The sequence below is a fragment of the Mobula hypostoma genome, chromosome 4 (assembly GCF_963921235.1).
Source record: "Mobula hypostoma chromosome 4, sMobHyp1.1, whole genome shotgun sequence".
NCBI classification, from domain to species: domain Eukaryota; kingdom Metazoa; phylum Chordata; class Chondrichthyes; order Myliobatiformes; family Myliobatidae; genus Mobula; species Mobula hypostoma.
The window spans coordinates 119,277,319-120,370,737 of NC_086100.1; the positions used below are offsets into that span (position 1 = coordinate 119,277,319).

The 1,093,419-nt window shown below is 43.7% G+C and overlaps 4 protein-coding genes across 10 annotated transcripts; 2 read left to right on the top strand and 2 right to left on the bottom strand.

The window, feature by feature from the left end:
* Positions 1 to 43,389: 43,389 nt before the first annotated feature.
* On the bottom strand, positions 43,390 to 62,955 carry npy1r (neuropeptide Y receptor Y1). Its single transcript, XM_063046421.1, has 4 exons — positions 62,706 to 62,955; positions 54,933 to 54,985; positions 50,773 to 51,588; positions 43,390 to 44,922 (listed from the first exon to the last, which is right to left on the bottom strand). The coding sequence occupies exons 3-4, from the start codon at positions 51,469 to 51,471 to the stop codon at positions 44,506 to 44,508; spliced, it is 1,116 nt and encodes a 371-aa protein (XP_062902491.1). The 5' UTR covers positions 51,472 to 51,588; positions 54,933 to 54,985; positions 62,706 to 62,955; the 3' UTR covers positions 43,390 to 44,505.
* A 6-nt stretch (positions 62,956 to 62,961) lies between these two features.
* On the top strand, positions 62,962 to 80,606 carry LOC134345567 (neuropeptide Y receptor type 5-like). The gene is made up of 2 exons (XM_063046419.1): positions 62,962 to 63,690; positions 76,779 to 80,606. Exon 2 carries the CDS (start codon positions 77,388 to 77,390, stop codon positions 78,714 to 78,716), a length of 1,329 nt encoding a protein of 442 aa, XP_062902489.1. The 5' UTR covers positions 62,962 to 63,690; positions 76,779 to 77,387; the 3' UTR covers positions 78,717 to 80,606.
* A 169,474-nt stretch (positions 80,607 to 250,080) lies between these two features.
* On the top strand, positions 250,081 to 290,116 carry tma16 (translation machinery associated 16 homolog). Of its 2 annotated transcripts, none has more exons than XM_063045035.1 (7): positions 250,081 to 250,120; positions 256,295 to 256,404; positions 258,890 to 258,927; positions 260,879 to 260,963; positions 269,702 to 269,850; positions 285,653 to 285,695; positions 287,288 to 290,116. In XM_063045035.1, the coding sequence occupies exons 1-7, from the start codon at positions 250,118 to 250,120 to the stop codon at positions 287,430 to 287,432; spliced, it is 573 nt and encodes a 190-aa protein (XP_062901105.1). In that variant the 5' UTR covers positions 250,081 to 250,117; the 3' UTR covers positions 287,433 to 290,116. The 2 variants fall into 2 exon arrangements, with proteins under 2 accessions (XP_062901105.1, XP_062901104.1); XM_063045034.1 differs by lacking the exon at positions 250,081 to 250,120 and adding an exon at positions 250,381 to 250,587.
* A 69,410-nt stretch (positions 290,117 to 359,526) lies between these two features.
* marchf1 (membrane-associated ring finger (C3HC4) 1) lies at positions 359,527 to 961,759 on the bottom strand. Of its 6 annotated transcripts, XM_063046426.1 has the most exons (9): positions 698,022 to 698,072; positions 542,369 to 542,514; positions 456,633 to 456,683; positions 455,282 to 455,330; positions 414,155 to 414,234; positions 413,190 to 413,912; positions 408,599 to 408,779; positions 367,154 to 367,301; positions 360,412 to 360,765 (listed from the first exon to the last, which is right to left on the bottom strand). In XM_063046426.1, the coding sequence occupies exons 3-9, from the start codon at positions 456,680 to 456,682 to the stop codon at positions 360,458 to 360,460; spliced, it is 1,539 nt and encodes a 512-aa protein (XP_062902496.1). In that variant the 5' UTR covers position 456,683; positions 542,369 to 542,514; positions 698,022 to 698,072; the 3' UTR covers positions 360,412 to 360,457. The 6 variants fall into 6 exon arrangements, with proteins under 6 accessions (XP_062902497.1, XP_062902496.1, XP_062902492.1 ...); XM_063046422.1 differs by lacking the exons at positions 455,282 to 455,330; positions 542,369 to 542,514 and adding an exon at positions 961,591 to 961,759 and having other exon boundaries at positions 698,022 to 698,210; XM_063046423.1 differs by lacking the exons at positions 455,282 to 455,330; positions 542,369 to 542,514 and adding an exon at positions 698,539 to 698,556 and having other exon boundaries at positions 698,022 to 698,210.
* Positions 961,760 to 1,093,419: the final 131,660 nt, after the last annotated feature.

A 1,093,419-nucleotide genomic window follows, 5' to 3' on the forward strand; every position in this document is an offset into this window, starting at 1 on the left:
AGGATGAAGAAAAAACTGGAACTACTGAAATTTATCTGTGCTTTTTCCACAACGTGGGGTGTGTTTTTGACCAACTCGTAAAAAAGCTGGAGGAAACAAAACTCTGTATCACAGATGTTTACGAAGAAGTCCGAAAGTTCAAAATGAAGATGCTTCAGTGGAAACAGGACAGGTTTTTGGATACCAGACCAAGCGGCTGATAGACAAACAAGTGGCAGCACAAAGGTCCAAGCAGCAACAGGACTTTGTGAAGTTCTATAACTCTGTCATTACATACATTGACAAGTGATTTGATTTCTCACCAGAGAATGTAATGATGAAACTGAAACCGATCGGTCTCTATGAGAAGCTCTCCTTCACTGCCCTGGAGCAGGTGGTGACTGCCCTCAGAGGCAGTCAATATGGACCAACTCTGTGAAGAGTCTTGTGCTAGCTGGGGGGAAATACAGAAAGCTGGAGAGGATACCACAAAATCCACCAGTGAGAAGTGGGTGGCAGTTTTCCAAAACATAAAGAAAGCCAACTTGATCAACATGTTCAGGATTGTCTCGTTTGTCCTCAGTGTGCCAGGCTCAAATGCCTTTGTAGAGAGGATCTTCTCTCTGATGACCATGAAATGGTCAGACTCAAGAAACAGATGCAGCACAGAGGTGATCAAAAATGAACTTCAAATATCTGTGAACTGTGACTTGTCATGTAAGGACTTCTTTCTGGCCGTGCAAAAGGACAAAGGACTACTTGAATCAGTCAAGAGCAGCAAGAAATCTTCATGGAAAAAGTAGACTTGGTGAGTCCCCCCTCTTTTCTCTTTTGCAATGATTGTATGTCTACTCTATAGGCACAGACAGATAGGGTTATTTGGTGTTATTTCATGTCTGACTGGTAGTCAGATTATGCTCTGTTATAATTTGGTGTTACATTTCATATATAATACTGAAGATATGTATACATGGTTCATATATTGGATTTGTTTACCTATTCAGGGTGGTTGCTTTTCTCTCTCTCTCTCTCTCTCTCTCTCTCTCTCTCTCTCTTTCTCTCTCTTTTGAAAAAGATCCCTGTTACCGTCTGCTAGCTGCCAGCCCCCTCAGTCACTTCATCCCGGGCCTGCACCACACCCACACCACCGCAGCACGCCACCTTTTGTCCCTTATTTGGGAGTGAGAAAGTTGGCAACCCTAATACCAACATTACCTGTCAAACCCACAGACAAAGAGGGTGGCACAAGCTCCCAGGTGGCATCTCTCAGACAACTCCTCATACCTACCCCTTAAAGAGGACCCCACTGCGCACCATCAGAAAACTGTCTCCAACATCATCTCTGACCTCATCAACTCTGGAGAACTCCCAACCACTGCCACAAAACTCATAGTTCCTTACCCCGCACTGCTCACTTCCACCTCCTACCCAAGATTCACAAACCGGACTGTCCAGCTAGGCATGTTGTCTCTACCAGCTCTGCCCTACTGAACTCATGTCATCATATGTCCACTCCATTATACCCCCCTTGGTTCAGTTCCTTCCCGCCTTGTCCATGACACATCTCATGATCTCAATCTCTTCACTAAATTTCAATTCCCTGGCCCTAACTGCCTCATTTTCATCATGGATGTCCAGTCCCTATACACTTCTACCCCCTATCAACAAGGCCTAAAACTCTCTGCTTCTTTCTCAATAAATGAACCAGCCAGTTCCCCTCCACCACCACCCTCCTCTGTCTGGCTGAACTGGTCCTCACCCGCAACAATTTTTTTCACTTGGCTCCTCCCACTTTCTCCAAATTGAGGAGTAGCCATGAATGCCTGCATGAGCTCCAGATATGCCTGGCTCATCATTGGCTACGTAGAAAAGTCCCCGTTCCAAGCCTTCCCCAGTAAAGCTCCCCAAGTCTTCCTGTGCTACATTGACGACTGCATTGGTGCTGCTTCATGCACCCATGCTGAGCTCGTCAATTTCATCAACTTTGCCTCTAACTTCCACCCTGCCCTTAAGTTCACTTGGTCCAATTCTGATACACCCCTCCCCTTTCTCAATCTCTCTGTCTCCATCTCTGGAGAGAATCTGTTGATTGAGGTCTTTTACAAACCTACTGGTTTCCGTGGTAATTTTGACTATGCCTCTTGGTGGTGGGGAAACTGCTGGAGTCAGTTATCAAGGATGTGATAACAGCACATTTGGAAAGCGGTGAAATGATCGGACAAAGTCAGCATGGATTTGTGAAAGGAAAATCATGTCTGACGAATCTCATAGAATTTTTTGAGGATGTAACTAGTAGAGTGGATAGCGGAGAACCAGTGGATGTGGTATATTTGGATTTTCAAAAGGCTTTTGACAAGGTCCCACACAGGAGATTAGTGTGCAAACTTAAAGCACACGGTATTGGGGGTAAGGTATTGGTGTGGGTGGAGAATTGGTTAGCAGACAGGAAGCAAAGAGTGGGAATAAACGGGACCTTTTCAGAATGGCAGGAGGTGACTAGTGGGGTACCGCAAGGCTCAGTGCTGGGACCCCAGTTGTTTACAATATATATTAATGACTTGGATGAGGGAATTAAATGCAGCATCTCCAAGTTTGCGGATGACACGAAGCTGGGTGGCAGTGTTAGCAGTGAGGAGGATGCTAAGAGGATGCAGGGTGACTTGGATAGGTTGGGTGAGTGGGCAAACTCATGGCAGATGCAATTTAATGTGGATAAATGTGAAGTTATCCACTTTGGTGGCAAAAATAGGAAAACAGATTATTATCTGAATGGTGGCCGATTAGGAAAAGGGGAGGTGCAACGAGACCTGGGTGTCATTATACACCAGTCATTGAAAGTGGGCATGCAGGTACAGCAGGCGGTGAAAAAGGCGAACGGTATGCTGGCATTTATAGCGAGAGGATTCGAGTACAGGAGCAGGGAGGTACTACTGCAGTTGTACAAGGCCTTGGTGAGACCACACCTGGAGTATTGTGTGCAGTTTTGGTCCCCTAATCTGAGGAAAGACATCTTTGCCATAGAGGGAGTACAAAGAAGGTTCACCAGATTGATTCCTGGGATGGCAGGTCTTTCATATGAAGAAAGACTGGATGAACTGGGCTTGTACTCGTTGGAATTTAGAAGATTGAGGGGGGATCTGATTGAAACGTATAAGATCCTAAAGGGATTGGACAGGCTAGATGCGGGAAGATTGTTCCCGATGTTGGGGAGGTCTAGAACGAGGGGTCACAGTTTGAGGATAGAGGGGAAGCCTTTTAGGACCGAGGTTAGGAAAAACTTCTTCACACAGAGAGTGGTGAATCTGTGGAATTCTCTGCCACAGCAAACTGTTGAGGCCAGTTCATTAGCTATGTTTAAAAGGAAGTTAGATATGGCCCTTGTGGCTACAGGGGTCAGGGGGTACGGAGGGAAGGCTGGGTTCTGAGTTGGATGATCAGCCATGATCATAATAAATGGCGGTGCAGGCTCGAAGGGCCGAATGGCCTACTCCTGCACCTATTTTCTATGTTTCTATGTTTCTATGTTTCCCAATCTGTCTCCTCTAAAAATGCTAATCCCTTTTCTCAGTTCCTTCTCCTCCACCACGTCTGTTCCCAGGATGGGGCTTTCCATTCCAGGACATCAGAGGTGTCCTCCTTCTTCAAAGAACAGAGTTACCCTTCTTCCACCATTGATGCTGCTCTCAACTGCACCTGCTCCATTTCCAGGACATACGCGCTCACCCCATCTACCTGCTGCCACATCCAACACATCATCCTCCGTGACCTCTGCCATCTCCAAAGAGATTCTACCCTTTACCTCCCTCCTCCCTCTGCTTTCCACAAGGATTACTCCCTCCATAATTCCGTTGTCCATTCGTTCCTCCCAACTAATCTCCCTCCAGGCACTTATCCCTGCAAGTAGCCAAAGTGCTACACCTGCCCATACACCATCTCCCTCACCTCCATTCAGGGATCCCAAACGGTCCTTCCAGGTGAGGCAACGCTTCACCTGGGAATCTGCTGGAGTCATCTATTGTGTCCGATGCTCCTGATGCAGCCTCATCTGCCAGAGCATTGGAAAATTGCAAATGTCATTCCACCCCATAAGGGAGGTAGGCAAAAGACAGGAAATTATAAGCCCATTAGCCTGACTTCAGTGCTTGACAAGATGTTAGATTGCATTATTAAGGATGAGGTTTTGGGGTACTTGGATGAATATGATAACATAGGCCTTTATAAGGCATTGGTCAGAATGCATGGAGTATTATGACACACAAAATGCTGGTGAACGCAACAGGCCAGGCAGCATCTATAGGAAGAGGTACAGTCGACGTTTCCTCTTCCTAACGTTGACTGCACCTCTTCCTATAGATGCTGCCTGGCCTGTTGCATTCCACCAGCATTTTGTGTGTTGCTTGAATTTCCAGCATCAGCAGATTTCCTCGTATTGGAGTATTATGAGCAGTTTTGGGCCCACTATCTAAGAAAGAATATGCGGGGATTGGAATGGGTCCAGAGAAGTTCATGAGAATCATCCCAGCAAACAAAGGGTTATTGTGTGAGGAGCATTTCATGGACTTGTGCCATTACTCACAGAAACCTACCAAATATTGAAAAGGCTAGTTAGAGTGGGTGTGCAGAGGATGTTTCCAATAGCAGGGGAGTCTAGGTCCATGCAGCATTACCTCAGAATACAAGGACATCTCTTTAGAACAGAAATAAGGTGGTATTTCCTTAGCCAGAGGGTAGTGAATCTGTGGAATTCATTGCCACAGAGAGCTATATTGGGTATATTTAAATGTTCCTCTGTCTTATGGTCTGTGGTCTTATTGCAATACAAGATAAAAAAAAACAAAGGATTTCTCCATACATGATTGATAGCTCAACAAATGATACAACGTGAAGCATCACATAATCATCTGAATCCAAATGAAGTGTTACAGAAAGGAGTGCCTCACTGCATGTAGCTCATGTTCCTTGACATTACACTGGGCATTGTTGGAGAAATATAGAAGGTCGATGGCAGACACCTAATCTACTTTTGGATTCTTTAATGCTGTCTCCTCTAAATCAGAGAAATGAAATGCAGATCGGGTGACTCCTTTATGGAATAACTTCCATTCAGGAAAGAAAGCTCTCCATTAGCTACCAGCCATCTGCCATTCTAATTCTGTCTTATTCCCATTCTGACCTTTTCATTCTTTGTCCTCTTTTGTTGCTCCCAGTGTAACACTGAGCAATAGCAGTAATGGAAACTCACCTTCTGAACTGGCAAGTTACAATACTCAGGACAATGTTGAGCTTAATAACTCTACTGTTTACAGATTTGACTGTACCCGTGTTGGTTTCGGTATCATTTTGCTTCAACTATCAATTTTTAAACTAATTGTTGCTTTGGCAACTTTGATCTGCCCTCTATTGCAGGCATACCAAAGATGAAAGTTACAAATAACATTTGAAACATTCCATTATTAACTCTGCCCACCCTTCACAGCTGGTATCATTTGTCTAGTTTTCGAAAGAATTATCAGGAATCCCAATTATCAAGTATGTTGTATTTTATAGTTTTCAATTTAAATTGGACCTCATTCTTTCCCCCTAAATAGCTATCAGCACTTTAGTACACATATGTTGTGATGCTCGTACACTTAAATATTATTTTTTAGATGCTTAAACATATTGTTTGTAGTGAGATTTAATGAAAGCAAGATAAGCATTAAATTGGAAATAGGCATGGCATCTGCACTGTAGATAAGGATTGCTTGTGACTTGAAATGTTATTCCAGCAAGTTTTGGAGCAGAAATGCAACATTACAGAGCTTCATCACAACAATATTTCCATGTACAAGTATTATCATTCCAATTTACTCAATACTTCAGGATCTCTCATACCGACTTTACAGAACTACTGTCATTAAGGGACATTACTCAGGGAAATACTAATGTCGTCTACTATTTTGTCTCATTCATCTTTGAAGTTTTATGGTAAATCATATGATGTGCATAAACATTAGGGAGATTATTGAGAGATTATTGAAAATTTCACATGATATAACCCGCATTTAATATTTCATTAACTGCTTCGATGTGATGAATTCAATATGAGAACAACCAGCATTTTATAATCCATTTTACAGAATTTTGAATGACCCTTTATAAATTAAGTGCATCAAAAAGGACGAAAAGAACAAATTGGGTAATGGTAAATGTTGGATTTGCAACATGCAATTAATCTGCGCCTGTTTGATGTGATTGGTTGTAAACAAAATTTGTTGTCACTCTTGATCATGGGTTCAGAAATCAGGCAATGCTATCTGTGCTGATTATTGCCTGAGAAGGTCCAATTGTACAAGTAGCCAGCACTACAACAAACTCATTTGCTCTTGATGAATAAACTCTTCTCAGGCTTCCAGCCAGGTACAGAAATTGATTATAACTGATGTTTTAACGACAAACTTTGCCATCTTCATCAGGGATGATGCCTGGTTTGCTCTTCTTTAAAGGCGTGTTGTAAGGCAGGGTCAATATTGTAAGTTATTACATAAGTCTTTGGAGCTTGCTGGAAGCCACAGTTGAAAACTGGTAAGAGTGGACACCCAAGTATCTAGTCACATATTTGGAAACCTCAATAGATATGGTAGCAAGAAGGAGAGAGCTTCACTTCCTACAAGGGCTAAGAAGCCTTCCTGGCAAATGATAAAGCATTATCAACATGTAATTGTCAGTAATAAATGCTTAGAATCCCCATCTCCCATCAAATGCAAGTCATAACATCACACACTGTTCAAATCACCACAACCTCTCAACGTATTCACTAAGAAGCCCCGTCAGTCAGAAAGTGAAATCTCTATCTATTAGGACATTTAAGAAACTCTTAGACAGACAGAACACTGATAGAAAAGTGGAGAGCTATTGGCAATGAATGAGGGAAGGGTTAGATTGATCTGAGGATATGTTAAAAGACCAGCACAACATTGTGGTCTGAGGGGCCAATGTGGTGCTGTAGTGTTTTGTGTTCTATGCTGATCTATACCTTCAATTACATCTCCTCATTATTCCACACTGCAACTAGATCACTCAGTTTGAGATACAGACCACTATTTTACAATATCAAAGACATTTCCTAACCTCTTGCGAGAAGATCATTAGCATTATAAACCAGTTTATTATGTCTCCCACTCACTGGGGAGAAAATGGAGACACTTCCTTCTCCTTTGTTAGGGAGAGAGACAACCTGCGGTATGTCGAATGCCAGGTAAAATGCAAAGTCTTCGGGGTAACTGCGAGTCTGTGTCTTTGCTATTGCTTTGCTCACACTGATTGCTCAGTGGTGGTACTGATGCTTGCCTTTTTTTGCCAGTGGGAGGAGGGGGGATTGTTGCTCACTGCTGCTTACGTGCAGGAGGGGGAAGTTGGTGGGGGGGACTTTGGGGTTCTTACGTTTATCTGTCGTTCATTCTTTGGGGCACTTCTCTGTTTTCGTGGATGTTTGTGAAGAAAAAGCATTTCAGGATGTATATTGTACACATTTCTCTGACACTAAGTTGGACGTTTGAACCTTTGAACACATATTCCTCCTGGAGAAAAGATGGTATATTTTGAGACACTGCATAACTGGCAATTTTTTTATTATTATCATATGCACCAAAATACCAAAACCAAGGGAGAGTGTGGAGTGTCCTGGAAGGGGTAAGCTCCTGTGGTGAAGGGGCTTGTCAAGTCCATTCCAGGGCAGCTCACTCACCTTTGATCCCCACCAGATGCTCAGCTCTCACCTGTAGCTCCAAGTAGCTATTGGCACGCAACAGCAGCCACACCCGGGTACACTGCTTTGACAGGAGGGCTAAACCAGGTGAAGGTAGCCGGCAGCCTCTTACCCCAGTGAGTTAGGGACATGTCTGTCCTAGCTTGTGAAGTCAGCTCTGACGGACTGGGTAGACGAGATCCACAGTGAAATCCAACGGCCAGGAAGGTGGTTCTGCAACACTCCCTGAAGAGCGAAGGGCATGACAAGCCACAGAAGACCTCATGGTCATCTACTGCAACCAAAGAAGATCCCAGTTTGTGACACTTGTTTGTATCACTGCACCCGGACTTCTGAGGTTGGGAGAGTGGAACTGCCCTGGTACCATGGCGTTTCCACTTTAAAAAGTCTCCCACACAGATTTCCTACCATCGTCAGACACAGTGGACAACCACCAACAAAATACAGTGAAAAGCTATGTTTGTATGTGAATCAGATAAATCATTTCATCTATGTACAAGTGAACTGAATTAATAAAAGTACAATGACAACATGGTGAACTTGGTGTTGCATTTACAGATTAAGTGCAGTGCAGGTAGTTAACAAGGTTGACTGAGAGATCAGGAGTTCTTTGTTGTACAAGAGATCCAGTCAAGAGAATTATAACAGCAGGACAGGAGCTGCCCTTTACCTTCATGATATGTTCTCTCAACTTTTTGTATCTTATGCCCAGTGGATAAAGGAAGTGACATGTCCTTATACATAAATAATTGAAATTGCCTTGGATCACCTAGACAGTAATAAAAGCTATGTCAGGCTGCTGTTTATTGTCTACAGCTCAGCATTTAATACAATCATTCCTACTTCTCTGATCAAAAAGCTCCAAAATCTGGACGACTTTACCTCCCACTGCAATTGGATCTTCAACTTCCTCATCGGAAGAGTGGATCCTCACTGTGCGGATCAGAAATAAATTCTCCATCTCACTGAAAATCAACACTAGTGCGCCTCATAGATGCAGGCTTAGTCCACTGCTCTACTCTCTCTACACCCATGGCTGTGTGGCTGGACAAAGCTCAAATGCCATCAATAAATTTGTTGATGACACAACTATTGTTGGCTGAACTTCACAGAACATAGAAATTTACAGCACATTACAGGCCCTTCAGCTCACGATGTTGTGCTGACGATGTAACCTACTCAAGAGACTGCCTGGAATCCCCTAGCACATAGCCCTCTATTTTTCTAAACTCCACGTACCAATCTAAGAGGCTCTTAAAAGACCCTATTGTATCCATTTCCACCACCGCTGCCGGCAGTGCATTCCACGCACCCACCACATTCTGTGTGAAAGTCTTACCCCTGACATCCCTTTGGTAGCTATTTCTAGGCATTTAAAACTATGCCCCACCATGTTAGCCATTTCAGCTCTGGGAAAAAGCCTGAAAGCCTCTGGCTGTAGAAACATAGAAACATAAAAAAACTACAGCACAATACAGGCCCTTTGGCCCACAATGCTATGCCGAACATGACCTTATTAGAAACTACCTATGGTTACCCATAGCCCTCTATTTCTTTAAGTTCCATGTACCTATCCAGGAGTCTCTTAAAAGACCCTATTGTATCCGCCTCTGCATAAAAAACTTACCCCTGACATCCCTTCTGTACTTACTTCCAAGCACCTTATAATTGTGCCTTCTCGTGATCGCCATTTCAGCCCTGGGAAAAACCCTCTGACTATCCACACGATCAATGCCTCTCATCATCTTATACACCTCTATCAGGTCACCTCTCATCCTGCGCCGCTCCAAGGAGAAAAGGCCGAATTCACTCAACCTATTTTCATAAGGCATGCTCCCCAATCCAGGAAAAATCCTTGTAAATCTCCTCTGCACCCTGTCTATGGTTTTCACATCCTTCCTGTAGTGAGGTGACCAGAAATGAACACAGTACTCCAAGTGGGGTCTGGCCATGGTCCTATATAGCTACAACATTACCTCTTGGCTCCTAAACTTAATCCCACAATTGATGAGGGCCAATGCACTGTATGCCTTCTTAACCAAAATGCCATCATATTTGACCTACCAAAATGAACCATCTCACACTTATCTGGGTTGAACTTCATCTGCCACTTCTCAGCCCAGTTTTGCAACCTATCAATGTCCCATTGTAAACTCTGACAGCCCTCCACACTATCTACAACACCCCCAACCTTTGTGCCATCAACAAATTTACTAACACATCCCTCCACTTCCTCACTCAGGTCATTTATAAAAATCATGAAGAGAAGGGGGTCCCAGAACAGATCCCTGAGGCACACCACTGGTCACCGACCTCCATGCAGAATATGACACATCTATAATCACTCTTTGCCTTCTGTTGCCAAGCCAGTTCTAGATCCACAAAGCAATATACCCTTACTTTCTCAACAAGCCTTGCATGGGGTACCTTGCCTTGCTGAAATCCATATAATGTACACTACATCTGCATCTCTACCTTCATCAAAGTGTTTAGTCACATGCTCAAAAAATTCAGTCAGGCTTGTAAGGCACAACCTGCCTTTGACAAAGCCATGCTGACTATTCCTAATCATATTATGTTTCTCCAAATGTTCATAAATCCTGCCTCTCAGGATCTTTTCCACCAATTTACCAACCACTGAAATAAGACTCACTGGTCTGTAATTTCCTGGGCTATATCTACTCCCTCTCTTGAATAAGGGAACAACATCTGCAACCCTCCAATCCTCCATAACTTCCCCTGTCCCCATTAATGATGCAAAGTTCAGGCCAGAGGCTCAGCAATTTCCTCCCTCGATCCCACAGTACCCTGGGGTATATCTCGTCTGCTCCTGGAGACTTTTCCAACTCGATGCTTTCCAATAGCTCCAGCACATCCTCTTTCTTAATGTCTATATGCTCAAGCTTTTCAATCTGCTGTAAGTTATCCCTACAATCACCAAGATGAAGCAAAGTATTCATAAAGTACCTCAGCTGTCTCCTCCGGTTCCATACACACTTTTCCACTGTCACACTTGATTGGTCCTATTCTCTCACGTATTATCCTCTTGCTCTTCACATATTTGTAGAATGCCTTAAGGTTTTCTTTAATCCTGCTCGTCAAGGTCTTCTCATGACCCCTTCTGGTTCTCCTAATTTCATTTCTAAGCTCCTTCCTGCTAGCCTTATAATCTTCTAGATCTCTATCATTACCTAGTTTTTTGAACCTTTCGTAAGCTTTTCTTTTCACCTTCACTAGTTTTTCAACAGACTTTGTACACCACATTTCCTGTACCCTACCATCCTTTCCCTGTCTCATTGGAATGTACCTATGCAGAACGCTACACAAATATCCCCAGAATATTTGCCACATTTTTGTCGTACATTTCCCTGAGAACATCTGTTCCCAACTTATGCTTCCAAGTTCCTGCCTGGTAGGTTCATATTTCCCCTTTCTCCAATTAAATGTTTCCCCAACTTGTCTGTTCCTATCCCTCTCCAATGCTATGGTTAAAGAGATAGAATTATGTTCACTATCTCCAAAATGCTCTCCCACTGAGAGGTCTGACACCTGACCAGGTTCATTTCCCAATGATCAAGTACAGCCTCTCCTCTTGTAGGCTTATTTCCATATTGTGTCAGGAAACCTTCCTGAATGCACCTAACAAACTTTACCCCATCTAAACCCCTCGCTCTAGGGAGATGCCAATCAATATTTGGGAAATTAAAATCTCCCACCATGACAACCCTGTTATTATTACACCTTTACAGAATCTGTCTCCCTATCTGCTCCTCGATGTCCCTGTTACTTTTGGATGGTCTATAAAAAACACTCAGCAGCGTTGTTGACCCTCCCTGTTCCTAACTTCCACCCACAGAGACTCCGTAGACAATCTCTCCATATCTTCCTCCTCTTCAGCAGCCGTGACACTACCGCTGATCAACAGTGCCAAGCCCCCAGCTCTTTTGCCTCCCTCCCTGTCCGTTCCGAAACTTCTGAAGCCTGGCACTCTAAATAACCATTCCTGCCCCTGAGTCATCCAAGTCTCTGTAATTGCCACAACATCATAGCTCCAAGTACTGATCCACGCTCTAAGCTCATCCGCCTTGTTCATGATGCTTCTTGCATTAAAATATATACATCTCAAACCATCAGTCTGAGCGTATCCCTTCTCTATCACCTGCCTATCCTCCCTCTTGCACTGTCTCCAAGCTTTCTCTATATGTGAGCCAACCGCCCCTTCCTCCGTCACTTCAGTTCGGTTCCCACCCCTCCAGCAATTCTAGTTTAAACTCTCCCAATAGCCTTTGCAAACCTCCCCGCCAGGATATTGGTCCCCCTCGGATTCAAGTGCAACCCGTCCCAAAAGAGGTCCCAATGATCCAGAAATCTGAATCCCTGCCCCTTGCTCCAATCTCTCAGCCACGCATTTATCCTCCACCTCACTCTATTCCTATACTCACTGTCCCGAGATTACTACCTTTGAGGTCCTGCCTCTCAACTTCCTTCTTAACTCCCTACTGTAGTCTGTTTTCAGGACCTCCTCCCTGTTCATACCTATATTGTTAGTACCAATATGTACCACGACCTCTGGCTGTTCACCTTTCCACTTCAGGATATCGTGGACATGATAAGAAACATCCCGGACCCTGGTACCTGGGAATTAAACTACCATCCATGTTTCTTTCCTGCGTCTACAGAATTGCCTGTCTGATCCCCTAACGATAGAGTCCCCTATCACTGCTGCCATCCTCTCCCTTTCCCTACCCTTCTGAGCCACAGGGCCAGACTCTGTGCCAGAGGCGTGACCACTGTTGCTTCCCCCAGGTAGGCTGGCCCTCCTCAACAGTACTCAAACAGGAGTACTTATTGTCAAGGGGACAGCCACAGGGGTGCTCTCTAGTATCTGACTCCTGCCCTTCCCTCTCCTGACTGTTACCCACTTATCTGTCTCCCGAGGCCCCAATGTGACTACCTACCTATAGCTCTTCTCTATCACCTCCTCACTTTCCCTGACCAGATGAAGGTCATCAAGCTGCATCTCCAGTTCCCTAACCTGGTCTCTAAGGAGCTGCAGCTCAACGCACCTGCTGCAGATGTGGCCGTCCGGGAGGCTGGGAGTCCCCTGGACTTTCCACATCTGACACCCAGTACAGAACACCGGCCTCGCACACATACTTCCTGTTTCTGTTCCTCACAGGTAACTTACCTCGCCTCGACCCGTTATCACCGAAGCCGGAATGAGCCAAAGCCCTACCACTCTGCCTCAGATCACTACGTCGATGACCGCCCCGCTAGGCAGTGTCTCTCTTTTATGCTTGACCCTTCCCTGCTATTCAACTCATGATTGGTGCTCCCGATATAGCCGCTGATAGATAGAGGCTATCCACACGATCAACGCCCCTCATCACCTTATAATGGTAATGAGAGGGCATACAGGAGTGAGATCATAGAATCATAGATGTCTACAGCACATTACAGGCCCTTCGGCCCACAATGTTGTGCTAACCATGTAATCTACTCTAGAAACTGCCTAGAATTGCCCTACTGCATAGCCCCCTATTTTTCTAAGCTCCATTTACCTATCTTAGAGTTTCTTAAAAGACCCTATATCAGCTGGTTTGGTGGTGTCACTAGGGCTGGATTTAGTGGGGGCAGGGCAGTGGGGCTGGAGTCCCTGATGGGCCCCTGCCGACACCGTAAAATGCTGCTGCACCAAGCAAAAAAAGGCAAGAACAAGAGCAAAGATCATACTGGTCTAAATATCAAAGCTGTGGACCAAGACATTGGTTTAGTACAATACATAGGCTATAAACTTACAGGCCTTAAGAGGGAGGACAGAAAGTAATGCAGGTTCTTAGTTTGAAGGACAGCACCTAAAGCACTCAAGAATTGATCTAGGCTTAGTTGGCTTAGTAAAGTTATGAGGGAGACGAAGTATGATGTACCCAATCTTAAATCTTTATTTAGCTATTGCTGCACATTCCATAGGCCTTATTTCTCAAACAATGACACACTCTGACTTGCAGTTCTGTATCTATACTTCCGCTGTCAGACACAAATGTAATGTAGGTCAGTATTGTTTTCCTGTGGTGTTCGCTATTTTCATGCTCTCCTATGCGCTCAGAAGCAAGATTCCAGTCGCTAAAGCCAGTTTCGAAGATGGGCTGACAGTTACGGCATGCGGCATGCAAAACAAAACACACAGCCGGTGGAAGGGGAATATAAGAGCCATTGCCTTGACATGTACTAACCATTTACGAGCTTGCGTTTGAAGTGAAATTTAGAGAAAAAACATCCCTGCTGTTTTCTTCATTCCGAAGCTTTGATATCCACATCCTTATTCTGGCAGGACTCCGGCCCTTTCTTAGCCCAGTATGCTCAGACCGAATCATCTAATATTTTCTTTCCCCAGCGAGCAGGATCAGTGCTGTAACGATCCTCAGTAGCAGTAACGTTAACGTTAATGGTGGCCGGACTTGGTTGTTCAGAGGCTTCTGTGGTCGGGAATCCCAAAGTCATGCTCTCTGCCTCTTCAACGTTAGCTGCTGACTGTGGCAAGGACGGTGGTCCTGTGCTAACGCTGGTGCTAACGCTAGCTGTTGAACAAGTGTCCATTTTTCCCGCTGGTCTCAGACTGTGACTAGAGTGATGGTACTGCTACATCATCGAAAACAGGTTTAAAAAATTCTGTCAATTTCAATGTCTTTTTTAATGCTTCTTTCTCACTGTCCTCTTTTTCTTGTTTCTTTTTTCTTTTCTGTGCTCCACTCTCCTATCTTTTTTGACCACCATGATGATAGCTACATATTTTGGGCCCCTCTGCAGCTCTGGCCCCGGGGCTGCAGCCCAGCCTAGCCCTGCCTAAAGTCCGGCCCTGAGTGTCACAGTAACAAACGCATTCAACATCAGTAAGACCAAAGAATTGATTGTGGACTTTAGAAAAGATAAGATGAGGGAGCACACACCAACCCTCATAGAGGGATCAGAAGTGGAGAGGGTGAGCAATTTCGTGTTCCTGGTTGTCAACTTCTCTAACAATATCCTAGGCCCAACATATTGATGCATCTACAAAGAAGGCACGCCGGTGGCTATATCTCATTAAGAGTTTAAGGAGGTTTGGTATGTCACCAAACACACTTGCAAATTCCTACAGATGTACCGTGGGGAGCATTCTGACTGGCTGCATCACTGTCTGGTATTGGTGGGGGCCACCGCATAGGGGATCGAAATAAGCCACAGAAATCTGTAAACTCAGCCATCTCCATCATGGACACTTACCTCCCCAGCACCAAGGACATCTTCAAGGAGTGATGCCTCAAAAAGGCAGCATCCATCATTAGGGAATCCATCCACCATTACCCAGGACTGTCCTCTTCTCCTTGCTACCATCAGGGAAGAGGTACAGGAGCCTGAAGGCACACACTCAATGATTCAGGAATAGCTTCTTCCCTGAATGGACATTAAATCCTTAAACACTACCTCACTACTTTTCTTGTACGACTTATTTAATTTAACTTCCTCCTGTAATTCACTGTTTTTATTTGTATGTTTAACAATGTACTGATGCCGACATTTCACAACGTATGCCGGTGATATTAAATCTGGTTCTGATTCTGAAAGCCAACATTTAAGTGCAATAAGGTATGTTGTCTTTATTACAGAGGATTTGAGCACAGGAGTAAAGATAAATCACTGCAAAAGCATAGGCCCTTAGTGAATCCGTACCTTGAGTGTTGTGTACAGTTTTAGTCCACACCCAAAAAAGGATGAGTTTGTCATATGCCATAGAGAAATTGCAGAAAAAATTCATCCAAATGGTTTCAAGGGTGACAAGTTTGCCGTATGAGGAAAAATTGAGTGGACCACGCCTCTATTCCCAAGAGTTTAGATGAATGAGTGGAGATTTCGAGTTCACAAAAACCTTACAGGACTCAATGGACTGATCTCAGGGAAAATGTTTCTCCTGGCTAGGGAGACTGGGGCACAGTAAAAAGCACCACTTTCAAAAAAGAAAGACAATTAACATTTCAGGGCAAAATACTCTCATCAAAATGGAGGATGTCTACTTGAATTTTTAATTCTGTTTTCTTTTCTAAAAATGCTACCTGACCTTACTGTTTTCATTTCATACTTCTGCCATCAGCATTTTTTTTTTGATATTTAGACACAGCATAAGTAGTAGACCATTTAGGATTGAGAGGAGGTGAAATTTCTTCACTCCAAGGATGGTGGAAATCTCCACCATAAGTCACCATAGAGACTTTGTAATTGAGTTCATTCATAACTAGGAATGACAGATTTCTAAATAGTAAGAAAATAAATGGATATAGGGCTGAAGCAAAAAATGGCAATGAAGTGACAATCAATCGTAATCTTGATAAATGGTGAAATAGACTTGAATGGCTATTTGGCCTGCCCTTGCTTTTGATCCTGATATTTAGATGATGAAAATCACAGGCTGATCAGTTGTTGATGTATAAAAGTGGGTTATTGTTCTAAAAGATTCATCACCTAATGCTGCCAGTTTCTAACCTGTGCACAGTTAAACATGGATAGTGTCCAACTCTTTCCTTAATTGATTTCTCAATGTCCATCTCAAAATGTAGTTTAGGAATTAATGTCCTTAATACACAACTCCCAAAGCTTTCTTCACTACACAACCTCTCACCATGCTTCATTCACTGTTTTCCTTAAAGGAAAGTTTGGGTCCCTCTATGAAGGATAAAAGTGCAGGTGTTCTGTCTTCTGCATTTGCATGGTATGAAGCCTTGGGAAGGTGGGATGTAATGAGAAGTTATTTCAGTATTAATTGAGGGACTAATACGGTGGGAGAATAATGTAGAAAATTTTTCAGGCAAGGTCATATGAGTAGAGCTTATGACCATAAAAGGGGTAAACATAAAAGGGCAGAGGCACCTCTGCCCCTCTGACCCTCAACACAGGTGCCCCTTAGGGCTGTGTCCTAAGCCCCCTCCTTTACTCCCTGTATACCCATGACTGTGTCGCCATCTGCCAATTAAACTTGCTGACGATACTTACACTGATTGGCCTGATTGCAAATAAAAATGAGGCAGCCTACAGAGAAGTAATCATCTCCCTGACACAGCAATGTCAAGAAAACAACCGTTCCCTCAATGCCACAAAAACAAAGGAGATGGTTGTCGACTACAGGAGGAATGGAGACAGGCTAACCCCTATTGACGTCAATGGATCTAGGGCTGAGAGGGTGAAGAGCTTTAAGTTCCTTGGCATACACATCACCAAGGATCTCAACGAGGTCTGTACATTCCGGCTGTGTGGTGAAAAAGGCACAACAGCAACTCTTTCACTTCAGACGGTTGAAGAAGTTTGGTATGGGCCCCCAAATCCTAAGAACTTACTACAGGAGCACAATTGAGAGCATCCTGACTGGCTGCATCACTGCCTGGAATGGGAACTGTACTTCCCTCAATCGCAGGACTGTGCAGAGAGTGGTGAGGACAACCCAGCGCATCTGTACATGTGAACTTCCTACTGTTCAGGACATGTACAAAGACAGGTGTGTAAAAGGGCCCGAAGGATCACTGGGGACCCGAGTCACCCCAACCACAAACTGTTTCAGCTGCTACCATCCGGGAAGCGGTACCACAGCATAAAAGCCAGGACCAACAGACTCCAGGACAGCTTCTTCCACCAGGCCATCAGACTGATTAATTCATGCTGACACAATTGTATTTCCATGTTATATTGACCAACCTGTTGTACATACTATTTATTATATATTACTATAATTTTTTTTTACCGTGCCCATGGTTTGCTCTTCATCAAATTATGGTATTGCTTTGCACTGCTGTAACTATATGTTATAATTATGTGGTTCTGTCAGTGTTAGTCTTTGGTTTCTCCTGTTTTCTGTGATATCACTCCGGAGAAACATTGTATCAATTCTTAATGCATGTATGAATTTCTAAATGACAATAAGAGAGGGCTGAGTATTCTCATAATCTAATCTAATCTAATCTAATCTAAATTGCACATTGCACATTTAGGGGGAGACATAATGTAAAGATTTTTACTCTTCATGTATATGAAGGATCTAAGTAATAAAATCAATTCAGTTCAATACAATTCACTTGACTAGGGACCTCCTAATAGTGAGCATGAGATATGTAGGGAAATATTCAGGCATATCACAGAGAGGTATAGGAACAATAGGATTTTAGCAATGGGTACTTGTAATATATGAGTAATTTTGTTTATATATTGGTTGATTAAGAATTTTTGTTTGTTTAAAGCATTCATTATGAATTATATGTATAAATAACATGAATTGCCTGCTATGATGTGATATGTGCGCACCTCACTTAAAGTAAACACAAGGTTAGGTCCACATTTTGGGCTCACATATCTTCCTTTGAATCAGTTGAATGTTTTGGAGTTACAAAACATGAGAGTACATAAATTTCCCCAATTTTAAGTGAGATTGACTCGGTGTGATTTACTTAGGAGTGTTATTTTTACAGTAAGTTTTGCCCATGAGAGTATATAAACAGTCCCACGAAAGAGATGACAGCGCTGGATCTAATCTTGTCTGAGGTAGACACGAAAGTGGTTGGACAATCTGTATGAGGGTAATTCTGTCAGGAACAAGGATGGACCTGAAAATAACGTTCTAGGTTGGGCGAATATTCATTTCAGTTTCAGAAAACAGAACTTAGACGGTACATTGGGTACAGTCACTTGTAAGTATGTCGATATCCAACAAGTGTGAATCATTCAAAATGGAAGAATCATGGTTAGATGAAGGCAGAATAAGGAGAGATATGAACTGAAAATAGGGCAAGCCTCACTGGAGTATCAAAATTGAAGGGAGTTATTAAAAAAAGGAAATTAGTGGGCAAAGATGTTGTATGAAATATCACTGACAGACAAGTTTAACAACAATCCCAAAGCATTTTATATGTCCCAAAGCATGTAAAAACCCTCAGGAACTCAGTAATTTCAGATCACCCAATCTTTTCAGCTTGAATCATTTTTGACCATTTCCCATAAAAGATTATCAACCTGTAACATGAACTCTGTTTCTATTTCCCCAGACGCCGCTGAGCCTGCTGAGTATTTCCAGTATTATCTATTTTTATTTCCACCATCCACGTTTTTCACTTTTCAATAAAAATGTTTTTCTTACCTGTCTCTCCTTCCTTTACCTCTAATTCTTCCTTTCCACTAGTACTGTCTGGACAAATATATTCAAGTAGCTAATGTGTTTACCTAAACCTTTCACGGATGCAAGAAAGCTGATTTACTAAGCTTGGGACAATCAACATGCCCAGGCAAATTCCAATCATTCAGAATGATAAGGAATTTAATGTTCTATGACAAGATGAAGTGATGCATCGACAGAAGCAAGTGATTCAACCAGGATAGAAAGAGACACATCATAAGGCTGAAGTAATACACAAAAAGATGGAAGACTGCTGATGCTGGAAATCTGGACTAAGATTTCCAGTATATGCAGTCCCTTGTTTCTAATGTATGAGGCTCCACCAGCTCCTGCAGATTATTTTGAGGGTGAGAGTTTTATTTATTGGGTGATTTACCCTGAATTTTCTCAAGCTGGTAAGTCACATGGATACTGGTAAAGACATCAATCATGCTTATTTTTAAAGTGAGAAATCATTCTTGTTCAGTGGTTTTTCTTATATGGATACCTGAACAGAGACTTTAGCAAGTTCCAGAGATCTCTGCAGGTCCTTTGATGTTACCTTTGGGTAATTTTTCACCTCCTTCAGCATTGCGTGCTGCACTCTTGATGTGATCTTTGCAGGATGCCCATTCCTAGGGAGAGCAGCAACAGTACTGAGCTTCCTCCATTTGTAGACAATTTCTCTTACTGTGGACTAATTAATGCTCAGGTCTTTAGAAATGCTTTTGTAGCCTTTCCCAGCTTGATGCATCTCTACAATACTTCTAAGGTTCTCTGAAAGTTGTTCTGATCGGGGCATGGTGCATATAAACAGATCTTTCTGAAGAAGAGCAGGCTCTGTCAGTAACCTGACCCTGGGTGTCTTTTTTATAGGGCAGGGCACCTCTACAACCCACACCTCATTGATTGGAACACCTGACTCCAAACAGCTTTTGTAGAAGGCGTTATCCCAAGGGTTCACATACTTTTCCCAACAAATACATGTAATATTGGATAATTTTTCTCAATAAATAAATGAAAAAGTATAATACTTTTGTGTTATTTATTTAATTGGATTCCCTTTATCCAGTGTTGGGACTTAAGTGAAGATCCGATCACATTTTAGGGCATATTTATGCAGAAATAGAGAAAATTCAACAGGGTTCATAAACTTCCCAGCTTCACTGTTATTACTTTGTTTCTATTTTATTAATTTTTCAGATATAACCAGAAACATTTTGTCACCCTATCAATAAATTGTATAAAATTGTGGCTTTGGGCCTTAATGAAGAAACAGCATTATTACGTTCGTTCTTCCCTCAATTCGTTTAATGTTAATTTCTCTTTCCCTTCAGGTCCATCGCTCTGTTGCATCTTTCTAGAGTGCCTCTTCACTAATGGATGTGCGAAATAATGAAAGAGGGACCACTGGTTGAATACTGCAAAATAGGTCATTTATAACTATATGGCTGAGATGTAAACTTAAAGGTTCAAGGTTCATTTTATTGTCAAAGTTGCATGAACGATACAACTCTGATATTTGTCTTCTCCAGATAACCATGAAATACCCATGAAAAGGTAAAAGAAACAAAACTTGCAGACCCTAGAATCCCACAGCCCCTTCCTGCAGAAAAGGACAGTGGCAATAACAGTCCCTGACCTCTCCCCCACAGAAAAAAGGTCCCCCATCCACACGGAAATAAACATCAACAATAACAATTTCCGAAACTCTCACTCACAGAAAAAACAGCAACAATACCAACTCCCGACCCACTCCCCGCAAAAAAAAGCAAGAATAACATTCCCCTCCCCCACAGAAATAACACCAACAATAACAATCCCTGCTCCCCACAGAAAAAACAGTCAGAATAACTATCCCCGATCCCCTCCCCATGGAAAAAAACAACTCCAATCCCCGAACCCCTCACTCACAGAAAAATCAGGACAAATAACAATGCCCGATCCTCTCCCCTACAGAAGAATCAGGAACAATAACAATCCCCGATCCCCTCTCCCTAAGAAAAACAACTGCAACAATAACATTCCCCAACCCCCTCCCTGCAGAAAAAAAGTGTCAATAATAATTCACAATCCCCTCCACCAAGAAAAAAGGCAGCAGCAATAACAATCCCCAACCCCCTCCCTCACAGAGAAAACACCAACAATAACGATTCACAACCCCCTCCCCGCAGAAAAAAGCATCCAAACTAACAATCTCCAAACCCCTCCCTCACTGAAAAAAACAGCAACATTAACAATCCCCAACTCGCTCCCCGCAGAGAAAAACAAATACATTAACAATCCCCAGCCCTCCCCCGCAGAGAAAAACAACATTAACAATCCCCGACCCCTCCCCGCAGAGAAAAACAATATTAACAATCCCCGACCCCTCCCCGCAAGGAAAAACAAATACATTAACAATCCCCGGCCCCTCCCCGCAGAGAAAAACAACAACATTAACAATCCCCGACCCCTCCCCGCAGAGAAAGACAACAACATTAACAATCCCCGACCCCTCCCCGCAGAGAAAAACAATATTAACAATCCCCGACCCCTCCCCGCAAGGAAAAACAAATACATTAACAATCCCCGGCCCCTCCCCGCAGAGAAAAACAACAACATTAACAATCCCCGACCCCTCCCCGCAGAGAAAGACAACAACATTAACAATCCCCGACCCCTCCCCGCAGAGAAAAGCACAACATTAACAATCCCCGACCCCTCCCCGCAGAGAAAAACAAAATTAACAATCCCCGACCCCTCCCCGCAAGGAAAAACAAATACATTAACAATCCCCGGCCCCTCCCCGCAGAGAAAAACAACAACATTAACAATCCCCGACCCCTCCCCGCAGAGAAAAGCACAACATTAACAATCCCCGACCCCTTCCCGCAGAGAAAAACAAAAACATTAACAATCCCCGACCCCTCCCCGCAGAGAAAAACAATATTAACAATCCCCGACCCCTCCCCGCAAGGAAAAACAAATACATTAACAATCCCCGGCCCCTCCCCGCAGAGAAAAACAACAACATTAACAATCCCCGACCCCTCCCCGCAGAGAAAGACAACAACATTAACAATCCCCGACCCCTCCCCGCAGAGAAAAACAATATTAACAATCCCCGACCCCTCCCCGCAAGGAAAAACAAATACATTAACAATCCCCGGCCCCTCCCCGCAGAGAAAAACAACAGCATTAACAATCCCCGACCCCTCCCCGCAGAGAAAAACAATATTAACTATCCCCGACCCCTCCCCACAAGGAAAAACAAATACATTAACAATCCCCGGCCCCTCCCCGCAGAGAAAAACAACAACATTAACAATCCCCGACCCCTCCCCGCAGAGAAAGACAACAACATTAACAATCCCCGACCCCTCCCCGCAGAGAAAAACAATATTAACAATCCCCGACCCCTCCCCGCAAGGAAAAACAAATACATTAACAATCCCCGGCCCCTCCCCGCAGAGAAAAACAACAACATTAACAATCCCCGACCCCTCCCCGCAGAGAAAGACAACAACATTAACAATCCCCGACCCCTCCCCGCAGAGAAAAACAATATTAACAATCCCCGACCCCTCCCCGCAAGGAAAAACAAATACATTAACAATCCCCGGCCCCTCCCCGCAGAGAAAAACAACAACATTAACAATCCCCGACCCCTCCCCGCAGAGAAAGACAACAACATTAACAATCCCCGACCCCTCCCCGCAGAGAAAAGCACAACATTAACAATCCCCGACCCCTCCCCGCAGAGAAAAACAATATTAACAATCCCCGACCCCTCCCCGCAAGGAAAAACAAATACATTAACAATCCCCGGCCCCTCCCCGCAGAGAAAAACAACAACATTAACAATCCCCGACCCCTCCCCGCAGAGAAAAGCACAACATTAACAATCCCCGACCCCTTCCCGCAAGGAAAAATAAATACATTAACAATCCCCGGCCCCTCCCCGCAGAGAAAAACAACAACATTAACAATCCCCGACCCCTCCCCGCAGAGAAAGACAACAACATTAACAATCCCCGACCCCTCCCCGCAGAGAAAAACAATATTAACAATCCCCGACCCCTCCCCGCAAGGAAAAACAAATACATTAACAATCCCCGACCCCTCCCCGCAGAGAAAGACAACAACATTAACAATCCCCGACCCCTCCCCGCAGAGAAAAACAATATTAACAATCCCCGACCCCTCCCCGCAAGGAAAAACAAATACATTAACAATCCCCGGCCCCTCCCCACAGAGAAAAACAACAGCATTAACAATCCCCGACCCCTCCCCGCAGAGAAAGACAACAACATTAACAATCCCCGACCCCTCCCCGCAGAGAAAAGCACAACATTAACAATCCCCGACCCCTTCCCGCAGAGAAAAACAAAAACATTAACAATCCCCGACCCCTCCCCGCAGAGAAAGACAACAACATTAACAATCCCCGACCCCTCCCCGCAGAGAAAAGCACAACATTAACAATCCCCGACCCCTTCCCGCAGAGAAAAACAAAAACATTAACAATCCCCGACCCCTTCCCGCAGAGAAAAACAAAAACATTAACAATCCCCGGCCCCTCCCCGCGGAGAAAAACAACAACATTAACAATCCCCGACCCCTCCCCGCAGAGAAAAGCACAACATTAACAATCCCCCACCCCTTCCCGCAGAGAAAAACAAAAACATTAACAATCCCCGACCCCTCCCCGCAGAGAAAAACAACATTAACAATCCCCGACCCCTTCCCGCAGAGAAAAACAACAACATTAACAATCCCCGACTCCTCCCCGCAGAGAAATACAACAACATTAACAATCCCCGACCCCTCCCCGCAGAGAAAAGCACATTAACAATCCCCGACCCCTCCCCGCAGAGAAAAACAAAAACATTAACAATCCCCGACCCCTCCCCGCAGAGAAAGACAACAACATTAACAGTCCCTGACCCCTCCCCGCAGAGAAAGACAAAAACCTTAACAATCTCCAACCCCTCCCCACAGAGAAAAACAACAACATTAACTATCCCCGACCCCTCCCCGCAGAGAAAAACAAAAACATTAACAATCTCCAACCCCCTCATTTGCAGAAAAAAAGACAGCCACAAGAGCAACACATCCCTAACCCCTCCCCCACAGAAATAACAGCAGCAACCAACACCCTCACTCATAAAAGAACAGCGACAGGAGCAACGAAAAACCCCTCCCCCCCACAAAGAACTAACGGATCACTAACCCACCAATCGGTCACAAGAAAGTAAACAGCGAACAACTGAAGGAGACCAATATGAAGTACAGCCAATCACATACATCTTAGCACAGTGAATATCCCTTCCATGAATCATAACTCATGCCTGGTCCGAACGGTGACCTCCATTGGGAGCAATCACTGACCCTCTGGCCCCTTTAGGATCAATTACTGACCCACTGGCCCATTGGGAGCAATCACTGACCCTCTGGCCCATTAGGAGCAATCACTGACCCTCTGGCCCGTTGGGCACAATTACTGACCCACTGGCCCATTGGGAGCAGTCACTGACCCTCTGGCCCATTGGGAGCAATCACTGACCCACTGGCCCTGTTGGGAGCGATCACTGAGCAGGTCTGAATGCCGTCGACCTGGCAGCCACCTCAGGTGCACTCACTGACCGGTTTCAAATGCCTTCACTTTGATACTTCCGTCTTCCTCACTGCTTCGAGTTGGAGCCATTCATGACTCCGCGTTCCGTCTCTGGCTTTTTCCATAAGTCAGCTTGTGTTCTCAGAACACACATCAAAGTTGCTGGTGAACGCAGCAGGCCAGGCAGCATCTCTAGGAAGAGGTACAGTCGACGTTTTGGGCCGAGACCCTTCATCAGGACTAACTGAAGGAAGAGTGAGTAAGAGATTTGAAAGTGGGAGGGGGAGATCCAAAATGATAGGAGAAGACAGGAGGAGAAGGGATGGAGCCAAGAGCTGGACAGGTGATTGGCAACCAGCTCTTGGCTCCATCCCTCCCCCTCCTGTCTTCTCCTATCATTTTGGATCTCCCCCTCCCCCTCCCACTTTCAAATCTCTTACTAGCTCTTCCTTCAGTTAGTCCTGACGAAGGGTCTCGGCCCGAAATGTCGACTGTACTTCTTCCTAGAGATGCTGCCTGGCCTGCTGCGTTCACCAGCAACTTTGATGTGTGTTGCTTGAATTTCCAGCATCTGCAGAATTCCTCGTGTTTGTGTTCTCGGTCCTTTTCGGGTTCTCGTCACTGATCTCCACGAGGTGGCTCTCTGGTCATAGCATAGAGCTGGATTCTTCGATCAAGATCCAATCTGTACAACACAGGCTCCAACATAACACAAACAATCCAAAAAGAACAAGCAGAAGGCATAGAAAAGTGAAATAATTGAAAAGATTTGTTGTCTGACAGGCGTCGCCCAAGGAATCATTGTTTGCTTAGGCTCCGGACTAGTACAGTTCTTTAATATATGATCCTGAGATCCACCTTCAAGGTTAGCTGCTTATACTTTGTAGAGCAGATAGTTTACTTTGTGCATCATAAACACAGTCCTCATTACTGAGCTACTTTGCATATACCAGCAGGTTAGCATGAATTATGCTGTAGGTACTCAGGGGTAGGCAATATGTTCAAATGAGCAGAGGAGGAAGCAGAATCAGATGGGCTCAGTTATTCTATTATTCTCTGTAGTGGAAAGGTCACGTCCACAAGTTACACTAAGAACCAAGCAAAGCAAAAATAAAGATAGAAAATGCTAAAAGTACTCAGCAGGTCATTAGATCTGATAAACAACTATTGCCTGAAATGTTAACTCTGTTTCTTTCCTCAAAACTAATTTTTGGCCTCAGTACCTTCCTGTGCAATGGATCCTGATTTCCTCACTTGCAGACCCCAGTCAGTTCAGATTGGCAACATCTCCTCTGTATACTTAGCCCCCAGCTCTACTCATTTTACACTTATGACTGTGCGACTAAACAGTGCTCCAATGCCATATTCAAGTTTGCTGATCACTGTTGTAGGCCAAATCAAAGGTGATGATGAATCAGCATAAAAGAGGGAGATTGAAAATCTGGCTGAGTGAAGCCACAACAACAACCTCTTACTCAATGTCAGCAAGAACAAGGAGCTGAATATTGATGAGGAGAAAGAAAATCATGTGGTCCATGAGTCAGTCCTCATCGGAAGATCAGAAGTGGAGACGGTCAGCAACTTTAAATTCCTTAGTGTTATCATTTCAGAGGGCCTGTCCTGGGCCTAGCATGTAAGTGTAATTATGAAGAAAGCACAGCAGAACCTCTAATTCCCTAGGAGTTTGCCAAAATTTGGTAGGACTTCTAAAACTTTGACGAACTTCTATATATGTGTAATAGAGAGAGTATATTGAGTGGCCATTACAGAGATGTAGCTGCAGGGTGGAGAGGATTAGGAATTAAATATCCAAGGATATCAGGTAATACAGGAAGGTAAGGAAGATGGGGTAGCACTCTTAATTAAGGATGAGATCAGGGTGATAGTGAGAGACAAGAAAAGTTCTAAGGAGCAGAATTTTGAATCCATCTGGGTAGAGATTAAGAGTGAGGGTAAGATTAAGGGTAAGAGGAAAAAATCATTGGTTGGAGTTGTCTTTTGGCCACTGAATAATAACATTACAGTGGTACAGGCGATAAAAAGAGAAATATCTGAGGCATGTAAGATTGGAACAGCGGTTACTATGGGGTCTTTAACTTGCACATAGATTGGGTGAATGAAGTTGGTCAAGGCAGTCTTGAGGAGGACTTCATAGAATGTATCTGTGATAGCTTTCTTGAACATGCTATCTTAGATCTGGTCCTGTGCAATGAGACAGGTAAAATTAGTGATCCTGTAGTAGGGCATTATGCCTAAACAGTTGAGACTACATTGAGATGAGGGAGAATTTGGCTGATGTAGTCTGGGAACACAGACTATATGGTGGGACAGTTGAGGAACAGTGGAAGACTTCCAAAGAGATTTTTCACAGGGCTCAACGAAAGTATATTCCAGTTAAAAGCAAGGACAGTAAGGGTGGGGAGAGCCAGCCTTGGATAACTAAGGCAATAAAAGAATGCATTGAACTAAAAGCCCGTGCATACAAAGTCGCCAAGGGTAGTGGGAAACTGGAAGATTGGGAAAACTTTAAAAGGCAACAAAGTAAACGAGCAATAAAGAAAGGGAAGCTAGATTATGAAACTTAACTAGCAACAAATATAAAAATGGATAGTAGAAGTTTTTATAGTTATATAATGCAGAAAAGGGTGGCTAAAGTGAATGTAGGTCCCTTGGAGGACTAGAAGGGGGAATTGATATTGGATAATTTAATTATAGCTTCAACCATTTTCTCAACTACAGATGTTAAACTAATTGGCCTATAGTTACACACACAAAAAATGCTGGTGAATGCAGCAGGCCAGGCAGCATCTATAGGAAGAGGTACAGTCGACGTTTCAGGCCGAGACCCTTCATCAGGACTAACTGAAAGAAGAGGTAGTAAGAGATTTGAAAGTGGGGGGGGGAGATCTGAAATGATAAGAGAAGACAGGAGGGGGAGAGATGGATCTAAGAGCTGGAAAGTTGATTGGCAAAAGGAATACAAGGCTGGAGAAGGGAGAGGATCATGGGATGGGAAGGCTAGGGAGAAAGAAAGGGGGAGGGGAGCCCAGAGGATGGAGAGCAGGCAAGGAGCTATTGTGAGCGGGACAGAGGAGAAAAAAAAGAGAGAGAGAAAAAAAGGGGGGGGGGATTATAATAAATAAATAAATAAGGGATGGGGTACAAGGGGGAAGTGGGGCATTAACATAAGTTAAAGAAGTCAATGTTCATGCCACCAGGTTGGAGGCTACCCAGACGGAATACAAGGTGTTGTTCCTCCAACCTGAGTGTGGCTTCACCTTTACAGTAGAGGAGGCCGTGGATAGACATCAGAATGAGAATGGGACGTGGAATTAAAATGTGTGGCCACTGGGAGATCCTGCTTTCTCTGGCGGACAGAGCGTAGGTGTTCAGCGAAACGGTCTCCCATCCTGCGTCGGGTCTCACCAATATATAGAAGGCCGCACCGGGAGCACCGGACACAGTATATCACCCCAGCTGACTCACAGGTGAAGTGTTGCCTCACCTGGAAGAACTGTCTGGGGCCCTGAATGGTGGTGAGGGAGGATGTGTAAGGGCATGTGTAGCATTTGTTCTGCTTACAAGGATAAGTGCCAGGAGGGAGATTGGTAGGAAGGGATGGGGGGACGAATGGACAAGGGAGTTTCATAGGGAACGATCCCTGAGGAAAGCAGAGAGAGGGGGAGGGAAAGATGTGCTTAGTGGTGGGATCCTGTTGGAGGTGGTGGAAGTTATGGAGAATTATATGTTGGATCCGGAGGCTGGTAGGGTGGTAGGTGAGGACAAGGGGAACCCTATTCCTAGTGGGGTGGCAGGAGGATGAGTTGAGAGCAGATGTGCGTGAAATGGGAGAGATGCGTTTTAGAGCAGAGTTGATGGTGGAGGAAGGGAAGCCCCTTTCTTTAAAAAAAGAGGACATCTCCTTCGTTCTGGAATGAAAAGCCTCATCCTGAGAGCAGATGCAGCAGAGACGGAGGAATTGCGAGAAGGGGATGGCATGTTTGCAAGAGACAGGGTGGGAAGAGGAACAGTCCAGGTTAGCTGTGAGAGTCTGTAGGCCTATAGTGGACATCGGTAGATAAGCTGTCTCCAGAGATATATTGTTGCCTGCCTTTTGCCTACATCCTTTTTTGAACAGTTGTGTGACATTCGCCATCTTCCAATTCACAGGACCTGCCCAGAGTCCAGAGAATTTTAATAAATTATCACCAAAGCCTCTACTATAACTTCAGCCATTTCTTTCAGTACCCTGGGGATGTATTCCATCAGGACCAGGAGACTTATCTATCTTCAGGCCCACAAGTTTGTTCAGTACTACCTCTTTAGTAATAGCTATTGTATCGAGGTCCTCACCTCCCATGACAGCAGCATGAATTCAGCAAAGGCAGGTCCTGTTTGACAAATTTACTGGAGTTCTTTGAAGATATAATGAGCGCAGTGGATAAGGGGAACAGATGGACGTTAGTTAAAAGCTTAGGAGAACGATGGCGCCTAACGGCGACTCCTTTGCTTGCATCTTTGGAAACAGCTCTATTTCTATCGTCGATATCTCTTTTTTACCTTTTCAAGGTTCTTTTGAAGACCCTCACCTGGAGTTACACGCTGGCTTCGGTTCTTTGCGGAAATGGGACCTGCTCTCGGGGCCTCACGAACGGCTGCTTTTTGATATGCCAGGGATAAAGCCTGGAAGACAAGTGCATCTTCAGGATGTTGGATTTTTGTGGCTCTGGAGGAGGGCGGATTCGAGGTCGGCGCCGCCGCAGAAAACTGGTGTGCCGTGGGAAGCTGAAGATCGAAAGCAGCGAGCTGGCTGCTGGCTGTGTGCCCAGAGTCCTGAGTTCATTGGGCACAGAGCTTGGAAGAAGTGACGAAACAGACTTTTAACACCATATTTCAGTGAGTTGCTTTGTTATTCCCCTCTTGCTGTGAAATGAGGACACCCTTTTTCCCCTTATTAGGGAGAGAGAGAGAGAGAGAGAGAGAGAGAGAGAGCCTGTGATATGTCGAATAACCAGGTGAATGAGTAGTCTTTGGTGTACTGCAAGTCTGTGTCTTTTTGAAGCTTTGCTGCATGCTGAGTACTTGGTGGGGGGTGCTGATGCTTTTTTGCTCATGGGGGAGGGGGATCATTGCTTTGCTGCTGCTTACATGTGGGAGGGGGGAGCTGGGGGAGGCTTTGGGGTTCTAACATTTAACTGCCATTCATTCTTTGGGGCACTCCTCTGTTTTCATGGATGTTTGCAAAGAAGAAGAATTTCAGAATGTATATTGTATACATTTCTCTGACATTAAATGTACCTATTGAACCTATTGAGTTACTTGGTTTTCCAGAAGACATTCGATAAGGTGCTACATAAAATACTTATCCATAAGATGAGGATGCGTGGAGCTGGGGATGATGTATTAGCATAGATAGAGATTGGTTAACTAATAGAAAGCAGAGAGATGGGATACGTGGGTGTTACTCCGGCTGGCAATCAGTGGTGAGTGGGTGGTGTGCCTCAGGGTTTGGTGCTGGGCCCACAACTGTCCACGATACACAATCTGGAAGAGGGGACCAAGTGTAATGTATCTAAATTTGCTGATGATACTAAATTGAGTGGGAAAGCAAATTGGGTAGAAGATATGGAGAGTATGCAGAAATACATAGATACAGTAGGTTAAATGAGTGGGCAAAGGTTTGGCAGATGGACTACGATGTTGGTAAATGAGAGGTCATCCACTTTAGAAGGTAAAATGAAAGAGCAGATTATTATGTAAATAGTAAAAAATTGCAGGATGTTGCTGCACAGAGGGACTTGGGAGTGCTTGTGCATGAATCACAAAAAGTTGGTTTGCAGGTGCAGCAGGCTATCAAGAAGGCGAATGGAATGTTGGCCTTCATGTTAGAGGGATTGAATTTAAAGGCAGGGAGGTTATGCCGCAAATGTATAGGCCCCTGGTGAGGCTGCACCTGGAGTACTGCGTGCAGTTCTGGTCTCTTCACCTGAGGAAGGATATACTGGGTTTGGAAACGATGCAGAGGAGGTTCACCAGGCTGATTCCAGAGAAGAGAGGGTTAGACTATGAGGAGAGATTTTGTCCCCTGGGACTGTACTCACTGAAATTCAGAAGAATGAGAGGAGATCTTACAGAAATATATAAAATTATAAAAGGGATAGATAAGATAGAGGCAGGAAAGTTGTTCCTACTGGTATGTGAGGTTAGAACTAGGGGACGAAGCCTCAAGATTCTGGGGAGGAGATTTAGGATGGAGATGAGGAGAAAATGCTTTTCTCAGAGAGTGGTGAATCTGTGGAATTCTCTGCCCAATGAAGCACTGGGGGCTACCTCAGTAAATTTGTTTAAGACAAAGTTTGATAGATTTTTGCATTGTAGAGGAATTAAGAGTTATGGGGGAAAGGCAGGTAGGTGGGGATGAGTCCATGGCCAGATCAGCCATGATCTTATTGAATGGTGGAACAGATTCGATGGGCCAGATGGCCTACTCCTGCTCCTATTTCTTATGTTCTTCTTTATTTATTTGCACAGTTTGTTGTTTTTACACACTGGTCAAATGCACAAGTTGATGCGGTCTAACACTGATTCTGTTATAGTTATTATTATATGGATTTATTGAGTATGCCCACAAGAAAATGAACCTCAGAGTTGCATATGTCGTCATATACTTTATGTACTTTGATAATACTTACTTTGAACTTGGAATATTTCCATTCTTATTTCTGATTTTGAGCATCTGCATTTTATTTTGTTGTTCAATATGAACATGCCTTCCAGGTGGAAAATGTCTGCATTGGAGATCTACAGAGATGCTGCCTTTTGGATGAAATATCCCCCAACACCAAGCCAGTTTGTGACTCTGTCTGGTCTGCTCCACACCAGTGTCTCCAACACTGTGCAGGAGCCTCACCACTCCTTGCCTGCTACTGATTACATCAATCCCCCATACCCACTCCTGATCTCCTATCACTCCTCCAAGCCATAAGTACCCCCAACCCTTGCTTCCCCTATTTCCCGCCAAGCATTCTCCCCCCCTCCCACAGTGTCACCTGCCTGCCCTACCTCCTCCACTGCCCTCTTCTAATCCCATGCCTGACTGACCCATGGCCTTCGACTGCCTCACCTTTATCATCCTCTTTTGACATCTCGCTATCTGTTGCCGAGAGGACAACCTTTAGCAAAGGCCTCACCTTTGTATGCTTGCAACCATACCTCAACAAGTTTCGTGCCCGCCAGGGCATTGATTTCTTTTCCCATTGCCTCCATTCTGTGCCTATTTCTATGGCGAGGTGTCCTTGCCCCCAACTGCCGCCATTTTTATCGATCAAGAAAGCCCCACTTGACCGGCGCCATTCTTAATTCTACCAGTCAGGTAACTGGTCTGCTGTTAATGCAAAGTGCTTCCAGAAAGAATAAATCAAACATAAGTAGGCAATTCTTTTGCTGTTTTCTGATTCTTTAGATTTTGTCATCAGGATAGATATTCTTAGTCTGAGATCTAGATCAGCTACTCAACAACAGTGGCTGTTCCAGTGGTGGACAAAGAAAAATTAAACAAAATTCACAGGCGTGGGATTAGTGCTTCCAGACCCAATTTTAATGGAACCCCTCTTTATCTTCAGGTGAACTCCAATCAGATACCGATTGTAGTTGGACTTTGACAAAAAAAAATTAGTAGGTAACAGTTTGATAATAAGAGAAAGAAATACATGCACCAATCAGTTAGCATTCAGCTATCGGTTATATTCTGAGGACGAATGATAGACTTCAGGGAAGTATGGTTGAACTGTATGTGAACCTTAAAAAGGCTTTGTAATATATTAAATAGAAAGGGAAAATGAAGCCCAATCAGAGAGGTAATTGGTTGGAAAGAAAGGCAGGTAAGAAGCAAAGAACAGAGGGCAGTGGTGAACAGTTTTTCAGGAATTTTTCAGTGGTCCATGTTGGCTCTACTGCTACTTTGAATAAGTATTAATGGATAAGAGTTAGTACCCTTTGCATGACTTCAACAATTTACCATTATGGCTGCCTAGTGATATAGATGTATGCATAAAATGGTGCATATTTGCCAGCTGAAATTTAAACTGGTGGGCTGTGGTATGATTTGTTCTTGGAATTCTGAGGAGAAGGAAAATAATTTAAAAGTCAGTTTCAAAAGAGGGCAGGAAGTTAGAAACTTTGAGATATAAAATCTTCAAAGTCAGCGGAAATTTTGAGTCAACTTCTAAAAAGAAACGTGAATCTTTGGTTTTTAAACAGATGCACAAGTGTTCAAAAAAAATAAAGCAAGGAGCATTATTTAGGCCTCTAACAACACGCACAAAATGCTGGAGGAACTCAGCAGCTCAGGCAGCATCTGTGGAAATGAAGAGCCAGTTAATGTTTCAGGTCAAGACTATTCTTCAGGACTTGTGCCCATATTGAAGTTTTGTGGCCACTACTGGGTGCGACACATTAGAAATGATATCCGGGAAAAGAGATTCTGCAGAGATTTATTACAGTGGAACATGGGGGTGATGAATTTCTTTTAGGTGGAGAGATTAGAGGAACTGGGATTGTTCTCTCTAGGGCTGAGAAAGTTAATAATTCCGAAATAAAATGCTTTAGTATAGTAGTGTTTTCTTGTGATATTATTCTGGAGGAACGTTGTATCATTTTTAATGCATGCATTTCTAAATGACAATAGATGAGGATTGAGTGTCCTCATAATCTAATCTAACCTAAATTAGGGGACACAGTTACTATTCTTAGAAAGGTTGGTAACCAAATAATACAGATATAAGGAAGATGACCAAAGAACATAAATAACATGAAGGAAAAGTTGTTTACAAAGTCAGTTATGCTCAGGAAAGTCCTGCCTGAAGTAGATACAGTATAACTTTCAGAGAATTGAATAAATGTTTGAAGAGGAAAATTCTGCACGGCAATGTGGAAGGAGTAGGGCAGCAGGATTGATTAAATACCCTTTCCCTTTTCCGAAAGCTGTCAGAAATGTGATAAACAAAATGGCCTCCCTCTTAATAGTATTCAGTGATTCAATGAACAGTTAGTTGAGCAAATACAAAATGCATTGGAAGCCAAGGAATAAAATGGTGCAGATGAATGCATTCCAAAAGACAAAGTAATATTTTATTATGTTCAAAGATTTTGATGTACTGACTTGAGGCCAGCAGTAGAGCACTCACATAGACATGTTGTGAGATTCTGTTGTGACATTTGCCTTTAGAAAATCTTATTTTGTATTATAGATAGCAAACAATTTTTGCTCTTTGGACAATGTGAGTTTTTTTTTACCTAACTTAATCTATTTGCTGTGGTGTGCTGGTCTTGGTTTCTAAGCTGGAATACTTATTTCTTATATTAGCTTCACAAATTCTCCAGTATGTATATACAATGACATTGATGACATAAGACCATAGACATGAGCAGAATTAGTTCACATTCAACCCATCGAGTCTGCTCTGCCATTCAATCATGGAGGATTTATTTACTTATCCCTCTCAGCCGCATTCTACTGCCTCTCCCCATAACTTTTGATTCTCTGACTAATCAAGAATCTATCAACCTCTGCTTTAAATATACCCAATGTCTTGGCCTCCACAGTCATCTGCGGTAATGAATTCCACAGATTCATCATCCTCTGTTTAAAGAAATTCCTTCTCATCTCTGTTCGAGAGGAACATCCCTCTCTTCTGAGGCTGCGCCTCTGAACTTAGAGTCCCCAGCTGTATAAAACACTGTCTCCATGTCCACACTCTCGGCCTTTTGGTATTCCGTAGGTTTCAATGAGATTCTTCCTCATTCTTCTAGATGCCAGCAAGTACAATCCCAGTGCCAGCAAATGCTCCTCATGCATTAACACTTCCATTCCCAGGAACATTCTTATGAACCTTGACTGGACACTCTCCAACGCCAGCACATTTTTTAAAATCTCAAGATGTTGGCATTTATATTTATCATGGACCTGAGATTGTGCTTTTATCTTCAAAATCCATTTCAGTAGATATAAAGTCTCTCTGTTATGAATTTCTCAGAGTGAAACAAGTATTAAATTTTTTGATTGTAATAATTATATCTTTATATTACATAGTGTCATATTAGGGTTGTGAAGAATAAAGTAGCAGGTTTAGAATGCTATAACTAAACATGCTTAGTTTGTTGAATAAGATTGGTAATTATAAGCACAAGTTGTTATATGACAATGTAGTAATGTTGGTTTACAACTCTTGCACAAATTGTTCAGATAATGATAGGAAAGATAAAAGGCGGATGTTGTAGTTGTACTGATTGGGATAGACATTGCACTGTTGGAAAAAGTGAATGTCTTTGAGAAGGAAAGGGCAGAGCTCACTTAGTTAAAGATGTGAAGCAAATAGAATATGAACAACAGGCCTCCAAATAGTGAGTGACAGAGGACCAAATCTGCAGGGAACTTCAAAGTGTGCCAGAATTACAGAGTGATAATGTGGGAATACTTTTGGGATCGATTGGGATATTATTAGAATAAAAGGAGAACAGGAAATTTTGAAACAGATTCAGGAGAATCTCCTGGTCCAGAATGCTTTTGGCACAACTAGAATGTATGAAATACAGATTCTGGAGCTGAGGAATGATGGGGACCGAGTCCCAGTGTAAGAATACTTTGGTAAGTGATCAGTGTATAATAAGGTTTAAACTGATCATTGAAAAAAAGCAAGGATGGGTAAAAGGGGAATACAGATTGATAGGAAAATATGTATCTGAACAATATAATCCCCCAACCTGGGGAAAAGACTGCTACCATCCACCCTATCAATGCCTTTCCTAAGTTCAAACATTTCTATAAGGTTGTCCCTCCTTCTCCTGAGCCCTAAGGAATAAAGACCCAGCCTGGCCAGCCGCTCCCTACAACTTCAGCTCCCTTTTCCTGACAACATCTTCATAAATATTTTCTGCACTCTTTTCAGTTTAACCATGTTTTTCCTATAACAAGGATGACAAAAGACAGTATTACAACTGCAACATTATGTCCCATTCCTGACTGATGAAGGACAGCTTGCTAAAAACTTTTTACAACACCGGGTCTGCTCGTTAAGCTGCTTTCTGCAAGCTATGCAATTGTACTTCGTGGCCCCTCTGTTTCATGCCAATCTCTAGTATTCATAGTCTAAGTCCTATGCTGGTTTGACTTTATAAAATGCAACACCTTACATGCATACAATAAATATTGAAATCCATTTGCCATTCCTTGTGTTGGGCACGTGGCCAAGTGGTTAAGGCATTCGTCTAGTTACCTCAAGGCCGCTAGTTCGAGCCTCAGCTGTGGCAGCGTGTTTGTGCCCTTGAGCAAGGCACTTAATCACACGTAGCTCTGGTCTGTGGGAGGAGTGGCGCCCCACACAGACTTCCAATCTGCGCCTTGTAAAGCATGAAAATGCCCGACACAGGCCTCTTATGGTCTGAGTCGACGTTTCCTCCCTGCCATTCCTTGGTCCATTTCCCTTGTTGATGAGGATACCCATCTGTAATCTATGATCTTGTTCATAGTAATAGAAAAATAAGCAAAGAAGCAGGCCATTCAGCCCATCTAGTCCATACTGAACCATTTAAACTGCTACTCCCATCAAACTGCACGGGGACCATAGCCCTTCATACCCCTACCATCCATGTACCTATCCAAACTTCTCTTAAATGTTGAAATCAATTTCGCATGGACCACTTGCACTGGTAGCCCATTCCATACTCTCACAACCCTCTAAATGAAGAAGTTTCCCACTATGTTCCCCTTAAAATTTTCACCTTTCACCCTTAAACCATGACCTCTAGTTGTAGTCCCACCCAACATTGGAAGAAAAAGCCTGCATTGAAGATATCACAAAAGTTGTAATATCAAGAAGGAATACATGTCAACTATTATTATTGACTTTGCCTTCAGTACACCATCAAGTGGCCTGCAGCCTTGTTTCTCCATTAATTCCAGCCCTAAGCACAGATAATTCCCTTTGCCTGGTTCAAGGTAAGCATGTTATAAACCTCGCTGAAATTTTATCTGCAAAGAAACTGTGCTCTTCTCCTTGATATTTGTTTGCAAGTTTATGCTTATAGTTTTCTTTATAAGTTGCAATAAAACTAGTAGCTCTCTGCATTGAGATCAACTGCAAAGTTCTTCAGTGTGAAATGTGTTACATATAAAAATCATTTACATGCACAGACATGGACAAAGTAACTTATTTTATTCATATGATGCTGCGGAGATCCAATGATTCATTTTTCTTGTAAATAATGAACATCACATCAATAACAAATATTTTTAAACAAACATTAAATTGCACAAATATATTCTTTTATAGAACAGTTGGACATTCAATGCTTATTTGCTACCATTCTTGGGGTCTATAAGCGTTTTTTTTTACACTGCACATTTTCAGATCTGAGCTCATGAATACAAAATGGCTGTATGTGGTAAAGGTATGGATATTGATGCAATTCACAAAATACATCAGTTTACACAGAGCAGAAATACATTTTTCCTTGTATAAAAATGCACATCTTGTTCAGATGCAAAAATACTTCAACTTTACAATTTAAAAAATCTTAAATAAAAACATTGAGCATCTGTTGAAAGGATGACAAGAGAGGAAATGTTTCTGGCCTGTTGACTATTTAATAAAGAATTTGAAATTCTGATGCACTGTTTCAATGTGACCCTTTAGTTGATTTAAAAAAAGTCCAAGAACTAGGAGCAAACCATTGGCTCCTCAGACCTGTTGCATCATTCAATAAGATTATGACTAATCGGATTCTGGTCTCAGCTCCACTTTCCTGCCTGTTTTTCATAATCCCTGACTCCACCAAAGACTTTGGCTTTGAAAATACTCCATGACTCCCAAAGCTTGAAAATTCCAAATACTCTCATCTGTAAAGAGCAATTCCTTTTCAGCCATGCTCAGTGGGCAATGAAACAGTGCCCCCAATTCTAGATTTCTTCATCAGAGGCAACATCTTTGTCAAGCCACCTCATATTTTCTGTGATGCTCTCTATTCTTCTGAACTACAAATGGTGTTGGTGCAACCTGTCCTTACTCCACCCCTTCATCCCAGGAATCAACCTAGTATTTCCCAGTTTAAGTAAGGAGACCAGAAACATGCACAAAGTAGTCTCATCAATGCCCTGTACAGTTGTAGTAAGACTATTGTACTTTTATACTCAATCCTTATTTGCAATAAAAGCCAAAACTTCATTTGTCTTTTTAATTACTTGCTACACTTTTACAAGTGACTGTATTTCATGTATAAGGGCACCCAAGTCCTCATGTATAGCAGCTTTCTATTACCCCTCTCCATTTAAACAATATTCTGCTTTTCTATTCTTCCTACCAAAGTGGATAACCATATTATTCCCCCCATTGTATTCCATAAACTAAATTCTTCCCAATGGTGTAAACTATATTTATCCCATTGCAGACTTACTGTATCCTCCTCACAACTTGCATTTCTACCTGTTTTGTACTCTGCAAATCTGGCTGCCATACACATATAGTCACCATGACACCCCACAAGCTAGTTTGTCAAAATGAAAATTATTTATTTATCCCAACTTCATGTTTAATGTTGGTTGGTTTTCTAACCATGATACTAAATTAATGTCATGCCATGAGTTCTTACATATTTTGTAATCTTCTCTCTGCCCCTCTCCTTTGTTACATTTGTAGTTTTACAATGCACTGCATGTTACCTAATATTGAGGAAATTTTGGAAGACCTTAATCAAAAAAATTACTATCATCTGCAGTCACTCCTTTTAAGATCCCAGGATAGAAACAATCTGGTCCAGATTCATCAGCCTTAATCCAGTTTACCTGGTGATTGTTTGAAGTCCCCCCCCTTCCTTTTGAGCTTGGATCTTCTACTGAAGTTCTCAATCACTTCCATTATGAATATAGAAAAAGATATTATTTAAAATCTCTGAAGTTTCCTTACTTCCTTTTATTACCTCCCTATTTGTATCCTCTGAGGAACCAATGTAGGCCTTAGTTACTATTTTCTTTTTTAAATGCTTTTTGAGCTGCTTTTATATTTCTTGCTAATTACCCTGTGTATTTATTCCTTGCTGATTTCCCTTTTTAGGCAAACCTCTAGTTTTCCAACATAGTGTAACTTTTTTTTTAATTTGACATCATTCTTTACTTCAGAAGTGTAACATACAGTATCAAGCCACAATATTTTTGAAATAATTAAAGAATGTGATCCACACAATAAAATGTTGCCACCTATTAAAGGATTATTTTTAACACTTCATTCATAGAAATTTTAATTGGAGTTATAGAAACAGTACAACTCGATGTCCATTAACGAATCCAATGTAGTAAGTCCTAAACACAATAAATTCTGCAGATGCTGGAAGTCCAATGTAGTAAGGTTTTTAAACCAGCATTTTCAGTACCATATTGCAAAAAATGACAAGCAGAAATTCGGGAAAATACTTGTTATTCATCAAAGTAAAATTATGATAGGGGACCAAAGGAAAACCAATGAGAAAGAGGGCAGGAGTTGCATTGCCTAGTTTAATTTTGAAGAAATTCCCTTTATACGAGTAGTTCCATTCTCTGTTATATTACTCTTGGAAATGTTCACAACTCATAAAAATTGGTCACTCTGGCCATACAGTATATTTATTTATGTGCCATTACTTTGTTTTGCTCTATTTATAGACCATAGTTCAAAATCAAGTTGGAAAATGTTAATCTCCTTTTTGTACAGTGTGAGAAAGAAAAGAATTCATGTTTTGTCTAAGTTCTACCTGGAGTTGCACTTATGCATCATCTTAAAGACTACAATTACCCAAGGCTAATAGGCCACATAATTCCACCACACACCGGTTTGTTCTGGTGCAAATATTTCCAATTTGTTCTGCATTAGTGTCTGACTCACCTGTAGCTTGGCACTGGTACAAGAAGAAGAGAAATATGCACAATGCTGTTATCTGCTGGAAGTCTGCATAGTATTGAAACCGGGATACTAATCAATGCACAAGACAGGTTTATGTCAATGCTGTGAACTAGGAGTTCAACAACACAAATATCTCATTGTGCTAACACTGGACAGCAGGAGAAACGATTCCCTTTCACTACCGATGCTACCTGAAGGAATTATGAAAGGCTTTCAGATTATTTGCTGATGGGATTCCACTGAATCTCACTCAATCCAATTAGTGTTTGGAGTTTTTAGGTTCCCTTAAAATAGTTAATATTTTCAGAAGGTGGTGGCACTGAGGACTGCACTTTGACTTCAGCGTCCTTGAAACCACCAGCTGCACCTGTGATTGATAGCGCACCTTGAGGCACATCGGGCAGTAACATTTCACTGTTTCCTTACCATTTGTTTGTACTTTTATGAGGCTGCGTTGTTGGCTCGATGCTCAACCCAGCATGGATGGAAAGCGTGCAAGGAGCCGGCCAGATTGGAATCCAGGACCACTCGTCTCAAAGTCTGGTGCAGATGCCACTACAGCACCTGCCGGCAAGCTGCACCTGGACATGGGTCTTTTGGTGATGATTTTCCTAAGAATTTAACATGACAGGATGTAGATAACATGCTAATAGAGGGAGGAGGATATGGACACTCAACAGGAGGTTATTTCATCCACAGTTCAGTGAGGAACAATGCATGAGACCAGTAAGGATATCTGCACAGAGATGTGCCAAGTTCTCCAACTGCAGTGCCAACTTCAGAAATGGACAGATGGTATTGCCGGTTACTTTAGGGTGGGAGTTGCATTATTCTTCCAGGCTAGTAAATATCTTACTTTGCCACAGTGTTGTATCTGAGTAGTCAAATTTTCTCTCTATTCTGAGATTGCCAAGCATATTGCATTCCTTTAAGCAGTGGATGGAACTAACAGGCAGTCACACTAGGAATGATGTGCGTAGACTGCAGCCCTGCAATGCAGATTACTATTCACTGCATATAAAGCATGAAAGCAGCACTTGTCGAGTCAGAGATCCCTAACATGAGCTGATTGTTGTCTCTCAATGTCCACTGATCCAAACAGGATCCAAATGCAAACTACTGCAGTTGCTAGAAGATGCAATAAGATGACCTGAAATGCTAAATCAGTGTCACCTTCCATTTCAATTCCTCCTAGGTCTCCAAGGCAACAACCAAAAAAACACAAGCTCATTCTCAGTTGCACCATCTATCTTAAGTTCCACTCACCTCATTGTTGACCTCTGGCACACTGCAGCAATAAAGCACCTATTTTAAGAGAGATGGGCTGGCTTTTAGTACAAGCAAGCTGGCACTGGTGTTTGTTGCTTATACAACTCAGACCACTGCTTATGTGCTAAGGTAGTCAACATTGAAGGTGGTGCTAGCTCTGTGCTGAAAACATTACAATGAGTGGCAATGTGAATTTCAGCCATTGACTCCACTGTGTTGAACAGACTGACCTAATTGCACAGAACAATCCATGCAGCTGCTTTGGGGTGATTGTCAACATTGCAAATCCGCGTTTGTTGATGGGCATCCTTGGCAAGACATACAAAGGTTCTTGTCACTACCTTTAAAGGAATGCACGCCAGTGATCAAGGTATACTGTAAACGTGATCACCATCTGATAACTATCCATTCAGTTACTCTAAAGGCAGGAAAGCGTGCAATTTTACTTCAAGGTGGAATTAGTCTGTTCCATTTTGCCATGATGGCCTCAATGAGTTCAGAAGTTAAATTGTTAACTCACGTCCACATACTCACCTTAGGAAAGAGAAAGTACATCAGTGTTTGAACAATGATTCTGATAGACAAAGGATAACGATGATGGTTTTTTTGAATTTATTATAAGATGTATTTATTTCATAAGGGAAGAGAATGAGAGGAATCCTTCTCCAGCTGTAACCACCGATTATGTGAGGTTCAATCATCCACAATCCCAATTATCTACTAGAAATCTACCTTGTGGCTGGCATTGCTTCATTACACAGCTTACTAGCTCTGAACTTCTAGCCAAATTAGTCTTACAGTGCAAGTAATTTATTTCTCAGTTGATGTTTAGCTACTTTGTCCTTTGCTTCATCCCATTAATTATAAGTTTATAAAAGTGCAATATAGGGCTCTTGTTAATTTATACTCTCCTTCATTCTGATTGATCATGGAATTTCTTCTATAAAATGTTCTTCAAAATAGTATGCATTCAACTACTGAAAAATAACTGGCATGTAAGACCACTCAATTCATATTAATTTGACCTATTTCAGAGAATCTCACTGATATTTTGCAGGATGTGTTCAATATGAAATTATTTTGTTCTGTTATATACTGTATGGAAAGGGTTTATATTTATTTGGTATTTTTACTAAAACACTTAGATCAGGGTGGAGACGATCTGATATTGAGCCAGGTCCCACAATGAACCTGATGAATAGTAGATGTAACTCTTTGTGGTGTTCTAGGCTGAGGAAGGATTATTGATCTGGATACTGACAGGACTCTTTGACATTCTTCAGTGATGTTGGAATCTTGAATGTCCTAGTTTCTCATTCTAAGAACTTTTTGTAAAATGCAGAATCACCTTAGTATTGTACGAACATTAGTTATATCCTTCCATCACTTCCATGTAGTGAGTAATGAGGCCACACCATTCTGCTTCATATTCTTAGTCATTACCAACCACGCCAAGTTGATATTCAAAGATTTTAGATCAAAGCTTGAACTTGTTTTTATTTCATTAAACCTAGCAAAGCATTTTTGAATTTAGCAAGAATGGTTACATTTAGTTCAATTTGATTTTATTCTATTCTTCCCAATTTAGGTTTCTCCTTCTCTTGATTTTGATTTTGTCAATCTCACTAAGGGAGTCAACAGTTTGAGGATCCTGTACAATGTTCATACACACACACACACACACACCCTCCCACACACAGACACTTGCACACATTCATGTACTACACACACACACACACACACACACACACATATCACCACGTAAGTCACCAACTGTTTTTACAACGAAAAACTAAACTATCATGGTGGCAGATAATATCAATTGGACACAGAACCATGGATTCATATCCAGTAGTTTGGTCCACTGGAGTAATCACACTCCTGCTCCACATCATGACCATTCCCAAATTCAGACACAATGAGTTTATTTAACCTACATCTCACTGGACATCAAATCCTCTTTTTACCGAAGATACAGACAAAGATTTCCAGCAGAAGAAGAGAAACAATAGACAGGCTTACATCTATATGATGTTCTTCATAATCCTAGGACATCCCAAATGAAGCATTCTTTGAAGCCTGAATGAATGACCGTGACAAAGTTTTTCAACTTTGAATTTCCCATCTCCGACCCAGAATGCTTTTACCTGTCCGCTGAATGAGTTAAGCTAACTCCGTACAAGGAACACAAACGTAAGAAAGTCTGCAGATGCTGGAAATCCAAAGCAACACACACAAAATGCTAGAGGAACTCAGAAGGTCAGGCAGCATCTATGGAAAAGAGTAAACAGTTGACGTTTTGGGCCAAGACCCTTCTTCAGTACAAGGAATCAGAATTGAAACCAAAATGATAGGTTTAGCTCTAATAACAGTAAATGCTTTCACTGTGACATTTTTGAAGATAACTATAGAATTCCAAAACAGAATATATAATACACTGCAAACACGAGAAAATCCGCAGATGCTGGAAATTCAAGCAACACACACAAAATGCTGGTGGAATGCAGCAGGCCAGGCAGCATTTATAGGAAGAAGTACAGTCGACGTTTCAGTCTGAGACCCTTTGTCAGGACTCATGAAGGGTTTCGGCCCGAAATGTCGACTGTACTTCTTCCTATAGATGCTGCCTGGCCTGCTGCGTTCCGCCAGCATTTTGTGTGTGTTGCGTATATAATACACTGTTTCTTGTTATTTGTATCCTCAGACAATGCTAATTTCTGCACAACTTTACCCATGAGGCATGAAATTAAATACACTTGCTCAAGCACTTTTGACCAAGCTGAGATTGCAAAATAACCCATTATGTAACAGTAAGTAAATATAAATTAATAAACATCACCTGTGTAATGATTTGGCAGTATTTCACTGTCAAAAGTGGGTATCAGTTTTCTTAAAAACTCATTTTAAACATAAATTAATTGTTTGTTCTGGCAATAATAAATATTTCTTAATAAGTAACTTTTGAAAAGTATGCTTATTAATACTGATGGTGTTCTTCTTTCCAAACGTTGACATGCATCAAATATATAACATTGGACAATGGTGACATTATAATAATACAGTTTGTCAAAAGAACCCACAAACAACATTGTTATCGTACCAAGTTTTTTTTTGGTTCAAAGTATCTGCTGCAGATTTACTTAACGGGAGTGTATTTGTAAAATCAAGCCTGTAAAAGAAAAGTTTTTTTTGTGAAATAGATTCTCAAAATCAATGACTTCCTTATTTACAAGTCCTCTATCCTTCACTATCATCTGCCCAAGGGAAACAACACTACCCATCCATTTCTTTGCTACTGGGAGGCAAGTGGCAACAGAATGAGGTAGCTGTCCTTTAATTTTCCTCTCATCTTGAGAAGAACACTAAAACCTTAAGCTTCAGTTCTTCCATGATATCAATACAGAGAACTAATTTTGTTAATACATCTAAAGGTCTTGAAAATAGAGTGCATGCTAACAGAATATAATTTGAAAAGAGTTCGGATACATTATAAAATATGCCCTTCCCCATGTTACCAAGAAGACATAAAGAGAAGTTATAAAGTTCATGCTGTGAAGTTCGTGACCTTGAACTATTTTACCAAAGTCTTCTTCAAAAGTAGCATAGATGTTACCAATTATGGAACATAGACCAGAAAGAGCAAGTTGTAAGGAATCTCCTGTTTAATAGGTAAAATATAAAATTCATGAAATTATTTAAGACGTTGAGTAGATGTTTTGCTTCACATAGGTAGAATGATCTGTAGTAATATTCAGTAGCATAGTTGGGGGCACCAATTACTGTTCATACTACTTAGGCAATACTTTGGAATCAACAAATCTCAAGCAATTTGTGTTGTCTGTTTCAAAGAGCTCTTGGAAATCTCAGTCTGCATGGTTGACATGGCAATAGCTTCGTAGTCCTCCTCTCTGGAGCTGCATTTACAGTAATGAAGAATTGATCGCAAGTCCCTCTGAAAGTTCTTATTGAGGAATCCATAAAAAATGGGGTTTGTGCAGGTTGAGAGCATTGCTGTCAGATGGCATAAAGAGAAAACTAGATTATGATGGCAATTATTAAAAGCCTCATGGTTCCAATCAAAAACAGCATTGAAAATGTTGAGAGGTAGCCAGCAGACTGCAAAAGCAACTACAATGGAGATTAGCATAACGTTTATCCTTCTGTTCTCATCTGCCCTGTATTTATTCTCTCTCATCTTCTCCATCATAGTATTCCTCCTCCTCAGGCGCATATATATCTTTTGAAGAAAAAACAAGATTACTTTTAATAAATTATATTTCAAAATTCAAGCACATCTGTATCACATTATAGAAAATATTCTTTTCTGGAAATCAGCTATAAATTGTTCTCCAAGATGACAGCAATCACATGGCTCCATAAACACTCCGCAGTCTAATGAACTATAAGCTATGTCCTGTAATCCAGAGAATGTATAGATTCGTCATATAGTCTCGGTTAAATTGGCTGATCTCTGCCAGCATGGTGGAAGGCATGTTCAAATAAATTCAGTGACCAAATTTTGGCTTCCCAATTCCTATTCAATTATTTATTGTATTTGAAGGTAGCAGGGTGAGAGTCATTAGTGACAGCCTACAGTTTGAACTGTTTGAGAAGGGTCATTGTCTGTGCCAACATATCAAGAATCAGAAGGTGTGGGACATTTAGCCTCTCAAGCCTGCTCTTCTGCATTCCATATGTTAACTTTACACATCCTTGCTTTTCAAATATCTACCTCCAAATTAAAACAAGATCACAGACACTGCTTGGATCACCTTTTGAGGAAGAGAGATACAACTAGAAATCGCTTAGAGCAATTGGTTGGAAGTTAATTGGTCATTGTAAATTGGCCTGTGATTAAACTCAGGTTAAATTGGGTGATTGCTGGGTGCTGTGGCTCGAAGAGCAAACTCCACACTGTATCTCAATAAACAAATAAGTAATGGGTACTGTGGTCAGCATGGGCTTACTGGGCCAAAGGGCCTGGATCCATGCAGTATTACTCTGACTAATGGCATCAAGTCCTACACAAGGAATGCAGAGGGAAGTATAGGTGATGAAAGAAGACACAAACTTAGGTTAGCTCTTCTTGCAAGCTACAGATGTATACAATATGATACTAACAATCAGTTCCTTAATGGTGTTCTCTAAAATGCATTAACTCATTTATAAAGGAGCAAGGCTTATGTAAATCATTGAACAACATTGAAATCATTTATCAGTAAATTCAATTTAAAACAGAATATCTTTTAGTGATTCTCAAGGCTATAATTTTCTCTAAATGACAATAATTCTCACTGTTTACCATATTAATTGAACTAAAACAGTCTGCTGTATTGGAAACATCCTTGTATGTTCTGTTTATTGTAATATTTTAAAATACTATAATCATTAAAATAAAAGGTTTCATGGAAAACCTTGCTGAAATTACTGAGCGTTTGATTTGGAAAAGTGCCAGCCCTCCTGAACATAACTTTCCACTGTTTTTATTACTTTGTCTTTGTTATGTGTCTCTCTGAGGTGCAAGATCTCTACAAGGGCCAGCAATCTTGTTGGGTTCTTCTTTTACTTCTTCAGTATTTCTAATGAAGCTCTCAGTATGATTCTTAACCCTGTATTTCTGGTATCATCAAAGACCAAAGCTTCACCAATATAGTTATGATTTTGTTAACAAGAAGTCGTAAAATTCCTATTCCTTCTTTTACATCTTCTTTTGCTCTCTCTCGATGTGACTAGTTTAATTGTTTGTTTGCACTTTCAGACTGTATCACGTCACTAATTTTGGAACTTCATTGTCACCATCAAGCAGTCAAGAAAGGAAAAACTGGACACAAAATAACAGACAAGATCTCTGTGGGCTTATTAGCATCTGAATGAGTAGCATTTGTTGCTTGTTCACATGAGGAATTCTGCAGATGCTGGAAATTCGAGCAACACACATCAAAGTCGCTGGTGAACGCAGCAGGCCAGGCAGCATCTCTAGGAAGAGGTACAGTCGATGTTTCAGGCCGAGACCCTTCGTCAGGAGTAACTGAAGGAAGAGCTAGTAAGAGATTTGAAAGTGGGAGGGGGAGGGGGAGATACATTTTCTGGCCTGTTTCATTCAGCTGACACCTGCATTAAAACTTGTATCCCCCACCTTGTTTCACTATGCTATGAGTTCTTGATGATTAAATATAGCAACTGATCAGCTCACCTTATTAAATAAGTTAAAATTCTTCTGTGGAAAAAAGACAGATAAGAATTAAAATAACAAAAGAAATAAAATAATCGGTTTAAAGTTTACAGTTAGCTTTTGCAATGTGATGTGTTGCAATCTTAGGATAGCTTGTCAAGGTCAAGTCCAACCTGCTGTTCTTCCAGCGGTGTGACTTACTGAACTATTGGTAATGGTCATGATTGTGGTCCTGTCGCTGGGAGGGCAATGACTGCCATTCCCTGAGTCTGGATATTCTGCTAGAGGGAAGCAACTTCACCACAGTGAAGTCAAAGGGATGATTGGCGGCCATCTCAAGTCGAGTTTATTGTCATGTGCATAAGAACTGTTTTCCTGTTCAGACTGTCAAAGTTATTTGGCAAAGTGCCTCACCAACAGAACTCTTTAAAATCAACAAGACCTTCTTTGGCTGGTGGTGAGAAGTGCACTTCTCGTCGGGGTCTTCTTGCAGAGCCAGGATCTAAAAGTCACTCCATGTTGCCCATGAGATGGTGATTCGTCCACTTACAGACCACATCAAGAAAATCTGGAAGGGTACACAGTGACCTTTGTTGAAGTTCATCCTGAGTAGCTGTGTACACTTCCAGCCATTCTCCAGGACACATAGTGGGTCAAACAACTGCTGCTGCTGGAGATCATCAGCTTGTCGGAAGAGAACCGCTGGTCTCTTTGAAACCTGATGGTCTTTCAGTGGAAGGAGAGGTCCAAAGGAATTGCTGCTGACCAGCATATTGTAAAATGCCAGGAGCTCTACATACGTCTGTCTGTTTCCTCTCACATCTCAAAGACTGTAGGTTAGCTGGTTAATTGACCATTGTAAAATTGTTCAAGCGTGTAGGTGAGTGGTAGAATCTGACGGGAGCAGAGGAGAATGTGGAGAGAATAAGTGATTAGCATAGAACCAATGTAAATAGCTGTTTGATGATTTATAGTCAGTAGGCTGAAGGAGCTGTTTCTGTGCTGTCTGGCACTATGACAATCAGAATGTTCTTAATTAAACTGTTTAATCACACCAAAACCACTGAAAAATGCACAACAATTCATGAAAAGAATGGTAATAAAGTTTTTTTTGAAGAAAGTTAAAAACCAAATTTGGTTAAGTCCAACAACAGCACACTTGGCACTGTGACAATATTTGGGCATTACAGCCCTCCGTGGTTTCTGAAGTTGTGAATTGAAAATGCCAGGATAAAGAGTTTCCTTGTGATTCCAAAGTTAATTGTTCTTTTTTGTTCAGGTGTTGCTCCAAGTCGTGATACGTATGAGAATGTAATCAGTTGTGTTAGATGTACAATTCCAAACTCAGGTTAATTGACTGCTACATTAAACTAATAAAACTCAAATCAAATTGCTCATTCACCAGAATATAAAACACTGCTGTTAAGATTCACTGTAAGGTCAAATCATACAGTTTTATCATATTATGAAAGAGATGCAGAGAAGGTAGGAAACTAGATAGTTCCTATTAAAGAGATCATTCTGATGCCTAAACAACAAGTAGAATATTCTATCAGTAGCAAATTTCTATAATGGACACCACAGTGGCGTAGCAGTTAGTGTGACCCTATTACAGCTCAGGATGTTCTAGAGATCTGAAATCAATTCCGGCACCGCTCTGTAAGGAGTCTCTGTATGTCCTCTTGGTGGAATGTCCGGGTCATTTCCAGGTCCTCCAGTTTTCTCTCACAGTCCAAAGATGTACTGGGCATGTTAATTTTTAATTGTAAGTTGCCCTGTCGTTAGGTTAGGGCTAATCGGTTTGTTGGGTGTTACTAGGTGGTGCAGCTCAAAGTGCTGGAAGGGCCTATTCCATACTGTAACACTAAATATAAATAAATTTTATAGTTTAAAATCAACTCCATGGCTAATTAAGGTGCAATCCTTGCTGACTGTTCCACACCTCAAAATCCTCATCATATGTGTTACAAATGATTGTACCTTACAAATATTTGTTAATCAAATATTTAATGCACGTATTTAAAAGAAATGATTGTGCCCCTTTCTCTGAAGAAAAGCTCTAAAAAATGGCCAGTAGCTGATAAGGAAAGTCAGATTTCACACTGATTCATGTGCCTAGTGCAAATCTTTGAAAACTGGAATGAAACAACAGGAATTTGCACAGAGGCCAACAACTCATGCAAATTTGATTTGTTTCTTCACTTCAATCCCCATCAGGATTTACCATGCATGAACTTCCCTGATTGGGAACACAATCAGAAAAATATTCTGTGGAACATTAATATTAGTTCTATTACTATTGAAAAAAAATCTGGAAATGTTACAAATAACATTGTCATTATAAATACATAGATATTCATATTAACAGCACAGACAGGGATGAAGATTGCTTTTAAAAGATATGTATGCTTGTTTATTGTAAATAAATTAATATCTGTGTTATGAAAACAGAAAGGAATTTTATTCAGACATAAGTATTCATACAATAACCTAACATAATAATTTCCATACTTTTTTTCATTTCCTACAGAAAAAAAAATGATCTTGTGTTCTCTTTAGATCTAACAAAAAACTGAAGTGTATCATTCCATCACTCACTGCTCTTGGGAAAACAGAATTTATAAACCTTTCTCTCTCAAGATTGTCCATGAGAGGTGCATAAAATTACTTTAGTGTTCACCAATTGATGTCCAGTTGAAAAGATCAGAGACAAATAAGAAAATATTTTGGTATATAATCTTGTTCATCAAGATAAGATATGTGATTTTGTAAGAAATAGCAACATACTGTGCATACATTTTCCATTACATTAAATATGCCAGTGATTAATCCTTATCAAAAAAATTTAGAGTACCAAAGAAATACAGCAAATAATTACTTAGCTGTGTGATTAACGAATCTGCCTGAATAAAGTCAGCTTTATAGATCTTGATCATTATTTTCTGTACAATTTAAAGCATTCTTCATTCAAATAGCTGAGAAAGTTATTACCACTTACTTCTTTTCCTATTCTTTTTGCAGTACTCCAAGCAGCCTTATGTGATAGCAAAGAAATCTGATTTGGTAAATCACTGATAAAAAATTGCTGTGATTGTTCCTTGATCAGAAAACTTAAGCCTGTGATAAACCATGAATGGTGGGAACATTAAAAATAACTACATGTAGGAAATATATAGCATGCCGCAAAATATGTTAACATTTTCAGCAAACGTTACGTTGTCCATCTATTTATGCTGATTGTCTTGCAGAATCAAAAATAAAACAAATTACATTATACAAATAGACAAACTGGTCCATTTGCCCAATTTCCTTCCACGTGACACAACAGTATTAGTTATATCTAACTACTGAAAATGCCACAAATAAGCATAATTGGAAAGCCGAGAATCGTCATGGACAGTTTCCTTTCACTCTTGCTGCATTTACGTGCTTTGAGATGTTGACTAACATTATGATTCAAATTCAGATTTGGAATATTTTCCTTAATGTAGATGCTAATAACATATCTCTTAAATAAAATTCTTACTATCATACCAATAACTGACATAAAGTACTTCAAAATTATGTCTCCACAAAAATCTATGTCCTTAAACTGCACTACCATAACTTTAACACATTCAAGCAGTCTAGTACTCACTAAACATATGCATAAACCCAAAACTTTGATTGGATATATTGAGCGCTCGATAACAGTTCCATCCGGCAGCACTCATGACTACTGTCTGCCAATGTCTTTCAAGATCCATGTTAGATCGATTTTGAAACTGCTTCAAAGCGACATTGTATTGAAGTACATCAGCTTCTTCAGAATTGACAGATTGAAAACCAAAACATAAGATTCACAAGCAAACCAACTTTTATAATATGTAAACCAGACAGATATGTTGCAAAATATAGACACTTTTTCTCACTTACTTTGAAGTAGCAGATGAATATAAAGCAGAGTGGAGCAAAGTACTGCAATATCAGGAGACACGTGGTATAGGCAAGCCTCTGGTTTTCTGATGGCCACTGGTCAAAACACAAATAGATTCCAGCAAATTCCTCTGAGTATTTAGGGTCAAATTGGATCTGGTCACTTGTTAGGATATGGTAAAGTGGGAAAGGCAGTGCTGTCAGGATGGCCACTGCCCACATAATGGCAATGCTTAGGTAGGCATGCTTGTTGTTGGGTCTCCAACCACGGGGGTTGATGATCAGCTGGTGGCGCTCCACGGCAATCAGCACCAAGGAGAAGATGGAGACAGTGATGGAGATGCACTGGATCATCGAGTTCAGCTTACACATGGCCTCACCAAAAATCCAGTGGTCCATGAACGTATAGACAAAAGTGAAAGGCAAGCACATGATACTGATCAGCAGGTCGGAGACTGACAGGTTGACAATCAGAATGTTTGTGACATTGTGCATTTCCTTCTGTTTCATGATGATAACAATTAGAAGTAGATTGCCAGAAACCCCAAGGATGATGATAGCACTGTAAATCAGAGCTAATATGAAAATCATGGCGGATGGTGAATAGCACTGGTCAAAATGATCAAAGGTGAAATTTCTCTTTGAGAAGTTAAAGAGAATGGAATGGTTTCCAGCGTAAATAGAAGCTATCCCATCCATTCTGCTTGCAAACCGTGCACTGTGGACGATGAAAACTTTGGTGACGGCGTCTTCTGGGAAGAATGTTCTTTTCACAATTCATGTCACTTCCATGTTTTCTTAAACATATGAATCTTTCTATAATTGAAAATAAATATTACCAAAAATACAGTGAATGAACAAAATCTTCAACTGCTCAGGATCAAAAGAAAACACTTGTCATCATCCAACTTTGGAAAACTGAAAACTATGGTCATTTAGTTACTTAATTACTTTGTAGGATCGAGCAATCAAATAACTGGGTCTGGAATTTAAGCGGCACACCTTTGGTGCTGAATGCCTAATATTGTTATCAGATAACTTGATCCTCATACATCTAATACTGCTGGCATTTATAGCGAGAGGATTCGAGTACAGGAGCAGGGAGGTACTACTGCAGTTGTACAAGGCCTTGGTGAGACCACACCTGGAGTATTGTGTGCAGTTTTGGTCCCCTAATCTGAGGAAAGACATCTTTGCCATAGAGGGAGTACAAAGAAGGTTCACCAGATTGATTCCTGGGATGGCAGGTCTTTCATATGAAGAAAGACTGGATGAACTGGGCTTGTACTCGTTGGAATTTAGAAGATTGAGGGGGGATCTGATTGAAACGTATAAGATCCTAAAGGGATTGGACAGGCTAGATGCGGGAAGATTGTTCCCGATGTTGGGGAGGTCTAGAACGAGGGGTCACAGTTTGAGGATAGAGGGGAAGCCTTTTAGGACTGAGGTTAGGAAAAACTTCTTCACACAGAGAGTGGTGAATCTGTGGAATTCTCTGCCACAGCAAACTGTTGAGGCCAGTTCATTAGCTATGTTTAAAAGGAAGTTAGATATGGCCCTTGTCGCTACAGGGGTCAGGGGGTATGGAGGGAAGGCTGGGTTCTGAGTTGGATGATCAGCCATGATCATAATAAATGGCGGTGCAGGCTTGAAGGGCCGAATGGCCTACTCCTGCACCTATTTTCTATGTTTCTATGTTTCTATGTTAATTGGTAATAAAACGTTTGTAAACTGAGATTCCAGGAAGCATGTTGAGATATGATACATAACCTAGTACCTCCTAAAAAGATGAAACTTTAAACTGTTGTTAGCAGATGAAGGCATTTGCAGAAGACATCCAAATATTATCCCTCTGCAACCCATCTTCCTTTGTTTAGCTAAGGACGAGCATGGTCCTGTAGCAAAAATTTAGCTTAGTGGGACTGCCTGTCTTGATTCTTCTCTGAAGTATTCAGTAACTGCTGTTTTCCTACAGTAATGGCTTTGCTTCATTCCGTCACATCATTACCTCCAGAATCCCATGAGGATCGTAATTAATATAAAATGCTGTATATATATATATATATATATATATATATATCCTATAAAATTGGGTCAAATTTAAACATAATATTATTACTTCTCTAAAGTTGATATTGTTTTATAAGATTTTATTCGGTTACAGGCTCCTCTTCTGTAAGGTACAGGACATGGTGTCCTTTCAGGGGCATATCAAGAGTCATGGGGTTAGTCTCCAAACACAGAGCTCTGCCACTTCAATGCCTTCCCCGGCCTCTCAGATCTCCCCACTATAAGACTGCTTGTCATTGATGAATCATTGTCCATGGGCCCAATCCTGCCACCAGTTCTATCCGCCTGACCCAGACACAGGCTTTGGGTTAAACAAGTTTGTTTGCAATACCAAGAGCTATTTGATCTCTGAACTTCATGGCCTTGATGTTCTGTTGCATATGAGAATGATATATGCACCCTATGTTGGAATTTAAAAAGAAATGATTTTGGAAGTGATTGATTACTTTGTGCACTGGGACTACCTTGGCAGACTTGACTCTGGTGCCTCATATTCACAACCCCACACATTAATTCAAAAACAGTTTTAACTGAGCAATGAGGTAGTCAAAGAGCATTGAGGGCTTTCCTGTTATTAACCAAAATGCCTAGCCTTACCTGTAACGCTGCCAGGGAGTCTCAGATACCCATCTTCCAGGGAGAAAGAAGTTTTCATTGTTACTAATTCCCATCTACAGCTTCCTGAGGCATCCCTGAATATTTCAATGACTCCCACAAATACTTCCAAGTCTCACTCTCGCTGCCTATTTCTGAGCATTCCCCATTAACTCAGTCCCCAATCCCGCCTGTGACAGACTCAATACCCCCTTCCTCCATCACTGATGTCAATACTGATAGGTAACTCAATTCCATTCCATGTTGATAATTTCCCTCCTTTCCACTCTCCAACTTGTCTCACATTCTCTTCCCCCAAGGACTTCGCTCACCACATCCCTAATCTTCCCTCTTACCATCTTCTTCCTCCAATCCCAATCCCAGTTCCCACGCATGCCCCCCCTCCCCGGCCCGATCACCATTCTTCATGGTGCTGGGAAATCCAGGACTTTACTTATTTATTTTTCTCTAGATTAAATATTTCCCACCATAAGGGCCATCTCTTTCCACCTTTAATCTTTAATTTAACTATTTATCCACTCCTTCACTTCCATTTCAAAATACCTTCATCTCCAGGATCCTGTTCGGCTTCCTGATCCACATACTTATCACACCTAAATCCCTGCTAACCGGAAGTATCTTACAGAGTTTCATTCATGCAATAAATCCTATTGTTGTTGAATTCAATTACTCCCCAAACTCTTCCATTCTTACCTTTTTAAATATTTTCCTGGTGTCGTCTCTGTAACCTCTTCATTCTATCATTACCCTTCGCACTCTGACCCTGGCTTTAGTATGTGAATTGCATTAGCTAGAATTTTGTGTCACCCACTGTACACAGTGCTCCCAGTCAGGCCTCCTGTATATTGGGGAGAACCAATATAGATTGGGAGACCACTTCACTGAGCACCTCTGCTCCGTCTGCCATAAAAAGCTGGATCTCCTAGTCACCACCCATTTCAATTCTACTTCCCATTCCCATTCCAACATATCAGTCCATGGCCTCCTCTACTGCCAGGCTCAGGATGGAGGGGCAACACACATACATTCCATCTGGGTAGCTTCCAACTTGATTTCTCGAACTTCTAGTAATTTCACCCCCCCCCTTCACCATTCCCTACTCCTGTTTCTCTCATTCACCTTATCTCCTTATCCGGTGCTCCTCCTCCTTTTCTTTCCTTTCTTCCATGGTCTTCTGTCATTACCTATCAGATTCCTGCTTCTCCAACCCTTTTATCTCTTCTTCCCTGACCTCTGCCTATTTGAATTTAAGATACATAATACCAATTGATCTATTTATCATTCAACAAAGACACTCCAGGTAGCCTGGTGTGGATGAGGAAGATAAGAGATCTTATAAGAGATAAAAGATATGTGATTAGCTACTCCACACAAAGAACAGCAATTCTGAACACTGTATGATGGTGTCAAATATTGTACAAGATTTTCCTCAGATTCATTTTATTATTTTTATATTTTATCTGAGAAACACTTACAGTATATGGAGAGATGTGTATTGCTTGCTCTCCCTTTCTGAATTGGTGATTTTCTGTTGAAATAAACAAGAGCTAGTTTTAAATAGTGAGATCTCAAACCAAAAATTTCAATGCCTGTAATCAAGTATTACAACTCAAGTTCTTACAGTAATTCTAACAATGAAACTGTCACTTTATTTGGATATTCTACTTTTCTTCTTGAAGGAAGATAAAAATTACAAACCATTTCACTGATCTTAAATTTTATTTTTAGATCAACTCTAGTCAAATAAACTGTCACATTTATTTTGGACCAAATATTGAAACAAAGTATTAGTAATGAGAAATCTTTGGATTTGATTGAATTTAGCAAAACAATTGTAGAATAAAATACTTCAGAATGGATTTTTCAGCTATAAATTTTAATGAGTAGAAAAATCATTACATTGATTTCCTCATCTGAAACTCTAACCAAGTCATCCTAAGTGAAGTGTGACATTTAAAATATATCAATTTTGAAATAAATTACTTCTTCATAAAGTACAATGCTGTAAGTTTATAATGAATAATTCACCTTTTCTTTGAACACATATTTGCTTAAGCTATCAGTGCACAAAATGACGATATTTCTCAAGTGATTAATTAGCATTTGTCATATTTAATTCCAATTTAAGAACTAACTGACGAGAACTAATAGAAACTGGATGCGTTCAGACAACCCTTCAGGACAGTATATTTGCTACATCACACAAATGCAGGGTAGTCACTGAAAGAGTACATGAATTTCAACATCCTTGGGGGCCTGAATACATTAAAAATTTGCCAAAGCTTGTCAGAAAGCTATATGTTTAGAAAAATTAAGAAGAGAAAAAGATCATGAAGGTGGATATTAAGTCCTATGAGAATCCGAATTTGAAAGCAACCTTGGTTGGTTAAGGTGGGAGTAGATGGTAGGTGGGACTGGGAATTAAATACAAAAGAAAAGATACCCAAGATGTCCATTTATTACACAACTTTTGCTTTCAATAGCAGACTGAAAATCTCCTAGCAATATACCTTTGACAATTTCAAAGATTCAAAGTACATTTATTATCAAATTATGTATGCAGTATACAACCCTGAGTTTCGTCTTCCTCACAACAGCCACGAAACAAAGAAACAAAGAAAAACTATGGAACCCATTCAAAGAAAACCATCAAACCACCCTCCACACGAAAAAAAAAGTGCAAATGGCAAGAAAAAAAGCGGAAAACACAGAATACAAACACAAAATTGAAAGAGTCCAGGCATATTCAGTTCAGCTCAGTATTCATTATTTGCAGGCTGCCCAGATTCAAAATCGGCCAAAATAGCAACAAAAACAAAAATGGCAATTGCTCATTAACAGTGATGGCAACAGGGATTTTGACTCCTTTTACATTTTGAATGGGTCCCTTGAACTTACCAGTGAAAGTATGAGGAGCTAATTGGGACAGACAAACCAATCAATGTAAGCTCTGGGCTCACTGCTGCTTTCTTGAGTGACTCTGTCACAGGCTTTTTTTTTCCTGTTGGAAGCTAGTTCAGAACACTCAGCTGGATATTTTCTTGGTATTTGAGCTAAACTTCTAAGTTTTACTGTTCGAAATTTAGTGTTCTGAATTTAAACTTTGTAGGCACCAACTTTTTCAATGTACTTTGCTAGCTTTTGTGAATGCTGTTCATTCCGTGAGTCTATGAAACAGAGCAGAGGGTCGAGCTGAATCACAGAATCGTATCATAGAAATGCTATGGAACACAAAAAGGACATTTTATAGAAGTGTAATCCTGTTAGTTATGTTCAAAGTTCTTTCCTCAGAGAACTGTAAATGATTCCTTCTCAACTGCCTATCTGACTCCCTTCCGAAGGCACTGATTGATTAAGCTTCTGCCAGCCTTGCACACAGTAAAATCCACATCATGACAACAATGAGTAAAGCAGTTTTCATCAAATCCCCCTTCGTCAAAAATAAATTAAATCCATGCCTGCTGGTTCTGGAAATGGGAAGAACTCCCCCTCACTTAAACTTTCAAAAGCAGTCACAATCTCCCATAACTCCATCAGCCTTCATCACGGCAAGCAGAACTACCCCAAGTTCTCCAATTTAACCTCACAGCTGAAGCTCTGGACCTAGTCCAGTGAATATGTCCTGCACCCCTCGAGATCCCTCATGTCCTCATTAAACTGTGGTGACCAGGGGTGAACGGGGTTGTTACCTAATCAGTCTTTTGTGCAGCAGCAGAATAACTCCCCCGCTTTTGTACTCTCCACTTCTAAATATAAATCCCAGGATCCCCTCAACTTTAATAACCTCTCTCAATTTGTCTTGTTACTTGGAAAGACTTAAACCCCTGCTCCTGCACACTTTTAAGAACTGTACAGCATGCTCAATGTTTTCTTTCTTCCTTTCTGCTAACATGTATCAACTCACAGTGATCGGTATTGAATTTCATCTGCCACTATTCTCCCCAATTAGCCGGTCTACCTGCATCTTCATATGCATAGTTTATTACCCCTCAAGGTTTAGAACATTCTAGCCTTCATGTCAGCAAGAGGTAGGCAAATTTTTCTCTGCCGTCTTCTCAGTCCACTATACCACCTACTGTAGTGTCATCTGCAAGCTTATTAACCATGACTCATAGATTCACATCAAAATTGTGCATACAGATGACAAACAACAATATGCAAAGCCCCAACCTCTGAGGTACACCACTAGTCATGGGCTTCTAGTCCGAGAAGCAACCTTCCGGCATTATCCTCTGCTTTCTACCGTCAAGCTAATAGTGCAACAATCATAAACACAGGAGATTCTGCAGATGCTGAAAATCTTGAGAAACACATACAGCATGCTGGAGGAACTTAGCAGGTCAGGCAACATCTATGGAGAGGAATAAACAGTTGATGTTTTGGCCCAAAAAGGATGATTCATTTCCATAGATGTTGCGTGACCTGCTGGGTTCCTCCAACATTTTGTTCATGTTGCTTTGGATTTCCAGAACCTGAAGACTTCCTTGTGGTTACAGATACTGCCTGGCTTGCTGAGTTCCTTCCAGCACTTTGCATGTGTTGTGTATCCAATCAGCCAGTTCTCCTTGGTTCCATGCAGTCTAACCTTCCAGAAAGGCCAACAGTGTGGAACCCTATCAAAGGCCCGACTGAAGCTCCTGAATACAGCACTTCAACCACCCCGCCCTCACTGACCACATAAAGAAGCTCGGCCTCTGGGCGCACTTCTGCACGTGTCATGTCTCCCTAGTGATCCTTTCCTCCCAGGATTGTGTGTAGTAGTTGCTGCTTTTTCCTAAAAATTCTGGTTCACCATGGAAGGAGTTGCCAGGGGAGAACTGGTTGGCACAGTAGTGTGGGGACGTCATGGTTGTGCAACAGTGAGTGTAACCCTATCACAGTGCCAGCGACCCTCGTTCATTTCCTACCACACTATGTAAGTAGTTTGTACATTCTCTCTGTAAGGGTTTCCTCCACGTACTCCATTTCCTCCCACAGTCCAAAGATGACTGAGGAGATGTCAGGGGTAAGTTTTTTATGCAGAGAGAGGTGAGTGTGTGGAATGGGCTGCCAGCAACGGTGGTGAAGGTGGATACAATAGGGTCAACAGGTACATAGAGCTCAGAAAAATAGAGGGCTATGGGTAACCCGAGGTAATTTCTAAGGACATGTTCGGCACAGCTTTGTGGGCCAAAGGGCCTGTATTGTGCTGTAGGTTTTCTATGTTTCTATGAACAGTTTAGCAGGTTAATTGGTCACGTGGGCATAAATGGACAGCACGGGCTCATTAGATTGTTACTGTGCTTTCTCTCTCTAAATAAAAATAAAAACTGAAATAACAGACAACATGAAAACTGATGAGCAGGAGGTATCAGAAAAGATGTACTTAAACTCGACAACTTGTCAGTCCAGATTGGATGCATCTTAGATTGCTGAGGGAGGAAAGTCGTGAGGGATTATGGAAGGGCTTGCCATAATCTTCCAACTGTACAGGCATGTCCAGCAATTACAGATCAGGAAGTTAACTCATGGTCTGCTTACTGCTTATGGCTGACAGGAACGCAATCTCTGAAGTACAGAAGCAGGACACCGGCAGTCATTTCTCACTGGAAAATCCCAGTGAGGATCAGTATGTTGTAAGTGTGTGCTCTCAGGGGCTTGGTGTTTCTGGAACACCCTTTAAATGCACCAGCCAATGTAATACTTGTCTGTCACACCCTGAACAATACTGTGGAGACACTGACTGGAGAGGACAGAGCACTTTGTAGCACAAGGTGAAGGATGGAGAAGAAGCTCTAGTCAAAGCAGGAGCAGTGGTACACACTGCTAACTAGGGTGAACAAATTAAACTCAGTATTAGGCCGTCACATCGAGATGCAAATCCTTTTACCATCACCATCAACAACTCCAACCGCAAACTTTCCCTGTCTTTCCCTTAACTTCCCCCATCAGAAACCAGCCCTGAAAACAGCCACTGATTTTCATAGGATGAGCTTGACGGTGATTGGAAACTGGATAGATATGGGCGTGAGGATGTATAACGACAGAAAGGAATAGGCGTACCTGCACACTGAATTGGTGTAGGAATGATGATTTAGAGTTAAAAAGGCAGTGTGGGAGCTGTATGAATAAAACATTCGGGGTGTAGCTGACTGTGAGATTGCACTCACCTTTCCTGACCTGATTAAACTACCAGTGGCTCAGATGAAAGAACAGAGATCACCGGCTCCTGCTTCCGTGTCACTTTTCAGGAACACTTCTTTGAAAGGCTTCTCCTCACTTCACGACCACAGAATATGAGACCCGTATAAACTCCACATATCATTCTGTGAAATGTCAATGAATCTTGAAGCAACCTTGGTGTGTCTGAAATCCACCTTCTACCTGCTTGTGTCGGGCAGCTAACTGAATGTCTAGAAAGTGCTTTGGTGGGTGTGTAAGTAGCATGACTGACGCTGAGTCATGTCTATTGTTGTCGTGGCAACTTAGGTTAATGACTAAGATGTCCAGCAATTATACCTTGAGACTAAGTGCCATGCACTCTGACCCCTAAGACCATAAGACACAGAAGCAGAGTTTAGGCCATCAAGTTTGCCCCGCCATTCAATCATACTGATTTATTTTTTCCCCTCTATCCCATTTTCCTGTTTTCTTCCCCCCATAACATTTGATGCCCTTGCTCATCAGAGGTTGCTATCAACCTCTGCTTTAAAATTTCCCCAGTGACTTGGCCTCCACAGTCATCTTTGGCAATGAATTCCACAAGATTCACCACCTTCTACTCGGATGCTGTACTCTCTGTCTTAGACTTACCCACAAATGGAAACACCTTCTGCAAATACACTCCATCTAGACCTTTCAATATTTGGTACGTTTCATTGAGAACCCCCTCATTCTTTACACTCCAGTGAGTACAGGCCCAGAGCCATCAAACTCTTCTCATATGTTAACCCCTTCATTCCTGGGATAATTCTCGTGAACCTCCTCGGGACCTTCTCCAATGCCCGCACATCCTTTCTTGGATACGAGGCCAAAACTGCTCACAGTACTCCAAATGTGGTCTCACCAATGACCTGTAAAGTCTCAGCCTGACCCACCCCAGTCCATGGCTCTCAGCCCAAAAAAGCATTAAGATTCCCAACAGCCCTGAAAAGTAATGTGGAAATCAGTGCAAAGGGAGCAAAAGGAAAAGAGTTTGAGATATATAAAAAACACTTACTTAGTTGACCAGAATTTAAAAAAATTAAGATTGGGGGAAGAGAAAAGATGGGTAAGCTGAGGAATAACAAGGAAGATACTCTATGGCTTGATACAACAACCTCAGAACCTTATTGTCAGGATCCTGTTTAAATACTTAAATACATTTCAAGTTGTCCACTTTTAATTCTTTTTCTAAATCTGCTTTAATTCCCTTTTGAAGTTATGGATTTTAACCTGAACGTTGATTCCATTGGGCATTTCTGTTTCCCAGCAATGATCCCTCTTCTCATTGGTAACGTCAGGGAGGAAGTAAAGAAGACCATAATATATAGACGCAGAATTGGGCCAGTTGGCCCATCGAGTCTGCTCCACCATTTCATCATGGCTGATCCATTTTCCCTCTCAGTCCCAATCTCCTGCTTTCTCAGACCCTATCAACCTCTGCCTTATATATACACGTATAAGACCATAAGAAGTGTGAGGGCACACATGCAACTATTCGGGAACAGCTTCTACCAATAAATTTCTGAGTGGACCTTGAACCCATGAACTTTACCTCACGACTTTTTGCACTATACACATACACACTTACCATCATTCGTCTTTTAAAAATTATGTATTGCAATATACTGCTCCCGCAAAACAACAAATTTCACTACATATGCCGGTGATATTAAACCTGATTCCGAGAATATTTCATGCTTTAATATTTTTTAATGTTTAAAATATTTTAAAATATTTTTTGCAACAGCAAAATGTTACAAGACTGGTGGTCATAGTTGGGTACAGAAACTAATTGGGTTTCTGCCGATTTTTTACTTTTTGACTTTCACTAATTAATTCTCCAACTAATGTTCAGATAAACCACAAGCACCACATTAACCCCGCTCTGTAATGATAATAGGTACGCTGAAATGAAAGACAATCAGGCGCACGCTGATAGACTGACAATCGGCGGCTTAGATCTGTACAACGGCGGTGTTCTTCCTGGATGTCAGGCTAACTCCAATTAAAACTCAGATTGTATTGTTTCCCCTACAAACAACATCCCTCACCCCCTGCCCTCCACATAGAAATTACTTCCGTCCCCAATCTCAATATCCCAAACATTCATAAATTCATATTTCTTTTTTCACTTCATTTTCTACCGCTCCTGCCTCGCCAACTTTTCTGTAGACTGGTCCATCGCTCTGTCTCTCTCTTCGGCTGGGTTCCCTTTCTTACCTTTCCCCCATTAACTGAGGGTCATCGAACTGTCTCAGCTCTCCTCTTGCCCGACTCTTTGGTCTTTTGCCCTATCCGGCGCATTTCTCCGTGGTCGGTCACATATCCTCAGTCGCTCGCCATCTCCGCCCCTCGCATTTTAATCTTTTCTCTAACATGGGCATCCATTTGAACAGAACAGGACGCAGAACGAAACACAAGCACAGTAACAATACGGCACAACACGCACAGCTTTGCATGAATTGTCCCGTGCAGCACACAGACCAACCAGATCAGCAAGGAGTTTTGAGGGAAGACGAACCTCTTCACCGTTGGATGGAGAAATCCATTATTGGAGAAAATAATGTAAAAGCATATTTAGTTTAATCTATTATTTAAATAAAGCGATTGCGAGTATTAAATACAATATATAAACAAAAAAATGGCTGTTTCATTTGCGGAGAACACTGCAATAGAACATCCTACTCCGATCCATTCCTGGAACTCAAAAAGTAACAGCCTAACTGTGCTGGCTGAAAGTTTCCACGAGATGCCACTAAACAGAGGGCATTTCGCGCACGGGTTAATCTATGATACCACTCGCCCGGGAGAAAGCACTGCGTTCCCTTCATTTGTTACCAACCGGGTTTCCCTCTTCACTTGCAGGTCAACGATGCAACTAAGCAAATTCCGACCTACTTTGCCCAAAAACAATCAGTTATGTCACTTGCAGAAAGCGAAACAGTGCTTTCTAAAAACATGCAGAGCCGATATTTTTAAATGGAAATTTTTGTACATCTATTTACATTTTTGAACAGCGATGCAATGTTTATGAAGTTGGTTTTGAATAAAAGAACTAAACTCACCTGTACGCAGCCGAACCTGCCTTTTGCTGTTGTTCCCGGTTCTTTTGTGAATAATTTATCAATGCGAGTTGCTGCCTTATTACTTACAGAGGAGGCGGGTCTCAGAGCTCAGCCACTGTCAGTCTGTTTTGTATCAGCGGCTAGGGGTTGGTTCGGCAGACTGATCGAGGAATGGCTGTTCATTATTAAAGCAAGGAACCCCTAAAAACGACATCGTCTCGAGTAAATAATAACCTCGCCCCTCCACCACCTCCCCGCATGTGCCTTTATTTCCCTGCTGTTAGCGAGACTGTTTTATCTTCTGGCTTTTTGCTGCCGCCTGCAGGAAAAAGAGGTGATCTCACCGGACGATTTAGCATGCATGGGCTTCGGCCAGTGAGATCCGTAACTTGTCAAAAATGAAACTTCATTGATGCTTCATTCAGCGGCTTTACAAGCAGGCAAGGATGCTGTGCATCCGCTAGCAGACCCTTAGTATGCATGGCTCCTTGTGCCTGTCTCCCCCGTTATACATCAATGTCTCGTTTAATGAATAGGGTGCTTGACCGACCGGATAATAAAGGATTGCATTGCATTTGCAGAATAGCAAATAAGGGCAGTGAATCGCAAGAGTGTGATTAATCCGTCCGTAGCACAGAGCCAGAAAGACTTGAAGGAGAGTTTTAAAAGTACGGGAGACTCTCTGTGCACGGCCCCTAGACCGAGGCGTTCTCTAAATGAGCAGAAAGAGTTGGGATGTATGGACAAATTGCACAGAAAAAAAGGGGCAAAAATACTGTTCGTGACTCAAGCCGAAAATCGGCAAGCCAACGACCATCCGACTGCTTCCACACACATCCGTCTCGACCGTGGGCAGCGGAGCCACGTGAGAAATCTCCAGAGTTCCCACGAAGCTCCTGGTGAAATCGCCGGGCTGAGATTACTAGTGAGGGAATGCTGATTGATGAATGCAAGAGGCATCTGTCGGTCGCTTTGCGGATCACAGGTATTCGATCTGTTCTTTGGGGTTTTGCAAAGACATGCATGCGGGTTTCAGACTCGGCGGAGAGACTGCTTCAGTGGTGTATGGTCGTGTTGCCTTCCAGTTGTATTCGGTAATGCTTTGCCAACTTCACAAATGCCTATCTTCATTATCTTAAATATTATTTTAAAATTTATCGTCGGTCCATATACGGAGGACTATTAACAAAAAAATTGACAAATCGCACAAGAGGAAAAGTGTTGTATCTGGTTTGTAAGTGTCAGAGCATTTGTCGTAAACAAGTATGTTCGCAACCCCGGACAGAAACTGACTCATTATCAATGATGCCCGCTCAGCGGGCTGATGTTGGCAATTGCTTCAAGAAAGCTTGAGCACCAGATTCCAACGTTTATTCGAGTAATGCCCAGTACGAGCATTGCACTTTTCTGCTTTTAATACTTCTTCCGTGCAAACCCGATTAGAGAAAAGAATCGATTATTTGGAAGGAAGATGTCAGAGCATTATTCTGTTTTCGCTCACCCGCCTCGTTTGTCTGCAACTCTAAACGATAGTGCATGAAAGCAACGTTTCGATATTTGGCAATTATGAGCCTTAATACGGATTATGCTTTATTAGCGTCAACAGCTTGATATGGTTTATATCGTTAAAAAATTAGATTAAAAGGACGTTCTGAGAGGAGGATGATGTGTCTGCTTGCCCGGAAAATGAGATTAACAGATTGATTAAATGTTACTGGGCCCGTGCACAAGAGATATGTGCCTCAAGTAACGCCTCTCCCTTATCCCTAGTTACGCAGCTCACCAAATGATCTGTTTTACTTTTTAGGGCAGACTTGCGATTGCTGTTTCAAATAGTCAAGTGACAAAATACTTGGTATTTGACCTTGATAAAGATCAGAGATAATCAGAGTTGTGCAACTCGCCCTCTTTGAAGCAGCGAAATAAATAAACTTTAATAAAGCATAGATATTCTGACGGTATTCCCTTTGAGAGATGTTTGGATCGCATGAGGGTTGCTGAAGTCAATGAGCTGTCAGAGTGAAGACCTCTGTACGTGAACAAGAAGGAAGGACAGAAATATGTCACGGGGCTCCTAAAAAGATTCATATTGAAAGGTTAATGGGACCTTCCATAGATAAACAGACAGCTCCTGTTTACACTTTTAGATTAAAATTTGCATAAGGGGAGATGAAAGGATAAGAAACAGTGAAAAAAATGAGCAAGGAAATATCCTTTTTATCTCACCTTGTAAAAAACAATTTGCTTCAAAGGGTTAATTAGATAAGATTAATTAAAAACCCGAAAGCTTTCCTTTGCCTTTATGACATAATAACAGAAATTAATAGAAAGATAAATCCATTCTAAACTTTGTTTCTCAAACAATAAGTAATGCTTTATTGAGGATCAACCTTTATATGCGGGCTTTCTGCATGTTGTTTTATTTGGTGTTTTGGACATCATGGCAAACATTATGGAGAAACAGAGAGATATGGACACATGAACATAATAAATTGGAGAAGGAATTTTTCATTTGGCCTCTCAAGCCTTCGCCAGATCAAGGCTGGTGTGATCTTTTCCTACAATGAGAGACCCAGAGCAAATATAATATTGTGGCAGGAAACAGGTGAAGGAATAAGATTTGAATAAGAAAACCAGAAAGGGACAGATACACGTATAGACAGTTTACTGGAGGGAGAAAGGGAGACTGTCTATGTAGATAGTGTAAGGTGGATGGCCAGGGCGAGTGAGCTGAACTGAAATTTCTGCTGTAAATAACAAATCAGAAATTATTTCTAAATGACTCTATGATGGCTCCAAACTAATTATTCCTGATAATCAACAAAAGCAGGATTCTGCAGCGATTCCCACTAACTTTTTTTTGCCATAGATTTTCAGGTTGATCCAATGACAGCTGAACTATGAAAGGCAGCCAGTTTATGAGGTTGTTCCTTAATGAGCTAATGTCAATTAGGAACAGGACAGTTATATGTGGTTCATGGATAAAGAAGGAAAAATCAAACCTTGGTTAATATCCAGTGATTCTTGGCACAGTTTTTTTGCATATTTGCATAAGGATGGGGGTTCTGGCTGTGTTCCAGTATCCAACAGTAGTGGAATATTCATGGCAAAGCTTCACAAATGAGGGACGTTCAGAATTTTCCTGGCATCTATAGAATCATGCTCCAAGAAGGAACTAAAGCTTTCAGAAGAGGAATAATTAAAATTTAAAAAAACTTGTCAAAGAAGCATGTTGGAAAACATAACACAGGCAGTACCTTGTTGTAAAAGCAGGGAATGAATTGAACAACACTGACAAACAATCTGATGAAGTAGAAAAAAATACTGCTAGTAACTGTTAATTCAACTTGATATGACTTGATTATAATGCTGACCTAAATGTTAATGTTGCATTTGTGGCCTCTTCCTGTTCAGAATTTGATTTGAAGCTGATTTCATTGTCTCAGGAAAGGACCGAAGGAGTTTAATTTGTTGTGTGCAATAGTTCCAGTGTTTTTCTAGATTGTCATTAAATAGTAAGTGAGAGTAAGTTTTGACTAGTTTACCTTATTGCTTCTGAGTAATTACATTGGCACATTGATTTTACACTGGCTGACATACAGCCAGCCCTGAGCATAGCATTGATTACATTTTACATTTCTGCATGAATGGTGGCAAGTTTTGTTAAATGATAATAAGGATTATAAATGACAACAATGGATTATAGTAATCCATTATAGAAAGAAAAGTTAAAGTAATTCCCAATAGGACAAAGTACTTAAGCTACTCGTGCTTTATGGTTATGGATGCAATGATCAAAACAAGAAGTGCATGGTGCAGTTGGCAAAACTTGTAGAATTTAATCCCTCTTTAGGTATGTTGACTGTGTTGCATTATTTCAGCCATTTATTTGTTGCACTGGATCCAAAAGTACAGAAAATGTTCAGCACAATTATACCAGTGCATTAAAACTGGACTAAAATGAAAATGAATATTTATGACCCCCCCCCCCCCCACCGAGTGCTGGTAAAGAACCTCTATATTGTGCAATAAAAAAGCCAATCTGTAGGCATAATAGTGCTTTGTGAAAAAAATTGTATCAGTACTGTACCACAACAGGGGCAACAAATGCATTGTATCCTGGATAACAGGTTTAACTTCGTATCAATTTAAATGATGTTTTATATCTGTTAGCTGGAAGAAAGACTTAATTCATCATTATTGCACTGGTTTTATCTACACTGTATATATACTGTGCTATAGCTGGTTGAATTGATCTAGATTGATTTTAGAGTACATTAAAAGGTTGACATAGAATAATAGACTGAAGGGCCTGTACTGTGCTATAGTGTTCTATGTTCTATGAATGCCTTGGCTGGTTATGATCTAGATGTTTCATTAATTAAAAAGGATGTGAACACTTCTAATTTTGGCATTTGTAATAATAATAATAAGAAGAAGAAACCCTTAACTCCGAGTGGAGTCACTGTGTTTTTTTAGCAGGCTTTCTTATTGTTACGAGGCCGAGTTGCTAGCTCGATGCTCAACCCAGCACGGTTTGGGAAAGCGTGCAAGGGAGCCGGCTGGATTCGAACTCGGGAGCCTTCACTCCGAAGTCCGGAGCTGATGTGACTACGCCACCAGCCGGCCCGTTTGTAATAATCATAACTCTAATTTGTTGACCTGAACCAGACAATGTTCTTCTTAAAACCCGTAAGGATTCCTTAATTCCTGTTTTGTGCTGGTATTCTACTCCACATAGTCTGCACCTTTTGAGTGAAAAAGCTGCTCCTGTATTTTCTAATTCATGGGTTTTATAAATATGCATTCCACACTTAAAGTCTGTATTTGAAGGTATTTGGATCTAATTTGTCCAAATATTTTGTAATTGCCAATGCCATTAAAATATGTCAAACTATTTCTTTTCCTTCGACCCAAAATGTTTTTTTTCATAAGTCATTGCCATCTGTGGTTGCCTGTGTAGCCTTTCACTGCACACCTCCAACAAACAAGTGTCCTTTTTAAAAATGCAAAATCTTCATTTAATAATCCCACTGTGATCTTGCCATAGCCATAGACATGGCCAGAATTACTTACCTGAGTTGCATCTTACATCTCCATCTATACAGCCTGTCATTTTGTTGCTATTTTACATGACATGCCAAACATGCCAAAACATCCCAAGGTACTTCATACAAATTTGCCAAACAAAACATGACCTCAAGTCTGCAAGAACAATATAACCAAGATTTATTCAGAGTAAGTACTACTGGGTGACAGATAAGGAAGAGAGATGTAAAGAGACTGAGGAGCTGAGGAAATCTCAGAGCCGGTCATGGAAGCCACTGAAGGCACAGCTGCAAGGGATGGGTGACGAAAATCTAGGACAGATGAGAGGCTGGAACTGGAAAGCACACTTCCAGAGCTTTCGGAAGTCACCCATACATAGGTATAGGTGTTTGATAGGAAGGAAGGGAATTTTATGAGCAAGATAGAATTGGGAGCTTATTCAGGTCAGCAAGTAAAAGTGTGAAGGCCGAACAGGAACTGGTGGCAGCTAGAAGGTAGGCAGCATTGTATTCAATGAGTTCATGCTTCCACAGGTTTGAAGGTGGAAGGCTGGCCAGCAGAATGTGGGATGAGCCAGGTCTAGAGGTAACACATGGATAAAGTTGCAGATTTCAATGAGCTCAGATAGGGTGAGGTACAGGGATGATCCAAGGGGTCTGTCTTGCCCCAGTAGCTCAAATGTAATCCATTTGTCTTGCCATCTTTATCAGCTTTCCCTCTGTCAAATTCCCAAACCCTACAAATCTCTATATTAAGCTGCAGTTTACATATTTCCGCCTTCTTACTGAGCTTGTCGAGATCCTTTTTCAATTTATGCATATTTATGTGGAGCCTGTGCCACTGTTCCCTCAGGTAACTCATGATAGACTGTATTATAATAATGAAATACAAATCCCAGGACCGCAGAAATGTATTAAATAAAACTGGAGTTTTTCACTAAAATGAATATAATTTCTTTCACACTGATTGTATGGTAAGGTAACTATGATCTTGAATATTTCCTATTATGAGCAAAATCCTCAATGTTTAATTGGTATATTTCACAAAGATGCCTACTGTTAAATAATTAATGCTGGCCATGTATTTAAGCATTCATTGTTGAAGATATTATGCAGATTGCACTTTAGGTATTAACATAAAAACCAGAATCCACATCTATTGAGATAGCTGTTTCCTGAACTAATTTTAAACATACAGCTCAGAACAGGCCTAAACCAGTTTTGGATCCAGTGCTGGTCACAATTCAAATGAAATAGGTATATACCCAGCTTATCAATAATGACAGAGACTATAATTAATTTCATGACCATACTTATTTCAAAAAAGTCTTTCCTCTTACTTAGCCTGTGACACAGCACCACGGATCAAAACACTAATGTGCTTTATTTCATAGGATTTTAAACTATGATTGTAAAAGGAATAGTTTAGTACATTGGCCTGAGGTGCCCACGTCCATGAACACCAGACAATATGGAGTCTTTTCAGAGGCCCCATATAAACAGCGGTAAAATTAAGCATTCATTTAAACATAACATTTTGTACATTGACTTGCTTTGTTGTGGCATCACTTTGCGCTGGAGCAGTTCCTAATATTGATCACAAATTTTCGTAATTGATCATTGGTCAACTTTTGAAAAACAACATCAATTAGATTCCCAAAAGAGGTATGGTTTAGCTGAGCAAACATTCCTGAGAAAATAAACAGAAACTGCTTCCACTGGCCGCAGGGTTGTTTACCAAAGGATTCGAGATTTTTCAAAGAATCAATGAGAGGATGAAGATATTGTTTTGCATAATGTTAGCTCGTGGAAAGCATTGACTGAAAAGTTGGGGGAAGCAAGCTCTTTAAAAACAATCAAAAGACAATTAGAGAGCTGCGAAGATCAGTACTCTGGATTTAATATGGATAGAACTTTCACAAAGTCAGTGTGTGTATAATTATTAAATGGTTTTCCAAGGACTCTGATTCTGATCTGCAGAGCTCTTACCCTCCTCTCTTTCACAACCACTCTAATGTCACCATCCCCCCTTCATCCCAGCCTCATTCACCTTTTTCACCCTCCTCCCATTCTTGCCCCCTCCCTCCATCCCACCCAACGTTTTCTGTGAAGCATGAAGACATTTGCAAAATATTTGGAAATCAAACCATTAGGAAAGCTGCAGGCCCTGGTGGTGTCTCACCTGGTACTCTAAGGCACTGTGCAGATCAGCTGGCACCTGTCTTCACTGAGATATTTAACACCTCTCTGAATTATGCAGGGTGTCCTGACTGCTTTAAAGTTGCTACAATTGTTCCAGCTCCCAAGAAAAACAAAATCACTGGACTTCGCTTATAGACCAGTCGCTCTGATTTAAGTAGTTAGAAAACCTTCGGATGTTTGGTGTTGGCCTACCTTAAGTCCATTATTCATTCTCTTCTTGACCACTACAGTTTGCTTATAGAGCAAATTGTCCTGTTGAGGATGCAGTTAACTTGCACCTTCATTACATTCTTCCACAGTTGTGAGGGGACATTCTTCCACAGTTGTGAGGGTCTTGTTTGTGGATTTTAGCTCCGACTTCAACACTGTTGTTCTGATGTTGCTCCACAGCCAGCGAACCCAGCCAGCTGTACCCTAGAGTGTCGGTCAGTGGATCACAAACTTCCTAATAGGAAGGAAGCAGACTGTTAGGCTGGGTTCCTACTTGTCCAATCCAATGTTTATAAGCACAGGCTCTCCCTAGGCCTGTGTTCTTTCACCCCTCCTGTTCTCACTTTATACAAATGACTGTAGCTCTGCAGACAATCCATTAAAATCCTAAATTGTGGTGATGACACCACTGTAGTTGATCGCATCTCTAATGATGATGTGACCTTCTATCAAAGAGAGGCAGACTGTCTTGCAGCATGGTGTGTTCATAACAATTTGGAGCTTAATGCTATCAAGACACTGGAAATGAGGATTGACTTCTGCCAACAACCTACTAATTCCCTCCCCCCCCTTGGAAATGAACGGTTGGGCTATGTCTATGTTGGGCACGTGGGCAAGTGGTTAAGGCGTTTGTCTAGTGATCTGAAGGTCGCTAGTTTGAGCCTCAGCTGTGGCAGCGTGTTGAGTCCTTGAGCAAGGCACTTAACTACATAGGAGTGGTGCCCCACACAGATTTCCAATCTGCGCCTTGTAAGGCATGAAAATGCCCGACACAGGCCTCTTATGGTCTGAGTCGACGTTCCCTCCCTATGGTCGAGTCATTCATATTCCTGGGGAAGACCATTACCAGTCCATCGAAGCAGGATAAGCGTGCGATGCTTATTGCTAGGAAAGCCCAGAAGAGATTGTTCTTCCTACACCAGTTTAGGAAGCTCAACATCGCAGGGCAAATCCAGATGAATTTTTACTCAGCCATTACTGAGAGTGTTGTGACCACCTCTATCAGCATTTGGGTTCCCGCTGCTTCCTCCCTCTCCAAGTCCAGGTTGCAGCGAGTGGTGCACTCTGTGGAGTTCAGTAGCTGCCACTACTGACGTTAAAAGACTTGTTCATCGCCAGAGTGAAGAAAAGAGCTGAAAAAAAATTACTAATAACTCCATCCACCCTAGCAGTCACCTATTCCCCAAATTACCAACTGGGAGATGCCGCAAGTCATTCACCACCTGGACTACACTTCATCTCCACAGCTTCCTTCCTGTAGCTATCCAGCTTCACAAAATAACTCACTCAGGTGTAATACTGTCCTGCACAACATCTGTTAAGTGGTCTTTCCTGCTTTCCTTGTTCTGTTGGTAATTATTGAGCCAATTCATATGTTCACACTTAATTAAATTTGATTATTGTTGTTTGTGCATGTGTCCATTCTGCTAATTGTTGATTGCTCATGGCTGTTTGTACTATTGTCTTGCAAATTGTTGGTTGCCGTTGTGTTGTCTGTTATGGTGTTGTCCTGTGTTTTATGCTTGGCACCAAACCACAGTCAATTCTGGTATGTTTCACGTACTGGCAAAAAAGTGATTCTGACTCTGGTTCTTCCACTAATGAGTTATCTGTACAGCCTTGAAAGGGATATTGGATCTTCCAAAATGAAGTCTGATGTTGACAGTATTGCAGTAAAATGGCATTGAAGGCAGAATTACTAACCCCTGTAAAAGTATATTACCATTAACGTGTTCCAATGAGTAAATAATGTAAACATTGCTTTAAAATAATATATATATATATAAAATGCAATGCCTTTTAATCTCTCTATAATCAGCATCCGTCATTGCCCATTGCTGATATACGTACCTTTGACACAACATTAATGATGGAGACCCAAATCACTTGAGAAATATTAGCATTTCAAAGTTATGACATTTTGTTAGTTTCTCATCAAACCAACACCAAATTTTACATAATTAAAAAAGTAGAGCAATATTCTGGAGCTTTGATATACTGTTTTATTTGTCAGCAGCATTTAATTTTCATTATATTTCAATCTTTTCTTGAAATCTATCCTTATAGAGTCTAAAAAATGTCAGTTTACCTTAAGTAGTTTGTACTTAGAGGATGCCCATAGTATCCAATTTCTAAGCAGATTGATTTTTACCTATCCCAGGCAGAGTTTCTCATGAAAAATTATCAGCCTGAATATTAACTGTTTAGTTTTGTATGGATGCTGAATCTTTCCAGAATGTTCTGTTTATATCTCAGAATTTAGCAATGTTTTGCTAAATTTGTATGCAAACTGCATTTCAACAAAAAAAAGGAAGACAACCAGCCACACCTTAATCTGCAGAAGATCAGCTGTGTCAATCAGTATTGAATCTGCAAAGATCATCCTTCCATCAAAGTATGACGGCTGCCGATAAAAAAAACTGATTTGGACACAGGAGACTATTATTGCTCTATGCCATAAACTGCTGGATTAGCATTTGCAATTTTCCCCATTTATTTAATTAAATAATTACATTTTTTTCTATCTTTTTTTCTAATTAATCATCTATTCCAATTATTATTCGGAACATTACCATACTTTCAATGATGCCAAGCTAAATTTTACATTAGCATTTACAAACTACAGTGTGCAAACAGAAAGCTGTTTGAATCAATGTGTTAAGATTTCCCCCAGGCCTTTCAGGGAGCCTTCATATCTTCTAATTGATGTGCTCTTTCTCAGTCTTTTTTTTCTTTTTTGCTATTTTATCTTTAGGTATGCTACATACAAAATCCACGTTTTGCACTGTTTTAAAGTCATCGCACAAAAAAATTGTACTGTGAAACATTACCAAGAATTAAGTGAATCTTTCCCTAAAAGAGTAGCAAAAAAATGCTTTAACAATTAAAAACCACAAAGTCTTGATGTTATAAAGAATATCTTTCTGATATTGAACATATTAAAAGTCGAGAACAAATAGGATCTCCGTGGTGATGGAAAGATAATGACATGGGGCAGAAATGTCAGAACAAAACCAATACAAGCAAGAGACCCAATAACAGAGAATATCAAGATGATAGATATAAGATCTTGGTAACTCTTAAGTTATCATCCCTTAAAGAAGATTTAGAGGATTATTATAAACATTACTCTTAATGATTAATACCTACTTTAGGTTACATAGAAGTAATGTAACAAAGAGTATTTTTTTCATCAGTATAAAAAAAACTATTTAAAGAGGCAATAATAAAAATATTGACTAAGAGAGAGGTGAGTTTATCATGTGAAGAGCCTTCAGATTAGATTATGTATACAGAGTAGCAACAGGGAGCAGGTCTGTTCACAATCACCTCACTAAATCCACAGCAGAAGCAAGCATTATATGCTGAGTATATTATTATATATTTCCACCATGAAACAAAAAACATATATAATGTATATATATTTTACAAACACTTGCTTTACTCATTTGGAACACAGTCTTTTTTTTTCATCATTTAAAAGCTTCTGAATGTCACAACAGGTTTTAAGACTGAATTGTTTTATCCTGCCCGGTTGACACACCATTTCTTTAAATTCAATAATTGTGAATTTTTTTAGCCTTTCCACTCTCAGAGGGCTGTGCTGAGATGCATGGTTCCAAGCTGGCACTATTTTAGGTATGTAGTTTTACACCATGTTTTAGACTGGGCTACATATTTTAAGTTGAATTTCAAGAGGACCAAGGGAGTACTGCAGTATTAAAGTTGTATCTTTTTACTTGAGGTGTTAAAGCTTATACCAGTAATATAAACAGGTCTGTGACAAAATCTGAAAAAGCTGATAAGTTTACGATGCCCTGGCCAACATTTGATCCTACCTAACAAACAGATATTAACCAATAGATCATCTCGTTCTTGTTTGTTATTGCTGCTTGTTTGTTGATCAGTGGATATGAGGCATTTTCTGATGCCTACGGAACATGAAAGTTGCTATATAATGACAAGTTATTTCTCCCCAGTTCAACAGGAGCCTCACTCTCCTTGTTATCAAGGTTTTTATTGCAACCTCAATCCTTTTCCGAGTGTTTTTTTTTTGCAGTCCCCAATTTTCCTTCCATCTGGCAATGATTTCACGGTGATTTATATGATATCCAATCTCACAACACAAAGGAGAAGCAGTGGATGTCATTTATTTGGATTTTCAGAAGGTGTTTGATAAGGTGCCACACATGAGGCTGTTTAACAAGATGAAATCCTATGCCGTTACAAGAAAGATACTGGCGTGGATTGAGGAATGGCTGACAGGCAGGAGGCAGTGAGTGGGAATAAAGAGGGCCTTTTCTGGTTAGCTGCCTGTGACTAGAGGTGTTCCTCAGGACTCAGTAGTCCTCTTGCAAGATTCCCAGAAGGTTAATTTACAGGTTGAGTCTGTGGTAAAGAAGACAAATACAATGTTGGCATTTATTTTAAGTGGAGTAGAATATAAAAGCAAGGAGATAATGCTGAGCCTTTATAAGACACTAATCAGGCCGCACTTAGAGAATTGTCAAGAATTTTGGGCCCCATATCTCAGAAAGGATATGTTGTCATTGGAGAGGGTCCAGAGGAGGTCCATGAGGATGATTCAGGAATGAAGGGGTTAACATATGAGGAGTGCTTGGCAGCTTTGGGCCTATACCTACTGAGATTTAGAAGAATGCAGGGGGACTCTCATTGAAACCTACCGAATGTTAAAAGGATTAGATAGGGTGGATATGGAGAAGATGTTTCCTATGGTGAAGATATCAGAACTAGAGGGCACAGCCTCAAAATTGAGGGGAGACCCTTTAGAACAGAGATAAGGAGGATTTTTTTTTAGCCAGAGAGGCTTAAATATGTGGAATGCTCTGCCACAGACTGCGGTGGAGGCCAAGTCTGTGGGTATATTTAAGGTGGAAGTTGATCATTTCCTGATTGGTCAGGGCATCAAAGGATATGGTGAGAAGGCAGGTGTATGGGGTTGAGTGGGAGTCAGGATCAGCCGTAATGGAATGGCAGAGTGGACTCGATGGGTTGAATGGCCTAACTCTGCTCCTATGTCTTATGGTCTTACTGTCTTACACATGTTAATGTTCTTTTGCAAATTTCTTAGATTCTGTCCTGTATGTTTGAGCCAAGGTTTTTTTTCCACAAGTCCAGACAAAAATTTTGTTCAAAGTGTTTCCCTAGTGTCTGTATGTAATCTATTTTGAAAAGTGAGGCATAAATTGATATATTCAATTAAACTTTCAGTCTGCTATTAGCAACAGTGATGTCACTGACCAGAAGCAGGTACTTATGTTAGAGAACAACCCCATTCATTTCACTTAGCTCTGTAACCTTAGTGTGCTCTGGGAAATAATAATATCCTGCCAGAAGATAATCACAACAATGTTTAGAAATTCCTCTTACATTTTCTTCCTCTTCTATTAATCATGTGTTGCTGGACTGAAGGAATAATTCATTGGTTATAATGTGGAAGCATCAACAGTTTCCTATATATTTTATCAGCCGGCGCTGAGGTTGCATAACTTGTTTTCAAGCACAGATTAAAACACGTTCTCCTTTCATGAACAAATGTAAAACACAAACACCAGAAAGTAGGATTGGAAGTAGGTCACCTTCCCTGACATTCAATATGATAAAAGCTGAAAAATGCTGACCTCAACTCCTCTTCTATGCCAGTTGCCTACAACCCTCAATTCCTCAATCTTTCAAAGATTTATCTATCTCCGCCTGAAATATATCTGGTCTCTGTTACTGTCACCGGCAGAGATTCGCTGCCCTCAGAGAAGCTGTTAAAATGATCCTCATTTTTTTTTTAGATATTGCAGCTGGGTCCCTTTGTTCATGATTCTCCTGCTAGTGGAATCATTTCAACATCTACCCAGAAAGGTCCGCAGGATTTTTCCAGGCTTGAATAAGGTCACTCCTCATTCTTTAAACTCCAAGAAATACAGATCCAATCGTCCAGCCTCCCTTGGTTGAACAGACCTCTCATCCCAGGAATTAGCCTGGTAAATATACCTCAGACTGTGTCCAACACTACTATACTCTTTTTATGTAAGAGGGCCAAAACTATGCACAGTTTTCCAACTGTGGCCTCAACAAACCTCTGTACATCTAGAATAAAACCTCCCTATTCTTAAACTCCAAATGCTTTGTATTAAAGAGCGGTGCACTGCTTGCCTTAGTAACGACTTGCAGGATTTGCCTGTTGAACTTTCTGTGAGATGGGGCGATTATGGGATTAGAAACTGAATTACTATTTGGGGACACCCTGCTTTGACTCGTATTTCATATCCTGATTTCATATTTTAAGAGAATGGAAAAAAGTTGAATAGCCTAGAGCCAGGCTCAACAGATAACTTCTGTTTATGTATTATGGAAAAACTCTGATCAGTGTTTGGAACATGACAATCATTTTTTGTAGAATTGTTTGGTGTTTCAACTTGGGAAGCTAATTATAACATTCCTACTTTCCTAACACCTTTACTTACTGTTAGCATGTTCTAATTTAAGCATGTGTTTATAAGCAATGTAAAAATGCATACTGTTGTAGAACCTTCTAATAATTTTATAAGGATAATTCATATATTATGTCACTTGATGCCTCTGATTGCATTTGTTTTAGGAATACTGTGAAAAATTTCAAGGATGGAATAGTCCAGACTTTTGGGCCTGAACACCTGCAGATCAACACCAGAAAGCAGCATTTCTCACCATTAAACAGCAAGAAATCCTTTCATGATCTTACCTCAGATATCTGTTTGAGACAGCATAAAACACTGCCTGAAAAGAGAGGTTTCTCATCGACAGCATTCCCTCAGAATTTCAAATTCAAACAGAATTATTTAACTTTCTGAAATAGTCTTCTGTCATTTTGAAACTAAATTAGTTACTGCAGTTGTCCTCTGATTTATGTGTACTTGTAATATCTAACCTTCTAGTACACATTTATGGAGATTGTGTGCTGATACAATATGAAGAATTGATGAAACACATTTGATTATGCTTGCAAAATGTTCTAAGGGGCTGGTAGATCATGTGAGTTGTGCTTAATCTGATGTATCTAATGTTATTCGCTATTTATTGCTTGGTACTGAAGTGATGCCGGTCTCCAGCTTGCATCATTTACATTCCCTTAGTTACCACATGATTATTTCTCTTTTCATGGATTGAACTGATTTTTGTTTATCTCATATCACATGCAACTTTGCATTAAAATATAATATCACCCAAAATGGATATTGAAGAAGAAAATAAAAGTAATATCACAGCCCTGTCTGACAATGGTGATAACAATTCTTTATATGGACAAGGTCTCCCATCTTGGGATGATTATATTGGAAGCATACATGACATACGATATTTACTGGTTGGAATTTATACGTGTATAACAGTTTTGGGCCTAGTTGGTAATTTTTTTGTTGTGGTTGCATTGTGCAAAAACTTAAAACAGAAATCAATGATTAACTTTCTGATCGGAAATTTAGCCTTGTCTGACACTTTAATTTTATTATTTTGTTCTCCGTTTACATTGACCTATGTACTTCTGGACCAATGGATCTTTGGTGAGATCATGTGCTACATAGTACCATTTGTTCAGTGTGTATCTGTTATGGTTTCTATACTAATGCTGATGTCAATTGCAATGGTTCGGTATCAGATGATAAACAATCCACTATCCAATAATTTTACCATAAATACAGGTTACCTGTTAATGGGAACTGTGTGGATTATTGGATTTACTATTTGCTCACCCTTGCCCATCTTTCATAAAATAATAGACCTAAGTGAAACTGTTCACTTAGAATCTTTAAAAAATAAATTCTTATGTATTGAGGCATGGCCGTCCGATTCTTACAGATTCGCCTACACTTTATCTTTGCTATTCATTCAGTATATTTTGCCTATAGTTTGCCTAACAGTCAGCCATGCCAGTGTGTGCAGGAAGATAAGTTCCACTGTGCCCAGCACACAAAGTAGGTCAGAGGAGAATGAAATGATAAATTTAACCATACATCAGCCAGCTAACAGACATCTGTTGGAACAACACCCAAAGGTGCAAGCAGGGAACTGTTCCCTCCTGAGAAAGCACAAGAGATACAGCAGGAAGTGTGCCAGTGTCATGCCTGCCATGGTCAAGGTCCACAAGAATGACCAGACACACAATGGTTCGAAGAGTGCACAGCCGGCCTCCTTTCTACCGGGTGTACCCATTTGCTTTGAAGTGAAACCAGTGGAATTGGAAGAGACTACTGATGCACACATTATTCCTGTGACACCAAAATCTATCACCAGATTGAGGAAACGATCCCGTAGTGTTTTCTACAAACTGACCATAGTAATTGTTGCTTTTACTGTCAGCTGGATGCCTCTGCACATCTTTCACCTTTTAACTGACTTCAATGCCAATCTGATTTCCAACAGGCACTTCAAACTGGTTTATTGTATTTGCCACTTGTTGGGCTTGCTGTCCTGTTGCCTAAATCCTATACTTTATGGATTCTTGAATAATGGTATAAAATCCAGTTTACCATCCTTGGTCAAATGCTTTTGGGTAAAATAACACCTAGAGAGGGCAAAAACTGAGGTTTGTCATGTCAGGCTTTAATTAAGTATGTTTCTCAGTCATATGGGCAATTAACTAAATTCAATTTGGCAGTATGACTGTAATCATATACTTCTGAAACAATCCAATTCATTCTTTCATGTTCTATATTAAAGATTTTATTGAAAGGTATTCACTATCTTTACCAAAACCTTGACAAGAAATTTAATACAGATTTCTACTGAGTTTTTCAGAGAACAAAACCAAAAAAAAGTCTTGTGATGTTATTCATCTGTCATGAATGAAAACATTTAGAGATACTAGAAGTATTCATAAAATGAGCTAATGTAAGAAAATCATTTTTTATCTCGTGAATATTTATTGACTCAATGAGTCAATTGGACAATGTGGTCTTGTACTTTTCTAAAGCTCATTGACAATATTTTAACATTCAGATATTATCAAAGGAAGCTTTTTAAACCAAGGTTTTGATGTCAAACTGTTTTGAACCAAAGAGCAATTATTATAACAGCCATCTTCTATACTTTTCACTATCACCTAATGTGAATGGAAGTTACAAATTCAGACAGGACAAAATATATATGCCAAGCCACTATCAAAAGCACTCTCTAAACCATGCACTATAACAAGTTACTCAAATAATATCTCATTTAACTAGGCTAACTAATGTTTCAAACGTATTTAAACTAGTCTAATTAGTAAAATGCTACTAAAACGTTCTGCACATTGCTCACTTTTTAACATATTCAAAACCTGTTTGCAAGAAGAACCAAATTAAAAGTAATTCAGGAAAACTTAACTTTACGTATATGGAAGTAGAATATTGACACTTTAAAATGTTACCTTTGCTTCAGTTCCATGTGACTGAAATATAAAATAACATGTTTTTCTTTGCTATTTGCTCTAGTCAAGTGAAATAAAAGTCAGAAAATTCATTTCTGATACAGTAACCCCATAATAATCTCTTACATACAAGACTCATGCAATCACTGATTGCTGTTTTCTTTTCCTATTAAATACCTGATAAAAGAAAATGTCTGATATAATTCAGACAAAAGTATAATTTATTTTAAGTAGTTGATATCTTAAGATTATTTTTGCAGCTGAAAGAACTGGCTAGTTTAATTAGAAGCAATACTTTATGAAAAATAGATTGCACGTAGAATCATGGTAATCTGAAGAATATAAACTTAATTTGCAATACATTGTTTCTGATTGAGGTGTTATTATAGAAAAAATATGAATTGATCCTGGCTATGATAAATGAAAAGTATTAAAACCTAAAAATAATAAAATGAAAATAGGATGATACTTTTGGAATATTATACCTTATTATGTTTCTATAGATAACTTAGATAGTAGTTGCACCTGCATGCATTAGTTAAGTGGTTGTGGAAGTAATGACTTCACTCAGTTACATTTAGTTTTCATGAATTTGATGGATTTTGTTGAGAGCTAGTTTCAGTTTGCATAGAATGTTTATGTTTGCTGAAAGACTGGTATTAGTAGTTTGCAACAGTGATTTTTTGTCTGTGGACAGTGATAAGAACAAATAATGCCTGAAATGTTCCAGTGATAAACACTTATGTTGTCTGAATATGCATTATCTGTTTTTATGATGTGAAGTATGTTCCAAAGCTTGAATGCACCAGCGTCTTCTGCTAAAGAGAAGACAGATTTAAAATAAATAACTCCCAAATAAGAACTAGTTTTGTAAATGAAATAATTCAAAGGTGAAATGGTTGTAGAATAAAGGAAAATTATGCTTTCATATTTAAATATTGTATTTACAAAAAACGTGTACATTATTTCTATTTGGTAAATAAGACTGATATGTAAATCTTGAAACTAAATATTTCTTCATCATAATATTACAATAAATTATAAAATAACTGACTATTTTGTTTCTGAATTTGATGTGGATGCTTCAAGGACAACATTTCATCCTCATTTTAAGTGAAGATGTGAGAAGCGATTGACCAAGTATTCAGTGCACAAAAAAACTATGCAATCATCTTCAAATTGAGCAAGCTGTAATTGCAGTTAGCTAATTTTAATGAGTAAGATTTAGTAAGTCAGTAAGCTACCATTATTGTGGCACCAATGTAGAAGATGACTAAAAGTCCGTTCTTATCAGCACTGTCATTTACTTTGATGTCCAACTGTACCAGTAGGTTATATATTGAAAATGTAAATGCACAGTGTGCACAATTCATAACTAGTATAATGCTGCAATAGCAGGCTGGTGATGGAGTGGCATCCATGCCAGACTTCACGGTGAGTGGTCCGGGTTCGAATCCTGCCAGCTACCTGCACACTTTCCATCCGGCCTCATAAAAAACAAATGCTAAAGAAACAGAAAGGTTGCCAGCCGATGTGCCACATGGCACGGAGAAGAACAACAATATACTGCAATAATCTTCTGCATGATAAATCATTAGGAAGACGGAAAATAGGGTAACATTGCAACATTTAAGGCACTCTTTCAATCAGTTCTTCAAACCAAATTCTTTTGAGGCACTGTCACTCTTCATTTCTCAGAAATCTTGGATAAATTATTTGCTTTATTTCAGCACAACCTGCTATTTTTCATTCAGAGTTTTCAAACTTCAATATAATTCTTTGAGAAAACAGTGTAATCTCTACTGCTTCATTTTTTAGTTCATAGACATAGAAGCATAGAAAACCTACAGCACAATACAGGCCTTTCGGCCCACAAAGTTGTGCCGAACATGTCCCTACCTTAGAAATTACTAGGCTTACCCATAGCCCTCTATTTTTCTAAGCACCATGTACCTATCCAAAAGTCTCTTAAAAGACCCTATCGTATCTGCCTCCACCACCGTTGCCGGCAGCCCATTCCACGCACTCACCACTCTCTGTGTAAAAAACTTATCCGTGACGTCTCCTCTGTACCTTAAACCTGTGCCCTCTTGTGGCAACCATTTCAGCCCTGGGAAAAAGCCTCTTGACTATCCACATGAACAATGCTTCTCATCACCTTATACACCTCTATCAGGTCACCTCTCATCCTCCGTCGCTCCAAAGAGAAAAGGCCGAGTTCACTCAACCTGTTTTCATAAGGCATCCTCCCCAATCCAGGCAACATCCTTGTAAATCTCCTCTGCACCCTTTCTATGGCTTCCACATCCTTCCTGTAGTGAGGCGACCAGAAATAGGCACAGCCCTGGAACTGGCAATGTGATCTGACCCACAGTTATTTCTTACACATTTAATTTGTTTTTAAATTCACGACTTTATTTCAAATTGAACTACAATAAAAGTTTTTGTGTCTAAGTTTGATTTTTCTTTCTTGCTCATCATATGGGAAATTCTAAGTGTAAGCTAACTTAGACATGTTTATAGACAAAATATTAATGAGTATGATTCAGGCATGAATTTCTGGACAATCATGATGCTGTTCACCATTAACTTCACAGAAAAGTTGCCCTTAAAGATCTTGCAGTCATTGTGACGCAAGTTTCCCATTTTCGAATCTCACTTGCTGTCAGGCATTGGTTCCCTGGGGTCTGTGGTGTCTCACTGTGCTGGCTGGGCAACCAATCTCTCTGAAGAATCAAACAGCAAGCCACAGGTTTAAAACTCAGCTTTAACAGATATTGTAAACATTTTACAAAAATGACACAAAATAAGCATTATAACTTCCATGAGATTAATACTGATGCTTGGAAACCAAACAAACTATTTTACAATGTGAGATTTCAAATGTTCAGCAAAGGGAATTACAATCCACATATACACAATTACCCTTTCCCATGAGAAACTGTCAAGCAGGAGTTGCTATTGCCATTCAGCTCCGTGAGTCTGCTCAGCATAAGACACAAGACCATAAAACAGAGGAGCTGAATTAGGCCACTCGGCCCATCGCGTCTGCTGCACCCCCATCACGACTGATTGGTTATTCCTCTCAACCCCATTCTCCTGTCTCCTCCCTGTATCTTTGAATTCCTGACTAACCAAGAACCTACCAACCTCTGCTGTAAATATACTCAATGACTTGGCCACCGCAGCTGTCCACGGCAATGAATTTCAGAGATTCACAACTCTCTGGCCAAAAAATTCCATCTAACAACAGGAATTCTGCAGATGCTAGAAATTCAAGCAACACACATCAAAGTTGCTGGTGAACGCAGCAGGCCAGACAACATCTCTAGGAAGAGGTACAGTCGACGTTTCAGGCTAAGACCCTTCATCAGGACTAACTGAAGGAAGAGTTAGTAAGAGATTTGAAAGTGGGAGGGGGAGATCCAAAATGATAGGAGAAGACAGGAGGGGGAGGGATGGAGCCAAGAGCTGGACAAGTGATTGGCAAAGGGGATATGAGAGGAACATGGGACAGGAGGTCCGGCGAGAAAGACAAGGGGGAGGAACCAGAGGATGGGCAAGGGGTATAGTCAGAGGGACAGAGGGAGAAAAAGGAGAGAGAGAGAAAGAATGTGTGCATAAAAATAAATAACGGATGGGGTACGAGGGGGTGGTGCGGCATTAGCGGAAGTTAGAGAAGTCGATGTTCATGCCATCAGGTTGGTGCCATTTTTACCAAGTTTGTGGACAATACAAGGATAGGTGAAGGGGCAAGTAGTTTTGAGGAAGTAGAAGCTGCAGAAGGACTTAGACAGATTAGAGAATGGGCAAAGAAATGGCAGATGGAATACAGCAGGGGTCCCCAACCTTATTTGCACCATGGACCGGTTTAATATTGACAATATTCTTGCGGACCGGCCGACGGTGGGGGGGGGGTGTGGGTGATGTTCAAGTTCAACAGTGCGTGACAGGGAATGAGGAAAAGTGCAGCTGACTCATAATTTCATATTGCCAAATCATATCGTTTCCTTGCAGCACGGTAGCGCATGCTTTGCGGCCCGGTACCGGACCGCGTCCCGGTGGTTGGGGACCGCGGGAATACAGTGTCAGGATGTGTACGGCCATGCATTGTGGTTAAAAAAATAAAGGGTTGACTATTTTCTAAATGGAGGGAAGATTTAAAAATTCGAAGTACAAAGGGGCTTGGGAGTCCTTGTGCAGGAGTCCCTGAAGGTTAATCTGCAGGTTGAGTCTGTGGTTAGATCCAATGTTTGCATTCATTTCAAGAGGACTGAAATATAAAAGCAAGTAATGATGAGGCATCATAAAACTCTGGCAAAGCCTCACTTGGCGTATTGTAAGCAACTTCAGGCCCTCAGAAAGGATGTGCTGACATTGGAGAGGGTTCAAAGGAGGTTCATGAAAATGATTTCAGGAATTAAAGGTTTGTTGTTTGAGGAGTGTTTGATGGCTCTGGGCCTGTATTCACTGAAATTCAGGAGATTGAGGTGTGACGTCATTGATATCTATTGAATGTTGATAAACCTTGATAGAGTGGGTGTGGAGAAGATGATTTCTATGGTGGGGGATTCTAAGACCAGAGGACACAGCTCCAGAATGGAGGGACATCCTTTCAGAATGAAGATGAGGAGGAATTTCTTTTACTAGAGTGGTGAATCTGTGGAATTCATTACCAAAGGTGGCTGTAGAGGACAAGTCATTGGGTATATTTAAGGCAGATTCTTGATTAATCAGGGCATGAAAGGATACTAGGAGAAGGCAGGAGATTGGGGCTAGAGGGAGAATACGTCAGCCATGATGAAATAGCAGAGCAGACTCATGGGGCCAATCTGCCCCTATATCTCCTGGTCCTATGGTTAACACTTTCATTACCAGAATCTTTTTCGTGAACCTCTCTGGACAGAATGCCAGAATATCTTTTCTTAGATAAGGGGCCCAAAACTGCTCACAATACCCAAGTTCATCTGTCCAATGACTTACAAAGCCTCAATATTACATCCTTTCTCTTCTCCTAGAGCCCCCTCAAAATGAGTGTTAGCATTGCATTTCCCTTACATACCACTGACTCAAACTGCATATTAATCTTTAGGGAACACTGGAAAAGGACTCCCAAGTCCCTTTGCTCCTTGGATTTTTGAATTTTCTTGCTGCTTGGAAAATAGTCTATGTCTTTATTCCCTTTACCGAAGTGCATGACCATACACTTCCATTCACAATACTCCATCTGCCACTTCTTTGCCCATTCTCCCAATCAGTCCAGGACTACATGCCCCTCCACCTATCTTTGTATTGTTATGTACCCCGTAACTGGGTTACCAAACCAGCAGAAATGGACAACTCGTTGGAGTCTGGATTACTAGGAACTAATAAAGTTTTATTAAAGAAATAAGTAACACAGTACTCTAATTATAAGGATATAAATGCAACAGGTTAGCAATGATAATACACACGTGTACACAGAACTAGGGTAATAGGGATCAACCAAGCTCTATCGCAGTCTAGGGGTAAAATGATCAGTCTTAAGTGACGCAGAGTTCAGTTCAGCTTAGTACAGTTCGCCATAATCGCTGTTGTGCTGTTGGGGGTGGGGGGGTGGAATTGCAGTTTGATTCAGGCAGACCTTTGATGTCTTCTCAGTTGGTTTTCGGGCGGAACCTTTTATGTCTTCTATCCCGCTGTGGTCACTGACTGTGACCCCTCCGTTCCAGACACGACTGTTCTTCTGCGGTGAACCTGGCACCCAGGCAAGGGCGGACACACACACCAGGTTCCCACTGATCGTACCTTTACACTCTGTGAGAATATAGCCGGTTCCCGTGAACCGGACCTTCAAACTCCACCAACTTGTGGGGGCACACCGCTCTTCCAGGGCCTCGTTATCTCATGATCTCGTGGTGTCCCGTGCCTTAGCGAACCTGTTCTTTTTATCCCCCTGCTGGGGTATCGTCTGTCCATCAAACTTCAAACAGATCAGGTTCAAAGCAACCAGTCTGTCAATATTCTGAATTGTGTCTCTTTTCCGTTAATCTCTCTCTCCTCTCTCGTTAACATTTTGAACGTTTCTCCATTGTCTCCCTTATCTCTCTCATTAGCATCAATCGTCTGATATCTTGGTTTGGCGTCACACCCCTACACTTCAAGGGATTTTTACTGGGGTAAAAATTATGGGCATGAATACATTATTAGATACACACTAATATACAGGGTCATTAGCTATTTGGCTAATACAGAGAACTTTAAGTTTTCAACACCTTGACAGACAGTCAGCAATCACATTGTCCATTCCTTTTATATGTTTTATTTTATTATCAAATTCCTGTAAGGCCAGGCTCCAACTTAGCAACCTTTTGTTTTTATCCTTCATAGTGGCCAAAAACACTAATGGGTTGTGATCAGTGTAAATTATCAGTGATTTCCGTGCCGGACAAATATAACAAAGGTCGTCCCACACAAACTTCGCATTCTTTGGCAAGAGCTTAGTAGGAGAGAGGGTAATATCTGCAAAGTTTTTGCAAAACTTCCGCTAGTACCTCACCATCCCCAAGAACCTTCTCAGGGCTCTCTTGTCTGTCGGGGTGGGGACTTCAGAGATAGCCCGCACCTTAGCCTGCATCGGTGCCAGCTGCCTCTGTCCTACCTCAAATCCCAGATAAGTGACCTTCGCGTGGCCAATTTCACTTTTTGTGAGGTTCACTGTCAGACTGGCTTCAAACAGCCGTTTAAACAGCTCCTCTACTGCCACTATATGCTCCTCCCACGTGTCACTCCAGACCACTAAATCGTCAATATACACTTTTGCGTTCTTTAGCCCTTTTGTCACTGAATTAATCATCCTATAGGGATGTTGCTTACTAGGCTGACCTGATGTGACAACAACACCATGTACCGGCACTTTGCATCGCTTCGGGACATCCGGACATACGTCTGCGTGCCGGTTAATTAGCTTTCTCAGTGGCTCGCTCTGTTCGGGGGTTAAGGGACAGACCTTATCAGCAAAGTTGGCCAAAACAATAGAGTTCTCCCATCTGGTCGGCACCATACTTATCTTTTCAAAATGGGTTTTCCCCTTATCAGGTGGCACCCTAGCCTCATTAATTTTCGTGATAACACCGACTAGGTCTGCTCACTTATCGTGCCAAGCTGTTAACATATTAATAGGCTGTAACTGTGTCGGCTCACGGCTACAATACTCAATAACATCCTTCCTCATGTTCGGCCAGTAAAACTCTTTCATGATCCTATCGACTGTCTTCCTTACTCCAAAATGTCCACCAAGGGGTATCTTATGGGCCAGGTTAAAAATCTCGCCCCTATAAATTTTCGGCACTACCACCTGGCCCACCACCCCCCATTCCTCATCTGCGGGCACAGTACTTGGTCTCCATTCCCTCATTAGTACTCCCTCCTTCACATAATAGCCCATTGGCTCCCTTTTTAATTCTGCTTCGGAGAGAGCTGTCTCTGTCAAAACCATTAGCTCCTCGTCTCGTTCCTGTGCCTGTATAAATTCTTCCTTGCTAATGATAAGTCTACCTCAACTCCCTCACTTCCTTCCGATCTACCATGCTCCTTCTTCTCACTTTCCAACCCCTCCTGGTACAAGGCTGGTAAAAACATCTCAGCTAAATCTACATTCGCTTTGGCAGCCTTTCTGGACATGCGCCGAGTCACTGCACAAACGGGTTAAACCTGTGAGTCCATGGGTGGGTCCTCAATCCTGGCGGGCTGGCTCGTCAGCTTTACTGCTGAGTACATATTTCCGCTTGCAAGGTCATTACCGAGTAAGACCTCCACGTCTTCCATCGGTAGTTCAGGCCTCACCCCTATCGTGACCGGTCTGGAGACCAAGTCGCTTTTTAGGTGTGTCTGGTGCAAAGGTACTGCTTCAGTCCCTTTCCCAATGCCTTTTATCACACTGACCTCCCCAGTCTCTCGGTCTCTGAACTAAAGTCTAAAACACTCCTTAAGATCAGTGACTGACAAGCTCCAGTGTCTCTCCAGATCCATACTGGAACTGGGTTTGACCCATCCTTCACCGACACCAATCTGGCTGAAATAAACTTCCCACGCCCTTCCTGAACTCTATCAGACCTCTTCTCCCCTACCAGTTTGTTTGCCAGCTCAATACAGCCAGTCGGAGTCGTCGTTTTTCCTTTCCCCGTCTCCTTCTTTGGGGCAAAGCACCTGGACACAAAGTGACAGACTTTCCCACAATTATAGCATACGACCCCAGGAGACTTCCTACCAAACTGCTTCCTGTCTTCCTTATCCTTCTCACTAGTCCCCAGCTTACTTTCTGGCTTTTCCGGCGGACTCTCTCCGCCCTCTCGACTACCCTTGTGGTAGCTTTTACTTGGGGTAAACTTCGCCTTGTGTGTTAACGCGTACTCATCCGCTAACTTAGCAGTTGCGGCTAAGGTTTCTGCCTCTTTCTCATCTAGATAGGGCCTCATACCTTCAGGGACACAACCTTTAAATTGCTCAATCAGTATTAGCTGTAGCAGTGTCATAACCCCCATTGACCCCTTTCGAGGCGCACCAATGCTCACAATACATCTGCATCTCATGGGCAAACTCTAAATACGTGCGGCCCCACTGCTTCCTCTCATTCCGGAACCTCTGCCGGTATGCCTCTGGGACCAACTCATAAATCCTGAGTATCGCCTTTTTCACCACATCATACCTCTGGGCATCTTCTGCGGACAATGCTGAGTAAGCTTGCTGAGCTTTCCCTTTAAGTACGCTCTGAAGCAAAACAGCCCACTTATCCCTCGGCCAGTCCTGACTTGCAGCGACTTCTTCAAAATGTAGAAAGTACCGATCAACATCGGCCTCCTCAAATGGGGGAACCAGCCTAACCTCCTGGGTCGCCCTGAACCCTCCACCTTGGTTCGGCATGCGGCCCTGCGCTCGCGTCATCCTTAACTTCTCCAGCTCAAATTCCCTTTCCTTCTGCTTCTCTCTCTCTTCTCGTTCTAACTGCCTGTCCCTCTCTTCTCGCTCCAGCTGTTTTACTCGGAACTCGTGCTTGTGTCTCAATTTTTCCATCTGCAACTGCAGTGCTTCTCCACCAGGTTTGCCCATAGATACCACCTCCAGCTCCCCTTGGGGAAACACACCTTTAGATACAAAATGCTCAATGATAGCTCTGTGCATCTCCGCTCTCCTCATTGTCGACTTCCCCTTAAAAAGTTTCAACCGTTTGGCAACAGTCGCCAATTCTGATTTCCTGGCATCCTCTAATGCCTCCAAGGTTGGCAACTTTAGAAATTCCTCAATCTCCATTTCTGCTGTTTGCACTTTCTTTCTTTTGGGAATTTTAACCCAATCAATTTACCCAGTCCCAAATTTGGCGTTCAAAATCGCGGACAAGATCCCCACTTATGTTATGTACCCCATAACTGGGTTGCCAAACCAGCAGAAATGGACCACTCGTTGGAGTCTGGATTACTAGGAACTAATAAAGTTTTATTAAAGAACTAAGTAACACAGTACTCTAGTCGTAAGGATATAAATGGAACAGGTTAGCAATGATAATACACACGTGTACACAGAACTAGGGTAATAGGGATCAACCAAGCTCTATCGCAGTCTAGGGGTAAAATGATCAGTCTTAAGTGATGCAGAGTTCAGTTCAGCTGAGTACAGTTCGCAGTAATCGCTGTTGTGCCGTTGGAGAGAGGCGGGGGTGGGGATTGCAGTTTGATTCAGGCAGACCTTTGATGTCTTCTCAGTTGGTTTTTGGGCAGACCCTTTTATGTCTTCTACCCCACTGTGGTCACCGACTGTGACCCCTCCGTTCTGGACACGACCATTCTTCTGCGGTGAACCCGGCACCCAGGCAAGGGCGGACACACACACCAGGTTCCCACCGATCGTACCTTTACACCCTGTGAGTCTATGGTCGGTTCCCGCGAACCGGACCTCCAAACTCCACCAACTTGTGGGGGCACACCGCTCTTCCAGGGCCTCATTATCTCGTGGTGTCCTGTGCCTTAGCGAATCTGTTCTTTTTATCCCCCTGCTGAGGTATCGCCTGTCCATCAAACTTCAAACAGTTCAGGTTCAAAGCAACTGGTCTGTCAATATTCTGAATTGTGTCTCTTTTCCGTTAATCTCTCTCTCCTCTCTCATTAACATTTTGAACGTTTCTCCATTGTCTCCCTTATCTCTCTTATTAGCATCAATCGTCTGATAACTTGGTTTGGTGTCACAGTATCATCTGGAAACTTGGCCAGAAAGCCATTAATTCTATCATCTAAATCGTTGGCATATAACATGAAAATAAGCAGTCCAAATGCCAATGCCTGCAGAACCCCATTTGCCACCCACAGCCAATGAGATAAGCACCCTTTATTCTGAGTCTTTGCCTTCTGCCAAACAGACTATTTTCTATCCATGCTAGTGTCTGTCCAATAATACCATGGACTCTTATCTTGTTAAGAAACCTCATGTGCAGCACCTTGTCAAAGGCCTTCTGAAAATCTAAATAAACAATATCCACTGACTCTCCTTTCACTATTCTGCCTGTTATATCCTCAAAGAATTCCAACAGGTTTGCCAGGCAAGATTTCCCCTTAAGGGAAACATGCTGACTTTGGCCTATTTTATCATGTGCCTCCAAGTACCCCGAAACTTCATCCTTAATAATGGACTTCACCATCTTCCCAACCGCTGGCCTATAACAGGCTAACTGGCCTAACATTTCCTGTCTTCTACCTCCCTCTTTTCTTATAGAGTGGAGTGACATTTGCAATTTTTCAGTCCTCTGGAACCATTTCTGAATCTAGTGATTCTTGAATGATCATTACTAAAGCCTCCACAATCGTGTCATCTACCCTTTTCAGAACACTGGGATGTAGTCCATCTGGTTCAGGTGTCTTATCTACCTTCAGACCTTTTAGCTTCCCAAGCAACTTCTCATCAATAGCAACAACGCTCACTTATGCCCCCGACACTCTTGAATTTCTGGCATACTGCCAGCATCTTCCACAGTGAAGAATGATGCAAAATACATATCAAGTTCATCTGCCATTCCTTTGTCCCACAATACTACCTCTTCAGTATCATTTCCCAGTGGTTCAATATCTACACTCACCTCTTTTTTTTTTAAGGCATATTTGAAAAATCTTTTGATTATCATTTTATATTTTTGGCTAGCTTTTCTCTCCTTATGGTTTTTTTATTGGATTCTGTTGGCTTTTAAAAGCTTACAGATCATCTACCTTCCCACAAATTTTTGCTATATTACATGCCTTTTCTCTTGTGCTTATGCTGTCTTTGACTTCCCTTGTCACCCATCCTCAGTTTAGAGTACTTCTTCATATTTGTAATGTAGCTTTCCTGCACCTTCTGAACTGCCCCCAGAAACTCCAGCCTTTGCTGTTCTGCTAGTGTCCTCTTCAAATCAAGTTTGGCCCTTTCTTCTTTCATGCCTCTGTAATTCCCTTCACTCCACTGTGATGCTGATACATCTGACTTTATCTTTTCCCTCTCAAACTGCAGGGTGAATTCTGTCAGATTATGATCACTGCCTCCCAAGTAATTAATCCTTTACCCTAAACTTCATAATCAAATCTGCTCCATTACATAACATCCAATCCAAAATTGCCTTTCTCTTTGTGAGCTCAAGTTCAAGCTGCTCTAAAAAGCTATTCTGTAGGCATTCTACAGATGCTCTCTCTTGAGATGCAGCACCAGCCTGATTTTCCCCATCTCCCTGCATATTGAAATACCCCATGACTATCATATCACTTATATCAACACTGATTTATTGTCCCTCGCAGACCCATTCTCCGGCCTTCGCCCCTTAACCTTTAATACCCTGACTAATCAAGAACCTATCAACCTCCACTTTAAATATACTCAATGACATGGCCACCACAGTTGTCTGTGGCAATGAATTCCACAGATTCACTATCCTCTGGTTAAAGGAATTCCTCCTCTTCTCTGTTCTAAAGGGACACCTGTCATACTGCATCTTCAGATGCAAACACAAGATCACAGAGACTCAGAAGGGCAAAACAAAACTAGGAATTTTATTAACAAAAAAGACAAAGATAAACAGTGGAACTTACAAGGTCTTGGATAGTTCAGTTAAAACTTCACTAGGCAAGTATCAAGATGGCCAAGCAAACGAGGGACTAGCACTGCCTCTTTAACTGCATTCCACGGCATGAAAGAATCTGTGCCCAGCTGATAAAACTCCAGATTAGTTACAAGCCAGCAAGTAACTTTTCTAATAAGAGACAAAAATCCAAGGATACTTAATTGGACACCCACAAAGTCTTGGAGAATTAATTGGAAGTAATCAAGGACAATTGCAACCTAAATATTACCTAGAAAATACCAAACAAATAACACATTAAAGCCAGAAGTGCAACAAGACAGAACATTATAATTTATAAAATGCTGAGAATACAAAAAAAAACAGCAAACTACTCAGATCCCTCAGAATACTGTACCAATGACCTGAGGTGGTGACAATGTCCCTCTATTCTGAAGCTGTGACCTCTGGTCCTAGACTCATCCAATATACAAAAGAAAAATCATCATCTGAAATTTCTGCAATAAAGCTAGAGGTTCCACACAAAACAGTTAACTCTTAAAACCGTACTACAGCTCAGCATTTTTCACAAGCATACCGGATTTGCCTACCGATTATAACCATTCTCCTTCCAACTGCACTTCAACATTAGACCTCCCCAAAAGTGCAATTTTCCACAAGCTCCTGTTTAGCCAGTCCTTGTGCTGACAGAAGAGAAAATTTGCTGAGGTTCCATTCAAGTAATAGCAGTGTTAGTGGGTTGGAATACAAAACCAGTAAGACAGTCTAAGGAAATTCAGATCTTATTAGATCCTTATTTCCCAAGATTATGACAGAGAATGCGACTCGCACTGTTCTTCATCGTGAGCAGATTCTGACAGAGGTTATACAGACAGCTAACTCCAAGAAGGGGAGTAAAGATAGCAGAGACGGGAATGAAACCAGAAAAGGCCTGAAAAGATCAACAAAATGGCACCATCTGAGAAAGTATGTTTTCTTTTGTCTCCGAGCACTGGGAAAATGTTGTTTTCCAGTTGGTGGGAAAGGGTGTCTAGTATAAAGGAATTGTCTATGAAAGGGTGAATTGAAATTAGTTATTAGGAAGAGTTATTGTCACATTACTTTATTGAGAGGAGCAGGAGACTTCTGATTGATAGTCACTAAGCTCCTGCAGCCCCTGGACTGGAGGTTAAATAATGACTGCAATGTAGTGTTAGCTACTGTAGGTCTGTTCATCATTGCCTTCCTAAAAGTGCAGTCAGAGGACTTTGATATGCTTCATCTTTTTAGGGGGATATCAAGTCAAGTCTCACTTCAGCCTCCTGGTAGGTATGCTCACACACGTGCACATTAGGCAATGTTAGTGCATATTCTGGAGTTATGGAATACAGCAAATATTAATTTCAATTGCAACTAGTCTTCAGACCTGGATATGGATTGTAGATTGAATTTAAAATGCAGCTCAGAACAACGGTCTTCCTGGAACTGTGGATTGGGGTTGATTGGACACCAGGAAACACCCCGTTGACCTGAGATGTCTGCATGAATGCAGCTCAGAGACAGCAGTGATTAACATTTACTTTGCGTGTCTGAAGTGTTGGTATGAAGATCAAGGTGCTTTAAAATTATACTGTATGTAATTCAAGGGAAGCATTATGAATGCATTGTAACAATAGAAAATGTCCTGCTATTACCTTTGATCTTCAGCATATAAGAATGTGATGTAATGTTGGGTCAAGGAGCCTCTCTCCAGAGTGAATCTAAATACTGTCTTAATATCTGAGTAAAGACTTATATATATATGATTCTGCATTTATTTTCCAGTCCGTTTGCAGCAGTAGAACAGGCAAAATACCATAAAGTTGCAATGGAATATAAATCTGTTTTTGTTGAAGACCCAACTGTGTCTCAAATGTGCCCAGTTATGCTTTCCCGGATATAGAACACAGAACATAGAATAGTACAGTGCAGGAACAGGTCCTTCAGACCACGATGCTGTGCCAAACTAATTAAATTAGTCCCTTCTGTCAACACAAGCCCATATCCCTCCATTCCCCACACATTCATGTGGCTATTCAGAATCAGAATCACATTTATTATCACTGGCATGTGTCGTGAAATTTATTAACTTAGCAGCAACAATTCAATGCAATTCATAATATGGGAAAAAAGTTAAAATAAATAAATAAATAAAGCAATTACAGTATGTGCATAGACATCCGATGGTCGTATGAGACCATGGATTTGCGCCCTGGAAGGTTTCCAGGGTGCACAGCTGGGCAAGGTTGTATGACAATAGACAATAGCTGCAGGAGTAGGCCTTTCGGCCCTTCGAGCCAGCACCGCCATTCACTGTGATCATGGCTGATCATCCACAATCAGTATCCAGTTCCTGCCTTATCCCCATAACCTTTGATTCTGCTATCTTTAAGAGCTCTATCCATCTCTTTCTTGAAAGCATCCAGAGACTTGGCCTCCACAGCCTTCTGGGGCAGAGCATTCCATATATCCACCACTCTCTGGGTGAAAAAGTTTTTCCTCAACTCCATTCTAAATGGCCTACCCCTTATTCTTAAACTGTGGCTCCTGGTTCTGGACTCACCCATCAGCGGGAACATGCTTCCTGCCTCCAGCATGTCCAATCCCTTAATAATCTTATATGTTTCAATAAGATCCCCTCTCAGCCTTCTAAATTCCAGAATATACAAGCCCAGTTGCTCCAATCTTTCGACATATGGCAGTCCTGCCATCCCGGGAATTAACCTTGTGAACCTATGCTGCACTCCCTCAATAGCAAGAATGTCCTTCCTCAAATTTGGAGACCAAAACTGCACACAGTACTCCAGGTGTGGTCTCACCAGGGCCCTGTACAACTGCAGAAGGACCTCTTTGCTCTTATACTGAATTCCACTTGTTATGAAGGCCAGCATGCCAGCATGTATGGAAGACGGGCAGCTGCCCATACTGTAAGTCTCTCCTCTCCACACCACTGATGTTGTCCAAGGGAAGGGCATTAGGACCCATACAGCTTGGCACCAGTGTTGTCGCAGAGCAATATGTGGTTAAGTGCCTTGCTCAAGGACACAACATGCTGCCTCAGCCAAGGCTTGAACTAGCGACCTTCAGATCACTAGATGAATGCCTTAACCACTTGACCACACCAACACAGACAGTATATGTATATTGAATAGATTAAAAATTGTGCAAAAACAGAAATAATATGTTATTAAAAAAAGTGAGGTAGTGTTCATGGGTTCAATGCCCATTTAGGAATCGGATGGCAGAGGGGAAGAAGCTGTTCCTGAGTTGCTGAGTGTGTGCCTTCAGGCTTCTGTACCTCCTTCCTGATAGTAACAGTGAGAAAAGGGCATGCCTTGGGTGCTGGAGGTCCTTAATGATGGAAGCTGCCTTTTCGGGACACCACTCCTGGAAGATGTCCTGGGTACTTTGTACCCAAGATGAGCTGACTAAGTTTATGACCCTCTGCAGCTTCTTTCAGTCCTGTGCAGTAGCCCTCCCATACCAGACAGTAATGCAGCCTGTGTTAATGCTCTCCACGGTACATCTATAGAAGATTTTCAGTGTTTTTGATGACATACCAAATCTCTTCAAACTCCTAATGAAGTACAGCCACTGTCTTGCCTTCTTTATAACTGCATCGATATGTTGGGACCAGGTTAGATCCTCAGAGATCTTGACACTCAGGAACTTGAAACTGCTCACTCTCTCCACCTCTGATTCCTCCATGAGGATTGGTATGTGTTCCTTCATCTTACTCTTCCTGAAGTCCACAATCAGCTCTTTCATCTTACTGATGTTGAGTCCCAGGTTGTTGCTGCGACACCACTGCACTAGTTGGCAGATCTCACTCCTGTACGCCCTCTCATCTCCATCTGAGATTCTACCAACAATGGTTGTATCATCAGCAAATTCATAGTATTTGAGCTTTGCCTAGCCACACAGTCAAGGCTATAGACAGAGTAGAGCAGTGGGCTAAGCACCTACCCGTAAGGTGCACCAGTGTTGATGGCCAGTGATATTATCACCAATCCGCACAGATTGTGATCTTCTGGTTACAAAGTCGAGGATCCAATTGCAGAGGGAGGTACAGAGGCCCAGGTTCTGTAACTTCTCAATCTGGATTGTGGGAATGATGGTGATAAATGCTGAGCTATAGTGGACATAGGTGTTTGTATCCTGACATAGGTGTTTGTATTGTCCAGGTGGTCTAAGACCATGTGAAGAGCCATTGAGATTGCATCTGCTGTTGACCTATTGTAATGATAGGCAAATTGCAGTGGATCCAGGTCCTTGCTAAGGCAGGAGTTCAGTCTAGTTATGACCAACCTCCTAAAGCATTTCATCACTGTAGACGTGAGTGCTACAGGGCGATAGTCATTAAGGCAGCTCACATTATTCTTCATAGGCACTGGTATTATTGTTGCCTTTTTGAAGCTAGTGGGAACTTTCACCTGTAATAGTGAGAGGTTGAAAATGTCCTTGAATATTCCCACCAGTTGGTTGGCTCAGTTTTTAGAGCTTTGCCAGGTGCTCCATTGGGACCTTCCACCTTGAAAAGGTTCACCCTCTTTAAAGACAGCCTAAAATTGGCTGAGTCAGAGGTCAGAGATTACAGGGTCACCGGGTGCAGCAGGGATCTTCACAGCTGTAGTTAAATTCTCCCTTTCAAAGCGGGCATAGCAGATGTTGAGTTCACCTAGTTGTGAAGCATAGCTGCCATTCATGCTATTGGGTTTCGCTTTGTAGGAAGTAATGTCTTGCAAAAGCTGCCAGAGTTGCCGTGCATCTGATGTCGCCTCCAACCTCATTCGAAATTGTCTCTTCACCCTTGAAATAGCCGTCTGCAAGTCATACCTGGTTTTCTGGTACAGATCTGGGTTGCCAGACTTGAATGCCACAAATCTAGCAGACGACATACCTCCTGGTTCATCCTCGGCTTTTGGTTTGGGAGTGTACAGTAAGTCTTTGTAGGCACACACTCATTCACACAGGTTTTAATGAAGTCGGTAACAACTGCAGCATACTCATCTAGGTTCGAAGGTGAATCCCTGAATACAGTCCAGTCCACCAACTCAAAGCAGTCCGGTAGGGGGTGCTTCTGTGCTTCCCTTGTCCATACCTTCTTGGTCCTCACTACTGGTGCTGCAGTCTTCAGTCTCTGCCTATACTCAGGGAGTAGAAGTACAGCCAGGTGATCAGACTTCCCAAAGTGAGGGTGTGGAATAGCACGTAGGCATTCTTGGTGGTGGTGTAACAATGGTCCAGTGTGCTGTTTCCTCTGATATTGCAAGTGAGGTGTTGATGGTAATTGTTTAGTGCTTTTTCAGACTGGCCTGGTTAAAATCCCCCAAATTTATGGTGAAGGCATTAAGGTGCATGTTGATCCCATTGTTCAGATCATCCAAAGCCTGATTGACAAGAGCCTCTTAAATGCCTGTCATATTTGCCCCCACAACACTCTCCCTAGTAGGATATTTTAACCACCCAGCATTCTGCATTTAAAAAAAACACTTGTCACACATAACTTCTTTGAACTCGGCTGAACAGAGGAGCACTTTAGTAATAGACTAAGACAACTGCGCTGCTGAAAGAGTGCTATATGAGGTCGTTCTTACTCTCAGCCATTAGGCTCTAAAATAAGTCAACCCAATAGCTGGAAAAGTGATGAACCTGTCCTGTTAGACTGTTTGAGGTAACTTATTTTTTATTATATTTTATTCTTTCTTGCACTTCTTTTAGTATTTGTATATCTGTGCATTTGTAATATTGCTGTGGCTCTGTAATTTCCTTTGGAATCAATAAAGTATCTATCTATGATCAGATGCACTTTCCATAGTAAGGCTGTTGATAAACAAATCAATTAGGCTTACGCCTTGTGTGTATTTATTCATGACCTGCTGTAAGTCTTTCAGGACTTATCCTTTATGTCAGTTACGCCCTTCAGGGCTCATCCTGTTCAGTCAATGGCAGAGCACCAAAGAGTACACTTGGTTTCAGCATTTCTCTCAAGGTCCTTGTGTCCTCAGTACTGTTGAAGGATGGTGCTGGAGCAAGGTTTACTCAATGCGGATTGTAGATAGGGACTCTAATTCAGGTTTTTGATGTGTTCTAGTTTCTAGCTCCAGTTCTAGTCGCTCTTTTTTGTTACTACTTTTGGAAAATTTTTGAATTGAGGTGGCCTGCAGATAAGGAACACTGAACTGAACTGAAATATGCCTTTTGATTTTGTGTTTTATGTTCTGTGTTTTAGCTTTTTGCTTGGGTTCTATTTACATATTTTTTTGCGTGTGGTGGGGGGGAGGAATGGTTTGATGTTTGATGTTGGCTCTGTGGTTTTTCTTTGTTTCATGGTTGTATACTACATACAGACTTTGATAATAAATGTACTTTGAATCTTTGAAGTTTATTCAACAGAGGGAAGCACTGATTCGTCAGATGAATGAAGGCAGTAGGTGGAAATCAGGAGTTTTACTTGTCCAAATCTGACTTGATGTCTTTATGGTATCTAGAGGACTCCTAGGGCTACTCCCCCTGCCTGTACAGCACTGTGGATTCACCCCGCCAGAGCAACGAGGCATACAGAGGGTTGCAATGGAAAGGTCTGACACAGTAAATCTACAGTGCAAGGAATAGTGCATCTTCCAGTTGGAAATTTAAACAAACTTCTGATCTCAGTGTTTCAGATCCTGACCTCTGCTTCCATTTTATCAGACCTGGGAAAGCTGATAATTGCTCTGTCATTGCCACACCTTTAAAATCCTTCTACTTATCCACTGGAGTTATAACTATCCACTTTCCTGCACGAGCGACCTGCACCCTGCAGCTGCAGTAACATACAGTACATATCATGAGATGGGTGTTAATTCACTTCAGATGACTCCAAAAATTATTCGGAGTTTATTGAATTAATTACCTCGAAAACTTGTGAGAAACAGTTCTTCTGGACTTCTATTTGTAAATTACGCATGGTTGTTTAAAATCAGATGACATTGCTTTCTTCCCATCGGCAATAAAATTAAGGCATTCACATTGAGAGGTACTTTTCAACATCTTCCCAGAATCCCATGAGAGAAAAGAACATGACCTAATCTATTTATTTGTTTCAGAAATACATGTGGATAATATAATTATTAAGTAACCTCATGATAATCATGTACAATTCATTCCATTAATAATGTTGAACTCAGTGCATCTAGTAATGCCTATTTATTACTCCCATTAAATTACCACCTTATATAATTTTCAGAAACTGTTTATGAAAACAACTCACTAGAAGTTAAACTTGTGATATAATTCATCTCTGTAATCTCTGAGCTAATTGAAAATAATGCCAGGACTCCTAATCTAAATTTATGATATTTAAAAGCCTTGGATCAGTATGAATATTCCAATGTAGAGTTGAAACTTTGTGGAGTTCGCTGAGTGTATCCAGTAACTAAGAATCAATAAGTACGAAGAACCATATGATCAACTGCAATTCAATTGCAAATAAGTCTGTATGGAACCATTTCTGATCAGTTAAGACACAAAAAAACTTTATATTTTTATAAAAAGTGAACAGCAGCTGCAGTTGTTCCTCTCCCAAACTATGGCAAGAGATGAAATGTCAACAAGCTGAAATGCTAACTCTGCAAACTCAAACTCTGTCAAGAGCGGAGCCAGAATCAAGGATGCCACTGAGCGGTAGCAGAGTATTCTGAAAAGGGGAGGGTGAATAGCCAGAGGTCGTGGCCCAGTGACATGGTTGGGAAGAGGGATGGGGCCATGTAGTAAGAAATCAGAGAGCCTGCGAAGAGGTAAAAATGCAGAATGTCACAGCTAGTGGTCTGAGGACTACTGGCAGCGCCACATACAAGTGAATACAGGTGTGGGAAGACGGAGCAATTAAATCTGTGTCTGGAGGTATAGACTGAGATTGGATGGCCAAATAACCAAAGCTTCAGTGGCAAAGGAGGTGCAATTTGGGAACACTGGATGTAATTCATCAAGTTTTAAGGTAGTTAGTGATGACTTGCAGCAGACTGAAAAGCTTGCGCATGTAGATGTTAAGAAAGAGGATGTGCTAGAGCTTTTGGAAAGCATCAAGCTGGTAAGTCGCGGGGACCGGATGAGATGTACCGCAGGCTACTGTGGGAGGCAAGGGAGGAGATTACTGAGCCTCTGGCAATGATCTTTGCATCATCAATGGGGAAGGGAGAGGTTCCGGAGGATTGGAGGGTTGCAGATGCTGTTCCTTTATTCAAGAAAGGGAGTAGAGATAGCCCAGGAAATTATAGACCAGTGAGTCTTACCTCAGTGGTTGGTAAGTTGGTGGAGAAGATCCTGAGAGGCAGGATTTATGAACATTTGGGGAGGTATAATATGATTAGGAATAGTCAGCATGGCTTTGTCAAGGGCAGGTCATGCCTTATGAACCTGATTGAATTTCTTGAGAATGTGACTAAACACATTGATGAAGGAAGAGCAGTAGATGTAGAGTATATGGATTTCAGCAAGGCATTTGATAAGGTACCCCGTACAAGGCTTATTGAGAAAGTAAGGAGGTATGGGATCCAAGGGGACATAGCTTTGTGGATCCAGAACTGGCTTGCCCACAGAAGGCAAAGAGTGGTTGTAGGCGGGTCGTATTCTGCATGGAGGTCAGTCACCAGTGGAGCGCCTCAGGGATCTGTTCTGTGACCCATACTCTTTGTGATTTTTATAAATGACCTGGATGAGGAAGTGAAGGGATGGGTCAATAAGTTTGCTGATGACACAAAGGTTGGAGGTGTTATGGATAGTGTGGAGGGCTGTCACAGGTTACAGCAGGACATTGATAGGATGCAAAACTGGACTGAGAAGTGGCAGATGGAGTTCAACCCAGATAAGTGCGAAGTGGTTCATTTTGGTAGGTCAAATATGATGGCAGAATATAGCATTAATGATAAGACTTCTTGGCAGTGTGGAGGATCAGAGGGATCTTAGGGATCGAGTCCATTGGATACTCAAAGCAGCTGCGCAGGTTGACTCTGTGGTTAAGAAGGTGTATGGTGCATTGGCCTTCATCAATCGTGGAATTAAATTTAGGAGCTGAGAGGTAATGTTGCAGCAATATAGGACCCTTTTCAGACCCCACTTGGAGTACTGTGCTCATTTCTGGTCGCCTCACTACAGGAAGGATGTGGAAGCCATAGAAAGGGTGCAGAGGAGATTTACAAGGATGTTGCCTGGATTGAGGAGCATGCCTTATGAGAATAGGTTGAGTGAATTCGGCCTTTTCTCCTTGGAGCGACGGAGGATGAGAGGTGACCTGATAAAGGTTGTATAAGATGATGAGAGGCATTGATTGTGTGGATAGTCAGAGGCTTTTTCCCAGGGGTGAAATGGTTGCCACAAGAAGACACAAGTTTAAGGTGCTGGGGAGTAGGTACAGAGGAGATGTCGGGGTAAGTTTTTTACTCAGAGAGTGGTGAGTGCGTGGAATGGGCTGCCAGCAACAGTGGTGGAGGCAGATATGATAGGGTCTTTTAAGAGACTTTTGGATAGGTACATGGAGCTTAGAAAAATGGAGGGCTATGGGTAAGCCTAGTAATTTCTAAGGTAGGGACATGTTCGGCACAACTTTGTGGGCCAAAGGGCCTGTATTGTTCTGTAGGTTTTCTATGTTTCTAGTTATGAATAAAGAAAAGACTGATCCTCAAGAGAAATGCAGAACAAGAGGAGGTTAATTACAACAGTATTAGTTAAGAACTAAGAAATTAGATTGGAATCGGCTATTTAAGGGTAAAGCCATATCTGATGTGTGGGAGTCTTTTGAATGCCAGTTAAACAGAGTTAGCTTGTACTTTGAGGATGAAAGATTAGAATGACAAAGTTCAGGAGTCTTGGACAGCTAGTGGTACTCTAAGTTTAGTCAAAAAGGAAAAGGACGCATGTGTAAGGAACTTAGCATGTCAGGCAACATCTATGGGGAGGAATAATGTGTCAACATTTTTGGCTGAACTGCTTCATGAGGACTGAAAAGGAAGGGGAAAGAAATCAGAAAAAGGGGAGAGGTAGGAATTACTGGAAGTTAGAGAAGTCGATGTTCATGCCATCAGGTTGGAGGCTACCCAGACAAAATATGAGGTGTTGTTCCTCCACCCTGAGAGTGGCTTCATCATGGCAGTAGTGGTGGCCATGAATTAACATGTCAGAATGGGAATGGGAAGTGGAAATAAAATGGTTGGCCACGGGATATCCTCCCCATTGCGAATGGAGCTGAGGTGCTCAAGAAAGCAGTCACCCAGTCTATATTGGTTCTTTTGGAGTTTCTTGTTTTGTTTTGTGGTAAGGAGGTGAATCTCAAAGTTGTATAATGAATACATACTTTGATAATAAATGTACTTTGAACTTTGAACATTGAACCAATGTAGAGGAGGCTGCATATAGATGGCCCTGACAGAGTTGCAGGTGAAGTGTTGTCTCGCCTGGAAGGACTATTTGGGGCCCTGAATTGTGGTGAGGGAAGGGTTAATGGGCAAGTGTGGCAATTGTTCTGCTTGCAGGTTAAGTGCAAGGAAGGAGTTCAGTGGAGGGGCACGAGTGGACAAGGGAATCACGGAGAAAACAATCCCTGCACAAAGTGGAGAGTGGGGTAGTGGGGAGGTTGAGATGTGTTTGGTGGTAGGATCCCATGGAAGATGGCAGAAGTTGTAGCGAATGATGTGCTGGAAGCGGAGGCCCATGGGGTGGTTCACTGATCATTAGGGAGAGATGGGATCTTTCTGAGAATATAGTGGAAGTAGGTGAGCAATTTGCTGGGGCCGTGAGAGAGATCGTTGTATCTTTCTCAGCCATGGGGGTGAGGTGCCATTAGACTGGAAAATAGCCAATGTTGTTCCTTTGTTTAAGAAGACTAACAGGAGACAAATTAGAAAATTATTAGCTGACAAGCTTTACATCAGTGGTAGGGAAGTGATTGGAAAAGATTCTAAGGGACAGGATTTGTTGACATTTGGAAAAGCATGGACATTATGGATAGTCAGCATGGCGTTCTTTAGGGGCGGTCCTACCTTCCAGACCCGATTGAGTTTTTTTGAGTAAGTGACGAAGATGATTGATAAGAGTAGAACCATGGATGGTATCCATGTGGACTTTGGTAAAGCACTTGACAAGTTCAAAATGTCTAGTCAAGACATTTGCCTGGAGTGCACTGCTAGGGGAGGTGCAAGATAGCAAAGTTTAAGAGACATTTAGACAGGCACAGGAATGGAGAGTATTCTGGAAGGATAGAGACCATGTCCAAGCAGATGGGGTAAGGTTAGCTTGCCAACATAGTCTGTGCAGATTGTGGGTTGAAGGACCTGATCCTGACCTGTAGTGTTTTATGTCCTTTATATTCAAGTTAAAAAGATGAGCTTTGTTTAGCTTTACTTGTCATAGGTACATCAAAATATCAAAACATACCGTGATACATAGGATGCCTCGGTAGCATAGCAATTAGTATGATGCTGTTACAGCTCGGGGCATTGGAGTTCAGAGTTAATTTCTGATGCCATCAGTAAGGAGTTTATACGTCCACCCTGTGAACAAGTTGGATTCCTCTCACGTTCCAAGGACGTATCGGTTAGAAGGTTAAGTGATGATGGCAGATTGTCCTGTGACTCAGCTAGCATTCAGTTGCTGGGTTGCTGGGTGGTGCAGCTCGTTGGGCTGGACGGTCAACGATCAACACAGTCTGAGCATGTGCTAGGGGCAGGAGCAAGTGTCACTACGCTTCCAGCACTGACACAGCATACCCACAACTTACTGACCCTCGCCTATAGTTGTTTGGAATGTGGAGCGCCCGAAGTAAGCACACACGGTCACGAGAAGAAAGTATAAACTCCTTACAGACGGTATTGAACACAGGTTGCTGCCACTGTAAAGCATGTTGTGAACCATTGTGCCACTGTGCTGGCCCAAATAAGGAAGAATTTCTTCTCTCAGTGAGTCATGAGTGTCTGTAATTCTCTACCTCAGAGAGCTGTCGAGACAGAGCCATTAGAATGCATTCAAGACTTAACCAGACAGGTATTTAGGTTAAAAGAGAGTCGAGGAGCATCGGTAGAAAAGAAGAAAATGACATTAAGGCTGATGCTAGACAAGCCATGATCTTATTGAACAGAGAAATGGAGTCTGGTTAAAAACTCCTGTACCCATTTCTTTGTGTTCCTCTCTTCTCAGGTGAATGCATGGCCTGAGAAAGTGGTTGAAGCTGTGTCAGTGACAGTGTTTAAGGAGTATCCAGGTGAACATTTGAATCGTATAGGCAGAGAAGTGTATGGACCATATAGTGAACATTGAGGTTAAAGAGGAAGAGTGCTCACTGGTTGGTTTCAGTGCAACAGGATCTCATGAAATGAGATGCAATCTGCTATGTTGGATATTTCCAGCATTCCCTTTCATTTCTGGTTTTCAGGACAGCATACTTTCATTTATCACAGTCCAGTACTTTTTCTTTCTGTGTTTTCATTCATTTCCTTCTGTTTATATCTCCTCTAAACATATTGCCGACAATTATTTTAGTTACCCTAGACAACAAAGATTTTGCTTCCTGAATACTTCTGGGTGTATCACGTGGAAGGCATTCAAAGATGTTGTTGAGTATTTTCTTGGCAACTACAAAGCACCAAACTCCGTGCAGCTGGTTGACAACATGCTTCAAGCACGCAAAACCGTGAAATGCAACATGTCATGAAAGGTTCATTTTCGGCATTCTCATTTCGACTTCTTCCCTGCAAATCCTGGCTGTCAATGACAAGCAAGGTGAAAGGTTTCACCAGGACATTGTGGTCATGGAAAAACGATATCAGGGCAACTGGATCCATCAATGCTGGCCGATTATTGTTGGACACTTAAGCAAGAAGCCTCAGACACTGAGTACAAATAAAAATCATCAACAAAATATTTTTAGCTTAGCTGAACTATTGCAAAGCATCAGCACCGTTATGGAATTAAACGTATTTCATTCAATAAAAGTTAATTTTTTGTTTCTCCAAATTCCTAAGTGATACAAGTGGTCTGAAATTATATTTGTGTTCAGCTACCTATGGTCTATCATAAACAAAAAAAAACTCTGAGGAAGCAAAACTTTTGAAAAAATTGTGGTCCATTGTTATAGGAGAAGCCTATTGGTATGCACAAATAAATACTTGGTTTATAGATATGCCTGCCAAAAAGCCTGAGCTATATGCATTGCAGCTTGGGTGAATACAACCCAGATTCTCTCTGGATCTGCTCCTGAGCCAATAGTTAACAGCAATTAGGTTTATTCATCAGTACAATGATGATATGTTATTAGTAGTTCATGCAGCAGGGGATAGTAGTCAGCTATCAAGTATAGCCCAATAACAAGTATCAGACTATATCAGGCCATTCATCCATATTAATTATTCTAATGCTGGGTTGGAACACCTACATACGTGTTGTTTAGTGGGATCAAGGTCTCCGAATGCACGCTGTCTTAGCCAGCCACGAGCTGCGTCTTTACCATTGGGCCGAGTGGAGGAGGTAGTGATTCTTCTTGAAGCCTTCAGTTAGCTGCACATTTTTAGCCTGAAGGAACCATATCTCAAGCATAAATTTAGTTTAAAGTAAGCTACATAATAAGTAAAGCAACATGCTTCCCCGTCAGAGCCGTCAGATTAATGCTGACCACTATGACAGTAATTTCAATCACACTGGAATGGAATGATGAGATGCTTTTTACACCTGTCTTTATGTCTATGAAAACGCTGCGAAGGAGAGACTTTCTCGCCCACAATTTGCATTTTCAAATGTGACAGCACTTCAGATGGAACTTTCCTATTATCTTCTTTCCCTGCATTTTCCTTTATATTTACAAGATATTTTTTCTGACTCAGGCGCTCTTATAAGTTTTCTCGAGTTCAAACATTTTCGCATAGAAATGGTGGCCAAATCCATTTCAACACTTGGTGACCAAACTACCATGGAGCATGAATCCAGGTGAAGAGTGACAACCTAGCTGTCAAATGGCCGTTTCCCCTTTACAGATGTTGGAGGAACTCAGACCGATTGAGTTCCTCCAGAACAAAAGGTCCCAAACTTTTTTATGCCATGACCCAATACCGTTAATTGAGGGGTCTGTGCAGCCCAGGCTTGGAATCCCTTTTCTAAAAGCTTGTTTTTGATTTCCAATCCTTTTCTTTAATTTCCTCTTACAGTCTAAACATGTGAGTAGGTTAATTGGCTACTGTAAATTACCTGTGGAGTAGGTGGATGGTAAAATCAGCGGGGCAGTCGATAAGAGTGTGTAGAGAATACAAAGAATTAGTAGTACAGGAGGGTTGTTTAGCGGGATCAAGGTCTCTGAATGCACCCTGGCTTAGCCAGTCACGAGCTGCCTCTTTACCATAATGCCGATCAGAGTGGGTAGTGATCCTTCTTGAAGCCTTCAGTTAGCTATTCAGTTTCAGCCTGAAGGAATGATATCTCAAGCATACTTTGCTCTGAATTTCCCGCATCTGCAGAATCTCTTGTTTTTATACACTGAATTCGTGTAGGATTAATATACATGTGTTCTTAATGGTTAGTGCAGAGGCAGTGGGATGAATGGTTTGTTCCTGTGCCGAATGACAATTACTGCTTCTGCCATTTAAGCACAATTAACATTTTCCTCTGTACATTTGTCTTTTAAAATTTCTTGCTTCTTGTCCAAGGGAGCAGATAGGAGATCTGCTTCCAGGCTACAGTCTTTCTGAGAGTCCGTGTGAGAGCTGTCTATTGATGACACTCTTCTACATTTCATCTTACTTAACTTGATTGTTGCTTGCCATTTTCAAAAACTCATAATTGGCACTGGGACACAAGCTCCCAACGGATTAGGGGCATATCAGGTTATGCTATGCTATGCTATTTCAAGATGCTGTTTATCGACTATAGCTCTGTGTTTAAGGCTGAAGGATGGTTGTAGTTGAGAGCTGAATGTGCAAGGGCACACCTTGTATCAGAGGGAGTGGGAGGTTGAAGGAGGGGTGATGTGGCTTTGCTGATAGGGAATGGCATCAAATCAAGAGAAATATATGGAATCCTTGTGGGTTGAGTAAAGAAACTGCAAAGGTAAAAGGAATCTGATACAGGCCTCCCAGCAGTAGCTGGGATGTGGTTCACCGATTACAACAGATAATAGAAAAGGCATGTCAAAAGGGCAATGTTATGATGTTAACATGCAGGTTGATTGGGAAAAGTAGATTGGTAATGGATATCAAGAGAGTTTGTTGAATGCCTACAAGATGGCTTTTTAAAGCAGTTGTCATTGAGCCTATTAGGGGATCAGCTATACTGGCTTGGCTGTTATCTAAATGAACCGATGTTGATGAGGGAGCTTATGTCATAAGGGCACGGCTGGGAATGGACCCAAGTGCAAGACACAGACATTGAAGTACTAGGGACAGGACTAGGATACAGGACGATGGCAAGGACATGGACATGAAAACCAGGAACCTGGAACAGGACTGGACAAGAGAGCTAGGAGCCTGGGCTTGGACTCCGAGACAGAGACTGGACAAGGACCCAGTACCTGGGTCTTGCCTCTGGCTCGGACCCCAGAACTAGGCAAGGACGAGGCTTGGCAGGCAGGACGAGGCTGGAGCGTTCAGGCTAGAAGCTGGAGGCTAGAGACTTGGCTTGGCTTGGCAAGCGGCTCGACGCTAGAGACTTGGCATGGCTAGAGGCTAGAGGCTGGAGACTAGAGGCTGGAGGCTCGAGGCTGGGGACTAGAGGTGAGGCTGGAGGCTGGAGGCTGGGGACTAGAGGCGAGGCTGGAGGCTGGATGCTGGGGACTAGAGGCGAGGCTGTAGGATGGGGACTAGAGGTGAGGCTGGAGGCTGGAGGCTGGGGACTAGAGGCGAGGCTGGAGGCTGGAGGCTGGGGACTAGAGGCTGGAGGCTGGAGGCTGGAGGCTGGGGACTAGAGGCTGGAGGCTGGAGGCGAGGCTGGAGGCGAGGCTGGAGGCTGGAGGCTGGGGACTAGAGGCGAGGCTGTAGGCTGGGGTCTAGAGGTGAGGCTGGAGGCTGGAGGCTGGGGACTAGAGGCTGGAGGCTGGAGGCGAGGCTGGAGGGGAGGCTGGAGGCTGGGGACAAGAGGCGAGGCTGGAGGCTGGAGGCTGGGGACTAGAGGCGAGGCTGGAGGCTGGAGACTGGGGACTAGAGGCGAGGCTGGAGGCTGGAGGCTGGGGACTAGAGGCGAGGCTGGAGGCTGGAGGCTGGGGCCTAGAGGCGAGGCTGGACACTGGAGTCTGGGGACTAGAGGCAAAGCTGGGGACTAGAGGCGAGGCTGGAGGCTGGAGACTATAGGTTGGAGGTGAGGCTGGAGGTGAGGCTGGAGGCTGAGGACTAGAGGCGAGGCTGGAGGCTGGTGGCTGGGGACAAGAGGTGAGGCTGGAGGCTGGAGGCTGTGGACTAGAGGAGAGGCTGGAGGCTGGGGACTAGAGGCGAGGCTGGAGGCTGGAGGCTGGGGACTAGAGGCTGGAGGTTGGAGGCGAGGCTGGAGGCTGGGGACAAGAGGCGAGGCTGGAGGCTGGAGGCTGGGGACTAGAGGCGAGGTTGTAGGCTGGGGTCTAGAGGTGAGGCTGGAGGCTGGAGGCTGGGGACTAGAGGCGAGGCTGGAGGCTGGAGGCTGGGGACTAGAGGCTGGAGGCTGGAGGCGAGGCTGGAGGGGAGGCTGGAGGCTGGGGACAAGAGGCGAGGCTGGAGGCTGGAGGCTGGGGACTAGAGGCGAGGCTGGAGGCAGGAGACTGGGGACTAGAGGCGAGGCTGGAGGCTGGAGGCTGGGGACTAGAGGCTGGAGGTGAGGCTGGAGGCTGAGGACTAGAGGCGAGGCTGGAGGCTGGTGGCTGGGGACAAGAGGCGAGGCTGGAGGCTGGAGGCTGTGGACTAGAGGCGAGGCTGGAGGCTGGAGGCTGGGGACTAGAGGCGAGGCTGGAGGCTGGAGGCTGGGGACTAGAGGCTGGGGACTAGTGGCGAGGCTGGAGGCTGGAGGCTGGGGACTAGAGGCTGGGGACTAGTGGCGAGGCTGGAGGCTGGAGGCTGGGGACTAGAGGCGAGGCTGGAGGCTGGAGGCTGGAGGCGAGGCTGGAGGCGAGGCTGGAGGCTGGAGGCTGGGGACTAGAGGCGAGGCTGGAGGCTGGGGACAAGAGCCAAGGCTGGAGGCTGGAGGCTGGGGACTAGAGGCGAGGCTGGAGGCTGGGGACTAGAGGCGAGACTGGAGGCTGGAGGCTGGGGACTAGAGGCGAGGCTGGAGGCTCGAGACTAGAGGCGAGGCTGGAGGCTGGGGCCTGGAGACGAGGCTGGACACTGGAGTCTGGGGACTAGAGGCGAAGCTGGAGACTAGAGGCGAGGCTGGAGGCTGGAGACTGGGGACTAGAGGCTGGAGGCTGGAGGCTGAAGGCGAGGCTGGAGGTGAGGCTCGAGGCTGGGGACTAGAGGCGAGGCTGGAGGCTGGTGGCTGGGGACAAGAGGCGAGGCTGGAGGCTGGAGGCTGTCGACTAGAGGCTGGTGGCAGGGGACAAGGGGCGAGGCTGGAGGCTGGAGGCTGTGGACTAGAGGCGAGGCTGGAGGCTGGAGGCTGGAGACTGGGGACTAGAGGCGAGGCTGGAGGCTGGAGGCTGGGGACTAGAGGCTGGGGACTAGAGGCGAGGCTGGACACTGGAGTCTGGGGACTAGAGGCGAGGCTGGATGCTGGAGGCTGGAGACTAGAGGCGAGACTGGAGGCTGCAGGCGAGGCTGGAGGTGAGGCTGGAGGTGAGGCTGGAGACTGGGGACTAGAGGCGAGGCTGGAGGCTGGTGGCTGGGGACAAGAGGCGAGGCTGGAGGCTGGAGGCTGTGGACTAGAGGCTGGTGGCTGGGGACAAGAGGCGAAACTTGAGAGGCTGGAGGCTGTGGACTAGAGGAGAGGCTGGAGGCTGGAGGCTGGGGACTAGAGGCGAGGCAGGAGGCTGGAGGCTTGGGACTAGAGGCTGGGGATCAGAGGCGAGGCTGGAGGCTGGAGGCTGGGGGCTAGAGGCGAGGCTGGAGGCTGGAGGCTGGGGACTAGAGGCTGGAGGCTGGAGGCTGGAGGTGAGGCTGCAGGCTGGAGGCTGGTGACTAGAGGTGAGGCTGGAGGCTGGGGACAAGAGGCGAGGCTGGAGGCTGGAGGCTGGAGGCCGGAGACTAGAGGCTGGGGACTAGAGGCGAGGCTGGAGGCTGGAGGCTGGGGACTAGAGGCGAGGCTGGAGGCTGGAGGCTGGGGACTAGAGGCTGGAGGCTGGAGGCGAGGCTGGAGGCTGGGGACTAGAGGCGAGGCTGGAGGCTGGTGGCTGGGGACAAGAGGCAAGGCTGGAGGTTGGAGGCTGTGGACTAGAGGCTGGTGGCTGGGGACAAGAGGCGAGGCTGGAGGCTGGAGGCTGTGGACTAGAGGCGAGGCTGGAGGATGGAGGCTGGGGACTAGAGGCGAGGCTGGAAGGCTAGAGGCTGGGGACTAGAGGCTGTAGGCTGGAGGCGAGGCTGGAGGCTGGGGACTAGAGGCGAGGCTGGAGGCTGGTGGCTGGGGACAAGAGGCGAGGCTGGAGGCTGGAGGCTGTGGACTAGAGGCTGGTGGCTGGGGACAAGAGGCGAGGCTGGAGGCTGGAGGCTGTGGACTAGAGGCGAGGCTGGAGGCTGGAGGCTGTGGACTAGAGGCGAGGCTGGAGGCTGGAGGCTGGAGGCTGGGGACTAGAGGCGAGGCTGGAGGCTGGAGGCTGGGGACTAGAGGCTGGAGGCTGGAGGTGAGGCTGGAGGCTGGGGACAAGAGGCGAGGCTGGAGGCTGGAGGCTGGGGACTAGAGGCGAGGCTGTAGGCTGGGGTCTAGAGGTGAGGCTGGAGGCTGGAGGCTGGGGACTAGAGGCGAGGCTGGAGGCTGGAGGCTGGGGACTAGAGGCGAGGCTGGAGGCTGGAGGCTGGAGACTAGAGGCTGGAGGCTGGAGGCGAGGCTGGAGGGGAGGCTGGAGGCTGGGGACAAGAGGTGAGGCTGGAGGCTGGAGGCTGGGGACTAGAGGCGAGGCTGGAGGCTGGAGACTGGGGACTAGAGGCGAGGCTGGAGGCTGGAGGCTGGGGATTAGAGGCGAGGCTGGGGACTAGAGGCGAGGCTGGAGGCTGGAGGCTGGGGACTAGAGGCTGGAGGTGAGGCTGGAGGTGAGGCTGGAGGCTGAGGACTAGAGGCGAGGCTGGAGGGTGGTGGCTGGGGACAAGAGGCGAGGCTGGAGGCTGGAGGCTGTGGACCAGAGGCGAGGCTGGAGGCTGGAGGCTGGAGGCTGGGGACTAGAGGCGAGGCTGGAGGCTGGAGGCTGGGGACTAGAGGCTGGGGACTAGTGGCGAGGCTGGAGGCTGGAGGCTGGGGACTAGAGGCTGGGGACTAGTGGCGAGGCTGGAGGATGGAGGCTGGAGGCTCGAGGCAAGGCTGGAGGCGAGGCTGGTGGCTGGAGGCTGGGGACTAGAGGTGAGGCTGGAGGCTGGGGACAAGAGCCGAGGCTGGAGGCTGGAGGCAGGGGACTAGAGGCGAGGCTGGAGGCTGGGGACTAGAGGCGAGACTGGAGGCTGGAGGCTGGGGACTAGAGGCGAGGCTGGAGGCTGGAGACTAGAGGCGAGGCTGGAGGCTGGAGGCTTGGGCCTGGAGACTAGGCTGGACACTGGAGTCTGGGGACTAGAGGCGAAGCTGGGGACTAGAGGCGAGGCTGGAGGCTGGAGGCTGGGGACTAGAGGCTGGAGGGTGGAGGCTGGAGGCGAGGCTGGAGGTGAGGCTGGAGGCGAGGCTGGATGCTGGGGACTAGAGGCGAGGCTGGAGGCTGGTGCCTGGGGACAAGAGGCGAGGCTGGAGGCTGGAGGCTGTGGACTAGAGGCTGGTGGCTGGGGACAAGAGGCGAGGCTGGAGGCTGGAGGCTGTGGACTAGAGGCGAGGCTGGAGGCTGAAGGCTGGAGACTGGGGACTAGAGGCGAGGCTGGAGGCTGGAGGCTGGGGACTAGAGGCGAGGCTGGACACTGGAGTCTGGGGACTAGCGGCGAGGCTGGATGCTGGAGGCTGGAGACTAGAGGCTGGAGACTGGAGGCTGGAGGCGAGGCTGGAGGTGAGGCTGGAGGTGAGGCTGGAGGCTGGGGACTAGAGGCGAGGCTGGAGGCTGGTGGCTGGGGACAAGAGGCGAGGCTGGAGGCTGGAGGCTGTGGACTAGAGGCTGGTGGCTGGGGACAAGAGGCGAAACTTGAGAGGCTGGAGGCTGTGGACTAGAGGCGAGGCTGGAGGCTGGAGGCTGGAGGCTTGGGACTAGAGGCTGGATGCTGGAGGCTGGAGGTGAGGCTGGAGGCTGGAGGCTGGTGACTAGAGGTGAGGCTGGAGGCTGGGGACAAGAGGCGAGGCTGAAGGCTGGAGGCTGGGGACTACAGGCGAGGCTGGAGGCTGGAGGCTGGAGGCCGGGGACTAGAGGCGAGGCTGGAATATGGAGGCTGGGGACTAGAGGTGAGGCTGGAGGCTGGAGGCTGGGGACTAGAGGCTGGAGGCTGGAGGCGAGGCTGGAGGCGAGGCTGGAGGCTGGTGGCTGGGGACAAGAGGAGAGGCTGGAGGCTGGAGGCTGTGGACTAGAGGCTGGTGGCTGGGGACAAGAGGCGAGGCTGGAGGCTGGAGGCTGTGGACTAGAGGCGAGGCTGGAGGCTGGAGGCTGGAGGCTTGGGACTAGAGGCTGGATGCTGGAGGCTGGAGGTGAGGCTGGAGGCTGGAGGCTGGTGACTAGAGGTGAGGCTGGAGGCTGGGGACAAGAGGCGAGGCTGAAGGCTGGAGGCTGGGGACTACAGGCGAGGCTGGAGGCTGGAGGCTGGAGGCCGGGTACTAGAGGCGAGGCTGGAATATGGAGGCTGGGGACTAGAGGTGAGGCTGGAGGCTGGAGGCTGGGGACTAGAGGCTGGAGGCTGGAGGCGAGGCTGGAGGCGAGGCTGGAGGCTGGTGGCTGGGGACAAGAGGAGAGGCTGGAGGCTGGAGGCTGTGGACTAGAGGCTGGTGGCTGGGGACAAGAGGCGAGGCTGGAGGCTGGTGGCTGTGGACTAGAGGCGAGGCTGGAGGCTGGAGGCTGGGGACTAGAGGCGAGGGTGGAGGCTTGAGGCTGGGGAATAGAGGCTGGAGGCTGGAGGCGAGGCTGGAGGCTGGGGACTAGAGGCGAGGCTGGAGGCTTGTGGCTGGGGACAAGAGGAGAGGCTGGAGGCTGGAGGCTGTGGACTAGAGGCTGGTGGCTGGAGACAAGAGGCGAGGCTGGAGGCTGGAGGCTGTGGACTAGAGGCGAGGCTGGAGGCTGGAGGCTGGAGGCTGGGGACTAGAGGCGAGGCTGGAGGCTGGAGGCTTGGGACTAGAGGCCGGAGGCTGGAGGCTGCAGGTGAGGCTGGAGGCTGGAGGCTGGTGACTAGAGGTGAGGTTGGAGGCTGGGGACAAGAGGCGAGGCTGAAGGCTGGAGGCTGGGGACTACAGGCGAGGCTGGAGGCTGGAGGCTGGAGGCCGGGGACTAGAGGCGAGGCTGGAGGCTGGAGGCTGGGGACTAGAGGCGAGGCTGGAGGCTGGAGGCTGGGGACTAGAGGCTGGAGGCTGGAGGCGAGGCTGGAGGCTGGTGGCTGGGGACAAGAGGCGAGGCTGGAGGCTGGAGGCTGTGGACTAGAGGCTGGTGGCTGGGGACAAGAGGCGAGGCTGGAGGCTGGAGGCTGTGGACTAGAGGCGAGGCTGGAGGCTGGAGGCTGGGGACTAGAGGCGAGGCTGGAGGCTAGAGGCTGGGGAATAGAGGCTGGAGGCTGGAGGCGAGGCTGGAGGCTGGGGACTAGAGGCGAGGCTGGAGGCTTGTGGCTGGGGTCAAGAGGAGAGGCTGGAGGCTGGAGGCTGTGGACTAGAGGCTGGTGGCTGGGGACAAGAGGCGAGGCTGGAGGCTGGAGGCTGTGGACTAGAGGCGAGGCTGGAGGCTGGAGGCTGGAGGCTGGGGACTAGAGGCGAGGCTGGAGGCTGGAGGCTGGGGACCAGAGGCGAGGCTGGAGGCTGGGGGCTGGGGACTAAGAGGCGAGGCTGGATGCAGGAGGCTGGGGACTAGAGGCAAGGCTGGGGACTAGAGGCGAGTCTGGAGGCTGGAGACTGGGGATTAGAGGTGAGGCTGGGGACTAGAGGTGAGGATAGAAGCTGGAGACTGGAGGCTGGGGACTAGAGGTGAGGCTGGAGGCTGGAGACTAAACGCGAAGCTGGAGGCTGAGACTGGAGACCAGAGGTGAAGCTGGAGGCTGGGGACCAGAGGCGAGGCTGGAGGCTGGAAATTGTGGACTAGAGGCAAGGCTGGAGGCTGGAGGCTGGAGACTGGGGCTAGAGGCGAGGCTGGAGGCTGGAGGCTGGGGACTAGACGCTGGGGACTAGAGGCGAGGCTGGAGGCTGGAGGCTGGGGACTAGAGGCTGGAGACTGGAGGCTGGAGGCGAGGCTGGAGGTGAGGCTGGAGCTGAGGCTGGATGCTGGGGACTAGAGGCGAGGCTGGAGGCTGGAGGCTGTGGACTAGAGGCTGGTGGCTGGGGACAAGAGGCGAAACTTGAGAGGCTGGAGGCTGTGGACGAGAGGCGAGGCTGGAGGCTGGAGGCTGGGGACTAGAGGCTGGAGACTGGAGGCTGGAGACTGGAGGCTGGAGGCGAGGCTGGAGGTGAGGCTGGAGGTGAGGCTGGATGCTGGGGACTAGAGGCGAGGCTGGAGGCTGGAGGCTGTGGACTAGAGGCTGGTGGCTGGGGACAAGAGGCGAAACTTGAGAGGCTGGAGGCTGTGGACTAGAGACGAGGCTGGAGGCTGGAGGCTGGAGGCTGGGGACTAGAGGCGAGGCTGGAGGCTGGAGGCTTGGAACCAGAAGCTGGGGATCAGAGGTGAGGCAGGAGGCTGGAGGCTGGGGGCTAGAGGCGAGGCTGGAGGCTGGAGGCTGGTGACTAGAGGCTGGAGGCTGGAGGCTGGAGGCTGGTGACTAGAGGTGAGGCTGGAGGCTGGGGACAAGAGGCGAGGCTGGAGGCTGGAGGCTGGGGACTACAGGCGAGGCTGGAGGCTGGAGGCTGGAGGCTTGGGACTAGAGGCTGGATGCTGGAGGCTGGAGGCTGGAGGCTGGTGACTAGAGGTGAGGCTGGAGGCTGGGGACAAGAGGCGAGGCTGGAGGCTGGAGGCTGGAGGCCGGGGACTAGAGGCGAGGCTGGAGGATGGAGGCTGGGGACTAGAGGTGAGGCTGGAGGCTGGAGGCTGGAGGCTTGGGACTAGAGGCTGGATGCTGGAGGCTGGAGGCTGGAGGCTGGTGACTAGAGGTGAGGCTGGAGGCTGGGGACAAGAGGCGAGGCTGAAGGCTGGAGGCTGGGGACTACAGGCGAGGCTGGAGGATGGAGGCTGGGGACTAGAGGTGAGGCTGGAGGATGGAGGCTGGGGACTAGAGGTGAGGCTGGAGGCTGGAGGCTGGGGACTAGAGGCTGGAGGCTGGGGACTAGAGGCGAGGCTGGAGGCTGGTGGCTGGGGACAAGAGGCGAGGCTGGAGGCTGGAGGCTGTGGACTAGAGGCTGGTGGCTGGGGACAAGAGGCGAGGCTGGAGGCTGGTGGCTGTGGACTAGAGGCGAGGCTGGAGGCTGGAGGCTGGGGACTAGAGGCGAGGCTGGAGGCTAGAGGCTGGGGAATAGAGGCTGGAGGCTGGAGGCGAGGCTGGAGGCTGGGGACTGGAGGCGAGGCTGGAGGCTTGTGGCTGGGGACAAGAGGAGAGGCTGGAGGCTGGAGGCTGTGGACTAGAGGCTGGTGGCTGGGGACAAGAGGCGAGGCTGGAGGCTGGAGGCTGTGGACTAGAGGCGAGGCTGGAGGCTGGAGGCTGGAGGCTGGGGACTAGAGGCGAGGCTGGAGGCTGGAGGCTTGGAACTAGAGGCCGGAGGCTGGAGGCTGGAGGTGAGGCTGGAGGCTGGAGGCTGGTGACTAGAGGTGAGGTTGGAGGCTGGGGACAAGAGGCGAGGCTGAAGGCTGGAGGCTGGGGACTACAGGCGAGGCTGGAGGCTGGAGGCTGGAGGCTGGGGACTAGAGGCGAGGCTGGAGGCTGGAGGCTGGGGACTAGAGGTGAGGCTGGAGGCTGGTGGCTGGGGACAAGAGGCGAGGTTGGAGGCTGGAGGCTGTGGACTAGAGGCTGGTGGCTGGGGACAAGAGGTGAGGCTGGAGGCTGGAGGCTGTGGACTAGAGGCGAGGCTGGAGGCTGGAGGCTGGGGACTAGAGGCGAGGCTGGAGGCTAGAGGCTGGGGAATAGAGGCTGGAGGCTGGAGGCGAGGCTGGAGGCTGGGGACTAGAGGCGAGGCTGGAGGCTTGTGGCTGGGGTTAAGAGGAGAGGTTGGAGGCTGGAGGCTGTGGACTAGAGGCTGGTGGCTGGGGACAAGAGGCGAGGCTGGAGGCTGGAGGCTGTGGACTAGAGGCGAGGCTGGAGGCTGGAGGCTGGAGGCTGGGGACCAGAGGCGAGGCTGGAGGCTGGAGGCTGGGGACTAGAGGCGAGGCTGGATGCTGGAGTCTAGAGGTGAGTCTGGAGGCTGGAGTCTAGAGGCTAGAGGTGAGTCTGGAGGTGAGTCTGGAGGCTGGAGGCGAGGCTGGAGGCTGGGGACTAGAGGCAAGGCTGGGGACTAGAGGCGAGTCTGGAGGCTGGAGACTGGGGATTAGAGGTGAGGCTGGGAACTAGAGGCAAGGATAGAGGCTGGAGACTGGAGGCTGGGGACTAGAGGTGAGGCTGGAGGCTGGAGACTAGACGCGAAGCTGGAGGCTGAGACTGGAGACCAGAGGTGAAGCTGGAGGCTGGGGACCAGAGGCGAGGCTGGAGGCTGGAAATTGTGGACTAGAGGCGAGGCTGGAGGCTGGAGGCTGGAGACTGGGGACTAGAGGCGAGGCTGGAGGCTGGAGGCTGGGGACTAGAGGCTGGGGACTAGAGGCGAGGCTGGAGGCTGGAGGCTGGGGACTAGAGGCTGGAGACTGGAGGCTGGAGGCGAGGCTGGAGGTGAGGCTGGAGCTGAGGCTGGATGCTGGGGACTAGAGGCGAGGCTGGAGGCTGGAGGCTGTGGACTAGAGGCTGGAGGCTGGGGACAAGAGCCGAGGCTGGAGGCTGGAGGCAGGGGACTAGAGGCGAGGCTGGAGGCTGGGGACTAGAGGCGAGACTGGAGGCTGGAGGCTGGGGACTAGAGGCGAGGCTGGAGGCTGGAGACTAGAGGCGAGGCTGGAGGCTGGAGGCTTGGGCCTGGAGACTAGGCTGGACACTGGAGTCTGGGGACTAGAGGCGAAGCTGGGGACTAGAGGCGAGGCTGGAGGCTGGAGGCTGGGGACTAGAGGCTGGAGGGTGGAGGCTGGAGGCGAGGCTGGAGGTGAGGCTGGAGGCGAGGCTGGATGCTGGGGACTAGAGGCGAGGCTGGAGGCTGGTGCCTGGGGACAAGAGGCGAGGCTGGAGGCTGGAGGCTGTGGACTAGAGGCTGGTGGCTGGGGACAAGAGGCGAGGCTGGAGGCTGGAGGCTGTGGACTAGAGGCGAGGCTGGAGGCTGAAGGCTGGAGACTGGGGACTAGAGGCGAGGCTGGAGGCTGGAGGCTGGGGACTAGAGGCGAGGCTGGACACTGGAGTCTGGGGACTAGCGGCGAGGCTGGATGCTGGAGGCTGGAGACTAGAGGCTGGAGACTGGAGGCTGGAGGCGAGGCTGGAGGTGAGGCTGGAGGTGAGGCTGGAGGCTGGGGACTAGAGGCGAGGCTGGAGGCTGGTGGCTGGGGACAAGAGGCGAGGCTGGAGGCTGGAGGCTGTGGACTAGAGGCTGGTGGCTGGGGACAAGAGGCGAAACTTGAGAGGCTGGAGGCTGTGGACTAGAGGCGAGGCTGGAGGCTGGAGGCTGGAGGCTTGGGACTAGAGGCTGGATGCTGGAGGCTGGAGGTGAGGCTGGAGGCTGGAGGCTGGTGACTAGAGGTGAGGCTGGAGGCTGGGGACAAGAGGCGAGGCTGAAGGCTGGAGGCTGGGGACTACAGGCGAGGCTGGAGGCTGGAGGCTGGAGGCCGGGGACTAGAGGCGAGGCTGGAATATGGAGGCTGGGGACTAGAGGTGAGGCTGGAGGCTGGAGGCTGGGGACTAGAGGCTGGAGGCTGGAGGCGAGGCTGGAGGCGAGGCTGGAGGCTGGTGGCTGGGGACAAGAGGAGAGGCTGGAGGCTGGAGGCTGTGGACTAGAGGCTGGTGGCTGGGGACAAGAGGCGAGGCTGGAGGCTGGAGGCTGTGGACTAGAGGCGAGGCTGGAGGCTGGAGGCTGGAGGCTTGGGACTAGAGGCTGGATGCTGGAGGCTGGAGGTGAGGCTGGAGGCTGGAGGCTGGTGACTAGAGGTGAGGCTGGAGGCTGGGGACTAGAGGCGAGGCTGAAGGCTGGAGGCTGGGGACTACAGGCGAGGCTGGAGGCTGGAGGCTGGAGGCCGGGGACTAGAGGCGAGGCTGGAATATGGAGGCTGGGGACTAGAGGTGAGGCTGGAGGCTGGAGGCTGGGGACTAGAGGCTGGAGGCTGGAGGCGAGGCTGGAGGCGAGGCTGGAGGCTGGTGGCTGGGGACAAGAGGAGAGGCTGGAGGCTGGAGGCTGTGGACTAGAGGCTGGTGGCTGGGGACAAGAGGCGAGGCTGGAGGCTGGTGGCTGTGGACTAGAGGCGAGGCTGGAGGCTGGAGGCTGGGGACTAGAGGCGAGGCTGGAGGCTAGAGGCTGGGGAATAGAGGCTGGAGGCTGGAGGCGAGGCTGGAGGCTGGGGACTAGAGGCGAGGCTGGAGGCTTGTGGCTGGGGACAAGAGGAGAGGCTGGAGGCTGGAGGCTGTGGACTAGAGGCTGGTGGCTGGAGACAAGAGGCGAGGCTGGAGGCTGGAGGCTGTGGACTAGAGGCGAGGCTGGAGGCTGGAGGCTGGAGGCTGGGGACTAGAGGCGAGGCTGGAGGCTGGAGGCTTGGGACTAGAGGCCGGAGGCTGGAGGCTGCAGGTGAGGCTGGAGGCTGGAGGCTGGTGACTAGAGGTGAGGTTGGAGGCTGGGGACAAGAGGCGAGGCTGAAGGCTGGAGGCTGGGGACTACAGGCGAGGCTGGAGGCTGGAGGCTGGAGGCCGGGGACTAGAGGCGAGGCTGGAGGCTGGAGGCTGGGGACTAGAGGCGAGGCTGGAGGCTGGAGGCTGGGGACTAGAGGCTGGAGGCTGGAGGCGAGGCTGGAGGCTGGTGGCTGGGGACAAGAGGCGAGGCTGGAGGCTGGAGGCTGTGGACTAGAGGCTGGTGGCTGGGGACAAGAGGCGAGGCTGGAGGCTGGAGGCTGTGGACTAGAGGCGAGGCTGGAGGCTGGAGGCTGGGGGACTAGAGGCGAGGCTGGAGGCTAGAGGCTGGGGACTAGAGGCTGGAGGCTGGAGGCGAGGCTGGAGGCTGGGGACTAGAGGCGAGGCTGGAAGCTTGTGGCTGGGGTCAAGAGGAGAGGCTGGAGGCTGGAGGCTGTGGACTAGAGGCTGGTGGCTGGGGACAAGAGGCGAGGCTGGAGGCTGGAGGCTGTGGACTAGAGGCGAGGCTGGAGGCTGGAGGCTGGAGGCTGGGGACTAGAGGCGAGGCTGGAGGCTGGAGGCTGGGGACCAGAGGCGAGGCTGGAGGCTGGGGGCTGGGGACTAAGAGGCGAGGCTGGATGCAGGAGGCTGGGGACTAGAGGCAAGGCTGGGGACTAGAGGCGAGTCTGGAGGCTGGAGACTGGGGATTAGAGGTGAGGCTGGGGACTAGAGGTGAGGATAGAGGCTGGAGACTGGAGGCTGGGGACTAGAGGTGAGGCTGGAGGCTGGAGACTAGACGCGAAGCTGGAGGCTGAGACTGGAGACCAGAGGTGAAGCTGGAGGCTGGGGACCAGAGGCGAGGCTGGAGGCTGGAAATTGTGGACTAGAGGCAAGGCTGGAGGCTGGAGGCTGGAGACTGGGGCTAGAGGCGAGGCTGGAGGCTGGAGGCTGGGGACTAGACGCTGGGGACTAGAGGCGAGGCTGGAGGCTGGAGGCTGGGGACTAGAGGCTGGAGACTGGAGGCTGGAGGCGAGGCTGGAGGTGAGGCTGGAGCTGAGGCTGGATGCTGGGGACTAGAGGCGAGGCTGGAGGCTGGAGGCTGTGGACTAGAGGCTGGTGGCTGGGGACAAGAGGCGAAACTTGAGAGGCTGGAGGCTGTGGACTAGAGGCGAGGCTGGAGGCTGGAGGCTGGGGACTAGAGGCTGGAGACTGGAGGCTGGAGACTGGAGGCTGGAGGCGAGGCTGGAGGTGAGGCTGGAGGTGAGGCTGGATGCTGGGGACTAGAGGCGAGGCTGAAGGCTGGAGGCTGGGGACTACAGGCGAGGCTGGATGCTGGAGGCTGGAGGCCGGGGACTAGAGGCGAGGCTGGAATATGGAGGCTGGGGACTAGAGGTGAGGCTGGAGGCTGGAGGCTGGGGACTAGAGGCTGGAGGCTGGAGGCGAGGCTGGAGGCGAGGCTGGAGGCGAGGCTGGAGGCTGGTGGCTGGGGACAAGAGGAGAGGCTGGAGGCTGGAGGCTGTGGACTAGAGGCTGGTGGCTGGGGACAAGAGGCGAGGCTGGAGGCTGGAGGCTGTGGACTAGAGGCGAGGCTGGAGGCTGGAGGCTGGAGGCTTGGGACTAGAGGCTGGATGCTGGAGGCTGGAGGTGAGGCTGGAGGCTGGAGGCTGGTGACTAGAGGTGAGGCTGGAGGCTGGGGACAAGAGGCGAGGCTGAAGGCTGGAGGCTGGGGACTACAGGCGAGGCTGGAGGCTGGAGGCTGGAGGCCGGGGACTAGAGGCGAGGCTGGAATATGGAGGCTGGGGACTAGAGGTGAGGCTGGAGGCTGGAGGCTGGGGACTAGAGGCTGGAGGCTGGAGGCTGGAGGCGAGGCTGGAGGCTGGTGGCTGGGGACAAGAGGAGAGGCTGGAGGCTGGAGGCTGTGGACTAGAGGCTGGTGGCTGTGGACAAGAGGCGAGGCTGGAGGCTGGTGGCTGTGGACTAGAGGCGAGGCTGGAGGCTGGAGGCTGGGGACTAGAGGCGAGGCTGGAGGCTAGAGGCTGGGGAATAGAGGCTGGAGGCTGGAGGCGAGGCTGGAGGCTGGGGACTAGAGGCGAGGCTGGAGGCTTGTGGCTGGGGACAAGAGGAGAGGCTGGAGGCTGGAGGCTGTGGACTAGAGGCTGGTGGCTGGAGACAAGAGGCGAGGCTGGAGGCTGGAGGCTGTGGACTAGAGGCGAGGCTGGAGGCTGGAGGCTGGAGGCTGGGGACTAGAGGCGAGGCTGGAGGCTGGAGGCTTGGGACTAGAGGCCGGAGGCTGGAGGCTGCAGGTGAGGCTGGAGGCTGGAGGCTGGTGACTAGAGGTGAGGTTGGAGGCTGGGGACAAGAGGCGAGGCTGAAGGCTGGAGGCTGGGGACTACAGGCGAGGCTGGAGGCTGGAGGCTGGAGGCCGGGGACTAGAGGCGAGGCTGGAGGCTGGAGGCTGGGGACTAGAGGCGAGGCTGGAGGCTGGAGGCTGGGGACTAGAGGCTGGAGGCTGGAGGCGAGGCTGGAGGCTGGTGGCTGGGGACAAGAGGCGAGGCTGGAGGCTGGAGGCTGTGGACTAGAGGCTGGTGGCTGGGGACAAGAGGCGAGGCTGGAGGCTGGAGGCTGTGGACTAGAGGCGAGGCTGGAGGCTGGAGGCTGGGGACTAGAGGCGAGGCTGGAGGCTAGAGGCTGGGGAATAGAGGCTGGAGGCTGGAGGCGAGGCTGGAGGCTGGGGACTAGAGGCGAGGCTGGAGGCTTGTGGCTGGGGTCAAGAGGAGAGGCTGGAGGCTGGAGGCTGTGGACTAGAGGCTGGTGGCTGGGGACAAGAGGCGAGGCTGGAGGCTGGAGGCTGTGGACTAGAGGCGAGGCTGGAGGCTGGAGGCTGGAGGCTGGGGACTAGAGGCGAGGCTGGAGGCTGGAGGCTGGGGACCAGAGGCGAGGCTGGAGGCTGGGGGCTGGGGACTAAGAGGCGAGGCTGGATGCAGGAGGCTGGGGACTAGAGGCAAGGCTGGGGACTAGAGGCGAGTCTGGAGGCTGGAGACTGGGGATTAGAGGTGAGGCTGGGGACTAGAGGTGAGGATAGAGGCTGGAGACTGGAGGCTGGGGACTAGAGGTGAGGCTGGAGGCTGGAGACTAGACGCGAAGCTGGAGGCTGAGACTGGAGACCAGAGGTGAAGCTGGAGGCTGGGGACCAGAGGCGAGGCTGGAGGCTGGAAATTGTGGACTAGAGGCAAGGCTGGAGGCTGGAGGCTGGAGACTGGGGCTAGAGGCGAGGCTGGAGGCTGGAGGCTGGGGACTAGACGCTGGGGACTAGAGGCGAGGCTGGAGGCTGGAGGCTGGGGACTAGAGGCTGGAGACTGGAGGCTGGAGGCGAGGCTGGAGGTGAGGCTGGAGCTGAGGCTGGATGCTGGGGACTAGAGGCGAGGCTGGAGGCTGGAGGCTGTGGACTAGAGGCTGGTGGCTGGGGACAAGAGGCGAAACTTGAGAGGCTGGAGGCTGTGGACTAGAGGCGAGGCTGGAGGCTGGAGGCTGGGGACTAGAGGCTGGAGACTGGAGGCTGGAGACTGGAGGCTGGAGACAAGGCTGGAGGTGAGGCTGGAGGTGAGGCTGGATGCTGGGGACTAGAGGCGAGGCTGGAGGCTGGAGGCTGTGGACTAGAGGCTGGTGGCTGGGGACAAGAGGCGAAACTTGAGAGGCTGGAGGCTGTGGACTAGAGACGAGGCTGGAGGCTGGAGGCTGGAGGCTGGGGACTAGAGGCGAGGCTGGAGGCTGGAGGCTTGGAACCAGAAGCTGGGGATCAGAGGTGAGGCAGGAGGCTGGAGGCTGGGGGCTAGAGGCGAGGCTGGAGGCTGGAGGCTGGTGACTAGAGGCTGGAGGCTGGAGGCTGGAGGCTGGTGACTAGAGGTGAGGCTGGAGGCTGGGGACAAGAGGCGAGGCTGGAGGCTGGAGGCTGGGGACTACAGGCGAGGCTGGAGGCTGGAGGCTGGAGGCTTGGGACTAGAGGCTGGATGCTGGAGGCTGGAGGCTGGAGGCTGGTGACTAGAGGTGAGGCTGGAGGCTGGGGACAAGAGGCGAGGCTGAAGGCTGGAGGCTGGGGACTACAGGCGAGGCTGGAGGCTGGAGGCTGGAGGCCGGGGACTAGAGGCGAGGCTGGAGGATGGAGGCTGGGGACTAGAGGTGAGGCTGGAGGCTGGAGGCTGGGGACTAGAGGCTGGAGGCTGGAGGCGAGGCTGGAGGCTGGGGACTAGAGGCGAGGCTGGAGGCTGGTGGCTGGGGACAAGAGGCGAGGCAGGAGGCTGGAGGCTGTGGACTAGAGGCTGGTGGCTGGGGACAAGAGGCGAGGCTGGAGGCTGGTGGCTGTGGACTAGAGGCGAGGCTGGAGGCTGGAGGCTGGGGACTAGAGGCGAGGCTGGAGGCTAGAGGCTGGGGAATAGAGGCTGGAGGCTGGAGGCGAGGCTGGAGGCTGGGGACTAGAGGCGAGGCTGGAGGCTTGTGGCTGGGGACAAGAGGAGAGGCTGGAGGCTGGAGGCTGTGGACTAGAGGCTGGTGGCTGGGGACAAGAGGCGAGGCTGGAGGCTGGAGGCTGTGGACTAGAGGCGAGGCTGGAGGCTGGAGGCTGGAGGCTGGGGACTAGAGGCGAGGCTGGAGGCTGGAGGCTTGGGACTAGAGGCCGGAGGCTGGAGGCTGGAGGTGAGGCTGGAGGCTGGAGGCTGGTGACTAGAGGTGAGGTTGGAGGCTGGGGACAAGAGGCGAGGCTGAAGGCTGGAGGCTGGGGACTACAGGCGAGGCTGGAGGCTGGAGGCTGGAGGCTGGGGACTAGAGGCGAGGCTGGAGGCTGGAGGCTGGGGACTAGAGGTGAGGCTGGAGGCTGGTGGCTGGGGACAAGAGGCGAGGTTGGAGGCTGGAGGCTGTGGACTAGAGGCTGGTGGCTGGGGACAAGAGGCGAGGCTGGAGGCTGGAGGCTGTGGACTAGAGGCGAGGCTGGAGGCTGGAGGCTGGGGACTAGAGGCGAGGCTGGAGGCTAGAGGCTGGGGAATAGAGGCTGGAGGCTGGAGGCGAGGCTGGAGGCTGGGGACTAGAGGCGAGGCTGGAGGCTTGTGGCTGGGGTTAAGAGGAGAGGTTGGAGGCTGGAGGCTGTGGACTAGAGGCTGGTGGCTGGGGACAAGAGGCGAGGCTGGATGCTGGAGGCTGTGGACTAGAGGCGAGGCTGGAGGCTGGAGGCTGGAGGCTGGGGACCAGAGGCGAGGCTGGAGGCTGGAGGCTGGGGACTAGAGGCGAGGCTGGATGCTGGAGTCTAGAGGTGAGTCTGGAGGCTGGAGTCTAGAGGCTAGAGGTGAGTCTGGAGGTGAGTCTGGAGGCTGGAGGCGAGGCTGGAGGCTGGGGACTAGAGGCAAGGCTGGGGACTAGAGGCGAGTCTGGAGGCTGGAGACTGGGGATTAGAGGTGAGGCTGGGAACTAGAGGCAAGGATAGAGGCTGGAGACTGGAGGCTGGGGACTAGAGGTGAGGCTGGAGGCTGGAGACTAGACGCGAAGCTCGAGGCTGAGACTGGAGACCAGAGGTGAAGCTGGAGGCTGGGGACCAGAGGCGAGGCTGGAGGCTGGAAATTGTGGACTAGAGGCGAGGCTGGAGGCTGGAGGCTGGAGACTGGGGACTAGAGGCGAGGCTGGAGGCTGGAGGCTGGGGACTAGAGGCTGGGGACTAGAGGCGAGGCTGGAGGCTGGAGGCTGGGGACTAGAGGCTGGAGACTGGAGGCTGGAGGCGAGGCTGGAGGTGAGGCTGGAGCTGAGGCTGGATGCTGGGGACTAGAGGCGAGGCTGGAGGCTGGAGGCTGTGGACTAGAGGCTGGTGGCTGGGGACAAGAGGCGAAACTTGAGAGGCTGGAGGCTGTGGACTAGAGGCGACCTGGAGGCTGGAGGCTGGAGGCTGGGGACTAGAGGCTGGAGACTGGAGGCTGGAGACTGGAGGCTGGAGGCGAGGCTGGAGGTGAGGCTGGGGAATAGAGGCTGGAGGCTGGAGGCGAGGCTGGAGGCTGGGGACTAGAGGCGAGGCTGGAGGCTTGTGGCTGGGGTTAAGAGGAGAGGTTGGAGGCTGGAGGCTGTGGACTAGAGGCTGGATGCTGGGGACTAGAGGCGAGGCTGGAGGCTGGAGGCTGTGGACTAGAGGCTGGTGGCTGGGGACAAGAGGCGAAACTTGAGAGGCTGGTGGCTGTGGACTAGAGGCGAGGCTGGAGGCTGGAGGCTGGAGGCTGGGGACTAGAGGCGAGGCTGGAGGCTGGAGGCTTGGAACCAGAAGCTGGGGATCAGAGGCGAGGCTGGAGGCTGGAGGCTGGGGGCTAGAGGCGAGGCTAGAGGCTGGAGGCTGGGGACTAGAGGCTGGAGGCTGGAGGCTGGAGGCTGGTGACTAGAGGTGAGGCTGGAGGCTGGGGACAAGAGGCGAGGCTGGAGGCTGGAGGCTGGGGACTACAGGCGAGGCTGGAGGCTGGAGGCTGGAGGCTGGGGACTAGAGGCGAGGCTGGAGGCTGGGGACTAGAGGCGAGGCTGGAGGCTGGAGGCGGGGGACTAGAGGCTGGAGGCTGGAGGCGAGGCTGGAGACGAGGCTGGAGGCTGGGGAGTAGAGGCGAGGCTGGAGGCTTGTGGCTGGGGACAAGAGGCGAGGCAGGAGGCTGGAGGCTGTGGACTAGAGGCTGGTGGCTGGGGACAAGAGGCGAGGCTGGAGGCTGGTGGCTGTGGACTAGAGGCGAGGCTGGAGGCTGGAGGCTGGGGACTACAGGCGAGTCTGGAGGCTGGAGGCTGGAGGCTGGGGACTAGAGGCGAGGCTGGAGGCTGGAGGCTGGGGACTAGAGGCGAGGCTGGAGGCTAGAGGCTGGGGACTAGAAGCTGGAGGCTGGAGGCGAGGTTGGAGGCTGGGGACTAGAGGCGAGGCTGGAGGCTGGTGGCTGGGGACAAGAGGCGAGGCTGGAGGCTGGAGGCTGTGGACTAGAGGCGAGGCTGGAGGCTGGAGGCTGGGGACTAGAGGCTGGAGGCTGGAGGCGAGGCTGGAGGCTGGGGACTAGAGGCGAGGCTGGAGGCTTGTGGCTGGGGACAAGAGGAGAGGCTGGAGGCTGGAGGCTGTGGACTAGAGGCTGGTGGCTGGATACAAGAGGCGAGGCTGGAGGCTGGAGGCTGTGGACTAGAGGCGAGGCTGGAGGCTGGAGGCTGGAGGCTGGGGACTAGAGGCGAGGCTGGAGGCTGGAGGCTTGGGACTAGAGGCCGGAGGCTGGAGGCTGGAGGTGAGGCTGGAGGCTGGAGGCTGGTGACTAGAGGTGAGGTTGGAGGCTGGGGACAAGAGGCGAGGCTGAAGGCTGGAGGCTGGGGACTACAGGCGAGGCTGGAGGCTGGAGGCTGGAGGCCGGGGACTAGAGGCGAGGCTGGAGGCTGGAGGCTGGGGACTAGAGGCGAGGCTGGAGGCTGGAGGCTGGGGACTAGAGGCTGGAGGCTGGAGGCGAGGCTGGAGGCGAGGCTGGAGGCTGGGGACTAGAGGCGAGGCTGGAGGCTGGTGGCTGGGGACAAGAGGCGAGGCTGGAGGCTGGAGGCTGTGGACTAGATGCTGGTGGCTGGGGACAAGAGGCGAGGCTGGAGGCTGGAGGCTGGGGACTAGAGGCGAGGCTGGAGGCTAGAGGCTGGGGAATAGAGGCTGGAGGCTGGAGGCGAGGCTGGAGGCTGGGGACTAGAGGCGAGGCTGGAGGCTTGTGGCTGGGGTCAAGAGGAGAGGCTGGAGGCTGGAGGCTGTGGACTAGAGGCTGGTGGCTGGGGACAAGAGGCGAGGCTGGAGGCTGGAGGCTGTGGACTAGAGGCGAGGCTGGAGGCTGGAGGCTGGAGGCTGGGGACTAGAGGCGAGGCTGGAGGCTGGAGGCTGGGGACCAGAGGCGAGGCTGGAGGCTGGGGGCTGGGGACTAAGAGGCGAGGCTGGATGTAGGAGGCTGGGGACTAGAGGCGAGGCTGGATGCTGGAGTCTAGAGGTGAGTCTGGAGGCTGGAGTCTAGAGGCTAGAGGTGAGTCTGGAGGTGAGTCTGGAGGCTGGAGGCGAGGCTGGAGGCTGGGGACTAGAGGCAAGGCTGGGGACTAGAGGCGAGTCTGGAGGCTGGAGACTGGGGATTAGAGGTGAGGCTGGGGACTAGAGGTGAGGCTGGAGGCTGGAGACTAGACGCGAAGCTGGAGGCTGAGACTGGAGACCAGAGGTGAAGATGGAGGCTGGGGACCAGAGGCGAGGCTGAAGGCTGGAAATTGTGGACTAGAGGCGAGGCTGGAGGCTGGAGGCTGGAGACTGGGGACTAGAGGCGAGGCTGGAGGCTGGAGGCTGGGGACTAGAGGCTGGGGACTAGAGGCGAGGCTGGAGGCTGGAGGCTGGGGACTAGAGGCTGGAGACTGGAGGCTGGAGGCGAGGCTGGAGGTGAGGCTGGAGCTGAGGCTGGAGGCTGGGGACTAGAGGCGAGGCTGGAGGCTGGAGGCTGGGGACTAGAGGCGATCCTGGTGGCTGGGGACAAGAGGCGAAACTTGAGAGGCTGGAGGCTGGGGACTAGAGGCGAGGCTGGAGGCTGGAGGCTGGGGACTAGAGGCTGGAGACTGGAGGCTGGAGACTGGAGGCTGGAGGCGAGGCTGGAGGTGAGGCTGGAGGTGAGGCTGGATGCTGGGGACTAGAGGCGAGGCTGGAGGCTGGAGGCTGTGGACTAGAGGCTGGTGGCTGGGGACAAGAGGCGAAACTTGAGAGGCTGGAGGCTGTGGACTAGAGGCGAGGCTGGAGGCTGGAGGCTGGAGGCTGGGGACTAGAGGCGAGGCTGGAGGCTGGAGGGTTGGAACCAGAAGCTGGGGATCAGAGGCGAGGCTGGAGGCTGGAGGCTGGGGGCTAGAGGCGAGGCTGGAGGCTGGAGGCTGGGGACTAGAGGCTGGAGGCTGGAGGCTGGAGGCTGGTGACTAGAGGTGAGGCTGGAGGCTGGGGACAAGAGGCGAGGCTGGAGGCTGGAGGCTGGGGACTACAGGCAAGGCTGGAGGCTGGAGGCTGGAGGCTTGGGACTAGAGGCTGGATGCTGGAGGCTGGAGGTGAGGCTGGAGGCTGGAGGCTGGTGACTAGAGGTGAGGCTGGAGGCTGGGGACAAGAGGCGAGGCTGAAGGCTGGAGGCTGGGGACTACAGGCGAGGCTGGAGGCTGGAGACTGGAGGCTGGGGACAAGAGGTGAGGCTGGAGGCTGGAGACTAGACGCGAAGCTGGAGGCTGAGACTGGAGACCAGAGGTGAAGCTGGAGGCTGGGGACCAGAGGCGAGGCTGGAGGCTGGAAATTGTGGACTAGAGGCGAGGCTGGAGGCTGGAGGCTGGAGACTGGGGACTAGAGGCGAGGCTGGAGGCTGGAGGCTGGGGACTAGAGGCTGGGGACTAGAGGCGAGGCTGGAGGCTGGAGGCTGGGGATTAGAGGCTGGAGACTGGAGGCTGGAGGCGAGGCTGGAGGTGAGGCTGGAGCTGAGGCTGGATGCTGGGGACTAGAGGCGAGGCTGGAGGCTGGAGGCTGTGGACTAGAGGCTGGTGGCTGGGGACAAGAGGCGAAACTTGAGAGGCTGGAGGCTGTGGACTAGAGGCGAGGCTGGAGGCTGGAGGCTGGGGACTACAGGCGAGGCTGGAGGCTGGAGGCTGGAGGCTTGGGACTAGAGGCTGGATGCTGGAGGCTGGAGGCTGGAGGCTGGTGACTAGAGGTGAGGCTGGAGGCTGGGGACAAGAGGCGAGGCTGAAGGCTGGAGGCTGGGGACTACAGGTGAGGCTGGAGGCTGGAGGCTGGAGGCCGGGGACTAGAGGCGAGGCTGGAGGATGGAGGCTGGGGACTAGAGGTGAGGCTGGAGGCTGGAGGCTGGGGACTAGAGGCTGGAGGCTGGAGGCGAGGCTGGAGGCGAGGCTTGAGGCTGGGGACTAGAGGCGAGGCTGGAGGCTGGTGGCTGGGGACAAGAGGCGAGGCTGGAGGCTGGAGGCTGTGGACTAGAGGCTGGTGGCTGGGGACAAGAGGCGAGGCTGGAGGCTGGTGGCTGTGGACTAGAGGTGAGGCTGGAGGCTGGAGGCTGGGGACTAGAGGCGAGGCTGGAGGCTAGAGGCTGGGGAATAGAGGCTGGAGGCTGGAGGCGAGGCTGGAGGCTGGGGACTAGAGGCGAGGCTGGAGGCTTGTGGCTGGGGACAAGAGGAGAGGCTGGAGGCTGGAGGCTGTGGACTAGAGGCTGGTGGCTGGGGACAAGAGGCGAGGCTGGAGGCTGGAGGCTGTGGACTAGAGGCGAGGCTGGAGGCTGGAGGCTGGAGGCTGGGGACTAGAGGCGAGGCTGGAGGCTGGAGGCTTGGGACTAGAGGCCGGAGGCTGGAGGCTGGAGGTGAGGCTGGAGGCTGGAGGCTGGTGACTAGAGGTGAGGCTGAAGGCTGGAGGCTGGGGACTACAGGCGAGGCTGGAGGCTGGAGGCTGGAGGCTGGGGACTAGTGGTGAGGCTGGAGGCTGGAGGCTGGGGACTAGAGGCGAGGCTGGAGGCTGGAGGCTGGGGACTAGAGGCTGGAGGCTGGAGGCGAGGCTGGAGGCTGGGGACTAGAGGCGAGGCTGGAGGCTGGTGGCTGGGGACAAGAGGCGAGGCTGGAGGCTGGAGGCTGTGGACTAGAGGCTGGTGGCTGGGGAGAAGAGGCGAGGCTGGAGGCTGGAGGCTGTGGACTAGAGGCGAGGCTGGAGGCTGGAGGCTGGGGACTAGAGGCGAGGCTGGAGGCTAGAGGCTGGGGAATAGAGGCTGGAGGCTGGAGGCGAGGCTGGAGGCTGGGGACTGGAGGCGAGGCTGGAGGCTTGTGGCTGGGGTTAAGAGGAGAGGTTGGAGGCTGGAGGCTGTGGACTAGAGGCTGGTGGCTGGGGACAAGAGGCGAGGCTGGAGGCTGGAGGCTGTGGACTAGAGGCGAGGCTGGAGGCTGGAGGCTGGAGGCTGGGGACCAGAGGCGAGGCTGGAGGCTGGAGGCTGGGGACCGGAGGCGAGGCTGGAGGCTGGAGTCTAGAGGTGAGTCTGGAGGCTGGAGTCTAGAGGCTAGAGGTGAGACTGGAGGTGAGTCTGGAGGCTGGAGGCGAGGCTGGAGGCTGGGGACTAGAGGCAAGGCTGGGGACTAGAGGCGAGTCTGGAGGCTGGAGACTGGGGATTAGAGGTGAGGCTGGGAACTAGAGGCAAGGATAGAGGCTGGAGACTGGAGGCTGGGGACAAGAGGTGAGGCTGGAGGCTGGAGACTAGACGCGAAGCTGGAGGCTGAGACTGGAGACCAGAGGTGAAGCTGGAGGCTGGTGACCAGAGGCGAGGCTGGAGGCTGGAAATTGTGGACTAGAGGCGAGGCTGGAGGCTGGAGGCTGGAGACTGGGGACTAGAGGCGAGGCTGGAGGCTGGAGGCTGGGGACTAGAGGCTGGGGACTAGAGGCGAGGCTGGAGGCTGGAGGCTGGGGATTAGAGGCTGGAGACTGGAGGCTGGAGGCGAGGCTGGAGGTGAGGCTGGAGCTGAGGCTGGATGCTGGGGACTAGAGGCGAGGCTGGAGGCTGGAGGCTGTGGACTAGAGGCTGGTGGCTGGGGACAAGAGGCGAAACTTGAGAGGCTGGAGGCTGTGGACTAGAGGCGAGCCTGGAGGCTGGAGGCTGGAGGCTGGGGACTAGAGGCTGGAGACTGGAGGCTGGAGACTGGAGGCTGGAGGCGAGGCTGGAGGTGAGGCTGGAGGTGAGGCTGGATGCTGGGGACTAGAGGCGAGGCTGGAGGCTGGAGGCTGTGGACTAGAGGCTGGTGGCTGGGGACAAGAGGCGAAACTTGAGAGGCTGGAGGCTGTGGACTAGAGGCGAGGATGGAGGCTGGAGGCTGGAGGCTGGGGACTAGAGGCGAGGCTGGAGGCTGGAGGCTTGGAACCAGAAGCTGGGGATCAGAGGCGAGGCTGGAGGCTGGAGGCTGGGGGCTAGAGGCGAGGCTGGAGGCTGGAGGCTGGGGACTAGAGGCTGGAGGCTGGAGGCTGGAGGCTGGTGACTAGAGGTGAGGCTGGAGGCTGGGGACAAGAGGCGAGGCTGGAGGCTGGAGGCTGGGGACTACAGGCGAGGCGGGAGGCTGGAGGCTGGAGGCTGGGGACTAGAGGCGAGGCTGGAGGCTGGGGACTAGAGGCGAGGCTGGAGGCGGGGGACTAGAGGCTGGAGGCTGGAGGCGAGGCTGGAGACGAGGCTGGAGGCTGGGGAGTAGAGGCGAGGCTGGAGGCTTGTGGCTGGGGACAAGAGGCGAGGCTGGAGGCTGGAGGCTGTGGACTAGAGGCTGGTGGCTGGGGACAAGAGGCGAGGCTGGAGGCTGGTGGCTGTGGACTAGAGGCGAGGCTGGAGGCTGGAGGCTGGGACTACAGGCGAGTCTGGAGGCTGGAGGCTGGAGGCTGGGGACTAGAGGCGAGGCTGGAGGCTGGAGGCTGGGGACTAGAGGCGAGGCTGGAGGCTAGAGGCTGGGGAGTAGAAGCTGGAGGCTGGAGGCGAGGTTGGAGGCTGGGGACTAGAGGCGAGGCTGGAGGCTGGTGGCTGGGGACAAGAGGCGAGGCTGGAGGCTGGAGGCTGTGGACTAGAGGCGAGGCTGGAGGCTGGAGGCTGGGAACTAGAGGCGAGGCTGGAGGCTAGAGGCTGGGGAATAAAGGCTGGAGGCTGGAGGCGAGGCTGGAGGCTGGGGACTAGAGGCGAGGCTGGAGGCTGGAGGCTGGGGACAAGAGGCGAGGCTGGAGGCTGGAGGCTGGAGGCGAGGCTGGAGGCTGGAGACAAGAGGCGAGGCTGGAGGCTGGAGGCTGTGGACTAGAGGCGAGGCTGGAGGCTGGAGGCTGGAGGCTGGGGACTAGAGGCGAGGCTGGAGGCTGGAGGCTTGGGACTAGAGGCCGGAGGCTGGAGGCTGGAGGTGAGGCTGGAGGCTGGAGGCTGGTGACTAGAGGTGAGGTTGGAGGCTGGGGACAAGAGGCGAGGCTGGAGGCTGGAGGCTGGGGACTAGAGGCGAGGCTGGAGGCTGGAGGCTGGAGGCCGGGGACTAGAGGCGAGGCTGGAGGCTGGAGGCTGGGGACTAGAGGCGAGGCTGGAGGCTGGAGGCTGGGGACTAGAGGCTGGAGGCTGGAGGCGAGGCTGGAGGCGAGGCTGGAGGCTGGGGACTAGAGGCGAGGCTGGAGGCTGGTGGCTGGGGACAAGAGGCGAGGCTGGAGGCTGGAGGCTGTGGACTAGAGGCTGGTGGCTGGGGACAAGAGGCGAGGCTGGAGGCTGGAGGCTGGAGGCTGGGGACTAGAGGCGAGGCTGGAGGCTAGAGGCTGGGGAATAGAGGCTGGAGGCTGGAGGCGAGGCTGGAGGCTGGGGACTAGAGGCGAGGCTGGAGGCTTGTGGCTGGGGTCAAGAGGCGAGGCTGGAGGCTGGAGGCTGTGGACTAGAGGCTGGTGGCTGGGGAGAAGAGGCGAGGCTGGAGGCTGGAGGCTGTGGACTAGAGGCGAGGCTGGAGGCTGGAGGCTGGAGGCTGGGGACTAGAGGCGAGGCTGGAGGCTGGGGACCAGAGGCGAGGCTGGAGGCTGGGGGCTGGGGACTAAGAGGCGAGGCTGGATGTAGGAGGCTGGGGACTAGAGGCGAGGCTGGATGCTGGAGTCTAGAGTTGAGTCTGGAGGCTGGAGTCTAGAGGCTAGAGGTGAGTCTGGAGGTGAGTCTGGAGGCTGGAGGCGAGGCTGGAGGCTGGGGACTAGAGGCAAGGCTGGGGACTAGAGGCGAGTCTGGAGGCTGGAGACTGGGGATTAGAGGTGAGGCTGGGGACTAGAGGTGAGGATAGAGGCTGGAGACTGGAGGCTGGGGACTAGAGGTGAGGCTGGAGGCTGGAGACTAGACGCGAGGCTGGAGGCTGGAGACTGGAGACCAGAGGTGAGGCTGGAGGCTGGGGACCAGAGGCGAGGCTGAAGGCTGGAAATCGTGGACTAGAGGCGAGGCTGGAGGCTGGAGGCTGGAGACTGGGGACTAGAGGCGAGGCTGGAGGCTGGAGGCTGGGGACTAGAGGCTGGGGACTAGAGGCGAGGCTGGAGGCTGGAGGCTGGGGACTAGAGGCTGGAGGCTGGAGGCTGGAGGCGAGGCTGGAGGTGAGGCTGGAGCTGAGGCTGGATGCTGGGGACTAGAGGCGAGGCTGGAGGCTGGAGGCTGTGGACTAGAGGCTGGAGGCTGGGGACAAGAGGCGAAACTTGAGAGGCTGGAGGCTGGGGACGAGAGGCGAGGCTGGAGGCTGGAGGCTGGGGACTAGAGGCTGGAGACTGGAGGCTGGAGACTGGAGGCTGGAGGCGAGGCTGGAAGTGAGGCTGGAGGTGAGGCTGGATGCTGGGGACTAGAGGCGAGGCTGGAGGCTGGAGGCTGGGGACTAGAGGCTGGAGACTGGAGGCTGGAGGCGAGGCTGGAGGTGAGGCTGGAGCTGAGGCTGGATGCTGGGGACTAGAGGCGAGGCTGGAGGCTGGAGGCTGTGGACTAGAGGCTGGTGGCTGGGGACAAGAGGCGAAACTTGAGAGGCTGGAGGCTGTGGACGAGAGGCGAGGCTGGAGGCTGGAGGCTGGGGACTAGAGGCTGGAGACTGGAGGCTGGAGACTGGAGGCTGGAGGCGAGGCTGGAGGTGAGGCTGGAGGTGAGGCTGGATGCTGGGGACTAGAGGCGAGGCTGGAGGCTGGAGGCTGTGGACTAGAGGCGAGGCTGGAGGCTGGAGGCTGGAGGCTGGGGACTAGAGGCGAGGCTGGATGCTGGAGGCTTGGAACCAGAAGCTGGGGATCAGAGACGAGGCTGGAGGCTGGAGGCTGGGGGCTAGAGGCGAGGCTGGAGGCTGGAGGCTGGGGACTAGAGGCTGGAGGCTGGAGGCTGGTGACTAGAGGCGAGGCTGGAGGCTGGGGACTAGAGGCGAGGCTGGAGGCTGGAGGCGGGGGACTAGAGGCTGGAGGCTGGAGGCGAGGCTGGAGACGAGGCTGGAGGCTGGGGAGTAGAGGCGAGGCTGGAGGCTGGTGGCTGGGGACAAGAGGCGAGGCAGGAGGCTGGAGGCTGTGGACTAGAGGCTGGTGGCTGGGGACAAGAGGCGAGGCTGGAGGCTGGTGGCTGTGGACTAGAGGCGAGGCTGGAGGCTGGAGGCTGGGGACTACAGGCGAGTCTGGAGGCTGGAGGCTGGAGGCTGGGGACTAGAGGCGAGGCTGGAGGCTGGAGGCTGGGGACTAGAGGCGAGGCTGGAGGCTAGAGGCTGGGGACTAGAAGCTGGAGGCTGGAGGCGAGGTTGGAGGCTGGGGACTAGAGGCGAGGCTGGAGGCTGGTGGCTGGGGACAAGAGGCGAGGCTGGAGGCTGGAGGCTGTGGACTAGAGGCGAGGCTGGAGGCTGGAGGCTGGGGACTAGAGGCGAGGCTGGAGGCTGGAGGCTGGGGACTAGAGGCGAGGCTGGAGGCTGGGGGCTGGGGACTAGAGGCGAGGCTGGAGGCTGGAGTCTGGAGACTAGAGGCGAGTCTGGAGGCTGGAGTCTAGAGGTGAGTCTGGAGGCTGGAGTCTAGAGGCTAGAGGTGAGTCTGGAGGTGAGTCTGGAGGCTGGAGGCGAGGCTGGAGGCTGGGGACTAGAGGCAAGGCTTGGGACTAGAGGCGAGGCTGGAGGCTGGAGACTGGGGACTAGAGGTGAGGCTGGGGACTAGAGGCGAGGATAGAGGCTGGAGACTGGAGGCTGGGGACTAGAGGTGAGGCTGGAGGCTGGAGACTAGACGCGAGGCTGGAGGCTGGAGGCTGGGGACCAGAGGCGAGGTTGGAGGCTGGAGGCTGGAGGCTGGGGACCAGAGGCGAGGCTGGAGGCTGGAGGCTGGGGACTAGAGGCGAGGCTGGAGGCTGGAGGCTGGGGACTAGAGGCTGGAGGCTGGAGGCTGGAGACTAGAGGCGAGGCTGGAGGCTGGAAACTGGAGGCGAGGCTGGAGGCTGGAGGCTGGGGACCAGAGGCGAGGCTGGAGGCTGGAGGCTGTGGACTAGAGGCGAGTCTGGAGGCTGGAGGCTGGAGGCTGGGGACCAGAGGCGAGGCTGGAGGCTGGAGGCTGGGGACTAGAGGCGAGGCTGGAGGCTGGAGGCTGGGGACTAGAGGCTGGAGGCTGGAGGCGAGGCTGGAGGCTGGGGACTAGAGGCGAGGCTGGAGGCTGGTGGCTGGGGACAAGAGGCGAGGCTGGAGGCTGGAGGCTGTGGACTAGAGGCTGGAGGCTGGGGACTAGAGGCGAGGCTGGAGGCTGGAGGCTGGGGACTAGAGGCGAGGCTGGAGGCTGGAGGCTGGAGGCTGGGGACTAGAGGCGAGGCTGGAGGCTGGAGGCTGGGGACCAGAGGCGAGGCTGGAGGCTGGAGGCTGGGGACCAGAGGCGAGGCTGGAGGCTGGAGGCTGGGGACTAGAGGCGAGGCTGGAGGCTGGAGTCTAGAGGTGAGTCTGGAGGCTGGAGGCTGGAGACTAGAGGCGAGTCTGGAGGCTGGAGTCTGGAGGCTGGAGGCGAGGCTGGAGGCTAGGAACCAGAGGCGAGGCTGGGGACTAGAGGCGAGGCTGGAGACTGGAGACTGGGGACTAGAGGCGAGGCTGGGGACTAGAGGCGAGGCAGGAGGCTGGAAACTGGAGGCGAGGCTGGAGGCTGGAGGCGAGGCTGGAGGCTGGGGACCAGAGGCGAGGCTGGAGGCTGGAGGCTGGGGACCAGAGGCGAGGCTGGAGGCTGGAGACTAGAGGCGAGGCTGGAGGCTGGAGGCTTGAGGCTGAGGACTAGAGGTGAGGCTGGAGGCTGGAGGCTGGAGGCTGGGGACTAGAGGCGAGGCTGGAGGCTGGAGGCTGGGGACTAGAGGCGAGGCTGGAGGCTGGAGGCTAGAGGCGAGGCTGGAGATTAGAGGCGAGGCTGGAGGCTGGAGGCTGGGGACTAGAGGCGAGGCTGGAGGCTGGAGGTCTGGAGTCTGGAGGCTGGAGGACTAGAGGCGAGGCTGGAGGCTGGGGACTAGAGGCGAGGCTGGAGGCTGGAGGCTGGGGACTAGAGGCGAGGCTGGAGGCTGGAGGCTGGGGACTAGAGGCGAGGCTGGAGGCTGGAGGCTGGAGGCTAGAGGCGAGGCTAGAGGCTGAGGCTGGGGACTAGAGGCGAGGCTGGAGGGAGGCTGGGGACTAGAGGCTGGAGGCTGGAGGCGAGGCTGGAGGCTGGGGACTAGAGGCGAGGCTGGAGGCTGGAGGCTGGGGACTAGAGGCGAGGCTGGAGGCTGGAGGCTTGAGGCTGGGGACTTGAGGCGAGGCTGGAGGCTGGAGACTAGAGGTGAGCGAGGCTGGAGGCTGGAGACCAGAGGCGAGGCTGGAGGCTGGAGACTGGGGACTAGAGGCGAGGCTGGAGGCTGGAGGCTGGGGACTAGAGGCGAGGCTGGAGGCTGGAGGCTGGAGACTAGAGGCGAGGCTGGAGGCTGGAGACTAGAGGCGAGGCTGGAGGCTGGAGGCTGGGGACTAGAGGCGAGGCTGGAGGCTGGAGGCTGGAGGCTGGGGACCAGAGGCGAGGCAGGAGGCTGGAAACTGGAGGCGAGGCTGGAGGCTGGAGGCTGGGGACCAGAGGCGAGGCTGGAGGCTGGGGACCAGAGGCGAGTCTGTAGGCTGGAGGCTGGGGACCAGAGGCGAGGCTGGAGGCTGGAGTCTGGAGGCTGGGGACTAGAGGCGAGGCTGGAGGCTGGGGACTAGAGGCGAGGCTGGAGGCTGGAGGCTGGGGACCAGAGGCGAGGCTGGAGGCTGGCGGCTGGGGACCGGAGGCGAGGCTGGAGGCTGGAGACCAGAGGCGAGGCTGGAGGCTGGAGGCTGGAGCTGGAGGCTGGGGACTAGAGGCGAGGCTGGAGGCTGGAGGCTGGAGACTGGAGACTGGGGACTAGAGGCGAGGCTGGAGGCTGGAGGCTGGGGACTAGAGGTGAGGCTGGAGGCTGGAGGCGAGGCTGGAGGCGAGGCTGGAGGCTGGAGGCTGGGGACTAGAGGCGAGGCTGGAGGCTGGAGGCTGGGGACTAGAGGCGAGGCTGGAGGCTGGGGACGAGAGGCGAGGCTGGAGGCTGGGGAGAAGAGGCGAGCCTGGAGTCTGGAGGCTGTGGACTATAGGCGAGGCTGGAGGCTGGAGGCTGGAGGCTGGGGACTAGAGGCGAGGCTGGAGGCTGGAGGCCGGGGACTAGAGGCGAGGCTGGAGGCTGGGGACTAGAGGCGAGGCTGGAGGCTGGAGGCTGTGGACTAGAGGCGAGGCTGGAGGCTGGAGGCTGGAGGCTGGGGACTAGAGGCGAGGCTGGAGGCTGGAGGCAGGGGACTAGAGGCGAGGCTGGAGGCTGGAGGCTGGGGACTTGAGGCTGGAGGCTGGAGGCTGGAGGCTTGAGGCGAGCCTGGAGGCTGGGGACTAGAGGCGAGGCTGGAGGCTGGAGGCTGGGGACTAGAGGCGAGGCTGGAGGCTGGAGGCTGGGGACTAGAGGCGAGGCTGGAGGCTGGAGGCTGGGGACCAGAGGCGAGGCTGGAGGCTGGAGGCTGGGGACTAGAGGCGAGGCTGGAGGCTGGAGGCTGGGGACTAGAGGCGAGGCTGGAGGCTGGAGACTAGAGGCGAGGCTGGAGGCTGGAGACTAGAGGCGAGGCTGGAGGCTGGAGACTAGAGGCGAGGCTGGAGGCTGGAGGCTGGGGACCAGAGGCGAGGCTGGAGTCTGGAGGCTGGGGACTAGAGGCGAGGCTGGAGGCTGGGGACCAGAGGCGAGGCTGGAGGCTGGAGGCTGGGGACCAGAGGCGAGGCTGGAGGCTGGAGGCTGGAGGCTGGGGACTAGAGGCGAGGCTGGAGGCTGGAGGCTGGGGACTAGAGGCGAGGCTGGAGGCTGGAGGCGAGGCTGGAGGCTGGAGACTGGGGACTAGAGGCGAGGCTGGAGGCTGGAGGCTGGGGACTAGAGGCGAGGCTGGAGGCTGGAGGCTTGAGGCTGGGGACTAGAGGCGAGGCTGGAGGCTGGAGGCTGGAGGCTGGGACTAGAGGCGAGGCTGGAGGCTGGAGGCTGGGGACTAGAGGCTGGAGGCAGGAGGCGAGGCTGGAGGCTGGGGACTAGAGGCGAGGCTGGAGGCTGGAGGCTGGGGACTAGAGGCGAGGCTGGAGGCTGGAGGCTGGGGACTAGAGGCGAGGCTGGAGGCTGGAGGCTGGGGACCAGAGGCGAGGCTGGAGGCTGGAGGCTGGGGACTAGAGGCGAGGCTGGAGGCTGGAGGCTGGGGACTAGAGGCGAGGCTGGAGGCTGGAGGCTGGGGACTAGAGGCTGGAGGCTGGAGGCGAGGCTGGAGGCTGGGGACTAGAGGCGAGGCTGGAGGCTGGAGGCTGGGGACTAGAGGCGAGGCTGGAGGCTGGAGGCTGGGGACTAGAGGCGAGGCTGGGGACTAGAGGCGAGGCTGGTGGCTGGAGACTAGGGATTAGAGGCGAGGCTGGAGGCTGGAGGCTGGAGGCTGGAGACTAGAGGCGAGGCTGGAGGCTGGAGGCTGGGGACCAGAGGCGAGGCTGGAGGCTGGAGGCTGGGGACTAGAGGCGAGGCTGGAGGCTGGAGGCTGGGACTAGAGGCGAGGCTGGAGGCTGGAGCTAGAGGTGAGGCTGGAGGCTGGAGGCTGGAGGCTAGAGGCGAGGCTGGAGAGCTGGAGGCGGAGGCGAGGCTGGAGGCTGGGGACTAGAGGCGAGGCTGGGACTAGAGGCGAGGCTGGAGGCTGGAGACTGGGGACTAGAGGCGAGGCTGGGGACGGAGGCTGGAGGCTGGAGACTAGAGGCGAGGCTGGAGGCTGGAGACTGGAGACCAGAGGCGAGGCTGGAGGCTGGAGGCTGGAGACTAGAGGCGAGGCTGGAGGCTGGAGGCTTGAGGCTGGGGACTAGAGGCGAGCCTGGAGGCTGGAGACTGGAGACTGGGGACTAGAGGCGAGGCTGGAGGCTGGAGGCTGGAGGCTGGAGGCTGGGGACCAGAGGCGAGGCTGGAGGCTGGAGGCTGGGGACCGGAGGCGAGGCTGGAGGCTGGAGGACTGGGGCTAGTGCGAGGCTGGAGGCTGGAGGCTGGAGACCAGAGGCGAGGCTGGAGGCTGGGGACCTAGAGGCGAGGCTGGAGGCTGGAGGCTGGAGACTAGAGGCGAGGCTGGAGGCTGGAGACTAGAGGCGAGGCTGGAGGCTGGAGGCTGGGGACTAGAGGCGAGGCTGGAGGCTGGAGGCTGGGGACTAGAGGCGAGGCTGGAGGCTGGAGGCTGGAGGCTGGAGGGAGGCTGGAGGTGAGGCTGGAGGCTGGAGCTGGGGACTAGAGGCGAGGCTGGAGGCTGGAGGCTGGGACTAGAGGCTGGAGGCTGGGGACAGAGCGACTGAGAGGCTGGAGGCTGTGGACTAGAGGCGAGGCTGGAGGCTGGAGGTGGAGGCTGGGGACCGGAGGCGAGGCTGGAGGCTGGAGACCAGAGGCGAGGCTGGAGGCTGGAGTCTAGAGGTGAGTCTGGAGGCTAGAGGCTGGAGACTAGAGGCGAGGCTGGAGGCTGGAGGCTGGGGACTAGAGGCGAGGCTGGAGGCTGGAGGCTGGGGACTAGAGGCGAGGCTGGAGGCTGGGGACTAGAGGCGAGGCTGGAGGCTGGAGGCTGGAGACTAGAGGCGAGGCTGGAGGCTGGAGGCTGGAGGCTGGGGACTAGAGGCTGGAGGCTGGAGGCTGGAGGCGAGGCTGGAGGCTGGAGGCTGGGGACTTGAGGCGAGGCTGGAGGCTGGGGACTAGAGGCGAGGCTGGAGGCTGGAGGCTGGGGACTAGAGGCGAGGCTGGAGGCTGGAGACTGGAGGCTGGGGACAAGAGGTGAGGCTGGAGGCTGGAGACTAGAGGCGAGGCTGGAGGCTGGAGACTGGAGACCAGAGGCAAGGCTGGAGGCTGGGGACCAGAGGCGAGGCTGGAGGCTGGAAATTGTGGACTAGAGGCGAGGCTGGAGGCTGGAGGCTGGAGACTGGGGACTAGAGGCGAGGCTGGAGGCTGGAGGCTGGGGACTAGAGGCTGGGGACTAGAGGCGAGGCTGGAGGCTGGAGGCTGGGGATTAGAGGCTGGAGACTGGAGGCTGGAGGCGAGGCTGGAGGCGAGGCTGGAGGCTGGAGGCTGGAGGCTGGGGACTAGAGGCGAGGCTGGAGGCTGGAGGCTGGGGACTAGAGGCTGGTGGCTGGGGACAAGAGGCGAAACTTGAGAGGCTGGAGGCTGTGGACTAGAGGCGAGGCTGGAGGCTGGAGGCTGGGGACTAGAGGCGAGGCTGGAGGCTGGAGGCTGGAGGCTGGGGACTTGAGGCTGGAGGCTGGAGGCTGGAGGCTGGAGGCTGGTGACTAGAGGTGAGGCTGGAGGCTGGGGACTAGAGGCGAGGCTGGAGGCTGGAGGCTGGGGACTAAGGGAGGCTGGAGGCTGGAGGCTGGAGGCGGGGACTAGAGGCGAGGCTGGAGGATGGAGGCTGGGGACTAGAGGCGAGGCTGGAGGCTGGAGGCTGGGGACTAGAGGCGAGGCTGGAGGCTGGAGGCTGGGGACCAGAGGCGAGGCTGGAGGCTGGGGACCAGAGGCGAGGCTGGAGGCTGGAGGCTGGGGACTAGAGGCGAGGCTGGAGGCTGGAGGCTGGGGACTAGAGGCGAGGCTGGAGGCTGGGGACTAGAGGCGAGGCTGGAGGCTGGAGGCTGGGGACTAGAGGCGAGGCTGGAGGCTGGAGGCTGGGGACTAGAGGCGAGGCTGGAGGCTGGAGGCTGGGGACTAGAGGCGAGGCTGGAGGCTGGAGACTAGAGGCGAGGCTGGAGGCTGGGGACTAGAGGCGAGGCTGGAGGCTGGAGGCTGGGGACTAGAGGCGAGGCTGGAGGCTGGAGGCTGGGGACTAGAGGCTGGAGGCTGGGGACTAGAGGCGAGGCTGGAGGCTGGAGGCTGGGGACTAGAGGCGAGGCTGGAGGCTGGAGGCTGGAGGCTGGGGACTAGAGGCGAGGCTGGAGGCTGGAGGCTGGGGACTAGAGGCGAGGCTGGAGGCTGGAGGCTGGAGGTGAGGCTGGAGGCTGGAGGCTGGTGACTAGAGGTGAGGCTGAAGGCTGGAGGCTGGGGACTACAGGCGAGGCTGGAGGCTGGAGGCTGGGGACTAGTGGCGAGGCTGGAGGCTGGAGGCTGGGGACTAGAGGCGAGGCTGGAGGCTGGAGGCTGGGGACTAGAGGCTGGAGGCTGGAGGCGAGGCTGGAGGCGAGGCTGGAGGCTGGGGACTAGAGGCGAGGCTGGAGGCTGGAGGCTGGGGACTAGAGGCGAGGCTGGAGGCTGGAGGCTGTGGACTAGAGGCTGGTGGCTGGGGACAAGAGGCGAGGCTGGAGGCTGGAGGCTGGGGACTAGAGGCGAGGCTGGAGGCTGGAGGCTGGGGACTAGAGGCGAGGCTGGAGGCTGGAGGCTGGGGACTAGAGGCGAGGCTGGAGGCTGGAGGCTGGGGACTAGAGGCGAGGCTGGAGGCTGGAGACTAGAAGCGAGGCTGGAGGCCGGAGACTGGAGATTAGAGGCGAGTCTGGAGGCTGGAGGCTGGAGACTAGAGGCGAGGCTGGAGGCTGGAGACTAGAGGCGAGGCTGGAGGCTGGAGGCTGGAGACTAGAGGCGAGGCTGGAGGCTGGAGGCTGGAGGCTGGGGACCAGAGGCGAGGCTGGAGGCTGGAGGCTGTGGACTAGAGGCGAGGCTGGAGGCTGGAGACTAGAGGCGAGGCTAGAGGCTGGAGACTAGAGAGGCGAGGCTGGAGGCTGGAGACTGGAGGCGAGTCTGGAGGCTGGAGACTGGACTAGAGGCGAGGCTGGAGGCTGGAGGCTGGGGACTAGAGGCGAGGCTGGAGGCTGGAGACTAGAGGCGAGGCTGGAGGCTGGAGACTGGGGACGAGAGGCGAGGCTGGAGGCTGGAGGCGAGGCTGGAGGCTGGAGGCTGGGGACCAGAGGCGAGGCTGGAGGCTGGAGACTAGAGGCGAGGCTGGAGGCTGGAGACTGGAGACCAGAGGCGAGGCTGGAGGCTTGAGACCAGAGGCGAGGCTGGAGGCTGGAGGCTGGAGGCTGGAGACTAGAGGCGAGGCTGGAGGCTGGAGGCTGGAGACTGGGGACTAGAGGCGAGGCTGGAGGCTGGAGGCTGGGGACTAGAGGCTGGGGACTAGAGGCGAGGCTGGAGGCTGGAGGCTGGGGATTAGAGGCTGGAGACTGGAGGCTGGAGGCGAGGCTGGAGGTGAGGCTGGAGCTGGAGGCTGGAGGCTGGAGACTAGAGGCGAGGCTGGAGGCTGGAGGCTGGGGACTAGAGGCGAGGCTGGAGGCTGGAGACTAGAGGCGAGGCTGGAGGCTGGAGGCTGGGGACTAGAGGCGAGGCTGGAGGCTGGAGGCTGGAGGCTGGAGACTAGAGGCGAGGCTGGAGGCTGGAGGCTGGAGGCTCGAGGCGAGGCTGGAGGCTGGAGCCTGGAGGCGAGGCTGGAGGCTGGAGACTAGAGGCGAGGCTGGAGGCTGGAGGCTGGAGACTAGAGGCGAGGCTGGAGGCTGGAGGCTGGAGGACTAGAGGCGAGGCTGGAGGCTGGAGACTAGAGGCGAGGATGGAGGCTGGAGGCTGGAGGCTGGGGACTAGAGGCGAGGCTGGAGGCTGGAGGCTTGGAACCAGAAGCTGGGGATCAGAGGCGAGGCTGGAGGCTGGAGGCTGGGGGCTAGAGGCGAGGCTAGAGGCTGGAGGCTGGGGACTAGAGGCTGGAGGCTGGAGGCTGGAGGCTGGGGACTAGAGGCGAGGCTGGAGGCTGGGGACTAGAGGCGAGGCTGGAGGCTGGAGGCTGGGGACTACAGGCGAGGCGGGAGGCTGGAGGCTGGAGGCTGGGGACTAGAGGCGAGGCTGGAGGCTGGGGACTAGAGGCGAGGCTGGAGGCGGGGGACTAGAGGCTGGAGGCTGGAGGCGAGGCTGGAGACGAGGCTGGAGGCTGGGGAGTAGAGGCGAGGCTGGAGGCTTGTGGCTGGGGACAAGAGGCGAGGCTGGAGGCTGGAGGCTGTGGACTAGAGGCTGGTGGCTGGGGACAAGAGGCGAGGCTGGAGGCTGGTGGCTGGGGACTAGAGGCGAGGCTGGAGGATGGAGGCAGGGGTCTAGAGGCGAGGCTGGAGGCTGGAGGCTTGAGGCTGGGGACTAGAGGCGAGGCTGGAGGCTGGAGGCTGGGGACTAGAGGCGAGGCTGGAGGCTAGAGGCTGGGGAGTAGAAGCTGGAGGCTGGAGGCGAGGTTGGAGGCTGGGGACTAGAGGCGAGGCTGGAGGCTGGTGGCTGGGGACAAGAGGCGAGGCTGGAGGCTGGAGGCTGTGGACTAGAGGCGAGGCTGGAGGCTGGAGGCTGGGAACTAGAGGCGAGGCTGGAGGCTAGAGGCTGGGGAATAAAGGCTGGAGGCTGGAGGCGAGGCTGGAGGCTGGGGACTAGAGGCGAGGCTGGAGGCTTGTGGCTGGGGACAAGAGGAGAGGCTGGAGGCTGGAGGCTATGGACTAGAGGCGAGGCTGGAGGCTGGGGACCAGAGGCGAGTCTGGAGGCTGGAGGGTGGGGACCAGAGGCGAGGCTGGAGGCTGGAGGCTGGAGGCTGAGGACTAGAGGCGAGGCTGGAGGCTGGAGGCTGGGGACTAGAGGCGAGGCTGGAGGCTGGAGGCTGGGGACTAGAGGTGAGTCTGGAGGCTAGAGGCTGGAGACGAGAGGCGAGGCTGGAAGCTGGAGACTGGGGACTAGAGGCGAGTCTGGGGACTAGAGACTGGGGATTAGAGGCGAGGCTGGAGGCTGGAGGCTTGAGGCTGAGGACTAGAGGCGAGGCTGGAGGCTGGAGGCTGGGGACTAGAGGCGAGGCTGGAGGCTGGAGGCTGGGGACTAGAGGCTGGAGGCTGGAGGCGAGGCTGGAGGCGAGGCTGGAGGCTGGGGACTAGAGGCGAGGCTGGAGGCTGGTGGCTGGGGACAAGAGGCGAGGCTGGAGGCTGGAGGCTGGGGACTAGAGGCGAGGCTGGAGGCTGGAGGCTGGAGCCCAGAGGCGAGGCTGGAGGCTGGAGGCTGGAGGCTGGGGACTGGAGGCGAGGCTGGAGACTGGAGACTGGGGACTAGAGGCGAGGCTGGGGACCAGAGGCGAGGCAGGAGGCTGGAAACTGGAGGCGAGGCTGGAGGCTGGAGGCTGGGGACCAGAGGCGAGGCTGGAGGCTGGAGGCTGTGGACTAGAGGCTGGTAGCTGGGGAGAAGAGGCGAGGCTGGAGGCTGGAGGCTGGGGACTAGAGGCGAGGCTGGAGGCTGGAGGCTGGAGGCTGGGGACTAGAGGCGAGGCTGGAGGCTGGGGACCAGAGGCGAGGCTGGAGGCTGGAGGCTGGGGACTAGAGGCGAGGCTGGAGGCTGGAGGCTGGGGACTAGAGGCGAGGCTGGAGGCTGGAGTCTAGAGGCGAGTCTGGAGGCTAGAGGCTGGAGGCTATAGTTGGGACTTGAGGCGAGTCTGGAGGCTGGAGGCGAGGCTGGAGGCTGGGGACTAGAGGCAAGGCTGGGGACTAGAGGCGAGGCTGGAGGCTGGAGACTGGGGATTAGAGGCGAGGCTGGGGACTAGAGGCGAGGCTGGAGGCTGGAGGCTGGAGACTAGAGATTAGAGGCTGGAGGCTGGAGACTAGAGGCGAGGCTGGAGGCTGGAGACTGGAGACCAGAGGCGAGGCTGGAGGCTGGGGACCAGAGGCGAGGCTGGAGGCTGGAGACTAGAGGCGAGGCTGGAGGCTGGAGGCTGGAGACTGGGGACTAGAGGCGAGGCTGGAGGCTGGAGGCTGGGGACTAGAGGCTGGGGACTAGAGGCGAGGCTGGAGGCTGGAGGCTGGGGACTAGAGGCTGGAGGCTGGAGGCTGGAGGCGAGGCTGGAGGTGAGGCTGGAGCTGAGGCTGGAGGCTGGGGACTAGAGGCGAGGCTGGAGGCTGGAGGCTGTGGACTAGAGGCTGGTGGCTGGAGACTAGAGGCGAGGCTGGAGGCTGGAGGCTGGGGACTAGAGGCGAGGCTGGAGGCTGGAGGCTGGGGACTAGAGGCGAGACTGGAGGCTGGAGACTGGAGGCTGGAGGCGAGGCTGGAAGTGAGGCTGGAGGCTGGAGGCTGGATGCTGGGGACTAGAGGCGAGGCTGGAGGCTGGAGGCTGGGGACTAGAGGCTGGAGACTGGAGGCTGGAGGCGAGGCTGGAGGTGAGGCTGGAGCTGAGGCTGGAGGCTGGGGACCAGAGGCGAGGCTGGAGGCTGGAGGCTGGGGACCAGAGGCGAGGCTGGAGGCTGGAGGCTGGGGACCAGAGGCGAGGCTGGAGGCTGGAGGCTGGGGACCAGAGGCGAGGCTGGAGGCTGGAGGCTGGGGACTAGAGGCGAGGCTGGAGGCTGGAGACTGGAGGCTGGAGGCGAGGCTGGAGGTGAGGCTGGAGGTGAGGCTGGATGCTGGGGACTAGAGGCGAGGCTGGAGGCTGGAGGCTGGGGATTAGAGGCGAGGCTGGAGGCTGGAGGCTTGAGGCTGAGGACTAGAGGCGAGGCTGGAGGCTGGAGGCTTGAGGCTGAGGACTAGAGGTGAGGCTGGAGGCTGGAGGCTGGGGACTAGAGGCGAGGCTGGAGGCTGGAGGCTGTGGACTAGAGGCGAGGCTGGAGGCTGTGGACTAGAGGCGAGGCTGGAGGCTGGGGACTAGAGGCGAGGCTGGAGGCTGGAGGCTGGGGACTAGAGGCTGGAGGCTGGAGGCGAGGCTGGAGACGAGGCTGGAGGCTGGGGAGTAGAGGCGAGGCTGGAGGCTGGAGGCTGGGGACTAGAGGCGAGGCTGGAGGCTGGAGGCTGGGGACTAGAGGCGAGGCTGGAGGCTGGAGACTAGAGGCGAGGCTGGAGGCTGGAGGCTGGGGACTAGAGGCGAGGCTGGAGGCTGGAGGCTGTGGACTAGAGGCGAGTCTGGAGGCTGGAGGCTGGAGGCTGGGGACTAGAGGCGAGGCTGGAGGCTGGAGGCTGGGGACTAGAGGCGAGGCTGGAGGCTGGAGGCTGGAGACTAGAGGCGAGGCTGGAGGCTGGAGTCTAGAGGCGAGTCTGGAGGCTGGGGACTAGAGGCGAGGCTGGAGGCTGGAGGCTGGGGACCAGAGGCGAGGCTGGAGGCTGGAGGCTGGAGGCTGGGGACCAGAGGCGAGGCTGGAGGCTGGGGACCAGAGGCGAGGCTGGAGGCTGGAGGCTGGGGACTAGAGGCGAGGCTGGAGGCTGGAGGCTGGGGACTAGAGGCGAGGCTGGAGGCTGGAGGCTGGGGACTAGAGGCGAGGCTGGAGGCTGGAGGCTGGGGACTAGAGGCGAGGCTGGAGGCTGGGAGCTGGGGACTAGAGGCGAGGCTGGAGGCTGGAGGCTGGAGACTAGAGGCGAGTCTGGAGGCTGGAGTCTAGAGGTGAGTCTGGAGGCTGGAGTCTGGAGGCTAGAGGTGAGTCTGGAGGTGAGTCTGGAGGCTGGAGGCGAGGCTGGAGGCTGGAGACTAGAGGCGAGGCTGGAGGCTGGAGACTAGAGGCGAGGCTGGAGGCTGGAGACTGGGGACTAGAGGCGAGGCTGGGGACTAGAGCTGGGGACTAGAGGCGAGGATAGAGGCTGGAGACTGGAGGCTGGGGACTAGAGGCGAGGCTGGAGGCTGGAGACTAGAGGCGAGGCTGGAGGCTGGAGGCTGGAGACCAGAGGCGAGGCTGGAGGCTGGGGACCAGAGGCGAGGCTGGAGGCTGGAGGCTGGGGACCAGAGGCGAGGCTGGAGGCTGGGGACTAGAGGCGAGGCTGGAGGCTGGAGGCGGGAAACTAGAGGCTGGAGGCTGGAGGCGAGGCTGGAGGCGAGGCTGGAGACGAGGCTGGAGGCTGGGGAGTAGAGGCGAGGCTGGAGGCTGGTGGCTGGGGACAAGAGGCGAGGCAGGAGGCTGGAGGCTGGAGGCTGGAGGCTGGGGGATGGAGGCTGCAGAGGCGAGGCTGGAGGCTGGAGGCTGGGGACTAGAGGCGAGGCTGGAGGCTGGAGGCTGGGGACTAGAGGCGAGTCTGGAGGCTGGAGGCTGGAGGCTGGGGACTAGAGGCGAGGCTGGAGGCTGGAGGCTGGGGACTAGAGGCGAGGCTGGAGGCTGGAGGCTGGGGACTAGAGGCTGGAGGCTGGAGGCGAGGCTGGAGGCTGGGGACTAGAGGCGAGGCTGGAGGCTGGAGGCTGGGGACCAGAGGCGAGGCTGGAGGCTGGAGGCTTGGGCCAGAGGCGAGGCTGGAGGCTGGGGACCAGAGGCGAGGCGAGGCTGGAGGCTGGAGGCTGGGGACTAGAGGCGAGGCTGGAGGCTGGAGGCTGTGGACTAGAGGCGAGGCTGGAGGCTGGAGGCTGGGGACTAGAGGCGAGGCTGGAGGCTGGAGGCTGGGGACTAGAGGCGAGGCTGGAGGCTGGGGGCTGGGGACTAGAGGCGAGGCTGGAGGCTGGAGTCTGGAGACTAGAGGCGAGTCTGGAGGCTGGAGTCTAGAGGTGAGTCTGGAGGCTGGAGTCTAGAGGCTGGAGGTTTAGTCTGCAGGTGAGTCTGGAGGCTGGAGGCGAGGCTGGAGGCTGGGGACTAGAGGCGAGGCTGGAGGCTGGGGACCAGAGGCGAGGCTGGAGGCTGGAGACTGGGGACTAGAGGTGAGGCTGGAGGCTGGAGACTAGACGCGAAGCTGGAGGCTGGAGACTGGAGACCAGAGGCGAGGCTGGAGGCTGGAGGCTGGGGACCAGAGGCGAGGCTGGAGGCTGGGGACTAGAGGCGAGGCTGGAGGCTGGAGGCTGGGGACTACAGGCGAGGCTGGAGGCTGGAGGCTGGGGACTAGAGGCGAGGCTGGAGGCTGGAGGCTGGGGACTAGAGGCGAGGCTGGAGGCTGGAGGCTGGGGACTAGAGGCGAGGCTGGAGGCTGGAGGCTGGAGGTGAGGCTGCAGGCTGGAGGCTGGAGACTAGAGGCGAGGCTGGAGGCTGGGGACCAGAGGCGAGGCTGGAGGCTGGAGGCTGGGGACTAGAGGCGAGGCTGGAGGCTGGAGGCTGGGGACTAGAGGCGAGTCTGGAGGCTGGAGGCTGGAGGCTGGGGACTAGAGGCGAGGCTGGAGGCTGGAGGCTGGGGACTAGAGGCGAGGCTGGAGGCTGGAGGCTGGGGACTAGAGGCGAGGCTGGAGGCTGGAGGCTGGGGACTAGAGGCTGGAGGCTGGAGGCGAGGCTGGAGGCTGGGGACTAGAGGCGAGGCTGGAGGCTGGAGGCTGGGGACTAGAGGCGAGGCTGGAGTCTGGAGGCTATGGACTAGAGGCGAGGCTGGAGGCTGGGGACCAGAGGCGAGTCTGGAGGCTGGAGGGTGGGGACTAGAGGCGAGGCTGGAGGCTGGAGGCTGTGGACTAGAGGCGAGGCTGGAGGCTGGAGGCTGGGGACTAGAGGCGAGGCTGGAGGCTGGGAGCTGGGGACTAGAGGCGAGGCTGGAGGCTGGAGTCTGGAGACTAGAGGCGAGTCTGGAGGCTGGAGTCTAGAGGTGAGTCTGGAGGCTGGAGTCTAGAGGCTAGAGGCGAGTCTGGAGGTGAGTCTGGAGGCTGGAGGCTTGAGGCTGGGGACTTGAGGCGAGAGGCGAGGCTGGAGGCTGGAGGCTGGGGACGAGAGGCGAGGCTGGAAGCTGGAGACTGGGGACTAGAGGCGAGTCTGGGGACTAGAGACTGGGGATTAAAGGCGAGGCTGGAGGCTGGAGGCTGGAGGCTGGGGACCAGAGACGAGGCTGGAGGCTGGGGACCAGAGGCGAGGCTGGAGGCTGGAGGCTGGGGACCAGAGGCGAGGCTGGAGGCTGGAGGCTGGGGACCAGAGGCGAGGCTGGAGGCTGGAGGCTGGGGACCAGAGGCGAGGCTGGAGGCTGGGGACTGAGAGGCTGGAGGCTGGAGGCTGGAGGCTGGGGGACTAGAGGCTGGAGGCTGGAGGCGAGGCTGGAGGCGAGGCTGGAGACGAGGCTGGAGGCTGGGGAGTAGAGGCGAGGCTGGAGGCTGGAGGCTGGGGACTAGAGGCGAGGCTGGAGGCTGGAGCTGGGGACTAGAGGCGAGGCTGGAGGCTGGCTGGAGGCTGGGGACTAGAGGCGAGGCTGGAGGCTGGGGACCAGAGGCGAGGCTGGAGGCTGGAGGCTGGAGACTAGAGGCGAGGCTGGAGGCTGGAGGCTGGAGGCGAGGCTGGAGATTAGAGGCGAGGCTGGAGGCTGGAGGCTGGGGACTAGAGGCGAGGCTGGAGGCTGGAGGCTGGGGACTAGAGGCGAGGCTGGAGGCTGGAGGCTGGGGACTAGAGGCGAGGCTGGAGGCTGGAGGCTGGGGACTAGAGGCGAGGCTGGAGGCTGGAGGCTTGAGGCTGGGGACTAGAGGCTGGAGGCTGGAGGCTGGAGGCTGGAGGCTGGAGGCTGGGGACTAGAGGCGAGGCTGGAGGCTGGGGACTAGAGGCGAGGCTGGAGGCTGGAGGCTGGGGACTAGAGGCGAGGCTGGAGGCTGGAGACTGGAGGCTGGGGACTAGAGGCGAGGCTGGAGGCTGGAGACTAGAGGCGAGGCTGGAGGCTGGAGGCTGGAGACCAGAGGCGAGGCTGGAGGCTGGGGACCAGAGGCGAGGCTGGAGGCTGGAGGCTGGGGACTAGAGGCGAGGCTGGAGGCTGGAGGCTGGAGGCTGGGGACTTGAGGCGAGCCTGGAGGCTGGAGACTGGAGACTGGAGGCTGGAGACTAGAGGCGAGGCTGGAGGCTGGGACTGGAGACTAGAGGCGAGGCTGGAGACTGGAGATAGAGGCGAGGCTGGAGGCTGGAGACTAGAGGCGAGGCTGGAGGCTGGAGGCTGGGGACTAGAGGCGAGGCTGGAGGCTGGAGACTGGGGACCAGAGGCGAGGCTGGAGGCTGGAGGCTGGGGACTAGAGGCGAGGCTGGAGGCTGGAGGCTGGGGACTAGAGGCGAGGCTGGAGGCTGGAGGCTGGGGACTAGAGGCGAGGCTGGAGGCTGGAGGCTGGAGGCTAGAGGCTGGAGGCTGGAGGCTGAGGCGAGGCTGGAGGCTGGAGGCTAGAGGCGAGGCTGGAGGCTGGGGACTAGAGGCGAGGCTGGAGGCTGGAGGCTGGGGACTAGAGGCGAGGCTGGAGGCTGGAGGCTGGAGGCTGGGGACTAGAGGCGAGGCTGGAGGCTGGAGGCAGGGGACTAGAGGCGAGGCTGGAGGCTGGAGGCTGGGGACTAGAGGCTGGAGGCTGGAGGCTGGGGACCAGAGGCGAGGCTGGAGGCTGGAGGACTAGAGGCGAGGCTGGAGGCTGGGGACTAGAGAGGCTGGAGGCTGGAGGCTGGGGACTAGAGGCGAGGCTGGAGGCTGGAGGCTGGGGACTAGAGGCGAGGCTGGAGGCTGGAGGCTGGGGACTAGAGGCGAGGCTGGAGGCTGGAGGCTGGGGACTAGAGGCGAGGCTGGAGGCTGGAGGCTGGAGACTAGAGGCGAGGCTGGAGGCTGGGGACTAGAGGCGAGGATGGAGGCTGGGGACTAGAGGCGAGGCTGGAGGCTGGAGGCTGGGGACTAGAGGCGAGGCTGGAGGCTGGAGGCTGGGGACTAGAGGCGAGGCTGGAGGCTGGAGGCTGGGGACTAGAGGCGAGGCTGGAGGCTGGAGGCTGGGGACTAGAGGCGAGGCTGGAGGCTGGAGGCTGGAGGCTGGGGACTAGAGGCGAGGCTGGAGGCTGGAGGCTGGGGACTAGAGGCGAGGCTGGAGGCTGGAGTCTAGAGGTGAGTCTGGAGGCTAGAGGCTGGAGACGAGGGGCGAGGCTGGAAGCTGGAGACTGGGACTAGAGGCGAGGCTGGAGGATGGAGGCAGGGGACTAGAGGCGAGGCTGGAGGCTGGAGGCTGGGGACTAGAGGCGAGGCTGGAGGCTGGAGGCTGGGGACTAGAGGCGAGGCTGGAGGCTGGAGGCTGGAGGCGAGCCTGGAGGCTGGGGACAAGAGGCGAGGCTGGAGGCTGGAGGCTGGGGACTAGAGGCGAGGCTGGAGGCTGGAGGCTGGGGACCAGAGGCGAGGCTGGAGGCTGGAGGCTGGGGACCAGAGGCGAGGCTGGAGGCTGGAGGCTGGGGACTAGAGGCGAGGCTGGAGGCTGGAGGCTGGGGACTAGAGGCGAGGCTGGAGGCTGGAGGCTGGAGGCGAGTCTGGAGGCTGGAGGCTGGAGACTAGAGGCGGGTCTGGAGGCAGGAGACTTGAGGCGAGTCTGGAGGCTGGAGACTGGAGGCTGGGGACTAGAGGCGAGGCTGGAGGCTGGAGACTGGGGACTAGAGGCGAGGCTGGAGACTGGAGACTGGGGACCAGAGGCGAGGCTGGAGGCTGGAGGCTGGGGACTAGAGGCGAGGCTGGAGGCTGGAGGCTGGAGGCTGGGGACCAGAGGCGAGGCTGGAGGCTGGAGGCTGGGGACCAGAGGCGAGGCTGGAGGCTGGAGTCTAGAGGTGAGTCTGGAGGCTGGAGGCTGGAGGCTGGAGTCTAGAGGCGAGTCTGGAGGCTGGAGGCTGGAGACTAGAGGCGAGGCTGGAGGCTGGAGACTAGAGAGCGAGGCTGGAGGCTGGAGACTAGAGGCGAGGCTGGAGACTGGAGACTGGGGACTAGAGGCGAGGCTGGGGACCAGAGGCGAGGCTGGGGACCAGAGGCGAGGCTGGAGGCTGAAGACTGGAGGCGAGGCTGGAGGCTGGAGGCTGGGGACCAGAGGCGAGGCTGGAGGCTGGGGACCAGAGGCGAGGCTGGAGGCTGGAGGCTGGGGACCAGAGGCGAGGCTGGAGGCTGGGGACTAGAGGCGAGGCTGGAGGCTGGAGGCTGGGGACCAGAGGCGAGGCTGGAGGCTGGAGGCTGGAGGCTGGAGGCTGGAGGCGAGGCTGGAGGCTGGGGACTAGAGGCGAGGCTGGAGGCTGGAGGCTGGGGACTAGAGGCGAGGCTGGAGGCTGGAGGCTGGGGACTAGAGGCGAGGCTGGAGGCTGGGGACTAGAGGCGAGGCTGGAGGCTGGAGGCTGGGGACAAGAGGCGAGGCTGGAGGCTGGAGGCTGTGGACTAGAGGCGAGTCTGGAGGCTGGAGGCTGGAGGCTGGGGACTAGAGGCGAGGCTGGAGGCTGGAGGCTGGGGACTAGAGGCGAGGCTGGAGGCTGGAGGCTGGGGACTAGAGGCTGGAGGCTGGAGGCTGGAGGCTGGTGACTAGAGGCGAGGCTGGAGGCTGGAGGCTGGGGACTAGAGGCGAGGCTGGAGGCTGGAGGCTGGGGACCTAGAGGCGAGGCTGGAGGCTGAAGAACAGAGGCGAGGCTGGAGGCTGGAGGCTGGGGACTAGAGGCGAGGCTGGAGGCTGGAGGCTGGGGACTAGAGGCGAGGCTGGAGGCTGGAGGCTGGGGACTAGAGGCGAGGCTGGAGGCTGGAGGCTGGGGACTAGAGGCGAGGCTGGAGGCTGGAGGCTGGGGACCAGAGGCGAGGCTGGAGGCTGGAGGCTGGAGACTAGAGGCGAGTCTGGAGGCTGGAGTCTAGAGGCGAGTCTGGAGGCTGGAGTCTAGAGGCGAGGCGAGGCTGGAGGCTGGAGGCTGGAGGCTGGGGACTAGAGGCGAGGCTGGAGGCTGGAGGCTGGAGGCTGGGGACCAGAGGCGAGGCTGGAGGCTGGGGACCAGAGGCGAGGCTGGAGGCTGGAGGCTGGAGACTAGAGGCGAGGCTGGAGGCTGGGGACTAGAGGCGAGGCTGGAGGCTGGAGGCTGGAGACCAGAGGCGAGGCTGGAGGCTGGAGGCTGGGGACCAGAGGCGAGGCTGGAGGCTGGAGACTAGAGGCGAGGCTGGAGGCTGGAGGCTGGAGACGAGAGGCGAGGCTGGAGGCTGGAGGCTGGGGACTAGAGGCGAGGCTGGAGGCTGGAGGCTGGGGACTAGAGGCGAGGCTGGAGGCTGGAGGCTGGGGACTAGAGGCGAGGCTGGAGGCTGGAGGCGAGGCTGGAGGCTGGAGGCTGGGGACTAGAGGCGAGGCTGGAGGCTGGAGGCTGGGGACTAGAGGCGAGGCTGGAGGCTGGAGGCTGGGGACTAGAGGCGAGGCTGGAGGCTGGAGGCTGGGGACTAGAGGCGAGTCTGGAGGCTGGAGGCTGGAGGCTGGGGACTAGAGGCGAGGCTGGAGGCTGGAGGCAGGGGACTAGAGGCGAGGCTGGAGGCTGGAGGCTGGGGACTAGAGGCGAGGCTGGAGGCTGGAGGCTGGGGACTAGAGGCGAGGCTGGAGGCTGGAGGCTGGGGACTAGAGGCGAGGCTGGAGGCTGGAGGCTGGGGACTAGAGGCGAGGCTGGAGGCTGGAGGCTGGGGACTAGAGGCGAGGCTGGAGGCTGGGGACTAGAGGCGAGGCTGGAGGCTGGAGGCTGGGGACTAGAGGCGAGGCTGGAGGCTGGAGGCTGGGGACTAGAGGCGAGGCTGGAGGCTGGAGGCTGGGGACTAGAGGCGAGGCTGGAGGCTGGAGGCTGGGGACTAGAGGCGAGGCTGGAGGCTGGAGGCTGGAGACTAGAGGCGAGTCTGGAGGCTGGAGTCTAGAGGCGAGTCTGGAGGCTGGAGGCTGGAGACTAGAGGCGAGTCTGGAGGCTGGAGACTAGAGGCGAGGCTGGAGGCTGGGGACCAGAGGCGAGGCTGGAGGCTGGAGACTAGAGGCGAGGCTGGAGGCTGTAGACTGGGGACTAGAGGCGAGGCTGGAGGCTGGAGGCGAGGCTGGAGGCTGGAGGCTGGAGGCTGGGGACTAGAGGCGAGGCTGGAGGCTGGAGACTGGAGGCGAGGCTGGAGGCTGGAGGCTGGGGACCAGAGGCGAGGCTGGAGGCTGGGGACCAGAGGCGAGTCTGTAGGCTGGAGGCTGGGGACCAGAGGCGAGGCTGGAGGCTGGGGACCAGAGGCGAGGCTGGAGGCTGGAGGCTGGGGACTAGAGGCGAGGCTGGAGGCTGGAGACTGGAGACTAGAGGCGAGGCTGGAGGCGAGGCTGGAGGCGAGGCTGGAGGCTGGGGACTAGAGGCGAGGCTGGAGGCTGGAGGCTGGGGACTAGAGGCGAGGCTGGAGGCTGGGGACTAGAGGCGAGTCTGGAGGCTGGAGGCTGGGGACTAGAGGCGAGGCTGGAGGCTGGAGGCTGGAGGCTGGGGACTAGAGGCGAGGCTGGAGGCTGGAGGCTGGAGACTAGAGGCGAGGCTGGAGGCTGGGGACCAGAGGCGAGGCTGGCTGGAGCTGGGGACTAGAGGCGAGGCTGGAGGCTGGAGGCTGGGGACCAGAGGCGAGGCTGGAGGCTGGAGCTGGGGACTAGAGGCGAGGCTGGAGTCTGGAGGCTGTGGACTAGAGGCGAGGCTGGAGGCTGGAGGCTGGAGGCTGGGGTCTAGAGGCGAGTCTGGAGGCTGGAGACTAGAGGCGAGGCTGGAGGCTGGAGGCTGGGACTAGAGGCGAGGCTGGAGGCTGGGGACTAGAGGCGAGGCTGGAGGCTGGAGGCTGGGGACTAGAGGCGAGGCTGGAGGCTGGAGACTGGAGGCTGGGGACCAGAGGCGAGGCTGGAGGCTGGAGACTAGAGGCGAGGCTGGAGGCTGGAGGCTGGGGACCAGAGGCGAGGCTGGAGGCTGGGGACCAGAGGCGAGGCTGGAGGCTGGAGACTAGAGGCGAGGCTGGAGGCTGGAGGCTGGAGACTGGGGACTAGAGGCGAGGCTGGAGGCTGGAGGCTGGGGACTAGAGGCGAGGCTGGAGGCTGGAGGCTGGGGACCAGAGGCGAGGCTGGAGGCTGGAGGCTGGAGGCGAGGCTGGAGTCTGGAGGTGAGTCTGGAGGCTAGAGGCTGGAGACGAGAGGCGAGGCTGGAAGCTGGAGACTGGGGACTAGAGGCGAGGCTGGAGGCTGGAGGCTGGGGACCAGAGGCGAGGCTGGAGGCTGGAGGCTGGGGACCAGAGGCGAGGCTGGAGGCTGGAGGCTGGGGTCTAGAGGCGAGGCTGGAGGCTGGAGGCTTGAGGCTGGGGACTAGAGGCGAGGCTGGAGGCTGGAGGCTGGAGGCTGGGGACTAGAGGCGAGGCTGGAGGCTGGGGACTAGAGGCGAGGCTGGAGGCTGGAGGCTGGGGACTAGAGGCGAGGCTGGAGGCTGGAGGCTTGAGGCTGAGGACTAGAGGTGAGGCTGGAGGCTGGAGGCAGGGGACTAGAGGCGAGGCTGGAGGCTGGAGGCTGGGGACTAGAGGCGAGGCTGGAGGCTGGAGGCTGGAGGCGAGCTGGAGGCTGGGGACTAGAGGCGAGGCTGGAGGCTGGAGGCTGGGGACTAGAGGCGAGGCTGGAGGCTGGAGGCTGGGGACCAGAGGCGAGGCTGGAGGCTGGAGTCTAGAGGTGAGTCTGGAGGCTGGAGGCTGGGGACTAGAGGCGAGGCTGGAGGCTGGAGACTAGAGGCGAGGCTGGAGGCTGGAGGCTGGGGACTAGAGGGAGGCTGGAGGCTGGAGCGAGGCTGGAGCTGGAGGCTGGGGACTAGAGGCGAGGCTGGAGGCTGGAGGCTGGGGACTAGAGGCGAGGCTGGAGGCTGGAGGCTGGGGACTAGAGGCGAGGCTGGAGGCTGGGGACTAGAGGCGAGGCTGGAGGCTGGAGGCTGAGGACTAGAGGCGAGGCTGGAGGCTGGAGGCTTGAGGCTGAGGACTAGAGGTGAGGCTGGAGGCTGGAGGCAGGGGACTAGAGGCGAGGCTGGAGGCTGGAGGCGAGGCTGGAGGCTGGAGGCTGGAGACGAGAGGCGAGGCTGGAAGCTGGAGGCTGGGGACTAGAGGCGAGGCTGGAGGCTGGAGGCTGGGGACTAGAGGCGAGGCTGGAGGCTGGAGGCTGGGGACTAGAGGCGAGGCTGGAGGCTGGAGGCTGGGGACCAGAGGCGAGGCTGGAGGCTGGGGACCAGAGACGAGGCTGGAGTCTGGGGACCAGAGGTGAGGCTGATGGCTGGAGGCTGGGGACCAGAGGCGAGGCTGGAGGCTGGAGGCTGGGGACTAGAGGCGAGGCTGGAGGCTGGGGACTAGAGGCGAGGCTGGAGGCTGGAGGCTGGGGACTAGAGGCGAGGCTGGAGGCTGGAGGCTGGGGACTAGAGGCGAGTCTGGAGGCTGGAGGCTGGGGACTACAGGCGAGGCTGGAGATTAGAGGCGAGGCTGGAGGCTGGGGACCAGAGGCGAGGCTGGAGGCTGGAGGCTGGGGACCAGAGGCGAGGCTGGAGGCTGGAGGCTTGGGCCAGAGGCGAGGCTGGAGGCTGGAGGCTGGGGACCAGAGGCGAGGCTGGAGGCTGGAGGCTGGGGACCAGAGGCGAGGCTGGAGGCTGGAGGCTGGAGGCTGGGGACCAGAGGCGAGGCTGGAGGCTGGAGGCTGGGGACAGAGGCGAGGCTGGAGGCTGGAGACTAGAGGCGAGTCTGGAGGCTGGAGCTAGAGGCGAGCTGAGCTGTAGAGGCGAGCTGGAGGCTGGAGACTAGAGGCGAGGCTAGAGGCGAGCTGGAGGCTGGAGACTAGAGGCGAGTCTGGAGGCTGGAGACTAGAGGCGAGGCTGGAGGCTGGAGGCTGGGGACTAGAGGCTGGAGGCTGGAGGCTGGGGACCAGAGGCGAGGCTGGAGGCTGGAGACTAGAGGCGAGGCTGGAGGCTGGAGGCTGGAGACCAGAGGCGAGGCTGGAGGCTGGAGACTAGAGGCGAGGCTGGAGGATGGAGGCAGGGGACTAGAGGCGAGGCTGGAGGCTGGAGGCTTGAGGCTGGGGACTTGAGGCGAGCCTGGAGGCTGGAGACTGGAGACTGGAGACTGGGGACTAGAGGCGAGGCTGGAGACTGGAGGCTGGGGACCAGAGGCGAGGCTGGAGGCTGGAGGCTGGGGACCAGAGGCGAGGCTGGAGGCTGGAGGCGGGCTGGAGGCTGGAGGCTGGAGAGGCGAGGCTGGAGGCTGGAGGCTGGGGACCAGAGGCGAGGCTGGAGGCTGGAGTCTGGGGACGAGAGGCGAGGCTGGAGGCTGGAGGCTGGGGTCTAGAGGCGAGGCTGGAGGCTGGAGGCGGAGCTGGGGACTAGAGGCGAGGCTGGAGGCTGGAGGCTGGGACTAGAGAGGCGAGGCTGGAGGCTGGGACCAGAGGCGAGGCTGGAGGCTGGAGACTAGAGGCGAGGCTGGAGATTAGAGGCGAGGCTGGAGATTAGAGACTGGAGACTAGAGGCGAGGCTGGAGGCTGGAGGCTGGAGACTAGAGGCGAGGCTGGAGGCTGGAGGCTTGAGGCTGGGGACTTGAGGCGAGCCTGGAGGCTGGAGACTGGAGACTGGGGACTAGAGGCGAGGCTGGAGGCTGGAGGCTGGGGACTAGAGGCGAGGCTGGAGGCTGGAGGCTGGGGACTAGAGGCGAGGCTGGAGGCTGGAGGCTGGAGACTAGAGGCGAGGCTGGAGGCTGGAGACTAGAGGCGAGGCTGGAGGCTGGAGACTGGAGAGCGAGGCTGGAGGCTGGAGGCTGGAGACTAGAGGCGAGGCTGGAGGCTGGAGACTAGAGGCGAGGCTGGAGGCTGGAGACTAGAGGCGAGGCTGGAGGCTGGAGGCTGGAGGCGAGCCTGGAGGCTGGGGACTAGAGGCGAGGCTGGAGGCTGGAGGCTGGGGACTAGAGGCGAGGCTGGAGGCTGGAGACTGGGGATTAGAGGCGAGGCTGGAGGCTGGAGACCAGAGGCGAGGCTGGAGGCTGGAGGCTGGGGACTAGAGGCGAGGCTGGAGGCTGGAGACTAGAGGCGAGTCTGGAGGCTGGAGGCTGGAGGCTGGGGACTAGAGGCGAGGCTGGAGGCTGGAGGCTGGGGACTAGAGGCGAGGCTGGAGGCTGGAGTCTAGAGGTGAGGCTGGAGGCTGGAGACTAGAGGCGAGGCTGGGGACTAGAGAGGCTGGGGTGGGAGGCTGGAGGCTGGGGACTAGAGGCGAGGCTGGAGGCTGGAGGCTGGGGACTAGAGGCGAGGCTGGAGGCTGGAGGCTGGGGACTAGAGGCGAGGCTGGAGGCTGGAGGCTGGGGACTAGAGGCTGGAGGGCGAGGCGAGGCTGGAGGCTGGGGACCAGAGGCGAGGCTGGAGGCTGGAGGCTGGGGACCAGAGGCGAGGCTGGAGGCTGGCGACTGGGGACCGGAAGCGAGGCTGGAGGCTGGAGACCAGAGGCGAGGCTGGAGGCTGGAGGCTGGGGACTAGAGGCGAGGCTGGAGGCTGGAGGCTGGAGGCTGGGGACCAGAGGCGAGGCTGGAGGCTGGAGGCTGGAGGCTGGGGACCAGAGGCGAGGCTGGAGGCTGGAGGCTGGGGACTAGAGGCGAGGCTGGAGGCTGGAGGCTGGGGCCGAGAGGCGAGGCTGGAGGCTGGAGGCTGGAGACTAGAGGCGAGGCTGGAGGCTGGAGACTAGAGGCGAGGCTGGAGGCTGGAGGCTGGGGACCAGAGGCGAGGCTGGAGGCTGGAGGCTGGAGGCTGGGGACCAGAGAGGCGAGGCTGGAGGCTGGAGGCTGGGGACTAGAGGCGAGGCTGGAGGCTGGAGGCTGGGGACTAGAGGCGAGGCTGGAGGCTGGAGGCTGGAGGCTGGGGACCAGAGGCGAGGCTGGAGGCTGGGGACCAGAGACGAGGCTGGAGGCTGGAGGCTGGGGACCAGAGGCGAGGCTGGAGGCTGGAGGCTGGGGACTAGAGGCGAGGCTGGAGGCTGGGGACCAGAGGCGAGTCTGGAGGCTGGAGGGTGGGGACCAGAGGCGAGGCTGGAGGCTGGCGGCTGGGGACTAGAGGCGAGGCTGGAGGCTGGAGGCTTGAGGCTGAGGACTAGAGGTGAGGCTGGAGGCTGGAGGCTGGGGACTAGAGGCGAGGCTGGAGGCTGGGGACTAGAGGCGAGGCTGGAGGCTGGAGGCTGGGGACTAGAGGCGAGGCTGGAGGCTGGAGGCTGGGGACTAGAGGCGAGGCTGGAGGCTGGAGGCTGGGGACTAGAGGCGAGGCTGGAGGCTGGAGGCTGGGGACTAGAGGCGAGGCTGGAGGCTGGAGGCTGGAGGCTGGGGACTAGAGGCGAGGCTGGAGGCTGGGGACCAGAGGCGAGGCTGGAGGCTGGAGGCTGGGGACCAGAGGCGAGGCTGGAGGCTGGAGGCTGGGGACTAGAGGCGAGGCTGGAGGCTGGAGACTAGAGGCGAGTCTGGAGGCTGGAGGCTGGAGACTAGAGGCGAGTCTGGAGGCTGAGGCTGGAGGCTGGAGACGAGGCTGGAGGCTAGAGGCGAGGCTGGGCTGGAGGCTGGGGACTAGAGGGAGGCTGGAGGACTAGAGACTAGAGGCTGGAGGCTGGAGGCTGGAGACTAGAGGCGAGGCTGGAGGCTGGAGGCTGGGGACTAGAGGCTGGAGGCTGGAGACTGGAGGCGAGGCTGGAAGCTGGAGGCTGGGGACTAGAGGCGAGGCTGGAGGCTGGGGACTAGAGGCGAGGCTGGATACTGGAGATTAGAGGTGAGGCTGGATACTGGAGACTAGAGGCGAGGCTGGAGGCTGGAGGCTGGGGACCAGAGGCGAGGCTGGAGGCTGGGGACCAGAGGCGAGTCTGGAGGCTGGAGGCTGGGGACCAGAGGCGAGGCTGGAGGCTGGGGACCAGAGGCGAGGCTGGAGGCTGGAGGCTGGGGACTAGAGGCGAGTCTGGAGGCTGGAGGCTGGAGACTAGAGGCGAGGCTGGAGGCTGGAGACTAGAAGCGAGTCTGGAGGCTGGAGGCTGGAGACTAGAGGCGAGTCTGGAGGCTGGAGACTAGAGGCGAGTCTGGAGGCTGGAGGCTGGAGGCTGGGGACTAGAGGCGAGGCTGGAGACTGGGGAGGCTGGAGGCTAGAGGCGAGGTCTGGGGACTGGACTAGAGGCTGGAGGCTGGAGGCTGGAGGCTGGAGGCTGGGTACTGGAGGCAAGCCTGTGCACTAGAGGCGAGGCTGGAGGCTGGAGAATGGAGACCAGAGGCACGGCTGGAGGCTGGGGACTAGAGGCGAGGCTGGAGGCTGGAGGCTGGGGACGAGAGGCGAGGCTGGAGGCTGGAGGCTGGGGACTAGAGGCGAGGCTGGAGGCTGCAGACTGGAGGCGGGGAGGCGAGCTGGAGGCTGGGGACCAGAGGCGAGGCAGGAGTCTGGAGGCTGCAGGGACCAGAGGCGAGGCTGGAGGCTGGGGACCAGAGGCGAGGCTGGAGGCTGGAGGCTGGGGACTAGAGGCGAGGCTGGAGACTGGGGACTAGAGGCGAGGCTGGAGGCTGGAGGCTGGGGACTAGAGGCGAGGCTGGAGGCTGGAGGCTTGAGGCTGGGGACTAGAGGCGAGGCTGGAGGCTGGAGGCTGGGGACTAGAGGCGAGGCTGGAGGCTGGAGGCTGGGGACTAGAGGCGAGGCTGGAGGCTGGAGGCTGGGGACCAGAGGCGAGGCTGGAGGCTGGAGGCTGGGGACCAGAGGCGAGGCTGGAGGCTGGAGACTGGAGGCGAAGCGAGGCTGGAGGCTGGAGGCTGGGGACTGGAGGCTGGAGGCTGGAGGCTGGGGACTAGAGGCGAGGCTGGAGGCTGGAGGCTGGGGACCAGAAGCGAGGCTGGAGGCCGGAGACTGGAGATTAGAGGCGAGTCTGGAGGCTGGAGTCTGGAGGCGAGTCTGGAGGCGAGTCTGGAGGCTGGAGTCTAGAGGCGAGTCTGGAGGCTGGAGACTAGAGGCAAGTCTGGAGGCTGCAGACTGGAGACCAGAGGCGAGGCTGGAGGCTGGGGACCAGAGGCGAGGCTGGAGGCCGGGGTCCACAGGCGAGGCTGGAGATTAGAGGCGAGGCTGGAGGCTGGGGACCAGAGGCGAGGCTGGTGGCATGGGGCTGGGGACTAGAGGCGAGGCTGGAGGCTGGAGGCTGGGGACTAGAGGCGAGGCTGGAGGCTGGAGGCTGGGGACTAGAGGCGAGGCTGGAGGCTGGAGATTAGAGGCGAGGCTGGGGTCTAGAGGCGAGGCTGGTGGCTGGAGGCTGGAGCCCAGAGGCGAGGCTGGAGGCTAGGAACCAGAGGTGAGGCTGGAGATTAGAGGCGAGGCTGGAGGCTGGAGACTGGGGACCAGAGGCAAGGCTGGAGGCTGGGGACCAGAGGCGAGGCTGGAGGCTGGAGGCTGGAGGCTGGGGACCAGAGGCGAGGCTGGAGGCTGGAGACTAGAAGCGAGGCTGGAGGCCGGAGACTGGAGTCTAGAGGCGAGTCTGGAGGCTGGAGGCTGGAGACTAGAGGCGAGTCTGGAGGCTGGAGTCTAGAGGCGAGTCTGGAGGTAGAGGCGAGTCTGGAGGCTGGAGTCTAGAGGCGAGTCTGGAGGTAGAGGCGAGTCTGGAGGCTGGAGTCTAGAGGCGAGTCTGGAGGCTGGAGACTAGAGGCGAGGCTGGAGGCTGGAGACTAGAGGCGAGGCTGGGGACCAGAGGCGAGACTGGAGGCTGGAGACTAGAGGCGTGGCTGGAGGCTGGAGGCTGGGGACCAGAGGCGAGGCTGGAGGCTGGAGGCTGGAGGCTGGGGACCAGAGGCGAGGCTGGAGTCTGGAGACGAGAAGCGAGGCTGGAGGCTGGGGACTAGAGGCGAGGATGGAGGCTGGAGACTGGTGACTAGAGGCGAGGCTGGAGGCTGGAGGCTGGGGACTAGAGCCGAGGCTGGAGGCTGGAGGCTGAGGACCAGAGGCGAGGCTGGAGGCTGGAGACTAGAGGCGAGGCTGGAGATTAGAGGCGAGGCTGGAGATTAGAGACTGGGGACCAGAGGCGAGGCTGGAGGCTGGAGGCTGGGGACCAGAGGCGAGGCTGGAGGCTGGAGGCTGGAGGCTGTAGACCAGAGGCGAGGCTGGAGTCTGGAGATGAGAAGCGAGGCTGGAGGCCGGTGACTGGAGATTAGAGGTGAGTCTGGAATCTGGAGGCTGGAGACTAGAGGCGAGTCTGGAGGCTGGAGTCTGGAGGCGAGTCTGGAGGTAGAGGCATGTCTGGAGGCTGGAGTCTAGAGGCGAGTCTGGAGGCTGGAGACTAGAGGCGAGTCTGGAGGCTGGAGACTAGAGGCGAGTCTGGAGGCTGGGGACTAGAGGCGAGGCTGGAGGCTGGAGGCAGGGGACTAGAGGCGAGGCTGGAGGCTGGAGGCAGGGGACTAGAGGCGAAGCTGGAGGCTGGAGGCTGGGGACTGGAGGCGAGGCTGGAGGCTGGGGACTAGAGGTGAGGATGGAGGCTGGAGACTGGTGACTAGAGGCGAGGCTGGGGACTCGAAGCGAGGCTGGAGACTAGAGGCTGGAGGCTGGAGAGAAGTGGCTGGGGACTAGGGGCGAGGCTGGGGATCAGAGGCGAGGCTGGAGGCTGGAGACTGGAGACTAGAGGCGAGGCTGGAGGCTGGAGACCAGAGCGAGGCTGGAGGCTGGAGTCTAGAGGTGAGTCTGGAGGCTAGAGGCTGGAGACGAGAGGCGAGGCTGGAGGCTGGAGACTGGGGACTAGAGGCGAGGCTGGGGACTAGAGGCGAGGCTGGAGGCTGGAGGCTGGGGACTAGAGGCGAGGCTGGAGGCTGGAGGCTGAGGACTAGAGGCGAGGCTGGAGGCTGGAGGCTGGGGACTAGAGGCGAGGCTGGAGGCTGGAGGCTGGGGACTAGAGGCGAGGCTGGAGGCTGGAGGCTGGGGACTAGAGGCGAGGCTGGAGGCTGGGGACTAGAGGCGAGGCTGGAGGCTGGAGGCTGGGGACTAGAGGCGAGGCTGGAGGCTGGAGGCTGGGGACTAGAGGCGAGGCTGGAGGCTGGGGACTAGAGGCGAGGCTGGAGGCTGGAGACTGGAGACTAGAGGCGAGTCTGGAGGCTGGAGTCTAGAGGCGAGTCTGGAGGCTGGAGTCTAGAGGCGAGTCTGGAGGCTGGAGGCTGGAGACTAGAGGCGAGGCTGGAGGCTGGAGGCTGGGGACTAGAGGCGAGGCTGGAGGCTGGAGGCTGAGGACTAGAGGCGAGGCTGGAGGCTGGAGGCTGGGGACTAGAGGCGAGGCTGGAGGCTGGAGGCTGGGGACTAGAGGCGAGGCTGGAGGCTGGAGGCTGGGGACTAGAGGCGAGGCTGGAGGCTGGGGACTAGAGGCGAGGCTGGAGGCTGGAGGCTGGGGACTAGAGGCGAGGCTGGAGGCTGGGGACCAGAGGCGAGGCTGGAGGCTGGGGCTGGGGACTAGAGGCGAGGCTGGATGCTGGAGGCTGGGGACTAGAGGCGAGGCTGGAGATTAGAGACTGGGGGCTAGAGGCGAGTCTGGAGACTGGAGTCTAGAGGCGAGTCTGGAGGCTGGGTACTAGAGGCAAGCCTGGGGACTAGAGGCGAGGCTGGAGGCTGGAGAATGGAGACCAAAGGCACGGCTGGAGGCTGGGGACCAGAGGCGAGGCTGGAGGCTGGGGACCAGAGGCGAGGCTGGAGGCTGGAGACTAGAAGCGAGGCTGGAGGCCGGAGGCTGGAGATTAGAGGCGAGTCTGGAGGCTGGAGTCTGTAAGCGACTCTGGAGATTAAAGGCGAGGCTGGAGGCTGGAGGCTGGGGACCAGAGGCGAGGCTGGAGGCTGGAGACTAGAGGCGAGGCTGGAGATTAGAGGCGAGGCTGGACATTAGAGGCGAGGCTGGAGGCTGGAGACTGGAGATTAGAGGCGAGGCTGGAGGCTGGAGACTGATGGCGAGGCTGGAGGCTGGAGACTGGAGGCGAGGCTGGAGACTGGAGGCGAGGCTGGAGACTGGAGACTGGGGACTAGAGGCGAGGCTGGAGACTGGAGACTGGGGACTCGAGGCGAGGCTGGAGACTGGAGACTGGGGACTAGAGGCGAGGCTGGGGACCAGAGGCGAGCCTGGGGACTAGAGGCGAGGCTGGAGGCTGGAGGCTGGAGGCTGGAGACTAGAGCCGAGTCTGGAGGCTGGAGGCTGGAGACTAGAGGCGAGTCTGGAGGCTGGAGGCTGGAGACTAGAGGCGAGTCTGGAGGCTGGAGTCTAGAGGCGAGTCTGGAGGCTGGAGGCTGGGGACCAGAGGCGAGTCTGGAGGCTGGAGTCTAGAGGCGAGGCTGGAGGCTGGAGTCTAGAGGTGAGGCTGGAGGCTGGAGACTAGAGGCGAGCCTGGGGACTAGAGGCTGGGGACCAGTGGCGAGGCTGGAGGATGGAGACTAGAGGCGAGGCTATAGGCTGGAGGCTCTGGACTAGAGGCGAGGCTGGAGACTGGAGATTAGAGGCGAGGCTGGAGGCTGGAGACTGATGGCGAGGCTGGAGGCTGGAGACTGGAAGCGAGGCTGGAGACTGGAGACTGGGGACTAGAGGCGAGGCTGGAGACTGGAGACTGGGGACTGGAGGCGAGGCTGGAGACTGGAGACTGGGGACTAGAGGCGAGGCTGGGGACCAGAGGCGAGGCAGGAGGCTGGAAACTGCTCGAGGCGAGGCTGGAGGCTGGAGGCTGGAGCCTGGAGACTAGAAGCGAGGCTGGAGGCTGGAGAATGGAGACCAGAGGTGAGGCTGGAGGCTGGGGACCAGAGTCGAGGCTGGAGGCTCTAGGCTGGAGTCTGGAGGCGAGTCTGGAGGCTGGAGTCTGGAGGCGAATCTGGAGGCTGGAGTCTAGAGGCGAGTCTGGAGGCTGGAGACTAGAGGCGAGTCTGGAGGCTGCAGACTAGAGGCGAGTCTGGAGGCTGGGGACCAGAGGAGAGGCTGGAGGCTGGAGACTAGAGGCGAGGCTGGAGATTAGAGGCGAGGCTGGAGATTAGAGACTGGGGACCGGAGGCGAGGCTGGAGGCTGAAGGCTGAGGACCAGAGGCGAGGCTGGAGGCTGGAGACTAGAGGCGAGGCTGGAGATTAGAGGCGAGGCTGGAGATTAGAGACTGGGGACCAGAGGCGAGGCTGGAGGCTGGAGGCTGGGGAGCAGAGGCGAGGCTGGAGGCTGGAGGCTGGAGGCTGGGGACCAGAGGCGAAGCTGGAGTCTGGAGACTAGAAGCGAGGCTGGAGGCCGGTGACTGGAGATTAGAGGCGAGTCTGGAGGCTGGAGGCTGGAGACTAGAGGCGAGTCTGGAGGCTGGAGTCTGGAGGCGAGTCTGGAGGTAGAGGCATGTCTGGAGGCTGGAGTCTAGAGGCGAGTCTGGAGGCTGGAGACTAGAGGCGAGTCTGGTGGCTGGAGACTAGAGGCGAGTCTGGTGGCTGGGGACTAGAGGCGAGGCTGGAGGATGGAGGCAGGGGACTAGAGGCGAGGCTGGAGGCTGGAGGCAGGGGACTAGAGGCGAAGCTGGAGGCTGGAGGCTGGGGACTAGAGGCGAGGCTGGAGGCTGGGGACTAGAGGCGAGGATGGAGGCTGGAGGCTGGTGACTAGAGGCGAGGCTGGAGGCTAGAGGCTGGGGACTAGAGGCGAGGCTGGAGGCTAGAGGCTGGGGACTCGAAGCGAGGCTGGAGACTAGAGGCTGGAGGCTGGAGACAAGAGGCTGGGGACTATGGGCGAGGCTGGGGACCAGAGGCGAGGCTGGAGGCTGGAGACTGGAGACTAGAGGCGAGTCTGGAGGCTGGAGTCTAGAGACGAGTCTGGAGGCTGGAGTCTAGAGGAGAGTCTGGAGGCTGGAGGCTGGAGGCTGGAGACTGGGGACTAGAGGCGAGGCTGGGGACTAGAGGCGAGGCTGGAAGCTGGAGGCTGGGGACTAGAGGCGAGGCTGGAGGCTGGAGGCTGGGGACTAGAGGCGAGGCTGGAGGCTGGAGGCTGGGGACTAGAGGCGAGGCTGGAGGCTGGAGGCTGGGGACTAGAGGCGAGGCTGGAGGCTGGGGAATAGAGGCGAGGCAGGTCTGGAGGCTGGGGAATAGAGGCGAGGCTGGAGTCTGGAGGCTGGGGACTAGAGGCGAGGCTGGAGGCTGGGGACCAGAGGCGAGGCTGGAGGCTGGAGGCTGGGGACTAGAGGCGAGGCTGGAGGCTGGAGGCTGGGGACTAGAGGCGAGGCTGGAGATTAGAGACTGGGGGCTAGAGGCGAGTCTGGAGGCTGGAGGCGAGGCTGGAGGCTGGGTACTAGAGGCGAGGCTGGGGACTAGAGGCGAGGCTGGAGGCTGGAGACTGGAGACCAGAGGCGAGGCTGGAGGCTGGGGACCAGAGGCGAGGCTGGAGGCTGGGGACCAGAGGCGAGGCTGGAGGCTGGGGACTAGAGGCGAGGCTGGAGGCTGGAGACTGGAGATTAGAGGCGAGTCTGGAGGCTGGAGTCTGTAAGCGAGTCTGGAGATTAAAGGCGAGGCTGGAGATTAGAGACTGGGGACCAGAGGCGAGGCTGGAGGCTGGAGACTAGAGGCGAGGCTGGAGATTAGAGGCGAGGCTGGACATTAGAGGCGAGGCTGGAGGCTGGAGACTGGAGATTAGAGGCGAGGCTGGAGGCTGGAGACTGATGGCGAGGCTGGAGGCTGGAGACTGGAGGCGAGGCTGGAGGCTGGAGACTGGGGACTAGAGGCGAGGCTGGAGACTGGAGACTGGGGACTAGAGGCGAGGCTGGAGGCTGGAGGCTGGGGACTGGAGGCGAGGCTGGAGGCTGGGGACTAGAGGTGAGCCTGGGGAATAGAGGCGAGGCTGGTGGCTGGAGACTGGGGATTAGAGGCGAGGCTGGAGGCTGGAGGCTGGAGACTAGAGCCGAGTCTGGAGGCTGGAGGCTGGAGTCTAGAGGCGAGTCTGGAGGCTGGAGGCTGGAGACTAGAGGCGAGTCTGGAGGCTGGAGTCTAGAGGCGAGTCTGGAGGTAGAGGCGAGTCTGGAGGCTGGAGTCTAGAGGCGAGGCTGGAGGCTGGAGTCTAGAGGTGAGGCTGGAGGCTGGAGACTAGAGGCGAGCCTGGGGACTAGAGGCTGGGGACCAGTGGCGAGGCTGGAGGATGGAGACTAGAGGCGAGGCTATAGGCTGGAGGCTCTGGACTAGAGGCGAGGCTGGAGACTGGAGATTAGAGGCGAGGCTGGAGGCTGGAGACTGATGGCGAGGCTGGAGGCTGGAGACTGGAGGCGAGGCTGGAGACTGGAGACTGGGGACTAGAGGCGAGGCTGGAGACTGGAGACTGCGGACTCGAGGCGAGGCTGGAGACTGGAGACTGGGGACTAGAGGTGAGCCTGGGGAATAGAGGCGAGGCTGGTGGCTGGAGACTGGGGATTAGAGGCGAGGCTGGAGGCTGGAGGCTGGAGACTAGAAGCGAGGCTGGAGGCTGGAGAATGGAGACCAGAGGTGAGGCTGGAGGCTGGGGACCAGAGTCGAGGCTGGAGGCTGGATGCTGGAGTCTGGAGGCGAGTCTGGAGGCTGGAGTCTGGAGGCGAATCTGGAGGCTGGAGTCTAGAGGCGAGTCTGGAGGCTGGAGACTAGAGGCGAGGCTGGAGACTAGAGGCGAGTCTGGAGGCTGCAGACTAGAGGCGAGTCTGGAGGGTGCAGACTGGAAGAGGCGAGTCTGGAGGCTGGGGACCAGAGGAGAGGCTGGAGGCTGGAGACTAGAGGCGAGGCTGGAGATTAGAGGCGAGGCTGGAGATTAGAGACTGGGGACCGGAGGCGAGGCTGGAGGCTGAAGGCTGAGGACCAGAGGCGAGGCTGGAGGCTGGAGACTAGAGGCGAGGCTGGAGATTAGAGGCGAGGCTGGAGATTAGAGACTGGGGACCAGAGGCGAGGCTGGAGGCTGGAGGCTGGGGAGCAGAGGCGAGGCTGGAGGCTGGAGGCTGGAGGCTGGAGGCTGGGGACCAGAGGCAAGGCTGGAGTCTGGAGATGAGAAGCGAGGCTGGAGGCCGGTGACTGGAGATTAGAGGTGAGTCTGGAATCTGGAGGCTGGAGACTAGAGGCGAGTCTGGAGGCTGGAGTCTGGAGGCGAGTCTGGAGGTAGAGGCATGTCTGCAGGCTGGAGTCTAGAGGCGAGTCTGGAGGCTGGAGACTAGAGGCGAGTCTGGCTGGAGGCTGGTGGCTGGGGACTAGAGGCGAGGCTGGAGGCTGGAGGCAGGGGACTAGAGGCGAGGCTGGAGGCTGGAGGCAGGGGACTAGAGGCGAGGCTGGAGGCTGGAGGCAGGGGACTAGAGGCGAAGCTGGAGGCTGGAGGCTGGGGACTAGAGGCGAGGCTGGAGGCTGGGGACTAGAGGTGAGGATGGAGGCTGGAGGCTGGTGACTAGAGGCGAGGCTGGAGGCTGGAGGCTGGGGACTCGAAGCGAGGCTGGAGACTAGAGGCTGGAGGCTGGAGAGAAGAGGCTGGGGACTGGGGCGAGGCTGGGGATCAGAGGCGAGGCTGGAGGCTGGAGACTGGAGACTAGAGGCGAGTCTGGAGGCTGGAGTCTAGAGACGAGTCTGGAGGCTGGAGTCTAGAGGTGAGTCTGGAGGCTAGAGGCTGGAGACGAGAGGCGAGGCTGGAAGCTGGAGACTGGGGACTAGAGGCGAGGCTGGGGACTAGAGGCGAGGCTGGAAGCTGGAGGCTGGGGACTAGAGGCGAGGCTGGAGGCTGGAGGCTGAGGACTAGAGGCGAGGCTGGAGGCTGGAGGCTGGGGACTAGAGGCGAGGCTGGAGGCTGGAGGCTGGGGACTAGAGGCGAGGCTGGAGGCTGGAGGCTGGGGACTAGAGGCGAGGCTGGAGGCTGGGGACTAGAGGCGAGGCTGGAGGCTGGAGGCTGGGGACTAGAGGCGAGGCTGGAGGCTGGGGACCAGAGGCGAGGCTGGAGGCTGGGGACCAGAGGCGAGGCTGGATGCTGGAGGCTGGGGACTAGAGTCGAGGCTGGAGATTAGAGACTGGGGGCTAGAGGCGAGTCTGGGGACTGGAGTCTAGAGGCGAGTCTGGAGGCTGGAGGCGAGGCTGGAGGCTGGAGGCTGGGTACTGGAGGCAAGCCTGTGCACTAGAGGCGAGGCTGGAGGCTGGAGAATGGAGACCAGAGGCACGGCTGGAGGCTGGGGACCAGAGGCGAGGCTGGAGGCTGGGGACCAGAGGCGAGGCTGGAGGCTGGAGGCTGGAGACCAGAGGCGAGTCTGGAGGCTGGAGTCTAGAGGCGAGTCTGGAGGTAGAGGCGAGTCTGGAGGCTGGAGTCTAGAGGTGAGTCTGGAGGCTGGAGACTAGAGGCGAGTCTGGAGGCTGCAGACTGGAGACCAGAGGCGTAGCTGGAGGCTGGGGACCAGAGGCGAGGCAGGAGTCTGGAGGCTGGGGACTAGAGGCGAGGCTGGAGGCTGGGGACTAGAGGCGAGGCTGGAGGCTGGAGGCTGGGGACTAGAGGCGAGGCTGGAGGCTGGGGACCAGAGGCGAGGCTGGAGGCTGTGGGCTGGGGACTAGAAGCGAGGCTGGATGCTGGAGGCTGGGGACTAGAGGCGAGGCTGGAGATTAGAGACTGGGGGCTAGAGGCGAGTCTGGAGACTGGAGTCTAGAGGCGAGTCTGGAGGCTGGAGGCTGGGTACTAGAGGCAAGCCTGGGGACTAGAGGCGAGGCTGGAGGCTGGAGAATGGAGACTAGAGGCACGGCTGGAGGCTGGGGACCAGAGGCGAGGCTGGAGGCTGGGGACCAGAGGCGAGGCTGGAGGCTGGAGACTAGAAGCGAGGCTGGAGGCCGGAGGCTGGAGATTAGAGGCGAGTCTGGAGGCTGGAGTCTGGAGGCGAGTCTGGAGGTGAGTCTGGAGGCTGGAGTCTAGAGGCGAGTCTGGAGGCTGGAGACTAGAGGCGAGTCTGGAGGCTGCAGACTGGAGACCAGAGGCGAGGCTGGAGGCTGGGGACCAGAGGCGAGGCTGGAGGCTGGGGACCAGAGGCGAGGCTGGAGGCTGGAGGCTGGGGACCAGAGGCGAGGCTGGAGGCTGGAGACTAGAGGCGAGGCTGGAGATTAAAGGCAAGGCTGGAGATTAGAGAATGGGGACCAGAGGCGAGGCTGGAGGCTGGAGACTAGAGGCGAGGCTGGAGATTAGAGGCGAGGCTGGAGATTAGAGGCGAGGCTGGAGGCTGGAGACTGGGGACCAGAGGCGAGGCTGGAGGCTGGGGACCAGAGGCGAGGCTGGAGGCTGGAGGCTGGGGACCAGAGGCAAAGCTGGAGTCTGGAGACTAGAAGCGAGTCTGGAGGCTGGAGGCTGGAGTCTAGAGGCGAGTCTGGAGTCTGGAGGCTGGAGACTAGAGGCGAGTCTGGAGGCTGGAGTCTAGAGGCGAGTCTGGAGGTAGAGGCGTGTCTGGAGGCTGGAGTCTAGAGGCGCGTCTGGAGGTAGAGGCGTGTCTGGAGGCTGGAGTCTAGAGGCGCGTCTGGAGGCTGGAGACTAGAGGCGAGTCTGGAGGCTGGAGACTAGAGGCGAGGCTGGGGACCAGAGGCGAGACTGGAGGCTGGAGACTAGAGGCGAGGCTGGAGGCTGGAGACTAGAGGCGAGGCTGGAGGCTGGAGACTAGAGGCGAGGCTGGAGGCTGGATACTAGAAGCGAGGCTGGAGGCTGGAGACTAGAGGCGAGGCTGGAGGCTGGAGACTAGAGGCGAGGCTGGAGGCTGGAGGCTGGGGACTAGAGGCGAGGCTGGAGGCTGGAGGCTGGGGACCAGAGGCGAGGCTGGAGGCTGGAGGCTGGGGACCAGAGGCGAGGCTGGAGTCTGGAGACGAGAAGCGAGGCTGGAGGCCGGTGACTGGAGATTAGAGGCGAGTCTGGAATCTGGAGGCTGGAGACTAGAGGCGAGTCTGGAGGCTGGAGTCTGGAGGCGAGTCTGGAGGTAGAGGCATGTCTGCAGGCTGGAGTCTAGAGGCGAGTCTGGAGGCTGGAGACTAGAGGCGAGTCTGGTGGCTGGAGACTAGAGGCGAGTCTGGTGGCTGGGGACTAGAGGCGAGGCTGGAGGCTGGAGGCTGGGGACTAGAGGCGAGGCTGGAGGCTGGAGGCTGGGGACTAGAGGCGAGGCTGGAGGCTGGAGGCTGGGGACTAGAGGCGAGGCTGGAGGCTAGAGGCTGGGGACTAGAGGCGAGGCTGGAGACTAGAGGCTGGAGGCTGGAGAGAAGAGGCTGGGGACTAGGGGCGAGGCTGGGGATCAGAGGCGAGGCTGGAGACTGGAGACTAGAGGCGAGTCTGGAGGCTGGAGTCTAGAGACGAGTCTGGAGGCTGGAGTCTAGAGGTGAGTCTGGAGGCTGGAGGCTGGAGACGAGAGGCGAGGCTGGAAGCTGGAGACAGGGGACTAGAGGCGAGGCTGGGGACTAGAGACTGGGGATTAGAGGCGAGGCTGGAGGCTGGAGGCTGGGGACTAGAGGCGAGGCTGGAGGCTGGAGGCTGGGGACTAGAGGCGAGGCTGGAGGCTGGAGGCTGGGGACTAGAGGCGAGGCTGAAGGCTGGAGGCTGGGGACTAGAGGCGAGGCTGGAGTCTGGAGGCTGGGGACTAGAGGCGAGGCTGGAGGCTGGGGACTAGAGGCGAGGCTGGAGGCTGGAGGCTGGGGACTAGAGGCGAGGCTGGAGGCTGGGGACCAGAGGCGAGGCTGGAGGCTGGGGGCTGGGGACTAGAAGCGAGGCTGGATGCTGGAGGCTGGGGACTAGAGGCGAGGCTGGAGATTAGAGACTGGGGGCTAGAGGCGAGTCTGGAGACTGGAGTCTAGAGGCGAGTCTGGAGGCTGGAGGCGAGGCTGGAGGCTGGAGGCTGGGTACTAGAGGCAAGCCTGGGGACTAGAGGCGAGGCTGGAGGCTGGAGAATGGAGACCAGAGGCACGGCTGGAGGCTGGGGACCAGAGGCGAGGCTGGAGGCTGGGGACCAGAGGCGAGGCTGGAGGCCGGAGACTGGAGATTAGAGGCGAGTCTGGAGGCTGGAGTCTGGAGGCGAGTCTGGAGGTGAGTCTGGAGGCTGGAGTCTAGAGGCGAGTCTGGAGGCTGGAGACTAGAGGCGAGTCTGGAGGCTGGAGACTGGAGACCAGAGGCGAGGCTGGAGGCTGGGGACCAGAGGCGAGGCTGGAGGCTGGGGACCAGAGGCGAGGCTGGAGGCTGGAGGCTGGGGACCAGAGGCGAGGCTGGAGGCTGGAGACTAGAGGCGAGGCTGGAGATTAGAGGCGAGGCTGGAGATTAGAGACTGGGGACCAGAGGCGAGGCTGGAGGCTGGAGACTAGAGGCGAGGCTGGAGATTAGAGGCGAGGCTGGAGATTAGAGGTGAGGCTGGAGATTAGAGGCGAGGCTGGAGGCTGGAGACTGGGGACCAGAGGCGAGGCTGGAGGCTGGGGACCAGAGGCGAGGCTGGAGGCTGGAGACTAGAGGCGAGTCTGGAGGCTGGAGGCTGGAGTCTAGAGGCGAGTCTGGAGTCTGGAGGCTGGAGACTAGAGGCGAGTCTGGAGGCTGGAGTCTAGAGGCGAGTCTGGAGGTAGAGGCGTGTCTGGAGGCTGGAGTCTAGAGGCGCGTCTGGAGGCTGGAGACTAGAGGCGAGTCTGGAGGCTGGAGGCTGGAGACTAGAGGCGAGTCTGGAGGCTGGAGACTAGAGGCGAGGCTGGAGGCTGGAGACTAGAGGCGAGTCTGGAGGCTGGAGACTAGAGGCGAGGCTGGGGACCAGAGGCGAGACTGGAGGCTGGAGACTAGAGGCGAGGCTGGAGGCTGGAGACTGGAGGCGAGGAGGCGAGGCTGGAGTCTGGAGACTAGAGGCGAGGCTGGAGGCTGGATACTAGAGGCGAAGCTGGAGGCTGGAGACTAGAAGTGAGGATGGAGGCTGGAGACTAGAAGTGAGGCTGGAGGCTGGAGGTTGGGGACTAGAGGCGAGGCTGGAGGCTGGAGGCTGGGGACCAGAGGCGAGGCTGGCGGCTGGGGACCAGAGGCGAGGCTGGAGGCTGGGGACTAGAGGCGAGGCTGGGCTGGAGGCTGGGGACTAGAGGCGAGGCTGGAGGCTGGAGGCTGGGGACTAGAGGCGAGTCTGGAGGCTGGAGTCTAGAGGTTCGAGGCGAGTCTGGAGGCTGGAGTCTAGAGGCGAGTCTGGAGGCTGGAGGCTGGGGACTAGAGGCGAGGCTGGAGGCTGGAGACTGGGGATTAGAGGCGAGGCTGGGGTCTAGAGGCGAGGCTGGAGGCTGGAGGCTGGAGACCAGAGGCGAGGCTGGAGGCTGGAGACTAGAGGCGAGGCTGGAGATTAGAGGCGAGGCTGGAGATTAGAGACTGGGGACCAGAGGCGAGGCTGGAGGCTGGAGACTAGAGGAGAGGCTGGAGGCTGGAGACTAGAAGCGAGGCTGGAGGCCGGAGACTGGAGATTAGAGGCGAGTCTGGAGGCTGGAGTCTAGAGGCGAGTCTGGAGGCTGGAGTCTAGAGGTGAGTCTGGAGGCTGGAGACTAGAGGCGAGTCTGGAGGCTGGAGACTGGAGACCAGAGGCGAGGCTGGGGGCCAGAGGCAGAGGCTGGAGGCTGGAGGCTGGGGACCAGAGGCGAGGCTGGAGGCTGGAGACTAGAGGCGAGGCTGGAGATTAGAGACTGGGGACCAGAGGCGAGGCTGGAGGCTGGAGGCTGGGGACCAGAGGCGAGGCTGGAGGCTGGAGGCTGGGGACCAGAGGCGAGTCTGGAGGCTGGAGGCTGGGGACCAGAGGCGAGTCTGGAGGCTGGAGACTAGAGGCGAGGCTGGAGGCTGGAGTCTAGAGGTGAGGCTGGAGGCTGGAGACTAGAGGCGAGCCTGGGGACTAGAGGCTGGGGACCAGTGGCGAGGCTGGAGGATGGAGACTAGAGGCGAGGCTATAGGCTGGAGGCTCTGGACTAGAGGCGAGGCTGGAGACTGGAGATTAGAGGCGAGGCTGGAGGCTGGAGACTGGAGGCGAGGCTGGAGGCTGGAGACTGGAGACTAGAGCCGAGTCTGGAGGCTGGAGGCTGGAGTCTAGAGGCCAGTCTGGAGGCTGGAGGCTGGAGACTAGAGGCGAGGCTGGAGACTGGAGACTGCGGACTAGAGGCGAGGCTGGAGACTGGAGACTGCGGACTAGAGGCGAGGCTGGGGACCAGAGGCGAGTCTGGGGACCAGAGGCGAGGCTGGAGGCCGGAGACTAGAGGCGAGGCTGGAGGCTGGAGACTAGAGGCGAGACTGGAGGCTGGAGACTAGAGGCGAGACTGGAGACAAGAGACTGGAGGTTGGCGGCTGGAGACTAGAGGCGAGGCTGGAGACTAGAGGCGAGGTTGGAGGCTGGAGACTAGAGGCGACGCTGGAGACTAGAGGCTGGAGGCTGGAGGCTGGAGACTAGAGGCTGGAGGCTGGAGGTGAGGCTTGGCAGGCTCCTCCTGGGTAGGGCACAGATCACCTGGGCAGGGCTCGGATTACCAGCCGACAGAGGCAAGGGACAGGAAGGGACAGAACCAACCCTAGGTAACCGCAAGACTGCCTGGCTTACCTGGGCGGAGGCAAGGGACAGGATAGGAGCTAGGTACAGGGTGGTTCCAGGACCAGACAGCAAGACAAGGCATGGCTACTGGCAAAGCAAGTCAAGACGAGAACTTCAGGTGAGGTGAGAGTTACCGGAAACACAAGGCAGGGCTTCTGGCAAGGAAACAGAAGGCAGAGGAAGGGATACAAGGAGTAAGGACAAGAACAATCTCGCAACCACGCCCTGGTCTCTGAAGGTATTTATGCAGCCAGCCCCAACTAGCATCAGCTGCCTCAATTACTCAACAAGACAGAAACAGGGTAGATGGGAAAACCTGGAGCAAGGGCCGATGGACCCGACCGTGAACCGGAATATGGACTTCACGGACCAGACTATGACAGCTTAAGGTAAAAGATCCCTTAGGAGCCAGTGATCACAATATGATTGAGTTCAACTTGAAATATGATAGGGAGAAAGTGAAGTCTGACACAGCAGTATTTCAGTGGAATAAAGGAAATTACAGTGGTATGAGAGAGGTGTTGGCCCAATGTAAATTGGAAGGAGCTGCTGGCAGGGATGTCAGCAGAGCAGCAATGGCGTGTGTTTCTGGGGAAAATGAGGAAGGTGCAGGACACGTGTGTTCCAAAAATGAAGAAATACTCAAATAGCAAACTAGTACAACCGTAGCTGACAAGGGAAGTCAAAGCTAATGTAAAAACAAAACAGAGGGCATACAACAAAGTAAAAATTAACGGGAAGATAGAGGATTGGGAAGCTTTTAAAAACCTACAGAGAGCAACTAAAGGAATCATTACGAGGGAAAAGATGACATATGAAAACAAGCTGGCAAACAAAATCAAAGTGGATAGTAAAAGCTTTTTCAAGTACGTTAAAAATAAAAGGCAGATGAGAGTGGATATAGGACCGCTAGAAAATGATGTCGGGGAAATAACAATGGGGGCCAAGGAGATGGCAGATGTACTAAATGAGTATTTTGCATCAGTCTTCACTGTGGAAGAGACTAGCAGTGTTCCAGATGTGGTCGTGTGTGAAGGAAGAGAAGTGAGTGCAGTTACTATTACAAGGGAGAAGGTGCTGGAAAAGCTCAAAGACCTGAGGTCACATAAGTCACTTGGACCGGATGAACTACACCCTAGGGTTCTGAAAGAGCTAACGGTAGAGATTGTAGAGACATTAATAATAATGTTTCAAAAATCATTTGACTCTGGATTAGTGCCAGAGGACTGGAAAATTGCAAATGTAACTCCACTTTTTAAGAAAGGAGGAAAGCAGAAAGGAAATTATAGACCAGTTAGCCTGACCTCAGCATTTAGGAAGATGTTGAAGTCAATTATTAAGGTTGAGGTTATGGAGTACTTGGTGACACAGGACAAGATAGGACAAAGTCAGCATGGTTTCCTTAAAGGAAAGGCTTGCCTGACTAACCTGTTGGAATTCTTTGAGGAGATTACAAGTAGGAATGATAAAGGAGATACAGTAGATGTTGTCAAGGTGCTGTACATAAGGTTGCTTACCAAGTTAAGAGCCCATGGTATTACAGGAAAGTTACTGGCATGGTTAGAACACCGGCTGATTGGTAGGAGGCAGTGAACGGGAACGAAAAGATCCTTTTCTCGTTGGCTGTGACTAGTGGTGTTCCGCAGGGGTTGGTGTTGGAACGTCTTCTTTTTATGCTGTAGATCAATGACTTAGATGATGGCTTTGTTGTCAGGTTTGCAGATGATATGAAGATTGGTGGAGGGGCAGTTAGTGTTGAGGAAACAGGTAGGCTGCAGAAGGACTTAGACAGATTAGGAGAATGGGAAAGAAAGTGGCAAATGAAATACAATGTTGGAAAAAGCATGGTCATGCACTTAGGTAGTAGAAATATATGTGCAGATTATTTTCTAAACTGGCAGAAAAAAAAATCCAAAAATCTGAGATGCAAAGGGACTTGGAAGTCCTTGTGCAGAACACTGTGAAGGTTAACTTGCAGTTAGAGTCAGTGGTGAGGAAGGCCATTGCAATGTTTGCATTCATTTCAAGAGGTCTTGAATACAAGAGCAGAGATGTGATGCTGAGGCTTTATAAGGCACTGGTGAGACCTCATCTTGAGCATTTTGAACAGCTTTGGGCTCCTTGTCTAAGGAAAGATGTGTTGGTGTTGGATATGGTCCAGAGGCGGTTCACAAGGATGATTCCGGGAATGAAAGGGTTATCATACAAGGAACATTTGGTGGCTCTGGGCCTGTACTCACTGGAATTTAGAAGGACAAAGGGGTATCTCATTGAAACCTTTCAGATGTTGAAAGGCCTAGATAGAGTAGATGTTGAAAGAATGCTTGCCATGGTGGGGGAGTCTAGGACAAGAGGGCACAGTCTCAAAACAGAGGGATGTCCATTTAGAACAGAGGTGCAGAGAAATTTCTTTAGCCAGAGTGTGGAGAATTTGTGGAATTTGCTACCACAGGCAGCTGTGGAGACCAGGTCATTGGATGTATTTAAGGCAGAGATTAATTGGTTTTTGATTGGACATGGCATCAAAGGTTACGGAGAGAAGGCCAGGGAATGGGTTTGAGGAGGGGCAAAAAAGGATCGTCCATGATTGAATGGTGGAGCAGACTCGATGGGCCAAATTGCCTAATTCTGATCCTACGTCTTATGGTCTTATGGTCTTTAACACCATTACTTCCTACAGTTCTGATCAAAAAGCTACAAAACCTAGGTCTCTGTACCTCTGTAACTGTCCAAATCGGAAGACACCAATCTGCGTGGATTGGCAATAATGTCTCCACCTAGCTGACGATCAACACTGGCGCACCTTAGGGGTGTGTGCTTAGCCCACTGCTCTACTCTCTCTACACCCATGACTGTGTGGCTAGGCACAGCTCAAATGCCATCTATAAATTTGTGGATGTTACAACCAATGGTGGCAGAATCTCTAATTGGTGACGAGCGCATACAGGAGGGAGGTATACTCACTAGTTGAGTGGTGTCGCCGCAACAACCTTGCACTCAGTGTTAGTAAGAACATAGAGCTGATTATCGACTTCAGAAAGGATAGAATGAGGGCTCACAAACCAATCCTCATAGTCAGGTCAGAGGTGGAGAGAGGGAGCAATTTCAAGTTCCTGGATGCCAATAACTTTGATGACCTAACCTGGCCTCAACATACCGATGCAGCTATGAGGAAGGCAAGACAGCAACTATATTGCATTTCTACAGGTGTAGCATGGAGAGCATTCTAACTGGCTGCATCACTGTCTGGCATGGTGGGTGGAGGGGGGACGGGTTGGCTACTGCACAGGATCAAAGTAACCTACAGAGAGCTGTAAGCTCAGGCAGCTCCTTCATGGGCACTAACCTCAGCAGTATCCAAAACATCTTCAAGAAGCAGTGCCTCAAAAAGGCAGTGTCCTTTATTAAGGACCCCCACCACACAGCACATCCCCTCTTCTCAGTGTTACTCTCAGAAAAGAGGCACAGGAGCCTGAAGGCACACACTCTGTGATTCAGGAACAGCTTCTTCCCCTCTGCCATCAGATTTCTGAATGGACATTGAACACTTCTTCACTACTTTTAATTTCTGTTTTTGCACTAATTTTAACTTAATTATTTGATATTTACTTACTGTAATTTGCAGTTTATATATTTTTATATATTGTGGGTCCATGGGGGGGGGGTGTGGTCATCAGCTCACCCCAGCATTCCTAATGACCAACGCTATTTATTGTTCTTGTGTTAAAATGCTTTCGTGAAGAGCTATGAGGTTGAATAGAGCTGTATACATCCCACACACCCCTGGGCTGGGCTCCTGAAGATGAGACCCAGAGAGAGAACCTGGGAACCAAGCATCATGACTTCCCAGGGAGCCCTGACAGGATGAGTGTACCCACCCTCCCCAACTCGGGGACATGGCAGACCATATCACTCACTCCCTCTCGGCCTGCACCAGGGGACCCAAGACGCACAGCCACGGGCAACCACAGCATGCACCATTGACACTGCTGGAGCAAGAGGAAGAGCAATGGCCCTCATCAATTAAGGACACATTCCACCTGAAACTACCCAGATACGATGGTGCCAGCTGCCTGCAGGGTTACCTGGTGCCAGTCAAAGTTGCACAGTGGGTGGAGCCCCACCGAGAAGGCAGTGCTCCTTGTTCTGGTGCTGGAGGGGGATGCCCTGCCGGCCCCCCTTGACCTAAGGGCAGCTGAGCAGCATGACTCTGGGGCCCTTGTAGTGGTGTTGGAGTAGTGTTTGGGGCAGAGGCCATTGGAGGAAGCAGTGAGGGAAGAACTGGGCAACAAACGGTGCTGCGTTGGAGAAAGTCAAGGGCTGTCTGCAGCAGATCTCCGCTCCTGTGCTCAGCATAGCTACCCCCAGTTTCCCATCCCCCCCATGGCCCAGGAAGAGCTTGTCCTCCACGCCTTTGTAAAGGCACTGACACCCAAGTGCCTTCGGCAGCATGATCGCTTGACATCACCATCATTGCTGGCCAAGGCAGAGAGGGTCGCTAGTATAAGGGCACCAATGCAGCAGTACTTGGTGGGGGCCCCATTAGGGGTCTACTGCCCCTCTCAGAAGAAGGGATTATCCCCCAAGCTGATGTGCTATATCAGACGCGGTTGCCTGAGTGGCTGAAGGTAGTTGTGACTGGTTGGCACCGTATCGGCTCTTGATCAACCATGGTCCAGCAAAGCTGAAGGAAGGAAGTGATACTCTGGGTGCCCTGCCTCTTGCCTCACCAAACATTGCCTCTCCTGGGGCGGGGCTCCAGAAGACACCACTCCCCCCCCCCCCCCCCCAGCGGCTCAGATAGCAGTTTCAACCACCACCAGGACTTTTGGAGTTTGTTGCTGACCCTCAGGTGGGGGCAGTGTGGTGCTCTGGGAGGTGGGGGCGGCCGACAGCCCTCCCCAGCATTCCTAATGACCAGCTCTATTTATTGTTCGTGTTAAGATACTATGGTGGGATGTTCAAGTTCATTTATTGTTACATTTCAGCTTGGGTTATACAGTTATTCGCTTGTGTGTTCGTGGGTCACCCTGACTGTGACTGGGGTGAGTAATAATCACCTCCCCCACCTGTATGTAACTGAGGGGGTTCTCTCCCCGGGTCATAACGCTCAGTCTGTTTTTGTGATTGTCGTAGCAAGAATGATTGTTGAGTTAAATGAGCTTTTTTGTCTGTCATCATGGATCAAATGCTCGCCACAGTAGTAAATGATCATGCACCGCATCATACTGCTGCCACCAAGTTAACACGTTTTATGAAATATGTCTAGTTAGATCACAGCTTGAGACCTGCATACAGATCTGGTCACCACACCTCAGGGATATTGGCTAGCCTAATGCAGTGAAAATCAATTTCAGAATGACAACATTATTTATTGCATTTTGTATGTCTTTTGACTGCACTTAAAAGGGCACGTAAAATACCATTAAAGCATGACATTATGTTTTTATAGCATTCAAGTGGAGTAAAAATTGCTAAGTTCAACTGAAATCAGCAAAAGTATCGGGAATGGCTTGGAAGTGATGGATTGGTTCTCAAAGTCCCTGGCACCTTTGGAAGACAGAGACAGCGGAGAATGCAAAACCTTGACACAAAATACTGGCATCCCAGTGTAAGCTCAGTTTTAATTACTATAAGGTCAATATGCTGTGTCAAAATTACACATGGTTTTGACATTTAAGAGAAACATCCATGATTAATAACTAGAGCTAGAATTCTTTAGATGCATGAAGTCATAAGATAGTGTTGTAATTGGTTACATTTGAGATTTGAAGACATTCCCTGACTTCAACTACAGTTATGACTAACTTTGTTCCAATTTTTATTACATTGCATCCTGCTCTTTTGTGGTGCTGTGTTGGGTTGCTCATCTTTGAATGAGACATTTACACAATTCCTTGGACCATAAATTCAAATTGATGGGGCTTGTTGAAATGTTCATTATCAGGTGCAATGAGCTGAGCTAAGCTTCAGAACGTAAGGAGGAGCCTCTACAGGAAGAGCTTGTGGACCACGCAGAGAAAGAGCATTTATCTCTGCCCACCAAATCCCAACATCTCTATCAATCTCTAACCAGCCCTTTTACCAAAACCAAGTGGGACTGCATCCACCTTCACTCCAGCCACCTCCACCTCCCTGTACAATATCATCTCTCATTGGCCGATGATGAGGCCCACATGGTCATGTGGCCAGCTCTACAATACTCAGTCACATTAAGTCAACCTACTAGTTTCAGAGTAAGGTCAAAATACACACGCTGTGGATTTATAACTCAGTTGCATCTGTGGTTTCTTTCACCAAACTCCATCTGTCTCAACTCAAGCTTCTTAAGGCACGCTAGCATATATCAAAATCTATGACCCTAATAAACACAAGATATGTGTATATTTTGTGGTACTTCAACCATATCTCTTCCTTTCGTATTATAATAAGCTCATTTTCAAGATCTGAAGGATGGCTAGTGATTAGCAATCAGCTTTCCTTCATCCTTGAATGCAAAATAGAGCTGTGAATTTTTAATAGGATTCTCTAATTATAGGCCATTGTATGGTCGTGACTATTCTTTCCCAAAAACACACTCTTTTTTATCCTTTAACAATCTTTTCATTTAGTTCACTATCATCCTGCTCCGTACTTTTTAATACTTCTACAACTCATAATGGAAAATGCTTACTTTCTGCATTTGTTACATTGATAGCTAGGAGGGCCATTTTGTTGAAGTGGAAGGATACATCAGCTCCCACTTTATCACAATGGTTCTCTCAAGTGATGCTATGTCTTAGTTTGGCGAAAATTAGAAGTCGAATCTTTGAATCTTTATTTTATTTTGAGAAAAGATGGGGTTCATTTGCTCGTTATTATCATTTGAGTTAATTGATAGATTTTCTCCACAATCTAATTTTAAATTTCTGGTATTTTTTTTCTTGCCAGCGGTTTGATGTTTATCTTCAGAAGCTTTCTGTATGACGCATAGCTCCAGGGTTGTACACCTAATGGGGTTTTCCCCCCACTTTTCTGCTTAGTAGGGTTTTTTATTATCACAAAAATTTTTCAATCTTTAAAATAATGCTTTTTTTCCTTGAGACATTGTAAGTGTTGCTTACTTCGATGTACTCGTGTTATTTTTTGAATAATAATAAAAAGATTTGAAAAGAAAAGGAAAATGCTTACTTTCTTCTTCAATTTGAATTACTTTGGCAGGACATTCTTCGAAAAAAGGTACATCACTGCTCGACTAGGTTCTCCGAGGGTCTAGCAGCAGTGCACTCCAGCTAACGCTGATTAAAAGTACAAAGTTGTATACCTATGGCTATTGTGACGGTACCTCCTGAGTGGAGCTGGAGGAAGAACTTGTTCAATAGCCTTTGAATCTTTCTGAAAATCATTGTCTAAGAGGTGCATGAGTGACCAGCTACGCAGGCCTCAATAGGTGATGCAGGAAGTAAAAGAAATCCCCTCATGTTCATGAAGGATCTCCAGGGAGCTGCCATTACCAGCACGGCCATCAGCAAGTCTGTGTCCAGAAGCAGAGAGCAGACAATGCAGAATGATGGTATGTTTATATCTAATCCTCTTTCGTGCATCCTTTTTCCTACAACTTCTGATTTGCTAGGCAGAGATGGTATAAGCATCCCCAGTCTCCAGTGCATGCCTGCAGTCTGTGGCTTTCTTCCTTTCAGAGAGCCACAGTCTCCCACCTGGTCGTGCCATGTTGGCTCAGCACTCAGAAGGTGAGATAGAAGACACTGTTTCGCACATGCTCCAGCTGGCGGGCACCGCAGAACATAGAAAACAACTCTGCGCTGGCATCTGCCTTGCAGCCAGGCAGGGAAAATGGGGGGGGGGGGGCGGGGAGGGTGAAAGGTGGACAGCAGTCACACATAAATTCTGCTGCACATGAGTGGAAATCAGAACTTTGACAGGACAGTCTGCAGAAGATTGATGGATGTGCACAATGAAGAGCTTGGCACATTGACAGGTCTTTCAAAGGACACTGGAGAGTCCAGCTCTAAAGTAAATTGCAAGCTGAAACAAAATATTGTTGGATAACTGGCAGCGGGCAAGGATGGGCATTCAGTGAAAAATGGAAATATAATACTTGATATGAAAAATGTTAAGAGCTTGAAATACAAATTGCTTTAGAGATATTTTAAAACATGACTCTTATGCAATAGAATTAGATGTAACTTGGAAACAATCTGGGTGAATCAAAATATATGACCCAATCATCCCATTCTGCTGTGAACAGGCGAGCTGACTCCATTGACTCCCCCTCAAACATCAATTCTGTAAAGATCAATCTAGCATTTATTTTGAAAAAGGTTCATATGAACTGGCAGTATAATTTGACAAGGCATCTGTTTCAAACTTCTCACCAACCCAGTAAATAATATTTAATTTGCAGACCAAGAACATAAAATACATCAATGATTCATTATTAACATACATATCAACATTTACTGAATACTCAGTTTTTACTTCACCTTTCTTTTGTGGGTGCTTTGCAATAATATTGGTATATTGGAACATAGAACATAGAATAGTACAGCACAGTACAGGCCCTTCGGCCCACAATGTTGTGCCGACCCTCAAACCCTGCCTCCCATATAAACCCCCACCTTAAATTCCTCCATATTCCTGTCTAGTAGTCTCTTAAACTTCACTAGTGTATCTGCCTCCACCACTGACTCAGGCAGTGCATTCCACGCACCAACCACTCTCTGAGTAAAAAACCTTCCTCTAATATCCCCCTTGAACTTCCCACCCCTTACCTTAAAGCCATGTCCTCTTGTATTGAGCAGTGGTGCCCTGGGGAAGAGGCGCTGGCTATCCACTCGATCTATTCCTCTTATTATCTTGTACACCTCTATCATGTCTCCTCTCATCCTCCTTCTCTCCAAAGAGTAAAGCCCTAGCTCCCTTAATCTCTGATCATCATGCCTACTTTCTAAACCAGGCAGCATCCTGGTAAATCTCCTCTGTACCCTTTCCAATGCTTCCACATCCTTCCTATAGTGAGGCGACCAGAACGGGACACAGTATTCCAAGTGTGGCCTAACCAGAGTTTTATAGAGCTGCATCATTACCCCGCGACTCTTAAACTCTATCCCTCGACTTATGAAAGCTAACACCCCATAAGCTTTCTTAACTACCCTATCCACCTGTGAGGCAACTTTCAGGGATCTGTGGACATGTACTCCGAGATCCCTCTGCTCCTCCACACTACCAAGTATTAAATAGTGATTCCTGTTTAATTGCAAATTAATTTGTCTTTTTAATTTCAACACAATGCGTGTGGCAGCAGTGCACTTAAGCATTATTAAGCTCCATTTATGGCAACAAACATCTTGAATGTAAGTTTCTTGTGAGTTTACGTTAACTTAATGACAATATAGCAAGTGCAATTGCTAAAAAATATCACAGATATGTTGTGTAAAGATAAATGATGTTTTCGGAATGTGCTGCATTTAAAAAGCAAGGAGTTCAGAGGAAGTTAGTTTTTAACAAAATGAACTGTAGAAAAGTAAAATGGCAGCTAAGCTAACAGCAGTTTACAATATTCTGTGGATCAGCAGTGCTGAAATAACTAAGCAACATTTTAAATATCTCATCCATCATCCATGTGCATCAATCAAAATAAGTGCAGTGCCTCATTGTCCAAAGCAAAGAGCGAGGTCTTTCTCATGTGGTATTCAAAAGTCAAAAAATAACAGTTATTCTTCAAATGTGTATTGTGCTTCTAAACTAACATCCTACTAGTTCTGTTCCAACATGTTGATCCATGTGCCAAGATGAGGCCACCCTCACAGTGGAGGAGCAACACCCTATATTCCGCCTGGGTTTCCTACAACCTGATGGCATGAATATTGATCTCTCCTTCCGGTGAACAAATTTTCCTCTCACTTGGACATTTTACCTCTCACCTGCCCATTAGTTCCCCCTGGGTCCCCTCCTCCCTCCCTTTCTCCTATTGTTCACTCTACTCTCCTATCAGATTTTTTCTTCCCCAACCTTTGACCCTTCCCACCCATCAGGCTTCACCCATCACCTTCCAGTTTAGCCTCCTTCCCCTCCCCCCGCCTTTTTATTCTGACAACATCCCTCTGAGACAAAGAGTCTCAGCCCAAGAAGTCGACTGTTTGTACATTTTCCTTGATGCTGCCTGACTTGCTGAGTTCCTCCAGCATATTGTGTGTTGCATTAGATTTCCATCATCTGTAGACTTCTCGTGTTTGTGATTTACGAGCTCTGTGCTGTAATTTTGATATTGGCAATTCATCAACATTGCACATTTTGAAGCTTTGTTGAAATAAATATTAATATCCATGAGAAAGGCCTCTTCTGGAGTAGTATGTAAGTCAGTACAACATATTGTACGTGGGGCATTTGTTCTCTGTGGATCCCCGGCTATGGGTAAATAGCCCCACTGTCTTGTGAGCAGCCTCGGGAGAGACGAAGGCTACAGGAGTAAACCCAGACAGCAAATCCAGAGTGGAGCCCCTAAGGTGGCTGGAAGTCACTGAATATCTTTCCAGCACTTCCTGCAGCCAAGCTGGTGCCAAACGTATGGCTTTGCTTTCCTTTGGACTACACTGGTGAGGCCGAGAGGGGGATCTTGACGACTGGGCATCATCCCAAGTTCTCCACGCCTTCCACTCAGGCTTGTGTATTTAAAAAACATTTTCTCTTGTCCTTCGAAACAGATGGATGCTATCATCATTAGTCTTTGAATACTCAAGAAGCTCAAAATAAGTTGTATCGTTTAACTCCTCTGAAACTTTCTAAAAGCATTGTTGCAACCAGTGGGTAGTTAGTTATGTGACACAATCCTACAGAAGGAACACCTTTAGAGCAAACATTTTTCTTTTTCAATCTTTTTATTAAATTTCAAATTAATAAACATAGCAATAACGATGATACATAGAGATTAAAAACGGTTAACACGTACAACCACAGAATCCAAGTAACAAATGTAGTTTAGCCTCCTAATCTCTTAGTAACTAACCATGAAAAAGATATTTTATAGAGAGAGAAAAAAGAAAACCCCTAAACTAAAAAAAGGCTGAACTAAAAAAAAATTGTGCTGCCATATTTCATTGGTTAAAATTATAATTTGTCGTTAACTCCGCTCCTCTTTACATGGACAAAAAGTTACTTTAAAAAAGGATTCAGAAAGGGTCAGCTTACATCATATGAAAATATTGAATAAATGACCTCCAAGTTTCTTCAAATTTAACCGAAGGGTCCATAGTACCGCTCCTAATTTTTTCCGAGTTTAAACATGCTACCGTTTGGGAAAACCATTGAAATGTGGTAGGGGGAATGGAATCTTTCCATTTTAATAGAATGGATCTTCTGGCTATTCATGTAACAAATGCAATTAGACGACAAGCTGATAAGGATAAATGACTGGAGTCTATCACAGAACAAACATTTATTGTTCACAATCAATGTTATATAGCTATCATACAGTACAGAAGCAGGCCCTTTGTCATGCTGCTCAGAGTTGTGAAAGCCAAATTTAGAATGCAAATACAGAACAATAACAGTGAGGTAAATGGGCACCCTTACTCACATAACTATATATAAGAATTGTAGCATTTCTAAAACATCAGAATCAGGTTTAATATCACTGGAATAGGTTGTGAAATTTGTTGTATTCGTGGCAGTAGTACAATGCAATACATAATAATAGAAAAATATGAATTACAGTAAGTATATGTATATATTAAATAGTTAAATTAAATAAATTGAGCAAAAAAAAGGTAGCGATGTAGTGGGTTTCGATGTCAAGTCAGAAATGTGATGGCAGAGGGGAAGAAGCTGTTCTTGAATTATTGAGTTTGTACCTTCAGGCTCCTGTACCTTCTTCCTGACTGTGGCAATGAGAACTGGGCATGTCCTGTGTGATGGGTGTACTTTGATGGACACTACCTTTTGAGGCTTCGCTGCTTGAAGATGTCCCGGATACTACAGAGGCTAGTGCCCAAAATGGAGCTGAGTAAGTTTACAACTCACTGCAGCTTCTTTCAATCCTGTGCAGTAGCCCCATCCTCTCCATACCAGACAGTGATGCAGCCAGTTTGAATGCTCTCCACCGTACATCTGTAGAAATTTACAGGTGTCTTTGGTGACATACTAAAATATAGCTGCTGTGGTGCCTTCTTTGTAGCTGATTCGATATGTTGGGCCCAGGACAGATCCTCAGAGATGTAAACACGAGGAAATCTGCAGATGCTGGAATTTCAAGCAACACACATAAAAGTTGCTGGTGAACACAGCAGGCCAGGCAGCATCTCTAGGAAGAGGTACAGTCAACACTTCACCTGTGAGTCGGCTGGAGTGATATACTGCGTCCGGTGCTCCCAATGTGGCCTTCTGTATATTGGCAAGACCCGACGCAGACTGGGAGATCATTTTGCAGAACACCTCCACTCTGTCCGCCAGAGAAAGCAGGATCTCCCAGTGGCCACACATTTTAATTCCACGTCCCATTCCCATTCTGATATGTCTATCCACGGCCTCCTCTACTGTAAAGATGAAGCCACACTCAGGTTGTAGGAACAACACCTTATATTCCGTTATTCCGTCTGGGTAGCCTCCAACCTGATGGCATGAACATTGACTTCTCTAACTTCCGCTAATGCCCCACCTCCCCCTCGTACTCCATCCATTATTTATTTATATACACACATTCTTTTTCTCTCTCTGTCCCTCTCACTATACCCCTTGCCCATTCTCTGGGCTTTTTTCCCCTCCCCCTTTTCTTTCTCCCTAGGCCTCCTGTCCCATGATCCTCTCATATCCTTTTTGCCAATCAACTGTCCAGCTCTTGGCTCCATCCCTCCCCCTCCTGTCTTCTCATTTTGGATCCCCCCCTCCCCCTCCCACTTTCAAATCTTTTACTAGCTCTTCTTTCAGTTAGTCCTGACGAAGGGTCTTGGCCCGAAACGTCAACGTACCTCTTCCTAGAGATACTGCCTGGCCTGCTGCGTTCACCAGCAACTTTTATGTGTGTTCCTCAGAGATGTAGACACCCATAATCTTGAAATTGCTCACCCATTCCACTTCTAATCCCTCGATGAGGACTGGTATGTGTTCCCCTGACTTTCCCTTTCTAAAGTCCACAAGAAGTTGTCTTCTACAAGATCACTTCTTAGATTATGTAACCTAACTCTATAGTGTAAAAAAATGCACCAAATTTCCCTTTAGCAATATTTTCAGCTGAATCTGTTTAAGCATCCATGATAGCACAACAATGCTGGAGGTGTTCTGAAGCATTGATAGTGGCTAGAAAGATAACATTTTATCTCAGCCAGGGACATGTATCAATCGTCAATGGTTTTATGACTCTGCATGATTGGTTGAACTCACACAATGTCCATGTCGAAGAGTGTAGGTAACCCTGACATATGGGACATCCTGTGGTGGGTGATAAGAGTAAAGCCCAAACACAAGAAATTCTGCAGATGCTGGTCCTGAAAGAAGGTATTTGGCCTAAAACATCGATGAGTCCTGAAGAAGGGTTTCAGCCTGAAATGTCGACTGCTTTTTCATTACCCTTCATGCTGCCTGACCTGCTGAGTTTCTCCAGCATTTTGTGTGTGTTGTTCAAGAGTGAAGCCCAACTGCTCTATTTGATAGGTTGTTCCTGTCTGAGTTGTCACCTTAACGGAACGCTGCAGTTGAAAGTGGTTTCTTTAGCCGAGCTGCTCAGTTATGGATCTTGACCTTGTGTAGACTGAATACATCTTTCCAATACCTCCAGCTATCTCCTCATCGACTATGATGCCGTGGTTCACATCGAACCATTATTTAACAGACCTCCATGACCTTATCTCTTCTGGAAACCTTTCTCTTCACTCCTCCAAATTTACAGTTGCTGCTTCTACCTCATTTCCAAGATTAATAAATGAGACCATCTGGGTAAAAGCATTTCCTGCTTCCCAGAACTACTGCCTTCCTCAGTGAACAACCTTTTCTCTCGATGATTCAGCCTCTTCTTTGTCTGCCACTATTCCAATGCCTTCCATTACTTTAATCACGTTATGACCTTCTCATTATTCTCTTAATTGCTCCAAGATAGTTGGTGGGCTTTCCCCCATCTTCCTTGAAAAGAGGTTAACTGAGCCTTCATTCACCAGTCTGTTCAAAACAGAGGAACTTGTTTTTATATTGAACTGCTTCTCTTTTTATTGTACTCAGTTCCTTCAAATAATGAATTTTGCTAAAAGACTAATCTGAACTTTGATTACACGTAGAAAACTTTTTATATCATAAACTCATGGCCTCCCCCACAATTCTTCCTCTTCCAGGTTCTCTGCTGTCTGTATTGAGGGAGCTTCTTGTTCTTGTGCTGGATCATTAGCCTTGATGATAATTTTCACCTTTTTTTCTCATCTTCACATAGTATAGCTCAAATACTCTCTTCAATGACAACTCTGTTGGGCAAAAAGCTAATATCCACTATAAGGCTATAGACACCCTTCCTATTTGGGATCTATTATCACCTTTATCTTATCTGTTCTGCCAATGTCATCTTCCACACTAGCACATCGTTATGTGCTCAACTTTTCCATCACCTTGATTGAGCTTCTATAATTATGTCCTCACTGAGTCTGTTCCCTCCAAGAGGTATGCAAGTAGATTTAAATTAAAAACTTTATCATTGAGCATGATTGCAACTTCTGTCAGAAATTAGACTGAGAGCTCCTCTGTATGGGAAGCACAAATATCCAGATGACACTTGGCATCAACAGTGATAACATCTGGTGTAAGCATATGTTAGGCATCATGAGGTCAGTGAAGAGCTTGAGAACCAAACTTCAGACAATGTTTTAAGTTGGGGTTTGTGGCTTGCTTCAGTATTGATTAAAGGGATCATTCTCAATTGTGCTAAACATTGCTCATTCTTTAGTTTTCATTTGTAATCTCAAAAAATAATGATAATTTCATGCTAACATGGATGCCACGGTAACGTAGCAGTTAGTGTGATGCTACTGCAGCTCAGGGTGTTCCACTGTTCAGAGTTCAATTCCAGTGTCATTCTGTAAGGAGTGTCTGTCTGTCCTCCCTGTGGAATGCACAGGTTCTCCCCAGCGGCTCCAGTTTCTCCAATCGTCCTAAGACGTACTGGATAGGTTGATTTGTCATTGTAAAGTTGTCCCATGATTAGGTTAGATTTAATCGGGTTTGTCAGGGGCTGCTGGGGGAAGTGTGGGGAAAGTTCAGGCTCTCACGACCAGACTATGTAACAGTTTCTTCCCCCAAGCCATCAGACTCCTCAATACCCAGAGCCTGGCTTGACGCCAACCTACTGCCCTCTACTGTGCCTACTTGTTTATTATTTATTATTTATTGTAGTGCCTGCACTGTTTTGTGCACTTTATGCAGTCCTGGATAGGTCTGTAGTCTAATGTAGTTTTTGTGTTTTTTCTTACGTAGTTCAGTGTAGTTTTTGTATTGTTTCATGTAGCACCATGGTCCTGGAAAACATTGTCTCATTTTTACTATGTTCTGTACCAGCAGTTATGGTTGAAATGACGATAAAAAGTGACTTGACTTGACTTGAAGTGATGGAAGGCTCTACTTCATGCTATATCGCCAAAATAAAAAATAGCCTGTGCCCATGTCCATCTTGGTCGCCTTCTCATGTTATCATGATCTCTTGGATCTAGTCCCACAGGATAGCCCAATTCATTCCTTAACAACCCCTCCTTCAATCAACTGCCCAGCTCACTCAAACCCACTCTTACCTCATAACTCCCATCTTAAATCATTACCAGCACATGCTCATCACAATACATGCTGCATATTCTCTTTCTGCCAGGAGATACTGCTGTTAGGATGCATTTTACTTCTGCTCAAGCTTTTGAAATCAGGCTAGATCTCAAAGAACGTTGTGCTCTTGAGGCTCCCAATGCACAACAAGCATTGTGCCACAAGCAGTCTGTGAGATGAACCTTGCCACAAGCAGCAACTCAGCCACATTTAGTCATCTGGGCCTGGAGACGTATAGAAAGTGGAGAGAAAAAAATAAGTAAAACGACCCAAAATTATTGAACACCGAAAAAAAGCAAGCTAAATATAATTTGACTTAATAAAGGAAAGTTGCTATTAATTGATTAAAATATATTGTTGAAATAAAGAAAACTAAATTAGAAGCTTTTCTGAACTTACATTTAAGTTATAATGGGGTCACACAGATGTGCCAATGATGAAATGTATAAAAGTCTGACAGGTTGCATCACTGTCTGGTATGGAGGGGCTACTGCACAGGACTGAAAAAAGCTGAAGAAGGTTGTAAATCTAGTCAGCTCCATCTTGGGTACCAGCCTACAAAGTACCCAGGATATCTTTAGGGAACGGTGTCTCAGAAAGGCAGCATTCATTACTCGGGTCCTCCAGTACCCAGAGCATGCCCTTTTCTCACTGTTATCATCAGGAAGGAGGTACAGAAGCCTAAAGGCACACAACTCAGTGATTCAAGAACAGCTTCTTCCCCTCTGCCATCCGATTCCTAAATGGACATTGAAGCTTTGGACATGACCTCATTTTTTTAAATATACAGAATTTCTGTTTTTGCACGTTTTTTAAAATCAATTCAATATACGTAATTGATTTATTTGTTTATTTATTATTATGTTTTATTTATTATTATTATTATTATTTCTCTCTCTCTCTCTGTGCTAGATTATGTATCGCATTGAACTGCTGCTGCTAAGTTAACAAATTTCACGTCACATATCAGTGATAATAAACCTGGTTCTGATTCTGAAGTCGAAGATCAGATATGGTATGTGTCTAAACTTACAGCTCAGCAGTGTACCCAATACTCTGGAGTTAATGCTGTGTCCAGGGGCATCATGAGAGCTGAGACACACATGGACTTGACATACAACACATTCCTGTCTTCCATGCTGTCACGCACTCCACTCATTGCAACACTTCATGTTTTATACTTTCTTAATTTCTTAGACTTTACTTTGAGAAATACTACTTCCAGGGTTTATCACTCAAGTATAATCACAGTTTCAGGACAAGATTTGCCCTGATCTTTGCTCCTGATTCCCATTCACTTCCATTCTCTTCTTCTCAGATTCTTCATGGGCTTCTTAACCATATAAATGAAGATTCTACTCAGCTGCACCTTGACACATGACATTGGCATCAGACACACACACACACACACACACACAGACACACACACACACACACACACACACACACACACACACACACTCCAAAGTTGTTTGGTTTCCAGACAGCTGCATACTTTTCTCTTGCAGGTATTTTGCTATTTTGCTGCTGTAGAGAAATAGAGAAACATAGAAAACCTACAGCACAATACAGGCCCTTCGGCCCACAAAGCTGTGCCGAACATGTCCTTACCTTAGAAATTACCTAGGGTTACCCATAGCCCTCTATTTTTCTGAGCTCCATGTACCTGTCCAGGAGTCTCTTAAAAGTCCCTGTCGTTTCTGCCTCCACCACGACCACTGGCAGCCCATTCCACACACTCACCACTCTCTGCGTAAAAATACTTACCCCTGACATCTCCTCTGTACCTACTTCCAAGCACCTTAAAACTGTGCCCTCTCATGCTAGCCATTTCAGCCCTGGGAAAAAGCCTCTGACTATCCACATGATCAATGCCTCTCATTATCTTATACACTTCTATCAGGTCACCTCTCATACTCTGTCACTCCAAGGAAAAAAGGCCGAGTTCATTCAACCTATTCTCATAAGGCATGCTCCCCAATCCAGGCAACATCCTTATAAATCTCCTCCGCATCCTTTCTATGGTTTCCACGTCCTTCCTATAGTGAGGCAACCAGAACTGAGCACAGTACTCTAATTGGGGTCTGACAAGGGTCCTATATAGCTGCAATATTACCTCTCAGCCCCTAAACTCAATTCCATGATTAATGAAGGCCAATACACCATATGCTTTCTTAACCACAGAGACAACCTGCGCAGAAGCTTTGAGTGTCCTGTGAACTCGGACCCCAAGATCCCTCTGATCCTCCACACACTGCCAAGAGTCTTACCATTAATACTATATTCTGTCATCATATTTGACCTACCAAAATGAACCACCTCACACTTATCTGGGCTGAACTCCATTTGCCACTTGTCAGGCCAGTTTTGCATCCTATCAATGTCCCACTGTAACCTCTGACAACACTCCACACTATCCACAACACCTCCAACATTTGTGTCATCAGCAAATTTACTAACCCATCCCTTCACTTCTTCATCCAGGTCATTTATAAAAATCACGAAGAGTAGGGGTCCCAGAACAGATCCCTGAGACACACCACTGGTCACCAACCTCCATGCAGAATATGACCCGTCTACAACCACTCTTTGCCTTCTGTGGGCAAGCCAGATCTGGATCCACAAAGCAATGTCCCCTTGGATCCTATGCCTCCTTACTTTCTCAATAAGCCTTGCATGGAGTACCTTGTCAAATGCCTTGCTGAAATCCATATACACTGCATCTACTGCTCTACCTTCACCAATGTGTTCAGTCACATCCTCAAAAAATTCAATCAGACTCATAAGGCAAGACCTGCCTTTGACAAAGCCATGCTGACTATTCCTAATCATATTATGCCTCTCCAAATGTTCATAAATCCTGCCTCTCAGAATCTTCTCCAACAACTTACCAACCACTGAAGTAAGACTCGCTGGTCTATAATATCCCGGCTATCTCTACTCCCTTTCTTGAATAAGGGAACAACATCCGCAACCCTCCAATCCTCCAGAACCTCTCCCGTCCCCATTGATGATGCAAAGATCATTGCCAGAGGCTCAGCAATCTCCTCCCTCACCTCCCACAGTAGCCTGGGGTACATCTCGACTGGTCCTGGTGACGTATCCAACTTGATGCTTTCGAAAAGCTCCAGCACATACTCTTTCTTAATATCTACATGCTCAAGCTTTTCAGTCTGCTGTATGTCATCCCTACAATTGTCAAGATCCTTTTCTGTAGTGAATACTGAAGCAAAATATTCATTAAGTACCTCGGCTATCTCTTCCGGTTCCATACACACTATTCCACTGTCACACTTGATTGGTCCTATTCTATCACGTCTTATCCTCTTGCTCTTCACATACTTGTAGAATGCCTTGGCATTTTCCTTAATCTTGTCCGCCAAGGTCCTCTCATTGTTCCTTCTGTCTCTCCTAATTTCTTTCCTAAGTTCCTTCCTTCTTATAGATCTCTATCATTACCTATTTTTTTGAACCTTTCATAAGCTCTTCTTTTCTTCTTGACTAGATTTACAACAGCCTTTGTACTCCATGGTTCCTGTACCCTACTATACCTTTCCCTGTCTTATTGGTACATACTTATGCAGAGCTCCACGCAGACATCCCCTGAACATTTGCCACCTTTCTTCTGTATATTTCCCTGAGAACATCTGTTCCCAATTTATGCTTCCAAGTTCCTGCCTGATAGCCTCATATTTCCCCTTACTCCAATTAAACGCTTTCCTAACTTGTCTGTTCCTAACCCTTTCCAATGGTATGGTAAAAAAGATAGAATTGTGATTGCAATTCTATGTATGTACAGTTGATGCCTGTGATAGTTTTAACGAAAGACCTTAGTTTTATGACAATGCAGTGAAATGACATTTCTAAGTATCTTCACTGCCTATGATGCCATTATATTCACTTCAACTTTAATGATGTGCACCACAACCTGGAACACAATAAGACATGATCTGGAGATTATAAGTGGTTGTGATAGGTGGGAAATGGAAGTGCCATACTCGTGCTCCAAGACTGTAAATGACACAACGCATTTCCTTCACTGCAGAAACGAAAGGTTAGTCCTTAGTCTAGGGCCGTTGATTACTTTATCAAAGTAATTTGGAAATCCCTCATTCAAGGTGAAGCTCTATTAATGTGGTTTGCAACAGGTCATTATTGCAAAACCAGGCTCCACTTTTACCATAACAATGTGCACCGTTTGGGGCTTTTCAGACTCATTACTCTGCCTTCACTCATAATCTTAGTTCATTTTTGTGTTTCTTCAGTACATTAAATGGGTAACTTGACTTAATTCCTTTGATCGACTGAACGTTGAAAAGTTCCCTCAGTTTATGTTCCTCCAGCTGCAGCACCAACATTACAAAGGCAATTATCTTATTTCTCACCACCCTCTTGTATTCTTGGGAATGTCTGCATGGTTTATTGGTGATTATTTCACGCCAATCCGAATGCTACTGTCAAATAACAATTGATTAAAAACCTTCCTTTCATATCAGCAGACAGCTTTTTGCTTTCTACAATGATGAACCCTCAGCAGATTCAATAATGATCTTTCATAAATGGACTCTTAATTGCTTTAGATCTTCTGTGTTCATGCTGCTGCATTAGTCAAATTGATTATTTCATGGATTTTATCTTTTAGTTTGTAAAATCTATTATTCCTCTCATTGATAACCCTATATTTAGTCTTTCACATAAGGTTATCACTTTCTGTGTTTGGCTCTTTTAACAGCTCATTCCATTTTTGCATATTACTTTATTTTGCTCCAAAATCAGTCGATGGTGATTCAGGGCCACAACCCATTTTCTTGGGCAGGTTCTGTCACTCACTATTTTTCTAAATCCATCTCATTTGTTGGGTGTTCAAAATTATGGGTGATGTTTTTTTACCAAATAATAACTTACAAATCTCTGATTAACATGAGACAAAATTTTTAGATTAGATTAGATTGGACACACAGTCCTCTTTTATTGTCATTTAGTAATGCATGCATTAAGAAATGATACAATTTGTTCCTCCAGAATGATATCACAGAAACACAAGACAAACCAAGACTAAAAATACTGACAAATACCACATAATTATAATATAGTTACAACAGTGCAAAGCGATACCATAATTTGATGAAGAACAGACCATGGGCACATTAAAAAAGTCTCAAAGTCTCTCGAAAGTCCCATCATCTCACACAGACGGTTGAAGGGAGAAACTCCCTTCCATGAGCTTCCAGCACTGCAAACTTGCCGATGCAGCATCCTGGAAGCACCCTGACCACAGTCCGACTCTGAGTCCATCCGAAAACTTTGAGCCTCCGACCAGCCCTCTGACACCGAGCACCGAGCACCATCTCTGCCGAGCGCTTTGACCCCGCCCCTGGCAAGAGGCAATAGGCAAAGCCAAGGATTTGGGGCCTTCCCCTCTGAGATTCTCGATCGCACAGTAGCAGTGGCAGTGAAGCAGGCATTTCAGAAGTTTCTCCAGGTGTTCCTCTGTGCTTCTTCACGTCTGTCTCCGTCAAATCAGGATTGTGCACGGCACCCTACTTCACAAATACGATATCATTCGGAGCGGCTGTACGCGCTGCATCGTGCCGCCATCTTCTCCTCCCCTCCCCACATCACAGCAGAATTTTTTTTGTTTCTTGATGTACACTGGTCTTGGTTACAACTGATAGGTCACATAGTCACAGCTAAAAGGCTATTAGTACAATCTCCCAATATGCATACAGTAAATAAATATCAAATGCTTCTGGTTTAATATGGTGCTGCTGAAGTTGAGCAACTTCTTACTAGCAGCTCTCAAAACAAGGAAAACGAAATATCATTATCTGTAAAAAATGATGGTACAGGTTTCCCCTGCCATCTGAAGGTAGAGTGTTCCTATGAAATGGTTCGTAAGCCAGAATGTTGTAAAGTGAAGAAGCAAATACCATTTATTTATATGGGAAAATTTTGTGAGCGTTTGCAGACCCAAAAATAACCTACCAAATCATGCCAAGTAACACATAAAACCTAAAATAACAGTAACATATAGTAAAAGCAGGAATGATATGATAAATACACAGCCTATATAAAGTAGAAATACTTTTCCACAATCATTGCTGGTACTGTTCTCCGTAGCGAAAATCTCACGTAAGCACCATCGGCAAAATCGGCGCAAGCGCTCTCGGCAGAAAATCTCACGCAAGCGCTGTTGGCAAAAACACTCTCTCCAGTAACCTTTAAGCTATGAAGCTGCCAAATCATACCAAATAACACGTAAAAATACACAGCCTATATAAAGTAGAAATAATGTATGTACAGTGTAGTATCACTTACTGGAATCAGGAAGACAGCTTGCCGAGCACACTGATGATGGTGTGTTAGGCTGAGTCATCGGAGTTTGGGTGGTGCAATAGCCCCCACCCTCCGGGCTGCTGACCGATACTGATCCGCGAAGAATGCAGTGGTACAGCGGTAGCCGGGAGGCACACAGCACATCTTTAAGAAAAAAGTTGAAATAAACATGCTACTTAATTAGGTGTTGCCCGGCACGAAAATGTCAGCCCAGATCAGAGGCGACGCAATCGGCAATCATCTCTGATCTGGGCCTACATTTATGTGCCGGGCGGCACCTAATTAATTAGCTTATTTATTTTGGTTTTTTTCTTAAAGATGTGCTGTGTGCCTCCCAGCTGCCGTTGCATTCTCCGTGAATTGGTATCTGTCCGCGGCCTGGGGGTTGGGGTGGTGGGACACTGGGGTGTCATCTCGTCGTCTGTTTCCATTAGAGTAGGCAGCTCATCTTCTCCTATGACTGCCTGCCTCGATGTCGAAGGTCAAGGTTCGTCATCTGCTGTGGCTGATGTGGAAGGCTTGCTTGACTGCTGAGCCTCGCGCATTTTTCTCTCATACAGTTCTTTGTAAGCACTCAAACCATCTTGCCAAATACTGTATGCCCTAAACCGACGTACGTACCCTTTCAAAATTAAAGTCGTAATTTATCATTGCAGCGAAAATTTCACGCAGTCACTTTTGGTCCGTTCGCTACTGCACTTGGTTTCGACTGTTATCCTTTCCTCTTCCAATTGCATCAGCTCTTCATCTATCAGTTCTTGGTCATGGGATGCCAAAACCTCAACATCAACTTCGCCAACTTCCACAAGCCAGACTCACTTTGTCCTTATTCCGTTCACCACGATCGAAATGCTTAATTTTGTCTAGTTTTACGCTAAGTGTAACACCCTTACGAGCTCTTTCAGGCTTTTCCGAAACCTTACAACTCATCTTGCTAACGGATGCTCACAGGCGCGTGATTAAGCAATGCTGGCTTTTTTTTTCCGCGCGCTGCTTTTTTCGCACGCTGCCTTTCTTCATAACAGTGAAAGCACCTTCTGTTAGCGAAAACAGGGAACTAATGTAGGTCTTTTGTAACAGTGAGGTTTCGTAAGGCGAACATTCGAAAAGCGGGGGACACCGGTAAATGATCAGCACAAACAAGTTAGAGGCGAGTGAAGGTGAGGCAGACTCAAAGGTCAAGCCGTATGGGTGCAAGCAAGGTTAAAGAATGTTTGAGACGGAGTCGGAAATGGAGTTGGAGCGAGTGGTGTGAAGAAAAGTTGGAGTAGAGGAGTTTTGGAGCCAGTCCACCTGAACTGAGAGGGAGGTTTGATCGATCTAAGCTCCAGGCCGAATTGGAAAGGTTGGGTTGGGCCAGAATGTGCCGGTGGGGTTCATGATCAGAACGCATCGATGCAAAGGGCCTGGATACTGGAGCAAGGAATGGCATGATGTCTCTACGCATTGGGTGGTTGTTGGATCTTGTTATTTTCAACGGGTTCTTTTGGGTTTCTTGTTTTGTGACAAATCTCAAGAATGTATGATGCATACATACTTTGATAATAAATGTACTATATTGAACTTTGAAATAATATATTTACAAATCAGAAATGGGCAATTCTGACCAAACATTCCATGTTGATATTTAAACAGCAACCAACCCTTTTCCTGCCCTTCTCTCCTTACTCTGCCTTACTTACCCGGATCACCCACATTACCTCAGTCACTCCATGTGTGAGTCGGTTCCACAATTTCTCCAATTTCTGAGTAAATTGGTTTCTTATGAAATCACTATTTGAATTCTTGGTGACAGTCTTCTATTGGTGACTTTTATTTTGGTTATATCCGCAAGTTAAAATTATTTCATTATCTTAACTCTCTCAGAATCCTCTGTAACTTAGAGGATCTCAATGAAATGGGAATAACCCTCATCTGTCTCCTCTCAGAAGTAGATCCAAACATTTAATCTCTTCCTGACAGATGTAACTTCACATTTTTCATGCCATACTTCAAAGGTCAAAGCTCTAAGTAAATTTATAATAGAAGTACATATATGTCACAATATACAACCCTGAGATTAATTTTCTTGTGAGCATACTCAATAAGTGAATGATAGAAAAATAACCATAACAGAATCAATAAAACACTGCACCCTCCTTGTTATTCAACCAGTGTGCAAAAGACAACAAACTGTGCAAGTACAAAGAGAAATAAACAACAATAATAATAATAAATAAGCCATACATATCGAGAGCATGAGATTAAGAGTCTTTGAAAGTGAGCCCATAGGTTGTGAAGTTGAGCGATGTTATCCGCACCGGTTCAGGAGCCTGATGGTTGAGGGGTAATAACTGCTCCCGAACCTAGTGGTGTGGGTCTTGATGCTCCTGTATATTCTTTCTGATGGCAGTATTAAGAAGAGAGCTTGACCTGGGTTGTGAGTGTTCCTGATGATGGATGCTGCTTTCCTGTAACAACACCGTGTAAATGTGCTCATTGGCAGGGGGGTTTTGCCTGTGATGGACTGGGCCATATCCACTGCTTTTTATAAGACTTTCTGTTGAAGGGCTTTGGTGTTTCCATACCAGGCTGTGATGCAACCAGTTAATATAGTCTCCACCGCACATCTATAGAAGTTTGTCAAGGTTTTAGATGTCATGCAGAATTTTCTCAAACTCTAATGGAAGTAGAGGTGCTGCCGAGCTTTCTTTGTATTTGCCAGGCCCAAAACAGGTCCTCCAAAATGTTAACACAAAGGAATTTAAAGTTGCTGACCCTCTGCACCTCTGATCCCCTGATGAGGACTGGCTCATGGACTTCTGGTTTCCTTTTCCTGAAGTCAATAATCATCTCCTTGGTCTTGCTGACATTGAGTGAGAGGTTGTTGTTGTGGCATCACTCAGCCAGATTTTCAGTCTCCCTTCTATATGTTGATTCATCACCGCCTTTGATCTTGCCTAAGACAGCAGTGTCATCAGCAAACTTGAATATAGCATCGGAGTTGTGCTTAGCCACACAGTCATAAATGTAAAGGGAGTAGAGCAGTGGTTTAAGCACACAGCCTCTTGGTACTCTATGCTGATGGAGATTGTGGAGGAGATGTTATTCCCAACCCGAACTGACTGGCAAGTGAGGAAATCGAGGATCCAATTGCACAACAAGGCATTGAGGCCAAGGTCTTGAAGCTTATTGATTAGCTTTGAGGGGATGATGATATTGAATACTAAGCTTTAGCTGATAAAGAGCATCCTGATGAATGCACCTTTGCAGACCAAGTGTTCCAGAGCCAGTGAGATACATCTACTGTGGACCTGTTAATCTGGTGTGCAAATTGGAGCAGATCTAAATCACTTTTCAGGCAGGAGTCGATATGTTTCATCACCAACCTTTCAAAACACTTCATCATTGTGGATGTACGTATGTAAGTGCTACTGGATGATAGTCACTGAGACATGTGACCATGTTCTTCTCAGGCACCGATATAAGTGAAATCTGCTTGAAGCAGGTGGATACTTCAGACTGCCGAAGTCTCAGAGAACACTCCAGCCAGTGGATCAGCACAGCTCTTCAGTATTGATCAGGTACCCTAACTGGGCAGGATGTTTTTCGTGGGTTCACTCTCCTGAAAGCTGCTCATACATCAGACTCAGAGACTTACAAACCTATTTCTCACCAATGTCTCCATATTAATTTTAATACATTCCTCCCAAAATTGTTCAAAGAACTCCAAATGTGATCTAAATAAAGATTAATACAGATTTAGTACATTTTCACTTTTCAATTCCACCTTTCCTGAACGACACCATTTTTGATTTTATCTGCTTATTGACCATGTCACAACTTTTAATGGTAGGTGCATTAATACGCCAAGAAACATTTGTTCTTCAATGCCACATGGACTTCTAGTTTCAAATTACATATATAGCCTATTTCTTCTTGTTAACAAAATGTATTGGACGAATGTTGTTGATTGGATTCATCTGATTAAATCAGAATTATTGGTGTTCAAATTTCATTAAGTCGTGGACTTTCGGAGGCACGACTCATTGTTAAAAGACAAAACTTCCTGTGTAGCAGATGGCATTGCACCTGTCACTATGCTCTGTCACAGGAATTCACACAGAGTCCAACATGGAGCCAGAACTTGCTGGAATTCAAAAGGGCCATGCTGAGGAATTGCTGTTCAGGTTTGTACATTAGGTCAGATCTTCTGATTGGTTCACCTTAGCTGACTGTTGGTAATCGTTTCCGAGAGTTTTAACTTACTTTGGAGAACTATTTTCTTCCATTTCTAATAATCTTCATATACTTCTGAATGTCAGAAACAGTAAAAAAAAAAGTTGAAATTTCTCCTAGCAATGACAGAATCATGTGTGGGTGTCAAAATTCTGCCCCAGCTTTGCTCTCTGTCAAAGCCTGCCAAGTAGCTTCAGGGGAGAAACTATATCTGAGACCTAGTCTTTGTTTGGACATCTCTGCTTGAATTAAGACTGTTGAGGGGCAAGGAAATAGATGCAGGTAGGTGTAGTTGTGCAGAATCATTGGTCAGTGATGTTAGGCTGACAGGTTCAGCAATAGTTCGATTTAACAGCTTTGAAGTTAATTTACAAGTTACAGTACATACTTATTCTACCAGTTTACTACTGTTGCCTTGCCATTTGTGACTTTCTTCTTCAGTATTAATTATTATAAGACCATAGACATATGAGGAGAATCAGATTATTTGGCCCATCGAGTCTGCTCCACCATTCCATCTTGGCTGATTTATAAGCGCCCTCAACCCCATTCACCTGCCTTCTCCCCGTCACTTTTGACTCCCCGACTAATTAAGAACCTACCAACCTCCACTTTAAATATACTGAATGACTTGGCCTCCACAGCTGTCCGTGGCAATAAATTCCACAGTTTCACCACCCTTTGAGTACAGAAAATTCTTCCTCATCTGTGTTCTAATTGGATGTCTCTCTATAATGGTTTTAGTCTCCCCCATTGTAGAAAACAACCTCTCCACATCCAGTCTATCTGGGCCTTTCAATTTTTGATCAATTTCAGTGAGACCTTCCCTCATTCTACTAAACACAAGTGCGTGCAGGCCCAGAGTGAACAAACATTCCTCGTACATTAACACATTCATTCCCGGAATGATTCTCATGGATCTTCTCTGGACCATCTCCAAGCCAGCACATCTTTTCTTCAATAAGGAGCTCAAAACTATTCATAGTACTCCAAGAGCAGCCAGGCCAATGCCTCAGCATTATATCCTTCTTGTTATATTCTAGTCCTCTCAAAATGAATGCTCACATTGCATCTGCCTTCCTTCCCAACGACTCAATCTGCAAATTCAGCTCTAGGGAATCCTGCAAAAGGAATCCCAAGTTCATTTGCACTTCAGAATTTCAGGATGCAGATTGTATACATTTCTGTGACATTAAATGTACCTATTGAAACCAATTGAGAACTTTGAATTTTCTCCTTCTCAAAAAAGTAATCTATGTCTTTACTGTTTCTGATCAAGTGCATGAGCATACACTTCCCTACACTATATTCCATTACTCACTTTTTTGTCCATTCTCCAAATCTGCCTAAATCCTTCTGCAGAATCCCTGCTTCCTCAGCACTGCCAGTCCCTCCACCTATCATCATATCATCTGTAAACTTGGCCAAAAAGCCATCAATTCCATAATCCAAATTATTGACATATAATGTGAAAAGAAGTGTTCCCTACCTGACCCTGTGGAAAACCACTAGTCACCAGTAGCCAATCAAAAAGTCTTCTTTATTCCCACTTTTTGCCTCTTACCAGACATCTAATCTTCTATCTATGCTAGTATCCTTCCTGTAACACCATGGACTCCTATCCTGTTAAGCCTCGTGTCAAAGGCTTCCTTAAAATCCAAGTAAACAACATCCACTGACTATCCTTCCCATTATTTCCTTAAAGAGTTACAAAAGATTTGTCAGACAAGATTTTCCCTCAAGGAAACAATGCCAGCATTGGCCTATTTATAGCGTGCTTCCAAGAGCCCCGAAACCTAATCCTTAATAATGGACTCCAACAGTCAGGCTAACTGACCTATAATTTCCTTTCTTCTGCCTCCCTCCCTTCTTATAGAATGGAGTGATATTTGCAATTTTGCAGTCCTCCAGAACCATGCCAGTATCTAGTAATTCTTGAAAGATCTTTACTAATGTGGTGGTCTTGTATTTTCAGAAGGCTTTTGACAAGGTGCCACACATGAAGTTGCTTAACAAGGTATGAGACCATGGTATTACAGGAAAGATCCTATCATGGATAAAGCTTTGGCTGATTGGCAGGAGGCAAAGAGTGGAAATAAAGCGAGGCTTTTCTGGTTGGCTGCCAGTGCCTAGTAGTGTTCCACAGGGGACTGTATTGGGATCGGTTCTTTTTATGTTATATATCAGAGATTTGGATGATGGAATTGTTGGCTTTGTTGCAAAGTTTGCAGACAATCTGAAAATAGTTGATGGGACAGGTAGTTTGGAAAGGTTGAGAGACTACAGAGGACTTAGACAGATTAGGAGAATGGGCAAAGAAATGGCAGATGGAATACAGTGCTGGGAAGTGTATGGTCATGCACTTTGGCAGAAGAAATGAAAGGCTGACTATTTTCTAAATGGAAAGAAAATACAAAAACTGAGTCAGAAGGGGACTTGGGAGTCCTTGTGCAGGATTCCCTATAGGTTAATTTTCAGATTGAACCTGTGGTGACAGACGCAAATGTGATGTTAGCGGACTAGAATATAAAAGCAAGGGTGTAATGTTGAGACTTTGTATAGCACTGGTGAGGCCTCACGGAGTAGTTTTGGGCCTCATATCTTAGAAAGGATGTGCTGAAGCTAGAGAGGGTTCAAAGGAGGTTCAGGAAATTAATTCCAGGATTGAATGGCTTTATAACTCTGAGTTTGTATTCGCTAGAAATTCAGAACAATGAGGGGTGACCTCATTGAAACCTATCAAATTTTGAAAGGCCTTGACAGAGTGGATGTTGAGAAGATGGTGGGAGACTCCAAGACAGAGGACACAGCCTCAGAATAGAGGGGCACCCTTTTAGAACAGAGATGATGAGGAATTTCTTTAGGCAGAAAGTGGGGAATCTGTGGAAATCTTTGCCACAGGCAGCAGTGGAGGCCAAATCTTTATGTAAATTTAAAGCAGAAGTTGATAGATTCTTGATTGGCCAGGGCATGAAGAGATATGGGGAGAAGGCAGGAAATTGGGGCTGAGAGGAAAATTGGATCAGCCATGATGAGATATTGGAGCAGACTTAATGGGCCAAATGGCTTAATTCTGCTCCTATGTCTTATAGTCTTATTGTCTTATGTTCGAATGCCTCTGCAATCTCTTCAGGCACCTCTTTCAGAACCCTACGGTGCATTCCATCTGGCCCAGGCGACTTCTCCATCTTCAGACATTTCAGCTTCCCAAACACCTTCTTCTTAGTAATAGCAACTATACTCACTCCTGCCCTCTTATAATGGCCTAATCCTGCTCCTATATCTTATGGTCTAATTTCTGGTGTACTGTTAGTCTTCCACAATGAACATTGCAACAAAATACTTATTAAATTTGTTTGTCACTTCTTTATCCCCATTACTATCTCTCCAGCATCATTCCCCTTTATAGGTATTAGAAAAATGGTATATTTTTATGTAATATTGGCTAGCTTGCCTTTATATTTCATCTTTTCCGTCCTTATAGCTTTTTAGTTGCCATCTGTTGGTTTTTAAAATCTTCCCAGTTATGTACCTTCCCACTCATTTGTGCAATATTATATGCCCTCTCTTTTGCTTCTTTGCTATCTTTGACTTCCCTTGTCACCCATGGTTGCCTCATCCTCCTTTTAGAATACTTCATCTTTGCGATGTACCTATCCTGTGCGTTCTGAATTGCCCCAAGAAACACCAGCCATTGCTGTTCTTCCATCATCTCTGCTAATGCCCCCTTCCAATTAACTTTGGCCAGCTCCTCTCTCATGCCTTGGTAAATTTCTTTGCTCCACGGTAATATTGATACGGCTGACTTTAGCTTTTCCTTCTCAAACTACAGGGTGAATTCTATCATATTATGATCACTGTCCCCTAAGGGTCCCTTTATCTTAAGCTCCCCAATCAAATCTGTTTCATTACACAACACCCATTCCAGAATTGCCTTTCCACTAGTGGGCTCAACTACAAGCTGCTCTAAAAAGCCATCTCATAGGCATTCTACAAATTCCCTCTCTTTGAATCCGGCACCAACCTGATTCTCCCAATCTACCTGCATGTTGAAATCCCCCATAACTATCATAACATTACCTTTATTACATGCCTTTTCTATCTCCCATTGTAATGTAAATCGCACATCATGGCTACTGTTTAGAGGCCTGTATATAACTTTCATCACGGTTTTTTTGCCCTTGCAATTTCTTAACTCTACCCACAAGGATTCTACATCCTCCGACCCTCTAAGGATTTGATTTCATCTTTTACCAACAGAACCATGCCACCCCTCTGCTTACCTGCCTAACCTTTCAACACAATGTGTATCCTTGGATGTTTATCTCCAATTTGGTATTATTGGAAAATGAAAAATGATGTTTATGATTGTAAAATCTTAATTGCTATAACGAATTTTGGACAACAGTAGTCCCAGCAATCCTTCAAGTAGGATTACACTTTTCAATTTCTGTCATATTCTGTAAACAATCTTTACCAAAATTCTCCACACTCCATCTTAAGGTCTACAAAATATCAATTTTGATCTGATTCTGATCCCTGACGTGTGATGCTCATGTTTTATTTACCATGCTACAACTTATGCAATCTGGATATATTCGGATATCAGACACGAATAAGATACTGCTTTATCCTTGTCTGTCTTCCAGGTCATTTCCCTTATAATTGGGCCCCACTCAGAATTTAGTCACGGTTAAGATTCTTTTTCCCCTTTATCCTGAAGAGTGATCCTACAAAAGAGAATGCAACGTTGACTCCTGTCCACCATTGGGTTATACATACTTTCAGTTTCCACACATTTATTTTCTATTACACTGTTCTCATTTTCTCCTTGGGAGTCACTGTCGAATAGAATTATATTCCAACAAATTTACACTTTTATGCAATTTTTTTAAGTACTTGTTTCCTTTTTAGAATGTTCTTCAGTTTTCCAAGTGATCAATTAAACTCTCTGTGGAAAATATTTGTTGGTGTTGTATCATCAAAGAGATATACATGAATATTCTATATGAATGTAAACTTTGTTGCAAGAGGGGCAGTGAGTGAATACATAGTCCAGGGGTCCCCAACCTTTTTTGCACTGCGGACCGGTTTAATATTGACAATATTCTTGCGGACTGGCCGTCCGGGGGTGGAGTGGGGGGTAGGGTTGCCAACGGACAAGAGTAGCAGTCAAATACGTTGTGTTTACCCCGAGAAAGACTACAATGACCATGAAGCCTTGCGTGGGTACCTGTGTGCGCATGCGTGAATGTGCCGATTTTTTTCTACATATGGTTTTTGGAGATTCTGTTCGGGGTTGGTGTGCTAATCACGACTGGAATATCGGTGATAAGTGGCTAATACACTAAATTTCGTTTCTAAAAGGGTTTATCTAACGAATTTAATATTAAACACACAGCGCATATTTTCCTCGCATGAATATAGTGATAAGTCAATTATCAGGGGAGCTTGAAGTAAGTGTTGAACGAACTTCCAGTAGAAGTGGTAGAGGCAGGTTCGATATTATCACTTAAAGAAAAATTGGATAGGTATATGGACAGGAAAGGAATAGAGCGTTATGGGCTGAGTGCAGGTCAGTTAGACTAGGTGAGAGTAGCGTTCAGCATGGACTAGAAGGGCCGAGATGGCCTGTTTCTGTGCTGTAATTGTTATATGGTTATATAAGTCACTTATAAGTCAATAGTATCGTTACATTTTAAGTAACGTTGGATATTAAACACACAGCACATATTTTCCCTGTGTGAACATATAAAATCATTGCAACAGACCAATATCGCTGAATCAGTGGGAGCCCTGGGCTTGTTTCCCTGTAACAAGACGGTCCTATCGAGGGGTGATGGGAGACAGCGATACTCGAAGGGGGTTCCTTGTGTCCAGTCTATTCTGCAATTTAGTTTTCGTTGCATTCATTGCAGAGATATGTTGGAAATGGAAGCAACGTTTTCAGTGCTTTCCTGGCTATCTCAGGTTATTTAGCCTTGACTTTGATCCAGAATGCTGGCAGAGATGTTAGTCAAACATACTTTTCAGCCCGCCATCATTTGCAAGCTCAAGGAGTTGATCTCCTTCCCGCGCTGACACAGATGACGCGCGGGTAATGACCTCACACACGTTCAAGTTCAACAGTGGGCGTGACAGGGAATGAGGAAAGGTGCAGCTGACTCATATTGTCAAATCATATCGTTTCCTCGCGGCCCGGTAGCACATGCTTTGCGGACCGGTACCGGTCCGCGGCCCAGTGGTTGGGGACTGCTGACATAGTCCATATCACTCTGATTTTCTGGGTAAGGAAAATATGCAGAGTATGCAATAGGAATTGAAATGAGTTAATAAATTGAGCCCTTATTGCTAATCTCATAGCTTGCTTCTTGTGATGTTTCTGAATGTCTGGTCTCTCCCCTTCTTGCCTGGTGTCTCCACATCATTCCTGCTGATCTTGCACATGAGTACTGTCAGGCAATGTTACCAAGGCCAGAAAATCACTATGAGCTGGGCTTCACATCAATGAATTGGAGCAATCCTGTTTGTTCTGAGTTAAAATTCAAGCTGTGGAAAAGATAGTACTTTGAATTTCTGAAGCATTTTTTAGATAATAACATTGCATGAATTACAATCACATTTAGACTAAGTAAGAATTAATTAATTCTGGTTAGAGTAAATAATATTAAGACAGCTAGAGACATCATTTGATTGGATATCGAATGATGAAAATGCAAAGAGACAGATTGTGATCAATATAAGAGCTGGGCAGTTTTAATCTGTGTTATCAATCACGCTTTTTCCGGAGTGTGGTTTCTCAAGTAATTAGTGTCTGACCTGTACATAAATAACGTAGCATCTCTCTTAGTATCTAAATGTGGTTTGACGTTCATCAACCAATGCTTTCCTTTACAAGACAGTTGGTTTTAGATGGTAAATCAATAAGTCCTTCAACTCAGTGAACATAATCAAAATAGATAGAGCCACAAAATGATTAGCATCAGTTACTTACGTATGTAACCAGGAGTTACTTCTGAAAAATATAATCAATAACCCATTTCTTTATTATCAAATTTATTGTTCTCCATTTTTCCCACTTAACACATTTGTTACCCTCAGACCTTAAGTCCTGAGGGTAGACTGACTCCATTAATCTGTTTATAAAACTGGCCAATAGAAAGTCTGTCATGGCAATCCGGGATGCTTTTGTTATTCTAGTGAATGTTCCTGCCATGATTGTGTTTGATTTCATAGCTTATCAGAATGAGATAAAGATGTGCAAAATATGAATTCATATCTCTGACGTTAAGGACAGTGCATGTTGGTATTGCAATTGGGAGAATCTCTTCTGCTAAAATTTTCTTTTGGGTCTTTATTGGGGGTTTTGATAGTCTTGTCTCCTATCATAAAAGATTCATATTAAAACAGAAATTTAGTCTAATTGTCCTCTCCGGACAATTATAAACCATGGGATCCAGATTTCAATAACTCAATACTTGCTTATCAGCCACTGGATTACATAAGAACATAAGAAATAGGAGCAGGAGTAGGCCATCTGGCCTATCGAGCCTGTTCTGCCATTCAATAAGATCATGGCTGATCTGGCCATGGACTCATCTCCATCTACCTGTCTTTTCCCCATAACCCTTAATTCCCCTACTATGCAAAATTCTATCCAACCTTGTCTTAAATATATTTACTGAGGTAGCCTCCTCTACTTCACAGAATTCCACAGATTCACCACTCTCTGGGAAAAGCAGTTCCTCCTAATCTCCATCCTAAATCTATTCTCCTGAATCTTGAGGCTATGTCCCCTAGTTCTAGTCTCACCTACCAGTGGAAACAACTTTACTGCTTCTATCTTATCTATCCCTTTCATAATTTTATATGTTTCTATAAAATCTCCTCTCCTCTCATAAGGGTTGGGAATGCAACCCTTCAAAAGTCGAAGGTCTGCCACTGCTGAGCAAGACCTGCATTTGAGTAGCTTGCTGGGCCACTTTAGAGTCAAATCCAAGTGAAGCCTGCAGCCACAGATGGGCCAGGTGTGACAGAATGGCATTTTCTTCTTCTAAATGGTATTACAAACTAGATGGGGATTTTATAACAATAATGATAACCATTATTAAGATTGATTGCTTTTATTTCACAATTTATTAACTGATTTTAAACCCACAAGCTCCATATTGTCTGGTTAGCTCTGAAGCTCAGGATTACTGGTCCAGTAAGTCAACAGCCAACAGCAACCGTCTTCACATTTACTTCAAAGACCTTCAAGAGTATAAGGAGAGAGAAAATTAAAAAAATATATATAAAATACAGACAGAAAAGTTAGAGTAATTTTGGGGTTTAGGTCATTTACATTTAGCAAATGGCTTTGGCTACCAGTCTTCTGTTCCTTGAAAATGTATTGTGGATTTAATTTGGAACGTTGCATTCCTAGGAGCTGTGAATCCCTGTCCACAGACTCTGGCATCTGTGGAATGGATGAGAATTAGAAGGTGTGAAGTTTGTATGTAGCTTCAAAAGAAAGCACTGTCTATACTTTGCAAATATGGAATTATCCTTTGTGCTTAGCAAATAAATATCGAACCCCGTGTTGGGCCAGCAGACCTTTCTAACGAAAGCGTTTCCATATGATGTCTGCTGTACCTTGTTTTGTCGAATAAAGAAGCTGCTTTGTATCTACCAGTGACTCTCTCCGGCGATTTCATTCACACAACAAGAAGGAAGAATTTCTTTAAGTATGTAAAAAGGAAGAGGAGTAAACATTGACCATTAGGGAATGAAATTGGGGGAATAGTTATGGAAAACATGTAGTGACAGACGTATTAAACAAATATTTTGCACGAATCTTTACAAGTAGAATATACTATGAACATCCAAATAATAGTGTGGGAGGAATTAAATATTATCACCATCACAAGAAAATTGTTATTATAGAAACTAATGGCTAGAAGCTATTAATTTCCCAGGCTCATATGGCCTGCATCCTCAAATCATTAGGTATATTTTAGGCAGAGGTTAAAGATTCTTGACTAGTCAGGATGTGAAGGGAAGCGGGAAGAAGGCGAGCGATTGGGGCTGAGAGGGAATTGGATCAGTCATGATGAAATGGCAGAGCAGACTCAGTGGGGCAAGTGGCCTAATTCTGCTCCTAGTGGCTGGAATAAATATAACCTTCCAAAAATCATTATATTCTAGAGAAATCCCAGAGGATTGGAAAACGGCCGAGGTGGCATAACATTCACAAAAAAGGAGGCAAAAGACAAATAACTTAAACCTCTTTTCCATGGTATCTATTGCTGTAAAAATGTTACAATCAATTATTAAGGAAATAATAGTAACACATTTGTAAAATTATAATCTAATGAAACAGATTCGGCATGTCTTCATGAAGTCATGAAAGGGAAATGGCATCTGACTAATTTACAAGTGATTTTTGAGTAAGCATTGATCAGAATGGATAGAGGAAGCTGTGAATGTATTGTATTTGGACTTCCAGGGGATGGGAACTGGAGTGACAGTGCTGAGTATGAGATAGTTGGTTTACAAACAGAGGCAGTGTGTAGTGAGTTTCCTGATGAGTAGAATCTGATGACAGGGCAAAGTTGCCTTCATGTGGATGAGTTGCAATGTAAAAGGTGGACAGAATTGAAAATGATAAATACAGGACTGAAGGTATATAGAATAAGGTAGATGAACTTGTAGCACAGTTTCAGATTGACATGTATAATGTTGTGGGCATCACTGAATCATGGCTGAAAGAAAATTATAGCTGGTAGTTTAATGTCCAAGGATACACATTGTATGAAAAGAACAGGCAGGTAGGCAGATGGGGTGGCATTGCTCTGTTGGTAAAAAATGAAATCAAACCATTAGAAAGAGGTGACATAGGGTGAGAAGATATTGAATCATTGTGGGTAGAGCTAAAGAACTGCAAGGGTAAAAAGACATTGTTAGGAGTTATGTACAGACCACCAAACAGTTGTAAAGATGTTGTATACAAATTACAATGTGAGATACCAAAAGGGCAATGTTATGATAGTCATTTTAATATGCAGGTAGAATGGGAAAATCAGTTTGGTGCTGGATTCCCAGGGGGAGAATTTATAGAATGCCTATGAGATGGTTTTTTAGAGCAGTTCGAGGTTGAGCCCACTAGGGATCAGCATTTCTGGATTGGGTGTTGTGCAATGAACCAGAGTTCATTAGGGAGCTTAAGATAAAGGAACCCTTAGCAGTAAGTGATTATAAGATGATCAGATTCAGCCTGCAATTTGAGAAGGAGAAACTAAAGTCAGATGTATCAGTATTAACGTGGATGAAGGGAATTACAGAGGCATGAGAGAGGAGCTGGCCAAAATTGACTGGAAAAAAAAAAACCCTGGCAGGGATGACAGCAGAGCAGCAATGGCTGGAAATTCGGGGAACAATTTGAGAGGTGCAAGATATATACATCCCAAAGAGGAAGAAGTATTCTAATGGCAGGATGACACAACTGTGGCTGACAAGAGAAGTCAAAACCAACATAAAAGCCAAAGAGAGGGCATATAATAGAGCAAAAATTAGTGGGAAATTAGAGGAGTGGGAAACTTTAAAAGCAATAGAAGACAACAAAAAAGTCATAAGGAAGGGAATGATGGAATACAAAGATAAGCTAGCCAATAATATTAAAGAGGATACCAAAAGTTTCTTCAGATACATAAAGTGTAAAAGGGAGGCAAGAGTAGATAACGGACTGCTGAATATAAAAACAAGAATGAAATGTTGAGACTTTAGCGGTAGCAGTACAATGCAATATATGATAATATGGAAAAAAAATAAGTAAATCAATTACAGTCAGTATATGTATGAATATTAAATGGTTAGATTAAAAATGGTGCAAAACAGAAATAATATAAAAAAAGTAGTGAGGTAGTGTCCAAGTGTTCACTGTCCATTTAGGAATCGGATGGCAGAGGGGAAGAAGCTGTTCCTGAATTGCTGAGTGTGTGACTTCAGGCTTCTGTACCTCCTACCTGATGGTAACAGTGAGAAAAAGGCATGTCCTGGGTGACGGGGGTTTTTGTTAATGGATGCTGCCTTTCTGAGGACACTCCCTGAAGATGACTTAGATACTGTACTATTGAGGCTAGTACCCAAGATGGAGCTGACTAATTTTACAACTTTCTGTAGCCTCTTTTGATCCTGTACATTATTCCACGCCCACGCCCCCCCCCCATATCAGACAGAGATACAGCCTGTTTGAATGCCCTCCATGGTACATCTGTAGACATTCTTGAGTGTTTTAGGTGACAAAGATAGGATGTGTTTACATCTGAGAGGGTTCAAAGGAGGTCACAAAAATTATTCTGGGATTTAAAGGCTTGTCATATGATAAGCGTTTGATGGCTTTGGGCCGCCACACTGAAATTCAGAAGAATGAGGGTTGACCTCATTGAAACCTGTGGAATGTTGAAAGGCCTCGATAGAGTGGATGTGGAGAGGATGTTTCCTATGTTGGGGGTGTCTAAGACAGAGTATGTAGCCCAAAATAGAGGAGCATCCTCTTAGAACAGAGACGAAGAGGAATTTCTGTAGCCAGAGAATGGTTACTGTGGACTTTGTTGCCACAGACAGCTGTGGGGGCCAGTTCTAGTCATTGGGTGCATTTAAGGCAGAGGCTGATAGGTTCTTGATTATTCAGGGTGTGATAGATTATGGCGAGAAGGCAGGAAAATGGGATTTAGAGGGAAATGGATTAGCCATGATGAAATGGTGGAGCAGTCTCGATGGGCGGAATGGCTTAATTCTGCTCCTCTATCTAATATCCTTATGGTCTTAAGATGAATTAATGGGAAATGCACAGAGTTAACAGAGAGTTGTTGATTACAAGAGAGGGAAAGGATTAGCAAATAAAGTACAACATGAAAAAATGTAAAGTTGTTCATTATGGAATGAAGAGCAAAGAAAGAAAACATTATTTAAATAGAGAAGCTCTGTAAGAAATTGTAGCATAAAGTGATTTTGTGGTCCTTGTGCATAAAACACAGAAAGTTGGCACACAAGTGCAGCAGGTAATAGAAAAGTATAATGGCATGTTGCCTCTTATTTCAAGGGGTTGCAGTATAAAAATGGTAAAGTTTTTGTGCCACTGTACAAGGCACCAGGGAGACCACATTGAGAGTACAGTAAACAGTTTTGATTCTTCTATTTAAGGAGAGATATTATTTCATTGAAGCTGATTCACAGAAGGTTCACGACAATAATCCTGGGACACAGAAATCGTCGGCTCACTGAAGTTCAGAAAACATGAGAGGAAATTTTTTTGAATTACAGGAATATTAGGGGGTTTTACAAGGTAAATGGTAAGAGGCTGTTTTCTGAACTACAGGACGCAGACTCAGAAAAAGGTGGCATCCATGAAAACTGGGATGCGAATGATTTGTTTCCCTCTTGGACAGTTGTGAATTTAAACCCACGACCTCTGTACCCTCTATATTGCTCTTGAGCTCTGATTACGAATTTTGTAATTTAACCATTGCACTAGAAACGGCAATAGTCTTCACAACTACTTCAAGAAGGATCTTCAAGATAATAAGGAGGGGAAGGAGCACTTCGGAACTGCTTGTCACTAAATGGTATGGGGGCAGAGTCCTTAAGTCTGAGATAGATTCCTAAACAGTAAAGGACTTAAGGGTCATGGGAAAGGCAGGAATGTGGATATTGAGAATGACAGATCAGCCATTATTCTATTGAATAGTGAAGGGAGTTCAAGAATATGAATGGCATCCTCCTTTTCCTACGTCTATGCTCTTATAGTCTTTGACACCTCAAAATTCTGAAAGGTTCCATGTTCTATCAGCTGTGTAATATCATATTGCAAACACTCAAATGATATCCTTTAATTAATTGCTTTAATTGATAAGATGGACATTTGACCTCACAATCTACCTTGTTATGACCTTGCACCTGACCTACGCTGCATTTTCTCTGTATCCATTACACTCTATCCTGCTTCTTTGATTGTTTTACCTTCTCCTGCCTCAGTGCACCACATAATGATTCGTTCTGTATGAATAGTATGCAAGACAAGCTTTTCATGGTATCTCGGTATGTGTGATTGTAATAAACCAATTCCAGTTTGTCTTATTATTTAAGAGCTGTGGTCAGCTGAGAACTATTGTATCTCTTAAAAAAAGTACAGCCTTCATCAAGGATCTGTTTTCTTCATTGCAGCGATGAATCATACATACAGCAGTTTATGGTGGAACATGTGATAGCACACACTCCATTAGATTCTTGATTGGCTAGGACATGAAGGAATATGGGAAGAAGATTGGGGCTGAGAGGGAAATGGATCAGCCATGATGAAATGGCGGTGCAGACTTGATGGGCCATATGGCCTCATTCTGCTCCTGTATCTTGTGGTTTTAGGGTTTCTCCAGAATAGCTCATGGCCATTAGCTTATTCTTATCTACTGAAGCACAAGCTGCATCTGCGATAGTGGTAGAGGATCATTTGGAAAGCATCATCTCTGTGCTCTCTTCCTGACCTTGGTAAATAGGAGGCTAGTTGCTTCTATCAAGAGTAACATCAAACCAGCAGACTTGCAGAATCGAGACAGCAGGTGATGTGTGCTATTATTGCAAGAAGGCCCCAATACCTGAGCGATCCTCTTTCTCTCTTTTTGATGGTGAGTGAGACCCAGTAGGTCCTCAAGTCAGGGGACTTGGAGAAGTGACCCAGATGATTGTAACATCGGAACAGTGAACTGCTGGCCCCCCACCCCCCGCACTCACTGTTGCAGGAGCGACCTCTCTCTCCATCACAGGAGAGAGGAAGCCTGCCTGAGATACCGGAGTGCCGGGTTATGGACTGTAGTTTTTAGTGGACTCTAGATCCAGGTCCCTTTGGGGGATTTTGCTATTGCTTGCATGGTGAGGGGAGAGGGGTTGGTGCTTCTGCTGGTGCAAGTGGGGGAAGGGTTAATGCTTCTACTGCTGCCTGTGCATTGGAGGGGGGTGCAAGTTTCAGATTCTCATGTTTCTGTTATTCATACTTTGGAGTTTTTTTTCTGTTTTGTGGATGTCTGTGAAGAGTAAGAATTTCAGGTTGAATTCTGTATACATTCTCTGATGTTAGGTTGAACTATTTGAACGATTAAATATGGAGGCTACTTAGGGAGCACTTGCAAGGGGTTCTGGATAGATTTGTCCCCCTGATGGGGGGAAAGATTGATAAAGTTGATAAGAGCGGTGGAAGAGAGACTCAAGGAGAAGAAAGAGGCATACTTAAGGTTTAGGAAGCAAGCATTAGGTAGGGCTCTTGAAAAATATAAGGTAGCCAGGAAGCAGCTTAAGAAGGGTCTTTGAGAGCTAGAAAGGAACATGAGAAAGCCCTGGTGAGTAAGATTAAGGAATACTCCAAGACATTCTACATGTATGTGAGGAAGAGAAGGAGGACAGAGTAAGGGGAGGACAACTCAGCGATAAAATGGGGAAACGTGCCTGGAGGCAGAGGAAGTAAGGGAGGTCCTTTCAAAGGTTCAAAGGTACATTTAATGTCAGAGAAATGTATACAATACACATCCTGAAATTTTTTTTCTTCGCAACCATCCACGAAAACAGAGGAGTGCCCCAAAGAATGAATGACAGTTAAATGTTAGAACCCCAAAACCCCCCAAGCTCCCAACACCAAGGCATAAGCATCAGCAAAGCAACGATCTCCCCCTCTCCTCATCAGCAAAAAAAGCAATGGCACCTCCCACCGAGAACTCAAGCGTGCAGCAAAGCATTAATAAAGACACAGACTTGCAGTACCCCAAAGACTACTTGTTCACCCTGTATTCAACATACCACAGGCTCTCTCTCTCCCTGATAAGGGAAAAAGAGGTGTCCCCATTTCACGGTGAGAGGGGAGACATAACACACAACTCGCTGATTTACGATGTTAAAAGTCTGTTGCGTCGCTTTTTCCGAGCTCTGTGCCCAAAGAACTCGGGTTTCTGGCCACACAGCCAGCAACCAGCTTTCTGCTTTCAATCTTCCGCGTACTCTCACGACACACTAGTTTCCTGCAGAGGCACCGACCTCGCGTCCACCTGCCTCCAGACACACAAGATCCCGGAACCCTGAAGGCACGCTGATCTTCTAGGCCGCGTCCTTGGTATATCGAATAGCAGCCAGTCGTGAGACCCTGACAGTGGGTCCCATTCCTGCAAAGCCCTTAATGCATACTTTGCTTCAGCTCATCAGGGAGAGGGACATGATGAATGTGAGGTCATCGTAGATGCTGAGGTCAATAAAGAGGCACTATCAGAGATTCTGATGTCACCAGAGCCAGACAACATGTAACCCAGGTAACTTTAGGAAGCAAGGAAAAGGATTGCTGGGGCATTAATATGACATTTGCATCCTCCCTAGCCTTAGGAGTGGTATCAGAGGATTGGAAGATGGAAGATGTTGTTTGGTTCTTTAATAAAAAACGGATAATCCTGGGAATATAGACCAGTGAGTCTTATGTCAGTTGTGGGTAAACTATTGGAGAGGTTTCTAGGGAAAGGATTTACAAGCATTTGGAGAAACACAGTCTAAGAATACTCAGTGTCTACTTGTTGACAGGAGTTCATGCTTCAGGAGCCTGTTTGAGTTTTCTGAGTAAGTGACAAAACAAATTGATTAAGGTAGAGCAGTTAATGTGGTGTATATGAATTTTTTTGGTCAGTTGTTTTTGGTAGGCTCACCCAGAAAGCTTGGAATCCACAGGGACTTGTCTGTGTGGATTCCCTATTGGCTTGCCCACCAAAAGCAAAGGATGCTAGTAGGTTGGGAGTATTCTGTCTGGAGGTCACTGACTAGTGGTGCTTTTGCAGGGATCTGATCTAGGGTCCTAGCTCTTTGTGGCTTTTATAAAAGCCTTGGATGATGAAACGGAGGAGTAGTTTGAAAATGACACAACGTTTGGAAGTGTTGTGGATAATGTAAATGGTTGTCATCATTGACAATGGGATATAGACAGGATGCAGAGTTTCGTAAAGAAGTTGCCGGTGGAGTTCAGTCTAGAAAAGTGTGAAATGATGCACTTTGGAAGAGTGAACTTAAAGGTAAAGGAGAGTACATGGTCAATGGCAGGAATCTTAACAGTGTGGAGGAACAGAGGGATCTTGAGTTCCAAGTTCATAGCTCCCTCTAAAATTGCAGTTTACGTTGATAGGTGATTAAAAAGGTGAATGCGTATTGGCAGTCATTAGTCAGGCGACTGAGTTCAAGAGCTGTGAGGTTATGTTGCAGCTCAATAAATCCCTAATTATACTGTGTTCAGGTCTGGTCACCTCATTATAGGAAGGATGTGGAAGCTTTAGAAAGGGTACACAAGAGATTTACAAGGATGCTGCCTGGAATAGAGAACATGTCTTCTGAGGAAAGCTTGAGCGAAATAAGCCTTTTCTCTTTGGAGTTATGGAGGATGAGAAGTGATTTGACAGAGGTATATAAGATTATGAAACATATTGATAGAGTGGACAGCCAGCACCTTTCTCCTAGGGCAGCAGTGGCTAATACCAGAGGACATCTGTTTGAGGTGAGTAGAGGAAAGTTCAGGGGAGATATCAGAGGTAGGATTTTTTCACACACAGAGTGGTGGGTACATGGAATGAACTGCCGGGGTGGTGGTAGATTCTGAGACAATAGGAACATTTAAAAGACCCTATAGATAGGCTTACGGATGTAACAAGAATGGACGGCCATGGGCTGTGTAGGAAGGAAAGGTTAGATTAATTGTAGAGTAGGCTTACATTTGTCGGCAGAACATCGTGGGCCAAAGACCCTAAGACACACAAGCACAATTAGGCTATTTAGCCCATTGAATTTGCTCTGCCATTCCATCATAGCTGAGTTATTATCCCTCTCTACCCCATTTGCCTGCTTTCTTTCCATAACCTCTGATATCCTTACTAATCAAGAGCCTATAAATATCTGCTTTAAATGTACCCAATGGCTTGATCTCCATAGCCATCTGTAGCAACGAATTCCACAGATTCACCACCCTCTGGCTAAAGACATTCTTCATCTCTGTTCTATAGGGACATCCCTTCTATTCTGGTGCCCTCTGGTCCTAGACTGCCCCACTATGGGAAACATCTTCTCTACATCCACTTTATCAAGGCCTTTCGATATTTGATCGATTTCAATGAGATTCCCCCTCATTCTTTTAAACTCTAGACATTAATCAAAGAGCTTGTACTGTGGTGTACTGTTCTATTCCCTACATTAAAGGATGATCTCAAGAGGGGAAGACCTCTGCAGTATCATGAGTCCTTTGTGATGCAGAAGTAGCCAACCAAAAACTGTGACACTGGTTGCACCATGCAGAAGTTCTCAAAAGAGCACATTTATTTAACGAATGGGGGTGGTATGAAAGGAAGCAAGATGGATTATGGTCATTTGAAGGTTACTTTACATTAAAGGAGATCTTTAGTTATTCTGGCATTCAAGGAGGCTAGTCATACAGGAAAACTTGTACTCATCTCTCTGACTCATTCAACCATATGATTAAAAACTGCAGGTTTGTATAACTAAAGTAATCTAAAATGTCACTACAAGCAGCAGCGAGTTTGTCATTTATTTGAAGATAGATGAAAAAAAACATTGGGAACAGAATGATTGTACTATTCTTGGTGTCCTGACCACATCAGTTGATTCCAGAACGTGCTGAGCTAGTAAAAATACCATCGGCATTTATCCAAGGTGAATGCAGACAATGATGCTGACTGAATGAGCACTGTTTGGCCCCACAATTTCAATTCCCATTTTCCACTTGGTGACATAGAGCACCTGAGCAGTGGTTTATTGTAAAAATTCAAGTAGCTCTTTCAGAACCTTTATGCCAATGAGGGCTGTGAAGCTATATTACTAGAGGAAAACTATCGTTTACAGAGAATCAAAGTTTATAAAATGATACTGTTTATGGAAAAAAGAGAATACATCCAGAATGCTGAATGTCAAATAAACATTATTTTCTAAATAAAATTCTCAGAACGCTCAAAGTAACTCAGTCACAAAAACACTGAATTCACAATTGTGTTACAACTATGGATGCAGTTCTCAGCAATAAGCAGTAATATAAAATCAAGCAAATGTAATAAATGTAGTTGAATACACTCCCTATCTAGTCACAATTTCATTAATAACTAATGGGCTAAACACGGCTGTACATTCGTCATCTGAGATAAACATGAGTGGTCTCGGGTGTCTGTGGCAACAACAGCCTCAGGAGATCAACAACTTGGAAGCATTCCTCCCACACCATTGCCTCAAATCTAAACTGCATCAGATTAATGTGAGCATTGTGTCCCAGTCACTGTCACTGATGTGAGAATGAAGAATTAGCAAATGGAGCTTGAACAACACAGGTAAATATTCTGCGGTAAGAAAAACAGATCTGGATAAAAGCAATGAGAACCAAGGTTTGCCAGTGCATGGCTGTCTTTCATAGTAAATATTATACAGAATAGTGGAACCCACTGTTACATGATTCTGGAACCACATTCACAATCACTATTAACCAAAAGAACCACATGGCAACTGAAAGCACAGTGCACCACCTCACCAAATACACATCCACAAGGATGTGAAATATAGAAGCATAGAACTAGCCACAGTCAGAATCAGATTTAATATCACCAGCGTATGTCGTGAAATTTGTCATTATGTGGCAGCAGTACATTGCAATACATAATAATAAAACCGATGAATTTCCACCAAACAAACTTTCGGTGAAATTAAACCTAAATTTAGCTGGGTTACTTTTTGCATATTTTTCATTACCTGGCTGTTAGTTTGATATATGGCTAACTGTCTGAGACACAAGTCCCTTCAAATCCGGTTCTGTCCATGAGATGACAATTTGAAGGGATGTGCTTGAGAGGGGAATTTGAAGGAATGTTTTATGTATTGGAAAATGAGTTGATCTTACCTGTTGCTTTAAAATTTTTGGGAAATCCAATTGCTGCATATTAAGCAGATGCATTTCCTCCACTAATCAGCACAAAGAAGAAAAGGTGTTCCTGTCCCTTTCCAAAGAATATGTATTCGTTAATGTACTTTCTTATTACTTTTGCTAGGTTTGATTTCACACCCACAGTGGTGGCCAATATGCTATGTCCACAAGAGTGATTGCTCAGAGAAGTCTAATCGGGTTTTATCCTGTTTTCCATTGTTAACAGTGCCTAATGGGGAGCAATATTATAAATATTATTCTCCTGGCACGTTCAATGAAATTTTATGTTCTGAATTACAGGTTCAAGAATCATGGAAGTTGGCCCAATTCATCCATGCTGACTGTGTTGCCCAGAAGAACTTAATGAGATTGAAACTGCACATTTGTGGCAGCAAATCTGGTACCATGTATAGAATATGCATGAAATAGGGTCTTAATGACATTATGACCAAACAGAAACAAAATTGAGAAAGAAGGAAAAACAGTAATTAAATCCATTATTAAAATCATTATTTATTTGAAAAACACCTAGAATGATACATATGATATTATATACATGTTATCATGGGCTATAATCTTACAGTAGAATCACAAACATGAGAAAACGCAAAACATCGACTGTTTACTCTTTTCCATAGATGCTGCCTGGCCTGCTGAGTTCTTCCAGCATTTTGTGTGTGTTGCTCATAGTCTTACAGTTATCAGCAAAAGTAGCGTAATCTCTTAAGAAACTTCTTTTCTAGCAATTCAGCACGTCAGGCAGCATCAATGGAAAAGTAGTCAGCAAATTGGGCTGAGACCCTTCAACATCTGAGTTCCTCCAACAGTTTGTACTCTCGATTTCCAGCATCTACATAATCTCGCGTTTATTTGTTTTGGCAATGATAATTCTTAATTATTTATCAGACAGTAATGATCCATTTCCTTCACTAAATGTGTTATAAATCTGCAAAAAAAAAATGTAACTTCAGCTGGACAGAGAATGAATCCACCGAAATAAGAATATTGCACCAGCCTTGTAGATGAGGTGGAGCTCCAATATACCATTGGCATCAGAGCTGAAATGCAGAGGTACAGGAAGGAGGTCAGTCAGGAAAATCAATATCAGGGCGATATGTCTATAAAGATTCTCAGTCATCCAGGTCATTGAATATCATTGCTTGATATTCAATATCAGGGCGAAGTTCCTAGGGCCCATGATGAAATTTCACTGCATATTCTATTCCCTCACTCAAAGTCCAAAAGTTCAAAGTTCAAAGTACATTTATTATCAAAGTATGTATACATTATACAGCATTGAGATTCATCTCCTTACTGGCAGTCACAAAACAAAAAAACACAAAAGAACCCATTTTAAAAAGTCCATCTAATACGCATTGTACAGAGAGAAAAAAAATGCAAACAATAAAAGTAAGCAAATAGCACTCAGAGCTGAAGTTTTATGAAAGACACAAAGCCTGGCATTACTGCAGCCGCAGCAGGGTGCAGCCTCAGTTCAGCGCAGAGCTGAATGTCACGAAGTAGCAAGCAGAACAAGGCAGAACTGGCCCATCCATCATGTCCGGTCCCAACGCCTTGACCTTTTCAATCTGGCCTGCTACTTAAATCGTCCAAACATCAGGTCGTTCCTCACTCTCAGACTGCTCTGAGGCCTGGACCCTGACGCCACGTTTCGGCCCGTACCTGACCTTTCCAATTTGGCCTGGCATTTAAATCAATCAGCGAGACTTCCCTCGCTCCTGCCTCCACTTGCCTTGACCGTGCCGTGCCTCGACCTCTGCTTGCCTTCACCTCTGCCTCCTCCTTCTTATTAATGTATTATTAATAAGGCGTTTAGTAGTTTGCTTTGTATTTTGCTGCTGATATGCAGTCACTGGGCATCACCAGCGCTATCTTAAACCAGTTAAGGTTGGTATTCCATTCCTTTATAGTCATAGTCATAGTCGTACTTTATTGATCCTGGGGGAAATTGGTTTTTGTTACAGTTGCACCATAAATAATTAAATAGTAATAAAACCATAAATAATTCAATAGTAATATGTAAATTATGACAGGAAATAAGTCCAGGACCAGCCTATTGGCTCAGGGTGTCTGACCCTCCAAGGGAGGAGTTGTAAAGTTTGATGGCCACAGGCAGGAATGACTTCCTATGATGCTCTGTGTTGCATCTCGGTGGAATGAGTCTCTGGCTGAATGTACTCCTGTGCCCACCCAGTACATTATGCAGTGGATGGGAGACATTGTCCAAGATGACATGCAACTTGGACAGCATCCTCTTTTCAGACATCACCATCAGAGAGTCCAGTTCCATCCCCACAACATCACTGGCCTTACGAATGAGTTTGTTGATTCTGTTGGGGTCTGCTACCCTCAGCCTGCTGCCCCTGCACACAACAGCAAACATGATAGGACTGGCCACCACAGACTTTAAACACCAGCAGGCAGTTGCAGCCCAATAATACCTCACATTTTTGTTCCTACTGCATCGTCAATACATCTTATACATGAATATACACACATGAATACACATGCACACACACACTTCTAATCCACCACAACAGCCATTCCGTTACAATATGCCAACATTCATTTTTCCTTTGTTGAGGAGGATACGGTTGTCAGAAATTACAATGCTACTCAGTACTATGATGATGGTTGCAGTATTTCACTTCTAACATTATGACTGTGTCAGCTAATAGGTAAGATAGTATGAATCATCAAAACTGGGAGTAAATGCAGAATCTGAATTGGGTTTAATATCACTGGCGTATGTCATGAAATGTATTGATTTGTGGCAGCAGAACATTGCAGTACATAAAAATAAAAACTATAAATTACAATAGGAAATATATATATATATATATATATATATAAAGAAAATTAAATTAGATAAGTAGAGCAAAAAGAGAGGGGAAAATACCGAGGTAGTGTTCATGAGGTCATTGTCCATTCAGAAATTTCACAGTAGAGGGGAATAAGCTGTTCCTGAAACATTGAATGTGTGCCTTCATATTGTTCTACCTCCTCCTTGATAATTGCAGTGAGAGGAGGTCATTTCCTGAGTGATGGGGGTCCTTTATGACGGATGTCGTCTTTTAAAGTATCACCTTTTGGAGGTATCTTCAATGCTGGGGAGGTTAATGTTCATGATGGAGATGTCGGAGTTTACAACTTTCTGCAGCTTTTTCTGATCCTGTGCGGTGGTCCCTCCATACCAGATGGTGATGCAACCAGTCAGATTGATCTCCACGGTATACTAGTAGAAATTTGCGAGTGTTTTTGGTGACATACCAATTCTCCTCAAAATCTTAATGAAATATAGCCGCTGCTGTGCCTTCTTTGTAATCTTTGTAAGTGCGTCAATCTGGTGGGCCCAGGAGGGAAAGTCAGAGATGATGAAACTCAGGAACCAGAAACTGCTCACCCCTTCCACTTCTGATCCCTCAGTGAGGACCTGTGTGTATTCCCATTCCTGAAATCCACAATCAATTCCTTGCTCTTACTGACTTCAAGTGGAAGATTGTTACTATGACAACACTCACCCAACTCTTTACCTTGCTCCTGTATGCCTTCTCCTCACATCTAAAATTCTGCCAACAATAGTTAAGTCACTGGCAAATTTATAGATAGTGTTTGAGCTGTGCCTAGTGTTATGTTTTGTATTCTCCTGTTTGTGGCCTTTTTTACAAAACTTGCTCATATCTTCGCTTCTGAAGAATATGTGCTGCACTGCACTGCTTTTGGATTAAAACTTGCCCGCCTTGCTGTACGTGCTTGACTGGGTACTTTACTCAACATTCCTCTGCATTTTCTTAGTTCCGTCGTTTTGCTCTGCTTTAATAGATCTCGGGTTTGCTTTAAAGATATCTCATCGCCATTGTTGTGTTGTAACTTCAAAACATTAAACTAATTCAAATGAAGACATGAGGAGTCCAAAATGTGTGTTTAACTTTAAGCAAGGTGCACACGTATTACGTGGTAGTATGATGACATATACAATTCACATATTTTTACATGTAATCCATAATGAATTATTTAAATGAACAAGACTGCTTGATCAACCAATATATACACAAGATTATTCAAATGTTATTGAAACAAAAAGTACACAACACAGTACATGGGGATAGAGAGAGAAGAGCATTGGGCAAAGCTAAGCATGCATCCTTGAGCACCGGCGTTGAATGTCAGTGAGAGGAAATGTTAATTCCAATCTACACAGTCTCTGGCCTACTGGTGAGGAAGTCAAGATCTAGTTGCAGAGGGATGTACAGAGTCCAAGGGGTTGGAGCTTGTTGATTAGAAATGAGGGTATAATTGGTTGAACACTAAGACGTAATCAATAAACAGCAGCCTGACTTAGGTGTTACTAATGTACAGGTGATCTAAGGCCAAGTGCTGAGCCAGTGACAATGTGCCCATTGTAGACCTATTGTGGCAATAGACAAATTGCAGTGGGTCCAGGTACTTGCTTAGGCAGGAGTTGATATTAGCCAATGACCAACCACTCCAAGCATTTCATCACCGTAGATGAGTGCCATTGGGCAATAGTCATTGAGGCAGCTCCCCCTGCTCTTCTTGGGCACCGGCATGATTGTCACTCTCTTTTGAAGTAGGGGGGAACCTCTAACTGCAGTGGTGAGAGATTGAAGATGTCCTTGAATAATCCCTTCAGTTGGTTGGCACTGGTTTTCAGATCCCTACAGGTAAACCATTTTAATATTCTACATGGATCAATGGTCACACCACATCATCTGAAGTTCAGGAATAAACAAGCAGTTTTGTTAGAGAACTTAATCTGGAAGTCTAATTAATATCTGGAAAACAAACAAATCGTGGTGGAAGTGATTAGGTATTGAAGAAAAGACATAGTGTACCAAGGTGTCAGTTCTAAATTCAAGAACAACAACTCAATCTGGTACTGACTGTGATATCTGTGTGTGAGCATCAATGTACAATTTCAGTTTACAAAAGACTAGAAAGATAATCCAAAAGAATTCAGGAATTTTCAATAAAAAGTAAAACATTTGACAGTTTTCTGAAGGGCGTGAGTATTAACAGACAATAAGCTATAAACATTTATGGACAGGATAAAACGATTAGATCTTTCACAATGTTTGGGAAATAAAAGAGAATGAAAGTAAAAGCCCTGTCACGATCTTTGGCACCTTGAACTGAAATTGAGTTAACAGATGCAGAAACATAAACTCCTGATATATGAATTAGTTAAATTGTTAAACTTCTTCCCGAGCTTAAAAAAAAAGCTAATAAGTGAAGATTGAAGGAAAAGGAGGAAACATTAGTGAGCTGAATTGTTTCAGATTCAGTACAGCCAGCAGTGCAGAAGGCTGTTATCAGGAAGGTAGAGCACACTTGGTGCAAGATGTTAGATACAGCCAGGGCACAGGGAAAAGCACATATAATATCAGACACTGTAGGTTTGATTCAATTAAATAACTAAAACAAATGAATACAAGATACATTTTAAAAAATGGATGTCTATATGAATTTATGAATAAGAAAATGCCTTATATTCAGATTCAACTGCTGATTAGAAAAACTGCCCTATATACAGATTCAACTTCAGATTACTTGGCAAGTTTGGCCCCATAGGAAGAAGTTCTTCCTATATTTGAAGCCAGCTTGAAGAGAACAATTCCAAAGAATTTTCATCAGAATCATGTTTGTTATTTCTGACACATGTTGTGAAATTCCAATTCCCATTCCTGCTCTGGATTGCAAAGTAACATCATTCAATTGTATCACAAAGGAAAAGAACCCAGCTCTATGTTTGATGTCACAGAAAATTAAAGATCTAGTTTGAGAAGTTATGAAGAACAACAGTTTATCTCAGTAACTTAGAGTTAATTAAGGTTAAAAACATCTTTTTTAAAAAAAGCAATGGGCTTAGTTCAAATGTACTTTTATTGACAATTGGATGGTTTGACAATTTAGAATGCCACAGCATTGTTAATCTCCAAATAAAAGCAATAAAATATTACAGACATAATATAATGAACAGACTGCATTAATGATGAAGCATGAAAAGGATTCTCAGACAGGGACAGAAAAGTTAGATACCACAAGTCCATAAACCTACAGGCTGGTTGAACAGAGTGACAGAGTGGGTAAGGACATTCTCAGAGGATCAGAATGAAACAACCAAAGCAGACTGATACCAAATCTAACTCTGGAAGAAATCATGTTATAACTGCAAGATATCAATGTTTTCATCAAACAGAATGCCTGAAATGTATATTGGAGTTAAAATCCATGAGAAGTCTTTTCTGTTGGTGACATTCAGCACACCACTTGGATGATAAACGTCCCAACATTTACTTATAGTTTCAGAGTTAACCAAGATACACTTAAGCACAAGTAGATGAAACCTATCAAAGAACAGCAGGCATAGTAGGTGATACCCATATCTATGAAGTAAGTAGCAAAGCCCAAAACAATCATCTCAGTGAGGTGCTTCTACGGATTGAGCACCCCTTATCTAAAATGGCTTGGGCTGGAGAAGTTTTGGATTTCGGATTTTGGAATGTTTGCATCTATATAATGAGATACCTTGGAGATGAGACACAAGTCTAAACACGAAATCAATTTACATTACATATACAGCTTATACATTTACCCCGAAAGTGGTTTTGTATAATATTTTTAATAGTTATCACTAACTCAGCTGCCCAGGTGGCAGTTTGGCATTGCCATCATTTCCGACTCTGAATTTATGTGCTACCAGTAAGCAGTCTGTCTTACACCATGTTCACTGATGCAGCCATGCAGTGTGTGTTAGATTGTCATCAGTGACGATCTTGGCAAACTCATCGATGAGTGCTTTGTGATCAGTAAATACTTCATCACCACAAATCATTAGAAGTTTAATGCGGCGCCTTTTCTTAAATTTCTGCAACCAGCCTGCTGAATGTTTACAATTACCTTCAATTTTCAGTTTGTTGTGATAGATCTTTGCCTGTTTCATGATCAGCATATGTTCACTCTATCGCTGATGAATCCACTCTTTCAATATACAATTGAGATCTTTATTTTTTGCTTTATGCAGTGTTTTTCTGTTTTCATTAACTCTGTTCTTTACATATGTGAGGTCATTTCTCAGAACTGTCTGTTGTGCTGAGAGACATAGCGCATTGCCTGGGACCCTTACCAGAGCTTTGCGGAATTTTCCATTTCTGATATCATGTCAGTGTTCAAAAATATTTCGGTTTTCGGAGGTTTTTTGGATTTTGGAATTTCTGATAAGGGATGTTGTACCTGTAGTAGAAACTGATCAATGATTCCTGGAGCAAATCGAGGAAGCAAACCCATGGAGACCACGAGCAAGACACAGATGCAGTAATCATACATGGACATACTTAGGTCAGATGCTTTTGGACAATCTTGGATGCACACTACTCCCCCAACCCCTTGTTGTTTATCCCCTGCCCTCGAATAACATGATCTTCTTCTTCCGTCAGTATGGCTACCCAAAGCAGAAGGAAATTATTTTCTATTTTGAGTTCCTTGCTCTACCTTCACCATGCCAGCTGCTTGTTCTCTCCCAGAAGGAGAGTATTCCACAATCCCTAATCAATTCTGCTCAGCTTCCTCTAAGCTCTTGACATCTATCTGCTAATGTCATTAGCCATATCCTCGCCAACATCCAGTCCTGGTACCCACACCCTGCAATCTAAAATCCTTTAATTTCTCTCCTTTAGTTGTCTGCCTGCTGCTGCCTAGTGTTGGCACATTTTGGTTCTCTCAGTGTTTAGTGGACCATAGTACATTATTTCCCAACAGAAAGGTGTGAGTTTATCCTTTGGGAGTGGGTGTATCTCATTTGACCATCAAGATATCACATCTGAGAAAGAACTAAAAGTAAAAGCTTGACCTTTCTTTAAGTAACACCGCTTTACACTGACATAAAATTGCCAACTAAGCTAATAGAGGAGGGAATGAACAAGGTCAATTTACCTAGCAAAATACATCCTACACAAGACCAAAAAAAGTAAAGCAATGGCTGAGTGATGCACAATGAAAGGAAGCCAACACTACAAATAATTAGGCTGAGTCATTACCTGTATTGTGAAGGGGACAGGCAAGCCATATACAAGATCCAATTGTGGAAACATGGAACTAAAGTAACTGATAAATTCAATGGTTGTGATTATAGAGGTGGATCAAGAGAGAAAGTGCATTGCTCTCTCTGATGCCACATCACCAGCTAACCCATCAGAAATGAGCATGACTTTTCTAGAAATACGGAACAACTACATCAGCAAAACAATATGCCAACTCATCACAGACAGAATGTATCAAAACCAAGTCAACCAGATGGAGGTATTATGTTACCAACTAATCAATACAGTCATTGAGTCATACGATAATACAGCACCGAAACAGGCACTTTGGATCAACTTGGTCATCCTAACCAAGGTGCCCATCTAAGCCAGTCCCATTTGTCCATGTTAGGCCCAAATCCTTCTAAACCTTTCCTATCCATATACAGCGCCTATAAAAGGTATTCATCCCCTTGGAAGTTTTCATGTTTTATTGTTTTACAACATTGAATCACAGTGGATTTAATTTGGCTTTTTTGATATTGATCAACAGAAAAAGACTGTTTCATGTCAAAGTGAAAATAGATCTCTACAAAGTGATCTAAATTAATTACAAATATAAAACACAAAACAATTGATTGCATTAGTATTCACCTCCTTCAATTCAGTATTTAGTAGATGCAACTTTGGCATCAATTGCAGCCTTGAGTTTGTGTGGATAGGTCTCTATCAGCTTTGCACATCTGGACACTGCAATTTTTTCCCCATTCTTCTTTACAAAACTGTTCAAGCTCTGTCAGATTGTATGAGGATCCCGAGTGAACAGCCCTTTTCAAGTCCAGCCACAAACTCTCAATTGGATTGAGGTCTGGACTCTGACTTGGCCACTCCAGGACATTCTTTGCAGTTTGTGTAGCTTTGGCTTTATGCTTGGGGGGGGGTCATTTTCTTGCTGGAAAACAAATCTCCCAAGTCGCAGTTCTCTTCCAGACTCCACTGGATTTTCCTCCAGGATTTCTTTGTATTTTGCTGCATGCATTTTTCCCTCTACCTTCGCAAGCTTTCCAAGACCTGGGGCAGTGAAGCATCTCCACAGCCTGAGTCTCTAATCTCTACCCAGATGGACTCAACATTCTGCTCCTTAGATCTTATATCGTCTCTCACCATTGCACCTGTACACCTGCTGATTATGCAGATATCTAATCAGCAACTCAATGCATAAAAGCATGCAGATATGGTCAATTGATTGAAATGCTTGTTACATGAAGATTATTGAATGGCTTTGGACCTATATTGACTGGAATTCAGAAGAATGAATTGTGACCTAATTGAACCCTATTGAATGGTGAAAGGTATTGATGAAGTGGATGTGGTGAAGAAGTTTCCTATGGTGGAAGAATCTAAGACCAGAGGACACAGCCTCAAAATAGAGGCCGTTCTTTTAGAACGTAGATGAGGAGGAATTTCTTTCGCCAGAGAGTGGTGAATTTGTGGAATTCTTTGCCACAGGCAGCTGTGGAAGCCAAGTCTTTACGTATATTTAAGACAGAGGTTGATAGATTCTTGATTGGTCAGGGCATGAAGGGATATGGGAAGAAGGCAGGAGACTGGGGCTGAGAGGAAAATTGGATCAGCCATGATGAAATGGCAGAGCAGACTCGATGGGCCAAATGGCTTAATTCTGCTCCTATACCTTATGGTCTTATGGTCCAGAGATTCAGTTGTCGTTCATGTCAAACATCTGAATTGGGATGAAATGTGATCTGTGTGACTTTGACTATGGTTGTTTGTGCCAGCTGAGATGGTTTTGATTATCCCAGAAACTGCTGACCTTCTGGGATCTTCATGCACAACGGTTTACAGAGAATGATGCGAAAAAGTAAACAAAAACATCCGGTGGTTGGTAGTTCTGTGAGTGAAAATGCCTTGTTAATGAGAGAGGTCAGAGGTGAATGACCAGACTGGTTAAAACTTACAGGAAGGCAACAGTAACTCAAATAACTATGTATTACAACAATGGAGCACGAAGAAGCATCTCTAAATGCACAACATGTTGAATCCTGTAGTGGATGGGTTACAGCAGCAGAAGATCATGAACATACACTCAATGGCCACTTTATTAGGTACAGGAGGTATCTAATGAAGTGGCCACCGAGTGAATGTTTCTAATTCTTATTTTCCTATCCTGGTTATGGGAAGAGGAAGCGGAGTAAGAAATGAAATGAAACAAATGTGATGGACACCAATAAACTCTCTAGGTGGATTTAAAGGAAGTAACTAGGGCTCTTAAATTGACAAGGTGGCATTGTCAGTTCAGGTGCAACCAATGTGGAGAAGCTAAATGGGTGGACAGAAGTGTAAAAAGGAAGCAAGTGTGGGGGGGGGGTGCAGGAGGGGATAGTCATAATTAGTTAATGCTACTACTTAAGTGAGTGAATTTGTATTAGGTAAGAGTCATTAGCTTATCACCTGAAATGGAAATAGAGGAAACAACAGAGAAGTGGGTTAGAGGTGAACCATAAAACAGTGACAGCAAAGAGGAAATTTGTATCAAAAGTAATGTCTGGTTCAAGGCCAATCAATACATTCATCATACCAGAGAAAATATGAGAGCGAGGACTTTGGTCAGACTGGAAGAACGAGTACTTACCATATGCTGTGAGGGTACAGACATAGCTTGGATCCAGTTGGGATTCCAGAGCAACACATTGGGCCAAATGTGCTGGCTGTAGTCATTACAATTATGTCCTAGATTTACTAATAGGTTATGTGTCTGGGATTGCTTTCCTACAGGACTCTCCAAGGTGTCCAATGGCCAATCCCAGCCATTGCCATAATTCAACGCATCACACTAGAGAATCACTACCAAGACCTAAAGGGTTGGATATAAGAACCCAGTGATTTTTCTGCACACTATTAAGTGGAGGTGGAAGAAGTGAAGGCAATTTTACAAACCTTTCAAGTTTAATGTTTTAATTTTTCTAAGCATTTTATACTTTATTTTGTTCTTAGAATATTTATATTCATATTCATAGTTTCTAGAACATTGTGAATGTCTGCTAGAAATGTTTTTAAAACTTTTCATTTCAAACCACGCTCCTAGAAGACAGTGGCGTGGCTAATGTAGATGAACTGAACACGCTGATAAGGGAGAGGGAGAGGTGGAGAGTCCACCATCGTGCCCGACGCCGGCCACCTAGGCCTGAGTCGACGTAGTAGTAGTAGTATTTCAAACCAGCTTTAACAGAAGACCAAGTTCCAACCTCACATGCCTTCTTTCAAAGCCTGTTAGGGGCTTTTCAAGATAGGCACTCTGTACTATACTACTCAAAACCTCAAATCTTTTGAACTTCTGCACATAGATATGAATATTCGGTAAGATAGAGCAAAGGAAAATAATAACCAGGAGAGGATTAAGTTGGAAGGCCCATTGAATCTGGCCCCCACCGCTTTATTTTCACCATGGATGTCCAGTCCTTATATACTTCCATCCCCCATCAAGAAGGTGATTTTAAGTTCCCTGACCCCCACCGCTTTATTTTCACCATGGATGTCCAGTCCTTATATACTTCCATCCCCCATCAGGAAGGTCTCAAAGCTCTACGCTTCTTTTTGGATTCCAGACCTAATCAGTTCCCCTCTACCACCACCCTACTCCGTCTAGCGGGATTAGTCCTCACTCTTAATAATTTCTCCTTTGGCTCCTCCCACTTCCTCCAAACTAAAGGTGTAGCTATGGGCACCTGTATGGGTCCTAGCTATGCCTGCCTTTTTGTTGGGTTTGTGGAACAATCTATGTTCCGTGCCTATTCTGGTATCTGTCCCCCACTTTTCCTTCGCTACATCGACGACTGCATTGGCGCTGCTTCCTGCACGCATGCAGAACTCGTTGACTTTATTAACTTTGCCTCCAACTTTCACCCTGCCCTCAAGTTTACCTGGTCCATTTCCGACACCTCCCTCCCCTTTCTAGATCTTTCTGTCTCTGTCTCTGGAGACAGCTTATCCACTGATGTCTACTATAAGCCTACTGACTCTCACAGCTATCTGGACTATTCCTCTTCTCACCCTGTCTCTTGCAAAAACGCCATCCCCTTCTCGCAATTCCTCCGTCTCCGCCGCATCTGCTCTCAGGATGAGGCTTTTCATTCTAGGACGAGGGAGATGTCTTCCTTTTTTAAAGAAAGGGGCTTCCCTTCCTCCACTATCAACTCTGCTCTTAAACGCATCTCCCCCATTTCACGTACATCTGCTCTCACTCCATCCTCCCGCCACCCCACTAGGAATAGGGTTCCCCTGGTCCTCATCTACCACCCCACCAGCCTCCGGGTCCAACATATTATTCTCCGTAACTTCCGCCACCTCCAACGGGATCCCACCACTAAGCACATCTTTCCCTCCCCCCTCTCTCTGCATTCCGCAGGGATCGCTCCCTACACAACTCCCTTGTCCATTCGTCCCCCCCACCCCTCCCCACTGATCTCCCTCCTGGCACTTATCCGTGTAAGCGGAACAAGTGCTACACATGCCCTTACACTTCCTCCCTTACCACCATTCAGGGCCCCAAACAGTCCTTCCAGGTGAGGCAACACTTCACCTGTGAGTCGACTGGGGTGATATACTGCGTCCGGTGCTCTCGATGTGGCCTTTTATATATTGGCGAGACCCGACGCAGACTGGGAGACCGCTTTGCTGAACATCTACGCTCTGTCCGCCAGAGAAAGCAGGATCTCCCAGTGGCCACACATTTTAATCCCACATCCCATTCCCATTCTGACATGTCTATCCACGGCCTCCTCTGCTGTAAAGATGAAGCCACACTCAGGTTGGAGGAACAACACCTTATATTCCGTCTGGGTAGCCTCCAACCTGATGGCATGAACATCGACTTCTCTAACTTCCGCTAAGGCCCCACCGCCCCCTCGTACTCCATCTGTTACTTATTTTTATGCAGACATTCTTTCTCTCACTCTCCTTTTTCTCCCTCTGTCCCTCTGAATATACCTCTTGCCCATTCTCTGGGTCCCCCCCCCTTGTCTTTCTTCCCAGACCTCCTGTCCCATGATCCTCTCGTATCCCCTTTTGCCTATCACCTGTCCAGCTCTTGGCTCCCCCTCCTGTCTTCTCCTATCACTTTGGATCTCCCCCTCCCCCTCCAACTTTCAAATCCCTTACTCACTCTTCCTTCAGTTAGTCCTGACGAAGGGTCTCGGCCTGAAACGTCGACTGCACCTCTTCCTACAGATGCTGCTTGGCCTGCTGCGTTCACCAGCAACTTTGATGTGTGCTGCTCCACCATTTAATCAGATTACAGTTGATTAGATTTTGGCTCTAGCTCAATTTTTGTCCTGTCCTGCATAACTAAAAATTAATTGGTCAATAACTTCACCAAATGTAAGTTCAAAGTTCAAAGGCAATTTATTATCTAAGTACATACAGTATATTTCACTATATACAACCCTGAGTTCATTGTCCTGTGAGCATGCACAGTAAATCCAAGAAACACAATAGAATCAATGAAAGACCGTACCCAACAGGTGGACAAACAACTAATGTGCAAAGACAACAAACTGCAAATACAAAAGAAATAATAATAATAAATAAGCAATAAATATTGAGAACATGAGCTGAAGAGTCCTTGAAAGTGAGCCCATAGGTTGTTTGAACAGTTCAGTGATGAGACAAGTAAAGTTATTCCTTCTAGTTCGAGAACCTGATGGTTGAGGGGTAATAACAATTCCTGAACATAAGAACAAAAGAAATAGGAGCAGGAGTAGGCCATCTGGCCTGTCGAGCCTGCCCCGCCATTCAATAAGATCATGGCTAATCTGACCATGGACTCATCTCCACCTACCTGCCTTTTCCCCATAACCCTTAATTATCCTACTATGCAAAAATCTATCCAACCTTGCCTTAAATATATTTACTGAGGTAGCCTCGACTGCTTCATTGGGCAGAGAATTCCACAGATTCACCACCCTCTGGAAAAAGCAGTTCCTCCCCATCTCCGTCCCAAATTTACTTCCTGTAATCTCGAGGCTATGTTCCCTAGTTCTAGTCTCTCCTACCAATGGAATCAACTTTCCTACCTCTATCTTATCTATTGCTTTCATAATTTTATTTGTTTCTATAAGATCTCCTCTCATTCTACTGAATTCCAGTGAGTACAGTCCCAGGCGACTCAATCTCTCCTCATAGTCTAACCCCTGATAGAAACCTAGAAAACCTACAGCACAATACAGGCCCTTTGGCCCACAAAGTTGTTGCAAACATATCTCTACCTTAGAAATTACTAGGCTTACCCATAGCCCTCTATCTTTCTAAGCTCCATGTATCTATCCAAAAGTCTCTTAAAAGACCCTATCATATCCACCTCCACCACCGTTGCCAGCAGCCCATTCCATGCACTCACCACTCTCTGCGTAAAAAACTTACCCCTGACATCTCCTCTGTACCTACTCCCAAGCACCTTAAACCTGTGTCTGTCACAAAGACAGGGGCATTGGGAGCAAGGGTGGACCCAAATGCAAGACACATCTTGTGAGGTTACTTAGATTTAGTTTATTGTTTGAAACCAGGAGAGCAAGGCAGGAGTAGGAATAGCGGACTGAGGACTACGACTGGGCTGGGACCAAGGGTCTGGGCTAGGACTCGGAATCGGCTCCCAGAACTAGAGGAGACATGAAGAGGCTAGGGTATGGACTCTGAGCCCGAGACTGGGCAAGGACCCAGTACCTGGGTCTTACCTTGGGCTTGGACCCCAGAACCCAGGCATGGACATGACATGGGCTAGGGAGAGGAGGAACATGGAAAACAGAGCCTCGGTCCTGGGAGAGCAGGTACATGGAACCATGGACACATACACAGAACACAGAGTCGGGACCCCTCCTTGGGTACAGGACATAGGGCCGGGACTCACACATAGAACAGAGAGCCGGGACCCCTCCTTGGGTACAGGACATAGGGCCGGGATCCATGACCCCCCTACGGGGCAACGGCAAGACGGTCTGACTTACCCCACGGAGGTGAGGACAAGACAAGACAAGACCAACACGAAAGCACACCAGACAGTACCTATCTAGCTCCAGCAATAGAACTAGACCGAGGTGCAGACGAGGGCTGCAGACAAGGGCTAGAGGTGAGACGGGCAGAGAAGGGATTCAGCCAGGGGGGTAGGACAGGAATCACAGGCCGCCAGGGCCAGGACTCGACTCGGAACTAGGAAGCCGCCAGGGCCAGGACTCGACTCGGAACTTGGAAGCCGCCAGGGCCAGGACTTGGTACTTGGAACCTCTGGGTAGTGGCGAGCTCTATACTCGGCCCTTGAACAGTAGACAGCGGCTCCTGATTCTCTCCGGCGGGTTAACTGACGGACCCACCTTGATGAGGAAACTTTGCAGGCTCGCTTTGGCGAGGTAACTGGACGGGGTTGCTCTGGTGAGGAAGGGCGAATTACCGGCTCTCGCTTCAGCAGAGACTAGGCTTGCTCTGGCCAGATGACATCGACACACCGTACCTTTGATGACTTTGCAGACGCTCCCGCACAGAACGGCTGAAAGCTGGAGACTATAAATTACCGGTTCAGTCGAGAGTAATTGCCTCCAATCACCAAAGCCGAGGGACACAGGAAAACAGGGAATCAATGGTCCGGATCGTAACATAAACAAAGTAAATTTAAAGGGACCCCGATCCGGACCATGACAGTGTCCTCTTGTAGTAACCATTTCAGCCCTGGGAAAAAGCCTCTGACTATCCACATGATCAATGCCTCTCATCATCTTATACACCTCTATTAGGTCACCTCTCATCCTCCGTCACTCTTGATTGTGATTCTCCAGTGTGATGCGTTGAATTATGATCTCTGGAATCATGCTGGAGAACTTCTGGAGACCAGAACTGCACGCAATAGTCCTGAACTCGGAGTTGTGGGTCTTGAGGCTTCTGAGTCTTCTTCCTGATGGTAGTAACGAGAAGAGAGTATGGCCTAGATCATGGGAGATGATGATATGTGGTGCTTTTCTGTGGCAGCGCTCCATATAGCTGTGCTCAATGGTTGGGATGGCTTTACCTGTGATGGAGTGAACCCTATCCGCTACTTTTTCTGGGATTTTCTATTCAAGAGTAATGGTGTTTCCATACCAGGCCATGATGCAACCAGTCCACATACTCTCCAACACTCGTCTTTAGAAGTTTGTCAAAGTTTATGACATCATGCTGAATCTTTGCAAACTTCTATGGAAGTGGACGAGCTGCCGTACTTTTTTCATTATGCTATTTATGTGTTGTGCCCAAGACAGGTCTTCTGAAATCATAACACCAAGGAATTTAAAGTTGCTGACCCTCTCCTCTCTGATCCCCCAATAAGGACTGGCTCATGGACCTCGCGCTTTCTCCCCCTGAAGTCAATAATCAGTTCTTTGGTCTTGCTGACATTGAGTGAGAGGTTGTTGTTGTGGCATCACTCAGCCAGATTTTCATTCTCCCTCTTGTATGTTGATTCATCACCACCTTTGATTCAGCCAATGACAGTGGTGTCATCAGCAAACTGAAATACGACATTGGAGCTGTGCGTAGCCTCACAGTTATAAGTATAAAGTGAGTAGAGTCGGAGGCTAAGCACACAGCCTTGTGGTGCACCTCTGCTGCTGGAGAATTGTGGAAGTGATGTTTTTGCTAATCTTAACTGACTGAGCTCTGCAAATGAAGAAATCCAGGATCCAATTGCACAAGCATGTATCGAGGCCAGTGTCTTGAAGCTTATTGATTAGCTTTGAAGGGATGATAGTATTGAAAACCAAACTGTTGTCAACGAAGTGAATCCTGATGTATGCATCTTTGTTGTCTAGATGTTTCAGGGGTTGAGTGAGGAGCCAATGAAATGGCACAGCTGTGGACCTGTTGTGAAGGTAGGCAAATTGGAGCGGATCCAAGTCATTTCTCAGGCAAGAGTTGATATGTTTCATCACCAACCTCTCAAAACACTTCATTCACAGTGGATGCAAGTGCTACTGGATGATAGTCACTGAGGCAGGTGACCACGTTCTTCTTAGGCCCCGGTATAATTGAAGCCTGCTTGAAGCAGGTGGGTATCTCAAACTGCTGAAGTGAGAGGTTAAAGATATTGGTGAACATTCGAGCCAGTTGATCAGCACAAGAATTTAGTACTCAGTCGGGTACCCTACCTCGGTCCGATGATTTCCATGGGTTCACCTTCCTGAAGGATGCTCTCACATTGGCCTCAGAGACTGAAATCATAGAGTCCTTGGGGGCTGTGTGAGTTAGTGAATTTATTCCACAGCTCAGCTTCCACACATCTCTGGGATAGAGAATTCCAGGGATTTACAGACTTCCTCATCTCCATCTTAAATAACAGGTCTCTAGGTCTGAAAATAAACTCTCTAGTTTTGCATGAGGGGGAACACCATCTTAGCATCTCCTTGGTCAACTCCATCAGCACCTTATTATGTATCATTAAGATCATTTCTCGGTCTTCTGAATGACTGTAGGCCCAGCCTTCTCAACTGTATCTCATGAGATGGATACAAGGCTGCATTTAGGTGCAGTCTGTTTGGAGTTTGTACATACTCCCTGTGACCATATAGATTTCTCCTATTACTCTCTTCTTATTTTTCAAATATGTAAGCAGAATTAGTCCATTTGGCCCATCGAGTCTGCTCCACCATTTCATCATGTCTGATCCATTTCCCTCTCAGTCCCAATCTCCTGTCTTCTCTACATATTCCTTCATGCCGGGACTAACCAAAAAGCTATAAACCTCTGCCTTAAATATACCCAATGACCTGGCCTCCACAGCCACCTGTGGTAATGAATCCAACAGATTCACCGTGCTCTGGCTAAAGAAATTACTTCTCATCTCTGTTCTAAATGGATGACCCTCTAATCTGAGTTGGTGTCCCATGGTCTTAGATTTCCCCACTGTCGGGAACATCCTCTCCACATTCACTCCATCGAGGCCTTCCAACGTTTGATTCATTGAGATCTCCCCTCATTCTTCTGAATTCCAGTGATAGAGGCCTAGAGCCATTAAGTGCTCCTCATATGATAAGCTTTTCATTCCCAGAACTGCTCATGGCAAAGGATGACTGTTTGCTAAATTAATTAGCCACTGTAAATTGCTCCAAGTGTTAGTAGGTGGCACAGAATTTGTGCGGATGGGAGCAAGATTGATGAGGGTACAATAAGATTAGTGTAGAATTGGTATAAGTAGCTGCTTTACCTTTAACACAGCTACAGTGGGCTGAAGAACATTCATGGTGTTTGACACTCAATGACTCTGAGCCAACCTTTTATCCTTGGAAGTAACCTTGTGAACATTCTCTAAACTTCATTTAAGTATTGTTCTTCGATAAGGAGACCAGAGTTATAGCCTATACTCCAGACGTGATATCATCAATTCTCTGTACAATATTTCATACCTGAAAGTAACATAAGCCATTAAAAGTTTTGGTGGTACAAAGTGGCACCCTGTATCTCTCTATATTGAATTCTCATGCTTGTGAATCCTTACTTTTGAAATCTGCTGGCCTCATGCTCTGTTTAAGATGCACTGTGTATTTTCTATTCACTTGTAAACATCTTTACATGAACAAAATTTCCCAGTACACCCAAAGTCTGCCAGACTAAACCCCTTATGACAACAAGTGCTATTTTCACAGATGACCAATTACTGCTGGCCACCTAAAAGCTTCTAAAAGGCAAGGAGACAAAGTAAAACCTGAGGAACAGAGAACACTACAGCACAGTACAGGCCCTTTGGCCCACAATGTCGTGCCAACCTTATACCCTACTCTAAGTGAAGTCTAACTCTTCCCTCCAACATAGCCCTCCATTTTTCTATCTTCCACGTGCCTATCTTAAATTTTTTTTAATGCCCCAGATGTATCTGCCTCTACCAACAAGTGAAATAAGTGAATGTTCAATTAAATTATAAAATATATAGCTCTATATCCAGGAATTTTTGTTACAAAATTTTAAGTTTTTTAATGAGGCCACGTCTTAAATATTGTTCAGTTTTACACTATTTAAGGAAGTTGACATAGATGTGTCGCAAAAGTTTTAGTCCTGCAATGAGGGAGTTGTCTAATAAAGAATGATTGAGCAAAATAGGTTTATTGAGAGCAAAAATGCCTTCCTTGGTAGAGGGAATATGAGGCAGTTGCCATTTAGAATTCCCATTGAATACTGAAATGACGGGACATTTCATATTGTAGAGGATCAAGATCCTTCGTGTCTGATTGTCATGGATGTGAAACCATTAGGTATATTTAAGTAATGTACACGAAATGCTGGAGGAACGTAGCAAATTTGGCAGCATCTGTGGAAAAGAATAAACAGCCGACATTTCGGCAGACTCCAGGAACCTTCTTCAGTACTGAGATAGAAGGGGAAGATGGCAGAATAAAAAGGTGGGGGGAAGAGAAGGAGGCAAAAAGGATGGTGATGGGTGAAGCCAGGTGGGTGGGAAAGGTCAAGGGCTGGAGAAGAAACACTCTGAAAGGAGAGGAAAGTGGACCATAAGAGAAAGGGAAGGAAGAGGGGACCCGGGAAGTAATAAGCAGGTCAGAAGTGAAAGGTCAGAGTGGGGAATAGAAGGTGGGGCCAATTTGTTTACCTGAAGGAGAAATCGATATTCATGCCATTACATTAGAGTGCACCCAGATGGAATATAAGATGTTGCTCCACCACCCTGAGGGTGACCTCATCTTGGCACAAGAGGAGGCCATGCATGGACTGACATGTTGGAATAGAAATTAGAATCATGGTTCTAATGGTTGACCACCAGGAAGCCCCACTTGTGGCAGATGGTACGGAAGTGCCTGACGAAGCAGTCCCCCGACTTACAACAGATTTCACCAATGCAGAGGAGGCTGCATCAGGAGCACTGGACACAATAGACAATCCCACCAGATTCACCGGTGAAATGTTGCCTCACCTGGAAGGCATGTTTCGGGCCCTGAATGGAGGCGAGGGAGGAGGTGAATGGGCAGGTGTAGCACTTAGGCTGCTTTCAGGGATAAGTGTCTGGAGGAAGATTAGTGGGGAGGGATGAATGGACAAGGGAATCGTGGATGGAGCGATCCCTGCGGAAAGTTGGGGGGGGGGGTGCAAAGAAATATTTAGTGGCAGGTTCCCTTTGGAGATGGCGGAAGTTGTGGTGGACAATGCGTTGACTGCAGATGCTGATGGCGTGTTAGGTAAGGACAAGAGGGTCTCTATCACGGGAGGCTGAAATAAGTAGGCTTTTGTACTACAAGGAATCAAGGATTTAAAGGACTGGCAGTTGAAGTAAAAGATCAGGTGTGTCTTAATCTTATCAAGGGGTGGAGCAGGCTCAAGAGGCCATAATGGCTTCTCCTGCTCCTATTTCTTATTATCTTAAGATAAATTGGAGAAGGATCTGGATGTGAACCCTTAAGATAAGCCAACAGGCTGGTGGTTGTCAGAGAGAAAACAAGATGTTAGTTTGCACAAGATAGAGAGAATACAAATGAAAGAAAGGGAATCTACAACTATATTGGTATTGGTGCTGTCGAATTTATGGTACTGACCGTTGTTCTAGAAACGTAAGACAGGGTGAAAGAACTAGGAATCAAATTAAAAACTACAGAAGCTAGAAATCTAAAATTAAAAAAACAGAATATGTTGGAAACACTCATCAGGTAAAGGAAAGGAAAACAGACTCAATATTGCAGGGTGAAGATTTTTTTAATTAGAACTGGGAAAAAGAGAGTTGCAGAGAAGTTAGGAGGAGATGAATTGGACAAAAGATATCTCAGAGAGGGTGATGCCAGGGTTGGCATGATGAAAAACTGTTAATGAAGCCATCTGGTGGATAAGTTAATGAGAATTTCTGACAAAGTTTTTCCCCTGTTCCTCTTTTCACAGATGCTGTCCAGCTTGGTGAGTGTTTCCAAATACTGTGTATTCTGATTAAATAGGACACATCAGGACAGGTACATTTTGGCCCAATTAAGCAGCTGCCTCAGTTAGCCGGAGTTTCATGGAAATAGTTCAAAAAACAAAAACTATGTTTAACTGAGTAACAAATTATGTATTGAATTGAAATACAGAACAAATTAGGACACTACCAATATTACTATAGTACTATAAAACTATGTATTAGTTCTTAATAGTTATCAACAGAGAATTTCATAGAGTGTACGTTGCTGTGTACTTTTGATTGACTGTAAATAAATAACATCAGCACAGACACGTAGTGCGGATAATAGACTGCCTTCATTGACTTCCTGCATAATGTCAAACAGCACTGCCTTTTAATTTAGCGTCGGCCAGCTCAGATGACCAACATAACATCAGTATAAGTAACTGGTGCTCGTGAAAAACTGTTTGATCAAAGCACGGTGTGGTTCTAACGTCCACAGAAGTGCTCATGACTGGTGCTAGATAGAAATTGTTGCATCCTCCAAATCTTCATTTTCATTGTAACATTCAAAATGATTGTCGATACTTTCAAAGTCCTTGTAGTTCCAAACTTGCTGAAATAGCGAAATCGTTTCATTTTCACTTCCAACCGTTTCTCACATTACCAAGCCTGATTGCTTGGAACTGCGGGCAGCAAATCAGTTCTGAGTTGTCTTACTGCTTATTTCCCACCAACTATCAGTGACAAAAATCACTGCTTTTTGAACACAAACATAAACCTGATGCTATTTAAAAACTGTTCGCTCTAAGCATGATGTTGTGTCTAACAGCCACACAAGTACATGTAACTGACTCTAGTTAGAAAGTGTTTGGCAGCAGCCTCTTGTCCCAATTGCAGCATACATGAAGGAAATCCTGGCTATTTTCTTGGTTAGTTTTTGTTCTTTAAGAGTTGTCTCAAATAAGCAATTGCCCCGATTAATCAATGGCCCAATTAATCTGAATCCACTGTACGTTTGTTTTTATTTTATACTTGAGAGAATTGATACTCTTGTCAGATGATCAGATAAACAGCTTACTTTCATGACAGGTATTAACTGAAAACATTTATTCTCAGCTGGGAAATGTCAGTTCTACCGAGATTGTGATTAATATTAGAAAATTTCACCAAGGATGGTTTTTTTAGACGCAAGTAACTTAGAATTCTTTAATGTAAAATTAGGGAAGTATCTTGCCAAAAAGGCAGATTATTGAGAAACAATGGATAGATTTAATAACTTCCTTCATTCTTCTAAAGCAATCTGTTATTCTCTCAGTTTGAGCAAAGTAATTGCAATTTATCACGCTCAGCACCCACGTTCAGGCATACAATCAGAGACTTGTGAAAGTCATTCGTGAACCTACACATTTTATATCTATTTTCTACTGCATATCCAAAACTGGTACTTAAGTACACACTGAATTTGAGCAGTGCAACGGGTGAAGCTTGTAAAGTTTCTGCCTTATTCTGCTGGCGACTTGGGTTCATCCACAACCTGTGAGGTCTATGTGAGCTTTCACATTCTCTCTATGACAATGTGAGCTACTCTGATAAATCAACCTGTGAGGTCTATGTGAGCTTTCACATTCTCTCTATGACAATGTGAGCTACTCTGATAAATCAACCTGTGAGGTCTATGTGAGCTTTCACATTCTCTCTATGACAATGTGAGCTACTCTGATAAATCAACCTGTGAGGTCTATGTGAGCTTTCACATTCTCTCTATGACAATGTGAGCTACTCTGATAAATCAACCTGTGAGGTCTATGTGAGCTTTCACATTCTCTCTATGACAATGTGAGCTACTCTGATAAATCAACCTGTGAGGTCTATGTGAGCTTTCACATTCTCTCTATGACAATGTGAGCTACTCTGATAAATCAACCTGTGAGGTCTATGTGAGCTTTCACATTCTCTCTATGACAATGTGAGCTACTCTGATAAATCAACCTGTGAGGTCTATGTGAGCTTTCACATTCTCTCTATGACAATGTGAGCTACTCTGATAAATCAACCTGTGAGGTCTATGTGAGCTTTCACATTCTCTCTATGACAATGTGAGCTACTCTGATAAATCAAAGACGTGAAGTTAGTGAGATAATTAGCCACTGTATAATTGCTCCTAGTGTGGAGTGAAATGTGGAATCTGGGGGCAGTTGTAGGGAATGAAGGGAGAATAAGTTATAGGGGTTACTGAGGAAATAGAATTGCTCCATCAACTGGCATGGACATAAACTGCTGAACAGCCTTCTGTGTTATAAAACAATATGGAAGTGTATGCAATATGTTGGTAATGGTCCTATTTGAAAACACACACAATTATGTTTGCTGAATCACAAAGAAGAAAAAATCTGCAGATGCTGGAAATCCAAGCAACACGCACAAAATGCTGGAGGAACTCAGCAGGCCAGGCAGCAACTATGGAAAAGTGTACAGTTGATGTTTTGGGCCGAGACCCTGAAGCACCTTCAATAACTCCAAAAGACTGAGGTTTGGTAAAATACTGAAAGGCTTTTATTCGCTGTACAATACGACCTCCACAGTGAGTGTCTGCTCCCGGACTGAGGGGGAGGTGCAAGACGAACACCTTTATACAGGACTCTGTGGGAGGAGCCACAGGGGCAGTCAGCAGAGGGGTGTGTCCAGACAGTTAACCCAGTTACAACATATATATATATGGTTTACCACAGACCCTTCATCAGGATTGGAAAAAAAGATGAGAAGTATATAAGGTATTCCTCCTCCAATCTGAGTGTGACTTCATTGTGACAGTAGAGGAGGCTGCCTCCAACCTGATGGCATGAACATCGATTTCTCAAACTTCTGGTAATGCCCCCCACCCCTCTCCTTCACCATTCCCATTTCCCTCTCTCATCTTCTCTCCTTACCTGCCTATCACCTCCCTCTTGTGCTCCTCTCCCTTGTCTTTCTTCCATGGCCTTCTGTCCTCTCCTATCAGATTCCCCCTTCTCCAGCCCTGTACCTCTTTCACTAATCAACTTCCCAGCTCTTTACTTCACACCCCCCTCCCTTTCACCTTGTGGGTCATCCTCCCCTCCCTCCACTTTCTTACTCCTCATTTTTTTCCAGTCCTTATGAAGGGTCTCAGCCAGAAACACAACTGTGCTCTTTTCCATAGATGCTGCCTGGCCTGCTGAGTTCCTCCAGCATTTTGTGTGTGTTGTATAGATCTTGGCTCTCAGGTTGGTGTAGGAATTTGGGAAGTTGCACTTATTGAATAGGGGAATGAGTGACTATGGAATCAGTATGATCCTGCAGGCATTTTATGTGTGTTACACAGGATACATAAGTTGAGAGTCTGCCCATGGCATCCACGTGGTGAGAAACCTATTCAAAATGAAGAATAAGATTCACAAGGGTACTTGTCACATATAATGCGCCATCAGTGATAAATATGAACATGTATAAACTCAGTTTGTAAAAGATGCAGAGAAATGGAAAATAAGAATTACTTGTGGCAATGGACGGAGTTCGGGTGGAAAAACTTGATAAGATTTCCCATTATAATAGTAACTCCCCTACTTGCTGGAGAAATTGTGGAAATCAAAATGCACACCATTATCATATTTTCTGGGAATGCCCCTTTATCAAAGACTATTGGAGTGGGATACATAAGGTCCGACAAGACATCTTTAAATGTGAAATACCCTTACAGAGTAAGACCATATATTTTGGGTATATACCTCAAGAATGGTTGAAAAGAGATAAATATTTAATGAATGTACTGCTGGTGGCTGGAAAAAGGACCCTTACCAGGGAATGGTTATCTCAGGAGAGCCCAACTTTAAATGTATGGATGGAAATTACAATGGACATTTACAAAATGGAGAGGATAACAGCATCTGTTAATCATAAGTTGGAACAATTTTATTTATACTGGTAAAAAATATTTAACTACATAACACCTCATAGGCCTGATTTTATTCTCATAAGTCAATGAATATGTTGTAAAAAAAATCACTCCCTACTCTGTACATAGTTTTCTTCTTTCGATTGTTCTTTCTTTCCTCTCCTTTCTATAAGTGTATACCTCAGATAAATATTATGTGGAGATTTGTGACAAATATGATTATATGATATATATGTACAGTATCTGAAATACATCTTATAGAAATGTTTGTTTGATGATGAAATTCAATAAAAAATAAATTACGGAAAAAAAGAATTACTTGTGACTGAGGACAAATTAAAAGAAACCAGAACCAGGAATGGGGATAGTATAGCAGAATTAAGGGCAGAAAGAAGTTCAAATTCTGAGGCCTCAGCAAGAAGGAAGTTGGTGTCAAAGGCTGATGGAACCAAGAGATAAATACTGAGTAAATGAAGCAAGTTTAAAGAGAGCACGGAACATAACTGTCCTCAGTCAGGTTATCCTTCACGTGTTAGATCAATGTGCTCAGGGTACTTTCAATGAAAAATACTAGAATTCACAAAAGAAGACCTAACAGTTTCATTCATATCTGGACAATGGCAAAGTAGTCCCTAGACAATCAGTAGATCATGCGCTGCTCAGAGTGCTGCAGCCTTGACACAGCAAGACAGGCTCTGGTAGAGGTAGAGGATAAGATACCGTACCTATCTCAAACAGGTAAAGCCTGCAATTTGGAGCAACACAGAAGGTGCTGGAGGAACCAGCAAACATCTATGGAGGGAAATGGACAGCCATTTGAATTGAGACTCTTCATCAGGACCCAGACGCTGCCTGATGCACTGAGTCATGTAGCGGCCTTTTGTGTTGCTTGTATCAGACACTGCTGTTCAGTTGAGAGTAAATATTTTCAATAAACAATGTTCTATTTATAGCTCTTTGTCTCTCCAATCACATGTGCTTGCAAATGCATAAAAACCCATTGGCACAAAGAAAGTGGTAGAAGGCCCCCTCAGGCTAGCGAGTCGGAGTTCTATGCAGGCAGGGGGAACAGGTTCATATGATCCCCTGAGTTTGAGAATTGGTGAGACCGGAGTTCAAGGCCTAGTGTTTGGGGTCTTGTCATTGGTAAGTTCAGAGTTTGAGACATTGTATTCAGTGATTGGCATATCAACCTGAGGATTGAGGCCCAAGGGTCAAATCAGGAGTCCGGAGGTCGAAGCCCCTTGACCAGAGCTGAGTTTGTGAATTTCTGTGTGTCTACTGGGGAAGAGGAAGCACAATGTCTGCAAGTCCAAATCTGCTGGAGGCTGGTCCTGGGGTTAAAGGACTGGGTAAGTGTGTGGGCAAGAGGGAGGAAAGGGACTTGTTTTGCAATTGTTCTGTTGTTGCTTGTTGCATCCTGCACTGTTCTGCCCAGCATTGTGGGCATGCTATGTTGTGTGCTTGATCCAGATGTGTGGCAATATTTGCAGGCTACTCCCAGGACAACTTCCACTGTGTTGTTTGTTAATGCAAATGGCATATTTCATTATATGTTTTGATGTACATACATGTGATAAATAAGCTCTAATCTTGACATAATGGTGTTCAGAACAGAGGCACTCAGAAGGTTATTTGAATTACTGTCACCTTGTAACAAAAGACCACAGCAATTTGATCTGGATTATTCTGTTTACACTTTAGAACAATATTTAATCTGCCTCTATCAAGCAGATTCCACACCTCACCACCCAACTTCAATCACTCTAATTACTTTAATTTCACTTTCATAGAAACATAGAAACATAGAAAATAGGTGCAGGAGTAGGCCATTCGGCCCTTCGAGCCTGCACCGCCATTTATTATGATCATGGCTGATCATCCAACTCAGAACCCCGCCCCAGCCTTCCCTCCATACCCCCTGACCCCTGTAGCCACAAGGGCCATATCTAACTCCCTCTTAAACATAGCCAATGAACTGGCCTCAACAGTTTGCTGTGGCAGAGAATTCCACAGATTCACCACTCTCTGTGTGAAGAAGTTTTTCCTAATCTCGGTCCTAAAAGGCTTCCCCTCTATCCTCAAACTGTGACCCCTCGTTCTGGACTTCCCCAACATCGGGAACAATCTTCCTGCATCTAGCCTGTCCAATCCCTTTAGGATCTTATACGTTTCAATCAGATCCCCCCTCAATCTTCTAAATTCCAACGAGTACAAGCCCAGTTCATCCAGTCTTTCTTCATATGAAAGTCCTGCCATCCCAGGAATCAATCTGGTGAACCTTCTTTGTACTCCCTCTATGGCAAAGATGTCTTTCCTCAGATTAGGGGACCAAAACTGCACACAATACTCCAGGTGTGGTCTCACCGAGGCCTTGTACAACTGCAGTAGTACCTCCCTGCTCCTGTACTCGAATCCTCTCGCTATAAATGCAAGCATACCATTCGCCTTTTTCACCGCCTGCTGTACCTGCATGCCCACTTTCAATGACTGCTGTATAATGACACCCAGGTCTCGTTGCACCTCCCCTTTTCCTAATCGGCCACCATTCAGATAGTAATCTGTTTTCCTATTTTTGCCACCAAAGTGGATAACTTCACATTTATCCACATTAAATTGCATCTGCCATGAGTTTGCCCACTCACCCAACCTATCCAAGTCACCCTGCATCCTCCTAGCATCCTCCTCACTGCTAACACTGCCACCCAACTTCGTGTCATCCGCAAACTTGGAGATGCTGCATTTAATTCCCTCATCCAAGTCATTAATATATATTGTAAACAACTGGGGTCCCAGCACTGAGCCTTGCGGTACCCCACTAGTCACCGCCTGCCATTCTGAAAAGGTCCCGTTTATTCCCACTCTTTGCTTCCTGTCTGCTAACCAATTCTCCACCCACACCAATACCTTACCCCCAATACCGTGTGCTTTAAGTTTGCACACTAATCTCCTGTGTGGGACCTTGTCAAAAGCCTTTTGAAAATCCAAATATACCACATCCACTGGTTCTCCCCTATCCACTCTACTAGTTACATCCTCAAAAAATTCTATGAGATTCGTCAGACATGATTTTCCTTTCACAAATCCATGCTGACTTTGTCCAATCATTTCTCCGCTTTCCAAATGTGCTGTTATCACATCCTTGATAACTGACTCCAGCAGTTTCCCCACCACCGACGTTAGGCTAACCGGTCTATAATTCCCCGGTTTCTCTCTCCCTCCTTTTTTAAAAATTGGGGTTACATTAGCCACCCTCCAATCCTCAGGAACTAGTCCAGAATCTAACGAGTTTTGAAAAATTATCACTAATGCATCCACTATTTCTTGGGCTACTTCCTTAAGCACTCTAGGATGCAGACCATCTGGCCTTTCCTAGTTAGCTATTCTGAAGAGGTGATTATTTTCCCCCCAAAATGTATAATTTGTGCAATTTTTAATTTTGTTATAGAGGCATCCCTTTGTCATCATACATTGTTTATGGCATGTATCACATTGCTTACAATACTTCTAGTCAGTGGACTCCTTATTAGATACCTCCTGTACCTAATAATGTGGACACCGAGTGTATGTTCATTTTCTTCTGCTGCTGTAGCCCATCTGTTTCAAGGTTTAATTCAGAGATGCTTCTCTGAATATCACTGTTGTAATGCATGGTTATTTGAATTACTGTCAGCTTCCTATCATCTGCCCACTTTCTTCTGACTCTCTCATGAACAAGGCATTTTCATCCACAGAACTGCCATTCACTGGATTTTGTTTGTTTTGGGGATCATCCTCTACAAACCCTATAGACAGTGAGTGAAAATCTCAAGAGATCAGCAGTTTCTGAGATACTCAAACCACCCCGTCTTGCACCGACAATCATTCAATGGTCAGTTATTTAGATCAAATTTCATTTGCGTTTTGATGTTTAGTCTGAACAACAACTGAACCTCTTGACCATATCTAAATGCTTTTATGTATTGAGTTGCTACCATATTATTGGCTGATTAGATACTTGCATTGAGGCTCGAAGTTTTCAGATGGATGGACTCAGTGTTGGCTGTGGTCGGGTGCTTCCAATGCATCAGCAGTTGTTGGTGCCTGAAGGTTTATGGCGGGGAGTTTCTCCCTTTGCCGCCTGCTATCGGGGACTCGGGAGTCGATCGACTCGGGACTTTGAGACTTTTTTTTACTTTGCCCATGGTCCGTTCTTTATCAAATTATGGTATTGCTTTGCACTGCTGTAACTATATGTTATAATTATGTGGTTCTGTCAAGTGTTAGTCTTTGGTTTGTCCTGTTTTTCTGTGATATCACTCTGGAGGAATTTTGTATCATTTCTTAATGCATGTATGCATCTCTAAATGACAATAAACGAGGACTGAGTGTTCTCATAATCTAATCTAAAAAAAATCTAACACAGGAGTATTAAAGTGGCCAAAAAGTGACATCACTTTTTTTTTTCCATTCCGAAGCATTCCACCTGTAATTAGTTTGTAAGGTTTTCACACAGGGCCCAGCTCAGTGTCGAGTGGCAAGATGACACTGTGTCCTCTTCTCATAGAGCCTCGGCGGTAGTACTGTTAAACTTCATTGTGTTCCTCAGCATGTAGTCCCACGCCTTGGAATATGAAAGTCTGCAGTTGTGTACAACTTCTTACACTACAGGACTAGTAGTTTCAGACCCATCTTTCAGACACACCTTTCATGCTGTTGATAATTTTCCAGTTGCAGTGGTGTTTTGAAGTTGCCTGGGACATCTTGACAAAGATTGATGCTTCCTTATCAGACCTTCTTGGAAAATGCACACTTCATAAGGAGAGAAATAGCAGTCTCATTTCCAGCACGACTGCCTCAAGAGCTGTGCCTGAGGTTCTGGGTGTTTGTGAAAGAACTGATGGAGACTGCCCTCCTCATCATCCAGAAATTTGCTGACAGAATCTCATATGGTGACAAGAGGGTGTACAGGAGTGAGATGTACCAGTTAGTCGAGTGGTGCAGCAGCAACAGCCTTGCACTCAACATCAGTAAGCCAAAGAGCTGATTGTGGACTTTAGAAAAGGTAAAGCACGGGAATACATACACACACCAGTCCTCAGAGAGGGATCAGAAGTGGAGAGAGTGAGCAATTTCAAGTTTCTGGGCTGTATCGCTGAGGACCTAACCTGATCTCAACAAATCAATTCAGGTATAAAGAAGGCACGACAGCGGCTGGCTATATTTGATTAGAAGTTTGAGGAGATTCAGCATGTCACCAAAACACTCGTGAATTTCTACAGATGTACCATGGAGAGCATTCTAGCTGGCTGCCTCACTGTCTAATAAAGTGGGAGGGGAGGAGTGCTATGGCACAGGATCAAAATAAGCTGTAGAGAGTTGTAAAATTAATCAGCTCCATCATAGGTACGAGACAGCTTCAAAGAGTAGCACCTCAGAAAGGTGGTGTCCGTTATTAAGGACCCTCATCACCCAGGACATGCCCTCTTCTCATTGTTACCATTTGGAAGGAGGTACAGAAGCCTGAAGACAGACATAGCAATTCAGGAACAGCTTCTTCCCTTCTGCCATCCGATTCCTAAATGGACATTGAATCCATGAAAGCTACCTCACTAATTTTTATTTCCTAATGTTTGCACGACTTAATAGTTAAATGGGATTCTGATTCTGATTCACCAAAAAGTTAAACAAGATCTCAGTGCTTGTTTGAAAGATCGGCTGAAAAGGTATCCTGCCAAATACACTTCAAAAGTATGTTCAAGCGACCATCAGACAAGATCCACCACCTCCCTTATAGGATCCCAGGATACTCCCTACAGACAATTGTGGTCAGTTATGAGTTTAGATGCCCGCGTCAGTGGAGCAATTGGGACACAACTAGGTTCGGAATAAACTGGGATGGCATGCTTGGATTTTCACTGCCAGGGTGAATTTTCAGTGGAATAACTACACTGAGAACCGCGACTTTTTATTGCTCGCCATCATCCGGTGTCCATACAATCACTAACACGAAGAGCACACAGCGCGCTTCGACTGCGAAGAACACAGCGCTGGGCACGGTTGTCAGGGAGACAAAAATCACTTCCTGTTTTTGGAGCAACAGGAATTCAGGCACCCAGAATACTTCCGACTGCCATGAGGTTCCGGGCAGCTACAGTTGTCGGGGGAAGGGAATTGACAGGTTGAAGTTCCGGCGGCGGCAGAATGGTGAGGGCATGTGAATAGCGTTTTATTAAATGGTGTTTCTGCCTCTCCTCACGACTTTGATCCAGTTCGGACCGACTCAGTCATGGACTCTGTAACCTGAGAGCAAAAGCGTCTAGTCAGATTTGATTGTTGGGCTAGGGTCCTGATCGCTTGGTGACATTCAGAGGCACGAAAACGTGGGGGAGATTTTTTAATAGTAATCGAGTGAGGCTGTGTCTGTGCGGACTGTGGCAAACCCAGCGGTTATTGCCTGTTTTCTTAGTGACCTCGCGTTGATGGTAGTGAGCCAGCGAATCAGCGATATTTTTCCGAATCAGGATGCAACTCGCATGAATTACTCGCTTTCAGCGCTTGAACTTGGTGATAGTCTAGGAAGTAGCCGCAGTGAATTTGTAACTCGTATGCATATGTCATGTTCCTGCTGGAAAGGAATGCTTAGGGTGGTGTTTGGGGTGATCGTCGTGCAGGTTTGTTAGCCCTGGATGGAGTTGAGCTTCTTCAAATCAAGTCGCTTTTTATTGTCATTTCGACCATAAACTGCTGGTAGAGTATACAGTAAAAACGAAACAACGTTCCTCCAGGACAATGGTGCTACATGAAACAACACAAAACTACACTAGGCTAAGTGAGACAACACAAGGCTACACTAGACTACGTAAGACAACACAAAAACTACACTAGACTACAGACCTACACTGGACTACATAAAGTGCACAAAACAGTACAATAAATAATAAACAAAACAATAGGCACTGTGGAGGGCAAATTACAATATAATAATAAATGATGTAGATGTCAGTCTAGTCTCTGGGTGTTAAGGAGTCTGGTGGCCTGGGGGAAGAAACTGTTGCACAGTCTGGTTGTGAGAGCCCGAATGCTTCGGTACCTTTTGCCAGACGGCAGGAGAAAAGTTTGTATGAGGGGTGCGTGGGGTCCTTCACAATGCTAGTGGCTTTACGGGTGCAGCGTGTAGTGTAAATATCTGTAATGGCGGGAAGAGAGACCCCGATGATCTCAGCTGACCTCACTATCCGCTGCAGGGTCTTGTGATCCGAGACGGTGCAATTCCCGACCAGGCAGTGATGCAGCTGCTCAGGATGCTCTCGATACATCCTCTGTAGAATGTGGTGAGGATAGGGGGTGGGAGATAGACTTTTCTCAGCTTTTGCAGAAAGTAGAGACGATGCTGTGCTTTCTTGCCCACAGAGCTGGTGTTGAGGGACCAGGTGAGATCCTCTGCCAGGTGAACACCAAGAAATTTGGTGCTGTTAACGATCTCAACGGAGGAGCTGTCAATGTTCAACAGAGAGTGGTCGCTCCGTGCTCTCCTGAAGTCAACAACCATCTCTTTTGTTCACATTCAGAGACAGGTTGTTGGCTCTGCACCAGTCTGTTAGCCGCTGCACCTCCTCTCTGTATGCTGACTCGTCGTTCTTGCTGATGAGACCCACCACGGTCGTGTCATCGGCGAACTTGATGATGTGATTCGAGCTGTGTGTTGCAGCACAGTCGTAGGTCAGCAGAGTGAACAGCAGTGGACCGAGCACACAGACCCGGGGGGCCCCCATGCACAGTATGATGGTGTTCGAGACGCTGCTTCCGATCCGGGCTGACTGAGGTCTCCCAGTCAGGAAGTCTAGGATCCAGTTGCAGAGGGAGGTGTTCAGGCCCAGCAGTTTCAGGTGCTGAGGAAGGATTGTGTTGAATGCTGAACTGAAGTCTGTAAACAGCATTCGAACGTACGTGCCTTTCTTGGGTGATGTTGGAATTGTGTTCATCCAGACAAGGGGAGAGTATTTCTGACATTAGCGTTGTGGGTGATGGAAAGGCTTTGGACTGTCATTCATTGCATGTGCATAGCCTTGGGTTTCTCTTGCACCCAGAATATTTATCTAAATGGTTCATGTTTATCTTGATCAATGGTAGTTGCTGCTGGGTGTTTTTGGTGGGGCAATTGATATACAGATTTCTGTAATGAGCTGCAGGTACTCAAGCTTGAAGGTTAGTCTTAATAACATTGTTGATATTTTCCCCATCAAATTACCTATTGAAAACTGCCAAATTGGTGTAGGCCTGATTTTTCTTTGGATAGGACATACTTAGTAACTTTTCACATTGTCATTGGATGCTAATTGAATTTAATTGAACTGCAAGGCAAGGTTTCAAACACACCCTTTTATTCTACAGGAGAATTCTGTTGGGCCATTGTTTTTTGTTATACTTAATTGTCTTAAGTGTCTCAATTTTCCTACGGAATGAATCAAGATAGCTGGAGAAAAGCTTCTGTGCTATATTAGATTGGAAGCCAGAGAGTGGCAGTAGGTGGTTGCCTGTTTGATTACAAGCCTGTGACTAGTGGTGTACCAATGGGATTGGTACTGGATCTGCTGTGGTTTGTTATTTATATTAATAATTTGGTTGATATTGTGGAAAACTGGATCAGCAAACTTACTGGCTATCAAAGCTTGCAGCAGGATCTGGACCAGCTGGAAAAATCTGCTGAGAAATGGCACAATGAATTTAAAGCTGACACTAAATTTAATGGTGTCACACTTTGGGAGAACAAGCCAGAGTAGGACATACACAGTGAATGGTAAGGTACAGAGAAGTGTGATAGAACAAAGGGATCTGGGAATACAGATCCATAATTCCATGGAAGTGGTATCACAGGCAGATAGGGGCATAAAGGGAGCTTTTGGCACATTCGCCTTCGTAAATCAAAGCATTCAGTCCAGGAGTTTGGATGTTATGTTGAGGTTGCACAAGATGCTGATGAGGTCTATTGGAGTTTTGTGTGCAATTCTGGTAATCTGACTACAGGAAAGCTGTCAATAAGGTTGAAAGAGTTCAGGAGCTATTTACAAGGACACTTCACCTGTGAGCCTTTCAGGTAAGGTAACGCTTCATCTGTGAGTCCGTTGGCGTCCCCGGTGTGGCCTCCTGTACATCGATGAGACCCCATTTGATTGGAAGACTTTCACCGAGCACCACAAAGAGTGGGATCTCCCAGTAGCCACCCATTTTAATTCCAATTCCCATTCGCATTCCAATATGTCTATCCATGGTCTCCTCTGCTCATGCAATGCAGCCTCATTCAGGTTGGAGGAACAACACCTTGTATTCTGTCTGACAGCTTAAATATTGATTTGTCGAACTTCCAGTAATGTGGCCCCCTCCTTCAGCATTCCCCATCCCCCATCCCCTTTTTCCTCTCTCATCCTATCTCCTTGCCTGCCCATCGCCTCCCTCTGGTGTTCCTCCCCCCTTTTCTTTCTTCCATGGCCTTCTGTCCTCTCCTATTAGATTCCCTCTTCTCCAGCCCTATATCTCTTTCACCAATCAACTTCCCAGCTCTTTACTTCACCCTTCCCCCTCCCGGTTTCACCTATCACCTTGTTTCTCCCTCCTCTTGCCCCTCATCTTTTTTTCTCCAGTCTTGCTGAAGAGTCTCGGCCTGAAACGTTCAACTGTACTCTTTTCCATAGATGCTGCCTGGCCTGCTGAGTTCCTCCAGCATTTTGTCGCATCGCTTGGATTTCCAGCATCTGCAGATTTTCTCTTGTTCACAAGGATGTTGCTGGGACTTGAGGAGCTGAGTTAGAGGAAATGATTAAATACGTTAAGACCTTGTTCTCTGGAACATAGGAGAATGAGGGGATGATTTGATAGAGGTGTATAAAATTATGAGCGTTTAGACAGGGTAAATGCAAGCAGGCTTTTTCCGTTGAGATTAGGTGGGACTACAACTAGAGGTCGTGGGTTAAGGGTTAAAGGTGTGCTGTTTAAGGGGAATATGAGGAGGAACTTCTTCAGTCAGAGGGTAGTGAGAGTGTTGAACGAGCTGTGGATAAGTACATGGATGGGGGGATTGATTTACTTCATTGAGATACAGCACAGAGTAGTCCCTTCCAGCCCTTGGAGCCACACCACCCAGCAGTCCCCAGTTTAACCCTAATCTAATCACGGGACAATTTACAGTGACCAATTAACCCACCAACTGATATGTTTTTGGACTGTGGGAGGAAAATGGAGCACCCAGAGGAAACCCACACGGTCATGGGGAGAACGTACGAACTCCTTACAGGCGGCAGTGGGAATTGAAAAGAGGGCTCGGGTCAATGGGAATAGGCAGAATAACAGTTTGTCTTGGACTAGATGCTTTTTCTGTGCTGTAGTGCTCTATGACCATCTCAGGATCAACCGCTTTTCATTGTAGATAGTTGTAGGGCAGTAGCCCTGTTATGTACCCTCACTATGAGATCCACTCTCATTGAGGATTGGCGTGTTCTTAGAGCCTGAACCTCCAATTAGTTGTATATTTGTCTGTCTATCAGCTTCTGAGTGTTGGCCTGGACTGACGCAGCTTGGAAAGGGTCATTTCACACCATGTGCATTGTGTCTCCGTAATTGAAAAGCACTTGCAACAGGGGGAGAGGTATTGGAGACTCCAGAAAAACCCTTGAAAGTAAAAGTTTAATTCTGTCCTGAACAATAGTTACATGTAGATTGTTTCCTACTCACCTATTCCATTGGGTTCCTAGTTCATTGCTTTCATGGGACTCTAGCTGCTTTCGGATTCCAGGTTACCACATTTACAACAGGGTGGCAGGATCTAGGAATTCACAGTACCTTTAAGTTTCAGTTTATACTAGTCCAGGCTATATAAGTCTGCTTAACACAGCCCAAATGCAAATGAATATATCATTAGATTTGACCTCATTAATGGCTGCTCGTTATGATTATGTCTGTCTGATGTCTTCTGCCTAATGGTTGCTAGCTGCTTACATTTTTTTTAACGGGTTCAACCGATTTCATCTGTGAATCTGTACTTTTCTTAACAATCATAAGATGTTCAGATAATAGTGGGGTTGGAGGGGTGGAGGATATTGGTTGAAAATCATAAGCAGCTATTTAAGGACCAGAATTGAAAACAGAACAGGAAATTACATTTGATGAGTTTTACTCCAAACTGTAATTTTACCAAAAATAACTGTGAAAAAAGGGTGGAAAATTGCATGAATATAAATTATTACTCAGATTTGCAGGCCTGCAGTTACAGCTGATAAAATATTTAGTACAATATTCTCTAAGCAGCTCGTAAATTTATAGTCCCTGAATCTTGCTTGTAGCTTATTTCTCTTTTTGTTTGGATTAAACATGAGCTGTAATTGTTATCAATTGCTTTTGTAACATCATTGTACATGCTCTCATCAACCAAATATTGCATCAGCTTAAAGATCAATTAATTGTAATTTCCCTGTATTTTGCTAAACTACTAAGTGGCAAAACCAATAATTTTCATCTATCAGATCTCTCGGTAATCTTTCTGCTATTTTTGTTGCTTTTAAGCATATAAACAATGAAGAAAACATATTTTTCTTCTAACTGAATCCATTTCGGTCAATTTGAATATGTTGTACATTGAGAGTTTATTCTTGCATTTTTCATGGCCAATGTTTATAGCCTGGAGGCATATTATTGCTGATACTGTCCATATAGTTTTCATAATGAGGGCTTTCCATTTTGTGAATGGCATACCCTTTAAAGTAAAATAAATGTTCAGATTATTGCTTTATTCAGGGTACAGAAAGTCTGATTTATTAATTTTAACTGTCCACATCTCCGTTTGGTATTGGCGGGGTGTTACTGTGCACAACCAAATTCAGCTCCTTCGTGGGCACTAGCCTAGATAGTATCCAGGACATTGTCAAGGAGCAATGCCTCAAAAAGATAGCATCCATCATTAAGGACTCCCATCACTCAGGTCATACCTTCTTCTCATTGCTACCACTGGGAAAGAGGTACAGGTACCTGAAAGCACACACTCAATGATTCAGAAACAGCTTCTTCCTCTCTGCTGTTTGAGTTCTGGATGGATATTGAACTCATGAACATTACCTCATTCCTTTTTTTATTTCTATTTTTGCACTACTTATTTAACTATTTTTAAAAAACTATGTATACTTACTGTAATTCACATTTTTTCTACTATTATGTATTTCATTGTACTGCTACCGCAAAGACAATGAATTTCTCAACATGTGCAGATGTAATTAAATCTGATTCTGATTTTAACGGAGCCTCTTATCTAAGCAGATAATGACTTAGAACTAAATGTTCTTGAGCAGGACAGTGCAATGCCTTTTTTTTTTAAAAGTGTTTTCTTTTGTATAGCCTAAAGCACCAAAAACTAAGAAAGTACTGGAGAATAAGGTTATCCATCCATATAGCAGAAAGGCTGCACAGCTAGTACGGGAGTCACATAAACAAGAGAAGAAAGATAAGTATGTTATTGCACTTTTGAAAGTCTCTACGTTGCCCTGATACTGTATATCAGTGTTCTCTTTTCTCATTCAACGTTTTTTCTTCTTCCAGTATGTTCTGTGTACCTTGCTTTGTTTAATATTAGTGATTGGTCTATCAGTTTTGTCAAATAATGTTACTTCAGTTATTGAGGGTATCTTGTAGTTACATCCATTATTTGAAAAGTAAGTTCTTCATAATCCCAATAGCCTCTGAACTGATTAGTGATAAGACAAATAACTTGTTTGAATGAAGTCTTGATCTAATTGAACTATTTTTGTTCTTTAACAATTGACAATTGTTTCTGTTTTGTGACGATTGATATAGTTGGCAGCATTCTCAGTACAGCTAGCACTATGGATTACAGACCCTCGCTCTCTCTTAGTGGTAACCGAGGAGTGCTAGATTAATTTTGAGGTGGCTAATCCTGTGTATGTTTTAAACTAGGTGTCTAAGGGTCCAAGTGGACATAAAAGGTCAGGTCATTATTTTTGCTGTTGGTATGTGCAGAATTGCTATTATATTATCTCACAGGAAGCAAATAATTATTCATGAAAGATGGTTAGATACACTGGAGATCTGGTTAGGTATTGTTCATTTATAAACACATGGCCAATTTACTAGACTTCTCTTTGTGTAATACTTCAATGTTATTAGCAACAATCAGTATTTAAATATATCTCTCAACTGGTATTTTCCATCTGGTATTCCTGTTGGAGGTTGTTTGGTTCTGCATCATTGACTTTCCTGAATAGAATCATAGAGCTTAATGGGACAGAGCTGGCCATTTGGTTACTGTAGTCACTTATTATTCAAAGATCACCTCATGTAGAGGTTGTATATCAGAGCAAATGAGTGGATATCCTGGATGAATTTTTTGCTCCCCCTCATTTTGTTGTGGCACAGTGATCTGTTATCTTTTAGGTATACTTAGATCAGTACCAGGCAGAGTGCTTATCAACTGGGACATTTTTTGGAGACCTCCTGTGTTCTTCCTTGATGTGCAAAAAATCAAACAGTAATTAGAAGTTATTCAGAATAAATGAGTCTTTTCCTGTTAAAAAATTCTCCAAAGTGGATAATCACAATTATGTCAAATATAATAAAGAGTAACTATCTCCTCATTATGAAAAAGGATCTAGTGCTTTCCTGGCATATATGACAAATAAACTCCTCTTGAGCTTGTGCCCGGCTGGAAGCCCGAGAAGAGTTTATTCACCTTCTTATTATATTCAATTTTGTATTCACGTGAAAAGAATTCTATTGCCAAGAGACACAAGGCTGCAGATACTAGATTCTGGAGCAAAGGCTGCTGCAGGAACTTAGTAGGTCAAGTTGCATCTGTGAGTGGGGGAAGGAGGAAGGAATTGTTAACATTTTGGGTTAATGCCTGGCATCAGGACTGAGACCAGCGAGGGAAGATGGGCAGATATCAGCTGTCGACACCTTCATCCTCCCCTCTCCCTCATCTGACTGCATCTGCCTTTGTTTCTTTGCTTCCATCTTTCACCCCGCTAGCCCTTGTCACACTCCTCTCCCTCTCTCCTTTATACTCGTTATCTTCCCTCCCCAATCTCAGTCCCTGGTGCTGGGTATCAACTCAAAACATTGATAGTTTCTATCCCCTCACAAACGCTGCTGGTCATGCAGACTTACTCCGGTTTATTTTTGCTGTAATTAGGTCACTGTGTCTCTCTTAGCTTTTGGTAATAAATGTTTAAAACTCCAGTGGTACGAACTAGATGCAGAATTAACATTTTTGGTAATGTTAGTGTAACCTTCAGGTTTGGCCAGCATGCATTTGTCTAGGGGAAGACAGCCTCTGGCCCAGCCAAACTGAGAAATCTTGTTTGTGTGGATGCTGCGAGATCTGTTGCCTGGTTACAAACCCAAACTGCAAAATATCAGACAGTACAGCATATGCAATTAAACGATTGAACTTTATAAATCTTAATCTTACTGTAGGGTTAGTAAAGAAAATAAAAAGAAATGAAACGGTCTAATGTGCACGTTGGAGCTCACAGATTCATTCATTCGTTCCCCATCGACCTCCTCTGATTATCGCTGACCGTCAGACCCTCACACCGAGTCTATTCCGTCCGCTGGCCTACCAACTCTCTCCATTCATGTCTTCTCTCTTCACCTCTAACCGACAAAAGACCGCGAAATCCCTGCTCCCAGACCCACAAGAAAGCACAACATGCCTCTCATTGGATAGCTCACAATCCAAAGCCCCCGTTATCTCTAGTCATAACCCAAACATTGCTGTTACAGAGATACCATTACCTTAGTAGTGAAACCTTACAGAGGGGCCATTACATTAGCAGTGAAACCTTACAGTGCGTTACATTAGTAAGATTGCTTAGCCACAGTAGATTAATTTAACATAAAGAAGTCTTGTTGCTTTGCATTTGTATTTGCACAGATGAATCATGCTACAAACAGAGCTCTTTTAATTTTCTCTAGGATAAAGAATGAGAAGGCTATACGTCTAAATGCAGTTGGTAAGATGTCATTTCTGTTTGTGCTTGAAACTTGAAAAATTATTTTCCTTTCTCAATTGAAGAGCCTGCAGGGAATTCAGTAGAGAGACCTCAGATGTTCATCTGTATTAGAACTATAGAGCTATATAACATATGAAAATGCCCTTTTAGACCAGCTCACCCATCCTAACCAAGATGTTTATCTAAACTAGCCCCTACCCTCTTGGCCTCTTTTATCCATGTACTCATCCAAATGTCTTTTAAATATTGCAATTGTATCCATCTCTACTGCTTCCCCTGAAAGATTGTTCCATATACCTGTCATACTCTCCAGGAAAAATCATTCCTTGAGGTCCTTTTAATTTTTTCCTTTTCATGTTAAGTCTGTTCTCTCCAGTTTTAGATGCTCCTACCATGGGGAAGATACTGTGACTGTATGTCATAAGTTGACCTTTTATAGGACCATAAGATACAGGAGCAGAACGAGGCCATTTGGCCCGTTGAGTCTGCACCGCCAATTCATCATGGCTGATCCATTTCCCTCTCAGCCCCAAACTACTTCTCCCTGTATCCCTTCATGTCCTGACTAAACAAGTAACTATCAACCTCTGTCTTAAATGTACCTGATGCCTTGGCCTCCACAGCTACCTATAGCAATGAATTCAACAGATTCACCACCCTCTGGCTTATAATTTATACTCCTGTAACAGCACCCCTCAAGAACCGGTACTCCAAAGGAAATAAGTCCCAGCCTGTTGAGCTTTGCCCTCTAAGTTCATCCTCTAGTCCCAGAACATCTTCATGAATCTTTACTACACCCTTTCCGTTAATATTATTCCTCCAATAGCTGAGTAAAAGGAACTGCACCCAATACTCTGTCTGCTCTCAATAATGACTTGCACAGTTGTGGCATAATGTCTCAACTCCTGTACTGAATGCTGTGCCTCATAGTGTGCCAGTTGCCTTCACTGTCCTGTCTACAGTTTCACCACTTTCAAGGGACTGTTCCCATACCCCTGCAGTCTCTGTTCTATGACACTGTCTGGGTCCCTACCATTTATCATGTAAGTCAAACCCTGGCTTAGCTGACCAATGTGCAACACCTCACACTTGTCTGTGTTAGATTCCTTCTGCCATTCCTTGGCTCACTTCCCAGTTCATTTAGATCAGGGGTTCCCAATGTGGGGTCCATGGACCCTTTTCTTAATGGCATTGGTCCATGGCATAAAAGGGGTTGGGAAGCCTCTGATCTAGATCCTATTATGATCTTGGGTAACATTCTTGTTTGCATCACCGATTTTGGTGTCATCGTTAACTATGCTAACCACATTGCCATCCAAATCACTAATGTACATGACAAGCAACAGTAGAACCAGCGCTGATCTGCGGTCAATCTGAATATCAGCCCTCCAGTACCACTCTGAATCCTTCCAATATGCCAATTTTTTATACAGTTTTGTGTAAAAATGTTCTATTAATGTATTTTTCTGCATTGTCACGTCATTCAGCAACAAGGCATCTCATCTTGACAGAAAACACAATCACATTGATAGGTAGACCTGTACATTTTGCATTACTGAACCTGCTAATTTTGGTTAGCCTTCCCATTTTGAAACAAACTAATTTTTGCTTTTAAAAGGACTGGAGTTAGGCTGATAAATCAAGCCAGCTGATTAAGACATCCACATTCCGTAGGCATGTCTTCAAATCCTAGTTACTAGAATCTATTTCAGCAGGTCTAGCATTGTAATGATAACAAATGTTACTCTTGCCATTGCTGGGTTTCACCACTCTTAAAAATAGCATAGTATTCCTGCTGGTGTGACAGAGGTGGTGGCAATGTGAATATATATTGTACTTTTTGCTGTTAACTTAGCAAGTAGTTATCTTTAAATTGGGCATAGTTTTCAAGTAACTGTATAAAAATGCTGAATGTTAATTGGTTTTAAAAATGGATTTTTTTTTTACGTAGGTGAAAAACTGCTGTGGTTTCAAAGTCATCTCGAACCCAATAAGACTGAGTACACTAAGCAGGAAGCCTGTGAGATTATAGAACAGTAAGAAATAATTTTCAAATACAATGGATATTTTTCTGTGTGCAATTTTTGTCTAGTTGTATAAAAGAGGCAGTCACAATTTGCAACTTTAATATATTTGCTAAAGTTGCACGAACATCATGTGGGTGCTTTGCTTTTTTTTGTCAACAATTCGTGGCAATTTTCTGAAACAAAATTTGATTATTTAAAAATGGTACCAAATTGAAGGTATGTAAATTGCTGCAATAACATTCCTGAAGAAGTGGAACAAGAGCTTTGCCAAAATTTTTTTTATCAGCCAGATCTTTGTGAGTTTGTGTGTCTTGCTCTGAAGAAGTATCAAGTATGAATCTGGAAATTATTACTATTTTAGCATTATATATTTCATTTTATATTAGTGCAGTCCAAAAAATTAATCATTCTCAATAATGTGACAAACTGGGCTTTTACAAGCATAAAAATGAAGGAGTTTGCCAACATTTTAGCACTGAACAGTACTTTATGCTCTACAATCATCAATCCACTGTTCATTTTTCTTTGATCATTTTGGTGTGGTGAGTGTTTCTTGTCCTTTTACTGCACTGATGTTCAGATTGAGTTATGGTGTCAAGAGCAGAAGCAGATTAGGAGAAATTCTTGCTCCATTACTTTGTGACGTCATTGTGATCTAGCTTGGTAATTTGCATTGTAACTCTTCAGTTTTGCTTACTAAATTAACTGTTGTCATGCACTTTGGAATGTTTTATTTCTGTTTGGGCTAAACGGTTTTGTAAACCTTCCAACTTTCCAGTCTTAAATCATCATCCTCTCAAGGACTTTCTCTCCAAAACCTTCTTGGACCTTCACCATTTTTGGGAACAATGTCAAATAATTCAAAATGTTCCAAAGTGAACAATATTTCAGGTGAACTTGCCAAAGGTATTTTGGCTGTGTAAATGCATTTCCAAGATGGTAAACATGCATAAATATCTTAGAAAACTTGAAGTGTGAGAACTCCCAACAGGAACCATGTTATGTATTTGTTCACAGTGTGCGGAGTTCATTGGCAAGGCTGGCTTTTTTTTGTACATCCCTGACAAAGTTTGATGATAGACCAAGTGCCCTATGTCAAGAGTCAAATACGTTCCTGTGGATAGGAAGCCACATGTTGGTCAGACTAAGTAAAGATGGTATATTTCCTTCCCTAAAGTACAGTTGCAGGATTAAGTTTGTGAACCCTTTGCAACTACCTGGTTTTCTGCATTAATTACTCATAAAGTGTGGTCTGATCTTTATCTAAGTCACAATAACAGACAAACGAGAACACACAAACTTTTTATGTCTATTGAACATATTTAATCATTCACAGTCCAGTCTTGGAAAAGTATGTGAACCCTTGTGTTTAATAACTGGTAGAACCTCTTTTAGCAGCAATAACCTTCCCCAAACGTTTCTTGTAGCTGTTGATCAGACTTGCACAATAGCGAGGAGGAATTTCGGGCCATTCCTCCAGGCAAAGCTGTTTCAGTTCATCAATATTTCTGGGACACCTTGCAGGAACAGCCCTCTTCAGGTTATGCCACAGCATCTTAATTGGGTTAAGATCTGGACGCTGACTTCGCTATTCCAAAATGTGTATTTTCTTCTTTTTAAACTATACTGTTGTTGATTTACTCTTGTGTTTTGAATCATTGTCTTGTATCATTCAACTCCTATCAAGCTTCAGGTGACAGACTGCTACCCTGACATTGTCCTGTAAAATGTCTTGATACAATTTTGAATTCAGTGTTCCCTTAACAATTGCAAGCTATCCAGGCCCCGAGGCAACAAAGCAGCCCCAAACCATGATGTTCCTTTTCACCATGCTTCACAGTTGGGATGAGGTTTTGGTGCTGGCATGCAGTGTCCTTTTTCCTCCAAACAAAGTGGTATGCATTTCTGTCAAAAAGTTCAACTTCTGTCTCATCTATCCACGAAACGTTATGGAGCATCCTGGTGGCCTTTTGCAAATTTGAGACATGCAGCAATGTTTGTTTTGTGGAGCAGTGGTTTCCTCCGTGGTGTCCTTCCATGAACACCATTCTTGTTCAGTGTTTTTCCTTTAGCAAGGTTTAGAGATTTCTGTAGATCTTTTGCTGTTACCCTTGGGTTCTTTTTCACCTCCTTCAGCATTGCATGTTGTGCTCTTGGTGTAACCTTTGCATGACGCTGACTCCTAGAGAGAGTAGCAATAGTACTGAACTTCCTCCATTGCAGACAATTTCTCAGACTGCAGACTGATGGACACTCAGGTCTTTAGAAATGCTCTTATGGTCTTTTCCAGCTTTATGCAAATCTACAGTTCTTCTTTTAAGGAAATTACTGGAATTAAGAAAACCTCCTCTACAGGATGCAAAAGATCAGCAGATGGATCCATACTAACAGATCCAGATAAAGTATGTGAGAGGTGGATTCAGTATATACAGCAGCTGTTTGAGGATAATAGAGGGGAACCCCCAGATATTAAACACCCTAAATCTGGCCCACCTATTACCAAAGAAGAAATAACTAATGCAATGAAAAGCATGAAACATGGTAAAGCCACTGGACCTGATGAAATTTCAGTGGAAGTGATACAAGCCCGAGAAGATCTGGGCATAGATTTTTTTTTTGAACTGTTAATGGCATATATGAATCTGGTGTATTGCCTGATGATCTCTTGAAATCAGTATTTATAACTCCGCCAAAAATTCCTGGAACTATTGACTACAAAAATTATAGAACAATCAGTTTTATGAGTCACATAATAAAGATCTTGCTGAGAATTGTTCTGAGTCGAATTAAAAACAAGTTAATTCCAGAAACTTTTAAACTGCAATATGGGTTTATTGAGGATAGAGGAACTAGGAACGCAATTTTCATATTACGAATGCTTTCAGAAAAGGGCAATTGAATATCAAAATGATGTCTTTTTATGTTTTATTGATTTCACTAAAGCATTCGACAAAGTGCAACATGAAAAATTATTTCAAATTCTCGCTAAACTAAACATTGATGGAAGGGACCAACAACTGCTTCAAGATTTATATTGGAACCAAACAATGGCAGTAAAAATTGGTGATAATATAAGCAATTGGACTAAAATTCAAAGAGGAGTTAGACAGAGATGCATTGCCTCACTGGAATGATTTAATATCTATGGTGAAAGGATTCTCAGAGAAATATAAAACCTAGGTGGGATAAAAATTGGAGGGGTTAACATCAACAATATAAGATATGCAGACAATACCTCCCTAATAGCAAGTGCTGCAGAAGACCTACAAATCCTCCCAGACAATGTAGTACAAGTGCAGATTTTGGTCTAACCATCAACTGTAAAAAAACCAAATGTATAGTAATACCAAAACAGCAGGATACTCCCAACTGCCAATTGTACATTGGTAACCAAGAGATTGAACAAAAGACCAGCTTTAATTACCTTGGTAGCTTTATATCACAAGATGCTAAAAATAAAGTAGAAATAAAAACAAGAATTGCCATTGCCAAAACCAACTTCCAGAATATGAAACCGATTTTTAACAACAGACACATTTCTACAACAACAAGGCTTAGGCTACTAAAATGTTACATCTGTTCAATCTTGCTGTATGCTTTTGAAACATGGACTATAACACCAGAACTCCAAAGAAACTTAGAAGCAACAGAAAGGTGGTTTCTGAGAAGAATGCTGAAAATATCATATACAAATAGGGTAACTAATGAGACAGTACTCCAACGTGCCCATACAAAAAGATCTTTTATGAGAACATTAAATGAGAGGAAATTTAAATTCCTGGGCCATGTCATCAGAAAGGGAGAAATAGAATGCCTTACATTACAAGGCCATATGCCTGGGAAATGCAGAAGAGGAAGGCAAAGAAGAAAATATATGGACACTGTGAAAGAACTAACAGATCTAAGTGTGAGATATCATTGACGCTGCGTGGGATTGTTCGATGTGGAAAGCCATGATCGCCCAAGCGTGTAATGCGCAAGGCACATGAAGAAGACGACAATTCTTCTAAGGTCTTCAGAAAGTTGTTTTGATCGAGGCATGGCACAAATAAATAGATCTTTCTTGAGAAAAGTAGGCTCTGTCAGTAACTTAATAGAACATAGAATAGTACAGCACAGTACAGGCCCTTTGGCCCACATTGTTGTGCCGACCCTCAAACCCTGCCTCCCATATAAGCCCCCACCTTAGATTCCTCCATATACCTGTCTTGTAGTCTCTTAAATTTCACTAGTGTATCTGACTCGGGCAGTGTATTCCACGCACCAACGACTCTGAGTAAAAAAAACCTTCCTCTAATATCCCCCTTGAACTTCCCACCCCTTAAAGCCATGTCCCTTTTGTACTGAGCAGTGGTGCTCTGGGGAAGAGGCACTGGCTATCCACTCTATCTATTCCTCTTAATATCTTGTATACCTCTATCATGTCTCCTCTCATCCTCCTTCTCTCCAAAGAATAAAGCCCTAGCTCCCTTAATCCCTGATGATAATGCATACTCTCTAAACCAGGCAGCATCCTGGTAAATCTCCTCTGTACCCTTTCCAATGCTTCCACATCCTTCCTATAGTGAGGCGACCAGAACTGGACACAGTACTCCAAGTGTGGCCTAACCAGAGTTTTATAGAGCTGCATCATTACCTCGCGTCTCTTAAACTCTATCCCTCGACTTATGAAAACTAACACCCCATAAGCTTTCTTAACTACCCTATCTACCTGTGAGGCAACTTTCAGGGACCTGTGGACATGTACCCCCAGATCCCTCTGCTCCTCCACACTACCAAGTATCCTGCCATTTACTTTGTACTGTGCCTTGGAGTTTGTCCTTCCAAAGTGTACCACCTCACACTTCTCCGGGTTGAACTCCATCTGCCACTTCTCAGCCCACTTCTGCATCTTATCAATTTCTCTCTGCAATCTTCGACAATCCTCTACACTATCTACAACACCACCAACCTTTGTGTCGTCTGCAAACTTGCCAACCCACCCTTCTACCCCCACATCCAGGTCATTAATAAAAAATCATGAAAAGTACAGGTCCCAGAACTGATCCTTGTGGGACACCACTGGTCACAACCCTCCAATCCGAATGTACTCCCTCCACCACGACCCTCTGCCTTCTGCAGGCAAGCCAATTCTGAATCCAGCTGGCCAAACTTCCCTGGATCCTATGCCTTCTGACTTTCTGAATAAGCCTACTGTGTGGAACCTTGTCTGCCTGGTCACCTCCTCAAAGAACTCTATCAGGCTTGTTAGACATGATCTGTCCTTCACAAAGCCATGCTGACTGTCCCTGATCAAACCATAATTCTCTAAATGCCCATGGATCCTATCTTGAAGAATTTTTTCCAACAGCTTTCCCACCACAGACATAAGGCTCACTGGTCTATAATTACCTGGACGATCCCTACTACCTTGTTTGAACAAGGGGACAACATTCGCCTCCCTCCAATCCTCCAGTACCATTCCCATAGACAACAAGGACATAAAGATCCTAGCCAGAGGATCAGCAATCTCTTCCCTCACCTCGTGGAGCAGCCTGAGGAATATTCCATCCGGCCCCGGGGACTTATTCATCCTAATGTATTTTAATAACTCCAACACCTCCTCTACCTTAATATCAACATGCTCCAGAACATCAACCTCACTCATATTGTCCTCACCATCAACAAGTTCCCTCTCATTGGTGAATACCGAAGAGAAGTATTCATTGAGGACCTCGCTCACTTCCACAGCCTCCAGGCACATCTTCCCACCCTTATCACTAATCGGTCCTACCTTCACTCCTGTCATCCTTTTGTTCTTCACATAATAATAGAAGAATGCCTTAGGGTTTTCCTTTACCTTTCCTTTACCCTACTCGCCAAGGCCTTCTCATGCCCCCTTCTTGCTCTTCTCAGCCCCTTCTTTAGCTCCTTTCTTGCTACCCGATATTCCTCAATACACCCATCTGATCTTTGCTTCCTAAACCTCATGTATGCTGCCTTCTTCCACCTGACTAGATTTTCCACCTCACTTCTCACCCATGGTTCCTTCACCCTACCATTCTTTATCTTCCACACCGGGACAAATTTATCCCTAACATCCTGCAAGAGATCTCTAAACATCGACCACATGTCCATAGTACATTTCCCTGCAAAAACATCATCCCAATTCACACCGGCAAGTTCTAGCCTTGTAGCCTCATAATTTCCCCTTCCCCAATTAAAAATTTTCCTGTCCTCTCTGATTCTATCCTTTTCCATGATAATGCTGAAGGCCAGGGAGCAGTGGTCACTGTCCCCCAGATGCTCACCCACTGAGAGATCTGTGACCTGACCCGGTTCGTTACTAGATCTAGTATGGCATTCCCCCTAGTTGGCCTTTCAACATACTGTGACAGGAATCCATCCTGGACACACTTAACAAACTCTGCCCCGTCTAAACCCTTGGAACTAATCAGGTGCCAATCAATATTAGGGAAGTTAAAGTCACCCATGATAACAACCCTGTTATTTTTGCACCTTTCCAAAATCTGCCTCCCAATCTGCTCCTCAGTATCTCTGCTGCCACCGGGGGCATATAGATTACTCCCAATAGAGTAACTGCTCCCTTCCTGTTCCTGACTTCCACCCATACTGACTCAAAAGAGGATCCTGCTACATTACCCATCCTTTCTGTAGCTGTAATAGTATCCCTGACCAGTAATGCCACCCCTCCTCCCCTTTTCCTCCCTCTCTATCCATTTTAAAGCACTGAAATCCAGAAATATTGAGAATCCATTCCTGCTCTGGTGCCAGCCAAGTCTCTGTAATGGCCACTACATCATAATTCCATGTATGTATCCAAGCTCTCAGTTCATCACCTTTGTTCCTGATGCTTCTCGCATTGAAGTACACATAGTTTAGCCCTTCTACCTTCCTATTTTATTCTGCTTCTCTTTCCTCAGTGCCTCTCTATATGTTAGATCTGGCTTTACTCCATGCACTTCTTTCACTGCTCTATCACTCTGGATCCCAACCCCCTTGCAAATTAGTTTAAACCTTCCCAAACCATTCTAACAAACCTACTTGCAAGGATATTGCTCCCCCTCAAGGTCAGGTGCAACCCATCCAATCTGTACAGGTCCCACCTTGCCCAGAAGAGATCCCAATGATCCAAAAATCTAAAACCCTGCTCCCTGCACCAACTCCTCAGCCATTCAACTGCCATCTCCTCCAATTCTTACCATCACTGTCACGTAGCACTGGCAGCAATCCTGAGGACGCCACCCTTGAGGTCCTGTTCTTCAGCCTTCTGCCTAGTTCCCAAAACTCACACTTCAGGACCTCATCCCTCTTCCTACCTATGTTAGGACCCTGTGTGTCTTTTTCATAGGGCAGGGCACCTCTAGAACCCATACCTCCAATCTCATCTCATTGATTGGAACACCTGCCTCCAAATAGCTTTTTATAGAAAGCATTACCTCAGAGGTTCACCTACTTTTTTGAACCTAGACTGTGATTGTTTAAATGATGTACTCAGTATTGACAAAAAGTAGTAGTTGTTTGTGTGTTATTAGTATAGGCAGATTGGGTTTGTCTATTATTGTGACTTAGATAAAGATTAGCCCACATTTTATGAGTAATTAATAGAGAAAATCAGATAATTGCAAAGGGTTCACAAACTTCTTGCAACTGTATATTAGTAATGTCATGACCAGTAGGCTTTTACAAAAATTTGGTAATTTTGTTTTTATTCCATATTTATTGAAATTATATTTATTGTATTTTAATTCATTTAATTTACTAAGCATCTATATCATAATCTGATGATTACTGAGTTCAGATTGAATAGGTTTGGATTTTATTTCTTGGAATGTAAAGGATTGAGGGAGATTTGATAGAGGTATACAAAATTATGAGGGGTGTAGATAGGGTAAAGGCAAGCAGACTTTTTCCAGTGAGGTTGGGTGGTACTACAGTCAGAAGTCATGGGTTAAGGTTGAAAGGTGAAAAGTTTAAGGGGAACATGAGGGGATATTTCTTCACTTAGAGGGTCGTGAGAGTGTGGAGTGAGCTGCCAGCGCAAGTGGTGTATGTGAGCTGGATTTCAACGCTTAAGTGGAGTTTGGATAGGTATAGGGATGGTAGGGGAATGGAAAGCGATGCTTCTGGTGCAGGTCTCTAGGAGTAGGCAATTTAAGTGGTTCGGCACAGATCAGATGGGCCCGTGATGTACTTTTCTATGACTATTGCTAAGTTTCTTCTGTCAACATTAGCATTCCTTGTTGTGTAAGCCTGAAATTAGAAGCCAGTTATAGATTACCCTTAACTGAAAGCAACCTAATTCCAATATACTAATTTGTTTCGCAGCAGATTTCCATTTGCTTCAGTTTTGTAGTGTTAATTGGAATTGCAGAATATCTTCATTTGTTTTATGCAAAAAAAATCTTGTGTCAAGCAGAATATCACTTACTGAGCTCTGGAAAATGTTTCAGTTTTATCTATTACTTTTGCAAGTTAACTTCTTTTCAATGTGATTGTTTGGAGGGCGGCCTTCCATAGGTATTTGACCTGCCAACAGTTGCCGTAGGCCCCTAGTCGAGGGCATCATGATAGATTAAATGCCAGTCTTTGCTGAAAAATCTCCTAAAATTAACATTTGGCTTTGCATGAGGTGAACAGCAAGTGTTGTTCTTTCAAACCAAATTGCAAAATCCAGGTCAATGACTTGGAATTTTTATTGTGTTTATGTGCTTGAGTTTCAAACAAACCTGCATTTTCCATTCCAGGTATTTGCACAGATTTGATACTGAGTTAGAACAAATTGAATTGGCAAATAGCATTAAAGGCAGACAAGGAAGACAGCACCAGGCTCGTGAAGCCATTCTGAAACAGACAATTGAACGTGAAAGGCTTCAGTATGAAGAAAATGGTTTAGGTAAGACTGCTTAATACCGTACAATACTAAGACCTCCCATTTTATGTTCTAACATTTTGCGATTGTATATGTGTTAAGGTTCGACAAGAAATACTGTGAATCCACAGTGTTTCATAGAAACATAGAAAACCTCCAGCACAATACAGGCCCTTCGGCCCACAAAGCTGTGCCAAACATGACCTTAACAACTACCTAGGCTTACCCATAGCCCTCTATTTTTCTAAGCTCCATGTATCCATCCAGGGGTCTCTTAAAACACCCTATCATTTCTGCCTCCACCACCGCCAGCAGCCCATTCCACACACTCACCACTCTGTGTGTAAAAAAAAAAAAAAAAAAAATAAATTAATCTCCTCTGTACCTACTTCCAAGCACCTTAAAACCTTGCCCTCTCGTGCTAGCCATTTCAGCCCTGGGAAAAAGCCTCTGACTATCCACAAGATCAATGCCTCTCATTATCTTGTACACCTCCATCAGGTCACCTCTCATCCTCCGTCGCTAGGAGAAAAGGCCAGGTTCACTCGACCTATTCTCATAAGGCATTCTCCCCAATCCAGGCAACATCCTTGTAAATCTTCTCTGTACCCTTTCAATGGTTTTCATATCCTTCCTGTAGTGAGGGGACCAGAATTGAGCACAGTACTCCAAGTGGGGTCTGACCAGGGTCCTGTAGAGCTGCAACATTACCTCTCTGCTCCCACGATTGATGAAGGCCAATGCACCATATGCCTTCTTAACACAGAGTCAACCTGTGCAGCAGCTTTGAGTGTCCTATGTCAGGGGTCCCCAACCTTTTTTGCATTACGGACCGGTTTAATATGGACAATATTCTTGCAGACCGGCTGACCCGGGGAGCGGGGGTGGGGTGGGGTGGGTAGGGTTGCCAACGGACAAGAGTAGCAGTCAAATGCGTTGTTTACCCAGAAAGACTACAATGGCCATGAAGCCTTGCGCAGGCACCAGTGCGCATGAGCGTCGTGACCTGCCGATTCCCGCTCCGCCCACCCACAGCAAATCCTTTTTGGCGATTCTGTTCGTGGGGGTGGGTTTTAATCACTACTGAAATATAGGCGATAAGTGGGTAATACACTCAATTTTGTTTTTAAAAGGGTTTATCTAACGAATTTAATATTTAACACGCAGTGCATATTTTCCTCGCATGAATACAGTGATAAGTCAATTATCAGGGGAGCTTGAAGTGTTGAACGAACTTCCAGTAGAAGTGGTAGAGGCAGGTTTGATATTATCACTTAAAGAAAAATTGGATCGGTATATGGACAGGAAAGGAATGGAAGGTTACGGGCTGTGTGCAGGTCGGCGGGACTAGGTGAGAGTAGCGTTCGGCACGGACTAGAAGGGCCGAGATAGCCTGTTTCCGTGCTGTAATTGTTATAGGGTCACTTATAAGTCAATAGCATCATAACATTTTAAGTAACATTTGGATATTAAACACACAGCACATATTTTCCCAGTATAAATATATAAAATCATTGCAACACACCAATATCGCTGAATCAGTGGGAGCCCTAGGCTTGTTTCCCTGCAACAAGACGGTCCCATTGAAGGGTGATGGGAGACAGCGATACTCGAAGGGGGTTCCTGATGTCCAGTCAATTCTGCAATTTAGTTTTCGTTGCATTCATTGCAGAAAACTCCGCTTCGCAGAAAAATGATGGAAATGTTTTCAGTGCTTTCGTAGCTATCTCAGGATATTTAGTCTTGACTTTGATCTAAAATGCCGACAGAGATATTATGTCAAACATACTTTTCAGCCCGTCGTCATTTACAAGCTCGAGGAGTTGATCTCCTTCCCACCCTGACACAGATGACGCCCGGGTCACGACCTTGCATGCGTAATGGCTGATCAGTGGCCGTGACAGGGAACGAGGAAAGGTGCAGCTGACTCATATCGCTTCCTCGCGGCCCGGTAGCGCATGCTCTGCGGCCCGGTACCAGTCCGCGGCCCGGTGGTTGGGGACCGCTGTCCTATGTTCTCGGACCCCAAGACCCCAAGAGTCTTACCATTAATGCTATATTCTGCCATCATATTTGACCTACCAAAATGAACCACCTCACACTTATCTGGGTTGAAGTCCATCTGCCACTTCTCAGCCCAGTTTTGCATCCTATCAGTGTCCCACTGTAACCTCTGACAGCCCTCCACACTATCCACAACACCCCCAATCTTTGTGTCATCAGCAAATTTACAAACCCAACCCTCCACTTCCTCATCCAGGTCATTTATAAAAATTACAAAGAGTAGAGGTCCCAGAACAGATCCCTGAGGCACACCACTGGTCACCATCCATGCAGAATATGACCCGTCTACAACCACTCTTTGCCTTCTGTGGGCAAGCCAGTTCTTTATCCACAAGGCAATGTCCCCTTAGATCCCATGCCTCCTTACTTTCTCAGTAAGCCTTGCATGGGGTACCTTATCAAATGCCTTATCAGACTCACTGGTCTATAATTTCCTGGGCTATCCCTACTCCCTTTCTTGAATAAGGGAATAACATCCGCCGCCATCTAATCCTCCGAAACCTCTCCCGTCCTCATTAATGATGGAAAGATCATTGTCAGGGGCTCAGCAATCTCCTCCCTTGCTTCCCGCAGTAGTCTGGGGTATATACCATCCCTTCCCGGTGACTTATCCAACTTGATGCTTTCCAAAATCTCCAGCACATCCTCTTTCTTAAAGTCTATATGCTCAAGCTTTTCAGTCCACTGTAAGCCATCCCTACAATTGCCCAGGTCCTTTTCTCAAGTGAATACCGAAGCAAAGTATTCATTAATTACTTACACTTCCTCGTCCGGTTCCATACACAACTTTTCCACTGTCACACTTGATTGGTCCTATTCTATCACGTCTTATGCTCTTGCTCTTCACATACTTGTAGAATGCCTGGGGTTTTCCTTAATGCTGTCTGCCAAGGCCTTTTCATGGTCCCTTCTGGCTCTCCTAATTTCATTCTTAAGCTCCTTCCTGTTTGCCTTATAATCCTCTAGATCTCTATCATTACCCAGTTTTTTAAACCTTTCGTAAGCTCTTCTTTTCTTCTTGACTAGATTTACAACAGCCTTTGTACACCACGGTTTCTGTGCCCTACCATCCTTTCCCTGTCTCATTGGAATGTATCTACGCAGAACCCCACACTAATATCCTTTGAACATTTATGATTATGATAATGAGGACACACAGTCCCCTTTTATTGCCACATTTCTTCTGTACGTTTCCCTAAGAACATCTGTTTCCAATTTACACTTCCAAGTTCCTACCTGATAGCCTCATATTTCCCCATACTCCAATTAAACATTTCTCTAACTTGTCTGTTCCTATCCCTCTCCAATGCTATGGTAAAGGAGATAGAATTGTGCTCACTATCTCCAAAGTGCTCTCCCATTGAGAGACCTGATACCTGACCAGATTCATTTCCCAATACCAGATCAAGTACAGCCTCTCCTCTTGTAGGCTTATCTACATATTGTGTCAAGTAACCTTCCTGAACACACCTCACAAACTCCACCCCATCTAAACTCCTCACTCCAGGGAGATGCCAACCAATATTTGGGAAGTTAAAATCTCCCACCACGACAACCCTGTTATTATTACTCCTTTCCTGAATCTGTCTCCCTCTCTGCTCCTCGATGTCCCTGTTACTACTGGGTGGTCTATAACCCAGTAGAGTTAATGACCCCTTCCTATTCCTAACGTCCACCCACAGAGACACCACAGACAACCCCTCCATGACTTCCTCCTTTTCTGCAGCCATGACACTATCTCTGATCTACAGTGCTACGCCCACACCTCTTTTGCCTCCCTCCCTGTCCTTTCTGAAACATCTAAAGCCTAGCACATGAAGTAGCCATTCCTGCCCCTGCACCATCGAAGTCTCTGTAATGGCCACAACATCATAACTCCAAGTGCTGATCCACGCTCTAAGCTCATCTGCTTTATTCATAATACTTGCATTAAAATAGACACATCTCAAACCATCAGTCTGAGTGCGTCCCTTCTCTGTCACCCGCCTATCCTCCCCTCCCTTTTTGCACTGTCTCCAGGCTTTCTCTATATGTGAACCAGCCTCCCTTTCCTCTGTCACTTCAGTTCTGTTCCCATCCCCAAGCAATTCTAGTTTAAGCTCTCCCCAATAGCGTTAGCACACCTCCCCATCAGGATATTGGTCTCCCCTCAGATTCAAGTGCAACCCATCCTTTTTGTACAGGTTACACCTGCTCCAGAAGAGGTCCCCATGATCCAGAAATCTGAATCCCTGCCCCCTGCTCCAATCCCTCAGCTACGCATTTATCCTCCACCTCATTCTATTCCTGCACTCACAGTCACGTGGCATGGGCAGTAATCCTGAGATTACTATCTTTGAGGTCCTGCTTCTCAACTTCCTACCTAACTCTCTGTCGTCTGCTTTCAGGACCCTTATCCTACCTATGTCGTTGGTACCAATATGTACCACAACCTCTGGCTGTTCTCCTTCCCACTTCATGGACGCGATCAAAAACATCCCGGACCCTGGCACCTGGGAGGCAAACTACCATCCACATTTCCTTCCTGCATCCATAGAATTGCCTGTCTGACCCCCTAACTTTAGAGTCCCCCATCACTGCTGCCATCCTCTTCCTTTCCCTACCCTTCTGAGCCACAGGGCCAGACTCTGTGCCAGAGACGCGACCACTGTTGCTTCCCCCAGGTAGGCTGTCTCCCCAACAGTACTCAAGCAGGAGTACTTATTGGTAAGGGGTACAGCCACTGGGGTACTCTCTAGTATCTGCTTCTTGCCCTTCCCTGTCCTGACTGTTACCTACTTATCTGTCTCCTGAGGCCCCAGTGTGACTACCTGCCTATAGCTCCTCTCTATCACCTCCTCATTCTCCCTGACCAGACGAAGGCCATTGAGCTGCATCTCCAGTTCCCTAACACCTTCCCTAAGTAGCTGCAGCTCGATGCACCTAATGCAGATGTGACCATCCAGTATGCTGGGAGTCTGCAGGACCTCCCACATCTGACACCGAGCACAGAAAACCAGCCTCACACACATTCTTTCTGTCTGTATTCTAAACAGATAACCTACCTCGCCTCGACCCATTATCACCGAAGCCCCGTTGAGCCAAAGCCTTCCCACTGTCTCCCTTTTCTCTTTCGTCCGCTCTATAAAGCTGTCTTCTTTTTAAACTCTTCCCGCTGTTCTCACTGGCTGACCTCCACGTGCTAATTTGGACAAACCCCAGTAGTCAACTTCAGATGCACAGATATATTTTTGTCACTTTTTGAACTAGAGATCAATCGGTGCTCGTAATTTGAATATTTTTCTCTGATGCAACAATTGTAGGCAATTTAACTCCACACATCTGTCACCTGACCTTAATTTACCCAAATATTAGTTGCTTTTTGCTTGGAGGAAGTATTGTGTTAGTATTTGAGTAGTGTAATACGTGGCAATCATTTGCTTACATTGACTTGAGGGAATGGAACGAAAAGTAATTACTGGGAACTGTATTACTGATGGTTACTGGTGCTATTGCTTGCTGGACAGTTGCATCATCATGATAGCATAGTGATTAATGTGACACTATTACAGGTCAGGTGTCGCAGTTCAGAGTTCAATCCCTCCATCCTCTGTAAAGAGTCTCTGTACGTCCTCCCCCATGAATCCATGGGCTTTCTCCAGACCCTCCAGTTTCCTCCCACTGTGTAAAGTCATACTGGTTAGGTTAATCAGTCACTGTCAACTGCACCGTGATTTGGTTAGGGTTAAATTGTGGCTGTCAGTGTTTGCTGGGTGGTGCAGCTGGAAGGGCCTATTCTGCACTGTATTGCTAAATTTAAAAATATATATCTACTGTGTATGCTTGGACTGTCCAAACTTATCTTGAGCACAGCTGAGCGTTAATTTATATTTTGTTTTAGTTGTATAAACAGTACTATTAAAATGATGAAAAACAGCTATGTCTATCCCAGTTGTTTAAAGATTTAGATGGAATCAAAATTTCAAGGCCTCTAGGTGAGTTTGTTGCTCTTTTTAGAGACTATAATGGCTTAAGATAGTTTTTTTTGTTAGATAGAAAACAGATTTGTATTCTGGGTAATTGATCAGCCCTACTAACATATAGGACAGTCTTTTAAATGCATTTCATTTTTTAGTTTTCTTGAAATATTGTGGACTAGAAATTAGCGTAAGCTGATTTACAGCACTGAAATGTATACATGGCGTACAGCTTAATTTAGAAACCCAAGTCTTCCTTGTAACTGTGGCTGAGCCCCATTTTAATAAGTGTTAAAATTTCCTATGTCTGTTAGACACAAGGCATCTTCCCAAATTTTAGTTGTACCAAACTGGGCTGACTGCTTCATTGACTATGAGCCTTGGGTAAGCTTTGGAAGGGAAACAGATGGAAGGCAGACTTGGTTTTCTTTCAGCAGCTAAGTCTTGGGAGTGCTTCAAACCAACAAGAATCCTTGGCACTTTTTGGCTGCATATGAGGATAAAATGTCCTTTTTGAATATTTTCTAAAAACACGGTAGAAGGCTATTTGGCCCATTGAGTCTTTGCCATCTTGCTAATTTTCCAAGTATCCTCTTCTCCCCACGTTTCTTTTAGTTGTACCACCTACACAAGGGTATTTTGAAATAACAGTGACCACTAAATTACCAACCCACATCTTGGGATATAGGAAGGAAACCAGAGCATCTTGAATAAACCCAAGTGGCCGGAGAGAAAACAGCTAACTTCCACACAGAGAGCACAGAAAGGCAGGCTGAGCCCAGCTCACTGGAAGTATGAGTAACAGTTTTTTCTTGTCTGTTTTTTGATTAGATCATTGGTTTTGCAAGAAGAATGTAATGCATTTAGCACCTACTCTACTAAGCTATATCAATTTTCTATATATAGAGTAAAGAAATTGGCATTAGACCCTGTATTAATAAATACCTGGTAACTAACACCTGCTTTGGATGAATAGCTAAAATGCCTATATTTTATCTGATATGCTGGTTATCCTTGAAGAAAAGCTTGAAGTGAAGCACAACACATGAGAACAGATTGCAAGGCCATTCATCAGCAGTGCATTGGAAAGCAATGAGTAACCAAAACCTAGGAGGAAGCTTCGTGAGGGAATATAATTGGCAGTAAATAAAAATGTTTTGAAATGAATTTACTGAAATACAGAAAGCTGGAAAGGTGTGAATAACGGGACTTCATTCAGAGATCGATGTGGTAAATGCTTTTTGAAAGAACTTGTATAAATTAGTGCTGAGAGGTAGGGTGATGAGGAAAACCTAAGTGGTGCTCATGGTGGTGAAGAAGAGGTGGGGAAAAACATATAGTCTTCCCAGTCCACACTTATATCCTTTAATTGTAGTTTTACATTTGGACATAATGGAACAAATTCCACTCTTTCCCTCTTCTCTCTTTTAATACTTGCTTCATTTTGAACAGAAATGAGTCTCTGTGGGTGGAAGTTAGAAACAGGAAGGGGTCAATAACTCTACTGGGTGTTTTTTATAGACCTCCCAATAGTGACAAGGACATCGGGGAGCAGATAAGGAGACGAATTCTGGAAAGGTGTAGTAATAACAGGGTTGTTGTGGTGGGAGATTTTAATTACCCAAATATTGATTGGCATCTCCCTAGAGTGAGGGGTTTAGATGGGGTGGAGTTTGTTAGGTATGTTCAGGAAGGCTTCTTGACACAATATGTAGATAAGCCTACAAGAGGAGAGGCTGTAGTTGATCTGGTATTGGGAAATGAACCTGGTCAGGTGTCAGGTCTCTCAGTGGGAGAGCATTTTGTCGCTAGTGATCACAATTCTATTTCCTTTACCATAGCATTGGAGAGGGATAAAAACAAAAAAGTTAGGAATGCATTTAATTGGAGTAAGGAGAAATATGAAGCTATTAGGCAGCAACTTGGAAGCAAAATTAGGAACAGATCTTCTCAGGGAAATGTACAGTAGAAATGTGACAAATATACAGGGGATATTTGCGTGGAGTTCTGCATAGGTACGTTCCAATTAGACAGGGAAAGGATGGTAGGGTACAGGAGCCATGGTGTACAAAGGCAGCTGAAAATCTAGTCAAGAAGGAGAGAAAAACTTATGAAAGGTTAAAAAAATGACGTAATGGTAGAGATCTAGAAAATTATAAGGCTAACAGGAAAGAGCTTAAGAATGAAATTAGGAGAGCCAGAAGGGGCCAGGAGAAGGCCTTGGTGAGCAGGATTTAGGAAAATCCCAAGGCATTCTACAAGTATGTGAGGAGTAAAAGGATAAGGCGTGAAAGAATAGAACCAATCAAGTGTGACATTGGAAAAGTGTGTATGGAACTGGAGGAGATAGCAGAGACACTTAATGAATACTTTGCTTCAGTATTCACTACGGAAAAGAATCTTGGCGATTGTAGGGATGACTTGCAGTGGACTGAAAAACTTGAGCATGTAGATATTAAGGAAGAGGATGTGCTGGAGCTTTCGGAAAGCAGCAAGTTTGATAAGTCACCGGTACCGGACGAGATGTACCCCAGGCTACAGTGGGGGGCAAGGGAGGAGATTTGCTAAGCCTCTTGCAGTGATCTTTGCATCATCAGTGTGGACTGGAGAGGTTCCGGAGGATTGGAGGGTTGCGGATGTTGTTCCCTTATTCAAGAAAGGGAATAGAGATAACCCAGGAAATTATAGACCAGTGGGTCTTTACTTCAGTGGTTGGTAAGTTGATGGAGAAGATCCTGAGAGGCAGGATTTATGAACATTTGGAGAGGCATAATATGATTAGGAATAGTCAGTATGGCTTTGTCAAAGGCAGGTCGTGCCTTATGAGCCTGATTGCATTTTTTGAGGATGTGACTAAACACATTGATCGTAGAGCAGTAGATGTAGTGTATATGGATTTCAGCAAGGCATTCAATAAGGTACCCCATGCAAGGCTTATTGAGAAAGTAAGGAGGCATGGGATCCAAGGAGACCTTGCTTTGTGGATCAAGAACTGGCTTGCCCACAGAAGGCAAAGAGTGGTTGTAGACGGGTCATATTCTGCATGGAGGTCGGTGACCAGTGGTGTGCCTCAGGGATCTGTTCTGGGACCCCTATTCTTCGTGACTTTTATAAATGACCTGGATGAGGAAGTGGAGGGTTGGGTTTGGAAATTTGCTGATGACACAAAGATTGGGGGTGTTGTGGATAGTGTGGAGGGCCGTCAGAGGTTACAGCAGGACATTGATAGGATGCAAAACGGCTGAGAAGTGGCAGATGGATTTCAACCCAGGTAAGTGTGAGGTGGTTCATTTTGGTAGGTCAAATGTGATAGAATATAGTATTCTAACAGAATATAGTATTGGTAAAGCTCTTGGCAGTGTGGAGGATCAGAGGGATCTTGGGGTCCGAGTCCATGGGACACTCAGCTGCTGCACAGGTTGACCGAAGCGTATGGTGCATTGGCCTTCGTCAACCATGGGATTGAGTTTAAGATCTGAGAGGTAATGTTAAAGCTGTACAGGACTCTGGTCAGGCTCCACTTGGAGTATTCTGCTCCGTTCTGGTCACCTCACTACAAGAAGGATGTGGAAACTATAGAGAGGGTGCAGAGGAGATTTAAAAGGATGTTGCCTGGATTGAGGAGCATGCCTTATGAGAATAGGTTGAGTGAGCACGGCCTTTTCTCCTTGGAGCAGTGGAGAATGAGAGGTGACCTGATAGAGGTGTATAAGATGATGAGAGGCATTGATCGTGTGGATAGTCAGAGGCATTTCCCCACGGCTGGTGCTTGGAAGTAGATATAGAGCAGATGTCAGGGGTAAGTTTTTTACGGAGAGAGTGACGAGTGCATGGAATGGGCTGCTGGCGACAGTGGTGAAGGCGGATACTATAAGGTCTTTTAAGAGACTCTTGGATGGGTACCTGGAGCTTAGAAAAATAGAGGGCAATGGGTAACCTTGGGTAATTTCTAAGTAAGTACATGTTCGGCACAGCATTGTGGGCCGAAGGGCCTGTATTGTGCTGTAGATTTTCTATGTTTCTATGTAACATCAGGATCCTGGGTGACTTGTTTGTATTTTGGTTTCATGCAGTTTCAGATGGAGAGGGGGTCTGAGTGGGTGGAAAGTTTGCGAGTAGTGTGCTCTTTCCATTGTGTCTGCTGGCATCTGAGTGATAAGTGGTAATGGGAGAAAAGGAAAAGAATGATCACAAACTTGCTGGAAAGGATGCCTGTCTAAGTTCAGTTTAAAAGATTAACCTAATATGGTTTAGTGACTCTCATAACAAAATGGGGTGATTTATAAAGTTGAGTAGATGTATTGTTTCATTAGATCTATCTAAATGGTTTTTGTTAATTGTATTGATTAATTTCATTTTATTTTTCATTCATTTTAAACTGACAATGGATAAAGCTAATAAATTTCATAGCCAGATATTTGGCAGCTAATTTCTAATCTAGTTATTTTTCTGTGTTAGTGGGACTACTACTTTGGTGCTATCAGAGTAAGTGTTCTTGATAAATAGAACCATATTCTTTTTTTCACTTGTTAAAGATGATCTGAAGAAAACAAAACATTTTCTTTTTAGTTCATGATGAAGACTGCAGCATTGAGAGGAAATTTTTTTCTTGTGGGATTGGTATAGTTTTGAATGATTGGGTATTCTCCTCCTACCCCTCCTCACAGTCCCCCACCCTGCTCCCATGACTATACCCCTTCCCCACACGAAACCACCACGGTGGGCTTCACAGCTGAACAGATGAGAAGACAACTGAAACGTCTCAACCCAAGCAAGGCTGCAGGACCGGATGGTGTCAGTACCAGGGTGCTCAAAGCCTGTGCCCCTCAGCTATGTGGAGTACTTCACCACGTCTTCAACCTGAGCCTGAGGCTCCAGAAGGTTCCTGTGCTGTGGAAGACATCCTGCCTCATCCCTGTGCCGAAGATGCCGCGCCCCAGCGGCCTCAATGACTACAGACCGGTGGCATTGACCTCCCACATCATGAAGACCCTGGAGACACTTGTTCTGGAGCTGCTCCAGCCTATAGTCAGGCCACACTTAGATCCCCTCCAGTTCGCCTACCAGCCCTGACTAGGAGTTGAGGATGCCATCGTCTACCTGCTGAACCGTGTCTACGCCTACCTGGACAAGCCAGCGAGCACTGTGAGGGTCATGTTTTTTGATTTCTCCAGTGCATTCAACACCATCCGCCCTGCTCTGCTGGGGGAGAAGCTGACAGCGATGCAGGTGGATGCTTTCCTGGTATCATGGATTCTTGACTACCTGACTGGCAGACCACAGTACGTGTGCTTGCAACACTGTGTGTCCGACAGAGTGATCAGCAGCACTGGGGCTCCACAGGGGACTGTCTTGTCTCCCTTTCTCTTCACCATTTACACCTCGGACTTCAACTGCTGCACAGAGTCTTGTCATCTTCAGAAGTTCTCAGATGACTCTGCCATAGTTGGATGCATCAGCAAGGTAGATGAGGCTGAGTACAGGGCTACAGTAGGAAACTTTGTCACATGGTGTGAGCAGAATTATCTGCAGCTTAATGTGAAAAAGACTAAGGAGCTGGTGGTAGACCTGAGGAGAGCTAAGGTACTGGTGACCCTGTTTCCATCCAGGGGGTCGGTGTGGACATGGTGGAGGATTACAAATACCTGGGGATACAAATTGACAATAAACTGGACTGGTCAAAGAACACTGAGGCTGTCTACAAGAAGGGTCAGAGCCGTCTCTGTTTCCTGAGGAGACTGAGGTCCTTTAACATCTGCCGGACGATGCTGAGGATGTTCTACGAGTCTGTGGTGGCCAGTGCTATCATGTTTGCTGTTGTGTGCTGGGGCAGCAGGCTGAGGGTAGCAGACACCAACAGAATCAACAAACTCATTCGTAAGGCCAGTGATGTTGTGGGGATGGAACTGGACTCTCTCACGGTGGTGTCTGAAAAGAGGATGCTGTCCAAGTTGCATGCCATCTTGGACAATGTCTCCCATCCACTACATAATGAACTGGTTGGGCACAGGAGTACATTCAGCCAGAGACTCATTCCACCGAGATGCAACACAGAGTGTCATAGTAAGTCATTCCTGCCTGTGGCCATCAAACTTTACAACTCCTCCCTTGGAGGGTCAGACACCCTGAGCCAATAGGCTGGTCCTGGACTTACTTCCTGGCATAATTTGCATATTACTATTTAACTATTTATGGTTTTATTACTATTTAAGTATCTATGGTGCAACTGTAATAAAAACTAATTTCCCCCGGGATCAATAAAGTATGACTATCACTATGATTGTGACTATATATTGTCACCAGCATTGAGTTCTGCACCAAAAACAGAAAATGCTGGAACATATTTGGAATGCATTAGTTTTCTTATATCTGTATATGCTGAGTTTTTAATGAATATTTTTCATGCTTCAGACTTTCCATTCTGTAGCAGAGCCCTGAGATAGAGTAAATAGTGCCTTTAGATATACGCATGTCCACCCGAATAAACAAAGCATGGCCGAAGGGTTTCGGCCTAAAATGTCAATTGTATTCTTTTCCATAGATGCTGCCTGGCCTGCTGAGTTCCTCCAGCATCTTGTGTGTGATGCTCGGATTTCCAGCATCTGCAGATTTTCTAGTGTTCATGGCTTTTATTGTTGTTCTATCACTTCAGAAATATGGATGAGCCTTTGTTATTTAAAGCTTAAACCTGACCTTCATGGAAGAATGTTAGTTTATCACATTTCATTGTTGGGCAAGCTTCTTTTTAATTTGAACATTTTCTGTTGTTTTAGAATTCTTTTATGGCAATCTCCTTTGAGGAATGGGGTTATAATCTCTACCTTGATTGTGTCATTCAGTTTCTTTTGATATGCTAATGTTTGGTTTATATGTTTCTTACTGTCTGTTCATGCCTTGATGATTTGTTCTGGTTGATAATTTTCTTTTTCAATCATTTCTTCTATTTCAGTTCACCTTTTGTATTATCTTTGGTCCCCTGTTGATCTATTGGCACTTATATGTGCAGACCAAATATATTTTAGACTAAATTAATGAATCTGCAATCCAATGCCTGACTAAATTAGAATGCTCTATTAAAATTCTTCAGTGGAATGTTTGTATTAATCTTTAAGAAATAATAGCCTGGCCTTTCATTTTAACTTCAGTTGTGCATGAGAATGATGGTTTGAAAAATGCTGTGAATCATAACTTGAGGAGATGTCTTGTTTCTGTCCTTAAGTGATTATTTCTAAAAATGCAAGATAAGATCAATATTTTTGTAATAGATGGGATATTTTTGATTGAATCAATGTTTGCAATATTTTCTGCCTGTCTGGAAGTTTAATTTATAAATTTAATCTCTCCAAAAAACTTAAGTCAAAGTTCTACCAGTCCCACCTCCCTTGTCAGATTTATTACTGTGTACATATGTTGCTGGAAGTGAACGTTTAACTTAAGGCAGAATTTAATTTCAACATAATGTATCGGCTAATAGTTTCTTAGAATATAAATGACCTTTAAATTTAAAATGATATTATTTGACCTCAAGCTCACCATATTTGTAATGTCTTGTGTTGCGAGCAAAAATTACGAGGGGTGATTGATAAATTCGTGGCCTAAGATAGAAGGAGTCCATTTTAGAAAACTTTGCACATTTATCTTTCAACATAGTCCCCTCCTACACTTACACACTTAGTCCAGCGGTTGTGGAGCATACGGATCTTGGACCTCCAGAAAGTGTCCACAGCAGGGGTGATTGATAAGTTCGTGGCCTAGGGTAGAAGGAGATGAATTATTAACTTCAAACTTTCTGCATAATCACTCAAAGAGTTGACCTGCATGTGCATTTAATGAGAGCTGTATAACTCATCTCCTTTTGCCTTAGGCCACAAACTTACCAATCACCCGTCTGTGGACACTTTCTGGAGGTCCAAGATCCGTATGCTCCACGACCGCTGGACTAAGTGTGTAAATGTAGCAGGGGACTATGTTGAAAAAGATAAATGCGCTAGGTTTTCTAAAATTGACTCCTTCTACCTTAGGCCATGAACATATCAATCACCCCTCCTAAGTACTTTCCTTCCAGACTCTTATAAACTTGATGTCAGGGAATCAAATTCTGCACAAGAGCATGCGTTTCTTTTTGTCTTGATTATCTTTCTTTTGTATTATTCGTCACCTCTATGGAATTTTATCGTAGCTTTTAATTTAAAGGACATCGAACAAAAAGGAAAATCTAATACAGCTGAATATGGGCCAGAAAACCGCATACACATTTAGAAAACGTCATTCCTTGTTGTCAATGCACATTCTTTTTCTGCCTTGTGTAAAGAATTAAAATGAAGTTGGCACTTCTTTGTAATACAAAATGGTGTAGACTTAAAAATCACTCAACAATGATTGAGCACTTGCGTCCTAGCAAAATATATTTACTTATATGTTTACAAATTTCCATATTTTGAGTCTCAATTTATTCTATACTAAAAGCTATACAAGAAGTGTACCCATTAAATATCAATGTAATCTCCATTTCTGGAGAATAGCATGTACTCAAATCATTTATGTGAATCATTGGAAAGGGAATTGGATGAGCAATCATCCTTTGAAATGCTGCCTGCCTAATGTACTTGCATATTTGTTTGGTTAAGGATTTCTAATTTCCTATTTTTGCTCAAATAAATAGATTGCTTGTGTTAACTGTGCTCTTTCTAAGTGTCCATCTGTTAAATGAAGTCCTGAATGGTAAGAGTGTAAAGGAGGAGCAATACAGGATTATATCAAAGTAGTTTTATAACCATTGAATGGGAAATTCATTTTTTGATAATTTTGGTGTACAGCATGTTGTAATGCTAACGTTGTTCTGCTTTAAAAACATATTTAAAATAACAAAATTAGAAAAATCTACAAAATTACAGTCCCAGATTAGATAAGGTTCCATTGTTGAGAATTATCCGTAAACCAACATTTTCATATGAACAACTCAATGAGGCTGATTAACATTTATTTATTATTTTCCCGGTGTAAGTCACAATGATGTAGAATCAGACTGTCTTACATCTAATGACTGGTTTCAATAGCCTTGGAGTATCAATAGTTGTTACATTGATTGATGAATTGCTATATAAGAGATTACCATATCAGTTTCCAAAGCAAATTTCTTAAGTGGCCTCCCACTGGGAACCATCTGCTATGTTTTCAAAGACATTTCTATAGCTAACTTTCTTTTCTTAAAATTGGTTTAAAGTTGATGGGGAGATTTCCATAAGATCTGATATCCACAAGTTAGGCCTTTCATGACCCACGAAGCCACTGTGTAGAGAATCTTAATGTTTACAAGGTCCTAAAAATGCATTTAATTTCCTGGTCACTCAGATAATAGCATTGGAAGTTTGTTGAATCCTCTCTGCCTTGACAGGCAGTTTATTCTCTATATTCACCGCTGTTTGCTTAAAACAAGTAAATCCATTTGTGAACCTCTTTCTTGTATCTTGGATTCTGAAATTGGTAAATTTGAACAACTTGTGTTCACCTTATTTACTTTTTAAGGGTGCTTGATGCTTGAGTACTGCCTTACATTTTTTTTGTAGTCCAGAGTAAAGAAGCCAGTGTCCTTTGCCACTCTTGGTTCAGACATGTTAAATGCTTGTTTTCTGTACCGCAGAATGGTGACCAAAACTGCATAAAATATATTAAATATAGAATTTGGAATTAAAATGTAAGGTTTGGCAGTGATTGATAAATTTAACATTTCTTTGAAAGAAGAGAAAAGGCCTTGTAATTTTAAAAAATCATATACATTTGACTTACTGTGTTTATTCATTCCACAGAGATTCCTGATATTATCAATGTAAAGCATCTAAAAGTCTTCAGGTATGTTTATACTGTATTAGAGTTTGTTTCCTGAATTTTCAACCAACAAATTTAAAAATATAATATGCCTTGAGAATTGCCTCAGTAATTTGTAAAGTCTGACGTCTGAGGACTAGTCATGGATTAAAATACCGTGAAAATGAAATTTCTTAACAATTGTTTGAAACATCTTTTAAGATTGGGTGGAGAAAATACATAAGCAAGCCCCACGGGCTTCCTGGGTTGCAGAAGTCCAATTTGAAGCAAATTCCTCTAAGTTTTAAGTTTTTTCAAGATAGGACAGTTAGTTACAGGTGTGCAAACTAGCAAACTAGTTACCTAATGTATACATTAATAACTGGATATAGTATACATTCCATCAGTTTATTTATAGAATATGAAAGGATGAGCATAATTGGGGGCGGCCCAGTAACACTGTGGTTAGCCCAACGCTTTATGGTACCAACAACCAAGGTTAATTCCTGCCGTTACCTGTAAGGAGTTTGTATGTTCTCCCTGTAGCCATGTAGGTTTCCTCTGGGTGCTCTGGTTTTCTCCCACAATCCAAAGATGTGGGTAGGTTAATTGTTCATTGTAAATTGTTCCATGATTAGTCTAGGGTCAAATCTGGGGTTGCTGTGTGGCACAGCTTGAAGGCCTATTCCATAGTCTATCTCAATAAATAATCTTTCATTGAATATTTTCTGGAAAGAGTATGCAATGTTATGCAATATGAGCAATATGAAATAAAAAATGATGATTGTAAAGCACAACTGAGAAAATGAAGTAGTATTTCAGGAACTGGAGGCTCAACTATTTCAGGCAATGTGTTTGTATTTTTGGGGGTAATTGTTTATTTCTGACTTGTGGGAAAATAATGGTTTATGGACAATTGCCAGGAATGGAAACCATTCATAAGCCAGGGGCCTACTGTATTCTAATTAGATTAGGTGTCATAAATTTTGGAAAGAGCAGTGTTAGGATGTTTCCTGAGAATTTAATTGGATCTACCTAATTTAAAAAAAAATTAAATGCTTACGTGCATTGTACCCACTCTTTAATATTAACTTCTAGAGTATATGCTATCACACTGTAAATTACCAGTCTGCTTTCCAAAGTTGAGTAATTGGCAAGTAGCTAAATTCATTATTAATTTGGCATTGTATGCCTGTAGCAAAGCTAAAATTCTGCTTGCATAGAACCTTCAGAATAGTGTCTAAAATCTTGCACATTCTATATGGGCAAAAGACTGGTCATCATATGAAATTATATGGATTGAAGAATTTTCAAGTAGAAGACCAGGATGCTGCTAATTGAGCTGTTGCATTTAGAATATTGAAGTGTACGTCTCTAGATTAATTGAGTTCTTATTGTCCAGTGTTTCTTCTGGACCGTAGTTCTTTTCCACCCATTGAAGACTCCATCATTGCCATGCTGGTGCAATGTACTTCAACCTCAAGCTGCTGGAATGGATATTGAGTCAAGCATGTTAACTGAGTCATAATGGTATTTAATGGAAGATATTGCATAAAATCAGCTTGTATTCAGTATTTCAGTATTTGTGTTATGTAAATAGATTTCCTGATTAATGATCTTATTTTTCCTCTTTTAAGAGAATGGGATGGTGATCTAAAAGTGCTCCCAAACATCAAAGTGAAGAAAGTCTCAGTAAAAGATTTGATTTCTACCCAGAAAGGAAACAAAGATGAAGTAGACTTACAAAAAATACAGAATCAAGATGATGTCTCAGAACATTAAGGAGTGAGAAAATGTCCTTTTAAGAAAAGGTGCACTGCCAACTGTTGAATAATGTGATTGCCACATTCGCTGCTGAGGTACACATGGTGAAAATGTTAATACCTCAGACGTCATTCTTGAGCAAGTGTACATTTCCTTAATAGTTTTAACATACCAATTTATAGGTGAAATGCTATTCTGGAAAATAATGACTAAGACATGCAAGAGCTTTAAATGCCACAGTTTTCTGTTAACCTTCTCCAATCTCTCATTAAAATATTTTGTCATGTTTTTCCTAAAATGGAATGTATTCTGAAGCAGTCAGATTAAACTTTTAAAAATCGATGGTGAAACTCTTCTGGCTCATCGCTACCACAGCTTGCTTATGGTTTTTTTTTTGTGACTTATTGTTAGATGAGATCTTGTACTTATTCCATTAACATCAGAATGGATCCTGAGAAACATGTAAATTTACTCTGCCTTTTTTCCCAGTTGCTATTATTGTGAAAATACCCTGTCACTCGCAGTTAGCCTGACTTCAGTGGTTGGAAAGAGTTGGAGTCCATTATTGAGGATATGGTTTTGGGGTACTTGGAGGCACATAATAAACCAAGCCACTAGCATTCAAATATTATGGAAAAGTAGTGTGGTTCAGGTGAGGATGACCAGTCTTACTAATTTAAAACTGTTGGTCACCTGCAAAATATTTATTAAGCCAAAGAGTGAATGTGAATGGATGGCATTCAGAAGAGTAATGCATTAATAAAAGTACTGGGAAGGTAGAAGATTGGCAAGCTCTTAAAAACCAATAGAAGACAACTGAAATAAACTAGGTAGTGTTGAGGAAGCAGGTTTTCTACAGAAGGATGTAGACAGATTTGGGAATTGGCAAATGTGCCAGATGGAATGTAGTGCACTTTAGCAGAAGGAGTAAAGGCATGTTCTATTTTCTAAATGGGAAGAGAATCAATAATCAGAGATGCAAAGGGACATGGGAGTCCTCGTGCAGGATTTCCTAAAGGTTAACTTGCAGTTTGAGTTGGTGGTATGGAGGGGAAATGCAATATAAGCATTCATTTCGAGAGGACTCTTAATACAAGAGCAAGGCTGCAATGCTGAAGCTTTATAAGGGATTGGTCAGACCGCACTTGGAGTATTGTGAGCAGTTTTGGGTCTCATATTTAATAAAAGACATGCTGGCATTGGAGCCCATCCAGAGGAAGTTCACGAGAAATCCCAGGAATGAAAGGGTTAATGTATGCGGAGTGTTTGATGGCTCTGGGTCTGTACTCGCTGGAGTTTTTTAAGAACGGTGGTGGGGGGGTGGTGCTCATTGAAACGTATTGAATGTTGAAAGGCCTACATAGAGTGGATGTGCAGAGGATGTGTCCATTTAGCAGACAGCTGTACAGGATAGTTCATTAAGGTAGAGGTTGATAGGTTCTTGGTGTCAAGGTGTCAAATGTTATGGGCAGAAAGCAGGAGAATGGGGTTGAGAGGGATAATAAATCAGTCATGATGGAATAACAGAGCATGCTCGATGGGCTGAATGGCCTAATTCTGATCCTTTGTCTTATGGTCTTTTACATTAGTGGATTGAGCATTTTTTCTGCACAGTCAGGTTTGAACCATGTGGTCTGTGTCCTGTGACCAAGCTACTTTGAAGAAAGGTTCGTGACTGATTTGGAATAATATATATCTGAATAACCTGAAAATATATTTTTTGTATATTTAAAAGAAATTGTGAATTGCTTCTTTGCTACAGCCTAATAACACACTAATACTTAAGAATCCTGTAAAAGTGTGGCAACAAAAAAACAAACAGCTGTTTTTCCCAAGCATTTTCTACTCTAAGTTACCAGAGAGGTATAATAGTGAAATGGTGAATTTTGACTACAAAAGGTAATGGGCATTCCAGCGTGGAAGCTTGTGCAGGGCAGATTCTAGGAGTCTTGTTCATGTGAACACTGATTAATGGCCTCTGCTGAGCATCACAGGAGACAAAATTTTAAGTGTTAATGTTTCCTAAATTTATCTGTGACAGAATCAAATATACTCAGCTCAAATATATTGCTTTTACACCCTCTGAAATGCACAGACATTCTTTAATAGAGCATCTAAAATGTAATTTTTGTCTGTTTTCAAGGAGTGAGAAAGCATTCAGTCCATCTCTCTTATTCCATCTATGGGGGGAAGCAAATTAGTCCTACTTCCTTTCAGCAGCAATGTTTTCTTTTTCATATATCTGGTTGAGATCGCTATTGAATCAACTTCTGTTATCCAAATGATAATAAATTGCTTCCTTTATAGATATTTTAAGACTTAAACCTCTTGTACTCCAGGTGGTGACTTCCCTACTTCCCTGCTAATGGAAACTTGTTTACATAATACATATTTACGTGATCAAAACATAGTATGATTTTGATAAAGTTGTGTGAAATCTTCCCTTGTTTCCTCTCTATTCAAAGGAGAACAACATCTGCTTCTAACATTTTGGCACCAGTTTTAAGAAGTAAGTGCGGTCCATCAGGACTTGCTGCAGAGTTTGAGATTGTGGGAAGAGTTATTTGTGGATTTTAGTGCCTGATTTTAAAAGCTGACACAGAGTGACACAAAGGTTGGTGGTGTTGTGGATGGTGTAGAGCAGTGGTCCCCAACCTCCGGGCTGCGGACCGATACAGGGCCGCGAAGCATGCAGTGGTAGTCGGAACGCACCCAGCACATCTTTAATAAAAAAAAGCTGAAATAAACAAGCAAATTAATTAGGTGTCTCCCAGCACGTAATTAATTAGCTTGTTTATTTCGGCTCTTTTCTTAAAGATGTGCTGGGTGCGTCCCGGCTACCACTGCACCCCTGCATGCTTCGCGGCCCGAAGGTTGGGAACCACTGGTGGAGAGATTTGTTTTAATTTACATTGAGACAATGATAGGATGCAGAGCTGGGTTGAGAAGTGGCAGATGGATTTCAATCTGGAAGCCTATGAAGTGATACACTTTGAAAGGTCGAAGACAGAGTACAGGGTTAATGGCAGATTCTTGGCAGTGTGGAGGAATAGAAGGATCTTGGAGTCTGCATCCATAGATCCCTCAAAAGTTGCCGTGAAAGTCGATAGGATGGTTAAGAAGGTTTATGGAGTGTTGGTCTTCATTTGTTGGGAGATTGAGTTCAAGAGCTGTGAGGTAATATTAAGCTCTATTGAACATTTGCTAGTGCATTAGATATAGGAGCTCATTGAATCTGCTCTGCCATTCCATCATGGCTGAATATTATCCCACTCAATCCCGCTCTGCCCTCAATAATCAAGAACATCAAACTTTGCTTTGAATATACCCAAATGACTCTGCCTCCACAGGTGGCTGTGGCAATAATTTCCACAGATTCACCATCACTGACTTAATCTGCAAGTTATCCTTTAGGGAATCCTGCACAAGGACTCCCAAGTTGGACCACACTTGGAGTAATGTGTTCAGTTCTGGTTGCCTCATTATAGGAATGAATTGGAAGCTTTAGAGAAGAGTTCTTCTTTCTTCCAAAAGCTCCTCTGTTCTTCAGGTGGATGTTTGAAAGCAAAGGACGGTATTGTTATCATGGAAAAAGATGAGATTATGAACAGATGGACTGAGTATATTCAGGAATTGTTTGAAGACGATCGAGGCGAAAAATGAGAAATTAAGAAAAACATCGAAGGTCCAAGTATTTTAAAATCTGAAGTTTGTAATGCAATGAATAAGATGAAGAAAGGAAAGGCAGCAGGTCCTGATAAATTAGTAATAGAACAAATTATTGCTCTTGAAGATTATGGAATTGAAAAACTTACTGATTTAATCAATGACATTTATGAGACTGGAATAATACCAGAAGAGATGAAAAAATCAGTATTTATCACTCTTCCTAAGAAACCTGGAGCAATAGAATGTGAATTACATAGGACCATGTTTAATGAGTCATATCACCAAGATACTTCGAAGAATTTTGATGACAAGAGCTTAAAGTAAGATACAAGCTGAAGTAGGTAGAAAACAATGTGGTTTTGTGAAAGACAAGGGTACAAGCAACGCAATATTGATGTTAAGGATACTATCAGAACGAGCTATTCAAGTGCAAAAAGATTTGTTTTATCGACTACACAAAACCTTTTGATAAAGTGAAGCACAATAATTTATTTGAAATATTACAGAAAGCTCTAGGTCTAGATTTGAAAGACCCCCGCCTAATCAGAAATCTGTACTGGGAACAAACTGCTGCTGTAAGAATAGATGGAGAAGTGAGTCAGTTTACGAAAATCAAGAGAGGCGTTAGACAAGGTGTGTTTTCTCCCCTAATTTATTTAATGTGTACAGTGAAACACTATTACAAAAAATAAGAGACATCTTGGGAATCAAAGTTGGCAGTGAAAACATCACTAATTTCAGATATGCAGATGACACTGTGTTAATTGCAAGTATGGAGGAAGAACTACAAAACTTAATTGATAAATTGTTGAAAGTACAAAAATGGGTCTATCTATCAATTGCAAAAGTCAGAATGTATGGTGATATCCAAAAAGAAGGAGAATTCTATCTGCAGGCTGAGAATAAATGGGGAAGACATAAAACAAGTACAGAACTTTTGCTGCTTAGGAAGATGGGTGACATCAGATGGCAGGTGCGACTTGGACACCAAAAGAAGAATAGGGATGGCAAAAGACACCTTTATGAGAATGAAGAGTATGTTGACCAACACTAAACTAGGCATGACAACCCGCCTTAGAGTACTGAAATGTTACGTTTATCCAGTTATGTTATATGGCTCAGAATGTTGGACAATATCTAGTAACAAGAGGAAATTAATTGAAGCAGCAGAGGAGGATGCAAAGAATATCATGGAGGAAATGAATACCTAATGAGGATGCCATGAACAGAGCAAACACAAAAAGAGAAATAATGTATGAGATCATGAAAAGGCAACGTAATTTCATTGGGCATGTGATTAGGAAAGAGGAGTTAGAATGCACGATAATTATGAGAAAGACTGAAGGGAAGAAAGCAAGAGGAAGACAAAGACAAATGATGATGGAGTCAGCAGCTGGAGAAGTGGAAATGAATACCAATGAATTGATCCACTTGACCCGAAACAGGAGTGTGTAGGCCATGGCAGTCAAAGCTCAAACTGGGCATGGCACCTGATGATGATGATGAAAGAAGAGTGCTGAGGAGATTTATCAGGATTCTGCCTGGATGAGAGCATGTCTTCTGAGGATAAATTAAGTGAGCTAGAGGTATTCTCTTTTCTGGAATAAAGGAGAATGAAAGGTGATTTGATAGAGATTTACAAGATGTTAAGATTGAGTAGACAGCCAGCATTGTTCCCTCTAAGCTCAGTGGATATGTGGCTGTGCAGTAACTGAAATGTTCCCACACATATAGCCTTTGTTGCTGTGCAACTGCAATTTTCTTTTATATGTTCATCTAATTTTGAAATGCCCTGTAATTGTGCATTAATGAATATATTCCATAAATTTTATAAATAATAAACGTACCACAATCATTGAAACATTTTACGGCTTCAACGTATTTACATTATCAGTGTTTCAAGTTACAAGACTGTTACAATTTTTAACAATAAACACAGAATGGAAGTCAAGCAACCAGCCCGCTCAATACCGACACCGTGTTTTTGAAACACTTTACTTTTGCCATTGTGCCTGTCAGTTATTTTGACTGCCTGACACTATTAACTTGTGTTGTGGTTTGTGTCAGTTCGATGTGAAAATTTCTGTATTCTAGTATGCATATTATGAAAAAAGCTTTTACCTGCTGTGCAGTTTTCGGGCCGTGTAAAAATAGTTGGTTTGCACAGCTGTAAAAAAAAACAATTAGATGGGACGTTGACCGCCAGAGACTTTTGCTCAGGATGGCAATGGCTAATACAAGGGGTCATAATTTTAAAGTGACTGGAATAAAGTATAGGGGGGATGTCAGAGGTAGGTTTTTTACACAGAGTGGTAGGTGCATGGAACGTGCTGCCGGGGCGGTGGTAGAGGCAGATCATTAGGGATATTTAAGAGACTTGGATGGAAGAAAAAAAATGAAGAACTCTGGGGGAGGGAAAGGCTAGATTGATCTTAGAGTAAGTTAATTGTTCCGCACAGCATCGTGGTCCAAGGGTCTGTATTGTGCTGTACTATTCTATGTTCCCTCTACACATGAAACCCTTCATCTCTGGTACTATCCTAGTAAACTTTCTTAAGGTTTATTCTTTCTGAAGATGGTATCTGGAACTGAAAACACTAATGTTCCACTCAACTAAATAAAGGATAAATGGCAAAATAGAAATAAACACTCCTATGAACACCCAGGAAGTTAAAATATTCAGTAGCATTATGAAAGTTCATTGGGTTATTGATGAACTAGAGCAGTTCTGGCTGGGATTCAAAGCACCTGTGATGCTCCTGGAAAGGAATATTGTCTAATTGAAAGCCTAGTCATACATGTGTCCTACAAAATAAATCTCAATAGTTTGTGCAATGTTCATCTAACAACCAGCATTATTAAAACCAGACTCCCTGTCCACTACGATGCAATTTGAGATCTGTGCACAAATAGGCTTGATACAGCGTAAAAATATAATGATGTTTACTCCTTGGCTTCACATTTTAAGGCCGTCCTGAGAATATAAAAGACTATGCCAATGAAAATTCTTTCTTAGCATCAGCAAGCCTGATTCACGTTACAGAGCAGAGTTTTAAGAAAATCCGGTGAGAGCTTTTTTAACAAACAGCAATGAAGGATGGTGTAAAATTTCAAAAAAAAAATGTAGGATGAATCTATATTTCTTAAACATATACTTAGATAAAATAATATAGAGACTGGTTAAAATTACTGAATGGTAATTTTAGGAAATATTCCAAACAATCAAATTTTGATTATATTTCCCAATGATTAGCAGTCCTGATGAAGGGTCTCAGCCTGAAATTTCCACTGTTTATTTCCCACCGTGGATGCTGCCTAACTTTCTGAAAATCCCTGCAGTATTTTGTGTGTGTGTGTTTCTCAAGATTTCCAGCATCTGCAAAATCTCTTGTGTCTTTGTTTATTTCCTCAGGTTTTGCTCATTGACTTGACAATTTTAAGTCAATTTGATCATGCAAATCTTGTGCAGTGTTGACAGTCTAAGGCAGCAGTCCTCAACCACCGGGCTGTGGACCAGTACCGGGCCGCAAAGCATGTGTGACTGGGCTGCGAGCCGCGAGGAAACGATATGATTTGGCGATATGAAATGATATGAGTCAGCTGCACCTTTCCTCATTCCCTGTCACACCCACTGTTGAACTTTAAATGCACGCGAGGTCATCAGTGACCCAAGACGTGCAAAGGAATGGGTCCGTGACTCATTTGTGAATGTTTCCGGTGAATCTTCCATGTCAGCGCAGGTAAAAGATTAACTCCTCGAGCTTGCAAATGATGGTGGGCTGAAAAGTATCAGGCAATACACATCAAAGTTGCTGGTGAACACAGCAGGCCAGGCAGCATCTCTAGGAAGAGGTACAGTTGACGTTTTGGGTGGAGACCCTTCATCAGGACTAACTGAAGGAAGAGATAGTAAGAGATCTGAGAGGGGGAGGGGGTGATCTGAAATGATAGGAGAAGACAGGAGGGGGCCGGATGGAGCCAAGAGCTGGACAGGTGATTGGCAAAAGGGATATGAGAGGATCATGGGACAGGAGGCCCAGGGAGAAGGAAAAGGGGGAGGAAAAGATGCCGATTGCATCGTCTCTGATCTGGGCCGACATTTATGTGCTGGGCGGCACCTATTCAATTAGCTTGTTTATTTCGGCTTTTTTCTTAAAGTCGTGCTGGGTGTGTTCTGGCCACCGCTGTACCGCTGCATTCTTCGCGGCAATATATCAGTCTGTGGCCCGGAGGTTTGGGACCACTGTTATAATTGACTTATCACTATATTCATGTGAGGAAAATAATGCGCTGTGTGTTCATTATTAAATTTGTTAGATAAACCCCTTTAGATACGAAATTGAGTGTAGTAGCCACTTATAAGTAATTTATCACCTATATTCCAGTCGTGATTAACACCTACCCCGCCCGCCCCCCCCCCCCCCACCCTCGGACGGTCCGCAAGAATATTGTCAATGTTAAACCGGTCCGTGGTGCAAAAAAGGTTGGGGACCCCTGGTCTAAGGTGATACAAGTAGACTCACTTGGGCTGGAATTATGAATATTACAATTACAATAATCAAGTATTTCTCTTAAGCTTCCACACTTTTCATCTCATCCCATGCAAACAATGAACAAAGAATGTAAACCCTCTCTCATTGGAACACTGATAATACATTTCCACAAAAATGAACCAATATATAGCATAGCAAATGAGTATCTATCTATTCTGATAGTATATACTTCAGAGTTGTATGATTTGCAATAAAATTGGTGTGAAACTATGTAAGTGCTTTTATTCATAGCAACGGAAAGTATACAGGCTATGTGGAATTCTTATTCTGCTGAAAAACATTGGATTTTGTTTAAATATTCAACTTTCACATTATAATTATATATTTAAAAATGCAACCCAGAAAATAAATTATTTTTCCTTAGAGTAGTTGCTGTTTATAGTATAGTTCCAAGACTTAACCCATCTTGTCTCTGTTAACACTTTGCTGAAATAATCTGAATTAATTTTTAATACCCCTGTGGCTGTCCCCCTTAACAATAAGTACTCTTGTTTGAGTATTGTTGGGGTGGGGGGGGTCGGCCTACCTGAGGAAGCCACAATGGCTATCTGGCACAGAGTCTAACCCTGTGACTCAGAAGGGTAGGGAAAGGAAGAGGATGGCAGCAGTGATTGGGGACTCTATCGTTAGGGGTGAGAGGGGCGATTCTGTGGACACAGGAAAGAAACACGACTGGTGGTTTGCCTCCCTGGTACCAGTGTCTGGGATGTTTCTGATCGTTACCATGATATCCTGAAGTGGGAAGGTGAATAGCCAGAGGTCATGGTAAATATTGGTACCAACGACATAGGTAGGAAAAGGGAGGAGGTTCTGAAAACAGACTACAGGGAGTTAGGAAAGAAGCTGAGAAGCAGGACCTCGACGAAGGAGGACTTGGTCACAGGCCTGCCCTTGGTACTGGGGGGGGGGAACCGCTTCATCGGGCACCTCCGTACCATTTGCAACAAGTGAGACTTCCCGTGATCTTGGGATTACTGCCTGTGCAATGCGACAATGAGTATAGGAAAAGAGTAAGGTAGAGGATAAATGCATGGCTGAGGGATTGGAGTAGGGGGCAGGGATTCAGATTTCTGGATCATTGGGACCTCTTTTGGGGCAGGTATGACCTGTACAAAAAGGACCAGTTGCACTTCAATCCCAGGGGAACCGATATTCTGGCAGGGAGGTTTACTAAGGCTATTGGGGAGAATTTAAACTAGAATTGCTGGTGGGTGGGAATGGAACTGAACGGAAGGGGCGGTTGGCTGACAAATAGAGAAAGCTTGTAAGTGTGAGAGAGAGGATAGGCAGGTGATAGTGAAGGGATGTGCTCGGAATGATGGTTTGAGATGTGTCTAATGCAAGGAGTATCATGAACAAAGCAGATGAACTTAGAGCGTGGATCAGTATTTGGCGCTATAATGTTGTGACCATTACAGATACTTGGATGGCTCTGGGGCAGGAATGGTTACTTAGAGTGCCAGGTTTTAGATGTTTCAGAACGGACAGGGGGAGGCACCGTTGATCAGAGATAGTGGCATGGCTGCAGAAAAGGAGGAAGCCATGGAGGGATTGTCTACTGATTCTCTGTGGATGGAAATTACGAGACATTAAGGGGTCAATAACTCTACTGGGTTTTTTTTTATAGACCACCCTACAGTAACAGGGACATCGAGGAGCAGCTCGGGAGGCAGATTCTGGAAAGGGGTAATAGCAACAGGGTTGTCGTGGTGGGAGAGTTTAATTTCCCAAATATCAATTAGCATGTCCCAAGAGCGAGGGGTTTAGATGGGGTGGAGTTTATTAGGTGTGTTCAAGAAGGTTTCCTGACACAGTATGTAGCCTACAAGAGGAGAGACTGTACTTGATCTGCGTATTGGGTATTTGTCAGGTGTCAGGTCTCTCAGTGGGAGAGCACTTTGGAGATAGTGATCACAATTCTATCTTCTTTACCATAGCATTGGAGAGGGATAGGAACAGACAAGTTAAGGAAGCGTTTAACTGGAGAAGGGGGTAATATGAAGCTATCAGGCAGGAACTTGGAAGCATAAATTAGGAACAGGTGTTCTCAGGGAAATGTACAATAGAAATATGGCAAATATTCAGGGGATATTTGCGTGATGTTCTGCATAGGCACATTCCGATTAGACAGGGAAAGGATGGTACAGTACAGGAACCGTGGTGTACAAAGGCAGTTGAAAATCTAGTGAAGAAGGAAAGAAAAGCCTACGAAAGGTTCAAAAAACTAGATAATGATAGAGATCTAGAAAATTATAAGGCTAGTAGGAAGGAGCTTAAGAATGAAATTAGGAGAGCCAGAAGGGGCCATGAAAAGGCCTTGGTGAGCAGGAATAAGGAAATCCCCAAGGTATTCTACAAGTATATGAAGAGCAAGAGGATAAAATGTTATAGAATAGGACCAATCAAGTGTGACAATGGAAAAGTGTGTATGGAACGAGACGAGGAAGCATAAGTACTTAATGAATACTTTGCTTCAGTATTCACTACAGAAAAGGACCTTGGCGATTGTAGGGATGACTTACAGTGGACTGAAAAGCTTGAGCATATAGACTTTAAAAAATAGGATTTGCTGGAGAATTTGGAAAGCATCAAGTTGGATAGAACACCAGGACCGGACGAGATATACTCCCAGGCTACTCTGGGAAGCGATGGAGGCCTCAGGGATCTGTTCTGGGGCCCCTTCATGATTTTTATAAATGACCTGGATGAGGAAGTGGATGGATGTATTAGTAAATTTGCTGATGACAAAAAGGTTGGGGGTGTTGTGGATAGTATTGTGGAGGGCTGTTAGAGGTTACGGCGGGACATTGACAGAATGCAAAGCTGGGCTGAAAAGTAGCAGATGGAGTTCAACCCAGATAAGTGTGAGGTGGTTCAAATATGATGGCAGAATATAATATTAATGGTAAGACTCTTGGCAGCGTGGAGGATCAGTGGGATCTTGGGGTCCGATTCCATAGGACACTCAAAACTGCTGCACTGGTTAACTGTGTGGTTATGAAGGCATGCGGAGTATTGGCCTTCATCAACCATGGGATTGAGTTAAAGAGCCGAGAGGTAATGTTGCAGCTATAAAGGGCCCTGGTCAGATCCCACTTGGAGTACTGTGCTCAGTTCTGGTCACCTCACTACAGGAAGTTATGTGGAAACTATTAAAAGGGTGCAGAGGAGATTTACAACGATTTGTCTGGATTGGGGAGCATGCCTTATGAGAATACGTTGAGTGAACTTGGCCTTTTCTCCTTGGAATGACGGAGGATGAGAGGTGACCTGATAAAGTTTATAATATGATGAGAGGCATTGATCATGTGGATAGTCAGAGTCTTTTTCCCAGGGCTGAAATGGCTAGCACGAGAGGGCACAGTTTTAAGGTACTTGGAAGTAGGTACAGAGGAGATGTCAGGGGAGTGGTGAGTAGATGGAATGGGCTGCTGGCGATGGTGGTGGAGGCAGATACAACAGGGTCTTTTAAGAGACTCCTGGATAGGTACATGGAGCTTAGAAATGAAATGAAATGAAATATCTTTAATGTCATTGCATAGTACAGTTATCATGCACCGATACAGCGAAAATGAGTTTGCAACTCTCATACTCACTGCTATAAAACAACATATAAGATAAGTAAACAATAAATAAATCAAGTAACCAGCCAGTACAAGCAACGTCCAGCAGTACAAAAGCACAACTCAGATGCATGACAGCCTTAAAACCAGTATTAAAGTAGCAATATAACAAATTTATGGATGACGCTTGATCAATTGGTACAGTGCAATTATAGCTCTGGGGGAAAAGCTATTTTTCAGTCTGGAAGTGTGAGGGCTATGGGTAACCCGAGGTAATTTCTAAAGTAAGTACATGTTCAGCACAGCATTGTGGGCTGAAGGGCCTGTATCGTGCTGTAGGTTTTCTATGATTCTAATTTTCTTCTGTACTCTTACTAAATGCTATCAACTGCCTGGTTCAAATACTGAATTGTCTGTTAAACAGTGATCTTATAGTTATCAGGCAGCAAAGCTTTCTGAACTACTTCACGCGTGCAAAGATATTTGCCACATCTTTACAGTCACGGTTTAAAATTTATCCCTCCCCTGACCACACATCTTATTCAGCGTCAAATTCCTTTGGATAGCATATAAAACTTTTTTAATTATTCCAATCAGTTCAATGTTTATATTGCACATCTACTAATATAGTCATTCATAAAGTGAAGCTCATCATTCTGTTGAGCCCTTGCCATCTCTGGTGGAATCCAGATCTCCGCTCAATCCCCCTAGTCCTGCTTTTACAAGTTTTTTTGTCCAGTGTATCTAAATTTGCCATAATAATTCTCATCTGCCTAATTTGCCAGCAAGCTCAGTGCTCCAGGAGAACAGCCCATCCTCGTAGCCATAATTCCTCATTACTATAAATATACTGGTAGCTCCCTGCACACTAAAACCCTTCAAATGATCAAACTTTTCTAGATGTTCAGTTTAACTGACTTGCCCTTGTACTTACTATCTCTGTTAGTGAAGCTCAAAAACTGTTTGCTTTGCTATGTCAGGATATCACTCCATCTTCAAATATCTCTGCATATAAACCATGAAATCTCTGCTTTTGTGGGTCTAGTACAACAACATGTGCATATAGTCTTTCTATCCTTTTTGCGTCATCTTCCACTTCTCCGTACTAAGTTCTGTTGGCCAAGTGCTTATTTTAGCACATATATAGTATGTCCTGGAGAAGATGATTAGGGCTATCCTTATCATTTGCTACACCCACAAACGTTGGTATTATAAGCAAAGTTTTTTTTTAAAATTTACCCTAAATTCAAATATTAAAGTCAGCTGCTTTCACAAAAAGAAAGTGGTGCCAACAATGGCTATTGAAGAAGACCGCTAATATTCTTCAGTTGGAGAAAAATATATTTAACAGTGTAACTTTCTGTCCCAAAACCAGTTTTTCTTCAAGCTCACACTGACTGTCCTCTGTTTTGTTAACTAGCCTTTAACAGTGTTACTTCACATAAGGTTTACAACAAATCCGTTTCAGTTAGCTTCTTTTAATCAACCCTCTCTGTTACTTCATTATAAACATCAGAATCAGCTTTATTATCACTGACATATGTTGTGAAATTTGTTTTTTGCGGCAGAAAAGATTCAAGATTCAAGTAAATTTATTATCACAGAATGTATAAATTATACAACCTTGAGATTTGCTTACTCACAGGTAGCCCAAAAGAGTTTATTTAAAGAAAAAAAATAAAAGACCAACACTCAATGTGCAAGAGAAATAAAAAAAAATACAAAGCATGCAAACAATTGAAGCAAGCAACAGCATTCTGAACCAAAATTGAGTCCTCAGAACCAAAGTCTGGAGTAGGCTTGTCTGTTCATCTTATTAGCAGGTGTGGAGCAGAGCAGCTGGGGCAGTCTTCATGGCCTCAGAGCCATGGAGATGACCATTGCAGAGAATGAACAAAATCGGCTCTCCTTCTGACATAAGAACATAAGAAATAGGAGCAGGAGTAGGCCATCTGGTCTGTCAAGCCTGCTCTGTCGTTCAATACGATCATGGCTGATCTTGCCATGGTCTCATCTCCACCTACCTGTCATTTCCCATAACACTTAATTCCCCTACTATGCAAAAATCTATCCAACTTTGTCTTAAATATATTTACTGAGATAATCTCCACTGCTGCATTGGGCAGAGAATTCCACAGATTCACTACCCTCTGGGAAAAGCAGTTCCTCCACATCTCCATCCTAAATCTCTCCCGAATCTTGAGGCAATGTCCCCTAGTTCTAGTCTCACTATCAGTGGAAATCACTTTCCTGCCTCTATCTTAACAATCCCTCTCATAATTTTATATGTTTCTATAAGATCTCCTCTCATTCTTCTGAATTCCAGTGAGTACAGTCCCAGGCAACTCAATCGCTCCTCATAGTCTAACCCCATCAACCTGGTGAACCTCCTCTGCACCACCTCCAAAGCCAGTACATCCTTCCTCAAGTAAGGAGACCAGAACTGCATGCAGTACTCCAGGTGCGGCCTCACCAGTACCCTGTATATTTGCAGCATAACCTCCCTGCTCTTAAATTCAATCTCTCTAGCAATAAAGGCCAACATCCCATTTGCCTTGTTGATAGTCATAGTCATAGTCAAGGTCATTCTTTATTGATCCCCGGGGAAATTGATTTTCGTTACAGTTGCGCATGCACCATAAATAATAAATAGTAATAGAACCATAAATAGTTAAATAGTAACATGTAAATTATGCCAGTAAATTATGAAATAAGTCCAGGACCAGCCTATTGGCTCAGGGTGTCTGACCCTCCAAGGGAGGAGTTGTAAAGTTTGATGGCCACAGGCAGGAATGACTTCCTACGACGCTCTGTGTTGCTTCTCGGTGGAATGAGTCTCTGGCTGAATGTACTCCTGTGCCCAACCAGTACATTATGTAGTGGATGGGAGACATTGTCCAAGATGGCATACAACTTAGACAGCATCCTCTTTTCAGACACCACTGTCAGAGAGTCCAGTTCCATCCCCACAACATCACTGGCCTTACGAATAAGTTTGTTGATTCTGTTGGTGTCTGCTACCCTCAGCCTGCTGCCCCAGCACACAACAGCAAACATGATAGCACTGGCCACCACAGACTCGTAAAACATCCTCAGCATTGTCCGGCAGATGTTAAAGGACCTCAGTTTCCTCAGGAAATAGACACGGCTCTGACCCTTCTTGTAGACAGCCTCAGTGTTCTTTGACCAGTCCAGTTTATTGTCAATTTGTATCCCCAGGTATTTGTAATCCTCCACCATGTCCACACTGACACCCTGGATGGAAACAGGGGTCACCGGTACCTTAGCTCTCCTCAGCTCTACCACCAGCTCCCTAGTCGTTTTCACATTAAGCTGCAGATAATTCTGCTCATACCATGTGACAAAGTTTCCTACTGTAGCCCTGTACTCAGCCTCATCTCCCTTGCTGATGCATCCAACTATGGCAGAGTCATCAGAACCCTTCTGAAGACGACAAGACTCTGTGCAGTAGTTGAAGTCCGAGGTGTAAATGGTGAAGAGAAAGGGAGACAAGACAACCCCCTGTGGATCCCCGGTGCTGCTGATCACTCTGTCGGACACACAGTGTTGTAAGCACACGTACTGTGGTCTGCCAGTCAGGTAATCAAGAATCCATGATACCAGGGAAGCATCCACCTGCATCGCTGTCAGCTTCTCCCCCAGTAGAGCAGGGTGGATGGTGTTGAATGCACTGGAGAAGTCAAAAAACATGACCCTCACAGTGCTCGCTGGCTTGTCCAGGTGGGCGTAGACACGGTTCAGCAGGTAGACGATGGCATCCTCACTCCTAGTTGGGGCTGGTAGGCGAACTAGAGAGGATCTAAGTGTGGCCTGACCATAGGCCGGAGTAGCTCCAGAACAAGTCTCTCCAGGGTCTTCATGATGTGGGAGGCCAATACCACCGGTCTGTAGTCATTGAAGCTGCTGGGGCGCGGCGTCTTCGGCACAGGGACGAGGCAGGACGTCTTCCGCAGTACAGGAACCCTCCGGAGCCTCAGGCTCAGGTTGAATACATGGCGAAGTACTCCACATAGCTGAGGGGCACAGGCTTTGAGCACCCTGCTACTGACACCATCCGGTCCTGCAGCCTTGCTTGGGTTGAGACGTTTCAGCTGTCTTCTCACCTGTTCAGCTGTGAAGCCCACCGTGGTGGTTTCGTGTGGGGAAAGGGTATAGTCATGAGAGCAGGGTGAGGGACTGTGAGGAGGGGTAGGAGGGGAGAGTGAAATATGTGTTGGTTGAGGGCCGACAATAGATGGTTCATGTGGGGGATGGGCAGGGGCCACAATGTCAAATTTGTTAAAGAACAGGTTAAGTTCGTTGGCCCTGTCCACACTGCCTTCAGCTCCTCTGTTGCTATTTTGCCAGAACCCAGTGATGGTCCTCATCCCACTCCAGACGTCGCTCATGTTGTTCTGCTGGAGTTTCCACTCAGCTTCCTCCTGTACCTGTCTTTAACCTCCCTGATCCTGGCTTTCAGGTCCCTCTGTATTGCCCTCAGCTCCTCCCTATTTCCATCTCTAAACACCCTCTTTTCAGCATTCAGAATGTCGATAGTCTGCTATATCTGCAAACCAACCTTTTGTGATTCATGCACAAGCACTCCCAAGTGTCTCTGCACGGCAGCATGCTGCAATTTTTTACCACTTAAGCAATAATCTGCTCTTCTATTTTTCCTTTCAAACCGGATGACCTCGCATTTACCAACATTGTACTCCATCTGCCAGACCCTTGCCCACTCATTTAACCTATCTATATCTCTCTGCAGACCCTCCGTATCTTCTGCACAATTTGCTTTTCCACTCAATTTAGTATCATCATCAAACTTAGATACATACATTTGGTCCCCTCTTCCAGATTGTTAATGTATATCCTGAACAGTTGTGGGCCCAGCACCAACCCTTACAGCACACCGCTGACCACTGATTGCCAACCAGAGTAACACCCATGTATCCCATCTTTCTGCTTTCTATTAGTTAACCAGTCCTCTATTCATGCTAATACATCACCCCCAATTCTATGCATCCTTATCTTATGGATAAACCTTTTATGTAGTACCTTATCAAACACCCTCTGGAATCCAAATAACGTCCACCTTTTCCGCTCTATCCACTGTACTAGTTGAGGACCTGTGACTCCGCAAAAGACACCGAAGCATTCGGGCTCTCACGACCAGACTATGTAACAGTTTCTTCCCCCAAGCCATCAGATTCCTCAATACCCAGAGCCTGGACTGACACCAACCTACTGCCCTCTACTGTGCCTATTGTCCTGTTTATTATTTATTGTAATGCCTGCACTGTTTTGTGCACTTTATGCAGTCCTGGGTAGGTCTGTAGTGTAGTGTAGTTTTTGTGTCGTTTTTACGCAGTTCAGTGTAGTTTTTGTATTGTTTCATATAGCACCATGGTCCTGAAAAACGTCGTCTCGTTTTTACTGTGTACTGTACCAGCAGTTATGGTTGAAATGACAATAAAAAGTGACTTGACTTGACTTGATTAGTTATATCCTCAAAGACTCCAGTAAGTTTGTCAAGAAGGACCTGCCTTTGCTGAAACCTTGTTGTGTCTGCCTGAGGGATCCATTTCTTTTCCAGATGCCTCGCTATTTCTTCTTTAACCCTGACCGATACCCTGTCCTTTCAGTCAGTCTTGGCTGGTGTTTAAGTTGTCTAAACAGCACTAGGACCCGGGCACCACTGCTGTGAAAGGGCCCTGGTCTGCCCAGCGACTCGCCCAGCCCGAAGCTGCTCTCAAGCTCTTCTAATCGGCTCGGCATCCAGAGCGATCCAACCTTGCACCCGGGCCACCTGTATGGGCCTTGGAACTCCATCTGCAATGATTCTGCAACACACCATCTCAACTCATCCCTCAAACTCGGCTCACCTTCTCTACTTATGGCAACAACTTAACACAATTTACCTCAGAAAAGATACTTTTAGTGATGTCTTTTGTCAAATTTCTTAGCTTTCCAACTACCAGAAAGCTGTCGTACACGTTCAGTTGCGCTATCTTATTGGTACTGGTACTGGCAGTCAGCACAGTGCAATACGTTAAAAATTACTATAGGTTTTTTTTAAGCGTGTTGTACCAGACATTCAGCCATTTTTGTCTGGCACGTGTTGTCAGGATTAACCGGGTCACGTTATGAACATTCCTGACTCGACCCTTGTATTTTTTACGAGGCTGAGTGGCTAGCTCGACACTCAACCCGGCATGGATGGAAAGTGTGCTCGGGGGTGGCCCGATCTGGATTCGAACTCGGGAACCTTCGCTCCGGAGTCCGGCACTGATCTCACTGCACCACCAGCCAGCCTATTGCTATAGGTTACAATAAGAAATAGATTAGAATATAAATAAATAGTGCAAATATAAAGCAGGAGGCAATGTAGTGTTATGTATGGTCTATTCAGAAATCCGATGGCTGGTGGGGTGCGGGCATGATGGTTGAAGTGTGGGTCTGCAGGCTCCTGTACCTCCTGCCTAATGATGGCAATGAGAACAGGACATTTCCGGGGTGGTGAGGGTCCTCAATGTGGTGTTTGTTATTGAGGGATAGTGCAGAGCACACCAGGACGCCAGCATGCAGGATATGCCACTGAACTTTATTGAGCCCCGCTTGTACAGGTTGTGAACTCCTCCCGTGTGGGATGACTAACTGAGTGGCAGAGGAATAACACTATTAACTACCAATGCATCGCCTCTTGAAGGACAAGATAAACTAGCTACGTACTTCTTGTCTATGGAACCGCATTGTAATTGTAGTCGCTGAAATTGAGCGATGCAATTCACTTTACCCAGAGCATGTAACTTACGCTCCTTACATAAACATAAAGAAGAATTGACAACATTATAACCGTCTTTCTCTTTGTTTTTAAGTCTCTCACTCTCCTTGTATAAAAAAGAATTGCTGTTATAAACAAGAGAATATCTGAAGATGCTGGAAATTCAAGCAATACACACAAAACCTCCCGGGAGGGGGGAGAAGATGGCGACGTGACGGCAGCGTGTGCAGCCACTTCAGTGATGATGTCTGTTATCTGTCAAGCAGGGGACCGTGCACAATTCTGATTTAATGGAGACAGACATGACAGCACGGAGGAACACCTGGAAAATTTCTGAAATGCCCGCTTCGCTGCCGCTGCTACTGTGTGGTAACTGGAATCTCCGGAGCTGAAGGCCCCGAAATCCTCGGCTTTGCGTGTTTCAGCGGCCAGGGAGAGATCGAAGGCGTTCAGCAGAGGATGGCGCTCAGGAGGCTGTATCGGAGAGGTTGGTTGGAAGCTCGGAGTTTTCGGACAGAAGAACTCAGTGTTGGCTGTGGTCGGCTGCTTCCAATGCATCGCCAGTTGTCGGTGCCTGGAGGTTTATGGCAGGGAGTTTCTTCCTTTTGCCGCCGCTATCGGGGACTCGGGAATCGATCAACTCAGGAATTTGAGACTTTTTTTTACTGTGTCTATGATCTGTTCTTCATTAAATTATGGTATTGTTTTGCACTGCTGTAACTATATGTTATAATTATGTGGTTCTGTCAGTGTTAGTCTTTGGTCTGTCCTGTTTTCTGTGATATCACGCCGGAGAAACATTGTATCATTTCTTAATGCATGTATGCATTTCTAAATGACAATAAAAGAGGACTGAGTGTTCTCATAATCTAAAAAAAAATGCTGGAGGAACTCAGCAGGCCAGGTAGTATCTGTGGAAAGGAGTACAGTCAACGTTTCAGGCTGAGACCCTTCATCAGGACTGGAGAAAAAAGATGAGAAGGCAGAGTAAGAAGGTCAGGGGAGGTTGCCGGGGCGGGGGGGAGGAAATACAAGGTGGTAGGTGACAGGTGAAACAGGAAGAGGGGGAGGGGTGAAATAAAGAGCTGGGAAGTTGATTGGTGAAAGAGATACAGGGCTGGAGAAGGGGGAGCCAGATAGGAGAGGACAGAAGGCCATGGAAGAAAGGGAAGGGCGAGGAGCACCAGAGGGAGGTGATAGGCAGGTAAGGAGATATGGTGAGAGAGAGGAATGGGGAATGATGAAGAGGGTGGGGCATGACCAGACGTTTGAGAAATCGATGCTCAGGTTAGAGGCTACCCAGACGGAATGTAAGGTGTTGCTCCTCCAACCTAAGTGTGGCCTCATCATGGCAGTAGAGGAGGCCATGGACTGACATGTTGTAATGGGAGTGGGAAGTGGAATTAAAATGGGTGGCTACTGGGAGATCCTGCTTTTTCTGGCAGATTCGGCATGTGCTCGGCGAAGTGCTCTCCCAGTCTATGATGGGTCTCACTGATATACAGGAGGCCACACTGGAGGCACCGGATACAGTATAAGACCCCAAAAGACTCACAGGTGAAGTGTCATCTCTCCAGTGAGGACTGTCTGGGTATAGGGCAGGTGCAGCATTTGTTCCGCTTGCAAGGATAAGTTCCGGGAGGAAGATCCGTGGGGAGGGATGAATGGATAAGGGAGTCATGTAATCATATAGCAAGTGATCCCTGCAGAAAGCAGAAAGCGGGTGGGTGGGAAAGATGTGCTTGGTGGTGGGATCCCATTGGACATAGTGGAAGTTACAGAGAATTATGTGTTGGATGCAGAGGCTGGTGGTGTGGTAGGTGATAACAAGAGGAACCCTATCCCTGGTGGGTGGTGGAAGGCTGGTGTGTGCAAATTGAAAAAGATGCTGATGAGGGCAGCATTGATGGTGGGGGAAGAGAAGCCCCGTTCTTTGAAAAAAGAGGACATTTCCTTCCTTCTGAAAGGAAAAGTCTCATCCCGAGAGCACATGCAGCAGAGACGGAGGAATTAAGAAACGGGGATGGCATTTTACAAATAACAGGATGGGAAGAGTATCAGGTTCAGGTATCTGTGAGAATCAGTGGGTTTATAAAAGTTATCAGTAGATAAACTGGCTCCAGAGATAGAGACAGAGAGATTGAGAAAGGGGAGGGAAAGTGTCGGAAATGGCCCAGGTAAATTTGAGGGCAGGGTGGAAGTTGGAGGCAAAGTTGATGAAGTCAATGAGCTCCGCATGCGTGCAGGAAGCAGTGCCAACGCAGTCGTTGATGTCTCATACAAGAGGTTGGGGAGTGATACCAGTGTAGGCTTGGAACATGGACTGCTCCACACAGCTGACAAAAAGGCAAACGTAGCTGGGACCCATGTGAGTGCCCATGGCTACACCTTTCATCTGAAGGGAGAAATTATTGAGAGTGAGGACAAGTTCCATCAGATGGAGGAGAGTCGTGGTGGAGGAAATCTGATTGGGTCTGGTGTCCAGAAAGAAACGGAGAGCTTTCAGAAGTAGTAAGGCTGGAATTGGAGAGAGAGAGTGGTGAAGTTGAGATGGTTGACGTCTCACCAGCAGTTAGCAATGAAAAGATCTAGAAAAGACAGAACATCACAGTCTGGTGTCCAGGAAGAGGAGAAGGGTTGAATATGGAAGAAGGGGGTCATTGGTGTGGACCGGAGAGTCCTTGCCAAAGAAGTAGGCACAGAGACGCAGGCAGCAGAAGAAGAGTACAGCGTCATGGCGGGCGCAGAACTTGCTGAGGTGTGTGGGCACAGGGGGACAAAGGCGATAGCCCTTACTGAGGACATAACTCCGGTTGGAGGAGCAACACCTTATATTTCATCAGGGTAGCCTCCAACTTGATGGCATGAACATCTACTTGTTGAACTTCCGGTATTGTTCCCCCCACTGGCTTTTGTAATGGTCAACTCTATTGTACTGGTGGAATTTCACTTCATTTAGTGGACAGAGCTCTTTAACGTAGAATGGAGATTTGCCGCATCTCCTGCAGTTGGACATTTCACCCGCTCTTTGTTTCACTTGTCCGTTTTGTTTGAGCTGAGCTCTACTGTCACCTCTTTCTGTAGTCTTTCTGACTGCACCTTGTTTGTATTTAAAAACGCAAACACAAGGAAATCTGCAGGTGTTGGAATTTCAAGCAACACACATAAAAAATTCTGGTGAACGTAGCAGGCCAGGCAGCATCTATAGGAAGAGGTACAGTCGACGTTTCGGGCCGAAACCCTACGTCAGGACTAACTGAAAGAATAGATAGTAGGAGATTTAAAAGTGGGAGGAGGAGGGGGAGATCTGAAATGATAGGAGAAGCCAGGAAGAAGAGGGATGGAGCCAAGAGCTGGAAAGTTGATTGGCAAAAGAGATATGAGAGAATCATGGGACGGGAGGCCTAAGGAGAAAGAAAGGGGGAGGAGGGAAGCCCAGAGGATGGGCAAGGAATATAGTGAGAGGGACAGAGGGAGAAAAAAGAGAGAGAGAGGGAGAAAACCTAATAATAAATAAATAAATAACGAATGGGGTACGAGGGGGAAGTGGGGCATTAACAGAAGTTAGAGAAGCCAATGTTCGTGCCATCAGGTTGGAGGCTACCCAGATGGAATATAAGGTGTTGTTCCTCCAACCTGAGTGTGGCTTCATCTTGACAGTAGAGGAGGCCGTGGATAGACATATCAGAATGAGAATGGGACGTGGAATTAAAATGTCTGGCCACTGGGAGATCCTGCTTTCTCTGGCGGACAGAGCGTAGATGTTCAGCAAAATGGTCTCCCAGCCTGCATCAGGTCTCGCCAATATATAGAAGGCCGCATTGGGAGCACCAGACGCAGATTATCACCTCAGCCGACTCACAGGTGAAGTGATGCCTCACCTGGAAGGACTGTCTGGGGCCCTGAATGGTGGTGAGGGAGGAAGTGTAAGGACATGTGTAACACTTGTTCTGCTTACAAGGATAAGTGCTGGGAGGGAGATTGGTGGGAAGGGATGGGGGGGACAAATGGACAAGGGAGTCGCGTAGGGAGTGATCCCTGTGGAAAGCAGAGAGAGAGAGGGTTGGAAAGACGTGCTTAGTGGTGGGATCCCGTTGGAGGTGGCAGAAGTTACGGAGAATTATATGTTGGACCCGGAGGCTAGTGGGGTAGTAGGTGAGGACAAGGGGAACCCTATTCCTAGTGGGGTGGCGGAAGGAAGGTATCCTTCTTTTTGTACAGCTTCTAGCTTACCTCAGCATCGTTTTCATGCCTGAGTTCTGCCTGTTGCTGACGAACATTCTCACTTTGCCCAACCAGAGTAATAGCTTCCGCTAGTATGAGATTTGCCTGCAGCTGAAGTCTCCGATAATTTGGTACCTAGTAGCCAAAAAACAATCCTGTCACTAATGAGCATATCTCTTAGTTTTCCATGTATGCAGTTGTCTGACAGGGCATACAACGCTGTGATGAAGTCATTTGTACTTTCATCTGGCTCCTGTTTTCTGGAGTTGAACTTTGCCCTCTCATATATCATATTTTGCTTTCCTGTGAAATATATTTCCACTTGCCCTGCACTGTTTGTACTCCTTTCTCGAGCATCTGTCAGCCCTAATCCATCCATGATGTCAAGAGCTTTGTCACCCATGCAGTATATCAGTGCGCTTACTTGATGCTCTTCTGAAGCCTGAGGGAGATTGTTTGCAACTCTAAATCTCTCAAAAGGTCTGAGCCATCTCTCAAAGACCCCTAGTTTAGAGAAATTAAATGTCCTGGGGGGCTTTATTAGGTAAGTAGATGCAGGTACTACAGGTATTTGTTCCATTTTCCTCTTTATTTGTTATCTGTTTTTGGACTACAGAAGTCTTCTTTTCTTTCCCCAAGAGTTTGATGTCTCTGCTCTGTTTGCATCTCAGTGCTGTTCCACAGGCTAGTGGCCCACAGATTATTGCAATCTATTTGCTTTTGGGTGTAGTGTGAAGGCATCAGCTAGCAACCCTGAAGCTTTCTCAGCTCATGTTTCATGGTGCATACAGTTAGCAAACTAGCGTAGGCAGTTTAAGTTGACAAGTCTCTGGCTATTTTTTTATAGCTATATAAGAACGAGTCTTCTGTAAATTCTTTCTGGTTGGGGATCTCACTTGTACATTCAGCCAGAGACTCATTCCACTGAGATGCAACACAGAGCGTCATAGGAAGTCATTCCTGCCTGTGGCCATCAAACTTTACAACTCCTCCCTTGGAAGGTCAGACACCCTCAGCCAATAGGCTGGTCCTGGACTTATTTCCTGGCATAATTTACATATTACTATTTAATTATTTATGGTTTTATTACTATTTAATTACTTATGGTACAACTGTAACGAAAACCAATTTCCCTCGGGACCAATAAAGTATGACTATGACTATGACTACGAATATGACTTGGTTTGTAGCACCAACTCATCGATGAACAACCACTTCTGACGCTATGTTGTGTTCGTTTTTGAGGGATAGTGTACAGCACACCAGGACACCAGCATGAGGGATACTGAACTGAACATTATTGATCCCTGCAACACACATCAAAGTTGCTGGTGATCGCAGCAGGCCAGGCAGCGTCTCTAGGAAGAGGTACAGTCGATGTTTCAGGCCAAACCCTGCTTGTTCAATATGTGAGCTCCTCCCGTGAGGGAGCAGCTAACCGAGTGGCTTAGGAATGACACTATTAACTGTCACAACACTTAATAATGGACACCGCATTTCGAAGCTGACTTGGATGCTGGGAGGCTAAAGCCCGTGACATAGCTGGCTGAGTTTACATCTCTCTGCAGCTTTTTCGGGTCTTGTACATTGGCATCTCCATACCAGATGGTGTTACAGCCTGTAAGAATGCTTTCCATGATACATGGATAGAAATTTGCTCGACTATTAATGAAATATAGCCACTAGTGTGCCTTTTTGGTAACTGCATCAATATGTGCGCATATGGCCAAGTGGTTAAGGCATTGGACCCCAGCCGAGGCAACGCGTTGTGTCCTTGAGCAAGGCACTTAATCTCACATTGCTCTGATGACACTGGTGCCAAGCTGTATGGGTCCTAATGCCCTTCCCTTGGACAACACTGGTGTCGTGAAGAGGGGAGACTTGCAGCATGGGCAACTGCTGGTCTTCCATACAACCCTGCCCAGGCCTGCGCCCTGCAGAGTGAAGACTTTCCAGGCGCAGATCCATGGTCTCGCAAGACTAACGGATGCCTTAAATATTGGGCCAGGATAGATCCTCAGAGATGTTGACACCCAGGGACATGAAGTAGCTCATTGATCCCTCCACTGCTGGTTAGTATGCATGTGTTCTCCTGACTTCCCCTTCCTGAAGTCCACAATCATTTCCTTGGTCTTAATGATGTGGAGTGAAAGGTTGTTGGTGCGAATCCACTCAACCAGCCAATCTCTCCCATTCCTGTTTGCCAGCCCATCACCATTTGAGACTCTGCCAACCACAGCGGTGTCATTGACAAATTTATAGATGGCATTTGAGCTATGAGTATCACAGTCATGAGTATAGAGAGATTAGAGCAGGGAGCTAAGCATGAATCCTTGAGGTGTGCCTGTGCTGATTGTCAGCGAGAAGGAGATATTATTTCCAATCTCAACTGACTGCCATGTCCCCATGAGAAAGTCAGGGATCCACTTGCAGAGGTAGGTACAGAGCCCCAGATTTTGAAGTTTGTTGACGAGCGCTGAGGAAACAATGGTGTTGAATGCTTAGTTGAAATCAATAAACAGCAGCCCAACACAGGTATTGCTGTTGGATTAGTTGACAGGACTGTGATAAGCCTTTCACACATCAATGCTGGGTGTAAATAATTAATTTATATGTTCTCAAGTATCTATTAGTTTATTCTTTAACACTATTTGTTGGTAAAATTCCAGCAACAACCAGTGTTAGACTGACTGGGACATGTTCTTAAGAAATATCTTTACACACAGAATTTGATCATGTCATTTTGGCATTTTCAATCTCCTTTGATAGATCCCTGAATTTATTTATCCGGGATACTGTGTAGAATAAGCCATTCTAGTTCTTTGAGCCACACCAACCAATTTAACCCCAGTCTAGTCATGGGACAATTTAAAATGACCAATTAACCTACTAACCAGTATAGCTTTGGACTGTGGGATGAAACTGGAACATTGGAGAAAATCCACGCATTCATGGGGAGGATGTACAAACTCTTTACAGAATATGTCAGAAGTGAGCTCCACCAGCCTGAGCTGTAATAGCATCGGGCTAACCATTACGCTACCATGAAAAATCTTGGGAAGGTGTGAAGATCGGATGATTATGATAATGATACTATTCAATCCAGTATTTCCCACAACAACCTTAGATGGACATTGTAAGCACGACAAAGACTGCAGATGCTGGAAATCCAAAGCAACACACACAAAACCCTGGAGGAACTCAGCAGGTCAGGCAGCATCTATGGAAAAGGGTAAACAGTTGACGTTTGGGGCTGAGACTTCTTCTGGACTGAAAAGAACGGGGAAAACATCATAACAAAAACGTGGGGGGAAGGGGAAGGAGGCTAGATAGAAGGTGAAGCCAGGTGGATGGGAAAGGTAAAGGACTGGAATCCGATAGGAAAGGGGAGCAGACCACGGGAGAAAGGGAAAGGGGGGGGGACCTGGGGGAATTGAAAGGCAGGTGAGAAGAGGTTAAAGGCCAGAGTGGGGAACAGAAGAAGAGGGGAGGTGAAGGGAAAAAATTTACTGGAAGATGGAGTTGATGCTCACGCCATCAGGTTGGAGGCTATCTAGATGGAATATAAGGTGTTGCTCCTCCACCCCGAGGGTGGCCTCATCCTACAAGAGGAAGCCATGGACCAACATGTCAGAAAGGGAATGGGAATGGGAATTAAAAAGTTTGGCCACTGGGAAGTTCTGTTTTTGGCAAATGGAGCAGAGGTGCATGGTCTAGAACAGATAATTTTTCCATTAGACTATAAGACCATAATATATAGGAGCAGAATTAGGCCATTTGGCCCATTGTGTCTGCTCCACCATTTTATCATGGCTAATCCAATTTTCCTCTCAGCCCCAATCTCCTGCCTTCCCCCCCCCCCACTCCCCCGTATCACTTCATGTCCTGACCAATCAAGAATCTATCAAACTGTGCCTTAAATATACATAAAGGCTTGGCTTCCACAGCTGCCTGTGACAAAAAATTACAGCTTCTCCACTCTCTAAAGAAATTCCTCCTCATCTCCATTCTAAAAGGATGCCTCTCTATTCTGAGGCTGAATCCTCTGATCCAAGACTCTCCCACCATAGGAAACATCCTCTCTACATCCACACTATGAAGGCCTTTCACCATTTGATAGCTTTCAATGTGGTCTTCCCTCACTCTTGTGAATTCTAATGAATACAGGTCCAGAGTCATCAAACGCTCTTCATATGACAAGATATTCAATCCTGGAATCATTCTTGTGAAACTCCTTTGAACCCTCTCTGGTTTCAGCACATCCTTTCTAAGATAAGGGCCCCAAACCTGCTCACAATACTCTACGTGAGGCTTCAACAGTGCTTTATAAGGTCTCAACATTACATCCTTGTTTTTATATTCTAGTCTCTTGAAATGAATGCTAACATGGCTTTTGCCTTCCTCACCACAGACTCAACCTGCAAGTTAACTTTTATGGAATCCTGCACAAGGGCTCCCAAGTCCCTTTGCCCCTCACTTGTTTTGTATTTTTTCTCAATTTAGAAAATAATCAGCTCTTCTATTTCTTCTACCAAAGTGCATGTCCATACATTTCCCAACACTATATTCCATCTGCCATTTGTTTGCACTTTCCCCTAATCTGTAGCCTTCTGTAGCCTTTCCACTTCCTCAAAACTAGTTACCCCTCCACCTGTCTTTATATCATCTGCAAACTTTGCAACAAAGCCATCAATTCCATCATCCAAATCATTGATGTATAGTGTAAAAATAATGTCCCTTGTGGAACATTAATACTCACTGGCAGCCAGCCAATAAAGGTTCCATTCATTCCCATTCTTTGCCTCCTGCCAATCAGCCACTGCTTTATTCATGCTAGAACATCTCCCGTAATACTATGGGTTTGTAGCTTGTTAAGCAGCCTCATGTGTGGCACCTTGTCAAAAGCCAAGTACACAACATCGGCTGATTCTCCTTTGTTATTTCTTCAAAGAATTCCAACAGATTTGTCAGGCAAGATTTTCCCTTGAGGAAACTATGCTAGCTACAGCCTATTTTATCATGTGCCTCCAAGTACCCTGAGACCTCATTCTTAATAATCAACTCCAATATCTTCCCAACCACTGAGGTCAGAAAAACTGGCCTATAGTTTCCTTTCTTATGCCTCTCTCCCTTCTTGAAGAGTGTAGTGATATTGGCATTTTTCCAGTCATCCAGAACCATTTCAGAACCTAGTGATTCTTGAAAGATCATTACAAATGCCTCCACAATCTCTTCAGCCACCTCTTTCAGAACTCTGATGTGTACACCATCTGGTCCAAGTGTCTTACCTAACCTTAGACCTTTCAGTTTCACAAGAACCTTCTGTCTAGTTATGGTAACTTCACACACTTCATGACCCCTGACACCTGGAACTTCCACCAAACTGCTAGTGCCTTCCACAGTGAAAACTGATGGAAAATACTTATTCAGTTCATCTGTTATTTTGTTGTCCCCAGTACTACCTCTCCAGTATCATTTTCCAGTGATTCAACATCCACTCTCCCCTTTCTTTTCCACTGTAATCATATCTAGTCTTTAAAATGCATACTGCCTATTGATTTTCATCACATCCATTCTGTACTAACTAACTTAGCTTCTATTACTAGTTTGATAGCTTTGTCTCGTAAAGTAGCCTTACCTGCTTTGACTTGAACAGATGTCACTACCTTTCTTACCACTTACTGATTATTTAAATGCCAGTGGGAATTAACTTTCAACTGCAGTATTCTCACATTCCCTCTTTGCAATCCTTATTTTCCTCTTAACTCCTCAAATATTTTTTATCCGGTCTCATTCTCAGTTCAACTGACCTACATCTTGTACCCTTTATTTCATTTTATTTTCCATCTCCATTTCCATCCAAGAAGACCTAGCATTGGTTCTCCTACTTCTGAGAATGTATTCAGACTTGAATTGTCTCTTGAAGGATTGCTTTATTGTAATTTCAATTACTGATTCTCGTTACACTGCCTGGATGCATGGGCGTTTTCCCTCTTCTAGTTTAGAACTTGTGTCATAGATGAAGGGTCTCAGCTTGAAACATCAACCGTTTGCTCTTTTCCATGAGTACTGCCTGGCCTGCTGAGTTTCTCCAGCATTGTGTGTGTGTTGCTTTGGACTTCCAGCATCTGCAGATTTTCTTGTTTCTGTACATTATCCCTTGCACTATTCCGTCACTAGTTAAACCTAATTATGAAATAAACACTGTGGTTGCGGAAAAAGAACTAACACTCGGACACGGAGGGAGATTGCTTCAGAACTCCATTATTGCAGCATGACGTCATGGAGAGCCCATCCTTCTAAAAGCCGAGTTTGTGAGACTCTGTCTGACGATGGGTCACGGTCTTATTTATATCCCAAGCATATGAGAGAAAAACACATCATCAGAAGGAGGAAATTCAATGGCATTTCTACTGAGTAGCAAAGTTGCAGGATATGTCCCTGAGCAGTTACACATTTACTTCAGTGTTAATTTCTCAAAAGGGTATATCAGACAGGCTAAAAGAGTATATCAGACATGTGATGATTCTTAGAACAACAAATACAAACATAGTTATTTTAATCAGCCTGACTGAAAGGCACATTGTCAGCAGCACAGAGTACATTAGTCATAGTAGAATTTGATTTTACATTTGAAGATCATTAACTCTTTCTTGCTCAATACAGTGTCAGTTCTGGATATTTTCTTCCACAAACACTCTTAACCATGTGGCCTCCTGATGACATTCCTTAACCCAGGAACCCAGCTCATTCCTTAACACAAGATCCACATGCTTCTTTCCTCGTTGGGCCAAGTTAGTAATAAAGTACTTTAAATACATTTCACAATTCTTATTTATTTATTGAGATACAGCACGGATAGGCCCTGCCAGGTCCTTGAACCACACCGTCCAGCAATCCCCCGGTTTAAACCCTAGTCTAATCACAGGACAACTTACAATGACCAATTAACCTACCAACTCTATGTTTTTGGACTGTGGGAAGAAACCAGAGCACCTGGATGAAACTCACGCAGTCACAAGGAGAATGTACAACCTCCCTACGGGCTGTGGTGGGAATTGAACCTGGGTTACTGGTACTATAAAGCCACTATGCTACAGTGCCACCCTGCCTTTATTCGAGTAATTATGTTTGTAGAAAGACCTTTATATCACCAGTCTGTAGTTCTTGAAAATCTCTGTAATTACCTGCAGATGTGTTCTTCCATCTTTTAGTTACTATTTGCCGACCAACAGAGTGCCCTAGGAGCATTGTCATAGCCACTTTGTTTTTCAATTTGAAGCAAAAGAACTTTAATTGAGATTATTTTAAAGTGTTCCCTAGTACTTTAATTTAAAATATCTTAAAAAATATAATGTTTGAATTTTTAAGAGTTGGTGGTTTCTGTGAAGTTTGGAGAACGGAGTTTAAAAAGTCAGACATAATAGGATGGTGGAGCAGGCTTGGTGGGCCAATAGCCTAATTCTTCTCCTGTACCTTGTGGCCTTATAAAGAATGGCTGACAGCTTGAACGACTGCAGTGAAAATGAGCTTATGGCTTCTCCAATCAGGCTGGAGACGGCTTTGGGATCATGTTGATGCAGGAAGATCCATCCCATTGGATGATTGTTGAGTACTTCCAAGAAATTAGTATTCATACTGTTCATCCTTGTCTTTATTTACCTTTTCCTAATGAATTCGTAGGATGTGGGTGTTGTATTCAAATGCAGAAAGAAATATGTATTGGAACTCCAAGGTCTTTGTTCATCCACATGCTTTATGTGGACTGTGCCATTTCTCATTTTAAGTGCCACACATGTGCACATGTGATGGCTGTTTTCTCTTCTGCACCTAATTGGCTAATGTTGGTTGACTTCTAAAGTTTTGTACTTCTGCTTTCTGTTTGCCAGACCACTTGTTTTTCTACGGTCTGCAGGCTGAGACAATTAATCACAAAGCATCAAATAATACTATGTGCCCTAAGCAAAACCGCAAGGGATACTATTTCCAAACCTCGTCAGAAATACTCAGCAGGTCAGGCTGCATCTGTGGAAAGAGAAACAGGGCTAATGTTTCAGGCTGGAGACCCTTCGTCAGAACTTTACAAGTTGTTTTGCCCGAAAGGTTTTCAAACTGTCCCCTACGCAGTAAATATGTGTTTGTGTATCAACTTGTAGATGATACACACCCTTTGGATCTATTAATTTGTTGAAAATGTACCAGAGTAGACAAATTTTAATATAAGAAGTTACTCCTAGGATCCAGGCTTACATTTTCAAGACACTGGGTAATGGAGTCATTGACTGAGTGGTGTTCAGTAACCGTCACCCTCAGGCAGAAGTGAAAGGTGTGAGAATTTTTGTAGCAAAAGGGTCTGGGCAATTTGATATGTGATTTCTACTGCTGGAAAAGAATATTTCTTAACAGAGAGCAAACAGCAACTGATTCGCCAACAGAGGTAAGTTACAGCAAACCAACTCATTCTTTTGTATGTTGCCGCTCCTCAAGTCTTAAATTTTGAAAGATGAGGGCACGAGAACATGGGGTCTTGATAATAATATTCCAGGGATGGTCCTGCTCTCCTGTGCTGGTATACTTCAACCAGGAGTGTGGCAGATTCTTCACTTACTGTGTGTACATAAGCAATGTCTGCATTGCAACTTCAGTTATTATGGTGCAATAGGAACAATACCACAGCGCCTCTAGGTCTTTGTCTCAAGACAAGCAATAAATTATACTAAGTATTTGTTCACCCTTAAGAGCCTAATTCCCTTCCAGATATTACATTAAATCTAGTTTTTCAGTGAAGTAAATTTATGTCCTTCCTACTTGCTTTGAAGTAATAATTATGCCACTTAATCTTTTGTATCGATAATGCTCTTAACATAGAAACATAGAAACATAGAAAATAAGTGCAGGAGTAGGCCATTCGGCTCTTCGAGCCTGCATCGCCATTTATTATGATCATGGCTGATCCTCCAACTCAGAACCCCGCCCCAGCCTTCCCTCCATACCCCCTGACCCCCGTAGCCACAAGGGCCATATCTAACTCCCTCTTAAACATAGCCAATGAACTGGCCTCAACAGTTTGCTGTGGCAGAGAATTCCACAGATTCACCACTCTCTGTGTGAAGAAGTTTTTCCTAATCTCGGTCCTAAAAGGCTTCCCCTCTATCCTCAAACTGTGGCCCCTCATTCTGGACTTCCCCAACATCGGGAACAATCTTCCTGCATCTAGCCTGTCCAATCCCTTTAGGATCTTATACGTTTCAATCAGATCCCCCCCTCAATCTTCTAAATTCCAACGAGTACAAGCCCAGTTCATCCAGTCTTTCTTCATATGAAAGTCCTGCCATCCCAGGAATCAACCTGGTGAACATTCTTTGTACTCCCTTTATGGCAAGGATGTCTTTCCTCAGATTAGGGGACCAAAACTGCACACAATACTCCAGGTGTGGTCTCACCAAGGCCTTGTACAACTGCAGTAGTACCTCCCTGCTCCCGTACTCGAATCCTCTCGCTACAAATGCCAGCATACCATTTGCCCTTTTCACCGCCTGCTGTACCTGCATGCCCACTTTCAATGACTGGTGTATAATGACAGCCAGGTCTCGTTGCACCTCCCCTTTTCCTAATCGGCCACCATTCAGATAATAATCTGTTTTCCTATTTTTGCCACCAAAGTGGATAACTTCACATTTATCCACATTAAATTGCATCTGCCATGAATTTGCCCACTCACCCAACCTATCCAAGTCACCCTGCATCCTCTTAGCATCCTCCTCACAGCTAACACTGCCACCCAGCTTCGTGTCATCCGCAAACTTGGAGATGCTGCATTTAATTCCCTCATCCAAGTCATTAATATATATTGTAAACAACTGGGGTCCCAGCACTGAGCCTTGCGGTACCCCACTAGTCACCGCCTGCCATTCTGAAAAGGTCCCGTTTATTCCCACTCTTTGCTTCCTGTCTGCTAACCAATTCTCCACCACTAATCTCCTGTGTGGGACCTTGTCAAAAGCCTTTTGAAAATCCAAATATACCACATCCACTGGTTCTCCCCTATCCACCCTACTAGTTACATCCTCAAAAAATTCTATGAGATTCGTCAGACATGATTTTCCTTTCACAAATCCATGCTGACTTTGTCCGATCATTTCACCGCTTTCCAAATGTGCTGTTATCACATCCTTGATAACTGACTCCAGCAATTTCCCCACCACCGACGTTAGGCTAACCGGTCTATAATTCCCCGGTTTCTCTCTCCCTCCTTTTTTAAAAAGTGGAGTTACATTAGCCACCCTCCAATCCTCAGGAACTAGTCCAGAATCTAACGAGTTTTGAAAAATTATCACTAATGCATCCACTATTTCTTGGGCTACTTCCTTAAGCACTCTAGGATGCAGACCATCTGGCCCTGGGGATTTATCTGCCTTCAATCCCTTCAATTTACCTAACACCACTTCCCTACTAACATGTATTTTGCTCAGTTCCTCCATCTCACTGGACCCTCTGTCCCCTACTATTTCTGAAAGATTATTTATGTCCTCCTTAGTGAAGACAGAACCAAAGTAATTATTCAATTGGTCTGCCATATCCTTGCTCCCCATAATCAATTCTTGCTTCACATTCTCTCTAAAACTCAAATACACAAAAATCACTTCAGGATTTATAAGTGAGCCACAGTAAAATCTCCAATCTGATAGATCTAAGTTCTTCAACGGTCTTTTTTCGCAAAATCTGATTAATCTTTCCTGCATTTTTGTTTGTAATTTATAAAATTCCACTGATTACTTCTTTTCTCCCTTGGCCCTCTTTGTCCGTTTCCAACACTCACGACCCAACCCTACCCATTGGCTGAGCGCTAATAACCAGGCTGACTATGATCTCACACTAGTAAACTTTTATCTCTGATTTAAGGTCGTGATCATGGACTAATGCAGGATCATAGTTACATTACTGCACTGGTAAATCAAATACCAGGGCTTATGATTTGGAGACTTAATTACAAATAACAGTTGGGAAATTTAAGTGGAATTCATTAAGCAAACAAAGCTGGTTACTAAGAACGATCCAAACCAAATAGTCCACAGTGGAATTAAATCCTCTAACCAGTTTGGTCTACATGTGGCCCCTGTATTTGGCTGCTAGTTTTCTGTGAAATTGATTGGTAAGCCACTTAATGTAAGGGACAAAAAGGGAAGAACAAGGATGGTATTCCTTACCAGAGGTTGCAAGACAGTGAACGAACAAAAATGACAAGTTATCCCTCTAGAAAATCTAGTTAAGAAGAAAGGAGAAGCTTTTGAAAGGTTCAATAAACCTTTTATAAGGCTACTGCCAGAGCTCCAGAAAATTACAAGGATGCCAGCAAGGAGCTCAAGAGTGAAATTAGGAGAGCCAGAAGGGGCCATGAGAAGGCCTTGGCGAGCAGGATTAAGGAAAACCCCAAGGCATTCTACAAATATGTGAAGAGCAAGAGGACAAGATGTGAGAGAATAGGACCAATCAGGTGTGACAATGGAAACATGTGAATGGAACCGGAGGAGGAAGCGGAGGTACTTAATGAATATTTTGCTTCACTATTCACCAGTGAAGAGGACCTTGGCAATTGTGGGGATGACTTACAACGGACTGAAACACTTGAATGTATAGACATTAAAAAAGATGTGCTGGAGCTTTTGAAAGGTATTAAGTTAGATAACTCACCAGAACCAGACGAGATATACCCCAGGCTACTGTGGAAAGCGAGGGAGGAGATTACTGAGCCTCTGGCAATGATCTTTGCATCATCAATAGGAACTGAAGTAGTACTAGAGGATTGGAAGGTTGCAAACATTGTTCCCTTGTTCGAGAAAGGGAGTAGAGATAACCCAGGAAATTATAGACCAGTGAGTCTTATTTCAGTGGTGGGCAAGTTGTTGGAGAAGATCCTGAGAGGCAGGATTTAAGAGCATTTGGAGATACATAATCTGAAAGTCAGCATGGCTTTGTTATGCCTTATGAACCTGATTGAATTCTTTAAGAATGTAACAAAACACATTGATGAAGGTACAGCAATGGATGTAGTGTATATGGATTTCAGTAAGGCATTTGATAAGGTTCCCCATGTGAGGCTCATTCAGAAAGTAATGAGACTTGGGATCCAGGGAGACCTTGCTTTGTAGATCCAGAATTGGCTTGACCACAGAAGGCAAAGAGTGGTTGCAGATGGTTTGCATTCTGCATGGAGGACGGTGACCATTGGAGTTCTGCAGGGATCTGTTCTGTGACCTCACCTCCTTATGATTTTTATAAATGATCTAGATGAGGAAGTAGAAGGATGGGTTAGAGAGTTTGCTGATGACAAACAGAGAGTTTGGGGGTGTTGCTGATAGTCTAGAAGGTTGTTGGAGGTTACAGCGTGACATCAATAAAATGCAGAGCTAGGCTGAGAAGTGGCAGATGGAGTTCAACCCAAATAAATGTGAAGTGGTTTGTTTCGATAGGTCAAATTTGAAGACAGAATATAATATTAATGGTAAGATTTTTGGCAGTGTGGAGGGTCAGTGAGATCTTGGGGTCCATGTCCATAGCACACTCAAATCTGCTGCGCAGGTTGACAGTGTTGTGAAGAAGGCTTATGGTATGTTGGCCTTCAACAACCATGGGATTGAGTTCAAGAGCTGTGAGGTAATGTTACAGCTATATAAGACTTTAGTTAGACCCCACTTGGAATACTGTGTTCAGTTCTGGTCACCTCACTACAGGAAGAATGTAGATGCTATAGAGAAAGTACAGAGGAGATTTACAAGATGTTGCCTGGATTAGAGAGCATGCCTTATGAGAATAGGTTGAGTGAATTTGGCCTTTTCTTCATGGAGTGACAGAGGATGAGAGGTGACCTAATAGAGGTGTATAAGATGATGAAAGACATTCATCATGTGGATAGCCAAAAGCTTTTTCCCAGGGCTGATATGGCTAACACGAGGGGGCATTGTTCTAAGGTGCTTGGAAGTAGGTGCAAAGGGGATGTCAGATAGTGGTGTTTAAGTGGAATGCACAGCCAGTGATGGTGATAAAGGGAGATAAAATAGGGTCTTTTATGAGACTTTTAGAAAGGTACATGGAGTAATGAAAAATAGAGGGCTGTGCGGTAGGTTAATTCTAGGCAGTTTCTAGAGTAGGTTACATGGTTGGCACGGCAGTGTGGGCCGAAGGGCCTGTGATGTGCTGTAGATTTTCTATGTTTCCTGTTCTGTATCTGTCACAATACTGTTCTCCTGATGTTTCAAAATCAGTTACCCTAAACATGATTCACAGATCTTTCTCTGAAGTTGAATATTTTGATGATATCTGTACACAATTTGATAGGAATGCAAATAATCCCACCGTGGACTCAAGGTCAAGGATACAATAACTCCAGGTGGCAATAACCCCTTTATTAGATAGCTTCAGCAAAGTCTGGAAGTCTGAAACTTAAACCGAAAATACTTCAAAATACTCTGCTAGTCAGGCAGCACCTTTGGAGCAAGAAAAAGAGATAGTTTCATGAAAATTACCTTTAAAATTTAATTAGCTAACAATATATGCTTGGATTAATGATAAATCGATTAATTGACTGTTTTTAAAATTTAAAACATCAGCAAAAGAGGTTTGTACAGTACATTACCAAAGATAGTAATGGATAATCAATTATGGTGTTAAAATTATCTTGGCAGCCAGCAGGGCTTTTAACTGTGTTTATTAGAGGTATTTCAAACAAACCTTGAAAGGCTCCCTAAAATGGAAAGAACAGGCCTTTTAGTTTATGTAATATTTCTTAATATAAATCTTGTTCTTGTCATAATTTATTATCAAACACTTGTTTTAGTTAAGCAAAGGTTCTACTTCACATTATTTCCAATCCAAAACAGAAGCGAAAAATGATTCAATGCTTTAAACTGTTGATCTTCATTAACATAATTATATTACAGTTACTTCATACTTTAATGGTAGTGACATTCAATTTGTAAACTGTTATAGTTCACATAATTGGCAGGAGGGAGTGAAAGAAATGTGGTGAAATAGCTGGGTGAAAGAGCTTTGGATCCACAAGTCTAGTTAAATCAATCATAAAAGTGTTCCATTCCAGTTATTGCTTTTCTAACTAAAGCTTATAAGTTAATATCTGATGGAGAATCTGCCGGGAAGTCCGTCAATGTTGCAAGTCATTAAGGTGAAATATGGAAAAGTCAACAGTTGCTGATTTTGCTCCTCTTGATTCTACTTTATATCCCAGCCAAAACCTTATTTTTAAAGCACGAATCACTTACTTTAAGTGTCCTTCAATAGTACTTACATTGTTTGAATACATTTTAAAAATAACAAGTGACTGCTAGATCTCTCTCAGATGATGCATCACTCTTATGTCCAAGAATGCACTTTACAAAAATCAGAAGTTAATATTTTTGTTGACTGATATTAGTCAACAAAAGAGTGAGCAATTTCAAGTTTCTGGGTGTCAATAGCTGTGAGGGTCTAACCTGGTCCCATCATATCTATGCAACTATAAAGAAGGCAAGACAGCAGCTATATTCATTAGGAGTTTGAGGAGATTTGGTTTGTCACCTAAAACACTTGAAAACTTATGCAAGATATACTGTGGAGAGCATTCTGACATGCTGCATCACCGTCTGGTGGTGGGGGGGTGGGGGGGTGGTGGGGGGAGACTACTGTACAGGATTGAAAGAAGCTACAGAAAGCTGTAAAATTAGTCAGCTCCATCATGGGTACGAGCCTCCATAGTATCCAAGACATCATTAAGGAACAGTGCCTCAAAAAGGCAGCATCTATTATTAAGGATCTTCACCACCCAGGACAAGTCCTCTTCTCACTGTTACCATCAGGAAGCAGGTACACTCAGCAATTCAGGAACAGCTTCTTCCCCTCTGCCATCCGATTTCTAAATGGACATTGAACCCACGAACACTACCTCAGTTCTTTTATCATTTCTGTTTTTGCACTACTATTTTTAATTTAACTATTTAATATACAAATACTGACTGTAATTCATTTTGTTTCTATATTTATCATATGTTGCATTGTACTGCTGTCACTGAGTTAACAAATCTCATGATATTTGCTGGTGATATTAAATGATTCTGAAGTAAATAAACAAATGGAATTAAATCCAGTATAAGTTTGTCATTCTGTTACAATTGGTTTTGTAAAAGTTCCAGTGTCAACCACCATAAATGTGCCTTGTCAACTCAAAGTTGATTCTGATTCTCTTTGCATTTATTATGCTTTCCTATTTTTTGTGTAGACTAAATACATATTTTTGTTAATTTAAAAATGAGCCTTTGTTTTGAATACCAAAAAAAACAATGACTTGGAATTTACTGCATCCCACAAACACTACCTGTGGCACACCCTGCTTCATTTCTGTGACCTTCAAAAAAAATCGTGTGAAGGCATAGCATCCTCCGCAGGATATCTAGATACGTTGGAAAGAAGACAAGTAATTGTGTATCCCCTCAATCAAGAGTTTCACCGAAAAGAGTGAACTAAACAGGATATTAGATAAAGACAAGGGAAGAGAAAAAGGAAATGGAAAATAACCTATATTTTTTTAAATGTACTACAAAAATTAAAATCATAAGGGCTTATGCTTCACAAATATATTGTGGGATCATCTTTACATTGTAGATGTAAAAAAAACACTTTTTGCCAGCAAGGTTTTGGAAACTATTAAGACTTGTCATGTTGCTAAAAGAGCTACCTGAGATGATTTTTGTGATGAGTTGAGATGGCACCTTTCGTGAAAAATATAAGGACTGCATGACATCAGAAGCAAGCTTTCACTGACTTATTCCATGTAGCTTATGGTGAAACAGCGCAGCCCCGATGACAACTTTCACAGTTCACAGTTTAGCATTTAGCAGGGAATCTCTGCTTGCCATTCAGTTTGTGCAGGATTAATGGAGACAGGTGTGCTAGACTTACCATCAGGTTTACAGACCGTTCTGGCCTTAAGCACCTAGACAATGAAGCTGTGAAGATTGAATGGTGATCAGCTTAATAGGCCAGATGATGTGGGCTTGCCTTGAGTTACATTTACTGTAGATATTTATTGCTGTGCCATTTACCAGTTGTATAGCTCACTTCCTCATTCCTTCAGTAATTGTTCAGTTGGAGTGTGATGTCTGAATTTGTGCATTCTTAAATCATGATCAGATTTGTCGCAATCAATGATTTTCTGCCCATTTTATGAGGATATATTTTCTGCACATCAAGTATTTTTAAACAAATGAAATAAACAAGCAGTAGAAGTACTGAAATAAAGTGTACAGGAAGATCTTTAGAATTCAGACAAGAAAATAATTGAGCAATAGTTTATCTTTGAAGGTCAAAATATACTATATCCAGTGAGTTAACTTGTGGAGTGTAGTATTATTAATTTTAGTATCACAATTACTAATTTTTGATACAATACTTAACATCAATTTCAGGGAACTAAGTACTTGCCTTTCTAGGACCATTTGTTCTGGAACACTCCTCAACATTACTGTTTACTGTGAAAGTCCTACCCTGGTTTGACTTCCTAAATTAAACTGTATTTGCCATTCCTAGACTCACTTACCAAGATCCTGCTCTAAGTCCTAATATGCATCTTCATTGTCTATGATACCACCTACTTTAGAGTCATCTGCAAATTTACTAACCTTAAACACAAGAGATTCTGTAGATGCTGGAAATCCAGAGTACACACACAAAATATGGAACTCAGCAGGTCAGGCAGTACCAATGCAGAAGAATGAACAGACAATGTGTTGGGCTGAGACCTTTCATCAGAACCATACCTTATATATTTTCATCCAAATCATTGATATAAATGGCAAACAATGATGGGCCAGGCAGTGAGGCACACCATTAGTCATGGTTCTCCAGTTGGCAAAACAAATTTCTGCAGTCATCTTCAGCTCCCTACCATCAAGTTAGTTCTGTATCCATTTAGGTAACTCTCCCTGGATCACATATGATCTAACTTTGTAAAACAGGCCACCATGCAGAATGTTATCAAAAGCCTAGCTGAATCCATAGAGACAATGTCAGCCTCCCTGCCCCAATCAACCTTCTTGGTTAAATCTTCAAAAAACTCAAAGCCATGCTGACGAACCCTAACCAACTCAGTCTTTCTAAGTGCTTATAAATGTTATCCCTCAGAATTCCTTCCAATAATTTACCTATCGCATATTTTGATCCATTGTTATGCAAGTATTCATTGCAGTCCTTCTTAAATAAAGGCAGAACATTAGTCATCAACCCATCCTCTGCTACCTCACCCACCACTAACAATGGTGCATATATCTCAGCCAAGGTTTCTCAACCAAATTCTTCTCTACCTAATCACAATATTCTTGGATATACCTCATTCGGCCCTGGAGATTTATCAATCTTATTGCACTCAGTACCTCATCCGCTGTAATGTGGACTATCCCCATTAACTTTCTCTAGTGCTCAAATCTTCATGTTTTCCGCATGGTAAAATAAAGGAGGAATATTTTTTGATAACCTAGGTCATCTCCTGCAGCTTCACACAATGATATCCACTTTAGACTTTAAGGGGCCCTATTTGCTTCCCAGTTATTCTTTTCCCTTTAGTATTCTTATGAAATCTCTTTAGACTCTCTGCCAAAGTTGTCTTATGGCACCCTTTGTCCTTTTGAATTTGTTCGTAATTATACTTTGGCATCTCCCATACTTGATCCCAGCTGTCCATACCTGGCTCATTCCTCTTTTTCCCTGACTCAATGTTTCTTGGCATTCATGGTTTCTTATTCCTGCCAGCTTTCTAACAGAAATGTGCAAACTTCAAACTCTCATTATCTCACTTTTAAAAGCTTCCCTCTTGTTGGATGTCCCTTTTGCTTGCAAATAACATATTCTAATCAACTTTGTAAGTTACGGTCTAAATCTGTCAACATTTGCCCAAACTTAATTTTTGGACCATTTCTGTCTCTTTCCATAACCATTTAAAAACTAATAGAATTACAGTACACAACAGGAATTCTGCAGATGCTGGAAATTCAAGCAACATATATCAAAGTTGCTGGTGAACGCAGCAGACCAAGCAGCATCTATAGGAAGAGGCGCAGTCGAGGTTTCAGGCCGAGACCCTTCGTCAGGACTAACTGAAGGAAGGGTCTCGGCCTGAAACGTCAAATGCGCCTCTTCCTATAGAACTACAGTATTGTTACTGGTCCCAAAGTGTTCCCTCACTGACACCTCAGTCATTTGTCCTGCTCTATTTCCCTAGAGTGAGTCTCCTTTGTAGGGTCCTCCTGAACACACTTAACAAATTCCACCCATCTGAGTTCTTAGCATGACTGAAGTCCCAGTCCATATTCAGAAATTTAAAATCATTTACTAAGATAACCCTATTATTCTTGCAAATCTCTGCATATCTTCATATACTCTTTCCTGTAATTCCAGGGAGCCTATTGTACAATTCCAACAAACTGATTCCTCCAACAACAGGAATTCTGCAGATGCTGGGAATTCAAGCAACACACATAAAAGTTGCTGGTGAACACAGCAGGCCAGGCAGCATCTCTAGGAAGAGGTGCAGTCGACATTTCAGGCCAAACGCAGCAGACCAGGCAGCATCTCTAGGAAGAGGTGCAGTCGATGTTTCAGGCCTGAAACATCGACTGCACCTCTTCCTAGAGATGCTGCCTGGCCTGCTGTGTTCACCAGCAACTTTTATGTGTGTTGTGTAAACTGATTCCTCCCTTCTTTTTCTCTCAACTGAACCTAAATGAAGTATAAGATGATTTGCTGCATAAACACATTCAAATCCTGAATCATTCCAATCCTGGTAGTACTGTACTAGTCAGAATAAGCTGTTGAAAGTGACAAGCCCGTAAATGGGGTTGATGCTGGGTTGTGAAAAACGAATGCAAGAGTACATAAAGACCAGTCATGTACAGGCAGTGTTAATACTTGCAAAACTGTTTGCACAATATTGGTTAATATATTGTTTGGTGCTTATTGCTTCAAAATTCAAAATGGGAAGACAGGATACCCTGCAAAATCTATAGTTAGCAACCATTATGGTAACATGTATGATTACTCTTTTAAAAGGTTGAGCTAACTATGAGAATTAGAAGGAACACTGCCCTTTAGTTCATGATTGTTAGATGTTACAAGTAATGTTCAGATCGTGCAAGTGGTGTCTTCAGTCAAGAAGCAGACAGCAGGCAGAGAATGGGATACACTTTCCACTTGACAGCTCAACTTATAAGTATGGCCGCTGCATTTGGAGTAGCAAACCTCATTCAAAGTGGTGGCAAGCAGTTTGTTTTCTCCAAAGTTAATTAACAGGAGATCAATGGTGCTGGTGTGTGATGACTTGTTGCAAGCTGCTCTTAGTAGATCTGCTCATTACTTCTATTGTAATAGCTTTTATTATAATGCATGACAAAGATTTTTCACTGTACCTTACTCAGTACGTGGGACAATAACACTAGACAACAAATGTTTTCAAAAGTGTTGCTCCTTCAGAATCTTTTTATTTACGATAGACTGCTTGAAGCTGAACACAAATATAATTTCAGTCTACTTGCATCATGTGAGAATTTGCAGAAACAAGAAATTGACTTTTATTGAATAAGATGAGTCTAATTGCATAACAATACTGACATTTTGCAATAGTTCAACAAACTAAAAATGTTTTATTGATGATTTTCATTTGTACTCAGTGTCCGAGGCTTCTCGCTTAAGTGTGTAACAATAATCAGCCAGCATTGATGGATTCCAGTTGCCCTTTACTGTTGCTGTATGACAACAATGTCCTGGTCAACCAGAAAGTTTTTCCTCTTTTTTTGGTCATATCCTCAAAAAGGACTGCCCAGTCCTTTTTTTTTGAATAGTGCAGTGGTTTTTTTTTCTTCATTTAAAGTCCAAAGTTTTTACTTTCCTCTTTATAAACTGATAAGAGGACAATTGCTGTTTTCTTTTTTATATATTATATACTAGCTTAACACTATGTATGATGTTGATGTCTGTATCATTCTTGGTTGGTATTGTTATTGATATATATATATCTGAGATAATTCTCCTCTTGTTTGTATTTATGTTCCTTTTAAATCAATAAAAAGATTAATAAAGAAAGACACAATGTCCTGATGAAACCTTTCACCATGCTCATCACTGACAGCGCCAAGATTTGCAGAGAAGAAGTCTAAATGGGAATGCAGAAAATGAATCTTCAGTGACATGTTGCATGTCATGTGTGAAACTTGTTGTCAACCAGCTGCACATAGTTTGTTGCTCTGTAGTTGCCAAGAAAATTTTCAACAACATCCTTGAATGCCTTCCATGAGATTTTCTCTGGTCCCACTAGAAGTTCTTTGAATTGCCTGTCATTGATAACCTGTTTGATTTATGGACCAACAAAAATGCCTTAATCTTAGCATCAGTTATTCTGATTTGAATCATGAATTGAAATAACGAATATAGGCAATTTCAAAAAAATGTCCTGTGATAAGATCATTTCATGGTGATTTTCATGATGAGCAGCCCAAAATCCATAAGGTACATGCAAGAGTATTCAGGAAGAAAAAATCTTTTTCTGGCTTGAAGGGCTGAATGGCCTACTCCTGCACCTATTGTCTATTGTCTATTGTCCAGTATAATACACTAGTTTAAAAGTATGAAACATGGAGCAGTGTTTGAGGCTTGTTTTTAGAACTCAAAATTGAGTTAAATGTCATATGCATAAGTACATGCGTACACAGGCGCAATACTTGCAGCAGTGTCACAGACTCGTGGCATCATATGTGAAGCATTCACAAGAAAAATGAACATAAATAGTATACAATATTTACAAGATAGAGCACAATTAGAACAAAGAAAAAGAGTTCACTTTAATGTAAAGTGATCAAAGTGGTTATAGTTTTGCTGGTTTAGTGATTAAGATTTTGCCAGCTGGTTCAAGAATCAAAGGGTTGAAGGGAAGTAGGTGTTCTTGAACTTGGTGGTGTGGAACTTCAGGTTTCTGTACCTCGGGCCTAATGATAATAACAAAACGATGGTATGCCCTGCAAGGTGGGGGATCTTTAATAATGGATATTGCCTTCTTGAGGCAATGTCCCCTGCAGGTGCTACCAGTGCTGTGGAGGAATATGTCGAGGATGAGAAGGGGAAGGAGAAGGAGAAGGAGAAGGAGGAGGAGGAGGAGGAGGAGGAGGAGGCGGAGGAGGAGGAGGAGGAGAAGGAGAAGGAGAAGAAGAACAATGGAAAATAATAACAGTAGGCCAACAGGCCCACTAACTAAAAACTCTCAAACTTAAAACTGACATCATCACTGCATTTCCCTTCCATTTGACTAAACACAGCCCAACCTCTTCAACTTCCATTGACCCCAAACTCTCCTTTCCTTCCCTCACCCCTTTCCACTCCTCTTTTTTATTCATGTTCCTCTTTCCCCACCAACCCTTTGTCTGTTCCCTCCACTCATTGTGCACATCCTCCTCCTGTCTCTATCTCCTTCTATTAAAGATTCTTTGAAAAACACGAGCTTTATTTGTCACATGTACATCGAAACATACAGTGAGATGTGTCGCTTGTGTCAATGACCAACATGGTCTGAGAATTGTTCTGGTGGAAGCCCGCAAGAGTTGCCGTGCTTCCAGTACCAACATAGCATCCCCACAATTCACCACCTCTATCTCTATGTATTTGGAATGGGAAGGAAATCTAGGTGGTCATGAGGAGAACATACAAACTCTTTACAGATAACAATGGGAATTGAACGCCAGTTAATGATTATCAGTACTGTAAAGTGATCATGCCTTTCGTTTTTTACCTCTCTCTCCTTACTTCTCTTTACCCCAATTTCTCCCCCTCACTTTACATCTCCTCACAATCGTCCCCTCATTGTTCTGAAACGCCCACGCTCTCCCACTGCTGCTCAAAGGAAATTTCCATGACATCATTTAAAAATATTGCTATCCAGTTATTTTGCAATGCAATTAAAACTGCAAGTAAATCACTATTAATATAATTAATAACACAATTAATCATGATTTTTAATTTTTCATAAGTCGAATTATAATGATTGTTATTACAAATATTGATCATATTATGTCTATTAGGTTGCAATCAGCTTATTTTTGAAGATTTTAGTTAACAAACAAGCCAAGTTTCTATTTCTATGATGATCTTGCATTATTCTTATATTTTAGCATTGGTTTTTGAGTTACTGCTGATTTATTTGAGTAGGTTAAAAGTTCGGGACAACATCATGGGCTGAAGGGCCTTACTGAGCTGTACTGTTCTATGTTCTATCATCTATGATCAGTCTTTTCCCCTTGATTATATATTATTAAGAGCTTGAAACAGTACATAATGCTCCTGTATAAAACTTAAGACTTAAGACTGGCATGAAGTTCCACAGCAGGTAAAGGCCAGCTATAAACTCAGTGGGCTAACTTGGGTTAGTAACAATCTCTCATGCAAATGGAACTCTGCTGAATTAGTGAACCAACGAGATATATAAACAGAAATGGTAGGGTACACACACCTTGTCAGGCAGCATTTGTGAAAAGAGAAACAGAGTTAATGCTTCAAGTCCAAGACCCTTCATCAAGATGGTTACCGGTGGCAGTGACAGGAAATGAGTAGAAGCCTTCCCTGTTTGGGATCAATTACAGATCATATACCTGTTTCCAGAGCTGCCAAATGTGGCCCGCAAGCTTTCAGACTTTCTTTCCAATCTACGTATGAGAGGGAAAGCAACCAGAAGTCACGATACATGTTGGTACTAACGACATAGGCAGGAAGGGGGATGATGTCTTCAACCTGAGCCTGAGTCTCCAGAGGGTTCCTGTGCTGTGGAAGACGTCCTGCCTCGTCCCTGTGCCAAAGACGCCGAGCCCCAGCTGCCTCAATGACTACAGACCTGTGGCATTGACCTCCCACATCATGAGGACCCTGGAGAGACTTGTTCTGGAGCTGCTCCGGCCTATGGTCAGGCCACACTTAGATCCCCTCCAGTTCGCCTACCAGCCCTGACTAGGAGTTGAGGATGCCATCGTCTACCTGCTGAACCATGTCTAGACCACCTGGACAAGCCAGCGAGCACTGTGAGGGTCATGTTTTTTGACTTCTCCAGTGCATTCAACACCATCCACCCTGCTCTACTGGGGGAGAAGCTGACAGCGATGCAGGTGGATGCTTCCCTGGTATCATGGATTCTTGATTACCTGACTGGCAGACCACAGTACGTGTGCTTGCAACACTGTGTGTCCGACAGAGTGATCAGCAGCACTGGGGCTCCACAGGGGACTGTCTTGTCTCCCTTTCTCTTCACCATTTACACCTCAGACTTCAACTGCTGCACAGAGTCTTGTCATTTTCAGAAGTTCTCAGACGACTCTGCCATAGTTGGATGCATCAGCAAGGTAGATGAGGCTGAGTACAGGGCTATGGTAAGAAACTATGTCACATGGTGTGCGCAGAATTATCTGCAGCTTAATGTGAAAAAGACTAAGGAGCTGGTGGTAGAGCTGAGGAGAGCTAAGGTACAGATGACCCCTGTTTCCATCCAGGGGGTCAGTGTGGACATGGTGGAGGATTACAAATACCTGGGGATACGAATTGACAATAAACTGGACTGGTCAAAGAACACTGAGGCTGTCTAAAAGAAGGGTCAGAGCCGTTTCTATTTCCTGAGGAGACTGAGGTCCTTTAACATCTGCCGGACGATGCTGAGGATGTTCTACGAGTCTGTGGTGGCCAGTGCTATCATCTTTGCTGTTGTGTGCTGGGGCAGCAGGCTGAGGGTAGCAGACACCAACAGAATCAACAAACTCATTCGTAAGGCCAGTGATGTTGTGGGGATGGAACTGGACTCTCTGACAGTGGTGTCTGAAAAGAGGATGCTGTCCAAGTTGCATGCCATCTTGGACAATGTCTCCCATCCACTACATAGTGTACTGGCTGGGCACAGGAGTACATTCAGCCAGAGACTCATTCCACCAAGAAGCAATACAGAGCGTCGTAGGAAGTCATTCCTGCCTGTGGCCATCAAACTTTACAACTCCTCCCTTGGAGGGTCAGACACCCTGAGCCCATAGGCTGGTCCTGGACTTATTTCTTGGCATAATTTACATATTACTATTTAATTATTTATGGTTTTATATTGCTACATTTATACTCTATTCTTGGTTGGTGCAACTGTAACAAAAACCAATTTCCCTCGGGATCAATAAAGTATGACTATGACTATGACTAGGTCCTGAAGTGTGAGTTTCAGGAACTAGGCAGAAGGGTGAAGAACAGGACCTCAAGGGTGGCGTTCTCAGGATTGCTGCCAGTGCTACGTGACAGTGATGGTAAGAATTGGAGGAGATGGCAGTTGAATGCGTGGCTGAGGAGTTGGTGCAGGGAGTGGGGTTTTAGATTTTTGGATCACTGGGATTTCTTCTGGGGAAGGTGGGATCTGTACGGATTGGATGGGTTGCACCTGAACTCGAGGGGGAGCAATATCCTTGCAGGTAGATTTGCTAGCATGGTTTGGGAGGGTTTAAACTAATTTGCAAGGGGGTTGGGACCCAGAGCAATAGAGCAGTGGAAGAAGTGCATGGAGTAAAGCCATATCTAACATATAGAGAGGCTTTGAGGAAAGAGAAGCTGTCACAAGGTAGTGGCTGGGAGTGGACCCAAGTGCAAGACACAGACACTGAAGTACTGGGACAGGACTAGGATACAGGGCGATGGCAAGGACACGGACAGGAAAACCAGGAACCTGGAACAGGACTGGAGAATAGGAGCCTGGGCTTAAACTCCGAGCCAGAGACTGGACAAGAACCCAGTACCTGGGTCTTGCCTCTGGCTCGGACCCCAGAACTAGGCAAGGACGAGGCTTGGCTGGCAGGCAGGATGGGGCTGGAGTCTTAGAGACTTGAGGCGAGGCTTGGCAGGAGGCAGGAGACTTGAGGCTTGAGGCCGGAGGCATGAGGTTTGAGGCTAGGCAGGAGGAAGGAGACTTGAGGCTTGAGGCTAGGCAGGAGGCTGAAGACTTGAGGCTTGAGGCTTGAGGCTAGGCAGGAGGCAGGAGGCTGGAGACTTGAAGCTTGAGGCTTGAGGCTAGGCAGGAGGCAGGAGTCTTCAGGCTTGAGGCTAGGAAGGCTCCTCCTGGGCAGGGCGTGGTATTCCTGGGCAGGGCACGGATCACCACCCGACGGAGGCATGGAACAGGAAGGGACAGAACCAACTGCAGGTAACGGCAAGATGGCCTGGCTTACCCAATGGAGGCAAGGGACAGAACCAACCCCAGGTAATGGCAAGATGGCCTGGCTTACCTGGGCGGAGGCAAGTGACAGGAAGGGAGCTAGGTACAGGGTGGCTCCAGTACAAGACTGCAGGCGAGACGAAGCAAGAGTTATCAGCAAGACAAGGCAAGGCTTCAGGTAATGCAAGGCGAGACGAGTACTTCAGGTGAGGTGAGAGTTACCGGCAAGACAAGGCAAGGCTTCTGACAAAGCAAGGCGAGACGAAAACTTCAGACAAGGCGAGAGTTACCAGCAAGACAAGGCAGGGTTTCAGGCGAGGAAACAGAAGGCAGACGAAGGGATACAAGGAGTAAGGACAAGAACAATCCAGCCACCACACCCTGGTCTCTGGAGGCATTTATGCAGCCAGCCCCAACGAGCATCAGCTGCCTCAGTTAGAGCTAAACAAGAACAGAAACAGGGTAAACAGGAAAACCTGGAGCAAGGGTCATGGACTGGACCGTGAACCGGAATATGGACCTCACGGATCGGACCATGGCAGAAGCAGAATAAAGGGTGTAAAGGTAGTAAGGTAGAAGGGTTAAAGTGCGTGTATGTCAATGCAAAAAGCATCAGGAACAAAGATGATGAACTGAGAGCTTGGATGCATACATGGAATTATGATGTAGTGGCCATTACAGAGACTTGGCTGGCACCAGGGCAGGAATGGATTCTGATATTCCTGGATTTCAGTGCTTTAAGAGGGATAGAGAGAGGGGGAGAAAGGGGAGGAGAGGTGGCATTACTGGTCAGGGATACTATTACAGCTACAGAAAGGGTGGGTAATGTAGCAGGATCCTCTTTTTAGTCAGTATGGGTGGAAGTCAGGAACAGGAAGGGAGTAGTTACTCTATTGGGAGTATTCTATAGGCCCCCTGGTAGCAGCAGAGATACTGAGGAGCAGATTGGGAGGCAGATTTTGGAAAGGTGCAAAAATAACAAGGTTGTGATCATGGGTGACTTTAACTTCCCTAATATTAATTGGCACCTGATTAGTTCCAAGGGTTTAGACGGGGCAGAGTTTGTTAAGTGTGTCCAGGATGGATTCCTGTCACAGTATGTTGAAAGGACGACTAGGGGGAATGCCATACTAGATCTAGAATTAGGTAACAAACCGGGCAGGTCACAGATCTCTCAGTGGGTGAGCATCTCGGGGACAGTGACAACTGCTCCCTGGCCTTCAGCATTATCATGGAAAAGGATAGAATCAGAGAGGACAGGAATATAGAGTAGCATAAAAGGAGCTTAAGAAGGGGCTCAGAAGAGCAAGAAGGGGGCATGAGAAGGCCTTGGCAAGCAGGGTAAAGGAAAACCCCAAGGCATTCTTCAATTATGTGAAGAACAAAAGGATGACAGGAATGAAGGTAGGACCGATTTGAGATAAAGGTGGGAAGATGTGCCTGGAGGCTGTGGAAATGAGTGAGGTCCTCATCCTCAATGAATACTTCTCTTCGGCATTCACCAATGAGAGGGAACTTAATGATGGTGAGGATAATATGAGTGAGGTTGATGTTCTGGAGCACGTTGATATTAAGGGAGAGGAAGTGTTGGAGTTGTTAAAATATATTAGGACAGATATGTCCCCGAGGTCTGATGGAATATTCCCCAGGCTTCTCCAGGAGGTGAGGGAAGAGATTGCTGAGCCTCTGGCTAGGATCTTTATGTCCTCGTTGTCCACGGGAATGGTACCGGAGGATTGGAGGGAGGCGAATGTTGTCCCCTTGTTCAAAAAAGGTAGTAGGGGTAGTCCGGGTATTTATAGACCAGTGAGCCTTACGTCTGTGGTGGGAAAACTGTTGGAAAAGATTCTTAGAGCTAGGATCTATAGGCATTTAGAGAATCATGGTCTGATCAGGGACAGTCAGCATGGCTTTGTGAAGAGCAGATTGTGTCTAACAAGCCTGATAGAGTTCTTTGAGGAGGTGACCAGGCATATAGATGAGGGTAGTGCAGTGGATGCGATCTATATGGATTTTAGTAAGGCATTTGACAAGGTTCCACATGGTAGGCTTATACAGAAAGTTAGAAGGCATGGGATCCAGGGAAGCTTGGCCAGGTGGATTCAGAATTGGCTTGCCTGCAGAAGGAAGAAGGTCGTGGTGGAGGAAGTACATTTGGATTGGAGGGTTGTGACTAGTGTGTCCCACAAGGATTGGTTCTGGGACCTCTACTTTTCATGATTTTTATTAATGACCTGGATATGGGGGTAGAAGAGTGGGTTGGCAAGTCTGCAGACAACAGAAAAGTTGGTGGTGTTGTAGATAGTGTAGAGGATTGTCAGAGATTGCAGAGAGACATTAATAGGATGCAGAAGTGGGCTGAGAAGTGGCAAATGGAGTTCAACCCGAAGAAGTGTGAGGTGGTACACTTTGGAAGGACAAACTCCAAGGCAGAGTACAAAGTAAATGGCAGTGTGGAGGAGCAGAGGGATCTGGCGTTACATGTCCACAGATCCCTGAAAGTTGCCTCACAGGTAGATAGGGTAGTTAAGAAAGCTTATGGGGTGTTAGCTTTCATAAGTCGAGGGATAGAGGTTAAGAGTTGCGAGGTAATGATGCAGCTCTATAAAACTCTGGTTAGGCCGCACTTGGAGTACTGTATCCAGTTCTGGTTGCCTCGCTATAGGAAGGATGTGGAAGCATTGGAAAGGGTACAGAGGAGATTTACCAGGATGCTGCCTGGTTTAGAGAGTATGCATTATGATCAAAGATTAAGGGAGCTAGGGCTTTACTCCTTGGAGAGAAGGAGGATGAGAGGAGACATGATAGAGGTGTACAAGATAATAATAGGAATAGATAGAGTGGATAGCCAGCACCTCTTCCCCAGGGCACCACTGCTCAGTACAAGAGGACATGGCTTTAAGGTAAGGGGTGGGAAGTTCAAGGGGGAATATTAGAGGAAGGTTTTTTACTCAGAGAGTGGTTGGTGCGTGGAATGCACTGCCTGAGTCAATGGTGGAGGCAGGTACGCTAGTGAAATTTGAGAGGCTACTTGACAGGTATATGGAGGAATTTAAGGTGGGGGGTTATATGGGAGGCAGGGTTTGAGGGTTGGCACAACATTGTGGGTGAAGGGTCTGTACTGTGCTGTACTATTCTATGTTCTATGTTCTATAAATCAAAGGAACATCATGCAAGCAAGTAGCTTTAGTTCATACATGTTTGATTATACTTGAACGAAGCATATTTTATGTTTCATAAAAAGTATTTATTTATTTACTTATTAAGAATAGGCCTTTCCAGCACTTTGAGCCATGCTGCCTAGCAACCCTGATTTAACCAGGGCTTAATTTACAATGACCAATTAACTTGTACGTCTTTGGACTGTGGGAGGAAACCAGAGCACCCGGAGGGAACTCACACAGGCACAGGGAGAAGTACAAATTCTGCAGGGGGAATTGAACCTGGGTCGCCTGTACTGTAAAGTGTTGTGTTAACCACTATGCTACCAGATCGCCTGTGTAATCAAGTTCTGGTGGAACTTGAAAAGTTGGAATGTGTTGAGGCTGTTTCCTCTTGAGGGACTGTCAAGACCAGAGGCCATTGCTGAAAACTATTGCTTGCTCATTTACACTTGTGACAAGAATACACATAGATTAAGATGTAGCTGGCCTGGGCTGGCACCAGTGGAATCAGCAGTTGGTCTGCCGCCTGTCTTCAGGAGAGAGAGAGATAAGGAAAACAACGGAGCAGTATTTGGAGATGTTAATGAAGGAAGGAGAGCTGTCAAGAGCGGCTCCCCCTTTGAACCCTGAACTGTTTGAAGTGATGGACAGGCGATACCCCAGCAGGGGGATAAAAAGGGACAGGTTCGCTAAGGCAGTACACACACACGACACCCGAGGTAACAAGACCCTGGAAGCGGTGCATCTTTCACAAGTCGGTGGAAAGTACTGGGCCAAAAATGCACAGGGTGGAAAGGCACGATCAGCGGGAACCTGGTGTGTGTCCACCCTTGCCTGGGTGCCAGGTTCAGCGCAGGGAAACGATCGTATCTGGAAACGGAGGGGTCACGGTCGGTGACCTCATGACATCACAAAGGACTCGCCCGAAAGCTGACTGCGAAGGTCTGTGTGGAAGCCTTGAATATTCATTCGTTTTGCTCTCTCTCCCCTCCCCCCCCCCCACTGTCCATCGACACGGCAGCGATTACTGCGAACTGAACTGAACTAAATTGAACTGAACTTCGCGTCACTTTGAAACTGGTCATTTACCCCTAGACAACGATAGAGCTTGATTAATTCTGTTATCTTAATTCTGTGTACATGTGTGTTTATCATTGCTGAACTGTTGCATTTATTATCCTTTTGATTAGAGTACTGTGTTGCTTGTTTCTTCAATAAAACTTTCTTAGTTCTAGTAATCCAGATTCCAACTGAGTGATCCATTTCTGCTGGTTTGGCAACCCAGTTACGGCGTACATAACACACTCAAGATGAAGTGAATGTTTTTCTCCCAAAGCTTTGCAAGCCTTTGAAAAGCTTCACCTCAAAGAATGGTAGAAGCAGAGTCCTTGGATATTTTTAAGGCAGGCAGATAGATTCTTGCTAACCAAAGGGATAAATGTTTAGCATGAGTAGATGGGAATGCAGAGATGAGGATGAAATTGGATCAGATGTAAATTATAATTAGGTCTGAGCAGTTCCTAAACCAGATATTCATGACAGATGTCTATTATTTGGTAAACACACACACAGAATGCTGGAGGAACTCAGCAAGCCAGGCAGCATCTATGAAAAAAAAGTACATTTGATGTTTTGGGCCAAAACCCTTTAGCAGGACCGGAGAAAAAATGCTGAGGAGTAGATTAGAAAGGTGGGGGAAGGGGAGAGAGAAACATCAGGCGACAGGTGAAACTTGGAAGGGGTGGGATGAAGCAAAGAGCTAGGAAGTTGATTGGTGGTGAAAGAGACCATGGAAGAAAGAAAAAGGGGTGGGGGAGGAGCACCAGAGGGAGGTGATAGACAGGCAAGGAGATGGAAAATGGTGAAGGGGTGGGGGGTGCGAGTCATTACTAGAATTTTGAGAAATTAATGTTTATGCCATCAGGTTGGAGGCTAGCCAAGCAGAATATAAGGTGTTGGCCTTATCATGACAGTGGAAGAGGCCATGGATGGACATATCAGAATGGCAATGGGAAGTGGAATTAAAATGGGTGGCCACTTGGAGATCCCGCTTGTTCTGACAGACAGAATGTAGGTGCTCAGTGAAATGGTCTCCCAATCTACGTCGGGTCTCACTGATATACAGGAGGCCACACAGGGAGCACAGATCTCATTATATGACCCCAACAGACTCACAGGTGAAGTGTCGCCTCACCCATTATTTGGTATCCTGGATCATTTTACACTACATGAAGTTAAAATAGAAAAAAACTGCAAACACCCAGCAAACCAGTGGCTGTGGTTTCAGGGCCATGAACTTCATTGTAACTCAATTTTTAATTTCAGCAGTATTCCATTTTTGCACAAATGCCTGACTGTGTGATCTGCCTCCAATTTATTGCTTTGACCATCTTGAACGTTGATTATGGATCAACTCCATAGAAGAGACCTTCAAGTTAATGAGCAAATAAACTTGTCCAATGGATTGGCTGTCAAATACTGTTATCTTATTAGATAAGTAAAGAGACTAATCTTAAATGAAGCCTACCAAATTCAGATCAATCTTAATGTTCTTGGCTGTCTGACTGACTTACAGTCACCAAGCCATTAACATTAAATTGCTGTGTCATTACAGTGTTACTTTTGTAATCTTTGTTATTCATTCTGTCAGTTAATCCAAACCATAACTAAACAATTACATGCTTATTTGGGCAAATTTTAACTCCCCTCTGTCCTGTGTAAATAGATTGTAACAGTCCAAAAATAGCATTGGGTTATTTATCATGCTGTTCAGAAAGACAGCACAGCTACCACTATATTGGGTAAAAGAGGTTCTGCCATTGCAGGCTTTAGGCTACTCGTAACATGCAGGTTCCCACTGTGCTTGCAATTTCAAGGCTGAAATGAGTGGAAGCTATAGTGCCTACTACAAGCATTTCAATATTATTTTCTTATTTGTGGTCTTCAAAAGCTGCGATACTCAGGAGCATAATAAAGAAATATTGGTAGAAATGCAGTCTGATTTCCCCTTTGTATTTGCCACCCAGTAATTCAGTAAGTCACTTATACATTTCCCAATTAAGAAAAGAAAACCTGCATTTCTGTAGTGCCTTTTGGTACAACAGGAGCTCCCTCAGTGTCTTTATAGCCATGTATAGGTGGTAATCAATGTGATGTTGTGTGATGCAGAGAGTTAAATTGGTGCATAAAATGCTTGATAGTGTGACAAACTATGAACCAAAACAGAAGGCTGGAAACACTCAGCATGTCAGGCCAAATCTGAGGGAGGCTATTTCTTCAAGGTCGAAGAGCCTCCGCCAGAACCGGGAAGGAGAAAAAAGAAATTTGTCCTAACACAGGACTTTGACCTGTAACATCAGAAACTCCTTTCCCTCCACAAACGCTGCTTGACCTGCTGAGTTTCTCCAATGCTTTGTTTTATCAGGTTTCAGCATCTGTGTTCTCCTCTATAAGCTAAAAAGTTGGTTAAGCTACTGGTAGGGTGGGGGAGGAAGGTTGACCAAGAAATGGGAAAATTGGGATATCCGTAGGATAAACTATAAACAAAGTTCTCTGGTCAATGAGTGAGGGAGAGCAATTAGAGAGTGAAAATATAGACAAAAGAATATGGTTATCTTTTGGCGATTGAAGGATTGGATCAAACGCTGGGAATAACACCCATGTTTTTTTTCAATTTTGAAACAGATTCATGGGATCTTTTACATTGACCTGAAAGGGTATATGGGGATGTTGTTTATATTTTCTCCAAAAGAGACTAACTCTAACTCTGTCATTACTGCACTGATGGTGCTTCTGTCATTCCCACTTGCTGTAGTAGATTGTGCATTTGTCCTATTACAAGACTACAAGACCATAAGACCATAAGACCATAAGACCATAAGACAAAGGAGCAGAAGTAGGCCATTCGGCCCATCGAGTCTGCTCCGCCATTTTATCATGAGCTGATCCATTTTATCCTATTTAGTCCCACTGCCCCGCTTTCTCACCATAACCTTTGATGCCCTGGCTACTCAGATATCTATCAATCTCTGCCTTAAATACACCCAATGACTTGGGTCACAGGACGAATTTGAAGTTGTCAACACCTGACAGTCAGCCATCACATTTTCTGTTCCTTTTATATGTGTTATTAATAATCCCTTAGACCAGGCTCCAATTTAGCAAACTTCATAGTGGCCAAAAACACTGATGAATTGCGATCAATGTAACCTCTCATTGGGTTTCGTCCCGGACCTCAGACGTGGACATAGGAAGAGAAATAGGCCATTCAACTGTGACGAGAATACACATAGATTAAGATGTTAGCTGGCCTGAGCTGGCACCAGTGGGATCAGCAGTTGGTCTGCCACCTGTCTTCAGGAGAAAGAGAGATAAAGAAAACAATGGAGCAGAATTTGGAGATGTTAATGAAGGGACGGGAGAGTTTAACGGAAGGAGAGCTGTCAAGATCGGCTCCCCCTTTGAACCCTGAACTGTTTGAAGTGATAGACAGGTGATACCCCAGCAGGGGTGTAAAAAGGGACAGGTTTGCTAAGGCAGGACACACACGACACCCCGAGGTAACGAGACCCTGGAAGCGGTGCGTCTCCCACAAGTCGGTGGGAAGTTTTGGAAGGCCGGTTGCGGGACTAAGCCATAGACGCATAGGGTGGAAAGGCACGATCAGCGGGAACCTGGTGTGTGTCCGCCCTTGTCTGGGTGCCAGGTTCACCACAGAGAAACGATCGTATCTGGAAACGGAGGGGTCACGGTCGGTGACCTCAGACGACATCACAAAGGGCTCACCCGAAAGCTGACTGCGAAGGTCTGTGTGGAAGCCGTTTGAATATTCATTCGTTTTGCTCTCTCTCTCCTTCCCCCCATTGTCCATCTCCCACGGCAGTGATCACTGTGAACTGAACTGAACTAAATTGAACTGAACTTTGCGTCACTTTGAAACTGGTCATTTACCCCTAGACAACGATAGAGCTTGATTGATCCTGTTATCTTAATTCTGTGTACATGTGTGTTTATCATTGCTGAACTGTTGCATTCATTATCCTTTTGATTAGAGTACTGTGTTGCTTGTTTCTTTAATAAAACTTTCTTAGTTCTAGTAATCCAGATTCCAACTGAGTGATCCATTTCTGCTGGTTTGGCAACCCAGTTACGGGGTACGTAACACAACCCATTGCATCAGTTCTGCCATTCCATCATGGCTGACTTACTATCCCTCTCAACTTCATTCCCCTGCCTTCTCCCTGTAACCTTTGATGCCTTTACTAACCAACAACCTATCAACCTATGCTTTAAATATACTCAGGCAACACACATAAAAGTTGCTGGTGAACGCAGCAGGCCAGGCAGCATCTGTAGGAAGAGGTGCAGTCGACGTTTCAGGCCGAGACCCTTCGTCAGGACTAACTGAAGGAAGAGTGAGTAAGGGATTTTCACTCACTCTTACTCACTTACTCCCTTACTCCCTTACTCCTTGTATTCTCAGGTTCTGCCCTCTTGTCCTAGACTCCCCCACTATAGGAAACACCATCTCTATATCCGTTCTATTGAGGCCTTTCAGTGAAATCTTCCCTCATTCTTCTACTTTGCAGTTGGTACAGGCCCAGAGCCATCAAACACTCCTCATATATTAACCCTTTCATTCTTGCAACCATCTCCGTTTTCACCTTGTGATCTCATTATATTGCCCTGTCATTTTACCTTGTTCATCTTCTACTACATCAAAAGCCCTTACTTTTGTTCTATCTTCCCATTCTCTGTCCTTCACATCCTAATACCCATTCTAACTATGTTCAGTTTTGTGCAAGATCTTTGAATTTAAATAATAACTCTTGAGCATTTCTTTGACTTTCTGTTCATATTCCATTGACTTACAATAAAGACACATTCACAAAAATTAGTTTCACTGAAAAACCAACCTGAAATTAGAATACAAGTCCTTATGATTTTCCATCTGTTCATTTTTGACTAATAATAGCAAATTACTGGCTAAGTGATGAATGAATTTGACTTCTTCACATAAAATTCTATGGTAGGATTAATAGATATTTGTCTTTTTTTTTTGTCTAGTGAAAGAGAGTCAATGCTGGGATTGTAGCTGTAGAAGAAATTTGGCAGGGCAGATGGTAGTTTCTTGACAGGAGAGCAATTGCTTGTAATGGAGTTCCTTCTTTTTACAATGTAAGGTGATATATCCACAACATCATAATACTATCTTATATTGCTCTCTACTGCCTTATTATTAGAATATTAGATTATGAGGACATGCAGACCTCTTTTATTGTCATTTAGTAATGCATGCATTAAGAAATGATACAATATTCCTCCGGTGTGATATCACAGAAACACAGGACAGACCAAGACTGAAAAACTAACAAAACCACATAATTATAACATACAGTTACAACAGTGCAAACAATACCATAACTTGATGAAGAACAGGCCATGGGCACAGTAAAACAGTTCAAAGTCTCTTGAAAGTCCCACATCTTACGCAGACGGGAGAAGGACTTAAGAAGCTTAATGCTCTGGGTTCCATTGTTTTAGACATGATAGAAGGGGAGGTATTGAAGGCAGAGGAGTGGCAATACTCGTCAGGGGAAATGCCAAGGCAGTGCTCAGGCAAGACAGACTGGAGAGCTTGTCTACTGAGACTACATTGGTGGAACTGAGGAATAAGAAAGAGATAATGGAATAACATTATAGAACTCCGAATAGTCAGCAGAATCTAAGGAGAACATTGTGGAGAGATAGAAGACCGTTGCAAGAAAAATATAGCTGTGAGAGCAGATGATTTTAACTTTATTGACTGGGACTCCCATGCTGTTAAAGGACTGGATGGGATAGGGTTTGCCAAATGTATTCAGGGAAGTTTCCTTAATCAATATATGGAGATTCCAATTAGAGGGAGCATGATACTGGATCTCCTATTAGGGAGAGAGACAGGGCAGGTGAGCAAAGTGTGTGTCAGGGAACACTTTGGATCTAGTGATCACAATAATTATGTTGAAGGATAGGCCCAGTCCTCGGGTTGAGACTCTAAATTGGAGATTGGCCAATTTTGATAGCATCAGAGAGCATCTGGCAGTTGTGGATTGAGATAATTGTGTTTTGGCAAAAGGATGAGTTTGTACGTTCCTGTTAGTATAAAAAGCAAGACACGTTTATAAAACCTTGGTTTTTAGGGGTTATTGAGGCCCTTGTTATGAAGAAGTGGAGGTGCATAGCAGGTATAGGCAACATGGAATGAATGAGGCACTTTAGCACAAAAAGTGCAAAGAGAACACTTAAGAGGAAAGTCAGGACGGCTAGAAAAAGACATGAGGTTGCTTTGGCAGAAAAGGGGAAGGGGAATCCCAAGACCGAATACAGATACATTAAGAACAAAAGGACCTCTTGAAGGTCAACATAGTCATCTTTGCATGAAGCCAAAGGAAATGGGGTGGTCTAAAATGTATCTTTTTTTTCATCTGTATTTTCTTGGAAGACAGATGTAAAGTCTATAGATTTGTGGCCATGGATCATACATGGAATACAGAGCATTAAGTACTTCCTGTCTTGAGGCAAATTAGGGTGGATAAGCCCCAGGGTTTGACGAGGTGTCTCTTTGGAACTTGTGGGAAACTAGTGTAGAGATTGCAGGAGCCCAGGCATAGATATTTAAAATGTCCTTAAACACAAGTGAGGTTCCAGAAGTTTGAGGAGAGCTAATGTTGTTCTGTTGTTCTAGAACAGCTCTAAGAATAAGCCAGTGAGCCTGGTGTCCCTAGTGGACAAGTTATTAATAGGTATTCTGAGGGATGGGATAGGTAGATATTTTGATAGGCAAGGTCTGATTAGGGATGGATTTGTGTGGGATAGGTCATGTCTAGGGTAATCTTATAGAGTTTTTCAAGGGGGTTATCAGGAAGGCAGTGGATATTGTCTACATGGAGTATCGCAAGGCTTTTGATAATGTCAGGCATGGGTGGTTGATCCAGAAGGTTCTGTCACTTGGCATTCAGGATGAAGATGTAAATTGGATTCAACATTGACATTGTGGGAGAAGCTAGAGAGTGGTAGCAGATGGTTGCTTCTCTGACTGGAGACCTGTGCTACAAGAGTTGGTGCTGGACCTGATGTTCTTTTTGGATGATAACGTGGCAAACTGAATCAGCAAATTTGTGGATGAAACCAAGATATGGGGTGTAATGGAATGCAAGGAAAGCTATCAAAGCTTGCAGTGTGATCTGGACCAGCTAGGAAAATGGACTGAAAAATGGCGGATGGTATTTACTGTAGACAAGAATGAGGTGTTGGAATTTGGGAGGACAAACCAAGGTAGGACCTACTGAGTGAGCAGGAGGGTGCTGAAGAGTGGAATAGAATAAAGGGAGCCTGGAGCAGAAATCCATGATTCCTTGAAAGTGTTGTCACAGTAGATAGGGTCGTAAAGAGAGCTTTGCGCATATTGGCCTTCATAAATCAGACCACCGAGTACAGGAGTAGAATGTTATGTTGTTTAAGACATCGGTGAGGTCTAGCTTAGTCATAGTCATACTTTATTGATCCTGGGGGAAATTGGTTTTCGTTACAGTTGCACCAAAATAATTAAATAGTAATAAAACTATAAATAGTTAAATAGTAATATGTAAATTATGCCAGGAAATAAGTCCAGGACCAGCCTATGGGCTCAGGGTGTCTGACCCTCCAAGGGAGGAGTTGTAAAGTTTGATGGCCACAGGCAGGAATGACTTCCTACGACGCTCTGTGTTGCTTCTCGGTGGAATGAGTCTCTGGCTGAATGTACTCCTGTGCCCAGCCAGTACACTATGTAGTGGATGGGAGACATTGTCCAGGATGGCATGCAACTTGGACAGCATCTTCTTTTCAGACACCACCGTGAGAGAGTCCAGTTCCATCCCAACAACATCACTGGCCTTACGAATGAGTTTGTTGATTCTGTTGGTGTCTGCTACCCTCAGCCTGCTGCCCCAGCACACAACAGCAAACATGATCGCACTGGCCACCACAGACTCGTAGACCATCCTCAGCATCGTCCGGCAGATGTTAAAGGACCTCAGTCTCCTCAGGAAATAGAGACGGCTCTGACCCTTCTTGTAGACAGCCTCAGTGTTCTTTGACCAGTCCAGTTTATTGGCAATTCGTATCCCCAGGTATTTGTAATCCTCTACCATGTCCACACTGACCCCCTGGATGGAAGCAGGGGTCATCTGTACCTTAGCTCTCCTCAGCTCTACCACCAGCTCCTTAGTCTTTTTCACATTAAGCTGCAGATAATTCTGCTCACACCATGTGACATAGTTTCCTACCGTAGTCCTGTACTCAGCCTCATCTCCCTTGCTGATGCATCCAACTATGGCAGAGTCATCCGAAAACTTCTGTAGATGACAAGACTCTGTGCTGTAGTTGAAGTCCGAGGTGTAAATGGTGAAGAGGAAGGGAGACAAGACAGTCCCCTGTGGAGCCCCAGTGCTGCTGATCACTCTGTCGGACACACAGTGTTGCAAGCACACGTACTGTGGTCTGCCAGTCAGGTAATCAATAATCCATGATACCAGGAAAGCATCCACCTGCATCGCTGTCAGCTTCTCCCCCAGCAAAGCAGGGCGGATGGTGTTGAACCCACTGGAGAAGTCAAAAAACATGACCCTCACAGTGCTCGCTGGCTTGTCCAGGTGGGTGTAGACGCGGTTCAGCAGGTAGACAATGACATCCTCAACTCCTAGTCGGGGCTGGTAGGTGAACTGGAGGGGATCTAAGTGTGCTCTGACCATAGGCCGGAGCAGCTCCAGAACAAGTCTCTCCAGGGTCTTCATGTATTATGAAGTATTATGTCCAGTTCTGGCCAGCTACCTATGGGAAACTTATCAATAATGAAGGAGTACAGGGAAAAATTGCAAGGATGCTGTTGGAACCAGAGGACCTGAGTTACAGAGAAAGGTTGAATTGGTTAAGATTTTAGAGTGTTGGAGAATGAGGGGAGATTTGTTAGAATTACACAAAATCAAGAGGGGTTTAGGTGGTGTGAATGAAACCAGGCTTTTACCACTGAGGTTGGGTGAGAACTAGAGGTCACAGGTTATGGGTGAAAAGTGAAATATTCAACAGGGACCTGCAGAGGAGCTCCTTCACTCAGAGCATGGTGCAATTGTGGAACAAGGCGTCAGTGCAAGTGGTGAATATGGGTTCAATTGCAACAGTTAATACATGTTTAGGTAAGTGCATGGATGGGAGGGGTATGGAGGACTATGGTCCAGGTGTGGGTTGGTGGGACTGTGCAGAATAACAGCTCAGTATGGACTAGATGGGCTGAAGGATCTGGTTCTGTGCTGTAGTGCTCTATAACTCTGACCAAGCTGTTGCTAAAAGTATTAGAATAAATAAGATCAAAGTTGAAGCACATTGGCAGCATACCACATGTCGATTCAACACTATGCCAGAATGACCAATGAAACCTATTTCTTAATCAAAACTTCTGAAAAATCTGAAAAGCAAAAGAAAAAATGAGACCCATTGCCAAATTTTATCCTGTTTTAGTGTTGTTATCTCAAGTTTGTGCTTGTATCCCCTATCCATAATAATAGTGAAGTGTTGCAATATTTACTGTGACCATGATTACTCTATTAGGAGTTTCAGGAGATTTGATGCAGTATGTCACCAGAGACTCTTGCACATTTCAGTAGGTGTACGGTGGGGAGCCATCTGGCTGGTTGTGTCACAGCCTGGCATAGAGGCTCTGGTGCAGAAGATTGAAGGAGGCTGCAGTCTCAGCCACATCTGTCATGACAGAACATAACCCCACCAGCACAGTGGATGTCTCCTCGAGTTAATACCTCAAGAAAGCGGCGTTGATCATTAATGTCCCTCAACATCAGTGATGTGCCCTCTTCTCATTTCTGCCACTGGGGAGTGGGGGGGGAATGTACAGGAGCCTGCAGACCCACTCTCAGTAATTTAGGGACAGCTTCTTCCCCTCTGTCATGAGAATTCTGAATGCTCCTTGAACCCACGAGCACTGCCCCATTATCCCCCCCCCCGCACTATTTATTTATTTATTCGTTCATTCATTCATTCATTTATTTTGTGTATGGCTGCCACAAAAGAACAGATTTCATTTCATACAAAATGGTGACAATAAAACCTCATTCTGATTATTGAATTCATGAAATTACTTGGACATTGAACTCCGATTGGCAGCATTAACATTAAAACATCCAGTAAAGCTGGCAGTGTATTTCCAACTGGACTTAGCTTCCCAAAATGGCACTTGGCTTGATTTATGCTAAAAGTCTGCTAGTGCGCACAGGGTGTCCTATTTGAAACAAATAGGCACCTATAGCACCCAAACAGCCAGTGCTGTGAAATTGTATTTGAGGCTATGGTGTATGGTGCAATATTAAAGTGTTATAGTAATTATATACACACTCACAATAATATTTGTAAATATGTAGGAGTGGGATTAGACTATTTATCCACTTAAACTGGCTCCGCTATTCTATCGGATCTTGAATAAATTATATCTGCATAATACTTACTGTAGCTCTATATTCCCAATACACACATCCAACATATCAATGTTAATCTCTGTCTTGGATAGTTCCAGTTACGTTAACAGCCCTAAAATGATGTAGGAGTCTACATTTTTATTATCTGTTGTAATAGGTTATGTCAAAATTTGAAATATTGAAGCTTAAAACATCTTCATCTTAATTTTTGTATACTCAACCCTAGGTCATGATATCGACATTTATAAATGATCTTTTAAACTATGGAGCGCATTCTAACTGGCTGCATCACCATCTGGTATGGTGGGGGTGGGAAAGGGGTGCTACTGCACAGGATTGATGTAAGCCGCAGAAAGTTTACATTAGCACTAGGCTTGGTAGTATCCAGGACGTCTTCAAGGAGCAAGGCCTCAGAAAGGCGCCATCACCCAGGAATTGCCTTGCTCTCATTGCTACTCATTATATATATACTATAATTCACAGGGTTTTTTTCCCTCTCTATTATTACGTTATGCATTGTACTGCTACTACATATGCCGGTGATAATAAACCCAATTCTGAACTTCAGTATCATTCTAGTAATTCAGTGCTACACTCGTTCTGAGGTCAATCTACTTTCCAGAGGTGTGCTCTGAACTGAATTTCAAACTCCAGATCTGGTATCATGAAGGCTCTACACAACTGATGTCTAAGTTCTTCTCCTTTCTAATTCAGCCCCGTTGAGAATATAAATATACAAATTTTAAAGTTAATTTATTATAAAAGTACCTACGAATATGTCACCATATACTACCCTGAGAATCTTGGCCTTACCACATCTTTCGGTAAAAGAAAGTGAATGACTTATAATTAAGTCTCTTTGCATAACCATAACTCTCTTTTTAGAAAATTTGTGGTTGATAATGAAATCTAAACTGACTAATATTTTAAATAATTGATGGTATTGACTAAAAAGGATTCTTTTTCTAACTTTCGATCAATAATTACCACACAGGCAATTATTTTTCTTTTATTTTATAAATATATTGCACAAACATTTTTAAATAATTTCATTATTTTCAATGATTTTCTGCTTTAAATATACAATTACTGCACAAAACAATCTACCCATTTTTCTAAAGAACTGGACAAAATAAAAACTACACAAAGTCAGTTCTGGTTGTGACACACAGAAATGGGATGGACAAACTTGTTCTCAATATTAGATAGGCAAGAACAAGATGAGGATTTTTGTGTCAGGAGTTAAAAAACACACTGGTCAAATTCCAAAACTGGAAAAAAATGTTGAAAGATCTCACTACAAAATTTAAGGCCGCACAGGAAATACGTAAGATGACAAAAGGGAAGTAACCACCCAGAATCCCCTGGGAAAAGAAAGAAATGACGCAGTTAAAAAGAAAGTTTAGCAGCCATATTAAGAAATCGAAAGTAAACTTTTCTGCCCAAATAGGGCACAGAAAAGTTAAAACCAACCAATTCACAGCCTCCGATCAACGGAGAAAATTAAAAAAAGGCAATTAAGATGTTGAAGATGAAAGTTGATCCAGATAACTCTGGGCATCCGATAGAGAATCAAAAAAACGAAGGGCTCCATCTAACATGCGAATCCTTAGACGTGCAGGGTACAGCAGCGCTGGTCTTAAATCCATCTTATAGAATTCCGACATCACGGATCTGTAACGGACCCGTTGGTCCCAGATTGGTTTACTGAAATCTTCCACGAATCGGAACTTAAGATCCGAAAAATCAATGAAACCTTTAGATCGAGCGAATCGAAACAGTCTCTCCTTGTCTTGAAAGTAATGAAAACGTAAGATAACATGCCTAGGTCTATCTGACCTAGACGAGTATGATGGGATTCTGTGAACACGATCCAGTAGCGGTGGTTGGTCAGGAAATACAGTAGGGAATGCATCTTTTAAAAGTTGGGAGAAATATTTCATAGGGTTGTTAGCTTCCACGGCTTCCCTGACGCCAATCATTCGTAAATTCTGCCGTCGCATTCTAGATTCCAAGTCAGAGTTTTTAAAAGTCAAAAAGTCAAGTTTCTTCTTCATTACATTAATTGTTTCTTCGACTTTCCCCATCTTAAGCTCACTTTGTTGCGCGGATTTTTGAAATCAGATATAGCCGACTGATGTTCCGCAATACATGTTTGCATCTTATCAATTAAATCGGCAATTTTCTGGAACTTAGTTGAGATTTCCGTATGAATCAGGTCTTTAACAAAGCCCATAATTTCTGTACGAATCATCTCCCTAACAGAGGTTGAAATTTCCCTCTGAATTAACTCCGATATCGCTTTCAAAGTCACCGGTGATTCAGTCGGAGGGAGATCCGTAGCTTTCGGTTTAACCGGAGGTTTACCATCCTTGCCGTCTTTCCCGTTCTTAGACATAGCCGATCTCAGTATCATCCAATTGTCAGAGAATTCAGTTTAATTCAAAGTATTGTAAAAATTGATGCCTTAATAGTTAATTAAAGTATAGCTGACCATAGAGAGAAAAAACTCAGAGGTAATGGAGCGAGTCAAGAACGCGACTTCACTCCATGAGCGCTACCGGAAGTTCCCTTTTTTTTAAATTTTATTCTGTTTTGCTTTTTATAATCATTTTATGTTAATAATCCTATTTTTTTTGTTGCTGTGTCTATTCATGAGTTTGAGGTTTATTGTGGTTTTTTTTTAATATATACTTTCCGGCTTTTGTTCTGTTCTGTGTGTATTTTAATTGAGCTAACTTTTTTTTACTTATTTTTTTACTGTTTTACAATTAGCTGATCCTTTTCATATTTATACCTTTTTTTTAGGGAGCGTATACCGGAAGTCATGGGGGTAGTTTTAGCGCTTGCTTCTTTCTGGCGGGTCTGCTTTAGATTTCGCCTTGGGGTCTTGGGGTGGGGGGTGGTGGGAGGGGCTTCACGTTTTAGTTTGTTTCTCTTTGGGCTATATACATTATTGAAGTATTGGTTGCGTCCTTTTCCCTGGTATCTTTTGTATGTTCTGTTTCCTCTCCGGGTTTGTGGGTCGCGCCTATTGTCAATCCTCCTTGTTATGGGTTGACTTTAGGATTTATGGAGTCTATTATTAATTTTGTCTCCTGGAATACTAATGGTCTTAATCATCCTATTAAAAGGAAAAAAGTTTTTAAAGTGTTCCGGAGACTTAAAGCACAAATTTTATTTTTACAAGAGACCCATGTACGGAGGGGGGACAGACTACGTTTTTTCAAATTCTGGAAGGGACAACAATTTCATTCGAACTCCAATGCTAAGATTCGAGGCGTCTCTATTTTTATAGACTCCTCAGTTACTTTTATACAACAGGATATTATCTCTGATCCGAATGGTAGATTTTTATTGGTTAGTGGTTTACTATTTAATAAAAAAGTAGTTTTGGTTAATGTTTATGCTCCTAATATGGATTGTCCGGAATTTTATAAATCATTGTTTGATCAGTTTCCGAATTTGAACGAGTTTTCATTGATTTGGGGCGGAGATCTTAATACCTGTTTATCTCCAGCTTTGGACCGTTCGGCTCCTTTACGGACTTTACCTAATAAATCTGCAAATTTGATTAATTTTTTCCTTTCTGATTCTGGGTCGACGGACATTTGGCGTTTTCTGCATCCTCAGGAAAAAGATTTTTCCTTTTTTTCACATGTTCATCATTCCTATTCAAGAATTGATTATTTTTTCATTGATTCTCGTCTCATTCCTTCAGTGATTAAATGTGATTATGATTCTATAACCATTTCGGATCATGCTCCACTTAAGCTTTCTATTAAAATTATGGCCAATATACCAAACAATAGACAATGGCGTTTTAATTCGCTGTTGCTTCAGGACTCGGACTTTGTTAATTTTATGAATGAACAGATTGAGCTTTTTTTTACAATTAACCATACAGAAGATATTTCGGTTAACACTCTTTGGGACACTTTTAAAGCCTATATTCGGGGTCAGATTATTTCGTATTCCGTTGCTTTGAGGAAGAAACAGAAGCAGGAGGAGATGGCAATTGTGGACAAGATTAAAGAAATTGATAAGAAATATGTTATGGCTCCTTCTGAGGAGCTATACAAACAAAGAACTGAACTTCAAATGGAACACAGTTTACTACTCTCGTCCTCGATTGTAAACCAATTAAAGAAAACAAGAAGTGATTTTTATGTTCACAGTGATAAAATTGGCAAGCTGCTGGCTAATCAATTGAAATCTAATTATGTTAAATCTCAAATCAATCAGATTTATAACCAAAATGATCGATTGATATTGGATCATGTGGGGATTAATCAAACCTTTTGTGATTTTTATTCTTCTTTATATCAATCAGAGTCTCCTCGAGATTCTAAATATATGAATGATTTTTTAGATAAGTTAGACTTCCCTCAGATTTCACAGGATATGTCTTCTTTATTAGATACTTCCATTACAATGGATGAGATTAAGAATGTTATTTTTTCTATGAATCTGGGGAAAGCTCCTGGCCCTGATGGGTTTACCGTTGAATTTTATAAATGTTTTGCTTCTTTATTGATTCCTTGGCTCTATAAGGTTTTTGAGGCTTCTTTGAAACTTGGTAAACTTCCGGAATCTTTTAATAGAGCATCAATTTCTTTAATACTAAAGAAGGATAAAGACCCTGCTCAATGTGCATCTTATAGACCAATATCTTTATTAAATGTTGATTCTAAAGTTTTTTCTAAGTTATTAGCAAATAGACTAGAAAAAGTACTTCCTTCTATTATTTCGGAAGACCAAACGGGTTTTATTAAAGGTCGTTACTCTTTTTATAATATTCGTACATTGTTAAATATCGTTTATACTCCCTCACAAAATGTTCCTGAGTGTGTTATTTCTTTAGATGCCGAGAAAGCTTTTGATAGAGTAGAATGGCCTTATTTATTTAAGGTGCTTGAAATGTTTAATTTTAGCTTGAAATTTATATCCTGGATTAAACTGTTATATCACTCCCCTGTAGCCTCGGTTCGTACTAACTCCTTAAACTCACCTTTTTTTCCTCTCTTTCGTGGTACTCGACAAGGCTGTCCTCTTAGTCCCCTATTATTTGATATTGCATTAGAACCTCTTGCAATTGCTATTCGAGAATCTTCAAATATTACTGGGATAACTCGGGGATTAAAGTCCCATAAATTATCACTCTATGCTGATGATTTACTTTTATATATTTCTAATCCTGAGAGATCCATTCCTGCTGTTTTAGAGTTATTAGCACAATTTGGTCTTTTCTCAGGTTATAAATTAAATCTTAGTAAGAGTGAACTTTTTCCGATTAATAAACATCTTCCCTTATATTATAAATTTCCATTTAAATTGATTAATAATTACTTTTCATATCTTGGGATTAAAATTACTTGTAAACATAAAGATTTATTTAAGACTAACTTTTTACCATTAATAGACCATATTACTCAACTTTCATCTAAATGGTTTCCCTTATATTTAACTTTGATTGGTCGTATTAATGCAGTTAAGATGTTTTTTTTGCCAAAATTTTTATATGTGTTTCAGGCATTACCAATTTTCGTTCCTAAATCTTTTTTTGATAAAGTTGACTCTAAAATTTCTTCATTTATTTGGCAGAATAAGAATCCGAGACTGGGTAAAATACATTTACAGAAAGCTAAGAGAGATGGAGGTTTAGCATTACCTAACTTTAGATTTTATTATTGGGCTATTAATATTCGACATATGAAATTTTGGTTACTTGACCGGGACATACTATCTATTCCTAAATGGGTAGCATTGGAATTACAATCTGTTCAGGGTTATACACTTGGTTCTATTTTAGGTTCCTCTCTTCCTTTTGATTCGAAACGCCTTAAGCAGGTCTCTAACCCGATAGTTAAATATGCTTTGCGCATTTGGTTTCAATTCAGAAAATTTTTTGATCTTAATCAATTCGGGTTAGCGATTCCTATTTTAGGTAACATATTTTTTCCTCCCTCTTTTACGGATCGCGCTTTTCAAACTTGGAAGACTAAGGGTATTTTACGGTTTTTGGATTTATTTTTAGATGGTTCCCTTATGTCTTTTGAACAATTATCTAATAAATATAACTTATCAAGAATACATTTTTTTAGATATTTACAAGTTAGAAATTTCCTAAGTACTATACTTTCTTCCTTTCCAATGCTTCCTCCTATATATATTTTAGATTCGATAATTAACCTTAATCCATGTCAGAAAGGTGCATCGGCTATGATTTATAATATTATTATGAAACTTAGGAAAGCTCCATTTGATAAGATTAGGGTAGATTGGGAACAGGAATTGGGGCTTACCATTTCTGTGGATGATTGGGGGCAGATTTTACAATTAGTTAATACTTCCTCTATTTGTGCTAAACATTCCCTAATTCAATTTAAAGTGGTTCATAGAGCACATATGTCCAAAGATAAGTTAGCGCGTTTTTACTCGCATATTAATCCTTTCTGTGATAGATGTTTGGGGCAGATAGCCTCTTTAACTCATATGTTTTGGTCTTGCCCTACTTTGGAAACTTTTTGGAGAGATATTTTCAATATTATTTCTAAGGTATTAAATATAGATATCTCTCCTCACCCTATTACTGCTATCTTTGGACTACCTAAAATTTCTAGTAATCTTTCCCCTTCAGCCCGTAGAATGATTGCATTTCTTACTTTAATGGCGAAAAGATGTATTTTACAACATTGGAAAGAGCTTAATGCTCCAACTACCTTTTTTTGGTTTTCTCAGACGATTTTATGTTTGAATCTGGAGAAAATTAGAAGTAATCTTTATGATTCTTCATTTAAATTTGAACAGATTTGGGGACCTTTTATTCGATATTTTCATTTAATGTAATATTTACCCTTCTTGTTTTTTTTTCACTGTTTTAATGGAGGTCGGGATTGAGGACGTGATTTTAAGTTTAACTCTGTTTGGTTTCAAGTTAGCCCATTGCTTTGCTTTGCTTTTAGTTAGTTGCACGGTGGGTTTTTTTTTTGGGGTTTTTTTTTCTTTTTTTTTCCATTGATATATATAAAATCTAGTATACTATTATGTTATCTTGCTTTCTTATGCTTAAATTACATTGTTTGTAGTATTTTCTTTTTGGTATTGTTATCTTTTGGAATTTTATTATACTTTAACATTGTATTAATGTTTATATGGCTTACCTTTTTTGTATACTTACTCAATAAAAAGATTTAAAAAGAAAGAAAGAAAGATCTCACAATGTTATCAGGTGTGCACCCTTCGTATATTGTTTTAAGTAATTTTAATTGTTTTATGGAGAAATGACTTATTTAACAAAGTCTTCTTGTAATGCAGCTACATCATCCTGTGTTTAAACCCAATAACCATGGGTCTATAGCTTGGAAAGTTTTATTGGAATGACGGGCTACCATCAAGATGCTATGCTGTAGTGTTCACAATTCGCTGACGTTGGAGTTAAGAAGGCAGTCTCCATTTATAGTCTGGTAATCAAAAGGGTATGTATGAGTAGTGAAATCATTCACTTCCTAGATGGGGGAGGGGAGGAAAGGCATTATCAAAAATACAACTTTTTCACATTCTACATTCATCTCATATATATTGGCTAAACCCCCCAACTTCATGATAGCAGAATCATTTTAAACAATTTACAAAAATCTACTTTCTCATTTCACCTTATTTTAAGAGCAAGGGAACTAATGCCTTATTGAATCACTTGCAAGAAATATCATAAAAATGGCCAAAGATACTTTTGAAATAGCATTAAGCAATTCACACATCAAACTAATCATTAACACAGGCCTAAACCATTCCTAATGCATTGTGTGCCCTGACAAGATGGAGAAACAGTGAACACAGCTGCAGTAAGCCATTTCAGTAGATGTATCAGGGATTTATTAATTTCACCGTTGCGATCAGTACTTTGTTTTCCTGTTCCTCTTGCTCCTGTTGTTCTTCATCCAGCATCTCTGTCCTCCAACTTTGCATGTTTCACTTCCTCTGATAACAACTTCCAGTGTCTGTTGATCACTAGATTTTGCAGCACATACCATACCATGACAAAGCTTTGCACCTGCTGGCTGCTTATTGCCATATATCCCCCCCACCCCCCACCGATCCCCCACCCACTTGAACCTCATACTCAGAAGCCTGACTGCCACTTTCCGCAATAAATTTGCTACTTGTGTAGCTCTCATTATATGTACAATCTGTAGACATGGTACGGGGGCAAGTTGCTTGATGTGGAGAATATCCAGCAGCTCAGTCTCCCAGAAGACGGCATTCATTGTTAGGAAATCTCTCTGATCATCCACAGCCACCTGAACACTGTGGCAGTGGAAACCATTCCCCAAAAGAGAAAGCCCCCAGTTACCAAGGGAATTCTTTATCACCAAATGACCGCAGACAATGGCTGCCCGTGCTTGAGGGGTACCAGCCACACTGGCAAATCCCAGTGTCCAGGTTACTGTTTCTTCAATGAAGTCAATGTAGGTGAAATACGATTTAAATGAATATTGTGTCTCTATAATCACTCTAATGCTGTGATGTGCAGTAAATTGAGAGGTTCTCTGCACTGGCCACCTATTCCCTTTCTCTCTCCTGACAGTTATGCAGGTTCCTGCCTCCTGCAAGTTAGATGTGACTACCTCCCTCAAGTTCCTATCTAGCACCTCCTCATTTTCCTGTCTGAGCCGGAGGTCATCCAGCTGGGGCTCCAGTTCCTTAACACAGTCTCTAAGGAGCTTCAGCTCAATGCACGTCATGCAGATGTAGTTATCAGGGAGACTGGAGGTCTCCCAGAGTCCCCACATCTCACACAAAGAACATACAAGTACCTCCACATATATTTTCAGTGCACTAGTTATGTACTAACAGAGAGAGAGAGAGAAAAAAAAACTTACTACTTGAAACTTACTTAGAGCCTACATCTGTGCTCGCTCAAGTCTGTTGAGCCAAAGCTGGACCACTCTAACACTGGCCCACTCCAACAATGGCCATTTTAATAAGTTACAATGTTAAGTGCAGAATGGGCTTTTTTTGTAAGTAGTTGTCTTTTGGTGCATATCTGAAGTTGGCATTAATAACATAGGAAAAAAAATCCTGTGACATATCTAGAAAGATATGATTTCACCTTGCAATATAGACCAAGTAGACTCATTGTTGATGCACAGGTAGCTGCTTGAAAGGCTCAGGTCTAGGGACAAATCTTTGAACTTTCTCTCTATAAAGGGTTAATGTGACTGACGAATGAAACAAATAGCTTCAAAATGAACTTTGCTAAAATAAATACTTTAGCTAATTATTAAAGTTTGACAATAAGCCTTGCTTATTCTGTATCCTCTGGGAGGTTCCATATTGTGGTATCTATTTTAGAACTGTAGGGCAATATAACTCTACCCTATTTATCTCCCAAAGCAGTGGGAGTAGTTGTTTTTTTGCAATGACCCCCGATTAATGGAGACAACATTTCTTGGCTCTTCAACTGCTAACATTGATAGATTATCATGGTGACACATAAGAATTATGATAATTAATGTCTGGTTTCCTTTAAAATACAGAGCCACGTCCATCCATCTTGCATCAAAGATGAGGCTTTTTAGTTCACCTGAGCTTCTTGTGACCTTAGCAAACCAAAAATTGTTAACTTATAGTATTTTCTAATAGAGGATTTCCTATTTCTAAAGAGAGGATTTTAATTGTTTTCCTGGTTTGGACTCAGACCCCATAATCAGCACATTGTTAGACTATTACCAACATTTAATATTTGTTTGGATAAAAGTTAAAATATTACAATGATCTAATTTTATTAATAATAATTTTAAGATGGGTGGTTCTTAAAGGGTTCAAAGCTGAGTAAGTCATGGTGATATTGGTGTGTTAAAATGCATAAGGGATACCAGTCTTACTCTTCTTCATCAGCTCAGTAAAGTATTCTGTGCAACACATTTCATTGGAAAATTTGCTCTGTTTAGGTTAAATATATAGATGGTTAAGTCAACACTGTAACATGTTGAAAGACTGTTTCTTGAAGATTAACATTTCAAAACAGAGCCTAACAATACCAAAATGTTTTACCTTTAAAGCCATAAAGTTAAAAGTGCTTCTCTACAAAACCCTAATTAGGACATTGCACATATTCTTTGAATGCCACGTGTATCATGTCCAACACCAATGAACACACCACTACTTAGTTCACTTCCAAAGACTGACATGTTGGTTTTCTGTTGATCATGTCTGTTGATCTGTACTTCCGGCAGCCTTCTGACAGGAACTGCTCACTTGTTAGTCCTGATACTGCTTAAGGGAACTGATTTCCAAAAACATGTGCAATTCTTCAAATGAACTTCAGAAACACGGATCACACAGGTGCAACTTCAGGAAATCCGACCTGCACCTCTGGTGCTCTCTGTAAGGTCGTTTCTGTCTGTGACACTGGCACAGTAACATTGTCTTTGTTGTCAGAGTTCTGACTATTTGAAGTGTTCCTGTCATCAGTCTTCTTGCCAGTGTCTGGGCAGTTCTGTACAAAGATAACCCTGTTGTATGCTTTTAGTCTCCGCCATAGCTGAAAGTAGACTTTGCACTGTACATACATGAAGACAAGGCCTCCTGTAAATCCAATGGCCACTACCACCAATTTTGTCCAAAACGGCCATTCTAGAACACCTATAAAAATAAATACCATATTTATCCGTTATGCATTTCTTTTCCTTGAAGCATTATTTTAATCTATAGAAAATGCTGCTTCTAATTAATGAAGATAAATATTTCTGAAATGTAATCCCGGGGTTTTCTTCTTGCTGACCACACGTGCATCAGTTACAATCACTGCCCTAATAAAGGCCCACAAACAGCAGAGGATTGCAGCTGTTATTACTGTACAGAGATGTGATGATCGACACAAAAATCAGACAAAGATCTTGATGCAAAACATCTCTCAGACAGTGTTTCCAGTGATCTTTGCACTGCAGAGACAATACAAGCTGCCACTCACAGTACATCCACTCTCCCCTCCCCCTCCTGGCTCCTTCAGCCTTTTGTTTCCCCTCTTTCATAGTCACAGAGCACCACAGCATGAAGCAGGATCTTTGGCCCATTTAGTCCATGCTGAGCTATTATTCTGCCTAGTAACATTGGCTTCCGACTGGACCATAGCCTTCACACCCCTCGCATCCATGTACTTATAAGACCATAAGACAAAGGAGCAGAATTAGGCCATTTGGCCCATCGAGTCTGCTCCGCCATTCAATCATGGCTGATCTTCCCCTCCACCTCAGCCCCACTCCCCAGCCTTCTCCCCATCTCCTTTGACGCTGTGTTCAATCGAGAACCTATCAAGCTCTGCCTTAAATACACTCAAGTATTACTTATCCAAACTTCAGGTAAGCGTTGGCAGCATGTTCCACCCACTCACCAAAATCTGAGTAAGGAATATCCCCCTTGTGTTCCCCTTCAATATTTAACCTTTCACACTTAACCTATACCCTCTAGATCTATCTCACCCAACCTCTCTGGAACAAGTCTGCTTTAATTCACCCTATCTGTACCCCTCATAATTTTGTGTCGCTCTATCAAATCTCCTTTCATTCTCCTAGGCTCCAGTGAAAAAAATTCTAATCTATTCAACTTTTCCCTATAACTCAGGTCCTCAAGTTCCGGCAACATCCTCGCAAATTTTCTCTGTACTCTTGCAGTCTTATCAATATCTTTCCTGTAGGTAGTTGACCAAAACTGCCCACAATACTTCAAATAGGCTTCACCCATGTCTTATACAACTTCAATTATACAGCACAATTCCTGTACTCAAACCTTTGATTTATGAAAATCAATAAGCTGAAAGCTCTCTTTACAACCCCGTGACACCACTTTCAAAGAATTATGGATGATCCTTCTGAATGCCGAATGGAGCCAGACAACGACTTCTTCGGAAACAGCTTATTTTGACCTTCAATGTCTCTCGTTTTCCTTTTCAAGGTGGATGGGGTTCTGTCGAAGACTCTGACCGAGAGCTACACTCAAACTTCACTTCTTTATGGCGATGGCTCCTGCTCCCGGGGGTTCACCCACTGGCCGTTTTTCGATATCCCAAATGTGCACCCCAGAAGACGAGTGTGCCTTCGGGGTTCCGATGCTTTGGGGACCTGGGGGTGACCGATGCTGTGCCAATGCCACTAACTGAAGCGTCGCGGGAGAGAACGAGAGAGTGGCGAGTGCGTGGAATGGGCTGCCGGCGACGGTGGTGGAGGCGTAAACAATAGGATCTTTTAAGGGACTCCTGGACAGGTACATGGAGCTCAGAAAAATAGAGGCCGATGGGTACCCCTAGGCAATTTCTAAGATAAGGACATGTTTGGCACAGCTTTGTGGGCTGAAGGGCCTGTATTGAGCTGTAGGTTTTCTATGTTTCTATGTTTCTAAAATGGAACATCAGGAACAGCGGATCACAATTTGGTCTTTTCTCAGGTTATAAATTAAATCTTAGTAAGAGTGAACTTTTTCCGATTAATAAACATCTTCCCTTATATTATAAATTTCCATTTAAATTGATTAATAATTACTTTTCATATCTTGGGATTAAAATTACTTGTAAACATAAAGATTTATTTAAGACTAACTTTTTACCATTAATAGACCATATTACTCAACTTTCATCTAAATGGTTTCCCTTATATTTAACTTTGATTGGTCGTATTAATGCAGTTAAGATGTTTTTTTTGCCAAAATTTTTATATGTGTTTCAGGCATTACCAATTTTCGTTCCTAAATCTTTTTTTGATAAAGTTGACTCTAAAATTTCTTCATTTATTTGGCAGAATAAGAATCCGAGACTGGGTAAAATACATTTACAGAAAGCTAAGAGAGATGGAGGTTTAGCATTACCTAACTTTAGATTTTATTATTGGGCTATTAATATTCGACATATGAAATTTTGCTTACTTGACCGGGACATACTATCTATTCCTAAATGGGTAGCATTGGAATTACAATCTGTTCAGGGTTATACACTTGGTTCTATTTTAGGTTCCTCTCTTCCTTTTGATTCGAAACGCCTTAAGCAGGTCTCTAACCCGATAGTTAAATATGCTTTGCGCATTTGGTTTCAATTCAGAAAATTTTTTGATCTTAATCAATTCGGGTTAGCGATTCCTATTTTAGGTAACATATTTTTTCCTCCCTCTTTTACGGATCGCGCTTTTCAAACTTGGAAGACTAAGGGTATTTTACGGTTTTTGGATTTATTTTTAGATGGTTCCCTTATGTCTTTTGAACAATTATCTAATAAATATAACTTATCAAGAATACATTTTTTTAGATATTTACAAGTTAGAAATTTCCTAAGTACTATACTTTCTTCCTTTCCAATGCTTCCTCCTATATATATTTTAGATTCGATAATTAACCTTAATCCATGTCAGAAAGGTGCATCGGCTATGATTTATAATATTATTATGAAACTTAGGAAAGCTCCATTTGATAAGATTAGGGTAGATTGGGAACAGGAATTGGGGCTTACCATTTCTGTGGATGATTGGGGGCAGATTTTACAATTAGTTAATACTTCCTCTATTTGTGCTAAACATTCCCTAATTCAATTTAAAGTGGTTCATAGAGCACATATGTCCAAAGATAAGTTAGCGCGTTTTTACTCGCATATTAATCCTTTCTGTGATAGATGTTCGGGGCAGATAGCCTCTTTAACTCATATGTTTTGGTCTTGCCCTACTTTGGAAACTTTTTGGAGAGATATTTTCAATATTATTTCTAAGGTATTAAATATAGATATCTCTCCTCACCCTATTACTGCTATCTTTGGACTACCTAAAATTTCTAGTAATCTTTCCCCTTCAGCCCGTAGAATGATTGCATTTCTTACTTTAATGGCGAAAAGATGTATTTTACAACATTGGAAAGAGCTTAATGCTCCAACTACCTTTTTTTGGTTTTCTCAGACGATTTTATGTTTGAATCTGGAGAAAATTAGAAGTAATCTTTATGATTCTTCATTTAAATTTGAACAGATTTGGGGACCTTTTATTCGATATTTTCATTTAATGTAATATTTACCCTTCTTGTTTTTTTTTCACTGTTTTAATGGAGGTCGGGATTGAGGACGTGATTTTAAGTTTAACTCTGTTTGGTTTCAAGTTAGCCCATTGCTTTGCTTTGCTTTTAGTTAGTTGCACGGTGGGTTTTTTTTTTGGGGTTTTTTTTTCTTTTTTTTTCCATTGATATATATAAAATCTAGTATACTATTATGTTATCTTGCTTTCTTATGCTTAAATTACATTGTTTGTAGTATTTTCTTTTTGGTATTGTTATCTTTTGGAATTTTATTATACTTTAACATTGTATTAATGTTTATATGGCTTACCTTTTTTGTATACTTACTCAATAAAAAGATTTAAAAAGAAAGAAAGGAACAGCGGATCAGCTATCCGGGGCTCTGTACTGAATCGTGCTCTCTCTCTTCCTCTCGGTGGTGGGGAGATTTTGCTGCCGATTCTCGAGAGTTGGAGAACTCGAGAAAAGTGACATGGCAGACTTTAGCACCATAAATTGGTGAGTTGTTTTGTCTTTGTCTCCCCTCTCGCTGAGTGAAACCTCTCTGCCCCTTTATTAGGGAGAGAGAGAGAGAGAACCTGTGGCATGCTGAACTGTCTGGTGAACGATTAGTTTTTGTTGTACTGCAGATCGTGGTCTTTCTTGGGGGCTTTGCTATTGCTTGCTTGCTGGGTGGAGGGCACTGAAGTAGGTGGGGGAGGGGGGTTGTTGCTTTGCTGCCGCTTGTGTGTGGGGGGGGCACGAGTAGGGGTCCTTGGGGTTCTAAGGGTTTTACTGTCACTCATTCTTTGGGACACTTCTGTTTTCATGGACGCCTGTGAGGAACAAGAATTTCAGGTTGTATGTTGTATACATTTTCTGATATTACATGGAACTATTGAACTATTCCCAGATCCCTCTGTCCTACTTTGCTCCACAATGCCCTACTGTGCACTGTGTAAGTTCTATCCTAGATGGTCCTCCCAAAGTGCAACACCTCACACTTGACTGCATTAAATTCCATCTGCGATTATTTCTCACCTCATAGTCCCAGCTGGTCCAGATACTGTTGCAAGCTTCAATAGCTATCCTTGCTGTCCATTACACCCTCAAAGAAGGTAAGTTAGTCAATAATATGAAAGATGATACCAGAATTTTTTTCCCAGATATGTAAAGAGTAAAAGAGAGGGGAGGGTGGATATTAGACCACTGCAAAATAACTTTGGAGACGTAGTAATAGGGGACAAATAAATGGCAGATGAACTTAATAAATATTTTCCAACAGTCTTCATTGTAGAAGACACTGGCAGCATGCCAGATATTTGAGAGTGTCAGGGGACAAAAGTGAGTGTAGTTACTATTACTAAGGAGAAAGTACTTGAGAAACTGAAAGGATTGAATGTAGCTAAGTCACCTGGACCAGATGGACTACACCCTCGGGGTTAGAAAAGATTGTGGAGGCATAAGTATTGATCTTTCAAGAATCACTGGAGCCTAGAATGATTCCAGAGGACTGAAAAATTGCAAATGTCTCTCCACTCTTTAAGAAGGGAGGGAGGCAAAAGATAGGAAATTATAGGCCAGTTAGCTAGATTTCAGTGGTTGGGAAGATGTTGGAGTCTATTATTAAGAATGAGGTTTCGGAGTACGTGGAGGCACATGATAAAATAGGCCAAAGCCAGCATGGTTTCCATAAGGGGAACTCTTGCCTGACAAATTTGTTGGGATTCTTTGAGAAACTACCAGGCAAGATAGATAAAGGGGAGTCAGTGGATTTTCACTGTGTCTTGCCTTTTCAAATGTTCATTAATCCTCTCCCTCAGAGTTCGTTTTCCAGTAACTTCCCCTACCACTGATGTTAGGTTCACAAGTCTAAATTTATTCATCTCTTTCTTGCTTGCTGCTTTTCATGAACATGGGATATCTATCTGGTGTCCTTCAGTTACCTACACTTGTACTTGAATCCATCAGGGATTTAAGAACCCTGGGATAACCCTCGTCGGTCATCGCAAACAGAACAGAATAGCACAACACAAGAACAAACCCTTCAGCCCATGATGCTGTACCAAACTAATGAAACTAGTAATTAAAAATATAAGAGATTCTGCAGATGCTGGAAATCCGAAGCAACACACATTGCTGGAGGAGCTGAATAGGTCAGGCAGCATCTATGGAAGTGCATCGACAGCCAACGTTTTGGGCCATGTCCTGAGGAATTGTCTCGACCCCTCTATTCATTTCCACAGATGCTGCCTGACCTGCCTAGTTCCTCCAGCCATTTTGTGTGAGTTGAAGCTTGTAAATAATTGCCTCACTAAACTAATACCTTCTGCCTACCCAACGTCTATATCCTTCCATTCTCTGCACATTCAAATGCCCATCGAAGATCCTGTTGAAAGCTTCAGTTGTATTTGTTTACATTCCAGATAGTCATCACTACCTGTGTAAAATAATTGCCACACATTTCTCCTTTGAATTTACTCCCTCTCATCTGGTCCTGGGGGATACATTCGCTTTAAGCCTGTCAAGGAACTTCTCTCATTTTCAGTTATAATGGAGGATTCCAACCCAAAACACCACCTGTTTCCCCTGACAGATGCTGCCTATCCTGCAAACTGTTCTCAGCATTTTCTGTTTTTGTTTCATATTTCCACCGCCTGCACTTCCTTAATTTCCTCGTGCCGAACAGCAGCTTACACATAATAAAAATCTTGTGTCTGTAACTGTGATCTGTGCTGATGTAAAAACAATTGGGCCATTTGTCAGCTCTCTGAAATCCTAGAGAGTTACCATTAACATAGCCTGCGGAACAATGACATTATAACCCTACATAAATTGCATCTACAGTTCAAGCTTTGCGACGCAATAATCAGGTTCTGAATCATTTTCTGGCAGCTTGCCTTGGGCAAATCCACTAATCAACTAATGTTGAGAGTGTTTTTTTTTGTCTCTTTCACACAGCTGAGTGAGCTTCCAGAGTAAGAAAGCACATCGCTAAAGAACTTGTTCGTACCATTGTCATTACCCTGTTTGATCTCCTCTGCGGTCCGATCTATCAGAACGTACAAGGACCACACGACACACGTGATGGCAACGATGTGGAAAGTGACAGAGCAGACAATCTTTCTCCTCTCACTTGTTGACATCTGCAGTTTTTCCCACTGGAAGAAAAACAAATGCGAGACAATGAAACAAATGTTTAGGATCATCTTTACAACCATGTGATATACTGTACTTTCTTTTTAAATCATTGCTATCTTCCCTTCCAAAGAATTTGTGGTGTGGTGCGCTGCTTTTTGCTATAAACTCAACCGTCTCCATGTGCTCGAATACTATTTTTTCAAAAATGACATTCTTCTGTGTTTTTTTTAGTTCAAACATCTCGCTGCATTTTAACAGCTTGGTAGCTGTGTCGGTTTAATTTTAAAAATACCTCGATGCCAATGTTACATTTTGCAAAAAATTAAACTAATTCAAACGAAGACACAGGAGTCTGAAAATGCGGGTGTAACTTTTGTTTACTCAGGAAGCATCTGTGTAAAAGAGTAAACAGTTGGCGTTTTTGGCCAAGACCCTTCATCAGGACTGGGGAGATTCAAATTTCTTCAGGGTAGGCATCCCTTGACGAGACTTCGTAGTAGTAATAGTGCCTTACACAGGAGAAAATCTGGAGGTGCTGGAAATCCAAAGCAACACACGCAAAATGCTGTTGGAACTCAGCAGGCCAGGCCACATCATTGGAGAAGACTGAAAAGGAAGGGTCTCGGCCCAGAACGTCGACTGTTTACTCTTTTCCATAGATCAAGTCCAATTCAGTTTTATCTTTAAAGTCCAGAAAGGAGTAGATACTATGAATTACTAAGTGCCTAACCCATTAATTCTGTCTAATATTTTAGCAGAAGTATTAACATCTTTTAAATGGATATTTAAGAGGTTATGCTTCAGAATGGCTGCTTTAGATTTATTAACATGACCATTGCCCATTTGTGATGATTTTCAGTGCAATGATTTCCTGTCATTTATCAGTTCTGAAAATATTTTGTGCCAATTTGTAATGGTGCAGTTACTTCACCCAGTCAATCACTTGTATACCAGGCAACTACAGATTTCAAAGGAAAACTTGCAGAAAATGCACCAAAGTAAGACACGTTCAAAGGGTATGTCAGGCAGACAAAAATAAATGGATTGCACAGAGACAAAAATAAATGGATTGCACAGAGAAGAGATACAAGATAAAAAGTCAAATTGCAGTTTTAAAAAGAGCACTAATCTGCATGCTGTTAATTAAAAATCTGGTAATGATGTGAATGACATAAGACTGTGTAGCCTTGAAATCTACAATGTGAAGATTAATGATCGACAAGCAATATACCAGAAGTGAATGGCAAATTAATTAAAATGGCTCAGCTGTTTCAATCATTCCACAAATTGAGTTTGAAAGGCATTTCAAAGATACTGAAATGAAGCCTGCAGATATCCAACTAAGAACTTATACCAGAGAAAAGATAACTCCTGGGGGAATAACATCTGTAACAGTGTAATACAATAACCAACAAGATACATTGAGCTTGTATGTGTGTGCTAAAAACAGAAGGACCAGCGTTGTAGAGGTGTGAGTGGCAGAGACAATGACAACTTGACTGGAGATCCCATCCACCATTTGCATGCCACATCTCCTGCAATGCAGCTATACAAAAGTGAACTAAAAATGTACTGGATGATGCCATAACTGTCTCCATGCCGAATACCATGAACTGTTGCCCAACAGATGACAAAGAGATGTTTGTGCCAACTCTGCGCCCCTTGTTGGAAAGCACACTGGGCCAAGGAAGGACCATGCTGCTCAGAGGAATTGTGAAAGTGATGAAAGCAGTGGTCTAACTGCAGAAGATTTTGTAGGCAACGTAACTGAGAAAGCTTCTGGTATGTTAGTCAGACAGTTACTTGTGAAATGTGGCTTGGTTTTAAGCTGGAAGAGAGTTCAAGGACCTTCAGGAAAGTTACAAGCACTCAGCATTTTTGAGTATAAAGAACCAGAATCTCCTCTGTGTGCATTAAGGTTATTGCATGAACTTCAAGTGGGAGACAAAAAGCTGCTTGTAAAAATAGATGCAAAGACCAAAGCCCAGCTGGATGAATGGAAGGCCAGAAAGAAAGCAGAGGATTTGTCAAATGATGCTGTGGATGAGGAAACCAAGAGAGATTTAGATTTAGATTAGATTATGAGGACATGCAGTCCTCTTTTATTGTCATTTAGTAATGCATGCATTAATAAATGATACAATGTTTTTCCAGAATGATATCATGGAAACACATGACAAACTGACTTAAAAACTAACAAAAACCACATAATTATAACATACAGTTACAACAGTGCAAAGCAATACCGTAATTTGATAAGAACAGACCATGGCACAGTAAAAGTCTCAAAGTCTTTCGAAAGTCCCATAATCTCACGCAGACGGTAAACCTCCAGCGCCGCCAACTTGCCGGTGCAATATACTGGGAGCATCCGACCACAGTCCGACTCCGAGTCCGTCCGACAACTCCAAGCCTCCGACCAGCTCTCCGTCACCGAGCACCGAGCACCATTTTTGCCGAGCGCCTCGACCCCGGCCCTGGCAACAAGCAATAGGCAAGTCCGAGGATTTGGGGCCTTCGTCTCCAGAGATTCTCGATCGCACAGTAGCAGCGACAGTGAAGCAGGCATTTCAGAAATTACTCCAGGTGTTCCTCCGTGCTTCTTCACGTCTGTCTCCATCAAATCCAGATTGTGCATGGCCCACTAGTAGTTGTATTATATAGTATATTGTGTTTAGTTGAGATGCATTCTCTATCGAGTTGGAGTTTATAGCTAAGCAGGGAAGAGTGTTGTGTATTTAATATTTTAGTTATATTTGAGTAATTTTCTAAATATATTGTTGATTAACTACTCTTGTTTGTTTAAATAATTACTTATGGATTATATGTAAAAATATGTTAATTGCACATGTCATCATGCTACCATGGGATGTGCGCATGTCTTGCTTAAAGTAAACTAGAAGTTATACCCACAGTTTTGGACTCCTGTGACCTTGTTTGAACTAGTTTAATATTTTGAAGTTTTCAAACATAACACCATCCTCCAGCCCTGCCCAGCAAGAAACAGACTGCGAAGCAGGAGACTCAATGTGTTTTGCTACACACAAAGTACTGGAGGAACTGAACAGGTCAAGCAGCATCTATGGAGGCAAATGAGCAGCTGACATTTTGGTTCAAGACCCTTTATCTGGACTGAAAGAAAGAGTGGAAAAGAAAGAGTTAAAAAAAGACAGAAGAAAGGGATGGAGCAAGAGTTGTCAGGTAATAGCTGAATCCTGGCATAGTGGGCTGTGTCCATAACAACACTGTGATGCTACCTGGCCCAGAGCTCCTCCAGCACTTCGTGTGTTGCTCTAAATTCCAACATCTGCTCTCCCTCATGACTCAATACCCTTCGTCTATTCCTCGGTGCGACTTAAGGAGGAACACGGACACACCTCCCACCAGCAGCTATACTGGAAGCTCCAAGTGACAGCAGAAGTTTCATTCTCAGAAACTGGTCTGTACCATGATTTCCTGTGAGAAAAATCTGCGTTATCTGCCCAAGTGCTATTAAACATGGCGAAAGCTTACTGGTGGTTTTGAAAGCAAGCAGTTCAACTGAATGCTCTATTAATTACAAATTTCATGTGCAAAATTGTGATTGACGATCACTGCAAACAATGAAGAGGCGAGTAAAGGCAAGGCTGATCCAAGGGTCGAGGCGTGCGGGTGTGAGACAGAGTCAGAGCAAGGCCGAGGCACGTTCCAGGAGAAGTTGGAGAGAGGTGGAGAAACTGGAATTTCAGAGACAAAGTTGGAGCGAACAGAGTGGGAGAAAGCTGAAGCAGAGTTATTTTGGAGCCGGGAGCAAGGTTTGATCCATCTAAATGCCACGCCGATTTGGAAAGGTCGAGTACAGGCCGGAGGCAGCCCAGAGCATAAAGTTGCAGTGGGGCCTGGGTCTGAGTGCGGGGGGTTGACCCAGTGTTTGGACAATTTAAATGAAGAGCCAGATAGACTGGAAAGGCAGGGTGCTGGGACCGGAGGCGAGGTTCGGGGCCGGTTCTGCTCTGTAACATTTTACTCTGCTCTCCTCGGCGCTGAGGCTGAGGCTGAGGCTGTGAGACTGCTCTGGCTGCCCTGGGCTTTATGTCTTCAGGTTTTGCGGTGATTTTCCCTGCTATATGATGAACTGAGACCGAGGCTATGGGCCTGCTCCAGCTGCTCCAGGATTCGGGCCTATAGACTCAATTTGGTTCGGAATGCTGTTGCTTGCTTCTATTGTTTGCATGATCTGTGTTTTTTCCTCTTGCTCTGCACATTGGGGGTTGGTCTTTTTTTAAAAATTGGGTTCTTTTGGTTTTCTTGCTTTGTGAATGCTTATAAGCAGAGGAATCTCAAGCTTGCATAATTTATACATACTTTGATAATAAATGTACTCTTAACTTTGAATCTTGAATTTTGAATAAGCTTTGAGTTGAAAGATACAAAATGTATTTCTTTATCAAAGTTGCTGGTGAACGCAGCAGGCCAGGCAGCATCTCTTGGAAGAGGTACAATCGACGTTTCAGGCCGATACCCTTCGTCAGGACCCTGCGTTCACCAGCAACTTTGATAAAGTGTGTTGCTTGAATTTCCAGCATCTGCAGAATTCCTCTTGTTTGCATTTTTAAATGTATTTCTTTATTTACATTCTTTCACATAAGTTCTGTGAGAGAGAATTTTATTCCATATCTCAGTTTTTGGGGTAGTGATTTGTGAATTCTATAAGGACAAATTTCCATGACCAGAAGTACTGTAATGCATGGATCGCCTATATTTTTTTTAAACAGCCTGTGTGTCAGTGCTGTATTAGTGTCAGTCATGTTAAATTGTGGAGAAATGTATGCTTTTAGATTGTATCTTCAGGGAATTTGGTTGACAGTTTCAACACACTCCTGTGTGGAACAGTCAGACATCACAGCAAAGATAAGTGATTATCCGTCCTGTTGAGTTGAGCTGGCTCACTTCTCCCAGTTAAAGGGATAAGAAGTAATTACACGGGATAGTCACAAAGAAAAAAATAAACATTAGAACAAAAATGAACAGCGGGAATAAACTATTTCCGGTTAGAGAGATTTTTATTTAATCTCTGTTAATCAATCTTTCAATATTAATTTATTTCTCTTGACATTAAACTTCATTAAAGGTAAAATAAAGATTGTTTTTCTGTAACCACATCTCACTAATGCTTTCTGTCCTTCTGTCGTCTTTTCCTTCTGTCTCCTCTCTTTGTTTATCATCACTGTGTCGATCTGTTTCACGTCTGCCAAGTTTCTCACTTGCTTTGTGATTCATCTGAGGGAGACAGATGGAGACAAGGGTTTGGGAGGGTAAAGTGAGAGACACGCCAAGTGGATCCGAATGGGAGAAATTGAAAGGATGTTGATTTTGTGGCTGCTTGATATGTCGGACCGCATTTCTAAATCTCAGCCTTTGCTTTGTTCGGGGGGGGTGCAGTGTGGATTTCACCAAGGTGAGTTTTATGATGTACAGCTCTGCTGATGCTGTGGAAAATTTAAGGACCCTTGGCATCTGGGATGTGCCCTCTTCTCATTACTACCATCAGCTAGGAGATACAGGAGCCTGAAAACCCACATTTAACAGTACAGAAACAGCTTCTTCCCCTCCACCGTCAGACTTCTGAACAGTCTATGAATATTACCCTCTTTTGCATTACTTCATTAATTGTAGTTTATAATGTTTATGTCCCTGCACTTTTCTGCTGCTGCTGCAAAACAACAAACTTCATGCCTTATAATTCAGTGATAAGAAACCAGACTCTGAGGCTACGTCCACACTAGACCGGATAATTTTGAAAACGCCGGTAAAAACGATAGGAGTCCACACCAGGCGTTTTTGAAAATATCTCGTCGTTGGTGCGCGTTTGCCCAGTTACAGACTTGAAAAACTTAAAAGGAAATTGCCAAATGATGGACAGCTGTCAGCTCTCACGCAGGAGGACTTAAAACTAATAAAAACAAATACTGGAGCGTATAGAGGCAAGCGACAGGGAGTTCACAGACAGTATGACCCGGCTGACGACAAACATTGAAAAACTGACTAACTCTGTTGCAGAGGGATTTGCAATGATGAGGAATATGATGGCTCCCCTCCGCCAGTACTTTTCACTGCCACAATACCAGCCTCACAGCCACTACAATAGCTACACATATGGACACACAGACCCCGGGTGGCCCCACCAACATTTTCCCCACTCCCACAGTGGGATCAGCCTGGAAACATTTCCTACAGCCATAGTCTCTTCACCGATGAAAGGGACGACGGGTTTTTTAAAACCTCTAGTTACCCCATACACACTACACTGCACAACCGGCATTTTCAGATTTAAACACTCTGGAGAGTGTTTTAGAAAAGCTCAGTTTTTGGGGGAGGAAAATGCCATTTCAGTGTGGACGGAGGGTCAAAACGAAGAGTAAAAGCTTCGGTTACGGATTTATCCGGTCTAGTGTGGACGTAGACCTGAATGTCAGCCTGTTTACCATGGGTTTAATCTGTCAGTTTGGGTGTTAGCACAAGGAGGCGGAGCAACTTGAAGTTCATGGCCCGAAGGGACAAAGGGCCTCCAACTGGGTGATCCAGGCTTGAAGCCGGCACAATGGGACCCTATCATAGGCTTGCAGGAATCTAACACATGAAGAACATAACAGGCTACGACTTCAGGTGCTCCACTGCTACAGAAAGGTAGGGGCACTTAGGAACTGCAGGCAAAAGAGGGATAGCAGATGAAGCCTGAAAAAACAAGAGTGACAGATCTTAATTTGGTGTATTTGCCAGGATTGCAGAATGAAACATTTACAACACAGTTGGAAATCTTTTGACTCACCTCATCCCATACCTGTATTATTGAAGAAAAGCTAACCATCATTTCCAGCTCTTGATTTTACAGCCTTGCAGAAGCATAAGTGCTTATCATAATCTTATTAGATACTGTGACGATTCCTGCCTCCACCAACATCCTTCTGCCTGTCATATCAAGCAGTGGACTCTAGGCCCCCAGCAAATTCTGGAGGAAAAATATTCTTGGCTTTTCTTTAAACTTACCAATTACTTGAAATATTTTCCTCTTGACATTAAGAAAGAAAATTGATGCACGAGCAGACCATTCAGCTGCAAATGCCTGCTCCAATATTCTGTAAGTTTGTGGCTGGTCTATTAGTTCAGCACAATTGTCCTGGAGACTAACCCCAAATTCTTTGATTCTCTCAGTATTTAAAAACCTATCAATTTCTGTCTTGAATATGTTTGGTGACTGAGCCTCGACAGCCCACTTAGAAAGACGATTCCAAGATTTTCTACCCTCTGTGTGAGGAATTTTAAGACCATCTATGTTCTGAAGGAGTGATTGCTTAGTTTAAGACTGTCACTTCTGGTCGTAGACATCCCGTCCAGGGGAATCATTATTTCTGTATCCAACCTTCAAGCTGCTGGAAAATTGGTATGTTGCAATGAGATTACATTTCATTCTTCTACCTCAGGTGAGCAAAGGCCAGATCTACTTTTATCTCTACTGTTATGAGAAACTCAGCAGCTCAGGAATCAATCTGATGAATCTTGCTGCAATGCTCCAAATAAAAGAACATCTTTGCTCAAGTACAGTTCTCCAGATGCTGTCTCACTGCGGCCCTATGTACTTGGAGCAAAGTAACTTTACTTTTTTAATAAGGGCCAAGCATGACCTGCTGCCTGCGAGGGTAAGAATAGGAAGATTTGGCAAATGAATGTGGGGCTGAGGAACTGGTGCAAGGGCAAGGTTTCAGATTTCTGAATCACTGGGGTCTCCTCTGGAGAAGATATGACATGCACGAAAGAGACGCGTTACACCTGAATCAGAGGGGACTAGTATCCTTGTGGGCAGGTTTTCTAGAACTGTTGGGAAGGGTTTAACCTAATTTGGCAGGGGGATGGGAACTGGGGTGATAGGGCTGAGGATGGGGTGGTTGGTAGACAAGCAGATGATGGTGGAAAGTTCCAGTCAGTGGAATGAGTTGCAGTCTAGCAGGGGGACAAGATCGAAAAAGGTGACGAACACAGGACTGAAGGTGTTCTACTTGAATGCATCTAGTGTACGGAATAATGTAGATGACCGTGTAGTGCAGTTAGATATTGACAGGTATGACATTGAAGGCATCGCTGATCTGTGGCTGAAAGAAGGTTATAGTCGGGAGTTTAACATCCAAGGATACACATTATATTGAAAGAAAAGGCAGGTAGGCAGGGGATGGAGTGGATCTGATGGTAAAAATGAAATCAATTCCTCGCGAAGAGGTGATATAGGATTGGAAGATGTAGAATCCTTATGGGTAGAGTTAAGAAACTGCAAGGCTACTCCAAACAGTAGCCAGGAAGTAGGCTAGAAATTACAATGGGAGACAGAAGAGGCATATCGAACGGGCAATATTATGATAGACATGGGGGATTTCAATATGCAGGTAGATTGGGAAAATGTGGTTGGTGCTGGGTCCTGAGAGATAAAAATTGTAGAATGCCTATGAGATGGCTTTTTAGAGCAGCTGGTGTTCAGCCCACTTGGGGATCAGCTGGATTGGGTGTTGTGTAATGAACCGGATTTGATTAGGGAGCTTAATGTAAGGAACCACTAGGAGAAAGTGATCATAATATGCTAGAACTCACCCTGCAGTTTGAGAAGGAGCAGCTAAAGTCAGATGTATCAGTATGACAGAGGAGTAAAGGCAGTTACAGAGGCACGAGAGAGGAGCTGGCCAAAGTTACCCAGCAGGAATGACAGCAGAGCAGCAATGCTGGAGTTTCTAGAAGCGATTTGGAAGGGACAGGATAGAACATCCCAAAGAAGAAGAAGTATTCTAAGATCAAGATGACACAACAGTGACAGACAAGGGAAGTCAGAGCCAACATCAAAGCAAAAGAGAGGGCATTATAAAACAGCAAAAAGTAATGAGAAGTTAGAGGATTTTACAAACCAACAGAAGACAACTAAAAATATCATGAAGAAGCAAAAGATGGAAAGCAAAGTTAAGCTAATATAAAACAGGATACAAAAAGGTTTATTTTCTGATATATAAATGGTATAAGACAGGTGAGAGTGAGAAAATGTTGATGGAGAGGTAGTAATGGGGGATAAGGAAATGGCGGATGAATAAGGTTTTGCATCATTCTTCACTGTGGAAGGCACTAGCAGTATGCCGGAGGTTCGAAAGTATCAGGGGGCAGAACTGAGTGCAGTTGCTATTACTAGGGAGAAGGTGCTTGAAAGGTGTGGAGGTTGATAAGTCACTTGGACCAGATGGACTATACCTTAGAGTTCTGAAAGAGGTAGCTGAAGAAACTGTGAAGGCGTTAGTAATGATATTTCAAAAATCAATAGATTCTCTCATGGTTCTGGAGGACTGGAAAATTGCAAATGTTACTCCAGTCTTCAAGAAGGGAGGGAGGCAGAAGAACGGGAATTATAGGCCAGTTAACCTGACCTCGGTGGTAAGGAAGATGTTGGAGTTGATTGTTAAGGATGAGGTTTTGGGGTTCAAAGTCAGCGTGCTTCCTCGAGGGAAAATCTTGCCTAACATATCTGTTGGAATTATTTGAAGAAATAACAAGCAGGATAAACAAAGAAGAATCGGTGGATGTAGTGAATTTGGATTTTCAGAAGGCCTCTGACAAAGTGCCGTACATGAGGCTGCTAAACAATATAACAGCCCATAGTATTATAGGATAGATATACGGATAAAGCATTGGCTGCTTGGCAGGAGACAAAGAGAGGGAATAGAGGGATCCATTTCTGGTTGGCAACCGGTGACTAGTGGTGTTCAGCAGTGGTCGATGTTGGGACTGCTCCTTTTTGTATCATATGGCAATGATCTGGATGATGGAATTGATGGCTTTGTGGCCAAGTCTGCAGATAATATGAAGATAGGTGGATGGGGCAGATAATATTGAGGAAGCAGGGAGACTGCAGAAGGACTTGGGCAGATTAGGAGAATGGGCAAAAAAGTGGCTGATGGAATATAGTGTAGGGAAGTGTATGGTCATGCATTTCAGTAGGAAGAACAAAAGCGTAGTCCATTTTCTACAAAAATACGACTTGCAAAGGGAGATGGAATCCTTGTACAGGATTCCCTAAAGATTAACTTGCAGGTTGAGTCAGTGTAAAGAAGGCTAATGCAATGTTAACATTTGGTTTGAGAGGACTAGAATATAAGAGCAAGGATGTGATGCTGAGACGTTATAAGGTATTGGTTAGACTGCAGATGGTGTATTGTGCGAAGATTACAGCCTCTCTTCTAAGGAAACATGTGCTAACATTGGAGCGAGTCCAGAGAAATTTCATGAAAATTATTCTAGGAATGAAATGGTTAATGTATGAGGAGCGTTTGATGCCTCTGGGCCCTTTACACGCTGTAGTTTAGAAGAATGAGGGTGTTCTCATTGAGACCGATTGTATGTTGAAAGATCTCGATGAAGTGTATGAGGAGAAGATGCTTCCTATGGTGGGGGGGTCTAAGACCAGGGTACACAGCCTCAGAATAGAAGGACATCCATTTAGAAGGGAGATGAGAAGGAATTTCTTTAGCCAGAGGGTGGTGAATCTGTGAAATTCGCTGGCACACAAGCAGCTGTGGAGGTAAAATTATTGGGTATATTTAAGGCAGAGGTTGATATGTTCTTGTTTAGTCAGTGTGTGAAAGGTTGCGGGGAAAAGTTAGGAGGATGTGGTTGAGAAGAAAGTAGATCAGCCATGATCAAATGGTGGAACAGACTTGATGGGCCAAATGGCTTAATTCTGCACCCATGTCTTACGGTTTTCTATTGTTTGACTCCCTAATTGCTCGTTGAACCTGCACACTAACTTTCAGAGCTACATGCACAAGAAACTCAGATCTTACTGAATACCAATACATTTCAATCTCTCAAATTTAAAAAAAAATCCACCTTTCTAGTTTTCTACTGAATTTAACATACCTTGCACTTTTCCAGATTATCATTTACCTTCCATATCCTTCTCCATCCAGTTAGCCTATCAAATTTTGCTGAAATGTTTGCACATCTTCCTCACTGCCAACAATGCCACTGAGCAAGCACTGTGCAAAGGGAAGATGGGAAGATGGTCCACCAAATACACACTCTCCACTCTGGTTGGTGTTTCATTCACTTCAATTCCCTTAACCTTCCTTGCTCCCTCGTAAATAGAACACATCTATCCAAACATTCCCCATCTCTTCAAAATGTTGGAAAATTGACTACTTCACGTCCAATCCCGACTTTCCTGATATGATAGCCATGGTTTGCTTGGTGTTCTGTGTAATAGTAGCATGGGTTCCCATTCTTACAGTCTGACCCTTGTTAAAAATGGGAAAGAATCCTGTCTGCATACTTAGCCACCAAAACAAATTGATTTATTAAGTTTAAAATGTGTGGATATGCACTCCAGGTTTCCTCTCTCAGTCGAGGTATTTCAGTGTCACTGTAACCCTCTTCAAATAAAGTGACTCGCACATTTCATTCCATTTCCCACTTCTCTGCTCACTTTAAAAGATCTCCCAGCCTTCCCGTAACTTACAGCTTCTTTCTTTCTCATGATTAATCAAAGGGTCAATTGTTGCATTATCTGCAAACTTCTTAATCATTCCCTTCATACTAAAAAGTAAATCATAAGTCACTAAGAGCCCAACTTAAGAGTAACCCTTTTGGATTAAACTGTGCTCTTGTAAATGCTGACTGATATTGACCTTTAAAACTACTTAAAATACTTAAAATTACTCTGATGAAGTGCTTTGAGAGGTTGATCATGGCTAGTATTAACCCCTACCTGAGCATGGACCTGAACCTGCTGTAATTTTCCTATCACCACAATGGGTCCACAGCAGGTGCGATCTCACTGGCTCTCTACTTGACTTTGGAGCAGCTAGACAACAACAATGCACAATCTCCAGCTGTTGCTTATCAATTATAGCTCAGCGTTCAACACCGTCATCCCCTCAGTACTAATGTACAAACGTCAAAACCTGGAGTTCTTTATTTCCCTCTGCAACTGGGCCATTGATTTTCTCATTGGGAAACCACAGTAACATGGATTAGAATTAACATCTCCTCCTTACTGACAATCAATACAAGTGCATCCCACTGCTCTACTCTGTCTACATTCATGACTGTGTGGCTAGGCACAGCTGAAACACCATCCATAAATCCGCTGATGAAACCACTGTTGTTGGCAGAATCTCAAATGGCAACAAGGAGGCATACAGAAGTGAGATAGATCGGTTAGTTGAGTGGTATCACAGCAACAACGTTATACTAAATGTCAGTAAGACCAAGGAATCAACTGTGGACTTTAGAAAGGGGAAGTCAGGAGAACAGTCCTCACTGAGTGGTCAGTGTAGCAAGGATTAGCAGCTTCAAATTTCTGGAAGACAACGTTGTAGAGCAGCAGTCCCCAACCACTGGGCCGCGGACCGGTACTGGGTCGCAAAGCATGTGCCACCGGGCCGTGAGGAAAATATATGAGTCAGCTGCACCTTTCCTCATTCCCTGTCACGCACTGTTGAACTTGAACATAGAGTTGCCAACTGTCCCGTATTTGCCAGGGCATCCCGTATATTGGGCTAAATTCGTTTGTCCCATACGGGACCGCCCTTGTCCCGTATTTCCCCTGCTAAGGTAGAGCGTTCCTCTGAAACCTTTAGTGCCGAAATGGCGTAAAGCACAGAAGCAATTACCATTAATTTATATGGGAAAAATTTTTGAATGTTCCCAGACCCAAAAAATAACCTATCAAATAACACATAAAACCTAAAATAATACTAACATATAGTAAAAGCAGGAATGATATGATAAATACATAGTCTATATAAAGTAGAAATAATGTATGTACAGTTTAGTCGGGAAGATTAAGCCAAAACCGATTTGTGGAAAAAAAATCAGCACGTCACGCATGCGCACACAGGTGCCCGTGCAAGGCTTCATGGTCATAGTAGCCTACCTGGGGTAAACACAAGTGTACGGGATTTGACTGCTACTTTTGTCGCTTATTTGGGAGTGAGAAAGTTGGCAACCCTAACTGTAAAAGACATGTTTAGGTGAGTTTAACTCTACTCCCCCCCACCCCTGGTTGGCCGGTCCGCAAGAATATTGTCAATATTAAAGCGGTCCGCGGTGCAAAAAAGGTTGGGGATCCCTGTCGTAGAGGACCAATCCTATTATTCCCTCTGGGTCTTAATCAGTGCACCAAGCTTGTCCATCTTATTTCCTATTATAATCACAGGGATGTATCTCCTCCTCTTAGCCTTAACCTATATTCTGGCCCTGCAGCCTCGGCATCACATTCTAAGCTCCCAGGGGATCTCGGGCCACACTCTGGGTGGTAGCATCGGTTTGCATAGCTCAATCAGCTGGTCTCTGGAATACACACAATCTTCCTTCAACCTTCACTCTCAACACAAGGTAGCCATCACAAATGGTCCAGGCACACAATAGTCCAGAATGGTACACAAGAAAACAAAAATAACATAAAATAACATGAAAAACGGTAAAAACACAGGAGCTACTGCAACATGCTGTCACTAGCGTGGGACCATCTCGGTCCTTTGTGAATGAAAGGTGGTGAAATCCTGGACACGTCACTGTAAAAGAACTTTTATGTTGCCCGTTCATTGAGCTCCTAGCCATTGGGATATGACTATATTATTTGCCCTGGGAATTCTCAGCTGCCGTTTTAGTTGTTGTTTTCATTCAACCTTAGGCTGATGCAAATGTAGTGCGTGATACTATTCTTTCGACCATCGCTGGAATGTAAACTCAGTATCCCAAAGTTTCTGTGGCTGTTACTGGGAATTTTAATCAGGTTTTTCTAAAGGCAACAATACCAATATTTTGTCAATATGTCAGCTGCCCTACATGGGACAATGGAACACTGGACCTTCTGTATGCGAATGTAAAGGACACATACCGTGCCCCTACTTTCCCCCGACTTGACAGATCTGATCACAGCCTGGTCCTGCTAACACCCAGGTACGTACCTCTTGTCCAGCGGCAGCCTGTGGCAACAAGGATTCTAAGGAGGTGGATCAGGATGTTAATGAGACACTACAGGAATGCTTTGAGAGGATGGACTGGGGTGTGTTATGTGAGCCACACAGGGAGGACATTAACAAAATGACTGATTGTATCGCAGACTATATCAAATTCTGTGAGAACACCATCTTGCCAGCCAGGACTGTATGTTACCTCCCCAACAACAAGCCCTGCATCACCAGTGACCTGCAAGAAGTTTTGAATATGAAGAAGAAAATCTTTAAGTCTGGAGAAAGACAAGTACTGAGGTGAGTACAGAGTGAACTGATGATAAAGCTGAGGGAGGGCAAAGAATCCTACAAGAGGAAGCTGGAGCACAAGCTCCAGCACAATAGCACAGGGGACGTGTGGTTGGGCATGAAGCAGATCAAGATTAAGGAAAGGAAGATGGAGGGCTGCCTGGATAGGGTCAACGAACTGAACTTGTTTTTCACCAGGTTCAGCATGGGACCTCCTGCTGTACCCTCCTCCACGTGCCCAAACCACATACCCTCTCTGCCCCTGAAGCCTTCTCCTTCCACCCCTCCCTCCCCTCTGGTGAATGCTTGTGTTCCAAACCCCTCAACTTTGGAGTATCCTGTCTCCATGGGGATGACCACCCTCCCCCACCTGATTGTGACTGCAAGTCAGGTTAGGAGACAGCTGGAGAGACGACATCAAGGCAAAGCTGCTGGACCAGATGGTATTAGCCCAGGGTATTGAAGGCCTGGGTGTGCCAGCTGTCTGGTATTTTGCAGCATCTTTACAATCTGAGTCTGAGTCTGAGTCAGGAAAAGATGCCAGTGCTATGGAAAACTTCCTGTTTGGTTCCTGTACCCAAGATGGTGACTCCATCTGATCTTAATGACTACAGACCAATTGCCCTCACATCTCATGTGATGAAGGTGCTGGAGCAGCTGGTCCTGACGTACCTTGTACCGCAGGTGAGATTTTCAGTGGACCCGCTACAGTTTCCCTACCAACCCCATGTGGGAGTGGATGATGCCATCATCTACCTGTTGCAGAGAGCTCTCTCCCACCTGGATGATGCTGTGGCATTGTGAGAATCTCATTTCTTGATTTCCCTAGTGCCTTCAATACAATTCAGCCACTTCTGAGTGAGAAGTTGCAAAGGATAGGCATAGACAAATCCACTGTCTCCTGGATTACTGACTACCTGACAGATAGACCCCAGTTTCTATACCTGGGGTAGTTCTCTGTCTGAGATGGTGGAGAGTGACACTGGAGCCCCACAAGGGACTGTCCTGTCTCTGTTTCTGTTCACACTGTACACCTCAGACTTCCAGTACAAATCTGAGTCTTGTCACTTGTAGAAGTTCTCAGATGACTCTGCGGTGATTGGGTGGATTAAAGATGGGCAGGAGTCGGAGTACAGAGGATTGGTGGACAAGTTTACGGAGTGGTGGGGGAGGAATCACCTGCTCCTGAATATGACCAAAACCAGGGAGAGGGTGATTGATTTTAGGAGGAAGAGGACTGTGACGAGTCCTGTAAACATTCTGGGAGAAGAAATTGCGGTGGTGGAGGGTGTTAACCGTGACATCAGACTTGATTGGAAAACCAACACCGAGACTGTTTACAAGAAGGGGTTGAGTCTATTTTCTAAGGAAGCTGAGATCCTTCAATGTGTGCAGCAGGATATTATAGATCTTTTACCAGTCTGTTGTAGCGAGTGCAGTCGTCTTTGCGGCTTTATGTTGGGGGAGCGGCATCAGTGCTGGTGATGCAAAAAGACTAAATAAACTCATCAAAAAGGCTGGATCCGTCCTTGGCTATAACCCAGACTCTTTTGAGTTAGTGGTGGAGAGGAGGTCACTAAACAAACTGTTATCCATTATGGACAATCAGGCACCTCCTCTCCATGACTGACTGAAAAAGCAGCACAGCACCCTTTCGAACAGACTCATTCAGCTCTGCGCTCACAAGGATCGTTACAGAAAATCTGTGTGACAGGAGAACACACATCATAGTACAATAGTCTCTGTTTAATTATTTTGTACATTATTATTGCACATTGGTACATTATTATTGTGTATATTATTATTCTGTACTTTATTATTCATTTAGTCTGCACACTGATAAGTGTGCATTTAAATGTTGCTGCTGTAATGAAATAATATCCCACTCGGGATCAATAACGTACTTATTATTATTAAATACAGCAGCTGACACTTCTAAAGATCAAAGTGTTGTTTTTTGAATAAGTTACAACAGTGATGGAATATCCCAAGCTTGACTGAATAGATGAGAAAAGAATGAAAATTATCCTGTGCTGAACAGCTGAACACATGGATGCAATCATAAAGAAAGCATACTAGTGTCTGTATTTCATTATGAGTTTGAGGAGATTTGGTATTTGGGTCACCAAACACCCCAGCAAATTTCTACAAATGTATGGTGGAGAGCATTCGGGCTGGTTGCGTCACAGTCTGTTATGGAGGCACAATGCATAGGACCAAAAGAGTCTGTAGAGCAGCGGTTCCCAGACACTTTTGGGTAACCACCCCCTTGGCTCCAAGATCACATCCATAGTGACCCTCTCAATTTCCAGCCATTACGTAAAACCTTGAAGTCTGTTTTGTTGCTTTGAAAGAAGTTGGGCAACTGTATTGAAACTGCGCTCCACTAAATATGACATTGGAAAGGTAATAAAGACCACCTTGACCTTTTACCACAGTGCAGGATCGTGTTCAGAGATTTCTTTCTGCAACCAAAAGCCTTGATATGATTTTTGAACATCGGCTTCAGCTCAAAGCCATTTTGTAGTGAGATGAGTTCTTCCTCCATCCTTCCTGTTAATTTCTCATTGCAAGTGTTCAGGAATAGGATCCTGAAATCTTTCTGACATGCCTTTTTCCAGCTCACCCAGCTGGGCACAGTATATCTGAAGATTGACATCTGATATTCTTTCTTTCTCTTCTCAGAGAGGCTCAGAAATTGGAAAATGTCATGATAGCCAATGTTGAACTTAAATAGGGTTAACTTGGAATGAAATGTGGAGACAAGTGATTTGCCTTTCATAAGATTCATTGTATTTCTTTACAATTGAAGCTTGACTTCATTAATCTTTGTGAGTAATTCTGATAACTAAGTAATGTCGTGCCTAATATTCTTGAGTTGATTTCTAAATGAAGCATTCAAGTCTTCAAAGAATTTTATCAGTTTCAAAAACACATAAAAACATTTCAGACAGTTTCCTTTTGAAAGCCATCTGACTTCTATGTGCAACAGCAAGCATTCAAACTGGTCATCATTCTTAATACAAAGTTCTGGAAATAGTTGAGAATTGAGAGCATGGTGCTTGATTTTATTTGCCACTATGGTAACAGGATTAAATGATTTGTGCAGCTGATCACTTAGTTATTTTTGTGACAAGATGTTGCTTGTGAATTACACAGTGAATAATAAATAAGTTATGTACAGCTTTTTTAAAGAAAGGAATAACCCCATGGTGGTGTCCTGCCATCTGTTGCACAAGCAGGAATGTTGGTGAGCAGAATGTCCTTCTCTTTGAATAAGTACTCAACAACTCAAAATACTGGCTTTCCTTTGGTATCTGTTTCTAGTCCCCTTGCAAATAACAACTCTTGAACTATGGTTGCATCTTTTATGAAGCGAATGTAGCAATAAACCAAAATTCTTGCAAAGTTGACTCATCCAACTGCAGGGCAAATTCTGTTGTCGTAAGTATATTGCACAATGTTTTTCACATTCTCAGACATTTCATCTATTTATCTTTAAACAGAGTTGTTGCTGAGTGGAATCACTTTAATTAGTTAGTCTGGTGACGTAGGTGTGTCAGTCTTCTCCAACTGTATGAGGCTTTCTAGATTTAGCAATGAGCAATGAGATATTATATGAAGCATGCAAACCATCAATGTATTGTGAGGTGCTGGCACAGATGTTTTGAAGTGTTTTCTGTTTCTGACTGTTTTCATGAAGTAACTGAAAATAAGACAAGTTCTTATTTGCTTTACTAGAGTGTATTCTCTTCAAATGTTCAAGGAGCCTGAACAATTTCATTGCCTCATTTGAAAATGAAACATTTGCACACAACAGACACATTGGCTGCTGTAGGTTGCTTGGTGCTGGTATAAATCCATTTTTCAGATACTCCACACTATACTGTCTTCACTTCTTTGTCATTTGGTCTGCTTCTGTCATTTTCATTACGGATTAACAACTGTGGCCATTTGCCTATTGTTCAAGTTCAACCTCAAGCACTGCGATCAATGAAGGGGAAAGTTATCATAACTCAGGCAAAACCTGACTCTCTGCCTGAAGCTACACAAAATGGGGCAATGAAATCTTGGTTGGGCCGTGAGCTAGAGAAATACAGTCAAGACCATCCAGAAGAGCAGATTCTGAACCAATCCATACTTCACAGGCATCGCATCACTGAATGATTAGAGTACGGGAATCATACTATATAAAACTGTACTACAGTTGTGAACAGAAATAATGCAAGGGCCTGGAAGTAACACTACTTCTCATACAGAAGTGTCTCATTGCTTTTCAACAACTATGATGGGTTTCAAGCAAAGTCTAAGAGAATGGTTGGTGGGTTGGAAGAGCAGAGGCAATTATATGATCATTGTGATCAATAATGAGTCACTGAGGACCAAATGCTTATAATAAATAATTCATTTCTTAAATAAAGCCTGTAATCCCTCAGCTGTCACCCTTGCTACTGAGCTCACCACTGGCCCTTTATTTTCATTGTCCCCTTAGAAACTCACACTGCCCCTAGGTGGGGGCGGAGGTGCGATATTGCCCACCTTGGGAATTACTCAGCCAGTTCCATCACAGCACAACTCTCTCCACTAGCGAGGACATCTTCAAGAGCTGGTGCATCAAGAATAAACCATCCACCATTAAGGACCTTCCCCATCTAGGATATGCCCTCTTTCTAATTCTATCATCAGGGAGGAAGTACAGGAGCCAGAAGACCCACACTCAATGCTTTAGGAACTGCTTCATCCCCTCCTCAATCGTATTTCTGAATGGCCTATGATATGCCTAATGGCATATTCCTGAATGGCCTATGGGGAGCGTTTGCTACTGTTGTTCAGGAGGATTTAAACTAATGTGGCGGAGGATGGGAAAAGGTGCAGAGAGACAGAGGGGTGTAAAATGAGGGTAGAAGCAAAAAGTAGTGAGGTGAAAAGTAAAAGTGGCAGGCAGGCAAATCCAGGGCAAAAATCAAAAAGGGCCACTTTTCAACATAATTGTATAAGGGCTAAGAGTGTTGTAAAAGCAAGCCTGAAGGCTTTGTGTGTCAATGCAAGGTGGATGAATTGAAAGTGCAGATAGTTATTAATGAATATGATATAGTTGCGATCACAGAGACATGGCTTCAAGGTGACCAAGGATGGGAGCTCAATATTCAAGGATATTCAATATTCAGGAGGGACAGACATGAAAGAAAAGGAGGAGGGGTAGCATTGCTGGTTAGAGAGGAGATTAACGCAATAGAAAGGAAGGACATTAACCAGGAGGATGTGGAATCGATATGGATAGAGTTGCATAACACTAACGGGCAGAAAACGCTGGTGGGAGTTGTGTACAGGTCACCTAACAGTAGTAGTGAGTTTGGGGATGGCAGTAAACAGGAAATTAGAAATGCGTGCAATAAAGGAACAGCAGTTATAATGGGTGACTTCAATCTACATATAGATTGGGTGAACCTAATTGGTAATGGTACAGAGGAAGAGAATTTCTTGGAATGTATGCGGGATGGTTTTTCGAACCAATGTGTCGAGGAACCAACTAGAGAGCAGGCCATTCTAGACTGGGTATTGAGCAATGAGGAAGGGTTAGTTAGCAATCTTGTCGTGCGAGGCCCCTTGGGTAGGAGTGACCATAATATTGTGGAATTCTTCATTAAGATGGAGAGTGACCTAGTTAATTCAGAAACAAAGGTTCTGAACTTAAAGAAGGGTAACTTTGAAGGTATGAGATGTGAATTAGCTAAGATAGGCTGGCAAATGATACATAAAGGGCTGACGGTGGATATGCAATGGCAAGCATTTAAAGATCACATGAATGAACTACAACAATTGTTCATCCCAGTTTGGCAAAAGAATAAACCAGGGAAGGTAGTGCACCCATGGCTGACAAGAGAAATTAGGGATAGTATCAATTCCAAAGAAGAAACATACAAATTAGCCAGAAAAAGCGGCTCACCTGAGGACTGGGAGAAATTCAGAGTTCAGCAGAGGAGGACAAACAGCTTAATTAGGAAAGGGAAAAAAGGTTATGAAAGAAAACTGGCAGGGAACATAAAAACTGACTGTAAAAGCTTTTATAGATATGTGAAAAGAAAAAGATTGGTTAAGACAAATGTAGGCCCCTTACAGTCAGAAACAGGTGAATTGATTATGGGGAGCAAGGACATTGCAGACCAATTGAATAACTACTTTGGTTCTGTCTTCACTAAGGAGGACATAAATAACCTTCCGGAAATAGTAGGGGACCGAGCGTCTAGTGAGATGGAGGAACTGAGCGAAATACATGTTAGTAGGGAAATGGTGTTAGGTAATGGAAGGGATTGAAGGCAGATAAATCCCCAGGGCCAGATGGTCTGCATCCCAGAGGGCTTAAGGAAGTAGCCCAAGAAATAGTGGATGCATTAGTGATAATTTTTCAAAACTCTTTAGATTCTGGATTAGTTCCTGAGGATTGGAGGGTGGCTAATGTAACCCCATTTTTTAAAAAAGGAGGGAGAGAGAAACCAAGGAATTATAGACCGGTTAGCTTAACATTGGTGGTGGGGAAAATGCTAGAGTCAGTTATCAAAGATGTGATAACAGCACATTTGGAAAGTGGTGAAATCATCGGACAAAGTCAGCATGGATTTGTGAAAGGAAAATCATGTCTGACGAATCTCATAGAATTTTTTGAGGATGTAACTAGTAGAGTGGATAGGGGAGAACCAGTGGATGTGGTATATTTGGATTTTCAAAAGGCTTTTGACAAGGTCCCACACAGGAGATTAGTGTGCAAACTTAAAGCACACGGTATTGGGGGTATGGTATTGATGTGGATAGAGAATTGGTTGGCAGACAGGAAGCAAAGAGTGGGAATAAATGGGACCTTTTCAGAACGGCAGGCAGTGACTAGTGGGGTACCGCAAGGCTCAGTGCTGGGACCCCAGTTGTTTACAATATATATTAATGACTTAGACGAGGGAATTAAATGCAGCATCTCCAAGTTTGCGGATGACACGAAGCTGGGTGGCAGTGTTAGCTGTGAGTAGGATGCTAAGAGGATGCAGGGTGACTTGGATAGGTTAGGTGAGTGGGCAAATTCATGGCAGATGCAATTTAATGTGGATAAATGTGAGGTTATCCACTTTGGTGGCAAGAACAGGAAAGCAGATTATTATCTGAATGGTGGCCGATTAGGAAAAGGGGAGGTGCAACGAGACCTGGGTGTCATTATACACCAGTCATTGAAAGTGGGCATGCAGGTACAGCAGGCGGTGAAAAAGGCAAATGGTATGCTGGCATTTATAGCAAGAGGATTCGAGTACGGGAGCAGGGAGGTACTACTGCAGTTGTACAAGGCCTTGGTGAGACCACACCTGGAGTATTGTGTGCAGTTTTGGTCCCCTAATCTGAGGAAGGACATTCTTGCCATAGAGGGAGTACAAAGAAGGTTCACCAGATTGATTCCTGGCATGGCAGGACTTTCATATGATGAAAGACTGGATTGACTGGGCTTATACTCTCTGGAATTTAGAAGATTGAGGGGGGATCTTATTGAAACATATAAAATCCTAAAGGGATTGGACAGGCTAGATGCAGGAAGATTGTTCCCGATGTTGGGGAAGTCCAGAATGAGGGGTCACAGTTTAAGGATAAAGGGGAAGTCTTTTAGGACCGAGATGAGGAAAAACTTCTTCACACAGAGAGTGGTGAATCTGTGGAATTCTCTGCCACAGAAAACAATTGAGGCCAGTTCATTGGCTATATTTAAGAGGGAGTTAGATATGGCCCTTGTGGCTAAAGGGATCGGGGGTATGGAGAGAAGGCAGGTACAGGGTTCTGAGTTGGATGATCAGCCATGATCATACTGAATGGCGGTGCAGGATCGAAGGGCTGAATGGCCTACTCCTACACCTATTTTCTATGTTTCTATGTTTCTATGATCCCAGGAACACAACCTCACTATTCTTCCTTTGCAAGATTCATTTATTTAGAATAACTTATATGAAAGTTTTATTTCTTACACTGTATTGCTGCCACAAAACAACAAATTTAATGACATAACTCTGTCATAATGAACCTGATTATGATTCTGATTCTAAAATTTTATCATGGCTGACCTACAATTACTTGTATATTTCACCCGTTTTAAAAATATCCATGCCAACAGCTGTCTCATCCCCTGGCAGGGGGGACTGGTGAATGAAGGACTAGTAAATGAAAGTCAGTCTCTGCATTTTCCCACGGGAATCACTTTATTCCGCCATTCCTTCCTGTCTGTCTCTTTTAGGTCCACTTTTCATCTTGTATTTCTATTTGGGGACTGCCTTTGCTTCCTTAATTTCATTTTTACTTTCACCATTGATAACGACAACCCAATTCACTCTAGGCTTTCTGCATTCCTAACTCTACTTTGCAGTCAATAAAATCCAAAGGGAAGGGTTCCAGATGAGGGAATCCTGCCCTTATTCTTACAGTTAGCTGTGAGGCCTGATTATCCTTTCACTGAATACCAGTCTAGCTCTCGCTCTGATTTGCTTTCAACTGGTGCTTCCGATGCAATTCTCAGCAACTTGAATCAAGAAGCAAGGGAGCAGATGGCGGGGAACATGCAGAAGGAAAGCAAGAGGGAATGGGCTACCAAAGCACATTGGGCTGTGTTGCTCATTAACAACTGGTAGTCAGCTGCTTCCCAGCCTCTGCATCTGAGCACTGCTGTCAGCAGCCAGCTGGACGTCAGATGCCACCATGTGCAACCTCCCCGCTCTGCTACTGGACTCAGGGCAAATCTCCAAGGTCCCAGGTGCTTTTCACATCAGACATCTCCAGGGATGGCTGCATGGTTAGCACACCACTTTACAGTACAGACGACCCAGCATTCAATTTCCGCCACTGCCTGTAAAGAGTTTACACGCTCTCCCCGAGACCGCGTGGGTTTCCTCCGAGTGCTCCGGTTTCCTCCCACACTCCAAAGATGTACCATTTGGTTGGTTAATTGATCGTTGTAAATTGTCCTGTGATTAGCTAGGATTAAATTTGGAAATTGCTGTGTAGCTTGAAGGGCCTATTCCGAGATGAATCTCAATAAATAAATAATAAGCAGTCTATTTGTTTGAACAGTGTCACTGCTCTGGATTCAAAAGGTAAGGTATATATATTTTAAAATTAGTTTATAATTTAAAGTAATTTCTAGCATTTTAATTTTTCTGACAGTAAATATGATTTCTGATAACATGTACATTTTTAATGATTTAGAAACACTTCCATCATTATCCACAGCCACTAGTAGCTGCCACTGAAGAGCTACCATGCTCCTGATTCAACTTATACCACTGTTGTTCCTGACCCTGACCTGCTGGGTTCAGTTGCACACCCAGTAACATTAGCAAATTTGCAGATTACACAATGCTGGGTGGCAGTGTGAAATGTGAGGAGGATGCTATGAGAATGCAGGGTGACTTGGACAGGTTGGGTGAGTGGGCAGATGCAGTTTAAGGTGGATAAATGTGAGGTTATCCACTTTGGTGGCAAGAACAGGAAGGCAGATTACTAACTGAATGGTGTCAAGTTAGGAAAAGGGGAAGTACAACGAGATCTGGGTGTCCTTGTTAATCAGTCACTGAAAGTAAGCATGCAGGTACAGCAGGCAGTGAAGAAAGCTAATGACATGTTGGCATTCATAACAAGGGGAATTGAGTATAGGACCAAAGAGTCCTTCTGCAGTTGTACAGGTCCCTGGTGAGACCACACCTGGAGTATTGTGTACAGTTTTGGTCTCCAAATTTGAGGAAGGACATTCTAGCTATTGAGGGAGTGCAGCGTATGTTCATAAGGTTAATTCCCGGGATGGCGGGACTGTCATATGTTGGAAGATTGGAGTGACTGGGGTTGTATACACTGGAATTTAGAAGGATGAGAGGGGATCTGATTGAAACATATAAGATTATTACGGGATTGGACAAGCTAGAGGCAGGAAACATGTTCCCGATGTTGGAGGAGTCCAGAACCAGAGGCCACAGTTTAAGAATAAGGGGTAGACCATTTAGAACGGAGTTGAGGAAAAACTTTTTCACACAGAGGGTTGTGGATCTGTGGAATGCTCTGCCCCAGAAGGCAGTGGAGGCCAATTCTCTGGATTCTTTCAAGAAAAAGTTAGATAGAGCTCTTAAAGATAGCAGAGTCAAGGGATATGGGGAGAAGGCAGGAAAAGGGTACTGATTGTGGATGATCAGCCATGATCACAGCGAATGGCCGTGCTGGCTCGAAGGGCTGAATAGCCTACTCCTGCACCTATTGTCTATTGTCTAATCATCAGACCCTGACCCAGCCACAATTCTAGCCATTCGCAATGGTTGCTTGAACTTACCTACTGAAACACTGGAGATTACAGGATTTAAAAAGTCACAAATATGCAACCCCACGTTACAGTCGTTCAGGTTATGAAAATTCACCCTTACAAAATTCACAAATCACGACCCAAAAACTTGAGATACAGAATAAAATTCACTCTCACTGAACTTATGTGAAAAATGTGTAAATAAACCAATACAAAATGTATTGTGTTTGAACTTGTGTTTCTTGATGGAAACACAGACAACATGCCTCGTGCTATAGAAAATCGTGCTATGAATTGTTATTTAAGAATTCAAACCCTTGTTCAGTAAGGGCTGCCTGTAAATAGAAATAGTGTCTCAGGTATTGCAGATGTAACTCAAATTTGTGAAGATAAATACGGTACTGAACAAAAAAAACACCCAGCCAAGATTCCTGACTCCAGTTCTGGTTGCTTACTTACAATTGATATTTCATAATTTGTCAGCATATCAGTTGCAATCAGTCTTACAGCACACAGGGTCACTGGAGACCAAATGAGAGGGCTCTTAAGGAACAGGCTATATTCACCTACGCTCCCAGTAATGCTCAGCTGATCTTCTGCAGCCCCAGTCCACACATTGTCAGTAAGAGGATAATTAAAGATTATCAGTGCTATCACAGCAGATCTGTTGTGTAATGGGCAAATAGGAAGATAGATATTTTTAGTCCTACAGGACAGTGGCTTCTGCTGGTCCCTGGCATAGACTTGGAAACGCGAGTGTTGGTGGTTTCCTGTGGTCACACCGGTTGCACGTACAGTGGGGTCTGAGAACCACCCGATCTTGGATTCACTCACTGGAGAAAATTGCGTTTCTGTTCTCAGAGACATTGAAAAGCAGTTCAAGAACCTTGTGACAACAATGGGATATAGCAGGGTCTGGCAGCCTGAAGCTTGGTCACTAACTGTGGATCATTAGGGCAGCAGTGAGGCCTGCTGGACGCTGGAACCTGCAGAGCTCCACGGTGTGTAGCCTCCTGAATAGGGCAGGAGGCTGAGTAGTGCCAGAAGTGGGATGGATCTTTCCCAGTAAACTACTTCATTTACAGTATCATGGGGTTAACAGAGAAAACTATTGTTTTCTTATCTTCCAATCATAAAATATGACACTTGTGTTGTGGAATTTGAAGAAACTGATCCCATACCTGGAGAAAGCAGAGCACTTCTAAGACAGTGAGCCTGGATGTGGGATATAAATTTCAATGGGAAATAGAAAAGGCATGTATAAAGGGCAATGTCACAACAGACACAGAGGATTTTAATATGTCAATATGCAGGAATATTGGGAAAGTTAGGTTGGTGCTGGATCCTAGGAGAGGAAATATGTAGAATGCCTATGAAATGGCTTTTTATAGCAGCAAGTGGTTGAGCATACTATAGGAAAGGCAATTTTGGAGTGGATGTTGTGTAATGAACCAAATTTGATGAGAGAGCTTAAAGTAAAGGGACCCTTGGAAAATACTGATCATAATATGACAGAATTTATCCTGCAGTTTGAAACATAGAAAATCTACAGCATATTTCAGGCCCTTCAGCCCACAATGTTGTGCCTACCATGTAACCTACTCTAGAAGCTGCCTAGAATTTCCCTAAAGGATAGCCTTCTATTTTTCTCATCACCTTATACACCTCTATTGGATCACTTCCCATCCTCCATCACTCCTAGGAGAAAAGGCCAAGTTCACTCAACCTATTCTCATAAGTAAGGCATACTGTCCAATCCAGGCAACATCCTTGTAAATCTCCTCTGCATTCTCTCTATAGCATCCACATCCTTCCTGTAATGAGGTGACCAGAACTGAACACAGTACTCCAAGTGGAACCTAACTAAGGTCTGATATAGCTGTAATATTACCTCACGGCCCTTGAACTCAATGCACGGTTGAAGAAGACCAGCACATCATACGTCTTCTTAACAAAACTGTCAACCTGTGCAGCAGCTTTGAATGTTCTATGGACATGGACCCCACGATCTCGCTGATCCTCCACACTGCCAAGAGTCTTACCATTAATATTATATTCTGTCTTCAAATTTGATCTACCAAAAAGAACTGCTTCACACATACCTGGATTGAAGTCTTTCTGCCACTTCTCAGCCCAGCTCTGCATCCTATCGATGTCCTGCTGTAATCTCTGACAACCCTCCAGTCTATCCACAACACTCCCAACTTTTGTATCATCAGCAAGCTTATTAACCCACCCTTTGACTTCCTCATCCAGGTCATTTATAAAAATCACGAAGAGGAGGGGTCTCAGAGCAGATCCCTGTGGAACACCACTGGTCACCATCCTCCAGGCAGAATACGAAGAGAGGGAGAGAGAAGATAAAGTCAGATGTATCAGTATTGAATTGGAGTAAAGGAAATTACAGAGGCATAAGAGATGAGCTGACCAAAGTTGATTGGAAGGGGACGCTAGAAGGGATGATGGCAGGGATTGCTGTGGGCAATTTGCAAAGCACAGGATCGATACATCCCAGGAAAGAAGAAATATTAAGAAGGGAGGATGAAGCAATCATGGGTGACAAGAGAATCCAAGGGCAGCATAAAAGCAAAAGAGAGGGCATATGTTGAGACCCTCCATTGGTCGAGGTTGACCATGGGTATTGCATCTCAGCTGTCTACGTGATATGCAAACCAGGGCCGTATGATATGGAGAGCAAGCTGCTGCACATGTAGCAGGCTTAACCTCTCCATGCAGCGGATGAATCCAAAGGAACGGCAGAGACGAATACAGTTTGGCACCAGCGGTGTTGCTGGAGATGCCAGTCATCTAGGACTGCCTTAGGGACTCCAGCTCCAGTTTTTCCTTGCTGGTCTACCTCCGAGGCCTTCCCCGCGAGTGGTTATAGTTGACAGGCAGTGGAGGTTCGACTTCAGAGATTTTCTTCTCCAAGATCAGCTGCCAATCATGAATAATGAGCCCCATCTGTCCAAAGTAATTCATGCTTTAATGCACCAGTAACTTGCCTTTGTTCCTTCTCCTGTCAGTAGAAATAGTTCTGTCAGGCTTCTTAGCTAAGACATACATGAAGGCCTGGTGCTGGACTTGGTTGTAAGAAGCTATTTGAAACACACACCATTAAGAGCATTTAGTAGGTAGTGGGAGCTTATCCCACTACTTCCTAAGGCTATGACAACCTTAAGGATCCAAGGGTATATAATATTGCAAAAGTTAGAGAATTGGGAAGTTTTTACAAATCCAGAGAAGGCAACTAAAAACCATGAGGAAAGAAAAGAACAATGCAGGTTCCCTAAAAACATCAGAGGATACGAAAAGATTTTTCAGCCATGTAAAGTCAGGCAAGGATGGATAATGGACCACTGGAAAATGACACTGGAGAGGGAGTAATGGGGGACAAAGAAATTGATAAATTTGTAAGTATTTTGCACCTGTCTTCACTATGCAGTATGCCAAAAATTTAAGAGCGTCAGCAGCAAGAAGTGAATGGAGGTGTTATCACTAAGGAGATGGAAGGTCTAAAGGTAGGTAAGTCAGCTGGACCAGGTAGCTACACCCCAAGGTTCTGAAAAAGGTAGCTGAAGAGATCGTGGAAGGATTAGTAATAATCTTTCAAGAATCACTGTATTCTGGATGGCTCTGGAGGACTGGAAAATTGCAAATGTCACTCCACTCTTTAAGAAGAGAGGGAGGCAGAAGAAAGGTCAGTTAGCCTGACTTCAATGGTTGGGAAGATGCTGGAATCCATTCTTACGAATGAGGTTTTGGGGTACTTGGAGGCACATCATTCTGATTCTGATGATCAAGTAGGCCAGAGTCAACATGGTTTCCTTAAGGGGAAATTTTGCCTGACAAACCTGTTGGAATTTCTTTAGGAAGTAACAGGTAGAATAGACAAAGGACGGTCAGTGGATGTTGCTTACTTGGATTTTCAGAAGGCATTTATTTTGAGAGGACTAGAATGTAAGAGCAAGAATATGATGCTGAGGCTTTTTAAGGCTTTGGCCAACCACACTTGGAGTACTGTGAACAGTTTTGGGCACCTTATCTAAAAGCATGTGCTGATATTGAAGTTGATCCAGAGAAAGGTCTCTAAAATTATTCTGGGAAGGGTTAACATATGATGAGCTTTTGATGGCTGTGGTTCTGTACTCACAGGGGGTTTAGAAGAACGAGAGGCGATTTTCAAATATTGAAAGGCCTAAACAGAGTCGATGTGGAGAGGGTGTTTCCTATAGTGTGTGAGTCTAGGATAAGAGGGCACAAACTCAGAATAGAGGGACGTCCATTTAGAACAGAGATGAAAAGGAATTTCTTCAGGCAGACGGTGGTGAATCTGTGGGATTTATTGCCACAGATGGCTGTGGAGGCCAAGTCATTGAGTATATTTAAAGCAGAGGCCAATAGCTTCTTGCTAGACTCGATGTTAAACGTTACAGGGAGAAAGCAGGAGAATGGGATTGAGAGGGATAATAAATCAGCAACGATGAAATGAGGGAGCAGACTCGATAGGCTGAGTGGTCTAATTTTATGTCTTATGTTCGTCTTTTGTCTTATGTCTTATGCCATCTAGTGGTCATACGTTTATTGCAACACAACCTTCCTTCGATCGAAGTGAATCGAGATTTCTTGTTACTTTAGATTCAGAATCAGGTTTACTATCACTGACATACAGTGTTTGTCATGTAATTTGTTGTTTTGTGGCGGTGATACAATTCAACATATAAAAATTAGTCTAAGTTACAATAAGTAAATAGTACAAAAGAGAAATAGCAAGGTAGTGTTCATGAGCTCATAGACTGCTACAATTAAGTTTGTTTTCTCTTGTATTAACATATGATCAAATCATTGGCACAATATGCATTCATGATTCCTTCTAATCATTAGGTTTTAGCAATTTGTAAATCGGAGGTGTGAGTAATTATACATTCAGCATTATTCAATCAAAACACAATTATATTAAGATGGGCTGTGATACAAATGTAACAACTGTATAAAACTCAAAGCATTTCAAAGTTGGGAGTGTACTCTTCAGCTTGAGCCATGATTGGGATGGTTGTGGGGATGTCAAATGATATATAGGAATGGGATTTCCACGCAGTGGGACTTTGCTGGTATGGATATCAAGCACCCTTGTATCATTAAATCCTGCGATTTTATCTTGTCATTAGGTTACAGAGTTAAAATGTCATACAGCATGGAGAGAGGCCCGACAGTCACCTGAGTCTATGATGACTATTAACCACTCATTTACACTAATCCAATATTAACTCCATTTCACTTTCCCCATTCTCCCCACTCTACAACCTATGAACCTTCACATCTCTGGGATGTGGGAAGACACCCATGCTCTCACAGGGAGAATGTACAAACTTCCTACAGACAGCTTCCAAGATCAGGGTTAAACCTCGATTGTTGGAGATAGAGCTGTGAAGCAGCACTTCTGATAGGCTGGTTGATAGGCATGGGTTCTAGCCTGGAAGGACGATTGTAGAAAGGGACACAACCCAATACCAGGTCAATTCTCCTTGTAGAAGAAGAAAGGCCAGTTGGAAGTCTGTGGGGAGGGACAGACCTTTCATTCTGTTGTGTGTTCTGCAAGGGTTGGTGCAGGGACCACTTCTTTTTACATTACATGTCAATAGTTTGGATGTTGGAATTGGAGGCTTTGTGGCCAAGTTTGCAGACAACACAAAGATTTGGTGAGGGGGAGATAGTGTTGAGGTAGCAGAGGGACTTGGACAGATTAGGAGAATGGGAAAAAAGTAGCAGATGGATAAATTTCCTGGAAGTGTATGGTCATGCACTTTGGTAGAAAGAACAAAAGCAAAGACTGTTTTCTAAATAGGCAGAAAATTAAAAAAAAAATCGAAGGTGCAAAGGGATTTGGGAGCCCTCATCACAAACAAGAGAAAATCTATAGATGCTGGAAATCTGAGCAACACACACAAAATGGTGGAGGAACTCAGCAGGCCAGGCAGCATCTATGGAAAAAAGCAGTCGATGTTTTGGGCCGAAATCCTTCGGTAGGACTGGAGAAGAAAAGCTGAGGAATGGATTTGAAAGGTTGGGGGGGCGGGGGGGAGAGAAACAGCAGGCGATAGGTCAAACTTGGAGGGGGAGAGATGAAGCAAAGCGATAGGGAGTTGATTGGTGAAAGAGACAGAAGGCCATGGAAGAAAGAAGAAGGAAGTGGGGGGAGGAGCAGCAGAGGGAGGCGATGGGCAGGCAAGGAGATAACATAGGAGAGGGGAAAAAAGGATAGGAAATGTTGGGGGGGGAGGCATTACTGGAAGTTTGAGAAATCGATGTTCATGCCATCAGGTTGCAGGCTACCCAAACTAAATATAAGGTCTTGTTCCTCCAACCTAAGCGTGGCCTAATCATGAAAGTGGAGGATGCCGTGGATGGACATATTGGAATGGGAATGGGAAGTGGAATTAAAATGGGTGGGCACTGGGAGATCCGCTTGACCCGGCATATGGATCGTAGATGCTCAGCAAGGGAGTTGTGTGGGAAACGATCCCTGTGGAAAGCAGAAAGTGGGGGGGGGGAAGGGAAAGATCTGGGGATTTCCCACCCACCACCACTAGCCTCATAGTTCCCACACCCTGCACCGCCTGTTTCTACCTCCTCCCCAAAATCCGCAAACCCGTTTGTCCAGGTAGACCAATTTTTTCAGCTTGTTCCTGACCCACTGAACTCATATTTGAATACTTCGATTCTGTTTTATCTCCTCCTGGTTCAGTTCTACCTACATCCATGACACCTTACACACTCTGGATCTTTTCAAGGATTTCAGGTTCCCTGACCCCTATCATCTTATTTTTACTATGGATTTCCAGTCCCTATGCACCTTCAAACCCTACCAGGAAGGCTGCAAAGCTCTCCTTTTCTTTCTCGACACTAGATCTAACCAGTTCCCCTCCACCACCACTCTCCTCCGCCTAGCGGAACTTGTCCTCACTCTCAATCATTTCTCCTTTGGCTCTTCCCACTTCCTTCAAACAAAAGGGTTAGCGATGGGCACTCTCATGGATCCCAGCTATGCCTGCCTGTTTGTCGGCTATGTGGAACAGTCTATGTTCCAAGCCTATACTGGTGACCGTCCCGCACTTTTCCTACCCTACATCGACGACTGCATTTGGTGCTGCTTCTCGCACCCGTGCTGAACTTGTTGATTTCATCCACTTTGCCCTCAACTTCCACCCTGCCCTTAAATTCACCTGGCCCATTTACGACACCTCCCTTCCCTTTCTCGATCTTACTGTCTCTATCTCTGGAGACAGCTTATCCACCAATGTCTACTAGAAAACAATGGACTCTCACAGCTACTTGGACTATACCTCATCCCATCCCGTTACTTGTTAAAATGCCATCCTCTTCTCTCAATCTCTGCCACATCTGCTCTCAGGATGAGGCTGTTCATTCTGGAACGAAGGAGATGTCTTTCTTTTTCAAAGAAAGGGGCTTCCCTTCCTCCACCATCAACACTGTCCTCAACTGCATCTCTTCAATTTCACACATGTCTGTTCGTATCCCATCCTCCTGCCACCCCACCAGGGATAGGGTTCCTCTTGTCTTCACCTACCACCTCACCAGCATCCGCGTCCAGCACATAATTCTGCTCAAATTCCGCCACCTCCAACTGGATCCCACCACCAAACATATCCTCCCCTCCCCCCCACTTTCTGCTTTCCGCAGGGATCACTCCCTATGTGATTCCTTTGTCTATTTGTCCTTCCCCACTCCCCATTGATCTTCCTCCTGGCATTATCCTTGCAAGTGGAATAAGTGCTACACCTGCCCCCATACCTCCTACCTCACCACCATTCAGGGTCCCAAGCAGTCCTTCCAGGTGAGGTGACACTTCACCTGTGAGTCTGTTGGGGTTATATACTGTGTTCGGTGCTCCCGGTGTGGTCTCTTGTATATCGATGAGACCCGATGTAGATTGGGAGACCGTTTCGCAGATCATCTACCCTCTGTCCGCCAGAAGAAGCGGATCTCCCAGTGGCCACCCATTTTAATTCCACTTCCCATTCCCATTCCGATATCACCATCCATGACCTCCTCCACTGTCTGTTTAAGGCCACACTTAGGTTGGAGAAACAACACCTTATATTTCCTTCGGGTAGCCTTCAACCTGATGGCATGAACATTGATTTCTCAAACTTCCAGTAATGCCTCCCCGCCCCACCATTTCCTATCCCCTTTCCCCTCTCCTATGTTATCTCCTTGCCCACCCATCGCCTCCCTCTGGTACTCCTCCCCCCTTTTTTTTTCTTTCATGGCCTTCTGTCTCTTTCACCAATCAACTTCCCAGTTCTTTGCTTCATCCCTCCCCCTCCAGGTCTCACCTGTCGCCTGGTGTTTCTCTCTCCCCTGCCGCCACCTTTCAAATCTATTCCTCAGCTTTTTTCCCTCCAGTCTTGCCGAAGGGTTTTGGCCCGAAACGTCGAATGTGCTTTTTTTGCCCCCATAGATGCTGCCTGGCCTGCTGAGTTCCTCCAGCATTTTGTGTCGTGTTGGGAGTCCTCATACTGGATTTCCTGAAGTTATCTTGCAGGTTGAGTCGGTGTTGAGGAAGACACCCATTTTGCGAGGACTAGAATATAAAAGCACGGACGTAATGCTGAAGCTTTATAAGGCATTGGTGAGGCCTCACTTGGCAGTTTTGAACCTCTTATCTAAGAAAGGGTGTGATGAGAGTTTGGAGAAACCCATGAACAATGCCTCATTATTACTTTTATTGCACAATTTATAGTAGTTCCATGTCTTTGCACTGATCTGCTGCTGTAAAACAACAAATCTCAGGACATATATCAGTGACAAGAGAACTGGTTCTCCTCATCTTCCCTGCTGAAATGTTGCAGCTCAGTATTTTCCCTCTAGATGGCAGCATCACACCAATTATCACATGAAGAGCAACACAAAACACTCTGTCGGACTACATTGTCCAGAACCTGCAGCTGCTATGAGCATTGGGAGCATGCTCATGTTGCAGATGAACTCCAAGTCTGCCACTAATGCTGTTGAATATTTACAGCATGTAATGTTCTTCTTAAAACTTTCAATTTTCAGCAAATCAATGTTTTTGCCTTTTTGACAGCTGCTTAAAAATTGTTAAGCACCTGATCTTGTCGGTGGGGGGAGTGAGCAGATCATTTTTACTTGCAGCGTACTGTTGAAAAATTTAGTGATGTATCTAAGCTACTGATTTAGCCTTACAAAAGGAGCACCTGCAGTAACAGGCCGGGGCCTTGCTTGTGGTGTGTGTGAGAGAGAAGCCCGGGCCTAGAGCAATGGCACCAATCAGTGCAGACAAGGGGTCAGGATGACAGCTGGTGGGGGCTGAGGAAAAGGTGAGCTGAAATTGGGAGGGGGGGGTGGGTATATCATGAGATGTGAATGATAGTTGGAGTGGTGGGTGGGGAGGGGGAATGCTGGCGCAGTTTGACGAATGGATGGAACGTGGAAGGGAGGTAACCGGCAAATTAATGGCTTCAATGGCTTCAGCTGAGTGAGCTGGGAAAACGTATGAGCCAGGTTCTAGGACCTCTGTAATGATGAAGCAAGGCTGACAGAAGCAATGAAAGCTTGTTTCTGCTGAACCACCACACAGAAAGTGCTGGAGGAACTCAGCAGGTCAGGCAGCATCTATGGAAATGAATGAACAGTCGACGGTTCAGTCTGAGACCCTTCTTCAGGACTGAGAAGGAAGGGGGAAGACAGCAGAATAAAAAGGTGGGGGCAGGGGTAGGAGGCTAGCTGGAAGGTGACAGGTGAAGCCAGGTGGGTGGGAAAGATTAAGGGCTGGAGAAGAAAGAAGATAGGATAGGAGAGTGGACAACAGGAGAAAGGGGAAGAGGAGGGAACCCAGGGAGAAGTCATTGTTAAGTGAGAAGAGGTGACAGGTCAGAGTGGGGAATAGAGGAAGGGGGAAGTTGGGGAATTTTTTAGTGGAAGGAGAAATTGATATTCATGCCTCTGGGTGAGTTCACCATCGAAGAATCAGAAGGCAGCAGAGATCATAGAGGAAGAGCAGTGAGCGAGGGTCTCACTGAACTCACGTCGAAGAGAAGATTCAAACCTCTTCAGGTTAGGCATCCCTGGAAGGTGCTTTCTGCTGAAGTGGCTCACCAGCAGCGTGTGTGCAAAAAAAAAACATCTGCGTTCCCTTCAGGTGTATGCTGCACGCTACTGAAAATCGGTGCCACCATGGGTGAGTGTACCAGATGCAGGGAGTACCAGAAATTGCAGTTCTGTATGAACTATCTGGTTATGTCCAGAGTGTTCCATTATATTTTATTTCTGCTAGAAATTGAACTGAGTGGTACAATATATAACACTACGTGGTGCAATTTCTCTGTAGCCGTGTTTCCCACCTACTTGGCAGCTGCTGTGCCCTCTACTGGGCAACAGACTGCAGAATAACAAAGGTTTCTCACAGAATATCAAAGAGGCTTGGCTCAGTCTTAAAACGTTAATGGTTGTATACAGCTGTCAGAGCTCCCTCTCTCACAGAGGTGCTGTTAAACTGAGGCTGCAACAAGCAAGCACAGCTCCCACATGGTTCTGTAATCTATTAAAACATGTAGGACTTCAGATTATGAAACGGAACATAGTCAGTTGGCCATAACAGTTAGGTACAATCCCACTGAGTTTTCAGTTTAGTTTCCCTGATGAAACTAAAACCACAGAATTCCATTTAGAAGGAATCCTTCCTGAGCGTCACTGATCTGGGAGACCACATTGTCCCAGACACACAAGAGTTTCTGCAGATGTAGGAAATCTTGACCAACACATGAAATGCTGGAGGATCTCAGCAGATCAGGAAGCATCAATGGAGGGAAATAGACAGTTGACGATTTGGGCTGAGACTTTTCATCGGGACCTGGCCCGAAATGTTGGCTGTTTATTTCCCTCCATAGATACTGCCTGAGCTGCAGAGTTCCTCCAGCTTTGTGTGTGTGTTACCCTTGTTGTCAATAGACAATAGGTGCAGGAGTAGGCCATTCGGCCCTTCGAGCCAGCACCACCATTCACTGTGATCATGGCTGATCATCCACAATCAGTATCCAGTTCCTGCCTTATCCCCATAACCTTTGATTCTGCTATCTTTAAGAGCTCTATCCATCTCTTTCTTGAAAGCATCCAGAGACTTGGCCTCCACTGCGTTCTGAAGCACTCTCTAGGTGAAAAAGTTTTTCCTCAATTCCATTCTAAATGGCCTACCCCTTGTTCTTAAACTGTGGCCTCTGGTTCTGGACTCCCCCAACATCGGGAACATGCTTCCTGCCTCCAGCGTGTCAGATCCCTTAATAATCTTATATGTTTCAATAAGATCCCCTCTCAGCCTTCTAAATTCCAGAGTATACAAGCCCAGTCGCTCCAATCTTTCGATATATGACAGACCCGCCATCCCGGGAATTAACCTTGTGAACCTACGCTGCACTCCCTCAATAGCAAGAATGTCCTTCCTCAAATTTGGAGACCAAAACTGCACACAGTACTCCAAGTGTGGTCTCACCAGGGCCCTGTACAGCTGCAGAAGGACCTCTTTGCTCCTATACTCAATTCCCCTTGTTATGAAGGCCAGCATGCCATTAGCTTTCTTCACTGCCTGCTGTACCTGCATGCTTACTTTCAGTGACTGATGAACAAGAACACATAGATCTCGTTGTCCTAAGAGTACTTCATGACAGGCACTCCCAAGTGGTGATTCGAGATCCCAAGTCAGCGTTCACAGACATGCAAGACTGCAGATGCTGAAAGCTGGATTAAAAATTGCTGAAGGAACCGATAGGGTCAGACGGCATCCAGATGCAGGGTCTTGACACAAGACGCAACCCTTCATTTCCTTCCGCAGTTGCTAACCTGCTGAGTTCTTCCTTGTTTTTTGTCCCAGGTTTATACCTACCCTCAGACAGAGCACCACACAGGATATGACAACCTCCAGTGCTCCACTCAGGGAAAGATTAGGCTTCAATTACACAACCGGAAGAAGTTACTTCTTGCTGTTTCAATTGTGAGCAAATATTCTGGCAGAAAGTCTATTATAACTTCAGCAGGAAAATGGCAGAGATTCCAATGAAACACTTCTTCCTTGAATTCATTTGTCACTGAATTGACAAGCCAGAAAGCTTCTAATGTCTCCTTGAGATTTTTGAATTCTTCCTCAGTATTTAGACCTCTCCTAGCTTGATATCATTTGCAAATTTTATTGAATGCTAAATTCAGCATTCATAACTGACCACCTCTTTTCAAATTACTTAACCTTCCTTACAGAGAGGGAGTGGAGTGGCTGGTGGATTGGTGTGAGAGAAACAACGCAAGTCTGAACGTGGGGTAGACCAAGGAAGTCATCGTGGACTTCAAGAAGGTGCAGATGAACCATCCCCCTCTGCGAATACATGGCTTGCCATAGAGAGCGTTGAATGCATCAAGTTCCTAGGAGTTCACATCATGGATGACCTCACCTGGTCCCTGAATATCACCTCCCTGAACAAGAAGGCACAGCAGCACCGCCACTTCCTGAGGAGACTGAAGCAAGCAAGGCTCCCACCCTCCTCCGTAACTGCATTTTACAGAAGCACCACTGACAGCGTCCCGACAAGGTGCATCTCCATCCGGTATGGGAGTAGTTGAGCATCGGACCGGAAGTCCCTACGAAGGACTGTGAGAGCAGCTGAGAGGATCATAGAGATCATTGGGGTCTCCCTATGATCCATAGGGGACATTTATCAAGAGCGTACACAGGACCCTTAGTACTATCAAACATCCCACCCATCCATCCAGCATCCTTTTTGACTTTCTACCATCAGGCAGGAGACCAGTCAGTTTGAGAAACAATTTCTTCCCCCAGGCCATTAGGCTTCTGAACTTCCTGCCGCATCGCATTCAAAGTGTCAACGGTTAATCTGTTCTACAATATTTAATTTATGCACTTTGTTTACTTATGTAAAATTCATCTACAGATTTTGTCTTCACTTTCCTGAGTTATTATGTCTTATGCAGTATGTGTGTTATATGTACTACTGTGCTTTAACACCCTGGTCTGGAGAAACAGTAACACGAGGAAATCTGCAGATGCTGGAATTTCAAGCAACATTGTCTCGTTTGATGGTATACAGCATACGGTTAAATGACAATAAATTTGACTTGGCTTGATCTATTCTCTAGCAGCACTTACAGTACGCTGGAGGAACTCAGCAGGTCGGGCAGCATCAGTGGAAACGTTTCCACGGATGCTGCCCGACCTGCTGAGTTCCTCCAGCGTACTGTAAGTGTTGCTTTGATCCCAGCATCTGCAGATTATTTTGTGCTTTTGATCTATTCTCTTCTTTGCACTGTAGACAGATTAATACCCATTCAGCCATTTGTACCTTGATTCAAGCATTACCTTGTGCCTGTGTGAAAGTTTATCAATGGCTCTGGGAATTAAAGTACCAAGCTGCTTTCTATATTCTACTTTTTGTGTTACCCTTTCAGGTTTTTATCAGATTAATTAAAATTACTTATTCTTTGAGAATCCATGTTAGCTTCACTAAGAATGATGATATCTGCATTCAGATTCTTTTCAATCACTGCCTCTTATTGGAATCCTGCTCCTACCATTTACATCTTTATTTGTTGATTACTCTTTCATTCCTGGGTTTAAGTCACATCTGTTTTGTATACAGGAGCAACATAAGGTTTCCTGTGATATTCTGAGACAAGTTCCCCTTCCATAGAATTCTTGTACCCAAGAGTCACAAGAGAGATAAGTTTTTTTACTCAGAGAGTGGTGGAATGAGCTACATGGTATGTCGGTAGAGGCAAATACATTAGAGGTTTTTAAGAGACATTTCGATAAGCACATGGATGTAAGGAAGATGGAAGGATATGGACATGGTGTAGGTAGGAGAAATTCGTTTTTGGGATTTCTAAAAATTTACTTTTTAGCTGGTTTGGCACAACACTGTGGGCTGAGGAGCCTGTTCCTGTCTTGTACTGTTCTGTGTTCTATAACAAGAATTAGGATCCAAAGAAGATCACATGCCTGTCCAACTACTCATTAAGATAATGACTGCCCTTCTACCCCAGGCCCTAATTTGATCCTCTGCTATCCAAAAATCTAAAGATCTCTGTTTTGTAAGAACTCAACGATTGATCCTCTTGAGCCTCTTGATTAGAGGGTTCTAAAATTTCATTATCCTCCTTTATTTCTTTACCATCTACTGCAGAAGGCCATTCAGCCCACTGAATCTATGCTGACTCACAGAGCAATTCCATTTGTGCACCAATATTTCATGTAATATAAGATAAAAACAGAAAATGGTGGAAATTCTCAGCCGTTCACACCACAGTGGATAGAGACAATACGTCAAGTCATCAGAATTGCCTAACATTGTGAGTATTTTCTGCGTATATTTTAATTTTCTAGCATTGGCAGTTTAAAGAAAAAAAACTTCTATAACCTATTCCCACAATCCCATCCCACCTCCACTAGGGGTAACTTATTGGCTAAATAGCTTACCGACCCACACATCTTCAGGATGTGGAAGGGAAACCAGAGCACCTCGTGGAACCTCACATGATCACAGTGAGAATGTGCAAACTCCACATAAACATCTCCGGAGGTCAGGGTTGAACACGGGGCAATGAAGCAGGGAGGCAGCAAGACTTTGCTGCTCATATTGAGCTATTGAGCTTCCCTAGAAAGTAGGGTGGCGAGTGAAGTGTTCCAATTGTAATTTCCAGTCTTAAATGTTACTACAATGTTCTCATTCTCTTCTTTTCACAACGTGGTGGTGTAGTGGTTAGCACAACACTTTACAGAACAGGTGACCTGGGTTCAATTTCCACGCCCGTCTGTAAGGAGTTTGTATGATTTCCCCGTGACCGCGTGGGTTTCCTACATGTGCTCCAGTTTCCTCCCTCAGTCCAAAGACGTGCCAGTTGACAAGTTAATCGGGCATTGTAAATTGTCCCATCATTAGGCCAGGATTAAACTGGGGGATTGCTGGGCAGTGTGGCAGTTTCAATTGTAGCATTCAAAAAGAACCTCCAGGAAGGCCATATCCTTGTCATGGTTTGGAGGCTTTCATGCCTCAATGATCCAGAGAGCTATGCTGGCTGGAGTCAGGGTCTTGTGCTTTGATTCTTGGTAGGGTCACCCATACCAAATGGGTCAAAGGGTAGAGGCCAGACTGGGAGTGGTCCACTGGTCCCCCAGGTTCAGGCGTCCAGCTCATGATTGGTCAAAGGATTGTTACAGAAGCAGCAAGGAAGAATCCTTCTATATGTGTGTGCGACGCTATGATGGCCAGGAGCAGACAGAAATGAAGGACATTCATTGCTGCTCTAAGCACCAGCAGCATAACAGGCAGTAAGTATTCAAAAAGAAGCTGGATGCGCATATAATTTGTAATGCATGGTTGTGGGACTAACTGCATTGGTCCTACATAGAGATGGTGTGGGCCAAATTGGCCTTGTTCCACAGTAATCACTTTACACTTTATACTTCACAGTGTCAATTTCATTTGAATTGTGCTTTGTGAATACACTACTGTAATCTTCATTATTTATGTCCAAAGCGACGATCCCAAAATTATCCAGTAAAACTGTATCCAGCCTAACTCCTGGCAAATTTTTTCTCAGCACTAAGTACCTGCCTAATGGATAACAACAGCAAGTGCTGTGTACTTGCCAGTAGGTTCTGAGTCAACAGAAAATGTGTGTCAAGAGCAACGAGTGAAAATGAGAGGAGACGAAATTTTCTTTTAAAAATCTGAGCTATTTGTCTTCACTGCACTGACCCTGAAACCTCTGAATAATTAATTGATACACAGCTCTGCTGCCATAATATGACTCAAGGGACATGGAGGAATGTATTACTGTACCTGAATAAATGATTGCTAAGAAATGCACCTCTTTTATCCTAGACAATTGTGTTAGACATTTGTTAATTGCAGCAATTTAGATAATTTTGCATATCACTGCAGCTTTGAGAAAACTGCCAACTTTTACCCAGTTAGTAACGCACATCTAATTGAAGAGAAAATCACTTGTTGCAACCACAAGTTAATCTCAATTGTTTGCCCACAGAGGCTCATTATTGTGATTGAATGGTAAATATTAATCTGCTATGTACATAAAGACTTTACTGTGGATTTAAGAATTCTTCAGCAAGTGTCATTAGTGACTCTGCCAAATTTTCTATAATTGTTTTTGGAACTATGAACATCACTCTTAATGTGTAAGGCTGTTGAAGCATTTTCTTTCGAATCTCACCATGGAAAGACATTCTGTGCAGAATATTCAATCGATGCGACCAATTGTTGATGATCCAAACTAGATTGAGCAAACTAATGGCAATGAAAATACTATCTAGCTATTAATCAATTGAGTAATTACTTGCAGGTTTGTGGGAACTAAGGTGAATTATTACTTTTATGTAAATTGGTATAAAATGAAAGGTAGACATTACTGATATGGTATCACATAAATGAGCTTTTCTCAAGTAGAGCTAACCTTAACAGCTGTGCGGCAATGCTTAAAATCCAACTTATCTAGGTAAAATTATTTGTAGGATGCATTATATAAGGATTCAAAATCAATTTTACATTGGGTTGCCTTCATTATTTCTGAATCTTGGCTGTAATTTCAAATAAAATCATAATATATTTCTTATTTAGAGTTATGCAACAAATCCTTCAGTCCTACGAAGAAGAATCTGGTGAGCGATTTCTGAAGGGAGTACCTTACGCAGAGGTTTGAGTTTTGTCTCCATTATGAAATCGTATTTACAGAGTTCACAGCAGCGCGTGTCAGAGCTCTTGATCCACTGGTGCAGGCAGGCCTGGTGGACAAAACGGAGTGTTCCTGTACAGCGACAAGGGGTGATGAGTGGACTGTCCTCATCTCCTTCACAGTGGCAGATCCTGAGAGAAGAGAGGTGCAGTGAAATTCAGTGGTGTTGGAAAAAAATGCTAATAAGATGAGAATGTCATGGACAGATGCTGGTCACCAAATGTAGAATTGTCTATTTCACCCATACAAGTGATTTCCATTCAATATGAATATTACAGTTTAATAGCATTGAGTTCAGCAGTTCCTTTCCACCCTAATGGACCAGGATTTGAGTCCTACTGGTACTCCTTTGATTTGACTATCATCATTTACCTCAGAAAGGGATAATTCTCTGTCAAGGAAGCAAACCTTTTGGTTGGATGTGAAGTGCAGAATTAATGCAAGTGATTAACACGCGTTTTCTTCTGTGATAAAAGGCTACTGTTGGAAGCTATTTAAAATGTGGGCTCAATTGCTCCCATTTTCCATAGAAATTAGATTAGTCATCACAGTAAAATGCTTGGGGAATAAAATACAATCAAATGAACATTTGTAACTCTGAATGCTTGGTTAAGTATACATATTCACAATAAAAAATGGTCTAATATTAATTCATGAGGTTAAATTGAAGTGATAAAATTCATCTTCACTATGAATGATGATTTATTGGTCAATAAAAATGGAATGGGGCCATTTTCCCTGTCAGTTTTCTGCTGGTATGGTACCTCACTGTCCCTGACTCAGGATAACAGTCTGTAATTTAGTCAATGCAGCAGCTGTGAGGATCAATTGAACTAAGAGATGCTGAGGGAATCTGAAATCAGATTTCTTTTACTTGAAGCCAGTTTTATAGCAGATTTTTATTTTGTCATTTGGACAGGTATATGGAGCTCAGAAAAATGAGGGATATGGGTAACCCTAGGTAATTTCTCAGGGAAGGACATGTTCGGCACAGCTTTGTGGGCCGAAGGGCCTGTATTGTGCTGTAGGTTTTCTGTGTTTCTATGTTTTCTTTCATGTACTTTGATGAGTTTTTCATGTGTTCTTCCACCATAAGATACAACGTTCCCCCCACCCCTCCAATTTACTGCAAGAAACCAATGCAATCACAACCCCGGGAGTTGTAGGGGGGAGAGATAATTATTTATTTCAGTGGACGTTCCCATCTACCTGAGGTCTCTCTCCTCTTCAATGATAATGGGGTGAGGTGAGCAACCTAGAAACTTGGACACTGATCCCGGACCAGCGTCTTGATATGACCAGAAATCTATTGGCTCAGAGGAATGTTCATCAAGTGTGAGGTGTTGCTTTCTGTGTCTGCTTGAGTAACCAGAGAGGGACTTTGATTCACCTCTCACCCTGATTAATACATCTTCAACATAGTATCATGTCTCCATAATAAACTTTAAGTCTCTGACCTTCTGACTCAGAGATAGATGCACTACCACTTGGCACATCACACTTGCCTTTACCCTTCGCTGAGTAACTTAAGCCTCAATGAATAAGGAAGCAGCATTCTACAAAATCACACTCCACTGGGGTGAACTTCATTTCCATCCTTCCTGACATCTGCTTCCCCAACACGCCCACACTATCTACTTTAAACCCTATTCTTGTGTGTTTTTCTTTACTAAATGGTGCTTGATGGACAGTTAATGAAAAAAGTTCGATTGTAAGGATCATCCAAACATCAATGTCACTGAAGTTGCTCTTTTATCATTGGTAGTTCCAGGGAAGGGGCCATTTTTTGGCTGATGTCCTGGAGTTCTACCCTCTGCAACTCAATATTGCCTCTTGTATTCTTATGTCATAATACACTGAGAGGGATAATACAAACCCGCAAAGCAGTGCAGTCCTTTGATCGAATGGTGTTCTTGGTTTCATGAAAGAAGCTTAGGTTAAAAGAACAGGGCAGTTATGTTCAGTCTTTATGAAACACTCATTAGACTGTATGACTATTGTGTCCACTTGTGGTCACTGCAATTTACAAAGAGTATTGAAGAAATTTACTGTAATATTCTAGGGATGAGTAATTTCAGCTACAAGGTTAGACTGGAGAAGTTTGAGATTTACTTCATGAGCAAACAAAGTTGAATTAGGAAGAGCATACCTGATAAATAAATACCCCATAACACCAGTCTTACCTACTGGTAAGGAAACACCAACACCCTTGAATGAAAAATCCTACAAAAAGTAGTGGATATGGCCCAGTCCATCACACATAAAGCTCTCCCAACCACTGAGCACATCTACATGAAAGACTGTTGCAGGAAAGCAGCATCCATCATCAGGGACCCCCATCACCCAGGAAATGCTCTGTACTCCCTGTTGCCATCAGGAAAAATGTACAAGAGCCGACCAGGGTCAAGAACAGTTACTACCTCTCACGATCAAACTCTTGAACAAAAGGGGATTACTGCATTCAACTTCACCGGCCTCATCATTGAAGTGTTTCCCCACAACCAACTAACTCACTTTCAAGGACCCTTCGTCTCATGTGCTCAATATTTATTGCTTATTTATTTATTATTATTGTTTTTTCTTTTGGTACTTGCACAATTGTCTTCTGCACTCTGGTTGAATATAGTCAGGCGATCTTTCATTGCTACTGTTAAGGCTATTACTCAATAGATTTGTTGAGTATGCCCAAAAAAAAATGAATCTCAGGGTAATACATGATGACATATATGTATCTTGATAGGAAATTTACTTTGAACTTTGCTCTGATTCCAGATTCTTCAACTCACACACCGGGGGGTGGGGGGGTTACGTTACAGTGGTCACCAGCTTGTACACCTTTGGGATATGGGAAGAAAGCAGAACATCCATTAGGAGAGCATGCTAACTCCACACAGACAGTACCAGAGGTCAGCAACGAACCAACCCAGGTCAGCAGTGCTGTGCTGCTATTATGTGCAAAGGGAAGTTACTTAAAAGAAATTGTTCTGGTTTTATTTTTTTTAATAATTCTTAAAATGTTTAGAAGTGCTTCTGGATGCTTTTAGTTAATTATTTTTGATGGAGATGGATAGAGAGTATTTGTTGAGGGTGAACATGAGAGGTAGAAATGTCATTGCAGACTTGGGTAAATAGGATATGAGGAAATTTATAAGCAAAAATAGTTGGATATACGTTCAAATTTTGTAAGAGTGAGAGGAAAGGAGCAGCTTTGAGTTGGCAGTGTGACTAGCTTGAAATGGTACCTACCTCAGCAGATGGGTCAGTGACTCTTGCTCACCTTTCCTTTAGAAGCTTTACAAGGAAATATATGTGTTAAAAAGCCACATGTTGTTATTTACTTATTCTATTTTATTTATTTAGAGATACAGCACAGTAACAGATCCTTCCAGCCCAAATGGGCCCATATCACCCAATTACACCCACGTGACCCATTAACCTACTCACCTTATGTTGAATACATTTCTGTTTTCTTTTTGTGATTACCCAATACCTGCCCTCAATTCCCACTACTATCCTGCCTGTCACCCACCAACCCCTTTGGCCCTCCAGCCTATCTAGCAAAGATAAGGTGTAGTATATTTCATTGAATGATGGCGAAGCAGTGTTTGTAGATAACTGTACAGTAAGGTGTAATAAATGTGGAGCATTGTGGATGCAGAGATTCCCCTGTTTTCTTGATCTCTAATCATTATTAATGATACTGCAACTTGATCAACAGGATATGGAGAGAAATAAAGAATACTAGAATATGATGTTTTAACAAAAATAACAATGTTACATTTGAATAAATATATCAGAATTGTATGTTTAACTGCTCTAGGATCTCAAAATAGAGAAGAATGTGCTACGTACATGGTTTCTAATAATGGTGTTCCACAATAAGCTTTTGTATGTAAAATGCAACGTTGATGGTCCAATTTTAGTTTGTGCCTAATGATTTCCCTCTGTAATTTGACTTACGAGTAAGAATTTTTACAATGATTATTGTTACTTTACCAACAGTTTGAATGTTTCAACATACTTTGACTGGGGATCAATGAATGGATTTAACTGAGGTGGCATGGTAGTGTGGTGGTTATCACAACGCTCATCAGTACAGGCGACACAGGGTCATTTCACGCTGCTCCCTGTGAGGGGCTGTACATTCTTCCCGTGACTGCATAGATTTCCTCCGAGTGGTCCAGTTCCTCCTACAGTCCAAAGAAATACCAGTTGGTAGGTGAATTGGTCACTGTATATTGTCCCATGATTAGGCTAGGGTTAAATCAGGGGATTGCTGAGTGGCATGACTCGAAGGGCCTGTTCTGTATCTCAATAAATAAATAAAATAAATGAATACTGAATAATATATGAAACTTACGTGATTTCATTTGCTTATGTGGAAATTGCTGAACTCTCAGTTAATAAAAGGTTGAACAACCATGTAGTAAATACGAAGGAAACTGATTATTGTGAGGACGAATAGGCCATTTTGAACACACTGACAACAATGAATGATAAACACTACTACTATTGCCTTTCATTAGACGTTATAGACAAACCTGCAGACTTCACCATCATCAGGCCATTCATCTGCAGTTTGAGACTGGGCAGCTCTAACTCCCCCACTGGGCTCAGAATTAATAGCTGTTCCAACCAGGCGCAGAGGTAATACACTCGTGCTTTTCTCTCTCGATATTTTCATGACATATTCATCTTCAACAGTGGAGGAACTCTCAGAACCCTTTTCTATAGATATTTTGTTTTGCACACATTTACTTGAGTTCTTCTTCCCATCAATGGAAGATATTGGAGATGATGAAATCCCCATTTCTTTGTTGTGGAGCATCCTATCTCTTTCTCGGAAGAATATTGCATTACTGCTGTTACAAACTGGGTCAATACTTATCGCACCCCGATCATTTTCAGAGTCCAGTGACAGCAAAGCTGCATCGGATATCTTGTCTTGTTCTTTGTGGGCTTTGATCTTTCTCTTTCTTTTTCTGAAAGCCTTTGTCCTTTCTGAACTTCTCCTTCGGATCTGAGCCCAGTGATCTTCATCTGATGACGAATCAGAATCATTCCTGTGGAATCCATTAGCTTTTGCACAAAACAACTTGGGGTGCTTTTCGGAATGCTTGTTGTGCAAGTGCTCGCATCTTTCACATAGGTTCCTTTGCTTTCTAATTCTTCGCTTTATATGTTTCCTACTAGGGTCCCTGCTGAAAATGTTGAGTGCCATGACAGGAGTTGAATATGTGTCACCATCTTCACAACGGGTAGATCTAAGCACAGCATGCAGAGACGGAAAGTGGCAAGTAGAGAATATGGATGGAAATCATGACAGACATAGCAAAAGAAATGAAAACAAAATGAATTAGTAATTACGTAAATTATTTTCATACACCGATGAAGCAGAAAAACAAGCAAATGAAACACAATAAAGATAAGGATGTGGTTGAGACTGACACAATTCAAAACGATACCCAACCAACCACATATCTAAATGCTGCCTTGCCTGACATACCTGCAAATGTCCTGGGTAGAAGGACTGACAGATGTGCGTGACTGGCTCCAGGGAGCTGTTGCAGTTGTAGGACTACTTGCCTGCAAAAGATAAAGGTACAATATAGTAACTGTGATTTCCAAGCACATCCACTGAGTCCATTCAAAGCAGAAATGTGAAAAGTGGACAGGTAATCAGTCTTGAGGGAATCAGGTGTAAGGGAGATAGAAAAGGAATGTAAAAAGGGCAATGTTACGATAGTCATGGGAATGTCAATATGTCAGTATGCAGGTAGATTTGGAAAATCAGGTGGGTACTGGATCCTGGAGAGAGGGAATTTCTAGTATGCCTATGAGATGGCTTTTTACAGTAGCTCGTGGTTGAGCCCTGGATTGGATGTTGTGTAATGAACAGATTTAATTAGGGAGCTTTAGGTACAGGAACACTTAGGAGGCAGTGATAATTATATGATAGAATTCACCCGATAGTTTGAGAAGGAGAAAATAAAGTCAGGTGTATCACTATTACAGTGGAGTAAAGGGAGTTACAGAGGCGTGAGCGAGGAGCTGGCCAAAGTTGATTGGAAGGGGACACTAGCAGGGATGCCAACAGAACAGCAATGGCTGGAGTTTCTGGGGCAATTTGGAAGGTGCAAAATAGATACACCCCAAAGGAGAAGAAGTATTCTAAAGGGAGGAAGAGGTAACTGTGCTGACAAGGGAAGTCAAAGGCAGCATAAAGGTAAAAGAGAGGGCATATAATAGAGCAAAGACTAGTGGGAAGTTAGAGAATTTGCATGTTTTTAAAAACCAAAAGAAGGCAACTAAAAAACCATAAGGAGAGAAAAGATGAAATAGAAACATAGAAAACCTACAGCACAATACAGGCCCTTTGGCCCATAAAGCTGTGCCAAACATGTCCTTACCTTCGAACTACCTAGGCTTACCCATAGCCCTCTATTTTTCTAAGCTCCTTGTATCCATCCAGGAGTTTCTTAAAAGACCCTATCGTTTCCACCTCCACCACCTTAAAACTATGCCCTCTCGTGCTAGCTATTTCAGCCCTGGGAAAAAGTCTCCGACTGTCCACACGATCAATGACTCTCATCATCTTATACACCTCTATCAGGTCACCTCTCATCCTCCGTTGCTCCAAGGAGAAAAGGCTGAGTTCACTCAACCTATTCTCATAAGACATGCTCCCCAATCCAGGCAACATCCTTGTAAATCTCCTCTGCCCCCTTTCTATGGTTTCCACATCCTTCCTGTAGTGAAGCAACCTGAAATGAGCACAATACTCCAAGTGGGGTCTGACCAAAGTCCTATATAGCTGCAACATTACCTCTCAGCTCTTAAACTCACTTCCACGATTGATGAAGGCCAATGCACTGTATCCTTCCTAACCACAGAGTCAACCTGTGTAGCAGCTTTGAGTGTCTTATGGACTCAGACCCCAAGATCCCTCTGATCCTCCACACTGCCAATAGCCTTGCCATTAATGCTATATTCTGCCGTCATATTTGACCTACCAAAATGAACCACTCACACTTATCTGGGTTGAACTCCATCTGCCACTTTTCAGCCCAGTTTTGCATCCTATCAATGTCCTGCTGTAACATCTGATAGCCCTCCACACTATCCACAACACCCCCAACCTTAGTGTCATCAGCAAATTTACTAACCCATTCCTTCACTTCCTCACCCAGGTCATTTATAAAAATCACAAAGAGTAGGGGTCCCAGAACAGATCTCTGAGGCACACCACTGGTTACTGAAGGTAAGCTAGCTAAAAATATCAAAGAGGATACCAAAAGCTTTTTCAGATGTATAAAGTGTAAAACAGAGGTGAGAGGGGAGATTGGACCACAGGAAAATTATGCTGGAGAGATAATACTGGGGGACAAAGAAATGGTAGATGAACTTAATAAGTATTTTGTGTCAGTCTTCACTGTGGAAGACACCAGTAGTAAGCCAGAAATTCGTGAGTGTCTGGGGGCAGAACTGAATGTAGTTGCTATTAATAAGGTGAAGGTGTGTGGGAAACTGAAAGGTCTGAAGGTAGATACATTACCTGGACCACATGGACTACACCCCAGGATTCTGAAAGCAGTAGCTGAAGAGATTGTGGCGGTATTAGTAATGATCTTTCACTAGATTCTTGGTCAAATGACCAAGAATATCTAAGTCATCATGGTTTCCTTGAGGGTAAATCTTGCCTGACAAATTTTGTTGAAATTCTTTGAGGAAATAACAAGCAGGAGAGTCAGCGGATGTTATTTACTTGGGTTTTCAGAAGACCTTTGTCAAGGTGCTGCACACAAGGCTGCTTAACAAGAGTGCATGGTATTGTAGGATAGATACCAGCATGGATAGAAGATAGGCTGACTGGGAGGAAGCAAAAAGTAGGAATAAATGGGGGCTTTTCCGGTACGCTGAATGCTTTTTTTTTGCATTATATGGAAGAAAGAGAGAGAGATTTTGTGGGGTTTTGTTTTGAACAATTTCACAGTACAGCTAAGTGGCCATGTTACTCATGATTCTCAAAGGCCTCTGAGTCAGGATTTAAATTAGGCTCGTAGAAGTTTTCTTTCATGATTAAAATATATATCCTATGAAATTCAATTTGTATTCTAATTTTGTTTTAATTTATTGATGTTTGTAGCTTCTTAAATTTGTTCATATTATGTTTGAGTTGATATTAGATTATATTAGATAATTAAAATGTTCTAATTATGTTCCTATCCTTTGAAGAACTGAGACTATCAGATCCCTCAAGCAAATAGTTTTTATCTTCCATAACCTATATCAAATTGTATTAACTGTGAGGAAGGCGCAGAACATTGACTGAGTGTGTACTTTACAACAATGATTGAAAAAAATGTCTACTATCCACAGGTGCCTAGATGTCCTTCTGCCCTTCAAATATTTGTAATATCTCCTGAAAAGCATGTTCATATTTAGGCATTTAACTTCATGTGTAACTTACAAATGACATCTTAGCAAGTCACAGCAGGTCTGCTTGCAGCTTCTATTGCTTTTATTAAGCTGGCCTGCAAGTCAGTGATCTCCTGAGAAGACCTGCTCACTGTGTATTGATTTATCAAGATTTGTAAAGGTAGAGGGGGAAGAATTGAAAGGCAAGAGTCTTTCATCAGTTTGGTCATAACTAGTCTGGCTTACTTATCCCTTCTGAACTTTAAATCAACGACATGAATCCTCTTTCAAGATTCAAGATTGCCTAATGTTATTTCCAGTACACAAGTGTAAAGGAGAACAAAATAATTGTTACTCCAAATCTGATGCAGCATAAAAAACACACAATAAGATTAAGCATACTATTATTAAAAAAACACAATATATATAAATACATAAGGTAGTTCATATACATAGATTACAGAGCTAAATTCAATTATAGCTCCCGAATTAAAAGAACTGTATTTTTTATCCTCCACAACCTAATTTTCAATTTACTATTTGCCATTTGTGACATTGTTATAGCAAGTCTTTCATGCTTAACAATCTTTTTGTAACAGCTGTGTAGCACCAGTCTTATCATGTGTGATTAGTCACTGCACTCTTCTGAGAAAATCCAATTACACTAGGTGCTAGTAGGCCATCAGAAGAATCCAGGTATCGGAAGGAGGCAGTGAATAGAAACCACACACTTTTGGAGATAAGTTTTGTTTATAAGAAAAAAACAATATGTACAAAAGATTTACATGAGGAAGAACAATTCAAAATTCAGACATTCTGTTTGGGTTCCAAATCTTAGATATCAACAAAAGCCAAATTCCTGCTTAGTTAGAATCCGCGATGTTCATTAGAATAACCTTTGTTACTCCAATTTCTCTAACTTATTAGATCTAGTATTATTCCATCTTTAAAAGTTTACAGATTAAACTTTCCTTTTTACTTATTCCCAGTTAGTTAGAAAACCAAATACAATTCCTATTCTCAAGTATTATAGTTAAGTTCAGTTTCAGTTCCAGGCGGTATACGTCCAACCGTATTAAATCCTCTGCGTCAATACACACTTCATTCCCGCGGTGGTTCTTTATCTTGGGTGGCTTGCCATCTTGTTTCTTGGCTCATTGGAATGAGATAGTTGATCATCCACAAAAAATCAATTCACAAACTTGTACCAAAACTTGACCAAATCCCTTGGTATGATTTTGCAGAAATAATTCCTGACTACAAGGTAGGGATCTTGGACACTGGTTTCAGCCGATATTGGTTCGTTACAGCTGCTGCATATCGTAGCTGTAGCTTCAATAAATCTTTTATCACTATTGTCTCTCCTACAGGAGTTTCACCCTGAGGTTTTCTAGTAGGGTAAAGAATACTCACTAATAATTCTACTCTTAACAGTTCATGTCTTCAGCTTCTAATCTTTGCTGCTTTTCTCTCCTTGTCCATCCTGTGTCCAGCCTGCCCTGCCCTCGCATAGCGTTTTTTTCAAATTCTCCTTCTTTTAAAATCAGTTAACCCTGTTTTCATCCCTCCACAGGCAGAACTTTCTAACATTATAAATTTGGGTTTAATTAATCTGGGTTACACTTACATGCTTCCTTACAGGATGAAGTGAGACTGTTCAATGCTGATAGTAGAATAATCAATTCCATTTGTAATTTCTTGGATGATGATGCAGTTAACTCAGCAGACAGGAAGTCCTAGATAATGTTCAGGAAGGGGGTGATATGTGGCAAGTAACAAGTACCTACACATGAAAGCTATGGGGCTATCTTTGTTGTGTGGACTGTTGAAGCTTAAGAAGACAGATCATCTACACCTGTACCAGGGCACTTATGGATGGGAAATAAATAATGATACACCTATTAAATGATTAAAATCAGAAGTTACCTTCATCATGTTTTCAGGAGTTCTGTCCCTTAATTTTGGGATTAACCTCATTTATTTATACTGTATTTCAACTTCAAAATCATATGATGACATTTACAGCAGAATGGAAATAAAAAAAAAATGAAGAGTTCCCAATGCCAGCCAGATGTGAAAGGGACAACCTCGATTAGCTGCCATTATGCACTTCTTTCCTCTCCAGTTTGACTGGATAATGAGATGCTGATTTGATGCTTCTTAATTCTAATGAGTTGTTAGGATAACTTCCACCCATTAATATGTCACATCTATTTTAGATGTAACAGGTTTTATACCTTGAATTTCACTGAAATATATGCTTTCTTGAATAATACCTATGGCATTGAATTATACTTCATTATGAAAATAATGCAAACTGCCAAAGGAAATTTGTGTTCAACTGAAATTTCAACAGCAATTTAATATATTTCAGTGGTTTAATCAACTTAAAATGGTGTGATTGTGGAATTTCAGATACATACAGTATACTAGAAGTTGCAATAGCAACCAATAATAATTCTTCTAAACCACAGTGTTCCTGAACAATAACCTCCAACAAGTAATAATGAATAAAAAAACAAAGAGCATTGTGTGGCTCCATTCCTGAAAACATTCTCTATCGTCATCCAGTTGGAGAGCAAGAGATAGCAGCATAACCTGAATAAGAGAAAATAAATCTGCAAAGGAGGGCAACTTGCTGGCTCAATTATTCCTTTCCTGTGAACTTTACAATGATTTCAGTATGAACTCAACACAATAGGTTTTATTTATTACAGAGAGGTGATCAGTAAGAACATAGAATTGCACAGCCTGTTGCTGAGGTCTTGGAGAGGGTGCAGAAAGAGGTTTACCAGGATGTTGACTGTTTTTGAGGGCATGTGTTATCACAAGAGGCTGGATAAGCTTGGGATATTTTCTCTATAGCGCCCGAGGCTGAGGGGAGATCTGATAGAGGTTTACAAGATTATGAGAGGCATGGAAAGAGTGGACAAAGACTAACTATTTGTCTGGGTTGAAATACCAGAGGGCATGCATTGAAGGTAAAAAAGGCTAGGTTCAAGGGGGATGTGAGGATTAAGTTCTTTACTCAGAGAGTGGTGGATGCCTGGAATGCACTGCCTGGTATGGTAGAGATGAATACATTAGAGGCTTTTAAGAGATGTTTAGATAGGCATATGGATGTAAAGAAGATGAAGGGATATGGACATTGTATAGATTGGAGGGATTAGTGTTTGGGTGTTTCTGATTTGTTTTTTAGCTGGTTCAGCATAGTATTGTGGGCCACAGGGCTTGTTCCTATGTTGTACTCTTCTATGTTATGTGTTCTAGAAAGAAGAAAAAACTGACCACCAAGCCAATCTAGATCAATCCCATCTTCTTGCATATTCCTCTGTTTCCTGCATGTTCACATGTCTCACTGAATCCGGATTAAACACTGCTCTCTAGCCTGCTTCCACCATCTCACCTGGCAGCACATTCTAGGCAACTACCACTTAACTTGCTAGGCAAATCTCCTTTAAACTTTCCCCATCTCACTTTAGGGTTATGCTGTCTGGTATTTGACATTTCCATCCCGGGGGAATAATAAACATCTTGCCCTAAGTATGTCTCTCATATTGTGAGGTTCCTAGGCCAGGGACTCTCATGTTTGCTAAGCTCACTTTCAAAACACCGCAGCTGCCACTTGTAAGATTAAACAGTTGCAAGTAAACTTCCAACTAACAGTTGTTTAGATTCTGGTCATAAACGGGAGCCACTCTTCAGTTCTTAAAATGTAAATGGAAAGCAGTAATCAAGCTGAAGTTTAAAAACACATCTTTGCAAACAAGCTCTGTATAGGTCCACAGACTTGCTGGCTAATAGCATCCAGTCTTACTGCTCAAGATGTGCAGAAGAGGACAAAGAGTTATTTACTTTGGCTTGTTTCAAAACAGATAAGCTGATGAAGTTGCTTAGTTCAAAGGAACTTGCAGTCCAGATGGATAATATCATCTAGTATATCAATTAAATGATCTATGAATAGATGTATTCAGATAAGTTACTTTTAAGTACACAGATGAGTTAGTTTACAGCATTAATGGTGGGTAGCTGAGATCTATGTCTCCAAAAAGAGTAAAAAGGGTATCTGAAGAAATATCATATATGTGTGAAATTACCCCTGGGAAAAAGAGGGTACAAATGTAGACAGCAGTTCAGGGTTATTAGGAAATGGGTAAGGAACATCAAGAAGAATGAAAGAAACATGGGTTAAACTAGAATCCATCCCCCTGGCTTCATTTTGCAATAGACAATTCATTTGTCTGCATTGTTGGTACTGTATGTCTTTTTAGTTTATTGGAATTGTACCTGTGTTTTGGAAATGATTTGTATTGTAGAAGTGGCTTGTAATTTGGAAATGTTTTATAAAATGGAAATCCTCTGTGAGTTTAAACGTGTTTTACGAATGTTGCCTGGATTTAAATGTGTACCACTGAATAAAAATGAACTGTGCTTTAAACTACTTTGTTAGCTGGAAGTATTTTCTCCTGGGTAGAAACAGTGGGCATGAGCAGCTACATTCGCCTTGGAGAATAAACAGGGAAGTAAATTAATCTTTGAATATTAGGTAGTTACAGTATAATCTCCCTTTAGTGAGGGTACCAGTGGCTATTTATATCTGATAGGGATTAAGGTCTTTGTTTGAGATCATAAATTTGTGGTCAGCAATCCCAATTGCAGTGTATTTGATATTTTAGTAATATTATTAATATATTGTTTGATTAAGTGTTCTTCATTTATTTACATAATTCATTATGAGTTATATGTAAGAAGTATGTGAATAGCACACATTATTATGCCACCACATCATATGCGAGCACTTTACTGGCAAAAAAGGAACTAAGTAGACAAGTATGCTGGCTCCTCAGTTTTTTTTTCGATTAGTTTATGGAGTTACCAAACATAACAGTAGTGATGAGGAAGTTTCAAAATGAACACAAGATGACTAGCCACCTGTTGAATTGCAGCATGTTTTTCTTCAGAAGGAAAGAGAGATGTGTGAGTAAATAAAAAAGGCACAAGATGGATGAAATTAGCAAACAATGAGTACAGCCATGGGTTCATAAACAGTGAGTACCAGGTGATAATATTAATAAATAAATAAGCAAAAACGGCAGACTATATCAGAAAGATAGACTAGTTAGATTGCACAACAGATAACTGGATGATGTATACTGAACAAAATCAGCAATATTTTGAAGCAAATGAAAAACAGTATTGTTGAGTGCATTGGGTGAAAAAAGAACTTTGCTTAGAAGTTTAACTGCTCCAACTAAATAAGATAAAATGAGCTTCATTGTTTTTGTGAATGTAATGCAAGTATAGTTAGAACTGAAACCATTGTTGATTGTAGAACACTTTTGGTTTCATAAGTGGAATCAAAATGAAGGATAGTCCATTTCAGCTTATGTGGCTAAATTGAAGAAATTGTCCAAGCATTGTCAATTCAGTGGTGGGCTTAATAATGCATTGAGAGATCGTTTAGTTTGTGGAATCTTACAAGAAAGCATTCAAAAATAGCTCCTAACTGAAGCAAAACTCACATTTAAAATAGCCATTGAAATTGCTGTAGCAATGGAAGCAACAGCTGGAGATGCAATTGAGTGGCAGTCATGAATGGAAGTGAGTGTGAACAAAATTGCTATGTCCAAATATAAACCGGCCTGGATGAACAAATTGTGTTACCATTGAGGTGGGGGCTCACATTCACCAGGCCAATGCAGGTTTAGAAATGAAACTTGCAGAAACAAAGCATATCACATATTAAGAGCATGTCAGGCAGACAAAAATATATCAACAGCACAGGGAAGAGAAAAAAGATAAAAAGTCAAGTTGCAGTTTCAAAAAGATCACTAATCTTCATGCCGTTGATGAAAAATCTGATAATGAAATGAGTGCCTTCTGATTTAGTAGCCTTGAGACTTCAATGTGAAAACTAACAAGAACAAGCAATATGGTTTACACCAGAACAGAATGGCAGATTAATTAAAATGGAATTGGACACTGGCTCGCTGTTTCAGTCATTCCATAAAATGAGTTTGAAAGGCATTTCAAAGATTTTAAACTGAATACATGTATCACTGGACAACATTTTTTCGAAAGTGTTTCTTACTCAGAATCTTTTTGTTTATGATAGACTACTTGAAGCTGAACACAAATATAATTTTAGACTACTCGTATCACATAGGAATTTGGAGAAACAAGAAATTAACTTTTATTGAATATATTGTATTTAATTGCTTCACGGTGCTGATGCTTTGCAATAGTTTAACTAAGCTAAGAATGTTTTGTTGATGATTTTCATTTGAATTCAGTGTCTGAGGCTTCTGGCTTAAGTGTCCAGCAATAACCATCCAGCATTGATGGATTCCTGTTGCCCTGATACCATTTCTCCATGAACGCAATGTCCTGGTGAAACCTTTCACCATGCTCGTTACTGACAGTGCCAAGATTTGTAGGGAAGAAGTCTAAATTGGAATGCAGAAAATGAATCTTTAGTGACATGTTGCACTTCATGCTTGAAGCATGTTGTCAACCAGCTGCACGCAGTTTGGTGATCTGTAGTTGCCAAGAACATTTTCAACAACATCCTTGAATACCTTCCATGCAATTTTCTCTAGTCTCACTAGAAATTCTTCAAATTCCCTGTCACTGATGGCCTGTTTGATTTGTGGACCAACAAAAATGCCTTCCTTAATCTTGGCACCAGTTATTCTGATGAATTCTGAATTGAAATTACAAATATAGGCAAATAAACTCTTCCTGGGCTTCAAGCCGTGTACGGGTATTGATGATAACCGATGTTTCAATGACAAACTCTGTCATCTTGTTCAGGGATGATGCCTTGGTAAGTCCAGTCTAGTGGTATTTATACCCCTGTAGTCCATCCCTCTTGATTGGTTAGTCCTCATCCAGTCAGGTTTCTGTCATGGTCCGGTCCGTTGACTCCTCATTTTCTTTTAATTCCCTTTCCCCGTATTCTACCGGGCTCTTTGACTAAGACACCTGATTTTCATCCGAAGGGATAAAAACTCCAGCTTACATCTACTCAGGGCTGGACCGTCACCTGAGCCAGTGCAGCAATGCATGTTCTGGGCCGCCAAGAATAGGAGACGGTTACCTCAGTAAGTGTGGCAATGCATGTTCCGGGCTGCTGAGAATGGTGGATTCTAAGTTGCTTCGGTGCCTGGGGTTGCTTTGGGAATTCTGTCATTCTCGTGTCCAGCTGAGGATTGCTGACCATTTGCCGTTATTCCAAGTCGGGAATTCTGTCTCTTCATGTCCACCTAGGTGATTGCCGGCCGTTTGCCGCTTCATGTGCTACTCCGTGTCATGATATGAATTGTGTGTCGCTGTTGGGTTTTGTCGTCTCGTGTCCAGCTGAGTATTGCCGGCTGTTTGCCACTACTCCGAGTCAAGATACGAATTGTCTGTTGTTGTTTGGTTTAGTCGTCCCTTGTCCAAGTTTGAATCCAGGCTCCGTGTCCGAGTTTGAGTCCCAGCTCCATGTCCAAGTCCGAGTCCAGGCTCTGTGTCTGAGTCCAAGTCCAGGCTCCTTTTCCAAGTCCAGGCTCTGTGTCCGAGCCCAAGTCCAGGCTCTGTGTCCGAGTCCAAGTACAGGCTCTGTGTCCAAGTCCAAGTCTAGGCTCCCTGTCCAAGTCCAGGCTCTATGTTCAAGTCCAGGCCCCATGACCAAGATCTGGGTCCAGGCTCCTCTGGTTTGTTGTCCAACGTTCACGTCCGCGTAGGCATCGGGCTCGATCTCCGTGCCCGTGTCCTGTGCTTGGGTCTGCCCATGTAACAGGTTTCCACTCTCCCACATGGTGAAGGGTGAATTTTTAAGTGGTAGACAAGGACAAATCAAATAAGGTTCTTTGTTCTAGATGGTGTTCAGTTCTTTGAGAGTTGGGCTAAACTCAACCAACGTTCTAAGTAAAATGATATTGAAAATACATACTGTGTATGTTACCATATACTACCTTGAGATTCATTTTCTTGCAGGCATTTCAAGAAAAATAAAGAAATACAATAGAGTCTACAAAAAAAACATAAATGAGTAAATACTGAAAAATAACCAATGTGCAAATGAATATAAACTGCAAATAAAAAATATACTGAGAACATGAGTTGTAAAGAGCCCTTGAAAGTGAGTCTGCAGGTCATCGACTACCAGGGCAGACAAGCAAAGTGTATATTCCATCATGCTTCAGACTTAGATCATCAAAAGGCTCCGGGGTATCACAAAGTGACCCATTTATCACTGGAGAGTCAGCCTCTGACCTGACCTGTGCCTGGTGCCACAAAATTCTGTGGCTGGTTCAGCACAGAATCAGGTTAGTGATAATCTCCAGCATGTTGATGGTGGGGGGACTTGACCATTGTAATACTCACTAATGTCAAGGTAATGGTTATACACTCTCTTGCTGAATTTCATCATTGTCTAGAACTTTTGTGGTGTCAATCTTGTGCCCAGGATGCTAGTCAGTGTTTAGAAGTGATGCCAATACTGCTGCAAGTACAAATATAAATAGGCTTTAAAGTATTGGCATGGCGCTGAAGCACAGACTATTTTCAGATATAGACATTGTTTGCATCTTTGCAACCAGTGAGTTAGATCTGAGATTGGGGGCAAATTCTGCTGGGCAGCCTATAGCTCCTGGTCACACAGTAATACATTTACACAATACATTCGACCATTTTTCTAAAAATCCTCCAACAAACTCTTGCAAGTTTCCTGGTCGGGACTCCCGGCATAATTTGGCACAAGCTGCTTAGCCAAACTCTGCACTTGATCATTGGAGCAAAACTTGTGCAATGTGGCTGCTGGCCAGCTCTGCACAGGCGAGTGCCCACAGCTCACCATTGGCATTGGGTTGGAGACCTGACACTGACTTTGGTGACAGTGCAACTACCCTGCTGATTTTGGCGTGAATCCCCTCCACAATCTTCAACTCCAAGTTTGTGTTAATACTCCAAGCCAACTTTAGGAGTTAAGGCAAAAACTCTTTAACTGTCTTTATCATTCAGCCACATGCACATTATTCACACTAGATTTATTCATCAAAGCATTATGGAGCAACGTAGTGTTTGAAGGAGCACACTGATGCTTCCCCAGACTCCACAGAAAGGTGAATAAAGAGAAGACTTACCTTACGGAAATGAAACTTCAATAGCTCTATTAATTTTGGGAGATCTCAAATGGGTGTTTGATTCCCTTATTATATATGCATGCTGCACGATCAATACAGCATCAGCATAATTCATGGTAAAATGGGCACACATTTCTTTTGTTGTTCATTTAATGGGAAATTGAAATTACTGATCTCCTAAGCAGCTGGAGGCTAAACTAGATAGCTCTGATTCTGAAAACCTATCAGATGGTTTGGTACATTTGGCAATAATAAAATTACCTCCTGCTCTTAAAATAGCAACAGAATTGCTATTAATTTCAGCATGTTAAGCGTCCAATTTCTATTTTATAATTTAACTGGGTCCTTTAGACAGAATGACTTGTAAACCTCATTTGCAGCTGTTAATTGAACCCAGTTCAGAATTCTAATTTTCTCCAGAGACCACAGGTCACTGCTTTGTGTAGACATGACATGCAAACACAACTAGCTCGACCGCTCATGGTCTTGGCAATAAAAGGACATCAATAAATATTGACGTTTACCTGAGACATTATAACTAGCTCTTGCTGATAAAACATAATTAACCCCATAGGCTGTGGACATAGAGCGTATATTTCCCACTGACAACTATTGAATGATGTGAAAGATTTTCTTACTCAGTCTTGCGTCCACAGGGACATAGAGTTATACAGTCTGAAAACAGATCATTCTGCCAACCCAATCATGCTGACTAACAAGAACCCACTTACACATTAATCCTATTTTGTATCCTCCACACATTCTCATCAACTGCCCTCAGCCTCTATCTCTACTTCCCCTCCACACACTGATGGCATCTGTTCTTCTTTATCTGCTGCTTGTCTGTAACTACCCTACCACTTATCAGCTGCTGACTCCCACCCCCAAACTCTCCCACCCCATCCTGGCTTCATTTGCCCATCACCACCCTCCTCACTGGGTTCCACCTATGATCTGTAACCACCTTCTCAGCCCAATATGTTAACAACTCACAGTTCAAAGTTCAAAGTAAATTTTATAATAAAGTACACAGTCCTCTGAAGTCTGGCTCAGGGACCTCTGGTCTCCCTTGCTGGAAGCCTGCATTCAGTTCCTTGGTCTTGCTAGCATTGAGTGAGAGGTTGTTTCATTTTCCTCCATGGATGCTGCCTGACCTGCTGGGTTCCTCCAGCATTTTGTGTGTGTTACTCCCTTTCTCATTGTTAACAACTTCAATTTTTCCAGCATCCACTGCCACATTATTTTCTTGGCAAGACCTTAAGGTATCAGGTTTCCTTCAGAATTTCTTCACCTCCCCAGGACCCTCCTTAAATTTACCCCTTTGAAAACATCTGCCCTTACATCACATTGCACATTGCATGGCTAAGTGCTATTTTTGGCTTAGAAACATGTCTGTGAACCTACTATGCTAAAAGTACAAAAGCCGTTGTCCTTGATAAAGGTTTCCATAAATAAGGCAGCCATAGATGCCAGACCAACAGATATATCAGTTTGAGGTACAAAGACTGCTCGTACTGTAAAATGGAACAAAAAAAAACTGAACTGCTGATGCAGTTTAGTCAGTCAGGCAGCATTTGTGTAGGCATTTTGGGTCACAATCCTGCAACAGAACTCAGGACTGAGAGAGGAGAGATAGCCAGTTTAAAGAGGTGAGAGGGAGGGGAGAGTCACAGGCTGGAAGGTGGTGAGTGGAGGCACAACAGGCTGCAGATGCTGAAATCTAACAAGGAAGGTGGCAAATGGAACTGGATAGGGGATGGATGATGGGCAGATGGAACTAGTTAGGGGAAAGGAAAAGAACTGGATGGCAGTGCTATCAATCTAGCAATCACAAATTAAGGCAGAGATGGGATGAAAGTACTTCACACAGGGGATAGCAGATCCTCATAATTCTTGACTCAAGAGGGCTGTGGAGGCTCGCTCGTTGAGTATATTTGAAACATGTATTCAGAAGCTTTAGCAATAAAGTGACTCAAAGGAAATGGGACTGCGATATGAAAGCTGCCAAAATTAAAAGCTCAGCTATGATTGTGCACCGTGTTGAAAAGGTTTATTCCTTCTACCATTCTTTATGTGCTTCTGATTTAATATGCTTCAGCCTATTACTCTACCCACAACACCCTACCAGACAACTGGGACTTGCTTGCTTTACAATTCTAGTATATTGGAGTTGTTATTTTGGGTAATTTCTAACCACCTCTATTGTGGCCCTGTCAAAGGAAATAAATCTCACAGTGGTGGCTTCAAGAGTCAATAGGCACCTTTTAATATGTATGAAAAGCCAAATAATTGCTTCAGAGGTGTGTTCTAGACTTAATTATATTTTTTCATTTTCCAATGTGACAGGTGATACAGTCTTGTCCACATTATTGGAAAATCAAATCAATTAGTAACAGAAAAATGTAGTCAACTTAGACAAATTCACAGCCCCATAAAAGTGAAATGACTCCAATCATATTGAATAAACCTTGAAGACTGCAATGAATAAAATTTTGCAGCACTTATATAACCTTCTGCTGCAAAGCGATGCAGTTGAATTGTTTGCTGTATTAATTATAAACCTCCCTCACAGACAGAAGATTACTTTTGTGGCACAGAAATCAAATGGGATTTGCTTTGATGTTTACAGCTGTTGGTGTGAATCCCTGATTTCTTCCTTGATTTTTAATCCAGTTAAGGCTGTTTCTCTGGCAGACAGAGGCGTGAGCACGCACTCCTGCACCATTACAGCTGGGATGCATGGATTTCTCAGGAGCCTATTCTGCTAATACTCTAATACATTGTGAAGATAAGCTCAATGTTAATTTAATTGAACCTGTGCCAGGATCACGTACACCAGTAATCTGTGTGCTATTGTGGCCATTTCTAAGCTTTGTAGTCTCTGCCTAAATCAGCCTTTTGTTTTATATTAAAAAGTTTCCACTGGCAATCTTGCAGTCTTACACAGGAACATAGAATTCAGAGATAAATCAGAGATCAGGTAAAGAGTCTAGGACTGAAGCTCGGATCTGCTGAGCCGAGAAACGGGATGCCATTAAAATCCAGACCTCGTTCAACTGACCTTGAGCGAGTCTTTAGAAATCTCTTCCTCAGATGGTGCTGGAAGCAAAGCTCTTAAATATTTTTAAAGTTGAAGTAAATAGGTTCTTGATATGAAAGGAGGTGAAAGGCTCCCATTTGTAGAAAGGAATACAGAAATGAAATTACAATTGATCCTGCTCAAGGGGCTTATAGTCAGTGCAGGCACGTGGTTTGTTTGTATTTTTGTATTTTACTTTTTCATAAAGTTTTTAATTGATTTCTAGTACAAGATGTTTCAATAACAGTTATTTACTTTTAAAATCATTATAATTAATTTAGTATTACATAATTAATAAAATAACTGTTGTAAGTGTACCTGACCAACAGAGAACTTCTGGCAGTGGTGAGATGGTCCAGGGCAAGTCTCAGGGCTTGCCAGCTGAGACCTTGTGACCACTAGTGACATAATTTGCCATGGATTCCAGGCAGATCAGTCCAGCGGAGCCATGAAAGGTAAAGGCAGCTATGGCAGTAAAGCATTTAGGACAGTTGTCATATGCTAATAAATGAGGTTAATACAGATAGGCCAGGGGATCAATTTCTGTGCTATTTGACTTTATGATGATGTTTATTTAATTATTTATAGATCCAACACAGAACAGGCCCTATTTAACACTTGCCGAATCACAGGACAATTTACAATGACAAATTAATCTATGTCTTTGGACTGTGGGAGAAAACTAAAGCACCAGGAAGAAACCCTTGCAGTCAGGGGGTGACACGTGCTGTAGACAGTGCTGGAATTCAACTCCGAACTCTGATGCTCCAAGCTGTAATTGTGTTGCACTAACCGCTAACTGTTCAAGATATGCATTTCTCAAACTGCTAAATGCTTGCGGATGAATATATCGCTACTTCTCCAAAGCTATGATAGCGGGCAACATTCTGACACACACAACTATAGGGTGAGCCGCCGGTGTGAAATAGGAAGCCAAGCAAAAAGTTGTGGCAGTTTTCCTTGATTTTGCAAACTAGGAAGGTTCATGCTATAATTCAAAGTGTCTGTTCTTTTAACTGTTAAAATGTTTAAGAAAATCTCTAAGTAAATAAAGAAAAAAAATGACAAAAAGGTTGCCTAAAAATTGCTGTTGGATGCTCCCTAATAATGAAGAATGCAATATAAACAAATTATATTTCAGCAACTATTGTTAAACACTGATTCCAAAATCGTATTAAGTACTAAAGATAGTTTTTGGAATGTTATTCATTTCAAAAACTGCTGACAGATTTTTGATTTATGGGGCATGATAACAACTACTGGTTTTGCAAAGAAAAGAGAAAAGCCAGAGAAGAATTCAGGAAAGAGTTGATATGAGTGCTTGCTTTGTAGCTGGAGTAAACAGAAATACATCATTTGAGGTGGCGCCGGAGAGTGGCAACTTATGAAGAAGGCATTCCAGTGGCTATATTCCATTAGGAGTTTGAGGAGATTTGGTATGTCACCAAAGATTCTAGCAAATTGCTATAAATGTATGTACAATGGACAGCATTCTAACTGGTTGCATCACTGTCTGGTAAGGAAGGGACAATGCACAGGATCAGAAAAAAGCTGCAGAAAGTTGTAAATTCAGCCAGCTCCATTATGAATACTAGACACCTCAGCACCGAAGACGTCTTCAAAAGATGATGCCTCAAGAAGGTAGCATACGTCATTTATGAACCCCACCACCCAGGACATTCCCCCTTCTCATTGCTACCATCAGGGAAGAGCTACAGAAGCCTGAAGATACACACTCAATGTTTTAGGAACAGCTTCTTCTCCTCTGGCATTAGAGTTCTGAATGGTCTATGAACCCATGAACACTACAACACCATTTTTGCTCTCTTTTTGCACTACTTATTTCATATATATCTTATTGCAATTTATAGTATAGTTTATATTTTACACGGTACTGCTACTATAAAACAACAAATTTCATGACATATGTCAGGCCATGGTTGGCAACTCATCTAGGAGAAGGAAAACTCTGATTGCAAACCTCTGCTGCCTTTAAGGGGAAGGCTTTGGAGTAAATCCTGTGGAAAAATCCGGAGCTGGTGTCCCAAATTGAGTTCAACGCTGACTGGTATCTCCTGCGATGCCACCAGTGCCAAACTGTATCTACCATTCTTTGGGATTCAACAGCTGCATGGAGAGGGAGAGCCTGTTGCATAGGCAACAGTTTGCTTTCCATATTGCACTGTCCTGGCTTGTGTATCGGTCAAAAACCATGGTCGACCACGACCACCAGAGGGCCATCTCCTGTCAATGATCATAACCTAATTCTGATCCTGATTCAAATCTTCATTCCCAAAATGATATAACGCTATCATTCAGTTCTGCTATTGACTTTGGGACTCGTCGCCATGAGAGATTTGTGTTTCAGGTGAACAATGAACAAAGAGTTTCCATTTTACACAAAGGGATTTAGGCTGCCAGGCGCCTCTTGATTAATGCTTGCGACTCCTTAATCTGGTCAATTATACTCTCCAAAAACTGCTAACTACATTAAACAAAATAACTGTTAAAAATGTTTGTGATAATCAATTAGAAGAAGGTTTTAAGTCACATATCAGCAGTTTAAGAGAACGACTGGGAAGGATACAGCAGATCAAATGCATCTGTGAAGCTCTTGTTGCTCTAATATTTCTTGCTTATGACAATACCCTAGAGGTATTAAAACATTGAAAAATATTATGTGCTCACATCATTATAGCAGGTGAAAATGTACTTTCAATCTTGTCTCCTTAGAAGACGAGAATTTCAAAATTTGATCACTATCCACAGATTATGACGGAACATACAAATATTACAATCAGAAACCATTTTTAAACCCATGCTATGATAGATTTAACTGTACAGGAAGTCTAAATGAAGATAACTACTTTCTGAAAAAAGGTCTTATTACCTTTAAATAATACATGCCCTGATGGACTGTAGGTAAGGTTAATGTTACATTATTGCAGTACTACTGAATAACCCCTCCTACTGTTCCTACTTCTATATTTCATAGAATATGGCAGCATTCAATAATATAAATGGAGGTCTTTGAAAAAAAACAGGAATAAGACATAACTACTGATTTTCTTTGGCAGATGTGCATTGATTCAGATAAAATAGAATGCTTAAAAAGGTTATACTGTAGCTTTAAAACGCTTTTCTCGAGTAAAAAACAAATGTAACTTCTTTTTTTAAGAAAGGTGGGAGAAACAATGGTAAAAAAAATTGTTCTGTTAGTGAAACATTGGTTATACAAAGATATTTGCATTTATCTGTGGAACTTGTTCCCACAAGCAGTTGTGGAAGCCAAGCCATTTGGGTATATTTAAGGCAGAGGTTGATAGATTCTTGATTAGTCAGGGCATGAAGGGATGCAGGGAGAAGACAGGAGATAGGTTTTGAGTGGGAAATGGATCAGTTATGATGAAATGGCAGCACAGACTCGACCGGCCAAATGGTCTAATTCTGCTCCTATATCTTATGGTCTTATGATCTATGGTCTTCATGATTGAGGATAGGGCGGCTGAATACCGGGAATAATTAGAAATGATTAAAGTGCACCAATAAAGGATTTGGGACCAGAGTCAATTTAATGATTTTTTTAAATGGAAGGAAGTCATAAATATTACAAAGTTGCCCAGAAAGTGTTCAATTAGATTTCATAAGGATTTATCAGGCAAAATTAACACTAAGGATTTGACAAATTATTGATAGTCATTAGAAGATACAATTTTGACAATAAATTATAAACTGTAAGAGAATAATGAACATTGTCCGACCAGGGCCTGATATGAGGTCTTAATATCATCAGATTATTTTATATGTATTCACAAGATGTGGCTTTGGTGGAAAGGTTAATATTTTTGCTTGCATACATTCATGCATAAACTTGTGAGCTAGCCTGAAGCTAGCCTCTCAAGAAGGTCCATCATCCGGGCCATGCCATCTTTTCGCAGCTGGCACTGCACAAGAGGTACAGAAACCTGAAGTCCCGCACAAGCAGGTTCAAGAACAGCTACTTCTCTTAAACCATTCAGTTCCTGATCCAGCTGGTATAATCTTAAAAACTGCAGTTTAGCCACACTATGACCACTTTGATCACTTCGCAACTAAAACTAAGTTTGTTTTCTTGGTGTTGTAATTGCCTTCTTTCTTGAAGAAAAAACTGTGTAAGAGTTATGTTTATAGTTTTCTTGTGAATGCTGCTTGTATAATACTACACCTGTGATACTGCTGCAAGGAAGCTTGTCACTGCACCTGTGCATACAGTACATATACCCCTGCATATGACAATATATCAAAGCCGCAGGAATGTTACTTCTGTCTTTTACTCTTCTTGATTTTTTTTTCATTATTGCACACTGGTTTGTAGTGCGGCATGGTGATGTAGATCAGCGGTCCCCAACCACTGGGCCGCAAAGTATGCGCCACCGGGCCGCGAGGAAGCGATATGATTTGGCGATAGGAGTCAGCTGCATCTTTCCTCATTCCCTGTCACGCGCACTGTGGAGCTGGAACGCACGCGAGGTCATTACCCGCACGTCATCCATTTCAGCGCAGGAAGGAGATCAACTCCTTGAGCTTGCAAATGACGGTGGGCTGAAAAGTATGTTTGACATAACATCTCTGTCGGCATTCTGGATCAAAGTCAAGGCTAAAGATCCTGAGATAGCTACGAAAGCACTGAAAACGTTGCTTCCATTTCCAACATATCTCTGCAATGAATGCAACGAAAACAAAATTGCAGAATAGACTGGACACAAGGAACCCCCTTCGAGTATCGCTGTCTCCCATCACCCTTCGATGGGACGGTCTCATTGCAGGGAAACAAGCCCAGGGCTCCCACTGATTCAGCGATATTGGTGTGTTGCAATGATTTTATATGTTCATACAGGGAAAATATGCGCTGTGTGTTTAATATCCAAACGTTACTTAAAATGTTATGATGCTATTGACTTATATAACCATATAACAATTACAGCACGGAAACAGGCCATCTCTGCCCTTCTAATCCGTGCCAAACACTACTCTCACCTAGTCCCACCAACCTGCACTCAGCCCATAACCCTCCATTTCTTTCCTGTCCATATAGCTGTCCAATTTTTCTTTAAATGATAATATCGAACCTGCCTCTACCACTTCTACTGGAAGTTCGTTCAACACTTACTTCAAGCTCCCCTGATAATTGACTTATCACTATATTTATGCGAGGAAAATATGCGCTGTGTGTTTAATATTAAATTCGTTAGATAAACCCTTTTAGAAAGGAAATTGAGTGCATTAGCCACTTATCACCGATATTCCAGTCCTGATTAACACCCTCCTCCACCCCCCCGAACAGAATCGCCAAAAACAATTTGTAGAAAAAAATCGTACACGCATGCGCAAGTCACGCATGCGCGCTGGTGCCTGCGCAAGGCTTCATGGTCATTGTCGTCTTTCTCGGGGTAAACCTAGCATATTTGACTGCTGCTCTTGTCTGTTGGCAACCCTACCACCACTGCCCCACCACCACTGCCCCACCACCCCCGGTCAGCCAGTCTGCAAGAATATTGTCAATACGAAACCGGTCCACAGTGCGAAAAAGGTTGGGGACCCCTGATGTAGATGTTAGCGTTTCACAGTTGTAAGACTAGGGTTCAATTCTCACTGCTGTCTGCAAGGGGTTCGTACATTCTCCCCGTCACTGAGCGAGGTTTCCTCCAGATGCTCCCGTTTCCTCCCACAGTCCAAAAACATACAGGTTAGCATTACGGAGCTGCGGACATGCTATGTTTGTGTCACAAGCTTGGCGACACTTGTGTACTGCCCAGCATAATCCACTCTGATTTGGTAATCAAAGCTAATTTACTATAATATGATCTTAATCTAGAAGTAACAAATGAGCTTCCCGAAATCACCATTGATACTTAGCTTCCATTCTAAGGAAACTGTGGACAAGAACAGCTGTTAAATTATAAATTCTCATCAAGCTGTAACTGATGTAAGCTCAAACACATAACATTTTCATCAAATCAGTTTCACTTGCTGTGGATTTCATGTAGACGGAAATTGCATCAGAATTGGCTTCTCGATTGTCATCTCTTCTGCCGTGGCCCTGTCAGACTTACTTCACAGCAGCGAGTGCATTAGCTGCATCCTCAATAAAAGGCCAGTTTACATTCAAGATTGTTTAATGTCATTTCAAAGTACATTTTATTCTCAAGGTATGTCACCATATGCAACCCTGAGATTCAGTTTCTTGTCGGCAAACTCAATAAATCCATAAGAGAATCAATGAAAGACTGCACCAACTTGGGCATTCAGCCAGTGTTCAGAAAACACCAAAGTGTAGAGATAAGTGAGGAAATAATAATAATAATAATAATAATAAATAAACCTCTCACTGAATGAGCAGAAGTTCCCACTTGCTTCAAAAAGGCAACAATTATACCAGTGCCAAAGAAGAATAATGTGGGCTACCTTAACGACTATCGCCCAGTAGCACTCACATCGACAGTGATGAAATGCTTTGAGAGGTTGGTCATGACTAGACTGAACTCCTGCCTCAGCAAGGACCTGGACCCATTGCAATTTGCCTATCGCCACAATAGGTCAATGGCAGACACAACCTCAATGGCTCTCTACACGGCTTTAAACCACCTAGACAACACAAACACCTACATCAGGATGCTGTTCATCAACTTTAGCTCAGCATTTCATACTATCATTCTCACAATCCTGACTGAGAAGTTGCAGAACCTGGGCCTCTGTACCTCCCTCTGCAAATGGATCCCTGACTTCCTAACCGGAAGACCACGGTCTGTGTGGATTGGTGATAACATATCCTCCTCGCTGACGATCAACACTGACGCAACTCAGGGATGTGTGCTTAGCCTATTGCTCTACTCTCTATATACACATGACTGTGCAGGCTAGGCATAGCTCAAATACCATCTATAAATTTGCTGACGATATAACCACTGTTGGTTGAATCTCAGGTGGTGACGAGAGGGCGTACAGGGGTGAGATATGCCAACTAGTTGAATGGTGTCGCAGCAACAACCTCGCACACAATGTCAGTAAGATGAAAGAGCTGATTGTGGACTTCAGGAAGGGTAAGATGAAGGAGCACATACCAATCCTCATAGAGAGATCAGAAGTGGAGAGAGTGAGCAGCTTCAAGTTCCTGGGCATTAAAATCTTTGAGGATCTAACTTAGTCCCAACATATTGATGTAGTCATAAAGAAGGCAAGACAGCAGCTATACTTCATTAGGAGTTTGAAGAGATTTGGCATGTCAACAAATACACTCAAAAACTTCTATAGTTGTACCGTGGAGAGCATTCTGACAGGCTGCATCACTGTTTGGTATGGAGGGGCTACTGCACTGGACTGAAAGAAGCTGCAGAAGGTTGTAAAGCTAGTCAGCTCCATCTTGGGCACTAGCCTACAAAGTACCCAGGACATCTTTAGGGAGCGGTGTCACAGAAAGGCAGCGTCCATTATTAAGGACCTCCAGCACCCAGGGCATGCCCTTTTCTCACTGTTACCATCAGGTAGGAGATACAGAAGCCTGAAGGCACACACTCAGTGATTCAGGAACAGCTTCTGCCATCCAATTCCTAAATGGACATTGAAGCTTTGGACACTACCTCACTTTTTTTAAAATATACAGTATTTCTGTTTTTGCACATTAAAAAAAAATCTATTCAATATACATAATTGATTTACTTGTTTATTTATTGTTTATTTATTTTTTTTATCTCTCTGCTAGATTATGTATTGCATTGAACTGCTGCGGCTAAGTTAACAAATTTCATGTCACATGCTGGTGATAATATACCTGATTCTGATAAATAAGAAATAACCATCAAGAACATGAGATGAAGAGACCTTCAAAATGAGTCCATAGTTTGTGGGAACAGTTCAGTGACGGGGCAAGTGAAGTTATCCTCTTTGGTTCAAGAGCCTGATGGTTGAGGGATAATAACTGTGCTGAACTTGGTGGTGTGAGTCCTGAGCCCGCTTCCTCATTGCAGCAGTGAGAAGAGAGCATGTCCTGGGTGGTGGGGCTCCCTGGTGATGGATTCCATTTTCTTGCAACAATGCTTCTTGTAGATGTGCTCAATGGAGGGGAGGGCTTTACCCGTGATGGACTGGACTGTATCCACTACTTTTTGTACGATTTTCTATTCAAGGGCATTGGTGTTTCCATACCAGGCTGTGATGCAACCTGTCAATATACTCTCCACCACACAACAATAGAAGTTTGTCAAATTTTTAGATGTCATGTCGAATCTTCACAATTTCCTAAGGAAAGAGGAGCAATGCTGTGCTTTCTGCGTAATTGCACTTACGTGCTCGGTCCAAGACAGGTCCTCCAAAGTAATAACACCAAGCAACTTAAAGTTGCTGACCCTCTCCACCTCTGATCTTCTGATGAGGACTGGCTCATGGACCCCAGGTTTCCTCTTCCTGAGGTCAATAATCAGTTCCTTTGGTCTTACTGACTTTGAGTAAGTTGTTTTTATGGCATCACTCAGCCAGATTTTCAATCTCCCTCTTACTTGCTGATTCATCACCACCTTTGATTTGGCCTACAACATTTGCTGTCAGCCAACTTGAATATGACATTACAGCTGTGCTTAACCACACAGTCATAAGTGTAAAGCAAGTAGAGCGGGGAGCTAAGCATACAGACTTGTGTAGCTGTGCTGATGGTGATCGTGAGGGAGATGTTGTTGCCAATCTGAACTGACTATGATCTGCAAGTGAGGTAACTGAGATTCAATTGCATAAGGAGTGGAGGAAGGAGAAGATGGCGGCGCGACGCAGCATGCGCGGCCGTTCCGAATGAAAATCGTATGTGTAACTAGGGGCCGTGCACAATCCGGATTTGATGGAGACAGCCATGAGGAGCACAGAGGAACATCTGGAGTAACTTCTGAAATGCCTACTTCGCTGCCGCTGTTACTGTGCGATCGAGAATCACCAGAGACGAAGGGCCTAAATCCTCGGCTTTGCGTATCGCCTGTTGGCGGGGCCGGGGTCGAAGCACTTGGCAGAGATGGTGCTCGGTGCTTGGTGTCGAATAGGTGGTCAGAGGCTCAGAATTTTTCGGATGGACTCGGAGTCGGACTGTGGTTGGATGCTTCCGGGATGCTGCACCGGCAAGTTGGCAGCGCTGGAGGTTTACCGCCTGCGTGAGATGATGGAACTTTCGAGAGACTTTGAGACTTTTACTGTGCTATGGTCTGTTCTTAGCAAATTATGGTATTGCTTTGCACTGTTGTAACTATATGTTATAATTATGTGGTTTTTGTTAGTTTTTAAGTTGGTTTGTCATGTGTTTTTTGTGAAATCATAAGGACGTATTGATGCCAAGGACTTGAAGCTTATTAATTCGTTCTGGGGGGATGATAGGATTGAATGCTGAGCTGTAGTTGATAAAGAGTATCCTGATGTCTGCATCTTTGCTGCTCCAGGGTTGAGTGAAAAGCCAGTGAGATGGCATCCGCTGTGGACTGTTGCTCTGGTAGGCAAATTGGAGTGGATCCAAGTCACTCCTCAGGCAGGAGTTGATATCTTTCATCACCAGCCTCTCAAAATACTTCATCACTGTGGATGTAGGTGCTCCTGGATGATAGTCATGGAGGGAGGTTACCATATCCTTCTTTGGCACTGGTAAAATTCAAGTCTGCTTGAAACAAGTGGGTACCTCAGACTGCAGAAGCTAGAGGTTTAAAGATCTCAGTGACACACTAGTCAGTTGATCAGCCCTGGTTTTTAGTACTTGGCCCAGTACCCCAGCTTGGCCAAATGCTCCTCTTGGGTTCACCCTCTTGAAGGCTGCTTGCACATAGGCCTCAGAGACGGAAATCACAAGATCATTGAGGGCTGTGGGAGTACGAGATGGCTTCTCCATGTGTTGATGGTCAAAGTGAGCATAGAAGGCATTGAGCTCATCTGGAGGTGAAGCCTTGTCATCTATACCACTTGATTTCACTTTATAAGAGGTGATATTATTCAAGCCCTGCCATAACTGTTGAGCATCCTTTGTTGATTCAAGTTTAGTCCGGAATTACCACTTCGCCCATGAGCTGGCTTTCTAGAGATTGTGCCTGAACCTCTTGTAACTTCCTTGGTCACCAGACTTGAATGCCTCTCATCTGGCCCTCAGCAGACAATATAGACAATAGGTGCAGGAATAGGCCATTTGGCCCTTTGAGCCAGCATCGCCATTCACTGTGATCATGGCTGATCATCCACAATCAGTACCCCGTTCCTGGCTTCTCCCCATATCCCTTCACTACCTTCACGAGCTCTACCTAACTCTTTCTTGAAAGTATCCAGAGAATTGGCCTCCACTGCCCTCTGAGGCAGAGCATTCCACAGATCCACAACTCTCTGTGTGAAAAAGTTTTTCCTGAAATCTGTTCTAAATGGCTTACCCCTTATTCTTAAACTGTGGCCTCTGGTTCTGGACTCCCCCAACATCCGGAACATGTTTCCTGCCTCTAGCATGTCCAATCCCCTAATAATCTTATATGTTCCGATCAGATCCCCTCTCATCCTTCTAAATTCCAGTGTATACAAGCTCAATTGCTCCAATCTTTCAACATATGACAGTCCTGTCATCCCGGAAATTAACCTCGTGAACCTACGCTGCACTCCCTCAATAGCAAGAATGTCCTTCCTCAAAGTTGGAGACCAAAACTGCACACAATACTCCAGGTGTGGTCTCACCAGGGCCCTGTACAACTGCAGAAGGACCTCTCTGCTCCTATACTCAACTCCCCTTGTTTTGAAGTCCAACATGCCATTAGCTTTCTTCACTGCCTGCTGTACCTGCATGCTTACTTTCAGTGACTGATGAACAAGGACACCTAGATCTCGTTGTACTTCCCCTTTTCCTAACTTGACACCATTCAGATAGTAATCTGCCTTCCTGTTCTTACCACAAAGTGGATGACCTCATATTTATCCACATTAAACTGCATCTGCCATGCATCTGCCCACTCATCCAACTTGTCCAAGTCACCCTGCATTCTCATAACATGCTCCTCACATTTCACACTGCCACCCAGCTTTGTGTCATCTGCAAATTTGCTAATGTTACTTTTAATCCCTTCATCTAAATCGTGAACATATATTGTAAATAGCTGCGGTCCCAGCACTGAGCCTTGCGGTGCCCCACTAGTCACTGCCTGCCATTCTGAAAGGGACCCGTTAATCCCTACTCTTTGTTTCCTGTCTGCCAACCAGTTTTCTATCCATGTCAGTACCCTACCCCTAATACCATGTGCTCTAATTTTGCACACTAATCTCCTGTGTGGAACCTCATCAAAGGCTTTCTGAAAGTCCAGGGACACTACATCTACTGGCTCTCCCTTGTCCATTTTCATAATTACATTCTCTAAAAATTCCATAAGATTAGTCAAGCATGATTTCCCCTTCGTAAATCCATTCTGACTCGGACCGATCCTGTTACTGCTATCCAAATGTGCCGCTATTTCATCTTTTATATTTGACCCTGGCATCTTCCCCACCACTGATGTTAGGCTAACTGGTCTATAATTCCCTGTTTTCTCTCTCCCTCCTTTCTTAAAAAGCGGGATAACATTAGCTACCCTCCAATCCGTAGGAACTGAATCTGAATCTATAGAACATTGGAAAATGATTACCAGTGCATCCACGATTTCTAGAGCCACCTCCTTAAGTACCCTGGGATGTGGACCATCAGGCCCTGGGTATGTATCAGCCTTCAGTTCCATCAGTCTACCCAACACCATTTTTTGCCTAATGTGAATTTCCTTCAGTTCCTCCGTTACCCTAGGTCCTCTGGCCACTATTACATCTGGGAGATTGTTTGTGTCTTCCCTAGTGACACAGTACCTGTTCAATTCGTCTGCCATTTCCTTGTTCCCCATAAAAATTTCACCTGTTTCTGTCTTCAAGGGCCCAACTTTGGTCTTAACTAATTTTTTCCTCTTCACATACCTAAAGAAGCTTTTACTATCCTCCCTTATATTCTTGGCCAGTTTACCTTCGTACGTCATCTTTTCTCTTGTATTGCCTTTTTAGTTATCTTCTGTTGCTCCTTAAATGTTTCCCAATCCGCTGGCTTCCTTCATATCTTTGCTATGTTATAATTCTGTTTTATTTTTATACTGTCATTGACTTCCCTTGTCAGCCACGGTCGCTCCTTACTCCCCTTAGAATCTTTCTTCCTCTTTGGAATGAACTGATCCTGCACCTTCTGTATTATTCCCAGAAATACCTGCTATTGTTGTTCCACTGTCATCCCTGCTAGGGTATCTTTCCGGTCAACGTTGGCCAGCTCCTCCCTCATGGTTCCATAGTCCCCTTTGTTCAACTGTAATACTGGCACTTCCGATTTTCCCTTCTCCCCCTCAAATTGTAGATTAAAATTTAAGATTAAGCGGGTTGCAGGTCTCATTGTTACTCTCGATCTGATACAGCACCATTGAAACACAAAAGATAAAGAACACAACAATGATGATAAAAAAGCTCTCAATAAATATATAACATAGATTGATAGTACATCCAGAAAGTGGAGCTCAGCTGTACGTAAGATGACTACTAGGAAGTAATCAAGTAATGGTGGAGTTAGTGGGTGGAAGTATTGATCAGCCTTACTGCTTGGGGAACGTAACTGTTTTTGAGTCTGGTGGTCCGGGTGTAGCTGCTATGTAGCCTCCTTCCTGGTGGAAGTGGGACAAGCAGTCCATGAGCAGGGTGCGTGGAATCATTTATGAAGTTACTGGCCCTTTTCTGGCATCTTTCTGTGTCTATGTCCTTGATGGTAGGGAGGCTGGTGCCCATCATGCGTTGGGTAGTTTTGACGGCGTGTTGTCGAGTCTTCCTGTCTGCTGCAGTGCAGTTTCCGTACCAAGCACTGATGCTCTCTACTGTGCAACTGTAGAATGACGTGAGTATGGATCAGCTTCCTGAGAAAGTAGAGGTTCTGGTGAGCTTTCCTGACTGTGCAGGATGTGTTCTGGGACCATGAAAGGTTGTGCGTGATGTGCACTCCCAGGAAATATGCATAGAAACATAGACATCTACAGCACATTATAGGTCCTTTGGCCCACAGTGTTGTGCCGACCATGTAACCTACTCTAAAAACTGACTAGAATTTCCCTACAACATAGCCCACTATCCATGTACCTATCTAAGAGTCTCTTAACAGACTCTATTGTATCTGCCTCTATGCACCCACCACACTCTGTGCGAAAAACTTTCCTCTGACATCTCCCTTGTACCTACTTCCAAGCACCTTAAAACTATGTCCCCTCACGATAACCATTTCAGCCGTGGGAAAGAGCCTCTGACTAGCCACACAATCAATGCCTCTCATCATCTTATACACTTCTATCAGGTCACCTCTCATCCTCTCTCACTACAAGGAGAAAAGGCCAAGTTCACACAACCTATTCTCATAAGGCACGTTCTCCAATCCAGGCAACATCCTTGTAATTCTCCTCTGCACCCTTTCTATGGTTTCCACATCCTTCCTGTAGTGAGGCGACCAGAATTGAGCACAGTACTCCAAGTGGGGTCTAACTAAGGTCTTATATAGTCATAGTCATAGTCATACTTTATTGATCCCAGGGGGAAATTGGTTTTCGTTACAGTTGCACCATAAATAATAAATAGTAATAGAACCATAAACAGTTAAATAGTAATATGTAAATTATGCCAGTAAATTATGAAATAAGTCCAGGACCAGCCTATCGGCACAGGGTGTCTGACCCTCCAAGGGAGGAGTTGTAAAGTTTGATGGCCACAGGCAGGAATGACTTCCTATGACGCTCTGTGTTGCATCTCAGTGGAATGAGTCTCTGGCTGAATGTACTCCTGTGCCCAACCAGTACATTATGGAGTGGATGGGAGACATTGACCAAGATGGCATGCAGCTTGGACAGCATCCTCTTTTCAGACACCACCGTGAGAGAGTCCAGTTCCATCCCCACAACATCACTGGCCTTACGAACAGCTGTAACATTACCTCACTGCCCTTTAACTCAATCCCATGGTTGATGAAGGCCATCACACCATACGCCTTGTAAACACCACTGTCAAATTGCGCAGCAGCTTTGGGTGTCCAATGGACACGGACCCGAAGAACTTGCTGATCCTCCACACTGCCAAGAGTCTTACCATATATTCTGTCTAAAAATTTGACCTATCGAAATGAACCACTTCACACATATTTGGCTTGGGCTCCATCAGCCGCTTCTCAGCCCAGTTCTTCATCCTGTTGATGTTGCTGTAACCTCTGACAACCCTCTAGACTATCCACAACACCCCAGTTTCCACTGCTGTGCCATTGAGGCAAAGGAGGGTGTGAGTGGTTTGAGTACCTCAGAAGTCATTGACCATCTCCTTTGTCTTATTGACATTAAGGGAGCGGTTATTTGCTTGGCACCAGGCCTCGAGCTCTTCCACCTCCTCTCTTATGCTGTCTCATCATTGTTAGAGATGAGCCTCACCACTGTCATGTCACTGGCAAACTTGATGATGTGATTGCTTGGGTGTGTGAGCAAAGTGTACAGTAATAGCTCAGCACAGGGCCCTGGGGGGCACCTGTGTCAAGGATGATGGGAAGGGAGCTGCTTCCACCCCATATCCTTTGATGCCCTGGCTAATCAAGGACCTATCTACGTCTGTCTTAAATACACCCAATGACGTGGCTTCCACAGCTGCTCGTGGCAACAAATTCCACAGATTTACCACCCTCCGACTAAAGTAATTTCTTTGCATCTCAGTTCTAAAAGAACTATCTGAGGTCTGTGTTTAGATGTGTCAGGGCCATGTGCATGACAGATACTATCTGTTGAGGAGTGGTTCTGCCTGTGAGCATATTGGTGAGTGTCCCAGGTGGCAGAAATGGGGTTTTTGATATGTGCCACTATTAGCTGTCCAATGCACTTCATGATGATTGGCACCAGTGCCACTGGGTGATAGTCATTTAGTTCTGAAGCTGTAGGGTTCTTTAGTACACAGATGACTGTGTCTGATTTGAAGCATGTGGAGACAGCAGTCTAGATGAGTGAAGTGCTAACCATGAGTATGGTCATGCCATTGAACACTCCCTGAGTACTTGACCTGGGATGATGTCTGGTCTGGCACTGGGGTTGACTCTCTGCAGTGTCCTTCTCACGTCTGCTGCTGTTATAGACAGTGGCTGCTCACCTGGGGAAGTAGGTAGCTTTTGCAGATGCTCTGTTGCAAGCCTCGAAGTTTGCATAAAAGTTGTTTAGAGCATCAGGGAGGGAGTGATCACTGGTACAATCGACACTGTTTTTCCTTACGTAGTCAAATATGCTCTTGATGCCCAGCCACATACGACAGGGATTTCTGAATTTTTCCTGAATTTTTGGTGCATAGGCGGTCGTTGCCCTCCTGATGCCCAAGATGAGGTTTTTCTTGTCTGCTCTGAGAGCTGTTCTGTCACCAGACTTGAAGTCAGCATCCTGGGCTTTTTAGTAGGGAGCGCACCCCTGTGTTCAGCCAGGGCTTCTGGTTGAGTCATGAGATGACCTTCTTGAGGTATCAACATCTAGATACTTACAGATATTGCCGATGACCGATGAGGCATTTATCTCAGGGTCTGTGTCTGCTCTGTTTGTGGCAGCCTCCTTGGTTCCTTCAAAACAGTCCTGAAGCATAGAGATTGCTTCATTAGGCCATATAGTAATGGTCCTCTTGACTGGCTTCTTCACTTTCCACAGCAGTCAATATGCTGGGATTAAGGTAATGAAGATGTAGTCAGAGAGGCCAAGATTAGGGTGAGGGAAAGTTTTGTAAGTTATGTGTCTGTTTGTATAAACATGGTCCAGTCTGTTTGTTCCCTTAGTGGCCATGGTCATGTGTTGGTGGAATTTAGGAAAAATGTCCTGCAGGTTATGATGATTGAAGTCTCCTGCCGTTTTGTAAAGAGCTGATGATACTGTAAAGTTCTCCCAGTTCACCCTCGGGGGGCGGGTACGTAGTCAGTAGTGACGAACAGAATAGTAAACTCCCTGAGCAGGTAATATAGCTAGCATTCAATTGTAAGATGCTCAATTTCCTCAGAACAGTGACTGCTAACTAGACGTGTTTGTGAATGAACCTTTGTTAATGTACACACAGATTTCGCCAAGAGGGGTTTCTGTCTGTGCAGAACAGACTTGTCCCATCGAGTTGAAATGCTGAGTCGGTCATGTTGTTGTTTAGCCACATTTCGGTGAAAAACAGAACACAGAAGTTTCTCATCTCTTTCTGTGCATTCAACCTCAGTCTCAGTCAGTCCATTTTAATTATCTAGTAGTGGGCACTGGCCAGGAAAAGTGACAGTACTGCTACTCTGTTGGGGTTAACTCTCAGCCTCGCTGGCACCCTAGCTCTCTCGTCATCTTTCTGCTTCCTTTCACACCACTTGTGTCTGCCTCTTCCTAGGCCAGTTCCCTGTTGCTGAGTCTGGTGTCTATCGAATCCATATTCCACTGGGCGTCGCTATTAACTCTGCTGCTGCCAGATTACATGTAACTTTATCTAAGAGCTCAGTGGTGCTGTAATCGTGGAGCTATGGACGACTGAAATCCCTGACTAGAAACTTAGAAAGACTATCTAACAATTTAAAGCTAGCACCATTATTGGGAACAACAGGAATTCTGCAGATGCTGGAAATTCAAGCAACATACATCAAAGTTGCTGGTGAACGCAGCAGGCCAGGCAGCATCTCTAGGAAGAGGTACAGTCGACGTTTCAGGCTGAGACCCTTCGTCAGGACGAAGGGTCTTGGCCTGAAACGTCGACTGTACCTCTTCTTAGAGATGCTGCCTGGCCTGCTGCGTTCACCATTATTGGGAGCAGGTGTAGCCACACGTTGCTGTCTTTGTGTCACATTGACTCTGACAAAGAATTGAATTATATTTCACTTAGTTCACTTGTTTCATGGATAAATTTAAGCAGGAGGAAAGAAGAGCTTGCAATACTCTCAGTGTATTGGATCTGGGAGGTGGAAGGATTGACAGCAGAAACCAAGCAAAAGAAATTATCCTCCCATTTAATTAATATGGCACAGGGCTTACTTCAGCCATGTAACTAGGTTTTAAATGAAAGGGGTAATTTTCCTTCATCATTGTCGTCAGCACAAAACTTCATCTGCACATTGATGAGTTGGACCAACATTGTAAAATCCATAGACGTTGTGAGACTGATCCGGACGGATCCTATTGCCAGACAAGATCCCTAATGTTATCAAACATGGGTACTTCAGCAGTATCCAAATACTGAAAAATATGACTCAAAATATTGACTCTTAATTATGTTATTAAGTTAATGCAAACAAACTTTCACACAAAAAGAAAACTGGGAATCCAATGGGAAATAATCTTCTTCAATTGCCAATTCAGAAATGCCTTTTTTTAATATTATCATTAGAGAAGGAGAACAGATACAATAGGGTTTCATCTGTAATTAAGAGAGCTACAGTATATTATCTGTGAGAAATGAAGAAAGCAATATTAAACTTCTGAAAGGTCAACAGGACTTGAGTAAAACTGAAAAATAGAACCTTAACATTGCACAGTAGAATCTATATGAAGTCTGAAAGAACTGACATTTGTATCTGTGAATTAATATACAGCTCTCAAGTTGATTCATTTGAAGGTCATAACATTGAAATGAGGTCATCCACCTGAGCCTGAACTTCAACAGTGTATCTCTAGTTCCTGTTGTGTTCTCAGCAGAGGACTGGCAGAATTCCCAGAAAAATGAGAATATCTGCAGGAAAGAAGCATTTTCAACTAACAAGCCAAACTCATATTTCAAAAGTACAACTCATTTTATCCTAGAAATTCTTTTGCACTGGGGAAAATAATGCTAAAGTATTGGCATGTGGCAGACATCCCACCCGGCAAAAACTCATTACAGGGAGGTAGCACCATCAATTTGCAGGAGACTCCCGGAACTCTCAGGAGAGGTGGGATGTCTGCAATAGAGTAGCTCCTTAGCAGCTAGCCAGCTAGTTTAAATAATGTTAGCTATGCTAATGAATGAATGACACCTGTTAAACTCACCTCAACATGTCTTTTACAGTCTTAACCCACCATGGGCAATAGAAAAGTCACTGTTGCAAACAGTGCAGCGAGCAACACTGTCATTATTTTTTACCCCTATTAGGCAGGGGTACACTTTAGTGTAGTCTGGGGTGATGTACGTTTTATATTTTCTTTTTGTGGAACACTCTGCCATGGTGCTCACTCTCTCTCGCGCGCGCTCTCTCTTGTTCTCTCCCTCGCTCGCTCTCACGCTCTCTCGCTCTCAAAAAAATCGATTTCCGGGATATTGTATATAACTTGCGGCCATCAGGGAGCCACTATCAATATGCAGGAGATTCCCGGAACTTCTGGGAGAGGTGGGATGTCTGATGTGGTAGGTGAACAAGTTTTATGCACAGGGCCCAATGAAGACAGATATTCTTCGTCACTTAATCTGCAGTGATGGGGAGAGTGGAAGAACTCTAATACATCTTAGATTACAGGGTTCTGAGAATTCAGTCTGGAGAGAAGCCCAGGAAGGGGATTCATGGAGTGGGGCGGAAGCTGGGAAATCAGGATCTCAAAGGCTGGAACTGGGAGGGAAAGGTGGGTCAGAATGATTGCTGCAAAAGAGAAATGGTTAGTATTACAGTTAAGTTGCATAAAGTGATGAGACCAAAGGGGAGACACAGCAAAATGTTATATTTCAACCTAAAGGAAGTCTATCTGCACCCATTTCAAAGTGTCGTACTTCTCAGCTTCCAAAAATCTAATCCTTTTAATATCACTAATATTGAACAGACCTTATTCTACCACCTGGTCTCAAAGAAAGAGACATGGAAAGAAATTTTTACTTTTACACTGCCAGTTGACATTGCATATGCATATCCCCATGCATTATTGCTTCTTGTGCATGGAGGTTTGAGAACTTTGTTGAAGATTAAGTATTTACATAATTGTATTTTGCAGAGGATTCCAACATATGCTGCATATTAATTTTGAACTACTTGATGGAATTTTGAGCATTTCTATTATTTTTGGATAGTACTCAATAGTAACTCTGCTTGCCAACTTAATTGGGTGTTGAAATGACCATAGCACTGGCTAGTAATAGCTTTTATGGTAATAATATATATATCTGTTGGAGGGATATTTCCATGTCAAAAAATCCAGATGCAGTATATTTGCATACATTACAAGAGAGTTAGAATTTGAACAGTAATTAGTTTTCAGCTAAGTGCTTTGGAATATTTTCCAAGTGTGATAAAACATAATGTGCAGTAATTGTATTTCAATCAGCCCTGGACTAATCGGGTTTACAATGAGTTTGGCACTTGGACCTGCCAACTTTAGAGAATTGCTGATTTAATTTGAAAAAGAACTGTAAAGTTGGTATCAGACACACTACAACAGCAATTAATTTATTTTTCCTTGAGGGCTGAAATTGAGCTTTGAAAGATGATGGATGATTCATGCAAACTTTCAAAACAGTTATGCAGAGCAAAATTTAATCTAACTGCAAACAAAAGCAGGTAAATCCAGTTGAAACACCCATATACATTCAGTGACCACGTCATTAGGTACACCTGTACACCAGCTCATTAATGCAAATATCTAATCAGCCAATCATTTGGCAGAAATGCCATGCATAAAAGCATACAGGCATGGTCAAGAGCTTCAGTTGTTGTTCCGACCAAATATCATGATGGGGAAGAAATGTGATCTAAGTGGCTTTGTCTGGAATTATTTGCTGGTGCCAGATGGGGTGATTTGAGCATCTCAGAAATTGTTGATCTCCTGGGACTTACAAGCAAAATAGATTCTAGAGTTTACAGAGAATGGTGTGAAAAACCAAAAAGAACATCCAGTGAGTGGCAGTTCTGTGGGTGAAAATACCTTGTTAATGAGAGAGGGTAGAGGAGAATAGCCAGACTAATTCAAGCTGATAGGAAGGCAACAGTAACTCAAATAACCATTCATTACAACAATGGTATGCAAAGAGCACCTTTGAATTCACAGCACGTCAAACCTTGAAGTGTATGGGCTATAGCAGTAGAAGACCACGAACACACACTCAGTGGCCATTTGATTAGATACAGGAGGTGCCTAATAAGTGGCCATTGGGTGCACTTCAGAATGTACCTGAAGAAGATAGTGTAAACAAAAATTAAAAGCGATTACACTACTAAACCACAAGTATAAAAATCTGCTGAGTGAATTATATTCAATCACTTATTTTAGTTTGAACATCATGTACAAACTATCACAGTAGGAATGGAAAGATAGGCCAGATGAATGAGTGGCTGAGGAGCTGGTGCTAAGGGACATTGAGCAACAGAGAGGCCAAAGAGAAGCTGGGGGAAAATACTGTAGCTGCTGAGAGCAAGTTTAGTCGTCGGGACATCCAGGAGCATAAAGGAATGAACTTTACGATGCTCCAGAATTTAACCTACACGTACTTCAATGCAAGAGGTTTAACAGGCAAGATGGGTAACTCGGAGCGTGGATTGCCTCTGAAGACTGGAATATTTTTGCCATAACAGAAGTATGGCTAAGATGAAGGTAAGACTGGCAGATTAATGTTCCCAGATACAGATGCTACTGCAGGTGAGACAGAGAAGGCCTTATTGATTTAGGAAGGGCAAAACACTTGTGCCGAGAGACAATATTCCTGGGGGATTACCCAGTAAGGCCATATGGGTAGAATTTAGAAATAAGAAGAGGATGGTAACTTTGATGGGATGGTATTAAAGGCCTCCCAACAGTCATTGGGATTTAGAGGAACAGGTGTATAGAGAGATTGCAGATGGGTTGTAAGAATTAATTCCTCCATATACCTGTCTAGTAGTCTCTTAAATTTCACTAGTGTATCTGCCTCCACCACTGACTCAGGCAGTGCATTCCACACACCAACCACTCTCTGAGTAAAAAATCTTCCTCTAATACCCCCCTTGAACTTCCTACCCCTTACCTTAAAGTCATGTCCTCTTGTTTTCAGTGGTGGGTGCTCTGGGGAAGAGGCGCTGGCTACCCACTCTATCTATTCCTCTTAATATCTTGTATACCTCTATCATGTCTCCTCTCATCCTCCTTCTCTCCAAAGAGTAAAGCCCTAGCTCCCTTAATCTCTGATCATAATCCATACTCTCTAAACCAGGCAGCATCCTGGTAAATCTCTGTATCCTTTCCAATGCTTCCACATCCTTCCTATAGTGAGGCGACCAGAACTGGACACAACACTCCAAGTGTGGCCTAACCACAGTTTTTATAGAGCTGCATCATTACCTCACGACTCTTAAACTCTATCCCTCGACTTATGAAAGCTAACACCCCATAAGCTTTCTTAACTACCCTATCCACCTGTGAGGCAACTTTCAGGGATCTGTGGACTTCTATCCCCAGATCCCTCTGATCCTCCACACTACCAAGTATCCTGCCATTTACTTTGTACTCTGCCTTGGAGTTTGTCCTTCCAAAGTGTACCACCTCACTCTTCTCCGGGTTGAACTCCATCTGCCACTTCTCAGCCTACTTCTGCATCCTATCACTGTCTCTCTGCAATCTTCGACAATCCTTTACACTATCTACAACACCACCAACCTTTATGTCATCTGCAAACTTGCCAACCCACCCTTTTACCCCAACATCCAGGTCGTTAATAAAAATCACGAAAAGTAGAGGTCCCAGAACCGATCCTTGTGGTACACCACTAGTCACAACCCTCCAATCCCAATGTACTCCCTCCACCATGACCCTCTGCCTTCTGCAGGCAAGCCAATTCTGAATCCACCTGGCCAAACTTCCCTGGATCCTATGCCTCTGACTTTCTGAATAAGACTACTGTGTGGAACCTTGTCAAATGCCTTACTAAAATCTATATAGATCACATTCACTGCACTACACTCATCTATATGCCTGGTCACCTCCTTAAAGAAAACTATCAGGCTTGTTAGACACGATCTGCCCTTCACAAAGCCATGCTGACTGTCCCTGATCAGACCATGATTCTCTAAATGCCCACAGATCCTATCGCTAAGAATCTTTTCCAACAGCTTTCCTACCACAGACGTAAGTCTCACTGGTCTATAATTACCCGGACTATCCCTACTACCTTTTTTGAACAAAGGGATAACATTCGCCTCCCTCCAATCCTCCAGTACCATCCCCGTGGACAACGAGGACATAAAGATTCTAGCCAGAGGCTCAGCAATCTCTTTCCTCACCTTGTGGAGCAGCCTGGGGAATATTCAGTCAGGCCCCAGGCAATATTCCATCAGGCCCCGGGGACTTAGCTGTCCTAATGTATTTTAACAACGCCAGCACCTCCTCTCCCTTAATATCAACATGCTCCAGAACATCAACCTCACTCATATTGTCCTCACCATTATCAAGTTCCCGCTCACTGGTGAATACCGAAGAGAGGTATTCATTGAGGACCTCGCTCACTTCCACAGCCTCCAGGCACATCTTCCCACCTTTATCTCTAATCGGTACTACCTTCACTCCTGTCATCCTTCTGTTCTTCACATAATAGAAGAATGCCTTGGGGTTTTCCTTTACCCTACTCACCAAGGCCTTCTCATGCCCCCTTCTTGCTCTTCTCAGCGCCTTCTTAAGCTCCTTTCTTGCTTCCCTATATTCCTCAAAAGACCCATCTGATCCTTGCTTCCTAAACCTCATGTATGCTGCCTTCTTCCACCTGACTAGATTTTCCACCTCACTTGTCACCCATGGTTCCTTCACCCTACCATTCTTTATCTTCCTCACTGGGACAAATTTATCCCTAACATCCTGCAAGAGATCTCTAAACATCGACCACATGTCCATTCTATGTTTCCCCGCAAAAACATCATCCCAATCACACCCGCAAGTTCTAGCCTTGTAGCCTCATAATTTCCCCTTCCCCTATTAAAAATTTTCCTGTCCTCTCTGATTCTATCCTTTTCCATGATAATGCTAAAGGCCAGGGAGCGGTGGTCACTGTCCCCCAGATGCTCACCCACTGAGAGATCTGTGACCTGACCCGGTTCATTACCTAGTACTAGATGTAGTATGGCATCCCCCTAGTCGGCCTGTCCACATACTGTGACAGGAATCCGTCCCGGACACACTTAACAAACTCTGCCCCATCTAAATCCTTGGAACTAATCAGGTGCCAATCAATATTAGGGAAGTTAAAGTCACCCATGATAATAACCCTGCTATTTTTGCATCTTTCCAAAATCTGCCTCCCAATCTGCTCCTTGGTATCTCTGCTGCTACCAAAGGACCTATAGAATACCCCCAATAGAGTAACTGCTCCCTTCCTGTTCCTGACTTCCACCCATACTGACTCAAAAGAGGATCCCGCTACATTATCCACCCTTTCTGTAGCTGTAATAGTATCCCTGACCAGTAATGCCACCCCTCCTCCCCTTTTCCCCCCTCTCTATCCCCGTTAAAGCACTGAGATCCAGGAATATTGAGAATCCATTCCTGCCCTGATGCCAGCCAAGTCTCTGTAATGGCCAGTACATCATAATTCCATGTATGTATCCAAGCTCTCAGTTCACCACCTTTGTTCCCGATGCTTCTTGCATTGAAGTACATGCACTTTAGCCCTTCTACCTTACTACCTTTACACCCTTTATTCTGTTTCTCTTTCCTCAAAGCCTCTCTATCTGTTAGATTTGGCTTTACTCCATGCACTTCTTTCACTGCTCTATCGCTCCGGGTCCCATCCCCCTTGCAAATTAGTTTAAACCCTCCCGAACCATGCTAGCAAACCTACCATAGTTGCTCCATCTTTAGCCACAGAAGACTGGAGGGTGGTTAATGTTGTAGTGTTATGTAGGAAGGACAGCAAAGGACACTATAAGGCATTGAGTACAAGAGTTGCAATGTTATGCTGCAACTGCACAAGATGTTGGTGAGGTTGTATCTGGAGTATCCTGTTCAGTTTCAGTTGCCCTGATAGAGGAGAGACAAGATTAAAATGGGAATATTATAGTGAAGATCTACTAGAATGCTGCACGACACGAGGACCCAAGTTACACAGAGAGGTTGAGTAGACTAGGACTTTATTACTTGGAATGTGGAAAAGTGAAGGGTGACCTTATAAAATCACGAGGAGTGTGGAAAGGGTGAAAGTATATAGTCTTTTTATTTCCAGAGAAGCAGAACAAAAAACTAAAAACTAGAGGGTGCACATGAGCAGGGAAAGATATAAAATGGACCAGAGGAGCAACCTCATCATGCAGGGAGAAGTGGACGTATGATTATGAATTGTTAGAGGAAGTTCTCGAGGCAGGTACAAAAAGTACATTTAAAAGGCATTTGGCCAAGCACATGGATAGAAGAAATTTAGTGGAATATAGATCAAACATGGGCAAATGTGACTAGCTTGGTGAGCACCTTGGGTTGGCATGGATGAGAAGGGCTAAAGGGCTTGCCTCCATGCCTTATTAATGACTGTACAGGAATTTGGTGTGGAAAACTAGGTTGGAAATGGGGTGGTATTTTACTTGAGTAGACAGACTGGGTAATAAAAATAGAAAATACTTGAAGTATTAGGTCCAACATGATCTATGGAAAGAAGTTAATATAATGTTTTAGATCAATGATTGGGGGGTATGCTATTTCACAAACGATGGCAGTATATTTGAAATGATAGGGAATGGTTTCTCAGACACAAGCAGAACGGAAAAAGGGAAGCGTTAGACTAAAATACGGGATAAGAACAAAAGTGATCTCCGAATCACTGTAGTTGAACAAATTGTAAATTGCAGTGTTCATTGGCCTGCAACTTTATGTCCTACTGTTGAATCTCTCCACAACCTCCTCGGAACCAGAGAAAACAACCTCTTCTGAGCCAATCTTTTGTCATGCTTACCATATTCCAGTCCTGGTAACATCTCTATTTACCTGCTCTGTACCTTTTTCAGTTAATTTTTATAACACAGAAATAGAGTCTGCTTCAAAAATCAAGCATCCATTCACACCAATACCACACAAGTTACATTTAATTCTCCCCATATTCCCATCAGCACCTCCAAGATTTTACCCCTCATGTACACACCAGGAGTAATCTACAGCACTAATTAACATACAGCCTGCATCTAGTGGGTCTGACATCAGCAAAAATTTTGGGTCTGACATCAGCAAAAATTTTGCTGAAATCCATGTGGACTACTTAAGTACACGTTCTCATCGAGCTTTATCTTCACTGCAAAATATTCAATAAAGCACATCAGATATGACCTACCTTTGACATATCCCTTCCAACCGTTCCTTATTAATCTGTGTTTTAATACTACCCTTTATAACTGATTCCATTATTAAATATTCACGAAGAATGGGTAATCTTCATAGAGTGGGTAACTGAATTGCTGAAGTGATCTGTGCAGTGGAGGAACCAGATAGGCACAGGTCACTTTGGAGCTATTACTATATAATGAGACGGACTTAATTTGTAACATTATAGTAAAGGTTCCTTTGAGGATTATAATGTGTTCACTGTCAAAGTCATTTTGAAATCCAAGTATAAAACAGTGGCTTACATTGAAATGAAACCAATTGTGCAAATTAGTGGAATGCTGATTAAGAAAGAGGTGAAAATTAGAGTAAAAGATGTGATGGAAGATTAGCAATCGTGAAGGTTTAAAGAAACAATTGATAATCCTTGATAAAATTACACTGCACTGCTTTAAGGACCACATTTCAAAAGTAGTCCAATCTGGTTAACCTGAGAAATAAAAGATTTTTAATCTTTGTCAGTGTGACCAAAAGCTTGATGATTGGGAGGATTTCAAAAATTAGCCAAGAAAGCAGGAGGTTGAGGGAGGAAGAAAATAACAATAAATCTTGAAACATTGTAAGAACTTCTACAACTACCTAAAAAGGCAACGGTAAAAAGGCGAAATTAAAGTGAGAAATCAAAAACTACAGTCATTAAATAAATATTTTGAATGGGTTAATGAGCTAATGATTGATAAATGTTATATAAGGAGGGTTACCAGACAAGTTATTGGAATGGAATCTGCAAAGTCCCCTGAGCCTGATGACCTACAGAGAGAATGCATTTTAGCTGATGTTCCAGACTATTTAGATTTTTGAAAAGTCATCAGTCACATCAACATTATGGAAAGGGGATGGGAAAAATCGGGATTAAAAATGATGTGACATTTCTTGATCTTGACATTAATAGCAAGGAAAATGAAATTACCTTGAAATGGTAGGTGGGTGAAGGGGTGTGGTATTAAGCTATTTACCGAATCCAAATAACCATAAAAGGGCAATCACACTTAATAAACCAGATCTCAAGACAATGAAGACAGATCTATAGGTGTCTGAGACTGATAACCACAGTTTTGTCAAGATTATGGACAGCCTGGGTGCAAGAATTCACCTCACTGGGGAGAGAATTTAAAAATCGAGGTGCATAGGGACTTGGGAGTACTAGTGAGAGGTGAGTGTCTGGTGGGAACCAAAGGTGAGTGAGCTTCCCCGGAATGAACACGACCAGCTCCTTCACCAGAGGCGCTCTCCCTTTGTGGACGCTCCATACGCAGCAGCATACACCGGATGAATTCCTCCCTCGATAACTATTAGGAACCAATACACAGTTTTATCATACTGTAGTAGTATTAGTAGTGTTCTAATTTGTTCTGTATTTCATTTAAATACATAATTTGTTACTCAGTTAAATGGTAGTTTGTCTTTTTTTAAAAATACCTTTTTAACTATTTCCATGAAACTTCAGCTAATTGGGGCAGCTGCTTAATTGGGCCAAAAAGTACTGGTGCCAATGTGTCCCAATTAAGCACAATCCATTGTATTAACTGCAAATGTTAGCCCAGAGTTTTAAAGAAATGTTGCAACATTTTCCTTATAAGTGCCTGGAAGTCCAGGATTTCACACAAATAAAGGGAGTTTGGAATTTCTTCAGTTCAGGGAGCTGTGGATTCAATGATTACACTTCAACATTGGCTCATCTGGATGCCAATTTGCGGAGGTTTATGCTACAGAAACTGCTCATCCCATTTAAGCTAGGTCTGACATTGTACGAGAAATTTTCCATCACAATGGAGACCAATGTGACAATAGATAAAATGTAAGGGATTGGAGCTTTTATCACAGGGAGTCCAGTGGGAGATCCATACAAGGTTAAGTGTGGAGTTGACATACAAGTCAGAGGTAGATGTGGGTAGATCTGTACTTGATTGTAAAATCCAGTCCAATTCATAAAGGAGTCCCCAATTGCTAACTGAAGATCCAGTCCATTGCACAAGGAATTTCCCAACAACTGACAAAGATTTCCTTATCATCAAGCAAAGCATCTCTCTTGAAATTAAAGTATGTTCCTACCTTTGATATGTTACTTGATCGACTTGTTGAGCGTCTGGGAGACTTGTCATTCTGCAAAATGGACAAAATATAATGCATTATGTTTAATCTTCACATCCATTCTAATTCAGATTTGTAGTGGCATAGCATGGAAGATCAGTAACATTGCAGCAATTTTCTTCAATGGTGAGAACCAGTCTCCAATTACCTTGATATCCCTGAACATAAAAAATTCAGAATGTAAGAAATCTGAACAAGAGTAGGTGGTTAGCCCTTTTAATTTTTTTTACCATTCACTAACATCACAGCCTATCTGAGAGCCATTTTCTCATCCAGTTCCCATTTTGCTTATTACACTGTGCATCCAAAAGCTAGTGATTTGAGTCTTGAATACAAACAATGTGATGGATATTCACTATCATAGACAAGCTCAGCTTTCTCCTATTTTCTAAGGAAGCTAGATCCTTCAATGTGTGCAGCAGGATGTTGGCGATCTTCTTTGCTGCTTCATGTTGGGGGAGCAGCATCAGTGCTGGTGATGCAAAAAAACTAAATAAACTCATCAAAAAGACTGGATCCGTTGGTTAAAACCTGGACTCTTTGGGGTTAGTGGTGGAGAGGAGATCACTAAACAAACTGATATTGACAATCTAGCACATCCTCTCCATGACCTACTGAATAAGCAGCAGAGCACCCTTTCGAACAGACTCATTCAGCTCTGCGCTCACAAGGATCGCTACAGAAAATCTTCCCTACCAAATGCAATAAGCATATACAACAGTTCATCTCTGTACGACAGGAGAACACATATCAGAGTACAATGGCCTCTGTTTTATTATTTCGTACATTATTATTGCACTTTGGTAAATTATTATTGTGTATATTATTGTTCTATACTTCATTATTAGTTACATCTCAACACTGCTAAGTGTGTTTTTAAATGTTGCTGCTATAATGAAATAATTTCCCACTCAGGATCAATAAAATTATTATTATTATTAAATAGAGCAGCTGACACTTCTAGAGATCAAAGTGTTGTTTTGGAATAAATTACAACAGTGATGGACTATTCAAAACTTGGCTGAATAGATGAAAACAGATTATGCTGCAGGTCAAGTTGGGTAAGACCCATTGGACAAAACACAGAACTCTGTCTCAGGTTAAGGCCCTTCATCAGAACTGGGTAGGTGACAAAAAACACTCAAGCTTACAGGGAGGGTTGCAGTAGCAGGGTGCCTCTGATGGTGTAAAACTTGGGTGACCATGGAGATAAATTGTAAACAAGGTTATCTGAGTGAATTCCAAATATTCACAATCATGTAGGGCACAGAACATTCTCTTCACTTATCCTGAATGGTTAGCACTTTATTTTGGTGCTGTATTTCCCAATTCTGTATGTGCCCATGGTCTGTTCTTTATCAAATTATGGTATTGCTTTGCACTGCTGTAACTATATGTTATAATTATGTGGTTCTGCCACTGTTAGTCTTTGGTTTGTCCTGTTTTTCTGTGACTATCAGTCTGGAGGAATATTTTATCATTTCTTAATGCATGTATGCATTTCTAAATGACAATAAAAGAGAACTGAGTGATCTCATGATCTAAATCTAGCGCCTGAGATACCAGCCCTTCAATTCCTTTTAGATAAATTCCAGTGAAATTTAAATCTTACTTATTCTCTCTTCACAGGTTCCCTAATTCCAGGAAACAAATTAGTGAACCTATACAGCCCTACGTCCAAAGTAAAATTGTGCACAGTTTCCAAGTGTAACCTTAACAGTACACTGTTCTAACAATACGTCATATGTATGTGGTAAAGGACAACAACTCATTTGTAGGAATTACTTGCTCTACATGTATGTTAACTTTCTGTACTGCTTGAGTCCACATCCTCCCATATACCAACATTTGCTTTGTTTCTACATCTTATTTTTTTTCTCTAAAGTGAGACAACTCAGCTGCTTAAATCCCTTTGAAATCTTGTCCCAGGAGTGACGTATTCCATCTTCTAACCCACGGCTTGATTAATCACTTTGGATATTCCTTCCATTGTGCTTTCCCTAGCAAAGAAGAATACTTCCATCTGAGATCCAAATCATGGGAATGGTTAACATCTGACATGCAACACTTCTCTTGGCTTCTTACTTTCAATCTGCCGAGCTTTCCGTCTTTTCAGAAATTATATTTAACTACCTGGGAAAGGTTTCCCTGCTAATGTAATGGTTTCTCTGTGGCGCAGTGTTTGGGTTATGATTAGAGATTACGGCGGGGGGGGGGCTTTGGAATGTGCTCTGGCCAATGAGGGGAGATGTTTTCTTTCTTGTGTGCCCAAGTGAAGGTTTTGCGGTCTTTTGTTCAGTGGAAGATGGAGAGAAAGGATGCCAGAATGGGAAAGTTATAGACAGCAGGATGGAGTGGACTTGGAATGGGGTCAGGAGTCGACGCTTAGGGAGAAAATCAATCGAGAATGAACAGATGGGAAAACTGTGAGCTCCAACATTGCACATTAGATTGTTTCATGAGAATGGGCCAGTTTCCTTTTTTTGTTTCTTTACTAACTCTATAGTCAAATTAAGAATTATAAGGCTCAATTATTTAATTGCATATTGTACACTGTTCGTTACTGTTACTGTTCGTTATTTCATGGTATTGATTTGCAACAGGGGAACATATCATGCAGCATCCACCCAAACAAGATTTCTCAAGTTTCGCCGGGCCGGAGGCTGTCTTCCCCTAGATTAAGCTGCAAACCTGACGGTGACATATACATTATTCAAGAATAGAGAGGGTCTGTTGTGTATTTAATATTTTGATAATATTTGAATGATCTTGTATATATAGTGTTCGATGAAGCATTCTTGTTCGTTTAAATTATTAATTACAGGTTATATGTAAAAGTACATTAATTGCAAACATCTTCATGCTACCACGTGATACGTGTGTGCCTCACTTAAAATAAAGATGAAGTCAGACATGCATTCCCGGACTCCGTGTCGTCCTTTGAATTAATTTAATGATTAGAAGTTACATTAGAAATGAGCTTTGCTACTATTATAAAAGTGATGCAGGAATGCTTAGAATCCAAGCCATTGTTGATGGCAGAGCACTTCAGGTTTCATAAGCGGAATCAAGAAGAAGGAGAGTCCATTTCAGCATACATGACTGAAGTGAAGAGATTGAGCATTGTCAGTGATGGGCTTAATGATGCACTGAGACATTGTTTCATTTGTGGAATCTTACAAGAAAGTAATCAAAAACTGCTCCTAACTGAAGTACGACTTATGCTCAAATGAGCAGTTGAAATTGCTATTTCAATGGAAACCGCAGACAGCGACACAACTGAGTTGCAGTCAGGAATGAAAGTGAACATGAACAAGAATGCTTCATCAAACACTATATATACAAAATTACTCAAATGTTATTGAAATATTAAATACACAACAGGGTTAGGTTTATACAGAAATGAAAGTTGCCATAAATATCTGAAAACTATTAAATAACATAAAGTAGACATAAGGGCCATGGCAGATGAATGAAGGAGGCAAATAAGCAGCAATGCTGTGGGTAGTAAAGGTCATCATATTTGTTCATTCATTCTGGTGAAGATGCTAAGCTAGAGGTTGCATAGATGTACCTCAGAATGCTCTCTCCTTCAGCTCAGCTTACAACAATGAGTAACAGCCTGTGGGATCTGATCGATGTATGTATATTCCACACACATAAAAATCTGCTCCACTTATGCATATTTTACACACAGACACATACAGACACACACACACACACAAACAGAAGTATGTATGCATAATGCTATAATCATTTCCAATTTCTTGTTTGTTATTGTTAATTGGAGAAAAATGTACATAATGCACACTTGCCTTGTCTCTTGGTTATCTTCAATAAACTAAAGCAGATTAATTGACACAAGAAAAATGAACTTTAGCACCTTTACGTTCTAAACTGAAAGGGTAAAAATATTGGACATAACTTTACAAACAATTGGATAATGTAGCAGATCATTTCCCATTAATTTCAAAAGAAAATTTTCCTTGATTGAACCAGTGCTTCTCTCTGGCACTCCTATGATCTGATCTATCAGCCCAAATATATTGATGGCATTACTGTCCCACACCTGGACAATCTAGAAATCATCTAAAATGTATGCCATAAGCCTTCAAATCAAGTTTTGGGCAAATTTTATATGCATAATTAGACAGCAGATCTATAAAATGAGAACCAAAAGTTAAAAACTTCACCAGATTATATTTGCATTTCTTAATGGATGCATAACAAAAATATCAAGCATACCTGTATATCTTAATTACATCTTTCATCTATGATAGTCCTTAATTTCTGATGTTTAAGACAATTTCCTATCCTCAATCATATTTTACCTATGGTCATAAGAATCCTTACTGTGGCATTAATTGGTGAAGTAGAACTCTATTACAAGTTTTTTTTAAAATAATGAGTACATCATTAAGGTTCCTTTTTTCATGAAGCAAACATAATAATTCTGGAGTCACAGTAAATTTGTTATACATAACCTCCAGCCAAAATACTTAGCAAGTTATGCATTTGTCAGTGCAAACTAGAAGATTTCTCAAATCTTTCCCCTCCAAGTTATTAATCTTATTCAGGCATGCATTAAATTCACTTTTGTAATGGGTGCTTGTAAATCACTTCAAGTTGGCAGAATTCTCTTCTGGAGCAACTCATTCATAAATATCTCAGTTAGTGGCTGCCTCATTTCAATTTGATTCTGTTTTAAAGACCTGATATCTCAGACCAAGTACGGAGTATTTTGCAGGAGCATCTGAAAGTTTTGCACTTATCTACCACAAACAACATCATGCCACAAGGTGAATCCACTGGGCACAGGTCTGGGGAAGCGTCCTAGTGGGCATAGGTCAAACAAGGTGGAAAGGAGCACCCGAGGTATGTGTCTTGTGGCATAGTGAGAACTTGGCATTATCTTTAAACATGAATGAAAATAGCAATAATCACTGATTTAGTTCATCCCCTGCTGTTTCCAGAAAGCTATAACCTGAATGGTAATCTTTTCTCTTTCTCTTGGGGTTAAAGTTAGATGAAAGATGAATAGTTAATAACGGCAGCTTCTCTGTGTAAATGTACTGTGTTGAAGGAGAAAAGGGAGTATATTATTGAACTTCGTACTCACAAGGATTGCTAGGATCACTAGAACAGCTGAGGCAATAAAACTATAATCCTCGGGTTATAGCTTTGCCATTTAAATAATTTATGTGAACTGCTAGCTGACTTGATAAAGCCTTCAGGTTGTCAAATCCAATCTCATTCTTTGGTATTTTCATTCTTACTAATAAATTCAGTTACGGTCTTAACTGATTCTGAAATGTCTTGAAGCATGAAGTGAAGCAGCCTCCCTCAGTCTGCACTAAGAAAAGTTAGTCACTTCAGGATACTGTGCATTTGATACACATGAGCAGATAGCAACTAGAAACGTGCAGCCCATGGAAAGTACATGAAAATTGCCTAAAACAATTCAGGGCACTGAAGGTGCATTGCATTATGCTTTGTTTAAGGAAACAGATTTTACCATTCCTTCAGGTTGTGTTGAAAGAAAATATACAAGAATATACAGGTGTCCCCCGCTTTACAAACGTTGGCTTTACGAAACCTCACTGTTACGAAAGACCTATATTAGTTACCTGTTTTCGCTAACAGAAGGTGTTTTCACTGTTATGAGAAAAGGCAGCGCGTGGGGAAAAGCGGCGAAAAAAATCAGTGCGTGCCCCGAGCAGCCGCTCTCCCCCGGATTCGGAACGGCATTCTAGCCGGCATTGCTTAAACACGTGCTTGTGAGCAGCCATTAGCAAGATGAGTTCTAAGGTATCGGAAAAGCCTAAAAGAGCTCGTAAGGATGTTACACTTAGTGTAAAACTAGACATAATTAAGCGTTTCGATCGTGGTGAACGGAGTAAGGACAAAGTGAGTTTGGCTTGTGGAAGTTGACGAAGATGATGTTGAAGAGGTTTTGGCATCCCATGACCAAGAACTGATACATGAAGGGCTGATGCAATTGGAAGAGGAAAGGATAACAATCGAAACCGAATGCAGTTGTGAAAGTGAAGTCGTCCAGGAACTGAAAGTGAAGCAAATGCGTGAGATTTTCGTTGCAATGATAAAGTACGACTTTAATTTTGAAAGGGTACGTCAGTTTAGGGCATATTTACAGAATGGTTTGAGTGCTTACAAAGAACTGTATGATAGAAAAATGCGCGAGGCTAAGCAGTCAAACAAGCCTTCCACATCAGCCACAGCAGACGACGAACCTTGACCTTTGACATTGAGGCAGGCAGACATAGAAGAAGATGACCTGCCTGCCCTGATCGACGATGAGGTGACACCCCAGTGTCCCACCACCCCAACCCCCGGGCCCTGGACAGATACCGATTCGCGGAGAATGCAGCGGTAACTGGAACGCACTCAGCACATCTTTAAGAAAAAAGCCAAAATAAACAAGCTAATTAATTAGGTGCCGCCCGGCATGTAAATGTCAGCCCAGATCAGAGATGATTGCCGATTGTGTCACCTCTAATCTGGGCCGACATGTACGTGCCGGGCGGCACCTAATTAATTAGCTTGTTTATTTTGGATTTTTCTTATAAATGTGCTGGGTGCGTCTCGGCCACTGCTGTACCACTGCATACTTCACAGATCAGTATCGGTTCGCTGCCTGGAGGGTGGGGACCACTGCGCCACCCCAACCTCCGATGACTCAGCCTAACACACCATCATCAGTGTGCTCGGCGCTGTCTTCCCGATTCCCATAAGTGATACTACACTGTACATACATTATTTCTACTTTATATCGACTGTGTATTTTTACGTGTTATTTGGTATGATTTGGCAGCTTCACAGCTTAGAGGTTACTGGAGAGCACTTGCGCCATGTTTTTGCCGAGAGCGCTTGCGTGAGATTTTCGCTACGGAGAACAGTGCGCAATGATTGTGGAAAAGTATTTCTACTTTATATAGGCTGTGTATTCATCATATCATTGCTGCTTTTACTATACGTTACTGTTATTTTAGGTTTTATGTGTTATTTGGCATGATTTGGTAAGTTATTTTTGGGTCTGCGAACGCTCACAAATTTTTCCCATATAAGTTAATGGTAATTGCTTCTTCGCTTTACCACATTCCAGCTTACGAACCATTTCATAGGAACGCTCTACCCTCGGATGGCGGGGGAAACCTGTATTGAAATCCAGAATAAAACAACATTTGTGTGTATTAAAAAATTTGTAGCTAGACACAGCATTCTAGGTTCCTCTTCTGAAAGAGGTCTGAGTTGTGTCCAGTAGATAAAGCTAAAAGAAAGGCACTTTCAATGCTTTAAAGGCTGTATAACTGCAAATATTATAAGCAACTTTATATTGATGTTTCTGCACAATCCTAGGCAGTTGTATAGTCTTGGCCTCATGTCACACAGTCTGACAATGACATGAAGGAGAAAAAATGCAGTGAAGTCCACTTTGTCAGGGCATGAGGAAGACAATCATTTCATAAATGACCAGAGGTTGCACTGGGTAAAAAAATGAATGGATAGCTAAAAATGAACTGTAGTCAATGCACCTAACAGCTTAAGACTGTTTTCAAGAAGCAGTACTATCTATGCCTCTCATGATTTTATACACTTCGCTCAGGACCACCGCTACAACACCACAGCCTTCTCCATTCTAGGGAAAGCAAATCCGACTTATGCAGTCTCTCCTCATCACTAAGACACTGGTGAATCTCCTCTGTACTCTCTGCAGAGCATCACACCCCTCCTTTACAGTAGTGACTAAAGATGCACATAACACCCCAGATGTGCCCTCATCAATACTTTGTAAAGCTGTACCATAACTTCCTTGCTTTATTATTCTATGCCTGGTTTTTGGTATGTCTTCTTTGTCACCCTTTCTATCTTTGCTGGCACCTTCAGAGATCTTTGGACTTGGACACCAAGGTTCTTCTGATCCTTAATACTCTCAAGTGTTCTACCATTCACTGTGTATGTCAGACCCTCATCTGATCTCCTAAAATGTATCAGTTCATGCTTAATCAAGATTAAATTTCATATGCCATTGTTCTGTTCAATTTATCAGTTCTTCAATATCTTTCTGTAGCCTGTGATTATCTTCCCCATTAGCCACAACGCCAATAAATTTTGTGCCATCTGCAACTTAATAATTGTACTTCATACATTATCATCTAAGCCATTATTTTTCTCAACAGACACGGTTCTAGAATATGATCACATGCATATGTACCTGCTTTATATCTGTTTGTAGAGACATGTAAATGTAAGCTTCTGAAAGTCAGTTAAAGATGACTATTAAATGTATATCTTATTGAGAATATCCACATCCTGTGACTAAACAGAATAACAAAGAGACTGTAAACTATTTTCTACCTTCCTAAATAACAGCAGAAACTACAACACACTATCTTGATGGACAGCATATTTTCATTGCAATTAAACAAAGGGATGATTTTCAATTAGTGAACGAAAGGGTTTCTTCCTCCTTCTACTACAGATAATTTGACTTGGACAGAAAACATCTGGGTAGGGAATTCAATATCATTACTGATTAAACGACTAATCAATGAAAGTTTGTGTCAGATTAGTTTCATTAGAATATATTTCCCTGAGCACAATGTATAAATAAAGTTAGAAGGGACACCCATTTAAGCAATTTGCTTCTTTTTATTAATCATTGTTTGCTCCTTCTAAATGTAAGGGGGTTTCGTCTCTTATGTTATTGCGTGGGCTAATTAAAATGGCTTCTTTGTTATGTTATACTTGGGAATGCTTCTTTGTTATGTTAAGTGCTGAGAAAGTCCTCCCGCTAGCAGTTTGTAGAATCACGTTACTGATAAGAAGATGTTATGAACCAATTGGGATAGTTGTTATGTTTTTGGTGTATCTGTAAGCTATTGTACGCGTGGGGTTTTGGGGCAGAAGGGGGAGAGAGAGAGAGAGAGGATGGACCAGGTGCTGTGATGTCCGCTAATGGGGTCGGACCCCGAGCAGGGCGTTCGGCGAGGAGAGGAGACGCAGACGGACTCGTGTGGAGCGTCTGGTTGACTACCGTTGTTGGTCCCAGGCGGCCCGTCGAGGTGGTCCGAGGGGTCGCAGGGTGAAGAAGAAGGGTCCTGAGCTCCAACTGTTTGTGCACGAAGAGATTGAACTTTGATAAGTGTGGTGCCTTTTATTTTCCTTTTATATTTTATTCTCTATTAATTATATAGTTCCAGTAATATCTATAAACTGTAAGTCATTTAATCGTATCTGGTGTATTGTCTGTTATTTGGGCGGGGTGGGGTACATCACATAGCATCCACACAAACTAATTACCCAGTTTGGTGGGGCCGAGGGCTGTTTCCCTAGACGACAGCGAGCCGGCGACTCTGAGGGTGGCCCAGGGGGGGCTACATAAATATATGTTGTCACATTTTTAATCAATTCAATGCAATTCAAAAAGCTCAAATGTGCAATGGTCTCGGTCATATTGTACTATTCCTCCCTCACCTTCACATTGCCTTAGGATTTTGTTGTTGTTTTTCACTTGACAACTAATTTTAAAGGGGTGAATTTTATTTCCGTTTATGCAGCACCAGACTAGAAACGATAAGGTAGATCCTGATCCAGCAGGTACCGCAAACTGGATTGTAGCAAATCACAGCCCTTTCAAAAACACTGCTAATTTTTATGGTTATTACACATACATTGTAAAACAGGTAGGTGACTTGCTGTTACCTTTACTATGGTTCACAAAAGGCAAAATCTTCCTCAAACACTCCAGAATTTGAGCAATGCTCGACGATGTCACAACCACAAACTCTGCAGCAAGGTCTATTATAATGTGAAGGTTAGTTTACTTGTCAGTTCAGAGCCACTTCTACTGTGCCGGTCATCGACTGGCCTGTTTGAATGATGCAGCACCTCTTTCCCATTGGTTGCATTGTGTGCCATGGCACTGGGGTTCGATTTCAGACACATCAGGGGCTTCCCTTTGTCTCTGAGCACTCACCTTCACACTGAGGTCACCAGTGCTGAAGAACCATTGGGAAAGTATGCTGCAGGTATAGGAGGGCCCATATGCAGACTTAGCTAAGTATCTGTTTGTTGAATGTTTAGTTTTGTAGTTGTGTAAATTGGGGAGACTGAATGAGGTACTTGCTGAGGTTGAAGTGTTACTGAATGTTTAGTTTTGTAGTTAGTTTATTTAAGTTAGAGTGGCTTAGATGTTTGGTTGAATATTTTACTGTTTGTCTGTAAATAAATACAAACGTTCGTAATTAATGTGCTTATTCATATTCAGTGTCTTGTCTCACTTACCAAACCTGCAAATCTGCTTCCTTGTAACATCTATGCAAATGTGTGGGAGGACTGCTCGATAGGTTCGAGAACCACATTTGTGACTATGCACATTCTAGCTAATTAGTGTTCCATTAAACTCCCTTCTTTCCATTCCAGCCTTTAAAGACTTGACCAAAAGCACAGCAATGTTTACGCTCCTTGCTTATCCTTGTCCAGGAAAGAGGACTACAGTTTCGACAGATGCTGTCGAGGTGTGGTATTCAGTTAGTATTAGTTACTGCTTCCAGCCACAGTTTGAGAGTTTTAGTTAATGGCCCTGTTGGCCTAGCATTTTCCCTTTAAATTCTACAACAGTTCTCATTAAAGTCAGTGAACTGTTGACCTGCTTCAATCACTCTCTCTCCACATTTGGCCCACATCCGAACATCTTAACAGATGATTACCTTTGGATGTTATGCAATAACTTGCATTTGAATGAATTTCCTGTGTCTGCAACTTCATAGGCTACATGCTGTGTAGATATGAACTTAGGACAGAGTCAGTGTAATCCTGTAAATGAACCCACTGAATTTGCCCTCATTAAGTTAGTGGAGGGAAAATAGGGGAGTTCTTACCAGTGCATCTAATATTTCCAGGTGTAGCTACAGGAAAATCTATTCTCCTTCCACCACGATCATGAGAAAAATGCATATCAAATGGCCTGGTTCTGCTCTCATTTCCTGTGGAAACTATTCCATAATCATCCCTCATCCTCCAGAGTGACTCTTTCATTTCCTGCAAACCATTTGTCATGAGAACCTCTTCTCATCTTGCCTTAATCAGTAGCACCAACACCATAGACTTCACTGCCTTTTGTCATCCATGATTTATTATTTTAACAAAGTAAACTAGCACTGACTAATAGTTTATGTGATTTTCCTTTAAGACAATCACTTTGTCTGGTCGGCTGGCAATTCATTTGTTGTGGGCAAGTCCAAACCATTCACGCATGGCAAGTTAGAAACTCTTCCTTTTGCTTCCTGAGCTGTGAATTAAAACTGATATTCCGCAAGTTATAAACCATGGGGAAATAACAATTATTTACAACTATGCAGCTCATTCCCATTAATATTAAATGTGCTTGAGACATCAGCGTTTCCCATGGTATAATGACTAAAGGCCATTTCCTTAGGTCAGTGTACCACTGATAGTGTGCTCCTTAAAGATAAATAATGAGGTCCTTTCACTGCAAAATAAATTTGCTGTGATTTATCGTGGAATTGCAGACAGACTTTTGATTTTATATCACTGTAGCAGGCCAGGATCCAATCAACACAGATACTGCTTGACTGCTTTAAGTAGTCTGTTTTTATTTCCAGTATACTGCACACTTATATTGGTATCTGTGATCAACTCATTATGTACAGGCAATGATCCAGGTCTCACTTTGATGATTTGTCACCTTCAGTAGCATCTTATCCTCAACCACAAGGGTTCCCTGCTGTGGGAAATAGGTGAAGTTACCCAGTGATTCATTGAGAACCCTTCATTAGAGGTTTCAGTATGTCACCAATGATTAGTAAATTTCTATAGATGTATGAAGGAGAGCATTCACTGGCATGAGTAGAATCAAAAGACGCTGCGTAGGGTTGTAGAAAAAACCACTTCTAGTATGTTTTGTAACTTCAAAACATTAAAATAATTCGAAGGAAGACACAGGAATCCAGCAAAGCAGGTCTAACTTCATGCTTACTTTAAGCAATGTGCAGAGGTATCACGTGGTAGCGTGATGACGTATACAATTCACGTATTTTTGCATATAGCCCATAATGAATTATTTATACAAACATGAGTACTTAATCAAACAACATATTTACAAGATTACTCAAATGTTACTAAAATACTAAATACACAACACTCCTTCCTGCGTAGCTGTAAACTCCAACTCAATAGAAAATGTATCTCAACTATATACACTATATACTATACAACACAGCTACTACATACAGACATCAAGACCATAGTAATTTTTTAAATTGTCCCATTCAGATCTAAAGACTTAATCACTGTAGAGGCTCTCTTATCCTTGTGAGATAATGTCTTTTCTGACAAGTGAGGTCATTCTGCTTGGCAGATGAGACGTGTGGCTGTGAAAACAACATCAGCTTCAGGAGCCTCCTCCATGAGGGTTGTAGGAGTTGGCTCTGAGACTGCAGGAAATGGTTCTGACAGCTCTGGACACCTTTCTGCTCCTTCCTTTTTCTTCTAGTTTGTGCATCTCCATCTTGGGAAGGTGCATTTAGTCCACTGGAGTATTCTTTTATTAATCCTTCTGTTCTGTGAGGCTTTGGTCTTTGCATCTACTATTGCAAGTAGCTTTTTGCCTTGAAGTTCATGAAATAACCTTAATGCACACAGAGTAGATTCTGTTTCTTTATTCTCACAAAAACTGAATGCTTGTAACTTTCCTGAAGCTCCCTGAACTCCTTTCCTGCTTAAAACCAACCCACATTCTGCAAGTAACTGCCTGACTAATATATCAGAAGCTTCCGCAGATATGTTGCCTACAAAAACGGTTGTAGTCGGACCAGTGCTTTTGTCACTTTCATGTTTCCTCTGAGCAGCATGGTCCTTCCTTGGTCTAATATGCTTTCCAACCAGAGGCACAGAGGTTGACACTGTTATATATCCCGTGAGCATGATGTGATTATCTTGTGAGCATTGCGTCATTATCTCGTGATAGGCATGATGTAATTGTCTCATGATAGCGGGGTGATGTGATGGCATGTATAAAAAAGCCCGCCACTGTGATGCAGTTCTCATTTTTATTTTTGGTGCAACGTTGTTGTTGCCAGTGGGATGTTTTGGAGATACCACCAGTTTTGTTTGTTGCATGTTTACTTTCCCCCTACAATCCGGTATCGGAGAGGGAAGACATTACCAGCATTTTCCAAACCCAAAGGATTGGGTAACGTTAACGCCATTTGGCGTCTTGGGAATGATCGACCTTTTTGAATTTTTGTTTGGGAATTGTGGCATACACATTTGAGTTAAACCCCTGCAAGGTCGGGAAGGTTTGTGCAGTGACCACCCTCCAGCCAAAAGGTCAGTTCCTTTAGGACACTTTATTTCTTTGTGATTTCTTTGGACAAGGCATCTCTCGGCTGTGATCGACAGATTCGTCATTATTTTGAAGGAATCGTTGTTTCGGGGAAGTCTCTCCTTAAAGACTGTATAAATCACTTGGACTTTTGAATTTACGACTTTAAGCCTGTGCTTGGATGAGAGCTCGTTAAGAACAGTTTATAAGTTTGACTGTTTGTTCGAGATAGCTGCCTAACTGTTAACTTCCGGTTAAGTTGGTCGTTAGTTTACTTTTTCAATGTTTTTGAGCAGAGGTTAATAAATCTTGTGGTTTGTTTATAAACCCTGTGTTGCAAGGACGTGGCTGGGGATGAACCCAAGTGCAGGACACAGATGCCGAGGCAGAGTCGTTAGACGCAGCACCTCCGCGAACGGGGAGCCGATATCCAGGAGACGATGCGAAGCTTAGAACTGACAGTTCTCAGGATTAGGAAACAAGGTTTACTCTCACAAGAGTCAACCAACGAACTGGCGGCTTCTTGCTGTGGTCACAGGGTTTTTATCCTGCTGTTTGATGGGAAGCAGGTGCATGTAGTTAGTGATACTTGGGAATGATTGGAATCTAAATGAGGTGATCGAGGCCTAAATCTTGAGGCAAATGGCAAGGTGGGGGATTGCCAGATGGGACCATGACAGTACCCCCCCCCCACCAATGGGAGCCTCCAGGTGATCCTCCCAGCCTGTCCGGATGGCCCCGATGAAAATCCTGGATGAGGGAAGGGTCTAGGATGAAGGAGCGAGGAACCCAGGAACACTCTTCTGGACCATACCATTCCTAGTCCACCAGATATTGGAGACCCCTGCCCCGACGGGGCACATCTAGTAGTTGTTGGACGGTGTGTGCCGGATGGTTGTTGATGATACGGGCAGGTGGGGGGAGTCTCGGCAGGGGGACACAGCAGGCTGATGGAAACTGGCTTTAACTGAGACACATGAAAGGTTGGGAGGATGCGCATGGATCTAGGCAGCTTTAGGAAGACCACTGTGGGATTGATTACCCTTTCAACCTTGAATGGTCCCAGGAAGCGAGGGGCGAGTTTTCTATGTTCGTTCTTGAGCGGGATGTCCTTGGAGGCCAGCCACACCATCTGCCCAGGTTGGTACTGCGGCGCTGGGATGCAGTGTTGGTCGGCTGTTTTCTTATTTCGATTTGTTGATTTGAGTAGGGCCATGCCCGTCTCCTCCCAAATGTTAAGGCACCGACTAATATGGTCCTGAACCGACGGTACTGCAATCTCTTCTTCTTGCGTGGGAAACAGCGGGGGTTGGTATCCAAGGGAGTACTCAAACGGAGACCTCCCAATGGCAGAGCTCACCAGAGAGTTGTGGGCGTACTCAACCCCCAAGAGGTGGTCGCTCCAGGTTGATGGGTTGTTTGCCGTTATGCAATGAAGCGTCGCCTCCAGGTCTTGGTTTGCCCGTTCCGTCTGCCTGTTCGTCTGGGGGTGGAAGCCGGATGACAGGCTGACCGATGCGCCCAAGGCTTGACAGAGGGCCTTCCATACTTGCGAGACAAACTGGGGACCTCGATCGGAGATGATGTCTGCGGGGATTCCGTGGAGGCGGAAGACGTGGCGGACGAGAAGATCTGCGGTTTCCTGACAGGAAGGAGGTTTAGGGAGGGCCACAAAGTGCACCGCCTTGGAGAATCAGTCTGCCACAGTGAGGACTGTGGTGTTTCCGCGGGAAGGGGGTAGACCGGTGACGAAGTCTAAGGCGATGTGTGACCAGGGGCGACCAGGGACAGGTAGAGGACGAAGTAGCCCCGCAGGTGGTCGATGAGAGACCTTTCCCCGGGCACAGATGGAACAAGCTGAGACACAAGAATGCGTGTCCCCCTCCATGGACAGCCACCAAAAGTGCTTCCTCAGGAGAGCCAGGGTCCGATCACTCCTGGGGTAGTAGGCGAACCGGGATGTGTGCCCCCATCGGAGAACCTGGGACCTGACGGAGGTGGGCACGTACAGGCGATCGCCGGGTCCATTGCCCAGGTTGGGGTCGTCCCGCTGGGCTTCCTTTACTTTAGCCTCGATCTCCCAAGTGAGGGTGGAAACCATGCAGCGAGGTGGGAGGATAGTCTCGGGACTGGAGGTGTCCTCCTTGGAGTCATGCTGGCGGGACAGCACGTCCAGCTTCCCGTTCTTGGATCCTGGACGGTACGTGAGGGCAATCCTGAACCGGCCAAAGAATAATGCCCAACAGGCCTGGGGAGAATTCAGGCGTTTGGCAGTCTGGATATATTCAAGGTTCTTATGGTCTGTCCAGACGTTGATTGGGTGTTCCGCCCCCTCCAACCAGTGTCTCTATTCTTCCAATGCCAGTTTGACCACCAGTAGCTCCCGGTTCCCCACGTCGTAATATTGCTTAGCGGGAGACAGTCGGCGAGAGAAGAAGGCACAGGGATGTAGTTTCTGATCCGGGCCCAAACGTTGGGACAGTACCGCTCCCACCCCGGAGTCGGAGGTGTCAACCTCCACAATGAATTGACAGGAGGGGTCCGGTTGTATCAGAACAAAAGCAAACGTGAAGCGCCTCTTTAGTTCCGCGAATGCTGAGTCTGCCTCGGAGTTCCACAGGAAAGGTGTGGCAGCTGAGGTAAGTCGGGTCAGAGGAGCCGCCACCTGACTGTAGTTTCTGATGAACCGGCGATAGAAGTTCGCAAACCCCAGGAACCGTTGGAGTTGCTTGCGGTCCGTGGGTTTGGCCCACTCCGTCACAGCCCGGATCTTCTTGGGATCAGCTCTCACCTCTCCGCTCTCGATGATATAACCTAGGAAGCTGACCGAGGGGACGTGGAATTCGCACTTCTCCGCCTTTATGAATAATTTATTCTCCTCCAGTCACTGGCAGGACTTGACAGACATGGAGAACGTGTTGCTGGGGACTGCTGGAAAAGATTAGGATGTCATCCAGATAGACAAACACAATAAATAAATTAATTAATAAAGTGTCGTAGTACATCGTTAATCAGGGCTTGAAATACTGCAGGGGCGTTGGTGAGGCTAAAAGGCATGACCAAGTACTCGAAGTGGCCTAAAGGGGTATTGAGTGCCGTCTCCCACTCATCCCCCTCCCTTATTCGGACCAGATGGTAGGCGCTTCGGAGGCCCACCTACGAGAAGATGGCGGCTCCGTGAAGTAGTTCGAACGCAGAACTTATCAGAGGCAGTGGGTACTTGTTCTTTATGGTTATATGATTTAGTCGATGCAGGGACGTATGGAACCATCCTTCTTCCCCACAAAGAAGAACCCTGCACCCACCAGGGAGGATGAGGGTCGGATGATGCCCGCCGCGAGAGATTCACTGATGTAACCCTCCATTGCTTTCCTCTCTGGCCGGGACAAGTTATACAGCCAACTGGTGGGCAGAGGAGCTCCGGGGAGAAGGTCGATAGCACAGTCGTGGGGTTGGTGTGGAGGCAGGGAAAGGGCGCGTTGTTTACTAAACACGTGTCCCAGGTCGTGGTACTCCGCTGGAACCCTGGACAAGTCAGGGGGTTCAACTGCAGGTGAGGTCGAGGTGGTTTTCACAGGGGAAAGGGCCGACTGCCGACAGGTGGCGTGACAAAACGGACTCCAGCTGGCTATCCTCCCGGTGGACCAGTCAATGCAAGGGTTGTGGCAGCTCCACCATGGGTACCCAAGAACTATTGGGGCTTGAGGGGAGGAGATCAAGTTAAATTGTACCTGTTCCCGATGGTTCTCTGAGAGAATCAAAGGCAGTGGGGGGGTACAGTGAGAGATTCGGGCCAGAAGTCTTCCGTCCAGTGCCTGGGCTTCCAGAGGGGTAGTCAACGGCTCTCGAGGAATTCCGGCCTGGGTTGCAATATCTTCATCCAACAGATTCCCCTCAGCACCAGAGTCCATCAAGGCAGACAAGGACAGGGACTGTTGGTTGTAGTTTACAGTGGCGTGGACATGCATCCGGGATTGGGGGACAGAAGGGAATGTGGTCTGACTCACCAGGGTCTCCCTTTCTACTGGTGAGCCCTCCCCTTTTGGCCGAAGGGAATAGGTGTCACGAAAATGGCCAGACTGACCATAATAGAAACAATCCCCTGCTCTCAGTCTCCAGAGTCGCTCTGAGGGAGAAAGACAGCTCCGTCCCAGCTGCATTGGTCCCTCTCCTGGGGTGGTAGAAACGGCCGGGCTGGATGCTATTCTAGGAGTGGGAGGAGGGGAGAGGTTAGGGCTGGGAGTAGATGGTAAGGATTGCCGTGGGGTGGCCAAAGGACGACCGGTTCTCTCCCTCTGTCGTTCTCGGAGTCGGTTGTCCAGCCTGGTGGCGAGGGAGATCAATGAATCCAGGCTGTTAGTGTCATCCCTAGCCACCAACTCGTCCTTTACCTTGTCACAGAGGCCTTGCCGGAATACCTCCTGGAGTGCCTCATCATTCCAGCCCGAGTCGGCGGCTGGCGTCCGGATCTCCACGGAGTATTCGGCAACACTACGTGAGCCTTGATGGAGGGCGAGTAGCCGCTTAGCGGCATCTTTACCGCAGACGGGATGGTCAAAAATCTTCCTTATTTCTGAGATGAAGGTGGGGAAGGAAGAGCAGGTCTCTGGCTGATTATCCCAAATCACGGTGGCCCACGCTAAGGCATTTCCTCGTAATAACCCCATAACGTAAGCTATTTTAGATCTGTCCGTGGCATACGTGGATGGCTGCTGCTCGAACACCAGGGAGCATTGAGGCAGGAAAGCCCGGCACTTCCCCAGATCTCCGGCGTAGGGATCTGGTTCCGGGACGCGTGGCTCCCTTAGCGGACGTGTTCTTGACGCCTCGGGCATCGCCACCACAGACTGTCTGGGCTGGTCAGGCGGAGTTCCCTGAGTCGACGGGGTAAGACGGGTGGATACTCGGTCGACCTGTTCACTGACCTTTCTTACGTCTACTGAGAGGCAGCGGAGGTTTTCCATGACTTCCCGGAGCAGCTGATCATGCAAGTCCAGTAGGGAGCCCTGGCTGGCAAGGGCTTGTTGCAGAGGATTTGTGTCCATTGGGTTCATGTTGGCCAGTTCGTTCTGTTGCAAGGACGTGGCTGGGGACGAACCCAAGTGCAGGACACAGAGGCTGAGGCAGATTCGTTAGGCGTAGCACCTCCGCGAATGGGGAGCCGATATCCAGGAGATGAAACGAAGCTTAGAACTGACAGTTCTCAGGAATAGGAAACAAGGTTTACTCTCACAAGAGTCAACCAACGAACTGGCGGCTTCTTGCTGTGGTCGCAGGGTTTTTATCCTGCTGTTTGATGGGAAGCAGGTACGTGTAGTTAGTGGTACTTGGGAATGATTGGAATCTAAATGAGGTGATCGAGGCCCAAATCTTGAGGTAAATGGCAAGGTGGGGGATTGCCAGACGGGACCATGACACCCTGTCTCAGTTTCATATCCATTGCTGCTGGTTCATAACAACACCAACAGCTGTTTGTCCTTGGTTTTCTCTCTGTGTAAATAGTGCAAATGGTGGATGCAGGCAAATTCAACGTGGACAATGTCCTTACTTCGTTCACCATGATCGAAGTGCTTAATTCTATCTGGTTTTACACTAAGTGTGACACCCTTACAAGCTCTTTTAGGTTTTTCCGATACCTTCAAACTCATCTTGCTAATGGATGTACAAAATAAATCGAGATAAAGCACGTGTTTAAGCAATGGTGGCTAGAATGCAGTTCCGGGGGAGGAGCTTGGCTGCTCGGGCGCGCGCTGCCTTTTTTTGTAACAAAGAAAACACCTTCTGTTAGCGAAAACAGGTAACTAATGTAGGTCTTTCGTAACAGCGAGATGTCATAAACCGAACGTTTGGAAAACAGGGGCCACCTGTAACGATAAAAATTAGCATTGATATGAAGTGGGTTACTAACCTCTAGTCAGATATTTTAATGTTTTCCATAAAGTCAACAATATCCTTAATGTGTGTTGGTTTTTGAAGGACTTAATCTATTCTGAATTCTTGATCATGACTTAAGGACAATTTGTACTGATCTAGGTCAGGCAACCTTAATTCATCATCTTTTTATGAATGACTATTTGTACATTAATTTTAGAAGAACACAGAAAAATAAGTTGAAAAAATAATTTTCCACAGGTAAAATTTCCACAGTTGAAAACAAAACTATACTCAAATCTGTTTTAGCAACTTTCTCAGCTTTAAAGTGCAGTTTTCCCGAGGGCGAATGAGTTACTTGGCTCATTAGCAGATCTATATTTATTAACACTCGCTAGCAAATAGCCTGAAGAGAAGTAACTCCTTCATTCTCTGTGAAAAATATACACTTGTCTGTAATTAATAGAAATAATCTTTTACTTAATGTTGTATTTTTCCACAGTCCACCAGCACCAATTAGAACCGACACTACCAGAAGGCATAAGATGAGCTGCAGTTTGGACAACCCTCCAGCTTCCGATAAAGCCTGTCATCAGGAGTCCTGGTGAAGGGTCTCGGCCTAAAACATCGACTCTTTATTCATTTCCATTGATATTGCCAGACGTGTTGTGCTCCTAAAGCATTTTATGTGTGTTTTACTGGATTTCCAGCACCTGCAGAACCTCTTCTGTTTCTCATAAAGCCACTGGATTCTGGCCTTCCAATTTACTGGATGAAGATCTGGTTGAGAGAGTTGCGGAACCTTTCTACCTTCCCTGCTCTGGCCATCACTGAATGACTGATATACCTCCTGAAAATCCTGCAGATTGAGTGTGGTCTCTGCAATGAGAACACTGTTGTCTTTTAGGGAGTGCTGAGGCAATTACATGAAACAGAGCCACAGGGCTATCAACTGCCCAGGTGAAGTTTATTGTCCTCATTGTGGGGGCTGCCTGTTGTAAGCTCACCTCACAACATACAACAGAAAGAGCAGCAATTTTCAGCATTGTGTAAAGCATAAAGAACTGGCTGAAGCAGCTGCTCCAGCACATTTCTCTTTATACATCATTGCCGTGAGATGCAAACCATGCTAGGCGGGCACAGACAGTGCGCTCATACAAGCCAGAACGTTATCTGTCTACTGAAGGTGGCCATTTGGGCTGTCATATCTCTTTGAGGAGTTCTCTAAATTGTTTTTCTCTTCAAATATTTATCCTCTTCTTATTAGAAAATTTCCACTGAATTTGCTTCTGCCACAGTTTCATTACCGATCATTACCTCTTCTTCAGTGTTAACAAGACACATAGGTGATGGTTATCAACTTCAGGAGAACTTCCACTCACACCTCCCTTTACTTCTACAACACAGCAGTGGTAATTGCGAGCAGTTTAAATCTCCTGGGAGTGCACATCTCGCACAAACTCTCATGGTCCCAGAACACATCCTACACAATCGAGAAAGCTCACCAATGCCCCTATTTTCTGAAGAGGCTGAGGGGAGCTGGGCTATGTACATCACCACTCAAAACCTCCTACAGTTGTGCGGTAGAGAACATCCTAACATGCTGCATCATGGAATTGTATGGAAATAGCACTGCAGTGGACACGGATGCTTTACAACAGGTGGCCAAAACTGCCCAATGCATCACTGACACCAGCCTAACCTCCGTCAAGGACATATATACAGAATGAAATACATAACATATATACAGAAAGATGCCAGATAAAGACCAGCAATATCATGAAGGATCCAGCCCACCCTCCTCATAGGCTGTTGTTCCACTCACATCAGGGAGGAGGCAACGTAGCATCTACACCAGGGCCACCAGACTCAAAAACAGTTACGTTCCACAAGCAGTAAGGCTGATCAACACCTTCACCCACTAACGCATCCCACCTCCACTACCTTATTATTGCCTGTTAGGGTCACCTTTTGTACAGACACTCCTGTACCTAGCATCACTTTATATAGTGTATATACAATCGAACTATGTAAGCTATCTTATATATTTATATCTATTGTGTATTTTTTATTATTGTGTTCCTTAACTTAGTATGTTTTTTACATACTGCCATTGATCTGCAGTAACAATTATTTCATTCTCCTTTACACTTGTGTATTTGAAATAACATCGAACAATCTTGAATCTAGAATCGAAGTTGTTCATGTGGTGTCATTGGCTGACACAGGAATATTGACCAGGACAAGGGGAGAACATCTCTGCAATTTTTTTCCGGTAAAATCAAACAGAACACACTTCAGTTTAATGCCTCATCCCGAATATAGCACAGGCAATAGTGCAATGCCACCTTGCCTTATGTGCTTAATTCAGATCACGTAAATAATAAGGTGCAAGATTAGCAAGATAGATTGTGAGTTCAAGAGCCCAAATTATCGGAGTTGGGCTTTGTAAATAACTGTGTGCACCTTTGATTTGCCAACCACCATTGTATGTATTTAAGAGAATGCATCTGGTTATTTCAAGCTATTGGAGAGTTAATAAAAAGTGATGGGAAAACTATCAATGAGTTGGGCTATAGAAGACCCCGTGACCCTTGTCAGCAAACTGCACAAGGCATTTAGCTCCAACTAACTGATTCCTGCAGTTTCTTAGCCAAAGATGAAGAAGGCGGGTGAGGAGAAAGCAAGCTAGAGCTCAGTGCTCGAGAACAAGATTGGCGGGGATCTCCTTCCTCACAATTAAGGAATCCCATTTGGTGTCCACTTGTTCTACTCCACTTCAGCATAACACTGTGGTCACAGCGTTGACGCACAAGGATTACACAAGTGTGCTGAGAAAATCCAAACAGTGATGGATGCTCCAAGGCCATAGGACATGTCACAGTTGTGTCCTTTTAGGATTACTACTCTAACAGGTTCCTGCCAAACTTGGGTACTGTGCTCTGCCTCTTGAATTCATTACTACACGTCATGAAGAGATGGCACTGCACAAAGCAGTGCGAGGTGGCTTTTCAAAATGTAAAGGAAATGGTGACATCAGACACAGTACTCACAGATTATGATCCATATCTTCCAGTGAAGCTTCGCTGTGACACATTGTCTCATGATATAGGTGCAGTCATGTCACATGTTATGAATGATGGAAGTGAGCGGCCCATAGCCTTTGCATCACATTCTCTTACCGCTGCAGAGAAAAATTACACACAGTTTGATAGAGAGACCTTGAGTCTGGTTTGGTGTGTAAAATCAGCACTTGTATGAGAAGAGTTAACCCTCATTACTGATCGTCAACGACTAGTGTCCATTTTCATTCCACAGAAGGGTGTTCCTTCCTTCCAGCAACAAATATCTTGTTCTAGATGCTGTTGAGGGGGATGACCTGATAGGGGACGCCCACGGTGACCCGGTCTCTGGCACTGAGAGAAGAGGAATGCGGTAGTCATAGGGGATTCCATAGTCAGGGGAACAGACAGGAGATTCTGTAAGCCTTGTAGAGATACCCGCATGGTGTGTTGCCTCCCAGGTGCCAGGGTACGGGATGTCTTGGATCGGGTCCAGAATATTCTGAAGGGGGAGGATGAGCATCCAGTTGTCTTGGTACATGTTGGTACCAATGACATAGGTAGGATGAAGGAGGAGGTCCTGAAGAGAGATTTCTGGGAGTTAGGAAGGAAGCTGAGAAGCAGGACCTGCAGGGTAGTAATCTCAGGATTGCTACCTGTGCCACGTGCTGGCGAGGGCAAGAATAGTAGGATCAGGCAGATGAATGTGTGGCTGAGAGACTGGTGCAGGGGGCAGGGCTTCAGATTCTTGGATAATTGGGATCTCTTCTGGGGGAATTATGACCTGTTCAAAATGGACAGGTTACATCTGAACCCGAAGAGGACCAATATCCTGGTGGGAAAGTTTAATAGAGCTGTTAGGGAGGGTTTAAACTAATCTGGCAGGGAGATGGGAACCGGAATGATAGAGCGGAGGAAGGGGAAGACAAAAATAAATCTAAGATAGTGAGCAGTAAAGATGTCAGGAAAGACAAGCAGGTGATGGGGCAAATTTGTAGCCATTGGGATGAGTTGCAGTGCAATGAAGTTGCAGTGAAATCAAAGCGAAAAGTACCAAATACTGGTCTTAAGGTGTTATACTTAAATGCACGCAGCATAAGGAATAAGGTGGATGATGTTGTCGTACAGCTACAGATTGGCAGGTATGATATTGTGGCCATCACTGAGACCTGGCTAAAGGATGCATGTCTCTGGGAGCTGAATGTCCAAGGATACACTGTGTATCAGAAGGATAGGAAGGTAGGCAGAGGGGGAGGTGTGGCTTTATTGGTAAGAAATCATATTAAATCATTAGAAAGAGGTGATATAGGATCGGAAGGTGCAGAATCTTTATGGTTTGAGCTAAGAGATTGCAGGGGTAAAAGGACCCTGATGGCAGTTATTTATAGGCCTCCAAACAGCTGCAGGGATGTGGACTACAAATTACAACTGGAAATAGAAAAGGTTTGTCAGAAGGGCAGTGTTATGATAATTGTGGGGGATTTTAACATGCGAGTGGATTGGGAAAATCAGGTCGGAACTGGATCTCAAGAGAGAGAATTTGTAGAATGTCTGCGAGATGGCTTTTTAGAACAGCTTGTTGTTGAGCCCACTAGGGGATCGGCTGTACTGGATTGGGTATTGTGTAATGAACCGGAGGTGATTGGAGAGATTGAGGTGAAGGAACCCTTAGGAGGCAGTGATCATAACATGATTGAGTTCCCTGTGAAATTTGAAAAAGAGAAGCCGCAATCTGATATGTCGGTATTTCAGTGGAGTAAAGGAAATTACAGTGGCATGAGAGAGGAACTGGCCAAAGTTGACTGGAAAGGGACTCTGGCGGGAAAGACGGCAGAGCAGCAGTGGCTGGAGTTTATGCGAGAAGTGAGGAAGGTGCAAGACAGGTATATTCCAAAAAAGAAGAAATTTTCGAATGGAAAAAGGATGCAACCATGGTTGATAAGAGAAGTCAAAGCTAAAGTTAAAGCAAAGGAGAGGGCATACAAGGAAGCAAAAATTGTGGGAAGACAGAGGATTGGAAAGTTTTTAAAAGCTAACAAAAGGAAACTAAGAAGGTCATTAAGAGGGAAAAGATTAACTATGAAAGGAAGCTAGCAAATAATATCAAAGAGGATACTAAAAGCTTTTTCAAATATATAAAGAGTAAAAGACAGGTGAGAGCAGATATAGGACCGATAGAAAATGATGCTGCAGAAATTGTAGTGGGAGATAAGGAGATGGCAGAGGAACTGAATGAGTATTTTGCATCAGTCTTCACTGAGGAAGACAGCAGGATACCGGACACTCAAGGGTGGCAGGGAAGAGAAGTGTGCACAGTCACAATTACGACAGAGAAAGTACTCAGGAAGCTGAATAGTCTAAAGGTAGATAAATCTCCCAGACCAGATGGAATGCACCCTCGTATTCTGGATGAAGTAGCTGTGGAGATTGCGGAGGCATTAGCGATGATCTTTTAAAAGTTGACAGATTCTGGCATGGTTCTGGAGGACTGGAAGATTGCAAATGTCACTCCGCTATTTAAGAAGGGGGCAAGGAAGCAAAAAGGAAATTATAGACCTGTTAGCTTGACATCGGTGGTTGGGAAGTTGTTGGAGTCAATTGTCAAGGATGAGGTTACAGAGTACCTGGAGGCATATGACAAGATAGGCAGAACTCAGCATGGATTCCTTAAAGGAAAATCCTGCCTGACAAACCTATTACAATTTTTGAGGAAATTACAAGTAGGCTAGACAAGGGAGATGCAGTGGATGTTGTTATTTGGATTTTCAGAATGCCTTTGACAAGGTGCCACACATGAGGCTACTTAACAAGATAAGAGCCCATGGAGTTATGGGAAAGTTACATACGTGGATAGAGCGTTGGCTGATTGGCAGGAAACAGAGAGTGGGAATAAAGGGATCCTATTCTGGTTGGCTGCCGGTTACCAGTGGTGTTCCACAGGGGTCCGTGTTGGGGCTGCTTCTTTTTACGTTGTACATCAACGATTTGGATTATGGAATAGATGGCTTTGTGGCTAAGTTTGCTAATGATACGAAGATAGGTGGAAGGGCCGGTAGTGCTGAGGAAACGGAGAGTCTGCAGAGAGACTTGGATAGATTGGAAGAATGGGCAAAGAAGTGGCAAATGAAATACAATGTTGGAAAGTGTATGGTTATGCACTTTGGAAGAAGAAATAAACGGGTAGACTATTATTTAAATGGGGAAAGAATTCAAAGTTCTGAGATGCAACGGGACTTGGGAGTCCTTGTACAGGATACCCTTAAGGTTAACCTCCAGGTTGAGTTGGTGGTGAAGAAGGCGAATGCAATGTTGGCATTTATTTCTAGAGGAATAGAGTATAGGAGCAAGGATGTGATGTTGAGGCTCTATAAGGTGCTGGTGAGACCTCACTTGGAGTACTGTGGGCAGTTTTGGTCACCTTATTTAAGAAAGGATGTGCTGACGTTGGAGAGGGTACAGAGAAGATTCACTAGAATGATTCCGGAATGAGAGGGTTAACATATGAGGAACGTTTGTCCGCTCTTGGACTGTATTCCTTGGAGTTTAGAAGAATGAGGGGAGACCTCATAGAAACATTTCGAGTCTTGAAAGGCATGGACAGAGTGGATGTGGCAAAGTTGTTTCCCATGATGGGGGAGTCTAGTACGAGAGGGCATGACTTAAAGATTGAAGGACACCCATTCAGAACAGAAATGCGAAGAAATTTTTTTAGTCAGAGGGTGGTGAAATTATGGAATTTGTTGCCACGGCAGCAGTTGAGACCAAATCATTGGGTGTATTTAAGGCAGAGACTGTTAAGTATCTGAGTAGCCAGGGCATCAAAGGTTATGGTGAGAAGGCAGGGGAGTGGGACTAAATGGGAGAATAGATCAGCTCATGATAAAATGGCGGAGCAGACCCAATGGGCCGAATGGCCGACTTCTGCTCCTTTGTCTTATGGTCTTATGGTTCCACTAACAGCGCAGCACAAATGCAGAGATGGGCTCTGTCTCTTGGAGGACACAATTACAGGACTGAGATCAAGAGGACAGCTAATCATAGAAATGCTGATGGATTGTCCGTTTCCCCTTGGACATGGAAATACTTGAAAAATTCACAAAAGAAGACTTTCCTCTTGATGTATTCTCCCTAATGCAAATCGAAGGTCTCCTTATTATAGTACAGATGATCCACAGGGAAACCAGAAAACACCCCACAACGTGTCAACCTAAAATGGCTGGAATATGCAACAGAAATTCTAGTTCCTCCATTTCTACCAATACTGGGATGAACTTGCCCTTGACAGGGATTGTCTTATGCAGGGATTGAGAGTTGTACCATCCAAGCTGAGAGCTAAAGTGTTGGAGGAGCTACGTGCCGGTTATCTAGGCATGGTTAAAATGAAAGCATTGGCTCAAAACTTTGCCTGGTGGCCTGGGACAGATGAGGAGATCGAGCAGCTTGCCACACACTGTTCAGGGTGCCAACCCGTCCAGTAGATGCCAAAAGCAGATTGTCTCCATCACTGGGAATGGCCTGCATTGCCCTGGCAGAGGATTCATGTGGATTTTGCTGGACCATTCATAGGCACTGTTAGGGTGGATTTCTTTTTGGGTAGATGATTTGTTAACACTTAAGTGACTTTGGCCACCAGACTTCTATTTTAACTGTTTGACAAAGGACTGTGGATTGAGTCCACCACAATGGGCTTCCTAAAAGGTGTAAATACCAGATGCTTCTGGTGCCTGATGCCGTAGTTTCGAAGACAGTCTTATCTATACATTATAAATATTAATTGTCTTCTATGTTAGCACGTAAAATGCCAAATAAATGTATTGTGGATTGAACTAAAGGCTGTGGATACCAACACAGACATGTTGGCGTCAGAAGGAAAGGATGAAATCCGAAGGTGTGATGTTTGTATGTAACTTCAAAAGGAAGCATTGTCTGTAACTTTTTAAGTAGCGATTGCCTTTGTGTTTCGCATATAAATATCGAGCCCACATTTTAGCTAGCAGACCTTTCTGCGGAAAGCGTCTCCATCCGTTAAGATGCCTGCTGTACTTTGTTGTGTCGAATAAACAAGCTGCTTTGTATCTGCCAGTGACTCTGTCTCTCCAGTAATTTCATGCACGCTACAACAGGCACAAATTTCCTGGTAGTAGTCGGTGTAAGTACAAAGTGGCCAGAAGTGTTCTAATAGTTTCTTGTAAAGCCACCTACACTGTTGATGTGTTGAGGAACATTTTCTCAAAGACTGGTGTTCCAGAATGCTTAGTCAGTGACAATGGGCCACGGTTTGTTCTGGAACAGTTTCAGTCATTTCTGAAAATGAATGGAATAAGACATATTAAATCTGCACTGTACCACCCAGATACAAGTGGCTTGGCAGACAGACTTGTCTGGAGTCTAAAGAATGCACTGTGAACAATGTCAGCAGAACACACTACGCCGACACTGAATCAGAAGCTCGCCAATTTCCTCCTTGCATATTGCAATGCCACACGCTTCTTAACCAACCACTCACCAGCAATGCTGTTCCTGCATCAACCCTTGCATTCACGCTTAGATCTGCTCAAACCCAATCTCAGCAGGAGTAGATAGGACAAACAGCTGAGACAAATTGAAAGCTCCTCAAACAAGGAGGTTTGATGCTTCACTCCTGGACAAGCAGTACTGGTGAGGGACTACAGAGGTGATCGAAGTGTGCACCTTGTCAGATTAAGGACAGAACTGGACAGTGGAGATTGCATCTAATATCATCTGGAGAGAACACGTTGAACAGTAGATTAGAGCAGAGTTAAAGAAGGGAAGAGTCCAGAGCTGTCAGAACCAATTCCTGCAGTCCCAGAGTCAACTCCTACAACCTCCACAGAGGAGGCCCCAGAGCCTGAGATTGTCTCACAGCACAAGACTCACCTGCCAAGCATAGTGACCTCCCTGGTCAGGAAAGACATTATCCCACGAGAGTAAGAAATCCTCCACAGTGATTATATCTTTAGGCTTGAATGGTATAATTTAAAATTTACAATGCTGTGGATGTCTATATAGTAGTTGTATTATATAATACGTATATTGTGTTTATAAGATGAGTAGAGAATGATACACTACATATTTGAGTTGAGGTGCATTCTATATTGATTTGGAGTTTATAGGTAAGCAGGGAGGAGTGTTGTGTATGTAATATCTGACTAATATTGTAAATACAGTATACTGTTTGATGAAGCATTCTTTGTTTACATCATTCATTTTGGGTTATCTGTAAGAAGTATGTGGATGGCAGAGATCAATACAGCATCATGTCATGTGAGTGTCTCACTAAAAACAACTAAATAGACAAGTTAACCTGGGCTCCTGTGTTTTTCTTTCAATTAATTTCTGATGTTAGAAAACATAACAGTTACTGTTTTACCTTAGTGCACTGTGGAATGAATTGAACTGTATGAACAGTATACAAGTCAAGATTTTCATTGCATCTCGGTACACGTGACAGTAATAAACCTGTTCCAGTTCGAAGTGTTGCCAGGGATTATGTTTTCAGCAAACTGTCCTTGTTGCAAATCCCCTGGCTCTAGCTCTGATCTTAATCTTCACTAGTTTAGCTCCCCTGATCACCTGTCTCACCAATCCTTTTTGACTCTCTCCAGCACCTAGCTCCCACATCCAAGGCCATTGCTGTTGTCGTCAAGTAGTTTTAATAGATCTGTAAAACAGTCTAATATCCAATAAACTGAAGTTGAAATGGTTGACTTTAGCAAGGAAAGGGCATTAATGACTCCCACTGAACTTATTTCATAAACAAAACCAGGCAACTGAATAATTTGAGAATGTATCTCTGTGACAATGCACAAGTAAGATTGTACTTGATAAACTTTGTTTACTCATTAAATTATATGAATGATATATTCAACCTAATACCCTGTATACTGATTGATGCCTATATGTTTAAATACTTCTAAATGTCATTTTGCCATACCCATTCATTACAAACCATTATCTTCTTGTACTTAATTACATCATTTTTCAAAACATTCTATCTACAGTGGCATGAATTTCTATATTTTGTACATCAAGAGAAATTAATCAGAACTATCTGTACTTTGATTATAAAGCATAGTATTACGGTACTGAGATATTGGGGTGAAGAATTTGATTAAATAATTGACATGGCAAAGTGCCATATCATTAAAACATATTGTTCTTTCAACTACAGGGAGCCATGCTAAATTTCAGCTGCCTATGACTTCATAAAATGATTGAAAGTAACCAATTCTTCAACCACCATCTTGCCATCTCACCCACCACACATTGCTGGCCCCTGCCTTTAGCTGCATGCATCAGTAAGAATCCTGATATCCTCACTCATTGCTACACACACAAAGTGCTGAAGGAACTCAGCAACTCAGGCAGCATCTATGGTGAGGAAAAAACAGACCTGTTGAACAATCTCGGCTTGAACCATGGACTGTTTATTCCGCTCCCCTCCCCCTCCCCGTAGATGCTGCCTGACCTGCTAATTACCTCCAGTATTTTATGTGTTACTCTGGATTTCCAGCATCTGCAGAATCTCTTGTCCACTCTTATAGGTAGTTTAAAAGTGTCCCATCTGCCTGTATGTAAAAGTAAACAATGTACCTCATGTTGCCCTTGATGGAACAGGCCAGTGTAAAGGATGCAAAGTAAGTATTCCCCAGCCCAGCACAAAACAGGATTTCTAGGTTTATGTCTGGTATTATAAGTGTATGTATCCGTACAGAAGGAGTACAGCATTGAAATACCTCCCCACTGCTCCCTTCCCTAGCAAATCCAAACAAAAATATGGACTGTGGGAACATTTGAATCAGTTACCATTTTATATTTTTTTGTGATTCGGCAAACAACCACAACATGGACTTCTTATAATGCTGCACCTTGCAAAGCACAGAAACAGGAACCATATACTGTAATGAAAAAGTAATGGCCACCTCTACTGAGAAATAAACAATTCCTTACAAAAGATAACACGAGGAATTCTGCAGATGCTGGAAATTCAAGCAGCACACATCAAAGTTGCTGGTGAATGCAGCAGGCCAGGCAGCATCTCTAGGAAGAGGTACAGTCGGCGTTTCGGGCCGAGACCCTTCGACAGGACTTATAAATGATACTCAGCTCAGAGAGGCATTTGGCAAACCTCTGGGGACTTAGTTGGACAAACATGCTGAGGGTTCATGATTATCTAGTATTTGTTGCTTCTGATTGATGGCAGCATACAAAATCTGTGCACTTATGTCTGGACATAAAATATCAACTAACCCTTTGCTTCCACAGATGCTGCCTGACCTGCTGATTTGTTCCAGTAGTTTGTTGTTTGTTTTTTGCTCCAGATTCCAGCATCTGCGGACTCTTTTGCACCTCCATCCTTTTTTGCTCGAGATTCCGGCATCCGCAGACTCTTTTGCGCCTCCATCCTGTTCTTTCCTCATCTCTGTAAGCCAGAGGGAAGTTAGTGCCAGCGATGTTCTCCATTAGCTTATTGCCTCGGTGGACAGCCAATACGGTTAATGGCTAGCACTAGTAACAACTAGGGTCAATAGGGGCTGAATGGGAATTGTAGTTGAGTTTACTGCTATAACTCATGATATATTTAATTGTGTCTGTTCATCAAAAAAAGGGTTTAAGTCCATTTCTTTTGTCCCACTGCTTTTTCTTTTCCTCCTCCTGCTTTTCTCCCCTTCCCTCTTTCAAAAACAATGGAACGGACCAACTTTCTTCCCTCATTCCATTCCACACTGATTATTTTCGTCAATTCAGCAGGGTTGCAGAATAGCAAAATTGGTGTCTTCCCCCTTCCTTTCCAGTTCTGATGAAGGGTCTCAGCCCAAAACGTTGACTGTTTACTCATTTCCACAGATGCTGCCTGACCCTCTGAGTTCCTCCGGCATTTTGTGTGTCGTGCTTTGGATTTCCAGCGTCAGCAGACTTTCTCGTGTTTATAATTTAATAACCTACTGGATGCACACAGCACACATTGTCAAAGTCATTTTGGTATTTTGAGAAGCCTCATGGTGACTGTTTTCCAATTTCACCCCCAAGATATCCAAAAGGGAAGCTAATGAAGAACAGGGAGCAGTAAGCTCGCACAGATATAGTAATGACCAAGCAGCTGTAATGTAATATTAGGCCTTGAATGAATGGGCTGCCTTGAAAGTGATTTTAGACTGAATTGCCCCATTACACAGAACAAGCCAGTCAGACAATGATGTACAAAGTGGAAAGTGATTCTGAACACCGGACACCAAAATCAGAAATGAAGCTGGCCATATCTGTGGAAGCCGTGTACAAGAGGGCAAGGACTTTTGACAGTGGGATGCATAGTTAATAATCCTAAATAATTCTTTATTGTAATATAAATATTCTATATGGTGCATGGATTTTAGTGAGTTGGAGTTTAAAAGGAGTGAGCTTATTGCGATATGTACGATCCCAAAGAGACACCGCAGATAAATGTTGAGATGTTTCTTCTCGTGGAAGAGTCTTGAACACAGAACATTGTTACTGCAAAAGGAGTCATCATTTAAAGCTAAGATCCACAAGAATTTCTTCTCACAGAGTTTGCAATTCTCTACACAGAGAACTATGTAGGATAGAACACAACAGTATTTAAAGAGGAAGATAAATAAATTATTGAAAGATTGGGGAATTAAGACCTTTTGGGAACTGCAAAGTGGAGGGCCTGAGGCCTGGGGCAGATCAGTCATGATCCTATTGAACAGTAAGGTAGGCTATTTCCTTATGTTCTTGACATTCAGTTCTAAATCATGTTGAAGTTGATAATTGTTTTTAAGGTAGAATAAATCTGAAATAAACTGGATGAAAGCCACTCTTCTAGAGTTACACAGAAAACCAGTAATGTATATCTCAAGGGCCAATTAAGCCACCAGGAGGGATGTAAGAGGGAACTGGAGCACAGATCTAGTCCACAACTCTCTGCATAAACAGTTGTCGTACCAAGCCATGATGCATCCAGATAGAATTACAATTCATCTTTATATCAGTAAGACCAAGAGTACAGTACTGTAGGTCACCAACCTGCAGAACACGTACATTCGATCCACACTGGTCATCTTGAGCTGCCAGTTTCTTGTCATTTCAACTCCCCACCACAGTCCCATACAAACCTGTCTGTCCTCAAACTTCTCCACTGCTAGGCTGAGTTCAAACAGGAATTAGAACAGCATCTGATATTTCGCCTGGAAAGTCTTCAATCCAGTGATATGAACATTGAAATTTCCAGTTTTAGGCATTCTGTGCTCCCTGTGCTCCTTTTTTCCTCTTTTTCATCCACACAGGACCTACATCCCACTCCCACCTCTTTTTTCAATCAGCCACCACACCCTAGACCTCCATTACTCAGATTCTTTCACCCACCTCTCATCTTTTTCCATCTTGCTAACTACCACACTCTTAACCTACAGGGTCTCATCCGCTCCCGCACCTGATTCCATCTATCCATCGTCCCTCCCTTAACTGCTTCATCTCACCAACTTACTTATCAGTTTCCAGTATCTACAGCCTTTGCATTTCTACTTATCACCTACCAATTGTGGGATGTTTGTCTTTCTGGAGATGACCATGCTTTCTGTCTTCTTGGTGTTGACTGAGAGGCCTCTGTGATTACTTTCTGCTGCCACTATAGTGAGTAGTTCTTGAAGTTTTGTTTCTGAGTCAGCTATTAGTACGATGTCATCAGCAGATCTGATGTTATTTATAATTATGGCCTCCAATTGTGAATCCTTTGATGTCTTTGATACTTCTCAAGATATTTTCACTATACAAGTTGAATAAGTCTGGTGAAAAGACACAACCTTGCCTGACTCCTCTCATGATATTCACATACTCACTCACTTCTCCTTCTATTCTGATGGATGCTGTCTGTTCCCAGTATAAGTTTCTTAAGAAATGTATATCTTTCCCATCTATGTCAAGATCTTGAAGCATTTCCAGAAGATCTTGCTGTCTGACAGCGTCAAAGGCTTTTGACACAATGTGTGATCAAGATCGGAAATATAAACATCAAACAAGTCAACAAATTCAAGTATCTTGGCAGCCTAATAACAAGTAATGGCAGGTGCAACACAGATATCAGATACAGAATAGCAATGGCGAAAGAAGCTTTCCAGAAAATGAAGACCATATTAACAGACAGAAAGATGAGCACGTACACTAAAAACAGGATACTGCAGTGCTACATTTATTCTATCCTGACTTACGGAAGTGACTGCTGGACCATTTCTCAAGCAATGGAAAAGAGACTAGAAGCAGCTGAATTATGGTTCTACAGGAGAATGTTAAAAATATCATGGATCACACACACATCAAATGAAGAAGTTCTCAGAAGAGCCCAAGCAGTTCGATCACTCATACCAACAATAAGAGAAAGACAACTCAGATTTCTAGGACACATCATGCGGAAAGATGAACTAGAAAAACTCATACTCTCTGGAAAGATTGAGGGGAGTAAACCTAGAGGAAGACCTCGGCTTATGTACATCAAAAGCATAGCCAGGTGGCTACACATCAGGGAAATGGAAGTCATCCAAAAAACGAAGGATAGATCCATATGGAAAACCATGGTCACCACCAAAGTCCACATTGGATATGGTACCTAGACAGACAGACAGACCTACCAATTTCTGTCACTACCTCCTACCTTTCCTCTCCCCAACTGGTTCCATCTGCTCCCTTTTGTTCTCTACTGATCTTTCTCTGCCTACCACCCAACAGTCACTGCCTCTGAACTGCATCCATCTCTCTCCTGCTACCTAGCTCATCAGCCTATTACCCTCTCCCTCCCATCTCCTGGATCCATCTCATGCCTGCCAGCCACTGCCTCCCTTGTCCTCTCACCTCCAGAGATTCACCCTTGATATAGGAGCTCAACTTGAACTGTCGACCATGTCATGGCCTCACCAATGCTGCCCGACCCCGACCCACTGAGTTCCTACAGAAAGAGAAAATCTGCAGATGCTGGAAATCAAAGTAATACACACAAAATTCTGGAAGAACTCAGCAGGCCAGGCAGCATCTATGGAAAAGAGTAAACAGTTGACGTTTTGGGCTGAGATCCTTCATCAGGACCTACAGCAGTTTGCCACTTGCTCTAGGCTCCAGTATCTGCAGACTCTTGTGCTTCCAATAGAGGCAGCACAGAGAAGGATGGCACAATGATACAACCAGTGGGGCTGTTGCCTCACAACACAAGTGAAATGGGTTCAATCCTGATATCATAAGTGTCTACAGGTTCTTAGGAAACTCTTCCGTGAGCATGTGGATTTCTCTGTGAGCTCTGGTATCCTCCCACATCCCAAAGATGTGTGGACTGACATGTTATTTGTCCGCTGTAAATTGCCCGCCAGTGTGTCAGTGAGTGGAAGTAATGAGAACATGGGGCTAATTTTAAAAATTGGATTAATATGAGGTTTGAGGAACAATTTGGACTCGGTGATCTGGGGGCCTATTTCTGTGCTACATGACTCTATGACTACAAAGTTCATCAAAGATTCTTTTGATGAAGAGGTTGACATATAAAGGGTGAACAGGCTGGGCCTGTAAGTATTGGAGTTGAATGGGAATGAGAAATGATCTTATTGAAACAAATAAAAATCTGAGGGTAAGTAACAGGGTGAATGATGAGAAGATTTTTTTTTACCTTAACAGGAATCAGCAATCTTAGAAAGAGATGAAGATGAATTTCTTCTCTCAGAGGATCTTGAGTCTTTGATATTGTCTGTTTCAGAGAGCTGTGAAGGTGGCATCATTCAATATATTCAGTGACAGTTGAACTACAAGTGGGATATGGGGAGCAAGCTGATAAATTATGTGAAGTCTAAGACTGGATCAGCTATGAACTTAAAAGCAAAGGACAGTTTCAAAGGGCAATGTGATGCTGCCTTGCTCCAATTTCTATGGTCTTATCTGCCACCTTAGCACATTAAAAAACAAAATTACATCTTCCAAAATTAATTTTATTTGAGAATAATATTTTCAAATTCTCATAAGGAAACAAGAACTACTGGATATAGGTTTAGGATGAGTGAAGAGAGACTTAAAAGGAAATTGAGGGGCAACTTCTCCGCACAGAAGGAGGTCAGATATGGAAGTGACTGAGGCAGGTACGTTAACAATGTTTAAAAGACACTTGAACAGTTACGTGAATAGGAAAGGTTTGGGATGACTGGGCCAAATGTGGGCTAATGGGACCATCTTAAATGGGAATGTTGGTTGGAATGGACCAGTAGGACAAAAGGTCCTGTTTCTGTGCGGTATGAATCCATTCAATTCAAGTTTAATTGTCACTTAACCATACATGAATACAGCCAACTGAGAGTGTTACTACGGGGTCAAGGTTCAAAGACACATTACCAACAGTCACGCGCAGTAAACACATACACAAGATTGCAATCACATAATAAGAGTCCTCCCCCGTGAAACTGTGGCTTGGTGCCCAGTCCTCATACACACAAGTCAACAAACCCATATAGAGTATCAGTAAAATACGATGCAGAATTCCGTGTATATAGCCCAGACCCCCACCCCACTGACATCATCTATCAACTGGCCCCAAAGCAAGCAGAGGCCCTGTCCTCACCCTGACTCCCAACTCCCACCAGGGGGCCCAGTCTTCACGTATACAAGCACACACAAAAAAAAACACAACCACACAGTATATATGTATATAGTCCAGACCCCTCAGTCCATTTGAAACTTTCAGTCGCCACAACTGTGCTACGCCGCCCCCCAGTAGAGCATGCCGGCTCAGACACCTCTTCCCCCGGTGGCTGGAGAGCATGCGACCTCGCAGTTTGAGGTGCCAAGCTGACTGAGTGCAGACAAAAACAAATCTGCAGTCGGCCACGGCAGAGATTGTCTTCTGCCAAGCGAAACCATGGGAGGGCAGCGATGCTGTGCCACACCGCCCCTGGTGAAGTTTCAGTGGCTTCAATCCCCTCACTCCAAATATGAATCTAATATGGGAAGATCACAGAATAGTAGATGTACCATAATGGTTCAAGAAAAGAAGAAGGAGAAATGAATGTGATGGAAGCAGCACAAAAATTTCATTATTAAAGACTAATTGAATGCATAGCCAGGAAAGCACAAGTTGTTTAGGGTGATTAAAAAAGCGAACAAATGGAAGAGTTATGAAAGTAATAATCCTCAAAGGCTTTTGTTCTGCATGGCTTGGAAGCTCTGAAGACAAATTCAACAAGCTGTGCTTTCACTTAGCTAACAATAAATCAAAAATTATACTTTTTCATTCAGTATCACAATTAGCAAAGCAACTGATAAACAGGCCAGCATAGATCGATGAAGCAAAAATACAGTAGCATATGCTTACTTTGGGATTAATTAACAGCAGGTCTAAAAATCTACATGCCTTTGATCATGTCTTTAGCAGTTGGCAGGTTCCATAGCTACACATACACAATTCTGGTAGAACGCAGCAGGCCAGACACCATCTACAGGAAGAGGTACAGTCGACGTAGGGACTGATGAAGGTTCTCGGCTCGAAACGTCGACTGTACCTCTTCCTATAGATGCTGCCTGGCCTACTGCGTTCACCAGCATTTTGTGTGGGTTGCTTGAATTTCCAGCATCCACAGATTTCCTCGTGTTTGAAGTTCCATAGCTAACTCAGAATACACCAAATGTGAGATCGGGGAAAGGATCTCTTTATCATTTGTGGAGTAGAAGTACTAGACAATACTAATAACAACACAGAATGAGGCTATAATGGTCTGGATTCATCAGATCCAAAACTATTCGACTGTCCAGGAGATGTGGCAATAAGCATACAAGCACAACAAAGTAGCTTAAGCGTATTTTATTATCATAAAATAGAAAGCCCAAATAAACCACACAAAATGCTATGCAGTAAGTCACAAAGTTTCCACATAGAGTTTAGGGCTCACAGTTCTTAGCCACTACCTGATTGTTATTCTCTAATTTCCGCTAATGCCCCACCTCCCCCTTGTACCCCATCCGTTATTTATATACACACATTCTTTCTCTCTCTCTCTCCTTTTTCTCCCTCTGTCCTTTTAACTATACCCCTTGCCCATCCTCTGGGCTTTTTCCCCCCTCCCCCTTTTCCTTCTCCCTGGGCCGCCTGTCCCATGATCCTCTCATATCCCTTTTGCCAATCACCTGTCCAGCTCTTGGCTCCATCCCTCCCCCTCCTGTCTTCTCCTATCATTTTGGATCTCCCCCTCCCCCTCCCACTTTTAAATCTCTTAGTAGCTCTTTCTTCAGTTAGTCCTGACGAAGGGTCTCGGCCTGAAACGTCGACTGTACCTCTTCCTAGAGATGCTGCCTGGCCTGCTGCGTTCACCAGCAACTTTGATGTGTGTTGCTTGAATTTCCAGCATCTGCAGAATTCCTTGTGTTTACCTTATTGTTGCTGTTGTCAGGGGATCGCCGAATTCTGAGTGAAACCACCCCTGTGTCCTAAGCACCAATCGCAATTTCTGGTCCTTGGTTAAAGTCCATCAAAACGATGAAAGGTACCCCAATAAATATGAATTTCACAAGCACAGGGTTATCACAGGACAGGCAAACTCTTTTTTCTTACATTAACTCAGCCTGATATATTTCACTCAAACACATGTTCATTAACAGAGTGTTCCACATACCCTCATAATTCAATTACACATCTTAATAGTTGCTCCCTGTTATCTCACAACACACAACATTCCTTTGGACTTACAAAAGAATATTAATGTCTACACACATAAACAATAAACACAAATGCAGACACTAAGAAAGAATTCATCAACCTCGCTCTCAAAGTGCCCACCAGACATTTAGTCACAAACAGACAGTGTTTACTCGGTACAGGCACTCTACAAACATTAACGACTAAAAGACATACAGATCTCACATGCTAAGATTTCAGAAAGAGGTAAATTGTCATTAGACCTTCCAGATATTCATCCAATGTTTTACAAAATTTAACATAATGGCTCTTGAATGTCTGGTAGATTAAACACACTTAGAACACTTCCTAAAACAAAAAAAACTGTAATATCCTTTAAGTGATTGAAACTAATATTATCACAATTTTTAAAATATGAAAAATTACAGTATACAGATCCAATGATTAACCTGAACATTCACTTTAAAATATTTGTGCTCATCTTTGGAGGTGGGAAGGGGTTAACAACATCTTGTTGACAATTCCCTCTGAATGAGTAAACTTTGCAAACACTACACTGTGATGGGAATGCAAGAGTCGAATTGCAGTCAATTTGGCACTTGTTTCACAGAAAACAGTTTGATGATGCCAATCTCTTTAGGTTTACACCATCCCTCACACTTATAGGCCCCCAATTAGCAGATATCACATAATGCACATCTTTTCCCAAAACAATAATATCATTTTCACCAATCAGCAGGTCATCAGTGGCTTGTTAGGACTCAACAGAAGTCTCATAGCCAACAAAACACAAGACAAGCATTAAAAGAGAACAAAGCAACATTCTGACAGGAACCTTTAAAAACAAAAGTGGATAGTTGGAGAGAAATGTTTTCATTCTCTCTTACTCAGTTTATCCTTATCCACACAGACAGGATGGGTCTGTCCTCGTATCACCACTGAGTATATATTTCCTTGTCTGTTGGCTATAATCTCACCCACCCTCCACTGACGAGGAAGATAGGTATGCCATCCATACTTTATCCCCCTTGCAGAACTGAAGTGGCTCCTTATCACCCTACTCAGTTGTGCCATCAGGAACAAAAGGAATAGATTGACCTGTTAGCAACAAAAAGGGACTGCTTCCTTTCAAGGGTGGTTGTTCAAATTATACAAAGCATGGGGAAGGACATGTAATCATCCAGATACGGAGTAAATACACAAATATGCTGTTTTAATAGACCATTCATTCTTTCAACCAGACCACTGGCTTAAGGATAATAGAGGACATGAAACGTACACCATTAGAGACAGCCCACTCTTACCATGGAACCAGAAAGTGCAAACCATTATCGGATTGTATTTCAAGCGGATTGCAGAAACAAGATGTTCTAATCACTGAAGGGTTAAAAAACTGATAAAAACATTTTAACAGTGTCCACCATAGTGAGAAGGTACTGAAATCACTTCTGTAAAGGAAGGGGGCTGACATAATCTATTTGCCAAATCTGCGCAGGGGCATGCCCATGGTGAATGGCAACCAAGGGTCATTTTTAAAGCTGTCAGTCCTTATTTTCTAAACATAGTCCACAATTCCCTACCACTGTATGAGCTATATCAATGGGAAGGAATCATCCCCACTGCCTAGATCACTCTACAGTACTCCATACCCCCAAATGACCAGAGAACTCATGGGCCCACCGAGCAAGTGGCAGTAACTCTATTTAATAGCTAGGGGCTAGATGTCACTGTACCAACACAAGTGAGTTGTTAAATCTTGTCATCAGCGAATCATCTTTCAAACGTGTGTCGATATGGTAAACGCTAATGATAACATGGGATGATCAGTTCTAAATGTCCTCTCATAACTCCGCTCCACATAAAGGACGCTCCACAATGGTGTAAGACTGTTGGTTCCACCTGGGCAACCAGACAGCAGTCAGTTAGCAACAGCCCAAGAATCGGTATAAATATGGGCTGCTTTGGTTTCATGCATAATGACAGTGTGCACTGCTCCAAGCTCTGCATATTTTCTTCTCCAGAATTGGTTGGGTGAGAGGGCTAAAGGCAGCCACCTTCCAACAATGAACTTTGTGAACCAGGGTTGCAGGAGTCAGAAGATCAAAGGGAACGCCCAACACAATGGGCGAGTCTTTGACTGGAGTAGCTTCAGGCATGGGTGACATAGCCTGAGGCGACGCAGCAGCCAGTTTTCGTATTTTATTAGTCCCATCCGGTCCCTTTGATGCTTGTTCAGAAATATACCATTTCCACTTGCACACCCTACCTCATGGGTGACAGTGTCAGAGAATACCCATCCCATAATGGGAAGATCGGGGTGGAGAGAGATGAGAGAATCTCCCATCTGTGTTTCAGTCTCTCTCAAAGCCCAGTAGCAGGCAAGAGGTTGTTTCTCAAATGCAGGGTACCTGGTAGCAGCACTAGGAAGCTTTCTGGACCGGAAACCCAGAGGCATATTCTTTCCTCCATAATTCTGCCATAGACTCCAGAGACACATAATCTTTAACAGAATCTTGCAGTTCAGAGGGGTGGCCCTCTCGATGAGGAGATGGGAGAGGCCACAGAGTCGGGGGTAACCCACTGTTTCCTGGGGCTCCATACAAAACTAAATTTCTTTCTGATCACAGCCTATAATGGTCAGAGTAGTATAGTCAAATGGGGTATATGATACCGCCAGTATCCCAAAAGGCCAACAAAGCCTTGGGCTTCTTGTTTTGTCATGGGGGGGTGCTATGTCCAGGATCTTATTTTTGACCTTATCAGGATAAATTTCAAGGTGTATAATTTATACATTCTTTGATAATAAATGTGCTTTGAATTATCCTATTGTCCTTAGTCCATCGTATTCCCAGAAAATGAATAGTTGTAACTGGGACCTGTACTTTATCGGGGTTAATTCCCCATCCCCTTGGTTGCATGTGATCAGACCAAGTATTATGTGCTGTCCAAGAGGATGCTGTCCAAGTTGCATGCCATCTTGGACAATGTCTCCCATCCACTACATAATGTACTGGAGTACATTCAGCCAGAAACTCGGAGAGCATCACAGAGCATCATAGGAAGTCATTCCTGCCTGTGGCCATCACACTTTACAACTCCTCCCTTGGAGGGTCAGACACCCTGAGCCAATAGGCTGGTCCTGGACTTATTTCCTTGCATAATTTACATATTGCTATTTAACTATTTATTGTTTTGTTACTATTTATTATTTATGGTGCAACTGTAACGAAAACCAATTTCCCCTGGGTTCAATAAATTATGACTATGACTATGACTTATGGGCTTTGGAAACCTCCACTTCAGAGGATCCCCACAATAGCACATAGTGAGCTACCTTAATGCTGGTGGATAGGACACATTCACACAAATCCTGTGCCACCACTCTACGGCAAGTATCAGGACTATAGATATATCCCTTTGGAAGCTGTGTAAAGGTATACTGAAGACTGTTCCATGTAAAAGCAAACTGAACTAATGACTGCTCAGCAATAGGGATGGAGAAGAAAGCATTAGCCAAATCAATAACTGTCAGTCCCAGAACAAAAAGGCCCTCAGTCAGGGTCACAACGTCTGTTACAGCTGCGGCCAGTGGAAGGGCAAACCAACTTAAACGGTGGTAATCAATGGTCATCAGGTATCCGAACTGGCTAAACAGGGGTATTACGCTGGACGAAGGACCCCAGGTTTAAACGGGACTCGACTGTCTCATCGATTCTGCATGCCCTCCTGGGATAGAATATTGCTTGGCAACTACTATTTGCGATGGCCAGAGTATAAAGACAGTTTCCCATTTGGTCTTTCCAACCAGAATAGACACTTTCCCTACACCAAAAGCAAATTTGCCAAAGGGTCTTGTGATAGAAGTTACCATTAATAAATCAATTCCAAAAATGTTCTCGGGTGGCTTGGAGACGAGCATGTGGGCAGACCGAGGAGGTCCATCACCAATAGCAAGATGGATTTTTGTTCATACAGCATCAGTAACTGATCCCCATATCCCTGAATACATACTCGCTCCCCTGTATATGGATCTGGATTCCCGCGTAATGAGGTAACCTCAGCCCCAGTGTCTACTGGAGCGATTCACTGCTGTTTATTACTATCAAAGGATAATAGGTACCTACAGCCTCAGGTCTCCTTCTGGGACGCTGGAAATATGAGTTGCCATAGCAACAGCAGCGGTCCGGGAGCCCTTGCCACACCTGAGGCGACAGGCTGAGTAATCTACCATCCAGGGTCCAATCCACCCATATAACGGGGGGACAACCTGCTTTTGGGGATTAAAGGTAACGTTTCAGTGTAGGAACTGGAAGGCCGACCTTTTTGTCTAGGCTATCGAATGCAACCACCTGGGTCACAATTCTCATGGTATAGCACATAAAGAACGCCATTAGGTACACTGTTGTTCCCCCCTGCCCCCACTTATCCAGCCCTGCCTTCAGATGGGGACAAAAACATTTCCTTTCTAGTAAGATGTGAAGAGGAGCTCTTTGATACTGACTGCTGAGGCACAGCCGTCGGCTGCTTCGGGACTTTCCTAGTTCTATTCATCATGCGCTCAGATTGCCCCTGCTGGTGCCAGGATTTTAAAGCGCCCGAACCTGTACCCGTTCCTGACCCCAATCTGACCCTTCAATGGACTGCTAGTCTCTGCAACAGTCCAACCCTCAGCTGGGCCTGACAGTGCCAGCAAGTACCTCTCCACTGTGAGGCTCAATCGAGTGCGCACATCAAGGGTAAAGGAGACAGCCTCCGGGCTACTGAAGCTGTTATTATTATTATTATTATTATTATAAAGGTCAGATTGTGTTGCCACCACGGAGGCATGAAATAGCCCGGGGGGGGGCGGGGAGGGGTCTAGAAATTTAGAAACACATCCAAAACCAAAGGGGCAGGGTAGCAAGCAGGAGAGCTTATATGACCACTGCCCACAGAGAGCATTCAGCTCCGTCAGCCTGACAGCCCGCAATTCAGCCAGGACCAATAGGTCTATCGTTAATGATCCTAATGGAATCAATTCAAGCATATTAAAAAGCGGTTGGAAAGCCCCTAAATACCATAGGTGGGCAAGTCAGCTGAGCAAGGATTCCCTTGGCTGCTGACAAAGCCGCCGGGCTAAACTCTGTAACTCGGTGGTAGTGTAGTTACGAATAATTGTCTCAGTGGTAAGTCGGGACAACCGCTGCAGCTTGATTTTGTTCATCAGCATTCCGGCGTTCTGCTTTAACTTTTACATGACAGCGCCTCGATTACATTGTTTTCATTCCCATTGGAATCACCATCATAACAGATATCCCCGTCAGCCACGTCAGTCTGTTCAAGCTCAGAAAGTTTAGTGTGCCTCGGCCCCACCCGCGGCATTTCACCTAAAATAGTGTTCTGAGCTCTCAAAGAGGCCAACACGCACTGCAGTCGCTTGTTTTCCTCAGAGAGTTTCGATGCTCAACTGACATGATGCAGTCATAAAAATCCACCTTACTTCAGGCAGAGAATCCGTCTTTGAGGCAAAGGCTATATGCTTAAGGCATTGTAATACTACACACGGAAGCTTAACGTTAGACAATTCAGCAAATATCTTTTAGGGACATCTGGGAGGACTTCATTCACTCCAAACATTAGCCAGCTATCCAAAACCCTCAGAGTTATTGGCCCATCCAGTGATCTGATAAGTCTGGGGTACAGTGAACGCTTGTTCATCTTCACATTTCCTGGGCCCTGCTCACAATGAAATAGGCTGGATTAATCAGACTGAAACTATTTGAACATCCAGGAGATGTGGTAATAAGTGTACAAACACAATAAAGTAACTTAAAATGTAATTTATTATTATAAAATAGAAAGCACACAAAGTACTATGTAGTAAATTGTGAAGATTTCCACAAAGACTTCAGGGCTCATGATTCTTCGTTACCACTTGATTGTTGCTGCTGTGGAGGGATCTTCACATTCTGCCTCAGTCCTGAAACCACTCTACATCTTAGGCATTGATCGCGATTTCCGGTACTTGGTTGAAGTCCAACAAAACCAGGAAAGGCACCCTAATAAGTATGAGTTTCATAAGTTCAAGGCAACCACAAGATAGACAAACTCTTTATTTAAATATTAACTCAGCTTGGTTTCTTTTATTCAAATAAGTGCTCATTGACACAGTATTCAGCATACCCTCAAATAAATATGAATTAATTAAGACACTTTGATGGTTACTCCCCATTATTTAGTAGCACACAACATTCCTTTGCACTTACAAAAGAACATTAATGTCTACACACATAAACAATAAGCTAGAATACAGACACTAAGAAAGAATCCATCAACCTCATTCTCAAAGTGACCAAAAGACACTTAGTCACTAACAGACATTGTATAGTGTTTACTCTGTACAGACATTCTGCAAACTTTACCCACTAACAGATGTACAGACCCCATCTGCTAAGAGTTCAGAATGAGTTAAAGTGTCATTTGATCATCCAATGTTTTACAAAATTTGGTAGGGGACAGAGGCCATTTGTCCCATTAGGTTCATGGTAGCTCTAAAGCAAGCAATTCCATTAGGCCAATTACTCCCCCCTTATTTCTCTGTATCCTCATAACGTATTCTCATTCATACTCTCTCATGATTCTTCCCTCCAGTAATCTACATAAAGAAGAATTTTTTTTGCCAGTTAGCTACCAGTATGTCTTTGTGTGACAAGGGAGGAAACTGGAAATCCAAATTGTCATGGAAAGAACACTGATAGCATCCAAGGTCAGAACTGAATGCAAGCCCTTCAAGATATGAACAATAACAATTATTACTGCACTGCCATGCCATCCATAGGGATAGTCAGAAAACAATGAGGGTAAGCTTTGTAGCGGCAGAGTACCAAAATACAATAAGTGTCAACGCACATCAAAGTTGCTGGTGAACGCAGCAGGCCAGGCATCATCTCTAGGAAGAGGTCAGTCGACGTTTCCACACAACAACACCTTATATTCCATCTGGGTAGCCTCTAACCTGATGGCATGAACATTGACTTCTCTAACTTCTGCTAATGCCCCACCTCCCCCTCGTACCCCAACCGTTATTTATTTATTTATATACACACATTCTTTCTCTCTCTCTCCTTTTTCTCCCTCTGTCCCTCTGACTATACCCCTTGCCCATCCTCTGGGTTCCCCCCCCCTTTTCCTTCTCCCTAGGCCTCCTGTCCCATGATCCTCTCATATCCCTTTTGCCAATCACCTGTCCAGCTCTCGGCTCCATCTCTCCCTCTCCTGTCTTCTCCTATCATTTTGGATCTCCTCCTCCCCATCCCACTTTCAAATCTCTTACTAGCTCTTCCTTCAGTTAGACCTAAGGAAGGGTCTCGGCCCGAAACGTCGACTGTACTTCTTCCTAGAGATGCTGCCTGGCCTGCTGCGTTCACCAGCAACTTTGATGTGTGTTGCTTGAATTTCCAGCATCTGCAGAATTCCTCATGTATAAGTGTCAACACACCCATTTTGGCTCATCAAAGTCATCAATTCAAGAGCTGATCTAAAACTCAGTGCTGGATCTTTAATATGATCCCTACACCATCTCTTTATATGTTACTTGCAAATTGATTTCAGATCCAGTCTGATTTTAAAGATTAATTAAAAAGATTAATAGACAAATAATCAGCAGGAATACATGTTTCTTTATAAATTTTCTAATATTTGGTGTATATATACAAACGTTTGTACTTTTAGTAATGTTTTTATTTAGGTCCTTAAAGGGGAATATAAAACTACAATTTAGACTCCAAGTTGACTATATTTATTTTTAATGAAAGTACTTCCATACACAGTCTCGCTTGTAAAAATAATTATGCAGATCTGAATATAGGAGCCAATGTTCCAAGTACTGTACTAGAGTGAATTTTGTTCTAAAGGCCACCAAACTATGACAGATCTTCATGTTCATATAGTGCCAGTGGACCTGATACATCCAGATGTCAATCAGACTTCTGTGTTTTCCACATCACATTGACTGATGGTGAGAACATGCTACAAGGCTAAGTGCCACACTTAAACACTCAGAAGGCTCAGCTATACCTCTTGAAATGTCCAAAATAGTTTCTGATCCCTTCTGGATTTGAAGAACTGTCATCAACAAAAATAACTGGCAGTCCTGCTAATAGCTGTGCAAATTACACCATCTGTCAATGCTTGAAAATAGCTTAGCTCTTCCATGAAGTTTTGTAGCCATCAAAACTTGCAGCATTGCCTGGAGTTAAAGCTGGACAACATTCTGCTGCAGTAGCAGCAGACACTTTCAAAGGCTTTGAGGTTGAAATTCTGCAAGGGTTCACTTTAATAGAAAAGTCACCATTGACAGTCAAACAAACCTTCAAGGTAACAATAGCTGCTCTTTACAACCACTAACTGTACATAGAATATAGAATGACGTAACACTGTACAGTACCCTTCGGCACATGGTGTTGTGCTGACCTTTTAACCTACTGTAAGATCAATCTAATGCTTCCCTACTGCTTTTTCCTCGATATTTTCTTTCTTCCTGTGCCAATTCAAGAGTCTCTGAGATGTCACTTTTGTATCAGCCTCTACCACTAGCCCTGGCAGTGCGTTCCACGCACCCACCACTCTCTGTGACTCCCCCTATGCTTTCCTCCAATCACCTTTAAATTATACTCTCTCATATTTGCCATCTCTGTCCTGGGAAAAAGGAGCTGGCTGTCCACTCTACCAATGCCTCTTATCATCGCATACACGTTTATCAAAGTCACCTCTCATCTTTGATCCAAGGAGAGAAGTTCTAGCTCATTCAACCTTCCCTAAGACATGCTCTCTAATCAAGGAAGCATCCAGGTAAATCTCCTATGCATCCTCTCTAAAGCTTCCACATGCTTCCTGTAATGAGGCAACCAGAGCAGAACACAATATATTTAAGTGTGGTCTAACTATAATTTTATAGAGCTGCAATATTACCTTGCAGCTCTTGAATTCTGACCTTTCAAAGTGTATCACATCACACTTTCCTGGATTGAACTCCATCGGTCATGTCTCAGCCCAGCTCCACACTCTGTCAATGTCCCATTGAAACCTTCTATGCTATACACACCACCGCCAACCATTGTGTCATTAAAAGTCACAAGGAGTAGGGCTCCTAGAACATCACTTGTCACTGACCTCCAGCAGAATACATTTCCTCTACGACCACCCTCTGCCTTCTTATGGGTAAGCTCATTCAGAATCCATGCAGTTAAGTTTCCCTGGATCCCAAGCCTCCTTCTTTCTAAATCAGCCTGCCATGGGGAACCTTGTCCAACACCACACTAAAACAAAAATACAACATAAAACATAAAACAGAACAGCACAGGAGCAGACCCTTTGATCCAATTAAATTAATCATCAGATGGCCAACTAAACTCATCTCTTCTGCCTTTACAATGTCCACATCCTTCCATTTCCTCACATCCATGTGCCTATCTAAACACCTCTTAAAAGTCCCTAATATTTCTGCCTCTACAACCACCCCAAGCACCCACCACTCTCTGTAAAAAATGTGCCTCTCACACCTCCTTTGAATTTACCCTCTTTTACATTAAATGCATGCTTTTGGGTATAAGACGTTTCAACTCTTGGAAAAAGATAGTGTATCTATGCTTCTCATAATCTTATAAACCTATATCAGATCTACTCCCAGCCTCTGCTGCTCCAGAGAAAACAAGTGAAATTTGTCCAACCTTTTATGATAGCACATGCCCTCTAATCCTGGTAATTTCATCCATCCTATAATGGGGCAATTAGAATTTTATGCAATACTCCAGAGGTGACCTAATGAGAGTTTTATAGAGCTGTAACATAACTTCCTGACCTTTAAATTCAATGCCTTGACTCAGAAAGGGAAGCATGGCATATGCCTTCTTGACCACCCTGTCAACCTGTGTAGCCACTTTCAGGGAACTATGAACTTGGACCCCAAGATCCCTCTGCTCATCAACACTGTTAAGGGTCTTGCCAAAGGTTCAAAGGTTCATTTATTATCAAAGTATACAACTCAGAAATTGTTCTTCTCCAGATAGCAGCCAAACCAAGAAAGAAAAGAATTGGAACATGATCACCAACCCCAAAATCCCCCTCCCCGCACAAAAAATGAACAAAAATGGAACAGGAACATTGACCCCCAAATCCCCCTACTCTGCAGAAGAAAAGAGAAAGATTGGGTGAACAACACAGAATATAGAAAACTACAAGAATGAAAAAAAAATTAATTGCTATAATCCATATCCACATCCAAAAAGCAGAAAAACTTGGGCGGAGCAGCAGGCCGCACAGTCTCCCCTCTCTGGTAGCAGAGCGATCCCACCAGCGATCAAAAGGAGGGCTGTGGGACAGGTGGCAGAGAAGGAGTGCCAGAGGCCGGTGATGGCGTGGGTGCAGACACACCCTGCCCTGAGACAGAAGGGAAGATCATTTGATTCCAGACAATTGGTTTATTGATCATTACAAAATAGATCTTTGGTGCTTCTCACTCTCACCCCTCTCCCTTCCCCTTTTCTCAACCATGATTCCCCTCCCCCTGCACTCTTCCTGCTCTCAGTCCACAACAGAAACCCTTAACACCATCAGGTTTATTATTACTCATACTTGTCATGAAATTTGTCCTTTCTTCTTTGCAGCAGCAGTACAGTGCAATACATAAAATTGCTACAGTACTGTGCAAATGTCTTAGGCACCCTAGCTATATATATGTGCCTAGGATTTCTGCACAGTACTGTATCTTAAAAGCTAAGGTGTGGTCTCTGTTCCCTAATTGCTCACTCACTGAAAGTTTGGTCACTTGGCCAGGCTCATTACCCAATACTAGGTCCAGCACAGCCTCTCCTCTTGACGGACTACCTACATATTGATTTAAGAAACCCTCCTGGATGCACCTAACACATTCTGCCCTAACTTGCATAAAGAATGTCCCAGTTTATATTAGAGAAGTGGAAGTTCCCCATGACAACAACCCTGTTGTTATTGCACCTTTCCTTAATCCGCCTGCATATCTGTTCCTCAATGTTCCTGTAGCTATTGGGGGTCTGTAGTACAATCTCATCAGAGAGATTACACCCTTCTTACTTTTGAGTTCTACTCATATAGACTCAGTAGACAAGCCCTCTATTATATACCACATCCACTGCTCTAATCTTCATTAAAGAAGGGAATAATTGTCACCAATTAATTTCTTGAAGTTATTATGATTTTAACTGCATGATTTCTAAATCCACTTACAGAGAACAGAGAACATTACAGGCCCTTTGGCCCATATTGTTCTGCCGACCTTTTACCCGCTTTAAGATCAATCTAACTCTTCCCTCCTAAGTGGCCCTCTATTCTTCCATCATCCATGTGGTTATCTAAGAGCGTCTTAAATGCCCCTAATGTATTTGCCTCTACTACCACCCCTGGCAGTGTATTCCTTGTACCCACCACTCATATGAGCCATTTTCACACTGGCTGTCCAATTGATCTACTGTATGGCTCATGTCATCCTCATCACTTGCTCCAGGAAGGTTTTTATGAAGCAGGAGTGTCCCCAAGCAAGGAAAGGCCGGGGGTATCTTAAGGTCAGAGTCATGTTACCAAATTTGCACTTCAGAAGTGTGGAAAAGGAGTGCATGGGGCTAGTTTTGCCCCATGAAGGTTTCTGGCAATTCCCATAAATTTACAAGGCATGGTACAGTCACGTAGCAGAGAAACAGACCCTTTAGCCTCACCCCTACATGTCATACTAGCCATTCAGTCATGATCTATATTAATCCCAGCTTTCCCCTCACCTCCCAATCAATTCACCAGCAAATGCCTTCTGATCCACAACAAATCCGCATGCTAGTTGATATTGGGGTAATTGAAATTCCTTATCATCTCTCTACATTTCTTGTGTCGTATATCTGAATCTTACAAGCAGATTTTCTCCTCTAATTCCCTCTGACTACTTATGGCCAAAAGAACACTCACTAAAAGCCTCTTAGAATGGTCTGTGCTTTTTAATCAATGCTCTTGACGAATCCACATCCTCTTATAGCCTGGACATGATCGCTGGCCAGCACGGTAATATCTTCCTTAAATGAATACTGCCACCTCTGTTTCCTGAACACCCTGTGCCAAGTGGCTAGTCTGTGGTCTTGATCTTCAAATACAATTCTTCTCAACTGGCCAACAACTATATTGATGTACTGAAGATGATGGGAATGTTACTACATTGTTCCCAACAGAATTATCAAGCACTCCCTCTGCAGCTGGAATGGGCAGCCATAAACACTGAACTGTGCAGCAAGTAAAATTGCTTCACGTCATCTAAACAAAACCAGTCATCGTTAAAACCTGTGCACTTGGTAGTACAGATCACCCAGAGATGAAGTGCAGCAGCTGGAATGTATCTCAGGAAATGTGGCTGCGACAGAGGACTGCAGGTAAAACTGAAACGCAGGGCCCTAAGGTCCACCCACCCCACTATTCTCCTGACTATTGTAGAGATTTCTGGAAAATAAAATTTAAACCTCAGAACAAGATTGCAGAGTGACATCAGGCACTGACGTGCTTCCGAGGAATGGCTCCAGAACACTGTACTCCAGTCTGAGGGCCTCACCTTCTACCACATGGACCAAATGGTGGCATCAAATAAAGGCAGAGGTGGTGGAGTTTGCTTCATTGTGGTATACAGACATGGCGGTTCAGTCTCATTGTCTGGTGCCACCTGATTTGTCTGCCGAGGGAGTTAGACCATAAGACCGTAAGACATAGGAGCAGAATTAGGTCATTCAGCCCATCGAGTCTGCTCCATCATTCTATCATGGCTGATACCGGATCACATTCACCTGCCTTCTCGCCATATCTTTTGATGCACTGACCGATCAAGAAGCGATCAACTTCTGCCTTAAATATACGCATAGACTTGGCCTCCACCGCAGTCTGTGGTAGAGCATGCCACAGATTCACTACTCTCTGTCTCCAATGATAACACGTTATTTAAGAGATATGAAGCCCAAAACTATCGATAATCCTCCAAGTGCAGCCTAACTAGTGTCTTATAAAGGCTCAGTGTTATCTCCTTGCTTTTATGTTCTATTCCTCTTGAAATAAATGCCAACATTGCATTTGCCTTCTTTACTGCAGACTCAACCTGTAAATTAACCTTCTGGGAGTCTTGCACGAGGACTTCTAAGTCCCGCTGCACCTCTGATATTTGAACCTTCTCCTCATTTAGATCAAAGTCGGCACTATTGTTTCTTTTACCAAAATGCATTATTGTACTATTCCCAGAACTGTATTCTATCTGCCACTTTTTTGCCCATTTTTCCAATTTGTCTAAGTCCTGCTGCAATCACTTTGCTTCCTCAGCACTACCTACCCCTCCATCGATCTTCATATCACCCACAAACTTTGCCACAAAGTCATCAATTCCATTATTTAAATCTTTGACAAACAATGTGAAAAGTACCGTTCCCAATAATGACCCCTGGGGAACATCACCAGTCACTGACAGCCCATCAGAAAAGGCCCCCTTTATTCCCACTCACTGCTTCTTGCCTGCCAGCCATTCCATTATCCACGCCAGTATCTTTTCTGTAATGCCACAGGATTTTATCTTGCTAAGCACCCTCACGTTTGGAACCTTATCAAATGCCTTCTGAAAATCCAAGTAAATCACAGCCATGGCTTCTCCTTTGTCCACCCTGCTTGTACTTCCTCAAAGAACTCCGACAGGTTTGTCAGGCAAGATTTCCCTTTACAGAAACCATGCTGACTTTGACTTATTTTATCATTAGTCTCCAAGCACCTTGAAACCTCATCTTTAATATAGACTCCAATACTTTCCCAACCACTGAGGTTAGGCTAACTGGCCTATAATTTCCTTTCATTTGCCTTCCTCCTTTCTTAAAGAGTTCTCCACCATCACCCTGTTGCCATGTATATTCCGCCAATGGTAAGTATCAGATGGAACTGCAGCAGCTGAGCACAGTGATCAACGAGATAACATACCCTGAACACTTCCTGATCAGCAGGTGGGACTTGACTTGAATCACATTGACTTTATTACTTATATCCTTCATATACATGAGGAGTAAACATCTTTACATTACATCTCCATCTAAGTGTGCAATGTGCAATTTATAGTAATTTATAATAAATAGAATATACAACAGGACAGTCAATATAACATAGAAATACAGTTATATCAGCATGAATTAATCAGTCTGATGGCCTGGTGGAAGAAGCTGTCCCAGAGCCTGTTGGTCATGGCTTTTATGCGGTACCGTTTCCCGGATGGTAGCAGCTGGAAAAGTTTGTGGTTGGGGTGACTCGGATCCCCAATGATCCTTTGGGCCCTTTTTACACACCAGACTAGCTTGAGGAAGTCTCTGACAAACCATTACCAAAATGGCACCAAGACACTTGATCACTGTTTAACTACCATCACGAATGCTTGCCACGCTATCTCATGCCCACACTTCGGCAAATCCCATCACCTGATTGAACTTCTACTTCTGGCGTACAGGCAGAGACTGGACCGCAGTACCAGTGGTGAGGACCACGGAGATGTGGTCAAGGATGGCGAGGAGAACCTCCTGGAGTCACACACACTCATTCACGCAGGTCTTGATGAAGTGGTTGATATTCAGTCAGTAAATACATATATATAATAGTTAAGTTAAGAAACTGTCAGGTTCTGCAGATAGTAAAAAAAGCATATAATTGATTAAAAGGGAATCTCCATCAGTTAGGGAAATGGACTGAGGAAAGTTAAATGTACTTCAGTATGAATAAGTATCAGGAAAGTCAGACCAGCATAGGACTTACATTCAATGGCCACTTTATTAGATATAGCTCCACACCTGCTCATTACTGCAAATATCTAATCAGCCAATCACGTGGAAGCAACTCAATATATAAAAGGGTGCAGACATGGTCAAGAGGTTCAGTTGTTCAGGTGGCCAGACATCAGGATGGGGAAGAAATATGTTTTTAGTGATCTTGGCCGTGGAATGATTGTCGGTGCCAGACAGGGTGGTTTGAGTATCTCAGAAACTGCTGATCACCTGGGATTTTCACGCATAGTCGATAGAGTTCACAGAGAGTGGTGTAAAAATCAACAGGACATCAAACCTTGAAGTGGTTGGGCTACAACAGCAGAAGACCAGGAACACTCACTCTTTATCCACTTTATTAGGTATAAGAGGTATCTAATAAAGTGGCCACTGAGTGTATTCTATGCATCATAGGGCACTAGGAAACGTAAAGGAACAGAGGGACAAATGCAGTTCATTGAAAGCAGCATCACAGGTAGAGAGGGTGGTGAAAAAGTTGTTTAGGGTGCTGGCCTTCATCAGTCAGGTCACCGTGTAAAGGATATTCACTGTTCAAGTCCAAGGGCCCTTTTACCAAGTTCAGATTTCTGCACAGCAGCTGCTAGTTCTCGAGATCAAAGAGTCGTTTTAGAGAAAGTTAAATTTCCAACCAATATTTTTTGTTCAGCTTCTTATTGCAAGCAAGAACCGGTCTTCAGTTCTTAGTGCAAATTCCAAGCAAGAAACAGTCTGAAGTTAAAAGGGAAGTTTTGCAAACAAACAGCACTGTCTATCGAATACAGACTATTGGTCCACTGCAAAAGACTGATTGTTCAAGAGATGCAGTGTAAAACAATAGGGTTATGTTAATTGGCTTGTATCAAACCAGACAACACTGGGTTCATTAATTAGTTCAAGGATGTTTTCAGACCAGATTGATACTAGCACTTAGCACATCAAATAGTTAATTTATAAATAATTATAAGATTTGTATACTCAAAGAGACAGTTTCACAGCATAATTAATGGGAACTCTGTCCCCAGAATCTTTTAGACCATCTGTGTGAAAAAGTGTCTGAAAAAATATAACATGCTTGTGAAGTCACCCAAGTAGCAGAAAAACAATACAAATGAGGTGTTAGGAATGGTCCAGAAAAATTGGGAAGAATGACAGAAAGATGGGGTGAATTAGAATGTATTCCTCTGCCTTCGATTTCTGCAACGTCAACTTGTTCATCTGTCACTTGTTGCATATCTTTATAGCTTACAGGAATTGTTCCTGTGTTTTGGAAAACCTTTGTGTTTTAGAAATCAATTGTAGTTTGGAAGTCTTTTATAACTTAGAAAAGCTCTATGAGTTTTAAATTTGTTTTAAGAATATTATCTAAATTTAAACATATATCATTGAAAATAAATGAACTGTGTTTAAACTTATTTGTTAGCTGGTAGTATCTTCTCCTTCATGGCGGGGGGGGGGGAACACTCAAATACTGGGTATCGGCAGCTAAACTCGCCATGGAGGATGAACAGGGAAGAGAATTCTCTTTGAGGAGTAGATAGCTATAGTATAACCTCTTTTTAGTGAAGATACCCATAGCTGTCTATAGCAGATATGGCTTCAGATCTTTGTTTGAGTTTAGAACCTGGCTGTCAGCAAAACCAATGCCATCAGAACTAAATATACGAGTTGGGATATTATGCTGCATGTAAATTGTTGGCGAGGCAGCATTTGGAGTACAGTACTGTGCACAGTTTTGGTCAGTTTATTACAGAAAAAACATGGTTAAACTGGAAAGAGTTTAGAAACTATTTATGAGAATGTTTCCAGGACTACAGGGTTTGAGTTATAGGGAGAAGTTGACCACGCTTGGTCTTTATTCCTTTGATCATGGGAGGATGATGGGTGACCATTTAGAAATATTTACAATTATGAATGGAATAGATAAGGTGGACAGCAGCAGTTTTCTCCCTAGCTTAAGGGAGTCCAAAAGTAGTGGGCATAGATTTAGGGTGAGAGGGGTATGATTTGAAAGGGACTCGAGAGGCAACTTTTTCACGCAAAGGCTGGTGAGTATATGGAATGATCTGCCAGAGCACGTAGTTGCAGCAGGTACAATAGTATTATTTAAGAACCACTTGGATGGGTACATGCAGGGGCGAAGCTTAGAGGTATATGGGGCGAATGTAGGAAATTGGGACTAGCAGGGTTGGCATGAACTGGTTGGGCTGAAGGTGCTGCCTCCGTGGTGTACAGCACTCTGACTCCATGACTCTAAAAGATGTCAGCTACAAATTCATGACTTGAGATACCTAATATTACTTTTCAATTCTTCTTAGAGATATTCCAATCTAATCTGATACTAAGTGTCGACCCAAAAAGCCAACTATCCCTATATATTTACAAATACTGGTGATCGCCTGAATTCTGCTTGCATTTTGAATTTTTTTTGCTGAATATTCTTGCAGCTGCAGTCCTTTGTGTCTCTAATCGAAATAAAAAACACTTTACCCAGGTTAAGCAAAAGCCTAAGTTAGATATTGGGACTTATTTCCCTCTGCATCAAATTCTAGTACTGACCAAATTCTAGAGGTTTACACCCTGTTTCATAAAGTCATGGAGAGGTACAACATAGAAAAAGTTCTTTCAGCCCATTGAGACCACACCAACTATCAACCACCCATTTGACATCAATGCTACATTAATCTCGTTCTTTTAAATTTCCCCCACATTTGCTCCAGATTCTACCATTCACCTACAGACTAGGGGCAATTTACAGTCACCAAACAACCAACTGACCATTACGGCTTTGGGATGTGGGGTTCAACTGGAGTATTTAGAGAAAAGGCTTGTGGTCCCAGGGAGAACATACAAACACCATGCACACAGCACCTGAGGTTGGGATTGAAGCCAGACCTCTAGCAACAGTGGGGCTGCAACTCTGTTAACTATGCACTCAGTTAGAATTTTCAATTGTGCTCTTTGATTCCTCTTTCTTATTTATGTTCTGGCTTGCTTTACGGAAATAAAAAGTGCTATCAAAAATCGGTGGGTAAACTGTCCTCGTTGGATCTTAACACCTTTCTCTGTAAGTGGATCCTGGATATTTTGACAGAAAAGCCACAGTCACTCTGTGTGGACAGAAACATATCTATCTCCATCACGCTGAGCATCGGTGCTTCCCAGGGCTGCATGCCCAGCCTGCTGTTGCTCATGCTGCTGACGCATGACTGCCTTGCTGGATCCAGTTCAAACCAAATCATCAAGTTCACCGATAACACATCATTGGTTGGCCACATCAACGACGATGACCAGGCAGCATAGAGAGGGGGGACAGAGCGGCTGGTAGAATGGTGCGACACAACAACTTGAGTCTCAACATGGACAAGACCAAAGAGATGATTGTGGACTGTAGAAAGGTGTGGGCTGACAACTCCTCACTGCACATACACAGCCTCTCTGTAGGGAGCATTTGGAGCACCAAGTTTCTGGGATGGCACATAATGGATCATCTCACCTAGTCAATCAACACCACTTTTTTGATCAAGAAAGCACAGCAGCATCTCCACTTCCTGAGGCTTCTTCCACACCCCTCCCTCCCCATTTAAGCCAATTTTTACGGGAGCACCACTGAGTCTGTCCTAACCAACTGCATTATCGTCTGGTTTGGGAATCACAAGGCATCTGACAAGTCCCTCCAAAGGATTACGAAGACTGCTGAGAGGAGTATGGGGTCTCTTTTCTACCCTTCAGTGATACTTCTCAGGAGTGCTGCGCATGAAGGGCCCTTAGCATTGTCAATGATCCCTCCCATTCATCCAACAATCTCTTCAACCCCCTACCATCAGGCAGAAGATACCACAGCATTAGGACAAGAACTATTAGATTAGGAAACAGCTTCTTCCCCCAGTCTGTAAGACTACTGAATTCCCTGCTACTACCAAGGACTCATTATGTATGAAGCACCAGCAGTGTTATACTGTTTATTTTTTAACTGGTGTTGTATATGTACCTTATTACTTGATAAGTTATTTGTGGTAATATAACCTTAAGTGATATATGTGTGAGTTATATGTACTGTGTTATGCACCTTGGTCAGGAGGAATATTGTTTCATTTGGAGGTTTACATGTGTATGATTGAATGACAATGAACTGAACCTGAACTTGAGTTGGGGCAATCTGAGGACAGCCATATCAGACAAAGGATATCAACTACAAATGTTTTTATTCATCATTGTCAATAGCAAGAATTTTACCGAAGTCTGCATCATGTGTTCTTGGAGCTGTCACAATGCATTCATGCTAGCATAATCCAATATTTTGAGACTTTATGTTTCCAGAGGTAGCTTTAAGGCCCAGAGTAGGAATCACAAAATGCTCCGTATGGAGTTGGCAGGATACTGAATCACATAGCCACCAGCTGAGGAATTAAACAAGGTACAAGACAGGAAGCTCTCTTTGGTATTTGCCAGTGAGAGCATCCAGAATCATTTGCTGTGTTCTATGCCCTGCTTAACACTGCATGGCAGAAAGGATTAGCGGCAAAAAATGTGAAGAAAGCACACATCACCCGTTCAGTTTTGTACATGGTCAACTGAGATATATTTATACTTCAAAAGATCAGTTAATTATCTGAACTGTTACAAAGAACAAATGAAAAGCTGGAGTGAAATAGTATCTCAAGAGATTTATGATCTACATGCGCAGAATACTTAAATACAAGACAAGTGCAAAAAAAAACCAAGGTTTTATGGCAGATTAACCTTTATAGCTTGTGAGCAAGACATAAAGGGGAAGGAGGTTTGTTGCAACCCTACAAATCCCCATGTGATGGACAGCCCTCGGTAAATGCGCGCGCGCACACACATGCACGCACGCACGCGCGCGCACACACACACACACACACACACACACCCTTGTCATTCTGCTGTCACTGCACTAAGTGTGCACATTTCAATGTCTTCCCCTGTATATTCTAATAATCGGTCCTAAAGGGTGTGGCTTTTTGGTGCCTTTTCCACCATACATGGGTGTGTAATTGTAATTGTTTAGTAATGGGGATGTGGAAATGTGTATATATTGTTTGTATACTGTATTTAAGTTAGATACTTTTGTTAATTTTGTAATATGATTGTAACTACATTGTGGTGTGCATCATATTCTGATTCATGTGCCGTCTTAATTTAACTTTGTGGGTAATTAAAGATGGAATGTCCTGTGCCTAAAAAACAGGGTGGTTCGCTCTCAGTAGGAGGGAGAAATTCACTCTCAGTAGGAGAGAGAGATCAAGCTGCCAGGAGTTCACATTGGACACAGTATGTAGCTATAATTGTGTTTTCTGGTAGATACTTTTTGTAAACATTAGCAGTTTTTGCTATTTTCACTCCTTTTTGTAAGTTTGATTTTCGATGCACTTAATAAATACACTTGCACGAAAGTGCTAAGCGACTCCAGCCATTTTTTTTTACTGTGGTCAAAATCCACGTATCATAACGCCCCAGTTAGCCAACTTCTGGAACACTGCCCACTGCATCTTATAAAGCATATGCTGCTCTTGGAACACACTTTTACTAAAGTAACGCTGGGTCTACAAGTGTTAGATTGCGAGGAGAAATGACGCAATTGACAAAAACATCAAAGACAACATGCGAAGAAAACTTTGGCGAATGGCAGAGCAGACTTGTGCTCCTACGTATTATGGTGTCATGGGCTAAAACTGTTTCACAAAGTGTGTATTTACAATCCAGAAGTAACTGACTGAAAGAGAAATGCAAGTAAGTTCAATCATCACTTTCATAAAATAAATCAGTATATCACCCGAAGAGAATTCCACAGATTCACCACTCTCTGTGTGAAGATGTTTTTCCTAATCTCGGTCCTAAAAGGCTTCCCCTTTATCCTCAAACTGTGACCCTTCGTTCTGGACTTCCCCAACATCGGGAACAATCTTCCTGCACCTAGCCTGTCCAATCCCTTTAGGATTTTATACATTTCAATCAGATCCCCCCTCAATCTTCTAAATTCCAACGAGTGCAAGCCCAGTTCATCCAGTCTTTCTTCATATGAAAGTCCTGCCATCCCAGGAATCAATCTGGTGAACCTTCTTTGTACTCCCTCTATGGCAAGGATGTCTTTCCTCAGGTTAGGGGACCAAAACTGCACACAATACTCCAAGTGTGGTCTCACCAAAGCCTTGTACAACTGCAGTAGTACCTCCCTGCTCCTGTACTCGAATCCTCTTGCTATAAATGCCAGCATACCATTCGCCTTTTTCACCGCCTGCTGTACCTGCATGCCCACTTTCAATGACTGGTGTATAATGCCACCCAGGTCTCGTTGCACCTCCCCTTTTCCTAATCGGCCACCATTCAGATAATAATCTGTTTTCCTATTTTTGCCACCAAAGTGGATAACTTCACATTTATCCACATTAAATTGCATCTGCCATGAATTTGCCCACTCACCCAACCTATCCAAGTCACTCTGCATCCTCTTAGCATCCTCCTCACAGCTAACACTGCCACCCAGCTTCGTGTCATCCGCAAACTTGGAGATGCTGCATTTAATTCCCTCATCCAAGTCATTAATATATATTGTAAACAACTGGGGTCCCAGCACTGAGCCTTGCGGTACCCCACTAGTCACCGCCTGCCATTCTGAAAAGGTCCCGTTTATTCCCAACTCTTTGCTTCCTGTCTGCTAACCAATTCTCTATCCACATCAATACCTTACCCCCAATACCGTGTGCTTTAAGTTTGCACACTAATCTCCTGTGTGGGACCTTGTCAAAAGCCTTTTGAAAATCCAAATATACCACATCCACTGGCTCTCCCCTATCCACTCTACTAGCTACATCCTCAAAAAATTCTATGAGATTTGTCAGACATGATTTTCCTTTCACAAATCCATGCTGACTTTGTCCGATGATTTCACCGCTTTCCAAATGTGCTGTTATCACATCTTTGATAACTCACTCCAGCAGTTTCCCCACCACCGACGTTAGGCTAACCGGTCTATAATTCCCCGGTTTCCCTCTCCTTCCTTTTTTAAAAAGTGGGGTTACATTAGCCACCCTCCAATCCTCAGTAACTAGTCAAGAATCTAACGAGTTTTGAAAAATTATCACTAATGCATCCACTACTTCTTGGGCTACTTCCTTAAGCACTCTGGGATGCAGACCATCTGGCCCTGGGGATTTATCTGCCTTCAATCCCTTCAATTTACCTAACACCACTTCCCTACTAACATGTATTTCGCTCAGTTCCTCCATCTCACTGGACCTTCTGTCCCCTACTATTTCTGGAAGATTATTTATGTCCTCCTTAGTGAAAACAGAACCAAAGTAATTATTCAATTGGTCTGCCATGTCCTTGCTCCCCATAATCAATTCACCTGTTTCTGTCTGTAGGGGACCTACATTTGTTTTTACCAGTCTTTTCCTTTTTACATATCTATAAAAGCTTTTACAGTCAGTTTTTATGTTCCCTGCCAGTTTTCTCTCATAATCTTTTTTCCCCTTCCTAATTAAGCCCTTTGTCCTCCTCTGCTGAACTCTGAATTTCTCCCAGTCCTCAGGTGAGCCACTTTCTCTGGCTAATTTGTATGCTTCTTCTTTGGAATTTATACTATCCCTAATTTCCCTTGTCAGCCACGGGTGCACTACCTTCCTTGATTTATTCTTTTGCCAAACTGGGATGAACAATTGTTGTAGTTCATCCATGCAATCTTTAAATGCTTGCCATTGCATATCCACCGTCAATCCTTTAAGTGTCATTTGCCAGTCTATCTTAGCTAATTCACGTCTCATACCTTCAAAGCATAGGCTCCTTCTGTCCAGCAATACTTGAATGGTTCTAGTCATGCATTTCCAGGAACATAGAAAGATAGAGGGTGCTTTGAAAGGGGCTAAACCAGAGAAGCAATGGGTGCAAGCTCAATAAATAATTCAAAATCAGACATTGATAGCTCTTCATTAGGCAAGGTTTCTACAATACAGAGCCTAGGTAAGTGGATGAAGTTGAGGTATGAACAAATCATTATCTCAGAGCAGGTTCATGGTTGAAGAGCCTACCAATGTTCCTGCATTTATAAAACATAGAAAATAGCACAGTGCAGCACAGGAAGAGGCCTTTTGACTCACTCAAATTGATGCCTATACTCCACTACCTATGCATGATCATGACTCTCAAAGTCCAGCCTTACATCACGGGAGGTGGAAATAGGTAAGGCCAGCCAGCAGGGCTCTGGTGAAACTGTACAGGCTAAAGTCCTGTACAGTGGATGCAATGGACTACAGGAGCATTGATGAACTCCAACCATACCATCGACTTCAGAGGATGATGAAGGCGGAAGCTAAAGGCCCAAGTAAGTACACATTATCCATATCCATCCATTCCCAGCATACTCATGTGTCTGTCTGACATTACTTCTAACATATTTGTTGTTTAAACATACAGTACATATGGTATGATTTGAATTTTCTGTTGCTTCCAAATTTAAGCATTTGCTGAACATTTGGAAGTTTTCTGTCTCCACTGGGTCTGTTTGACAGAGAGCTGAAGTAGAGTGGTCTGCACTGAAACTCTTCCCCACTCAGTGCTCCATCTAATTGAAGATTAAGCAAAGCCTGAGGAGATTTTATAAGCATATTGAAGGAAAGATAGAGAGAGCAGGGCCCTTGAAAGACAAAAGGGGTCACCTTTGTGTTTTGCCACAAGAGATGTTCAGCGTTCTAAATGAATATTTCTTCTCTTTTTACTGCAGAGAAAGATATGTTGATTCCAGAAAAATAATTGGGGAGGACTTGGGGATAGTCTGCACTCCAGTAGATGAGGTGCTGGATGACTTCAAAGGATGGCTAGACAGATCCCCAGGACCTGACCAGGTATATCCAAGAACACTATGGAAGACGAGAGAAGAAATTGAGGGCTGAGATATGTGCATCATCATTAGCCAAGGATGAGGTGCCAGTAGACTGTAAGGTAGCAAATGTTATGCCTTTATTTAAGAAGAGAGACCGAGAAAATCCTGGGAACTAAAAGCCAGTAGTTCCAAAATCAGTAGTAGCTAAGATATTGGAGGGATACTGAGGAATAAGAATATACTTACAACACAACTGGAAAGACTGGAATCGATTATGCGTAGCTCAGTTGTGTATGGGAAATCATGTTTTATAAATTTGATTTAATCTTTTGATGAGGTGACTGAGAACGTTGATGAGGATAGAAAGGCAGACATGGTTTATACGGACTTCAGTAAGGCCTTTGATAAGATTCTGCATGGTAGGCCGTTCTGGAAAGTTAGATCACATGGAATCCCGAGACAGCTGGTTAATAGGATACACAATTGACTTCATGGTTGAAATTGGACGGTGATGGTAGAAAGTTAGACTGGAAAACCTATGAATAATGGTGTGCCTCTGGGGTCAGTGCTGAGTCCACTGTTGTTTGTCATTTATATCAATATTTTTGATAAGAATGCACAAGGTATGGTTAGTAAGTTTGCAGATGACATTTCATTATGTGGTGCAGAAACTCTTCTGTTACACATTGGATGTAATCAATATGGAATCAGCCACTAGAGAAAGTGGTTCTGGCAGGTAGAATAACAAGTTTTAAAGATGGTTGGGCAGGTACATGGAATGGAAAGGTTTAGACGGTTTTGGGCCAAAGGCTGGCAAATGGGACTAGCTTGGATGAGGCTTCTTGGTTGGCATGGATGTTGGGCTGAAGGACCTGTTTTTGTGCTGTAGAACTCTATGACACTACACCCCCTTCAAATTTAATTTCCAGCCCTTGGGAGATTATACATAAAGGGACAGTGCGATGTCAATGGCAAGATGCTTAACAATGTTGATGTACAGAGGGATCTTGGGGAGAACATCCACAGCTCCATGAAGGTGTCTACACAGATTGATAGGGTGGTAATGAAAGCTTGCTATGCTTGCCATTATTAGTCGAGGTACTGAGTTTGAGTCAGGAGGTTATGTTGCAGATTTATAAAACTCTGGTTAGGTCACATCTGGAGTATTGCACTAAGTTCTGGTCGCCCCATTATAAGAAGGATGTGGAGGCTTTGGAGAAGCTGCAGAGGTTTACAGGATGCTGTCTGGCTGAGAGGGCATGTGCTGTAAAAAAAGGTTGGACAAACTTCGGTTGTTTTCTCCAGGTAGGCAGAGGCTCATGGGAAAACTGACTGATGTTCATGAGGTTATGAGAGGCATAAATAAAGTGGACCACCATTATCTTTTCCCAGGGTTGAAATGTCTAATATTAGAAGGCATGTATGTAAGGTGAGAGAGGGTTAAGTTCAAAGGAGATGTGCAAGGCAAGTGTTTTGAAAAGAGAGTGGTGGGTGCCTGGAATGCATTGCTGGGATGACATGGCATCAAATACAGTAGAGGCATTTAAGAAACTCTTGGATACTTAGGTACATGAAGGTGCAGAGAATGAAGGATATGAACATTGTGCAGGCACAACTGATTAATTTACAAACATTTGTAGTTAGGGGTTTAATTAATTCAGCACAACACCGTGGGCTGAAGGGCCTGATCTTGCTCTGTTCTGATCTATGTTCTATGTTCTAAGGAAATCCAGACCTAAAACGTTGTCTGACATCCGTGCACATACAATTGTAGTTAACTTAAGTTATACTGCTGATGTGATACAACCTCCGTGACTACCACAGAGGCAGGTGCATGCTGCTCGGTTTCTGCTGAGCACTTAAGTACTTTTACCCAGTGCCTTCTGCATTTGGGGCCCTGGAGAGTCCTGACAAAGGCCACACCTTCCGCATGTGTGCATTTGCACTTCTCTTTGTCATAGCTATTCGGTAGGCAATCTGAAATCATTCAGTTGGATCCCACTGTGATTTAATGTAATGTCTAGGTGATGTTCAAGTCTCCTGGAGAATTTAATATGTTGTCCTGGCAACTCTCACTACAATAGCTGGTGCATGGCTGACTGGCGCCCTGTTAAAGAGAATGCAGCTCTCAAATGATTAGTATCAAAGAACGTATGACTCACTTGTACTGAGTTAGGACTGTGTGGGATGGAAAATAAGCGTTGCCTTAGCCAACAAGACCCGTTGTGTTTTAACTTCCTACACTAGGCCATCCAAAGTAATGGATCAGACAATTAATGAAAATATATTTTGTTCTGTTCTCATTCATTTCTCATTTTACAGAGAAAACAAAACCTATATTTCAACTGATGAAGAGTTTTCACAGGAAAGTAAGATAAATATAAAAATGTCAGTGGTTATGTTCTGAGGTAATGTTTGTCTTTTTTCAGAAGCACGCTGTTCTTTTCCTGAAAAGATTGAGCTAGAGGCTCGCCATAAAATGAGCAAATTGCTCATTGGGTCCAGTCATGAAGAAAGGCTCATGGGAGGTCAGCCAGTTACCATTCCAGCAGTTAGCAACAGGTCATCAGTCAGCCAGTAGAGTGGGAAAAATTTAAAAAGAAGACTGCCATATCCAGCAGGCAGCGGAGTGAGAGGTAGCAGAGTGGTAGGGCTTTGGCTCAATGGGCTTAGGCGGTAACGAGGCAACGTAGGTTTACCTGTGTAAATTGCGGAAAGGAAGAATGTATGTGAGGCCAGTTTTCTGTGCTTGGTGTCAGATGTGGGAGGTCCTGGAGTCTCCCAGCCTCCCGGATGGTCACATCTGCACCAGGTATGTCGAGCTGCAGCTCCTAAGGGACCGTGTTAGGGAATTGGAGATGCAGCTCAATGACCTTCGTCTGGTCACGGAGACCGAGGAGGTGATAGAAAGGAGTTATAGGCAGGTGGTCACACCGGGGCCACGGGAGACAGACAAGTGGTTCACAGTCAGGAGGGGGAAGTGGAAGAGTCAGGTACTAGAGAGCACCCCTGTGGCTGTACCCCTTGACAATAAGTACTCCTGTTTGAGTACTGTTTGGGGGGACAGCCTACCTGGGGGAAGCAACAGTGGTTGTGCTTCTGGCACAGAGTCTGGCCCTGTGGCTCAGAAGAGTAGGGATAGGAAGAGGATGGCAGCAGTGATAGGGGACTCTATAGTTAGGGGGTCAGGCAGGTGATTCTGTGGATGCAGGAAAGAAACGTGGATGGTAGTTTGCCTCGCAGGTGCCAGGGTCTGGGATGTTTCAGATCGTGTCCAAGATATCCTGCAGTAGGAGGGAGAACAGCCAGAGGTCGTGGTACATATTGGTACTAATGACATAGGTAGGAAAACGGAAGAGATCCTGAAAAAAGACTACAGCGAGTTAGGAAGGAAGTTGAGAAGCAGGACCATAAAGGTAGTAATCTTGGGATTACTGCCTGTGCCACGTGACAGTGAGCATAGGAATAGAATGAGGTGGAGGATAAATGTGTGGCTGAGGGATTGGAGCAGGGGCCAGGGATTCAGATTTCGGAATCATTTGGACCTCGTCGGGGCAGGAGTGACCTGTACAAAAAGGACGGGTTGCACTTGAATCCCAGGGGACCAATATCCTGGCGGAGAGGTTTGCTAAGGCTACTGTGGGGGAGTTTAAACTAGAATTGTTGGGGGGGGGGTGGGAACCGAACTGAAGAAACTGGGGAAGAGGCGGTTGGCTCACAAATAGAGAAAGCTTGGAGACAGTGTGTGAGGGAGCATAGGCAGTTGATAGAGAAGGGATGCGCTCAGACCGATGGTTTGAGATGTGTCTATTTTAATGCAAGGAGTATTGTGAACAAAGCGGATGAGCTTAGAGCGTGGATCAGTACTTGGAGATATGATGTGATGGCCATTACAGAGACTTGGATGGCTCAGGGACGGGAATGGTTACTTCAAGTGCCGGGTTTTAGATGTTTCAGGAAGGACAGGGAGGGAGGCAAAAGAGGTGGGGGCATGGCACTGTTGATCAGAGATAGTGTCACGGCTGCAGAAAAGGTGGACGCCATGGAAGGATTGTCTACGGAGTCTCTATGGGTGGAGGTTAGGAACGGGAAGGGGTCAATAATTTTAATGGGTGTTTTTTATAGGCTGCACAATAGTAACAGGGATATCGAGGAGTAGATAGGTGTAATAATAACAGAGTTGTCGTGATGGGAGATTTTAATTTCCCAAATATCGACTGGCATCTCCCTAGAGCAAGGGGTTTAGATGGGGTGAAGTTTGTTAGGTATGTTCAGGAAGGTTTCTTGACACAATATGTAGATAAACCTACAAGAGGAGAGGCTGTACTTGATCTGGTATTGGGAAATGAACCTGGTCAGGTGTCAGATCTCTCAGTGGGAGAGAATTTTGGAGATAGTGATTGTAATTCTATCTCCTTTACAATAGCATTGAAGAGAGACAGGAACAGCCAAGTTAGAAACGCATTTAATTGGAATAAAGCGAATTGTGAGGCTATCAGGCAGGAAATTGGAAGCTTAAATTGGGAATAGATGTTCTCAAGGAAAAGTATGGAAGAAATGTGGCAAATGTTCAGGAGATATTTGTCTGGAGTTCTGCATAGGTGCGTTCCAATGAGACAGGGAAGTTATGGTAGGGTATAGGAACCGTGGTGTACAAAGGCTGTAATAAATCTAGTCAAGAAGAAAAGAAAAGCTTACAAAAGGTTCAGAGAGCTAGGTAATATTAGAGATCTAGAAGATTATCAGGTTAACATGAAGGAGCTTAAGAATGAAATTAGGAGAGCCAGGAGGGACGATGAGAAGGCCTTGGTGGGCAGGATTAAGGAAAACTCCGAGGTATTCTACAAGTATGTGAAGAGCAAGAGGATAAGATGTGAAAGAATAGGACCTATCAAGTGTGACAGTGGGAAAGTGTGTATGGAACCGGAGGAAATAGCAGAGGTGCTTAATGAATACTTTACTTCAGTATTCGCTATGGAAAAAGATCTTGGTGATTCTAATGATGACTTGCAGCAGACTGAAAAGCTTGAGCATGTGGATATTAAAAAGAGGATGTGCTGGAGCTTTTGGAAAGCATCAAGTTGGATAAGTCGCCGGGACTGGACGAGATGTACCCCAGGCTACTGTGGGAAGCGAGGGAGGAGATTGCTGAGACTCTGGTGATGATCTTTGCATCATCAATGGGGATGGGTGAGGTTCCGGAGGATTGGAGGGTTGCGGATGTTGTTCCCTTATTCAAGAAAGGGAGTAGAGATAGCCCAGGAAATTATAGACCAGTGAGTCTTACTTCAGTGGTTGGTAAGTTGATGGAGAAGATCCTGAGAGGCAGGATTTATGAACATTTGGAGAGATATAATACGATTAGGAATAGTCAGCATGACTTTGTCAAGCATAGGTTCTGCCTTACAAGCCTGATTGTATTTTTTGAGGATGTGACTAAACACATTGATGAAGGTAGAGCAGTAGATGTAGTGTATATGGATTTCAGCAAAGCATTTGATAAGGTACCCCATGCAAGGCTTAATGAGAAAGTAAGGAGGCATGGGATCCAAGGGGACATTGCTTTGTGGATCCAGAACTGGCTTGATGATCCAGAACTGGTTTGCTGATGACACAAAGGTTGGACGTGTTGTGGATAGTGTGAAGGGCTGTCAGAGGTTACAGCAGGACATTGATAGGATGCAAAACTGGGCTGAGAAGTGGCAGATGGAGTTCAACCCAGATAAGTGTGAAGTGGTTTATTTTGGTAGGTCAAATATGATGGCAGAATATAGTATTCATGGTAAGACTCTTTTCAATCTGGAGGATCAGGGGGATCTTGGGGTCCAAGTCCATAGGACGCTTAAAACAGCTGCGCAGATCGACTCTCTGGTTAAGAAGGCATATGGTGTATTGGCCTTCATCAATCATGGAATTGAACTTAGGAGTTGAGGGGTAATGTTGCAGCTATGTAGGACCCTGGTCAGACCCCACTTGGAGTACTGTGCTTAGTTCTGGTCACCTCACTACAGGAAGGATGTGGAAACCATGGAAAGGATGCAGAGGAGATTAACAAGGACGTTGCCTGGATTGGGGAACATGCCTTATGAGAGCATGTTGAATGAACTCAGCCTTTTCTCCTCGGAGCGACGGAGGATGAGAGGTGACCTGATCGAGGTGTATAAGATGATGAGAGGCATTGATCATGTGGATAGTCAGAGGTTTTTTCCCAGGGCTGAAATGGCTGCCACAAGAGGACACAGGTTTAAGATGCTTGGGAGTAGGTACAGAGGAGATGTCAGGGGTAAGTTTTTTACGCAGAGAGTGGTGAGTGCGTGGAATGGGCTGCCGGCAACGGTGGTGGAGGCGGATACGATAGGGTCTTTTAAGGGACTTTTGGATAGGTACATGGAGCTTAGAAAACTAGAGGGCTATGGGTAAGCCTAGTAATTTCTAAGGTAGTGACATGGTTAGCACAACTTCGTGGGCCGAAGGGCCTGGATTGTGCTGCAGGTTTTCTATGTTTCTATGTTTCTATGAAATGGAACAGTCATCTGTATTGTCAATGATATTCATAAAGTGCTGAGGGACTGGCTGTACATTCAGCAACTTAATGTTGGAACAGTCTTAATACAGGTGCAAGGCCTTAATCCATGCTTCAGACCCTGTGCTGGATACCTAGACTGCAGGCTGTGTTCAATACGCAATGTGAGCTTCAACGAATGTTCTATGTTCTAAAGAAATCCAGCAACATAACACTTTGACATCTTTGCACATACAGTTGTGGTTGCCAAATTATTACTTACAACATAAGATTAGTATCTACTCAATTGGGTATTTAGTTTTCCATTTTTAAGTTGCTCAGCTGAGCAGATAAGAAGCACGCTGATCCACAGTCAGTGTTCTCCTCTATGCTGTTTATTAGATCCTGGTCATCAGCACCTAGATGTAACCTTAACCCAACAGTCCTCTTGTGTCTTCCTAACCTGCAGACCAGCAGGAAACAAGACCAAGGACAGATGAAGCACATTAAAAGACAGCTCATTAAAAATGATCTTTATTCCCACCTCGGGTGTTCATAGAAGCTGGAATTCTCTTTTGAACTCCACAAGTAAAGCTCAAGACCTCCCTGTTATGCTGCATATTCTCTCCCGGATTTAAAGAGCCCTTTTGTTTCTGTGTTTATGTAGAAATACCTGGTGTATAATAGACACAAAAGATTCTGAAGATGCTGGAAATCCAGAGAAATATCTACAAATTCTGGAGGAACTCAGCAGGTCAGATATCATCTGTGGAGGGAAATAAATAGTTGATGTTTTGGGCCAAGACCCTTCATGAGGACTCAAAGGAAGTGGGCAGAATCCAGAGGAAGAGGGCAGGGGAAGGGGAGGAGCATAAACTAACAGGTGATAGGTTAGATAACATGAGGTGGAAGGTGGGTGAGTGGGGGACGGGATGAGGTAAGAAGTTGGAAGATGATATTTGGAAGAGGTGAAGGTCTGAAGAAAAAGGAATCTAATAGGAGAGGACAATGGACTAAGGAATAAAGGGAAGAAGTGGGGAATCAGGTGGAGGTGATGGATAGGTCATGAGACTGTGGGAGGAGAAAGGGTTAGAGGGTAACCAGAATGGGAATGGAAGAAGAAAGAAGAGAGTACGTGAAAAAGGAGAGGTGGGGGGGAAGTAATTACCAGAAGCTGGAGAAATCTATGTTCATGGTGTCACGCTGGAGGCTACCCAGATAGAATATGAGGTGATGCTTCTCCAACCTGAGTTTAGCTTCATCGTACTTGTAGAGCGGGCCATGGAGGACATATCAGTATAGAAATAGGACCACTGGGAAATCCCGCCTTTTGCAGTGGACAGAGCAAAGGTGTTTGTGGAGGGCGGAGTGAAAGATGAGCCTCATGGTAGGATTCCATTGAAAACCTTGGAAGCTGAGGAGGATGATCTGCTGGACATGGAGACTTGTGGAGTGGTAGGTAAGAGCAAGGGTAATGCGATCTTTGTTATGATGGTAGGAGGAAGGGGTGAAGGTAGATATATGATATATTCATGCCTCTTCCGATGAACCTCCTACATAGATCAGGTTTAGTATGAAAAATATCCCATACACTTGGACTAAGGATGAGCAGCATTCTGCATGGATAGAAAGAATAATGGTTTTCAACAACTTAAAACTGGTCCATTTTGGAATTGGATCTCAAGTATGATCATAGGTGAGGGGTTGGGATAGCAAAGTCGAGGTCTACATGGATCTCGAGTTGAGCATAGTTCACAGCCTCACCAAATGATTTCCATTCATTAAATCAACAGATTTGACACGCTGTTCCCAACAAATCATGAAGGCAGCCCTGTCAGCACTGGCAATAGTTGTCCCCCCAATTTATTTCCACAGTTGAAAACATACTCAGAAATTCAAACAGCAGAAACTATAAGCACTAAGCTGCGATGCCAGAAGTGGTATGTGACTGCAAGAGAGACAATTGAGTGGAAAGGGAAGAAAATCAGGCACATTTATCAAGTCTCACTTATTAGGGATAGGAGTCAGTTCTGGTTTAAAAATATATACATTGATGATTGTTGGTATGAAAGCCGAAAAGTGCAGTATTGTTTGCTTAAATGGTCTTACTACACTCTGCTTGCACTGGCAATGTTTAGCAAGACAGAAAAATAAAACTGAAGAATTAAAATCAGGTTTAATATCACTGGCAGATATCGTGAAGTTTGTTGTTTTGCAGTAGCAGTATATAATAATCAAAAAATGAATTAGAATCAGAAATATATACAGTATAAAAATTAAGTAAGTAGTGCAAAAAGAGTGTAAGATGATCAAGCAGCCCACCAGTAAAATGCAAGCCATTGTACTAAAGAGACAGTACTGGTCAGAATGTATCAGCGTTTATGTCCCGTTAACTTTCTCTTTGCATCTGCTAACGATAATTTTCTTTTACAGACACAAACGATACTGCAGATGCTGGAAATCTAGAGCAATACACACAGTGATCAGGAGGAGCTCAGCAGATTGACATTTTGGGCCAAGACCCTTCATCAGAACTGGAAAGGAAGGGGAAAAGAATCAGAATAAGAAGGTGGGGGAAGTGGGGGAAGACGTACAAGGTGGCGGGTGATTGGTGAAACCTGGAGAGGGGAAGGGGTTAAACGAAGGAGCTTTTCTTTTATTTGTTAATTCTAATGAAAATTTGATGCAAGGTAACGATCCTTGCTTGATATTTACCACTGCTCGTAGGCTGTGATTAACGGCTGAAGGAAAGTATACCTCCTTGGCTCATTCTCTGGTCTCCCATGGAGACAAAAGAGACTGCAGATGTTGGGTTCTGGAGCAAAAGAGCAGACTGATTTTTCGTGTGGTGAACCTGCAGCAGGTCTACACCCTCCCGGGTGAGGAGAGGGGTGAGACAGGAGCAGGCAAGCAATATGTGGATCCAGGCAAGGATATTTCACTTGGTAGATTAGACATCAAGACCACAAAATATAGGAGCAGATCTTGAGCATCTAGCCCATTGAATCTGCATTGCTATTCAATCATGGCTGATTTTTATTTCTCAGCTCCAATCTCCCGACTTCTCCCTGTAACATTTAAAACTTTTACCGATCAAAGACCGTCTAATTTCAGCTTTAAACACTCCAATGACTTGGCATCCATAGCCTTTTATGGAAATGAGTTCCACAGAATCACTACCTACCTGTTGAAGAGACTCTTCCATCTCAGTTCTAAAGGGGTGTCCCTTTATTTTGAGGCTGCATTCTCAATCCTACACACACATATCAATGGAAACATTCACTTCATGTTCACTCTAAACAGGCCTTTCCATATTCATTAGGTTTCAATGGTAATCCCTTTCATCTTTCTGAAATTCATTGAGTGCAGGTCAAAATCCATTTTATCCTCAGATAAAAAGCTTTCCATCCCCAGGGTCATTCTTGTGAACTTCCCTTAGACCTTTCCCAGGGCCAGCTCATCTTTTCTCAGATACAGACCTAAAATTGCTGACAATTAGGTGCAACTAAATGGGGTAAGCAGGGGTGGAGATAGTGATAGAGGGTAGTAGGTAATTAGTAGAAACAAAAAAATATATAGGATCTGCTAGGAAAGGAAAGTAATGAGTTTAACAAGATCAGGGAGAGTACAAAGTAAATGGCAGGATACTTGGTAGTATGGAGGATCAGAGGGATCTGGGGGTACATGTCCACAGATCCCTGAAAGTTGCCTCACAGGTGGATAGGGTAGTTAAGAAAGCTTATGGGGTGTTAACTTTCATAAATCGAGGGATAGAGTTTTAAGAGTCGCGATGTAATGATGCAGCCCTATAAAACTGTGGTTAGGCCACACTTGGAGTACTGTGACCAGTTCTGGTCGCCTCACTATAGGAAGGATGTGGAAGCATTGGAAAGGGTACCAAGGAGATTTACCAGGATGCTGCCTGGTTTAGAGAGTGTGCATTACGATCAGAGATTAAGGGAGCTAGGGCTTTACTCTTTGGAGAGAAGGAGGATGAGAGGAGACATGACAGAGTTATACAAGATATTAAGAGGAATAGATAGAGTGGATAGCCAGTGCCTCTTCTCCAGAGCACCACTGCTCAATACAAGAGGACATAGCTTTAAGGTAAGAGGTGGGAACTTCAAGGGGGACATTAGAGGAAGGTTTTTTACTCAGAGCATGGTTGGTGCATGGAATGCACTGCCTGAGTCAGTGGTGGAGGCAAATGCACTAGTGAAATTTAAGAGACTACTAGACAGGTATATGGAGGAATTTAAGTTGGGGGGTTATTTGGGAGACAGGGTTTGAGGGTCGGCACAACATTGTGGGCCGAAGGGCCTGTTATGTGCTGTACTATTCTATGTTCTATGTTCTAGGGAGGGATACTGGACAACTGGGAACAATTAGAAGGGGACAGGGGACCATGTGGCTCTCTCCCACCCCTACCTGGGCCCATCTGCTTATCGCCCCGCCTCACCTGTATTTAGCTAATGCTTGACATGTCTGGTCTCACCTTGCCCCTTCATCTCACTATGCTGACCAGTTTTAACAAGAGACTGAGCCTGTCTGGACTTGTCTGCGGAGTGGGAATTTATGAAGTGAGTTGGAGACAATTCCTTGTGCACTTTTGGCGCCACTTTTAAAAAGCCACTGGTGCCTGTCGGGACTTGTCTGCAGAGCTGGAGATTGCATGGGTTAATAGTAATAGATAAAGGGCCAATAAAATGAAATGATGTTTAGGCAGAGTGGCCATTGTTGGAGTGGTCAGGCTCTACAAGCTTGGATAGAACATAAGTTTGAGGAGTTAGCAGTATAACAGGTGTAGGCAGAATGGTAGTTCAGGCAGTAGAGTGCTCCTACTGTAAGATGTAGGGTTTCAGGGTACCTGATGGTCATCCTGATGACTAGATCTGCAATAAGTTCGCCGAACCTCAGCTCCTGACTGACAAGGTCAAGGTACTGGAACTGGAGCTGAGTGTACCCAGGACCATCTGGGAGGCTGAAACTCTCACCAGTGAGACTTTTACTGAGGCGCTCACACCCAGAATGCAGGATTCAGATAGTAGATGCTTATACTTTATACTTCATGGTCACCAAACAATTGGTACTAGAACGTACAATCATCACAGCGATATTTGATTCTGCGCTTCCCACTCCCTGGATTACAAATATTAAATATTAAAAATAGTAAATATTAGTAAATATTAAAAATTTAAATTACAAATCATAAATAGAAAATAGAAAAATGGAAAGTAAGGTAGTGCAAAAAAACTGAGCGGCAGGTCGGGATATTTGGAGGGTACAGCCCAGATCCGGGTCAGGATCCGTTCAGCAGTCTTATCACAGTTGGAAAGAAGCTGTTCCCAAATCTGGCCATACGAGTCTTCAAGCTCCTGAGCCTTCTCCCGGAGGGAAGAGGGATGAAAAGTGTGTTGCCTGGGTGGGTTGTGTCCTTGATTATCCTGGCAGCACTGCTCCGACAGCGTGCGGTGTAAAGTGAGTCCACGGACAGAAGATTGGTTTGTGTGATGTGCTGTGATGGGTGACCACCAGGAGAATAAAGGGAGTAGGTAGTCAGTGCAGGGTTTACGTATGGCCATCCTCTTCAGCAACAAGCATACTCCTTTGGATACTGCTGAGGGATAATCTATCAGGGTACAGCAGCAATGGGCAGGCCAGCAGCACTGTGTGTGGCTCTGAAGCTGAGCAGGGAAGAGTAAAGTCAGGCAGAGTGATAGTGATAGGAGACTCAGTAGCTAGGGGAATGGACAGCAGATTCTGTGGCCGTGAAAGAGCTGCTAGGATGGTGTGTTGCCTCTGAGGTGCTAGGGACCAGGATGTCTCAGAGGGGCTGTACAAAATTCTCAAGGTGGGGGGGGGGGGCGTGACCAGCCAGAGGTTGTGGTGCACATTGGCACCAATGACGTAGGTAGAAAGAGGGAAGAGGTCCTGCGCAGTGAGTATAGGGAGTTAAGGAAGAGGTTGAATAGCAGGACCTCTAAGGTAGCAATCGTTGGATTACTCTCAGCACGTCATGCTAGTCAGGGCAGGAATAGGATGATAGTACAGGTAAATGAGTGGCTGAGGAAGTGGTGCAGGATCAGGGTTTCAGATCTCTGGATCTCTTCTGGGAAAGGTATGACCTGTACAAAAAGGACAGATTGAAATTGAAGTATTTCAGAGTGTATACTTTGATAATGAAATGAAACTTTGAACCTTTGGCCTTTGAGATTATATCTGAACCCAAGGGGAACAATATCCTTGCTGGCAGGTTTGGTAGAGCTGTTAGGGAGGGTATAAGCTGAGTTGGCAGGGGGATGAGAACTGGTATGATAGGGCCAAGGATGGGGCAATTGGTAAGCAAATTAATGGAGTGTGCAGTGAGACGTGAGGAAGGACAGTAAGATGATAGGGCAAAATTGCAGTCGATGAGATAAGTTGAAGTGTAACATGGGGACAATATAGAAAAGGGTGATGAATACAGGGCTGAAGGTTTTCATATTTGAATGCACACAGTATAGAAAATAAACTATAGATAATCTGTAGTGGAGTTACAGATTGACAGGTATGACATTGTGGGCATCACTGAGTTGTGGCTAAAACAATTTCATAGTTGGGAGCTTAACTTACAAGGATACATCTTGTATCAAAAGGATAGGCAGGTAGGCAGAGAAGGTGGAGTGGCTCTGTTAGTAAAAACAAAATCAAATTCTCAGAAAGAGGTTACATAACATTCGAAGATGTAGAATCCTTGTGGGCAGAGCTAAGAAACTGAAAGGCTAAAAAGATCCTAATGCAAATTATATCCAGACCATTGAACAGTAACCAGGATCTGGGATATAAACTTCATTGGGAGATAGAAAAGGCTTGGAATAGATAGTCATGATAGTCATGTGGGACTTCAATGTGCAGGTACATTGGGAAAATCAGGTTGGTGCTGGATCTCAAGACAGGGAATTTGTAGAACACCAATGAAATGGTTTTTAACATCAGCTTGTGATTGAGCTCAGTAGGGTAAAAGCAATTCCGGACTGGGTGTTATGTAATGAATCATATTTGATTTGGGGAACTTAAAAAAAAAACAAAGGAATCCTGTGGAAGCAGTGATCATACTATGATAGAATTCACCCTGTAGTTTGTGAGAGAAAAGATAAAGTCAGATGTATCAGTATTACAATGGAGTAAAGGGAATTACAGAAGCATGAGAATGGAGCTGGTCAGAGTTGTCTGAAAGGGGACACAAGTAGGGTTGACGGCAGGACAGCAATGGCTGGAGTTTCTGGGAGCAACTTGGAAGGTGCAGGATAGATACATCCCAAAGATGAAAAAGTATTATAAAGGGAGAATGAGGTAATCATGGATGGCATGGGAAGTCAAAGACAGCATAAAAGCCAAAATTATTGGGAAGTTAGAGAATAGGGAAACTTTTTAAAACCAACAGAAGGCAACTAATAAAAACATAGGGAGAGAAAGGATATAATATGAAGGTAAGCTTGCCAATAATATAAAATGGGATACCAAAAGTTCTTATTCAGATATATAAAGATTAGAAGAACATAAGAAATAGGAGCAGGAGTAGGCTATCTGGCCCGTCGAGCCTGCCCCGCCATTCAATAAGATCATGTCTGATCTGGCCATGGACCTACCTGCCTTTCCCCCATAACCCTTAATTCCCCTACTATGCAAAAATCTATCCAACCTTGTCTTAAATCTACTTACTGAGGTAGCCTCCACTGCTTCATTGGGCAGAGAATTCCATAGATTCACCACCCTCTGGGAAAAACAGTTCCTCCTAATCTCCATCCTAAATCTGCTCCCCTGAAGCTTGAGTCTATGTCCCCTAGTTCTAGGCTCACCTACCAGTGGAAAAAACTTTCTTGCCTCTATCTTATCTATCCTGTCCATAATTTTATGTTTCTATAAGATCTCCTCGCACTCTTCTGAATTCCAGTGAGTACAGTCCCAGGCGACTCAATCTCTCCTCATAGTCTAACCCCCTCATCTCTGGAATCAACCTGGTGAACCTCCTCTGCACCTCCTCCAAAGCCAGTTTATCCTTCCTCAAGTAAGGACACCAGAACTGCGTGCAGGTGCGGCCTCACCAGTACCCTGCGCAAAACCTCTTTTGGTCTTAAATTCAATCCTTCTAGCAATGAAGGCCAACATTCCGCTTGTCTTCTTGACAGCCTGCTGCACCTGCAAACCAACCTTTTGTGATTCATGCACAAAAGAGAGATAGGAGTTGATACTGGATGCTGGAAAATGATGCTAGAGGTAGTAATGGGGGAAAAGAAATGGCAAATGAACTTAATAAGGTCTTTGCGTCAGTCCACTGTGGAAGACACTAGCAGTGTGCTAGACATTTGAGAGTATCAGGGTGAAGAAGTGAGTGTAGTTGGTATTACAAGTAAAAGGTGCCTGGGGAGCTGAAAAGTCTCAAGTTAGGCAAGTCACTTGGACCAGATAGACTACACCCTAGAGTTCTGAGCGATTAGCGGAAGGGATTGTGGAGACATTAGTAATTAGACATTAGACATTCTTGATCTTTCAAGAATAACTGGATTCTGGAATGGTCACAGAGGACTGGGAAATTGGAAGTGTCAATCCACTCTTTAAGAAGGGAGGGAGGCAGATAAAAGAAGCTATAGGCCAGTTAGTCTGATTTCTATGGTTGGGAAGATGTTAGAGTCCATTTGCAAGGATGAGGTTTTTTGGGGTAGTGATACATGATGAAGTGGGCTAATGTCAGCATGGTTCCATTAACAGAATATTTTGCCTGACAAATCTGTTGAAATTCTTTGAAGAAGTTACACGAAGGATTGACAAAGGAGAGTCGGTGGATGTTGTCTACTTGGATTTTCAGAAGCCCTTTGTCAAGATGATGTCCATGAGGCTGCTTAAGAAGATAGGAGCCCATGGTATTATAGGAAAGATATCAGCATTGATAGAAGATTGGCTGATTGGCAAGAGGCTAAGAGTTGGAATAAAAGCAGCCCATTCTAGTGGTGTTCTGTGGAGGTCAGTATTGGGACCACTTCTTTTCATGTTAAACCTCAATAATTTGGATGATGGAATTGATGGCTTAATGTCCAAGTTTGCAGATGATGCAGATAGGTGGAGGGGTGGGGAGTGTTGAGGAAGCAGGGAGCCTGTAGAAGGATGTTGGTGGATTGAGAGAATGGGCAAATAAGTGGCAGATGGAATATAGTGTACGAAAGTGTATGGTCATGCACTTTGGTAGAAAGGATAAAGTTCACAGACTGTTTACTAAATGGGAGAACATTCAAACATCAGAGCTGCAAAGGACCTTCGAAGCCCTTCTCCAGGATTCCCTAAAGGTTATCTTGAGGGTTCAGTTGATTGTAAGGAAGGCAGATGCAATGTTGGCATTCAAATTGAGAGGAGTGGAATGTAAAAGTGATGCCGAGCCTTTATAAGGCATTGGTCAGACTGCATGTGGAGTATCGTGAGCAGTTGTGGGCCATTTATCGAAGCAAAGTTGTGCTGGCATTGGAGAGGGTTCAGAAGAGGTTCACAAGAACGATTCTGAGAATGAAAGGACTAATGTATGAGCAGCGCTTGATGGCTTCGGGCCTGTACTTGCTGGAGTTTAGAAGAATGAAGGGCGATTTCATTGAAACTATCAAATATTGCAAGGACTAGATAGAGTGGATATGAGGAGAATGTTTCCTGTAATGGGTAGGTCTAGGACCAGAGGGCATAGCTGATGGAGTCCAAGTCTTTAGGTATATTTAATGTGGAGGTTGATAGATTCTTGGTTAGACAGGGTGCCGAAGGTTACAGGGAGAAAGCAGGAGAATGGGGTTGAGAGGGATAATAAATCAGCCATAACAGAATGGCAGTGCAGACCAGATGGGCCGAAAGGTCTACTTCTGCTCATATGTCTTATAGTCTTAATTCCTCTTTACTCTCCCATCCTAACTGAGAGTCTTGACCACTTCGCCTGTACAGATGATGCCTGATCTGCTAAGTTCCTCCAGCAACAGGCTTGTTTGCTCTGTTCATTTATTTTCATTCCTTCTTAGCCAAAAGATAAAAATGAGCTTCATCTGAGGTAAAGTAAACATACATGAAAGCACACAGTGAGATGCGTCAAATCAAATCAGTGACGATTGTGCTGGGCAGCCTGCACATACTGCCACTCTTCCAGCACTAACGTAGCATGCCCACAACTAACAGGCCGTAAACATATGTTTTTGGAATGTGGGAGGGAACTGAAGGACCCAGAGGAAACCCACATGGTCATAGGCAAAATGTACAAACTCGTTACAGACAGAAGCTGGAATTAAATCCTGATCTTCCAGCTGGCATGCTGTAAGGCATTACGCTCACAACTACACTACAGAGCTATTTCCCAGTCCATAAACCTCTGGCTTAGAAGCTTTAACATATAACACTGATTCTTGAAGCCCCTGTGCACAGAAACTCATTTTTTTTTTTGTTAACGAGCACTTAATTGCAGTTATTTCAATATTAAATCACCACTTCTGAACCAGGACAGGGCTCCGATTAATCTTTGCTCAGGTGATTTGAAATTAAATCCCAACACTTAACTCTGATGCTTTGGCTGATTGAAGCAAGTTAGAAGTTCCAATATCCATCTCCCCTCACCTCCACTGACCTCACCCCAGCTGCCAAACTGATTGTCAAATCCTTTTCACCTGTACTGGCCCTGGATTTGCTATCTTCTTGCTCACTGACCGCCTTCGTGACTGTCCCTTGCTTGCTTCACTGCATCAGACCAGACCTCTCACTCTCACTTGGACTCAGCCGACTTTCAAAAAAGCTTAAGTGCAATCCCTTCCAAAGCTGCCTGCGAATTGTGGACTGTATTACTAGCAACTCCATCCTAGTGCACAGTAGGATCTGTTCATATCTTTATAGTGTGTCTGCTTTCATCTGATTAGATTGGTTTGTCTTTTCTCAATGACATTTGACTTCCTTTCACCCACTCTTAAATTCTTGCAAAAGGCAGTCAGGATCAAAAGCGAGAAAGAGATTACAAAGAAGTCTTTATTGGCAAACTGAGGTGAAGTGCCCTTGGATATCCTTCTTTACACTGGAAGATTATCTCTGAAGAGGGCATACAATAAGTCAATGGAGGCCTGCAATTATTAATATTGATAGTGGCTCTGTATCACTGCCTCTTGGGTTCTTGACCTGTTTTCATCATACTGACACCCTTCCTCTGCTCTTATCAATAATGAGGCTCTGCTATCTGTACATCATTCCTTTCTCATTGAAAGCAGATGACACTTTATGGTAGGTAATCATGATTAAAGAATGCTCTGTCTGAAACAAAGGAAGTGACTTTCAAATGTCTTTTGCAATTCCCAAAAAAGAAATATGTTCAATTTAGCCTTGTACTACATCCAAAATGTCATTTCCATAAACAGTTCCTAAGACACACATGAGTGCAAGCCACTAGTTTTGGCCTATCATCCTGATGAACAAGCTGTCCTGGAAATTTTCAAACAACCAACTAGACAACCTAAGTAATTTTGTCTTGGTATTTGTTTTGAATCTTGAAATGGAGGCATTGGATTAAAAGCCCATTAATGCTTTTAACCAACTCTAGTTAGCAGCAAAGAAACCATCTGCATTTCTATGTGGAACTCATCCTTGCCCTCCTACAAAGTTTTTAAAATTTGGCATACGATTACAAAACCTAAAAAAGCTATTTATTTATTTATTTATGCAGATACAGCGTGGAATTAGGCCTTCGAGCCACACTGCCCAGCAGTCACCAGATTTAATCCTATCCTAATGACGGGGCATTTTACAATAATCAATTAACCTACCAATCAGTAGGTCTTTGGACGGTGGGAGGAAACCATGTGGTCGAGGGAAGAACATGCAAACTCCTTACAAGCAGCAGTGGGAACTGAACCCAGATCGCCTGTACTGTACAGTCAAAGCTCAATTACAGATGATTAGAACAATGTATGTGAGACAATTACAAAACTCACTGGATGGTGTGGCTGGGCACAGCTCAAAAGCCATCTATAAATTTGCCGATGAGGAGGCACATGGTAATGAGATAGATCAGCTGGTTGAGTGGTTGCGGCAATATCCTTACACTCAGTTTCAGTAAGACCAGGGAATTGATTGTAGGCTTCAGGACGGGGAAGTCGAGGGAACACACACCAGTCCTCTTCAAGGGATCGAATTGGAAAGGGTGAGCAGTTTTAGGATTCTGGGTGTCAACATGCCAGAGGATCTATCCAGGACCCAGCACATTGATGCAATTACAAAAGAAGTATGGCAGTGACTATGTTTCAGTAGCAATCCGAGGAGAATTGGTATGTCACCAAGGACATTCACAAATTTCTATAGATAAACCATAGAGAGCATCCCAGCTGGTCGCATCACTGACTGATGTGGAGGGGCCACAGCACAGAATGAGAAAAAGCTGCAGAAAGTAGTAAACCCAGCCAGATCCAACATGAACACTAGCCTCCCCAGCATTCAGGACACTTTCAAAAGGCAATATCTAAAAAAAATCCCATCATTAAGGACCCCCATCACACAGGGCATGTCCTCTTCTCGGTGGAGGTACAGGAGCCTGAAGACACACACTCAGTATTTCAGGAACAGCTTCTTCCCTTCCACCATCAGATTTCTGAATGGACAATAAACCCATAACCACCATCTCAGTATTTTCCTTTTCTCCTTTTGCACTACTTATTGACTTTAATTTTAATTTTTATATAGATTTCTTATTGTCATTTATAGTTTTTACTATTATGTATTGCATTGTACTGTTACTGCAAAACAATAAACTTCAGCACATTTTTTTTTACGTTACATCCGGAATTTTTCCAGTTAGTGGACAACTTCCTCCCACGCCACTCTGACATAGTTGGGAATCGCGTACGAGGCAAGTTACAGCAGTGGTTTGCTATTGCCTTCTACCGGGTGAGTTTTTCCAAAGAGAACACCAGCTCTTAACCCAGCACGGATGAAAGGCGTGCAGGGGAGCCGGCTGGCTTTGAACTCGGGACCTCCCGCCCCACAGTCCTGCGCTGATGCCACTATGTCACCAGCCGGGTTCACCACATATGCCAGTGATATTAAACCTGATTCTGATTCTGAAATTCAGGAACATGCTATCATGGGCCCAAGCTGAAAAGCAAACCAGTTATGTGCTGTACTGAGAAGAGAAGATTGACTTATCGTATGTGAGGTAATGCATCTCTCTAAAACTCTAAAACTTGGAATACTGTGTTCAGTTTTGGTCATCTCATTATAGGAAGGACGTGGAGACTTTAGAGAGGGTGCGGAGAATATTCACCAGGATGCTGCCTGGATGAGAGAGCATGTCTAATGAGTAAAAGCTGAGTGAACTAAGGCTTTCCCCTTTAGAGCGGAAGAGTATGAGAGGTGACTTGAGAGAGGTGTACAAGATGGTAAGAAGCATAAATTGAGTGGACAGCCAAAGACATTTTCCTAGTGCAGAAATTGCTAATCTGAAGGGGCATACATCATTTTAAGGAGATTGGAAGAAAGTATTTGGGTATACCGGAGCTAAGTAGTTTGCACAGAGGGTAGTGGCTACATGGAAAGCAGTTGATAGAGGGATTTATATTAGGAATATTTAAGAACCTCATAGAAAGGCATATGGATGACAGGAAAGTGGATGGTTATGTAGGAGGGAAGACGTAGATCTATCTTAGAGCAGGTTAAAAAGTTGGCACAACATCATGAGCCAAGTGGCTGGTACTGTGCTGTAATCTTCTCTGTTCTATGCACTGTACAAAGGAAGCCCCCTTCAATCACATTATCACTAACATTTCAGCAGAACACCTAATACACTTCACAAAATCCTGGGGGTTAATTTCCTTTTGACTTTTCTACTTCCATTGTCAAGCCAATGTCCTCCAATGGGATGTGAAGTTTGTTTTTTGTTGATGATCAGAGGCCAAACTCCATTCAACTACTTTGCCAACTGACTTACTTCTAGGCAACAAACTTCTACAAGATTAAAATTGAGCCCATGAGTGATGGATGGTTTCGGGTGACTTGTGGTTTAATGTTTGCAAATCAAGTGCTTATGCTTTCCACAACAACCCATCTGAGTAATTAGGAAATTCGGCCTGATTTTAACCATATAACCATCTAACAATTACAGCATGGAAACAGGCCATCTCGGCCCTTCTAGTCCGTGCCGAACTCTTACTCTCACCTAGTCCCACCGACCTGCACTCAGCCCATAACCCTCCATTCCTTTCCTGTCCATATAGCTGTCCAATTTAACTTTAAATGACAACATCGAACCTGCCTCAACCACTTCTGCTGGAAGCTCATTCCACACAGCTACCACTCTCTGAGTCATTATTTTGTCATTAGAGATCTCTCATTTCCATGGCCATTTAGTAGCTCAATATTTTCCACTCTTTGTAAAATCTTGTAACAAAATAAATGTGAATTGAAATAGTATAATACTCAGAAAACCAGAAGTCTTTTTTGTGTTTAATATTGATCTGATATTCTGAGGAATTGCAAAAGGCAAATCTAAACACATTCATAAAAAATTAGCAAAAAATCTCAAATCAGTTAAATTCAGTTTTCGTTGTCATTCAAGCATACATGAGTATTCATGAAAACAACCAATCGAGACAGTGTTATTATGGGGTCAAGGTGCTAAAACACATTACCAACAGAACATATTTATGGAATAAAAGAATCCAGAACCTTCCCCCCACCCCCACCCCACCCCGCGACACCATGACTTGATGCCCAGTCCTCACACGTACAACGCAACAAACTCATACAGAGTATCAGTAAATATCCAGCTTTGGGTGGCAAAAAAACTGATTCTTAAGTATCCCTCAGTATGATGCCCTGAGAATCTGATAGAGGGAGGGACAAGGAGCCTTCACATAATGGAAGAAGTGGGCTTACTAGGTAGTTTGTTTGGGCTAACTGGAAACACTTCTGCTCTTTCTAATCCACAAGGATTTCTGTAAAGGCACTTAACTCACAGATACAACCTCTCATGGTTCATTTCAGCTGTCAGTTTCCTTAGGTCCTGGAATCCTGGCCAATTGTGATGAAAAATAAAATGAAAGCATACAACCTTGTTAAAAAATTAAGCGACCTTTTGCAACTTGTGGACACATTGGTTGGCAATCACTTGCTCTTTCTCCGCAAAAGAGGAAGTAAGAGTGTTCATGCTGGTTGGTTTCCTGTTCGTTTAACATGCTTTGCCTTTATCAAACCCATACCTGTTGTAATTTATTAATCAATAATTTTCCAGTTGATAACTTTGTCCTTGATTACTTTCGGCAAAATTTTCTCACCACTTTGATTATTAAGTTGACTTTGCAGGAGTCACTCAGCTTCCCCAGTTGTTGAACAGAGGTGTATCAGTTACAGTCCTCCACTCCTCTGGTACCACTCCCATAATATTATGAATTTTTAACTCACTGCACCCTTGCCCATGCGTGCCTGCATTATTTTTATGGTTGGAAGAATGTAAAATTTCGGTATTATTAAAATTACATTCAAGTTGTTTAAGTGCTGAAGCATCTTTACCCTGCTTACTAGAAACATACTGAAGTTCATTGCTACCCTTTCATTAGATCAACAAAATCAGGAATCATACATTTCAGAATCACATGATTTCAGAAACTTTAACACTAAACTAAAATCAAGCATCTCCTGGTCCTTTTAGATGTCAGGAAACATAAGGCCTATTTTAATTCTTTCATTTGAAACCCTGCTTCTCCTTTACTAAGATCTATTGATAAGGATAAATGATTTCATGAAACCATAACTCAACTAATCTATGGTTTTTGCTAATTGCTGTAGTAACTCAGAGGCAATTTCCACAACGAATCATGACCTAAGCTTCTAAATACTCCCTGATGGGTGTAGAAACAACAATGTTCCGAAAGGATTTATTATAATGCTAAGCTGCACTGTAACTCAAAATGACTTGTTCCAGCATCACCAAGAAAAAGGCTTCTAAGCCTTCAAATGAGTACATTCAGTCAGTTTAAAATATATCAGATGGAGCTCAAGTGAACTGGCAGCATTTTGCTAAGCAAGCAAATACTATAATAAAAATCCTGTGAAGTAATTAACTGTATCCATTTTGCCAATTGATGACATGGAAGAGTCTACTGGTCAAAGTAGCACCCTGCAACCCTATTTACACAAGATTACGAAGCAGTATTTTTACTCTTTTAACTGAATCAAGTTAATACAATTTTTTTTAAAAGGATGTTTCTCCCAAACTCAATACCACTAATACACATGGAACTGGCAAACATTTGTCACAAGCAGAACCTGCTGACTTTCCATGGTTTATAGTATAGTTACTTAATAACAGTCGCCCTGAAGGTCAAAGTGGTTTCTTAAGATTTTTATAGCTGGGAGTGGTAATGGGGACAAGCTCTCACTACCTATTAAATGCTCTCAATGGCATGCACCTCACATAGCCTCTGACAACCAAGTCTAGCTCCTGGCCTTCATGTGTGGCTTAGCTACTAAAGCCGGTGTAACCACTTCTATTGACAGAAAACGGGGCAAAGGTGGGTAACTGGCACCTTAAAACCAGTTGCTTTGGGCAGATGGGGCTCATTAGTAGTGGTTGGCAGCTCATCTAGGAGAAGGAAAACTCTGATCTCAAACCTCCGCTGCCTTGCAGCTGTGCCCACTCGCGGGGTAGGCTTCAGGAGTAAACCCCAAGGGAAAATCTGGAGCTGGAGTTCCTAAGGCAGTCCAACTTTAAGTTCAATACTGACTGGCAACTCCTGCAATACTGCTGGTGCCAAACAGTATCGGTCTCTGCCATTCCTTTGGGTTCATCAGATGTGTGGAGAGGGGCAGTCTGCTACATGGGCAACAGCCTGCTCTCCATTTCATACTGCCTTAGCTTGTGTATCTATACAGTGAGGACGCAACACCGATGGAGGCCTCAAGAAGGCCAACTTGATTGACCACTTCAATAAACTTCAATATACATGATATTATATTGGCTGTAACCAATTAATAGATTGATGCCTGTTAACTTCATTATACAAGGAATTAGATTTTTCAAACAGTAACCAACAGCACATTTGTGACTGGACAAAATTTTCATTTACATGAATGAAGAGGTCAAAAAAATAAGACCCTGCCTTCGTATATTTGATCTTTGTATATCTGTAAAAATATATTTTAAATCCCCAAAATGTATGATGATGAATAGTACGTTTTTCACAAAGGCAGGACATTTTACATAAAAAGTGCACAAATTTTAATGAAAATAGCCATACATAACCTACATCAAAACACATCAGAGCGTAATTTGTGCATCACATCATCTTGATGGCTGTTCCAGCTGTTCTACAGAGAAAATATTTACCTACCATTTATTTCTGCCTCTGTAGAGATAATATCCCTTTAATGCTGTTCTTTCGTTAGTACATGATAAACAGAACCTATAGAAAGCTTGACTTAACTCTTTAAGTCTGCAATTTGTAGAATACAATTTTCCCTTTCTATCCATTTTGAGAATCTTAAGATAAATAATACAGAAGGGAAAACAAGAAGCGTTGTTACCTGCACACATACCTCCAGCCCTGCACTCCCACCTGACAGCACGTTGCTGCATTCACTTTCAGCCTTCATTAAGCCTCCACGTCTTACAGCCACATTGTTTCTTTCTGTCCCACTTTTTAGCTCAGTATCCTCCTGCAGCCATAGCGTCTCCCTCACATCTGCTTTCAGGGGAAGTTAGGAAAAGAAAGGTCACCGGGAATGATGTATTGTAGTGAGGGCAGGGCATGCAAAAGAGAGGCTGGATTACCTTGGCCTGATCAGGCAGACAGCCAGTGTGCATAATTCATGACCCAGATGAAAGTCTTCTTGCCTTCCCGTATTCGAGCACCAGTCACTTGCAGCATTAAAGCAAGAAGTAACAGACTGCTTGAGACCACGTCCTTTTCAAAAAAAAAAGGGCCTACTCCAGAGAGCCTGTATTCCATGGAGATGTAGTTAGAAGGCTGGTTTTTACAGAGAGTGTCAGGTCTCTGTGAAAATAGGTTGAAATAATCCAGCAGTTTTCAATTACTTTTGTCTGGATGGCTATCTTTGAGACACAGAACTAGTGTTGCCAAATGAGCAGCAAAGCAAGAATGGAGTTATTCATTCTTGAGCTAACAAACAGAACCATTCACAAAGTTAAATTAAAAATGGACCCCCCCCCCCGGACCTTTATGATGATGGTTCACATTTACTATCGAGTTACAAAGAAATAGTTCAAGAATGCAATTACTTTTTCATTGTCAATGCTGCTACTCCACAGGCTGTTGTTATGCTAAGATAATTGCAAAATAATTACATTTAAAACCTTGGATTCCAAGAAACAAAGTCACAAATCATTCAAGTACAATAGTTGAAATTAGTTGGAATGAAGATTTATGCTAAGAACTGGAAAAACACAAAAGGGTAATTTTTAGTTCTCCACAGTGGAAAGAAGCAAAGAGGGGAATCAGTTCAAATGCTGCAAATGAATACCACTCTTTTCTGCCAATTTCCAATCTTAGAGCTGCTCCTTTGACAGCTGACAAAATATCTATTAAATCCTGGGGAAATTTTCCTCCACCCTGAGGGGTATCCTGATCTCATGGCCGCAGAGCCCCCAGTGGAGCCAGGTCATACAGGACTAATTATCCTGGACTGCAAGAAATGCTAAGGTCCTCAGTGCAATAGCCCAACCCCTGACCAATGAGTATAGATGCATAGCCTCCTTCGGGGCAGTACAGTAGCACAGCAGTTAGTGTAACACTATTTCAGTGCCAATGACCTGGGTTCAATTCCACCGCTATTTGTCAGGAGTTTGTACATTCTCCCCATGATCTCATGGGATTTCTCCAGGTCGTGTCTCCTCCCACATTCCAAAGTCGCACGGGTTAATAGGTTAATTGGTCACATTGGTAAGATGAGCATCCTGGGCCCAGCACATAAGTGCAATTCTGAAGAAAGCATGGCAGCGCCTCTATTTCCTTCGGAGTTTGTGTAGATTTGGCATGACATCTAAAACTTTGAAAGACTACTATAGATGTGTGCTGGAGAGTATATTGACTGGCTGCATCACAGCCTGGTATGGAAACACCAATGCCCTGAATGGAAAATCCTCTAAAAAGTTGTGGATACTGCCCACTAGGCTCAGGGCCAGTTATTATCCCTCAACCATCATGTTCGTCACTCAATTTCAGTTGCCCCATCATTGAAGTGTTCCCACAACCTTCAAGGACTATTGATCTCATATTCTCGATATTTATTGCTTATTTATTTATTATTATTATCATTTTTGTATTTGTACAGTTGTCTTTTGCACATTGGTTGAACACCCAAATTGGCATGGTCTTCTATTGATTCTATTATGATTATTATTCTATTATGAACTGGTGGCATGGTGCGAAGACCTATCCCTCAACGTCAGCAAGATGAGGGAATTGGTTGTTGACTTCAGAAGGAGCAGTGGACCGCACGACCCCATTTACATCGGTGGTGCACAAGTGGAACAGGTCAAAAGCTATAAGTTCCTCGGGGTCAATATCACAAATGACCTGACTTTGTCCAACCAAGCAGAGTTCACTGCCAAGAAGGCCCACCAGCACCATTACTTCCTGAGAAAGCTAAAGAAATTTGGCCTGTCCCCTGAAACCCTCACTAATTTTTACAGATGCACCGTAGAAAGCATTCTTCTAGGGTGCATCACAACCTGGTATGGAAGTTGTCCTGTCCAAGACTGGAGGAAGCTGCAGAAGATCATGAATACAGCCCAGCACATCACACAAACCAATCTTCTGTCCTTGGACTCACTTGACACTGCACGCTGTCGGAGCAGTTCTGCCAGGATAATCAAGGACACGACCCACCCAGCCAACAGACTTTTCATCCCTCTTCCCTCCGGGAGAAGGCTCCGGAGCTTGAAGACTCGTACGGCCAGATTTGGGAACAGTTTCTTTCCAACTGTGGTAAGACTGCTGAACGGATCCTGACCCGGATCTGGGCTGTACCCTCCAAATAAATGGACCTGTCTTTCATTTTTTTTGCACAACCTTACTTTCCATTTTCCATTTTCTATTTATGATTTATAATTTAAATTTTTAATATTTACTATTGTTACGTACCCCGTAACTGGGTTGCCAAACCAGCAGAAATGGATCACTCAGTTGGAGTCTGGATTACTAGAACTAAGAAAGTTTTATTAAAGAAACAAGCAACACAGTACTCTAATCAAAAGGATAATGAATGCAACAGTTCAGCAATGATAAACATACATGTACACAGAATTAAGATAACAGGATCAATCAAGCTCTATCGTTGTCTAGGGGTAAATGACCAGTTTCAAAGTGACGCAAAGTTCAGTTCAATTTAGTTCAGTTCAGTTTGCAGTAATCGCTGCCGTGGCGATGGACAGTGGGGGGGAGGAGAGAGAGAGCAAAACGAATGAATATTCAAAAACAGCTTCCACACACAGACCTTCGCAGTCAGCTTTCGGGCGAGTCCTTTGTGATGTCATCTGAGGTCACCGACCGTGACCTCCTCCGTTTCCAGATATGACCATTTCTCTGCGGTGAACCTGGCACCCAGGCAAGGGTGGACACACACCAGGTTCCCGCCGATCGTGCCTTTCCACCCTGAGCGTCTATGGCTTGATCCCGTGATCAGCCATCCAAGAACATCCCACTGGCTTGTGGGAGACGCACCCTGTGGGAGACGCACCGCTTCCAGGGTCCCGTTACCTCGGGGTGTCGTGTGTGTCCTGCCTTAGCGAACCTGTCCCTTTTTATCCCCCTGCTGGAGTATCGCCTGTCCATCACTTCAAACAGTTCAGGGTTCAAAGGGGGAGCCGATCTTGACAGCTCTCTCCTTCTGTTACTCTCTCTCCCGTCCCTTCATTAACATCTCCAAATGCTGCTCCATTGTTTTCCTTATCTCTCTCTCTCCTGAAGACAGGTGGCAGACCAACTGCTGATCCCACTGGTGCCAGCACAGGACAGCTACATCTTAATCTATGTGTATTCTTGTCACACTATTGATTTGTACTCCAGGGAGCGGGAAGTGCAGAATCAAATATTTCTGTGACAATTGTACGTTCTAGTATCAATTGTTTGGCGACAATAAAGTATAAAGTATAAAGTATTGCTGCGGTAAGAAGGGCCACTTCGCCAAGGTCTGTAAGTCAAAACCGCGAGCGGGATCGAGCAGTGCTGTGTGCGAGATGTGGGGGTCGCCATCTTGCCTGCCGCCATCTTCCCTGCACGCCGCCGCCACGTGCGAGATATGGGGGCGACCATCTTGGCCGGCGCCACCTCCCACCGCCTACGACCAACGGGTGCTCACGGGGCACCCCACCGCGCCGGACCAAGACAGCGACTCAACCCTGGCCTCCGTGACCCTCGACCAAAGCGCTCCCCACCAGCTCGCAAGGTCAATGATGGACATCCTGGTGGAGGGGCGCAGGACAAGCTGCCTGTTTGACACAGGCAGCACGGACAGTTTTATCCACCCGGATACGGTGCAGCATTGCGGACTCGTGATACGGCCGGTAAGTCAGGGGGTCACCATGGCTTCCGGGTCGCATACAACAGACATCCGGGGGAGTTGTGTAGCGACACTAGTGGTGCAGGGCACAGAATATCGAGACTTTATGTTACTGGTCTTGCCTCAACTGTGTGCCCCTGTGCTATTGGGGCTTGACTTCCAGAGCCACCTGGAAAGTGTGACAATGAAGTATGATGGACCCCTCCCACCAATTACTGTCGTAAATCCCCAGTTTTGTAGGGATACGTCACATACCCCGCTACTGACCACACCCACACACCGACCCGCACATCCCACCCAACACCATGCCAACTGCCGCACTACCGACACCACTTGCGGCCTCTCCACCCTCAGGATCCCTCCCCCACCGCTGTTCGCCAACCTGACCCCCGACTGTAAACCTGTGGCAACTAAAAGCAGGAGGTACAGCGCGGGGGACAGAGCTTTCATTAAGTCGGAGGTACAGCGGCTGCTCAGGGAGGGGGTCATTGAGGCAAGCACAAGTCCTTGGAGGGCCCAGGTGGTGGTTGTTCGGAACGGGGAGAAGAATAGGATGGTCGTGGACTATAGCCAGACCATCAATAGGTTCACGCAGCTCGACGCGTACCCTCTACCCTGCATCACGGATATGGTCAATCAGATAGCACAGTACAAGGTGTACTTGACCATAGACTTAAAATCCGCTTACTATCAGCTCCCCATCCGCCCGGAGGACCGCCCTTACACTGCCTTCGAGGCGGACGGCAGGCTTTATCACTTCCTGCGCGTGCCCTTCGGTGTCACAAATGGTGTATCTGTCTTCCAGAGGGCAATGGACCAGATGATGGACCAGTGCCAACTGAAGGCCATGTTCCCATATTTGGATAACATCACCATCTGCGGTCACGACCAGCAGGATCACGATAATAACCTCCAAAAATGTCTCCAAGCGGCCAAAGCTCTCAATCTCACCTATAACAAGGACAAGTGTATATTTGGGACCACCCAAATTGCTATCCTTGGGTGTGTCGTGGAGAATGGAATCATTGGCCCTGACCCCGACCGTATGCGCCCCCTGTTGGAACTCCCTCTTCCCAACACCCTCAGAGCCCTCAAAAGGTGCCTGGGCTTCTTTTCATATTATGCCCAATGGGTCTCTAACTACGCAGACAAGGCCCGCCCCCTGGTTAAGTCCACCACATTCCCCCTCTCAGCCGAGGCCCGCGCGGCCTTCAGCCGCATAAAAGGGGACATTGCCAAAGCAGCAATGCATGCGGTGGATGAGGCCATTCCCTTCCAAGTAGAGAGTGACCCCTCCGACTTTGCGCTGGCTGCTACCCTCAACCAGGCAGGGAGACCAGTGGCGTTCTTCTCCTGTACTCTTCAAGGCCCTGAACTTCGGCACTCCGCAGTGGAGAAAGAGGCCCAGGCCATAGTGGAAGCTATTAGGCACTGGAGGCACTATCTTGCCGGCAAAAGGTTCACCCTGCTAACTGACCAGCAGTCAGTCGCATTCATGTTTAATAACCAACAGCGGAGCAAAATCAAAAATGATAAAATTCTGAGGTGGAGAATCGAACTCTCCACCTACAACTATGACATCATGTACAGGCCTGGGAAGCTCAATGAGCCCGCTGATGCCCTATCCCGGGGAACATGCGCCAGCGCACAGATGGACCGGCTATATGCCCTGCATGTAGATCTTTGCCACCCGGGGGTCACCTGGCTTTTCCACTTCGTGAAAGCCCAGAACCTGCCTTACTCCCTTGAGGAGATCAGGACGATGACCAGGAGCTGCCAAATCTGCGCAGAGTGCAAACCGCACTTCTACCGACCCAAAAAGGCACAACTCATCAAGGCCACCCGCCCCTTTGAGCAACTGAGTGTTGACTTTAAGGGCTCCCTTCCCTCCACTGACCACAATGTGTACTTTCTTAACGTTATCGACGAGTACTCGAGCTTCCCCTTCGCCATCCCCTGCCCCGACACCACTACCACGTCAGTTATAAAAGCCCTGCGCAAGCTCTTCACTCTGTTCGGATACCCATGCTATATCCACAGTGACAGAGGGTTTATGAGTGACGAACTGCGCCAATACCTACTGGCTAGGGGAATTGCAACTAGTAGGACCACGAGCTATAATCCCCGGGGGAATGGACAGATGGAGAAGGAGAATCGCACAGTGTGGAAGGCCACACTCTTAGCCCTCAGGTCAAAGGGACTGCCGCTCTCTCGCTGGCAGGAGGTCCTTCCCGAGGCACTCCACTCTATCCGCTCCCTGTTATGCATGGCCACCAATGCCACCCCTCATGAGCGGCTCTTTTCATTTCCCAGAAAGTCGACCACTGGGACCACCCTACCAACTTGGCTGACGTCCCCGGGGCCAGTGCTGCTCCGGAAACATGTAAGGAGCAATAAATACTCCCCGATGGTCGAAAGGGTTCACTTACTTCATGCGAACCCTCAGTATGCCTACGTGGTTTTACCTGATGGGCGGGAGGACACGGCCTCCATCCGCGACCTGGCGCCCGCAGGAGCACCGGGCCCCTACCCTGAGCACTCCGTGGTGACTATTGACCCTGTACCCACCGCTGTATGTACCCACGAGGCACTGCGCACTCCAAACCCTACACAGACACCACACGACACTCCCATACCGGGTGCGACGCACACGCACGAAGGATTAACAACACCTAAAGTGCTGACACCTCAAGTCAGGCCGGAGCCAGTACAACCACCATCGCCGGTGCAATCACCACCGGTGCTACGTAGATCACAGTGACGGACTCGACCGCCTGATAGACTTGACCTATAAATATACTTGTTGTAAATATTGTCAGTCACTTCACCCCTTTCAGTAAAAGCCTTTCAGTATTTTACCCAACCTCAGTCTTTTGGAGTTATTGAAGGTGCTTCAATTTTATTCGCTGTACAATACGACCTCCATGGTTAGTGTCTGCCCCCGGACTGAGGGGGAGGGGCAAGGTGAACACCTTTATACAGGAATCTGCGGGAGGAGCCACAGGGGCAGTCAGCAGAGGGGCGTGTCCAGACAGTTAACCCAGTTACACAAATATATGGTTTACCACAGGCCAGATTTGGGAACAGCTTCTTTCCAACTGTGATAAGACTGCTGAACGGATCCTGACCTGGATCTGGGCTGTACCCTCCAAATATCCGGACCTGTCTCTCATTTTTTTCACTACCTTACGTTCCATTTTCTATTTTCTATTTATGATTTATAATTTAAATTTTTAATATTTACTATCGATTTGTACTCCAGGGTGCGGGAAGTGCAGAATCAAATATCGCTGTGACGATTGTACGTTCTAGTATCAATTGTTTGGCGACAATAAAGTATAAAGTATTAATATTGGGCAAGAAAATGAATCTCAAGGTTGTATATAATGACATATATGTATTTTGATAATAAATTTACTTTGAACTTTGAAATGGCTGGCTCATTGGGCCAGAACACCGTTTACAGTGCTGTATCTCTAAACAAAATAATCTAATATCATGTCAGTGAGCCTAACCGCCACTGTGTGCTCCTGTTGTTCCTGCTGGCTAGTGTGTTCTTTTCTGTCTGTTTCAGGCTCCTAACTAACGTAAGTTCCCTTCTAAATGTCTAGCATCGCAATTATGAAATTTATGACAGTGTGGAGTCCTAGAATTCCTATCCATCTAATTCAACCTGCCCAAAGCCCACCCAGGCTTAACATTCAGGCCTAGAAACCTGCACAGTGCTCATTCAGTACTTCGTATTACTTTTACCATAGAACCTTTTTGGGAGGAACATGAGCTTTGCATTCCTGATGGTCTAGAGCAGGGGTTCCCAACCTGGGTTCCACAGACCCCTCGATTAGAGGTAGAGGTCCATGACTCAAAAGAAATTTGGGAACCCCTGCTCCAGAGCATACCATTCTGAGTGTATCCAGAGTTTTGCTTGCTGCTTTTACAGCCCACTATGTCTATATAAAGGTGAGATCTTCCCATGTGTCATATGTGAAAACTCTAATTTGTTCGACCTCCTGAACTTCCAACTTACTGAACAGCAGCAGAGTTACAAAAAGAGGTATCCATAAGAAAAAGTGTTTCAGACATAACTTTAAGAGAAGCCTAAGATAACATTAAATCAAAGAAAATGCTCATAATGTTGTAATCAAAAGTACTGGGTAAATTTCAGCTTTCATTGAATGAGAATTGAAGTATTGAAGAGGAAAGTGAGTGTCAAACACGAAAGTTTGCCAAAATGAAACACTAATTTAGACTGCTGACAATTCGATAAATATGGAACAAGGAAAATAGTCATGGTCATAGTCATAGTCATAGTCATACTTTATTGATCCTGGGGGAAATTGGTTATTGATTAGCTATTGGTTTCCTTACAGACCAACACAGGAGAAATTATATTGGAAGTAAGGAAATGACAGTGAAATTAAACAAATATTTTGTGTCTTGCTTCACAGGAGAAGGCTGAAGAAGTGGGGGACTTCAGGTCTGGAGTTCAGCTCAGAGAAACCGACATCAGTGGAAAATCAGTATTAGCTGAAATAATGATCAGAAAGCAGATAAGTCCCCAGGTACTAGGATTTTGAAGGAGGTGAGTATAGAGATAGCAAATGCATTGGTTATCATCTTTATATATTACATAGTTGTAGTTGTACTAGTGTGATCCAACACTATCGGTGGGTCCTCAGGTGGCTGTAGAGGCTGATCAGGGATCCACATATTCTGGTGGAGTGTGGGTAGGAGTAGGTAGTGGCTGTGTGTTGTAGCATGGATGAAATTACCGGAGAGACAGAGTCACTGGTAGATACAAAGCAGCTTCTTTATTCGACACAACAAAGTACAGCAGGCATCTCGAAACGCTTTCCGCAGAAAGGTCTGTTAGCTCAATGTGGGCTTGATATTTATATGTTAAACACAAAGGCAATTGCTACTGAAAAGTTACAGACAATGCAACAGCAGTTATGAACCAGAGCCCCTCACTGTTAAACTGTATCGTTGCACTTGCCCATCTTTATCGCTGACATCCTTCACCTCATTGGTTAAGACTTATCACAGGGAACCTCAATCGTATATGGAATAGATTTCAGGCTTTTCAACTTCAACAGGACCAAGAACAAGGTCAGCATCACTACTATCAAGGAGTTTCCGTACGCGGATGACGCCACCATTGCAAAGCACTGTTACGAAAAGCTTCAATGTATTCTGAATGTCTTTGCCAAGGCACAGATCCCTGGGTCTTGTCTTGAATACAGAATATAAAAACAACAGGTCCTATATCAGCTACTGCCCAACCAGCCATTTATCCAGCCCTCCATAAAAGGTGACAATATCACCCTTGAGAATGTAGACCACATTCCCTACCTTGGCGGCACTCTTTCCCCGAAAGCAGACCGACTCAGGGATCAGCTGCCACCTGAGAAGTGCCGGTGGAGCCTATGCAAGATTAAGGAAATTGTCTTTGAAGACAGCGACCTACAGGTCCAAACAAAACTATAGAAAAATCATCTTTCCTCCATTACTGTTTGGAGCTAGATCATTGACCACCTACAGCAGGCACTTAGAAGCCTGGAAAAATATCTCCAAAGGTCCTTATGAGAGATTTTGAGGATCAGACGGAAGGACAGACACACTAACACCAGCGTATTGGAGAAGGCCAACACAAACACATCTCCACCATGATTACATAGATTCATAAGTGATTCCCACACTAGTAAATCTAACCTCACATCTAAGAAAGAAAGAGAAAACTGTAAGTACAACTTTGGAAAATAAAAATCCAATTGAGCAGAGTCAACGTGAATTTATGAAAGAATAATTATTTTGGTAAATTTGTTGAAATGTTTGTGCTTATAGTGAGCAGAATGGATAAGGATGAACACATTGGTCATAAGATCTGGAGCTGTAGGAGCAGAAGTAGGCCATTTGGCCCATTGAGTCTGCTCCACCATTTCATCATGGCAGATCCATTTTCTGTCTCAGCTTCAATATCTTACCTTCCCACCACCCCCATCTCATTTTATGTCCTGACTAATCAAGAATATATCATCCCCTGCCTTAAATATACCCAATGACTTGGTTTGTACAGCCGCCTGTGGCAAAGAATTCCACACATTCCCCATCCTCTGGCTAAAGAAATTCCTCCTCATCTCCATTCTAAAAGGATGTCCCTCTATTCTGAGGCTGTGTCCTCTGGTCTTAGACTCTCCCACCATAGGAAGCATCCTCTCCACATCCATCACATCCATTCTATTGAGGCCTTTCAACGTTCAATAGGTCTCAATGAGATCCCCCAGTGTAGTATACTTGTACAATGATATGGAAGCACATAAGATGTCTCAAAAGTATACAATGCATTAGGGTTATACACTCAAGAAATGTGATCTAAGTAACTTTGACCGTGGAATGAATGATTGTTGGTGCCAGATTGGGTGGCTTGAGCATCTCAGAAATATTTATTTCATTTTATTTAGATATGCAGTTCAGATACGGATATTAGATTAGATTAGATTAGATTATGAGGACACTCAGTCCTCGTTTATTGTCATTTAGAAATGCATGCATTAAAAAATGATACAATGTTCCTCCAGAATGATATCACACGAAAACACAGGACAAACCAAGACTAAAACTGACAAAACCACATAATTATAACATGTAGTTACAACAGTGCAAAGCAATACTGTAATTTGATAAAGAGCAGACCATTGGCACGGTAAAAAAAAGTCTCAAAGTCCCGATAGCCTCATCATCTCACGCAGACGGTAGAAGGGAGGAACTCTCCCCGCCATGAACCTCCAAGCGCCGCAAACTCACCGATGCAGCACCATTGGAAGTACCCGACCACAGCAGACTCTGAGTCCATCCGAAAACTTCGACCCTCCAACTAGCCCCTCCGACACAGCCTCTCCGAGCACCCTCCTCTGCCAAGCGCTTCGACCCTGCCCCGGCCACCGAGCAGCAAGCAAAGCCGAGGACTCGGGGCCTTCCCCTCCGGACCACACAGTAGCAGCAGCAGCAAAGCAGGCATTTCAGAAGTTTCACCAGATGTTCCCCCATGCTCTCATATCCGTCTCCATCAAATCAGGATTGTGCACAGCACCCTACTTGACAAATAACAGACATCACCACCGGAGTGGCCGCTGCGAGCTGCGTCGCGCCGCCATCTTCTTCTCCTGCTTTATCCCGGTATTCAGATATAGGCCCTTCCGGTCATTTGAGCTGCACCAACAGCAACCCACCAACTTAACCCTAGCCTAATCACAGAACGCTTTGCAATGACTAACTAACCTACTAATTGGTATGTCTTTGGATGTGTGAGGAACCTGGAGCACCTGGAGGAAACCCACGCATTTACAAGAAGGGAGCACAGATGGTGATGTCAGAATTGAACTCCGAACTCCGACACCCTGTGTTGGAATAGTGTTGCGCTAACCACTCCATAACTATAGCACCCGACTGTAAACCTCCTGGGACTTTCATGCACACCAGCCTTTTGAGTTTACAGAGAATGGTGTGAAAAGCAAAAGAAAATAAACATCCAGTGAGCGGCAGTTCTGTGGGCGAAAATGCCTTGTTAATGACAGAGGTAAGAGGAAAATGGCCAGACTGGTTCAAGCTGACAGAAAGGTGACAGTAACAAATCATCACGTGTTACAACAGTGATGTGCTGAGGAGCATCTCTGAATGCACAACTCATTGAACCTTAAAGTGGATGGGCTACAGTAGCGGAAGACCATGAATGTATACTTTATTACGTACAGAAGGTATTTATTGTGAGTATTTATTGGTTTAAATTGAGGACTGGTTAACATTCAGAAAACAGAATAAGATTATACTGTATATGTTAAGGAACTTAGAGATCAGTGTTATGACACCAGCTGATCAAAATCTGTATCATATTTTGAATGAGGGCACAGCATTAGCAGTTGGTACAAACCTAGAGGCACTCTGGCCTAAGGGGGAGAATATGGAAGGATTTCATGGGAATGTTGTCAGTTTTATTGAATGGACAAAGACATGGTGGATGGAATATGATGTGGTAAAATATAAAGACATCCACTTTGATAAAATTATGTAATTTTATTTAAGTAGTGAGAGATTAAAAAGGACTTCCATTTCATTTCATTGAACACAAATCACTGGAAGTTATTACGGAGGAAACAGCAAGCAATTAATGAAACAGATAATAGATTGGTCTTTATTGCAAGGTGATTTGAGTATTTGAGTAGAGACATTGTTTTCAATTATATACAGCCCCAGTGAAATCACAGCTAGAATAATGTGTACAGGGTACAATTTCCCTACGTAAAAAAAATACAGTTGTGATGGAAGGAATATAGTGAAGGTTCATTCGGATTATTCATGGCTTGTTGTATGAGCAAAGACTAGGCAGACTGGCCTGATGCCTTCCTGAGTTTCAAAGAATGAGAACTAGCCTCACAGGAGTTAGCAAATCTGTTATAGAATTCAGTGGGGTTGATGCAGATCTTTGCACAGACAAAATAAACTACAGGTTCTGTAATTTAGGACACAAGCTGAGCACTGGAAGAGTGAGGAGGTGATGAATCTGATTAATAAATGTAGAGTTGTGGATGCTGTCTGCATGAAATTTGAGAAGGTCCCTCACGGGAGGCTCATTCAGAAGATTAAGACACAATGGTGAACTGGCCATTTAGATTCAGAATTGCTCGTAGAAGAATGAGATCAATAAGTCTTATTCTAGTTCTGCAGGGATCTGTACTGGGACCTCTGCTGTTTGTCTGTGATATATATAAGCAACTTGGATGAAAATGTGATGGGCGAATTAGTAAGTCTGCAGATGATATGAAGATAGTTGGTATTGTGGATAGCGTGTCAGACTGGTAAAGAATACAGAAGGATATGAATCAGTTGCTGATATCTATTGAGAAATGGCAGACAGAGGTTAATCTGGTCTTTGAGAAAGCTACACTTTGGGAGATCAAATGTTTAAAAAAAGTGCATTGCTAATGACAAAACCCTTAATAATGTTGATGCGCAGAGAAATCCTGGGTCCAAGTTCATAGCTCCCTGAAAGTGACTACGTAGTTTGGTAGGATGATAATAATTGTCTTTATTGATCGAAGAAATGTGCTCAAGAGTCAGGAAGTTATGTTTTATAAAGCTCTTGTAAGGCCACATCTGGAGTATTACATACAGTTCTAGTTTTTCCTTTGATGGAAGGATGTGGAAGCTTTGGAGATGGGGCAGAAGAGATTTACCAGGATGCTGTCTGGACTAGCAGATATCTGCAATAAGGAGATATTAGACAAATGTAGGTTCTTTTCTCCAAAGTGGCAGAGGCGAAGGGGAGATCGGATATTGGTTATCAGATTTATAGAGGTTTATGAGAAGCATACATGGAGTAGGCAGTCAGTATTTTTCCCCCAGGGTTTAAATGTCTAATACATGCATTTAAGGTGAGAGTGGGTAAGTTCAAAGGAGATAATTAGGGTACGTGTTTTTGCACAGAGTCCTGGGTATCTGGAATGCATGGCCTGGGCTGTGGTGGAGGTAGATATTAGATAGGCATATGAATGTGCAGGAAATGAAGGATATGGACAGAAGGGATTAGTTTAATTGAGCATTTGATTACAGTTTAATGAGCTCGGTATAACATGGTGGGCTGAAGGGCCTGTATTCATGCTGTACTATGCTGCAGTGGCCCAAGCAGCTGGTTCATGGAGACAAAACGTCTCAGGCGGTGCTTTGGGTTGAGATCCTGCACCAAGACTCTGTTTGGCCCATTGAATTCTTCCAGTTTTCCGATTTTGTTATTGTCCTGGGCTGGGTTTGTAGAACCAAACTGAGAGGTTAACTATTTAGGACAGATAAGAAATTCATTCATCCAATGAGTAACTGAAATTCTCACTCCAAGAGGGCAGTCTGAGCTCAGACACTGAGTATATCCAAGGCAGAGGTCGTTAGAGGGGAATGGAAGAAAACAGAAGTAAGTTAAAATCAGTATGTAATCTTATGGCAAAGCCTTCAGTGATCTACCTATTTCTTAGATGCTCGAGGTGTGAATGCACAATACATTTTATTTTAGCAGCACTGTGACCCATAAAGGCCTGGGACCCTCTGAAACCAGATTTTAAGTAAACAATGTTGGCTCTCTTCTAAAGAGAACTGAATGTCTTTGCAGCTGGACACCACTTACTAAAAGGAAACACTTTTTGCAATTGTTTTGTATGAAACTTGGAAGTGGCTCACTTTTAACTAAATTTCTATGACCACGTGTTTGCTGCGTACTTAGATAGAATATCCATGGCAACGAGGGAATCTGGTGGTAATGTTTTCAGCATATGGGCATACAGACAGTAGTAGCTTAGTAAACATATTTTTCCACATTTGCTTGAACGATCATTTTTCACTGAAAGCACACAGTTGAAAAATTATCACAACAAGTAATTTCACTTTATTAGGTCCTAAAATCCGTGGCAATATGATCAAGTATTGCTGGTGAGAGTGATAACAGGAAATTATTTCCAGATGGTGGGAAGTCGAATAAAATCTAACAGGATGAAACTCCCCATGCAGTCTTTATTTACAATACCGCGATTTGGTTTGTGCATCTATAATGATGTTCAAACCAAATCTAATTCAGTGACTGCTGGATTGTCATCAAAGTAGCTTGGCTTTATGAAATACAGAATAAGTAATGATCAAGCCATAAGCATTCATTGTTTAGTTTAAAAATAATTGCAACATGTAGAGTTACCAACAAAACGGCAGTTGCTACCCATCCTGAATTGCCCTTGAGAAGGGGGTAATGAGTGCCCTGAATTAACCAGTGCAGTCACTCTGATGCTATCGGGTAGGGAGTTCTAGGATCTAGACCCAATAAGGATGAAGCTACAGATACATATTTCCAAATTAGGAGGCTGTGATACTTAGAGTGGAATCTGTAGGTGATGGCTATGGTTATCTTTTTCAAGGTTCAAGGTACATTTATTATCAAAATATGTATGCAGTACAGTATACAACCCTGAGATTCATCTTCTCCAGACAGCCACGAAACAAAGAAACACCATGGAAGCCAATCAAAGAAAAACATCAATCCCCTCCAAGCACAATAAAAAACACAAACTGCACAAAAGGCAACAAGAATATCAACCCCCACCCCAACCACAAGAAACAAATGGTGTAGACTAGAACAAGAACATCAACCCCCAAATGCCCAACTCGTGCAAAAAAACAAACAAATCGTGCAAACAGCAACAATAACATCAAACCTGAAATCCCAAACACCCCTTCTCGTGCACAAATGGCAGCAAGAACATCAAACCCCAAAGCCCCCCTCACTCAAATAACAAATCATGCAAATAGCAACAAAAACATGAAAACCCCTAGTCACACCCTGCCCCCCCCGCACAAAAGAACCCCGAACAAATCAGACAAGCGGCAAGAAGAAAGAACAGGTGAAACCACAGAATATAAGTCATCCACAGTGCAAGCACAATCCTTTAGTATTGGGGGGCAGAAGATATTTAGTGCAATGGATGGAGTCAATCAAGCTGAATGTTTTGCCCTGGCTGGAGTGGAACATGAGAATTAGGAGCTGCACTCATCCAGGGAAGTCCATCATATCTTGACTGGCAACTGTAGATAATTAGAATCAGGATTGTTATCACCAACTGAGATGACCTGAAACTTGTTGTTTTGCAGCAGTAGTATGGTTCAAACTGATACAATTTCCAGAAAATAGTGAGATAGTGAGGATAGTGAGATCAGTGTGGGGTATGCTAAGACGCCAAGGATTTTCAGCATTAAAACAGAGTTATAGATAAGTGTCTCGATAAACAATAAGGTGGATGTCCCCAGGGCCTGATGGGACATCCCCAGGTTATTGAGAAAGGCAAGTGATAAGATCGCAAGAGTCATGACCAAGATCTTCGTATAAAGTTTTATTATCACTGTTTTGTATGACATAAAATTTGTTTTTTGTAGCATCAGCTATGAATTAGACATAAAATTAGAAACATAGAAAACCTACAGCACAATACAGGCCCTTTGGCCCACAATGCTGTGCGAACATGTCCTTACTTTAGAAATTATCTAGGGTTATCCAGTAGCCCCCTATTTTTCTAAGCTCCATGTACCTATCCGGGAGTCTCTTAAAAGACCCTATCATATCTGCCTCCACCACCATCACTGGCAGCCCACTGCATGCACTCACCACTCTCTGCATAAAAAACTTACCCCTGACATCTCTTCCTGTAGTGAGGTGACCAGAACTGAGCACAGTACTCCAAGTGGGGACTGACCAGGGTCCTATATAGCTGCAAAATTACCTGTCGGCTCCTAAACTCAATCCCATGGTTGATGAAGGCCAATGCACCATATGCCTTCTTAACCACAGAGTCAACCTGTGCAGCAGCTTTGAGCGTCCTATGGACTCAGATCCTAAGATCCCTCTGATTCTCCACACTGCCAAGAGTCTTACCATTAATACTATATTCTGCTGTTTTTGACCTACCCAAATGAACTACCTCACACTTATCTGGTTTGAACTCCATCTGTCACTTCTCAGCCCAGTTTTGCATCCTATCGATATCCCGCTGTAACCTCTGACAACCCTCCGTACTATCCACAGCTCCCCAAATTTGTGTCATCAGCAAATTTACTAACCCATCCCTCCACTTCCTCATCCAGGTCATTTATATAAGTCATGAAGAGAAGGGGTCCCAGAATAGATCCCTGCGGAACAACACTGGTCACCGACCACCATGCAGACTATGACCCGTCTACAACCACTCTTCGCCTTCTGTGATAAGCCAATTCTGAATCCACAAAGCAATGTCCCCTTGGATCCCATGCCTCCTTACTTTTTCAATAAGCCTTGCATGGGGTAACTTATGAAATGCCTTGCTGAAATCCATATACAATATATCTACTGCTCTTTCTTCATTGGTATCAGCTTCCTCAAAAAATTCAATCAGGCTCATAAGGCACGATCTGCCTTTGACAATACCATGCTGACTATTCCTAATCATATTATGCCTCTCCAAATGTTCATAAATCCTGCCTCTCAGGATCTTTTCCATCAACTTACCAGTCACTGAAGTAAGACTCACTAATCTATAATTTCCTGGGCTATCTCTACTCCCTTCCTTGAATAAGGGAACAACATCCGCAACCCTCCAATCCTCCAGAACCTCTCCTGTCCCCATTGCTGATTCAAAGATCATCGCCAGGGGCTCAGGAATCTCCTCCCTCACCTCCCACAGTAGCCAGGGGTACATCTCGTCCAGTCCCAGTGACTTATCCAACTTGATGCTTTCCAAAAGCTCCAGTACATCCTCTTTCTTAATGTCTATATGCTCAAGCTTTTCAATCTGCTGCAAGTCATCCCTACAATCGCTAAGATCCTTTTCCGTAGTGAATACTGAGGCAAAGTATTCATTAAGTACCTCTGCTATCTCATCCGGTTCCATACACACTTTTCCACTGTCACACTTGATTGGTCCTATTCTTTCATGTCTTATCCTCTTGCTCTTCACATTCTTGTAGAATGCCTTGGGGTTTTCCTTAATCCTGTCTGCTAAGGCCTTCTCATGGCCCCTTCTGGCTCTTCTAATTTCATTCTTAAGCTCCCTCCTGCTAGCCTTATAATCTTCTAGAGCTCTATCATTACCTACTTTTTTGAACCTTTCATAAGCTTTTCTTTTTGACTTGATTTACAATGGCCTTTGTACACCATGGTTCCTGTACCCTATCTTCCTTTCCCTGTCTCATTGGAACATACCTATGCAGAACTCCACGCAAATATCCACTGAACATTTGCCGTATTTCTGCCGTACATTTCCCTGAGAACATCTGTTCCCAATTTATGCTTCCAAGTTCCTGCCTGATAGCCTCATATTTCCCCTTAGTCCAATTAAATACTTTCTTAAATTGCCTGTTCCTATCCCTCTCCAATGCTACGGTAAAGGAGATAGAATTGCGATCATTATCTCCAAAATTCTTCTCCCACTGAGAGGTCTGACACCTGACCAGGTTCATTTCCCAATACCAGATCAAGTACAGCCTCTCCTCTTGTAGGTTTGTTTATCAAGAAACCTTCCTGAACACACCTAACAAACTCCACCCGATCTAAACCCCTTGCTTTAGGGAGATGCCAATCAATATTTGGGAAATCAAAATCTCCCACCATGACAACCCTGTTATTATTACACCTTTCCAGGATCTGTCTCCCTATCCGCTCCTCGATGTCCCTGTTACTATTGGGTAGTCTAAAAAAACACCCAGTAGAGTTATTGACCCCTTCCTGTTCCTAACTTCCACCCACAGAGACTCCGTGGACAATCCCTCCATGACTTCCTCTTTTTCTGCAGCCATGACACTATCTCTGATCAACAGTTCCACACCCTCACCTCTTTTGCCTCCCTCCCTGTTCTTCCTGAAGCTGTCACACTGCCTCCACACTTTCTCTATTTGTGAGCCAACTGCCCCTTCCTCCTTCTCTTCATTTCGGTTCCTAGCCCCAGCAATTCTAGTTTAAACTCTCCCCAATAACCATCGTAAACTCCCTGCCAGGATATTTGTCCCCTTGGGATTCGGGGGTGGGGGGGGTGGGTTATTATATAGTATAAAGTCAATAAATTTTGCAATAGACAATAGACAATAGGTGCAGGAGTAGGCCATTCGGCCTTTCGAGCCAGTACCGCCATTCACTGTGATCATGGTGATCATCCACAATCAGTATCCAGTTCCTGCCTTATCCCCATAACCTTTGATTCCGCTATCTTTAAGAGCTCTATCCATCTCTTTCTTGAAAGCATCCAGAGACTTGGCCTCCACAGCCTTCAGGGGCAGAGCATTCCATATATCCACCACTCTCTGGGTGAAAAAGTTTTTCCTCAACTCTGTTCTAAATGACCTACCCCTTATTCTTAAACTGTGGCCTCTCGTTCTGGACTCACCCATCAGCGGGAACATGCTTCCTGCCTCCAGCGTGTCCAATCCCTTACTAATCTTATATGTTTCAATAAGATCCCCTATCAGCCTTCTAAATTCCAGAGTATACAAGCCCAGTCGCTCCAATCTTTCGACATATGACAGTCCCGCCATCCCAGGAATTAACCTTGTGAACCTACGCTGCACTCCCTCAATAGAAAGAATGTCCTTCCTCCAATCTGGAGACCAAAACTGCACACAGTACTCCAGGTGTGGTCTCACCAGGGCCCTGTACAGCTGCGGAAGGACCTCTTTGCTCTTATACTCAATTCCCCTTGTTATGAAGGCCAGCATGCCATTAGCTTTCTTCACTGCCTGCTGTACTTGCATGCTTGCTTTCAGTGACTGATGTACAAGACCTAGATCTCGTTGTACTTCCCCTTTTCCTAACTTGACTCCATTTAGATAATAATTTGCCTTCCTGTTCTTACCACCAAAATGGATAACCTCACGTTTATCCACATTAAACTGCATCTGCCCACTCACCCAGCCTGTCCAAGTCACCCTGCATTCTCATATCATCCTCCCCACATTTCACATTGCCACCCAGCTTTGTGTCATCGGCAAATTTGCTAATGTTACTTTTAATTCCCTCATCTAAATCATTGATATATATTGTAAACAGCTGCGGTCCCAGCACTGAACCCTGCAGTAGCCCATTGGTCACCGCCTGCCATTCCGAAAGGGACCCGTTAATCGCTACTCTTTGTTTTCTGTCAGCCAGCCAATTTTCAATCCATGTCAGTACTCTGCCCCTAGTACCATGTGCCCTAATTTTGCCCACTAATCTCCTATGTTGGACTTTATCAAAGGCTTTCTGAAAGTCCAGGTACACTACATCCACTGGCTCTCCCTTGTCCATTTTCATAGTTACATCCTCAAAAAATTAGATTAGTCAAGCACGATTTCCCCTTCATAAATTCATGCTGACTCGGACCAATCCTGTTACTGCTATCCAGATGTGTCGTAATTTCATCTTTTATAATTGACTCCAGCATCTTTCCCACCACCGATGTCAGGCTAACCGGTCTATAATTCCCTGTTTTCTCTCCTCCTCTCTTCTTGAAGAGAGGGATAACATTATCTACCCTCCAATCCACACGAACTGATCCTGAATCTATAGAACATTGGAAAATGATTACCAATGCGTCCATGATTTCTAAAGCCACCTCCTTAAGTACCCTGGGATGTAGGGCATTGATTGTGGGTTTCAAGAAGGGGAAGTTGGAAGAAGATGTACTAGTCCTCATTGAAAGGTGGTGGAAGGGTGAGGAGCCTGAAGTTCCTGGGTGTAAATATCTCAAAGGATCTACAGTATCTTGGGCTTGGCACACTGATGCAATCAGTAAGAAGGCACACAAGTAGCTTTACTTCAATAGGAGTTTGAGATTTGGTATACTATCAGAGACACTAGAAAAGTTCTATAGATGCACAGTGGAGAGCATTCTGATTGGTTACAACACCGACTCTTCTGGAGGCTCCAATACACAAAACAAGCCGTAGACTCAGCCAGCTACCTCACAGGCAACCTCTACCCTCCCCTCCCCCCCGCCCCCAATCACTGAGGACATCTTCAATAGGCATGACTCAAAAATGCAGCATTCATCATTAAGGACCCTCACCACCCAGGACATGCCCTCTTCTCATTGCTACCATCAGGAAGGAGGTACAGGAGCTTGAAGAACCTGCACCAGTGTTAGAGGGACAACATTATCCCCTCTGCCATCAAATTTCTGAACAATACATGAACACTAACTCATTATTCATCTTTTGCAGCATTTTTTTTTGTAACTTAGAGCAATTTTACGTAGTGCACTGTATTGCTGCTGCTAAACAACACATTTCGTGACATGTGTCATGATAATAAACCTAATTCTGATTCTGAAGAAACTGCCTTCAAATTTCTTCCAATGAATATATTAATATTTACAAGCAGTGATCTGTTTTGAAATCAGAGTAGCGATGTAAACAAAGACGATTCTCCAGTAGAACAGCAGCTATGATCTAACACAATAGGCAGCCACTTGATATAAGTGCCCTTGAAACTGATGGCAGCATTCAGATATTGACTGGTTCCTCAACATTTATATGTACAGAGATACATTTGTTCAATATTAGGACAGAGTAAATATAACTTTACAGCAGTATTCTGGCAATGGAATCTCTAATAGGGGTCATCCAACTGGACAAGTTACAAGAAGAGTTGGAAGGATAAAATCTGTAGAAGCAGAGTCCAGAAAAAGAGATACGGTATTATAAGCAACATACATCAAAGTTGCTGGTGAACGCAGCAGGCCAAGCAGCATCCGTAGGAAGAGGTGCAGTCGACGTTTCAGGCCGAGACCCTTCGTCAGGACTAACTGAAAGAAGAGTGAGTAAGGGATTTGAAAGTTGGAGGGGGAGGGGGAGATCCAAAATGATAGGAGAAGACAGGAGGGGGAGGGATAGAGCCAAGAGCTGGACAGGTGATAGGCAAAAGGGGATACGAGAGGATCATGGGACAGGAGTTCCGGGAAGAAAGACAAGGGGGGGGTGGTGACCCAGAGTATGGGCAAGAGGTATATTCAGAGGGACAGAGGGAGAAAAGGGAGAGTGAGAGAAAGAATGTGTGCATAAAAATGAGTAACAGATGGGGTACGAGGGGGAGGTGGGGCCTTAGCGGAAGTTAGAGAAGTCGATGTTCATGCCATCAGGTTGGAGGCTACCCAGACGGAATATAAGGTGTTGTTCCTCCAACCTGAGTGTGGCTTCATCTTTACAGTAGAGGAGGCTGTGGATAGACATGTCAGAATGGGAATGGGATGTGGAATTAAAATGTGTGGCCACTGGGAGATCCTGCTTTCTCTGGCGGACAGAGCGTAGATGTTCAGCAAAGCGGTCTCCCAGTCTGCGTCGGGTCTCGCCAATATATAAAAGGCCACATCGGGAGCACCGGACGCAGTATATCACCCCAGTCGACTCACAGGTGAAGTGATGCCTCACCTGGAAGGACTGTTTGGGGCCCTGAATGGTGGTAAGGGAGGAAGTGTAAGGGCATGTGTAGCACTTGTTCTGCTTACACGGATAAGTGCCAGGAGGGAGATCAGTGGGGAGGGATGGGGGGGACGAATGGACAAGGGAGTTGTGTAGGGAGCAATCCCTGCGGAATCCAGAGAGAGGGGGGGAGGGAAAGATGTGCTTAGTGATGGGATCCCGTTGGAGGTGGCGGAAGTTACGGAGAATAATATGTTGGACCCGGAGGCTGGTGGGGTGGTAGGTGAGGACCAGGGGAACCCTATTCCTAGTGGGGTGGCGGGAGGATGGAGTGAGAGCAGATGTACGTGAAATGGGGGAGATGCGTTTAAGAGCAGAGTTGATAGTGGAGGAAGGGAAGCCCCTTTCTTTAAAAAAGGAAGACATCTCCCTCATCCTAGAATGAAAAGCCTCATCCTGAGAGCAGATGCGGCGGAGACGGAGGAATTGCCAGAAGGGGATGGCGTTTTTTCAAGAGACAGGGTGAGAAGAGGAATAGTCCAGATAGCTGTGAGAGTCAGTAGGCTTATAGTAGACATCAGTGGATAAGCTGTCTCCAGAGACAGAGACAGAAAGATCTAGAAAGGAGAAAGGGGAGGGAGGTGTCGGAAATAGACCAGGTAAACTTGAGGGCAGGGTGAAAGTTGGAGGCAAAGTTAATAAAGTCAACGAGTTCTGCATGCGTGCAGGAAGCAGCGCCAATGCAGTCGTCGATGTAGCGAAGGAAAAGTGGGGGACAGGTACCAGAATAGGCACGGAACATAGATTGTTCCACAAACCCAACAAAAAGGCAGGCATAGCTAGGACCCATACGGGTGCCCATAGCTACACCTTTAGTTTGGAGGAAGTGGGAGGAGCCAAAGGAGAAATTATTAAGAGTAAGGACTAATTCCGCTAGACGGAGCAGACTGGTGGTAGAGGGGAACTGATTACGTCTGGAATCCAAAAAGAAGCGTAGAGCTTTGAGACCTTCCTGATGGGGGATGGAAGTATATAAGGAGTGGATATTCATGGTGAAAATAAAGCGGTGGGGGCCAGGGAACTTAAAATCGTCGAAAAGTTTAAGAGCGTGAGAAGTGTCACGAACATCGGTCGGAAGGGGTTGAACAAGGGGTGATAAAACAGTGTCGAGGTATGCAGAAATGAGTTCGGTGGGGCAGGAGCAAGCTGAGACAATAGGTCGGCCAGGACAGGCAGGTTTGTGGATCTTGGGTAGGAGGTAGAAACGGGAAGTGCGGGGTGTGGGAACTATAAGGTTGGTATCAGCGGATGGGAGATCCCCTGAGCGGATAAAGTCGGTGATGGTGTGGGAGACAATGGCCTGGTGCTCCTTAGTGGGGTCGCGATCGAGGGGTAAATAAGAGGAGGTATTGCATGTATCTTTCTCTCTCACAGAGGCTTACAATTACTGTAAGCCCAGCACATGTTCAATTTCTGTGCCTCAAGCATTTAATGTGGAGCTAATGTACATTGTTAAATTGGTTTATTATTGTCACATATACTGAGGTACAGTGAAAAAATTGTTCTGCATACCATTCATTCAGATCAATTCAGGTTGTATGAGGTTGTATGAGTTAAAACAAATACAGAGATCAGAACGAAGTGTTAATTACAGAGAACTGACGTGTATGTGAATAATAAGGTGTAAGGTCATAATGAAATAGACTGTGAGGTCGAGAGTCCATAGTAGAGAACCTTCTATAGTCTAATAACAACAGGACAGAAGGTGCCCTTGAGTCTGGTGGTACATTCTTTCAGACTTTTATACCTTCTTCCCAGTGGGAGGGGGAGAAGGGAGAATGTCCAGGGAAGGTGGAGGTGGAAAATGAGCTTCAAACACTGCGACACATCAGGGAGATGGAGAGATAAGTGGATGCTTTGTCTCAGGAGGTAGGCACACCTATTAGATTAGCTGCCTCAAATTTGGTCTGTGGTCAGGGATAAGAGGGTGTGACTGTGAGTGAGGCAGGTCGTGGGATCCAAGAGACAGTGCTGGAGGAGCCTCAGGCCTTGAGCTTGTCCAACAGGTCTGAGATTCTTGCTCCCTGTGTGGATGAGAATGGGGGCTGTAGGAAGGATGAGCAATTTAATTATGACACCATGGTTCAGGAAGCCATTCAAGGGGGTGAGGGGGGGAAGAAGAGAAGTGTAGGTGGTAATCGGGGATAGTATAGTCAAGGGAATAGACAGAGTTCTCTGTTGCAGGGATGGACCGAAGGCTGTGTTGCCTGCCTGGTGCCTGGGATCGGGACATCTTATCTGACCTACAGAGGAATTTGCAGTGGGAGGGGAAAGATCCAGTTGTCATGGGCCATGTGGGTACCAATGACATAGGTAGAATGAGGAAAGAGTTTCTGCCGAGGGAATCTGATCAGCTAGGGACTAAAGAAAAAAGCAGAACCAAAAAGGTGGTAATCTCTGGATTACTAACTGAGCCACATGCAAATTGGCACAGGGTTAAGAAGATTAGAGAGCTAAATGTGTGGTTCAAGGATTGGTATGGGAGAAGTGGGTTTGAACTCACGGGAAACTGGAACCAGGATTGAGGAAGGAGGGAGCTATAGCAATGGGACGGGCTCCACCTGAACCGTGATGGGACCTGGATCCTAGCAAATCGCAAAACTAGGGTTGTGGATAGGACTTTAAATTAAATAGCAGGGCGTGGGTTCAACTGATTGGAGAAATATAGATAAAGTAATAGAGAAAAGTGCGGATAAAGATAAAGTTTAAAAAAGAGAAAAGTAAGACTTTAACTTGAATATAGACTGGGTGAATCAAGTTGGTCAAGTCAGTCTTGAGGAGGACTTCGTAGAGTGCATATTTGATAGCTCTCTTGAACAGCATGTTACTGAACCTACAAGGGAGATGCAGCATGGGGCAAAGGCAGGTGTTGTTTGACCAACTTACTGGAGTTTGAGGATATAATGAGCACAGTGGATAGAGGGAACAGATGGACGTTATTTACTTGGGTTTCCAGATGGTGTTCGATAAGGTACCGCATAAAAGACTTATCCGTAGGATAAGGATGCATGGAATTTGGGGTGATGTATTAGCATGGATAGAGAATTGGTTAATCAATAGAAAGCAGAGGGTTGGGATACATGGGGGTTTCTCTGCTTGGCAATCAGTGGTGAACGGCGTGCCGCAGGGGTCGGTGCTGGGCCCACAACTGTTCACAAGATATATATTAATGATCTGGAAGAGGGAACTGAGTGTAGTGTATCTGTGTTTGCTGATGACGCTAAATTGACTGGAAAAGCAAATTGTTCAGAGGATACGGAGAGTCTGCAGAGAGATATAGATAGGTTAAGTGAGTTTGCAGGTGCAGCAGGCTATCAAAAAGGCAAATGGAATGTTGGTCTTCATTGCTAGAGTGATTGAAGTTAAGAGCAGGGAAGTTATGCCGCATCTGTACAGGGTACTAGTGAGGCCACATCTGGAGTACTGTGTGCAGTTCTGGTCTCCTTGCTTGAGGAAGGATATACTGGCTTTGGAGGCAGTGCAAAGGAGGTTCATCAGGTTGATTCCAGAGATGAGGGGGGTTAGACTACGAGGAGAGATTGAGTCGCCTGGGATTCAGAAGGACAAGGGGAGATCTTATAGAAACATATAAAATTACAAAAGGAATAGATAAGGTAGAAGCAGAAAAGTTGTTTCTGCTGGTAGATGACACTAGAACTAGGAGACATAGTCTCAAAGATTCAGGGGAGTAAATTTAAGATGGAGATGAGGAGAAACTGCTTTTCCCAGAGAGTGGTGAATCTGTGGAATTCTCTGCCCAATGAAGCAGTGGAGGCTACCTCAGTAAATATATTTCAGACAAGGTTGGATAGAGCTTTGCATAGTAGGGGAATTAAAGGTATGGGGAAAAGGCAGGTAGGTGGAGATGAGTCCATGGTCAGATCAGCCATGATCTTATTGAATGGCGGAACAGGCTCAATGGGCCAGATGGCCGACTCCTGCTCCTATTTCTTACGTTCTCATGTCTTTGATTATGTTGACTACTTTACTGAGGAAGGAAGAAGTGTAGGCAAACTGTGTGGAGGGGAGTTTTTCTGATGTGCTGAGCTGTGTCCACCACTCTCTGTAGTTTATTACAATCACAGGCAGAGCAATTCCCATATGAAGCTGTGATGAATCTGGATAGGATGTGCTCTATGTTACATTGATAAAAATTGTTGAAGATTAAAGGAAAGATTCCAAGTTTATTTGTCCTCTCTAGGAAATGGATGGACGAGGACAGGCTATTGATGATGGTCATTCCTAGGGACTTGAAGCTCTCAACCCACTGAGGCTCAGCATTTAAAATCCCATTCCAGTATATTGCCTATCTTGACTACACACCTTCCCACTGCGTCACTAGAAAGAATCCCAATCCTTTCTCTCAGTTTCTCTATCTCTGCCACGTCTGTTCTCATGATGAGACTTTCCATTCCAGGACATCCAAGTGATCCCCTTTTTTCTGAAAGTGGTACTTCTTCCCCTTCTTTGCTATCAATGCAGCCCTCACCTGCATCTTCTCTATTTCTAATACATCCATCCTCACCCCATCCACCCTCCTACATAACAGGGATAAGCTTCCCCTTGTCCTCACCGACCACCACATAAGCCTCCATAGCTGATATATCATCCTCTCTAACTTGGCGCCATTTCCTATTGATTGCCACTGTTCGGCACATCTTCCTCTCTTCGCTCTGATTTCCATAGAGATTGTGCTCTCTGCAACTCACTTGTCTGGTCTACCCTGCTCACTGCTCACCCTCCAGATACTTATCCCTACAGTCAGATTAAGGGTTACACTATCCCCTACACCTCTTCTCTCCCTACCACTCAATGCCCTAAATAGTCCTTCCAGGTGAGGCAGCACTTCACATGTAAATCTATCTGTGTCATTTATTGCATCCAGCGCTCCCAATTTGGCCTTCTCTACATCAGTGAGACCTGACAGAGATTCGTGGATCACTTCATTGAGGACCTTCACTCTGTTTTACCACAATAGCCAGACACTCCTGGTGGCCAGCCATTTTACTATTTTAATTCCTCTTTCCATGGCTTTGTCCACTGCCATGAAGAAGCCAGCTGGAATTTGGAGGAGCAAACCCTCATAACCCTCCAACATCAATTATCTAATTTTCAGTAACTACCCCAGTTCTCTTATTTTCTCTTGTCCTTGTGGTCCTCTTACCCCTCCCCACCCTCATGTCTTGCCCATCACTTGCACCTTTCTTCCTCTATTTCTACACGTCCCTTTATCTCATGGTCTACTGTCTTTTCCTATCACACACCTTCTTCTTCAACCGTTTGCCTTCCCCACCTACAGTATCACCTACCAGCTTCTCACATTATCCCCTTTCTCCTCACCCTCCCCTTTCACCTGGCCTCACCTATCAGCACATGCTCCTTCCCCTCCCCTTCTTTTTATTCTGGCTTCTGCCCCCTTCCTTTCCAATCCCGATGAAGGGTCTCAGCACAAAGCATTGACTGTTTGTGTTACTCCACAGATGCCGCCTGACCCGTTGAGTTCCTGCAACATTTTTTGTTCGCTGATCTAGATTTCCAGCATCTACAGTCTCTTGTGTCTTGGTGTGTTGCTGTCTAGAGAGCAACAACATCCTGCTGGAAGGAAGTCAGTGTGTGTGAGAAAGAAAGTTTGTGGAAGGCAAAGCACAGAAAAGAGAAGCAAAGAGATTTTCCACCCTACCAATTGTTTCCTCTGTTCTACTTAAATAAAGCCAGACCATCAGCCAGACAGACTCCATATCTGCTGTCTGTGCTTCACATCATAATTAACCCTCTATCATTGCCCTTTTATAAGAACAAAAACATCATTCAGAAAACATCATTGCAAGAAAAAGTAATTCCATCTCTCTGAAAGGACATGAAAAATCAGCCTCTTGTTAAACGTGCTGAATGACAGTGTATACTTTCTCACAGATACTTCCTTTTAGGCTCTTAGTAACAGCTAATGCCAATGCTACTGTAATATTAATGCATGTTTACAATCCTGTCAACTCTAATGCAAGATAAATGAAGCAGATGAAGGCAAGGAGAGAATGCATTTACAAGTCATGGGCTATAATTAGATATGTATTACTACACATCAGTTTAGGAGAGTGGGTTGATAATCAAGTGTTTAGAAACCAATAAACTGTGTTGTGGTCATTTTTCTTTGGAGCAGTTGCACAAAGTTTATTGGAATATAATTCATTCTCCATCTTAGTTTTCCTGGATGACGTGAGCATTATTCCAATTTACACTGAGGTCTTCATGAAAGCATATGGAAACAAAGCAGAAGGTGCTGGAAATGAGTATTGATGGGGAAAGAAAGCCAAGTTACTTTTTTTAAGAACAGACCTTTCATAAGAGCGTTCAGAGATTCCACATTTCTTCAATCAATTAATTTCCTTCTTTTCAATCGGTTAATTGATGTGATTTAATTACTTTCTGATAGCCATCAAATGCCTCATTTTTAATAAGAAACTACACACCTCAAATATCTTCCATTACAATGGAAACTTTATAAACATGAACTTGATCCTACTATTTGAATTTCCTTGGAACTCTGCCCGTCAGCACAACTAAACAGGACTCCTGAGCTTGGCCTCTTGGGCGTGATGTGGTACAATTATTAAAAGGAAGCTGACAGATAATGATACTATTATTTTAACTGTGAAGACGGCATCCTTGCTTATTCAGGACACTCTTCTGACACTTTCAGAACTGCACTGTGACGCAGTGCCAGAGACCCCGGTTCATTTCTAATCTTGCGTGCTGTCTGTGTGGAGTTTGCACATTCTCCCTGTAACTGTGTGGCTTTCCTCAGGTTGTTCTGCTTTCCTCCCAGATCCCACAGACATGCAGGCTGCTAAGCTAATTATGCAAAAATGCAATTTCTGTTGAAAAGGAACTTATTATTCATACTGTATATTGGGTTACAAAATCTTCCATCTCAACCAGCACAAACCTTTATGAGTGGGCAGGTAAAACTATGGAAGGAAAATAAATTGACCCTAGTACGAAGGCGTGAAATTACCTGGGGCAGTTGACGCAAATGTGGGAAGAATAGACGAAAATAGGATTCATTTAGGATTGGTGTGAATGGGTGATTGACGATTGGTGTACAGTTGAGGGCCTATTTCTCTGCTACACCTCTCTGTGACTCTATGGCATCTAGATCTCCTCATCATAGTTTGTCCACCTCCTTCCAGGTACCTTGGCTTGCACAGTAAGACGACCAGCCACTGAGTAATTGTGACATTTGGATAGCAAGTGGAAAGGAGGCAGAGGGAGATATTTTTTAATTTAATTAAAACACTATTTACTCACCACAATGCTCACTGGATTACACAGTCATTGCGTAGGCATATTGCACTGACATTGGAAACTGTAACCGGCAATGGCGATGATATTTTCTTTCCTTAATTGTGTCTGCCAACTCATAATTGTATTCTGTGCTGTGGTGCTGATATGGGAGATTTTTCTAACCTGATACTGTGTCAGGGCTAAAAAATAGAGGGGAGACAGCCGGTATGAAGAGTGGAAGGACCTTTCCATGTATCACCTACTATTTCTTTGCAAATGCAATGTTAGCATGCATTTCAAGAAGACTAGAACACAAAAGCAAGGATGCAATGCAAAGGCTTTATGAAGCATTGGTCAGACTGCACTTGGAGTATTGTGAGCAGTTTTGGGCTCCTTATCTAAGAAAAGATGTGCTGGCATTGGAGAGGGACCAGTGGAGGTTCACAAGAACGATACTAAGAAGAAAAGGGTTAACATACTGTATGACGAGCGTTTGAGGGTTCTGGGTATGCACTCGCTGGATTTTAGAAGACTGGGTGGGGGAGATCTCATTGAAACCATTTGAATATTAAAAGGTGAGATGGAGGTGGATGTTGAGAGGATGTTTCCTGTAGGAGGGAGTCTAGGACCAGAGGGCACAGCCTCAGAATTGAGGGATGTCCATTTAGAACAGAGATGTGGAAGAATTTCTTTAGCCGGAGGGTAGTGAATGTGTGGAATTCATTGCCACAGACTACTGTGCAGCCAGTTTATTGGGAATATTTAAGGTGGAGGTTGATAGATTCTTGATTAATTAGGGCATCAAAGGTTATGGGAAGAATGCAGAAGAATGGGGTTGAGAGGGATAATAAATCAGCTATTATGACAGACTCGATGGGCTGTATGTCCTAATTCTGCTCCTATGTCTTATGGTCTTACGATATCCTGCTCTACCCCTTCCCTCTGGAGATCTATTTTGATGGAATTGCTTCCTCTACCTTGTCTCTCCTAGGAATACTGCCCCTTGCCCTGGGCTTCCTCATTTCAGCTGCATCTATTCTTGAGAGAAGGCTTTCTGTTCCAGGATATATAAAACGTTCTCCTTTTTCAGGAAACCTGTCTTTCCTTTACAATGATCTTTGGAGCCCTCACCCTACCTCCTCCATCCTTCCTCCCGCCAGGCAGAATAGAGATAAAGTTCCCTTGGTCCTGAATTTTCAGCCTATCAATCAGCCTGCCCACCCAGCACACATCATTCTTCTTCATCTCCACCAGCCGCAGTGTGATCTCAGCACTAATCACATCTTATCCTCTCCACCCCTTTCTGCTTTCCACAGGGACCATTCCCTGTATGAGAGCCTGGTCTCCCCCCCACCCCACTCCTCCTCTAGGCACTTTCCCCTGCAATGGTAAGAGGCGAATCACAGTCCTTACACCTCCTCTCTTACCACCATCCAGGGTCCTAAAGGTAAAGTTAAAGTCTGTCCCGAGCCTTATAGAAACATAGAAACATAGAAAATAGGTGCAGGAGTAGGCCATTCAGCCCTTCGAGCCTGCACCGCCATTTATTATGATCATGGCTGATCATCCAACTCAGAACCCCGCCCCAGCCTTCCCTCCATACCCCCTGACCCCTGTAGCCACAAGGGCCATATCTAACTCCCTCTTAAACATAGCCAATGAACTGGCCTCAACAGTTTCCTGTGGCAGAGAATTCCACAGATTCACCACTCTCTGTGTGAAGAAGTTTTTCCTAATCTCGGTCCTAAAAGGCTTCCCCTCTATCCTCAAACTGTGACCCCTCGTTCTGGACTTCCCCAACATCGGGAACATTCTTCCTGCATCGAGCCTGTCCAATCCCTTTAGGATCTTATACATTTCAATCAGATCCCCCCTCAATCTTCTAAATTCCAACGAGTACAAGCCCAGTTCATCCAGTCTTTCTTCATATGAAAGTCCTGCCATCCCAGGAATCAATCTGGTGAACCTTCTTTGTACTCCCTCTATGGCAAAGATGTCTTTCCTCAGATTAGGGGACCAAAACTGCACACAATACTCCAGGTGTGGTCTCACCAAGGCCTTGTACAACTGCAGTAGTACCTCCCTGCTCCTGTACTCGAATCCTCTCGCTATAAATGCCAGCATACCATTTGCCTTTTTCACCGCCTGCTGTACCTGCATGCCCACTTTCAATGACTGGTGTATAACGACACCCAGGTCTCGTTGCACCTCCCCTTTTCCTAATCGGCCACCATTCAGATAATAATCTGTTTTCCTATTTTTGCCACCAAAGTGGATAACTTCACATTTATCCACATTAAATTGCATCTGCCATGAGTTTGCCCACTCACCCAACCTATCCAAGTCACCCTGCATCCTCTTAGCATCCTCCTCACTGCTAACACTGCCACCCAGCTTCGTGTCATCCGCAAACTTGGAGATGCTGCATTTAATTCCCTCATCCAAGTCATTAATATATATTGTAAACAACTGGGGTCCCAGCACTGAGCCTTGCGGTACCCCACTAGTCACCGCCTGCCATTCTGAAAAGGTCCCGTTTATTCCCACTCTTTGCTTCCTGTCTGCTAACCAATTCTCCACCCACACCAATACCTTACCCCCAATACCGTGTGCTTTAAGTTTGCACACTAATCTCCTGTGTGGGACCTTGTCAAAAGCCTTTTGAAAATCCAAATATACCACATCCACTGGTTCTCCCCTATCCACTCTACTAGTTACATCCTCAAAAAATTCTATGAGATTCGTCAGACATGATTTTCCTTTCACAAATCCATGCTGACTTTGTCCGATCATTTCATTTTTTATAGGCTCATTAGGCCGGTGCTTATGCCAGTTTCCGTGGCGTGAAGCAACTGAGAGTATGAGACTCCCCCCGGATAGGATGCAAGGTTAACCCCCAGCATTTTGCTGGTACCCATTTTCAGCTGGGTGAACTGGAGCAGTGTGTGGTTAAGTGCCTTGCTCAAGGACACAACACACTGCCTCAGCTGGGGCTCGAACTCAAGACTTTCAGATCGCTCGTCCAACGCCTTAACCACTTGGCCACATGCCACACAGGGTCCTAAAACACCGTTTCATAACCTCGTCAACTACACTATCTCAAGCAATGACAATTACACACAGTAACTTCTATATCAGATCTTTTTTAAGATTAGCTTTATTAAAATTAAGATTAGCTTTATCTGTCACATGTGTATTTCAACATGCTGTGAAATGCATCAAATCAAATCAGTAGGCATGCTTCCGGCGCCTACATTGCATGTCTACAACTTACTAACCCTAACCCTAATGCCCTTGGAATGTGGGAGGAAACCCGAGCAAGTTGAGGAAACCCATGCGGTCACGGGGAAAATGTACACAGTCCTTACAGTCAGTGGCAGGTATCGAACACCAACCTTATACTTCCAGTTTAAGATGGTGCTGTGGATGCTCAGTGATTACTTCTCGGTGGCAAAACACGAAAGAAAGAAAGCTACCAACCACCTTATTAATGGCACTTTATTAATAATGATCACGACTAATGATGGAAAGGTGAGCAGAGGCAAGGCTAGGTAATTAGAGGTGGAGGTGCAGGCGAGGCATGGCGGAGCGAGAAACAACTCAATGTTTGGATGATTTAGGTGCCTGACCAGATTGATAAGGACAGGCTGTTGGGACAGGAGGCAAGGGGTGGGCTGGTTCTGCCCAGTTCTGCTCGCTGCTCGGCGGCATTTACTTAGCTCCGCGCTGGGATGACGCTGCGGTCTTCTCCAGCTGCAGAGGTGCCTGGCTTCGCGTCTGTGGTTCGGTAACGATAACCGAGGCTTCAGCTGCAGAGGTGCCTGGCTTCGCATCTCTGGTCCTGTGACATTTGCTTGCCTGTGAGATGAACTGAGGCTCCACCCGCAGTGATGCCAGGCTTTGTGTCTTTTGTAAAACTTCTGCTCTGAATGCTATTTGCTTACTTTTATTGTTCGCACGATTTGTGTTTTTTTCCCCTCTCTGCTCATTGGGTGATTGACAGTCTTTTTTTATGAATGGGCTCTTTTGAGGTTTCTTTGTTTTGCAGCTGCCTGTAAGGAGACGAATCTCTAGCATGTATAATGTATGCATACTTTGATTATAAATGTACATTGAATATTGAACTGTTATACAGCTGGCATTGTGAAGCATTGCAGCAACCTCTATACGGCAGCTCTGCTCCTTTAAAAGCTGACTTTTCATCTTCATCAAGCAAAGTCATCAGTGAAGGAATGGGAATGCCTCCCCTGTGCCCTCTAGTCCGAAGAAGCTCAGAACTGACAGTGAAATGGCACTGGATGTGAAGGCTGATGGAGTCGGATTAAACGGTAACTGTCCACAGATTTTGCCAGACTCCTGTGGATTTCCAGTATTTTCTAATGTTATTTCAGGCTTCCTGCATCCAGAAATCTGAAACAAATAGTCTCCAATGAGATTATAAACAATTTTGTAGGGAACTGGCTGATGCATTCTCATTCCTTTAAATATTATAATATGAAGAGGCAGCATTTTTATAGAAATCACTCAAATAGGATTCCTCGTGCCTGAAGGGTAGGAGGAGATGAAATCTCCTTTAAGTCTTTAATTTTAGACTCTAGAGATTAAAATAAATACAATTTTTTTTGTGCTTCACGGGGAATGTTGGGCTGTTTTTTTCTTTCTGCTTGCTTCTCTGAAAATTATGGCCATTCATTCCTATTTTAAAGGTCAAACATCTCACATAATTGCCTTGTACCAGTTTGTAAGCATTTTTGCCCATTGCTAAACTGGGACCCTGGGCCCCAATTCATTCCAGCATTGAAGCCACTTTCCTCTCACTCACAGTGGCCTGAGATCACTCATATCAAAGGGTGCGATTACAGCGCTGCATAACAAGGAGGTGGGGATATTGTGCTCATCTAGACACCACATGCTGTCACCAACTCTGCTTTTGCCACTCCCTCTGACAGGGTATTCCAAATTCTCACCATTCTCTGAGTGTAAAAGATCCTCTCTCAATCTATTACCACTCACTCTAAGTCAATGTCCTCCAGTTTTATTCACTTACGTATGCTAAGGGGAAATAATTCCTGCAGTTTTCCCTATCTACATCCCTCATAAATTTATATTACTCAATCATGTCCTTTCTTAAGATCTCCTCTCTCTATTGCCCATTATTCCACTGAAGTTTAGGGCAGCAGCAAAGGTCTTCCATTTTTGGTGGTGTACAGGGCTTCCTTTATCGTGTCAGTAGCTCTGTTTTCACCACTGTCAGTCATGCACGTTCCGGGTGGAGACTCAGGAATACCGTTGCACTCAGAGGTAGAAGAATTCTTCATTCTGTTTCTGTAACAATTTTGTTTTACCAGTCAGGGTTGTTAGCCCTGAGCTGAACCCTTGAACCTAGAGGACCAATGGACCACTCTTAGTCTGGCCCCTAACCTTTTGACCCCTTTGGCATGGGTGACCCTACCAAGAAAAGGCATAATGCTCTGGCTCCAGCCAATGTAGCTCTCCAGGTCATTGAGGCACGCAAGTCTTCAAACCACAACAAGTTTGTGGTCCTCTTGGAGGGTGAGATCCCCTGCTCCAGGAAAAACAGATCTAACATCTCTAATCTCTTGTCACAACTAAAATGCCCCATAAGATCCTGGTGAATTTGCTCTCCACCCTCTCCATCATGATTACTTCCTTCCCAAAGTTTGGTGACCAGAACTCAATGCAGTACTGAAGCTAAGTTTTTGACCAATGTTTTATAAAGACATCTTTCTTCTTGCATTCAGAGCCCCAATAAATAAAGGGCAACGTCCCAAATGTCTTCTTAACCACATTATCCATCTTCATGGACCTTTAGACTTGCATAACAAGATCCTTTGGTTCCTCAATGTATTCCCAAGGACACTACCATTCACAGTGTGTCGCAGTCTCATTACTCTCAAAATACAACAGCGTCCGTTAACTAGGATTACACTCCACCTTCCATTTCTCAGCCCATTTCACCAACATCACCTGTAGCCGAAGATTGCCCTCTATACTGTTAACAACTTCTCCAGTCTTAGCACTGTCTGTGAACTTACTGATCATGCCACATATAACCACACCCATATCATTCACATATATTACAAACAAGAGCTGCAGCACTGATCTCTGTTGAACCAGGCTGGTCACAGGCATCCAATCATTTAAACATCCCTCTATCATCATATAGAAAATACTGTTGACACTCAGTGGGTCAGGTGTCATTTATGGAGAGGAATAAAGAATCGACATTTTCGACAGAGCCCCTTTATCTGGACTGGAAAGGAAGTGGGTGGAAGCCCAAGTAAGAAGGTGAGGGGAGGGGAAGGAGGACAAGTTGGAAGGTGATTGGTAAAGCCAGGTGAGAGGGTAGGTGTGTTGGGGAGGAGGGGATGAAGTGAGAAGCTGGGGGGTGATTGGAGAAAGAGGTAAAGGGCTGAGTAAGGAGGAATCTGATAGGGGAGGAGTATGGGCCATGGGGGAAAGAGAAGGAGAAGGGGCACCAGAGGGAGATGATGGTCTGGCAAGAACAGAAAGTATAAGAAGGAAGCCAAAATGGGGGATGGAAAAAGAGAAAAGGTGAGGGTGAAGAAATCACCATAGGTTCGAGAAATTGATGTTCATTCCATCAGGTTAGAGGCTACCTATACAATACATGAGGTGCTGCTTCTTAAACCAGAAAGTGGCTTCATCATGGCAGTAGCCTCATCAATGAGATCGGGAGCCTACTTTGTTGAGCACCTTCACTCCGTCCACAACAGGGAGGACTTCCTGCCAGCTATTTTAATTCCATTCCCCACTCCCAATCCAACATGCCAGTCAGTCCATGGCCTCCTCTACTGCTATAATGAGGTCCCAAGTGTCAAAGTTTCAGATGTCATGCCAAATTTACGCAAACTCCTAAGAAAGTAGAGGCTCTGCGTGCTTTCTTCATAATTGTCGGGTCCACAGGTCTTCTGAAATAATAACACTGAGGAATTTAAAATTGCTGACCCTCTCCACCTCTGATCCTCTGACGCGGACTTGCTCATGGTGCTCTGATTTCCTTCTCCTGAAGACAATAATCAGCTCCTTGGTCTTGCTGACACTGAGTGTATATGTACTCTAATTATATCTCCAATTAAAGGCCTCATAATTCCTACCAAAATATATAGCCTGCATTCATCTATATAAAAGTGCCAATTATGTGCCCATTCTCAAAGTTTAATCATATCTTCCTGTATTTTTATCAGGGTGCTTCTTAGTATTAACTATATCCTCATTGTGTTGTCTGCAAATTGTTTCTGCTTTCCAAATTCTGATTACTTAGTAAACAGTAATTACTGGTAGGCTCACCACCAATTCATGTGGAAAACAGATTCACATTCTTGCCAATTTGAATAATTCTCTTTGAGCCCTACTTGTCACTTTTTGTTTTACAGCCAGCTTTCTGATCACTATTTTCTTTGATCCCAGTTTTGTGAGTTTTCACCATAGTTGTGAGTCTACGATGTGCCATCTCATTAAAAGCCTTTTCGAGGTCTCATTAACCTTGTCCACCCTTAATGTGATTTTTTTTCAAAAATAAAAACTCATGTTTGTCAATGTGTTCAATTACTGGAAGAGAACTCCCTAAATTTTCTTATGCCTGATATTGCTATTATGTTTCATAGAATTGTCCTATTGCCATTTTAAATAAAGGTATCACATTAGCTCTCCGTTAGTCCTCCGACAGCTTTTCATTCCTTAATTACATTACATAAAATAGCATTACTGCTATCTTTGCTTCACTGTTATTTAATATGTGTGGATCCCATCCATCTGGATCAGCGAGTTTACTCTCTCTTAAATTAGGTTAATTTATAACTTCATACCCTTTTTAATCTCTTCAGATTAAAAAAGAAAAATCTTTTTCTCATGCACATCCAAAATGCTATTTCTCTCAGTAAATTCCAAAGCAATAAAATAGTGTCTCTTCCTGTTTATTATAGCCTGTGAGATCGCGGAGGCCTTTATCATTCCTTCCTGAATTTTCTTTTGATGTTTCAGTCTTATTATTTTTCTATTTAATTGTAACATCAGTTTCACTATGAAGTCATTGTGGATTCCTGACAAGGTGAACAAGATGAATTTCTTCTGGCATGAACAGCAATAAAGAGGTGTTGCAGTCAATGTCTTTTATTTGAAAATGAAATATTATTAGGCTGTGTTATCAGGGTAGCTATTATCCTTAGTCCTCATAATATTGCTAATAATATTATGGGAAATAAATTCTCTCAGGGAAAATTAAGTCTCTTCAGATTGACCCAATACTATATTAAGGGACAAGATGAGAAGTTATTGCTCATGATATACAAGTTTAAGTGAGTTACCCAATGTGCGTGACTATAGCAAATGCATTTTAAAGGGAAAACAGGGCAATTCTGAATAACACACCATTGGCTGCTGTCAGAGCCCGGTGCGTTGGAGATGATGGTTAATGCAATTACTCAGTTTTGAGCAGGGTCAAATTATTTGAACCAAATGAACAGGCTACTTTGAGAGGGGTAAACTTGGAAACGATGTACACACACAATCTGTGTATATTGTATAAAGGGTAATTAAGCAAGCAGAGAAGGATTGAAATGACCTTTCCTTAAGTGAGGTTTAAGACTGAAGAGAGATAAAACAGTTCAGAAGGGAAAAAAAACTAGTAACAATGGCAGCTATCATTGGGATTTTGAAGGATCTTAACGCTAAGGCTGTGCCAAAACAGACGATAAAAGGAATAATGTCAAGTAGAACTAAGAAGTGAAGAGGATATGTGACAGACATTGAAGAAAACCTTAAATTGCATGGTGTGTACCTAATATGTCAAGGAAGAACCTTGAGCAGGGATTAGCATGGAACAACGCACTTCAGATTAAAAAGAAATTTTGCAAATCAGATTGCTTGTTAGCCTTAACCCTCTAAACTGATTGCAAATCTATCAATGTGCTGAAAATTGATGTTGTTTTTGAGTCTGAGGACTGTTTTGAAAGAGTTACATATAATTAACTGGCTGGCAATCACAACATTGAGACTGAAATAGATTGCACTTTTGAACATGACAAGAAATAATCAAAAATTAACACTGATATGCATAACATATTTTGATCCCCATTGCAACCTATCTGAAGTTTTGAAACTGAGAGTTGTTATTAATTAGGAGCAAATCGATTGCGATCAGCTTCAAATAATGAGATGCCTCAGATGAGCTGGGAAAATAAAGATTACTGAAACCTCAAAAAAGCTGAAGTTTGTATCTTGACAATGGCTTGATAGATCTCTCCAGGTCAAGGTAGCCTTTCCACCTACTGCTGGTATTCAATTGCATTATCACTGCCCAGTTCCCTATTGTCAAAGTCCTAGGGGTCACCATTAATCATTTGAATTGAGTAGCAAGATGATGGGGGAGTTAAAACAGACATTCTTTCTGCATGGGTTATGAAGACTTCACAAAATTGCAATTTAAATAACTGCAAAGCTAAACCACTGAAGCAGAGCAGAGAAATTCAGAATTTGTCAATTTGTAATAATTAACTATTGTTACCTCCATGGAATCATGTATTTCCTGCAGGTACCCAAAACTACTTTAGGTAAACCTCAGCCCTTACTGTTTCCTGTAATCTAATCTTATTCTACAGATTTCTCCAGTACTGTTGTGGCTGTTGTAATTACCACACCCTTCATACCATTGCATCTGGGACGATTCTCAGTTTTTTCTAAACTGTACTTTGCTCTTCACCATCATTGACAGGACTCTCAACCTTGCCTGTTCCAGTTACTACATTCCTGCTCAAACCTCCTCTCCTCCCACCGAGAACAAGGAAGTTTTTCTTCTCACTTCCAACCCACCACACGCTACTCCTAACAGACTGTAAGTTCTGCCACTTTCAGCATGATTCCATTGTCAGATTCATCTTCCCCTCCCTACCACTTTTGTTCTTTTAAAGAGCCACTCCTTTCATCAGCTTGAAATGTTAGCTCTTGCTCCACAGATGCTGTTTGACCTACTGAGTATTTTTAGCACACTCTCTTTTTTAATTCTGAGCTCCAGCATCTGCAGTGCTGTCTCACACTTCCAGGATTTCCTTTTTTTGCTCTTCTCTTATCTGCCTTAATTTATCTCGTTCGATTTAAATCTCTTCTAGATCATCTTCAATTAGACCTCCATCCTCCCCTAATCGGCAACACCCACCACTAGTGTCATCTTATCTCTCTTGGCATCCACATTAGCATTGAAATTACTTTGTTTTCTGCAATTTAATACATGCATGATTTCTAATTTTTCCTGTCCCAATGAGAAGTCACTGACGTGAAGTACTAAGTCCATTTCCCTCTGCATGGATCCGGCTGAGTGGCTGAGTTGTGTCAGCATTTTCAAATTTCATTTCAGATTTCCAGCATTTGCAGAGTTTCACTAGATATAACACCATAAAGCCTTTATAAAGAATGGCCTTCCATTCAAATGTAATTTGTCAGTTTGCACTTGAGAGACTGGGTAAATGAGTGGAATCCTTGCTATCTTCAATGCTGTGTTTAAAGGTGATCCATCAACAGCTCTTCTCGAGTAAAGGCACACTGAGATCTGACTATTCTCTGAGGAGAAAGCCATGATAATTACACATTGTTGGAGTTGAACACACACTGAAAACTTATGGATGAATAATTCGTAGGAGTTCAGGTCTATAAGTACCTTTTTCTGGTGTTAAGGAAATTTGGTGAGTTATGACGTGGATTCTCTCTTTTTGTGAGGACAGGCATGCCAATCTTCAATCTTCATTGAAGACAGAGGCAAGGGCTAGGGGCAATTTCTGTAAACTTGTAAATGTCACTAGGTTCTACTTGGAAGTAAGTTAATTTCAGAGCTACTGCAAACATTGCTTTCTACTTATTTATCCTCAATCAGTTCTGGGGAGTTTGGATTTGGAATGCCTTGTTTTAATATTGTGTGCTTTTGTATTCTAATCTAGAAATTTAGAATTGGTTTACCTGAGATGATCATAGTCTATGTAGCTTCTCAGGCAACCAGAGAAGATGTAACACTTGTCTTTTCTTCCCTCCCCACTGTCCAAATTCTCAATTCTCCTTCCAGATGCTCAGGCACAGCTGGGGTATTGCATACAATTCTGATCGCCCCTCTCTAGGAAGGATGTTGAGGCTTTGCAGAGGATGCAGAAGAGGTTTACCAGATGCTGCCTGATAGAGGATATGTGCTATGATGAGAGGCTGGACAAACTTGAGTTGTAAGATTACGAGAGGCATAGAAAGAGCAAACAGGGAGCATCTTTATCCCAGGGTAGAAATGGTCTAATACCAGAGGGCATGCATTGAAGGTGAAGGGAGTAGGTTCAAAGGGGATGTGAGGGGGAAGTTTTTTTACTCAGAGACTGGTGGATGCCTGGAATGTGCTGCCTGGTATGGTGGTAGAGGCAAATCCATTATAAGCTTTTAAGAGACGTTTAGATAGGCACGTGAATTTGAGGAATATGAAGGGATATGGGCGTTGTGCAGTAGGAGGGATTAGTTTTTGTTTTTTTTAACTTACCTTTTACCTGGTTTGGCATAATATTGTGGGTCAAAGGGCCTGTTCCTGAGCTGTACTGTTCTATGAAGAAGTGAATTACTTGCATTTCTTCCAATCTAGTGTATTGCTTATGCTGTAAATGTGGTACCCCCCAACAGTTGGTGAAACCAACACAAATTAGGCAATTACTTTAAAGAAGACCTGTGTTTTGTTTGTGTCAGTGGCCGAGTTTCCGCATGCCTGGTGCTTGAATTCACCATCCCACTGTCACTCTGACCTTCCTGTCTGTGGTTTACTGCACTGTCATAATGAAACTTAGAAACATAGAAAACCTACAGCACAATACAGGCCCTTTGGCCCACAATGTTGTGTAGAACATGTCCTTACTTTAGAAATTACCTAGGGTTACCCATCGCCCTCTATTTTTCTAAGTTCCATGTACCTATCCAGGAGTCTCTTAAAAGACCCTATCGTGTCCGCCTCCACCACCGTTGCCGGCAGCCCATTCCACGCACTCACCACTTTTTGCATAAAAAACTTACCCCTGACATCCCCTCTGTACCTACTTTTAAGGTGTTAAAACTGTGCCCTCTCGGGTTAGCCATTTCAGCCCCGGGAAAAAGCCTTTGACAATCCACACGATCAATGCCTCTCATCATCTCATACACATCTATCAGGTCACCTCTCATTCTCTGTTGCTCCAAGGCAAAAAGGTCGAGTTCATTCAACCTATTCTCATAAGGCATGCTCTTCAATCCAGGCAACATTCTTGTAAATCTCCTCTGCACCCTTTCTATGGTTTCCACATCCTTCCTGTAGTGAGGCGACCAGCAATGAGCACAGTACTCCAAGTGGGGTCTGACCAAGGTCCTATATAGCTGCAACATTACCTCTTGGCTCCTAAACTCAATCCCACGGTTGATCAGACCAATGCACCGTATGCCTTCTTAACCACAAAGTCAACCTGCGCAGCAGCTTTGAGTGTCCTATGGACTCGAACCCCAAGATCACTCTGATCCTCAACACTGGCAAGAGTCTTACCATTGGTACTATATTCTGCCATCATATTTGACCTACCAACGTGAACCACCTCAGACATCTGGGTTGAACTCCATTTGCCACTTCTCAGCCCAGTTTTGCATCCTATCAATGTCCCGCTGTAACCTCTGACAAACCTCCACACTATCCACAACACCCCCAACCTTTGTGTCATCAGCAAATTTACTAACCCATCCATTCACTTCCTAATCCAGGTCACTTATAAAAATCACAAAGAGAAGGGGTCCTAAAACAGATCCCTGAGGCACGCCACTGGTCACCGACTTCCATGCAGAATATGACCCGTCTACAACCACACTTTGCCTTCTGTGGGCAAGCCAATTCTGAATCCACAAAGCAATGTACCCTTGGATCCCATGCCTCCTTACTTTCTCAATAAGTCTTGCATGGGGTACCTTATCAAATGCCTTACTGAAATCCATATACACTACATCTACTGCTCTACCTTCATCAATATGTTTAATCACATCGTCAAAAAATACAATCAGGCTCGTAAGGCACGACCTACCTTTGACAAAGCCGTGCTGACTATTCCTATTTGTATTATGCCTCTCCAGATGTTCATAAATCCTGCCTCTCAGGATCTTCTCCATCAACTTACCAACCACTGAAGTAAGACTCACTGGTCTATAATTTCCTGGGCTATCTCTACTCCCTTTCTTGAATAAGGGAACAACATCTGCAACCCTTCAATCCTCCAAAACCTCTCCCGTCCCCATTGATGATGCAAAGACCATCGCCAGAGGCTCCTCCCTTGCCTCCCACAGTAGCCTGGAGTACATCTCATTTGGTCCCAGTGAGTTATCCAGCTTGATGCTTTCCAAAAGTGCTAGCACATCTTCTTTCTTAGTAACTATATGCTCAAGCTTTTCAGTACATTGTAAGTCATCCTTACAATCACCAAGATCCTCTTTCGTAGTGAATACTGAAGCAAAATATTCATTAAGTACTTCTGCTATCTTCTCTGGTTCCATACACACTTTTCCACAGTCACACTTGATTGGTCCTATTCTCTCACGTCTTATCCTCTTGTTTTTCACATACTTGTAGAATGCCTTGGGGCTTTCCTTAGTCCTGCCCACCAAGGCCTTCTCATGGCCCCTTCTGGCTCCTAATTCCACTCTTAGTCTCCTTCCTGCTAGTTTTATAATCTTCTAGATCTCTATCATTACCAAGTTTTTTAAATCTTTCAGAAGCTTTGCTTTTCTTCTTGACTAGATTTACAACAGCCTTTGTACACCATGGTTCTTGTACCTTAACATCCTTTCCCTGTCTCATTGGAACATACCTATGTAGAACTCCACGCAAATATCCACTGAACATTTGCCACATTTCTGCCGTACATTTCTCTGAGGACATCTGTTCCCAATTCATGCTTCCAAGTTCCTGCCTGATAGCCTTATAGTTCCCCTTACTCCAATTAAACGCCTTCCTAACTTGTCTGTTTTTATCCCTCTCCAATGTTATGGTAAAGGAGACAGAATTGTGATCACTATCTCCCAAATGCTCTCCTACTGAAAGACCTGACACCTGAACAGGTTCATTTCCCAATACCCAAAGAAATACAGCCTCTCCTCTTGTAGGCTTGTCTACATATTGTGTCAAGAAACATTCCTGAACACACCTAACAAATTCCACCCCATCTAAGCCCCTTGATCTAGGGAGATTTCAATCGATATTTTGGAAATTAGAATCTCCCACCACTACAACCCTGTTATTACAAGACCTTTCCAGAATCTGTCTCCCTATCTGCTCCTCGATGTCCGTTTTACTATTGGGTGGTCTATAAAAAACACCCAGTAGAGTTATTAACCCCTTCATATATGGCTGAGGAGCAGAACTTCATTCTCCCTCTAGCATGTTGAAGTCTTCCAGATTCAATAATTTCAGCTGACTCACTTTCACTATATATTCCAGAACAGACCAGTTCTGCTGTGGCCCATCCACCTGTAATATAGCCATTTCGACTTCTTCATTAACACAACCTGATCCGTTAGAATTTTTCCATAATTCTCCATTTCACAGCTTCTACATGTTTATATTCTCTTTCTCTGAAACCTCCTTCATTAACTTGTCAACAAAATCGTGTTGTTAGCAACTCATCACCATGGCAACCCTGGCCTTAGCCTTCCAGAGATATTACTTACAGTATTCATCGCTCCCTATCCAATCTGCAACTAACTAGAAAACAGAGAATCAGTTTTATTACCACTGACATATGTAGTGAAATTTATTGTCTTGTGGGAGCAGTACAGTGCAGGTTACAATTCCAAATTAAAATAAATAAATATTGAAGAAGAGGAATAGTGAGGTAGTATTCATGGGTTCAGATATGAAATGTTCAGAAAGCTGATGGTGGAGAGAAAGAAGCTCTAACCACTGAATGTGAGTCTTCAAACTCCTGTACTTCCTCCCTAATGGTAGTAATCAGAAGAGGGCATGATCCGGATGTTGTGGGTCCTGAATGATGGATGCTGCCGTCTTGGGGCACCACTTGATGAAGATATGCTCGATGGTGGGGAGGATTGTACCCTAGGTGGAGCCCTCTGTGTCTACAATACTCTGCAGCCTCTTTTGATACTGTGCATTGGAGTATCATACTAGGCAGTGATACCACCAGTAAGAATGTTCACCGTGGTGTATCTGTAGAAATGTTATAGTTCCTTTGTAGAAACTTTAGAGTCTTGGTAGAGTTCTTAGAGGATGGATTTGCTTAGCAGGTCAGATCATGTCCATGGGAAGAGAAACAGAGATGTAGAGATATTGTTAGAACTGGTGAGTGTGGGTGAGAGGGCTGATTCTGATAGGGTCAGATGTATGAGGATAAGCTGTAAACAAGGTTTGGTCAATGAGTCCTTAGGAGCAACTCTGAGCCTGTCACTTTAAATCTACATCCCACTGCTACTTACACATATTATCCAGTGACCTCTTGCACTATTGCCATGAAGCCTAACTCCAGCATGAGGAATGATACCTCATTTACTGTTTGACGATATTGCAACCTTCTGGAGTTAATTTCAGGTTCTAACTTTAAGTAACTAGATTTCCGCCTGTATTAGTTGTCCATCTGTATTATTGACTCAGTTTATTTGTTGGTTTTTACCCCCTTTGATTGCTCTGGGAGTGGAGAACATGACCATCCCGACCCGCTAGACCTGACCTACCTTCCTGTTCTGTATTTTGCAGCTCCTGCATTCTTTTGTCAATATTTCCACTTTCTAAGTGCTCCCATTCACTCATTGACCAGATAATCTTGCTTACAGTTTATCCCCATTGTGACCCTGGTTTTACCAGAGACATCTCCCTCTTCTGTCCTCCCTGGAGCTTAACAAGCTTCTTTTTGCTCCTTCCTGGTTCCATGAGGGGTCTTGTAGCCTGAGATATTGACTCTGTTTCTATTCCCAAAGATGTGGCCTGACCTGCTGACTATTTACAGCAATATCTGGTTTGACTCCAGCTGTTGAAGTCTTCTTGATTTTCTGTCTAGTTTCAACTTAGTAATCATTATATGCATTTCCTCATTGAGAGGAAAATCTGAATCATATTACAGTTATTCTTTGTTATAGAATTGTACAGCAGATCAAACCCCTTTGACCCATTGCTTCTATACCTATCCATACCAATCCCATTTGCTTGTATTAATACACTATCTCTCTATATCTTGCTCATTCAAGTACCTATTCAAATGCCTCTTAGATGCTTCCTGCCGCTCAATCCACATTCCAACTCTCCTTGTGTGAAAAATTTACCCCTCAGTTCCCTCCTACCTCTCGCATTAGAATTTCTTATATGCTAGTTTTCTAATACCATTATTAGCAATGTAGCTTCTACAATTGGTTAGGTCCTGGAACTCACTGCTCCTGAGGCTGATGGGTACAAAGATCAATCAGGATTTTCAAAGGAGAGGAGGATAAGCCTTTGAGGAAAATCAGTCTGCAGGGCTGGAGAAAAAGACAGGTGTGCAAGCCAACAAAGGACTAGCACAGAATCAGTCATCTTGGTAGTGCTGCTTTAACTCTATGCTTTTATCATTCTGTGCTGGGAATTTGAAATAAAAACACGATCTGTCAGTAACACTCTATGGATCAAGTAATATCTGTGGAAAGAGAAACTTAAGATTTTCAGACATCCCACCTCTCCCGGAAGTTCCAGGAGTCTCCTGCATATTGATAGTGGTTCCCTGATGCCTGCAAATTATATACAATATCCTGGAAATTGATCTTTTTTGAGAGCGAGCGAGAGAGAGCGCGCTAGAGAGCGAGAGATAGCGAGGAAGAGCGTGCGAGAGAGAGAGACAGCATGAGAGAGAGAGAGCAAGAGAGAGCATGAGAGAGAGCGAGTGAGAGCGATAGAGAGAGTGAGCGCCATGGCAAAGTGTTCCAAAAAAAAATATATAAAATGTACTTCACCCCAGACTACACTAAAGTGTACCCCTGCCTAATAGGGGTCAAAAATAATGACAGTGTTGCTTGCTGCACTGTTTGCAACAGTGACTTTTCTATTGCCCATGGTGGGTTAAGACTGTAAAAGACATGTTGAGGTGAGTTTAACAGGTGTCATTCATTCATTAGCATAGCTAACATTATTTAAACTAGCTGGCTAGCTGCTAAGGAGCTACTCTATTGCAGGCATCCCACCTCTCCCGGAAGTTCTGGGAGTCTCATGCAAATTGATGGTGCTACCTCCCTGAAATGAGTTTTTGCAGGGTGGGATGTCTGGATTTCAGTTTTGGAAATTCTAATAAAGAGTCATGAAATTGAAATGTAATGAGTCTTTCCTTTGATTTTTGTTTGGCTTTGGCCATTTGTAAATCAGAATCTGCAGCCTGAAATTATATCTGAGGCTTCAGTCACATCTTAAGTTTAAGGATTTTGAAAAGCTCAGTGATACCATTGAAGAGAAAGTACTTTACATATCTAATACCATGTTCATTCTATTCAGTCAGACTGGAATGTCTAATCAAGTGGTTAGAACCACAAACCCCGTAAAGTAAAAAGATTTTATTCTGAGACTATTTAGATTGAATATCCAAATCTTAAGTGGCCAACTGAAGTGTAATGTTGATAACAAAATACCAGGTGAGGTTATTCCAAGATATCATGACATTCATTGTCTTGTTTTTAAAATTTAACAATCTTCAAGGGTGTTGAATCTTAAGAGAAATGACTATTGGTTCTTTATGGGGAAAAAGAAGGAATTCAGATATCTTATCAGAGCATAATCACAACAGAATTTGTGCGCTATGGCAGATGACTTTTCCACAATGATTTGTTCTGCATTTCATACAAATACCTCTTATGAAACCAGTTCATATTTTCTTTCTTAACCATTTTGTGGTTGTGTTCATTGGTAATATTCGTTGACCATCCCTAGTTGCTTTTGTGATGAAGAGGGTGAGCCACCTTCTTCGACCACTTCAGTCCTGCTCCTGAAGGTACTCCCACACTGCTGTTGTGGAAAGACTTTTAGGATTTAGATCTGGTGGCTATGACGGAATAAAGATTTACAGTGAAATCTGGTTGTCAATTAAGGTAGTCCATTATCTACACTAGATGTCTGCATTGATTTTGTTCATTTACAGTCAAATCAAAAGAATATGGCAGCATACACTATGAATTCCTCTGTCCATGACTATTAGGAACTAATACAGTTTTATTGTACTGTAGTAGTATTGGTAGTGTTCTAATTTGTTCTGTATTTCATTTAAATACATAACTTGTTACTCAGTTAAAACAGCAGTTTGTTTTTTTATTCCTTTTTAACTATTTCCATGAAACTTCAGCTAATTGGGACAGCTGTTTAATTGGGCCAAAGTGTACTGGTCCTGATGTGTTTTAATTAACCAGAATCCATTGTACTTCAAATAGAGCCTCACCAGTGTCTTGTACAACTTCAATATGACATTCCAACACCTATACTTAGTACCCTGATTTATGAAGGCCAATATGCCAAGAGCTCTCTTTATGGCCCTACCAATGTGTGATGCCACTTTCAAAGATTTATGGACTTGTATTTCCAGGTCCCTTTGTTCTTACACACACCTCAGAGCCCTACCAGTCAAAGTGTTAAGTCCTCCGAAAGTGCAATACCTCACACTTGTCAACAGTAAATTCTACCTGCTATTTTTCAGCCCATTTTCTCAGTTGGTCAAGACTACACTGCAAGCTTTGATAGCCTTCCTTGCTGTCCACCATGCCCCCATTTTGGTGCCACTGTAGTGTAGCAGTTAGTGCGACACTGTTACAGCTTGGGGTGTCAGAGTTTGCAGTAACATTCCGGCGTCCTCTATAAGAAAGTTTGTACGTTCTTCCTGTGTGCATGTGGGTTTTCTCTGGGTGCTCCTGTTTCCTCCTACAGTCCAAAGACATATGGGTTAGTAGACTCATAGCTTATTGTAAATTGTCCTGTGATTAAGTAGGGTTAAATAGGTGGGTTGTTGGGTGGTGCAGCTTGTTGAGCAGGAAAGACCTGTTCCAGACTGTATCTCTAAATAAAATAAATAAATAAAAATAATATGCTGATACAATTTACCACATTATCAGCTAAACCATTAACCTGGATGATAAGAAACAATGAAGCCAGCACAGATCCCTGTGTCACACCACTAATCAAAGACCTCCCTTCTAAAAGACACTCTCTGGCTTCTCCCACTAAGCCAAGGTTGGATCCAGTTGGCTACATCACCATGAATGCCAAGTGATTTAATCTCCTGGACCAGTTGTGAGGGTAAGCAGAAGACACCTATGATATCAGTGTTTATGTAGACATTTCTCCCACTTTCTCCCACTCAGGTTTGGAGTATGTAACCGAAGAAAATGTCTCGAGTTGATAATACACTTTCACAAACAACAAAGTATTTTTAACATACATTCACTCAAAAATGTAGGAAAGACAGTGGTTAAAATTGGCAAGGAATGTTCTGACAGAAGAGATGCTGGGAAATCTTGAGCAACACACACAAAGTGTTGGAGGAATGCAGCAGGTTAAGTAGCATCTATAGAGTGACATGACGACCAACATTTCAGGCTGAGACCCTTCATCGGGACTCTGACCAAGAACAATGTAATGATGATGTGATAGCCTGCCTTTAATCCATCAATAATTACAGTCTATGGAACTATGGAGTTCCCTTGCCTCTCTTCAAACCATGACATGGAATCTCTTACGTTTACTTGAAAAACCAGACGATAGTTGAATGTATCGGCTGATGTTCAGCAGCTATGACGGTACAACATTCTCTCTAAACTACACAGCAAAATCATCGTGAGTTTTTGATTTTGTCTCTGGAATGAGATTCGAACCCATAATCTTCTGGCTCTGAAGGCAGTCACAGCTATGCCAAAGGTACAGCTTTGGGAGTGGGTTAAAGACAAGTAAACAGAAAGAACAGTGGAAGAAGAGGTGATGGTGAAGGAACAATGGAAGAGCTACTGTATATGGAAAATGATAGATGTACAATGTGAATCTTTTACCCTTCATTTGATTCAGAATGAAAAACCGGGTCAGCGAATTATGAAAGTTAAGATTCAATCCATTTTTATCCTAGGTCCTACAAGAGTCGGTTCATCCAAAATCATGTTTGATTGTCTATTATAAGCAATGTAATTATTCAACACTTAAGAGAGAACATGAGCAGAATTAGACGAAGTCAGCAAAGATTTCTGTAGTCTACCAGTGATTTTGAGGGCACAACTGGTTGAATGGATAAGGAAGAACTGATGAGTATTGTACAATTGGATTTTCAGGAGGGCTTTGATAAAATCCTACATAAGATGTTATGATGCGAGATCACTTTCTGACCTTAGTTTGGCAGAGGTATGGGAACCAGAGTACCAAGTCAGAAAGTGGAAGGATGGAGAGGAAGATAGAAGTCAGGACCAGTAAAAACAGGCAGGAACAAAGTAAAAGATACAACGGAATAGACAGTTTGAAGTGTGCACATTGAATGTAAGGAATATTAAGGAGAAAAGTGTTAAACTTAGGCTGTGGATCAGTACATGGAACTATGATGTTGTTGTTATTGTTACAGAGACTTAGTTGAGAGGGGACAGGAATGGGTACTTAAAGTCCCAGGGTTTTGATGTTTTAGAGAAGACAGAGAGGGAGGTAAAAGAGGTGGGGGAGTTGCACTGTTAGTCAGGGACCATGTCTCAAAAGCACTCAGAGGAGTCATAATAGAGCACTTGTCCACTGAGTCTATCTGAGTAGAACTCAAAAAGAGGGGAAGGGTGCAATCACTCTGATGGGATTGTATTGCAGACTCCGCACCCCCAACAGCCACCAGACATCGAGGGGCAGGAATGCAGGCAGATTAAGGAAAGGTGTAAAAACAATAGAGTTGTTGTCTTGGAGGACTCCAACTTCACTAATATAAACTAGGACCTTTTGCGTATAAGAAGTTTAGATAGGCTGAATTTGTTAGGTGCATCCAGGAAGATTTCTTAAATCAATATGCAGACAGTCCAACAAGAAGGGGGGGGGGGTGCTGTATGAACTGGGGTTGGGTAATAAGACTGGCTATGTGACCAACCTTTCAGTGGGTGAACAGTTAGGGAACACTGTCCATCGTTCCTTACATTTTAAGATAACTATAGATAAGGATAAGTATGGACCTTGTGGGAGACTATTAATTTGAAGCAGGGAAAACTTTGTGAAAATTAGGCAGGAACAGCTGTTTTTGGACAAGTCCACATCTGGTATGTGGAGGGTATTTAAAGACCAACTGCATAGAGTGCAGGACAGGTATGTTCGAGTCAGAAGGAAGGACAAAGTGGCAAGGTAGGAGAACCTTGGACGTTGACAGAGGCGATGAATTTAGTCAAGAAGACATGTAAAGTTTAGGAAGATAGAATCAAACAGAACCCTTAAGAATTATAAAGAAGCCAGAAAAGAAATCAAGAAGAGAATTAGGAAAGCCAGAAGAAGCCATGAAAAATCTTGGCAAGTAAGATTGAAGAAAATCCCAAGGCATTCTCTATATACATCAATAGCAAGAGGATAACTAGGGAAAGGGTAGGCCCATTTGCTTGAATGCAGAGGATGTGGGTGAGTGCTTAATGAGGACTTTATATCGGTATTTACCAAGGAGAAGGGAGAGCCAGCATTGCTTTGTGTGGGGCAAGCCATGTCTTACTAATTTGCAAACAACAGGAATTCTGCAGATGCTGGAAATTCAAGCAACACACATAAAAGCTGCTGGTGAACGCATCTCTAGGAAGATGCTGCCCGGCCTGCTGCGTTCACCAGCAACTTTTATTTGTGTTGCTCTTACTAATTTGATTGAGTTTTTTGACGAAGTGATGAGGGTGATTGATGAAGGTAGAACTGTGGATGTTGTATAGATGGACAAGGGCCCTCATGGGAGACTCATTGAGAAGATAAAGATGGATGGGATTAATGGTGCATTGGCCATTTGGATTCAAAACTGCCAAGCCCATAAATGGTGGTAGAAAGGACTTAAATTCTAGCTGAAGGTCTGGGATTAGTGGTGTTCTGCAGGAATCTGTACTGGGACTTCTGTTTGTGATGTACTGTATATGGAAACGTAGATGGGTGGATTAGTAAAATTGCAGATGATATGAAGATCACTAATGTTGTGGATAGCATAGAAGATTGGCAAAGTATAGAACAGGATATGGATGAATTGCAGATGGAGTTTAACTGGGCTAAGTGTGATATGTTGCACCTTGGTAGACCAAATGTAAAGCAACAGTACGCTGTTGAGGGCAAGATCATAAACAGTGTTTCTGAGCAGAGTGATCTTGGGGCCCAAGTTCATAACTCCCTAAAAGTGGCTACATGCTTTGCCTTTATTAGTCGAGGTGTTGGAGTTCAAAAGTCAGCAAGTTATGTTGCAGCTTTATTAAACTCTGGTCAGGCCGCATCTGGAGTATTCCATACATTTCTGGTCGCCCCAGGCTTTGGAGAGGGTGCAGAAGAGATTTACCAGGATGCTGCCTGGATTACAGGGCATGTGCTATAACAAGAAATTAGGCAAACTTCTTAGAGTTGACAGACAAAATATTTTTCCATGGGTTGAAATGGAGGGCATAAATTAAAGTGAGAGGAGGTAATTTCAAAAGAGGTGTGAAGGGCAGGATTTTACACAGAAATTGGTGGTGCTTGGAATACGCTGCCTGGGGCAAGAGCAGAAGCAGAAATATTAGAGACTTCTATGAGACCTTTAGATAGAATATTGACATTGTGTAGGCAGAAGAGAAAAGTTTAGTTAAACACTCAATTACTGATTTAAATGCTTTGGTACAGCATTGTGGGCTGAAGGGCCTGTTTCTGTGGGGCACTGTGTTCTAAAACACATTGAGCTCAGTATTCTGACTTGAATCGAGAATTAGTTGACAGAAAGGAAACAGAGTACAAATACTACATATGGGACTTCTACAGTGTAAAAGACATGACTAGAAGAGTACTTGATCAGTGCTTGGGCTCCTTCTTGTCACAATACACATCATAGACAAAAAATAAGATGTAATACTGTATGCCGAAGCTTCCCAACAACAGGGAAGTGGCAGGGGTTGATTTATGAAGAGGGTGCAAAGAGACTTCAAAGCAATTTGAAAAAGTGGAATGAGTTGCCAAATGTATGACAGCTGGATAAATGTGAAGATTATACCTTTGAGTAGGAAGGTAGAACATTGTTTAAATGATGAGAGTTTGGGAAATGTGAATGTAAAAAGGGTCCGGGCTGTCCTTGTAAACCAGCCACTGACCACAAACATAAAGGTGCAGCTTGTAAATAATACATTGGCCTTCACTGCAAAAGATTTTGAGTATGGATCAAAGGCTGTACTGATACAGATTTATAGGGCTTTGATGAAACCACATCTTAAGTATCATAGCAACACAGAGAGAATGCTGGAGGAACTCAGCAGGCCAGGCAACATCTACGGAAAAAACTACAGAACTACAGTCAATGTTTTGGGCCAAGACCCTTCAGCAGGACTGAAGAAAAAAGGTGAGGGGTAGGTTTAAAAGATGGTGGGGGCGGGGGAGAGAGACAGAAACACGAGATGATAGGTGAAACCAGGAGGGGGAGGGATGAAGAAAAGAGCTGGAAAATTGATTGCTGAAAGCGATACAGGGCTGGAGAAGGGAGAGTCTGATGAGAGAGGACAGAAGGCTATGGAAGAAAGAAGAGGGGGGAGGGGCACCAGAAGGAGGTGATGGGCAGGTAAGGAGATAAGGAGAGAGAGGGAAAAGGGGATAGGGAATAGTGAAGTGGGTGGGGCATTACTGGATGTTCGAGAAATCAATGTTCACGCCATCAGGTTGGAAGCTACCCAGACAGAATATAAAGTGTTGTTCCTCCAACCTGAGTGTGGTCTCATCGTGACAGTAGAGGAGGCCATGGATTGACATATCAGAATAGGAATGGGAAGTGGAATTAAAATGGGTGGTGGGTGGCCATTGGGAGAATCCGCTTCTTCTGGTGGATAGAGCATAAGTGCTTGGTGAAGCGGTCTCCCAATCTATGTCGGATCTCACTGATTTACAGGACACCACACTGAGAGCACTGGAGACAGTAGATGACCCCAACAAATTCACAGGTGAAGTGTCGCCTCACCTGGAAGAACTGTTTAGAGTCCTGGATGATAGTGAGTGAGGAGGTGTAGCATTTGTTTCGCTTGCAAGGATAAGCGCCAGAAGGGAGATCAGTGGGGAGGGATGAATGGACAAGGGAGTTGCGTAGGGAGCGATCCGTGTGGAAAGCAGAAAGTGGGGGGGGGGGAGGAAAGATGTGCTTGGTGGTGGGATCCCGTTGCAGATAGCAAAAGTGACAGAGAATTACATGCTGGACGTGGAGGCTGGTGGGGTGGTAGGTGAGGACAAGAGGAACCCTATCCCTGGTAGGGTGGCGGGAGGATGGGGTGAAAGCAGACTTGCGTGAGATGGAAGGGATGTGGTTGAGGGCAGCGTTGATGGTGGAGGACAGTATCAGAAGCTTTGAACTCTTTGCCACAGAGTGAGTATTGCTAAGGTTCATTATGTTATGTTTGTTCTTTGTAAAATCAAACAGCACGGGTAAAAATGCTAGAACTAATGGCTTTTGTTCCATCCCGAGCATGTGGAATGAGCTCACCCGTGTCATTTCCATTTTTGAGTGAACCACCCACATTGCACAATTCTTTATTATGCAGAAACATATAACAAATCTTCATCTTTAAAGAAAAACAAACACAATACCATGTCCTCATCAATTTTCCAACACAGATATTTGCATCAACCAATTGTAATGAGCTAATACCGTCCCTTATTCACTCACTGAACTCTCAATGTCTCTAAGGTAATTTGATGATCCTGTTTGGTCTGCTATTTGTCTCCACGTATGCAATGCTTTCACTAGCTGTGTTAATATTAGTGTCTTTCTGAGAACTCTGCTCAGCATGTTCATTTCTTTCACATCCTTCTGCCAAGTTCCTCGGCATAAACATCACCAAGGATCTCATGTGGTCTGTACATATTGGCTGTGTGGTGAAAAGGTGGCTCTTTCACCTCAGACGGTGGAAGACATTTGGTATGGGGCCCCCGAATCCAAAGAATTTTCTATAGGGGCACAATTGAGAGCATCCTGCCTAGCTATATCACTGCCTGGTAGGGGAATTGTACTTCCTCCAATCGCAGGACTGTGCAGAGAGTGGTGTGGACAGCCCAGCGCATCTGTTGATGTGAACTTCCCACTATTCAGGACACTTACAAAGACAAGTGTGTAAAAAGGGCCTGAAGGATCACTGGGGACCTGAGTCACCCCAGCCACAAACTGTTCCAGCTGCTACCATCCGGGAAGCAGTACCGCAGCATAAAAGCCAGGCCCTGGGACAGCTTCTTCCACCAGGCTGTCAAACTGCCTAACTCATGCTGACACAACTGTATTTCTATGTTATATTGACTATCCAGTTGTACATACTATTTATTATAAATTACTATAAATTGCACATTGCACATTTAGACGGAGACGTAACATAAAGATTTTTATTCCTCCTGTATATGAAGGAAGTAAGTAATAAAGTCAATTCAATTTATTTCAAATTCTATCTGTTCATTCCCGTTCTTCTCTTGCTGTGTGACCATTAATCGCTCCAGGTGCCTCATAATGGAGCCCTGGACTATATCCATGTGATCAGTAAGTCTTTGCATGAATTCCAACTGATTCTGTCTCAACGCACAGAACTCCTTCTATTGTCTGTGTATCAGAGATACCAACTCCTCCTGTTGGTTTGTGTTGAACTGTTGCTGTTATTCTGACCTTTGGGTCTGTGTGGTCTCTCTATTTTCCTTTATATTTTTCCTCTTCAACTTCAGAGGGCAATGTAGAGATATTTTTGATTTTCAGTCTTTAACTGGAAGTCAATGAGATACAGATTTTGAATCATAGCTGCGTGATGTGGAAGCAAGACTGGTGACTTCTTCATCATGATCACTCTGTTCAGCACTGGCATCCGGACTGTCATGCTGGTATAGCTGGTGTGGATGTGTATGAAGGTGGACTTCTTGTGCTTCTCTTGCATAACTTCTCTGGAGCTCTCATGGATTCTGTTATGAGTTTCTCGAGTTACTTCAGGTAAACATCTGAGCCCCTGAAAGATGTCTGCATACTCTTCTCTGAGTGTTGCATGGTCATCTTTGGTCTGTGAAGACATGATGAAAACTCTTTCCAGCAAGTTGAGCTTTTCTCATGCACTCAAACCCAGTACTGGCTGTACTCTCTTTTCAACAATCAGTAGCTGTGCCTTTAGGTGCTGCCCTTGTGCTTGAAGGACACTATACAGCCTCCTTTTACTGGAACGCTCTCTGAAGTAGCCTGTCCTTTTAACTTCAATGGGTAAATATCGCTCTTTACTTTGAGAGTCTTGTAATCATCCATGGATAACAGATTCACCTGGGCTCTGCTGTCCAGCTTGAATGGAATTACTTCCTCATTCACAGTCACTGGAACAATCTATTCTGTTTTACCAGCACCCATAGTCTGTGGAGAATTTGCAAAGACTTCCTCCATTTCCTCTGCAACCATAAGCTCCTTTCTCTTGGCAGCCCCAGCTTTGTAGCACTTTGCTAAATAATTCTTCCTCTCACACTTCTTGCCGGACTTTCCAAAGTAGTACATGTCTTTGGTATGTGCCTAACTCCATATTTGCTGTTTGAGCATATTGCTTTGCTGTTGCTTTGGGAAATGCCTTGTGCTCTTCCTTTCTGTTTTTGTGGCATACACTGTTGTTTCTTCTCTGTGCAGCTCCTTAGTTTATGCTTGTGTGATCTCTGCTGCCCTACACCGATTCACAGCAGTTTCTAGTGTCAAATCTTTTTCATGGAGCAAATCTTCAAACTCACAGGACTTACCCAGTGTGAAAAGCTCAGCTAAGTATTGGTCGAAGCTAACACCTTGTCCCTGGTCACATGAAAAGAACTAGTATCTCTCAAACGTGACGCTTTTACTTGGGACAAATTTCTCAAATTCTGTCATCAGAGTGTCCAAAGTCAAAACTACTTCATCAATTTGAAAACTGTTGCATATGTCTAAAGCATTTTCACCAATTATACGTAGAAAGCTAGATGTATTCAATTTTCATCTGCACCTCCAGCTCTACTGGCCGCTAAATAAATATTGAATCGCTGTTGGAAGCATTTCCAGTTAAATTGTCAATAAAATTCATAGGTGCAGGAGGACTTAGGTTATCCATCACAGAATTTTTGGCATCTCTCACCTTAATCTTTTGGTGAATTTCTGGACAAAATATGCTGCTGTGGTATTTCGCCTCGTTGGCCAGGTTCTTCATCACGAGTGCCTCTTAGTCCCTCACTGTATTCATTTATGCTCCATATTTAGATCTCAAGCCGACTTCTGGCACCATGTTCTTGATAAAATATAAACTGAGCATGGGGTTTAAATGCGAGCACATTTATAAAAATCACGGCTTCAGCTCAACACCAGTGCACTCCAGCGTCCCAACATCACTTCTAGTTTCGGGTGAACCACTCGCATTGCCCACTGGGAGCTGTAGTTCTTTATTATGTACACACATAATAACACACACCAGACTGATTCCTGGGACGTCTGGAGTGTTGTACAAGGAAGGAGTCCATGAACTGGATATAAAATCATTAGATTTTAGAACAATGAGAGGGCATGTCATTGCAACATAAGAACTTCAACAGGGTTCAACAGGCTGGTTGAAGGAAGGATGTCTCCCCTGGCTGAGGGGAACTGAACCAAAGTTCACAGTCTCAGGATATGAGATTGGTCTTGGCCCGAAACATCAACTGTTTATTCATTTCCATAGGTGCTGCCTGGCATGCTGAGTTCCTCCAGCATTTTGTGTGTGTGTGTGAATTCTCTACCTCTGAAGACTGTGCAGGATGTGACAGAATATAGATAACTTGCCTCAAAAATGTATTTGGAAATATGGGGAGAGATCAAGAGTATGGTCCATAGATAGATGATTAACTGTCATCATACTGAATAATGTAGCAGGCTAAAAGAGCTGAATGCCCTATTCACATTTGCTTTTTCTTATGGTTTTGCTTTTTATCAAGTTTTTGAAGTTATTATTACTGTTGGACATTTTATGTACTCTATTTACAGTCTGTCTAAGTTTCCAGCAACATTAAACAAATATATTTTAATCTAATTGAAAACACAAATAAAACCCCTATAAAACATAGTTTCCCTATAACTGAGTAATTCCAAAACCTTTTAGCTTTTGTGTTGGTATATTAGCTGATGTTATGTCACTATTCACTGTCAGTAACAAGCATAGTTTCATCTAATTTTGCAAGTAACATTCGAGCCATGCAAGTGCCAGGCAATGACCATCCCCAACAAGAGAGGCTCTCATCATCAGTCCTTGACATTCGGCGGCATCACCATCACTGAGTCCCCTACTATCAACATCCTGGGTGTTACCATTGACAGGAAACTGAGATGGTCTTGCCATATAAACACTGTAGCTACCAGAGCAGGTCAAAGGCTAGGAAACCAGTGGCCCATAACTCATCTCCTGACTCCCCAAGGCCTGTCCACTATCTACAAGGCTCAGATCAGGAGTGTAATGGAATACTCGCTACTCACCTGGATGAGTGCAACTCTGTCAAGCTTGACACATTCCAGTACAAGGCAGCCCACTTGATTGGTACCCCTTCCACAAGCATCCAATCCTTCCTCCATCATCGACAAACAGCTGCAGCAGTGTGTACTATCTACAAGATGCACTGCAACAACACACCAAATTTCCTAAGGCAGCACCTTCCTTTCCCACAACCACGACAGAAGTACGAGAACAACAGATACCTGGGAACACTACCACCTGGAAATCCCCCTCCAAGTCACTCACCATCCTGACTTGGAAACATATCGCTGTTCCTTCATTGTCACTGGGTCAAAATCATGGAATTCCCTCCCTAACAGCACTGTGGGTGTACCTACACCTCAGGGACTGCAGCGGTTCAAGAAGGCAGCTCATCACCATCTTCTCAAGGGCAACTAGGCATGGGCAATAAATGCTGGCTTAGCTGGTGATGCCCACATCCTATAAATGAATAAATAAAAATAGATTCGGCTGCAAAGAATTATCCACTTCAGCATGTTCCAAATTAAAATTCTTTAAATGTTTGTTGGAGAAGTTACATCAACAAAATTTGCATTTCAAAGAAGCCATGAATACATCATCTGCATACACATTTAACCACAGCAGGTATATCAAAAAAAGTTCATTTATTTGTGGCTATTATCTTTTTCTCTTCCTTCACTGAACATACCTTGAATTAGAGCTGTAACAGATGCAACATTCATATGCTTGTCTTGATAAATTTTAAATCAAAATAAGAACCAAAAGAAACAATCTAAATTCAAAGAGGTGACTGAAAAGAGAAAATAATTGATTTGGGTTAGTTTTGTTTTTAAATTGAAGTTTCATTTTTTTCTGTTTTGGAAAAGCAGTAACGAATAAAAGCTTTGGTATTAACGTGCAGTCACGAAGTGAATTTTTATGATCTATAATGGTTGAAGAAACTAGTAGGATTACAGGCACACAAGTTTTGGCAAATGGTAGGGCCTCACGGATATTTTTATCTCTGTTTTCTATTCAGCACATGGACTTACTGGAAACCAGCCTTGGTAGGATTTTAGATTGAAATTACAGTGAAATCAAAATTGATATTCTGTTCATGTAAACAGTCTTGCTTCTTCCAGTTTAATAGGCACCTCTTAAAGGAAATTGTTACGTATCATGTTTTTCTAATATAAAGCAGTCAGCAAAGAATCCTGCCCTTCTGTGATGTCCAGTTTCCAAACTGTGCTCTAACACTGAATCAAGTTTCCCTTGTTTGGACATGTGTGGAGAAAGGTCAAAAATTCCACTGCCCCCTAATGGTGACTGCAGCAGCAGTGCTCCTATGGTGTTAGTTGTAGGTCCAAGCATGAAGACTCCAGGGGCTTCTGAGGGCCAAGGGCTTGGGCCCAGAGTAATCAGACTTCACTTGTAAACAATAACGAAAATGTGTTGCCTGTTGATCCTTTGACAGGCTGGATTGATCAGACTTCTGGAGTGACCATAGAGGGGCATGGGCATCTGAACTCAGCCCTTCAGGGGTGGCTCGGTAGAAACTGGCAATAGGATTAGGGGTTGGCATTACTGACAAGGATTGTGGATCAGCAACTGGCAGATGGATCAGAGACAGCATTAAGCTGAGGGTGGGAGACAGTTTTTTAAACTAGTGTTTAAAATGCAAGATCACGGTTTGGGGCTGGCAAATCAGAGCGCACCCAGAAAATAGTGTTGTGTATTTAATATTTCAATAATATTCAAGTAATCTTGTATATATATATGTTGATTAAGTATTTTTGTTTGTTCGTTTAAATAATTAATTATGGATTATTTGTAAAAATATGTTAATTGCATATATCCTCACTCTACCAAGTGATACATGCATGCCTTGCTTAAAGTAAACTCAAATACATCAGTATTCCTGGACTCCCATGTTTCCTATGAATTAATTTAATATTTTGAAGTTACAAAACATGACACTGCTGATGAAGTATTTTTGAAATGAACCCAAAATGGCCATTGGCCTGTTAAAGTGGAGTAAGCCATTTGAATTTTAAAAAACGCTGTGTGAGTGGTTGAGTCCAACAGAAACAGTCCAGCATATGGAGAGACGGTCGAAATAAAACAAAAGCATGTTCTTCGGAGGAGAAGACATGATCGAGCTTTTTTAAAAAGGGCCGTAAATCAAAGAATTCAGGGTGTATAAAGAGTGAGCACTGGGTGATAATAATCATAAATAAAAACAGAAATGTCTGACTACAGTGGAAAAAATTGGCTCATGTATACTGAGCTATTAAAGCAGCATTTTGAAGCAAATGAAATAGCCAATGAGAAATGAGCACCTATTTTACTGAGTTCATTGGGTTTAAAAGCATACAGCTTGCTTCCAAGTTTGACTGCTCCATCCAAACCATCAGAAATGAACTTTGATGCTATTGTAAAAGTAATGCAGGAAAACTTAGAACCAAAGCCATTGTTGATTGTAGAATGCTTTAGGTTTCATAAGCAGAATCAAAAGGAAGGGGAGTCCATTTCAACGTATGTGGTTGATTTGTAGCTATTGTCTGAACTTTGTCATTTTGATAAAGGTCTTAATGATACAGTGAGAGATCATCTAGTTTGTGGAATCTTAAAAGAAAGCATTCAAAAACGGCTCCTAACTGAAGCACAGCTTACATTCAAATAAACAGCTGAAATCACTGTTTTAATGGAAACTGCAGGCAAAGATGCAATTGAGTTGCAGTCAGGACTGCAAATGAGTGAGAACAAAATTGCGTCTTCTAAGAAGAAACTGGCCTGGCCAAACAAATTGTGTTACCATTGTGGCAGGGGCTCACATACACCAAACAAATGCTAATTTAAAGGGAAACTTTAAGTTTCTGCAAACCGTTCTCAGTAATATGCAACCAAGTAAGTCACATACAAAGAGCATGTCGGGAAGACAAAAACAAAATGGACTGCACAAGGTAAAGCAAAAGATAAAAAGTCAAGATGCCATTTCAAAAATATCACTAATCTGCACGCTGTTGATAAAAAAACTGATAATGATGACAGCGACACAGAACGGATATCCTTTAGATTTACAGTGTGAAAACTAGCAATAGATAAGCAAAATGGCTTACACCAGAAGTGAATGACAAATAATTACAATGGAATTGGACAGTGGTTCAGCTGTTTCAGTCATTCCACAAAATAAGCTTGAATAGCAGTTTAGTGACACTAAACTGAAGCCTGCAGATATCGAAATGAAACCCACTGCTTTCCTTGGCTGCGTAAGTCTAGGGAATACACATTCCATTCCCACCAAACCTGTGGGATTGATATGGCTCTCCCACCCTAAACCCTGTGTAATTTGCTGCCCTGTCACAAATTAGTGCCATGAAATAACAGAGAGCACACTGCATATGATTAAAGGAATTGCATTTATGAATCTTAACTTAATGAAAGGGTTAGTAAAGGAAAAAAAAACAAAAAAAAGGGTCCATTATAATTAAACCGTCAAATGTGCACAAGTTGGAGCTCAATGCTTTACTGATATTCACCGATACTCAGTTGATCTCAGCACCTGACTCCATCAAATCACAGTCCCCCACCAGGTTGAATCCTACAACCAGTTCTCTCCTGCATCTTCTCTCTTCATCTCCCGCCAAACAAAGACCCAAGACCAGCCTTAGTGACCTTCACAAAGCCTCCCAGTTCCACCATCCTAACAGGGTAACACACATTCCTCAGTGTCCTTTTTCTTTAACAATAACCCAAACAGGCTGAAAGCAGAACAGACTGCTCTAACAGAACTGCTAAAAAGAAATACCTACAGCAGAGCAATAAAAATGTGAACCAAGGCGTTGCACAACTAAGCACTTATACAGGGGAAAAGTTCATTCCTGCGCGAGTGACATGTGTAACAGTGAGATACAACAAACAGCAAGCCACATTGAGCTTGTACATGATAAAAACAGGAGGATTAGCAAACTGGGGATGTGAGTGGCTGAGACAACTACAGCTTCATTAGAGATCCATTCACCATTTGCATGCTACATGCTCTGCGATGAAACCATCTGAAAGCAAATTAAAGAAGGTACTGGATGATGACACAACTGTCTCCATGTTGAGTATCATGAACTGTTGCTGAACAGAGGACAACCAGGTGTTGAAGCCAACCTCTGTGTCTTCAATTGGAGAGCATATTGAATCAAGAAAGGACCATGCTGCTAAAGGAAGCATGAAAATGATGAAATCAGCCGTCCAACTAGAACAGTTTTTGTCGTCAACCTATCTGAGAAAGTTTCTGATATACTTATCAAGCAGTTATTTGCAAAATGTGGCTATGTTTTAAGCCGGAAGAGGTCAAGGAGCTTCAGGAAAGTTGCAAGCATTTGGCTTTTGTGAGTATAAATAATGAGAATCTACTGCGTGCATCAAGATTATTAAATGAACATCAAGTGAGAGACCAAAAACTGCTTTAAAAAGTAGATGCAAGACCAAAGCCCAGCTGGATGCATGGAAGACCAGAAAGAATGGAGTCAAAGGAGATACAAAAACAGAGGATTCGTCAGATGAGGTTGTGGAATCGGAAACTAAGAGGGGAGATCAAATCATAAAGGGAGCAATAATAAGAGAATACTCCAGTGAACTAAATGCACTTTCCCAAGATCAAGATGGACAAACTAGACAAAGAAAAGGAAAAGAAGAGATGGAGAGAAAGAATGTGAACATGAAAGAGAAAGGTGTGAAAGAGAGAAGGAACATAAGAAAGAAAAAGAAAGGGATCGAAGTAGATCCAGAGAAAGAAAAGGAGAAGAAAGTTATCCAGAGCTGTCAGAACCATTTCCTGCAGTCTCAGAGGCCACTTTTACAACCACCATGGAGGATGCACCAGAACCTGAGACCATTCACAGCCACATGCCTCACCAGCCACGCAGAATGAGCTTCTTGTGAGGAAAGACATTATCCCACAAGAGTAAGAAATTCTCCACGACTGTTAAATCTTTAGGGCTGAATGGGACAATTTAAAACTTACTATGCTGTGGATGTCTCTGTATAGTAATTGTATTATATAGTATATTGTGCATATGGTTGAGATGCATTCTGTATTGAGTTGGAGTTTGTAGCTAAGCAGAGAGGAGTGTTGTTCATCTAGTATTTCAATAATATTTGAGCAATTCTGTATATATATATAGGTTGATAAAGCATTTGAAGAAGAAGAAGAAAGCCCTTAACTCCAAGTGGAGTCACTAGGATGCCGTCGTGATGGCGTTTTTTTTTAGCAGGCTTTCTTATTTTCATGAGGCCGAGTTGCTAGCTCGACGTTCAACCCAGCATGGATGGAAAGTGTTGCAAGGGAGCCGGCTGGATTTGAACTCAGGAGCCTTCGCTCCAAAGTCCGGCGCTGATGCTACTATGCCACCAGCCGGCTATAAAGCATTTGTGTTTGCTTAATTAATTCATTACAGGTTATAATTAAAAATACTATAATTGCACATATCATCATGCTACCAGGTGATAGGTGTGCGCCTCACTTAAAGTAATCCATCCATATTCCCTAACACCCGTGCTTCCTTTGAATTAATTTAATGTTTTGAAATTACAAAGCATAAGAAATAGAAGTCAGGAAGCTAAAGGGGCGAGGAGATGTTGGTGCCATACAATTTGAGTTGTGACAAAATAAGGGACTCACTGACTCCCTCACCTAGGACCATTCCAGTTTGGCACTGTACTGTGGAGATTTCAAGGCCCTGACAGTGTTTATTGATGATCATTCCTGGGAAAATAGGGTTCAAATTCTTCTTTAATGCTCAGAAAGGCACATTGCAGAGAAAGTGATATCATTCTGGGTGCCTCAGATACAGAATTGGTTGCCAACATATTTTGATTTGGAAAGATTGATTTTCAGTTTATTACACTGTAATAAGTATCATAAGGCAAGGGAATTTCTGGGCACTCATGCTTGTGTTAACTCTCTGTGATCCTGGATAACGGGTGGCAAAATTAGCTTTCATTGCTCCCATTTCACTTTTGCATGACAAGTGTTATACCATCATAAAATCTCTTCCTGTACCTTACATGCTACAGACTTGAAATTTTATGATGCAATTATTTTTAAGTGAAAATAACAAAAGCCATTACATGACAGTAATTAAATGCTACAACATCACTAGGCCCAAATCCAAATAAAAGAAATACATTCATTAGATGGAGTCCACAGCAAAAATGAGGTAAGTGTAAAGGCAAGATGCATAACTATGTGATCACTCACCCACACCCCCTCACCCGCATCTAGATCTGCCACTTGACACACAATCACTTGGGTGATGCACTTTAACACCTAACACTCCTTTTCTCTGGTGATTCCAATGCTAGGTAACTAATGCCGGCTTTTTCCTTCCTCCATGCTGCAGATGCCCTGATTCTTCCATATACTTACCTTTTATCTGCAAAATTTAGTGATCTGAGAAACAGCATGTGAATTTCCTCAGAAAAAAAATATTTGGAGATAATGCTTAAAAACACCGCCATTCATGGTGCTTAAGATGAAGACAAGCAAGGGAAAAGTTATCTGACAAAGCAAGAGTCAGATTCCAAGCAGCCATGACAACTGTGTCACATGTCTCTGGTGAACACCACATGACCTAATATATACATGAGAAAGTCTGCCGATGCTGGAAATAAAAGTATAAAAAGATGGGGGAAGGGGAAGGAGGCCCAGCTGGAAGGTGATAGGTGAAGCCAGATGGGTGGGTAAGGTCAAGGGCTGGAGAGGAAATAATCTCACAGGAGAGAGGAGTGGACCATAGGAGAAATGGAAGGAGGAAGGGACCCAGGGGAAAGTAATAGGCAGGTGAGAAGAGGTAAGAGGTCAGACTGGGGAACGGAGGAAGGGAGGGGGGAAAGTTGTTTACCAGAACTCGAAATCAATATTCATACCATCAGGTTGGAGGGTACCCAGATGGAATATATAGTGCTGCTCCTCCACCCTGATGCTGGCCTTATCTTGGCATTAGAGGAGGCCATGGACTGACAAGGCAGAATGGGAATGGGAATTGAAATGTTTGGCCACCGGGAAGTCCCACTTGTGGCGGACAGAGTGGAGGTGCTTGACAAAGCAATCTCCTAATTTACGATAGGTCTCACCAATGTCGAGGAGGCTACATCAGGAGCACCGGGCACGATGGACAACCCCAGTATACAGTATTCGCAGGTGAAGTGCTATATATCCAGTTGACTCATCAGAAAATAATTTTTAAAAAACAGCATTGTATACCCCATATTTCATAAGAAGGAATCTCAAGCCTACCTGTCTGAAATCAAGGAGTACACATAAGCATAAGGATAAAAGAATAGCAGCCATGATCACATTAATTGGAGGGGTCCCTCAAATCTGCCCTTCCACTTATACGATCATGGCTGATCAATGTCAGGCCTCAACTCTTCTTCTGTGCCCAAACCCTTAACTCTCAATTCCCAGGTCGTTCAAAAATCTATCTACTCTACTTCTTATGAACTAGCTCTTTAAGGTCCTTGGGGCAGAGAATTCCAGAGAAACACCACACTCTGCAGGAATTTCTATATGCCTCAGTTTTAAATAGCCAGTCCTTTGTATATCAATACAATGAAGTTCTAGCTTATTTATGGTGAGGAAGCTTATCTGAATTTGGCAAGGGTTATTCACAGCAGAAAGTTTTGGGAGGGAGGGCAGAGGATAAAACTTCTCACAATATTCCAAGTATGGACTGACAATGCCTTATAAAGCCTCAGCATCGCATCCTTACTCTTATATTCTAATCCTTTAGAAATGAATGCTAACATTGCATTTACTTCCTTATCACTGGCTCAACCTGCAAGTTAACCTTTAGGGAATCCTACACAAGGACTCCCAAGCCCCTTTGCAATTTGATTTCTGAATTTTGTCCCCATTTAGAAAATAGTGCCGTCCGGTGGTGTAGATGCATCCGCACTGAACTTCGAGGCAAGTGGTCTGGGTTCAAATCCGGTGGCACCTTGCACTCATTCCATTCGTGCTAGGTTGAGCATTGATCTAGCAAGTCAGCGTTATGAAAAAACACAGACAAAAAGTCTAAGAAACGGTAATGTGTTACAAGGCGTGGAAAGGAACAACTAATCAACAATCAGAGAATAGTCTACCCTTTAATTCCTTTTACCAAAGTGCATGACCATACAGTTCCCTACACAATATTCCATCTGCCATTTCATTGCCCATTCTACTGACATTGAAGTCCTTCTGTCAGCTCCCTGCTTCCTATTTGCTCCTCCACCTACCTTTGTATTGTCTGCAAACTTGGCCACAAATACATGGTTTCTGTCATCCAAATTCAAGTTCAAAGTTCAAAATAAATTTATTTTCAAAGTTGGGATATGTCACCATTTATTACCCTGAGATTAATTTTCTTGCAGGTATAATGGTAATAGAAGGAAACATAAAAGAATCAATAAAAAATTGCACATGACAGAGATAGACAGACAACCAAAGTGCAAGAGAAAACAAACTGTGCTAATACAAAATAACAATAATAATAATCATAATGTATTTAATAGATATAGCCATTCCAGACACATATAACATACAGAAATCAGTAAGTGAAAAGTACCAACATTAGGTAGAATTAAAAGAGGAAATTGGAAGACCATAGATTATGAACAGAGTATAGATTGCCCGATAGTAATATCTACCACTGGCATCATCCCAAAGTCACTACACAATAGCTTTAAGCAATTAGGCCTACACGGCAATGTGTAGGTAAATCTCCATAAAGCCACAATACTAAACACCATTGTCTCGCTTGGTGCCACAATAACATCAGCGCCTGACACCGGAGCGAGGGTTCCCAAGTTCGAATCCAAGTCAGGTTGAGCGTCGAGCTAGCAACTCGGCCTCAGAAAAACAAGAATAGCTTGCTACAGAAACACCGTCATGATGGTGCCCTGATAACTCCACTGCCGAGTTAAGGGCTATTCTCTTCTTCTCTCTACTAAACACCATTAGAATAGTTCGAAAGTTCCTAGCAATTGAGAAATGTGCATGCTTGGCAAAAAAAAACAATAATAACCCATGAGAGATATTTATTCTGTCTCCTATTAGGTGCATCCCTAGATGGTAGACTGGGGACAGCTGTGCAGATATACAAGGTAAGTGGGAAAAAACAGAAATAAATCTAGGCATGTCAGTACCCAGATTGGGCAGTGCTATGGTCAGTGTTTGTTTTCCATGGCAGGACAGCTGAAACCAAAGTCTGGCTGTAGGCACAATAGACAATACCCTTTCACTTTAGAAAAGGAAATGGAATGGAGTGATATGACTGCTGCCTGGGGATCACCAGGGCATGCCTGGAGCTGGCATTGGGCATGACAGTCAGCGAACCACTAGTGGTGCACTGCTGAGTAAGTGGGCAGGTACCGGAAAACTCGAAACAGTTACAGCCAGCACTTTAAGTAGTCTATCAACATCGCGGGCTGCAGTTGCTGTGGGTGTTTCTCAGGGCAGCAGTCCACTTATAACTGAGCGCATTCAAATAGTTAAGAGAAGAAAGACACACATGAAATGGCCATTAGAAGTCAACACATTCATAATGTGTGTATGTTATTGAGTAATGGAACTTGAGGTGGACTTGACAGCATACAGAGACAAACTTCATCAGCAGATTATACTACAATATTCCTTCATGCAAGTAAATGCAAATGAATATCAGATCAATGTAGAGGGATAGTAAAAACTAACTTCATCCCTGTAGACATGCTAAACCAGATAGAACATGAAGTTGCACAAAAGTTAGAAAGAAGCCAATCTAAAGACCACAACAATGGTATGCAAGAAAATAATGAAGATGCCACCACCTGAAGTGCTGATGAAAATAGAACTGCTTCAACAACTGTTCCATAACCTGACTGTAATAGCAACAACACTGATATAGAGCCTCTACAGAATGCTGATAACGAAGCTGAGCTTACAAAGTTATCCTAACATTTAACATCACACTAACAGAATACATGGGCACTGACCTAACAAAAAGACCCTACATTCCAAAACAAAATACATCATCAAAATTTGCAAAAGTTGTTAATACTCGTAACAATATTATATTACCACAATATTTAGGAAAACTTGAAACATTTGAAGAGCTACACACAGTAACAACTGTGCAGTATTAAAAGCAATGCAGTGCAATAGCTCCAAAATAGAGGCATTCATTAATAGAAACCCACAATGAGTAATGAAATGAGAATACCAAAATGGCAGAAGAGATTAAGAAACAAAATTGAAACCTTAAGGGCAGAAATAACCCACCTAATGGGGTATGAAATGGATAGATTGAGCACGAAAGCTAAGAGAAAAGCTAAAGAAATAAAAAGTCCGTAAGATTTGATCAACCCAACAAAAGTGTTGTAGAATTTCTTGATACACTAAAACAAAAGCTTGGTGCATACAAAGTCAGACTAAATAGGTACATGAAATGTGCCAGATGAAGAAAACAATTATCAGTTCAGGAACAAAAAAAAAGTTTCTACAGGATATTGAAATTAAATTTGACATACCAAAATGTCACCAACCCTGGCAAAGAATTATCAACAAACACAGAGATAATGAACTTTTGGTCTAATATCTGGTCAAACAGGGTGACACACAATCAAGGAGCAAGTTGATTAGGGAGGAAAAAGAGCACACGCACACAATTGAAGACATGCAAACACCAAAAATTACAATCAATATGCTAAAAATGGTTATAAAATTACCCACAACTGGAAAGGTACTGGCAGTGATAATATTCATAATTATTGGTATAAAAATTTACTTGTCTTCATCCGCATATTAATACAAATAAAAAAATTCTTAAAAATCATGAATAAGTGTCCAAATTTTTGACAGAAGGTAAAACATATCTCTTACCTAAAGGATAAATCAGAAATGACCCATCAAAATAATGTCCTATCACTTAATTACAAACTATATATAAACTTGTAAAATCATGCATGTCGCAACTAATCAACACTCAAGCAGATAACCACAATGTATTTGCAGCAGAGCGGAAAGGATGACATAAGGGCATGAAAGGGTGTGAAGAACTGATAATAGATTCCATAATTCTAAATCAAGCCCAGAAGAAAAGCAGAAATCTTTCACGTTGTTATATTGACTACCAAAAAGCGTTTGATTCTGTCCCACACACATGGTGAATGTAACTCTTAATATATATAAACTGCACCCAATATTTCTGAAATTCTGACAACTTCGGATGAAGCATTTTGTGTAATATAATCACACTGTCTATTAACAATCAAGAAAGAACACCTACCATTATCAAAATAAACCAAGGCATTTTCCAGGGTGACTCTCTAAGCCCTCCACGCAAGTACAGTATATGCAATTCTGATATGAATTTACACCTCTAAATATAAAGGAAAACACAATCCAAAAAATAAAGAAAATATCACTACTGAAGAAAAAATTAACCAACAGAAGAGCATGACTCTCCATGGAAGACATCCCCATGATCTGATCAGACTAGATGTTGACAAGGGAGTATCAATGCCTGACTCAGAGTTGGAGTAGTAGAATAGTCCAAATGTTCCTAGCAATTAAGAAATGGGTGCTAGACTATGTCCATACCTCAGGCTTTACCAGCTTGAGCTGAGAAAGAATAAATCTATAATAAATGTACCACCCTGGGAAAGGTTTCATTGCTAATGTAATGGTTTTTCTGTAGAAGCACTGTTGATGTAATGGTTTTTCTCTAGCAGCAGTGTTTGGGTTATGGCGAGAGATAACGGGAGGTTTGGAATATGGGCTGTCCAATGAAGGGAGTGTTTCTCTGGTTGTGTGCCTGAGACCGAGGTGATCTGGGTCTTTTGTTTGGTGGAAGATGGGGAGAGAAGGTGCTTGAAAGGAGAGGTCATAGACACCAGAAAGGAGTGGACTTGGAGTGGGGCTGGGAGTTGACAAAGCCCGGGGAAATCGATGGAGGACCAGTGGAAGGGAAACCATGAGTTCCAACTTGTGCACATTAGACTGTCTCATTAAAATGGGTCCTTTTCTTTTTGTTTTACTTTACTAACCCTTCAGTCAAATTAAGAATTATAAAGCTAAATCGTTCAATTGCATATGGTGTTCAGTCTGATATTTCGTGGCACTGATTTGTAACAGGGAGCAGCATCCATCCAAACAGGAGGTTTTGCACCTCAATCACATGCTTGGTGGGACCAGGGATTGTCTTCCCTAGACTTACACAGCCGGCAGAACCTGAATAAGCAATGGATATCAAGAACACGAGTCTCAGTGTGAGTCCATCGGTTGTGTAACCAATTCAGTGCTGGGGTAGGTGAAGTTACCGCTCTGCTCAGGAGCCTGATGGCTGAGGTGTAATAGCTTCCTGAACCTGGTGGTGTGGAACTTCAGGCTTCAGTTGCTCCTTCCTGATGGCATCAGTGAGAAGAATGCATGCACAGGATGTTCAGGGTCCTTGATGATGGATGGATGCTTCTTTCCTGAGACAGTGCTCCTTGTAAATGTGCTCAATGGTGGGGAGGGCTTTAGCTGTGATAAAATGGGCTGTATCCACTACTTTTTGTAGTTTTTTTTCATTCAAGGGCATTGGTGTTCCCATATCAAGCTGTGATGTAATCAGTCATACACTCTCCAACCTGCCTTTATAGAAGCTTATCAAAGATTTAGATGACATGCTGAATCTGTGTAAAGTTCTAAGAAGGTGGAGGTGCTATTGGGCTGTCAAGCTGAACTGAGGACAGATCATCCGAAATGATAATGCTGAGGAATTTACAGTTCCTAGCTCTCGTCACCTCTGATTCCCTGATGGAGACTGGATCCTGGACCTCCAGTTTCCACTTCCTGTAGTCAATACTGTTTTGCTGACATTGTGTGAGTGGCCATTTTGGCACTATTCAGCCAGATTCTCAATCTCCCTGCTATATGCTGATTCATCACCATGGTTGATTTGGCCTACAACAGTGGTGTCATCAGCAAACTTAAAAGATAGTGTTGGAACTGTACTTAGCCTCACAGCTATAAGTGTGAAGTGAGTAGAGCAGGGGGCTAAGTGCACAGCTTTGTCGTGTATCTGCGCTGATGGTGATTGTGACGGAGATGTTGCCAATCCAAAATGACTGGGGTCTACAAGTGAGGAATTTGAATATCCAGTTGCACAAGGAAGTATTGACGTCAAGGTCTTGAAGCTTGTTGATTAGGTTTGGGATGATGTTACTATTGAATGCAGAGCTGCAGTTAATAAGGAGCATCCTAATGTATGCATCTTCACTGTCCGTATGATCCAGAGCTGAATGGCATCTGATGTTGACCTGTTGTGACTGTAGGCAAATTGGATTGGATCCAAGTCTCTCTTGGCAGGAATTGATGTGCTTCATCACCAACCTCCAAGCACTTCATCACTGTGGATGCAAGTGCAATTGGACGATAGTCTTTGAGGCACTTTGTCATATTTCTCTTCGGCACTGGTATAATTTAAGCCTGCTCAAAGCAGGTGGGTACCTCAGACTGCTGAAGCAAGAAGTTAAAGATATCAGGGAATACTCTATCCAGTAGAATAGCACAAGTCTCCAGTACTTGGCCAGATACCTCGTCTAGGTCAGATACTTTCTGTGGGTGCACCCTCCTGATTGATGCTTTCACACAGCCTCAGAGACTGAAATCACAGAGTCGTCAGGGGCTGTGGAAGTTTGTGAAGGTGCCTCCATATTTTGACAGTCAAAATGAGCATAAAAGACATTAAGCTCATCTGGCAGTGAAACCTTGCTGTCACCTATGTTGCTTGTTTACACTTTGTAGGAGCTGATAGCATTTAAGCCCTGCCATAGCTGTTGAGCACCCTTCAGTGATTCAAGTTTGGTTCAGAGGTCATCGCAGGACCTCTTTATTTTACTTGGTCACCAGACCAGAGCACCACTGATTTGGCCCTCAGCAGATTGCAGATCTCTTGGTTTATCCAAAGGTTCTTGTTGGGGGAATGATTTTGTGGGGACACACTTGCCTACAACTGTATTCATAAAGTCCATGATAACCATGGCGTCGTTGTTCAGATCCTCTGATGAGTCCTTGAACATGGGCCAGTCCACCAACTCAAAGCAATCCCATAGCTGTTCCTTTGCCTCCTGTGACCACCTCTTTGTTCCCCTTTTCTCTGGAGCCATAGTCCTTAGCCGCTGCCTGTATGCAGGTATGGGGAGGAGAGCCAGATGATCAGATATCCTAAAGTGCAGTCTAGGGATCGAACTGTAGGCATTCCTAGAATAGTAGAGTAGTGGTCAGGCGTGTTGGGACCACAGGTTGTTGCTGGTAATTGGACATATAATGTGAAACGCAGCAGTCTCAAAGCCTTTCGCTGTGGAACACCAGTAGTCACCAGCAGCCAACCAGAAAAGGTCCCCTTTATTCTCACTCTTTGCCTCCTGCCAGTTAGCTGATCTTCTATCCATTTTGTACCATTCCTGTAAGACCATGGGCTTTTAACTTGTTCAGCAGTCTCATGTGTGGCACCTTTGCAAAGGCCTTCTGATAATCCAGGTAAACACTATCCACTGAGTCTCCTTTGTCTATCTTGCCTGTTACTTTATCAAAGAATTCCAACAGATTTGTCAGGCAAGATTTCCCTTTAAGGAAAGAATGCCTCCAAGTATCCTGAAACCTTACCCTTAATAATTGTCTCCAACATCTTCCTGACTCTGGAATCAGGCTAACTGGCCTATAATTTCCTATCTTTTACTTCCCTCCTTTTTTAAAGAGTGAAGTGACATTTACGATTTTCCAGTCCTTTGGAACCATTCCAGGTTCTAGTGATCATATTAATGCCTCCAGAATCTCTTCAGATACTTATTTTAGAACCCGGAATTGTAATCTGGATTGTCTAGGTGACTTACCTGCCTTCAGACCTTTCAGTCTCCCAAGCACCTTCTCCTTAGTTACAGCGACTTCACTCACTCACTCTGAAGGGTTCCTTTACCTTAAGTTCTCTAATCAAATTACATAGCACCCAATTCAGAACTGCCTTTTCCCTTGTGGGCTTCACCACAAGTTGTTCCAAAAAGCCACCTTGTAGGCATTCTTCAAATTCCTTCCCTTTGGATTCAGCACCAACTTGAATTTCCCCAATATAGCTGCATATTGAAATCCCCCATGATCATTGGAACATTGCCCTTTTTACATGCGTTTTCTGTTTCCTGTCAAAATTTGTACCTCACATCCTGGCTATTGTTTGGACACTTGTATGCAATTCTCCATCAGGGTATTTTTACCCTTGAGTTTCATAATTCTACCCACAATTTTATTCATCTTGTAATTGTGCAACTTCTTTCTAAGTATTTGTTTGAATGTTTTACTATAAATGAGGAACATCACTGTATCTCAGGGACAAGTTACCCCATGAAGGTCACCTGCTGGTTTTATCATATTGTTGTTCAGCCATTGACCAGCCTCAGGTAAATAAGATTCACTCTCACTGATTCACAAGTGCTAACTGTGGAGGGTTCAATCCCAGCTTCCTCTTCAGGATAATAACTTGGTGAGTCCCAGAACCTCTGGGACAAAGCAACATTTCTGATTTCAAGGCTCCAGTTCAAGGCACATTTCTTCTCTGCACGGTTTTCAGGAAGCTATTGGACTGAATTCTATTTTTATGTCCAGATATATTGCTTTATCAGTGAATGCAGGCTGTGCTGAGTGGGGGAGGGGGGAATACACCATCAGGCACTTCACTGCTGCAGCCTTTTGAATTACCGCGGTGATGAACTGTTAGGCTGTTTCATCCAAATTGCTAGGAGCTGCCTGCTGCAGGCTTCCCACAGGTAATTCTATTTGGCTCCTGTTTGAAAGATCCAATTGACAATTGGTTTATTATTGTTTTATGTACCAAGGTACAGAGAAAAATAGTTTTGCATGCCATCCATACAAATCATGTCATTACAACAGTGCACTGAGGTGATACAAGGGAAAAGCAATAACCGAATGCAGAATTATGTGGTATTGTTACAGTGGAACTGCTGACAAGGCAGTCAGTATATGCAAGGCCACAACAAGTTAGATTGCAAAGTCTAGGGTTCATATTATTGTATAGGAGGTCCATTCTATTTAGTCGACTCCATCTTGGGTATCGTTCTACAAAGTACCCAGGTCATCTTCAAGGAGCACTGTTTTAGAACGGCAGCGTCCATTATTAAGAACCTCCAGCACCCAGGACATGCCCTTTTCTCACTGTTACCATCAGGCAGGAAGTACAGAAGCCTGAAGGGACACACTCAGCGATTCAGGAACAGCTTCTTCCCCTCTGCCATCAGATTCCTAAATGGACGTTGAACCCTTGGACACTACCTCACTTCTTTATACTGTAACTGATTGATTGATTTTTTCTTCTATATTACGTACTGCATTGAGCTGCTGCCACTAAGTTAACAAATTTCACAACACATGCTAGTGATAATAAACCTGATTCTGATTCTAAAGTCTGATGACAGCAGGATTAATGCAATCCTTGAATCTGGTGGTACGTGTTTTCAGGTGTTTGCATTTTCTGCCCGATGAGGTGGGGGGGGGGTAGGAGAGAATGCTTGGAATAGGGGATTTCTTTTGGTTATGTTGGCTGCTTTAGTGAGGCAGCACGAAGTGTGGACAGAGACTATGGAGTGAAAGCTATTTTTTTATTAACACAAGAGGTTCTGCAGATGCTGGAAATCTAGTGCAACACACAAAATGCTGGAGAAACTCAGCAGGTCTGGCAGCGTCTATGGAAAGGAATACAGAGTCAATGTTTTGGATCAAGATCCTTCATCTGGACTGGAAAGGAAGTAGTGAAAAACCAGAAGTTTTTTTGGGTGGGGGGGGGAGAGGGAAGGAATATAAGCTGGCAGGTGATTGGTGAAACCAGGTGAGGGGAAGGTGGGTGGGCGGGCTGAAGTGAGAAGCTGAGACGTGATAGGGAGAAGCGGTAAAGGGCTGAAGAAGAAGGGATCTCATAGGACAGGACCGTGGGAAAAAGAAAGGGAAGAGGTGCCCCCAAAGGAGGTTATGGGCAGGTGAGGGGAAGAGAAGGGTAAAGAGGGGACCTAGAATGGTGAAAGGAAAAAGAGAGAAGGGGAAGGGGAGAGTAATTACTGGAAGTTATAAAAATCAATGCTCATGCCATCATATTGGGCTTACCAGACCCAAAATGAGGTGTTGCTCTGCCAACGTGAGGGTGGCCTCATTGTGACCACTGAGGTGGCCATGGGCTAACATATCAAAATGGGAATGGGAAGTAGAATTAAAATGGATGGCCACCAGGAAATCCTGCCTTTTGTGGCAGATGGAGCAAAGGTGTGCGACAAAGTAGTCCCCCAATCTATGTTGGGCCTCACCACTGCAGAGGAGGTCGCACCAGGAGCACAAGATACAGTAGACAACTCCAACAGACTCACACGTGATGTGTTGCCTCAGCCTGAATAACTGCCTGGGGCTCTGATTAATAGTGAAGGAGTAGTTCTAGGGCATGTGTAGCACCTGCCCCACTTGCAGGGATAATCGCTCAGAGAAAGGCCAGAGTGAAGGATCGAGAGGACAAGGGAGATGTGGAAAGACATCCCTATGGAAAGCAGAGAGTTGGGGTGTGTGGAAATGTGTTTAGTATCCCATTAGAGATGGATGAAGATACTGAGAATGATGTGCTGAATGTGGAGGCTTGTGAGGTGATAGGTAAGGACAAGGGGAAGTATGTGGATAGGGTGAGGGTGGATGACTGGGAAATGGAGGAAATGCAATTGACAGCAGCATTGATGGCAGACAGAGGATAACCCTGTTCTTTGAAGAAGGAGGACATCTCAGATGTTCTGGAATAGAGAGTCTCATCCTGAGAAAAGATGCAGCAGAGCAGAGGAACTGACAAGGGGAATCGTACTTTTTTACAAGTGACAGGGTGGGAAGAGGTATACTAAAAATATCTGTGAGAGTCCATAGGTTTATAAAAGATACCAGTAGCTAGTCTGTCTCCAAAGAAAGAGACAGAAAGATTGGTGGAAGCTGGAGGCAAAGTTGAAGAAATTGAAAAGGTCAGCATGGGAGCATGAAGCAGCACCAAGCAGTCATCGATGTCGTGTGAAAAGAGTTGGGGAGCACCATTGTCAGTGTAGATTTCACCCTTCCACGTAACCAACGGTTCACCTACCATCCACTGACACCAGTTTAATTTACAGTTGTCAATTAGCATACCCACCAGCAGGTTTGGGTTGTGAGACAGAAACTAGAACACCCTGAGGAAGCCCGTGCAGACTCAGGGCGAACGTGCAGGTCACACAGAGAGCACCAGGGGTCAGCTTTGAACTGGTGTCACTGAAGCCCTGACACACTCGCACTACCCGCAGCACCACTGTGCCGTCCTTTAGCTGCAGGCATTGGGCTTTTACTATGCAGATGGAATGTGGTTTAATACTGTAGCAGTCAATGCAGAAATATAGTTAAGTTTGACAAATGAACAGCAGTTTCACTTCATAATTGAAGAACCCGACATTCCACACATCGTTTATGCACTGCAACTGGCATATGAGTGTTATATTTGTTAAGAGGAATGTAATATTTGAGAAAATAGAAGAATCCTGCATCTGACAACTGCACTCACGGTGACAGAGGAAGCATCCATTTCGAGTGTGAATATGTCTGCACACATAATAACTGAGTAGTTGGTTCAAAGGATATCAGGAGCTTAGACATGGATATTTGCATTTACCCATGTATTCAGTTACCTACAGCTTGGATTACAGCCGCGTAATCGTAAGTATACATGACGGTGCTCCTGCTGTGAAACACACTGCTGATTTCCAAAAGAAGAGCTTCTAACATGATAAAAATAATTCATTTCCAGCCCAGTGGTGTTGCTATTACTGGCAAGCACAGAATAGACAAATTCTTATGAGCCATGGCAAATCAACACAACTGTTTGATTCCCTGATCTGACGCGTAGCTTAACTACCTCAGACTCATTTAGTTAAACAAGGTATCCCCACATTTCTCATTCTGCATTTGTGATTCTTGGTGTGTGCCTCAACTGCTGAGAAAGGAAGGCAGTTTGAGACTTATATAGTGAGGCGTGGTACTTATGCACAAACATATTCTTCTGAATTTTCCTGAAATTTGGTGGGATACATCTGTTTTCTTTTTACCTTGTATTAATTATATATAAAGAAGTGATTCAATTCAATCTGAATTCAATTATGGCAAAAAAGCCATCCGTTAAAATACTTTAAAGTGTAGCCACTTCTGCGCTGTAGGTAATGATGCAGAGTAACTTGTGCGCAGTTAAGTTCCTGCTAAACAATAAACAAGTAATGATGGTCTGTTTTTGTAGTGATAAATTAGTGGTAAATGCTAGTCAGAATACCAAACAGTAATTCGCCAGCTCTGTTTAAAATATTAACATAAAATCATTTTACATCCAGCAAAGAAAGCAGGAAGTACCTGTTTCATGTCTTGACTGAAAGTTAGTACCACTTAAGTGCAGTGCACCCTTACTACAGCAAGTCACAGGCAGCAGAGTGACAAAACACGTCAAGCTTCTGCCCCAGAGCTCCAGTGAGGCAGTTCTCTCCAGTGCCGTCTATGTGGAGTTTGCATGCTGTCCTTGTCACTGCCTGCGTTTCTCCTGGCTGTTCCCGTTTTCTTTAACATCCCAAAGACTTGTCCACTGATAGGCTGATTGGTCACTGTAAGTTGTCTCTACTTATTTAATGGCATACAGCATGGAATAGGCCTTCCTGGTCCTTCAAGCCACGCTGCCCAGCAACCCTCTGATTTAATCCCAGCCTAATCTTGGAATAACTCAGAATGACGGTGGTCATTATAACCAACTGGTACACCTCTGGGCTGTGGGACGAAACCGGAACACTCGGAGAAAACACACACAGTCACGGGGAGAAGGTACTTAACTCCTTACAAGCAACGGCTGGAATTGAACCTGGGTCATTGGTACTGTAAAGTGTTGTGACAGCCACTTTGCTACCATGGGCGGGCAGCCTCAAGTGCGGAGGCAAGTGGAAGCACTTGAGAGTAGTAGTAAGTGATATTATTGTAATACCATTTGGTAATACTGTGTTATTTTATTCATTTTATAATTTTATTTAATACTTTATTTTTGTAGATTTATAATTCTAATTACCATAAGTAGTAGTAATAATAGAGATTAAATGGTAGAGTATGGGAATGCGAGAATAAAGTAACACACACAAAATGCTGGAGGAACTTAGTGGTCAGGCAGCATCGATGGAAATTAATAGATAGTCATCTTTTCAGGCCAAGACCCTTCTTCAGGACTCACAAGAGAATAAAATACAATGTGAAAACAAATGAATAAATAAATGCTTGGTGGTCAGCACAGAGCGAATCAAAGGACCTGATTCACGTTTTATAACTGTATATAATAGTGCATCTAGAATCAGCCAAAAGAATCCTGTAAATTCTTCAAGATGGCCCTGTATATGATGCTACCCACGTCAATCATATCAAGCAAGAAAACACAAGCAGAAAGGGTTGACTAATGCTTTAACACGTGTTGGAGTCTGCACAAACTGTAAATCTGAAATAAAAGTAGAAAGTACTGATAAAGTTCAGCAGATGTGATAGTGCCGAGGGGTTGAGTACCTTAATCTCTGATACCTTAGAGATTCACATGAAAAATTGAAAGAAAGAAGGGAAAGAGTTTGCAAAGATGAGCAGGGTGCAAGGAAGAAACCTGTATCTAGCTGAGGCATGGAACAGGATGAAGTCTATACTTGCTCCTGGTCACTTACAACAAACAAGCAGAGAAATAACAATATGTAATCGTCTCTGTCAAAGGCTTCCTGTGATTCTTAACATGACAGAAATGATGGAAAGTGGAGTCCAGTACTGGATCCTTTAGCTTCCTATTACTGTGTTCTGATGTAATGTCTCCTGTATTCTTTCCTCTTGCTGTGCATGTTGGTTCAGCATTAATGTCTCATCAATGTATTAAAACTGTTGTCACATAAACATAAGAATTAGGGACAGAAGTAAACCACATGCACTTGGCCTGTTAAACTTGCTCTACCAGTCAATAAAATTGTGGCTAATTTAATCATAATCACAACTCCACATTCTTACCTCCCCAAATTCACTCCTTACTTATCAAATGTTTACTTCTGCCTTAAAAAAAATCCAAAACTCTGCTTCCACTACTCCACTACTCTTTGAGGAAGAGAATTCCAAAGACTCCCCACCCTCTTATAGGATAAAAAAAACAAATCACCTAATCTCTGTAACACACACAAAATGCTGGAGGAACTCAGCAGGCCAGGCAGTATCTATGGAAAAAAGTACAGTACCTCGCTGAGGGTTTCAGCCCGAAACATCGACCGTACTTTTTTCAGTAGAAGCTGCCTGGCCTGCTGAGTTTCTTCAGCATTTTGTGTGTGACTCTCAGATTTCCAGCATCTGCAGACTTTCTCTTGTTTGTCACCTAATCTCTGTTTTAAGTAGGTGGCCCCATAGTTTTGAACAGAGGTGGTACGTTGGTCTGGATTTTCCCATCTAGGAAACATCCTTTCTACAGGGTCAAGATCCCTCAGGATCTTTTATGATTTCATCAAGTCCCCTCTTTCTCTTCTAAACTTCAATAGACACAAGCCCAGCTGATCAAACATTTCCCCAAAAGATACTCGTCCAGCAAATCTTTTCTGAACTGCTTCCAAGATGTTAGCTCCTAATGTTAAATGGAGAGCCCTACACTGTCCATATCATTGTAGATATGCTCTCCCCAGGGCCCTATATAACGGAACCTTAGACTGACTACCTTCACATTCAATTTTCCTCCTTGTAACCAACACTGTCTAGTTAGCTTTCTAATTACTTGTCTACCTGCAGGCTAGCATTTGCAAATCAAGCATCTGACACCCAAATCCCTCTGCATTTCAGAATTCTGCCATCTCTCACCCATTAAAAATATACACTTTTGTATTTCTCTTCACAAAATGGATTTTTGCACATTATACGCCATCTGCCAGACTGTTGGCCACTCACTTAACCTGCATTTCCTATCCTCACTGCTTACTTTCTTAACCAGCTTTGTGCCATCAGCAAATTGAACAGCCATACTCCCAGTGAAATTTAAGAGAACCCTTGACAGGTATATGGAGGAATTTAAGGTGGGGGTTATGTGGGAGGTAGGGTTTAAGGGTCGGCACAACATTGTGGGCCAAAGGGCCTGTACTGTGCTGTACTTTTCTATGTTCTATGTTCTATATGTTCAGTCCAAGTTATTTAGATAAATAGTGAAAACTTGAGGACCCAGCACTGAACACTATGGCACATTACTCGTTAGGTCTTGCAAGTCAGGAAAAAAATCCATTTAAACCTCCTCTCCTGTTTATTGTTATCCAGCTGATCTTCTATCATGCCAAGAACTAAACTGCTGGAGGAAATCAATGGATTCTGTAGCACCTGTGGAAGCAGAGGTATAGTCAATGTTTCTGTTGCACGGGGCGACTGAGGAGAACCCAAGTGCAGGACACCGGCACATCGATTGAGTTGGGGATGATGGCATGGACGTGAACGTAGAACAGCAAACCGGAGGAATTTTGACAAGGAGGCGGGATTTACAGAGATTATCTTGAAACTAGAGTTGAACTTAGAACTAACAGTTCTAATCAGACAAGAGAACAAAGTATCACATGAGAATAGACCAACAAACTGGCAACCCGGGCTAGTGAGGCCATCGTACTTATCTCACAGTCTCTGATGAAAACCAGGTGTACTGTAATTAAATAAACTAGCAGCAATTAGAAATCTAATGACTGAAATTAGGGCATAATCAGGGAGAAAGGAGCGTTAAAGGGGAACAGCCAAACAGAACCATGACAGTTTCAGGTGAAAACCCTGCATCAGGACCAAGATTCTGGAGGGAAGATAGCCAGGATAAAGAGGTTAGAGGGAGGGATGGAACCAGGGGAAGAAGGGAATGGTAAGCAGATGGAGCCAAGTAAGTGAGGTAGAGGTTGAAATTGGGAGACAGCTAGAGCCAGATAAGGTTGGAAATGGAAAAGGGGAAGATGGTGTCAGGTGGCCACAGGGCAGGATGGAGATAGAGCCAGAACCAGATGGAGACACAAGAGCTGCAGATTCCAGATTCTGGGACCTGATAAATGTGGAAGGAGATAAGTGAAACCAGATAGGGGAGGAGGGATAGTGAGCAGTTGGAGGAGTGGTTAAGAGACTCAGTGGGTAAAGTGTCTGGGTGTTTGGCAGATGGATCCAAGTGGGGGAAGGTGGATCAGAAAGAGAAAAGAGCAAAATGGGGGGGGGGTGGTGGTATAGATTAGCTGAAACTGGAAAAATTCGATGTTCATACCATTGGGCTGTAGACTATGCAGGCATTAATTAGACATGCTGTACTTCAAATTTGCAATTGGCCTCACACAGGCAGTACAGAAAGCTGAGAATGAACAGATTGGTTTGCGAATGGAAAGGAGAATTGAAACAGCATGCAACAGGGAACTCACAGTTCAAAGTACATTTATTATCAAAATATGTATACAGTATTGCCGGCTGGTGGTGTAGTGGTATCAGTAGCAGACTTCGGAGTGAAGGCTCCCGAGTTCGAATCCAGCTGGCTTCCTTGCACGCTTTCCATCTATGCTGGGTTGAGCGTCGAGCTAGCAACTTGGCCTCGTAAAAATAAGAAAGCCTGCTAAAAAAAATGCCGTCATGACGGCGTCCCGATGACTCCACCCGGAGTTAAGGGCTTTCTTCTTCTATGTATACAGTATACATCCTTGTGATTCGTCTCCTTACAGGCAGCCATAAAACAAATAAACCCAAAAGAACATATAAAAGTAAAGAAGACCTATGAGCTCCCATCATGCAGACAGAAAAAAACCAAAGAAACAAAACAAGTAAAAGTAAGCAAACAGCATTCAGAACAAAAGTGAGTCCATAGACACGAGGTCCAGAGCAGGCCACGGCCTCAGCCTCAGCCTCAGTTCAGCACAGAGCTGAATAATTGTCCCGGGGCAATAAGCAGAACTGGCCTGACCCTTGCCTTTTGTCCCAACACCCTGCCTTTTCAATCCATCTGGCTTTGTGTTCCCTGAACCCTGGCATCACATTTCAACTTTTCCAAATCGGGATGGGTATTGCAGAGAAAACACAAGTGTTCTAGAGAACGGTCGCCTTGTCTACTCTCCATCTTGCCAATGTAGAGACCCAACATGCCAATATATTAATTCTTATTTTCCACAGTAAATGTTGACGTCACCTTGACAATTGTCTTCTAGAAGTCTTTCTTCAAATAGAAAGCGATGGTATGATGATTTATGTAAAGTCAAATATGTTTTCATCATGATGAAATCTTATTGTCAAGGCATGTCAGGGAAATAGTTTGTTCCCTACATTCAACACAATTAAGTCTTCAGACAGCCTGGGATTTCTTTGCTGAGGTAAACTTCATGACAATGGTTGGAGCAGATTATGGTGAGATAGGACAGGGGAGGTGGAAGAGGAATTGCTTTTTAACACTTGCATATCAAGAAACCATCCCTGTTTAAAAGTTTGTAGGCTTCATGAACATCTGCTAGTTACTTATTCCTGAAAGCAAATAAACTAAACTCTAAAAACAACACTCCACACCACTCCAAAAAATAAGAGCTAAGAGTTCTTTCAGGGTTTACTCACCTTGTCTAGTCCCTGTTCCTGAAACAAAGCCCTGATGTCCTGGCCCATTCTGGGTGCCTGGGCTCAACATCATTTGGGCCCCAACAGGACAAAGATCCTACAGGTTAAGAAGCTGTGGCTGTCCTTGGGATTCCAACCCCAATGGAAAAAAATTGTGCCCTGTATCAATATGTTTTGAGAGAGAAAATATTCCTTTCAGATACTGTAAGTCCACACTATGAGCAACTGTGCAGTTTATGTTCTGCACATGAGCTTTGAGCATTAATCGTACCAATTTCTTCCTCTCTGTACTTAAACATTTTTCAACATTCCTTTGGAAAACTGAAAAGCACAGTCTCAGAATGCCCTTCTCAGCCGAGACAAGTGATCACTCTATTTGCTTTTGTTTCTGAGAATCTCATGGGAAAGTAAGAAAAATGAAGCCACAGCATGATCTGTCGTTAGTTGGGATGTTATGTTGAAGTTGTATAAGACATTGGTAAGGTCGAATCTTGAAAGGGTGCAAAGAAAATTGACAAAGATGTCGGTGAGAACTGAGAACATGAGTTATAGGAAAAGATTGAATAAGTTACGACATTATTCACTTGAGCACAGAAGAATGAGGGGTGAACTTACAGTATATAGGTGAACAAAATTATAAAGGGTATTGATCGGGCAAATGCTTGCACTCTTTTTTTCCCTCAGGTTGGGTGAGAGTAGAACTGGAGATCATGGGCTTAGAGTGAAAAGTGAAATATTTAAGAGGAATCTGAGGAGAACTTCTTCACTCAGAGGGTAGTGCAAGTGTGGAAAAAACAGTCAGCGTAACTGCTAGGTATGAGTTCATTTATAATATTTAAGAGAATTATTGCTAGGTAATGGATGAGAGAGGTGTGGAGGGCTATGGTCTGGGAGCAGGTAGATCGTACTAGGCAGACCAAGCTGGCATGGACTTGATGGACCAAAGGGCCTGTTTCTGTTCTGTAGTGCTCTATGACTTACTGACTTTTTCCTGTGGCATGCACTATCCCATCACACCTCATGAAATAGGTCCCAATGTGGAAACATGAAAGAATTTAAAAAAACGCTTTTTGCTGTCAGGCGAAATTCAAAGAAGCCACGAAGAACAATCACTTCAATTGTGCCAGCAAAATTAAATTTATTTCTGAATTCTCTCAACCTTTCTTTTAACTTTGTACTTTATTCAGAGGACAACCGCTTGCCTTTGATGGCAGGTCATAAATCAAGGCAAGTAGTTCAGTTCAAAGTGAAAAAGAGCTGCACTGTCAGAGTTACTGTCTTTCACCTGACATATCAAACAACATTCACCTCCGTAGTCTTGCAGAAAAAAAAAGGCAAGATCTATGGAGCTGGGGTGTTCCACTGTGGTCTAGGTTAAAATTAACCAGTCAGCGCAAGTACTGAATCAAATCATATATTCGGCTATGTCTCTGCTGATTTGTGGGAACATTTAGACTGGCCATTGTATTGCAGCAATGCAATAAAAAAGAATTCCCCTGGTAAAGTAAGGCTTTGTCAAAATATATAGGCTGCGGATTGTCTGTACCCATTGTCATTTGCTGTCAGCTGCCATCTCTCATGATTAAAATCAGTGATGTCATCAAGGCTAAGTGGCCAATCCTAATGAAGAGTTCTCATAGCAATAGAAATAAAAATGACTTTTCTGTTTCCTAGAAAAGATCGATGGTGGGACCTAAGATATTATAAACAAACTTCAAACAATAGACATTTAAACATTTCAAACAGGTATTGAACACGTAAATATTTATGTGTCTGAGTACCAGCCAGATGTATAAGAATAAATACTGGGGCCAGGGAAGCTAAACAATATTTTACATGAATACATAGCAACATTTAATTATTTCTATATATTATAAGCATGTGACATCCCCAGGTACAATAAGATCTTTTAAAGGACAGTTGAACAGGTAAGTGGATTGGATTGGTTTATAAAGTTATGGACGAAATGATGGCAAATTGGATTCGCTTGGATAGGGCATCTTATTCAACACAGATGAGCTGGGTCAAAGGAGCCTGTCTCTGTTTGATAAAACTTTATGACTCTATGACAGAATTTTAAAAAATAGACCTCATGCAAAAAGGCACAACATTTCAGGATTATTTTAACAGGGTCTGAGGACATAAAATTGTTATCAAATCACTGATCTTTTGCAAAATACTGTCATAGATGGAAGAGCAAGGATTAAGTCATAATGTGCATGGATAGACTGACCTGCTAAGAGACACAACTAAGACACTGGCACCATGATGGTAGAATCTACTTTAGTGAGGCACACTTCATAGGGAGAAGCATCTGGTAATAGAGGGGTGGAGGTTATAAAGAAGTGACTATAGCAGTTTGTCGAAGAGTGATACCACACGAATGCACCTGCTCACAGGATTTAGATGAGTTGGCATGAGGAAATCGTTCAGGAGAAGGATGGCAGGGACACACAGTAAAATATTTGTTACATTATCTGGACTGTCAAACTTGACTTGACCAGGAACAGCCCATATCACACAACTCACAGAGTACTGTGAGGAATGAAGAGATCCTCACCTTTTCTAAGGGTGGGGTGAATTCTGAATTGTGCCGGACATCTTTGGTACGTTGGCACCACAGAGGCAGATGGGTCTTGGCTCAGCTTCGATAGGGGCACAGGTCACAGTCGTCAAAGCCGACAACCAGTCAGACAGCTGAAAGTCAGCTTCAAGCACGAGCAGATCAGAAAGCGGCAGGAACAAAAACAGGCAGCTTTCACTGCGGCACTGACAGGCAGACTGTGATTTTGCAGGAGCTGCTTTTTGCCCAAGGATCCAAAAGCTTTCAATCATGTCATAAAACCATGGAGTTACATGGCAGAGAAATTGGCCTTTCAACCCACAACGTCCATGCTCAGAGTACAGGAACAGGCTCTTTCGACAGCTCAGTCCATGCTGACTATTAAGCATCCATGCGCATTAGCCCTTTTTACTCCTCCGTAGCCTTCTGTGCCTTGGCGATTTAAGTGCTCATACAGATACTGCTTAAGTTTTATGAGAATTGCTAGGTTGACCCACCCTCATAGGATGTGCATTCCAAACTCCAACCATCACCTAGGTGAAGAACAGTCTTCCTTATCTTCCCACTAAACCTCTTCCACCTTACCTTAAATCTACAACCTCTAGAGCAGGGCTTCTCGATCGGGGCTCCGTAAGAGGCCGCTAGGGGTTCCGCAAGAGATTGCGATTATAAAGAAATAAACATTGCTTTTTGAATTTTGCGCAGTGTGGGATGCTAGCGCTCATAGTGGGAAGCAGTGATTGAGCAGCCCAGTTAGCAATCTCGTTTGGGATCTCTCCGCCCTGTATGGCAGTGCGCAGTAGAACTGCGTTTATTTGGTTGAGTCCATTCTCGGTTTTTGACACTGGGTAGGGGAAGTCCTTGATAATTGGTGAGTGCTGTATTACACAAGGACATGAGGGGAGGGGAGGAGGATGGTAGGCTGATAATTGGTGAGTGCTGAATTGCACGAAGGGGAGGACAATAGGCTGATAATTGATGAGCACTGTATTGCTTGGAGGGGGGACGGTAGGCAGGTAATTGCTGAGTGCTGTGTTGCATGGGGGGGCAGGACGGTAGGCTGATAATTGTTGAGTGCTATATTGCGCAGACGGGAGGATGATAGGCTAATGAGGAGCATGAGGAGCATTTTCTGAGCATTGAATGGATTCACCAAATTGGGCTGTGACACCCGCCTCTCCCTCCTGAATTACCTCCCCCAACTTGTGCTTACGCGCTGCAGACTGACTTATGGGAGTGAACAAACTCTACTGGTGTAGTATAAAATTGAAGGGAAATTTTCATTCTAAAGATAATACAGAGTGGCGATTTTTGAAGAGGAGGATTCTAGTCCAAGGCCTACAGGCATTTCTGATAAGGTTAATGATGGAGAATCACAATCTTCTGAGTCATTTCACTGCATTAGTGCAACAATGGACACAAAACTATAAAAATTTATGTACACAACAGATATGCAGTACAGACTTTAAGTATTTATAAGACAGTGAATAAATTGAAATTAAAATATGGCTCCTACTGCCTATTAAACAGTCAATTCCCTCGGGTGCCCACCCCACTGGGAAATCCCCCCCTGCACCCATTGTGACCACATGCTACCTCTCCAAGGACAGCCAGACACGAATGTATCCTTGGAAGAGGGGCAGGCGGTCGGCCCTGGCTGAGTCCTTTACTTTTTGCCGCCTAGACCTGTGAATGGCCATCTTGGCCAGGCCAAGGAGCTTGGGACTGAAATGCAACCAGAACCTGAGCAACAGCCCCCTTCACATACTCAAACGGGGGCTGCAATCTCTCACACTCTGTCTATGCATGGTACACTGACTCCTCCCAGCCACAGAATGGACATGTGAACTGGGTGTCAGTGAACCTGCTTACAGATCTATTGCACAGAACTGCCCTATTCAACACCTTCCATCCCAGGTGCCACATGTACAGGGGAAGGACCTCCTCCACTGCTGGATGGTAAAACAGACCGCCAAGGCAAGTCTGGTCAGCAGAAGGTAAGGAAATGAAAGGCGAGCAAGAGCAGCCCAGGCAAGAGCATCATGAAAGGGCACAGTGGCGACCCCCGCGAGATGGCTCACGTTTTGCAGGACACTCTCTGGTGTGGTATCTCGAGGCCTGGGTCTGACAAGCACTTCTAGGCTGTCATGTGGTGGTGCAGTCAGAACCTCTCCACTTCCCCAAACCCACTTGATACCCACTGTGACCAGTCCCCTCACAGCCAGAGCACCGTCCCCCACCACAGGAGCACCCTGTCTGGGTCAGACTAGACCCCATACCCTCAACAGCTTTCAGTAAAGTGAGCCAGTTTCCTCAAAGTGGCATGGCAGATGCTGCCTGCTGGAAGCCCCGTGCCCTCCTGCAGGCAATGTCACTGGCAGGGAAATTGCGTTGCCCACGAATGCAATCTTGGAGGGCGGTCACTGTACAGGTATCTCTGCAGGGTCCTGAAGCAGAGAGCCACCAGCTGGGTGCACACACACACTCACCAATGACTGACCACCCTCCGCGATTAGAAGACTCAGGACTGCAGTGTAAACCCAATCACTCCTGTTGCCCCAGAAGACGCCCCCGAGCCTCTTCTGGGTCTAGGAGACAAAAACAGTGGGCAGGACTAAAGTAATCAGCTAGTACCATATCTTTACAATGAAAGTTACTTATCAATGGGTTTTACATGGACTGGTGATCCATGTTGTCCTATCCCACTGTGCCTTGTCTGTGGCAAACAACTTACAAATGTAGCAATGGCTCCAGCAAAATTGATAAGACACTTAACTACAAATCACAACCATAAGACATGTAAAAGAACTGATTATTTTAAATGACTATGGGATCCAAGCCAAACATATTAAAGCTTTTGAAAATAAAGTCACAGTCAGTAAATGGACTCAGGAAGCAAGTTTTAAGACTAGTTCATTTGAGAATATATAACCATATAACCATATAACAATTACAGCACAGAAACAGGCCATCTCGGCCCTTCTAGTCCGTGCCGAACTCTTACCCTATCCTAGTCCCACTGACCTGCACTCAGCCCATAACCCTCCATTCCTTTCCTGTCCATATATCTACCCAATTTAACTTGAAATGACAACATAGAACCTGCCTCAACCACTTCTGCTGGAAGCTCGTTCCACACAGCTACCACTCTCTGAGTAAAGAAGTTCCCCCTCATGTTACCCCTAAACTTTTGTCCTCTAATTCTCAACCCATACCCTCTTGTTTGAATCTTCCCCACTCTCAATGGAAAAAGTCTAACCACGTCAACTCTATCAATCCCCCTCATAATTTTAAACACCTCTATCAAGTACCCCCTTAACCTTCTACACTCCAAAGAATAAAGACCTAACTTGTTCAACCTTTCTCTGTAACTTTGGAGATGAAACCCAGGCAACATTTTAGTAAACCTCCTCTATACTCTCTCAATTTTATTGACATCTTTCCTATAATTCAGTGACCAGAACTGTACACAATAATCCAGATTTGGCCTTACCAATGCCTTATAAAATTCAACATTACATCCCAACTCCTATACTCAATGCTCTGATTAATAAAGGCCAGCAAACCAAAAGCTTTCTTCACCACCCTATCCACATGAGATTCCATCTTCAGGGAACTCTGCACCATTATTCCTAGATCCCTCTGTTCTAAAGCATTCTTTAATATCCAACCATTTACCATGTATGTCCTATTTTGATTAGTTCTACCAAAATGTAGCACCTCACATTTTTCAGCATTAAACTCCATCTGCCATCTTTCAGCCCACTCTTCTAACTGGCCTATACCTCTCTGCAAGTTTTGAAAACCTACCTCATCATCCACAACACCACCTATCTTAGTATCATCTGCATACTTACTAATCCAATTTACCATCCCATCATCCAGATCATTAATATATATTACAAACAACATTGGACCCAGTACAGATCCCTGAGGCACATCGCTACACACCGTCCTCCAATCTGAGACACAGTTATCCACCACTACTCTCTGGCGTCTCCCATCGAGCCACTGCTGAATCCATTTTACTACTTCCATATTAATGCCTAACGATTGAATCTTCCTAACTAACCTTCCATGTCGAACCTTGTCAAAGGCCTTACTGAAGTCCATATAGACAACATCCACCATTTTACCCTCATCAACTTTCTTAGTAACCTCATCAAAAAATTCAGTAAGATTTGTCAAACATGACCTTCCACGCACAAATCCATGTTGACTGTTCCTAATCAGACTCTGTCTATCCAGAAAATTATATATACCATCTCTAAGAATACTTTCCATCAATTTACCCACCACTGACATCAAACTCACAGGCCAATAATTGCCAGGTTTACTCTTAGAACCCTTATTAAACAATGGAACCACATGAGCAATATGCCAATCCTCCGGCACCATCCCTGTTTCTAATGACATCTGAAATATTTCTGTCAGAGTCCCTGTTATTTCTACACTACCTTCAAAGTCCTAGGGAATATCTTGTCTGGACCTGGAGACTTAACCTCTTTTATATTCCTTAAAAGTGCCAGTACTTCCTCTTCTTTAATTGTCATACTTTCCATAACTACCCTACCTGTTTCCTTTACCTTACACAATTCAATATCCTTCTCCTTAGTGAATACCGAAGAAAAGAAATTGTTCAAAATCTCCCCTATCTCTCTTGGCTCCGCACACAGCCGTCCACTCTTATTCTTCAAGGGACCAATTTTATCCCTCACTATCCTTTTGCCACTAACATAACAGTAGAAACCCTTTGGATTTATTTTCATCTTACTTGCCAAAGCAGCCTCGTATCTTCTTTTAACTTTTCTAATTTTTTTCTGAAGATTCTTTTTACATTCTTTATATTCCTCGAGCACCTCATTAACTCCAAGCTGCTTATATTTATTGAAGATCCCTCTCTTTTTCTGAACCAAGTTTCTAATATCTCTTGAAAACCATGGCTCTCTCAAACTTTTAACCTTTCCTTTCAACCTAACAGAAACATAAAGGTCCTGTACCCTCAAAATTTCACCTTTAAATGACCTCCAAATTGTGTGAAAATGTGGACAAACAGCACTCCAATTTCCTGCTACATACAGGAATTCGGTGGCTTAGCAGAGGAATAATTCTCAACAGGGTGTTTGAGATGAAAGGTGAATTGCAGGAATACTTTCAAGAAAATAGTAAGCCAGATTTTGCTAAGTGTTTTGAAGATGAAGAATGGCTGCAAAAACTAGCTTCCTTGTCAGACACTTTTCATCATATGAACCAATTGAACAAGTCTCTGCAAGGCCCTGGAGAAAATGTTTTGCCTTCAAGTGAAAAGACTTTTGGATTTAAAAGGAAACTGAACCTTTGGAAAAAAATCATGCTGCAAAAGGAAATCTTGGAATGTTTTTGTTTGAAAGAGTGCTTGGTATAGGAATTCCTCACAGGAGTGAGGTTTCTCCCAGTCTCTCCTCATAACATGAGCAGGAAGCCAGTCAAATATAACTGTTGCATATTTGATATTTCAGTGGTATTTGAGCAGTATTGTGGAAGTGTTGTTTGATTGGGCATTCTTTGTTTAAATAATTCACTACTGGTTATATGTAATAGTTCATGAAAGGCATATGTCATTAAGGCACCATGTCATATATGTGCCTCACATAAGGTAATAATGAAGTTAGATATGTATTCTGAACGCGATTGTTTATTTTTAAAATAGTTTTGTGGTTTGGAGTTACAAAACGTAACAGTGGCAATGAGTAAGTTTTAAAACAAACCCGAGACAACTATCTCCTGTTTGACCACAGCGAGATGTTTGAGTTAAAAAACAAAGTGCAAAGAGTTGTTCGAATTTAAAAAAAAACAGTATGGCATGTGTCTCTTTGGAAGTGAGAGAGAGGAGATAGTTGAGTTAAAAAAGGCAGACAATAGATAAATCCATGAGTTCATAAGCAGTGAATACAAGATAATAATAACCATAAATATTAAACAAAAACAGAAATGGCTGGCTACATTGGAAAGATAAACATGTTTGATTGCGCAAAGAAAACTGCATTTTGTTTACTGAGCAAATTGAGCAGTACTTTGAAGCAAATGAAACAGCTAATGAGAAGCGAGTGCCAGTTTTGCTGAGTCCTATTGGTGCATGGGCATACAGTTTGCTTAGATGTTTGACTGCCCCAACCAAACTAGCTGAAGTGGGCTTTTCTGATATCATGAAAGTAATGCAGGAAGATTTAGAGCCAAGACGATTGTTGACTGCACAGATGTTTCAGGTTTCATAAGCAGAAACAAAGGGAAGGAAGTTATTCCATTGAATAAAGCTGAATTGAAGAAGTTGTCTGAATGTTGTCAGTTCAGTGGTAGGCTTAATGATGCAATGAGAGATAGTTAAGCTTCTGGAATCTTTTAAGAAAGCATTCATAATGACTCCTAACTGAACCACAACTTACATTTAAAAGAACAGCTGAAATGGCAGTATCAATGGAAACATCAGAGGCACAATTGAGTTACAGACAGGAATGAAAGTGAGTGTGGACAAAATTGCAACATCCAAAAGTAAACTTACCTGGCTGGACAAATTGTGTTACCATTTTGATAGGAGCTCACATACACCAGACCAATACAGGTTTAAAGGTGAAATTTGCAGAAAATGCAACAAAGTAGGGCACATACAAACAGCATGTTGAGCAGACAAAAATAAATGGATTGCACAAAGTAGAGAAAAAGATAAAAGGTCAAGTTGCCATTTCAAATAGAGCACTAGTCTGCATGGTGTTGATGAAAAATCTAATAATGATGACAGTGACACAGGAATGGGTACAGTTGATATTTACAATATGAAAACTAACAATAGACAAGCAATATGGCTTATACCACAACTGAAGAGCAAATTAACTAAAGTGGAACTGGGCAATGGCTTAACTGTTTCAGTCATTTGACAAATGAATGGCATTTCAAAGATACTAAACTAAATCTGCAGATATCCAACTAAAAACTAATATTGGAGAAAAGATAACACCTGTGGGAATAATGTTCGAAACAGTGAAATGCAACAACCAACACACCACACTGGGCTTACATATGGTAAAACCAGGAAGGCCAGCATTATAGGGACGTGATTGGCTGAGACAACTACAATTTGATTAGAGATCCATCTACCATCTGCATGCCACATCCTCTGCAATAGAGTCAATTAAAAGCAAATTAAGACAGGTACGGGATGATACCACAACAGTGTACAAGGATGGGATTGGAAAACTCAAACATATCAAGTGTAAAATAGTGCTTAATGAAAATGCCACACCCAAGTTTCACAAAGCCCGTCCGGTTCCTTATACCATTCATGATAAAACAGCCAGTGAGAGAGATTGCATGGAGGCTGAGGGAATTATTTCCAAGGTTGAGTGGAGCTCATGGGCAATGCCAGTGGTCCCAGTAGCCAAGAAGAATGGGTCTGTCAGGATCTGTGGTGATTTTAAGGTCACCCTCAACCCAGTACTGAATGTAGATCAATACCTTCTGCCCAGAATAGAGGACATCTTTGCAAACCTTTCTGGAGGAAAACACTTCAGCAAAGTGCACTTAGCTGAAGCCCACCTACAGAAGGAAGTGGAAGAAGAGTTGAAGTGCTTCTCACCATAAACACTGACAAAGTATGTTATCGCTATAGCAGACTTATTTTTGGAGTAGTGTCTGCATCTGCACTCTGGCAGAAAGCAATGGACCAGGTGCTGTAAGACTGTCCGGGCACTTATTGTTACCTGGAGGACATCATTGTTATCAGTGAGGGTGACAACAAATATCTACAAAATACCCTGACAGTGTTAAAAAGAAGGTTCTTTAAACTAAGCATCACTTACTGTGGTCACACCATTGACACCCAAGGTTTACATAAATGTGCTGAGAAAATTTAAGCAGTGGTGATTTCCCTCAAGGCCAAAGGATGTGTCATAGTTGTGGTGTCCTTCTTAGGTTTTGTCAATTACTATTACAGGTTCCTGCCAAACCTGGCTACTGTGCTCCATCCCTTGAACTCTCCAATACAGATCAGGAAGAAATGGTCATGGACAAAGCAGTGTGAGCTGGCTTTCAAAAAGGTAAAGGAAATGGTGATGTCAGACACTGTATCCACACATTGTGACCACATCGTCTACTTCACCTTATGATATAGGTACAGTCCTACCACATGTTATGAGTGATGTAAGTGAATGCTCATAGCCTTTGCATCATGTTCCTTTCCACTCATAGAAAAATTACAGAGAGGCCTTGAGTTTGGTTTGGGGCGTAAAACATTTGAACCAGTGCTTGCGTGCGAAAGAGTCTGTCCTCTTTAATGATCAATCACCACTCGTGTCCATTTTCAACCCATTATATTAACAGCAGCAGCATGAATTCAGAGATGGGCTCTGTTTCTTGTAGGACACAATTATGAGACTGAATTCAAGAGGACAACTAATGATGGAAACACTGATGGATTGTCCTGTTTACCCTTGGAAAAGGAAATAACTGAAAAATTTACAAAAGAGGACATTTCTCTTGATGTATTCTTCCTAATGCAAATTGAGTCTCCCTATTATGGCAAAGATAACCATAAAAGACCCAACACTATCTCAGGTCTAATTGCCAACCAAAATAGATGGAATATATAGCAGAAATTCCAGTTTCCCCATTTTCACCAGAGCCAGAATGAACTTGCCCTTGACAGGGGTTGTCTTATGTGGAGATTTAGAGTTGTATCATCCAAGCTGAGAGCTGAAGTGTTGGACGAGCTACATGCTGGTCATCTAGGTGTAGCCAAAATGAAAGTGTTGGCTCAAAACTTTGTGTAGTGGTCTGGGATAGATCAGCAGATATATACAGTGGCATGCAAAAGTTTGGGCACCCTGGTCAAAATTTCTGTTACTATGAGTAGTTAAGTGAGTAGAAGATGAACTGAACTCCAAAAGTCATGAAGTTAAAGACAAAACACTCTTTTCAACATGTTAAGCAAAATTATTGTATTATTTTTGTTCTGTACAATTTTAGAGTGAAAAAAAGGAAAGGAGCACCATGCAAAGGTTTGGGCACCCCAAGAGATTTGAGCTCTCCGATAACTTTTACCAAGGTCTCAGACGTTAATTAGCTTGTTAGGGCTATGGCTTGTTCACAGTCATCATTAGGAAAGGCCAGGTGATGCAAATTTCAAAGCTTTATAAATACCCTGATTCTTCAAACCTTGTCCCAACAATCAGCAGCCATGGGCTCCTCTAAGCAGCTGCCTATCACTCTGAAAATTAAAATAAATGATGCCCACAAAGCAGGAGAAAACTATAAGAAGATAGCAAAGCGTTTTCAGGTAGCCATTTCCTCAGTTCGTAATGTAATTAAGAAATGGCAGTTAATGGTGGAGGTCAAGTTGAGGTCTGGAAGACCAAGAAAAGTTTCCGAGAGAACTGCTTGTAGGATTGCTAGAAAGGCAAATCAAAACCCCTGTTTGACTGCAAAAGACCTTCAGGAAGATTTAGCAGACTCTGGAGTGGTGGTGCACTGTTCTACTGTGCAGCGACACCTGCACAAATATGACCTTCATAGAAGAGTCATCAGAAGAAAACCTTTCCTGCGTCCTCACCACAAAACTCAATGTGAGAAGTTTGCAAAGGAACATCTAAACAAGTCTCATGCATTTTGGAAACGTCCTGTGGACTGATGAAGTTAAAATAGAACATTTTGGCTGCAATGAGCAAAGGTACGTTTGGAGAAAAAAGGGTGCAGAATTTCATGAAAGGAACACCTCCCCAACTGTTAAGCACGAGTGTGGACTGATCATGCTTTGGGCTTGTGTTGCAGCCAGTGGCACGGGGAACATTTCACTGATAGAGGGAAGAATGAATTCAATTAAATACCAGCAAATTCTGGAAGCAAATATCACACCATCTGTAAAAAAGCTGAAAATGAAAAGAGGATGGCTTCTACAACAGGATAATGATCCTAAACACACCTCAAAATCCACAATGGACTACCTCAAGAGGCGCAAGCTGAAGGTTCTGCCATAGCCTTCACAGTCCCCCGGCCTAAACATCATCAAAAATCTGTGGGTAGACCTCAAAAGCGCAGTGCATGTAAGACAGCCCAAGAATCTCACAGAACTAGAAGCCTTTTGCAAGGAAGAATGGGCAAAAATCCCCCAAACAAGAATTGAAAGACTCTTAACTGGCTACAGAAAGCATCTACAAGCTGTGATACTTGCCAAAGGGGGTGTTACTAAGTACTGACCATGCAGGGTGCCCAAACTTTTGCTTTGGGCCCTTCTCTTTTTTAATTATTTTGAAACTGTAAAAGATGGAAATAAAAAAGAATAATCTTGCTTAAAACATTAAAGAAATGTGTCATCTTTAACTTTATGCCTTTTGGAAATCAGGTCATCTTTTACTCACTTAGCTATTCACAGTAACAGAAATTTTGACCACGGGTGCCCAAACTTTTGCATGCCACTGTATATTCCAAGTTGAGATGCACTCAATATTGAGTTGGAGTTTATAGCTAAGCAGGGAGGTGTTGTTGTGCATTTGATATTTCAGTGGTATTTGAGCAGTCTTGTGGATATGTTGTTTGACTGGACATTCTAAGTTTAAGTAATTCATTATGGGCTAACTGTCATAGTAGATGAATGGCATATATCATCACACTAGTATGTCACATGGGGGTACCTTGTTTCAAGTAAAACCAAAGTGAGACATGCATTCCAGACTCCCATGTTTTCCTTTCAATCAGTTTTATGTTCTGGTGTTGCAATACATAACAATAATGTCGAACAATAAACACGTTCTTGTGGTTTTGCCAACTTCCCTCTGTAACCATAATCTGAGCTAGCTTTGAAAGAACTGCAGGATCATAACAATAAATCCACCGATCTTTTGCTTTTGACTTGATTGGAATCACTAAAGTGTTCTGCTAGTCTCATTTTATTTACCTGGGATATAGTCTGAATGCTGTACACCTTCTCCAGAGAAACAGCTTCACATGAAATGAAGTCTGAAGTCAAAGCCCTTTTGCTTGCCTTTCATTAGCTTTTCCAACACATGTTCCTTACTATTTACAATAATTTCATAACCCCTCTAACTGCCCCAGTCCCACACTTTCACCATTGGCTGCACACATTCATTATCATGGTTCATTGCTTTGTTAAAGCAATTAAGAGGTGATTATATCCCTGACTGTTGGCCTCCCCGCTGATTTAACCAATAGGTTCAACAGCAGTTACTAACAGTTTTTCAAAACACATTTTTTTTCCTGGGTGGCACCTGTGAGTTAGAAATTAGCCTTTAATGCTTGGAGACTCCAGGGCAATTCTTCAGGGTGGATCAGCATGGGTTTCATTAACAGACCTCAATTAAAAACAGGAGTAACCTGTTATGATATTTTTGATCCTTGGTTTCATGCCAGATATCTTTGGTTATATGCTAAATATCTTCAGCTTTCTTTTTACCTTTGATTTTCTGCTTCTTTAAGCTCTGGAAGTGAAAACAGGAAAGTGCTTTTTGATTTGAAAGCAAGTGAGTGTGATTTGGAAAATATTACATCTAAAGAGACTGTAAGCTCTAAATATTTTGAATGTTTCAGTAATGTGTGGAACTATAATTATTACGTTTTGTAACAATTCTGAAGGATTGAAGACAACTATCCTTTGGCTTGAATTGTAAAACTTCGTATTACACAGGCACTGAAGGAGTTTGTGGCATTCTATGAATAAGATGCTTGTAGAACATTCAGTTTAATAAAGATATGAACTATGAAAGTATACAGTTTTGAATTAAATAATACAAGTTTTAATAAAGAAGGCTTTTGGCATCCTGGCATTCATAAATCAAAGTATTGAGTATAGGAGTTGGGATGTTATGGTGAGGTTGTACAAGACATTGGTGAGGCCAAATTTGGAGTATTGTGTGCAGTTCTGGTCACCTAACTGTAGGAAGGACTAGACAATGGGGTGACCCATTGGGGCACCCTTTGAGAGAAGGTTAGTGCAGTCTGATGTGGCCAGAATAAAAATCAAGTTTTCCTGAATACTATTGGTATCGCTTTGCTTTGGAAACTGAAGTAGAAAAGCTCAGATTATTAAAGAAGAATGACACGTAGCAAAGCAAATATAACTGCTCCTTATTTAATGAAGGATACTTTTGATGGCATCACTTCTAGTTTATCTGCCACCCTTGTGCCTCTCGTTGTCATTCTGGAGATGTGCAGTCCTTTCATTCCCGTCTCTTCATCCCTTCTGCTGTTTGTTGTTTGTCTCTGATCCTGGAGACGTGCATGCCTCTCCTCCTCTGTCTCTTCTTCTCTCATCTTTTTTTGTCCTGACTCTTTGATCCTGGAGTCATGCAGCCCCGGCCTCATCCGATTCTTGTTCTCTCACTCTCCTTGCCACTTCCCGACGGCGTTTGGCGTCATCTCTTGACCGTAATGTCCCCCTTCCCTTTCTACGTGGCATAATTAGGCTGACCATTTTTTTTTACCCTAATGCTGGATAGAAGATACGAAGCAGTAACACCAAAGGATGCTGATTATTCTTGATGATGTGGTTGGCGCTCTCCTAAATGGACGTGATATAGTCACCGCTGTCCTTTGACTGCAGCAAAGGGTTGATGGGTGTCTCAAAGTACATCATTACAATAAGATTTAATTATCTCCTATTGATGGGTGGCAGTTAGATCTGTCCCAATCCTGCACATGCTGCTGGTGATTAGCAGAATGTGACCCCTCGAAATAGTGCTGCCCTGCCCTTTTGCTGTGGTAGGTGTCGCTGTTGAGGCTGGCCGTATGCATGCGTCAGGCTGTCGCGTCCCGATTTCCATGATGGCTGATCAGCTCTTGGGTTAAAAGGGAGCCTGTTGATTTTTGCGAATGAGCAATTTTATATGAATATATAATCCTGAATTTTGTCTGCATTCTGTAAGTTAGCACATTTTATTTCGATTGAGCCAAAAAAAAGTGCCACTGTAATGCATCGTTTGCGCTAATTGGAGGTCACAAACAGACAAACAGACAGACAGAGCATGAGAGTTTTAGTAGTATATAGATATCAGTAAGATCAAAAGAGTGCAGAGAAGATTTACTAGGATGTTGCCGGGTCTTCAGGAGTTGAGTTACAGGGAAAGATTGAACAGGTTAGGACTTTATTCCTTGGAGCGTAGAAGAACGAGGGGAGATTTGATAGAGGTTTACAAAACCACGAGGGTATAGACAGAGTAAATGCGAGTAGGCTCTTTCCACTTAGATTAGGAGAGATAAATATGAGAGGACATGGCTTTAGGGTGAAAGGGGAAAGTTTTAGGGGGAACATTAGGGGGCACTTCTTCACTCAGAGAGTGGTGGGAGTGTGGAATGAGCTGCCATCTGACGTGGTAAATGTGGGCTCACTCAAGTTTTAAGAATAAATTGGATAGATGCATGGATGGGAGAGGTCTGGAAGGTCATGGACTGGGTGCAAGTCAATGGGACTAGTGGAATAAAGTTTCGGCACAGACTAGAAGGGCCGAATGGCCTGTTTTCTGTGCTGTAGTGTTCTGTGGTTCTATGGTTCTAATGATGATACATAATTAAATTTACAACAACAAAGCAGAGATGGCATTACGAGTCTTAATCTTGCTAGGCAGGTGTCTCAGAATTGTTGACTTGCTATGACTCGGGTTCTGTGTTATCTGAGGTGACAAATGAGAGAAATCTGGTTCCTATGGACTCTATCAGCGTTGGAGCTGCAGATGTCTTACAGAACAGGTGGTGATGTTCTCCTTGTATTACTAATTCTGGGCTTACATGTACTCTCAATGCATGGGCAGGACACAAAGTTCTCAATACTTTCCAAGAAAGTCTTTTTTCACCTTGAGGCCAGCAGTTTCTAGAATCAATAGGTCTGTTTTACGTACTTTTCCACAAATCTTGTGGCAACGTTTCTGTTCATGCTGGTGGTTTAGTGCCAGGAGAATGGAGATAACATAAAGGATTAGCAAATCTGGGGTTTGCTAATCCACTAGATTAGAACATCGTTGTACTGCTCTCCATTATTGTGCTGCCCGTTATTGATGCAGGGGAGTCAAATCCACCGCAGAGAGCAAGTTCAAGCAGTAATTTCAATCAATCTCTATTAGAAATTACCATCAGTAAAGAAGTATAAGAAACTGCTGGATTATCAGAAAAACATACCTAGTCTTGTTCAAGAAAAGAAATAATTAATTCTTAGCAGGTCCGGCCCAAACACATGTCCAGAACAATCAATATAGTTAGATTAGATTATTAGATTATGAGGACACACAGTCCTCTTTTATTGTCATTTAGTAATGCATGCATTAAGAAATGATACAATGTTCCTCCAGTGTGAGATCACAGAAACACAAGACAGACCAAGACCGAAAAACTGACAAAAGCCACATAATTATAACATATAGTTACAACAGTGCAAGCAATACCGTAATTTGATAGCGAACAGACCATGGGCACGGTAAAATAAAGTCTCAAAGTCTCTCGAAAGTCCCATTATCTCACGCAGGCGGTGGAAGGAAGAAAACTCTCCTTGCCATGAGCTTCCAGCGCCACAAACTTGCCGATGCAGCATCCTGGAAGCACCTGACCACAGTCCGACTCTGAGTCCGTCTGAAAACTTTGAGCCTCCGACCAGCCCTCTGACACTGAGCACCAAGCACCATCTCTGCTGAGTGCTTCGACCCCACCCCGGACACCAGCAACAAGCATAGCCAAGGATTTGGGGCCTTCCCCTCCAGAGATTCTCGATCGCACAGTAGCAGTGGCAGCAAACCAGGCATTTCAGAAGTTACTCCAGATGTTCCTCCGTGCTTCTCATGTCTGTCTCCATCAAATCAGAATTGTGCATGGCATCCTACTTACAAATACCGCTATCATTCACTGGAGAGGCCGTGCGCGTTGCGTCGCACTGCCATCTTCTCCTCCCTCCCAGTTTACTTCTTAAATGACCTCTGAAATGTTTTGAGGGGAATTACAGACAAAAATTGATGCTGACCCTTTCAGCAATGTTTACATCCTGTGAATAAGTAAATAACTGAGAGTTCTTTTAAATTTTATTGATGTTGTGGTGTTCATTTCAGCACTGCCATAAATTAGCTGCATTAAATTCTGTTCATTATTAATTAAGTTCAAAGTTTAATATTCAAATTATAATAAGGATAAAATAATTTCAATTATGTTCCAGAGTTTAACCATTTTCTTTAACTATATATCGACTTCTGGTGTTGTAACACCACAAAGAGGAAATTCATTTGATCTTGCAGTTTGAAATGGCTTTCAGCATCTGTAACTTATTGATTTAAGTTTATTATGATGGCTTTTCCAGAGTATTTAAATAAAGCTGTACCATCAAGCATCATACCCCAACTGTATTAACAGAAAGTGTGGATATGAATGACAAGGAGAATTTATACTAAAATCAAAAGTGATATTTTAAAAAGATAAATAATATACCGTAGCGGCAGCTTGAACAAACCAATGCCGCTGCTGGCCCCATAGCAAGGTTGTTATCCTATATCCGATAATTGATATTCTGATCAATTATCAAATGTTTGATAATTAACAACGTTCCACAAAGTCAAATAAATGGAATTGATCCTTTACGAGGGGTGATTGATAAGTTCGTGACCTAAGGTAGAAGGAGTCAATTTTAGAAAACCTAGCACATTTATTTTTCAACATAGTCCCCTCCTACATGTACACACACAGTCCAGCGGTCGTGGAGCATACGGATCCCTTCTTTGTAGAAGTGGTCCACAGCGGGGTGATTGATAAGTTTGTGGCCTAAGGTAGAAGGAGATGAGTTATTAACTTCAAACTTTCTGCATTATCACTCAAAGAATTGAACTGCACGTGCAGGTAACGAGAGCGTCTTGGACCTCCAGTTGGTCCACAGCAGGGGTGATTGATAAATTCGTGACCTAAGTAGAAGGAGATGAGCTCTCATTACATGCACGTGCAGTTCAATTCTTTGAGTGAAAATGCAGAAAATTTGAAATTAATAACTCATCTCCTTCTACTTTAGGCCACAAACTTATCAATCACACCTGCTGTGGCCCATTTTCTGGAGGTCCAAGATGCCGACTTCCACAAAGAAGGGATCTGTATGTTCCACGACCACTGGACTAAGTGTGTAAATGTAGGAAAAATAAATGTGCTAGGTTTTCTAAAATTGACTCCTCCTACCTTAGGCCACAAACTTATCAATTACCCCTCGTATTTGCAACTAACAAAACATACAATCTAGAAATGATGAAACTTATAAAAGTAAGACTAGTGATATCAGATGTAAAGTGGACTTAAGCAAAGTTAAGCATAATTAAGCACTGTTAAATGAAGTTAAACGATCAACAAAAGATATGGCACCTAGAGGTTCCCAGCTCTAAACTGCCCAGAACAAACCATGAATACATAGCTAAACCCTTCCATTGTACAACACCACCCCCACCCCTACCCACAGGACCATTCACCACAAGAAGCATAAGAATGTGCAACAAAGAATAGAAAGCAGATAGAGAACAGATGCATGGATCCTACATGTATAACACAGTTTATTTACCGTAAACCTAGAAACCACCCCCATTATCCTCAGGGCATCAGACAGACACAGAGGCTTTGCTGATATATTTTTCCAAAACTTTTCTTTATAGAATTGTGAGCTCATGCCATTATTTATGAGCATAGGGTGCTTACTGGTTTTGGCTGGAAGGAAACAAAAATGATGCAAAACAATTACTTGACACCCAGTTCTCTCCTCAAACCTTAAAAGCGTGTCCTCTTACTTTGGGGTAAAGGCAAGATGGTGGTGCATAAGGTCACAGCAGCCACTTCAGGTCCTACGAAAGGTGCAATTGTTCATCCTTTACACCTTTCTCATGATCACAAGACACTGATGGCTATCAAGAACATCAAGTACTGCAGATCTTCCCCACTAGTGAGTTGCTCGAGTGGAGTGGAGCTGGATTGGTCCGGACCGTTTTGTTGTCTGTGACAGGAAGTCGTTGGAGTTGATGGGCAAAGTGGTGTGCAGTCTAGCAAATGAAGCAAGTGATTGTTTTTAAAGCTCAAGTTTGAAGTACATTTATTTTCAAAGTATATACATGTCACCATAAACAACACTGAGATTCAATTTTTTGTGGGCATTCATAGTGAATTCAAGAAACACAATAGAATCAGTGAAAGACCTCACCCAACAGGATGGTCAAAAACCAAAGTGCAAAATAAACAGTAAACTGTGCAGATACAGTAAGAAAGAGAAAGATAAATAATAATAAGTCAGATAAAACTTCGAAGGATTTACTTTCATCAGTGCAAACAGGATTGAGCACTCCATGCAAGCATATGCAATCCTTCTTTCAATATTTTTCTTGATATTATATAAAATGCCAGAATACAAATATAAAATTCATGATACAAGTAAATAATACAAATTACATTACATTTAAACCACAGAATCCCATACTCCAAATCAATCATGTAGAAAAAAGATTGAATTTTGATCTTAATCAATTCGGGTTAGCGATTCCTATTTTAGGTAACATATTTTTTCCTCCCTCTTTTACGGATCGCGCTTTTCAAACTTGGAAGACTAAGGGTATTTTACGGTTTTTGGATTTATTTTTAGATGGTTCCCTTATGTCTTTTGAACAATTATCTAATAAATATAACTTATCAAGAATACATTTTTTTAGATATTTACAAGTTAGAAATTTCCTAAGTACTATACTTACTTCCTTTCCAATGCTTCCTCCTATATATATTTTAGATTCGATAATTAACCTTAATCCATGTCAGAAAGGTGCATCGGCTATGATTTATAATATTATTATGAAACTTAGGAAAGCTCCATTTGATAAGATTAGGGTAGATTGGGAACAGGAATTGGGGCTTACCATTTCTGTGGATGATTGGGGGCAGATTTTACAATTAGTTAATACTTCCTCTATTTGTGCTAAACATTCCCTAATTCAATTTAAAGTGGTTCATAGAGCACATATGTCCAAAGATAAGTTAGCGCGTTTTTACTCGCATATTAATCCTTTCTGTGATAGATGTTCGGGGCAGATAGCCTCTTTAACTCATATGTTTTGGTCTTGCCCTACTTTGGAAACTTTTTGGAGAGATATTTTCAATATTATTTCTAACGTATTAAATATAGATATCTCTCCTCACCCTATTACTGCTATCTTTGGACTACCTAAAATTTCTAGTAATCTTTCCCCTTCAGCCCGTAGAATGATTGCATTTCTTACTTTAATGGCGAAAAGATGTATTTTACAACATTGGAAAGAGCTTAATGCTCCAACTACCTTTTTTTGGTTTTCTCAGACGATTTTATGTTTGAATCTGGAGAAAATTAGAAGTAACCTTTATGATTCTTCATTTAAATTTGAACAGATTTGGGGACCTTTTATTCGATATTTTCATTTAATGTAATATTTACCCTTCTTGTTTTTTCTTCACTGTTTTAATGGAGGTCGGGATTGAGGACGTGATTTTAAGTTTAACTCTGTTTGGTTTCAAGTTAGCCCATTGCTTTGCTTTGCTTTTAGTTAGTTGCACGGTGGGTTTTTTTTTTGGGGTTTTTTTTAAAAAAAAATAAAAAAAAAAAAAATAAATAAAAAAAAAGAAAAAAGATTGAATTGTGAAATGAAATAAAATAAAATAATTGTATTTTATTTTTAAAAAATCTACCCCCCACTACCAAAATGTGCTGCTTGGTAAAAAAGAAGAAAAAAGAAAAATACCTTACCATGTGATATTATAATAATAATAATGGCTCAGATTCATACTTTAATAACAATTCAAAGATTGTGAAAATAATTCAGAAAGGGTCCCCATAGCATTAGAAAATCATGTTTAGAATCAGAAATTGAACAACGCATCTTTTCTAGATCAAGGCACAACATAACATCAGATAGCCATTGAACATGAGTGGGTGGGCAGCCTCCTTCCACTTCAGCAAGATCACCCTCCTGGCCTTAAGAGACATAAAGGCCAATACCCGCAAATTAGATGGCTTCAATTTTGTAGCACTATCCTCAACAATACCAAACAAGGCAGTCAAAGGATTGGGCTTGAAGCTGATATTGAAAAGTGCAGAAAAAGTTTGAAATACATCTTTCCAGAATTTTTCAAGGCTCGGACATGCCCAAAACATATGAATGAGTGTGGCCACTCCATTAGTATATCTATCACAGTAAGGGGAAATATCTGCGTAGAAACAGCAGAGCTTGTCTTTAGACATATGAACTCTATGTACTACTTTGAATTGTAATAAAGAATGATGAGCACATAATGATGAAGAATTAATCAATTTTAAAATAATCTTCCAGCTCTCTTCAGATATGAAAATCTGTAAATCCTTTTCCCAATCTCCTTTAATTTTATCTAAAGAGGCTTTTTTCAGTCCCAACAGTAGACCATAAATGTAAGATATTGAACCGCTATCAAAGGGTTTCAGATTAAAAATTGTATCTATTATATTCTTATCTGGACTTGTAGGAAATGTATGTATTTGAGATCTTAAAAAATCTCTAATCTGTAAGTATCAAAAAAAGTGAGTGTTGGAAAGGTTAAATTTCGTTGAAAGTTGCACAAAAGAAGAGAGATTCCTTCCATCAAACAAATTCTGAAATCGTTTCATATCCAATCTATCCCATTCTTTAAAAGATAAGTCAATTAAAATCACTTTCTAATTGGTTGCCTCTTTCTTTATCACTGATTGGCTGAATCAATTCTATGAAAATGAATATCTTACCTAAATTCATATACTTTTTTCAAGCTGTGCCTGTTTTTATTCCTAAATCTTTTTTTTGACTCTTTGGATTCAATTCTTTAGTCTGGCCTACCTGGGAAGTTTAAAGCCTGGGTGTATCAGCATGGCATTCTTCCCAGAATCCTGTGGCCCCTTCTCGTCTATGCAGTTCCGATCTCGACAGTCGAAACCTTAGAGAGGAGGGTTAGCAACCACCTCAGGAGATGGCTGGGGCTGCCAAAGATCCTGAGCAGCATCGCAATCTATGGACACCACAACAAACTGCAACTGCCCTTCAAATCCTTGGAGGAAGAATTCAAGGTAACAAGAGCCAGAGAAGTGCTACAGTATAGGGACTCAAGTGACCTGAAGGTGGTTAGAGCAGGGATCCACGTAAGTACTGGCAGGAAGTGGAGGGCAGAGGAAGCTGTTCAGGAGGCAGAGGCGAGGCTGCGTCACAGGAGGCTGGTGGGAGTGGTCACACAAGGCCGAGCTGGGCTAGGATCCTTTCCAACTCCCCAAATGGACACCAGAGGGAAGGAAAGGTGTTGTCTAGTTCAGGAGGAGGTGAGAGCAGTAGTGGAGGAGCAAGTGAGAGCCTGCAAGGCGGTGGGAATGAAGCAACAGGGAGCTTGGACAAGATGGGAGAATGCGGTAGAGAGGAAAGTGACCTGGGCTGCGCTTTGGGAAGCTGAACCACACCGCATCCAATTTCTCATCCAGGCAGTGTACAATGTGCTTCCAAGCCCATCAAACCTGCACACATGGGGCAAGGCAGAGTCATCTGTGTGCCCACTGTGCTCCAAGCGAGGAACCCTGGAGCACATCCTCAGCGGCTGCGCAAGGGCACTTGGTGAGGGACGGTACAGGTGGAGACATGATCAGGTCCTGAAGACCATCGCTGAAGCCGTCAGTGCAGGAGTTGAGTGGGCGAAGCGGTCCCGACCCTCCAAGCAGACCATTGCCTTTGTCAGAGCTGGGGAGCAGCCAATACCTGCCAAAAGAACATCTGCAGGCATTCTGACCTCTGCAAGGGACTGGCAGCTGTTGGTGGACCTCGAAGGGCAGCTGAAGTTCCCCAACCATATCGCAGCCACCACCCTGCGACCAGACATTGTCCTAGTGTCTGAGTCGACTAAGCAAGTGGTACTGCTGGAGCTGACAGTCCCATGGGAAGATAGCTTGGAGGAGGCCTTTGAAAGGAAGCTCTCCAAGTATGCAGGACTGGTCAGCAACTGTCAGCAGGCTGGATGGAGAGTGAGGTGTCTCCCAGTGGAGGTTGGTTGTAGGGGATTCATAGCCCGTTCTTTAGTTAGAGCCTTCAGCATTTTGGGCATCGAGGGAGAGAGGAATAGGAGAGCCATCCGCAGTACCACCGATGGGGCAGAGAGGGCCTCAAGATGGCTGTGGCTCAAAAGAGGGGAGCAATGGAGTCATAAGTAGCTAGCCATCTGGACACAAGCTGGGGTCTGATCAGCCCCGGCTGGGTCACCTGGAGGAGGTTGTATGATGTTGAAAGACCCGAAACACCCGATGATTCCAGGAACATCACTGAAGATGTGTCCAGAAGCATCAATAGATGTATGTACACAGCTTTCTTCCTATATATGGAAGAATAAAAAACCTCGTATAAATAAAGCTCACCTTCAAAACACCAAACAGAACGGAGGATTTACCTTATCCAATTTTAGGTTATATTTTTGGGCAGTTAACATACGAAATATTACATTCTGGATAAATTACATTAACCATGAGAATTGCCCTACATGGGTTTCTTTGGAAGTCAACTCCGTTATAAAATTTTCCATTATCGCTTTACTTGGATCCTCGCTTCCTTTGTCTTTAAATAAACTAATTGACAATGTGGTGGTTAAGCATACATTGAGGATTTGGTTACAGTTTAGAAAACATTTTGGTTTATTGAGTGTCTCCCTCTCAAGTCCCATATTTGCTATTTGTTTTTTTAAACCATCTTTAATTGACTTATCTTTTAGAGCATATGAAATTCTGATAAGAAGTATAGACCACTAATCTTAAATAAGAGCACAACCCAGAAAAATGAAGCCATTATCACTATTGAAGAAAGAAGTTAACCAGTGGAAGAGCATTACCCTCCATGGAAGGTATCCCCATGATCTGAGCAGACTAGATGTGGACAAGGAATCATCGAACACCTGGCTCAGAGCTGGAGATCTCTTCCCAGAAACAGAAAGATTCCTTGAGGCAATACAGGACCAAGTGGTTAACACAAAAAAATATCAAAAATACATAATAAACAGTCAACAAATTTGAGATGGTAAATGTAGAAAATGCCAAGAAAAACCAGAAATAATCCAACACTTTACAGGATCCTGTAGCAGTTTAACACAATCTGGTTACTTACACAGGTACAATCAAGTGACAAACATCTTTCATCAAAATCATGCTTAAAAATACAAACTCATTAATGAAATCATGCCTTACTATAAATAGAAGCCTGATCCAGTTTTAGAGTCAGAATACTACAAATTATATTATGCAGTTATTACACTTAGGACAATCCATAAAAACTGTCTGGATATAATAACACAGGATAAATAAGCAACAGCAACGTTTTTTTTATAGATATAGCCATTCTAAATACATATAACTTACAGAAATCAATAAGTGAAGAACACCAGAAATACACTGATTTAAAAGAGGAAATTGAAAAATGTTGTAACATGGACAAGATATACACTGTCCTGATAGTAATATTTACAACTGCTGTCTTCTCAAAGGCACTGTACAATAGCATTAAACAATTAGGCCTACACAGTAATATGTATGTAGATCTTCAGAAAGCCACAATACGAAGCATCACTAGAATAGTCTGAAAGTTCCCAGCAATTGAGAAATGAGTGGCTTGGTATGCCTATACCACAGATTTTACCAGCTTAATCTGAGAAAAAAAATAATAATAAACAAATGAGCATGCTTGAGCTGAGAAAAAAATTTAGAAAGTAATAATAAAAAATAAGCAATAAATATCGAGAACATGAGATGAAGATTCCTTGAAAATGAATCCGTACATTGTGGGAATAGTTCAGTGATGGGGCGAGTGAAGTGATCCCATCTGGTTCAAGAGCCTGATTGTTGAAGGGTAATAACTGTTCCTGAATCTGATGGTGCAGCACCTGAGGCTCCGGTACCTTCTTCCCGATGGCAGCAGGGATAAGACAGTATGACCTAGATAGAGGGAATCTTTGATGGTGAATGCTGCTTTCCTGTGACAGTGCTCTCTCTAGATGTGCTTTACCTATCATGGACTGTGCTGTATTCACTACTTTTTGTACGCTTTTCCATCGAAGGGTATTGGTGCTTCCATACCAAGATGTGAATATACTCTAACCAGTCAATATACTCTATACCACATATCTATAGAGGTTTGTCAAAGTTTTAGATAACAGCTGAATTTTTGCAAACTTCTAAGAAAGTAGAGGCGCTGCCATGCTTTGCGATCGTGTAATCGTAAGACTCTGTTGGACACTGGTAATGTAGAATGCTGCAGTCTTGTGCATCGGTTCATTAGTGAGACTGATGGCTGGGGAGCTGCATGGTCTTGGTTGCAGCGTGGACTGGGCCTGTTGCAGCCATCCGGGGAGGGAAGCTGAAGGTGTGGGAGAGAGCAGAGACTCAGCGGGCACGCTGGAAACCACGCTGGTTGGGACTGGTCACTCTTGTCGCTACGGCCCTCGAGTGTTCGTGTGGTGGAAGAGAAGCTGGACAGCTGTGGACTGGCACCTCCCAACAACATCCAGGTACCATCAATCTACAGTCACTAAGGCTATATTATACTTTTTGTGAATGACTGCATGTTGACTGCTATCTGCTGTAAGTGCTTTAAGCCCTGTGCTGTGTATGACTGTTGGTACTATGTTTTACACCTTGACTCCGGAGAAACTTTGTTTCATTTGACTACATTCACGAGTGTTAATGTATGCTTGAACTTGAAGATTCTGTCCATCCTATCTGGGCCTCTTATAAATTTAAAAGCCTCTATCAGGTCTCCCATCAGCCTCCTGCTGACATGAGGCTCACTAGCCAATCGTTACCTAGATTATCCCTATTTCTTTTGTTTTACAAAGGCACAACATTTGCTAGTCTCCAATCTTCCAGGACCTAGCCTGTTGCTGGTGAGGACACAAGGAACATTGTCAAAGCCCCAGCAATCTCCTCACTTTCTTCTTTTAATATCCTAAGATATATGCCATCATGCCCTGTGAACTTATCCACATTATTGCTTTTCTGAATTCTCAGCACTACATCCTCCTTCATCTCAAGATGCCCAGCACATTAGCATGCCCCAGTTACACTGCTTGCTGTCTGAAGTGACATCCACTCACTCTCCTAGGTGGAATCACCAAGAAAACAACATGATTCAGCATTCACATCAACAATATGATTACAGCAGTTATTCAATCGTGAGGAACTGACTCTATACAACAAAGTCAGACCAACCCCAAGTATTTGTATACATTAGTTATTGTGACCTGAACATGCACATTAGATTCTGATGTAACATTTATTACATCATTACTACTAGTAACATTTATTACTAGCACATTTATTATTTCTATATATATTTAATATATATTATTGTTTTAAAGCCGTGTTCACAACCGGCAGACCTCTTGATTCTATGGAATAAATGACAACTAAAACAGCCAGCCACAACAATTAAATACAAGAAGAGATACAAACTGTTTGTCTCTGCTGATACAGAGCTAAATTCTGCCCCAAAAAGACAGATTGCACAACACATTGCCACTGGATGTACAGTACATTGAGTGATACTGTACATTGTTGAGTGATAACTTCACTCAGCTTCACTGAACTAATTCCATAACTATGGACTCACTTTCAAAGACTCTATAACTCATGTCCTTGATCTTTATTGCTTAGTTATTTATTATTATGATTCTGTTTCATTTCTCTCACTTTGTATTTGCACAGTTTGTTGTCTTTTGCACACTGGTAGATAGCCTGCCTTTGTTATGTGTGGTTTTTCATTGATTGTATTGTGTTTCTTTTTATTTACTGTGAATGCCCGCATGAAAATGAATCCCGTGGTAGTATATGGTGACAAATACGTACTCTGATAATAAATTTTACTTTAAACTTTGAACTCTGAACATGCCCAGTAAAGGGAAAATGCTATATGTCTTCTTTATCACCTTGACACAAATATATAAAATTACGAGAGACACACAGTGCCAGTATTCCAATGTAGGAGTGCATAAAACAAGAGGGCAGAGAGTGAAAATAGGAGGGAGGATTCTCGAAAAGAATCTGAGGAGTAAACTTTTCACACAGCTCTGGAATGAGCTACCAAATGAGGTAGTGGACACAGCAACAGTAATAACATTTAAGACAGGTACTTGAAAGAGCAAAGCACAGAGGCACATGGAATTAATACAGACAAGTAACATTAGTATAGATAGCTGGCATCGTTGTAGCTAAAGGGCCTGTTGCTAAATTCTACAGCTCACTGACTGTATGACACCAGGAAAGGATTTTGATAGACATATGGATGTTTCATCCCTTTATGTAGTGACAACGCTTTATATTTCCTTGGGATGTGTTATTTTCAATGTCATGAGAAGTGAAATCAAGAATTCTCGACAAATTATTACCTACAAGTGTTGTCACTTTGTTGTTGACTGGGCCACCATCTGTTGGTTTATTTCATCAGCACTGCAGCTGCATCAACTTAATTAGCATCTATTTAAAGACAAATCATCTGTGAAGGTCAGGAAAATCTACCTCCAGGACTATTACCTAGCGCACTTCCATCTTTACCTCAGATCCTCTGCTGCCGAGAACTTTCCCAATGTCTTCTGCCTTTGTTAGTTTTGTTGTTCTGACTTATCCCACCAATACCTGTCCTGACTTATCCCACCAATACCTGTCCTGACTTATCCCACCAATATCTGTCCTGACTTATCCCACCAATATCTGTCCTGACATCCCATCAATACCTATCCTGACTTATCCCACCAATACCTGTCCTGACTTATCCCACCAATACCTGTCCTGACTTATCCCATCAATACCTGTCCTGACTTATCCCACCAATACCTGTCCTGACTTATCCCACCAATATCTGTCCTGACTTATCCCACCAATATCTGTTTTGAATGGAAACTCATTCCAATCTGCGCACTCAGGTTTATGACCACACACACACCCATTATAGCCTCCAGTCCCACAGACCCCAAACACTGCAATGGCAATTTCTACCTCCCCTCAAATATTCAAACAGCTGTGTCCTGATAGAGCCAACAGTTAAGCCTGCTCTTGCCCCACAAAACCTGTTTCTTATCTTGACTCTATTTTTTTCTCCTATTATCTAGTCCCTTCCCATTTACATCTAAGACACCTCTGACACTCTTCAACACCTTGGCATTTCCTGTTTCTGAGTCTCACTGTCTCACTCTCATCATGGGTGTCCAACCCCTCTAAACTTTCCATCCTATACCAGGAGGGTGCGAGGGCCCTTGTCTTCTTCCTTGGCCACAGGGCCAACCAGTCCCCTTCAATCATCCAGCTTCTTTTGCTTGCCTAAACTTATTCTGACAATAAACAACTTTTCCTTTAACTGCACTCATTTACTCGATATGACAACTGGCACTACACCCATCTTTTATTGAATGCATAGAACTTTCTTTGTTTAAGTGCTAATCGGGTCTTTTGCCTCATTGCATTTCCCATTATGGTAATGTCTGTAATGGTGATGCTTCCTACTCTTGTGCAGCGTGAAGAAATTTCATTTAATTTCGTGTCAATCTCCACCCCATTCTCACTTCCACATGGCTCACCTCTGACTCTATCTTTCCCTTTCATGTTGTATTCTGAGATATAGTTTAGTTACCAATATCCATTATATCCATCTCTCTCACAGCCATCTTGACTACAGCTCCATTCCTCCAACGCCTTTATATTCGGTCTGATGACATTCTTCCATGCCAGTTCACTTAATGTCTCCTTCCTCTCTACCATGATCAACAGGTTTTCAACTGCTTCTCTGTTATTTTTCTCACTTCTGCTCACATTTGCTCCCCTCTAGCCGTGGTAAAGATAGGGTTCCCATCATCCTCAGCTTAACCAATGCGCTGCCCAATGTAAGTTGGAGTAATAGCCCTCATTTCCTGTCTGAGTCTGTTGCAACATTTGCTATTGTTATCCTGCTAAATTTGGTGCATGGCCTATCATAGACATCCCTATGTTTTCTCCAACCCTCCCTGTCTTTAAACATACTTGTATTCTCACTTTTCAGTTCACATAAAAGGTTTTTGACTCCAAACATAGACTCTGCTTCTCTCACCACTGATCCTGTCCAACCTGCTGAGTGATTCCAGCATTCTCTCTTTTTGTTCCGGATTTCCACTACTTGCGATTTTTGATTCCACCGCTGATCTTGTCCAAATACCTTCTCTTAAATCTAACAACCTCTCCAACAAGGCCTCAGCTCTCTGCTCTGCTTTCATTTCCAATTCTGAACATTTACATCCCCCAACTTCCATCACACCAACACTGATGCAAATACCTTCAAATGTTTCATCATAAATATCAGAAAACCCTTCATAATGTAACCAGGTGACCATTGAATATCCTTTTTCTTTCATTGTTAAATTGCCACTTATGTATTCACTTTGGTAATGCTAAAATAGCTGCCTGTGCCTTTGAGAGAAAACGGTGATGTCATTTTGCATGGGTGGAGTGGAACAAAGAGTTGCCATGTCCTAGAAAGGACGACGTTGAAATGCTTTTCCCAGGTTTGGTGAGAGAAGGTGAATAATACTTGATAATACCCATGTAAATTTGTTTATATTTGTTTGTAAATCTACAACATCAGTAATATGATGTGTTTTACATGTGGATGCTTTAGATTTTCGTGAGTAAATGGATCAGCGCTGGATAGCGTAATTGCGAAGTTCCTTAATTGGCCTACTAGTTTAGTCATTTTAGTAATTCAACTACAAGGCAATATATTGTAAAAGTTTATATGTCTTTCTTTATTGTTTCATGGCCAAATCTGAATGTAACAGAGCAATGTGAATGTGTTAATCTCTGTTCACATAGCGTGAGTGAGGAGAACTCATTTCAAGGTCTAGCCTATATGTGTTTGGAAGTTAAGCACGTGTGTTCCAAATGTGAGTATATCTCTTAGTTGAGATGAGATGAATTTATTCATATTTTTGACGTTGTGTATAAGATACAGGGTTAGTGGGATTCTAATGTTGTTTGTATTTTTTTTTAAATTGCAATTACCCTATTGGTTTTGTATATTTTGTTTTAGTTATTTTCATACTGCATACGTAACAAGGGTGTGGTCTGAAGCTAAACTGAAATTGTAATGGTGGGAAATGTTTGTAAAAAAAATCTTGTCGTTTTTATTTTGATACCCTCTTTCTGTAATAAAACATCTAAAACTGATTAAGGAATTTAAGATCTGAAACATTATTTGTTGTCCTGTGTGTGTATTTTTCCCCAAGCTACAAAATTAAAATATGTTTGTGTTTTTTGTATCTTTCTGCTCCTTGGAGACAGCCTGTAAGGTTGGAATGTGAAAAGGTATGATCTTAGCAGGTTGACAAAAAAAATGCAATATCCTGGAAATTCATTTGTATAGTGTTGCGTTATCAGTGTTACACAATTGAAAATCAAATTCTCTGTGAGAGAAATATTTCCCTTTAGGAGATAATAGGAAATGTTGACATGGTTATTTGGCAAAATCGGGTGATTTTATTAAAACATAAATATCTCTGAGAAGGACTGACGGAGTACACGGAGATATGGTGTTCCTTAAGCTGGAGACTAATCGCAAGATAAATATTGGCCATTTAGGACTGAGGTGAGCAGAATTACTTTTCACTGACTTACTTTCACTTCATTAGAATTCTCTATCTCTGAGTGATTCCAAATGATCAGTCAACAAATATATTCAAGGCACTGACTGAAAATCTTCAGAAAACCTAAGGATTAAGGTAATATCACACAGAAAAGTGGAATTGAAGTGGAGGATCAGTAAATATCTTATTGAATGAAGCAGCAGGATAAAGGGGTCACATGGTCTACTTCCAAATCTTTTTTTTCATTTTGCTCTTCTAAGACCAAAATGTTTCATGAGGACTAGAGAGCATTTCTTATGAGGACAGGCTGGGCGAACAAGGGCTTTTTTCTTTGGAAAAAAGGAGAATGACAGGTGACTTGATAGAGGTGTACAAGATAAGAGGCATAGAGGCAAATAGACAGCCAGAGACTTTTTCCCAAGGCAGAAATGGCTAACGTGATGGGGCATAATTTTAATGTTATTGGAGGAATGTAAAGGGGGGATGTGAGAGGAAGTTCTTTTTGATACATTGAGTGGTAAATATGTGGAAGTTGTTGCCAGCGGTTAAGGAAGAGGCAAATACATTAGGAACATTTATGAGATTCTTAGAGAGATGCATGGATGGTATAAAAAATGGAGGGCTATATAGGGAGGAACAGATTTGATTAATCTTGGTGTAGGTTAAAAGGTCAGCACAACATCATGGGCTGAAGGCCCTGTGCTATGCTGTAATGTTCTATGTTCTATGAAAATATTCAGCCCATGATGATAACATCAGAACTAAGGTTCCCGTCCATCTCGAAATTGAGATAAAGTATGCAGATAATGTTTGTGTGCATATGGGGGTTGACCTCCAAGCCATTGCTAACTTGCTCACTGAAGCATATGGGCCTTATACTCATTTTTCGTAGGAGAAGGATGCTCTACTGTATTACATCACCCATTGAAAATAAACATACAGGGCAAGACCCCAAATAATATGGATTACTTTCCATATCCCTGAAAAAGTCTCTCAACAAAGGTAGATATTAGTGAGGAAATTCACCACCACTTTCAATGCACTAACAAAACCTTTGGTCAGTTGAGGAAAAGAGTATTTGAAGATCAAGACCTCAGTCCTGACACAAAACAGTGATCCTTGCCTTCCTTTTTGCTTTTGAACATGATAAGCATTGGCCATACACTCATACTGGGCATTGACATTATGCTCCTCAAGGCACTGGGAAGCTATCTTCCAACCAAGTGGGAATTCCACAAGGTCATCTTCATTGGGGAACCATGCTATCTGTGCACCTGACATTAGCCTAGCAAATTGAATTCATATTCTAAGCTCTGCTCTTGGTCCAACCACATATCCACCTCAGTCAGGAAAGCTCACCAGACCCTCTACTTCCTCAGGAGGCTAAAGAAATTTGGCATATCCTGATCAACTCTTATCAATGCACCATGAAAAGTATCCTATCTAGGTACTTAGTGGCTTGGTATAGCAACAGTTCTGCACATCACTTCAAGGAATTAGAGAGTGGTAGACACTCAAGCTATATTTTTTGCTACCTCAGTAAAGAAGCTAACATAATCAAAGACCCTATCCACCTTGTATGTTCTCTCTTCTCCCCTCTTCCATTGGGCAGAAGATATAAAAGATTGAAAGCACATACAACAGGCTCAAGGATAGCTTTTATCCCACTGTTATAGGACTATTAAGTAGTTCCTTAGTACAAGATGTTGGTCGTATGACCTCACAGTTTACGTCATTATCATCTCGTACCTTATTGTTTGCCTGCAAATGCACCTTCTCTGTAGTTATGGAGCTTTATTCTGCACCGTCACTGTTTGACCTTGTTCTATCTTCATGCACTGTTTAATGATCTGATCAGTATGAACAATATGTAAGACAAAGCAACATACACAAAATGCTGGAGGAACTCAGCAGGCCAGGCAGCATCTGTGGAAGAGTGTAAACAGTCAATGTTTTGGGCCCAGACCTTTCATCAGTCCTGAATAAGGGTCTCGGCCCGAAATGTCAACTGTTTTCTCTTTTGCATAGATAACTGCCCTGGCCTGAGGAGTTCCTCCAGCATTTTCTGTGTGTGTTGCTTTGAATCCCCAGCATCTGCAGGTCTTCTAAAGTACGTAAGACATGCTTTTCAGTGTATCTCAGTCACTGTTCCCTCTAAGCTGCCTGGCTGCACAGCCAAGGTGTAACTGAAATGCTCCCACGCACATAGCCGTTGTTGCAGCACAGCTGAAATTTTCTTTTATCTAATATTTTATTAAAGTACCATGCAGATTTCAGGCCATGCAAAAATTTCCTACTTGGAGCAGTGGTTGGGCCATGCAGATGTAAAAAAAATTAGAGCGAACATTGATCTCAGTCGATGTGACAATAATAAAACAAAATTAAAAGAAGCAAGTCATTGCCAATTGGACAGTACAAAGGTATATCAATGTGCTCAAAGCCATCTTGGAAATTTACAACAACCAAGATATCTTCTGTGAATCCCAGGCCCATGATGGAGAGCATTCTGACAGGCTGCATCACTGTCCAGTATGGGGAGGGGAGGGGGATACTGCACAGGACCGAAAGTAGCTGCAGGGGGTTGTAAATTTAGCTGCTCCATCTTGGGTGCTAGCCTACAAAGTACCCAGGACATCTTCAAGGAGCTGTGCCTCAGAAAGGTAGAGTCCATTATTAAGGACCCCCAACATCCAGGGCATGCCCTTTTCTCACTGTTATCATCAGGTAGGAGATACAGAAGCCTGAAGGCACACACTCAGCGATTCAGGAACAACTTCTTCCCCTCTGCCATCTGATTCCTAATTGGACTTTGAACCCATGAACATTACCTCACTTTTAAAAAAATATAGTTTTCCTGTTTTTGCACGATTTTTAATCTATTCAATATACACATACCATAATTTATTTATTCATTTTTCTTCTATATTATGTATTGCATTGAACTGCTGCTGCTAAGTTAACAAATTTCACGACACATTCCAGCTGCTTAGGTGTGCTTTCCACATCAGTCACCAAATCTTCAAAACTGCAATGGAAACAAATCAAGGGAAGAAGAAGAAGGAGATTTTGAAGAAAATAGAATGGTGAAGAGAGCCCAGCTATTGTGTGCAATTTCTCAGATTGGGGCGAAGAGCACTGCTCAGATAGTGAACCAAAGGCTGCACTACAATGAGTACCTGGGAATCATGTCTAGGAGATGATCAGGGACATTGACAAATGCACAAATGCACATGAGGGAGGCAACTGAAGTTACAGATGAAGTTCTAGGATCCATGCGAAGAGGCAGGGCCCAAGTATTGGTGGGTGAGAGGATTGGCTGAGGGCTTTGTGTCAATGAAAACTCGTTGGCAGTGGCAGAGGCTGTGAGCAGGAGGAATGACTTGAGAAAGCAGTAGTTAGTAAATGAAGTTACCTTAGGTTTTACTTCAGCCAATCCCTAATGCTCAGGTAGGATCTGCCCGATGATCAGTCTATCCCTGAATCACATGAACACCGTTGCCCAAGAATATTCCATGGGTAATGATGTTACACTTCACAACCATGTATGCCTGGTGTAATTTCCAGACTAGCAAAATGTGATGTGGAAAGGTTTAGAATCTTTTTCCTTCTAGAAAAGGAATTTTATTTTCATATGTATATTGTTAAAAAAACAGAAGTTCTAGACTTCTGACATAGAAATCATAGAAAGGAAATGCCTGTGTCATTGAGGGAAGATGTTGGGGAGGATACATACCTATGAACTTAGTGGTGATTCAACATCTACTTATTGAAACCAGTGGGGTTTCTGTCATATTTCCTTTTTCCTCCTATGTGGCGTATTCTCTCTTTCCTCAAACCATTCTTCCTACTGTGTGGCATCAAATCATTCAATTCCTCTTTTCCATCACCATCTTCAGCATCAGGGATGTTTCACCTTGGTGTGACACTGTGCAGAACGTGCTAATTGAAGATTCTTTAAAGCACTCACTGGGCTTCATTTGATTTGGGCTTTGAGATCTCTCTGTTCTGCTTTAAATTATAACTTGTAGTGACATAAGCTTTATTTACCTCATTGGGCCATTCTTAATGGCATCAGAATCAGGTTTAATATCACTGGCATACAGCATGAATTTTGTTGTTTTGCAGCAGCAGTGCATTGCAATACATAAAAATGTTACAAAAACTATAAATTACAATAAGATACATATATAAATTAAACCAAGTAGTGCAAAAAGAGAGCAAAAAGTAGTGAGATAGTGTTGATGGGTTCATTGTCCATTTGGAAATATGATGGTAGTTGTGGGGTGTATATCAAAGTTGTTCCTGATTGTCTTCAGGATGCTGTACCTCCTGCTTGATGGTAGCAATGAAGGGAGCATATGATGGGTGAGTGGGGTCCTTAATCATGGGTGCCGTCTTGAGGACGGCATGGGTCACAGTTTGAGGATAAAGGGGAAGCCTTTTAGGACCGAGATTAGGAAAAACTTCTTCACAGAGAGAGTGGTGAATCTGTGGGATTCTCTGCCACAGGAAACAGTTGAGGCCAGCTCATTGGCTATATTTAAGAGGGAGTTAGATATGGCCCTTGTGGCTACGGGGATCAGGGGGTATGGAGGGAAGGCTGGGGCGGGGTTCTGAGTTGGATGATCAGACATGATCATAATAAATGGCGGTGCAGGCTCAAAGGGCCGAATGGCCTACTCCTGCACCTATTTTCTATGTTTCTATGTTTCTTGAGGTGTCGCCTTTTGAAGGTGCTCTTGATGCTAGGAGGCTAGTGCCCATGATGGAGCTGGCTGAGTTTGCAACTTTCTACAGCGATTCTGTGCACTGGCCCTTCCATTGTAGACAGTGATTCAACCAGTTAGAATGCTCACCACAGTACACCTGTAGAAATTTGTGAGAGTCTTTGGTGACAAACCGAGTCTCCTCAAGATCCTAATGAAGCCTAGCCACTATCGTGTCTTCTTTGTAATTGCACTGATATGTTGGGCCCAGGACAGATCTTCGGAGATGTTGATACTCAGGAACTTGAAACTGCTCACCCTTTCCACTGCTGATCCCTCGATGAGGACTGGCGTGTGTTCCCTCGACTTCCCCTTCCTGAAATCTTTGGTCTTACTGACATCGAGTGCAAGGTTGTTGTTACGACACCACTCAACCAGCTGATATAACTTGCCCCAGTACTCCTCCTCGCCACCACCTGAAATTCTGCCAATGATAGTTATGTCATCAGCAAATTTATAGATGGCATTTGAGCTGTACCTAGCCACACAGTCATGGGTGTAGAGAGAGTAGAGCAGTGGGCTAAGCCTGCATCCTTGTGGTGTGCTAGTGCTGAATGTTAGCAAGAGCGGATGTTATTTTTTATTTGCACTGACTGTGATCTCCCAGCGAGGAAGTCAAGGATCCAGTTGCAAAGGGAGCTATGGAGGCCCAGGCTTTGGAGCTTATTGATTAGAACTGAGGTTATGACTGTGTTGAACTCTGAGCTGTAATCAATAAACATTTGTACAACTGTAACAGCATAAAAACTATAGCACTTGCTTGGGTGGATTGTGCAGAATGCCCAGTGAAACGTGCATCCAGATGAAACAGTACTCCATGCAGAATTAGGCAACCTGTAGTGATTCGAGTGATCACCTGTAGACACCAGCCTTAGCAAGCATAAGTAAAGCACCTCTAATCTATCAGTAGCTGATGATTCCTTAGTGCCAGTCGATTCCCCCTTGTTGCTGCTGATTGCATGAAACATTAAGCTAGGCTGTTTCCTGTAGTGGCAGGGTGGCAGTGCTACTGTCCAATCAGCAATATACCCCACAATCTCCATAATCTACATACTTCAGCCAGGCAATCAGTGCATACACGGTAGTGCTGCCGTGCATCTCTAGTGTCACTCACTACACAAATCTGCACGTGCTTTGCAAACACAATGCTGGGACAACGGACAATCTGGGGGGACATAGTGGTGCAGCTAGTAGCCCTGCTGCCTCTCAGCCTGAGGACGGGGTTCAATACTGACTTCAGGTGTTGCCTATGTGGAGTTTGCATTTCCTGTGACTGCACGGGTTTCCCTTCACCACTTGTTCTGGTTTCCTCCCACATTCCAAAGTTAATTGGCCATTGTAAATCTCACTTCTGTAGGTGAGCAGGATAAAATCTGGGGTCAAAGGAGTAAGGAGTTGTTGTGGAGAATATAAAAGAGAATAAAATGGGGATGAATGTCAGATCAGTATGAGTAGGTGGTTTCAGGAACCCATGACTCTGAAGCATGGAATTCTGAAATGCGCCCAGGTAATCATTAGGTTTGCCCTAACCCATCATGCCCATATTTTCATCGCTGTCAAAAAATTGTTGTTGTTATCATGTAATGTTGCTTGCATGTTTTTGCAAGATATATTAGAATGAAAAAGCAATCTTTCCTTTTTTCTATGGAGCAGGAATAAATAAGTTTTCATTAATGTAGTCTTATATGCATTTTAATTATTGACTACTTAGGAGACCTGCCTCTGAGTAACTCATACTGAAAGAGAATGACTTAACACTGACAGATTTCTCAGTGTACAGAATATTTCTGATTCCTTACACTCCATAAATGCAACGTCAAACGAAAACGTTACTAATAGCAGAGTTTAATGCTTGTTGCTTCAATCACTTTAAGGAAATGCAATAAGAGTACTGTCTCTGCAATAAAAACTAAGTGTTTCAGAATCCTTTGACTGAATTCTCTCTTGTGCCTGATATGAATTATCTGTTACATCCCATTTGGCAATTTATTCCTGCCTTCTAATAAATGGCTATTGGAAATAACTTCACCCAACTAATGTATTTCCAATTTATTTAAAGGAAACATTGCAGTGAAATACATTTGAAAATAAATACATGGTTGAACTTTTGAATTGTGTACATTTTGAAAAGAAAATTCATATAATATTTCTTCACCACTGTTCTGTCAAGTTGCATTATCACAAAATTATTATAATGAAAATGTTCTAACATTAATGCAACTAGAAAATGCAACAAAAACCGGCCTGACACACAGAAAGACATCAGATGTAAATTACTTTATGTACAGATCTCTGGATGTGATATTTCAAACTACTTCTTGACTAAAAAATTACTATTATAATAATCACTGTAATCTAGTGAAACCCACTGGTTTCCTTGGCTGCGTAAGTCTGGGAAAAGACCCTCCAGACCTGCCAACCTTGTGAGACTGAGGTGGCTCTCCCGCACCAAACCCTGATTTGTGTGGATGCTGTGTAATTTATATCCTGCTACGAATTAGTGCCACAAAATAACAAACAGTACACCGTATACAATTAAAGGAACTATCTTTATGAATCTTACCTAAAAGTTTGTGAAGAGCAAGAGGATAAGACGTGAGAGAATAGGACCAATCAAGTGTGACAGTGGAAAAGTGTGTATGGAACTGGAGGAGATAGCAGAGATACTTAATGAATACTTTGCTTCAGTATTCACTACAGAAAAGGATCTTGGCAATTTTAGGGATGACTTACAGTGGACTGAAAAGCTTGAGCATGTAGATATTAAGGAAGAGCTTTTGGAAAGCATCAAGTAGGATAAGTCACCGGGACCGGACGAGATGTACCCCAGGCTGCTGTGGGAAATGAGGGAGGAGATTGCTGAGCCTCAGGCAATGATCTTTGCATCATCAATGGCCGGGAGAGGTTCTGGAGGATTAGAGGGTTGTGGATGTTGTTCCCTTATTCAAGAAAGGGAGTAGAGATAGCCCAGGATATTATAGACCAGTGAGTCTTACTTCAGTGGTTGGTAAGTTGATGGAGAATATCCTGAGAGGCAGGATTTCTGAACATTTGGAGAGGCATAATGTGATTAGGAATAGTCAGCATGGCTTTGTGAAAGGCAGGTCATGCCTTATGAGCCTGACTGAATTTTTTGAGGATGTGACTAAACACATTGATGAAGTTAGAACAGTAGATGTGGTGTATATGGATTTCAGCAAGGCATTTGATAAGGTACCCTATACAAGGCTTATTGAGAAAGTAAGGAGGAATGGGATCCAAGGGGACATTGCTTTGTGGATCCAGAACTGGCTTGCCCACAGAAGGCAAAGAGTGATTGTGGATGGGTCATATTCTGCATGGAGGTCAGTGACCAGTGGTGTGCCTCAGAGATCTGTTCTGGGTCCCCTACTCTTCCTGATATTTATTAATGAACTGGATGAGGAAGTGGAGGGATGGGTTAGTAAATTTGCTGATGACACAAAAGTTGCGGGTGTTGTGGATAGTGTGGAGGGCTGTCAGAGGTTACAGCAGGACATTAATAGGACGCAAAACTGAGCTGAGAAGTGGCAGATGGAGTTCAACCCAGATAAGTGTGAGGTGGTTCATTTTGGTAGGTCAAATATGATGGCAGAATATAGCATTAGTGGCAAGACTCTTAGCTGTGTGAAGGATCAGAGGGATCTTGGGGTCCAAGTCCATAGAACACTCAAAGCTGCTGCGCAGGTTGACTCTGTGGTTAAGAAAGCATACAGTGCATTGGCCTCATCAACCGTGGAATTGAATTTAGGAGCCAAGAGGTAATGTTGCAGCTATACAGGACCCTGGTCAGACCCCACTTGGAGTATTGTGCTCAGTTCTGTTTGCCTCACTACAGGAAGGATGTGGAAACTATGGAAAGGGTGCAGAGGAGATTTACAAGGATGTTGCCTGGAATTGGGAGCATGCATTATGAGAATAGGTTGAGTGAACTCGGCCTTTTCTCCTTGGAGCGATGGAGAATGAGAGGTGATCTGATTGAGGTGTATAAGATGATGAGAGGCATTGATTGTGTGGATAGTCAGAGGCTTTTTCCCAGGGCTGAAATGGCTAGCACAAGAGGGCACAGTTTTAAAGTGCTTGGAAGTAGGTACAGAGGAGATGTCAGGGGTAAGTTTTTACACAGAGAGCGGTGAGTGCGTGGAATGGGCTACTAGCGATAGTGGTGGAGGTGGATTTGATAGGGTCTCTTAAGAGACTCCTGGATAGGTACATGGAGCTTTGAAAAATAGAGGGTATGGGTAACCCTAGGTAATTTCTCAGGGAAGGACATGTTCGGCACAGCTTTGTGGGCCGAAGGGTCTGTATTGTGCTGTAGGTTTTCTGTGTTTCTATGTTAAAGGGTTATTAAAGAAAAACAAAAAGAAAAGGGTGCATTTTAGTTAAACACTCAAATGTGCACAAGTTGGAGCTCGTCTTGAACTTTTCTGTCACTCACGCGCTGGGCCCTCCGTCAGTGCGATAATACACAGCAGTTTCTGAACTTTGCTCGCAATGCATCTTGAACAAATAGGTCTTCAACCGGGTCGTATCATATGACCGGTTCTCCCCAGCATCTTCTCTCTGCATGTCCCGCTGAACCAAAAAAAACCCCAAGTTCAATCTTAGCATCCCTCACCAAGAAAACCTCCCCCTAATTCTACCACCTTAATTGGAAGGCACACATTCCTCATCATCCCTTATCTTCAACAATAACCCAAACAGACTGACAGCAGAACAGACTGCTCTTACAGAACTGCTAAATGAAATACATACAGCATAACAGTAAAAAAAAATGAACTGGGCATTACACTAGGAAGATATGGATGTTAATTAGTACACAGCAAGGTACCACATATGTCTGTGAAACAAATCTCTAGATAATCTGTTTTACTGATTTGGTTTGCCACATATGCTCTATATGGATCAAGAGAACAAGAGAACTTTGCCTAATACAGTCTCAGTAATACGCTCAGTGGCCACTTAATTAGATATTCCTGCAATACTCAGTAATACAAATATCTAATTTGCCAATCATGTGGCAGCAACTCAATGTATAAAAGCATGCAGACATGGTCAAGAGGTTCAGATGTTGTTCTGACCAAATATCAGAATAAGGAAGAAATGTGATCGAAGTGACATTGGCTGTGGAATGATTGTTGGTACCAGACGGGGTGGGTTGAGTATCTCAGAAACTGCTCCTGGGTTTTTCGCACACTACAGTCTCTAGAGTTTACAGAGTATGGTGTGAGAAACAAAAAGCATCCAGTGAGTGACAGTTCTGTGGAAAAAAATGCCTTGTTAATGAGAGAGATCAGAAGAGAATGGCCAGCTTTGTTTAAGCTAACAGGAAAGCGACAGTAACTCAAATAACCATGCATTACAACAGTGATGTGCAGAAGCTCAGCTCTGAGTGCACAACCCATTGAACCTTGAGGTGGATGGACTACAGCAGCAGAAAGGCAAGAACACACACCCAGTGTATTTCCATGTTTTATGTATATGAACCTTAAGTTTGATATTTTGTTCAAATGACTGTCACAGTCCCGATCGTTAATTCCCTATCTTTCTCCTAATTCCCTTTGATTGTGCCACGGTTCTGACCGTTAATTTCCCATTTGCTTCTAATTCTCTTTGATGATGACACACCTGGTTTCCATCAAGACTTGCAGCATAAGAACCCCAACGTTACAACCACTAGTCGCCAGATCATTGGTTTTGCCTGTGTGGTAATTAATGTTTTCTGGCCGCTTAGGACTGTGTGTTCTAAGTCTTGCTCCAGTTTCAAGGTTTACCTATAGAACTCCATTTCTCTGTGTCAAGGCTCTGTGTCCAGATCCCTCCTGTTTGCTGTTCAACCTTCACATCCGTGCAAGCATCCTAACTCAATCTCTGTGCCTGTGTCCTGCTCTTGGGTTCACTTGATTCACTCATTGCAACAACGACAGACCCAACAAATTTTCATAGGAGAAAATTACCTGCTCATATCTCTGCAGTGGTACTTAAATTCATAAACGTCTAACTTTTGTGGAAGAGTACTATTAAAGAGTGTATTTAATTATACTATTCATCTGTACACTGAGGAATTTCTTAACCAAGTATATCTTTATTTTCATTGATCTGCCCAGTCACTGGTGTTTAGTGGTATATGTGGAAGCTAGAAGAACATTCCCAAACATGCTGACAGTATTAATAATTGCATCTCTAATGAATAACATGAAAGACATCAGAAAATGAAGAACTCCAAACATATGCAGCAAGACTTAGACAATATTTGGAATGGGTTAATAAGTGGAAAGTAAAATGCGATGTAATTGTCATTTCCAACATAGGACAATCAAAATCATGAACTTTGACATTAACATGGTAAATTTGTGCCAAAAGAGCCTATCATGACTAGCCTAATGGACTCCTTTAACCAAAAACCTTCAAGCATCCAGTCATATTATTACTGTGGTCAAAAGAGCTGGATGGGCTGCGTAACCGGAAGTGAGGGACACCACAATCTTTTTTCACCATCCACCAAGTGTTGAGTAGGCTAGAATATGGAAAAATGCAACTCCAATAACACAAATGTTGCTAGGCACCACCTGGAACAATGCATGATGGTGCAGGGTTTGACGATGATGAGATGACTAAGTAACCAGATATGTAACACAGAGACCCGGACTAACAATTTAGAGACCCAAGTTCAAATGGTAGATGTGGAATTTGAATTCTTAGTGAAACAATACCAACCAGTCTTAAAAATGACAGTGAAAAGTTATCAAATTGCCAGAGAAATCCATTTGGTTCTCTAATTCACTTCAGGGGAGGAGCATGCCATCCTTACCTAGTTTTATCTGTATGTCATTCCTGACAGACCTATGCGCTTGATTCAGAAATACCCTTGGAGTGCCCAGCAAGCTAATCAGTTGTATGACTATATTCAACAGAGAATGAGTAAAATTGGTCTCCTCACCTGTCTTTGACCAAGGTACCAAATTCACTCCTTGCTCTGTTGATATTGCAAAGTTCTCCTGACAAAATGTGTGAATGTGTGTCAAAATGGGAAGACTGGTCAGGCAATAGCCTGAATGATAGAAATCCCAGTTTACAGACACCCGATTCTTCCAACATAGTCCTGTCTCACCAGCCAGACAGGCACATTAGAGGTGGGACTGAGTAGGCTCTGGAGTCTTCAATATTGGCTCCAGACCCAATGAAGTCTCATGATGGCAATAAAATCTCCTCCTGGATAAGAGCTATCCTTCATCTCAGCTAACCAACATCTGGGGAAAAAAACCCTGGGAATAAAAAGGGTATAGAATATACTCTATTGTTTTTAGAATATACTTGAGTGTTTATTTGAAGGTCCAATATCAAGAGTGCTCAGTAGCATCATAACAGTTGTCTGGATGATGAAAGATCAGATCTTGTGCAGGTAGCAAATGAACCATCAATAAGGAGAAACTTACTTGACTTTGTTCTCACAAATCTACCTGTGACAATCCCAGTATCTTTTGGGGGATTAAACCCTATCTTCATGCTAAGTACACCTTCCAACATAATACATGACTCTACAAACACGCTAAATGGGGTAAACTCAGAATAGGTCTGGCACCTCAAATTGAACAACCATGAGGTAGCAGCAGAAATGTACACCATTACAATATTTAACTTCATAACTTGGTTATTCTGTACTCTCCTATAACTATCAAACCTGGGGCTCAAGTCTGGATCAATGAGAAATGTAGAAGGGCTCAAGACCCCGGCTGGTGGCGTAGTGGCATCAGCATCGGACTTTGGGACGAAAGGTCGAATCCAGCCAGCCGGCTCCCCTGCACGCTTTCTATCCGTGCTGGGTTACGAGCTGGTGATCTCTTTGGAAACTCACCCGGCAGAATGCAATGGCAAACCACTGCTATAACTTGCCTCGTACGCGGTTCCCCACTACGTCAGTGAGGCATGGTGGGAAACCGTCCGCTACCCGCAGAAACTCCGGATGCGACGTAAAGAGAGAGAGAGAAGGGCTCAGCAGGAGCAGGACCCACATGAAGAAGAAAGCCCTTAACTCCGAGTGGAGCCATCGGGACGTCATCATGATGGCATTTTTTTTAACAGGCTTTCATATTTTTATGACACCGAGTTGCTAGCTCGATGCTAAACCCAGCACGGATGGAAAGCGTGCAAGGGAGCCAGCTGGATTTGAACTTGGGAGCCTTTGCTCAGAAGTCCGGAGCTGATGCCACTACGCCACCAGCCGGCTGGACCCGCATATATCAGCCTAATGAACTGCAATACAGACCTAGAACTATATAGAGCAGAGATGGAGGCACTTCAGCCCATCTAGCCCATGCTATCAAGTATCCATCTCTAGCAATCATATTTACTATTATGCTACATAATAAAACAGCATGTAATGTACAAACAGACACGAAATGCTGGAAGAACTCAGCAGGTCGGGCAGCATCTATGTAGGGAAATAAACAGTTGATGCTTTGGGCCGAGACTCTTCATCGGGACCCAAAAGCAATAGGGCAGTAGCCAGAATAAGTTGGTGGGGAGAGTGGAAGGAGTACAAGCTGGCAGATGATAGGTGAGACTAGGTGAGAGGAAGATGATGGATGTGAGTAGAGGAAACTATGAACTGACATGTCAGAATGGGAGTGAGAATGAGATGAATTCCCATTGCTATTCTGACATGCTGATTTCCCAGGCCCATTGTCTCCTATTAGACTGTTTCTTCTTCAGCCCTTTACCTCTTCCATCTATCTACCTCCCCCCACTTCTCACTTCATTCCCCTCCCCCACCGTCCCCTTCACCTGGTCTCACCTATCATCTGCCAGCTTGTACTCCTTCCCTTCTCCCCACCAACTTATTCTGGCTTCTGTCCCCTTTCTCTCCAGTTTTGATAAAGTGCCTTGGCCCAAAACACTGACTGTTTATCCTCTTCTGTAAATGCTGCCTGACTTGCTGAGTTCATCTGGAATTTTGCGTGTGGTGCTCAAGATTTCTAGCATATGTCGAATCCCTTGTGTTAATGCAATGAACAAATTACCCAAAATTCACAACCAATGGATTGGAACAAAGTGTTACAGACCTTCATATGTAGACGTGAAAGTGGGGCAATTAGAGGAGGTGGGTCCAAGTGCAATTCTATCCTCAGTGATGGTGAGGCCCAGCCTGTCAGTACAAAAGAACAGGCTGAAGCATTCTCCTCCTCTTTTAGCCAGGAGCACTGAGTAGATAATCTATCTCAGCTTCTTCCCGAGGCCCTTGCCATTACAGAATAAAGTCTGCAGCCAATTCGATTCACTCCACACGTAAGGAAATCACAAACAGCATTGGATATAGTGAAGCCGGAAGATCAGACAGCATCACACCCATGCTATGGAAGATCTGTGCTCCATAATTATTCGAGCTATTAGCCAATCTTCTCTGCTGTAATTACAACACAAATATCTACCAGACAATGTGTAAAACTCATCACCATTCCATCATCAATGGGGGTCATATCCCATTCACTACTCAACAATGTTATGCAATGTAGTCCAGAAGCAATATCGTAGTTGAAGAAAGAGGTTCACCATCATTTTCTAAAGGGCAGCCAGTGACAGCCAAAATATACTGACCTGGCTAGTGTCACCCAGTTTCCAAAAGGTGTACACACATTTTTTCAAAAGATCTATCCCTGCTTCTATAATCTCAGCAGTGCAATTTCATGAAGCAAATTACAAACAGGGAAGTCAAATGTATGTTTTGTTAACCAACTAACTAAAGGTACAAACATCGTAACATATATTGGAGATATTAGTCAAACTTAAGATACCCTACCCAGACAATAAAAAATGTTTCTTATTTTGGGCAATTCCCAGAAGTCAATGCTTCAGTGTATCATCATAAATACTGGATCTTTGAGAGACCAAAGATCAGTGCATTCCAATTCACAGGCAAGAAAAGCTTACTATTTGGAAAATGATGACTGGTTAAATGTTTGGCTATTTTTGATGAATAGTTTAAATACAAGTATTCAAATACCTACTATGCTGCCAAGAATCAGACATATAAAATATTTCTGTGTAGTGTTTAAATAATGTTATTGTGTTCATCTTTAGATTTTAGGAGTTTGCACATGCAATACAATATATTTCTTGCAAACAACAGGAATTCTGCAGATGCTGGAAATTTAAGCAACACACATCAAAGTTGCTGGTGGATGCAGCAGGCCAAGCAGCATCTGTAGGAAGAGGTGCAGTCGACATTTCAGGCCGAGACTCTTCGTCAGGACTATTTCTTGCAACTTGTGCTCCTTCACACTAATCAGCTTTTAACATGGATATGAGGTAGTTCTCAGTTTAATCTGAGAAAAAAAGTAGAGTGTGAGATGCTATGTTTAGCAACAACAAAATATAAAAATTAATTTAAAGGAAAACAGGTGAGCCAGGAATGCAAGTCTAACTTTGTTTTTACTTTAACAGAGGCATGCACACATGACATGGTGGCGTAATGATGTATGCCATTTCTGTACCTTTATATATAACCCACAATGCATTATGTAAACAAAATCATGCTTAATCAAACAATATATTTACATTAATCAAATATTACTGAAATATTAAATACACAACATGACATAGCCAGTGCAGTTGCTGCTTGAAGTCTCCAGTGAACTGAATGCAATCCTGATCTCCTTTACTGTCTGGGTAGAGTATAAATGTTCTCCCTATGATAGTTCATAACAACCTTTCACTGAACATCAGTAAGACCAAGGAATTGATTCTGGACATCAGCAAGATTAATTTGGGAACACATGTACCAGTTCTCATTGAGGGGGTCAGCTGTAGAAATGGTGAGCAGCTTAATTTCTTGGACATCAACATCACAGATATCTGGGTGTGACATATTGTTGCAAACATGAAGAAGACACTCCAGTGGACGTACTTCATTAGGAATTTGCAAAGACTTGGTATGTTACCAAAGACTCCAACAAATTTCAACAGATGTAGAGTACCGTGTAGAGCATTCTGACAGGTTGTATCACCCTCTGGTATGAAGACTCCAGTGCACAAGATCAGAAAAAGCAGCAGAGTTGTAGACATAGCCAGCTCAATCACAGGCACAAGCCTCCCCATATTGAGGATGCCCTCAAAAGGTGGTGCTTTAAGAAGACTGGATTCATCATTTAGGCCCTTCATGATCTGGGACAGGCCCTTTTATTACTATCAAAGAGGAGGTACAGGAGTCTGAAGATGGATATTCAACACTTTAGGAACAGCTTCTTGTCCTCTGTCATCAGATTTCTAAACAGTCCATAAACCTATGAACACTACCTCACTAGTTTGCTCTCTTTTTGCCCTATTTTTAAATGTATTTCTTATTGTAATGTATAGTAATTTCTTGATGTATTTTACTGTACTGATACCACAAAACAAGAAATGTTGCAACATATGTCAATGATAATAAACCTGATTCTGATTCTGACCAAATGAGTTTCCTTTGGCTGCTCTACTTTCCTCCCACATCTCAAATAGGTACAGGTTGGTGGGCTAACAAACTGCTGGGAATTACCCTCTAATGCTGGTGTCAAATGCAATTGGCTGCATAGGTTTGCGAGCTGGCATGGGCTCGATAGGCTGAACAACCTCCTTCTATGTCACAAGGTCAAAATTGGAAATCCACAATTAACATCAGTGATTTACAGAAGGCTGAATTAACTTCCCTTTGGGTGGTCTCTCATTGCTTAGGGCAAGTTTATTATACCATGCAGTGACTCTAACTAGAACAGAATTGTGGCAATAAGACCAAACAATATATATTTGGAATTTTCCTGCACTTAAAAATATTGCAAAAGTACATCTGTTTCAGTCTGGTGGTGAAGCCTTAATATTGAATAATTCTGGCCTATGTATGAATAGACTAGATTACTACAATGCACTTTTCACTGGCCTTCCAAAGCAACCTATTGACAAACTTCATTCAGAATGCTGCTGCTGGACTTTTTACTAAAACTAGGATGAGGGAGCATATCAACCCATCCTAGCTACTCTGCACTGGCTTCCTGAATTTTTTGTGCATAGGTGGTTTTTCCCTTCTTGATGCTGAAGATGAGGTTTCCCCTGGTTTTCCTGAAAGCTGTTCTGTCTCCAAATTTAAAGGCAGCATTCCAGCATTCCAGGCTTTTTGTAGGGAGCACTCCTCTGCATTCAGCCAGGGCAATTGGTTGAGCTGTGAGATAGCTGTTCTTGAGTTACCAACGCAGACATCCCACCTCTCCCGGAAGTTCTGCGAGTCTCCTGCATATTAATAGTGGCTCCCTGATGCCCGCAAATTATGTACAATATCACAGAAATCAATTTCTTGAGAGCGAGTGAAAGCGAGAGAGAGCGCGAGAGTGACCAGGAGAGAGAGAGAACGCCTGAGCGAGAGTGACCATGAGTGAGAGCGCGCGAGAGAGAGCAAGAGAGAAAGCAAGCAAGAGTGTGCGTGAGCGAGAGAGAGAGAGAGAGAGCGCGACAGCGACCACGAGAGAGACTGGGCAAGAGAGCAAGAGCGCCATGGCAGAGTGTTCCGAAAAAAGAAAATATAAAACGTATGTCACCCCAGACTACACTAAAGTGTACCCCTGCCTAATAGGAGTCAAAATAATGACAGTGTTGCTCGCTGCACTGTTTGCAATAGTGACTTTTCTATTGCCCATGGTAGGTTAAGACTGTTAAAGACATGTTGAGGTGAGTTTAACAGGTGTCATTCATTCATTAGCATAGCTAATGTTATTTAAACTAGCTAGCTAGCTGCTAAGGAGCTACTCTATTGTAGAGTTCCCACCTCTCCCGGAAGTTCCGGGAGTCTCCTGCAAATTGATGGTGCTACCTCCCTGAAATGAGTTTTTGCAGGGTGAGATGTCTGCCAATGTCGTCTAGACACTGATGTAGCCAATGACAGATAAGGCATAATTCTCAAGGTTGTGGCTGCCTCCTTAAACATTTGCCAATTAGTCCATTCAAAACAGTCCTGAAGCATAGAGATTGGCTCATTAGGCCGAACGGTGATGTTCCTCTTGACTGGTTTCTCCATTTTCAGCAGGGCTGGGATTAAGATAATGGAGATGTACTCTGAGAAGCCAAGATGAGGGTGTGGGATGGCTTTGTAAGTACTGCAGCTGTATAAACATGGTCTAGTCTGTTCCCCTAGTGGCCATGGTGATGTGTTGGTGGAATTTGGGTAAAATGTCCTGCGGGTTAACATTATTGAAGTTTCCTGTAATTATGAAGAAACCCTCTGGATGCTTGTTTTGTGGAGAACTGATGATACTGTGTAGCTCTTGGTGTTTGCCCTTGGGAGATGTAGACAGCAGTGATGTACACAACAGTAAACTCCCTGAACAGGTAATGTGGCTGGCATTTAATTGTAAGATGTTCAATTGCCCCAGAACAGAGACTGCTAACTACAGATGAGTTTGTATACCAACCTTTGTTAATGTACACACAGATTTCACCTCTTTGAATTTCCCCGACAGGCAATTTCTGTCTGTGCTGAACCGAGCCATCCAACAGAGTTGAAACACCAAGTCGGGCATGTTGTTGTTTAAGATATCCTGGTGAAAACCAGAATGCGGTAGTTTCTCGTCTCTTCCTATGCATTCATTCTCAGTCTCAATAAGTCCATGGACTGGACGTTGGTCAGGAAAGGTGATGGTCCTGCTGCCTGTTTGGGTTAACTCTCAGCTTAGCTGGTGTCCCAGCTCGCATGCTGTGTTTCTGCTTCTCCTCACACCACCTGCATCTGCCACACCCTCGGCCAGATCGCTGACACCGTGGCTGGTGTTCCTAGATTCTCTAGTCTGCTCAACACCGCTATTAACTCAGTTGCCAGCGGATTTAAAGTAATTCTGTCTGAGAGTTCAGTGGTGCTGTATTCATGAAGCTTCGGTTGACTAGAAACTCTGAAAAACTACCTAAGAATTTAAACTAGTACTATTACTCGCCATTTACTGTGTAGGTCCAGACCTGGTCTAGTTTATGACAAAGCAACACTTCTTACTTGTCCAAGTTCAATTCTGTTAGTATGGGATTAGTATAACATTGGTACAGACTGATACTTAATGGTCAGCCCAGACAAATTGGGACACAGTGTTTATTTCTGTACAGTATCAGTCCACATTTCTATAAAGACTCTTAAGTGTACAAATTGAAAACTTTTAAAAGCTATTTTAAGCAATTTAAATAATTAAAGACTCAATGAATATAAACACTATAAATGATTTTAAATTGACATCAGGACCTCGGCAATCATTCTTGTCCTGTTAGATGAATGGGTTTACTCTCCCTGCATCAGATTCAGTGGGAAAACTCTTCAGAATAAGTACTGAAGGTAGCTCTTCAACAATGCTTTCCATCAGGAGCTCAATGTTGGAGTACAGTCAGGGAATCGATAGCACAAAGTTCATAAAGTGGTGGTGCATTTGATCAAACAGTAGCAGCTCAACATGGAGCTGCTGCCAGCAGCCAGCAGCATGTTACCACTTAAAGCAGGACACTAATGGAGGCAGCAAAAGTTGAAGGAATCAGCTTTTGTCACCGTCAACTCCTGAAGTCTGGGTTGACTGATTCACACAGCGACGATACACAGTCATTCTCAGTCAGTAGTCATTCACTCCACGTCAACTTGGTGCAGATAATCTGTATGGCAATCTTTCCAGTTTGAATCACATTAACTTAAATGTAAGGGTCACTGCCCGGTTCTTTCAGTGACATCAATTTTCTGCTATTTGTTTCCCCCAAGTAATTGAGTACAGATGCTGGCTCAGGAGAATCTTTTCTTTCAATCTGAACCTGTCATATCACCTTAAGTGTTGGTCTTGTTGCTCCTGAAACTAGTGCTGCACTGATACATCGCATCGCATTGGTTTCCAATCAATTGGAACTGTCATATATTTGGATGGACAATATACCATCCAGCCTGGTGAAGACTAACACATCAGGCATTTTGTGGAGGAAGAAATAACCCTTTCAGCTTTATGCATAGCTGGTACTAAAGGACAAGAAGAATTTATAATAATTTTTGACATTGTATCATAAAATTTATTTGAAAATATAATTCTGCAGGCTGCAGAGGAAGGGATAGAGCTACTGTGATGTTCTCTTTATTGCAATATGGAAAACCCTTCCCTCCTGGACAGCTTTATGAAATTCAAGCACACACTATAGTCACACATCATCCAAATATGATTATGGAGATTTATTCTGCACTGTTAAATGACACTACATAATAGAGAATACCATATTGCCTATGAGGCATAATGTATGTCAAAACAGTGCCTCTCCGAGGGCAATAAAGTCTGATCAATCCTAAATAATTTCTTCAGGTGGTGATAAATGGTGACATTTATGACTGAAGAGGCAAAGTCTGAGATTGATTGTGAGCAATCTGCATTGGATATGTCAGTTACTGGAGTTTGGGTATCAACACGGAAACAGAATATAAGAGACCATTTGAACCTTCAGACCTATTTCACCATTCAACCTGCTCATCCACCGCAATACCTTGCTCCTCTAATTCCTTCTGCCCTTTAGAATAGAGAAATCAATCTACTATACCCTTTTCTTAAGTATATTTACTGACATAATAAAGTCTTAGAGATACACAGCATGGAAACAGGTCCTTCAGCACAGCCTGTCTATGAGGAACAAATGCCCTTCCAAGCTCATCCCATGTGCCTGTGTGTAGCCCACGTCTTTTGAAACCTTTCCTAGCCAAGTACCTATCCAACTGTCTTTTAAAAGACTTGGCTTCCCTTCTTCCTATGGTAGAGGATTCCATCAGCTCCCTTCCTCCTGGGTGAAGAAATTTCACTTGTTTCCAGTTCTGAACAGTATACCATACACCGATTCTATGCCGTCTGCTTCTGGTCTTTTCTGTCAGCTTAGCAAGGACCTGTCCAGTTGCAGCAGGACATCCTTGATCCTTATTCAAACTGCTTTGCAATGAGCACCTTCCCAATTAATTACTGTATGGCAGCTTCTGGGTTTTGGTACCTGGTGCACAAGGACACATAGTAGATCATTTTGCACCTTTGCTTTTCCAAATTAATCAGAGTCAGGTTTATTATCACTGACATATGTCATGAAATTTGTTATTTTCTGGCAGCAGTGAAGCGCAATACATAAAAAAATTACTGTAAGTTACAACAGATAGATAGTCAGACAGAGAGACAGACAGATTGTCAGTACCTCCAGTTGAATTCTGTCTTTTTGTGTGTTCCCCCCTAGCTGTCAGGCTGTGGTTTTGTATTGCCATGTGCTCCTGTCCCTACTACTGCTCTACTCCGGCCCCTGTATTACTGAGTAGTCAGTCTCTCATCTGTTTCTCATTATTACCTGTATTGCTGCCCCCTGTGTCTCATTGTGCTCCACCTATCATCTGCCTCTCTGTTATTGCTCAGTGTATGTTCAGTCCTGTGTTTTCACCTGTTTGTTCCCAGATTGTGCCAGTGAATTTTCCTGAGTCTTTCCAGCATTTGTATCTGTACTCTGTCTGTCTGAATACCCACGGCCTGTTTCCCTGATTCTAGATTTTGGATTTCTCTGCATGTTTTGATCTCTGCCTGAACTTTGACACCGATTTTATTTGCACCTCGGGATTTGTTACTCAATTAATATCACTGCGTGCACGGTATTGGGTCTGCAATTAGATCCCTGCTCCAGTGCCCTGACACAGTTAGACAGATAAACAGGTAGAGTGAAATAGGAAATAACAAGGAATTACAGAGGCATGAGAGAGGAGCTGGGCAAATTGATTAGCAGAGCAGCACTGGCTGGAATTTCTGGGAGGAATCTGACAGGTACAGGATAGATACATCCCAAAGAAGAAGAAATATTCTAAAGGCAGGATGACACAACTGGTTAACTTGCAGGTTGAGTTGGTGGTGAGGGAGGCAAATGCAATGTTAGCATTCATTTCTAGAGGTCTAAAATACAAAAGCAGGGATGTGATGCTGAGGCCTTATAAGGCACTGGAGGGACCTCATCTTGAATATTGTGAACAGTTCTGGGCTCCTATCTAAGAAAAGATGTGTTGGCATTAGAGAGGATTCAGAGGTGGTTCACAAGTATAATTCTGGGAATGAAGGGGTTATCATATGAGTAACATTTGATAACTCTGTACTCACTGGAATTTAGAAGGATGAGAGGGGATCTCATTGAAACCTTTTGAATGTTGAAAGGCCTAGACAGAGTCAATGTGGACAGGATGTTTTCCTTAAAACAGATGTGGAGAAATTTCTTTAGCCAGAGGGTGGCTATATGGAGTCCAGGCTGCTGGGTGTATTTAAGGCAGAGATTGATAGGTTCTTGATTGGACACGGCATCAAGGATTACAGGGAGAAGGCTGGGGTATGGGCCTGAGGAGGGGAAAAATGTATCAGCCATGATTGAATGGTGCAGTAGACTTGATGGGCCAAATGGCCTACTTCTGCTCCTATGTCTTATGGTCCTGTGGTTTTATGGTATTAGTCAACCAATTCTCAGCCCATGCCAGCCTTTATACCCAAATTCCATATGCTTTAATTTTACATATTAATGTTTTAAGTTGGGCCTTACTTAAAGTGGGTTCTGTAACGACTCAGCATGTTGGAGTTTGGAGCTCAATTCCAGCGCAGTCTTTAAGGAGTTTGTATGTTCTCCCCGTGATCCCTGTGATCACATGGATCTCCTCCAGCTGCTCCACTTTCCTCCCACAGTCCAAGGTTAACTCAGCATTGTAAATTGTCCTGTCCTGTATATGGTTAGTGATGCTTCCAGTAAGATGACAGTGTCCTCAGATGCAGTGGCTTCTGCAGGGCCATCTAAAGGTGTAATTGTCTTTTTTTTTAAAAAAACATTTTTTTATGATGGTAAGGCCATTAAGATCTTAAAGTACTGCAGGTCTGTTCCATCAGTGATTTGCTCATTGGTAGAGAAACTAAAGGAGCTGGACTTGGTGTGGACCATGATGCTGTTTGCAACAGTGAGGTGCCGGTGCATGAAAGAGGAGTGCACCCTAACAGCGAGTGACCATCTTAGTCACTTTCCTTGTGATTGGAAGTACTTATAGATGTTGGTGGTGTGGAATGCTGCAAGTCACAATATTGCTGATCATTGGTGGCGGACGGCAGGGGAACTGCATGATCTTGGTCATAGTTTGGTCTAGGCCTCGAGCCATAGTGTCGCCTGCTTGCTTTCAGTCACCCGGGAGGGTCACTGGAGTAGGATACTCCACTGGAGGGCCAGAGGCACTGTGGAGCAGTATCCATGTTGGAGTCCATGCTCCTCCTCACCCCCAACCTTCCCCCCTCCCCCTGCAGTGTTTGCTCATCAGGAGACAAGCTGTATTGTGTTTGACTTTAGACTGCTACAATGTCATGGGCTCGGACTCTTGGACTATATTTATTCGTCCAGCTGTATTTTACTTGTACCGTACCTGTGCTACTGTATGACAGTCAGTACTGTGTTTTGCTCCTTGGGCCCAGAGTAACGATGTTTTGTTTAGCTCTATTCATGGTAATTCATGAATGGTTGAATGACAATTAACCTTGAACTCAAACTTATAGTTGGTTTGCTGGGTGGCACAGCTCACTGGGACAAGAGGGCCTGTTCCGTGCTGCATCTCATATATAACATCTGTTGAAAGTCCAAATATAGGGCATTAGCTTGTTCCCTATATTTTATTATACTAATTAAATCCTCAAACTGCAGTAGATTTGAAAGTCACGATTTCCCTTTCATACACACAGATGTTGAATTTGTCTATTCTTATGAATACTTTACAACTGTTCTACAATTGCAGTGTTTCAAGATAATTTCAGTATTCTCCTCAGTGCTTGTATAAAGCATTCTCATTCTCTCTCTTTCCCTTCTTAGTAAGTCTTTTTGTTTCACTCTCTGCCTACCACCTGCTGAATTGTAAACTTCTCCAAATTCTGCTTATTCCAGGAATCCTCCCTGGATCTAATACTATTCCTAATTTTCTTCATAAGCCTGTTTGAGCTCTCTTTTCCCTGATTATTTTATGCCTGTCATGAATAAATAATTAATATAAGCAACATACATCAAAGTTGCTGGTGAACGCAGCAGGCCAAGCAGCATCTATAGGAAGAGGCGCAGTCGACGTTTCAGGCCGAGACCCTTCGTCATTCGAGACTCCTGACGAAGGGTCTCGGCCTGAAACGTCGACTGCGCCTCTTCCTATAGATGCTGCTTGGCCTGCTGCGTTCACCAGCAACTTTGATGTATGTTGCTTGAATTTCCAGCATCTGCAGAATTCCTGTTGTTTAAATAATTAATATATTTATGTATACATTCTTTAGATTTGTGCACACATTGACAACACTCTCCATTTCCTGTCCGTCAACCAATTCCTGACCCACCTCATGACGTTGCCCCAATCCCATGTGCTTTGGTTTCACACACTAATAAACATTCTCTATTCATTGTCAAAGCATTTTGTAAAGTTCCCCAATCTATCAATGCCAGTTCGTGCCTCAAAATACTATAGTTTTCTTTGTTCAGACTCAGGAACTTAGTTTCAGGTTTCATAAAACTGCTGAATAATCCACCGAACTTTGAACTTTTTTGCTGTGCATCAATCATGGGTCTGTGTTTCAGATCACAGTACAACACATAAACGTTACCACTCCAACTGGTTCTGCTTCGTGTCAAGGCCAAGTGTTCTACTTTAGTCTCATGTGACCACAAGCCCTTCTTCTACATAGAACATAGAATAGTACAGCACAGTACAGGCCCTTCGGCCCACAATGTTGTGCTGACCCTCAAACCCCGCCACCCATATAAGCCCCCACCTTAAATTCCTCCATATACCTGTCTAGTAGTCTCTTAAACTTCACTAGTGTATCTGCCTCCACCACTGACTCAGGCAGTGCATTCCACGCACCAACCACTCTCTGAGTAAAAAAATCTTCCTCTAATATCCCCCTTGAACTTCCCACCCCTTACCTTAAAGCCATGTCCTCTTGTATTGAGCAGTGGTGCCCTGGGGAAGAGGCGCTGGCTGTCCACTATCTATTCCTCTTATTATCTTGTACACCTCTATCATGTCTCCTCTCATCCTCCTTCTCTCCAAAGAGCAAAGCCCTAGCTCCCTTAATCTCTGATCATAATGCATACTTTCTAAACCAGGCAGCATCCTGGTAAATCTCCTCTGAACCCTTTCCAATACTTCCACATCCTTCCTATAGTGAGGTGACCAGAACTGGACACAGTATTCTAAGTGTGGCCTAACCAGAGTTTCATAGAGCTGCATCATTACATCACGATTCTTAAACTCTATCCCTCAACTTATGAAAGCTAACACCCCATAAGCTTTCTTAACTACCCTATCCACCTGTGAGGCAACTTTCAGGGATCTGTGGACATGTACCCCAAGATCCCTCTGCTCCTCCACACTACCAGGTATCCTGCCATTTACTTTGTACTCTGCCTTGGAGTTTGTCCTTCCGAAGTGTACCACCTCACACTTCTCTGGTTTGAACTCCATCTGTCACTTCTCAGCCCACTTCTGCATCCTATCAATGTCTCTCTGCAATCTTTGACAATCCTCTACATTATCTACAACACCACCAACCTTTGTATCGTCTGCAAACTTGCCAACCCACCCTTCTACCCCTACATCCAGGTCGTTAATAAAAATCACGAAAAGTAGAGGTCCCAGAACAGATCCTTGTGGGACACCACTAGTCACAATCCTCCAATCTGAATGTACTCCCTCCACCACCACCCTCTGCCTTCTGCAGACAAGCCAATTCTGAATCTACCTGGCCAAACTTCCCTGGATCCCATGCCTTCTAACTTTCTGAATAAGCCTACCATGTGGAACCTTGTCAAATGCCTTACTAAAATCCATATAGATCACATCCACTGCACTACCCTCATCTATATGCCTGGTCACCTCCTCAAAGAACTCTATCAGGCTTGTTAGACATGATCTACCCTTCACAAAGCCATGCTGACTGTCCCTGATCAGACCATGATTCTCTAAATGCCTAAAGATCCTATCTCTAAGAATCTTTTCCAACAGCTTTCCCACCACAGACGTAAGGCTCACTGGTCTATAATTACCCGCACTATCCCTACTAACTTTTTTGAACAAGGGTACAACATTCGCCTCCCTCCAATCCTCCGGTACCATTCCTGTGGACAACGAGGACATAAAGATCCTAGCCAGAGGCTTAGCAATCTCTTCTCTCACCTCATGGAGCAGCCTGGGGAATATTCCATCAGGCCCCAGGGACTTATCTGTCCTAATGTACTTTAACAACTCTAACACCTCCTCTCCCTTAATATCAACATGCTCCAGAACATCAACCTCACTCATATTGTCCTCGCCATCATCAAGTTCCCTCTCATTGGTGAATACTGAAGAGAAGTATTCATTGAAGACCTTGCTTACCTCCACAGCCTCCAGGCACATCTTCCCACCTTTATCTCTAATCGGTCCTACCTTCAATCCTGTCATCCTTTTTTTCTTCACATAATTGAAGAATGCCTTGGGGTTTTCCTTTACTCTGCTCACCAAGGCCTTCTCATTCCTCTTCTCAGGCCCTTCTTAAGCTCCTTTCTTGCTTCTCTATATTCCTCAATAGACCCATCTGATCCTTGCTTCCTAAACCTCATGTATGCTGCTTTCTTCCACCTGACTAGATTTTCCACCTCACTTGTCACCCATGGTTCCTTCACCCTACCATTCTTTACCTTCCACAAGTTTATCCCTAACATCCTGCAAGAGATCTCTAAACATCGACCACATGTCTGTTGTATATTTCCCTGCAAAAACATCATCCCAATTCACACCTGCAAGTTCTAGCCTTAAAGCCTCATAATTTGCCTTTCCCCAATTAAAAATTTTCCTGTCCTCTCTGATTCTATCCTTTTCCATGATAACGCTAAAGGCCAGGGAGCGGTGGTCACTGTCCCCCAGATGCTCACTCACTGACAGATCTGTGACCTGACCTGGTTCATTACCTAGTATTAGATCTAGTATGGCATTCCCCCTGGTCAGCCTGTCCACATACTGTGACAGGAATCCGTCCTGGACACACTTAACAAACTCTGCCCCATCTAAACCCTGGGAACTAATCAGGTGCCAATCAATATTAGGGAAGTTAAAGTCACTCATGATAACAACCCTGTTATTTTTGCACCTTTCCAAAATCTGCCTCCTAATCTGCTCCTCTGTATCTCTGCTGCTACCAGGGGGCCTATAAAATACCCCCAGTAGAGTAACTGCTCCCTTCCTTTTCCTGACTTCCACCCATACTGACTCAAAAGAGGATCCTGCTACATTACCCACCCTTTCTGTAGCTGTAATAGTATCCCTGACCAGTAATGCCACCCCTCCTCCCATTTTTCTGCCCTCTCTATCCCTTTTAAAGCACTGAAATCCAGGAATATTGAGAATCCATTCCTGCCCTGGTGCCAGCCAAATCTCTGTAATGGCCACTACATCATAATTCCATGTATGTATCCAAGCTCTCAGTTCATCACCCTTGTTCCGGATGCTTCTTGCATTGAGGTACACACATTTCAGCCCTTCTACCTTACTGTCTTTACACCGTTTATTCTGCTTCTCTTTCCTCAAAGCCTCTCTGTATGTTAGATCTGGCTTTACTCCATGCACTTCTTTCACTGCTCTATCGCTCTGGGTCCCATCTCCCTCGCAAATTAGTTTAAACCCTCCCGAACCATGCTAGTAAACCTACCTGCAAGGATATTGCTCCCTCTCGAGCTCAGGTGCAATCCATCCAATCTATACAGGTCCCACCTTCCCCAGCAGAGATCCCAATGATCTAAAAATCTAAGACCCTGCTCCCTGCACCAACTCCTCAGCCACACATTCAACTGCCATCTCCTCCAATTCTTACCATCACTGTCACGTAGCACTGGCAGCAATCCTGAGAATGCCACCCTTGAGGTCCTGTTCTTCAGCCTTCTGCCTAGTTCCCGAAACTCGCACTTCAGGACCTCATCCCTCTTCCTGCCTATGTCATTGGTCCCAACATGTATCACGACTTCTGGTTGCTTTCCCTCTTGTACCAGGATGTCGTGCACTCGGTCAGAGACGTCCCGGACCCTGGCACCCGGGAGGCAACAAACCATGCGGGTGTCCTTCTCATGTCCACAAAATCTCCTGTCTGCTCCCCTGACTATAGAGTCTCCAATGACGACAGCTCTCCTCTTCTCCGTCCCACGCTTCTGCACCACTGGGTCAGACTCAGTGCCGGAGGCCCTGCCACCTTGGCTCACACCTGGTCGGTCGTCCCCGCTGACAGTATCCAGGACGGTAAACTTATTATTCAGGAGAATGGCTACAGGGGTGCTCTGCACTACCTGTCTGCTCACCTTCGCTTTCCCCCCTCTGACTGTCACCCAACGACCTGCTTCCGACAGCCTAGGTGTGACTACCTCCCTGTAGCTCTCATCTATGACTGCTCATTCTCCCTTATGAGTCAAGGTCATCCAGCTGCTGCTCCAGATTCCTTACATGGTCTTCCAGATCGCCCAGCCGTATGCACTTCTGGCAGATGTGACTCTGTGGGAGAGGGGTGTTTCCCCAAGACTGCCACATCTCACATGAGAGGCACATCGCCATCTCAGGAGACATTGTAAAAACTAACTGCGAGCTAGCTTGTTCTCCGCCTCTTCTCGTCGAAGCCTCTCGCGTCAAAGTCTCAAAGCTCCACTCCTTCACTAGCCCACTCACTCATTGGCCACTTTCCACATCTTTAAAGTATCTTCTAAATGATGCTTTCAGAAGTCTTTACAGGCAAGGTTATATTTTTTTGTGGTATGTGTGGCATAAACCTAATACTGCACATAAGCCAGGTGGCAGCATCCCTACCATAAAGTATGTGGAGGGAGCACCAGGCTAAGAGGGGTGCTTTTCAGTAGCAGGGACTGGAGGTCTGGTCAGGATTAATGGGAAGATGAATGGTGCTAACTACAGAGATCCTGGATAAAAACATGCTCATCTCTGCCAGAAAGCTTAAACTGGGGAGGAAGTTCATCTTTCAGCAGGACAACAACCCAAAGCACACTGCCAGAGCAACCATGGAGTGGCTTTAAGTGTAGAAAACTGATGTCCTTGATGTTTGGCAAGACCTCAAGATTGCTGTCCATCACTGCTCCACAACTAACCTGGCACAGCTTGAGCAATTTTGCAAGGAGGGATAGGCAAATTTTATTCCATCATGTTGTGCAAAGCTGATAGGGTCTTGCTTAAAAAGTCTACTGGCTGTGATAGCTGTGAGAGGTAATTCAACTAAGTACTGGGCAAAGGGGGGTGAATACTTTTGAAGTGCAGACATTTGACTTTTTGAATTGTTAGTTTTTCATGCTTTACAATTTCCCCTCTACAATTATGGCTCTACTGTGAAAAAAGGTGCATGTGATTCACAAATAAATATTCTCAGTTAAATTGATCAAAATCCCTGGTTGCAATACTCATGTGAACAAAGGGTTGGGGGCTGAATACTTTTTTAAGGCACTGTATTTAATGAATAGCCAGTTACTTTGATCTTTTATCCTTTAAAGTCATAACAGATCTTCTCCTTATGAAGTCTTGAAACAAGATCTTGTTCATGTTTAAACTCTACAGAGTAGACAGTATGATTACAGGAGGAAATGCTGCTTTATAGCTATATAAAGACTCCAAACTAAATGCAACTGAAACACATTTAAAATTACTGAGGATCTGCAGCATGGAAAAATACAAGCAGTTCTGCAAATCAGGGAACTTATGCTCCACAAGTCTTGGTTCACCTTGTTTCATCACAGCCCTGTAACAACAAATCAAATATATGAAATAGCACCCAAAATAAGATTGTTCAAAGGGGATTTGGTACAATTGACTGGTATTCCTACAAAAGTAAGAGCCAGAGGACTGCAATTATACTGCTTGTTTTACACCATCTTAATTTGACTTGCATACACTGAAATACAAAAATTATGAGCTGTAGGAATAGGAAGATCTGGATAGGAAATTGGAAATACTGATATACAGGAATTTTCCAGAAGTTAACTCCAAGACATATTTCAATTTCTTTTCATGATTTTTTTTTATCTGCAAGTCTGTCAGACTACTCGACAAGCAAGTCTGTGGCACAAAGCCATAACTCAGTTAATGGAGACAGCTAATTACAAAGTAAAGACTATAAGACGGTGCACAGGGGAGGCTGCGATGAGATGGGAGCAGATCAGCTTGTTGAACTAGTTGGTAAGTAGTTCTTCTATCCCAGGATCATAAAATGTGTTGTAAAGATACAAACCTCATGTACTCTCCAGTCCTTTCTATTGATCCAAATAGATTCACATCAAGACAATACAAAAATAAAGGCCCACGCTTTGCTTAAAAGTTTCTAGTGACAGAGTTGTCTCTTGATGTTAGACTGGATTCCTCCCTTCCATCCTTTCATCTCTTTTAAATTTAGTTGTGGGCAGACATGAATTGGATTAAGTTCAGCCACTTCTGGTAATTAAAGCTCCCTCTAAACTGTCATTGTGGTTTCTGTCTCCATGATTTACTAGGATCTCATCAATCTTCTACACTAGACGCTGTTGCAGACCTCAAGATAACTACAACTTGTGCCCATAGCCAACACTTGACACTTTAAAACTGAATCATTAAAAAAAAATCTCAGGGTATTTGTCTGACTATCTTTGAACTTTCAATATTCCTTAATTCCTTTCGAAGTTCATAACTCAAGCAGAGATCATGGTCTTAAAACTATTCAGTGCAGCCTTTAGTATAACTACATCAATATCAAGCCATTAATTTATTTAATATAACAGAACATAGAATAGCACAGTACAGTACAGGCCCTTTGGCCACAATTTCGTGCTGACCCCTTAACTTACTGCAAGATCAGTCCAACTTCCCTCAGATATCCTCCTCTATTTTCCTTTGATTCATGTTATAAGGTTGAACTATCCATCCTTGATTGGTTACAAGACATTCCACATGAGTACTTATGAGATCATCCTTTCTCTTTAACTTCCTTACTTCGTCATAGTTAATAGGGTCATAAACACAAGTGATTCTGCAGCAGCACCAACAGAGGGAATGCTGGGAAGGGAGGGGAGGGGAAGAGGTGGAGGTTACGGAGGATGATCAGTTGAATATGGAGGCTAATAACCTTAAGCAAAACACACACACACACACACACACACACACAAAATGGTGGAGGAACTCAGCAAGTCAGACAGTATCAGAGTGTTTTGGGCTGACATTCTTCATTGGGACTGAAAAGGAAGGAGGCAGAAGCCAGAAGGTGGAGGAGTAGAAGGAGCAAAGTGATATGCAGAAGAGAACAAGGGCTGAAGGAGGAGTAGAGTTAACAGGGTGTATATTTTATATCCTATATTTTTGCTCTCATCCTTTTCCTCTCAGCCAGAGCAAGATGGTTACCCCTTGTCCCCATTTTCCATCCCATCAGCCTCCATATTCAACTGATCATCCTCTGTTACCTCCACCAGCTTTAGCAAGAAGAGACACCTTTCCCCTTCCCAACCCCAGTATTCCTTCTGCTGCTCTCCAGTATACTTTTCCACTCACTGATCACTCCCCTTCTCATTGCACTTTTCCATTTAACCCAGGAAGCAGAACACATGCTCTTTTTCACTTCCCTTCCCACAGTTCAGAGACACGAGCAGATCACCTAGATTAAACAGCAATTTTTGTGCATTGCCTTTGGTGCTCACAAAGTGGTCTCTTCTATACTGCAGAAATCAAGCACAGAATTGGTGACTACTTTGCAGAACACTTCTATTCAGTTTGCAAAAGGCTCCTTGCAATTCTAGTCGACTAAGACTTTAATTCTCTTTTCCAGTCCTATCTGACCCCTCTGTCTCAAGCCTAATCAATGATCCGATGAAACCCAAAGTAGACTTGAGGAGCAGTTTCACATCGTTCAACTTGGAGCATTACAGGCTTTAACACTCAACAATTTCAGGCAACCAGATTTTCCAATTTGTGTCAAAATTGTTCACCTCTGATGTAAGTTATTCCAGCTGTAACTGTAGCGTTCTCTCCACAGCTGCTGCCTGATTAACTAAGTATTTCTAAGGTTTGCTTTTATTTCAGGTTTTCAAAAACTTAACTGTACTTCTTAGTTCCACCATTGTTACTTTCTCATTCATTTCCTTTCATTTAAACTTCTGCATGTAGATCGGTAGGGATCAACATACGCTGACCACGCCCTCTCAGATAACGCTAACAGTATCTGGACCATCCGCATCAGTGTTTCTGAGGTCTCACGTCCTCTCTAATCATGGCTGCCATACGCTTCTATAGTTAACAGGGTTTGCACAGCAGCAAATCGGAGAACAGCAGTGAGAGAATAGGTAACTCTTCTCTCAGCGAGTGAACATTAAAAAAGAAAAGCTTCGCTGGGGTTTTGGCGATTGAACAGCGGGCAATCAGAACAGGATTCAAGGGCAAATGCAAATTAAAATAAAGCAGGGGAAAGCAGAGTGGCCTTTGTTGGAGTGCCACATTATTAGAGTGGACAGTGTTAAAGTGGGGACTTTGAGGCTTTAGGTCTTCAAGGCTTCAGTGAGGTGAGGCTTCAGGTGAGAGAAGATGAAAAGACACAGGTAGAGTTTTTTCAATTTATTTATTGTTTCCTTCTTTATAATTGTACAGTTAGAGCAGTAGGGATGCCAGGCAGTATAGTTAAAGTTTCCTCTTGTGGGATGTGGGAAGGCAGGGAGACCTTCACTGTCCCTGACAACTTCACCTGCAATAAGTGCACATGAAGTCCATGTTAACACTCCACATTACTGGATGAACTCCAGATCATTCAGAAGGCTGAGAGGGTGATAGACAGGATATATAGAGAGGTTGTTATACCCAAAGTACAGGACACAGGAAATTGGGTGACAGTCAGGGGGGGTTAAAGGAGCTAAGCAGTGTACCCCTTTGGCCACCTCCCTCAGCAACAGGTATACTTTTGGGGGGAAGACCCAGCAGAGGAAAATCACAACAGTCAGGTCTCCTGTGCTGAATCTGGCTCTGTAGCTCAGAAGGGAAGAGGGGAAGAAGAGGCAGGCGGTGGTGATAGGAGATTCATTAGTCAAGGGAACAGAAAGGAGGTTCTGTGGATGAGAACAAGATTCCTAGATGATATCTTGCTTCCTAGGTGCCAGGGTCAGGGACATCTTGGCTCAAGTCCTTGGCATTCTTAAGTGGGAGGGTGAGCGACTGGAGGTCATTGTCCATGCAGGCACAGATGACATAGATAGAAGGAGGGATGAGATTCTGCAAAGTGAGTTCAGGGAGTTAGGTGCTTAGTTAACAGACAGGACTTCCATGGCTGTGATCTTAGGAATGTTACCCGTGCCACGTGCTAATGGGACCAGAAGCAGGAAGATCATACAGTTTAACATGTGGCTAAGGAGTTGCTGTAGGAGGGAAGCCTTCAGATTTTTGGACCATTGGGTGCTCTCCCACAAAAAGAAGGACCTTAGTACTGCATGGGGGATTTAAACTAAAGTTGCAAGGGGAAGGGAACTAGAGTACCAGATCAGATAGGAGAGGTTGTGGAGACAGACATTGTTAAGACCTTAAACAAAGTCAAAAAGCAAAATGTTGAGCATGGTGGGTCTAATGTTCTGAGTTGTGCACATTTCAATGCAAAATGTATTATAGCAATGTCACAACCACGGATTCAGCAGTGCAGCAGATACGGCAATTGCGCTCATGAATATGCACGTGTCAGCTAATTATTATTTCAGTGTGATAGTATTCAACTCCATTCATTCCGTCGTAGTATTTGTCGAGACTCGGACACAGCAACGCTTCACTGCTTGCTTGTATTCCGTTTTGCTTCAGAAATTGGACTGTCAAGTCAACTGACTCTGAAGACTAGCGGTATTCGTATTATTCTTACTTGTTCTTTTCAGCCGCAGTGTAAGCTTCATTTTCCATGTGAGAGTTTTAGTTAATGGCGTTGTTTGGTTCTGGCGTTTATCGTTTTCTTTTCCCGTTAACACTGTTCGCATTAAAGTCTGTAAACTATCGACCTGCTTCAGAGTCTCTCATTCCGCACTTGGGCCATATCTGAACCTGGTGACAGCAAGTCTCGACCACACAAAGATGGACCCAGCAGAGAGAGAGCAGCTGACCTTGGCCAAGAGATTCATTGGTCAGAGTGATTCATTGAGGCAACAACGTCCCATTGGAATCCCTATGTATAAACCATTGTTTCTGTCTCCAGCGTGACAGGAGGATCTTGCCAAGTAATGGACCCAGCAAAGTTTGAACAGTGACGTTTTGACATTTGTGGTTTGAGGAGATGGTGCCTTTATTCTGAGTGTATATCCTGACTCTACATTCCGAGAGTCCTGAGTATACATTCCAAGCTTCTCTAGTCTACATTGAGTTTCTCCAGTATCCATTCCAAGCTTACTAAGTCACAAGAACCCAGGTTCCCAGCTTTGTGGTCCCGTGATTCAAGTCTGTGTAACAAATGAATGCTTCAAGCAAGCTTATCAATTGATTCAACAAATCATCATTCAAGTCAATAGTGTAAATTCTGGAAGAGCCCTACTCCAAAAGCTGATCCCTGGCTGGAGTGTGTGAATAATCAAGTAAAGTAACTCTATCAAGAGTATTTTTAACCTCTTGATGAAAGTCATGGTACAGACTAGAAAAATTGAACTTTCATGTAGCAAATTAAACAGATCTACAGAGAACCAGCTAGCTTAGCAATGAAATAAACCTGCCTATACTGTCTTGATCTGTGAAATTGAAACTATTTTCTAATCGCCTCTGGAAAAAATTGTGAAGGATAAAATACTGTGAGTAAGATTTGAAAAGGTTCCTTTCAGGTTTCAAGTTTCATGTTGTCAAGGTTTCCCAAGGACTTTTCTCTATGTTCCCAAGTTTCATTTTTTATTTTTCTGATTGTTTCCAAGGCTTATTCAATGTGTTTAGGGTTTTACAATGTTCCCCCCCATCTTATAGACTCTCAAACCCCCCTCTCGGCCCTGCCCAAGGTTTCTTGATCTCAGTCTGTTGGGGTTCCCAGGTCTCTCAGTCTCTTTGGATCCCTGAGTATCCCGGCCTCTTGAGTTCCCCATGCCTCCCTCTCAAGTTCCCCTGGTCTCTCGAGTTATCCCTGGATCTCGAGTTTTCGGGTCTTCCTGGGCCATCAGGTGCCAGCTATAGGGAGGGGGGTCCTGTCGTAACTATTTCAGGCCTGTGCAGGGCATCAGACAGCATTGGGCTCTGATGGTTTTAGAGCACCCTAATTGATTAACTATTGCTTAACAATGGTTTACGAGTTCCTTGTGTTTTTCTTGAGTGACTTGCTGTATGTAATGCGGTTTCCTGGTGCTTTCTGTTTAAGTCTATGTCCACACTACGCTGGATAATTTTGAAAACGTCGGTTTCGAGTAAAAATGACAGGCGTACACACTAAGTGTTTTTCAAAATATCTCTGTCCACACTAACGCGGATATTTGGGCGAATCTCCTCTACTGGGCACGCGCAGGACACACAGAAAACAAGTGAAGAGGAAACGGTATACTTGGTGCGCGTTTGTCCAGTTACAGAGTAGAAAAACTTAAAAGGAATTGCTCTTGGCTCTCATGCAGGAGGACTTAAAACTAAAAAAAACAAATATTGGAGCGTACAGAGGGAACCGACAGGGAGTTCACGGATAGTATGACCCAGCTGACGACGAACATTGAAAAACTGACTAACTCTGTTGCATTAATAAAGCACCTTGTTAAATGTATAAAGCATGTCTGCATCAGCGTTATCTTGTATTTCCATACAATGTTACATTAGGCTGTTACACATCTATTGTCAGAGAAGTACTTGCATAAATAGGTAAACCACCTTCATACAAGCAAGGACAGAAAACAGGGCAAAGTGAGTATACTTATTTATTCAGTAAGCTATGGGTCAAAGTACTTGGTGAGTACATTTCTAACTCTTCTGGCTTCAGTCTCGTTGCCATTTGTTCTGAAATTGATAGGTTATGTGGGGGGGTTGCGTTCAAGAAAACAACGAACATCTGTTCCGGCACGTTATAACAGCGTTTTTAAATAGTCAAAAAAGCTCACTTTACAATTTAACTCTCACGCCGTTCACACCGACTGCGCGTTATAACAGCCGTATGGCAGTGCTTGCGCAGTACCAAACAGAAGCAGAAAAAGCATTGTTGTTGTGGTGTTGTCATGACAAGGTTTTTAAATCTCTCCGTTTACCCCATACACACTACAATGGATATTCGGTGTTTTCAGATTTATTCACTCTGGAGACCGTTTCTGAAATTCACCGTTTTCGGGGGATGAAAACGCTGCTTTAGTGTGGATGGAGAGTCAAAACGAAGAGAAAAAGCTTTGTTTTCAAAATTATCTGGCGCAGTGTGGACGTAGCCTAAGTTTATTAAGTTTATTTTGATAGTGTCAGGGATTCTGTGTTAGTTTTATTGTTGAAGCAGATGCCCGATCAGCTCCAATCAGAGGGTCCTCATTTTGAGAATGACCTGTCTCCCGGTGTCACTTGGTCGAGCTACCTCTGTAAAATCTCTTGCTTCTGTCTCCATATGGAAGTCTTCAGCTCCAATATTGGCAATGCACACCATGGCACTTATCTACCAGCATCACTGAAGGACACCTTGGACAGCGGACACAAGTCCGTAGCGCCTTAGGGGCCGTGCCTAGAGATGGGAGCCCTGTCACATCCACGTATTCAGCAACACAGAAAATACAGCAATTGCGCTCATGAATATGTACGTGTCAGCTAATTATTACTTCATTGTGATAGTATTTAACTCCATTAATTCTGTTGTAGTATTTGTTGAGACTTGGACTGCCTTGCCTGAGAAATTGGACTGTCGAGTCAATTGACTCTGAAGACTAGCGGTATTCGTTTTATTCTTAGTTGTTCTTCTCAGCCACGGTGTAGGCTTCGTTTTCCATGTGAAACTTTTAGTTAACGGCCCTGTTTGGCCGAGCGTTTATTGTTTTCTTTTCCCTTTAACACTGTTCACATTAAAGTCTATGAACTATCGACCTGCTTCAGTGTCTCTCACTCCGCACTTGGGCCATATCCGAACCTGGTGACAAGTAAAGACAGATGAGCTCGGGAAATGAATCAACACATGGAATTATGATATCGTAGCCATTAGTGAGACTTGTTTGCAGGAGGGCAGGACTGGCAGTTCAATATTCCAGGTTCTGTTGTTTTAGATGTGATAAGAGCAGGAGAGATTAAAGGAGCAGAAGTAGCATTACTAGATGGGGAAATATCACAAGTAGGTGATTGTAAGTTTCCACATATTGATTGCAACTCACATACTGTAAAAAGACTAGATGGGGTACAGTTTGTCAAATGTGTTCAGGCTTCCAGCCAGGTACAGGTATCAATTTTAACCCACATTTCTTTGACTAACTCTGCCATTTTCATCAGGGATGATGCTTAGGCATGTCTAGTCCAGTGGTATATATAACTCCTGTCATCCGTCCTCCTGATTGGTTAGTCCTCATCCAATCAGGTTTCCACCGTCCCACCTTCTTTATGATTGAATTCCAGTTCTTACTTTGAGCAAGACCTTCATCTTTGTTAGAATTCTTTTTCTCTAGTTTTATTTCAATGGCTACCTTTACCAGGCAGTCCCAAAAACCACTGGCGTGGCACTGTAGTTTTGTGCTATGAAAGTCAATCCTATGGCCATTGACAATGCAGTGTTCTGCTACGGCTGATTTCTCCAGGTAACCCAAACGGATACACCTCCTGTGCTCCTTGATGGAGGTTTCCACTTTGAGCCAGAGAAGAGTTTATTCGTCAAATGTGCCAGGAAGGCACAAGTTCCACTTTCTATGTTCTGGAGAGTTTCCTTAATCAGCACGTAGAAGTCCCAGTGAGAGAGAGTGCAATACTTGATCTCCTATTAGGGAACGAGACAGGGCAAGGGACAGAAGTTTGTGTGAGGGAACACTTTGTATCTAGTGATCATAATGTCATTACTTTCTTTTTTTTAATTTTATTTTTATTTGGATAAGGAGTTCACAATTATCATGTACTTTTTTCACACATATAACCTTTTCCATTTTTTATATGTATAAAACTACAATTATTTATACATTCTTAAGTACACATTGAGATGATATAAAAGCAAAATAAACATTTAAATAGATAATTATGTACTGTGGTAAATCTAACCTATTAGGCTAAGTAATGAAATTAGTTGTTAAGAAAAATGGTAATAATAGTTTCCATACAACCCTTCTGGACCATTTCCACTGGTGCAAAATGTTGCATACAAGCCTATATACCAACCATTGTAGGTGTTTATATCCCAATTTGTTCGTGCTTGTTCCTGCCCGCAGACATAATTATCAGGTAAAAACAAGAGGTCTAGTCCTCAGGTTGAGATTCTAAATTGGAGAAAGGCAAATTTTGATGCTATCAGAAAGGATCTGGCAAGTGTGGATTGGGACTGGCTGTTTTCTGGCGAAGGTGTACTTGGTAAGTGGGAGGCCTTCAGAAGTGAAATTTTGAGAGTACAAAGCTTGTATGTGTCTACCAAAATAAAAGGCAAGGATCACAGGTTTAGGAACCTTGGTTTTCAAGAGACATTAAAGCCCTGGTTAAGGAAAAGGTACAGGCAGGTAGGAACAAATGAGGGAGTTGAGGAGGTCAAGAAATGCAAGACAACCTTTAAGAAAGAAATCAGGAGGGCTAAAAGAAGGCATGAGGTCGCTCCAGCAACAAGGTGAAGGAGAATCCCAAGCTTCCACAAATATGTTAAGAGCAAAAGAGTAAGGGACAAAATTGGTCCTCTGGAAGATCAAAATGGTAATCAATGCAAGGAGCCAAAAGAGATGGGGGAGATCTTAAATAGATTTTTGCACCTGTATTATTACAGGTTTCCCCCGCTATCCGAAGGTAGAGCATTCCTATGAAATGGTTTGTTAGACGGAATGTTGTAAAGTGAATAAGCAATTACCATTTATTAATATGGGAAAAATTTTTGGGTGTTCCCAGACCCAAAAAATAACCTACAAAATCATGCCAAGTAACACATAAAACCCATAATAATAGTAACATATAGTAAAAGCAGGAATGATATGATAAATACACAGCCTATATAAAGTAGTAATACTTTTCTGCCGCACTGTCTAGTGTAGCGAAAATCTCATAGAAACACTCTCGGCGGAAGCGCTCTCGGCAGAAACACCCTCTCTAGTAACCCTTAAGCTTTGAAGCTGCCAAATCATACCAAATAATACGTAAAAATACACAGCCTATATAAAGTAGAAATAATGTATGTACAGTGTAGTTTCACTTACCGGAATTGGGAAGACTCCAATAAATTGCAGTTTCGTCACAGTTAAACACTTGGTTATACGAATAACCACCTGACGCAATCAGCAATCGCCTCTGATCTGGGCCGACATTTACGTGCCGGGTGGCACCTAATTAATTAGCTTGTTTATTTTGGCTTTTTTCTTAAAGATGTGCTGGGTGCGTTCCGACTACCGCTGCACACCTGCATTCTTTGCAGCAATGTATCGATCCACAGCTGGAGGCTGGGGACCACTGCTTAAACTATGAAGCTGCCCTCACCTCAGAAACCGATCAAACCACCCATGACTACCTTTAAATTCCATTTTCGCAACACTTTCATCACCATCATCCAATGCTTTCTGTTTCAGCTTATTAAAAAGACTGACTGATTTCCCCTTAAGCATAAGAAAACTTAACGGAACACCACGTTTTGTACACCCATCAATCCACTCAACCAATAGACTTTCCATTTTATCCATTACTGGATGCTGACTTTGCTACGAGCAGAACCAACAGTAACATCGGCAGCTTTCAAAATTCTATCTCTGTGTATAAATAATGCGAATGGTGGACACACGCAAGTTCAACGCGCGGATACTGTCCTTACTTCGTTCACCACAATCGAAACGCTTAATCATGTCTAGTTTTACGCTAAGTGTAACACCCTTACGAGCTCTTTTAGGCTGTTCTGGTACCTTAGAACTCATCTTGCTAATGGACGCAAAAAATAAATCACGATATAGCACGTGTTTAAGCAATGCCGGCTAGAATGCAGTTCCGGGGGAGGAGCTTGGCTGTTCAGGTGTGTGCTGCCTTTTTTCGTAACAGTGAAAACACCTTCTGTTAGCGAAAACAGGTAACTAATGTAGGTCTTTCGTAACAGCGAGGTGTCGTAAAGTGAATGTTCAGAAAACGGGGGCCACCAGTATGGGGTGAGGAGCCTGACATCAGTAGAGGGAAAGTTACTGGAAGGTATTCTAAGAGACCAGATATATGAGTATTTGGATAGACAGGGACTGACTAAGGATAGTCAACATGGCTCTATGCATTGTAGGTCACGTCTAACCAGTCTTTTAGATTTTATCAAGGATGTTACCGGGAAAGTTGATGACAGCAAGCCAGTGGACTTCAGCAAAGCATTTGACAAGATCCCACCTGGGAGGTTGGACAAAAAGGTTCAGTCACTTGACCATTCAAGATGAGGCAGTAAATTGGATTAGACGTTGGCTTGGCGGGAGAAGCCCGAGAGTGGAAGTAGATGATTGCCTAACTGACTGGAGGTCTGTGAATAGTGGAGTGCCACAGGGATTGGTGCTGGGTCCATTGTTGTTTGTCACCTATAACAATGATCTGGATGATAATATGGTTCACAGGATCAGCAAATTTGCAGATGACACCAAGATCGGGGTGTGGTACACAGCAAGGCACAATATCAAAGCAACCAGGGTAGGTCTTACAGAATGAGTGATAGGGTACTGAGGAGTGCAGTAGAACAAAGGGATCTGGGAATACAGATCCATAATTCATTGAAAGTGGCATCACAGATAGATAGGGTCATAAAGAAAGCTTTTGGTACATTGGACTTCGTAGATCAAAGTATTGACTACTGGTGTTGGGATATTATGTACAAGTTGTATAAGACGTCATTGAGGCCTAATTTGGAGTACCGTGTGCAATTTTGGTCACCTACCTACAGAAAAGACATAAATAAGATTGAAAGAGTACAGAGAAAATTTACAAGAATGTTGCCTGGTCTGGAGGACCTGAGTTATAAGGAAAGATTGAATAGATTAGGACTGTATTCTTTAGCTTGTAGAAGATTGAGGGGAGATTCGATAGAGGTATACAAAATTATGAGGGGTATAGATAGGGTAAATGCAAGCAGATTTTTCGATTGGCATTGAGTGAGGTCATGGGTAAAGGGTGAAAGGTGAAATCTTTAAGACGAACATGAGGGGAATCTTTTTCATTCAGAGGGTGGTGAGAGTGTGAAATGAGCTGTCAGCACAAGTGGTGCATGTGATCTTAAAATCAACATTTAAGAGAATTTTGGATAGGTATAAGATGGGAGGCATATTTGAGGCCTATGTTCCGGGAGCAGGCCAATGGGACTCGGCAGTTTAAATGGTTTGGTATGGACTGGATGGGCCAAAGGGCCTGTTGCCCTGCTGTAGTGTTCTATGACTCTATAAACACAAGAGATTCTGCTGGAAATCTTGAGCAACACACACCAAATGATGGAGGAACTCAGCAAGCCAGGCAGCATCTACGGAGGGTCTCCACCAAAACACCAATGTTCTCTTGTACCCTTCCTACTCTCTATAGTTTAGAATTATGCCTATTTTCTCACTTTGAGTTTTAATGAATGGTGAAGAACCTGAAATGTTAAGTCTGTTGCTTCCTCCACAGATGCTGCCATAACCTCTTGAGTAGTTCCAGTCTTTTATCGCCTTTATTTCAGTTATCCAGCATGTGCTTTTGCTTTGTTTTCCAATAATCATGGGCCCACTTCGTAATTTCTATGAAACGCTGTGTCTGCCTCTGGCCGGCGAACAGTACGAGTAGACAGAACAACTCAATACTGTCGACCTATGGCAACCCAAACACAGGTATCCACAAATATAATTGGTGAAAATTTAAACATTACTTGATCTTGCTGTCCATTGGGTACATGGCAGTTAATTAAGCAGTATAAGTTAATTTCAAATCTTACCATCACAGATTCTAAAATGCATTAAGAAAATGAACTGTCAAGTTGAACCATCCAAAGTAATTAGTTTAACCCTTAATCTTACCTCCATGTCCTTGTTCTTCTCTTTGTTTCTGCCTGTTGAGCTTCTTCCATTACTAGAGGTTTCCCTTGCTGGGACGACTGAGATCTGCTGCAGTGGCATGTTACTGCTGAGTCTAGCGATAGATACCAGGTTTGATGGATGCTTTATAACCACAGCGGAATCATCTGCATGATTGTTCTCATCTCATTTCTGTAAATAAACCAAACATAGCCGGATATAACATACTGTTCTCCGCACATTGAAGGGTATACAGAGATGCCCCACAATTACTTCACTTCCAGCATTTTACACACTAGACACGACCTTCAGCAAAGCTCAAATCCTTGAATTCTAACCAAATGGAGCTGAACTTGGCTCAAGTTATAAATCAACCATTCAGCCACAAGAGTCCCACAGTGCATTTTATATGCCAATTCAATTTCTATGGCTTCTACTAACTGCCATGGAAACGGAGGGAAACTAGGTCTCTCAGGCACGTATTAGAAATGCTTCCGTTAATAGGAAAAAAAACTCCTACATTCTCAGTGGTTGCTGCCGCGTTGCTGATTCCCCCTGAGTTTTCCAAATGGCTGGAGATGTAACGACACACTAACTAGGTAAATATACAGAAGGCGGAAAGGCAGAAAGACTTAATGTCCTAATTTAGAAAAATCCTGTCCTTCTGGAGAAACACACACAGCTTGTTCACTTGTCCATGCATTTAATCAGCTTTAGGTCACGGTGATCAGAATGGCCTGACTGAGCTAAGAAGTGGCACGGAATTTGTGTAAACTAAAAGGAATCAGAGATAAGCCCTTAAGTACTCGTTACCTATTCAGGGCCAACTGAACAAATGTTCACTTAATAAAAATTTAAGTGGCCTTTGATTTTTTCTGCAACGCAGTGCCAACTGATGACGGATGCTTCAATTTCTAAAATAGTTTGTGCCATTATTAACTTCAGACTATTGCATGAACTGCTACATAATCTTTTGCCACTTTATAACCAGCTCTTCCTCCCCCGTACTGATCCTATCAGTGTTTCCAATCCCTTGAAAGCAACCTAGTAGAGATATCTACAACAATCTGCATTTATGTATTGCACTTACCATAGTGACCCCAATGAAGTAAACAGAATTTGAAATTGGTCAATCTGACTTTGAGATGAAAGATAGTAATTTTAAAAGCTGCATGACAGGTGGAAAAAGAAGTCAAAGAACCTTGGGAATGGAATAAGTTCCTGGAAGATGAAAGCATGGATGCCAACCATTAGAACATACAAGAGGAATGAAATAGAGGAATACAGAGCTAGAGGAGATTACCAACACAGTCAGTTGAGACAATGGAGAAACATAAAAATACACAGAAGAATTTTATACTTGACGATTTGCCTTTGAGGAAACATATCTGTAACCCTGAAGTCTTTATGAATTTATTGCTCGTGAATGGCATTTAGACAAAATGGAACCAGTGTGATCCCAGAGTGCTTTGCTGGTTTACTGATGTGTTTGGATGGGAAGCTTGCAAGGTATGTGATTTATAACAGGGAGCATTTTGACATTACATGATTGAAAGCAGAGGAAAAACAAGTCACAGATTTTGATGGAGAAGCCTCAAAGACAAACAGGCTCATTAAAGACAAATGCGACTCTTTCAACAGATGTGAGGTAAGGCAGGAATGCAATTAAGGGATGGAATGACATCAAAGGCATGAAGTTGACTAATTACTGGACTTATTGTTGGCACGTGGCCAAGTGGTTAAGGCATCGGTCTAGTGATCTGAAGGTCACTAGTTCGAGCCTCAGCTGAGGCAGTGTGTTGTGTCCTTGAGCAAGGCACTTAACCACACGTTGCTCTGCGACGACACTGGTGCCAAGCTGTATCATCCCTAGTGCCCTTCCCTTGGACAATATCAGTGGCATGGAGAGGGGAGATTTGCAGCATGGGCAACTGCTGGCCTTCCAGACAACCTTGCCCAGGCCTGCAACCCTGGAAACCTTCAAAGGCGCAAATCCATGGTCTCACGAGACTAATGGATGCCTATAAAATTACTGGACTTTGTATAATTATAAAAATTATACAAAGGTTGAAGCTATTTACTGACCTAACGTATGGAGGTAGACTTCCCTTGCAAATAATCTGTTACTGTTTATTTAGAAGACTAGATAAATGATACATGACGCTTTCCAGTTTCATAGGTTTCATACAGCACAAAAACTAACCCTTTGGCCCATCACATGTGCTTGGCTGCTAGCTTTAAACGCCCTGGCAATTCAGTTACTCATCTAGGTACTTCTTAAAATATCGTGAGTGTGCCTGCCTCCATCCCCAATGAGAGTCAGAATAAAGGGATAAAGAGTAAGCCTATTTGCATTTGTAAGTAAAAGGTTTAGAAGACTACAAATTAACAACAGGTAGAATGTCAGAGAGCAGACAAGAGTGTATTGAAATAATAAAATCCAGAGGTAAGGAAAACACAAGTAAATAGAAATGAAAATTTATGTGGACGAGGCTCTCGTCCTTTAGTGGTAGATCAATTGTCTCCTGTAAGTACACATCCTCTCCAGGTTAAGAATGTCTGAAACAAAATACTCTGCAGTTGCTGGGGTCAAAGCAACACTCACAACATACTGGAGGAACTCAGCAGGTCGGGCAGCATCCGTGGAAATGATCAGTCAACGTTTCGGGCCGGAACCCTGAAACACAATGGGTAGCACAACCACCTTGGTTCCACCTCCTTCTACTACCCATTGTGCTTTCCCCTATTCCTTCTTTACCTTTCCTGTCCATTCCCCCCCCCCACTTCCCCTCCCCCACCCCTTTATCTTTCCTCTTACTGGTTTTTCACCTGGAACCTACCCGCCTTCTCCTTCCCACCCTCCCCCCACCTTCTTTGTAGGGCCTCTGCCCCCTCCCTCTTCAGTCCTGATGAAGGGGTCCAGCCCGAAACATTGACTGATCGTTTCCACAGATGCTGCCCGACCTGCTGAGTTCCTCCAGCGTGTTGTAAGGATGTCTGAATAATAGACACTCATACTTATGAGCAAGTACCCATAAATATTATTAAATTCAAATCAGATACAGGCTTGAAATAAAATCCGCTTACATGTAACTTCCTTAGAATAATCACATACTGTCTCCAAAGAACACAGGCTCCCTCTCCTTGAGAGGCTGTTAAGAGACTTGCACTGGGAAATGATGTCAATCACGTCTATTGATAGTCTTGTAAATGTACCCTAACAAGCAACTTAACATAACTAATACGACAAGCCCTTTGAAACCAGTCATTGAACATTGTATATTCTGATTCTCTACTATTGTAACTAGACAGTGGAAGACTACGTTCAGATTTTGGTCCTCAGTAACGACATCCATTTCAGTACAGTGGAGGTGTAGTTCCCAAATCCAGTGACTTCATAGTTTTTTCTGACTTGTGGCCAAAAATCAACTTACAGACGTCTAGAAAGAACAAAACCCTTTCATAACCCAGGGATGACATGGACCATTATTCTTCTTGGATTGACTCCCTTCATTTTTTATTTCCCATTAATTAGTGGCTTACCTTCAATCACTCTATCAACTGCTGGAAACTTGGAAATTAGCATTAAATCAGATTCGTTGTTCTTGTTCTCTGTATCACTAACTTCATCCTCTCAAAGTTTTGAGTTACTGTCAGTCCAAATCCTTCAATAGCTCTGACAGTATATTGAATTATAATTAAATAATAAGGACATTATTGAGTAATATTGAATAATTCAGCAGTTCCTTTCAAGGAAAAGTTCATTGCAAATATCTGTTTAAATTGGTAACTGGTTATTCAACTGAGGAGAGTAATTTAATTCTTCAGTAAAAAGGGGCTTTGTAAATCTGTGTGTGGTAGCACACATGATAATATTTATTGGAGGATTGTGGTGCCAGGAAAGTCCCAGAATTTCACAAGAAGATAATTTATTGGCTCAGATACACACCTATAAAAGTCGCAAGAGATTCTGCAGATGCTGGAAATAATGAACAACATGCACAAGATGCTTAAGGAATGCAGCAGGTCAGGTGGCATCGGTGGAGCAAAATAAAAAGTTGATGTTTTTTTTTGGCTTTCATCTTCTGGCTTCTGCCCCCTTCCTTTCCAGTCTTCATGTACAGGCTTAGCCTGAAATGTCAACAGTTTATTTCCCTCCATAGATGCTGCCTGACCTGCTGAGTTTCTCCAGTACTTTGTGTGCGTTTCTCAATACATCTATATAAAAGTTCCTTTATAATAAAGAAAATAATTGTTCTGGAGTACCGAATACAACTCATGTCTTTGAACCTATTGAGTCCATGCTTGGCTGCTAATTTTCAACTTGGTAAGAGCAAGTATTCCATATAAGTGTCTTATAACAAATAATACCCTAGCCTTGTGGACCCAACATTACAGAACTGGAAATTTCCACCCTGGTTCCTATCTTTCTTTTACTCCAAATTGTCCAAGCTTCACTGTAAGACGTATACAGGCATCAGTCTAAATTTTGACCTCTCTGGTGAAGTTACCATTGTAGTTGTGACATAGTTTCAACATCATCTCCATGACTTAAGGAAGTTAAAAGGGTAAGAAGCTGGAGGAGGGAGGAACGAAACATCTAGGTCAGGGGCTTATGCCGTGGACCAAAATCATTAAGCAAGGGATCTGTGGAACCTAGGTTGGGAACTCCTGCTTTAGATAAAAACTCAGCTCCAGCGAGCAACTGCTGTATCACTCCAGAAACAACCCTACTACCTGAGGTAGACCACGATCCAAAATAGAAAGATGATTGACTCAAGTTAAAAAAAGAACTAATCAAAAACAAAATAAACAGATCATTTAAATATAAAAACCTTGCTAAATTTAAAACATTATGCATATTATGCAGAAGGAATGATTAAGGAATGATTAATAATGCTTAACAACAAGAGATGCTTATCTCCTCAGCACCCAAGGCTAACTAGATTAACAACACTTGCAGTTAAAAATCAATGTAATTTGCATCCAGCATTGAAATTAGTTTTGTAATTGCATGGGGAGAGTGTGAGAGTACAGCTTTTCACATCCTTTCAACATTAAAGAGCAGGTGTCACACACAGCACTGAAAATGAGGCTGTAAGTGCTACCTGACCTGAAAAATTCCTCCAGCATTTTGTCTCTGTTCACCCACCAGAACATTTTAAATATATGACATTGGTTTTTACTTACAGAAAAATAAATGCTGGTTCTCACCTCTCAGGGTTCATCTGTCGGAATGTATGATGCCGTCACTTTCTAAAATGTATACCTCCATGCCCAATTGATTAAAGCTTCAGAAAGCATAACTAATCCAAAATCTGCTTGATGCACTAAATCGCTCTCCACACTTGAAATGAAGGTTATTATATCTAAATAGCCATGGTTTTAAATTATGACAGCAGAGCACTTGGAAGCTAGAGCAGGCAATAGGCTGGGTTAGGGTGAGTGAGGACCTTACACTCTGAGGGCTATAGACATTTGTTTCTGGAGTGTGATCCTGCCCAAATTCAGTAAGAGTCACTGGCTGGTTGGCAGGCAGGAGAAAATTCCGACAGGAGTAAGCCAGGACTCAGGGACGACAAAAATAGTCTCCTGCAGAAGGTAAACCCATCGAAGAACTTCAGGAGAAGATTCCCTATTAAGTGAGGAGGGGTGCTGGGGAGTTGAACAAAATGGTACCTAGAGCAGGATGGCCCATATTTTCACAAAGCTCCAAAGGGAGTTCCTGCTATTCCAGCTAACAGGAAATTGATGCAACATGCACAAAATGCTGGAGAAACTCAGCAGGCCAGGCTGCATCTATGGAAAAGAGTACAGTTGGCATTTCGGTCCAAGACCCTTCATCAGGACCGGAAGAAAAGATGAGAAGTCAGAGTAAGAAAGTGGAGGGAGGGGAGGAAGAACCACAAGGTGGTAGGTGAAACAGGGAGGGAGGGAGGGAGAGAGGTGAAGTAAAGAGCTAGGAAGTTGATTGGTGAAAGAGATACAGGACTGGAGAAGGGTGAATCTGATAGGAGAGGACAGAAGGCCATGGAAGAAAGGAAAGGGGGAGGAGCATCAGAGGGAGGTGAGAGGCAGGTAAAGAGATGTTTGTCAGGGGAGAGGGGAGTGTTGGGGTGTTCAGGGAAGGTGTGGAGAGAGGAAGATGGAGTCTCTGTTGACCCAAGAGTTGGTGGTGGGACCTGAGAGACACGGGATTGCTGGTGGGGGAAGGGGAGACTCGCAGTTGATAATTAGTTCCTTATGCCTTCCATACTGTTTTAGCCTCCCTTATTTTTGGACAATGCCACCTTGCCCACTGACATGTGACTTTCTCCCTTTACTTCCAGCATCTATCTGATTATCACTGAAAGAGTGACCATTAATATGGCCTTGAAGTGAATTTTAGCAAAGCTACAAAACAGAGAACATTAAAGAGAGAGCAAGGAAGAGCAACAGGCAGTGACAGAGTTGTGGAGAAGACGAAGACACACACACACACACACACACAATAAAGCAAATTTAATTATTATATGCCAGAAAACACGAGTTTCAAACATGGAAAGACAATATCTTCCTAAGTGTATTTCCCACATGCTTCATGGTTAAATAGTCAGACACAATTAACTCTAGCTGCTGAATTAATTGATGAAATTAAGCTGATTACTACTGTGGAATGCAAGAATGCCACATGACCGAGGAATGCTTAAACTGTAACACATAAAACATAAAAGGGTAGATGATAGCATGATCCAGCCTAAGAAAAATTTACAAGATTGTTGACATGCTTTTTCTGATATTGATGATTAATCTGACACTCTAGCGCCACAAGTTTGTGGAAACCTGAAAAAATAAAACTTTCTAAAATAATTCCTTCCCAAGTAACAAGATAGTACATGGTTTTCCAAGATCAATTGCTCCAGGCATAGTGCTGACCTCTCCTACCAGAATCCTCCCACCACCCCATGCCTTCACACAACTTTAGCCTCCTTTATTCTGGCAATATCCCCCATTCCCAGCAGTTGACCCACTTTCTCCACTAGCAATGCTTATCTGATTACTGTGAATGCTGTGACCCGTAAAAATATCAATGCTCTGGAAATGTGCTTTATTACTGCACCATAAGATTGTTGAATATGGTACTCTGTGGACTGCAGCCTGTTAGCTAAGCAGATTGTGCAGCAAAGTCTGGTAATTCACAGCAGCTGCACAGCAGTTACAAGCCAATTTAGCTGAGAGGATTGCCTCAATAATTAAGCAATCTGTTGACTATTCTTCCTTTTGGCCAATGCAGGGATGTCACCTGTCAAAATGTCACTCAACTCATGTGAGGTCAGCTGGTGAGACTGAAGGATGGTATTCTGTGCCATTTATGTTGAATTGCCACTTCCAAAATGAGAATGGCATTTTGGTCATTAGGACGTCATTCAAAACAACTGTAACCTCTTATTTTTAATGCTGCATTTCCAAGTCAATGTTACCATGCAAAAATAGAAACAGCACGTACAGAAGAGGGAAAAGACTCACCTTCCTAAACCAGTCCTACAATCCCAGATCAAATAAAATGCCCAGACCACTGGAGAAAAGGACCAAGAGACCTTGTACCAGCCTGGATTCGTGGTAACCTTTTGCTACTATTCATTACTGTCTCACTTACCAATGGGTATCAAAATAATTACATAGAACATAGAGCAGCATAGCACAGGAACAGGCTCACTGGACTGCGATGTTTGTGCCAACCACGATGCCAGATAAAACCAATTTCATCTGCCAGCAGATAATCCGTATCCCCCTATTACGTGTCTGTTCATGTGGCCATCTACATTCCTCATAAATACTGCCATTATAAAGTGGAATCCTTTATAAGATGGTGCCTCCCAATGGAATTATTCACGCTTGGGAATTTAAATGGCTGTAAATCCGGCATTTCCTGCTATATACTGTACATTCGTACATGACAATCTCAGAAGTTAAGTAGGGGATTCAGAGCACCAAATCCTTCCACTTGTTTTGGCAGTGAACTCTACATCAGGTTCCTCGGCACTGTGCCCGACTATCACCTCTCACTTCATGTGCTGAATCTGCTACACAATATGACAACCCAACAATTTCAAGAGATTATAAGGCAATGGACTGGAATGCAAAATGGGAAAGAAGGATCTTTTCTCTAAAATGAACCATAAATGATTTAGCTGCTGTTTGTTATTATCTTATGTTTAAAATGCTTAACCACTCTTTATTTTTTTTAGTTATTTACTTCAATTTGAATGCAGTCAATTTAAGTTTAAATTATTTAGGAAAGATAATTATAGAATTTTCTCAGTTTTTTTTCATCCTGCAAACCCTGTTAACAGGCTTCACTGGCTGTCAAAGTTTTCAGGAATGTTTTGAAAGCAGGAATTTCCAGTGCACTATGGTCAACCATATTGCTGTGCCATTGTTTTAAGCCAGTGAGACCAGACCTTTGTGTTGAACCAGCTAAGTATGGGCATGTGGGGGCATTGGGCTCTGCATCTGGGTAAGAGACCTGGGCCAGCAAGATGTGGCTTTTTATTATTAAACTACATGATGATCAAAAGAACAGCGTCTTTGAATAGCAGCTTGAATTAGGAATCTATCATTGATCATTTGCACTAAACACTCAACATTGCAGTGGCATCTTCCAGCATTCAGTTTCATTGACTTCACTTTGAGAAAGAGGGTACAAATTGTAAATGTAGCTATAATGATTTTAGTGCAAGCAACCAAGGATGAATAGCTATCCCTTATAACATCTGGTACTTTGCCTAGGTGATTATGATGAGGGTCTATGAAAATTTTAAAAAGCTGTAGTCTGAAATTTGAACTAATTCAGGAAATGATGGAAACACTCAAATCAAGCAACATCAGATGGAAGATTACTTTTCAGAACTGAGAAAGAGAGGATGATGGGCTTGCACTGCTCAAAATTGAAAGAACAGAACGGTGACATGATTTCTGATGAGACTTTAAGCCATAAAGTAAGAAAGAATGGTCAAAAGGCAATGGTAAGGGTGTGGAGATGTGGTGGAGAGATGCTTGCCCAGTCCACCACTGGGAACACAGTGATTAGTATTTGCCAATAGATAAACTACTTCAATCACAGTAATATACCAAAAATGCAGATTTTAATCTTTCTTCAAGGGAATTGCTCAATCATTTTGACAACACTTTGACCTATCCAACATTGGAACAACTGATCTATGTGGTCTTCTACAGCACTTCTTGGAAAGAAACAGCAAAAGTGAAAAGCAATATAAAAATTTCGTGTAAGGGAAACATTCATGCTGAGTTTGTCAGTGATGCGGTTTGTCCCATCCAATCACACACACTTTGCATAAAACGGCTTTGTTATAATCCAAAAAAATGTCATGCACAAATCTGAGACATTTTGAATTTATATGACTATATGAAATTCTCAAATAATAGATTTATACGTATAAATAGGCAGCATTGCACGTTACAAAAAGTGACCCTTCACTTCATGAATCAACTTCTCCTTTTTCTAATTACGAATTTATTATAGATGTAGAAGTCATCTCACCTGATGCTAAACTAGTGGGGCTAATTCCATCTCTGCCAGTGGCATGAAATGGGCTTGCAGCAATACCAAATTATGAGAGTCAAGATATCTGAATCTGAATCAGAATCAGGTTTATTATCACCGGCATGTATCGTGAGATTTGTTAACTTAGCAGCAGCAGTTCAATGCAACACATAATATAAAAAAATAAGTAAACCAATTACAGCATATGTATATTGAATAGATTAAAAGTCATGTAAAAATAGAAATAATATACATTTAAGAAGCGAGGAAGTGTTCTCGAGTTCAATGACCATTTAGGAATCGGATGGCAGAGGGGAAGAAGCTGTTCCTGAGTTGCTGAGTGTGTGCCTTCAGGCTTCTGTACCTCCTTCCCAATGGCAACAGTGAGAAAAGGGCATGCCCTGGGTGCTGGGGGTACTTAATAATGAATGCCGGCTTTCTGAGACACCGATCATTGAAGATATTCTGGATACTTAGTAGGCTAGTACCCAAGATGGAGCCAGCTAAATTTACGACCCTCTGCAGCTTCTTTCATGTGCTGTGCAGTAGCCCCCTGCCCATACCAGACAGTGATGTAGCCTGTCAGAATGCTTTCCACAGTACAACTATAGAAGTTTTTGAGTGTTTTTGTTGACAACCAAATCTCTTCAAACTCCTAATGAAGTATAGTCGCTGTCTTGCCTTCTTTATAGCTGCATCGATATGTTGGAACCAGGTTAGGTCCTCAGAGATTGACACCCAGGAACTTGAAGCTGCTCATGCACTCCACCTCTGATTCCTCTATGAAGATTGGTATGTGTTCCTTCGTCTTACCCTTCCTGAAGTCCACAATCAGATCTTTCGTCTTACTGACGTTGAGTGCTGGGTTGTCGCTGCAGCACCACTCCACTAATTAGCATATCTCGTCTCCACCCGAGATTCTACCAACAATTCTTGTTCATCAGCAAACTTATAGATGGTATTTGAGCTATGCCTAGTCGCACAGTTATGGGTTTAGAGAGACTAGGGTAGTGGGCTAAGCACGTACCCCTGAGCTTCACTGTTGTTGATTGTCAGTGAGGAGGAGAAATCTGCACAGACTGTGGTCTTCTGGTTAGGGGTTCGAGGGTCCAGTTGCAGAGGGAGGTACAGAGGCCCAGGTTCTGTAACATATTAATCAGGATTGTGGGAACGATGGTGTTAAATGCTGAGCTATAGTCGATGAACAGCATCCTGACATAGGTGTTTGTATTGTCCAGGTGGTCTAAGGCTGTGTGAAGAGCCATTGAGATTGCATCTACCATTGACCTATAGTGGCGACAGGCAAATTACAGTGGGTCCAGGTCCTTGCTGAGGCAGCAGTTCAGTCCAGTCATGACCAACCTCTCAAAGCATTTCATCACTGTAGATGTGAGTGCTACTGGGCGTTAGTCATTAAGGCAGCTCACATTATTCTTCTTAGGCACTCGTATAATTGTTAGCTTTTTGAAGCAAGTGGGAACTTCCATCTGTAGCATTGAGAGATTGAAAATGTCCTTGAGTGCTCCTGCCAGTTGGTTGGTACAAGTTTTCAGAGCCTTACCAGGTAAGGGTACTCCTGTCAGGGCACTCCCTCTTAATATATGGCAATGGTCTTGAAAATAGGGTAAGAGGTAAGAAGTGGAGTCAAGAAAGCATTTTTACCCCCATCATGTGGTTGAAATCTCAAACACACTCCTGAGTGTTGGAGGCAGATGCTGTCGATGCATTAAGAAGAAAACAGAATATTTTGTTGAACAATACCGCCACAGAACAGGCCTTTCTGCCCACACTAATTAAACCAATGATTCATAATTAATCTAATCCCTCTTCCCCACATATTGGCAAAACCCTTCCCATCTCTGCATCAGCATCAACCTATCTATGAGTCTCTTAAAACAATCCCATTGTGATGGTATTGGGTTTACTGTCCTGGAGTTCCAAACTCAAAATGAAAATCATAAGCCCCACCCAATATACATTAGATAGCTACGGGCACCCTCACTAAAGAGAGGTTACACTGTATGCACCTACTCTTCAAAGACTAGATCACTTCCCTGTTTATACTCCACAGAGAATTTTGCTGCAAATACCCACTATTCGAACTGTAGGTCCACCCTCCCTACCAGGGAGAAGATACTTCCAGCTACAAAGTAGTTTAAATACAGTTCATTTATTTTTAGTGATACACATTTAAATTTAGATAAAATTCTTACTACACATTTAAAACTCACGGAGGATTTCTATCTTATTATGAGTTTCTGAATTACAAAAGATTCCAAAAAACAGAGGATTTCCAAAACACAGGTGCAATTCTATAAGCTGAATAGGCATACCAACAAGTTACAGATGAACAAATTGTCCTTTACAGAAATCGAAGGCAGATGAATGGATTCTAGTTCACCCCATCTTTCTGTCATTTTTCTCATTGTCCCATGACCATTACCAATTACCCTGACTGCTCTCTTTCATTTGTAATATAACGTCACACGCTGTTATTTTTTCAGATAACTTTTCACACGGATGGTCTAAAACAGTGGTTCCCAAGCATTTTTAGGTTACAGCTCTTGACTCTGTGACCACATCCACAGCACCCCTATCTCCCCTTTCAACCATTACATAAAAACTATAAAGAATTTTGATTTATGCTGCACAGTGAAAGAAAATAAGAACTTCAAATACAAAGCAGTGATAAATACATGTAAAAATTATTCAAATTTATTTGAAGGTCCAGGTAAAATTATTTCTTTATTTAATTACAGTAGAAACAATTTTCATCAGCAACTTTAGAGCATGCATTTGTAACCCAAATATTCACTACTTCATTGCTTTATCATCTTTCAATGAGATGGATGGGCTTGGTGCAGTGATATCAGCTTCTCAACATCAGACTGAATATCAATCAGAGTGGGTCTCAGATCCCCATGCAGTCTGTTTCATTGCTTTGAAAGAAGTTGGGCGACTGCACTGAAACTGCACTCCACTAAATATGAAGTTAGACAGGCAATAAAGAACATCTCGATCTTTTACAGAGTGGCTTTCAGAGCTTTCTATCAGCAACTGAAAGGCTTGATTTGATTTTTTAAATCTCAGCTTCAGCTCAGTCATTTTGAGTCAAGATCAGTTCTTCCCCCATCCTTCCAGTTAATTCCTCATTACACTGTCCACGATTGTATTTATTACCCAATCTGGAATTTGGATTGATAGAAGATCTAGAAATCTCTCTGACATGTCTTTATGCAACTCACCCAGGTGGGCAGAGTATACTTGAAGATCATCACCTAGTATTCAGCAGGTCGGGCAGCATTGATGAAAAAGAGTAAACAGTCGACGTTTCAGGCTGTGATGTCATGGCCTGAAACATTGAATGTTTACTCTTTTCCATAGATACTGCCTGACCTGTTGAGTTCCTTCAGCATTTTGTGTGTGTTGCTTTGGATTTCCAGCATCTGCTGGCTTTCTCATGTCTAATACTCTTTCTTTCTCTTCACATTCAGAGAGCCTCCGAAAGTGGAAAAGGTCACGGCGGCCAATGTTGTACTTAAATAGGCTTGCCTGGACAGAAATATGGAGATGTCTGATTTGACTTTGACAAGATTCACAATATTTCGTTGCAATTAAGACTGATTGCATTAAACTTTGTAAGTAATTCTGACAAATAAGCAATGTCATACCTAATATTCTTGAATTGATTACTGAATGAAGCATTTGGGCCTTCAAAGCATTTTATCACAGTTTCCTTTTGAGAGCCATCTGACTTCTGCGTGCAACAGAAAGCATTCAAAGTGCTCATCGATCCCAATACAAAGCTCTTGAAATAGTCGAGAATTGAGAGCATCAGACTTGATTTTATTTAGCGGCTGTGATAACAGTATTTAATGATTTGGGCAGCTGATCACTTAGGTTTTTACGACAAGGTGTCGTCTGTGAGTTACACAGAGAATGAAAAATATGTGAGGTACACCTATTTTTAAGAAAGTAATAACCCCACGGTGGTGTCCTGTCATTGATGGTGCCCCATCTGTTGCACAAGCATTAACGCTGGTGAGTGGAATGTCTTTCTTTTTGAAAAATTGCTCATCAACCAGAAATACTGACTACCTTTTTGTATCTGTTTCTAATCCCCTTGCAAATAACAACTGTTGAACTATGCTTTCATCTTTCATGAAGTGAACATAACCAAGAAGCAAAGATTTACTGCCTGGCAAAGTTGACTCATCCAAATGCAGAGTAATTTCTGTTGTCCTGAGTATATTGCACAATGCGTCTTCCACATTCTCAGACATTTTGTCTATTCGTCTTTGAACAGAGCTGTCACTGTTGCTTTAATTATTTGGCCTGATAACTTATGCAAAACCGCCGTCAGAACTTCCCTTACTGATGGCAGAATCAGATCTCCAATTGAATGGGGCTTTCCAGATTGAGCAAAGAGCAACAAAATATTATATAAAGCACACAAACCTTTAGTGTTTTGTTGTGAAGTGCCGGCAAACATATTTTGAAGTGTTTTCCATTTTAGGATGTTATCATGACTGAAAATAAGCCAAGTTCTTCTTTGCTTTATCAGAGTGTATTCTCTTCAAATGCTCAAGGAGCCTGGATGTTTTCATTACCTCATTTGAAAAATGTTTGACTCAACAGACACGTTGGCTGCTATTGGTTGCTTGGTGCTGGTATAAAATCATATTTCAGATACACCACACTCTACTGTCAGTAGGAGCCTTGTATCTATTTTCTGACTGTATTGTATTTTGTGGCATGTCTATTATGGTAATCTGGCACGTGTTGGGCGTGGTGGAAGCAAATTAGTATAGTTCTGTACTTATGTTTTGTCTTAGTTTAGTTTAGTCTCGCGGAGAGGGAGTGAGCCACAGGGAATGAAATTTGCTGTTGACTGCCAAGATTGATAAGATCGCTAACGAGCTGGTTAACTTTGCGTATTTCACTAATTACACTCAGTATCACTAATATTGCCATTAGACCACTAATTAGACCATTATATTGTTAATTTAGTTTCATTCATTTTACGTGGTTACAAGATTGTTCATCTTTGCTGCTTTCATAATAGAGGATCCAACACACCTTTCTTGATTTGGAAATTTGTTATTTGGAAATAATGATGATTGTAATCAATTATGAGCCACTGAGGATCAAATGCTTATAATAAGCAATTAATTTCTTAAATTAAGCCTGTGTCCCTTGGCTACCCCTCTTTCTACCAAGTGCCCCACTCACCATCCCCCTTTATCTTTATCACCCACTTAGAAGCTCCCAGCACCCCCAGAGGCATGATATAGCCCACTTTGGGAACCACTGGTCTAAAAACTTCTGGTGACAGAGATCCCAAACATCCAAAATTAATGCTGTGAAGACTGACTCTTTGAGTGCACACATCTTCCAAATATTAATAGATCAGCTACTGCATTTATTATACATCTGTAGTGATAGTATTAATCTGGTCTGCAAACTTCCTTGTACTAAATAACTTAGTCAGTTTTTTCCGGATTGATTCAGGTTATTTAAGATCACCCCAGTCTCTAATACTGAATCTCTTGAACAGTCATCCCCATGCTGTGGGCCAGCAGTCTGCACTCTATAGACAGTGCTCTTTGTTTGCAAAAACTGTCCTTTTAACTTCAGACTGATTATTGCTTGCCATTTACATTAGGAACTGAAGACTGGCTCCAATTTACCGCAAGAAGCTGAACAAAGAATATTTATTGGAAGTTATCTTACTCAAAAACAACTTTTTGATCTCTAGAAGTGTCATCTGCTGTATTAGAAATTTAAGCTTCCCTAAAGGCCCCCTGCACCATGATAGTGAATATGCATCACACTATGTTATCTGTCTCTACCATCATACCTGGCATTGTATTTTAGTCCTCCACCACTCTCTGTGTTGAAGCCTTGCCTCAGACATCACCTTCATACTTTCCCTCCCTCACCTGAAATACCTGTCCCTCTGGAGCTAGACATTTCAATCCTGGGGAAAGATACAAGCTTTTTCACTCGATCTATGCCTCACATAGTGTTATGAACTTTATCAAATCTCTCCTCAGCCTCTGCCATTCTAGATATAACAGTTCAGCTTGTTCAACCTCTTCTCACAACACATGTCCTCCAAACTAGGCAGCATCCTGGTAAAACCCCTCTGCATGCTTTCCAAAGCCTCCCTGTCCTTCCTATAATGAAGAGTCTAGAAATAAATGCAATACTTTAGATGTGGCCTGACCTCGACTAAAGAAGGCAAGTATGCGATCTTCACTGCCTTATCAAGTTGTGCCATATCTACAACTGATCTACATCTTTCTATATTCTTTGGCAATCTATAATCGAATCTACAGCACCATCGATTTTATTGTTAACTGGAAACTTCTCTCCCAACACATTTACATCTGCAGTAAGGCTCACCAACCATTATGAACAAGCCAATTTTCGATCCTATCAGCCAAGTCACTATGGATCCTGTGCATCTTGATTTTCTGGACGAGCCATTCTATAATGATCAGTAAACCAATTGTTTGGAATCAAGTGACCTCAGCTCGTGTCTCAGGGCTGGGTGGGTCTGCACTCCTTCTTTGCCACATGTCCCACGCCCCTCCCATGGTGCTCCACCCTCGCCATTCCCAACATCCTTTACCACATCACCATGTCCCTCCCGTGGTGCTCCACCTTCGCCATTCTCAACATCCCTTGCCACATGTCCCACGCCCCTCCAGTGGTGCTCCACTCTCACCATTCTCAACATCCTTTGCCACATGTCCACGCCCCTCCCGTGGTGCTCCACTCTCACCATTCTCAACATCCCTTGCCACATGTCCCACGCCCCTCCAGTGGTGCTCCACCCTTGCCATTCCCAACATCCTTTGCCACATGTCCACGCCCCTCCCGTGGTGCTCCACTCTCACCATTCTCAACATCCCTTGCCACATGTCCCACGCCCCTCCCGTGGTGCTCCACCCTTGCCATTCTCAACATCCTTTGCCCTATCCCACACCCCTCCCATGGTGCTCCACCCTCGCCATTCCCAACATCCTTTGCTCCCACCAGATTTACCAGCTTGCTCTCTGCTCCATGTTGATAAACACAGTACTGTGCAAAGGTCTTAGGCACCCTAGCTATATATATGTGCTTAAGACTTTTGCACAGTACTGCATCTAAAGAACTTATGACAACATTACTGTTCTTTTAGTGCAGCGTAATTAAAATGCTGATTTTATTGTTAAATATACTTAAATTATATATGGTTATAATGAAGAATAATAAGCTGAGTTTTTATGACTCAACACATTTATATTCATACTAAGAAAATAATTAGACATCTTTGAACAGTTGTCAATGTGAGACATATCAACCTTTTAAATATTACATTCAATTTGATTTATCTTTTTCATCTATGCAACAGAGGTGGATTACATTTTGCTGGTTTATTCTGTTCTGAATTAACATAAATTCCTATTAACTCAAGAGTCCTCAAGGGTTGTGTCACCTCACCTTCTGTGCCCTTTTATTTCAATTGATGGTGCAGGTTTGAATCTCCGTAGATGCCAACTATTTCACATTTGGTTTACTCTATTACAAAGTAGCCTATGAAGCTCTGAAAAGAGGAAGGGTTTATCTTGACTGCCACAAGCAGATTAGAGGCTACCAGTTAAATTTATGGTCAACTCAAGCCAACAGGTTCCTTAGAAGCATAACTTATATTAGGACTGGCAGTATTAGTATTTGAGTTCACACAGTTGCGATGGACACTAGAATGAATAAACCAGAGATTCCTGGATTATTGTGCATCAGTGATGCACAAATCCTGGAGTCAGGAGTCAGGAGGCTGTAGGCATGAGGCCCAATCCAGCAACCAAAGTCACTCTCAGTGCAATATTAAAGGAGTAAAACATATTTTGAAACTTTAAAATCTTTTTACTTTCTTAAGATGATGCAAAACTTTCAAACTTGAAGAAGAACAGCAAGGCATTTGATAAGGTACCCATGCAAGGCTCATTGAGAAAGTAAGGAGGCATGGGATCCAAGGGGACATTGCTTTGTGGATCCAGAAATGGCTTGCCAACAGAAGGCAGAGTGGTTTTAAATGGGTCATATTCTGCATGGAGGTTGGTGACTAGTGGTATGCCTCAGGGATCTGTTCTGGGACCCCTACTCTTCGTGATTTTTATAAATGACCTGGATGAGAAAGTGGAGGGATGGATTAGTAAATTTGCTGATGACACAAAGGTTAGGGGTGTTGTGGATAGTGTGGAGGGCTGTCAAAGGTTACAGCGGGACAATGATAGGATGCAAAACTGGGCTGAGAAGTGGCAGATGGAGTTCAACCCAGATAAGTGTGAGGTAGATCATTTTGGTAGGTCAAATATGATCATAGAATATAGTACTAATGGTAAGACTTTGGCAATGTGGAGGATTAGAAGGATCTTGGGGCCCGAGTCCATAGGTATTGTTCTTCTCTTTCCTATGGTAGAAACATTCACAATTTTAATTCTCTAAAACCTAATTATGTGAATGTAAATAACCCAAAATGGGCACACGGTCTGTCGGTTAACCTGTCTGTTCAGTGTGAATCAATGGCACAGAGAGCAACACATTCACCCACTGAACCAACTGAGGTCCCTTCTTTGACTCCGTTTTAAACCACTGTAACATTTATGTGTCTGGGTAGATGACTGAACTTCATCGCAAAGCTTTTAATTGTACAACATTAGTCATTGCCAGAAGGTGTCTTTAAATAGCTCTGAAACTGACAGAAGTAGAGCCTCTGAGATGTATGTGTCTTAGCATATGTTGTGGCGTTTGTCAAGCATTGAAGTATTAGTGTGTAATACTGATAACGGTGTAGGAATTTGTACCAGCCAACAGAACCAAAAAAATTCAAGCTGATAAAATGACACATTCAAGGTAGTTGTGCAAAATCTTAAAAAGAGTGGGGAAGATTTGTCAGGCCTGGACAGGTGGGCACATCTCAGTCTACCAAGCTAACAGGAATCAGCTGCCAGAAATTTCCAACTCCATCACCTGCAACTTATTTAAAACCAGGTCTCCTCCACAGACCTTGATCATTCATCAAACCAGCCAGCCTCAACCAGTTGCTCCTAGCTGGTGGTGTTCAATATTTGTTCTCCTTTGTTTCATGGTTCCTTATGGTTTGAATTTTGCAGTCTATAATTACAGTTACCATTCATCACTGAATCGTCTCTGCTGATCTGCTTTTGCCTCCTCTACATTTCCTGACAGGATGATTGAACCAGCAATTGACGCAGCAGTCTGCCTGCCTAAAGGAACTTGTCCATTGACATGATCGCATGATCCAGAAGCAGCAGAAACCACTTACCACCTGTTCGCCACACTCAACCAGCTCTTCTTCTCAATACAGCAACCCCTGTGCCAGTCAACCTCCTCCATCAGAGCACCGGATTCCAGTGACTGAACATGTCACTGAATCCCCAACCTGCTGCTGTGACTTCCTGAGCCAATGCATACTGAACGTTGAGCTCCAGCCATCTGTATTTTATGGACTGAGCCAAGATTGCCTTCGTCTTCTCTCTTTCGACAGGGGGAGCTCTCACATGGGCCACCGTTAACTACGACAGTAAGGCCTCCATATGGAACAGTTATAGGGACTTCTCCGTGGAGATGGGGCATGTTTTCGACCATACAGGAAGTGGAAGGGAGGTAACAGATCGAATACTTTGCATGTGTGAAGGCTCACGCTTGGTGCTGGATTACACCATGGAATTTAAGACCGTGGGGTGGAGTTCAGCTGGAATGCAGAGACATTGCTGGCCCATTCCCATCACAGCCTCTTGGAGCACTTAAAAGATGAGCGGCCTACCCAGGAGTTTCCCATCGACCACAGTTGCCACTCTGGCCTTCTGTATTGACAAGCGTCTTATGGAACAACCCCAGTTTCATTCCCAGAACCGTGTCAGTCTGCAGGGCCCTCCTCCTCACTGCCTTCCTAACCCCAGCAGACAGAGAGAGCATCCTCAACAAACAAAGAGGGCGAGCATTGGTAGAGAAACAGCTTGTATTCCTACTGTGGAGCAGCCAACCCAAGCCATGAGTGACTATCTCTCTGAAGCACTATAGCATGGATTCATTCAGCTATCCCAGACCCCAGCCAGTGTAGGGTTCTTCCTTGTCAAAAAGAAAGATGAGGGTCTCTGTCCCTGAATCAACTACCATGGATACAAGAAAGTCACTATCCTAGCTGCCAACCATGCCTACTGCCGCCAGGCAAACCAGCAGCCAGACTACTGTGGCTTGGGGACTGTGTCTGACTGTCCACCCGGGCATCTGCCCCTACGCACCGACTCATGCAAGCTCTCACCTCGGTTTTTGGTTCCTTCAAGATTACCCATTGTGTCAACCAGCCATTTACTGTCTCCGGCTGCCACTGTCCCTCAGGATCACACCTACCTTCCATATGTCCTGCCTCAAGGCTGTTGTCTTTGGACCACTCACCCACCAGAGTCCATACTTTTGAAACCTAGGTTGAAGGCAGTCCAGTGTTCATGGCTCAACAGTCTATCGATTCACATTGTCATTGACAGGGTGTGCTGTACCTGCTCAACTGGCAAGGATACAACCCAGAGGAGAGGTCTTGGGTACTGTCCCTTTTCATCTTGGATCCAACACTCATTCAGGATTTTCAACAGACCCACCCGGATTGCCATGGGCCATAGGAGATAGTTCCTGTAAGGCTTGCACAGGTAGGCACCTTCTAGTCTCCACCCAGCTAACAGGAACCACCTGACACTCATTTACAACTCATCACCTGCAGCTTATTTAAACCCAGCTCTCATCTACACCAGTTGTTCACTCATGGGACCAGCCAGCCTCAATCAGATGCTCCCAGTCTTCAGTCATCTTGTTGCCTGTGGCTTTCAACATCTGTTCTCTTTTGTTTCATGACCTCTCATAGCTTGTTATTTTGCAGCTTTATTAAAGTTACCGTTCATCGCTGCTCTGCTTTTGGGTTAAGCCTCCTCTACTATTCCTTAACAAGATTTACTGATGCAAAAAAATACAAGCACCAGCTTTCGGTTTCTGTAATAATTTACAACTAACTTGTGAAGAACGACTACATTTTTTTCCATTGCTGCCCATATTTTCACTCACGCCAACAACCCTCCCTTGAATCTAGCATATTCCACCATATGTCACCAAGTAAATGTAATTAGTTGGAAGTCTATACACAACATCTGCATTTAAAAACATCTTTAAACCAAAATTCATGATTGGTGTTAGCAATTATACCGCCAGTATGAAGTTTAATCTGGAAGTTACAGCTGAACAAGTCTTCATGGGCATTTCCTCATTTATTAGCTGTAATAACCATCAGAATACAGGACTAAACACTTTGGTACTAACATAGCTCTAACCTGAGGTGTGAAGTTGGACTGCATGTAGACGGCAGGATGAGTTAAAACAAGAGCACTGATAGAAAACTTCTTGTGGAATCTTATACAGTGATCACACCTGGAGAAAGTCTCCTGAGCTACCCATTTGGTCAGATATATATATTTTTAAAGTCCTTAACTGAGAAATCTGTAACCTCTTCCCTTTTTGTAGGATTTCTGGTTACTGATTTCCATGGAGGTGCCTGTTGTGACCATCCAGGGTGTAGCGACTGGGATCCCATATGAGGTCAGCCTAGCTGAGGTTTATTTTGTCGAGAATTGTGCAGCACTCTTACTGGCTTTTTTGAAGAATGAGCAGGTTGAGCCTTCAACATTACTAAAAGCTCACTTTCGCTGTGAGTGAACCACGTCAGTTGTTGCCCTACTATTGACTTTATTTTGTCAAACGGAGCTACAGAAGAACGGTGCTCGAGTGGGCAAAAGGGCACAGATACTAGAGTGGCTACTTCACAGTTCCAGCAGTGCAGACTGAACAGAACTCGTGGTTTTGTACATATGCAGTTTACATTGTGACTGTATCTGTTTCCTCTGGGTTCTCCCATTTCTTCCAACACCTCAAAGGTAAGCGGGTCGGTAGGCTACAAGGCCAATGTAAATTCCCTTGAGTGTGTAGGTGAGTGGTAGAATCTGGGAGGAGTAGACGTATGGAGGATAAATATGGACTCAGTCAGCTGAAGAACCTGGTTCAGTGCCAGGTAGCTCTATCACAAAAATCTCACACCAACAAGGTGTAAGTGACCGGTGCAACTTCCCTCTGAAATTTGCAGAATTGATTATTGTCACATTAACATGATTCTCAATTGTACGATGTCCACTTTTCTGTCTTCAGTAAATATCTGGCAGTTCCCACCCAGAGAGGCAGAATCTGTGAAGGATCAGTAATAAATGCACACCTCAAGAACACGGCTCAAAAGAACAGTTGATATCAAATTTATTTTCTAAAATAGAATTGAAGGTCCAATCTCTATACATAATTGTTCTGCAACATTTCATCTCCAATCTATGTTCTTTTTTATTACCCAATATTTTTTAGGGTAAACTACTGTCCAATTGAGTGCTTTGGGGTTCTAGTGTTTTTCTGTCATTCATTTTTTCTATCTGTTTCATGGATGTCTGTGAAGAGAAAGAATTTCAGGTTGTATAGACCATAAGACCATAAGACAAAGGAGCAGAAGTCGGCCATTTGGCCCATCGAGTCTGCTCCGCCATTTTATCATGAGTTGATCCATTCTCTCATTTAGTCCCACTCCTCCGCCTTCTCACCATAACTTTTGATGCCCTGGCTACTCAGATACCTATCAATCTCTGCCTTAAATACACCCAATGACTTGGCCTCCACTGCTGCCCATGGCAACGAATTCCACAGATTCACCACCCTCTGACTAAAACAATTTCTTTGCATTTCTGTTCCGAGTGGGCACCCTTCAATCCTTAAGTCATGCCCTCTCGTACTAGACTCCCCGATCATGGGAAACAACTTTGCCACATCCACTCTGTCCATGCCTTTCAACATTCGAAATGTTTTTATGAGGTCTCCCCTCATTCTTCTAAACTCCATGGAATACAGTCCAAGAGCGGACAAATGTTCCTCATATGTTAACCCTCTCATTCCTGGAATCATTCTAGTGAATCTTCTCTGTACCCTCTCCAATGTCAGCACATCCTTTCTTAAATAAGGAGACCAAAACTGCCCACAGTACTCCAAGTGAGGTCTCACCAGCACCTTATAGAGCCTCAACATCACATCCCTGCTCCTGTACTCTATTCCTCTAGAAATGAATGCCAACATTGCATTCGCCTTCTTCACCACCGACTCAACCTGGAGGTTAACCTTAAGGGTATCCTGTATGAGGACTCCCAAGTCCCATTGCATCTCAGAACTTTGAATTCTTTCCCCATTTAAATAATAGTCTGCCCGTTTATTCCTTCCGCCAAGGTGCATAACCATTCACTTTCCAACATTGTATTTCATTTGCCACTTCTTTACCCATTCTTCCAAACTATCCAAGTCTCTCTGCAGACTCTCCATTTCCTCAGCACTACCAGCCCCTCCACCTATCTTCGTGTCATCAGCAAACTTAGCCACAAAGCCATCTATTCCATAATCCAAATCGTTGATGTACAATGTGAAAAGAAGCAGCCCCAACATGGACCCTGTGGAACACCACTGGTAACCAGCAGCCAACCAGAATAGGATCCCTTTATTCCCACTCTCTGTTTCCTGCCGATTAGCCAACGCTCTATCCACATATGTAACTTTGCCGTAATTCCATGGGCTCTTATCTTGTTAAGTAGCCTCATGTATGGCACCTTGTCAAAGGCCTTCTGAAAATCCAAATATACAACATCCACTGTATCTCCCTTGTCTAGCTTACTTGCAATTTCCTCAAAAAATTGTAATAGGTTTGTCAAGTAGGATTTTCCTTTAAGGAATCCATGCCGAGTTCTGCCTATCTTGTCATATGCCTCCAGGTACTCTGTAACTTCATCCTTGACAATCGACTCCAAAAACTTCCCAACCACCGATGTCAAGCTAACAGGTCTATAATTTCCTTTTTGCTTCCTTGCCCCCTTCTTAAATAGCGGAGTGACATTTGCAATCTTCCAGTGCTTGGAACCATGCCAGAATCTACCGACTTTTGAAAGATCATCGCTAATGCCTCCGCAATCTCCACAGCTACTTCCTTCAGAACATGAGGGTGCATTCCATCTGGTCCGGGAGACTTATCTACCCTTAGACTATTCAGCTTCCTGAGTACTTTCTCTGTCGTAATTGTGACTGTGCACACTTCTCTTCCCTGCCACCCTTGAGTGTCCGTTATACTGCTGATGCCTTCCTCAGTGAAGGCTGACGCAAAATACTTGTTCAGTTCCTCCACCATCTCCTTATCTCCCATTACAATTTCTCCAGCATCATTTTCTGTCGGTCCTATATCTGCTCTCACCTGTCTTTTACTCTTTATATACTTGAAAAAGCTTTTAGTATCCCCTTTGATATTATTTCCTAGCTTCCTTTCATAGTTAATCTTTTCCCTCTTAAAGACCTTCTTAGTTTCCTTTTGTAAGCTTTTAAAAACTTCCCAATCCTGTCTTCCCACAAATTTTTGCTTCCTTGTATACCCTCTCCTTTGCTTTAACTTTGGCTTTGACTTCTCTTGTCAACCACGGTTGCATCTTTTTTCCATTCAAAAATTTCTTCTTTTTTGGAATATATCTGTCTTGCACCTTCCTCGCTTCTCGCATAAACTCCAGCCACTGCTGCTCTGCTGTCTTTCCTGCCAGTGTCTCTTTCCAGTGAACTTTGGCCAGTTCCTCTCTCATGGCACTGTAATCTCCTTTACTCCACTGAAACACCCACACATCAGATTTTTGGCTTCTCTTTTTCAAATTTCACAGTGAACTCAATGATGTTATGATCACTGCCTCCTAAGGGTTACTTCACCTCAATCTCTCTGATCACCTCTGGTTCATTACACAATACCCAATCCAGTACAGCCGATCCTCTAGTGAGCTCAACAACAAACTGTTCTAAAAAGCCATCTTGCAGACATAATGTATCTTTATACATTATACTGTATACATTGTCTGATATCAAACAGAAACATTGAACCATTGATTTACCAATTGTGCAGAAGTCAGGGGAAATGATGTGAATATATATGAACTGAAAGCACGATACTGGCAAAGGTGTTTTGTTTGTGGGCCTGCCTTAGGTAATCAGCCCTTCAAGAGTGCAGAGCCAGGATCAGTAGTTGGGGTGGGTGTGGTGTCATGGTCACATGAACAGCAGTCACGGGGTCTGTGAATGGCAAGCTGAGTACCTACGATCAATGGCCAGGCTGGGTAGTGGGTGGGGTCAGTGGGGACTTGAGATCGGCAGTGAGGATGGAGATGTGGTCAACCAACAGCCTACGATCAGCAGATAGCGTGGTGTGGTGGTGGTGGTGTTGGTGAGCTAGGGTCCCTGCTGGGTTCTGACATGCTGGGAGACCTCACTTGGGCAGGGTGCACATTGGGACCAGATGAACTAGTTTTGTCTCATGACAAATCTAAAGGGGCACTGCATGAGGAACAACGATATGATCTGCAGATGTACAAGGAAAGTAGTTAATCTGCACTAGGAGGTCTCCAGTCGAGATTCTAGAGTGGCTTGATTCTACTGGGATGCATAAGCCACTGCATTGAAAAATCAGCCTCGTGTGACTGAATTTCGAGGCCAGAATAGCCAGTTGCTGAAACAGAATGGGAAGCGTTTTCAACTGAACATCTGAGTTCTCAGTCATTAGACAGATATCAGGGGAAATATATTCAGAATCAGAAGGAATGAGAAAACATCTACAGGATAGGTTTGAAGCTCTAAACCAGGGAAAGTACCTTGCATAAAAGTGCACAAACACTGGCACGCATTCCCCTTGCAGCAAGATGAGTTACTAGAGAGCATATTATAGACAACACACATTGTAGACGTTGTTGTCTAATGACAGGAGGAGTGAATGTTTCAAGCGGATTGCTTTGTGTCAGATGCAGCCAAACCTCTTGAAAGCAGTTGGAGGTGCCATGTGTTCTGTAATACTAATTTGTGCCCTGTAGCTATCAGAAAAACTTTATGGAGCCAGGGTATGAGGCACTCACCACAGGACGCCTCGTCTCTGATCTGCTCCTGTAGTCACAGCATGGTATGTTGGCTCTTGACCTGTGGTAAGCTCCCACTACCAGGCTACACTGGCAAGTCCCCACAAGAATGGCACCTCTCCAGCATGCAGGAACTAAGATCAGTGAACCAACATCTCCTGTGGCAAATAGATGCAAAGACTACACAATCAATGACATACAACTCAGATGTTGCTGAAAGCATGCATTAATATAATCAATATGCATGTATTTGCTAAGCAACAGTCAACAAGATATGCCCTCTTATTGACAATACTGGTAGGATCAGAAGGACAACAAGTAACAAATGATTCCACAGGTATTTCAGAACTATGATATTAGCATCATTTGCCAGGTTGGGATTAATTTGCAATCAGAGATGTGCCTGCATATTAAAACAAACAGCAAGAAAGTTGATGCCAAAACACTAAAATATGCCTGGTAAGTAAATTTTTATTACACTTAATTAAAGGCTTTTTTTTTACTGCCCTTTATGCCACTGGAGTTTAGGCAGCAATGAGGTTCCTCCATCTCTGGTGGTGTTCAGGGCTTCTTTCATCATGTCAGTAGCTTCCTCTGGGTTTTCACTACTGTCAGTCATGCAAGTCCTGAGTGGAGATTCAGGAACTCCATTGCACTCTGATGTTGAAGGATTCTTCTTTGTTATTTCCGTAACAGTTTTGTTTGACCAATCAGAATTATTAGCCCTGAGTAGAACCCCCAAACCTGGAGGACCAGTAGACCACTCTTTGTCTAGCCTCTACCTTTTGACCTGTTTGGCGTGGGTGACCCTAGCAAGTGCCAATGCATAAAGCCCTGACTCCAGCCAACATAGCTCTCCAGGTCATTAAGACAAGGAAACCTCCAATCCCAATGACAAGGTTGTGTTCCTATAGGAGTAATTAAAGTTTATACTGACTTCCATTTGATAAGTTACTGTTAAAAAAATACATCAATGGAAATAGAGCACTTGTGTGGTATAAACTTTGTTTCAGTGTCTTTTGCAATGGTGTATGATCCACTTTAATGATGTATGAACCAAAAAATAAAATTCTGAGGTGACTGATATGACAATACCCTATATCACAGAAACATCTTTCCTTCATGCACTTAAAGATATGATGTGATCCTCATGAAGAGGTTTGGAAGAAATATGCAGTAGAAAGCTCCAACACAGGATTAATCATGCAGCTTGGATGTCATACACATGCCATGGATCGTGCATCAGAAAAGTCTTCAACACAACCTTTCTCTTCCTTCATGAAAGTTTGAACAGCAACATTCAAAATTAATGGAGAAAAAGTTCAAAGTAAATTTTGTTATCAAAGTACATATATGTCACCACATACAATCCTGATTCATTTTCCTGTGGGCATACTCAGCAAATCTATCGAATACTAACTGTAACAGGATCAATGAAAGATCAACCAGAGTGCAGAAGACAACAAACTGTGCAAGTACAATTATAAATAAATAGCAATAAATAATGAGAAAATAAGATAATAAGATAAAGAGTTTTTAAAGTGAGATCATTGGTTGTAGGAACATTTCAATCATGGGACAAGTGAGTGTAGTTATCCCCCTTTAATTCGAGAGCCTGAGGGCTGAGAGGTGGCAACTGTTCTTCAACCTGGTGGTGCAAATCCTGAGGCTCTAAACCTTCTACCTGATGGTGGCAGCATGAAGGGAGCATTACCTGAGTGGTGGAGATCTTTGATGATGGTGTGATGTAGAGTGTCACTGCACATCACTCCCTCGCTGTCAGTGACACTGAATGTGGGATGTCACTGGTGTGTGCGTGTGTGTGTGACCTCTTTACTTATTCACTGATGCACAGTCTTGACATGAGTAGGCAGCATTTATTACTCATTCATAACAACACTTGAGAAATGGGCGTGGATTATCTTCTTGAATGATTGCAGCCCATGTGATTTAGTAATGTTAAGTAGGGTCTTCTAGAACATAAAAAAAAAGTACCATGCAGGACAGTCCCTTCATCAACGATGTTGTGCCAACTGTTTAACCTACTGCAAGGTCAATCTAACACTTCCTTCCTGTGTTGGCACCCATTTTCTTTCATCTATATGTCTAAGAGTTTCTTAAGTGTCTCTAATGTATCTGCTCCTACCACCTTTGACAGCACCCACCACTCTTTGTGTAAAAAAAACCTAACTCTGACATCCCCCTATACTTTCCTCCAGTCACCTTAAAATGATGTCTTCTTGCATTAATCAATTCTGCTTTGGGGAGAAAGGTGCTGGCTGTCTACTCTATCAACACCTTTAGTCATCTTGTACATCTCCATTAAGTCATTTCTCTTCCTCCTTCACTTATAAGAGAAAAGCAGTAGCTCATTCAACCTCTCCTCATGAGACATGCTCTCTATGCCAGGCATCATCCTTGTAGAGCCCCTCTGTACCCTCTCTAAGGCTTCCTTTAATGAGGTGAAATGAATGAACACTATACTCCAAGTGTAGGATCTAGCCAGAGTCAAAATTACTTCACAGCTTTTGAACTCAATCCCTTAACTAATGAAAACCAATACGTCATGTGCCTTCTTAACCACCTTATCAATTAGCATGGAAAATTTGAGGGATTATGGACATGGACACAAGATTCCTCTGTTTATCCACACTGCTGAATATCCAGCCATTAGCCCTGTACTCTGCCTTCAAATTCGACCTCCCAAAAGGTATTGTTTAACACTCCTCTGGATTGAACTCCATCTGCCACTTCTCAGCCCAGCTCTGCATCCTGTTGAGGTCCCGTTGTAACCTACAACCTTCTGTAGTATCTGTAAACTTACGAAGGAGTAAAATTTATTGTGCTCCAATCTTCTGATATCATTCCTGTGGCCAGTGAGGACACAAAGACCATCACCAGAAGTACAGCAATTTCTTCCTTGCTTTCCACAGTAACTCAGGATATGTCCATTCAGGCTCTGAGAACTTACCTATCCTGGTAAGTCGGTTTGTCTATATATAGAGTTCAGAATCCTTCCTAGGCAGGCCTAACAAATTCTGTGTTATCCAAACCTTTTGCACTAAGGAGGCTTAACAAATTCTGTGTTATCCAATCCTTTTTCACTAAGGAGGCTTAACAAATTCTGTGTTATCCAAACCTTTTGCACTAAGAAGATGCCAATCAATATTAGGGAAGTCAAAGTCACCAATGGCCCCAATTCTGTTATTTTTGTACCCCTCCAAAATTTGCCCCCTGATCTGCTCCTCAGTGTCTCTGCTGCTATTTGATGTTTGGGGAGGGGCTGTCTATAGAATACGCTCGATAGAATAGACAATAGGCAATAGGTGCAGGAGTAGGCCATTCAGCCCTTCGAGCCAGCACCGCCATTCACTGTGATCATGGCTGATCATCCACAATCAGTACCCTTTTCCTGCTTTCTTCCCATATCCCTTGACTCCGCTATCTTTAAGAGCTCTATCTAACTCTTTCTTGAAAGAATCCAGAGAATTGGCCTCCACTGCCTTCTGAGGCAGAGTATTCCACAGAACCATAACCCTCTGTGTGAAAAAGTTTTTCCTCAACTCCGTTCTAAATGGTCTACCCCTCATTCTTAAATTGTGGCCTTTGGTTCTGGACTCCCCCAACACCGGGAACATGTTTCCTGCCTCTAGCATGTCCAATCCCTTAATAATCTTATATGTTTCATTCAGATCTCCTCTCATCCTTCTAAATTCCAGTGTATACAAGCCCAGTCGCTCCAATCTTTCAACATATGACAGTCCCGCCATCCCGGGAATTAACTTCGTGAACCTATGCTGCACTCCCTCAATGGCTAGAATGTCTTTCCTCAAATTTGGAGACCAAAATTGTACACAATACTCCAGGTGTGGTCTCACCAGGGCCCTATACAACTGCAGAAGGACCTCTTTGCTCCTATACTCAATTCCCCTTGTTATGAAGGCCAACATGCCATTAGCTTTCTTCACTGCCTGCTGTACTTGCATGCTTGCTTTCAGTGACTGATGAACAAGGACACCTATATCTCGTTGTACTTCCCCTTTTCCTAACTTGACACCATTCAGATAGTAATCTGCCTTCCTGTTCTTGCCACCAAAATGGATAACCTCATATTTATCCACATTAAACTGCATCTGCCATGCATCTGCCCACTCACCCAGCCTGTCCAAGTCACCCCGCATTCTCATAACATCCTCCTCACATTTCACACTGCTACCCAGCTTTGTGTCATCTGCAAATTTGCTAATGTTACTTCTAATCCCCTCATCTAAATCATGAATGTATATTGTAAATAGCTGTGGTCCCAGCACCGAGCCTTGCGGTACCCCACTAGTCACTGCCTGCCATTCTGAAAAGGACCCATTAATCCCTACTCTTTGTTTCCTGTCTTCCAACCAATTTTCTATCCATGTCAGTACCCTACCCACAATACCATTTGCTCTAATTTTGCCCACTAACCTCCTATGTGGGACCTTATCAAAGGCTTTCTGAAAGTCCAGGTACACTACATCCACTGGCTTTCCTGTGTCCATTTTCATAGTTACATTCTCAAAAAATTCCAGAAATATCAGTCAAGTATGATTTCCCCTTCGTAAATCCATGCTGACTCAGACCTATCCTGCTACTGCTATCCAAATATGCCGCTATTTCATCTTTTATAATTGATTCCAGCATCTTCCCCACCACTGATGTCAGACTAACTGGTCTATAATTGCCTGTTTTCTCTCTCCCTCCTTTCTTAAAAAGTATGATAATATCAGCTACCCTCCAATCCACAGGAACTGATCCTGAATCTATAGAACATTGGAAAATGATTACCAATGCGTCCACGATTTCTAGAGCCACCTCCTTAAGTACCCTGAGATGCAGACCATCAGGCCCTGGGGATTTATCAGCCTTCAGTCTCGTCAGTTTACCCAACACCATTTTCTGCCTGATGCAAATTTCCTTCAGTTCCTCTGTTACCCTAGGTCCTCGGGCCACTATTACATCCGGGAGATTGTTTGTGTCTTCCCTAGTGAAGACAGATCTAAAGTACCTGTTCAGCTCGTCTGCCATTTTTTGTTCCCCATAATAATTTCACCCATTTCTGTCTTCAAGGGCCCGACTTTGGTCTTAACTAATTTTTCCCTCTTCACATACCTAAAGAAGCTTTTACCATCCTCCTTTATATTCTTGGCTAGCTTACCTTCGTACCTCATCTTTTCCCCCCATATTGCCTTTTTTGTTATCTTCTGTTGCTCCTTAAAAGTCTCTCAATCCTCTGGCTTCCCATTTATCCTTGCTATGTTATACTTCCTCTCTTTTATTTTTATACTGTCCTTGACTTCCCTTGTCATCCACGGTCACCCCTTACTCCCCTTAGAATCGTTCTTCCTCTTTGGAATGATTGCTCCCTTTCTGTTTCTGATTTCTACCCTTCTAGTACTTTGATCTTTCAATGGAGCAGAATTATTCTCTTTCCCAGGTAAAACTAAGTGTGATTTGAATAGAAACTCGCAAGTGGAAGAGGCTGTATGCCTCTGGAAATTCTGTCCTGTGGCGTTACAGTCAAGGGTTTAGAAACTGATGTAAAGAGGTCTTGGTGAGGTAGAGCACAGAATTTTACATATGATGCACATCACACCCACAGTACATTTGAGGCAAAGGAAATGACATTTAATCCAAATGGACCATAACCTTGTCGTGGTTTGGAGGCTTGCATGCCTGAATAACCCAGAGAACTATTTTATCCAGAGTCAGGGCTTTACGCTTTGTCTCTTGGTAGAGTCACCTATGCCAGGCAGGTCAAAGGTAGAGACCAGGTTGAGATTGGTCCACCGGTCCTTCATGTTCAGGGTTTCAGCTCAGGTAAATTTACCTGACTGGTAAATCAAAAATGTTATGGAAACAGCAGTGAAGAATCCTTCTATATCTAAATGGCCAAGGACAGACAGAGGTGGAGTACCTTCATGGCTGCCCTAAACATCAGTAGTGTAAAAAGACAGTAAGTAAGTAAATGGGATATCAATCAACTAGGTTGCCTTGCTTGGATAGAGGAAAATGTTTGAATAGAGCTGGAACTGTGTGCGGTCCATCAAAATAACAGTATGACTTGTGTCCTATAAGTCCTGGGAAGTCTCTGTTGAGTCACTCACTAGAAATCATCTGGTTCCCATCTGTTCCTGTCACCACAGCTGACCTCAGTAGAACTCTCCTTAATGTGACCTCACCTCCCAGGTGTTCACTATAGTCAAGCCTCTCTTTCGAAGATGGCCATTATCCATCACTAGTATGGCAGGAAGGATACTTTCTGAAAGATGCCTAAATCTTGGTTTATCATAACATGGGTTGCTTTATGTTCTGAGACACTGTGAAAATGAACAGGAGAAATCTGACTGAATCCAAATGAGTATCATTGAGCAGAATGTAAGTGATGAAGGTCACTGGATAGCAGCATCATGGGCATCTATCAACACTCTACATAGTATCAAGAGAGGACTAAGCAGTAATTGGACAGATTGGATGTCTTCTGTGGAGAAGAAATACCTGAGCACTTCTCAATTGGGAGTTGGGAAAATGCCTGTGTTGTAACTACAGGAACAGCTTGTTTTTGAGATAAGGTGTCAAGTTGTTAAAACCATTGGTGAAAATCTAGAAAGTGCTGGTACGTTGTCAGCCACAGGCACGTGAAATGTAATTGCTTGATATTTTATCTAAAGAAATCCTCTGTAAGGGAGTGTTTACAAGGGAATTTTCGATGGATTATGAAATAGAAACTGCTGTATTAAATAAACTTGACAGATCCAAATAAAATAGAAATGATTATTGTAACAAAGCACATTGCATATTTAAAACATCCATATCCTGATCACAAATGCTAAAAATGCCCTTCTATGTGCAAAATTTACAATGTGTTTATGCTAGTTATGAAATAAATTCATCAATAACAAGAATGAAAATTATTGTATGGCTTTTTTTTGTGTGTTATACTCTACCAGAGCCTCGGCGACCACTTTTCAAGTGGTTGTCTTGGAGGAAAGATTCTGTGAGCGGTCCCCCACGTCCTTCTCACAGTGCATTTTTTTTTACGAGGCTGAGTTGCGAGCTCGATACTCATCCCAGTACGGATGGAAAGTACACCCGGGAGCGACCCGACTGGATTTGAACTCGGGAACCTTCGCTCCGGAGTCCGGTGCTGATGACACTGCACCACCAGCCGGCCTTGTATGTCTATAATCACCTCTACTAACAAAGCACATTAGTATACAAACTCTTGAGGTACAAGGAAAATTTATAAGAATGTGTCCCATGCATGGATTATCTTGTCCCTTCTTTATAATGTACACTCAGTGGCAACTTTATTACTTACACCTACTTGTTACTGCAAATATCTAATCATCCAATCACGTGGCAGCAACTCAATGCATCAAAGCATGCAGACAAGGTCAAGAGGTTCAGATGTTGTTTAGAACAGGGAAGAAATGTGATCTAAGTGACTTTGACTGTGCAATAATCATTGATGCCAGATGGGGTGGTATGAGTATCTCCGAACTGCTGATCTCCTGGGATTTTCATGCACAACCGTCTCTAGAGTTTACAGGGAGTGGGGTGAAAAACAAAAAAAGAATCCAGTGAATGGCAGTTCTGTGGATGAAAATGTCTTGTTAATCAGAGAGGTCAGAAGAGAATGGCCAGACTGGTTCAAGCTGACAGGAAAGTGACAGCAATTCAAATATCAGGTGTCCCCCGCTTTTTGAACGTTCGCATTACGAAACCTCACTGTTACAAAAGACCTACGTTAGTACCCTGTTTTCGCTTTCAGAAGGTGTTTTCACTGTTAAGAAAAAAAGCGGCGCGGAATAAAAAATTCAGTGCGCGATAAAAGGCAGCATGCGCCCCGAGCAGCTGCTCTCCCCTGGATTCGGAACGGCATTGCTTAAACACGTGCCTGTGAGCAGCCGTTTGCAAGATGAGTTCTATGGTGTCGGAAAAGCCTAAAAGAGCTCGTAAGGGTGTTACACTTAGTGTAAAACTAGACATAATTAAGCGTTTCGATCGTGGTGAAAGAAGTAAGGACAAAGTGAGTTTGGCTTGTGGAAGCTGATGAAGATGATGTTGAAGAGGTTTTGGCATCCCATGACCAAGAACTGATAGATGAAGAGCTGATGCAATTGGAAGAGGAAAGGATAATAATCGAAACCGAATGCAGTAGCGAAAGTGAAGCAACTACGTGAAATTTTCGCTGCAATGATAAAGTACGACTTTAATTTTGAAAGAGTACGTAGGTTTAGGGGATACTTGCAAGATGGTTTGAGTCCTTACAAAGAACTGTACGATAGAAAAATGCGCGAGGCTCAGCGGTCAACCAAGCCTTCCACATCAGCCACAGCAGACAGTGAACCTCGACCTTCGACATCGAGGCAGGCAGTCATAGGAGAAGATGAGCTGCCTGCTCTAATGGAAACAGATGACAAGATGGCACCCCAGTGTCCCACCACCCCAACACCCAGGCCGCGGACAGATACTGTACCAATTCGCGGAGAATGCAGCAGTAGCCGGGAGGCATACAGCACATCTTTCAGAAAAAAGCCAAAATAAACATACTAATTAATTAGGTGCCAATAGAAAATAGACAATAGACAATAGACAATAGGTGCATGAGTAGGCCATTTGGCCCTTTCAGCCAGCACCGCCATTCACTGTGATCATGGCTGATCATCCACTATCAGTATCCAGTTCCTGCCTTATCCCCATAACCTTTGATTCTGCTATCTTTAAGAGCTCTATCCATCTCTTTTTTGAAAGTATCCAGAGACTTGGCCTCCACAGCCTTCCGGGGCAGAGCATTCCACATATCCACCACTCTCTGGGTGAAAAAGTTTTTCCTCAACTCGGTTCTAAATGGCCTACCCCTAATTCTTAAACTGCGGCCTCTGGTTCTGGACTCACCCATCAGCGGGAACATGCTTCCTGCCTGCAGCAAGTCCAATCCCTTAATAATCTTATATGTTTCAATAAGATCCCCTCTCAGTCTTCTAAATTCCAGAGTATACAAGCCCAGTCGCTCCAATCTTTTGACATATGACAGTCCTGCCATCCCGGGAATTAACCTTGTGAACCTACGCTGTACTCCCTCAATAGCAAGAATGTCCTTCCTCAAATTTGGAGACCAAAACTGTACATAGTACTCCAGGTGTGGTCTCACCAGGGCTCTGTATAGCCACAGAAGGACCTCTTTGTTCGTATACTCAATTCCCCTTGTTATGAAGGCCAGCATGCCATTAGCTTTCTTCACTGCCTGCTGTACTTGCATGCTTGCTTTCAGTGACTGATGTACAAGAACACCTAGATCTCGTTGTGCTTCCCCTTTTCCTAACTTGACTCCATTTAGATATTAATCTGACTTCCCGTACTTACCATCAAAGTGGATAACCTCACATTTATCCACATTAAACTGCATCTGCCATACATCTGCCCACTCACCCAGCCTGTCCAAGTCACCCTGAATTCTCATAACATCCTCCTCACATTTCACACTGCCACCCAGCTTTGTGTCATTGGCAAGTTTGCTAATGTTACTTTTAATTCCCTCATCTAAATCATTAATATATATTGTAAAAAGCTGCGGTCCCAGCACTGAACCCTGCGTTACCCCACCGGTCACCGCCTGCCATTCCGAAAGGGACCCGTTAATCGCTACTCTTTGTTTTCTGTCAGCCAGCCAATTTTCACTCCATGTCAGTACTCTGCCCCCAATACCATGCGCCCTAATTTTGCCCACTAATCTCCTATGTGGGACTTTATCAAAGGCTTTCTGAAAGTCCAGGTACACTACATCCACTGGCTCTCCCTTGTCCATTTTCATAGTTACATCTTCTAAAAATTCCAGAAGATTAGTCAAGCACGATTTCCCCTTCGTAAATCCATGCCGACTCGGACCAATCCTGTTACTACTATCCAGATGTGTCATAAATTTCATCTTTTATAATTGACTCCAGCATCTTTCCCATCACCGACATCAGGCTAACTGGTCTATTATTCCCTGTTTTCTCTCTTCCTCCCTTCTTGAAGAGAAATAACGTGTGTAATCGGCAATCGGCACTGATCTGAGCCGACAATTACGTGCCGGGCGGCACCTAATTAATTAGCTTGTTTATTTCGGCTTTTTTCTTAAAGATGCACTGTCTGCCTTCCGGCTACCGCTGGACCCCTGAGTGCCTCCCGGCAATGTATCAGTCGGCGGCCTGGAGGGTGGGGGCCACTGCACCAGCCAACCTGCGACGACTCAGTCTAACACACCATAATCAGTGTGCTCTGTGCTGTCTTCCCAATTCCAGTAAGTGATAGTACACTGTACATACATTATTTCTACTTTATTTCGGCCGTGTATTTTTACTTGTTATTTGGTATGATCAGGCAGCTTCATAGCTTAAAAGTTACCGGAGAGCGCTTGCGCCGTGTTTTTGCAAACAGCGCTTGCGTGAGATTTTCTGCCGACGGCGCTTCCGTGAGATTTTCGCTACAGTGCAGTAATGATTGTGGAAAAGTATTTCTACTTTATATAGGCTGTGTATTTACAGGTTTCCCCCGCCATCCTGAGGTAGAGCGTTCCTATGAAACGGTTTGTAAGCCGAAATGTCGTAAAGCAAAGAAGCAATTACCACTGATTTATATGGGAAAATTTTGTGAGCGTTCGCAGACCCAAAAATAACCTACCAAATCATGCCAAATAACACATAAAACCTAAAATAACAGTAACATATAGTAAAAGCAGGAATGATATGATAAATATACAGCCTATATAAAGTAGAAATACTTCTCTACAATGATTGCCTGCACAGATCACCGTCGCGAAAATCTCACGCAAGCGCTCTTGGCATAAAATCTCACGCAAGCGCTGTAGGCATAAATGCACTCTCCAGTAACCTTTAAACTGTGAAGCTGCCAAATCTACCAAATAACACGTAAAAATACACAGCCTATATAAAGTAGAAATAATGTATGTACAGTGTAGTATCACTTACCGGAATTGAGAAAACAGCGCCAAGCACACTGATGATGGTGTGTTAGACTGAGTCGTCGCAGGCTGGGTGGCGCAGTGGCCCCCACCCTCCGGGCCGCCAACCCGATACATTGCCGCAAAGAACGCAGCGATAGCCAGGAGGCACCCAGCACATCATTAAGAAAAAAAGCTGAAATAAACATGCTAATTAATTAGGTGCTGTCCGGCATGTAAATGCCGACAATTACGTGCTAGGTGGCACTTAATTAATTAGCATGTTTATTTCGGCTTTTTTCTTAAAGATGTGCTGTGTGCCTCCCGGCTACCGCTGCATTCTTCGCGAATCGGTACAGTATCTGTCTGGGGCCCGGGTGTTGGAGTGGTGGGACACGGGGGGTGTCTTCTCATTGTCGATCAGGGCAGGCAGCTCATCTTCTCCTATGACTGCCCGCCTCGATGTCGAAGGTCGAGGTTCGTCGTCTGCTGTGGCTGATGTGGAAGGCTTGCTTGACTGCTGAGCCTCGTGCATTTTTCTATCATACAGTTCTTTGTAAGCACTCAAACCATCCTGCAAATATCCCCTAAACCTATGTACCCTTTCAAAATTAAAGTCGTACTTTATCATTGCAGCAAAAATCTCACGCAGTTGCTTCACTTTCTGCATTCGGTTGCATTCGGTTTTGATTGTTATATTTTCCTCTTCCAATTGCATCAGCTCTTCATCGATCAGTTCTTGGTCATGGGATGCCAAAACCTCTTCAAGATCATCTTCGTCAACTTCCACAAGCCAAACTCACGTTGTCCTTACTTCGTTCACCACGATTGAAATGCTTAATTATGTCTAGTTTTATGCTAAGTGTAACACCCTTACTCTTTCAGGCTTTTCCGACACTTTAGAACTCGTCTTGCTAACAGCTGCTCAATGCAACGCGTTAAAGCAATGCCGTTCCGAATCCGGGGGAAAGTGGCTGCTCGGGGCGCGTGCTGCCTTTTATCGTGTGCAGAAGAGCATCGCTGAATGCACAACATATCAAACCATGAAGTGAATGGACAACAGCAGAAAACCACGAACGTATCCTCAAAGGCCACTTTATTAGGTACAAGAGGTTCCAAATAAAGTCACTGTATGGATGTCCAATGTGCTTTTCTAAATTTTGTTCTAATCACTCTCTATATACAGGTTAGGGGAACTGAATTTTGAAATGGGTATGTAAAATTGGCGAGGAGGTGGTAAGCTGGGCGAGATACAATGTAGGTGATACGAGCACATGAGACAATATTTTGGTCCTGAGCTCTCTGTGAGTCTATGCCTTTAATGTGTTACTACAAACCATGAGTAGCAGCAGCTTTGAAGTAGAATGTGAGAGTGTGACACTCTCCTGCCACCTCTCATCCTGGTCATCATCCTTACATTTTGCTTTCCAAATACTCTGATCCACAACCCCTGAACAATCCTGCAGAAATGGAAAGCTGGTTGGAAAGAACACACTGTGATCTAGGAGACAGAGACAGTAAGGGAGCCACTATATAGGAGTGCAGTTAGTAATTTTAGTCTGAACCATCCTATCAAGGTCTTTGTCTCTAATGATTGCAGCCAAGTGCTTCCCCAGAGGCTTTTTAGTTTGCTTTTAAAACTGACTGTCACCAATAACCCATCCAATGCTCCACTTCTCACGGATACTGAGCGGTGGATTCTGCCAAAGCAACAGAATGCATTAGGAGAGGGTACAATGTTGAGCTCCACGTCCATGTGGCATCACACAGAAGGTGTAACAGGAAGAAGAGGATGAAGTTCTGTAGGTAACCATTTCAGCTCCTAATTTTAAAGAATCAACAACAGATTGGTGACTAATGACCCTAAGAGATAAAAGAGAAAGTAATCTGTGTATTCCCATGCCTTCAACAGGTCCCTAAATATTTTGCCACATTTATCTGTAGCTTCAGAGGAACGAAAATGGTCAGAGAGTGTTGTTGATCATTCCAGTGCCCCCTCATATATTTTTATGTCCAAGGCTACATTTCACAAAGGAAGGGTTTGCTTGGTGCTTTTTTTCTGTTAATTTCTGTTTCTTTCACATGGTCTGCTTCCTTCCCTGAATAGTAATGCTAAGTCCTTCACTGGACCACTGCCATAAAATTCTATTTGAGCGATCTATTACAAGCAACTGACTGAAAAACTTTCCTGCTTCCCACCCACTGCTCCTGCCTGCTGTTACAGTTTTGCATCAAACACGACTTGTTATAGACTGGACTCATTGAAGATCGTGTGATGTGTACATTTATTGGCCATGTTTATACAGTATATCCCCTGAATTGACTTGTGTATTAGGCTACTGGCTCACAAGTTCAATTAAAAGTCAACAACAAAGAATGATATAAAAGCCAGATTTCTTCCACAAAGAATCATATTTTGTTTTGTGACAATCCAATGATTTCATGATCACCTCACTGATTTTAACCTTTTATTCCAGTCTTTTAAAATAATTAAATAAATGGATTAACACTTCCCAATCTCAGGTAATGGAATATAATCCCTTCTCTAGATTTATAATTGAGGCCTCTGGATATGGATTTGGTAACTGGAAGGAAAGAATTTTGGAGAAAAAATAAATTGAAAATACAAGCTTCAACTAATTAAGAGTGTTTTCTTCGAAAGGCCGACTATCAACCTTAGTAATGTTGCCAGCAATCAGCTCAATATATCCCCAGTTCTCCCAATTTTGCTAAGGAATTAGTTTTCATCACTCTTTTTAAAGTAATTAGTATCAATCCATTGGCAATTTTTAAATATTTGTCAAAGAATGCGAGGAACATTGGCAAGGTCAGCATTAAATCCTTGGCTGGCCTTGAACTGAGTGACCACTTTGACCATCTCAAAGAGAAGAACCAGCTCTGGACAGGCAGTACATTTATTTCCTCAGGAACATTACGGAATGTTTTACCAACCATCAACATCACTGCTACCTGCTTATTGTCCAGAATTCTTGTAGTATTTTGAATAATAGTGCTCAGGCATTTCGTGGGCTTTGAAGCTTTACTATACAATATTTCTGAAACATTTTTAGTAGGTATAAAAATACTGAATGTTTATGTTTTGAGGAAGTGATATATAATAGTTGAAAACACTATTTGGCACTTTGGGAATCTTCACTTAAGTTATGTGGAGATAGGTGGCCACGGAAGTGAATGCCAACTCTCCCACCCTAAAACCATCACATCTGTTCCATGACCAGATAAGGGAAAGCAAGGCTCTAAAAGCATTCAGTGCCCGTTCTCTCCACCCCAGCTGTCACGACAGTTTCATTCTATTGGAGTTTGCATTTTCTTCCAGGCTTTCTACTTTTCCAAGGATTCCATAACTCAATGTGCAACAAAGGTTGGGATTTAATAGCATCAAAATTCCTCATTTGCTCTAACAGGATCCTGCAAGTTCCTGCAAGTTGACAATTTAGCAGCCGTCCATTATCATCTGAGAGACCGGTAAATGCAAAAGTATTCTAAAACATGTTATGCTTTACCGTTTCAGACTTGCATAAATGGTATTTGTAAATGGAACAAATTCACACAAAGTCCAAGGCTTAGCTTCAGAAGCAACTTTCTCTTTATTACAGAAGACTCACTCACCTGGAATCAATGTTCCCTGATGCAAAGTTTCCATCCTACTTGTAATCTCCTCAAAGAACTCCAACAGGTTCATGAGGCAAGATTTTCCCTTAAGAAAACTATGCTGACTTTGTCCTATCTTGTCCAGTGTCACCAAGTACTCCATAACCTCATCCTTAAAAATTGACTCCAACATCTTCCCAATCACTAAAGTCAGGTTAACTGGTCTATAATTTATTTTCTGCTGTCTTCCTCCTTTCTTAAAGAGTGGTACCTCCACAATCTCTACTGTTACCTCTTTCAGAACCCTACGAAGCAGTTCATCTGGTCTGGGTGACTTAAGTACCCTTAGGTCTTTCAACTTTTTGAGCAACTTCTCCCTTGTAATAGTAACTGTACTCACTTCTCTTCCCTCACACCTCTCAACATCTGGCACACTGCTAGTGCCTACCACAGTGAAAACTGATGCAAAATACTCATTTTGTTCATCTGCATCTCCTTGTCCCCCGTTATTATTTCTCTGGCTTCATTTTCTAGCGGTCATATATCTACTCTTATCTTTCTTTTATTCTTTACATACTTGAAAAAGTTTTTACTATCTACTTTGATGTTGTTTGCCAGCTTGCTTTCATATATCATCTTTTCCCTCCTATTGATTCTTTTAGTTGCTCTCTGTAGGTTTTTAAAAGCTTCCCAATCCTCTGCCTTACCAATATTTTTTGTGTTGTTAAGTGCCCTCTCTTTTGCTTTTACATTAGCTTTGACCTCCCTTGTCAGCCATAGTCAGACTATTTTGCCATTTGAGTTTTTCTTTGTTTTTGGAGTACATCTATCCTGCATCTTCCTCATTTTTCCTAGATAATCACACCCTTGCTGCTCTGCTGACATCCCTGCCAGCAACTCCTTCCAATTTACTTTGTCCAGCTCCTCTCTTATACCACTATAATTTCGTTCACTCCACTAAAAAACTGCTATGTCTGACTTTACTTTCTCCCTATCAAATTTCAAGTTGAACTCAGTCATGTTATGATCACTGTCTCCTAAGGGTTCTATCACCTTAAGCTCCCTTATCACCTCCGGTTCCTTTTATAACACCCAAGCCAGTATAGCTGATTCCCTAATAGGCTCAATGGCAAAATACTCTAAAAAGCCATCTTGTAGGCATTCAACAACCTCATTCCCTTGAGATCCATTACCAACCTGTTTTCCCTATTGACATGCATGTTGAAATATCCGATGGCTATCATAATATTGCCCTTACGACACACCTTTTCTATTTCCCGTTGTAATCTGTGGTTCACATCCCAGTTACTGTTGGGAGGCTTGTATATAACTGCCATCAGGGTCTTTTTACCCTTGCAGTTTCTTAATTCAACTCACAAGGATTCAACATCTTCTGATCCTAAGTCACATCTTTCTACTGATTAGATGCCATTCTTTACCAGCAGAGCCACGTCCCCACTCTACCTATATTTCTATCCCTCTGAAACAGTGTGTAACCTTGGACATTCAGCTCCCAACTACAACCATCCTTTAGCCATGATTCAGTGATGGCCACAACATCATACCTGACAATCTGTAATAGTGCAACAGGATCATCCACCTTATTTCTTATACTCTGTGCATTGAGATAGAACCCTTTGAATACATCATTTGCTACCCTTTTTGATTCTGCATCCCTAATACACAGATACTCACCCTGCTGGCTGCAATTTTGTCCAATCATCTGCCTGCCCTTCCTGACAGTCTGACTACATGTTATCTTTGCTTATTCACCATTGGTCCTATCCCGAGTCCCTTCACTCCGGTTCCCACACTCCTGTCAAAATAGTTTAAACTCTCCCCAATACCTCTAACAAACCTGCCCGCGACAGGTGTAACCTGTCACTTTTGAACAGGTCATACCTCCCTCAGAAGAGATCCCAATGATCCAAGAACCTGAAGCCCTGCCTCCTGCACCAGCTTCTCAGCCACGCATTAATCTGCCAAATCACCATGTTTCTACCCTCATTGGCACCTGGGAACCAGCAATCCAGAAATTACCACCCTGGAGGTCCTGCTTTTCAGCTTTCTACCTTGCTTTCTAAATTCTCTCTTCAGGACCTCTTTGCTTTTCCTTCCTATGTCATTGGTACCAATATGTACCAAGACATCTGGCTAGTCTCCCTCCCTCTTCAACATGATCTCAGACATCCCTGACCCTGGCACCTGGGAGGCACTCAGGTCCCATTCATGTCCACAGAATCTCCTGTCTGATCCCTTGACGATTGAGTCCCCTATCACTACCGCTCCCTTCTTCGCCCTCTTTCCCTTCTGCACCATGGACCTATGCTCAGTGCCACCAACCCGGTCTCCATGGCAGTCCCCATGGGAGGTCATCCCCCACAGCAGTATCCAAAACGGAGAATTTAGAGAGCAAGGTAGAAAGCTGAGGGAAATGGTCATAGGGGTGCTCTGCACTATCTACCTATTCACACAGTCACCCAGATACCCGCCTCCTGCCACTTCAGGGTGACTACTTCTCTGTAAATCTGATCGATTACCTCCTCACTCTCCTTTACAAGCTGACGGTCATCCAGCTGCTGCTCCAGATCCCCAACACGGTCCTCACGGAGCTGCAGCCGGATGCACTTCACTCTGATGTAGTTCCCTAGACTCTGGGTCTCCCAGGATTCCAACATCCGTCATGAAGAAAACACAATAGCCACTTACTACACTAGGTACAGTAAGAGAAAAAAAAGGGAACTTTAACGGAAGCTTATCCAGAACCAACACCTCTTTTGAGCCGAAGCCTCCTTTGAGCCAAAGTCTGACACTGTTACTCTCACCACTGGCCTACTCCCGACAATGGCCGCCCCGACAAAGGCTGCCCTGCTTGTCCCTTCTGTACTTTTAAACAAGTGTCGCTGACCTGCTAGAAACCTCATTGCTATGGCCTGCACCTACCACTGACTGAGCTGCCGGAATGAGCCTGAACACCCTTGAAGCTCTCCTTTTAAATGAGCATCGTCGACCTGTAAGAAACCACGTCCCTGCGGCCTGCTCCTCCTGCTGATTGATCCACTGTTAAGACCCTTATCTACCTTTCTCCCTTTTACTGGCACCCCTATTTGCACTGTGTATTCACAGTGAGTAAGCCTGTTTGAGTGTCAAACCTCAGTGCCTACTGTATGTAGCACCTTGTGTGCTACATGAGCCACGTGCAGTTTAATCTTTCCCTTGTATGTACAAGGGCAAGCTTCTGACATGGAGTTAATGAGATAATTGCTCGGCTGGTCACTTAGCATTGGTTTACTCTCGCTCACTTCAGCAGGCAATTTATCATTCAAGTCAGGTTGAACTGGTTCCAGCTATCCCTGTCTGGTCCCAATCCTGCAGAGTTCTCCTTTATATCTCTGCTACAAGACCATCTCATCTTCTACTGCAGGGCTACAGAGCCATTTCACTTATTCCCTATTAATAGCATCACATTCTGGAATTGTTGGGAGATTTACGGTCTGTAAGGGATGAAACATGGATTAATATTGAGCAATAGGTGGTGATTGGAGGGACTGCAGAACTAATTTGTATTGGTTGAGAAGAAGGGAAAGGGAGTGGCTGTCGACTGGAGGTCTGATCAACTCTAAGTGAACATTACAATGAACGAGAAGGTGATCCTGGCTTTCAATGTGGGTAAAGCATTGTGCATTTCTGCATCATTGTCTTCTAATTTCTGCTCTTGTCCAATGAAGTGAAGCTCCCTGATATTTCTCCTGTTGGTGACCAATATTTGCCAATTGGTGCTTCCTGGTAATGTGGTGCAGAATCTATACTGACACTGGCTTGGCACATATTGAAAGGTGCATTGTCAAGTTACCATCTTATGCAAGCTAAGTGACCTTTTCGTTTGTCATATAATTTGAGCTGTACTACTCTGAGCACCATTGTTTGGGTTCCTCATGGTTTCTGAAAGGATAGTTCTTGTTTCTAAATAAGGAGCTATTAAGTTCACTTGGTGTTTGTGCAGATATTGAAGGCAGACTACAGAATCAATATATAAGTATCTGCAAATGCTGTAATCTGGAGCAACAAACAAAATTCTGCATGGACTCAGTGGGTCAGACTGCATCTGCAGAGGGAATTTCAGAGGCATGAGAGAGGAGCTGGCCAAAGTTGATTGGAAGGAGACACTAGCAGGGATGATGGCAGAACAGTAATGGTTGGGGTTTCTGGGAGCAAGGAAGATACATCCCAAAAATGAAGAAGTATCCTAAAAGGCAGATGAAACAATCGTTGCTGACAAGGGAAGTCAAAGGCAGCATAAAAGCAAAAGAGGGTATACAATATAGCCAAAATTAATGGGAAGTTCGAGGATTGGGGTGCTTTCAAAAATTAACAGAAGGCAACTAAATAAAACAGAAAGAGATGAAAGGATGAAATATGAAGGTAAGTTGGCCAACAATATAAAAGATGATACAAAAGGCTATTTTTGATATAGAAAGAGTTAAAGAGAGACGAGAGTGTATATCAGACTGTTGGAAAATTATACTGAGGGCAAAGAGTCAGAATAAAGGAGGCCTTTTGTAGTTGGCTGCTGATGACTAGTGGTGTGCTGCAGAGGTCTGTGTTGGGACCGCTTCTTTTAAAGCTATATACCAATGATTTGGATGAAGGAATTAATGGCTGTGTGGTCAAGTTTGTGGACGATACAAAGATAGGTGGATGGCAGGTAGTGATGATGGAGAACAGGGTGTATACAGAAGAACTTGGACAGATTGGTAGAATGGGCAAAGAATTGGCAGATGGAATACCAAAGTGCATGGTCAGGAACTTTGGTAGAAGGAGTAAGGGTGTGGATTATTTTCTAAATTGGGAAAAAAATTCAAAAATCAGGTGTGCAAAGGGACTTGGGAGTCATCATGAAGGATTCCCTAAAGGTTAACTTGCAGGTTAAGTCAGTGGTGAGGAAGCTAATTGAAATGTTAGCATTCATTGTGAGAGGACTGAAATACAAAAGCAAAGATTTCATGCTGAGGCTTTACAAGACACTGGGCAGATTGCACTTGGGATATTGTGAGCCTCTTACCTATGTGCGGACATTGGAGAGGGTCCAGAGAATGTTCACAAGAATGATCAGAAGGAATGAAAGTGTTTTCATATGAGGAGTGTTTGTTCACTCTGTGCCTGTACTTGCCAGAGCTTAGAAGAATGAAGGAGGAAACTCACTGAAACCTATTGTATATTGAAAGGCCTTGATAGAGTGGATGTGGGGAGGATGCTTCCTGCAGTGGGCGAATCTAAGAGGAGAAGGAACAGAGTGATGTCCATTTAGAACATAGTTGAGGAGGAATTTCTTTAGCCAGAGGCTGGTGAATCTGTGGCATTCATTGCCACAGACAGCTGTGATGGCCAAGTAATTAAATATATTTAAAGTGGAGATTGATGGGTTCTTGAATATTAAGGGTGTCAAGGGTTATGGCGAGAAGGCAGGAGAATGGGCTTGAGAGGGATAATAAATCAGCCATGATGGAATGGCGGTGCAGATTTGATACGCCAAATGGCCTAATTCTGTTCTTATGTTTTATGGTTTTATGGAAAAATAACAAGAAATGCCAGAGCGTCAGGCAAACCTGGAGACCAACAGGAGCAAGAAGGTTAGGAGGAAAACTACGAGGGATTGAGCTTTTAGCCTTCACAGTCTTAAAGAGAGAAGGAAGAATAGAAATTATGACAGCAACTTAGGAACCTTCTGCTCAAGTGAAGGGAAGTTAACTTGTGATTGCAAACCAGCTGAACAGCAGTAGTATGGAAGCTGTCTGCTTAATAAATAATCCTTGGACCTCTTGATAGCCACATGTCTGCAGTTGAAGGTACTCTGTACCGATGGGAAGACAGCCAGAGCCAGATATTTAACTCATTCTCAGAGAGCTCAGTACAAGCAAAGTTAATTTAGTTGTTACAGCAAAGTTAATATAGCAAAAGAGGTGAGGGCGTGGCATTGTTGATCAGAGATAGAGACATGGCTGCAGAAAAGGAGGAAGTCATGGAGGGATTGTCTACTGAGTCTCTGTGGGTGGAAGTTAGGAACAGGAAGGGGTCAATAACTCTGGGTGTTTTTTTCAGACCACCCAATAATAACAGGGACATCAAGGAGCAGATAGGGAGCAGAAAGGTGTAATAATAACAGGGTTGTCATGGTGGGAGATTTTAATTTCCCAAATATTGATTGACATCTACCTAGAGCAAGGGGTTTAGATGGGCTGGAGTTTGCTAGGTGTGTTCAGGAAGCTTTCTTGACACAATATGTAGATAAGCCTACAAGAGGAGAGGTGGTACTTGACCTGGTATTGGGAAATGAACCTGGTCAGGTGTCAGACCTCTCAGTGGGAGAGCATTTTGGAGACAGTCATCACAATTCTATCTCCTTTACCATAGCATTGGAGAGGGATAGAAACAGACGAGTTAGGAAAGCATTTAACTGGAATAAGGGGAAATATCATGCTATCAGGCAGGAACTTGGAAGCAGAAATTGGGAACAGATGTTCTCAGGGAAATGTATGGAAGAAATGTGGCAAATGTTCAGGGGATATTTGCATGGAGTTCTGCATAGGTACATTCAAATGAGATAGGGAAAGGATGGTAGGGTACAGGAACCATGGTGTACAAAAGCTGTTGTAAATCCAGTCAAGAAGAAAAGCTTATGAAAGGTTCATACAACTAGGTAATGACAGAGATCAAGAAGATTATAAGGCTAGCAGGAAGGAGCTTAAGAATGAAATTAGGAGAGCTAGAAGTGGCCATGAGAAAGCCTTGGCAAGCAGGATTAAGGAAAACCCCAAGGCATTCTACAAGTATGTGAAGAGCAAGAGTATAAGATGTGAGAGAATAGGACCAATCAAGTGTTGCAGTGCAAAAGTGTGTATGGAACCCGAGAAGATAGCAGAGGTACTTAATAAATACTTTGCTTCAGTATTCACTACGAGAAAAGACCTTGGCGATTGTAGGGATGACTTACAGCAGACTGAAAAGCTTGAACATATAGGTATTAAGAAAGAGGATGTGCTGGAGCTTTTGGAAAGAATCAAGTTGGATAAGTCACCGGGACCGGATGAGATGTACCCCAGGCTACAGTGGGAGGCGAGGGAAGAGAGTGCTAAGCCTCTGGCGATGACCACTGCATCATCAGTGGGGACAGGAGAAGTTCCACAGAATTGGAGGGTTGCGGATGCTGTTCCCTTATTCAAGAAAGGCAGTAGAGGTAGCCCAGGAAATTATAGACCAGTGAGTCTTACTTCAGTGGTAGGTAAGATGATGGAGAAGATCCTGAGAGGCAGGATTTATCAACATTTGGAGAGGCATAATTTGATTAGGAATAGTCAGCATAGCTTTGTCAAAGGCAGGTTGTGCCTTATGAGCCTGACTGAATTTTTTGAGGACGTGACTAAACACATTGATGAAGGTAGAGCAGATGTACTGTATATGGATTTCAACAAAGCATTTGATAAGTTACCCCATGCAAGGCTAATTGATAAAGTAAGGAGGCATGGGATCCAAAGGGGTATTACTTTGTGGATCCAGAACGGGCTTGCCCACAGAAGGCAAAGAGTAGTTGTAGATGGTTCATATTTTGTATGGAGGTCAGTGAGAAGTGGTGTGCCTCAGGGATCTGTCTGGGACTCCTACTGTTCGTGATTTTTATAAATGACCTGAATGAGGAAGTGGAGGGATGGGTTAGTAAATTTGCTGATGACACAAAGGTTGGGGATGTTGTGGATAGTGTGGAGGGCTGTCAGAGGTTACAGTGGGACACCGATAGGATGCAAAACTGGGCTGAGAAGTGGCAGATGGAGTTCAACCCAGATAAGTATGAGGTGGTTCATTTTGGTAGGTCAAATATGATGGCAGAGTATAGCATTATTTGTAAGACTCTTGGCAGTGTGGAGGATCAGAGGGATCTTGGGGTCCAAGTCCATAGCACATTCAAAGCTGCTGCGCAGGTTGACTCTGTGGTTAAGAAGGCATACGGTGCATTGGCCTTCGTCAATGGTGGGATTGCATTTAGGAGCCGAGAGGTAATGTTGCAGCTATATAGGACCCCGACCAGACCCCAAGTAGTGTATTGTGCTCAGTTCTGGTCACCTCACTACAGGAAGGATGTGGAAACCACAGAAAGGGTGCAGAGGAGATTCACAAGGATGTTGCCTGGATTGGGGATCATTCCTTATGAGAATAGGTTGAGTGAACTTGGCCTTTTCTCCTTGGAGTGACGGAGGATGAGAGGTGACCTGATAGAGGTGTATAAGATGATGAGAGGCATTGACCGTGTGGGTAGTCAGAGCTGAAATGGCTAGCATGCGAGGGCACAGTTTTAAGGTGCTTTGAAGTAGGTACAGAGGAGATATCAGGGGAAGTTTTTCACACAGAGTGGTGAGTGTGTGGAATGGGCTGCCGGAGACCGTGGCAGAGGTGGTTATGATAGGGTCTTTTAAGAGACTCCTGGATAGGTATATGGAGCTTAGAAAAGTAGAGGGCTATGGGTAACCTTAGGTAATTTCTAAGGTAAGGACATGTTCGGCACAGCTTTATGGGCTGAAGGACCTGTATTATGCTAGAGGTTTTCTATGTTGTATATCCATCCTGGAGAAAAAGCTCACACATGACCACTGAGCTTTGAGATCAAATTTCTCTGGCAAGCCCTGGAAACACCTCAATTCAAATTAATTGAGTCCACTGGTCATAGTGAGACAGTGGCACTGGGATAATGCTATTGCCTTGCAGTTCTAGTGATCTAGGTCCAATCCAAACCTTGTAATTTACACTTCTTCCTTGTGACTGCATTAGATTTTCATGTGTGCTTTGCTTTCTTCCCACGTCTTTAAGACTTAGTGGTTGGTATGTTAATTGGAGGAAGTCTTCTGTGGTGGGGATCAGCCATGGGTGTTGCATCCCCGCTGTCTACATGTTGTGCAAGCCAGGCCAGTACGATTTGGAGAGCAAGTTGTTGCCCAGGTAGCAGGCTCCCCCTTGCCATGCAGCTGATGATTACGAAGGAACAGCAGAGGCCAATAAGGTTCGGCGCCAGCGTCGTCACAGGAGTAGCCAGTCAGTGCTGAGTTCATCATAGGACTGCCTTAGCGCCTCCAGATGCAGCTTCTTCCTCAGGATTTACTCCCAAAGTCTTTCCCGTGACTAGGTATGGCCGCAAGCCAGCGGAGGTTTGAAATCAGAATTTTTCCTTTCCTTGATGAACTGCAAACCACGGCTGACAAGCCCCATCTGCCCAAAGCGACTGGTTTTAATATGCCAGTAACTCACCTTTGTCCCTTCTAGTGTCTGTAGAAATGGTTTGGCCAAGCTTAATGGCTAAGCCAGACGTGAAGGCCAGGAGCTGAAACTGGTTGTCTGATGCTACTTGAGATGCACACCATTGGGAGCATTTAATAGGTAGTGGGATCTTATCCCCACAACCACCCCCAGCTATAACAGCTTTAAGAAGCCAAATGGTAATTGGTGAACTGGAAATTGAGGGGTGGATGGGCATAAAAGATTGAATACACTACAGAGTAACCTGGGGGCTTGGGTTAACGGGATTGTTCCGAGAGCTAGCACAAGCACTGTGGGCCAAGTGCCTTTGCAACCAAATATGAGTATGAGATTCCTACAGCCAGTGCATGGGCACCTGGACAAGTGAGCAGCAGTGACGGTCACCATCTGGCACTGTCACCATAGTCTATGATAGTTGGATGTTCATGGGTTTAAATGTACTAAAAGTCACAAACTGTCATCAGCTACAATGTCTACATTTAATACAAGAATAATTGGATATGTGAATGAATCCAACCGGGAGAGAAGGGATGGCTTTTTCAAAATGGCAATTACAAATTTAGAAGGACACTTAGCTCAAAAGTATTAACATTTTACACAAACATTTCTTGTTCACATGTGAGCACACATAATCATTTGAAAATTATGTTCTCTGAACACCTTATTAGGATCAGCAGCCATTACAGAAGAACTGAAGCAAGTTACCTTTAAAATGTTCTCCAAGGCACTGTGATGTGTCTAGCATTAAGTCTTGTACTTCACCATACTTCATTAAGTCCTCTTCACTGCACTGAGGCTGAGGTTGTAGGTGACGTTTTGCTCTGCTGAGTGATGAGCTGAGGCTGAGGGCCCTCTCTGGGTTTCGTGCCTATGAACTTACTTTCATTCTGAATGCTGTTCCTTGCTTTTATTGTTCGCGCTACTTTTTTTTCTCTCTCTGCACATTCTCTCTCTGGTCGGCTGGTGGCACAGTGAGATCAGTGCCGGGCTCGAGAGCAGAGGTTCCCGAGTTCGATCCAGTGACAGACTGCACCCCCCATGTGCACTCTCCATCCGCGTCGGGTTGATGTTGAGCTCACAACTCGGCCTCGTAAAATAATACTGCGAAATGTCTGTGTGAGGAGTGGTGCCCCACACAGCCTTTCAAACTGCGCCTTGTAAGGCATGAAAATGCCCGACGCTGGCCTCTCAGGTCTGAGTCGACGTCATCATCATCATCTGCACATTGGGTGTTTGTTGGTCTTTTTTAAAATGGGTTCTTTTGGGTTTATTGTTTTGTGGCTGCCTGTTAAAGAGACAAATCTCAAGGTTGTACCATGTGTGCATACACTGAGAATAAATGTACTTTGAAATTTTTAGCGCTACCTTTAGGTCTGCCATTCACTTGTTCAACAAATTCACTGTGTTCAGTCTATAAGGTTTATTTCACAATTAGATTTGCATCAGGTGAAACAAATGCAGCTGCACGACTTGGACTAAACAGCCACTGCATACCATCCTAGCCTTCAAATCCTTGCAACTGATGTACAGCATGTATATTGAAAGAATTGTCATATTGGATATGATTAATGTTTACATACTCTTAACAATTTTGCAAGCAGAAATTTAAATTTCCAATTTAGCCACTTAAGACTGAAGGCTGACCTGCCAGTGCTGGTACAGAAATCAGAACACATAGCATTTCAGTTTTAGAAGCTACAAGATCCATTTTCGATTCTGCTTTTTAATATCACCGTAGAGATTATCACTGGGTGAAATTCCACCAGATGCAAAACTGGACAAGGCACTTCTGTGTGTGCATGTTATGTTACGATGCTTAATATTCTCTCTCTGTCAGGCACAGATTAAAATGCCGCAGTCAGAAGAGCTGTTTCCTTTTGGACCTGTATAAATTGAAGCAGAAAGCTCCACACGACAACTGTACGGAAACAATCTGTTAAAATCAAGCTAGTTAGTAGTGATTTTTGCATTGCTCTACAGATATCAGCACAGCTCACTGGATAAGTTGTTCAAACACCTTTAAACATCCACAACAATACTGAATGGGAATAACTGATAGTAATTCATTACCAGAAGCACCATCATCTTAGCTGGGCAACTAGGGCAGGATAGAAATTCATGCGTGTCTCTGTCTCCTGTTCATCAATTAAGAGGCTACTCCTTACAGTCTTTCCGGGAAACTATTCCTCCCCTTAATACTCTGTCTCATCATTTCCAAGGTTGTTATCATTATGATGTATGAGATACTGCGTGAAGATCTCTAGCTGTGCTCTCCTGAGTTGACTGCATTTTCTGTGTGGGTCAAGGTCATCTTCACTCTCATCTTCCTCACCACAGGATCTTTTCAATCAGCTGCAGAGGATCTCTGCAGTATTTCCCAATCTGCTGCTCACCACTTTCTTTCAGAAACCTTGCCAAGTAACAGAGTTCACAAAGAAATGATGTAATGTACTTTGCTTTCGTTGATGACCAGGCTGCGTCTTGGGCACAGCACTGTTGGCTCCCCACAAGTGCAAACAATTTGGCACTCGACTCCCTGTAAGCCATTAATAACCCAAAAGTTGTTCTGAACAGGAAAGCTGCCTGATTTCTTAAAGAGCAGGTGATGCCAGGTAAGGAGAATTTCCTGAGCATGAATAGAATTTTCCTGGGAAGTGTATGCCACTCTCATCCAAAGCCCATACTACTGGACATGTAATGTCCACCCCCCTCCAGGTTCCTAGGGCTTCCCTGGTTCTTCATACCAGCATGCTCTCCATCTGTGGCAGCTGAGCATGGGCACGAGGCAAATACAGGACTGTAGTGAAATCATCACAGGTATCCTAAGAATGAGGTTCTGGCTGCCACCAGTGGTCTGGGAGTGCCTTGTAGTGCATACCAAGTATCTATCGAGACATCGTCATGTGCTGCCTGGTGCAGAGCCTTGCCAATTAAAGAGAGGAGGATAGTGGGAAAAGAACAAGGAGACCAAGGTCATAAGGCAAGCCTGCAGAGCAGCAGAAGCAAGAGAATCAGGAGGAAACTACTGGGACAGTTTCTTAGCATCCACAGTCTCACGGCTAAACGATGGAGATAGACTTTGGTTTAAAACTGAGGGAGAATTTTCATTAAAAAAGCACAAAAAAATAAGATTCCCCAAGGCAAAGCGAGTGGCCCTCTCCAGACTTCAGTCCACTGGTATAGGCCATTCATTAGCGAGGAATGCCCAGCAGCATAGAGCCTTTGCATCTACACAGACTATAGCAGAAGAATAAACTTCTGCCCCAGTTACTACAATGGCTTACTGTAATCTGTCAGCATTGCCTGATGAGTGCCACTTCATTCAAAACAATTGGATACCTTTTCTGTAAAGATCTCCATCTGCCACTGCAGACAGGTGGGCAGGTCATCTGGAGATTTCTATGCAATCATGAATCTTTTCGCATTGACCATGACTTGTCAATCCCTTTCTGTGAATGTGTTGACTCTTTTCCTCTCCTCTGTATTCTCTGTCCTCTGTGGTAGCTACTCCATGGCTGGTATAGGGAATGTGTCTTTAAGGGCTAAAGCATTCCTCAGGATATTGCTAGGAGGCACTGGGAAGTAAACAAAATTGGGTGGCATTCTAACAGAAATTATAGGGGTCATACATTGGCACAAATTTTTGGCCAATTTCACTCACCATATAACTGTAAAAATGTTCGAATATGACCCAAGTGCAGAGAGTAAGGCACTGAAGTGAGTCATCAGATCACTGAATTTAATGAGGACATTTGCAGAGTTTAAAAAAAAAGAAAAACAATAAACACCAGGCCAATAGTCCATTAACCAAAACTCTCAAACTGGAAGTTAACGCCAACACTGCAGGTGGGAGCAATAACTAATACTAACTGAATACTGCTCTTTGACAGCATCAGTTGAAACAGTAGTCTTCTTTGTTGAACAAATATGAGGGTAAGCAGGGTACATAAATGTTGCTGTGCTTTTGATCAAGTTGGATAAGTCACCGGGACCAGATGAGATGTACCCCAGGATACTGTGGGAAGCGAGGGATGAGATTGCTGAGCCTCTGGCAATGATCTTTGCATGATCAATGAGGACGGAAGAGGTTCCAGAGGATTGGAGGGTTGCGGATGCTGTTCCCTTATTCAAGAAAGGCAGTAGAGATACCCCAGGAAATTATAGACTAGCGAGTCTTACTTCAGTGGATGGTAAGTTGATGGAGAAGATCCTGAGAGGCAGGATTTATGAACATTTGGAGAGGCATAATATGGTTAGGAATAGTCAGCATAGCTTTGTCAAAGGCAGGTCATATGTGCCTTACAAGCCTGATTGAATTTTTTGAGGATGTGACTAAACACACTGATCAAGGTAGAGCAGTAGATGTATTGTATATGGATTTCAGCAAGGCATTTGACAAGGTTTATTGCAAGGTTTATTGAGAAAGTAAGGAGGCATGCGATCCAAGGGAACATTGCTTTGTGGATCCAGAACTGGTTTGCCCACAGAAGGCAATGAGTGACGGATCATATTCTGCATGGAGGTCGGTGACGAGTGGTGTGCCTCAGAGATCTGTCTGGGACCCTTACTCTTCATGATTTTTATAAATGACCTGGATGAGGAAGTGGAAGGATGGGTTAGTAAATTTGCTGATGACACAAAGGTTGGGGGTGTTGTGGATAGTGTGGAGGACTGTCAGAGGTTACAGCGGGTCATTGATAGGATGCAAGACTGGGCTGAGAGGTGGCAGATGGAGTTCAACCCAGTTAAGTGTGAGGTGGTTCATTTTGGTAGGTCAAATATGATGGCAGAATATAGCATTAATGGTAAAACTTTTGGCAGCATGGAGGATAAGAGGGATCTTGGGGTCCGAGTCCATAGCACACTCAAAGCTACTGCGCAAGTTGACTCTGTGGTTAAGAAGGCATATGGTGCATTGGCCTTCGTCAGTCGTGGGATTGAGTTTAAGAGCCGAGAGGTAATGTTGCAGCTTCGTAGAGCCCTGGTCAGACCCCACTTGGAGTACTTGCTCAATTCCGGTCGCCTCACTACAGGAAGGACGTGGAAACCATAGAAAAGATGCAGAGGAGATTGACTAGGATGTTGCCTGGATTGGGGAGGATGCATTATGAGAATAGGTTGAGTGAACTCGGCCTTTTCTCCTTGGAGCGACGGAGGATGAGAGGTGACCTGAAAGAGGTGTACAAGATGATGAGAGGCATTGATCATGTTGATAGTCAGAGACTTTTTCCCAGGACTGAAATGGCTAGCATGAGAGGGCATAGTTTTAAGGTGCTTGGAAGTAGGTACAGAGGAGATGTTAGGGTTAAGTTTTTTACGCAGAGAGTGGTGAGTGCGTGCAATGGGCTGCTGGCGGTGGTGGTGGTGGAGGCGGAAAAGATAGAGTCTTTTAAGAGACTCCTGGATAGGTACATGGTGCTTAGAAAAATAGACGGCTATGGGTATCCCTAGGTAATTTCTGAAGTAGGGACATGTTCGGCACAGCTTTGTGGACCGAAGGGCCTGTATTGTGCTGTAGGTTTTCTATGTTTCTATGTTTCTACTGGAACAAAAGAAAAGGAGTTAAATACCACCATAATGGAATACTAATTAACTGGAACATGCAAACAAAAGAGCACAATTATTGAACCTGCTGTGTAGCCAGCCTGCACAAGTGCATGGAACCTGCAGCAGAATCCATGGTTGAGACAATAACAGACACCCAACACAACACTCAGGAATTTGCTTAGAGTAGAAATTGATGAGTCAGTGAATGATCCCGTCCTAAAATGTGTTATCATATGTTTAGAATGTAGAAGTAAACACAACTATAAGATTAAGTTTAACATATAGTTTCCTTTAGAACTTTAGTGTACACAAGCTGTCTGCCATTAGCAGTTAAATGTAGTCATTTGTGTACATGATAATTTACATCATGGTGGTATTTAACAACCATGTTGTCAAAATGGTTGTTGTGAAACGTCTACTGTGGTACTGTAGTGGGTAGTACTTGTCACTCTCACTTTCAGCTTCCACTGCTGCCTAACAGTCCAGTGAAAAGGAGAGCTGAGTAAGTCTCTCCCTGCCAGTACAAAGTTTGTCCAAAAGCAAGCCTCATGTAGGGTCTCCTCACTGCTGACAGACAGAAGCTGAACGTCTTTCGGACTCAGGCTGAATTACAGAGGACGGGGAGGAGGTCTGGCCCCTGTACACGTGGCACGCAGGCCCACTGGTGTGCAGGCGCACCCTGGTGCTTGTGAACCAGATCCTCAGCTATGGGTAAATAGCCCCACTGCCCTGTGGGCAGCCTCAGGAGAGATGAAGGCTACGGGAGTAAACCCAGACAGCAAATTCAGAGTGGAGCCCCTAAGGCAGCTGGACATCATTGAACATCCTTCCGGCAGCTCCTGAAGACAAGCTGGTGCCAAACGTATTGCTTCATAAGCTTTCCCTTGGACTACACTGGTGAAGCTGAGAGGAGGATCTTGATGACTGGGTATCTCAGGATCTCCATACCTTCCGCCCAGGCTTGTGATGATGATCATCATCACCCATTGTCCTTTGCGACAGACGGATGCCAACCACCACCACCAATTTACAGGTAGCAAGCGAGTGTATGAAAACTTTGAGTGTGATTTCTGTTGAGAAACAGAGCTAAATTTGGATTGAATGCAAATCTTGGCAATCTGTCCAGCATAAAAGGAATGGAGGGTTATGGGCTGAGTGTAGGTAGGTGGGACTAGCTGAGAGTAGGAGTTCGGCATGGACTAGAAGGGCCAAGATGGCCTGTTTCCGTGCTGTAATTGTTATATGATTCTATGGTTATATTACTTGGTACCTTCAAATTAATTCAGCTGAAGTCAACACTAGGAATGAACTGATGATTGTTTTAGGCCTTGACAAAATAATTGGGAAGTGCTCTCAATAGTGAGAAGAGGCTGAATGATTATTAAGTTTAACCATTTTCTCCTAGTGGTTGGATCTTCAGTTACTATAGTAAACAGAGGTATAACAGGAGCTGTCAGTACCGTTGAAAGAATATCCGATACAATGTGGGAAATAGTGAGGTAGTATACATGGGTTCATTGCCCATTCTGAAATTTGATGGTGGAGGGGAAGAGGAGACAAGGAGAGGACCACCTCTTCAAGCACCTCCACTCCTCTGTATTTCAGTGACTTTGACCTTTTGTGTGGATCTCTTCTCCACCCTCAGCACCTGTAGCTGAGCTTTGCCTCTGCCCCAACTTCTGAGACTCACATCCCAACCCTTCCAGCTTCACACCTCCCTGTCCGCATTTGTGACCACTGTCAAGTGATAGCTGTGCTGTTAACCCGGAAGGGGTTCTCCCAGTGCCTCAATCTGTGTGTAGATTCTTCTCGCAGAGCATCACAACCAAAGAGAGTTGTAAAAATCTGCTAACAACTCATATTTAAAAAAGGTGTGTTCATTATGGATATATAATTTGTTTCCAAGCTGGCAAGCTGGTGAATTCACTGTCTCTTGTAAATCAAACATTTATCATTTATTTACAGACTGGCAATAAACTCTGGAGGGCTTTTGTGCCTAATGCCAAGTCAGGTTATCAACTTGCAGTCCACTCAACACTTCCCCCATGGTCTGTTTATTCTGGCAAGTCCCTTTCATGGATGAAGCCGCATGAGAAAGTTCCTACTTGCAAGTATTAGGGTTGTTGAATATCAAAAGATAATATAATTCCTCTCCATGAATGCCATGGTAGCAAAACGGTTAGCACAGCGCTATTACAGCTTAAGGCAATGGAGTTCAGAGTTCATTTCCAGCATTCTCTGTAAGCAAGTTTGTATATTCCTTCATGTGTGCACGTGCGAGTTTCCTCTGGGTGCTCTGGTTTCCTCCTACAGTCCAAAGGTATTAGTAGGTTAATTACTTATTGTAAATTGTCACAGAAACGAGCCTTTCCTCCATGCAGTCTGTCTAAACTTCTCACTGACTCAGTAAAAAGGAGGGTAAGATCAAGGACTCCATCCACACAGAGTGTTCTCTCTTCTCTCTCAAATCAATCAGAAAAACCTGAAAGCTCGTACCTGAAAAACTCCAAAATTCTGAGTTCTAAATAAAGTTACGTAATGTCAGAATATGTATATGTCACCATATACTACTCTGAGATTCATTCTTTGCAGGCATTCGCAGTAGAACAAAGAAATACAATAAAGTCAATGAAAACTACACACGAAGACTGAAAGGAATCAATGTGTAAAAGAAGGCAAACTGTTCAAATACAATAATTGAATTCTGTTATTGTTTTGCCTCGTCCACTATGTAACGGTTTGATCTGTATGAAGAGTATCCGTGCCAAGCTTTTCACTGTGCTTCGGTGTGTGATAATAATAAACCAATTCCAATCCTAGAGAGAGCCTATGGCTTGCAACATCACATTCTGGTCTTTCAGACTTTCAAACTACAATATTGAGTTCAGAAGACCTGTAACCCACTGCGCTGGTGGTCAGATACACTTTATATTTACACTTTTGGAATACAGCAGTCAAAGTTAATGCATCTAATGTATCCCCAATTCTTAAATTCAGTCATTGACCTTACTTTAAATAAACATATAATTAGTTTAAATTAATTTGCTGTAGCTCAGATGGTTTCGAAATTGTATCTTACTTTTAAAAATCATCATCCAGAGGGCTAGTTGCCCTTTGTGGTACACTCGCAAGAGGTAGAGAACTAAGGGCTTGAAGTTGTTTGTAAGTAGGTGGTAAGTCAGATCAAAGTCAGCCTATGAAACTTCTCCTGTCTTTTTCTAAACCAATATCACATTCTTGACAACGTGGGAATCCAGATAATGAATTGTGAGTTTGATGAGAAAATCAGTTGTGCTGATTAGTGTCAAGCTGTTTTGAGTTAACCTTACTAACTTAACCTGAGTATAGATTCATGAATATTTGTTGATATTTGGCCAGAGGCTGAAATTATCCTTGCAGTTTTGGGAGATTCATTTTCATTCCAAAAATTATCTTGACATGTCTTTAAAGGTTATTCCTCTCAGACTTCTCATCATTAACATGTATCTACTGCCGAGTACTTTGGAACTATTAATTATCAGTTTAATTATAATTATTCAGAATTAAGTCCTGTAGTCTTACCTATAATGTTGCTGTACTCAATACTAAAGTGAGGCAATGCCTTTTATCTTTTTGGAGGGGAGTAAAATTACCAAGATTTGAACAAGAAAAGAAATGCAACAAATTATTTAATTAATGTTTTGCAGAGTGTTTTTAACTAATAATGTGCACAATTCATTTGCGTTCACCAAAAGTGCAACGGATTGAAAATTGCAGCAAGACCTCAGATATATATTTGCAGAGGTGAATGTGTTTTGTCGCTGTCTAGCAACTGTGGTTATTTTTGTCCATGAAAAGTCCATGGCTGTTACAAGATTAGTACAGGTGCTGGTGCTCAGAAGTGGTCAAAATGAGCAATTGATAGATTTTTTTTAGTGATATTCTCTATCCACAATCTATGATTGGTATACAGTTTGCTCTTGCAACATTCCTGATGCTGAGAAGGGCATGTCCATTGTTGATTCCTAGTGGTCCTGGGAAGGAGGGAATGAATCTTAACAAATGACATTGTTTCTGATGCCCGCACTGTTGGGCAGAGAAGTCCAGAGTAGTGACAAAACTCAACAGATGGAACACTGATGCACATTCATGTTAGGACACTAAGGCTACGTCCATACTAGACCGGATAATTTTGAAAACGCCGGTTTCGAGTAAAAATGATAGGCGTCCACACCGGGCGATTTTCAAAATATCTCCGTCCACATTAGAACGGATATTTGGGTGAATCTCCTCCTACTGGGCATACGCAGGACACAGAAAACAAGCAAAGAGGAAACGGTATACTTGGTGCGCATTTGTCCGGTTACAGACTAGAAAAACTTTAAAGGAATTGCTGTTGGCTCTCACAGGAGGATTTAAAACTAAAAAAACAACTTATACAGGCACTGGAGCGTACAGAGGGAACAGACAGGGAGTTCATGGACATTATAACCCAGCTGACGACGAACATTGAAAAACTGACTAACTCTGTTGCATTAAAAAAACACCTTGTTAAATGTATAAAACATGTCTGCATCAGTGTTATCTTGATTTTCCATACAATGTTACATTAGGCTGTTACACATCATTGTCAGAGAAGTACTTGCATAAATAGGTAAACCACCTTCATACAAGCAAGGACAGAAAACAGGGCAAAGTGAGTATATTTATTTATTCAGTAAGCTGTGGGTCAAAGTATTTGGTGAGTACATTTCTAACTCTTCTGGCTTCAGTCTCGTTGCCGTCTGTTCTAAAATTGTTAGGTTGTGTGGGGGATTGAGATCAAGAAAACAATGAACTGCCTCACTGCCGCCATCTGTTTTGGCACGTCATGACAGCATTTAAAAAAATATCCGTTTACCCCATCCACACTGCTCTGCAAAAATCAGTGTTTTCAAAGTTACATACTCTGGAGGGCGTTTTAGAAAATCTCCGTTTCCGGGGGAGGAAAACGCCACTTCAGTGTGGACGGAGGGTCAAAACGAAGAGAAAAAGCTTTGGTTACGGATTTATCCGGTCTATTGTGGACGTAGCCTAACTCATTTGGAAGAGACTTGAAAGTAATGCTGTTGCAATATAGCTGTAAACCATTTCATGAGGAGTTCTGCACAAGGAAATTTTCCTCAGTAATGAATTATTGATTGTTGCATCAGGGAGAATAAAATGCACAATATTACCCCAAAAGCACAGATCTCTAGTGTCCAGAATAAAATCAAATATTACAATATACATAACATTTAGAGAAGGAAATATAATTTGTTAATATGGCCCACTACAATAAATGGAAGATCTGGTGCAACATGTGTATTTGCCACTAATTGCATATTGTGTTGGAGATGTATCAGGCAGAGAGGTAAGCGTGATGAGAATGGGAAGTCACTTCAGCATTCAGTGGATAGATCAGGTAGTGTTGTTACATTTAAAATGAGCCTTACTGGATTTCTAAAGGAAAGAGACCTGTATGGAGCCAGGTAGGAAATAATTAAACTGGATCACCATGCTTGCTCAGAGAATAAACATCAGAGGATTCTAGCTGAACTGAATTTACTGTGTTTTATGCTTAAAATCAAAAGTACTTCCAGGTGGAATTTTCTGGTCCACGTTGGGAAGTTTAATATGCTTTTAAAACCAGATAAAAGACTGTATTCACATTGCAAATAAACTGCATTTACTACCAGAGAAGGTGAACATGGGATTAAATTCAAATTTAGGTAAGTGGTAAACAGTATATGGCTAATGATTTAACCCAGGCCGTGGGTAAAAATGTCAGGGACAATGTTGGCAATAGTCTTTTGCTCCATTCTATGCTTGCATGCTACTGAACTTGTCCCTAAAAATACCCTTGTACAGCTTATCCAGTGCTTGTTATACCCGCATATATAGCAGCATAGTCCATATAGGTTTCTGTTCACATGAAGGGGAGGCTTCACACAACAAATCAGTTGAAAATATATTCACTGCATGTTTAATGTTTAGTACACCAAATGACTGCAGACTTGGTAAATGCCTGTTATCCTGAGTGGTTTTTAAGTTTATAATTGCAGGATGCCATCGACTCTCTCCACCACCACTCAGATCTGTTATTCACCTGAGCCCTTCCTCAAGCTCCACAGTGGGAGAGGTGGTGGATGTCAGGCTTTTGTGTGCATAGGTACACAAGGACTGAGTTTTTCCATGTAAATCTTTGAGCTGTATGCACTGCCAGGCCTCTGTTAGGAGGGGTCCTTGCACAAACTGACGAGAGCCCCCAGAGAGAGTTCTTTCAAGTATAATACAATTTCTGTCCCTGAATTACAACTATGTCAATTTAACAAGAAGGTCTGCATTGCAAGTGGGACAAAACAAGGCTACACCTTATAGAACAACACTTTCTCTCACTGTGCATGAGCAGCATCAACAGAACCATATTTCAGGACACGGCTCAATGGACAATAATGCTTAACAACATAATTAAACATTTTGACATACAGACTCTAACTCTAGCATTAGTTCAGCCCACAACTTGCATTACCTGAAGACACTAATTCATGACCTTTCTCCTTTCACATGACCAGTACTCTAATCCAAACACTGCAGCAGGCAGCTTTCCAACTATTTTGATTCCAATTCCACATTCTAGAGTGAAGTTAATTATTAGCTTCATTTCCTCGCCTCTCTAATATTCTTTGGACTTTACTATTCTGGTTCCTTAAATAATGTCTTCTCTGAATCATTCTTCCACACACTCTGTTACCTCTTAGACACAAGAGATTCTGCAGATGCTGCAAATCCAGAACAACACACACAAAATTCTGGAGGAACTCAGCAGGCTAGGCAGCACCCATGGAAATGAATAAACAGTAAATGTTTCAGGTTGAGAACTTTCATCAGTCCTGATGAAGGGTCTAGTCCCGAAACATCAACAGTTTATTCATTTCCACAGATGCTGCCTGACCTGCTGAGTTCATCCAGAATTTTGTCTCTATAATCTCTTGCCTTGATGGAGCTTAAATGCCTAATATTAGACATATGAATAATTCCTGCCTGTCAGAGTCAACTGATTATAATTGGAGCCTCAGAAGTGGAGACATTTGTTTGGGAAAGGACAGTGAAACTTCTGTACTTGTGCTGAGCCTTTACTTTTGGATGACAATGTTGTTAGAAATTCTTTTGCATTCTAGGTCCATTTTCTTGCATTAAGTAGAATGTAGAAACAGCAGAATGGAGTACTAGGTCCATTGATTTCAGTTTAATTGATTTTTAAAAGGTCGCTCAAATTGTCACTGAGTTCCGGTGGTCAATCATGAAGTGACAAGTCAGCTACAGGAACACTGAGGTGTGATCAAAATGATGGACGCCTTGGTGAGGGCTTTGCAGGAAATGAATGCAGCTAGAAACATGCAAATCAGTTCATGATGAAGCTCTCTAAATGTTGAACGTCTGGATTTAAACATTCAGTCATCATACAGATCAGTGTGTAGAGGCAGTGCTGGGCAAATAGTAGAGTGTGCCTATCAAATGCTGCCAACCAGTAATTTCTCACAGTCTTAATTTAAAAACACTTAAACAGAAAACAAAAGGAACAACTGCCATTCTGGCTAATTTTCTTGAGTTCAGGGGATATTCCTGGTCTAGTCTCTACAGTTATACTGTAAAATGAATTCTGGAAATCAATCAGAGTGACAGGTCTCACGAACAGCAACCTCTGACAGGTACCATGCATGCTTTTTTAAAAAATTCATGTGAGGGCACAATAGTTTTGTTTGTCAGGAGTCCCCAAGAGAGCACATCATCGTATCATTTGCCCTCATGCTGTTCCAACATCAAACTCGTCGAGTCATAGAACACAGAAACAGGTGCCACAGCCCTTCCAGATGCTGGAAACTGGAAGAACAAACAGTCTGCTGGAAGAATCCAGCAGGTTGGACAGCATCTGCGGGAGGAAAGTAATTGTCTGATGCACAGTTTTGACCCAGAACATCGACAGTTCCTTTCTTCCCAAAGGCGCTGCTTGACCCAGCAACTGTGAGAAGAAAGGAGTTCTTCCAGCAGATTGCTTGGTACTTCAGCCTTCTGAGCATGCCCTGGCCATTATGTACCTATTTACACTGGCCTTTCCCTAGTATTTCATTCTCCCCGCATAGCAGTCAACTATCCCCTAGGTTCTAACACTCGTCTATACAGTGGAGACAATTCACAATGGCCAATTGCTCACCAACCTACATAGTTTGGGATATTGGACGAAACCCACTAATCCAGAGGAAGAATTTGCAAACTTCACACAGACAACACCAAAAGCCAGGATTGTCCCTGGGTCACTGGAGCTTTATTATCTGTGACAACGTCCATATAAAATAAATTACTAAATTACTAAAGGATGAAAAATTACTAAATACAAAAACATTAACCAAATGGAGCCAGCAGCATGAACTTCTGAAGAATAGGATGTGTGAAATACAAGAATTGTAGGCAAGTTATTCATCTATTGAGGAAATTGACAGAGTTGGTAATCTAATTTGGAGAAAAGCCTCCTTAGAGTGAATGTGGGGAGGAGTCCTATGGTGAGAGGATCTAGGACCAGAGGACACAAACTCAGAATAGAGGGACATCGGAGGTTAGATTATTAGATTAGATTATGAGGACACTCAGTCCTCTTTTATTGTCATTTAGAAATGCATGCATTAAAAATGATACAACGTTCCTCCAGAATGATATCACAAGAAAACACAGGACAAACCAAGACTAAAACTGACAAAGCCACATAATTATAACATATAGTTACAACAGTGCAAAGCAATACCATAACTTGATAAAGAGCAGACCATGAGCATGGTAAAAAGAAGTCTTAAAGTCCCGATAGACTCATCATGTCATGCAGGCGGCAGAAGGGAACTCTCCCTGCCATGATCCTCCAAGCGCCGCAAACTCACCGATGCAGCACCATTGGAAGCACCCGACTGCAGCGGACTCTGAGTCCGTCCGAAAACTTTGAGCCTCCGACTAGCCCCTCCAACACAGCCTCTCCGAGCACCATCCTCTGCCGAGTGCTTCGACCCCTCCCCGGCCGCCGAGCAACAAGCAAAGCTGAGGTCTCAGGGCCTTCTCCTCCAGAGATTCTGGACCACACAGTAGCAGCAGCAGCAAAGCAGGCATTTCAGAAGTTTCACCAAATGTTCCTCCGTGCTCTCACGTCTGTCTCCATCAAATCAGGATTGTGCACAGCACCCTACTTGACAAATAACAGACATCACCACCGGAGTGGCCGCTGCGAGCTGCGTCGCGCCACCATCTTCTTCTCCCGTCTTTCCCAAGAGTGGCGAATCTGTGGAATTTGTTGCCACATGTGGCTGTGGAGGCCAAGTCATATATTTAAGGCAAAGGTTGACAGATTCTTGATTAATAAGGTAATGAAGGGTTAACGGGAGAAAGCGGGAGATTGGGGCTGAGAGGGAAATAGATCAATCATGATGAAGTGGTGGAGAAGACTTGATGGGCCAAATGGCCTGCTTCAAAATCTTATGATCTTACGGTCTAAATGTTGATGATGTACAAAGACTGCAGGTGATAGATCAGCTGAGGTGAGCAGGGACATGGGGAAGCATCTAAGTGTACAGATCTTTAGATTGTTATAGGCAGGTGTAGAAGATACCTTAACATGGAACGTTACCCTTTATACCTGTAGATCTGAATGCAAGGTGGATAAAAAGTGACCATATTGCGTTAGTTGAACCACACCTTAGATTGACAAGATTATATTTGGACTTCAAGCATTTAATGATGATTACACAATCTAGAATTTTATTAACTGGTTAAAAGGTGATTCAGTTGACATGTTCCAGTTTTTTTGAGGAACCGATAGATTTGATGGAGAGCTTATTGCTACTGATTGGAGAACCTAGATCCAGACAGCCATACCTTTCACCACTGTTGCAACACAGAAATTGTGGTAACTTCAGTTAGCAATCTTAAATCTGGTATTCCAAAGCAAAATACACAAAATTCTGGAAGAACTCAGCAGGTTTGGCAGCATCCATGGATATGAACAATCAGTCAATGTTTTGGGCCAAGACCCTTCTTCTCCTTTGGAAAGGAAGAGGGAAGACACCAGAGTAAAAAGGTGGGGGGGTGGGTATGTGGAAGGAGGATGTTCGAAGGTGATAGATGAAGCCAGGAGGGTGGGAAAGGTAGAGTGCTGGAGAGGAAGAAATCTGTTAGGAGAAGAGAGTCAACTATAGGAGAAAGGGAAAGAGGAGGGTCACCGGGGGAGGTGACAGGCAGGTAAGTAAAAGGCCAGAATAGGGAATAGAAGAGGGGAGGGGGAGGGATTTTTTTTTCCAGAAGGAGAGATTGATATTCATGCCATCAAGTTGGAGGCTCCTCAGACAAAATAAGGTGTTGCTGCTCCGCCCTCAGGGTGCCCTTATCATGGCTTTAGAGGAGGCCTTGGATTGACATAGAATGGGAATGGGAATCATAATTTAAATTTTGGGCCACTGGGAAATTCCACCTTTGGCATGGAGTGGAGGAGCTCAACAAAGTGGTCCCCCAATTTGCGACAGTTCTCATCAATATAGAGGAGGTCACATTGGGAGCACTAGATATAATAAGATGACCTCAGCAGATCTGAGCTGAGTGGTCTTTTATTTGGGTACTTCCAACATCTTCTGCTTTTATTTCAGATTTTGAGAAGCTGTAGTTGTTTACTTTTCCATTATTAGTTTTTTAAAATTTATTGAGATTCAGCACGAAGTAGGCCCCTCTGGTCCTTTGAGCTGCGCCACTCAGCAACCACAGATTTAACCCTAGCGTAATCACGGGATAATTTACAATGATCAATTAACCTGATAATGGTATGTCTCTGGTGCATGGGAGAAACCGGAAGACCGAGGGAGAATGTCCTTACAGATGACATCAGAATTGAATTCCGAACTTTTATCTGAAAATTTATCTGACTTACTTTAGACTGCAGACAACAATGAGTTAATCTGAAATATGGTTCCTAAAATTTGTTTTACTTATTAACATTAGATGACTCGCTTTATTGCGATCTTGAAAATGTAGTAATAGTACAGATTTTCAGACCATATGTCAAAAAAAGTACTTTCATTTTGATTGATTGATAACCATCATTTTAAATGTTCAGTAATAAAAGTTCTGGAATTTTAGTGGAAAGCAAATAATATTTCAGATGCCTGGAATCTGAAATAATGACTGAAATTTCTGGAAATTCTCAGCGGATGAGATGTCACGAGAGGAAGAAAAATAAATCATGTTTCAGGTTGGTGATTCGTCCAAGAAGAAAAAGTTTGAAGTTAAACAGGCTTCGGAGTGTCAAAAGTTACAAACAGTTGCAGAGCACGGGGAGGGTGGAGAAGGGAAATGACCTGTAACAGGTGTAGACCGAGAGAGACTGAGTGGTAGTGGTGCTGGCTGAGAGAGGTGCTGAATACTTTGTTCTTAGAGCTGAAACCTCAGGAGAACCAAAACTTGTGATATTGAGGATTTTGTGTGCTTGCATGGTTCCTTAAGTTTGTCATAGTCGTGGGGGGTGGAGGGGGTAGCAGGTATAAGCTCCCACTGGCTATTAAGTGCTCCCAAAGGCGTGCATTTTAAATAGCCTCTGACAATCAAGTCCAGATCCTGGCCCTCACATCCAGCTTAGCTACTAAGCCCAGCGGAACAGTTTCTTCAGGCAGATGGGGCCCATCAGTCGAGATTGGCAGCTCATCTCAGAGAAGGAAAACTCTGACCTCAAACTTCCACTGCCTTGTGGCCATACCCACTCACGGGGAAGGCTTCAGGAGTAAAATCTGAGGAAAACTGCGGAGCAGGGTCCCTAATGCAGTTCTACATTGGGATTAACTGGCAACTTCTGCAACATCGCTGATGCCAAACTACAGCGATCTCTGTTTTCCCTTTGGATTTATCAGCTGTGTGGAGAAGGGCAGCTTGCTCTCCGTAGCATACTTCCCTGGCTTGAGTATTGACTGATTATACACAGCTGAGACACAACAACCATGGTCAGCCATGACCAACGGAGGCCTAGCAGGTGCTTGCTCAGATTTGAGAAAGTGTTTACTGAATTACGATTTTTCTCTTTATGTGGATTGGATGATTGTGAATTTTATAAACTTGCTTGTAATACACATTTCATACTCTATTCCAAACCTTTTTTTGATACCTAATAGCATTGTTGTACTTTGGAAAGTCTGATCCGGGCAAGACTTCCACAGTAAATATAGAACATAGAACAGTATAGGCCTTTAGACTCATAACGTTCTGCTGACCTTAAATACTCTAGAATCAATCTAACCGTTCCCTCCTACATACAGTGTCTATAAAAAGAATTCATGCCCCTTTGGAAGTTTACATGTTTTGTTATTTTACTACATTCAATCACAGTGGATTTCTTTGACAGTGATCGACAGAAAAAGCCCCTTTTGAGTCAAAGTGAAAACAGATCTCCACAAAGTGATCTAAATTACTTACAAATATCAAACACTAATAATTGATTGGATAAGAATTCACCCCCTTCAAGTCAGTATTTAGTAGATGCACGTTTGGCCACAATTACAACCTTGATTCTGCGTGGACAGGTCTCTATCTGCTTTGCACATCTGGACACTGCAATTTTTCCCCATTCTTCTTCATGTACCTGCTCAAACTCGGTCAGATTGCATGGAGACTGCGAGTGAACAGCTCTTTTCAAATCAAAGTCTCCATTGGATTTTGGTCTGGACTCTGACTTAGCCACTGCAGATTAACTTCATTGTTTTTAAGCTATTCCTGTGTAGCTTTGACTTAATGCTTGGTGTCATTGTCTTTCTGGAAAACAAATCTTCTCCCAAGTTGCAGTTCTCTTGCAGAAGATATCTAGTTTTCCTTCAGGATTTCCCTGTATTTTGCTGCATTCATTTTACCCTCTACCTTCACAAGCCTTCCAGGGCCTGCTGCAATGAAGCATCCCCACAGCACGATGAAGCTACCACCATGCTTCACGGTAGGGATGGTGTGTTTTTGATGATGTGTGGTGTTTGGCTTATGCCAAATATAGTGTTTAGTCTGATGGCCAAAAAGCTCAACTTTTACTTCATCAGAATATAGAACCTTCTTCCAGCTGTCTTCAGAGTCTCCCACATGCCTTCTGGCAAACTCTAGCTGAGAACTCATGCAAGTTTTATTTTCAACAGTGGCTTTCTCTTTATCACTCTCCCACAAAGCTGCAACAGGAGAAGCATCCAGGCAACAGTTGTTGTATGCACAGTCTCTCCCATATCAGCCACTGAAGCTTGTAACTCCTCCAGAGTTGTCATAGGGCTCTTGGTGGCCTCCCTCACTAGTCCCCTTCTTCCACAGTCACTCAGTTTTTGAGGATGGCCCACTCTAAGTAGATTTACATTGGTGCCATATTCTTTCCATTTCTTGATGATTGACTTAACTTTACTCCAAGCAATATTCAGTGACTTGGCAATTTTCTTGTAACCATCTCCTGACTTGTGCTTTTCAATAACCTTTTCGCAGATTTGCTTAGAGTGTTCTTTTGTATTCATTTTTGCCAGGATACTGACTAACCAGCAGTTGGACCTTCCAGATGCAGGTGTATTTTTACCACAATCAATTGAAACACCTTGACTGCACATGGAGATCTCAATTTAACTAATCATGTGATTTCTAAGACCAATTGGCTGCACCAGTGATGATCTGGTGTGTCATATTAAAGGGGGTGAATACATAGACATTTCTGTTTTATATTTGTAATTCATTTAGATCACGTTATAGAGATCTGTTTTCACTTTGACATGTAAGAATCTCTTTCTGTTGATCAGTGTCAAAGAAGTCAAATTAAATCCACTGTGATTCAATGTTGTGAAACAATAAAACAGAAAAATTTCCGGGGGGGGTGTGGGTGAATACTTTTTATAGGGACCGTAAATTTCTATTTTTTTTTATCATCCATATGCTTATTTAAAAGTTTCTAAACTGTCCCTAATGTATCCGCCTCTATCACCACTCCTGGCAGGGAGTTCTATGAACCCACCAGCTTCTGTGTAAAACACTTAACTCTGACATTCCCCCAGTCATTTTAAAACTCTGCCCACTGATATTAACCATTTCTACCCTGGGGATCCCACTCTATCTATGCCTCTTACCATCTTGTACCCCTCTATCAAGTCACCACTCATTCTCCTTTCCTCCAAAAAGTAAAGCTCTAGCTTGCTCAATACTTAGCTCACAATCTCTCATTAAGGCAATCAAATGCTTGGTAATAACATTCACAGCCATTCCCCAGTCCAGTGATTCCGTCACCACTTCGAAATATTTAATCAACTTCAAGAAACAAGACTTAGAAATTCACACTGGCTTTATCTGATCAACTAAATATTCATGATATCCAGTAATATATGACACTTGTAAATTTCCAACCGCGGATGTTTGACTAGCTGGCCTGCAATTCCCCAGCTTCCCTCTCCTGCTACTCTGATATAGCAGTGACTTGTATAACGTTCCAACTGAAAAGAACAGTTGTCAAAACAAGACAACTTTCAAAGTTGTACATAAGTTATCTCCAATATACCTTAGCTCTTTCCTTTAACCCTGGAATAGAGTAAGTGGGGATTCTTCATTCCTCAGTCCTATTATCTTTTTCAGTGTTTCATTGCTTGCACTAATTTTGGTGAACACAACTGATTCAATGTTTCTGTGAAATATCAACTATTTTATCTGCTCCCTCTGCACTAGCCAGTCAATATTCAACGTGCATAATTTCCTGAATTCCACTATCATAATTATTTGTTTTTTCAAAGTACAAATATTGCTCCTAAAGCAATTGTTCAATATAAGTTCTGATTTGAATAACCTTTGCAAATATATAGAAATATTATTTTTGTAGCTTTCAGTTTTGCCATTTGTTCTTACACTGTGTTATTTTGCTAGGATCTGTCATGGTTTTGGGTTTGATACATTTTTTAATGTCGTCATCTTTCTCTTGTTTAGTCATCTGTGACTGTTTTCTAGCAAGTAGAACTTCTGCCTACTGGATAAATGAGGAATAAAATGGTTTACATTATATTAGATTCTCATATAAACACCTCCAGCTATAATTTCACCTCTGAAACTACACTCAGTGGCCAATTTATTAGATACCTCATGTACCTAATAAAGTGTCCACTGAGTACTTGCTTGTGGTCTGCTGCTGTAGCCCATCCACTCAAGGTTCAACATGTTATGTACTCGGTGATGCTCTTCTGCACACCACTGTTGCAACACATGGTTATTTGAGTTACTTTCATCTTCCTGTCAGCTTGAACCAGTCTGACCATTTTCCGTCTGGCCTCTCTCATTAGCAAGTTTTTTGCCCACAGAAGGGCCACCCACTGGATGTTTTTTTTTTGCTTTTCACACCATTCTTTGTAATCTCTAGCCCGTGTGTGAAAATCCCAGGAGATATCAGTTTCTGAGATATTAAATCCACCTCATCTGACACCAACCATTATTCCATGGTCGAAGTCACTTAGAACAGATTTCTTCCCCACTCTGATGTTTAGTCTGAACAACAACTGAACCTCATGACCATGTCTGCATGCTCTTATACGTTAAATTGCTGCCACATGATTGACTGATTAGATATTTGCATTAACATGCAGGTAAGATCATAAAACCATAAGAACTAGGAGCAGAATTAGGCCATTTGTTCCATCAAGTATGCTTTGTAAGTTCATCATGGCTGATCTATTTTTCCTCTCAACTCTCTTCTCCTGCCTCCTCCCTGTAACCTTTAATGCCCTGACGAATCAAGAACCTATCAACCCCTGCCTTAAATACATCCAATGACTTGGCCTCCAAAGTCACCTGTGGCATTGAATTCCACAGATTCACCACTCTCTAACTAAAAATTCCTCATCTCTGTTCCAAATGGATGCCTCTCTATTCGGAGACTATGCCCTTTGGTCCTAAGGCACTCCACTACAGGAAAAATCCTGTCCACATCTACTCTACTGAGACTTTTCAACATTCAATAGGTTTCAGTGAGATCCCGCCCCCCCCCATTCAATGAAATTCCAGTGAGTACAGGCCCAGAGCCATCAAATGCTCCTCTTACCATAATCTTTTCTCTCCCAGATTCATTCTCGTGAACCTCCTCTGTACCCTCTCCAATGTCAGCTTATCTTTTTGTAGATAAGGTGCTCAAAACTGCTCACAGTACTCCAAGGTGAGTCCTCCCCAGTATCATATTAAGCCATAGCATTACATCCTTGCTTTTATACTCTAGTCCTCTTGAAATGAATGCTAACATTGCATTTGCCTTCCTTACCACCAACATAAACTGCAAGTTAACCTTTAGGGAATCCCGCACGAGGAACCCCTAATCCCTTTGCATCTTGAACTTTTGAATTTTCTGCCCATTTAGAAAATGTTCTATGCTTTTGTTCCTTCTACCGAAGTGCATGACCATATTTTTCTCAACACTGTATTCCATCTGTCACTTCATTGCTCATTCTTCTAATCTGTCTCAGTCCTTCTGCAGCCTGCTCGCTTCCTCAAGACTACATGCCCCTTCACCGATATATATTCATATCACCCCCAAAGCCATCATTGACGTATAATGTAAATGACTGGTCTCAACACCGATCCTTGGAGAACATAACTAGTCACTGGCAGTCAATCATGAAAGTCCCAATTTATTGCTACTCTTTGCCTCCTGCCAATCAACCAATCCTGTAATACCATGGGCTCTTACCTTGTTAAACATTTTCATGTGCAGCTCCTTGTTAAAGGCCTTCTAAAAGTCCATTTCACAACATCCACTGATTCTCCTTCATCTATCCTACATGATATTTCCTCTAAGAATTCCACCAAATTTGTTTAGCCAGATTTTCTCTGAAGGAAGCCATTCTGACTTTGGCCTATTTTATCATGTGCCTACAAGTATCCTGAGACCTCATCCTTCACAATCATCTCCAACATCTTCTCAACCACTGAGGTCAGGCGAAGTGGTCAATAATTTCCTTTATTATGCCTCTTTCCCTTCTTAAAGAGTGGAGTGACATTTGCAATTTTCCAGTTCTCCATTTCCACGTGATTCTTGAAATGAGTGACCTATATAGGACTGAAGACACACAGTATGCAAAATAAGGTAGATGATCTTGTAACACAGTTAGAGACTGGCAGGTATGACATGGTGGGCATCACTGAGTCATGATTGAAAGAAGATCACAGCTGGGATGAAATCAAATCCTTAGAAAGATGTGAAATGGGATTAGAAGTTGTAGAATCCTTGTGGGTAGAGTTAAGAAACTGCAAGGATAAAAGAACACTGATGGGAGTTATATATAGGCCTCCAAACAGTAGCCAGGATGTGGGCTACAAATTACAATGGGAGAAAGAAAATGCATATCAAAAGGACAATATTATGGTAGTCATGGAGGATTTCATTGTGCAGGAGGATTGGGAAAGATAGGTTGTTGCTGGATCCCAAGAGAGAGAATTTGTACAATTTCAATGAGATGGCTTTTTAGAGCAGCTTGTGGTTGAGCTCACAAGGGGAAATGCTATTCTGGATTGGGTGTTGTGTAATGATATTTAAAGACAGCCTAACATCAGTCTCTGACACCCTGAAAAGGCTACTTAAAGTATTATTCAGTTCCAGAAGATGAAAGAAGCATTTGAAGAGTTGCACACTCAAGTCATTTGCCAAGAAACCTAAATATGATCTTGATAGTGGTCTCAATGCTTCATATAACATTTCCAAAATGACAGCAAAATGTGGAAAATCTCATACAATTGGTCAAAGATTAGTAATGCCTGCTATATCTGAAGTGTTCACCACTGTTCTTAAAATGCACAGAGCTAAAAAAAAACAGAATTTGAGATACAACTGGACGAGTCAACTGTGCGAGACAATGAGGCATTGCTAATTGCATACATAAGGTTTATCAAAAATGGAGAAGTTTATGAAAAGATTCGCTTTTGTAAAAAGTTACCAACAAATATCAAACAGAGAATCAATCTACGACAAGCTCAAAATGTATATTGAGGATAAAAGTATTCCAATTAGGAACATGATTTCTTGTGTCATTTCTTGTGGAGCACCATATATGACAGATTGTCATGCTTGTTCAGTGGCATTTATGGAAAAACAAAATTCCAAGTCTGTTTGCAATCCACTGCGTAATTCATTGTCAACATCTTGCAGCCAGAAACCTCAGCCAGTGACATTTTTCAAGCATAACTCTTGTAATATCTGCTTTCAACAAATTTTAAGCTCATCCATTAAATAGCAGAATATTTCAGAAGTAAATACTAAACTAACGATGCTTGCTTCTTCACACTGAAGTGCATGGGCTGTCAAAAGGCTGCTGCTTAAAATGTTTCTTTGATCTTTTTGACGCTGTGGTTGAATTTTTGCTCAAAGTTGACAAGAGCTTAGGAAACAAATTGAACTTCTACATGGAGAGGTGGGATACCTAACCAATCCCTATGACAAAATAAACATACTAAATATGAAACTGCAGGGTGAGAATTTCAAAAAAGTGCAGTGTCCACTTTCATTGGAAATTGCAAATATACAAGCAAAATATTGGTAGAAGAATGTTCCTGTCATGGTCCGGTCCAAAGTCCGCACTCCGGTTCACGGTCCGGTCCGCAGACTCCGGACTCCGGGTCTTCCGGCTGTCCCTGGTTTTGGTTGGACTTAATCATAAGCACCTGATGCTCATCTGGGGGCTGGGAATATAAGTTGCCTTGGGATCAAGTATGGTTGCTGGGTTGTCTTGTCAGTCTCCATTTGGAGTAACCAGCTGGTGGAAGGTTAGTGCAGTCATCAAGATATAGATTTGGCTGTTTTGTATCCTGCTGAGGTTACTGGCTGCCTTGAGTCTTGGAGTCACCCTGGACCTAGCTTCCTACCTGTCCCTTGCCTCTGTTGGGAAAGCCAGGCTGTTTGCTGTTACCCTGTGGTTGGGTCTATCCCTCCCTATTCTTGCCTCTGTGAGGTGGAGTCCTGTGACCTGCCCAGGAGTTGCCTTGAAGTACCCTGGCCTTGTCATGACTTTGCCTGGCCTCTGGGAAGCTGAGCCTTGTCATGTCTTTGCCTAGTTTTGGGGTCTGAGCCTGAGGCAAGACCCAGGTTCTGGGTTCTGGGTCCTTGTCCAGTCTCTCATCCTGGTCCTGCTTCCCTAGCCTAGTCTGTGTTCCTGTCCCTACTCCTAGTCTGTGTCCTGTCCTGTCATTTAGTTTTGTCTGTTCCTTTTCCTGGTACTTCAGTGTCTGTGTCTTGCATTTGGGTCTGTTCCCAAAGCCCCCCCCCCCATTATGATAGTTCCATCCTCCTCCCTTGTTGAAAGAGGCTTCATTGCAAAAAATAGAAACTGTTTGGACATTGTTATGTGTGGGGACTTAAGGCTTTTGCTGTCACAAGTTGAACCAGATATTTCAACCCTTGCTAAAAACCATCAAGCTCAAGGACCACATTGATATCAAAGCTGCTGTACAGTGCACATGTATTGTGTAAGGTAGGTTTAAATAAAAGAAAGCAGAATTATTTTTCTCATGTTAGAATTTGGTAGACATGTTTTACACTATGGGGGCATTGGAAAGTATATTGTGCCTAAGGGGGTGTGGCAAGTATGAAAGTGCTTTAGGGGAGCATTAGGCTAAAAAAGTTTGGGAAAGACTGATGAACCAGAATCAATACCATAGATTTTAAGCTAACTTTGTACATTGCCTATGATTTGGTATGCACAATTATTTCAAACATTTCCCAATTTGTATCAGTTTCCCTAGAGTTTAGTTGATTGGTATTAAAGAAAATTCTGGAGTTACGTCTTGTCCATTTTGTATCAACCGCTGCTGCTAGGCTATAATTGTGCAGAAGCAATGTGGGGTTAAGTGCCTTGCTCAAGGGCACAACATGCTGAGGCTCGAACCTGCGACCTTCAGATCATTAGCCCAATGCTTTAACCACTTGGCCACTATATGTGAATATAGTAGATATTAATTCAAAGAAGAACCAGTCCTTATTATAAATTTAAATATGTTCATGAAGCTTGCAGTTAGTCTTCAGTTTTTGTTGTAAATTGCAAGCAGTAAACTGAAATTAAAAGCCCAAAATCTAAGAGATACGATTTGCAAAATGGTGACCATGAGACATTTGCATATGCAAGAGCCAAACATTAAGATAATGGGGTTGTGTTAATTGGCTTGCATCGAGCCAGGCAACATGGCCTAGCTATTTGTACCACTGTGACTGAGTTCAAGCTGGCAGGCCAGATGGATGTTATGATATTTGTGTCCTCAGAGACAGTCCTTGCAACATTAATTCTGGGCATCTAGGATTTCTGTCCCCAGAAGTTTTTGGACTATTTGTGTGAATTACTTTGTGACAAAGGTGTTTGAACATTCAGAGGTGTCTGTCACTGTACATATGTAACTTTAAGGAAGCATGATCAACCCAAAATATTAAAGGAAACAATGTCATTGTAACTATTGAAATTGAATTGTATCAGCTAATGTTACCTTTGATCTTAAGGGTATAAAAATGTGATGTAGCTTTGGGTTTGTGAGTCTCTACCGAGAGTGCCTCCAGAATGGTGCCTGCTTGTTGTGCTGAATAACAGCATCTCTATCACCAGCTTCAGTGTCTCTCCTCTAGTGACTTTGTTCACAGTTACAATATTGGCTTTCATTTCTGGTGTAGAAACTGGAGAATTAATGCTGTTCAAAGCAATTATGCCTTTCGGGTTGTGAAAAATTAATGAAGGCCCCATATGGTGTTCTGTGGTGGGATATGAATCCTCCGGCATTAAGGTAAGTAATTAAATTGGTTCTTGTATAGTTACCTAGCATTTATAATGGATTACCTTTGGTATTTGAAATATTCATCTTTTGCACTTGATCCTTTCCAGAATACTTTAAATTTAAGCATACCTAATAACACACCTCTGATTTTTAAATGAAATATCAGCAACTGCAGATTAAACACCTGAAAAGCTTCATCATAGCTCAATTCAAAATATCTATGACAATAAAAGTCTTGAGTCTAAAACTGATGAGGGTAATAGAAGGTCCTCAGATTTGCACAATATCTACATGGTACATCTTGGAACCCTCATGAATACTAAAGATACATAATTTATATGTAGCATATTCATTTTGAAATTGGAAAAATGTGGAAGTTTGGAGAGGTGCAGAAGTGATTCACTGGGATACTGCCCGGACTGAAGCATATTAGTTACAAGGAGAAGTTGGACAAATAGTCCTCTACAGCATTGGAGGCTGTAAAGCCACCTGACAGAAGTGAAATTATGAGAGGGGCAGACAGGGGAAAAAGTAGGTCTTTGTTTCCGAAGGCAGAAGTGTCAAATACTAACAGGCACAAGTTTAAAGTGAGGGTGGTGGGAAGTTAACAGAGATTTGTGAGGCAACTTTTTTTACTCAAACTGGTAAATGCCTGGGATAGAAACATAGAAAATAGGTGCAGAAGTAGGCCATTCGGCCCTTCGAGCCTGCACCGCCATTCAGTATGATCATGGCTGATTATCCAACTCAGAACCCTGCACCAGCCTTCCCTCCATACCCCCTGATCCCTTTAGCCACAAGGGCCATATCTAACTCCCTCTTAAATATAGCCAATGAACTGGCTTCAACTGTTTCCTGTGGCAGAGAATTCCAGATTCACCACTTTCTGTGTGAAGAAGTTTTTCCTAATCTCGGTCCTAAAAGGCTTCCCCTTTATCCTCAAACTGTGACCCCTCATTCTGGACTTCCCCAACATCGGGAACAATCTTCCTGCATCTAGCCTGTCCAATCCCTTTAGGATTTTATACGTTTCAATCAGATCCCCCCTCAATCTTCTAAATTCCAATGAGTATAAGCCTAGTTCATCCAGTCTTTCATCGTATGAAAGTCCTGCCATCCCAGGAATCAATCTGGTGAACCTTCTTTGTACTCCCTCTATGGCAAGGATGTCTTTCCTCAGATTAGGGGACCAAAACTGCACACAATACTCCAGGTGTGGTCTCACCAAGGCCTTGTACAAGGGATGTGCTGCTAAGGGAGTTGGTAAACACAAATATAATATAAAAAAAAAATTCAAAAAGGCATTTAGGCAGACAGTGAACAAGCAGGGAATAGGGGAATATGGATCAAGTTAAGGCAGAGGGGAATCGTTTAGACTGGAATCATGATCAACAAAGACCTGATGTGGCAAAGAGCCTTTTTCTGTTCTGTTTTTTCACTTTTCTATGTCCCATGTTCTAACGTGGACTTCACATTTGAAGGAAAATATGCTTTTGCATAACTGAAGTGATTTAGATCATTTTTAACTTTGCTGCTAAAATTGTTAGAAAGCCCAGTACTCTTCCTGTTTAGTTAGGTAGTGAGGAGACTTTAATTAAATAATTAGTCTCCGCTGTGTAAGCGTTCCCACAATTCTGCTGAGTAGGGAGCTGCAGCACTTTAATCCAGAAATGAGGTGGATGTGTGGCTTCGAGGGAAATGTGGAAAACTTTCACATTCCCATTCAGTCTGCTGAGGGATAGATCTGTGGCATTTAAGATTGATGACCCAGGCCTGTACAAGAAAACGGGGTATGACTTGCAGAGGGCTATTACAAGGTCAAGAAACAATCCTGAGAGATGCTGGAGGTGACATCAGATGCACATCAACTCTGGCAAGGTTTGCAGGACATTACTTCCTACAAAGCAAAACCTAACATCATGAATGGCAGCGATGCTTCACTACCTGATGAGCTCAATGCCTTTTATGCACACTTAGAAAGGCAGAATAAAACTGCAGCTATGAAGATCCCTGAAGCATCCAGTGACCCCGTGATCCCTATTTCTGAGGCCAATGTCAAGCTGTCTTTCATGAGGGTGAACCCTCAAGGCAGAAGAGCCTGATGGAGCACCTGGTAAGGCTTTGAAAACCTGTGCCAAACAACTGGCGGGGGTATACAAGATGTTTTCAATCTCCCATTACTACCATTGGAAGTTCCCACCTGCTACAAAAAGGCAACAATTATACCAGAGCCCAAAAAAAGGTGCGACTTGCCTTAATGACTATCGTCCAGTAGCACTTACATCTATGTTGCTGAAATGCTTTGAGATGTTGGTCATGGCTAGAATCAACACCCATCTCAGGAAGGACCTGGACCCACTGCAATTTGCCTATCGCCACAATAGGTCTACAGCAAACGCAATCTCAACGGCTCTTCACACAGCCTTGGAGCATCTGGACGAAGCAAGTACCCATGTCAGGATGCTATTTATTGATTAGAGCTCAGCATTTAACATCATTATCCCTACAGTCCTGACAGAAAAGCTACAGAACCTGGGCCTCTGTACCTGCCTCTGCAACTGGATCCTCGACTTACTAACCAGAAGACCACAATCTGTGCGGATTGGAAATAACATCTCCACTTCACTGACAATCAACACTGGTGCACCACAGGAATGTGTGCTTAGCCCACTGTTCAACTCCCTCTACACCCATGACTGTGTGGCTAGGCATCGCTCAAATACCATCTATAAATTTGCTGATGATACAACCATTGTTGGCAGAATCTCAGATAGTCATAGTCATACTTTATTAATCCTGGGGGAAATTGGTTTTCATTACAGTTGCTCCATAAATAAATAGTAATAGAACCACAAATAGTTAAATATTAATATGTAAATTATGTCAGTAAATTATGAAATAACTCCAGGACCAGCCCATTGGCTCAGGATGTCTGACCATCCAAGGGAGGAGTTGTAAAGTTTGATGCCCACAGGCAGGAATGACTTCCTATGACGCTCTGTTGCATCTCGGTGGAATGAGTCTCTGGCTGAATGTACTCCTGTTCCCACCCAGTACATTATGTAGTGGATGGGAGACATTGTCCAAGATGGCATGCAACTTGGACAGCATCCTCTTTTCAGACACCACCGTCAGAGAGTTCAGTTCCATCCCCACAACATCACTGGCCTTACGAATGAGTTTGTTGATTCTGTTGGTGTCTGCTACCCTCAGCCTGCTGCCCCAGCACACAACAGCAAACATGATAGCACTGATCAGATAGAAAATGCCCAATCATTTACGGATACAAAGAGAATGAGATACCATTCTACACAACCATAATTCTGCTCACACCATGTGACAAAGTTTCCTACCGTAGCCCTGTACTCAGCCTCATCTACCTTGCTGATGCATCCAACTATGGCAGAGTCATCCAAAAACTTCTGAAGATGACAAGACTTTGTGCAGTAGTTGAATTCCGAGGTGTAAATGGTGAAGAGAAAGGGAGACAAGGCAGTCCCCTGTGGAGCCCCAGTGCTGCTGATCACTCTGTCGGACACACAGTGTTGCAAGCACACGTACTCTTGTCTGCCAGTTAGGTAGTCAAGAATCCATGATACCAGGGAAGCATCCACCTGCATCGCTGTCAGCTTCTCCCCCAGCAGAGCAGGGCGGATGGTGTTGAATGCACTGGAGAAGTCAAAAAACATGACCCTCACAGTGCTCGCTGGCTTGTCCAGGTGGGCATAGACACGGTTCAGCAGGTAGACGATGGCATCCTCAACTCCTAGTCGGGGCTGGTAGGTGAACTGGAGGGGCTCTAAGTATGGCCTGACCATAGGCCGGAGCAGCTCCAGAACAAGTCTCTCCAGGGTCTTCATGATGTGGGAGGTCAATGCCACCGGTCTGTAGTCACTGAGGCCGCTGGGGCGCGGCGTCTTCGGCACAGGGACGAGGCAGGACGTCTTCCACAGCACAGGAACCCTCCGGAGCCTCAGGCTCAGGTTGAATACATGGCGAAGTACTCCACAGAGCTGAGGGGCACAGGCTTTGAGCACCCTGGTACTGACACCATCCGGTCCTACAGCCTTGCTTGGGTTGAGACGTTTCAGCTGTCTTCTCACCTGTAGAGCTGTGAAGCCCACCATGGTGGTTTCATGTGGTGATGTGGTGACGAGAGGGTGTACTGGAGCGACATATACCAGCTAGTGCAGTAGTGTCAGAGCAACAACCTCGCACTCAACGTCAGCAAGACCAAAGAGCTGACTGGACTTCAGAAAGAGTAAAATGAAGGAACACAAACCAATCCTCATAGGGATCAGAAGTGGAGAGAGTGAGAAAACTCAAGTTTCTGGGTGTCAATATCTCTGAGGACCTAACCTGCTCCCAACGTATTGATGCAACTATAAAGAAAGCAAGACAGCAGTGATATTTCATTTGGAGTTTGAGGAGATTTGGTTTGTCAACTTAAACACTCAGAAACTTCTACAAATGTGCCATGGAGAGCATTTTGACTGGCTGCTTCAACATCTAGTTTTGGTGGGGGGGGGGCGCTACTGCACAAGATAGAAGTTGCAGACACTTGTAAAATTAGTCAGTTTCATCATCGGTACTAGCCTCAGTCATATCCAAGACATCTTCAAGGAATGGTCATTTAGGAGGACGGTGTCCATCATTAAGGACCCCCACCACCCAGGGCATGCCCTCTTCTCATTGTTACCATCAGGTAGGAGGTACAGAAGCCTGAAGCCACATACTCAGCGATTCAAGAACAGCTTCTTCCCCTCTGCCATCCGATTCCTAAACAGACATTGAACCCATGAACACTACCTCACTACTTTTTGTTTCAGTTTTTTGCACTACTTAACTATTTAAGACATATTCTTACTGTAATTCAGTTTTTTCTCTATGTATTTCATTGTACTGCTGCTGTAAATTTAACAAATGTCACAAGATATGGCAGTGATAGTAAATCTGATTCTGATTCAGTTGCTGCAATTATCTCTCCAAATGGTGAAAGAAATGCTATCAGTGGTCTAATGCTTTCTAGGAGTGAACATCATCAACAGCTGATCTTGGTCCAACCACAGAGACCAGAAAGCTCACCAATGTTTCTACTTCTCTACTTTGTCAGGAGCTGAAAGAAATCTGTCAATGCTCCAAAGGGACAGCAGAGTTGTGTAGCAATTCTTTACAGTATGCCAGCTGTAAGGTTGGGATTCAATTCTTGCTGTTGTCGGTAAGAAGATAGTACATTTTCTGTGACCACTTGGGTTTCTGCTAGGTGCTCTGGTTTCCTCCCACACTCCAAAGACCTACGGGTAGGGTATGTAAAAGTGTGGGCATGTTACGTTAATGCCGGAAGCATCGCCACACAGCACAGCCCAACCCAAGTGACACATTTCACTGTACACGTGGCAAACACAACCAATCTAACCTAATTGACCCTTACCAATTTTTTCAGATACACCACAAAGCATCACTGGTATTATCCCACCCCCTCCTCCCCACCACATATAGATATGTGAAAGAGCCTAGGGAATGTGGTTTGGATAACATAAAATGCAATCAGTGTATTTGAATTTCACAGCTCCCACAAAGGGATTCATAGTATAGAATTTAGTTTTATTCTAGTAATGTAATCCCTATGCTACTTTAGCTTGCAATTAGCCACTTCTGAACAAGGACTATAGGAAAACAACACCTGATAACATGAGCACTAGTTCCTGATAGTACAGATAGCCAGTAATTATAGACAGCCTGCTCTTCACAGACAACCAATTCCTAGCAGTTTTAATGCAGTCAAAAGCCAATTCATTAGCTGACTATCAGCGATAGAACCTGCAAATCTGTAGCCACTGGACAAGAACTGAACATGAGGAATGATAACTGCAAGATATCGAAAAGACAGGTGTTTAAGGGGATATACCAGGGGGATTAATTGATTTTTGAGAGCAATGTAGTAAAATTGGTATGGAATGCCTTGTGTTAATTTTTTTTTTTGCACTGAGGCCAAGAAGACCTTGCCTTGCTCAGCAGTAGGTGCAAGGTAAGATGACTAGATGTTTGTGCATGGGAAATTGAGACTGCAAGCTCTGGGATCCCTCCTCATGATTTGGATCCTTCACTGTTCATTGTGGAGAGTGCAGTCTTCTCATAGTGGTGAGGCTGTGCAGTACCCAGTTTATATTGACAACTATTTCCTGGACTCTGCAGGATCTCTTCAACAGTCCAAAGAATGAAAGCTATTTTTCAGCATCCCAAGGATTGCCCTGTCACATTCTGTTTGAAGCATGCTTATCATATGCATGCTCTACACAAGGAGAGTTGTTAGTGAATAGCTAATGTTGCCAAATGACCGACCTTTAACTTGCTGTGGTGGTTCAACATGCCTGATCCAGTATATTGGATTTCACCCCCTTTTATATCTTAAACATGTGGTCCACATAACACGAATGGCCATTCTGATCACCTGAAAGAGTGCAAAAAGAGATCACAGAAGTGGCTCCACACAGATACCAGATCACACACTAATCTGCCTATGTTGCCAGTGGCTTCCAATAGAGTTGAGAAGCAAATCAGCACTTGAACAGTCATTCCCACTACAGCCACACTTCAACAGCACAAATGCTACTATGGTGGTTGGGGGTGGGGGTGGTGAAGAAATGGTGGAAGGTGGCAGTGAAGAGAGTAACTCAGTGATCTCCTGTGTGAATGGGCATTGAGACGTAGTAGGTAATTGGGCTGGTTCAAAAGGGTCCTGAGTCATTGGTTTGCAGGTTGTTCAAAGTATCAGTGATCAAGGCCTGAAGCTCAGAACAATTCAAAAATATGCAGTGATGAATTCACTTTAACACTAACTAATGGACCAAGATGATGCACTGTGTAAGTTATCAATGCATCAGTGTGGACCTTATGTTTGCTATCTCCTTCCAGAGCATTGTGTGATGCACTCCTAGTTCCTTTCTGAAGTAGCAATGGAGACCGTACCTCTGTGGCTGCTTCGGCCTCCGCCATCAATGGAGGCTAAGTAGCTTACGGCATCATTAGGTGTGCGATTGATGAAGTACAAAGAACATCCATGCTAAAGAATGCATGAAAGTGCCCAGACCAAATTCATGATGATAGCTAGTGTGACTTATTGTACAGAGAACAGCTTTTACATGTGAATTGTACTTTAAATTGAGAATGCGTCCAATTTCTATGCACATGACTGCTGTCAGTTGTTGACCTGCATGACTCCTTGGTGACTTGTTCACATGGGAGGCACCTGTAAAGTGATCTGTTTTCAGCCAATGGCACATCACCGCGTTGTGAGATAGGCAACTGTGGTGAGTCCAAGAGTTCTCCCTGCCTACTGATGCGAAAGAATGATATAGTTAGCTGGCTTTGAAGGGTCTCAGTCACCTTGCTCATAATCAATGGCAAACTGTAATGTACCACAAATAACAGGCTCCAGTCTGTAAAGAGCCAAATCTACAAAAATTCATACAAAGTTTCCTGTCTCAGACAATGATTTTTAAAACTTACTAAAATATGCACAAGTTTATGAAATGGTTGTGTTTCTGATTGTACAAATCATAAAATTCACTAAAAATACCACCAATTTACAAAATGGTGGTTGTATTGTTTGATTGTACAAAACATTTTTCCAGAAAGAGCAGGTTTACTGAAATAAAATTAATTTGAATGAGACATTTCACATTTCCAGCTCAGAAACTAATTGAAGAACTGACTGCACTGATCTCTTTTTTTAACCCCATTTCCAAGGCAGTTTAACAAATTTAGTTTGAGATGAACTGTAGGCATCAATTTTTGTGACTGAAAACATAACTGAGATTCATGCATTAATTACCTGGCTATTAAGGTAAAAAAAATCATATTTGTGTAACTGCATGCAGTTCACAAAGTCATAGCAAACAAACAAGGTGCATGTGGAATGATACCAAAATGAAAGAGGCAGTGTATACATCATTGCCAAAAATTAACAGCTAAAGAGCAAAGTGAACTGTTGTGGCAGGTACAGTTTAAAACCCATCAAAAGGTGAAATCCTGCCAAACACAAGATATTAAAATGAGTTTCAACATGATTATATGCTGCATACCGGTTTCATTTAAATTTTGAATTAACTGCTGTTTATTACAACACTTTACAACAAATTAATTGTGCTTCTTCATTACAACCAGGAGCAGAAGCACATCAATTTTTAACTAACAGACTAGCTGTTATAAATTATGTTTTAACTTGCAATAGAAAATAGAAGGAAGTTAATGTGAAATATTTTATCAATAAGGTGTGCACAGTGTGTTTAAAAAATCAGTTAATGGAAATAATGCAGTGAAATGGGAGACACTAGTAATATGCAAAGATTTTCAGAAAAGCAGTAGGGGTGAGCTGCATATTCCCCAAGGTGGCCATTCCTGTTTGAATGTGACTGAACATAGTGAATAACCATTATTCAAGCTGGAAGTGATGACTTTCATACAGTCAGTTTGAGCACTGGTCAATTAGGAATTTATAATATTAAAATTCAAATGCTTGCAGACTACCAATTGCTCTGCTCTTTACCCTAGCACACACCAGGACCTTTTATTGTCAGCCTCAAAGACAATTGATATTCAATAAGAAATCCTGAAATTCTTCTAAGCATACCAATTGCTGACAGGTAACATTCCTGAACTCTATGAATGAAAATTATTAGAAGATTGATTCAGTAATCCTAGATGGAATGTGGTTTCAACAGCTATACTTCAAGCAGAAATGTGAGGATCCTATTCCACCAGTTTGCACCTTCAGTGGCAGCATCAGCATTCTTGATGGAGCTCCTCCTCTTGTGTCAGGTGTCTAAGTATTCAGCTATGGCATGCATTCACATTAGGTTTGCCAACCCTCAAGGGTTCTTGCGGAGTTTCCTGAAGTTAAAAGATAATCTCCACAGCACTGCTACAAGCAAGCCAGCGGGAAAATCACAGTGGCATTACATAATCGTATTTTCTGCTTCCCTGAAGATCCTTGCAAATTGTTAGTATCTCTCATTCAAATACGTTATTTCCATTAAATGTGCTTTCTACACATAAAAAAGACATCATACAAGCTTTATTCATAAAATATTTCAAACATTTTAAAGAATAGATGAAAAAATGTTCAATTTACCATTGAGATTATGCTAATATATTAGAAGGCCTACAGCAATATCTCTCCCATGGTGTTTAGGAGCAGTTAGAGGAACAATGGAGGATTTGCAGTTCAATTTAATGACAGGAGCTGTTTTAAAATTTGTTTCCCTATTTCCTGATCGGAAAGTATCCTGGGAAAATCAATCCCATCATTAGAACACAGGATGAAAGACAGATGGTGGGGAGAGGGGAGTGGGTTGGTGGGGGGCAGAAATAAGGCATTGTTTATGGATGAGGTGTCAGATATGACAGGGGAAGGAACTGGTCACTGAATTCCATTGGTTGCCTCTCAAAGTCCCCATCGTGTAAAGTGAAAACAGGTAGGGCCAGCCAACAAGGCTCTGGTGGAGCTATATAGGCCAATCCCCTGTACAGTGATTACAAAAACAATTGATGAACTCCAACTATACCATTGACTTTGGACGATGAAGGCAAGAGGTCACCAATGGCCAATGCTCCACTGGGAGCTAAGGGCCCAACAAGAAGAAGGATTTCATTGGTAAGGTGGGACAGTCATCACAGAGCAGAGAGAAGGTCATCATGACTGTAATGAACACTATGGGGTTTGGAATCAGACACGGCAGTGCTTTTGCATGGGTTGGCCACTCACACGAATTCAGGCTTATGTGGTGCTCTCACCACATGGAAGTGCCCACAGTCACTGAACCCTGGCCCCATTGTCAGTCCTTCCGTAGCTCTTGCCCAACAGATCCAACTTTCATGCTTTCCATTTGGTGCCCAGTTTACTGTCATGTTTGACAGCAGCATGGGAACCAGAGCAGCAAGTCAGGGATTGAGAAAGGTAGATTTCATGACCAGTTTGTTTATAAGGAAAGACGGGCAAGAGCAACATAACAAACACAATGAGATGGACTGGTGTTTATTTTAATGCTACGAGTATTAAAGATGAGGGTGCTGAAATTAGATTATACTAGAGAACAGCCAACAGAGGTTCCCAATCTGGGGTCCATGGGCCGCTTGCTTATTGGTATTGGTCCACGGCATAAAACAAGGTTGGGAAGCTTTGCAATAGACACTGAAACACTAAGGGAAAGTAGTTAATGAGAGAGGTGAGAGAACAATGGCCAGTCTGGCCTAAGTTAACAGTAAACATGGATATTTATTCATAACAACTGTGGTATGCAGAGGAGCATTTCTGAATGCACACCACATCAAACCTTGAAATGGATGGGCTACAGCAGAAGAACATCACACCAGATTCTACTCCAGTACCTACTAAGTGGCTATTGAGTATATATATACCTAAGCGGGCGAGTTAGTAAATTTGCAGATATACAAAAGGTTGGAGGTATCGTGGATAGTGTAGAAGACTGGTAAAAGATACAGTGCCTTATAGATCAATTGCAGATGTGGGCAGGGAAATGGTGGATGGAACTTAATCCAGCCAAGTATGAGGTGTTGCACTTTGGGAGATCGAATGTAAAGGGTGTGTACACAATTAACGGCAGGACTATCAAAGGCATTGACGTAGAGAGAGGGATATTGGGGTCTAAGCCAATAACTCCCTGAAAGTGGCTAAACAGGTTGATGGGGTGGTAAATAAGGCAAATGGCATACCTACCTTTATTAGTTGAGGTTTTGAGTTCAGGAGTTACGAAGTCATGTTGCAGTTTTTTAAAACTCTGGCTAAGTTACATCTGGAGTACTTCATTTCTGGTTGCCCATTATTGGAGGAAGTGGAGGTGTTAGCAAGGGTACCGAAGAGGTTTATTAAGATGCTGCCGGGATTACAGAGCATGTGACACAAGGAGAAGATGGACAATTTTGGTTGGTTTCTCTGGAGTGATAGAGATTGAGGGGAGATCTGATATTAGGTTATAATGTTATGAGAGCTATAGCTAGAATAGATAGCTGGTATCTTTTTCCCAGGACTGATATTGTTAATAATAAAGGGCATTCATTCAAGGTTAAGGGGGTAAGATCAAAGGAGACATGTGGAACAATTTTTATTTTTACATCACAACATCCCTCATTAAATGCTGTCTTTCAAACTAATCAAGGAATTGCACTGTCTGAAAATGAGTTGAAGCTACAGGGAGAAGGAGAAAACAAGTAGAGTTTACAGCTCCATAAATAAAAAGAATGATTTCAAATTAAAGTTCTACTTCAAAACATCCACCATTCTCGTCGTACCTAAAAAGACCAAGGTAATATGTCTGAACGACCGGCGTCCTGTCACACTCACCTCAATAATAAGCAAATGCTTTGAGAGGCTGGTCAAGGACTACATCTGCAGCATGCTGCCTCCCACACTGGACCCCCTACAATTCACCTACTGACACAACCGATCGACAGATGAAGCAATAGCCACTGCTCTACTCATTGTCCTTACACATCTGGAGAAGAAGGATGCTTATGTGAGAAGGATGCTCTTGGGCTACAGTTCAGCATTCAACACCATAGTTCTCTCGAGGCTCGCCAAGAAGCTCAGTGACCTCGGCCTTCACCCTGCCTCGTGTAACTGGATCCTGGACCTCCTGTCAGATCGCCAACAGATGGTAAGAGTGGGCTCCCTCACCTCTGCCCCTCTCACCCTCAACAAAGGTGCCCCTCAGTGCTGTGTCCTAAACCCCCTCCTTTACTCTCTGTATACACATGACAGTGTCACCACCCATAGCTCCAATCTGCTAATTAAGTTTGCTGACGATACTACATTGATTGGCCTTATAAGACCATAAGACAAAGGAGCAGAAGTAGGCCATTCGGCCCATCGAGTCTGCTCCGCCATTTTATCATGAGCTGATCCATTTTATCCTATTTAGTCCCACTGCCCCGCCTTCTCACCATAACCTTTGATGCCCTGGCTACTCAGATACCTATCAATCTCTGCCTTAAATATGCCCAATGACTTGGCCTCCACTGCTGCCCGTGGCAACAAATTCCATAGATTCACCACCCTCTGACTAAAAAAATTTCTTCGCATTTCTGTTCTGAAAGGGCGCCCTTCAATCCTGAAGTCATGCCCTCTCGTACTAGACTCCCCCATCATGGGAAACAACTTTGCCACATCCAATCTGTCCATGCCTTTTAACATTCGAAATGTTTCCATGAGGTCTCCCCTCATTCTTCTAAACTCCAAGGAATACAGTCCAAGAGCGGACAAACGTTCCTCATATGTTAACCCTCTCATTCCCGGAATCATTCTCGTGAATCTTCTCTGTACCCTCTCCAATGTCAGCACATCCTTTCTTAAATAAGGAGACCAAAACTGCCCACAGCACTCCAAGTGAGGTCTCACCAGCACCTTATAGAGCCTCAATATCACATCCCTGCTCCTATACTCTATTCTTCTAGAAATGAATGCCAACATTGCATTCGCCTTCTTCACTACTGACTCAACCTGGAGGTTAACTTTAAGGGAATTCTGTACGAGGACTCCCAAGTCCCGTTGCATCTCAGAACTTTGAATTCTTTCCCCATTTAAATAATAGTCTGCCCGTTTATTTTTTCTGCCAAAGTGCATAACCATACACTTTCCAACATTGTACTTCATTTGCCACTTCTCTGCCCATTCTTCCAATCTATCCAAGTCTCTCTGCAGACCCTCCGTTTCCTCAGCACTACCGGCCCCTCCACCTATCTTCGTATCATCAGCAAACTTAGCCACAAAGCCATCTATTCCATAATCCAGATTGTTGATGTACAATGTAAAAAGAAGCGGCCCCAACACTGATCCCTGTGGAACACCACTGGTAACCGGCAGCCAACCAGAATAGGATCCCTTTATTCCCACTCTCTGTTTCCTGCCAATCAGCCAACGCTCTATCCACGTATGTAACTTTCCTGTAATTCCATGGGCTCTTATCTTGTTAAGTAACCTCATGTGTGGCACCTTGTCAAAGGCCTTCTGAAAATCCAAATATACAACATCCACTGCATCTCCCTTGTCTGGCCTACTGGTAATTTCCTCAGAAAATTGTAATAGGTTTGTCAGGCAGCATTTTCCTTTAAGGAATACATGCTGAGTTCTGCCTATCTTGTCATATGCCTCCAGGTACTCTGTAACCTCATCCTTGACAATCGACTCCAACAACTTCCCAACCACCGACGTCAAGCTAAAAGGTCTATAATTTCCTTTTTGCTTCCTTGCCCCCTTCTTAAATAGCGGAGTGACATTTGCAATCTTCCAGTCTTCCAGAACCATGCCAGAAACTATCGACTTTTGAAAGATCATCGCTAATGCCTCCGCAATCTTCACAGCTACTTCCTTCAGAACACGAGGGTGCATTCCATCTGGTCCAGGAGATTTATCGACCTTTAGCCTATTCAGCTTCCTGAGTACTTTCTCTGCCGTAATTGTGACCGCGCACACTTCTCTTCCCTGCCACTCTTGAGTGTGCGGTATTCTGCTGTCTTCCTCAGTGAAGACTGATGCAAAATACTTGTTCAGTTCCTCTGCCATCTCCTCATCTCCCATTACAATTTCTCCAGTATCATTTTCTATCAGTCCTATATCTACTCTCACCTGTCTTTTACTCTTTATATACTTGAAAAAGCTTTTAGTATCCTCTTTGATATTATTTGCTAGCTTCCTTTCATAGTTAATCTTTTCTCTCTTAATGAACTTCAATCCTCTGTCTTCCCACTAATTTTTGCTTCCTTGTATGCCCTCTCCTTTGCTTTAACTTTGGCTTTGACTTCTCTTGTCAACCACGGTTGCATCCTTTTTCCACTCGAAAATTTCTTCTTTTTTGGAATATATCTGTCTTGCACATTCCTCATTTCTCGCATAAACTCCAGCCACTGCTGCTCTGCCGTCTTTCCCGCCAGTGTCTCTTTCCAGTCAACTTTGGCCAGTTCCTCTCTCATGTCACTGTAATTTCCTTTACACCACTGAAACACCGACACATCAGATTTCGGCTTCTCTTTTTCTAATTTCACAATAAACTCAATCATGTTATGATCACTGTCTCCTAAGGGTTCCTCCACCTCAATCTCTCCAATCACCTCCGGTTCATTACACAATACCCAATCCAGTACAGCCGATCCCCTAGTGGGCTCAACAACAAGCTGTTCTAAAACGCCATCTCGCAGACATTCTACAAATTCTCTCTCTTGAGATCCAGTGCCGACCTGATTTTTCCAATCTATTCGCATGTTAAAATCCCCCACAATTATGATAACACTGCCCTTCTGACAAGCCTTTTCTATTTCCAGTTGTAATTTGTAGTCCACATCCCTGCAGCTGTTTGGAGGCCTATAAATAACTGCCATCAGAGTCCTTTTACTCCTGCTATTCCTTAGCTCAACCCATAAAGATTCTGCACCTTCCGATCCTATATCACCTCTTTCTAATGATTTAATATCATTTCTTACCAATAAAGCCACGCCTTCCCCTCTGCCTACCTTCCTATCCTTCCGATACACCGTGTATCCTTGGACGTTCAGCTCCCAGAGACATGCATCCTTTAGCCAGGTCTCAGTGATGGCCACAATATCATACCTGCCAATCTGTAGCTGTACAACAAGATCATCCACCTTATTCCTTATGCTGCGTGCATTTAAATACAACACCTTAAGTACAACATCTCAAACAATAATGAGGCAGCCTGCAGAGAAGAAGTCATCACCCTGACACAGTGGTGTCAAGAAAACAACCTGTCCCTCAATGTCGCAAAAACAAAGGAGCTGGTTGTGGACTACAGGAGGAATGGAGATAGGCTAACCCCAATTGACATCGATGGATCTGGGGATGAAAGTGTGAACAGCTTTAAATTCCTCAGCATACACATTACCGGGGATCTCATATAGTCTGTACATACCAACTGTGTGGTGAAGACAGCACAACAGCACCTATTTCACTTCAGATGGTTGAAGAAGTTTGGTATGGGTTACCAAATCCTAAAGACTCTCTACGGCAGAACAATTGAGAGCATCCTGACTGACTGCATCACTGCCTGGTATGGGAACTGTACTTCCCTCAATTGCAGGACTGTGCAGAGAGTGGTGCAGACAGCCCAGCGCATCTGTGGATGTAAACTTCCCACTATTCAGGACATTTACAAAGACAGGTGTGTAAAAAGGGCCTGAAGGATCATTGGGAACCTGGGTCACCCCAACCACAAACTGTTTCAGCTGCTACCATCTGGGAAACGGTACTGAGACATAAAAGCCAGGACCAACAGGCTCCAGGACAGCTTCTCCCACCAGGCCATCAGACTGCTTAATTCATGCCGATACAATTATATTTCTATGTTGTATTGACTGTCCTGTTGTACATACTATTTATTACAAATTGCTATAAATTGCACATTGCACATTTAGATGGGGATGTAACATAAATATTTTTACTCCTCATGTATATGAAGGATGTGGGTAATAAAGTCAATTCAAATTAATAGTTAACGTAAAGCAAGGATATTTACATATACCACATATTCCTTATTTCACCAGCAAAATGCAATCAATGTGGAGAATAGGAACACTGGCTACAAAGGGTACTAAGCAGGTTACTTGAGTTGACTGATTTCACAGAAGAAAACTGATAGGACATCTGGAACAAGTAGATGTGCATTAAATGTGACCATCTAAAAGATGCAGTCATCAATTTCCTGTTCTGGTTTGCCATTCTCCACTCTCACCTGCAGACATTAGTGAATTAACAAGATATCTGGATGCATATCAACCAAAATATCTTGAAAATGTTCTTTTTCTCTGTATGTCAGTACATGTGACAATAGCAAACCAATATCAATACCCTGTTCCGGGTATAAATATGTTTCAGTAATATTTTTTGATAAATAAGCACTCCAGCCTGGAAACATTTTTTTCTAAATAGATTGTAATAAATATTTCAAATTTCGTTCTTGTTTGATATAGATTTAAAAATTAATGATAATTTAGCCTCTACCTTAATTATATGTGTATATTCTAATATTTATTTCATGCTCTATTAAATATTTAAAAGGTTAGTTCTTGATGTGTTGCTGTGAGAATCCTTCACTGCAATTGGCTGCCTAGCCTGCTTGATGGACATCAGAGATTGTATAGTAAACAGTATCAGAAAGTATCAAGCTCACAGCAAGGACATCACTGGCTTTATTCAATATTGATTGTGACGGTGGTTTCCATGGTCACTGAGCCAATATAATTGAAATTCTTATTACCAGTTCTGTACATCATCCCAATTTATGAGATCTCATCACAACCTTTTCAGAGGCGACAAATCACACAACAGGTAAGAAAACCAATTATGTTTAAAATTGCTGGCATTATTATGGCCAGCATGATTGTTGAGGGGGTTGCCTAACCATCTCCTTCACCTGGAAATGTTAATAAGTTGGGTTCAATAAGTTCAGATTCACTTATTTATCACACATACAATGAAACATTCAGTGCTGTTTGCATTAACAAAAAACACAACATAAGGATGTGCTGTGGTCCGCCCACAAGTGTGGTCACACCTTCCAGTGCCAACATAGTATGTCCAGAATGTTCAGCAGAACAATACAAGCAACAACAAACAACAGCATCAACACAACCAAATTTAAACAGCAGCAAAATAAGCCCCTTTCCACCCTCCCACTCACCCACCCACACACGGACAATGTTCCAGCCCCAAGACAGGCCACCTGCAGTCTTCTGACCTCCAGTCCCAGGCCTGAACTCAAAGATATTGGACTTCTAACATCCGGACACACTGATCGAGTGTCTTCAATCATTAGGCTTTGACTTCCAGACTCACCGATCCAGGTGCTTCAACCTTTGGGCCTTGACTTCTGGACTCACAACTTCAGTATTCCCTGCAGAACATGCTGATCATGGGCCTGAACCCCAGACTCACATAAGTCTCCAATCCCCGGACTTGCTGAGTAACATAACTTTGGGTTATATGACTTTAATGCCTTTATCTGAGAACAATTCACCCAAGTTTGTGAGGAAGGTGCGGGATAGATGTATTCCAAAAAAGAAAAAATATGCAAATAGCAAAATAGTACAAGCATGGCTGACAAGGGAAGCCAAAGCTAATGTAAAAGCAAAACACAGGGACTACAACAACACAAAAATTAGAGGGAAGACAGAGGATTGAGAAGCTTTTAAAATCCTACAGAGAGCAACAAAAAGAATCACTAGGAGGGAAAAGATGAAATATGAAAGCAAGTTAGCAAAGAATATCAAAGTGGATAGTAAAAGCTTTTTCAAGTAAGTAAAAAATAAAGAGAGATGAGAGTGGATATGGGACCTTCAGAAAATGAGACGGGAGAAATAATAATGGGGGACAAGGAGATGGCAGATGTACTAAATGAGTATTTTGCATCAGTTTTCACTGTGGAAGACACTAGCAATGTGCCAGATGTTATAGTATGTGAAGGAAGAGAAGTAAGTGCAGTTACTATGACAAGGGAGAAAGTGCTCAAAAAGCTGAAAGACCTAAAGGTACACACGTCACCCTGATCAGATGAACTGCATCCTAGGGTTCTGAAAGAAGTAGCAGTAGAGATTGTGGAGGCATTAGTAATGATCTTTTGAAGTCCTTGGACTCTGGCATGGTGCCAGAGGACTAAGAAATTGCAAATGTTACTCCACCCTTTAAGAAAGGAGGAAGGCAGCAGAAAGGAAATTATAGACCAGTTAGCCTAACCTCAACGGTTGGGAAGATGTTGGTGTCAATTGTTAAGGATGAGGTGATGGAGTACTTGGTGACACAGAACAAGATAGGACAAAGTCAGCATGGTTTCCTTAAGGGAAAATTTTGCCTGATGAATCTGTTGGAATTCTTTGAGAAGATTACAAGTAGGATAGATAAAGGAGATGTCGTGGAGTTTGTACATTTGGACTTTCAGAAGGTCTTTGACAAGGTGCCACACATGAGGCTGCTTACCAAGTTAAGAGCCCATTGTGTTACAGGAAACTTACTGGCATGGTTAGAACACTGGCTGATTGGCAGGAGGCAGTGAGTGGGAATAAAAGGATCCTTGTCTGGTTAGCTGCCATTGATTAGTGGTGTTCCACAACGGTTGGTGTTGGGACCATTTCTTTTTATGCTGTATATCAATGATACAGATGATGGAATAGATGGCTTTGTTGCCAAGTCTTCAAATGATTGGTGGAGTGACAGGTAGTGTTGAGGAAACAGGTAGGCTGCAGAAGGACTTGGACAGATTAGGAGAGTGACAAATGAAATATAGTGTTGGGAAATGCATGGTCATCCACTTTGGTTGTAGAAATAAATATGCAGACTATTTTCTAAGTGGGAAAAAAAATCCAAAAATCTAAGATACAAAGGGTCTTGAGAGTCCTTGTGCAGAACACCCTGAAGTTTAACTTACAGTTTGAGACGGTGGTGAAGAAGGAAAATGCTATGATAGCATTCATGTCAAGAGGTCTAGAATATAAGAGCAGGGATGTGGTGCTGAGGTTTTAAAAGGCACTGGTGAGGCATCACATTGAGTATTGTGAACACTTCTGGGCTTCTCATCTAAGAAAAGATGTGCTGGCGTTGGACAGGGTCCACAGGAGGTTCACAAGGATGATTCCAGGAATGAAAGGGTTATCATACGAGGAACATTTGATAACCCTGGGTCTGTACTCACTGGAATTTAGAAGGATGAGGGGGGATCTCATTGAAACCTTTCAGATGTTGAAAGGCCTAGACAGAGAAGATGTGGAAAGGATGTTTCTCATGGTGGGAGAGTCTAGGACAAGAGGTTACAGCCTCAGGATAGAGGGGCTTCCATTTAAAACAGAGATGCGGAGAAATTTATTTAGCAGGAGGAAGGTGAATTTCTGGAGTTTATTACCACAGGCAGCTGTGGAGGCCAGGTCATTGGGTGTATTTAGGCAAATCCTGATAGGTTCTTGACTGGACGCGACATGAAAGGTTAGGGGAGAAAGCCGCGAGTGGGGCTGAGGAAAGGGAAAAAGGATCAGCCATGATGGAATGGCAGAGCAGACTCGATGGGCCAAACAGCCTAATTCTGCTCCTATGTCTCACAGTCTATGTTTGTGACATGGAACCCGAGTGACTTGTACTGGTCAATGGAAACAACACGGAGCAACAGAAATCTGAACAGTAGCAGTTGCTATCTATGGATCTATTAGTGAAAGTAGAATCTGGTTTTCAAGCCACATCAGTGGAAAAGAGAAACGGAGCTAATATTTCGGATTTGGAATCTTTGATTAGATGAAGGTGCTGCCTGGCCTGCTGAATATTTCCAGAGTCTTTTTTCATATTTCCAGCATCTGAAGTTAATTTTGGAGTAACTGATTTTACCAGATTGACCTTAATAGACACGAGGCTGGGCAGTTCTTCTCCCCATAAAATTGTCATCTTTAACTGGGCAAGGCTGCTACTCAATAAAAATAAATAATTAAGACTACAAAGATAGTTTCCCTATTGCATTGTTACATTAAGCAGACTGATAATGAGAAAACAAATTTTATAGTTACAGAACAAGTTATTTCACCACTTTTCTGTGAAATTTGGGAAATTGCAATCTGCATCTATAAACATTGTCGTGACTGTAGAAATGCCTGGGCTGCACAAAGCTTGCCCATTGCTCTGAATGAGCAAGAGTGACTTCCTCTCCAAAGGATATAGTAGCATGAATTTCTCTTTCTAATCCATGCATTAAAAAACAAACTGATGAAGATACTGGTTTTGTTGCAAGGCCTGCAACTTCAGTGAAATGTCTCTCTGAAATCCATCAAGCATCATTATTTTAATACTTTCTGAAAACAAACCAATTGGTAGCACTTGCAATTATGCCAATGCTATCAGTAAAATGAATCTGATCTATCCCTAATGGCACAGCAACCAGTGACAAGATAGCTTCAGTCTGTTGTTCAACAATATGTTTAGTAACTGAGGTGGTGGGCTTGTAATTGCATGTACCTGTGTCCTTGTTACCTTTGTAAAAAAAAATGCATCTGGATAATGCGAGGCTCAAGGCAAAGTTGTCTTCCAAATGCACCAGCACACTCATTGATAATTCAAATTAAGATCGAGAAGATCAAGATTTGAGCTTTGAGCCTTTAACTTCCAAGTAGTTTGCTTACATTTGGGATAAGGGAATGAAAATCCTAACTAATCAATAGTTTTGTTAAAAAAATACAATAGGAACTAAGATTTGAAAATTTGAAAATTATCCACCTAGTCAATACCAACATCGAAAAGTTTTAATCCCAACCACAGGAGAAGCCACTGGCAACTTCAGAGAGATGTCAGCGAATGATATGCAGTAGCCTAGAAGCCTGTCTGAGCTTGCAGTAAACTCCGTTTATTGTGCCAGGACAGAGTAAACTTTAACTAAGGAATGAATAAATTACTGCAAGCATTCTGCAAAGATCACTGTGGATCATGAGACTGAATGAGTCAGAATTTATTGAGGTATACTATATTTGGGTGATTCTTTAATTAGGGTAACATTTCTGTCCATGGGTTAGATTGTCAAGAAAAAAATGTTTTACAAAACAAGCACTGTAGTTTTAAAACTTAGGTAATAATAACTAAACTTTTTCAATATGTTTCATAAATAATATTTTCTTAATTTTGAAGTGAGTTGAAAACTTGAATGTGCCAGAATTTCACTCTTTTGGGCTTGTCCCCTACCCAGACTTTGTAACTTTGTCTTCAAAATAAAGTAATAAAATTTTAGTTTGTATCTTCTCACAAGAAATTTTAAAAGACATACCAAATTCATGTGGGTTTTTTTTATACAATTTGTACATTTCTTTTATAACAAATAACTGCTGTCCACAGCACTTCTGTCATTACCAACAGGCAGCAGCACATTTGAGAGACCAATCAGGCTTTTCAAACAGCTGCTTTTGTGGTTGTCATGGAGATAAGAAGTGACAGAGGAGCATGTGGCTTACTTGACAGAAGACTGACATTTTGATATCCAGAAATGTGAGTAATTTAAAGATTTATTCCTCCTGATCTATGTTTATTACATGTCATTATCAAACAAGTTACTATTTAAGTGCTTAACTAATAAATAAATAACTTCACTTTATTTCTGAATATTTAAATTACATTTACAAGCCAGCTATCCAGTCGAGTTAGTGAGTGAGCGACTTGGCCAAGAAAAATATTAACACGCTTAAGAAAATGTGTCTCAAAAAATATACTGTGTACTTAAAAATGAGTTAAAACAAATTTATTAAAGGGCATAGATTTTATTTGCAGGATTGACTTTGAAATCTTTGTCATTTCATTTTAAATTTAATTCAGTATCTTGATCATGTGATGGTAATGACACTCATCTGTGAAAACTCTGAAAAAAACAGCGTAAAATATAGAAGTTCTCTTAGAGGCTGATCAATGCCAAGATCTAGTCTTCACTCCAGAGCCTAAAATAAGGGTTATGATATCAGCAAACTAGAGTTTCAAGAAATTTCATTTTTCAGAATTTCAAGTAGTCAAAAGTGCCCCTGACTGAATAATCACCCATTTATTGAAGAAATTAGTGAGGAAAGTTCTAAGTAGCTGAAGCAATAAGACCATAAGGCATAAGAGCACAATTAGGCAATTTGGACATTTGAGTCTGCTCAGCCATTTCATAATGGCTGATCCATTTTTCCTCTCAATGCCAGTCTCCTGCCTTCTCCTCGTATCCCTTCATGCCCTGACTAATCAAGAATCTATCAATCTCTGCCTTAAATATACCCAATGTCTTGGCTTCCACAGCCACCTGTTGCAATGAATTCCACATAGTTACTGCTCTCTAGCTAAAGAAATTCCTCCTCTTCTCCATTCTAAAAGGATATCCCTCTATTCTGAGGATGTGTCATCTGGTCTTAGACTCCCCCACCACAGGAAACATCCTCTCCAATAGTTTCAAGATTATTAAAGGAAAGGAAAGGTACGTCGCATCCAGAGTTTCTCCGGTTAGCAGACGATTTCCCTCCACGCCTCTCTAACGTAGTGGGGAATCGCGTACGAGGCAAGTTACAGCAGTGGTTTGCCATTGCCTTCTTTCGGGTGGGTTTCCAAAGAGATCACCAGCTCGTAACCCAGCACAGATGGAAAGCGTGCAGGGGAGCCGGCTGGCTGGATTCAAACCCAGGACCTTTCGTCCCGAAGTCCGACACTGATGCCACTACGCCTCCAGCCAGGTCCAAGATTATTAAAAGATAAATAAATTATAATTAACTCTGAAAGGAACTGTGTGTTTCACAGCGTACAATGAGGAATAATAGTGAATATTTGAGTGCAGTTCAAGATACTGATGAGATACAATGACAACTTCTTTCCTCCCCACAACTGCTGCTCAACATGCTAGGTTCCTCCTGCAAGTTACTTTTTAATTCATATTCTAGTATTTACAGATTCTTTTGTCGATGTTATAGAGATATGTATGCTTAACCTGGTTTTAACTGTCCATCGACCACCACATTAGATCGTTCAATCTCATCCTACCAGACATATCCAAGATTCAAGACTGGTTAATGTCATTTCCAGTCATACACAAGAGTAAAAGAAAATGAAATGATTGTTCCTCTGGATCTGTTGCAGCATAAGAAACACAATAAAGAATGCAATAGATAGACATAGACATAGACATACTTTATTGATCCTGAGGGAAATTGGGTTTCGTTACAGCTGCACCAACCAAGAATAGAGCATAAATATAGCAATACAAAACCACAAACAATCAAACAACATGAAAACTATGCCAGATGGAAATAAGTCCAGGACCAGCCTATTGGCTCAGGGTGTCTGATCCTCCATGGGAGGAGCTCAGAAGTTCAATGTCCACAGGCAGGGTCAACCTCCCATGACACCCAGTGTTGCATCTCGGTGGAACATGGCCAGAGTCCAACAGGTTCAATATCCGGGCTACAAGCACGTTCCTAGATCATAATATGACCAGGATTGCACCATCTGTTGTTAACCAGAACAGCAAGCCCCCCTCCTTTACACTTACTGCTCTTAGTGCACTTCCGGTCAGCCCGAACGGTCTGGAAGCCTTCCATGAAAATGTTTTGGTCAGGTATGTCCACATGCAGCCACGTTTCAGTAAAACAAATAACACTGCTCTCCCGAAATGTTCTCGGACTCCTGGCTAGCGCCGTCAACTCGTCCATTTTATTACCAAGCGATCTCACATTGCCCATAATGAGAGAGGGAAGACACAGCTTATAACTCCTCTTCTCCCTAAGTCTCTGTTGTCTCGATCCAGTCCTCTTTCCTCGCCTTTTTGATCCCTCTCTGCATCCTCTGTGTGTTTTCCTCCAGATTTTAGCTGGGGTGTCCGCCACTCTGTTCGCTAAACCGGCTGACATAAGCTCAATCAGCTGGTCCCTGGAACAAACAATGCGACCATACTGCTGCCCCGCTAATAGAAACATAGAAACATAGAAACATAGAAAATAGGTGCAGGAGTAGGCCATTCGGCCCTTCGAGCCTGCACCGCCATTTATTATGCTCATGGCTGATCATCCAACTCAGAACCCCGCCCCAGCCTTCCCTCCATACCCCTTGATCCCCGTAGCCACAAGGGCCATATCTAACTCCCTCTTAAATATAGCCAATGAACTGGCCTCAACTGTTTCCTGTGGCAGAGAATTCCACAGATTCACCACTCTCTGTGTGAAGAAGTTTTTCCTAATCTCGGTCCCAAAAGGCTTCCCCTCTATCCTCAAACTGTGGCCCCTCGTTCTGGACTTCCCCAACATCGGGAACAATCTTCCTGCATCTAGCCTGTCCAATCCCTTTAGGATTTTATACGTTTCAATCAGATCCCCCCTCAATCTTCTAAATTCCAACGAGTACAAGCCCAGTTCATCCAGTCTTTCTTCATATGAAAGTCCTGCCATCCCAGGAATCAATCTGGTGAACCTTCTTTGTACTCCCTCTATGGCAAGGATGTCTTTCCTCAGATTAGGGGACCAAAACTGCACACAATACTCCGGGTGTGGTCTCACCAAGGCCTTGTACAACTGCAGTAGTACCTCCCTGCTCCTGTACTTGAATCCTCTCGCTATAAATGCCAGCATACCATTCGCCTTTTTCACCGCCTGCTGTACCTGCATGCCCACTTTCAATGACTGGTGTATAATGACACCCAGGTCTCGTTGCACCTCCCCTTTTCCTAATCGGCCACCATTCAGATAATAATCTGTTTTCCTATTTTTGCCACCAAAGTGGATAACTTCACATTTATCCACATTAAATTGCATCTGCCATGAATTTGCCCACTCACCCAACCTATCCAAGTCACTCTGCATCCTCTTAGCATCCTCCTCACAGCTAACACTGCCACCCAGTTTCGTGTCATCCGCAAACTTGGAGATGCTGCATTTAATTCCCTCATCCAAGTCATTAATATATATTGTAAACAACTGGGGTCCCAGCACTGAGCCTTGCAGTACCCCACTAGTCACTGCCTGCCATTCTGAAAAGGTCCCGTTTATTCCCACTCTTTGCTTCCTGTCTGCTAACCAATTCTCTATCCACATCAATACCTTACCCCCAATACCGTGTGCTTTAAGTTTGCACACTAATCTCCTGTGTGGGACCTTGTCAAAAGCCTTTTGAAAATCCAAATATACCACATCCACTGGTTCTCCCCTATCCACTCTACTGGTTACATCCTCAAAAAATTCTATGAGATTCGTCAGACATGATTTTCCTTTCACAAATCCATGCTGACTTTGTCCGATGATTTCACCGCTTTCCAAATGTGCTGTTATCACATCTTTGATAACTGACTCCAGCAGTTTCCCCACCACCGACGTTAGGCTAACCGGTCTATAATTCCCCGGTTTCTCTCTCCCTCCTTTTTTAAAAAGTGGGGTTACATTAGCCACCCTCCAATCCTCAGGAACTAGTCAAGAATCTAACGAGTTTTGAAAAATTATCACTAATGCATCCACTATTACTTGGGCTACTTCCTTAAGCACTCTAGGATACAGACCATCTGGCCCTGGGGATTTATCTGCCTTCAATCCCTTCAATTTACCTAACACCACTTCCCTATTAACAAGTATTTCGCTCAGTTCCTCCATCTCACTGGATCCTCTGTCCCCTACTATTTCTGGAAGATTATTTATGTCCTCCTTAGTGAAGACAGAACCAAAGTAATTATTCAATTGGTCAATTATTCAATGAGACGTGTCAGAATGTAACTATTTGCAGCACTAAAAACCCAAATAAAACTCTCTCCTCCAGCATGTTAGAGAGGGTGAAGCTTCAACGTGTTACCGTGAAAAAAAATACAACAAATAACTAAGTTAAGAAAGTAAGAAGAAAAAAGTAAGAAAACTAGTTGGAGCGGCTGAAACAGGCTGCATGCACGACCGGCGCATGCGCACAATAAAAGAATAAACATTGATAAATACGTAAGATAGCTTACATACGTAAATTGCCTGTAGTGACAGTAGATACAGGAGTGTCTGTACATAAGTTGACTCTGACTGGAAATGATAACGTAGTGGTGGTGGTGGATGTTGAGGGGTGGGTTGAGGGGCCAAGGTGCTCAGCCTTACTGCTTGGAAAATGAACTGTTTTTGAATCTGGTGTCTTGCCATGGAGGCTACATATCCTCCTCCCTGATGGGAGTTGGGCAAACAGTCCATCAGCAGGGTGTGTAGGATCCTTCATGATGTTATTGATCCCTTTTCAGCTCCTTTCTGTGAATCGGGTTGGCTGGTGCCGATTTCGTTTAGGTCATTTTGAGAACCTGTTGCAGAGCCTTCCTGCCCACTGCAGCGGTCTTTCCATACCCAGCAGTGATGCAGCATGTTAGGATGCTCTCTACTGCACATCTGTAGAAGGATATGAGTATGGATATGCACAGTCCAGCTGTTGTCAGCTTTCTTGGAAAGTAGAGGCATTAGTGAGCTTTCCTGATTGTTTAGGATGTCGTTCTGGGACTACTTGTTCCACAACTTGTGTTGTTCAACCATTTCCATCACTAACTTCACTGCTTCCTAAACTAACTTGTTTCTCTCTTTCCTGGTCTTGCGGGATTTCGGACCTTACAAAGATGCTGCTTACTCTATTGAGCTTTTCAGAATTTTGTTTGCTTTTACTTACAGCTTGAGCAACCTTCCTTCCATTCAAAATAAACAAGCTAGTAACTTGTTTGACACAAAAGATTCTGCAAGTGCTGTCAAACTTAAACAACACACACAAAATGCTGGAGAAACTCAGCTGGTCAGGCAACTTCAATGGAGGGAAATGCACAGTCAACGTTCAGGCCGAGACCCTTCAGCCTGAAATGTCAACTGTTCATTTCCCTCCACAGATACTGTCTGACCTGCTGAGTAACTTATTGGACATAGATTTCATAAGGTTAAAAAAATTGCTAAACAGTGTGCTAAACTTAAAGCAGTGAACATATTCAGAGCGAACAAATTAATGGCTTGTTGCTGTCACATGTCTCTCATATTCTGATGTTTTCCTTTAACAGGAGAAATAAAAGCAGTTAGTTCTTCCGACCTTACTTTAAAAGTTTATTTAAGCATAGCATATAAAATGCCACAGAAAGCAGGACGGGGTTTATGCCCATCCTTCCTGACCTAGCTTGGTCTCTCTACATCGAAAAGTCAGTGGGTTCCATGCTCTAAGAAAACTCATTTATCCAATTCCAGCTTATTCCAATGATCACCTTGATAACTTAGCATTTTTTCCAGCGCACTTTGGTATGGTTGTGACAGAGGATGGCTGGAGTGGAGAATGGTGGAGGAATGGAGGCAGGTTTTTGAACACCACCCATTCATTTTCTCAAATGCAACACCAATAGCCAGCAGCAGGTATTCTGCTGAAAACTCCTGCAGCAGTTACCTGTAGGTCAACATCTAGGCCAACTTTTTAAAAGGACACACATCACTCCTACCTAAACCGACAGTAGGCTAATTATCTGTGTGAATCAAAGTCCTCTTGTTGGTCTCCAATTTAAGATGAATAGGTGAAGGCTAACCATTCCTCTGATGCCAAGCCTTGAAAGGCCTAACTTGCTGGGCCTAACTTCCTCCCTAAAAGGCTAATACATTGTTCTAAAAAGATTTTTATGGGTCAAGCATGTTTTTGTGTCCAAAACCTCTGACTTGCATCTCCTTTTGATGTGTGAAGCAAAAGTCAGAGCCCAGCAGCAGGAAAAGCCCAGTGGTAATGATATCACTGGCAAAAATAGATCACAGGATTTCTGAATGGTGTGTTGTTTGTTGAACAAAATCAGCATTTAGTCTTGGCACCCATGCCAGGTATTATAATACCTCCATTCACAAAGGCTGGCATCAACTCACACAGTCTAATTCTGTAAAACCAAAGCAATGCAGAAAGGAGCAATGCTTTTAGATATAAACAGGGTTATGTGGATTTGTAGGGGATGCATTATTTATCACCTTACTGGGTTATGCTCATCATATGCAGGAATCTGGAGTGTCAAGCTTCTGCCAAACAGAAATACAACATTGCATCTATGATTGAAGGTGACAACAATACCCTCTTTGCTACCTTCTAACCATCTATCAGGGCCTTTCACATCTTTATATTCCTGTAGTTTCCTTCTGTCCTTCAGCAAACTTTGAGGTCATGAAGCTGGGACCTAGAGTTTCTCCTATTTAGAGCAATGTTTCTAAGGATGAATTTTTAATTGTTGTTGTGGCATCCGTTAGTCTCGCGAGACCATGGATCTGCGCCTGGAAAGTCTTGCTTCAGTCTGTGTTAGAGCAGCGTCTGTTGTGACTGTAGAGGACCACTCAGGAGTGACAGTCTCGGCTGCAGCGACTGCACTTGAAGGCACTGTCCTCCAGTGTTGTCTTGGTGCTGTTTTTCCAACGAGTGCGCTTTTCTTCAGCAGCAAGCCTCAGCTTCTCTTCTCCTCCTTTTAGACCTCTACGTAGTTCCAGCCTCCTGCGAGAGCGATCGCTTGCGGTCCTCCCACCTCTCGATGTTTATGTTCAGTGACTTCATGACTCTCTTGCAGAAATCTTTGAAACGAAGATGGGGCCGCCCTTGTGCTTTCTTGCAGGAGGCCAGTTCCCCGTATAGCAGGTCTTTTAGGATCCTCCCATCTGACGTACGGTGTACATGGTCCAGCCAGCGGAGATGGCGTTGTTGGAGCAGGGTGAAGAGGCTGGGTATCTGGGCGTGGGCTAGTACCTCATTGTTGGTGACTTGGTCAACCCACTTGATGTCCAGGATGTGTCTCAGGCTGTGAAGGTGGAAGGCATTGGGACATTGAGCTCTTGTCTGGAGTACAGGCTCCAGGTCTCGCTGCCGTAAAGCAGTGTGCTGAGGACGCAGACCCTGTAGACAGCAACCTTGGTGTGCATCGTCAGCTTTCTGTTCTCCCAAACTCTCTTTGTCAGCCTGGCGAATGTTGAGGCTGCTCGTCCAATCCGTCTGTTGATCTCGGGGTTTAGAGAGAGGCTGTCCGTGATGGTGGAGACAAAGTATGTAAACTCGTGAATTACCTCCAGCTCGTAGTTGTTGATGGTAATGGCAGGGGGATGCTCAACGCCTTGGTCCAACACGTTGGTCTTCTTCAGGCTGATGGTCAAGCTGAAGTCCTGGCAGGCTTTTGAGAAGCTGTCCATGAGGCGTTGCCGTTGTTCTTCAGAGAGTGTTGCCAGTGCTGCGTCATCTGCAAACAACATGTCCCTGATGAGTACTTCACAAACCTTGGTTTTCGCTCTCAGCTGGGACAGACTGAACAGTCCAATCTGGTGTGGAAGTAGACACCATCAGTTGATGTTCCAAAGGCGTGCTTCAGCATGACTGCGAAGAAGATGCCAAACAGGATGGGGGCAAGCACACAGCCCTGCTTCACACTGCTGTGGATGTTGAAGGCCTCCGAAAAAGAGCCGTCGAACTGAATGATGCCCTTCATGTCTGTGTGGAATGACTGAACTATCCTGAGCAGCCTCGGGGGACAACCGATCCTGGTGAGGATTTTGAACAGGCCGTCTCTGCTCACGAGGTCGAAGGCCTTCATAAGGTCAATGAAAGCAACATAGAGTGGTTGTCTTTGCTCTCTGCGTTTCTCTTGTAGCTGTCGAAGGGAGAACATCCGTCGATTGTGGAGCGTTCTGACCTGAAACCGCACTGAGACTCGGGATATATCCTACCGGCTATTTTCTGCAGTCTGTTCAGGACCATGCAGGCGAAGACCTTCCCAACGATGCTCAGCAAGGAGATCGTGTTGGTGCGTGGCCAAGTGGTTAAGGCGTTTGTCTAGTGATCTGAAGGTCGCTAGTTTGAGCCTTGGCTGAGGCAGCTTGTTGTGTCCTTGAGCAAGGCACTTAACCAGACATTGCTCGGCGATGGCACCGGTGCCAAGCTGTATGGGTCCTAATGCCCTTCCCTTGGACAACATCGGTGCTGTGGAGAGGGAGACTTGCAGCATGGGCAACTGCCGGTCTTCCACACAACCTTGCCCAGGCCTGCGCCCAGGAAATGGAAACCTTCCAAGGCGCAAATCCATGGTCTTACGAGACTAACGGATGCCTATAATTGAACACATAACTATTATACATCATTGTCTACTTCTTAAGGCTGAAGCATACATCCAGGACCTCCATACATTTTGATGTCAATCATCTCCAGTCATGTCAGATATCATATAACATCTCTCTTGGAATCATTTACGCCAAACTGCACTGCACTAATACAGCACTCAAATGCTGTGGGTGTGCCTTGCACAATCAAAAAAAACCTAATCTTATGAGGCTGCTGCCAGAATCTGTGTCACCCATCTGTGTACATGATTCTGCAGGAAAACTAGCCTTTAATAGATGATTTCAGTGATTCTTTTCACTCTACCTGGATGACAATGATTTCAGGCCTCTTTAATGGGTCTTCCCAGATACGGTACAATTCTAGCCCATGGACTTCCCTCTCATGGCCACAAAACCATCAATAAAAATCAATTGAACTTGTATTTCCAAACACGACAGCCAATAACTGTTCTGTACTACTTGGTCAGCAATTCAAACACGTACAGGTTCATCTAACAGCATTCATGAAAACCAAATAAAACTGAAAAAATTGTTGCGAGGTAGGAAGCCTGCTGAAGGGGCTGAGTCCCCTTTTCCTGCTTCTAATTTGTTTCCTCATGTAACTCCACACAGCAAGTGGCACTGTCAAGTTTACAATAGGATTCCTACTAGGAAATTCCTGCAGTTGTCCGCAAGAGGACCAGCAGTTGTGGTACTTTCAGTCAGTTCACAAAAGGACACAATCTCCAACTGCCAGGATGAGTGCAGATACAAGAACATTTTAAAAAGCTCAGTGCTAACCAGGTAACCAGGAAAGGTCGTCTACTGGTTTAGCACCTCATCGACCACCCTAAGTATTCATAGAACCTACCACAAGCGCTGCATTGTATATGATCTGAAAAATGCCATTATTCTTCTAAGCTACTTGGGCAACTCCACCTGAGCCTGCTTCCCCTACTAAAAGGGACAAATAGGGCAGGAGGCAATGCAACACCACAGACAGGTCCCATTCAAGTGCCAGACAGTTATGGTTTGTAAATACATTATCCTTCCTTGGGGCTTTATCTAAATTTTGGAGTCCCTATCCAAAAGCAGAATAGGAGCATCTTCACCAGACGAACCAGAGTTTCAAAATGACAGCTCACTCCACCTCCCTGTGATCAACTAGGCATGTCAATAAATATTAGCTTTGCCTGTGAAACAACATTCCTAAAAAAATGAATAAAAATTTCAAAACTGCCCTTAAAATAACATTAGAGACTGGAATGAGCAGTGCCAGAGGCAATGCAGACTTCTCAGTGGATTGCTTATTGGTAAATTGGGCAAAATGGGGAGCAGGTCAGGCTGCATTGAACAGTGTGCCTAGGGTCCAGGAGAAGAGTACCGACAGAAGGCACAACACTTGTGAGAAGGGGCCATGGAGGTCCCTGAAAGTAAGAGTGTTATCAATGAATGCATGCATTTGGAGGCAAACACTAAAAGGCTGCATAGCATGCTCCAGTGAACTGAATGTTCTTTTTATTGTAGAATAGAGCTTTGATCGTGGCCTATATGGACATTGGAATTTTTGAGAAGGGGGATCTCACCCAGGTCCACTGCCTGAATAGGACAGGGAGCTGCAGCTTCTTGTAGTGTAATAGAGCATTGACCAGCAACCAATCTGGACATCAGAAGTTTTGAGAGGGCATTTCTCTCAGCCCACAGCCTGAGTAGGAAAGGGAGCAGTGGACCATTGCATGGTAATAGAGATTTCACCAGCGATCAATCGGTGTTTGGGATTGATTAGCAAGGGCAAATGATAGGAAGACCATCATCGCAGCGGCCATCATCTGAGAGGACAGTCAGAGTGGTGATCTTGAAGCTTTAGCTCTTCAAGGCTTCAACGAAGACAGACTTCAGTCAGAGAAAGCAAAAAAAAAATTTAAAAGCTCAAAGTTAAGTTTTCTTTTTCTCTTTCCTTTCCTTATATCTGCTCAGCTAGCACAGTAGAGATGCCAGGCAGGATAGTGGGATGCTCCTTTTGCGGGATGTGGGAAGACAGGGAGACCTCTATTGTCCCTGACAAACACAACTGTGAAAAGTGCATCCAGCTGCAGCTTATAACAATCCTCATTATTGAGTTGGAGCTGGGACTGGATAAACTCCAGATCATTTGAGAGGCTGAGGGGGTAATAGATAGAACATACAGAGAGGTGGTTACACCCAAGGTGCCGGACACAGGAAACTGGGTAAAAATCAGGGAGAGGAAAGGGATTAAGAAGACTATGCAGAGTACCCCTGTGGCTGTGCCCCTCAGCTGCAGGTATATCACTTTGGATACTGCCGGGGTGGGGTGGGGGGCTGTTGACCTCACAGAGGAAAGTCACAGTGGTCAGGTCTCTGCCACTGAATCTGGCTCAGTGACTCAGAAGGGAAAGCGGGGAGAGAAGCATTGTCATGATCGGGGATTCGTTAGTTAGAGGAACAGGCACGAGGCTCTGTGGGCGAGAACAAGACTCCCAGATTTAGATTAGATTATGAAGACACGTAGTCCTCTTTTATTGTCATTTAGTAATGCATGCATTAAGAAATGATACAATATTTCCTCTGGTGTGATATCACAAAACACAGGACAGTCCAAGACTGAAAAAACTGACAAAACCACATAATTATAACATATAGTTACAACAGTGCAACAATACCATAACTTGATGAAGAAGTTCATGAGCACAGTAAAACTTCAAAGTCTCTCAAGTGTTCCACATCTCACGCAGATGGGAGAAGGAAGAACTCTCCCTGCCATACCGACCACAGTCCGACTCTGAGTCATCCGAAAACTTCGAGCTCTGATCAGCTCTCCGACACCGAGTACTGAGTGTCATCTCTGTCTGAACGATTCGACCTCAACCTCCATCGCCAACAGCAGGCAAAGCCGGGGATTTTGAAGCCTAACCTCCGAAAGATTCCCGACCACGCAGTAACGACAGCAGTGAACAAGCGTTTCAGAAATTTCTCCAGATGTTCCTCTGTGCTTTCACGTCCATTCTCCATCAAATCAGAATTGTCCATGGCCCCCATCTAACAGATACGATATCATTTTTCACCGGAGGGCTGCGCACGCGCACAGTGTGCTGCTCTCTCTCCTTCTGCCTTTTATGGTACTGTATGTTGTCTCCCGGGTGCCAGGGCCCGGGACATCTTGGATCGAGTCCTCAGCTTTTTTAGGTGGGAGGGTGAATAGTCAGAGGTCATGGTCCACGTAGGTACCAATGACATGGGTAGGATGAATGTCCTGGAGAGTGAGTATAGAGAGCTTGGTAGGAAGTTGAAAAGAAGGACCTCGAGGGTGGTAATCTCAGGATTGCTACCTGTGCTAGGTGCCAATGGGGGTAGGAATAGGATGCTCTGGAGGAGGAACAAGTGGCTGAGGAACTGGTGTAGGGGGCAGGGTTTCAGATTTCAGAATCATTGGGGGAACTCTTCTGGGGCAGGTGGGACCTGTACAAGAGAGACGGGTTACACTTGAACTACAGGGGGACCAATATCCTTTCAGGGAGGTTTGTTAATGCTATTGGGGAGGCTTTAAACTAGATTTGCAGGGGGATGGGAACCAGAGTGCCAGAGGTGACAGTGTGGCTGGGGTGAAAGTAAATGATGTTGAAAGTTTAAGCAAATCCGCTGATAGAAAGGTTGTGAGTGGTGGTAAAAATCTTCTGAGGCGTATATATTTCAATGCTAGGAGTATTGCGGGGAAGGCGGATGAGTTGAGGGCGTGGATTGACACGTGGAATTATGATGTTGTAGCAATTAGTGAAACTTGGCTACAGGAGGGGCAGGACTGGCAGCTTAATATTCCAGGGTTCCGATGTTTCAGATGTGATCGAGGCAGAGGAATGAAAGGTGGGGGAGTAGCATTGCTTGTTAGGGAAAATATTACAGCAGTGCTGAGGCCGGACAGATTAGAGGGCTTGTCTACTGAGTCCTTATGGGTGGAGCTGAGAAACAGGAAAGGTATGGCCACATTAGTGGGATTGTATTACAGACCACCCAATAGTCAACGAGACTTGGAAGAGCAAATCTGCAGAGAGATAGCAGGCAACTGCAGGAAACATAAAGTTGTGGTGGTAGGGGATTTTAATTTTCCATACATTGATTGGGACTCCTATACTGTTAGGGGTCTAGATAGTTTAGAGTTTGTAAAATGTGTTCAGGAAAGTTTTCTAAATCAATATATAGAGGGGATGCAATATTGGATCTCCTGTTAGGAAACGAATTAGGGCAAGTGACAGAAGTCTGTGTAGGGGAGCACTTTGGTTCCAGTGATCATAACACCATTAGTTTCAATTTGATCATGGACAAGGATAGATCTGGTCCTAGGGTTGATGTTCTGAACTGGAAGAAGGCCAAATTTGAAGAAATGAGAAAGGATCTAAAAAGCGTGGATTGGGACAGGTTGTTCTCTGGCAAAGATGTGATTGGTAGGTGGGAAGCCTTCAAAGGGGAAATTTTGAGAGTGCAGAGTTTGTATGTTCCTGTCAGGATTAAAGGCAAATTGAATAGGAATAAGGAACCTTGGTTCTCAAGGGATATTGCAACTCTGAAAAAGAAGAAGAGGGAGTTGTATGAAATGTATAGGAAACAGGGGGTAAATCAGGTGCTTGAGGAGTATAAGAAGTGCAAGAAAATACTTAAGAAAGAAATCAGGAGGGCTAAAAGAAGACATGAGGTTGCCTTGGCAGTCAAAGTGAAGGATAATCCAAAGAGCTTTTACAAGTATATTAAGAGCAAAAGGATTGTAAGGGATAAAATTGGTCCTCTTGAAGATCACAGTGGTCGGCTTTGTGCGGAACCAAAGGAAATGGGGGAGATCTTAAATAGGTTTTTTGCGTCTGTATTTACTAAGGAAGCTGGCATGAAATCTATGGAATTGAGGGAATCAAGTAGTGAGACCATAGAAACTGTACAGATTGAAAAGGAGGAGGTGCTTGCTGTCTTGAGGAAAATTAAAGTGGATAAATCCCCGGGACCTGACAGAGTGTTCCCTCGGACCTTGAAGAAGACTAGTGTTGAAATTGCGGGGGCCCTGGCAGAAATATTTAAAATGTCGCTGTCTACGGGTGAAGTGCTGGAGGATTGGAGAGTGGCTCATGTTGTTCCGTTGTTTAAAAAAGGATCGAAAAGTAATCTGGGAAATTATAGGTCGGTGAGTTTAACGTCAGTTGTAGGTAAGTTATTGGAAGGAGTACTAAGCGACAGAATCTACAAGCATTTGGATAGACAGGGGCTTATTAGGGAGAGTCAACATGGCTTTGTGCGTGGTAGGTTATGTTTGACCAACCTGTTGGAGTTTTTCGAGGAGGTTACCAGGAAAGTGGATGAACGGAAGGCAGTGGATATTGTCTACATGGACTTCAGTAAGGCCTTTGACAAGATCCTGCATGGGAGGTTAGTTAGGAAAATTCAGTCGCTAGGTATACATGGAGAGGTGGTAAATTGAATTAGACATTGGCTTGATGGAAGAAGTCAGAGAGTGGTGGTAGAGAATTGCTTCTCTGAGTGGAGGCCTGTGACTACTGGTGTGCCACAGGGATCAGTGCTGGGTCCATTGTTATTTGTCATCTATATCAATGATCTGGATGATAATGTGGTAAATTGGATCAGCAAGTTTGCTGATGATACAAAGATTGGAGGTGTAGTAGACAGTGAGGAAGGTTTTCAGAGCCTGCAGAGGGACTTGGACCAGCTGGAAAAATGGGCTGAAAAATGGCAGATGGAGTTTAATACTGACAAGTGTGAGGTATTGCACGTTGGAAGGACAAACCAACATAGAACATACAGGGTTAATGGTAAGGCACTGAGGAGTGCAGTGGAACAGAGGGATCTGGGAATACAGATACAAAATTCCCTAAAAGTGGCATCACAGGTAGATAGGGTCGTAAAGAGAGCTTTTGGTACATTGGCCTTTATTAATCGAAGTATTGAGTATAAGAGCTGGAATGTTATGATGAGGTTGTATAAGGCATTGGTGAGGCCGAATCTGGAGTATTGTGTTCAGTTTTGGTCACCAAATTATAGGAAGGATATAAATAAGGTTGAAAGAGTGCAGAGAAGGTTTACAAGGATGTTGCCGGGACTTGAGAAACTCAGTTACAGAGAAAGGTTGAATAGGTTAGGACTTTATTCCCTGGAGCGTAGAAGAATGAGGGGAGATTTGATAGAGGTATATAAAATTATGATGGGTATAGATAGAATGAATGCAAGCAGGCTTTTTCCACTGAGGCAAGGGGAGAAAAAAACCAGAGGACATGGGTTAAGGGTGAGGGGGGAAAAGTTTAAAGGGAACATTGAGGGGGCTTCTTCACACAGAGAGTGGTGGGAGTATGGAATGAGCTGCCAGACAAGCTGGTAAATGCAGATTCTTTTTTAACATTTAAGAATAAATTGGACAGATACATGGATGGGAGGTGTATGGAGGGATATGGTCCATGCACAGGTCAGTGGGACTAGGCAGAAAATGGTTCAGCACAGCCAAGAAGGGCCAAAGGGCCTGTTTCTGTGCTGTAGTTTCTATGGTTTCTATGGTTTCTATGAGTGCCGATGTTATGCATAGAGAGTTCTGGAAGTTAGGTGCTAAGTTAGAGGGCAGGACCTCCAGGGTTGTGACCTCAGGATTACTCCCCATGCCATGAGCAAGTGAGGACAGAAATAGGAAGATTATACAGTTCAATATTTGACTAAGGAGTTGGTTTAGGAGTGAGGGCATATGAATTTTGGATCACTGGACTCTATTTCAGGTAAGGTTGGACTTGTAAAGAAGGGACAGTTTGCACGTGAACTGGAGGGGCACTAATATCCTTTCAGGAAGGTTTGTTAATGGGGTTTAAACTGGATTTGCAGAGGGATGGGAACCAGAGTGCCAGAAGAGTTAGTGGAGTGGTTGTGGAGGCAGATATTGGTAACACCTCAGATGAAGTTAGGAATCAAAAGGTTAAGCATGATGCAACTAGTGTCCTGAGCTGCAGATATTTCAATGTAAGAAGTATCATAGGAAACGCGGAGGAAAGTGACGAATTTGAGGTAGCTGGTTTACAAACAGAGGCAACGTGTAGTGAAGAGAGGCTGTTGATAGGGCAAAATTGCAGTCGGCAGGATGAGTTGCAACGTAAAAGACGGATAAAATCGAAAAGGGTGAATACAGGACTGAAGGTGTTATATTTGAATGTGTGCAGTGGACAGAAATAGATAGAGGAACTGGTAGCATGTGTAATGCTGTAGGTATCAGTGAATCATAGATGAAAGGAGATTATAACTGGGAGTTTAATGTCGAAGGATACATATTTATATCAAAAGGACAGGCAGGAATGCAGAGGGGCAGCCGTTGCTCTGATGGTAAAAAATCAAATCAAATCATTAGAAAGAGGTGACAGAGGGTCAGAAGGTGTTGAATCATTGTGGACAGAGCTAAGGAACTGGAAGGGTAAAAAGACCCTGATGGGAGTTGTTTACAGACTGTCAAACAGTAGTAAGAAGGTGGTCTAAAAATTATAATGGGAGATAGAAAATGCATGCCTGAAGAACAATGTTACAATAGTCATGGGGGGCATTTCAAAATGTGGGTAGATTGGGAAAATCAAGTTTGTGCTGGGTTACAGGAGGGGGAGATATCTAGAATGCCTACGAGATGGCTTTTTAGAGAAGCTCATGGTTGAGCTCACTAGGGGATCAGTTGTTCTGGATTGGGTGTTGTGCAATGAACCGGAATTGATCAGAGAGCTTAAGCCTTAAGTCTTAAGCCTTAAGGTAAAAGAACCCTAAGGAGAATATGATCATAATAGCCATTCAGCCCTTTGAGCCAGTACCGCCATTCACTGTGATCATGGCTGATCATCCACAATCAGTACCCTTTTCCTGCCTTCTCCCCATATCCCTTGACTCTGCTATCTTTAAGAGATATATCTAACTCTTTCTTGAAAGAATCCAGAGAATTGGCCTCCACTACCTTCTTAGGCAGAGCATTCCACAGATCCACAACCCTCTGTGTGAAAAAGTTTTTCCTCAACTCCGTTCTAAATGGTCTACCCCTTATTCTTAAACTGTGGCCTCTGGTTCTAGACTCCCCCAGCATCAGGAACATGTTTCCTGCCTCTAGCGTGTCCAATCCCTTAATAATCTTATATGTTTCAATCAAGTCCCCTCTCATCCTTCTAAATCCCAGTGTATACAAGCCCAGTCCCACCAATCTTTCAATATATGACATTCCTGCCATCCCTGGAATTAACCCAGTGAAACTACGCTGCACTGCCTCCATAGCAAGAATATCCTTCCCCAAATTTGGAGACCAAAACTGCACACAATACTCCAGACGGGGTCTCAGCAGGGCCTTGTACAATTGCAGAAGGACCTCTTTGCTCCTATACTCAACTCCACTTGTTAAGAAGGCCAACATGCCATTAGCTTTCTTCACTGCCTGCTGTACCTGTATGCTTACTTTCAGTGACTGATGAACAAGGACACCCAGATCTCGTTGTACTTCCCCTTTTCCTAACGTGACACCATTCAGATAGTAATCTGCCTTCCTGTTCTTGCCACCAAAGTGGATAACCTCACATTTATCCACATTAAACTGCATCTGCCATGCATCTGCCCACTTACCCAACCTGTCCAAGTCACCCTGTGTTCTCATAATATTCTCCTCACATTTCATACTGTCACCCAGCTTTGTGTCATCTGCAAATTTGCTAATGTTACTTTTAATCCCTTCATCTAAATTATTAATGAATATTGTAAATAGCTGCGGTCCCAGCACTGAGCCTTGTGGTACCCCACTAGTCACTGCCTGCCATTCTGAAAAGGACCCGTTAATCCCTACTCTTTGTTTCCTGTCTGCCAACCAATTTTCTATCCATGTCAGTACCATGCTCCCAATAACATGTGCTCTAATTTTGCCCACTAACCTCCTATGTGGGACCTTATCAAAGTCCAGGTACACTTCATCCACTGACTTTCCCATGTCCATTTTCACAGTTACGTCCTCAAAAAATTCCAGAAGATTAGTCAAACATGATTTCCTCTTCGTAAATCCATGCTGACTCGGACCTATCCTGCTACTGCTATCCAAATATGCCGCTATTTCATCTTTTATAATTGATTCCAGTATCTTCCCCACCACTGATATCAGACTAACTGGTCTATAATTGCCTGTTTTCTCTCTCCCTCCTTTCTTAAAAAGTGGGATAACATTAGCTACCCTGCAATCCGCAGGAACTGATCCTGAATCTATAGAACATTGGAAAATGATTACCAATGCGTCCACGATTTCTAGAGCCACCTCCTTAAGTACCCTGGGATGCAGACCATCAGGCCCTGGGGATTTACCAGCTTTCAGTCCCATCAGTTTACCCAACACCATTTTCTGCCTAATGCGAATTTCCTTCAGTTCCTCAGTTACCCTAGGTCCTCTGGCCACTATTACATCTGGGAGATTGTTTGTGTCTTCCCTAGTGAAGACAGATCTAAAGTACCTGTTCAGCTCGTCTGCCATTTCTTGTTCCCCATAATAATTTCACCCATTTCTGTCTTCAAGGGCCCAACTTTGGTCTTAACTGATTTTTTCCTCTTCACATACCTAAAGAAGCTTTTACTATCCTCCCTTATGTTCTTGGCTAGCTTACCTTCGTACCTCATCTTTTCCCCCCGTATTGCCTTTTTAGTTATCTTCTGTTCCTCCTTAAAAGTCTCCCAATCCTTTAGCTTTCCACTCATCCTTGATATGTTATACTTCCTCTCTTTTATTTTTATACTGTCCTTGATTTCCCTTGTCATCCATGGTCACCCCTTACTCCCCTTAGAATCTTTCTTCCTCTTTGGAATGAACTGATCCTGCACCTTCTGTATTATTCCCAGAAATACCTGCCATTGTTGTTCCACTGTCATCCCTGCTAAGGTATCTTTCCAGTCAACTTTGGCCAGCTCCTCCCTCATGTGTCCATAGTCCCCTTTGTTGAACTGTAATACTGACACTTCCGATTTTCCCTTCTCCCTCTCAAATTGTAGATTAAAATTTATCATATTATGGTCACTACCTCCTAATGGCTCCTTTACCTTGAGTTCCCTCATCAAATCCGGTTCATTACACAACACTAAACCCAGAATTGCCTTCTCCCTGGTAGGTTGCAGTACAAGCTGCTCTAAGAATCCATCTCTGAGGCTCTTCACAAACTTCCTTTCCTGGGGTCCAGTTCCAACCTGATTTTCCCAGTCTACCTGCATATTGAAATCCCCCATAACAACCATAGTATTACCTTTGCGACATGCCAATTTTAACTCTTGATTTAATTTGCACCCTATATCTAGGCTACTGTTTGGGGGCCTGTAGGTAACTCCCATTAGGGTCTTTTTGCCCTTACAGTTTCTCAGTTCTATCCATACTGACTCTACATCTCCTGATTCTATGTCCCCGTCGCAAGTGACTGAATTTCATTCCTCACCAACAGAGCCATCCCACCCCCTCTGCCAACCTGTCTGTCCTTTCGATAGGATGTATACTCCTGAATATTCATTTCCCAGCCCTGGTCCTCTTGCAGCCATATCTCTGTTATTCCCACAACATCATACTTGCCAATTTCCAACTGAGCCTCAAGCTCATCCACTTTATTTCTTATGCTCCGTGCATTCATATATAATACTTTTAATCCTTTTAAAGAAATACTTTTACTCCCCTCACCTTTCACATCAATTCCTATTGCACTTGGCCATACTCTCCGATCCCTTCCTGAGTTTTCTGCCCCATTAATTCTCTTGCCTTTCTTTAATTTTTCTTATTCTCTCTTTCCCTTTAACTCCATCCTTATATTTCCAGTTCGTCCCCTCCCTTCTATAATATGATAGAATTCACTCTGAAATTTGAGAAGGAGAAGCTAAAGTCAGATGAATCAGAATTACAGTGGAGTAAAGGGAATTATAGAGACAGGATACTCACAGCATCTCTCCCTGACTCTGTCAGAAGGCTATCTATGCCACAACTCACAGGTGTATTATACAGAGCCCAAGGAACATTTTCCTGGCAAGGTGGGGAGCCTTGTATTTTTGATACATGCAGTTTCAACATTTATACCTGGAAGAGATTTTTGGCTGCATTGTGGGGTCTCTATAGTGCTGTCATTTCTGGAGAATTTTCTAAACACATTCTATTCTATAACATATGCTTGAAAACACCTACCAAACTATCAACTTTTTAATCACTTCTCTTTCTCCAGTTTAACAAATCACATGGAATCACTTTTAGTAAGTTTTCTGGCCTCTTAAATTTGAGGGGGAACATGCTGAAGATATTTGGCACTGTGGTGACTGTGACGGTCTACACATGGTGGTTTTTGAAGAGCTGGAAATCAGTTGGAACTCTCAGTTTTATTGGGAATTCGAGTGAGCTGTGCCGGGAGTGATTTAGTCCACTGGGAATGCAAATCTCACCAGAGTCAAATTCTGGACATTCATTACTGTTGATGACATGCAGGCAAGTTTGATGCATTGATGAATACCATTAGTTAATTTAGAAACACAAGCAAAATCGATTTATCTTCTTTTCGAAATTTAGGCATTGCAGAATCAAATTTACAGGCTTTTATTCTGTAAATACCCAAAGGTACCCAGTATCCATAAACTCATCATTGAAGCATCCAAGCATTGTACAGTCATTAAATCCCATCATATCATGAAGCCTGTTTGTTTGTTTGAGGCTACAATAGATAGCACTAGAATGCAAACACTCTTATGGCCTTTGTAGAATGAGTCTTTTTCCCAGCTTCATGATCCTCTGTCCTAGATTCCCAAACCACATCATGTCTGAAGTCACAGAACATCCCGAGCACCACTTAGAAGTGAAAGCAAAGACAACACTGAGCCACACAATGAGACATGAAGGCAGGTTAGTTAGAATTGGTAGGTTTTAAGAACTGACATAGCAAGAACGGAAATTGAAGCTGGGAATCCTAATTCTTACACCTGGATTGCTTAGAGCTCAGTGACCTAGGCACAAAGATTGGAGAATGAACTTGAGCTCAAAGTTAGAGAAATTCAAGAGTTATCTGTAAATGACAGTGCTGGAGGAAGCTACAGAAACTTGGAAAGGCAAAGGCATGAGAACCGAGAAATTGTTAGACCAAGGAGTTACTATCAGGGACACAGGGTTGAAGGATTCGGTGTGGGTTAATACACTGGGCAAAATCTCAGAAAAACTCTGTTACTGAGAGTAGAAGGTGGGAAATCAGACAGAGCAGCAGCTGAGTAATCAGGTTATATCAGGAGCTAACAGAGATGGAGACGAGGATTTGACAGCTAACAAGCTGGAGCAAAGATACATTTTGTTACTGAACACACAGCCTTAACGGGCACAAATCACATCTGTAAACTAAATCTGAGTATTGAGGTTACAATTAATACTGTTCAGTCTCTGAGTCATTTAAGAGAGGAAAGAAGTGAATGACTGAAGAAAAAAGTTTGTTACAGGGACTCATAACCACAGCTGTAGTCACAGCATTTCATTTTAAAGTAATTATTTTAAAGGTTACCATTGAATCCTATATGGAAACTGTTAAACTATTAAAAGCCATGTATGGCATTGAGCACATGTGGAAAATGCAACAAATTCTGTTGGGGTATTGATGGTACTCAGAAGATTCCAGACGCACTTGAAACTTCTAATCTTCACTAGTGCTTACTGTATTTTTCTGCTAAATTGATTTTCAAATGAAGCTGTGAGAAATGGAAATGCAGAGTGTCATAAAATCACTGGTTTTTTTATGTCAAGATGTTCCTGTCTACTGTAGGTGTCATTTAGTGATCCTATTAAATTATGGTTTCTTTTGCTTTTCTCATTTCTGTCATTTTGAGTCAACCCGGTGATTTCCTCCCACTGATTCCTAACACTGTGTTTCTTGATGTGACAGAATCAACACTGGCAGTTTCTGTTGTTAAAATAGCTGTCTTCTTTGATGAACGTATAACCGGAGACAATGCTAATAACGCTGTCACTTGAAGCTCTAAGCAACAAGGTGACTAAACGGCACAGCTGATCAACATTCTCACTATTTACAACACAGGTCAATGTCTACAATCCACATATTCTACAGATTACCTGCCACACAGGCATAGAACACTACAACACAGAAACAAACCTTCACCCATCTAGATCCTGCCATACTGTTATTCTGCCTCCCATCAAACTGCATCTGGACGGTAGCCCTCTAAATCCTTCTCATTCATGTACTTATCCAAATCTCTCTTAAATGTTCAAATCAAACATGCATCCACCACTTCTACTGGCAGATCATTGCATACTCTCACCACCCTCTGACTGAATGTTCCCCCTCTGCTCCCCCTTTAAATGTTTCACCTTTTACCCTTAGCCTTTAGCCTCTAGCCTCTAGTTCCAGTCTTGCCCAACCTCATTGTAAAATATCTGCCTGTATTTACCCTATCTATTTCCCTCATAATTTTGTATGCCTCTATCACATCTCAAGTCAAGTCACGTCAAGTCGCTTTTTATTATCATTTCGACCATAAACTGCTGGTACAGTACACAGTAAAAACGAAACAACGTTCCTCCAGAACTATGGTGCTACATGAAACAACACAAAACTACACTAGACTAAGTGACACAACACAAGGCTACACTAGACTACATAAGACAACACGAAAACTACACTAGACTACAGGACTACATAAAGTGCACTAAACAGTACAGGCAGTACAATAAATAATAAACAAGATAATAGGCACAGTAGAGAACAAATTACAATATATTAATAAATGATGTAGATGTCAGTCTAGACTCTGGGTATTAAAGAGTCTGATGGCTTGGGGGAAGAAACTGTTGCATAATCTGGTCATGAGAGCCCGAATGCTTCGGTACCTTTTGCCAGATGGCAGGGGGGAGAAGAGTTTGTATGAGGGGTGTGTGGGGTCCTTTACAATACTGTTGGCTTTATGGGTGCAGCATGTGGTGTAAATGTCTGTACTGGCGGGAAGAGAGACCCTGATTATCTTCTCAGCTGACCTCTCTATCCGCTGCAGGGTCTTGCGACCTGAGACGATGCAATTCCGGAACCAGGCAGTGATGCAGCTGCTCAGGATGCTCTCAATACCTCCTCTGTAGAATGTGGTGAGGATGGTGGCGGGGGGGACTTTTCTCAGCCTTTGCAGAAAGTAGAGATGCTGCTGTGCTTTCTTGGCTATGGAGCTGGTGTTGAGGGACCAGGTGAGATTCTCCGCCAGGTGAACACCAAGAAATTCGGTGCTCTTAACGATCTCAATGGAGGAGCTGTCAATATTCAACGGAGAGTGGTCTCTCCGTGCTCTCCTGAAGTCAATAACTGTCTCTTTTGTTTTGTTCACCATCAGAGACAGGTTGTTGGCTCTACACCAGTCCGTTAGACGTTGCACCTCCTCTCTGTATGCTGATCATCGTTCTTGCTGATGAGACCCACCACGGTCGTGTTCTCGGCAAACTTCATGATGTGATTCGAGCTGTGTATTGCCGCACAGTCGTGGGTTAGCAGAGTGAATCTCCCCTCATTCTCCTACATAGCTATACAAGTAGAATTTCTGTCAGCTCTCACTATTTTACCAAATTAAAGGAAATCTAACAGAAAATCTGGAACAACCATTCTCAAGGGCATTCACAAATTGCCCCTACTAACTTTTTAGTCGAAGGAACTAGATTTCACAAAGTAATATAATTGTGTCTAATGATGCAAGCAAAGAGATGGTGAGACAATAAGAGGAAACATTCAATAATGGAAAAAAAAGTGAGCAAAGAATTTATGTTGCAAAGACTTGCAGCCAAGTTGCTCTCCAGCATATTAATCTCCATTTTATGTATTCAGCAAGTCTGTTAGTGGAAAGTCAGCAGTCAGCTGTATCCAGATTGGGTTAGAGGAATCAAAACAGAAAAGGCTTGGAAAATATGTTTGTATTGTTCAACAAGATCATCAGATTGAATGTCTTTTGTTATATTTGTTAACCTAACCAAACCTGGATCATATAAATTGGATAGCTAAACTTGAAGGGTAAACTTGAAATGGCTGGTTCATGGATTCCAGTGAAGCTGAAATCATGGTGAAATATGAAAAGGAACATCGTGACTTTAATTAACTGACTTGGACTCTGGCAGCAGTAATGTCGTATTCTTTTAACAGGACTGGGAAGTTCTGATTTTTCCAGGGTTTTAAGAAATGTGCAAGTTTTTATTTTGCCTTTTGGAAGTTTTATAGAATATTACATTGCTGGTCTGCTTGTTTGCTGTCAGCCAGTACATGCAGCTGATGGTTTTGTCTCAGAAGCTGATAATGATGGAGTCAAATGCCACTGTCGTACTCAAACACACCAGGGTTAAGACATCAGTGCACTACTGCGGCAATGCTGTAATGTCAATCGTGTTGCCTCTCAAATAGCAACATATTGTACTTAACATATACAAATTGTTGGAGGAGCTGCCCTTTACCTCTTCTACCTATCACTTCGCAGCTTCTCACTTCATCCCCCCCTCCATCAGCCACCCACCATCACCTCACCTGGTTTCTTCATTCACCTCTCAACGTGACACATTCAATTGTTCATTCCTTTCCATTGATGCTACCTGCCCTGCTGAGTATCTCCAGCCTTTTCAGTGTGCCACTCTGGATTTTCAGCATTTGCAGAATCTCTTGTGTTTAAAACATTCCCTTTTACAAAGCAATACTATCCAGGGTACTTCACAGGAACTTTGTCAATCAAAATCTGATGCTAATGTTAGAAGATTATCAAGAGCCTGATCCAAAAGGTACATTTTAAGAAGTATCTTACAGGAGGAAAGAGTTGTAGACAGACAGTGAGGTTTTTAAGGAAATTGTTGGACTTAGGATATTCTAAGCTCAAGACTCTTTTGAGTCACTATTTTAAAAAAAGTGAACACAAGGCTAGATATTGAGTTCACTAGATACCTCTGCCTGTTGAAACTTAGTGTAAGTTAAAAATAGATTGTTAAGAACTAACAAAAGGCATGGATAAGGTCCTCAAAAGTACATGGACATTCTGAAATAGGGGTGCCAGTTGTGAGTTGGGTATTCCTGCGGAGGTAGAAATAAGAGATATTGATATTGAAGTATGCTGGATGACCACTACCACCACCTCGCCTCTTTGGCAAATAAGACACCAAGATTATTAACCCATCCTCTTTGTCTAGTGGAATCAAAAAGAACATATCACAACAGAAAGAGAGTTAGGATTCTTCCTCATATGTTCTGTTCAATACTAACCCTTCCCCCGCCCACCCCAGTTTTGAGCCATGAATGAAAATTGGCTGCTCTATCCTCCTTTTATCATATGGCTATAATTTAAAATAAATCATTTGGCTTTAGTGCAATTGAAGTCTTCTAGAATTTATGAAAGGTATGTATATAAGTATAATCTTGAGTGGTAAATTGCTGCATAGTATTTGAGTTAATGTGCATATCGACTATTTTAGCATGAATCTTTGTTGGTTACAAGTCCTGTTATGTTAAGGACATTGTTTTAAACTTCTACCTTAAACAGCAAAATATGTAAAATATGTGGCAGTTAAATATTCTTTGCAAAATATTTCCATTATCATCAAGCGCCAGTCAAACAGATTGATTCTGACACACGGTATTGGGGGTAAGGTATTGGTGTGGGTGGAGAATTGGTTAGCAGACAGGAAGCAAAGAGTGGGAATAAACGGGACCTTTTCAGAATGGCAGGCGGTGACTAGTGGGGTACCGCAAGGCTTAGTGCTGGGACCCCAGTTGTTTACAATATATATTAATGACTTGGATGAGGGAATTGAATGCAGCATCTCCAAGTTTGCGGATGACACGAAGCTGGGTGGCAGTGTTAGCTGTGAGGAGGATGCAAAGAGGATGCAGGGTGACTTGGATAGGTTGGGTGAGTGGGCAAATTCATGGCAGATGCAATTTAATGTGGATAAATGTGAAGTTATCCACTTTGGTGGCAAAAATAGGAAAACAGATTATTATCTGAATGGTGGCCGATTAGGAAAAGGGGAGGTGCAACGAGACCTGGGTGTCATTATACACCAGTCATTGAAAGTGGGCATGCAGGTACAGCAGGCGGTGAAAAGGGCGAATGGTATGCTGGCATTTATAGCGAGAGGATTCGAGTACAGGAGCAGGGAGGTACTACTGCAGTTGTACAAGGCCTTGGTGAGACCACACCTGGAGTATTGTGTGCAGTTTTGGTCCCCTAATCTGAGGAAAGACATCCTTGCCATAGAGGGAGTACAAAGAAGGTTCACCAGATTGATTCCTGGGATGGCAGGACTTTCATATGAAGAAAGACAGGATGAACTGGGCTTGTACTCGTTGGAATTTAGAAGATTGAGGGGGGATCTGATTAAAACGTATAAAATCCTAAAGGGATTGGACAGGCTAGATGCAGGAAGATTGTTCCCGATGTTGGGGAAGTCCAGAACGAGGGGCCACAGTTTGAGGATAGAGGGGAAGCCTTTTAGGACCGAGATTAGGAAAAACTTCTTCACACAGAGAGTGGTGAATCTGTGGAATTCTCTGCCACAGGAAACAGTTGAGGCCAGTTCATTGGCTATATTTAAGAGGGAGTTAGATATGGCCCTTGTGGCTACGGGGATCAGGGGGTATGGAGGGAAGGCTGGGGCGGGGTTCTGAGTTGGATGATCAGCCATGATCATAATAAATGGCGGTGCAGGCTCGAAGGGCCGAATGGCCTACTCCTGCACCTATTTTCTATGTTTCTATGTTAATACTCCCTCCACAGCTCAGATATTCCATCTCCTTTTGCCTGTAAGCAAACAGATTGTCGTGGGGTGTATCCAATCTGCAAAAATAAAGAAGATCATTGCACAAAGGATACATTTTCACCAGTAATTTCAAATAGCACAAGTAAAATTTTCATTCTTCATTTGAGCTGGAGTAACATTCATTGGGTATCTCCTTGGTTTTGGACCACTCACTCTTTACTTCTTTACATGCTGATACAAAACAGCTATTCTGGAAAAAAGACTTTGCAAATTTGATGCACAAAAGGATTATGTATTTGAAAACCTTCACGTTTTTGAATGACTATTGAACTGATGGCAGAGCTTTCTGCAATGGGTTCTGACTGGCTAATATCTTGCAGCAGGTGTGGAACTCGGAACAGTCAGTTTGGTTTATAATAATCTTTCAACTAAGCTTCTTTTCCCCTCATAATCTGCCATGGTGTGAGGCTGCAATGCAGGAGGAAAGTGCTGTTCCACCATCATGCTCCAAGACATATCAATAGTAAATGTTTGCTCCTCTGTCGATGTCTGGGTGCTTCTGGGTTTGGATTCCTCATCACTGACTGCACTGCAGAATTGTGCTGTATGCTGCAACGTGACGTGGAACAAAACTCCAGCTTGGGCACTGGAACGGCACTGGTTGCGAAGGTCCTTCAGATATTTCCTTTCTTCACAGAAAGGCTGCACTGCTACCTTATGGGTAAGGTCATTTGGATTACCAACCCGCAACATAATATCCACACTCAGCCACTAAGTACGGATTTTATTTTTGAGTGTTCAGTCCCCTGTGACTGCATAGTACCATGTGAAACAGTGCTTTGAAATGCAAAAATATTGCAGGGCAGTAAAAAAAACACCAGGCGTATCCCACCCCTCATGTTCATGTTCAGCGTCATTCTTCATGCTCAACACAAGACTCCTCTCACTTAATACATCTATCAGCACATTCTTTGGTCCATTGCATACTCACCATTCTCCTAGTAAACAGACAGGGTTTCTTTTCTGGCTTAGTAGATTTATTTGTACACTTATGGCCTTTAGTTTTGAATTATCCCTCAAACCGAAATAATGATTTCTTTACACTATCAAAAAAAATATATAATTTTGAAAATCTCATCATCACCTCTCGCCTTGTCATTTCTAGAGAAAGGAGTGGCAGATTAGTCGTATTTTCTCCAGAGTTACTGTTTTCAATTGTGCTTTCATCAAAATAAAATAGAATGCAACAGAATAGAATATTTTGTGTTCTTTGCATAAGACAAAGCTTAAGAAAGTAGAAACATGTTTTAAATGCAGAAGTCTAGTTTAAAGCATTTTTTATGCACAGAAGAATCCAGTTAATTGGGACACATCGGGACCAGTACATTTTGGCCCTATTAAGGGGCTGTCCCCATTAGCCAAAGTTTCATAAAAATAGTTAAAAGGCATATTTTAAAAAGTTAAGCTATCCTTTAACCAATTATGTATTTAAATGAAATACAGAAAAATGTAGACACTTGCAATACTACTACAGCACTATAAAACTGTAAACAACAGGAATTCTGCAGATGCTGGAAATTAAAGCAACATACATCAAAGTTGCTGGTGAACGCAGCAGGCCAGGCAGCATCTATAGGAAGAGGCGCAGTCGACGTTTCAGGCCGAGACCCTTCGTCAGGACTAACTGAAGGAAGAGTGAGTAAGGGATTTGAAAGCTGGAGGGGGAGGGGGAGATGCAAAATGATAGGAGAAGACAGGAGGGGGAGGGATGGAGCCGAGAGCTGGACAGGTGATAGGCAGAAGGGGATACGAGAGGATCATGGGACAGGAGGTCCGGGAAGAAAGACGGGGGGGGGGTGACCCAGAGGATGGGCAAGAGGTATATTCAGAGGGACAGAGGGAGAAAAAGAGTGAGAGAAGGAATGTGTGCATTAAAAAGAGTAACAGATGGGGTACGAGGGGGAGGTGGGGCCTAGCGGAAGTTAGAGAAGTCAATGTTCATGCCATCAGGTTGGAGGCTACCCAGACGGAATATAAGGTGTTGTTCCTCCAACCTGAGTGTGGCTTCATCTTTACAGTAGAGGAGGCCGTGGATAGACATGTCAGAATGGGAATGGGATGTGGAATTAAAATGTGTGGCCACTGGGAGATCCTGCTTTCTCTGGCGGACAGAGCGTAGATGTTCAGCAAAGCGGTCTCCCAGTCTGCGTCGGGTCTCACCAATATATAAAAGGCCACATCGGGAGCACCGGACGCAGTATATCACCCCAGTCGACTCACAGGTGAAGTGATGCCTCACCTGGAAGGACTGTTTGGGGCCCTGAATGGTGGTAAGGGAGGAAGTGTAAGGGCATGTGTAGCACTTGTTCCGCTTACACGGATAAGTGCCAGCAGGGAGATCAGTGGGGAGGGATGGGGGGGACGAATGGACAAGGGAGTTGTGTAGGGAGCGATCCCTGCGGAATGCAGAGAGAGGCGGGGAGGGAAAGATATGCTTAGTGGTGGGATCCCGTTGGAGGTGGCGGAAGTTACGGAGAATAATATGTTGGACCCGGAGGCTGGTGGGGTGGTAGGTGAGGACCAGGGGAACCCTATTCCTAGTGGGGTGGTGGGAGGATGGAGTGAGCGCAGATGTACGTGAAATGGGGGAGATGCGTTTAAGAGCAGAGTTGATAGTGGAGGAAGGGAAGCCCCTTTCTTTAAAAAATGAAGACATCTCCCTCGTCCTAGAATGAAAAGCCTCATCCTGAGAGCAGATGCGGCGGAGACGGAGGAATTGCGAGAAGGAGATGGCGTTTTTGCAAGAGACAGGGTGAGAAGAGGAATAGTCCAGATAGTTGTGAGAGTCAGTAGGCTTATAGTAGACATCAGTGGATAAGCTGTCTCCAGAGACAGAGACAGAAAGGTCTAGAAAGGGGAGGGAGGTGTCAGAAATGGACCAGGTAAACTTGAGGGCAGGGTGAAAGTTGGAGGCAAAGTTAATAAAGTCAACGAGTTCTGCATGGACACCCCGCTCTGGTCTTCTGCCTGCTCTGGATCTCTTTATTGCCAACTGCCGACAGGACATCAACCGTCTCGACTTCACCGCACCTTGTCCCCATTCCAACCTCACTCCTTCGGAACGCTCTGCTCTCCACTCCCTCCGCACTAATCCTAACATTATTATTAAACCCGCTGATAAGGGGGGTGCTGTTGTAGTCTGGCGTACTGACCTCTACCTTGCCGAGGCACAGCGACAACTCGCGGATACCTCCTCTTATTTACCCCTCGATCGTGACCCCACTAAGGAGCACCAGGCCATTGTCTCCCACACTATCAACGACTTTATCCGCTCAGGGGATCTCCCATCCACTGCTACCAACCTTATAGTTCCCACACCCCGCACTTCCCGTTTCTACCTCCTACCCAAGATCCACAAACCTGCCTGTCCTGGCCGACCTATTGTCTCAGCTTGCTCCTGCCCCACCGAACTCGTTTCTGCATACCTCGACACTGTTTTATCACCCCTTGTTCAATCCCTTCCGACCTATGTTCGTGACACTTCTCACGCTCTTAAACTTTTCGATGATTTTAAGTTCCCTGGCCCCCACCGCTTTATTTTCACCTTGGATGTCCAGTCCCTATATACTTCCATCCCCCATCAGGAAGGTCTCAAAGCTCTACGCTTCTTTTTGGATTCCAGACCTAATCAGTTCCCCTCTACCACCACTCTGCTCCGTCTAGCAGAATTAGTCCTTACTCTTAATAATTTCTCCTTTTGCTCCTCCCATTTCCTCCAAACTAAAGGTGTAGCTATGGGCACCCGTATGGGTCCTAGCTATGCCCGCCTTTTTGTTGGGTTTGTGGAACAATCTATGTTCCGTGCCTATTCTGGTATCTGTCCCCCACTTTTCCTTCGCTACATCGACGACTGCATTGGCGCTGCTTCCTGCACGCATGCAGAACTCGTTGACTTTATTAACTTTGCCTCCAACTTTCACCCTGCCCTCAAGTTTACCTGGTCCATTTCTGACACCTCCCTCCCCTTTCTAGATCTTTCTGTCTCTGTCTCTGGAGACAGCTTATCCACTGATGTCTACTATAAGCCTACTGACTCTCACAACTATCTGGACTATTCCTCTTCTCACCCTGTCTCTTGCAAAAACGCCATCCCCTTCTCGCAATTCCTCCGTCTCCGCCGCATCTGCTCTCAGGATGAGGCTTTTCATTCTAGGACGAGGGAGATGTCTTCATTTTTTAAAGAAAGGGGCTTCCCTTTCTCCACTATCAACTCTGCTCTTAAACGCATCTCCCCCATTTCACGTACATCTGCGCTCACTCCATCCTCCCACCACCCCACTAGGAATAGAGTTCCCCTGGTCCTCACCTACCACCCCACCAGCCTCCGGGTCCAACATATTATTCTCCGTAACTTCCGCCACCTCCAACGGGATCCCACCACTAAGCATATCTTTCCCTCCCCGCCTCTCTCTGCATTCCGCAAGGATCGCTCCCTACACAACTCCCTTGTCCATTCGTCCCCCCCATCCCTCCCCACTGATCTCCCTGCTGGCACTTATCCGTGTAAGCGGAACAAGTGCTACACATGCCCTTACACTTCCTCCCTTACCACCATTCAGGGCCCCAAACAGTCCTTCCAGGTGAGGCATCACTTCACCTGTGAGTCGACTGGGGTGATATACTGCGTCCGGTGCTCCCGATGTGGCCTTTTATATATTGGTGAGACCCGACGCAGACTGGGAGACCGCTTTGCTGAACATCTACGCTCTGTCCGCCAGAGAAAGCAGGATCTCCCAGTGGCCACACATTTTAATTCCACATCCCATTCCCATTCTGACATGTCTATCCACGGCCTCCTCTACTGTAAAGATGAAGCCACACTCAGGTTGGAGGAACAACACCTTATATTCCGTCTGGGTAGCCTCCAACCTGATGGCATGAACATTGACTTCTCTAACTTCCGCTAGGCCCCACCTCCCCCTCGTACCCCATCTGTTACTCATTTTTATGCACACATTCTTTCTCTCACTCTCCTTTTTCTCCCTCTGTCCCTCTGAATATACCTCTTGCCCATCCTCTGGGTCACCCCCCCCCCCGTCTTTCTTCCCGGACCTCCTGTCCCATGATCCTCTCGTATCCCCTTCTGCCTATCACCTGTCCAGCTCTCGGCTCCATCCCTCCCCCTCCTGTCTTCTCCTATCATTTTGCATCTCCCCCTCCCCCTCCAGCTTTCAAATCCCTTACTCACTCTTCCTTCAGTTAGTCCTGACGAAGGGTCTCGGCCTGAAACGTCGACTGCGCCTCTTCCTATAGATGCTGCCTGGCCTGCTGCGTTCACCAGCAACTTTGATGTATGTTACTATAAAACTGTGTTAGTTCCTAAAATTTATCGATGGAGGAACTCATCCAGTGTACTCTGCTGTGTTTTTCTTTGATTGACTGTACATGAACAAAGTCAGTGCAGACACCTAATGCACCTAATCAATTAATGATGTGATCCATTGCTTTCTTTGAACATTATAGTGTTGCATGTTTGCAGACCAGGGAACCATTCAGCGTGGCACGATAAAAAAAAAGCCTGTTTCATTGCCATTGTAGTTTTTGAAGCAAGTCGGTGAGTTTTGTAGATTCCCACGTTTCAGCACTTACAGCATCAGCACTATCTTTCTCACCGTGTGCTTTGTCAAATTTAATGTTATGCCAACATTTCTATCGAGACAATCAACCATCTGTTGCTTTAAAACCTTCGTGACCAGCTTCTTATCTAGCTCGCCTGTCGTGATTCCTTTTTAACTGTGGTCCACTAACAAGCATACCTCATCCAGTTACAATGGAAAACCATTGATTGAGGGCCTTTTCAACATCTGGACCTTTACCTTCATGCTTTCATTTTTGAGATATTCCCTGTTGTCCTAGCAAATTGCCCATTCTTCTCACAGTTTATCTTGCTGATGTATCAAGCGTGCAGTTGTAGATTTCAGTACTCTGTTTATCTCTGCTAGCTGACACTGAGCAGTGATAGGTCGATGGCTTTTAACTTGGTTCAGTAGGGTAACTTTTTCAAATCTTTTAATGGCATTTTGGGAAGCATCTGGAATTTTTTCAGGTCAAAATAAAACACTAAATTATCAAAAAATCACTGCTTTTTGATTCAGCATCCATCAGTCCAAATGGATAACATAACACAAGCACACACAACTGACACTATTTAAAAACTGTTCGCTCGAAGCAGAGCGTAGTGTCCAATGGTCACAAGACATGCACGCGTCTGATACTAGGTAGAAACTGTTCAGTAAGTCTCCTGTCCCAATTAAGTGGCCTAGTGTCACAAATAAATCAAGGAAGCCGGCTATTTTCTCAATTTGTTCTTGTTCTTAAAGTGTCGTCCCAAATAAGTGACTGCCCTGCTTAACCAATGGCCCAATTAACCAGAATCCACTGGATTCTAATTTTTCAATTTTTAAAATGTTCATGCATTGAATATTTAATTTTAATATTTCATGTATTGTAATTTGATTTAATGTGACTGCTAACATTAAAATGACGTTTATAAAGCAAAGAGAACATGTACTGTATTAAAGCAAACAACAGGAATTCTGCAGATGCTGGAAATTCAAGCAACACACATAAAAGTTGCTGGTGAACGCAACAGGCCAGGCAGCATCTCTAGGAAGAGGTGCAGTCGACGTTTCAGGCCAAGACCCTTCGTCAGGGCTAACTGAAGGAAGAGTGAGTAAGGGATTTGAAAGTTAGAGGGGGAGGGGGAGATCCAAAATGATAGGAGAAGACTGGAGGGGGAAGGATGGAGCCAAGAGCTGGACAGGTGATAGGCAAAAGGGATACGAGAGGATCATGGGACAGGAGGTCCGGGAAGAAAGACAAGGTGGGGGGGACCCAGAGGATGGGCAAGGGGTATATTCAGAGGCCTTTTTCTCCCTCTGTCCCTCTGAATATACCCCTTGCCCATCCTCTGGGTCCCCCCCCCACCTCTTGTCTTTCTTCCCGGACCTCCTGTCCCATGATCCTCTCGTATCCCTTTTGCCTATCACCTGTCCAGCTCTCAGCTCTATCCCTCCCTCTCCTGTCTTCTATCATTTTGGATCTCCCCCTCCCCCTCCAACTTTCAAATCCCTTACTCACTCTTCCTTCAGTTAGTCCTGACGAAGAGTCTCCGCCTGAAACGTCGACTGCACCTCTTCCTAGAGATGCTGCCATGTACTGTATTAGTTCTATTGATGTGGAGTAAGGTTGAAATGCAAAGCATGATAATCAAATAGATTTAAAATAATGTGCTGAAATGGAATTACATTTAGAATTTATACAATTCGGAATACAGGGTGCTAATTTAGACTATGGGACTGTGGTGTCAGTTGAAGCAGACTGATGAGCTAGTGACAAAGCGAGTTCAATAAATCCGTCTGATAGGTGCTAATGAAGTACGGGATTTGAAATGTATAAGACCAGAACGCTGCTTAAGAGACAGTAGAACAAAGGAGGAGTCGGAACATTCAAAAGGGCCATATCACTTATATGAGTGATTAGATATCACTTATAGAAGATGGTGGAGTGCATGGATGCAACGACCACTCCAGCTCCAACCAATGGTGAAATTTCTTGTCCTGATTGTCCTTTCTATGACTGAAAATCGCAGTTGAATATTAAGAACACTAAAATCAGAAAGTCCACCTTGCTACTGAGCAGAATAATTAAGGTGCTGCAGAGTTATGGACTAACATGGGAAGCAGGTTCTCACTCCATGCGTGATCTACTACAACTACTCAGGGAAATGGCCGTCGCAGGCAGTGGACTTTGACACAGAAGTGTGGCAAGCACACCAGTATTAAAGCGTGACTTAAAGAGGATCCCTGCAGGCCAGCGCACCTGTCAATTCTGCTCACTGGAAAATAAACTGGATTACCTGTGTCTGCATCTGAACCTGCAGAAGACGAGGGATTGCTGCACACTTGTCCTGACAGAAGCGCGGCTTCCAGACACCAATCCAGACTGGCCATCCAGCTGGAAGGCCTAAATTCCTTTTGGGCAGACAGAAATGCTCTGACCTCCAGCCAGACCGAGGGAGCAGGTCTGCTGTATGAATGCTTCGGTTTTAATGGCCCGCATCTCACCACAGATAAGCAATTTTCATTGTGAAATGCAGGCCCTTCTACTTACTGAGGGAGTTCACTGCCATTGTCATTATTGCAATTTACAACCCCCTCCATGCCCATGCTAGTGCTGGGGAAGAGCTGCAGGAGATTAACGGCACAGTCTGCAAACTCGAAGCCTCTCGCCCCACGGTGTCTTCATTGTTGCTAGTCACTTCAACCATGCCAACTTAAAACCAGTCCTGCCAAAATTCTACCAGCATATCAAAGTTCAAAGTAAATTTTATTATCAAAGTACATATATGTCACCATATGTAACCCTGAGATTAATTTTCTTGTGAGTGTACTCAATAAATCTATAGATTAATAACCAGAACAGAATTAATGAAAAACCACCCCACTAAGGTGTTCAATCAGAGTGAAGAAATAATAATAATAATAATAATAAATAAGCAATAAGAATCAAGAACATGAGATGACGAGTTCTTGAAAGAGAATGTAAAAGCATTTCAATGATGGGGCAAATGAAGCTGAGTGAAGTTATCCCCTTCAGTTCAAGAGCCTGATGGTTGAGGGGCAATAACTGTTCCTGAAACTGGTGGTGTGAGTCCTGAAGCCTTTGTACCTTCTTCCTGATGGCAGAAATGAGAAGAGAGCATGTCCTGGGTGGTGGGGCCCCTGATAATGGATGCTGCTTTCCTGCAACAGCGTTTCATATAGATGTGCTCAATGGTGGGGATGGCTTTACCCATTATAGACTGGTCCATATCCACTACTTTTGCAGGATTTTCCATTCAAGAGCATTGATGTTTCCATACCAGGCTCTGCTGCAAGCAGTCAATAAACTCTCTGCTACACATCTATAGAATTTTATCAAAGTTTTAGATGTCATGCTAAATCTCCACAAACTCCTAAGGAAGTGGAAGCACAGCCATGCTTTCTTCCTAATTGCACTTACATAGTGGCCCAGGGCATGTCCTCTGAAATAATAACAGCATGGAATTTAAAGTTGCTGACCCTCTCCACCTCTGATCCTCCGATGAGGACTCCGATGGACCTCTGCTTGTCATAGTCTGGTCCATGAAGTCCATATTCCGGTTCACGGTCCGGTCGATCGACCCTTGCTCCAGGTTTTCCTAACTACCCTGTTTCTGTCCTTGTTGAGTTAATTCAGGCAGCTGCTGCTCGTTGGGGCTGGCTGCATAAATACCTCCAGAGACCAGGGCGTGGTTGCGAGATTGTTCTTGTCCTTACTCCTTGTATCCCTTCCTCTGCCTTCTGTTTCCTCGCCTGAAGCCCTGCCTTGTCTTGCCGGTAACTCTCGCCTCACCTGAAGTTCTTGTCTTGTCTTGCCTTGCTTTGCCTGTAGCCTTGCCTTGTCTTGCTGTCTGGCCCTGGAGCCACCCTGTACCTAGCTCCCTTCCTGTCCCTTGCCTCCGCCCAGGTAAGCCAGGCCGTCTTGCCGTTACCTGGGGTTGGTTCTGCCCCTTCCTGTCCCTTGCCTCTGTCGGGTGGTGATCCGCGCCCATCCGCGCCTCCTGCCTTCAGTCTCGCCTCAATTCTCAAGTCTCCAGCCTCCAGCCTCGTCTCAAGTCTCCTGCCTCCTGCCTCCAGCCTCGCCTCACCTCTTGCCTTGCCAAGCCAAGTCTCTAGTCTCTAGCCTCTCACCTCAAGCTTCAAACCTGTAGATTTCTGCCTCGTCCTGCCTGCCTGCCAAGCCTCATCGTTGCCTAGTTCTGGGGTCCGAGCCAGAGGCAAGACCCAGGTACTGGGTCCTTGTCCAGTCTCTGGCTCGGAGACCAAGCCCGGGCTCCGAGCTCTTTTGTCCAGTCCTGTTCCAGGTTCCTGGTTTTCCTGTCCATGTCCTTGCCATCGCCCTGTATCCTAGTTCTGTCCCAGTACTTCAATGTCTGTGTCTTGCACTTGGGTCCGTTCCCAGTCGTGCATTTATGACACTGCTTTACTTTGCCTGAAGACTATAATCAGCTCCATGGCTTTGCTGACATTGAGTAAGAGGATGTTGTTATGACACCACTCAACCAGATTTTCAATCTCCCTTCTACATGCTGAATCATCACTACCTTTGATTCGGCCTATGATAGTGGTGTCATCAGCAAAGTTGAATATGGCAATGGAGCTGTGCTTAGCCACACAGTCACAAGAGTAAAGTGGTCTAAGCACACAGCCCTGTGGTGCACCTGTGCTGATCAAGGTTGTGGAGGTGGTGTGCCAATCCAAACTGACTGGGGTCTGCAAGTGAGGAAATCCAGGATCCAATTGCACAAGGAGGTACTGAGGCCAAGGTCCTGGAGCTTATTGATTACTTTTTAAGGGGTGATAGTGTTGAATGTTGCACTGTAGTCAATAAAGAGCATCCTGATGTATGCATCTTTGCTGTCCAGATGTTCCAGGGTTGAGTAAAGGGCCAATGAGATGGCATCTGCTGTGAACCTGTTGCTCTGGTAGGCGAATTAGATTGGATTCAAGTTGCTTCTCAATCAAGAGATGTTATGTTTCATCACCAATCTCTCAAAACACTTCACCCAATGTGGATGTAAGTGCTTCTGGGTGATAGTCATTGAGGTAGGTCACCACGTTCTTCTTGGGCACCAGCGTAATTGAAACCTGCTTCAAGCAGGTGGGTCCCTTACCCTGCGGAAGAGTTAAAGATCTTATTGAATACACCAGCTAAGTGATCAGCACAGGTCTTAGTATTTGGCCACGTACCCCATCTGGGCCAGGTGCTTTCCATAGGTTCACCTCCCGAAAGCTGCAGAGACTGAAATCATGGGATCAACAGAGGACGTGGGGGTTCATGATGGCACCTCCATGCTTTGACAGTCAAATTGAGCATAGAAGGCATTGAGCTCATCGGGAAGTGAAGCCCTGTTCTCTCCTATATCCCAAGATTTAACTTTATATGAGGTGATAGTATTCAAGCCCTACCGCAACTGTCAAACATTCATCGTTGTTTCAAGTTTAGTCTGGAACTGCCATGTCCCCCGTGAGATGGCTTTCTAGAGATTATACCTGGACATCTTGTAACTTTCTTGGTCGGCAGGCTTGAATGCTTCTGAGCTGGCTCTCAGCAGATTTCAGATCTTATGGTTCATCCAGTGCTTCTGACTGGGGAAGATCCTGAAAGATTTTGTGGGGACACACTTGTTTACTTCACAATCAGAGGAGAGAGTATATTAGACCTGGTTTATAACCAACATTCATCGAGACTAAGAGGCTATCACCTGTCCTCACCTCAGACACTCAGACAACGTATCCATTTTGCGAATGCCTATATGCAGACCACTGGTTAAATGAATCAGACCAGTTCACAGTGAGATCAGGACCCGGTCAGAAAATGTCACCTCAGCGCTGCAGGGATGCTTCAAATGGCAGAGGCTTTATTTCATTAGGAGTTTGAGAACATTTGGTATGACACCTAAAACAGTCATAAATTTCTACAGATGTACCGTGAAGAGCATCCTAACAGTCTGGTACGGCGGGGCGGGGGGGCAGTGTGCTACTTGTACAGGATCGAAGTAAGCTGCAGAGAGTTGTAAAATTAATCAGCTCCATCATGGGCACTAGTCTCCATAGTATCCAAGATATCTTCAAGGAGCGGTGTCTTAAAAACGCAGCGTTTATCATTAAGGATCCCCCACCACCCAGGGCATGCCCTCTTCTCAATGTTACCATCAGGAAGGAGGTACAGAAGCCTGAAGGCACGTTCTCAGTGATTCAGAAACAGCTTCTTCCCTTCTGCCATCTGATTTCTGAATGAACACTGAACCCATGAAACTATCCCACTACTTTTTAATTTTTTTTTGTTATTTAATATAACTATTTTATATATATATATATAGTCTGTAATTCACAGATTTTTTCCTACATTATCATGTATCGTTTTGTACTGCTGCTGCAAAGTTAACAAATTTCACAACATATGCCGGTGATATTAAACCTGATTCTGATTCAGAAAGCACAGATTGGTGCTTATTCAGGGAGGTGGCTACCTATGATCATCACGTTCACACCAATGAATATGTGGGTTCGGTGACTGGCTATGTAGGAAAGTGCATTGAGGATATCACTGTGATCGAACATTACACTGCCGGGGCACACCAGAAGCCATGGCTGACAGCTGAGATTTGTGCTTTGCTAAGGGACTGGGATACTGCCTTCACATTGAGGCAAAGGAAGACTCTAAGGTCTGTAAGAGCCGTGTGCTCCTGTACCATCAGGAAGGCAAGGCATGAGGACGCACAGAAAATCCACAGACACTTTTGTGACACCGGGGACACACAGTGCATTTAGCAAGGTATACAAACAATAACCAATTACAAGTCCTCCCTGCACGTCAACGACAGCGTCGCCTCCCTTCATGATAGACTGAATGATTTGATGCACGATTTGACCAATTGAATGATGTGACATCGAGGAAAGCCCCCTTTCATCCTGAGGAACAGGCACCCTGTCCGGCCACAGCCATGGTGAGGAGGACCCTAGCCAGGGTAAACCCATGCAAAACTGTATGGCCAGACACCATATCTGGTCAGACGCAGAAGGACTGTGTGGCCTAGGTAACAGAGGTCTTAACAGACATCCTTAACATTGCTTTGAAACAGTTCACTATCCCTACAGGCTTCAATGCAGCCACCATCAGTCTGGTGCCCAAGAGAGCAAAGGTAACTGATAACCGCCCAGTGGCACTGATTTCAATATTCATGATGTCTTTTGAGCAGCTGGCAATGGATTGTATAAAATCCCACCTTTCAGCTACATAGGATCCTTTCCAGTTCACTTGCTGCTCAAACCAGTCCACCGATGATGCCACAAGCTTAGCGATCCATTCCGTCCTGCCCCACGAAGAAAATGATGACTTGGATGTTTATCAACTTCAGCTCAATGTTTAACACACTCATCCCTCAGAGGCTGGTGAATAAACTGTCCACCTTGGGACTTAACAGCCCTCTCCATAACTGGACTTTGGACTTCTTGACAGGGAGACCCCAGTCAGTCCAAGTTTATCAGCAACACCTCAAGCTCCGTCACGCTGAGCTCTGGTGCCCCACAGGGTTGTGTGCTCAGTCACTGCTGTTCTTGCTGCTGACTCATGACTGCACAGACAGATTCAGCTCGAACCACATCATCAAGTTCGCTGATGATACGACAGTGTTTGGCCTCATCAGTAACAATGATGAATTGGCATGCAGAGAGGATGTGCAGAGACTTGTCAAATGGTGTAAGAACAAAAACCTGAGTCTCAACGTGGACCAGACAAGAGAGATGGTTGTGGACGTAAGGAAGGCACAGATCGACCACTCTTCATCGCACATCAAAGGCTCTGCCATGGAGAGAGTGAAAATCATGAAGTTGCTGTGTGTGTACATAACGGGCAATCTAACCTGGGCCTACAACACCTCCTCATTAGTCAAGAAGACACAGCAGTGTCTACACATTCTGAGGAGACGGAGGTGTGCAAGGCTCCCTGTACCCATTCTAAAAACTTTCCACAGGAGCACCATCCAGAGTGTCCTGTCCGGCTGCATCATTGTGTAGTATGGAAGCTGCAAGGTATCAGACCGCAAGACCCTACAGAGGACAGTAAAAACCACCAGGAGGATCATTAGGGTCTCCTTCCCCAATATTTGTGATATTTACCGGGAGCGTTGCAGGCAAAGGGCCCAAAGTATTTTTTAGAATCCCTAACACCCATCCCATGATCTCTTTGACCAACTACCATCAGGAAGGAAGTATGGAAGCATCAGGACTAGGACTGTCAGACGGGGCAACAGCTTCTTCCCTCAGGCTGTGAGACTAATGAATACCCTGCCACCTCCAAGATCTCATCACTAGGACAGCAAGCTGGTTACTGTTTACCTATGCTGCACTTTACCTCGTGTATTTTGAATTATATTTTATGAACTTATTTATTTTATAATATTTTGCTTATGTGCTGTGTGATATATATCATTTGGGTGCATTGTGGTCCGGAGGAATGTTGTTTCATTCAGTTGTGTAACTCTCAGGTTCAGCTAACGGCGTTAGTCTAGGAGAAGACAGTCTCCGGCCTGGCCAAACTTGAGAAATCTTGTTTGCCTAGATGCTGCATGATGTGTTCCCCTGTTACAAATCAGTACCCCGAAATAACAAACAGTACACAACATGCAATTAAACGATTGAGCTTTATAATTCTTAATTTGACTATCGGGTTAGCAAAGAAAACAAAAAGAAAAAGGGCCCATTTTAATGCGCACGTTGGAGCTCATGTTTTCCCATCTGTTCATTTTCCATCAATTTCCCCCACGCGTCGTCGACTCCCGCCCCCATTCCAAGTCTGCTCCATCCTGCCGTCTACAACTTCCCCGTTCTGGCATCTTCTCTCTCCATCTTCTGCCGAACAAAAGCCCATGAATACCTTGCTCTTGGGCACACCAGAAAGAAAACCACCCCCCTCATACGACACCGCACATTCTAAAGCCCCCATTACAGCGAAACCATTTACAGTTGAAGTCAGAAGTTTACATACACCTTAGCCAAATACATTTAAACTCAGTTTTTCACAATTTCTGACATTTAATCCTAGAAAACATTCCCTGTCTTAGGTCAGTTAGGATCACTATTTTATTTTAAGATAGATAGATAGATATACTTTATTGATCCCGAGGGAAATTGGGTTTCGTTACAGCCGCACCAACCAAGAATAGAGCATAAATATAGCAATATAAAAACCACAAACAATCAAACAACAAAATGCAGAACTATGCCAGATGGAAATAAGTCCAGGACCAGCCTATTGGCTCAGGGTGTCTGACCCTTCACGGGAGGAGCTGCAAAGTTCGATGGCCACAGGCAGGAACAACCTCCCGTGACGCCCAGTGTTGTATCTCGGTGGAATATGGCCGGGGTCCAACAGCAAAAAGTTCAATATCTGGTCTACAAACACGTTCCTCGATCGTAATATGACCTGGATTGCACCATCCATTGTTAACCAGAATGTGAAATGTCAGAATAATAGTAGAGAGAATGATTTATTTCAGCTTTTATTTCTGTCATCACTTTCCCAGTGGGTCAGAAATTTATATACACTGCTAGTATTTGGTAACATTGCCTTTAAATTGTTTAACTTGGGTCAAATGTTTTGGATTGCCTTCCACAAGCTTCTCACAGTAAGTTGCTGGAATTTTGTTCCATTCCTCCAGACAGAACTGGTGTAACTGAGTCAGGTTTGTAGGCCTCCTTGCTCACACACACTTTTTCAGTTCTGCCCACAAATTTTCTATCGGATTGATATCAGAAAATGATGTCAAGTTTGCTTTATCGTTGGGAGCAATTTCCAAATGCTAGAAGGTACCACGTTCATCTGTACAAACAATAGTACGCAGATGGCCAGAGAATAGACAAGAATGGTAAAGAAGGAAACAAACTACACAAACCAAAGAAAAAGGGCTAGAATTTAAAGACACATGAAACATATCTTTGAAAGGAACAGGGTAGGATAATACTGGAAACTGGCAGTCAACAATAACAAACAGAAGAAAATCTTATAAGGTGTTACATACCCTGTAACTGGGTTGCCAAACCAGCAGAAATGGACCACCTAGTTGGAGTCTGGATTACTGGAACTAATAAAATTTTATTAAAGAAATAAGTAACACAGTACTCTAATCGTAAGGATATAAATGCAACAAGTTAGCAATGATAAAACACACATGTACACAGAACTAGGATAATAAGATCAATCAAGCTCTATCGCAGTCTAGGGGTAAAATGATCAGTCTCAAGTGACACAGAGTTCAGTTCAGTTTCAGTTCGCAGTAATCACTGTCGTGCTGTTGGGAGAGAGAGAGAGAGAGAGCAAATGCTGATATTCAAATCGGATTCAACAGACCGACCTTTGGTCTTCGCAGTTAGCTATCACTGCGAGCCCTTTTTAATGTCTTCTGAGGTCACCGACTGTGACCCCTCCGTTCCGGATACAATCGTTCTTCTGCGGTGAACCCAGCACCCAGGCAAGGGTGGACACACACACCAGGTTCCCGCCGACTGTACCTTCTCACCCTGTGCGTCTATGGTTGGTCCTGCCACCGGACCTCCAAAACTCACACCAACTTGTGGGGGCACACCGCTTTTCCAGGGTCTTGTTATCTCGTGGTGTCGTGTGTGTGTGTTGCCTTAGCGAACCTGTTCCTTTTATCCCCCTGCTGGGGTATCGCCTGTCCATCAAACTTCAAACAGTTCAGGTTCAAAGCAACCGGTCCTGACAATACTCGGAACTGTGTCTCCTTTCGTTAATCTCTTTAGTCTCCCATTAACATTTCTGAATGTTCCCCCATTGTCTTTCTTATCGGCCTCAATCTTCTGATAACTTGGTCACAAAGGTAATTTTTAGATTAGATAACAACATTCGGAAGGCTGACAAATTGTAGTCAGCAGAAGGACAATGACCTGTGTCATAGCCAGAGGACCAAATTTCACAGTTCTGAGAAACAGACTTACTACCTTTGCTGAGTAGTGCTTGTCTGCATGTCTTGGGCCTGTTACCAGAACATCTGTACCCATTGTGTTTTGTTAAAGTTGCAAACCAGTCTCATGAGTTAGATTAAATTGACAAACCTTTCCCCTGTGTACTTAATATATGCATACCGTACTCATAACAGTACAAATAACTCAGTGATGGAGCCCAGGATATAAGTGCTGAAGAGAAGGTAGTCATGGTAAGGTAGCCATTCGTGCGACACTTTTACATCTTGGGGTGTTGGAGTTTGGCATTCAATTCAAATGTCATCTGTAAGGAGTTTATACATCCTGCCCATGAACTTATGGGTTTCATCCAGGTGCTTCCGTTTCCTCCCACAGTCCAAAGATGTACCAGTTGGTAGGCTAACTGGTCATAAATTTTCCAGCTTAGGCTAGGCTTAAATCGATGGGTTGCTGGGTGGCGTGGCTCGAAGGACAGGAAGGGCCTATTCCACACTGTATTCCTAGATTTAAAAAACTGAAACATTCACAGATACGTTCATCTTAGTTGATCTAATTTGTTTTCCTGAGGTGCCTACCATTTGAGCAACCAGTCTTTAACGAATTCAATTCACTCATGTTAAATTAAGAAAAGGCCAACAGCACTGGATACAACAAAGGTGTTACAATTGAAGTAATCTCCCAACTGAAGTACCAAAGTTCAATGCTCCAGAAGTAGCTTCATCTCTAGCCAGCCTGTGCTAATACAGGTAAAACAACAATATCAACCAGTTAATGTGGAAATTTCCTGTTAAATAAAAAGTGAGAAAAACTAAATCCGGCTAATTACTGCCCAGTCTGTCTAATCTCAATCATCATTAATGTGATGGAAGCTATTGCCAACTGTGCAATTAACTGGCACCAGTTTACCAAAATCCCACACAGAAATGGTCACTTTGGGTTTCACCAGGAGCACGCCACTCCAGACCTCATCACAGCCCCGACCCAAAGACCAATTCGGCTGAATTTCAAAGATGACTGGGCAATGGATTTCAGAAAATACAACAAGACAGCATTTGACTAGGTATGGCACAAAGTTACCAGAGTGAAGTTCAAACCAAAGGACTTTCATGTGCGCCATTATTCCTTGCTGATAGGAAGATGGTTTTCATTGTCAGAGGTCAGGACATTAGGGGGGGCTTCTTCACACAGAGTGGTGGGAGTATGGAATGAGCTGTCAGACGAGGTGGTAAATGCGGGTTCTTTTTAACATTTAAGAATAAATTGGACAGATACATGGATGGGAGGTGTATGGAGGGATATGGTCCGTGTGCAGGTCAGTGGGACTACGCAGAAAATGGTTCGGCACAGCCAAGAAGGGCCAAAGGGCCTGTTTCTGTGCTGTAGTTTCTATGGTTCTATGGTCATTTACCCAAGATCTAGGGCATCCCTGCAGGAGTTCCTCATGACAGTGTTCAGGGTGTAATCATCTTCAGTTGCTTTATCAATGATCTTCATTTCAACATAGGGGCAGGCATGGTGATGTTTACTTATAATTGCACAATATTTAATTCTATTTACACCTCCTCAGAAAATGAGACATCACCTTGGCTGCCAGCAGCAGGATCTCAACAACAGTTAAGCATGGGCTGATAAGTGGCATGAAGCAATGTCAGGCTTCAAAAAGAGAGAATCCTCCACCACTAATATCCCGGGGTTCATCATTGACCAGAAGCTCAGATAAAACAGCCACATAAATACTGTGGCTACAAGAGTAGGTCAGAGACCGAGTAGTATCCAGCAGAGTTTTTCAGCTTTTGTCACGCCAGCTTCTTTCCACCAGCTACAAGCTGCAAGTTATGAGTGGGACAGAATCCTCTCCATTTGCCATGTGACAGCAATGCCAACAGCTCCTACAACATTGACACGACCCGGGGCAAAGCAGCCTCTTTGATTAACATGCTGTACACCATCTGCACACAATGGATACAACACCTACAACATGTTCATCAGTTTTTCCACCCAGGTCACTGGTCAGATTTGGCTCCATTTTTCACAGCATACAAGCTTTGATCCTAACTACAGGATTATCTTTGGTGAAGATTACTTTCAAACAAGGCTGTATCATTGTCCCAATATTTTTTTGCAAGCTTTCTTACCACAATGTTGTACCTCTCTTTTAACAAACTTCACCTGAGGAAATCCAGGATCCAATTACACAAGGGGGTATTGAGCCCCACGTCTTGGAGTGTACTGACTAGTTTTGAGAGGATGATGCTATTAAATGTTGAGCTGTAGTCAATAAAGAGCATCCTGATGTCTGCATCTTTGCTATCCACATCTTCTAGGGTTGTGTGAAGAGCCAATGAGATGGCACCTGCTGTAGACCTGTTGCCTGAATGGGCGAACTGGAGTGGATCTAGCTTGCCACTCAAACAGGATGTTTATGTTTCAATACCAGCCTCTCAAAACATTTCATCATCAGAGATCTTCACCACCCAGGCCATGCTCTTTTCTTGCTGCTGCCACCAGCCTCAGAATACACACCACGAGGTTCAAGACCAGTTACTACCCATCAACCATCAGGCTCTTGAGCAAAAGGAGATAACTAACTACATTCTCTTGACCATCCACTGAGATGTTTCCACAACCAATGATCTCACTTTAAGAACTCTTAATCTTGTTATTTCAAGTTTTCATTATTTATTGCTATTTATATACAGTGACATGCAAAAGTTTGGGCACTCCTGGTCAAAATTTCTGTTACTGTGAATAGCTAAGCGAGTAAAAGATTACCTGATTTCCAAAAGGCATAAAGTTAAAGATGACACATTTTAAAAAATATTTTAAGCAAGATTACTTTTTTTATTTCCATTTTTTACAGTTTCAAAATAACAAAAAGGGGAAAGGGCCCGAAGCAAAGGTTTGGGCATCCTGCACTTAGTAACACCCCCTTTGGCAAGTATCACAGCTTGTAAATGCTTTCTGTAGCCAGCTAAGTCTTTCATTTCTTGTTTGGGGGATTTTCACCCATTCTTCCCTGCAAAAGGCTTCTAGTTCTGTGAGATTCTTGGGTCGTCTTGCATGCAGTGCTCTTTTAAGGTCTATCCACAGATTTTCAATGATGTTTAGGTCAGGGGACTGTCAGGGCCATGGCAAAACCTTCAGTTTTTGCCTCTTGAGGTAGTCCATTGTGGATTTTGAGGTGTGTTTAGGATCATTATCCTGTTGTAGAAGCCGTCCTCTTTTCATCTTCAGCTTTTTTACAGACAGTGTGATGTTTGCTTCCAGAATTTGCTGGTATTTAGTTGAATTCATTCTTTCCTCTACCAGTATATGTTCCCCGTGCCACTGGCTGCAACACAAGCCCCGTGCTTAACAGTTGGAGAGGTGCTCTTTTCATGAAATTCTGCACCCTTTTTTTTTCAAACATCTTTGCTCATTGCGGCCAAAAAGTTCTACTTTAACTTCATCAGTCCACAGGACTTGTTTCCAAAATGCATGTTCCTCTGCAAACTTCTGATGCTGACTTTGTGGTGAGGACACAGGAAAGGTTTTTTTCTGACAACTCTTCCATGAGGGTCATATTTGTGCAGGTGTCGCTGCACAGTAGAAGAGTGCACCACCACTCCAGAGTCTGCTAAATCTTCCTGAAGGTCTTTTGCAGTCAAATGGGGGTTTTGATTTGCCTTTCTAGCAAACGAACAAGCAGTTCTCTCAGAAGGTTTTCTTAGTCTTCAAGACCTCAACTTGACCTCCACTGTTCCTGTTAACTGCCATTTCTTAATTGCATTACAAACTGAGGAAATGGCTACCTGAAAACATTTTGCTATCTTCTTATAGCCTTCCCCTGCATTGTGGGCATCATTTATTTTAATTATCAGAGTGCTAGGCAGCTGCTAAGAGGAGCCCACGGCTGCTGATTGTTGGGTCAAGGTTTGAGGAGTCAGGGTATTTATAAAGCTTTGAAATTTGCATCACCTAACCACCATTTCCCAATGATGACTGTGAACAAGCCATAGCCCTAACAAGCTAATTAAGGTCTGAGACCTTGGTAAAAGTTATCTGAGAGCTCAAATCTCTTGGGGTGCCCAGACTTTTGCATGGTGCTCATTTCCTTTTTTTCACTCTAAAATTGTACAAAACAAAAATAATACACTAATCTTGCTTAAAATGTTGAAAAGAATGTTTCATCTTTAACTTTATGACTCTTGGAGATCAGTTCACCTCCTACTCACTTAACTATACACAATAACAGAAATTTTGACCAGGGGTGCCCAAACTTTTGCATACCACTGTATATTTGCATTTGCAGAGCACAGTTAGTTGTCTTCTGCACTCTGGTTAATCTTTCATTGATACTGTTACAGTTACTATTCTATAGACTTACTGAGTATGTCCACTGGAAAATGTAACTCAGGATTGTATGTGGTGCCATTTACTTTAAAGTTTGAACTGAGCAGTAGCATGCATTTGCATATGCTTGGGGACAGAGTTCCAAAATGTCATCAACTCATTCACTAGAACATATAAAGACAGCACTGATAGTATTTTTCTAGTGCCTTGAGGTGTCTGCTACTGTAGTCCAGGTGTTATATGTACCTGGGATGTGCTGACAATCAACACCTGCGAAACAAAGGCTCCCTATCAATTGGCCACAAATGTACAATCCAGCTCTCTGACAACAAGGGTTCACATTGCACCCTCAAAAATGTGGGTCACCACCTCTATTTTTGGAATCACCACTTGGTAAAAGCAGTCAGTGATAAAATTCACCATTATTTTCAAATATTGGCCCAGCCTTTAGTCAATTGAAGAAAAGGGAATTTGATTATTTCCATCTACAATTTGCAACAAAACTTACAGTCCACAAGGTGCTTCTGAGACCTACATTATGTGCAGCTGGCACCTCACTAGATGCTTAAACATAATACAAATGTGGTCTCCACCAAATCTTCTAAGTTTACTGGACAGATAAGCAAACACTATTGGTATCGTTTGCCAGAATCCCAAGCAATAAGGATCTTACTACACTCAATCAGTTACATTATGTGGACCACATTATTCACATGACGGGCACAAGCTTCCTGAAACTGACACACCATTCCAAGTTCTGTCACAGGAAGAGATTGCCAAGAGAATCTCCCAGGAAAAGATTCAAGGATATAATCAAAGCCCTCTTGCTGATTCCTGGGAATCTTTGGACTCTAACTACTTAAAGTGAGGAAGTAATATTTGGGACAGTATGAGGTATATAGAGTCATCCAATCAGAGCACACAGAAGTTCTGTGTAAATAATTAATGGAATGCACCTATTCTCAAACTATCACCGGCCCACCTCAGTAATCTCCTCCTGTGGAAGAATCTGAGGACCCCTAAACATTTGCCGTATCAGTAACTTCAAAACACACCAAACCCAGAGCGGAAGTCATCCTTGATCCTGAGAGACTGCCTAGGATGAACAGGCAGCAGTAGTCAACTCAACAATACAGGGCCCAAACAGCAGCCCAGAGGGCACAGAGGACACATTCTTGGATACGATGTCCATTTCTGATCTCGCAACAACAACACACTGAAGCAATGGAGGCAATATAGGGATGAGTCAGAACACCTAACTCCATCATTATACCACTTCTTAAGAGATTTTATATCAGAGAAGGTATTACCTGAGAGATCTTAAAGAGGTACTGAAAGTTATTGAGGTTAAGAACCTTACATTTCATCGGGCAGAGATTAGAAAACATTATACATATTCAGACAAGTGAATTGAGTACCTCCATTTCATCCATCAAAAGCAGAACTTACCAGTGGCCAAACATTTTAATTCCAATTCCTTTTCCCATTTCAACATGTGTCAAGATGAGGGAACCCTCAGGGTGGAGGAGTAACACCTTATATTCCGTCTGGGTAGCCTCTAAACTGATGGCGTGAATATCGATTTCTCCTTCTGGTAAAAATTGCCCCACCCTCACCTCTTCCTCTATCCCCACTCTGACCTTTCAGCTACATATCACTCCCCCCTGGATCACCTCCTACTTCCCTGTCTCCTATGGTCCACTCTCCTCTCCGATCAGATTCCTTCATCTCCATCACCTTACTTTTCCCAACCACCTAGCCACCTATCACCTACTAGCTAGCCTCTTTCCTATCCCCCCCCCCCCACATTTCTATTCTGACATCATCCTCCTTCCTTCTCAGTCCTGAAGAAGAGCCTCGGCCCGAAATGTCAACTGTTTATTCATTTTCATTGATGTTGCATGATCTGCTGAGTTCATCCTGCATTTTGTGTGTGTTGTAGTGAATGGTAATGTTAGAATTTATGCTGGGAAACTATTTACACTGAGGTGATTTAATCCTGGAAAAATCAATGAGTGGTAGAGTGAAGGCAGAAAACACACATAAATAAACACTATAATTAAAGGTCAATACATTCCACCTCAGGATGGTTGATGGTTGAATTAAGACAGGCCAACTAGTTTTCACTCTCAGTAATTATCTCAATATTGTTAATGAAAACATAGATTTTTGTCTTCTCTACAGAAAACATCCATTACAGGTGTCCATAATGGCCTCCATTCTCCAGTTATCACAAACTTTAGTTATAGATTACCAAAATGTTACTTTCAGAAAATCTGTACGTCAAGTTCAAGTTTGTCATTCAACCAAACATGAATACCCATGAATGCATCCATATGAAATAGCATTCCTCTAGGGCGAAGGTGCAAAGCACAGTACCAATAATCATACACAGCACAAGGCACACATAGCACAGATAAGATAGCAAGTAAACATACAGTCACACAAAAAATATATATAGCTCAATTCCTAGAGTCACATGTCCTGAAAGTTGATGCTGCATTGGTGTTATCAGCAAGAACAAGGAGTTCTCAGTAGTCTGCAGCAAACGCACACACACAATGCAGCTTATCATTCCACCAATTAAACACTGGAGGGCAGCAGGTAGTACACTGGTAGTAGGGGCCAGTCACCAACCCAGCATGGACATCGTGCTACATCACCTCCGGCGTCTCCTCTCCTGGACTGCTTCAACAGGCAAGCCCACAGAATGAGGCCTAGTACTCGTTACAACCGAGGCCACACAACTCCCCTACCATCTGTCTCCCAGTAAACAAGAGAGATGGGCTTGCAGCATTTTACATTATCAATGGCCAACAGGGTCTTACGATCGCAAAAGAAACGGCCAAGACAATCACTTGCTGTTGGACTGCACACTGCCAAATAAAAACTTATTTCCAGTTATTTCCAACATCTTTTGGGATATCCTATCAAAGGCATTGGCAATTGACTGCAAGGGGCTTGAAATAGCAGACTTAGCTCAGGACAACGAAGGAACACTAAAGCAGATATAAAATTAACAATATTCCAAGCAATCTCTACATCTATTGCATGTAATGTTGTTACACCTGAATCTGAAGGGGAATAATATCCTTGAGGGAAGGTTTGCTAGAACTGTTGGGGAGGGTTTAAACAGTGGAGGAAAGGGAATTACAGAAGAATGAGAGAGGAGCTGGCCAAAGTCGATTGGAAGGGAACACTGGCAGGGATAATGGAAGAGCAACAATAGCTGGAGTTATTAGGATCAACTTGGAAGAAGCAGGATAGAAAGAGGATTGGAAATTTTTTCCAAGTTGCCAAAGGCAACTAAAAAAGGCTGTGAGAAGGGAGAAGATGAAATACAAAGGTAAGCTAGCTAATAATATCAAAGAGGATACCAGGAGTTCCTTCAGATATATAAAGAGTAAAAGAGAGGTGAGAGTAGGTATTGGACTGCTAGAAAATGACACTGGAGAGATAGTAATGGGAGACAAGGAAATGGCAGATGAACTGAATAAGCATTTTGCATCAGTCTTCACTGTTGAAACACTATCAGTATGTCAGATGATCAAGAGCGTCAGAGACAGAGTGAGTGCAGTTGCTATTCATAGGGAGAAGGCATTTGGGAAGCTGAAAGGTCTGAAAGTAGATAATTCACCTCAAGGTTCTGAAAGAAGTAGCTGAAGAGATTCTGGAGGCATTAGTAATGATCTATCAAGAATAACTAGATTCTGGTATGGTTCCAGAGGACTGGAAAATTAGAAAAGTCAATCCACTCTTCAAGAAGGTAAACAGCAGAAGAAAGGAATTTATGGGCTAGTTAGTCTGACCTCAGTGGTCAGGAAGATGTTGGAGTTGATTGTTAAGGATGTGATTTTAGGGCACTTGGAGGCACATGATTAAGTAGGCTCAAGTCATCATGATTTCCTTAAGGGCCAGTCTTGCCTGGCAAACCTGTTGGAATTCTTTGAGGTAATAACACACGGATTAGACAAAAGAGAATCAGTGAACACTGTGTACTTGGATTTTCAGAAGGTCTTTGACAAGGTGGCATACACAAGGCTGCTTAGCAAGATAAGGGCCCATTGCATTACAGGAAGGATTCCAGCATGATATGGCAGGAGGTAAAGAGTGGGAATAAACGGAGCCTTATCTAGTTGGCTGCCGGTAACTAGTGATATTCCACAGGCATTGGCATTAGGGCCGCTTCCTCTTATGATGTATATCAGAGTTTTGAATGACAGAATTTATGGCTCTGTGGCCAAATTTACGGATGATATAAAGACAGATAGAGGTGCAGTTAGTACTGAGGAAACAGGGAGTCTGCAAAACGACAGACAGATTAGAGAATGGGTGAGGAAGTGGCAGATGGAATACCGTGTCAGGAAGTGTATGATCATGCACTTCAGCAGAATAAATAAAAGCATAGACTATTTTCTAAAAGGTGAGAAAATTCAAATGTCCAAGGTGCAAAGGGACTTGGGAGTTCTCATTCAGGAGATTAACTTGCAGTTTAAGTTGGTGGTGAGGAAGGCAAATGCAATATTAGCACTCATTTCAAGAAGACAAGAATTTACAAGCAAGGATATAATGCTGAGGCTATATAAAATATTGGTCAGACCACATTTGGAGTATTGTGAGCACTTTTGGACCCTTTATCTAGGAAAAGATATGCTAACATTGGAGAGAGCCCAGAGGAGCTGCACAAGAATGATTCAGGGAAAGAAAGAGTTAACATATATGGAATGCTTAATGGTCCTGTAGTCACTAGAGTTTAGAAGAATGAGGTGGGGGGGATCACATTGAAACTTATCAAATGTAGACAGACCTTGATAGAGTGAATGTGGAGAGAAGGTTTCCTATGGTGGTGGAGTCTTAAGACCAGAGGACACAGCCTCCGAATATAGGGACATCCATTTAGATTGGAGATGAGGAGGAATTTCTTTAACCAGACGGTGGTGAATCTGTGGAATTCACTGCCACAGTCAGCTGTGGAAGCCAGATCACTGGGTGCAGTTAAGGCTGAGGTTAATAGATTTTTGATAAGTCAGGTAGTGAAAGGTGGAGGGAAGAAGGCAGGAGAATGGGGTTGAAGGGGAAATGGATCAGTGATGATCAAATGACAGAGCAGACTCAATGGGCCAAATGGCCTAATTCTTCTCCTATGTCTTATGGTAATATAGAGCTGAGTATTGTTAATTTCAAAAAATTTCACATCACAATGTTTTGTCGTTTGGATTCAGTGCAAGGATGACAATTGAAAAGTAATTGTAGAATCTATGAAGACATTAGCGGATATCCTTTGTAAAGATTATATTGAAAAAAGCCATAGTGAAGACTCCTTTGGTAAATATAGTAATGATCTGAATCAGTTAAAGAACATGGAGTATAATTGAATTGCAAATATTTATAGTAGATTGATGTTGGATACATTCCAATGTATGCTATCTATTATGCCTCTTTAAAATTGAATTGCTTCATGTAATTAGATTTCCCTTTAAAACAACAATCTTACTTGAGTAGTCCAAAACTCCTGATGTCTAAAATAGGAGTCATTTTCCTGTGGTCATCAGCCTAGCTACAAAGATAAACGCGTAAACGAAAGAAGCTCAAACCATAGCAAACACATTGGATCAGAAATTACACCATGCTGAAGAATGTCTCAGAAAGAGACATTCTTTCGTGTTTGATGGGTTCTTTGGTCAATAAGGTATCATAGTTATCTCACATATGGTATGTTTTTGGCATCATATTATCTCCAATGGGACGAGAGGACTTGGGATGGGTGCAACAACTTATACACTAGACTAATGAATAATACATTCTTAGTACAGCAATTTATCCAAACACAAGTTTATTTTTGAAAATGTGGAAATGCAAGTTATAACTTCCATATGGGAATTCTGCCAGTAATTTTCAGATAGGTGCACCAATGGTACAGCTACTATATGAGGAACAGTACATGTTTATTAAATTTACTGTTTTGTTCTTCTGTGGTTCTAAACTTGTTCAATAGTGAAAGTCTTCTCTCAAAGAATGTTGAAAACTTAATTGCTTTACTCCAAGTACTGAATTAATTTTTAAAGACTGCCTCCCAAATTACATATTTGAACACCTTCTCAATTACCTGTTTTTGTTGTTCTGCGTCAAATGCTGAATAAATCCACTCCAATAGTGTTTCTTGGGACATTTTAGAACATAAAACATCAAACAGCCACCTCAGCCCATGACGTTTTGCCAACTATTATAGGCCTACTCCATGGTTAATTTAGCCCTTCCCCCAGGGGTTATCTTTTCTCCTTTATAAGTTCTTAGTTGGATATCTGCAGGCTTCATTTCAGTATCTTTGAAGTACTATTCAAACTTATTTTGTGGAATGACTGAAACAGCTGAACCAGTGTCTAATTCCATTTTTATTAATTTGCCATTCATGTCTGGTGTAAGCCATTATGCATGTCTATTGATATTTTCACATTGTAAATCCCAAGGCTACTCAATCCTGCATCACTCTCATCATTACCAGATTTTTTATTAACATGCAAATTAGTGCTCTTTTTGAAACTGCAACTTGTTATCTTCTTCTCTTCCCCATGTAGTCCATTTATTTCTGTCACCCCAACATTCTCTTTGTATGTGTCCGATTTTGTTGCATTTTCTGCAAATTTTGTCTTTAGAACTACATTGGTCTGATGTATGTGAGCCCCTGCCACAATGGTAACAAAATTTGTTTGCCCAAGCAATTTTCTGTATCGATGTTGCAATTTTGTTCATGGTCACTTTCACTGCTGATTGCAACACAATTGTGTCTGAAACCTAAGGTATCTGCAATCAACAATCACTTTGGTTATAAGTATTCCTGTAATACTTCCACAATATTAGCAAAGCTCATTTCAGCTGGTTTGGTTGGAGCAGCTAAAATTCTAAGCAAACTGTATACCTTTAAACCCAATAATCTCAGAAAAAGTGGCACTCCCTTTTCATTGGCCATTTCTTTTGCTTCAAAATACAGCTCACTTCATTCAGGATACAATATCTCTTGTGCAATTGAATGCATTTATCTTTCTGATATATGCTTTTTTCTTATTATTAATATTATTACTACTTATAAATCCATGAATTTGTCCACATTTCATCCTTTTTAAACTCAAATGTCTCTGTCCCTTCCCAAAGTAGTGAATACTGCACTTTTTTTTACCTCAAACATCTCGCTGTGCTTTTTAAAAATCAGATATCTGGCTGTGCTTCAGCAGGTAGATAGTCAACTCAGGTTCATTTAAAACTTCCTCGGTGCCACTTTGTAACTCTAAAGCATTAAAAACTAATTGAAAGAGAAACACGGAGCTGGGATAGCTCATGTACATATTTTGTTTAACTTTTGGAGAGACACATTTATATGATATGGTGATGCATTTATATGATGACGCATGCCATTTGCGTACTTTTACATATAAATTGTCATTAATTATTTAATCATACAATATATTTACAATATTTCTCAAATATAACTGGAATATTAAATATACAACACTGGGAGGCTAGTGCCCATGATGGAGCTGGCAGAGTTTAAAATTTGCGAGTGTCTTTGGTGACATATCAATTCTCCTCAAACTCCGAATGAAATATAGTTGCTGTCATGCCTTCTTTCTAACTGTACGTTGGGCCTAGGATAGATCCTCAGAGCTGTTGACACCCAGAAACTTGAAACTGCTCACTCTTTCCACTTCTGATCCCTCGATGAGGACTGGTATGTGTTTCCTTAACTTCTCCTTCCGGAAGTCAATATTCAATTCCTTGGTCTTACTGATATTCAGTGCAATATTGTTGCTGTGGCACCACTCAACCAACTGCTCTATTTTGCTCCTGTATGCAAAGCATCAGGACCTGACAGTATACCAGGATGGGCAACAAAAGCAGTCAATTTTCGAAGCCTTCCGCTGTAATACTCCCCAACTCTTCCTCCACTACACTGATGACTGTACTGGTGCTGTTTCTTGCACCCATGCTGAGCTCACCAATTTCATCAACTTTGCCTCTAATTTCCACCCTGCCCTGAAATTCAGTTGGTCCATTTCTGACAACTCTCCCTCCCCTTTCTCGATCTCTCTGTCTCCATCTCTTGAGACAAGATGTCAACCGACATCTTCTAGAAACCTACTAATTTCCACATGACTATATCTCTTCCCGCTCTATTGCCTATAAAAATCCTATTCCTTTTCTTTTAGTTCCTTTCCCTCCACCAGATGCGGCTTTCTATTCAGGATATCAGAGATGTCCTCCTTCTTCAAAGAACGGGGTTTCCCTTCCTCCACTTTTGTTACTGCCCTCACCCACATCTCTTCCATTTCTAGATTATCTGTGCTCATGTCATCTTCCCACCGCATTAACAGTGTCAGAGTTCCTCTTGTCCTTACCAATCACCGTGAGCCTCTGCATCCAACACGTCACCTTCTGCAACTTCTATCATCTCCAAAGAGATCCTGTCGCTTAACATATCTTTACCTCTCCTCCACAACTCTCTCCGCTTTCCACAGGGATCGCTCTCTCCATGATTTCCTTGTCAATTTGTCCCTCCCTGCTAATCTCCCTCCTGACACCTATCCCTGCAAGTAGCCTAAGTTCCACCCGCCCATTCACTTCCTCCCGCACCTTCATTCAGGACCCCAAACAGTCCTTCCAGGTGAGGCAACACTTCACATGCAAATCTGCCAGGGTCATCTATTGTGTGCAGTGCTCCCAATGAAGACTCCTCTACATTGGTGAGACCCGTCGTAAAATGGGAAACTGCTTCATCGAGCAACTCCACTCCATCAGCCAAAAGCGGAATTTCCTGATGGCCAAATATTTTATTTCTGATTCCCATTTCGACATGTTGCTCCATGGCCTCCTCTTGTGCCAAGATGAGGCCACCCTCAGGGTGGAGAAGGAACACCTTTTATTCCATTTGGGTACTGTCCAACCTGATGGCATGAATATTGATTTCTTCTTCCAGAAGTTTTTTCCTCCCCCTCCCCTCTTTTTCTATTCCCCACTCTGACCTTTCACCTCACCTCACCTGCCTATCACTTCCCTCTGGGTCCCTCCTCCTTCCCTTTCTCCTGTGGCTCACTATTCTCTCTATCAGATTCCTCCTTCTCTGGCCCTTGAACTTTCCCACCCACCTGGCTCCACCAGCTTCCAAGTACCTTGAAACTGCCCTGTCATGTTAGCCATTTCAGCCCTAGGTGGGGAAAAGCCTCTGACTATCCACACAATCAATGCCTCTCATCATCTTACACATCTCTATCAGGTCACCTCACATCCTCCGTCACTCCAAGGAGAAAAGGCCAAGTTCACTCAACCTATGAGGGACGAGGGAGGTGTCCTCCTTTTTTAAAGAAAGGGGCTTCCTTTTCTCCACCATCAACTCTGCTCTCAAACGCACCTCCCCCATTTCACGCACATCAGCTCTCACTCCATCCTCCCGCCACCCCACTAGGAATAGGGTTCCCCTGGTCCTCACCTACCACCCCACCAGCCTCCGGGTCCAACATATTATTCTCCGTAACTTTCGCCACCTCCCTTACCACCATTCAGGGCCCCAGACAGTCCTTCCAGGTGAGGCGACACTTCACCTGTGAGTCGGCTGGGGTGATATACTGCGTCCGGTGCTCCCGATGTGGCTTTCTATACATTGGCGAGACCCAACACAGACTGAGAGACCGCTTTGCTGAAAACCTACACTCTGTCCGCCAGAGAAAGCAGGATCTCCCAGTGGCCACACATTTTAATTCCACATCCCATTCCCATTCTGACATGTCTATCCAAGGCCTCCTCTACTGTAAAGATGAAGCCACACTCAGGTTGGAGGAACAACACCTTATATTCTGTCTGGGTAGTCTCCAACCTGATGGCATGAATATTGACTTCTCAAACTTCCACTAATGCCTCACCTCCCCCTCGTACCCCATCCGTTATTTATTTTTATATACACATTCTTTCTCTCACTCACCCTCTGTCCCTGTGACTATACCCCTTGCCCATCCTCTGGGTTCCCCCTCCCCGCTTGTCTTTCTCCCTGGGCCTCCTGTCCCATGATCCTCTCGTATCCGCTTTTGCCTATCACCTGTCCAGCTCTTGGCTCCATCCCTCCCCCTCCTGTCTTCTCCTATCATTTTTGATCTCTCCCTCCCCCTCCCACTTTCAAATCTCTTACTAACTTTTCCTTCAGTTAGTCTTGACGAAGGGTCTCGGCCTGAAACGTCGACTGTACCTCCTCCTCGAGATGCTGCCTGGCCTGCTGCGTTCAACAGCAACTTTGATGTGTGTTGCTTGAATTTCCAGCAACTGCAGAATTCCTGTTGTTTGCTATTCTCATAAGGCATGCTTCCCAATCCAGGCAACATCCTTGAAAATCTCCTCTATACCCTTTCTATAATTTCAACATCCTTCCTGTAGTGAGGTGACCAGAACTGAGCACAGTATGCCAAGTGGGGTCTGATCAGGTCCCTATATAGCTGTAACATTACCTCTTGGCTCCTGAACTCAATCCCACAGTTGATGAAGGCCAGTACACCGTATTGGCGCAGCAGCCTTGAGTGTCCTTTGGACTCAGACCTCAAGATCCCTCTGATCTTCCACACTGCCAAGATTCTTACTATTAATACTATATTCTGCCATAATTGACCTACCAAAATGAACCACCTCACACTTACCTGGGTTGAACTCCATTTGCCACTTCTCAGCCCAGTTTTGCATCCTATCAATGTCCTGTTGTAACCTCTGACAGCCCTCCACACTATCCAAAACACCTCCAAACTTTGTGTCATCAGCAAATTTACTAACCCATCCCTCCACTTCCTCATCCAGGTCATTTATAAAAATCACAAAGAGTAGGGGTCCCAGAACAGATCCCTGAGGCACACCACTAGTCACCAACCTCCATGCAGAATATGACACTAACTATCACCACTCTTTGCCTTCTGTGGGCAAACCAATTCTGGATTCACAAAGCAAGGTTCCCTTTGATCCCATGCCTCCTTAATTTCTCAATAAGCCTTGCATGGGGTACCTTATCAAATGCCTTGCTGAAATCCATATACACAACATCAGGGGTCCCCAACCCTTTTTGCAATGTGGACCGGTTTATTATTAACAATATTCTTGCGGGCTGGCCGACCCGGGGGGAGGGTATGGTTGCCAACGCACAAGAGTAGTAGTCAAATACATTGTGGTTACCCCGAGAAAGACTACAATGACCATGAAGTCTTGCGTGGGCACCAGTACTAATGTGTGTGCGTGCCAATTTTTTTCTACAAATCGTTTTTGGCGATTCTGTTCAGGGGGGTGGAGAATGTTAATCATGGCAGGAATATAGGTGATAAGTGGCTAATACACTCAATTTCGTTTCTAAAAAGGTTTATCTAATGAATTTAATATTAAACACACAACGCATATTTTCCTCGCATGAATATAGTGATAAGTCAGTTATCAGGGGAGCTTGAAGTAAGTGTTGAACGGACTTCCAGTAGAAGTGGTAGAGGCAGGTTCGATATTATCATTTAAAGAAAAAATTGGATAGCTATATGGACAGGAAAGGAATGGAGGGTTTTGGGCTGAGAGCAGGTCGGTGGGACTAGGTGAAAGTAGCATTCGGCACGGACGAGAAGGGCTGAGATGGCTTGTTTCCGTGCTGTAATTGTTATATGGTCATATAAGTGACTTATAAGTCAATAGCATCATAATATTTTAAGTAACGTCTGGATATTAAACACACAGCACAGATTTCCCCCGTATGAGCATATAAAATCATTGCAACATACCAATATCGCTGAATCACTGGGAGCCCTGGGCTTGTTTTCCTGCAACAAGACGGTCCTATCGAGGGGTGATGGGAGACAGCGATACTCGAAGGGGGTTCCTTATGTCCAGTCTATTCCGCAATTTAGTTTTCGTTGCATTTATTGCAGAGATATGTTCGAAATGGAAGCAACATTTTCAGTGCTTTTGTGGCTATCTCAGGATATTTAGCCTTGATTTTGATCCAGAATGCCGGCAGAGATGTTATGTCAAACGTACTTTTCAGCCCACCGTCATTTGCAAGCTCGGGGAGTTGATCTCCTTCCCGCGCTGACATGGATGATGCGTGGGTAGTGACCTTGCGTGCGTTCAAGCTCAACGGAGGGCGTGACAGGGAATGAGGAAAGGTGCAGCTGACTTATATCACCAAATCATATCGTTTCCTCGCGGCCCAGTAGCACATGCTTTGCGGCCCGGTGGTTGGGGACCACTGCACTACATCTACTGCTCTACCTTCAATGTGTTTAGTCACATCCTTAAAAAATTGACTCAGGCTCGTAAGGCATGACGTGACTTTGACAAAGCCATGCTGACTATTCCTAATCATATTATGCCTCTCCAAATGTTCATAAGTCCTGCCTCTCAGGATCTTCTCCATCAACTTACCAACCACTGAAGTAAAGACTCGCTGGTCTATAATTTCTTGGGCTATCTCTACTCACTGTTACGAGAATACACATAAAATTAAGATGTTTGCTGGCCTGGGCTAGCATCAGTGGCATCAGCAGTTGGTCTGCCACCTGCCCTCAGGGGAAGGAGAGATAAGGAACAATGGAGCAGCGTCTGGAGATGTGTAATGAAGGGATGTGGGAGGAAGAGCTGTCTGGAGCGGCTCCCCCCTTTGAGCCCTGAACTGTTTGAAGTGATGGACAGGCGATACCCCAGCAGGGGGATAAAAAGGGACAGGTTCGCTAAGACAGACACACACGCCACCCGAGGTAACGAGACCCTGGAAGCGGTGCGCTTCTCACGAGTGGGTGAGAAGTCCCAGACAACGACAAGGGTGGAAAGGTACGATCAGCGGGAACCCGGTGTGTGTCCGCCCTTGCCTGGGTGCCGGGTTCACTGCAGAGGATCGACCGCATCTGGAGGAGGGGTCACAGTCGGTGACCTCAGGTGACATCACCAAGGACCCGCCCAAATGCTGTTTGTGAGCCATCTCGCTGGTCTGTGAGCCATCTTGCTGGTCTGTGAGTGAAGCCGTTCTGAATGATGAGTTGTTCCTATTCTATCTCTCTCTTCCCCCACGTTGTCCACCGCCATGGCAACGATTACTGCGAACTGAACTACAAACTGGACTGAACTTTGAGTCATTTTGAAATTGGTCATTTAACCCCTAGACAACGATAGAGCTTGATTGATGCTGTTATCTTAATTCTGTGCACATGTGTGGTTATCATTGTTGAATTGTTGCATTTATTATCCTTTCGATTAATGTGTTGCTTGTTTCTTTAATAAAACTTTCTTAGTTCTAGTACTCCAGACTCCAACTGAGTGATCCATTTCTGCTGGTTTGGCAACCCAGTTACGGGGTACGTAACATAAGTGGGGGCTCGTCCGGGATTTTGAACGCTAAATTTGGGACGGAGTAAATTGATTGGGTTAAAATTCCCGAAAGAAAGAAAAGACAAACAGCAGAAATGGAGGTTGAGGAATTTATAAAGGCGCCGACCTTGGAGGCATTAGAGGATGCCAGGAAATCGGAATTGATAGCTGTGGCCAAACGGGTGAATCTTGCTAAGGTGAAGTCGACAATGAGGAGAGAGGAGATACACAGAGCTATTGTAGAGCACTATGTATCTAAAGGTGTGTTTCCCCAAGGTGAGCTGGGGGAGGTGTCTATTGAAAAACCTGCTGGAGACGCGGTACAGGTACAGCTTGAAAAACTGAGACTCGAGCACGAGTTCCGGGTACGGCAGTTAGAACACGAAGAGAAGCAGTTAGAAAGGCAGGAGAGAGAGTTAGAAAGGCGGGAGAAAGAGAGAGAGTTAGAAAGGCAGGAGAGAGAGAAAGAGGTAGAAAGGCAAGAGAGAGAAAGACAGTTGGAGAGAGAGGAGAAACAGAGGGAAAGGGAATTTGAGCTGGAGAAGTTAAAGATAAGGGCCGAGCAGGGGCTCGTGCCGAACCAAGGTGGAGGGTTCCGGGCGACCCAGGAGGTTAGGCTGGTTCCCCCATTTGACGATACCGATGTGGATCGGTACTTTCTCCACTTCGAAAAAATAGCTATAAGTCAGGAATGGCCGAGGGATAAGTGGGTTGTCTTACTTCAGAGTGTACTGAAAGGGAAAGCCCAACAAGCTTACTCCGCTTTATCCCCGGAAGATGCCCAGAAGTATGAGGTGGTGAAGGAGGCCATCCTCAGGACTTATGAGTTGGTCCCGGAGGCATACCGGCAGAGGTTCCGGAATGCGAGGAAGCGGTGGGACCGCACGTATTTGGAGTTTGCTCGTGAGATGCAAACATATTGTGAGCGTTGGTGCGCCTCGAAAGGGGTAGAGGGGGATTATGACAGACTGCTGCAACTGGTTCTGATTGAGCAGTTTAAAGGTTGTGTCCCTGAGGGTATGAGACCCTACCTCGATGAGAAAGAGGCAGCCACGTTAGCCGCAACTGCTAAGTTAGCGGATGAGTATGCGTTGACGCATAAAATGAAGGTTGCCCCGAGTAAAGGCTACCAGAAGGGTAGTCAGGACGGCGGGGAGAGTCCACCGGAAAAGTCAGAAAGTAAGCCGGGGACTAGTGAAAAGGATAAGGTAGACCGGGAGCAGCCTGGTAGGAAGTCTCCTGGGGTCGTCTGTTATAATTGTGGGAAAGTCGGACACTTTGCGTCCAGGTGCTTTGCCCCAAGGAAGGAGACGGGGAAAGGAAAAGCGGAAATTTTGAATGGCTGTATTGAGCTGTTAAGCGAACCGCTAGGGAAGGACAGGTCTGAAAAAGTCCAGGAAGGGCGCGAGAGGTTTATCTCGGCCGGACTGGTGTCAGTGAAAAAGAGGTTAAAACCAGTTCCAGTGCGGATCTGGAGAGACACGGGAGCGTGTCAGTCACTAATACTGAAGAGTGTATTAGAGTTTAGCTCAGAGACCCAGACTGGGGAGGTAGAGGTCAAAGGTGTTGGGGAAGGGACAGAGTCAGTCCCTTTGCACCAGATACATTTACAGAGCAACCTGGTCTCTGGACTAGTCACGATCGGGGTGAGGTCCGAATTACCGATGAAAGACGTGGAAGTCTTGCTCGGTAATGACATCGCCGGAGGAATCGTGTTCCCAGTCGTGAGATTGACGGGTCAGCCTGCCAGCATGGAGGCCCCGCCCGCGATGGTGAATTTGGCTGAAACATTTCTGCCAACCTTGTATGAGACAGGGTGTAGTGAGATAAGTGGTAGTGAGGGAGCTGGGACGGACGTAGCAGTAGCCGGGAAAGAATTTGTGCAGACGCAGGAGCGAGACGAGGGGCTGATGGTTTTTGCCGAGACCGCTCTCTCTGACACAGCCTTGACAAGCTATTGTGCGGATAAGGAGGTGCTAAGGAAGAAAGGGAAATCAAGTACAGCATCCGCAGATGAGGAGTGGGGGGTGGTGCAAAAGAGTTATGGGGATGAGGTTTTTAACATGGCCCACGAGGTACCCCCCGGTGGACATTTTGCGGTGCTGGAGGAAACAGTTGGTGGAATCATGAAAGAGATTTACCGGCTGCCCAGGGGGAAGAATGTTATTGATCATGACCGACGCGAACTGAGACGGTCACCGGCTTTTGATATGCTAACAAACCTAGTCGGTGTTAGCGTGGAAATCAATGAAGCTAGGGGCCCCTTGATAAGAGGAAAAAACCATTTTGAAAAGATTAGGATGGGATCGGTCAGATGGGAGAAGGCTATTGTTTTGGCCAGGTCTACTGATAAGGTCTCTCCCTTAATCCCCGAAGGAGTAATTAAACGACTCGCACCCATGTGTTTGATTGTCCCGAGGAAATGCAAAGAACTGGGACGTTGGGTTATGTCGGTTACAATAGGGCGGCCAAGCAAACAACACCCATATTTTTTGAGTAATTCAGTGACTAAAGGGCTGATGAACACAGAGGTGTGTATTGGCAATTTAACACGGCTGTCTGAAGCCAGCGTGATAGTGAGCCTTGGAAAAAATGAATTCGGCCACACGAGAGTCACTTACCTGGGAATTGTGGTGACACAGGGGCAGCTGGCAGTGATGCAAGCTACAGTGCAGGCTATCGCTGACCTCCCAACCCCGACAGACAAGAGGGCCCTCAGAAGGCTCTTGGAGATGGTGGGGTACTGCAGGAAGTTTTGCAATAACTCTGCGGTCAATACCCGTCCCCCTCCTACTAAGCCCTTGCGAGAGAAAACTGAGTCGGAATGGGACGACCCTTGTTATTGTGGTCCGGGACAAAACCAAATGAGAGGTTACATTGGTCGCAATTCATCAGTGTTTTTGGCCACTATGAAGTTTGCTGAGTTGGAGCCTGGTCTAAGGGATTATTAATAACACGTGTAAAAGGAACAGAAAATGTGATGACTGTCTGTCAAGGTGTTGACAGCTTCAAATTCTCTGTATTAGCTAAATAACTGTTAAAGATGTATATTGTGTATGTATCAGATAATGTAGTCATGTTTGTAATTTTTACCTCCCGGTAAAAATCCTTAAAGGGGGGAAGTGTTACGAGAATACACATAAAATTAAGATGTTTGCTGGCCTGGGCTAGCATCAGTGGCATCAGCAGTTGGTCTGCCACCTGCCCTCAGGGGAAGGAGAGATAAGGAACAATGGAGCAGCGTCTGGAGATGTGTAATGAAGGGATGTGGGAGGAAGAGCTGTCTGGAGCGGCTCCCCCCTTTGAGCCCTGAACTGTTTGAAGTGATGGACAGGCGATACCCCAGCAGGGGGATAAAAAGGGACAGGTTCGCTAAGACAGACACACACGCCACCCGAGGTAACGAGACCCTGGAAGCGGTGCGCTTCTCACGAGTGGGTGAGAAGTCCCAGACAACGACAAGGGTGAAAAGGTACGATCAGCGGGAACCCGGTGTGTGTCCGCCCTTGCCTGGGTGCGGGTTCACTGCAGAGGATCGACCGCATCTGGAGGAGGGGTCACAGTCGGTGACCTCAGGTGACATCACCAAGGACCCGCCCAAATGCTGTTTGTGAGCCATCTCGCTGGTCTGTGAGCCATCTTGCTGGTCTGTGAGTGAAGCCGTTCTGAATGATGAGTTGTTCCTATTCTATCTCTCTCTTCCCCCACGTTGTCCACCGCCATGGCAACGATTACTGCGAACTGAACTACAAACTGGACTGAACTTTGAGTCATTTTGAAATTGGTCATTTAACCCCTAGACAACGATAGAGCTTGATTGATGCTGTTATCTTAATTCTGTGCACATGTGTGGTTATCATTGTTGAATTGTTGCATTTATTATCCTTTCGATTAATGTGTTGCTTGTTTCTTTAATAAAACTTTCTTAGTTCTAGTACTCCAGACTCCAACTGAGTGATCCATTTCTGCTGGTTTGGCAACCCAGTTACGGGGTACGTAACATCACTTTCTTGAATAAAGGAACAACATTTCCAACCCTCTAATCCTCCGGAACCTCTCCCGTCCCCATTAATGATGCAAAGATCATTGCCAGAGGCTCAGCAATCTCCTCCCTTGCCCCCCACAGTAGCCTGGGGTATATCTCATCTAGTCCCAGTGACTTAACCAACTTGATGCTTTCCAAAAGCTCCACCACACCCTCTTCCTTAATGTCTATATGCTCAAACTTTTCAGTCTGCTGTAGGTCATCCCTACAATCGCCAAGGTCCTTTTCTGTAGTGAATACTGAAGCAAAGTATTAAGTACCTCTGCTACCTCCTCTGGTTCCATACACTGTCATACTTGATTGGTCCTATTCTCTCACATTTTATCCTCTTACTCTTCACATACATGTGGAATGCCTTGGGGTTTTCCATAATCCTATTCCATGTACCTCCTGCAAGGCTCATTGAGAAAGTAAGGAGGCATGGGAACCAAGAGGACATTGCTTTGTGGATCCAGAACTGGCTTGCCCACAGAAGCCAAAGAGTGGTTGTAGACGGGTCATATTCTGCATGGCGGTCGGTAACCAGTGGTGTGACTCAGGGTCTGTTCTGGGACCCCTACTGTTAGTGATTTTTATTTGATGCAGTGTAGAAGTATGAGTTTAGTTTGAAATTAAGTAAGTTGTTACAAAACAGAAGGATGCTTCCCTGTCTGAGGGCCCTTGGACCAAGTGCAGTGTCTCAGGAGAAGGCAAAGACCATTCTGGATTGAGATGAGGAGAATCTTTGGAATTCTCCAAAGGCAAAGCAGATTCAGTTATTGAATTCATTTAACTCTAAGACCAACAGATTTATAGATATTAACAACATCAAGGGACATGGGGATAGTGCAGTGAAGTGGTATAGAAGCTGAAAATCAGCCATGGTTTTGAAAGGCAGTGCAGCATGAAAAAGGAACAAATAGCCAACTACTTCTCCCTTTCCTTATGTTCTATTTCTTGTCGCCTTCTTTTTCCGTCTCAGTTGAACTATCTGAAGAGGATACAAGTTTTTCATCATTCTCACCCTGCATTTCTGAAACTTTTCTGTTGCTGACTGAAACCGTGCCAATCTGGAGACCAAGCTAATCAACAGATCTTTTTTACACAAGGGCTGTCTTGCACCTGCGAAAATGTACATAGAGCTGCAAATCTGGGCATTAGCTTAATCTGGCTAGCTTCAGCACAGATAAAATTGACCTGCTGTACAGGCAAACATGTCATTAATCATCTGTTCAGGATTAATGAGACATAGACTGGGATATCCTACATATGTGTCTCTGAAAGGATCCAAAGGTAAAATTGTTATGGGCAGTGAAGGATTTGACAGCTACTGGCAACACTAGGAGGCTGCAGATATCTGTCATTACTTGACGAGACAAGACATGCTCTTAATCGGATGTGTGGAGTAAACACTGTCTGCCTGCACAACCATAATCCAGGCAATATCTTCAGTGAACAGCAGTCCTCTACAGCTGCCCTCTCTGCTATACTTCTTTCCACAGTTCTGCTTTCTACAGAAGCCCTCACTGTTGTCCAAGTCTTTCAAAAGCTGCTTTGCTGCATGTACTCATACAGTTGTGTTTCTAAGGTATTACCTAAGGCAGCCATATGTGTTTGCTGAATCCTTAAGAAGGATAGGAGAGGAATTTCATCAAAACTTTGAGCAAACAAGATACTTTAAAAGTCTCAAGAGCATGCAAGCTCATAGCTGTGGAGAGTAAGTGCTCAACACAAAACTTCCAGAGGATCCTTCAATTCTCACTGTATTCTTGAAAAAGGATTTAACATTTCAGGACCAAGGGTCTTTTAGCACGAATGTTAACTCTTTCTGTTCCCATAACTGGTGCCTGATCTGCTGAACATCTCCAGCGTTTTTCAGGTGTTACTTCAGCTTTGTTTCCTTGATTTTTCAGTCACTGTGTTTTTCAGCCTGGTTTCTTCTGGAGCTCCTCTCCTCCAACCCCTCCAAGGCTCGCCCCTGCCTGAGAAGCCCATGTACACAAATGTCAATTGAAATATCACGCTGTAGAGCTGGAGTGACAAAGTGGGTTTGGGAGAAGGGTTCAGCTACGAAACTACTCAATGACAATCGGGGTTTTAGTGGCTGCTTTTGCTATTTTCTACTGTTATTTCAGTGATTGATATATTCCATTAGGCAAATGGTCTTTCCCAAGGGATCTGCATGCATGTGACCCAAGGCATTCCAATTAAACTTGATGTCTGTAGGATAAGCTCAGCTTCTCAATGCACTGATATTTTAAGTAGTTTTACCTACTTCATCTACATCTTACAGGATTAAAATTCAGCCCAATATGTCTTAACACCTTCAATGAAGGTACAGGAGCTGCAAAAGTGGAAGATAAACTGCCAGAAAATGCAGTTAGTAAGTGATTGCTACAGGGAGTGTGAAATCCAAACGCCAGCAAACGTTATAATTAGGATGGGGCTGAAGTGGAAGAGTGTAGTAATTTAAATTCCTGTTCAATAAACTGTATAACTATTTCCATTGTTACTTCAGATCATTTTAAAGGATATCACTGCAATCAAAAGGTCCCCTTCTCCATGGAATGGAAATGAATGGGAAAATGGCACTGCACAAATGCAATGAAATAAAGGTGGGTTTTGAATCAATCTCAATTTACTCTAAAGGTAACTTTAAGTTGGCTCAGTTCTGTGAGACTGTGGAGAGCCCTAGGTGATGACTTGGGCTAAAGCAATCTAAAATTCATTTCCTGTTATGGCAGTAGTAATACAGTTAGGAATTATAGGACATCATTGAAAAATGAAGCAAAATGTGATTGACAACTGATCCAGTGCTTTAAGCATTCACCATCTGCACTTATACAAACATGTGCATTAACAAATTGCACAGTAGAAACCAGCTGAGGATTCTTGGATGTTGCTTCCAAAAACTGTGAACCCTAACACAAAGGACAAGAGCAAAATAATGCATGCAAACAAAACCACTTTAAGGGCCTTTCCAAATCACATTTCACCTTCTTCCAAACAAACATACAAATTAATTGTAGAAGTATGCCACTCTGACCACTGAGCCTGCCCTTGGGTGTTAACATCTCTAATAGCCCATCTTTGTCCATCCACATAGACGTTATGGCTAAGCAAGCACACTGGCGTCTCTATTTCCTTAGATGACTAACAGAATTTAGCACGTCCCTGTTAGCCCCCACCTATTTTGTAGATGCAGCATAGGAAACATCTTATCCAGATGGATCACAGCTTGGTAGAGTAATTACTCTGCCAGGACTGCGAAAAATTGCGGAGACTTGTGGATATAGCTCAGTCCATCCTGAAAACCAGCCTCTCCTCTGGGAACTTGGTCTACACTTCCCACTCTCTTGTGAAAGCAGCCCAGTTAATCAAAAGCCCCTCACACCCTAGGCATTCCCTGTTCTCCCCAATTCTCGCTGGCAGAAGATACAAAACCTTGAAAACACACACCACTCGGCTTCATGAAAGCTTCTATTCTGCTGTCATAGGACTTCTTGTACTATAAAGATGAACTCTTGACCTGACAGTATACCTCACCATTGCCCTTGCACTTTATAGTCTACCTGCACTGCACTTCGTTTGTACCTGTAACTGTAAGGCTATATTCTGCAGTCCATTATGGTTTTCACCTGGTACTTCTGTACCTCGGAGAGCTGAATGGATGATATGCAAACCAAAGTTTCTCACTGTATCTCAGGGCATGATCTCCGATAAAATTATGATAAAAATTACAGCTGACTAACTGTAACCTCAACTTTGCATTTCTGTCTACCTGCAGTAACCTTTGACCTTCCCTCCTTTGCTTCTCAAGATCTCCAACTGCCTTAAAAAAATCTCAGAAGGTTCTATTTCCACTGCCCTTTGAGGAAGTAAGTTTCAATGACTTCCAAATCTCGCATAAAAAAGTCTTTTTTTAAATACTTTAGCACAGTGATCCCAGTTTTAGGTTCCTGCACAGCCTCCTCAAGTCCGGTCAGGATCTTATACTGCGTGTGTTAACCAAGTCCCTCTTTACTCTCAGAAATGTCTTTATGTTCTTTCATGAATTGAGTTGCAATCCCAGAGTGTCGTGCTCAGTAACACAGTGGCTATGCCTTCACCCTGTGGATAGTAGTGTTTCAACAAGGTGAGTCATCTTCAACTTCACTGCGCACACTTGTTTACCCTAAAATATGTAATTTACAAAATTTATAATTATGAAATACAGTATATCATGTATATTTTACACCTGTGTATATGTAGGCATTGCTGCAGGGGAGCCAATGCCACAGCTCTACCTCAGCTGCCAAAATTCTATAACATTTATTAATGGGGCACCATCTTCACTACAGTGAGGCCAAAATGGCAGCTGCTCAGTGACACATGTGGGTCTCAATTGTTTAAATTGTAGCGTGGTGATTGGCACACCGCTTTGTCGTACAGGCGACCCGGGATCAATTCTTGCCGCTGCCTGTAAAGAGGTTGTTCATTCTCGCCATGACCGCATGGGTTTCCTCCGGGTGCTCCGGTTTCCACCCACTGTCCAAAGATGTACCAGTTGATAGGTTAATCAGTCATTGTAAATTGTCCAATGATTTGGCTCAGATTAAATTGGGCGTTGCTGGGTGGCATGGCTTGCAGGGCTGGAACGGCCTATTCTGTGTTGTATCTCGATCAATCAGTACATAAATAAGTAAATAATGTGAATGTGAGAAAACTATGGAAATCAGCTTTGATAAATCTCTGATTAGGACTTGTTGGTTTTGTTTCACTTTTGTGATATCTAGAAGGTGATGGGCAATGTTCTCTCCAATTTGTAATGACCAGTGTGCACAAAAAACTTGTGCTGTGCAGTTTTTTGTAGAGTGACAATAACACATGCGCATTGAATTTTTAAGTGGAAGTAAACCTGAAGCTATTGTAAGGATAATAAACTACCAAGTCCAGTTTTTATTCATTGTTTAAAAGAAATGAAATCTGTCAATAAGAACTTTGATCTCCTCTGGGTTTGATTGTTTTCATTCTTGTTCATCTGCACTCTCACAAAACATATGTAACAGGCCTGTAATAGGTAATGCAAGATTTTTCCACATTAGGGCTTTTGCCCATTGTCCATACGTTATTTGCTTGCTAAATGATGCTTTACAAAGTCGAGTTTCCAAATATCAGTCCTCCAGTAACTTTTGTATCATGACAATACACACAGCTGACACTAGTTTCTACGTTTGTATATTGTATGTAAGTATTTCTCGTAGCTGCATGTTCCTAACTTCATAAGCTTTCAGTGTAAGAATTTCCACTATTACATTAAGCCATTCTGTTTTAAATGAACTAGCAGTTCTTTTGCACTTCATGCACTTTGCTTCTTTGGAATTCGACATAGTGAATCAATAATTTCCTCAATAAAAACAGTATAAATAAGCCAGTTCTAAAATCTGCAGCCAATTCATCACAAACTCCGCGTTTTCAACACTATCTGCATCAGAAACCAGAAAAGGAAATGTGATTGTGTACGATCGCAAAATATACTTAACATACCAATGAAACAGAGGATATGCAGTTTAAAATCCTCTGTGTGCACATCAGACCATGAGACATAAGAGCAGAATTAGGCCATTCAGCCCATCGAGTCTGCTCTGCCATTCCATCATGGCGGATCCCGGATCCCACTCAACCCAGTACTCCTGCTTTCATGCCATATCCTTTGTGCCCTGACCAATCAGGAATCTATTGACTTCTGCCTTAAATATACTCATGGACTTGGCCTCCATCACAGTCTGTGGCAGAGTGTTCTACAATTATCTGACTATAAAAATTCTTCTTTACCTCTGTTCTAAAAGGTCAGCCTTCAATTTTGAGGCTGTGCCTCTACTTCTGAATACCCCCACTAGAGGAAACAACTCTTGCACATCCACCCTATCTAGTCCTTTTAACATTCAGTAGGTTTCAATGAGATCCCCCCACCCCCATTCTTCTAAATTCAAGTGAGTACAGGCCCAAAGCTGCCAAACACTCCTCATATGTTAACCCCTTCATTCCTGGAATCATCTCAAGAACCTCCTCTGGACTCTCTCCAATGACAACACATCCTTTCTGAGATACGGGGCCCAGAACTGTTGACAATACTCTAAGTGCAGCCTGACACATGTCTTATAAAGCCTCAGCATTATCTCCTTGCTTTTATACAGTGTATTCTATTCCCCTTGAAATAAATGCCAATATTGTATTTGCCTTCTTTACCACAGACTCAACCTGTAAATTAACCTTCTGGGAGTCTTACACAAGGACTCCTCAGTCCCTCTGCGCCTCTGATATTTGAACCTCTCCCATTTAGATAATAGTTCGCACAATTGTTCCTTTTACCAAAGTGCATTATTATACATTTCCCAACACTATATTCCATCTGCCACTTTTTTGCTCATTCTTCCAATTTGTCTAAGTCCTGCTGCAATCGCATTGCTTCCTCAGCACTACCTACCCCTCCACCTATTTTCACATCATCTTCACATTTTGCCACAAAGCCATCAATTCCATCATCAAAGTCATTGACAAACAATGTGAAAAGTGGTGGTCCTAATACTGATCTCTGAGGAACACCACCAGTCACTGGCTGCCAACCAGAAAAGGCCCCCTTTATTCCCACACCTTAGAGGGAACATTAGTGGTGGGGTTGGGGAAGGGATGTGGGTGGACACACAAAGATACCTGTTGCTGAAGAAATTAAACTGCATTACAAATTCAGAAAAAACAAGCTACTACTTTCATCAGCTTGTCAGAGAGAGGCTAAATTTCTGTTGTCCAGATTCTTCAGCTCTCAACAGCTTACATTCCTTTTCATATTCTGATGCTGAGAGGCTGTTCCAGGAAGTTGATTGTCCAAGGGGCACCAATTCAGAATCAGTGGCCACATATGGCCAGAGTGCCAGTCTGACCGAACTATCAGTTTTGAAATGACTTGGGTCAAGAAGGAAAGAATTCCTCACACCTTCCATGAATGCACCACACTTCTTGCACTCAACAGCGCCTTCCTCTCGAGTTTATGAAAGAATACTACCAATGCTCATGAAGCTGAGTCATTACCTTTTCTTCCACAGCTTTCATTTGCAAGTGTCACTTCACTCACATTCTATGCCCTTATTATACCATCCCCTCACTGATTACATGTGATTACTTTCATCTATCTCTTTCTCCCCGTCCCCACTCAAGTCTGGACATTGAATGCCATGGAAGTAAAAGATATGCACACTTCTAATATTCTTGTTGCAAGTGGAATCCAAGTCCGCAGCAGCTAGGTGAGATCAGTGAAAAAGCCATTGTATCTATCTTCTTCTGCAGATTGTACCCTGCTTTTATTCCTAGTGAACTTATTATTACTGGCATGTAACAAAAAATGATTATAAATTCTTTTTTTCTCTCCTTGATTTCTTGCAGGACTATCTTGTCACCTCTTTAACATCAGGCAATGCCATCAGTTCAATTCCTGTACAGTCACTGGCTCTATTATATAGTTGCAACATTTTATAGCACTGCCAAATATGTCAATACTTGCTGTTCGCTAGAGCAATGTAAAATTAATCTTCTTTTCCAAATTCTTCCCATCATTTTATATCTTCTGCTGCTTCACATAGATATCAAGCAGTTGCAACTTGTGCAAACCATCCCATGCTCCATCAACTCTTCAAATAAAAAGAATCCGTCCTCACTCTGGTGATCATTTTAAATTGGTTACCTCTTATCACTTGGTCCTCTACCAAAGTAAATAATCTTCTTCTCCTCACATGGATAATTTCATTCCTTTCAACCACTTGTGGCTAGATTCTTCCATATCCACACTTTCAAAAGTCATGCTACCTTTATCTCCTACTCCGCATGAAACGGTCCCTATAAGTAATGATCATTACACTGGAAGATGAAGAAAATCCCTTTATTGCATTAGTAGCTGCGTTTTGGACCCATGTGTGAGTTGTAAACACTATAGGACATCCCAAGATTGTGAAACGTGCAATGTTAGTATTGAACTTTTTCTTTTTATTTAAGTGCAAAGTAGGTGAAATTTAATCCAACCAAACTCACCATGTCCTGCGTGAGTGAAAAGAACTAATGTCTAGACTCAACCACAAACAGCTGCCCTCTGATAGAATTATTATGCTCCAGTCTCTTAAAGGTCAGAATCAAGTTTCTTTCAAGCATAACATATTTAATAGTTTTCCTTCAATTTCAGTTTATTGCAATTGTGAACATTTGTAAATACAAATTAGGAGCAGAGTAGCCCATTTTGTCCCTCTAGCCGGCTCCACAATTTATCAAGATCAGGCTCAACTCTACATTATCTTCTCTAATAACCTTTCACTCCCACACCCAAGGCTTATCAAGAATTTAGGTATCACTATCTTAAGAACTTTTAAAGACCCTCTCCAACCACTGAGGAAGAAATGGTTCCAAAGATTCACAATCCCCAAAGAGAGAAAAGAAAATCAACTAATCTCAGTTTTTAATAAGTAACCTCTTACTTTCTCACAGTAACTCCAGTCTTAGACTCTCTCAAAAGAGATGTCCTCCCTGCAATCACCCCATCAAGATACCCTCAAAATCCTCTGCTGTTGAAAATAACCAAATCATAGAAATGGTGCATATCTTTTTCTCCTTCTTCAGCCCATCACCCCCTACTGGGGCATAGGCTGCAGACAGCAGCTCTCCACAATCCTCTGTCCTACGCCAGACTTTCAAATAGCTTCCAAGTGTAGCCCATCTTTGAATATCCTTTCTTTTTACAGGGATGAGGTCTTTGGAGCTTCTGTCGCAATTTCTGTAGCCCCATCCTGAAAAAACCCAGAGCTACAGACGGTGATATGAACTCCATCTGCGACCTGTCTTAAACACATTGCCCCTCGGCTTTGCAATGTACCCACATGGCCCACTCTATGAATCAGCTTTGCCTCCTCCTGCCACATGCAACATTGTCAGGCATACATTAAAGATTATACAGAAAGTGTCTGAATTGAATTGACATTATTACTTACATCCTTCGTATACATGAGGAGTAAAAATCTTTACGTCTCCAGCTAAATGTGCAATTTATAGTAATTTATAATAAATAGTGTGTACAACAATATAACACAGAAATACAATTGTGTCAGCATGAATTAATCAGTCTGATGGCCTGATGGAAGAAGCTGTTCCGGAGCCTGGCTTTTATGTTGCAGTACTGCTTCCCAGATGGTAGCAGCTGAAACAGTTTGTGGTTGGGGTGACTCGGGTCCCCAATGATCCTTCGGGCCCTTTTTACACACCTGTCTTTGTAAGTGTCCTGAATAGTGGGAAGGTATTATCTACAGATGCGACAGACTAATCTACGTACTAGCTTAGAGATTTTCTCCATATTCTACCTAATATTTCAACTTGACTATTACCCAGAAAAACAGAACATTTGATTGTAGCCACCTTGTCATGTGCAAACAATATGTTGTCTTTTCTATTTTTAATAACGATGACAAATCAAAAGTGCTTCAATGGTTGTGATGCTCTTTGGGACACTGTGAAAGTAAACAGTAAAAGATCACTCAAATGATAAAAACAGAAAATGAGGGAACTAGTGAGTCATTTATCAGTCCCATCACCACAACAGCTATTATGGTACAAATTTGCAATAGCGAAAGAAATCTGTACTAGCGTGGAGCACACAGCACTCCAGCTGAGCTTTCATTGAATTCCTTGTGGAGCAGCTTTCTCGTGGCCTCTCACAGATGCTGCAAATCTGTCACTTCTCAGCCCATTTTTGGATCAATATCTAAATTGCCTCAGATCAGTAAATTACCCACTCAGAGGCCACTCTATCAGGTACACCTGCTTACTAATGCAAATATCTAATCAGCCAAACATGTGGCAGAAAATTAATTCATAAAAGCATGCAGACATGGTCAAGAGGTTCAGTTGTTGCTCAGACCTAACATCAGAATGGGGAAGAAATGTGACCCAAGTGACTTTGACCATGGAATAATGTGCCAGACAGGGTGGTTTGAGTATCTCAAACTGGTGATCTCCTGAGTCTTTCATATACAACAGACTGTAAAACTTACGGAGAATGATGCAAAATGCACAAAAAATAATCCAGCGAGCAGCAGTTCTGTGGGCAATACTATCTTGGTAATGAGAGAGTTCAGAGGGTAATGGTCAGACTGGTTCAGGCTGACAGAAAGATGACAGCAACTCAAATAACCACACATTACAACAATGGTGTGCAGAAAGCCTCTCTGAACACAACATTGAACCTTGAAGTGGATGGACTGTCTACAGCAGCAAAAGACCACAAACATACTTTATTAGGTACCTCCTGTGGCCACTGGGTGCATGTAGATTAGGGAATGAGCAAGGTCTGTGTACAGGAAACATCTAATACCAGCATTGATTCAGACCCCAAGACTTCAGCAATGACACAATAACTATTGACATTGAACTGGACCTTTTAATGACTGGAGGAATTATTAAATTAGGGAGGCTCCCACTAGCAGCCTGTGCAATCAAGTAGCACACTGCAGTCTACTCTGAATAATAGTGCCACTTTCAAGGACAGTGCACCTGGGTCCTCAGAACAATCTATACCCTCATATCCACAGCGTTTGTGGAATCCTAGTTTCCACTGTTTAATGCAAAATCTCATCCTAGAGGGATGTTTGAATCAAATGAATACTGCACTTTTTTTTCTTTTTATACTCAGTTCTCCAAAATAAATGAAAGTGATAAGCTGCAGGTCTTTGGTGGTGATAACAGGAATCTGAAGTGTACTTCCTTGCCTGGTCCAAACGGTGGGTCCCCGTCCCCCCCACTATTACTGGTAGGTTTCATAAGAAATTGAGAGTCTTGGAAAACTGGGTTCTCTTCTCCTACCACACTTCCACCACCATTCAAATAATTGTGATATCTAAGAATTATTTATCATCAGACCTCAAGTGTGAATCATTATACGGCAGCAGAGAAAATATGAACTATTATTAGTGGACCTCCACAAAAAATACTCAGTCATTATTTATCCAATCAGTTTAAGTAGTGCTGCACAATGATTTTCAAGTGCAGAGTCTAACTGGCCAACCTTTTCTAAAGGTCACCTATATTAAATATGTCTAATTTTATCCAAATAACATATTGCTATATTTAACACTGTTTAGTAGACCAAATGCAAAAAAAATTAACAAGTTAGTTTCTGTATGGACTGTTACCATAATAATATAAGCCATTAATATTTCCTTATATTAAATGGTGTTGTGATTTTATGTGTTTGACAGTATAATTTGCTTCAAATAATTATTTTTCCAATTCTTAGATAGAATCCCATTTTTGAATCAAAGTGTTTTCTCTTTTTAAAATTAAAGTTTAATTATTAAAATAATTAAAACCTGAGATCCCACCAAGTGAGAAATCAACTTCCCAATTCCTTTGACCCCACCATAGACGGCACCACAGGAAACAAGTGGAAACATGGCTTGTGAGATGGTCCATCCATCACTTTTGACGCCAAAGAACTTCTGTGAACTTCAATGTTCTGTATACACAAAGTTTCAAGTTTCATAAATGCAAAATTGAAAAGTATTGTTTCATCTTACAGGACTCAATGCTACTCTCAGGAAATATCAATAGCTTTTGCTTATCAGTCTTTCCAATAAAACCATTCTCTGTCATATTCTTAACTTCAAGATTTCAGGTTAACTTTTAATAGATCGGTTGAGATAAATATGCCATTTTTAGAAGGATAAAATCAACCACTTAAAATTTATTTTCACTCTTTTATTAGAGGCAGCAGTCCAGGTAATTAATTAAATTTATGAAACATGGATGTTAACTACTGTTGATGATTTGTCCTTAATAGATGTATCAAAATATAACAATGATCACTCAATAGATTATCACATCATGCCCAAAAAATATTCCCACCAAAGGCATAGGTTCAAGTTACAGCAGAACCCACCCTTAAGGGTTGAAAAACACTTCCTTCAAGGATTAGATGCTGCCAAATAAAATTCTCTTGGACTGATTTTAATTACCAAAGAAAACCAATGAGTTTTTTTTTTCAGAGATGTTATTTTCCCCAAATAGACATGGGTGTTTTGATCGGCTTTTTCAACTCACTTGCAGATGCTTGGAGTAGAAATTGTGCAGATGTTGATCAACAAAATTTTGTAATTCTGTGGAGAAGGCTTAATGGACAAGAGGATTAGTCCCCATGGTATTGGCATGGAATCAGATAGTCTTATTATTTCATCTGCATTAATTTATTTTCCAACTATATTTGGTCACTTCTGTAATAAAATAACCTTATCAGCTACTGCAATCTGACCTGAATAAATATTTAATATAAAATCTCCTGCCTTGTACAAGTTAAACACTCCACCTATTCCAAAATTTCCATGTCTGAATAAACATGGTTGTACATTCTCACTCTGGCATGTCTGGTTGTTTGTGATAAGATAATGTTTAATTTGATTCTTAACTCTTTTAAGAAGTTACAATATTTCTAATGCAGGTTCAGCATTCCTTATCTGAAATGCTTGGGGCCAGGAGTGTTTTTAGATTATGGAGTTTTTGAGATCTTGGAATATTTGCATCTATCCAATGAGATGAGTTGGGGATGGGACCATAGTATAAACACAAAATCCATTTACATTACATATACAGTTTATGTGCAGCTCACAGTGCAAACAGTGTGCAGTCGGAGCACAGTCTGACGTGACGGAGCTGGGTCCTCCACAGACTGTCGGAGTTGAATGAAGGCCCCTGACCACATCTATTACCAGATTCCAGCACTGCAATTGGCTTCATATTCACCATTGGTTTCAAACAGCCTCCTGTTCCACAGCAACTATGAAGGGATGGGAGTAGTTTTATTTCGTATTTTTAATAATTTTGTGCATGGAACAATTACCTTCAATCTTCAGTTCATCATGGTGGACTATTTCATGATCAGCATACAGTTAAGTGGCATAATGTTCACTCTAACACTGATGAATCCATTCTTTCAGTGCACAAATTGAGATCTTCATTTTTCACTTTTTGCAGTTTTTTTCCCTGTTTTTCATCAGCTTCTGTTCATTACATATGTGAGGTCACTTTTCAAAACTGTCTGTGGTGCACAGGAACCCGCACCTTGGAACCTTCCCAGCACCTTGTGGAATTTTCCAGTTGTGACTTCATACTCAAAAAAACACTTGGATTTCAGGAGGTTTTCAGAGTTTGGAATTTCAGATATTAAACCTATATTTGCTACCATGAACAAACTGAGCAAACAGGATACTCTGACTTAGCTCTTTGCTATTAAAAATGGAGGAATTTCTTCCTCAGTAGCCATCATCCCTGGTGGCCAACCAAAAGAGATTTTCCTCCATGGGTAAATTGTTCTGATTATATCGAGTCTGCGTGGTGAATTCTACTTGGTATGATTAGTTCTGGAACTTATTTGAAACACTTTCCAACTGCACGGGAATGCTTCATGCAGTCAACACCAATCTCCACAAACCCCTAACTGTGAATTCAGCAATGTAAGTCTGCAAAGTCTAAAAGGAACACTCTTGAAAGTGATCTCAGGGAAATTATTCCATGTCAGATATATATGCAGCACCTTAGCATTGCTTTTGTCTCTGCTTCTCAGTGTAATTTTTACCAGTTCTGTCCACTCTTCAAAGGTGAAAAAGGTTGAATTCTGGAAGTAAAGAGACAGGCTGATCTTACTTTACAAAACCAACAATTACTTTCTTTTACTGGCTCTTTTAACACAAACAAACATTGATTTTTATTCCTTCTATAGTGCTGTAAAACATCACAAGAACTGCACACAAGTATTATTGTTACATTATTCAGCACACAATGGCAATGAATCATGTCGTATATTTAATATTTCAGTAATATTTGAGTAGCATTGTAAAAATATTGTTTCATTAAGCATTCTTCGTTGTTTGCATAATTTATTACATGTGGCTCAGGAACTGGTGTAGGAGGGAGAGCATCAGATTTTGCGGGACCCATAGAGAAGAGAAGGTTTGACCCTGAACTGGAAGGGAACTAATATCCTAATCAGAAGGTAGTCTAACTAGAGTTGCAGGGGGATGGGAACCAGTGTGCCAGAACACTTTGTGGAGAGGTTGTGGAGATCTCAAACAAAGTCAGGAATCTAAAGGTTGAGCACTGCACTGCTAATGTCCTGAGCTGTGTATATTTCAATGTAAGAAGTATTGTAGGAAAGGCAGACCAGCTCAGGGCATGGAGCCACACATGGAATATTGTGCCATTAGTCAGACTTGGTTGCGGGAGGGGCAGGACTGGGGTTCTGTTGTTTTAGTAGTGACAGAGTGGAAGGGATTAAAGGGGGAGAGGTGGCATTACTAGAAAGGGAAAATGTCACGGCAGTGCTCAATCAGGATAGACTGGAGAAATCGTCTAGCGAGGCGATATGGGTGGAAATGAGAAATAAGAAAGGCATGAGCATGTTAATGGGGCTATATTACAGGCAACCCAACAGTCTGAGGGATTTAGAGGAACAAATTTGCAGAGAGGTTGCAGACTGTTGCAAGAAACCTAAGGATGTTATTGTAGGTGATTTTAACTTTCCTTATATTGACTAGGCCTCCCATACTGTAAAAGGACTGGATGGGATAGTTTATCAAATGTGTTCGGGAAAATTTCCTTAATAAGTACATAGATGTCCCAATGTAATAGTTGACTTTTTAAGGAATGAAACAGGGCAGGTGACAGAAGTTTATATAGGGGAACACTTTGCATCTAGTGATCACAATGCCATGACTTTCAAAGTAAATCTGTAAAATGATAGCTGTGGTTCACGGGTTGAGAATCTAAATTCAAGAAAGGCTAATATTGATGCTATCAGAAAGGATCTGGCAAGTGTGGATTGGGACAGGCTGTTTACTGGCAAAGGTGTCCTTGGTAAGTGGAAGGCCTTGAGAAGTAACATTTTGGGCCGGTCAGAATTAAAGCAAACAGATGTAGGGAACAACACACACAAAATGCTGGTGGAACACATGTAGATGTAGGGAACTTTGGTTTTCAAGAGATATTGAGGACCTGGTTAAGATTAAAAAAATGGGGCAGAGCAGGTATAGGCAGGTAGGAACAAATGGGCTGCTTATGGAGTACAAGGAATTCAGGAGAACACAAGAAGGAAAATCAGGAGGGCTAACAGAAAGGCATGAGGTTGCCATAGCAGACAAGGTGAAGGAGAATCCTAAAGCATCTACAGATATGTTAAGAGCAAAAGGATGGAAGGGACAAAATTTGTCCTCTAGAAGATCAGAATGGTGATCCATGTGTGGAGCCAAAAGAGATGGGGGAAGATCTTAAGTAAAGTCTTTGCATCTGTATTAATACAGGAAACGGACATCGAGACTATAGAAATGATGCAAAGTAGCATCAATTTCATGGACCCGATACAGATTACAGAGGAGGAAGTGTTTGCTAGCTTGAGGCAAATTAGGGTGAATAAATTCCCAGGGCCTGACTAGGCATTCCCTTGGACCCTGCAGGAGGGTCGGTGCAGAAATTGCCAGGGTCCTAGCAGAGATATTTAAATCATCCTTAGTGACAGGAAAGGAACCATTGGATTGGAAGATAGGCAACATTGTTCTGCTGTTCAAAAAAGGCTCTTAAAAATAAATCAGGGAATTATAGGCCGGTGAGTCTGACATCAGTAGTGGGAAAGCTTTTGGAAGGTATTTTGAGGGGCCAGATACAGTATATATAAATATTTGGATAGACACAGACTGATATAGGATAGTCAGCATGGCTTGGTGTGTGGCAAGTCATATCTAAACAATGTTATAGTGTTTCTCATGGATGTTGCCAGAAAAGTTGATGAAGGCAGGCCAGTGGATGGTGACTACACAGACTTTAGTAAGGCATTTGTCTAAGGTCCCACATGGGAGGTTAGTCAAGAAGGTTCAGTCACTCAGCATTCAAGATGAGGTAGTAAATTGGATTAGACATTGGCTTTGAGGGAGAAGCCAGAGAGAGGTAGTAGATTGTGGTCTCTGACTAGAAGCCTGTGACTAGTGGAGTGCCGCAGGAATCAGTCTGTTGTTGTTTGCCATATATATCAACAACCTAGATGATAATGTTGTTAAATTTGTGGATGACACCAAGACTGGGGGTGTAGTGGACAGTGAAGATGGCTATCATGGCTTGCAGCAGGATCTGAACCAGCTGGAAAAAATGGGCTGAAAAATGGCAGACAGAACTTCGTGCAGACAAGTGTGAGGAGATGCACTTTGGTAAGACCAACCAGAATAGGTCTTACACAGTGAACTAAGGAGTTTGTTAGAACAAAATGATCTCCAAAAACAGGTCCATACTTTGTTGAAAGTGGTTTCACAGGCAGATAGGGTCATAAAGAAAGTTTTTGGCATTCTGACCTTCATAAATCAAAGTATTGAGTACAGGAGATGGAATGTTATGCTGAAGTTGTTTAAGGTGTTAGTGAAGCCCGACTTGGAGAATTCCGTGCAGTTTTGGTCAGCTGCCAACAGGAAAAATGTAAATAAGGTTGAAAGAGTACAGAGGAAATTTACAAGGATGTTTGTTGGATCTGGAAGACCTGAGTTACAAGGAAAGATTAAAAAGGTTAGGTCTTTATACCTTGGAATGTAAAAGATTGCAAGGGGATTTAATAGAGGCATGTGTAAGGCTATAGACAAACCCTGCTCCTCAGTGTCTAGGGAAACCCCACAACCAGCCAACTACGTAAGCTAGTTTATGTGGAGGCTGCGTAAACGCCCAATTCACAGATCAGACAGAACACCATAAGCAGATTAATACGTACACTTTATAAATCTTACTGCAAATATTGGTTAACAAATGTTACGAGAATACACATAAAATTAAGATGTTTGCTGGCCTGGGCTAGCATCAGTGGCATCAGCAGTTGGTCTGCCACCTGCCCTCAGGGGAAGGAGAGATAAGGAACAATGGAGCAGCGTCTGGAGATGTGTAATGAAGGGATGTGGGAGGAAGAGCTGTCTGGAGCGGCTCCCCCCTTTGAACCCTGAACTGTTTGAAGTGATGGACAGGCGATACCCCAGCAGGGGGATAAAAAGGGACAGGTTCGCTAAGACAGACACACACGCCACCCGAGGTAACGAGACCCTGGAAGCGGTACGCTTCTCACGAGTGGGTGGAAAGGTACGATCAGCGGGAACCCGGTGTGTGTCCGCCCTTGCCTGGGTGCCGGGTTCACTGCAGAGGATCGACCGCATCTGGAGGAGGGGTCACAGTCGGTGACCTCAGGTGACATCACCAAGGACCTGCCCAAATGCTGTTTGTGAGCCATCTCGCTGGTCTGTGAGTGAAGCTGTGCTGAATGATGAGTTGTTCCTATTCTATGTCTCTCTTCCCCACCTTGTCCATCGCCATGACAACGATTACTGCGAACTGAACTACAAACTGGACTGAACTTTGAGTCATTTTGAAATTGGTCATTTACCCCTAGACAACGATAGAGCTTGATTGATGCTGTTATCTTAATTCTGTGCACATGTGTGTTTATCATCACTGAACTGTTGCATTTATTATCCTTTCGATTACTGTGTTGCTTGTTTCTTTAATAAAACTTTCTTAGTTCTAGTACTCCAGACTCCAACTGAGTGATCCATTTCTGCTGGTTTGGCAACCCAGTTACGGGGTACGTAACACAAAGAATACACTCTAAAAGAATAAAACAAATAAAGGCGCCAGAATTCGAATAGAGTTTTAAAAGTCAGTGCACTTAAGATTTCGTTGGAGCTCAATATCTTGCAGAACCTCGACCCTCCGTCCTCGGCCTCTGACGATCTGCACAGGACCACTCCTCGGGTGGTCTACCAGAGCGCCTTCGAATACGACCTTCCTCCATCTTCTCTGCCCGAGAAACCCGCCAAACCACATGGTCCCCGGCCATATGAGACAGGATATCACCCACAAAAAGAATAACATGGACACTCATTGATTCGTTCTCCCCCTTATTAATAATATAACCCGAACATGCAGGGAGGGAGAGAACTCCTTACATCGCAGTTATTTTATAGAAAAGCCATTTTATACAACATACAAAGAAGCCATTTTAGACACCTCAGCAGCCAGTGTAACCAAGACCCAGTTACACTTTCCCCCCACCAAATAAAGCCATGTCCTCATGACATTAAAGGAGTTCACCAATCCTCCTTTCAAAACACAAAACCCAACCCAGGTGCATAAAGCAGTGACATAGCTTCGCAGGGCGGTAGAGATCACACCCTGTTCTCCCAGCACTACATAGGTCAACCTCTCCTGGGGGTTCCTACTACTCTGAGACCTCCGTACCTTCTCTGGTGACCCTTCCAGCTTAGACACCACTGGAGATACCCCGGGTCTACCTGTTGAACCCTCGCCCGCTCCCTCACTGGGATCCCTCGGCAACTCAGAGCCCTCTGTCTTGGGTTCTGGTTCCAACCTCTCTCCTTCCAAGGCCAGCAGTATCCCAGGCTGCCCCCCAACACACTCCCTCCTCTCACTAACTCAATGGGGGAAGGGTCAGGAGCCTCTTCTTCCGGTACCGGGGAATTAACGAACGGAAGCAGGTACCACACATCCGAATCATCATCTTCCAAATCAGCATCCTTCTTCGAACTGGGCACGGTTCAGCCTTCCCCGAAGTGGGTTCCCCCCGTCACCCTGTGGCTCCTTAGAATCCTCGTACTAGGCGCAGGCTTCACATCGGGTGCTGGGTCCACCTGCACCTCCTGTCCCAGGGGCAACAGGTGGTTGCGATGAAGAACCTTGACAAGCCCATTCCCATCCCCTGTTCTCACCCAGTAAACAGGCAGGTTCAGCATCTGGCTCTCTACCACACAGGGGGTGGCCGCCCAGCGATCTGCCAATTTGTGCTTACCAGGTAGTCCTAAATTCCGTATGAGGATCCAGTCTCCCGGCATAAGTTGGGCGAACTTCACTTTCTGATCATTCCTCCTCTTATTCCCTTGATTCTGCTTGATGGCCACTGCCTCAGCCAACTCATACACCCTTTTCAACACCCTCCTCATACCAGACACATATAGGGCTTCGAAGGTAATTTACCTGCTTCAGTCCCAAATCAAAGGTCAATGGGCAACCTTGCTTCCCGCCCGAGCATCAGATAATAAGGCGATTACTCCATAGTGTCATTGCGGGTACAATTGTAACAGTGAACCAAATGCCCGATGTGCTGACTCCACTTACTCTTTTGACTGATCTCCAGAGTCCCAAGCATGTCCAACAGGGTCCGGTTATACCTCTCGGGCTGAGGATCACCCTACGGGTGATAGGGGGTTGTCCTAGATTCCTCGACCCCAAGCATATCCAGTAATTCATGGATAAGCCTGCTCTCGAAGTCCCGTCCCTGATCACTATGTATCCGTTTGGGGAGGCCATACTGAACAAAATACCTCTCCCATAACACCTTTGCCACTGTAGTTGCTTTCTGGTCCTTAGTAGGAAAAGCCTGCACATATCTAGTGTAGTGATCCGTGAGGACCAAGACATTCGCAGTGTTGCTGGTGTCTGGCTCAATAGACAGGAAATCCATACACACCAGGTCGATGGGTCCCGCACTCTGCAAGTGGGATAACGGAGCCGCCTGTGCAGGTAAGGTCTTCCTCCTGATGCAGCGACTGCATGTCTTACAGTATTTTTCAACCTCCCCCCTCATCCGGGGCCAGTAAAACCGATCCTTGAGTAATCCATAGGTCTTTTCCACCCCCAAATACCCGGAATCATCATGTAGTGACTTGAGCGTAGTCTTCCGATACTTCTCAGGCATGACCTGCTGCCAACGCCAGGACTGGTCCGGGGGCGACGTGAGCCAGTACAAGACTTGGTTCTTCAGCTTCAACCGAGGCCACTCTTTCAGTAGTAAGGGCACTGAGGTGTGTTTCATCTTCTCCGCATGTGCCATATCCTCTTTTCAGCTGCATACCAGATAGTGCCAATGCCCGGGTCATCATGCTGAGGCGCCCCCACTTCCTCGGGGCCCAACTCCGGTTTTAGCATCACCGCAAATTGACACATGGCTTTCACTCCCAGGGCAGGGACACTCTCCCACTCCTCGTCCATGCCTGATCCATCATGCGCCCAACGAGATAAAGCATCTGCATCGATGTTCCGGCTCCCCGGCTGGTACTTCAGGCTGAACTCATAGGCAGACAAGGCCGCCAACCACCGATGCCCCGTAGCATCCAGTTTCGCTGCGGTCAGAATATAAGTGAGAGGATTGTTGTCCGTCCTCACCTCAAACTTGGCCTCGTATAGATAGTCACTCAACTTGTCCACCACTGTCCATTTCAGCACCAGAAACTCCAACTTGTGAGTGGGATAGTTTCTCTTGGAAGGCGACAAACTTCAGCTGACAAACGCCACCAGCCTCAATCTGTTGCCCTGCGCCTGGTACAGGACAGCCCCCAGCCCCTCTCGGCTGGCATCAATGTGTAGCACATACAGCATCCGGGGGTTGGCAAAAGCCAACACTGGGGCCTGTGTCAGCGCCCTTTTCAGCGATTGGAACGCCTCCCTGCATTGGGCATCCCACCTCAGTCCAAGGGGCTCCGATGGGTTCAGATAGCCTCTTGTCTCCTGCCCTCGGTCTCCCTTCCTTTCCTTCCCCACGAGGGAATAGCCGCACAAAAGCTGGTTCAAGGGGTGACTCATTTTAGCGTATCCTTTCACGAATCGCCGATAATACCCACAGAACCCCAAAAATGAGCGCAGGGAGCTCACAGTCTGGGGTCTCCGCCAGGCGGTCACTGCATCTATCTTAGCCAGATCAGTAGCCACTCCATCTCGTGAGATTACGTGTCCGACATAGCTGACCAACGTCTTGCAGAACTGGCATTTGTCCAGGGAAAGTTTCAACCCTTCCTCCTTCAGCCAGATTAACACCTTCAGCAGCCGCTCCTCATGTTCTTTCAAAGTAGAATGTTCTTCCAATGCAATTAGGCTTTTTCCATTGAGGTCAGGTGAGACTACAACCAGAGGCCATGGGTTAAGGGTAAAATGTTAAAAATTTAAGGGGAACACAGGGGAAATCTTCTTCACTCAGAGGGTCGTGAGAGTGTAGAATGAGCTGCCTGCACAAGTGGTGCATGCAAGCTCAATTTCAACGTTCAGAAGTTTGGATAGGTATACGGATGATAGAGGTAAGGAGGGCTATCGCCCTGGTGCAGGTCTATGGGAGCAGATCGTTTAAATATTTCGGCAAGGACTTGATGAGCTGAAGGCCCTATTTCTGTGCTGTATTCTTCTATGACTCCATTATGGGTTACATGTAAAAGTACATGAATGGCATATGTCATTATGCCACCATGTCATAAGGGTACATCTCACTAAAAGTAAAAAGTACACATACACCAATTATCCTTGTCTCCAGGCTTTTCTTTCAATGAGCTTTATGTTTTGGAGGTACAAAACATAACAAATATTAGGGCCAACAAAACAAAGATGTAAGATTCAATGAACAAAGAAGATTTGAGGTAAGGCGGCAATCAGGTTTACTAAGAAAATTTCAGAGTAAAGGACACAGACAGCTGAACATTTAGGACAGTGTGATTTAACAAAAAAAAATGTAGATATTCAAGGTGCCAATAATTGAAGAAACACATAAAATACTACAGAACAAGGGGTACTGTGGGTCTGGAAGAAGTTGCGTGGTTAACAAGGGACAAGGATATAGAGGTTTTAAAATGAACCAGAGAATTATACAACAGAACAGTATTGCAAAGGAGTTAACATGAAATAGTGATTACAGGAGTGCTGGGGGAAAAGAACTTACTACCAGTTCAGAAATTGATCACTGAGCTTCATAAAGGATGGCAGAAAAGTGGGACCAAACCAGTAGAGCATTAAAATATTTTAATCTGTGGGTAATAAACATACAGCTGAGTGTGTCTGCAGCAGCTGAGCTGATGTTGGGTTGCAGATGCAGTTACAGAGCTGAGGGAAGCTTGTCTTTATGTCAGAAATGCAGGAACCAAACAGTATTGTGGTTGCAAATAATCTGGCTCATTCAGAAGCAACAACTGCTAAATGAAGTTGGTCGTTCTTCAAAAAGGACCAAAGATAATATTTCAGGCTTTCTGCTTCTTAGCTGGAAGAAACTATTACCCGTTTAGTATTGTAGTATCAGACAAGGAATAGGACAAAGCAGACACGGTGCAGGCTGAGAGAAGAGCAAACCTATTGCTGACTCCTTAGATAATGTCACTTAAATTCAGCATTCAGAAGGAGAGGCCAAAGACTCCAGGAATGACAGTACAGAATCAGGAACAGAAGTTATCACAACCAATTCTCTGGCAATGACCAGGTGGATAAAAATGGAGCTGTACATAGGAAATTATATTCGGCTGAATGTCAGAGAATGTCAGAGAAGAATGTCAAGTTTACCAGTGTCAAAGGCTACAGACAATTCAAGAGAATAACAAGGAACATCACAATCACATCAGATATTCTTCTATTGACAGGATAGGAACCAAACTGGGGATTGAAATGCTAAAGGCATTAAAAGAGGTGCCTGGATTTCGGAGGTGACAGATTTTCAAAAGGTGTTAGAGATTAGGTGTTAATTTGCAAGGAAAAAGGATATTTTTTCTGAGGTATAATAATATACAGCACTGTGCTAAAGTCTTAGGCACATACATGTTGTTTTATGTATTCTGCTGTACTGCTTCTGCAAAAAAATTCATGGTATCTGTGAGTGATAAACCTGATTCTGATATGGGTCTCTGTTGTGGACTGAGACCCTACCCTTGTGTGATTCCCCCATCTCTGCCCCCTTCCCACTCTATAGTGGACTGAGAGTGGGAAGGGGACAGAGACAGGGGAATCATGTTTGGGAAAAGGGAGGGAGCAGGAAGCACCAGAGAGACTTTCTGTAATGATCAATAAACCAATTGTTTGGAACCAAATGACCTTGCCTGGTGTCTCAGGGCTGAATATGTCTGCACTGCTTCTCTGCCACCTGTCCCACACCACCCTCATCATTCGCAACATCCTTTGATCCCGCCAGATTTACAAACTCGCCCTCCACTCCACGTTGCCACATTGTCGTGCAAACGTCTTAAGTAACATTATATATAGCTCCACTCACACCAAAGTGTCAGATGTGAATGACGAAGAATTAATGATGTGTGCAAATTGTCCACTTTTCTGAAAATGACTGCAAGGAAGATTCTCTAACCGTTTAATACTCAAGTGCACATGAAGATAAGTTACTCTATTCCTATTAAAATGGGGAATTTCACATGGGCAATGTATGAGTACCTGAAATTTGCAGAAGCCTGAAGTGATAATGAATGTCGAAAGTCAGTTTGCCTGTTCCGTTATGCGAATGGAAAAAGAAAGTGAGGTGAAGTAGGCAAAGGTCATTAGCTGAAGTGTACTATCACTGCACGACTTGGACGTGTTTTGGACAAAGAAACGGGCAAAATAAAAATCATTGTGGACACTCACAAAATGCTGGAGGAACTCAGCAGGCCAGACAGCATCTATGAAAAAGCACAGTTGACATTTTGGGCTAAAACCCTTCGTCAGGACTGGAGAAAAAGTTGTGGACACTACCCACTTAAACTGCCTTTTCCAAAAGCTCCTTTCTGACCAACAGTTAATCTGATCAACCTTTCTAGTTAGCCACCCCACCCCCTTCTATCAATTATCTTAGACATGACACTACAAGGTAAACACATTAAAGAACTTTAAATAATGCTGTGCAATATAAACACATGCTGGTATTTATGTATATTCACCACCAGATGAAATCAATGCCTTCTATGCCCGCTTTGACAGCTCCCCACACTTCACTACAGCTGTGAAGATCCCTGCTGCATCTGATGACCTTGTGTTCTCTGTCTCAGAGGCCATTGTTAGGCTGTCTTGAAAGAGAGTGAACACTCACAAGGTGGAAGGTCCAGATGGAGTACCTGGTATGGCTCTGAAAACTTGTGCCAATGAACTAGCAGAGTATTCAAGGACATTTTCAACCTCTCACTGCTACGGGCGGAAGTTCCCACTTGCTTGAAAAAGGCAACAATTATACCAGTGCCTAAGAAGAATAACGTGAGTTGTCTTAATGTCTATCGCCCAGTAGCACTCACATTGACAGTGATGAAATGCTTTGGGAGGTTGGTTATGACTAGACTGAACTCCTGCCTCAGCAAGAACCTGGACCCATTACAATTTGCCTATTGCCACAATAGGTCAATTGCAGAAGCAATCTCATTGTCTCTCCACACAGCTTTAGACCATCTGGACAGGATGCTATTCATCAACTATAGCTCAGCATTTAATACCATTATGCCCACAATCCTGATTGAGAAGTGCAGAACCTGGGCCTCTGTACCTTCCCCTGCAATTGGATCCTCAACTTCCTAACCGGAAGACCACAATCTGTGCGGATTGGTGATAACATATCCTCCTCGCTGACGATCAACACTGACGCACCTCAGGGTTGTGTGCTTAGTCCACTGCTCTACTCTCTCTATACCCATGACTGTGTGGCTAGGCACAGCTTAAATACCATCTATCAATTTGCTGACAATACAACCATTGTTGGTAGAATCTCAGGAGGTGACGCGAGGGCGTACAGGAGTGAGATATACCAACTAGTGGAATTGTGCCGCAGCAACAACCTGGCACTCAACGTCAGTAAGACAAAAGAGCTGATTGTGGACTTCAGGAAGGGTAAGACGAAGGAACACATACCAATCCTCATAGAGAGATCAGAAGTGGAGAGAGTGAACAGTTTCAAGTTCCTAGGTGTCAAGATCGCTGAGGATCTAACCTGGTCCCAACATATCGATGCAGTTATAAATAAAGCAAGACAGCGGCTATACTTCTAGGAGTTTGAAGAGATTTGGTATGTCAACAAATACACTCAAAAACTTCTATAGTTGTACTATGCAGAGTATTCTGACACTCTGCATCACTGTCTGGTATGGAGGGGCTAGTGCACAGGACCAAAAGAAGCTGCAGAGGGTTGTAAATCTAGTCAGCTCCATCTTGGGTACTAGCCTACAAAGTACCCAGGTCATCTTTAGGGAGTGGTGTCTCAGAAAGGCAGCATCCATTATTAAGGACCTCCAGCAGGGCATGCTCTTTTCTCACTGTTACCATCAGGTACGAGGTACAGAAGCCTGAAGGCACACACTCAGCGGTTCAGGAACAGCTTCTTTCCCTCTGCCATCCGATTCCTAAATGGACAGTGAACACTCGGACACTACCTCACTTTTTAATAAATATACAGTATTTCTGATTTTTGCATGTTTTTAAATCTATTCAATTGATTTACTTATTATTATTAATTATATTTTTTTCTGTTCTATATTATGTATTGCATTGAACTGCATAAGTTAACAAATTTCATGTCACATGCTGGTGATAATAAATCTGATTCTGATCCTACATTCATTCTTTAACCACTAACTTTATTTTTATACAATTCTTTATTCTTACAATTGCTGAATTTTGTTGTTATTTTGCTGCATGTTGCACCAACCCACCACAGTCAGTGTTATTAAAAGATAGTTATTCTGTAAGTGAACAACTGCTGTCATAGTTCAGACCAATGCAATTAAAAATCTCACCAATGGTGAATTCTGGCCATTATTCTCTTGTTGATGGCAATTGGCCAAGCTTCACCCTGGAAAACAAGTGCCAGTAAACATGGCAATCATGCCGAGGCGTTCTTGGTGCTACAACACCCATAATCTGCATAAAATCCCTTCCCTCCACATTCATACAATTTGTCAACTGCATTTTCTGTTGGTGGAGTTGTCTAGATAAACTTCTAGCCATTAGTCTGAGCCTGTAAGGAGTTTGTACATTCTCAGCCCGCGTGGGCTTTCTCCAGGTGCTCCAGTTTCCTCCTACAGTGCAAAGACATACTGTGTTAGTAAGTTAATTGGTCATTGTAAGTTATCCCATGATTAGGCTAGGGTTTAATTGGGGAATCGCTGAGCAGTACAGCTTGAAGGGCTGGAAGGGCCTACTGCACGCTGTATGCCAATCAATCAACAAATTAAACCAATTGGCCAATTCCTGCTAAATTGGGAAAATCCTTCACCACTAAGTGGCTTTTAAACTTTAGAATTCATTTGCCACAAAGTGCTATGGATGTTGGGTATATTCAATAAATAAGGTTACGAAGAAGTAGCAAATGATTTGCTATGATTTTAATCCAATGATTTGAAGAAATAGGCGACCTGTTCCTGTTTCATATGCTTTTACATGTGACATTACTTTTACAGTTACAGGTGGTGATGCTTCATCCAATAGACGCCTATTGAGTTTGTAGCACCTGGAGAGATGTGTTGAGCAATTTGTTTACATGGATTCATTTCTATGATAGTAGAGTGAGTGTACAAATCATGAGATTCTTATAACCAACAGTCAGATTTTATACATACTTAGCTTTGATAGCTTTGCTTTACTGCTCTTACATCAGACTCATTCTTAACGAATATTTTTTGAAAACTGAATGCTGGAAATACTTCAGGAAATCAGGCCACATCTGTGGAAAAAGTAAAAGTGTGAACATTTCAGATTGGACACCCTTCATCAGAATGGCAATTCTGTCGTATGATAAGATGGACGCCAAACCTCACAATCCAACTCATTATGACCTTGCACCTTATTGTCTGCCTGCACCACACTTTCCCTGTAGCTGCTGCACTTTATTCTGCATTCTGTTACTGTTTTACACTGTAGAATGATTGAATCTGTATGAACGATATGGAAGACAAGCTTTTCACTGTACCTTCCTATAAATGATCATAATAAAACCCATCCAATTCAAATATGGAATGAACTGCCAGATGAAGTAGTTGAGGCAGGAACGCTAACAATATTTAATATACTTGCACAGGTACATGGATAAGAAATATTAGGAAGGATATGGGACAAATGCAGGCAAATCAGGTGAACTTGGACAGAAATTTTGGCCAACATAGGTCAGTTGGACCACAGGACCTGTTTCTGCACTGTTTGACGCTAGGTCTAATAATACAATTAAAAAGTCCTGCTGGGGTCGCCTAAGCAGATCCCACCGTTGTCTTTATTTTTAAAAAATAGTTCACCTACATTAAAATATTAATATCATACACCTGAATTTCTGCAATAATCTGAGCTCCAAACAGCACTTTCCATCTCTATCTATTATCTTAGACATGGCAGCCTTAGTACAAATTGTGCTCATGACATTTCCACGGTTTTGCTGGAGATCTGACAAGGAAAGGAACAAAGAGAATACCTGCCATTCACTTTGCTTATTCCTTTCTTCCTAAATCAACCGTTTATTGAGCTACTTAGAGCTTGACATTAATATTCCCAGGAAAGGCAGTGCTAATTGCTAACATAAAATGGTCTAAGCATTGCCCAGACATTTGCCAGTACCATTTAACATCTCAACCTTGCACTAGTGTTACTCAGTGGTATGTCAGAAAGACCTGCTGTGATTCCAGCTGGAAAACACCAAACCCACATGCCCACACACATTTCCTTCCGGAGATGGACTGAAACATTTGGTGAGATGCCACCACATAACAAACCACAGCAAGTCAAAATTTCAAGCGGCAAGCTGAAGTACAATGGTAACAAAAAAACACTTACATCAATCAAGCCGTATTCTGTTTCTAAAACATGCACTTAAAGATATCAGAATAATCACTGGTGGATTTATTGGCCTAAAAATTAATATTTGTTCAATGATACACAAAAGAAAAATCAGTTCCTTCTTGAAAAATTTCAGTTTTTGGCATACAGCAAAGTCAGATTTCTCCATCAATTCAACTGAACCCTTCTCACCCTGAAATATGCTTGAAGGAGCAACTCTAGATTAGATATATATAGAATGACACTGTCCACAAACTAATCAGGTCACCTCGTCCTGAAATGCCTCTGCTATTGGGCAATCCCAGAACAACCAAAGATGTTGATAGTGATAAATCTCTGTAACAGTATTGTTTAAAGGAGCTGCTACCAAACAAGCCCCATGCTTTTAACTTAATTACTGATCAGCTCTCCACAGTCACCCCCATGCCCGCCCATGTATCCCCCAATTCCAAGATGACACTTCAACCCACATTGTGACCACCAATTAGCCAAAACTTTTCCCTGACCAAGCACCAGTTAGCCAGTTTTAATTATGCACAAGTTACAAATGGATCAACTGCCCTAATTCTGAGGTGTTCTTTCCCCTATAATGCTACACTCTACTGTTCAAAGCTGCAGAAAATCCTGTTTCTTCCAACTGTCACACACACTCTAACCACTGGCATTCAGTTACAAACAACTTTCGTACAAACACTCCAATTGTAAAATATAAATTAGTGTAACATTTTGATATCTGCAAACTGCTCCTATATTTTGTCTGAATATATTTGTTGCTCTAGTTAGAGTGGAGATTCCAGATGAAATAGGAGATTAATAACTGATTTAATTCTGAAAATATAGAGGGATGTTGTACCAAAGTGTGTTGTTCAATTAACCCATTCTGTTCACACAGATAGTAGATGAGGTTGTATAAAATATAACTTATTTCAAATTGAAATAATATTCTAAGGCTGGGACCCTAGAAGGAGGTAGCATTCTATAAGCAGTCAACAGTAAAGCATTAATTGCATGCTTGTTCTAATAATGCAGCATAACTAGGAAGTATATAAAAATAATCCTATTACAGTGATATAGCTCTTTGTGAGCATTTATGGTGAGAAACACTTTTGACTCCTCCTCCTTCTATAGGTAGGTCCCAGCTAAGTCCACTTTGCAGAAGAGTTTCCCTCCAGAAGGATTTGCAAAGTTATCCTCTATTCTGGGCAGGGAGTATTGATCTACTTTCAGTACAGTACTGGGTTGATGGTGACCTTAAGATCATCATAGATCCTGTTAGACCCTTGGCTACTGGGACCACTGGAATTTTCCATAGCCTCCAGTCAACCTTGGAAAGAATTCCTTCAGCCTTTATTCCTGACTACAGCTCAAATTCATTTCTGTCAGATGTTTCAATTGATATATTTATAAACCCTAAAGCGTTCTGCAATCAACAATGGTTTCAGTTCTAAGTATTTCTGCATTACTTCCATGCTATCAGCAAAGCTCATTTCAGCTGGTTTGGTTGCAGCATTTAAACCTCTAATGCACTCAGGAAAACTGACACTCACTTCTCATTGGTTATTTAATTTGCTTCAAAATACTGTTCAAGTTGCTCAGTATGCAATATTGAGTTATCCCTTGTGCAATCGAATGTATCTATTTTTCCAACGTAGCCAGTCATTTCAGTTTTTTTATTTGTGATTATCACCCAGTATTCAGTGTTAATGAACCTGTAAATTCATCTGTTTTCTGCCTTTTTTAAAAAAACTCAATTTTTATTAAACTTGTACATATCACTGCACATCAACAGGTAAGTAACCATCTCGAGTGTGTTTAAAAGTTATGTTTGGTAACTCCACAATATGAAACTAATCAAAGTAGAAACACTGAGCCAGGAATAATAAGTCTAACACATTTTTACTTTAAGCAAGACATGCACATCTGACATGGTGGCGTGATGACATATGCCATTCACATACTTTTACATATAACCTGTAATGAATTACTGAAATGAAGAATGCCTAAACAATGTATTTATAATGTTACTCAAATATTACTGAAATATTAAATACACAATAAAGTCCTGCTCAGTTTCATAGTTCCATCTGTGCAGTTGAGTAGTTAAATGCAAGAGTCTGTTTTCAAGTAACATTTAAAGCAAAATTACATTTCTTTATATAATCATTTGTGTGCCTCATTCAGAGAATATCCACAAAAATGAACTTTGATATGAAGACAACTATCAGAGAAAAAACAATAGGAGTTACAATCCCTTGTTCAATCCCTTCCCACCTATGTTCGTGACACTTCTCTCGCTCATAAACTTTTCGATGATTTTAAGTTCCCTGGCCCCCACCACTTTATTTTCACCATGGATGTCCAGTCCCTATATACTTCCATCACCCACCAGGAAAGTCTCAAAGCTCTCCGCTTCTTTTTGGATTCCAGACCTAACCAATTCCACTCTACCACCACACTGCTCCATCTAGTGGAATTAGTCCTTACTCTTAATAATTTCTCCTTTGGCTCCTCCCACTTCCTCCAAACAAAAGGTGTGGCTATGGGCACCCGTATGGATCCCAGCTATGCCTGCCTTTTTGTTGGCTTTTTGGAACAATCCATGTTCCAAGCCTATACTGGTATCTGTCCCCCATTTTTCCTTCGCTACATCGACGACTGCATTGGCGCTGCTTCCTGCATGCATGCTGAGCTCTTTGACTTCATTAACTTTGCCTCCAACTTTCACCCTGCCCTCAAGTTTACCTGGCCCATTTTCAACACCTCCCTCCCCTTTCTTGATCTTTCTGTCTCCATCTCTGGAGACAGCTTATCTACTGATGTCTACTATAAGCCTACAAACTCTCACAGCTACCTTGACTATTCCTCTTCTCACCCTGTCTCTTGCAAAAACGCCATCCCCTTCTCGCAATTCCTCCTTCTCCGCTGCATCTGCTCTCAGGATGAGTCTTTTCATTCCAGGACGAAGGAGATGTCCTCCTTTTTTAAAGAAAGGGGCTTCCCTTCCTCCGCCATCAACTCTGCTTTCAAAGACATCTCTCCCATTTCATGCACATCTGCTCTCACCCTATCCTCCCACCGCCCCACTAGGAATAGGGTTCACCTTGTCCTCACCTACCACCCCACCAGCCTCCGGGTCCAACATATAAATCTCCGTAACTTCTGCCACCTCCAACGGGATCCCACCACTAAGCACATCTTTCCCTCCTCCATTCCCCCCCCACCCCCAGCTTTCCACAGGGATCACTCCCTACGCGACTCATTTGTCCATTCGTCCCCCTCATCCCTCCCCACCGATCTCCCTCCTGGCACTTATCCTTGTAAGCGGAACAAGTGCTACACATGCCCTTACACTTCCTCCCTCACCACCATTCAGGGCCCCAGATAATCCTTCCAGATGAGACGACACTTCACCTGTGAGTCAGCTGGGGTGATATACTGCGTCCGGTGCTCCCGATGTGGCCTCCTATATATTGGTGAGACCCGACGCTGGCTGGGAGTACATTTCGCTGAACTCCTATGCTCTGTCCGCCAGTGAAAGCAGGATCTCCCAGTGGCCACACATTTTAATTCCACGTCCCATTCCCATTCTGACATGTCTATCCACAGCCTCCTCTACTGTCAAGATGGAGCCACACTCAGGTTGGAGGAACAACACCTTATATTCCATCTGGATAGCCTCCAACTTGATGGCATGAACACTGACTTCTCTAACTTCCGTTAATGCTCCACCTCCCCTTCGTACACCATCCCTTATTTATTTATTTATTTATTTTGCTCTCTCCTTTTTCTCCCTCTGTCCCTCTCATTATAACTCCATGCCCATCCTCTAGGCTTCCCCCCTCCCCTTTTCTTTCTCTCTGGGCCTCCCATCCCATGATCCTCTCATATCCCTTTTGCCAATCAACTTTCCAGCTCTTGGCTCCATCCCTCCCCCTCCTGTCTTCTCCTATCATTTCGATCTCCTTCTCCCACTTTCAAATCTACTACCTCTTCTTTCAGTTACTCTTGACGAAGGGTCTTGGCCCAAAACGTCAACTGTACCTCTTCCTGTAGATGCTGCCTGGCCTGCTGCGTTCACCAGCAATTTTTATGTGTGTTGCTTGGAGTTACAACTATTTCTTCACACAGGTATTGCAATGCTGCTGCAAAGTTAACTAATTTAAGACATATGCCAGTGATATTAAACCTGATTCTGATTCAGTAAAAAAACAAGGCAACTGTGAAAGGATCCCTGAATTACACTGCAGTAATTGTAGACTTAAGTTTGCCCAGTTGCTTTAGACATTTAGTTTATCCCACTAATTATAGTCGCATGTGTTGGTGAGCAGCCAAACACAAATAAAATTTGTGACTGGGAGATTGTTTCGCTGAAAAACGCAGACTGCGAGATTGTTTCGCTGAACACCTATGCTCTGTCCACCAGAGAAAGCAGGATCTCCCAGTAGCCACATATTTTAATTCCACATCCCATTCCCATTCTGATATGTCTATCCACAGCCTCCTCTATTGTCAAGATGAAGCCACACTCAGGTTGGAGGAACAACACCTTATATTCAGTCTGGGTAGCCTCCAACCTGATGGCATGAACATTGACTTCTCAAACTTCCGCTAATGCCCCACCTCCCCCTCGTACCCCATCCATTATTTATTTATATACACACATTCTTTTTCTCTCTCTCCTTTTTCTCCCTCTGTCCCTCTCACTATACCCTTTGCCCATCCTCTGAGTTTTTTTCCACCCCTCCCCCTTTTCCTTTTCCCTGGGCCTCCTGTCCTGTGATCCTCTCATATCCCTTTTGCCAATCACCTGTCCAGCTCTTGGCTCCATCCCTCCCCCTCTTGTCTTCTCCTATCATTTTGGATCTCCCCCTCCCCCTCTTGAATCTCTTACTAGCTCTTCCTTCAGTTAGCCCTGACAAAGGGTCTCGGCCCGAAACGTCGACTGTACCTCTTCCTAGAGATGCTGCCTGGCCTGCTGCGTTCACCAGCAACTTTGATGTGTGTTGCTTAAATTTCCAGCATCTGCAGAATTCCTCGTGTTTACACAAATAAAATTCTATTATAATGGGAGTTTGGTTTTAAAGTGCTGCAAACTGTAATTCAGTGTCTTTTTGAGGAAGTGTGCACAGCAAAGAACTTTGATAGCAAAATAGGTTTGGGGAAAAGAAGGTTCAGCCACATTCCTTATTTCACAAGATGACAACTGTAAGGAACTCTGCATGTGATGCCACAGTGTTGATTGTGTGAACACTTGTCATTTGAAATGTTTGGTGAGTAATGTCCATTGTAGCTAAATTGAAAATGCCATATCATTTCATCTCTTGAGAAGATATGCATCAAATTGACATAATTTCATTTTATACGGTTATGTGGATCTATACTGAAAACATCCTAAGAGGAGTTTATGGTGAAGAGATTAGCACTCTCCTGGAACATAAATATGCATGAACATGTTGCAGACCACCAGCCACGAAGGCACAACCTTTTCCTTGTTTCATCAAGCAAATGTAATGGCAATGCAAAATGCAGAAGACACCAATCACTGCTTGACATTTTCCATTATGGACAGTACAAATGCATAACAAAATTGCACGTTACACAGCCAGTATAATTTTAAAACTACTTATAATGCATTATAAATAATTTATATGTTCAAACAAATACAAGGAGCTTTGAGAAAAGAATAGGGTATGCTAATAAGTGCTTAGCGCTAAATGGCATAAGCTTATCAAAGGTCAAACTGTTGGAATGGCTTCACAGAAGGTGGAATTGCACAATGATACAATGATTCAGTGAAGTCAGAATGAGCTCTGATTCTACGCATATTTTTCCATAATTATCCAACACTTCAAAAATTTCATCAAGGAGTATGGATTCAGGTGTTATCAATATCAAATATAAATCTATGTCTATGCATGTTCTTACTTACATAAAATCGGAGGATTATTTTAGTTGTGATCCTTGGAGTTCATGTTAGTCAATATAGTAAGCAACAAAAGTGTGTAATGAATGTAGGATACAGCCCCACATGAAAACATACACACACAATTTCACATAGCTTTAGAAGGAAATGGGTTCCTCAAATAAAAAAGGCATTCTGCATTTCAATATACAGTATTCTTCAGGACCTGACACACATTGAAATTACACTAACTGAACGGTGAAATCCACAGACAACAAATAGAAAATGAATACCACTGCCACTAATAGTGGAAACATGACAACCAGAAAGAGAAAGAAAATGTATGTTTCCAAAATTCGCTTCAAATGTTAGCCATGGAATTTTAACTCCACTCACTCGGGTATAAATCAACCAGAAAGACTGTTTAGTGGCCTACCAGTAATTTAGTTGGGCTACCTCGGTTGATAGATAGGGTGCTGTTTTAATGGAATGGAAAACTAAAATTGAAGAAAAGATTATTTTCAGTGTTGTCAACAGATCTTGATGTCCAGTTCACCACAGTGAGAGCAGATAACCCATAGAGAAAATGTATAAGGATGTTGTTAGGACTTGAGAGTTTGAGTTACAGGAAGTTTAACAAGTTAGGACTTAATTCCCTGGACAGCAGGAGAATGAGGAGAGATGTTAGAGAGGCAGACTCAAAGTGACAAAGTGTATAGATAGGATAACTGCATGCAGGCTTTCTCCCCCTCAGGTGAGGTGAAACTAGAACTAGAGATCACAGTTTTAGGGTGAAAGGTAAAATATTTAAGGGGAATCTGAAGGGGTACGTCTTCACTCAGCCGATGGTAAGAGCTTGGAATGAGCTGCCAGCATGTGGCACATTTGGATAGGTACATGGATGAAAGGGAATTGGAAGAATACGGTCTGGGAAGAGGTTCCATCTACTTGGGTTAGCATGGATTTAGTAGGCTGAAGTGCCTGTTTCTGTGCAGGAGTTCTCAATGACTCAATTACCACTCAATTCTGTTATGAAGACCTTGCAGGTATCCTCCTCCACTGGTCCACACAAGGAAGAATTCAATACCACTCACCAATCAAAGATTCAAAGTACATTTTCTAAACCAAGTACGTATGCAGTATACAATCCTGAAATCCGTCCGCCTGCAGGCAGTCATGAAACAAAGAAACACTGTGGAACTCATTCACAGAAAACATCAAAAACCCATCATGTGAAAACAGAACACATCACGCAAATGGCAAAAAAACGAGTGAACAACACACAGCATATAAACTATCGAACGGCAGAGTCCTTGAAATGGTCTAGGGATGCTCAAGTTAGGTCAGTTCAATGTAGCACTGTATCATTCGCTGACTGCAGGCTGCAGAGCCTGTTTGTGCCAAAGCACCTTGAACAAAATCGTACAAAATAGCAACAAAAAAAGTAAACAGAAATCAAAAACACATGTAATATGAACTGCAGAGATCTCTAAAAACAAGTCCGCATCCATGAGCCACATAGGTCAAACCTTGCCCAGAACACCATTCTCAACCTTGCCGAATTCCTGAAGAGGCAGCAAAAACACCAGATTCCTCAGTCAGCCCGAAAACACATCATCAAAATGTAAGTTACAGGCTCCAATTGCATGCAGTTTGGTAGTAGAAGCATATTTGAAAGAAGCTGTAGTTTCATGAACTGTCCACAGGACATCACCATTGGTCACTGGTGCCATCTTGACTTTGAAATCAAATCCATTCCTTACCATTTACATTTATGATCAGTGACCGTACACACAACACCAAATTTTATCTCTTTCTGCCTACTTCAGGGAAAATTTAACCCCCATTTCTGACCATGTTCTCCTTCAATAATGGCAAAATTATCATAAGCTCCATTCCAATCACCAGTTCATTCACTTCTTAAACTCTATGTGTTTGTATCCTAAATGTATAATTGGGCAAAAGAAAACAGCCTTCCTTGTGCTCTAACACCACTTTTCAAACATTGCTATCTTAAAAAGTTCCTTATTTGGAATAACAATTACTATTGTTCTCTTCACGTGGAACACTCATTTCAATGTTCATCATGTGAACTTTGCTTTTATCACTACTTTTAAAATAAGGTATTATTTTTTACAGCCCTACCAATCCATCATTTAAAATCCTTAGTTCAAAGTTCAAAGTCCTTACCTTCATTTACAGCTTGTGAATATTGTTGACAAGGTCAACATAATGTATATATTTCCGTCTACAATTGTCCTTTTAATGGATCCTTCTAGTGGAGGCATTGCACAACAAGGGGAAGCATTTCCAGGATTTAGATCCTGCAGCAATGAAAAACTAATATTTTCAAGTCTGAATGATGTGCAGTGTGGAAAAGAACACTCCAATTCTCATGGATATCTACCCTACCACCCTTATATGGTTCTATGCTCCGCCATCCTTTTCTATCAGATTCCATCATCTGCAACCCTTCGTTGCCCCCCACCATCACTTTCTGGCCTCTGTTGCTGTATCTTCACATCCTTCCTCCACCCTCCTCACCTGGATCCACCCTTGCTTACCAATTCTTACTCCACCCTTCGTCTTATGCGTTTCGAGGGGCTCCGTCCACTCCTTCTTTCATTCAAGAAGAAAGGTCTTGATTAACTATGTCAGCTGCCCACTTCATTCCACAAATACCGTCTGACCCAAGGAGTTCCCTCCAGGTTTGTTGTATTGTTAGTAAAATCTGCTTTTTCTTTTCCAGTGAGTAAACAAAAACTGTATGTTTTTCTTAAGGCCAGTGTAATTAAAAAATGTTTGGGAGATTTATATGCTGGGAAAAAAAAATGTTTCTTGTGCAAATGAATATCCTGCTGGAAAAATCAGGAATTAAGTCCCCAGGTGCCAAGAATTCTAGAATTGAACAGAACAGGACTGGATCCGAGGTAAAAGATATTTTCAGCTTCACAACACTGGTATTGTGAATAGGAATTTCTTGGCTCTTTTTAAATTTAGCTCCATCAAATATGAAATTTGCTGACCCCCTTGGTATTAAGCTGCATACTTAAAATGATCGAAGCAGTTGCAACTGATTGAGGAATTTGTAAGATTTAACTCATATAGCAGCAGATTCACCACCTTCAGTGGTGTAACATCACTTGATTATATCAGACCTAGTGCTTTGGAATAAGGAGATAATGCCCACAAGTCTACTAGGGCAGTTTCATTGCAAAATCTTCAGTGGGGTCAATTTTAATGGTCTTCAGGAAGTGATAATGGATTTAGAAAGAAGGAAAATGGTATCAGATGAGCTGTATAGTTGACATCAAGTTTGCCTCATTGAAATTTACATTCAGCCTCAGTGTCAACTCTTCCACCTTCTACTTAGAGATGTACAAGAAGGACCAAGCCCATGTGGCCCCAATATGACTCCTGCTCTCTCACAAGCCAGTTAGAGTGCGCACAGGAGTAATATACAAAGAGTCGACTCAAGCACAAACACCTGCTAGTGGCAGTCAGAAGGGAAAATACTGTTGACTAATGTTGGAGAGCATGTTCCACAGCTTCAGAATAGAACAGAGATGAGGAAGAATTACATAAGCCAGAGAGTGGTGAGGTCTGTGAAATTCCGAGGAAGGCAAGCCATTGGGTATATTTAAAGTAGTGAGGGTGTCAAAGGTTACAGGTAGAAGACAGGAAAATGGGGTTGATGGGAATAATAAATCAGCCATAATGGAGTGGTGGTACAACTTCTTGTGCAGAATGGCCTAATTCTGCTCCTGTCTTGTGGTGTTATGGTCCTACAGCTGACTAAAAAGCCAAGGAATCCAGACCTGACCATCCTTCGTCAAAAGTAAGGACGGTTATGGGACATCAAATATATGTACAGGGCAGCATCAGTCAGGAGCTGGAAATGATAAATTGTGCGGAGAAACCCAGGTCCTGTAATGTGCATGGTATTCTGAAAGATTTGTCCTTCAGTCTCTGAAGTATTGTGGTGGGTTGCAGATAAACTCAGGCTGCTTCACTGCTGTCACTGATAGGATTAGCTCTGTTCTCCTGCCTATCAGAATCCGTGCAGTGATAAGGTTTATGTAACTGCCACGGAGTGAGCAGGTATGATTTTGCACAACCCAAAATGGAGGTAATCACTTGATGGATTTGACAGTAATCACACTCTAAGCCTTGTTTCGTTGAGTCAAGATTGTCAATGCGATAGACTGCTGAAAGATTAACCGTCACAGAAACTCCAAAGGAAGCAAAGCAGACATTCACATGCGGTCTGTGTTATGGAATCTTATCACTCAGGAAAGAATGGTCGGGTTGACCAACAGAAGTTGAGAAATGGAGACAGAAGAGACTGCAGGTATTGGAATCTGGAACAACAAAATGTCTGTTGGAGGAACTCAACAAGTCTAGCAGCAGATGCCGGAGGAAAGGGGTTGTAGAAGTTGTGGGTCCAGTCCTGATGCAGAGTTTCAATCCAATCATCCACAGGTGCTACTTAATCCAATGAGTTCTTCTAACAGATTAGATGATGAGACAAGTATAACATTCCCTCAGAATATTAGCCAAGAAACACTGCTGCTCAAACAGGTATATTAGAAGGGAGCTACAGTGAATCACTCGCAATCAACAAGATCAAGGCTACTCACTGCAGTTGTGCAAAAGCTTGGCTCCCATGAGTAGGCCAGTTTGCAGGGTAGAGTTGATAGTCAGAGATCAAATGCCTGATTGGTTCTGTCCTGTCTTTGGGGGATGAATAAACGAAGGAAGGAAGATCATTTGGATGCTATGATCAAGTGAGAGAATGGTATGGGGATAGCAGGAGGGGGAATAGACAAGAATCACGTGGAATGTGCAGCCATTGCTGGCTAAGATTCAGGAACCATCTCTCCCCTACCACACCTTTGGCTGAAGATGCCGGCCCAGCCACTGGGTACAGCAAGAGGAGAAGTGGAAATCATGCGACTGGGGATAGAGACCATCAGCAGGATAGAGGGTCACGTGGGTGAAGTCACTGAGGCCTGGGCCTTGCTATTCAGGGGAATTTGGTAGCAGGGGACAAGAGGGTAGAAGGGAGAAATCCCAAAGGATAAAAAAAAAAGTAAGCAACTGCAATAACTTACTGGGTTGCCAACCCACGCTTACTTTGTTAAGGGAGAAGAGGCCTAGACTGACTGTTCTTTGGGCAACCTTAGTCCAAATTCTCTGACAAAGGAGCACTACACAAAGATGTCATCATTCCATGCAACACTGGCACAGAAATCACATTAGGACACAGGGTTGATTTATACCCAAAGGTACCAAAATGAATTCCCAGGTAGCAAGGAAATGACCATTAGCACAGTGCAGTTTGTAAATCAAATCCCATCCTTAAATTCCATACAGTGAAAAAAGTTTCAAGCAGAGCCCCTTGGCCAATATTTCTGTAGCTACTTGTTGTACTGGTATACAGCAGTAAATGTCATTTTACTAATATCCCAACGGCTTCTGGCTATGACCTGTGGCATAACAGTAGCCGTAAAAAGCCCACAAATGAAAAATGCCTGTGGAAATGGGTTATAATGCTTACCGTCTCTCCTCAGAATGCTCCAACTTACTTGCCTTTTACCACAGATTGGAAACGGGCTGGGGTGCAGTTTATCTTACGCAATTTCTTCTGTGCTTCTGGTGAAAATTGCGGCTTCTGCATTATTGCTGCAAAGTGATGGTACAACAGCACAGCAAGTAGTGCATCCGGGCATTCCAGCAACCCAGTCTGACGCTGACTCAGGTACTGTCTGCGTGAAGTCTGCACGTTTGTCCTTGACCTCACATGCTTCCTCCATTTGCTCCAGAATCCTCCCACAATGCAAACGTATGCTGAGGATTCATTTAACTGGCTCCTCTAAATTACTTGCAGTGTAGGTGGCACATGCATGAATCAGGGTAACATTAAGAGAGTATCTGAGAGAAAACGGGTTACCAAGTGTTGGGATAGGATTTCTAGGAGAACCTCAATGTGCTGAATGACCTTCAATGTCAACAGTAATATGAAAATAAGACAGCAGGAGATTCTGGTCAAAATCTTTGCAGGCACTGGGCTGCAGGCAGGTGTAGCATGCAGAGTTTTGCCAAGTATCCAGTCTTTCTTTGGGAGGGTACTCTGCTGCCTACAAGAGGTGCTGGGAACCACAGAACAAAGAGGCAGAGTGAAGGAAGGCCATGCAGTTTAGACCATCGCTGAGACAACTTTACAGCCCAGTGACCGATTGCAACATAAACATCTCACTGACAGCTACTTGGGAGGACTGCACAAGAAAATGGTGCTTTTTGGAAAGTGACTAACAACTTATGAAAAATACAATTTGTTAAATTACGAAAAGCACAAATATTTTTATTTTGAGATACAGCATGACAACAGCCACATCCATCCAACAAGCCCACACTGCCTTATGAACCATGTGAACAATTAACCTACTAACCCATACATCTTTGAATGTGGGAGGAAACCAGAGCAACCAGAGGAAACCCACATGGTCATGTGGAGAACGTACAAATTTCGTACAGTCAGCGGCAGGAATTGAAGCTGCTAACTTCTGCACTACTATGCAGCTCCTCAACTGCTAAGTAACTAATATTTATGTAGTCAAATGTTTGAAATAATTGTTGGATGGCACCAGCTGGAATTTGAAGAAGTTGAAGAAACAGGGGCTCACATGATTAAGAACTGGAATTACAGTTCTCTTGTCAAGAGAAATAAAGAACTAGGCTTCAAAGGTATGGAAAAATGTATTTAAGAACGTCACATGAGATGACCACCTGCAATGCTTGAAGTAGGTGAACCAGAGTAAGGGACTCAGAGACGAAGGTCCATCAGAGTATGTCATATTCAAGAGCAATTAATGGGATTTGTAAGTTGTGCAAATAAAATAAGGAGGTGAGTAGCTAAAAGAATTGTGAATCTAAAGAGTTAAGGAGCCTTCTTGGAAACTATGGGGTGAATCAAAGCATTATTTGAATGAATCCTAATTAATCAAATACAGTTGTTGGGCAGAGTCATTGTCTAGTGTGCTTTATTGTGTGCTCATATTTAACGACCAACACAGGGACAAGGCACTATTGGTGGATTTGATTTCCCATCTCTCTAGGAGATACCAGATATTTTCGGTGCAGAGCTGATGGATGGTATTCCTTCTCTGCTTTCAGGAAGCTTGAATGGGAATTTTCAACAGAAAATCCCTTCACATCTGTCTGAAGATGGGTGAGTAGAATGCAGTGAAATGAACTGCAGCTTCTCAGCAAATAGGACCAAACATTACAAATAACATCATTTTCAACTGCACCGTATAAATTGAAAAAAAAACTAAGACATACTTCAGTTTGATTCATTTTTAAATAAATCTTTAAAATTTTCTTGTTCTGTTTGTTAGCAATGAAATTGGCATCAAGGAGGCCAAGATAATGGAAGTCACCATAACCTATTATATCGTCATGTTTTCCAGAGCATTATTTTGATACTCACGGGTTCTTTTTAAACAATGAATGGTGTAGTACAAATCAGTATACTTATGCTTAACATTTATAAGAGAAAATCTGCAGATGCTGGAAACCAAATTAATACACACAAAATGCCGGAGGAACTCAGCAGGCCAGGCAGCATCTACGGAAAAGAGTAAAGAGTCGATGTTTCAGGCTAAGATCCTTAATCAAGACTGTAGTTTGCCTGTGAAGAGAAAGCTGTAGACTACAGATAGCTACAGCAAGCTTGGTTAGAACCATAGAAAACTACAGCACAGAAAACAGGCCATTCGGCCCTTCTAGTCTGTACCAAAACATTATTCCGCTAGTCCCATTGACCCGCATCCAGTCCATAACCCTCCAGCCATCTCCCATCTATGTACCTATCCAATTTATTCTTAAAACTTGAGTGAGCCTGCATTTACCACGTCAGATGGCAACTTGTTCCACACTCCCACCACTCTCTGAGTGAAGAAGTTCCTCCTAATGTTCCCCCTAAACCCTTCCCCTTTCACCCTAAAGCCATGTTCTCTCACATTTATCTCTCCTAATCTAAGTGGAAAGAGCCTATTCATATTTACTCTGTCTATACCCCTCATAATTTTGTAAACCTCTATCAAATCTTCCCTCATTCTTCTACGTTCCAAGGAATGAAGTCCTAATCTGTTCAATCTTTCCCTGTAACTCAACTCCTGAAGTCCCGGCAACATCAGAGTAAATCTTCTCTGCACTCCTTCAATCTTACTGATATCCTTCCTATAGTTAGGTGACCAAAACTGTACACAATACTCCAAATTCGGCCTCACCAGTGTCTTATACAACCTCCCCAGAACATCCCAACTCCTATACTCAATATTTTGATTTATGAATGCCAGGATGCCAAAAGCCTTCTTTACAACACTGTCTACCTGTGATGCCACTTTCAGGGAAATATGTATCTGAACTCCCAGATCTCTTTGTTCCTCCACACTCCTCAGTGCCTTACCATTTACTGTGTATGTCCTACCTTGATTTGTCCTTCAAAAATGCAACACCTCACACTTGTCTGCATTAAATTCCATCTGCCATTTCCAGGCCCATTTTTCCAGTTGGTCCAGATCCCTCTGCAAGCTTTGAAAGCCTTCCACACTGTCCACAATGCCTCCAATCTTAGTGTCATCAGCAAACTTGCTGATCCAATTTACCACATTATTATCTGGATCATTGATATAGACAACAAACAACAATGGTCCCAGCACAGATCCCTGAGGCACACTACTAGTCACAGGCTTCCAGTCTGATAAGCAATCATCCACTACCACTCTCTGTCTTCTCCCACACAGCCAATTTCAAATCCACTTCACAACCTCTCCATGATACCTAGTGTCTAAAACTTCTGAACTAACCTCCCATGTGGGACTTTGTCAAAGGCCTTACTAAAGTCCATGTAGACAACATCCACAGCCTTTCCTTCATCTATTTTCTTGGTAACCTCCTCGAAAAACTCTACAAGATTCGTTAAACACGATCTACCACGCACGAAGCCACGCTGACTATCCTTAATCAGCCCTTGGCTGTTCAAATACTTGTATATCCAATCTCTCAGAACACCTTCCAATAATTTACCTACTACTGATGCCAGGCTTACTGGCCTGTAATTACCTGATTTACTTTTGGAGCCTTTTTTAAACAACGGAACAACATGAGCTACCCTCCAATCCTCTGGCACCACACCTGTGGCTAAGCACATTTTAAATATTTCTGCCCCCTGTAATTTCTACACTAGTCTCTCTCAAGGTCCGAGGAAATATCATGTCAGGCCCGGGGGATTGATCCACCTTTATTCGCTGCAAGGCAGCAAGCACCTCCTCCTCTTTAATCTCTATATGTTCCATGACACTACTGCTTGTTTCCCTTCCTTCCATATATGCTGTGCCAGTTTCCTGAGTAAATACTGATGCAAAAACACTGTTTAAGATCTCCCCCATCTTGTGAGGCTCCACACATAGACGACTACTTTGATCTTCTACGGCAGTGGTCCCCAACCTTCGGGCCGCGGACCAATACCGATCGACGGCCCAGAGGTTGGGGACCACTGTTCTAGGGGACCAATTTTGTCCCTTACTATCCTTTTACTCTTAATATACTTGTAGAAACCCTTCGGGTTTACCTTCACATTATCCGCCAAAGCAACCTCATGTCTTCTTTTTGTCTTTCTCATTTCCTTCTTTAGCATTTTCTTACATTTTCTATACTCTTCAAGTACGTCATTTGTTCCTTGTTGCCTGTAACCTGCTATACACCCCTCTCTTTTTATTAACCAGATCGGCAAAATCCCTTGAAAACCAAAGTTCCCTATGCCTGTTAACTTTGCCTTTAATCCTGGCAGGAACATGCAAACTCTGCACTCTCAAAATTTCGCCTTTGAATGCCTTCCACATACTGAACACATCCTTGCCAGAAAACAACTTATCCCAATCCACTCTTCCTAGATCCTTTCTCATTTCCTCAAAATTGGTCCTTCTCCAATTTAGACTCTTTACTCGAGGACCAGACCTATCCTTATCATAATTAACTTGAAACTAATGACATTGCGGTCACTGGACCCAAAATGTTCACCTACACATACCTGTCACCTGACCTGTCTGGTTCCCTAATAGGAGATCAAGTATTGCATCCTCTCTCATTGGTAACTCTATATATTGATTTAGAAAACTTTCCTGAACACATTTGACAAACTCCATGCCATCTAACTCTTTCACAGTGTGGGAGTCCCAGTCAATATGTGGAAAGTTAAAATCCCCTACTATTACAACTTTCTGTTTCGTACATCGGTCTGCTATCTCTCTACAGATTTGCTCCTCCAATTCTCTCTGACTATTGGGCGGTCTATAATACAACCCTATTAGTGTGGTCACACCTTTCCCGTTCCTCAGCTCCACCCATATGGCCTCAGTAGACAAGCCCTCCGGGCTGTCCTGCCTACGCACAGCTGTGATATTCTCCCTGACTAGTAATGCCACTCCTCCCCCTTTCATTCCTCCCCCTCTGTCACATCTAAAACAATGGAACCCCAGAACATTAAGCTGCCAGTCCTGCCCCTTCTGCAACCAAGTCTCACTAATAGCAATAATGTTAGTTGAATAAAAAAGTGGAAATTGGAAATTAATCCAGAGAAGCTGATGTAATGTATTTGGAGAGGTGGACAAAGTAATACAAAAAGTGTGGAAGACATTGAGTGGAACAGCAAGGTCCTTCGAGTTCATGTTCATAAATACTTAGAGCAGGACACCTCAGCAAGATCGGGAAAGGGGCCTATAGATAAGTTCAAAGTAAAATTTATTATCAGAGTACATACATACACACAACCCGGAGATTCTTTTTCTGCGGGCATACTTAGCAAATCTTTAATTAGTTGAGATGCAGATTGACTAATTTTACCACAGCTTGAGAATTGAATGTAGTTCTGGTCATTACACCACAGGAGAGGTTGAGAGTATTCGGGCAGTGGGCGAATCAGCCCTTTTGTCCTTTTTGATCTTGTCACTTGAGATTCAGTGTCACACAACCCTGCCACTTTGATCTGGCCCACGCCTTCATTAACCAGGTCCAACACTTGCCTTTCTTGGATCTTGCCCCTCCTGACACAGGTCATCAGGTTTGTGAGGGTGTGGCCAGGGTCAATCGGGGTGTGCCTAGGGTTAGTGAGGGGTGGTGTGCCCCCTTGGACCTTACAATTAGGTTTGAGGGTAGGGCTGGCAGATGTACATGTTGGGTTGGGAGAGATCAGGTTGTGGAGTTTTGTGTGGTGAGGTATGAGGGGCTCTGGAGGGAAGGGTAGTGTAGTGGAGTCAGTTTAATCTAGCCCATGCCTTTCATTGTCATGGTCTGACAGTGCTTGGTTTAACGAACCGGGTGTAAACTGGGACACATCATCAGTAGTGCAACCTCAGGTCATTGGGTGTTTCCGGTCTTCGTCACATTGTAGCTGTGCTGACTGATATGGGAAATGGACCCCCAACAATGTCATTCATGTAGCTGTTTCAATGGCTAAAAATGTTAGCGCACTGGAAAAAGTGCAGAGATTTCTGGGGGTGTTGCCACTTCTGAAAAAGAGTACACTTCTTGCAGAACAGCGGGGACTGAGGGAAGTTTTGACTGAGGTGAATGGAATTCTAATGAGAAGAAACTGTTTCCCTTAGTGCGGATGTCAAAACTAATTTAGTGAGAAGATGGGAAAAAGTCGATAATCTAGAGGATGGAAGGGTGGTAGAAGCAGATATCCTTATCCCATCTAAGTAGTTTATAAGTGAATGCTTGAAGAACTAGCACCTGCAGAGCTGCAGGTCAAGTGCTAAGAGACAGGATTAGGTTGGTAGGTTCTGCTGCCATAGAAACAGTGACATGCATGATATTGTTGGGGTCCATTTCCCATATCAGTTGACACAGCTACAATGTGACAAATTACATCCTTCTGGCCTATAACTTCTCTATAATTTGAATCTAAGAGTGTGGAGTATCATTTGTATTGCATTCTACAATAAGCTGTACTAATATACAAGATATTAGGTGAATAGAGAAGTAGGGGGATACAGAAATCTGTCACTACTTGACAGCCTCTACCTTGGTTGTTGTGCAGAACTAAACTTTGATGAAGCAATAACCTTGATATCTACAGGACGTAACTCTTCATGCACTTAATGAAAACCCTAAACTAAATGTGTGGCGTTAGAACATTGTGTGAAAAGTATATCGCAAAAAAATTTCCCAGAGGGTGGACATTTTAATAAGGCATTTTGAGAACATACTACAGATCTGTCATTTCTGGTTTGTAATATGTACTGTGCAGTGAAAGGAGAATACACACTGCACCTGTACATTTACCAAATTACATGCAAGGCTAGAAATTACCACTAGGAAAAATAGAAGATGAAATTGTCATTTACTATTTTGATGTATTTCTGTCTATTAGCAAAAATAGCACCTCTGACGACCCCCAGGCATCTCAAGGTGCTTCATAGCCAATCAAATACCACAGTAATGTAGGAAATGCATCACACAAATGTATGCACAAGCACCAATCAGTGGTACCGGGTTCACAAACAAACAGCTTTGATCTTTGAGGTTAATATTGTTCGAGCAACAAAAATAACTCACTTGCTCTTTACAGAAATTTTCTTTTGTATCCAGCTGAGGGAATGGGCAGAGCTCTGTTTAACATCTCCTCCAAGAAGTAGCACCTCTGATGATGCAGCATTCTCACCATCTCCTACTTGAACAGCACCTTGAACTCTGTGTTTAAGACTCTGAAGTTTGACTCCACCATTACAACCTTTTAGCTCCTAGGCCAGGGGCTCCCAACCTTTTTATGCCATGAACTAACACCATTAAACAAGGGGTCCATGGACTCTAGGCTGGGAACCCTTGACCTAGGTGCTGATAAAGGTTCAGCAACAACTGAGAGAGTTGCAGTTATTTTTTGGCGACACTGAAGTTCCAAGATGATTCCAGACTTCCTGAAGCAGTTGCTTTGAAACTATTGGAGGTTTGGGAGCAAATGTCGTCGCTTGGATCGTACAAGCTGAGGCTCAATTTACGCTTGGAGAAATCTCCACCACAAACACCAAATATTTCTGCGTAGTAGCGTCGCTTAGCAACTCCTCGGCTGCGAGAGTAGTGAGTCTACTAGAACACCCACCTCAACATGATAAATATCGATCGCTGAAAACTCACCTTCTACAGAGTTTTGGACTATCGGAGTTTGAGCACACCAAATAGTTGTTCCGGGCCTGCGCTTTTACCGTGCTCACTGTGATAGGAATGCAAGGAAGTGCCAACCGCCTTGCAGCTTTGTCAGTGCCAGTGCATTGGGACATCAGAGGTCTGTGAACACTGTGGGTTCCAACTGCCAGGGTCATTTATTGTTCGTTACAGTCACCCTCTCAGGCCAATGCTTTTTGTGTGACATGGGTGCTCAAGTGAGTGTAATGCCAGCATTGCCTATTGATGAGAAGGCAAAGAGCAATTAAACCGCGCTGGAGGCTGCCAACAGAATCCAAACTTATGGGACACCACAGGTGACCTCTGCTTCAGTGGATGACACAACATATTGGACTTTGTCCTGGCCAAAGTGGCTAGACCTCTGATTGGTGCAGATTTCCTCTGTGCCCAAGGATTGCTGGTCGATCTTAAAAACTACCGACATCCTGGTGTGAGAGGGAAAGCAACCAGAAGTCGTGATACATGTTGGTACCAACGACATAGGCAAGAAGAGGGATGAGGTCCTGAAGTGTGAGTTTTGGGAACTAGGCAGAAGGCTGAAGAACAGGACCTCAAGGGTGGTGTTCTCAGGATTGCTGCCATTGCTAGGTGACAGTGATGGTAAGAATTGAAGGAGATGGCAGTTGAATGCATGGCTGAGGAGTTGCTGCAGGGAGCAGGGTTTCACATTTTTGGATTATTGGGATCTCTTCTGGGGAAGGTGGGACCTGTACAGATTGGATGGGTTGCACCTGAACTCGAGTGGGAGCAATATCCTTGCAGGTAGGTTTGCTAGCATGGTTCGGGAGGGTTTAAACAAATCTGCGAGGGGGATGGGACCCAGAGCGATAGAGCAGTGAAAGAAGTGCATGGAGTAAAGCCAGATCTAACATATAGAGAGGCTTTGAGGAAAGAGAAACAGAATAAATGGTGTAAAGACAGTAAGGTAGAAGGGCTGAAGTGTGTGTACCTCAATGCAAGAAGCATCAGGAACAAAGGTGATGAACAGAGAGCTTGGATACATACATGGAATTATGATGTAGTGGCCATTACAGAGACTTGGCTGGCACCAGGGCAGGAACGGATTCCCAATATTCCTAGATTTCAGTGTTTTAAAAGGGATGGGGGGTGGAGGAGGGGTGGCATTACTGGTCAGCGATACTATTACAGCTACAGAAAGGGTGGGTAATGTAGCAGGATCCTCTTTTGAGTCAGTATGGGTGGAAGTCAGGAACAGGAAGGGAGCAGTTACTCTATTGGGGGTATTCTATAGGCCCCCTGGTAGCAGCAGAGATACAGAGGAGCAGATTGGGAGGCAGATTTTGGAAAGGTGCAAAAATAACAGGGTTGTTATCATGCGTGACTTTAACTTCCCTAATATTGATTGGCACCTGATTAGTTCCAAGGGTTTAGATGGGGCAGAGTTTGTTAAGTGCGTCCAGGACGGATTCCTGTCACAGTATGTGGACAAGCCGACTAGGGGGAATGCCATACTAGATCTAGTACTAGGTAATGAACCGGGTCAGGTCACAGATCTCTCAGTGGGTGAGCATCTGGGGGACATTGACCACCGCTCCCAGGCCTTTGGCATTATCATGGAAAAGGACAGAATCAGAGAGGACAGGAAAATTTTTAATTGGGGAAGGGCAAATTATGAGGCGATAAGGCTAGAACTTGCAGGTGTGAATTGGGATGATATTTTTGCAGGGAAAAGTACTATGGACATGTGATCGATGTTTAGGGATCTCTTGCAGGATGTTAGGAATAAATTTGTCCCGGTGAGGAACATAAAGAATAGTAGGGTGCAGGAACCATGGGTGATAAGTGAGGTGGAAAATCTAGTCAGGTGGAAGAAGGCAGCATACGTGAGGTTTAGGAAGCAAGGATCAGATGGGTCTATTGAGGAATATAGGGAAGAAAGGAGCTTAAGAAGGGGCTGAGAAGAGCAAGGAGGGACATGAGAAGGCCTTGGCGAGTAGGGTAAAGGAAAACCCTAAGACATTCTTCAATTATGTGAAGAAAAAAAAAGGATGACAGGAGTGAAGGAAGGACCGATCAGAGATAAAGGTGGGAAGATGTGTCTGAAGGCTGTGGAAGTGAGCAAGGTCCTCAATGAATACTTCTCTTCGGTATTCACCAATGAGAGGGAACTTGATGATGGTGAGGACAATATTTGTGAGGTTGATGTTCTGTAGTATGTTGATATTAAGGGAGAGGAGGTGTTGGAGTTGCTAAAATACATTAGGACGGATAAGTCCCAGGGGCCTGACAGAATATTCCCCAGGCTGCTCCACGAGGCGAGGGAAGAGATTGCTGAGCCTCTGGCTAGGATCTTTATGTCCTCGTTGTCCACGGGAATGGTACCGGAGGATTGGAGGGGGGCAAATGTTGTCCCCTTGTTCAAAAAAGGTAGTAGGGATAGTCCGGGTAATTATAGACGAGTGAGCCTTACGTCTGTGGTGAGAAAGCTGTTGGAAATGATTCTTAGGGATAGGACCTATGGGCATGTAGAGAATCATGGTCTGATCAGGGACAGTCAGCACGGCTTTGTGAAGGGCAGATCGTGTCTAACAAGCCTGATAAGAGTTCTTTGAGTGGTGACCAGGCATATAGATGAGGGTAGTGCAGTGGATGTGATCTATATGGATTTTAGTAAGGCATTTGACGAGGTTCCACATGGTAGGCTTATTCAGAAAGTCAGAAGACATGGGATCCAGGGAAGTTTGGCCAGGTGGATTCAGAATTGGCTTACCTGCAGAAGGCAGAGGGTCGTGGTGGAGGGAGTACATTCAGATTGGAGGATTGTGACTAGTGGTGTCCGACAAGGATCTGTTCTGGGACCTCTACTTTTCGTGATTTTTATTAACGACCTGGATGTGGGGGTAGAAGGGTGGGTTGGCATGTTTGCAGATGACACAAAGGTTGGTGGTGTTGTAGATAGTGTAGAGGATTGTTGAAGATTGTAGAGAGACATTGATAAGATGCAGAAGTGGGCTGAGAAGTGGCAGATGGAGTTCAATACGGAGAAGTGTGAGGTGGTACACTTTGGAAGGACAAACTCCAAGGCAGAGTGCAAAGTAAATGGCAGGATACTTGGTAGTGTGGAGGAGCAGAGGGATGTCCACAGATCCCTGAAAGTTGCCTCACAGGTAGATATGGTAGTTAAGAAAGCTTATAGGGTGTTAGCTTTCATAAGTCGAGGGATAGAGTTTAAGAGTCGTGCTGTAATGATGCAGCTCTATAAAACTCTGGTTAGGCCACACTTGGAGTACTGTGTCCAGTTCTGGTCGCCTCACTATAGGAAGGACGTGGAAGCATTGGAAAGGGTACAGAGGAGATTTACCAGGATGCTGCCTGGTTTAGAGAGTATGCATTATGATCAGTGACTAAGGGAGCTAGGGCTTTAATCTTTGGAGAGAAGGAAGATGAGAGGAGACATGATAGAGGTGTACAAGATAATAAGAGGAATAGATAGAGTGGATAGCCAGTGCCTCTTCCCCAGGGCACCACTGCTCAATACAAGAGGACATAGCTTTAAGGTAAGGGATGGGAAGTTCAAGGAGAATATTAGAGGAAGGTTTTTTACTCAGAGAGTGGTTGGTGCGTGGAATGCACTGCCTGAGTCAGTGGTGGAGGCAGATACACTAGTGAAGTTTAAGAGACTACTAGACAGGTATATGGAGGAATTTAAGGTGAGAGGTTATATGGGAGGCAGGGTTTGAGGGTCGGCACAACATTGTGGGCTGAAGGGCCTGTAATGTGCTGTACTGTTCTATGTTCTACAACTCTGTCAAGTGCATGCACCACACATGTGAGTTTACTCAACCGCTGAGCGGCTTTCCAGACCTCACCAAGCCTACATTCTCCACAACAGTCAGAAAAATTTGGGTCAGGCACCATATTTCCACAACTGATCTGCCAGTCCACGCCCACTTGCATAGACTGAACCCAGAAAAGCTGGCAACCATGAAGGCTGAGTTTGCCAATGTGGAAAGACTTGGCATTGTATGCCAGTCGAATAGCGCTTGGGCTTTGCCCCTCCATATGGTCTCCAAGTCCAATGGTGGGTGCTGCCCCTGTTCGCAATCAGATCCCACACATCCAAGGCCTATCAGCATGTTTAGCTGGGAAGTCCACTTTACTCCCCAAAGACAATTTAGTTAGGGGCTACCATCAGGTGTCTGTGTGCTCGAAGGACATTCTCAAAACAGCTGTGATAAAACCACTTGGCCACTGAGTTTCTGTACATGCCATTTGGGCTGAAAAATGCAGCACAGACTTTCCAAAGACTGAGATTTTCTATTTGTTTACCTGGATGACATATTTGTCACCAATGCATCCAAACCTGAACATGTATTCCATCTCCACACACTTCGAGCGCTTGAGCAAAAAGGGGTTGATTATTAGCTCTGCTAAATGCCAGTTTGGGTGGTCAACCATTGACTTTCTTGGCCATTGTATCTCCAGAGAAGGTGCCAAACCCTTCCCCTCAAAAGTAGCCCACTATTATGAATTTCCCAGCGTGCCACACTACTAAAAAACTACAGGAATTGTTAGGCATGGTGAATTTCTATCACTGCTTCATTCCACAACTGATGCACTTACAGGGAATACCACTAATCAAGTGCTTGACTGGTCAGCAGACATGATCAGGGCACTTAATGATTCCAAAAGAGCTCTTTCTAACGCAACCCTACTGGCACACCTGCTCCCCAACCACCCATAGCCACTACTACTGATGCTTCCAACTATGCTGCAGATGCGGTGTATGAGCAGTTCGTCGGAGGCATGTGGCCTTCCTCAGCCAGCAGCTCCATTCCCTCGAATGGAAGCACATCACATTTGATTGGGAGCTTCTTGGGCTCTATCTGGCTGTCCACCAATTTCATTTTCTTTTAGCGGGCCGCCATTTCACCACATTCGTTGACCACAAATCCCTTGTGCACAGAAGTAACACCGTGTAGACCACCTAGCCTACATATCCGGGTTCACAATGGATATACAACCTATCAAGGGGGAAAATAATGGCGTAATTACCTCTCGCAGTCAACCATTGAGGCCATACGCATTCGGGTTGACGATGCTGGCCAGAGGTCCAGGCCTTACACACAGCAGTCACAGGGCTGCGGTTGGCTGCCTTTGAGTTCAGGGAATCTAGGGTTTCCCTCCTGTGCCACGTCTCAGCTAGTGGCCCTCGCCCCATCATGCCCGCAAACTGGAGATTAATTTTTTTTTTCCCCATACATGATCTCTCGCATCCAGGCTGCAAGACTACACAGAAACCAATTGTACTGATGTTTGTAAAAGGACGGGCGTGACTGGACTTCAGCCTGCTGGGAGTTTAACATCCAAGAATACACACTATATCAAAAAGACAGGCAGGTAGGCAAAGGGGATGGGGTAACTCTGTTGGTAAAAAATGAGATCAAATCCTTAAAAGGAAATGACATAGGATGAAAGATCTAGAATCCTTGTGAGCAGGGTTAAGAAACAACAAGGGTGAAATTACCCTAATGGGAGCTATATATATGCCTTCGAACAGTAGCCAGGATGTGGGCAGCAAATTATAATGAGAGGTAGAAAATGCATGTCAAAAGGGTAATGTTACAATAGTCATGGGGGATTTCATTATGCAGGTAGATAGGAAAAATCAGGTTGTTGCTGGATCCCAAGAGAAGGGAATTTGTAGATTGCCTATGAGATGGCTTTTTAGAGGAGCCCACTAGGGGAAAGGCAATTCTGGACCGGGTGTTATGTAATGAACCAGATTTGATTACGGAGCTTAAAGTAAGAAATCCTAAGGAGACAGTGATCATAATATGATATAACTCACCCTGAAGTTTGAGAGGGAAAAGATAAAGCCAGATGTATCAGTATTACAGAAGAGTAAAGGGAATTACAGAGGCGTGAGAGAGGAGCTGGCCAAAGTTGACTGGAATGGGACACTAGCAATAATGATGGCAGGACAGCAATGGCTGAAGTTTTTGGAGAAATCTGGAAGGCACAGGATGGATACATCCCAAAGAAATAGTATTCTAAAGGGAGGATGAGGTAACTGCGTCTGACAAGGAACGTCAAAGACAGCATAAACGAAAAGAGAGAGCATATAATATAGCAAAATATTTATGGGAAGTTAGAAGATTGGGAAGCCAATAATACAAAAGAAGATATCAAAAGTGTTTTTTCCAGATATATAAAGAGTAAAAGAGAGGCAAAATTGGATAGCAGACCACTGGAAGATGAGACAGGAGAGTTAGTAATGTGGGACAAGGAACTAGCAGATAATCTTAACAAGTATTTTGCATCAGTCTTCACTGTGGAAGACACTATCAGTATGCTGGAAGTTTAAGAGTGTCAGGGGGCAGAAGTGAGCATAATTGCTATTACTAAGGAGAAGGTTTGTAGGAAACTGAAAGGTCTGAAAGTAGCTAAGTCACCTGAACCAGAGGGATGACACCCCAAGGTTCTGGAAGAAGTAGCTTAAGATATTGTAGAGGCATTAGTAAAGATATTTCAAGAGTCACCGGATTCTGGAGGACTGGAAAATTGCAAATGTCACTTCACTCCTTCAGAAGGAAATGAGGAAGAAGAAAGAAAATTATAGGCCAGTTGGACAGGGTCAATGATTAAGGATGAGCTCTCGGGGTACTTGGAGGCACATGATAAAATAGATATACATCAGCATGGTTTCCTCAAGGGAAATCTTGCCTGACAAATCTTTTGAAACTCGTTGAGAAAATAACAAGCAGAATAGACAAAGAGGTGCCAATGGATGTTGTGTACTTGGATTTTCAGAAAGCCTTTGAGAAAGTGCCACACATGAGGCTGCTTAACAACATATGAGCCCATGGGATTACAGGAAAGATACTAGTATGGATAGAGCATTGGCTGATTGGCAAGAGGCAAAGAATGGAAGTAAACAGAGCCTTTTCTGAGTGGCTGCTGATGAATAGTGGTGTTCCACAAGGGTAGGTGTTGGGGCTGCTTCTTTTCACTTTATATGTCATTGTTTTGGGTGACTGAATGGATGGCTTTGCGGCCAGATTTGCAAACGATACAAAGACAGGTGGTGGAGCAGGTAGTGTTGACAAAGCAGGGAGCCCTCATAAGGACTTAGACAGATTGGGAGAAGGAGCAAAGAAATGGCAGATGCAGTATAGTGTAGGGAAGTGCATTGTTGTGTACTTCGAAGGAACAAAAGTGTAAACTTTTTTCTAAAAAGGGGAGAAAATTCAAACACACAGAAGCAAAAGGACTTGGGAATATGTGTGCAGGATTTCTTAAAGGCTAACTTGCCGGTTGCGTCAGGGCTAGGTAAGACAAATGGAATGTTAGCATTCATTTCAAAAGGACTAGAGTATAAGAGCACAGGTTTAATGCTGAGGTTTTATAACGCTTTGGTCAGACTGCCTTTGAGTATTAAGAGCAGTTTTGGGCCCCTTATCTGAGAAAAGATGTGCTGGCATTGGAGACAGTCCAGAGGAGGTTCATGAAGTGATTCTGGGAATGAAAAGATTAACATATGGGGGGGTGGTTTGATTCCTCTTGCCCTGTACCTGCAGCAGTTTAGAAGAATGTGGGGGGGGGGATCTCATTGAAACCTACTGAATATTGAAAGACCTAGATAGAGTGGATGTGGAGAGGATGTTTCTTATAGCAGGTGAGTCCAAGACCAGAGGGCACAGCCTTAGAATAAAGGGATATCCATTTGGAATAGAGATAAGAAGGGATTTCTTTAGCCGGAAAGCTGTGTATCTGTAGAATTCATTGCCAAAGAGCTGTGGAGGCAAATTCATTGAGAATATTTAAAGTGGAGTTGATAGTTTCTTAATTAGTCAGGGTATCAGAGGTTATGGGGAGAAGCCAGGAAAATGGGGTTGAGGAGGATAATAAATTAGCCATGATAGAATGGCAGAGAAGACTCAATGGGCTTAATGGGTTAATTTTGCTTCAATGTCTTATGGTGTTATGGTCTAAACAGATTAAGATACTGTAATTGTATGTTGGTTCTGGAAAAATGCCAGTGTCAGAATATATCACACAAAGCTTGTGGACGAACTGGAATATTAAAAGATGGAAATGGGATGGAAGCAAAATGCACACATAAATTTAGTATTAGCTGCATTATAAAACGCCATAGCCTTGTTTTACCAAATTTTATACCGGTGGGAATAACTGATTGTAACATGAGTGAAAAGAGCAGGAAATCACAAGAACAACTAAGTAACATTACAGAGGGCAAACGTCAACATAATTAACTTCAAACTGGCAACCCAAATGGAAAATTGATTGGAACATTAAACTGGTGGAAACCCTGATGTCACAGACTGCTATGCAGTTTTCCAATCAGTAAGATCAATCAAGTGAAACTGATTGTCGAAACCATCTCTCTCAAGGAGCCCTCCTTGATATAACATGAGTTCTGCTCCAGTAGCAGCTTTAATGAAAGCAGAATCCCGTGATCGCATTCCAGGCAAAGCAACAATCAACTGTAATTATCCCCAGCTATACCCTACGGTAAATCACTCTTTCCTGAAGACTCTGAAAGCCACACTTTTACAGATTCTGTGCCAGTAGCAAAGTTTATGCAACATCTCAGAAAGAAGCACCAGTTTAAAAAGACCACGGACGTAATTTTATGGACCAGTGACCGGCAGCAATCCCAAAAGAGAGCAGCACGTAATGGTTTCCTGCCCATTCTTTATGACACATTGAAATCCTAGCTGTTCAAAATTCACCACAGAATGCATTCAGCACTGACAGAAACACTTTGTAATAACTGCCTTTTAAAATTCCCATAAGATCTGGAATTATGCAAGTACTTCAGAATATGGAATTAACATTAGTGACCTTGAGACCCTACTCACTACCTCAGCATAGATTTATAGAGTACTACAACACAGAAACAGGCCCTTCAACCCATCTAGTCCATGTCAAATTATTATTCTGCCCCACTCCATTGACCCACACCTGGATCACTGTCCTCCATAGTGCTCCTGTCCCTGCGTTATCTAATCTTCTCTTAAAATGTTGAAATTGATCCCACATCCACCACTACAGCTGTCAGCTCATTTTGCAGTCTCAGCACTCTCTGAGCAAAATTCCTCCTCATGTCCTGAAATATTTCACCTTCACCCTTAACCCACGACCTGTAGTTCTAGTCTCACTCAACCCAAGAAGGTAAAACCTACGTGCACTTAGCCTATTGTTACAAGGATTTACTCCTTGGTAATAGTGATCAGTTAGGCAGGGAGAATCTGTATTTACTGACAAGTACTTAAGTATTTTTATTATCTCAACTAAGAAGCACCTGGATTTACACAAATACCTGTGTGCACGCCTACTGTTTCCCTGACCCTCCATGAACAGGTAGAGGATCGAAAAGGCAATATCCCAGGAAAGGAGTGTACACACTGGCCAGATATTCCTCATGGTCTCCACATGTCCAACTTGGGGTAATACACTTCAGCATTCAGTGATGGTTCGTCTCTAGAGAGTTATCGCTGTATGTGCTCCCAAAATTCGGGCTGGTGGGGCTCATCAGCCTTGGACGGCAGCCCGCCTAGGAGAAGGAAAACTCTGATTTTAAACCTCCTCTGCCTTGCAGCCATACCTACCCACGGGAAAGACTTCGGGAGTAAACCCCGAGGAAGAAATCCGGAACTGAGGTCCCTAAAGCAGTTTGATGTTGTTTACAAATTCACTCTGGTAACCTCTGCGACGACACTGGAGCCAAGCTGTATCAGCACTTGCCTTTCCCTTGGGTGACATCAGTGATGAGGAGAGGGGGACTGCATGGGCAACAGCCGGTTCTTCAAATCTTCCCGCCCAGGCTTGCGCCCTGGAGAGGACAGAGTCCACCAGAGACGCAAACCCATGATCCCGAGATCGACGGCTGCCAACTAAGCTCCCAAAATCTTCCATATTTATTCCTTCTCTTATTAGATCAGTCTCTGATGTCTCAGTTTCATGGGCTCAAGGTCATCTGACTGACCTATGTCAGTTCCCATTGGAAGTAGCCCAGGGCTACAAGCAGTATTGATTTATAGTCTTCACCTTCAACTTGGTGCCTCAGGTGACTTCCTTTGTTCTACTCAATTCTGACTGGTTAAGACCAGATAAACCTGGTCACCCAGACACTTGGCCTAATGAGATCACAGATTTCTTGATGATCCTCTTTACCACATTATCATCCAATTCATTGACAGAGATGACCAACAACAAGGGATCCTGCACCGATTCCTGTGGCAGTCCACTAGTCCAGGCCTCCCATCAGGGAGGCAACCATCTACTACCACTCTCTGGCTTCTCCCACAAAGCCAAAGTCAAATCTAATTTACTAACTCATCCTGAATGCCAGGTGACTAAACCTTCTTGATCAGCCTTTCAGGTGGGATCTTGTCAAAGGACTTGTTAAAGTCCATATAGACAACATCCACTGCCTTCTCTCCATCAACTTTCCTGGTAACTTCCTCGAAAACTCTAACATTGGTTCGACAGGATCTACCACATACAATACCATGTTGACTATCCCTAATCAGTCCATCTACCTGAAAGTAAATTAGAACTTCCTGTCAAAATGGCACCTGCACACAATGCTCCTTTGGTTGACATCTTCTAGATAGACCATGAAACCATATATTTCACTTCCTAATTGTCTTCTATGGTTGCTTTCATCTTGAATGTGATTCTGGAAATGTTGGAGCCTGTAACTTTCAGTTGGGAGATCGATTTGGGTGTTTCAGCACTCTGCTCTCTCTGAGAGCATTCCAGGAGACAGAGCAAGTGTGCAGGAACCTCTTGGCAAGAAGGCTGCAGGACAAGGAGCAAGCCGATGTTCAACTCCGTTTCACCAAAGCTTCTACTGTTCAATTAAAGAAACGAGGGAGATTGAAACATTGAGGTAAATGCAGAGGGTGGCGTCTGCTACCTGCCTTTTGATCACTGGTGGTATTGCTCTGCTAACAAAGGGGGTGGGGAAGACTACCTTTTGATCACTAGTGAGACCGCTCTGCTACTGGGGGGGGGGGGCGCGGAACTGACCTTTGATCACTTGTGGGGTCACTCTGCTACTGGACAGGGAAGACTGCGTTTTGATCGCAGGTGAGATCACTCTGCTGCTGGACGGGGAGACTACTTTTCATCTCTGGTGGGATCGTTCTGCTGCTGGAGAGCAGAGACTGCAGTTTGATTGTTGGTGGGATCACTCTGCTGCTGGAAAGGGGAGAAGGGAGATCCTGTCGCAGTACCTGGAGAATGCTATCCAGGTTTTCTGTGTTTTGGACATGGACTTGGACTATAGACTTCTTATTTTCAGTTTTATAGTTTTTTTATATTCTGTGTTTTTCACCCAATCTTTCTCATTTTTTGTGCGGGGAGGGGAGATATAGGGGTCGATGATTGAGCTGCCGTTCTTGGTTTCGTGGCTATCTGGAGAATTTCTAAGTTGTATACTTTGATAATAAGTGAACCTTTGAACCTTTTAAAAGTCTATTTCTATCCAGAGTAACATTATGAACACTTTGGACAACTGACTTTAATGCATAATTTAATCACAGGACTAAAATGGACTTTATTTTATTGTCCTAAATGTGTCCTTTCTTGCAAAAATCACGTATAATATATGCATTTATGTTTTCTTGTGAATGCTCCTTATAAGGTGCTATGTGCCATTGATGCCACTGCAAGATTTTCATTACACCTGTTAATACATGTACTTGTGTATATGACAGAAAAGTCAACTTTTTTTAAAGTTTAAATGTATCAAAGTATGTATAATGTATGTCACTGCTGTTGCTGATTAACTGGACTCGGAAGACTCACATTCACTCCTCAGTCATACTTTATTTGTGCACAAGGAGATCAGTATGGTCCCTGTCACAACACTGCTCTGATGTCTGAACAGAGGAGTGCCATACAGAATTGACCAGTAGTTACGGATATTGACATTTGGTAAACTGTCCATGGTCAAATTCCTTATTTTCAAGTCATTCACAATGCAAGTGTTAAAAGTCACTAGAAACTACAAGTGAACAACCAATGATACTTTGAAGTTAATCAAGTTAATTGTGCCTTAGTTGGTGTGTGTTCCTTGAATCCTCCAGGCCCCTACTGCGCAAAGGGAAGTTAATGCTCTTCAAAGACCCGTCTTGCTTGGGCTGCTTAACCCTTGCCTTGCCACATCATCATATACTACCTTGAGATTCATTTCCTAGCAATTATTCACAGAAGGACAGGGAAATACAATACAATCAGTGAAAAACTACTCACAAACAACGCCTGACAAACAATCAATGTGCACTAGAAGACAGACAGTAATATAAAAAAAAACTAACTGGATATAATTTTCTTCCAGTAAAATACAGGTGCATTGACTTCCTGTGAATAAACTATTCATAGAAGTCAGTGTTCAATTAATGCAGTTGGTTATCAGACCTTGACTGACCAGATGGCAGTTCTCAAAATTATAGAGTGCTACAGCAATGGAAACAGGTTTTCTGAAACACTGAGCCCACGCCAACCATAAATCACCCACAAATACTAATCTCATTTTATTATCTCCATATTGCTATTTGTTCCTCTAGATAGACAAACAGCAACATTTTTTATGCCATGGACTCCAACTGTTAACCAAGGGTTCCATGAACTGCAGGTTGGGAACCCCTGCTCTAGTTTCTATGACGCACACACGACAGACATTTTACAGTGGCTAATTAACCTTCCAGCGCACATATCTTTGGGAGATGGGAGGAAATGAAAGCACCCAGAGAAAATCCAGGCAGACACACGGACATTGTGCAAACTCCACACAGACATTTCCTGCAAAATGCCAGAGAGACCATTGGACTGATATTCATGAAAGGTACGTACAAAATAAGAAATATAATCATCGTCAAAATAGCAAATGTCATCCACTCTTTGATCACTTGATTTGTATACATTATTTATGATACCGCTGTCTTGCTAAGTCCTGCGGAGTTGCATCTTTTGAAGTGACTTATTCTGAGATTTCCATTTAATATCCTAATTACCCAATGATGGGAAAAATTGAGCAAATTTAATGCTGAATACAAGTCACAAGTATGAACAATAAAACACTTCAAAAAAAGGGGCCAGACTCCTTCAAAGTAAAGAGGAAAAAATATTACAGTTACCTATTTACTGCCTGTTACACTGCTGGAGTTTAGGACAGCAAAAACGATCCTCCATCTCTGGCAATGTTCAGGGCTTCCTTCATTGTGTCAGTCGCTTCCTCTTGGTTTTCATGCAAGTCCTGATGGAGACTCAGGAATACCATTGTACTCAGATGCAGAAGGATTTTTCATTACTGTTTCTGTAACAATTTTGTTTTACATGTCAGGGTTGTTAGCCCTGATATGAACCCCCAAAGCTGGAAGCCTAATAGACCTCTCTTAGTCTACTTTTTGACATGTTTGGCATGAGTGACCCTACCAAGAACCAAACTATAAAACCCTGACTCCAGTCAACATAGCTCTCCAGGTCATTGAGGCACGCAAGTCTCCAAACTACAAGTTTGTGGTCCTCTTGGAGGTTTGCAGTTAAATGTGTGGAAGAACTTTTGTCTATCTATATCCATGAAATTAAAAATTAAACCTATTCCTGTCTCCAAAATGTGAATGCTGTCATAAGGCAAACATAATTTGGTGATGAATTTTTGTGTGGCTGGGTGGCTCCTCGAACAATTTTTGGAGCGGTCTTGCAAAGAAGATCATCTAAATGGACAGAATCCAGATTGCACATTGAAAAGGAACAGGCAATGGGAGATGCCGGATAAGGTGGACTCTGCCAATGACTTGAACTATGACAGACAGCAGGAAGACCCCTCATAGTTATGATTATGGCATCTCTGATTTCCTCGGGTATTCCCTTTCCAGATGTAGGCAATGATATAATGGATGCTTAATCAAAACCTTCCATCACCCAAGCTTTTGAACTTCAGCAAGAATACTGTCTGCTCGCAAGGTTGGTTATTATCTTAAACTGGGATATGGCCTTATTAGCAATACACACAAAATGCTTGAAGAACTCAGCAGACCAGGCAGCATCTACGTTCCAGCATTTTGTGTGTGTTGCCTGGATTTCCAGCATCTGCAGATTTTCTCGTGTTTATGGTCCTTTTAACTTGTCAGTCTAGACTGGCAGTAAGGCTGGATAGAACAGGCTGTTTTTGATTGGAGCTAGTGGGTTCATGTGAAGGAAAAAGTTACAGTAGGAGAGTTATTGAATAGTTCCTTGCAATTGGTGTTGACTCACCTCTTTCCCCAAGGAGGTTCTCTCTCTGCTTGGCTCTCAGTACTGTTCCAAATGACTTGTGCATGTTGTGTCGATCAGCTGCTTGCTGCCCTTTCCCAGTTCTCTCCATCTAAGATCTGTACTTTCAGACATGGTGCTTCCACTTGACCGCTGCCTTCATGTGCCCACACATCACTTCCTTTTCACCTCAAGAAATGGTGGAATATCTATGTAATGGGCCTCCACCTCCTCTTGTGGCAGAAAGATTCACATTTGTCTGGGAAAAGGAGTTTCTTTTTCGATGGACATGTTATACTGTCAGTCACTGGGTTTAGCCTCTCCCACAGGGAAAACCCCATTATGTTTACAGTTAAAACCTTCCGTAAAGTCAAAGATCTCCAGGAGATCATCCATCAGCTCGATCAAATCAAGAAAATAGAGACCTTTGTTCATCACAAATTTTTTTTTTTTTTACTTGTTTCACATACATAGTGAATGTTCATTGGATGTTGAATTCTCATTCATTGCCTCTCAATCTCTCTGTTAACTCCCATGTAATGGTCTAGCCTGATATTGGTGTGTTTAATAAATGCCTCTTCCCTCAGCCCTATTCCTTCTCCTTATGTCCATATTCATTTCTGGTGCCTCATTATGTGTGTAGCATGCAAAGCATGAATGAAAGCCCATCACTAGGTAACCACATCATTGCTGTTTGATATAGACAGCAATGTTACCTGGACACTACCATCAGCACACCAAAAGATGCTAAAATACCCCACTCCCTCTGGACCATCCCGGTAGCAAACAATGAATATTCATGTATAACAGAAGCTTTCAGGAGTTGCTGTCAGTTTTACAGAGAACTGACAGCAAGTGCTGACATTTTCATGATCATTACAACCAGAAATTATGGACCAAAAGATTTGCTACATTTTTCTTAATTATTTCCCTTGGGTCATAGTTTCCAAACTGAAAATTTAACACTTAGGCAAACATTCAACATTAGAATTAACATTTATGAAATTTAATTAAACTTTTGAGTTAACAGGAATAGAGCATGAATCAAAAAGTGAAAAAGGCCAAAGCACCTTGAGCACAGTGGTAATAATCCCATAAGTCATTAGGCTAAAAGTGAAGAAGTTGCCAGTTCTGTTGCTAAGCAACTAGTTGTTGAAAGTAGTTGGGGTCTTTCAAAATATAGTTAATTCCATTCTTCAGTCACTTCTGTTATTGGAACAGATAAGTTTAACTTCCTTTGTAACCTAATATGTGACGCAGAACATTTAATCACCAGGTTACTCTTGTGCTGTGATTCACCACATGATACTGTATATTCCACACGCGATGATTATGTCAATGACGTATGCCACTTGTTTAATTATTTAAGAACAGAATTTGGATCAAGCATCATCAGCTGACCTTCACAGCTGGCTCACAATAAAAGGAATATATGAAGCTGAAAGTAACGACGGTTGTGTGATTTAAAATGCACCCCCCCCAACTTTCCCGCACTAGCGCTTTAATCATTGCTTAAATAAGGGTAAGGTGACAAAGATTCAGCTCACTTTACTTCTGCAGCAAAATATAATAGAGGCACATTACGGTGATGACCATTTCTCCATCATTATTTTACACAAGATCAGATATACGGAGTTCCTCTGTCTTAGAAGCTAAAAGAACAATAACTGTTATTAAATAGTTACTCTTATTAAATAAATTGTACTGTACTGGGATCAGAGAGAATCAGAAATACAGTATAGAAATTGATCGTTTGGCCCACCATCCATGCCAATCATCATGAACGTCTTCTGCATTAATCTTGTTCTAAACCATCTTATTTTTCCTCAGATTCCCATCAAATCTCCCTCAAAGATTCTACCACTCATCTAAGGACAATGCACAATGAGCAATAACCTACCAACCAAATAGGTGTTTGGGATGTGGAAGGAAACTGGACCACTAGGTATTTCTGCTGTCTGGTGGCCATGCAAAAGGAAGCAATTGTGATGGAAAGAGTGTAGAGGAGATTCACCTGGATTGGAAGACTTCCTTTATAGGAGAGATTGCATGGGCCGTGTTTGTTTTCCTGGGCATGAAGAATGCAGATATAAGATACAATACAACTATACAAGAATATAGACATAAATAGGTTAGGCAGTCAAAATCTTCTTCCTAGGGCACTGAAAACACTGGGGTACAGATTTAAGGTGAGGAGTAGGAGACTCCTTAGGTCTTAAGATCAAGTTTTTAAAAAATCGAAACAGGATGGTCAATATCTGGAACATGCTGCCAGAGACTTTATAAAGACAATCATGGACAAGTGTGTCCCCACAAAATCATTCAGAGTCTTCCCCAACCAGAAGCACTGGATGAACCAAAAGATACGCAATTGGCTGAGGGCCATATCAGTGGCATTCAGGCCTAGTGACCACCAAAACTACAAGAGGTCTAGTTATGACCTCTGGAAAGCCAGTTCACATGCAAAATAGCAATTCTGGACCACACTTTAATCAGGAGTTTAAACTCAGATGCTCAATGACTTTCACGTTCACTTTGACCAACAAAACATGGAGGCACCTTCACAAACTCACACAGCCTCCAACAACCCTGTGATTTCAGTCTCTGAGGCTGACATGAAAGAACAGTGAAGCCACGGAAAGCACCCGGCCCAGACAGTCTCTAGCTAAGCACTAAAGACCCATGCTGATCAACTGGCTGAATGCTCACTGACATCTTTAACTTCTTGCATCAACAGTCCGAGGCACCCACCTGCTTCAGATTTCAATCATACTGGTGCGCAGGAAGAACATGGCAACCTGCCTCAATGACTATAACCCAGCAGCATATACATCCACTGTGATGAAGTGCTTTGACAGGTTGGTCATGAAGCATGGCAACTCCTGCCCGAGGAGTGATTTGGCTCTGCTTCAGTTTTCCAACTGTCACAACAGGTCTGCAGCAGATGCCATTTCATTGGCTCTTCACTCAGCCTTGGAACACCTGGACAATGAAGATGCACACATCAGGATGCTCTTCATTGTCTACAGCTCAGTATTCAACACTATTATCACACTGAAACTAATCAATAGGCTTCAAAGCCTTGGCCTTGATACCTCCTTGGGCAACTTGATCCTCCATTACCTTACTTACAAGCCCTAGTTAGTTCTGATTGACAGCAATATGTTCCCCACAATCACCATCAACACAGGTGCACCACAAGGCTGTGTGCTTTTCCACCTGTATAACACACCTTAGACTTATGACTGAGGCTAGGTACAGCTTCAATGCCATATTCGATGTCATTATTGCTGGTCGCATCAAAGATCTGGTTGAATGGTGCCACAACAACCACCTCTCACTCAATGTCAGCAAAGCCAAAGAGCTAACTATTGATTACAGGAGGAAGAAATTGGAGGTCCATGAGGCAGTCCTCATGAGGGGATTGGAGGTAGAGGGGGAAACAGCAACTTTAAATTCCTTGGCATTATCATTTCAAAAGATCTGTGCTAATATCAACACATAATTGCAGAGAAGGCATTACAGCATCTCTACTTCCATAGAACTTTGTGGTGATTCAACACGTCACCTAAAACTTCGACAAACTTCGAGAGGTGCAGTGTGGAGAGTATGCCAACTGGTTGCATGGTTGCCTGATATGGAAACACCAATGCTCTTAAATAAAAAAAGCCAATAAAAAGAAGTGGTTACAGCCTAGTCCATCACAGGAAAATCCCTCCTCGCCAATGAGCACATCTACAAAGAGAGCCGCCACAAGAAAGCAGCAACCATCATCGAGGACCTCCACCATCCAGGTCATGCCCCTTCCTCGCTGCTGCCATCGGGCAGGAGGTACATGGTACGTGACCCTTAGGTTCCACACCACCAGGTTCAGGAACAGTTATTACCCTTCAACCATCAGGCTCCTGAACGAGTATGGATAACCTCATCACTTCAACTCTCAACTGATTCCACAACCTATCGATTCACTTACAATGACTCTACACGTTGTGTTCGCAGTATAATTTACTTACTTAATTATTATTATTATTATGATTTGCTTCTTTTATATTTGCACAGTTGATCTTCATTTCCACATTGGTTGTTTGTGTGGTTTTTCATTGATTCCATTGTGTTTCTTTGTTCTACAACGCCTGCAAGAAAATGAATCGCAGTATATGGAGACATATATGTACTTTAATAATACGTAAGTTTACACACACACAAAGCAGGAGGAACTCAACAGGTTGGGCAGCATCTATGGAAATGAATAAATAGTCAATGTTTCAGGCTGAGACCCTTCTTCAGGACAGGAAACGAAGGGGGGAGATGACAGAATAAAAAGGTGGGGGGAGGGGAAGGATGCTACCTAGTAGGTGATAGGTGAAGCCAGGTGGGTGGGAATGGTCAAGGGCTGGAGAAGACGGAATTTAATAGAAGAGGAGAAGAGAGCAAACCATAGGAGAAAGAGACGGAGACCCAAAGGTAAGTGATGGGCAGGTGAGAGGGGTAAAATGTTAGAGTAGGGAATAGAGGGAAAAGGGGAAGGATTTTTTTCTTTACTGGCTTCACCTATCCCCCTCCAGCTAGCCTCCTTCACCTCCCCCCATCTTTTTATTCTGGCACATTACCTTTCAGTCCTGATGTAAGGTCTCGGCCCAAAATGTCAACTGTTTAATCATTTCCATAGGTGTTGCCTGACCTACTGAGTCTCTCCAGCATTTTAGGCGTGTTGCTTCAGATTTCCAGTATCTACAGAATTTCACATATCTGCTGTACATTCATTCTGAGAAGAATTATCCACAATTACTGCATGTAAGTGGCATTTAGGCAGACACTTAAAGAGGCAAGTACTCGAAGGATATGACCCAAGCGCGAGCAAAAGGGATTAATGTCAATGGGTGAAAAGGTCAACTTGGATAGTGGGCCAAAATGGGCATCTCTGTGCTGTACAACTCCATTACAGACGCCCAGAAGAAAGCCATGAAGTCACAGGAACTCTACACACACTGCACCCAAGGACTACAACATCCATGACATTGTTGCTTACTCTTGTGAATTATCCGAGGGCACACAAGTCTTCAGCAATCCTGGCCAATGCAAACCAAGTTTAACATTTCATAAATGCAAGAGATTCTGCAGATGCTGGAAATCTTTATTATCACAGAAAATTTTGGAGAAACTCAACAAGTCAGGCAGTATCTACAGAGCAGAAAAAACAGCTAACATTTCGTGCTGAAACCATCAATGAGGACTGGAATGAAAGGGGGAAGAAGCTAGAATAAGAGGGTTGGGGGTGTAAGAGGAAGAGGAGTACAAGCTGGCAGGTGATTGGTGAGACCAGTTGAAGGGGAAGGTGGGTGGATCGGCGATAAAGAGCTAGTAGATGATAAATGGAAGAGGTAAAGGGCCGAAGAAGAAGAAATAAAATATGAGAGGACAAAATACCATGAATTAAAGGGAAGGAGGAGGTGAAGGGGTGGAGAAGAGGAGGGGTGCAGTACTGCAGGTAGGACTGCTCTCCCAAAGCTCCAGTGGCCAGTGTATAATCCTGATCCAGTGCTATCTGTGTGGAGTTTGCAGGTTCTCCAGTGATCAGTTGGGTTTTGCCCACAGGTGATCCAGTTTCCTCCCTCAAACTAAAGATATTGGTTGATGGATTAATTAGATACAGTATGACGATAAAAGAATCCAGGAGTTAGTAGGCATGTGAGAAATAAAAGGCGTAAAAAATTAAGAGGGCAAATGGGGTTTCTTTGTGAGCCAGCATCTGCACGATGGGCTGAATCACCTCCTTCCCTTTCATAGAATGGATACTAGAAGCTCAAATCCTACTAAAGCACCAACTGAAGGATTTAAATACAGTTAATTAAATAACATCTGCCACTACCAATAATACCAGCTATAACATTAATACCAATGGATTCCAAACAGGAAGAGATCGAATGGGTAGGCAATAATTTCATTTTACTTAGAGATACAGATGGTAATAGGCCCCGTTTCTGGCCCTTCAAGCCTGCACAATCCAATTAAACCCATTTGACAGATGAACCTACTAACCCATACGTCTTTGGAATGTGGAAGGAAACTGTTGTGCATTTAATATTCAAGTTATGTTTGAGTAATCTTGTACACAGAATGGTTGGTTAAGCATTCCTGTTCATTTAAATAATTCATGATGGGTTATATATATATATATATATATATATATAAACAAGTAAATTGTGTATGTCCCAATGCTATGCCTGTGCGTCAATAAAAAGTAAACTCAAAGTTAGATTCGAAGTTGGACTCCCATGTCTTTCTTTGAACTAGCTTAATGTTTTGAACTCACGAAACGTAACAGAAACCAGAGCACCTGGAGAAAACCCATGTGTTCACAGGGAGATCATACAAGCTCCTTACAGACAGCAACAGAACTGAACCCGGGTCGATAGTGCTATAACAGCATTATGCTAACTAAGATCACTCTAGCCATGTTAGCTTTTTGATAAACCTTCCAAAATAATCCTACTGCTGTAGCCTATCCCCATAGCTTTGCAACTTTACACCATCTATTCCCTATTAGGAGTTATCATTCAAATCACATTCCATTAAACGTGGAGGCAGTGCGTTCCAGAACATAATAACTTGCTGTGAGAAAACAGGAGGTGGCAATTATATTGTATGAGCAAACACACTGTCAGAAAGGTCCCACACCAGAAACCTGTGCCAGTTCTTCCATCTCTGCCGATAGCAATTTCCCTACCGTAAAATATCCATAGAGTATTGTGTGCAGGTGGATTTATTGTTGAAGCATTGGCATAGCAACTAATCACAATTTCAAAAGGTGTTGATAAAAGCACAAACTTAGAGAGCAATCATCCTCCATGTGGGGTAGAAAGAGGGGAAAGGGACAGTGGACACTTTCAATGTAATTCACCTCAACTGGAATAGAGATTTAAGAGTTTGGGGCAGAACTCTGTTTCTTCCCCGCAAACAAAGCAGCAGATGTAAAATACCGGGGCAAATTACAGGAACCCACCAGAACCACCACCCAAAGGAGGATACTGGGCCTGTCACTACCAATGGAGGCAGACTCAATTAGTGAGAATTCCATGGCCAGCATTAATGGCAGGTTCCCCAACTGAAGCTCAAATAATGCCAGACCATCTGCTATACGCTCAGGTAGGCCTCAACATACCACCAACATCCACTTTTCAGATAGGGGCCCACGCCGATTCTTCATGTATGCTTGTGTACCAGTCTCATAGTAATGACATCAAAGATGTATTAACTGCTGTTTAATTCCTGGCAGTCTCCAAATGTCAGTGTGTCATGAACACAGAAGCCCATAATGGATCTTCACACGTGCATTCAAAGTACTTTGTGATCAATTTTCCCAATCCAGATCGCACAGCATATGAAAAAAAAAGGACAACTTGAATTCTAGACCCACATTACTGTATTCGCATCTGGTAATATGGTCAATCTGTGCCTCTGATCAATAAATTTTCAATTTGAAACACATTGTATTTTTTGAAAATGAGAGGAATGTGCAGTAGAATCTAAAATGTTGGCATCTTCTACAGATTTCTTTGGTATTAATTACACATGGGCATGTGGCTAAGTGGTTAAGGCATGCGACTAGCGATCTGAAGGTCGTGAGTTCAAGCCCCAACCGAGGCAACGTGTTGACAAAGGCACTTAACCACACAGTGCTCTGCGACAACACTGGTGCCAAGCTGTATCGGCCCTTGCCCTTCCCTTGGTCAACATCGGTGTCGTGGAGAGGGGAGACTTGCAGCATGGGCAACTGCTGGTCTTCCATACAACCTTGCCCAGGCCTGTGCCCTGGAGAGTGAAGACTTTCCAGGCGCAGATCCATGGTCTCACAAGACTAGATGCTTTTAATCACACTGAAAACAAAGATTTTGCTTCGTGAATACTTTTGGGTGTATCTCGTGGATTTTGGGCTACTCATCATGAAAATCACCATGAAATTTCTATCATGCGCCATTTTTTGGAAATTGCCTATATTTGTTATTTCAATTCATAATTGAAGTCAATTACAATGTTGCCCACAATGTAAGCTGAAAAGTTTTCCATCTTGTCCAGCATTTAGGCAGGGCAGATGCTGCATGGCAGGACAGGTTTTAGAAAGGCTATAGATTTCCCTGAAGGATTTCAATATCTGAGACAGATGTTACATAGATTAATTACTGCCATGTTAAGAAAGGTATTTTTGTTGGTCTACAAATCAAACAGGTCATCAATGACAGACAATTTGGAGAACTTCTAGTGGGACTGGAGAAAATCACATGGAAGGCATTGAAGAATGTTGTAGAAAATTTCCTTGGCAACCACAGAGCACCAAACTACATGCATCTGGTTGACAACATGCTTCAAGCATATCAAACCATGAAATGCACTAGAGATTCATTTCCTGCATTCCCACCTAGACTTCTTCCCTATAAACCTTGGCACTGTCAGTGATGAGCATGGTGAAAGTTTTCACCAGGACATTGTAGTCATGGAGAAACGGTATCGGTGCAATCAGAATCCATCAATGCTGGCTGATTATTGTTGGATACCTAAGCAAGAAGCCTCAGACACCGAGTACAAATGGAATCATCAACAAAACATTTCTAGCTTAGTTGAACTACTGCAAAGCGTCAGCAACATTATGTAATTAAACGCATTATATTCAATAAAAGTTCATTTCCTTTTTCTTCAAATTCCTACATGATAAAAGTAGTCTGAAATTATATTTGTGTTCAACTTCAAGTGATCTATCATAAACAAAAAAAAATTCTGAGGAAACAATGTTTGCAAAAAAAAAAATTGTTGCCCAGTATTATTACTTCTACTTCCATCTGGGAGCAAAATTGTAGAATTCAACCCATTTCAAAATAATGTTTGGTTCAATTTGCTTTGCTTCAGATTCATTTTGCTTGCATTGTCAGCTCTTCTTACCACCCATTTTGATCAGTGACTCTTTGAACTTCAGGACCTCATTTTCCAATTCAGTTTGCACTTGGTAGATGGGTGCACATTCCACCTCTTCAGTTCTGATATATGAACAAAGTTTTTGAATCAATCGTGTGTGACTATGACACACAGAAATTTGCAATGAATTTTATCTTCAGTTGCAACACCAAGAGCAATTTGAGGGCACATGACTTGGTTATGTTATTCAGCGTGTCAGAGATTTATAATAAATGGAGAGGCATCAACCAGGCCTGTTGCAGAAAGTGCAGCCACACCCAGGAAGTAAATATTGGTTTCCATACACACCCAGAACTACATACTAGGCTCTGAGTATATTGTGGATGATCACTGCATATCTGAGTGGAACCCTGTTTAAATGCTATCTCTAAGTTTGCCAATGATACAACCATTGTTGGAAAATCTCAAGTGGCAACAAGAAGGCATACAGGACTGAGATATACCAGCTAGATGAGTGGTGTCATAGCAACAACCTTGTACTCAACACTAGGAAGACCAATGAGCTTCAGAAAGAGTAGAATGAGAGATCACAAACCAATCCTCAGAGGGATCAAAAGTGGAGAGAGTGAGCAATTTCAAGTTCCTGGCTGACAATGCCTCTGAGGACCTAACCTGGATGCAACATATTGATGTAGCTATAAAGAAGGCAAGACAGCAGCTATATTTCTTTAGGAAACTGAGGAGATTCGGTTTGTTACCTAAACACTCAAAAACTTCCACGGATGTACCGTGGGGAGCATTCTGACTGGCTGCGTCAATGTCTGGAATGGGTTGGTGGGGGCGGGGGGGGGAGCTACTGCACAGGATTGTAGAAAGCTGCAGAGAGCTGTAAAATTAATTAGCTCCATCACGGGTACTAGCCTCCATAGTATCCAGGACATCTACAAGAAGTGATGCTTCAGGAAGATGGTATCCATTATTAAGGACCCCAACACCCAGGACATGCCCTCTTCTCATTGTTACTATCAGGAAGCAGGTACAAAAGCATGAAGGCACACACTCAGCGATTCAGGAATAGCTTCTTCCCCTGTCATCTCATTTCTAAACGAACACTGAACCCATGAACACTACTTCTTAAAAATTTATTTCTGATTTTTGCAGTACTTATTTTAACTAATTAATATGCATATGTATATATACATTTTCTGTAATTCAGGATTTTTTCCATATTTTTCATGTATTGCATTGTACTGCTGCCACAAAGTTAACAAATTTTGCGACATATGTTGGTGATTATAATTCTTTACAGTTAGCGTCTCTAGCTCCGTTAAAATTTTAAGATGCTCTCAACTTTTGCTTAGTCACGTGGAAACCTTGCAGACTTAAATGGTGAGTTCAATAACTTCAGGCTGTATTCCTTCATTCCAGTTTGAGCCTCCTCCAGAGCTAAGTTTAGTTTCTTCATTTTTCCTGATATTATGGCTTTCTTTCTTACATTATCATTCCATTTGCAATTAATATCCAGAAATTCAATTACATAACCATTTCCTTCTCAGCATTATGCAAATTAAATACATTTCTTCCTTCTTGCAAATGAAGCAAAGAACAACTTCTGGGTTGTTTTACTGCACTCACAAATGCCACAGGAATGCCAATAGATTTTCCATGTCAAAGAATAGCAATTATTTAATTGAATGATCTTTATTGTCATTATACATAGATACAATGAAACTCTCAGGCAATTAAATAAAACCATAGATAAAAACAAGACAGTAAGAGAAAAACAGTATTAAATAGATAAGTAGCAGAAAATAAGTTGCAGCATCACCAGAATATCACAGTAATGCACAAAGTGCCATTGTGCAAGTATTTGAGTTCTTGTGTGTGCATGTGTGTGCTCACAGTTTCAGACATTGTTCTGTGGGAGTGGTGTGTGGAGGCCACAGCTCAGGGATAGAAGCTGTTCCTCAGTCTATTTGTTCTGGCTTTTAGTGTCCTGACCCTTTTGCTGGACTGCCAAAATCCCTAGCCAAAGATCCTTTCCATGTATTAGAGGGGAACTTGGACCACGTAATCCTGGGGTCACTCATTGCAGGGAAGCCAGGGACATCATGGTGTTATAAACATAATGCAGTGTCAGGAGGCCTGCCCACATAATCCTACAATAACCCTCTGTCCTACAACAAAAACACCACCACACTTCTATGCACCAACTATCTCAAACACCTTCTGCTAGCACAAGGACAGTATGATTCTAGGGACAAGCTGTACAAACCATCTACTCAATGGGTTGACTCCAGATCTCATCCCAGCAGAGATATTGCTGTTTTTCCCACCCATCCCTCCCCCATATCCTGTGCAACGTAGTAACTCTGCTATTGTACCCTCCTTTGACCAAGGATCGACAATCTGAACTATTAGCTTCAATGCTCTTTACACAGATACTGTTTGACCTGCTGACTGTTTCCAGTATTTTCCATTTCACAAAGATATAGAACTGACCTTATCCTTTTAGACTAGATCTCCAGTCGAGCACGAAGTCTGATCATGTCTGATTAATTTCTATGTTAGAAGTACAAACAAGAGGGCATGAGTGATCTCTGCATCATGACATCCTGGAATATTCAAGATTCAAGATGGTTTAATGTTATTTCCAGTACACAAGTGTCAAGGAGAACTAAATAGTTGTTACTCTGGATCTGATGCAGCACAAAAAGAAACAGAATAAGAGTAAGAATACAATGGACATACAAACTTAATTGTGTTTTTTATTATTGAGTGTACATAGGGTGACTGACAATCAATAATAATGTAGTGGTGGTGGGGCAGGTGGAAGTGCTAATCAGAATTACTGCTTGGGGAAAGTAACTGAGTTGAGCCTGGTGGTCCTGGCGTGGATGTTATGTAGACTTTTCTCTGATGGGATTAGGATAAACAGTCTTTGTGCAGGGTGGGCAGGATCCTTCGAGATGTTACTGGCCTTTTTCTAGTACCTTTCTGTATCTAGGTCCTTGACAGTGGATAGGCTGGTGCCGGTGATGCATTGGGCAGTGTATGGCCTTTCCGTCTGCGTCAGTGCAGTTTCCACTCAACAACTGTAGAAGAATAGGAGTACTGATGTGCGTAGTCCAGTTCTCTTCAGCCTACTCAGAAAGTCAAGGCATTGGTGAGCGTTCCTGATTGTGTAGGATGTGCTCTGTGACCATGACAGGTTGTGTGAAATGTGCACCCCCAGGAGTTTGAAACTGCTTGCATTTTCCACTGTACTGCCACCAATATATTAAATTATTTATAGAGCATTTTTCAGATAGACGATGTAGTTCAAAGTGCTTTACAATGGAATAAAATGCAAACATGAAAGTAAAAGACAAAAAGATGTTAGTTAAAAGCAAGATTAAATACATGGGCTTGAGATTTAAAAGTGTCAACAGAGTCTGCATCCCTTAGAAGTTTTAGGTATTGAATTCCACAGTTTAGGAGCATAGTTCAAAAAAAGCTGACCTGCCAATCATCGTCTATGGGAGATTGTTTAAACTTAAGAGACTGGTGGAAGACAACCTGAGAGCTCGAGCAGGATTTTAAAATGAAAAGGATTCTGTGATGCACACCAGTCCCCAGACCATTCAGAGCTTTAAAAACAAGTAATAGATCTTTAAAATCAATTCTAAAAGATATAGGAAGCTAACTCAGAGTGGAAAGGACAGGACTAATAAACTCCCTCATCAGCTCCCTCATCTTGTTTTTAAGTTAAGTCTAGCAGCAGTGTTCTGAATGAGTTGAAGTTTGTCAACAGATTGCTTTGGAAGGTCCATAAAAATACATTACAGTAATCTAGTCTATTCAATATAAAGACATGAATTAGTTTTACAGCATCATTACATGACAGAAACTGACTACCTTTGTAATAGTTCTCAAATGTACAAATGCTGCTCTGGTCACTTTCTTTATGTGGGATTTAAAAAATTAAAATCTGAATCACGCAGAATACCAAGGCTTGTGACTTCTGATTTTACATGGAGAACCAAGTTCCTAAGTTTATCAAGAAGTTTCTCTCTTTTGGCCTTGGGACCAACCAAAAGTGTTTTAGTTTCATCTTCATTTAGTTTTGGGAAATTATTGCTCATCCATTTGTTTATTGCAGCCATACCAGAAGTCAGAGAAGATAGATTGGGGGTGTGGTGGATAGTGTGGAGGGCTGTCAGAGGTTACAGCAGGACATCAATAGGATGCAAAACTGGGCTGAGAAGTGGCAGATGGAGTTCAACCCAGATAAGTGTGAGGTGGTTCATTTTGGTCAGTCAAATGTGATGGCAGAATATAGTATTAACGGTAAGACTCTTGGCAGTGTGGAGGATCAGAGGGATCTTGGGGTCCGAGTCCATAGGACACTCAAAGCTGCTGTGCAGGTTGACTCTGTGGTTAAGAAGACATATGGTGCATTGGCCTTCATCAACCGTGGGATTGAGTTAAAGAGCCGAGAGGTAATGTTGCAGCTATATATGACCCTGGTCAGACCCCACTTGGAGTACTGTGCTCAGTTCTCGTCGCCTCGCTACAGGAAGGATGTGGAAACCATAGAAAGGGTGCAGAGGAGATTCACAAGGATGATGCCTGGATTGGGGAGCATGCCTTATGAGAATAAGTGGAGTGAACTCAACTTTTTCTCCTTGCAGCGATGGAAGATGAGAGGTGACCTGATAAAGGTGTATAAGATGATGGGAGGCATTGATCGTGTGGACAGTCAGAGGCTTTTTCCCAGGGCTGAAATGGCTAACATGAGAGGGCACAGTTTTAAGGAGCTTGGAAGTAGGTTCAGAGGAGATGTCAGGGGTAAGTTGTTGTTGTATTTTTTTAAAGAACGCAGAGAGTAGTGAGTGTGTGGAATGGGCTGCCAGCAACGGTGGTGGAGGCGGATACGATAGCGTCTTTTAAGAGACTCTTGGGTAGGTACATGGAGCTTAGAAAAATAAAGGGCTATGGGTAACCCTAGGTAATTTCTAAAGTAAGTACATGTTTGGTACAGTGTTGTGGGCCAAAGGGCCTGTATTACGCTGTAGGTTTTCTATGTTTCTACAGGGTGCTATCATCATCAGGCTCAACCAAGATACACAATTGTGTATCATCTGCATAACCTTGGCAATCTAATGATGCTTCCTAAGGCAAGCGTGTATAAGGAGAAGAGTAGGGGACCAAGACAGTTTCCCTCAACAACACCAAAAGGTACATTGCATCTCTTAGAAAACTGGTCTCCAAGACAGTCAAAAAATTCTCTCTAAGATATATGAGTGAACCCAATTAAAGGCACCACGAGAAAGGTTCTCAAGGTTTTCTAGGACTCTGTGATCAATTGTGTTGAAGGCAGCACTTAAATCTAGGAGAATTAGAACTGAAGACCTTGTTAGCCTCAGTGCTGTGCCCAAGGTCACTAACAATTTTGGTATGGGACTTCTCTGTGCTGTGGTTTGCTCTAAATCCTGACTGAATTGTCTTCTGGAACGTCCTCATTCAAAAAGTTGTTGAGTATATTGAAAATGACTTTCTCAGGAATCTTGCCCAGGAAGATGATTTGATACAGGCCTGGAGTTAGCTAATACTTCACTATCAAGATCTGGTGATGTAAGCAGGTGTTTAACAGCTGCAGTTTTGAAGCCATCTGGAGAAACTCCAACTTCAAGGCATGTGTTAGTAATTTTGCTAGCAGATTTAAAAACACTATTAAAGAATCATTAAAAAGTTTGGTAGGGACAGGATCAAGACAGCAAGTAGACGGTTTACTCTTTGTTGCAATCTTATAGAGTTCTGAATTGAAAATACTTGTAAATTTTGACATGGTTGCCATTTATTTTTTTAAATGAAGGTGGCTATAGAGTTATCGCTATCTCTAGCTATACTCTTCCTAATGGAAGTAATTGTGTTCATAACAAATATTGTGAATTCCTCATATTTTGTGGAAGATGCTCGAATGAGGGCATTGAAGGTTGGGGCAGTTTTTAACAGTCAGTTTATAACTGAGAACAACATTCTTGAATCACTGCTAATCTCTGTAATAATCTTAGAGAAATGGGTGATCTCTCAAGATCGCGGACAGAATTATTTAACCATGGTGACATTTTACTCCACAATTTCTTTTTAACCCTAAGTGGGGTCGCTGTGTTTAATGTATGTGTCAAGTTATTGCTGAAAGAATCAATCATTTCATTTACTGAGCAGTTTGGGTCACATGGGTCAGAAAAATTAGCCAGCCCAGAGAACTTAAGATGCATTGTAGCATCAAGAAACCAGATTTTCAAACTGTAACTTCTTTTGTGGTCTTGCAGGAGGGCATCAAAACGTACACAAAAATGATCAGAGGTAGTGGTATCAGACAGAAAGACATTAATCATATTTACTCTTCTGTCATTACAATTCCAAGCGAATGGGTGAACTCAATGGCATGCTGGATATGATCTAGGCTGTTTAGTAAACTCATAAATTCAGCTGCCACAGAGTTCATATTTGAGAGATTATTAATCTATAAACAGGGCTGGGAGTGGAGCAAGTTCTCCTGAAGTCAATAAACATCTCCTTATCTTGTTGCCATTGAGGAAGAGGTTATTTGCCTGGCATCAAGCCTTGAGCTCTTCCCCCTCCTCTCAGCAGGCCGTCTCAGTAATGCTGGAGATGAGTCCCCGTCACTGTCATGTCATCAGCGAACGTGACAAAATGATTACTCGGGTGTTTGGCTGTGCTGTCATGTGTGAGCGGAGTGTACAGCAGACAGCCCTGCGGGGCACGTGTGTTGATGGATGATGGGGAGGGAGGAGTGGTGTGGTGGTGCATCCGGACTACCTGAGATCTGTTGCTTAGGAAGTCTAACATCCAGTTGCACAGTGGTTTACTTAAAATGAGGAGCAGGAGTTTGCTCACCGAGGTCCGTGGGACCATCGTGCTGAATGACAAACTGAAACCAGGAAACAGCATTCTGACGTAAGCTGAATCCAAGTGGTAGCATAGAGTCTGATCAACCACTCCAGCATCATCAAAAAGTACTGTCCCCTTTGCTAATCAACTCCCTCTACAGGGGAAGAGATGCTAAGAGATTGAAGGTGAAATGTTCCTTTTGGAGGACCTGGAATGGAACAGACCAAGGACCTAGGTTACAAGGATCAGAGGTGGATACCCATCAATGTCTGCATCTATGCAATATGATGCCTACATTTGGGTTGCTATAGATTGTACTGTTCTGCTGCCTGGCTCCCTGTTTCAGCCGGGAATCAAGACAAATCCGAACAAAACTGCCCTCTTTATTAGACCCCTTGAACCTGATCTCTGGCCTGGTACTGCCAGTAGAATACAATATCATCAGGAAAAATGTGGCAGTGAGCCAATGAAATTTCCTTACACTTCATCAACCTTTTCCTCATTTCAAATGTCTATACTTAAATAATATCAGAGTGTTTCTGCTTACCGATCACATTTTGGCAAAGGCAGAAATGTGTACTGCAAATGTATCATATTTTGAATAGGTCACATCTGACAGGCTGTACAAAAATAAAGCAAATTCCCCACAGGTTTGAAGTGAAGGTGACAAATTGGATCTAAAATTGGCTCCGTGGCAAGAAACAAAGGGTAAAGATCGACAGGCGATTTTCTGACAGGAAGATTGTGCCAAGTGTGGATCCACAATGTTCAGTGCTCATTATCTTGTTTTTCACAGTATATATTAACAATTTAGCCTTAAGTAACGAAAAAAGTTAGGCAAATGATACAAAAACAAAATAGCTGTGTGGATGATAGCAAAGGGGGAAGTTTTAGATAGTAGGAAGATTTAGATCATCTGATTATTTAAAATAATAAAATAAGCTATGGATTTCATTAAACATAAAGCACCTCACTTTGGTTTATTTGTGAAACATACATTATCATTTCAGGGGATCTATCCTGGATCCAGCACATAAACGCCATTACAAAGAAATCACAGCGGCACCTCTACTTTCTTAGAAGTTTGTGAAGATTCTGCATGTCACCTAAAACTTTGACAAACTTCTATAGGTGTGCAATGGAGAGTCTATTGACTGGCTGCACCACGGCCTGGTATGGGAACACCAATATTCTTGAGCAGGGAAGCCTACAAAAAGAAGTGGATGCAGCCCAATTCCTCACAGCTAAAATCCTTCCCACCAAGGAGCACGTTTACATGCAGGAAAGCAGCATCCATCATCAGGAACCCCCACCATCCAGGCCATGCTCTCTTCTCACTGCTGCCATCAGGAAATAGGTACAGCAGCCTTAGGCCCACACCAACCAAGTTCAGTAACAGTTATTACCCCTCAACCATCAAGCTCTTGAACTAGTGGATAACTTCACTCAATGTCAATCACCCCAAATCTGAACTATTCCAATAACCTATGAGCTCATTTTCATGGAATCTTCATCTTATCTTCTCGATATGTATTATTTTTTTATTATTATGCTTGTTTTTTTGTTTCTTTGTATTTACTGTGAATGCCTGCAAAATCATTACTTGCAGAATTGTGTATGGTGATGTATCTGTACTTAGATAATAAATTTACTTAGAAATTTGAATCCAGAGAAGTGAGAGATAATGCATTTTGAGATTTGTTGCCTCTCTAGTGCAAGGGTCAAGGATGTCTCTGAGCGGCTGCAGGACATTTTGGAGTGGGAGGGTGAACAGCCAGTGGTCGTGGTGCACATAGGTACCAACAATATAAGTAAAAAACGGGATGAGGTCCTACAAGGTGAATTTAGGGAATTAGGAGATAAACTAAAAAGTAGGACCACAAAGGTAATAATCTCTGGATTACTACCAGTGCCACATGCTAGTCAGAGTAGAAATAGGAGGATATATCAGATGAATACGTGGCTTGAAAAATGGTGCAAGGGGGAGGGATTCAAATTTGTGGGGCATTGGAACCAGTTCTGGAGGAGGTGGGACCAGTACAAACAGGACGGTCTGCACCTGGGCTGGACTGGAACCAATGTCCTAGGGGGAGCGTTTGCTACTGTTGTTCAGGAGGATTTAAACTAATGTGGCAGGGGGATGGGAACAAGTGCAGAGAGACAGAGGGGTGCAAAATGAGGGTAGAAGCAAAAAGTAGTGAGGTGAAAAGTAAAAGTGGCAGGCAGGCAAATCCAGGACAAAAATCAAAAAGCACCAATTTTCAACCTAATTGTATAAGAGCTAAGAGTGTTGTAAAAACAAGCCTGAAGGCTTTGTGTGTCAATGCAAGGAGCATTCATAACAAGGTGGATGAATTGAATGTGCAGATAGTTATTAATGAATATGATATAGTTGGGATCACAGAGACATGGCTCCAAGGTGACCAAGGATGGGAGCTCAACATTCAGGGATATTCAATATTCAGGAGGGATAGACATAAGAGAAAAGGAGGTGGGGTAGCATTGCTGGTTAGAGAGGAGATTAACGCAATAGAAAGGAAGGACATTAACTGGGAGGATGTGGAATCGATATGGGTACAGCTGCATAACACTAAGGGGCAGAAAACACTGGTGGGAATTGTGTACAGGTCACCTAACAGTAGTAGTGAGGTTGGGGATAGCATTAAACAGGAAATTAGAAATGTGTGCAATAAAGGAACAGCAGTTATAATGGGTGACTTCAATCTACATATAGATTGGGTGAACCAAATTGGCAAGGGTGCTGAGGAAGAGGATTTCTTAGAATGTATGCGGGATGGATTTCTGAACCAACATGTCGAGGAACCAACTAGAGAGCAGGCTATTCTAGACTGGGTTTTGAGCAATGAGGCATGGTTAGTTAGCAATCTTGTCGTGCGAGGCCCCTTGGGTAAGAGTGACCATAATATGGTGGAATTCTTCATTAAGATGGAGAGTGACATAGTTAATTCAGAAACAAAGGTTCTGAACTTAAAGAGGGGTAACTTTGAAGGTATGAGACGTGAATTAGCTAAGATAGACTGGCAAATGACACTTAAAGGATTGACGGTGGATATGCAATGGCAAGCATTTAAAGGTTGCATGGATGAACTACAACAATTGTTCATCCCAGTTTGGCAAAAGAATAAATTAAGGAAGGTAGTGCACCCGTGGCTGACAAGAGAAATTAGGGATAGTATCAATTCCAAAGAAGTAGCATACAAATTAGCCAGAGAAAGTGGCTCACCTGAGGACTGGGAGAAATTCAGAGTTCAGCAGAGGAGGACAAAGGGCTTAATTAGGAAGGGGAAAAAAGATTATGAGAGAAAACTAGCGGGGAACAGAAAAACGGACTGTAAAAGCTTTTATAGATACGTAAAAAGGAAAAGACTGGTAAAGACAAATGTAGGTCCCCTGCAGACAGAAACAGGTGAATTGATTATGGGGAGCAAGGACATGGCAGACCAATTGAATAATTACTTTGGTTCTGTCTTCACTAAGGAGGACATAAATAATCTTCCAGAAATAGTAAGGGACAGAGGGTCCAGTGAGATGGAGGAACTGAGTGAAATACATGTTAGTAGGGAAGTGGTGTTAGGTAAATTGAAGGGATTGAAGGCAGATAAATCCCCAGGGCCAGATGGTCTGCATCCTAGAGTGCTTAAGGAAGTAGCCCAAGAAATAGTGGATGCATTAGTGATAATTTTTCAAAACTCGTTAGATTCTGGACTAGTTCCTGAGGATTGGAGGGTGGCTAATGTAACCCCACTTTTTAAAAAAGGAGGGAGAGAGAAACCGGGGAATTATAGACCGGTTAGCCTAACGTCGGTGGTGGGGAAACTGCTGGAGTCAGTTATCAAGGATGTGATAACAGCACATTTGGAAAGCGGTGAAATGATCGGACAAAGTCAGCATGGATTTGTGAAAGGAAAATCATGTCTGACGAATCTCATAGAATTTTTTGAGGATGTAACTAGTAGAGTGGATAGGGGAGAACCAGTGGATGTGGTATATTTGGATTTTCAAAAGGCTTTTGACAAGGTCCCACACAGGAGATTAGTGTGCAAACTTAAAGCACACGGTATTGGGGGTAAGGTATTGGTGTGGGTGGAGAATTGGTTAGCAGACAGGAAGCAAAGAGTGGGAATAAACGGGACCTTTTCAGAATGGCAGGCGGTGACTAGTGGGGTACCGCAAGGCTCAGTGCTGGGACTCCAGTTGTTTACAATATATATTAATTACTTGGATGAGGGAATTAAATGCAGCATCTCCAAGTTTGCGGATGACACGAAGCTGGGTGGCAGTGTTAGCAGTGAGGAGGATGCTAAGAGGATGCAGGGTGACTTGGATAGGTTGGGTGAGTGGGCAAACTCATGACAGATGCAATTTAATGTGGATAAATGTGAAGTTATCCACTTTGGTGGCAAAAATAGGAAAACAGATTATTATCTGAATGGTGGCCGATTAGGAAAAGGGGAGGTGCAACGAGACCTGGGTGTCATTATACACCAGTCATTGAAAGTGGGCATGCAGGTACAGCAGGCGGTGAAAAAGGCGAATGGTATGCTGGCATTTATAGTGAGAGGATTCGAGTACAGGAGCAGGGAGGTACTACTGCAGTTGTACAAGGCCTTGGTGAGACCACACCTGGAGTATTGTGTGCAGTTTTGGTCCCCTAATCTGAGGAAAGACATCTTTGCCATAGAGGGAGTACAAAGAATGATCACCAGATTGATTCCTGGGATGGCAGGACTTTCATATGAAGAAAGACTGGATGAACTGGGCTTGTACTCGTTGGAATTTAGAAGATTGAGGGGGGATCTGATTGAAACGTATAAGATCCTAAAGGGATTGGACAGGCTAGATGCAGCAAGATTGTTCCCGATGTTGGGGAAGTCCAGAACGAGGGGTCACAGTTTGAGGATAGAGGGGAAGCCTTTTAGGACCGAGATTAGGAAAAACTTCTTCACACAGAGAGTGGTGAATCTGTGGAATTCTCTGCCACAGGAAACTGTTGAGGCCAGTTCATTGGCTATGTTTAAGAGGGAGTTAGATATGGCCCTTGTGGCTACAGGGGTCAGGGGGTATGGAGGGAAGGCTGGGGCGGGTTCTGAGTTGGATTATCAGCCATGATCATAATAAATGGTGGTGCAGGCTCGAAGGGCCGAATGGCCTACTCCTGCACCTATTTTCTATGTTTCTATGTAAAGAAGGGTAACTTTGAAGGTATGAGACGTGAATTAGCTAAGACAGACTAGCAAATGATACTTAAAGGGGTGACGGTGGATATGCAATGGCAAGCATTTAAAGATCGCATGGATGAACTACAACAATCGTTCATCCCAGTTTGGCAAAAGAATAAACCAGGAAAGGTAGTGCACCCGTGGCTGACAAGGGAAATTAGGGATAGTATCAATTCCAAAGAAGAAGCATACAAATTAGCCAGAAAACACGGCACACCTGAGGACTGGGAGAAATTCAGAGTTCAGCAGAGGAGGACAAAGGGCTTAATTAGGAAAGGGAAAAAAGATTATGAGACAAAGCTGGCAGGGAATATAAAAACTGACTGTAAAAGCTTTTATAGATATGTGAAAAGAAAAAGATTGGTTAAGACAAATGTAGGTTCCTTACAGTCAGAAACAGGTGAATTAATCATGGGGAACAGGGACATGGCGGAACAATTGAATAACTACTTTGGTTCTGTCTTCATCAAGGAGGACATAAATAATCTTCCGGAAATATTAGGGGACCGAGGGTCTAGTGAGATGGAGGAACTGAGGGAAATACATGTTAGTAGGGAAGTGGTGTTAGGTAAATTGAAGGGATTAAAGGCAGATAAATCCCCAGGGCCAGATGGTCTGCATCCCAGAGTGCTTAAGGAAGTAGCCCAAGAAATAGTGGATGCATTAGTGATAATTTTTCAAAACTCTTTAGATTCTGGATTAGTTCCTGAGGATTGGAGGGTGGCTAATGTAGCCCCACTTTTTAAAAAAGGAGGGAGAGAGAAACCGGGGAATTCTAGACCGGTTAGCCTAACGTCGGTGGTGGGGAAACTGCTGGAGTCAGTCATCAAGGATGTGATAACAGCACATTTGGAAAGCGGTGAAATCATCGGACAAAGTCAGCATGGATTTGTGAAAGGAAAATTATGTCTGACGAATCTTATAGAAATTTTGAGCATGTAACTAGTAGAGTGGATAGGGGAAAACCAGTGGATGTGGTATATTTGGATTTTCAAAAGGTTTTTGACAAGGTCCCACACAGAAGATTAGTGTGCAAACTTAAAGCACACGGTATTGGGGGTAAGGTATTGGTGTGGGTGGAGAATTGGTTAGCAGACAGGAAGCAAAGAGTGGGAATAAACGGGACCTTTTCAGAATGGCAGGCGGTGACTAGTGGGGTACCGCAAGGCTCAGTGCTGGGACCCCAGTTGTTTACAATATATATTAATTACTTGGATGAGGGAATTAAATGCAGCATCTCCAAGTTTGCGGATGACACGAAGCTGGGTGGCAGTGTTAGCAGTGAGGAGGATGCTAAGAGGATGCAGGGTGACTTGGATAGGTTAGGTGAGTGGGCAAATTCATGGCAGATGCAATTTAATGTGGATAAATGTGAGGTTATCCACTTTGGTGGCAAGAACAGGAAAACAGATTATTATCTGAACGGTGGCCGATTAGGAAAAGGGAAGGTGCAACGAGACCTGGGTGTCATTGTACACCAGTCACTGAAAGTGGGCATGCAGGTACAGCAGGCGGTGAAAAAGGCGAATGGTATGCTGGCATTCATAGCAAGAGGATTCGAGTACAGGAGCAGGGAGGTACTACTGCAGTTGCACAAGACCTTGGTGAGACCACACCTGGAGTGTGGTGTGCAGTTTTGTTCCCCTAATCTGAGGAAAGACATTCTTGCCATAGAGGGAATACAAAGAAGGTTCACCAGATTGATTCCTGAGATGGCAGGACTTTCATATGAAGGAAGACTGAATTGACTAGACCTATACTCGCTGGAATTTAGAAGATTGAGGGGGGGATCTGATTGAAACGTATAAAATCCTAAAGGGATTGGACAGGCTAGATGCAGGAAGATTGTTCCCGATGTTGGGGAAGTCCAGAACGAGGGGTCACAGTTTAAGGATAAAGGGGAAGCCTCTTAGGACCGAGATTAGGAAAAACTTCTTCACACAGAGAGTGGTGAATCTGTGGAATTCTCTGCCACAGGAAACAGTTGAGGCCAGTTCATTAGCTATATTTAAGAGGGAGTTAGATATGGCCCTTGTGACTAAAGGGATCAGGGGGTATGGAGAGAAAGCAGGTACAGCGTTCTGAGTTGGATGGTCAGCCGTGATCATACTGAATGGCGATGCAGGCTCGAAGGGCCGAATGGCCTACTCCTGCACCTATTTTCTATGTTTCTATTTGTATGTTTCTATTTGTATTCAAGTACAATAAATGGTATTTGAAGAGCTACAGTTTATCCTGCAGGGATATGGACCATACATGGAAGGTGCAATTAGTCTGGGCAACACTTTTTATCTTGCATAGAACGGCCTCTATATTAATAGCTTGACTTAAAAGCATCAACTGATGTAAAACCTACTCTTCTTGCTTTCACAAAAATGCTAGTTTCATAATCGTTAATTAAGCTGGAAATACTGCATATCTAAAAAGGATCGCTAGTTAGTTTTCCAAGATGTAATGAAAATAGCCAGATCTTGTCACCTTCCATTTCTTCTCTCATCTGAACTTTCTTCAGCTGACATCACTTTCACAATTTGTACACAGATCCTTACATTTTAGGCATATTTAGAAAAACATCAAAAACTCCCTGCACACAATATGTCAGAATATATTGCACAAAGATGTGAGTTAGGAGAGAGCAAGCTTGAATTTATTTATTTATTTATTTATTGACATACAGCGCGGAATATACTTTATGCTTTATTGTCACCAAACAATTGATACTAGAACATACAATCATTACAGTGATATTTGATTCTGCGCTTCCTGCTCCCTTGATTACAAATCGATAGTAAATATTAAAAATTTAAATTATAAATCATAAATAGGAAATAGAAAAATGGAAACTAAGGTGGTGCAAAAACACCGAGAGGCAGGTCCGGATATTTGGAGGGTACGGCCCAGATCCGGGTCGGGATCCGTTCAGCAGTCTTATCACAGTTGGAAAGAAGCTGTTCCCAAATCTGGCCGTACAAGTCTTCAAGCTCTTGAGCCTTCTCCCGGAGGGAAGAAGGACGAAAAGTGTGTTGGCTGGGTGGGTCGTGTCCTTGATTATCCTGGCAGCACTGCTCCGACAGCCTGCCGTGTAAAGTGAGTCCAAGGATGGAAGATTGGTTTGTGTGATGTGCTGCGCCGTGTTCACGATCTTCTGCAGCTTCTTCCGGTCTTGGACAGGACAACTTCCATACCAGGTTGTGATGCACCCGAAGAATGCTTTCTACGGTGCATCTATAAAAAATTAGTGAGGGTTTTAGGGAACAGGCCCTTCAGCCCTTAGAGCTGTGCTACCCAGCAATCCCCCAAATCAATCTGAGCCTAATCACAGGACAATTCACAATGACAGACTGACCCACCAACTGATAAGTCTTTGGAGTGTGGGAGGAAACCAGGGAGCCCGCAGGAAACCCACACAGTCAGGTGGGGAACGTACAGGCAGCAGAGGAGATTCCCTAACCCAGCATGCAATTTACATTTAAAAATAAACACGGGTAATGTTTGCAGCACCTTGTTACAATGTAGACAGAAGAGAAGTGAACAGTACAGGTGCAGGTTGGATGTGTGGGCACCTGTATGTGCAGTGGCTTTCCATTCATTTTTTCCCCAGAACATTTTAGCACTCATAATGTAGTCACAGATAGCATTATAATCTCAGTAAACACACTTAAAACAATTTCCTGGTTAAATTGATGCAAGCAATGAGATATGCACAAGGTACAGAAAGACATTGCAAGACATCAGATATGACGACTTTTACAGTTATAATTGGTTCACATTGACTACTAGGGCTACACCAACACATGAAATACATAGATTAATCAATTTATCCGCTCATGCTAGAAACTGAAGAAGCAATAAATAACTGATTAAAGGAGCACGTTTAGATCCAAATGCAAGCACGCTGAGCTTTGTCTGAATTGAAATCCAAATTAGATCTGCATCACAACTGATGCATACAAGCTTACATTGCACACATCTGTACTTTGGATAATGACACAGAATCACTCCAGAGTAAGGGAATACTGAGAAGATCATTATTCACCAGTGGACGTGAAGGCGAGAATTCTGAAACGGGTATTGAATGCTAAAGATATTATGCTCATGTGATTAGCTATCAAGTAAAATAAGACTTCTGTGTATAGGAGTTCATTTTAAAATGCTAATATTCCACAATTATAACTACAAAGTCACCATTATTCAAATAATTGGTCCCAAAGGCTGGAAATACATAGTGGTAGGGGATCTGAGTGAGGAATGGGAGTTTTTAAAATTGTACATCAATATTAAATATAAAACTATTTCACATAATTATTTATTGTATGGTCAACAATGACAAATATTTTCTTATAGTAGCCAATTCATGTGGCTGGGCAGGGTTTCTGTCTTGAACAACTGCAGGTTTGCTAGAGCTATTGGGAGAGCTAATTTGGTAAGTGGATGTGAAACAGGGTGATAGGACTGAGGATAGGGCAGTTGGCTTACAAGCAGAGGCAGTGTGTAGTGAGACTGTCAGGAAGGAAAGGCAAATGATAGGGCAAAGTTGCAGTCAGTGGGATGGGTTGCAGTGTAAAAGTGGAAAAAAAATCAGAAAGGGCAATGAATACAAGACTGAAGATGTTGTATCTGAATGCACACACTATACAGAATAAGGTAGATCTTGCAGAGATTGGCAGGTGTTGATGTTATTGGATTCACTGAGTCAAAAGAAGATTATAGTTGGGAGCTTAACATCCAAGGATACATACCATATCAAAAGGACAGGCAGGTAGGGGAAAAGGGTGGCAAGGCTCTGTTGGTGAAAAATTAAATCAAATGCTTAGAAAGAGGTGACATTGGTTTGGAAGATGTAGAATCTTTGGAAGTAGAGTTAAGAAACTACAAGGGTAAAAAGATCTTGATGGGAGTTATATACAGGCCTCCAAACAGTAGCCAGGATATGGGCTACAAATTACAAAGGGAGTTAGAAAAGGCATGTCAAAAGGGCAATGTTACGATGGTCATGGGGGATTTCAATTTGCAGGTAGATTGGGAAATCAAGTTGGTGCTGGATCCTAAGAGAGAGAATTTGTAGAATGCCTACAAGATGGCTTTTTAGAGTAGCTTGTGGTTGAGCCCACCTGGGGATCAGCTGTTCTGGATTGGGTGTTGTGTAATGAACTAGATTTGTTTAGGGAGGTTAAGGTAAAGGAACACTTAGGAAGCAGTGATCATAATATGATAGAATTCACCCTTCAACTTCAGAGGGAGAAGCTAAAGTCAGATGTTTCTGTATTACAGTGGAGTAAACGGAATTACAGAGACATGAGATAGGAACTGGCCAAAGCTGACTGAAAGGGGACACTTGCAGCAATGACTGGAGTTCCCAGGAGCAATTTGGAAGGCACAGATTAGATACATCTAAAATCAGAATAAGTATTCTAAAGACTGGATGAAGTAACTGCGGCTGACAAGGGAAGTCAAAGCCAACATAAAAGCCAAAGAGCTGCCGCTGCTACTGTGTGATTGAGAATCTCCGGAGGGGAAGGCACCAAATCATCGGCTTTGCCTATTGCCTGTTGCCAGGACCGGGGTCAAAGCGCTCGGCAGAGATGGTGCTCGGTGTCGGAGGCCTGGTCGGAGGCTCAAAGTTTTCGGACGGACTCAAGAGTCAGCTGTGGTTGGGTGCTTCCAGGATGCTGCATCGGCAAGTTTGCGGTGCTGGAGGTTCATGGCAGAGAGAGTTTTTTTCTTCCTTCTACCGTCTGCACGAGATGATGAGACTTTCAAGAGACTTGGCGACTTTTTTTTTACCGTGCCCATGGTCTGTTCTTTATCAAATTACGGTATTGCTTTGCACTGTTGTATCTACATGTTATAATTATGTGGTTTTTGTCAGTTTTTCAGTCTTGATTTGTCTTGTGTTTCTGTGATATCATTCTGAAGGAACATTGTATCATTTCTTAATGCACGCACTACTAAATGACAATGAAAGAGGACTGCATGTCCTCATAATCTAATCTAATCTAATCTAAGAGAGGACATAGAGTAAAAATTAGCGGGAAGCTAGAGGTTTGAGAAACTTTTAAAAATGAACAGAAGGCAACTAAAAAAGCCATGGGGGGAAAAGATGAAATATGAAGATAAGCTAGCCAACAATATCATAGGAGATAGCAAACAGTTTTTTCAGATATATAAGGAATAAATGAGAGGCGAGAATACATATTGGATGGCTGGGAAATGATACTGGAGAGGTAGTAATGGGGGACAAGGAAATGGCAAAGGAAGTGAACAACAGGAATTCTGCAGATGCTGGAAATTCAAGCAACACACATCAAAGTTGCTGGTGAACGCAGCAGGCCAGGCAGCATCTCTAGGAAGAGGTACAGTCGACGTTTCGGGCCGAGACCCTTCGTCAGGACTAACTGAAGGAAGAGTTAGTAAGAGATTTGAAAGTGGGAGGGGGAGGGGGAGAAGGAAGTGAACAGGTATTTTGCATAAATCTTCACTGTGAAAGATACTAGAAGTATGCTGAGGGTTCGAGAGTGTCAGAAGGCTGAAGTGAGTACAGTTGCTAGTACTAGGAAGGAGGTGATTGGAAAACTGAAAGGTATGAAGGTAGATAAGTCACAGGGCTCTGAAAGAGGTAACTAAAGAGATTGTGGAGGCATTAGTAATTACCTTTTAAGAATCAATAGATTCTGGCATGGTACAGGAAAATTGCAAATATTACTCCATTCTCCAAGAAGAGTGGCAGGCAGAAGGAAGGACATTATAGGCAAGTTAACCTGACCTCAATGGTTGGGAAGATGTTGGAGTAGATTTTTAAGGATGTGTTTTTGGGGTACTTGGAGGCACATGATAAAATAGACCAAAATCATCATTATACCTTTAAGGGAAAGTCTTGCCTGAAAAATATGTTGGGATTCTTTGAAGAAGTAACAAGTAGGATAAAGAAATAAGAATGGGTGGATGCTGTGTACTTGGATTCTCAGAAGGTGCCATACATGAGGTTGCTTAACAAGTTAAGAACCCATGGCATTACAGGAAAGATTCTAGTATGGATAGAGAGTTGGCAGATTGGCAGGAGACAAAGAGTGAGAATAAATGGCGCATTTTCTGATTAGCTGGCAGTGACTAGTGGTGTTCCACAAGGGTCTGTGGTTGTACCGCTACTTTTTCCTTTGCATGTCAATGATTTGGATGATGATAGCTTTGTGGCCAAGTTTGCAGACGATACTAAGATAGGTGGAGGGGTAGGTGTAGTTGAAGAAGGAGAGAGGCTGCAGAAGAACTTAGACAGATTAAGAGAATGGGCAAAGAAGTAGCAGATGGAATACAGTGTCGGGAAGTATATGGTCATGTACTTTGGAAGGAATTCTATGCTTTTATTCCATTTTCTAAACAGGGAGGAAATTAGAAAATCCAAGGTGCAAAGGGACTTGGGAGTCCACACGCAGGGTTCCCTTAAGGTTAATTTTCAGGCTATGTCAGTGACGAGGAAGGCAAACATAATGTTAGCATTCATTTCGAGAGGATGAGAATATAAAAGCAAGAATGTAATACTGAAGCTTTATAAGGTACTGGTGAGACTTCACTTGAAGTACTGTGAACAGTTTTGAGCCCCTTATTTAAGAAAGGATGTGCTGACATTGGAGAGGGTTCAGAAGAGGTTTACAAGAATGATTACGGGAAGGAAAGGGTTATCGTATGAGGACCGATTGGTGGCTCTGGGCCTGTACTCACTGGAATTTAGAAGAACTAGGGGGAAAAAAATAAACTAAATCGAATTGAAATCAATTGAGTATTAACAAGCCTCTATAGAGTTGATGTAGGAGAGTTTAGAACAAGAGGGCACAACCTCAGAATAGAGGACTTCCATTGAAGTGGACATGGGAAGGAATTTCTTCAGCCAGAGGGTAGTGAATCTGTGCAATTCATTGCCACAGACCTCCATGGAGGCCAGGTCATTGGATGTACTTAAGGTAAAGATTGATTGGCTCTTGATTAGTCAGGGCATTAAAGTTTACAGGGAGAAGGCAGGGGAATGATGCTGAGAGCGAAATGGATCAACAATGATGATAAACGAAGGGTGATTGATAAGTTCGTGGCCTGAGGTAGAAGGAGTCAATTTTAGAAAACTTAGCACATTTATTTTTCAACATAGTCCCCACCTACATTTACACACTTAGTCCAGCGGTTGTGGAGCATACGGATCTTGGACCTCCAAAAAGTGTCCACAGCAGGGGTGATTGATAAGTCCGTGGCCTAAGGTAGAAGGCGATGAGTTATACAGCTCTCAGTAAATGCACATGCAGGTCAACTCTTTGAGTGATTATGCAGAAAGCTTGAAGTTAATAACTCATCTCCTTCCACCTTAGGCCATGAACTTATCAATCACCCCTCGTATATATCAAATATTAAAAATGTTGCTCTCCTCCCAAAAATTCCCGCAATCTTATTTGCACATCACTGAATGCAAATCTATTGTGAATCAAAAAGTTTGACCAAAAGAGCTGAATATAGGAACATCAGAATAAAATAAGCATGTTAAAATTCACCATATTAATCAAACTCCAACTACTAGACTCCTGAACCTGAAACCCGACATTTCTATTTGCATTGGATCCTTGACTTCCTTACCAACAGACCACAATCTGTAAGGATGAGCAGCAACGCCTCTGTCATGATTATTCTAAACACTGCTGCTCCGCAGGGTTGCATCATTAACCCCCTGTTCTTCTCTCTGTACACTCATGATGTTGTGTCCAGACTCTTTTCTAACTCATCCAAGCTTTCCATTGAAACCACCACACCCATGCATCTACCATCACGGAAACCAGCCTCTCCTCCACGGATTCCCCCTACACTTCTCACTCTCTTGGTAACGGAGCCAGCATAGTCTAAGATTGCAACAACCCCTAATGTTCTCTCTTCTACCCCTCCCAATGGGCAGAAGACACTAAAGTCAGAAGGCACGTTCCACCAAGCTCAAGGACAGCTTCGACCTCACTTCTATAAAAATACTAAATTGTAAGATGGACTCTTAATCTCACAATCTCTCTGACTTTACCATCTATGTGTCATACACTTCTGCTCTACCTGAACACTTCATTCTGCATTTGGTCATTGATTTTTTATGTACGACCTCAATGCATTGTAGTAATGAATTAATCCGTATGAGGGGTATACAAGTTTTTCCACTCTACCTTGGTATCAGCTACTAAGAAAAGCAATTTTAAATCAAAGAAACTGATTTTACAAGACAAAAAAGTCTAATTATATTTAATTACTTCTCTGCAATGCTTAATAAATTAATAGGAATTAAAAAATACATTTAATGAACACTATTCCTTTTGAAGAGTTTTGTCAAAGTCCCAAAAGAATGAATGTGAGCGGAAACTATTTCTGTAGTTATGCCTTCATAATCAGAATGAGGTTTAATATCAGCGTCATTTGTCCTGAAATCTGTTAGCTGTACAGCAGCAGAACAATGAAACACATGATAAATAAATGAGAAAAAAATTGAGTTACATTAAGTATATATACAGCTATCAAATAGTTAAGTTTTAAAATAAGCAGAGCAAAAAATCAGAAGTAAAGAAGTAGTGAGGTAGTGTTCATGGGTTCAATGTCCATTTAGAAGTAGGATGACAGAGGGGAAGAAGCTGTGTGTGTGCTTTCAGTCTTCTGTACCTCCTTTCCCATGGTAACAGTGTGAGGAGGGCATGTCTCGGTGGTAGAGATCCTTAATGATAGACATTGCCTTCCTACGGCTCTGCTCCTTGAAGTTACCTTGGATACTATGGAGGCTGACCATGATCGAGCTGACCAATTTTACAAGTTTCTGCAACTTAATTCAATCTTGTGCAGTGATGCAGCAACGTAATTGAGCCAGAACTCAAATATCTCAAATGCAATCTGAAAAAGTGATTTGTGTCTTATTAGCTTAGTAAAAATGACTTGACTTCTCCATTGGGAGGCAAATCCACCGCAGTGAGAATTCTCTGACATGTGCAACAGCTCAAGATTCACCCTTATTTGACTCAATATTCACAAAATAAATCAGAGTATGTGGGTAAATTGTAATTCAGTGTCTTAAGAGGCCTGCAAAGGAAATTTCAGGCCAACTCACTCGGCCTTTCATTCACCAAGGAGCTGAATATTGATTCTTATAAGTCTAGTTATAGAAGAGGAAACAAGAACATGAGTATTTTAAATAAAGGACATTCAGTACAATGAAAACTCATGAAAAAGATTTAGGAAGCCATTGTATATGAAAACAATAATCCAGGCTCTGCATTTTGGAAATGTCAAGCAGGTTCCTAAGCAAGTTACATTAAGTCTCAGTTGTATGTCCATAACACTACCCCTTTTTCACATTAGAAGGCAGAACCGACAGCTAACTGCAGAGGCTTAAAGAATTCAGGTAAGTGACAGTGGAGACGTTATAGCTGAAACTTAGGCAAAATCTTAGAGAAAAGTTCATGGAGGCTATCAAATGCTACATCTTAAAATGAAAATAAATCAAGAGCAAAACAATTATTGGTTATTTAGTTTTTAAGTTTTTGGTAGAATTATGCAATCTTTAATCAAATCTATGACTAACAAACAAATGATAAAACAAGTTGCAATTGGAATTGCTCTATTCTGTTGCATGTGGTTAGATACAATGAAAAGTTTACTTTGTACACTGCTAAGACAGATCAGATCATTACACAGTACATTGGGGTAAACAACAAAATGCTGAATAAAATTTAACAGCTACAGAGAAAGTGCGGTACAGGCAAACAACAATGTGCAAGATCATAAGGAGGTGGATTGCGAGGTCGAGATTCCATCTTACCATACTAAGAAACTATTTAATAGTCTTACAACAACCTGATGGAAGTTGTCCTTGAGCTTAGTGCTACATGCTTTCAGGTATTTATGGGAGAGAAGTGTTGGATCCTGATGCTTTTGATCGGAGGTTCTTCAGAATTCAAGAATCTTTAAAACTTGTTGCTTACAATCATTGATTAAGCATTACAAGACCAAAGAAGAAGCCAGGAAAGGAAGTTAGTGAGGAGCAAAAGCAGAGCAAGTGTGAAGACAGAGAAAGAGACAAAGAGACCATCCAACATGAGTGGTGTCATGTTCTTTTGATGGAGGATGTTACCATGTTTCTGTATTATCAGTTGGACTATTGCATTTATGGACTGGACTTTTTCAGACTTGTGGTTTTTATATTCTGTGTTCTCTGCCCGTTCCTTTTCATTTTGTTGTAAGAGGGAAAGGGTTTGGTGTTTAATGTTCTTATTGCATTCTGTTAGTTATTTTGAGTGGGATGGGGGTTTGGAGTCTAAGTTCTTGTTCCATTTTGCAGACATCCCACCTCTCCTGGAAGTTCCGGGAATCTCCCGCATATTGATAGTGGCTCCCTGATGCCCGCAAATTATATATAATATCCTGGAAATCGATTTTTTTTTTTTTTTTTTTAAAAGAGCAAGCAAGTGAGCACGAGAGTGAGAGAGAGTGCGTGACAGAGAGCGAGAGAGAGAGAGCGCCATGGCATAGTGTTCCAAAAAAAGATATAAAACGTACGTCACCCCAGATTACATTAAAGTGTACCCCTGCCTAATACAGGTCAAAAATGATGCAGTGATGCTGGCTGAACTGTTTGCAACAGTGACTTGTCTATGCCCATAGTGGGTTAGGACTGTAAAAGACATGTTGAGGTGAGTTTAACAGGTGTCATTCATTCATTCATTAGCATAGCTAACGTTATTTAAACTAGCTCGCTAGCTGCTAAGGAGCTACTCTATTGCAGACATCCTACCTTTCCCGGAAGTTCCATGAGTCTCGCGCAAATTGATGGTACGACCTCCCTGAAATGAGTTTTTGCAGGGTGGGATGTCTGATTTTGTGCAGGGGAGGAGGCTTAGGAGTTGATGATTGGGATCCCCTTTGTGTGGGGGAGGGTAAGTGTGTAGGTTTGATGTTTCTCTCTGAACTACTTTCAGGATGTGGAAACCATAGAAGGAGTGCAGAGGAGATTTACAAGCATGTTGCCTGGATTGGGGAGCATGCCTTATGAGAATAGGTTGAGTGAACTTGGCCTTTTCTCCTTGGAGCAACGGAGGATGAGAGGTGACCTGATAGAGGTGTACAAGATGATGAGAGGCATTGATCATGTTGATAGTCACTGGCTTTTTCCCCAAGGCTGAAATGGCTAGCATGAGAGGGAACAGTTTTAAGGTGCTTGGAAGTAGGTACAGAGGAGATGTTAGGGGTAAGTTTTTTTTTTACACAGAGAGTGGTGAGTGTGTGGAATGGGCTTCTGGCACCAGTGGTGGAGGCGGATACGATAGGGTCCTTTAAAAGACTCCTGGATAGGTACATGGAGCTTAGAAAAATAGAGGGCTATGCGTAAACCTAGGTAATTTCTAAAGTAAGTACAAGTTTGGCACAGCATTGTGAGCCGAAGGGCCTGTATTGTGCTGTAGGTTTTCTATATTTCTGTGTTTCTAACATGGTCTGGTCTTCTTATATCAGATTGTTAATTCCATTTATTTTTTATAGATAACAGTTAACCATTGAGATAGCCCCTATCCAAATAATGTGATACCCACAACTGCAACCACTAAAAAACACTGAACAATTGCAAGTGCTGTATATCGGTAATCATATAAGAATACAAACAAGTACAAGAAAATTAAGTGACATGAATCCAGCAGAGGAGAAGGAGAATTTTTATGGTGGATGGGATCTTTGAATATGTTGGCTGCTTTGCTGAGGCCGCATGGTGTGGACAGAGTCCAATGCAACTAAATTATTTGAGGTAGTAAAATATACACTGAAAGGTCAAACAAAAATAATAAAAGAGGAATTATAAATTTTGATTTTCATAGAGCTTTTGAGAATGGTATTGCCTGGTAGATTCACAACTAAGATCTGAACATCTGGATTCAAGGGATCAGTAACAGAGTGGATAGGGATCAGAATGAAAAAAAAAACATGTTTAAAAGATGGGATGCATTCAAACTCAGGAATTTAGAGTCAGGGAGTTCAAATACAATTTCAAAATTTGTGGACAACAACAAATTTGGGTATTTATTTACTACAAAGGGGAACTGTAATAAAAGACAGGAAGATGTTACTAAACCTGAAGAATTTAATAAAAGATCTTAAAGTAGACAGGAATAAAATGAAATATCTTTATTGTCATTGCATAGTACAATTTGTCATGCACCAATACAGTGAAAATGAGTTTGCAACTCCAATACTCAATGCTATAAAACAAATAAAATAAATAAACAACAAATAAAATCAAGTAACCAGCCAGTACAACCAGCAACCATAAAACCCCTATTAAAGTAGTAATATAACAAATTTATGGATGATGATCGATTGGTTCAGAACAATTATAGCTCTGGGGAAAAGCTATTTTTCAGTCTGGAAGTGCGGGCATAGAAAATCTTATAACGTCTGCCAGATGGAAGAAGTTCAAACAGATGATTACATGGGTGTGTGTTACAGATGCTTGTAGCTTTCCTTAGGCCGTGAGAGCTGTAGGTGTCCTCCAGGGCAGGGAGCTGTGTCCCGATGATCTTCTGTGTGCTAGAGATGACCCACTGAAGTGCTTTCCTATCAGCTGCTGTACAACCGAGATACCACACAGAGATGCAGTATGATAAGATGCTCTCTATCGTGCAGCGGTAAAAGGTCACCGGCATCTGTTCAGGTAGACCGGTTTTCTTCAGCGTCCTGAGGAAAAACAAGCGTTGCTGTACTTTCTTAACTATTGTTGTGGTGTTAGTGGACCATGTAATGTCTTCTGAGATGTGTATTCCCAGAAACCTGAAACTGGACACTCTCTCCACTATGTCTCCGTTAATGTAGACTGGTGCATACTCATCATCCCATGACTTTCCAAAATTGATAATTAGCTCCTTAGTCTTTGCTGTATTAAGAGACAGGTTGTTCTCTGAGCACCATCTTACTAGGTTCTGTACCTCCACTCTGTACACTGATTCATCTCTGTTGGAGATCAACCCAATCACTGTTGTGTTGTCTGCGAATTTGACGATGGTATTGGTGTTAAGTGCAAGTACGCAGTCATAAGTGAACAGGGAGTAGAATATGGGACTCAATACACAACCTGGTGGTGTACCAGTGTACCAGTGTTCAGGATAGTAGTGGAGGACAGGTGAGGGCCCAGTCTCACTGCCTGTGAATGCTCTGACAAGAAATTCAGGACCCTCTGCAGCGTGCTCCATACATCGTATGTACTCAGTCTAAGAATAAGGTAGCATACTACCAACAGCAAGGCTCCATGAAGCAATGGTTCTCTAACACAGCCTAAAGATAGCAAGTGGCCACTCTAGCCTTCCACCAGCAGGTTGTTCTCAGGGGATCTTGACAAGTCAAACCAGCAGCTCACACTGAACCCCAAGGCTACTTACATTCCAAGCCCCAAGATGGGAATCAGGTGCCTATGATTAACTCAACCAAAACAAGGGACAGCAGGAAGACCTGGAGTCCTGAGTCCACGGACCGGACCGTGAACCGGAATGCAGACTTCACGGACTGGACCATGACAGTCGGTAGAAGGTAAATTATTGGAAGGAGTACGAAGAGATAGGATCTACAAGTGTTTGGATAGACAGGGACTTATTAGGGAGAGTCAGCCTGGCTTTGTGCATGGTAGGTCATGCTTAACCAACTTATTAGAGTTTTTCAAAGAGGTTACCAGGAAAGTGGATGAAGGGAAGGCAGTGGATGTTGTCTACATGGACTTCAGTAAGGCCTTTGACGAGGTCTCGCATGGGAGGTTAATTAGGAAGACTCAGTCGCTAGGTATACATGAAGAGGTAGTAAATTGGATTAGACATTGGCTCAATGGAAGAAGCCAGAGAGTGGTAGTGGAGGACTGCTTCTCTGAGTGGAGGCCTGTTACTAGTGGTGTGTCACAGGGATCAGTGCTGGGTCCATTGTTATTTGTCATCTATATCAATGATCTGGATGATAATGTGGTAAATTGGATCAGTAAGTTTGCTGATGATACAAACATTGGAGGTGTAGTGGACAGTGAGGACGTTTTTCAAAGTTTGCAGAAGGATTTGGACCAGCTGGAAAAATGGGCTGAAAAATGGCAGACAAGTGTGAGGTATTGCACTTTGGAAGGACAAACCAAGGTAGAACATACAAGGTAAATGGTAAGGCACTGAGGAGTGCAGTGGAACAGAGGGATCTGGGAACACAGATACAAAATTCCCTAGAAGTGGCGTCACAGGTAGATAGGGTCGTAAAGAGAGCTTTTGGTACATTGGCCTTTATTAATCAAAGTATTGAGTATAAGAGTTGGAATGTTATGGTGAGGTTGTATAAAGCATTGGTGAGGCCAAATTTGGAGTATCGTGTGCAGTTTTGGTCACCAAATTACAGGAAGGATACTAATAAGGTTGAAAGAGCGCAGAGAAGGCTTACAAGATGTTGCTGGGACTTGAGAAACTAAGTTACAGAGAAAGGTTGAATAGGTTAGGACTTTATTCCCTGGAGCGTAGAAGAATGAGGGGAGATTTGATAGAGGTATATAAAATTATGATAGGTGTAGATAGAGTGAATGCAAGCAGGCTTTTTCCACGGAGGCAAGGGGAGAAAAAAACCAGAAGACATGGGTTATGGGTGAAGGGGGAAAAGTTTAAAGGGAACATTGGGGAAGGCTTCTTCACACAGAGAGGGGTGGGAGTGTGGAATAAGCTGCCAGATAAAGTGGTAAATGTGGGCTCACTTTTAACATTAAAGAAAATCTTAGACAGGTACATGGTTGAGAGGTGTATGGAAGGATATGGTCCGGGTGCAGGTCAGTGGGACTAGGCAGAAAAATGGATTGGCACAGCCAAGAAGGGCCAAAAGGCCTGTTTGGTGCTGTAGTTTCTATGGTTCTATTTAGGGATCAGATAGTTTTATCACTGTCTTACATGGTGAAATCTGTTGATTTGCAGCAGTAATACAGTGCAAAGTCAAAATTACTATTAATTATAAAATAAATACTGTGAATAGTGCAAAAAAAAAAGGAATAATGAGGTAGCATCCATGGGTTATTCATAATTCTAATGACAGAAGGGAAGAAAGCTGTTCCTGAACCATCGAGTATGTGTCTTCAGGCTCCTGTATCTCCTTCCTGACAGTAGTAATAAGAAGAGGAATGTCCTAGATGATGAGGATCTTTAATGCTGGTTGCTGTCTTCTTGAGGCACTGCCTGTTGAATATGGTGGGGAGCGCTGAGCCTGTGATGGAGCTTGCTGAGTCCACAACCTTGTGATCCTGTGCATTGGAGCCTCCATACCAGATAGTGGTGCAACTAGTCAAATCTGCAAGAGGCTTGGGTGACATACCAAATATAACCCAGTTAGCTGTACCCTACAGCATGTCAGTGGATTATGACAGGAAGGAAGCAAGCAGTAAGTAAGGAAAGGTTTCTACTTGTCCGATCCAATATCTATAAACACAGGCTCTCCCCAGGGATGTGTTTTTTCACCCCTCCTGTTCTCACCTTATAAAAGGTGACTACCTCCACAGACAAATCCACTAAAATCCTACATTTCGCTAATGACACCACTGTAGTTGAGCTTGTTTCTAATAAGAATGTGACCTGCTATCAAATGAAGGTAAACTGTCTTGCAGCATGGTGTGCTCATAACAACTTGGAGCTTAATGCTATCAAGACAGTGGAAAGGAGGTTTGACTTCAGCCAACAACCCCCAACCTACCTCCCCACTTTTGGAAATCAATGATGCAGAAAACCTAAAACAAAATCAAAAAGTGAGAGGAAAATGTCAGCAGGTCAAGCAGAATCCATGTAAAGAAAAACAGAAAATATTTCAGGTTGAAGAATCATTGTCAAGGCAAGTATTTGATCTCAAATATTAAATCTGTTTTTGTAACAGCTACTGCAAAATTTTATAAATATACTAGTAAATTAACACGTCTGGTTGTCTGCACCATACCGGCATATTATTAACAAAAGATGAAAAATACCAAGCTAGGTGATATTTAAAATGCTGATGTCATGAGGACTCTGTATAAAATAATTCAAATGCAGAATTTTTTAAAAAATTATCAGCAGCAAATGGCTATTGCAAAGAAATCAATTCCCATAGTAACTCTGCACACTGGCCCGTGATTAGCACAATGCTTGTCATCTTCAACTTCAAACAGGGAAGCTCTTCTGGAAATTTTAAAGGATAGAAATATTGTGAAAAATGTTGTAATTTCACAATATAATATTCTGAACAGTTGTTATGACCTGTATTTACAGGCTGTAATGTGGCAAATAATCTTCTGAAGATTCAAGATTGTTTAATTTTCTTTCCTGTACACGAGTGTAAAGGAGAATGAAATCATTTTTACTCTGGACCTGCTGCACCACAAAAAACCCACAAAAGATAAAGAGCATAATAGTAATAAAAAACGGCAATAAATATAAATACATAAAAGCTAACACATATATAGATTGATCATATGTGCATAAAGTGACTCTACATAAGTTGACTGACAGGAAATAATAAAGTAGTGGTGAAGTTACTGGGTAGAGATGTTGACCAGCCTTATTCCTTATGGAAAGTAACTGTCTTTGAGTCTGGTAGTACTGGCATGGTACTCCAATCTGCGAGATCTCATGTTCTCAATATTTATTTATTACTATTATTATTTCTTTTCAGCTTGCATGATTGCACATTGGTTGTTTGTCTGTTCTGTTGGGTATGGTCTTGCATTGATTCTATCATGTTTCTTGGATTTACTGTGTATGTCTGTAAGAAAATGAATCTCAGGGTTGTATATGGTGACGTATAGGCACTTTGATAATAAATTCACTTTGAACTTTGAACATAGCACAGCAGTCATGTTGTTCTTAGTTCAATCAGCTGCTTGCCAGTACCTGTAAAGCTTCCAAGCATTGTAGTTCCAAGCACATGCTGTCAATATTCTAAACGAGCCACTGTTTATATATTAGTCCATGGAACCTGAAATAGTAAGCACTTCAATTGTATAGTTGTAGTCCTACATAGATTATAATTATAGAGTTGATATTCATGGCTCCCCCTGGTGGAAAGAGGATGGTACCAGGCAGAAAATAATGGTATACCATTCTTAGGGAAGTTTCCATACACTTAGTTTACCTCATAAAGTACCTACTGTTTCAAGCAGAACCTCCTTTATAAAACTAAAGTAGGCTGCTAAGGCACATATGGTCCTTTGACATGGTATCAATGGATGTGAGCATGTGCAATTTCTGCCCAATAATACCAGGCACTGTATAAACTAACCAATTATTCTCAGGTAGATTGCTGCTGGCTGACTTCCCCCACCCCCCCACAAAAAAAATTGAATTTGATCGCTGTCTGGTCCTTCTCTGGTCTACCCTCAAATGATTTCATTTATCTTACCGTGACCCTCAAGGTGCAACTCCATTTTCAAGGTTACAGCTCCATGAAGACAGTTGTTGAAATGTTTACACCACCCTGTCTGTAGGTTACCAGTGATGCTTGGTCAATTTCATTTACCCCCCCCCCAAAAAAAAAGGCCCAGCACTCAAAATGGCTCTGGTCACAAGACAACTACATATTCAGCATTTAAGACTCCAAGTTCCCCAGTGAAATTCTGTTTGAAGTGATTGATTAAGTTTTACAGTGTACAGTAATAGGTTCTTTCTATAAATGCTGTTGTACTAGAACTATAGCAGAGAACACTGAAAGGCCATGATGACCAAAACTTGCAATATTGGGTTGCAGGTGACGAATTTGTCTATAACTGCCCCACTTTCCATGAGACCACTCCACATTGCTGCACATGATCATGAATATTAGATGCAAAACATTATTATTCATTCAATAACAATTAAAACATCTAATTTTAATCTGTTTTATTAATTATTGATAAAGTAATTAACATTTTAAATAATGCATGAATATGTAGCCAATTATTTCAGACCAGTCATAGGGACAACTCAATGCAATTTTTCAATGCACAGTATACTGCAGTGTTAAAAACTTCCACTTTAAAAGTGTCAGCTCCTGAATGTGACCTCTGCTTTGAAAAGGTACCTAACCTAGTCAGGAGGAACAAACCAACAGCAATACTTATAACACAGATCTATAAAGCTCAGAGAACGACCTCTAGATAACCATATGAGTAAAATGCTCTCCAGATAGCTGGAGTCTTACAAATTTAGGCAAAGCATAACCAATTTAATATAATCCATTTCACACCTTCGGCAAGATTAAAATTAACCTCCATTCAACCAAAATTAAAGTATCAGAAACGGAGCAATTGCAGAGTATCTTTAACAAATCTCACAGACTTCAGGTCATTAAATACATCATTAGCTCCTTAACAAGCAGAACTATTGTAAACATACCTTGATTGGCTATTCAGTGAGACATTTAATACCAGTACGTTCAACCACCCACAACTCCAAGATTAAGATATTGCACTGGATGGGGTAAATTGTAACTGTGGACCCATCTTTAAGATGCTTGTTGTAAAAGTAATCATATAATCTTAAAATGAAGTTATAAATTGCATGCATTGCATTCTTAAATCCACTTCCGAAAAATTAGGTCTGTTATCAAGGTAATATTTGTGTCCAAGACACTGAAAGTAATTACGAACCCACCCTACAACCCGCAACTACACACAAACACACACACACACATCAGCAAACAGATTTCTGTAATCAAAAGCAACCACTCCCTATAGAAATCTCGGTAGGAATCGGGGTCAGATCGGTCTTCTAACCACACTTCAGAGGCGTCCGCGTATATTATATTTCTGGGCATCGTTTTCTGCACCGTTTCAAAAGATTATAGAAATGGAAATCCTAAGCCTATTTATGCACCTATTGTAGAAATGACCTGAATCAATCATTTGGTTTCATGGGGGGGGGGGGGTCTGCAGTGTTCTGCTCCAACAAGAAAGCAAGCAATATCTTTAGCAATAAGATCCCTAACAGCCAACAAAAAAAACATTTATAACTTCACGTGTGTGAAGTGTATCGTGCCTGACAAGTACTTACCCAGCATTGAAGTGCTATTGACGCATTTCTGCTGTATTACGTTCGAAAGTCTTGGCTCTCCGCATAGTTAGGATTTGCTTGAAAAATCTGCTGAGGCTCCTCAAGTAAGCACCAACTAGCTGAGCCCGAGAACTGTAAAATGATGCATCACCTAACAGTCCAGCACACGTTCTCCAGATCCTACAGTCATTTATGCTCCTGTCATATGATGTAACTGAGTGTTTTTTTCTCTCTCTACTATGCTCAGAGACAGAATTAATCAATGGCAGAGAAAATGATAGGCAGAAAGGAACTATGATCGTCCAGGTAAATGAAACATAAAGGTTTGAATTTTGATGGAAATTTCTATATTACTGGCGTTAAACTATTACATTAAAACAGAACAGACTATTGCAAATTATTCTGATTCTACAGTAAATGAAACAAACCTGGTCTGGTTGAAGGGAGGTGTAGGTGAAACATGGAAAATTATGTGTTAATCCATACTGTCACCATTTATCCCTAGCCTTCAGAAAAACTATATATATTGTCAATCAGCTGGTTACAATACTTGAAAATTTAAGAAGACAACATTTGAATACTCTTGACAGAAAGAATATGGAATTCGTGATTTGTTCAAAGCTTTTTTTGACAGAATAAAGTGAACATCAAGGTTTATTTCTTAGATCTTCATCAGGTCATTAAATAATGCACTGTCCAGTCCAATATGATTATTTTGGTTGTGTAGTAGAATTACCTAATCAGTCCCATTATTGATATTCTATAAATAATTTTATATTACATCTGCATACAAATCTTTGTTGAAAGATATTATTAAATCTACTACAACTGCTCTTGCATTTCAGATCATAACAAATCATTTTAGAAGATGAAGGTTCCCACATTACATTTGGTTTTTTTGACAATTACCTCTGTTAATTGGAACTCAATATCTTACAGAGTTTTTGAAAAACTTTTTGGACATTTATTCTCACCCTGCTTCTAATAAAGGTAAGAAGTCATTGTGCTTTTTAAACTTCCTTCCATATCTCAAAGTTCAAAGTTAACTGGAAATGTATTATCTAAGTACATATGTGTCACCATTTACAACCCTGACATCTGTTTTGCTGGCATACTCAGAAAATCCAAGAAACATAATAGAATCAATAAAAGGCCACACCCAGTTGGATGGACAAAGAACTAATGTGTAAAAGACAACACACAGTGCCAATACAAAATTTAAAAAAATCAATAATGTCAAGAACATGAGAAGACAAGTCCTTGGAAGTGAGCCCATAGGTTGTGGGAACAGTTCAGTGACGGGGTGAGTGTAATTGAGTGAAGTTGTCCCCACTGGTTGAAGACCCTGATGGCTAAGGGGTAATAACTGTTCCCAAACCTGGTGGCGTGGGTCCTGAAACTCTTCTACCTTCTTCCGGATGGCAGCAGCAAGAACAGAGCATGGCCTGGGAGGTGGGGATCCTTGATAGTGGAGGCTACTTTCCTGCGAAGGTGCTCCTCTGAATGGTGGGGAGGGATTTACACCTGCTCAAGTTGTACCATTTAGTCTTTTTCACCTCACCCCATTCTTCTAAGCGACCTTATTTCTTATTTTGTTTAATATTATCTGCCATCTCTTCCTTCTTCCTGAAACATGGCTTCCCTAACACAGATAATACAGTTCTTGACTGCATCTCACCTATTTCCTGCAGCTCTGCTCTCATCCCTTCACCTCCTGAAGAGAGCAAGAACAGAATTTCCCGTTCCACTCCACCAGCCTCCCCCTTTAACAGATGACCTTGACAATTTCTGCCACCTTCATCAGACACTTGTTCCTGTTCCCTTTCCCTTTCAGAATTACAAAGGAAGTTAACCCTTGGTGTGTCTCTGTCTCCACCAACCATTCCACATAATGTGGCATTTTTTCATGCAATCACGGGAGGTACAACATCTTCCCTTTCCTTCCTACCATCAAGGAACCCAGACCATCCCTTTAGGTGAAGCAGCAATTCAATTTTATTTTGTCTAATCCTCTGTACTGCAAGTGATGCTCACTTCAGTGCTGGGCAAACCAAAGGCAGACTGAGTAGCTGCCATGTGAAACACGTCTGTTTGATCCATAGGATTCAAGGTGAAGTGTTGCCTCAGCTGGCAGTACTATTGTGGCCCTGAATAGAGGTGATGGAGGAGGTGTATGGGCAGATGTAGAGCACTTAGGCCCTCTCCACCCGTGAACCTGCTGGGGTCGTCTATTGTGTCCAGTGCTCCCAATGCAGCCTCCTCTACATTGGTGAGACCGGTCATAAATTAGGGGACCACTTCATCGAGCACCTCTGCTCCATTGGCCACAAGTAAAACTTCCCTGTGGCCAAACATTTTAATTCCCATTCCCATTCCCATTCCCATTCCTGCCCTGACATCTTGTGCCAAGATGACGCCATCCACAGGGTGGAGGAACAACACCTTATATTCCATCTGTACCCTCCAACCTAATGGTATGAATATGGATTTCTCCGTCCAGTGATCAAAATTTCCTCCCCCACCTTCCTCTGTTCCCACTCTGACCTTTTACTTCTTCTCACCTGCTTATTACTTCTCCCTGTGTCCCCTCCAACTTCCTTTTCTCCTGTTGTTACTATCCTCTGAAATCAGATTCTTTCTTCTCCGGCCCTTGACCTTTCCCTTCCATCTAGCTTCACCTATCACCTTCCAGCTAGTCTCTTCCCCCTCCCCCTATATTTCAGTTCAGCCACTTGCTGGTTCATTATTAGCAGAGTTCTGGGAGACTAGGTCTCTTCCTCCATGGGAGTAAAAACCTGCTCGACCAGCCATTCCATTGAAGGAGACTTGCTGGTGAGATAAAAGCAGACCCCCTTCCATTGTACAAATTATGCTCCCCAGGCTTCCTGGAAGATGTTGCCTCAATGCTCCTCAGTTTTCTGGCTCAATCAGTCCGCCAGGCTACCCACTGTGCTTTCTCCCTCCACCCCCCCCCATCTTTTCCTGATTATTTCCCCCGCAACTGATTTTAAGGCACAGTTAACATGCCTCTTCCCCTTCTGCTGTCGGTAGAAGCAGTTTTGCTGGGCTTGGTAACTAAGCCACACATGAAGGCCAGGAGCTGGTCTTGGTTGTCAGAGGCTACTTGAGGTGTACGCCATTGGGACCTTATGATGGTCAGTAGTGCTAATATTTACTGACCTCCAACTTCCCAGTTGCAGATTGGCTGCCTTGTGTTTATGGCCTACCAACTGATGGTACAGTAAATCTTTAAGCTGGTAGAGACCCATCTCAACAACTTCCTTTCAGACAGTGTTCCAATAAACAAAGGTTCAATGATTTAAAAGATGTTTCCTCGGCTTTGCAGAGAAAGCAATGATGAGATATGTTCCAAGAACTTTGCAATTACAGACTGCCTTTCTGCTAAGTGAGATTGTTCCACCCTATCTGATTAAAGCAAAGAACCTGCCCAATAAGATCCCTTGTGTTATATACTGCATGACTCTATCGCTAGTCTCCAATGATGAAAATGCATACATGTTCCGGGCTGAACCTTCATTATGGTGGAATGCAGCTCTGTAAATGCAATCAAGCAGTGATGGGAGATAAGGGGCAGCCCACATATCCGAATAAGGCCCTAGTTAACATTCTGACATTGACTGACATTTTTTGTGCATCAAATCAAACTTGAGACATCTCATCACACTTCCAGCCAGGCATATCCAGCCCTGAACAGTCCCCAGGTTAATGAAAATCAAAAAGAAACCTGAAATAAAAACAGAAAATGCTGAAAAGTATTCTGGATGTTAAGTAGCATCTGTGAAATAGAAATAGTACAGGGAGGGAGAGAAAACAAGGTGGTCTTAAATTGCAGAGAGGGTGGAAAAGGGACGGATTGGACAATGGGAATATCCCTGATAGGGTGTGGGTAGAGTGATGAGTTGTTGATGAAGCCATCTAGTTGATTAATTAATTAATAATTAAAGAGCCAAGAAGGCATACGAAACTTGTGAATTGCTAGTTTTGGAGGTGTAGGAAATGTCCAGTAAATCAGGTAATATCGGTAGAGTGTCATGGTCTGGATCGGGGTCCCTCTAAATTTACCTTGTTTATATTATGATCCGGACCGTTGATTCCCTGTTTTCCCGTGTCCCTCAACTTTGGTGATTAGAGGCAATTAACACTCGGCTGAACTGGTAGTTTATAGTCTCCGGCTTTCAGCCGTTCGGCGCGGGAGCGTCTGCAAAGTCATCAAAGGTACGGTGTGCTGATGTCATCTGGCCGGAGCAAGCCTAGTCTCTGCCGAAGCGAGTGCCGGTAATTCGCCCTTCCTCACCAGAGCAACCCTGTCCAGTTACCTCGCCGAAGCAAGCCTGCAAAGTTTCCTCACCGAGGTCGGTTCGTCAGTTAACCCGCAGGAGGGTATCAAGAACCGCTGTCTACTGTTCCCAGGCCGAGTCAAGAGCTCGCCACTACCCGGAGGTTCCAAGCACCATGTCCTGTCCCTGGCGGCATTCTAGCACGAAGTCAAGTCCTGGCCCTGGCGGCTTCCCAGTTCTGAGTCAAGTCCTGGCCCTGGCGGTCTGTGATTCCTGTCTTACCCCCTTGTCTGAATTCCTTCTCTGTCCCTCTCACCTCTAGCCCTCGTCTGCAGCCCCCGCCTGCACCGGTCTAGTTCCATCGCTGGAGCTAGATAGGTACTGTCTGGTGTGCTTTCGTGTTGGTCTTGTCTTGTCCTCGCCTCCGTGGGGTAAGTCAGGCCGTCTTGCCGTTGCCCCGCGGAGGGTCATGAGTCCCGGCCCTATGTCCTGTACCCAAGGAGGAGTCCCGGCTCACTGTTCTGTGTGTGAGTCCCGGCCCTATGTCCTGTACCCAAGGAGGGGTCCCAACTCTGTGTTCTGTGTGTGTGCCTATGGTCCAATGTACCTGCTCTTCCGAGACTGAGGCTCTGTTTTCCATGTTCCTCCTCTCCCTAGCCCATGTCATGTCCATGTCTGGTTCTGGGGTCTGAGCCCGAGGCAAGACCCAGATACTGGGTCCTTGCCCAGTCTCAGGCTCGGAGTCCATACCCTAGCCTCTTCATGTCTTCTCTAGTTCTGGGAGCCGATTCCGAGTCCAAGCCCAGACCCTTGTCCCAGCCTGGTCGTAGTCCTGAGTCCTTGTCCAATTTGCTATTTCCTGCTCCTGCTTTGCTCTCCTGGTATCAAACAATAAACTAAATCGAAGTAACCTCACAAGATGTGTCTTGCATTTGGGTCCACCCTTGCTCCCAATGTCCCTGCCATTGTGACATAGAGAGAGCAAAGGAGAACTAAGATGGATAGCCGACAGGAGGGATGGTTAGCTATGATACAGAGAAAGTAACCAGAATCGTTGAATTCGTTATTGAGTCAAGTCACAGAGTGAGTAGACTACTGTTCTTCACTGGACACCCCAATACCCATTTGAGGCCAGACAGTTGTTTTTGAGAAAGCATTGCTGTCTTTGACATGAATCTAGAAACTATGTATATTCCAGGCTACAGAAATGCAGCATTTGCCTATTCAGCCTCAAGAGCATTACAGAGGCACTCTCGAGACTAAAAGTCCTGTCCCCTTTGAGGAGGTCGTGTTTTCTCCTCCAACCACGGGATGTTCTCACCAGAGTCCCATGTTGGACTTCTTGCAATTGGGACCCAGCCCATTCAGAGCAGCTGTTTGCTGGGTGCGATCACCACGGATTTATGCTTCCCCAGCCGGGAAAGAGGCCAGCTGTCCACCAGAGTGGTACCATGCCATTTTGCTAGAATTTCTAAATTTTCTGAAATGCTAGCAGATCGAAGAGATATGAAAGGTGGTTAAATAGATAATTAATTGTACTTTTAGTTTCAGTTTGAGTAAATTTTGATTTTTGACTCTGTTGAAAGATCTTATATTCATTGTCTTGATCTTAACTGAAGAATGTATATAGCCAGTGTTGAATGGATTTGCCACAGGGAAAGTGGAATGCATTGTGATGTACGGACATGTATATCTACAGCAGAAGGTTAATTTGACACAACATGGGAAGAGATGACAAATCGTAAAGGCGCAGGTGTTAAATAATTGACAAACACCTCAAGAAAAGCAGCCATCTGTTCCACCGACAGCTAATGAGAGGTCCACTGAAGCATCGTGATGTTCGTGCAGATCAACAGCCTGCTTGTGCTGCAAACAGGCTTACTGTCGGTTCATTGTAGACACAGGCTGTGCCTACATGGGGAGAGAATCCTGCTCCGTCACCTTTGAGGCCGTAGCTGACATACAAGCAAGAACACTTCCAGCATGAAGCACACAAAGTACTGGAGGAACTCAGTGGGTCAGACTGCATCTGAGGAGGGGAATGAACAGTCTGAGTTTCTGGTCCAGATCCTTTATCAGGACTCTTGCATATCACTTAGAAAGCTGTAACAAAAAGTCTAGGATCAGGGCTTAAGTTCTCAGCATTGTATGCGAGTCTAAAGAGAAAATGCCCTGATGCAGGATTTTGTCCTGAAACATTAACTATTCCTTATCTCCTGCAGATTCTACTTGATGCACTGTGTACCTACAGTGGATTGTTTGTAGCCCCAGATTCCAGTGTAACCATGATGATTGCTGTTGTAGGAATGCATTGTTTTCAGCTGCAGAAATTTACTCATAAGCAAATTATACACAGAGAACTGAATAATCTTAGCAACCATCTCCAGTACCAGCAAATCCTGCCAACAACATTGGCCTCTCACACTTGAAAGCAGCAAAGACACTTACGCACTGTTACTATCAAAGCTGGAGCTTGCCATTACATTCACAGTCAGAGAGTCTAGGCCCATGTTTACATCCCATAAGCAGGGTCTTCTGCAGTCTTAAGGGGAAGCCCATGGAGATGAAGCCAGTGTCTTTGGATGTCCTGGGACACGAGTGTTGTTACACATCCATAGGCTATGCCATCCTCACAGCCTTCTCCTCAGGTACAGCTCATGCACTCCAAAGCCATTCTTCCACAATGAGATTCCTCCTTTAGACACTAATCTGAAGAGCGCCAAGCCCTTTCCTCCTTCCCCATAGCTAACCGAGGGCACAACTACACACTATTAGTTGCAAACTAACAAGAGAATTTCAATATAGCCTTGCATCTCAGAAACTAGCCTTGACCTTAAATAGTCCCGTGCAGTCAATGAGGTAAAGTCTGCACCCAATGAAACAAATAGCATTTATCCATTATTTCTCAACAAGGCATTCAATCTGGATAAGAACTAGCTGTGCCATTGCATCATAACTCATCACAACAGACAAAGGATCTGTAAATGTAGCTGACTACAAAGGTTTTTAAGTGGGCAATTGATTAGCATTTGGAAAGTTGTCGAACAGAAGGAGCTGCATGCCATCAAGTACTTGTTTCAGGAGATGAATTATATAATTGGCAAGTGAAATGTGTCCAAATTGATTCATAAAATAGCCATTGCACAGGAGTCCATAGAGCTCGGAATCAAATAAACTACAGTATTAGATTGTGCATTCTTATATTTATCAGTTGGCATAGCTGACATATTGGTGCAGATCTTCCATACTGAATAATGTTAACCTAATACCAATTGCCTGTTCTCTAGTCTGATCCAGGCAAGGCTGCAAATGGTTCACTACAGGGCTGGATCTACACTTCCATAAAGAATGGCCTGAGTGCTTGTTCACTGTAAGCTGTAACTAGGCTTCCTGCTGAAAGCTCAGCTAAATTTCAGAGCACCCTGACTGCATTCAGGTGGTTCATCTCCATCTGTATAAACATAAGAGTAACAGCATTTTGAGATTTTAAAGCATTAATTTTATAGTCAATCAAAGCAAAGGAAGCTGTGTCAAAAGAACCCCTGACTGACTGCCAAAATCTGAGAGAGCACAGATGCTACATAGGATAGCAGAAGCACTAATGCAAATGTGGTTGTTGCCTACTGAGTTCCAGTTACGGAGCAGAGATTTATTTTAACTGTTTTTGCTGCACTCCTCCATCTAAAACCCTGTTGCAGTCCCTGCTTCCTCATGCAGTTTCCACTGCTGGGTTCAGCCATAATGGGTCTGCACCGAGCAGTGCTGGTCATCCTCTCTGCTATCCTCCAGATGGCCCGCTCATCTCAGCTCTATTCGTAGTTGTCTTTTCACATAAGCCCTACTTCCCTCTGGCCTACTTCCCTGAGGTCTGGAAGCTCAGGAGGTCATTTTCTGCAACTCTTAAGTTGCTCAAGACAAATAACATAAGCATTTGTACAGAGAAGTTGCCCAGCAAAAATGTCTTTGTTTCATAAATAGAACTCTAAGCAATGGCCAGTCAGCAGCAAAGATAGCAGATCAGAGGATGCTCTGCTGGATCAAACCAGGACTGTGACATGATCCAGGATTTCCATGTGGGTATGTGGATTCTTCCCAAAAGAGAAGCATGAGACAAGACTGCAGTGGGAGATCCCCCCTCTTCATTTCCAGTGTCTCACTTGATGTCAGATAAAAACTTCAATTCAGTCAGTGAGATCATGAGTACTTTTACATAATTTTGCATAGATTTGTGGAAGGGTGGGTTAGTAAGTTTACAGATGGCTCAAAGGGTGCTGGTATTTTCAGTGGTGTAGGAGGTTATTATAGGTTACAAAAGGACAGTGATAGGATGAAGAGCTGGGCTGAGAAACAGCAGATGATATACAGTGTGGAATAGTGTGACGTGATGCACTTTGGGAAGTCATATTTGAAGGATGAATGCAGGGTTACTGGCAGGATTCTTAGCAGTGTGAAGGAACAGGGGAATCTTGAGGTCCACATGCATAGATCCCTCGAATTTGCCACGCAAGTTGATAGGGTGGTTAAAAAGACGCATGGTGTGTTGGCCTATACTAGTTGGGGGATTGTGTCCAAGAGCCGTGAGGTAATGTTACAGCTCTTTAAAACCCTGATTACACCACACTTGGAGTCCTGCCGAAGGGTTTCGGCCTGAAATATCAACTGTACTTCTTTTCCATAGATGCTACCTGGCCTGCTGAGTTCCTCCAGCATTTTGTGTGTGTTGCTCAGATTTCCAGCATCTGCAAGTTTTCTCTCGTTTGGAATATTGAGGTTCGTTCTGGTTGCCTTATTATGGGAAGGATGTGGAAGCTTTAGAGAGGGAGCAGAGGAGTGCTAGTTGAACTAGAGAGCATGTCTTTTGAGGAATGGTTTAGTGAGCTAGAGTGAATGAGGATGAGATATGACTTGATAGAGGTATATAAGATAATAAGAGAAATAGATAGAGTGGATAACCAGTTTTTTTTTCCCAGAGTGGAAAGGGTTAATATGAATGGGCATAATTTTAAGGTGATTGGAGGAATGTATAGTTGGGATGCAAGAGGTAGTTTTGTTTTACACAGAGAGTGGTGGGGGTGTGGAATGTGCTGCTAGGATTGGTGGTAGAAGGCAGACTGGATTGCTGAGAACTGGCATTGACTCAGTTAGCAGAATGTCCTCCCTCTATGTCACAGATATTTATGAGCAACTATGGAACCTAATTTGAATGAGAAAACCTGCAGACTGAAACTAGAGCAGTGACCTAAGAAACAAAACATCTCAGAAGCCTATAAGCTACAATGCTATTTAAACCATGAAACACCATTTAATGAAGTTCTTTCCTGCTTAAACACAAGTTCTAGTGAAGAGTAAGTAAAGATGATTCACTTTCCAGTTTTTTAAAGGAATTATTAATTAACGTCTGCCTCCTGCTGATTCAAAATGCAACATAGAAAGAAACTTTCTAACTGATTCCAGATGATTAAGCCAATAATTTAAACATTGCTTTGGGCTATCTATCAGTTGCTTTCACAGTTGCTGGCAAAATACTTCCATATGATTAGTGTAATTTTGTTCATCATAATTACTTTCTGCAAGTGTCATTATTTACAATTACCTTCATTATTTTGCCTATTATTACATGCTTTGCTTCTGGAATTTTATATGACTTTGTTCTGCCTAATGAATTTCTGATTTGGTGTACGCAAGTGAAAGAGTGTTTACCAGGACTGAATCAAATTAAGGACTTAAATGCTATAAGTGTGAAGTGAAATCTCCAGCACTTTATGTGCATTTACATGTGAACATACAGTTGTATTTCACCTCCACCATAAGAAATTAGTTAATCAGTTTTGTAATAATAATACTTGTCCTCAGCATTTCCTCTGGGTGCTTTGGATCAATGATCTACCAAACATTTCACTGCATCAATGACAAGAAAATGTTGCCAATATGCCCACCTTCACAAAAAACAATTGTGTGAAATAATAGGATAGATGAATACCTGATAGATGTTGCTGATCAGTACTTCTCCTACATTGCCCTGATGTTTATACAATGGTTAATGTTACACCTCTACTCTCTCCCAATTTTTAAAAATCTTTTAAGAAGCAATTTAAATTTCTGAAGATTTCCCTTTTTGTCTCACTGGTTACATGTCAAAGTACTCATCTATCATGCAATAAGCAAAGTCAGATTTGCCATGTACAAATTGGATACATTTCTCTTATTTGTGAATTAGCTAATGCATGATAATTGCACTGTTTACACCTACTGTTAATTTAGAAACAGATGATCCAAGTTTCAAAAACAGCAAACTGAGACACCCAAAGGAACTAACCTATTCTCTCCTGGTTCTGATGCATGGTTACCGTAATATTTTGCAACTCCAGAAACTAATCAAATGAAAAACACGGGAGCCTGGGATTGTGTCCACTGGGTTTGTTTAGTGAGGCATGCCAATATGACATTGGTGTCATGATGACGTATGCCATTCACGTACTTTTTAAATATAACCCAAAATAAATTATGTAAACAAACAAAGAATGCTTAATTAAACAATATATTTACAATATTACTCAACTATAAGTACATTAGACTCCTTCCTGCTTAGCTATAAACCCCCACTCAGTAGAGAATGCATCACAACTCAAATATGTAATATATTTCTCTATTATGTAGTCTATTAATTCTGCACAGTACTGTACCTGTATATAGATAGGGTGACAAAGGCTAAGGCTTTTTTTACAGTTCACGGTACAGTATTTGTCAATGTGGAGCGGAGAGTGAGTTTGTAAGTTTGGTGGGAGCAAAAGATGTTGGGAATAGTGAGGACTGGAGTGCCACAGGAGGGGTGTGGGACAGATGGCAGAGAAGGAGTGCCAGGGGTAGGGGATGGCAGTGGGTAGTGCGGGGCAGACACTCCAGGCCTTGAGATACCAGGCAAAGTCATTTGATTCTGAACAATTGGTTTACTGATCATTGCAAAATGTCTCTCTGGTGCTTCCAGCTCCCTTCCCCTTTTCCCAACAATGTTTCCCCTCTCCCTGCCCCCTTTCCAATCTCAATCCACATTAGAGACCCATATCAGAATTGGGTTTATCATCATGCACATCTGTCATGAAATTTGTTTTTTTTTGCGGCATATAATTATTACAGTGCTGTACAAAAGTTTTTAGGCACCTTAGCTGTATATATGTGCCTAAGAATACTATATAGTACAGCTACTACATAGACATCCACAGCATAGTAAATTTAAAATTGTCCCATTCTCCCATTCAGGCCTAAAGATTTGTGGTTGTGAAACAGCCTCAGGTTCTGGGGCCTCCTCTATAGTGGTTGTAGGAGTTGATCCTGGAACTGCAGGAAGTGGTTCTGACAGCTTTGGACACCTTACTTCTCTAACAATTGACTCTGTTCTCCTCAACTGATCGAAATGTTATCTCCAGATGACATCAGATGTAATCTCCACAATGAAAAACACAGTGATTGCTCCAGTTCTGTCCTTAATCTTTCCAAGTACGCACTTTTGATTATCTCTGCAGTCTCTTGCCAGGGCTGCTTATCCAGGAGTAAAACAAAGAACATCCTTGTTGGAGGAGCTCTCAATTTAGTTAGTCTCAGCTCTTTGCCATGCATACTCCTTTTAAGATTGGGTTTGAGGTGATCTAAACATGACTGCAAGGTACCCTGTAGCTGGTGAGTTATCGGGTGTGGAGTATGCTGCATTGCAATATGCAAGGAAGAAATTGGAAAGTTTCTGGTTAGTGTTAGTATAGTGTGTTCTGCTGACATTGCTCACAGTGCGTTCCATACACTCTGAACAAACCTTACTGGCAGCCATTTGTAATTGGGTGGTAGAATATAGATATAATATGTCTTCTTCCATTCATTTTCAGGAATGACTGAAACTATTCTGCAGAGGTACTTAGTGAATACTTTACTTCAGTATTCACTATGGAAAAGGATCTTGGTGATTGCAGTGCTGATTTGCAGCAGACTGAAAAGCTTGAGCATATACATATTAAGAAAGAGGATGTGCTGGAGCTTTTGGAAAGCATCAAGTTGGATAAATCACCGGGACCAGACGGGATGTACCCCAGGCTACTGTGGGAGGTGAGAGAGGAGATTGCTGAGCCTCTGGCAATGATCTTTGAATCATCATAGTCATAGTCATAGTCATACTTTATTGATCCCGGGGGAAATTGGTTTTCGTTACAGTTGCACCATAAATAATTAAATAGTAATAAAACTATTAATAATTAAATAGTAATATGTAAATTATGCCAGGAAATAAGTCCAGGACCAGCCTATTGGCTCAGGGTGTCTGACCCTCCAAGGGAGGAGTTGTAAAGTTTGATGGCCACAGGCAGGAATGACTTCCTATGACGCTCTGTGTTGCATCTCGGTGGAATGAGTCTCTGGCTGAACGTACTCCTGTGCCCAACCAGTCCATTATGTAGTGGATGGGAGACGTTGTCCAAGATGGAATGCAACTTGGACAGCATCCTCTTTTCAGACACCACCGTCAGAGAGTCCAGTTCCATCCCCACAACATCACTGGCCTTACAAATGAGTTTGTTGATTCTGTTGGTGTCTGCTACCCTCAGCCTGCTGCCCCAGAACACAACAGCAAACATGATTGCACTGGCCACCACAGACTCGTAGAACATCCTCAGCATCGTCCGACAGATGTTAAAGGACCTCAGTCTCCTCAGGAAATAGAGACGGCTCTGACCCTTCTTGTAGAAGGGTCTCAGTATTCTTTGACCAGTCCAGTTTATTGTCAATGGGGACAGGAGAGGTTCCGGAAGATTGGAGGGTTGCGGATGTTGTTCCTTTATTCCAGAAATAGAGTAGAGTTAGCCCAGGATGTTATAGGCCAATGAGTCTTACTTCAGTGGTTGATAAGTTGATGGAGAAGATCCTGAGAGGCAAGATTTATGAACATTTAAAGATGTATAATATGATTAGGAATAGTCAGCATGGCTTTGTCAAGCGCAGGTCGTGCCTTACGAGCCTGATTGAATTTTTTGAGGATGTGACTAAACACATTGATGAAGGAAGAGCAGTAGATGTAGTGTATATGGATTTCAGTAAGGCATTTTATAAGGTACCCCATGCAAGGCTTAATGAGAAAGTAAGGAGGCATGGGATCCAAGGGGACATTACTTTGTGGATCCAGTACTGGCTTGCCCACAGAAGGCAAAGGGTGGTTGTAGATGGGTCATATTCTGCATGGAGGTTGGTAACCAGTGGTGTGCCTCAGGGATCTGTTCTGGGACCCGTATTCTTTGTGATTTTTATAAATGGCCTGGATGAGGAAGTGGAGGGATGGGTTAGTAAGTTTGCTGAAAACACAAAGGTTGGAAGTGTTGTGGATAGTGTGGAGGGCTGTCAGAGGTTACAGCAGGACATTGATAGGATGCAAGAATGGGCTGAGAAGTGGCAGATGGAGTTCAACCCAGATAAGTGTGAAGTGGTTCATTTTGGTAGGTCAAATATGATGGCAGGATATAGTATTAATGGTAAGACTCTTGACAGTGTGGAGGATCAGAGGGATCTTGGGGTCCGAGTCCATAGGACACTCATAGTAGGTTGACTCTGTGGTTAAGAAGGCATACGGTGTATTGGCCTTCAATAATCAGGGAATTGAATTTAGGAGCCGAGAGCTAATGTTGCAGCTTTTTAGGACCCTGGTCAGACCCCATTTGGAGTACTGTGCTCAGTTCTGGTCGTCTCACTACAGGAAAGGATGTGGAAACCATAGAAAGGGTGCAGAGGAGATTTACAAGGATGTTGCCTGGATTGGGAACATGCCTTATGAGAATAGGTTGAGTGAAATCGACCTTTTCTTCTTGGAGCGATGGAGGATGAGAAGTGACCTGATAGAGGTGTATAAGATGATGAGAAACATTGATTGTGTGGATAGTCAGAGGCTTTCTCCCAGGGCTGGAATTGTTGCCAGAGGAGGGCACAGGTTTAAGGTGCTGGGGAGTAGGTACAGAGGTGATGTCAGGGTTAAGTTTTTTACACAGAGATTGGTGAGTGCGTGGAATGGGCTGCCAGCAACTGTGGTGGAGGCGGATACGATAGGGTCTTTTAAGAGACTTTTGGATAGGTACATGGAGCTTAGAAAAGTAGAAGGCTATGGGTAAGCCTAGTAATTTCTAAGGTAGGGACATGGTTAGCACAACTTTGAGGGCCGAAGGGCCGGCATTGTGCTGTAGATTTTCCATGTTTTCTAAGCTGTGGTTCATTATTACTGACTAGGCGTTCTGGAACACCAATACTTGAGAAGAGACTTCTCAACATATCAAATGTGTGCGAGGCTGTAGCGAAGGCTATTAGGAACATTTCTAGCCATCTTGTAGCTTCATTCAGGACTACCAAGAAACTTGTGACCATAGGTGGTTTGGTAAAATCCACATGAATCCTCTGCTAGGGCAAAACCAGCCATTCCCGAGGATGGAGGGATGCTGTTCTTGGCATCTTCTGGAAATGTTGACATCCCAAACAGTGCATAGCAAGTTGCTTGATCTGCTGATCTATCGTAGGCCTTCAGACAAAGCTTCGAACCATTGCTTCATTTTGACCACACCTAGATGACCAGTATGTTGTTCCTCCATCACATTAGCTCTCAGGTCAGACAGTACAATAACTCTCAGTCCCCATATAAGGCAAGCCCCATCAAGGGCAAGTTCATCCCAGTGCTGTTTGAAATGGGCTAACTGGAATTTCTGCAGCACATTCCAGCCATTTTGGATGTCCATCTACACCTACAGTGTCTTTTCTGGTAGGATCATCTCTGCAGTACTAGGGATACTTTCAATTTACATTAGGGAGAATACGTCAAGAGAAGAGTCCTCTTATGTAAATTTTTCAGGTACTTCCTTTCCCAAGGGTAAACAGGACAGTCAATCAGCATTTACATGATTAGTTGTCCTCTTGAATTCAATTTCGTACTTGATTCCTCCAAGACACAGAGCCCATCTCTGACACGTGCTTTTGCTGTTAGTGGAACACCCTTCTGTGAATTGAAAATGGCCACTCATGGTTGATGATCAGTAATAAGGGTAAACTTTCTCCCGTACAGGTACTGGTTAAAATGTTTTACAGTCCACACCAGACTCAAGGTCTCTCTGTCAATCTGTATGTAATTTTTCTCTGCACCAGTAAGGGAACATGGTACAAAAGCTATGAGACATTCACTTCCGTCACTTACAGTATAACATGTGACATGACTACACCTACAACATGGTGAGATGTCACAGACAAGCTTTACTGGACGATGTGGATCTTGATGCGTGAGGACAGTTACTGATGTCATCACTTCCTTGACCTTTTGGAAATTCACTTCACACTGCTTTGTTCATTGCCATTTCTTCCTGATTTGTAGTCTTGAGTTCAATTTGTGGAGCAGAGTAGCCAGGTTTTGCAGGAACCAATATAGTAATTGACAAATCCTAAAAAGGACCACACCGTGACACATTATTTGGCTTTGGGACATCCACCACTGCTTGAATTTTCTCAGCACACTCGTGTAAATCTTATGCATCAATGGTATGAACACAGTAAGTGATGTTTATTTTAAAGAATTCACACTTGTATTGTGTTCTGAGCCCATAATCTTCTAATCTTTTCAACAATGTCCTGAGATTTTGGAGATGTTCCTTTTCATCCGTACCAGTAACAATGACATCATCCAGGTAACACAGAGTGCCTGCAAAGCAGCACCTGGTCTGTGACTTTCTGCCAGAATACAGGTGCTTTTTAAAAGTAAGCTTATTATAGCAATAAAGCCTTTTGTGAGTTTTATGGTGAATAACATTTTGGACTCTTCTTCCAGTTCCATCTGTAGGTAGGCCTCAACTAAATCCACTTTGCTAAAATGTTTTCTTTCAGAAAGGTTTGTGAAGATATTCTTTACCCTGGGCAGAAGGTAATGATCTATTTTCAGTACTGGGTTGAGGGGTCCTTGAAATCACTACAGATCCAAACAGACCTATCTTTCTTGGCTACTAGGACCACTGACATTGGCCATGGGCTCCACTCTACCTTGGAAATAATTCTTTCGGCTTCTATGTGACCTAGCTCATGGTCTACTTCATCATAGATGGTATAAGGAACTGGACAGGCTTTGTAAAACTTGGAGTGGCATTTCCCTTTAACACTGTTTTGCCCTTGATATATCTGAGTATTCCATTGCTATCCTTGTACACTGCTGTGGCATCATCCAGTACCTTTCTTAATTTGCTTTTAGTTGAGTCCATTGTAGGGATGTGGCATGCAAATGGAGGATGGATCTCCAATCAAGTTTTAGTTTCTTAGTCAATCACATCCGCACAATGTTGGATCTCCTGTTTTTACCACATACAAGCCCAATGAGGCTGTTACGTTTCACTGTTACAAATGTCATTCTCTTTTCTCCAGAATTCAGTTCAGTATTTTTGAAATGCCATTCAAACTCATTTTGTAGAAGAATTAAAACAGCTGAGCCGATATCCAATTCTATCTTAATTAATTTGCCACTGACTACTGGTGTAAGCCATATTGCTTGTCTTTTGTTAGTTTTCATGTGGTAAATCCCAAGGCTACCCAGAACTGTGTCACTCCTATAATATCAGATATTTAATCAACAGCATGCAGGTTAGTGCTCTTTCTGAAAATGCAACTTGACTTTTTATCTTTTTCTCTTCCCTGTGCAGTCCCTTTATTTTTGTCTGCTTGGCATACTCTTTGTATGTGCCCTATGTTGTGGCATGTTCTGCAAGTTTCACATTTAAATCTGCATTTGTCTGGTACATATGAGGCCCTGCTATAACGATAACACAATTTGTTCAGCTAGACAGGTTTCTGTTAAAACATTGCAATTTTGTTCACCCTTGCTTTTGTCTCTGACTGCAACTCAATTGTGTCTCTATCTACTATTTCCATTGATACACGTCTTTCAAATACTCTTTTAACTGTGAGCTATGCTTCAGTTAGGAGCTGTTTTTGAATGCTTTCTTGTCAGATTCCACAAACTAAATGATCTCTCAGTACATTATTAAGCCCATCACTAAACTGACAATGCATGGGCAATTCCTTTAATTCAGCCATGTATCCTTTTGATTCCGTTATGAAACCTAAAACATTCTGCAATGAAAAATGGTTTTGATTCTAAATGTTCCTGCATTATGTTGATGATGTCAGCAAACCTCATTTCGATTGGTTTGGCTGGAGCAGTCAAACTTCTAAGTAAAGTGTATGCATTTCCACCTATTATGCTCAGCAGCACTAGCACTTGTTTCTCATTGGCTGTTTCACTTGCTTCAAAATGCTGTTCCATTTGTTCAGTACATATCATTCGGTTATCTGCTGTGCCATCAAATGTGTCTATCTTTCTATTGGAGCCAGCCATTTCTGCTTTTTGTTTATTAGTCATATTATCACCTTGCATTCACTGTTTATGAACTTGTGAACTTAGTTCATTTTCTGCCTTTTTACAAAAATATGAATGGCTGCACTTTAAAAACTCAAACGTTTCTCTCCGAAGAAAAAAAACATGCTGCAGTTCAACAAGTAGCTAGACATCTTGGGTTCATTTTAAAACTTCCTTGTCACTACTATTATATTCTGTAACTTCAGAAACTAATTGATAGACAACCATAAGAACCTGGGATAGTGTCTATTTAGTTTCTTTAGTGAGCTGTTAAAATATGATGTGTGCCATTCACGTATTTCTTACATATAGCCCACAATGAATTATGTAAACAAACAATGAAGGCTTAATTAAACAATATATTTACAATATTATTCAAATATTACTGAAATATTAAATACACTACTGTTTCAATTTATATTACTCTGCAAATATATTTCTATTTTGTATTCTTTGCTGTTCCATGGCATTCTATTCCCTGGAAAAACAAGACATACCATGCATCACATTTCTCAGCTTGTCTTTCATTTCTGAATAACTTGAATCAATGAAGAAGTCTCACAGCCAATAACTTGGTGTATGGTTGAAATTTTACACATTTATTTTCATACTTTTGCCTAATTTGTCAGTGTGTGAGCATTGATTTCCCAATAGATTTACAGTAACAAGTCCACTATTTCAATTAAAAATCACATCCAGATTAATGTGATGGTATAAGCTAACATAATATTAAGACAGATGAAAGGTAAGTAAGGGCCTTGGCCCAAAACATTCACTGTTTATTCTTTTCATAGATGTTGTCTGACCTGCTGAGTTCCCCCAGCATTTTATGTGGATTTCCTGCATCTGTAGACTTCCTCATGTTTATGAGAGGTTATCAATGGCCTGATCAAAGAGATGGGGTTTCAGAAGCATCTGAAAATAGTAATGAAAGGTGGAAATATTTAGATTCAAGGTCTAGAGAGCTATGGGTAAAAAATTCAGTGATGGAGAACAAGATGAGGGAACAAAATTGACCTGACTGACTAAGGCTGCCTTGAGAGCTCCAAAACAACATCAGCTGGTATATGTGTACTTTCTTGTGAAGTAATGCATAAGGACACAGTGTGTGCACAGCTAACTCTTTCTACACCACCCCCGCCCCCTGTCCTGAGGTATGAGGTGCATGTTGCATCCTATGGTCTGACAATCAATGCAGTCACCTTGGGCTCAGCATTCTAGCTTTTACCCCCACCAGTTCTTATGCAGATCACCCACTTGGCAGCAGGAAGGCCACTCCCCCACTGCCAGCCATGCTGTTTCAAGGATCACTTACATGTTGATTGATGGCTGATATCTATTCCCCATTCAGAAACTCCAAATACAAAAAAAATTCTGTATAGTTATGACACTTACATCACAAAGATAGGACACTTGAAACAAAGTGAGAACTTTTTAAGTCACAATCGAAGCAAAATCCTCATCTACTAGTTATATTACTTTTTTATAGTGCATTAACACAAACCTTATACCTCATGTGCTGAACTGATTCTGCTACAATTTACCATCATATCCAATTACAAAGTTAATATTTTAAGGGCATAGAGGTTATCATAATGCTATTAGAGTGCCAGTAATCCGGGTTCAATTCCTATTAGGAGTTTGTGCGTTCTCCCTGTATCTGCGTGGGTTTCCTCTGGATGCTCCAGTTCCTCTTATGTCCAAATGATGTACGGGTTAGTAGGTTAGTTGAAGTAATTGTGCAGTGTAGGCTCACTAGACCAGAGAGGCTTGTTACCATGCCATGTCTCAAAATGAAAATAAAATTCAGCTTACTGATTCGATGGAAAAAGAGGACACATCATTTGATGAGCAAAGCAAATAAATCCTCTTCCTTGTGTCTGGTATGCAAAGTCAACTTCAAAAAGAATTTAGTCTTTCACATCTCTATCATGTTTCATAATTCCATTATGCTTCTGTTAGGAATTCTGCTGGGTTCTGTGATTGCTTCCTGTCTTCCCTTGAAAAATTTGATTACATTCTTGAAAGCAGTGCTCAGAATTTAGTAATGTTAAATTTACTTATTTGCAGATCCCCATGCCAAGAATGATTAAATGGGACACATGTTGTTTCCACAGAAGCTACATGACAGTCTGCTAATTAGCAGCGTGCCTGTCCAGTGACACATCAGATTACGGTTCACTTTGAAATTATCAAAGCTGGGAAGACTGGGTCCAAATTGCACTGTTGTTTGCAAAGGTTAACAAAACCGCAGAGAAAATCATAAGATTATTAGTACTAGAAGCAAACATCATGGTAGTGTAGTGGTAGCATGGTGGCATGACACTATTACAGCTCGGGGTGTTGGAGTTCAGAGTTCAATTCTGACGTCATCTGTAAGGAGTCTGTACTTCTTCCCCACGGAAAGCATGGGCTTTTTTCCGGGACCTCCAGTTTCCTCCCAAGGTCTAGGGATATACCCATTAACAGGTTAATTCGTCATTGTAAATTGCCCTGTGGTTAGGCTGAGGTTAAATTGTGGTTGATTGGTGGTGCGGCTCAAATGATCAGATGGGTGTTTTCCACACTATCTCTAAATAAAAGAAAAACAAGAAATGAATTGATTGAAATTATATAAGACCCTGAAGGTTATTGACAGAATGGATGTGGGGAGAATATTTTCTCAAGAGGGAATCTAGAGTGATGTTTGAAAATAAAGATTGGCCCATTTAAGACAGGACTGCCCACTTTTTTTTCAGACAGTTGTTGTCTTCGGAACCCTCTTCCTGAAAATAAAGCGGAAGCAGAGTCTTTGAATACTTTAAAGGCAGAAGGAAAATAATAATTGACAATCAGGTGACTGGGGTTGGGGGTTAAAAGTTACCATGGAATGCAGAACTGACATTACAATCAGACCAGCCGTATTCTAACTAAATGGTAGAGCCAGCTTGAAAGCCCAAGGCTCTGAATTTGTATGCTGAAAAGTTCATTAATAGAAAGTAAAAATAACCTAGATGAATGATGGAAGAAAGAATAGAAGAAGAAAGATTTTTAAAATCTATACAAAAGAATAACAGAGTAGATATGATCATGACCCCAACAACTACTGTGAAGAAAGTCCTTGTTTGAGAGAAAAGAAGACACGTCACAAGCTCTGATTTTGGAGTGTTGTATTGTCAGGAAAGATGCTATTGAGTCATAGAAAATGGGAGAATGGAGTAGAATCCTAGTACAACATGAGTTAGAATTTAACATAGTCAGTGCGCTTTTGTTTAATTTTGCTCACTAGCTAAATCTAGAAGTATTTATAATCAAAAAGAAAAGAAGAATGAGGGAGAAACTATCTAAAATATAGGAAAAGGTGGAAATAAACAATAAATGATATTTTCCAGACTTCAGTGAGATGGCATCTATGCCATCCTCAGTCTATGACAAGAAAAAAGTGCATCCAGGTGTTTGAACAGCGGCCAATCAGAGATCAGGAGTGATTCACTCAGAGAGGACGACCGACCAGCAGTGAGCCACGGTGGCAGGGCCTCCGGCACTGAGTCTGACCCAGTGGTGCAGAAGGGTGGGACGGAGAAGAGGAGAGCTGTTGTCATTGGAGACCCTATAGTCAGGGGAGCAGACGGGAGATTTTGTGGACGTGAGAAGGACACCCCCATGGTTTGTTGCCTCCCGCGTGCCAGGGTCCGGGATGTCTCTGACCAGGTGCACGACATCCTGGTGTGAGAGGGAAAGCAACCAGAAGTTGTGATACATATTGGGACCAACGACATAGGCAGGAAGAGGGATGAGGTCCTAAAGTGTGAGTTTTGGGAACTAGGCAGAAGGCTGAAGAACAGGACCTCAAGGGTGGTGTTCTCAGGATTGCTGCCAGTGCTACGTGACAGTGATGGTAAGAATTGGAGGAGATGGCAGTTGAATGCGTGGCTGAGGAGTTGGTGCAGGGAGCAGGGTTTTAGATTTTTGGATCATTGGGATTTCTTCTGGGGAAGGTGGGACCTGTACAGATTGGATGGGTTGCACTTGAACTCGAGGGGGAGCAATATCCTTGCAGGTAGGTTCGCTGGCATGGTTCGGGAGGGCTTAAACTAATTGGCCTGGGGATGGGACCCAGAGCGATAGAGCAGTGAAAGAAGTGCATGGAGTAAAGCCGGATCTAACATACAGAGAGGCTTTGAGGAAAGAGAAGCAGAATAAACGGTGTAAAGACAGTAAGGTAGAAGGGCTGAAATGTGTGTACCTCAATGCAAGAAGCATCAGGAACAAGGGTGATGAACTGAGAGCTTGGATACATACATGGAATTATGATGTAGTGCCCATTACAGAGACTTCGCTGGCACCAGGGCAGGAATGGATTCTCAATATTCCTGGATTTCAGTGCTTTAAAAGGGATAGAGAGGGCGGAAAAAGGGGAGGAGGGGTGGCATTACTGGTCAGGGATACTATTACAGCTACAGAAAGGGTAGGTAATGTAGCAGGATCCTCTTTTGAGTCAGTATGGGTGGAAGTCAGGAACAGGAAGGGAGCAGTTACTCTATTGGGGGTATTCTATAGGCCCCCTGGTAGCAGCAGAGATACAGAGGAGCAGATTAGGAGGCAGATTTTGGAAAGGTGCAAAAATAACAGGGTTGTTATCATGGGTGACTTTAACTTCCCTAATATTGATTGGCACCTGATTAGTTCCAAGGGTTTAGATGGGGCAGAGTTTGTTAAGTGTGTCCAGGACGGATTCCTGTCACAGTATGTGGACAGACCGACTAGAGGGAATGCCATACTAGATCTAGTACTAGGTAATGAACCAGGTCAGGTCACAGATCTCTCAGTGGGTGAGCATCTGGGGGACAGTGACCACTGCTCCCTGGCCTTTACCATTATCATGGAAAAGGATAGAATCAGAGGACAGGAAATTTTTTAATTGGGGAAGAGCAAATTATGAGGCTATAAGGCTAGAACTTGCGGGTGTGAATTGGGATGATGTTTTTGCATGGAAATGTACTATGGATATGTGGTCGATGTAGCAGATCATGTCTAACAAGCCTGATAGAGTTCTTTGAGGAGGTGACCAGGCATATAGATGAGAGTAGTGCAGTGGATGTGATCTATATGGATTTTAGTAAGGCATTTGACAAGGTTCCACACGGTAGGCTTATTCAGAAAGTCAGAAGGCATGGGATCCAGGGAAGTTTGGCCGGGTGGATTCAGAATTGGCTTGCCTGCAGAAGGCAGAGGGTCGTGGTGGAGGGAATACAATCAGATTGGAGGGTTGTGTCTAGTGTTCTCCCACAAGGATCTGTTCTGGGACCTCTACTTTTCATGATTTTTATTCACAAGCTGGATGTGGGGGTAGAAGGGTGGGTTGGCAAGTTTGCAGACGACACAAAGGTTGGTGGTGTTGTAGATAGTGTAGAGGATTGTTGAAGATTGCAGAGAGACATTGATAGGATGCAGAAGTGGGCTGAGAAGTGGCAGATGGAGTTCAACCCGGAGAAGTGTGAGGTGGTCCACGTTGGAAGGACAAATTCCAAGGCAGAGTACAAAGTAAATGACAGGATACTTGGTAGTGTGGAGGAGCAGAGGGATCTGGGGATACCTGTCTACAGATCCCTGAAAGTTGCCTCACAGGTAGATAGAGTAGTTAAAAAAGCTTCTGGGGTGTTAGCTTTCACAAGTCGAGGGATAGAGTTTAAGAGTCACGATGTAATGATGCAGCTCTATAAAACTGTGGTTAGGCCACACTTGGAGTACTGTGTCCAGTTCTGGTTGCCTCACTATAGGAAGGATGTGGAATCATTGGAAAGGGTACAGAGGAGATTTACCAGGATGCTGCCTGGTTTAGAGAGTATGCATTATGATCAGAGATTAAGGGAGTTAGGACTTTACTCTTTGGAGAGAAGGAGGATGAGAGGAGACATGATAGAAGTGTACAAGATAATAAGAGGAATAGATAGAGTGGATAGCCAGCGCCTCTATCCCAGGGCACCACTGCTCAATACAAGAGGACATGGCTTTAAGGTAAGGGGTGGGAAGTTCAAGGGGGATATTAGAGGAAGGTTTTTTCACTCAGAGAGTGGTTGGTGCGTGGAATGCACTGCCTGAGTCAGTGGTGGAGACAGATACACTAGTCAAGTTTAAGAGACTACTAGACAAGTATATGGAGGAATTTAAGGTAGGGGTTTGTATGGGAAGCAGGGTTTGTGGGTCGGCACAACATTGTTGGCTGAAGTGCCAGTACTGTGCTGTGTTGTCCTATATGTCAATCAACATGCATTATAAAGCAATGGGAATTTCAGCATTTGAACAGCAGCAAATCAGAGATCGGGATTCATTAGCAAGTGCAAATTAAAGTAAGGCAGTGGCAAGTGGAGTGGCCTTTGTTGGAGTGGTCATTGTTAGACTGGACAGTGCTAGAGTGGATATTTTCAGGCTTTAGATATTCAAGGCTTCAGCATGGAGAGGCTTGCATGAGAGAAGGTGAAAAACTTGAGTCGATTCTTATCAGCTTATTTACTGTTTCCTTCTTTATAAAAGTTAGAGCAGTAGGGATGTCAGGTAGGGGAGTGGAATGCTCCCTTTGCAGGATGTGGGAAAGCAGGGAGACTTCCAATGTCCCTGACAATATCAGCTGCAAGAAGTGCATCCAGCTGCAGCTTCAAACACCCCAAATTGTGGAGATGGAGCGGGAACTGGATGAACTCCGGATCATTCGGGAATCTGAGGGGGTGATAGACAGGACATATAGAGAGGTAGTTACACCAGGGGTGCTGGGCACTGGAAACTGGGTGACAGTCAAAAAAGAGAAGGGAGTTAAACAGCCAGTGCAAGGTACCCCTGAGGCCATCCCTCGAACAACAGGTATACCACTTTCAATCCTGTTTGCGGCGGGGTGGGGGGGGGGTGCGGTGCAGATGACTGAGCAGAGGAAAATCACAGCAGTCAGGTCTCTGGCACTGAGCCTGGCTGAGTGGCTCAGAAGCAAAGTGGAGAGAAGAGGCAAACAGCGGTGGAAGGGGATTCATCAGGTAGGGGAACAGAAAGGAGGTTCTGTGGGCAAGAATGAGATTCCCTGATGCTATGTTGCTTCCCGGGTGCCAGGGAAATTGTGAGGGGTATAGATCAGGTAAATGCATGCAGGCTTTCTCCACTAAATTTGGGTGAGCTGACAGCTAGAGGACATGGATTAAAGGTGAAAGGTGAAATGCTTAAGGGAATCATGAGGGGAAACTTCCTCACTCAGGGGTTGGTGTGAGTATGGAATGAGCTGTTAGTGCAAGTGGTGGATGCAATTTTGATTTCAACATTCAAGAAGTTTGGATAGGTACGTGGATGGTAAGGGTATGGAGGTCTATGGTCTGGATACAGGCTGGTGGGTCTAGGCAGTTTAAATGGTTTAGCATGGACTAGATGGGCTGAAGAGTCTGCTTCTGTGCTGTACTTTTCTATGATTCTATGACTCTAAAAGAAAGAAGGACCACAAATCAAATAATGAGTTAGGTAAGGCTTTTGGCACATTGGCCTTCATAGATCAAAGTACTAAGTACAGGGGTTGGGATGTTATGTTGAAGTTGGGATGTACAATTTTTCAACATTAGCATTTATTTGGAGGTGAATGTGAACATTGGTTTTCCACTCAGAGGAAGGGGGTAATGTCTGGAGTCTAGATAAGCTTCTATTTAATGACAAAGTGGAAGGCCCAAAGACAGTGGTCCTCAGTGTGGGAGGATAGCGAAATGAATGAGAATGAGCTGGTACTATTAATCAAATGGTAATTGTTACTGTCCGAAAACCCATCTTTCTGACCCACCTAAAATGTAAACAATCAGTATTATTCCGATTCATTTCCTTTGTTTTTAGCAGATTTCAAGAATGTCACATTTGAAATATAATATACTTCCTAAAATACTGTCTGTCCTGCCTCCTCTCTGATCCCCATCATTAGCTCTAATCTTTGCTCTGAGAGACTTCAGAAGTGGAAAGTCTACAATTGCCTGGGAAAGATGAATGCTTATTCAACTCACCTCTCAGTGGATTTGAATTTGTCAAGTTCTTGAATATGTTGCTTTAGCTTTGTTCACCAGTCTGGAACAACAGTCAGCTGCTGTGATCTCAAGTCTGGTAGCTAATAGGCTACCATGGGTGATTGATAAGTTCGTGGCCTGAGGTAGACGGAGTCAATTTTAGAGAACCTAGCACATTTATTTTTCAACATAGTCCCCTCCTACATTTACACACACAGCCCAGCGGTCATAGAGCATACGGATCTTGGACATTCAACTTTGCGAAAAAGGAACAGAAAGTTCAATGAGGTATGCAAAGACATTAAGATACATTTTAATGGATTGATAGATAGATAGATAGACACACTTTATTGATCCCATGGGAAATTGGGTTTCGTTACAGTTGCACCAACCAAGAATAGAGTATAAATATAGCAATATAAAACCATAAATAATTAAATAATAATATGTAAATTATGCCAGGAAATAAGTCCAGGACCAGCCTATTGGCTCAGGGTGTCTGACCCTCCAAGGGAGGAGTTGTAAAGTTTGATGGCCACAGGCAGGAATGACTTCCTATGACGCTCAGTGTTGCATCTCGGTGGAATGAGTCTCTGGCTGAATGTACTCCTGTGCCCAATCAGTACATTATGTAGTGGATGGGAGAGATATTATTTACTATTTGGAGCTATGGGGAAACAAACAGAAATACTAATACCCTGGAAATGGAGAAACAAACCAAAGGTGAAATCAGCAAAGTGTTGTTGAAGCTTTGCAGTCAGAACATTTTGCCAAATATGATCTCAGTGGATGGAAAACTTCAAAACTAACCAGATCAGGAAAGGTTAGCACACTTGTGTATTCATCTGAATTACAGTATTCCTGAATTATTTCTTAAGCCTACTTCAAGTCACTGGACGTGAGTGAACACCCTTCCTTCTCTATTAAGCACTTGCTTCTATCCCCATCTGTCCTGCCAGAGTCAACACTCAGCTTATCCTTTTGGAACATTAAGCTTTTCCCTCGTCATTACTGACACCAAATGTACTCCATCAGCTGATGAAAATACCATTGCAATCAATTATAACCATACACTTTCCCTCATTGCAGAGGACGGGAAACCGGAATGACAGGGTAACAGTGAGAGAGAATGAATCAACATCATCTTCCACGTATTCTCCCACATGTTTCTGCAAAGAAGGTTACACTGCAAATCAGTGGGACTCTGGAGTACCAAATTACTCAGTGTAATTACTTAATCATTTATCTCTCTGCATAATTGACTAACCTTCAGCTGCAACCTTCAACTTCTCATTGATAAGTTTTTGTATTGCCCCTGCTTTTAATTTCAAAGGTTCAAAGGTCCATTTATTATCAAAGTATACAACTCTGAAAATTTTCAAGGCTCTGGGTAAACATGAAATCAAGAAAGAAAATAAAGGCAGCACAATCCTCAAACATCAAATCCCACCTCCCTGCAAAAAAAAGAAGAAAATACAGTACGGGCACATCAACCCCAAATCGCTCCACCCGCACAAAAAACAAGCAGATTAGATCAGGCACATCAACCCCCCTACACCCCCAAGCCCCTCCTCCCACACAAAAAAATGAACAAAATAGATCAGGCACGTCAACCCCCAAATACCTCTTCCTACACAAAGAAACAAAACGGTTTAGGCATGTCAACCCTTAAATCCCTTTCCCCACACAAAAAAAATGAAAAGATCAGGTGATTTAAAAAAAAACATAATATATAAAACTATAAGATTGCAAAAGGGAGTCTATAGTTCAAAGTGCACATTTAAAACACAGAAAAATTTGGGGAACATTCTCCGGGCCCAGTGGCAGATCTTTTCCCCTCTCGTACAGAGCGATCAAAAGACAGGCAGCTGGCACTCACCCCTTTGCACTTGCTTCGATGCTTCAGTCTCCCTTGTCGGTTTAATCGGGGACAATGAGAGCCTAAGTCGGTGAATTGGAGCCAAACATCGGCTTGCGCCTGTCCTGCTGCCTGCCCACCACAAGGTTCCTGCACACTGCCTCTATCACCCAGAATCCTCTCGGAGACCACAGAGTGCCGGAACACCCAAACGATCTCCAAGCTTCCACACTCACCTTGATGTTTCAATTTCCATTAGTGCTTTGATTGGTGAACAATGGAAGCTATAATCAGCAAAACAGAGTCAAACATTGGCTTGCACCCATCCTGCAGCCTACACACCAGGAGCTTCGCACACGTTGTCTCTGTCTCCCGGTATCCTCTCGGAGACTGCAGAGTGCTGAAGCACCCAAACAACCTCCAAAAAGCAAAACACGGACTCCAGCAGTTCCAGAATCACATTCAAGATGAGAAACAAACATAAAAGACATAAAAGAAGTGAAAAACATGGTTTCATGATCTACCAAGAAGATGTCGACTGAAGGAGTGTTTACGCAGGCGCCATCTTGACTGGAATCTTCAACAGGGCCTTTCCCACATTCAGCATAAATATGTCTGATCTGGCTTCCAGACTGCCTCAAAGGAGGTGAAGCCTTCCAGTTGTGCTCCATGCTAGCACAAGCAGGCAGTGATTCAGCTCAGCGTTTAGTGGCTGACTTTTCACTTGGCGACTCAAACTCCACATGTGAGCAAGAACAGATGGCAGAGGCAGAGGCAGAGGGAGTCATGAGCAGCCAGTGCTGGCTGCAGCTGTCACTAAGCTTTGCTTAGCTGGGCACAGGTGCTGTACCCCAGGTGTTCAATGCGAAAGGGAATATTAATTGGTCTGACAGCCCTTTGCTGTACAACAGCAGTTCATCCTCTCTCTCAACATTAATGCTCAATTTATATGTTACTCGATGATATGTAAGAGAGAATTAATTTCTCCTCTGATGAAATTGCAGAAGGTGTGGAGGGCAACTGAGCAAACTTGAGTTGACTGCTGTTACATAATTTGTCAGCTCCATAAAAAATCAAATTCAGCAATTAAGTGAGGCCTGCAAGTGTTCACCACAACTATAAAGATCCTGAGTACTATTATGTCTGTTACAGACTTCCCAGCTCTCCCGGAAGTTCTGGGAGTCTCCCGCATATTGATAGCGGCTCCCTGATGCCGCGAAATTATATACAATATCCCGCAAATCGATTTTTTTGAGAGAGAAAGGGAAAGGGAGCCTCCTGATTGATCTCCCTTCATGCTAAGTAGACCTATCAGTTTTCTCTGTGGGCGGGCTTTGCAGACGACCTCAAAAATAATGACAGTGTTGCTCGCTGCACTGTTTGCAACAGTGAATTTTCTATTGCCTATGGTGGGTTAAAATGTAAAAGACATGTTGAGGTGAGTTTAACAGGTGTCATTCATTCATTAGTGTAGCTAACGTTATTTAAACTAGCTGGCTAGCTGCTAAGGAGCTACGCTGTTGATGTCCTACGTGATGACGCCAAACTCCCTGTAGACTTGCTTAAAGTTGTAATAGAATAAACATGATAATATAATATAATATAATATAATATATATTTTAATGTTGCATTTTCTGCATGTAGCCAAATTGGTTTACAGATTAGACAAAATCACTAAACAAAGTATTACATACACCCTTGGAGGTCGACCGGGGGGTGGGCAGATATGGGGTTGCGGGGGGTGGGGGTGCTACCTCCCTGAAATGAGATTTTGCAGGGTGGGATGTCTGCTGTTACATAAATCACTAAGGCTTTTTCTTGCACAATCACACCAATCCTGCACTGAAATAGAATTCTGTACTGTGTTAGCTGTGAGCAGTGGCTGGTTCGTGAAGGAGATGATGGCCTTTGGGGTTATTGTCCTTCAGAAAGAGCTGACCATTCAAAGTATGCTCAGCCCTCAGCCCTGGTTATATTCATTCATTGGTCCTTTCGTTGCTGAAGAATGAACCTGCATCAAATAGTGCAGGAAGAATTCTTCGAGAAGCCTTATGGGCTTTTTAAGTTGCTTCTTGTAGGATTTTAAAAGCTTCCCAACCCTCTAACCTTCCACTATTTTTTGTTCTATTACTGTATATGCCCTCTCCTTGGCTTTCATGTTAGCTTTTACTTCTCTTGTCACCCACGGATGTGTCATCTTGTCATTAGAGTACTTCTTCTTTGGGATGTATCTACCCTGCACCTTCCAAATTGCTCTTGAAGAGTGGAGTGACATTTGCATTTTTCTTGTTCTGCAAAACCATGCCAGAATCTATTGATTCTTGAAAGATCTTTACTAATGCTTCTACAATCTGTTCAGCTACCTCTTTCAGAGTTTTGGGGTGTAAATTGTCTGGCCCAGGTGACTTATTTACCTTCAGACCATTCAGTTTTTCAAGCACCTTTTCCCTAGTAATAGCAACTGCACTCACTTCTGCCCCCTGACACTTTCAAACTTCAGCATTATGCTAGTGTCTTTCACAGTGAAGTCTCATGTAAGGTACTTATGCAGTTTGTCAGCCATTTCCTTGTCCTCTATTAGGACCGGGTCGAGACAACGGAGACTTATGGAGAAGAGGAGTTCGGTGGGTAATAAAATGGACGAGTTCACGGCGCTAGCCAGGCATCAGAGAACATTTCAAGAGTACAGTGTGATGTGTTTCACTGGAACGGGGCTGCACGAGGACATACCCGATCAAAACTTTTCCATGGATGGCTTCCAGACCGTTCGGGCTGACCGGAAGTGCACTGAGAGCGGTAAGCGTGAAGGAGTTGGGTGCTTACTGTTCTGGTTAACAACAGATGGTGCAATATCCGGGTCATATTACGATTGAGGAACATGTTTGTAGACTGGATATTGAACCTTTTACTGTTGCACTCTGGCCATATTCCACCGAGGTACAACACTGGGCAGCGGGGGAGGTCGTTCCTGCCTGTGGCCATCGAACTTGCAGCTTCTCCCGTGGAGGGTCAGACACCCTGAGCCAATAGACTGGTCCTGGACTTATTTTCCATCTGGCATAGTTTGCATTTTGTTGTTTGATTGTTTGTGGTTTTGGTATTGCTATATTTATGCTCTATTCTTGGTTGGTGCGGCTGTAACGAAACCCAATTTCCCTCGGGATCAATAAAGTATATTTATCTATCTATCTATCTATCTAACATTTTCCAGCAGTCCAATGTCTAATCTCTCCTCTCTTTTATTCTTTATATATCTGAAAAACATTTTTGGTATCCTCTTTGATATTATTGGCTACCTTATGTTCATACTTCATCTTTTCCCCCTTATGGCTTTTTAAGTTGCTTCTTGTAGGTTTTTAAAAGCTTCCCAACCCTCTAACCTTCCACTATTTTTTGTTCTATTACTGTATATGCCCTCTCCTTGGCTTTCATGTTAGCTTTTACTTCTCTTGTCACCCACGGATGTGTCATCCTGTTGTTAGAGTACTTCTTCTTTGGGATGTATCTATCCTGCGACTTCCGAATTGCTCCCAGAAACTGCAGCCACTGCTGCTCTGCTGTCATTCCTGCTAGTACCCCCTTCCTAAAAGTTCTTGTCCTAATGCCACTATATGATGGTAGGGGGTCAAAGAGACTGTTGGAAGCATGAGAGGGATCATTGACAATGCTAAGGGCCCTGCGTATGCAGCGCTCCTGATAAATATCTCTAATGGGCGGAAGAGAGACCACAAAGGTCCTCTCAGCAATCCTCGCAATCCTTCACAGTCAGAATTAGTCAATTATGGTCAACTGCTTTGCAAATCCTGTACCAGACGTTGACGCAGCTGGTCAGGACAATCTTGATAGTGCTCCTGCAAAAATTGGTTTAAATGGGGATTGCTCATTCACCTCAAGCTCCGCAGGAAGTGGGGACACTGCTGTGTTTTCTTAACCAAAGAGGTGGTGTCGAGGGACCAGGTGAGATCATCTGTGATGTGTACTCCAGGAAACTGGGTGCTTCTGACTCCCTCCATGGAGGAGCTGTTTATGTGCAGACAGGAGTAGTCAGCCTGCACCTTCCTAAGGTCCACAAGCATTTCTTTCATCTTGCCCATGTTGAGTCTCAAATTGTTGTGTTCACATCATTCTACCAGGCTGTCTGCATCCTCTCTGTACACTGTCTCATTATCATTGTTGATGAGGACAATCACAGTTGTGTCATCAGAGAACTTGATGATTCAGTTAGAACTGGATCTAGCAGTGCAGTCCTGCGTCAGCAGAATGAACGTCAGCAGCTGAGCAGGCAGCCCTGGGGAGCACTAGCCTCAGCACCACAGACTTAGAGAAACTTCCACAAGACCATAAGTTATAGGAGCAGAATTAGGCCATTTGGCCCATCGATACTATTCCACCTTTTCATCATGGCTGATCCAATTTTCCTCTCTACTGACTACTCCCTGTATCCCTTCATGCCCTGACCAGTCAAGAATCTATGAACTTCTTCCTTAAGTATACATAAAGACTTGGTTTTCACTGCTGTCAGTGGCAAAGAATTCCACAAATCCACCACTCCCTGGCTAAAGAAATTCCTCCTCATCTTGGTACTAAAAGAATGTTCCTCTATTCTGAGGCAGTGTCCTCTAGTCTTAGACTCTCCCACCATACGAAACATCCTCTCCACATTCACTCTATCAAGACCTTACACCATTCAATAGGTTTAAATTCGGTCACTCTTCATCATTTGAATTCTAGTGAATACAGGCCTAGAACCATCAAAGGCTCTTCATATGACAAGCCATTCAATCCTGGAATCACTTTTGTGAGCCTCCTTTGAACTCTTTCCAGTTTCAGTACATCCTGTCTAAGACAAGGGGTCCAGTACTGCTCACGATACTCCAAATGAGGCCTTACCAGTGCTTTATAAAGTCTCATTATTACATCCTTGCTTTTATATTCTAGTCCTTTTGAAATGAATGCTAAGATCACATTTACCTTCTTCACCACACACTCAACCTGCAAATTAACCTTTATGGAATCCTGCATAGGGGCTCCCAAGTCCCTTTGTGCATCAGTTTTTTGCATTTTTTCTTCATTTAGGAAATATTATCCACCTTTATTCCTTCTACAAAAGTGCATAATCATCCATTTCCCAGCACTGTATTCCATCTGCTTCTTATTTGCCCATTTTTCTAATCTAAGTCCTTCTGTAGCCTCTCTACTTTCTCAAAACTACCTGCCACTCCAACTATCTTCATATCATCTGCAAACTTTGCAACAAAGCCATCAATTCCATCACCCAAATCATTGACATATAACGAGGAAACAACAGACTCCTGTGGACACCTCTAGTCATCAGCAGCCAACCAGAAGATGTTCCAAGCACAAACAAGAGAAAATCTGAGCAACACACACAAAATGCTGGAAGAACCCAGCAGGCCAGGCAGCTCCTATGGAAAAAAGTATAGCTGACGTTTCGGGCCGAAATCCTTCAGCAGGATAACCTTCAGCCACCTCTTTCAGGAGCCTGAGGTGTAGACCATCTGGACCAGGTGACTTATCTACCTTCAGACTTTTCAGTTTCCCAAGAACCTTTTCTCTAGAGATGGTAACTTCACACACTTCATGAACCCTGACAACTGGAACTTCCACCATACTGCTGGTGTCTTCTACTGTGAAGGCTGATGCAGAACACTTATTCAGGTCATTTGTCATTTCCATGTCCCCTATTACTACCTCTCCTGCATTGTTTTCCAGTGGTCTGATGTCCTTTCTCACTTCTCTTTTATTCTTTATGTATCTGAGGGAACTTTTGGTATCCTCTTTAATATTATTAGCCCGCTTACTTTAGTATTCAATTTTTACCTTCTTAATGACATTTTTAGTTTCCTTCTGTCAGTTTTTTCCAATCCTTTAATTTCCCACTAATATTTGCTCTAATGAATGCCCTGTCTTTGGCTTTTATGTTAGTTTTGACCTCTTGTTAGCCACAGTTTTGTCAACTTTCCTTTAGAATACTTCTTTCTCTTTGGGATGTATATATCCTGTGCCTTCCAAATTGCTTCCAGAAATTCCAGTCATTGCTGCTCTGCCATCATCCCTGCCAGTGTTCTTTTCTAATCAATTCTGTCCAACTCCTTTCTCATGCCTCTGTAATTCCCTTTATCCACTGTCAAACTGATACATCTGACTTTAGCTTCTCCTTCTCAAATTTCAGGGTGAATTTGATCAAATTATGATCACTTTCCCCTGAGGGTTCTTTTACCTTAACCTCTCTGATCAATTCTGGCTCATTGCACAACACCCAATCGAGAACAGCTGATCTCCTAGTGGGTTCAAACATGTGCTGCTCTAAAAAGCCATCTCGTAGGCATTCTAGAAATTCCCTCTCTATGCCAACACAGACTGACCATGGCCTTTCTGACAAGGAATCCAGGATCAAATACAGAGAAAGGTGTTGAGAACCAGCGAGGACAGGGTACCCACCAGCTCCTGAGGAATGAACATATTAAATGCTGAAATGAAGCCCATATACAGCATACTGGCGTACAAGGCACCATTTTCCAGGTGGGACAGGACAGAGTAGAATGCAGAGGCTCTGGCATCATCAGTGGACTGTTTTCAGTGATAAGCAAACAGCAAAGTGTCCAATGTAGCAGAAAGATGGGATTTAATACAATCCATAGCCAGCTGCTCAATGCACTTCATTATCATTGAGGTCAGTGCCACTGGATGGTAATTGTCGAGGCAGGTTACTGTTGCCCTCTTGGGCATCGGGATAATGGTGGTGGCCTTGAAGCCTGAGGGGACAGTGGAGACTTCCAGAGAGAAGTTGAAGATGTCTGTTGGAACCTCAGGTCTCTCAGTCTCTCAGCACCTGCCCAGCTATATCAAGTCCTGCAGCTTTATGTGTGTTGATCCTCATATCAGCTGCAGCCAGACAGAGTGCCAGCTCCTCAGGGATGGGGACGGGTGGGGAGGGGAAGGGGACCTTTCTCACTGACACATCGTTCCATGCATTAAACTGATTTTCAAAGACAGCCTATCAGGAAGAGAAGCGTCACTGTTATTGATGCACAGGGTGGACTGCTAGTCCGTTACGGACGGAATGCCCGGCCCTGCCACATGCACCTCACATCTGTTGTGTCACAGAACTGGTTGTATATTATCTATGAGTAATCCCATTTTGCCTTCCTGATGGCGTGGAAAAGTGCAGCTCTTGCTGATGTGAAAGGTGTCCTATAAAAAATAAGACAAGAATAAAGAAGGGTTTGTTGATAATCAAACTATAGTTGCAAAGAAGACTTCAAAGACTTCAGAGGGAGAGCTTCTGTGTTTCATTGGTGAATGCATTAAAAGGTAGAATATTCGACAGGCAATATTAGCACTAAAAGAAAAAATGCAAACTTTGCAAGAAAAAAGCTTTAAATCACAAAGGCACAACAGGAAAAGCAATTCATCTGTGGCTGATAAGAGGAAATAAAGAAGGCATTGAATCATAGGAAGAAGCTTATAACATTTCCAGAAACAGCAATAGACCTGGAGATTGGGAGTATATTAGAACTCAGAAAAGTTGAACCAAGAAAGTGATTAAGAAGAGCAAAATGATGTTGGCCAGAAGAAACTACGGTATGCAATTAGTGGATTTGACGAATCAAGGACAGGGGAAGCAGTCAAACCAATTGACTTTGTTTTCCCCCCTTTTTGTGGACTCTGAACTGACTCTTGCTCTGGGGTAATGTAATCAGAGCAACTGAATGTGGACACGCAGAGTTTCAGATCTGCTAAACATGAGACTTTTCTCAAGTGAGTAGCTACTTACCATGTAAAATGCCAGACCTACAAAAGAAGCAATCTGCAATCTCGTTAGACTATGTCAGGGTCACCTTATTTAACTGGCTTAGACCAAGCAGAGTTGAAAGACACAAATACACAAGGGTGGGTTGGGCAGAATCATGAAACAATGTTGGTTGTAGCTCTGGACAAAAACCAGTAAGAAGGTGCCCCAGGGAGGTCAGGTGACCTTGAGCCAATGGGATAGAGATCCACCAGTTCAACTGATGAGGAACACTATAAGAGTCAGGAGCTCCAAATACTCAGGAGCAATAACTCTCCAGCAACCAGAGACCAACTATCATAGATAAGGAGGGCCCCACGGACACATGGTTATCAGGACCACAAGGAACGCCTGGCCAAACATAGACTCCTTTCCCAGGTAATACCTTTTCTCGACATTGACTGTTCATGGAGGGTCAGGGATCCTGGTAAGCTGCACACAGGTAGTTAGTTTGTGAACCCACGTGCTTTTTAGTCGAGACAATAAAAGTTATTTGTCAGTAAATACAGATTCTTTGTGTCTCACTCATCTTCATTACAAGGGGTCATTCTTGTAACAGAATTGGCGTCCCTGTTGGGGTCTTGAGGAATCTCTTTGTTCAGCGGGAGACTCGAGTCGGACCACGTGGGTGAAGTACAGAGAGACCTGGGGCTGTGGAGTTACCCAATTACTAACCCAGGATGAAGAATTCAGGAAATTCTGCAGGTCCAAAGGACTTGGATTGTTTTGATTGGAGGGGATACCTCCGGAAATACGTGTTGGGGAAGTGGCTGAAATATGGGGAGTTTGTCGGTCACCCTGGCTGTGAAGGGAAAACTGCTGGTGATGCTCTGTGGAAAATCGTCCAAGGAAAGCTGGTGAGCAGGAAGTTTAAACAATTACAAAGGCCAGTAGCAGTTGGTTGGTTAAGTGAGGATTTGATAGAATTACAGCAGAATGCCAAGGAAGAACGGCACAAACTAGAAACAGAAACCGAATGTCGGCATAGAGCAGAAAATGAATGTCGGCATAGAGCAGAAACCGAATGAGATAGGTTAGGAGGAAAACACAAAAGACTCCAGAAGGAGGTAGAAATATTTAGAGAGAGGGTTGCAGATTTATGGGGTCAGAGAGGGATGGAGTTGATGCATATGAACCAGTTTCAGTTGAAATGTGAGAAATTACTTTAAGAAAAAAGTAAACTGAAGGAAGCAGCCGAAGTAGCGAAGGATATTCTACTTATGTAGCTTAATTATGTAGCACATAATTCTCCAAAACTTCCACCATCTCCAGCTGGATCCCACCACCAAGCATATCTTTCCCTCCATCCACCCCCCACTTTCTGCTTTCTGCAGGGATTGTTCCCTACATGACCCACTTGTCCATTTATCCTTCCCCACTGATCTCCCTCTTGGCACTTACCCTTGCAAGCTGAACAAGTACTACATTTCCTCCCTTACTACCATTCAGGCCCCAAAACAGTCCTTGCAGATGAGGCTTCACTTCACCTGTGACTCTGTTGTGGTCATATACTGTGTCCGGTGCTCCCGGTGTGGCCTCTTGTATATCGGCAAGACCCGATGTAGGTTGGGAGATCGCTTCGCCAAGCTCCTATGCTCCATCTGCCTGAAAAGGTGGGATCTCTCAGTGGTCACTCATTTTAATAACACTTCCCATTCCCATTCCCATTCCAATATGTCCATCCATGGCCTCCTTCACTGTCGTGATGAGGCTACACTTAGGTTGGAGGAACAACATCTTATATTCCGTTTGGGTAGCCTCTAACCTGATGGCATGAACATCAATTTCTCAAACTTCCGGTAATGCAACCCCCCCCCCCCCCCCAACGCCCCCCATTTCTCTTCACCATTTCCCATTGCTTTTTTCCTCTCTCATCTTATCTCCTTGTCCACCCATCGCCTTCCTCTGGTGCTCCTTCCCCCTTTTCTTTCTTCCATATCCTTCTGTCTCTTTCACCAATCAACTTCCCAGCTCTTAACTTCATCCCCCCCCCTCCAGGTTTCACCTATCACCTTGCGTTTCTCTTTCTCCCCACCCCCCTACCTTTTAAATCTACTCCTCAGCATTTTTTCTCCAGTCCTGCCAAAGGGTCTCGGTCCAAAACATCTTTTCCTAGATGCTGCCTGGCCTGTTGAGTTGTTCCAGCATTTTGTGTGTGTTGCCTGGATTTCCAGCATCTGCAGATTTTCTCTTGTTAGCGAAGGATGAAGTGGAAAGACTAAGGAAACACTGCAGTGCCTTAAAGACGGCTATGGATGTGAATCAGAAATCGGCACAGGAAAGAGAGAGTTACACATTGCTAAGGGGTCATGCAAAGTGTTTAAAGCAGATTCAGAAGTTACAGGATCAACTTGCTGCACAGTGAGGAATTATGCGTGATTTTGGATCTGAAAAAGGGGAGAAAGGTGAATATTGGAGATATTGATTGGCATGATTTAGCAGGTGAAGCTAATAGATACGGTTATGATAATTATGAAGCACCATTTCCTGAGGAACTTCCACTGACACCCTATCAACGGGAGCTGGTGCCTCTGTTTGCAGGTTGGCAGCCCTAGTTACTATCAGAGGGGGGGGAACGAGGAGAAAATCAAAATGAGAATATAACATACACCACACCACTCAGGGTAGAGCAGCTTAGAGATATTGCTAAGGATATCGAACGTGTGTGCTTGGAGACGATCCTTGAGAGCTTTTCCAAGCAACTAGTCATCAGAGAGTAATACTAGATGACTGTGAGGAAAGGAAATTGATTATAATGTGTTTATGTCCAAATATACACTGAGCTTTGCCAGATGTACAACAACATAGTGGGGGAACAAGTGAGGAATTAAAGATGGCAATATTGACTGTAATGGGTATTAACATCCATCCCACTGTATTTGCATCTCGCTTATGGACGGTGTTCGAAGGGGTGTATGGAACAGCATTAGATCAGGACCCTTTAGGACCAGACGCCTCAAATAGATGGTTGAGGACAGTGGTGTCTCACTGTACCGATGAATCTAAAAACACATTGGAAATGTTTGATCCTTCTGAACCCACACATACTGAGGAATGGGTACTGAGGAAAATGAGTAGACCGTGGGAAAAGGAGATACAAAGACCATTGAAACTCCCTAATGGGAAGGTGATACCTATTAAATATGGGGCAGCTGCCTGGAGAAATGAGGGTAGGGACCCACCCCGAGGGCCTCCCTGCCACATTATCAAGGGGTAAGGAAGGGTAGAGGAAATGGAACAGAGAGAACTGAAGGCGGAGTAATTACATGCTATAACTGTGGTCAACAGGGACACATTGAGGGAGAGTGTCCAAACCTGAGATGAGAAAGAGCAGAGCAAGGCAGAGGAAAAGACGGAGCCCACAAAATAGCATGGCGGAGACACCACCATCCAGGGAATTGTACCCTGAACCTCAATGACAGTGTTAGGCCTCACCAACATGGGTGTGTGACACAAGGTGGGATGAAACCGGAAGACCTGTAGTGAGTGATAGGGTTGGAGGTCTCCCTGTTACCTTTTTATGGGTCACTAGAGGATCCTGAATCACTGTCAACACAACTAATGTAAATAATGTAATTTGGAAGATACAAGGCAAAATGATCCAAAGTGGATTCACAGGACATTCACAAGTGGTTCATATGAGTGTACCATTGGAAGTAAGGATAGGAGACATAGTATTGGAACATTCAGTACTGTTGATCGAATTACCCAGGGAGCAGGAACATATACTGGGGAGTGATTACATGGCCAAAGTGGGGCTTTGTTTTGACCCATTTAATTGTATGATTTGGCAGATGCCGACTGGCATGAATAAACATACACCAGATGCAGATCCCAGCAGGAGAATATCAGGACAGAATTTGTACAACGAGTGAAATGTGGATGAAACCGGAGGAGATGAGCAATGAACAGAAGGTGCAGCAAATTATTGTACAGAACTTGTGGGCATTTGCAAGGCATAAGCATGACTGCAGAAAGATGGCTGGCAGTGTGTGCATACAAGGTCCAGACTCCAAACCACAGAAGCAATATGGTTTCCCAAAAAAGCAGACGAAGATGTAGGTAAGGTAATTCAAAGTTTGGTACAATAAGGGGTACTGAGTCCAGTAGCCTCCACTAACAACTCACCCATATGGCCAGTGAGAAAACCAGATGTAATTGGAGGCTGACAGTAGACTATAGAGAGCTGAATAAAGTAACTCTGTTAACAGCCCCAACCGTAGCAACTAACCTGGAGATATTGGTCAAACAGAATGAAGAGCACAATGGTTAGCAGTTTTAGACATAAATCATGGATATTGGTCTATCCCACTAGAACGAGGGTGTCAGTACAAGTCTGCATTTACCTTTCGAGGACAGCATTATACATGGACTGCCCTACCACAGGGGTTCCATAGTTCCCCATCTGTATTTTACCAGCACTTAAGGGAAGGGTTAAAACAGTTTTGAAAGCCTGATAGTGCTCGGTACAATATGTAGATGAACTACTGCTGTAGACTGAAACCAAACAGGAACATTATCAGCTATTGACAGAACTGCTGCAATCATTACTTGCATTGGGATTAAAGGTAAACCCTTGAAAAGCACAGGTGATGAAACAAGAAGTTAGTTATTTGGGAATGACCTTGACACTGGGAAAAAGAGAAATTGACAAGCAATGAGTAGAATTGGTTATGAAACTGCATATTCCCCGAGATCTGAAAGCACTCGGTCCTTTCTGGGGCTAATAGGATACCGTAGGGATCACATTGATGGATTTTCCACTAAGGCAGCTCCTTTAGTAGAGTTACTGAAAAAGATTGTGGCGTGGAAATAGAAACCAGAACATAACCAGGCCACTATAGCTATGAAGCAAGCCATTCTCATTGGAGGTGGTTACAACTGATACCACCCCCTCAGCAGTGCCGTTACAGGAGACGCATGGGAAGTTAAGAATAGTAGTGTATGCTTCACGCATGCTATCACCAGTAGAACCGGGGTATACTGTATGTGAAAAACACTTGTTAGCATTTCACCTACATAGTGGGACTTAATCCACTTACAATACTGACAGAACACCCCCCCACCCCCATACACTTACTGTTAGATGGAAGGGTTAAAGACGGTTCAGTAAGCCAAAATAGAATTGCTAGATGGACATTGCTGTTGCAAGGGAGAAATATTAGCATAAAGCGAGTGAACACTACCTGTATATTAGCCGATAACCTGGTGTACCGAGGAAGTGAACATGAGTGTCATGTTATGATAGCAAATGATCCCAAGGGTCCATTTGTATCAAAACAAAAGGGAGGGGGTGGAAGTAGATCAGATAAAGTCATGACTGAGAACAAAGACACAAAGGAAAAAGAAAACACCGGTTTTAAAATTTTTGTGGATGGCTCCTCATCGGTACAGGACAGTGAGAGGAGAACTGGGTGTGGCATTTATGTCGAGGATGAACATGGCCAGGAAAGGTATAGTGTAGCTTTAAAGCTACCCAAAACCATGAGTGCACTGGCAACAGAATTGGCAGCTGTAGCATATGTGGTTAGCCACCCAGAATGTTTTCTGCCAGGGTCAGTCATACACTCTGATAGTATGTATGTTTGGAACAGTCTTACAGAACATTTGCCAGAGAGTTTGTTTCAGCTGACGGGAAGCCCACTCTAAATTATCTCCTGAGGGAAACACAAAGGCTGACAAATTGGGGAAGCAGGGTGCTTTATTTGGGCAGGAATGGTAGCCACAGATTAGGGACATTGGGAAGCAGAAGGAACAACAGATCGAGGTTATGGAGCAGAAGAAAGATAAAGAATTTTTTTAAAATTGATATAGCTGCAGGGTCTGAAGTATACATGGAGCACGAGGGAGTGTCTATCAAAGATGGAGTTATCCTTCATGAGGGAGGCAAAAACCAGATGATCCATTGGTACCAGGATCTATGGGGACACCAGGGATGTGAAAGTACCATGGAAACAATCAAGGAAGTGGGCTGGTGGCCTAAGATGAAGGATGATGTAGAGCATTATGTCAATAATTGCTTGATTTGTGCACAGTATAATCCTGACAGAAATGTAAAGAAAGGAGCCTTTCGACATATCAGACCAGTGGAAGGGCCTTAGACTAATTTACGGATAGATTATGCTGCAAAAATCTCATTGGAAAGGATATTCACTTGCTGGGGTCTATCCCAGAGTATCAAATTGGGTCAAGGCACACATTTCACAGCCCAGATAATGCAAGATGTCATGGCATTTTTCAATATTAAGCAGAGATATCATATACCCTATAGACCACAGTCTAGTGGAATTGTGGAAAGAATGAAATGAACATTAAAAATATGATTGCAAAAGTGGTGCAACAGCATGGAACAACATGGCAAATAGTGTTGCCTTATGCCTTGATGATAATAAGGAATACTGTGGCACCTTCAACAGGTTACACCCTCTATAAACTCATGACCAGAAGAGACATGAGTGGATTAGAGGAGTCGTTAGGATTAGATTTGTCAGAACCTGAAATTGATGGGATTGTATCAGAAAAGTGGGTACAACAATTGGTAGAGACAGTGAAAGGGGCCAATAATGTGGCAGCATACCAAAGAGGAAAAAAGAAGCAACAGAGTAAAGCCTACTTTGACTCAAAAGTCAATCCCATAGAATTAAGCCCTGAACAAAGAGTGATTAGAATATACCAACCCACCCCATTTTTAAATCCAAGATTTGTAGAGCCCTATGAAATCATAGACAAAGCAAGCCCTTTAGTGTACAAAATATGGACTTCTCCAGATAAAAGTGGGTGGTATCATAGTAACCAGCTGAAGTTGGTGGGGGAGAAACAAGGATGTTATCACCATCAGCACATAACAATTGATGTACATGATGGCCCTGATTTGGGAGTCTTGAGGATGGAATAACTGTTCCAAGAAGATGGGGACAGGTCCTATCAAGGGCGTGATTTTCAGTTCCCTCATCGTGAGAACCAGGGGAGTTTTGTCAAAAACAAAATCAAAGGAAAGGTAAAATATGTCAGTGCTTGTCTCTCCTATTAGAAATGAAATTTGGTGAGGGAAAATGGACACATTGATTTCAAAGACAATTGAGAGTCTGGAGTGGATGGTCTAGAAAAACAAGCAGAAATGATGGACTTAAAAAAGATTTAAACTGGAAATAAGAACAGATATTACCCTTTTGTGTTACAGGTTTAATTCAGCATAAAGAGAATAATGTATTTTGTTACAATGGAATTAACTATAACTGGGGCTATGGACAATCTTGCTCCAGAGGCAGTACAGCAGACAAATGTGTCAACAGTAATGTCATTGCTTGAAAAACAGTCAGTGAACAAAATAAATCTTCTCAACGAACACAGGTGATACGGTCTAACAATGGAGAAATGGAGGACTCAAATTTGTATTATACTGGGGTAGGTAGCTTGTCATGCATGGACAAAACCCTCAGTAGTCCGACAGGTACGAAGATTCAGTTCCTATGCAGTAAAATACTACAGAAGACATTGTTTAGTATCCCTGAAGGGATAATCATGTCAGTCTGAAGCTCCAGTTATTGGACAGCCTTCAGGACATGGCAAGATTACAGTTCTGTGGGAGCACGATCATGTATATATTGAGTGGAGCGATGATCTACACAAGAGGTATATCGACTGGGGTGGTCACCCCAAATGTTTCTCAAAGGTTGCTTCTATCATTATAAACTGCCCACAGGGGAATGTAGTACAGGGGAGAGTAGAATGTGGAAGGCATTAAAGGACATAGAGAAGTGTTTTTGTCAGGGACCAGGCCCTTTCCAGGTTTTCAAAACGATTAGAAAAATCACTACTCCATACCCACAGTGATGGAAACTACACCAGAGCCTAAGTGTAGTGAGGCCCAGCATAATACAAATGGGGTAGGATTAGTGTTAGAAGATTCTGGACAACGGGGTGACCCGCTGGGGCACCCTTTGAGAGAAGGGTAGTGCGGTCTGATGTGACCAGAATGACCATTAATTTTTTCTGAATGCTATTGGTATCTCTTTGCTCTGGAAATTGAAGAAAAATCCTTAGTTTATTAAAGAACAGCGACACGTAGCAAGGCAAATATAGTTCCTTCTCATTTAATGAAGGACACTTTTGATGGCATAATTTCTGGTTGATCTGCCACCTTTGTGCCTCTCATTGTCATTCTGGAGATGCGCAGTCCTTTCATCCGCTGTCTCTGCATCTCTTCTGCTGTTTATTCTTTGTCTCTGATCATGAAGACACGCATTTCTCTGCTCCTTTGTCTCTTCCTCTCTCCTCTCTCCTCCTCCAGTGCCTGTTTTTATCATTCTGGAGACTGGCAGCCCTTTCATCCCCCATCTCTTCATCTCTTCTGCTGTTTGTTGTTTGTCTCTGATCCTGGAGACGTGCATTTCTCAGCTCCTTTGTCCCTTCCTCACTCCTCCTTTTATCCCCGTTCTTGTCATTTTGGAGACGTGCATGCCTCTCCTCCTCTGTCTCTTCTTCTCTCAACTTTTTTGTCCTAACTCTTCGATCCTGGAGTCGTGCAGCCCTGGTCTCATCCGATTCTTGTTGTCTCCCTCTCCTTGCCACTTCCTGACGACGTTTGGCGTCATGTTTTGACCATAATATCCTCCTCCTCTTTCCACGTGGCATAATTAGGCTGACCATATTTTTTTTACCCTAAAGCTGGATAGAAGGTACGAAGCAGTAACACCAAAACCTCCAGTATGCTGATTATTCTTGTTGATGTGGTTGGCGCTCTCCTAAATGGACATGATATAGTCACCGCTGTCCTTTGACTGCAGCAAAGGGTTGATGGGTGTCTCAAAATACGTCATTGCAATAAAATTTAATTATCTCTTATTGATGGGTGGCAGTTTGATCTGTCCCAATCCTGCACATGCTGATGGTGATTAGCAGAATGTGACCAATCGAAATAGAGATGCCCTGCCCTTTTGCTGCAGTTGGTGTCACTGCTGTGAGCATCGTGAGTCACTTCTGAGGCTGGCTGTGCACATGTGTCTTGGTGTCGCGTCGCTGTTTCCATTATGTCTGACATCGGCTCTCGGGTGAAGGCGGGGCTGTTAATTTTGGCGAGTCAGAAATTTTATACTAATATATAACCCTGAACTTCACCTGCATTCTGTAAGTTAGCGCATTTTAAGTCGATTTAGCCAAAAATAGTGCCACTGTAATGCACTGTTTGCGCTAATTGGAGGTCACAAACAGACAAACAGAGGATGAGAGTTTTAGTAGTAGATAGATGGGGGGATTTGTCACTTTGGTACCAGGGTACCAGCATGTGCAGGTAATCTCTAATCTAACTGAAGTAACGGTGCCTGAATGGTGCTCCCCTACAATAAAATGATTATTTACTCATCTTCTTGGGAGACAACTAAGTAGTGGTGAGTTTAAGCCAGTCAGAAATAGAAGGAAAGAGGACTATTGGAGTGGGTGTAGGTTATGCATCAGGAGTAGCAAATGTCAACACCTTAAATGTAGCAGAATTAGAAAACCAGATTCCCTCCCTCCAACAGAAAATAAGGGGTATTACTGGAGAAAATGACCAAGATCAGGTACAAACTAACCAGGTTGGTTGAGATGCATCCCAGGTATCTTTGAATGAGTACCAACTTCTGAAGCCCCTACAAGATACAACAAATCTGATTATTGACCGCATGGACCTCATGTCTAAGGAACTGTATAAAACTGAGATCTGTGCTACATATGCAAGTTGGTTGCTTACCATGATTGGCAGTAATTTGTTACAAATTGATGCACATCATTTACCAGATTGGGTAACAGATGAGCAGCTAAAGGAATGGGTTGGAGAAAGGGTGTCACTGGGTGATATTAGAAGCCTTACAATAACCAACAGAGTACTGGGTACCTGTGGTGATGGTAAAGGAAGGTTTTATGTTGGGGCAGTATTCCACATTCCCCAACATGGAAATAGTTCAACCTACTCTTTGAGAAGGATTCACAATGTTGGTAAATATCATGAGAATACATGGATAGCCTTAAGTAACCCACCAACACATGCTATTGTTATGAATGGTACTGGAAAAGGGATAGATTTATCAAGATACCATCAAGGGGGAGATGACTGGTTTTGTCCCGAAGAAATGACAAAGCAGAAACTTACAATTTGTGGTTTCAGTACTTACGAAAATTGTTCTTTGTCTAGTTTGCCTGTGAATAATCAGTCTTTCTTACAATACACATTGGTGGGACAGACATATTATATAGCAACAGGGGCCACAAGTTACACCAAAGGATGGAAACAATGCCCTTTAGAAAGTCACAATGTCACCATAGGGAATGTAACTTTAGATCTGACCATTGAATGATGAACTTTGCCTCAGCCATCAGGAGACACAGTAATGAAGGAGAATTTTAAAATCCAACACACTGACACAGATAAATATCTGTGGGACTATGTTGTTACTGAGTTGCCACCAATTACTCACTTGACTGCAGAATGGACATGTGATGTGGAGAAGGCAAGGGAGGGAATCCATCAGTGGGCTAAACACACTAAAGTTATTAAAACACACACTGGTAAGGCAAATGAAACATTGAGTGATCTAGGCTTTTGGAGAAAGTTTTAGAATTGGGAAATAAATGCTCAAATACATCCATGGGTGAAGATAGTATCACATGCTGTAATACGAATTTTGTATACCCTGTTAATTGTATTGCTCAATGTATATCAACTGAGAAGATGGAAGGACGAAATAATGGAAAAAAATTGAGGAAAATGCTTCGTGAAGCAGCAAAGACGACTGTCAGTATAAAGTGGATGAATTTAGTTAGTAAATGTTAATGTTATTTATAGAATGTAAGTGTTGCTCACCACTGGGGTTCCATAGTAGTCCTATGGGCAGTCAACTGAATGAGAGGAGGATAATGATCCTAAGATAAATGTCTTTGGAATCAAGAGGAGGGAGATGTTGGCCAGAATATACTACAGTCTACAGTTGGTGGATTTGACAAATCAAGGACAGGGGAAGCAGTCAAACCAATTGTCTTTGTTTTCCCTCATTTTGTGAATTCTGAACTGACTCTTGCTCTTGGATAATCCAATCAGAGCAATTGAATGTGGACACAAGGAGCTTCAAGTAATGACCTGCCAAACCTGAGACCATTCTCAGATGAGTAGCTACTTATTATGTATAGTACCAGACCTACCAAAGAAGCAATCTGCCATCTCGTTAGACTATGTCTGGGTCACCTCATTTAACTTGTTTGGAGTCAGAGTGAGAGTTGAAAGACACAAGTACTCAAGGCTGGAGTGGCAGAACCATGAAATAATACTGGTTGTAGCCCTGGACAAGAACCAGCGAGAAGGTGACCCAGGTAGGTCAGGTGACCTTGAGACGATGGGATAGAAATCAAGCAGTTCAACTGATGAGCAACACTATAAGAGTCAAAAGCTCCAAATACACAGGAGCGATTACTCTCCAGTAAGCAGAGACCAACCATTGCAGATAAGGAGGACCCCACCAACACGTGGAGATTGGGACAGGCATAGACTCTATTCCCATGTGATACCTTTTCTCTTCATTGACTGTTCATGGAGGGTCAGGGATCTTAGTAGGGTGCACACAGGTAGTTAGTTTGTGAACCCACGTGCCTTTCAGTTAAGATATTAAACATTACTTGTTGGTAAATGCAGATTCTCTGTACCTCGCTGATCATTATTACAAGGAGTGATTCTTGTAACAATGGAATACAATGAGAAACATAACAAAGGTCTGTAAGAGGTTTTATATCAAAAAGAAAGAAAACACCAATGAGGATAAGTGTAGGTCCATACAAACAGAGAAAGAGAATACAGGAGGAGATTATTGGAACATGGATAGAAGAGGCTTCAGGGAAAATTAGTGGGGAATCAGTTTGCTCTATGAGCAGGCATAGACGAGATGAACTGAAGTGACTTTGTTCAATCTATGGAAATATGGAAATAATAATATTATTTGTCTAACGTTCAATGTCAATTCTACTTTTACTTTTTTAGACCTCAGTCCATGTTGATCTCCTTTTCGGCCTGAATGCACAGCTTCTTGCAGAAGACTTCTGGTTTAACTTCCAGGTTAAGATGGTGCTACTGAAGTTGGGCAACAGTTTACTGGTGGTTAATAAGGCCAGAAATATAACTATGTACTTTATTAATAACAGTTTTTCTACGGTAAATTGTGATAAACTATCACTGCAAACGGTGATAGCAAAGGTAAGGCTGACTCGATGGTTGAGCTGTGCAGATGCAAAGTAAAATCGGAGCATGGCATCTTCGAGGAGAAGTGGTCAAAAGGAGGTTGAAGCATGTTCAAGATGGAGTTGTAGCAAGCAAATTGGAGAGGATTCAGTGCAGAGGAATTTCGGGGCCCACCTTTGGCAAAGTTGGATCAATTTAAGTGCCAAGCCAATTTGGAATGGTCAAGTATGGCTTTGGGCTGGGCAGCAGAGCACAGGCACAGAGCCTGTTGTTGCTTTTGTTGTTTGATTGATGTGTGTTTTTTTCTCCCTCTGCTTATTGGGTGTTGGTCTTTGTTTTTTAATTGGGTTCTTTCAGGTTTCTTGCTTTGGGCTCTGTGTAAGCAGAGAAATCTCAAGGTTGCATCATTTATTCATACTTTGATAATAAATGTACTTTGAATCCATTGAGTCATGTGCCATCAGTTCAACAAAGGTCCCTTAGAGGTATTGCTAACTGTTAACTGGTTTATTATTGACCCATTTGACGTAGAGGTTCATTTTCTGGAAGACTGATTTAATGTCTGCAATGGGGCCTGTGAGTACAGATATATTGGAGACTATTGGAACAAGTGGTGACATTCTATTTCCCTGCTGTTCAAAAAGTACATAACATCCATTGTGTTCATTAGGAAAGGATGTGCTGTTGTCAACAAAGCTTTGTTTTGTGGCCCATTACAGCATTTAAGTCCTGCCACACTGACAGCTACTCTGAGACTCAATTTTGGATTGGCATTGTCTCTTGGCATGCCTGATAGCTTTATTGAGATTGTATCTTGAAACGTTGTGCTGGGCAGGGTCACCAAATTTGTATGCTGCTGGTCTGGACTTCCATAGAGAGTGGATATCACAGTTCACCGGTGGTTTCTGATTCTGTACACACTTGCTAATAAAGTTTGTGAATACAGCGTCTACACCCTCCTGCTGAAAGCCCAAGCCAGGTGGGCTGGACATGTGGTCAGAATGCCAGACAGCCGATTGCCTAAGCAGCTGCTGTACGGAGAACTGTGTCAGGGCAAGCGCTCAGTCGGGGGGCAGAAGAAACGTTACAAAGACTGCCTCAAAGCGTCCTTCAAAGGCCTGACGTGGGAGACGCTTGCCCTCGACCGTCCAGCTTGGTGCAGCAGGATCACCACAGGAGCCCGTGCAGCTGAAGTCAGGCGCATCATCGAGGCGCAACGAAAGCGTGCTGTGCACAAGGCCCGAGCAGCATCCACTGCCATGACAGCACCCACCCATTTGTGTCCCACATGTGGGCGAGCCTTCAGGGCCCGGATTGGCCTCATCGGTCACCTCCGGACCCACAGCCACCAATCTCCCATTTGACTTTGAAGCCATGGTCATCTTTGACTACGAAGGACGAACAACAACAACAACAATCTAGGTATAATACTTCTTGAAGTGTGTGCAAGAGTCTGTCTTCAGCCACTATTCCAATCAATATGTCCTTCTTACAGAGACTGGAAGAAATTCCTTGGAACGTCTGGTTAATGATTACCAAGATGGTTGGGGCCTATTTAGAGTTTATGGTAACCTCTTCAACAGCCCTCGGAGTGCGCCTGTACAGAGTTAGGCAGGGAGTTAAACACTTTCACAAAAATCACCCCAGCCAGAAGCTTTCTTCAAAGTTCAAAGTTAATTTATTATCAAAGTACATATATATATCACAAGATACAACTCTGAGATTCATTTTCTTGCAGGCATAATCAATAAATCCATAATAGAATAATAAACATGATAGAATTAATGCAAGACTGTAGCAATTTGGGTATTCAACCCGTGTAGAAAAGGAAACAAATTATGCAAATACAAAAAGATAGAAATAATATTTTAAATAAATAAGCAATAAATATCAAGAACATAAAATAAAGAGTCCTTGAAAGTGAATCCGTAGGTTGTGGGAACAGTTCAGTGATGGGGCGAGAGAAATGATCCCATTTGGTTCAAGAGCCGGATGGTTGATGGATAATATCTGTTCCTGAACCTGGTAGTATGAGTTCTGAAGTTCATGTACCTTCTTTCTGAAGGCAGCACAGAGAGGAAAGCGTGTCCTACGTGGTGGGGTCCCTGATGATGGATGCTACTCTCCTGCAATAATGCTTCGTGTAGATGTGCTCAGTGGTGGGCAGGGCTCTTTAGGGTTTTTTTTTTCAAAATGGGAAAAACTTGTGAACAGATATTGCTATGTCAAGGGCAAATAAAAGTGGATGGAGATGGATGTCTTTCTACCATGTGTGCTTCAAGTCAGAACCCAAATTAACCCACGCAGGAAATTATATTAAAACAGCTCATGTACAGGAGATGATATTCATTGTGACAAAATACCAAGTTATCAGAAGATTGATGCCGGTAAGAGCGATAAGAGAGAGACAAATGGGGGAAACATTCAAAATGCTAATCAGAGAGAGACGAGAGAGATTACCGAAAAGAGACACAGTTCTGAGTATTGTTTAGACCGGTTGCTTCGAACCTGAACTGTTTGAAGTTTGATGGACAGGCGATACCCCAGCAGGGGGATAAAAGGAACAGGTTCACTAAGGCAAGGAACACACCACGACACCATGAGATAAGGAGACCCTGGAAAAGCGGTGTGCCCCCACAAGTTGGTCAGAGTTTTGGAGGTCTGATCGCAGGACCAACCATAGACGCACAGGGTGAGAAGGTACGATCAGCGGGAACCTGGTGTGTGTGTCCACCCTTGCCTGGGTGCCGGGTTCACCGTAGAAGAACGATTGTATCTGGAATGGAGGGGTCACAGTCGGTGACGTCAGAAGACATTAAAAAGGGCTCGCGCCGAAAGCTAACTGTGAGGAATATCAAAGGTCTGTTGAATCCGATTTGAATATCAGCACTCGCTCTCTCTCTCTCTCTCTCCCCAACGGCACAACAGCAATTACTGCGAACTGAACTAAACTGAACTGAACTCTGTGTCACTTGAGACTGATCATTTTACCCCTAGACTGCGATAGAGCTTGATTGATCCTATTATCCTAGTTCTGTGTACATGTGTGTTTATTCATTGCTAACCTGTTGCATTTATATCCTTACTATTAGAGTACTGTGTTACTTATTTCTTTAATAAAACTTTCGTAGTTCCAGTAATCCAGACTCCAACTAAGTGGTCCATTTCTGCTGGTTTGGCAACCCAGTTACGGGGTACGTAACATCATATAAAACAAACTGTGTATAAAATAAGCTGCATCTCTAAAGGCCAGAACACTCCCTACCTTGCAATCATGGGATGACAACTTAACTACTGGAACTGAAGGTCAGATGATCAGTTCATTAAGTCTTAAAACCGTCTTTAATTATTCTCACTTTGAAAGCACCATCTTTGATGACACACTTGCTCGTGGGAAAGTCCAATGAGCAGAGAGGTGACATGGTACTTACCCTAAATGACAATTGAGTGAGTTACCTCTGAAGTGGGTTTTGCCTTACTCAGGATGAAGCCAATTGCTCGATGACCAGCATCATCTGTCGCCCTCAGGTACCTTTGTGCTGCAGCCCTGAATTCCTTCTCTCCCTTGATAGCTGTCCTCTTAAGGCCATAGATTGCCACAGCTGGTGAGGGACAGTTACCAAATATGTGAACTCTCACACTGTACTCCTTTTCTGTACTCTTGATCTCCAGTTGGTGGTCAGAAAACCACAAGAATCTGAGGTAGTCTTGATGGTCCTCTTATACTACGAAGCTGTGGAATATTTGTTTGGTGTCTGCCATCACTGCGATGGACAGTTCAGAAGTATATGAGGACCTCAAAACAGACTGTTATTGAGATCTGAACCCTGCAAGAGCAGTGTTACACCTTTGAACTGTGCACTTGAGTCAAGGACAGTTCGTATTTGTGCAGGTTTCTGGGTGTGATAAACACCGATGTTGAGCGAATACTAGTTTTCTGTGTTGGGGTCTGATGGAGGCACTAACTCAGCATGATTGTTCCTGAAGAATCTCTCCATGAACGCTGGGTAATCTTTTATTTCTTGTTTCCTTCTCAATGTGCGACTGAGGGGATATGAGTCGACTGAGGGCCTGCTCTCTGTTACTTGGTAGAAGTTGTCATAGCGAGGGGAAAGGAAGTGGAGCTACCTATCTGTTTGATTTGACTTTGCTAAATTGTTTGTTCATGATTCAAAGGAAGACCTCATCTTCGATGGAAGGTGCCAGCTTATAATCATCTTGTAAGCGAGAGAAGACCAGCTTGCCTAAGTGTGGTTGAGCAGAGGTAGGTATGTCAGTATCGCCACAGTCCATGTGAGTTGGAAGCGGCAAGCAGACCTCCGCTTCTATTGGCTCCATGGGAAACCCGTCAGCTCTACTTCCGGTAGCTTCTGATATTCCAGAACATGTCTTTAGAAGGTGTGAGGAAGTAGCTACATCTGATGGGTGCTCAGCTGGCTCCCGCCATGTGACGCAGAGGGTGTACTGGAACCAGTCGCCCAAGGTGTTGGCCCTGAATCTACAGCTGTATCTGGGTCTAATTCTTGTGAAGGGTCAGTAGATTCTTGGCTCAGTTCCCTGGAGACCACTGGAACTTGCTACACTGTGTGTCCATCCATGTTCTGCAATACACTGTTACTGTTTCTCCACGTTTCCTTGCTACCCTCCCCAGATTCTCCACCACGATCGGAATGACTGCCTTGTCCTCATTCGGACTGACTCTGCTTGAGGGCTTCTCTGGCCAAACTCAGAATCTCACTCAAACTATTGTCCAAGGTGATTTATCACCACAGCCTGGTGCAGCGAGTGAGGGCTGTGCAGTTGGTTCCTTTGAAATGTGAGCCACTAATCCACGTGGTGCACTGTTCAGCTCTCTTTAAGTGGTGAACATCCATCTGTTTCTAAGTTGGGTGGCCTCGAGCACTTCTCACTTTCTACCTTAAATTAGGATTCATCTTTCTTTCGGTTTGAATCTAAAGCAGATGATGCAAGTTCTGGAGGGGGACTGGGTATTAATTTGGTGTGAAGCATGACAAGAAGCTGATTCCCTTCTCTGCTGCTTTGATTCCATCCTCTGTTGAGAAACAATTTGTATTGGAGTGCTTGCACTGATGGTCTGTTCATCAGTCATCTTTCTAGACAGACAACCGCCATGTCTAATTCAGTTGCTTCTTCATACATGTTTGCCTCTGCTAAGGCAGCCTCAGCTTCATTCTCCACCTTGAGCACACTCAATGTACCTTCTACATGAGCATCCTGTGTGTGCTTTCTCCAAGTCTATACGTGTTTTCTCAACTTCACGCTCACCTACTCTGCTCTCATTCTTGCCGTTTCAGCTATGGCGCTAACTCATGCTGCAGCTATGCTAATCATCGTTTTGCTTCAGCATCACCAAGATGTGATCAATGGGCCACGTTTGGACCCCTTTTTAAGGGCTTGGTGATTGATGTTGCTCGGGTTGGAAGCTGACATTGTAGCATACAGCATTCAGGCATGTGGAAGTGCACGGGTGATGCTTTGAAGATGAGTTATCTTCCCACTCACAGTGTGTGTGTGTGTGTGTGTGTAGGAAGGGAGTTAAACACCACAAAAATCAAAAGTCACTTGAACCAGAAGCTTTCTTCAGGGCTTTTAATGAAAAGATATTGCTGTTTCAGGGGCAAGTAAAGACTGGATGGAGAAGGCTGTTTCTCTACTGAGTGTGCTTCAGGTCAAAATACAAATTAATGCACACAGGAAATGACATAAAACACAGCTTATGAACAGGAAGTGATGTTCATACAAAACAAACTGCAAACAAAATTAACTGTGTCTCGAGAGGGCAGGACAGCCTGTCTACTATCTCAATTAATATATCATGCTTACAGAGACCAGAAGAAATTCCTTGGAACATCTGACTCATGATTACCTGGATCTTTGGGGCTCATTTAGAGTTTATGGTAGATTGGTATCAGTGTTTAAGCCTTTCTGGGTGTTAGTAGATTCGGGTTCAGATTTATTTAACACATGAACATTGAAACAGACAGTGAAATGTGTCCTTTGCATAAACAACCAACACACCCAAGGATTTGCTGTGGGCAACCCTCAGGTACCGCCACACATTCCGGTGCCAGTTTAGTGAACCCAGTATGTTCAACACCTTAACAACACAACAGGTATCAGAGAACAGAACAAGCAGCAGCACAATATCAAAGAACAAATCAAGACAACAAGAGAAAAACAGTCCCCTTTCTCATCCTCCCAACCACCCACTCCCTGACACACGTAGACATCAGGCCTCCAATCTCCAATCTCTGGCCAGCACTTGCCATCACACTAGCATGTGATACGTACATGCCTCGCTTAAAGTAAAGACGAAGTTAAACTTGTATTCCCTGACTCTTGTGTTTTCCTTTGAATTAGATTGATATTTTGAAGTAACAAAACATAATACTGACAATGAGATAGTTTTGAAAACAAACCCGAGATAGCTGCTGACCCATTTGAATGCAGTAAAACATTTGAAATAAAATAAAATGCAGCAAGGAATGGCGAAACAGAGTAGCTTGTGCTCTTTGGAAGGGAAAACATGAATAAGTTTAAAAAACAAAGGCTGGAAACAGAAGAATTCTGGGTTCATAAAGAGTGAGTATGGGTTATAACAATCATTTGAGAAAATCAGAAATGTCTGGCTACAGGCTGGCTGGTGGCGCAATGACTTCAGTGCTGGACCCGGGAGCGGAGGTTCCCGGGTTCGAAACCAGTTGGGTCTGCTCCCAAGTACGCTTTCCATCCGTGCAGGGTTGAGTGTCAAGATTGCAACTTGACCTTGTAAAATAAAGGGAAAAATACTGCGAAAGTGTCTGTGTGAGGAGTGACGTGCTACACAGTCTCTCTCTCTCTCTCTCGCTCCGCGCCCTGTAAAAAGCCATGAAAAAGACATAATCACGGACACACGCACGCGCACGCACGCACATGCATGCACACGCAGACGCACGCGCACAGAATCACACGCACGCAAGCACACGCCAAAAAAAAAGAGAAAAGAAAGAAATGGCTGGCTTCATCAGAAAGACCGACAAGTTTGATTACATAACAGATAATTAGCTCATGTATACTGAGCTATTAGAACAATACTTTGAAGCAAATGACATTGCTAATGAGAAGTAGTGCTAATTTTGCTCAGTGCATTGGGTTTAAAGGCATACAGATTGCTTTAAAGTTTGACTGCTCCAAGCAAGCTATCAGAAATGAGCTTTGCTACAATTGTAAAGGTACTGCAGGAACCAAAGCCATTGTTGATTACAGAATGCTTTAGGTTTTATAAATGAAATCAAAAGGAAAGGAAGTTCATTTTAGTGTACATAGCTGAATTGAAGCGTTGGAGCATTGTCAGTTCGGTAATGGGATTATTGATACACTAAGAAATTGCTTAGTTATGGTACCTTAAAAGAAAGTATTCAAAAATGGCTCCTAACTGGAGCACAACTTACATTCATATGAGTAGTTGAAATTGCTGTTTCAATGCAAACTGCAGACAGAGATGCGACTGAGCTGCAGTCAGGAATGAATGTGAAAGTGAATAAAATTTCAGTGTCTGAACAATGTCAACTCCTACAACCACCACAGAGAATGCCCAGAACAGGAGACTGTTTCACACCACACTTCTCACCGGCCAAGTGATCTCGCTTGTCAGGAAAGGCATTATCTCACGAGAGTAAGAAATCCTCCAGAGCGATTAAATCTTTAGCACTGAATGGGACAATTGCTGTGGATGTCGGCATATAGTAGTTGTATTATATAGTACTCTGTGTATATAGTTGAGTTGTATTCTATTGAGTTAGAGTTTATAGCTAAGCAGGGAGGAGTGATGTGTATTTAATATTTCTGTTATATTTGAATAATCTTGATTAAGCATTCCTGTTCATTTAAATAATTCATTATGGGTTATATGTAAAAGTATGTTAATTGCATATGTCATCATGCTATCACATGCGTGCCTCACTTAAAGTAAAGATTGTTAAATCTGAATTCATGGACTCCCATGTTTCTTTTCAATTAGGTTACTGTTTTGAAGTTGCAATACTTAACAATGCAAAAGCAAATACACTGCTTCACCACTTCATTTTTACCTTGGGCCTGATGAAGAAGGTATTAGTATCACAGTTTCACTCACTGCATGTCTCTGTTCTGAACAATGCCTTTCCAATGGCTACAGTATATATCTTTCCAAATGTCACCATTGATGTTTTAACAAGTTATCTAGATGGATTAATCTGTAATTCTGCAGGCAAAATGATTCTGCAAACCACCCTGAGATTGCATTAGCATGATTCATTCTTCAACTCATTTGCTGTTAGCATCTTGAGAATGTAAGGAACTGGTCTCAGTCTGCACAACATGGCTTTTCCACCCTGTCAGTTAATGAATGCCCCTCAACACCAGTAGAATATCTTCAATCAATTTAAATTGCAAATTTGAAATTTTTCATCTTAGACACTTAGCTACTCAGTCAAAATTTTGGAGAAGTGAATGGTGATTATGTTGCCCAGCTATATAATTTTTTGTATTGTTGTAATTTTGAGATACTTTGGGATAATATTTTAATGTGATTACAGATCTCCTCTTTGATGCACTATCAATTACTCCAAAAGACTGGAAGTAGAGTAAATACTGAGAGGCTTTTATTAGCAGTAGAATGTGATCTCGACCATGCTGAGTATCTGCCCTGGACTGAGGGGAGGAGCAGTGACACAATCACCTTTATTCAGGAGTCTGTGTGAGGAGCCACAGGAGCAGTCAGCAGAGGGGCGTGTCCAGACAGGTAACCCAGTTACAACATATATATATATATATATATATATATGGTTTACCACACTCTTCACTCTCCCTACTGCTCCCTCTGCTTCCTGTCTTTCCAGCTCTCACTGGCCTCATGCTCCCCTATCCCCTCACCTCCCTGTCCTTCCTGCTCTTCTTCAACCTGCTTCCCTCCCTTGCTTTTCTCCCTCCTGCTATTCGCCTTTCTGCTCTCCTCTTCCTCCTGTGTTGTTTCCATCCGGCACCTGCTCTCTCCTGCTCCTCTTTCCCCCTTGCCCGCTTTCCCTTCTGCTCTAATCTCCTTCCTGCTTCCTCACCACCCTCCCTCCTTTCTACTCCACCTTCCCCTTCACTTCCCATCGTCCCACCCCTCCACGTGCCCCCCACCTCGCTCCTTGCTATGGGGCTGCCATTCTCTGAATTACGAAGCTGCTGCTGGTGCTGCTGGTATTGTTGGTCTTCGTCCACGCACACTAATCATGGAAATTTCACTCATCTTAAAACCATTCAGAAGTCCTGCAAAGATAAATGTAAACTTTCAGCAATGCTACTACGATTAAAAATTTCAACAATCTCTCTTTAGGCCATTCTTCAGAATTAGAGATAATTATAACAGTGTGAGTTCCAAAATGTTCATGATGTCATTGTTGGCCGCCACAGGTGAAGTAAGAGTTAATTACACAGGGTGGGGGAGAGGTGAGGGTGGGTGGCCAGTTTAGTAGGTGGTATCTATATTCTCTGATTCATACTTGGTACCTGCATGCTCCAATATTCTTCTACTCTATGAGCCAGGGATTTCCATGAGTCAGTAGGAGCGTTATGCTTTTCTATGAAGCTTTGAGAATGTCTTTGAGTCAATTTTTTTTTTCGGTCCACCTACTAATATCATGCCAGGACAGCGCTCAGAATAGAGCATCTAGTTTGAATGAATGAATGGAAATCAAAACATTTGCAGATGCTGGAAATCTGAAATAAAGAAAGAAAATGCTAGGATTACAGGTTAAGCAGCATCTATGGATTAAAACAGAGTTAAGACCCATAAGACATAGGAACAGAATTAGTCCATTCAGCCCATTGAATCTGCGCCGCTATTCCATCATGGCTGATCCCGGATCCCACACAACCCCATTAACTTGCCTTCTCACCATATCCTTTGATGTCTTGACTGATCAGGAAATAATCAACTTCTGCCTTAAATATACAAAGCAGACTTGGCCTCCACCGCAGTCTGTGGCAAAGCATTGAACAGATTCTCTACTCTCTGGCTAAAAAATAATCCTCCTGACCTCTGTTCTAAAAGGTCGCCCCTCAATTTTGAGGCTGTGCCCTTTAGTTCTGGTTATCCCCACAAGAGGAAACAAACCCTGCGCATCCAGCCTATCTAGTCCTTTCAACATTCGGTAGTTTTTAATGAAATCCACCTGCATTCTTCTAAATTCCAGTGAGTATAGGCCCAAAGCTGTCAAACACTCCTCATATGTTAACCCATTCATTCCTGGAAGCATCCTTGTGAAGCTTCTCTGGACTCTCTCAAATGACAAATATCTTTTCTGAGATATGGAGCCAAAACTGGTGACAATACTCGAAGTACGACCTGACTAGTGTCTTATAAAGTCTCAGCATTATCTCCTTGCTTTTATATTCTATTCCACTTGAAATAAATACCAACGTTGCATTTACCTTCTTTATCACAGACTCAACCTGTAAATTAACCTTCTGGAAGTCTTGCACGAGGACTCGTAAGTCCCTTTGAACCTCTAATGTTCGAACCTTCTCCCCATTTAGATAATAGTCTGCACTATTGTTCCTTTTACCAGAATGCACTAACATACATTTCCCAACACTGTATTTCATTTGCCTCTGTTTTGCCCATGCTTCCAATTTGTCTAAGTCCTGCTGCAATTTCATTGCTTCTTCAGCACCACCTACTCCTCCACCTATTTTCATATCATCCGCAAACTTTCCCACAAAGCCATCAATTTCATTATCCAAATCATTGACAAACAATGTGAAAAGTAGCAGTCCAATACTGACCCCTGAGGAACACCACTAGTCACTGGCGGCCTACCAGAAAATATCCCTTTATTCCCACTCACTGCTTCCTGCCTGTGAGCCACTATCCACGCCAGTATCTTTTCTGTAATGCCACAGGATTTTATCTTGTTAAGCAGCTTCATGTGTGACTCCTTATCAAATGCCTTCTGAAAATCCAAGTAAATGACATCCACTGCCTCTCCTTTGTCCACACTTCTTGTTATTTCCTTGAAGAAATCTGACAGATTTATCAGGCAAGATTTCCTTTTACATTTCAGGTTAACAATCTTTTTTCAGAAAATTTGTTTTAATTTGCAGAGAATTTGTCACCCATCCCAAACCCCTCCGTGGCACTCTACCCTCGCCATTCCCAAGATCCTTTGCTCCTGCCAGATTAACAAACTCGTTGACAAATACAGTACTGTGCAAAAGTCTTAGGCACCCTAGCTATATATATGTGCCTGGGACTTCCACACAGTACTGTATGTCAGCTGAAGCTTAATGAGAGCTATGGATTTTGACATTCTTTTGAAAATTTCTTTTCAAAACATGACATTCTTTTCAAAATTCTTTTGAGATTCTTTTGAGATGTAAACTAGTTATGCTCTTTATTCTGTGCTGAGAATGGAGGCATTTTAACAAATATCTATGCATGTACAGTATATGCTTTAATCAATAGTTGTTTATCTATTTATTTCCTGTTTATTTAATGGAAGGTTCTACTAATTTTCATTATCATCCGGATGAGGGTGTTGGCTGCAGATTTAGTGGGGCCTTCCAAAGGTAATTGTATAATTACCTTTTGGTTCTTAAAAGAGAGAAAATTGTGCTGCTGTGGGGAAGAGCAGGGGCATTAGACAACTTGATCAGTTTTTCAATAATCTCAGGCAAGCATGACATGCCACTTGGCCTCCTGAATTATGTGGATCAAAATGATTTTACTTGAACTAAACATTACTGCTGTAGATACTGCACTTTATAAGGACTGGAAAGAAAGGTGGAAGAAGGCAGGATAAGAAGGTGGGGGTGACGTAAAAGAAGAAGTACAAGCTGGCAGGTGACAGGTGAAGACAGGTGAGGGGAAAAGTCAGTGATGGAAAAGGGGGGATGAAGTGAGAAGTTGGGAGGAGATACATGGAAAAGGTAAAGGGCTGAAGAAGAAGGAATCTAACAGGAGAAGAAAGTGGAGCATGGGGGAAAGGGAAGAAGGAGGAACACCAGGAGATGGGCAGGTGAGAAGAAGGGAACTTTTAATTTAGGACCCCTCTCCTTCCCTTTTCCTTTCCAGTCCTGATGAAGGGTCTCACCCTGACACATTGACTGTTTATTCCTCTCCATAGATACTGCCTCACCTGCTGAGTTCCTCCAGCACTTTGTTGCTCTGGATTTCAACCATCTGCAGAATCTCTTGTGTTTATGATTTGCTGCACTTTATAAACCAGTTAACTAACCACAGCAAACAGCTTAACTGGTGAATAACCATAAATTCGACAGCCTTCCACTGAGTCTATCACATTAATTTCCATTTGATAGGCTCAGGAAGCTGTGTGTGAACTGGAGGGATTTTAATATCAATCTTGGAACACAGCCTGTTCTACTTAGCTGACAAAAAAGGCAGGCATGGCTGGGACCCACACATGTACCCATGGCTACACCTTTTGTTTGAAGGAAGTGGAAGGAGCCAAAGGAGAAATTATTATGAGTGAGGACCAGCTCTGTCAGAAGGAGGAAAGTGGTGGTAGAGGGGAGCAGGTAAGATCTGGTATCCAGAAAGAAGTGGAAAGCTTTGAGGCCTTCCTGATGGGGGATGGAGGTGTATAGGAACTGGACATCCATAGTGAAAATGAGATAACCAGGGCCAAGGAACTTGTAGTCATTGAAAAGATCAAGGGCATATGATGTGTCATGGATGAAGGTAGGAATGGGTTGAACTAGCAGGGATAAAACAGAATCAAGGTATGCAGATATAAGTTCAGTGGGGCAGGAACAAGCAGAGACAATGGGTCGACTTGGACAGGCAGGTTTATGGATCTTGGGCAGGAGGTAGAAATGAGAGGTGCAGGGTAAGGGAACTGTGAGGTTGGAGGCAGTGGATGGGAGATCCCCAGAGTTCATAAGGTCAGTGATGGTGTGGGTGGCAATGGTCAGGTGCTCCTTTGTGGGGTCCTGTTCAAGGGGCAAGTAAGAGAGTTAAGTCTGAGAGTTGTTCCTGGCCTCAGCAAGGTAGAGGTTAGTCCTCCAGACTACTACAGCACCCCCCTTATCTGCAGGCTTGATGGTGAGGTGAAAATTAGTACAGAGGGAGTGGAGAGCAGTGCGTTCAGGAGTGAGAAGTAGGTAGAAACGGGAGGTGTGGGGTAAGGGAACTATGTAGTCCTGGGCTTCCATGTCCTTTTCCTTGGTAAATACATTTTACACATTTCAGACTGTTTTTGCACCAAATTTTGGAGCACAGCCATTTTCATAACTTCTCAAATAGGAAATCCGAGAGGTTGTCGAACACTCTGTTGATTCCTTTCAAGATGTTGCGTCAAGGTTGAATCACAACCCGCTGTGTAAAATTCAGCACACTCTGTACAAGTACAGGTATGCTGAGGCTAATAAAGTTGGTTCACTTCTTTCTCCATTGTCTTCTGGCTTGTTTCATGATGTTTATTACATCCTGTCATTCCTGTTGGGCAGCCTGACTGTGAGGCCTCGTTTCAATTGTCGTGAGGTGATTCAAAGAAAGCATTAGCTGAGTTGTAAGTCTGTGACTTGTTTATTGGTAGAGACGGTGAGCATTTAAATTCAGCTGTCAGCCCTACTACTAAGACTGAGGGGCTCTATTCTCTCTTTCAATGGAATATTTTAATGCGATTGCTTTTACATTTAAAAGTGGGGCATAATGTCCAGTGATATAATTTGATGGACTCTTACTATCCAGGCAACTTTTATTGTTTAAGCTACAGAACTAAAGAACAAATCAGCAGTTCATTTGTCTCAATGCTTTTGGAACATTCTTGCTGTGCAAAATATATTTGATGCCAGTCCTACTTTCCAATGACTATGCCTGAACAACTTCTTCATTAGCTGTAAAGCAATTTCAGATACTCTGAGCAAGTGAAAGAAACTATATGAAAAATCTTTTTCTTGTCTGGTTTCTCCTTTCCGTACCTAGCTTCCTTTGTGAGAGATGCAACAATACTGGATCAGTCTGGAATGCTTATGGGTTAGCACTCACAATGAAAAGCCTTGACTTTCTGCTAGAATCATGGAATCACTCGGCACAAAAGACAGGCCCACCATGTTCCTGTTAAGTACAACATCTACATAAATCCCATTTAGCAGCATACGAACTGTGGTCTTCCATGCTTTGGACCTGATGATTATTTTTAGGATGATCACACCTGAATAAATAGATATTGAATTCCAGATCGGTTCTAGCAGTCACTTCAGGTTATGCCCAGTGAATTGCATATATGCCACGGTAAGCACGCCCAAAATATGAGTGAGTACTTGTCCCTCAGTTCTGGACTTCCCTATCATAGTGAACATCTTCTCCACAACCACTTTATCTAGGCTTTTCGATAGGCAGTAGGTTTCAGTGAGGTCCCCCACCCCCTCCCATTCTTCTAAACTCCAGCGAGTACAGGCCCAGAGCCATCAAACCCTCCTCACATGTTAACCTATTTATCCTCTCCAATGCCAGCACACCTTTCTTAGATATGGAGCCCGAAACAGCTCACAATGTTCTAAATATGGTCTGAACAGTGCCTTATAAAGCCTTAGCATTACATTCTTGCTTTTATATTATAGTTATCTGGAAATGAATGCTAACATTGTATTTGCCTTCCTTACTACCAAATCAACCTGCAAGTTAACACTTAGACTCCCAAGTCCCTCTGCATCTCTGATTTCTGAATTTGCTGCCCATTTAGAAAATAGTCTACATGTTTAATCCTTCTATCAGTGCATATGCCCATACACTTCCCTACACTGTATTCCATCTGCCACTTCTTTGCTCATTCTCTTAAAGAGCCCAAGTCTTTAAGCAGAATCCCTGCTTCCTCAACACCTATCATTGTGTCATCTGCAACTTGGCTACAAAGCCATCGATTCCATCGTCCAGATCATTAACATATAATGTGAAATACAGCAAGCCTATATTGATCCCTGCAGAAAACTGCTAATAACTGGTAGCCAACCGGAAAAGGCCACCTTTATTCCTGCCCGTTGCCTTCTGCCAGTCAACCAAACATCTGTCCATGCTAGTACTCTCCTGTAGTACCATGGCTCTTACCTTGTTTAGTAGCCTCCTCTGCAGCACATTTTCAGAAGCCTTCTGAAACCCACGTTAACAACATCTACCAACTCTACTTGTCTATCCTGCCTATTTTTCCCAAATCTGCCAGGCAAGATTTCCCCTTACGGAAATCATGTTGACTTCTACCTATTTTACTATATTCTATGCCTCCAGAATGTCATCCTTAATAATTGACTCTAACATCCTGCCCACTACTGAACTCAGGCTAACTGCCCATCATTTCCTGTATTTTGCTTTCCTGACTTCTTAAAGAGCAGAGTAACACTTGCAATTTTTCAGTCCTCTGGAACCATTCCATATAACCATATAACCATATAACAATTACAGCACGGAAACAGGCCATCTCGGCCCTTCTAGTCCGTGCCGAACTCTTACTCTCACCTAGTCCCACCGACCTGCACTCAGCCCATAACCCTCCATTCCTTTCCTGTCCATATAGCTGTCCAATATAATTTTAAATGACAACATCGAACCTGCCTCAACTGAGCAAAGAAGTTCCCCCTCATGTTACCCCTAAACTTTTGCCCTTTAACTCTCAACTCATGTCCTCTTGTTTGAATCTCCCCACTCTCAATGGAAAAAAGCCTATACACGTCAACTCTATCTATCCCCCTCATAATTTAAAATACCTCTATCAAGTCCCCCCTCAACCTTCTACATTCCAAAGAATAAAGACCCAACTTGTTCAACCTTTCTCTTTAACTGAGGTGATGAAACCCAGGTAACATTCTAGTAAATCTTCTCTGTACTCTCTCTATTTTGTTGACATCTTTCCTATAATTCAGTGACCAAAACTGTACACAATACTCCAAATCTGGCCTCGCCAATGCCTTGTACAATTTCAACATTACATCCCAACTCCTATACTCAATGCTCTGATTTATAAAGGCCAGCATACCAAAAGCTTTCTTCACCACCCTATCCACATGAGATTCCACTTTCAGGGAACTATGCACCATTATACCTAGATCCCTCTGTTCTACTGCATTCTTCAATGCCCTACCATTTACCATGTATATCCTATTTTGATTAGTCCTACCAAAATGTAGCACCTCACATTTATCAGCATTAAACTCCATCTGCCATCTTTCAGCCCACTCTTCTAACTGTCCTAAATCTCTCTGCAAGCTTTGAAAACCTACTTCATTATCCACAACTCCACCTATCTTAGTATCATCTGCATACTTACTCATCCAATTTACCACTCCATCATCCAGATCATTAATGTATATGACAAACAATGTTGGACCCAGTACAGATCCCTGAGGCACACCACTAGTCACCGGCCTCCAATCTGACAAACAGTTATCCACCACTACTCTCTGGCGTCTCCCATCCAGCCACTGCTGAATACATTTTACTGCTTCAATATTAGTACCTAACGATTGAACCTTCCTAACTAACCTTCCGTTTGGAACCTTGTCAAAGGCCTTACTGAAGTCCATATAGACAACATCCACTGCTTCACCCTCGTCAACTTTCCTAGTGACTTCTTCAAAAAACATGACCTTCCACGCACAAATCCATGTTGACTGTTCCTAATCAGACCCTGTCTATCCAGATAATTATATATACCATCTCTAAGAATACCTTCCATCAATTTATCCACCACTGGCGTCAAACTCACAGGCCGATAGTTGCTAGGTTTACTCTTAAAATCCTTTTTAAACAATGGAACAACATGAGCAATACGTCAATCCTCTGGCACCATCCCCGTTTCTAATCACATTTGAAATATTTCTGTCAGTGCCCCTGCTATTTCCACACTAACTTCCCTCGAGGTCCTAGAGCATATCCTGTCAGGACCCAAAGACTTATCCACTTTTATATTCCTTAAAAGCTTCAGTACTTCCTCTTCTTTAATCATTATAGTTTTCATAACTTCCCTACCTGTTTCCCTTATTTTACACAATTCAATAGTGAATACCGAAGAAAAGAAATTGTTCAGAATCTCCCTCATCTCTTTTGGCTCCACACATAGCTGTCCACTTTGATTCTCTAAGGGACCAATTTTAGCCTTCACTATCCTTTTGCTATTAATATAACTGTAGAAACCCCTGGGATTTAGTTTCACCTTACTTGCCAAAGCAACCTCATATCTTCTTTTAGCTTTTCTAATCTCTTTCTTAAGAGGGGAGGAGAAGATGGCAGCGCGACACAGCGCGCGCGGCCGCTCCGACATGATATCGTATTTGTTAAGTAGGGGCCGTGCACAATCCTGATTTGATGGAGACAGACGTGAGAAACACTGGGGAACATCTGGAGAAACTTCTGAAATGCCCGCTTCGCTGCCGCTGCTACTGTGCGATCGAGAATCTCTGGAGGGGAAGGCCCCAGATCCTTGGCTTTGCCTATTGCCTGTTGCCAGGGCCGGGGTCGAAGCCCTTGGCAGAGATGGTGCTTGGTGCTCGGTGTCGGAGGGCTGGTTGGAGGCTCGAAGTTTTCGGATGGACTCAGAGTCGGCTGTGGTTGAGTGCTTCCAGGGTGCTGCATCGGCAAGTTTGCGGCGCTGGAGGTTCATGGCAGGGAGAGCTTTTTTTTCTTCCTTCTACCGTCTGCACGAGATGACGGGACTTTCGAGAGACTTTGAGACTTTTTTTTTACCGTGCCCATGGTCTGTTCTTTATCAAATTACGGTATTGCTTTGCACTGTTGTAACTATATGTTATAATTATGTGGTTTTTGTCAGTTTTTCAGTCTTGATTTGTCTCGTGTTTCTGTGATATCATTCTGGAGGAACATTGTATCATTTCTTAATGCATGTAATACTAAATGACAACAAAAGAGGACTGTGTGTCCTCATAATCTAATCTAAATTTCTTTTTACATTCTTTATATTCCTTGAGCACCTCATTTACTCCATGCTGCATATATTTATTGTAGATATCTCTTTTTTTCTGAACCAAGTTTCCAATATCCCTTGAAAACCATGGCTCTCTCAAACTTTTAACCTTTCCTTTCAACCTAACAGGAACATAAAAATTCTGTACCCTCAAAATTTCACCTTTAAGTGACCTCTATTTCTCTATTGCATTCTTCCCATAAAACAAATTGTCTCAATCCACTCCTTCTAAATTCTTTCGCAGCTCCTCAAATTTAGACTTTCTCCAATCAAAAATCTCAACCCTGGGTCCAGACCGATCCTTCTCCATAATTATATTCCAAAATCTAGTGATTCCAGAATTCTAGTGAAATCTCATACTTCAGGGTGAATTCTATCAGATTATAGTCACTGACTCCTTCAGAATTCTTTACTTTATGTTCCCTATTTATTTCTAGTTCATTATGCAACATCCAATCCAGCATCCTGGCTACCGTTTGGAGGCTTATATATAACTCTCATTGGGGTCTTTTTATCCTTGCAGTTTCTTAACTCTACCCTCAAGGAACCTACATCTTCTAATACTATGTAAAATCTTTCTAAGGATGTGATTTCGTTTTTTGCCCAGAGAGCCACCTCACTCCCTCTGCCTACCTGCCTGTCCTTTCAATTCAATGTGTATCCTTGGATGTTCAGCTCCGAACTATAATCTACTTTCACGACACTGATGCCCACAATGTCATACCTGCCGATTTCTAACTGTGCTATTTCATATTCTGTGTGAATTAAAATATAATGCCTTCAGTCCTGTATTCATTACTCTTTTCAACTTTGTCTCCATGTTACTGGAAGTTAATTTTCTTATGCCTTTCTGAATGTTCTACCTTATTGTTTATTCTGGAGGTGTCAGTAACCTCTCCTGCACTCTCCTTCCCCTTTATGTTATCCATACGTTTACAAGCTGTTGAACCCAACTGCTACATTTAGTTTAAAGACCTATCCACAGTGTAGTTATACAATTCTCTGGGACCCTGGTCCCGGCGTGGTTCAGGTGGGACGCATTGGAACAGCTCCCTCCTTCCCCAGTTCTGGCACCAATATCCCACAAATTCAAACCCACTTCTCCCACACTAATCTCTGAGTCACATATTTAACTCTCTGATCTTATTAACCCTGTGCCAAGTTGCACATGGCTCAGGTAACAAAACAGAGATTATTACTCAAACACAAAGAAATCTGCAGATGCTGGAATTTCAAGCAACACACATAAAAGTTGCTGGTGAAGGCAGCAGGCCAGGCAGCATCTCCAGGAAGAGGTACAGTCGCCGTTTCGGGCGGAGACCCTTCATCAGGACTAACTGAAAGAAGTGCTAGTAAGAGATTAGAAAGTGGGAGGGGGAGGGGGAGATCCAAAATGATAGGAGAAAACAGGAGGGGGAGGGATGGACAGTTGATTGGCAAAAGGGATACAAGGCTGGAGAAGGGAGAGGATCATGGGACGGGAGGCCTAGGGAGAAAGAAAAGGGGGAGGGGGGAAAAGCCCAGAGGATGGGCAAGGGGTATAGTGAGAGGGACAGAGGGAGAAAAAGGAGAGAGAGAAAAAAAGAATGTGTGTATATAAATAAATAACGGATGGGGTACGAGGGGGAGTTGGGGCATTAGCGGAAGTTTGAGAAGTCAATGTTCATGCCATCAGGTTGGAAGCTACCCAGACGGAATATAAGGTGTTGTTCCTCCAACCTGAGTGTGGCTTCATCTTTACAGTAGAGGAGGTCGTGGACAGACATATCAGAATAGGAATGGGACGTTGAATTAAAATGTGTAGCACTGGGAGATCCTGCTTTCTCTGGCGGACAGAGTGTAGGTGTTCAGTGAAATGACCTCCCAGTCTGTGTCGGGTCTCGCCAATGTATAGAAGGCCACACCAGGAGCACCAGACGCAGTATATCACCCCAGCCGACTCACAGGTGAAGTATCACCTCACCTGGAAGGACGGTCTGGGGCACTGAATGGTGGAGACGGAGGAAGTGTAAGGACACGTGTAGCACTTGTTCTGCTTACAAGGATAAATGCCAGGAGGGAGATTGGTGGGGAGGGATGGGGGGGGACGAATGGGCAAGGGAGTGTCATAGGGAGCGATCCCTGCGAAAAGCGGGGGGGAGGGAGGGAAAGATGTGCTTAGTGGTGGGATCCTGTTGGAGGTGGCGGAAGTTACGGAGAATTATATGTTGGACTCGGAGGCTGGTGGGGTGGTAGGTGAGGACAAGGGGAACCCTATCCCTAGTGGGGTGGCGGGAGGATGGAGCGAAAGCTGATGTGCGTGAAATGGGGCAGATGCGTTTGAGAGCAGAGTTGATGGTGAAGGAAGGGAAGCCCCTTTCTTTAAAAAAGGAGGACACCTCCCTCATCCTGGAATGAAAAGCCTCATCCTGAGAGCAGATGCAGCGGAGACAAAGGAATTGCGAGAAGGGGATGGCATTTTTGCAAGAGACAGGGTGAGAAGAGGAATAGTCCAGATAGCTGTGAGATTCAGTAGGCTTGTAGTAGACATCAGTAGATAAGCTGTCTCCAGAGATAGAGACAGAAAGATCTAGAAAGGTGAGGGAGGTGTCAGAGATGGACCAGGTAAACTTGAGGGCAGGGAGAAAGTTGGAGGCAAAGTTAACGAGCTCAGCATGCGTGCAGGAAGCAGCGCCTATGTAGTCATTGATGTAGCGAAGGAAATGTGGGGGACAGATACCAGAATAGGTTTGGAATATAGATTTTCCACAAAGCCAACAAAAAGGCAGGCATAGCTAGGACCCATACGGGTGCCCATGGCTACACCTTTAGTTTGGAGGAAGTGGGAGGAGCCAAAGGAAAAGTTATTAAGAGTAAGGACTAATTCCGCTAGACAGAGCAGAGTGGTGGTAGAGTGGTTAGGTTTGGAATCCAAAAAGAAGCAGACAGATTTGAGACCTTCCTGATGGGGGATGGAAGTATATAGGGACTGGACATCCATGGTGAAAATAAAGCAGTGGGGGCCAGGGAACTTAAAATCATCGAAAAGTTTAAGAGCGTGAGAAGTGTCACGAACATAGGTCGGAAGGGATTGAACAACGGGGGATAAAACCGTGTCGAGGTATGCAGAAACGAGTTCGGTGGGGCAGGAGCAAGCTGAGACAATAAGTCTACCAGGACAGGCAGATTTGTAGATCTTGGGTAGGAGGTAGAAACGGGAAGTGCGGGTTGTGGGAACTATAAGGTTGGTAGCAGTGGATGGGAGATCCCCTGAGCAGATAAAGTCGGTGATGGTGTGAGAGACAATGGCCTGGTGCTCCTTAGTGGGGTCACGATCGAGGGGTAAATAAGAGGAGGTATCCGCGAGTTGTCGCTGAGCCTCGGCAAGGTAGAGGTCAGTGCGCCAGACTACAACAGCACCCCCCCTTATCGGCGGGTTTTATAGTAAGACTAGGATTAGTGCGGAGGGAGCGGAGAGCAGAGCGTTCGGAAGGATTGAGGTTGGAATGGGAACAAGGTGCGGTGAAGTCGAGACGGTTGATGTCCCGTCGGCAATTAGCAATAAAGAGTTCCAGAGCAGGCAGAAGATCAGAGCAGGGTGTCCGTGAAGAGGAGGAGGGTTGAAGTCGGGAGAAAGGGTCATCGGTGGGGGTGGGAGAGTCCTTGCCGAAGAAGTAGGCTCGGAGACGGAGCCAGCGGAAGAAGAGTTCTGCATCATGGCGAACACGGAACTCGCTGAGGTGTGGGCGGAGGGGGACAAAGGTGCAGCCTTTACTGAGGACAGAGCGCTCTGCCTCAGACAGCTGAAGGTCAGAGGGGATAGTAAAGTCCCAGCACGGATGAGAGCTGGGATCAGAGGGGGGAAGGGGGAGACTGGGGGTGTCAATGGAGAGGGGAGGGTTGGGGTGAGAGGAAGATGGAGCCTCTGAGGGCCCAGCAATAGCAGATGGAATGTGAGGGAGACGGGTTTGCGGAGTGGTGGTGGGGGAGGGGGAGATAGGAGTCACAATAGCAGCACATAAAGACCCGGCCTGGAGTTCAAGGCTGGAGTCGTAGTTGATGGTTGCACAATCGCTTTGAAGATGTCCATGGTCATTGCTGGAGTCCGGGTTTTGAATATGCCCTGGGGTGCTGGAGCCGGCAAGGTCAATGGCAGGGGCCACAATCTGAAGTTCATGCCTGTTCGTGTTGGGGCCAGTAGGCTCTGGCATCTGCTGACGTAAGATCTTGTGATCCTTGCCTAACATGACAAAGTCAAAAAACGGCGATTGCAGGCGTGAATCCGACGGAGGATGAAATAACGGGCAGGACCATTACAGACGGCGAAGAAGGTATCCCAAAGGTGTGGAAGGGTCTGGGATAGGGACACCAAGTACCTCCCCATGGCGGAGAGAGTCGCCTTCAGAGCTTGACGGGAGAAGCGACGAGAGGCAGAGTCAATAAAATGTGAGTACCCGGGATCCTCAGAAGGTCCAAATTGAGAGGCTCGAAAACGAATCCTAAAGCCAACTGGAGTAAGTTGGCGATGGAGGCACGTTCCAAGAAAGGATATATGGCTGCGATAGCGAGTCTGAGTCGAGAAGTTGAAGAGCCGAAGAAATTACAGATGGGGAGCAGAGAGATGGTTTCACTGAACTTCCGTCGAAGAGAAGATTTAAACTTCTTCGGTGTAGGCATCACCGGAAGAGGCTTTGCAGTAGTGAATTTAAAAACGCAAACACGAGGAAATCTGCAGATGCTGGAATTTCAAGCAACACACATTAAAGTTGCTGGTGAATGCAGCAGGCCAGGCAGCATCTCTAGGAAGAGGTACAGTCGACGTTTCAGGCCGAGACCCTTCGTCAGGACTAACTGAAAGAAGAGCTAGTAAGAGTTTTGAAAGCAGGAGGGGGAGGGGAGGGGGAGATCTGAAATGACAGGAGAAGACAGGAGGGGGAGGGATGGAGCCAAGAGCTGGACAGGTGATTGGCAAAAGGGATATGAGAGGATCATGGGACAGGAGGCCCAGGGAGAAAGAAAAGGGGGAAGGAGGGAAAAAAGCCCAGAGGATGGGCAAGGGGTATAGTGAGGGGGACAGAGGGAGAAAAAGGAGAGAAAGAGAAAAAAAAGAATGTGTGTATATAAATAAGTAACAGATGGGGTACGAGGGGGAGGTGGAGCATTAGCGGAAGTTTGAGAAGTCAATGTTCATGCCATCAGGTTGGAAGCTACCCAGACAGAACATAAGGTGTTGTTCCTCCAACCTGAGTGTGGCTTCATCTTTACAGTAGAGGAGGCCATGGACAGACATATCAGAATGGGAATGGGATGTGGAATTAAAATGTGTGGCCACTGGGAGATCCTGCTTTCTCTGGCGGACAGAGCGTAGATGTTCAGCGAAACAATCTCCCAGTCTGCGTCAGGTCTTGCCAATGTATAGAAGGCCACATCGGGAGCACCGGACACAGTATATCACCCCAGCTGACTCACAGGTGAAGTGTCGCCTCACCTGGAAGGACTGTCTGGGGCCCTGAATGGTGGTAAGGGAGGAAGTGTAAGGGCATGTGTAGCACTTGTTCCGCTTACAAGGATAAGTGCCAGGAGGGAGATTGGTGGGGAGGGAGGGGGGGGGATGAATGGACAAGGGAGTCACGTAGGGAGCTATCCCTGCGGAAAGTGGGGGGGGTAGGGGAAGATGTACTTAATGGGGGGATCCTGTTGGAGGTGGCGGAAGTTACGGAGAATTATATGTTGGACACGGAGGCTGGTGGGGTGGTAGGTGAGGACAAGGGGAACCCTATCCCTAGTGGGGTGGTGGGAGGATGGAGCGAGAGCTGATGTGCGTGAAATGGGGGAGATGCATTTGAGAGCAGAGTTGATGGTGGAGGAAGGGAAGCCCCTTTCTTTATTAAAGGAGGACATCTCCCTCGTCCTGGAATGAAAAGCCTCATCCTGAGAGCAGATGTGGCGGAGATGGAGGAATTGCGAGAAGGAGATGGCATTTTTGCAAGAGACAGGGTGAGAAGAGGAGTAGTCCAGATAGGTGTGAGAGTCAGTAGGCTTATAGAGACATCAGTAGATAAGCTATCTCCAGAGATAGAGACAGAAAGATCTAGAAAGGGAAAGGAGGTGTCGAAAATGGACCAGGTAATCTCTTACTAGCTCTTCTTTCAGTTAGTCCTGGCGAAGGGTCTCGGCCCGAAACGTTGACTGTACCTCTTCCTAGAGATGCTGCCTGGCCTGCTGCATTCACGAGAGACTATTACTTCTTTGTTTCTGTGTTATACAGTGAGAGATATGAGAGCGATCTGAATATCAGGGAAAATCTACAATGACTATAGGAAGCTCTGCCTCAAGAATTCGGCATCTATCATCAAGGTAGATACCTCCTTCTAGAGGCAGTAACCCCCCATCCAGGTCACGCCTCTTCTCATTGCAACCATCAGGCAGGAGACACGGAGACCTGAAGTCCCACACTACCAGATCCAGGGACAGCTAATTTCTGACTACCATCAAGTTCTTGAACCAAACTGCATAACCCCAATCCCACCTCAGCAACGGAAAACCACAGACCACCTTTTGTACCTGTATCACAAAGTACTTGTGCATGTGACAGTGAAGTCGGCACAACTTAATTTGACAAGCAAACAATGAGACTAGATTATTGGGAATCTCATCATCAGCTGTGGACATCGGTAATTTTTCAGTGTCCTGCTCAAAACATTTTCAGTGTCTGAATAGAAAGTCAATTCGTTTTTGATGTTCCTGCAATGTCTTGTAGGATTTGGAAGATCACTGTAAACTAAGAATGCAAGCTCTTGTTACTGTATATTTCTTAGGCATCGTGATTCAGGTAGCTGTTAAATAATATTAGTTGTGTGAGGCTAGAATCAATGCTGATAAGTAAACCAGACTGTAACATTACTGGCAACACACATCAAAGTTGCTGGTGAATGCAGCAGGCCAGGCAGCATCTCTAGGAAGAGGTGCAGTCGACGTTTCAGGCCGAGACCCTTCGTCCTGATGAAGGGTCTCGGCCTGAAACGTCGACTGCACCTCTTCCTAGAGATGCTGCCTGGCCAGTCCTGACGAAGGGTCTTGGCCTGAAATGTCGACTGCACCTCTTCCTAAAGATGCTGCCTGGCCTGCTGCGTTCACCAGCAACTTTGTTGTGTGTTGCTTGAATTTCCAGCATCTGCAGAATTCTTGTTCTAACATTACTGGCCATGGCAGAGACTGCCACCTACTGCAGGAATTAAGTGACAGAGAGGGAATCAGAATGATGCTGTGTCCATCATTCTTAATATTCTTACAAGCTAAATCAAATTATTTATGCATGTGAGCATGTATTAAATTACTAAAACCTCCAGCAGTTTATCTGTAATTCTAATTACTGGTGGAATACAAGTGTTATTGAAAGAAATAGGTTCTCTGTGAAAGGAATAACCTAGGGCTTTTGGCTGTTCTGACCTCGGTGATGACAGGATATGGATTATTCCCTTTATAATGTCTACAATGATTTTGCTAACAAGGCAGCACTTACTTCTACTCACTCAGCAATAAAATGGGATAAAGATGACTTCCTAAACTGCTGTGCTCCCACTACAGCTAGTGTCAGAAGCTGGATGAGCTGGAAGGACTTCCTTTTGCGACCTTTACCCTTTGCATTGCTCCTCTAGTGCCATATCCAGAGATAATAATTTTGCAGGCCACAGTTTTGAAAGTCAGTAGTGAAAGATGTCCACAGCATACTCAGCAAAGTGGAGTAGTGGATCTATGAGCATCTTGGGCTTCATGAAGATTTTGGTGATCATGTGGCATTTTGAGGTCCCCTCGGAAAACAGAGCTTGTTTGGACACAAACATTTCCCTGTTTCTTCCAATCAGAAAGACAGACCAGAGGTTCATTTATTATCAATGTATATATCCCTAATAGCCATGAAACAAAGAAAGAACATGAAAGTTGTTCAGGAAGCATCGACCCCCCCCCGTATAAAAAAGAATGCCACCCCAATCATCAACCCCCTAAAAATACCCTCCCTCACACAAAATGGAGCAGGAACCTCAACCTGCAAAAAACAACCCCCCCCACACAAAAAATTAACAGAACATCAACACGCCCCCCCCAAACACCCTCCCCTCAAACAATGAAACAGAAAAGGAACAGGTGATGAAAAGCACAGTATATAAAATCAATAAGTCTGAAAAAAGTCCACAGTACATCAGTGCAATAGTCCAACCCTTAAATACCATCGAAAGAGAGGGATACCACACAAGGCAGACAGGCCTCCCCATCTGTCACAGCAATAGGCCACTCTCAGGTTCCTTCTCCGGCAGCGATCAAAAGGCAGGCAGTCGGCGCTTGCTCTCCCGCTTGCCTTCTGCATTCGCCTGGATGTCTCGATCTTCCTCAACGCTTTGACTGGCAATTAGTGGATGCTTTAAAAGGTGAAATGGAGTCAAACATTAGCTCTCGCACCCCATCCCGAAATTTATTCACGTCAAGACTGTCCAAATACACACTCACTTTCTGGAATCTTTGCAGAGACAGCAAAGCACAGGATCGCTCAAATGATCTCCGAACTGTAAGTTGCTAGCTCTAACAGTTCCAGAAACAGATTTAAGGTGTAAAACAGACATAAAAGCAGCAAAAAAGGTATTTTTGTGAGCTATCTGGAAGATGTCGACTGAGAGAGTAACCTTTCACCAACATGTTCATCTTGTCTGTGCAACAGTGTTTTAATGATTCATCTACGTGAATACAGTGTCTATAAAAAATATTCATCACCCCTAGAAGTTTTCATGTTTTATTGCTTTACAACATTGAATTACAGTGGATTTGATTTGGCTTTTTTGACACTGATCAACAGAAAAAGACTCATTCTTGTCAAAGTGAAAGCATATCTCTACAAAGTGATCTAAATTAATTAACAAATATAAAATCAATTGCATAAGTATTTAGCCCCCTTTAGTATGACACACCCAGTAATCACTACTACAGCCAATTGGTTTTAGAAGTCACAGAATTAGTTAAATGGAGATCTATTTTTGGAGACCTGTGTGCAGTCAAGGTGTTTCAATTGACTGTAGTAAAAATACACCTGTATCTGGAAGGTCTATCTACTGCTGAGTCAGTAACCTGGCAAAAACCACATCATGAAGGCAAAGGAACACTCCAAACAACTTCGCAAAAAGGTGACTGAAAAGCACAAGTCAGGAGATAGATACAAGATAATTTCCAAGTCACTGACTATCCCTTGCAGTACGGTTAAGTGAATCATCGAGAGATGGAAAGAATATGGCACAGCTGCAAACCTGCCTAGAGCAAGCCGTCGGCAAAAACTGAGTGACCGTGCAAGAAGCAGACTGGTGAGAGTGGCAACCAAGAGCCCTATGACAACTCTGGAGGAGTTACAGGCTTCAGTCGCTGAGATGGGAGAGACTGTGCATACAACTGTAGCCCGAGTGCTACACCATTTGCAGCCTTATGGGAGAGTGACAAAGAGAAAGCCACTGTCCACAGATGAAAAAAGCTCACATGAAATCTCGGCTAAAGTTTGCCAGAAGATTCATGGACCATTGAGAAATCTGATGACGGGGAAGCAACTGTTCCTAAAACGTTGAATGTGAGCCTCAATGCTCTAAAATGTCCTTAAAACATTGGCTGTGAGTCTTTAGGCTCCTGTACCTCCTCCCTGATGGGAGTAACAAGAAGAGGACATGTCTGGAATGATGAGAATCATTCAAACTTCTTCAGGCACTAGTCTTGTCATTATCCTTTATGCTGGGGAGGGTTGTGCCAGAGATGAAGCTAGATGAGTCTACAGCCTCTGCAGTCTCTTGCAATCCTGTATGTTGGAGCCTCCACACCAGGCAGTAATGCAACCAGTCAGAGTGCTCTGTACAATACATCTGTTGAAATTTCTTAATGAAGTAGAGACACTAGCATGCCTTTTTATGATTCCATCAATGTGTTGAAACCAGGATAGATTCTCTGAGATGCTGAAGCCCAAGACACGAAGCTGCTCCCTCTTCCCACTGCTAACCCATCACTAGAGACTACTGTGTGTTCTCCCAACTTCTTCTCCACCTTTCTCTTCCTCATCTCCCTTCTATGTTTGCTGTGACTATACTAGGAATCAAATTCTAACCAGACTGTCTGAAATGATAAAACATGGTGTATATATTCAGTCTATGAAGCTGCTAGCAAATGTGCAAATATAATTCATCAGAGCATTCACTGAATGAAGGAAGAATGGTTGGGTACCATAGAACCACAGAAACTACAGCACAGAAACAGGCCTTTTGGCCCTTCTTGGCTGTGCCGAACCATTTTCTGCCTAGTCCCACTGACCTGTGCACGGACCATATCCCTCCATACACCTCCCATCCATGTATCTGTCCAATTTATTCTTAAATGTTAAAAAAGAACCCGCATTTACCACCTCGTCTGACAGCTCATTCCATACTCCCATCATTCTCCGTGTGAAGAAGCCCCCGCTAATGTTCCCTTTAAACTTTCCCCCCTCACCCTTAACCCATGTCCTCTGGTTTTTTTCTCCCCTTGCCTCAGTGGAAAAAGCCTGCTTGCATTCACTCTATCTAAACCCATCATGATTTTATATACCTCTATCAAATCTCCCCTCATTCTTCTACGCTCCAGGGAATAAAGTCCTAACCTATTCAACCTTTCTCTGTAACTGAGTTTCTCAAGTCCCAGCAACATCCTTGTAAAACTTCTCTGCACTCTTTCAACCTTATTAATATCCTTCCTGTAATTTGGTGACCAAAACTGAACACAATACTCCAGATTCGGCCTCACCAATGCCTTATACAACCTCATCATAACATTCCAGCTCTTATACTCAATACTTCGATTAATAAAGGCCAAGGTACCAAAACCTCTCTTTATGACTCTATATACCTGTGACGCCACTTTTAGGGAATTTTGTATCTGTATTCCCAGATCGCTCTGTTCCACTGCACTCCTCAGTGCCTTACCATTAACCCTGTATGTTCTACCTTGGTTTGTCCTTCCAACATGCAATACCTCACACTTGTCTGTACTAATCTCCATCTGCCATTTTACAGCCCATTTTTCCAGCTGGTCCAAGTCCCTCTGCAGGCTCTGAAAACCTTCCTCACTGTCTACTACACCTCCAGTCTTTGTATCATCAGCAAATTTGCTGATCCAATTTACCAAATTATCATCCAGATCATTGATGTAGATGACAAATAACAATGGACCCAGCACTGATCCCTGTGGCACACCACTAGTCACAGGCCTCCACTCGGAGAAGCAATTCTCTACTACCACTCTTTGGCTTCTTCCATTGAGCCAATGTCTAATCCAATTTACCACCTCTCCATGTATACCTAGCAACTGAATTTTCCTAACTAACCTCCCATGGGGGACCTTGTTTAAAGGCCTTATTGAAGTCCATGTAGACAATATCCACTGCCTTCCCTTCATCCACTTTCCTGGTAACCTCCTCGAAAAACTCCAATAGATTCATCAAACATGACCTACCATGCACAAAGCCACGTTGACTCTCCCTAATAAGTCCCTGTCTATCCAAATGCTTGTAGATTCTGTCTGTTAGTACTCCCTTCAATAACTTACCTACTACCGACATTAAACTTACTGGCCTATAATTTCCCGGATTACTTTTCGATCCTTTTTTAAACAACGGAACAACATGAGCCACTTTCCAATCCTCCGGCACCTCACCTGTAGACAGCGACATTTTAAATATTTCTGCCAAGGCTCCTGCAATTTCAACACTAGACTCCTTCAAGATCCGAGGGAACACCCTGTCAGGTCCCGGGGATTTATCCACTTTAATTTTCCTCAAGACAGCAAGGACCTCCTCCTTTTCAATCTGTACAGGTTCCATGATCTCACTACTTGTTTCCCTTAATTCCATAGACTTCATGCCAGTTTCCTGAGTAAATACAGACGCAAAAAACCTATTTAATATCTCCCCCATTTCCTTTGGTTCCACACATAGCCAACCACTCTGATCTTCAAGAGGACCAATTTTATCCCTTACAATCCTTTTGCTCTTAATATACCTGTAAAAGCTCTTTGGATTATCCTTCACTTTGACCGCCAAGGCAACCACATGTCTTCTTTTAGCCCTCCTGATTTCTTTCTTAAGTATTTTCTTGCACTTCTTATACTCCTCAAGCACCTTATTTACTTCCTGCTTCCTATACATGTCATACAACTCCCTCTTCTTCTTTATCAGAGTTGCAATATCCCTTGAGAACCAAGGATCCTTATTCCTATTCACTTTGCCTTTAATCCTGACAGGAACATACAAATTCTGCACTCTCAAAATTTCTCCTTTGAAGGTTTCCCACCTACCGATCACATCCTTGCCAGAGAACAACCTGTCCCAATCCACGCTTTTTAGATCCTTTCTCATTTCTTCAAATTTGGCCTTCTTCCAGTTCAGAACCTCAACCCTAGGACCAGATCTATCCTTGTCCATGATCAAGTTGAAACTAATGGTGTTATGATCACTGGAACCAAAGTGCTCCCCTACACAGACTTCCGTCACTTGTCCTAACTCGTTTCCTAACAGGAGATCCAATATTGCATCCCCTCTAGTTGGTCCCTCTATATATTGATTTAGAAAACTTTCCTGAATACATTTTACAAACTCTAAACCATCTAGACCCCTAACAGTATAGGAGACCCAATCAATATATGGAAAATTAAAATCCCCTACCACCACAACTTTATGTTTCCTGCAGTTGCCTGCTATCTTTCTGCAGATTTGCTCTTCCAATTCTCGTTGACTATTGGGTGGTCTGTAACACAATCCCACTAATGTGGCCATACCTTTCCTGTTTCTCAGCTCCACCCATAAGGACTCAGTAGACAAGCCCTCTAATCTGTCCTGCCTGAGCACTGCTGTAATATTTTCCCTAACAAGCAATGCTACTCCCCCACCTTTCATTCCTCTTCCTCGATCACATCTGAAACATTGGAATCCTGGAATATTAAGCTGCCAGTCCTGCCCCTCCTGTAGCCAAGTTCCACTAATTGCTATAATGTCATAATTCCACGTGTTAATCCACGCCCTCAACTCATCCGCCTTCCCCGCAATACTCCTAGCATTGAAATATATACACCTCAGAAGATTTTTACCACCACTCACAACCTTTCTACTAGCGGATTTGCTTGAACTTTTAACATCATTTATTTTCACCCCAGCCACACTGTCAGCTCTGGCACTCTGGTTCCCATCCCCCTGCAAATCTAGTTTAAAGCCCCCCCAGTAGCATTAACAAACCTCCATGTAAGGATATTGGTCCAGAGCATCCTATTTATACCCTCACTGGCATGTAGCACAGGTAGCAATCCTGAGATTACCCCCTCGAGGTCCTGCTTTTCAACTTCCTACCAAGCTCTCTATACTCACTCTCCAGGAGCTCCTCACTCTTCCTTGCAATGTCATTGGTACCGATGTGCACCACGACATCTGGCTGATCACCATCCCACTTCAGAATATCAAGCAATCGATCAGAGACATCCTTGACCCTGGCACCCGGGAGGCAACAAACCATCCTGGATTCTCTGTCACGACCACAGAACCTCCTATCTGCACCTCTAACTATCGAGTCCCCTATCACTACCGCTCTCCTCTTTTTCCCCCCTCCCTTCTGCACTGCAGAGCCAGACTCAGTGCCAGAGATCCGGCTACTGCAGCTTGTCCCAGGTAAGTCATCCCCCCCAACAGTATCCAATGCGGTATACTTGTTGTTGAGGGGAATGGCCACAGGGGAACCCTGCTCTGCCTGCCCTTTCCTCTTCCCTCGCCTGACAGTGACCCAATTTCCTGTCCTCTGCTCCTCTGGTGTAACTACCTCCCTGTAGCTACGATCTATAATCTCCTCATTCTCCCAAATGATCCGCAGGTCATCCAGCTCCTGCTCCAGTTCCCTAACGCGGTTTGTCAGGAGCTGCAGCTGGATGCACTAGGAAGATGTTGTACTTCCTCTACAGTACTCAGGGGCATGGGCCAGGTTTTACCCAATGTCCATCAGGAGGAAAGTCCTATTCTTTATAGTGGTTAACCTCTGAGTGCAAGAGAGTTAGCTTCCTGCTCATTCCTTGCAGACTTGGCTTGGACAGGTGGGGGACTGCTACTTTGCATCTATCAGGAAGTGCAGGACTCCCACATAAGTAGTGAGCAAAGTTAAAATCCTGATCTTTCTGAGAAATTCTTAACTTGGTGCATTTGACGGCAGTGCAATTTATTTCAGGCACTGAATCAGAGTCTCTGTTGATTTCAATGGGTCAGATAAGGCTATGGAGAGAAAGAGCAAAAGAGGAAGGTACAGTTAACTGTTAAGTTTTTACTTAATTATATTTACTTATGCCTTCTCCTAATGAAGGCAAACATTGATGATAGAATTCACTACTACCTTTGGCGAACCAACATTTGTCAACAGAGGAAGAGAGTTACAGAAAATCATGACATCAACCATCAGATGAAATTCGTAATCCACCAGGCAGCAGTGATCCCCACTTTTTCCAGACATTAACTATTAATGCACTGATGAGATTTCACCCAATGTTGTCGCTGCAAAATCCACTGAATCCACTAGCAGGGAAAGCAAATTAATGTCATCATCCTTTTCCAGGCCAACATCGAATATTGAAAGGCATAGAGTGAACATGGAAAGGATGCTTCCTATGTTGGGGAATATATGACCAGAAGACACTGCCTGAAAATTGAAGGTTGTCCCTTTAGAACAGAGATGAAGGGGAATGTCTTTAGCCAGAGTGGTGAATCTGTGGAATTCATTGCAGCAGATGGCTGTGGAGACCAAGTAATTTATAATTGTATATTTAAAGCAAAGGCTGACAGGTTCTTGATTAGTAAGGGAGTCAAAGGTTATAGGGAGAAAGCAGGAGAATGGGGTTGAGAGGGATAATAGATCAGCCATGATGGAATAATGGAGCAGTCTCAATGGACCAAATGGCCTGACTCTGCTCCTTTGTCCTGATCTCATGCCATCCTGACATTTGACGGTCTAAACCACAATGAGTCAGCCTCATCTGGCAGATTTTGTTGTTTCCCATACCCAACACCCGACACCCAAGATAAACATTCTAAAATATTCTGTGGCAAGAGATAATCATGTGCAGAGAGGAGATTCTCAAATGCTCCTTGAAGATGTCTATCGTCCCCACTAATTCATGGAAATTCTTGGTCTATGGTCATTCAAGATGGAGGAGCAAACGGAATTCATTGGAGAAACACAAAGTAAAATGTGGAAGGAGTACATCTTCTACTAATCAATCCACCCTGGTAAGCACTCCTTTCGGTGTTCTGCCTATGGTAAAGTCGGCAGATCCCACACTGGCCTCAGTAGCACCTCTACTACGACTACTACTACATCAACTCAGGCCTAGGGGGCCGGCGTCAGCGCTGGAGTAGCACTTCAGAAGCCAAAAATGGAGTGGAGGAAAATTTATTTCAATGCTGAGGGGTTGTCTTAGAAGAGGAATATGTAATTGTGTGTTTGTGTGTGTGTGTGTGTGTGTGTGTGTGTGTATATGTGTGTTCACATAAGTCGACCGGCCTTTTTCTGAATGTGGTGTATAAGGCATCTGAGTATTGCTGGTGAAGTGAAGTGCTAGCCCATGCCTCAGACCTCTCACTGTAATGTAAACCGTGAGAGCCCGGCATTTCAGAGTCTGTTACTGTGAAAAAACAGTTATATCTCCTGGAAACTTGCTTCACTTTCCCCACTTTTAGACCACAAGGCAATAAGATATAGGAGCAGAAGTAGGCCATTTGCCACTTCTTTCCCATTCTCCTAAACTATTTAAGTATCTCTGCAGGCTCTCTGTTTCCTCAACACTACCTGCTCCTCCACCTATCTTTGTATCATCGGCAAACTTAGCCACAAATCCATTAATACCATAGTCCAAATCATTGACATACATTGTAAAAAGCAGCAGTCCAGAATAGGATTCCTTTGTTCCCGCTCTCTGTTTATTGCTGACCAGCCAATGCTCCACACTCTCTAGTAACTCCCCTGTAATTCTATGGGCTCTTATCTTGCTAAGCAGCCTCATGTGCAGCACCTTGTCAAATACCTTCTGAAAATCCAAGTACACCACATCTACTGCATCTTCTTTGTCTACCTTGCTTACAATTTCCTCAAAAAAATGCAGGTTAGTAAGGCAGGATTTTCCTTTCAGGAAACCTTGCTGGCTTTGACCTATCTTGTCATGTGCATCTAGGTACTCTATAACCTCATCCCTAACAATCGATTCCAACAACTTCCCAACCACTGATGTCAGGATAACAGGTCTATAGTTTCCTTTCTGCTGCTTTGCACCTTTCTTAAATAGCGGAGTAACATTTGCAACTTTCCGGTCATCCGGTACAATGCCAGAATCCATCAATTCTTGAAAGATCATTGTTAATGCCTCCGCAATCTCTCCAGCTACTTCCTTCAGAACCCGTCGGTGCATTCCATCAGGTCCAGGAAATTTATCCACCCTTAGAACAATAAGCTTCCTGAGCACCATCTCAGTCATAATTTTCACTGCATGTACTTCACTTCCCTGACACTCTTGAATGTCCGGTATACTACAGATGTCTTCCACTGTGAAGATTGATGCACAATACGCATTCAGTTCCTCTGCCATCTCTGTATCTCTCATTGCCATATCTCCAGCATCATTTTCTATTGGTCCTATATCTACCCTCAGCTCTCTTTTACCCTTTATATACTTAAAAAAAACTTGCAGTATCTCCTTTGATGTTAATCGCCAGTTTCCTTTCATAATTCTTTTCCTTCCTAATGACCTTTGCTGCCTTCTGTTCAAGGATCAAGATCAGAGCATCTTGGTTTGAAAGAACATGAGGAGTGGTATTGAAGTTTTTGTTTTCTTCTCACCTTAACTCTTATTTCAATGTCAGTCCCCAGGAGAATGAACTTACAGCAGCAGTCTAGCTCAGAGTTCGTCTTTAGAGATTAAGTGCCCCAGCTGCTTTACTTTTATTGCTTAATTGTTAACTCATGATGTTTGATGAATGTGAATGAATTTGACCTGTTAAGCTAGATATATGCACTGAGGTGACCTTCTGTTTCTGAGTTTAGAGCTCCACTTTGTGAGGGAACATTCCTTGCCCATTTTAATTAAATAATAAATTAATTTAGGGGTATCGTGCAGAACAAGCCCTTCTGGCCCAACAAGTCACACCGCCCAGCAACCCACCTAGTTAACCCTAGCCTAATCACGGGACAATTTACAAAGACCCGTTAACTCACTAACAGGTACACCTTCGGACTGTGCGAGGAAACAGGAGCTGGAGGAAATCACGCAGTTACAGCGGAATGTACAAACACCTTGCAGATGGTGCCGGAATTTAACCCCAAACTCCAATGTTCCAAGCTGTAATAGCGTCACGTTAACCCTTTGTAGTAGTGGCATGATAAAACTGAAATAGCTTCCTAATCACATTCTAAAACATTTCATCTTAAGGACATTAACTCTGACGATGATGATGCATCATTAGGATCAAAATTTAAATGATTGCTTTCCTGCTGTGAATCTGCCAGGCCAGACTAATGTTACTCTCAGGAAGATGACAAATATTGTTTGTATGATCTGACAATTCTGATGTGGCTGCAGTGGGACCCACGAGAGACTTAAAAGCGCTGTGCAACTTCCATAGCTACAGTACGTGTTCAGGTCTAGAAACTCACAACCTTCTGACTCAGCCAAGAGCACCAGCATTACAATTAACAAACATAAACTTTACCCACTGTACCATAAATATGAAAATTGAATCACTGCTGTTACCCGGAGCGAGGAATTGTATGTGTAAAGTACAAATGGTGATACAATCTTTATTCAATTTATTCAGTAATTATCACATGTACTTCATTTGAGAGTAAGTAATACATCAAGAGAGCAGAACAGCAATGCAGGTGTAAATCCTGTAATTACATTATCATTAGAAGGGCAAAAAGTCAGTAAATTATAGATATGAGAGTAGAAGAATTATTTTATGCAGATTAGTTGAAACAGTTGAATGCTTTGAGGACAAGAGTAGAAAATTTCTGAAACTGCACTCTTACAGAGTGACCAGTAGATTTTATTTTTTGCATTTGCAAAATTCTCTTGAGCCAAGTTCCCTGGCTGACAAATTCCATGACAGCTTCAGGTATCTCCACTCCTTCATTCATCACCAGTTCTGTCAGGAAATTTTCCCAAATGCTTCTCCTTATTGATGCTCCTCTTTCTGTAGTTAGTTATCTCATTCCTTTTCTCTGACATAATCTTCATAAACCCTTTCACCCTGTTGCTTCTCCCCAAGTACCTAAATAAATCTTCAATTATTTATCTATTTGAATGCATATTTAGTCATCCCTCATGATTGCTCTGCTGCTTCAGGTTAATAGTGTGAAAAATTTGATTATGTTAAAATTCTACACAAATGCGCCTTGATACGGTTGCTGTGATTCAGTGGGTAAGCACACTGTGTGATGTGAACTGGAGTACAAATTTAATTTGTGCCTCTGACCTCCAATAAGTCAGTTGAGCTGAAATGATGTGGTAAGTAATGACTGCCAGAAAAGCAGGTTTGTTCTTTTATAGTTCAGATCAAAGCTCATTAGTTTAATAGGTGAACTTTTCTTTCCACTACTAGTGCCTGACCTGCCGAGTAATTCCAAAGTTTGTCTTATTTCAGGTTTCCAACAGCCACAAGATTTTGGTTTGGAACTAATTGGATAGCTTATTCAAAAATCTGGCATGAACACAGTGGGTGAAATAGTCTGCTTTACAATTCATGCTTCTATTTCCCTATCCAGGAATGAAAGGGTTACCGTATGAGGAATGTCTGGCAGCTCTTTGGCTGTATTCCCTGGAGTTCAGAAGAATAGGGGGAGATCTCATAGAAACATTCCGAATGGGCTGAACAGATTAGATATGGCAAAGTTATTTCCCATGGTAGGGGATTCTAGGACAAGAGGGCATGACTTCAGGATTGAAGGACGTCCATTTAGAACTGAGATGCTGAGAAATTACTTCAGTCAGAGGGTGGTAAATCTGTGGAATTTGTTGCCACTAACGGCTGTGGAGGCCAAGTCACTGGGTGTACTTAAGTCAGAGATAGATAGGTTCTTGATTAGCCAGGGCATCAAAGGGTATGGGGAGAAGGCAGGGGAGTGGGCATGACTGGAAGAATTGGATCAGCCCATGATTGAATGGCGGAGTAGACTCAATAGGCCAAATGGCCTGCTTCTTCTCCAAAATCTTTTGGTCTTATGGTCTTATAAAAACTATGAAAGAAACAAATGACTTTGAAGTTTGAATTGGATGGGCTACAGCAGCAGAAGACCATGAACATACATGCAGTAGGCAATTTATTGGGTACCTCATACCAAATAAAGTGGCCACCGAGTGTCTGTACAATGGCAAGCTTCCATCCTGGAAACTGTTGAATTGAATTGACTTTATTTCTTACATCCTTCACATACATAAGGAGTAAAAATCTTCACGTTACGTCTCTGTCTAAATGTGCAATGAGCAATTTATTGTAATTTGTAATAAATAGTATTACAACAGGACAATCAATATTACATAGAAATACAATTGTATCAGCATGAATTAATCAGTCTCGTAGTCTGGTGGAAGAAGCCTATTGGACTTCACTTTTATGCTGTGGTACCGTTTCCAGATGGTAGCAGCTGGTTGGGGAGACTTGGGTCCCCAGTGATCCCTCGGGCCTTTTTTATGCACCTGTCACTGTCAATGTCCTGAATAGTGGGATGTTCACATCTACAGATGCGCTGGGCTGTCTGCACCACTCTCTGCAGAGCCCTGCGATTGAGGGAGGTACAGTTCCCATACCAGGTCGAGATGTAGCCAGTCAGGATGCTCTCAATTGTGCCCCTGTAGAAAGTTCACGCTAGCAGTCAGACATGAGTTTATGATAGTTCACTCTTGCCTACAGTTTGTGGCTCAAGCCAGATGAGCTTGTTACGGACTTTCTCTGCCTGGCACCAACCCTGTAGCATGCAGCTTATCTCTCTGCTACATTCTCACCTCTCAATCTCGTGGCAGATGAGCCTGTAGTAGAAAGGTAAAGAGAGCACCTACAGGATTGGTACCAGAATTGGCTCTCTTGGCTACAGAGCCAAGAGATCACTATTCCCTACTGTGAGTCTTCTATCCTCTACTACACCGTGATGCATTGGGCTGGGTTCACTACTCTCTGCTGCTTCTTGCATTCCAGGGCATTTGAAATGCTGTGCAGAGACCATGATGCAACTGGTTAGGATGCTGTCAACAGTATATCTTTAGAAGTTTGTTAGAGTGGTGAAAAAATAAACCTCTTCAGAAAAATGCTGTCATGCCTCCCTTGTGATTGCAGCCAAGTGCTGGGCTAGCTCAGATTAGCTGATATTTTAATACCCACGATTTTAAAGCTGCTGACCCTCTCCATCACCAGTTTGTTTTGTTACATTATCAAAAACTCATCTGGATGAGCCACTTAAGCACTGTGGCTATAAGACTAGGTGAAGAGGTTGGGTATTGTGCAGCAAGTTATTCATCTCCTGACAGCACAAAGACATTCCACCATTTAGAAAGCACAATTGAGTCACGTTATGTAATGCTCTCGCTTAGATGAGTACTGCTCCAACAACAGCCAGGAAAGGCAAAATAACCAGTGGATATCAACGCACTTCTTTGATACTCCATTTATCACCCCAAACACAGTCGACGGACATTGTGGTAGTGTGAACCATTCATAAAATGCATCTCAGTTACTCACTCAGGCCACTCTGGCTGCACCCCCAAACCCACAATGGCTGCCACCAGGGAGAACGTGGGAGCACTGCTGCCTGCCATACCTATCCAAGCTGTACACCATCCTGACTTGATATCTCATCTTTGCTAGCTTTAAGTTCTGGAATTTTCTGTCCAACAGCATTGTAGGAGGACAGACAAGAGAGGAACTACAGTGGTTCATGTCAGCGGCTCATCAGGACCTTCTCAAGGGCCACCAAAGCCAGCTGGCTTTGCTAGCCACCATTACATTCTCAAAAATGAATTAAGAAAATAAGATTTCTGTAGCAGTTTTTGTTGATTTGAGATACCAGATAAAATATTCCAAAAGTAAAAATGCATGGCATGAAGGTTCATGACACGTGGTTCTCAGGAGTTGTTATTGACTGCTAAAAGGGATGTCTGGAGTTTGATAATTAATGATGCAGTCATACTTTGTTGCACTTCTAACTTAGTCAGTCATTCCTTGTCCCAGACTGGGGTGGCATAGTAGTGCAGTGGCCAGCACAACGCTTTACAGTACAGACAACCTGGGTTCAATTCCCACTGCTGCCTGTACGATTTCCTTGCGACTGCGTGGGTTTCCTCCGGGAGTTCCGATGTACCGGTTGTTAGGTTAATTGGTCGTTGTCAGTTGTCCTGTGATTAGGCTAGGATTAAAGTCAGGGGATTCCTGGATGGTGTGCCTCGAAAGGCCAGAAGGGCCTATTCTGTGCTGTATCTCAATGAAAAAAATACCTCTCCCTGGCACAATGTGCATGTTTTACTGGGTTAAGCTGAAAAGCTCCTCATGATGTATTTACAGTATTTTATGAAGACACTTCTAGAAATACAGGTATAAAACAAACAAAAATGTTTGGAATTCCAAGTAAATGATGTTATTTACTACTTATAAATTGAAACTATTGGATTAAGTATAGTATTAGGCAGAATTTATAACAAACCAGAAAATTGTTAGGTGGGGGTCCTTCCTTATATCATCCTGTTTCTACTTGTAAAAGGTGAAAGAAGGATAAAAAACACCAAGCTGCAATCATGCCAAAACTTAACACACTCCTTTCTATGTTAGCTAAGCACAGATGCTAACATTATTACTTTAAGTGACAGCAAGAGCAACTTGGTCTGTCAGTTATTCATCTAATATTGCTCAGTCATTTCCAACTTAAAAAATATGAAGAATGATGAGTCTGGCAGACAAAATCTAAACCAATGGTAGGTAGAATTGAGAAGTACTTAGAGTGTTGTATGAAATACACATCTCCACTTGTATATTGATAGATGGATGAGAAAGGGTTCCTGAGGCTGCTTCACAAATTATGTCACGTAACATGATTTAACTCAGAGCTCAAGTGCTCACGGTTGCCACAGTAACCACCCAAAATGTGCTATTTAATGTTCGTTATTTCATCTCAAGTTAAGCAAAGTTATATGGTATGTGCTTTATGGTAAAAGAATTATTGATGGTGGATTTTAGCATCCCGTATGTGATGGGACTGGAGCAGATAGTGTTTAACTTACTATGAACCACTTACAGCTGCCTTGCTGATATCTTCTTGCCAGCTGCTACTTTATTTCACACAGTTCCCAGGATCATCCAAACCACCTAGCTAACAGAGTTGGAAGTAGCTACATGCAAAATCAGGGCTATATAACACAACTGGTGCATCAGTACTATTTTACTCGCAGTCTTGGGCTCGATCATCCTTCAGATCCTTGTGTAATGTGTCTCTCAGTTAGACTGAAGCAGTACTTAACCAAAGCATTTTCCCATAGCGAATAAGTTCAAAGCCACTTGTCTGTCTGGATTATTCTGAAAGTTCCAGATATGAAATTGACCATAAGACCATAAGACATTGGAGCAAAAATAGGCCATTCAGCCCATTGAACCTGCTCTGTCATTCCATCATGGGTAATTTATTATCTCTCTCAACCTCATTCCCCTTCCTTCTCCCCATAGCCTTTGATGCCCTGACTAATCAAGAAGCTATCAGCCTCTGCTTTAAATAGATCTAAAGGCTTGACCTCCACATCCTTTTTAGTGATTATCCATTTCTTGTGCTTACAATCTGCTGCTCCACCGCGAGCTCTCTTTGATGGATGCCTACCCTGAAGAAGTTTAAATCTTCTCTAAGATGGGAGTTCAGTGAGACCCTCTCTCACTGCTCCCCTTCTGTGATCTCTGCTACCCTCCGTTTCTTCGATCATGTACTCACCCAGACTTGCTACCACAGCATGTATCCTTCCTGGGAACTTGTCTTCACCACCATTTGTTCCACCTGGTTTCCAGCTCAATTTTCAGGCCGACCAGTTTAGACCCAACAAGGATCCCAGGTACTTAGGTTTGATTGATTGCTTTCCCTCTGCTTCTCCCTCCGAATTCTACACGCCACCCTCTCCATTCTGTGGAGGTGGCTGCGGGCCCTGACCCAGACTCTGCCACAGCTCTGGGCTTCTCTTTCCTCTGCCTGCCATGGACCTCTCTGACAGTTCAACCTCCACTAGATCCATGCCCTCAACTGCCAGTTCTTTGCCGTCCAGGAAGGATTGGAAGATCATCCACCTCCAGACTGCAGATCTTGCCAAGTCCAACCCGATTCTGATGGCCTTGGACTCCTTTGTACTGGAGACACAATCATCGTCAACTCTAGTTTCAATGAGAATGGACTGCAACTCATGAGGCTTCTAGCTCTGGCCCTAGCCTGGACCTTGGTCGCCAGAACTTCAGGCCAGCGCATTTCTCACTACTGCTGGACCCCTAAGCTTGCCTTCCGCCACCACCTCTCTCCAACCATGGGACTCTCAGACTCCACTGTCACCTCTTGGGTTCTTGGAGCCTCCATCTTCCTCCAAGCCTGCCTTCCCTGAACACTCCGAACCTACCCCCTCCTCAGATGCCTCCAACTCTCCTCCCCCTCTGATCCCAGCTCTAATCCCTGCCGCGTCTTCACTATTCTTTCTGACCATTCCCTCTTCCCCTCTCTCAGTTGAAAATGTTCTGTTCTCAGTAATGGCCTTAACTTTGTTCCCCTTTGCCTGCACCTTATTGTGTTTCACACCCACCATGACACCAAGATCTTTTCTTGTCACCTCCTTCTCCAAGCCTACTTCTTTGGCAAGAATTTCACACACCTACCAATGACCAGTTCTCCCGTCTCCAACCCTTCTCCTCTTCTCACCTCCCCCCCCCCCCCCACCCCGGTACTCTGCCTGCCCTGGATCTTTGCATCTCTAATTGCTGATGAGATCTCAGCCGGCTCAGAACACATTGCACATCATTCAGATAAGCCTGACTGAAATCCCCAACTGTGATATGAAATGCATTGGGGTATATTGTCTTCTGTTTGGTGACAGCATCGTTACTTTATCTCAAGCGCTTGATTATAGTTGGCCGCTGGTTGTTTTTAAGCTGTGATCAGAATTACAGAGGAGAACTCTCTTAGTAAATAGAATGGTTGGCATTTGATTGTTAGGTGTTCAAGGTCAGGGGAACCTGAGTACAATAAACCGCCACGTCAGAGCACCACTGAGAGTTTATCATGAAACACACACCTCTAGCTTTTGTGTTTTCTGAATCAGCTGTTCAGTCCAACCTATATATTGAAAAGTTTTCGGGTCTGATTGCTGTATATGACATAATCTGAATAAGCTAATGTCTCAGTAAAACACAGAGCACATGTTCCCATTTCCCCGTGATACATCAACTTTGCTCTCCGGTCCTCAGTTTTGTTCTCCAGCGACTACACATTTGCTAACAAGATGCTGGGTAGAGGGGGTCACATTCCCTCATGTTTCATCTTGGCTTGTAGCCCCCCATCCCACCCTTCCAACCTCACTTCTGGCCATGATGATGAACCTCCATCTGCTTAAATGTGTCGTACCTGCTCGCTTGAGAGTTAAGTCTGCCAGATGTCTTCAGAAAATTGTAATATCTGTAATTCATTAAGTAAATTTAAAAGCACATATGTTGCTTAAAGGAAAATTACATGCTGCAGTTTGCAGTGAGAGTAATTCAGAAGATATAAATTTAGAAGTATCGTGTGTAGCCCACAGAGCGTTGCCATGGTTTACTGGCACCACCTTGCCAACCAGTAAATCAATGAAGAACCACACCCAACAGGACAGAAAAACAACCGATGTGTAAAAGGCAGGCAATGTACCAACAAAAGCAAAATAATAATAATAAATAAATAAGCAATAAGCGTCAAGTACATGAGATGAAGAGTCCCTGAAAGTGAGTCCATTGGTTGTGGGAACAGTTCAGTGATGGGGCAAGGCAAGTTGAGTGAAGTTATCCCCTCTGGTTCAAGAGCCTGATGGTTGAGGGGTAGTCTGGGTGCTGCTTTCCTACAATAGTGCTCCGTGTAGATGAGTACAATGGTGGGAAGGGCTTTACCTGTAATCGAGTGGGCTGTATCCATTGCTTCCTTTAAGGATTTTCCATTCAAGGACATTGGTGTTTCCACATCAGACCACGATTCAACCAGTCAATATACTTTCCAACATACATCTATAGATGTTTGTCAAAGTTTTAGATGTCATGCTGAATCTTCACAAGCTTCTAAAACAGAGGCAATACCATGCTTTCTTTGTAATGGTATTTATTTGCTGGACCCAGGACAGATTCTCTGAAATGTTAACACCAAGGAATTTAAAGTTGTTGACCCTTTCCACCTCTGATCTACTGATGAGGACTGGCACATGGACCTCCAATTTCCTCCTCCTGAAGTCAATAATCAGCTCCATGATCTTGCGAACATTGAGCGAGAGATTGTTTTTGTGGCACCTCTCAGTTAGGTTTTCAATCTCCCTCCTATCTGCTGATTCCTCACCACTTTTTGATTCGGCCAATGATACTGGTGTCATCAGCAAACCTAAATATTACATTGGACCTGCGCTTAGCCTTATAGACATAAGTATGAAGTGAGTAGAGCAGAGGCCTAAGCACACAGTCATGTGCTACACCTGTGCTAATGGTGATTGTAGAGAAGATGTTTTTGCCAATCTGAATGGACAGGGGTCTGTAAGTGAGGAAATTGAGGATACAATTGCACAAGGACTTACTCAGGTCAAGGTCTTGAAGCTTATTGGTTAGTTTTGAAGGGCGTAATTGTATTGAACACCAAGCTATAGAGCATTATGATGGATGCGTTTTCATTATCCAGATGTTCCAGGGGTGGAATGAAGAGCCAATAAAATGGCATTTTCTGTGTACCCGTCGTTCCATTAGGTAAATTGAGGCGGATCTAAGTGGCTTCTCAGGCAGGACTTGATATGTTTCATCACCAACATCTCAAAGCCCTTCATCACAGTAGATGTGAGTGCTACTGGACGATGGTTACTAGGGCATTTGACCACATTCTGCATATAATTGGAGTTTTTCAGACTGCCGAAGTGAGAGGTTAAAGGTATTAGTGAACATTCCAGCCAGTTGATCAGCACAGCTCTTAATGCTCGCCCAGGTACCTCATTTGGGCTAGATGCTTTCTGTGAGTTCACTCTCTTGAAAGATGCTCCATTGTCAGCTTCAGAGACTGAAATCACAGGGTCATTGGGGGCTGTAGGAGTTTGTGAAGGTTCCTCCCTGTTTTGACAGTCAAAACGAGCATAGAATGCATTGAACTCTCCTGGGAGTGAAGCCTTGTTGTCATCTATGTCACTTGGTTTCACTTTGTAAGAGGTAATCGCATTCAAGGCCTGTCACAGCTGTTGAACATCCTTCAGTGATTCATGCTTGGTCTGGAATACCTGTTCACACATGAGATAGATTTCCAAAGATTGTACCTGGACCTCTTGTATCTTATTTAAATCACCAGAACTGAATGCCACTGATCTGGCTCTCAATAGGTGGTGGATCTCATATTTCATCCAGAGTTTCTGGTTGGGGAAGACTCTGAATGATTTTGTGGGGCTCAACCATCTACAACTCTTTTTATAAAGTCCATGACAACTGTGGTGTATTCGTTCAGATCCTCTGATGAGACCTTGAACACGACCCAGTCTACCAACTTGAAGCAATCCCATAGCTGTTCCTCTGTGTCCCATGACTGTTGTTGTTGTTCATCCATCATTGACATCGATGAGGACCTTGACACCATAATGATGGTGTCGAGACTAGCGCGTGATTTGGATTTAAGTGAGGGAGAGTTGCGCAGCGTCAGCCTCACTCTCTCTTCCCAATTCCCATCTGGGTCCAGTGGCAAGACAGAGTCTAGACGGCTGGAGATGGGACTAGGCACAGTGGATGACCAGGACATCTTCTGTGTCTTGTCCTGCTCTACACATTCCACGACGCTTGCAGAGACCGCCTTCTTGACCGTTGGACCTTCCATTGGTCTCGTCCGCTCAATCCACCGGAGTCTGTCTTCACATGCTGGGATAGACAACTCCCTATCTCACCGAGGGTTTGAGACCCGTCGGCTACCCTCACCTGGTTTAGCCGGCTTGTCGAAGCCGTTGCCCGGGGTGTGGCCGCTGTCGCATGCAAACAGCTATAGGGAACCACAGGTGAGAGCTGAGTGCCAGGTGGGGACCAAAGGTGGACTAACCACCCTGAAAAGGATGCAACATGTTCCCCCACCAGAGGTGCTACTCCTCCCTGACACCCCATATACCCCATGACTACCTTTTTGTTGTTCTTATCTCTGGAACCTTGCTTTTTTACCTCTGCCCTAATGTAGGTAGGATAAGAGCCAAGTCGTCATATTTCCTGAAATGTGGTCTAAGGATAGAATGGTAGGGATTCCTAATTGTAGAATAGCAGTGGTTGATTGCCTTGAGACTCCTGTTGCTGCAGGTTATATGCTGATGATAATTGGTTAGAGATTTCTTTAAACAAGCCTGATTAAGTCCCCTACAATGATTTGAAAGATGTCAGGGTAGGATGTTCCTTGTTTGCTGATGGCAGTATTTCATACTTCCATTGTCTGTTTAACATCTGCCTTTGGCAGTTTGTAAACTACAGTCAGGATCACAGAGAAGAACTCACTTGGTAAGTGGAATGTTTGGCACTTAATTGTTAGGTGTTCCAGGTCAGGCGAACAAGAGTGTGACAAGACCGCTGTGTTCGAGCACCACAAAGAGTTTATCATTAAACACAGATTCCTACCTTTTGCCGTCACTGAATCAGTAGTCTGATCCATCCTGTGTATCAAGAAACCGTCTAGCCTTACCAGTTTATCAGGCATGTCTAGAGTTAGTCATGTCCCTGTGAAACATTGAATGCAGCAGTTTCCCATTTCCCTCTGAAACAGCAATGTTGCCCTCAGGTCCTCAACCTTGTTCTCCAGCGACTGTACGTTTGCTAACAAGATACCAGGTAGAGGAAGTTTCATTCCCCTGTGTTTCAGTATAGCCTGGAGTCCTCCCTTCCTCCCTCTCTTACAGCCATGGTGATGTACCTTTGTCCACTTAAAGATGCCGTACCTGCATGCATCAGAATAAAGTCTACCGAGTCCATTAGAAGATTGTGAAATCACTAGTTTATTAAGATGGTTCAAAAGTATGTTACTTACTTAAAGGGAAATTATGGGCTGCAGGTTGCAGTGAGAGTAGTTTAGAAGAAGTATACCTAGAAGTTTTGTAAGCTGCCTGAAACACATCGCCGTGATTCAGGCGCTATCTTGTTTACTTAAAGAGGAATAGATACATTTTTGAAATATCAGAGAACCAATGGTTATGGGAAATGGAACAAAAAAAAAGGGTTGATAGCAGTGTAGATCAGATATAATGATACTGAATGGTGGGGCCAGGGAGGAACCTCTTGTCCTGCTGCTGTATTCTTGTGTGCCTAATGTGTTCTCTGGATTGAGATCCATGGTAATGCTCAGATATTGGTTGGCTTCTCTCTGTACTGCCTTTGGCATTAGATGCTGCTTCTTGTTTAGGTTTACAAAGTATAACCACACTTGCACCAGAAACCATAAGTAACAAGATCCATGAAGGATCTCTGAAAGGTTGGAGCTGGGGCTGCACTGTGATCTTCATCATTTGGCAGACCAAATAATGTCATCAGAGTCCTCACCAAATCCTCATCGACCTTTGTCCATTGGCTTCCCCATCAAAGTCTTCAACTGCATCCTCTATGACAGGACCATTGTGCAACTTTGTTTGCCAGGGTGTTGGTACATAGAACATAGAACATAGAACAGTCAGCACAGGAACATGTTATTCAGCCCACAATGTTGTGCTAAGCCAGCTAAAAAGAGAATTTAAAAACAACAAAAACTAATTCTTCCTACCTACATAATGTCAATATCCATCCATCTTCCTCATATTCATGAGCCAATCTAAACATCTCTTAAAAGCCTCTAATGTATTTGCCTTTATCACCATACCAGGCAGCACATTCCAGGCATCCACCAGTCTCTGAGTAAAACACTTAACCCTCACATCCCCTTTGAACCTACTGCCTCTCACCTTCAATGCACACCCTTTTGTATTAGACACTTCTACCCTGGGAAACAGAGATTCCCCGTCCACTCTACCTATGCCTCTCATAATCTTGCAAACCTCTATCAGATTTCCCCTCAGCCTCCGGTGCTCCAGAGAAGACATTGTTCAGCTTCTCATGATAGCACAAAGTTCAATTCTCGCCACTAGCTGGAAGGAGTATGTGCATTCTCCCTGTGACTGCATGGGTTTCCTCCAGGTGCTCTGGTTTTCTCCCACAGTCCAAAGACGTACTGGTCGGTAGGTTAATTGGTCTTTGTATATTGTCACGTGATTAGGCTGGTAGAGTTAAACTGGGGAATTGCTGGGTGGCATGGCTCGAAGGGCAAGAAGGGCCTATTCCGTGCTGTATCTCAATCAATCAATCAATCAATAAATAAATAGATGCCCTCTAAATCAGACAGCATGCTGGTAAATTTCTTCTGCACACTCTCCAAGGCCTCAATACCCTTCCTATAGTGGGGAGACCAGAAATTATGCAATACTCCAGTTGTGGCCTAGCTAGAGTTTAATGCAGTTGAAACATATCTCTTGATTTTTGAACTCAATGCCTTGACTAATAAAAGCAAGCATTCCACAAGCCTTCATAACCACCCTATCGACATGTGTTGCCACTGTCGTAGACCTATGAACTTGGAACCCAATTTCTCCCTGGTCAGCAACACTGTTAAGGGGCTTGTTGTCTCCTTGCATTTGCCCTATCAAGGTGCAACACCTCACATCCATCTGGGCTAAACTCCATTTGCCATTTCTCTGCCCATATCTGCAAATGATCTATGTCACACTGTATTCTTTGCCAGTCTTCTACACACTCCGCAACTCCACCAATCGTAGAATCATTTGCAAACTTACTAACCCACGCATCTGCATTTTCATCCAGGTCATTTATACACAGCACAAACAGCAGAGGTCCTAACGCAGATCCCTGCAGAACACCACTAACTCCAGCTTGAATAAGTCCCTTCAACCACTACCCTCTGTCTTCTGTGTGCAAGTCAGTTCCGAATCCAAACAGTCAATTCACTGTGGACCCCATGCATCTTAATCTTCTGTATTAGCCTCCCATGAGGGACTTTGTCAGATGTCTTACTAAAATACATGTAGAAAACAGCCAATGTTTTACCTTCATCAATCTCTCTTATCACCTTGTCAAAAAACTCAGTCAGGTTGGTAAGACATGACCTGCCCCACACAAAACCATGCTGGTTCTTCTTAATTAGGCTATAGGTTTCTAAATGCTCACATATCCCATCCCTAAGAATTTTCTCCAGCAATTTCCCTACAACTGATGTGAGACACACCGGCCTATAGTTTCCAAGATTTTTCCTTGTTCCCTTCTTAAAAAAAATGCAATACGAGCCACTCGTCAGTCTTCCAGGACCTCGATGGTGTCTAGAGAGGACATGAAGATACTGGTCAAGGCCCTAGCAATTTCGTCTCTTGCCTCCCTAAATAATGTGGGGTAAATTCGATCAGGCATCGGAGACTTATCCGCCTTAATACTCATTGGGGGGCCCAATACTGCCTCCTCCTTGGCTTCTAAATGCCCAAACATAATTATACACACAGCATTGATCTCCTGTGTAAGAAACACACACAAAATGCTGTAGGAACTGGGCAAGCCAGGCAGCATCAATGGGAAAGAGTACAGTCGACGTTTTGGGCCGAAACCCTTCGGCAGAACTGGAGAAAAGAAGATGAGGAGTAGATTTAAAAGGTAGGGGGAGGGGAGAGAGGAACACAAGGTGATAGGTGAAACTGGGAGGGGGAGGAATGAAGTAAAGAGATGGGAAGTTGATTTGTGAAAGAGATATAGGGCTGGGGAAGGAGGAGTCTGATAGGAGAGGACAGAAGGCCATGGAAGAAAGAAAAGGGGTGAGCAGCACCAGAGGGAGGTGATTGGTGGGCAAGGAGATAAGGTGAGAGAGGGAAAGGGGGATGGGCAATTATGAAGGAGAGGCAGCATTACCAAAGGTTCAAGAATTCTGGTCCTCCATGTCCTTTTCTGTAGTAAATACTGAAATAAAATACTCATTAAGGACTTCACTCACATCCTCTGCATCCAAGCTAATATTTCCCTCTTTATCTTTGTGGTCCTATCCTCTCCCTAATTATCCTCTTGCTCTTGATCTATGTAGAGAATGCCATGGGATTCACCTTAATCCTACTTACCAAGGACTTTTCATGGCCCCTTCTGGCTTTCCTTGAGTTCTTTTCTGGCTTCTTTATAATCCTCATGTGCTTTGTTTGATCCTAACGTCCAAAGCTTTACATACTTTCTCTTCTTGACTAAATTTATCACCCCTCTGGGCATTGAAGATTCTCTTATCTTTCTATCCCTGTCCTTTCTTCTAACATGAGCATACCTTTCATGTACTCTGTGCAGTTGATCTTTAAACACACTTCACATGTCTGATGTTGACTTGCCAATTAACTCTCCTGAGTTCCTGCCTGATGCCCTCATAACTTGCCCTATTCCAATGTAAGACTCTCCTGCAAGGACTATCATCATTATCATCAGGTGCTGTGCTCATTTTGAGCTTTGACTGCCATGGCCCATACACTCCTGTTTCAGGTCAAGTGGATCAATTTATTAGTATTCATTTCCAGTTCTCTGGCTGCGGTCTCCATCATCATTTGTCTTTGCTTTCCTCTTGCTTTCTTCCCTTCAATCTTTCCCATAATTACCGTGCATTCTAACTCCTCTTTCCTAATCACACGTGCAATGAAGTTACTTTACCTTTTCATGATCTCATACATCATTTCTCTTTTTGTGCTTGCTCTGTTCATGACATCCTCATTAGATATTCATTTCATCCATGATATTCTTTGCATCCTCCTCAAAAACCACATCCCTGCTGCTTCAATTTGTTTCCTCATGTTACTAAATATTGCCCAACATTCTGAGCCCTATAACATAACTGGATAAATGTAACATTTCAGTGCTTTGAGGCAGGTTGTCATGCCTAGTTTAGTTTTGGTCAGTATACTCTTCATTCTCGTAAAGGTGTCTTTTGCCATCCCTATTCTTCTTTTGATGTCCATGTCACACCTGCCATCTGATGTCACCCAGCTTCCTAAGTAGCAAAAGTTTTGTACTTGTTTTATATCTTCCACGTTTATTCTCAGCCTGGAGATAGGATTCTCCTTCCTTTTGGATATCACCATACATTCTGTCTTTTTGCAATTGACAGATAGACCCATTTTTGCATTTTCTTCAACAACTATATAAATTAAGTTTTGTAGTCCTTCCTCCGTACTTGCAATTAACACAGACATCCAAATATCTAAAATTATTGATGTTTTCACCACCAACTTTGATTCCCAAGATGTCTCTTATTTTTTGTAATATTGTTTCACTGTACACATTAAATAAATCAGGGGAGAAAACAAACCTTTGTCTAACGCTTCTCTTGATTTTCGTAAACTGACTCACTTCTCCATCTATTCTTGCAGCGACAGTTTGTTCCCAGTACAGATTTCTGATTCGGCGGAGGTCTTTTGAATCTAGATCTAGAGTTTCCTGTAATATTTCAAATAACTTATTGTGCTTCACTTTATCAAATGCTTTTGTGTAGTCAATAAAGCAAACAAACAGATCTTTTTGCACTTGAATAGCTCGTTCTGATAGTATCCTTAACATCAATATCGCGTTTCTTGTACCTTTGTCTTTCACAAAACCACATTGTTCTTTACCTATTTCAGCTTGTATCTTACTTTTAGCTCTTGTCATCAAAATTCTTAGAAGTAGCTTAGTGATATGACTCATTAAACTTATGGTCCTATGTAATTCACATTCTATTGCTCCAAGTTTCTTAGGAAGAGTGATAAATACTGATTTTTTCGTCTCTTCTGGTATTATTCCAGTCTTATAAATGTCATTGAGTTTTTCAATTCTACAATCTTCAAGGGTGATAATTAGTTCTAATACTAATTCATCAGGACCTGCTGCCTTTCCTTTCTTCATCTTATTTATTGCATTATGAACTTCAGATTTTAAAATACTTGCACCTTCCATTTTCTTCTTAATTTCTGGTTTTTCGCCTCGATCGTCTTCAAATAATTCCTGAATATACTCAGTTCATCTGTTCGTAGTCTCATCTTTTTCCATGATAATAGCACCATCCTTTTCTTTCAAACATCCACCTAAAGAACAGAGGAGCTTTTTACCAGTGATATTCTTGATTTGTTGATGTAAAATTTTGGATCAGTAATAGGGATTCTTTCCATTTGCTCACATTCCTGGTTTAACCATTCTTCTTTGGCTTTTTGACATAAGCTTTTAACTTTTTTTCTAAGGACTTGTATTCTATAGGATTTGCTTTCTTCTGTCTCCTTTCTTCCATTAGATTTTTGATTTCATCTGTCATCCATTTATTCTTTGTGCTTTTTTCTTTTTTAGGAATCACTGACTTTGCTGATTCTACTAAGGCATCCTTTAGAGAGTAAAACTTCACTTCTGCATGGTTGCTATCATCTTCAACAGATTCTATTTATAGACTTTGAAATCTATTCCTTACTTAAATTGTAAATTTTTGTCTTAAGTTTTCTTCTTTAATTAATTGCGAGTAGTCAAGGGATTGTTCAGGTTTTTGCTTCTTTAGTTTTTTAAGTTTTACTTTGACATGACATATTACTGGGTTATGGTCACTACTTCAGTCTGCACCTGGATATGTTTTGCATTCAGTCACTCAGTTTCTAAATCTTTGGTGTATAGTAATAAAGTCAGTTTGATTTCTGGTGTTATCACCCGGACTTTTCCAGGTCCATAAGCGTCTTGAATGGTTTTTAAAGTAGGTATTCATAATGACCTGATTATCTATCTTGCACCATTCTACCCATTTCTCCCTAGGACTATACCTATCCTGGGGAGTTGTATTCACTGTTCCCTAACCGACTAAATGGTTAGTCACCTGGCCAGGCTCATTACCCAGCACCGGGTCCAGTACGACCTCTCATCTCATTGGACCATCCACATACCGATTTAGGAAACCCTCCTGCATACACGCAACAAACTCTGCTCCATCTAAACCCCTTGCACCAAGAAAGTTCCACTTTATATTAAGGAAGTTGAAATTCCCCTTTCATCTCAGCTGATACAACCCACTGGAGCCTGGTAAATCAGCACTTGCAGATCTGGCCAGTCTGAGCTGGTGGAAGGGAGAACTGGATACAGTGGTGATACATCTTCCATATCCTAGTCGAAACCTTCAGGCTCAGTCTGCTGGGACCTAAACAGCTATACTTCATTTACAAATAAACTGAGTGGAAGAGGGTGCAGGTAAGAGCAGCAGATCTTGATTAGAAGGGGGAACCGTCTGCATGAACTCAGGTGAAAGCGAGTGTGAGATGGAGTTGAGGTAAACAAGGATGTGAGCATTCCATCTCCCAATTATCTTTGATGCACTGTTTCTCTGGCAACAGTCCATCATCTCTTCATCCACCAGCCAAACGTATCTCTGAGCACAGCCTCAGCTACTGCAGCAATAAACGGTTCCTTGTAACCCTTCCCTGCAGGTCTGAGAAAAGAGTGATCAAACACATTTTAAATATTTACAGTACATGATTATTAACTGTGCATCTGCTGTTATAAGAGTGTGTTTAAATATTTGAATGTCCTGCACATGTAGCAGTGCATGTGGTAGCACGTAGGAAATAATGCATAAAGGGATTAATAGTAATACATTGGCGTTTACTGCTTGTATATTAACACTGAGCCTGTCCTTGGAATGCCAGTCTGGGTACAATCTCTCTACCTCTGTTATTTTACCTCATCAAATAGTCTTGAGTTTTCCAGCTTGCAGAACTTTCCATCAACCATCCCCCTCTTCCTCCAAGATTTATTGGCCTGCATTAATGAAATGGAGGATTAATCCCGTGTCGAAACAGCAAGCCTTCTGTCTGACACATTTCAAAGGTTCAAAGAGTTCCAGCATTGTCTGGATCCAGAGCTTATCTTCCTTATAAGAGGCTGACAAGTAAGTTGCTGGAAAGCTGAAGTAAAAACCAGGAAATGCTAGCACTGCTCAATATGTCAGGCATGTCTGTGAAGAGAGAAATCGATGAAGGATCATTGATGCAAATATTAACTGATTTACTCTGCACAATTAACCTGCTGGGTATTTCCAGCATTTTCCCCTTCAGGCAGAATGCCAGCCTCACTGATTGGTTTCTACAGGTATGGAGGATTCATTAACTTCCTTACAATTAATCTGCACTAATGGGAAAATCAATGCACCTGACATTTCCAAATTGTTACAGATGTTGCAGAAGATCATGCATAAAAACTAGCTTGTCCCAATCCACCGTGTTTTCTTTATGCATTTTTGAGTGATACCAATTTGAAACCTTATTAATCAGGTTTTCAGTTGAAGCATGTAGAAAATGATCCACATCCTATTATAAAGAATGGAACAATGTTAACATAAATTCATTTCAGCACAGTAAACTGAATTGAGTTATAGACTATGCTTACTATTTCCTTCCCAGTGTTTAGGATCTGTATATATACAGATATACAACAAACAAGACCTTTAACGGCCTTCTCTTACCTCTGCTCCTCTGCTCCATCAGCCAAAAGTGGAATTTCCCAGTGGCCAAATATTTTAAATTCGATTCCATTTCCCGTTCTGACATGTAGGTCCATGGCCTCCTCTTTCGCCACAATGAGGCCAACCTCAGGGTGGAGGAGCAACACCTGGCTGACCACCAACCTGATGGCAAGAATATCAATTTCTCCTTCCAGTAAAAAAAAATTCCTTCCCTCCCCTCTTCTTCTATTCCCCACTCTGGCCTCTTACCTCTTATTCCTCTGGGTCCTGACCTCCTTCCCTTCCCTTTTTCCCTATAGTCCACTCTCCTCTCCTATCAGATACCTTTCTCTCCAGTCCTTTACTTCTCCTACCTACCTGGCTTCACCTATCACCTTCTAGTTATTCTCCTTTCCTTTCCCCCATCTTTTTTAGTTTGTTGTCTTCCCCCTACCTATCCAGTCCTGAAAAAGGGTCTCAGCCCAAAACGTCGACTAACTTCTATTTCCATAGATGCTGCCTGACCTGGTGATTTTCTCCAGCATTTTGTGTGTATTGCATCTCTTAAATTTGTGTACAATGTGTTAAAGCCTGGAACAGTTCAAGGTTTACTGGGGATCCGATTTCAAAGCCTTGTAGGTTCCTATGATCATTTGTTCTAATGGCTTAGGTGAAAAGTGAAATTTGATACTTCCTCTATTTTTGCAGAAATAAATAAAAGTCCCTTCTTTGAATTCAGTTAATCACTTATGATGAAAAAAGTAGCTAATCACAGCCCCATTATTCACCTCCACTGACACTTCTGGCTAAGAAGCAATTTAACGGATTGAACACATTTTGTGAGATTTAATGGAGAGATTTTATTTTACACCTTCAGAAGCACAAATAATCAGGAGACATAAAATTAGGGTAAATGGCAAAAGTAGTTACGTGCAGAGAAAGGTTTTTACTCAGCAATTGGTTAAGGTTCAGAATTATTTCCCTGAAATGGATGTGGAAGGTGGTTCAAATAACTTTTTCTTGAAATGATTAAATAGCTACTGGTAAGGCAATTCAAATACAGAGGAACATCAGACGCCGCAGGGGGTAGAGACTCAGCCCAAACATCATGGGTACATCATTCCCCACAGCTGCAGAATCCACGGGAGGGGCAGCCTCAAGAAGGCAGCGTCCACTATCAAAGATTCCCGCCATCCGGGCCATAATCTGCAAGGCATAAACACAAGAGGCTCTGCAGATGTTGGAAATCCTGAGCAACACACACCAAAGTGCTGGAGAAACTCAACACATCAGGCAGCATGTAATAGGCCTGTTTATCCCCCCTCTATAAATGCTGCCTGACTTGTTGAGTTCCTTTAGCACTTTGTTTTGATCTACATGGGTGATGGGCAGTAGAAAATGAATGACCACCTCCTGAGGTCCATTGCTTTTTATTCAATAATTCTTTGCATCAGCTACTTTATGGAATAATACCCAACTGGCCATTAGATACTTGTCTAGAAATTGGGTTTTATCAGTTTCTGGTGGGCTTGTGGGCAGTGATCATGCTTCTCTCAAGCAAATTGTGAAATTGTCCAGAGATTGAAACAGTGTTAGGTTGGCTTATACCCTGAAAGTTCACACCCATGATTTTAAAGTAGGGGTATTTAAAATCATGGATTTGCATACATAATAAGTAGAGAGAAAAGGGTCAACAATCTTTAGATGCAGAATGAAGGTGATTGGTATAAGAACCCAATAGAACATAGGGTGAAATGTATTTTTATGGAGTTAGTGATTAAAGTCCAAATGTGCATAGTAAAGGATTCAATTTAATATGCAAATGAGAGCAGGAAAAGTATCTGAGAGGATATTATTTATTTATAGATAGTGTTGAATAGGCTCTTCCGGCCCTTTGAGCTGCACCATCCAGCAACCCCCGACAATTCCAATTTAACCCTAACCTAATCACAGGACAATTTACAATGACCAATTGACGTACTAACCAGAATGTCTTTGAAATGTGGGAGGAAATTGGAGCACCCGGAGAAAACCCACATATTCCATGGGGAGAACGTACAAGCTCCTCACAGAGGACATCAGGATTGAACTTTGAACTCTGACACCCCGAGTTGTAATAGCTCCTTCCATAGTTTCCTGTCTTTTTGATGTATTGACCTGAGATCACTTCTTACCATGGCTTTGATCTTTTTAACTTCACACAAACCACCTCTTGTTCCTTTCTGCCTATCCTTTAGAAAAGTCAAATAATCTTCAACTCTTGGCTTCCAGCTTTGGTTACTCTACAGTTCCATTTCCATTTTCTTCTAGTCATACTATTAATTAATTTATCTTGCTGCAGATATTAAGATAAAGCACATTTTCCATGTAAGCACTTTTCTGTATTTTGCTTCTATTTACTATTTGCCTTTGTTTCTGGAGTGTGATTAATTCTCTTCCTACTTTTGTCATTTCCCTTTCCTGTTTTGTTTTTCCCCTTTCTGACCCTTTGAGGTTCCCATTTCTCAGCCATGCTAGTTTAAACTCTCCGTAATAACATTAACAAGTACAGCTGCTAAAATATTGATCTCATCTCTGCCAAGATGTAACCTGTCTAATTTGTACGTGTCCCAACAGATATGATGCCAATATCTGAAAAATCTAACGCCCTAAATACTGCACCATCTCTCCAGTCACATTTTCTCCTGCTCTAGTCATTTCCTTTATACTTATGACTTTGAAGCTAAGCTCAGCTCCAATAGCGTATTTAAGTTTGCTGATGACACCACTACCATTAGCTGAATAAAAGATAGCGATGAATCAGCATAAAGGAAGGAGATTGAAAATCTGATTGAGTGGTGCCACAACAACAATCTCTCATTCAATGTCAGCAAGACCAGGGAGCTGGTTATTGACCACAGGAGGAGAAAACTGGAGGTTCATGAACTGCTCCTCATCGGAAGATCAGAGTGGAGAGGGTCAGCAACTTTAAATTCCTTGGCGTTATAATTTCAGGAAGTTCTGTCCTGGGTCCAACACATAAGTACCATTACAAAGAAAGCACGGCAATGCCTGTATGTTCTTAGAAGCTGCACAGATTCAACATGTCATCTAAAACTTTGAGATACTTTTATAAATGTGCAGTGGAGCGTATATTGACTGGTTTCATCATGGCCTGGTATGGAAATACCAATGCACTTGAATGGAAATGCCTACAAAATGTAATGGATACGGCCCTGTCCGTCATGGGTAAGCCTTCCCCACCATTGAGCACATCTACATGGAGGGCTGTCTCAGGGAAGCAGTTTCCATCATCAGGGAACCCCACCATCTAGGCCATGCCCTCTTCTCACTGCTGATATCAGGAAGAAAGTAAGGAACCTCAGGACCCACACCACCAGGTTCAGGAACAGTTAATCATCAGGCTCTTGAACCAGAGCAGACAATGTCATTTAACTTCATTAACGCCAATGCTGAACTGAACATAACCTATGAACTCACGTTCAAGGACTCATCATCTCATGTTCTTGATACTTATTTATTTACAAACGTTTGTATTTTTTTATTATTAATATTTATTTTTTTCTCAGCTCAGGCTGGTAAAACCTGAGGTACGAACATGAACAAGTATGCTTGTCAATTGCTAGGAACTTTCAGACTTCCTGAAGATTTACATAGATATTACTGGACAGCCCTAATTGTTTAAAGCTATTGAGATGACACCAGTTGTAGATTTTACTGTCAGGACAATGCATACCTTGTTCATATTCCAAAGTCTTTCAATTTTCTCTTTTAATTCAGCATATTTCTTCTGTTTTTCACTTATTGATTTCTGTAAGTTACAGGGCCTGTAAAAAGTAATCATACCCTTGGAAGCTTTTATGTTGTATTATTTTACAACATTGAATTACAGTGGATTTAATTTGTTCGTTTTTGACACTGATCAACCGAAAAAGACTCCTATGTGTCAAAGTGAAAACAGATCTCTACAACGTGATCTAAATTAATTACAAATATAAAACACAGAATAATCGATTGCTTAAGTATTCACCCCCTTTAATATGACACACCAAATCATCATTGGTGCAGGCAATTGGTTTCAGAAGTCACATAATTAGTTAAATGGAGATCACCTATGTGCAGCCAAGTTATTTCAATCAATTGTAATAAAAATACACCTGTAGCTGGAAAGCCCAATGGTAGTAAGTCAGTATCTTGGCAAAAGCTATACCCAATTTCCCTCGGGATCAATAAAGTATATCTATCTATCTATGAAGACAAAAAAACACTCCAAGCAACTCTGTGAAAAGGTTCTTGAAAAGCACAAGTCAGGAGATGGATACAAGAAAATTTCAAGTCACTGAACAACTCAGTTGAGTTATGGAAAGAATATGGCACAGCTGTAAAACTGCCTAGAGCAGGCTGTCCTCAAAAATTGAGTGACCATGGAAGAACGGGACTAGTGAGGGAGGTTATCATGAGACCTATGACAACTCTGGAGGAGTTACCAGCTTCTGTGGCTGAGATGGGAGAGACTGTGCATTCAATGAATGTTGCCCAGGTGCTTCACCAGTTATAGCTTTATGGGAGAGTGACAAAGAGAAAGTCACTGTTGGGGAAAAAAACTCACATGTAATCTTGGCTAGAGTTTTCCACCAGGATTGTGGGAGACTCTGAAGTCAACTGGAAGAAAGTTCTGTGGTCTGATGAAACCAAAATTGAGCTATTTGGCTATTAGACTAAATGCTATGTTTGGTGTAAGCCAAACTCTGCACATCATCAAAAACATGCTAATCCTACCATGAAGCATGATGGTGGCTTCATCAGGCTGTGAGGATGCTTCACTACAGCAGGTTCTGGAAGGCTTGTGAAGGTAGAGAGTAAAATGAATGCAGCAAACTACAGGGAACTCCTAAAGGCAATCCTGAAGCCATCTGCAAGAGAACTGTGACTTGGGAGAAGATTTATTTTCTAGCAAGACAATAACCCCAATAATTGAGCCAAAGCTACACAGGAATAGTCTTAAAAAAAACAACAAAGTTAATATCCTGGAATGGCAAGTCAGGGTCTAGACCTCAATCCAATTGAGAATTTGTGGCTGGACTTGAAAAGGGCAGTTCACTCATGATCCCCATGCAATCTGATAGAACTTGAGCAGTTTTGTGAAGAAGAATGGGGAAAAATTGCAGCGTCCAGCTGTGCAGAGTTGACAGAGACCTATCCACTCAGAATCAAGGCTGCAATTGCTGCCAAAGGTGCATCTACTAAATACCAACTTGAATGTATGAATACTTATGCAATCAATTATTTTGTGTTTTATATTTGTAATTTCTTTATATCACTTTGTAGAGAGCTGTTTTCACTTTGACACAAACAACTCTTTCTGTTGACCAGTGTCAAAAAAAGCCAAATTAAATCCACTGTGACTTACTGTGAAATCCACAGGAATACTTCCAAGTGGGAGATGAATACTTTTAGTAGACATTGTATGTGTGTTTGGAATGGCTATATCTAGTAAATAAGTTGTTCTTTCTTGTTTATCCTGTATTGTTATATCCGAACAGTTATAATGGATTGTTCTATCTATAATAACTGATTGGTCATATTATAATTTGTGGTATTCTGGCTCTAAAACTAGATCAGGCTTGTATTTATAGTAAGATATGATTTCATTCATGATCATGTTTTTTTAAAACAAGCTTTTCATGAATGATGTTTGCCACTTGATTGTGCCAGTGTATGTAATCAGATTGAGTTAAACTGCCACAGGATCCTGTAATGTGTTGGACTGTTACTGGGTTGTTTTTTTTTTGGCATTTTCTACATTTATCATCTTGAATTTGTTGGTCTTTTATTATGTATTTTTGATATTTATTTTGTGCTAACCACCTGGTCCTGTGTTGCCACAAAGAACCCTTCCTTTTCTGGGAAGAAGTCTCCAACTCTGAGCCAGGTGTTCGATGCTTTCTTGTTGACATCTAGTCTGCTCTGATCATGGGGATGTCTTCAATGGAAGACCATGCTCTTCCATTGGTTAACTTTTCTTCAGTAGTGATAATGTCTTCCTTTTTCTGGGTTGTGGTCTCATTTAAGTTCAATGGTGTATACTTCTTATCGGAATTGCATATGCTTGCATGGAGTGCTGATTCCTGTTTCCTTTGTATATCCTTAGAAGTTTTAGAAACATAGAAACATAGAAAATAGGTGCAGGAGTAGGCCATTCGGCCCTTCGAGCCTGCACCGCCATTTATTATGATCATGGCTGATCATCCAACTCAGAACCCAGCCTTCCCTCCATACCCCCTGACCCCTGTAGCCACAAGGGCCATTTTATCTGATTGTTGTAAAGATTTTAATGTCTATTAATCCTCTTCCCTCTTCAGTTCTCATAGTGTTAACCTTTGTATAATCTAATGTACATAATGTTTTGAGATTTATTAACATTATATCTCCTTTTTGTAAACACATCCTCACCCCATCCTCCCGTCACCACAACAGGGACAGAGTTCCCCTTATCCTCACCTTCCACCCCACCAGCCTTCCGATCCAGCACATTATTCTCCGCAACTTCCGCCACCTTCAACAGGGCCCCACCACTAAGCACATCTTTCCCTCTCCACCCATCTTCACTTTCCACAGGGATCGTTCCATCCGCGACTCCTTGGCCCACACATCCCTCCCCACGGATCTCCCACCCGGCACTTATCCCTGTAAGCGTAATTGCGACACCTGTCCCGATACCTCCTCTCTTGCGACCATTCAGGGCCTCAAACAGTCCTTCCAGGTGAGGCAACACTTCACTTGCGAGTCTGTTGGGGTCATCTATTGCATCCGGTGCTCCCGCTGTGGCCTCCTATACATCAGTGAAACCCGACGCAGATTGGGGGACCGTTTCGTTGAGCACCTCCGCTCCGACTGCCACAACAGATAGGCTCTCCTGGTTACCACCCACTTCAACTCCATTTGGATATGTCCATACATGGCCTCCTCTATTGCCATGATGAGCTAAACTCAGGTTGGAGGAGCAACACCTCATATACCTGGTAGTCTCCAGCCCCTTGGTATAAACATTGAATTCTCCAACTTCTGGTAATTCCCTCCCCCTCCCGTCCCCCATCCCAGTTTCACTCTGCCCCCTCCCCCAGCTGCCCATCACCTCCCTCATGGTTCCGCCTCCTTCTACTACCCATTGTGTTTTCTCCTATTCCTTCTTCACCTTTCCTGCCTATCACCTCCCTGCCTCCCCTCCCCCACCCCTTTATCTTTCCCCTTACTGGTTTTCACCTGGTACCTACCAGCCTTCTCTTTCCCACCCTCCCCCACCTTCTTTATAGGGCCTCTGTCCCTTCCCTCTTCAGTCCTGATGAAGGGTTCCGGCCCGAAACATTGACTGATCATTTCCACGGATGCTGCCCAACCTGCTGAGTTCCTCCAGTGTGTTGTGAGTATCTCCTTTTTGTATTTGCACAATTTGTTGTTTTTTTACACGCTGATTGTTTATCCATCTTATTGTGCGCAGTCTTTCATTGACTCTATTGTGTTTCTTTGTATTTACTGTGAATGCCCACAAGAAAATGAACCTCAGGGTTGTATATGGTGACATTATGTATACTTCGATAATAAATTTACTTTAAACTTTGAGTAATGAAAGAAAAATAACTCCACATAAACTAGATACACTAGAGACACCAATTTATTTATACATCAAAAACAATTGATGTGTTCCTTAGCAAGGAACAGTTTAATGCTGATATCAAATCAAAAGAACAGTGAGCCTGTTAACCTTTATATTGTAGAATTGAAGAACCTTTGAAAACCTATTGTTATGCTGCAACTTTAGAATGTTTCTAAGAGATGGGTAACTTTGTGAATGAATTGGTGAAATTCAAATTGCACAACGCATCTGAGCTTATTTCTGAGAAAGCCTCACCAATAGCAACCTCATCCAAGACAGGAGTATTAAATATTTTTTAAAAAGCAACTCTGTCCATCCCAAATGGTCAATGAGAAGACACTAATTGAATGCCCAAGTTGGTGCAGTCTTTCATTGATCCTATTGAGGTTATTACTCTGAAAGCAGATGAGAAAATTTCTAGGCTCCATTATTCTTCATTCCAAGTGGTTAAACAAACAGTATGTGGGATCTTCTTCTACCTCATAATGTAGATCAGATGACATAAGAACAACATCTGCATATCATACTCTACCAGAGGAAACTGAGACAATGGCAGTGGTGTCACATTGATGACAGTATTAAAGATTTTACACAAGAAGAAATGAAATCATATGCAACTTAGTATGAGGGCACATCCAAAGGGGCAGCTGGTTGTCCAAGTACTATATTCAAAAATGCCTTATAACACCCTTACTTCAGGGACTCCAGAAACATTGGCAACTATTTTTTTTGAAATATAGAACCGCCTCACATAATACCATGTGGTCTACACCAGATGAGCTGGAGTGAAAGGATGGTCAAGATCAATGCTTTGTTTAGTAGAAATGGATATTTCTGTGGAACAGATGGGGGAGTCTATAGAGCCACTTCAAGATAGGCAACACAAAAGAAAACTTTGGATACATAGCCATGTTCAAATTTTCAATCTCCCTCACAAACTAAATGTACACATAAAGAGATCCAGTTGTTGGTGTTTGTGATGATCCAGACTGCTGATAAAAATCTATGTGGACAGCATAGCTGCAGCGAGAGATATTCACAGTTGTGTTGAAATAAAGTCAGATTTAAACAACATGTTAGAGTTTGTCTCATCTGTAATGAATTCCCTGATAACATTACAATCTCAAGTCCATAGAAAGGTCAACACTTGTTCAAGAGAAACGTGTGCTTTAATAAAATCAGAAATGAGACAGTGTCTTCTGAAGACAGAGGGGAAGAAATTAAATCTGTGAGGTCAACAAGGGATCACAAGAGTGACAAGACTCCATATATCACTATCCAACATGACAGCATCCAACATCAGGGACCCCCCACCATTCAGGTCATCCTCTCTTCTCACTGCTGCCATCAAGAAGAAGGTACAGGAGCCTCAGCATTCACACCACCCAGTTCAGGAACGGTTATTATCACTCAGCCATCAGGCCCATGAACCAAAGAGGATAACTTCACTCAACTTCACTTGTCCCATCATTGAAATGTCCCCAGAACCTATGGACTCACTTTCAAGGACTCTTCATCTCATGTCCTCAATATTTATTGCTTATTTGTTTGTTGTTGTTGTTATTTGTATTTGCATAGTTTATTGACTTTTATGCACTGGTTGAATGCCCAAGTCATTAATTAATTCTATTATGGTTGTTATTCCATTATGGATTTATTGAGTATGCCTACAAAAGAATGAATGTTAGGGATGTATATGGTGTCATATATGTAATTCGATAATAAATTTACTTTGAATTCTATAGCTTGCTTATTAATTTGAAAAAATGTGTATATTCTGAAAGAGTGAAATGGACTTCAATGTATTGCCATGTATGGCAAACTGTATTTAATTGGATTGGCACTCTAACGGTGTTATGCTAAGCTCTATACTAACCATGCTGTCCTAATTGTGCTGACAAAATCAGGCCATCCTTGCATCATTAATGATCCTTTCTTTTTGAGCAAAAAGGAGCTCACATGTCTTCTGAAAGTTGAGAAGTCTAGTTACATCTGGTGAGGCATAGAGACAAGCAGGGGGATAAGACACTGGTGCTATTCTCATCAGCTGTAGGGATACACAATCTGTCCAGGTATCTTTAAAGCCACTGGTAATTTTAGAATCTACTTATTACAGACTGAAACGTATACTCCAGGCAGAAGCAATATTTGTAGAAACAGTAGCAAAGCTGTCAGCACTATATAGTCTTAAGTGTAATATTTTCAATCACACCTCAGCTGCATGATATGCCAGAAACATGAACTGGTTCAGAGCTGCTAAGTCCATCATTTAGCTAGAGAGATACCAGTAGTATTAAATTCATTCATTTGATCCCAGCATTTCCTTTATGAAGCCACTGCTAATTCTACTTTTCATCTTAACATTTTAACTTCAGAATGGGTGTAGTTTTTGACCTCATTACTAACTCGGCTGGAACAGAAACAGAGAAATCCTTGAAAAACTCAGCGGGTCAGGCAAAATCTATGGAAAGTAAAACAGAGTTAACCTTTCAGGATGATAACCTTGTTGATGAGATGCTATTAATCTAAAAACAGTCAGTCATTCAGTCTGCTTCACTCTTTACAGAACCTGTCTGGCCTGACGTAATTGGATTTGCCATAATTTCTGATTTTTTTTTTTCCCCCAGATATTTTTTTGCTTTTTAACTCTGTAGATGTTCTTCTGCTCTCTGCCAGTCATGTATGGCCTTTTCATTTTCCTTTAACCTAATTTGTTACTTCTCGTCCATGCACAAGTATGAATCTATAAATGTAGGACAGCACTTATCATAGAGGGGTAGCGAGAAGTAGGAGGGAATGTTGCCATCAAGATTACAATAATCTCTCAACTTTACGTAATGATATTTCACCACAAAAAGATGAATTCCTTTTTATAATACTTGTATATAATATTTTTAGTTTTATTTATCAGGGAAAGGTATTCTTGCACCTTTTACATTAATGGTGCTGAGGTTTTGAGGGTTGAATGCTTCAAGTTCTAGGAATGAATATCAATGTCCTGTCCTGGTCCAATCATATAGGCACTATGGTCATGACATTGCACCAGTGCCTTTACTTCCTCTGGAGGCTAAAGAAAGTTGGTGTGATCCTGTTGACCCTTACCAATTCGTATCAATGCTCCACAGAAAGCATCGTATTCAGGCTCATCATGGCTGGCTGTGGCAACTACTTTGCCCAACACCACACGAGGCTGCAGAGAGTTGTGGTGCTGCTCAGCACAACACGGAAAGCAGCCTGCCCCCTATGGGTTCTGTCTATACCTCTTCCTGGCTTACTACATCACCAACATTATCTAAAACCCCACCCGCCTAGAGGCTCTGAATTCTCTCCCCTCCCAACCAGTAGAAGATACAAATGCCTGAAAGTGGCTGCCACCATACTCAAGAACAGCTTCTATCCCTTTGTCATGTGACTATTTAATGGCCCCTTTGTATGATGAGATGGAATGTTGACCTCACAATCTACCTCATTCTGACCTTGTATTCTATTGTTTGCCTGCAGAGCACACTCTCTGTAACTGTAATATTTTATTGTGTTCCCTTGTACCACCTCAGTGCGCTGCGCTAATGTTACCCTTAATTGCCGTTGACTGAAGGGCTTCACTGCTGACCCTACGATTCACCATGCCCCAGATGTCTCATTGCCATCCTGACACAGTGAGCAACTCACATGTCAGCTAATAGTTTTGGGATTTATGTTGGGGAAAACGAAAACACGAAGTCAATTTACTCTTGTACCGCATTTTTGTACACTCTATGGCATGCGGTTAGACCTAGCAGCAGAGAGGTGAGCTTGTTTGATGATATCGGTGAGGCATAGATTCCAAAACTAGAAATGTCATCCTGAAAGAAGGTCCCCATAAACATTAAGCGAGCCCAAGATGTTTTGGTGGTTGTTGACATGGAGTGGCTTTGAAATTATATTGTGCTGCCACACTGAACACTTGAAATTCCTTTGTCATTTATTTTGCATTACAGATCCAGAAAAGAAATATAAGGATAATACCAGATATGTATATGAAGGCAGATGCATCAGGAAAAGTGATCGGCCTGAATCTCTTTACTACCTAGAAAAGAAGCCTGAGTGATCTTCGAAAGTACAGAAGGTTTTAAATGAGTGTACAGAGAGAAAGAATCTTTCCGTTTCCTATTGCGGCTTCAGCAGGAGCCCAGGAGAAGTCCCATCAGACGTTGGATTATTGTCAACCCTGGAGTTTTTACAGCATCCACAATAATGATGTTCATTAGGACCTACGTCTGAGCTCTAAAGTATAGATATCTGAGTTGAGTTCTACTGCAATCAATAGGTGTAAATTTGATACCTTGGCTTTCCACTTGGTCTGTCCTTGTCTCCAGACATGATACTACCACCACCCCCACACCTACACCCCCACCACATCCCAGAGAACAGCCATAAACAATTGTTTTTAACCCAGCATGAACAACAGACTCACCTAAAGCCACTGCCTCACAAGACTTTCTCAGCATCAGCAGCCATTTGGGGAAGTTGCACTACATAATGACACTGTCCAATAGTCAGAGTCATGGAATATGGAAACAGGGATTATAGACCACCAGGATCAACATCAAGCACCCTTTCACATCTTGTACTAATCCCAGGTTATTTCCCCCACTTTACCTTCAACTACCCCCAGATTCTAGTGCTGATCAATATATTAGATTCAATTTATCATGGTCATTTACCTTTCCATCCCACACCACTGTATGGGACAGCAGCTCTACTCTACCTTTGCTGGCCTGAAAAAAAATGTAAGATTTTATGTAAGAAGCATTATTTCTTTACTAAGCTTGCTTTTCTCCATCTAAACACAAAACATCACCCTGCACTCATATTCAAACACAGCAAGTTTGAGCTTTGGTAGTTATTTTTTACAGGCTTATTGACATTTTTCAAAGGAACTTTTCGTGCTCCGTTCTGATGAGATTCTGAGTGGTGGCTTGCTTTTAAATGGAGCAAAATCAGCTATTGTATTACAGCAAACAAAAACAAACTCATGCATTATGTGTGGCCTGTGTAGACGGCAATAATATTTCTTGCTCACTTACACTAGGTCTGTAGATAAGAGCTCATTGGCATGTTTTCGGAGGTTCTTTATTTTCTGCCATTTAATTTATAAAACTAAATGTCTCTTTCCTCTCATTGAAAAAAAAAGTGCGCATGGAAGGAGCTTTCACTGGACTTGAAGCATTGTTTTTCCTATCTGCACTATTCCTATTTGGCCTCATTACTGCTCTTGGAATCTACAATGAACTGCTGCAGAACGAGACAGGTATGGTTAGCGTCCTTCCTGTTTTATATCTATAGTATTTGTAGTGGCTATTGTAAGTTATAGGATTTCAGATTACATGCTGAAAATGCTGTTCAGCTTGTGCTGCAATGGTCTCTAGAGATGGTTGAGTATCACTTTTAAACTTATAGAGTGTAATGGCATATTATTCTTAACATTTAGACTCAATATTGAAGTCTATAACCAGGTAATTTGATCTCTATCTGTATCAGTTATCCACATGTGACATCGGATCATCTAGTCTGTTGGGTCTCCCGCTGCTTTTTTGCTTTCATTTTCTCTGGCAGTAGAGGACATGACCAACCTGACCTGGCAGGCAAGTCCTCCTCCTCTGCATTTTGCAACTCCCCCACACTTTTTTTTCCTCACTGTCTCACTGCTCCCATTCACTCATCGACCAGACAACCGTGATAATGGCTTTTCGCCGTGGTGGCCCTGATTTTCATCCTTCCGCCATCCTTGGTGTAGTTCAACAAGCTTCTTTTGTCCCCGTCTCAGTTCTGACAAAATCTTTGATCTGAAACATTGCTTGCTTTTCTGCTCACCAAAGCAGCCAGAGACACAATGAGTATTTCCAACATTTAAAAAAAAAGTTTAACGTATTATTCATTATCAAGTAGACTTTTAACATCTTTTACGAATAGGAATCTCACCACCATGGTGAAATAAGTGATCAGGAGTGAAACTAGTTATTTTGTTGAAGTTGCTTATGCTGAACAAGTTTAGAACACAGCATACCAATTCATTTCTAGGGAAATATTAATTTTTACTTAACAGGATAACAATTGCACTTGTGTCCAGATCAGTCATGACTGTTTCAGTTTTGGGTGTTGCTGGGTTTTCCAAGAAATTCAAATTGATGTCCTCTATTTGAATACAAAGTCCAGAAATTCCATTGTTGACCCCAATCTTGCTGCATCAGGGATTGCAGCTAACAAATTTGGAAGAATGGGAATGCCTTTTGATTATTCAGATTACAGTTGAAATTGGATGAGGAAGAGCAGTGTCTGGAGACACAAAACATTCAGACCAAACAGTCTTTTGTGATACTCTTGTTAAAAATGAAAGTATATTTAAAGGAGCTCACAAGGAAACTAGAATTATGTGGACATGCTTTACAATTACACTACAGAAAGAATAGTGATCAGGAACAAGGGAGGTTTTGTGAAGAAAAGTAGTGAAAGGCTAGACATGCCACATAATTTTTTGCCAATACCTACATTTGAGGAAGCAATCAATATTCCATGTGTTCTATGGAAACACATTGAATCAGGTACATGATTCACTTCATCTCTGTTCTAGAGGGGCATCCTTCTATTCTAAGGCAGTGCCCTCTGGTCCTAGATTCCCCACTATAGGAAACATCCACTCTGTCTAGGCCTTTCAATATTCGATAGGTCAACATTTTGAACAGTTTCAGATGATTGGGGTACTAATTCAGATTTATTAAATGCAGATTAGGACTAGAAGCTGATTGAATTTTCAAGAAATGGCTGAAGTCAAGGGTTGGGGGACATTTAATAAATTCATGTTGACGTTCATGGAACGAATACATGTTGAATACATTTATTAACCCGGTGAATACACTGTCTGAGCAGCCAACGTGGAGAGGAGGAATAAAAGTTAGGTACTCATTTTGGCACTGATATGACCAGTGATGACATGCAAGGTTCTGCGTTGGGGTCACAACTACTCATTGAATTCATAGACAACGTTGATATAGTTGTATATCTAGCATGTCAATGATAAAAGGAATACAAGAAAGTAGGCTCAAGAGGAGGCCACCCAGCCCCTCAGGCATACCCTGTCATTCAATATGATCAGATTCAAGTTTAAGTTTATTGTCATCTGTCTGTACAAACGTAAATACAACCAAACAAAACAACATTGCTCCAGAGTGTTGTGCACACACATATAAAAGATACATCATACACAGTACATAGAACAAAATATTAGCACAGATGAGTTAACAAAATATAACTTAAAGTGCATGTAATGTGCAACACAGGTAAACAGTAAACAGCTTACTGTCCTGGTTATGAGACCTCGGTGGTGGCAGGGTATTTATTGGTCTCACAGCCTGAGGGAAGAAGCTGTTACCCAGTACAGCAGTTCTAGTCTTGATACTCCTTCCTGACTGTAGTGGGTCAGAGATTGTGAGATGGGTAATAGGGATCCTCAAAAATGCGTCAGACCCTTCGTATACTATGCTCCCGGTAAATGTCACAAATACGTAGGAGGGAGATTCATTCCCCCCCACCACCACCATTTGATCAAAATCAATCTGTCCTTCCCTTAATTCCTCTTCTGATTTAGATTTCCATGACCCTCAGTTCCTCGATCTTTCAAAGATTTATCTCTCGCCACCTTAAATGTGTTTAATAACTTGGCTCCATTATCATTGGAGGCTGAGAATTCCACAGATTTGCCACAATTTCTACAGAGCTCAGTTTTAAATGACTGTTCCCTTTGTGTCTATGTCCCCTTGTTAAGTGGCATTATGAGAACACTGCAGAACATTATTAGAACACAGTGCTAAGTTAGCAGATATTTTCTGGCACTTTGTGCTTAACTCTGCATTTTTCCCTGCATAAGCAGCAGCAGACATTCTCTGCACGCTGTATGAACATGACAGTTCTGAACTTGATGCCAACTGTACACCTGTTTCTTTGACTACACCCTGGAGTGCAATGTGTAGGTGCTAGGTTTCAGAAACACTCTACCGCTGAAAGCAGGAATCTGCTCATTCAGCCTGCATTGGTCAGACCTGGCTTAGCTAGCTGTCAAAACTGACAAAGTTACTGAATGTTTCTGATGGTCCAGACAGTCTGACTAAAGGTAAGACTTAGAAAACTGATAAGCAAATGAAATATCTGAAGCATACAAAGACATTAAAATAAACTATTTAAAAATCTTGGGAAAAGACCCAAAATTTGTATTACTTGCCTTAATCCTGCACAGTTGTTCCTCTCCAGCCACCCCTTCAGGGAAAGCTGGAGGTAGGAGCTGAGGAAGATGGCGGTACAGAGACCATATTAATTGCTCAATATAAATTTAACCCACAGTGACTGTAAAGGTTTGAATTGTGGGAATTGTTTGTGAACGTAGAACACAGCACAACACAGGGACGGGCACTTCAGCTTATGCTCTCTGTGCTGACCATGATGACAAATGAGACATGCCTTATCAGCATGCACTGTATTCCTGCCTTTTCATGTGTCTGTCTGATTACTCTTATACATTGCATTGTAATCACTAATACTGAATGTATACTATACTGTCTGACAGATGGGGACCTCAGCGACCGCAACATCTCACTGCCACTGGTGGTATAGCGAGGTTTTTCCGAACAACTGTTCTCTGTTGCATTGGGCAACGTCATTGTCATTCAGTCAGTAAACCAAGATCACCGAACCACGATGCAAACGAAGGATCAGCAAACCATCTGCCTTTCAAAGAGCTCCAGTATCATTTAATACACCAGAAGACTTGTATCATATATTTCCTATTCATTTGAAAACACAACTGACTCTGTTGCGAATGACAATGTGTGATCGATAACAAAATGAAAAATACTATGGTTATTGAAAATCCGAATTTAAAAAATGGAAAATGATGGAAATACGGGGGGATAGAAATAAAGGTGTTTCAGTTGATGGCCTAACTTTGATGTTGAAAGTTAATTTTAGCAGTTACAGGTTAATGGAATGATACAGTACAGAAACAGGCCATTTGGCCTGTCAAGACTATGCTGACTATCGAGCTTAAACTTAAACTAAACTACACGAATCCCATTTTATTCTCTTTCCATTCCCACTAACTCCTTCTACCTACTTGCACAATATGGGCACTTTACAGGGGTTGATTAAACTACCAACCCACGTGCCTTTGGGATGGGGAGAAAACCCACACAATCACAGGAGCAATGCTCAAACCCCATACAAACAACACCAAAGCCTCATTTGTGGTCTGCAGAAAAAGGTGATGGAAGCAGGACTGATCCAATGGTGTGAGGTGGATTGACTCTGCTTGCACTTGAAGCTGTGCAGAATGGTTGGCAGGGTCTGGTACGGGGTCCAATGTTGGAATGGGGGGGCGGGGTGGACCATGAGCTGTTAACGCTGGAAACAGTTCGTAACCTCCTGCACCTGAAAAAAGCTACAGAGATCCTTAACTTGGGAATTCAGCCCACCTTTCACCTGCCAAATTTTCCAAAGTTATGAAAACCTGAGTTAGAATGAAATTGACTGTTAAAACAACAAACAGCCTCATTGATTAATTCGCCTCATTGGCCTTGGGCACTGCTCTGCAACTATTACAACTGGAAGTATCGTACATGGATTCCGACCACCTGAGCCACAAATCCCGAGTCACTATGGTTGAGAAACACAATAAACACTCTATACAAAATGGCCTTTAACTTTGTTCTAATTCTGTTTTTTGTTATTCCTCTCTTGCCCTGTTTACTTATTTTTGTAACTTTTTAGCAATTTTTATGTCTTGCATTTATAATGCCACCACTAAATAACATATCCCATTATATAACTCAGTGATAATAAACCTGATTGTGATTCTGAAATTGTGCATAATTTGTGTTTAACTTATTCAGGATGCAAGATTATTTAATGTCCTTTCCAGTACAAAGTGTAAAGGAGAACGAAAAAATTTTTACTCTGGATCCATTGCAGCTCAGAAAAAGCACAATGTGATAAAGAATACAATAATAAAGAAACATAGTAAATGTGAATACATAAGATAGCTTATGTAGAGTGATTGTATATCCATAAAGTGACACAAGGCACAGGAGTGTCTGGAGGTGTGACTGACAGGAAAAGATAAAGAGGTGGTGGTTGGGGTATGGAGGGTTGTTTAGTGGGTGGAAGTGCTGATCAGCCTTATAGCCTGCGAATGCCTTCTGGTTACTGCTATATTTTTCTTGTGAATGCTTAATGCACCTGTGACGCTGCTGCAAATATGATTTTCATTGCACACCACTGTACACACATGCACTTGTGCTTATGACAATAAACTCCACTTTGAGACTTTTAGAAGTTCAGTCTCAGACATAACCCCATCTCAGCCAATTGTTTTAGGAATTAAAACCCTCAGTTTCCCTGCCTTTTAAATGGAGAGAATTTCTGCTCTTCCTATTCCAGTCCAGCTACAGTCACATTAAACAGTGATTGTTTGGACAAACTACAATCTTTTGCTCCGACAACAGAATTGTGCTTTTATATTACAAATTTAACATGCAAAATGCATCAAATATATAAAAGTATAAGCGTAAAATGTTACTGAAAAGTAACCACTGAAAAGCTAGATTAAAACTTATTTAATGAAATAGGTTTTCAGAATTTTCGTATAACAGTATACAAGTGTGGTGTGGGATGAGTGACAGATATTATGGTTTTTCTGAAAGAAGATGCAATCAGCAGTTATGGGGCAGACTGAAAAGGTGTTGAGCAGCAGGACTTGAAGGCTACAGAGTTGGTCTGAAGTTACCATCATGTGAGCATTTTGACAACATGGTGAGAATATTATGAAGTAAGTCTGAGCAGGGATTAGTGTTGTACTGTATTGGGATTCACAGCATTTCTCAACAGGCTGGAGGGTGAAGGTCAGCTGGGAGAATAAATAAGTAAGTGAGATGGGATGATACTCAATAAAGTGCTGCTACACTGTCAAAAATCACCACTGTCATCCCCTGGTGAACGCAGCAGGCCAGGCAGCATCTCTAGGAAGAGGTACAGTCGACGTTTCAGGCCGAGACCCTTCGTCAGACGAAGAGTCTCGGCCTGAAACATCGACTGCACCTCTTCCTAGAGATGCTGCCTGGCCTGCTGCGTTCACCAGCAACTTTGATGTGTGGTGCTTGAATTTCCAGCATCTGCAGAATTCCTGTTGTTTACTGTCATCCTCTGCCCTCTTGTGGTGAAATTCAGTAACTGTACATCACCTGTCTGCACTTTTTGGAGAGGGTTATTCAAGCAAAATTTAATTATGGTTGATTGTGAAGAAAATGAGCTAGAAATGAAGATGAATCCAAGTTTGTATGTGGTTTTTAGCTTCTTGCATTTAAGATGTGCCAGATTTTTTTCTTAAACCAAATTCTGCTTTGAGTATGTTTATAACTGCCCAAGAACTAAAAGCTCAGAACTATTTCTATCCATGGTTCTCAATAATAAGTAGTGTTTATCCAGCAGATTTGCTCCAAAACAAATCAGTAATTTTTTTTTCTTTTCTGAGGCCTTTCCTTTTGCATACTTGAATATATAGTTTTGCTTAAACTTTCAGGCAGCGGTTCTGTACAAGAAGTAAGTATTTTATCATATAATCTGCCGCTTCTCCAGCCTATAAAACTGTAACTCTCAGTAATTCCTACATTAAAACGATTAAGAGACCCTGAATAAATTAAACACCATTTTAATGAAAATAATTAGCTGGCATCGAGGGAGAGTGGAAGAGGAGAACCATCCTCAGTACCACCGATGCGGCAGAGAGGGCCTCAAGATGGCTGTGGCTCAAAAGAGGGGAGCCATGGAGTCATAAGCAGCTAGCCATCTGGACACAAGCTGGGGTCTGATCAGCCCCGGCTGGGTCACCTGGAGGAGGTTGTATGATGTTGAAAGACCCGAAACACCCGATGATTCCAGGAACATCACTGAAGATGAGTCCAGAAGCATCAATAGATGTATGTACACAGCTGCTGGGTGCAACTGGTTTCACATTTTGCGCTTTTTCTCTGCTTTGAAGGCAAACTAGGTTGTTTTCTCTGCTACAACAGAGGCTAAAGTGACATTTGATAGAAGCTTTAAAGATTCTGAGAGGCATAGACAGCTGGTAACATTTTACCAGGGTTGAAATATCTGGTATTTGAGGGCATGTACTCCGTGCAAGGGAAAAGATCAAAGGAAATATGCAGCTGAATGTTTTGCTGGAATCCAATGCTGGGGTGATAGTGGGGAAAAGTAAGAGGCTCTATGCTAGGTTTATGAATGTGCAGAGATTGGAGGCATAAGGGCCACAAAAAGACAGAAGGGATTAGGTGTCATGTATTTAATTATTTTGGTACAACATGGGCCAAAGAGACTGTATCTGTGTTGTGCTGTTCTGTATGTTCTATTAATTTCATTTTTAACTATTTAGAGCTAACCTAAATGAGATGTCAACCTTAAATGTTAAAACTTAATTCCCTTCCTGGGATTTTAATTTAGATCGCTAAAATACAGAAGTCTTACCAACTTTGAAAATAACTTTCATGTTCCGTCTTGCCATTAAATCTCTTAGTTAAAACCCCTTCCTTATGTAAATAAGTGGAAAAAGAAGTACACTACATTAAGATGAAAAGATTTGCATGACAATAGCCAGTGAAATAGGAATTTCTGTATAATTTTAAATATTGCACTATCAACTACAAGCTTTATAAAATAGTTAAAAACATAACGCCATTCCAGGGAATTTTAGAACCAGAACTGCAGTGGTAAAAGAAATTTTAAAACCTGTACATGAGATGTGAAATACTTTTCAGGGTTTGGCATCAGGAAAATGAAATAGCCATGTGACAGCCCATTGTAAACTATGAAAGTCAATGGAAAAGATACACAAATATGATGAAGCTTGCGTGTTGATTGGCTGTTATGCTCCCTTTGAAACTGGATGCTGATTGGACATCTCCTTTCAGAGACAACTGCATCTGCTTTTCCAACACACATAAAAATTGCTGGTGAACGCAGCAGGCCAGGCAGCATCTATAGGAAGAGGTACAGTCAACGTTTCAGGCCAAGACCCTTCGTCAGGACTAACTGAAAGAAGAGATAGTAAGAAATTTGAAAGTGGGAGGGGGCGGGGGAGATCCGAAATGATAGGAGAAGACAGGAGGGGGAGGGATGGAGCCAAGAGCTGGAAAGTTGATTGGCAAAAGGGATATGAAAGGATCATTGGATGGGAGGCCTCGGGAGAAAGAAAGGGGGAGGGGGGAATCCCAGGGGATGGGCAAGGGGTATAGTGAGAGGGACAGAGGGAGAAAAAGAGAGAGGAAAAAATTGTATGTATATAATAATAAATAAATAATGGATGGATATGAGGCGGAGGTGGGGCATTAGCGGAAGTTAGAGAAGTCAATGTTTGTGCCATCAGGTTGGAGGCTACCCAGACGGAATATAAGGTGTTGTTTCTCCAACCTGAGTGTGGCTTCATCTTTACAGTAGAGGAGGCCATGGATAGACATATCAGAATGGGAATGGGATGTGGAATTAAAATGTGTGGCCACTGGGAGATCCTGCTTTCTCTGGCGGACAGAGTGTAGGTGTTCAGCAAAGCGGTCTCCCAGTCTGCGTCGGGTCTCGCCAATATATAGAAGGCCACTTCAGGAGCACCAAACGCAGTATATCACCCTAGCCGACTCACAGGTGAAGTGTTGCCTCACCTGGAAGGACTGTTTGGGGCTGAATGGTGGTAAGGGAGGAAGTGTAAAGGCATGTGTAGCACTTGTTCCGCTTACAAGGATAAGTTTGCTTCTTTTTGGATTCCAGACCTAACCAGTTTTCCTCTCCCACCACTCTGCTCTGTCTAGGGGAATTAGTCCTTACTCTTAATAATTTCTCCTTTGGCTCCTCCCATTTCCTTCAAACTAAAGGTGTAGCCATGGGTACCCATATGGGTCCCAGCTATGCCTGCCTTTTTGTTGGCTTTGTGAAACAATCTATGTTCCGTGCCTATTCTGGTATCTGTCCTTCACCTTTCCTTCGCTACATCGACGACTGCATTGGCGCTGCTTCCTGCACACATGCTGAGCTCATTGACTTCATTAACTTTGCCTCCAACTTTCACCCTGCCCTCAAGTTTACCTGGTCTATTTCCGTCACCTCCCTCCCCTTTCTGGATCTTTCTATCTCTATCTCTGGAGACAGCTTATCTACTGATGTCTACTATAAGCCTATGGACTCTCAGAGCTATCTGGACTATTCCTCTTCTCACCCTGTCTCTTGCAAAAATACCATCCCCTTCTCGCAATTCCTCCATCTCCGCCGCATCTGCTCTCAGGATGAGGTGTTTCATTCCAGGATGAGGGAGATGTCCTCCTTTTTTAAAGAAAGGGGCTTCCCTTCCTCCACCATCAACTCTGCTCTCAAACGCACCTCCCCCATTTCACGCACATCTGCTCTCACCCCATCCTCCCACCACCCCACTAGGAATAGGGTTTCCCTTGTCTTCACCTACCACCCCACCAGCATCCGGGTCCAACATATTATTCTTCGTAACTTCCGCCACCTCCAACAGGACCCCTCCACTAAGCACATCTTTCCCTCCCGATTTCCACAGGGATCGCTCCCAATGTGACTCCCTTGTCCATTCGTCCCCCCCATCCCTCCCCACTGATCGCCCTCCTGGCACTTATCCTTGTAAATGGAACAAGTGCTACACATGTTTCCTCCCTTACCACCATTCAGGGCCCCAGACAGTCCTTCCAGGTGAGGCGACACTTCACCTGTGAGTCAGCTGGGGTGATATACTGCGTCCGGTGCTCCCGATGTGGCCTTCTATGTATTGGCGAGACCCGACGCAGACTGGGAGACCATTTTGCTGAACACCTACGCTCTGTCCGCCAGAGAAAGCAGGATCTCCCAGTGGCCACACATTTTAATTCCACATCCCATTCCCATTCTGATATGTCTTTCCATGGCCTCCTCTACTGTCAAGATGAAGCCACACTCAGGTTGGAGGAACAACACCTTATATTCCGTCTGGGTAGCCTCCAACCTGATGGCATGAACATTGACTTCTCTAACTTCCACTAATGCCCCACCTCCCCCTCGTAACCCATCCATTATTTATTTATATACACACATTCTTTCTCTCTCTCTCCTTTTTCTCCCTCTATCCTTCTCACTATATCCCTTGCCCATTCTCTGGGCTTTTTTCACTCCCTCCCCCTTTCTTTCTCCCTGGGCCTCCTGTCCCATGATCCTCTCATATCCCTTTTGCCAATCACCTGTCCAGCTCTTGGCTCCATCCCTCCCTCTCCTGTCTTCTCCTATCATTTCAGTTCTCCCCTTTCCCCTCCCACTTTCAAATTTCTTACTACCTCTTCTTTCAGTTAGTCCTGACGAAGGGTCTTGGCCCGAAACGTTGACTGTACCTGTTCCTAAAGATGCTGCCTTGCCTGCTGCGTTTACCAGCAATTTTTAGATTATGAGAACACTCAGTCATCTTTTATTGTCATTTAGAAATGCATACCTGCATTAAGAAATGATACAATGTTTCTCCGAAGTGATATCACAGAAAACAGGACAAACCAAAGACTAACACTGACAGAACCACATATTTATAACATATAGTTACAGCAGTGCAATGCAATACCATAATTTGATGAAGAACAAACCATGGGCATGGTAAAAAAAAGTCTCAAAGTCCCCGAATCGATCGACTTTCGAGTGCCCGATAGATTTATGTGTGTTGCTTGAAATTCCAGCATCTGCAGATTTCCTCGTGTTTGCGTGCATCTGCTTTTGATTGGGGCTGTGATTGGAAAGTATGAAGAAAGAAATTGCAAGCCATTTTCAGAATCAAGGTGATCTCAAACACTAGTTTTGATTGCTCAGCCAGACACGGAAGGGTTATTCCAACTACTTTCCTTAAATTGTCCTATATTTTAAGCATTTCTCTTTGGATGGAATGGAGAATGGTACCCAAGATAGCATAGCTGAGTGGAGGATTATTTCTTGTTCATTATTGTGCATGACAGTTATGCTGAGGTAATTAATCCATGTTCATGCAATTTAGCCAGTCCACTATTTTATCAAACCCTGTTCTTCTCTCACATAGGATGCAGAGCTGTGCTGAGAACTGGCATATGAAGTTCAACCCAGTAAAGTGTGAAATGATTCTCTACGGAAGGTTGAACTTGAAGACAGCATACAGGGTTAATGCACAATTCTTTTTTCAGAATCAGGTTTATTATCACCGGCATGTGACGTGAAATTTGTTAACTTAACAGCAGCAGTTCAATGCAACACATAATCTAGCAGAGGGAGAGAAAAAAATTAATAATAAATAAACAAGTAAATCAATTGTGTATATTGAATAGATTATTAAAAAATATGCAAAAACAGAAATACTGTATATTTAAAAAAGTGAGGTAGTGTCCAAAGCTTCAAAGTCCATTTAGGAATCGGATAGCAGAGGGAAGAAGCTGTTCCTGAATCACTGAGTGTGTGCCTTCAGGCTTCTGTATCTCCTACCTGATGGTAACAGTGAGAAAAGGGCACGCCTTGGGTGCTGGAGGTCTTTAATAATGGACGCTGCCTTTCTGAGACACCACTCCCTAAAGATGTCCTGGGTACTTTGTAGGCTAGTGCCCAAGATGGAGCTGACTAGATTTACAACCTTCTGCAGCTTCTTTCGGTCCTGTGTAGTAGCCCCTCTATACCAGACAGTGATGCAGCCTGTCAGAATGCTCTCCATGGTACAACTATAGAAGTTTTTGAGGGTATTTGATGACATGCCAAATCGCTTCAAACTCCTAATAAAGTATAGCCGCTGTCTTTCCTTCTTTATGACTACATCGATGTGTTGGGACCAGGTTAGATCCTCAGTGATCTTGACACCCAGAAACTTGAAGCTGCTCACTCTCTCCACTTCTGATCCCTTTATGAGGATTGGTATATGTTCCTTCATCTTGCCCTTCCTGAAGTCCACAATCAGCTTTTTCATCTTACTGACATTGAGTGCCAGGTTGTTGCTGCGACACCACTCCACTAGTTGGCATATCTCACTCCTGTGCTCCCTCTCATCACCTGCTGAGACTCTACCAACAATGGTTGTATCGTCAGCAAATTTGCAGATGGTATTTCAGCTATGCCTAGCCACACAGTCATGTGTTTACAGAAAGCAGAGCAGTGGGCTAAGCACACACCCCTGAGGTGTGCCAGTGTTGCTCGTCAGCGAAGAGGAGATGTTATCACCAATCAGCACAGACTGTGGTCTTTTGGTTAGGAAGTCAAGGATCCAATTGCAGAGGGAGGTACAGAGGCCCAGGTTCTGCAACTTCTCAATCAGGATTGTAGGAATGATGGTTTTAAATGCTGAGCTATAGGTGATGAACAGCATCCTGACATAGGTGTTTGTGTTGTCTAGGTGGTCTAAAGCCATGTGAAGAGCCATAGAGATTGCGTCTGCTGTTGACCTATTGTGACAATAGGCAATTGCAATGGGTCCAGGTCCTTGATGAGGCAGGAGTTCTGTCTAGTCATAACCAACCTCTGAAAGCATTTTATCACTGTCGATGTGAGTGCTACCGGGTGGTCGTTGTTAAGGCAGCGCACATTATTCTTCTTTGGCACTGGTATAATTGTTGCCTTTTTGAAGCAAGTGGGAACTTCTGCCCGTAGCGGTGATCTTGGGGTTCATGACCATAGATCTCTCTCGAAGTGGCACCACACGTTGATATGTTGGGATAGAATGTGTATAGTGTGTTGGCCTTCAATGGTTGGGGGATTGAGTTCAAGAGCTGCAAGGTCATGTTGAAGCTCTATAAAACTCTGGTCAGACCACATGTGGAAGATTGTGTTCTGTGCTGGTTGCCCCATTAAAGCAAAGGTGTGGAATCTTTAGAGAGGGTGCAGAGGAGACTTATTAGGGTGCTGCCTGGATTGTAAAACATGCCTTATGAGGATAGGTTGAGTGAGTTTCTCTTTGTAGAGGAGGAGGATGAGAAATAAATCACTAGAAGTGTACAAGATGATAATAGGTACATTAGAGGGGACAGCCAGCAACTTTTCACCAGGGTGCGCATCACTAATACAAGGGGGTGTAACTTTAAGTTGTTTGGCGTAAAGTATAGGAGGATGCCAGAGGCCGGTGCGGAGAACATACTCCCAAGGGTAGTGGTAGAGGCAGATACATTCGGAATATTTAGAAGACTCCTGGATAGGTACAAGGATGAAAGAAGAATGGAGGGTTCTACGGGAAGGAAGGGTTAGATTGATCTTCCTCAGCAAAGGGCCTGTACTGTGCTACATTGTTCTATGACCCCTGTGCTACAAGGTGTCTTTTTTTTACTGCAAGATGTAGGGTGATGATGTGTTGCAGGATAATGTAGAGGATAGGCATTGCAGCTTAGAATTGCTACTTCCAAATGGCCAAAAGAAAGCTGCAATGAATTGTTTAGTGTAACACCTGCTATTGTAGATTGGGGCTTGGAAATGCTGTGTGTGAGGTGTCACTGTGACAGTGCAGACCCTTTAATTGCTATCTTATTCTGGAATCATCCTTAATGTACACATTTTCTTTGTGAGTGACTGTGAAGACAGTAAGTTTTCTCTGAAAGCTTTGAGTTTTGCCATCAGTCAAGAAAATGTGTGCTGTGCGACCTATGAATCATGAGATGCCAGGCAAATGGCTGCCGTGATAATAGGAATCACACGCCAAAGTACTCAGGCAAACTCCCTGATGAGTCCATGTTGACCTTGATGTGATCATTGCAGCCTGTGATCCAGATTAGGTCAGGATATTGTGATGAACGGCTTCTGAAATTGTCTGCCACTTGAAATGACAAATTTAAGACTAAAGAAACTCTTAACATTCCAGAAAATTGTAGTGATGATTGCCTAAGCTGCATAGCCAACAAGGCAGTTATTTAATTCTTTGGTAACACAGAGAAGACACTTACTTTCACCACTTTTGTTAAATCAGCTGCCCGCTACACCTCTCTCCTGACATTCAGCAATGTTACCTTTGAAACAAAATGATATATGGGGTTCTACATATCACCCATTAAATATGGCACCAAAAACATATTTCTGCTGAAGTTCTGGAGCAGAGGTCCAGAGTAGACTACAAGTCTTTGTTTGTTGAACTATTGTTGAGTCCCGGACCATCTGTCACTTGAGACAGGGCCTAGATGCTGGTAATGGGCTACAAAACAAAGCCAGGCCACATCACCAACAACAGTGCATCCTTTCCCAATGAACTTAACACATTCTATGCGTGTTTTGAACATGCACAGAATGTCACCACCGACTCCTATGGCCTCCAGTGCACCTGAACTCAATCACCTTTGTGGATATATGATCATGCTTCTGGACAGTGAGCCTGTGGAAACCATTTAGCCCAGATGGCTTCCCTGGCCATGTTCTTCAATTCTATACAGATTGGTTTAGGGTAGTAGAGTGGTATTTGTAGACATTTTTAACCTCTTCCTGCGATTGTATCTGAGATTCCCACCCCCTTAAGACCACTATCCTCCCAGTACCCATGAAAGGCAAGATAATGTGCCTTAATTACTACTGCCCATTGGCTCTGAGATCCATCATCATGAAATGCTTCGAGAAGCTGGTCAATACACGCATTAACTCCAGACTTCAAGACAACTTAACTTCAATCCACTTTGCCTACTGCAGAAATAGGTCTATGGTGGACACCATCTCCCTGGTCCTACCTTCGCCTGTGGAGCATCTGGACAGTAAGGACACCTTTGTTAGGCATTTGTTTAGAGGGCTGCATCTCAATAAAGATGGGTCTGAGTACAGGAAGGAGTTAGAGAGCTTGTTTAAAAAATATGGCATTACAAAAACCTTTCCCTCAATGTCAGCAAAACAAAGGAGTTGGTCATTGATTCAGGAAATGGGGGGCATTGCACATGTTTCTGTCTTCATCAACAGTGCTGAGTTTGAGAGGGTTGAGAGTGTCAGGTTCCTAGAAGTGAACATCACCAATAGTCAGTCCTGGTCCAGCCATGGAGATGCCACAGCCAAGAAAACTTACCAACGCCTCTATTTCCTCAAGAGGCTAATAAATATGGCACGTTTCTGTCAACTCTTATCGATGCAGTATAGAAAGCATTGTGGCTTGGTATGGCAATTGACCACAAGAAACTGCAGAGCACTGTGGGCACAGATTAACAGATTACAGAATCAAGCATTGACTCTGTCTATACTTCTTGCTGCCTCAGTAAAGCAGCCAGCATATTCATAGACCCCACTCACCCTAGAAATTCTCCCTTCTCCCCCCGCCCCCCTCCATTGGACAGGATATACAGAAGCCTGGAAGCATGTATTACCAAGCTCAAGGACAGCTTCTACCCCACTGTTGTAAGGCTATTTCATGGCTTCCTAGTACAATCAGCTGGCCTCTTGACCTCACCAACTTCTTCATTATGATCTTGCAGCTTATTGTTTTGCCTGCACGACACCTTCTCTGTAGCTGTTGCACATCATTCTGCTGTTTGTTATTGTTTTACTCTGTACTGCCTCAGTGCACTGTAGAATAATTTGATCTGTATGAACAGTATGCAAGATATCTTTTCACCTTACATGTGACAATATTAAACCAATTCCAATTACTGTTTTTCCAAATAAACAGTGACAAGAGACAAACCTTTATTCGTGAAAACAATTATATTGAATTTATAAACAACAATTCAGACAAAAACAGCAACATAATTAATCAAATGCATAGAGTCAGAACTTCTGAGCACAAGACATACATTTTCTCTCAGAGCCAGGTAGCACCGTTGAGCCCTCTGGAGCTGTCGTGGGCTTATCAACGAAATGTCAAAGAAGGAGGGTGCCCACCTGATGACCCCGATGATGTACCTACCCTCCTTCCTTGTCACCAGTCCAAGCCCACTGCCAACATCGAGAGTGCCGACTTACCATAGGGATTGAAATATCAAGTCCTAGTAGTTCTACTGTGTATGTCCAATGTTTCAGTTTATTACTAATTCCCGTCACCAGCAGATTTGTACACCAATATCACACTTCTGACTGAAGTTCAGCTAAAGATGATAAAAGTAGTAATGATTCAATGGATGATATCTGATGAGAAGAGCAATGTTGCCTACTAGTAAATGAGTTGTAGCCATAGGATGTGACAACTGTTACCATTTCCTGTGTTGTAATGTACCTGTATTTAAAGTTAAGGCTTCAGTCACTTGCTCCGGGGGAAGTGGGTTATAGTGATTGAATTAAATTTTTTTTTATTTTGAAAAGGTTTCCAGAATTCCCATCAATGTTCTGAGATTCATATTCTTCACAATCAAGTTCCTGTAGCTAAGGTTACAGATTTCAAGTCATTCGAATCAAATTCGTTCTAGTAATTTTATGATGCATATTAACATAAATCATTTACATTTGCTGGTTTTCAGAGTCAAAAAATCTCCAGCTTGTTTTGGTACAATAATACAGTAATGAACAATGTGGAGGTAATAATGTCATAACATTAAACAGAGTGTATAATTCTGCCCTTTGTTCTCTAAGATAATACTTGTCACAAGTGCCTTACATTCACTGAATAATCAAGAACTGTAATTGTTAATTTAAAAAATTGTTCACATACAGTTCAATCCGGGGTTTCACGCTCAAACCAGGGGTTTAAGATCCTACTAAAAGCACCGTCTCACATGGAGAAATTCAGTTATCTGTTTCGTCAAAGCACCATTTAGAAAACAAGTAAAACATGAGTGTGGTTCATTCATTAAATAAAGAATCACAATTAAAATGTCTTCAGCAAAACGCAACTGCATGTAACTTAAAAACGCAAACAACAGGAATTCTGCAGATGCTGGAAATTCAAGGAACACACATCAAAGTTGCTGGTGAACGCAGCAGGCCAGGCAGCATCTCTAGGAAGAGGTACAGTCGACGTTTCAGGCCGACACCGTTCGTCAGGACTAACTGAAGGAAGAGTTAGTAAGAGATTTGGAAGTGGGAGGGGGAGGGGGAGATCCAAAATGATAGGAGAAGACAGGAGGGGGAGGGATGGAGCCAAGAGCTGGACAGGTGATTGGCAAAGGGGATATGAGAGGATCATGGGACAGGAGGTCCGGGGAGAAAGACAAGGTGGGGGGGAACCCAGTGGATGGGCAAGGGGTTCTTTCTCTCACTCTCTTTTTTCTCCCTCTGTCCCTCTGACTATACCCCAAGACCAATGCTGTTGCATTCAGGATGCATTTGAAAAGAAAGCAGAATGAGAAATCTAGGGGAAGATAGGCAGAATAGATTAAAAGAAAAACAACTAAGAAGTCGGGTGAAAGTCATTCATAACAGAAAGATTAAGAATTGCGGAAGTATATGGATGGGCTTAAGAGGACAGATCAATTGGGCTGTAAGGAAAATGACAGAGGGACAAGGTGGAAAGTCATATGTAAGATCTATTAAAAAGGAAATGCTTTATATTATAATATCATGATTCTTTTTGTTTTCTGTACACACTATGTTAGAAGGTATATAGTTGTATAAAAATACATTTCTAATAATGTTCATACATAGGATTCTCACTCTGTGAGTAGCTATGTCAATTAGAATGTCTGGTCAATGTCCTGCAATTTATGGATGTCCAATATTCCCCCATCTCATTATTCCTCTATCTCATTACAGGACAAAATCTCAAGTATTTACTACTAACCCAATTAAAGATATTAATTTAACAATAATCTAAAAAGCAAAGGACAAAACAAGCTAAAACCTGTACAAGTAATAGAAGTGTTGCATTTTAACAATATACAGCAGTATTAAGAGCTAAAAGTAAACAGAAATCATTATAGTCCCTTTAAAGGAGCACCAGGTTGCAT

Bases quoted from the DNA above. Each gene is read 5' to 3' on its own strand.
- npy1r (XM_063046421.1), bottom strand. From the start codon at position 51,471: ATGGATGGGATAGCTTCTATTTACGCTGGAAACCATTCCATTCTCTTT. The intron at 44,923-50,772 runs GTAAGTGAGAAA...TTTCTTCAAAAG, and splicing joins TATTCATCTGCTACTTCAAA to ATATATATGCGCCTGAGGAG.
- LOC134345567 (XM_063046419.1), top strand. From the start codon at position 77,388: ATGGATATTGAAGAAGAAAATAAAAGTAATATCACAGCCCTGTCTGAC.
- tma16 (XM_063045034.1), top strand. From the start codon at position 250,396: ATGGTAGTGAGCCAGCGAATCAGCGATATTTTTCCGAATCAGGATGCA. The intron at 260,964-269,701 runs GTAAGAAATAAT...TTTCCATTCCAG, and splicing joins GCCTGTGAGATTATAGAACA to GTATTTGCACAGATTTGATA. The intron at 285,696-287,287 runs GTATGTTTATAC...TCCTCTTTTAAG, and splicing joins AAGCATCTAAAAGTCTTCAG to AGAATGGGATGGTGATCTAA.
- marchf1 (XM_063046422.1), bottom strand. From the start codon at position 698,120: ATGCCACTGCAGCAGATCTCAGTCGTCCCAGCAAGGGAAACCTCTAGT. The intron at 456,684-698,021 runs GTAAGATTAAGG...TCCATTTTGCAG, and splicing joins AGAAGAACAAGGACATGGAG to AATGACAAGTCTCCCAGACG. The intron at 413,913-414,154 runs GTATGTCAGGCA...TGCTGTGCTTAG, and splicing joins TCTACCCAGGACATTTGCAG to ATCTACCCGTTGTGAAGATG.